Below are 1,036,704 nucleotides of genomic sequence, written 5' to 3' on the forward strand. Positions count from 1 at the left end.
CCCTCTCCCGTCACCCTCTGCTTCCTGCCTCTCTGCCAATTTCGATCTGATGTGCCACTTTACCTAGGATCCCATTCAGCCCTTCTACCCTGCTCCACCAATCATCTTGATCATAGCTGATCATCAAATTCAATATCCTGATTCCCCCCCTTTCCCCCATATCCCTCGATCCCTTTAGCCCCAAGGGCTATATCTAATTTCTTCCTGAAATCACACAATGTTTTGGCCTCAACTACTTTCAGTGGGAGTGAATTCCACACATTGGCCACCCTCTGGGTGATGAAATTTCTCCTCACCTCAGCTCTAAAAGGTTTCCCCCTTATCCTCAAACTATAACCCCTAGTTCTGGACTCCCCCACCATCGGGAACATTCTTTCTGAATTACCCTGTCTAACCCTGTTAGAATTTTATAAGTTTCTATGAGATCCCCTCTCTCTCTTCTAAACTCCAGTGAATACAACCCTAGCCGACTTAGACTCTCCTTGTGCGATAGACCTGCCATCCCAGGAATCAGCCTGGTAAACCTTTGCTGTACTCCTTCTGTAACATGTGGGAGAAGCCCTTTAAATACATTTAAATTTACAGCAATGTCATAATGAGGAGATAATCTGTATCCAGTATTTTGGTTGAGAGATAAATATTGACCAAGAGATCCAGGAGTTTCCCTTCCGCTCTTCTTCAGAATGTGTCATTGGATGCTTTACATGCACCTCAGAGGAGAGGTAAAGTCTCCGGTTTGGAATCTCGGGCGGGATTTTCCAGCTACGCTTGCCCCAAGACCGGAAAATCCCTCCCCGGTTTGCATAGTATTGTCCATCCTACTACGATTCCTGGGAAAATTCGTCCTGTGTTCGGAAAGTTGCACCTCCGACAGTGCAGCACCCCCTCAGTGTTACACTGGGAGATTTGGTGCTGCTTTTATGTTGAAGGTTTTGGATTGGGGACTCGAACCCGCAAACCTCTGATGCGCAAGTGAGAGCGATAACCACTGAGCCACAGCCAAGCTTAAAGAGTCCAAACCTGCCTCACTCCTCACTCACTGTCCCACCAGGTCGGGAGGTGGTGGAATGAGGTCTCTGGGGTTGAGCCTTGCGACCAGACAGACATCGTAGCTGTCATGCATGAGGACATCGTGGGCCACTACATTCCACACGTTCTCCCAAGGGTCCAGTTCCAGGATATCTTTGACAATGACTTCATGTCGATCTAAGAAGAGGAAGATAATGAAATGCAATGTCTGTACAACGGCAAAAGGCAATGTTATAACTGAGGGACTTGTTTTCAAATATTCTATTGGGTATGGCAGTGTAGTCTTTATTCTAAGCATTCTGAGCCTCTCACAGTTCGGGAAGTGCCTAAATTGTCCAATGAAGGTAAAGTCTCCATAGTTCCCGATGACCATAGGCTGCTCTTCCCTTTGTGTGGGAGAGCTGAGTGGTGGTGCTTTAACCTGGGGATGCCCACACCTCAGGCGAGGGGCAAGGTTGGGAAATTGAACCCCCACTGTTGGCATTGGTCTCGCATTACAAAGCAGTCATCCAGCCAACTGGGTGTCCGACTCCCCAATATCCCACCAACTGAGCTGACTGACCCACCCCCTCCCCATCTCCAATGTCTATTTGTATAATAACCACTTCCATCTAGAAGGACAAGGGCAGCAGATACATGGGAACTACCTGCAACTTCCTCTTCAAGCCACTCACCATCCCGACTTGGAAATATATCGCCGTTCCTTCGCAGTCACTGGGTCAAAATCCTGAAATTTCTTCCCTAACGACATTGTGGGTCAACCCACAGCATGTGGGCTACAGCGGTTCAAGAAGGCAGCTCACTACCACCTTGTCAAGGGCAACTAGAGATGGGCAATAAATGCTGGCCAGCCAGCGACGCTCATGCTCCACGAATGAATCAAAAAAATCCCTCTCAGCATTTCTGTTGTTGAAGAAACGACCCGTGTCTTTTCTTTTAACCTCCAGACTTCACTATTCTCATGCTCTCCCGACCTTTCACCTTCCACCCTTCATAAACCTGGGCTGATCCAAAACTCTGCTGCCCGCATCCCAAATTGTCCTGTTTAGCCATGAACCCCAGTGTTCGCGATCATCATATCTACCTCCCAGTCCATTGATTTTAAAATTTTTCCTTTCACGTTCAAATCCCTCCATGGTCTTACCCCCTTTCCTGACCTCTGTAATCTCCTCCAGCCCCACAACCATCCAAAATCTCTGCGTTCCTCCAATGCTGGCCTATCATCCCAATTTGAACCTTCCCATCATGGACGTTCATGCCTTTAGTCTAAGCCCTAAGCTCTAGAATTCCCTCGCTACAATCTCTCGCGTCTCTCCCTGCCTTTAAGACACAGTCTAAAACCAGCCTTTTTGATCAAAGTGTTTAGCACCTGTCCTGAAGCCTATTTCTCTAACTCGTCCTCAGTTTTTCAATCTGACCGGATCAGTGTCAGTCCAATAAATAACTCATTGAAGCTTTCCGTACCTGCGCCACGAAATGCTCCACAGACATACAGCTTCCCATCCACCACACCAGCATTGGTGGAATTGGTTCGGAGTGAGAGAATTGGCATTGGCAATGGAGGTCCATTCCTCCAGAAATCTCCGTCTGGATTGTAGATCTCAACAGTATCCAAACACCTCCTGGCCTGGCCTCGGTCAACACCAGAGCAGCCAATCCCACCTTCAATTAAGAATTATAAAGTACATAAATTCAATAGGATCATAGAACATAGAACACTACAGCACAAACAGGCCCTTCGGCCCACGAGTTGCGCCGATCACATCAACACCTACCAACCTACAGACCTAGCTATAACCCTCAATCTCATTAAACCCCATATACTCATCCAGAAGTCTTTTAAAAGACCCCAGCGAGTTTGCCTCCACCACCACTGACGGCAGCCGATTCCATTCACTCACCACCCTCTGAGTGAAAAACTTACCCCTAACATCACTTCTGAACTTCCCTCCCTGTACCTTAAATCTGTGTCCTCTCGTAGCAACCATTTCAACCCGGGGAAATAGCCTCTGAGAGTCCACCCTATCTATTCCTCTCAACATTTTGTAAACTTCTATCAGGTCGCCTCTCAACCTTCGTCTCTCCAGGGAAAAGAGTCCCAGCTTCCTCAACCTAACTTCATAAGGCATGCCTCCCAGTCCAGGCAACATCCTTGTAAATCTCCTCTGTACCCTCTCAATAGCTTCTACATCTTTCCTATAGTGAGGCGACCAGAACTGCGCACAATACTCTAAATGAGGCCTGACAAGGGTCTTATAAAGTTGCAGCATTACCTCCCGACTCCTAAACTCAATCCCTCGATTAATGAAGGCCAGTACACCATACGCCTTCTTGACCACCTCCTCCACCTGCGAGGCCGATTTAAGAGTCCTGTGGACCCGGACCCCTAGATCCTTCTGCTCTTCAACACTACTCAGACTTCTGCCCTTGATAGTGTACTCATTCATCCCGTTGGTTCTGCCAAAATGGACGACTACGCATTTATCCGCGTTGAAGTCCATCTGCCACTTCTCCGCCCAGTCCTGCATCCTATCTATGTCCTGCTGCAACTTTTGCCATCCTTCCAGACCATCCACAACACCACCGACCTTAGTGTCATCAGCGAACTTACTTACCCATCCCTCCACTTCCTCATCCAGGTCCTCATCATAGTACAGCTTAGAAGCCCAGTCTATCACTCAAGCCAGCCTCCCATCCATTGACTCTGTCTGCACTCCCGCTGCCTCGGAAAAGCAGCCAACATAGCTAAGGACCCCTCGCACCCCGGACATTCTCTCTTCCACCTTCTTCCGTCGGGAAAAAGATACAAAAGTCTGAGGTCACGTACCAACTGACTCAAGAACAGCTTCTTCCCTGCTGCCGTCAGACTTTTGAATGGACCTACCTCGCATTAAGTTTGTCTTTCTCTACACCCTAGCTATGACTGTAACACTACATTCTGCACTCTTTCCTTTCCTTCTCTGTGAACGATATATTTTGTCTGTACAGCGTGCAAGAAACAATACTTTTCACTGTATGTTAATACATGTGACAATAATAAATCAAAATCATTCTGCCCACTGAGCTTGTGTCTTTCAAAGAACAATTTACATCGAGACAAGCACAGTAGGACTAGGGGGCACAGCCTCAAGATAAAAGGGGGGCGGTTTAGAACGGAGTTGAGGAGGAACTTCTTCACTCAAAGGGTGGTGAATCTCTGGAATTCTCTGCCCGTTGAAGTGGTGGAGGCTGCCTCGCTAAATATTTTTAAGACGCGGGTTGATGGGTTTTTGATAAGAGAGGGGATTAAGGGTTATGGGGAGAATGCGGGAAAGTGGAACTGAGCAGCGACAGATCAGCCATGATATTATTGAATGGCGGGACAGGCTCGAAGGGCTAGATGGCCTACTCCTGCTCCTATTTCTTATGTTCTTATGTTTAAGCTTTCTGTTCGCTGGACTGTTGGAGACCGGATAGATAAGGCACGCATCAGGAAATGCTGGTGTGCAGAGTTATGTGGGAGTTGCCTGAGATGGTGGCACAGTGGTTAGCACTGCTGCCTCACAGCGCCATGGACCCAGGTTCAATTCTGGCCTCGGGTCACTGTCTGTGTGGAGTCTGCATGTTCTCCCCGTGTCTGTGTGGGTTTCCTCCAGGTACTTCAGTTTCCTCCAAAGATGCGCACGGATTAGGTTGCTTAGCTATGCTAACTTGCTCCTTAGTGTCAGGGGATTAGTTCATGAAATTAAAAATAATTCCCCCCATGTCACTACGGTCTACACTGACAATAATGACCACCAAAGTTGCGCTAATCCCATTTTCCAGCACTTGTCCCATATCCTTGAATGTTATGATGTTTCAAGTATTCGTCTAAATACCTTTTAAAGATTGTAAAGCCTCCAGCCCCCACTCCCTTCCCAGGCAGCGCACTCCAGATTCCTATCATCCCCTGCGTGAAAAAATGTTTTCTCAAATCCCCTCTGAATCTCCTGTTCCTGACCCTGAGATGGCAGCCAGGTATTTCACACTCTATCAAACAGATGGCCTCCACCTGTGCCCTTCACAGCCAGGAGCAGAAAGAGCCTCTTCTGCCCTCTGGTTTGTTTAAAAATCATAGTGGGATCACATATAGGATGCACACACACTAACACTGTATTATATCATTGCTGCCCTCAATATTAATGAGGGGGCGGCACAGTGGTTAGCACTGCTGCCTCACAGTGCCAGGGACCCAGGTTCTATTCCGGCCTCGGGGTCACTGTCTATGCGGAGTCTGCGCATTCTCCCCGTGTCTGCGTGGGTTTCCTCCGGGTGCTCCAGTTTCCTTCCACACTCCAAAGATGTACGGCTTAGGTGGGATGTCCATGCTAAATTGCCCCTTTGTATCAGAGGAACTAGCTGGGGTAAATGCATGTGGTTATGTGGATAGGGCCTGGGTGGGATTGTGGTGGGTGCAGACTCAATGGGCCAAATGGCCTCTTTCTGCCCTGTAGGGATTCTATGATGCATATATATGGGACATTATTTCTAACCAGATGCCAACAGTAGGTGTCCTCATTTTACTATCTTTCTGTGGCTACTTGGTGACTGATTGGTGAATCTTGTAAGTATCCTGCATGTTTGGGGTGGTTGGAGGGAGGGGGTTAAAGTTGGTTGGGGGGGGGTTGTTGGGAAGAATAAGGGACCCACAGAAACAGGAGCAGCACCAGGGCACACAATTTATCTCCCTGGCCCTGTTCAGGACACCACAGGGGCTGCAACACTTCGAGAAGACAGCTCACCATCACCTTCCCAAGGGCAATTAGGGATAGGTAATGAATGGTGGACTAGCCAGTAATTCTCCCGTCCCGTGAACAAATAAAAATAAGTACCTAGAAGTCACGAAAGCTGCAAAATAAATGCAAGTCTTTCCTTTCTCTTTTCTTTTAAGCCCGCTATTAATTCGAAGCGATAAACTGAGTTTGGGAAACCTGGAGGGGGTGGGGGGCAAGGAAATAGAACAAATTGATATTTTGCAAAAGGATTTCCCTCCCTCCTCCACCCCAGTATCTGTGAATTCAATCAATCAGTTACATGATGGATTAAAAGTGATTGTGACAGCTTAAATGATACTCGTATTTGGCAGCCCGTGTTAGTGTGATGGCTCTGTCATGTCATATCAACACAGATTGTCTGGACCCTGCCAGTTTGGCAGGCGCGAACAATTGAATATTCACGCGCATTAACCAGCTTGATTCAATCGTTGTATCAAAGCAGGGCTGCGCAGATTTAGTTCACAGTTTGTATGCTGCCCGTCAACTGTTGGGCTCCTGAAATCGCTGCAGTCTTTTCTCTGTTGCCTCAATTTTATGCTAATCTGAAACAGCGGGCAGAAAGCTGGCCAGTCCCTTGCTGTGCGTGTTTCTAATTGCAGAGCCCCAGGAGGGGAAACCACGTCGTCTTCCCCCAGCGGCCTGGCGGTTCCTGCAAAAAGGCAACCGAGGAAGACCGGAACCCATAAAGGCCCTTCGGCCCATTAAACCATTCGATAGTCTCGCATCAAAGTCCTCCACTCCCGTACACTAACTCACTCTTCCATGTTCAAAGGACAAAGAACAAAGAAAATTACGGCACAGGGGACAGGCCCTTCGGCCCTCCAAGCCTGCACTGACCATGCTGCCCGACTGAACTTACCCTTCCGGGGACCATATCCCTCTATTCTCATCCTATTCATGTACTTGCCAGGATGTCCCTGAAAAGTCACTACCGTATCCGCTTCCACTACATCCCCTGGCAACGAGTTCCAGGCACCCACTACTCTCTGTGTAAAAAAATCTGCCTTGTACATCTCCTTTAAAAAGGAGTCTGGGCCTCACAGCCAAAGGCAGCATTTGTTGTCTATCCCTGATTGCCCATGAGCTGAGTGTCTCGCAAGGACATTTCGGAGGGCGGTTAAGGGTTCTGGAGTCACATGTGGGCCAGACCGGGTAAGGAGGGCAGATTTTCCTTCCCTTTAACGGACGTTAATGAACCTGATGGGTTATTATGACAATCGATGATAATTTCACAGATATGGTGGCACAGTGGTTAGCACTGCTGCCTCACTGCGCCAGGGACCCGGGTTCAATTCCCGGCTCGGGTCGCTGTCTGTGTGGAATCTGCACATTCTCCCCGTGTCTGCGTGGGTTTCCTGCGGGTGCTCCAGTTTCTTCACACAGTCCGAAAAGATGCGCTGGTTAAGACGCATTGGCCACGCTAAATTCTCCCTCAGTGTACCCGAACAGGTGCTGGAGTGGGGTGACTGGGGGACTTTCGCAGTAACTTCATTGCAGTGTTAATGTAAGCCTACTTGTGACACTATTAAATAAACTTAAAATTACTGAGACTGGCTTTCAGTTCCAGAGTTTTTATTAATTAAATAAACCTATGTTCCACCAGCTGCCATTTGAACCCATGTTGCCAAATGATCAGCTTGTGCTGCTAGGTTTCTTGCCCAGTGACATTGCCCTATGCACCCCCCCTCCACGCCATTTATTCCATGGTGTGAAATGCTTTGGGATATCATCATATCCTACATAGCTCATATATCTCAGTGCCGGCATAGGATCATAGAATGATAGAATCCATACACTGCAGAAGCAGGCCATTCAGCCCATCAAGTCTGCACCAATTCCCCAACAGCGCAGCCCACCCACACCCAATTTCTGTAACCCCACTAATCCCCCTAACCTACACATTTTTGGACACTAAGGGGCAGGTATGCATGGCCAATCCACCTAACCAGCATGTCTTTCGGACTGTGGGAGGAAACCGGAGCACCCGGAGGAAACCCACGCAGACATGAGGAGAACGTGCAGACTCCGCACAGACGGTCACCCGAGCCGGGAATTGAACTTGGGTCCCTGGTGCTGTGAGGCAGTGTTCTGCAGCCTATCTCATGCACAAAGCAGTGCATGTTAAAAGTTGCAATCCTGTCATGATGAAGTGTTTGCTCTAGCTGTAACTGAGAGCAGCTGTTACTCAATGGGGAAAGGTTAGGGCATTATTCTGCAGTATATATAAGAACTGGTTTCCTCCTTTTGGGAGGGTGGAGATGAGAGGAGGAAGGGATTCTGTCGCCGTGATCTCAGGATTTTATGAACAAACCTGTGTCAAGGAAAGACCAGTTCCGTGTTTCTCCTTTATTCCCTAAATGAGCAGAGAATTATGACACCACACACTCATCAAGCTTCCAAACTTGTCTTAGTTTTCCCTCCTTGGCCTTGTTATGTTTCCGTTCTCCAACATTTCCTACTCAGCAAGCCCCACCACCGACACTCGTATATTCACGTTCTGACCCTCTTCCTTCTGTCTTTCAAAAGCCACTCCCAAACCACACTTTTGTGCCTCCCCTAGCTTACCTCCTCCTGATTCTTGGGTGAGAGAGTTGCCCTATACAGAGAGATGGGGGAAATGCACACCAACGCCTCCACTTTCTCGGGAGGCTAAGGAAATTCGGCAAGTCTGCTGCTCTCTGCTACCAGAGAATCTCACCAAGAATCTTTTAAGATGCACCACAGAAAGCATACTTTCTGGTTGTATCACAGCTTGGTATGGCTTCTGCTCTACCCAAGACCACTAGGAACTACAAATGTATGAACATAGCCCAGTCCATCACGCAAACCAGCCTCCCACCCATTGACTCTGTCTATACTTCCCACTGCCTCAGCAAAGCAGCCAGCAAAATTAAGGACCCCACGCACCCCGGACATTCTCTTTTCCACTCCTTCTTCCGTTGGGAAAAAGATACAAAAGTCTGGGGTCACGTACCAAACGGCTCAAGAACAGCTTCTTCCCTGCTGCTGTCAGACTTTTGAATAGACCTATCATGTAGTAAGTTGATCTTTCTCTACACCCTAGCTATGACTGTAACACTACATTCTGCAATCTCTCATTTCCTTCGTTATGAACGGTATGTTTTGTCTGTATAGCGCGCAAGAAACAATACTTTTCACTGTATGTTAATACATCTGACAATAATAAGTCAAATCAAATGCATTTTATGGAGTTTCAGAGACTGAGGTGACCAGTCTGAAATGTATAACATTTAGTGAGGGTTTGACAGGTTGGATGCTGGGGGGTTGTTTCCCTGCGGCGAGACAGGCTGGAATGAAGGGACACAGCCTCAGATTCAGAGTTTGGCCATTCAGGATTGAAATTAGGAGACATTTCTTAATTCCGAAGACTGTAAATCTTCGGAGCTCTCGACCCCAGAAAGCTGTGGATGATCAGCCATTGAGATTATTCAAACTGCCAGCCCTGAAGAATGGGAATGAGAATCATATCAGCCGTGATTGAATGGCAGAGCAGACTCGACGGGCTGAATGGCCGAATTCTGCTCCTACATCTTATGGTCTTATCTTCCACATGAGCTCCCTCCCACCCTTCTTTATATCCTTCTATTCATTTCCCTCTCATGTGTTAATCCAGTTTCCCTTAAACACTTCTATGTTATTCGCACCTGCCGCTCCCAAGTTCCACATCTTAATTATTCTCTGAGTACAGACATTATTCCGGAATTCTCAATTGGATTTGTTAGTTATATTTAGGACTTTGAGTTCTGGCCTCATCTGTAGGTGGAACCACTATCTTCCTGTCTCTTGAAGACCTCCAACAGGCCATTCCTCGGTCTCCTCATTGCAAGGGAGAAAAGTGACTCAGCCTGCCCAACCTTTCCTGATAAATAGAAGTTGTCAGTTCCGGTGGAATCCTGCTTCATTTTTCCTTGAAGCTTCTCCACTGCCCCCGTACAGTTTTCAGAGCGGAACTTGTCTTCTGGTACTGATGTTGAACAGATGTTTTTGGCCTCAGGAATTCCAGTTCTCAAGGAAACATGGTTAAAAATACCTTTTTAACAAATGGAGTACAAACTCAATGTACAATTAACCCCTTCTCCAGTTTTTGTTTGTATCTTCAGAGCTCCATAAATTGCAGATGATTACACCCAGAATCTGCTGACTGTGGGACAGTGCGGGACATAGTTCATTTTGTGGCCTTAGGGTATTAAAATAAGCCCCCATTACTCGCAGTTCCCCACAGATACCACACAGGACAGTTCTGTTCTTGACAGCTGCATTCAACTCAAATGTACTTGACTGTGTGTGTTTTTTTCCTTCCCAGGACATAGGAAATCAAAGTAAGAAAGGCTTTGATTGTTCAATAAATGCCAAGGCAATTGAGATACATTTGGACATCCTCCAAAAGTGAGGTCCCTGTTACAAGCGATGTACTTTAATCAGCAGTGAGAACTGCTACAAATGCATGAAGGCGTTTCGTCAAATGGGAACTGTACAGATTAGCACAGTTGTTGAACTCTACAGAGATGTGGTGAGATTTTCATTGAATACTCATCAAAGTACGTTCCACCCGCTTTAGAATTCTTTCACTTCATAAAAAGGCTTAATTGTTTATTGGGTGACCTTTCTTTCATCTCCAGCCTCCAATTTATCTCTGCGTCAACAACCTTTTTTTGTGCCCTTCGCTGTTTCGCCTTCCTTTCCTTGTTCCTCAAGCACCCAGAGGCCCCCGCCCCCATTCCAAACACTCTTCCTTCATAGTACATAGAACAGTACAGCCCTTTGGCCTACAATGTTATAGAACATAGAACATAGAACAGTATAGCACAGGACAGGCCCTTCAGCCCTCAATGTTGTGCCGAGCTATGTCTGAACCCAAGATCAAGCTATCTCACTCCCTATCATTCTGGAGTGCTCCATGTGCCTGTCCAATAACCACTTGAAAGTTCCTAAAGTGTCCAACTCCACTATCACAGCAGGCAGTGCATTCCACACCCCAACCACTCTCTGAGTAAAGAATTTACCTCGGGTATCCCTCCTATATCTCCCACCATGAACCTTATAGTTGTGTCCCCTAGTAACAGCTACATCCACCCGAGGAAATAGTCTCTGCACGTCCGCTCTATCTATCCCTCTCATCATCTTATAAACTTCTATTAAGTCGCCTCTCATCCTCCTCCGCTCTAAAGAGAAAAGCCCCAGCTCCCTCAACCTTTCCTCATAAGACCTACCTTCCAAACCAGGCAGCATCCTGGTAAATCTCCTCTGCACTCTCTCCAATGCTTCCACATCCTTCTTATGGTGAGGTGACCAGAACTGCACACAATATTCCAAATGTGATCGCACCAAGGTCCAATATAGTTGCAGCATAATCCCACGGCTCTTAAACTCAAACCCCCTAGTAGTAAAAGCTAACACACTATAAACCTTCTTCACGGCTCAATCGATTTGAGTGGCAACCTTCAGAGATCTGTGGATATGAACCCCAAGACCTCTCTCTTCCTCCACATTCCTCAGAACCCTGCCGTTGACCCTGAAATCCGCATTCAAGGGTTTGTCCTACCAAAATGAATCACCTCGCACTTATCAGGGTTAAACTCCATCTGCCATTTTTCGGCCCAGCTCTGCATCCTATCAATGTCTCTTTGCAGCCTGCAACAGCCTTCCACCTCATTACTCTACCACTACTCCACCAATCTTGGTGTCATCAGCAAATTTGCTGACCCACCCTTCAGCCCCCTTTTCCAAGTCATTGATAAAAATCACAAATAGCAGAGGACCCAGCACTGACCCCTGTGGTACACCGCTGGTAACTGGCCTCCAGTCGGAAAATTTTCCCTCTACCACTACCCTCTGTCTTCTATGAGACAGCCAGTTACTTATCCAATCGGCCAAATTTCCTTCTAATTATGCTGAACATGAGGCCAAATTAAACTCTGCCTGCCCTTGCTCCAAATCCCTCTATCTCTCGTGTATTCATGCGCTTGTCTAAAAGTCCCTTAAACTCCCCTATTGTATCTGCCTCCACCACCACCCCTGGCAGCGCGTTCCAGACACCTACCACTCTCTGTGTAAAAAACTTACCCCTCACATCTCCTTTGAACTTTCCCCCTCTCACCTTAAGTGCATGCTCCCTTGTATTAGGCAGTTCAACTCTGGGAAAAAGCTTCTGACTGTCAACCCTATCTGTGCCTCTCAGAATTTTATAGACTTCGATCAGGTCTCTCCTCAGCCTCCATCGCTCCAGAGAAAATAGCCCTAGTCTGTCCAGCCTCTCCTTATAGCTCATACCCTCAAATCCAGGCAGCAACCTGGTAAATCTCTTCTGCACCCTCTCCAAAGCCTCCACAGCCTTCCTGCAATGTGGTGACCAGAACTGAATGCAATACTCTCAGTGCGGCCTAACCTAAGTTTTATAATGCTGCAACATGACACCCTGAATCTTATAATGTCCCGACTAATAAAGGCAAAGTGATAAACCTTGCTGTTTTGTAACACTGTCTTCAACTCCATCTCATTTTGTCCCCAAAACCTTCCTATAGAAGTTAAGCTAACCGGCCTATAGTCACCTGCCTTTTGTCTACCTCCTTTTTTAAATGGTGGCGTCACATTTGCTGTTTGCCAATCTGCCAGAACCACCCCAGAGCCCAGCGAATTTTGGAAAATTACCACTAGTGCATTTGCTATTTCTCCTGCCACGTATCTTTTAATACCCGGGATGCATTCCATCATGACCAGGAGACTTGTCTACTTTTAGCCCCCCATTAACTTACCCAACTCCACCTCTTTTGTGATAATGATAGTTTCCAGGTTCTCCCCTGCCATAGCCTTCCTGTCATCAATTTTTGGCATGATATTTGTGTCTGTGAAGACTGACACAAAATACCTGTTCAATGCTTCAACCATTTTCTCATTTCCATTATTACATACCCCTCTTGTCCTCTAAAGGACCAATATTTACCTTTGCCACCCTTTTTCCTTTTATATATTTGTGGAAACTTTTGCTATCTGTTTTTATATTCTGAGCTAGTTTATTCTCATAATCCATCTTTTTCTTTATAGCTTTTTCTCGTGGCTTTCTGTTGACCTTTAAAGATTTCCCAAGCCTCTAGGTTCCCACTAATCTTTGCCACTTTGTATGTATTTTCTTTCAGTTTGATGCCCTCCTTTATTTCTTTGGATACCCATGGCTGATTATCTTTTTCTACAGTCCTTCCTTATCACTGGTACATACCTTTTGCCGAGCACTGTGAAAGATTGCTCCACTGTTCCTCAATTGTCCCACCATAAAGTTTTTGCTCCCAGTCTATCTTAGCCAATTCCTCTCATCCCTTTGTAGTCTCCTTTGTTTAAGCACAAGACACTGGGATTGGATTTTACCTTCTCACGCTCCATCTGTGTTTTAAATTCAACCACACTGTGATCGCTTCTTCCAAGAGGATTCCTAACTACAAGATAATTAATTATTCCTGTCTCATTACACAGGACCACATCCAGGATAGCTTGCTCCCTTACTGGTTCCATTATATACAGTTCAAGGAAGCTATTGTGGATACATTCTGTGAACTCTTCAAGGTTGCCTTGACTGACCTGGTTTGACCAATTGATATGTAGATTAAAATTCCCCATGATAATTACTGTACCATTTTTACACACATCCGTTATTTCTTTGTTTATTTCTCGCTCCACCACGATGTCATTATTTGGTGGCCTATAGATTACGTCTATCAGTGACTTTTTTCCTTACTATTTCTAATTTCCACCCAAATGGATTCAACCCTTTTTTTCCATGGAACCTATATCATCTCTCACTACCACCCTGATATCATCCTTAAATATCAGAGCAACACCACCTCCCTTACCTTCCTGTCGGTCCCTCCGAACAGTTTGATAACCCTGGATATTCAACTCCCAGTAGTGACCATCCTACAACCATGTCTCTGTAATGGCCACCAAATCATACTCGTTCACGATGATTTGTGATGTCAACTGATTTACCTTGTTTCGAATGCTACAAGCATTCAGATAAAGTGTCCATATGCTAGTTTTTGTATTTTCTTTTTGAATTCTAACACTTCCATTAATAGCATCTCCTGAGTTCTCCTTCCTTTTAACTTTTTCCTGATTTTTGATGTATTGGAACCTTCTCCCCACATTTTGTCCTTGCTCCCTCCTTCTCGGACTCCTTACCTAGGTTCCCATTCCCCTTGGCATATTAGTTTAAACCCTCCCCAACCACCCTAGCAAACAGTCCCCCTAGGACATCAGTCCCAGTCCTGTCCAGGTGTAACCTGTCCAATTTGTACAGGTCCCGCTTCCCCCAGAACCGGTCCCAATGCCCCAGGAATCTGAAACATTCCCCCTGACACCATCTCTTCAGCCACATATTTATCCGATATATCCTCTCATCGCTACTTTGACTAGCATGTGACACTGGTGGTAATCCTGAGATCACTACCTTTGGGGTCCGATTTCTTAATTTTCTTCCTAGCTCCCTGGTTTCTGCTTTTAGGACCTTTTAGGGTCCCTGGTGCTGTGAGGCAGCAGTGCCAACCCTCATCAGGTGATGTGTTGAGATGTCTGTGTGTACAATATAATTGTATTTGTTGCTTATAAGCCTAAACCAACCTATCCAACTGCCCAGTATGATTGTCTGGGTGGATCCTGACAGGGAATGTTAAATGCTTCCAGTATATGACCAAATACACTATTTTCTTCCAGGCTAGCACCATACCATTCATCACAAAGCTTCTGAACTGTGAAGTTCGATCCTAGACAGCCATGTAGAATTATTAGACATTGGCTTGCATAGGTGCAGAGGCAGTCCAGACAAATGTGGTTCCTATCAAAACTGTGCAGGTTGACAAACAAACTTCAGCGAAGGGGATCCAGTATCTCTACTCTATACACCTGGACCAATACACACTTCTCGGCCTTTTGGCTAAGGTCAAACGTAGTATCGACATGCTGTGCTTGGTTGAAGTCATCAGGTTACATTTCAGCTTCATTTGAAGCAATTTTTAAAAGTGGCATCTTGGCCTTTTGGTTAAAGATGCAAATGAGATCAAGCCTTGGAGGAGGAGCTATACCTACTCCAATCAGCTTGGATCATGTAGATCAAGCCCAAGACAGGAAGAGAGAGCCCTGTCTTATCAGCTTGGATCGAGAATGTCTCAACTTGTTGAGGCTCCGAATTGGACTTGATTGGATTGAATTGGAATAAAAATACATGATTCCAGGTCTTATCTATGGTCAACTCTTAATGGTTGCAGGGCACCCATAAGACCATAAGACAGCGGAGCAGAATTAGGCCACTTGGCTCATCGACTCTGCTCCGCCATTCAATCAGGGCTGATATTTTTTCTCATCCCTATTCTCCTGCCTTTCCCCCATAACCCCCGATCCCCTTATTACTCAAGAACCTATCTATCTCTGTCTTAAAGACACTCAATGACCTGGCCTCCACAGCCTTCTGCAGCAAAGAGTTCCACAGATTCACCACCCTCTGGCTGAAGAAATTCCTCCTCATTTCTACTTTAAGGATCATCCCTATAGTCTGAGGTTGTGCCCTCTGGTTCCAGTACTTCCTACAAGTGGAAACATCCTCTCCACGTCCACCCTGTCCAGGCCTCGCAGTATCCTGTAAGTTTCAATAAGATCCCCCCCTCATCCTTCTAAACTCCAATGAGTACAGAGCCAGAGTCCTCAACTGTTCCTCATACGACAAGTAGGGATGAGTTACAAATGCTATCTTGCTAGTGTAATTCACTTCCCCAAATTAAATGTGGAGAACAGAGCCCGAGCGCATTATTGTTTGAATGCTTGCTGTGTCAAAGCTGGAAATCCCATCCATTCCCAAACCCAACTCCCTCCCCAATTCCTTACCCAAAACATAAATCTCATTGTTGAGAACAGCTGTACTGAAACGATACTTGGAGAATTCCATGGGCCCACATTCTGTCCATTTATCTCTGCCTGGGTTGTAGCGGAACATTCTGTTACTGAGTCTATCAGGTTCATCATCCGGATAATCTGTCTGCAGAACAAAAACAACAGACAGCCAGGAAATCAGAAGCGCATTAAAGGGATCAATATTCCCGGGAATGTAACCTAATTAATCAAACGTGGCACTAGTGTTGATAAATACATACAAGGATAGGCGATAGAAAATGCATTAATTCGTGCCAGTTAATACTGGTGGAAACAGTCTGTTCCACTGCCTACCGCAAATGTAAAAGACAACAAAATTGCAGTTCATTAGAAGACAACGCACAGTAAATATGGCCCAGGGATTAGTGGCAAGCCTCAATTCTCAATCGTTGCCAATCGCGTGGCCATTAGGCAACGGCACGGTGGCACAGTGGTTAGCACTGCTGCCTCGCAGCTCCAGGGAGCGGGATTCGATTCCTAGCTTGTCTATGTGGCGTTTGCAAGTCCTCCCCATGTCTTGCAGGGTTTCCTCCGGTTTCCTCCCACAGTCTACAGATGTACAGAATAATTGCATTGGCCATGCTACGTTGCCTCTTAGTGTCCGGGGATGTATGGGTTAGAGGGGTTAGCGGGGTAACTATGTGGGGTTGTGGGGATAGGGCTTAGGCGAGATTGTTGCGGTGCAGATTCGATGGGCCGAAAGGTCTCCTTCTGTACTGTAAGGTTGCTATGATTAGGACTCTCACCCTTAGTTTGAATCTATGAATTAGGAGGAGGGAGTAGGCCATTCGGCCCCTCATCCCTCCTCTGCTATTAGATAAGATCATGGCTGATTGGGTTGTGACTTCAACTCCACTTTCCGGACTGCCTCCCACAACCCTTGACTCCCTTCTCAACCAGGAGTCTGCCCAACTCAGCCTTGAACATTGTCAATGACTCAGCATCCACCATTGTCCAGGGACAGTAATTCCAAAGATTCACGAACCTCTGAGAACAAAGAATTCTCATCGTTTTAAATGGACGACCTTCTATTTTTAAACTGTTTCCCCTAATTCTAGTCTCGCTCACAATGGGAAACATTCTCTCAGCATCTACCATGTCTGGTCCCCTCAGGATCTCATGTATTTTCACAAGACCACCTCTTAATCTTCTCAACTCCAATGGATACAGGCCCCAAACCTGTCCAACCTTTCCCCATAGGATAACCCCCCCTCTTCCCCCTCCCAACTCCAGAAATCAGTCAAGTGAGCCTTTTCTGACTCAACTCTGATTGCAATTACATCCTGTCTTAAATAAGGGGACCCAAACAGATTGCCAACCCCTGAGTAATACTGAGCTGGTCAATGCCAGCCGGGGCATGCTGTAAAGCTAGCCTGAGTGCCATCGGTTAGATTGGGCAGAAAGAGGTGCCCCCTGTCCCAGAAGGGAAAAACAGTTCAAACCAGTTCGAGCCTGAACTGACCCAAACGAGCCTGAAGTAGGGTGTACAGTGGAACCGAGAGACCTCGGAGTTCAGGTGCATGATTCTCTAAGGTGGAGTCACAGGTAGATAGGGCAGTGAAGAAGGCCTCTGTCATGCTGGCCTTCAGGGCATTGAGTATAGAAGTTGGGAAGTTATGTTGTAGTTGTACAGGACGTAGGTGAGGTCACACCTGGAGTATTGTGTTCAGTTTTGGTCGCCTTGCTGTAGGAAAGATGTTATTAAACTGGAGAGAGCGCAGAAGAGATTTACAAGGACGTTGCCAGGACTCAAGGGACTGAGTTATAGAGAGAGACTGGACAGGCCAGGACTTTTTCCTTTGGAGTGTAGGGGACTGAGGGGTGATTTTATAGAGGTGTATAAGATCATGAGAGGCATGGATAGGGTGAGTGCACTCAGTCTTTTTCCCAGGGCTGGGGGTTCGAGAACCAGAGGGCAGAGGTTTAAGTTCAGAGGGGAAAGAATTAATGGGAACCTGAAGAGCAACATTTTTACACAGCGGGTGATACGTGTGTGGAATGAGTTGCCGGAGGCAGTGTTTGAGGCAGGGACACTGACAACATTTAAAAGGCATTTGGGCAGATACGTGGATAGGAAAGGTTTAGAGGGACATGAGCCGAATGCAGGCAAACGGGGTTAGATTAGACGGACCTTTTGGTCGGCACAGATTAATTTGGGCTGAAGGGCCTGTCTCCGTGCTGTAATTTTATGATTCTAACTGGTTTTGTACAGTCGGCAGCTGGAAGTGACAGATGAACTGGTAATTCTACTGGACTCATCAGAAATCCAGTAGGCACTGCCAGTTTCTGCGTTGGCACCGGAGTTATCTGTGTTTCTCAGCCAAGAGGAGCTGGATTTATATAGCAGCTGCTGTCAATTTCGCTAAAGCAAACATCGCTGAATGCTTTTTCTCTCAATTACTAACTCTGTCACTCATTTTAATTACATTAATCTTCAGATGGTGGCATGATGGTTAGCACTGCTGCTGCACAGTGCCAGGGACCCAGATTCGATTCCTAGTTTGGGTCACCGTCTGCGTGGAGTTTGCACTTTCTCCCCGTGTCTGCGTGGGTTTCCTCCGGGTGCTCCGGTTTCCTCCCACAGTCCCAAAAATATGCTGGTCAGATGCTTTGGCCGTGCTAAATTCTCCCTCAGTGTATCCGAACAGGTACCGGAGTGTGGCGACTCGGGGATTTTCACAGTAACTTCATTGCAGTGTTAATGGAAGCCTACTTGTGACACTAATAAATAAACTTAAACCTAAAAAAGATTGGGCATTTACCCCTGCCAGGAGTATTTCTCTGGGTTTGCACACTGTCTTGTCAACAAGATGCAGCCCACTTCCCCATTTCCCCCATGCACCAACTGACCACTACCTCTCCTCCAGCCCACAATGCAGCAATGGGCCAGTGTCCCTCTACGTCCCCTATTCCAGCTGTCTCTCCCCAAACCCCCCACAGCCCCCCACTGGCTATGTCTCTGCCTCTCTGTCAGTCCCCTGCACTCCTCCCTCCCAATTCGGGCCCTTCCCCGCACCATTATCTTGTCTCATGATTAGTTTCTTGTCTTCGAAGAATAAGAGGAGATCTTATAGAAATATATAAGATGATGGAGAGAATAGATAAGATGGAAGCAGGGAGGTTGTTTCCACTGGCGGGTGAAATTAGAACTAGGGGGCATGGCCTCAAAATAAGGGGGAGCAGATTTAGGACTGAGTCGAGGAGGAACTTCTTCACACAAAGGGTTGTGAATCTGTGGAATTCCCTGTCCAGTGAAGGAATTGAGGCTCCCTCATTGAATGTTTTTAAGGCAAAGAAATGTGAATTTTTGAACAGTAAAGGAATTAAGGGTTACAGTGAGCGGGCGGGTAAGTGGAGCTGAGTCCACGAAAAGATCAGCCATGATCTTATTGAATGGCGGAGCAGGCTCGAGGGGCCAGATGGCCGACTCCTGCTCCTAGTTCTTAGGTTCTTATGTTCTTCTGCTCTTAATGAAGTTCCATCTGAGTGCCAGGTAGTTTGTCCCATCTATTTTGTTTCAGCTGCAGAAGGAAGATTAGCAAAAAGTGCATAAGTGAGAATTTCAGTGGAGATTTCCGCATTTGGAATGTATTTGTACATTCAGACCTTACTGATCTTTGTACATTGCTATGTGGAACTGGGTGAATTGATGCATTATGTTTTATTGGCACGCTTCCATCAGAAAGACAATAAACAAATTGCTTCACGACATTGATTGCATACATTGTTACGATGCCATTGGGATTAGATTCGCCCTCGCACCCACCATGTGTTTTGTAAATATCTTGTTGTATAACATAGCTGTATAATTAACACAATTCTCTCCCAGGATTATCAGTGTGAAATTGTGTCCCACACAGCGCTGAACAACCAGGGGTCGGTTCCAAGATGTTTATATGAGCAGAGGTCTCGTTCAGAGCCACGTAATGTGGAAAAAATGCAACTGAGCATATGTCCATTTTAACACAGGTGGTCACTGCACCCCCCCCCCACACCACCACCACCACCCCCCCCCCCCCACCACCACCCAGCATGGCCTGGATGTCATAGAATCATAGAATCCTACAGTGCAGAAGGAGGCCGTTCGGCCCATTGAGACTGCACCGACCACAATCCCACCCAGGCCCTATCCCCCATAAACCCCGTGCACTTACTCTAGCTAGTCCCCCTAGTATTAAGGGGCAATTTAGCACGGCCAGTCCACCGAACCTGCACCTCTTTGGAGTGTGGGAGGGAACCGGAGCACCCGGAGGAAACCCACGCGGACACGGGGAGAATGTGCAGATTCTGCGCAGACAGTGACCCGAGGCCGGGAATCGAACCCGGCTCCCTGGCGCTGTGAGACTAGCCACTGTGGCACCGCGCCACCCCGCAGGGAAACTACCTGTGCAGATTCACAGATACATCCTGTTTCCTGATCCTGGAATGGGCCAGTGTTCTGCATCAACGGTGTTTTTTTTTTAGTAATCATGAAGGAATGACTTTGAAACGTTGAGATGATTTGTAGCTATCTGATTGGTTGGCTGCCAGATAAAACAAGTGTTATTTCTCTGTATGGTTTCAGCTCAGTGCTGAGCTGTAAAAAAAAACATCCGATCCTTCTGCGTTCTGGGATAACCGTGAGCCGGTGCAGTCCCTCCTATAAGACAGAGGAGCAGAATTAGGCCACTCGGCCCATCGAGTCTGCTCCGCCATTCAACCATGGCTGATATTTTTCTCATCCCCATTCTCCTGCCTTTTCCCCATAACCCCCCGATCCCCTTATTAATCAAGAACCTATCTATCTCTGTCTTAAAGACACTCAGTGACCTGGAAATCTAGAACTCACTGCCTGAAAGGGTATTGGAGGCAGGAACCCTTTAAGAAGCATTTAGCATCTGGAGCGTCCAAAAGACATGCTTATTAGATGCATTGTACATGCTAAGTTCTTCCTCAGCGTACCTGCACAGACACTGGAGTGTGGCGACTAGGGGATTTTCACAGTAATTTCATTGCAGTGTTAATGTAAGCCTACATGTGACACTAATGAATAAATTTTAACCTTTAAAAAGCTTTAGGTGAGCACTTAAAATGCCGTAGCATACAAGGCTGTGGACCAAATGATGGAAAACAGGCTTAGAATAGATAGGTGCTCCATGGCTGAAGCAGACATGATGGGCCGAAGGGCCACTTTCTGTGCTTTGTGACTCTATGACTGGCAGTCTGGTTCCTTCCTCTATCTCCACACCAGGCTGGTCTTCATGGACAGCACCTTGGTGCTGGACCCATGGACATTCCTGTGTCACTGAATCAGATTAGTATTGTGCCTGGGGTTGGGGAGTACAAGGGTTCCATCCACCCAGTGCCACACAGCAGTGTCGATGTGGACAGGATTGTGCTGTGGGATTGTGCAGCCTCCTCATTGTCTGAACCCTTTATAAGGCAGATCCAACATCCTGGTGAATCTCCTCTGCACCCTCTCCAGTGCAATCACATCCTTCCTACAGTGTGGCCATTAGAACTGCACGCAGTACTCTGGCTGTGGCCTAACCAGTGTTTTATAAAGCTCCATCATAACCTCCCTGCTCTTACATTCTGTGCCTTGGCTGATAAAGGCAAGTGCGCTCACCTCGATGCCTCTGGTGACCTGTAGTCCCAGGCACGGACTAGTGTGTGTCCACCACGGCAGTGCTTTCACTTTGCATTCCGTAATAAACTATGTTCCTTTCCAGTCGGGCTTTCTGAGTTATTGCAGAGGGAAGACGGAGAGGAGGGAATCTGGACCCTGACAAAGCTGCAAGAAAAGGTCACAAGGGAAGGGTTCAAAGGGATACAACACCATTTACTGGAAAGGGATGGATGAAGACTCCAGAGGTGGTGGGTAGAGGTCCAAGTGTGGAATGGGCACCTCGCAGGTGATGGGCTCGGAGTGGAGAGACTGGTTGAACCAAGGAACAGATTCCTTCTTGAGGCTGCTAGTTTTTTCCCTCTGGGTTGTTGACATCCAGCTTGTGCAGAATAGATGAGGTTCCAAGAGCAGAATCTGGTGTGGGATATTGCTGTCCTAGTCAGTGGGACAGGGGCTTCCGGAGTTGCCCAACACCTCACTTTGTCTCTCAGTGAGAGAATTTCACATGGTGTCTTTTATAAAGTGTCCATCGAAGGGAACCATCAAACCCCTACAGTCCAGAAGGGGACCTCTGTAACTGCACTGATTCCCTGAAAGAGAGTCACATCCAGGACATTCCTCATAATCCTGTGGCCAGTCTATCCAACTCTTTGGAGTGTGGGAGGAAACCGGAGGAAACCCACGCAGACACGGGGAGAACGTGCAAACTCCACACAGACAGTGACCCAAGGTGGGAATTGAACCCTAGCACCGCAAGGCAGCAGCACTAACCCAACTGTGCCACGCGAAAGAGCCAAATATTTGTGATCTCGGCTGTTGCAAATTAAAGGTGTCTTTGAGGCGTGCTGAGACTCTGTTCCTCTGTTTGGAAAGGTATCAGGGAGCAGATGGCATTCTCATCCCTCCAAATCCCAGAGGCCTGGGATACTGCTGTTCAGACTGACAGTGATGCTGACGCTATCACCCCCACAGTCACTCAAGCGAGGAGGGCACTGGGGGATGCCATCGTGCCCAAGCTTCTCCAGCAGTTATTCACTCATCATTTATCGCTGTGTTGGTTCAGATTGTATTCTCACAGGCTGGAGGTGGAGAAGACATCCCTGCCGCTGAGGCTGGAGGATGTTTCTGTGACTAATCACTGCCCCTCGGAGAAGTTGGAAGAGTTATCGATGCTCTATTACAGACTCCAGGCTCTTCCTCTTCCTATAAGAGTTGTGTTTATAACTAAATGGAGATCTTGTGGAGCAGTGGATAGCGTCCCTGCCTCTGAGCCCGGAGCTCCAGGTTCGATTCCTGCCCCAGAACTTGATGGCTGAGGAAGGTGCCTTCATAATGCGGCCAAATAGGTTGAGTGTCAACCTGCAAAATCCTTCCAAACACACCAATGGCTGGTGGTAAGAGTGGGAGAGACTCCTGGTCATCAACACTTGGTGTGGAGAGACATCCTTCAAGATATAAACCCCTGGTAACAAACTAGCTGACCCGTTCCTGGAATTACTAGCTATGGATTATGGAATCATAGATTCCCTACAGTGCAGAAGAGGCCAGTCAGCCCATCGAGTCTGCACCAACTCTGAGAGAGTATCTTACCCAAGCCCTCCACCGCACGCTATCCCCGTAACCCCACACGTTTACCATGGTTAATCCATCTGATCCACACATTTTGGGACACTAAGGGCAATTTAGTACGGCCAATCCACCTAACCTGCACATCAGTGGAATTATTAGCTATGGAAACAGACAAAAGTCTGCCTTAGTGCACCATTAGGTGCGGAAAGGGAATTGGAAATGGATTTATATAACTAGCCACAGCTGTCTATGAATGAAATAAGATTAACTATTTTTCTCGCTTTCTTTTGTCCTGGTTTTGCAGTATAACAGGGGCAGTGTTCGCAACAGTCAGAATCAATGCAGAGTCTTCCAGAGAACACATCTGGTTTGTCCAACGATATTCAAATACAAGGAAGGTCGTTAGTTAATCATTGAATTTCTGGTGTATTGTCCGATTTTTCCAGTACCTAAGCAACCCGGCTGCTGCTGGAGTAAAATTCCATGGATATCTCCCACCTTAATCATTGAACTACTTCCCGTTGGCTTGGCAAAACAGCCAGTATAATTAATGACCCCACGCACCCTGGACATTCTCTCTTCCACCTTCTTCTGTTGGGAAAAGGATACAAAAGTCTGAGGTCACATACCATGGCTTTTTCCCTGCTGCTGTCAGACTTTTGAATGAACCTACCTTGCATCAAGTTGATCTTTCTCTAACCCTAGCTAAGACTTAACACCACGTTCTGCACTCTGTCTGTTCCTTCTCTAGTTTTGTCTGCACGGCGCGCAAGAAACAATATTTTTCACTGTATGTTAATCCGTGTGACAATAATAAATCAAATCAAATCAAAGAACTATGTAGAATATCCAGCACAGAACGAAGCCCCACACCAGTCTATGCCAATGTTTGTCTGTAAGGAGAGAAAAGAGCTTTGACAAAGGGTCATCTGGTCTCGAAACATCAGCTCTTTTCTCTCCTTACAGTTGCTGCCAGACTTGCCAAGGTTTTCCAGCATTTTCTCTTTTGGTTTCAGATTCCAGCATCCGCAGTAACTTGTTTTTATTTATGACTAAGAAGGCATGTTGATACTTGCCTTAATGAACTGAGGCAGAGGCTATAAGAGCAGGGAGGTTATAATAGAGCCACAAAACGCTGGATAGGCCACAGCTAGAGCACCGTGTGCAGTTCTGGTCGCCACTCTATAGGAAGGGTGTGATTGCACTGGAGGGGGTGCAGAGGAGATTCACCAGGATGTTGCCTGGGCTGGAGTGTCTCAGCTATGAAGAGAGGCTGGGGTTGTTCTCCTCAGAGCAGAGAAAGCTGAGGGGGGACCTGATTGAGGGGTACAAAATTATGAGGGACGCAGAGAGGGTAGATAGGAAGAAGCTCTTCACCTTAGTAGAGGGATCAGTAACCAGGGAGCAGAGATTTAGAGGGGATTTGGGGAAAAGCTTTTTCACTCAGAGGGTGGTGGGGATCTGGAACTCACTGCCTGAAAGGGTGAGAGAGACGGGAAGCCCCACAACATTTAAGAAGCATTTAGAGGAGCACTTGAAATGCCAAAGCATGTAAGGCTATGGACAAAGTGCTGGAAAATGGGATTAAGGTAGATAGATGCTTGATGGCTAGTGCAGACATAATGGGTTGAAGGGCCTCTTTCTAGAACCATAGAACCCTACAGTGCAGAAAGAGGCCCTTCAACCCATCGAGTCTGCACCGAACACAATCCCACCCGGGCCCTACCCCCATATCCTTACATATCACCTACTAATCCCTCTAACTGAAAGAAATGGCAGCGGTGATAGTGGATGCCTTGGTGGTTATTTTCCAAACGTCGCTGGATTCCGGGAAAGTGCCGGAAGATTGGAAAACGGCTAATGTTACGCCGTTGTTTAAGAAGGGTGCCAGGCAAAAGGCAGGGAATTATAGGCCGGTTAGTTTAACGTCTGTTCTAGGTAAAATGTTAGAATCCATCGTCAAGGAGGAAATAGCGAGGCATCTTGAGAGGAATTGCTTGATAGAGCAGACGCAGCACGGTTTCGTTAAGGGGAAGTCGTGTCTGACAAATTTACTGGAGTTCTATGAGGATGTGTCTAGGGCGGTGGATAGAGGAGAGCCGGTGGATGTGGTCTTCCTTGATTTTCAGAAGGCGTTTGACAAGGTACCTCACAAGAGGTGATTGCGGAAGGTCAGGGGACATGGAGTTGGGGGTAGGGGGGTAGGGTGTTAGCGTGGATAGAGGATTGGTTGTCAAATAGGAGGCAGAGAGTGGGGGTCAATGGGTGTTATTCGGATTGGCGGATGGTGACTAGTGGAGTGCCCCAGGGGTCGGTGCTGGGGCCTCAGCTATTTACCATTTATATAGATGATCTGGAGGAGGGAACCGAGTGTATGGTGTCGAAATTTGCTGATGACACCAAGATTGGTGGAACGGCAAATTGCGCGGAGGGTGTGGAGAGTCTGCAGAAGGATCTAGATAGGCTGGGCGAATGGGCCAGGAACTGACAAATGGAATTTAATGTTGGCAAGTGCGAGGTGGTCCACTTTGGTAGGAATAATGGTAGGAAGGATTATTACTTACGTGGCGAAAAACTGCAGCAGGCGACGGTGCAGAGGGACCTCGGGGTCCTTGTGCATGAGTCGCAAAAACCCAGCTTGCAGGTGCAGCAGGTGGTCAGGAAGGCAAATGGGATGCTGGCCTTCATAGCGAGGGGGATTGAATATAAAAGTAGGGAGGTCTTCCTGCGGCTGTATAGGGCATTAGTGAGGCCGCAGCTGGAGTACTGTGTGGAGTTTTGGGCGAGGATATTTTGGCCTTGGAGGGAGTGCAGAGGAGGTTTACTAGGCTGATACCGGAGTTGAGGGGGTTGACCTATGAGGAGAGGCTGAATAAACTAGGCTTGTACTCGTTAGAGTTTAGAAGAATGAGGGGAGATCTCATTGAGACGTATAAGATGATGAATGATTTTCAGAAGGCGTTTGACAAGGTACCTCACAAGAGGTTATTGCAGAAGGTCAGAGGACATGGAGTTGGGGGTAGGGTGTTAGCGTGGATAGAGGATTGGTTGTCAAATAGGAGGCAGAGAGTGGGGGTCAATGGGTGCTATTCGGATTGGCGGATGGTGACTAGTGGGGTGCCCCAGGGGTCGGTGCTGGGGCCTCAGCTATTTACCATTTATATAGATGATCTGGAGGAGGGAACCGAGTGCAGGGTGTCGAAATTTGCTGATGACACCAAGATTGGGGGAACGGCAAATTGTGCGGAGGGTGTGGAGAGTCTGCAGAAGGATCTAGATAGGCTGGGCGAATGGGCCAGGAAATGGCAAATGGAATTTAATGTTGGCAAGTGTGAGGTGGTCCACTTTGGTAGGAAGAATGGTAGGAAGGACTATTACTTACGTGGCGAAAAACTGCAGCAGGCGACGGTGCAGAGGGACCTCGGGGTCCTTGTGCATGAGTCGCAAAAACCCAGCTTGCAGGTGCAGCAGGTGGTCAGGAAGGCGAATGGGATGCTGGCCTTCATAGCGAGGGGGATTGAATATAAAAGTAGGGAGGTCTTGCTGCAGCTGTATAGGGCATTGGTGAGGCCGCAGCTGGAGTACTGTGTGCAGTTTTGGGCGCCGCACCTGCACAAGGATATTTTGGCCCTGGAGGGAGTGCAGAGGAGGTTTACTAGGCTGATACCGGAGTTGAGGGGATTGAGCTATGAGGAGAGGCTGAATAAACTAGGCTTGTACTCGTTAGAGTTTAGAAGAATGAGGGGAGATCTCATTGAGACGTATAAGATGATGAATGGGATGGATAGGATAGAGGTGGAGAGACTCTTCCCGCTCAAAAAAGACAGTAGGACTAGGGGGCACAGCCTCAAGATAAAGGGGGGGGGGCAGTTTAGAACAGAGTTGAGGAGGAACTTCTTCACTCAAAGGGTGGCGAATCTCTGGAATTCTCTGCCCGTTGAAGTGGTGGAGGCTGCCTCGCTAAATATTTTTAAGACGCGGGTTGATGGGTTTTTCATAAGAGAGGGGATTAAGGGTTATGGGGAGAGGGCGGGAATGTGGAACTGAGCCACGACAGATCAGCCATGATCTTATTGAATGGCGGGGCAGGCTCGAAGGGCTAGATGGCCTACTCCTGCTCCTATTTCTTATGTTCTTATGTTCTAACCTATGCATCCCTGGACACGAAGGGGCAATTTCTTAGCGCAGCCAATCAACCTAACCCGCACATCTTTGGACTGTGGGAGGAAACCAGAGTACCAGAGTGCAGTTACGAGTGGTGTGCCTCAGGGATCTGTTTTGGGGCCACTGTTGTTTGTAATTTTTATTAATGATCTGGATGAGGGTATAGTTGGGTGGATTAGTAAATTTGCTGATGACACCAAAGTTGGAGGTGTGGTAGATTGTGAGGAAGGGTGTCATAGTCTGCAGGGAGACTTAGATAGGTTGCAGAGCTGGGCCGAGAGGTGGCGGATGGAATTTAATGCGGAGAAGTGTGAGGTAATTCACTTTGGTAGGAGCAACAGATGTGTCGAGTATAGGGCTAACGGGAGGACTTTGAATAGTGTGGATGAACAGAGGGATCTAGGTGTGTGTGTACATAGATCCCTGAAAGTTGGGAATCAAGTAGATAAGGTTGTCAAGAAGGCGTACGGTGTCTTGGCGTTTATTGGTAGGGGGATTGAATTTAGGAGTCGCAGTGTAATGTTGCAACTGTACACTACTCTAGTGCGGCCGCACTTGGAGTACTGTGTGCAGTTCTGGTCCCCGCATTACAAGAAGGATGTGGAGGCGTTGGAGAGGGTGCAGAGGAGGTTTACTAGGATGTTGCCTGGTATGGTGGGGAGGTCCTATGAGGAGAGACTGAGGGATCTAGGGTTGTTTTCGTTGGGAAGAAGGCGGCTAAGAGGGGATCTTATTGAAACATATAAGATGATTAGAGGTTTAGATAGGGTGGATAGTGATAGCCTTTTTCCTCGGATGGAGAAAGCTAGCACGAGGGGGCATGACTTTAAATTAAGGGGGGGTAGCTACAGGACGGATGTCAGGGGTAGGTTCTTTACCCAGCGGGTGGTGAGGGATTGGAATGCCCTGCCTGCTGCAGTTGTAGATGCGTCTAGTTTGGGGGCGTTTAAGAGATCTCTGGATAGGTTTATGGACGAAAAGGGATTGGTATAGGCTAGTGGGTCATTGTTTTTGTAACTGGTCGGCGCAACATCGTGGGCCGAAGGGCCTGTTCTGCGCTGTAATGTTCTATGTTCTATGTTCTATGTTCTATGTACCCGGAGGAAATCCACGCTGACACGAGGAGAATGTGCAAACTCCACACATTCAGTGACCCGAGCCAGGAATCGAACCCAGGACCCTGGAGCGGTGAAGCAGCAGTGCTAACCCACTGTGGTACTGTGCCGCCCTTTCTCTGCCGTAAAACTCTATGACTATGACACCAACCTTGTACAGGAAGGTCACTGAATTCAAAAAAAAACTTTTCATTCAGAGAGCGGCTAGAATATGGAACACTCGGCTCTGTTCAAATTGTCATCTTCTTAGCCCGGGGACAGGGGGGTTATCTGTATCACTCACCCAGTGCTGCCTCGGTCAGGATAAGTCTCCTCAGTATGGACAAGGATTGAACCATCTGGCCCAAGTGGCTTGATGGCAAACTGCGGACATTAGCTTTTTCTTTCAATATGAAACACTGTCAGTACAAAGCTCATTCCAAATACCCCCAGAGCGTTGGAACTGAGAAGGAACTGCGTCTTCGCGATGGTTAGAACGTTTGCATGCTATAGCAGCCGGCAGCATTCTACAAGCATCCTAACCTGCGGTGTCCAGCCACCCAGCACGTAGATTTGGTTGCTGATTGTGACTGCGGCGTGACATGCCAGAGGCAAAGGCAATGGCGCCACACTCCTCCACTGCCCCGTCTCCAGGGTGTACTTGTCCACGCAGTTTGTGATCATGTATTTACCCTTCAGCTTCATCTGGCCTCCAATGAGGTACAGGTTACCGTGAGCTGTTCCCGCAGTGTACAGCTCTCGGAAAGGAGCAGAGCAAAGCTTCTCCCAGTGCTGATTCCCTCGAACATGGTACCTTAAAATTGAAGGAATAATTGTGATGATACTGTGCCTTTAACAAATATATTTGTATCATGTTTTTAGTGAGGGGTATGTTTCAAATTCAGCTCTGGTTTACATGGTGCCAGTTTGTCTGCAAACCAGGCAGCTCCCTGCTGAGAATGCAGGAGCAATATTGGTTTGAGATAATAGGGTGTTTGTTTTAATCTGAATTAATGCATTTTTGTTTATTTTTGGTTTTTTCCCCTGGAGGTTCAGAATAGGGTTTAATTAGGTTGATTGATAAGAGACAAGGGTATGTGCTAACAGGAGTAACTAAGCTTACAAGGAAAACAAGCTCTTTCAGCCTGATTCTGAAAGGAACAAGAGGTGCCTCTGTCTCTGTCTCTCTCTCTCTCTGGAGGCTGCTGTTTGAGTGTCCGAAGACAGGTGTCTCTTTGTCTCTCTCTCTCCCTCTTTCTCCAGAAGTGTTCAAAAGTTCCAGGACTTTAACAAGTAAAGACACTCAAGCCTGTGTTGTTTGCTAGCTGGTTTTGAAGAGGAGTTTAAACCAATAAGAGGATTATTGCTAAAATTGGAACTAGTAGAGATAGGTGAGCAGTTAAGAATTGTATCTTGTTATGTTCAGGTATTTCAACTGATAAAAGTTAAGCTAATTCACTCATTATAGTTAAATTGTACTTTTGTTTTGATAAAAGTTCCCTATTGTGTCAATAGAATCATACCTATCCTCACACTAATGCCAAAGTAGAAAAGCTGTTTGAGCCTAGTTGGCCTTCATGGCATATTTTTGAGTTTCTGTTCTGGTACCTGAACAACATTCAGAGATATCGATCTGACTAAGGTGGTATGCTTTGCTGGAAGGAATAAGGAGATCCCAAATGGGGTAGAGATGGAGAGGGATTTAGGCATTAAGAAAGCAAACAAAGCATTGGGGTTCACTTCTAGAGGAAGCAAATTCAGAAGTAGAGAAAGTAAACTTTATTTACTAGTCACAAGTAAGGCTTACATTAACACCGCAATGAAGTTACTGTGAAATCCCCCTAGAGGCCACACACTGGCATCTGTTTGGGTCAGTGCACCTAACCAGCACATCTTTCAGACTGTAGGCGAAAACTGGAACACCTGGAAGAAACCCACGCAGACACAGGGAGAACGTGCAAACTCCAGACAGACAGTGACCCAAGCCAGGAATCAAACCCAGGTCCCAGGCGCTGTGAGGCAGCAATGCTAACCACTGTGCCACAAAGTTATGTTTGACCTCAAAAAGTCAATAGAACCTTTTTTCGTACCACACTCAGAATACAGGGCAATTTTCTGGTCTCTGTAACACACAGCAGATGTGGGAGCAATGGGAGAAATGAAAATAGGATTACATAAAGTTAAAGTTTATTTATTAGTCACAAGTGGGCTTACGTTAACACTGCAATGAAGTTACTGTGAAAATCCCCTAATTGCCACACTCTAGCCTGTTTGGGTACACTGAGGGAGAATTTAGCACGGCCAATGCACCTAACCAGCACATCTTTCAGATGGTGGGAGGAAACTGGAGCACCCGGAGGAAACCCACACAGACACTGGAGAACGTGCAAACTCCACACAGACAGTGACCCAAGTGGGATTTGAGCCCAGATCCAGGGCGCTGTGAGACAGCAGTGCTAACCACAGTGCAACCATGCATAACAAAACTGAGCAGACACAGGAATCAGTAGATTCTGACTTCCAGATTTTAAAAAAATTTCAATTCCACCAGCCACCATGGCAGGATTCGAACCCAGGTCCCCAGAACATTAGCTGAGTTTCTGCATTAATAGCCTGGTGATAATCCCACTAGACCATCATCTCACCTTGGAGGGCCAAGTTTTGAGAAGAGGCTCAGGCATTTCCTCACAAGAACAAGAAGAAGGTGTATAAAGGAAGAGTAAAATTTAGGAAAATTATTGGTCACACTGTCTCCCCCTTCATGAACCTGAAGGGGAAGACACTGCCTCCTCTCTGCGCTTTAGTTAGGCCACAGAGTCTTGCACGCAGTTCTGGGCATCACATCTCAGGAAGATGCAAGAATCCTAGACAGGGGATTTACCAGACTGGTCCCAGGGGTGAGGATGTTTAGCAACAAGGTTGGGTTGCAGAAGCTGGCTGGTTCACCTTGAAGTGGAGGAGATTGAGGGGAGATTTGATGGCGGTGTACAAGATTATGACAGGATTGGATAAGGTAGACAAGAAAAGAGCTGTCCCCATTGGCCCAAACGTTTTGGGCGGCACGGTAGCACAGTGGTTAGCACTGCTGCTTCACAGCTCCAGGGACCTGGGTTCAATTCCCAGCTTGGGTCACTGTCTGTGTGGAGTTCGCATGTTCTCCTCATGTGTGCGTGGATTTTCTCCAAGTGCTCCGGTTTCCTCCCACAGTCTAAAGATGTGCGGGTTAGGTTGATTGGCCATGCTAAAAAAAATTGCCCTTAGTGTCTTTTGAGGGGGATTGATAGAACGGATGTGAAGAGACTATTTGCTCAGAAGGATGTAGCTGTTACTAGGGGCATAAATATAAGGTTCACGGTGGGAGGTATAGGAGAGATGTCCGAGGTAGGTTCTTTACTCAGAGAGTGGTTGGGGTGTGGAATGCACTGCCTGCTGTGATACTGGAGTCGGGCACTTTAGGAACTTTCAAGTGGTTATTGGATAGGCACGTGGAGCACACCAGAATGATAGGGAATGGGATAGCTTGATCTCGGGTTTGGACATAGCTCGGCACAACATTGAGGGCTGAAGGGCCTGTACTGTTCTCTGTTCAGATCAGCCATGATCTTATTGAATGGTGGAGCAGGCTCAAGGGCTAGATGGCCTATTCCTGCTCCTATTTCTTATGTTCTTATGTTCTATGTGTCCTGAGATGTGTAGGTTAGAGGGATTAGTGGGTAAATATGTAGGGATATGGGGGTAGGGCCTGGGTGGGATTGTGGTCAGTACAGACCTGATGGGCCATTCTGTACTGTAAGGTTTCTATGATTCTATGAAAAGTGGAATTGAGCTGAGGAAGGATGCCCTTGCTATAGAGGGAGTAGAGCAAAGGTTTATCAGGCTGATTCCTAGGAAGGCAGGTCTGTCATATGAGGCAAGACTAGTTAGTTAGGATTATATTCACTGGAGTTTAGAAGAGTGAGAGGGGATTTCATGGAAATTCTAACAGGGATAGACAGGGTAGATTTAGAAAGAATAAGAAATAGGAGCAGGAGTAGGCCATCTAGCCCCTCGAGCCTGCCCCGCCATTCAATAAGATCATGGCTGATCTGTCGTGGCTCAGTTCCACATTCCCGCCCTCTCCCCATAACCCTTAATCCCCTCGCTTATCAAAAACCCATCAACCCGCTTCTTGAAAATATTTAGCGAGGCAGCCTCCACCACTTCAACGGGCAGAGAATTCCAAAGATTCACCACCCTTTGAGTGAAGAAGTTCCTCCTCAACTCCATTCTAAACTGCCCCCCCCCTTTATCTTGAGGCTGTGCCCCTTAGTCCTACTGTCCTTTCTGAGCGGGAAGAGTCTCTCCACCTCTATCCTATCCATCCCATTCATCATCTTATACGTCTCAATGAGATCTCCCCTCATTCTTCTAAACTCTAACGAGTACAAGCCTAGTTTATTCAGCCTCTCCTCATAGGTCAACCCCCTCAACTCCGGTATCAGCCTAGTAAACCTCCTCTGCACTCCCTCCAAGGCCAAAATATCCTTGCGTAAGTGCAGTGACCAAAACTGCACACAGTACTCCAGCTGCGGCCTCACCAGTGCCCTATACAGCTGCAGCAAGACCTCCCTACTTTTATATTCAATCCCCCTCGCTATGAAGCCAGCATCCCATTCGCCTTCCTGACCACCTGCTGCACCTGCAGGCTGGGTTTTTGCGACTCATGCACAAGGACCCCGAGGTCCCTCTGCACCGTCGCCTGCTGCAGTTTTTCGAATGTTTCCGATGGTGGGGGAGTCCAGAACTGGGGGGGTCATAGTTTGAGGATAAGACCACAAGAGATAGGAGCAGGATTCGGCCACTTGGCCCATTGGGTCTGCTTCGCCATTCAATTCATGGTTGATGTTTTTCTCATCCCCATTCTCCTGCCTTTTCCCCATAACCCCTGATCCCAGTGATGGGGGAGTCCAGAATTGGGGTCTAATTTGAGGATATGGGGGTAAACCTTTTAAAACTGAGGTGAGGAGAAATTTCTTCACCCTGAGGGTGGTGAACGTGTGGAAATTGACTGCCACAGAATGTAGTTGAGGCCAAAACGTCCGATTTCAAGAAGAAATTAGATATAGCTCTAGAGGCTAAAGGGATTAAGGGAAATGGGAGGAAGGAGGGGATCAGGAAATTGAATTCAATGCTCAGCCATGATCATAATAAATAGTGGAGGGCAAATGGCCTGTTTCTGCTTCTATGTATCTATGAGGCTACAATGAGACCAGCCATGATCTCATTGACTGGCGGAGCAGATTGGATGGCCAACTTGTTCCTGTTTCTCATGCTCTTATAAAAACCACAAAGTACTGCCTCAGAGACACAAGTGCTATTGTTGAGTCAAGTTGACATTTAGAAAGAGGATTGGACAATGTAGATTCAGGAATCTTGCGTGGAAGCCAAAACCCATATTAACGCACGTAAGCAAGTCATTAGAGGGTACTTAGCCCTGAATGAGAAGTCAGATGTCTGAGGGAAAGAAACAAACCCATGAGTCAGAGGCAAATCTCTGCTTCTTGTGAAGTAAACATGTATCTGTTCCAGTCAGATTGAGCTGGAAGGTCGACAGCGAGCGACACATCCTGTTTTAGCACAGTTGGCAGCACTCTTGCTTTTGAACTCAGAAATTGTGGGTTAAAATCCCGCTCCAGGAGTTCAACATAAAAGCCCAGGCTGGCACTCTCCGTGCCAGCACTGAGGAAGTGCCAAAGGAGCTCATCTTTTGGATGAGGTGTTAATCCAAGGCCAGTCTGCTCTCTGAAGTCGATGCAAAAGATCCCACATGGTGTTGTTTGGAAGAGGAGCAGGGGAGTTGCTTACCTTGAATGTATCTGAGAGGCGGCTGGATATAGCACTTGGGGCAAATGGGATCAAAGGTTATGGGGAGAAAGCAGGATGAGGCTATTGAGTTGGACAATCAGCCATGATAGTGATGAATGGCAGAGCAGGCTCCTCCTGCTCCTATCTTCTATGTTTCTATCCCTCAATCAGCACCACAAAAACAGATCATCTGGTCATTATCACATCGCAGTTTGTGGGATCTTATTGTGTGTAACTTGGCTGCCACTTTTCCTGTAATGCAACATTTCAAAAGCACTTCATTGGCTGTAAAACACTTTGTGATGTGTGTGGTAGGAGTAGACGGTGCTACATAAATGCAAAGTCTTTCTTTCTTTCAAACCTTTTAGCTTGGGTGGTTACAAACACTGATTCCCGGAATTCCTGGAAACAACCCTGCCACTTTCAAATCATAGCCCCAAAGATTCCTCGTGAACGGCAACAGACACCTGCTGATCTGGATTAATAATTGCACAGTGGCAGGGAGCAGGACTGCCATCTCTGATGGGACATATTCCTGAATAGACACAGTGATTAGCGCTGCTGCCTCACAGCGGCAGGGACCCAGGTTCAATTCCGGCCTCGGGTCACTGTGTGGAGTTTGTACATTCTCCCCAAGACTGCGTGGGTTCCTTGGGTGCTCTGGCTTCCTTCCACAATCCAAAAATGTGTAGGTTAGGTAGATTGGCCACGCTAAATTGACCTTTAGTGTCCCAAGATGTGCAGATGAGATGGATTAGCCATGGTAAATGCGTGGGGTTACAAGGATTGGGGGGGAAGGAAATCTGCCGTCCTTACTTGGTCTGGACTACCTGGATCCACTGCAATGTGGTTGACTCTGAACTGTCCTTTAAGGACAGCTAGGGATGGGCAATAAATGCTGGCCAGCCAGCGACGCCCATGTTCCATTAATGAATAAATAAAAGAACAAAATAAAAGTCAAAATCCCCCAGGATTCGTAGAGACCACTGTCCCTGGGCTGAGAAAATATCAAAACACTGCAGGTGCTGGAAATCTGAAATAAAATAGAAAATGCTCAAAGAACTCAGCAGGTCTGGCAGCGTCTGCTGAGAGTTAGAGACAGAGTTAATGTTTTGAGTCCAACATACATGCTTTGGCAGGAGTGTCATGTTGCGTTCAAAGCAAAAACTGTCTTTCTCTCCACAGATGCTGCCAGATTTGCTGAGGTTTTCCAGCACTTTCTGTTTTTATTTTGTATTTTTAGACTCGCTGTAACATTTCCGCCGTGTGGTGTTTTTTTTTCATTAAATTTGGAAGGTAGTGTTTGTGCATCAAATACTGCAGCAGTTTATTTAACGAAAGGAAAATCATAAATTTATCTAATTTTGTTTCCTCTAGACTGCGATCATTTCTGGTTATCCCACAGACTTCTATTTTCTAGAGAAAGGAGACCCCCTTCCCCCCATCCCCACCTCCCCCAGCGCCCTGTTCACACTTTCTTAATTGTTATACTCTCAGTCCTGGGCTATTTTACATTTTCTCCTCTACCTCGATAGCACGGTGGTTAGCGCTGCTGCCTCACAGCGCCAAGGACCCGGGTTCGAATCCAGCCTCGGGTCACTGTCTGTGTGGACTTTGCACGTTCTCCCCGTGTCTGCGTGGGTATCCTCCGGGTGCTCCGGTTTCCTTCCACATTGCCAAAGATGTGCGGGTTAGGTGGATTGGCCGTGCTAAATTGACCGTTACTGTCCCAGGTTATGTAGGACAGAGGGATTCGCGGGATAAATGAGGAAGGCATTTGCAGGGGCATTTTGGATAGGTGTGGGAAGAATAGGGTGGTTGTAGTGGGGGACTTTAATCTACCTGGAGTGAATTGGAGGGGGCCTAGAGCTGGGGGTACGGAGGGAGAGGAGTTTGTGAAATGTGTTTTGGAAGGGTCTCTAGAGCAGTATGTAACTAGCCCGACTAGGGGAGGGGCTATACTGGATTTAGTGTTGGGTAATGAGCCAGGGCAGGTGGTTGAGGTAGAGGTAGGCGAACATGTGGCTAACAGTGACCACAAGTCCGTCTACTTTAGGATAAAAACGGAAAGGGACGAGTGCCGGCCGAACGGGAGTGTGCTGAACTGGGGAAAGGCGAGCTATAGCAGGATTAGGAGGGAGCTGCAGGACACTGATTGGGAGGGACTGTTAGCTGGCAAGTCCACGGTTGGCAAGTGGGAGGCTTTTAAGGGCAAAATGAAATGGTTGCAGGGGAGGTATGTTCCGGTTAAGCGGAAGGATGGGAAAGGTAGGATTAGAGAGCTGTGGATTACAGGGGGTATTAAAGACTTGGTCAGGAAGAAGAGGGAGGCGTATGTTAGGTTGAAACAACTGGGTACGGAGAGTGCGCTGGAGGAATATAGGGAGAATAGGAGGGAGTTAAAAAGGGGAATTAGAAGGGCGAAGAGAGGGCATGAAATGGCTTTGGCTGGTAGGATTAAGGAAAATCCAAAGGCATTTTATTCCTATATTAGGAGCAAGAGAATAGTTAGAGGGAAAATTGGTCCTCTTAGGGACAAAAGTGGGGAGTTATGTATTGAGTCGGAGGGAATGGGGGAGCTCCTGAATGAATACTTTGCGTCGGTATTCACGAAGGAGAGGGGTTCTGAATCGTGCGGTCTCTTGGAGGGAGCTGAGGATCAGTGGCAGGAAACATCTATTACGAGGGAGGAAGTGCTAGGGCTTTTAGGTAGCGTAAGGACGGATAAAGCTCCGGGGCCTGATGGTATTTATCCCAGGCTGCTTAGGGAGGTGAAAGATGAAATTGCTGGGCCTCTGGCGCAAGTCTTTGTCTCTTCTTTGGACACAGGTGAGGTCCCAGAAGACTGGAGGGTAGCAAATGTGGTACCGCTGTTTAAAAAAGGTAGTAGGGATAACCCTGGAAATTATAGACCGGTGAGTTTGACATCGGTGGTAGGGAAATTAATGGAAAAAATACTTAGGGGTAGGATGTATGAGCATTTGGAGCGTTGCGATCTGATTAGGGATACGCAACGTGGCTTTGTTAGGGGGAGGTCTTGCCTTACGAACCTGGTGGAATTCTTTGAGGACGTGACAAAAACGGTTGACGATGGGAGAGCCGTTGATGTCATCTATATGGATTTCAGTAAGGCGTTTGACAAAGTCCCTCATGGTAGGCTGGTAGAAAAGGTAAAGGCGCATGGGATACAAGGTCAGGTAGCTAGGTGGATTGAGAACTGGCTGGGCAATAGGAGACAGAGGGTAGTTGTGGACGGGACCTTTTCGGGCTGGAGGCCAGTGACCAGTGGTGTGCCGCAGGGCTCGGTACTGGGACCTCTCCTCTTTGTAGTATACATAAATGACTTGGAAGAGAGCGTAGGTGGTGTGATCAGCAAGTTTGCAGATGACACCAAGATGGCAGGGTTGGCGGGTACTGAAGTAGAATGTCAGGTGATACAACAGGATATAGATAGGTTGGTGCATTGGGCAGATAGGTGGCAGATGGAATTTAATCCTGACAAATGCGAGGTGATGCATTTTGGAAGGAATAATGCAGAGAGGAGCTATGTGATAAAAGGTAGACCGATTAGGAGTATAGACATACAGAGGGACCTGGGAGTGCAGGTTCACAAATCCATGAAGGTTGCGGCACAAATGGAGAAGGTTGTTAGGAAGGCTTATGGAATGCTAGCCTTTATAGGAAGGGGTATAGAGTATAAAAGCTGCCGTCTAATGCTTCAGTTGTACAGAACGTTGGTTAGACCACATTTGGAGTACTGCGTCCAGTTCTGGTCACCTTACTACCGGAAGGACGTGGAGGCTCTGGAGAGGGTTCAGAGGAGGTTTACCAGGATGTTGCCTGGCATGGAGGGGCTGGGTTACGAGGAAAGGTTGGAGAAACTGGGACTTTTCTCCTTGGAAAGACGGAGGTTGAGAGGGGACATGATAGAGGTATATAAGATACTGAAGGGAATAGATAGAGTCGATAGTGAGAGACTGCTCCCTAGACTGGGTACAACTACGAGAGGTCATGATTTAAGGGTGAGGGGGGAGAGGTATAATTTGGATGTGAGAGGAAGGTTCTTTACGCAGAGAGTTGTGGGGGTATGGAATGCGCTACCGAGTAGGGTGGTGGAGGCAGGAACGTTGGACTCGTTTAAGGTTCAGTTAGACAGACACATGAGTGAAACGAGGATGGAGGGTTATAGTAGGGGCTATTAAATAAGGTCAGAACCTCGGGAGACACCGGAAATGCAGACTTGTCAGTTAACGTTTTTGTCTTTTTATTCCGCAGGTGGAGGTCCACCTCGTTGTCAAACGAGGGGCATGCACACGGTGGGTCATGTGTGGGCTGCTCTTGGAAGTTCCAGGAGTGGCCTAGTGTCGGTGTGTGTGCTTGATCCTGGACCGGTAGACGGGCGCCGCAACAGCTCGGTGACTAGCACTGCTAGCTGTGCAGATACATGGATTTGGGCCTGTGTCTGTGGGAGTTTGTGCATTCTCCCTGTGGTTGCGTGGGTCTCCTCCGGGCGCTCCGGTTTCCTCCCACACCCCAAAGATGTGCTCTTAGGCTGATTGGTTTCCCAAATTAACACTATTCTCCCCTGAATCTGGCTAAGTTAGGGGTTCCATTCGTAGACACGCAGGGTAGAATAGGTGTAGGGTGATGCGGCGGCGCGGGCTCGTTGGGCCGAAGGGCCTGTTTCCCGTGTTGGGTTGTTCTTTGTTCTTTGTTCTTTGTATAAATGCTTGGGGATACAGGGAAAGGTGAGGGGATGGGTCTCATTGAGATGTTTTGTCAGACAGTCAGTTCAGATTCAATGGGCCAAATGGCCTCCTTCTGAACTGCAAGGATGCTCTGATTCTCTGCATCCTTTTTGTAATAAAGAGATCAGAGCTGTTTACTGTATTCTGAGTGAAGTCTAGCCAAGATTCTATTGAAGTTTCACATAACTCTTTTACTTAAAATTTTATTCATTCAAGAACAAGACCTAATGTTTCTTTTGCATTTTTAATAGTTCTATTAATCTGTATTGCTACTTTGGATGATATGTTCGATTCCCGGCTTGGGTCACTGTCTGTGTGGAGTTTGCACGTTCTCCCTGTGTCTGCGTGGGTTTCCTCCGGGTGCTCCGATTTCCTCCCACATTCCAAAGATATATGGATTAGGTTGATTGGCCATGTTAAATTGCCCATTAGTGTCGGGGGAAATGGGGTTAAGCGGCTAGGGCTTGGGTGGGATTGATGGTGCAGGCTTGATGGGCCAAATGGCCTCCTTCTGCACAATTGTGATTCTAACATTGGTATGAAGACAACTAGACAAGGAGGAGAAAGTAGTGTGGCGCAATAGGCCAACGGCATGAGGCATGCATGTTCCTCCGTTGGATGAGGAACGTTCATTCATAACGTGATGAAACAAGTTGGTTATCAGCCTCTGAATCCTTGGGATACACCTGAATAGCCAGCAGGAAGGGTGGGAGAGTTTCCCGGTCGGCTACTCTGCAGATTGCAAACCACTGCAGTTCTTTGCCAAACACAGTGGGATTTAATGGGATTGAGAGTTATAGATAGGCCTGGTAGGTGTGGACATGTTCGGTGCAACTTGTGGGCCGAAGGGCCTGTTTGTGCTGTAGTGTTCTATGTTCTATGTTCTACAACCATGGACCAATCCAATGGAAAGTCCATCGTCAATAATATTTGCCTGGATATGGTACCTGAAGGCAGAGGGGGTGAGGGTCTCATTGGGCAGGATTTTACGGCCTCGCTCATCCCAAAACCGTAAAATCCCGCCTGTGATTGACGAACCTTTCCACGGTCTGCTCTGATTCCCATGGCAGGCGGGATGGTAAAATTCTGGCCATCAGCTGGCGTGTCTTCACTCTGGAATGTTTCTTGCTAACAGTGAGCGTTGCTATCCTCCCCCTTTCTTCCCTCCCTGCCCCCCGGAAAATAAAATGCCCTCAATGTACCCACCTCACTACCTCCACGTTGTTTGTCTTTTGCCTCGATAGTCTATTCACTCCGGCCTCGCCAGTTAAAATAATGTCATTATTTTCAGTCACAACTCCAGTGCAGACATATCCCAAAGCTTCACCAGATCTTGGTGACACAATATAACAAGACTTTTTTGTTGTGGGTGCGTAACAATAGCTGGTTTCGGTGTAGCTCTTGTGTCTCGACTTTATCCCGTGACCATTGTTACCAATGCAGAGGAGAAGGTCTGTGGTCTCCATGCCGTAACGTAAGCTGAGAGACGGATGTTGCTGGGACTTCTCAATGGTCTCCACAGCTACCTGGACCATGTTGTAGCATTCCGCATTGCTCAGAAGGACAATGTTCCTTCTGAGGGACTCCCTCAGGAAGCTGGGGCTGATCAGCTCCAACCTGACCTTCCTCATGAGTTCCAAAAGGTGAGCGGCCCGTGAGATCTGGTCGTGATTCACCCAGCGAAGCACCAAATCCAAGATGCTCTCCTCACGGGAAATATTGAGATCGTCGGAGCAGACCAGGGGCAGTAACTGGTGCCCTTCGATCTCCAATACCTCCTCGTGCAAACAGACCTCCGCAAAGTGCCGGTGGAGGTACTTACTCGCCTGATCGGCCAAATCTTCAGCCCCCAGTTGCTTCGCAAAGTAATAAATCCCGAGGCAGTTTGAGGCGTCCATGTGATCCATCATGTACTTCTGGCAAGCCTTAAAAATGGCTTCCATCTGGAGGAAATAAGCCATGGTGGCCACTCCCTGGACATTGGCGTTGGTGAGGCACAGGTCTGACTGGTACATGTAGTTTAAGATGGTTGCCACGCTCTCGGACTGCGCGTCGTGTAACGCGACTTCTCTCTGGCTGCATTCTGCCAGGCCGCAGGTGAACATGGCCCGGAAGTAAGGGCTGAAGGTGGCCAGGATAAGCCGGTGGCACGGGAACCTGGACCCTTGTGCCACAAGCACGACATCGGTCAACTCATCCGAGTCCTTCATCCTATTAATCTGCTGAAGCAAGTTCAAGCTGTGTTTGACTCTGACGTTGTTCTCACAATCCATGGCCGCCATCAGTGATTTTCCACTGCTTTCAAGGAAATAACGAAAAGGTTTTGTGTTATCTCAAGCTGTCTTTACGGTCACTTGAGATTGTCAATTGCTGCAATCCACGATAAGAGATGGCCGCTTTCTCCGCTCTGTAAGCAGAACACATAAAATAAATCTCCACCGGAAATGTCACCAGTTCTACAGCTTAATATTGTAAAAGAAATAAATCCTTGTATGGGAACAGAATCAGGCCATTCAGCCCCTCAAGCATGTTCTGCCATTTCCTGACTTCACCCCCAGATGACCTGGCCTAATGAGTTAACCCTTTTAACCCCAATTTAATTCAGGAGAATTTACACTGCTTCCCCTCCAAGGTCAGTGTGTCCTTTCTCAGATGTGGTGCCCAGGACTTCTGAAGCGGGCTGAACTCTTATACCCAACGGAAACACTTCTTTATGTCCTGTGAGCGTCTATTTAAGGTCAGCATTTGTTACCCATCCCTAATTGCCCCTTGAGAAGGTGGTGGTGGTGGGCTGCCTTCTTGAACCTGCTGCAGTCCACGTGGTGTAGATATACCCAGTAAGAAGTCTCACAACACCAGGTTAAAGTCCAACAGGTTTATTTGATAGTAATCCCACAGGACACACCTGACGAAGGAACAGCGTTTCTGAAAGCTTGTGGGATTACTATCAAATAAACCTGTTGGGCTTTAACCTGGTGTTGTGAGACTTCTTACTGTGTTTACCCCAGTCCAACATCGGCATCGTGACATTGTGTAGGTACACCCACAGTGCTGTTAGGGAGGGAGTTCCAGGATTTTGACCCAGTGACTGTGAAGGAACGGCTGATATATTTCCAAGTCGGGATGGTGAGTGACTTGGAGGGAAACTTGCTGATGGCAATGTTCCCATGTGTCTGTTGCCCCTTGTCCTCCGAGGTGGTAGAGGTGGAGGGTTTGGAAGGTGCTGTTGAAAGGGTTGCTGCTGTGCATCTTGTAGATGGTACACACTATTGCCACACTGTGCCATCACTTCCTCCACTTTGTACACTAGACCTCGTGAGATTAAGGCCAGTAAGGCCAGCACCAGCCGACTCCAGAACAGCTTCTTCCCTGCTGCTGTCAGACTTTTGAATGGACCTGCCTCGCGTTAAGTTGATCTTTCTCTACACCCTCGCTATGACTGTAACACTACATCCTGCACTCTCTCCTTTCCTTCTCTATGAACAGTATGCTTAGTCTGTGCAGTGTGCAAGAAACAATACTTTTCACTGTACCCCAATACATGTGACAGTAATAAACCAAATCAAACCGAATCAAAACAAACCATGAACAACAAGGGCAGCAGACACATGGGCTCACACTCCACCTTCGGCAAGTTTCCCACCAAGGTCACTCACCATCCTGACTTGGAAACGTATCGCTGTTCCTTCACTGTCACTGGGTCAAAATCCTACAGCTCCCTCCCTAACAGCACTGTGGGTGTACCTACACCACGTATATTGCAGGGGTTCAAAAAGGCTTTTTAACCATCACCTTCTCACGGGGCAATTAGGGACGGACAACAAATGTAACAATTCAAATTGATTAGTCAGACATGACTTGCCCTTCATCAAAACATCGTTACTTTCGCTGATCAACTCAAATCTGCCCAATTATTCAGTCACTTATAGAAAAGATAAAGAAAAATTAAAGGTACAGAGGAGGCCACTTGGCCCATCATGTCCATGCTAGCTGGAAGGAAAGAGTCATGATGTGGAGATGCCAGCGTTGGACTGGGGCAAACACAGTAAGAAGTCTGACAACACCAGGTTTAAGTCCAACCAATTTATTTGATAGTAAAGTCACAAGCTTTCGGGGTTTGCCCCTTCGTCACTGTGGCCCAAGAGGTTATGGAACTTCAAGTGCAGATCCTTGAAACATATTTGTTATCCGACCATCTTGGAACCACTTGGAGGGCAGTATGGTGGCACAGTGGTTAGCACTGCTGCCCCGCAGTGCTAGGGACTGGGGTTCAATTCCCAGCTTGGGTCATTGTCTGTGGGGAGTGACCCAAGTTTGTGTGGGTTTTCTGCGGATGCTCTGGTTTCCTGGTACAGTCCGAAAGACGTGCTGGTTAGATGGATTGGCCATGCTAAATTCTCCCTCAGTGTACCTGAACAGGCGCTGGAGTGTGGAGACTAGGAGATTTTCACAGTAACTTCAATGCAGTGTGAATGTAAGCCTACTTGTGACATTAATAAACTAAAATACCTGCCACCATTGACTCTGGTGAAAAAAATGCTCCTCAGATCACCCACAGATTCGAGTGATTTCCCACAACTGGTGTTAAGGATGACAGATTTGTAATCACCTTACCTTTTTAATGGCCTCAATCATATCACCCCCTCAACCTTCCGCACTCTGGGGAATACAAATTATGTTTACGCAACTTTTTAAACATCACCAAGTGTCTGGGAACAGCTCCACACAGTCACACTGCACTGTGGAGGTGGTGGAGACTGGGATCCAATAGGCACCAATCATGACGGCTCTCAGGAACAGCTTACTCTGATTGCAAAGCAAGCTGGCTGCAATCACACTGATAAAAATCTACTTCTGGAAAATACACACATTTTACTCTCAGGAGCGCTTGGGGATAAACGCACTGTTCACTCGGCATTCAGTTAATCCCACCTGGAACCTTTCAAGAAGGACATTAAGAGATAGCTTAAGCAAAGAAACACATCATCCTCTTGTTATCTTAAAAATCGTTAACTTTTTTTGCAGAGATACACAAATAGAGAAATAATTTGCATTTATATAGCACCTTTCAAGATCGCAGGACTTCCCAATGGGCTTTACAATTAATGAAAGATTTTTTGGGTGACAGTTATTGTTATAGCATAGAGAATGGTTGTAGAATCCTTACAGTGCAGAAGAATGCCATTCGGCCCATCGAGTCTGTACTGACTGTCCAACGGAGCATCCCACCTAAGTCCTATCCCCGTAACCCCCTGTATTTTCTTCACTAATCCCCCTAACCTACATACCTACAGAGTACAGAAATGAGGTAGAGAATCTGGGGAACTGGTGTGACAACAGGAATCTCTCCCTCAATGGCAACAAAATGAAGGAGATTGTCATCGACTTCAGGTAGCGTATTGGAGAACATGCCCCTGTCGACATCAATGGGGTCAAGAGCTTCAAGTTTTTAGGTGTCCAGATCACCAACAACCTGTCCTGGTCCTCCCCATGCTGACACTATAGTTAAGGAAGCCCCACCAACGCCTCTACTTTCTCAGAAGACTAAGGAAATTTGGCATGTCAGCTATGACTCACACTAACATTTACAGATGAAACAATAGAAAGCATTCTTTCTAGTTGTATCACAGCTTGGTATGGCTGGGGGGCAGTAGGGAGAGAGGGAATTGTTGTCAGTGCAGACTTGATGGACCAAATGGCCTCCTTCTGCACTGTAGCGTTTCTATGAATACATGTGACAAAAATAAATTGAATCAAAATCACCTTGGGGCTAAGGTGCAATTTAGCATGGCGAATCCACCTAACCTGCACAGCTTTTGGACTGTGGGAGGAAACTGGAGCACCTGGAGGAACCCCACACAGACATGGGGAGAACATGCAGATTCCGCACAGACAGTGACCCAAGCCGGGAATCGAACCCAGGTCCCTGGCATTATGAGGCTGCAGTGCTAACTACGGTGTCACCGTGCCGCCTGGTAACCAGTAATGGCCAATGTTTGTGAGATACATCATTCAATCTGGTTTACTTGGACAGTCAGCCCCTTTCAATCAATTTCAGCATCATTACTAACATTACATAAGTTGAGTATGAACGATGCTTTTATAAGTCATCTGGAATTTGTTTCCGTTTTTTGTGCTTCCAAAGTTATTAAAGTTTAAAGTTGCACAGGAACTTTGTAAACCTTTGATAATCCCATGACTTTAATTGTATATATTTCAGCTGGAATTCTTTGGGCTCGTACACCAGCTACCAGCGAGAATGGAGAATTTGACACTAAGCTCCATTCAGTGCAGCGAGGCCCAGAATCTAACCCAGAGACAAGGTCAGCCAGAGAAATCCAGACATAATTACTTGACATTCCACAATCTGCTTTTACTAAAAGTTCCATCCAGGTCACAGGTCACAAAATTTCAAGTAACTTAGTTATTAAGTAAAGAACTGGTGTGAAAATATAATTGTCTTTTATATTAATGATTTGGATGAGAATATAGAAGGCATGGTTAGTAAATTTGCAGATGACATCAAGATATGTGGCACAGTGGATAGCAAAGAAGGAAGAAGGTTATCTCGGATTGCAACGGGATCTTGATCAATTGGGCCAGTGGGCTGACGAATGGCAGACGGAGTTTAAATTAGATAAATACAAGGTGATGCATTTTGGTAGATTGAACCAGGGCAGGACTTATTCAGTTAATGGGAGGGTTTTGGGGATAGCTGCAGAACAAAAAGATCTAGGGATACATGTTCATTGCTCCTTGAAAGTGGACAGAGTGGTGAAGAAGATATTCAGCATGCTTGGTTTCATTCCTCAGAACATTGAATACAGAATTTGGGACGTCTTGTTGAAGTTGTTCAAGACATTGGTAAGGCCACACTTGGAATACTGTGTACAGTTCTGGTCACCCTGTTATAGAAAGCGTATTATTAAACTAAAAAGAGTGCAGAAGAGATTTACTAGGATGCTACAAGACTTGTTGGTTTGAGTTATAAGGAGAGGCTGGATAAATTGGAACATTTTTCTCTGGAGCGTAAGAGGCTTCCGGTGGGGTGACCTTATAGAGGTCTACAAAATAGTGAGGGGCATAGATCAGCTAGATAGTCAATATCTTTTCCCAAAGGTAGGGGAGTCTAAAACTAGAGGGAATAGGTTTAAGGTGAGAGGGGAGAGACACAAAAAGGTCCAGAGGGGCAATTGTTTCACACAGAGGGTGGTGAGTGTCTGGAACAAGCTGCCAGAGGTAGAATAGGTGGGTACAATTTTGTCTTTTAAAAAGCATTTAGACAGTTACATGGGTAAGGTGGGTATAGAGGGATATGGGCCAAATGTGGGCAATTGGGACTAGCTTAGGGGTTTATAAAAAAAGGGCAGCATGGACAAGTTGGGCTGAAGGGTTTGTTTCCATGCTGTAAACCTCTATGATTCTATGACTCTATCTCTGCACCCTCCTTCTTCTTCAGGTGCTGTGCCCTAAGAGGGTGTTGGCAACCATGGACTTCCATTGGATTGGTCTGTGGTTATGCTGGGCATAGTGCTGCTGTGGTTTGCTGTTGTCTTTGGCAGTATGGCAGACCAGGACTGTCTCCCAGTTGGAGATCAGGAGAATGATAATCAACCTGATTTGCCACATAATGAACACACTTTCTATGGCCAGTGGGACTTGGACACAGAGCTTCTGATGTAGAGGCAAGGACACTAACCACTGGGCCACAGGACCTCCCCCATCTCAGCATCAGGGATCATAGAATCATAGAATCCCTACAGTGCAGGAGGAGGCCCCATTTGGCTCATCGAGTCTCCACTGACCACATTCCCACTCAGGCCCTATTCCCATACATTTAGCCTGTAATCTCCCTGACACGTAGCAGCAATTTAGCATGGCCAATCAACCTAACCCGCACATCTTTGGACTGTGGAAGGAAACCAGAGCACCCGGAGGAAACTCACGCAGATACAAGAAAGTGCAAACTCCACATAGACAATGACCCGAAGCTGGAATCGAGCCTGGGTCCCTGGTGTTGTGAGGCACCGGTGCTAACATAAGAACATAAGAACATAAGAAATAGGAGCAGGAGTAGGCCATCCAGCCCTTCGAGCCTGCCCCGCCATTCAATAAGATCATGGCTGATCTGTCGTGGCTCAGTTCCACTTTCCCGCCCTCTCCCCATAACCCTTAATCCCCTCGCTTATCAAAAACCCATCAACCCGCATCTTAAAAATATTTAGCGAGGCAGCCTCCACCACTTCAACGGGCAGAGAATTCCAGAGATTCACCACCCTTTGAGTGAAGAAGTTCCTCCTCAACTCCGTTCTAAACCGCCCCCCTTTTATCTTGAGGCTGTGCCCCCTAGTCCTACTATCCTTTCTGAGCGGGAAGAGTCTCTCCACCTCTATCCTATCCATCCCATTCATCATCTTATACGTCTCAATGAGATCTCCCCTCATTCTTCTAAACTCTAACGAGTACAAGCCTAACTATTGTGCCATCGCGTCGCCCCCATCTCAGTATCAATGATGCAGAATAAAATTTCGCCATTTCTTTATGGTCCCCTTGGCTTTATTGACACATTCTTCCTGATCTTTATACATGGTTGTGTATCTTTCCTCTCCAAGTATTTAACTAATTAAACTAATTTAACTAGTACTGTGCGCAGTTCTGTTCACCTCAATACAGGAAGGATGTGGAAGCTATTGAGAGGGTGCAGAGGAGATTTATAAGGATGTTGCCTGGATTGGGAGGCATGCCTTATGAAGATAGGTTGAGGGAGCTGGGACTCTTCTCCCTGGAGAGACGAAGGTTGAGAGGCGATCTGATGGAGGTTTATCAAATGTTGAGAGGAATAGATAGGGTGGATTCTCGGAGGTTATTTCCCAGGGTTGAAATGGTCGCTACGAGAGGACACAGGTATAAGGTGCTGGGGAGTAGGTACAGAGTAGATGTTAGGGGTAAGTTTTTCACTCAGAGGGTGGTGAGTGAGTGGAATCGGTGGTGGTAGAGGCGAACTCGCTGGGGTCTTTTAAAAGGCTTCTGGATGAGTACATGGGATCTAATGGGATTGGGAGTTACAGATAGTTCTATGGCTTGGCAGGTGTAGATGTGATCGGTGCAACTTGTAGGCCGAAGGGCCTGTTTGCGCTGTAGTGTTCTATGTTAATTCCAGCTTGAAAGTTACGAATTTACCTGCTTCCATCAACCTTTCTGACAGTGAATTCCAGCTCACACAATCAGCTGAATATCTCCCCCAGCTCCTGCTACCTGTCCTTTGATGTTCCTGGCTTGGATTAGCTGTCAGTTTTAATGTTGCGAGAAGTCAACACAAGTTTACAAGGTAATTCGCTACATGAAGAATTTTGGGAGATTGAATACAGTTCACACCACCCTTTTCTATTTATTATTAACTCTGAGTTAGCCCCAGTTTAAAACCAGTACCTCAGCCCCTTGAATATCCAACATGAAGCTTGCTTGAAGAGTCAAAGTGCAGACGTATGTCTGTGTTTTGCCAGTTCTCATGTGCCACATGCCTCGGTGACTTTGCATTAAAAATAGACCCTCGAGATCAACACCACTTCTGACAACCTCTTCCACGGGAAGGAATATAACAGTTTATTTATAGTGCAAATCTCCATAGTGCTATTAAAAAAACACTTTGCCTTTCAGTAACTAACTCGATTTAGGTAACAGCCACTTACCTCCAACACAATCCCCTTGATACCCTTGACAGGGCATCTGGAATGGGGACAAGTCCAATTTGAAACAATTATTCCAGGCACTGTGTGAGGGGAGGTTTCGTATATTTATTGAGGACAGAGAGACAGAAGGTTGCTACTTATCTTCACAATATTTTTTCTCTAAATGCTTCAGAATTTTAATTCTTTACACGAGATATTAAAGCTAATTGAATCTTGAAAACTGCCATGCCTTTTTCTTGTTTTATGCTTGGAACAACCTCCACGAGGTGTTGACTGGTACAGACTGGTCACTTAACTCCTTTGTCACATTACCATTGGTCTTATGAGATGTCATCTGGCCTTACTATCTTCCCATTGGTTTATATTGCAGTCAAAGTCATGCACCAAATATGGTGCATCATGGTAGTTGTAGTTTCAGCCAACATAGAATTAAGCAATCACAGAGTAAAAGTTTCCTTATTAGTGTCACAAGTAAGGCTTGCATTAGCACTGCAATGAAGTTACTGTGTAAATCCCCCTGTTGCCTCACCCTGGCACCTGTTTGGATACACTGAAGGAGAATTTAGCATGGCCGACGCACCTAACCAGTACATCTTGTGGGAGGAAACCAGAGCATCCAGAAGAAACCCACACAGACACAGGGCGAATGTGCAGACTCCACAGAGACAGTGATCCAAGCCGGGAATCGAATCCAGGCCCCTGGCACTATGAGGCAGCAGTACTAACCACCGTGCAACCGTGCTTCCCTTACAGAATGAGGCCATCTGCTCATTGATTACATGTCGGCTCCCCGCAAGCACAATTTAGCTCAAGACATTCCCTTTGATTTGATTTACATGTATTGGTATACAGTGAAAAGTGTTGTTACTTGCGTGCTGTGCAGGCAAAACATGCCTTTCATAGAATAGATAAGGGAGAAGGAAAGGAGAGGGTGCAGAATGTAGCCTTACATTCGTAGCTAGGGTGTAGAGAAAGATCAGCTTAATATATGGTAGGTCCATTGAAAAGTCTGACGGCAGCAGGGAAGAAGCTGCTCTTGAGTCGGTTGATACGTGACCTCAGACTTTTGTATCTTCTTCCTGATGGAAGAAGGTGAAAGAGAGAATGTCCGGGTCCTTGATTATGCTGGCTGCTTTTGCTGATGCAATGGATGGGAGGCTGGTTTGCGCAATGGACTGAGCTTTGTTCACAACCCTTTGTAGTTTCTTATGGTCTTGGACACAGCAGGATCCATACCAAGCTGTGCCATCTTATCTTGCAATTTTATTCCCTTCAGGTGCTTATTTCATTTCCATTTGAAAGCCATGATTGAATCTATCACCAAAACACTTTTTTGTCCTGTAGCCTGACACTACGAACCCGTATGAATAATAATTATTATCATTGCATCTTTTTCAACTAAAAAAAAGCTTTGGGACTGCATTCCCCATGACAATGCCTTGACCAATCAGAGTTGACCTGCTGGTTCAAATTGGGACAAAAACTTGGCAGTTAACTGTTCCCTGCTGTATTCTCCATGGCAATGCCTCTACCAATCCAAACCCATATGCCAACCAATTATCATTATAGGTCTTTAATAATTTCAAAGCTTTAATAGCCATGTTTCTTATTTTTACTTCTAAATATTAGGCAACATGGTAACTAAACAGGTGCAGCTGCAGAAGTAGGCCATTCAGGCCCTCCAGCCTTCCCGCCCCTTTTCAGTTAGATCACTTCTGATCTGCACCTAGAATCATAGAAGGAATCACAGAAACCCTACAGTGCAAAAGGAGGCCCATTGTGTACGCCCCGATCGCAATCCCACCCAGCCCCTATCTCCATATTAACCCTACTAACCACCTGACACTTAGGAGCAATCTATCATGGCCAACCCCAACCTATTTCACACATATTCTAACTGTGGGAGGAAACCAGAGCACCCGGAGAAAACCCACGCAAACGCAGATAGTGCAAACCCCACACAGACAGTGACCCAAAACGGGAATTGAACCCAAGTCCCTGGCACTGTAAAGCAGCAGTGTTAACCACCATGCCACCATACCTTACCTTTGACAATTTGCCTTGGTTCCATAGCCTGGAATATAATCTCACAAAATCTTACAACCTCAGTATTGAAATATTCAATTAATTATTTTCCTTGGAACAGAGTGGATGAAGGGGTGATTCAATGGGGGTGTTCGAAATCATGAAAGATTGATTGGCATGGTATCACACTGGTTGGCACTGCTGCCTCATGGTGCCAGGGACCTGGGTTCGATTCCTGGCTTGGGTCATTCTGCGCAGAGTTTGCCCATTCTCCTGTCTGCGTGGGTTTCCTCCGGGTGCTCTGGTTTCCTCCCACAGTCCAAAAATGTGCAAGTTAGGTGGATTGGCCATGCGAAATTGCCCCTTAGTGTCAGGGGGACTAGCTGGGGTAAATACGTGGGGTTATGGGAAAAGGACCTGGGTGGGACTGTGGTCGGTGCAGACTCAATGGGCCAAATGGCCTCCTTCTGCACTGTCTGATTTTATGATTTTAACAGAGTGAGTGGGACAAAACTGTTTCCTCTGTTAAGTATGGGAGATCGAATGTTTAAGATATTTGGGAAAAGACTGGAAGGGAAATGAGAAGATTTATTTTCCACTTGTAAGGTTGTTACGATGTGGAGCGCACGACCTGAAAGGGAGGTGGGATCAGATCCCATAGGAATTTCCAAAACGCAATTTCAAGAACGGATAGGTATTTGGGAAAGAAATAGCTGAGTTATTTGGCAAAAGTTGTGTTTAAATAGGACATCTTCTTCAAAGAGCCGTCACAGTAGCCTAGTGGTGTTATTGTTAAGATTGTTAATCCAGAAACTCAGCTAACATTCTGGGGACTCAGGTTCGAATCCCGCCACGGCAGATGGTGGAATTTGAAATCAATAAAATATATCTGGAATTAAGAATCTACTGATTTCTGAAACCATTGCCGATTGTTGGAGAAATCCATCTGGTTCACAAATGTCCTTTATGGAAGGAAATCCGCCATCCTTACCCGGTCTGGCTTACATGTGATTCCTCAGCCACAGCAATGTGGTTGTTTGTAAACTGCCCTCCAAGGGTAACTAGGAATGGGTAATAAATGCTGACCAACCAGTGACACCCACGTCCCATGAATGAATAAAAACAGATGAGGGGGACTTGGTATAAAAGGGGCAAGAGGGGGAGGTGGGTGAAGTGAATGAAGATTAGAATGTGGAGGTGGATTAGTCAAGTAGTCACCCCCCACCCCCCCCCAACTCCACCCCCCCCCGCCCCAAACTTGTGATAATTTAGCTCCTTTAATTATTACTCTGGTGTATCTGTGTTGGAGCCTCCCAGGGCCAATAGACTCTTCCTGAGTAGGGAATGGTCTGAAAATGGCAAGTCAGAGGTGAAGCCAGGGGGCATGGAGGGAGGGAGACGGGATGGAAGAAGGGGGCCAAGAGGCAGGGTGGAGGGAGGGTGGAGGAGGAGGCAGGGAGGGGGTCAGGAGGCAGGGTAGAGGGAGGGAGGCAGGATGGAGGGAGGGGGACGGGAGGCAGGATGGAGAGAGGGAGGCAAAGTAGAGGGAGGGAGGCAGGATGGAGGGAAGGGGACAGGAGGCAGGATGGAGAGAGGGAGGCAGGGTAGAGGGAGGGAGGCAGGATGGAGGGAAGGGGACGGGAGGCAGGGTGGAGAGAGGGAGGCGGGATGGAGAGAGGGAAGCGGGTTGGAGGGAGGGAGGCGGGATGGAGGGAGGGGGCCAGGAGGCAGAATGGAGGGAGGGGGCCAGGAGGCAGAATGGAGGGAGGAGGCCAGGAGGCAGGGTGGAGGGAGGCAGGGAGGGGGGCAGGGTGGAGGAGGAGGCAGGGAGGGGGGCAGGGTGGAGGAGGAGGCAGGGAGGGGGGCAGGAGGCAGGGTGGAGGGAGGGGGTCAGCAGCAGGGTGGAGGGAGGGGGTGTCCAGCAGCCGAATTCCGAGTGGCCCCGTGTGTTCTGGTGATTGTTTCGCGGTCCGTTACGTGGGTGTGTTGAAGGTCAGGGCTGGGATTGTGTTGCTGTCTCTCCCCCTGTGCAGTGGGAGCCGCACAGGGATGGACTGACAGATGGGTTAGTGTGGCTGCAAACCCCCCACACACACACCCACACACACGGTTATGGACACGGGGAGGGTTCCGTTTTCTTGCTAGTTTAAAAAGGACCCAAAACGAGCTGTGATTTTGACTTGTTCTGGCTCCCTCTTTCCAATGATATGTGTACTAGGTGCTGCTGTCCCAAAAAAGACCGTGTGACCCCTCAGGGTCTGCTCTACAAGGACTTTCCGCATTTCGTTAACGCCGATGGGCAGTACATATTCTGCAGATATTGGGAACCGAAAACCCCGCCCAGGTCAGCGACAACCTTCTTGTTAAAATGTGTTAAGAGAGTAGAGGAGGAGACGGGCTTTGATCCTGGGCTAGCTCACTCAGTGCTGGAGTAAGTTCCCCCCACATCCTGTCCTGTGCAGGTGTCATTGAGCCTCTGTCAACTTCATACCCCAGCCCACATCCCCCCCCCCCCCAACCCCATACCCCCCCCCCCCCACATTCTGTACCCTGTCCTTTCCCTCTCCCCTATGTACTCGATGAACAGTATGCTTTGTACAGCACGCAAGAAACAATACTTTTGACTGTATCCCAATACACGTGACAATAATTTTTGATTTGACTTGCTATTGTCCCCTGTATTGGGATACAGTCAAAAGTATTGTTTCTTGCGTGCTACACAGGCAAAGCATACCATTCGTAGAGAGGGAAAGGAGGGAGAGCGGAATGTAGTCTTACAGTCATAGTGAGGGTGTAGAGAAAGATCAGCAAGGTAAGTCCATTCAAACATTTGACAGCAGCAGGGAAGAAGCTGTTCTTGAGTCGGTTGGTACGTAATCTCAGACTTTTGTATCTTTTTCCCCGAAGGAAGAAGGTGGAAGAGAGAATGTCTGGGGTGTGTGGGGGTCCTTGATTATGCTGCCTGCTTTTCTGAGTGGGAAGTGTAGACAGTGTCAGTGGATGGGAGGTTGGTTTGGGTGATGGATTGGACTACGTTCACCAAACTTTGAGGGTTTTTGCAATCTTGGGCAGAGCAGGAGCCCATACCAAGCTGTGATACAACCAGAAAGAATGCTTTCTATGGTGCATCAGTAAAAGTTGGTGAAAATCATAGCTGACATGTCAAATTTCCTTAGTCTTCTGAGAAAGTAGAGACCTTGGTGGGCTTTCTTAACTAAAATGTCGGCAATGGGGGGCCCAGGATAGATTGTTGGTGATCTGGACACCTAAAAGCTTGAAGTTCTCAATCATTTCCCAGGGCTGAAATGGTCGCTACAAGAGGACACAGGTTTAAGATGCTGGGGAGCAGGTACAGAGGAGATGTCAGGGGTAAGTTTTTCACTCAGAGGGTGGTGGGTGAGTGGAATCGGCTGCTGTCGGTGGTGGTGGAGGCGAACTCGCGGGGTCTTTTAAGAGACTTCTGGATGAGTACATGGGATTTAATGGGATTGAGGGTTATAGATAGGCCTGGTAGGTGGGGATATGATCGGCGCAACTTGTGGGCCGAAGGGCCTGTTTGTGCTGTAGTGTTCTATGTTCTACATTCTATCTTCACTTCACTCCTGTTGATGTAGGCAGGGCATGTCTTCCACTACACTTCCTGAAGTCGATGACAATCTTCTTCATTTTGTTGACATTGAGGGAGAGATGCACCAGTTCACCAGATTCTCTATCCCATTCCTGTACTCTGTCTCATCATTGTTTGAGATCTGACCCACTACGGTGGTGTCATCAGCAAACTTGAAAATTGAATTGGAGGGGAACTTGGCCACGCGTTCGTGGGTATATAAGGAGTATAGTAGGGGGCTGAGAACACAGCCTTGTGGGGCACCGGTGTTGAGGATGATCGTGGAGGAGGTGTTGTTGCCTGTCCTTACTGATTGTGGTCTATAGGTTAGGAAGTCTAGGATCCAGTTACAGAGGGAGGAGCTGAGGTCCAGGCCAGGGAGTTGAGATGAGTTTTGTGGCAATAATGGTTTTGAACGCTGAGCTGTACTCAATAAATGGAGTTTGACAGAGGAGTCTTGTTATCCAGGTGTTCCAGGGTTGAGTGCAGGGTCAGGGAGATGGCATCTGCTGTGGACCTGTTGCAAACTGTAGTGGATCCAGGTAGTCCGGGAGGCTGGAATTGATTCGTGCCATGACTAACCTTTCGAAGTGCTTCATAATGACGGGTGTCAGAGCCACCGGCCGATAGTCATGAAGGCACGCTGATTGATTTTGCTTTGGTCCTGGAATGATGGTCATCTTCTTGAAGCAGATAGGGAGCCTCAGATTATTGTAAAGAGAGGTGGAAGATGTCTGCAAATACCCCTGCCAGCTGATCCGCGCAGGATCTGAGTGTGTGTCCGGGTATCCCATCCGGATCAGTCGCTTTCCGTGGGTTGACCTTTGAGAAAGCTGCTCTGATATCTGCGGTGCTGAACTCGGACACTGAGGCTTGTAGGATAGGGGGCATTCTCTTGTTGACCTCTAGCTCAAAACATGCATAGAATGCGTTGAGCTCATTGGGAAGGAGTGCATTGGTGTCAAAATCAAATCAAATGGGGGGTGGGGGGGGTGTTTTAAATCCCCAAAGGATTTGATTTGATTTGATATACTATTGTCACATGTCTTGGGATACAATGAAAAATATTGTTTCTGGCATGCGATACCATTCATAGAGAAGGAAAGGAGAGGGTGCAGAATGTGGTGTTACAGTCATAGCTAGGGTGTAGAGAAAGATCAACTTAATGCGAGGTAGGTCCATTCAAAAGTCTGACAGCAGCAGGGAAGAAGCTGTTCTTGAGTCAGTTGGTATGTGACCTCAGACTTTTGTATCTTTTTCCCGATGGAAGTGCGTGTGTGTGTGGTCTTGTTACGCCGTCTGCTTTTGATTCAATACAGGTTACAGACACACACACACACTGCCTAGCCGTTCGGAGCTGGGATTTTTAAATCTTTCCTTTCTGATCGGTAATTTCCTGGCTGGCGCTCCAGCCTTGCCTGTGCGTGTATTAAGAATTCCATCTTCTGCGGTGAGCTGAGAATTACCTGACAGGTAAATCCTGTCTATCCGGGTTAAGAGTGAAGGGATTGGACATAAATCCCATTGTTCTCCGAGAGAGAGAGAGACACAGTGGGAGAGTCAGTAAGTTTGTAGTCAGATATTGCATCGTCACTAAGTCACTTGGTACGAGCAATGGGATTGGGGGCTTCTGGTTTGTTCATCAGCTTCTCACTCACATGAACATCTTGAGAAATAAAAGAAAAACACACATTTACCATTCACGTAGTGCCTGCCACCACCTCAGGGCATCTCAAAGTGTTTGACAACCCCTGGAGTACTTGCCAAGTCTCAATAGCGTAGACAGGAGAGTGTTGTGGGGAATGTAGAGGGAGCCAGCACTATGCTGATACAGTGAAAAGGCAGGAACTGTTTCCATTGACGGGGGGGTAGGGGGCAGGGCATTGGGTGGGGGGGGGCGCGGGAGGAGGAGGAGGAGGAGGCTGTGGTTGGAAGATACAGATCTAAGGCAATTGGCAAAAGAAGCAGCAGGATATGGAGATTGTTTTTCATGCAGGGTGTGGCTATGATTTGGTAGAATGGACCCATGCAGATTGGATAGAAAATCTCCAAAGGGAAATGAATAAACACATGCATGACTTTATGTTTAGAGCGCTGGGGAAAGAGGAGGATTGGGGTGGATTGGATTTAGGATGGCATGGCGGCACAGTGGTGAGCGCTGCTGCTTCACAGTGCAAGGGACCCAGGTTTGATTCCCAGCTTGGGTCACTGTCTGTGTGGAATCTGCACGTTCTCCCTGTGTCTGCATGGGTTTCCTCCGGGTGCTCCGGTTTCCCCTCACAGTCTGAAAGATGTGCTGGTTAGGTGCATTGGTCACGCTAAATTCTCCCTCAGTGTACCCGAACAGGCATTGGAAAGTGGTGACTAGGGGATTTTCGCAGTAACTTCATTGCAGTGTTAATGTAAGCCTACTTGTGACACTAATACATAAACTTAAACTAATTACAGCTAAACATCCTTGTTGCCCCAATGATTTTATGTTTGTTGAATGTTAAATTTCTCGATCATGACCAGAAATTCCACATTTAAAAAAAAGTCAAAGCTTATTTCTGATATTTTCATATTTACCTCAGTCCCAGGCATATTTTGATTTGTAAAATTTAAATTTTAAAGGTGAAGGGATTCTGTGGTATATACTTCCTGGTTTGCTGTCTGTGAGAATTCTTCAGTATGATTGGTTGCTTTCCCTATCTGGTGACCTCACTACTGCTGCGTGCTTGGAGAGGCACAGTAAGAAGTCTCACAACACCAGGTTGAAGCCCAACAGGTTTATTTGGTAGCAAACGCCACTAGCTTTCGGGGTTTGCCCCTTTGTCAGGTGAGTGGGAGTTCTGATCACAAACAGAGCATATAAAGACACACACAGTTGACAGAATACTGATTAGAACGCGAGTCTTCACAGCTAATCAAGTCTTAAAGGTGCAGACAATGTGAGTGGAGATAGCATTAAGCATAGGTTAAAGAGATGTGTATTGTCTCCAGATAGGACAGTAAGTGAGGTTTTGCAAGCCCAGGCAAGTCATGGGGGTTACAGATAGTGTGATATGAACCCAAGATCCCGGTTGAGACCGTCCTCATGTGTGCGGAACTTGGCTATCAGTTTCTGCTAAGCGACTCTGCGCTGTCGTAAGGTGTGAAAGTTGCCTTGGAGAACATTTACCCAAAGATCAGAGGCCAAATGCCCGTGACCACTGAAATGTTCGCCAACAGGAAGGGAACACTCCTGCCTGTTGATCGTCGAGCGGTGTTCATTCATCTGTTGTCGTAGCGTCTGCGTGGTCTCTCCAACGTACCATGCCTCAGAACATCCTTTCCTGCAGCGTATCAGGTAGACAACGTTGGCTGAATTGCAAGAGTATGTGCCGTGTACCTGGTGGATGATGTTCTCAAGTTAGATGATGGCCTCCGTGTCGATGATCCGGCATGTCTTGCAGAGGTTGCTGTGGCAAGGTTGTGTGGTGTTGTGGTCACTGATCTCCTGAAGGCTGGATAGTTTGCTGCGAACAATGGTCTGTTTGAGGTTGTGCAGTTGTTTGAAGGCAAGAAGTCGGAGTGTGGGGATGGCCTTGGCGAGATGTTCGTCTTCATCAATGACATGTTGAAGACTCCACATAAACCTGTTGGACTTTAACCTGGTGTTGTGAGACTTCTTACTGTGTTTACTCCAGTCCAACGCCGGCATCTCCACATCATGTTTGGAAAGGTCCAGATCAGAGTTGAGGAGGAACTTTTTCACTCAAAGGGTGGTGAATCTCTGGAATTCTCTGCCCGTTGAAGTGGTGGAGGCTACCTCGCTAAATATATTTAAGTCACGGGTGGATAGGTTTCTGATAGACAGGGGAATTAAGGGTTATGGGGAGAAAGCGGGAAAGTGGAACTGAGTCCACTTCCGATCAGCCATGATCTTATTGAATGGCAGGGCAGGCTCGAAGGGCTAGATGGCCTACTCCTGCTCCTATTTCTTATGTTCTTATTCATTGTTTGTCCAGGCTGCTGCAAAGTCAGTGTGGTTGGGTTTGAATATGTCTTGCTTTACATTGAAGTTGATGTTTGCTGCTCCATTGATGAATTTTTCATTGACCCAAATCTTCCAGGGCTTTAGCGTTGGTCCTGTACGGTGCAGGGGAACACTCTGGTCGCTACCTAGGAGTTGCTTCAATGCTCACAAAACATTCGCTCTTCGTATTTTCACACGATCTGGGTGAGTTTTTTTAACGATTCATTTACATCAGGTGGGTGTCACTCACTAGAACACCGCTTATTGCCCCTTCCTACCCGCCCTCCATCTTAGAGGGCATTGAGAGTCAACCACATTGCTGTGGCTCTGGGCTCACACGTAGGCCAGACTGGGTAAGGACAGCAGATTTCCTTCTCTAAAGCACACTAGTGAATGAGCTAGATGAGTTTTTATAACAATGGTTTCATTGCTCATTAGTAGACTCTTAATTTCAGACTTTTATTGAATTCAGATTTCACCATCTGCCATGGTGGGATTCAAACCCGGGTCTGCAGATCTTGCCCTGGCTCTCTGGATTACTAGACCAATAAGAATACTACCACACCACTGTTTTCCCATAAAAACATAGAAACATAAACTAGAAGCAGGAGTAGGCCATTTGCCCCTTCCAACCTGCTCCACCATTCATTTTAATCATGATTAATCCTCAAATTCAATATCCTGATCCCATCTTCCTCCCATATTCCTTGATCCCTTTATCCCCAATCCAATCTCTTCTTGAAATCAGACTTCATATTGGCCTTAACTGCATTCTGCTGTAGACCTCCATGATTTTATTAGAGACCAGATCCGAAACTCCAAGGTATATTATGAAGTTACCTAGACCCCAACTTCAGTTGATTTTGGCATTCGTATGAGGATAAGGCGTTTCACCCCATGTGTGATTCTAATGACTCACTAGGAAGCTTTTATTAAAACAAACTTTATTTGACAACACAGTTAAAATATAACAAAAAGAATTAGCATAACTTTTACCAGTTGAAATACATAAACTTGAGAAGATACAATTCTTAACTACCAGCTGTCTCTATTAGTTCCAATTTAAGTAATATCCCCGTAGACATAAATTCCTCTTCAGAATCAAATGGTATGAATTCCCAGTCTTCCACCTTTCTAACCACTGTAGACATAGTTACAGAGAGACACCCATCTTTTCACTCTCAGACAGCAGCCTTCAGAGGAAAACTTGTCTTGGGGAGAGATATCTATTTTCTAGCAGATCCCAAGGAGCCACTGCTCCTTGTCAAATTCAAACAGGCAGCAGTGCTAACCCAAAACTCCAGTGGCACTGGAAAATCCTGACCACTAAGTGAGGGTGGAGAATTTTGGTCTGTTTTTTCCAGCCAGCATTCTGCTCATGCTGCCTCACAGCACCAGGGAGCCAGGTTCAATTCTCGGCTTGGGTCACTGTCTATGTGGAGCTTGCACGTTCTCCCTGTGTCTGTGTGGGTTTCCTCCAGGTGCTCTGGTTTCCTCCCACAGTCCAAAGATGCGTGGGTTAGTTTGATTGGCCTTGCTAAACTGTCAGGGGGAATTACCAGGGAAACACGTCAAACTAAATTCTGTCGTCAATGAATCCATTTAAAAATTCAGCAAAAAAAAGAGTTTGGGAATGACTGAATTTGCCGTGCAGAAAGTTGGCAGCAATGTACTGGGAAACTGTGTCCGTAAAGTGTCATTCATAAAGTAATACTGAGCACAGAGGGCATGCATTAGCTGAGGTTCATCGGTTGGCAGCAGAGAGTAATTAGTGTCACTCTCCTTGTCGCAAAGCTCAGACATTGTCTCCCTTTCAAGTTTGTAGAATCATAGAATCTCGACAGTACAGAAGGATTCAGCCCATCGAGTCTGCACCGACAACAATCCCACCCAGGCCCTATCCCCATAACCCCACATATCTACCCCGCCAACCCCTCTAACCTACACATCCCGGGATCCTAAGGGGCAATTTTAGCACGGCCAATCAACCTCACCCGCACATCTTTGGAATGTGGGAGGAAACCGGAGCACCCGGAGGAAACCCACAAGGAGAAAGTGCAGACCACAGACAGTGACCTGAGGCTGGGATCGAACCTGGGTCCCTGGCGCTGTGAGGGAGCAGTGCTAACCCACTGCGCCGCCCTAATATATCTGAGTTTCTTCTGAAAGTTCCTACTGAGTCTATTTCCAGATCACAGCAACTCGCTGCATCAGAAAAAAGCCTCTTCATCTCCCCTTTGCGGTTCCTTTGCAGTTTTATTTTATTTTATATCTCTTTTTATTCAGAATGAATGAAGGCTTACTCATGCGGAAGGTGTGTGTTTGGTTTTACAAATCTGAACCGCTTGCTGCATTCTCGGTTTTTTTTTTGCAGAGTGGGAAAATATCCCGTTCCAAGTTTAATCTTTTCCTGGGTCCCGCTCACTTCAGGTTAAACAAAAGGCTTTTTTTTTCAAAAAGAAAAATCAGACTTTGTTTCTCATTTGGCCGTTGTATCCCATTTCTGCCTCAGTAACGTTCCGGCTGCCAGCTCGTACATAACTCTCCCAGATGCACGGCTCCAGGTTAATGATGTTTCCGAGCGCAGGCTCCCAAGCTAATTAATCCCATTCAGAAAGGGGGTCGCTAAAAGGGAATTGGAGCCACAATTTCTTGTCCAACAGAGTCCGCCCCCTCCCCGGCCCCCATCACAGGAACACACAGCACAGCAGGAGCCCATTCTGTCGACCTTTTTCAAATGATCTGTCCACCCTCACCGCTCTTTCCCCATTCTCCTACAAATGTTCTCTTTTAAAATATATATCCAATTCCCCTTTCTCGTGTTACCATTGAATCTGCTTCCACTTCCCCTTCAGGCAGCGCGTTCTAAATTGATTTGTAAATGAAACTTTTTTTTTGCCTCCAACTCTCACCAGTTTTTATTCTGTATGAAAATCCCAGTTACTGGCAGTGAGGGGCTGCCAAAGCACGGGGCCTCTCCCTTTCCTGGCTCAGTACTGAGGGAGTGAACAAAGAAAACTACAGTGCAGGAACAGACCTTTCGGTCCTCCAAGCCTGTACCCACCCTGCTGCCCCGGACTTAACTAAAACCCCCTGCCCTTCCAGCCTGTGTTAGTGGAAGCTGACTTGTGACACTAATAAATAAACTTTAAACTTTACTTGCCAAGTTTTCCTTCAAACCTTTCCCATGGTGAGAGTCACCTGCAAAGCATCTGGGAGGGTTTTTTATCGGAATATTTTGAAGCGTTGTAAAATCTAAAATCCATCTTCCCAACATCTGCACATTCCAGCTTTCCCTGGGACATTACTGATTCATGATGAGAGGAGATCGTAGAACCCCCACATTGCAGAATGAGACCGTTCAGCCCATCGCTTCTGCACCGATCACAATCCCACCCAGACCCTACGCCCGCAACTCCTCACATTTACCCTGCTAGCCCCCCCCGACACTAAGGGGCAACTTTCGCATGTCCAATCCACCTAATCCGCACATCTTAGGACTGTGGGAGGAAACCGGAGGAAACCCACGCAGACACGGGGAGAATGTGCAAACTCCACACAGACAGCGACCCGAGGCTGAAATTGAACGCAGGTGCCAGGCATGGTGAGGCGGCATTGCCAACCACTGTGCCACTGTACCGCCCCAAAGATGTGCGGGTTAGGTGGATTGGCTGTGCTAAATTGCCCCTTAGCGTCAGGGGGGCTAGCTAGGATTATGGGCATAGGTAGGATTGTGGTCGGTGCAGACTCGATGGGCTGAATGGCCTCCTCCTGCACTGTAGGGATTCTATGACTCTGTGAGGTAACTGGAGCTGGTCATTTCACCCGTGTTGGAATGCAAAGGCTCACCACACTGATCTCCTCTGAACTTCTGTGTCCCCCCTGCCGACCCACACCAACCTGAAAGAGGTTCAGCTGAGTACTGTCCTGATCTGTAACATTTCTGAGGGAACCCTGCATTCCATTGTACCATTCCTAAAAGTATTCTGTTTCTTTTGCACCCCCTTCCCCCCCACCTCCATCCCTTTCCACAGTTGGCCATGGACAGAGTGAAGGCAATCGCATGTCTATATCCAGTTTCAGGGTATATGTCCGGGACAGTCTCCAGCACTTTGACATGATAGTGAGCCGCTACCCAAACCTACAGGTTTTCATTTTTGCGCACTCCATGGTAAGTCGTACATTGAAACAAAACCATCAATGATTTGGAACTGGGAGAACCACTTCAAAGTGGCTGGACAAAGCCAACTGTGGGCAGCGAGGGGAGGTAGGGAGAAGACCTTGTGAAGTCAGATGTGTACGGTGATGAGCAGCACATCTGACGGGGAGGAAAGCTTTACACGCCCAAAGGAAACCTTTGATAACATTATCGAACGCTGTAAGAAGTCTCCCAACACCGGGTTAGAGGTTTATTTGGTAGCACGAGCTTTCGGAGTGCAGCTCCTTCTTCAGGTGAGTGTTATCTAACACCGGAGGAAGGTTCAGTTGGGTGGATTGAGAGTGGAGGCCACAGGAGGTGGGCCTCATGGAAGAAGGCGTGAGGTGAGAAAGCTATGAGTTATTATAAAATAATGGGGGGGAGGGGGGCACAGATCAGCTAGATAGTCAATCTCTTTTCCCAAAGGGAGGGGAGTCTAAAACTTGTTGGTTTAAGGTGAGAGGGGAGAGATACAAAAGTGTCCAGAGGGGCAATTTTTTTCACACAGAGGGTGGTGAGTGTCTGGAACGAGCTGCCAGAGGTTGTAGTAGAGGTGGGTACAATTCTGTCTTTTAAAAAGCATTTAGATAGTTACATGGGTACAATGGGTGTAGAGGGATATGGGCCAAATGTGGGCAATTGGGATTAGTTTAGGGGTTTAAAAAAAGGGCAGCGTGGACAAGTTGGGCACTGTGTATAGGAATTGGAAAATCGTGTTGCAGCTGTATAAGACTTTGGTTAGGCGACATTTGGAGTATTGTGTACAATTCTGGTCACCAGAAGGATGTTGATCCATTAAAAAGAGTGCAGAAGAGAAGGAGGGTGGTGAGAGTCTACAGAAGGATCTAGATAGGCTGGGCGAATGGGCCAGGAAATGGCAAATGGAATTTAATGTTGGCAAGTGCGAGGTGGTCCACTTTGGTAGGAATAATGGTAGGAAGGATTATTACTTAGGTGGAGAAAAACTGCAGCAGGCGACGGTGCAGAGGGACCTCGGGGTCCTTGTGCATGAGTCGCAAAAACCCAGCCTGCAGGTGCAGCAGGTGGTCAGGAAGGCGAATGGGATGCTGGCCTTCATCGCGAGGGGGATTGAATATAAAAGTAGGGAGGTCTTGCTACGGCTGTATAGGGCATTGGTGAGGCCGCAGCTGGAGTACTGTATGCAGTTTTGGGCGCCGTACTTACGCAAGGATATTTTGGCCTTGGAGGGAGTGCAGAGGAGGTTTACTAGGCTGATGCCGGAGTTGAGGGGGTTGAGCTATGAGAAGAGGCTGAATAAATTAGGCTTGTACTCGTTAGAGTTTAGAAGAATGAGGGGAGATCTCATTGAGACGTATAAGATGATGAATGGGATGGATAGGATAGAGGTGGAGAGACTCTTCCCGCTCAGAAAGGACAGTAGGACTAGGGGGCACAGCCTCAAGATAAAGGGGGGGGCGGTTTAGAACGGAGTTGAGGAGGAACTTCTTCACTCAAAGGGTGGTGAATCTCTGGAATTCTCTGCCCGTTGAAGTGGTGGAGGCTACCTCGCTAAATATTTTTAAGACGCGGGTTGATGGGTTTTTGATAAGCGAGGGGATTAAGGGTTATGGGGAGAGGGCGGGAATGTGGAACTGAGCCACGACAGATCAGCCATGATCTTATTGAATGGCGGGGCAGGCTCGAAGGGCTAGTTGGCCTACTCCTGCTCCTATTTCTTATGTTCTTATGTAAGAGATGTACCAGGATGTTTCCTGGTTTGGAGGATATGGACTATGAAGAAAGGTTGAACAAACTTGGATTGTTTTCTTTGGTTAAGGGGGGTCCTGATAGAGGTTTACAAGATTATGGCAGATTTGGATAGAGTGGATAGTCAGAATCTTTTTTCCAGGGTCAAAGGGTCAATTACTCGGGGGGGCATCGGCTGAAAGTGAGGGGAGAAAGGTTTAAAAGAGAGGTAAGGGGCAAATCTTTCAACGCAGGGTGATGAATGCCTGGAACACGGTGCTGGAGGTGGTGGTGGTGGAAGCAGATTCTATAACAACATTCATGAGGCATCTGGATAGATACATGAATGGGCAGGGAATAGAGGGATATGGACCACGTAGAGGCAAGAACATATTAGATTAGAGAGGCATCTGTGTCTGCACAGACTTGGTGGGCCGAAGGGCCTGTTCCTGTACTGTACTGTTCTTTATTCTTGTTCTAAGTACACTATTGTAATGTGAGAAACATCACAGATAACTTGTCCACATCAAGCTCCCACTAACAGGGATGTGAAACCAAGAGAAAATCTCAGCAGGTCTGGCAGTATCTATAAGGAGAGAAAAGAGCTGACATTTCGAGTTCAGATAACCCTTTGTCAAAGGCAGGAATGTGATAAAGACCAGATAAATTGTTCTTTAGTAATGTTGATTTAGGGATAAATATTCACTGAATTATAGAATCCCTACAGTGCAGAAGGAGGCCATTCGGCCCATTGAGTCTGCACCAAGCACAATCCCACCCAGGCCCTGTTCCCGTAACCCCGCATACATCCCCTGCTAGTCCCCCTGATACTAAGGGGCAATTTAGCATGGCAAATCCACCTAGCCCACACATCCTTGGAGGTTTAAGAGAAAGGCTTGCCACTACCTTTTAAGGACTGTAGGAGATAAATACTGACCTTGCCAGCATTGCTCACATCCCATGAGCGAATATTAAAAGCAAATGGTGAATTGAACCCAGAGAGAGGATTCCAGGTGCTGGCAGCAAGAGTGGGAAAGGTGGATAAGAAGGCAGACACTACGGTTTTGGAGGGAGAGGGGGAAAGGAGGCCTTTGTGGACCACCCTCCAATGGGAGTGGGAGTAGGTGACCAGGAAAGGCAGCCCCCTGCGTCTGGGCCCAAGGAATGTCACATGGAGTCTGAAAGGATATTTCCTACACGCAGCACTGCCAGCTTCTGACATTGCCCACTGTCCTGGGAATCGACAGAAACATGTACCCAGTGCCCTCTGGCAATGACTAATCATGAGATCCACACAAACTACAAAGACCATTTGTTCCCCAGACACTGGATCAACAATCTTCCTTCCCAAGGACAATCCCACGGTAGAAGCTGCCAAAGGAAATAGTCACAGCCCCATCACTGAGAATCTTCAAGGTCCATCTTAAGTTTAATTCCATTTATTTCCATTTTGAATGGACCTACCTTGCATTAAGTTGATTCTTCTCTACACCCTAGCTAAGACTGTAACACTACATTCTGCATCCTCTCTTTCCTTCTCTATGAGTGGTCTGCTTTGCCTGTATAGCACGCAAGAAACAATACTTTTCACTGTATACTAATACATGTGACAATAAGAAATCAAATCAAATTTTAAAGTTTTCAATATCAGGACTACAATCTCAGCCCGGTCATTCCTGGCCTAGCTCATATTACCCAAACATTGCGAATGTAGCCCAGTCCATCACGCAAACCTGCATCCCATCCATTGACTCTGTCTACACTTCCCACTGCCTCGGCAAAGCAGCCAGCATAATTAAGGACCCCATGTACCCCAGACATTCTCTCTTCCATCTTCTTCCGAGGGGAAAAAGATACGAAAGTCTGAGGTCACGTACCAACCGACTCAAGAACAGCTTCTTCCCTGCTGCTGTCAGACTTTTGAATGGACCTACCTCGCATGAAGTTGACCTTTCTTTACACCCTAACTGTGACTCTAACACTACATACTGCACTCTCTCCTTTCCTTCTCTATGAACCGCACGTTTTGTCTGTATAGCACGCAAGAAACAACACTTTTCACTGTATGTTAATACATGCGACAATAATCAATCAAACCAAAACACCATATAAATGTGGATGGAATGCGGGTATTAGCCTGGTCACTGACACAGTTGAAGCAACCATGATGTGGAGATGCCGGCGTTGGACTGGGGTGAACCTGGTGTTGTGAGACTTCTTATAATGGAAGCAGTAGCAGACGCAGAAGGACACTCCCATCACTGCCCCACCAGCAGCCCTCTCACCGTACACTCCGACATGTCACTACTTCACCCTCACATTCCTCCTGGCCAATCAAATTTTGTCCGACGGTTCTCCCGTTGAAGCACTTTGCCATGTTTGACCATGCTCAGTACGAATGCAAGCTCCTGTCGAGAGGGGAAGGTAATGGGGCAGGGCGTTAATACGTTAATCCCAGCTTTCTGTTGTCCTTGGTCAATAAGGCAGATTTCATTGAATCAAACTGCTGCTCTGTCTGAGATGACCCTCAGGGCTGTGAACAATGAGTGGCCTTGGACGGTATTGAGTTGCCTCTTTACCCCCAGGCCTTTAGAATTCATTGGGGCTCTACCTGATCATGTTGCTATGGTGAAATTCTGCTCTCCTCTTGCATTTCAGGGAGGAACGATTGCAATCTATGTAGCGAATGAGAGACAGAGCTACATTGCCGGGTTGATATTCATCGCACCCTTAGTGTTATTGAATCCTGAATCTGCGACTCCTGTAAAGGTAAAAACACCCAGAACACTTCATCAGAAGAATTCCCTTCCCTGGAGAGTACTTACTGGAGAGTCCCAGGCCCCGCTACTGAATGGCCACCAATTATTGGTTGGGGGGGGGAGGGGTTTGGACCTGGAAGGAATCAGGAACAAGTGCCGCTGTTCGCACAAAGTCTGGGGTTCAGTTCAGGTGTTGTTTGCCATTCACGTCAGGCCTAAAGTGGTCCCTAAACCCAAGAGGGAGGAAAGGCTTTAGTGAGAGAACAATAATGTCACAGACACATGGCTCAGGTATTAAAAGGGGGGGGCAGGGGGATCCTGAGGAGAACATGAAGAATATTTTACCACAAAGGCCCCGTGAGTGAGTTCTTAAGGAAAGCAAAGGCTGGGCACTGGGGGCTCCACAAGGCCCTTTCATTGCATTCAATGACCAGTGTGGGCCACTGCCCCTCTCTGACTGGCAGCCCCAGGGATTCCCAGATCTTTAAAATGAGAATCTAAATGTTCTGGGGTTTGAACTCAACGTTCTCTGGATTATTGCTGCCTCCAGGACTACCAGTCCATCCAATTTGAATAAATTCTCATGAGCAATAATTAATTTGTTTTGATTTAGAGAGGGGTTACTGGTTGAGGGAGGAGTGTCGATCGGGGTACTGCTCGAAAACTTTACTTTCATAGGAACAGGAGTAGGCCCTTTGGCCCCTCCAGCCTGTTCTGCCACCACTCAATGAGATCACGGGTTGATCCTTTTTTTAATCGCTTTTTTTTTATTCATTCGTGGGACATGGGCGTTGCTGGCTGGCCAGCATTTATTGCCCATCCATTGTTGCTCTCAATTGAGTGGCTCGTGAGGCCATTTCAGAGGGTAGTTGAGAGTCAACCACATTGGGCTTGTCACATGTAGGCCAGACCAGGTAAGGACGGCAGATTTCCTTCCCTAATGGACATTAGTGAACCAGATGCGTTTTTCCAACAATCAACAATGGTTTCCTGGTCATCAGTAGATTCTTCATTCCAGATCTACCAGCTTCCGTGGGGGCACTTGAATCCAGGTCCCCAGACTGATTGCTGGAATGGCAGGACTGACACATGAAGAGAGATTGGATCAATTGGGCTTGTATTCACTGGAATTTAGAAGAATGAGAGGGGATTTGATAGAATAAATAAAATCCTGATGGGACTGGACAGGCTAGATGCGGGAAGAGTGTTCCCCGTGTTGGGTAAGTGTAGAACTAGGGGTCACAGTCTAAGAATAAGGGGTAAGTCATTCAGGGCTGAGATGAAGAAAGGATGCAAAAGGATATATTGGCCTTGGAGGGAGTACAGAGCAGGTTCACCAGGCTGATACCGGAGATGAAGGGGTTAACTTATGAAGAGAGGTTGAATAGACTAGGTCTGTACTCGTTGGAGTTTAGAAGGCTGAGGGGGGATCTTATAGAGACGTATAAGATAATGAAGGGGATGGATAGGGTAGAGGTAGAGAGATTCTTCCCGCATAGAAAGGACAGCAGGACTAGAGGGCACAGCCGCAAGATAAGGGGGGCGCAGTTTAGATCGGAGTTGAGGAGGAACTTCTTCACTCAAAGGGTGGTGAATCTCTAGAATTCTCTGCCCATTGAAGTGGTGGAGGCTACCTCGCTAAATATATTTAAGTCACGGGTAGATAGGTTTTTGACAGACAAGGGAATTAAGGGTTATGGGGAGAAAGCAGGAAAGTGGAACTGATCCACTTCAGATCAGCCATGATCTTATTGAATGGTGGGACAGGCTCGAAGGGCTAGATGGCCTACTCCTGCTCCTATTTCTTATGTTCTTATGCTCTTATGAGGAAGAACTTCTTCACTCAGAGAGTTATGAACCTGCGGAATTCTCGACCACAGAAAGCTGTTGGGGCTGATTCGTTAGACGTGTGCAAGAGGGAACTGGACGTGGCCCTTGCAGCTAAAGGGATCAAGGGGTATGGAGAGAAAGTGGGATTGGGATATTGAAAGTGAATGATCAACCTTGGTCATATTGAATGATCGTGCAGGTTCAATGGCCTGCATCTATTTTCTATGTTCCTATTAGCTGAGTTTCTAGATTAATACCCAAGCGATAATACCACTAATTTGCTTAACACCATCTCCCTGTTTTTGGCCCATTTCCCTTCGTATCTTTGCTTTAACAAAAATTGATCTGTCCACGATTTAAAGATAACGATTTGATCTGGCATCAGCTGCTGTGCGTGGCCAAGAATTCCAAACCTCTCCCACACTTGGTGTGTCGAAGTGCTTCCTAACATCGCTGCTCCTGAACGGCCTGGCCCTAATATTTAGACTACGTCCCCTCGGTATAGAATCTCCAGCCAGTGAAAGTAAGTTGTCCTCATCTATCCAGTTTGTGCCTGGAGATATTAAACAGCCAGTGAGGAGATCGTGCCTCGGTCTTGTGTTCCTTACGACATGAGGAATCAGCCGCGATCATGTTCCAGAGTTCGAAAGTGAGATTAATACTGGCTTGGCCACAAACTGACCTGAGTTATCCTCCCATAAACAGTTTGACCTGGTATTCTCATTCCCCCAATTTTACTGTTTTATTTCTCCTCCTGGGCTGCCGAGACTGTTCCACAAATCGGTGTCCCTTTTGGCTGGAGAAACTCTTCCAGGCTTCCCTTCGCCCTCTAAATCATCTCATTTTAAAATCATAGAATCCTTACAGGCCGTTCGGCCCGTCAAGTCTGCACTGACCCTCTGACAGAACATCCTACCCAGGCTCTATCCCCGCCACCCCACACATTTACCCTGCTACGCACCTGTGCGACGCTAAGGGGCAGCTTAGCACGGCCAATCCGTCTAATCCCCACACAACTTTCAGACTGTGGGAGGAAACCGGAGCACCCGGAGGAAACCCACGCAGACACGGGGGGAACGTGCAAACTCCACGCAGACAGTGAGCCGAGCCGGGAATCGAACCCGGGTCCCTGGTGCTGCGTGGCAGCAGTGCTAACCCACTGTGCCACCGTGTCGCCCACGAAGTTGGGTCGATTTGACTGTGTCGATTCCGTCCATTTCCTCTGTAATCCCGACCTCTCCTCTTTTCCTGAGAAAAGCAAGCCAGCTTCTGTTAACTTGTCCTCACGGGAAAAATTAAGGATAATAAAAGGCTGTTCATGTCTTCGAACTCATCCCACGAATATAGAGCAGCATCCATTAACGTTTTAACACAATCCACAGTTACGGCAGCCTTTTCATCCTCCTTTAATCCCAATTTCCCACCCTCTTACCTTACTCCTCAAGCCAGTATCTAAAACACAACTTGTCCCCACTCCATGGATTTGTTTTGCCGAGTCCCAGCTGTGTCTAGAGGGTAATTTGTGTCGGGAAGTTAAGTTTGGAGGTCTCGGAACCAAACTGTGACCTTTCACCCCAGTGGTGAACTGGTGCCCGGGTCAGTGGCTTCCACAAGAGGGAAGCTGGTACTCTCACAGAGGGCAGTGAAACCCCTCCAGGAAACTGGGTGAAATGCGGATCAGGATAAAGAACCGGACTCACTTGGACACTCTCTCTGTCTCCCACTGTAGATGATCTGTGCCAAACTGATGTATTACGTCGTACCAAATCTACCCTTAGGATACTTGGATCCTCAGTGGCTTTCAAGGTCAGAGGCCGAGGTAGGTTTTTAGTGACTCGTTTCTCTTCTCACATTTGAAGTAAAGAATTTAATGGATCCTATCTGAAGACCTCTTCACCGTCACACCGTGAGCCGGCAGCAAGCACTTTGACTGCCTCCCTCATTCATCTGTGATATTGGGTCTATTAATTAGAGGTGCGCTCTCTCAAAGAACAAAGAACAAAGAACAAAATCAGCCCGGGAAACAGGCCCTTCGGCCCAACGAGCCCGCACCGCCATCTCAACACCACCAGTCCCCCTCTCCACCCACGACCCCTGTCTAATGTTTTATGGCCATCCAGATTGAGGGAATCTGATTTAGGGACAATTTATTACTGCCAATCAGCCTAACAGCACATCTTTGGGGTGTGGGAGGAAACCAGAGCACCCGGAGAAAACCCACGCAAGCATGGGGAGCATGCGCAAACTCCCACAGACACCGGCCCAAATCCATATGTCTGCACAGCAATCAGCGATAGTCACTGAGCTGTCGTCTTGCCCAGTATCTGGTCCAGTTTAGGCACACACTAACGACATGAAGCACTAGGCCAATCTCGAACAACCAAGAGCAGCCCCAGTACGACCCATCGCGTGTATGCCCCTCGTTGGACACGAGGTGGACTGACTTAAAACCTGTGAATGAAAAGGAAAAAAAAACATTATTATTGTACCATATCCATTTACCTTACCAGGGTTGCCCCAATGCTAATGACCCTTATTTAAAACAATCTCCTCTATCCACCCATCTCCAACCCAGTCATAGAACATAGAACATAGAACATTACAGCGCAGAACAGGCCCTTCGGCCCACAATGTTGCGCCGACCAATTAAAAAACAATGACCCTCTAACCTAAACCAATCCCTTTTCATCCATAAACCTATCCACGGATCTCTTAAATGCCACCAAACTAGGCGCATTTACAACTGCAGCAGGCAGGGCATTCCAATCCCTCACCACCCTCTGGGTAAAGAACTTACCCCTGACATCCGTCCTATAACTACCCCCCCTTAATTTAAAGCCATGTCCCCTCGTGCTAGCTTTCTCCATCCGAGGAAAAAGGCTATCACTATCCACCCTATCTAAACCTCTAATCATCTCATATGTTTCAATAAGATCCCCTCTTAGCCGCCTTCTTTCTAGCGAAAACAATCCCAAATCCCTCAGTCTCTCCTCATAGGACCTCCCCTCCATACCAGGCAACATCCTGGTAAACCTCCTCTGCACCCTCTCCAAAGCCTCCACATCCTTCCTATAATGTGGGGACCAGAACTGCACACAATACTCCAAGTGCGGCCGCACCAGAGTTGTGTACAGTTGCAACATGACGCTGCGACTCCTAAATTCAATCCCCCTACCAATAAACGCCAAGACACCGTATGCCTTCTTAACAACCTTATCTACTTGATTCCCTACTTTCAGGGATCTATGTACACATACACCTAGATCCCTCTGTTCATCCACACTATTCAGAGTCCTTCCGTTAGCCCTATACTCGACACATCTGTTATTCCTACCAAAGTGAATTACCTCACACTTCTCCGCATTAAACTCCATCCGCCACCTCTCGGCCCAGCTCTGCAACCTGTCTAAGTCTAAGTCACAGTCATGTGCCTGTCTAAGTTACTCTTAAATGACTCTAGCGTGTTTGCCTTCACCACCTTACTTGGCAGAGCATTCCATACCCCCACTACCCTCTGTGTGAAAAACCTCCCCCTAATATCTGTGTTGTACCTCTTCCCCCTCACCTTAAGTCCATGGCCCCTTGTCCTACGTGTCTCTATCATAGGAAATAGCTTACCTCTGTTTACTCTACCTATACCCTTCATAATCTTATATACCTCTATTAGATCCCCCCTCAGTCAGCGTCTTTCAAGGGAAAAGGGCCCCAATTTCTTCAATCTTTCCTCATACCCCAGTCCTTCCATACCAGGCAACATCCTGGTAAACCTCCTCTGCACTCTCTCCAGAGTCTCCATGTCCTTCCGGTAGTAAGGCGACCAGAACTGGACGCAGTACTCTAAATGCGGCCTAACCAACGTTCTGTACAACTGCAACATTAGACTCCAGCTCTTATATTCTATACCCCTTCCTATAAAGGCTAACATCCCTGAAAGTTGGGAATCAAGTAGATAAGGTTGTTAAGAAGGCGTACGGTGTATTGGCGTTTATTGGTAGGGGGATTGAATTTAGGAGTCGCAGTGTAATGTTGCAACTGTACACTACTCTAGTGCGGCCGCACTTGGAGTACTGTGTGCAGTTCTGGTCCCCGCATTACAAGAAGGACGTGGAGGCGTTGGAGAGGGTGCAGAGGAGGTTTACTAGGATGGTGCCTGGTATGGTGGGCAGGTCCTATGAGGAGAGACTGAGGGATTTAGGGTTGTTTTCGTTGGAAAGAAGGCGGCTAAGAGGGGATCTTATTGAAACATATAAGATGATTAGAGGTTTAGATAGGGTGGATAGTGATAGCCTTTTTCCTCGGATGGAGAAAGCTAGCACGAGGGGGCATGGCTTTAAATTAAGGGGGGGTAGCTACAGGACGGATGTCAGGGGTAGGTTCTTTACCCAGCGGGTGGTGAGGGATTGGAATGCCCTGCCTGCTGCAGTTGTAAATGCGTCTAGTTTGGGGGCGTTTAAGAGATCTCTGGATAGGTTTATGGACGAAAAGGGATTGGTATAGGCTAGTGGGTCATTGTTTTTGTAACTGGTCGGCGCAACATCGTGGGCCGAAGGGCCTGTTCTGCGCTGTAATGTTCTATGTTCTATGTTCTATAAGCTTTCTTCACCACACTCTCCACTTGCACTGCCACCTTCAAAGACTTGTGCACTTGCACCCCCAGGTCTCGCTGTGATTCTATACTCCTTACGGGCTTACCCTTTACCATATAACTCCCCCCTACATTATTCCAGCCAAAATGCATCACCTCACATTTGTCCGGATTAAACTCCATTTGCCACATATCTGCCCAATATACCAGCCTATCAATATCCCGCTGTATGCCAGACACTGCTCCTCACTGCCCGCCAATCCAGCCATCTTGGTGTCATCAGCAAATTTGCTGATCACACCACTTACTCCCTCTTCCAAATCATTTATATACACTACAAAGAGAAGAGGTCCCAGTACCAAGCCCTGTGGCACACCACTAGTGACAGACCGCCAGCTAGAAAAGGACCCCTCCACTACTACCCTCTGACTCCTCTTTGCAAGCCAGTTCTCTACCCATCTAGATACCTGACCACATATCCCATGAGCTTTAATCTTCTGTACCAACCTACCATGAGGGACTTTGTCAAACGCCTTACTGAAATCCATATAGACCACATCAACGGCTCGTCCTTCGTCGACCATTTTTGTCACCTCCTCAAAGAATTAATTCTACCAGATTTGTAAGGCAAGACTTCCCTTTTACAAAGCCATGCTGCGTATCCTTAATCAGATCGCAACGCTCTAAGTGCGCATGCATCCTATCCCTAAGAATCCTCTCCATCAACTTACCTACCACTGACGTTAAGCTCACCGGCCTATAGTTACCCGGGCTATCCCTCCTACCCTTTTTAAACAACGGTACCACGTTCGCTATCCTCCAGTCCTCTGAGACCTCACCTGTGTCCAAAGAAGAGACAAAGATTCACGTCAGAGGCCCAGCAATCTCATCCCTCGCCTCTCTAAGCAGCCTAGGATAAATGCAATCGGGCCCCGGAGTTTTATCGGTTTTAATGCCAGCTAAAAGCCCTAACACTTCTTCCCCCTCTCTCTGTCTCTCTCCCAGAAGCAGCACGTTGTGCTTTTAAACTTACACTTGGTAAGTTACATAAGCCCATCGAGCCAACGTCACCATTTTGTTGGCAGTCGCTGTTCTTGGCGTTTTTAATCTCTATTTCCTTGCTTCCGATTTCAACTTTATTCTTGATCATCAGGCCGGTTGTGTTTGAACAGGGGGCTGTAACAGCTTCGTAAGGAGGGTGCGGGGTGCGGGTTGGGAGCTGGCGGAGGATTGCTGAGAGATTGTGTATTTCTTCAGCAATCCCTCTTTCTGCTACCCACTCTGCCCCCACTTTCTGCACCCGCTCTCTGTCTCTGTCTTCTTTCTGTCTCTGTCCCCTCTCTCTCTCTCTCTGCCCCACCCTCTCTCTCTGTTCCCCCCCCCCGCCCTCTCTCTCTCTGCACCCTCTCCTTAGAACCCTACAGTGCAGAAAAAGGCCCTTCGGCCCATCAAGTCTGCACCGACCACAATCCCACCCAGGCCCTACCCCCATATCCCTGCATATTTTATCCACTAATCCCTCTAACCTAAGCATCCCTGAACACTAAGGGGCAATTTTAACATGGCCAATCAACCTAACCTGCACATCTTTGGACTGTGGGAGGAAACCGAGGAACCTGGAGAAAACCCACGCAGACACGAGGAGAATGTGCAAACTCCACACAGACAGTGACCCGAGCCAGGAATTGAATCCAGGTCCCTGGAGCTGTGAAGCAGCAGTGCTAACCCACTGTGCTACCGTGCCACCCTTCTCTCTCTCTGCACCCTGTCCCTCTCTCTCTGCTCCCTTTCCCTCTCTGTCCCCTCCCTCTCTGCCCCCTTTCTCCCTCTCTCTCTCTCTCTGTCCCCTCTCTCTCTGCCCCCTTTCTCCCTCTCTCTCTCTCTGTCCCCCCCTCTCTCTTTCTCTGTCCCCTCTCTCCCCCTCTCTCTGTCCCCTCTCTCCCCTGTGCCCTCTCTCTCTCCCCTGTGCCCTCTCTCTCCCCCTATGCCCTCTCTCTCCCCCTGTGCCCTCTCTCCCTCTCTGCACCCTCTCTCTCTCTCTGAGTAGTATTTCCCTTCACATAGCAGCAAGTTTCACAGTCTTACTATTCTCTGGGTTCTTTTGAATTCTCTAATTCACTATAATAAAATGCTCACCTGTTCTTCCTTCTTCAATAGATAAAGCCTCACATTTCTGGTATCGTCCTTTTGGATTTATTTTGCACCCATTCCAATGCTCATTCTTTCTCGGGATGTCGACATGGCTGCTTGGCCAGCATTTATTGTCCATCTGGAGTTGTCCTTGGTGATGGATTTTTAACAGCAGAGCCCGCGGGTTAGGGCGAGAACCAGGACTTTGATCCAGTTGTGTTATACTTCCAGCTCTATCTTTCTCCCACTTTGTATAACTAGCCTTTGCTCCTACTCTCTGCTTTCCGTCAATTTATTTAGAGTCATAGAATCACTGAATCCCTACAGTGCAGAAGAAGAAGGCCATTCGGCCCCTCAAGACTGCACTGATTCTCTGACAGAGCATCTTACCCAGATCCACCCCTTTCCCTATTCCTGTAACCCCACATATTCACTCTGCTAGTCCACCTAACCCGCACTTCTTTGGAGACATGGCCAATCCACCTAACCCGCACTTCTTTAGACCTTGGGAGGAAACCGGCACCTGGTGGAAACCCATGCAGACACGGGGAGAACGTGCTGATTCTGCAAAGACAGTGACCCAAGCTGGGAGTCGAACCCGATCTCTGGCGCTGAGAGGCAGCAGTGCTAACCCACTGTGCCACCGTGCCAACTCTTCACACTCAGATCTTTTGGAGAAATCAAATGGCTGACATTTTAATCTTGAAGAAATGTAATCCAAATTTATCCAGCCGGGGGTAACCTCCAGATTTTGATCTCTCTCCAATGTGACCAAGATAGGGAACGCAAGGACATGAAGGGGGGCAGCCACTTGTTACCCTGTGTCTTCTGTCGCAATCAAATTGCCCCGTAATGCCCAGGATATAGTGTACAATTTGATTTGATTTATTATTGTCACATGTATTAACATACAGTGAAAAGTATTGTTTCCTGCACGCTGTACAGACAAAACATACCGTTCATAGAGAAGGAAAGGAGAGGGTGCAGAATGTAGTGTTACAGTCATAGCTAGGGTGTAGAGAAAGATCAGCTTAATGCGAGGTGGGTCCATTCAAAAGTCTGACGGCAGCAGGGAAGAAGCTGTTCTTGAGATGGTCGGCACGTGACCTCAGAGTTTTGTTTGAGGTCATGTACCAACTGACTCAAGAACAGCTTCTTCACACTGGGGTCAACCTGGCTTAATACCAACACCAAGACGAAGGGTCACGGGTTCGAGACCAGTTCAGCCCGTCTCGACTGACGCACACTTGCTGAACATTTGGGACGATTTGTCTGTGAAGGGTCCAGTCTGAATCTTGCTGTTGTTGTCAAATTTGAGTTTGATTCTTGGATTGTTCAGAGTTGTGAACCCAAATAGAGGCAGTGGTAACAGTTGAAAGAACAAATATGGTTAAAATATTTCCCTGTGCAGTGTGTGATCCTCAGCAATGCTGCCATTTAATATCATTCTTTATTGTTAAATACACGACTCTGAGTGACTAACACACTGGACAAAGGACAAATCCTGCCCTGTGTGTGGAAGTGTGATTATTCCTCGAGAGTCGTAAGGTGGACGGATAGATATTCCGAGGAAAGCTGGGAGGGAGGAGAGATTACCGACTAACAGCACACGATTACACGCCGTCTCCTAGGAGACGCCCTTCATGACGGAACCTGTTCAAAGGTCGAGTAATGAAGGGTTATTACTGAAGGTGTTGATCGTGTGATGGCTGCTGGAACGACTGAGCAAAACGCGACCCAGCACACACTCTACAATTTCCCATTCATCGCTGTAAACACGGCGCACATTAACCCACTGAGCGCAGCACCGTTCCCCACAGCTCGGACTGTCCGTCCTGTTATATAGCAGCCACCAGCAGAGTTAGAGAAACACGGCATTATGGTTTGACTGAGGTATACAGACCTGATGGAGCTCTCGTGGTTTCAGTGGGTTAGTACCCCTTGCCGCTGTGTCAGAAGCCCCAGATTCGAGTCCCACTCCCAGCATTTGGGTGAGGTGGAGATGCCGGCGTTAGGCTGGGGTTAACGCAGTGAGAAATCTCTCAACACCAGGTTAAAAGTCCAACAGGTTTATTTGGAATCACGAGCTTTGGGAGCCCAGCATTGGATGGCCAAGGGAGGTGCATTCAAAATGTGGCCATAGGGTTTTACAGCACAGAAAAGACCCTTCGGCCCATCGCATCTGATAGGCTGGGCGAATGGGCCAGGAACTAGCAAATGGAATTTAATGTTGGCAAATACGAGGTGGTCCACTTTGGTAGGAATAATGGTAGGAAGGACTATTACTTACGTGGCAAAAAACTGCAGCAGGCGACGGTGCAGAGGGACCTCGGGGTCCTTGTGCATGAGTCGCAAAAACCCAGCCTGCAGGTGCAGCAGGTGGTCAGGAAGGCGAATGGGATACTGGCCTTCATAGCGAGGGGGATTGAATATAAAAGTAGGGAGGTCTTGCTGCAGCTGTATAGGGCATTGGTGAGGCCGCAGCTGGAGTACTGTGTGCAGTTTTGGTCACCGCACTTACGCAAGGATATTTTGGCCTTGGAGGGAGTGCAGAGGAGGTTTACTAGGCTGATACCGGAGTTGAGGGGGTTGAGCTATGAGGAGAGGCTGAATAAACTTGGCTTGTACTTGTTAGAGTTTAGAAGAATGAGGGGAGATCTCATTGAGACATATAAGATGATGAATGGGATGGATAAGATAGAGGTGGAGAGAACATAAGAATATAAGAACATAAGAAATAGGAGCAGGAGTAGGCCATCTAGCCCTTCGAGCCTGCCCCGCCATTCAATAAGATCATGGCCGATCTGTCGTGGCTCAGTTCCACTTTCCCGCCCTCTCCCCATAACCCTTAATCCCCTCTCTTATCAAAAACCCATCAACCCGTGTCTTAAAAATATTTAGCGAGGCAGCCTCCACCATTTCAACGGGCAGAGAATTCCAGAGATTCACCACCCTTTGAGTGAAGAAGTTCCTCCTCAACTCCGTTCTAAACCGCCCCCCCTTTATCTTGAGGCTGTGCCCCCTAGTCCTACTGTCTTTTTTGAGCGGGAAGAGTCTCTCCACCTCTATCCTATCCATCCCATTCATCATCTTATACGTCTCAATGAGATCTCCCCTCATTCTTCTAAACTCTAACGAGTACAAGCCTAGCTTATTCAGCCTCTCCTCATAGCTCAACCCCCTCAACTCCGGTATCAGCCTAGTAAACCTCCTCTGCACTCCCTCCAAGGCCAAAATATCTTTGCGCAGGTGCGGCGCCTAAAACTGCACACAGTACTCCAGCTGCGGCCTCACCAATGCCCTATACAGCTGCAGCAAGACCTCCCTACTTTTATATTCAGTCCCCCTCGCTATGAAGGCCAGCATCCCATTCGCCTTCCTGACCACCTGCTGCACCTGCAGGCTGGGTTTTTGTGACTCATGCACAAGGACCCCGAGGTCCCTCTGCACCGTCGCCTGCTGCAGTTTTTCGCCACGTAAGTAATAGTCCTTCCTACCATTATTCCTACCAAAGTGGACCACCTCACACTTGCCAACATTAAATTCCATTTGCCATTTCCTGGCCCATTCGCCCAGCCTATCTAGATCCTTCTGCAGACTCTCCACACCCTCCGCACAATTTGCCGTTCCCCCAATCTTGGTGTCATCAGCAAATTTCGACACCCTACACTCGGTTCCCTCCTCCAGATCATCTATATAAATGGTAAAAAGCTGAGGCCCCAGCACCGACCCCTGGGGCACTCCACTAGTCACCATCCGCCAATCCGAATAGCACCCATTGACCCCCACTCTCTGCCTCCTATTTGACAACCAATCCTCTATCCACGCTAACACCCTACCCCCAACTCCATGTCCCTCGACCTTCTGCAATAACCTCTTGTGAGGTACTTTGTCAAACGCCTTCTGAAAATCCAGAAAGACCACATCCACCGGCTCTCCTCTATCCACTGCCCTAGACACATCCTCATAGAACTCCAGTAAATTTGTCAGACACGACTTCCCTTTAATGAAACCGTGCTGCGTCTGCTCTATCAAGCAATTCCCTTCAAGATGCCTCGCAATTTCCTCCTTAATGACGGATTCTAACATTTTACCTACCACAGACGTTAAACTAACCGGCCTATAATTCCCCGCCTTTTGCCTGGCACCCATCTTAAACAACGGCATAACATTAGCCGTTTTCCAATCTTCCGGCACTTCCCCGGAATCCAGCGACGTCTAGAAAATAACCACCATGGCATCCACTATCACCTCCGCCATTTCTTTCAGAACCCTCGGATGCATTCCATCCGGTCCTGGGGACTTATATTCAATCAGCCCCTCCAGTCTGTCGAGCACCGCCTCTCTAGTAACAGTAATGTCATTAAGACCCTCCAGTCCTACCACCTTTCCATCACTAACACCCAGCAAATTATTCACGTCCTCCTCCGTGAAGACAGAAACAAAAAAGTTATTCAATACCTTAGCCATATCCCCATCCCCTACCACTAGGTCCCCTTTCTCATCCTCTAAAGGACCAACGTTCACCCTAGCCAGCCTCTTCCTTTTTATATATTTATAAAAACTCTTGCTATCCTTTTTTATATTAAGCGCTAGCCCAGCTTCACAGTTTCTCCTACCCTTCTTTATCAACTTCTTTGTCAATCTTTGTTGACATTTAAACCTCTCCCAATCCTCTTCTCGCCCACTACTCTTAGCTACTCTAAATTCCTCCACTTTTAATTTAACACTTTCCTTCACCTCCTTCGTTATCCACGGCTTATTACCTCTCCTCCTACGGTCCTGTTTGACCATCGGAATAAATTTCCGCTGAACACCAAGAAAGATCTCCTTAAAGATCCTCCACTGCTCCTCAGCAGACCCTCCCTCCAACGCGCTCCCCCAGTCCACATTCGCCAATTCTTCTCTCATCCTACCGTACTCCCCTCTATTCAAACAAAGTACGCGTGTCCGGGAACCCACTTTCTCCTCCTCCATCTGCACCAGAAACTCCACCATACAATGATCACTCTCCCCAAGAGGATCCTTCACCGCAAGGTCCCTAATTCTACCCGCCTCATTACATAGCACCAGATCCAAGATAGCTCGCTAGGACTAGGGGGCACAGCCTCAAGATAAAGGGGGGGCGGTTTAGAATGGAGTTGAGGAAGAATTTCTTCACTCAAAGGGTGGTGAATCTCTGGAATTCTCTGCCCGTTGAAGTGGTGGAGGCTACCTTGCTAAATATTTTTAAGACGCAGGTTGATGGGTTTTTGATAAGAGAGGGGATTAAGGGTTATGGGGAGAGGGCGGGAATGTGGAACTGAGCCACGACAGATCAGCCATGATCTTATTGAATGGCGGGGCAGGCTCGAAGGGCTAGATGGCCTACTCCTGCTCCTATTTCTTATGGTCTTATGTTATGTTCTTACCCTGGTCATTCTTTTATTCCTGACCTACCTATAGAAAACTTTAAGATTTCCTTGATCCTACCTGCTAAAGATTTCTCATGTCATCTGCAAATTTACTATACCATCCTTCTACACCCTCATGTGGGTCATTTATAAAAATGACAAACAGCAGTGGCCCCAAAACAGATCCTTGCAGTACACCACTAGTAACTGAACTCCAGGTTGATGGGTTTTTGATAAGAGGGGGGATTAAGGGTTATGGGGAGAGGGCGGGAATGTGGAACTGAGCCACGACAGATCAGCCATGATCTTATTGAATGGCGGGGCAGGCTCGAAGGGCTAGATGGCCTACTCCTGCTCCTATTTCTTATGTTCTTACGTTCTTATGAACATTTCCCATCAACCACCACCCTCTGTCTTCTTACAGCTAGCCAATTCCTGATCCAAACCGCTAAATCACCCTCAATCCCATGCCTCTGTATCTTCTGCAATAGCTTACCGTGGGGAACCTTCTCAAACGCTTTACTGAAATCCATATACACCACATCAACTGCTTTACCCTCATCCACCTCTTTGGTCACCTGATCAAAGAACTCGATAAGGTTTGCGGGGCATGACCTACCCTTCACAAAACCGTGTTGAATATTCCTAATCAAATTATTCCTTTCTAGATGATTATAAATCCTATCTCTTATAATCCTTTCCAAAACTTTGCCCACCACAGAAGTAAGGCTCACCGGTCTATAATTTCCAGGGTTGTTTCTACTCCCCTTCTTGAACAAGGGGACAACATTTGCTATCCTCCAGTCTTCTGGTACTATACCTGTAGACAATGACGACCTAAAGATCAAAGCCAAAGGCTCAGCAATCTCCTCCTTAGCCTCCCAGAGAATCCTAGGATAAATCCCATGCGGCACAGGGGACTTATCTATTTTCATACTTTCCAGAATTGCTAACACCTCCTCCTTATGAATCTCAATCCCGTCTAGCCCAGAAGCCTGTATCTCAGTATTCTCCTTGACAACATTGTCTTTTTCTTGTGTGAATACTGACGAAAAATATTCATTTAGCGCCTCTCCTATCTCTTCAGACTCCACACACAACTTCCCACTACTGTTCTTGACTGGCCCTAATCTCACCCTAGTCATTCTTTTATTTCTGACATTCCTATAGAAAACTTCAAGGTTTTCCTTGATCCTACCTGCCAAAGATTTCTCATGTCCCCTCCTGGCTCTGCTTAGCTCTCTCTTTAGGTCTTTCCTGGCTAACTTGTAACTCTTGAGCACTCTAACTGAGTCTTCACGTCTCATCTTGACATCAGTCTCCTTCTTCCCCTTCACAAGAGATTCAACTTCTTTAGTAAACCCACGGTTCCCTCGTTTGACCACTTCCTCCCTGCCTGACAGGAACATACTTATGACATGTCAAGTGCTTACCTAGCTCCCAGTGAATGTGAGTACACGCTGTCTGCTTCAAGCTGATTATAGGAAAATGTGAAAAGTAATCCTCTGGACTCGACAACTCCACATTCCCACTGCCTTCCACACTCTAACCTCCAAAAAACCCAAACTTGTTCAAAAACTGCTCTCCATATCTTGCACCAAATCCAACCTGTCCGTCATTCTTTTCCCCATGAACCAGCTTTGGCACCTGGACTCAAACTTAAAATGCTCGTTTCTTTAAAGTATTTTGTTTATTAGTCACAAGTAAGGCTAACATTAACACTGCAATGAAGTTACTGTGAAAATCCCCTAGTTGCTACACTCCGGCGCCTGTTCGGGCCAATGCACCTAATCAGCACGTCATTCAGACTATGGGAGGTACCTGGAGCACCCGGAGGAAACCCGCACAGACATGGGGAGAATGTGCAGACTCCCCACAAACAGTGACCCAAGCCGGGAATTGAACCCAGGTCCCTGGCGCTGTGTCACCGTGCCTTCAAGGCCGCATCTTTTTTATCCCCAGAGATCCCTTGTGAACTCTCCATTGAATCTCCAGCCTTCTGCGCATTCCCATCACCCAGTCACCAGCAACTGTGCTATCAGTAAACCTTGGCCAGTTCGATAGTGATGCACTGGCGTCACTCTTGGCAACGGGCATGGAAATCCCCCCCCATACAGAGTGCGTTCCACTCTCAATGCTGCTTCCAAATGATGTTCAACATGGAAGAGGGATGTCCTGTCAGGTAGAAGGGGTGGGGTCTTTGTGGTTAGGTGGTGATCAGCAGGATAGTTCCTTGCCCATGTGTGACCTGATGCTACGTGACTTCAGGGAATCAAGAGTCAACATTAAGGACTCCCAGCGTAACTCCCTCGCTCCCACATATCAGTGTTCCATCATCCCTAGGGTCTGTTTTGCCAGACTTCCCCAGGATTGGTGATGGAGAAGGTTGGAATGTTGAGTGGAATTCTGCCATCGCGCCCATGGCGGGATTGGCAGCGGGCAGCAGTGGGAAATCTAGTTGGGGGGGGGCCAAAACTCAGAAACCCGCCAGGATAAAATCATGAGGCAATTCTCCCAGTGGTGGCTTACCGGAAGGTCAATCCCCCCGCTGGCTGGTAGCATGAATGTCAGCTGCATCTCATGAACCCTCATTAAAACAGCTGCCCACTGGCAGCGAAGGTTTACCAGGCTGGTTCCTTGGATGGTGGGACTGGTGTATGAGGAGAGATTGACTGGGTTAGGATTGTTTTCGCTGGAGTTCAGACAAATGAGGGGGGAATCTCATAGAGGCTTATAAAATTCTAACAGGACTAGACAGGGTAGATGCAGGGAGGATATTCCTGATGGTGGGGGAAGTCCAGAACCAGGGGGTCACAGTCTGGGGATTCAGGGTAGACCATTTAGGCTGGAGGTGAGGACACATTTCTTCACCCAAAGAGTGGTGAGCCTGTGGAATTCATTACCACAGGAAGTAGTTGACGCCAAAACATTGAATGTATTCAAGAGGCAGCTGGATATAGCACTTGGGGCGAATGGGATCAAAGGTTATGGGGAGAAAGCAGGATTAGGCTATTGAGTTGGATGATCAGCCATGAGTGTGATGGATGGTGGAGCAGGCTTGAAGGGCCGAATGGCCTCTTTCTGCTCCAATCTTCTAAGTTTCTATGCACTGTTCCCCACTCTGCCAGGGCAGACTGGCACCTGCCTCCATCTCCATGCCAGACTGGATAGCACTGTGCTATTGGACTCATGGATCCTCCTGTGTCACCGAGTCAGACCAGTGCTGTGCCTGGGGTTGGGATCTCCATCTCCCCAGTGCCACACAGCAGTGTCGATACGTGACACGGCACTCTGCAACGAAGTTCCGAAGCTTGACGGAGGGTGAAGCGCGAGGTGAGGCTGGGGGTGAGGGGGGAGCCTGAGAAAGCATGGGTGGGTGGGTGGGTGGGTGGACTGAGGTGCGAGCCTTATTCCTCTGGGCTGTGATACCCTCACTGTCAGGTGAAGACACTCTGGAGAGGATGATGTGAGTGTGCTGGACTGGTGTTCAACTGTGGCACCGACTGAGGGTGGGCGAATTAGCTGCTGTCCCACCAGGAGAGTCAGAGGGGAACTCGCCTGTGAATAATTAATGAGGTTGCGAGCTCTGGTATTGGTTAAATTGTCTGATCCAGCCGGCTGGTCTGGGTAACTCATTCTGGCACTGACCAAATCTTGAACTTGACCATTAGAACATAGAACATTCCAGCGCAGTACAGGCCCTTCGGCCCTCGATGTTGCTCCGACCAGTGGAACCAATCTAATGACCCTCTAACCTAAACTATTCCAATATTATCCATATGTCTATCCACTGACCATCTGAATGCCCTTAAAGTTGGCCAGTCCACTGCTGCTGCAGGCAGGGAGTTCCACTTCCATTCCATTGTCCTCAGCGACCTTGCCTTCCATTATTGAGCCTCTGCCAAAGTTTCTCCATCTCAAAGCCATTCGCACAACCCCTCTGCAGCTTTAGTTTGCTATGATTGGCACAGGTACTAACTCCCACTGTCCATCCGTCCAGGTCCCACCGTGTGACATTGACATATTTTGGTTTTTCCAGGTAGCCAACTTTCAAAATGATCCCCTCAGTTACCATGGACCTTTTAGGATAAAGTTCACCGTGCAGGTATTAGAAGCAGTGGCCAAACTCGAGAAGATTTTGCCCTCCATTAGTTGGCCGATGTTGATTTTACACGGTGACGCGGATCGGCTGTGTGACATCAGGGGCTCCATCCTCCTGTACAGGTTGGCCTGCAGCTCAGACAAGACATTGAAGGTGAGTCTTTTACTTCCCTGGGTGCCCACGTTCACCTGGGATCTTCCCTACAGTCCATTATTTACTGTTGTGAGCACTGAGACACTGAAACGTGGAAGCTAGAAGCAGGAGTAGGCCATTCAGCCCTTCGAGCCTGCTCCGCCCTTCATCTTGATCATGGCTAATCATCAAATTCAATATCTGATTCCCCCCTTCCCTCCCATATCCCTTGATCCCTTTAACCTCAAGAGATATACCTAATTTCTTCTTGAAATCACACAATATTTTGGCCTCAACTACTTTCAGTGGGAGTGAATTCCACACATTTACCACCCTGTGGGTGAAGAAATTTCTCCTCACCTCAGTTCGAGAAGGTTTACCCCTTATCCTCAGACTGTGACCCCAAGTTCTGGGCTCCCTCACCATCGGGAACATTCTTTCTGAATCTACCCTGCCTAACCCTGTTAGAATTTTATCAGTTTCTATGAGATTCCCCCGTCACTCTTCTAAACTCCAGTGAATATAATCCTAACCCACTCAGTCTCTCCTCATCCTGCCATCCCAGGAAGCAGCCTGGTAAACCCTCGCTGTGCTCCCTCTATAGCAAGGGCATCCTTCCTCAGATAAGGACACCAAAACTGCGCACACTACTCCAGGTGTGGCCTCACCAACGCCCTTGGCAATTGCAGCAAAACATTCTGACAGGATGGCCAGAATGGCAGCCAGCCTGAGGGTAGTGATGATGACACAATGTTGTCTGTCTCAGGGTCTGCCGCTGATTGCCAGCACCAGAACAGAGCAACACCACCTCCCCCGCCCACTTCACTCAGCCGCGGTGTCCCCCTGCTGTTCACTTGCGCACTGAATGTCGGATCCATCCCACTGGATCCTTTATCAGAGAACGCTGCAAAATCTCAGCAGGGATGGCAGCATCTGGAGGGATGGAAAACAGAGTCAATGTTTCAGGTCCATCTGGCTCTTCTTCGGGGCTAGAGAGGGAGAAATGGAACCGTAGAATCCCTACAGTGCAGAAGGAGGCCATCCAGCCCATCGGGTCTGCACTGACTCTCCGAAAGGGCATTTTACTCAGGCCTTCCCTTCCGCCCTATCTCCCTGTAACTCTGGGGTGGGCACGGTGGCACAGTGGTTAGCACTGCTGCCTCACAGCGCCAGGGACCCAGGTTCAATTCCAAGCTTGGGTCACTGTCTGTGCGGAATTTGTACACAACCCCCGTGTCTGCGTGGGTTTCCTCCGGGTGCTCCAATTTCACCCACCACCCCCCCCATCCAAAGATGTGTGGGTTAGGTTGATTGGCCATGTTAAATTGTCCCTTAGATTATGAAGGGGCTAGAAGATAATGAAGAGGATGGATAGGGTACAGGTAGAGAGATTCTTTCCGCTTAGAAAGGAAACCAGAACTAGAGGGCACAGCCTCAAAATAAGGGGTGAGGGGGGTTGCAGTTTAGAACAGAGTTGAGGAGGAACGTCTTCACTCGGTGGGGGGTGAATCTCTGGAATTCTCTGTCCATTGAAGTGGTGGAGGCTACCTCATTGAATATGTTTAAGTCACGGGTAGATAGATTTCTGATTGATAAGGGAATTAAGGGTTATGGGGAGCAGGCGGGTAAGTGGAACTGAACCACTTCAGATCAGCCAATGGTGGGGCAGGCTCAAAAGGCTAGATGGCCTACTCCTGCTCTTATTTCTTATGTTCTTATTAGGGGGATTAACAGGGTAAATATGTGGGGTTACAGGGATAGGGTCTGGGTTGGATTGTAGTTGGTGTAGGCTTGATGGGCCAAATGGTCTCCTTCTGCACTGTCAGGATTCTGTGATCACCATGTATCTACCATGGCTAAGTCATCTAACCTGCACACCTTTGGACACTAAGGGGCAATTTACCATGGCCAATCCACCTAACCTGCACATCCTTGATATGTGGGAGGAAACCAGAGCACCCGGAAAAAATCCACGCAGTTCAAGCTGGGAGACTTGAGAACATCATCTTGGTTCAGAATCCAGTGGAGGACTGAGGGAGCCCTGCACTGTTGGCGATGCCATCTTTTGGATGCCATGGTAACCCAAAGTCCACATCTGTCTTCTCAGCTGAATGAAGTAAATTCCATGGCACAATCTCAAAGAAGAGCAGGCAAGTTCTCCCCAGTGCCAACATCCAACCCTCAACAACACCTCATTATCATGTTGCTGTTTTGGGGATCTTGCAAATTGGCTGTCACACACTTGATTTGATTTGATTTATTATTGTCACACGTATTAATATAGTGAAAAGTATTGTTTCTTGCACGCTAAACAGACAAAGCATACTGTTCATAGAGAAGGAAACAAGAGAGTGCAGAATATAGTGTTACAGTCATAGCTAGGGTGTAGAGAAAGATCAACTTAATGCAAGGTAGGTCCATTCAAAAGTCTGACAGCAGCAGGGAAGAAACTGTTCTTCAGTCAGTTGGTACGTGACCTCAGACTTTTGTATCTTTTTCCCGATGGAAGAAGGTGGAAGAGAGAATGTCAGGGTGAGTGGGGTCCTTAATTATGCTGCTTTGCTGAGGCAGCAGGAAGTGTAGACACAGTCAATGGATGGGAAGGTGGTTTGCGTGATGGATTGGGCTACATTCACTACCTTTTGTAATTCCTTGCAGTCTTGGGCAGAGCAGGAGCCCATACCAAGCTGTGATACAACCAGGAAGAATGCTTTCTATGGTGCATCTGTAAAAGTTGATGAGAGTCCTAGCTGACATGCCAAATTTCCTATGTACTTCACTACAAAAGCATTTCATTGGCTGTGAGGCACTTTGGGACATTCTGGGGTGATAAAAGGTGCCATAGGAATACAAGTTCACCTGCATAATGGTAGAAGTAATTAATTATATATGAAATCCTAGTTCAATGGTTTCATTGATCTGTGTTTGATTACGTTAGTCTTCTGGCTAATTTATGTTTGCTGTGCTTGATTGATTAAGCTGGTTATTGCCTCTGGGAGATAAACAGTACCTTCCATAAACACCAGAGAATCTTGAGCTTCAAACATATGTGTAGAAATCCTGTAGTTACTGAGATACGTAAATATGCTGTACGTAATCCTGATACAGTTCAAGAATGGTGTCATCTTTGCATTGAGCTACAGTAAATCAGATATATAAAAGGATACAACAAACTGGTGAATACACAACAGGATGTTTCTGAGGATGATGAGTTACATTCATTACAGAGCAAAATACTACAGTAGCTGCACTAAAATAGAAAATGCTGGAAATACTCAGCAGGTCTGGCAATAGAGAGGAATAAAGTTTCAGATAGGTGACATTCCACCAGAAATCAGATTTGCAGCATTCAGGGTATTTTGCTATTATCATAGAATCCCTACAGTGCAGGAGGAGGCCATTTGGCCCATCAAGCCTACACCGACAACAGTCCCATCCTGGTTCTATCCCTGCAGGTCCCTGGTGCTGGGAGGCAGCTGTGCCAATCACTGTGCTGCCATTGTATTAGTATTTAATTCACTGCGCCTTCTTTTCCGGGAATACCCCCCTTCATTTAATCCCTACAGGGTAGAAAGAGGCCATTCGGCCCATCAAGTTTGCACTGACCACAATCCCACCCAGCCCCTATTCTCATCACCCCATGTGTTTACCCTAGCTAGTCCCTTTGACACTAAGGGGCAATTTTAGCCTGGCCAATCCACCTAACCCACAGGTCTTTTGACTGTGGAAGCACCCGGAAGAAACCCACGCAGACTCGGGGAGAACGTGCAAACTCCACACAGACAGTGACCCAAGGCGGGAATCGAGCCCGGGTCCCTATCGCTGTGAGGCTCACTGTGTCAGCGTGCCGCCCCACCTTGCAGACATTCTTCTCTTGGCTCCGATTGGGCAGCACGGTAGCACAGTGGTTAGCACTGCTGCTTCCCAGCCCCAGGGCCCTGGGTTCGATTCTCGGCTCCGGTCACTGTCTGTGTGCAGTTTGCACATTCTCCTCGTGTCTGCGTGGGTTTCCTCCGGGTGCTCCGGTTTCCTCCCACAGTCCAAAGATGTTGGGGTTAGGTTGATTGGCCATGCTAAGAAATTTCCCCTTAGTGTCCAGGCTAGCGGGATTAGTGGGTATAATATGGGGGTAGGGCCTGGGTGGGGTTGAGTTTGGTGCAGACTCGATGGGCCGAAGGGCCTCTTTCTGCACTGTAGGGTTCTATGATTCTATGATTAGTATTCCATTTGCTTCCTTTACCCGTTCCAATGCCAGTCTCTCAGTGACGCTACCTAGCCTGTCTCTTCTGAATCTGTTTCAGGTCTTCAATAAGTGTTTCCACCAGCTGCATCGGGAAGTGCCCAGAGTCCAGGTGGAAGTGATGGCGTTGATTGGAAGGTGGATCGACGAGAGAATGCCATCGACTCGACAATGAGTCAAGTTTGAATGCAGAAAGTTAACCAAGGAACCAATTTAATTGATGTTAGGGATGGATGCGTTCCATTGGGGGGGGGGGGGTGGGGTGGGGTGCTCTGGGGGAAGGGGGGGGGTGGTGGAGTGCTCTGGGGGAAGGGGGGTGGGGGTTGTAGAGTAAGACCAAATTCAAACCGTGTAATTATCAAAGAAAAAGCATTTTTGTAAGAAAAGACAACTATGTTAAAACAAGTACCTGTTTCGGGACTGTGCCCCAAACAAAATGATGAAACAAAATGAGGTACAATTAGACCATTGGAAGCAGTGATTAGATTGATTTCTGTCTCTGTGCGAACCCGTTGTTTCTGACTGGGGAGATACACGTCCTCTGATGGCCGTCAATGTTTCTCAGTCCTAGTCTGCGGCTCATCGGTTCCGCTCACCCCGCACCAAGGGCCCCTGCTGTTATTGCAGGGTCGCTACAGTGTGTACTGGGGGAATTGTGGGGGGCAATGCAGGTTGGGGGGGGGGGAAGGTAAGGTGGGGAGGGAATTGGGGTTGCCGGGGGTGGGGGGGGGAGTGGGGTGCAAGGAAGGGATTGAGCAGGCTTAACTCTTGAGATCCATGGTGACTTCTGAGACCCACCAGCCCTGCAGTGTGTGTAACCTTGTCAACCAAACTGCTGGGGAGGGGGGAAGGTGGGTGGGGTGGGTTATCACTCATTCACACCAGTGTATCGTGATAGGTGAGACTGCAGGGCTCCCTCACTCTCTGCTCGGTTCACTGCAGACAGGACCACTCATTTACCATTTGCACAGAAATGCAGACAGAAGCATGAAATGAATTGCCAGAGTGCACTACGAAAGCTCCCGGGATCCTTCTTCCAGCGCACTTCCTCTTTCCCAAGGCATTTTCATATCTTTGAAACTGAGGATCAAACTTCTGGTAGAAATGCTGATTTGATTTGTGCCGTCACGTGTCCCTGACCCACATGAGGGTGTGTCGGACAATGTAATAATACAGGGGAGGGCTCCCGCTCTCTGTAAGTACCTGTGGTCACTGACCTGCCTGCCAGTGGAATGGTTCATCATTTTTAACACCTCGACTGAATCCCTCTTCACCCTCTCCACTTTACCGAGAGTCCCAGCTTCTCCAGTCTCCCCGGCTGCTAGCTAAAATGTTCGATTCTGGGATCTGCTGGATGAGGTGGCGGGGGGGTGGAGGAGGATGGCCAGCGCCTGACCAGGCAGAGATGGGAAACCACTCCAACCTTGCACTCAAACCAGTGAGTTGGTGCTTTGGTGAGATGCAGGGGTAGACTCGAATGCCCCCCCCGCCACCGCCCCCCACCCAGAACCCTATAACCCCCACATAATAAATGAAAGGCACTGTGATTCCATTGCTGAGATTCAGTCAGTGGCCTGAACCTTACAATCGTGTTCGCTCCCAGGAATGTACATTGAGGCAATGGAAGAATGAGGTAATCTCAGAATTATGGGGCAACCACTGTATTTACAGATTGGTTTTGTAGTGTCACGGCAAATATTTTAATTAACTCAGAAGGAACTCTGTTTGAATCAATGCTTCAGAAGGTCTTATACTAACATTATGTATGCTACAAGGTGTCTACACTGATCCACAATCATTAAACAGGAACAAATGGACTCATACTTCTGATTTATTTCACATTTGTAGTGAACTAAACTCTATACCATTGGTGTCTGTATTTTATTGTGGCTATGGTTTATTTTTACCTCATTCATAAGATGACTGCATTGCTGGTAAGACAAGTGTGTACATTGACAGATGTTGCCAGACGAGCTGACGACTCTCAGCATTTCCTGCTTTTATTTTGGTTGCATCAGAGCCTCTGGAGTGATATATTAGATAGCCGAAACTCTTCCCTAAAGGACATTACTGAACCAGATGGGGTTTTACAGAATGAAATCCAGTTGTGCCACAGTCAGCAGGACCCATTCATTCCAGATTTGATTCATTAACTGGATTCAAATCCCCCAGTTCCTGCGGTGGGAATTGAACTTAGCTCACGCAGATCATCAGTTCAGGTCTGGGGATTGCCGGTTCAATATCTTAACCACCACTCTACAATACATGGGGCGGCACGATGGCGTAGAGGTTAGGAACCCAGCACCAGGGACCTGGGTCTGAATCCCTGCTTGGGTGACTGTGCGGTGCCTGCATGTTCTCCCAGTGTCTGTGCGGGCTTCCTCCGGGTGCTCCGGTTTCCTCTCACAATCCAGAGATGTAAGTTGGGTGGATTTACCATGCTAAATTGTCCCTTAGTGTCCAAAGATGTGCGGGTTAGATGAATTGGCCATGTTACGTTGCCCCTTAATGTCCAAAGATGCGCAGGTTAGGTGGATTGGCCATGTTAAATTGCTCCTTAGTGTCCAAAGGTGTGCAGGCTGGTGGGTTAGCCATGCTAAATGCACGGGGTTACAGGGATAAGGTGGGGGACAAAGAGGGTGGGATTGTCTTTTCGAGAGTCGGGGTAGACTCTTTCTGCACTGTAGGGATTCTGCAGAGAATGAATGGATACTTGTGTGGGATGTACTGTGTATAATAAACATTCTAGCATTTCACAGGCATAAACTCATTTCGTTATATCAACAGCATATACAGAACATGGTGACACATGGCAACCATATTTTTCCTACGCAGTGAAAGCTGTGTACATTTTAAAAGGATCTTTTGATAAAATTAGACCTGATTTAATTTAGCTTTGCACTGGATCCCAGTTTGCCCTTTTAAACTCATTTTGTTTGACAGATATAGCCATCCGGCAAAGACTCAGACCCTGAATTCGCAAATAATATCAAAGTTTATTGTTATAAGTAAATTCTGAATATCAATAAAATCAAAAAATTGTCAATCAAGTATAGATGAATTAATCAATTTAGTGAACTGAAATTTATCATTTCATTGAGGAAGCCAGAATTTTCTGGTCTTTCACGCCTCTCCATCTCTGCCAGCAAGAATGGAGAATTTGGCACTCAGCCAAATCTTCATTCACTGCAGCGGGACTGGATAATTCCAGCTGAGGGCATGGTCAGAAAATCCTGCGTCAAAATCCTGGAACTTCCTAACAGCACTGTGGGTGTACCTACACCACAGGGATTGCAGTGGATCAAGAAGGCAGCTCACCACCATCCTCTGAAGGGCAACTATGGATGGACAATAAATGCTGGCCATCCAGCAACGCCCATGTCCCATAAACGAATAAAAAGAATTTTAAGGATTGACTGAATTGGTTGCAACTAATTGCACAGACATTTTAAACTTAGAAAAATGCCTTCCTTTAAACCTCTTAATATCTCTCCAGGGATCCTACTCCTCCAGGGCTGAAGCTCCACAGTCAAGGATAGTGCATGTTCCTGATGGAGTCCCAAGTTCATGCCAGCTGGGAAATGAAAAAAGGCAGAAATAGCATAAACCAGCTTCTAATTCAGCACTAATTGTTAATTACACATCCTTCAATTAACTGGGTAATTGAGATATTTCCATCGAATGAAATTAGCTGACGACCTTGATTAGATTTGTTACATCAAAATGCTCGTGTTTCTGTTCACCTCCCAGTACAGATGTTACAGTGGGAGGGATTTATCGAGTTACCTGGCCCATGTTTCATGGTGGCAAGATGCATCTCGTCTTTGGCCGGCAGTGGGATCTTCTGGTCTTGCTGTTGCCAGTGGGATCTCCTGTTGAATGCTTCCCCCCTCACCCCTCACTGCTGTGAAACCCATGGCAGAGGTGCACACACAGTTGACTGGAACTGAAGACCCTGCCAGCGTGCGTGTCTTAGCTCGTGGCAGGTTTCACATTTTTACGGCCAAGTTAAATAAAATCTAAACTTACGCCTGCCAGAGCTCTCCGAAATATTGCCAGCTTTGGCTGGATGCTAGCGCCACCCTTCTCTGAGTCTACGCTCAGTCCTATGGCTCCATCTCAGAGACCCCAGCATATAACCCAGGACTGACAACACAATCGAGTACAGAGGGAGTGCTGCATTGTTGGAGATGCCATCATTTGGATGAGATGTGAAACAAAGGCCCTGTACGCTACTGAGTGGCTGCAAAAGATACCATTGGGACTACATGAGGAAGAACGAAATATTACTGATATATCTTAGGGTTGTTTCATTAGTTGTGAAGCACTTCAGGACACCCTGAGGTCTTGTGAGGCATTGGCCCAGACCCTCTTGTGTCCGGATTGTCAGAGACCAGATGGACAATCCAAGATGTGTATCAGGACTCCATAAAGATCCTGACACACGGACATCCATGGGAACTGTCTCCCGAGTTTGAACTTCCAGTGGGACTCCCCAGGACTCTCCATGAGTGTCTCTGTCTGTGGATAGAGTTGGAGACTTCAGACAGCCCCAATTTAATTTCATTATTCCTTTTTCGACTCCTTGACTATCCCATCCACCATCCTCCCCCCACCTGAAACCCTGACCCCCTCCCCACCTTCCCGACTAACCCCCGACCTGACAAAATCCAAATATCTCTCCACTCCTGACCTCCAGCTAACCTTTGACCCCCTCAGAACCACTCCCAACCCAACTCAATGACGTCTTCTGACCATATCTTAACATCTGATCTCTCCCGACTCGAATGACCCCTGACCAATCCTGCAAACACCCACCACCCGACTTTCCCAATCCACTCATCGCACAACCGAAGCTGCCACCCTCCTAAAATCCATGGAATCTTAGAATCCCTGAAGTGCAGAATGAGGCCATTTAGCCCATCGAGAGTGCACCGACAACAATCCTATCCAAGCACTATCCCTATAACCCCACATTTGCTCTGCTAATCCCCCTGCTGGGACAATTTAGCATGGCCAATCCACCTAAGCTGCACATTTTTGAACTGTGGGAGGAAGCCCATGCAGACATGGGGAGAATGTGCAGACTCGACACAGATAGTGACCCAAATCGGGAATCGAATCCAGATCCTTGGCACCGTGAGGCAGCAGTGCTAACCACTATGCCACCCGTACCCCATCCACTTACCTCAGCCGCCTTGACCAGCTATGCGTTCCCCATTTAGTAACATTTAAAATGGCCTTACAGTACTCAGAGCCATAAAAAGGGGCAAGTTAGAGACCCCCCCACACCCTAACTCTTCATAGGACTGTGTGCTGTTTATGGAGATTTCTGGAGATGTCTCGAAAGATTTGGCCAGAACTGTTGTGATGTGTTCCCGGATATTGTTTTCAGTCAGGTGTTGTGAGTTAGTCTGGTAAAGGACATTCTCAGCTGTTCTTCTGAAGACTGGATGCAGAACCCAAACTTTACAGGATATCTGGCTGCTGTCAATTTGTTTTCAGTTATTTCACAGGCAGTTATATAAAAAAAGTAGAAGTTTATTTACTAATGTCATAAGTAGACTTACATTAACACTGCGATGAAGTTACAGTGAAAATCCCCTAGTCGCCACCTGTCCGGATACACAGAGGGATAATTTAGCAGGGCCAATGTACCCACCAGCACATCTTTGGGAGGAAAGCGGAGCGCCTGAAGGAAACCCATGCAGACACGGGGAGAATGTGCAAACTCCACACAGACAGTGATCCAACCTGGGATTTGAACCTGGGTCCTTGGCGCTGTGAGGCAGCAGCGCCAACCACTGTGCCACCGTGCCGCCGGCTTTGAAGATGGCTGTTGTACGTCAGGATTTTCCACTTGTTACAGCTCCCTGCACAAAGTGCACCCTTAATGGAATATCAGAGGTTAAACGAACCTGACTATCGTATTACATGTAACCTCTGATTAGCCCCACATCCTCTTTGTGGGAAAGAGATTTCACCTGAGTTCAATTAGATCCTTTTATATTTTAATGACAGTCATACCCTGTAAATTACTCCCACTCAGTGAAATAATCGATGATTAAATGGATAGAGTGCTGTAAACTGGTGGAAAGTGATTCATTTCGCGAGGCAGAATGAAGGGAAATATTATAAATCATTGAAAGAGGGCGCAGAAAGAGATCTGAGGTTCACTCACACGTTTCTGAAGGCATCAGGATAAGTTGATGAAGACATCGGGGCAGATGTTGGTAATATCTAGAGGCCTGGGATAATGGGGTGGCATAGTTGTCGGGAGGCACGGTAGTACAGTAATTAGCTCTGCTGCCTCACAGCGCCAGGACCCAGGTTCAATTCCCAGCTTGGGTCACTGTCTGTGTGGAGTCTGCACATTCTCCCCGTGTCTGCGTGGGTTTCCTCGGGTGCTCCAGTTTTCTCCAAAGACGTGCCAGTTAGGTGCATTGTCCATGCTAACTTCTCCCTCGGTGTACCCGAACAGGAGCCAGAGTGTGGCGACCTGGGGATTTTTACAATAACTTCATTGCAGTGTTAATGTAAGTCTACTTGTGACTAATAAACGTTTTAAAAAGACTTTATAATGACCTGGGGACATGGGTTCAAACCCAACAACAATGTGGTTGACTCTTAACTGCCCCTCTGAAATGGCCCAGCAAGTCACTCAGTTCAAGGGGCAATTAGGAATGGGCAATAAGTGTTGACCCATGTCAGTGATACCCACATCCAATGAAAAAAAACACATAATCAGTCCAAAAGCAAGGAAATATTGCAGGTAACAACATAACCACAAAGGATCGGGATATAGGAAGGAACTGAGTGGCTTTACAAATTAGAGATAATACAATGGCAGTCAGAAAAAAAGAGAAACGATTAACAGAAAGCCCACCAAGGGAGGAACACCACTTGATCCAGTAATGCTTAAACAAAACACATAAGAGAAGTGTGGGGAGCATCTGGACAATAGCAATCAAAACATAAGATTCAAGCTTAATATTGAGGGGGACATTTAACTAAAGACCAAAGTAAATGGGAAAATTTAAAAGAATGAGAATGGAAGTAGGAAAAACAAAATAAGTAATTAGAACAAAATGAAACATTTAAAAAGTGATCAATAGAATCCAAAAGAAATATATAACATTCAAAACCTAAAGCCAGCAAACCAGTTGTTAAAAATATTCTTCCATGAGTGTGGGCATTACTAGTTAGGCCAGCATTTGTTGTCCTCTCTTGAGAAGGTGATGGTGAGCACCTTTTGGACCACTGCAGTTGATATCATAGAATCCATACAGTGCAGATGGTTCCTCAAGTCTGCACGGATTCTCTGACAGAGTATCTCACTCATGGCCTCTCACCTACCCTATCCCTATAACCACAAGCTAATCCATCTAACTTACACATCTTGGGACACTGAAGGGCAAATTAGCACGGCCAATCCACCTAACCTGCACCTCTTTGGACTGTGGGAGGAAACTGGAGGGAACCCACGCAGACATGGGGAGAACGTGCAAACTCCACACAGACAGTGACCAAAGCTGGGAATTGAACCCGGGTCCTTGGCGCTGTGAGGCAGCAGAGCTAACCACTGCGCCACCGTGCTGCCCCAGATACAGTTACCGTACTGTTAGGGAGTGATGACCTATAGAGATAAAAGCAAATTACTGTGGATGCTGGAAAATCTCTGAAGAACAAACACCCAGATTCAAAATATACGCTCTGTTCTCTCTCTCGCTGTCAGATCTGTTTTTCTGTTTTTGTATGATAGATTGAGGTTTGATGAGATGTGTCAAAGAGATTGTGCTGGAGGCTAAATCAGAAAAAAATCTTGATAAGCATCCAGAATAATTCATAGAATCTCTACAGTGCAGGAGGAGACCATTCAGCCCATCAAGTCTGAACTGGCAACACTCAGACTGTACCCTGTAATCCCACAGATTTACCCTGCTAATTTATCCTGACACCGGGGGGGTGGGGGAGTGCAGTTTAACACAGCCAATCCATCTAACCCGTACATGTGGGAGGAAACCGCAGCGCCTGGAGGAAACCCAGCAGACACGGGGAGAATGTGCAGACTCCGCACAGTCACCCAAGGCCAGAATCGAACCCGGGTCCCTGGCGCTGTCAGGCAGCAGTGCCAACCACTGTGTGACTGTGCATCCCCAGGCACAGTGTGTTTGCTGTTTTTGTGGCAGTTTCTTTGTTGATTTGTAATCGGTCTGAGCCGTTTCCTAATAAGCATTCACTTTGTCAAGTTAGGGGCTTAATTAGACCATAATCGACTACAAATTCCAAGTAACACCGTGAAAAATTCAAATGCCATAATCTTGGGTTGAGTTCGGCTGTCAGACAAGCCTTTCTTAAACTATCCTACACCACTTTGGTGTTTTTTGGATTACGAACCCCTGGAGCACCAAAGTTTGCAGTGGTGTAGTGAGCATGAAGGCAGTGGCACAGTGGTGAGCACTGCTGCCTCACAGCGCCAGGGACCCAGGAACCCCAGTGAATATAATCCTAACCGACTTCATCTCTCCTCATATGACAGACCTGCCATCCCAGGAATCAGCCTGGTAAACCTTCGCTGTACACCCTCTATAACAGGGACATACTTCCTCAGATAGAGACACCAAAACTGCACACAATACTCCAGGTGTAGCCCTATACAATTGCAACAAAAGTCTGCTCCACTATTCAGTCCGATCACGGATGATTCTCTAACTCAATACCACATTCATAAGAGCATAGGAACATTAAAAATAGGAGGAAGAGTAGGCCATCCAGCCCCTCGAGCCTGCCCCGCCATTCAATAAGATCATGGCTGATCTGAAGTGGATCAGTTCCACTTTCCCACTTTCTCCCCATAACCCTTAATTCCCTTGTCTACCAAAAACCTATCTACCCGTGACTTAAATATATTTAGCGAGGCAGCCTCCACCACTTCAACGGGCAGAGAATTCCAGAGATACACCACCCTTTGAGTGAAGAAGTTCCTCCTCAACTCCGATCAAAACTGCCCCACCCCCCCCTTATTTTGAGGCTGTGCCCTCTAGTCCTGCTAGGATGGAGGGATATTGGGGGGGTGGGGGGGGAGGTGGCGGGGGTGGGGGAAGGAGGGGGGTAGTGGGATCAGGATAAAAAATTTGAATATCAGCCGTGTTCAAAATGAACGGTGGGGCAGGCTCGAGGGGCTGAATGGCCTCCTCTTGATCATATTTTCTATGTTTCTATGTCTTTAGGTCGACATAAACTGCCTAAAGAACTTGAAAGGGCAAACGCTGAGAAAACATTTCCTCCTGGCTGGAAAATCTAGAGCATGGGGTCACAGCCATGGGTCGTTTGAGGTGTGTGTTTGGAGTCATTGACTCCCAGTGGCTGGATTACCATTTCTATTAACTGTTATGTGTTGCTGTTGGGTTTTGGGGGAACGTATTCTGAGATTGTGGCCATTCTCAGGGGAACTCATTGACCAACTCAAAGACTCGAATGCTAGACCTCCCCAGAGAGGTCTCCCATCGCTGTTAGTTGCCTCTAACCCAGGAGGTACAGTAAGTAACCAAGTCCTTCTGTTAATGACTGCAGAGAAACTGGAATGTTTCTTAGCGGAGAGAATGTAAAATGGAGATTTATTGGAACTGTTGAAAATTGTGACGGGTTTCGTTCGAAGTGAGTTAGGAAAAGTTTCCATCAGCAGATGATTAGGTAACCAAAGGAAACAGGTTTAAAGCAGTTGGCAAAAAATAGACTGGAGGAGAGGAAATGTTTTAATGCAGTGAGTTGGTGTGATCTGGAAGCAGATTCAATACTTTCAGGAGGGAATTGGAGAAACATTTGAGCGGGAAACATTTGCAGGGCAATGGGGAGAAGAATATGAAAGCCCACGAAGGACCCATGGCACCACCCTCCATTAGAGAGAGACCAGTTAGGGATTGAGGGGCACAACTCCACAAGCGTGGGGCAAGATGAGAAGGGGGCCTTCCATGGGAGTGGGACTAACTGGATTTATTTACTGGTGTCACAGGTAAGCTAACCTTAACACTGCAATGAAGAACAAAGAACAAAGAAAATTATAGCACAGGAACAGGCCCTTCGGCCCTCCAAGCCTGCGCCAACTATGACTTAAGCAAAGCCCCCTACCCATCCAGGGACCATATCCTTCAATTCCCATCCTATTCATGTAATTGTCCAGACACCCCTTAAAAGTCACTATTGTATCCGCTTCCACTACCTCCACTGGCAATGAGTTCCAGGCACCCACCACCTTCTGTGTAAAAAATCTGCCTCGTACATCTCCTTTAAACCTTGCCCCTCGCACCTTAAACCTGTGCCCCCTAGTAACTGACACTTCTAACTTGGGAAAAAGCTTCTGACTATCCACTCTGTCCATGCCCCTCATAATCTTGCAGGCTTCTATCAGATCTCCCCTCAACCTCTGTCATTCCAGTGAGAACAAACCAAGTTTCTTTGGCCATTGACGCTTCCCCATCTTCCACCACTCGAGGACTATTTGGACTTTCTGTTTTTTTCCTCCCAAAATAGATAACTTATTCACATTCACATTTGTCTCTTCATTGGACACGGGTGAGGTCCCTGAGGATTGGAGGATAGCCAATGTGGTACCATTATTTAAGAAGGGTAGCAAGGATAACCCGGGTAATTATAGGCCGGTGAGCTTGATGTCCGTGGTAGGGGAATTGTTGGAGCGGATTTTTAGAGATAGGGTGTATGCACATTTAGAACGGAATAATCTCATTAGTGACAGACAGCATGGTTTTGTAAGAGGGAGGTCGTGCCTCACAAATTTGGTGGAGTTTTTTGAGGAGGTGACAAAAACGGTTGACGAGGGTACAGCCATGGATGTCGTCTATATGGATTTTAGTAAGGCGTTTGACAAAGTCCCTCATGGTAGGTTGGTGCAAAAGGTTAAATCTTATGGGATAAAAGGAGAGGTGGCTAGATGGGTAGAGAACTGGCTTGGCCACAGGAGACAGAGGGTAGCAGTGGAAGGGTCTTTTTCTGGTTAGAGGTTTGTGACCAGTGGTGTTCTGCAGGACTCTGTACTGGGACCTCTGCTATTTGTGACATATATAAATGATTTGGAAGAAGGTGTAACCGGTGAGATCAGTAAGTTTGAGGATGACACGAAGGTGGCTGGAGTTGCGGATGGCGATGAACATTGTCAGAGAACACAGCAGGATATAGACAGGCTGGAAAATTGGGTGGAGAAATGGCAGACGGAATTTAATCCAGTTAAATGCGAAGTGATGCATTTTGGTAGGACTAATGTAGGGGAGAGCTATACAAATAAATGGCAGAACCATCAGGAGTATAGACACACAGAGGGACCTGGGTGTGCAAGTCCACAGATCCTTGAAGGTGGCAGCACAGGTGGAGAAGGTGGTGAAGAGGCATTTGGCATGCTTGCCTTTATAGGACAAGGTATAGAGTATAAAAATTGGCATCTGATGTTACAGCTGTATAGAACGTTGCTTAGGCCACATTTGGAATACGGCGTCCAGTTCTGGTCGCCACACTACCAGAAGGACGTGGAGGCTTTGGAGAGAGTGCAGAAAAGGTTTACCAGGATGTTGCCCTGGTATGGAGGGTCTTAGCTATGAGGAGAGATTGGGTAGACTGGGGTTGTTCTCCCTGGAAAGACGGAGAATGAGGGGAGACCTAATAGAGGTGTATAAAATTGTGAGGGATATAGATAGGGTGAACAGTGGGAAGCTTTTTCCCAGGTCGGAGGTGACGACCACGAGGGGTCACAGGTTCAAGGTGAGGGGGGTGCGGTTTAACTCAGATGTCAGAGGGACGTATTTTACACAGAGGGTGGTGGGGGCCTGGAATGCGCTGCCCAGCAGGGTGGTGGAGGCGGACACGCTGGAATTGTTTCAGACTTATCTGGATAGTCACATGAGCAAACTGGGAATGGAGGGATACAGAAGAATGGTCCAGTTGGACCAATGAGCTGCGCAGGCTTGGAGGGCCGAAGGGCCTGTTTCCTGTGCTGTACTGTTCTTTGCTCTTTATTATATTCTGTCTGCAATGTTTATGCCCACTCACATATCCTGTCCCCGTCCCTCTGCATTCTCCTCACGGCTCTCATTCCCACCTAGTTTTGTGTCCTTGTCAAATTTGGAAATATTATATTTTGGCCCCACACCTGAATCATTGGTGTAGGTTATGAATAGTCCCACCTCATCGTTCCTTGTGATACCCCACTTCCCACCCTGAGAATGACCTGTTTATTCCTACTCTCTACTTTCGAACTATGCAGTAAGTTTGTCAAACATAAATCCATGCTGACTGTGCCACTCAGATCGTTACTTTCCAAGTGTCTAGTTATCACTTCCTTTATAATTTGGTGGCACGGCAGCACAGTGATTAGCACTGCTGCCTCACAGCGCCAGGGACCAGGGTTCGATTCCTGGCTTGGGGCACTGTCTGTGTGGAGTCTGCACATTCTCCCCGTGTCTGTGTGGGTTTCCTCCGGGTGCTCCAGTGTCCTCTCACAGTCCGAAACACGTACTGGTTAGGGTGCATTGGCCACACTAAATTCTCCCTCAGAGCACCTGAACAGGCGCCGGAGTGTGGCGACTTGGGGATTTTCACAGTAACTTCATTGCAGTGTTAATATAAGCCTACTTATGACTAATAAATAAAAACTTTAAACTTATAAGGGATTCCAACATTTTGTCTTCGTTTCTCAGTCCAAAGACATATAGGTTAGGTGGATTGGCCATGTACAGGGGGCAGAGCAGAAGGTAGAGCCTGGGTGGGATGCTCTTTCGGAGGGTCATGTGCAGACTCGACGGGCCAAATGGCCTCTTTCTGCACTGTAGGAATTCTATGCTTCTATTACCGATGTCAAATAGGTCTCTCTCTCTCCCTTCTTAAACAGTGAGGTTCCTACTTCCCAACTGGCAGGAAGCTTTCCAAAATCTATAGAATTTGGAAAGATAACCACCAAGTCAGCCACTATCACTGTAGCCACCTGCTTCAACACTCTATGTCCTCGCTCATCATGTCAGGGAATTTCTCAACCTTTAATCCATTCTTTTTAAAGTACTGTCTCTTTGTTAATACTAAATTCTTTTCAGTTCCTCATTTTCACAAGTACCTTGCACCCCCAGTGTTTGGTAATGAAGATTAAACAGCTTTTCTCCCAAAACCCAACTGATCTATTTTGGAGGATTGTACAAAACAATCAAACAGAAAACATCCCTCCAGACAACGTGCTACCCCCTCCCCCCACACACTCCCCATTTACCATTCATGCCATCTGGTTCTCTTACCTACCCCCACAGTCCATCATAACCTTAATTCCAACCTATTCACCCTACCCACCTTCCCATGGCCCCTTCATGCCCATGTCAACTCATCCAGCATCCACCATGGGCAGACCTCAGGATCCATGCTGAGATGAAATAATATAACATTTTTAAGGGTCTATTGCATTTTTTTATTTAGAAAAGAACACTCATTCATAAAAGCTCTTTCACTACATTTATATTCTTTTAATTACATAATCTCTTATAGAAACAAATATTTCATTCCAGTGTTTCATTCTTTACAAAACCAAACATTTCATTCAAGTGCTTAAGCCCTTATGAAAAAACAAACATTTTTATTCATAGCCCCCATGTCAAAGGCTTTAAAACCACTTGGAATTGTCAGTCAAATGGTGAATAGGCACACCACTATGATAATGATAATTTGTGAAATCAGTCATGCAGCATAAATCCGATAATGATAACCCCAGGCCCATGTTAACAAACAGAGTGAAATAGCAAGCACCAATTTTTTTTTTAAACTGCAGACTTTTTAAAATACATTTTAAGGACAGGAAATGTAAGTGCCAGTTTGATAGTTGCAATCAAGTTTGCAGTTCCATTTACATACATTTATAAATGGGTTTATCCATTTTGTTTTATGTGTCAACCATTACAGGCCCAAAAGGCACTGGATCCCTCCAAATTGTATCTCTGATCTACCCAAAAGAGAACCCAACCTCCCCAAAGGACTTCATTAAGTTTGGATCTTGTCCTGAAAAATATAAAGGCCACAAGTCATGTTTTTGACATCCCACGAGCAAACATTGGATCTGTTTGAAGAGTGCTACACTTCCACGTGTGTAGCCATCCCCATGAACCAAGGATATCAAATTATAACCGGTCCTTGTGAATGTGCTCCCCGCTGCACCCTCCCTGCCCTCCCCCCCAGTGGAAATGGTGGGTAGGAGAGCATTGAGATGGGCAGGTGCATAAGAAGCAAGGGGCACTTATCTTCCCAATTATATTACAGAGGATTCAAGGAGCGTTTTGGCAATCGCATGTCATGGTTCTGTCTGTGACCCATGGAAATCCAGTGGTCTTTCCCATACCTCACTCTGGGGATGTGGGTTCCCATAGAGAGGGGGGAAGAGATTTTCCAGCCCCGCCTTCCCCGTGGTGTGTTTTGCAGAGATAGCCTGTCATTGGCAGGCAGTGCGGTTTTCCAGCCCCACCGCCATTTCCCGCTGTGGTGCCACCATTCCCACCAACAGGAATGGCTAGAAAATCCTCCATCCCCTACCCCTCGCCCCCCCCAGGGACATTCAGTTCATTCTGCCCCGCACGGGTCAAATTCTGTCTTTCTCAAACTCAAGCAATGCCCACCCCCTCTCCCCCCCCACCTCACCCCCACACCCTCCCTCCCCCTCCCCCTCACAATCATCTGTATGAATCTAGGCTGTGAGTCAGAAAGCCTGAGATGAGTGACATCTTCCTGGGACTCTGTCTGGGAAGGGGAGAGGGGGGGGCGGAGGGAGCAGGAGTGGGGAGGGCGATAGTGAGAGGCATTGGCTTGTTCTTCCTCTCCAGTGAAAGCAGCACTGGTTATTTCCAGCGGATCAGTTGGCCTCTCAGCAACCTGGTGATGCCTGGAGTCTCTTCCCTCGGTAGTTTGGCGAAGCGTGAGGGAGATCTGCCGTCTCGCCTCGCAGTGCACCGGTGTTGGGGTAATATTGCTCTTCCAGCAGCTTGGCTGCCCGGTCTGGGTCGTGGGTCAAAGAAATGACTATTGCTTCGATATGAAGGGCTGTTTCTCTTTGTCACACACGCTGGTGCGGGTTACCGGAGAAGTTCTCCTCCCTAATATCCCGGTCGAAATATATCTCTCAATCAACAACGCAAAGAGATTATCTGGCCGCTGTCACTTTGCTGTTTCTGGGATCTTTCTGTGCTCATATCGGCTGCAGAGTTTCCCACATTACGACAGTGACCACACTTCAAACGTATTTCATTGGCGCTTAGAAACACCCAGTGGTTCAGGAACAGCAACACGACTCTTTCTTCTCGTTGTGTTCCCAATCCATTCGCCGTCCGCTGCAGCCCAGAACCCTAACCCTGAGGTACCCGGTAGCGTTGGCCATCGGTTCGGTGGACGGGGGGTTGGGGGTGGGTGGGGGGGGAGAGGGGGAGCAACGGTTAAGAAACATCGATCGAGATCAGGAATGTTCTTCCCCGCACACAAGCGTGAAATCAATCTCCGAACGGCTTTCCACGACGGGGTTTTTGTGTAAAAGTTATTTTATTTTGTTAATCCGATAGTGGGGAAATGGTTTTTCTTCCACCCCCAGCGTTTCCCCAACCCCCCCCCACCACCACCACCTCCTCATCCATCCTCCCTCCCTCCCTCCCCCCCCCTCCCCATACATTCAATCCCAATATAAATAAAGTAGGCTCCTTCAGAAACCCTCTCACTGCCACACTCCATTCATGTCTCCACCTGTGGCAGCCGCTCATTCAGCCACTTCTCAGTCAACCCGAACACCTCCTCAGTCACGTCCGGTAACTCTCTATGAAGCTGATGGAACGAACCCTCAAAGACCTGGGAGGGGGAAAAACACAGGAGCAGAGACAATGGTGACTAAACAGAAACTAAACAGAACCAAAGGTCTACAAAATAACGAGGGGGCACAGATCAGCGAGGACATCTTTGCCCAAAGGGAGGAGAGTCTAAAACTCGAGGGCATAGATTTAAAAAATTGCCCCTCTGGACCCCGTTGTATCTGAGGGGAGAAATACAAAAGGGTCGAGAGGGGCAATGTCTTCACACAGAGGATGGTGAGTGTCTGGAACGAGCTGCCAGAGGTACAAGTTTAAAGTTTATTTATTTATTAGTCACAAGGCTTACATTAACACTGCAGTGAAGTTGCTGTGAAATTCCCCTGGTCGCCACACTGCGGCGCCTGTTCGGGTCAATGCACCCTAACCGGGACATCTCCCAGGCTTCTTACAGTTGTGGGAGAGACGGGTACAATTTTGTCTTTTAAAAAGCATTTAAACAGTTACATGGGTACGATGGGTATTGAGGGATGTGGGCCAAACGCGGGCAGTTGGGACTAGCTTAATGGTAAAAACTGGGTGACGTGGACAAGTTGGGCCAAAGGGCCTGTTTCCATGCTGTAAACATCTAGACTCTACATTGCTAGTTTTTTTATTTATACTTTCACAGGATGTGGGCATCACCAGTTGGGCCAGCATTCATTGCCCATCCTTAATTGCCCTTGAGAAGAATGGCAACATTGACCCACCAGGGGGGCAAATCCCCCTGAGGCGCCATCTGCCATGGCAGCATTTCAGTGAAGAGGGGTGCATTTTTACCCCTCACCCAACACCTTAACTCAGACGCTTTGGTTCGTGCGGACATTCCCGCCTCTGGGAGCTTGCTGTGCGCAAATTGGCTGCCACAATCCCGAAGTCATGACGCCGACCACATTTCAAGGGCGGAATTTTACCGGCACGTTCGCCCGAGATTCATACGATCCCGCCCGAGGCCAATGGAGAATGCCGTTCTCCGAGCCTCCCCTGCCCTGGGAATCGGAGTGGGCTTGCTGGTAAAATTCCAACCCAAAAGTCCTTCGATGCTAAAGACATTGGTGCATCCTGAAGTGGTGACAGAATCACAGAAACTCTACAGTGCAGAAGGAGGCCATTTGACCCATCAGGTCTGCGCCGACCACAATCCCACCCTGGCCCCATTCCCGAAACTCCACATATTTACCCTGCTAATCCCTCTAACCTGCGCATCCCGGGACACCAAGGGGCAAGTTAGCGTGGCCAATGAACCCACATGTCTTTGGACTGTGGGGAGAACCCGGAGGAAACCCACGCAGACATGGGGAGAATGTGCAGACTCCGCGCAGACAGTGACACAAGCCGGGAATCGAACCCAGGTCCCTGGCGCTGTGAGGCAGCGGAGCTAACCCACTGTGCCACCCTGGGAAATGTGAAAGGTGAAATTTTTTTGTCTGCCTTCACAGCAGTGGAAGTAATTAATGACCCATGGACATGGGGACTGGGGCATTAACCCTTCAAACTGGAGCACAGAGGCAATGGCTGAGTGCTTTTATCGCTAGACGATGAATCCAGAAACTCGGCTAATGTTCTGGGGATGGGGGTTCGAATCCCACCATGGCAGACGTTGGAATTTGAATTGAATAAAAAAAAGTGAATTAAGAATCTACTGATGACCATGAAATATTGTCAATTGTTAGAAAAATGCATCTAGTTCACAAATATTCTTTTCGAAGGGAAATCTGCCATCCTTACCCAGTCTGGCCTACATGTGACTCCAGAGTCACAGCAATGTGGTTGACTCTCAACTGCCCTCCAAGGGCAACTAGGGATGGGCAATAAATGCTGGCCAGCCAGAGATGCCCATATCCCAGGAATAAAATCTTTAAGAATTTGGGGACCATTCCAGGTGAGTGAGGGAGGGAACTGGGGTTGTACTGGGGGTCAGTAATCAATGGAGGTTACCCGGCATGGGTGATACTACCCACAGACTGGTATGTGCCACACTGTCCACCATGTACAAGGAGCTAATGGATAGTTGGCCTGAGAAAGATCCCAGTTTAAGGAGAGAAAAAGGTGTTACCTTCAGGGTCTTGTCTGAGCTGGCTGCCATCTCATGGAAGAGATACGAGCCGCTGATGTCGCACAGTTTGTCCGCGTCGCCGTGTAACAGCAGCATCCGTGTAGTTATCGTGGGCAGCACCTTCTCCAGACCAGACACTGCTTTGAGCAGCGCAGTGGCAAACCTCACCCTCACTGGGCCATGATAGTTGAGAGGGTCCTCGATGTAATCCTTCACCTGCGAGAAGCTAAACATGTCACCAAAAATACAAACGTTCGGAACACGAGACAGAAACACCGGGGTGAGGTTTTCCAGCCCCGCTCGCCCCAGGAGGGAAAGTCCCACCCGGGGTCAACGGACCACGCACGGTCCGTGTCCCGTTCGCTCCGATTCCCGTGGCGGGCGGGACAGGAATGCTCCGCCCACAAAATGCTGGAAGACTCAGCGGGTCTGGCAGGGTCGGTGGAGTGGGAAACAGAGTTAACGGGTAAAATCTTGTGGAGGTGGTGGTGGTGGTGGGGGGGGCGCTTTGGGAGGGTGAGAATGGGGGGGGGAGGGGTCTTGGCTGGAGAACCAGCGAGACGGCAGCGTCGCCCCGTTTAGGGACAGCCTTGACCCACTCGGTCACGAAACAGGTCGCCTTGGCTGGGCTCAGCCCCTCAATTCAGCACGGAGTACCTTGGAACGAGGGGCGCCCCCCACTTACCCCCACCTCTGCTCCCAGAAACCCTTAAGAAAATATGCCAGGGTTTGAGTTCTCCACCCGCGGGGTAGGTTAATACAGTCAGTGGTAGAATGAATGCCACCTGCTCCAGCCCCCCCTTCCACCCCCCCCCACCGACCCACCCCCCTCCCCAGCACCACCACCCCGCCATACCCCCCACATCACTAAGCTCACCATGGGGCAAGACACCAGATCCTAACCAATGTTTCAGATCTGTGACCTCTCAACATCAGGAACATGTGCTAACCCCCACGAGGTCCGTGGGGAATCATTGACTGATCTCACTGTGGGGCTTATTGGGTAAGGGTTCCCCTGGTAACAATGGCCTGCTCAGCCAGAAGTCATTACCTGAGCTTCTCATAAGGCAGGCCCGGGACTGGGCCTGCTGAGCTGCAGTCCCAGTGAGGGATTACTGCGTGTACACCACGGTAGTGGTTTCTACCTTGCATTCTATAAGTTCCTTTCCAGTCAGACTTCCTGAGTCATTACAGAGCACAATGCAATAAAGATCACAGGCAGTTATTCAGACTGACCAATGGTGGGGTGTTGGAGTTCCGCAGGGTCAGTGCCAGGGTCACTGCACATCATAATTCACATTCCTGAACTAGACTCAAAATTCAGAATTACGATTTCTACATTTGTGGATGACACCACATTGGGTGCTGTGAATATGAAAGGAGAGAATCCAGGACCATACAGGATAACATTACTGAACCTACAGCGCAGGCATTTAATTGGATAATCAGGGTCTAAATAAAGCAGAAAAGCCAATCATAAGAAGCGTAAAGGAGAACATGCCCCCGTCTACATCAACATCTAAGTAGAAATTCTACACCTAAGTAGAAATGGTCGAGAGATTCAAGATTTTAGGTGTCCGGATCACCAACAACCCATACTGATACTATAGTTAAGAAAACCCACCAATGCCTCTACTTTCTCAGAAGACCAAGGAAATTTGGCTTGTGAGTTATGACTCTCAACAAGCTTTACAGGTGTACCATAGGAAGCATATTTCTGGTTGTATCACAGCTTGGTCTGGGCTCCTGCTCTGCCCAAGACCACAGGAACTACAAAAGGTCAGGAGTGTAGCCCACTCCATCACACAAACCAGCCTCCCATCCATTGACTCTGTCTACACTTCCCGCTGCCTTGGAAAAGCAGCCAGCATAGTTAAGGACCCCCCGCACCCCGGACATTCTCTCTTCCACCTTCTTCCGTCGGAAAAAAGATACAAAAGTCTGAGGTCACGTACCAACCGACTCAAGAACAGCTTCTTCCCTGCTGCTGTCAGACTTTTGAATGGACCTACCTCGCATTAAGTTGATCTTTCTCTACACCCTCGCTATGACTGTAACACTACATTCTGCACTCTGTCTTTTCCTTCTCTACGAACGGTATGCTTTGTATATCGCGCAAGAAACAATACTTTTCACTGTGACAATAATAAATCAAAAAATCGAAATTAAATCGATCTGAGTGCACATGTCACTAAAACTAGCAATGCAAGGAAACAAGGCCATTAAACAAAGCAAGCTAATAACTGGTGATTATTTCATGGTGATAAGAATTGAAAAGTACAATCCAGTTAGGGTGAAGGATGTGCTTCTGTTCTGAAGGTAAAATAACAAAAATGTGACGCATTAGTGGGAGCGAAATCTTTCTTTTGAAACTGAGGAGGCTTAACCTTGAGGAGATAACTGAGGAACACCCAGACAGCCAAGCTTCAGATTCCATTCGAACTGAAATTGGATTAAAGTGAGACGTTACTTAGATGGAGTTATTTCAGGGCAGGAGGAGACCCTTCCCTCCGTCAAGTCCGTGCCCCACGCAAGCGCAGCTCAGTTCGTCCCACACCCCCGCCCTTTATCTGCAGCCCTGTAAACTTTCTGCCCTCAGATATTGATCTGATTCCATTGTGAAAGCCTTGGTTGATGTGAAACCGTCACACTCTCAGGCAATGCATTCAGGAAGAAGATACAAAAGTCTGAGGTCACGTACCAACCGACTCAAAAACAGCTTCTTCCCTGCTGCTGTCAGACTTTTGAATGGACCTACCTCGCATTAAGTTGATCTTTCTCTACACCCTCGCTATGACTGTAACACTACATTCTGCACTCTCCCCTTTCCTTCTCCCCTATGTACTCTATGAACAGTATGCTTTGCCTGTATAGTGCGCAAGAAACAATACTTTTCGCTGTTTCACGGTACATGCAACAATAATAAATCAAACTATATTCTGCATCCTCTCCTTTCCTTCTCCCTTTTGTACTCTATGAACAGTACGCTTTGCCTGTATAGTGCGCAAGTCGCAATGCTTTTCACAGTGTACCACCACATGGTAAATCAAACCAAATCCAATCCAGATCCTGGCCTCGCGCTGCATGAAAATGATGTTGCCTCGTGTCACTGATGTCAATCACCTCAAATCTGTGCCCTCCATCTCGCAACCAAAGGGAACACCCTGTCCAGAACCCTAATCATCTTCAAAACCTCTTTCAAATCTCCCTTCATCCTTCGACCCTCGAAAAACAGTAACTCCTGCTCCTCCAACACCTCCCCACACACAAGCCCATCACCTCGCAAATTATTCTCAGAATTTTTTCTGCACCTTCTCGAAAGACTTCCCCTTTTTCAGGAGTGCAGTGATCAGAATTGGACCGAGTGGTTGGATGTTACACAGCCCGGCTGAGTGAACACATTAAATCATTGTTAGAGTGGCCCCTTAGTCTGCCCGCGGGATCAGCAGGGTAAATAGGGGGGTTACAGGACCTGAGCGAGATTGTCGTTGATGCAAGTTCAATGGGCTGAATGGCCTCCTTCCACACTGTAGGGAATCTATGATTCTTCAAACTGCTGCCAAATGACAGTGAGCGGCTCCACCACCCCGCCCCCAAACCCCACCCCCAAACCCCGCCCCCACACCCCGCCCCCCCCACACCCCCAACCCCGCCCCCACACCCCGCCCCCACACCCCGCCCCCAAACCCCGCCCCCACACCCCGCCCCCAAACCCCGCCCCCACACCCCGCCCCCAAACCCCACCCCCACACCCTGCCCCCAACCCTGCCCCCACACCCTGCCCCCAAACTCTGCCCTGACACCCCGCCCCCAAACCCCACCCCCACACCCTGCCCCCAACCCTGCCCCCACACCCTGCCCCCAAACTCTGCCCTGACACCCCGCCCCCAAACCCCACCCCCACACCCTGCCCCCAACCCTGCCCCCACACCCTGCCCCCAAACTCTGCCCTGACACCACGCCCCCAAACCCCACCCCCACACCCTGCCCCCAAACCCTGCCCCCAACCCCACCCCCACACCCTGCCCCCAACCCTGCCCCCAACCCCACCCCCACACCCTGCCCCCAAACCCCGCCCCCAACCCTGCCCCCACACCCTGCCCCCAACCCTGCCCCCACACCCTGCCCCCAAACCCTGCCCTGACACCACGCCCCCAAACCCCACCCCCACCCCCTGCCCCCAAACCCTGCCCCCACACTCTGTCCCCAAACCCCACCCCCACACCCTGCCCCCAATCCCCACCCCCAAACCCCATCCCCACACCTTGCCCCCAAACCCCGCCCCCACCTCCACACCCCACCCCCACACTCTGCCCCCAAACCCCACCCCCACACCCTGCACCCAAACCCCACCCCCACACCCTGCCCCCAAACTCTGCCCCCACACTGTGCCCTCAAACCCCACCCCCACACTCTGACTCTTAGCCACAGCGATGGGGACCATGACGACTTTAGAATCTGGCCCAATGACTTTAGCTGCAGCCAATCCCAGTGCTCCATCATAACCTCCTCGCTTTTATCCTGTAAGCCTGTGGTTGTTAAGTCCAGGATTAATCCAGCTTCAACCTGTTCTGCCAGTGATTTGTGTACGTGCATCCCTGCTTGTGGAAAGACTTGTGGGGCACTGCTTAGGGCAGGCACGGTGGCACTGCTGCCTCACAGCAGTGAGCTGGCTCCACCACCCCACCCCCAAACCCCACCCCCAACACCCTGCCCCCAAACCCGGGTTCGATGCCCGGCTAGGGTCACTGTCTGTGTGAAATTTGTACGTTCTCCCCGTGGGTTTCCTCCGGGTGCTCCGGTTTCCTCCCACAGTCCGAAAGACACACTGGTTAGGGTGCATTGGCCGTGTTAAATTCTCCCTCAGTGTAACCCAAACAGGTGCCAGAGTGTGGTGACTGGGGGATTTTCACAGCAACTTCATTGTTAATGTAAGCTTGCTTGTGACACTCATAAATAAACTTTAGGAAGCGCCAAACTTGTAAACCTCAAGTTTAGCGTCAACTTTTCACTGCTTCCTGATGTAACTCATCATCACAACACTGCGATTCCAGCGGTTGTGTCCTTCTTGGGGAGTTTGACCCTTCGTCCCTCCTCCTGTATCTGTCTTGCGGAGCTGTCTCTAGTTTGATATCGGCGGTGGGGAGATTGGACGACTGTGAGACGTCCCATTTTAGCCCAAAACACCGAGGGGGATTATAAAACAGATTCAGTGGGGGTGCCCATCGCTAGTTGCATTGCGCAGGGGGTGGTGAGCTGCCTTCTTGAGGTCCGTGAGGTGTAGGTACACCCACCGTGCTGTCAGGCGGGGGGGGGGGGAGGGTGGATTTCAGGACGTTGACCCGGCGACAGTGAGGGAACGGCGAACGTGCGACTCGGGTGCGGCACTTGGAGGCGGTGACGCTCCCATGTAACGACTTCCTCGTCCTTCTCCGTAGGAGGAGCTTGGCAAGCAGATAACCAATCAGCAATGGGGCGGACAGAAACCGCTCTGTCACCTTGGATAAAAACTGCGTCATCGGGAGGGGAAACCCAAGGGAGGGAACCTGGAAGAGGAACCCTGTCCTGCTCGAGGGAAAATGGAGTGTTTGGTGCCACTCGCCGTGTTTCTCTAACTCTGCTGGTGGCTGCTATATAACAGGACGGACAGTCCGAGCTGTGGGGAACGGTGCTGCGCTCAGTGGGTTAATGTGCGCCGTGTTTACAGCGATGAATGGGAAATTGTAGAGTGTGTTCTGGGTCGCGTTTTGCTCAGTCGTTCCAGCAGCCATCACACGATCAACACCTTCAGTAATAACCCTTCATTACTCGACCTTTGAACGGGTTCCGTCATGAAGGGCGTCTCCTAGGAGACGGCGTGTAATCGTGTGCTGTTAGTCGGTAATCTCTCCTCCCTCCCAGCTTTCCTCGGAATATCTATCCGTCCACCTTACGACTCTCGAGGAATAATCACACTTCCACACACAGGGCAGGATTTGTCCTTTGTCCAGTGTGTTAGTCACTCAGAGTCGTGTATTTAACAATAAAGAATGATATTAAATGGCAGCATTGCTGAGGATCACACGCTGCACAGGGAAATATTTTAACCATATTTGTTCTTCCAGCTGTTACCACTGCCTCTATTTGGGTTCGCAACTCTGAACAATCCAAGAATCAAACTCAAATTTGACAACAACAGCAAGATTCAGACTGGACTCTTCACAGACAAATCGTCCCAAATGTTCAGCAAGTGTGCGTCAGTCGAGACGGGCTGAACTGGTCTCGAACCCGTGACCCTTTAGAAACGTGGGGAGCCGATGGCCGAGTGGTTTTATCGCTCGACTATCAATTCAGAAACGCAGCTGATGTTCTGGGGACCCGGGTTCGAATCCCGCCACGGCGGATGGTGGAATCTGAATTGAATAAATAAAATATCTGGAATGGAGAATCGACTGATGGCCATGAAACCGTTGTCGATTGTCGGAAAAACCCGTCTGGTTCACTGATGTCCTTTAGGGAAGGAAATCTGCCCTCCTTACCCCGGTCTGGCCTACATGTGACTCCAGAGCCACAGCAACGTGGTTGACTCACAACTGCCCTCCCAGGGCAATTAGGGGTGGGTAATAAACACTGGCCCAGCCAGCGACACCCACGTCCCATGAATGAATAAAAAAAAACACAGAAACATGGGAAATAGAAGTAGGCCATTTGGCCCTTCAAACCTGTTCCGCCGTTCAACATGATCATGTTCTATAGAATTATAGAACCCTACAGTGCAGAAAGAGGCCCTTCAGCCCATCAAGTCTGCACCAAATACAATCCCACCCAGACCCTACCCCATATCCCTATACCCACTATTCCCTCTAACCTCCGCTACCCTGGACACTAAGGGCCAATTTCTTAGCATGGCCAATCAACCTAACCTCTATCTCAATGCCACACTCCTGCTCTCCCCAAACCCCTTGACACCTTTACAGCTTAGAAAGCTATCGATTTCCCTTTTAGATATACTTGGCCTCCACAGCTTTCTGTGGTAGAGAATTCCACAGGTTCACCACCCTCTGAGTGAAGAAACCTCTCCTCGTCTCAGCCCTAAGTGGTCTCCCTGTACTCTGAGACTGTTACCCTCTTCTAGTCACTCCCAGCCAGGGGAAACAACATTCCTGAATCCAGCCCCGTTAGAGTTTGATACGTTTCACGAGATCCCCTCCTTTTTTTCTAAACTCCAGTGAATACAGCTCCAATCAACTCAATCTCTCCTCGTACGCCATCCCAGGAATCAGTCTAATAAAGCATCGCTGCACTCTCTCTGTGGCAAGTACATCCTTTCTGAGATAGAGAGACCAAAACTGCACCCAAATCTCCAGGAGTGACCTCACCAAGGCCTCAGTCAGATCCAATAAGACATCCTTGCTCCTGTACTCAAGTCTTCTTGCAATGAAGGCCAACATACCACTTGCATTTCTAATTGCTTGCTCTATCTGCTTGACTGCTTTCAGTGACTTGTTTACTAGGACATCTAGGGCGGCACGGTAGCACAGTGGGTTAGCACTGTGGCTTCACAGCTCCAGGGACCTGGGTTCGATTCCCGGCTCGGGTCACTGTCTGTGTGGACTTTGCACATTCTCCTCGTGTCTGCGTGGGTTTCCTCCGGGTGCTCCGGTTTCCTCCCACAGTCCAAAGATGTGCGGGTTAGGTTGATTGGCCACGCTAAAATTGCCCCTTAGAGTCCTGGGATATGTAGGTTAGAGGGATTAGTGGGTAAATGTGTAGGGATATGGGGGTCTGACCTGGGTGGGATTGTGGTCGGTGCAGACTCGATGGGCCGAAGGGCCTCTTTCTGCACTGTAGGGTTCTATGATTCTGTGATAGTTCCTGTTGTATGTCAACATTTTCCAATCTATCACCATTAAAATAATACTCTGCCATTCTGTTTCTCTGTCTGAAGTGGATAACTTCACATTTATCTACATTATGAATCTGCCATGTATTTGCCCAAAGACTCAACATCTAAACCTCTGAACATCCTCCTCACCACTCACATTCCCTCCAGGTTTTTTGTCGAGAAAACTTGAAAATGTTACATTTGGTTCCCTCGTCCAGATCATTGATGTATATTGTGAATACCCACTAATTGTATATTGTGAATACCCACTAATCACTGCCTGCCAACTGAAAAAGACCCATTTATTCCCACTCCCTGTTGCTAACCAATTCTCAATCCGTGCCAATATATTACTCCCAATCCCACGCTCTTTAATTTTGCTCATTAACCTCTTTTTTCACACTTTATTAAAAGCTTCCTGAAAATCCAGGTACACCACATCTACTGGTTCACCCTCATCACAGAAACATAGAAACGGAGAAGATAGGAGCAGGAGGAGGCCATTTGGCCCTTCACACCTGCTCCACCATTCATTACAATCATGGCTGATCATCCAACTCAATAGCCTAATCCTGCTTTCTCCCCATAACCTTTAATCCCATTCGCCCCAAGTGCTGTATCCAGCCGCCTCTTGAATACATTCAATGCATCCTATTAGTTACATCCTCAAAAAAACTGCAGAAGGTTTGTCAAACATGATTTTCCTTTCAAACATCCATGTTGACAATGTGGGAAAGTGTGAGGTTATGCACTTTGGAAGGAGAAATGGAGGCATAGACTATTTTCTAAATGGGAAAATGCTTAGGAAATCAGAAACACCAAGTGACTTGGGAATCATTATTCAAAATTCTCTTAAGGTTAACGTACAGGTTTAGTCGGCAGTTAGGAAGGCAAAATGCAATGTTAGCATTCATGTCGAGAGGACTAGAATACAAGAGCAGGGATGTACTTCTGAGGCTGTATAAGGCTCTGGTCAGACCCCATTTCGAGTCTTGTGAGCAGTTTTGGGCCCCGTATCTAAGGAAGGATGTGCTGGCCTTGGAAAGGATCCAGAGGAGGTTCACAAGGATGATCCCTGGAATGAGGAGCTTGTCATAAGAACATAAGAAATAGGAGCAGGAGTCGGCCATCTAGCCCTTCGAGCCTGCCCCACCATTCAATAAGATCATGGCTGATCTGTCGTGGCTCAGTTCCACATTCCCGCCCTCTCCCCATAACCCTTAATCCCCTCTCTCATCAAAAACCCATCAACCCGCGTCTTAAAAATATTTAGCGAGGCAGCCTCCACCACTTCAACGGGCAGAGAATTCCAGAGATTCACCACCCTTTGAGTGAAGAAGTTCCTCCTCAACTCCGTTCTAAACCGTCCCCCCTTTATCTTGAGGCTGTGCCCCCTAGTCCTACTGTCCTTTCTGAGCGGGAAGAGTCTCTCCACCTCTATCCTATCCATCCCATTCATCATCTTATACGTCTCAATGAGATCTCCCCTCATTCTTCTAAACTCTAACGAGTACAAGCCTAGTTTATTCAGCCTCTCCTCATAGCTCAACCCCCTCAACTCCGGTATCAGCCTAGTAAACCTCCTCTGCACTCCCTCCAAGGCCAAAATACCCTTGCGTAAGTGCGGCGACCAAAACTGCACACAGTACTCCAGCTGCGGCCTCACCAATGCCCTATACAGCCACAGCAAGACCTCCCTACTTTTATATTCAATCCCCTTCGCTATGAAGGCCAGCATCCCATTCGCCTTCCTGACCACCTGCTGTACCTGCAGGCTGGGTTTTTGCGACTCATGCACAAGGACCCCGAGGTCCGTCTGCACCGTCGCCTGATGCAGTTTTTCGCCACGTAAGAAATAGTCCTTCCTACCATTATTCCTACCAAAGTCCTCGGATTTATAGACCGAATGGAGGATTCCCAACACCTCTGCCTGAGGAGATAGTGCAGGAACTCTGAGGGAACCAGGTCAACACAGCAAGGGTGACATCTGCAGAAGAGACCTTGTTTTTTTTTTACTTCCTTCATGGGGACATGGGCGTCGTTGGCTGGGCCAGCATTTATTACCCATCCCTTGGTGCCCTTGTTCAGAGGGCAGTTAAGAGTCAAACACATTGCTGTGGCTCTGGAGTCACGTAGAACATAGGAAACCAAAGCACAAACAGGCCCTTCGGCCCACAAGTTGCGCTGATCATATCCCCACCTACTAGGCCTACCTATAAGCTTCAATCCCATCTACTCATCCAGAAGTCTCTTAGAAGACCCCAACGAGTTCGCCTCCACCACCACCTACGGCAGCCGATTCCCCTCATCCACCACCATGTAGGCCAGACTAGGTCAAGTCAGCAGATTTCTTTCCCTAAAGGGCATTAGTAAACCTGACGGGTTTTTCCGACAATTGACAATGTTTTAATGGTCATCAGTAGACTCCTAATTCCAGATTTTTTTACTGAATTCAAATTCCACCATCTGCCGTGGCGGGATTCGAACCCGGGACCCCAGAACATGAGCTGAGTTTCTGGATTAATAGGCTAGCGATAATACCACTAAGCCATCACCTCCCCTATATTTTCCAGTAAGCCTTGATTCCCTCACTGATCAAAAATCTACCTACCTCATCCTTAAATATACACAAGGACTCTGACCCCACAGCTCTCAGTGACAAAGAGTTCCAAAGACTCTCAACCCTCAAATTGAAGGAATTCTTCTGCATCTCAGTGTTAAATTGATGCCCTTTACTGTGAGACTAAGTCCTCTGATCATAAACTCTCTCATGAGGGGGAACATCCTCTCAGCATTTACCCTGTCAATCCCCTTAAGAATTGGTTCACGATGTGGTGGTGAAAAGCTGATGAACTTGATTCAGACATCAAATAGAGCCCATTCAATTCATTATTCAAATGTAAGGAAAGGAATAGATCATCGCAAACCCACCTCCTTTTCTTCTCTTGAAATTAAATGTGGATCCATGTACCCCAAGGAGATATTTGGCAGTATGTGATCCAACACTTTGGCACAGAACACCTTGGGTGGGAAAAGGAAAATAAGTCCAAGTAAGTCCAACAGCGGAATTTTAAGAACAAAATTCTAAGCGCTGAATGAGCGAGAAATGAACATTTTTTTGGGCAAGTTAAAAATGCAATCTTATGGCACTTGGTCATAAAAAGGTGGCAGGATGTGATTCTCGCCAGTAGGGGTTGGGGCGGAGCCTAATCACACTGGCTGGTGAAGCTGGTTGCGGAGCTCTAGAGGGTGCCGTTGCGCAGGTACCCCGATCTCCTCTTGTACTGGGTATGCACAGTGTGCACAATGTTCTGGGAGATCTCCGGTCAACCCCCCTCACCCTTCCTCCCTCCCCCCCATCACGGGCATCAGGCCCCATCACTCCCTATGTCGGGACCCCCCAGACGTACCCTCTCCCATCCCCTCGGCCGATCAGCGCCCCAGACATCAAACCCCCACCTGCCTCCCCCTGGACAGCACTAATCTCACTTTTGAACTCTGGAACACGATCGCGGCTGATTCCCCATGTTGTCCAGAGCGCATTGTTTCATATCTCCAGATACAAACGGAAAGCAGAGTAGGATTTTCAAAGCTTTAACAAAGGGTCGTCTGGACTCGAAACGTCAGCTCTTTTCTCTCCTTACAGATGCTGCCCAGACCTGCTGAGATTTTCCAGCATTCTCTCTCTTGGTTTCAGATTCCAGCATTGCTGTAATTTGCTTTTAATTACGTAGGGTTTTCCTCGCTGTGTTCCAACCAATATTCCTCCCTCAACCCCCATTAACCTTTCTCTAAAACAAAATACCAACTTCATTGCTGTTTCATCGAATCATAGAATCTGTGGCACGGAGAGAGGCCCTTCGGCCCAAACTGGCCCATGCCGTCCCCTTTTTGCCTGCATTTGGCCCGTATCCCTCTAAACCCTTCCAATCCGTGTATCTGTCCAAAGGCCTTTAATGTCCGTGCCTCAATAACGTCCCTCTGGCAACTCCACACACGTACCACCCTCTCTGTAAAAAAGTTACTCCTCGAGTTCCCATTAACTCTTTCCTCTTGTAACTCAAACCTCTGCCCTCTGGTCCTCGATTCTCCAGCCCTGGGAAAAAGACTGAGTGCATTCACCCTATCCATGCCTCTCATGATCTTAGTAAGACAACACCAGGTTAAAGTCCAACAGGTTTGTTTGGTAGCAAAAGCCACTAGCTTTCGGGGCTTTTCCCCTTCGTCAGTTGAGTGGGCTCCTGTTGGACTTTAACCTGGTGTTGTGAGACTTCTTACTGTGTTTCCCCCAGTCCAATGCCGGCATCGCCACATCATGACTCTCATGATCTTATACACCTCCATAAGATCACTCCTCAGTCTCCTACACTCTAAAGAAAAAGGTTCTAGCCTGTCCAATCTCTGCCTGTAAGTCCTTGAATCCTGGCAACATCCTTATAAATCTCTTCTGCGCTCTCTCCAGTTTAATAACATCTTTCCTACAGCGAGGCGACCAAAACTGAACACAATACTCCAGGTGCGACCTCACCAACATCCTGTACAATCTCAACATAACTTCTCAACTTCCATACTCAATGCCCTCACTGATGAAGGAAGAAGTCTCACAACACCAGGTTAAAGTCCGAAAGCTCGTACTACCAAATAAACCCATTGGACTTTAACCTGGTGTTGTGAGACTTCATATTGTGACTACCCCAGTCCAACGCCGGCATCTCCACACCCTGACCGATGAGGGCCAGCATGCCCTGTGAGTCTACCTTTAGAGAACCATGCACCTGAGCTCCAAGACCCCTCTGTTCCCTGATACTCCCTAAGGTCCTACCATTCACCGTGAAAGTCCTGCCCCGATTTGACTTTCCAAAATGCAGCACCTCACACATATCTGTATCGAACTCCATTTGCCATTTCTCGGTCCATTTCCCCAGCTGATCACAATCCAGCTGCAATTTCTGCTAACCTTCCTCACTGTCTACAATACCACCTATTTTAGTGCCATCTGCTTTTCATTTTAGTGGCACTCTGTGAGAATGTATTCAGGTGGCTGGACTGGATTAACAATTCAGAGAATCTGGGTGAATTTTCCTGTTCAACGGGAATTATAATGGAGAGGGGGCGGACCATGGGAATGTCCATTGACCTCGAGTGGGAAATTCCGGTTTCGGGGTGAGTGTGGCTGGAAAATCCTGCCCTCTAGGTTCAATTCCCACCCGGACTGGGGCTATGAAAATTTGGATTCATATTTCTTTTTTAAAAATCCTGGAAATAAAAATTTGGCCTTGGTAAAGGTCCTTAACACGAAAGTTAGGCTGTCATAAAAGCCCAGCTGTTCCAACAAGGGGAAGGAAGTCTGCCATCATCATGTGGCACTGCCTACATTTCGATTTGATTTGTTATTGTCACATGTATTAACGTACAGTGAAAAGTATTGTATCTTGTGCGCTATACAGATAAAGCATACTATTCATAGAGAACATAAAGAGTGCAGAATGTCACAGTCATAGCTCAGGTGTACAGAAACTTATTGCGAGGTCGGTCCATTCAAAAGTCCGACAGCAGCAGGGAAGAAGCTGTTCTTGAGTCGGTTGGTACATGACCTCAGACTTTTGTATCTTTTTCCCGAAGGAAGAAGGTGGAAGAGAGAATGTCCGGGGTACATGGGGTCCTTAATTAGCTAGCTGCTTTTCAGAGGCAGCGGGAAGTGTAGACAGAGTCAATGGATGGGAGGCTGGCTCGTGTGATGGACTGGGCTACATTCACGACCTCCATGCAATGCCAGTGCCCACACCAATGTTACTGATTCCTCACCGTCCTGGATTTTCCAGGATCCAACAACCGCACGTTATGGAATAAAATACCACCACCGTCTCGAGGCAGCCAGGAGGTGGGTAACAAATGCCCAGCTTTAGTCGTGGTTCCCACATCCCAGAAATCATTACTTTTACGGTCGCTCATTTTTAAAAAGTTCATCCTGGGACATGGGTGTCGCTGGCTGGGCCAGCACTTATTGATGTGGGTGTGCCGGCGTTGGACTGGGGTAAACACAGTAAAAAGTCTGGCAACACCAGGTTTCAGTCCAACCGATTTATTTGATAGTAAACTCACTAGCTTTCGGGTTAGCCCCTTCGTCAGGTGACGAAGGTCACCTGATGAAGGGGCTAACCCCGAAAGCTAGTGAGTTTACTATCCAGCATTTATTGCCCATTCCTAGTTGCCCTTGAGAAGGTGGTGGTGAGCTGCCTTCTTGAATCGCGTGCTGTGGGTTGACCCACAATGCCATTAGGGAGGGAATTCCAGGATTTTGACTCAGTGACTGTGAAGGAACGGCGATATATTTTTAAGTCAAGATGATGAGTGGCTTGGAGGGGAACTTGCAGGTGTTTCCATGTATCTGCTGCCCTTGTCCTCCTAGATGGAAGTGGACGTGGGTTTGGGAGGTGCTGTCTGAGGATCTTTGGTGAATTGCTGCAGTGCATCTTGTAGATAGTACACACTGCTGCTACTGAGCGTTGATGGTGGAGGGAGTGGATATTTATGGATGTGGTGCCAATCAAGCGGGGCTGCTTTGTCCTGGATGGTGTCAAACTTCTTGGGTGTTAATGCAGAACTTGAATATTGCTGAAAAGAGAGACATGCTGCCAAAGTTTTACATCTTGCACTCATTAGGACAAAGACCAGAATGCCTCATTTCATACCATCACCCTGTGGTATAGGTTGTTGTGATCATTTGAAATTTGGCATTCTTGTGTTTGTCCTGATGAGTGCAGAATGGAAAACTTCAACAACATGTCTTTCCTTTCAATGATATTCAACACTCTTGTAGATTGATTATCACTCGTGTCAGCATATTAACAGTCATCGCAGTTCAGTGCAATTGATTGTACATAACCAGCTTTACAATGCTCTGTGAGACACAAGGCTTTCCATAACTGCAGGATTTCCATCTGTATTGCAGCTTTATTGGGTCCAAGAGGCAGTCTGACACATTCCGAGGATTCAGGCAGGCTTGTCTAACCCACGGGCCAATAACCAGTCTACCATCGCCTGTCTATTCAGCTGCATGGAACCAGCGCTCAAAACACAAAAATAACTCCAGCAATGTCGCCCAGTCTCTGCGGTGAAGAGAAAGAGTCTACAAAGAGCTGCTTCTCCAATCACAGGCTGCTGTTCCCCACCGGGGGAGGCAGTGGCGCAGTGGCATTGTCACTGGACTAGCATCCAGAGATCCTAAAGCAAGACCTGCGTTGCGAATCCCATCACAGCAGACAGCGGAATTTGAATTCAATTTAAAAAATCTGAAATTAAGAATCTACTGATGACCATGAAACTGTTGTTGAAAAAAAACATCTGGTTCATTAATGTTCTTCAGGGAAGGAAATCTGCCGTCCTTACCCGTTCTGGCCTACATGTGTCTCCAGAGCCACAGCAATGTGGTTGACTCTCAACTGCCCTCCTGGGGCAACTAGGGATGGGCAATAAATACTGGCCCAGCCAACGATGCCCTCGTCTCACAAAAAGATGAATAAATTGGGAAAGGAATAGATTTTGTTGGGGGAGCAGCAGAAAGTGCTACATTCAGCGTAAGGCCAGGCAGGCAGTGAGTCCTGCTGGAGAGAGTGGCTTTCGGACAAGCAACACTCAATCTGACCAACAAGATTTGGCAGTGCCACCTTGTGGGAAGGAGTGCCCCAGTCAGGAAGAAGAGGGGGATCCCGTGTTCCTGGTTCCGACTGGCTGCCAGTGGAACAGAATCCAACCAAGGAGTGGGGGCCTTTGGCAACGGGGACTGGGAATTGGTGAAAACCACCAGGGGGGGATGAGATTCCTTGAATGAAGAGTTCAGGATCTTTTTACCTTCAGAGGCGTGGCTGACTCAGGATTCATTAGCACCAAGGGCGCGACAAAAATAACTCCAGCAATGTCGTCCGGTCTCTCATGCACCACGTAGATTGCCATCAACCCTCCCTGAAACACAAGAGGAGGCAGAGTTACAACAACACCCACCATCGTAAGAACTTAAGAACTCGGAGCAGGAATCGGCCATCTGGCCCCTCGAGCCCGCTCCGCTACTCAATAAGATCATGGCTGATATTTTTGTGGACTCAGCTCCACTTACCTGCTCATCATAACGCTTAATTCCTTTACTGTTCAAAAATGTATCTATCCTTGCCTTAAAAACATTCAATGAGGGAGTCTTAACTGCTTCACTGGGCAGAGAATTCCACAGATTCACAACCCTTTGGGTGAAGAAGTTCCTCCCCAACTCAATCCTAAATCTGCTCCCCCTTATTTTGGGGCTATGGCCCCTAATTCTGGTTTTGCACACCATTGGAAACAACCTCCCTGCTTCTATCTCATCTATCCCCTTCATAATCTTACACGTTTCTGTAAGATCTCCCCTCACGCTTCTGAATTCCAATGAGTATAGTCCCAGTCTACTCAGTCTCTCCTCATAAGCCAACCCATAAGCCACGGACTTACCTCGCTTTAAGTTGATCTTTTCCTACACTCTAACTATGACTGTAACACTACAAGCTGCTCTCTCTCGTTTCCTTCTCTATGAACGATATGTTTTGTCCGTATAGCGTGCAAGAAACAATACTTTTCATTGTATGTTCATACATGTGACAATAAGAAATCAAATCAAATCAGGTCAAACCTTCTCAACTCTGGTGAATCTCCTCTGAACCCTTTCCAAGTGCCAGTATATCCTTCCTCATGCAAAATCCTTAATGTTGTCAGGTGAGCAAATGACAGCTCTGTGTGTGTGTGAGGTGCGACTCCACACAGTGTGAGGCTGCAGGGATTTGGGTGGGATGGGGGGAAGGTGAAAGGGTTGAGCTATGATTCCTGGTCCGCACTGGGATATTCTCACCCAGGGAGCAACTTGATTCAGTTCTATTCCTGATGAGCAGTGGGAAAGGGACAGTAGAGAATGGACAGCCCAGATTAACATCCCGCACAGTTAGCTCCCCCCCCTTAACAACAACGTGCATTTATATAGCACCTTTAAGATAGTAACCATGAGTGTAATCAAAGAAAACTTAGCTCTGAGTTTCATATGGAGATATAAGGTCAGGTGACCCAAAGCTTAGTCACTGATAGGTCTTAAAGATGAGAGAGCACAAGAGGCCATTCGGCCCACCATGTCCATGCTGGTCAACATAAATCTAAACCCATTTTTCAGCATTTGGTTCACAGCCTCGCAGGTTATGGCAGCCCAGATAATATATTTCTTAAACGTTATGAGAGTTTCGGATTAAACCACCATTTCAGGCAGTGAGTTCCAGACTCCCAGCAACCCCCCCCCTTAACCTTTGACCTTCTCCCATCCACTGACTCTGTCTACACTTCCCGTTGCCCCAGAAAAGCAGCCAGTATAATTAAAGACCTCACGCACCCCGGACATTCTCTCTCCCACCTTCTTCCATGGGGAAACAGATACAGAAGTCTGAGGTCCATGTACCAACCGACTCAAGAACAGCTTCTTCCCTGCTGCTGTCAGACTTTTGAATGAACCTACCTCGCATTAAGTTGACTTTCCTCTACATCCTCGCTATGACTGTAACACTACATTCTGCACTCTCTCATTTCCTTCTCTATGAATGGTATGCTTTGTCTTTATAGCGCACAGAAACAATATTTTTCAATGTATATTAATACACGTGACAATAATAAATCAAATCAAATCAAAATTTTATCTTAAATCTACGCCCCCAGTTATTGGCCACTCTACTAATGGAAAAAGTGCCTTCCTTTCCACCCTATCTCTGTCCCTCAGTGCACCTCGATCAGGTCCGCCCTCAGCTTTCTCTGCTCTGAGGAGAACAACCCCAGCCTCACCAGCCTCTCTTTGTAGCTGAAACACTCCAGACCAGGCTCCATCCTGGCGAATCTCCTCTGCACCCTCTCCAGTGCAATCACACCCTTCCTGTAGAGTGGCGACCAGAAACCGCACACAGTCCTCATAATTGATACCCAGTGTCCCTGAGCTCATCCCAGTTTATTGGTGGACCCGGCATCGGGTAGGGTTGGGCCACTGGAAGTCACTACCCTGCCTCCTACACTCCCGTTCCAGGTGCAGCATGGTGGCACAGTGGGTTAGCACGGCTGCCTCACAGCGCCAGGGACCAAAGTTCAATTCCAGCCTCGGGTCACTGTCTATGTGGAGTTCGCACGTTCTCCCTGTGTCTGCGTGGGTTTCCTCCGGGTGCTCCGGTTTCCTCCCACAGTCCAAAGATGTGCGGATTGGCCATGCTAAAGAAATTGCCCCTTAGTGTCGGGGGATCAGCAGGGTAAATATGTAGGGTTACGGGAATAGGGCCTGGGTGGGGTTGTGGTCGGTGCAGACTCGATGGGCTGAATGGCCTCTTTCTGTACTGTAGAGATTCTTTCTATACCCAATGGGCACAGGCGCTTTATAATGGAACTGGTAAAACACACACAGCTTTGTTAGAATCTGCAGTAATTTGCTTTTATCTTCGTTAGCATCGTTTGCAGGGGATTCGGATTTTCGTTCAGCTCCTTCCCTTCCCCAGGCACCTTTTCCCATTTTCACTTCGAATTCACCGCAGGGAAATGGTCCACTCGACCCAACAGGTCCCTGTGTCAGTGTTAATGCTGACAGGGGGCTTCTCACACCTCCTTTCTCCCCACCCCCCCCAGTACATCCTGCACCGCACACAAAGGAACAAAAATACAGTATCGATTCCCCGAGCAGCACCAGCATCGAGACATGAATCTATATCAGGATCTGAATTAAACAGCCTCGGGTGGTAATGTTCGACTGTCACACGCTGAAGCAGCTCATTCCCAGGCACTAAGTGAAATTGTCTGGCTTTAATTTATACTATAATGATCTGGTCTCACTGGGGGGTTTTAATCAGTGCTTACTGGATAAAGGTTTATTGCAGCGAGGCACAAAGCTTCTAATAAGAGGAATCAGCACAGACAAATCCCACTATCTGGTGAATGGACAGCGAGAGGGGACAAATTTAAGGTCAAAGGAACGGAGGCAGTAGGTGAGGGAGAAAATATCTCACGCAGAATATAGTTCAGGCAGAATCACAGACCCATCAAACGGTTACAATGCAAGAGGCCACGCAGCTGGTCCCATCGATACCAGCTCTCCAGAAAAGCTGCCCACCTCATTACCACTTCCCCGCCTCTTCCCTGCAGCACTGCAATAATTTCTCTTCAGATAATTATCCAATTGCCTTTGCGACCCCTGCGTGGTCCTGTCTCCATCCCACTCTCAGACAGTGAATTCTGGTCCTAGCCACTCGCTGTGTGAATCTGTCTCCACCACACTCTCAGACAGTACATTCCAGATCCTAACCACTCACTGTGTGAATCTGTCTCCACCACACTCTCAGACAGTGCATTCCAGATCCTAACCACTCACTGTGTGAATCTGTCTCCACCACACTCTCAGACAGTGCATTCCAGATCCTAACCACTCGCTGTGTGAATCTGTCTCCACCACACTCTCAGACAGTGCATTCCAGATCCTAACCACTCACTGTGTGAATCTGTCTCCACCACACTCTCAGACAGTACATTCCAGATCCTAACCACTCGCTGTGTGAACCTGGCTCCACCACACTCTCAGGCAGTACATTCCAGATCCTAACCACTCGCTGTGTGAATCTGTCTCCACCGCACTCTCAGACAGTGCATTCCAGATCCTAACCACTCGCTGTGTGAATCTGTCTCCACCACACTCTCAGACAGTACATTCCAGATCCTAACCACTTGCTGTGTGAACCTGGCTCCACCACACTCTCAGGCAGTACATTCCAGATCCTAACCACTCGCTGTGTGAATCTGTCTCCACCACACTCTCAGACAGTACATTCCAGATCCTAACCACTCACTGTGTGAATCTGTCTCCACCACACTCTCAGACAGTGCATTCCAGATCCTAACCACTCACTGTGTGAATCTGTCTCCACCATACGCTCAGACAGTGCATTCCAGGTCCTAACCACTCGCTGTGTGAATCTGTCTCCACCACACTCTCAGACAGTGCATTCCAGACCCTAACCACTCACTGTGTGAATCTGTCTCCACCACACTCTCAGACAGTGCATTCTGGTCCTGGCCACTCACTGCATAAAGTAAGGTTTTCCTCCTGTCCCCACTGGTTCTTTTGGCAATTACCTTTAATCAGTTCCCCCTCATTCTCAATCCTTAGACCAAAGGGAACAGTCTCTCTCTCTGTTTAGACATCTCACATTTGTCAAATCTCCTTTCAACCTTATTATAAGAGTTAGAAATCTGAAACAAAAACAGAAAGTGCTGGAAATACACAGCCTCTGCAGAGAGAGAAATGGAGTTAATGGTCAGAATTTTACCACCCTGCCTGCCACGGAATCGGAGCGGATGAGGGATGGACCATGGAAAGGTCCGTTGACCCTGGGCGGGATTTTACAGTTTCAAGACAAGAGAGATGCGGAGAAGATGTTTCCACTAGTAGGAAAAGCTAGAAGCAGAGGGCACAACCTCAGGCTAAAGGGACGATCCTTTAAAACAGGGATGAGGAGGAATTTCTTCAGCCAGAGAGCGGTGAATCTGCGGAACTCTTTGCCGCAGAAGGCAGTGGAGGCCGGGTCATTGAGTGTCTTTAAGACGCAAGTTCTTGATCAATACAGGGATCAGGGATTCTGGAGAAAAGGCAAGAGAATGGGGATGAGAAAACTATCAGCCATGATTGAATGGCGGAGCAGACTCGATGGGCTGAGTGGCCTAATTCTGCTCCTATGTCTTATGGTGAGACTGTAAAATCCCACCGCCCAATGTTTCTGGCTGGGAGTTCTTATCAGGACACTGAGTTAATGGATGGACATTAAGTGCTGACCTTGCCAGTGACACTTGCATCCCATGCAGGGATAAAGTTTGCTTTTTCAAATCTGGGTCCAATTTTACTGAATGTGCCATTCAGCTGCCAACGCGGTTCAGGATGTAAGTCCCAGGACGTGTGTGGTTTATGCAAGTTGATTTGTGACGATGTTACGTTGAAACACGATAATCATGAGGGGAGTCTTGAGAAAGAAAGTGGAACAGTGGGCCAGCGTGGTGAACAAGTTGCCACCAGGAGGAACTCCAGTCTCTGGGAGTCTTGCCATCATGAATCAGCAATGAGTGAATGCGTGCCTGGAGACCTGTGACGGAGTCGGGGTTTTCCTCAACAATTTGCACAGGGAGTTGAGATCAAGATGGAGGTGAAATTTCTACCCAGGGAGAAATGAGTTACTGACTTTGATTATGCCTACTGCTCAAAGATATTTCTTGTGCCCGGATTTCGGGAGATAGTGGGAGAGAGGAATTTGGTGAAGTTACAATCACTTTAGGGAAACGGTACTGAGCAAATCGATGGAGATGTGTGTTGGCTGACAAGCCTTCAGGACCTGATAGCCTTCATCTCAGGGTCTTCAAAGCTGTGGCTAATGAAGGAATAGATACATTGGTGTTAATTTTCCAAAATTCGTTTGATTCTGGAAAGGTTCTATCAGACTGGAAAGTAGCAAATATAATCTCTCTATTCAAGAAGGGAAGGAGGCAGGAAATAAGAAACTATTGGCCAGTTAGCTTGCTGTCTGTTGTGGGGAAGGTGTTTATGTCAATCATTAAGGAGGTTATAGCTAGGCACTTCGATAAATTCAAGGTAATCGGGAAGAGTCAGCATGATTTAGTGAAAGGAAAGTCAGGTTTAACCCTTTTAATGGAATTGTTTGAGGGAGTCACATGCACTGTGGATAAAGGGGAACCTCTAGATGTGGTGTACCTGGATTTCCAGAAGGCATTTGATAAGGCGCCACGTCAAAGATTATTGTGGAAAATCAAAGGAGATTAATTAGTGTAAACTATACAATTCGGGCATAGCAGGAATCTTAATGACTGAAGGATGCATTTAGTTCAAACAGTGACACTGAGGGATGGGAGAGTGAGTGAGTTTCCTCAGGATTGCTTCCAATCCCAGGTTACGCCCATGTCCCACTCCACATTCACACACAAACTCAGACTATTAATTGCTCTCAGTTGGTGAGAGTCAGAGCAGACATGCCAGATTTCCTTAGCCTCCTGAGAAAGTTGAGACATTGTTGGGCTTTCTTAACTGTAGTGTCCGTGTGGAGGGACCAGGACAGGTTGTTGGTGATCTGAGCACCTGGAAATGTAAAGTTCGCGACAAAATCCACAGTATTTTGATTTTGTTTAGAAAAATAAAGACCAGGAAGTGTAGTGGAAGACATGCCTCTGTCTGCATCAATGGGGATGAAGTGGGAATGGTCGAGAGCTTTACATTTCCAGGTGCTCAGATCACCAACAACCTGTCCTGGTCCCTCCACGCGGACACTACAGTTAAGAAAGCCTAAACATGTCTCAACTTTCTCAGGAGGCTAAGGAAATCTGGCGTGTCTGCTCTGACTCTCACCAACTGAGAGCAATTAACAGTCTGGGTTTTTGTGTGTGAATGTGGAATGGGACATGGGCGTAACCTGGGATTGGAAGCAATCCTGAGGAAACTCACCATCCCTCAGTGTCACTGTTTGAACTAAATGTATCCTTCAGTCATTAAGATTCCTGCTATGCCTGAATTGTATAGTTTACACTAATTAATCTCCCCCAGAGCTTAAATGATTTACTTCAAAGCGAGCGAGTTGGACATTTCAAACAGAATCCCAGTCCGCACACACACAGCCGCCAGCTGAATTAAAACCATCTACATTTAGAAACCTCTCAGTCTTGGGAGAGTGATTTGCACTCATTACCCCTTTGCTTTACTGTCTAACAGTAGACAAACTGGCACCACTCCGGCTCCCCAGTGTGGCCCCAGTTTGAAAAGATCTACACCAGGCTCCATACAAATGCAGCATTTATTAAACCGCTCCATTTGAATTTATGTTTTATTTATTCTGCCGTGGGCGTCGCTGGGGGGTGGGGGGGGGGGGAGCGGGGGGGTGGGGGGGGGGGGGGTGCCACCATTTGTTTGCCTGTTCCTAGTTACCCTTGAACAGAATGTCTCACTAGGGCGTATCGGGGGGGCAGTCAAGAGTGAAGCACATTGCTGTGACTCTGGAGTCACGTTTAGGTCAGACCAGGAAAGGACAGCACGGTGGCACAGTGGGTTAGCACGGCTGCTTCACCGCTCCAGGGTCCCGGGTTCGATTCCCAGCTTGTACCTGTACCTCATTGGAGGCCAGATGAAGCTGAAGGGTAAATACATGATCACAAACTGCGTGGACAAGTACACCCTGGAGACGGGGCAGTGGAGGAGTGTGGCGCCATTGCCTTTGCCTCTGGCATGTCACGCCGCAGTCACAATCAGCAACCAAATCTACGTGCTGGGTGGCTGGACACCGCAGGTTAGGATGCTTGTAGAATGCTGCCGGCTGCTTTAGCATGCAAACGTTCTAACCATCGCGAAGACGCAGTTCCTTCTCAGTTCCAACGCTCTGGGGGTATTTGGAATGAGCTTTGTACTGACAGTGTTTCATATTGAAAGAAAAAGCTAATGTCCGCAGTTTGCCATCAAGCCACTTGGACCAGATGGTTCAATCCTTGTCCATACTGAGGAGACTTATCCTGACCGAGGCAGCACTGGGTGAGTGATACAGATAACCCCCCTGTCCCCGGGCTAAGAAGATGACAATTCGAACAGAGCCGAGTGTTCCATATTCTAGCCGCTCTCTGAATGAAAAGTTTTTTTTTGAATTCAGTGACCTTCCTCTACAAGGTTGGTGTCATAGTCATAGAGTTTTACGGCAGAGAAAGGGCGGCACGGTACCACAGTGGGTTAGCACTGCTGCTTCACCGCTCCAGGGTCCTGGGTTCGATTCCCGGCTCGGGTCACTGAATGTGTGGAGTTTGCACATTCTCCTCGTGTCTGCGTGGGTTTCCTCCGGGTACTCTGGTTTCCTCCCACAGTCCAAAGATGTGTGGGTTAGGTTGATTGGCCGTGCTAAGAAATTGCCCCTTCGTGTCCAGGGATGTGTAGGTTAGAGGGATTAGTGGGTATAATATATGGGGGTAGGGCCTGAGTGGGATTGTGTTCGGTGCAGACTCGATGGGCCGAAGGGCCTCTTTCTGCACTGTAGGGTTCTATGGTCTATGTTCAATTGGCTCACTGATGAATTCATTACCCGATTCCTCCCCCGCATTGGTTTGCAGTGGTGCAAAGATCGGGAGATAGGCAGGCCCACCTGCTAAATCTAATTCACCCTCCTACGTTCTACCCCATTGGCTGGACAGGGAGCATTAAATCCAGCCGAGTTCTGTTGCTGCGGTGTCAACCCTCCCTAACAGCACTGTGGGTGTACCTACACCACGGGGAGAGCAGCAATGCAAGGCGGCAGCTCACCACCACCTTATCGAGGGCAATAAACGGTGGCCCCACCATCTCATCTCGTGCAAGAATAAAAAAATCCCAAGCTGGTGGGCACAGCTTTACATCTGGTAGTCAAGTGCCCTCTTTGCCATGAGAAACACCAGCGGCACCTTTACAGTGGGGTGTGGGGTCAAGGGAAGATAGGATAAACACCTCCTGTCCCGTCCTCACTGTTCCAGCTCTGTTTACAAAGTGACGTGATTTATAATGGGGCCATCGCATCGGTCCAACGGGGAAACACCAAGCAAGATGCCACCAAGTAGGGTGGCACGGTGGTTAGCACTGCTGCCTCACAGCGCCGGGGCCAGGGTTCGATTCCCGGCTTGGGCCACTGTCTGTGTGGGGTTTGCATGTTCTCCCCATGTCTGCGTGGGTTTCCTCCGGGTGCTCCTGTTTCCTCTCACATTCTGAAAGACATGCTGGTTAGGTGCGTTGACCCGAACAGGCACCGGGGTGCGGTAGCTAGGGGAATTTCACAGTAGCTTCATTGCAGTGTTAATTGAACATTCCAGCGCAGTACAGGCCCTTCGGCCCTCGATGTTGCACCGACCAGTGGAACCAATCTAACGACCCTCTAACCTAAACTATTCCAATGTTATCCATGTGCCTATCCACCGACCATTTGAACACCCTTAAAGTTGTCTGTAGGCAGGGCACTCCCCGCCCTTACGACCCTCTGAGTAAAGTTAATGTAAGCCTAACATTGCGATGAATAAATAAACTTTGACTTTAACACAGTAATGTTGTATCGCCAATGGCCCGAAGTTTAATTAGAAGATAACTTAATCGTTAAGTGGTGGCTCCCAGTGGGAAGTGGCTGTGAATTGAATGCAGTGTTAATTCCATTTGCTGTTTCCAATTGCTAACAGTGCCACAGAAAAGGCAGGTTGTCTGTGACTGACGGACACTCTCTTGTGCACCAACCCAAATAACAGGGACCGACCATCCCGGGCAGGAGGGAGTGATCATGGAGACCGGATTGTGGAATGATTTCCATGTCACAGGCTGTACCAGGCTGCTTTCTGCTCTGCAATTAGTGTGGACGGACAGTAATTAATGCTTTGGGATGCACACAAGCACACTTGTGTAGCTCTCTGAGCTCTGAGGGATCAAAGTGCTTCCAGCCAAGTCAATGCATTGCAGTGTGATTCTGCTATTTGTAAGATATGATTCTGTAGTGTTATTATTTTGTTTGTTCTTGACACGTGTGTGTGTGTGTCGCTGACTAATTGCCCTTGAGAAGGTGGTGATTGTTCACTTTCTTGAACCTCTGCAGTCCATTTCATGTAGGAATGCCCACAATGCTTTAGGGAGGGAGTTCTGGGATTTTGACCCAGACAGCAATGGTCGAGTGGTATTATTGCTAGAATATTAATCCAGAATCAGCTAATGCTCTAGGGACCCGGGTTCAAATCCCACCATGGCAGATGCTGGAATTTGAATTCAATAATGAAAATATCTGGAATTAAGAATCTACTGATGGCCATGACACTATTGTCAATTGTCAGAAAAACCCATCTGGTTCACAAATTCCTTTAGGGAAGGAAATCTGCCATCCTTATCTGGTCTGGCCTCCAGAGTTACAGCAATGTGGTTGACTCTCAACTGTCCTCCAAGGGCAACTAGGAAAGGGCAATAAATGCTGGCCAGCCAGCGATGCCCAAGACGCGCAAACTGAATTAAAAAAAGGAACAGCCAATATATTTCCAAATCAGGATGGGTGTGTGGCTTGATGGGGAACCACCAGGTGGTGATGTGTCTGCTGCCCTTGTCCTTCTAAGTTGTAGAGGTGATGGGTCTGGAAGGTGAGGTCAAAAGAACCTTGGTGAGTTGCTGCAGTGTATCTCATAGATGGTACACACTGCATGGGTGGTGGAGGGAGTGAATGTTGAAGGGGGTGGATGGGATGCCAGTCAAGCGGGTGTTTTATTCTGGGTGGTGTTAAGCTTCTCAAGTTTTGTTGGAGCCGCACCCACCCAGGCAAGCATTCCATCACACTCCTGACTTGTGCCTTGTAGATAGTGAATAGGCTTTGGGGAGTCAAGAGGTGAGTTACTCACTGCATTCTGATCTACTCTTGTAGCCACAGTGTATATGCAGCTGGTCCCGGTCGGTTTCTGGTCAATAGTAACCCCCAGAATGTTGACAGAGGGGGTTTCAGCAATTGTAATGTTATTGAATTTTAAGGGGAGATGGTTAGACTCTCTCTCTTGTTGGATATGATCACAGTTATATGGCATGGATGTTATTTGTCACTTATCAGCCCAAACCTGAGTGTTTTGATAGCTTTGCTGTGTTTGGACATGGACTGCCTCAGTATCTGAGGAGTGGTGAATGGTGCTGAGAATTATACAATCATCGGCGAACATCCCCACTTCTGATCTTATAATGGAGGGAAGGTCATTGATGAAGCAGCTGAAGATGGTTGGGCCTCGGACACTCCCCTGAGGACCTCCTGCAGAGATGATTGCCCTCCAATAGTCACATCCACTTCCCTCGTGCTTGGAGTGAGTCCAACCAGTGCGTATGAAATGCTGCAACCAATTTGTGCACAGCAAGATCCCGCAAACTGGAATGCGACAGTGGCCAAATAGTCTGTTTCTGTGATGTTGCCTGAGGACCAGGGCAACAGGGAAACTCCCCTGTTCCTCTTCACACGGCGTCGTGGGATCACCATCCACAACAGCAGAGGTGAAATCGTAGACAACTCAAAATGAGGCCAGCAATTCACTGCATGCCATTCCCAGGCCCATTCCCTGTATCTCTGTCAACATTTCCTTTTCGGATCACAGTCTCATTCCCTCTCGAAAGCCTCAATTGAATCTTACTCCACCGCACTCTCAGGCAGCTACATGTGCATAGATCCCTGGAAGTTGGCACCCAGGTTGATAAGGTTGTTAAGAAGGCGTACGGTGTGTTAGCTTTTATTGGTAGAGGGATTGAATTTCGGAGCCGTGAGATCATGTTACAGCTGTACAAAACTCTGGTGTGGCCGCACTTGGAGTATTGCGTACAGTTCTGGTCGCCGCATTGTAAGAAAGATGTGGAGGCATTGGAAAGGGTGCAGAGGAGGTTTACCAGGATGTTGCCTGGTCTGGTGGGAAGGTCTTATGAGGAAAGGCTGAGGGACTTGAGGTTGTTTTTGTTCAAGAGAAGAAGGTTAAGAGGTGACCTAACTGAGGCATACAAGATGATCAGAGGATTGGATAGGGTGGACATTGAGAGCCTTTTTCCTTGGATGGTGATGGCTAACACGAGGGGACATAGCTTTAAATTAAGGGTTGGTAGTTATAAGACAGATGTCAGAGGTAGGTTCTTTACTCAGAGGGTAGTAAGGGCGTGGAATGCCCTGCCTGCAGCAGTTGTGGACTCGCCAACTTTAAGGGTGTTCAAATGGTCGGTGGATAGGCATATGGATAACATTGGAATAGTTTAGGTTAGAGGGTCATTAGATTGGTTCCACTGGTTGGCGCAACATCGAGGGCCGAAGGGCCTGTACTGCGCTGGAATGTTCTATGTTCTATTCCAGTTCCTAACCAATCGCTGCACAGCATCATTGCTTCTCTTGTTAATTACCTTAAACCCGAGTCCCTTGTTCTCACGCAGTGTAAATTCCACCAATGGGGACAGTGTGTCCCTATCGACGCTGACCAGAACCCTCATGAATTTGAACATTTTGATCAAATCTCCTCGCAACTGTTTTTCCCCAAGAAAACAGCCCATCCCCATCCCCCATTCCTGTCCCCCCTCCAATTTCTCCAGTCTTGTATGTAGCTGAAGTTTGCCATGCCTGGAATCATTCTCACGAACCTTCTCTGTATTCTCTCCAATGCCTTCATATCCTTTCTAAATCTGGACACTCCAGTTGAGCTTGAACCAGTTGCTTACACTGGCTTAACAGAACATCCTTGCTTTTATACTTTTATACTGAGGATGGCACGGTGGCACAGTGGTTAGCACTGCTGCCCCACAGCACCAGGAACCCAGGTTCGATTCCCGGCCTTGGGTCACTGTCTGTGTAGAGTTTGCACATTCTCTCCATGTCTGCGTGGGTTTCCTTCAGATGCTCCAGTTTCCTCCCGCAGTCCAAAAATGTGCGGGTTAGGTTGATTGGCCGTGCTAAATTGATCCTAGTGTCAGGATAATGAAGGTTACCGGAATAGGGTCGAGGTGGGATTGTGGTCAGTACAGACTCGATGGGCTGAATGGCCTCCTTCCGTATTGTAGGGATCCAATGATACGCTATAGATAAAGGCTCAAAGCCATATGCATTATTAGTCAATCACTCAACCTGCCCTTTGTGTTATTGCTTACAATAACTTAACATCGGAAAGACAGCACCCGCGACAGTGCAGCACTCCCTCAGTACTGCTGCGGTGTGTCAGTCTAGGTAGCTAGATTCAAGTACCTGGGGGTGGGGACTGAACCCATGACACTCCGACTCAGCCAATCCTAATAACACCTGCAATTTCACGCGATAAGACGGGAGAACCCGCAAATTCATTCCCTCTCGTCCCAATGGGTCACTTACCATTGAATGGGCAAACAGGAATAGCTGTAAGCCTGGGTGACGGCTCTTCATCAAGTCAATGTGCTGCAGGCAATCGCGGACGTATATTTTAAAATCAGACACAATCAGGCGCTTGCCTTCACTCTGCCCATGGCCAACTGTGTAAAGGAGGAAGAGAGAAGGATATCTGAATAGTGGCTTGGCAGAGAGACATGCTGTCAAAGCTTTCCACCAGGTACTCATCAGGACAGCTACAGGAAGACCAAAGAGCGCAACAACTTATACTGCATGAGAAAAGGTCGCCGGTTGGTTGGCAAGTTGACTCTGATTGGGCGAAGCTTTGCCCTGGGGAGTGCCCCAGGAAACTACTGTCCCCCCCAAACTTCTGTTTAATTCAAAAAAGACGCAATGCCTGGAAGTGTTCCTTGCAGAGGGACACAGCGATTAGCACTACTTCCTCGTAACACCAGGAACCCGGGTTCAATTCCGACCTTGGGTCACTGCCTGTGTGGAGTCTGCACGTTCTCCCTGTGTCTGTGCGGGTTTCCTCTGAGTGCTCCGGTTTCCTCCCACAGCCCCAAGATGTGTGGGTTAGGTGAATTGTCCGTGCTAAATTGATCCTAGTGTCAGAGGGGATTAGCAGGGTAAATGTGTGGGGTTGCGGGAATAGGGCCTGGGTGGGATTGCGGTTGGTACAGACTCATTGGGCCAAATGGCCTCCTTCTGCACTGTAGGGATTCTATAATCAGGGCAGGCCCTGTGCATGGGTGTATGTAACTTCAAACAGGGGTAAGGATAAGAGAAGAACTGAGTGGGAAGCTTCCTCAAAGGCTCAGTAAGTCACAGTGTTTGTACAGTGCCATCGTGGACCTCAGGATGTCCCAGGTCCCTCACAGCTGATGAAACATTTCTCAAGTCCAGTCACTGCCATATTACTCAGAACCACAACAGCCAATTGGAGCACAGCTAAACTCCCACAACCGGTAATGTGACGGTGACAAATCACAGGCCAGTAAAACTCTCCTCTCATTCTTTGTTAAGGGTCCTTTCACGCCTAACTGACAAGACAGACCAGCCTACAGTTTGATGTCTCGTCTGAAAGCTAGTACCTCTGACAGAGCAGCACTCCCTCACTGGCAACGTCAGCCCAGATCTTGTGCTATGTTTCTGGATCGCACAATGTTCAAATTCAGAGCTGAGACTCTGACTGCTGAGCCGTTGTTTGACAAACCTCCGGGTGCTCCGGTTTCCACCCACAGTCCAAAGATGTGCGGGTTAGGTTGATTGGCCGTGCTAAGAAATTGCCCCTTAGTGTCCAGGGATGTGGAGGTTAGAGGGATTAGTGGGTGTGATATGTAGGGATATGGGAGTAGGGCCCGGGCGGGATTGTGTTCGGTGCAGACTCGATGGGCCGAAGGGCCTCTTTCTGCACTGCAGGGTTCTATGATTCTATGATCTTCTATGATAAAACTGATGTTCTAGTTCATTTGGAAAGGTAACCTCTCTTGTGTTAATGCCCCTTTTACAGGGCTGGTGGCTCTGGCCTATCATTCTGGGAGACTTTTTGAGGATTCATTAACGGGAGAGACTCGGATCGGAGGGGCAGAGCCTCAGATTAAAGGGGACGACCCTTTAGAACCAAAATGAGGAGGAATTTCTTCAGCCAGAGGGTGGTGAATGTATGGTACTATTTGCCGCAGGGGGCTGTGGAGACCGGGTCATTGAGTGTATTTAAGACAGAGATAGATAGATTTTTGATTGGTAAAGGGATCAAAGGTTACAGGAAAAAGGCAGGAGGATGGGGTTGAGAAACTTATCAGCCACGATTGAATGGCAGAGCAGACTCGATGGGCTGAATGGCCTGCTGTTGCTCCTCTATCTTATGGTCTTCTTTTCTGATAATGTTTTTTGCCGAGGCAATGGGCCTGTCTTGTGTCAATAAGCTGAGGAGGACCGGGGTGAGGCATTCTACAATGTGAAGACGTCACAAGAGCAACTGAGGAATCCTGCCACTTTCAAGGCAAAACTCACGAGTGTTTGGAGCCCTCATTTTGCCCTCAGGGTGAGCTCAATCAGTTTGAAAAGGACAGACACATTCCAGGTCTGATCCCTGCTGAGTTAGCCCACATCAGCCTGGGAGACATGGAGTCATCCAGCAAGCTCTGATGGTCGGTATGTGTCTGAGGAGACTGGGGACGCTTAGAGAGGGGCAGGATTTAGGATTTGGCAGGTTGGCCTTCATAGCACAAGGATTTGAGTAGGGGGATAGGGATGTTTTAGTACAATTGTATTGGGCGTTGGTGAGGCTACACTTGGAATATTGTGTGTGGTTTAGGTATCCTTATCTGAGGATGTCCTTGCTATAGAGGGAGCGCAGTGAGGGTTTACCAGGCTGATTCCTGGGATAGTGGATCTGTCATATGAGGAGAGACTAAGTGGGTTAGGATTATATTCACTGGAGTTTAGAAGAGTGAGAGAGGATCTGATAGAAACTGATAAAATTCTAACAGGGTTAGACAGAGTAGATTGAGAAAGAATGTTCCCGATGGTGGGGGTGTCCAGAACTGGGGGGGTCATAGTTTGAGGATAAGGGGTAAACCTTTTAGAACTGAGGTGAGGAGAAATTTCTTCACCCAGAGGGTGGTAAATGTGTGGAATTCACTCCCACAGAAAGTAGTTGAGGCCAAAACATTTTGTGATTTCAAGAAGAAATTAGATATCGCTCTTGGGGCTAAAGGGATGAAGGGATATGGGGGGAGGGGGGATCAGTGATCAGCCATGATCAAGATGAATGGTGGAGCGGGCTGGAAGGGCTGAATGGCCTTCGCCTGATTCTAGTTTCTATGTTTCGATGTATCCAAGGAAAGAGAGGATTCAGTTACACGGATAGGCTGGCACTTGATTGAGACGTTCAGAACCATGGAGTGGGGGGTTCCGGACAGAGCAGTCCAGGAGAAACTGTTCCCATTAGCAGAAAGATGTGGAACTGATCCACTTCAGATCAACCATGATCTTATTGAATGGCGGGGCAGGCTCGAAGGGCTAGATGGCCCACTCCTGCTCCTATTTCTTATGTTCTTAAGATCCTAAGCCAGAGGGAGTGGGCGTACGGTGACTGGCTAAAGAACTAACACCGACACGAGGGAAAAAAAACCCTGCGCAGCGAATGGTAAGGCCCGAGAGCGTGGTGGAGGCAGATTCAATCGTGGCTTTCCAGAGGAAATCGGATAAGAACCGAAACACAGGCTGAATCAGGGAGTTGTGTGGGAAGGGCGGGGCAGTGGGACTCACTGAGTCGTCCTGGAAATAGAAACCTTCTGTGTTGTAAGCGTTCAAAGATTTTATTTATGTATATTATCCACTTTGCATCCCTGGTAGTCAACAATAGTGAATGTATCGCACTCGATACTGTCCAATTGTTCACCGCTTATCATTTATTAAAATGAGGATGCTGCATGTAGATAGACCTCAGCAGAATTCAGACTGGTCTGATTAGTTATTCTGTTTTAATAGTCCGGTTTATGCAGATCAGATTCAAGCTAAGCAACATGCTAATTTTTTTGTTGGTACACCCGAAAGAACGAGATAAAAGCAAATCGCTGCGGGCGCTGGAATCTGAAACCAAAAGAGAAAACGCTGGAAAATCTCAGCAGGTCTGGCAGCATCTGTAAGGAGAGAAAAGAGCTGACAGCTTTGACAAAGGGTCACCTGGACTCGAACCGTCAGCTCTTTTCTCTCCTTACAGATGCTGCCAGACCCGCTGAGATTTTCCAGCAATTTGTCTTTTGGTACCAGAGAGAGCTGGATTTTTGAACAAAAGAATCCGTGGTGTCCAAATCAAGAAGCTAGCACCAGTGCTCCTTCTGTGGGAAACGGCAATTTACTTCTACTTCATTCACTTTGCTATAGATTGTATTGGCTGCTCGCATTGTGGTCTCCGCCTGTCTACAAGGCACAAGTCAGGAGTGTGTTGGAATATTCCCCACTTGCCTGGATGGGTGCAGCTCCAACAACACCCAAGCAGCTCGACACCATCCAGGAGAGAGCAGCCCCACTTGGCTGGCACCCCATCCACCACATTAAACACTCACTCCCTCCACCGCCAATACACAGAACTATTGTACCGTCTACAAAATACACTGCAGCAAATCACCCAAGCTCCTTCAACAGCACCTTCCAAATCTATCACCTCTACAAAATGGAAGGCTCAGGGGCTGTGGACACATGGGAACATCACCACTTCCAAACCACTCACCACCCTGACTCAAAAATATATCATGAGGTGGAGATGCCGGCGTTGGACTGGGGTAAACACAGTAAGAAGTCTCACAACACCAGGTTAAAGTCCAACAGGTTTATTTGGAATCACGAGCTTTCAGAGCGCCGCTCCTTCGTCAGATGAGTGACTCCAAAAGATTCCAAATAAACTTGTTGGGCTTTAACCTGGTGTTGTGAGACTTCTTACCGAAATATACTGCCCCTCCCTTACTATCGCTGGGTTAAAATCCTGGAGATCCCTCCCTAACAGCACTGTGGATGTACATACACCGCACGGACTGCAACAGCTCAAGAAAGCAGGATCTCAAAGATAAACTCCCTGTAAATAGTTAAGGCCTGATGTGGAGATGCCGGCGTTGGACTGGGGTAAACACAGGAAGAAGTCTCACAACACCAGGTTAAAGCCCAACAGGTTTATTTGGTAGCTAGTGGCGTTTACTACCAAATTTTGTATTGTCCGTTTTTTAAAAATTTATCGCTTATTTAGGTTTTATTTGCTAGTGTCACAAGTAAGCTTATATTAACACCACAATGAAGTTACTGTGAAAATCCCCTAGTCACCACACTCCTTCACCCGTTCGGGTACACTGAGGGAGAATTTAGCACGGCCAATGCACCCTAACCAGCACATCTTTCGGACTGTGGGAGGAAACCGGAGCACCCAGAGGAAACCCACTCAGACACGGGGAGAGCGTGCAGATTCCACACAGACGGTGACCCAAGTTGGGAATCAAACACACGTCCCATGGTGCTACGAATCAGCAGTGCTAACCACAGTGCCACCATGCTGCCCTTCTGAGACGTATGTGTCGTTGACGAGGCCAGCATTTATTACCCGTCCCTAACTGCCGTTCCTGAATCGCTGCAGTCCACGTGGTGTCGGTGCTCCCGTAGTGCTGTTCAGGAGGAAATATGAGTCCACCTGCTGACCAATCAGTGCTCTTCTCATGAAGTGAAAACTGTTGCTCCCTTTCAATTTGATACTCTTGCCAATTGTCCTGATGAGTGCAAGATGAAAAGCTTTGACAGCCCGTGTCTTTTTAAAAGCAAAATTTACGTTTTGCGCTACCAAATGACTGTTTGAAAAATAAGTTGCTGTTGTTGTGTTCTGGGGTTTTAACCCAGCAGCAATGAAAGAACAACCAATTTATTTCCAAGTTGCAAGTGTGTGTGGCTTGGATGGGAATTTAGCAGTGCCGGAGTTCCCACACGCCTGGGGAAAGTGCAGGGCAGTGGAACTAATTGGATAGATCTTTCAAAGAGCTGGAATGGTTACGATGGGCTGAATGGCCTCCTGCTGTGCTATATGAGCGGGGCAGGGCGGGGGAGAGGGGGAGGATAAAACAAACTGAATATCGGATTCCCTTTTAGCAATCCCTTTTCTGAATGGGATTAATTAGCTTGGGAGCCTGCGCTCGGAAACATCATTAACCTGGAACCGTGCGTCTGGGAGAGTTATGTACGAGCTGGCAGGCGGAACGTTACTGAGGCAGAAATGGGATACAACGGCCAAATGAGAAACAAAGTTGGATTTTTTTTTAAAAAAAGCCTTTTGTTTAACCTGAAGTGAACGGGACCCAGGAAAAGATTAAACTCTCAATCTTTTTTTCATTCTGTGCAAAATCCGTGACTGACAGAAACGTAAGAAGCAGTACAGATTTATAAAAGCAAACACACTTCCCCTTGAGCAGTTTCCATTCATTCCAAATAAAAAGAGGTATTTGCAACTTCACTTTTTAAAAAAACTGCGATAGGACAAGGAGGAGAGGTGAAGAGGTTTTTTTTTTAACTCTGTAATGAAAGGGCAATGAAAGCAGATTCAACAGTAACTTTCCAAACATGAATTGGATGAGTAGTTCAATGGCAAATTAGGCAGTGGGTTAGCACTGACACCTCACAGCGACAGGGGCCCGGGTTCGATTCCGGCCTTAGGTCACTGTCTGTATGGAGTTTGCATGTTCTCCCTGTGTCTGCGTGGGTTTCCTCTGGGTGCTCCGGTTTCCTCCCACACTCCAAAGATGTGCCGGTTAGGTGGACTGGCCGTGCTAAATTGTCCCTTAGTGTCCAAAGCTGTGTAGGTTAGGTGGATTGGCCATGCTAAATTGTCCCTTAGTGTCCAAAGCTGTGTAGGTTAGGTGGATTGGCCATGCTAAATTGTCCCTTAGTGTCCAAAGCTGTGTAGGTTAGGTGGATTGGCCATGCTAAATTGTCCCTTAGTGTCCAAAGCTGTGTAGGTTAGGTGGATTGGCCATGCTAAATTGTCCCTTAGTGTCCAAAGCTGTGTAGGTTAGGTGGATTGGCCATGCTAAATTGTCCCTTAGTGTCCAAAGCTGTGTAGGTTAGGTGGATTGGCCATGCTAAATTGTCCCTTAGTGTCCAAATCTGTGTAGGTTAGGTGGGTTGGCCATGCTAAATTGTCCCTTAGTGTCCAAAGCTGTGTAGGTTAGGTGGATTGGCCATGCTAAATTGTCCCTTAGTGTCCAAAGCTGTGTAGGTTAGGTGGATTGGCCATGCTAAATTGTCCCTTAGTGTCCAAAGCTGTGTAGGTTAGGTGGATTGGCCATGCTAAATTGTCCCTTAGTGTCCAAAGCTGTGTAGGTTAGGTGGATTGGCCATGCTAAATTGTCCCTCAGTGTCCAAAGCTGTGTAGGTTAGGTGGATTGGCCATGCTAAATTGTCCCTTAGTGTCCAAAGATGTGCAGGTTAGGTGGATTAGCCATGCAGGAGGCTATGAGGATAGGGCGGAGGGGTGGGCCTGGGTGGGATGTTCTGCAGTAGAGACCCTTTGGCCCTCGATGTTGCGCCGACCAGTGGAACCAACCTAATGACCCTCTAACCTAAACTATTCCAATGTTATCCATATGCCTATCCACTGACCATTTGAACGCCCTTAAAGTTGGCGAGCCCACAACTGCTGCAGGCAGGGCATTCCACGCCCTTACGACCCTCTGAGTAAAGAGCTTCTTTCAGAGGGTGGGAGCAGACTCGATAGGCTCCTCAAGGTCAGAAGTTGGTTGGATCAAATGGACCCCGAGAGCTGTGCAAATAACATGGTTTAATTCTGAGTGCAGTGCTGAGGGAGTGCTGTGATATCCCTTGTTAAACTGAGGCCTGAAATCGAGGCTGACGTTCCATAGCAGTGCTGAGGGAGTGCTGTACTGTCATAAGATGTGCAGGTTCGGCAGGATTGGCCAAAGATATCCAGGTTAGGTGGAAAGCTGAGTTTGAAGCCAAGGCCCCAGCTTCCTGTTTGGTAAAAACCAGCTGCACTGTCTCGGAGAACAGCAGATGAGATCTGCCTGGTATCAGGGAGCTAAGATCACTGTCTATTTTTACTATTGCCAATTTATAATATCTTTTCAGAATTGAACATAAGAACATAAGAAATAGGAGCAGGAGTAGGCCATCTAGCCCTTCGAGCCTGCCCCGCCATTCAATAAGATCATGGCTGATCTGTCGTGGCTCAGTTCCACATTCCCGCCCTCTCCCCATAACCCTTAATCCCCTCTCTTATCAAAAACCCATCAACCCGCGTCTTAAAAATATTTAGCGAGGCAGCCTCCACCACTTCAACGGGCAGAGAATTCCAGAGATTCACCACCCTTTGAGTGAAGAAGTTCCTCCTCAACTCCGTTCTAAACCACCCCCCCTTTATCTTGAGGCTGTGCCCCCTAGTCCTACTGTCCTTTCTGAGCGGGAAGAGTCTCTCCACCTCTATCCTATCCATCCCATTCATCATCTTATACGTCTCAATGAGATCTCCCCTCATTCTTCTAAACTCTAACAAGTACAAGCCTAATTTATTCAGCCTCTCCTCATAGCTCAACCCCCTCAACTCCGGCATCAGCCTAGTAAACCTCCTCTGCACTCCCTCCAAGGCCAAAATATCCTTGCGTAAGTACGGCGCCCAAAACTGCACACAGTACTCCAGCTGCGGCCTCATCAGTGCCCTATACAGCTGCAGCAAGACCTCCCTACTTTTATATTCAATCCCCCTCGCTATGAAGGCCAGCATCCCATTCGCCTTCCTGACCACCTGCTGCACCTGCAGGCTGGGTTTTTGCGACTCATGCACAAGGACCCCGAGGTCCGTCTGCACCGTCACCTGATGCAGTTTTTCTCCACGTAAGTAATAATCCTTCCTACCATTCTTCCTACCAAAGTGGACCACCTCGCACTTGCCAACATTAAATTCCATTTGCCATTTCCTGGCCCATTCGCCCAGCCTATCGAGATCCTTCTGCAGACTCTCCGCACCCTCCGTGCAATTTGCCTTTCCACCAATTTTGGTGTCATCAGCAAATTTCGACACCCTACACTCGGTTCCCTCCTCCAGATCATCTATATAAATGGTAAAAAGCTGAGGCCCCAGCACCGACCCCTGGGGCACTCCACTAGTCACCAACCGCCAATCCGAATAGCACCCATTGACCCCCACTCTCTGCCTCCTATTTGACAACCAATCCTCTATCCACGCTAACACCCTACCCCCAACTCCATGTTCCTCGACCTTCTGCAATAACCTCTTGTGAGGTACCTTGTCAAATGCCTTCTGAAAATCCAGAAAGACCACATCCACCGGCTCTCCTCTATCCACCGCATTGGACAAAAGCTTTAAAATTACTAAGCAAAAGGAAATTTTTGGGTGTTCAGAATCGCTCACAAACCAATCACTGCAGAGACCCAAATCCCAAAGGAATTGTACAAGGGCCACTTACATTTCCTGGGCCAGTTTTGGCACCTGGTCTGTGAGAATAAATCAACCTGAAACCTTTCCAAATCTTCGATGGTTGGAATACCATCAATCTCAAGAATCCAGACTAAGGAATGTACATCATTCATCCAAGCCAACGTGGACTTGACCTGACAGTCCTCATCATCCCGCAAACTGCTGGATTAGGTAATATTGCACAAAGAGGTTGCCAGGTTCAGATTGCCATTTTCCAGGTAGCAACAGGAAAACGGCTCCATCCAGGTTCAATTCCTGGCTCTGCACCCACACTGTTCCTACTGGAACTTCGGAACATCCGCACCCACATCTCCAAGATTCATCTCTGCATGCCCGTCCCATCATGGACAACATCCCAACTGGAAAAGTGAATTATCCAGCATCAGATTTCAACCTGCCAACTCTGGGAAATAATACACCATTGGAATTTGATTCTGGACTCACGTAAAAGAATAACTCTTACTTTGTCCGCAGTCTTTTCCCTGTATCTCTTTATTTTCTCTGTCTTTTCTCCATCGTATGACTGAAAGGAGGACACATTGCTACCCTCCTCTCGTGTTTGGATGTGTGCAAATATATTATCCTCCTGAGTTTACCCTGGTCACGATTCTCCGATTCCATTCACTCTGCCAACGCTGCCAGCAAGAACAGAGAATTTGGCACTCAGCCAAAACTTCATTCACTGCAGCGGGACTGGAGAACCCTAGGTGCTGGCGAGGTCGGAGAACACCAGGTTAAAGTCCAACAGGTTTATTTGATAGTAAACGCCACGAGCTTTTGAAACACTGTTCCTTTTCGCTTGACGAAGGAACAGCATTCCAAAAGCTTACGGCATTTACTACCAAATAAACCTGTTAGACTTTAACCTGGTGTGGTGAGACTTCTTACGAGGTTGGAGAACTCCAGCCCCTATTTTGAGTTCACTGTGGAGTTGTTAATAGGAATTGGATCGCACCAAAACTGAGGGGTTCAGAAAACATGCCACCAATTGCAACGGGGAGGGAAATCAAAAGCGTCCTTCTAATTACAGGAGGAGGAACCAGGGCAGTTTAATTTAAACCCCTCCTGTCCATAACACAGGTGCCCTGGCCAATATTTATCCCTCAACATTAACATCACAAAAAAAGACATATTATCACATGCATTTTGTGAGAGATTGGCAAACTCAAATTGGCAGCTGCACTTCCTACAACAGTGACGACACTTCCAAAAAAAAAAGTATTAATTTGGCTGTAAAGCTTTTGAAGGCATCTGGTGTGAAAAATGTGCTAAAAACCCAAGTCTTTCTTTTCTTTCTGTGTGTTTCTTAAAGGCTCCATGTGCTATCTGAGTTCTCTTGGTGTCCTGGTCAACATTCCTCCCTTAACCAAGGCACGGGGCCACAGTGGGTTGGCACTGCTGCCTCACAGCGCCAGGAACCCGCGTTCGATTCCTGGCTGGGGTCACTGTCTGTGCGGAGTCTGCACGTTCTCCCTGTGTCTGCGTGGGTTTCCTCTGGGGGGTCCTGTTCCCTCCCACAAAGATGTGCGGGTTGGGTGGATTGGCCATGCTAAATTGCCCCTTGGGGTCCAGGGGACTAGCTAGGATAAATGCATGAAATTATGGGGGTAGGGCCCGGGTGGGATTGTGGTCGGTGCAGATTTGATGGGCCGAATGGTATCCCTTCTGCACGGTAGGGATTCTATGATTCAATGTTTACCAACCAAGGTGCTAAAAAGAATGATTAAGTAGACACTCATCTCACTCCTGCTCGTAGAATTTTGAAAGTGGAAATAAACAGCTCCTGTATTTACATAGCCTCTATTCACTTCCCAAACGATGTGATAATACAATGTACAAATCATTCCATTCTAATTAAACTGCATGCCCTCCTCCGCCCTCATCACACTCCTCCAGCCCAGTACAGTAGTCAGTTATTAAAGTGTTGCTGTGAAACATGGAGAGGGTGCGAGAGACGATAACAAGGGACTTTGGTTACGTTGAGACCCAGAGCTGGCATTTCCTGTGTAAGAATGTGGGTTTTAGTTTGTGATGTCAACGCACCAAACCAGAAGCAGAGAGGAAACTGCTCTCCTTGAAGTGAAAGTGTTGGGAGGAGATTCAATGGGGTGGAAAAAGTTACAAAGAGCTTTGGTTGAGTCAGTAGGGAGGCACTGTTCCATAGAGAGAGGCAGTGGCATTGGACTTGCAATCCAGAGATCCTGAGTAATGCATTTTGGTAGGAAGAAAAGAGGAACAGATTATTTTCTAAATGGGAAAAGAACTCAGAAATCAGAAACGTAAAATAAACTTGAGATTCCGAGTTCAGGATTCTCTTCGGGTTAACGTACAGGTTCAGTCAGCAGTTAGGGAGACAAATGTAATGTTAGCATTCATGTCGGGAGGTCTAGAATACAAGAGCAGGGATGTACTTCCCAGGCTGTATAAGGCTCTGGTCTGACCCCATCTGGAGTATTGTGAGCAGTTTTGGGCACTGCATCTAAAGAAGGATGTGCTGGTCCTGGAGGGGATCCAGAGGTGGTTCACGAGAATGATCCCGGGAATGAAAGGCCTGACGTATGAGGAACGGTTGAGGACTCTGGATCCGTGCTCGTTGGAGCTCAGAAGGATGAGTGGGGGGGAATCACACTGAAACTTACAGAATAACGAAAGGCCTGGATAGAGTGGACGTGGGGAAGATGTTTCCATTATTAGGAGAGACTGGGATTCGAGGGCCCAGCCAGAAGGTGGTGAATCTGTGGAATTCATCGCCATAAAAGGCCGTGGAGACCATTAAGTGCATTTAAGATAGAGATAGTTTGGTAAGGGGATCAAGGATTACAGGGAAAAGGCAGGAGATTGGAGTTGGGAAACTTATGATTGAATGGTGGAGCAGACTTGATGGACTGAATGGCCTAATTCTGCTCCTCTATCTTATGGTCTTGTGCTTTGGGGACCTGGGTTCGAATCCCACTATGACAGATTGTGAAATATGAATTGAATGGAAATCTGGGATTAAGAATCTACTGATGACCATGAAACCATTGTCGATTGTCAGAAAAACCCACCTGGTTCACTAATGTCCTTTAGGGAAGGAAATCTGCCATCCTTACCCGGTCTGGCCTACATGTGACCCTCAGAGCCGCAGCAATGTGGCTGACTCTCAAAATGCCCTCTGAAATGGAGGGCAATTAGAGATGGACAGTAAAGGCTGACCCAACCAGTGGCACCTGAATCATACACAAGGGCAAACACCCCCTCAGCATCCACTCTGTCAGCGCGCCCCCCCCTCAGAATCTTACATATTTCAATAAATTTACTTTAAAGTTTATTTATCAGTGTCACAAGTTGGCTTACAATTAACACTGCAATGAAATTACTCTGAGAATCCCCTAGTCGCCACACTCCGGTGCCTGTTCGGGTACACTGAGGGAGAATTTAGCACGGCCAATGCACCCTAACCAGCACGTCTTTTGAACTGTGGGAGGAAACCCACACAGGCACGGAGAGAACGTGCAGACTCCGCACAGACAGTGAGCCAAGCCGAGAATCGAACTTGGGTCTCTGGCGCTGAGGCAGCAGTGCTAACCACTGTGCTACAGATCAAGATCAAACTCCACTGGGTATAGACCCAACCTGCTCAACCTTTCCATACAAGACAAACACCTCAACCCAGGAATCAGCTTCATGACCCTTCTCTGAACACCTTCCAATGCAATTCTGTCCCTCCTTAAATCAGGTGACCAAAACTTCAGACAGTCTCTAGGTGCAGTCTCACAATTGCCCTGTACAGAAGCAGCAAGACTTAACCTATTTTAGAACATAGAACACTACAGCACAAACAGGCCCTTCGGCCCACGAGTTGTGCCGATCACATCAACACCTATCTATAACCCCCAATCCCATAAAACCCCATATACTCATCCAGAAGTCTTTTAAAAGACCCCAGCGAGTTCGCCTCCACCACCACTGATGGCAGCCGATTCCACTCACTCACCACCCTCTGAGTGAAAAACTTACCCCTAACATCACTTCTGTACTTTCCTCCCCGCACCTTAAATCTGTGTCCTCTCGTAGCGACCATTTCAACCCGGGGAAATAGCCTCTGAGAATCCACCCTATCCATTCCTCTCAACATTTTATAAACTTCTATCAGGTCGCCTCTCAACCTTCGTCTCTCCAGGGAAAAGAGACCCAGCTCCCTCAACCTAACTTCATAAGGCATGCCTCCCAGTCCAGGCAACATCCTTGTAAATCTCCTCTGTACCCTCTCAATAGCTTCTACGTCTTTCCTATAGTGAGGCGACCAGAACTGCGCACAGTACTCCAAATGAGGCCTGACAAGGGTCTTATAAAGTTGCAGCATTACCTCCCGACTCCTAAACTCAATCCCTCGATTAATGAAGGCCAGTACACCATACGCCTTCTTGACCACCTCTTCCACCTGCGAGGCCGATTTAAGAGTCCTGTGGACCCAGACCCCAAGATCCTTCTGCTCTTCAACACTACTCAGACTCCAGCCCTTGATAGTGTACTCGTTCATCCCGTTGGTTCTGCCAAAATGGACGACTACATATTTATCCGCGTTGAAGTCCATCTGCCACTTCTCCACCCAGTCCTGCATCCTATCTATGTCCTGCTGCAACTTTTGACATCCTTCCAGACCATCCACAACACCACCGACCTTCTATTTTTACATCCCGCTCCCCCTGCAATGAAGACCAACATTCCATTTGTCTTTCTAATTACTTGCTGTGTCTGCGTGCTAACTTTGTGATTCATGTACAAGGCCAACCAGATCCTTCTGCACTGGAACGATCTGCCATTTTTTTCCATTTAAATAATATTCTGTTTTTCTATTCTGCCTGCTGAAATGGCCAACCTCATCTTATAATCCATCTGCCAATGCTTTTCCCCACTCACAACCTACTTATATCCCTTTGCAAGCCTCCTCACAATTTGCTGTCCTACCTATTTCCCTATCATCAGCAAATCTGGGTGATAATATAGTCTTCATCCAAGTTATAACTAAAGATTGGAAATAGATGAGGCCCCATTGCTGGTCCCTAGTGGCGCTCCACTAGTTACAGTTTGCCAGCTTAAAAGTGACTCATTTATTTAATGACTCTCTGTCCCCAGTGGTGAACTCTCCATTCTCCTGGAGCTGTCACCAATCTTAGGCTGGTAGTTACTTACCAGAGAAATGCCAGTGGGCTTGATGGCCACTGGTGGCATTATGCTCAGCAAATGTTATCGGACCCCCAGACCAGCAGTGAGTGAAAGTGGGGGCAGATGGATCTCTGGTGAAGGGGGCAGACGGATCTCTGATGGGGGTGCGGGGCGGGGGGGTGGGGGGGGGGGTGGGGGGGGAGGTGCTGGGGTGTCCACTGCCACTCTGCAGCCGATCCATGCGGGGGGAGGGGGGCAGGGGTGGTGATCAGTCTGGGTAGTGGGGGCAGGGTAGAAAAGGGGGACAGTGATGTGTGTGAGTAATGGGGGGGTGGATAAGGGGGACAGTGATGTGTGTGAGTAGTGGGGGGGTGGATAAGGGGGACAGTGATGTGTGTGGGTAGTGGGGGGGGTGGATAAGGGGGACAGTGATGTGTGTGGGTAGTGGGGGCAGGGTAGAAAAGGGGGACAGTGATGTGTGTGAGTAATGGGGGGGTGGATAAGGGGGACAGTGATGTGTGTGAGTAATGGGGGGGTGGATAAGGGGGACAGTGATGTGTGTGGGTAGTGGGGGGGTGGATAAGGGGGACAGTGATGTGTGTGGGTAGTGGGGGGGTGGATAAGGGGGACAGTGATGTGTGTGGGTAGTGGGGGGGTGGATAAGGGGGACAGTGATGTGTGTGGGTAGTGGGGGGGTGGATAAGGGGGACAGTGATGTGTGTGGGTAGTGGGGGCAGGGTAGAAAAGGGGGACAGTGATGTGTGTGAGTAATGGGGGGGTGGATAAGGGGGACAGTGATGTGTGTGAGTAATGGGGGGGTGGATAAGGGGGACAGTGATGTGTGTGAGTAATGGGGGGGTGGATAAGGGGGACAGTGATGTGTGTGAGTAATGGGGGGGTGGATAAGGGGGACAGTGATGTGTGTGAGTAATGGGGGGGTGGATAAGGGGGACAATGATGCGTGTGGGGGCCATTGCTCCCTCTTTTCACTCCCGAGCCGCTTTCTCCGGCTTTCTGTGGCCCGGGAGCGATCTGACACGGGCGCGCTTTTCCAAATTTTTTTCCTACTGCGCATGCTCCGATCGTTTCAAGAAGGCAAATGGAGTGTTGGCCTTTATCGCGAGGGGGATGGAATATAAAAGCAGGGAGGTCTTGCTGCAATTGTACAAGGTACTGGTGAGGCCGCAACTAGAGTACTGTGTGCAATTTTGATCCCCTTATTTGCAAAAGGATATATTGGCCTTGGAGGGAGTACAGAGGAGGTTCACCAGGCTGATACCGGAGAAGAGGAGGTTGGCTTACGAGGAGAGATTGAGTAGATTGGGCCTGTACTCGTTGGAGTTTAGAAGGCTGAGGGGTGATCTTATAGAGACATATAAGGTAGAGGCAGAGAGATTCTTGCCACTTAGAACCTCGGGGTCCTTGTGCATGAGTCGCAAAAACCCAGCCTGCAGGTGCAGCAGGTGGTCAGGAAGGCGAATGGGATGCTGGCCTTCATAGCGAAGGGGATTGAATATAAAAGTAGGGAGGTCTTGCTGCAGCTGTATAGGGCATTGGTGAGGCCGCAGCTGGAGTACTGTGTGCAGTTTTGGGCGCCACACCTGCGCAAAGGTATTTTGGCCTTGGAGGGAGTGCAGAGGAGGCTTACTAGGCTGATACCGGAGTTGAGGGGGTTGAGCTATGAGGAGAGGCTGAATAAACTAGGCTTGTACTCGTTGGAGTTTAGAAGAATGAGGGGAGATCTCATTGAGACGTATAAGATGATGAATGGGATGGATAGGATAGAGGTGGAGAGACTCTTCCCGCTCAAAAAAGACAGTAGGACTAGGGGGCACAGCCTCAAGATAGAACGGAGTTGAGGAGGAACTTCTTCACTCAAAGGGTGGTGAATCTCTGGAATTCTCTGCCCGTTGAAGTGGTGGAGGCTGCCTCGCTAAATATTTTCAAGAAGCGGGTTGATGGGTTTTTGATAAGAGAGGGGATTAAGGGTTATGGGGAGAGGGCCGGAAAGTGGAACTGAGCCACGACAGATCAGCCATGATCTTATTGAATGGCGGGGCAGGCTCGAAGGGCCAGATGGCCTACTCCTGCTCCTATTTCTTATGTTCTTATGTTCTTATGTTTCGGCCGCACTGAGCCCCACCCACAGCGCGAGCGGGACTGGAGATGACGGGGAGAGTATTGGGGGGGGTGGTGCCTGGAAGCAGGTTTCCGAGTCGGATCTGCGTTATGCCCAGATTCAGCACTTAGAACAAAAATGGTAAAATCAGGCCCATTGGGTGATATTTCTGGTTTTATCCTTATTAGACCTTCTCCTGGCAGTTTGGCACACGGGATTGTTTACTGGACCATTTCAGATTGCAGTTAAAAATCAACCACATTACTGTGGCTCTGAAGCCATGAGGAAGCCAGACCACTGTATAAACATTTATAGTTACTATATATGGAAAATTAATAGGTTTCCTTCCTTAAATGTTCTGAGGTTTCATTCTGCTAACATCACAAGTCACAGATCTTTCCGATGTTTACAGAGATCCATGTATGTTGTTTCCAAAGTTTCTGTGGAAACGTTAATCCATCTTATAACCCAACAGCTTATAAAATTGCACATCCCAGCTGTGGCCAATTTCCACCCACCCTCCCTGCGTATGTCAGCAGTGAGAATCCAGGTTTAATTTGCCATCTCTGAGTATTGAAGCTAATTGTAGCTGGCTGGATAGCGACCCACAGCACGATAGATCTTCCAGTTCTGTATTGACACTCATTGGAACCCCTGCTGGAACTGCACTGCTGCTATCTTTGAACCACTCCATATGGTTGTATATCGCAACACTAAACTGTGCCAACACTTCAATTCCATCACTGTCCTGCATTAACGTAGCACCTATGATGTGGGAAATGAGGGAGTTGACCAAGTGTTTGGTCAAGCAAGTGGAGTTTTAAGGAGGAGGGGTAAAGAACAAAGAACAAAAATCAGCCCGGGAAACAGGCCCTTCGGCCCAACGAGCCCGCGCCGCCATCTCAACACCACCAGTCCCCCCTCCACCCATGACCCTTATTTAATGTTTTATGGCCATCCACATTGAGGGAAACTAATTTAGGGACAATTTATTACTGCCAATCAGCCTAATAGCACATCTTTGGGGTGTGGGAGGAAACCGGAGCACCCGGAGAAAACCCACGCAAGCACGGGGAGAATGCGCAAACTCCCACAGACACCGGCCCAAATCCATGTGTCTGCACAGCAATCAGCGATAGTCACTGAGCTGTCGTCTTGCCCAGTATCTGGTCCAGTTTAGGCACACACTAATGACATGAAGCACTAGGCCAATCTCGAACAACCAAGAGCAGCCCAAATACGACCCATCGCGTGTGTGCCCCACATTGGACACAAGGCGGGCTGACTTAAAACGTGTGAATGAAAAAGCATCGGGGAGAACTGTGTGCAGTTTTGGGCGCCGCACCTGCGCAAGGATATTTTGGCCTTGGAGGGAGTGCAGAGGAGGTTTACTAGGCTGATACCGGAGTTGAGGGGGTTGAGCTATGAGGAGAGGCTGAATAAACTAGGCTTGTACTCGTTAGAGTTTAGAAGAATGAGGGGAGATCTCATTGAGACGTATAAGATGATGAATGGGATGGATAGGATAGAGGTGGAGAGACTCTTCCCGCTCAAAAAAGACAGTAGGACTAGGGGGCACAGCCTCAAGATAAAGGGGAGACGATTTAGAACGGAGTTGAGGAGGAACTTCTTCACTCAAAGGGTGGTGAATCTCTGGAATTCTCTGCCTGTTGAAGTGGTGGAGGCTGCCTCGCTAAATATTTTTAAGACGCGGGTTGATGGGTTTTTGATAAGAGAGGGGATTAAGGGTTATGGGGAGAGGGCGGGAAAGTGGAACTGAGCCACGACAGATCAGCCATGATCTTATTGAATGGCGGGGCAGGCTCGAAGGGCTAGATGGCCTACTCCTGCTCCTATTTCTTATGTTCTTATGAGAATCAGGGAGGCAATTTCAAAATGTAGCATTAGACAATATAATGCATTTCCCTCAACGGATGGTCAATAATAAAGATATTTAATCATTGGATTTGGTGCAGAAAAGCAACTGGGTTATTGGGGAAGGGTGTTGGGTTCTTGGGGAAGGGTGTTGGGTTCTTGGGGAAGGGTGTTGGGTTCTTGGGGAAGGGTGTTGGGTTCTTGGGGAAGGGTGTTGGGTTGTTCAAGAGGTTACAGTGGAAAATATTCAGCCACTGCAGAGGCAGTTTAAAGGGCAAATGTATCAGGACTTGCAGGAACCTTTGGTCTCAAAGAATTATGGAAATGGAAGAGATTACAATGATGTGGAGAGGCCAAGACCATGAAGGCACGTAATATGAAGGAAAGAATTTTAAATGGGAACTGACTCAGTGAGTAGAGCGGAGATGGGGGCTTTGTGTGGGTTTTTCTTAAACTTATACTCATATAATTATAATAATTATAGAATCCCTACAGTGCAGTAGGAGGCCATTCAGCCCATTGTGCCTGCATTGACAACACGTCCACCCAGCCCATCTCCCTGTAACCCCATGTATTTACGCTGCTAATCCCACTGACAGTAAGGGACAATATTAGCTTGGCCAATCAACCTAACCCGCACAGTGTTAGGTCCCACTGCACCCGTGGACAGTGGGAGCTGTAGAGGAACAGAAAGTTCCGCCGGCAAAAAGGACCAGAAGGTTTTGGCCACTGTTTATCTACACACCCAATCTAAAATATCAATGAGTACTTGTACTTACATGGCACGTAAAGCAATACAATGTCACAGGACAATTCACAGCATTTGTGCTCATCCCTAAATATCTGTTGACAAGGTGGTGCTGAACCCTCTTCACGATCTGCTGTAGCCCAGCTGAGATCGGTACACCCCGAGTGCAGGTTGGCAGGGAGTTCTCGGATTCACACCCCATACTGACTGTGTGGATCTCTAGGTTCTTCACTCCTTCCCTCCTTAGAACTGAATCTCATTGTTGGACTCACCCCCAAATCTGGTCTCAGACAGAGTGAGTATCACACCCTGATCCCAAGGAATATTCTTAAGACATTGGATTATGTAGCAAGGCACACGTGGAGGGTCCACAAGTGTGCAAACTGATGCGTGAGGCGATCTGCCTTGGGGAGGTTCAGGGTTGGACACCGGCTTGTGATCCCTGACCTCAGTGCTCCCCCCTGTCTGTATCTGCGAGTCTGCTCAGAATGTGAACTGGCCGCCCGAGCAATTAATTTGTTGCCTGCCATTTTAAACGTGGATACTGTGCTGTGCGAACAGAGCGAAGAACAGAAACGATAGAACCATAGAATCCCTTAGGGTCATAGAACACTGCAGAAGGAAGTTATTCAGTCCATCAAGTCTGTACCGATTCTCTGCCCTTCCCTTGGCCCTATCCCCGTAACCCCACAGATTTACTGTAACTGCAGTTGGCCTTTTGGAATAAGGATCCAGTTGATGGGCCAATCAGGGAGTCTTTTCCTTGTATTTACCCGGGAGTGTCAGTTCCTCTGGCACTCCCGAAGGTAGACTGCTGGCTGCGAGGACTCTGTGCACTGCTGCTGGAATTGTAAATGAAACGATTTTGGTGAAAGAACTTCTGCCTCCAAAGACTTATTACACGTACCCCACTACCTACACACATCGTTGGACACCGAGGGACGATTCAGCACGGCCAATCCACCTAACCGGCACATCTTTGGAGTGTGGGGGCACCCAGAGGAAACCCGTGGACACAGGGGAGAATGTGCAGACCCCGCACAGACAGCGACCCGAGGTCGGAATTGAACCGGGGTCCCTGGCGCTGCGAGGCGGCAGTGCTAACCACTGTGCTACTTCCTGGATCGTTATCTGACCCACATCTGTTCGTGACCCAGAAAAAGCTCAATCCCAAATTCCTATCTTTGTTTTCGATTGCCTCCACGGCCTCCCCTCTCCTTCCGGCTTTACAACACCCCCTGAGATCTCTGCACTCTTCCTGGCTCCTTATGCTTACTAGTTTTCTTCACTCCATGTTTGGCGTCTGCAGTCTAATTCTGTTCCTATATCTCTGAGCTATCTGTGAAAGGTATTTGCAGTCAAAAGTGACAGGGAGTTTCAGAAAGCTTGGGCTGAGGGGAGAAGGAGAAATCGACAGTGATGTTTTGAGTACTTGTCTTGTGTGTACAGCCCGTCAGCAGATATCAAATGACAACGTAGCGAAGCCCTTTCCTGACAGATCGCAGCGAGAGGGTTAAGAGGAGGCAGATGGTACTTACTGTGATCATGTGAAAATACAAACAGGGATTGCCTCAGGAGCATGGTGACAACCTCGGCGTAGCGGCCACTGTGTTCCCCGGCACCATGTATTATCATCACTAACGCCCTGCAAAAATTAGGCCAAAGAGGAATTCAGAAATGGGAGAGTGAGCATGAATTTAACAAAGTGCATTCATAGAATCCTACAGTGCAGAAAGAGGCCCTTCGGCCCATCGAGTCTGCACCGACCACAACCCCATCCAGACCCTACCCCTCTATCCCTACACATTTACCTGCTAATCCCTCTCACCTATGCACCCCAGGACACTAAGGGGCAATTTCTTAGCCTGGCCAATCAACCTAACCCGCACATCTTTGGACTGTGGGAGGAAACCAGAGCACCCGGAGAAAACCCACGCAGACACGAGGAGAATGCGCAAACTCCACACAGACAGTGACCCGAGCCGGGAATCGAACCCAGGTCCCTGGAGCTGTGAAGCAGCAGCGCTAACCACTGTGCTACCGTGCCATTAAAACCTTGTAATTCAACCCGATTTCACCTCTGTGACGTTAACTATCTGAGCGAATCTTGGCCAATCTGGAGCAGATATCAACGCTCCTGGTGCCTCCAGACTTGTCTGGTTATTTTTATTCATTAGTGGGATATGGGCGTATTTGGATCTCCAACATTTATTGCCCCATCCCTAGTTGCCCCTGGTCAGGGGGCAGTTGAGAGTCAACCACGTTGCTGTGGCTCTGAAGTCACATGTAGGCCAGACCGGGTAAGGACGGCAGATTTCTGATGGGTTTTCCTGACAATCGATAATGACTTCATGGTCACCTCTAGATCCTTGATTCCAGATGCTGTGGTGGGATCCGAATCCGGGTCCCCAGTACATTAGCTGGGTTCCTGGATTAACAGTCTAGTGATAGAACCACCAGACCTTCACCATCCACCTTTCACGTCCCATTTGCCTGTCTACCCCTTGTGTTCACTGACCGATTTTGGCTCCAGTCTCGGCAACTCAGTTCTGTCAAAGGGTCACTTAGACTTGAAACATCAGCTGTTGGGGGGGGGGGGGGAGTCTTACCAAGTGTTGTGCCCAGCAAGAAAATTGGCAAATTTCTCTCCAGATCTTACCACACCCAGCCTACAAAAAACCAAGGGGGGGGTTCACACTGTCATACAGGGGGCAGGGCCTCAATTCACTGGCCAAACCCCCGCTGCGCTGGGATCAGCCGCCATCTTTGAATGGCTCCCTGATTAGAATCTGAGCAAATCGCTCCCCCAGCCCACCACGGAATTCTCAGGGGCTCCCCTCCCCACCCCAATCAACGACCCATTTCCCCCCTCCCCCTCGATCATCACCCCCTCCTCCCCACAGTTGGAGCTGGCACCCATCGCCATCAATGTCCATCGCTGACTGTTCCTTCGTCCACTCCCAGTCCACAATCAAATGGCACGGTGGCTAGCACTGCACCAGGGATCTGGGTTCAATTCCAGCCTTGGATCACTGTCTGTGTGGAGTCTGCACATTCTCCCCATGTCTGCATGGGTTTCCTCCCACAGTCCAAAGATACGCAGGATGGGTAGATTGACCATGCTTAATTGTCCCTTAGAGTCAGAGGGGCCCAGCAGGGTAAACACATGGGGTTACGGGCATTTGGGCCTGGCTGGCATTGTTGTTGGCGCAGGCTCGATGGGCTGAATGGCCTCCTCCATGGCTATCGTTCATTGAAATCTGAATGAACCCACCCTGCCCCTTCCCCAGGAAGCTTCCACCCGAACTGTCCCCTTGGCCCAGGCTGACACTGCCAGATTGACAAGGGGATGGTGCCAACCCGTGCCAAGGGGTAGTACCAGGAGCATTGGCAGACAGCTGCCTGGCCGTGTCCCCCTGCCCCTGGGATTATACTGACCTTTATGCACCCACCCCCCCCCCCACCCCCACATCAAGGTGAGCCTGCCGGTGCCCTCTGAATATCCAATGAGGGGAGAAGTCTCGGAGAGTGCTCACTAATGACATGGAAATGTATTAAAATGAGCTTCCTGAGATCCCGCAGCCTGTTTCAAGTCACCCTGTCGGTAAAGGGGGCTGAAAGATTAGAGTTCGGAAACTCAGCGGAAGGCAAATCGTACATTCCGCGTCTTTGGATTTTTAACCTGTGCCGCCATTCCCGTGTCTTTCCCTCTCCACTGATTCTGCCGGAGCCGCTGAGTTTCTCCAGCACTTTCTGCCTTTATTTGACTTCTTACACTCGAGTTCAAATCGCCCTCTGGCCCTGGTCACTCTCCATCTCTCTGCAAACTCAGACTTCCTCCAACTCCAGCCTCTCGTGCATCCTCAAGTTCCTTCACCCAGTGACCTTATCTTCCATTGTCAGGGCCATAAGCTCAGGATATCCTACAATAAACTCTCCACCTTATTTCCTTTCTTTTCGCTGTTTCCCAAAGCGACCAACCTCTGAGAACCGCATCGAATCCTGCAGCGCTGAAGGAGGCCATTTGGCCCATCGAGTCTGCACCAACCACAATCCCACCCTATCCCCATTACCCCATGCACTTACCCTAGCTAATCCCCCTTACACTAAGAGGCAATTTAGCATGGCCAATCCACCTAACTTACACATCTCTGGACTATGGGAGGAAACCGGAGCGCCTACAGGAATCCCATGCAGACATGGGGAGAATGTGCAAACTCCACACAGACAGTCCAAGCTGGGAATCGAACCCGGGTCCCTGGCGCTGTGAGGCAGCAGCGCTAATGACTGTGCCATCATGTCGCAGCATGACACCAACCTGTGCCAAGGGATAATGCCAGGGGATGTTGCCAGGGGGGCAGTGCCAGAGGACATTGCCAACTCACTGCCTGGCCACATTTCCCTCTCCTCTGGGGGCTGTATTCACCTGGACGATCCCCACGACAGTTTCACGTCTGGGTGAACCTGTTGAAAACCTCATCAATGTGACGTCATGTTGGTGTGGTTTGAGAAATGGCGGGGGCTCAGTATCTGGCGATGGGGGGGGGGGTTCTTTATCCGTATGGAAATGTGTGCAATGTATCTAAATCAGGTTCACACCATTGTGGGTGGAATCCTGATGATGTCTCCAGCAAGGTGTGAGAAAATCGGAAGTCACAATCTCAGGCTTCACTGGATCTTGAAGCCAGCCCCCAAATCACAGACAGCAAACGCAGTCTCAAGATCTCACCCTGGGAAATATTTTCCTCTGCTTCTTAAGGTTGTTGATTTGTAGACATTTGGAGAAGCTAAATTGGGAAACACCTTTACAATACAGTGCCTGTTGGGGGAGCGATGGCCCAGTGGTATTATAGCTAGAGTATTAATCCAGAAACTCAGCTAATGTTCTGGGGACCCGGGTTCAAATCCCTGGCATGGCAGATGGTGGAATTTGCATTCAATGAAAAAAAAAATCTGGAATTAAGAACCTACTGGTGACCATGAAATCACTGTCGGGAAAACTCATCTGGTTCACTAATGTCCTTTAGGGAAGGAAATCTGCTGTCCTTACTTGGTCTGGCCCACATATGACTTCAGAGCCACAGCAATGTGATTAACTCTCAACTGCCCTCCAAGTGCAAATAGGGGTGGGCAATAAATGCTGGCCCAGCCAGTGATGGCCTTGCCCCATGAATGAATTTTTAAAAAATCACCATGACCTGTTGTAAATAAGTAAATGATGCCTTCCTTCTGTTTGAAATCTGATCGAATTCACCTGCCTTAGCTTCTCTCCCCCACGTCCCCTCCTCTCTATCTTCCCCCTGCCCTCAGGGCTTTAGCTGGCTGTGGGATTGGGTTCCTGTACGATGCAGATCCCCGGTCTGTGCCGAGTGACAGCTGCTGCCTCAGTCTCTCTGGGTTAGACAGCGAGAGAATCGACGGGTCTCCCTGCTCCTCGTTACAGCCCTGGGACAGGGAATGGGCAGTGTGTGAATGCACTGGGCGAGAGTCAAGCAGCCTTAGCTGACCAGGGAAAGGCGAGTTAGGCAACGCAGTCCCGGGAGCCACATCTCAGCAAAGGGTTCATGCCTTCAGCGGACAAAGGAAGGCGGCAAGAGAGGGCCCAAACTTGGCAGAGGAAAGAGGAACAGAAAACAATGGAGCTCTCGCTTTGGCTGCTGTCCTTGTTGATAAGTTCACTAAACAAATGAGTGTGGTCGAATCCCTACAGTGCAGAAGGAGGCCATTCAGCCCATCAAGTCTGCACTGACTCTCCGAAAGAGTATCTTACCCAGGCCCTCAACTCAATCCTATCCCTGTGCATTTCCAATCCCCCACCTAATCCGCACATTTTTGGACTGTGGGGGTTTGGACACTGATCCTGGTGTTGGAGAAGATGTGAATATTCACCCAATGTTGGAAAGAAACAAGGGAGACATAACAAAAGTCCAGGGATAGGAGGTAACAGTGTGGTGTGGAAAGTATCATTCCTGTGCCCGTTCCATTGCACTTCCCGACATATGCTGCTATTTCCAAACCGTGACATCAAACCCTAACCATTTTAATTTCTTCCATCTTTTTTCCCTGACATACACAAGACACATGGCCCTCAAGACAATACTATGCATAAACCAAAATTTATTAAGAAGGGACAGTTAATGACTCCAATCTGTTCAATATGAGACCCTGTCCCCTCTCTCAACCTGCCCAGAACCTCGGACTCCAGCTCATCATGGCAACACAGTGGTTAGCACTGCTGCCTCACAGTGCCAGCAACCCGGGTTCAATTCCGGTCTTTGTCTGTGCAGAGTTTGCACATTCTCCCCATGTCTGCGTGGGTTTCCTCCATGTGCTCTGGTTTCCTCCCACACTCCAAAGATGTGTGAGTTAGGTGGATTAGCCATGGTGAATTGCCTGTTAGTGTCAGGGGGTTGGTAGGGTAAATAAGTAGGTTACGGAGATAGGGCCTGGGTGGGATTGTTGTTGGTGCAGACTCAATGGGCTGAATGGCCTCCTTCTGTATTTACAGATTTTATGACTTCCAACTCCCCAATTTCACTGATCTCACTTACATAGGAACATAAGAATTAGGAGCAGGAGTAGGCCATCTAGCCCCTCGAGCCTGCCCTGCCATTCAATAAGATCATGGCTGATCTGATAGTGGTTCAGTTCCACTTACCCACCTGCTCCCCATGACCCTTAATTCCCTCATTGGTCAGAAATCTATCTACCTGTGACTTAAACACATTTAACGAGGTAGCCTCCATTGCTTCAATGGGCAGAGAATTCCAAAGATTCACTACCCTCTGGGAGAAGAGGTTCCTCCTCAACTCTGTTCTAAATTGACTCCCCCGCATTTTGAGGCTGTGCCCTCCAGTTCTTGTTTCCTTTCTAAGTGGAAATAATCAACCCTGTTTCGCCCCTTCATTATCTTACATGTCCCTATAAGATCTCCCCTCAGCCTTCTAAACTCCAACCAGTACAGACCCACTTCTGGGCCAGAATTTTACCGCCCCAAGTCAGAGTGGGTGAGGGGCAGAAAGGTCCGTTGACCTGGAGCGGGATTTTCCAGTTTCGGGATGAGCGAGACCATAAAGTCCCGCCCTTAACCTCTGACCCCATCCCGTATCTCCGGCCCCACCTCATTAATCCTCAGCTGTTTTCCCAACCGTGGATGTTCCGAATTTCATTGACGTGGTTCTTATTCTGTTGGGAGTCATGACCTTGTGCCGCTAGCGGTTAGTAATTAAGAATTAGGGAATGAATGCTTGTGGCAAGGCGCCCTTACCAAACTCCCAGCATGTACCTGCGGTCCAATCAACTCAAACTCGGAACACACACGGTGTATGTCCGGATTTCTGACACATGTTCCCGACAAGGATGTTAAGTCGTAGAAGGGGATACAATATTGAGTTTTAAAAAGCATTTAGATAGTTACATGAGTAAGATGGGTATGGAGGGATATGGGCCAAAAGCAGGCAATTGGGACTAGCTTAATGGTTAAACAAAGGGGGTGGCATGGTCAAGTTGGGCCGAAGGGCCTGTTTCCATGCTGTAAATCTCCATGACTCTATCATTCTCCCTCAGAATGTCCAGCAAGTTAATTAAAAATGATTTCCCCTTCAGTTAACCCACATTTGTCCGTGTGACTATAACTTGGTCTCACGTTACTGATTCTAGATGTTTCCTTACCACCAAAGTTGAACTGACGGGCCTGCAGTTGCTGGGATTGTGCCAACCCCCTTGGGGATATAGATCGAGGTCAGGCAGGGATGTGGAGTTGAGTCAATGTCAGCCATGATCATGGTGGAAAAGGCTGGAGGGGCCAAATGGCCTTTTCCTGCTCCTCTTTCTAATGCTTCCACGCTCTTTACTCCCTCAATGCTACTGTTTGGATTGGGCTTAGTCTGGAGAGGTAGCTTTCTGAGGCACATTCTGAGGGTCATGAATGTCGAGGGAGATTACTGTCAATCAGCAGTTCCTGGCTCCGATCCCGGATGTTGGGCAGGGCTGAGGAATGGGAGAAGCCAGAGCAAACAGAGCAGGAAATACCTGCTTCACGCTCTCTTTTGTTGACGATTTGTATTGCGGTGGGGACGCTGAGGGTGTGACTTTTGCAGTGTTAGTTACCAGTAACTGGAAGGACATGTTCCACAGTAGTCCCTCGTCTGCTTTGTACCCTGAAGGATAATGTTGTAACTCCGGTCAGCGTGTCAGACAAGTGGCTGTTTCGCGAGTTTCTTGAACAATCACATTTCAGACTGTGTGACATTGTCGTGCTGAGGAGGAACCAGCTTATCAGCAAAATCTCTGGGCTTTTCAATGTCAATATTGACAAATCCAACGACTTGGTCAGCAACTTCCTCCACCCTAACAGCTTGTGGGCAAAACAAACTTAAGCCTTTCAACCTGAATGTTTCAGCTAATAAATTGTAATCCGGGAGGTTTAACCCCCTCTGCATTTGCATTCTCTGCACCTGTAAAGAACTGGTTACCTGTTAGGACTCGCATTCCAACCATTATCTGGCAACTGAGTCTGTGTCTCTATATGCCCTGTTTGTGAATGCAACTCTCCAGCCACCTGATGAAGGGGCAGTGCTCCGAAAGCTCGTGCTATCAAATAAACCTGTTGGACTTTAGCCTGGTGTCGTGAGACTTCTTACTGGGCCTCGGGTCACCGGCTGTCTGGAGTCGGCACATTCTCCCCGTTGTCAGCGTAGGTTTCCTCTGGGTGCTCCGGTTTGCTCTCATGGTCTGAAGGTGTGTAGGTTAGGTTGATTGGCCATGCTAAATTTCCCCTTAGTATCCGGGGGACTAGCGGGGCAAATGCATGGGGTTACGGGGATAGGGCCTGGGTGGGATTGTGGTCTCCTTCTGCGCTGTAGATGTGTAAGATGATGAATGGGATGGATAGGATAGAGGTGGAGAGACTCTTCCCACTCAGAAAGGACAGTAGGACTAGGGGGCACAGCCTCAAGATAAAGGGGAGGCGGTTTAGAACGGAGTTGAGGAGGAACTTCTTCACTCAAAGGGTGGTGAATCTCTGGAATTCTCTGCCCGTTGAAGTGGTGGAGGCTGCCTCGCTAAATATTTTTAAGACGCGGGTTGATGGGTTTTTGATAAGAGAGGGGATTAAGGGTTATGGGGAGAGGGCGGGAAAGTGGAACTGAGCCACAACAGATCAGCCATGATCTTATTGAATGGCGGGGCAGGCTCGAAGGGCTAGATGGCCTACTCCTGCTCCTATTTCTTATGTTCTTATATTGGGATTCTATGAATCAACCTAACCCACAGGTCTTTTGGACTGGGGGGGGAAATCCGGAACACCCGGAGGAAACCCACGCAGACACGGGGAGAATGTGCAAACTCCGCACAGGCAGGGACCCAAGGCTGGAATCGAACCGGATCCCTGGCGCTGTGAGGCAGCCGTGCTAATCACAGTGCCATGATTGGCCATGCTGAATTGCCCCGTCGTGTAGGGTTTTACAAGACGTTTTCTCAGCCTCCCTGGTGTCGGCTGCAGGGTGCCTTCTTTCCTCAGCTGCCGCTCCTGCTTCTGGTTGAGCCGCTGAGGCGGCGTTACTTTATTGGCAGCTTTACAGGGTGGGTGGTTCCGCACAGGGTGGCAAGGCTGGTAACATGCAGGGGAGGGGGTGTTCTGCCAGCCCGGGGGGGGGGGGGGGGGGTGTGAGGGGGGCGCATGCCTGTTGCCAACACACGTTTCTGGCCAAAATCCTGACTCCAATAGAACACTACAGCACAAACAGGCCCTTCGACCCACAAGTTGCGCCGATCATATCCCTACCTACCAAACCCATCTATAACCCTCAATCCCATTAAATCCCATATACTCATCCAGAAGTCTTTTAAAAGACCCCAGCGAGTTCGCCTCTACCACCACCGACCGCAGCCGATTCCACTCACTCACCACCCTCTGAGTGAAAAACTTACCCCTAACATCTCCTCTGTACCTGCTCCCCAGCACCTTAAACCTGTGTCCTCTCGTAGCGACCATTTCAGCCCTGGGAAATAGCCTCCGAGAATCCACCCTATCTATTCCTCTCAACATTTTATAAACCTCTATCAGGTCGCCTCTCAACCTTCGTCTCTCCAGGGAGAAGAGTCCCAGCTCCCTCAACCTATCCTCATAAGGCATGCCTCCCAATCCAGGCAACATCCTTGTAAATCTCCTCTGCACCCTCTCAATAGCTTCCATGTCCTTCCTGTAGTGAGGCGACCAGAACTGCGCACAGTACTCCAAGTGGGGTCTGACAAGGGTCTTATAAAGTTGCAGCATTTTATGATAAAATTCTGTCCATAAGAATGGTTACAAAACAGAAAGAAGCCATTCAGCCCATCGACCCTTGCTAGATCTTTAAAGCTTATTTATCAGCGTCACGAGTAAGTTACATTAACACTGCAATGAAGTTACTGTGAAAATCCCTGAGTCGCCACACTCTGGCACCTGTTCGGGTACACTGGGGGAGAATTTAGCACCTCAGCAGCCCGTCTTATGGACAGTGGGAGGAAACCGGAGCACCCGGAGGAAACCCACGGGGACATGGGGAGAACGTGCAAACTCCACACAGGCAGTGACCCAAGCCAGGAATCGAACCCGGGTCCCTGGAGCTGTGAGGCAGCCAGTGCTAACCACTGTGTCAACTTGTGACAAGAATAACTCCCTTTCCCCAGGCTCAAGCCCATTGTAGGCCCTGCAAATGTTCCCACTTCAGACAATGATCTAATTGTTTTTTTAAAAGCCTCAATGGAATCAGCCTCCAGCACAGTCCAGATCCGAACCACTCAGTGTATAAAGAGGGTTATTCCTTGCGTCACTGTCCTTTCTGTTGCTGATTGGCTAAAGCCAATATCTTCTGGCCTCAACCCTTCCAACCAATAGGAATATTTCCTCCTTATCGATTTTCCCCAAACTGCCTCAAGATGTTGAACACCTCGTTCATCCCGGGGGGGGAAGCTACCCCAGCTCCCCCAAGCTGACGTTCTCCATCCCTGGAACCATTCCCTGTGAATCTTTTCTGTGGCCTCTTATTCTCGTTCTCACTGACTGTCCAACCCATTTCCCCATTGAATCCTACTGCAGCCTACAGTGTGGACGGAGGCCCAGCCTGCCTGCACCGACCACAATCCCACCCAGGCCCTATCTCGATAACCCCATGCAGTTATCCGAGCGTCCCCCCTGATGCTAAGGGGCAATTCAACAAGGCCAATCCACCTAACCCGCGCATCTTTGGATTGTGGGGGGAAACCGGAGCACCCGGAGGAAACCCACGCAGACACGGGGAGAATGTGCAAACTCCACACAGACAGTGACCCGAGCCAGGAATCGAACCCGGGTCCCTGGCACTGTGAGGCAGCAGTGCTAACCACCGTGCCACCATATCAGACGCTGCACAAATATAAACTCTGGTTGTAATTTCCTGACATGGGAACTTCTGGCTACACATGGGCCTTCCCCACCATAATTCCACCCCCCCCTCCACTGCACTCCCACGCCAGTCCTCCACATCTCCTTCCCCCCAATTCCAACATCATCCCCCCACCATACCACCTCGCCTCCATCCCCCCTGCCCCCACCCTCCACTCCCCGCCCCAAGCCCCCCACCCCACCCCACCCACCTCCTGCCATTGAGCTCACTAGCTCTTTATTCTGGGATTTTACCAGAATCCGGTTGACGGTAATCCGAGCTGAGGATATTGTTTGCAATCACAGTGACGCAGCACAGGTGTGGTTCTACACACACTTTCCATGAACTTTATCCAGCCGTTGGCACAGTTTTTAACACGTCGGCTTTTTAAATTAGCTCAGACAATTGTTGTGTGTTAAAATACATTAAAAGCAGCACCTTTCCACTTGTATCCTGGGGGATCGACAAATGGTTATGGTTGGTACCATTTGTTTGGACATATATCCGTGATGAATGTGGATGGTATTGTTATAGGGGAGTGTATACATTGGCAGGATAGATGCAAAGAGCCCGTACATCATGCCTGGGAAGTCTCAAACCAGGAATCAGGATAGGGATAAGGGATTTAGGACACAGATGAGGAGGAACTTCCTGACTTAGAGGGAGGTGATCTCGACCCCAGAGTGCTGGGGAGGCTCCGTCACCGAGCATTTTAGGGGCACCACCGTAGCACAGTGGTTAGCACTGCTGCCTCACAGCACCAGGGACTTGGGTTCAATTCCCAGCTTGGGTCACTGTCTGTATGGACTCTGTATGTTCTCCCCGTGTCTGTGTGGGTTTCCTCTGGGTGCTCCGGTTTCCTCCCACAGTCTGAAAGATGTACAGATCAGGGGCACTGACCCGCACAGGCTCCAGAGTGTGGCGACTAGGGGATTTTCACAGTAACTTCATTGCAGTGTTAATGTAAACCTACTTGTGAAACTAACAAAAGAAATTTTAAAAGCTGATGGCGTAGGCGTTGGTAAAAGGTCCCACGGAACTTATCAAGAAAGAGTGAGAGAGTTTCCCCACCTGCGTCCCAGCCAAATTTAAACCCTCAACAAAGATCACAAACAAACAGCTGTGGGAATCCTGCTGCCGTTCACACCAGCGGTATCTTACTGTCCCCCGATGGCACACCCCCTCCCCCGTGGTGAAGGGTGTTTTCAACAGGGAACCCTGTTAACTAAGGTTGGACAATATGGTCTTACCACCAACACCACCCCCCCAATTCCCCACCCACCACTGTGAGACACACCATGGAGAGGGAAAAATATCCCACCCCGCGTATCTGTTACCTCTCCCATCGCTCTTTGTGGGATCTTGCTGTGCACAAATTGGCTGCCGTGTACTCCTACATCACAACAGTGACAACACTTCAAAAGTGTTTCATTGGCTGTAAAGCACTTAGGGACCATCTGGAGTCTGATGGAAATTTCCTTGTTCTCTTTTCCCCAGCCTGAGCACAGGTTAATGATCGTAGAATCCCTACAGTACAGAAGGGGGCCATTCGGCCCATCACACCTGTGCCGATCACAATCCCACCCAGGCCGAGTCCCGTAACTCCTCACGTTTACCCTGCTAAACCCCCTGACACGAGGGGCAATGACCCATCAACCTAACCTGCACATCTTTGGACTTTGAGAGTAAACTAGAGCACTCAGAGGAAACCCATGCAGTCACGGGGAGAACATGCAGACTCTGCAGGCAGTAAACTGATGCCGAAAGAGAACCCGCGTCCCTAGTGTTGTGAGGCAGCAGTGCTAACCACTGTGCCACCGTGCTGCCATCATAACTCAGACCTCCCCGTTTTAGACAGCTAACCTTTGGAGTGTGTGGTGTTGGGGAGTCTACAATAATATCCAGCATCTTAGCTTTCACCCATCAGTCTTTCAGAAATTAGCCCAGAAGAGCTGATTTTCTATCTTTGAAAAGTTGTTTCTCTTAGAGATTTGAAAACTTAACGTTCCTCTCTGACTCACTGCGGCAAATGTTTGCCAAAACACGTTGCTGACCTGCCCACTCTCACATACTTCACAGTCCATCAGAACCCTGTTGAACCACCTCAGAAAAAGTCTTACAACAAATTCGATGTCTTTCTGTTGCACTCCTTAGTGAGAGATGAGACAATGTATTCTATCATTTGGAGTCCTATCTCCCAGAAATGCTTCATTAGAGTGTTTCACTACTGGCAGTGAGACCTCGGACCCTATCAATCTACAATCCTCTGATATTATAACAACAGTAGAACTTGGCACTGTCTGCTGTGTCTCAGTGAATAACATTCTTTCCACTGAACCAGAAAGTTGTGGATTTTAGGCTAAATCCAGGGACTGGAGCACAGAATCTTGGCTGAAACCCAGTGCCAGGGAATGCTGAACTCTTGGAGGTGGCACCTTTATGAAACCAAGACTCCATCTGTTCCCTCACTGGAAGTAAGAGATCCCATGGCGCTAGCCCAAAGAATCTCCCAAAATTTATTCCCCAACGACATAAACATAAGAACATAAGAAATAGGAGCAGGAGTAGGCCATCTAGCCCTTCGAGCCTGCCCCGCCATTCAATAAGATCATGGCTGATCTGAAGTGGATCAGTTCCACTTTCCCGCTTTCTCCCCATAACCCTTAATTCCCCCGTGTATCAGAAACCTATCTACCCGTGACTTAAATATATTTAGCAAGGCAGCCTCCACCACTTCAACGGGCAGAGAATTCCAGAGATTCACCACCCTTTGAGTGAAGAAGTTCCTCCTCAATTCTGTTCTAAACTGCTCCCCCCCCTTATCTTGAGGCTGTGCCCCCTAGTCCTACTGTCCTTTCTGAGCGGGAAGAATCTCTCCACCTCTACCCTGTCCATCCCTTTCATCATCTTATATGTTTCTATAAGATCCCCACTGAACACTGATTATCTTGATCTTGCTTGTGGGAGCCTGTTGTGTACAAATTGACTGTTGCAATTCCTGAACTGCAATAGTGACCACCCTTATAATATAAACCCTTATATTTGTTTGGCTGTAAAGCACTTTGAGGGGGTGGTGAGAGGGAGGACAGGCAAAGCCAGAGCTTTGTGGATGGTCATGATGTGGAGATGCCGGCATTGGACTAGGGAGGGCACAGTAAGAAGTCTCACAACTCCAGGTTAAAGTTCAACAGGTTATTTGGTAGCACGAGCTTTCGGAGCCGTCATCTGGTGAAGGAGCAGCACTCCAAAAGCTCGTGCTACTAAATAAACCTGTTGGGCATTAACCTGGTGTTGTGAGACTTCTTACTGTGCCCCAGACGGTGAGAGAGACGGAGGGTAGGACGAAGCAGAGAAGGGGAACGTGTGACAGATGCCAGGTGGGTAACACAAATGAGAACCAGGCTGAATATCAAAAGGTCAGAGGAGAAACGATAAAGGGAATAAGAGAGGCAAAGAGAGAGAATGAGAAGAGACTGGCAGTTAACATCAAAAGGAATCCAAAAATCTTCCATTGACATATAAATAATAAAAAGAGGGTCAAAAGAAAGGTGAAACACATGAGGGACCAAAACGGGATTTCTACTTGTAGGCAGAGATAATGAGGAAAATATGCTTCCAAAGTCACAGTGAGAGAGGAGAAGTTCAGGCTAAAAATTAATAAATGATGGATTCTCCCATTGCTTCAATGGATGGGTGTTTAGCAAGAATAATTGCTCACCATTAAGTCTGGTGTTATCTCATATGTGATGTAATGGGGGGGGGGGCGGGGGCACAGTGGTTAACACTGCTGCCTCATAGTGCCAGGGACCCAAGTTCGATTCCTGGCTTGGGTCACTGTCTGTGTGGAGTTTGCACATTCTCCCTGTGTCTGCATGGGTTTTCTCCCACACTTCAAAGATGTGCACATTAGGTGGATTGGCCGTGCTAAATTGCCCTTTAGTGTCAGGGGGATTAGCAAGAGTAAATATGTGGGGTTACAGGGATAGGCTCTGGGTGGGTTTGTGGTCGTTGTAGACCCAATGGGCTGAATGGCCTCCTTCAGCACTGTAGCGATTCTATGATCCTGTGTTAAACCAAATCTTGATTTGGAGATTTGATTTGATTTATTATTGTCACATGTATTGAATATGCAGTGAAAAGTATTGTTTTTTGCACTCTATACAGACAAAGCATACCGTTCATAGAGACAGTGCAGAATGTAGTGTTACAGTCATAGCTAGGGTGTAGAGAAAGATCAACTTAATGCAAGGTAAGTCCATTCAAAAGTCTGACAGCGGCTGGGAAAAAGCTGTTCTTGAGTCGATTGGTACGTGACCTCAGACTTTTGTATCTTTTTCTCAACAGAAGAAGGTGGAAGAGAGAATGTCCAGGGTGCGTGGGGTCCTTAACTATGCCGGCTGCTTTGCTGAAGCAGTGGGAAGTGTAGACAGAGTCAGTGGATGGGAGGCTGGTTTGCGTGATAGATTGAGCTACATTCACGATCTTTTGTAGTTTGACTATTACCTATAAATATATTATACAAATTGTATGTTATATATATTGCAATATTACATACTTTATATTCCATATAAGAACATAAGAAATAGGAGCAGGAGTAGGCCATCTAGCCCTTCGAGCCTGCCCCACCATTCAATAAGATCATGGCTGATCTGAAGTGGATCAGTTCCACATCCCCGCTTTCTCTCCATAACCCTTAATTCCCCTGTCTATCAGAAACCTATCTACCCGTGACTTAAATATATTCAGCGAGGCAGCCTCCACCACTTCAATGGGCAGAGAATTCCAGAGATTCACCACCCTCCGAGCGAAGAAGTTCCTCCTCAACTATGAAGTCCCTGTGTGAGGGGTGGGTGAGAGTATTGGCTTGCTACACTGGCTTATCCCATAGGGATCTGACTGCCTTCTGCTCAAATGTTGAGCTTGCTTGCTGACTGGGATTTCTCTGTTCGGATCTCCCATGTCGTGGAGCCCCACTTACAGGCTCTGAGATCGAGGTCCGGGGCCTCCAATGGTGTGAGTTGCCATGATCAGCTGACTGGAGAAGACCACCCTCTGTTGTGTGGGAACCCTGTGTGAAGCACGAGCCACGCCAGCGATGCCAGTCTCTGGCAAGCAAGTTTTTGATACGGGGGGGATGTGGCATCCTCCAAGAATGCCAGCGTTACGGATATCATTCCGTCACTTGATGTTGCAGATCGCAAAAGGCGGAATACACCTGGCTGATATATGTGGTGCTGTTAGATTGTCCATTGGTAAGGATGGGGAATTAAAAAGGTTTGCTGCACCTAAAATTATGTCACCAGGAATGAATGGAATACATACAAAGATACTGAGGGAAGTAAGGTTGGAAATTATGGATAATCTACCATGGAATATATTCAGCGAATATATCGCTGTATATATTTAAGTCACGGGTAGATAGGTTTCTGATAGACAGGGGAATTAAGGGTTATGGGGAGAGGGCGGGAAAGTGGAACTGATTCACTTCAGATCAGCCATGATCTTATTGAATGGCGAGGCAGGCTCGAAGGGCTAGATGGCCGACTCCTGCTCCTATTTCTTATGTTCTTATGGAACCATTAAAGCAGAATTGGGCCATTCAGCACATTGTGTTTGCTCGGCCATTCGATAAGGTCACGACTGATTTAATTTGATAATTCTCAACTCCATTTTCCCTTGATTCCATTACTGATTAAAAGTCTATCTCAGCCCTGAACATAATTAATGACACCGGATCCAAGTGGAGAGGATCTCCAAGAAGATTGCACACTGGTGTTGTCAGACTTTTTACTGTGTTTACGCCAGTCCAACGCCGGCATACCCACATCATAATTAATGACCCAGTGGTAAAAATACCCTCTGAGAGAAGAAATTCCTCCTCATCTCTGTTTTAAATGGGTGACCCCCTTACTCTGAGACTCCGCCCTCTGGTCCTAGACTCTCCCACAAGGGGAAACAACATCTCAGCATCTACCCTGCCAAACCCCCCCGAGAATCCGATATGTCTCAATAAAATCGCCTCTCATTCTTCATGACTCCAATGAGTATAGCTCCAACCTACTCAACCTCTCCTTGTAAAGAAATCCCTCCATACCCGGGATCAACCTAATGAACTTTCTCCAATGCAGTTCGTAGGAAATAAGAACATAAGAATTAGGAGCAGCAGTAAGCAATTTAGTCTCCATCTCCACTTGCCCGTTCTCTGTAGCCTTCAAACCCTTACTAATTGAATCAAAAATCTGTCTATCTCTTCCTTGAATTTACTCAATGTCCCAGCATCCGCCACAGCCCGGGATAGTGATTTCCACAGACCCTTTGAGAAAAATAATTTCTCCCCCTCTCTGTTTTAAATCTGCCAACCCTTATCCTAAAACTATGAGCTCTTGTTCTAGATTGTCCCATCAGAGAAAACATCCTCTCCGCGTCTACTTAGTCGATTCCCCTTTTCATCTTGGACCTTTCATCTTGGACCTTTCATCTTGGACTTGCACTTTCATGTTTTTCATCTTGTACACCTCAATTAGGTCTCCTCTCAATCTTCTAAACTCCAGGGAGAATCGGCCTAAACTGCCCAATCTCTCTTCATACAACAAACCCTTCATCTCTGGAACCAATCTAGCGAACTTCCTCTGAACTGTCTCCAATGTCACTCCGTCCCCCTTCAAGTAAGGGGACTAAAACTGTGCACAATATTCTAAGTGTGATCTCACTAATGTTTTGTACAGGAGCAATAACACTTCACTACTTTTACACTCTATTCCTTTAGCAATATATGCCAAGATTCTCTTTGCAGTATATATTTTAATTCCCCTGTAGGTGCCAGAAGACTGGAGAATTGCAAGTGTTCCACACCTTTGTGCAAAAACCTGTGCCAGGATAAGTCCAGCAGGAGTCAGTCAATTTCCAAGGGTGGTGAGAAAGCTTTTTGAAATGATAAACCTGAGCAAGGTTAACAGTCAGCTGGACAAATGTGGATTAATTAAGAGAAACCTGTAGGGATTTTGTTTAGAGTAAATAAGAACATAAGAACATAAGAAATAGGAGCAGGAGTAGGCCATCTAGCCCTTCGAGCCTGCCCCGCCATTCAATAAGATCATGGCTGATCTGTTGTGGCTCAGTTCCACTTTCCCGCCCTCTCCCCATAACCCTTAATCCCCTCTCTTATCAAGAACCCATCAACCCGCTTCTTAAAAATATTTAGCGAGGCAGCCTCCACCACTTCAACGGGCAGAGAATTCCAGAGATTCACCACCCTTTGAGTGAAGAAGTTCCTCCTCAACTCCGTTCTAAACCGCCTCCCCTTTATCTTGAGGCTGTGCCCCCTAGTCCTACTGTCTTTTTTGAGCGGGAAGAGTCTCTCCACCTCTATCCTATCCATCCCATTCATCATCTTATACGTCTCATAAAGGACCAAAATTAGGCCATTCGGCCCATTGAGTCTGCTCTGCCATTCAAACATGGCTGATATGCTCCTCATCCCCATTTTCCTGTCTTCCCCATAACCCTTCAACCCATTCCCAATTAAAAATCTATCTAACTCCTCCCTAAATTTACTCACTCTCCCAGCGTCCACCACACTTTTAGGGGAACGAATTCCACAGATTCATAATCCTTCAGGAGAAGTAGTTTCTCCTCAACTCTGTTTTAAATTTGCTACCCCCTTATCCTAAGGCCTCTTGTCCCAGAATGCCCCACAAGAGGAAGCATCTGCTCCACATATACTTTATCTGACCTTTTATCATCCTGTATACCTCAACTTGATCTCCCCTCATTCTTCCAGAGAGTATTGGCCTAAACTGCCCAATCTCTCTTCATATGACAAACCCCTTATCTCTGGAATCAATCCAGTGAACCTCCTCTGAACTGCCTCCAACGCCACTACACCCTTCCTCAATTAAGGGGACCAAAACTGTGCACAAATACTCCAGGTGCAATACTTCCATACCTTTATATTCTGTTCCTTTAGTTATAAATGCCAATATTCCACTTACTTTCTTTATTATCTGCTGTACCTGCTTGCTAGTTTTCCGTGACTCATGAACAAGGACACTCAGATCCCTCTGCACTGGAACATCCTGAAGTCTCTCCCCATTTAGGTAATAAGTCGCCTTCCCACTTTTCCCGACCAAAATGCACAACCTCACACATATCCACGTTAAACTCCATCTGCCGCATTTTGGCCCACCCTCCTAACCTACCTGTATCCATCTGTGTTTAACTGAATCGATTGGTATTTTCTCTGAGGTAACAGAGAGAGTTGATGGAGGAAATGTGGTTGATTCAGTAAACATGGACTCCCAAGGGATATTGAAGTGCCACAAAGTAGGCTCGTCAGCAAAGGCAAGGCCCCAAGAGGCACAGCATTTGGAAGGATTGTGAACTGTGAGGGGGATAGTGATAGACTGCCAGAGGACATAGTTGGGCTGGTGGAATGGACAGACAGTCAAAGGCATTTGACATTTAAGAAGGTTAAACAAAAAGGAAAAGGAGGCGGGGAAGCTCTGTTAAGAAAGGATAATATCAGTAGATTATTGAGAAAGGATCTTACATTGGACGATCAAGGGTGGAACCACTTTGGGTGGAGAAACAGCAAAGGGACAGCAAAAATATGTGGGCGTTATTTCTAGGCCGCCAAAACTTCATGATAATGTATGATGAGATATAAATCAGGAACTGAGAGGAGCTTTTAACAAGGGGGCTTTATTCTCCATGTAAGTTGAATACACCTGATTAGCACCTGATAGTACGTTGAGGAACCAACCTCAGAAAGCTGGTTATTTTAGCTCTAGCATCACGCAATAAGAAAATGCTAAAGGAGCCTTGAGGGAAGAGTGACGATAATTTTATTTTGACCTTGAATGTAATAGTTCAAACATGGATTTATGAAAGGAAATCCCATTTGGCAGGCTTGCTGGAGCTTTTGAGGATATTACTTGTAGCGAAGGGAGAGCCAGTGGGTGTGGTGTGTTCAGATTTTCAGGATATGCTTTTGCTGAGACCTCACACAGGAGCTTGGTCAACACAATTAGATCACACGCGATCGGGAGAAATGTACTAACGTGGATTGAGAAATGGTTAACAGACAGAAAGCAGAGAGTAGGAAGAAACAGATCATTCTCAGGGTGGCAGGTTGTTAATAGTGGAGTGCTGTGTATGTGGTGTCTGCCACTTTCAGACAGCACAGCAGACATGAGTCATACAAAGAAACACAAAATCCCTACAGTGCAGAAGGAGGCCATTCAGCCCATCAAGCCTGCACCAACTACTATCCCACTCAGGCCCTAACCTTGTAACCCCATGTATTTATCCTGCTAACCCTCTGATATTAAGGGGCAATTTAGCATGGCCATTTAACCTAACCCACAGACCTTTGGAGCGGGAGGGGAAACTGGGCCACTCATACAGACACGGGGAGAATGTGCAAACTCCACACAGGCAATCAACCAAGCCTGGAATCGAACCCAGGTCCCTGTGCTGTGAGGCAGCAGTGCTAACCACTGTGCTACCAGGCTACGCACCTGACTTGAGGGACCAGTGGGAACTGAGAGTGAGTGATCACACCAGAGAGAAAGAGAGTCCTTTCTCAAGCACTTTTTTATCTGGAACCATGTTATAAGCATGTAGAACTGGGCCCTGCCCGAGGGTAGCCTTCATGCTACATAAACTCCCGTACCAAGTTCTCTTATCAAAAATTGCTTTTGATCATAAGAAATAGGAGGAGTAGGCCATCTAGCCCTACGAGCCTGCCCTGCCATTCAATAAGATCAAGGCTGATCTGAAGTGGCTCAGTTCCACTTTCCTGCCCTCTCCCCATAACCTTTAATCCCCTTGCCTACCAAAAACCTATCTACCCACGTCTTAAATATATTCAGCGAGGTAGCCTCCACCACTTCAACGGGCAGTGAATTCCAGAGATTCACCACCCTTTGAGTGAAGAAGTTCCTCCTCAACTCCGTTCTAAACTGCCCCTCCCTTATCTTGAGGCTGTGCCCCCTAGTCCTACTGTCCTTTCTGAGCAGGAAGAATCTCTCTACCTCTACCCTATCCATCCCCTTCAATATCTTATACGTCTCTATAAGATCCCCCCTCATCCTTCTAAACTCCAACGAGTACAAGCCCAGTCTATTCAGTCTCTCTTCATAGTTCAACCCCCTCAACTCCGGTATCAGCCTAGTAAACCTCCTCTGCACTCCCTCCAAGGCCAAAATATCCTTGTGCAAGTGCAGCGACCAAAACTGCACACAGTACTCCAGCTCTGTTTCTAACAAAGCCTGGAATCACTTGACGATGCTGAAATAGCCACAACAACATCACCGCGGATATCACAAGGACCGGTGCTACACCCTCCAGCTGGTCACAATCTGTACAAATGATTTTCATGTGGGGATCGATGCAGTATTTCCAAATTTGCTGATGACACCAAACTCGGTAGGAATGTAAATTGTGCGGAGGATGCCGTGGACTCAGGAGCACTTGGATAGGTTAGGTAAATGGACTGGAACACGGCAGATGGAACGTAACATCAAGTTATTCATTTTGGTAGAAAAAAAACAGAAAGGTAGAATAATTTGTAAATGGCGAGCGATTGGGAAGTGTTGATATCCAAAGGGACCGAAATGTCCTTGTTCATGAATCACTGAAAGCTAGTGTGCAGGTGCAGCAAGATATTAGGAAGGTGAATGGTATGTTGGCCTTCATCGCAAGAGGATTTAAGTTCAAGGGTAAGGATGTCTTGCTGTGATTATATCAAGTCACCATAGAAAGCATTCTTTTTGGTTGTATCACAGTTTAGTATGGCTCCTGCTCTGCCCAAGACTGCAAGAAACTACAAAGGGTTGTGAACATAGCCCAGTCCATCACAAAAACCATCCATTGACTCTGTCTACACCTCTCGCTGTCTTGGAAAAGCAGTCAGCATAATCAAGAACCCCACGCACTCTGGACATTCTCTCTTCCACCTTCTTTTGGCAGCACGGTAGCACAGTGGTTAGCACTGCTGCTTCACAGCTCCAGGGACCTGGGTTCAATTCCTAGCTTGGGTCACTGTCTGCGTGGAGTTTGTACATTCTCCTCGTGTCTGTGTGGGTTTCCTCCAAGTGCTCTGGTTTCTTCCCACAGTCCAAAGATGTGTGGGTTACGTTGATTGGTCATGCTAAAATTGCCCCTTAGTGTTCTGAGATGTGTAGATAAGCGACTAAATATATAGAGATATGGGGATAGGGAGTGGGTGGGACTATGGTCGGTGCAGACTCGATGGCATCTTTCTGCACTGTAAGGTTTCTATGATTTTTCCATCAGGAAAAAGATACAAAAGTCTGAGGTCACGTACCAACCGACTCAAGAACAGTTCTTCCCTGCTGCTGTCAAAGAACAAAGAACAACACAGCACGGGAAACAGGCCCTTCGGCCCAACAAGCCCACGCCGCCATCTTAACAATGTATTTCTCCAACACCTCCCTTGATCCATGTCTATGCTTATGGTACCCCCATTGGAAACCAGATTCAGGGGAGAATAATTTAGGGACAATTTGTTACACCAATCAGCCTAAGAGCACATTTTTGGGGTGTGGGAGGAAACCGGAGCACCCGGAGAAAACCCACGCAACCACAGGGCGAACGTGCAAACTCCCACAGACACCAGCCCAAATCCATGTATCTGCACAGCCAGCAGTGCTAGTCACTGAGCTGTCGCGGTGCCCGTCTGCTGGTCCAGTTTTAAGCACACAAAACGACGCGAAGTACTAGGCCACTCTTGAAACATCCAAGAGCAGCCCACGCACGACCCACCGTGTGCATGCCCCTCGTTAGACTTTTTATCTACCATATATTAAGTTGACCTTCCTCTACACCCTAGCTACGGCTGCAACATTACATTCTGCACTCTCTCCTTTCCTTCTCTATGAACGGTATACTTTGTATAGTGTGCAAGAAACAATACTGTTTACTAATACATGTGACAATAATAAATCAAATCAAACCACGAGTCTTATGAAATTTCACCTGGAGTTTTGGTTCTCTTATCTAAGGAGGGATATACATGCCACAGAGGGAGTGCAGCGGAGGTTCACCAGATTAACTTGGGGTGTCTTATGAGGAGAGTCTGAACAGACTGGATGTGTATTCCTCAGTGTTTCAAAGAATGAACATAGAACACTATGTTCATTCAGTAAAACTTACAAAATTATGACAGGGCGGAGGTGACTAAGATATTTCCCCTTAGCTGGTAAAACTAAAACCATTCAGGATAAGAGGGGATTAGTTTAAAAGTTTATTTACTTATTAGTCACAAGTAGGCTTACATTAACACTGCAATGAAGTTATTGTGAAATTCCCCTGGTTGCCACACTCTGGCGCCTGTTTGGGTCAATGCACTTAACCAGCACGTCTCTCAGATGGTGGGAGGAAACCCATGCAGACATGGGGAGAACATGCAAACTCCACACCGACAGTGACCCAAGCCGGGAATCGAACCCAGGTCCCGCCGTGCCACCCACACTGGCCATTTAAGACTGAAACGGGGAAGAATTTTGCAGCTCGGAGATTGGTGAAACTTTGGAATTCATTTCTGGAGACCATCCAGAGGCAGGTGGCCAGAGATGGTGAAAAGTTACGAGTGGATAAACAGTCCGCACTGGGCAGCTCAGACCAAACAACTTAATAGAAGTGAATAATGCTGTGGAACGGCCGAGATATGAATGACTGGCTCTGCTTACTGACTCTCCCACTGTGTCTCTCTCTCGAAGAACAACAGGATTTATGTCCAATCCCTTCACTCCTAACTGGATAGACAGGATTTGCCTGTCAGGCAATTCTCAGCTCACAGCAGAAGCTGGAAATCTTAAAACATGCACAGGCTGGAGTGCCAGCCAGGAAATTTTTGATTAGAAAGGAAATATTTAAAAATCCAAGCTCCAAATGGCTGGGCAGTGTGTGTGTGTGTGTAACCTGTATTGAATCAAAAGCAGACAGTTTAACAAGAAGATCACACACACACACACACATGGCCTCCTGTTAGGGACTTGCAATGATACCCCAGGATGTTACTCCCCAGCCTGATCATCTCCAGCTCTGTAATACCCGCGCCCCCCCCCCCCCCACCAACCTCTGTGATTTGATTAGATTCATTATTTGTCACACGTATTAACATACAGTGAAAAGTATTGTTTCTGTGCAGACAAAGCATACCGTTCAGAGAGTACACAGGGGTAGAGGGGAGGGTGCAGAATGTGGGGTGGGTGGGGGATCTGAGGGTTGGGGGGGGCGGGGGAGGTTACAGGGGCTGGGGTATGAAATCGAGAAAGGCACCTGCACAGCGCAGGATGCAAGGGGGGAAACTTAACTCCAGCACTGAGTGAGCTAGCCCAGGATCGAAGCCCGTCTCCTCCTCTACTCTCTTAACACATTTTAACAAGAAGGTTGTCGCTGACCTGGGCGGGGTTTTCGGTTCCCAATATCTGCAGAATATGTACTCGCCGTCGGCGTTAACGAAATGCGACAGGTCCCTGTAGGGCAGTCCCTGGGGGGTGAGACGCTCCCCTCTGTCCTGCAACATAGCAAAACACCCTGGCAAAGAGAGAGAGAGAGAGAGAGAGGATTGTTGTTAACATTAAATAGAACACACACAAAGTCGAGTTGTCAATTGTTTTTTTTGGGGGGGTGGTGGTGGTGGTACCCCCCACTCTCTGGGGTTAATGACTCCCCCACTGTGTCTATAATCGTGTGTGTAGACTTTGCAGCTACACTAACCCATCTTTCAATCTATCTTGTGCAGCTCCCACGCCACAGTGGGGGGAGAGAGAGAGAGAGAGAGAATGCAAACACTCACCTTCAATAAATCCACGTAACGGACCGCGAAACAATCCTCCAGAACACACGGGGCCACTCGGAATCCGGCAGCAACCTCTGGTTAATTAGCCCCAGTCCCATTCACTTGCCGCCTGGTTCCGGATCACACATCTCTCTCTCTCTCTCCTCTCTCTGTAAAGTTGCGGCTGCCTCTGGTGGCAACCCCTGATGATTTCTCCCTTTTCTTTTTTTGGTAAAAAATTTTTTTTTTGTTGTTGTTTGTTTGTAAAAGCGAAAGAGAGAGAGAGAGAAGGCAGAGCCGGATGCGAGGAGGAGGGAAAAAAATACTTTGGTGTCATTCATATATATATATATATATGGGCAGGTCAACCCCTCTCTCCCCACAGCACACACCGCCTCAGTGTGGCTCTGAGATAGTACCAGACAGTCAAATTCCAGCCAGGAATTCAGGAGGAACTTGTGCTGGGAATGTGGGACTGGCTATCTCTCTCACACACACACACACAGGGTGACTGAGACTAATAGTAAAGATGAGTTTCTTTGCTCGCTGTACAGACAAAGCATACCGTTCAGAGAGTACACAGGGGTCGAGGGGAAGGACCGTCCCCCTCCACCCCCCGCCAATCCCTTTGCCAACAGCTGGGCTTAAATGAGATGCCACTGTTCATCGTGCCTAGGACACTACTGGGACCAAATGGCTTGAGTTATGTGGAGATCGACTGGTACTTTTTTCTCTGGAGCCTAAGAGGTGATCTTAGAGAGGTCTGTAAAATAATGAGGGGCACAGATCAGCTAGATGGTCAATATCTTTTCCCAAAGGTAGGGGAGTCTAAAACTAGAGGGCATAGGTTTAAGGTGAGAGGGGAGAGATACAAAGGTGTCCAGAGAGGCAATTGTTTCACACAGAGGGTGGTGAGTGTCTGGAACGAGCTGCCAGAGGTGGTAGTAGAGGTGGGTACAATTTTGTCTTTTAAAAAGCATTTAGACAGTTACATGGGTAAAATGGGTATAGAGGGGTATGGGCCAAATACAGGCAAATGGGATTAGCTTAGGGGTTCAAAAAAGAGGGCAGCATGGACAAGTTGGGCTGAAGGGCCTGTTTCCATGCTGTAAACCTCTATGGCTTTACCAATAGGTTTATAAAAGCGATCTCAGCTTCCTGCCCCTCCCCACAGCGAGGGTACAGGCTGTCGGCTGGCGGAGCTGGTGATGAATTGTTGATTGCCCTCTCTTCCCTCTTGCCATTCTCTCTCAGTCGCTGCACTTTTTGATGGGAAGGTCTGACACTGTCCCTCTACTGCAGTTACATTCGCAGCCAGGTGTCCCTGGAGAGGGAGCATGCGGTGTCCGAGGGCACTGTTGAGGCCTTCCGTGCCCGCTGGGCACCACAGGGGCTGGGGTGTATTATCGACCCTTTTAATCACATTTTATTTGATGGTTTAAGTTTAATTTCTATTTGTCTTTTGTTTTGGGTGGTTCCCTTCTTTTTGGGGACTGCCCTTTTTGATTTGTCCCTGGGTTAATTACATTTGGTTTAATTAGAGTCATAGAGGTTTACAGCATGGCCCTTCAGCCCAACTTGTCCATGCCAGCCCTTTTTTTTAACCACTAAGCTAGTTGCAGTTGCCCACATTTGGCCCTTGCCCCTCTATACTCATCTTACTCATGTAACTGTTTAAATGCTTTTTAAAAAACAAAGTTAACAAGAAGAGGAACAGAATGTTTATTTGTCCTTCAGTTGATTTGATTGAGTTCAGTGACTTTACCAAAAAGATGGACGTCACTCCTGGCGATGAATGGCCGCTGTAGTCGCGATGGGCAGTGGCTTCCCATGTGTTGACGTGAGTGGCTCAGGCCCTCATGAAGTCTTTGAGATTGTCTTTGAGTTGTTTCCGGTGTGAGCCGGGCTCCCTGGCCTCGCTCTGAACCCAGCCCCTGTTTGAGCAGCCTTCAGTCAGGTACCTGGACAACACGTCCCGTCCATCCCAGAGGCTGTAAGATTATCATTGTCTCCACACCTGGCAGCTCAGTGTCTTGGGCAACATTCCTGTTTGTTCCTCCGTTCTCCCAGCTCCCCCTAAAGCAGCATTGATGTTATTCTTGGGCCTAGCACAGTGGGTTAGCACTGCTGCTTCACAGCTCCAGGGTCCTGGGTTCGATTCCTGGCTCGGGTCACTGTCTGTGCGGAGTTTGCACATTCTCCTCGTGTCTGCGCGGGTTTCCTCCGGGTGCTCTGGTTTCCTCCCACAGTCCAAAGATGTGCAGGATGGGTTGATTGGCCATGATAAAATTGCCCCTTAGTGTCCTGAGATACGTAGGTTAGAGGGATTAGCGGGTAAATTATGTAGGGATGTGGGGGTCTGGCCTGGGTGGGATTGTGGTCGGTGCAGACTCGATGGGCCGAAGGGCCTCTTTCTGCGCTGTAGGGTTCTATGATTCTTGTGGTGTCTATAAGTTGTGTGAACTTCAGCACTCTGGGGAAGGGTGGGGAGAACCACAGACTGTCAGTTTAGTGTTGGATTTGAGATCCCCATTCTCCAAAACTTCGACTAAACTCACACATTGAATTGTGTATTTCACCGTCAACGTCAGCCTTTCGGGATTAGACAGCTCCCAATGTATGGGGATGAATGGACACTGCTCGACAATCACCAGGCAGGAGTGTCCCCTTCCTATCGGGGAACACTTCAGCAGTCACAGGCATTCAGCCTCTGATCTTCGGGTAAGCGTTCTCCAAGGCGGCCTTCAACACACACAACAACGCAGGATTGCCGAGCAGAAACTGACAGCCAAGTTCCGCACACACGGGATTGGCCTCAACTGGAATCTTGGTTCATGTCACACTATCTGTCACCCCCACCATTTGCCCTGAGCTTGCAAAATCTCACTAACTGTCCTGGCTTGAGTCAATTCACACTCCTTTAACCTGTGATGATCCCTCTCTCCACTCGCACTGTCTGCACCTGTAAAGACTTGATTAGCAGTAAAGACTCACATTCCAACCATTATCTTGTAATTGAGTTTGTGTCTATGTGTGCCATGATTGTGAACCCAATTCTCCACTCCCCTGAGGAAGGGGCAGCGCTCCAAAAGCTCGTGCTACCAAATAACCCTGTTGGGCTTTAACCTGGTGTTGTGAGACTTCTTACAACGTATGGGGAAGCGATATTTCCCAACACTTCACCACGAGGCTCAGTTGCAGAGATTGGGTTTGTGGGTTGTTTGAGGATTTTGGTCTCCCTGGTCTTCAGGGCAAGTCCCAGCTCTCCGGCTGTGGTGAATACATCAACAACGGTTTCATTCTTTGCCAGAGTGAGAACCAAGTTCCTCATCATCAGCATTCTGTAGTTCCATTACACAAGTGGCAGCCGTTTTCGCTTCTGGTTTTCAGCTGGGTGAGATTGAAGAGTTTACCATCAGTATGATAGTTTGATCATTCCTGGGGAGGGACTGTCACTGCTTCGCTGCAGTGTAACTGCTCAAAGGGTTGACATGGAGTTGATGCAATGATAAACTCCCATTTGACACCAGGAAAGGAATCTGTGTTCCTGGATGAATGTAGCTCCAGTATCACTCAGGGAACACGATTCAGAGCAAAGCAGATCGTTCATTAGACCATAAACAGAATTAGGCCATTTGGCCCATCGACTCTGCTCCGCCATTCAATCATGGCTGATTTTTTTCCCATCCCCATTCTCCTGCCTTTTCCCCATAAACCCTGATCCCCTTATTAATCAAGAACCTATCTATCTCTGTCTTAATGACCTGGCCTCCACAGCCTTCTGCGGCAAAGTGTTCCACAGCTTCATCATTCCCTGGCTGAAGAAATTCCTCCTCATCTCTGTTTTAAAGGATCGTCCCTTTAGCCTGAGGTTGTGCCCTCTGGTTCCAGTTTTTCCTACTAGTGGAAACATCCTCTCCATGTCCACTCTATCCAGGCCTCGCAGTAGCCTGTAAGTTTGGCACCCCATCCACACCGTTCCCTCTCTGTCCGCACAATGCCAGCACAGTTTACCATCTACAAGATGCACTGCAGCAACTCACCAAGGCTCCTTTGACAACACCTTCCAAACCCATGACCTCTACCACCTAGAAGGGCAAGAGAAGCAGATACCTGGGAACGCCACCACCTACCAGCTCCCCTCCAAAGCACGCACCATCCTGACTTAGAAATATATTGATGTTCCTTCGCTATTGGTGGATCAAAGTCCAGGAACTCCCTCCGTAACAGCACTGTGGGTGCACTTACACCTATGGACGGCAGCAATTCAAGAAGGCAGCTCACCACCACCACCTTCTCTCAAGGGCAATTTTAGGGGCGACACAGTAGCACAGTGGGTTAGCACTGCTGCTTCACAGCTCCAGGGACCTGGGTTCGATTCCCTGCTCGGGTCACTGTCTGTGTGGAGTTTGCACATTCTCCTCGTGCCTGCGTGGGTTTCCTCCGGGTACTCTGGTTTCCTCCCACAGTCCAAAGGTGTGCAGGTTAGGTTGATTGGCCAGGCTAAAATTGCCCCTTGGTGTACTAGGATGGTAAGGTTAGAGGGATTAGTGGGTAAAATATGTAGGGATATGGGGGTAGGGCCCGGGTGGGATTGTGGTCAGCGCAGACTCGATGGGCCGAAGGGCCTCTTTCTGCACTGTAGGGATTCTATGAATGGGTAATAAATTCTGGCCTCATCAACGACACCCACATCTCACTGAAAGAGTTAAAACTAATCAAACTATGATGGAGGTGTTGCCCGAGACTGTTTCCTGTATAGTGTTATGTGGAAAAGAGATGATATTTATGAATTTAGCTTCCTCTTAAATGTGTGCACAGACGTCCAGCTAAATCGGGTTACGATGATAAATTTAACAGTGATGAAAGATAGAAGGAGGTTTGAGTAGACAAAGATGTGTGGGCCGAATGGCCTTTTTCTGTGCCTTACATCTGATGTAATTTGATGCAATGTGTTAGCCGCTGGACACATGGTAAATTGGGAACATTAATGTGGATAATTGGGAGTAGAGATGCGAATAATTGCATTTATGATTCTTAATTTTTGTAAGTAATGGATTCTGGCATCTGCAGCTGATCTCAATCTGCCTCTTAGAGTCATAAAGGTCTGCAGCACGGAAACATTGACCCAGTTTGTCCATGCCATCCTTTTCTTTAAACCACGAAGTGAGTCCCAGTTGCCCACATTTGGCCCATATCCCTCTATACCCATCTTACCCATGTAACTGTCTAAACACTTTTTTAAAAGACAAAATTGTACCCGCCTCTACTACTACCTCTGGCAGCTAGTTCCAGACACTCACCACCCTCTGTGTGAAAGAATTGCCCCTCAGGACCCTCTCCCCTCTCACCTTGAACCTCTGCCCTCTAGGTCTAGACTCCCCTACCTTTGGGGAAAGATATTGACTATCTAGCTGATCTGTGCCCCTCGTTATTTTATATCTTCATTCAATACATGTTTGTGTGCAAAAAAGATACTTATTCAAAAGCAAAATCCTGCAAACGCTGGGAATTTGAAATAAACAAATAAAAATGCTGGGAACTGTGGGGGTAGCAGTGACAATGTTTTACTTGTTTACGGGGTGTGGGCATTACTGACAAGGTCAACGTTTGTTGCCCACCCATAATTGCCTTTAAGAACATAAGAAATAGGAGCAGGAGTCGGCCATCTAGCCCTTCGAGCCTGCCCCGCCATTCAATAAGATCATGGCTGATCTGTCGTGGATCAGTTCCACTTTCCCGCCCTCTCCCCATAACCCTTCATCCGCTTCCCTATCAAAAACCTATCTGCCCGTGTCTTAAATATATTTAGCGAGGCAGCCTCCACCACTTCAACGGGCAGAGAATTCCAGAGATTCACCACCCTTTGAGTGAAGAAGTTCCTCCTCAACTCTGTTCTAAACTGCCCCCCCCCTTATCTTGAGGCTGTGCCCCCTAGTCCTACTGTCCTTTCTAAGCAGGAAGAATCTACCTCTACCCTATCCATCCCCTTCATTATCTTATACGTCTCTATAAGATCCCCCCCTCATCCTTCTAAACTCCAACGAGTACAGACCCAGTCTATTTAGTCTCTCTTCATAGTCCAACCCCCTCATCTCCAGTATCAGCCTAGTGAACCCCCTCTGCACTCCCTCCAAGACCAAAATATCCTTTGAACTCAGTGTCTCTCTTGGCCATTTCAGAGGAGCAGCTAAAAGTCAACCACATTGCTGTGGGCCTGGAGTCACGTATAGATCAGACCAGGTAACTACAGGAGATTTGCTTCCCTGAAGACCATCAGTGAACCACGTGGGTTTTTTTTTTAACAACAATCGACAATGGTTCCATGGTCACCGTTAACTGAGACCAGCTTCATATTCCAGGTTTGTTCATTCAAATTCCACCCAGCTGCCCTGATGGGATTTGAACCCACCTTCCCACAGCACCGGCCTGGGCCTCAGGCTTACTGGTGGAATTTTACCACCATGCCACTGTGTCCCTGATCCGATGAAGCCTTTGGGCTGAGCAAGTGTAAATATAAAGTGTTGACAAATTCCAGCAGGAATTCATGTATCGAATGAGAGGCAAGAATGTTAGCACAGGGCGTTGCTAAAGGTGATTAGAACAGATGGATTTAAAGGGGAGTTTAAATAAGAGAGTGGCTCGCCTGGACGTTTCAGAGGGCAATTGAGAGTCAACCACATTGCTGTGGGTCTGGAGTCACATGTAGGCCAGACCGGGTAAGGGTGACAGATTTCCTTCCCTAAAGGATAGCTGTGCACCTTTTATTTCAACAACAACAACTTCACGGTCATCTGGGCCTTTGGATTACCACCACAGTGTCACTGTCTCCCCTTAAAGCAGTGTCACTGTCTCCCCTTAAAACAGTGTCACTGTCTCCCCTTAAAGCAGTGTCACTGTCTCCCCTTAAAGCAAGGTCACTGTCTCCCCTTAAAACAGTGTCACTGTCTCCCCTTAAAGCAGTGTCACAGTCTCCCCTTAAAGCAGTGTCACTGTCTCCCCTTAAAGCAGTGTCACTGTCTCCCCTTAAAGCAGTGTCACTGTCTCCCCTTAAAGCAGTGTCACTGTCTCCCCTTAAAGCAGTGTCACTGTCTCCCCTTAAAACAGTGTCACTGTCTCCCCTTAAAGCAGTGTCACTGTCTCCCCTTAAAACAGTGTCACTGTCTCCCCTTAAAGCAGTGTCACTGTCTCCCCTTAAAACAGTGTCACTGTCTCCCTTTAAAGCAGTGTCACTGTCTCCCCTTAAAGCAAGGTCACTGTCTCCCCTTAAAACAGTGTCACTGTCTCCCCTTAAAGCAAGGTCACTGTCTCCCCTTAAAACAGTGTCACTGTCTCCCCTTAAAGCAAGGTCACTGTCTCCCCTTAAAGCAGTGTCACTGTCTCCCCTTAAAGCAGTGTCACTGTCTCCCCTTAAAACAGTGTCACTGTCTCCCCTTAAAGCAGTGTCACTGTCTCCCCTTAAAGCAGTGTCACTGTCTCCCCTTAAAACAGTGTCACTGTCTCCCCTTAAAGCAGTGTCACTGTCTCCCCTTAAAGCAGTGGCACTGTCTCCCCTTAAAGCAGTGTCACTGTCTCCCCTTAAAACAGTGTCACTGTCTCCCCTTAAAACAGTGTCACTGTCTCCCCTTAAAGCAAGGTCACTGTCTCCCCTTAAAGCAGTGTCACTGTCTCCCCTTAAAGCAGTGTCACTGTCTCCCCTTAAAGCAGTGTCACTGTCTCCCCTTAAAGCAAGGTCACTGTCTCCCCTTAAAACAGTGTCACTGTCTCCCCTTAAAGCAGTGTCACTGTCTCCCCTTAAAGCAGTGTCACTGTCTCCCCTTAAAGCAGTGTCACTGTCTCCCCTTAAAGCAAGGTCACTGTCTCCCCTTAAAACAGTGTCACTGTCTCCCCTTAAAGCAGTGTCACTGTCTCCCCTTAAAACAGTGTCACTGTCTCCCCTTAAAGCAGTGTCACTGTCTCCCCTTAAAGCAGTGTCACTGTCTCCCCTTAAAGCAGTGTCACTGTCTCCCCTTAAAGCAGTGTCACTGTCTCCCCTTAAAGCAAGGTCACTGTCTCCCCTTAAAACAGTGTCACTGTCTCCCCTTAAAACAGTGTCACTGTCTCCCCTTAAAACAGTGTCACTGTCTCCCCTTAAAACAGTGTCACTGTCTCCCCTTAAAACAGTGTCACTGTCTCCCCTTAAAACAGTGTCACTGTCTCCCCTTAAAACAGTGTCACTGTCTCCCCTTAAAACAGTGTCACTGTCTCCCCTTAAAACAGTGTCACTGTCTCCCCTTAAAACAGTTTCACTGTCTCCCCTTAAAACAGTTTCACTGTCTCCCCTTAAAACAGTGTCACTGTCTCCCCTTAAAGCAGTGTCACTGTCTCCCCTTAAAACAGTGTCACTGTCTCCCCTTAAAGCAGTGTCACTGTCTCCCCTTAAAACAGTGTCACTGTCTCCCCTTAAAACAGTGTCACTGTCTCCCCTTAAAGCAGTGTCACTGTCTCCCCTTAAAGCAGTGTCACTGTCTCCCCTTAAAGCAGTGTCACTGTCTCCCCTTAAAACAGTGTCACTGTCTCCCCTTAAAGCAGTGTCACTGTCTCCCCTTAAAGCAGTGTCATTGTCTCCCCTTAAAACAGTGTCACTGTCTCCCCTTAAAACAGTGTCACTGTCTCCCCTTAAAACAGTGTCACTGTCTCCCCTTAAAACAGTGTCACTGTCTCCCCTTAAAGCAGTGTCACCGTCTCCCCTTAAAGTAAGGTCACTGTCTCCCCTTAAAGCAGTGTCACTGTCTCCCCTTAAAACAGTGTCACTGTCTCCCCTTAAAACAGTGTCACTGTCTCCCCTTAAAGCAAGGTCACTGTCTCCCCTTAAAGCAGTGTCACTGTCTCCCCTTAAAGCAGTGTCACTGTCTCCCCTTAAAGCAAGGTCACTGTCTCCCCTTAAAGCAGTGTCACTGTCTCCCCTTAAAACAGTGTCACTGTCTCCCCTTAAAACAGTGTCACTGTCTCCCCTTAAAGCAAGGTCACTGTCTCCCCTTAAAGCAGTGTCACTGTCTCCCCTTAAAGCAAGGTCACTGTCTCCCCTTAAAGCAGTGTCACTGTCTCCCTTTAAAGCAGTGTCACTGTCTCCCCTTAAAGCAGTGTCACTGTCTCCCTTTAAAACAGTGTCACTGTCTCCCCTTAAAGCAAGGTCACTGTCTCCCCTTAAAACAGTGTCACTGTCTCCCCTTAAAACAGTGTCACTGTCTCCCCTTAAAACAGTGTCACTGTCTCCCCTTAAAGCAGTGGCACTGTCTCCCCTTAAAGCAGTGTCACTGTCTCCCCTTAAAGCAGTGTCACTGTCTCCCCTTAAAACAGTGTCACTGTCTCCCCTTAAAGCAGTGTCACTGTCTCCCCTTAAAGCAGTGTCACTGTCTCCCTTTAAAGCAGTGTCACTGTCTCCCCTTAAAGCAAGGTCACTGTCTCCCTTTAAAACAGTGTCACTGTCTCCCCTTAAAGCAGTGTCACTGTCTCCCCTTAAAGCAGTGTCACTGTCTCCCCTTAAAGCAGTGTCACTGTCTCCCCTTAAAGCAGTGTCACTGTCTCCCCTTAAAGCAGTGGCACTGTCTCCCCTTAAAGCAAGGTCACTGTCTCCCCTTAAAACAGTGTCACTGTCTCCCCTTAAAACAGTGTCACTGTCTCCCCTTAAAACAGTGTCACTGTCTCCCTTTAAAGCAGTGTCACTGTCTCCCCTTAAAGCAAGGTCACTGTCTCCCCTTAAAACAGTGTCACTGTCTCCCCTTAAAACAGTGTCACTGTCTCCCCTTAAAGCAGTGTCACTGTCTCCCCTTAAAGCAGTGTCACTGTCTCCCCTTAAAGCAGTGTCACTGTCTCCCTTTAAAGCAGTGTCACTGTCTCCCCTTAAAGCAGTGTCACTGTCTCCCCTTAAAACAGTGTCACTGTCTCCCCTTAAAGCAGTGTCACTGTCTCCCCTTAAAGCAGTGTCACTGTCTCCCCTTAAAGCAGTGTCACTGTCTCCCCTTAAAGCAGTGTCACTGTCTCCCCTTAAAGCAAGGTCACTGTCTCCCCTTAAAACAGTGTCACTGTCTCCCCTTAAAGCAGTGTCACTGTCTCCCCTTAAAGCAGTGTCACTGTCTCCCCTTAAAGCAGTGTCACTGTCTCCCCTTAAAGCAGTGTCACTGTCTCCCCTTAAAGCAAGGTCACTGTCTCCCCTTAAAACAGTGTCACTGTCTCCCCTTAAAGCAGTGTCACTGTCTCCCCTTAAAACAGTGTCACTGTCTCCCCTTAAAACAGTGTCACTGTCTCCCCTTAAAGCAGTGTCACTGTCTCCCCTTAAAGCAGTGTCACTGTCTCCCCTTAAAGCAGTGTCACTGTCTCCCCTTAAAGCAAGGTCACTGTCTCCCCTTAAAGCAGTGTCACTGTCTCCCTTTAAAGCAGTGTCACTGTCTCCCCTTAAAGCAAGGTCACTGTCTCCCCTTAAAACAGTGTCACTGTCTCCCCTTAAAACAGTGTCACTGTCTCCCCTTAAAACAGTGTCACTGTCTCCCCTTAAAGCAGTGTCACTGTCTCCCCTTAAAGCAGTGTCACTGTCTCCCCTTAAAGCAGTGTCACTGTCTCCCTTTAAAGCAGTGTCACTGTCTCCCCTTAAAGCAAGGTCACTGTCTCCCCTTAAAGCAGTGTCACTGTCTCCCCTTAAAACAGTGTCACTGTCTCCCCTTAAAACAGTGTCACTGTCTCCCCTTAAAGCAAGGTCACTGTCTCCCCTTAAAGCAGTGTCACTGTCTCCCCTTAAAGCAGTGTCACTGTCTCCCCTTAAAGCAAGGTCACTGTCTCCCCTTAAAGCAGTGTCACTGTCTCCCCTTAAAACAGTGTCACTGTCTCCCCTTAAAGCAGTGTCACTGTCTCCCCTTAAAACAGTGTCACTGTCTCCCCTTAAAGCAGTGTCACTGTCTCCCCTTAAAGCAGTGTCACTGTCTCCCTTTAAAGCAGTGTCACTGTCTCCCCTTAAAGCAAGGTCACTGTCTCCCTTTAAAACAGTGTCACTGTCTCCCTTTAAAACAGTGTCACTGTCTCCCCTTAAAGCAGTGTCACTGTCTCCCCTTAAAACAGTGTCACTGTCTCCCCTTAAAGCAGTGTCACTGTCTCCCCTTAAAACAGTGTCACTGTCTCCCCTTAAAACAGTGTCACTGTCTCCCCTTAAAGCAGTGTCACTGTCTCCCCTTAAAACAGTGTCACTGTCTCCCCTTAAAACAGTGTCACTGTCTCCCCTTAAAACAGTGTCACTGTCTCCCCTTAAAACAGTGTCACTGTCTCCCCTTAAAACAGTGTCACTGTCTCCCCTTAAAACAGTGTCACTGTCTCCCCTTAAAACAGTTTCACTGTCTCCCCTTAAAACAGTTTCACTGTCTCCCCTTAAAACAGTGTCACTGTCTCCCCTTAAAACAGTTTCACTGTCTCCCCTTAAAACAGTGTCACTGTCTCCCCTTAAAACAGTTTCACTGTCTCCCCTTAAAACAGTGTCACTGTCTCCCCTTAAAACAGTGTCACTGTCTCCCCTTAAAGCAAGGTCACTGTCTCCCCTTAAAACAGTGTCACTGTCTCCCCTTAAAACAGTTTCACTGTCTCCCCTTAAAACAGTGTCACTGTCTCCCCTTAAAACAGTGTCACTGTCTCCCCTTAAAGCAAGGTATAATGTCACTGGACTAGTAATCCAGAGGCCCTCATGCTGTGGGTTAATGGGTTGAAATCCAACCACCACAGCTGGTGGAATTTAAATTTGGTTAATAAACTCCGGAATTGAAAATTAGTCTTTAGCAATGTTGGAAGTAGTTCTAATTTCATGAAATCCCATCTGATTATCCAAGGCCTTGGGGAGGCCAGCCTAGACTATTGTGTGCAGTTTTGGACTCTTTTCCTGATGTTCTTGGTCTCGAGGGAGTGCGGCGAAGGTTTACCTGGCTGATTCCGGGGATGGTAGGACTGATGTCCGAGGAGAGATTGATTGGGTTAGGATTGTTTTTGCTGGGGGGATCTCGTAGAGACTTATAAAATTCTAACAGGACTAAACAGGGTAGATGCAGGGGGGATGTTCCCAATGGTGGGGGAGTCCAGAACCAGGGGATCACAGTCTGAGGATTCAGGGTAGACCACTTAGGACGGAGATGAGGAGAGATTTCTTCACCCAAAGAGTGGTGAGTCTGTGGAATTCATTACCACAGGAAATAGTTGATGCCAAAACATTGAATGTATTCAAGAGGCAATTAGGTATAGCACTTGGGGTGAATGGGATCAAAGATTATGGAGATAAAGCAGAATTAGGCTATTGAGTTGGACAATAAGTCATGATTCTGCTGAATGATGGAGTAGGCTCGAAGGGCCAAATGGCCTCCTCCTGCTCCTATCTTCTATATTCCTGTGTTTCTATGGTTCAGTGTGTCCTTTAGGGAAGGAAATCTGCCTTTTTTACGTGGCCTGGCCTACATGTGGCTCTCAAATCCATTAGACCAGAAGACATAGGAGCAGAAGTCGGCCATTCAGCCACGGGTGGCACAGTGGTTAGCACTGCTGCCTCACAGCGCCAGGGTTCAATTCCCAGCTTGGGTTGTGTGGAGTTTGCACAGTCTCCCCGTGTCTGTGTGGGTTTCCTACAGATGCTCTGGTTTCCTCCCACATTCTAAAAGTGGTGCAATGCTCTCAACAGGTGTTGGACTGTTGCGACTAGGGGAATTTCAGAGTAACTTCAGTGCAGCGTTAATGTAAGGCTCACGTGTGATTAATAAATAAACTTTACTTTAAAAAAGCTTCATCGAGTCTGCTCCGCCATCCAATGAGACGGTGACTGATCTGATGCGATAATCTTCAACTTTCCTGCCTTCTCCCCATAACCCTCGATATCCTTACTGATTAAAAATCTGTCTATCTCAGCCTTGGACGCACTTACTGACCCAGCCCTCTGGGGAGGCTGGGTCATTAAAATTCATTGGTGGGACATGGACTTCACTGGGTGGCCAAACATTTATCACCTGTTGACCCAGACACCGCAATGGCAATAGCAAACACAGCCACGCTGTCCCTGTAAAATCCTCCCCACTAATGAGTGGTGGGGGGGAGCTTGTGCCAAAATTGGGAGAGCTGTCTCACGCCTGACATAGTCAGTATGTAGGAAGGACAGACAACAAAGAAAAGCCAGTGGAGTGGCATTGCTGCTTTAAGAGGAAACAGACGCAAAGGTGGGGATGTGAAATCTGGATGGCTACAGCTGAGAAAGACAAAAGGGGCAAAAACATTAGTAGGGGCTTGTGTATTGACCCCAAACTGTAGTGGTGATGTTGGGGATGGCATTAAACATGAAATTAGAGACGCATGCGATAAAGGAACACCTGTAATTATGGATGATTTTCATCTGCATATAGATTGGCCAAATCAAATTAGTCACAATACTGCGGAGGCTGAATTCCTGGAGTGTATACGGGGTCGTTTCCTGGACCAATACATTGAGGAACAACTAGAGAACAGGCCATCCTAGACTGGGCAATGTCTAATGAGAAAGGGATAGTTAGCAATCTATCTGTACGAGATGCCTTGGGGATGAGCGATCATAACATGATAGAATTTTTCATCAAGATCGAGAGCAATGTCGATGATTCTGAGACTCAGATTCTCAATGCTAATAAACATTGGGTGTGGGGTGCGAGATGGCTCTGATGGTTTGGGAAAGGTTATTTAAGTGGATGACGGCAGATAGGCGATGGCAAACATTCAAGGAGCGCATGGGTGAACCAGACTGGCACAGAAGTAAAATGGGAAAAGTGCTCAAACCATGGCTTAGAGAGGAAATTAGAGTTGGTATTAGACCCAAGGAAGAGGCAGACAAATTGGCCGAAAAGAAAAACAACAGGCCTGAGGACTGGGAGCAGCTAACGAGGGTGAAGGGGTTGATTAAGAAGGGGAAAATAGGGATCGAGAGTAAGATTGCAGGAAACATAAAAACTTTGTAAACAAATACATGAATAGGATGGGAATAGCGGTACATGGCCCCCAGGGGGTTTTAGTTCAGTCGGGCAGCATGGTCAGTGCAGGCTTGGAGGGCCGAAGGGCCTGTTCCTGTGCTGTAATTTTCTTTATTCTTTGTTCCAATAAACATGTGGAGAGAAGAAGGTTGGTGAAGGCAAATGTATGTCCCTTACAGGCAGAAACAGGGGAATTTATAACGGGGAATGAAGAAATGGCTGACTGATTAAACACATACTGTGGTTATGAGGATAGGTTGAGGGAGCTGGGACTCTTCTCCCCGGAGAGACGAAGGTTGAGAGGCGACCTGATAGAGGTTTATAAAATGTTGAGAGGAATAGATAGGGTGGATTCTCGGAGGCTATTTCCCAGGGCTGAAATGGTCACTACGAGAGGACACAGGTTTAAGGTGCTGGGGAGCAGGTACAGAGGAGATGTTAGGGGTAAGTTTTTCACTCAGAGGGTGGTGAGTGAGTGGAATCGGCTGCCGTCGGTGGTGGTGGAGGCGAACTCGCTGGGGTCTTTTAAGAGACTTCTGGATGAGTATATGGGATTTAATGGGATTGAGGGTTATAGATAGGCCTGGTAGGTAGGGATACGATTGGTGCAACTTGTGGGCCGAAGGGTAGAGTTCTATGTTCTATGTACGTTCTATGTTCTGTAATAATCTTTCCGATGCCAGTCTTCTATCATCAAACACCTGAACATCTTTAAACAACTACAGAATGGAGATCGGTTCCGAGTTGATGGACTGTCAGCTGTTTTTAAAGCCCTGCTACACCTTTCAGACAGACCTTTGGCGCAGACCTGTCTTCAGCAACTCACACTTGCCACAACCTCACAGCCTTTCAAAATCTGGCTGAGTTATTCTAGGATGAGAGCTTGCTGCCTGAATGCTAACTCACTCAGGTTTGCAGGCAGTTGAAGAGAGAAACAGTCTTCCTCACAGCCCACTTCACAACAACGCACAGCGCTCAAAATTAAATGTCCAGAAACTCCCCCGAGTCCCAGCTGCACAGCCAACTCACAGCGCTTGTGGGATGGCTCCTGCTCTCTCCAAGACCGCAAGACACTACAAAGGGTCGTGAAGGAAGCCCAGTCCATCACTCAAACCAGCCTCGCACTCACTGACTCTGTCTACACTTCCCACTGCCTCGGAAAAGCAGCCAGCATAATTCGGGACCCCACACACCCCGGACAGTCTCTCTTCCACCTTCTTCCATCAGGAAAAAGATGCAAAAGTTTGAGGTCACGTACCGACCGACTCAAGAACAGCTTCTTCCCTGCTGCCATCAGACTTTTAAATGGACCTACCTCGCACTAAGTTGATCTTTCTCTACACCCTCGCTACGACTGTAAAGGTACATTCTGCACCATCTCCTTTCCTTCTCTATGCATGGTATGCTTTGTCCGTATAGCACATAAGAAACAATACTTTTCACTGTATACTAAGATAGATGACAATAATAAATCAAATCAAGTCAAAGTAAGCCTACTAATAAATTGTGAATGTTTTATAGAGATCCTTAGCATAGAATTATAGAATCCCTACAGTGCAGAAGGCCACGTGTCCCTCTGAGTCTGCACCAACTCTCCAAAAGTGCATTTTACCCAGGCCCATCCCCTGCCCTTCACCCTAACCCCACACATTTATCTTACAATTCACGCTAATCTACACATCTTTGGACACTAAGGGGCAATTTAGCACGGCCAATCAATCAAACCGACACAGCTTCGGACTGTGGGAGGAAACCGGAGCACCCGGAGGAAACCCACGCAGACACGGGGAGAACATGCAAACTCCACACAGGCAATGATCCAAGGCCGGAATCAAACAGACGCTGTAAGTCAGCAGTGCTAACAACTGTGCAGGCATGCCACCCTTGTAGTGCAATGCTAGTTCTTCCAAGTAAAGTCACAATTTGATAAAGGAACACTATGCCTCAAGTTTCATTATCTTACAGATGCAATACATTGACTAACATGTCCATTGCCAAATCTTAATGTTTCAAGAATAAATTTAATAAAACATTTCTTCCAGATTTAATGAGCAATATAAATACAATGGGAGGGTCCTCTCACTGAACATGGGGTCATAATTTGGGTTGGTCTTTTACTAAATGAATTACCGTCTTCCCCGCCACGGCACAGTGGCACAGTGGGTTAGCATTGCTGCTTCACAGTGCCAGGGACCTGGGTTCGATTCCCAGCTTGGGTCATTGCCTGTGTGGAGTCTGCATGATCTCCCCATGTCTGCATGGGTTTCCTCCAGGTGCCCCAGTTTCCTCCCACAGCCCAAAAGACGTGCTGTTTAGGTGCATTGGCCGTGCTATATTATCCCCCAGTGTACCCGAATAGGTGTCGGAGTGTGGCGACAAGGGGATTTTCACGGTAACCTCATTGCAATGAGCCGTCATAGAGGTTTACAGCATGGAAACAGGCCCTTCGGCCCAACTTGTCCATGCCACCCTTCTTTTTAGACCTCTAGGCTAGTCCCAATTGCCCGCATTTGGCCCATATCCCTCTATACCCATCTTACATTAAACGCTTATTAAAAGACAAAATTGTGCCCACCTCTACTACTACCTCTGGCAGCTCGTTCCAGACACTCACTACCCTCTGTGTGAAAAAATTGACCTGTGATTACTTGCGACTAATAAATAAATAAAAATTTGAACTTTAATTATACAGCACCAGAAAATTTGAACATAATTTGAATTGTTGATCTTATCCATTCTGAACCTAATGAATTTCACGCTCTTGGGGATTAAGGTAATATTACTTTGATAGATATTCTAAATCTCTTTTAAAGTTTAGTAGTTATATGAAGTAAAGGTTGAAGTTTGCATTCTCTCATAGAAATAAGAATTAGTTTTCTTTTCAGGATGTTATAAAGCACTGCGATTTATGTGTAACTATCGAGTTACACACTTTCTCATAATTTTAAACATAAGTTGTCTCATCCAATCTTCTGCATCAAACACTCAAAATCCAACTCCTACTCCCTTTGGCGGAGGATTACTTTTTGAGGAATTTCATCCGGACCCGTACAATATCGGGGAAAATTGCAATCCAGTTAAAAAGCAATTAGATGTTCAACTATCAGTAAGAAGGTAACATTCAGAGCTGACTTCCTCCCTTTGGGTAAAGGGCTAGTTACACGCCAAGGGCCCAAATGATGTGTCCTAGAGTCTAGCTCCCTCTGGCTGAAATTGAGGGAAATGAGTTGTGAGATATTCCTGGTCCTGTTCCCTCCAGGTGTTGGGTTACCTTTGCAAAACACCACAGTTCTTTCACTCAACTGGAATGTTTCATTGATCCTCAGAAGTGGTCCAGGTCCATATGCAGCAAGACCTGAAGAATGCTCAAGTTTAAGCTGATGTGAGGGAAGCCACAGAAGCACGCTCATTGTCAATCAGTTTACCAACAGAAAGGTTAAAATTCGGATCCATCCTGTGTAAACAAGCGACAGATGGAGCGTGACATTGTGTCCAAAGGCTTGATGTGGAGATGCCGACATTGGACTGGGGTAAGCACAGTAAGAAGTCTCACAACACTGGGTTAAAATCCAACAGTTTTATTTGGTAGCACAAGCCACAAGCTTTCGGAGCACTGCCCCTTCATCAGGTGAGTGGGAGCTGTGTTCACAAACAGGGCATATATAGACACAAACCCAATTTACAAGATAATGGTTGGAATGCGAGTCTTTAAGGTAATCAAATCTTGATTACCTGTAAAGACTCACATTCCAACATTATTTTAACACGGCAATGAAGTTACTGTGAAAATCCCTGAGTTGCCATACTCTGGTGCCTGTTTGGATACACTGAAAGAGAGCTGGCCTTCATAGCGAGGGGGATTGAATATAAAAGTAGGGAGGTCTTGCTGCGGCTGTATAGGGCATTGGTGAGGCCGCAGCTGGAGTACTGTGTGCAGTTTTGGGCACCGTACTTACGCAAGGATATTTTGGCCTTGGAGGGAGTGCAGAGGAGGTTTACTAGGCTGATACCGGAGTTGAGGGGGTTGAGCTATGAGGAGAGGCTGAATAAACTAGGCTTGTACTCGTTAGAGTTTAGAAGAATGAGGGGAGATCTCATTGAGACATATAAGATGATGAATGGGATGGATAGGATAGAGGTGGAGAGACTCTTCCCGCTCAGAAAGGACAGTAGGACTAGGGGGCACAGCCTCAAGATAAAGGGGGGGCGGTTTAGAACGGAGTTGAGGAAGAACTTCTTCACTCAAAGGGTGGTGAATCTCTGGAATTCTCTGCCCGTTGAAGTGGTGGAGGCTGCCTCGCTAAATATTTTTAAGACGCGGGTTGATGGGTTTTTGATAAGAGAGGGGATTAAGGGTTATGGGGAGAGGGCGGGAATGTGGAACTGAGCCACGACAGATCAGCCATGATCTTACTGAATGGCGGGGCAGGCTCGAAGGGCCAGATGGCCTACTCCTGCTCCTATTTCTTATGTTCTTATGTTCTTAATCAGCACGTCTTTGGGATTGTGGGAGGAAATCAGAGTGTCCAGAGGAAACCCATACAGACACAGTGAGATCATGCAGACTCCACACAGACAGTGAACTGAGGCTGAAATTGAACCTGGGTCCCTAGCACTGTGAGGCAGCACTGCTAACCACCACGCCGCCCTAGTCCATGTACACAGTCCATGTGAACTAATAGGTGACCTGTGGTCAGGCACACCACACTCTATAACCAAGCGACAGGTGTGACCCTGAACAACTGCTATGGGTATCTCAGCAATCGTGCTGGAAACTATGCCTATCTCCGAACAATGATTGACAATGGAGGTCATTGGAATTTCATGTTAGTCGGTTCTGACTAATTCTCCACCATCACCATCTAACATTGACCCCAATCCCATGCAGCTGTATCCTTACCCAGCTGGAAGCCCACTCGACATTCGAAACACCACTAAGCCATTGTTAAAGCACGGTGATCTCTGACGTAAAGTTATTGAGTGAAAGGGTGACTTTAAATATGAATTAAACTGTATTTGTGCAGCTGTGAAAGGGTTCTGCAGCTTGATTCTCAAAATATGAAGATACACTCGAAGCCTCGAAAATACTTGGTAGAAATCCAATCTGAACTTTTCCAAACTTTTGCTCCACAGTTGCAGAATGCATGCTGAGGTTCAAAGTAACGACACATTTTGCTGACCATTTCTTTCAGCTTTGGTTAATTAGCAAACTGTAAAACTGTAGGGAGGTCTTGCTGCAGCTGTATAGGGCATTGGTGAAGCCGCAGCTGGAGTACTGTGTGCAGTTTTGGGCGCCGCACCTGCGCAAGGATATTTTGGCCCTGGAGGGAGTGCAGAGGAGGTTTACTAGGCTGATACCGGAGTTGAGGGGATTGAGCTATGAGGAGAGGCTGAATAAACTAGGCTTGTACTCGTTAGAGTTTAGAAGAATGAGGGGAGATCTCATTGAGACGTATAAGATGATGAATGGGATGGATAGGATAGAGGTGGAGAGACTCTTCCCGCTCAAAAAAGACAGTAGGACTAGTGGGCACAGCCTCAAGATAAAGGGGAGGCGGTTTAGAACGGAGTTGAGGAGGAACTTCTTCACTCAAAGGGTGGTGAATCTCTGGAATTCTCTGCCCGTTGAAGTGGTGGAGGCTGCCTCGCTAAATATTTTTAAGAAGCGGGTTGATGGGTTTTTGATAAGAGAAGGGATTAAGGGTTATGGAGAGAGGGCGGGAAAGTGGAACTGAGCCACGACAGATCAGCCATGATCTTATTGAATGGCGGGGCAGGCTCGAAGGGCTAGATGGCCTACTCCTGCTCCTATTTCTTATGTTCTTATGTTCTTATGTTTCAAAGGTGAAAAAGGGGAACCCCATCCATTGACTCTGTCCACACTTCCCACTTGGAAAAGCAGCCAGCACAATCAAGGACCCCACGCACCTCGGACATTCTCTCTTCCACGTTCATCCGTCGGGAGAAAGATACAAATATACAAAGACACAAAGGTCACGTACCAACTGATTAAAGAACAGCTTCTTCACTGCTGCCTTCAGACTGTTGAATGGACCTAGTTGCATTAAGTTGATCTTTCTCTACACCCCAACTACGACTGTTACACTACACTGTGCACACTCTCCTTTCCCTCTCTCCTATGTAGTCTTTGAACAATATGCTTTGTCTGTACAGCACGCAAGGAACAATGCTTTTCACTGTATCCCAATACACGTGGCAATAATAAATCAAACCAAATCAAAATCAAATCAAAGATTTAGGAAGAATTGATTCTTTGACTGCTGTTGGTCTGTGTGATCGCAGTGCTGTCTGTTTAAAAAACTGGTGAACCTCTTTAACTCTTTTGGTGTTAAACTCTCAGTTGTACCAAAAAAAATTTTAGATAAGAAACATCTTACAGGATGTTAAAAGGCTTTGAAACAATTGGAATTTGTTCTAAATTTAGGCAAACTTAAGGAAAAGATAGCAATGTTTAAAAAAGCAGAGTCTAAAATCCAGTTTGCTTCTTTTGTTTGAGAGAGTTTTTTCAAAATTGTGTGCATTTGAGAATGCTTTTTTAAATTCCTTTGTGGGATGTGGGTGATGCTGAGTAGGCCAGCATTTATTGCCCATCCCTAATTGCCCCTTCAGAAGGTGGTGATGAGCTGCCTTCTCGAGCCGCTGCAATCCATGTGGTGTAGGTCCATCCACAGTGCTGCTAAAGTTTAAAGTTTATTTACTAGTATGACAAGTAGATATACATCAACACTGCAATGAAGTGAAAATCCCCTAGTTGCCACACTGCGGCACCTGTTCGGGTACACTGAGGGAGAATTGAGCATGGCCAATGCACCCCAACCAGCACATCTCTACACTATATATATAAATTATCTGGAGGAAAGTGTAGGTGGTCTGATTGGTAAATTTGCAAATAGTACAAAAATTGGGGGAGTGGCAGACAGTGAGGAGGATTGTCAAAGGATACAGCAGGATATAAATCAGCTGGAGACCTGGGCCGAAAGTTGGCAGATGGAATTTAACTCGGATGACTGTGAGGTGAAGCGATTCGGAAGGTTGAAAGTGAGAGGGGGAAAGTTTAAAAGAGCTGTCAGGGGAAGTTTTTCACACAGAGGGTGGTGAATGCCTGGAACGCGCTGCCAGGGGAGGCGATGGAAGCAGATTCTATATCTAGAGGCATCTGGATAGATACATGAATAAGCAGGAAATAGAGGGATATGGACCACATAGGGGCAAGAACATGTTAGAGAGGCATCTGTGTTGGCACAGGCTTGGTGGGGCAAAGAGCCTGTTCCTGTGCTGTTCTTTATTTTCTTTGTCTTTCGGATTGTGGGAGGAAACGGGAGCACCCGGGGGAAGTAGACATGAAGAGAGCACGCAAACTTCGCACAGTTACCCAAGGCTGGGAAGTGAACCCCAGTCCCTGGTGCAGTGAGGCAGCAGTGTTAACCACTGCGCCACTATGCTGCCCACGGTGGGAGTAGATATGCCCACAGTACTGTTATGGAGGGATTTCCAGGATCTTAACCCAGTGGCAGTGAAGGAACAGCGATACATTTCCAAGTCAGGATGCTGAGTGACTGGGAGGGGACCATCCAGGTGGTGGTGTTCCCCGTGTGTCTGCTGTCCACCTCCTTCTAGTTGGCAGAGATGTCAGGTTTGCAAGATGCTGCCTAAGGAGCCTTGGTGAGTTCCTGTAGACGGTACACACAGCTGCTACTGTCTGTCTCTCAGGAAGACAAGCAGAGAAGTTGACCCTTTCTGCTAACAGCTGGTTTTTAAACAAGTTCACCATGCAACGTACATTTTGCTGAATGTATCTGTTGGATGTTAATAAATCTTAAAATTCTACATTTACAGGCATGATTTGATATTATTAACACAATGAAGTTTAGTTATTAGTCACAAGTAAGGTTTGCATTAACACTGCAATGAAGTTACTATGTAATTTCCCTAGTTGCCACATTCTGGTGTCTGTTTGGGTCAATGCATCTAACCAACACATTTTTCAGACTGTGGGAGGAAACCCACACAGATACGGGGAGAATGTGCAAAGTCCACACAAGACAATCTTCAAGTCGGGAATCAAACCTGAGTCCCTGGCGCTGTGAGGCAGCAGTGCTGCCAATGGAGTCCTAACCAGAGTCACAGTGGATTTTGATGTTGATTTTTTTTAATGGGTTTCTAGCATAACGTGAGATACCATAGCAAAAGACCCAGATGTCTTACAAATTCGTGAACCTACCTACAGACGTTAAACTTGGACTTAAGGCTTTGCCTTTAAGAGACTTGGGTTTTACCATCAAGGCCCTTTACTGCCATTTGTTCTCTCCCAAGATAAAAGTCAGAATTCTCTGACGTTGCAAGCTCCACTTTCACTGCCAGGGAGAACGGAGAATTTGGCACTTGGTCCAATCTCCATTCACAGCAGAAAGACCCGGGAATCCCAGCCACGAACTGGGATGGAAAATTCCGGCCAAAGTGTTTGACTATGGGAGATTTGGAAGACACCTTGAAGCTGATTACAGTCTCTGGTTAAAAAAAATCTCCGTAAGTGGTCTGACAACACCAGGTTAAAGTCCAACAGGTTTATTTGGTAGCGCAAGCCACTAGCTTTCAGAGCGCCGCCCCATCAGGTAAGTGGGAGTTCTGTTCACAAACAAGACATAAGTGTCCCTGAAATTGGAGCTGATAAAATAAATTGAGATGAGTTGCTGTTTCAATCACTCAAAGGGAAGTTGTGTAATCTTCTAACTTTCAGCAAAAAGTTAACAGGAAAACAGTCTGGGTGTTTCGGTGCATCAATAGAGAATGTTTGTTTTGGGAAAAAATAAATTGAAAGCTCAAAGATGTGCGGGTTAGGTGGATTGGCCATGCTAAATTGCCCCTTAGTTTCAGAGGGACTAGTTAGGGTAAATGCATGGGGTTATGGGGATAGGTGGGGCTGTTGTCAGTGCAGACTCGATGGGCCAAATGGCCTCCTTCTGCACTGTAGAGATTCTACGATTCTATAAGCCAACACTTTGGCTTTTGGGTAACTTTTAAATCCCAAACCGTATCAGGCACAATCTAATGGGATGCCATTGAGAAAATAAAATGTTCTTTCAGAGAAAGAAAAATATGAGAAAAGAAAAAGAAAAAGAAAAGAAACAAAATATGTGAGTGTCTGGAATCAAGCTGGAGTATTTAATTCCTGTCTCAAAGATGCTTAAGAATTCTGACACGGGATGTGTGTGTCGCTGGCTGGGCCAGCGTTTATTGGCCATCCCGAACTGCCCCCTTGAAATGAGTGGCTTCCGAGGTCATTTCAGTTAAATGTGAGTTCCTACAGCCTACCTTGGAGATGGATGGTCCCACATGGCCTCCACTCTGCACAGGGGGTGGAGGGAGTCAGTGTTTGTGAATGGGGTGCCGATCATACGAGCTTGTTTGTCCCAGATGGTGCCGAGCTTCTTGAGGGCTGTTGGAGCTGCACCCATCCAGGCAAACGCGGAATACTCCATCACACTCCCATTGCGCCCTGTGGACAGGTTTTGGAGAGTCAAGGAGGCGATTGGTTTGGGGTTTTCTTTCAGGACTGAATATTGGCCAGAACTCTTCCGCTGTTCTTCAGATTGGGATGTGGGTCTAGCTGAGAGGGAGCTGAGAGCTTTCACATTCCATCCGTAAGGTGGCACCTCCTACAGTGCAGCACTTCCTCGGTACTGCACTGGGCTGTGAGTTCTTTATCCATTGGGAGTGTGGGACATTGCCTGGATCTTATTGGCCTTTGACTGAGCGACACTTCAGTCAACCACCTTACTAGAGTCACATAAAATCATAGAATCCTACAGTGCAGAAGGAAGCCATTCGGCCCATTAAGTCTGCACTGACCACATTCCCACCCAGGCACTACCCCCATAACACTATGCATTTACTCTAGCGAGTTCCCCCTGACACTAAGGGGCAATTTAGCACGGCCAATCCACCTAACCCGCACATCTTTAGACTGTGGGAGGAAACTGGAGCACCCGGAGGAAACCTACGCAGACACGGAGAGAACATGCAAATTCCGCACAGACAGTGACCCAAGCCGGGAATCGAACCCGAGTCCCTGGTGCTGTGAGGCAGCAGCAGTGACACTTCGCAATTGACCCTTCAATGAGGGGGAACAGCTGCTCCTTATCCACTCTGTCCATGTCCCTCAGTATCTTGTACACCTCTGATCAGGTCACCACATCGCTCCCCCCCCCCCGACCCCGCTTCAGTCTTTTCTCCAAAGAAAACAAACCAAGGCATGGTTCGTAAGTTTGTAGATGACACTAAGATTGGTGGCATAGTGGACAGTGAAGAAAGTTATCTCCCATTGCAACGGGATTTTGATCAATTGGACCGGTGGGCTGAAGAATGACAGATGGAGTTTAATTTAGATAAATGCGAGTTGATGCATTTTGATAGCTTTGGGGAGAGTTACAAAAGAGTTCTAGGGATATAGGTTCAGAGCTCCTTGAAAGTGGAGTCACAGGTGGACAGAGTGGTGAAGAAGGCATTCAGCATGCTTGGTTTCATTGGTCAGAACATTGAATACAGGAGTTGGGACGTCTTGTTGAAGTTGTACAAGACATTGGTAAGGCCACACTTGGAATACTGTGTACAGTTCTGGTCACCCTATTATAGAAAGGATATTATTAAACTAGAAAGAGTGCAGAAAAGATTTACTAGGATGCAATCGGGACTTGATGGTTTGAGTTATAAGGAGAGACTGGATAGACTGGGACTTTTCTCTCTGGAGTGTAAAAGGCTGAGGGGTGATTTTACAGAAGTCTATAAAATAGAGGGGCACAGATCAGCTAGATAGTCAATATCTTTTCCCAAAGGTAGGGGAGTCTAAAACTAGAGGGCATAGGTTTAAGGTGAGAGGGGAGAGATACAAAAGTGTCCAGAGGGGCAATTTTTTCACACAGAGGGTGGTGAGTGTCTGGAACAAGCTGCCAGGGGTAGTAGTAGAGGCGGGTACAATTTTATCTTTTACAAAGCATTTAGATAGTTACACGGGTACAATGGGTATAGTGGGATATGGACCAAATGCGGGCAATTGGGATTAGCTCAGGGTTTTTATTAAACAGGGCGGCATGGACAAGTTGGGCTGAAGGGCCTGTTTCCATTCTGTAGACCTCTATGACTCTGACTCTCCACCCTCTCCCCGTAACCTCAATTCCATCCCAGGCGGTAGGGAGAGAGACCTGGGGGAGTGTGGATCTGGATTCACACTCTGAAACTGACCAGCAAGTGGGCGGGGGGTGGGGGAAAAAAATAACCTGAGGGCAGCACTTTCTCCCAGAGAACTGTGGAGCAGGAAGCAGGGTGGAGGGAGGGGGCCAGCAGCAGGGTGGAGGGAGGGAGGGGGGTGTCCAGCAGCCGAATTCCGAGTGGCCCCGTGTGTTCTGGTGATTGTTTCGCGGTCCGTTACGTGGGTGTGTTGAAGGTCAGGGCTGGGATTGTGTTGCTGTCTCTCCCCCTGTGCAGTGGGAGCCGCACAGGGATGGACTGACAGATGGATTAGTGTGGCTGCAAACCCCCCACACACACACACCCACACACACGGTTATGGACACGGGGAGGGTTCCGTTTTCTTGCTAGTTGGAGGAAAGCACTTGTTTGGCGAGTTTTCTCCCTGTCTGGGGGACATGAACCGGATGAGATGCTGCTGTGTGGCGGCGGCGCTGAATGCTGACAAGCGCACCACCCCTCAAGGCTTGTTGTACAGCGACCTACAACATATCATCAACGCAGATGGAAATTACCTCTTCTGTAGATACTGGTCACCAAAGAGACCACCCAGGTTAGCTTCTAACCCACTGTGTGGCTATTACAGGGGAGGGAATGTGGCCCTATTGAAACTTCTTGACCTGTGTAGAGTAAGTCACACCATGTCTTGTGTGGGTGTAATTGAGCCTTTATCAATATCAGTCCACCCCCACCCAGATGGATTGCAGCTTGCTTTGTGTGGGACTGACATTGATCAGAGGAGTGGAGTTTTTATGTTTATTTTGCTGGTGCCACAAGTAGGCTGACGTTAACGCTGCAGTGAAAGTCGCCACGCTCCGGCACCTGTTGGGGCACGCTGAGGGAGAATTTAGCACGGCCAGCCAGCACGCGGGAGGAAACCGGAGGAAACCCACGCAGACACGGGGAGAATGTGCAAACTCAACGACAGTGACCCAAGCCGGGAATCGAACGCTGGCGCTGTGAGGCAGCAGTGCTAACCCACTGTGCCACCATGCCACCCAGCCTACCCGGAACATAAAGCATAGAAGGTAGGAGCAGGAGGAGGCCATTTGGCCCTTCGAGCCTGCCCCACCATTCATTGCAATCATGGCTGATCATCCAACTCAATAGCCCCATCCCGCTTTCCCCCCATAACCTTTGACCCCATTCACCCCCAGGTGCCACATCCAGCCGCCTCTCAAATATATTCAGTGTTTTGCCATCAATTACATCCCGTGGTAATGAACCTCAGGGCAAATCCCACCAAGAGGGGATTTGGTGGGTGGGGGAAGTGTATTTGGGGGTGGGTTTGATAAGGCTTGTGTTCAGACACAGGGTGGGATTGAATTGCCTTCACTGCAGACTTATCTGCATCAGGTTGTCAAGCTCTCCTGCTCAACTGGCTGTTCTTTTTACCCGCTTTTGGTTCCTTTGTTAAATCCTCAGTGTTTTTCTTTGAATCCTCTTTCTCTGCTTTCTCAGTCTGGATTTGCATTTCCACACTACACACCTTTTCCATCATGTGGCTCAGAGACCAACAATTTAATCAGCTTTGGTTATTAATTCTACATTCAAGCAATGTTCACTGGAGATCTCTGGTGTTTGAAGTTCCTCTATTTCCAATGAACATTTCTTGAATTTCTACAAGTTAACCATTTAAGTGTTTCTATTCCTCTTTCACTAAATTGATTCCCAGTTCAAAGGGGTTGTTTGACGTCTGAGGAGTGGTTGAAAACATACTGCAAAGATTAGTGAAACAATAATGTGGGTGATTTATTTAAAGACTAGACTACATAAAGGGAAATTATTATACACACATCTTATTTGTGTCTACAAATCATAGGACCTATATATCATAAGTTGCAGCTTTGGGGTGGCACACTGGTTAACACTGCTGCCTCGCAGCACCAGGGACCCAGGTTCGATTCCTGGTTTGGGTCACTGTCTGTGCGGAGTCTGCACATTCTCCCCGTGTCTGCGTGGGTTTCCTCCGGGTGCCCCGGTTTCTTCCCACAGTCTGAAAGACGTGCTGGTTCGGTGGATTGGCCGTGCTAAATTCTCCTCGGTATCAGGGGGACTGGCAAGGTGAATGTGTGGCATTGCGGACTTGGCCCCTGGGTGGGATTGTTGTTGGTACAGGAACGATGGACTGAATGGCCTCCGTCTGCACTGTAGGGATTCTATCCTATCCTGTGATCATTTATTCATAAAAATTAGTAAGAGTACATTACAAAACATTTCAAATTGAATGTTACAGGAGGTGGAATAAAATTCAGAATTCTTCCACACAGTATGTTCCATTCTGAGCTACCTCAATCAAACTTTAATATTCTTGACCTTCACAATATATATTCTGGGAGCGATCATCTGTATCAGGAATACAGCCTGAGGGATTCCCACAGCATTAAAGCAACATTAGGTGGTATTTGTCTTCACAATCCACCCACTCTGCACACTGGGCAGCACGGTAGCACAGTGGGTTAGCACTGCTGCTTCACAGCTCCAGGGACCTGGGTTCGATTCCCGGCTCGGGTCACTGTCTGTGTGGAGTTTGCACATTCTCCTTGTGTCTGCGTGGGTTTCCTCGGGATGCTCCGGTTTCCCTCGCACAGTCTAAAGATGTGCGGGTTAGGTTGATTGGCCAGGCTAAGAAATTGCCCCTTAGTGTCCTGGGATGTGTAGGTTAGTGGGTAAATGTGCAGGAATATGGGGGTAGGGTCTGGGTGGGATTGTGGTCGGTGCGGACTTGATGGGCCGAAGGGCCTCTTTCTGCACGGTGGGGCTCTATGATTCTATGACTTCCAGTGAACACTCTGCACAGCAAAGTAACGACGTACGGCCAAGCTAAACCAAGCTCGCGGTGCGCCAGGCGGGAAGCTGCTGAAAGCAGTCCCTCCGACAAAGAACTGCACTGGAATGGGCCACTCGGCCCCTCCAAGCCTGCTCTGACCATGCTGCCCGACTGAACTACAACCGTGTGCACTTACGGAGTCCGTATCAGCCATTCCCATCCGATTCCTGTATTCGCCCTTACATTTGTACGTGCTCCCAACACCTCCCCGGGAAATACATTCCAGACATTCACCACCCTCACCGAAAAAAAATAATTCTTGACGGTCTGGGCTCCCGTAGCTACAGAGACAAATATTGTAATGTTTAGTTAGAGCCATCTGCTTCCAAATGATAGCCGAAAGGTGAGTTCCCTTTCGGGCGTGGATTTAAGTTTTAAATTCATGTTTATTCTGGAATTCCCTGGAATGATCTGAAAGCATCATTTATAAGTGTTTCGGGTTTTTTTTGGCAAATTTATAGAATGAATCTTATTCTTTTTTTCCCCCGTCTGAGTAAACTGAGAATGCCTGACAGGCTAACCCTGTTAAAAAGAGGCTGAATCGTAAATAAGTCTCATTGCAGTCCGAGAGAGAGATGTGCAATGATCAGTAAGAGAGCCACAGCCATCAGCTGTTTGAAAAGAAAGACTTCCATGTACATTGCACTGTACACGACCACTGGTCATTCCAAAGTGCGTCACAGCCCGAGAGGCCTGATGTTTTAACATCTCATCCTCAAGGCGGCTCCTCCAACACTGCGGCACTCCCCTAGTTAGTGCATGGGGGTGGCAGCCTGGAACCTCCAGGAGTGGGTTCTTGTACAAACAGGTACATCGGAGGAGTGTCAGTGCAGACCATGTAAATGCTTCAAGTTGCACCATTGTAGTCATCTCGATATTGTTAGGGATCAAACCGGCAACCCCAAGCTATATTAGCCTCGACCCCAACTTGTACATTTGATTTTGGCACTCGTGTGAGCATAAGGTGTTTCACTCCGGGTGTGATTCCAGTGACGCATTAGGGAGTTTTTTAATCAAAACAAACTTTATTTAAGAACACAGAATGTAATCAAAAGAATCAGCATAACTTTTACCAATTGAAATATTTAAACATGACAAAGTATAATTTTTAACAGCTAGCTATCTCTGTTGTTCCAATTTAGCAGTTTCCCCATAGACATAAATTCCTTGTTTAGAACTCGTTAGCAGATATGTTCACGTGGGTACTAGATTTCCAGCCTTTTAACACCTCTGGATAGAGATCCAGACAGCAGTTTCCAGAGAAGGGTATAGGCTATTGAGTTGGATGATCGTAATGAATGGTGGAGCAGACTCAAAAGCCCAAATGGCCTCCTCTTGCTCCCATCTTCTAAGTCTGTGTTTCTATATATCCTCAAAGAGCAGAACTTCAGAGAAGTAACACTAGTCTCTGGCAACTCCCAGTCTCCAGACTTCTGCACCTTCCAACACACCTCACACTCAGCCTGATTTCCAATTGCCCCTTGCCTGCCCACCTGCCCAACCTATTGATATCTCCCTACAGCTTCCCTCCTCACTATTAACCGCAATCCATTTTTGCGTTAACTGCAAACCTGCTCATCATGGGTCTTCATGTATGTCTAACTGTTGTAACTACAGTACCACAAAAAGCAAGGAACCTGGTAGTGATCCCTGCGAAACCCTTTTGACGCTGGCTTCCGGCCACTGGAGCACCCATTAACCATTACCTGTTGCCTCCTGCCACTAAGCCAATTTAGATCCAATTTGCCACTATGGTCTGAATTTTCCCTCCAAAGAGTTGGCAGAGAACCCCTCTCCACTGACTCTGGCAGCCCCGACGCTACTTTGTGCTTTAATGAGCATTAATTGACATGAGGTGGGGCTTCCACCCCTCAGTCGGGAGAAGGTTGGCCTTAGAGAGCTGTCGGCCAATCAGATTGGCTGGAAGAGCTGAGCAATCCCTCCAGCAACAGTGCCACGGTGGCCGGAAGAGAAACTGCGGCAGCCCAGCCTGCGGGTTAGTCAAGAGCTTGGCCACCGGGGGTGGAATGGTTAAAGTTAGGGTTCTGCAGGAGGTTCAGATTGGAGGATTGCAGAGATCCCGGAGGACCATGTGGCTGGAGAAGATTTCTAGAGGTGAGAAGAGATGGCAACGTCACGGAGGGATTTGAATTTGATGATGAAAATTTTAAAACTGGGGCACCGGGAGCCAGTGGAGGTCAGAGAGCACAGGGAGTGACGGCTGAAAGGAACTTGGTGCAAGTTCGAATCCAGGCGGCAGAGACTTGGATTGAGCTCAGGTTTATTGATTTGATTTATTATTGTCACATGTATTTACTGTTTCTTCGCGCTGTACAGACAAAACACACCATTCATAGAGAAGGAAACAAGGCAGTGCAGTACAGTCATGGCTAGGGTATCGAGAAAGGTCAACTAAGTCCATTTAAAAGCCTGAGAGCAGCAGGGAAGAAGCTGTTCTTGAGTCGGTCGGTACGTGACCTCAGGCTTTTGTATCTTTTTCCAAAGGAAGAAGGTGGGAGAGAGAATGTCCGGGGTGTGTGGGGTCCTTAATTATGCCGACTGCTTTTCCCAGGCAGCGGGAAGTGTAGACAGAGTCAACGGATGGGAGGCTGGTTTGAGTGATGGGTTGGGTGACGTTCACGATATTTTGTGGTTCCTTGTGTTCTTGGGCAGAGCAGGGGTCAGACCAAGCTGTGATAGGGAGGTGGAAGCTGTGAGCCAGGAGAACTTTGGAATCACCAAATCTAGAAGGAAGGAAGCACGGATAAGTGTCAACAGCAGATATGTCAGCTGTAACTTTCACACTTTCTTATTAGAAACACAAAAGGTATTTACTAATGTAATAGTTCAGCAGCCTTGTGGCTGCCGCTCACTCCCAGAGTGCCTCTCTGCCAAGGAATCCCTCACCAATGGAGGGCGTGTGGGAGTTCCCACACTCTTGAGTTCCAATTGGTCACTCCAGCCATGTGGCCATTACTCTGCTGTGTTGCCCTCTAAAGGAGTGGTTGCCACAAAGGCAGAGAGGACAGTGTTCCGGAGTTGGACGTGCGTGGTCTTCCTGGAAAGTGGATATGTGGTCGGAAATGTGTCACAGGCTCAAGTAGGCTCTGGAAAATCTTGTTGAATCTCTGACGGTGACCAGGGTTGAGTCAGGGATAGAGGTTGTAGCCTGCAAGTGTGGGGCCGATGGATGAGATCATAAGGCAGATCAGACCATTAGAAGCCAGTTCCAACATTCAGTAAGGTGACAAATGACCTGACTCCACTTCCCTGCATCCTCTCTGTGTCTACCTTAGAATCTTATAGGTCTCAGTAAGATCACCTCTCATTTCTTCTGGGAATATAGGCCCAACCTTCATCAGCTGGGTTGATCTGAGTTACTACACGGACAGCAGGGATTGGATATGCTTAAGGTGAGTGGGTAGAAGGCAGGAGGTTAGCTGGAAAGTGGCTCTGGGATGTAAAGTAAACGTGGCTGAGAGTTTCAGTGGCTGAGGAACAGCCGGAGACCGGTGACACGGCAGAGGTGGGATCAGGGTTGAGTTGCAGAGGTTCTGTGTCACTTGCTTTACCCTGAAGTTGACGCTTGCTATTCTGCTGCTCCATCTCTCTAGGGCTCTATTGATGCTGATCCATAATGCAGGCGACCATTGTGGCCGTTACCCGCACATTGTGTCATTGTTTCTGAAGAAATCCCTGATTGTATTTGCACACGACCACAGTAAGTACTTACTCTACCGTGTCTGGAACCCACTGCCTGGGAGCAGGTACGATAGGAGCAACTAGACGAATACATGAATAGGATGGGAATGGAAGGATACGGACTCTGTAAGTGCACACGGTTTTAGTTCAGACAGACATCACGATCGGTGAAGGCTTCAAGGCCGAAAGCGCGTTCCTGTGCCGTACTTTTCTTTGTTCTAAACCCCAGCGTATCAGCCCGTCAGGAAATTCTTAAACCGTCTCTGGACGGCCACTTACAGGCTGTCTCTTTCTGAGGCAGTCCCTTGGGATTGGGGATGAGTTGCTTCCACTCTGGTTCCCTGAGTCCCGGTATGGCTGATCAGCCCAATCTGCCGGGGAGGTGGTGCTCGATGGGTTGGGTAGACGGCTTATTGGGAGATGCTGATTGGTTGTGAAGTAGGATTATGAGAATATTGCTTCAATTGGAACTGTGTGGACTCTCTGCCTCCGATGCCTCAACTTCCTATCTGCACTTTCCTGATGCGCTCTCTCCATATGTTCAGTGCCTTCCTGGATGAGCCTTTGCCATTTCAGTTGGACGCAAGCCAGGATCTCCCATGAGTTGACGGGGCCATTTCACTCAGAACCATAGAAAATTACAGCTCAGAAACAGGCCTTTTGGCCTTTGTTGTCTGTGCCGGAAGGATATATTGGCCTTGGAGGGAGTGCAGAGGAGGTTCACTAGGCTGATACTGGAGATGAGGGGGTTAACATAGAACATAGAACGCTACAGCACAGAACAGGCCCTTTGGCCCACGATGTTGCGCCGACCAGTTAAAAAACAATGACCCACTAACCTAAACCAATCCCTTTTCATCCATAAATCCATAATCCATTGGATTATGAAGAGAGACTAAATAGACTGGGTCTGTACTCGTTGGAGTTTAGAAGGCTGAGGGGGGATCTTATAGAGACGTATAAGATAATGAAGGGGATGGATAGGGTAGAGATAGAGAGATTCTTCCCGTTTAGAAAGGACAGCAGGACTAGAGGGCACAGCCTCAAGATAAGGGGGGGGGGGGGGGGCGGGGGTGCAGTTTAGATCAGAGTTGAGGAGGAACTTTTTCACTCAAAGGGTGGTGAATCTCTGGCATTCTCTGCCCGTTGAAGTGGTGGAGGCTGCCTCGCTAAATATATTTAAGTCACGGGTAGATAGGTTTCTGATAGACAGGGGAATTAAGGGTTATGGGGAGAAAGCGGGAAAGTGGAACTGATCCACTTCAGATCAGCCATGATCTTATTGAATGGCGGGGCAGGCTCGAAGGGCTAGATGGCCTACTCCTGCTCCTATTTCTTATGTTCTTATGCTGAACCATTTTTTGCCTAGTCCCGCTGCACTTGGACCATATCCCTCCTCACCCCTCTCAGCCATGAACCCATCCAAGTTTTTCTTAAATGTTAAAAGTGACCCCGCATTTATCCGGCAGCTCATTCCACACTCCCACCCCTCTCTGCGTGAAGCATCCCGCCCCCCACCCCGCAACTAATATTCCCTTTAAACTTTTCCCCACGCCCTCTGGTTTTCTTCTCCTCTAGCCTCAGTGGAAAAAGCCTGTTTGCATTCACTCTATCTATTACCCATCAAAGTCTTATACACTTCTCCAGAGATGCTTTGAAAGCGTCCCTAAAAGCCTGGGACCCTCAGGCAGTGGCCAAGTTTTAAGGAGAGCAGTTGCTTCTGGGGTCAGGCGTACAAGTCACGTGGCCAATGGAGACGGTTATGAGTGATTAGCACTTTGGAACTGTCTGGGAGAGGACGCTGCTGTCAGCTGTCCCCAGATTTGGAAGGTGTTTTGAAGGCTGCGCTTGCTGGCAATACCTCACCAGTGCTTTGAGGTTCCCCTTGCAGGCAGTCCGAGTATCTGAAGTGTCTCGGAGAAGGGGTGCTGACCGCTGCCTAGTAAACCATCACCGGCTCCCACCGCAAAACACTTCCACCTGTTGGCTGGAGAAACCCTGGAAAACGTGGACCATTTTCTGTCTCTCGAGGGCCTTCTGACAATGAAGGCAGACGTAGGCAATGAAACTCACCATTGTCCCCCGTGTACCAGCTCATTTTATCGACATTTTATGTAGTTACTTCAACTCATTTTCCAGCGCTGCTGCAGAATCCAAGGATTTTTGGAAAATTACAACTAACGCGTCCACTGTGCATTCACAAAGTCTTGGTTTTTTAGCTGCAGCAGGTAATTAAAAAAAGCAACCGGAATTTTGTCCTTTGTTGTGAGAGGGATGGAGTTTAAAAACAGCGAGGTTATGTTGCAGCTGTGTACGGTGCTGGTGAGGCCACACCGGGGGTACTGCGTACAGTTTTGGTCTCCTTACTTGAGAAAGGATATACTGGCAGGGGAGATTCCGGAGTTGAGGGGATTGAGGAGAGACTGAGTAGACTGGGGCTATACTCATTGGATTTCAGAAGAATGAGGGGAGATCTTATAGAAACTTGTAAGATTATGACGGGAATAAATAAGATAGAAGCAGGGAAGTTGTTTCCACTGGCGGGTGAAACTAGAACTAGGGGGCATAGCCTCAAAATAAGGGGGAGCAGATTTAGGACTGAGTTGAGGAGGAACTTCTTCACACAAAGGGTTGTGAATCTGTGGAATTCCCTGCCCAGTGAAGCAGTTGAGGCTCCCTCATTGAAGGCAAGGATAGATTTTTGAATAACAAAGGAAGTAAGGGTTATGGTGAGCGAGCAGGTAAGTGGAACTGAGTCCATGAGAAGATCAGCTATGATCTCATTGAATGGCGGAGCAGGCTCGAGAGGCCAAATGGCCAACTCCTAATTCTTATGTTCCTATGTTCTTATCTCTGCCGCTTCTTCTTTTAGGATCCAAGGGTACCCCAGATCACGGTGGCACAATGGCTAGCACTGCTGTCTCATAGCGCCAGGGACCCGGGTTCAATTCCCGGCTTGGGTCACAGTCTGTGTGGAGTTTGCACGTTCTCCCCGTGTCTGCGTGGGTTTCCCCCGGGTGCTCCGGTTTCCTCCCACAGTCCAAAGACGTGCTGGTTAAATGCATTGGCCATGCTAAATGACCTGGATAAGGAAGTGGAGGGATGGGTTAGTAAGTTCACCGGTGACACGAAGGTCGGTGGTGTTGTGGATGGTCTGGGGAGATGTCAGAAGTTGCAGCGTGACATAGATAGGATGCAAGACTGGGTGGAGAAGTGGCAGATGGACTTCAACGCGGATAAATGTGTAGTCGTCCATTTTGGCAGGACCAATGGGATGAAGGAATACAATATCAAGGGTAGGAGTCTTAGCTGTGTTGAAGAGCAGAAGGATCTTGGGGTCCGGGTCCACAGGACTCTTAAATCGGCCTCACAGGTGGAGGATGTGTCAAGAAGGCGTATGGTGTACTTATGAAGATAGGTTGAGGGAGCTGGGACTCTTCTCCCTGGAGAGACGAAGGTTGAGAGGCGACCTGATAGAGGTTTATAAAATGTTGAGAGGAATAGATAGGGTGGATTCTCGGAGGCTATTTCCCAGGGCTGAAATGGTCGCTACGAGAGGACACAGGTTTAAGGTGCTGGGGAGCAGGTACAGAGGAGATGTTAGGGGTAAGTTTTTCACTCAGAGGGTGGTGAGTGAGTGGAATCGGCTGCCGTCGGTGGTGGTGGAGGCGAACTCGCTGGGGTCTTTTAAAAGACTTCTGGATGAGTACGTGGGATATAATGGGATTGGGAGTTACAGAGAGTTCTGTGGCCTGGTGGGTATGGATGTGATTGGCGCAACTTGTGGGCCGAAGGGCCTGTTTGTGCTGTAGTGTTCTATCTCCTATCTTCACTGAGCCTTTGGAGGAACCCTTCACTCCATTCCTCAGTGTCTCTAAACCATTCTTTCTTTCTCCTCTATGCAGTTGGTCACGGGCAGAGTGAGGGGGATCGTTTGTACGTAGATGATTTCAGAATATATATCCGCGACTGTGTCCAGCATCTCGACATGATGAAGAGAAAGTTCCCACTCCTAAGTATTTACATATTTGCAATTTCCATGGTAAGTGAACCACTGGAAGGAAATTGAATATTTTTTCTTGATTTTTCCATGTCCCGTCACGTGGGGAACACTGGCAAGGCCAGAACTTGTTACTCCGGAGAAAAAAACATGATGACAGAACATTTGGAAAGCACTAACAGGGCTGGACAAAGCCAGCGTGGGTTTATGAAAGGCAGCTCCTACATAAGAACATAAGAAATAGGAGCAGGAGTAGGCCATCTAGCCCTTCGAGCCTGCCCCGCCATTCAATAAGATCATGGCTGATCTGTCGTGGCTCAGTTCCACCTTCCCGCCCTCTCCCCATAACTCTTAATCCCCTCGCCTATCAAAAACCCATCAACCCGCTTCTTAAATATATTTAGCGAGGCAGCCTCCACCACCTCAACGGGCAGAGAATTCCAGAGATTCACCACCCTTTGAGTGAAGAAGTTCCAAGGCGAATGGCATGTTGGAACAGGCCCTTTGGCCCACGATGTTGTGCCAAACATGATGCCAAATTAAACTAATCCCTTCTGCTTGCCCTTGCTCCATTCCCCTCTATTCCTCGCACACCCATGTGCTGATCTAAAAGCCCCTTAAACTCCCCTATCATGTCTGCCTCCCACTGCCACCCCTGGCAATGCGTTCTAGACACCTACCACGCTCTGAGTCAAAAAAACTTGCCCCTCACATCTCCTTTGAACTTGCCCACTCTTGCCTTCAGTGCCGAGTATTCGACGTTTCAATTCTGGGAAAAGGATTCTGTCAGTCCCATCTCTGCCTCTCATAATTTTATAGACTTCGATCGGGTCTCCCCTCAGCCGCTCCAGAGAAAACAGCCCGAGTTTGTCCAGCCTCTCCTTACAGCTCATTCCCTCGAATCCAGGCAGCAACCTGGTAAACCCCTCCTTTCTAAAATTGTTCCTTTAATTCATTCCTGGGACATGGGTGTGGCTGGCTGGCCGGCATTTATTGGTGTGGAGATGCCGGCGTTGGACAGGGATAAACACAGCAAGAAGTCTCACAACACCCAGGTTAGAGTCCAACAGGTTTATTTGATAGTAATCCCACGAGCTTTCGGAAACGGCGTTCCTTCGTGTGGGAATTCCAATACTCTTGAGTGCGGCTTAACCAAAGTTTTATATACCTAGGGCTTTGTCTGATCGTGGTGTTGTTGCATTTCAGGGAGCGTTGATTGCAGTCAATGTTGTACACGAGAGACCAGACGACATTGCGGGGCTGATATTTATTGCGCCCTTGGTGCTAATGAATCCTGAGTCAGCCACGTGCATGAAGGTAAAAAGACCCTGATCTCTTCGTTCAAAGAATACCGTCTGTCTTGGACAGCTTTCATCATTTCCTGACCTAGCTGTCCACAGGTAAATTCTCCCACCTGAGATAGGGAGTTCCGGGGGACTTTAATCCAGTGGCGATGAAGGAACGTCCAAGAAAGGATGACGTGTGCCGCTTGCTGCCGTTGTACTTCCAAGTCATGGAGGTCAGAGGTTTGGGGTTGCTGTCAAAATGCCAAACAGGATGGCTATTCACTTGTTGTGGTGAATAGCACAGATGCATTTGAGGAAGGTAGATAAACTCCTGAGGGAAAAGGGACTGGAAGGAGATGTTGATGGGCTGAGGTGGACAGGAGCTGCAAGAACAGTGACCAGCACTAACCAGCTTCCTAGATGACCTTGACTACATTCCAGAAATGTTCCATTGGCTGTAGAAATGCTTTGAACATAGAACATTACAGCACAAACAGGCCCTTCGGCCCACAAGTTGCACCGATCATATCCCTACCTACCAGGCCTATCTGTAACCCTCAATCCCATTAAATCCCATATACTCATCCAGAAGTCTCTTCAAAGACCCCAACGAGTTCCTCCCACAGTCCAAAGATGTGCGGATTAAGTTGATTGGCCATACTAAGAAATTGCCCCTTAGTGTCCAGGGATGTGTAGGTTAGAGGGATTAGTGGGTGCAATATGTAGGGATATGGGGGTAGATCCTGGGTGGGATTGTGTTCGGTGCAGACTCGATGGGCCGAAGGGCCTCTTTCTGCATTGTAGGGTTCTGTGACCTACGAGTTCGCCTCCACCACCACCGACGGCAGCCGATTCCACTCACTCACCACCCTCTGAGTGAAAAAACTCTTAGCAGTGTCGAGAATCAGAAGGATCTTGGGGTCCGGGTCCATAGGACTCTTAAATTGGCTTTGGGACGTCCTGAGATTGTGAAAAGTGCTGTCAAAACACAACCGTCTCAAAATTGTTATCAGCTGAATTTTAAGACGCAGGTTGATGGGTTTTTGATAAGCGAGGGGATTAAGGGTTATGGGGAGAGGGCGGGAATGTGGAACTGAGACACGACAGATCAGCCATGATCTTATTGAATGGCGGGGCAGGCTCGAAGGGCTGGATGGCCTACTCCTGCTCCTATTTCTTATGGTCTTATGAATCCAGGTGTTCAGATTGTCACTGTGAAAACCAGTTTGCCAGTTCATTCAAACAAATTCTCAAGGGCAGCACTGAAACCAATGAGCAATTTGCTTGGTTTTTATTTGGTGTGGGGTAATATTGGTTGAGGGAGGAATGTTGGCCAGGACACTGAATAAAACTGCTGTTTTTTAAGTTTGCAGCTAGCAACCTTAGACATCAGTAGAGTACCATAAAAATCATACAGTGCAGAAAGAGGCCATTCAGCCCATCAAATCTGCACCAACAACAATTCCACCCAGACCCCTTCCCCACAACCTCACACATTTACCCCCCCCCAATCCCTCCAACCTATACATCCTCAGACACTAAGGGACAATTTTAGCACGGCCAATCAACGTAACCGGCACATCTTTGGACTGTGGGAGGAAACCGGAGCACCCGGAGGAAACCCACGCAGACACAGGGAGAACCTGCAAATTCCACACAGACAGTGACCTGAGCTGGGAATCGAACCCAGTTCCCTGGAGCTGTGAGGCAGCAGTGCTAACCGCTGTGCTGCCCATGTTAGCCGTGATTTGGTACATAAGAACATAAGAAATAGGAGCAGGAGTAGGCCATCCAGCCCTTCGAGCCTGCCCCGCCATTCAATAAGATCATGGCTGATCTGTTGTGGCTCAGTTCCACATTCCTGCCCTCTCCCCATAACCCTTAATCCCCTCGCTTATCAAAAACCCATCAACCCGCGTCTTAAAAATATTTAGCGAGGCAGCCTCCACCACTTCAACAGGCAGAGAATTCCAGAGATTCACCACCCTTTGAGTGAAGAAGTTCCTCCTCAACTCCGTTCTAAACCGCCCCCCCTTTATCTTGAGGCTGTGCCCCCTAGTCCTACTGTCCTTTCTGAGCGGGAAGAGTCTCTCCACCTCTATCCTATCCATCCCATTCATCATCTTATACGTCTCAATGAGATCTCCCCTCATTCTTCTAAACTCTAACGAGTACAAGCCTAGTTTATTCAGCCTCTCCTCATAGCTCAACCCCCTCAACTCCGGTATCAGCCTAGTAAACCTCCTCTGCACTCCCTCCAAGGCCAAAATATCCTTGCGTAAGTACGGCACCCAAAACTGCACACAGTACTCCAGCTGCGGCCTCACCAATGCCCTATACAGCTGCAGCAAGACCTCCCTACTTTTATATTCAATCCCCCTCGCTATGAAGGCCAGCATCCCATTAGCCTTCCTGACCACCTGCTGCACCTGCAAGCTGGGTTTTTGCGACTCATGCACAAGGACCCCGAGGTCCCTCTGCACCGTCGCCTGCTGCAGTTTTTCGCCACGTAAGTAATAATCCTTCCTACCATTATTCCTACCAAAGTGGACCACCTCACACTTGCCAACATTAAATTCCATTTGCCAGTTCCTGGCCCATTCGCCCAGCCTATCTAGATCCTTCTGCAGACTCTCCACACCCTCCGCGCAATTTGCTGTTCCACCAATCTTGGTGTCATCAGCAAATTTCGACACCCTACACTCGGTTCCCTCAGTGGTACTGGATCCACTCACTCAGTACAACATGAGGCGTGTCGGCCGCGACCGTGTTTTGGGCTGCAATTTTCCAGCTGATCTCAGCCGAGTCCGGAAAACCCTGCCCGAGGTCACCAGACCTTTCCATGGTCCGTCCCTCACCTGCTCCCGATTCCCGTGGCAGGAGGAACATAAAAATTCGCCCGTCAATCTTTCCGTGCTGTTAGCGTTGGCTTGGTCAGTCTCTGAGATGACTTTGATTGCATAATGTTCAGTCCATGTCCATTGGCAGCAAGACCTGGACAGCATTCAGGTTTGGGCTAATAAGTGACAAGCAACAGTCAAACCATACATAGAGTTATAGAGGTTTACAACATGGAAACAGGCCTTTTGACCCAACTCGTCCATGCCACTCTTTTCTTTTTGAAACACTCTAAGCTAATCCCAATTGCCCGCATTTGGCCCATATCCCTCTATACCCATCGTACCCATGTAACTATCTAAAGGCTTTTTAAAAGACAAAATTGTACCCGCCTCTACTACTATCTCTGCCAGCTCGTTCCAGATGCTCACCACCCTCTGTGTGAAAAAAATTGCCCGTCTGGACACTTTTGTATCTCTCCCCTCTCAACTTAAATCTGTGCCCTCTAGTTGCAGAATACCCCACCTTTGGGAAAAAGTATTGACTCTCTAGCTGATCATCATTTTATAGACCTCAATAAGTTCACCCCTCAGCCTCCTACGCTCCTGAGGAAAAAGTCCCAGTCTATCCAGCCTCTCCTTATAACTCAATCCATCAAGTCCCGGTAGCGTCCTAATAAATCCTTTCTGCACCCTTTCTAGTTTAATAATATCCTTTCTATAAAAGGGTGACCAGAACTGCCCACAGTATTCCAAGTGTGACCTTACCAATGTCTTGTACAACTTCAACAAGACGTCCCAACTCCTGTATTCAATGTTCTGACCGATGAAATCAAGCATGCCAAATGCCTTCTTCACCACTCTGTCCACCTGTGACTCCACTTTCAAGGAGCTATGAACATGTACCCCTAGATCTCTTTGTTCTGTAACTCTCCCCAATGCCCTACCATTAACTGAGTAAGTTCTGCCCTGGTTCAGTCTACCAAAATGCATCACCTCGCATTTGTCTAAATTAAACTCAATCTGCCGTTCGTCAGCCCACTGGCCCAACTGATTAAGATCCCGTTGCAATTGGAGATAACTTTCTTCACTGTCCATTATGCTACCAATCTTGGTGTCATCTGCAAACATGCCTACTAAATTCTCATCCAAATCATTAATATAAATGACAAATAACGGTGGGCCCAGCACTGATTCCCGAGGCACACCACTGGTCACAGGCCTCCAGTTTGAAAAATAACCCTCTATAACCATCCTCTGGCTTCTGTCAAGAAGCCAATTTTGTATCCATTTAGATCCCTCACCCTGGATCCCGTTAGATTTAACCTTGTGCAACAACCTACCATGCAGTACCTTGTCAAAGGCCTTACTAAAGTCCATGTAGACAACATCAACTGCACTGCCCTCATCTACCTTCTTGGCTATCCCTTCAAAAAACTCAGTCAAATTTGTGAGACATGATTTTCCACTCGCAAAGCCATCTTTAAGATGCACTGCAGCAACTTGCCAAGGCTCCTTCAACAGTATCTTTCAAACCTGTGACCTCTACCACGGACAGGGGTGGCAACTGTATGGGAACAACAACAACTGCAAGTTCCCCTCTAAGCTCACGCCATCCTGACTTGGAAATTATATCGCCATTCCTTCACTGATGCTGGGCCAAAGCCCCTTCCTAACAGCATCAGTGGGTGTTCCTACGCGGTGTCCAATAAGACAGCCCATCATCAGCTTCTCCCGGGCCATGAAAAACATAAAGCAAAGTTACCATGCTGACTGATCTAAGGTGAGGTTTGAATTGAGAATCTGAGGCTGCTATCGATGTCTTTGCCACTGACTGGGCTTGGTTCTACAAAGAACAAAGAACAACACAGCACGGGAAACAGGCCCTTCGGCCCAACGAGCCCACACCGCCATCTTAACAAAACATTTTCCTACACCTACCTTGACCTGTGTGTATGTGTATGGTACCCCCATTGGAAACCAGATTAAGGGGAGAATAATTTAGGGACAATTTGTTACACCAATCAGCCCAAGAGCACTTCTTTGGGGTGTGGGAGGAAACTGGAGCACCCGGAGGAAACCCACGCAACCACAGGGAGAATGCGCAAACTCCTACAGACACCGGCCCAAAGCCATGTATCTGCACAGCAAACAGTGCTAGTCACTGAGCTGTCGCGGTGCCCATCTGCTGGTCCAGGTTTAAGCACACACAAACGACACGAAGTACTCGGCTACTCTGGAAACATCCAAGAGCGGCCCACGCACGACCCACCGTGTGCATGCCCCTCATTAGACAACAAGGTGGACCGACGCACCTGCAGAGTAAAAGAGACAAAACATCAACACAGTTCTAGTTCTGTCTGTGTGGAGTTTGCAGCATCTCACGTGTTTGCTCCCACAGCCCAAAACTGCGTTGATTAGGTGGATCGGCCATGCTAAGTTGACCCTTAGATGTGTAGATTAGGGGGATAAATGTGTGGGGTTAGGGGATAGGGCCCCTCAGTGTGAGAGGGAATACCATTATAGCTGGGTTAAGATCAATGTCTATCGAGTAAGATTTCATAAAAATGCGTGGGGTTATAGGGATAGGATCTGGGTGGGGTTGTTGTTGGTGCACACTTGATGGGCCGAATGGGCCTCCTTCAGCACTGTAGAGATTCCAGGATTCTGTGACAAAAGTCAGTCACTTATTCCTGGTCCTTCTCCCTGTCTTCAGTGGTGATTATTCCACTCTGCCTGCCTCAAAACAACAAGGCCTGAGGCAGACATTCTTGAAATAAATCTCAACTCCTGTCTCAGACTCTGCGAGGCCGTGCAAGGCTTCGCCATTTCCAAGTTGTCTATGCATCTTCTGATGGTGTCTCCTCAGTCAGCATGCAGTCTAATTCCACCTCCCAGGTGACCACCCCTGATTAAATCGCTCATCATCCTGGCCTGGAGTTCCAAAGGACACTGAATTCAGCAGGAAAAAAGAATTTCTGAAAAACAGAATCATAAGAACATAAGAAATAGGAGCAGGAGTAGGCCATCTAGCCCCTTGAGCCTGCCCCGCCATTCAATAAGATCATGGCTGATCTGTCGTGGCTCAGTTCCACTTTCCCGCCCTCTCCCCATAACCCTTAATTCCCGTATCGATCAGAAACCTATCTACCCGTGACTTAAATATATTCAGCGAGGCAGCCCCCACCACTTCAACGGGCAGAAAGCAACATTTCTTTTTAGTATTTTAGTTTGGAAAACGGAGAACAAAGGTGACGACAGCTCAGTGACTATCACTGCTAGCTGTGCAGATACGTGGATTTGGGCCGGTGTCTGTGGGAGTTTGCGCATTCTTCCCCGTGCGTGCGTGGGTTTTTCTCCGGGCGCTCCGGTTTCCTCCCACACCCCAAAGGTGTGCTCTTGGGCCGATTGGTGTTAACAAATTGTCCCTGAGTTAGTCTCCCCTCAATCTGGTTTCCGATGTGGAGTGCCATGAGCGCAGACGAGGGTCACGGGTGGAAAAGGGGACTCTCAATGTTAAAATGGCATTACTAATTATTATTGATAGGTTAATCAAAAAATACCATTTTAGCTGGGTTAAGATCGAGTGAGATGTAATAAAAAAATGACTTTAAATATTCACTATCGGTTTAACATTAAGAGCAGAGATAAGTTAGTGGTGGTGGGCTTCAGGCCTACTCTCCCAATGAATAGGGAATCCTTCTCACTGAGTTCCTTAAACCTAAATTGAACCAAGGGTATGAATTTGTAGATAACCCCCCCGCTTCACTTGTGGTTTTATTTGTTGCGTCTCTGCTGTCTCTCAAGGGCAAAAAGCACCCAAATGAGGAATGGGCCTGACCCTGACTGACTTTACTTTCCCCATTCCAGATGACCTTTTCAATATTAGCGAATCAACTGCTGCCAAGAGCGCCCCTGGGGTACATTGATCCCCAACTGACATCAAGAAACAAAGAACAGGTGGGTTCGCCGTGATTTCTTTTCCCCTTCTTGCGTTTGAATAAAGTATTTATTGGACTTTGACTTTCGGACTCACCCGGGCAGGGTGGCCATTTCCAAATTTCCAAAATGGAGGACATTGCATACGTGGTCATAGGCCACGCCCACCATCTGACACTATCACAATGCCCGGCTGATTGGCGGCAGCTCCAGACAGATAGGAGGAGAGGGGGCGGGACTGGAGGACCGAGTGGGAGCCGCCGTCTGGCCTAAAGCGGGATGTCTGGCACCCCCCCACCCCCCACGCGTGAGTTCACCAACTCTTTGCCGGAGCAGCACATGGCTGCGGCAGGCCCTCAGGGCACTTCCCCTGCTCAATCCCCGGCGTTAGGCCCCTGCTCAATCCCCGGCGTTAGGCCCCTGCTCAATCCCCGGCGTTAGGCCCCTGCTCAATCCCCAACATTAGGCCCCTGCTCAATCCCCGGCGTTAGGCCCCTGCTCAATCCCCGGCATTAGGCCCCTGCTCAATCCCCGGCATTAGGCCCCTGCTCAATCCCCAACATTAGGCCCCTGCTCAATCCCCAACATTAGGCCCCTGCTCAATCCCCGGCATTAGGCCCCTGCTCAATCCCCGGCATTAGGCCCCTGCTCAATCCCCGGCATTAGGCCCCTGCTCAATCCCCGGCATTAGGCCCCTGCTCAATCCCCGGAATTAGGCCCCTGCTCAATCCCCGGAATTAGGCCCCTGCTCAATCCCTGGAATTAGGCCCCTGCTCAATCCCTGGAATTAGGCCCCTGCTCAATCCCTGGAATTAGGCACGCCAGGCAGGACGTAACAACACTTTGCCTTAACAAAACGAAACCTCCCTCGTTACCTTTGACCCACCAATACTGCGTCGCCATTTCCTCGGCTGGGGAAGTTCTTGGTATTTGTAATCTCATTTTCCCGCCCTATCTCCACATCCCTGCTTCCTGTGGACAGAGCGATGACACGTAGAAGATGGCGAGATGGAAGAGTGGGAGTTTTCCCGGGAGCACGGCAGAGGGAAACGTGAGCTGCTCAGTGTACTGAACAAACTATTGATTTAAACAATTGTCCCATTAAAAAAAAATCATTTCAAACTGAGGCTTCCTTGAAGACACAGAAGGGTTTCCTTTCAGATCCTGGGTGAGTGGCGTTGAGGGCCTTCCGCGAATGGACAAAATTAGTCGTTGATTGTAACATTCGCCATGTTCTGTAGCCCCTCAGCTTGTTGGAGACCCTGTCACCATCCCATGGTGTGGCCCATTGCTAGTTGCCCTCGAACTCAGCCCATCGCTGACTATCCTCGATAATGAATAATAATAATAATATAATCCGCCTTGAAGATGGTGGTGAGCTACCTTTTTGAACCGCTGCAGTCCCCGTGGTGTCGGTACACTGCAGTTAGGGATGGAGTTCAAGGATTTTGGTCCAGCAACAGTGAAGGAACGGCCGATATATTTCCAAGGCAGGACAGGAAGTGGCTTGGAGGGGAACCTTCAGTTGGTGGGGTTCTCATGCATTTGCTGCCCCTGTTCTGGATGGAAGTGATCGTGGGTTTGGAAGGCGCTGTCTAAGGATATTTGGTGACTTGTTGGAAGCGACCAAGTCAATATTATTCATCCATTCCTAACTGTCCTGAAGAGCAGTTAAGGTTCTGTGACATGGCTGTTAGTCTGGAATCGCATCGTAAGCCAGTACAGTTCGGGTGTGGGTCATCTTCTTTCTGGTAAACTAGATGATTTTATTTTAACTTCCATGGTCAGGATTGTTGAGTTGCCAATTCCAGATGTGTTTAATTGATTGAATTTATTGATGAACTTAATTTAAATCCCATCCACGTGTCAGAGAGCCTCAGTATCGACCCTGGGTAGTCGTGTGGCAGCGTTACTTTGCCACCCCTCCCCGTACTGGCCTTGCGATTTCAATGTGGAGGAGTGAAGTGGAGAATAAACACAAGTGTAACATTATACAACGTGAGAGGCAGCACAGAGCCAGGGCCGCAGGTTCAATTCCCGGCTCGGGTCACTGTCTGTATGGAGTTTGCACATTCTCCCCGTGTCTGCATGGGTTTCCTCCGGGTGCTCCCACAGTCCAAAGATGTGCGGGTTACGTGGATTGGCGGTGCTAAATTGCCCCATATTGGGTCAGGGGAACCAGCTTGGGTAAATAGCCTGGGTGGGATTGTAGTTGGTGATGGGGCGAATGGCCTCTTTTTGCACTGTAGGGATTCTGTTCCAGACACCAAGCCAAAACAGTTAAAGGGGGCTTATCGAAATCTTTGTCACGATGTCGGGGGGGGCAGAGAGTTGCGGGAAGAACATTTTCACGGTAACTTCATTGCAAAGTGACATTAATAAATAAACATTAAACTCTAATGTTTCCAAACTATGGGCCACATCCTGAAGACATTAACATGAGAAAGGGGAGGAGGGGATATGTACAGTAACCAGAAACGGGAGGAAAAGAGAGCCCTTGGCGTGGGTAGTCAGGGAATTTGTGGAGCTGGAGGATAGGGAGAGTGAGGTGAGTTAGGGAAAAGGCTCCACTGGAAAAGACCACTGGAAATCTGAAATAAAAACAGAAAATGCTGGATAACCTCAGCGGGTCTGTAGCGTCTGTGGACACGATGTGGAGATGCCGGCGTTGGACTGGGGTAAACACAGGAAGAAGTCTGACAACGCCAGGTTTAAGTCCAACCGGTTTATTTGATAGTAAACTCACAAGCTTTCAGAACCTGGTGATGAATGGTGGGGCAGGCTCGAAGGGCCAAATGGCCTCCTCCTATCTTCTACCTATGTTTCAATGATCATCTTCTCCAGTTCAAAACGAAAATCGTCCCTCTCCCAGTTTAGTTTCAAATCGTTTGATTGGAGTTTCAGTGCTGTTGAAGTCACAACGTGAGGTGTCCAGTGCAGAGGTTTACTGCATGCAAACAGGCCCTTCGGCCCAACTTGTCTGTGCCGCCCTTTTTCTTTAATCACTAAGCTTGTCCCAATTGCCCACGTTTGGCCCATATCCCTCTATAGCCATTAGAATCAATCACAGAATCCCACAGCACAGAAAGAGGCCATTCAGCCCATCAAGTCCGCACCAACCACAATCCCACCCAGGCCCTACCCCCATATCCCTACATGTTTACCCACTAATCCCTCTAACCTATGCATCCTGGGACACTAAGGGCAATTTAGAATGGCCAACCAACCTAGCCCGTGCATCCTTGGACTTTGTACATCTTACCCATGTAACATAAGAACATAAGAAATAGGAGCAGGAGTAGGCCATCCAGCCCTTCGAGCCTGCCCCGCCATTCAATAAGATCATGGCTGATCTGTCGTGGCTCAGTTCCACATTCCCGCCCTCTCCCCATAACCCTTAATCCCCTCTCTTATCAAAAACCCATCAACCCGCGTCTTAAAAATATTTAGCGAGGCAGCCTCCACCACTTCAACGGGCAGAGAATTCCAGAGATTCACCACCCTTTGAGTGAAGAAGTTCCTCCTCAACTCCGTTCTAAACCGCCCCCCCTTTATCTTGAGGCTGTGCCCCCTAGTCCTACTGTCCTTTCTGAGCGGGAAGAGTCTCTCCACCTCTATCCTATCCATCCCATTCATCATCTTATATGTCTCAATGAGATCTCCCCTCATTCTTCTAAACTCTAACGAGTACAAGCCTAGTTTATTCAGCCTCTCCTCATAGCTCAACCCCCTCAACTCCGGCATCAGCCTAGTAAACCTCCTCTGCGCTCCCTCCAAGGCCAAAATATCCTTGCGTAAGTACGGCGCCCAAAACTGCACACAGTACTCCAGCTGCTGTCTAAATGCTTTTTTAAAAGACAAAATTGGAACCGCCTCAACCTCTGGCAGCTCGTTCCAGACACACACCACCCTCTGTGTGAAAAAAATTGCCCCTCTGGACCCTTTTGTATCCCTCCCCTCACCTTGAACCTACGCCGTCTAGTTTTAGACTCCCCTACCTTTGGGGAAAAGAATGTTAACCATCCACCGCTGATCTGTGCCCCTCATTATTTTGGTTCTTGCAGGTGAAAGCTTACATAAATGACCCTCTCAACTGCCATGTCCCAGTCAAGGTGAGATTCGCTTTTGAGATCATATATATGTTGAGGAAAATTGAGAAAATACTTCCCTCCATCACGATGCCACTGCTGATTCTACACGGTGACACGGATAAACTGTCCGACGTCCGGGGATCTTACATCATGTACGGCAAAGTGGCCAGCACTGACAAGACATTTAAGGTGATCTATATTTCCCTGAGATAATAGCCAGGTTAAACCAGTATGAAATACGACAATAATGTCTTTTTCTGATCAAACAGGAAGCCAATGAAGCTTTTCAAAGTTTTCCAATTAATGGCTTCTTGGTGTTTTGGCTAAAATCAAAGGACATTAGTGAACCAGATGGGTTTTCCCGACAACTGTGTCACGGTCATCAGTAGATTCTTAATTCCAGATTTTTTTTTATTGAATTCAAATTCCACCATCTGCGGTTGCAGGGTAGGTGCAATAAGTGACAGGCAGCCGGCGACACCCATGTCCCGTGAATGAATAATTTTTAAAAACAACACCCCGAAGGAAACCCAGGCAGACACGGAGAGAACATGCAAACTCCACAGGGGCAGAATCAAACCCAGGTCCCTGGTGTTCTGAGGCACTGGGTCAAAAAAAAATGACTCCGAGTTGACATGAAGCACAGCTGAATGGTTTCTATTTAGTCACCATCGTCAGGGGCGGCGCAGTGGGTTAGCACTGCTGCCTCACAGCGCCAGGGACCTGGGTTCGATTCCAGCCTCGGCTCACTGTCTGTATGGAGGTTGCACATTCTCCCCATGTCCGCGTGGGTTTCCTCCGGGTGCTCCAGTTTCCTCCCACACTCCAAAAATGTGCGGATTGATCACGCTAAATTCTCCCTCAGTGTAACCCGAACAGGCGCCAGAGTGTGGCGACTGGGGGATTTTCACAGCAATTTCATTGCGGTGTTAATGTAAGCCTACTTGTGGCACTAATAAATAAACTTTAAACTAATGTAAGTCAGTGAGTAGGGGGTGGGGGGTGAACAGGAATTTGCGCAAACAGGGATACAGGCAGCAGAATCTGGGATGAGCCTTAATCTAATGGGTTAGCAGAGCGTGGAAGATCGACCAGGAATAATCAAGGAAAAAATATTATTCCAAACTCGCATAGTAAGATGGGAAGACTATCCAAGAGAGAAGGTTGTGCAGAGATAACAGGAGATAAAGATGGAGAGGCAGGCGCTCATACGCACATATACACTACAAGACCAGGAGAAGGAGACAGACACAGACAAAAAGAGATACACACAAACACAACAGTCACAACGCCAGGGACCTGGGTTCGATCCCTGGCTAGGGTTACTATCTGTGTGGAGTATGCACATTCTCCCCGTGTCTGCGTGGGTTTTCTCCTGTTTCCTCCCACAGCCTGAAAGACGTGCTGGTTAGGGCCGTGCTAAATCCTCCCTCAGTGTAACCCCAACAGGAGTGTGGCAACTGGGGGATTTTCATTGCGGTGTTAACGCAAGATTACTTGCGACACTAATGAATAAAATTTGTCTTCAACGTTTAACCATCTCCCTCTTCTTCCAGGTTTTCAATAATTGTTACCACGAACTCCAGAATGAAAAGCCAGAAGTTGTTGTAGAAGTTTTGTCTCTGATAGATAATTGGCTAGAGCAAAGGCTGCCACCACAAAAAACAATTGAAGATCTAATAAAGCAGCTGATGTAAGGAATCCATTTCATTTCCACTGGAGCAGAACGTGTTGTGGGTTAGAATGATGAAGGGAGGGGAATCAATTTTAAACCATCTAATCAACAAAATTAAAGCTTTCAAAAGCAAAACAAACTCATAGAAAAATAAATAGCTGCCCAGCTATGTCCACACCGCCCAAAACTCCAGATTAAGAATTCCTCTGCTGCATAAGGGGGCCATTTGGCCCATTGAGTCTGTGCCAACCCCTCTGAAAGAGCATCCCACCCAGGCCCTCCTGTAACCCAGGCACAGCCAAACCCGCATGTCCTCGGACTATGGGAGGAAGCCGGAGCATCCCCACGCAGACATGGGGAGAATGTGCAAGCTCCACGTAGACAGTCACCCAAGGCCAGAATCGAACCCGGGCCCCTGCCGTTGTGAGGCAGCAGTGCTAACCACTGTGCCGCCGTGCCCACACTGAACACAGGAAGAAGCCTCATAACACCAGGTTAAAGTCCAACGAACTTATTTGGAATCATGAGCTTTCAGAGCGCTGCTCCCTCATCGGGTGATTCACCCAGTCATAAGAACATAAGAAATAGGAGCAGGAGTAGGCCATCCAGCCCTTCGAGCCTGCCCCGCCATTCAATAAGATCATGGCTGATCTGTCGCTGCTCAGTTCCACATTCCCGCCCTCTCCCCATAACCCTTAATCCCCTCGCTTATCAAAAACCCATCAACCCGCGTCTTAAAAATATTTAGCGAGGCAGCCTCCACCACCTCAACAGGCAGAGAATTCCAGAGATTCACCACCCTTTGAGTGAAGAAGTTCCTCCTCAACTCCGTTCTAAACCCCCCCCCCTTTATCTTGAGGCTGTGCCCCCTAGTCCTACTGTCCTTTCTGAGCGGGAAGAGCCTCTCCACCTCTATCCTATCCATCCCATTCATCATCTTATACGTCTCAATGAGATCTCCCCTCATTCTTCTAAACTCTAACGAGTACAAGCCTAGTTTATTCAGCCTCTCCTCATAGCTCAACCCCCTCAACTCCGGTATCAGCCTAGTAAACCTCCTCTGCACTCCCTCCAAGGCCAAAATATCCTTGCGTAAGTGCGGCGACCAAAACTGCACACAGTACTCCAGCTGCGGCCTCACCAATGCCCTATACAGCTGCAGCAAGACCTCCCTACTTTTATATTCAATCCCCCTCGCTATGAAGGCCAGCATCCCATTCGCCTTCCTGACCACCTGCTGCACCTGCAAGCTGGGTTTTTGCGACTCATGCACAAGGACCCCGAGGTCCGTCTGCACCGTCGCCTGCTGCAGTTTTTCGCCACGTAAGTAATAGTCCTTCCTACCATTATTCCTACCAAAGTGGACCACCTCGCACTTGCCAACATTAAATTCCATTTGCCATTTCCTGGCCCATTCGCCCAGCCTATCTAGATCCTTCTGCAGACTCTCCACACCCTCCGCACAATTTGCCGTTCCACCAATCTTGGTGTCATCAGCAAATTTCGACACCATACACTCGGTTCCCTCCTCCAGATCATCTATATAAATGGTAAATAGCTGAGGCCCCAGCACCGACCCCTGGGGCACTCCACTAGTCACCATCCGCCAATCCGAATAACACCCATTGACCCCCACTCTCTGCCTCCTATTTGACAACCAATCCTCTATCCACACTTACACCCTACCCCCAACTCCATGCCCCCTGACCTTCTGCAATAACCTCTTGTGAGGCACCTTGTCAAACACCTTCTGAAAATCCAGAAAGACCACATCCACCGGCTCTCCTCTATCCACCACCCTAGACACATCCTCATGGAACTCCAGTAAATTTGTTAGACACAACTTCCCTTTAACGAAACCGTGCTGTGTCTGCTCTATCAAGCAATTCCTCTCAAGATGCCTCGCTATTTCCTCCTTGATGACGGATTCTAACATTTTACCTACAACAGACGTTAAACTAACCGGCCTATAATTCCCTGCCTTTTGGCTGCCACCCTTCTTAAACAACGGCATAACATTAGCCATTTTCCAATCTTCCGGCACTTCCCCGGAATCCAGCGACGTTTGGAAAATAATCACCAAGGCATCCACTATCACCTCCGCCATTTCTTTCAGAACCCTTGGATGCATTCCATCCGGTCCTGGGGACTTGTCCACAATCAGCCCCTCCAGTCTGTCGAGCACCGCCTCTCTAGTAACAATAATGTCATTAAGACCCTCCAGTCCTACCACCTTTCCATCGCTAACACCCGGCAAATTATTCACGTCCTCCTCCGTGAAGACCGAAACAAAAAAGTTATTCAAGGCCTCAGCCATATCCCCATCCCCTACCACTAAGTCCCCCCCTCTAATCCTCTAAGGGTCCAATGTTCACCCTAGCCAGCCTCTTCCTTTTTATATATTTATAAAAACTCTTACTATCCTTTTTTATATTAAGCGCAAGTTTAGCTTCATAGTTTCTCCTACCCTTCTTTATCAACTTCTTTGTCATTCTTTGTTGACATTTAAACCTCTCCCAATCCTCTTCTCACCCACTACTCTTAGCTACTCTAAACGCATCCGCTTTTAATTTAACACTTTACCTCCTTCGTTATCCACGGCTGCTTATCTCTCCTCCTACGATCCTTTTTAACCATCGGAATAAATTTCTGCTGAGCACCAAGATCTCCTTAAAGATCCTCCACTGCTCCTCAGCAGACCTACCTTCCAACGCGCTCCCCCAGTCAACATTTGCCAATTCTTCTCTCATCCTACCATACTCCCCTCTGTTCAAACAAAGGACGCGTGTCCGGGAACCCACTTTCTCCTCCTCCATCTGCACCAGAAACTCCACCATACAATGATCACTCTCCCCAAGAGGATCCTTCACCGCAAGGTCCCCAATTCTACCCGCCTCATTACATAACACCAGATCCAAGATAGCTCGCTCCCTCGTCGGCTCCAACACACACTGTTCAAGGAAATTATCCCGGCAGCATTCCAAGAACTCCTCCTCGAGCCCCCCGCGTCCAACATGGGTCGACCAATCAATATGTAGATTGAAATCCCCCATAATTATGGCCGTCCCATTCCTGCACGCCGCACTTATTTGCGCGTTAACAGCCCGCCCCACCTCCAGATCATTATTCGGGGGCAGTCCAATGCCTGTACCTCCACCTCATGGCTACCATCGACACGTTAAATGGGACACGTGCCTGTTGTGTGTGTGTGTGTGTGTGTGTGAGGACACCCCGCTGTGAATGATGCTCGATTCCAGCCCACTGTTTGCTGTCTCCTCTAACTTTGAGTCAAGAACCAGCAGCAATGGGTGAAATTTCTCCCTATTTTTTCAAAGTGTAACTCTGGTGAGAAAATTGGAGAGAATCTCGTCCGTTGCCCTTCCTGCGGCACCCCACCCCAGCAGGCTGCTCCCTAGCAGTCCCCATCCTCAGTGAAACCCATCCCCCATCAACCCGCTTCCCCAACAGTCCCCCAGTAGCACCCCTCACCCAGCAACCCCCCCTCCCCTAGCAACCCCCCCTCCCCCAACCCCCCCCTCCCCCTGCAACCCCCCCTCCCCCTGCAACCCCCCCCTTCCCCAGCAACCCCCCCTCCCCCAGCAACCCCCCCTCCCCCAGCAACCCCCCCTCCCCCAACCCCCCCTCTCCCAGCAACCCCCCCTCCCCCAGCAACCCCCCCTTCCCCCAGCAACCCCCCCTCCCCCAGCAACCCCCCCTCCCCCTGCAGCCCCCCCTCCCCCAGCAACCCCCCCCCTCCCCCAACAGTCCCCTCCCCCACCAACCCCCCCCTTCCCCCAGCAACCCCCCCTCCCCCAGCAACCCCCCCTCCCCCAACAGTCCCCTCCCCCAGCAACCCCCCCTTCCCCCAGCAACCCCCCCTCCCCCTGCAACCCCCCCTTCCCCAGCAACCCCCCCTCCCCCAGCAACCCCCCCTCCCCCAGCAACCCCCCCTCCCCCAGCAACCCCCCTCCCCCCAGCAACCCCCCTCCCCCAGCAGCCCCCCCCTCCCAGCAACCCCCCTCCCCCAGCAACCCCCTCCCCCAGCAACCCCCCCCCCCTCCCCCAGCAACCCCCCCTTCCCCAGCAGCCCCCTCCATCCATGGAGAGTGACAACCAGCCTGCCAGCACCAACCCTCAGGCCTCCTGTCTGCCACTCCTCTCCAGTGCCAGGGGGCTGGCAGAGGGTTGAGAGGCTGCCCACCTCAGATGTAGTGAGATGGAGGAAATGCCTGGGCCCCTGTCATCGCAGAGGGCAAATGTGGCTGAGACAAGACACCCAGCGTCTCTGAACTCCGCGATTGGTTGGTAGGGCACATTCGGTTCTGGGGCAGGCAGGAGTCAGGCACATCGCGGAGGGCGAGAGGGACATCGCTCTGCCCTCATTGAAGTGGTCAGCATCCTCCTGCGACGTTTGACCAATGGATTTAGTGCCCTGCCCTGGGAATGTGGGCACCGTCACAGGCAGCACATTACAATGAGTTGATGTCACTGTATTGTGTACGGTTTTGGTCACCTAGTTACAGGAAGGTTGTAAATAAGGTTGAAAGGGTGCAGAGAAGGTTCACAAGGATGTTGCCAGGACTTGAGAAGCTGAGTTACAGAGAGAGATTGAATAGGTTAGGACTTTATTCCCTGGAGAATGAGGGGAGATTTGATAGAGGTCTATAAGATTTTGATGGGTATCAATAGAGTGAATGCAAGCAGGCTTCTTCCACTGAGGCTAGGGGAGAGAAAACCAGAGGGCATGGGTTAGGGGTGAAGGGGGAAAAGTTTAAAGGGAATATTAGGGGGGGATTCTTCACTCAGAGAGTGGTGGGAGTGTGGAATGAGCTGCTGGATAAATGCGGGGTCACTTTTAACATTTAAGAAAAACTTGGACGGGTTCATGGGTGAGAGGGGTGGGGAGGGATATGGTCCAAGTGCAGGTCAGTGGGACTGGGCAAAAAATGGTTCAGCACAGACAAGAAGGGCCAAAAGGCCTGTTTCTGAGCTGTAATTTTCTGTGGTCAGACCTCATGTGGGAGAAGTCTTCACTCTCTAATCCTGATTGTCCCCAAAGCCAATGAAGACATCGCCTCAAGTGGACACCAAACCTCCTCCTCTGCCTGTTGACCATCACCGTTGCCCCCCCCCCCCACCTCCTCCTCATGGGAGGAGATGCAGGACTCCAGTCGGTGACACACTCGTGTATCGCTGTGCTGGTCTAACTGGCACAACTGACTCACAAAGGGTCAGGGAGCTGATCAGGCCACTGGCTTCCTCGTATCGCAGGCGAGGCTCAAACGATTGACGTGAAGGGTGTGACATTAGCCTGTAGGCCTCAGGGTACAGAATACAGGGTTACTCCCCTTCCCCCAGTTCCTCCATTCCCATTGGACGCGGCAGGGGATTTGGGGGGGGTGGGGGGGGGGGGGGGGAGGTGGTGTGTTTTAGTCACACTTTGACTTGATGTTTGTAAGTTTTCTTTACACTTTGTTTTGTTTGCTTTGGGCGTTCCTGATCCCCGACGGACAAGCCCCCACAACCAACGGGCTTGATCCGCTGTACAGCTCACCCCTGTTTGTCCTCACACTGCTGCCTGCCTGTAGGGTTAAAACCACACTGCAATATCCTCCCCCCCCCCTCAAAATGAGAGAGTCTTCAGGCCTCATGAGGTTGGGAAGGACCCCTTCTCTGAGTCCCCTGTGCTACCCTTGCAGTTTGGCCTCTCACCCAAGAGTCCCACAGCCACTGACCCTCTGTATTCATCTCCTCCCACCCGCTTTCTAGCCCCCCCCACCCTCCCCTCCCCTCCCCAGCAAGGAGAGGAGTGGTTGAACATCAGAAATCGTAATCTCACCGCTGAGATTCGATTTTCTAACTCTTGCCAGATTTTGCAGCTGTGACAGTAATTCCACAAATCACCAACAACGGTTCAAAATCACCCTCAGGATTACAATCACAGGCTGCAATGTCCAGATTGGGGGTGCAAGAAAAGGCTGGAGAAAGTTCAGATCTGACTCTCGATCCATACATGGTCATTTCTGGTCAGCCAGGCAGCTGTACGTCCCCCAGTTGGCTGCAGAGCTCCCTCAGTGCCCAGGCAGTAGAGAAGGCAATGGTATGTTGGCCTTCATTATGGAGGATTTGAGTATAGGCTTAGGGGATGTTTTGCTACAATTGTACAGGGCGTTGGTGAGGCCACGCCTGGAATATTGTGAGCAGTTTTAGAACATAGAACATTCCAGCGCAGTACAGGCCCTTCGGCCCTCGATGTTGCGCCGACCAGTGGAACCAATCTAATGACCCGCTAACCTAAACTATTCCAATGTTATCCATATGCCTATCCACCGACCATTTGAACGCCCTTAAAGTTGGCGAGTCCACAACTGCTGCAGGCAGGGCATTCCACGCCCTCACTACCCTCTGAGTAAAGAACCCACCTCTGACATCCGTCCTATAATTACCACCCCTTAATTTAAAGCTATGCCCTGATCCGAGGAAGGGTATTTGGTGTCCTTATCTGAGGAAGGGTGTCCTTGCTATAGAGGGAGCACAGCGAAGGTTTACCAGGCTGATTCCTGGGATGATGTGGAGATGCCGGCGTTGGACTGGGGTGGGCACACTGGGAAGCCCCACAACACCAGGTTAAAGTCCAGCAGGTTTATTTGGAATCATGAGCTTTTCGAGTGCAGCTCCTTCATCAGGCAAGTCCTGAGGAAGGGACAGTGCTCTGAAAGCTCATGGTACCAAATAAACCTGTTGAACTTTAACCCGGTGTTGTGAGACTTCTTACCGATTCCTCCATTGGCAGGTTTGAAACATGAGGAGAGACTAAGACAGTTAGGATTATATTCACTGGAGTTTAGAAGAGTGAGAGGGGATCAGATAGAAACTTATAAAATTCTAACAGGGTTAGACAGGGTAGATTCAGAAAGAATGTTCCCAATGGTGGGGGAGTCCAGAACTAGGGGGTCAGAGTTTGAGGATAAGGGGTAAACCTTTTAGAACTGAGATGAGGAGAAATTTCTTCACCCAGAGGGTTGGGAATGTGTGGAATTCACTCCCACTGAAAGTAGTTGAGGCCAAAACATTGTGTGATTTCAGGAAGAAATTAGATATTGCTCTTGGGGCTAAAGGGATTGAGGGATATGGGGGAAAGGGGGGGAATCAGGATATTGAATTCGATGATGAGCCATGAATGGTGGAGCAGGCTCGAAGGGCCAAATGGCCTCCTGCTGTTCCTAGTTTCTGTGTTTCTAAGTAACTTGAGTGCCAAATATCACTGATGGTTCTAAACCTCAACCAGCACAACCTGGTGAGGTTCATATGCTGAGGGTGAGCGATGCTGGATAATGAATATGGAGAATAAATAGCCCTCTCGTTTACATATTTTCATCATTTCTGAACTTTCCTAATGACACTGTAAAAGCTGCAGGACCCCCCAGGGAGCCAGGAACAGGTTTGGGGAAATGTGCCAAATCTTCTGGCTGTTTTTAAATGAGTTCACATTAGCTGCTCATCGCTTTGTTAGTGGGATCACTGCGGGATCATTCTGCGCTGCCAATGTCACGGTCCACTCACACTGATTATCTTTGTGGTCGGACTTAAAAGGGGCTTAAAGGATTGACACAGCCCTCTCTCTCTGTCAAGGGCAGTGTTCTTGGGACAGGTTTCACTGTCGGAGTGTAAAGGAGACAAAGAGGTCGGACTGTCTGGAGGGAGCTCGCTGACCAGGTGGGTGGGAGAGGCATCCCCCTGAGAAAGGCAGCCAGGAGCAGGGAATATTGACTCTTTTTAAGCGGCTTTTATTAAATGATTAATCGCTGCATAAATCAGTGCAACACAAAGGAAATCCCCCAGCACCTGGCTCGGAGATGTACTGTAAATAATTGCACAAATGCCTTTGCAACACTTCTCATTGGAACTCTCTGCACTAACCCATGAAATAATTTGTCATTCAGCCTGTGGACTGCAGCAGGAGGGCTGCCTGACTCTAAATAGGATTCTCCTGTCAGGGGTATTGATTTCTCCAGGTCAGCCTGACAGACACTGGAATACAATCTGCTTCCTCCATCTCTGGAGAATGTGAAAGGAACGCCATCGCATTGCTTTGATATTATGGACATTGACCCTCGCCAGATATGCAGCAGGTTAAAAACAATAAACTTTCCTTGAAGCTGCAACAGCCCCCTCCTCAACCACTCACTGCTTCCTTTCTCATCATCCCAGATAGCTCACAGATATTAACACCGAACATCCCTCCCCTCTCTCGGCTCACCAGCTCCTGAAGCCTTCACTCATGCTTCCACCATCTCCAATTTCATTATCTCTAGAGTCACCAGCATGGTGGGTAGCACTGCTGCCTCACAGCAATCAGGGAGCCGGCTTGGGTCACTGCCTGTGCATTCTCCCCGTGTCTGTGTGGGCTTCCTCCAGGTGATCCAGTTTCCTCCCATAGTCCAAAGATTGGCCACACTAAATTGACCCTTAGTGTCCAAAGATGTGCAAGTTAGGTGGATTGGCCATGCTAAATTGCCCCTTAGTGCCCAAAGATGTGCAAGTTAGGTGGATTGGCCATGCTAAATTGCCCCTTAGTGCCCAAAGATGTGCAGGTTAGGTGGATTGGCCATGCTAAATTGCCCCTTAGTGTCCAAAGATGTGCAGGTTAGGTGGATTAGCCACGCTAAATTGCTCCTTAGTGTCAGGGGGACTAGCTAGGGTAAATGCATGGGGTTACAGCGATAGGGCCTGAGTAGGATTGTTGTTGGCGCAAATTTGATGGGCCAAATGGCCTCCTTTTGCACTGTATGATTCTATGAACTATTCCGACATACTCCTAGCTGGTCTCCCATTCTCTACCCTCTGCAAATTTTTGGACATTCAAAACTCTGATGTCTGTATCTTAATTCGTAACAAGTCCCATTCCCCTCTCACCCCTGTGCTTGCTGGCTTACACTGGCTCTCAGTCACCAATGCCTTGGTCTTAAAATTCTCATCCTTGTTATCCATCCCTCCATGGTCTTGCTCCCTATCTCTGCAATCTCCTCCAGCCCCACCACATTCCGAGATATCTGAGCTCCTCCAGTTCTGGCCTCTTGAGAATCATTGGGTTTAATCGCCCCCCCATTAACCCTCAGATGTCTAGGGTCCCAAGCCCTGGAATCCCCTCCCTACACCTCTTTACCTCACTTACCTCCTTTAAGACACTCCTTCAAACTTACACCTTTGTCCAAGCTTTTGGTCAACTGACCCAGATTTAAATAAATACCTCCTAACATGCCTTAGGGTTGCATTTTCTTCCATAACCCTCCTGCATAGCACCTTCAGACATCTCATTGTGTTAAACACCTGTTTTAATTATAAGCTGCAGTTGAGATATTCGCAATGACTGGCTGGTTTTTAAATCCACTACTCGGAATCCAATTTCTTATTGTGAGACCACTTCAAAAATCTGGAGACTTAAATATTTATCCAGCTGGGAAGGATGATCTGGCATTTATACACATTATAAATAGGTACTGACCATCTTAAAGGGCAGATTATTTAAACACATAAAGCGCACTTAACGACACTGGTGCAGTTCAGTTCATGAAGACAAGTGAATTTAAGACAACACGTGCCTGCTTCCATATTCTCAGTAAATAAACACAACCATTGAGAATCCTACAAAATGGATAGCGCGGTGGCACATTGGTTACCACTGCTGCCTTGCAGCGCCAGAGACTCGCTTTCGATTCCCAACTCATATGGAGTTTGCACATTCACCCCATGTCTCCGTGGGTTTCCTCCGGGTGCTCTGGTTTCCTCCCACAGTCCAAAGCTGTGTGGGTTAGGTGGATTGGCCGTGCTAAATTGCCCCTTAGTGTCAGGGGGTTGAGCTAGGGTAAATGCATCGGGTCATGGGGATAGGGCTTAGGTGGGATTGTGGCCGGTGCAGGCTCGATGGGCTGAATGGCCTCCTTCTGCACTGTAGGGACTCTATTTATCAATGCAAAACTGTCAACAACTTTTCGCTTCGGATGCAGATTTGCAAGCAAGATTTGTAATTTGAAGAATTTGAAATACGGTTAAGTGACTGCCCTGAATTAATTAATTCTCCCCATTGTGGATAGGTTGACATGTGAATGGGCGACACAGTGGCACAGTGGGTTAGCACTGCTGCTTCACAGCTCCAGGGACCTGGGTTCGATTCCTGGCTTGGGTCACTGTCTGTGTGGAGTTTGCACATCCTCCCTGTGTCTGCGTGGGTTTCCTCCGGGTGCTCCGGTTTCCTCCCACAGTCCAAAGATGTGCGAGTTAGGTGCATTGGCCGTGCTAAAAATTGCCCCTTGGAGTTGTGAACTGCATTGTTAGAGGGATGAAGGGTAAATATGTAGGGATATGGGGGTAGGGCCTGGGTGGGTTTATGGTCGGCGCAGATTCGATTTCCGTACTGTAGGATTTCTGTGAAATTTCTATGAATTAACATGCCAGGATAAGCGACATCCAAAAGAAATAAACGTGAAGCGAGGAAAAATCTTTTTCTCATCACGGATGTTTGGAGCGGAATTCACTGCGGGGAACTGTGGTGGAGGCAGGTTCAATCGAGGTGCTCCAGAGGGTATTAGACAGTTACTTGAATAGAAATAGTGCAGAGGTACGGGGTGGGGGGAGAGGTAGGAGAACGGCATCAAGTCATGATGCTCACTTGGAGAGCTGGGGCAGACACGATGGGCTATAACAGCACCGTAACAGTAATTCTGTTATCTAAACATAGCCATCCGTTCAAATGCTGGAGAACATAGTGTCTGGTTTGGGGAATGATCCAGAGCAATCTTCCCGGCAATGACTCCTCTATTCTTTGATGTTACGAGCAAACGTTAATTATGCTCTCATTTTCGATTTCAAAGCTGCAAACCACCTCCTCCTCGAACGGCCAGTCCCACTTCTGTATCATCCCATTTAGCGTTAACACTGAACTCCTGTCTCAGCTCACCGAGATACCTGTGGGCTGGGGTGGAGTTTGTGTGTCTTTAAACCAAAATCCTAGACATATTCTTGAGAAATGGATTCGTGATGTTTTTACATAAGGGCGCCTTTCTTCCAAAGTAAAGATTTTTTTATTAGTCACAAGTAGGCTTACATTAACACTGCAATGAAGTTACTGTGAAAATCCCCTAGATGCCACACTCCAAGACTTGCCTGGGGACACTGAGGGAGAATTTAACACGGCCAATGCACCTAACCTGCACGTCTTTGAACTGTGGGAGGAAACCAGAGGGAACCCATGCAGACATGGGGAGAACATGCAAACTCCACAGAGGCAGCAACCCAAGCCAGGAATCTGTGAGGCAGCAGTGCTAACCACTGTGTCACCACGAGTGAACAGTTGGAGGGATGATGGATACCATTACTCAGATTTCCAGCAAAAGTGGTGGGTCATCTATTACATAGACAGGAGACCAATTGGCCCATTGTGTCTGTATTGGCTCATTGTTTAACTGTATGAATTAATTTTAACACTGCCGAGAGATTCATTAGGTCGATTCCAGAGTTGAGTGGAGCGGTATGTACGGATTTCTCCCACAGTCCAAAGATGTGCGGATTAGGTGGACTGGCCATGCTAAATTGCCAGGGAATGTCAGGGAGACTAGCTAGAGTAAATGCATTGGGGCTATGGGCTTAGGGCTGGGGTAGGATTGTAGTTGGTACAAACTCGATGGGCCTGAATGGCCTCCTCCTGCCCTGCGGGGACTCTATTCTGTGAACGTCAAGGGGTAAGGGCTGCATTCTCTCTTACTGAAGATAGTCATCATGTGTGACGTGAATGTCACTTGCTGCTTTGTCAAAAATAAAGTACGCTGTGCAAACACAATTGTTGCAGTTCACAGTAATTTCTAAGTGACATATTGAAGTGCTGTGGAAATCTGAATCAGAAACAGAAAATAAAGAACAGAGAACAACACAGCACGGGAAACAGGCCCTTTGGCCCATCGAGCCCGTGCCGCCATTTTAACATTCTGAGTGCCCTCCTCTGCCCATGACCTTTGTCTACGCCTATTGGGGAAGATTGAAGGAAGACTAATTTAGGGACAATTTGTTAACACCAATCAACCTAAGAGCACGTTTTTTGGGATGTGGGAGGAAACCGGAGCACCCAGAGAAAACCCACGCAGGCACGGGGAGAATGTGCAAACTCCCGCAGACACCGGCCCAAATCCATGTGTCTGCACAGCAAACAGTGACAGTCACTGAGCTGTCGTGTTGCCCGTCAGATGGTCCAGTTTAAGTGCACACTAACGACGTGAAGCACTAGGCAACTCTCGAAGCAACATCCAAGAGCAGCCCTCGCACGACCCACCGCGTGTATGCCCCTTGTTGGACAACAAGGCGAACTGAAATACCTGTGAAGTAAAAGAAAAGACATCAATAAACATGCAAATAATGCTGGATAAATTTAATTTCCATCTCTCCCTCACCTTCACACGGTCTGACACTTCCCTTTCCTGACATTTGTCCCCATTCCGAGTGACAGACTAACCAACAATATTCATGACAAACCTACTGAATTCCATACCTACCTCGACTGCAGCTCCTCACGTCCCGCTCCCTGTGTGGGCTCCGTCCCTTTCTCCAATTCCACCTCATCTGTTCTGATGCCACCTTCGAAAATAGCGCTCGAGGTATTCTTTCCAACGCCCCTCCCCCCCACCCCCACCCCCACCCCCAACCTCGGTAGATAGAGCACTCAACAGGGTTCCTAAGCCTCTGCCCCCACACCCCTTCCCCTCCCTCCCAAAACAATGACAAGGGTCCCAAAGTGACGTTTACCTTCGCTTTCCGCCCCACTAAACTCCAAATTCAACAGGACCCGCCTCTACCATTTTCATCAACACCACCAGAAAACACTCTTTTGTTCCAATGCAAAATCCCCCCTCCCGACTGGGCCATCTGTCATTGTGTAGCTTAATTTCACTGAGCGCTGACATCTGTTCTCTCATTAACATATTCTGATATCTTATTTTTATGCCACTATTAGCCCCTTGTTGAGCTCTTCACACTGTCAATGCTTCCTCTGACTCATAACCTTCACATCTTAGTTATAATGGAGGGAGTCTTAAAAACGGCAGAGAGTGCTGGTTCCAGCCAGAAAACTCTGGTGTTTCTCACCAGGCAAACTGGTCACTTTTCTCTCCAGATTTCATGATACTCTGCCTAAAAATTATCAAGAGGGCTGTCACTCAGGGGGTGCAGGGTCTCGCTGTCTTCAGAGACCGGGGCGCGACAGACTCACAGAGGTTTACAGCATGAAAACAGACCCTTCAGCCAAACTTGTCTATGTCGCCCCTCTTTTTTTTAAGCCGCTAAGCTAGTCCCAGTTGTCCGTGTTTGGCCTCCACACCCATCTTATCCATGTAACTGTCTTTGAAAGGACATATCCTGAGTAAACATTTCCCACCCCCCAATGGATATCTAAGGGCTCTGCTCCCCACCCAATTGGAGTGGAACTTCTCTCCACCCTGATCATTGCCCGTTTCCACACACCACCCCGCCCAGCCCCACTTAGAACATTCCAGCGCAGTACAGGCCCTTCAACCCTCAATGTTGCGCCGACCAGTGGAACCAATCTAATGACCCTCTAACCTAAGCTATTCCAATGTTATCCATATGCCTGTCCACTGACCATTTGAACGCCCTCAGAGTTGGCGAGTCCACAACTGCTGCAGGCAGGGCATTCCACACCCTCACTACCCCATTGGAGCCAACGTCCATCTGTTCCCGTCTCCCCCCGTTCCGCCATCGCTGGTATCCCTTGCTCCTCCATCCGCTGCCGGCACACAACCAAATCTGAATGAAACCTCCCTCTCCACACACCGCCCCCCCCCCCCCCCCTCCAATCTTGAGGCTCCCACTGGGGTCTGCCCCTGAGCACAGATTGGCACTGTCAGGTCTGGCACCATGGTCTCACCAGGCAGTGTAAAGGAGCACTGCCAGGCCACTGCTTGTTAGTGCCCCTCTCTCCCGGGGAGACCCCCATGACAAGTTCATGTCTGGATGAACCTGTTGTAAACTGTGTGTCGTCACATCAGTATGCAGGTGGGGGTGGGGGGTGGAGTGGAGGGCAGGTGCTCTCACGGCAAGGAGAGATGCTAATCATATTGAAATTTAATTAATTGCATGTAAAGATGAGGGGCAGGGAAGATCCGAGTCCATGATCCTGCCAGCGGAATCTGCAGCTTCTGAATCTTGAGCCCCTGCCGGTGTTGGCACGGATGGTGAGTGTGAACTCTCCTTGTTCCCACCCAGCGCTGACCTCCTCTGCTCCAGCTGCTCCACCTCTTCTATAGTTTATCATCCATGTTCAAATGATGCCATTTTGTCTCTTATGCTTCATTCTAAAAACATAATTGCATTCAGGGGTCACTGGAAAGTTCATTGATTGCCAGGACCTTAAGTATACTTGGCAAGGCCGGCGTAAACTAGCTTTCCCCGAGATGTCATTAGGTTTGGGTTGAGCTTTCTTGTTAAATACTGTGACTAAGAGATCAGAGGCTTGGAATTCTGCGGAAAGTAACTCCTGAATCCCGAAAGCCCATCCACCATCTACAAAGCACAATTCAGGAATGTGATGGGATACTCTCCATTTGCCTCAAGAAACTCAACACCATCCAGGACAAAGCAGCTCGCTTGATTAGCCTCCTGCCCCATCCACCAGCTTAAAGATTCAGTCCCTCCACCACTAATACATAGTGGCAGGCATGTGTACCATCTACAAGATGCACTGCAACGACTCACCAAAACTCCTTCAACAGCACCTTCCAAACCCGCAACCTCCATTTGCTTAACAGGGCAAGGGCAAAAAGATGCATGGAAACACCATCAACTAACTGCAAGTTCCCCTCAAAGCCACACACCATCCCGACTTGAAAATATATCAGCCATTCCTTCACTGCCACTGGGTAAAAACCCTGGAACTCTCTCCCTGACAGCACTGCGCAGGTATCTACAACACACAGACTGACCAATGTGCAACAGAATTCCTGGAATTTCCTCCGATGGGTGTACCTACAGCACACAGACTGCAGCGGGTCACCACCTTCTCAAGGGCAATTACTGATGGGCAGTAAATATTGGCCTAGCCAGCAACGCCCACATCCCATGCAAGAATACAAAATAAAAACATTCTCCCCAATCCACTGTTAATGTTCTCATGCCTTTCCTTTTGAGCAGCTTAAGAAAACTGAATTAAACTTATCAAACTACCATGACTGAATTTGAATTAATTCTCTAGACTAGTTCTCGAGTAATGTAACTACTACATTATTATACTTCTTGTATTCACCTCCGCCGCAACTGCAGAAGTCCGATTGCCACTCAAACAAAACAAAGGAGATTGTCATCAACTTCAGGAAGCATAAAGGAGAACATGCTCCTGTTTACATCAACAGGGACAAAGTAGAAAGGAACGAGAGCTTCAAGTTTTTAGGTGTCCAGATCACCAACAACCTGTCCTGGACCTCCATGTCGAGATTATAGTTAAGAAAGCCCCACCAACGCCTCTACTTTCTCAGAAGACTAAGGAAATTTGACATGTCCGCTACGACTCTCACCAACTTTTACAGATGCACCATAGAAAGCATTCTTTCTGGTTGTATCACAGCTTGGTATGGGCTCCTGCTCTGCCCAAGACCGCAAGGAACAACAAAGGGTTGTGAATGTAGCCCAATCCATCACACAAACCAGCCTCCCATCCACTGGCTGTGTCTACACTTCCCGCTGCCTCAGAAAAGCAGTAAAAAGTCTGACAACACCAGGTTTTAGTCCAACCTATTTATTTGATAATATACTCGCAATATATATAATATATAATATAGCGAGTATATTATCAAATAAATAGGTTGGACTAAAACCTGGTGTTGTCAGACTTTTTACTGTGTTTACGCCAGTCCAACGCCGGCATACCCACATCATGACTACTATCGGAAAAGCAGCCAGCATAATTAAGGACCCGACCACCCCGGACATTCTCTCTTCCACCTTTTTCTGTTAGGAAAAAGATACAAAAGTCTGAGGTCACATACCAACTGACTCAAGAACAGCTTCTTCCCTGCTGCTGTCAGACTTTTGAATAACTTACCTTACATTAAGTTGATCTTTCTCTACACCCTAGCTATGACTGTAACGCTACATTCTGCACACTCTCGTTTCCTTCTCTATGAACGGTATGCTTTGTCTGTATAGCGCGCAAGAAATAATACTTTTCACTGTCTGTTAATACATGCGACAATAATAAATCAAATTCAAATTAAAATTAAACTAACTTGGAACTGACCAGCACTCAAATCTGGTGTCTGGGGTATGTTATGATTTGTACTGAATGTCAATTGCCACCTTCGAACGGTGAATATTAACACAGCTGGATTATGTAAAACAGGAAGAAGCGACACAATGCAAATCGTTGTTGAACATCAGCCACGTTATTGTCTTTGCAACAGGGTGTCTGTGCAGAATTGCAGGTATGCGGAAATCCCATTAAACCTGTGTCTGCCCCATCTGAACAAATGCTTCTAAAACTGGTGGGGAGCAGAACTAATTTCCTTGGGTACTCAAGTTATCTGCCGGCACAGCAAGCTTGTGTAGCACAGGACACACGCTGATTACCACTCGTGTCAATGCAGAATTGCAAGGGAGCTTTCAGCTGCAATTGATTTTGCTCGCTGACAGTTTCCAATTATTTCTGAAGATGTTCTGGCAAATTGAATTTCCCAGGTTCAGCTCAACGAGTCAAAAGTGACAACCTCCTCCTCCCCACCCCGCACCCCCCATTGACAATTGGGTGAAAACAACTAAATTAGTTCAACTGGGATTATAATACACAAAGGAAATGGAGTGGATGAAAGGCTTAGAAACACGTGTACACACTTACACACACACACAGTATACATAGTCACAAAAACAAAATCCAAACACACACACACACACAAGAAATCACTGAATACTTACAGAACAGGGCACCTATACAGCCTGTTGTTCTTAAGTTTATTTATTAGTGTCACAAGTAGGCTTACATTACCACTGCAATGAAGTTACTGTGAAAATCCCCTAGTCGCCACACTCAGACGCCTATTCGGGTACACTGAGGGAGAACACAGCATGACCAATGCACATAAACAGCACACCTTTCGGACTGTGAGAGGAAACCAGAGCACCTGGAGGAAATCCATGCGGACACAGAGGGAACGTGCAGACTCCACACCGACACTGACCCAAGCTGGGAATCAAAACCAGGTCCCTAGCACCGTGAGGCAGCAGTGCTAACCACTGTGCCACCATGCTGCCTCGACTATCGTGCTGACTCTGTACGAGTTATTCACAAATCCTATTCATTGACATTTTCCCTGGAGCACTGAAAATGTTTTCTATTTTGATAATTATCCTTTTCGGAACCTTTGGCCTCCACACTCAGGCAGCGCATTCTAAATCTTAACCACTCTCTGCATAGAGAAAAAAATACTTCCATTCTTCACCTTTATGGTTTATAGTTCGATCTTCTGCCTTTTAGTTGTTCATTGAAGTAGCTATTTTTCACAATCTTCAGTGGCCTAAGTTCTGGGCACTGCAATTCCTTTCCTAATTCTATCCTCTCCTCAAGACACTCCTGAAAACCTACTTCTTGTCATCTGCCTTTAATATTTCTTTATATACCTTTGGGGAGTAAATTGTGGCTCAATACATAGTGTTGAGCTTTGAGTCAGATGGACCTGGCTTCAAGTCTCCCTCGAGCACATCCACCTTGGCTAACACTGCAGTGCAGAACTGAGTCAGCGGCGCTGTCTTTTGGGTGAGATGTTAAAGCAGGGATACCGTCTAACCTCTCAGATAGATGCAGAAAATACCCCATGGCACTATTTACCAAAAAGAGCAGGGGAGTTATCCTTGGTGTGCTGGCCAATATTTACCCTTCAATTAGATAATTATTCTCTGATGTTAATCATTATCGTATTGCTGTTTGTGGGAGCTTGCAGGAGGAGATTTTAATAGCAGGGAATTGGAGAGGCAGAATTTAAAGTTTATTTATTAGTGTCACAAGTAGACTTACATTAACACTGCAATGAAGTTACTGTGAAAATCAAGTCCAGATGATCCCTTACAGATGCTGCCAGACCTGCTGAGATTTTCCAGCATTTTCCCTTTTGGTTTCCAGTTCTAGCATCCACAGTAGTTTGCTTTAACTTGTTGTGAAAATTCCCTTGTTGCCACACTCCACTACCCGTTTGGATACACTGAGGGAGAATTTAGCATGGCTAGTACACCAAACCAGCACACATCTTTTGGACTGTGGGAGGAAACACACACACACACACACACACACACACACACACACGGTGAAGAAAGTGCAGACTCTGCACAGTCACCCAAGCTGTTCACCCACCTGATGAAGGAGCAGCGCTCCAAAAGCTTGTGATTCCATACAAACTGTTTGACTTTAACCTGATGTTGTGAGATTTAAATTGAATAGTTAAAAGCAAAATGCTGCAGATGCTAGAATCTAGAACAAAAACAGAAAATGCTGCAAAATCTCAGCAGGTCTGACAGTATCAGCGGGGAGACAAAACCCTGGCTCTATTCTCTCCCCACAGACGCTGTCAAACCTGCTGAGATTCCCAGCAATTTTCTAAATTTATAGTCAGTCAGCTTTGTGTTTGCTGCCAAGTTCTTGCTCCCGAAAATAATCAACGGTGAGACTTTTAGTAATTCAAAGACATCCCAAGATTTGTTTTGAGTGAAGATGCAAAGGAGTGTGATATTATTCTTAATTTCCCTCCTCCCCTCCAAGATAATATTCTCATCTCCTTTTCTGATCTCCTTGAAGGTCAGATGCAGGAGCAGCGCTCCAAAAGCTCATGATTCCAAATAAATCTGTTGGACTCTAACCTGGTGTTGAGATATTGCTTACTGTGGCAATGAGAAAACTTGAGTCAATGCCACTCTTCTAAGATACACCAGGCACTTTGATGATTCCAATCTAGCTTAAAGACACACTGCCTGTACTCAATGAGAAAGTCCTTTCAAATTTCATTAAATAGTTGGCAAAGGCCTCCCGTTGAAGGAAGTAGCTTCTCCATCCAGAAACAAATACGTTTGCATGGAAGTATATTGCTTATGTTGGACTAGCAATGCAGAACCTGGGGTTAAATTCCCACCACAGTAGTTTGGGAACTTTTAATTTAGTTTTCAAAAGGTGGTATCAAACAAAATTAACCATGAAGTTGTTGCATTGTTGTAAAAGCCAACATCCCTTCAGGAAAATAAAAGCAAAATACTGTGGATGCTGGAATCTTAAAACAAAAACAGAAAATGCTTGGAAATTTCAGTAGGTCTGACAGCATCAATGGGGAGATATCGGGCAGCATGGTGGCACAGTCGCCTCATAGCACCAGGGATCTGGATTCGATACTAGCCTTGGATGTCTGTCTGTGAATTTGCACATTCTCCCTGTGTCTGCGTGGGTTTTCTCCGGGTGCTCCAGTTTTCTCCCACACTCCAAAGATGTGCAGGTTAGGTGGGCTGGCCATGCTACATTGGCCCTTAGTGTCCAAAGATGTGCAGGCTAGGGGGATTAGTGGAGTAAATACATGGGATCAGGGCAAGCATGAGCCTTGGTAGGATGCTCTGTTGGAGTCTCAACTCAGACTCAATGGGCTGAATGGCCTCTTGCTGCGCCATTGGGCTTCTATGATAATATTTCAAGTATGCATGACTCTTCATCAGAGCTTCCATCAGAGAAAGTAGTCCATCGTCCCTATCTTGTCTGGTCTATATGTGACGATCATATCAACCTGGTTGAATACGGGTTACTTTCTTGAGACGGTCTAGCAATCACACAGTTGTACCAAAATAACAAGCACTGATTCACAAATACAGCCCACCATCCCCCAGTCAGGGAAGCACAATGCTACTTCAAGATCAGCCCTAACAATAGGAAGGAAGACAGAAGAACAGGTTAAACAAGAAGGGCAAATCGAGGACTGATAGCAGGAAGTTTTCTTTCAGTGCAAAAGAATGCTCACGCTGTTCATACCGTGTGCAAAATCCCCCAGGAAGGCCATTATGGATCCTGGCTCTGGGTTGCGTCTAGTGGTTGGAACTGCAGAACACCGACATGAAGTACTGGCAATTAGTGATGGTGACAGGTGGGTTCAATACGAGGTGATGAATTAAAAACATCACGCAAGAATCATATTTTGCTCAGCACAGGAGCATATTTGCATAAATGTGACTTTCCTCAAGTATTTATCTATGTGGGTGGCACAGTGGTTAGCACTGTTGCCTCACAGCACCAAGGACCCGGGTTTGATTCTGACCTTTGGTCACTGTGTGGAGTTTGCACGTTCTCCCTGTGTCTGCATGGGTTTCCTCCTACACTCCAAAGATGTGCGGGTTAGGTCCATTGGCTATGCTAAATTGCCCCTTAATGTCAGGGGGACTAGCAGGGTAAATTTGTGAGGTTATGGAAATAGGGCCTGGGTGGGATTGTGGTTGGTGCAGACTCAATGGGCCGAATGGCCTTCTTCTGCACTGTCGGGATTATATGATACAGATACAGAAATCATTTCTGCCCCCCTCCTGCACGAGCAAGGAGTTCCAAAACTACAGGCAATCTAAACCATGGAGCTTGTAAGGAAAATTTCAAATCATCACAGGAACTGATAATCAGGCAATGCCAGTGTAGTCCTCACTAGGATGAGTAGCACGGTTAGCACTGCTGCTTCACAGCACCAGGGACCCAGGTTCGATTCCCAGCTTGAGTCACTCTGTGTGGAGTTTGCATGTAATCCCCATATCTGCATGGGTTTTCTCCAGATGCTCTGGTTTCCTCCCAAGTCTGGAAGGCGTGTTGGTTAGGTGCCTTGACCAAAACAGGTGCTGGACTATGCCAACTAGGGAAATATCATAGTAACTTCATTGTAGTGTTAATGTAAGCCTTACCTGTGACTATTAAACTTTTTACTTTAAATACATGGATTAGCCTACCTAATGTGGTCCCCAAACCCATTTTTACACAAACCCCCACCCCCACCAACAGCCAGCAGACCCCCACTGGTCTGGAGTGATATGCACCCCACTGTGTCACTCTGTCCTTCCACATTCTATCAAATGATCACTAAAGACTTCCCAGCAAGGAAAGCAGTTTCTCCATCCAGGAACTCATACCAGCACAAATTCTTAAGTAACAACATATTGCGATTTATAAATAACTGAGCTTATAACATTCATTTGCATGGAGAACAGATCACGCTACATTTTAAATGTGAAGCCACCCTGGCGTATCTGAATTTCATTGCTTGAATTCTATCACATATGCGAAAAGTCTGCATCGAGGTAAACCTGAAGGAAGTGCTGAATAATTAAATGAGAAAAGTGCAACAAATGCCTCAATATGTAATCTGTTATCTATATCAAAGGAGCCATTCCAATACTTTCAGCAGTTCCAATTGCATCTGCTGCTACAAGATGGACCAAATATCGAATCTTAAATGCATATTATATAAAACTTATATGCATACATACATATTAAATTACATAAAATAGTGATCTTCGTGGCTGTTATGAGATAACAAAGAACAACCCTAAAGCACTCAAACTCTGGTGAATTCACATTTTGCGAAGGAAAGACTAAAAACTAAACTGCACTGCAATAAGTTCTAAATTGCAATTTTCTTCTAAAAGAAACAAGTCTCACATTTTGTAAGCCTGCTTAGACGGGAATCTAAACAGACCAAAACTGGATGCTCTTGTGACCAACTCCCCTGGTGGTGCCATGAGGAGGGAAACAGAGAAGAGTTGGTATTGATAATCTCTCCAGAACTGCAAGGTCCCAGGTTCAACCACTGGCACTCACTGAGTTAGCCTTTCCCAGTTAGGTTAGAGGCCAGGTTAAACCTAAATGAAAGAATGAAAAAGCTGGAACACTGCTGGTGCTTGTGGGCTGACGTCCCAGAAGCAGTCAGCACCATGGGGGGGGGGGGGGGGGCGGGGGGGAGAGAAGAGAGAGAGAGAGAAAGAAAGAAAGAAAACGAAAGACTTCCACACCCTCCTCCTCCTCAATGTTTCCACAGCAGTTGATCCAGAAAAGGTTTCAAAAGGAAGGTGGATACTTATATGGAAAGCAATAGTAGGAGAGGCAAGAGTTAGAATGAATGGAATAGAGATGACATGACTTTGCAAACTGGCAGAGCAAGCTCAACGGGCCAAATGGCCTACTTGTGGCCCAACATGAATGACGGCAAAGAATCTGGGGCAAAGGGCAGGATCAAAACATCCTTGTCATTTGTGAAGCTAATACTAAATACTCAATACGAAATGGGTATGCAAAAGTCAATTCAGACAGCAAACAGCATTCACTCTTTGAGAGAAAGTAGAGACAACATGCCCTCTCCCTTGTCCCGTTTAGTCCTCATTAGTTAGAGCAGAAGAGACCATCAAGGCTAACTGCTTCTTTAGGCACTTTTAACCTATAGGAACTTCACTGACTCAATACGTGGGTGCCATGCGATACAGGCCACCACCAAAAAATTAGCTGCTCAGAATAATGCAGTTTTTCTAGCTTCTCTCCATTTGCCAACAGTCTGGAATCTCCTTGGCTGGCCAAACAAGTTTGTTGGTCAAGTCGGTACAGCACTTTCACAGGAGTTAAAACAGAAATTGCAGAGGACTGGAACTGGAACTTTTAAAAAAATTCACATTGGCTGAAGAAAACAGAAAAATAGAACATTTCGGGTGATAAGACGGTCACGCTGACTTTTCTCTTACACATGTCAACAGATATTCCCTATTCAAACTACAGTAAAGTTTCTTGTTTCACAACGCCATGAATTGGGATTCCAACATTTGGTGACAGTCTAGCAGTGTTTGAAGGGTTCTTTCGGTTCACTGGGGTTTCTCACAAGTCTGTGGCCAATTAAAATCTAGATATTGATGTTGCCCCAAATAGACAAGTCAATTGAGCTGGACAGAATGAGAACCACAAAGGAATACGTGCTATGTCAGAGGGATAGAGAACATTCACATGAACTCCATCTTATTGCTTTCAACTTGCATTTAAACGCAGGCCAACAAAATGGGACACTGTCTCTCAAATACATGTCCTTGATTCTTATCGCATTAAAATGTAGTCAAGTTCACATGTAATGAACCATATTGCCTGAGCACAGGCTCACTCTTCTCAGTGCTGCCCTCCAACATGATCTATGTAGCTAGTCGCAATGGAAAAGCAATTAATCTCTTAACACTCCAGTTCCAGTCGTGCCAGGAGCTCCTCCAGAGCTCTGAGTTTCTGGTTAGCCTCCTCGATGGCACTGTAAGTCTGCACATTGCTGGTGACATGGAAGCGTATATCGTCCACAAGAGGGATGGAGTCGGTCTCCTGTCGGTCCTCAACACCTGCAGCATCCTCCTTCACCACCTCAGCAAACTCTTCCGACTCCACGAGCTGGGTCAGTGTGAACAAAACAAAATGCGATTGAAACAAGTATTAATTATTCTGGATTAGAAACAGAAATACCAGAAATAATCAGCGGGTTCTGGCAGCATCCATGCACAGAGAAAGCGAGTTAATACTTTAGATCGATGACCTTGCATTAGAACCAGGAAAGGTTAGAAATGTCATAGCTTTAAGTAGGTGATATGGAGGAGGGCAGAAAAACAAAAGGGGCAATCTATGATTGGGCAGAAGACAGAGATATTAAATAATAAGAGTCCATTTAATCATAAAACCCTACAGCACAGAAGGAGGCCATTTGGTCCATCGAGTCTGCACCAACCACAATCTCACCCATTTCCTAACCCCATGCATTTACCCTAGCTAGCTTTCTTGACACTAAGGGACAATGTAGCATGGCCAATCCACTTAACTTGCATATCTTTGAGTGGGAGAAAACCCACACAAACATGGGGAGAATGTCCAGACTCCACACAGAGAGTAACCCAAGCTGGGAATCAGACGCGGGTCCTTGATACTGTGAGGCAGCAGTGATAACCACTGTGCTGCCAGAGTTGATGGAGCAGAGCCAAAGGCAGCAAGAATGGGACATGTACAGAACCAAATGATATTTAGAGATGGTGTGAATGGCACTGTAATGAACTGCTGTGTGAAAGCAAAATTACCAACACATCTTCAGTAAATTGGTACATTTGAACATTTTCTTCCCCTTCCACTATCCTTCTGTTTTGGCTCAGTGCAGCCTTGTGTCCAAGTTCAAGCCCCACTCCCCAGAGACTTGAGCACAGAATCCAGGCTGACATTTCAGTGCAGTATGCCACAGGTGCTGCCTTTCAATTGAGCCATTAAACTGAGACCCTGTCTGTCCTCTCAGGTGGATGTGAAAGATCTTGTGCTGATATTCAATAGCATTGCTGCCTCACAGCGCCAGGGACTTGGGTTCGATTCCAGCCTTGGAGGCTGCATGTTCTCCCCATATCTGTGTGGGTTTCCTCCGGGTTCTCCGGTTTCCTCCCACTGTATAAAGATGTGCAGGTTAGGTGGATTGGCCAAGCTAAATTAACCATTAGCTTCCTAAGACGTGTAGGTTATGTGGATTGGCCACAGTAAATGCACAGGGTTCTGAGGATTCTAAGAGCAGGGAGAATTCTGGTAAATCTGTGTCCTGATAAAAATCTTGCCAATCTGTCTTTAAAATTTCAATCATGTCTTTTTGGAGGAGGAGTTCAGGATATTCCCTAAACCACTGAGATAACCACCAAGGCAATCATAGCAGGCAGGGGGCAGACAATGCAAAGGTCCACTGACCTCAGGCGGGATTTCCCAGTTTTGCGCAGCCAGAAAATCCCGCTCAAAATGTTTTCTATTTCACTCCTATACAGCCAAGTTCTAACTGGCTATAAGGCACTTAAGGACCCTGAGGTCACAAATATGCTAAAGAGATGCAAGCGCCCTTTAGTTTATCTGTGGTTTTACAGGAGATGCAGATGTCGGTCTTTAAGTCTGAAGTGTGAAGTTACATTTTGAACCCAAGTGGTTAATGGTTCCAGTTCTGAGGCACAGCTGGAGATTTATAATATAGTAATATAAATCTATTTGACAGATAATCACATTGAAAGTTTGGTATGGGGTCACACAAGTATTCAGGGGAGAAACATTTCCACTCCAGAACTAAGTGGTCCTTAAATAAAGAATTGTTTTCATTTTAAAACAACATTAATTGTATTTGCCTGGCATATCCTGTTATTAAACAATTTTTAAGCATTGCCACACTGCCTTGCACTTTAACATGTAAACTCTTAATAACTGAAATAATACTTTTCCAAATACAGCATCAGTAACAAGCTAACTGCTAACTAACTGCCTGGAGCTGGGCCAGATCATAATGAGGTCTGAATATACAATAACCCAGTCACTGCATCTAACCTCAGCTTCCCAAGAGAAAACAAGCCTTGCGCTGAGAAGTGTAGTTAAGAGGCTATTCTAGGTAGGACAGCGAGCACAAAAAACATGAAAAGACAACTGCAAAGTTCACAAACCTTGAGCAAAGTTAGAGATTGGAAGATTATCTGTTCTTTTGCAGCATAAATGGACATTAATGTGTTTTGCTCTGTGATAGTGCTGAGGGAAAGTTTGGTTTGGGGCCCTTACAGCAATAAGGTTGCCATCAGTAAACAGCAGCTCCAGGCCAGAAATGGTGAGTGGAAAGACTAAAAGACAAAGAAGCTCATTATGGGTCAGCTTTGCAATGGAATTGAAACCTACTCTTACATGGTAGGGCATGATTCACGTCACCATTCATGGGTTGTGGAAGGCGGGTGGGTTAGGATCCGAAAGGCATTCTGTTTGGTTCAAAACTACTTTGAGGAGGCAAGTATACCCCTCCTATGGCTCCGTCAATACCACTGTTTCGTAGACTTGCTGACGCAGCACAAGAATGTATTTTCCTCCAATTAAAAAGTCGTACCAAATTTGGGAAGGCTCAATATTGGGGTAGGGGGATGGTGGGAAGAAATTTTGATCACAACCCACATTTCCAGCCTCTCAAAGAATGATCGGATAGGTAAAGGCGCCACTTAGCACAGCACTGAGCCACACAGCTCATGAAGTCCAACTTCTCCTGATCCATGCCAACTTTGCTCATGTCAATATGGTTAGCAGTCAGGTTATTAAAACTAGCTTTAGCTTCGCAAAGAAATCAAAGTATGGTCAGGCAGAGACAGTTTATGTATGCCATTCATTTGAATATACCAGAATGGCAAATCTAAAGGACACAGGTTCGGGATTAGGAAGGATAAATTTCTAGCAGGCAAAGGCATTCAACAGATGGAACAGGAAGGGGAACTGAGACCAGGACACAGCTCTCAGTTAGATTCTTCCATGGGGAAGGTGGGGAATTTAGATTAACGAGACCAAATGTACTGAATGGTTTTCTTCATTTGGATGACTTGCCTTCGGCTACCAAGCTCATTAATGCAGCACTTCTCCTTCCTCCTCACTGTCTCAAATCTAATTCAAAGACGTAGGTTCTAGAGTTCCTAAAATAAACACTTGCCATTACAGAAATCTTAACCAGCGCTTTCCCAAGCCAAGCGAGACATACTCTCTCAATGAACTAACTGCCTGATGCTGTGCGAGATCATAATGAGGTCTGAATATATAATAACCCAGTCGCTGTAACTAACCTCAGCTTTCCAAGAGAAGTAAGTTTTGCGCTGAAAAGGATAGTTAACAGGCTACTTTAGGTAGGACAGCGAGCATGAAACATGAAAAAGACAACTGCAAAGTTCATAAACCACAAGCAAAATTAGAGATTTGAAGAATATCTGTTTTTGGGTATCTGAAGCATGGGTATAGTGGGATATGGGTCAAACGTGGGCAATTGGGACTAGCTTAGTGGTTTAAAAAAGGGCAGCATAGACAAGTTGGGCCAAAGGGTCTGTTCCAATGTTTTAAACCTCGACTCTTTTGCTGCATAAATGGACATTAATATATTTTGCTTTGTGATATGCCAAGTAAATGTTTGGTTGGTTCCATGATAATGAAAGATCTACAACTGAATAAATGAATCAAAGTCCTGATTTCCTACACCCCACTCCCACCAGAGTCACACACCATTCTGAGCTGGACACATCATCATCTCTGCAGTGTCGTTGGGTCAAGATCTTGAAATTACCTCTCCAACATTTCATGAAATTACAATCAGCAAAGGAATGCAATGGTTCAAGTAGAAAACCTAATAGATTGTTAAGAACATACATCTGAACACGAAAAGGCTATTTGGCCAGAATAACCTCATGTACTTCTAACAGGTTTCTTTCTTGACGAGCATTTAATTGCTTCTTGAACCTAGTTACACTTCAGTGCCCTTTCCTTGGTAACCTTTCTACAAGTTTATTATCCTTTGGGTGATAAAGTTCTGCCCAGCCCTAATTTCTCAGTCTTAATGTCGAGATGTTTTTATTTGTATCCCCAAGCACATCAACCCTTCACCACAGTGAACATGGAACAATTTGATTAATCGCTGTAGCAATCCTTAATTAAGGTCACCGTGAGGTTATTTCCTGCAAAACAAAACAAGTACCATTTACTTAACCTGTTCTCATGACTAACTCCCGCAACACTCAGTTTAAGGATCTGCTACACCCAGGAACAACAAAACACTTCACATGATTAGATGATCAGAAATGTATATTGTTCTGGTCACCCAATAAAGTTAGGGTCTGTCCAGCACCCTGTACAGCAAGGAGGAATTTGGTGTGGTGTTTAACTGAACTTTTGTTTATAGCCAGATGTAATTTTTCAGCTCATGTATTGGTGAACTTCGAGCGATTATTAATTCTTGCAGTGACAGCCAGCCTGCCCCTTCAATTCCCATCCAGTGGGCTCCCTGGTGTAAGCCGCTCTGATTAACTTGTATCAGTGGGCCAGGAGCTGGTCCCTCCTGGGCATACTTAAAAGTCACATCTGCTACATCATCAGTCCCAAACAATAATCACCTTTTCTATAATTTTAGCCATGTACTCCGTGCACTGGTCCTCAAGTCGGGAAAGCCTGAAAAGCTTTGCCGTCCTCCAAATGTTGACCACGTTGTCCTCCATCAGCATGGTTGCAAGGGTCTTCCCACACAGTCTCTTCAAGCCTGGCAGCAGATACATATCAGCCACACACAGCACCTCATATACATTTTCCGGCGATAACTGGAAACAGGAGAAAAATTTTAAAAAGGACTGTTTTACTCTAATCAAACTAATCCAAAACATTTTTTTTGCAGCTTGTCCATTTCCTTGTCCATAAGAAGCTTAAATTGTAAAAGGCTAACAGGCATCTGGAATTCACTGGCTAAGTTGGTGGTTATGGCTCAAAAGCTCAAATCATTTAACAAGGTACCTGGATCTGAAGTGCTTTAAAGTCAGAGGTTTACAGTATGGAAATAGGCCCTACGGCCCAACTTGTCCATGCACCCCTTTTTTAAACTCCTAAACTATTCCCAACTGCCCGTGTTTGGTCCATATCCCTCCATACCCATCTCACCCATGTAACTGTCTAAATGCTTTTTAAAAGACAAAATTGTGCCTACCTCCACTACTACCTCTGGCAGCTCGTTATGTCACTCACCACCCTGTGTGAAAACACTGCCCCCCGGACCCTTTTGTACCTCTTCCCTCTCACCTTAAATGTACAAGGCTAAAAATCAGGTGCTGGTAAGTGGGATTAAAACGAATGGCAAGTTTCTTTTTTTCTTTCTTTTTTGGCCTCCTTGTGCACTGTAACTTTTCTACGCTGCATCTGACTGTGCTAGCTCACAGCCTCAAAAATCTATTTTAAGAAAAATGTGTTTGCTTGCGTCTTGGTGCAAGCAATAAATTGTGTCCCTCCAATTAGTGGTTTCACTAGCTCTGCACCACCCCCACCTACAGCCTCCGGCACTCACCTTCTCCAGCTAATCAGAGAACTTATCGACCTACCCCCAGGGTTTCATTAGTTCTGCCCTACATTCAATCGTTAGAATTGCCCTTCACCGTCACTGGGTCAAACTCCTGGATCTCTCCTAATGACACTATTGGTATTGCTGAACCACATGGACTGCAGCCATTCCAAAAAGGTGCCTCCCCACCACCTTCTCAATGACAATAAGAGATAGGCAATAAATGCTGGCTTAGTCAGAGACTCCCAGAACAAAAGTGCAGTAAGCTCATTTTCTCTCTCACACAAAGGATAAGAGAATTCTTTCTTTCCCCCAAAAGATGCTGGAGGTGAGGGTGCAGGGTCAACTGGAGACTGATAAGATTTTTATTAGACAAGGGTATCAAGGGATATGGAGTTCTCTACATCCTAGCTATGACTGTAACACCATATTCTACATTCTCTTCTTTCCTTCTCTATGAACAATATGTTTTGTCTGCATAGCATGCAAGAAACAATACTTTTCACTGTATACTAATACATGTGACAATAATAAACCAGATCAAAAAATGGAAATGGAGGGTCAAATCAGCTATAATCCAATTAAATAGTGGAATAAACTTTAAGGGGTTGAATGGGCTTGTCCTGTTTCTATTTTCCTATGACACATTATAGTGCAGGTTTTCAAGCCTGGGCCTCTGTATGGGAGGTTGGGCATGCTGCAGTTTGCACTTTTCAGTTCCTGCTTTCATTGATCGCCACCACATTCTGCTGCTATAAACAAATACAAAGCAATTTCTACAGCAATCACCATTTCCTTTGGTTGGCTGACACTGTCATAACAAATGAGAAGTGGCTCTCATAAACCACGGCAGTATTTATAAATACATTTAGTTACTCTGCTTGAAAGTCAACTTGGGAGACTTTGCAGTCTGATTTCAAAATTTATAAATCATTACTGCTACCTAGTGGCTAATTCAAATCCTACACTGTGGAACCGCTGTAATCCCTTTTTGGAAAAGTAAAGCTGGCTACATCTGTTTACACAAGGGGCACTGACCCTGGCTATTTTTGTCCTTCTCACTGGTTTATGCCTGTGTTCTGCTTCTCTCTACAATGCAGCCAGTATGACACTCCCAAACCAGGCTCAAACTGAGAGAAAAGCTTTTAATTAGGTTTTAAGTTCAAGTTTATTTATTAGTATCACAAGTAGACTTACATTAATACTGCAATGAAATTACTGTGAAAATCCCCTAGTCATCACAGTCTCTGTCACCTATTTGAGTACACTGAGGGAGAATTTAGCACAGCCAATGCACCTAACCAGCATGCCTTTCAGACTGTGGGAGGAAACCCATGCAGACACAGGAAGAATGTGCAGACTCCACACTGACAGTGAGCCAAGGCTGGGAATCGAACCCTAGTCCCTGGCGCTGTGAGGCAGCAGTGCTAACCACTGGGACACAGTGCTGCTTCTTTAATTATAGCTATAATGAGAGCATTGCTGTGAATTTGGAGAACAATCGAACGATCAATCGCTCCCAAAATAAGACGGAAAAAAGACTTCTTTATACAGTACCTTGCACATCCTCAGGACTTCTCATCAGGTTACTTTGAAGTGTGCGTACTTAATGTTATGTAAGCAAGCACAGCAGCCACATTTATTCACAGCAAGATCCCACAGTAAGCAAGCAAATGAATGGCCAGTCGATCTGGCTTTGACAATGCTAACTGAGGAAGAGGTGTGGGTCAGGAGTCATGAGAACTCATTGTGGGATCTTTCACTTTCACCTGAAGCAGTCAGGTAGTGATTCAGTTTAACACCTCGACCAAAAAAAAGGGGATCAGCCTGGCTTAGGTATTGAAATCCTGGAGCTGGTCTGAAGTAGAACCTTCTGCCTCGGCAGACAAAGTGGCAGCTGAGCCAAGCTGGTCAGTCAGGACTGCTTCCAATTTGCACTACTTGCTTCATACCAGTGCCCAGGGCACACAGCTCAGATCTGATTTAAGGTAAAATTCTGCCCCACATCTAGCTCTGTTCCTGCATCACTTTTCCATAACTGTGTTAGAACATAAAACCGATAAACAAAATGCTCAACAACCTTCCAATAGATTTTCAGAATTAGACATGGTCATAGAGGTTTACAGTATGGAAACAGGCCCTTCAGCCCCACTCGTCTACGCTACCCTTTTTTTTAAAAAACCCCTAAGCTAATCCCAATTGCTTCCATTTGGCCCAGATTCCTCCATACCCATCTAACCCACGTAACTATCTAAATGCTTTTTTAAAACACAAAATTGTACCCGCCTTTATTAAGAACATAAGAAATAGGAGCAGGAGTAGGCCATCTAGCCCTTCGAGCCTGCCCCGCCATTCAATAAGATCATGGTTGATCTGAAGTGAATCAGTTCCACTTTCCCGCTTTCTCCCCATAACCCCTAATTCCCTTATCTATCAGTAATCTATCTACCCATGACTTAAATATATTCAACTAGGTAACCTCCACCACTTCAACAGGCAGAGAATTCCAGAGACTCACCACCCTTTGAGTGAAGAAGTTCCTCCTCAACTCCGTTCTAAACTGCCCCCCCACCACCCCCTTATTTTGAGGCTGTGTCTTCAAGATCTGCTATCCTTTTTAAGTGGAAAGAATCTCTCTACCTCTACCCTATCTAGCCCCTTCATTATCTTGTAAGTCTCTATAAGATCCCCCCTCAGCCTTCTAAACTCTAACGAGTACAGGCCCAGTTTATTCAATCTCTCTTCATAAGCTAACCCCCTCATCTCCAGTATCAGCCTGATGAACCTTCTCTGCACTCCCTCCAAGGCTAATATATCCTTTCGCAAATGCGGTGACCAAAACTGCACACAGTACTCCAGTTGCAGCTTCACCAGTGCCCTGTACAGTTGCAGCAAGACCTCCCTGCTTTTATATTCTATCCCCCTCGCTATAAAGGCCAACATTCCATTCGCCGCCTTGATCACTTGCTGCACCTGCAGACTGGGTTTTTGCGATTCGTGCACAAGAACCCCCAGGTCCCTCTGCACCGTAGCATGCTGCAGCTTTTCACCCTTTAAAAAAATAATCCCTCCTATTATTATTTCTACCAAAGTGGATAACCTCACATTTGCTAACGTTGTACTCCATCTGCCAGGTCTTCACCCACTCACTCAGTCACTACTACCTCTGGCAGCTTTTTCCAGACACTCATCATCCTGTGAAAAAATTGACCCTTTGAACACTTTTGTATCTCTCTCCTTTCACCTTAAACCTCTAGTTTTAGACTCACCTACGTTTGGGAAAAGATATTGACTATCTACCTTGTCTACGCCCCTCATTATTTTATAAATCTATAATAAGATCACCCTTCAGCCTCCTACACTCCAGAGAAAAAAGTCCCAGTCTACCCAGCCTCTCCTTATAACTCAAACCATCAAGTCCCGGTAGCATCCTAGTAAATCTTTTCTGCACTCTTTCTAGTTTAAAAATATCCTTTCTATAATAAGGTGACCAGAATTGCACACAGTATTCCACGTGTGGCCTGACCAATGTCTTGCACAACTTCAACAAGACATTCCAACTCCTGCATTCAATGCTCTGACCGATGAAACCAAGCTTGCCGAATGCTTTCTTCACCACTCTGTCCACCTGTGACTCCACTTCCAAAGAGCTATGAACCTGTACCCCGAGATCTCTCTGTTCTGTAACTCTCCCCAACGCCTTACCATTAACTGAATAAGTCCTGCCTTGGTTCAATCTACCAAAAATGCATCACCTCACATTTGTCTAAATTAACCTCCATCTGCTTTTAGAATATTTCTTCACAGCTCCACTTTAATTTTTCAAAGGGTAATTGATATGCTAATTCCATCCAACTACTACCACCAATAAACACTTATTCTGTCTCCCCAATGTCCTCCCTCAACAAGTGCTTTTTTGCAATATCTACTAAACGTTCAAACCAGATAAGCTTCTTTCAAAGGATCTTAACTGTGCTGAAGGAGGCTATTCAGTCCATCATGTTTATGAAGAGCTATCCAATGGTGTTTGCCATGTCAGAATTAAAAAGTAACAGCAATGGTTTGTATGGACAAGCTCTGGAAACACTGCCATTATTCAAAACCAACCTTCAAATGTATACTCTGAGTTTGAACAAATTAAGCAGAAATCTTGTGTTACCAAAGGTGACCGCAGGAGAGAGGTGCAATTTAGCTGGTTCCAGTAATTTTGTACACATCTTAATTTTCACAATGAAAACCTGAACTCTAAACAACAGGTAAACAGGTATTCCCCAATCTCCCAACACAGATTTATTTATTTAACTGTGGCACATCGAGGGGAACTAATTTATTTAATATCTACCTGTACATAAAAGAAAATTTTTCTGTTAATTGCTGCACCCAATCATACCTCAGTATCATCGCTGTAAATATAGTAAAGGACTCGGATGAAGATTTCCTCTGTCACATTGTGGAGTGTCACCATGGGGATACTGGGCTGACTCTGAAGTTCCTCGCTTTCAGAGAAATGATCCTGCAGCAATGCCCTGAAATAATCACTGCGACTGCAAAAAAATGCCTGCAAGCACAAAAACAAGATAGCAACGTCAACCGTATGTACAGTCGCAGTGCCACACTGCTCACAGCACAGGAAGTGGTGATTCATCTCATCATATCTGTGCCAGCTCTTTGCTACAGCAACTCAAAACCATTCCCACGGCCTTGCTCTCGCCCCATCACATCACTGGGAACAACATTTACGAGGCTGAACGGCCGAATATAGGAGCTCTGAATTGATGGTCCGCAAGAGGGATTCAGGCGCAGGAGGAACAGAAGGAGCAGTCTCTGTCAATGCAGTGGTTGCAAAGGCAGCACTCGCTGGATCCAGGCTGCCTCCTATCCACTGACTGCTATGTCGCTTTAACCTGGGCTTCCATGACGCATCGCTAAAGCTGAGCCTCAGGGGGCCAGGCCTGCTCTGTGCGTCTCACCCTTACTTTCCTCACTGGCTGTCGTGTCAGATTTTGATTTGATTTACTATTGTCAAACGTATTAGTATACAGTGAAAAGTATTGTTTCTTGCGTGCTCTACAGACAAAGCATACCATTCATAGAAAAGGAAAGGAGACAGTGCAGAATGTAGTGTTACAGTCTTAGCTAGAATGTAGAGAAAGATCAACTTAATGCAAGGTAGGTCCATTCAAAAGTTTGATTACAACAGGGAAGGTACCTTTCTCCCGACGGAAGAAGGTGGAAGGGAGAATGTCCGGGGTGCATGGGGTGCTTAATTATGCTGGCTGCTGTGCTGAGACAGCGAGAAGTGTAGACAGAATCAATGGGCAGTGGAAGCTCCAATAGTGGATACAGGGCACCGATAACAGACTGAAAATGACCCGCGGCTGAAATCAAGCTCATTTTGAAATTAAAATGACATAAAAGCAGATTCAAATTTAGAAAGGGGCTGGTGCAAAAGAAAAGCCAAGCCTAAATGGGAAAGGAGAGGCTGAAAAGTCTGACCTTTCCTTTGAATGTCCAGAGTGCGCAGCATTGTGTGACCTGGTGCAGAGGTTTGTTGGCAGCAACTGAGCACCTGGCAGGTACTGTTCTCACACAGATGTACAAAGAGCAAAGGAAAGTACAGAACACGAACAGGCCCTTCAACCCTCCAAGCTCGTGCCAATTCTGATACCCCAACTAAAAAAAAAACCTTCTACCCTTACACGGCCCATATCCCTTTATTCCCTCCCTATTCACGTACCCATCCAAATGCCTCTTAAATGTGCCTGCTTCCATCACCACCTTTGGCAGCATGCTCTCTGCAAGAAAAACTTGCCCTGCACACCTCTCAAACTTTCCCCCTCTCACCTTGAGCCTGTGCAACCATTGTAATTGACACAAATGTCTGGGATATGCTAGACACTGGCCACACCAGAACTCTCAACAGCCAGTATGTTCTGTCACAGGCAAGACAGCAATGCTGTGGAGGCATGCAGGCCTTGCCAGGCAAACTATCGAAGCTTTGCACTCAAGTTGTGCATACAGGAGAGTCCATTTCCAATGCTTTACTGGTATTATCACTGACTAGTAACAACGCCACCCAGGGTAATCTTTTGTGTGGGGGTGTGTGGGTGGGGTCACAGGTTCAAAACCCATCACGGCAGCTGTTGGACTTTTTATCCAATTCATAAAATTTGGGATTGAAAGCTCGTCTCCGTATTGGTGGCCACGCATCTACTGATTAGTGAACCCATGTAGTTCAATAATGTCTTTGACAGAAGGAAATCTGCCATCCTTACTTAGGCTGGCCAGGTGGCTGGAGCCACAGCAATACGGAAGACTTGTAACTACCTCCGAAATGGCCTAGCAAGCCACTCAGTTCAAGGGCCATTAAAGATTGGCAACAAATGCTGGACTTGACAGCAACACCCACATCCAACAAAAGAATTTTTTTTTCAGAAAACAGACAGATCCAGCAGATTTATGTTGGACTGATTATGAACTGTGGTACTGAATTGTCTAACACTGCAAACGCTGGTCCCACTTAGCTTCATTTTATTGTTTTACTGACTTAAATATATGTTTAATTGCATAACTAATTTTTATGCAGGAAAAAATTATTATGGGGATGTGGTGGAATCTGTGGAATTTTTATAACACTGGACACAAGGTCACAGTATCACAAAGACAGCACATTATCTGGCATGTTCCTACTTCTGGAAATAGAAGGCTGTCTAGGATCTGCAACCCCACATCAATGGGATCACCTCATTCTTCTTTTTAAAGCATGGCACAAAAATGTACATACAATTATCTTTGTGACACACTGTATACCAAAACAGGCATGTCAGTCAAAACAACAAATTAGAGTGACTTCTGAGAAAGAATACCAGATGTTCCAGCCAATGATTTTTTTTTAAAAAAACAGTTAATAACAGGCAGTGTCATAGAATCCCTACTATTCAAAATGTGGCCATTCGGCCCATCGAGTCTGCACCAAGCACAATCCCACCCAAGCCCTATCCCCGTAACCCCATGCACTTACGCAAGCTAGTTCCCCCTGACACCAAAGGGGCAATCTGACATGGCCAATCCACCTAACCCACACATCTTTGCACTGTGGGAGAAAACCGGAGCAACCGGAGGAAACCCACACAGACACATGGAGAACACGCAAATTCCACACACAAACAGTGACCCAAACCAGGAATCGAACCCAGGTCCCTGGCACTGTGAGGCAGCAGTGCTAACCACTGTGCCACTGAGCTTTCAGCATGAGCCTACAGACCTTGTGGCACAGGAAGATGTAGCCTTCAACTCTGAAGCTCAGGTCAGGGTAACTGTTAAAGTTGTCGATGCTGTCAAAAGGCAGCTCACCGAAACCAACCTGGAACAGAAAGAGCAAAATCAGACTGACATGACATTACAATACAATATTTAAAAAGACACAATACATTCTGCAGGGGAGGCTTTTTCATTTGATTTTGATTTATTTATTATTGTCATGTAATAGAATACAGTGAAAAGTATTGTTTCCTGTGGGCTATACAAACAAAACATTTCGTTCATAGAGATGATGTGGAGATGCCAGCGTTGGAATGGAGTGGGAACAGTAAGAAGTCTCACAACACCAGGTTGAAGTCCAACAGGTTTATTTGGGATCACCACCTTTCACAGCGCTGCTCCTTCGTCAGGTCAGTGGCTCTCACCTGAAGGAACAGCACTCCAAAAGCTCGTGATTTCAAATAAACCTGTTGGACTTTAACGCGGTGTTAAGAGACTTCTTACTATTTACAGAGAAAGGGAGGGTGCAAAATATAGTGTTCCCAGAAAGAGTTTCCCCTTTTTTGCCTCGTCACCATTCCTCATTCGTCTCACCCCACTCCAGCTAGAATTCAAGGCTATGCTTTAGTCTAACTAGTAGCCCACATTATTTAAATTTAAATTCTGGGATCCAGCCATTGACTGCCCATCGCTACCTATCCCACAGCAGGCCTCCGTGTTAAACTGCAGTCATCCATGTGCTTAGTCGGAGTTTGATAAAAGAGTTATTTGCGAGGCAACATCAGAGGACAGTTAAGAGTCAACCACACCAGACTAAGTGAGGGCAGCAGACTTCCATCCCTAACAGCTGGGTTTTTAAACACTGATTACATTTTTAGAAATAAGCAAAACGAGTGAAAATGGAAAGTCTGGAGAACCCCAGAATTATAGCATGTATGATAACACAGTGCCTTTAAGAAATATATTTATATTACGTTTCTTGTAAGGGGTATTTGTAGAATTCAGATCAGTTTTGCCAGGTGCCGATTTGTCTAGGAAAGCTTTCAAATTAGCAGCTAAGAGCACAAGTACTTATTTTAGACATGGAGTGTTTACTTTAAGCAGAGCTAACATATTTGTGCTTATTTAGTTTCCCCCTGCAATTCCAGAATAGAGAATAAATTATTAATGGGAGGAGCTAAGCTTGCACGAAAGAAAGGGTTTCAGTTTCATTTTAAAATACAAGCAGTTGCTGCCTGGACTCTCTCTGAAAAGGCTGCTCTCCAGGGCTGGTAACGTAAATCACAGCAAGTAAGCTTGTGTTTTACTAACTAATTTTAAAGAAGGGGTTTGAGTCTACAAGAGGAGTTTTGCTTGAATTGAAATTCAGCTAAGACTTGTATCTGGTCATGTTTAAGTACTGTCCAATTGTTAAAGTTTAAGCTAATTCATCGGTTGTGTGTTAAATAAAGTTTGTTTCAATAAAAACTTCCTAGTTTGACAGTAGAATCAGACCTAGAGTGAAACATCTTATCCTCACACAAATGCCAAAATAGAACATTGTTAGGGTCTAGTCTGACTTCATAATGTACTTTGGGGTTTCTGATCTGGTAGTTTAACACATGAAATTAGTGCAAGTTACTTGTTTGGATCCTTCAGTAACAGCCTTTTCATAAGTTTTCCTGATCCTGTGCAATATTGCAGTGAGGGAAGAGATGGCAGAATCTACATTGCAAGTCGTACAGCTGGCTTTTCACAAGAGGCAGCATACTAAGCCAAGCTCCTACGTCACAGCTACATTTGGAACATGTTAGACAGTCTCTTACCAATTCCCACCCACCCACTTACTGGGCATAAAATATGCATGAAGATATCAATTACATATCCGTATTTTAGGCTTTAAATTAAATCATGTTTGTTATGTGGTACAATAATGAAGGAGCTTATGTGAATTATGTCAGTAAAGTTATAAAGCTAAAACAGAATATGGATTCTTGAACAAACTTTCCAAGACGAATTTAATAATACAAAACATTCCAAGTCCATTTGCAAATCTCTTCCCACACTGTTTACAAATGTAGGATGAAAATTAGGAGAGAATCTCAAAATAATTCACAGCTCTTAAAACTGAATTTATTTTAATTTATTCACTCACGGGCGTTGTGGTTAGACTAGAATTTATTGCCCATCCCTCACTTTCCTTGAGCACACAGAACTAAGAACAACTTAGGCTGTGTAGGCCATTCGGCCCTTTGAGCCTGCTCCAACATTCAGTAAGACTGTGTCGTTTCAGCGCCACTTTCCTGTCTGCCCCGTGACTCCCTTGTCTAACAGAAATCTACTCAGCCTTGGAAAATAACTAAAGACCCAGCCTCCACTAGCTTCTGGGGAAGGAAGGATGCTTTCTCTTGAAAAGGAAATCAGATTCCGATTCTATTTCAGATTCCAGCATCCTCAGTATTTTGCCTTTATCTTAAGTGTTTATATTTTTTACTTTTTATATAAAATAATGCTTGTTTGTTTTAGTTTAGGATTAATATTGCAATGAATATTGTAATCTTTACTCATACCTTCATGAATTATTCAACACTAGCTACTGAATAACACAGAACTTTGGGTGGCACGATGGCGCAGTGGTTAGCACTGCTACTTCACATCGCTAGGGACCCGGGTTCGATTCCTGGCTTGGGTCACTGTCTGTGTGGAGTTTGATGCTCTCCCCGTGTCTGCGCGGGTTTCCTCCGGATGCTCCGGTTTCCTCCACATTCTGAAAGACGTGCTGGTTAGCTGCATTGACCCGAACAGGTGCCAGAGTGTGGAGACACGGGGAATTTCATACTAACTTCATTGCAGTGTTAATGCAAGCCTTACTTGTGACTGATGAGTAAAACTTTAACTCAACATGTCTTTTCGAAAGACCTATCCAATTTGTGTCCCAGTGATGCCTTTTCCACACAGCCATGTAAAATCCAAGTCTTTTTCTAATTTCTCTTTCACAAGTTACTTTTGAATCTGCTCCACTACCTTTTCAGGCAGCCCACTTCAGATCTTTGTTCTTATATCTGAATATCCTATATATTATATTATATATACACACACACACCTATACTCTCTGGTTACCCACTCTCTGCGACAGAAACAGTTTCTCCCTCTTTGAGCATCTCTGCTAACCTGTCTCTAATGGGAAATCAATTCAAAAACCTAGAGGTGCTTTGCAAATGTTGTATTTTATTAAACTGTTGAAAATTAGAACCTACCCGCAGCTCAGCGGGCAGTGCACAGTCAGCAAGTATGGCTAGATCGTCTTGCAGCCTGCAATTTTCACCAGGTTCCAACGTCAGAACTTTCACCCAAGTCCCAGGCTTTGAGGAAACTGCATTAAAAATAAAACAGGAAACATAGCAACTACACCATCCACTTCCAAATTTAGAAAACTCAGAAGACAGCCCAGAAGATTATCTGCGCTCATCTCCTTCAACCTGCTACAGACCAGCAACTTCAAGAGCCTCTCGGAATCTAGCTGAGGGTGGTTGCCTGAGCTAGTTTCAGCGCTGTTCCATCTTTACTTTATTCTTCAGCAAAATAAACTGCTATCAGGAGGCAAGGTGGGTCCAGCAGATGACAAGGACCCATGACAACAGAACATCTTAATTATAAAACCAAAGTTTATTTCTTCTCTCTCTCCCACTATGGGGAAAGCAAGTCCACTGACCATAATAGCACAGGAGTGTCCAGTGTGGGGCAATCCCAGAGGCAGAGCAAACTCCTATCAGTGCGCTACTGTGGCCTCAGCATCCCTGAGTTATCGTCACGTGTCCCTCATGGGTTAAAAGTGTGATTCTAAACCAGTCAAAAGAGCAAGGTTCGGGCAGCGCGGTGGCACAGTGGCAAGCGCTGTTGCCTCACAGCACCAGGGGCCTGGGTTCAATTACCAGCTTGCGTCACTGTTAGTGCAAAGTTTGCACTTTCTCCTCATGTCTGCGTAGGTTTCCTCTGACACTCCAAAAGATGATGGGGAAATGCCAGCACTGGACTGGGATAAACACAGTTAGAAGTCTCACAACACCAGATTAAAGTCCAACAGGTTTATTTGGTAGCATGAGCCACTAGCTTTCGAAGCACTGCCCCTTCATCGGGTGATCACCTGATGAAGAACATAAGAACATAAGAAATAGGAGCAGGAGTAGGCCATCTAGCCCTTTGAGCAGGGCTCCAAAAGCTAGTGGCTTGTGCTACCAAATAAACCTGTTGGACTTTAACCTGGTGTTATGAGACTTCTAACCGTGTTTACTCCAAAGGTTTGCAGGCTAGGTGGATTGATCATGCTAAGTTGCCTCTTAGTGTCCCATGCTGCATGGGTTAGGTGGATTGGCCATGCTAAATTGGCCTTTAGTGCCCCAAGTTCTGTACGTTAAGGGGATTAGCCATTGTAAGTGCATGGGGTTACAGGGATAGGACAGGGACAAGGCCTTTGCCAGAGAGTTGGTGCAGGCTTGATGGGCCAAATGGCCTCCTTCTGCACTGTAGGGATTCTATGATTCATTAATTAAGTAGACTTGAAGGGATATTATTTTTCAACATTTGTGTCTTTCACGGAGACAGTGAGTATCAGCAAGCCAGAAGAGCGGGGGAAGACTGACGTCCTGAGTCAATATTTATTAAGCAACCTGCATTTCCCAACCTCCATCACTACAATCTGCCCATTGCATTTTACAGGATTCTACTGTGTGCAAAATAGTTCTTGCATTTTTCCATGTTACTAAAGTGACTAAAATGCCTCTTAAGCAATTCCGAGGTTGTAAAAACTGCTACGTGATCACCTTGTTCTTTTTTAGTTTTGGTAATCTAGGAGACTGTAAAGGGAAGAGTAAGGGATAGCGAAGAAAACTTAAATATTTACTTTTTGAAAGAATGTTGGGAAAGTGAGTGCTGTAAAAACTTACCAAACTCGTACACCTTCTTGCATTTGCTTTCCAACTCACTGATGAGTTTTTCTAACTTGCACTGCTTGGCTAAGATTTTAAAATCTTCAACGTTTTCCACTTCAATATCCAGTCGGCCTGTGGAGACAAAAATAGCCAGGAAAATTGGCAACTGCTCTTCTTATAAAGGGACAAAGTTAGCTGTCACTTGGAAAAAGATAATAGTCAACACTATCTTGCGAAAGGGACATCATTTCTGATGCACTTGATTGGGTTCTTTAATCAAAAGGAAAAGGGGACAATTAGCTAACATTACGTATATGGACAATAATAGGTTTTTCACAAGATGGTCCACAGCACAATAAAATGTGGGAGCAATTTTAAAGTCTATTTCGTGTCACAAGTAGGCTTACATTAACACGGTAATGAAGTTAATGTGAAAAGCCCCTAGTCGCCACACTCCGGCGCCTGTTCGGGTACACAGAGGGAGAATTCAGCATGGCCAATGCGCCTAACCAGCATGTCTTTTGGACTGTGGGAGGAAGCCGGAGCACCTGGAGGAAACCCACGCAGAGTCGGGGAGAACGTGCAGACTCCACAGAGACTGTGACCCAAGCTGAGAACCAAAGTTGGGTCTCTGGCGCTGTGAGGCAGCAGTGCTCAGGGTTAAGAAATTGGCAGATTGAGATACAAAAAGCTGATTGTAGGGGTGAACAATTGTTTATCAGACCAGGTAGAACCAAACACACGAGGCAGCACCTTACTTACCTGTATAAAAATACTGAAGAATTGCCCTGAAAGCCATCGGGTTAATCTGTTGAAACGGGAGGGAAAAGGTGAACAACATGAAACAACCTTGTACTTTGAAGCCATAACAATTATTCTGTCAATCACAAATAAATTACATTGATACCATACATGGTTTTGAAATAGGTTTCTCTTGACCATTGCAAAGTTGAATGCATTTTCTCCTCACATTGAACTCAAGCTTAACAACACTCAAAATATGAAAGATGGCCACCAGAGGGCAGCCAGCACCTTTAATTATGCTTCAGTGCAAAAGCCACAAGATGAGCAAGTGGGGGAGAGGAGGAAAAGAAGATGAGTTTTCACTGGTTAAGGAGTTCAATGATAAAAAGGAAAAGTCAGATACGAGAGGAAAGGGACACCGGGGAATCAGAGGTCCACTGAAATTATTTATCCGGGTGGCTCGGTGGCACAGTAGTTAGCACTGCTAACTCTCAGCGCCAGGGACCCAGGTTCAATTCCCACCTCGGGTCACTGTCTGTCTGGAGTTTGCACTTTCTCCCCATGTCTGTGTGGGTTTCCTCCGGGTGCTCCAGTTTCCTCCCGTAGTCCAAAGATGTGCGGATTGGTGGATTGGTCATGTTAAATTGACCCTAGTGTCAGGAGATCAGCAAGGTAAGTGTATGGAATTATGGGGACAGGGCCTGGGTGAGATTGTGGTCGGCACGGATTTGATGGGTCAAATGGCCTCCTTCTGTACTGTAGGGATTCTATTTATTAACTGTAAAGCTGCAATCTGAGCAGACAAGCATGAAGACTGAGGTGTCCAGATACAGAAGTGAGAACAAGCTAAGAGACCAAACAAAAGCATTTGGGATCCTAAGTGAAATGCGGAGAGATTAGGCTAAGCCACACTACATCAATGGTTGGGCTGCAGTTAGAACACTCGCCCTGATTTTGCAGTGAGCAGTGAAGGAATGGCTTTCACCGTTTATCTTGTGTGAGATTCACTGGGTTTTAGCAGGATTATCAACAGAGATTTTCAGTGAGCTAGCATCAGTTTGAATGCAGTCCCTTCAACAGGGAATCGCTGGCATCCGTGAGCAGGATAAGCAACATGGAGGGCTCTCAACCAATTGGACTGAAGAACCCTCACAGACAGCAAAGCAGGAAGTAAAACACAGGAAAAATAAACTATAATTAAATCTATGCACAAGAAGCAAAATGAAGATTGGGACAAATAAGAACATAAGAACATAAGAAATAGGAGCAGGGGTAGGCCATCCAGCCCTTCGAGCCTGCCCCGCCATTCAATAAGATCATGGCTGATCTGTCGCTGCTCAGTTCCACTTTCCCGAAAGAACAAAACAGGAAAAATAATACAAAGATTAGCTTTTTTTTGAGGGAATAAAACTCCAAGGTTGTCAACCTTCACCAGAGCTGAGGACAATAGAAAACAGAATGAGATTTATATAGATGTGGTGAGGAGCGGGGGGAGTTGTGGGTAAGTATCCCCTTCTCGTGTCACCATAACAGTATAAATATCACCCCATTTTGTATTGCCTTCAGCTCTGACAAACGGTCATCCAGCCCTGAAACGTTGGCTCTATTCTCTCACCACAGATATTGTCAGGTGTGCTGAGATTTTCCAGCATTTTCCGTTTTTCTTTCAGGTTCCAGCATCCACAGTAATTTGCTTTAATCTGTAGTTGCCAATTTCATTTTTCAGGGCCAGAGAGGTTGCTCAGTTGTAATTATTGCTCATTATATTGATAGAAATCCAGTTACTCCTGACTGAACAAGTTCTAACCTTTGCATCTAATTTAGGAGCGAGAAAACTGGAAATGAGTCTGAGTTTATGCCACGACGGTGATCTATATGTATGACATGTAACGGAGTAAGAAGTCTCATAACACCAGGTTAAAGTCCAACAGGTTGTTTGGTAGCACAAGCCACTAGCTTTTGCTAGTGGTGTTTGCTACCAAACAAACCTGTTGGACTTTAACCTGGTGCTGTGAGACTTGTTACTGTGTTTACCCCAGTCCAACACCGGCATCTCCACATCATGACATGTAACAGCACATCCTTGTGCAGGAGCAGGGCACCAATGAAGCAAGTTCCAAATTCCCACGTTGAACTGTACATGTACTTATTGGTCACAAGTAGGCTACATTAACATTGCAATGAAGTTACTGTGAAAATCCCCTAGTCACCGCACGCTGCTGCCTGTTCGGGTATGCTGAGGGAGAATTTAGCATGGCCAATCCACCTAACCAGTACGTGTGTGGATGCCAGAAGCTGATGCTAGCCTTACCCAAGTCAGGGGTGGCAGTCACACTGTTACTAGTGAAGTAAAATCCAACCTACTGTGTCTAGTTTTGGACTCTTTCCCTGAGGAAGAATGTCAGGATCTGGAAGGAGTGTAGGGAGAGATTCACTGGAATGATATTCAGGCCAAGAGGATTCATTTATGAGGAGCAACATGGAGGCAAAGATGATGGAGCTGTTTAAAACTCTAAAATGCTTTTAAAAGGCAAGATGAGGGGAATCTATTTCCATCATTAGCGAGTTGGCAGCCAGAGAACACACTGCAAAAACTCACGGAATTTTCTCCTGCCTAACTGTGGCAAAAATCTCAGCCACTTGGCAGAAATGGCCATTTATCCGAGAAGTCCACCCAACTCACTACAGGAAATCCAATAAATTCTGTGGAAATTCTAAGCACATATCTTAAGATCAACACCAAAGAAACGAAGACAGAAATTCAAGTAATTTATTTTGGGCAGAGGGTTGGTAAGGACATGGAATGAATAACTACTTGCAATAACAATTGCAGTAGGAGCAGAATGTACAAAAACTTTTGAAAATAAAAGCCAATATACATTTTGAAAAGGAAACAGGATTGTTGAGGAATAGAGTCACAGAATAGAATTCCTACAGTGCAGAAGACAGCCATTCGGCCCATCGAGTCTGCACCAATCACGGTCCCACCCAGCCCCTATTTCCATAACCCCACATCTTTACCCTGCTAATCCCCTGACACTAAGGGGCAATTTAGCATGACCAAACCACCTAACCTGCACACCTCTGGACTGTGGGAGGAAACTGGAGCACCCAAAGGAAACTCACGCAGACACAGGAAGTGTGTGCAAACTCCACATGGAAAGTGACCTGAGATGGGAATTGATACCGGGTCTCTGGTGCTGTGAGGCAGCAGCGCTGATCAGTGTGCCAACCCATAACAGGAGCATGAATTTTTAGAACTTATTTCATGGGATGCGAGCGTCGCTGGCAACGTTTACTGCCCATCGCCAAATGCCCTCGAAAAGGTGGTGATGAGCCACCTTCTTGAAGCGCTGCAGTCTCCGGCTCTTTCAATGAACCACAACAAGGCACATACTGGTCAAAGTCACCTTCGGCGCTGTAAAAATGTTCCAGTGATGATATGCATCTTACCAGCGGGTGCTTGAGCGCTATCGCCTTTTTTCCCTTCCATTTTGTCTGAAACATTTCTGCGAAGTACGTCGAACGTGCGTTCAACACGCAGCGATGAGCTCGGAAGGTCTGCCCATGAACCAGGAAGGCAACATCACTAAAATACCCTTGTTCCAATAATCTGCTCGTTGAAATGAAAACAAAAAGATAAGCGACAATATCTGCCAGAAACTATATTCATCTCGGCTTACCTTGTGCTCATCAGGTTAAGGGATGTCAGTGTTGCGAAATAGAACAATTATGGAGGAACCTCAGTGTCACCAATCATTTCCAGGTTAGTGAAGCTCAGATAAGTTTTAAGTTTATTCATTAGTGACACAGGTAGGCTCACATTACCACTGCGATGAAGTTACTGTGAAAATCCCCTAGTCACCACACTCCGGGGCCTGTTCGGGTACACTGAGGGAGAATTTAGCACAGCCAATGCAGCTAATCAGCACATCATTCGTACTGTGGGAGAAAACAGGAACACCCGGAGGATATGCACACAGACACGGGGAGAACATGCAGACTCCACACAGACAGTGACACAATTGAACCTGGTTCCCTGGTGCTGTGAGGCAGCAGTGGTAACCACTGTGCCACCATGCCACCCCATAAAATAACAGAACGCTGTGACCTGTGCCAACTGTATGCTTTGCTCCTAAGCACACTCCTATTGTGACAGTCTAGTATTTTTTCTAACAAACATCAACTCATCCCTGCCAGACTGACAGGTGTACCTTTTAAATAGAGTGTTTAAAAGGCCTGGCAAAGGCATGGTAGGCTGATTGGCCTTTTTCTGCCCTGTAGGATCCTTTGGATCTACAAAGAGCCAACAGAGAAATTAGTCCATGAATAACATTAAAAATACACTAGCTATTTTAAATAGGTTGCTACATTCAAGTACGATTGCGCATTGATAGAAGACGGATTGATGTAACTCAATAGCTACTTCAAACACTAAGTAAAGGATTTATTTAGAATGGGGATCATGGACAATTTGCTGCCATATGGAGAGACTAAAGCAGATGGCACTGCAATGTTTAAGAGGAGCTTGGAGTATACAAGAGGGAGAAAGGAGTGAAGTGATATGGGACAAAATGGAAATGCTAATTTAAATGTGTATAAAATTATAGATAGGGTGAACAGTGGGAAACTTTTTCCCAGGTTGGAGGTGATGAACATGAGGGGTCACAGGTTCAAGGTGAAGGGGGGGGTGCAAGGTTTAACACAGATATCAGAGGGACGTATTTTACACAGAGGGTGGTGGGGGCCTGGAATGCACTGCCAAGCAAGGTGGTAGAGGTGGACATGCTGGGATCATTTAAGACTTATCTAGATAGCCACATGAACAGACTGGGAACGGAGGGATACAAACGAATAGTCTAGTTGGAAGCATGAGCGGCGCAGGCTTGGAGGGCCGAAGGGCCTGCTTCCTGCGCTGCATTGTTCTTTGATTAAGAGGACGAGGAATGTGTGAAGTGTAAATAATAGCTCTGACTATTAGACCGAATGCTGTAGGTTCTATGTCATGCCAATTACTGCCAAATTAGGAGCAGTTAATTTCCCCGAGCCAAAAAAAGGATAGAAACATCCCAAACTAATAGCCCACAGGATACTTCTGAGAGAGCAGAAAGGGGGATGTGGAGTAGCGTCCATATTTATGATGCCTCACATATCGCCAGCATACCTTTCCTAATTCATATCAAGTGTGTAATTTCGACATAAAAGAAACTTCAAACCCATCATTCTGGGCTGTATTTGAACAGGGATCTGAGTGTAAAAAGTGGTAATTAACTAATTTCATCACTCATGGATAACACGTTGCATTGCACATGTATAACTCAGACTGATTGGACAGCATGTGTGGCACAAGCAGCAGAACACAGCCAGGCTGGGAAATAGTGAGCAAGGCAATTCACCTATTTGCCTGGCCTGATTCTCTGGACATGCCAGTCTATTCTAATGTTAGCTTTGATTAGGGCACAGCAATTAGCAGTGCTAATAGAACACTACAATTATTTGATTTGATTTATTATTGTCACATGTATTAACAGTGAAAAATATTGTTTCTTGCACGCTATACAGACAAAATATACCGTTCATAGAGGAAACGAGAGAATGCTGAATGTCGTTAGTCATAGCTAAGGTGCAGAGAAAGATCAACTAATATACCGTTCATAGAGGAAACGAGAGAATGCTGAATGTCGTTAGTCATAGCTAAGGTGCAGAGAAAGATCAACTTAATGAAGGTAGGTCCATTCAAAGGTCTATCAGCAGCAGGAAAGAAGCTGTTCTTGAATCGGTTGGTACGTGACCTCAGACTTTTGTATCTTTTTCCTGAATGAAGATGGAAGGGAGAATGTCAGGGGTGTGTGGGGTTCTTAATTATGCTGGCTGCTTTGCCAAGTCAGCAGGACTCTGTAGACAGAGTCAATGGTTGGGAGGTTGGTTTACGTGATAGATTAGGCTACATTCATGACCTTTTGTGGTTCTTTGCGATCCTGGGCAGAGCAGGAGCCAGGCAAATTGGCAACCAGAAAGGATGCTTTCTATGGTGCATCTGTAAAAGTTGGTGAGGGTCGTAGATGACATGTCAAATTTCCTTAGTCTTCTGAGAAAGTAGAGGCATTGGTGGGCTTTCTTAACTATAGTGTCAGCATGGGGGGACCAGGACAGGTTGTTGGTGATGTGGACACCTAAAAGCTTGAAGCTCTTGACCCTTTCTACTTCATACCCCTAGATGTAGACAGGGGCATGTTCTCTACGTTTCCTGAAGTCGATAACAGTCATCAGTGTATAAGGAGTATAGTTGGGGGCTGAGAACACAGCCTTGTGGGACACTGGTGTTGAGAACTATATGCAAACAAAAATTTTGTTATTGCAACTGATCACACATCAATGTTTTCTTTCTGAAGGTTGATTTATGCAAGTTGGGTTCACGTTACACTGAATATATTGCCATAGAATTTGGTTCCACAGGGGGACTGTATGTGTTACACTGCATGGGCGAGAGAAGCACAGCCAGTCCAGTAAACGACGAGTAAATTTCAAATGATTTTACACTCAAGTATATTCTACTTCAGCTTATCAAGCACAGGTCCAAAAGTTTCCAACAATATTTTTCAAACCTGGCCCGGTATCACACTGGAACTGTATTTCAATACTATTGTGCTTAGCCGAGGGAACTGCTCTGTTGCTATGCATAACAGGGTGAGCTCGATAGTTCTAAAAGTTAGAAGTGTGTGCCATCCAATAACACATTAGGTTTTCTGAACAGAATACATTGTTAAGGGATTATGATATCAACATTTACATTAAAAGATTTTATTTTAATTATGCACTCAAGTATCTTGATTTGGGACTTGAATCTGCAACTTTCTGATTCAGAGGTAACAACGCTAGCTACCGAGCCACGGCTGATCCTTGTCATATGAGACTCGGGTGAGTATGAAGTGTTCTAACTCTTAAATAAAAGGTAAACATCAGCACAGACTGGTCAGATAGGGTTGTCAATGTCAAATCAGTCCTGGGGTGAGGGGCTTATCCAAAGAAGAAAGTTTGGGCCTGTATCCATTGTAGTTTAGAAGACTGAGAAGTAATCTTATTGAAACATTAGGGATTGAGTTATAGAGAGAGATTGGACAGACTAGGACTTTTTTCCTTTGGAGCATAGGAGACTGAGGGGTGATCTTATAAAGGTATATAAAATCATGAGACACACAGATAGGGTGAATGCACTCAGTCTTTTTCCCAGGGTTGGGGAATTGAGAACTGGAGGACAGAGGTTTGAGTTAACAGGGGCAAGAATTAATGGGAACCTGAGAAGCAACTTTTTTTTACAGAGGGTAATACGTGTGTGAAATGAGTTGCCAGAGGCAGTGGTTGAGGCATTTGGACAGATACATGGAATACATGGATAGGAAAGGTTTAGAGAGATATGGGCCAAATGCAGACAAATGGGCTTAGATTAGATGGAGATTTTGGTCAGCATGGACCAATTTGGGCTGAAGGGCCCGTCTCCATGCTGTAGATTCTATGATAAGATCCTGAGGAGATCTGATAGATGAATACTGAGAGCACGTTTCCACTTTGCAGGAGACTAGAACCAGGGGATACGAGAGATCTACCATTTAAGACAGAGATTAGGAGAAATTTTTTCTGTTAGTCTGTGGCATTCTCTTCCCCAGAAAGCAGAGGCAGCTGGACAATTGAATTTATTCAAGGCTGAATTAGATCGATTTTTGATAATCAAGGGAGTCAGGAGTTATGGGGGGGCAGGCAGCAAATGTTGAGACCATAAGCAGATCAGCCCTGATCTTACTGAATAGCGCAACAGGCCTGAAGGAGCTGAATCACCCATTCTGAAATTCTATGTTCCAGCTCTCCTGTGGTCAGAAAGTTAGCTTCAGAATCCCTGCAATTCCCTCACTTGCATCACACAGCATCCATGTTATACATGAATGGTAAGGTATTTTATTCACACAGTTCACATTAATGATGAATCAACTTCCTGTAAATCCATCCTCATGCTATTCCATTACTGTCATCATTCCTACTGTACACAAAACTTTTATTGCATATTTCTACATAACAACTTTAGTTATAGAAAATTACAGCTCAGAAACAGTGCTTTTGGCCCTTCTTGTCTGTGCCGAACCATTTTCTGCCTAGTCCCACTGACCTGCACTTGGACCATATCCCTCCACACCCCTCTCATCCATGAGCCCGTCCAAAAGACACTTTTGTATCTCTCCCCTCTCACCTTAACCCTATGCCCTCTAGTTTTAGACTCCTTTACCTTTGGGAAAAGATATTGACTATCTAGCTGACCTGTGCCCCTCAGTATTCTATAAACCTCCGTAAGATCACCCCTCAGCCTTCTATGCTCCAGAGGAGAAAGTCCCAGTCTATCCAGCCTCCCCTCCTAATTCAAACCATCAATCTCGGCAGCATCCTAGTAAATCTTTTCTGCACTCTTTCTTGTTTAATAATATCCTTTCTATAATAGGGTGATCAGAACTGTGCACAGTATTCCAAATATGGCCTTACCAACGTCTTGTGCAACTTCAACAAGACATTCCAACTCCTGTTTTCAACATTCTGACCGTCCGTTGACGAGATTCCTTTCCTTCTCATTGCGTGTCAACTACACCTGACACCAACCCAATATTTAGAGATTTATTTTAGCATATGTAATAATTACCAAGCTACGCAACAGCTTCCACAGTGACTAAACGGAGCTCTGAATTCTCCACTTGAGTTTGTGACATGAGTCACTAATTGGTGGAAGGGCACCATAGCTGAAATTCCAGGCTCCCGGCAAGGAAACATTTGTGCCAATTTACTGCATAAAGGCCTTAGCCAGTGCGGAAACAGCTGAGGAGTGCCCAGCTGAGGAGTGATGTGGCTGGTTGAAGCCAGATGGGCGGGCTGTGAGACCTGTGATGAAGAAGTGGTTTTTAATAGCGGTGGTAAGCAGAAACGGCAAGTAATTAGGAAAGCTAATAGAATGTTATCATTTATTACAAGGGGATTTGAATACAAAGTAGGGAAGTTATACAGGGTACAAGTACGACCACGTTTGGAGTATAGTGTATAGTATTGGTCACCTTATTTGAAGTTTGGACTGGTGACTGGATTGAAGCATAGAAGATCCTGAGGGCAAAAGAGAAAATGCTGGAAAATCTCAGCAAGTCTGGCAGCATTTGTAAGGAGAGAAAACAGCTGATGTTTTAAGTCCAAATGACCTTTGGCAAAGCTAAAAGGCATAGAAAATGGGAGATATTTATACAGCAGGGTGAAGGAATTAAAGAGAGTCATAGCCACAGAAACCAGGAAAAAAGGCTGTAGACAGAGAGAATAAAGAACGTGAATGGCCAAACAGCAGAGACCTGAAGGCTGCAAGTGCCTAGCCAGATGAGATGTTGTTCCTCCAGTTTGCGTTGGAGAGTCTTGACAGGTGGATGTGGAGTGAACATTTCCCCTTGTGGGTCACCCATTTAGAACGGAAGTGAGGCAAAATTTCTCACTCAGGCTGGAACTCTCTTCCTGAGAGGGCAGTGAAAGCAGGGTCTTTGAATATTTTTAAGGGAGATGGAGAGATTTCTAGTAAGCAAGTAGATGATAGGTTTTCGGGGTACATGGGGATACAGGTTTGAGATTACTATCAGATCAGCCATGATATTATTGAATGGATGAGCAGGTTCAAGGGCTGGTTTGCTACTCCTGCTCTTTGCTTGTATGTTCGAATACTATGATGAATAAAACAGTTCTGGTCCTCCTTCTTCAAGCAGGTTTTATCTTTCCCTCTAGGCCATCCTGAGTAGCAGCTGAGTTTAGACCAAACAAGTGCAACAGAAACGCAAGTTCTTGCTGATTTCTTACCTTTTCAGAAAGTCATCGTAATAATCTCTCTGCATAGACTTGGCAGTGATCTGCTTATAGTCCTTTAGCAGCCTCCGAATGGAATCATTTAGAGCACCATACAAGCACCGCTCCCCATCAAATGTGTTGGCTTCACATTTTGCTCCTGTAACACAACACGTTTCAGTTTGAGAAGACCAAACCTCAGGTACAACTGGCTTTGCATATTGCTCACAGAACGTAGAACAGTAGAGCACAGTACAGGCCCTTCAGCCCTCGATGTTGTGCCGAGCTATGTCCGAACCAAAGATGAAGCTATCCCACTCCCTATCATTCTGGTGTTCACAGGGGTAAAAATAAATAGTTCAAACCCCTGGCATCAGTGATAATTAATCTGTGGCATGGTGGCACAGGGGTTAGCACTACTGCCTCACAGCACCAGTTCAATTCCAACCTTGGGTCCCTGCCTGAGTGGAGTTTGCATGTTCACCCTGTGTCTGCATGGGTTTCCTCCAGGTGCTCTGGCATTCTCACACACTTCAAAGATGCGCAGGTTAGGTGGATTGGCTAAGCTAAATTGTCCCTTAGTGTCCATGGATGTTTAGTTTAGGGTGGGTTTCTGGGTTCGGGAGAGGAAGGGGGCTTGGGTAGATTGCTCTTTCAGAGGGTCAGTGCAGAATGCTTCCTTCTCCACTGTAGGGTCTCTATGATTCAATATCCCAGAGTGTGAAAGTAATTGCCTTTAAGTTAAATGTTGTACGTTGAATATTGTTTTGCAATACAACTTCACCGCTGCAAAACTTTATTGAAGTGTGTCAACATAAAAAGATTTATAGTTTAACTTCTGCTTTCTTAAGATTTAGTTTATTTTCTCCCCTTCCTTGAGGCTCACAACTCTTTGCCAGGTGCATAATCTAAGTGATTACTCAAATCCCACCCCAATAACATAGATGAAAGCTTAAGCTCAGCCATTATACAGTTGCTGTTCCATGCAAGCAAATCCCTTTTCCATAACTTGAGCACTGATCGCATCTTGCTTGAAGCACAACTTTCCTTATACGAAGGAGCACCAACTGGTTCAAACTCGAAGCTTACAACAGACGTTTCAATATTTGTTCTCCTGTACAGTGGGACGGCAGGTAGGTGTAAAAGATCCCACAGCACAGCTCTGAAGAGCCAGGGAGTTCTCACTGGTGTCCTGGTCAATATTAATACATCAACCAACACCATCCAATAAAAAGCTCTCAGTCTTTATCAGATTTGTTAGTGAGATTTTGCTGCGTTTAAGTTAGATGCTGCTTTTCCTATTTTCCAGCAATAACAAATACTTCACCAGCACTAAGTACTAAGTTTGTGAAAGACGTCAAGGTAAAATGATTGCAGATTCTGTTCCACACTAAACTACAAACTAAAGTTTAAAGTTTATTTATCAGTGTCATAAGTAGGTTTACATTAACACTGCAGTGAAGTTACAGTGAAAAATCCCCTTGTCGCCACACTCTGGCACCTGTTCCGGTACACTTGAGGGAGAATTTAGCATGGCAAATGTACCCAACTAGCACATCTTTCAGACAGTGGGAGGAAACCGGAGCATCCAGAGGAAACCCACACAGGCACAGGGAGAATGTGCAGACTGTGCATAGGCAGTGACCCAAGCTGGAATCAAACCCAGGTCCCCGGCGCTGTGAGGCAGTAGTGGGGCAACTGTGCCACCATTGCCAGGATCGTCAATTTAATAGTATAATAAGCAACAGTTCTGCACTGCAGCCAGACAGACATACAGAAACACACAAGGATGGCACAGTGACACAATGGTCAGCACTGCTGCCTCATTGCTCTAGGGACCCGAGTTCAATTCTAGCCCTCGGTGACTGTGCAGAACTAGTTATGTTGCAAATAAATAAAGTACAATTTAGTGTGAATTTTGTAATTGACAGGTGGCAGGTGATTAGTGTTGCGGAATGGAAAATGTTCTATTTCTGGTATCCAGTATCACTGGCAAGCACTTTGAAGTCAAAAGCAGGATACTGAAACAAAATACAGAAGTATTTGTATAAAGGAGAAAAAGGATCATCTTCAGCAGAAGGGGGAAATCAAGGTGGAATAGGATTCCATGCAGAATAAAAGCTCATCCTACTCCCCACTGACAACTGTCCATCAGTCCCAGCTTCAGAATAGCAAAACAACTCTCCTGCATCAGTGTGAAATGCTAACACATGCCATACCAGCCATCTGCTGGTCCCTTTCAACAGGATTGCTAGCTTAGTACCATATTTAGCAGCAGTCCTGCACTGTGGGCCAGACAGACGTACAGAAAGTAGATACCCAAGGGCATCCCTGTGGCACAGTGGTCAGTACTGCTGCCTCACAGCTCCAGGGACCCAAGTCCAGTTCCAGCCTTGGGTCACTGCCTGCATGGAGTTTGCACAATCGCCTTGTGCCTGTGTGGGTTTCCTCTGGGTGCCCCAGTTTCCAAAGAGATGCAGTTTAGGTTGACTGGCTATGCTAAATTGCTCCTTGGTATCAGGGGATCAATAGGGTAAATATGTGTTACAGGAATTGTGCCTGGGTGGGATTTTGTCGGTACAGGCTCGATGGGCCAAATGGCTTCCTTCTGCAATACATGAATTCTATGATTCTATGAGTTAACAGAGGACTTTCACAGCCAGGAGATAAAGATTTGTATCCCAATAGGTCAACTGGGTCTGAATCATGGTCCAACAAGCAGGAAAATGCCCATATCAAAATCCACTGCATTTCTTAAACCTCCCATAAAATTAACCAGACCCATTTAAAACAGCTTTCTCGAATGTTCAGATTTCAAAACCTTTGCTTACATTAAATTAGTGACTCGACTTAAAATGGGGGACTGCAATAGAAAAGGACAGAATACTGCCAAACCTTTATTAAAATCAAACTGAATGGGCTTTAGATGCATCCGTACCGTTGGCAAGTAGATATTGAACAAGCTCCTCATGCCCACATAGACACGCGTAATACCTGCCAACAAAGTGAGAAATTAGTGATAGGCTTTAAATATTCAGATTGAACACATTCTTCCAGTGCAATAACATGGTCATTCAAAAGGTTTTGCTAAGTAAATACAACATTTTTACTGGACTGGACTGAAGCAATTAGATTCGCTGAACAGCTGAGTAAAATGTTTTTATACAGCCTCAATCTATTTGTCACTTTAACCTTCCTGCAATCCTGCACAAGACAGTGCAGCTTCATTTGCAAAGCAGCTGAAAAGGGCCTGCCTTCATCAAACGGGTGCTGAAGACCATAACTAACTGTTGCTGCTGTAGGCTGGTTTTCAGTTACTCAGCATCATGTTTATATTCATCCCTCTTTCCATATGTGGTTTCAGTGGCACACTGCTGATATGCTTCGAGTGGTGTCAAACTGAAATGGTGCAAGGCAAATTGCTCCAGGGCCTCTCACCCAGCTTCTCTCTGGAGTCAATTTGAACCCTTGACTTCAAACCTACACTCCAATTTTTAGTGCTGGTGAAATTCAAAATGACTTCCTGTTGATTGCACAATTGCAGCGTGAATGTATTCTTACAAACTCTTGCACCAACACAAAAGCAAACTCATCCACTTACTGTTAACAGCTTCATTCCTGAACGAAATCTTTAACCCTCCAACAACACAAGCAACTTGAGGCAGGCTGATTAATCTTAACAGTTTAAATCTTTCCTGCTCTTTTTCATTATAAGATGTTTTAACATATTGTCCCATCATGTCCTTTGCAATACACCCCCACCTAACACTAATGAAATAAAAAATCCATGTAGCATTTGTCATGGACTGCCATGGCACAGGGGTTAACACTGCTGCCTCAGTGCCAGGGACTCGGGTTTGATTCCCAGCTTGGGTTACAGTCTGTGTGAAGTCTGCACATTCTCCCCATGTTTGTGTGGGTTTCCTCCGAGTGCTCTGGTATCCTCCCACAGTACAAAAATGCACGGGTTAGGTGGATAGGCCATGCTAAATTGCCTCAATGTCAAAGGGGAACTTGCTAGGGTAAATGCATGGGGTTATGGGGATAGGGCCTGGGATTGTGGTCAGTGCAGACTCGATGAGCTGAATGGCCTCCTTCAGTACTGTAGAACTCTATGATTTCTTCTTTCAGTTCTCCCATTTAACTCAGGATCTCCATATTGCTGGTCTGGTTGATCACTCCTAGAAATCACCCATTCTTTTTCACTGCATCCTTCCATCTGACTTTAGGCCTCCTTTTCTCATGTTCCTTCTTCCTCACCATTTCAATTTCTTCTCACCTACTTTTTTCAATATTCCCACAGCCTTCACTAAATCCCCGATGTGTTGGTCCTGTCTGTTCTTGTTATTTCACACATCCACCTCAGCATCTGTATCTCATTAACATCCAGACATTCATCCTCTTCACGCAACGTAGGTTTTTGCACTATGAACTAGGTTGGTCTTGCAGTGTCTTCCCTTCAGTGACACGTTTGCATTGCACTCCAATGCACTTCTTCCAATTACTCCAACGAGAGCAAATCCATTGTTTCCATTCCATCCTTCCATATTCTGTCACCACTAGCCCAGTCACTTGAAGTTATTCATTTTCCTCAAGTCTTCAATGATTTTTTTACCTTCACTCCAAACCTCAGCCAGTTTCAGTCATGGTGACCACGACAACTATTATTGTTTGTTGTAAAAGCACATCTGGTTCACTAATGTCCTTTAGTGAAGGAAATCAGCCACCCTTACCTGGTCTGGCCAACATATGACTCCAGCTCCCACAACAATGTGGTTGACTCTTAACTGCCCATTGAAATGGCCTAGCAACCCACTCATTTCAAGGGCCATTAGGGATGGGCTACAAATCTAGGCCTTGCCAGTGATCTCACATTAAAGAATAACAAATAATTGAGTAGCATATTAAGGACCTGGATCCAATTTTCACATTGATGTTAGTGCTTTCCAGAATTAAAGTAATTGGCAGAAGTGCGAGAGAGAGTTGGGGCTTTGCATCCAGGGGATAAATTGGAGTCTGAAATTCACAGGATGAAAAGGGCAGAAACACTTACTGCATTTTTTAAAAATTGGCTATGCACTAATGCTTATCTGAGGGATACAGAAGAACAGGAAAGTGGGATTGGGCTGGATAGCACATAGCGCAGGATGGGCCAAAAAGTCTTCTTACATACTATAATTTTTCTGTGTGTTCCATGTTTCTTAGCTTGGATTTCAATAGTTTGATGGTTGTAGAATCAAATGTATTTAAAAAGCGGAGCTGGATGTTTCAGTTTAGGGACCTCCCTAACAAATTGGGGTGGTACGGTGACACAGTGGTTAGCACTGCTGACCTGGTACCCAGGTTCGATTCCCAACTTGGATCATTATCTGTGTGGAGTTTGCACCTTCTCTCCATGGGTTTCCTCCCATGGTTCAAAGGTGTGCGAGTTAGGTTGATTGGCTATGCTAAATTAATCCTAGTGTCGGGAGATTAGCCGAGTAAATATGTGGGGTTATGGGAATACGGCTTGGGTGAGCTTGTGGTTGGTGTAAAACCAAATGGCCACCTTCTGCACTGTAGGGATTCGACGATTCTGTGGATTTTATGAAATTGATTGATTGCTCAGCATTCTAATTAAGCTAGATATTTTATAAAACTTGAAAAAACAATTAAAAATCTGACACTGTGGCCTGATACTAAATACATTCTGGCATTACCTTGCAATTAAGGCACACTGTTCCTGCCTGGTAACAGATGGTAAAAGATCAGGACAAAACATTGGCAAGGTTGGGTGGGGCAGGTACAGGGACAGTGAACTCCTCCCATGGCTTAATACTGTTGACTGCATTTCAGAACCAACACAGCTGAGCTCTCATTGTTGTGATACTGAACGTCCATGGAACCATACCACAAGAGCAAGATTGAAAAAATATTACAGCACGCAGTTTCATATTAATATTAGAACACTTGCTGACTACTTGCACACTGCACTACATGAAATCACAGTAGAGTTGCAAGAGCTTTAGTATCCTCCCTCATCACTGCTTGGATATTTCAGCTACACAACAGCAGGAAAATTCTCTTACAAGGTTTGGCACAGAAAGTACACATTACTCTATTCAAGATCTTTTCCCAAAGGTAGGGGAGTCTAAAACTAGACAGCATAGTTTAAGGAGAGAGGGGAGAGATACAAAAGGATCCAGAAAGGCATGTTTCTCCACACAGAAGGTGGTGAGTATCTGGAACAAGCTGCCAGAGGTAGTAATAGAGGCGGGCACAATTTTGTCTGTTAAAAAGCACTTAGACAGTTAGGAGTAAAATGGCTATCAAAGGATACGGGCCAAGTGCGCAAAACTGGGACTAGCTTAGTAATTAACAAAAAAGGCAGCATGGACAAGTTGGGCTGAAAGGCCTGTTTCCATGCTGTAAACCTCTATGACTCTGGAGAGTCCAGGAGCACTGGGGAAAACAAACATGGATTTTTACATAAATACATGCACAATTCAATCTATAATGGTGGTAGGTTCTTTTTTATTCATTCATGGGACATGGGCGTCGCTGGCTGGCCAGCATTTATTGCCCATCCCTATTTGCCCGAGGGCAGTTGAGAATCAACCACATTGCTGTGGCTCTGAAGTCACATGAAGCCAGACCAGGTTATGATGGCAGATCTCCCTCACTAAAGGACATTAGTGAACCAGATGGGTTTTTCTGACAATTGACAATGGTTTCACGGTTGTCAGTAGACTCTTAATTCCAGATATTTGTTATTGAATTCAATTTCCACCACCTGCTGTGGCAGGATTTGAACCTGGGTCCTCAGAATATTCGCTGAGCTTCTGGATTAATATTGTAGCAATAATACTACTAGGTCATCGATATGGGAAATCAAGATCAAATACAATCTTCCAGAGCAAGAACTAGCATTTATGCAATGTCTTTAGGTAGAAAAGCATTCGGAGGCAGCTAAAGAGGCATAATCAGAAATAAGAGGTGAAAAGTAGGTGGAATGTGTAGGAGAGATGACCAAAAGCTTGATCAAAGAGATGGTATTTGAAGGACTGTCTTAAAAGAGAGGGAGGTGATAGATTTCTCTTTGTGAGTGGGTGATTTAATTAAATCAGATACAATCCTGAATCCTCATTTTGAAAAAAAATCCATTCTTCCCATTGATACAAAATATTATTCAAATGTTATTCATAGCGAGATTGAACAAAGTAGAGCAATTTGGGACAGGTAGAGTAGTTAGTACTGCTGTCTCACAGTACCAGGGAAACTGGTTCAATTCCGGCCTCAGGAGACTCTCTATGCAGAGTTTGCACTTTCTCCCCATGACTGCGTGGGTTTCCTCCAGGTGCTCCGGTTTCCTCCCACATGACAAAAACATGGTTAGCAGTGCTGCTTCACAGTGCCAAGGACCTGGATTCAATTCCAGCCTTAGGTCACTGTCTGTTTGGAGTTTGCATGTTCTCCCTGTGTCTGCATGGGTTTCCTCCAGGTGCTGCAGTTTCCTCCCACAGTCCTAAGATGTGCTCCTTAGGTTGATTTGCCATGCTGAATTGGCCCCAGTGTCAGGAGGATTAGCAGAGTAAATGTGTGGGGTAACGGGAGTAGGGCTTGGGTGGGATTGTGGTCAGTACAGGCTCGATGGGCCGAATGGAACTGTAGGGGTTCTACGATACTATGAGTAGATAGTACTGTGTCTCCAAAGCTGGGAAGATGCAATTACTGCAGGATAAGTTTACACACACAGATTCCATTATGAATTCCTAAATATGTATTCGTAATGGAAAAGTTGGCAAGAGCATGACATAATTAGAGCAGCAAGCTTTTGTAGTTGGGAAGCATGCACACATAAAAGATTTGTAATACATTATAGACAAACTGTACTTACAATGGGGTACTGTCCCATTTATCTTTTACGTTTAATTCCACATCCCTCTGTTCAACAAGGTAGCTGAAAAAATAAAATGTAGCTCAATTAAAATCTTATCTAAGATTGCATTGTTATTTTTACATGACAAGCTCAGTGATCTGCAGAAAGATAGAAATTACCTGGGTACTGGGTATCTGAAATAAAAGCAGAAAACTTAGCCAGTTGATCTGAAACAAAAAAACTACACTTTGATTGCACTTTACTATCAGAGCTATGATTCTGCCAATTTTCTGTTTTTATTATGTACACGTTATGGCAAAAAAGCAAGGAAGCGCCAACTCTCTCCATCCCCTCCTCAAACGAACAGAGAAATTTACATCAAAAGTAATGGCATTTGAGACAAACATCCTGAAAAGATCAATATCCAACTACAACATTTGCAAAGTTTTTAAATGAAGCCTCAGAAACAAGTGCCAACAGTTATGTGTGTCAACCATGGTTCAGTGGACAGCACTCTTGCCTCTAAGTTCAGATGCTTGTGGATTCAAGTCCCACTTCAGAGACTAATGCTCCTAATCCAGCTGACATGAAGCACAGCACCACAAGTGTGTTACACTGTCTGAAGTGCGGCCTTTCAAGATGAAATGTTAAATTAAAGCCCCGTCTGCCCTATTAGACTGATGCAAAGCATCCAATGACGCTATTTCTAAGATGAATGGGGAGCTGTCTGTAGTATCTTGGCCAGTATTTAACCCTCAATGTAAACAGTGTATCTGGTTATTTACTTCTTCATTGATTATGAGAGCTTGCTTGCACATAGACTATATTGCAATAATAACTACAGTCTAATAGATAGTCCATTAACTGTTGTTGTTTTTATTGTTTATTAGCATCACAGGTACGCTTACATTAACACTGCAATGAAGTTACTGTGAAAAGCTCTTGTAAAACACTTTGGGAATGTGATATGAACACATTAAGTGTGTTCCTTGGAACGTCACCAACCGTACTTCCAGGCATAGTTTTGGCATAAAACCAGTTGGTAGTCTTCAAAAATATAATTAATGTTTTGTCATAAGCATATAATGTATTGCTGCAATTTCCTCAGCACTTGTAATCGGAAATGTCACATCAGTTCAGAAGGTCCACAATATTACGTTTTAGCTTACAGTAAAACATGATTACAGAACGCAGGGTTGGAACACAATTGAGCTAATGTTTACAACAGTGCAACACTTCCCAGCTGAGAAGCCACACTGTCAGCTGCGGAGAGCAGCTCTCGCACCCTGAGGCCACGTAAGGTGCGAGATACAAATTCTTTCTTTCCAATAAAGTCAAGGTTATAAAAGCCTTGCAAAATTTGCAACAAGGAGAGAATACTGATAGAAGTTCAGGCTACCAGCACGTTGGACAATCAGCATGTTGAAACGCAAAAGTGCTCCACTGAGCCTCTGCTGACAATGTGGTTTCTCATTGTTGTAGTAATACAGTATAAGTGTTGCAATGTGGCAAACATGAGCTTAATTATATTCCAACCCTGCTTTCTGTAATCATACTTTACTGCAAGCTGAAAGGTACCATATTGTGGAACTTCTGACTCAATGGTGACATTACAAGTCCTGAGGAAACTGCAGCTTTACACTATATGCTTATTACAAAACACTAAGTACACTTGAAAGGATATCAACTGCCTTTTCATGTTCAAAATAGCATGACCTGGAATTATTGATAATAAAAGGTGCTCACATCACATTAGTCTGTCCAATTTTTTTTAGAACGGAGAATTAATCTTTATGTTTGAAATAGCTAACTTTTAATTAAAATATTAGGTACAGGAGCTCTGCATAAAAGCTTTATATGTAAGTCAATAATATATAATCATAGAATCCCTCCAATGAAGGTGAAGAGCATCAGGCCCATCAATTCTGCACCAACTCTCCAAAAAGTCCCATCACCATAACCCATTGTACTTATTCTGCTGATCCCCCTAACCTGCACATCTTTGCACACGAAGAGGCAATGTAACATGGCCAATCCACTTTACCCGCATATCTTTGGAGTGTGGGAGGAAACCGGAGCAAACTCACACAGACACAGGGAGAATGTCTGTGTGGAGTTTGCACAGTCACCTAAGCTCAGAATCGGACCCAGGTCTCTGGCGCTGCGAGGTAGCAGTGCTAACCACTGTGCCACCCATTTCACAGAATCATTAATTGTTTTAGACAAAATCTCATATAGCCATTGATTGTACTTCACTAAAATTCTAATGACAAATATAAAAATAAGAATTCGTTATATTCAATAAGAATATAAATTCATTCCTTCATCTGGATTTTGACCTGAGACTTGGTTGATTATTTTCCATGTTTCTTGCACACAATTACTACATTCAGCCATCCCACTATTTGTTAAATTAGGAGTTGCTTCTTCCTAACATATTTGCACAGTGTTTTGCAGAGACCCAATAAATAACACAAAAGCTGAAATTAAAGCAGAGAAAAAAATAAAATTGCATTTATAAAGACTATTTTACATAGAAACTAGAAGCTAGAGTAATCCATTCGGCCATTTGAGCCTGCTCCACCGTTCATTCCCCTAAGATTTCATTCATCAAAGGTAGGGGAGTTTAAAACTAGAAGGTTTAAGGTGAGAGGGAGAGATACAAAAGTGTCCAGAGATGCAATGTTTTCACACAGAGGGTGGTGAGTGTCTGGAACACAATGCCAGAGGTAATGGTAGAGACAATTTTATGTTTTAAAAAGCATTTAGCATGGGCATGAGCAATGCCTATGAGCATGAGCAGATGGGTATAGAAGGATATGGGCCAAATGCAGGCAGTTGGGACTAGCTTAGGGGTTTTGAAAAAAAGGATGGCATGGACAAGTTGGGCCGAAGGGCCTGTTTCCATGCTGTAAACCTCTATGACTCATTCTGATCGTGGCTGATCACCGAATTCAGTATCATGACTCTCCTCCACCCTGCCATCCTTCCCCTTACTCACATATCACTTGATCCCTTCAGCCCCAAGAGTTATATCTAATCTATTCTTGAAATCACAACATTTTAGCTGCAGCTACTTTCTGTGGTAGTGAATTCCACTCATTCACCACCCTCTGGGTGAAGAAATTTCTCCTCACTTCAGTTCTAAAACATTTATCCTTTATTCTTAAACTATGACCCCTAGTTCTTGATTCTCCCACCACTGGGATGATTTCCATCAGCCAGAATACTAGAAAAACTCCCTAACCGTTATCGAATTGTGTCATGGCACTTTTAACCTACATCTGAACCCTTGGAACCAACTGTTTCATGCTTTGTTTAATATCTAACACCTCCTCCAATGCAGTATGCTTCAGTGCTGTACTACAATGTCATCGGATCATCTGCTCAAGTACTAACGGGTACAAAAACCTAAAATATTCTGTGTCAGAGGGCAATGCTCCCAGCCAAATCAAACTGGAAACATGTCAGATAAAGGCCAATACTGCAGATGCTGGAATCTGGAAAATCTCAGCAGGTCTGACAGCACCTGTAGAGAGAAAACAAAGTTAACGTTTCGAGTCTGGGTGACCCTGTGTCAGAGAAACATGTCAGACTGGGTACAGATGAAAAGAGAAAAACCAAGTTAATATTTTGGGCATAGCTCTTCATCACTCAAAGATTAATCTCTGTACTTATGGTTCAGCTGTGCCTTGATGTATCATCACTGCTCATGCCAAAGTCATAATGAAAAAAGGGGTTAACTGAAGTAGAACTTCCATGACATGGCAGCATAGTGGTCAGCACTACAACCTCAAAGCTCCAGGGACCTAGGTTCGATTCCCGGCTTGGGTCACTGTCTGTGTGGAGTTTGCACATTCTCCCTGTGTCTGTGTGGGTTTCCTCCGGGTGCTCCGGTTTCCTCCCAAAGTCCAAAGATGTGTAGGTTAGGTTGATTGGCTGTGCTAAATTGCACCTGAGTGTCCTGGGATGCGTAGGTTAGAGGGATGAGTGGGGTAAATGTGTGGTTACAGGAATAGGGCCTGGGTGGGATTGTTGTCAGTGCAGACTCAATGGGTCCTTCTGTACCGTAGCGATTCTATCAGACAAGCTGGTTGTTGATAAGCTGGAATGCATCGGACAATAAGAGGGAAGTAAGGTATGTTTCTGTAAGCAAAGGACTCTTTTTTCCCCCCTACACAGGTAGGTCCTATGCGAAAGGGCCCCTGGACTGGCCTTGCACCTGTTTAGCTTTGTGAGGCCCACCAAGGCTGATGCTCCCACGAGCACTTTGCTTAGTGTCACAGGAACTCGCGCCTTTTTCCAGTCTGAATGCCTTCCCTTAGGCTGATAGCTACAAGGTCCCCCAGCAAGTAAACCACCAGAGTCACCATAACAAGACTGTTGGTCAGGAGCACGGATCCTCAATTTGCTTTCAGGCACTCAAGGAGAAAATGGTAATTCCACATTTCAAAGGTAGTGACTGAAACCCAGTCCATCAAGCAAACCAGCCTCCCATGCATTGACTCTGTCTACACTTTCCACTGCCTTGGAAAAGCAGCCAGCATAATCAAGGACCTCTCGCATCCCAAACATTCTCTCTTCCACCTTCTTCCTTTGGGAAGAAGATACAGAAGTCTGAGGTCACGGACCAAGTAACTTAACAGTTTTGTCGCTGCTGTCATCAGACTTTTGAATGGATCTACCTCGCATTAAGTTGACCTTTCTCTACAGGCTGTAATACATTCTGCACTCTCTCCTTTCCTTCTATATGAACAGTATGCTTTGTCTGTACAGCACGCAAGAAATAATACTTTTCACTGTATGCTAGTACATGTGACAATAATAAATCAAAATATTTTGGACCATACAGTGAGAAAACTGTCGCATTCCATGGAACACCAACAGTAGGGGCGCTAGCTACTCTTCTTGAGCAGGGATCAACTCAAAACACTGACACTGACAAGAATTTTTAGAAACAGAGAAGAGTTTTAGATACGACAAATAGGAGAATGGGACTGATTTGGATGACTCTTTCAAAGAGCTGACACAGAGATGAGCCTGTATGCTATATGGCAAACCAGAATAAGCATTGCGTGCACTTGTCAGGCAACATCGGAATCAAACTGCAGCTGCAATGCCACCCAAACAGACAGTTTGCTGGCACTCACAAAACAAGGTGCTAGAGGTTTGTCAGAAGTTGCAAACTATTAACCAGTATTCAATGGCACTCAGGGGCTGGGAAGAAAATGGGAATGAAAAACAAAAAGATCCTTCATAAAAGGATGAGTCATCAAAAGGATAATAATGAGTTCCAGGCCTCGGACAGAGAGCTATTAACCTCCCCATGAATCATTTTAATATGTGACACTGATGAGCATCAAAGAAAGCGATTGCATTATCCAATCCCGAACTTAAGAAATAAATGCAAAGAAAATGCAGACTTGCATTTCTGTAGTGCCTTTCACAACCTTAGGGGCAATTTGAGATGGGCAATGAATGCTGGCCTAGCCAGCGAGAACCATAAAAATCCAACAGTGCAGAAGGATGCCATTCGGTCCACCAAGCCTGCGCAAACTCTCAGAAAGAGCATCCAGCACAACTCACCTGCGCATTTGTCACAGCCAATCCACCTAACTGGCACATCTTTGGACTGATGGAGGAAAGCGGAGCACCCAGAGGAAATCCACGCAAAGGGAGTACTGTGTGCAGTTTTGGGCGCCGTACTTACGCAAGGATATTTTGGCCTTGGAGGGAGTGCAGAGGAGGTTTACTAGGCTGATGCCAGAGTTGAGGGGGTTGAGCTATGAGGAGAGGCTGAATAAACTAGGCTTGTACTCGTTAGAGTTTAGAAGAATGAGGGGAGGTCTCATTGAGACGTATAAGATGATGAATGGGATGGATAGGATAGAGGTGGAGAGACGCTTCCCGCTCAGAAAGGATAGTAGGACTAGGGGGCACAGCCTCAAGATAAAGGGGGTGCGGTTTAGAACGGAGTTGAGGAGGAACTTCTTCACTCAAAGGGTGGTGAATCTCTGGAATTCTCTGCCAGTTGAAGTGGTGGAGGCTGCCTCGCTAAATATTTTTAAGAAGCGGGTTGATGATAAGAGAGGGGATTAAGGGTTATGGGGAGAGGGCGGGAATGTGGAAGTGAGCCACGACAGATCAGCCATGATCTTATTGAATGGCGGGGCAGGCTCGAAGGGCTAGTTGGCCTACTCCTGCTCCTATTTCTTATGTTCTTATGAGAATGTGCAGACTCCACACAGACAGTGACCCAAGCCGGGAATGGAACCCCGATCCCTGGCACTGTGAGGCAGCAGTGCTAACCACTTGCCACCTCTCCCCCTTCCCTTCATCTCCCTCCTCTTCCCCCATATTCTGTCCTCCCAACCCCCCCCATCCCTCCACACACATCCTTTCCCTTTCCACCTCCCCTTTGCCCCCTTTCATCATTCGCTCCCCCCAACCCTCCCTCTCCCTTCCCCCATACTTTCCCATTCTTCCCCACTCTCACCCTTCCCCACCCACCTCACCCATCCCTGTTGCCCCCTCCCCTTCCCACCAACGTCACCCCAACCCCCCCCCTTCCCCCCCCGACAACCATCCCCAGCCCCCAAGCCCCCCACCCCCGCCACAATCCCCGGCTCCCCCCCACCTGCCCTGACCCTTCCCGGCTCTATCCCGCTCACCCCTCACCATCCCCGGCACCTCCCACACCCCTGGCTCCTCCCACCCCCCCAATCCCCTCCCCACCCCACCCCCACCATCTGGCTCCCCCCCCCACAACCCCCGGCTCGTCCCCCCCCCTCTCTCCCTTCCCCCCCCCCCCCCGCCACCGGTCCCCCCCTCTCCTCTCTCCCTGCCCCCCCCCCCCACCGGTCCCCCCCTCTCCTCTCTCCCTGCCCCCCCCCCCCCACCGGTCCCCCCCTCTCCTCTCTCCCTGCCCCCCCCCCCCCCACCGGTCCCCCCCTCTCCTCTCTCCCTGCCCCCCCGCCACCGGTACACCCCCCCTCTCCTCTCTCCCTCCCCCCCCCCCCCACTGGTTCCCCCCCCTCCTCTCTCCCTCCGCCCCCCCCCCCCACTGGTTCCCCCCCCCTCCTCTCTCCCTCTCCCACCCCCCCCCCACTGGTTCCCCCCCCTCCTCTCTCCCTCTCCCACCCCCCCCCCACTGGTTCCCCCCCCCTCCTCTCTCCCTCTCCAACCCCCCCCCCCACTGGTCCCCCCCCCCTCCTCTCTCCCTCTCCAACCCCCCCCCCACTGGTCCCCCCCCCCCTCCTCTCCCCTCTCCCTCCCCCCCCCACTGGTCCCCCCTCTCCTCTCTCCCTCCTCCCCCCCCCACTCTCCCTCCTCCCCCCCCCACTCTCCCTCCCCCCCCCCCACTCTCCCTCCCCCCCCCCCACTCTCCCTCCCCCCTCCTCTCTCCCTCCTCCCCCCCCCCACTCTCCCTCCCCCCTCCTCTCTCCCTCCTCCCCCCCCCACTCTCCCTCCCCCCTCCTCTCCCTCCTCCCCCCCCCCACTCTCCCTCCCCCCACTGGTCCCCCACTCTCCCTCCCCCCACTGGTCCCCCCCTCTCCTCTCTCCCTCCTCCCCCCCCCCCCCACTGGTCCCCCCCTCTCCTCTCTCCCTCCTCCCCCCCCCCCCACTGGTCCCCCCCTCTCCTCTCTCCCTCCTCCCCCCCCCCCACTGGTCCCCCCCTCTCCTCTCTCCCTCCTCCCCCCCCCCCCCACTGGTCCCCCCTCTCCTCTCTCCCTCCTCCCCCCCCCCCCACTGGTCCCCCCTCTCCTCTCTCCCTCCTCCCCCCCCCCCCCCCCACTGGTCCCCCCCTCTCCTCTCTCCCTCCTCCCCCCCCCCCCCCCACTGGTCCCCCCCTCTCCTCTCTCCCTCCTCCCCCCCCCCCCCCCACTGGTCCCCCCCTCTCCTCTCTCCCTCCTCCCCCCAGTCCCCCCCTCTCCTCTCTCCCTCCCCCCCCCAGTCCCCCCCTCTCCTCTCTCCCTCCCCCCCCCAGTCCCCCCTCTCCTCTCCCCCTCCCCCCCCCGTCCCCCCCTCTCCTCTCCCCCCACCCCCCCAGTCCCCCCCTCTCCTCTCCCCCCACCCCCCAGTCCCCCCCTCTCCTCTCCCCCCACCCCCCAGTCCCCCCCTCTCCTCTCCCCATCTCACCTCTCCATCACTATCCTCCCTCCCCCTATCCGCTGGGCCTCACTCACCGTACTCTGGAGACTTCTCCCTTCCTGCAGCTGGTGAACAGTTCGCTGGTGTCCATCTCTGCGCGGCTCTGAGACTCGGACTGACAGCATGGGCCCGGTTATCCCGTTTGTTATTACTGACGATGCAGCAGCGACCTGCAGCCACCGAACGACCCTCTGGAGGCGGCGCCGCAACCGAATGTAAACACAACCCGGCCAGCATCAATGCGCCTGCGCAGCCTACCCGCCACAGCGCCCCTGCCGCCCGGGAGGAGCAGCGACTGCTCTCAGCACATACCACTGCGCAGCCTGCGCGACATAGCGCCACAAAGCGCCCGGGAGGAGCAGAGACTCCTCACACTGCACACCACTGCGAAGCCTGCCTGGTGTGGGTATGCCGGCGTTGGACTGGCGTAAACACAGTAAAAAGTCTGACAACACCAGGTTTTAGTCCAACCGATTTATTCGATAATAGACTCACAAGCTTTCGGGGTTAGCCCTTTCGTCAGGTAGCCTGCCTGGCACAGCGCCACCAAGCGCCCGGGAGGAGCAGAGACTCCTGACACGGCACACCACTGCGGAGGCTGCCTGGCACAACGCCACCAAGCGCCTGGGAGGAGTAGAGACTCGTCTCACTGCACATCACTACGGAGCCTGCTTGACACAGTGCCACCGAGCGCCCGGGAGGAGGCGAGACTCCTCTCACTGCATATCACAGCGCAGCCTGCCCGGCATAGCGCCACTAGGCGCCTGGGAGGAGCAGAGACACCTCACACTGCGCACCACTGCGCAGCATGCCGTCTCAGCGCCACCGGGCGGTCGGGAGGAGCAGAGACTCCTCTCATCCCCGCTGTGGAGCCTGCCTGGTAACTCACTTGATAAAGGAGCAGCGCTCTGAAAGCTGGTGCTATCAAATAAACCTGTTGGACTTTAACCCGGTGTTGTGAGATTTCTTGCTGTGTCTACCCTAGTCCAGTAGGCAACTCCACATGGAGACTGCCAGGCACAGCGCTCCTGCTGCCCGGGAAGAGTAGTGACTCCTCACACCACACGCTATTGTGCAGCCTGCCCGTCACAGCGCCATTAGGTGCCCGGGAGGAGTAGTGACTCCTCACACTGCGCAGCGCCACCAACTGCCCAGGAGGATCACCGACACCCCTCGCTCACCTCTGTGCAGCCTGCCTGACATCACGCCACCCACCACCCTGAGCGGCACCTCCAAGTGCAAACCATTGCACAGCCTGCCCATTGCAGCGCCACCAGCTGCCTGGGAGGAGCACTGGCACCTCCAACCAATACGTAGCCTGCACAGCAGAGTGCAGCTAGCTTTCGGAGCACTGTTCCTTCATCAGGTGAATAGGGAATTCTGATCACAAACAGGGCATATAAAGGCACACACAATTTACAGAATACCGATTAGAATGCAAGTCTTTGCAGCTAATCTGTTAATCAAGTCTTAAAGGTGCAGACAATGTGAGTGGAGATAGCATTAAGCACAGATTAAAGAGATGTGTATTGTCTCCAGACAGGACACTAAGTGAGATGTTGCAAGTTCAGGCTCAATGCTATTTCCTTTCATACTGTCTGCACCTTTAAGACTTGATGAACTGTAAAAACCCGCATTCTAATCAGTATTCTATAAACTGAGAGTGTGTCTTTACATCCCCTGTTTGTGGTCAACACCTGACGAAGGAGCAGCGTTCCCGAAAGCTGGTGGCGTTTACTACCAAATAAACCTGTCGGACTCTAACCTGGTGTTGTGAGGCTTCTTACTGTGTTTACCCCAGTCCAACGCCGGCATCTCCCCATCAGCATGCCGCAGGAGGAATACCAGGTCCTCCGGCTATTGCGCAGCCCGCTGGTCACAAGGCTCCCTGCAGCCAGGGAGGAGCACCAATATCTCCTTTCACACTTCCTTTGGGCTTCAGTTGAGCTGGAGGAAATTTTGGATCTTCCAGGTCTTAAAAGCTGGCAGTTGAAGAATGTGGCAGAATTGCATCCTTGCTTCTTGCTATTTCCAAGATCACCATTGCTTGATCTTTGACAGTGTTTTGTTTTTCTTATCTTTACAGCATGGAAACAGGCTCTTTGGCCCAACTTGTCCATGCTTTTATTTACCACTGAGCTCATCTCAATTGCCTGCATTTGGCCCACATCTCTCTGTGTCCATCTTACCCGTGTAACTGTCTAAACGCTTTTTAAAAGACAGAATTGTACCCGCCTCTACTACTACCTCTGGCAGCTTGTTCCAGACACTAACCGCTCTCTATTGAAAAAATTGCCCCTCTGGACCCTTTTGTATCTCTCCCCTCTCACCTTAAACCCTCTAGTTTTAGACTCCCCTATCTTTGGGAAAATATGTTGACTATCTAGCTGATCTATGTCCCTCTATTTTCATTTGATTGACAAAGGTTGGTCCTCTGCGTGATTAAAAAGTCATTAACCTGAATAGTTGTCTCTGTTTCTTTCTCCGTCAATGCTGGCAGGCCAGCTGAGTATTTCCAGATATTTTTTCTGTTGTTATTCCAGGCATCCAGTATTCATGGTGTTTCGCTTTTGCGTTGATCCCATGCTGATTTGGCCAACAATTATCCTGTCCTCCTATCCTCAATGGGTTGCCCATTGAGTTAGGTTCAAGCCTCACTCTGTGGACATGGCTAACACTGCGGGGCGGCATGGTGGCACAGTGGTTAGCATTGCTACCTCACAGCTCCAGGGAACCAGGTGCCTTGGTCATGCTAAATTCTCCCACAGTTCACACCAAACCCCTAAGTCGGTATGAGGTGAAGCCCAGTTGTTATATATGTATTTAGCAAAATATGATACAGGAGGAGCCACAAAGGAAACCTCGTAACTTAAACACTGGGAAACCATTTATTACAGGCACACTGGTTAGCACTGCTGCATCACAGCTCCAGGGAACCGGGTTCGATTCCTAGCTTGGGTCACTGTCTGTGTGGAGTCTGCAATTCTCCCCCTAGTCTGCGTGAGTTTCCTCCGGGTGCTCCAGATTCCCCCCACAGTCCGAAAGACGTGCTGGTTAGGTGCATTGGCCGTGCTAAATTCTCCCTGAGTGTATCCAAACAGGTGCCGGAATGTGGCAACTAGGGGATTTTCATAGTAACTTCATTGCAGTGTTAATGTAAGCCTACTTGTGATGCTAGTAAAATTTAAAAAACAAAGGCTTTATACCATTTTAGTCCAAGGCTTTTGTATGCACATTGGAAGAACTCCAGATCTCAACGTGAATAAAAGTTATTTTTAAATCTGAAGATTTAAGCAATTATCCAAAGCTGGAGCTTTGGGTGGTTAAGGCAAAGGTGCAAAGAACTTTTTGGTATATTTCCTCCACATACACACTAATCCACATGCATGCTAAAGTTAGCTGTGGTAATATAATCAGGGTCTAGTTTTAAGGCTGATTAAATTGGATATTCTAAATTAAAGAATTGGGCATATTAAAATCAAACACAGTCAAACCTCAGGTAGGCCAAACATACATAAACCTGTCTGGGCCTGATTCATCAATCTCCCATAAAAGGTCATTGCACCCTACTGATACATAGCAGGAGACCATCGCACCCCATTGAAATGCACCGGCCTATTGTTAGAAGCCCAGATCGGACTAGACTTTCTGACACCAAGAGTTCTTGCAGTTATCTTATCTGACGAGAAATAGCATGGAGATGGACACCTGGGGGGCGTACTCTGGTGTCCTGTCAGGCAGACATCAAGGAACCCATTGGGTATTAGAATCCCGATGTGGAGATGCTGGCGTTGGACTGGGGTAAAAACAGTAAGAAATCTCACAACACCAGGTTAGAGTCCCACCTAACTGTGAGATCCTTACTGTATTGGAATCCCCTCCTCGGACCTCACTGGTCAGAAGCCAGAGAAGTTTCTGGAAAGGCTAGCAGGCAGAGAGATAAAAGTACACATCTCAGATACATCAGCAGTGAAGACTCGATGAAGGAGGCGACTATTCGGAAGACTGACCAGAGAAGGAAGGAAGGAAGAAGCTGCCATCAAGATTCACCTTCGTGACGACAGACCAGAGGGACTCAGAGAATCGAGCCTGCAGTTTAACCAAACCATCTTTGCGGGTAGCATACTTGAATCTGGGGTAACCTCTTGTTTTATGTGAGTAATTTAAGGGTTAATAAACTTGTTGAACCTTTACTTGTGTTTGTCCATCTTGCAAGTAAGGGCACCAGAGTAAAACCTTGGAATAAGCAAATTGGTGTAAAGTATCTGAGAATTAGCAGATACAACACAGCAAACTTTGAATATTTACCTCACTATGAAGTTCCTCTGAAAGTAACTTTTTTGAGTTTATTTATTAGTAGCCTTACATTAACACTGCGATGAAGTTACTGTGAAAATTCCCTAGTTGCCACACTCTGGCACCTGTTTGGATACATTGAGGGAGAATCTAGCCTGGCCAATGCACCCTAACCAGCACATCTTCCAGACTGTGGGAGGAAACTGGAGCACCCGGAGGAAACCCTTGCAGACACGGGGAGAATGTGCAAACTCTGCACAGTGACGTAAGCCAGGAATTGAACCTGGGTCCCTGATGCTGTGAGGTGGCAGTGCTAACGACTGTGCCGCTGTGCCGCCCCATTTGTATCAAGTAGAAGCCTTGGATTTAATTAATATGAGGTCCTTGGATTAATTTTGTGCTAAACCCCTGTATCCGCTCAGTGTAAGCCTGCTGAGTGTGCTGTCAGACCCTGGGATTTATATTGTGTCTGTTGACTGCTGACTGAGTCACTGACTGTCATTCATTATCATCAGCTTTCACTGAGCAGCGCGTAGATTGGGTGGAGTGGCTCCCAAGGCAATCGTGTTGTCCTGAACAAGTATAATAAATAAAGGCCGCAAGAGTTAAGCTTGATCGGTCTATCAATGTCATCACATTGCAAAGATCGATCACAACTCCCAAAGGCGTTTTATCAAGGGTTCAGACTGTGAGAAGTTTCTCTTCCTGCCGCCACCCCCCCCCCCATGTCATGTTAGGTGCCAATCGGAGAGTGGGTTACTGTGATCTAATCACCAGATTGAACATGAGGCAATATTAACGAGGTGTGGTGTCTATTTATTTCTGAGGATGATACAACAGGCCCTGTGTTCTCACGGAGGTTGCAGTGTGTGTTATCTGTTAGTAACACCTTTGCGATCGATAAAGTGGGGGGCATTCGCTCAGGGTGGTGAGTGATTATCCAGGTGCTGCGTGCTTCCAGTATCTTGTCCGAGAGTCCATTCGTCATGGGTTAGGGAACTGCTGTCGCTAAACCACTGAATGTGTCTTCACCCAATATGCACATTCCAGCTGGAGCAATCCAGATGTGGAGATGCCGGTGTTGGACTGGGGTAAGCACAGTAAGAAGTCTGACAACACCAGGTTTAAGACTTAAACCTGACTCGCATTCTAATTCTGAGGCCAGAACTCTCCATTCACCTGAAGAAGAGGGAAACCTCGAAAGCTAGTGAGTTTACTATCAAATAAATCGGTTGGACTGAAACCTGGTGTTGTTAGACCTTTCACTGTGTTTACCCCAGTCCAAAGCCGGCATCTCCACATCCTGACCTGACCCAACACGCCTTACAATTAATGAAATATTTAGGAATTATAGAATCCCTGCGGTACATTTGGCCAATCGAGTCTGCACCGACAATAATCCCATTCAGCTCCTATCCCCATAGCCACATGTATTTACCCTGCAAAGAGGCAATTTAGCATGGCCAACCAATCTAACCTGCACATCTTTGGAGCACCCAGAGGAAACCCATACAGACACCTTACTCTTTACTCAGAGACACTCTTTCCTCAGAGGGTAGTAAGGGTGTGGAATGCCCTGCCTGCAACCAGTTGTGGGCTCGCCAACCTTAAGGGCGTTCAAATGGTCAGTGGATAGGCATATGGATAATATTGGAATAGTTTAGGTTAGAGGGTCGTTAGATTGGTTCCACTGGTCGGCGCAACATCCAGGGCCGAGGGGCCTGTACTGCGCTGGAATGTTCTATGTTCTGTGACACAGGGAGAACATGCAGACTCCACACTGAGCCAGAATTGGTCCCTGGCGCTGTGAGGCAACGGTGCTAACCACTGTGCCATCGTGCTGCCCACAGTTAAGAAGTAGGATCCAATCAATGGCAGACTCATGTATTGTTACGTTGACTTAATTGGCACAATTGACTCGTAAGGGGTCAGGGAGCTGGTCAGGCAACTGGCTCCCTCCTGCGACAGGCTGCAGTTAGTCTGTTGACTGCATTCTCACAGGGTACAGAAGACAGGGCACTCCCTTCCCCCCAGCTCACAACGGCTGCAGGTTAGACAGGCCACCTGTCTGTAACAGCCTGCCACCTGGACACTCACCCCTGACAATCAAACCTCTATAACCGGTGGCTGTGAGTCATTGTTGTAATCAAGAGCCCATTTTCACACGACAAAGTGTTGAGACCCTTTAATTGCCGGAATTTTACCACCTTGCCTGTCCGAGGCTCGAGTCTGGGGCGGGTGAGGCCATAAAATTCCAGCAAATAATGTTTTAATAATGGCGGCTGAAAGATAACTTACGGCTCCAACTCCACCTAGTTCATCACATGGTCCAAGAAGAGGTGGCACGGTGGGTTAGCACCGCTGCCTCACAGTGCCAGGGACCCGGGTTCGATTCCAGCCTCGGCTCACTGTCTGTGTGAAGTTTGCACATTCTCCCCGTGTCTGTGTGGGTTTCCTCCGGGGGCTCCGGTTTCCTCCCGCACTCCACAGATGTGCGGGTTAGGTGGATCGGCCATGCCCCTTAGTGTCAGAGGGACTAGCTAGGGGAAATGCATGGGGTTACGGGGATAGGGCCTGGCTGGGGTTGCAGTTGGTAGAGATTCGATGGGCTGAATGGCCTCCTCTGTACTGTAGGGACTCCATGAAGGTGGCTCACCACTACTTTCTGCAGGGAAATTATTGCAGCCACAAATGCTAAACTTGCCAGGGACACCCACACCCCACGAAATAATTTTTAAAAAATTACATCAGGGAGAACTCTTTCACTGTTGTTTATTGTGTAAAGTAACTTTTTACACCCAGGCTTGAGAGGACAGACCAGGCTTCGATTTAACATGTCAATTGAAAGGCGCGTACCTCTGACTGTGCAGCATTCCCTCACCCCTATAACAGGGATATTGTACGTGAATCTCCGGAGCAGAACTTTAAGCTCACCAACCTACAGAATCACAGCTGACAGTACTGAAAATGACGCTCTTTTCCTGACTTTCAGTCTATTATTATTAAAAGAGAAAATGCTGGAAGATCTCAGCAGGTCTGGCAGCATCTGTACAGAGAGAAAAGAGCTGACGTTTCGAGTCCAGACAACCGTCTATCAAAGCAGTCGATTATTATCTGGTCTATTATTATCCTTCCTTGCTCCAAGTTCTCGGGAAGGGACAGTGCTGGATAGCAGGATCCTGTTCGTGAGTCACATCTTCAGCGAAAAGTGGCATTGGGATTTATATTAATACATGAAGCCAAACTGCAATAGAAAATCAGAAAAACTACTGCATTTGCAACACATTTGGACTGAGAGGTAACAAGTCTCCCACAGGAGGTTGATCAGCACAATAAAAGCACACAGGATAGGACGCAATGTACAATGATGGATTAAGGATTGGTTAACAGGCAAATAACAGAGAGTAGGAATAAATGGGTCATTCCCGCGTTGGAAGGCTGTGGCCAGTGAGGTAACGCAAGGCTCAGTATCTGAGCCTCTACAGTTCACAATATCTATCAATGCTGCGGCTGTATAGGGCATTGGTGAGGCCACAGCTGGAGTACTGTGTGCAGTTTTGGGCGCCGTACTTACACAAGGATATTTTGGCCTTGGAGGGAGTGCAGAGGAGGTTTACTAGGCTGATACTGGAGTTGAGGGGGTTGAGCTATGAGGAGAGGCTGAATAAACTAGGCTTGTACTCGTTAGAGTTTAGAAGAATGAGGGGAGATCTCATTGAGACGTATAAGATGATGAATGGGATGGATAGGATAGAGGTGGAGAGACTCTTCCCGCTCAAAAAAGACAGTAGGACTAGGGGGCACAGCCTCAAGATAAAGGGGAGGCGGTTTAGAACGGAGTTGAGGAGGAACTTCTTCACTCAAAGGGTGGTGAATCTCTGGAATTCTCTGCCCGTTGAAGTGGTGGAGGCTGCCTCGCTAAATATTTTTAAGGCGCGGGTTGATGGGTTTTTGATAAGCGAGGGGATTAAGGGTTATGGGGAGAGGGCGAGAATGTGGAACTGAGCCATGACAGATCAGCCATGATCTTATTGAATGGCGGGGCAGGCTCGAAGGGCTAGATGGCCTACTCCTGCTCCTATTTCTTATGTTCTTATGTGGGGACCAAATGGAATTTTTCCAAGTTTGTGGATGACACAAAGCAAGGCAGGAATGTGTGTTCTGTGAATGATGCAAAGTAGGTTGGTGAGCGGGCAAGATTGTGGCAGATGGAATATAACGTGGAGAAATGTGAGGTAATCAATTTTGGTAGGAAGAACAGATGTGCAGAGTATTTCCCAAACAGTAAGAGATTAGAAAATGTCGATGTACAGAGGGACCTGGGTGTCCTTGTCCATAAATCGCTGAAGGCTAACATGCAGGTGCAGCAAGCTATGAGGAAGGCTAATGGAACGTTAGCCTTGATCACAGACGGATTGAGTACAGGAGCAGCGAGGTCTTGCTTCAACTGTATTGGAGCTTGGTTAGGCCGCACCTGGAGCGCTGTGTGCTGTTTTGGTCCCCGTACCTCAGAAAGGATTTTATTGCCATTGAGAAACCACAACGATGGTTTACTAGCTTGTTCTGAGGATGATGGGGCTGCCTTATGAACAGAGATTGGGCAAACTGGACCTGTAATCTCTAGAGTTTTGAAGGACGAGAGGGGATCTCACTGAAACCTACAGAATCGTTAAAGAAATAGATCATGTAGATGTGGGTCTGATGCTTCCCCTGGCTGGGAGTCTAGAATTGTCGGCATTGGACTGGGGTAAACACAGGTTAAAGTCCAACAGGTTTATTTGGTGGCAAAAACCACTAGCTTTCAGGCCTCTGAACCTTCGTCAGGTGAGTGGAGAGTTCCGATCCCTGTTTGTGATCAGAACTCACTACTCACCTGACGAAGGGTCAGAGGCCCGAAAGCTAGTGGCTTTTACTACCAAATAATCCTGTTGGATTCTAACCTGGCGTTGTGAGACTTCTTACTGGGGAGTCTGGAACCAGGGGTCAAAATAAGAGACTTAGGGCTGAGATAAGGAGAAATTTCTTTACACAGAGGGATGTGAATTTTTGGAATTGTCTCCCCCGGAAGCAGAGATTGATAGATTTCGGATAAACAATAATGTGAATGGTTAGGAGGATCGTGTGTGTAAAAGGCATTGCAGTGTCTGATCAGCCATGATTGAACCGAATGGCGGAACAGACTCGATGGGCTGAGTGGCCTACCCCTGTTTCCATGTTCCGAATATTATAATATTCAAAAAAATGGAATCCATGGAGCAAAATACAATCTAACTTCTTATTTGGAAGAAAATAATGTCCAACTCACAGTTTCTGAGCAGAAATCTTCACATTTTATTTGTCTTCCATGCAGTGGGGAGTCATTATTACTTTTGCCAATACTGTCAAACATCCCCTGAAGCAGATTATCTAAATTGGTCGCTATTTATGGGAGCTTGCAGGTAGAAATTGGCTGCTGCATAGTGTTTCCTTGAATCATACAATGGTTACAGCACAATAGGAGGCCATTCAGCCTGTCGATTCCATACTGGTTCCCTGCAAAAGCAGTTTTGCCAGTCCCATGCACCCCCCCCCATCCTTTTCCCTGAATTATTTTCTTTCAGATAATGTGGAGTCTGCACATTCTCCCCGTGTCTGCATGGGTTTCCTCTGGGTGCTCCAGTTTCCTCCCACAGTCCAAAGATGTGCGGGGGGGGCTTGGGGATTGGCCATGCTTAAATTGCCCCTTAGTAACCCAAGATGTTTAGGTTTGATGGATTAGCCATTGCAGATGTGGGGATAGGGTGGGGGGAAGAGGGCCTGGCTGAGATGTTCTGTGCCAGAGAGTCGGTGCGGACTCAATGAGCTGAATGGTCTTTTCTGTGTTGTCGATTCTATTGTGTCTATAGAACTGTGATTCTATGGAAACTGACCCACATAAAATGAAGTGAGGTTAAAGAGAGGCGGCACCATTGGAAACCATTGGATCCAAGAGCAAAAATAAAGGGAAAAAAAGGTTGCCGTTGCTGGTTCTGTTATTTTAAAGGAACTGATTGATTAGAACTAGATGTACAAGGTCGTCACTGAGAATTTACATTAAAAAATTCTGCTGGATCGTGCCATCATTACCACAGAGAGCACAGTGGTGGCTCTGGGAAAATGCACCACTTTGTCAGTTCTTTGGCTGATGTCAAATGATAATCGGAAGCTAAATCCTTGAAGAAGAGTAACTGGAATCCTACCTGAGGATGATCAGAACGGTGAATGACTTTGTGGCTCAAATCAGTGCCATAAATGCTGAGTTATGCCTAGAAGAATCGTAGAATATCTACAGTGTAGAAGGAGGCCATTTGGCCCATTGAGCTTGCACCGACAACAATCCCATCCAGGCCTTATCCCAGTAACACCACGCATTTATCCTGTTAATCCCCCTGACACTAAGGGGCAATTTAGCATGGCCAATCCACCTAACCTGTACATCTTTGGTCTGTGGGAGGAAACCGGAGCACCCGGAGGAAACCCATGCAGACACAGGGAGAACGTGCAAACTCCACACAGACGGTGACCCAAGGCTAGGAATCAAACCCACGCTGTGAGGCAGCAACGCTAAGCACTGTGTCACCATGCCAGCCTCTGATACATCTATCAGGATCCATCTGTGTTGTATCTGCTATTTAATGTTTAGAGAACGTAGAACATTCCAGCGCAGTACAGGCCCTTCAGCCCTTGATGTTGCGCCGACCAATGGAACCAACCTATTGACCCTCTAACCTAAACTATTCCAATGTTATCCATATGCCTATCCACTGACCATTTGAACGCCCTTAAAGTTTCATTTAATGTTTATATTTGCCACAATTTGCTTGTTAATTCACGTTTGATTTATATTGATTTTGGTTTGATTGTTAAAGTGAAAATTATAAGTGAAATCTTATCCATTAGAACTACAGAACCATAGAACATTACAGTACAGAAACAGGCCTTTTGGCCCTTCTTGTCTGTGCTGAACCACTTTTCTGCCATTGACCTGCACTTAGACCATATCCCTCCACACCCCTCTCATCCATGAACCTGTCCAAGTTTTTCTTAAATGTTAAAAGTGACCCCACATTTACCACTTTATCCGGCAGCTCATTCCACACTCCCACCACTCTCTGTGTGAAGAACCCCTCCCCTCCCCCCAAAATTCTCTTTAAACTTTTCTCCTTTCACCCTTAACCCATGCCCTCTGGTTTTTTTCTCCTCTAGCCTCAGTGGAAAAAGCCTGCTTGCATTTACTCTATTTATACCCATCATAATTTTATACACCTCTATCAAATCTCCCCTCATTCTTCTACGCCCCAGGGAATAAAGTCCTAACCTATTCAACTTTTCTCTGTAACTCGGTTTCTCAAGCCCTGGCAACATCCTTGTGAACCTTCTCTGCACTCTTTCAATCTTATTTACATCCTTTCTGTAATTAGGTGACCAAAACTGCACACAATACTCTAAACTCACCTCACCAATGTCTTATACAACCTCACCATAACATTCCAACTCTTATACTCAATACTTTGATTTATAAAGGTCAATGTACCAAAAGCACTCTTTACAACCCTATCTACCTGTGACGCCACTTTTAGGCAATTATGCATCTGTATTCCCAGATCCCTCTGTTCTTCTACACTCTTCAGTGTCCTACCATTTACCTTGTATGTTTTACCTTGGTTTGTCCTTCCAATGCGCAATACCTCACACTTGTCTGCATTAAACTCCATCTGCCATTTTTCAGCCCATTTTTCTAGCTGGTCCAAGTCCCTCTGCAAGCTTTGAAAATCTTCCCCACTGTCCACTATACTTCTAATCAGCAAATTTGCTGATCCAATTTACCACATTATCATCCAGATCATTGATATAGATGACAAACAACAATGGACCCAACACCCGATCCCTGTGGCACCCTACTAGTAAGAAGTCTGACCCCAAAGGGTCGGACTTAAACCTGGTGTTGTCAGACTTCTTACTGTGTTTACCCCAGTCCAACGCTGGCATCTCCACATCATGTACACCACTAGTCACAGGCCTCCACTCAGAGAAGCAATCCTCCACTACTACTCTCTGGCTTCTTCCATTGAGTCATGATGTGGATGTGCCGGTGTTGGACTGGGATAAACTGTGTTTACCTTCTTCCATTGAGCCAATGTCTAATCCAATTTACTACCTCTCCATGTATACCTAGCAACTGAACCTTCTTAACTAACCTCCCATGTCGGAACTTGTCAAAGGCCTTACTGAAGGCCATGTAGACAACATCCACTGCCTTCCCTTCATCCACTTTCCTGGTAACCTCCTCAAAAAACTAATAGATTGGTTAAACATGACCCACCACGCACAAAGTCATGTTGACTCTCCCTAATGAGTCCCTGCCTATCCAAATATTTGTAGATCCTATCTCTTAGTATTCCTTCCAATAATTTACCTACTACTGACTTCAAACTTACTGGCCTATAATTTCCCGGATCACTTTTTTAAACAACAGAACATGAGCTATCCTCCAATCACCCGGTACCTCACCCGTGGATATCAACATTTTAAATATATCTGCAAGGCCCCTGCAATTTCAACACTAGCCTCCTTCAAGGTCTGAGGGAATACCCTGTCCGGTCCTGGGGATTTATCTACTCTGATTTACGTCAAGACAGCAAGCACCTCTTCCCCTTTAATCTGTATCGGTTCCATGACCTCCCTACTTGTTTGCCTTATTTCCGTAGACTCCATGCCAGTTTCCTTAGTAAATACGGATGCAAAAAACCCATTTAATATCTCCCCCATTTCTTTTGGTTCCGTACATAACCAACCACTCTGATCCTCAAGAGGACCAATTTTATCCCTTACTATCCTTTTGCTCTTAATATACTTGTAGAAGCTCTTAGGATTATCCTTCACCTTGACTGACAAAGCAACCTCATGTCTTCTTTTAGCCCTCCTGATTTCTTTCTTTAGTAGTTTCTTGCACTTTTTATACTCTTCAAGCATCTTATTTGCTCCCTGTTGCCTATACATGTCATACATCTCTCTTCTCCTTTATCAAAGTTGCAATATCCCTCAAGAACTAAGGTTCCTTATGGTTCACTGTGTCTTTAATCCTGACAGGAACACACAAACTCTGCACTCTCAGAATTTTTCCTTTGAAGGCCTCCCACTTACCAATCACATCCTTGTCAGAGAACAGCCTGTCCCAATCCACGCTTTTTAGATCCTTTCTCATTTCTTCAAATTTGGCCTTTTTCTAGTTTAGAACCTCAATCCGAGGACCAGATCTATCTTTATCCATGATCAAGTTGAAACTAATGGCGTTATGATCACTGGAACCAAAGTGTTCCCCTACACGCACTTCCATCACTTGTCCTAACTCACTTCCTACTAGGAGATCTAATATTGCATCCTCTCTAGTTGGTACCTCTATATAATGATGTAGAAAATTTTCCTGAACACATTTTACAAACTCTAACCCATCTAGACCTTTAACAGTATGGGAGTCCCAATCTATATGTGGAAAATTAAAATCCCCTGCTATCACAACTTTATGTTTCCTGCAGTCGTCTGCCACCTCTCTGCAGATTTGCTCCTCCAATTCTCGCTGACTATTGGGTGGTCTATCATACAACCCCATTAATGTGGTCATACCTTTCCTGGCATTGAAACAGACACACCTCAGAAGATTATTACCACCACACACAACCCTTCTATCTGTGATTTTGCATGAACTATCATCGTTTATTTTCACCCCCGCTCCACTAACTGCTCTGGCACTCTGGTTCCCATCCCCCTGCAAATCTAGTCTAAACCCTCCCCACTAACACTAGCGAACCTCCCTGCAAGGAAATTGGTCCCCTTGTAGGTGTCGTTTAGTAATTTGGTTCCTTGGTTTCGCTTGTCTCCCTGGCGATTCAAATATTTTCAATGACTTTGTCAATCAGCCCTGCCACCTTGGGTGGCACGGTGGCACAGTGGTTAGCACTGCTGCCTCGCAACGCCAGGGACCCAGGTTTGATTCCTGGCTTGGATCAGTGAATGTATGGAATTTGCATGTTCTCCCCGTGTCTGCATGGGTTTCCTCCGGGCGCTCCGGTTTCCTCCCACAGTCCGAAAGACGTGCTGGTTAGGGTGCATTGGCCATACTAAGTGCTCCCTCAATGTACCCGAACAGGCGGCGGAGTGTGGTGGCTAGAGGATTTTCATAGTAACTTCACTGCAGTGTTAATGTAAGCCTCCTTAAAGAACAAAGACAATTACAGCACAGGAACAGGCCCTTTGGCCCTCCAAGCCTGTGTGACACTAATAAAAAACTATAAACTTTCAACTAAATTTCAACAACTTGTACATATATACCCCCAGGACACACTGTTTCTGGACCTGTTTTAGAATTGGAGCCTTTATTTTATATTTCCTCTCCTTGTTCTTCCCATTATAAGCAGTATTTCACACTTCTGCCTCGGAACACTTCAAAACATTTCATCGCAGTCAGTGGAAGAAAACATTGGAAAAGGTTTATGACGTTTGATCAATTGACACTGTGCATCTTAAAGCATCATCAAAGGTTCAAATTAGTGATTGAGAATCAACGGCACTCACAGTCCTTGGTGTGTGAAGCACTTGCCCTCGTTTTCCAAACCCTCCACTGCCTCCCCAACCCCCCCCACCCCCACCATCCCGCCACTTAATGTCCTTCAGCTCCTCCTCCCTCTCCGAGATCCCTGTGTTCCTCTCATTCCCACCTCCCCAGTTTTCAGCGCTCCACCATTGCTCCCTGGGCCCTAACACCTGGAACTCCCAGCCTCACCCTCTACAACCCGCTCTACTCCCTGAAGAACATAATAGGAGCAGGAGTAGGCCATCCAGCCCCTCGAGCCTGCCCCACCATTCAATAAGATCATGGCTGATCTGATAGTGGATCAGTTCCACTCACCCGCCTGCTCCCCATAACCCTTAATCCCCTTATCGATCAGAAATCTATCTACCCGTGCTTTAAACATATTCAACGAGGCAGCCTCCACCACTTCAACAGGCAGAGAATTCCAGAGATTCACCACCCTCTGACAGAAGTAGTTCCTCCTCAACTCTGTTCTAAACTGACCCCTCCCCCGCCCCACTTAAAGACCTCCTTAAAACCTGTCCCTTCGTACCAAGGCTTTAGCCACTTGCCCCAGTATCTCCTTAAACAGCTCAGCGTCAAATTCTGTTTGAATATCTTCCCGTGAAACACCTTTGGGATGCTTTACATTGCTATGTCAATGAAAGTTGTTGTTGTAACTTGGACAAACTTGGTTTGTTCTCACTGGAACGATGGAGGTTAGGGGGAGATCTGATAGAGGTTTACGAGATTGTGAGAGGCATGGACAGAGTGGATAGTCAATTAATCCAGGGTGGAAGAGTCAATTATTAGGAGGTACAGGTTTAAGGTGCGAGGGGCAAGGTTTAAAGGAGTTCATAGAATCCCGACAGTGCAGGAGGCCACTCGGCCCAAAGAGTTTGCACTGACCACAATCCCACCCTGGCCTTATCCTTGAAACCTCACACGTATACCCCACTAATCCCTCTAACATACACATCCCAGGACACTAAGGGGCAATTTAGCATGACCAATCAACTTAACCCGCACATCTTTGGACTGTGGGAGAAAACCGGAGCACCCGGAGGAAACCCACACAGACAGTGACCCAAGCTGGGAATCGAACCCAGGTCCCTGGAGCTGTGAGGCAGCAGTGCTAACCACTGTGCCGCTGTGAGATGTACGAAGCAAGTTTTTTTACACGGAGGGTGGTGGGTGCCTGGAACTCGCTGCCGGGGGGAGTTTGTGGAAGCGGATATGGTAGTGACTTTTAAGGGGTGTCTTGACCAATACATGAACAGGTTGGGTCCCCAGAAGGATAGGGGGTTTTAGTGCATTCGGGCAGCAAGGTCAGTGCAGGCTTGGAGGACCAAATGACCTGTTCCTGTCCTGCAATTTTCTTTGTTCTTTGTATGTTTACACTTCTGTTAAAGATGCCTGTGACTGGGAACTGCCTTTGTGGTGACATTTACGTGAATGATAGCAGAAGAATTCACTGCCCACTGTTCATCCCCGATTAGTACAAGTTCCTCAATCTACTAATGAAAGGCATCAGTCTGACATCAGTATGGCACAGTATTTATTCCAAACAAAGTGACCATCTCCACTAGGACTTTCACTAGATGAAGAAAGACAATCAAATTCACCACTGAATGGATCTGATACAGCAATCTTCCTCGACCAGCCTGATTTGAATTCTGGACAAATGGGGTGGGTTTTGAATGGGTTAAAATTGGCCCAGATATGGATCAAGGAGAAGCCCAGTGATAAGAGGGCTTGGGAAAGGTTTTGACCATCTCCAATTGAACATCCACACTCCAATTTGACAACCGGTCAAATCCAACAGTAGCCGAGAGCTTCCAAAAAGTATAAATATCCATTAAGCAGGTCTTGAAGAATCCAATAAGTTACGCAGACACAGATCACTGGAAAACTGTCTGAATGAATGACTGATAACTAGCTTAAGAAGCCCAGTGATGTGGACCTCCAAGTTCCTAGTCTATGTTCTCAATACAAATTACTGACTACAAATCACAACTGTTAACAGATGCAGCAAATAGGCAGTGTCATGAGTCTAAATCTATTTAGCAAGCAGCAGGACCGTGCATAGTAGATAGTGGATTAACTGTGATATGCAATTGTTCATGGCTTTTTGTCAGAAAGGTGCTGTGGCTTTGTAATGCCATGTCCTTTCTCTGCACCAAATAGGATCACATCTCATCTCAGCTGATGCACAGTCTGTAGCCAAGAGGGTTAGGCCGCAAACTTCTCCCATTCGTCTGCCTTTGTCTGTGTGAAATCAATGAGCAGGAATAGGAATCCTGCGGCGAGTAACTCACCTCCTGACTCCCCAAAGCCTGTCCACCATCTACAAGGAACAAGTCAAGAGTGTGATGGAATACTCCCCATTTTCCTGGATGGGTGTAGCTCCAACAACTCAAAGCATCCAGAACAAAACAGCCCCCCTTAATTGGCACCCCATCCACCACATTTAATACTAATTACCTCCACCACCAATGCACAGTAGCAACAGTGTAGACCATCTACAAGATGCACCGCAAGAACTCACCGAGACTCCTTACGCAACATCTTTCAAATTCATGACCACCTCCATCTAGAAGGACAGCAGATGCATAGGAACACCACCACCTGCAGGTTCCCCTCCAAGTTACACTTACATTGGCCATTCCTTCACTGTTGCTGGGTCAAAATCCCTCACTAACAGCATCGTGGGTGTATATACAGTTGAACTGTACACCGCTACCTTCTCGAGGGCAATTAGACTTGGGTAATAAACGCCAGCCTAGTCAGTGGCACTTAACACCTTGTGAATGAATAAATAAACTAGAGGAGATTTACTGGAGATGTGATGGTTCTTCCTCTAATTCAACCTGGAGGGGGAGAATTTTGGCTTCTGCTCTGGATTTTCCCCAGAGTGCTGTGGTTACGTTTGGTATGAGGTTCAGAAGATGCCCATAAGCCCATGTCCAGCCAGCCTGCTTCACCATGCAATGCACGCTTTAAGGCAAAGTCAGCTACACTCATATTTCAGACCACATAAGGGCAACCACTCACCAGAAAAGCTGAACTTGAATGAACTACGATGCATTGTTACTTAGGTGCTGTTTACTAGCTTTTGTATATATTCTACCCACCGGTGTTATTAGTCTCTGAGTTACACAAACTTGCTAAAAGACAAAAGAGGAGCCTTAGAGCCGACTCAAATAAGTGCGCACTTCATAATCGCACACGGCTCCTGCGGAAGCTGCTAGTATGGCTTTGCAGTTCTTGTGTGGTGAGTATTGCGGTAGCCAAAGGTAGATATGAAGAATGGGATAATTTTCTATTGAAAGAGTGCACTGTCAACTGCAAACTTTCCCATGCTTATGTACTGTGTTGAGAAGCAGACTTAAACCTCTTTGAACACTTCCCAACAATGACTTAAGTCTACCAATCTGTCAAAGCCATCTGTAGCCCATTCACCTTGACCAGTTCCAATGGAGAAACCTAACCCAATGTGTCTTAACCTCATCCTCAGGGCAGTCGCCCCTGCCCCATCGATTGTAGAAGTTCCAGACATCCTTGTGGACTTCCTCTAGATGTGTAACCAGCAACTCTGCACTGTGCATTGGGAAAGAACTGCCCATAATGTCACACCAAGGAGCCTTCCACCTCATCAATGGATTAGACTCAAACCTGGTCCGCAGAAATGGAGCGACGATGTCTATGATTTAGTGTGCAGCTCATTCCCGTACGGAAAGTGAGCAGTTACTAGGTGAGCCACCCACCTTTATTTTCAGATGCTTCTACTCGAGGTGGGCGCCAGACAAATTCCCCTGGCCCACTTTCAGTGCATATTTGGTGTTTGGTTTTTTTTTTGTTTTGTCGAACCACAGACTGATGGTGCCACAAAGCAAAAGGATGTCGTAAGTTTGAGGAGGCGGCATTGGGTCACTGAGCAGTGACACCTCTGTGCAAAGTACTGGGGTCCATCAAAAAAATATATCCTCTACACTAAATCTGAAGTGGTGAAGGCTCCTAAAGGTGGGTGTCTTCTTCAAAGCTGTCGGGCTCTTGACCCTTTGACCCCTTGGTGATGAGTGCGTTCCAGCGTCCGGAACATTCCATCGCGTCGCCGTTCACGCTGGGCTTCTTCTCCTGCATCTCCGATGTGCTGTCTATGGTTATGTCCAAGGTGGGATTATCATGACATCCATTCTCCACAAAGTGGAGTTCCTCGCCGTGGGACTGGTGGGAAGAAAAGCAGATCATCGACATGGGTAAGAATAAGGGGTGAAGCGCTCAAAGTTAACAGTAAAATTATCTGAAACACATTTTACATCTTTTTACTCCCTCCTCTCCTAATCCTTTCCCTTTCTCCAATCCCGGAGATCCTGGCTGCACTGAGGGAAAGGACTCAGTCGCGGGGGTTGGAGGGATTGCAAGCAGTCCTTCCAGAGAACTTCAATAGATCCCAGAGCCAGGTAGCTCCCAAGGTGGGTAAGATGAATATAGAGGGATATGGGCCAAACGCAGGCAATTGGGACTAGCCTAGTGGTTTTAAAAAAAAGACGGGGGCATGGACAAGTTAGAGAGAAGGGCCTGTTTCCACGCTGTAAATCTCTATGACTCTAAGGTGTGATTCCATGCGGACAAGGTGCAGAACTGGCACATTCTCCCAGTGTCTACATGGGTTTCCTCCCACAGTCCGAAAGACGTGCTGGTTAGGTGCACTGACTGTGCTAAATTCTCCCTCTGTACCTGAACAGGCATCGGGATGTGGCGGCTAGGGGATTTTCACAGTAACTTCATTGCAGTGTTAATGTAAGCCTACTTGTGACACTAATAAATAAACTTTAAACATAGAAATATACAAGATAGGAGCAGAAGGAGGCCATTTGGCCCTTCAAGCCTGCTCCACCATTCATTACAATCATGGCTGATTGTCCAACTCAATAACCTAATCCTGCTTTTTTTCCCATAACCTTTGATCCCATTCACCCCAAGTGCTATATCCAGCCGCCTCTTGAATACATTCAATGTTTTGGCCTCAACTGCTTCCTGTGGTAATGAACTCCACAGGCTCACCACTCTTTGGGTGAAGAAATGTCTCCTCATCTCCATCCTAAATGGTCTACCCTGAGTCCCCAGACTCTGACCCCTGGTTCCGGACTCCCCACCATTGGGAATATCCTCCCTGCATCTACCCATCTTCCCTGCATCTTCCCTTTCCTCTCTTCCCCCCCCACTGCCAGACATCTAGTCCAACAACAGAAGCAATATGCTATCTTCTGAGCATCATTTAGGGCTTGAAAGCTTGAAGAGGTTAGTTTGGACTGGTCACCCTCAAGCTTTCCCCAAAAGCGGGCTTTGTCACATCTGCTACCATTTACTACCATGAGATTTGGGCACAGTGCTGACCATGTTCTTTAACTTTGGGAGCTGCCTCTGCCAGCAGATGTAGACAAGGCCAGAGACGATGATCACGGCACAGATTGAGCCAATGATGACCAGCACGATGAAGAGCTTCCCGTAATCTCCGCGAGGCTGGCTGGGTCTCCCTTGGCAACCTGTCGCAGACGTGACATTGTGGATTCCAATCTGCAAAGAGACCATCGTTAGGAACAAGAGGAGCCGAATGAAGAGTTATCACAGCTTGGTATGTCTGTCACTCTGCCCAAGACCACGAGTAACTACAAAGGATTGTGAACTAAGCCCAATCCATCACACAAACCAGCCTCCCATCCATTGACTCTGTCTACACTTCCCGCTGCCTTGGCAAAGCAGCCAGGATAATTAAGGACCCCACGCACCCCGGACATTCTCTCTTCCACCTTCTTCCATCGGGAAAAAGATACAAAAGTCTGAGATCACGTACCAACTGACGCAAGAACAGCTTCTTCCCTGCTGCCATTGGACTTCTGAATGGACCTACCTCGCATTAAGTTGATCTTTCTCTACACCCTCGTTATGGCTGTAACACTACATTCTGCACTCTCTCCTTTCCTTCTCTATGAACGGTATGCTTTGTCTGTATAATGCGCAAAAAAAATACTTTTCGCTGTATGTTAATACATGTGACAATAATAAACCAAATCAAATTCAACCCCTTGAGTCTGTACTGCCATCACATACAACATACAGCAGAGTAAATCTATATAACAGGCCATTTGGCCCAACTGGTCTGTACTAGCATTCATGCGCGCATCCCATCCCATTTCACTTAACCCTCTGAAAGCATAATCTTCCATTCCTTTCTCCTTTATATCCTTATCTAATTGTCCCTGAAAAAAATGATGTGATTTGCCTCGGCCGCTCCCCACAGCGGTGAATCCCACATTCCAACCACATTCCTTCCCCCGTTGGGGGTGGTTAAGGATGAGAAGCCATACCTCTTCCAGGTTTTCCTTCATGTCTCCCAGCATCGCGAGGACCTCCTTCGCGGGTATCGTACCTGGATTACCAAAACAAGGATGTGTTATTCCGAACATGAATGTTACACAGAATCACACACACAACACACAAACAGGCCATTCAGCCCACCTGGTCCATGCTGGCCACAATCATTAGCTCAGCAAACCCATCTGCTCTTTGATAACTCAATCTCTTCTACTGGATCTTGATTAAACACATATGGGTAATCTTTTGAACAGTCATGTCTTGAGCTAGTTGGGCGATCTCGAAGACTAGTGCCTTTGGAGAGGGGGTACAGGAGACGGAGGTTTGTGGTGAAGAATCCCTCTGCAAGGCTGCTGTCTTACCCAGATGCACCATAGAAAGCATTCTTTGTCATTGTATCACAGCTCGGTATGGGCTCCTGCTCTGCCCAAGACCGCAAGTAACTACAAAGGGTCATGAACAAAGCCCAGTCCATCACTCGAACCATCCTCCCAACCATTGACTCTGACTCCACCTTCTGCTGCCTTGGAAAAGCAGCCGGCATAATTAAGGACCCCACACACCCCAGACATTCTCTCTTCCACCTTCTTCCATCAGGAAAAAGATACAAAAGTCTTAAGTTATGTACCACACCAACTCAAGAACAGTTTCTTCCCTGCTGCTGTCAGACTTTTGAATGGACCTACCTCGCATCAAGTTGATCTTTCTCTACACCCTCGCTGTGACTGTAACACTACATTCTGCACTCTTTCCTTTCCTTCCCTATGAACGGTATGCTTTGTCTGTGTAGCACGCAAGAAACAATGCTTTTCACTGTGTGTTAATACATGTGACAAAAATAAATCAAATCAAAGATGGGCAGTGAGGGCTTCTGGGCCTGTCTGGAGCATTAACGTCCTTCCTGGCCTCCACACACCTGAAATGGACCTGGGTTCGATTCCCGGCTTGGATCGCTGTCCGTGTGGAGTTTGCACATTCTCCTCTGCGCAGGTTTCCTCCGGGTGCTCCGGTTTCCTCCCACAGTTCAAAGATGTGCAGGTTAGACTGATTGACTATGCTAAAATTGCCCCTTAGTGCCCGAGATGTGTAGGTTAGAGGGATTAGTGGGTGTAATATGTAGGGACATGGGGGTAGGGCCTGGGTGGGAATGTGTTCGGTGCAGACTCGATGGGCCGAAGGGCCTCTTTCTGCACTGTAGGGTTTCTATGATCTAAATGGCTCCCAGGACTCTGCCGAAGGGTCGTCCAGACTTGACACGTTGGCTCCGCTCTCCTTCCACAGGCGCTGTCAGACCTGCTGAGATTTTCCAGCATTTTCTGTTATTGATTCAGGTTCCAGCTTCCGCAGTATTTTCCCTTTATTTGGAAGGCACTGCCTGATTAGGGTGATGGATACGGGATATGATTCAAAGGAGAGATGGATAAATACTTGAAGGAAACAGGGAGAGAGAGAGAGAGACAGAGAAAGAGCCAGGGAATGGGACTAACAGGAAAGGGCTGGCATAGTCTCGATGGGCCAAATGTCCTGTCCCTATCAATCAATGGTGTTGATCGCGTGCCCGGGTAATCACCTCGATCGCTTGCCAGCATCATCAGGAGATGTTTGTCGTCCTCGCTGGGTTTGCTCAGTGATATTAGCCATGAGCCAGCGGGGGTGCTCAGTTTCCTGGAGAAAGATCCGGCCACCAACCCCAGCAGCTCTGATCCTTTTCGAGACCGAAACACTTCCTGGAACACACCGGAGAAAATCAGCGTTAATCTTCGGTCCCCTTGGACAAAGCTGCATTTGTATAGCGCCTTGCAAAGAGAAAAGCTTCGAAAGGGACGTCACGGAGACCAGGGAGAGCGGAGGCCAATGTTTTTTAAAAAAAAACATACATTTTGTGATGTGTATCTATTTTGGGGGTTTGGGGTGCGCACTGCCCCGTTAAGAGTGTGGGTCACGTGACCCTTGGCCGTGTCATCGTGACCCCGAAGCTGTGGCCTCAGAGACAAGAGCGCTCCCAGCTGAGCCACCAGGGAGAGGTGATGGTGAGGACAATTTTCAGTCAAAGAGCAGAGTCTTAAACAAGGAAAAGGGGAGACGGCGGGGTTTCGGGAAGTCAAGAGTCGAGGTCTAGACGCTTGAAGAAACATTTGGCGATGGAGGGTGTGTAGGAGGCAGAGTCAGAGGCACAGAGAGTTTGCGAAAATTAAGGGATTGAAGGGACTGGAGGAGCATCTAATTTTGCACATAACGTCTCTGTGAACTGCGGGGGGATGATTTATTCCTTGTTTAAGACTCTGCTCACAGGTTTGGGGTCACGATGACACAGTGGGCTCACCCCAAAGGTCACATGACCCACACGCTTTAACGGGGAAGTACGCACTCCAAAATAGCTCCTTATTACATTAAAGGCACCATAAAGCTTTTCACAGCAACTTCATTGCAGTGTTAATGTCAGCCTACTCATGGTATTGAGAAACTTAAGCTTAAGTTGTTGTTGTTGTTGTGGTGCAGCCACATTGCAATATGGTTGAAGACCTGCTGGTGGCGCTGCAAATCAACATGACTGTTAATGTCAATGCTGCCGCCCCCGTTGGTGATTATTGGGACTGCAGCTCATTTGCAACAACAACTGATATTTATAGCGCCTTAGCATAACAAATCATCTCAGTCACTTCACAAGACCTTTATAGAATGAGGCACGTGGGGAGGTGTGGGGTCAGGCAGGCTTGTTCAAAGAGGTGGATTTCCAGGGGGTCTTCCCAGGTGGAGGAGTGTCGCCCTTGGCGAGCCTTCAGCCTCACACCAGCCCCCCCACCAACTCCCCAACAATCAACTTTAGACCAAGAATATTTTGCGTAAGTATGGATACAAAGTCTGCATTTATAATTACAGATTTATTTTACATGAAGAATATTGCAACAAGGGTTGCACGCTCTCATTGTCGACACTGTTCGCAGTCTGTACTGGACAAAATGCAGATTACAATGCGTGATATGATGCACATTATGCAACGGTGTGTGTTCCAGCAACAATTTTATGTACAATTTACACAACTCTTACAGAGCGGATTAGGTTTAAATACGGTTTTTGATTCGCTCAGGAGATGCTGGCATTGGGTCAGCATTTATTACCCATCCCTAACTGTGCTTGAACTCAGGGTGGGATTTTATGACCTCGCTCGATCCGAAACCATAAAATCCCATTTAAGGTCAATGGACTTGCCCACGCTCCGCCCCTCTCCCGCTCTGATTTCCGGGGCGGGTGGGGAGGTAAAATTCCAGCCTGAAGGCCTTGCTCAACCATCTCAGAAGCGGTTAAGAGTCAACCGCATTGCTGTGGTTCTGGAGTCACATGTAGGCCAGACCAGGTAAGGACGGCAGATTTCATTCCCTAAAGGACATTAGTGAACCAGATGGGTTTTTCCAACATTAGACTCCAAGTTCCAGATTTTACTGAATTCCAATTTCACCATCCGCCATGGTGGGATTCGAACCTGGATCTCTGGTGCATTACACTGTGTCTCTGGATTACTAACCCAGTGACAATATCATTACACCACTGCTTCTCATCATCTTGAAGTTTATTTATTAGTGTCACAAGTGTCATTAGTGTAGACTTACATTAACACTGCAATGAAGTTACTGTGAAAATCCCTTAGTCGCCACACTCCGGCACCTGTTCGGGTACACTGAGGGAGAATTTAGCACGGCCAATCCACCTAACCAGCACATCTTTCGGACAGTGGGAGGAAACCGGAGCACCCAGAGGAACATGGGGAGAACGTGCGGACTCTGCACAGACAGTGACCCAAACCAGGAATCGAACCCAGGTCCCTGGCGCTGTGAAGCAGCAGTGCTAACCCACTGTGCCACCTGGTTTGCAGCTTTGGAATAGTCATTCAGAGGTACAGATTTGTAAATCTGTAACATAAATAGGAAGAGGAAGATTGGGAGAGACTGCTGTGTAAATCCATGGAAATCCGTGTCAGTATATGGGGACGTGTACATGTAGATTTTGACCTTTCATTCCCATTGCTGAAGTCTGTTTATTTACTTATGTAGTCCCCATGAATAGTTCATTCAGAATTTTGCTTCACCAGCCAAACTTTCTGCTCCTGGTGACTGCCTAGCGATGATACCAGCCCTGGGTGTAGGATGGGAACGCCAAAGCTTGGGACCCAGGATGGGCAAGCAATTAAAATTACATCTGCACAAGAGGCCAGGGTGAAGCAGGATGATGGTAACACACCGAACTCCCCAATAATTAAACTAAAACTGGTAAAAGAACTCAGGGAGTCAGACTTCAGATATCAGTGGTATGTACACTAAAGATGAAGAGTAAACATTGTTTTGGGCGCTGAAAGACTAGAACCTCAGAATGTTGAGTAGTTAGATCGTTAAATTCGATATCCAGTGTTATTTAATCAACAACTTTCAAAAAAACCTCCCTAAACCCTTTTTTTTGACAAGTTCAATATTTATCCCTCAAACAATCCTTTATTAGTTTTAGAGGACGTGGGTGTTACTGGGTGGACCAGCGTTTATTGCCCATCCCCAACTGCCCTCTGTTTGACAGTCAGCCACATTGCCGTGGCTCGGGAGTCACATGTGGGCCAGACCAGGTAAGGATGGCAGATTTCCTTCGCCAAAGGGCATTAATAAACCAGACGGGTTTTTACAACATTGGCGTTTTGGTTACAGATACTTATTTGCCAGGGTGGAATTTGAACCAAAGTCCCCAGGGCGTGACCCCGGTTTCTGGATTACTAGTCCAATGACGATACTGCTACACCACCCCTTGACTAGGTTTCCAATTCCCTCGGCTCCTTGGCCACCTGTAGAGACTACAAGTTACCCTATGCTCCTGCCACACTGCCAGTCCACATGTCCTGGACTTGTCCTGACTGCCTCATAGATAAGTTGCACTCTGAGCTGTTTCAGTGCAATTGTGACAGATATCAGACTGGATTTATTCAATCTTTGCTGCTAGTTACAACGTTGTAGTTCTGCAGTTATCTTTGTAAATCTTCTCTGCACCAATGCCTCTTATACCTGTTTTTAATATGATTGTTCATAGCATTGCAAGCTTGGATTAACCAAGGTGTGCTAACCTTTCCAATTCTATCCCTTTGGAAAGAACCCTCAGTGCTTGTTTTGATTTTATTACAAGTTTATTGCCCATCCCTATTTGCCCTTGGCTAGGGAGGGCAATCGAGAGTCAACCACATTGATTTTGGCTCTGGAGTCACATGTAGGCCAGACCGGGTAAGGATGGCAGATTTCCTTCCCTAAAAGGAACCAGATGGGTTTTTCCCGACAATGGTTTCAGGGCCATCAGTAGATCCTTAATTCCAGATTTTTAATTGGATTTCACCTTCTGCCGTGGTGGGATTCGAACTCGGGTCCTCACAGCCTTACATGAGTCACTAGTCCAGTGACAACACCACTAAGCCACTGCCTCCCTTTAATATCTCTGGAGCATCCAATTTAGCATTTCTCACAACTCTAGGATAAGAACAAAGAACAAAGAACAGTACAGCACAGGAAACAGGCCCTTCGGCCCTCCAAGCCTGTACCGCTCATTGGTCCAACTAGACCATTCGTTTGTATCCCTCCATTCCCAGTCTGCTCGTGTGACTATCCAGGTAAGTCTTAAACGATCCCAGCGTGCCCGCCTCCGCCACCCTACCCGGCAGCGCGTTCCAGGCCTCCACCACCCTCTGTGTGAAAAAAACGTCCCTCTGATGTCGGAGTTATACCTCGCCCCCCTCACCTTGAACTGTGACCCCTCGTGTCCCCATGTTCTTCGCGGCCAACGAAACAGTTGTCACACGAGGTCTGTTTTAACCTAGGGCAGCTCATTCTGAGCAGAACAGACTCAGCAATGAGGCAAGGAGCGGTGAGTCAGTTTTAGTTTTGTGCTTTGAGGGGTGAACGTTGGCCAGGATTTCAGAGAGGAATCCTCCCACGCCCACTTTCTTCAAAATCGTGGCCAGCATCTCCGCAGCGCTCCCTCAGTTCTGCCTCAATTTTGAGTTTCTGGAGTTTGTCTGGACTTCCAAAAAACCCATTCTGCCTCAGAAAGCAAAATGCTGTTTTACGCGTTGCTCTCAGCAAGGCCACTAGAGATCCCCCCACTGTGTTTAAACTTAAAGGAATCTCTAATTACAGGGAGCCCAGTAGCAATAAGGAAGAGATGAGAACGGTAAATTGGATTAAATCGAGGATTTTGTGTTACACGTTTAATACTCACACAGTCAATGTTTTCCGTCATGTTTAGGATAACGTAACTCTTTCCGGCTAACTTGCTCCAGTCTCTGCAGATAACCTGCCGAGGAGAAGCACAAGAACCTTGTGTCAGTTGTAACGGCGTGAGAGTGGGACAGGATGCGAGAGTTGTGTATTCACGAGAGGGGCACAGCTCACAAACAAACCTGTACAAGAGGTCAGAATGCCACTGGACTCAGTCCTGGGACGAGGGGGGGCCCATTCTATGAAGAAAGGTTGAACAGTACACAAGAATGATCCCTGGGATGGAGAGCTTGTCGTATCAGGAACGGTTGAGGACTCTGCGTCGGTACCCGTCGGAGTTTGGAAGGATGAGGGGGGATCTTATTGAAACTTACAGGATACTGCGAGGCCCTGGATAGAGTGGACATGGAGAGGATGTTTCCACTAGTAGAAAAAAACTAGAACCAGAGAGGGCACAACCTCAGGCTAAAGGGACGATCCTTTAAATCAGAGACGAGGAGGAAATTCTCCAACCAGAGAGTGGGGAATCTGTGGAACTCTTTGCCCCAGAAGGCTGTGGAGGCCGGGTCATTGAGTGTCTTTAAGACAGAGATAGATAGGTTCTTGATTGATAAGGGGATTGGGGGTCATGAGGAAAAGGCAGGAGAATGAGGATGGGAAAAATATCAGCCATGATTGAATGGCGGAGCAGACTCGATGGGCCGAGTGGCCTCATTCTGCTCCTCTGTCTTATGGTGTAATGGAGATTAAGTCTCTCACGTGGTTTCAATTCCAGTTCCCCACCCTGCAGGGTATCTGCCAGGTTCGTGGGTTGTAAGATTTCCAATTCATCACACTCGATTACAGATCCGAAAAGGAGTAATTGTAGGGCTATTGGAATAGTGCGGAGGGCAGTGGGTATCAGGGAGGTGGATTTGATAGGGTTAACAAGGGAGATCACATTGAGATATATTAGATGATAAAAGGTATGGATAAAGTAGACGTGGAGCGGATGCTTCCTCTGGTGGGACATTCTAGGACGAGAGGTCAAAGTCTTAGGATAAGGGGCAGCAAATTTAAAACAGAGTTGAGGAGAGACGACTTCTCCCAAAGGGATGGGAATCTCAGGAATTTGCTACCCCAAAGTACGGTGGATACTGGGACAGTGAGTAAGGAGAAGTTGGACAGATTTCTAATTGGGAATGGGTTGAAGGGTTGCGGGAAGAAGGCAGGAAAATGGGGATCAGGAGCACATCAGCCATGATTGAACGGGGGGGGGGGGGGGGGGGGCGGGCTCAACGGGCCGAATGGCCTAATTCCACTCCGATACCTTACGAACTCATAACCCTTGCAAAGGGCTGGGACCAGCACGACGGGCCGAATGGCCTGCTCGCCAGAGTCCCCACGATTCGTTGGTTCAGTCCCAGTGGACAGGAGGCCTTCGAACTGGGTTCCAAACCTGGCCCAGTGTCAGCCAACCCATCACCAGAGCAGGGCTGCCGGTGGTAACTGTGCGGCAGCTCTTCTTCATTACTGCAGCAGTCTGTAACATAGAGAGAGGGAAAAAACACACACAAAAACAAACCCTGCCACCTTAGGAGGACATTGAAGTTATCCGTGGTCCAGTCATAAATAGATCTTTCCGGAAACGAACGCCTCGTTCATTAACCCAAGCGGGGCGCAGATGTAGCCTGGCGTTGCCAACCCTCCTAGATTGCCCCAGAATCACCAGACACAGAGCCCTACAGCGCAGAAGGAGGCCATTTGGCCCATCGAGCCTGCGACGACCACAATCCCACCCAGGCCCGATCCCCACAACCCCACATTTTACCCTGCTAATCCCCTGACGCTAGGGTCAATTTTAGCACGGCCTAACCCGCACATCTTTGGAGCGCGGGGGGGGAAACCGGAGCACCCGGAGGAAACCCATGCAGACACGGGGAGAATGTGCAGGCTCCGCACAGACAGTGACCCGAGGCTGGAATTGAATCCGGGTCCCCGGTGCTGAGGGACAGCAGTGCTAACCCACTGCGCCGTCCCCTCCGGCGGGTGAAGAGTAATTTCCCCGGCATTGCAAAGAAAAGGGGGAGAAATATCTGGGGGTGGGGGCACTTCAGAAAAAGAAAAAAATTTTCATTTGTTTTGAGTGTTCACTAATTATAAAAGAAATAATTGGAGGTTGGGGTTAAAAGGATAGATCAACTGACAGTCAAATATCATTCTTAAACCACAGAGCACCCAGGGAGATTTATTAAGAATCCAGGGGTGGAGGGTTCAGTTTTGCAGAGAGATAGAGAGAGACTGGGGTCACTCCCCTTAGAACAGAAGTTGGCCCACTGGGATTGCACCAACTCTCTGATAGAGCATCTCACCAGCACCCCTCTGCCTTATCCCTGTAACCGTGATGGGGAGATGCCGGCGTTGGACTGGGGTAAACACAGTAAGAGGTCTCACAGCACTGGGTAACTTTAACCTGGTGTTGTGAGGCTTCTTACCGTGTTTATCCCCGTAACCCCGGATATTTACCCCACTGGTCTCCCTAACCTACACATCGCGGGGCACCGAGGCAGAATTCGACACGGCCAATCCGCCGAACCTGCACGTATTTGGACTGCGGGAGGAAACTGGAGTAGCCGGAGGAAACCCACGCAGACACGGGGAGAACATGCAGGGGATGACCCAAGCCGGGAATCGAACCCGGCCCTTTGCGCCGTGAGGCAGCAGTGCCACCCTTTCAAAGAGCCACCACAGGCGCGATGGGCTAAATGGCCTCTATCTGTGCAGTGGGATTCTGTGATGAAAGGTGACGGTTTTGCATTGTATTTATTACCTGTGTGGTGCTCTGGGGTTCCTCCCTGGCTGTGGTGGGTTTGGTACCACTGGAGGTGGGAGCGCTGGAACCCAGCTCCTCCATGTTGGACGTCGCTTCCAGTGAATACAAGCCTTCTGGGTCTGTCACGCTGAAACCCGTCTCCTTCCCGTCGGTGACTGGTAGGCCTTGCGAGGAGGCAACATTCCTGCCCGTGGCGGTCGTAGCCACGGCTCCAGACACCGCCGTACTAGCCGGGAGGAGCTGGGGCGGCGAGGGATAGGAGCTGGTGTGAGAATCAGAGGCATTAAATTCAGCCGGCAGGTCCGTTCCAGGCTCTCGAGCGTCCAGTCCATCCGTCCGGCGGCTGCCCAGGGTCTCCCCGTGCGAGCTGGCCGCGGCAGAGCTGGCGCTCACGAGCACGGCGCTGGTTGGTGACACGGATGGCACTGCCTGCTCCTGCCCGCGGTCTGACAGCCTGGTCTCGGCGCTCGGGGAAACCCACGCCTGTGGCAAGGAAGCGAACGCGCCGAATTCACCGGTTCCAGTTACCGGCACTGAAGTTACCAGAGGAGAACTGGCACCTGAAACGAGATGGGACAACACTTACATTGATTCTCAGAGAGGGGAATCCATACAGCCAGCTGTTGGACAGGCCCAGCCTCCGACATTCTACAATTATAGAACCCCACAGTGCAGAAAGAGGCCCTTCAGCCCATCGAGTCTGTGCTGAACACAATCCCACCCAAGCCCTACCCCCACATCATACCCACTAACCCCTCTAACCTAGGCATCTCAGGGCACTAAGGGGCAATTTCTTAGCATAGCCAATCAACCTAACCCGCACATCTTTGGACTGTGGAAGGAAACCGGAGCACCCGGAGGAAACCCACGCAGACACGAGGAGAATGTGCAAACTCCACACAGACAGCGACCCGAGCCGGGAATCGAACCCAGGACCCTGGAGCTGTGAAGCAGCAGTGCTAACCCACTGTGCTACCGTGCCGCCCTCCCCATTGATTCTCCCCATTAACCTGGAAATGAGACCTCTTCAAACAGAATCACAGAATCCCACATGGTGCAGGAGTGGCCCTTCAGCCCATCGAGTTCACACTGATGCATGAAAGGCCCTGACCTCCCCACCCAATCTCACTTGCTCGCCCATAGCCTTGAAGTTTATTTATCTGTGTCACAAGTAGGCTTACATTAACACCGCAATGAAGTTACTGTGAAAATCCCCTAGTCGCCACCTGTTCGGTTAAGAACATAAGAAATAGGAGGAGGAGTAGGCCATCTAGCCCTTCGAGCCTGCCCCGCCATTCAATAAAATCATGGCTGATCTGTCGTGGCTCAGTTCCACTTTCCCGCCCTCTCCCCATAAACTTTAATCCCCTCTCTTATCAAAAACCCATCAACCCGCGTCTTAAAAATATTTAGCGAGGCAGCCTCCACCACTTCAACGGGCAGAGAATTCCAGAGATTCACCACCCTTTGAGTGAAGAAGTTCCTCCTCAACTCCGTTCTAAACCGCCCCCCCTTTATCTTGAGGCTGTGCCCCCTAGTCCTACTGTCCTTTCTGAGCGGGAAGAGTCTCTCCACCTCTATCCTATCCATCCCATTCATCATCTTGTACGTCTCAATGAGATCTCCCCTCATTCTTCTAAACTCTAACGAGTACAAGCCTAGTTTATTCAGCCTCTCCTCATAGCTCAACCCCCTCAACTCCGGCATCAGCCTAGTAAACCTCCTCTGCACTCCCTCCAAGGCCAAAATATCTTTGCGCAGGTGCGGCGCCCAAAACTGCACACAGTACTCCAGTTGCGGCCTCACCAATGCCCTATACAGCTGCAGCAAGACCTCCCTACTTTTATATTCAATCCCCCTCGCTATGAAGGCCAGCATCCCATTCGCCTTCCTGACCACCTGTTGCACCTGTAGGCTGGGTTTTTGCGACTCGTGCACAAGGACCCCGAGGTCCCTCTGCACCGTCGCCTGCTGCAGTTTAGGACTTATCACGGCCACTGCACCTAACCGGCACGTCTTTCAGACTGTGGGAGGAAACCGGGGCACCCGGAGGAGACCCACGCAGACCCAACCTAACGTATGGGTTAGATTGATTGGCCATGGTAAATTGCCCCATAGCATCACAGGGGGACTCGCAGTGTAAATATGTGGGAATAGGGCCTGGGTGGGATTGTGGTCGGTGCAGACACGATGGGCCGAACGGCCCCCTTCTGCGCTGTAGGGATTCTATGATCTTGGAACACTAACAGCACTGTGGGTGTACCTACACTAGGTGGACAGCAGCGGTTCAGGACAACAACTCACAACCACCTTCGCGAGGATAATTAGAGACGAATAATAAATGCTGGCCTCGCCAGCAATGCTCATGGTTCAAATAAAATCTCGACAAAACTACTTAAGGAGAATTCTGAGGATCAAGGAAACCAATTCCTTAAGCCCTAATTGGTCACACAGAGGTCCCAGTATATAAATGTAGGTCAGTTGACTGGGCAGTTCAATGCTTTTCTTTGATTACAGCATCTATTTGTTATGTTAAACACAGGGGCTTGGGTAAAGATTAGATTCCAGCCAGGATTTTTTTTCTAAGTAGCTTATCTGAGCGTCGCACAGAAACAGAAAGTCAGAATAACATCGCCCTCCGTCACTAGAAAGAGAAATTCCCAGAAAGAACTCAATCCAAGGAATCTTCAGCCTCAAACAGGAACATTTCTGTGAGCTCGAAAGGAAAGCAAAACCTGGAACCCCATCTCATACATCGAAGAACACCCTCCCCTGAAGGCCAGATCTCAGGCTAGGGAATACTACTTAGCACAGGACGTGGCGCACTATATAACAGCCTGCCCCTCACCTAGAAACAGCCAATGATGTGGAGATGCCAGCGTTGGACTGGGGTGGGCACAGTAAGAAGTCTCACAACACCAGGTTAAAGTCCGACAGGTTTATCCGGAATCACGAGCTTTCGGAGCGCTGCTCTTTCACTGGGTGAATGAAAAAGCAGTGCTCCAAAAGCTTATGATTTCAAATAAACCTGTTGGACTTTAATCAGGTGTTAAGAGACTTTTTATTAGTGTCAGAAGTAGACTTCCATTAATGCCACAATGGAGTTACTGTGAAAATCCTCTAATCGCCACACTCTGGCGCCTACACTGAGGGAGAATTTAGCACGGTCAATGCACCTAACCAGCACATCTTTTGGACTGTGGGAGGAAACCGGAGCACACGGAGGAAACCCATGCAGACACGGGGAGAAGGTGCAGACTCCACACAGACAGGGACCCAAGCCAGGAATTGAACCTGGATCCCTGGTGCTGTGAGGCACCAGTGCTAACCACTGTGCCACCGTGCCACCCTTTCTATTGAGAAGGAAAACCCTTCTGGAAAAACCCTCTCATTCAGGCCTTCAAAATCCACCTGGACAAATCAATGGGAATTATTGGATATGACAAACAAATACCTGGTCTCCAACCCAACAACTGCCTGGTTTCAGCCTTCCAAGCAGAGGGTGGTGCACCCTCAGCAAGTTCAGGACCATCCATGGCCTCCTACTTGGCCAACCTCCACAGATGGGGCATTAGTGCCAGTGCCCTACGTGGGAGAGAGCAAACTCTACACCACATCCCAGAAGAATGCCCAATCCACAGACTCAGCAGAGGCCCATCAGCACTCAACTCAACTGGAAGAAAGCCCCTCCCTGTAATACTGAGGTTACTAACAGACAAACCTGCAGGAAGGCTTCGCTCTCCATGTACCTCAGGACTCCAGGATGACCCAGAGGGAGGGCTGTTCAATTCTTCTTGAGAATGCAACCCCGCCAGTGATGTTCCGGTCACTGATCTGTCGGCCATTTCTTCCTCTGACCACAATTCATCTGTTTCCACTTCTGCTGATGTCAGCTCCAGGTTAGACATCGTGGCGAGGTCCCTCCCGGGAGGAGCAGCCGTGAACACATCAGTCACTGTATCTCCAGCCATCGCAAGAGCAAAGCAGAATGAACCTAAACAAAAAACTGGGGTAAAATTCAACAAAATCAGCATCGGTTTACAAATCACAACAAACCACAGGCAATCTATCATCTCCCTTGACAGACGTACATGCAAACTATCTTTTCAATGGACCTACCTAAGCCACTGAGCCTCATATGGAATGATTCTGCATAAATTGTACCTGAACACCATCTTCTACGAACATCAAGGAACAAGAGTAGACCATTCAGCCCCTCAAACATACTCCCTCCTTTAATAAGATTGTGTTCATTGCCTACGCCAACTCCACTTTGCTACCCACTCCCCGTGGCCCTCGATTCCTTGAGAGATCAAAAAGATACTCGTCCCAGTCTTGCATAAACCCAACTCTGGAGCACCTACGTCGCTCTGGGCGGAGAGGATTCCAAAAGATTCTAGAACCTTCTGAGGGAAAACATTCTCCTGGCCTCAGTCTGGAATGATTGGCCCCTTATCCTGAGGCTGTGCACGCCACCCTCCACCCCCCACCCCTGACAATGTTCCAGATTCCCCAGTTAGGGGCAACAATCTCTACTGTCTATCCCCGTCAAGCCCCTTCAGAATCTTGTAGGTTCCAATGAGATCACTGGAATCCGAGGCTTGACAGAAAATCTGGCGAGGCAGACTAAAGTTTATTGACTTTTGGCGGCAATTTCAGGAACCGTCAAGGGTTCATTGTTCTGTTAACCCTCAGAAAGTACAGACCCAATTTACCCAACTTTGCAACCTCCTCAAGTCCTCCTCGATGGACAAATGGCCAGAACACCCCTAAACAAAATCCTGTACCACATCTCTTCCTGGCCATCATACTCGCACAAGCTCAGTTATTCAAAGAATATCACATTCGAATCAACTCTCAGAAAACAAATTGTCAAAGGGTTTCAAGAGGTTTTTTTGATTTATTATTGTCACATGTATTAACATACGGTGAAAATTTTTGTTTCTTGCGCGCTATACAGACAAAAGCATACTATTCATGGAGAAAGAAAGGAGAGGGCGTGGATTGCAGTGTTACAGTCATAGCTAGGGTGTAGAGAAAGAGCAACTTAATGCGAGGTAGGTCCATTCAAAAGTCTGACAACAGCAGGGAAGAAGATGTTCTTGAGTTGGTTGGTACGTGACCTCAGACTTTTGTATCTTTTTCCCAAAGGAAGAAGATGGAAGAGAGAATGTCCGGGATGTGTGGGGGTCCTTAATTATGCTGGCTGCTTTTCCGAGACAGCGGGAAGTGTAGACAGAGTCAGTGGATGGGAGGCTGAGATGAGCCTGTGTGTGATCAAAGCAGGACCGAGAGCTGGGCAGAGGTTACATTATATTACTAACTGGAAACTTCCATTGTCCCCAATTTATTTTGACATTGTGACCTGTCTCAGCAAAATCATTTAAGCTCAATTTCCGTCAAATTTCTTCAAATATAAACAAATACAGCTGGTTTTCCTTCGCAACTTAGATGTTCTCTTAAAGAAAATAGAGTATAAACAGGTTCATTGGTTAATAGTTGAAGACTTTTCTTAACAGATATACAATAAATCGGGGAGGCGGTAACATCGTGGTATTGGCGAGGAACTAGTAATCCACTGAGGGTTATGCTTTGGCAGTCCAGGTTCGAATCCCACCAAGGCAGCTGGTGGAATTTGAACTCAGTAAGAATTAAAAGTCCAATGATGGCCATGAAAACATTGTTGATTGTCATAAAAATCCCATCTGGTTCACTAATGTCCTTTAGGGAAAGAAGTAAGGCCTATGTGCAACACCCACAGCAATGCAGCTGACTATTAAATGCCACTCAGTTGCATCAAACTGTTCTAAAGTCTAAAAGGAATGATTGGCCCAGGATCGGGACTTCAACATCCATCACCGAGATAGGCTCAGCGGACAGGCCAAGCCGGACGGACCCTAAAGGATGTTGTGTAGACCGGAACTGCGACAGGTGATGAGGGAACCAACAAGAGGGAAATACATAATTGACCTCATGCTCGCCATACTGCCTGCCAAAGATGCATCCTGTCAATGGCCAACGCACAGTCCTTGTGGAGATGAGGTTCCATCTTCACATTGTGTTGTGTAGCATTATCACCGTGCTAAATGGGATAGACTTCAGACAGGTCTAGAAACTTGAGGCTGGGCATCCACGTCAACAGCAGCGGAATTGTACTTGACCACATGGCCCACTATATCCCCCACTCTGCCATTAGCACCAAGCCAGGGGATTAACCCTGCTTCAATGGAGTGTGCAGGAGAGCGTGCCAGGAGCAACACCGGTCAGCATTTGACTAAGTATGGAATAAAGGATCCCTAGCAAATAAGAATCAGTGGGAAAACTCTCTGCTGGTTGGAGTCATACTTGGCACAAAGGAAGATGATTGTGATGATTGAAGATCAGTCATCTCAGCTCCAGGACATCACTGTAGGAGTTTCTCAGGGTAGAGTCCAAGGCCCAGCCATCTTCAGCTGCTTCATCAATGACTTCCTTCTATCAGAAATGGGGATGTTCGCCGATGACTGCACAATGTTTAATATCATTCATGTCTCCTCAGAGACTGAAGCAGTCCATGTTCAAACGCAGCAAAATCAGGACAATATCCAGGCTTGGGCTGACAAGCGGCAAGTAACATTCACACCACACAAGGACCAGGTAATGACCATCTTCAACAAGAGGGAATCAAACCATCACTCCTTGACATTCCATGTCATTACCGTCACTGAATCCCCCGTTATTAACATCCTGGGAATTACCATTGACCAGAACCTGAACTGTATCAACCACATAAATACTATGGCTACAAGAGCAGATCAGAGGCCAGGAATCTCACAGCAAGAACTCACTCTCTCCTTCCCCCAAGCCTGTCCACCATCCACACGGCACAAGTCAGGAGTGTGATGGAACACTCTCCACTTGCCTGGGTGGGTGCAGCTCCAACAACACTTGAGAAGCTCGACACCACCCTGGACAAAGCAGCCCGCTTGATTGGCATCACATCCACATTCACTCCCTCCGCCATCCATGTACAGCTGTGTGTACCATCTGGAAGATGCAATGCAACAATTCACCAAAGCTCCTTTAACAGCACCTTCCAGTTCCTCCAGAAGGACAAGGGCAGCAGATACATGGGAACACCACCATTTAGAAGCTGCCCTCTAGACCACTCACCACCCCTACTTAGAAATATACTGCTGGTTCTTCATTCTCACTGGGTCAAAATCCAGGAACTCCTTCCCTAACAGCACTGTGCATGTACCTACACCACATGGACTGCAACAGTCCAAAAAGGCAGCTCACCACCACGGGGACAATTTGATGATTAGAAAGGGTATTCATTAGTGTCACAAGTGGGCTTGCATTAACACTGCAATGAAGTTACTATGAAAATCCCCTAGTCGTCACACTCAGGCATGTGTTCGGGTACACCACGGGAGAATTTAGCACGGCCAATTCACCTAACCAGGCATCTTTGGACTGTGGGAGGAAACTGGAGCACCTGGAGGAAACCCAGGCAGACATGGGGAGAATGTGCAAACTCCACACAGACAGTGCCGGGAATCGAACCTGGGTCCCTGGCGCTGTGAGACAGCAGTGCTGGGCACTGTGCCATCGTGCTGCCTCTAATGAGAGATGGGTAAAGCATTCTGGCCTAGCCAGTGACACCCACGTCCCACGAATGAATTTTTAAAACGTACAAAGCATACCGAGGGCTGTGCTGGACAGGAAGTCCTTACTGTGGTGGAGTTTAATCCATTTTACAGAAACTGACGTAAAACCTGTGCAAAAACAGGCCATTTGACCCAAGTGGTGTTTCTGAGCCTCCTCCCGCCTGATGTCATTCCCTCACAGCTGTAGCTCCTTCTATTCCCCAGTTCATTATGTGTTTATTTGGCTTCTCCTCAAACCACATCAACCTTATTTATGTCAAGTACCTCCCGCAGTATCCAGCTCCTGTTCTCGTCACTTTGGGCAAAGAGGTTTCTCCTGAACTTTTCCTTGGATTAATTAGCGACTATCTTATAATCAGGCATCCGATTTTTCATTCCCCTCCCCCACACACACACAAGTGGAAACATCTGCTCTGCCTCGACACATGTATATAAGAATGTAAGTTTTTGGAATAAATAATTTTAACGGCTACTTTGCACTCTTCTGTGTCTGTGTGAGGCATTTTCCAGACAAATGTGAGGTAAATGCATTTTGGAAGGTCCAATACAGATAGGAAATATACGGCAAATGGCAGAACCCTTAAAAGTATTGATAGGTAGAGGGATCTGGGTGTACAGGTACACAGGTCACTGAAAGTGGCAACACAGGCGGAAAAGGTAGTCAAGAAGGCGTACGGCATGCTTGCCTCAATCAGCCGGGGCACTGAGTTTGAAAACTGGCAAGTCGCGATGAAGATTTATAGAACCTTAGTTAGGCCGCACTTGGAATATAATGTTCAATTCTGGTCGCCACACTACCAGAAGGATGTGGAGGCTTTGGAGGGGGTACAGAAAAGATTTACCAGGATGTTGCCTGGTATGGAGGGCATTAACTATGAGGAGGAGTTGGAGAAACTTGGTTTGTTCTTGCTGGAATGATGGAGAGTGAGGGGCGACCGATAGAAGTCTACAAGATTGTGAGGGGCGTGGACAGAGTGGATAGTCAGAAGCAGGTACCATAGCGAGTTTTAAGGGGCATCTTGACAAATACATGAATAGGATGGGAATAGAGGGATATCGTCCCCAGAAGGGGAGGAGGTTTTAGTTCACTTGGTTGGCATGGTCGGTTCAGGCTTGGCGGGGCCGAAGGGCCTGTTCCTGTGCTGTAATTTTCTTTGCTCTTTGTTGTGTTCTTAAGGTGGGGAGGTTCTCATTCTGGCTTATGGCGAGTTAAATGGCTTTGGCTGTTGTAAGCACTGGGGGGGGGGGGGGGCGGTGGGGGCTACAATTCACCCATTTAAATTTTTTAATTGATTTAAATTAAAAATCCACCCAGGATTAAATTTTAAATTTTTAAATTAAATTAAATTTTTAACACGGTTTAACAAAGCCTCCTTGCTGCTGGAGCCACGTTGAGTCGGCTCCAGTTCTTACACATATCCTGCTGGAGAGCGGGCGAGGGGTAATCCAGTGAGGACAGGGTGGATTTCTCCCCCAGAAATTCAAAGTTTTTAATTTGCAGGAAGACTGCAGCAACTCACACTGTTTATTTTCAGTGGGAGTTCAGACTCGAACCTCCCGCGCAGAGGCCACCAGCGTGGATGTTACTAGATCTCAGGGGGACAGGGTGCGAGAGGCTAGTGGGCCTCGAGACTTCACTCACTCACGGGCCTGCGAGTAGTTTTTTTTTCAAACTGATACGTAAAGTTTTAAATTTAAATGTAAATTTAAAACCACGCGTAAATTTTAGTTCCAAATCCAGCTCTGAGGCACGCCAGCAGGGCGCAAACACTCGCGGTAATCCCAACCATCGCCTCCCCCCCCAACCCATACCCCGCGCGATTCTCCCGGCCCAGCTTGCATTTATATAGCGCCCTTCACAACCGCGTCCCGAAGCAGAACTTCTGAATCTTCATCACTGTGGGGGTTACAGCTATCCGAACACAGAAACAGCAACTTAAGAACGACCAGATACGTATATTGAAGGAATGACCCCCCCTCCACCGCCCCCACACCCCCTCCCCCACACACCTCCCCCCCCCCCCCCCAACCCCCCCACTTCTCTTCTTCAAATAGTGTCCTGCGATCTTGTACATCTTCTCTGAGAGGACAGACGGGGCCTTGGGGGGGCATCACCTCGAAAAAGCAGTATCTCTGACAGAGCGACACTCCACTGGGAGCGTTGGACACGATTTCTGTGCTGCGGTTTCTGGAGTGGGACGTGAACCCACACTCTGCTGACTCAGAGACGAGAGTGCTGCCCACTGGGCTGATCTCAGACTGTCAATGAAAAGCCCAAAAGAGGAGAAAGATGATGTTTCCCAAGCTGCGTTAATAGGTTGTGGAGCTGCAGTGAGTGGGTAGAATCCTCCAACATGAGCCAGCTGAAAGGTCAGCTCAATCTGACAGCCTGATTTGTTTGCCTGCACACGAGTAACAGTGTGGGTGTCTGAGAACCACACAGACAGGACACAAGGTGTGCTGCCAGCAAGCACCGCCTGGGGTAAACAATAAAGACACGGTGAAAATCCCCTGGTGGCCACACCCCAGCACCTGTTCGGGTACACCGAGGGAGAATTTAGCCAATAGGGCCAATGCACCCTAACCAGAGCATCTTTTGGACTGTGGGAGGAAACCGGAGCACCCAGAGGAAACCTAAAGTTTATTTATTAGTTACAAGTAAGGCTGACATTAACACTGCAATGAAGTTACTGTGAAATTTCCCTAGTCACCACACTCCAGCACCTATTCATAGAGTCATAGAGATTTACAGCATGGAAACAGGCCCTTCGACCCAACTTGTCCATGCCAGCCCATTTTTTTAAACTCTGAAACTAGTCCTGATTGTCTGCATTTGGCCCATATCCCTCTATACTCATCGTACCCATGTATCTGTCTAAACACTTCTGAAAAGACAAAATTGTACCCACCTCTACTACTGCCTCTGGTAGCTTGTTCCAGACACTCACCACCCTCTGTGTGAAAAAACTGTCCCTCTGGACACTTTTGTATCTCTCCCCTCTCACCTTGCACCTATGCCCTCTAGTTTTCAACTCCCCTACCTTTGGGAAAAAATATTGACTATCTAGCTGATCTGTGCCTCTCATTATTTTATAGATCTCGATAAGATCACCCCCAAGCCTCCTATGCTGCAGAGAAAAAAGTCCCAGTCTATCCAGCCTCTCCTTATAATTCAAACTATCAAGTCCTAGTAGCATCCTGGTAAATCCTTTCTGCACTCTTTCTGGTTTAATAATATCCTTTCTCTAATAGGGTGACCAGAACTGCCCACAGTATTCCAAGTGTGGCCTTACCAATGTCTTGTACAACTTCAACAAGACGTCCCAACTCCTGTATCCAATGTTCTGACCAATAAAACCAATCATGTCGAATGCCTTCGTCACCACTCTGTCCACCTGTGACTCCACTGTCAAAGAGCTATGAACATGTACCCCTAGATCTCTTTGTTCTGTAACTCTCCCCAACGCTCCCTCAATTAACTGAGTAAGTCCTGCCCTGGTTCAATCTACCAAAATGCATCACCTCACATTTATCTAAATTAAACTCCATCTCCCATTCATCAGCCCACTGGCCCAATTGATTAAGATCCCCTTGCAATCTGAGATAACCTTCTTCACTGTCCACAATGCCACCAATCTTGCTGTCATCTGCAAACTCACTAACCACACCTCCTAAATTCTCATCCAAATCATTAATATAAATGACAAACAACAGTGGGCCCAGCACTGATCCCTGAGGCATATCACTGGTCACAGACCTCCAGTTTGAAAAACAACTCTCTGCAACCACCCTCTGGCTTCTGTCCTCAAGCCAATTTTGTATCCATACTCGGGTCAATGCACCTAACCAGCACATCTTCCAGGAAACCGGAGCACCCGGAGGAAACCCACACAGACACGGGCAGAATGTACAAACTCCACACCGATGGTGACTCAAGTCTGAAATCGAATCTGGGTCCCTGGCGCCACTGGGCTGCCCAATTAAAAGCACAGTGGCATGTTTCACGCAAATAATTAAAGGGACAGTGCCATAATTCTCCTGGGTCATTAAAGGGAGAATGCCATACTGCTCACGTGTAAAGGGGCAGTGCCACACATTTTCTTGTGTGGGTTCATTCCTAGAGTCTGCCAGTCTCTGAGTTTGTTCATCCTGAGTATCTACTGGGGCTGGCCTTGAGCTTGAGCTACGTGTTGAGGGGCGGCGTGGTGGCACGGTGGTTAGCACTGCTGCCTTACAGAGCCAGGGACGCAGGTTCGATTCCCGGCTTGGGTCACAGTCTGTGTGGAGTTTGCACGTTCTCCCCGTGTCTGCGTGGGTTTCCTCCGGGTGCTCCGGTTTCCTCCCACACTCCAAAGATGTGTGGGTGAGGTTGATTGGCCGTGCTAAATTGCCCCTCAGTGTCCTGGGATGTGTATGTTAGCGGGATTAGCGGGGTCAATGTGGGGTTTCGGAGATAGGACCTGGGTGGTATCGTTGTCGGGGCAGACTCGATGTGTGTACTGCCACAAGGAGGAGTGGACACAGATTCAATAGTAACTTTCAAAAGGGAACTGGATGAACACAAAAAAGAGAAGGTTGTTGGCATTGGATCTACTGAACACAGAACTTAGAAGACTGAAAGGTGACCTCGTTAAAATGAACAAAGAACATTACAGCACAGGCCCTTCGACCCCTCCAAGCCTGCACCGTCCATGCTGCCCAACTGAACTAAAACCCCTACCTTTCCGGGGATCAAATCCCTCTATTCCCATCCTATTCATAGATTTGTCAAGATGCCCCTTAAAAAGTCACCATTGTATCTGCTTCCACTCCCTCCCCCGGCAACAAGTTCCAGACACCCACCATCCTCTGTAAAATAAACTTGTCTTGTACACCTTCTTTAAACCTTGCCCCTCGCACCTTAAACCTCTGCCCCTAGTAACTGACACTTCCACCCTGGGAAAAAACTTACCATTTAGAGAATGGGGGGCAAGGTAGGAGCTAAGAGGTTGTTTCCGTGTGGCTGGAGAGTTTAAAACTCAGGGGGTATTGTCTCAGGGCATGAGGTCAATCATTTTGGACTGAGACGAGGAGAAGTTTGAACCTTTGGGGTTCTATATGCCAGGGACTACGGATGGTCTATTGTTGAGTTTGCACCTCTTTGGATACACAGGAATTGATCTGATTTGATTTATTATTGTCACATGTATTGGTATACAAAAAAAAGTATTGTTTGTTGCACGCTATAGAAACAAAGCATACCGTTCATAGAAAAGGAAAGGACAGGGTGCAGAATGTGGTGTTACAGTCATAGCTAAGGTGTAGAGAAAGATCCACTTAATGCGACTAGGTCCATTCAAAAGTCTGACAGCAGCAGGGAAGAAGCTGCTCTTGAGTCGGTTGGTACGTGACCCCAGATTTTTGTACCTTTTTCCCGATGGATGAAAGTGGAAGAAAAAGATCCCCAGTGTGTGGGGATCCTTAATTATGCTGGTTGCTTTTCCGAGTCAGTGGGAAGTATAGACAGAGTCAACGGATGGGAGGCTGGTTTGAGTGATGGACTGGGTTACATTCATGACCTTTTGTGGTTCCTTGCAGTCTTGGGCAGAGCAGGTGCCCATACCAAGCTGTGATACAACCAGAAAGAATGCTTTCTATGCGCATCTGTAAAAGTTGGTGAGAGTCGTATCGAACATGCTGAATTTCCTTAGTTTTCGGAGAAAGAAATGGTGAAATTGAAAGAAAGAGATGTTCCTGCTCCTATTTCTTCTGTTCTTCGAGCAGGGGAGCAGAATCTTCCCTTATTCTTTCATAGAGGGGGCCATCACTGCCAAGGCCAACACTTAGAATCAGAGCTTAGAGCAAGAAAGAGACCCTTTGGCCCATCATGTCTGTGCCGGCCATCAAGCACCTATCTATTCTAATTCCATTTTCCAGCACTTGGTCCATCACCTCGTGTGCTAGGGTGTTTCAACTGCTCATCTTAATGCTTCTTAAATGTTGTGAGGCTTCCCGCCTCGACCACTTTTTCAGTCAATGAGTTCAAGATTCCTGCCACCCTTTGGGTGAGAAGGTTTTTCCTCAAATCCCCTCTAAATCTCAAAGAACAAACAAAGAACAACACAGCACAGGAAAGAGGCCCTTTGGCCCTACAGGCCCACGCCACCCATTTTAACATTCAGTGAGTGCCTCATTCCCATCCTCCTTCTACCTACAACTTTTGTCTACGCCTCTTGGACTCCACAATAAAGGGGTGCACCAGATTAAGGGGGATCCAATTTAGGGACAATTTGTTAACACCAATCAGCCTAAGAGCACGTTTTTGGGGTGTGGGAGGAAACCGGAGCACCCGGAGAAAACCCACGCAAGCACGGGGAGAATGTGCAAACTCCCGCAGACACCGACCCAAGTCGGAGATCCAACCCAGGTCCATGTATCTGCACAGCAGACAGTGATAGTCACTGAGCTGTCATGTTGCCCGTCAGTTGGTCCACTTTAAGCGTACACTAAACGATGTGAAGCACTCGGCAACTCTCGGAGCAACATCCAAGAGCAGCCCTCGCACGACCCACCGCGTGTATGCCCCTTAACTTAAATCTATGCCCCTAGTTATTGAAAAGTTTCTTTCTACGGCCTTCCTAAAAAAGTTACACCTCAACTGGTTGCCCAACCATAATTGCCGTTGAACAGAGTGGCTTGCTGGGCCATTTTAGGGGGCAATTAAGAATCACCCACATTGCTATGGATCTGGAGTCACAGAGGCCAGGCTGGCAGATTTCCTTTCCTAAACCAGGTGGGGGTTTTCTTGACAGTCAATGATAGCTTCATGGTCACCATGAGACTAGTTTTCAATTCCATATTTATTAATTAACTAAATTCCACCAGCTCCCGAGGTGGGATTTGAACTCATGCCCCCTCAAGCGTTGGATCTCTGGATTATTAGACCAGTGACATTAGCACTCCCCGAATTGGACAGCTCCTTCAAAGAGTCATTTTGAGTTAAATGGTCTCCTTCTAGGCAGGATGCCTCTGTGGTGTTACCTTTGAGAGACTCTTTGCCATGGCAACAACATCCTTTTCACATATTCAGCGCAGGAAATCAAAGTTAATCAGTTGACAACCCCCTCCTGGAAGTCTGAATTTTTCAGAAATCTAGCTCTTTGTGTGTCAAACACATTCTTATTTGATCTTAAATCACTTGGCTCCGTCTGAAAGTTGATGTGAAAGTTTTGAGTGAACTCACTGGAGTCAGAGTCAACATGTTACAATTTGTATCAGGCATCAAGTAGGCCAATGAGAACAAAAAAGTGTACAAAAATGGGAAATGGATCCAAGTACCTCGTCCAGGTCTTCAGATAACCCGGAGAAGCAGCACTGCTGCCAACCTAGAGCAATTCACACCAATTCTTTTTAAAGTTTATTTATTAGTGTTGCAAGTATCATAGAATCCTTACAGTGCAAAAGAAGGCCATTCGGCCCATCGAGTCTGCACTGACCACAATCCCATCCAGGCCCTATCCTTGTAACCCTACGTAATGGTGGAATCGGCTGACATCGGTGGTGGTGGAGGCAAATTCGATCGGGTCTTTTAAGAGATTTCTGGATGAGTACATGGGACTTAATAGAATTGAGGGTAATAGGTCAGCCTAGTGGAAAGAGATACGATTGGCACAATTTGTGGGCCGAAGGGCCTGTTTGTGCTGTAGTTTTTTTCTACGTTCTATGTAATCCTTCTGACACTAAGGGGAAGTCTCACCCAGACCTGTTCCCCGTAACCCCAAGTATTTACCCTGCTAACTTACACATCTTTGGGTACTCACGGGCAATTTAGCATGGCCAATCCACCTAACCTGCACATCTTTGGTACGTGGGAGGAAACTGGAGCACCCGGAGGAAATCCATGCAGGCTTAGGGAGAATGTGCAGACTGCACACAGACAGTGACCTGAGGCAGGAATTGAACCCGGATCCCTGGCACTGTGAGGCAGGAGTGCCACTATGTCCATTGGAATTGCAAAAAAAGTAGGCTTACATTAACACAGCAATGAAGTTATTGTGAAAATCCCCTAGTCGTCATACTCTGGCGCCTGTTCGGGTACACTGAGGGAGAATTTAGCATGGCCAATACATCTAACCAGCATTCGGACTCTGGGGGGGAAACCCACATAGACACAGGGAGAACATGTAGACTCCACACAGACAGTGATCCAAGCTGGGAATCGAACCCGGGTCCCTGGTGTTGTGAGGCAGTAGTGCTAACCACTGTGCCACGCACCCACTGACATCATGGGTAGGAGCAAAACAGTGCCCTTCATGACCATGTTACCGTTAAATCCTATCGGTGAGCTCAAGCCACAGAGTAACTGCCAACAAACAAACAGGATGTCAGTGAGTGTCTCCCAATCTCGCGGATAAATAGGGCAGATTGCAATAAAGAATGTAGCAAGTAGGAAGTGGAGTTGGCTATTTGGCCCTTCAAGCCCGCTCCTTCATTCAACAAGATCATGGCTGGTCTTCTATCACAACTCCACCTTCCTGCACTATCCCCATATCCTTAATTCCATAAGAACCCAGAAATCTTGTCAACCTCTGTCTTAAATACACTCAACTATTGAGCATTCAGAGTTCTCTGTAGCAAACAAGATTTTGGGTGAAGAAATGGCCGAGTGATGTTATTGCCAGATTATTAATCCAGAAACTCAGCCAATGTTCTGGGGACCCGGGTTCGAATCCCAGCACCGCAGACGGTGGAATTTGAATTCAATAAAAAGTATCTGGAATTAAGAATCTACTGATGATCATTGTTGATTGTCGGAAAGCCCATCTGTTTCACTAATGTCCTTTAGGGAAGGAAATCTGCCGTCCTTACCCGGTCTGGCCTACACGTGACTCCAGGGCCACAGCAATGTGGTTTGACTCTCCGTTGACTTCCAAGGGCAACTAGGGAGAGCAATAAATGCTGGCCCAGCCAGCGACACCCGTGTCCCACAAATGAATGACTATAAAGTTTTTTTTTTAGATGAAATTTAATCTGTTGAGTTGAGGATAGCAGGGTCACACCTCCATTGGACTTCAATCAAGCAGTATATTTTCCATCTGTAACCCTAATCCCAAATTCCCCTCCAACTCGATTTTCAACTTCGTTGATGACACCACCATAATGGGCCGGATCTCAAACAATGACGAGACACAGAACAGGAATTAGACAGAGATTCTGGTGAACTGGTGCAAGGACAATAATCTCTCCCTCAGTGTCAACAAAATGAAGGAGATAGTCATCAACTTCAGGGACATGGTGGAGAACATGTCCCTGTCTACAGCAATGGGGATGAAGTAGAAATGGTCGAGAGCTTCAAGATCCAGATCGCCAATAACCTGTCCTGGTTCCCCATGCAGTTGCAACAGTTAAGAAAGCCCACCAATGCCTCTACTTTCTCAGGAGACTAAGGAAATTTGGTATGCTGCTAGGACTCTCACCAACTTCTACAGACGCACTATAATAAGGATTCTTTCTGGTTGTATCACAGCTTGGTATGGCGCCTGCTCTGCCCAAGACGGCAATAAACTACAAAGGGTCATGCACTAAGTCCAGTCTATCACGCAAACCAGCCTCCCATCCATTGACACCGTCTACACTTCCCACTGCCTCGGCAAAGCAGCCAGCATAATCCAGAGTGTCATTATTTTATAAATCTCCATGGGGTCAGACTTCATACTCCTTCTTTCCCAGGGAAAAGTCCTAGCTTATCCAGCCTATTCACCGATCCTCAATCACTTGTATACTAATGCGCACACATATACACACATTTGGCACAGTGGTCACCACTGCTGCCTCACAGCACCAGGGACCTGAATTCGATTGCCAGCTTGAGTCACTGTGTGGGAGTCTGCATGTTCTCCCCGTCTCAGCGTGGGATTCCTCTGGGCGACAGTGAAGGGGCAACACTCCGAAAGCTCGTGCTACCAAATAAACCTGTTGGGCTGTAGCCTGGTGTTGTGAGACTACTTATTGTGCCTCCCTCAGTCAGGGATCTCATACTCCATGGGCCTCGTTGAGGTTGTATGGCAGGTATATGGGAGTTACTGAGGTCAACCCCCGCGATCCCTTTGAAGAGTGGAACCGGCTCAAGGAGCTGAATGGTCCACCTTGGTTCTTATATCCCCGTTAAAACAAAACAGCTGCCAATCAAATAAAAGGTTACTGGAGTTCATCGGTGAGGAGCTGTCAATAGGTTACCTCAGTGGCAACAACATCGGCCTGTAGGTTAAGCCTTTCCTTAGGCCAGGCTAAGAGTCTCATCATAATCCCTGGCATCACGGTTCCTGGAACTGGCAGCACTGAAGTGTTGTGTTGGGTCAGGCACTGAAAGACTGGCCTCTTTGTGGTTGCATTTCCCCCTCTGTGCCCCCAACTCACTTAGCGTTTGAGAAAGATTGAAAGGGAAGCAGAATCAAATAATCCTCACCATTTTCCTTTGGCACGGAACTCACCTCATTGCCTCTCTCCTAAATTCCCCGCCAGCCTCCCCCAGTGTTGCGGTATTTCGGTGAATTTAGGCTTTCTTAGCGTGAGCAGTAATCAAAAGGCCAGACGATAGTTTCCGCAGAGGCTAAACGGAACTCTCTGAGTGCCCCGCTCTGAGAGGGGGAGAGTTCAATGATGTGAATCACTGACTGGGGGACACCTCAGCTGCAGCCTCGGTTCCCCGCAAGCTCCCACTTAAAGTATTTAAAGATTATTCCTAGTGTCACAGGCGGGCTCACATTAACACTGCAATGAAGTCCCTGTGAAAATCCCCTAGTCTCCACACTCCGGCGCCTGTTCGGGTTACACAGAGGGAGAATTTAGCACGGCCCAATGCACCCTAACCAACACGTCTCTCAGTCTGTGGGAGGAAACCGGAGCACCCGGAGGAAACCCACACAGATACGGGGAGAATGTGCAAACTCCGCACAGAGTGTGACCCAAGCCGGGAATTGAACCCGGGTCTCTGGTGATGTGAAGCGGCACAGCTAACCACTGTGCCACCCACTTGTGCCAATTTGCTATACAAGGGCCCTGTGCTAACAGTTGAGGAGTGCCCAGTGCTGGCGTGACTGGTTGAAGCTGGGTGGGTGGGCTGTGGGATCTGTGATAGGAAGTGGTTTTTAATAGTAGCTTCCTGGCTCCATTCCTGCTGCCGTCAGGCCTGTTATTCCTCGCAGCTGGACTGGGAAGGCTCTTGTGTAGCGGCAAGCTAGGGTCAAGGTAAACCTTCTCAAGGAGCTTTCTTGTTGCAATCTCCCTCCTTATGTGAGGGGAAGTTTGGGGAGCTGAGTTGATTGGAGGGTACCTGACATGATACACATTGTTGTGTTGAGTCTTGAATGTAGTTAGCACTTCTCAAAGGTGACTTATCAAACACAATTGGAAACTGAGCCTCATATGGAGGTATTAAGAGTTGGTGAGGAGGTAAATTTTAAGGATTATCTGAAACGATCTTAAAGCTTCAAGACAGAGAAGTTTAAGGAGGAAATTTCAGAGCTTTAGAGACCAGGCAGCTGAAAATAAGGCTGCCAATAGTGGAGTGATTAATACAGGGGATGTGCAAAAAGGCCAAGACTGGAGGATCGCAGAACTCGGGAAGGATTGTGGGCTGGAGGCGGTGAGGAATAAAGCCACAGAGTTATCTGAAGACAAGACTGAGAATTTTAAAAATGAGCATTGCCTGCTTGGAGACAAAATGTTCACAGTGTTCAGTTACACTGTCCTCAATGATGTGGAGATGCCGGCGTTGGACTGGGGTAAACACAGTAAGAAGTCTCACAACACCGGGTTAAAGTCCAACAGGTTTATTTGGAATCACGAGCTTTCAGAGCGCCGCTCCTTCGTCAGGTGAGTGACTCCGAGAGCTCGTGATTCCAGGTAAACCTGGTGGACTTTTGCCTGGTGTTGTGAGACTTCTCACTGTCGTTAATGATAGATTCCAGCAATTTCCTGACACAAGATGTTCGGCTGTTTGGTCTAGAATTGTTTGGTTTTGCTCATGATCTTTTCTAACGTAACAGAGCGTAATATTCCAATCTAAAGAAACAGTACCAAGGTTCAAATTTATATTCTTGTTGTCTCTGTCTCTATTTCCCTCTCTCCTTTTCCCTGTCTCTCTCTTTCGCTCCACAGTTTCAACTCCTGTCTCCAATTTGTGTTCTTCTCTCCCTCCTTCCCTCCCCTCAGCTGCTCACCCAGATCATCGGCCTCAGTGCCATTATCCTCACTTCTGGCAGTGAAGCAAATAACAGGAGGTAACAAAAGGACTCGGACTGAGCTCACGTACCAGCCGACTCAAGAACAGCTTCTTCCCTGCTGCTGTCAGACTTTTGAATGGACCTACCTCGCAATGAGTTGACCTTTCTCTACACCCTCGCTGTGACTGTAACACCACATTCTGCACTCCCTCGTTTCCTTCTCTATGAACGGTATGCTTTGTCTGTATAGCACGCAAGAAACAATAATTTTTACTGTATGTGACTACTCCTGCTCCTATTTCTTATGTTCTTATGTGCACTCTCTCCTTTCCTTCTCTATGAACGGTATGCTTTGTGTGCCAGAAACAATACTTTTCACTGGATCCCGGTACACGTGACAATGATAAATCAAATCAAACAAAAAGTCAATCTCCTGATGGGGGAACCATTGGCCAGGATTTGTCAGCTCAGCTCACACAATGAGGTGGCACAGTGGTTGGCTCACAGCGCCAGGGACACAGGTTCAATTCTGGCCTTGGGTAACAGTGAATTCTGCACATTCTCCCCATGTCTGTGTGGGTTTCCTCCGGGTGCTCCGGTTTCCTCCCACAGTCCAAAGACACGCGGGTTAGGTGGATTGGCCGAGCTAAATTGCCCCCCCCCTTAGTGTCAGGGGGATTAGCAGGGTAAATAATTAGGGTTACAGAAATAGGACCTGGGTGGAACTATTGTCGGAGCAGGTTCAATGGGCCAAATGGCCTCCTTCTGCACTGTGGATTCTATGATACAGTGACTGAGAAGAAAAACAAGAAGTTGTAGGGGCATTAAAAGAAATTGTGCTTTTTCCCCCCATTTTCTTTGAGGATTGCTTTTGTAGCTCATAAACTATCTATGGAAGGTGGTGAAAAACTCTGACCAGGTGGGGAGGTTTGAGTTCAGAGGTCAGGTGATGAATGTTTCAGGATGAGACGGATGGTGGGGTGGGAGAAATCATTTGCTCTTCTAAGCCCTCTAGTTTTAGACACCCCTACCTTTGGGAAAAGATATTGACTATCTCGCTGATCTGTGCCCCTCATTATTTTATAGACCTCTATAAGATCACCCCTCAGCCTCCTACACTCCAGAGTCCCAGTCTATCCAGCCTCTCCTTATAACTCAATCCGTCAAGTCCCAGTAGCATCCGAGTCAATCTTTTCCGCACTCTTTCCAGTTTAATAATATCCTTGCAGGCAGCAATGGTCAGATTCCATCATCTGTCTCACCTAATGTCTCAAAAGAGATTAACTGGAGGAGGGACGTCGCCCTGGGTGTGAAATTAAACAGCTTGTCTCATTAGTCTGCGGGTCAGTGGGTTGGTTTAGTGCTGGTAAGTTTACACGTGTGGAATTGATTAAAAATCCACCCGCTCTTTCCCGACACCTCCGAGAATGCAGAATTCCCGCTGTATCCCACAATCCTCTGTTCCCGATCCAAGATGGCAGCATCGTTTCAGCTTTTTTTTTCAATTTTAGTTCTGCGGAGAGTTTAAATATTTTTTTCCAACTTCAGTCACGTTGGGCGATTGGAGAAACAGGAGTTAAACACCCAGGAGTAGGGGAGATTATCGAGAGGAGATTTAATGGAGGTGTTCAAAATTGTGAGGACTGTTGATGTTCTATTGACAGGACAATCAGTAACCAGAGGAGAGGATTGAAGAAAATTGGCAATAAAACAGGGGGGGGAAGATGAGATTTTTTAAATAAACTGGAATTCTTTTTATATTTGTTTCCTCGAATGTCCCCTCCCGCATATCCCTGCGACCCCAATGCAATTACCATGGTAACATTGTCTAACCCACACACCTTGGGGCACTAAGGGGCAATTAGGCATGGCCAATCCATCTAACGCGCACATCCTTGGAGTGTGGGAGGAAACTGGAGCACCCGGAGGAAACCCACGCAGACATGGGGAGAACATACAGACTTGGCTCACTGACCCAAGGCTGTAGTTGAACCCTGGCGCTGTGAGGCAGCCGTGCTAACCACTCTGCCACCCACTACTGCAAACTATTGCCAATGGATTGAAGATGACCATAAGACATGGGAGCAGAATTAGGCCACTCAGCCCATCGAGTCTGCTTCACTATTCAATCATAGCTGATATTTTTCTCATCCTCATTCCCCTGCCTTAAAAGTAAGTTTATTTATTTATTCATTAGTCACAAGTAGGCTTACATTAACACTGCAATGAAGTTACTGTGAAATTCCCCTAGTTGTCACATTCTGGTGCACCCTAACCAACTCACCTTTCAGAATGTGGGAGAAAACCGGAGCACCCAGAGGAAACCCACGCAGACACGGGGAGAATGTGCAAACTCCACACAGACGGTGACCCAAGCTGGGAATCGAACCTGGGTCCCTGGCGTTGTGAGGCAGCAGTGTTAACCCACTGTGCCACCCGCCACATGGTTAAGTGGACAGTTGGAATACTTTCCTTTAATAGTCAAGGAATAGAATACAGGGGCAGGGAGGTTACGTTGGATTTACATGAAATATTAGTTAGACCGCAACTTGAGGACAGCTCTGGTCACCTCATTACAGAAAGAGCCATCAAGTCAGGAAGGGGGAGAAAAGGGCAGCACGGTGGCAAAGTGGTTAGCACTGCTGCCTCACAGTGCCAGGGACTCAGGTTCAATTCCCGGATTGGGTCACTCTGTGCCGAGTTTGCCTGTTCTCCCTGTGTCTGTGTGGATTTCCTCCGGGTGCTCCGGTTTCCTCTCACACGACAAAGATATGCAGGTGAGGTGGATTGGCCGTGATAAATTGCCCATTAGTGTCGGGGGGTTAGCAGGGTAAAGACATGGGGTTACAGGGATAGGATCTGGGTGAGATTATTGTTGGTGCAGACTCGATGGGCCAAATGGCCTCCTTCTGCACTGTAAAGTTTTTTAAAGTTAAAATTTATTTATTAGTCACAAGTAAAGTTTACATTAACACTGCAATGAAGTTACTGTGAAATTCCCCTGGTCGCCACACTCCAGCGCCTGTTTGGGTCAATGTACCCTAATCGGCACATCTTTCGGACTGTGGGAGGAAACCCACGTGGACACGGGGAGAACATGCAGACTCCACACAGACAAGTGACCCAAGCCGGGAATCGAACCCGGGCCCCTGGCAGCAATGCTAACCCACTGCGCTCTATGCTATGATCTGTGCTATGATCTAAAACGCGAGGTGAGGAGGGGAGAGAAACAGTTACACGGGTTTCCGCCTACGCTTCTGCTCAGGGTGACCTCGTTCCACCTCTTCGGTAAGGGATTGCTGCTGTCGGCGACACAGCCACTCAGGGGCCGGTCACCGCAGCTCGCCAGAACACACTCCTGCCCCAACCGGATCCGTCACACATTTTCACAACAGCCAGCGGCAGTCGCGTGCGTGATCAGTGACTCTGCGGTTTCTGAGGCTGGCAGCCCGGGGATAATAGATTTGTGGCATTCAGCTGCCCGCTGCTCTTCTGGAAGGTTCTGGGCACCAGCAGCAAGACTGATCGCAGCAAAGTGTCCATCCATCAAACCACTCAAATCGGAAATAAACGGGCCGTTATTTTCAGTATCGTTTTGCAGAGAGTGAAGGTTTGGCCGATGACCAAACCAGAGCTACGCATCACTCAACTCTGACCAACAAGACTTGCATTTCTATAGCACCTTTCACCACTTTGGTGCGTGCAAAAGCACTACTCTACAGCCAACGAAGCACTGACTGAACCTCAGGCACTGCTGCAAACGTCGCACCCAATTTTCACACAGCAAGATCCCACAAACAGCGCATGATCGTACGAATTAGGAGCAGGAGTAGGCCACTCGGCCCCTCGACCATTCAATGAGAGGCAGCACACAGTGCTTAGCACCGCTGCCTCACGGTGCCAGGGATCTGGGTTCAATTGTGGCCTTGGGTGTCTGTCAGTGTGGAGTTTGCACGTTCTCCCCGTGTCCGCATGGGTTTCCTCCGGGTGTTGCGGTTTCCTCCCACACTCCAAAAGACATGCTGCTCAGGTGGATCGGCCATGGGTAAACATGTGGAGTTACAGGGACAGGGCTTGGGTAGGATTGTTGTCAGTGCATCGATGGGCTGAATGGCCTCTTCCTGCAACGTAGGGATTCGATGACTCTGAGATGATGGCTAATCTGAATTTTAAGCATCTTCTCGCCCTTGTTCATCAAGAATCTATCTACTTCTGTCTCAAAAAATATTCAAGGACTCTGCTTCCACTGCCTTCTGAGGAAGAATGGAATTCTTAACTCTGGGAGAAAACACTTCTCCTGAACTCTGTGCTAAACGGACAGACCGTTAATTTCCAAATAGTGAAGCCCCCACTTCTCGATTCTCCCACAAGAGGAAGCCATCAGATGACGGTCAAATAATATTATCTCCCAATTCAACACCCAGGCGGCAGCTCAGTTACCCATCCAGATATTTTCTTCTGAATAGACCACAAGACGCAAGAGCAGAAAGAGGCCATTCAGCCCATCAAGTCTGCTCTTGCCATTCAATAAGATCTTGACTGGTCTGATGGGATGACCCTCAACTCCACTCTCCCGCCTTATCCCTGTGACCATTGATTCCTTGAGGGGCAAGGTTTTAAAGGAGATCCAAGTTTTTTTTAATACAGAGGAGGGTGGGTGCCTGGAACTCGCTGCCAGGGGAGGCGGTGGACGCAGATATGATAGTGACAGTTGAGGGGGAGGGGGGGTCTGGACAAACATATGAATAGGATGAGAATAGAGGGATATGGTCCCCGGAAGGATAGGGGGTTTTAGTTCAGTCGGGGGCAGCATGGTCGGTGCAGGCTTGGAGGGCCGAAGGGCCTGTTCCTGTGCTGTAATTTTCTTTGTTCTTGATTCCTTTATTGATTAGAAATCTGGCCATCTCAGCCTTGAACATATTTAATGATCCAACCTCTACAACCCTGTGTGGTAAAGAATTCCACAGATACACTCCCCTCTGACAGAAGAAATTCCTCCTCATCTCTGCGTTAAATAGTCGACCCCCTTACTCTGAGATTATGCCTTTGCTGTCGTGTTTTTGACACAGTAAGAAGTCTGACAACACCAGGTTTAAGTCCAACCAATTCATTTGATAGTAAACTTGCAAGCTTTTGGGGTTTGTCCCTTCGTTAACAAGGGACGAAAAGCTTGCGAATTTACTATCAAATAAACCAGTTGGACTGAAACCTGGTGTTGTCAGGCTTCTTACTGTGTTTACCCCAGTCCAACACCGGCATCTCCACATCATGTTTTTGAGACAACAGAGTGATGTGACAGACCAATTCAGAGATCGGTTAAGTGTCTACAACTTTGATAAATCACTGGATTCACTTACAAGCCCCCGGGCGGTTTAGAAGGGTGGGTTATTAATGACAGCTTCATCGGCACATTTATCGATACATCCACGCTAAAATGGTGCACGAGATGAGAAGGGGGGTTGACAGAGTAGAGATGGAGAGGGTGTTTCCTGTTGTGGGACAACCCAGAACAAGAGGCCATTGCTTTAGGATTAGAGGTGGCAAATTTAAAACCAAGACGGGGGGAAATTACATCCATAAGACATCACAGAAACCCTACAGTGCAGAAAGAGGCCCTTCGGCCCATCGAGTCTGCACCGACCACAATCCCATCCAGGCCCTACCCCATATCCCTGCGCACTTACCCACTAATCCCAGGACACTAACAGGCAATTTTAGCATGGCCAATCAACCTAACCCGCACATCTTTGGACTGTGGGAAGAAACCGGAGGAAACCCACGCAGAGACGAGGAGAATGTGCAAACTCCACACAGACAGTGACCCGAGCTGGGAATCGAACCCAGGACCCTGGAGCCGTGAAGCAGCAGTGTTAACCCACTGTGCTACCGTGCCGCCCATATGCCATAAGCCATAGGAGCAGAGTGAGGGCACTCGGCCCATCGAATGTGCTCCGCCATTCAATCAGGGCTGATATTTTTCTCCCCCACAATTCTCCTGCCTTTTCCCCATAACCCCTTATTAATCAAGGACCTACCTATCTCTGTCTTAAAGACACTCAATGACCTGGCCTCTCTCAAAGGGTGGTGAATCTGTGGAACTCATTACCCCAGAACACAGTGGATGCCGGGACATTGGGTAAATTTAAGAGGCGGGCAGATTTTTAATGAGAAATGGGGTGTGAAGGGCTCTGATGAACGGACAGGAGTTGAGGTCGAGGTGAGGTCAGCCATGTTAACTGGCAGAGCAGGCTCAGGCTGAACTCCTGTTCCCCGTTCTTATGGTCAATAAACTCAAACTGTCAAAAATGCAATTTCTTGTGTAAATGCCGCTTTGAATAAATCGCTGTTTGTGCTGCGGAGCATCCCAGGAACTGGCTGTGTCAAAAGCCTTTCCAAATTAGTCTCTGTCCTGACAGCTACAGCAGGAACCGCACTAACAACCATGCTCGATAGGCTGAAGCAAACGCAGCAAACCCCAGCCGCTTTGGTTAATAGAGCCGCTGAACTTGGAGTCACCCCCTGTCTCAGTGTGTTGCCCCAGGGAAGGTTAGGATAGAGAATTTGGGGTTTCTCTCCTCCTGAAAAATTGGCAAGTCATGTTGCAGCTTTACAGAACCTCAGTGAGGCCGCGCTTGGAATATAGTGTTCAGTTCTGGTGGCCACTCTACCAGAAGGATGTGGAGGCTTTGGAGAGGGTACAGAAAAAGATTTACCAGGATGTTGCCTGGTATGGAGGACATTAACTGTGAGGAGAGGTTGGAGACACTTGGTTTGTTCTTGCTGGAATGACGGAGGTTGAAGAGCAACCAGGTAGAAGTCTACGAGATTATGAGAGGCGTGGGCAGAGTGGATAGTCAGAAGCTTTTTCTCAGGGTGGAAGAGTCAATTACTCGGGGGCACAGGTTTAAGGTGCGAGGGGCAAGGTTTAAAGGAGATGTACGAGGCAGATTTTTTCCACAGAGGGTGGTGGGCGCCTGGAACTTGTTGCCAGAGGAGGCAGTGGAAGCGGATACGATAGTGACTTTTAAGGGGCGCCTTGACAAGTACATGAATAGGATGGGAATAGAGGGGTATGGTCCCCAGAAGGGTAGGGGATTTTAGTTCAGATGGGCAGCATGATGGGTGCAGGCTTGGAGGGCCAAAGGGCCTGTTCCTGTGCAGTAATTTTCTTTGTTCATCGATTTCTTTCTCCACAGATGCTGCCCCATTGTTTCATCATATAACCAAAGTCCCTCCCATCATTGTATTATTCAAGTAAATCCCCTCTACGGGATTTTGATATCTTTCCTAAAGTGCAGTGCCCAGGCAGCACAGTGGTTAACACTACTGCTTCACAGCACCAAGGACCCAGGTTCGATTCCCAGCTTGGGTCACTGTCTGCGTGGAGTCTGCACGTTCTCCCCATGTCTGCGTGGGTTTCCTGCGGGTGCTCTGGTTTCCTCCCACAGTCTTTCAGACGTGCTGAGATCAGGTGCATTGGCCGTGCTAAATTCTCCCTCAGCGTACCTGAAGAGAAGCCAGAGTGCGGGGACTGGGGGATTTTTACAGTAACTTCATTGCAATGTTAATGTAAGCCTTACTTGCAACACTAATAAAAAAAATAAAACTTTATAAAATGAACCGGACACAATACTCTAGTTGAGGCTTAATCGTGTGTTTTAAAAAGGTTTAAGCATCCTGGCTTTTTTTTGCCATGCTATTCTTTTGCTAATAAGAGGAAGAATCCCACATATATTTTTGTAGTTTTTTTAATTTGTTCTGCTTCTTTAAAATTTTGAGTCCATAAACTCCAAGGTCTCTCTGTGCCTGCGTCTCCTTTAAAATTATGCAGTTTATTCTTTATTCACCCTATCAAAATGCATTACTTCACATTTCTCTGTACTAAATGTGATCTGACAAGGTTGAGCTATAAATATCCCACACTTTTCTTTGAATAAATCTTTTATGTCCACCAGAGAGGCTAAATGGGCCAGATTTTAATGTCACATCCAAACAGCAATGTCAGATACGGCAACACTTGCCCTGTGAATGCTCAGCTGGATTATACATTCAAATCCAGGGGACAGGACTTCAACCCACAACTTTCTAACAGTATGAACCAGTAACGTGGGTGGCACAGTGGTTAGCGCTGCTGCCTCCCAGGGCCAGGGAGCCGGGTTCGATTCCCGGCTTGGGTCACCATCTGTGTGGAGTCTGCACGTTCTCCCCGTGTCTGCGGGGGTTTCCTCCCACAGCCCAAAGGTGTGTGTAGGTTAGGGGGATTGGCCAGGCTAAATGTGTAGGGCTACAGGGATAGGGCAGCTAGGTAAAATGCTGTTTCAGAGAGCCAGTGTAGACTCGATGGGCTGAATGGCCTACTTCTGCAGTGCAGAGAGTCTATGGGTATGGATTCTACCGGACAATAATGTTGACAAACTGGTATGTACATGGTAATAAAAACAGAAAATGATGGAAATACTCATCAGTTCAAGCAGCACTGGGAGAGAGAAACAGAGTTAACGTTTCAGGACGATGATACACAGCAAGATTGACAGACCGAATGCACCGTGCACTCCTAATCTTTCCCTCAAGCCTCTCCTGGAGTTGCTCAGTAGGTAGCACTGCTTGCCTCCAAGCTGGAAGGTTCTGGGTTCGAATCCAGTTCCAGGGTTTGAGTATATAAAATCAAGGCTGATACTTCAGTGGCTGACTGAGGGAGTGGTACATTGCAGGAGATGCTGTCTTCTGTGGCACAGTGGTTAGCCACTGACCCGGGTTCGATTCCCAGCTTGGGTCACTATCTATGCTGAGTTTGCACATTCTCTCCGTGTCTGCGTGGGTTTCCTCCGGGGGCTCCGGTTTCCTCCCACAGTCTGAATGACGTGCTGGTTAGGTGGATTGGCCATGCTAAATTCTCCCTCAGTGTACCCGAACAGTGGGTGGCAACTAGGGGGTTTTCACAGTAACTTCATTGCAGTGTTAATGTAAGCCTACTTGTGACACTAATAAATAAACTTTAACTTTTGGATCAGCTTTGACTGTGCTCAGTGGATATAAAAGGTTTTACAGCACCATTTTGAAGAGGATCAGGGGAGTTCTCCACAGTGTCCTGGCCCATGTTTATCCTTCAATCAACAACACAAAACCAGACTGTCTGCTCATTATCACCCCGCTGTCTGTGGGAGCGTGCTGTGCGCATGAACTAGCTGCCCAGTTTCCTACAATGATAACAGTGTTTATTTATTTGTTCCAGGTAGGCTTACATTAACACCGCAATGAAGTTACTGTGAAAATCCCTGAGTCACCACACTCCGGCGCCTGTTCGCGTACACTGAGGAGTATTTAGCATGGCCAACTTTTGGAGCGTGGGAGGAAGCCGGAGCACCCGGAGGAAACCCACGCAGACACGGGGAGAACATGCAGACTCCACACAGACAGTGACCCAAGCCGGGAATCGAAGCCAGGTCCCTGGCCCTGTGAGGCAGCCGTGCTAACCACTGCACCGCCCTAAAAATTATTTATAAATAAATAAACAAACAAACAAACATTCTCTCCCTGTGTCTGCCTAGGTTTCCTCTGGGTGCTCCGGTTTCCTCCCACACTACAAAGGTGAGCAGGTTCGGTGAATCGGCCATGCTAAATTGCCCCAAAGATGTGTAGGTTACAGGAATTTATGGGGTAACTATGCAGGGTTACGGGATAGGGCCTGGGTAAAGTGCTTTGTCAGTGCAGTCTCAATGGGCCGAATGGCCTCCTTCTGCACTGTAGGGAACCCATGATTCTATTTCCCACCTTTCCTACGACAAAGACAGTTCCCTATCTGACTACAAGATGTGCAGATTCAAACCACGGGCTTGATCAACCCATGATGTGGAGATGCCGGCGTTGGACTGGGGTAAACACTGTAAGAAGTCTCACAACACCACCAACCAGTTTCAGTGCCTGTGCCTCACAGCAGCGGGACTGAACTGGGCTGTTCACCATCCAGGAACAAATCTCCAAACAGCAGTCAAGGCAACTATTAAACTATTGATACTGAACATGCCACGGTCGGTCGATTGGTTCAATAATTTAACCGCGCACCATAACTTAAATCAAACAACTTTAAAAAGCCTTTCAAACATCTGACTGATTTACCTCCGCTGTAACTTTACCTGACCTGACAGCTGAAATTTCCCTGTTAGAAACGCAGTGTGTTTGAGTGATCAGTTGTGACTCAGTCGGGTAACATGCCTGTCTCTGGGTCCCAAAGCTTTAAGTCCCACTCCAGGGTACTGGAATCTAGGCTGATGCCTCAGTGCGGCACGGAGGGAGCGTGGATAAGACAGTAAGCTGATTGAGACTCTGTCTGCTGGGTCTCACAGCACTGTTAAGGAGGGGAGCAGTGTTCCCGACTCCCGGGTGCGCTGGGCTAAAATTTACCCCTCAACCCCGCCGCTAAATATCACACTCTGGACATTTAGCAATGGGGTTGAGGGATAAATAAAGTGGCATTTATGCATTTTTCAATTAAACACATGTTCAACAAATCAAACAACAATAACCGCCCCTGGTGGGGGCACTGTAAGTAAAACAAAGACCTCAAAAGGAAACCTAAGGGGCGACACGGTGGCACAGTGGTTAACACTGCTGCCCTACAGCACCAGTTCGATTCCCGGCTTGGGTCACTGTCTGGGTGGAGTTTGCACACTCTCCCCGTGTCTACGTGGGTTTCCTCCAGGTGCTCCGATTTCCTCTCACACTCCAACGATGTGCAGGTTAGGCGGGGGGGGAGGGGGGTGGATACGCAGGGTAAATACTTGGGGTAACAGGGGATAGGGCCAGGGTGGGAGAGTCAGCTCAGACTCGATGGGCCAAATGGTCTCCTCCTGCACTGAAGGGATTCTGCGAAACTTAACTAAGGAAACCACGATGATTATTGGGGTGGGGAAGAGGAGGTGATGATGCACCCCCCCCCCCCACATAATCCCCTGAGTTACCACATTGCTCCTTGTGGGATCTTACTGTGTTGCATCTACCACAGTGCCTAAACCTCGCCCCCCCCCCAAAAAAAAACAAAACAATAAAGTATTCTCATTGGCTGCCAAGGCGCTTGCTTCCTGGGGACGTTCCGGAGTGATGGAGAGGCGCTACGTGAATGCAAACCCTGCTCATTCACAAACCGAGGGAGCGCTGCCATCTCCTGAGGAGACGACCTTGCACTGAGGGGAACGTCCTCAAGCAATCCCCTTTTGGCACATCCACACCCACCCTGCAAAATATCCTCCCCCCCCCTTCCCCCAGAGCATCATCAAGCCCATTCTTCAAATCCAGACCCCCCCCCCCACACACACACACACACCACAGAAAGAATCAAACATTTTCACTCACCTAATGGACAAAGGAGAGACTGTGTGGGGTTCATGGTGCAGAGAGAGAGAGAGACAGAGAGGATGATTCAGTTCTCCCCTCTCTCTGCCTTTCCCTTCCTCTGGCTGAATGTATCTCTCTCTCTCTCTCTGGGAGATATCTTGATGAGATCCCCTTTGCTCAATGCAATGGGTTAACAGCAGCCTCCGAACGCCTGGTACCCTCGCCCCCCTTTTGTTTTTGTTTTTGTCTTCCTTGCCTGGGAGAACAATCGGATAAAGGAAATAAAACGGCGTGGAAATTACATTTTCAGTCAATCACAGCCTCTGCCAGTCTCCAACCCCTCCCTCCCTCCCTCCCTCCTTCCCAGGGACAGCGCAGATGAATGAAACTTACATGCGATCAATTTCACCAATGTATCTCTTCCTCTCTCTCTCTCCCCCACCACCCTTTTCTCTTCTCTTCCTTCTCTTTCCTGCTTGGCAAAACAAAAACTATTGCAAATAAGTTCTCCTTGTCCTGCCCCCTCCCCTGCCCGGTGAGTTTGCAGGCTGCTGTGAGAATGGATAATCTTTTCTGGTCACAGGAGAAAGCTGCAAGAACCCACTGATGATTGCGCAGTGTGTGTGTGTGTGTGTGTGGCCTCTCGGTCAAATCCTATTCGCTCCTGGGTCCTAAGCTCCTCCGGGTCCCAGGGCATTAAATATGTGAGATAGGACCGCCTTCGGGGGCATGCAATAAAAGTTAAAGTGTATTGATTTGTCACAAACAAGGCTTACGTTAACACTGCATTGAAGTTACTGTGAAATTCCCCTGGTCGCTGTTACTTTATACTAGGATGCCACCAGGACTTGATGGATTGAGTTGTAAGGAGAGGCTGGATAGACTGGGACTTTTTTCTCTGGAGTGTAGAGGGGTGATCTTATAGAGGTCTATAAAATACCGAGGGGCACAGATCAGCTGGATAGTCAATATCTTTTCCCCAAAGGTAGGGGAGTCTAGAACTAGAGGGCATAAGTTTAAGGTGAGTGGGGAGAGATACTAAAGGGTCCAGAGGGACAATTTTTTTCACACAGAGGGTGGTGAGTGTCTGGAACGAGCTGCGTAGTAGAGGCGGGTACAATTTTGTCTTTTAAAAAGCATTTAGTTACATGGTCAAGATAGGTGGAGAGGGATATGGGCCAAATATGGGCAGTTGGGATTGTCTTAGGTGTTTAAAAAAAAGAGCAGCACGGACAAGTTGGGGCAAAGGGCCTGTTTCCATGCTGTAAACCTCTATGACCACACACTCCGGTGCCTGTTCGGGTCAATGCACCTAATCAGCATGTCTTTCAGAGCGTGGGAGGAAACTGGAGCATCCAGAGGCAACCCATGTAGGCACAGGGAGAATATGCAAACTCCACACAGACAGTGACCCAAGTTGGGAATCGAACCAAGGTCCCTGGTGCTGTGAAGCAACAGTGCTAACCACTGTGTCGTTATAGAATCATTGAATGTCTACAATGCAGAAGGAGGTCATTAGTCTCAGTGAGGCTGTACCCACCCAGACCCTTTATGTTTTAACCAAACAAGAAAATGCTGGAAAATCTCAGCAGGTCTGGCAGCATCTGTATGTTGAGAAAAGAGCTGGTGTTTCAAGTCCAGATGACCCTTTGTCAAAGCTCAGATTCCAGCAGTCATTTACTTTTATCCCTTCCATTTTAAAGTTTATTTATTTATTAGTGTTACAAGTAGGCTTACATTAACACTGCAATGAAGTTACTGTGAAAATCCCCGAGTTGCCACTCTCTGGTGCCTGTTCGGGTACAGCGGGGGAGAATTTAGCAGAGCCAATGCACCCTAACCAGCACGTCTTTCGGAGTGAGGGAGGAAACCGGAGCACCCGGAGGGAACCCACGCGGAGGATGAGAATGTGCAAATTCCGCACAGACAGTGACCAAAGCCAGAAATCAAACCTGGGTCCCTGGCACTGTGAGGCAGCAGTGCTAACCACTGTGCCACTGTCTCACACTAGTGCCTCATTTCTCTCCCTTCCCCCCCAACCCCCCCAACCAACAATCACACCCTTGGGTAAGGTGGGTATAGAGGGAGATGGGCCAAATGCAGGCAATTGGGACTAGTTTAGTGGTAAAAACTGGGTGGCATGGACAAGTTGGGCTGAAGGGCCTGTTTCCATGCTGTAAACTTCTATGACTCTATGACCCCCAAAATACAAGGTTTCATCAGTGTACACAGGGGAATGTTTTTACAACACCCTCATCTGGCATTTTTATGCTTTCCCAAAAATCAAAATCCTCCCCATGTAATTCAAACAGTTTCCTCTCTCTCTCTTTCTTCTTACAGATGCTACCAGACTTTATAGAATCCTACAACGCAAAAGGAGGCCATTCGGCCCATTGAGTTGGTACCAACCACAGTACCCCCCCCAGGCCCTATCCCCCTACCCCCATGCATTTACCCTAGCTGGTCCCCCTGACACTAAGGGGCAATTCAGCATGGCCAATCCATCTAACCCACACAGCTTTGGAGTGTGGGAGGAAACTGGAGCACCCAGAGGAAACCCACGCAGACACGGGGAGAATGTGCAAACCCCACACAGACAGTGGCCCAAGCCGGGAATCGAACCCGGGTCCCTGGCGCTGAGAGGCAGCAGTGCTAACCACTGTGCCACCCCGCTGAATTTTTTTCCCCAGTGTGCCCTAGTTTTTTGTTTCAGATCTCTATCGTCTGTAGTATTTTTCATATTTGCTTAATTCAAACAGAATTTGATTTAATCCGTACATCCCGTACCAGTGACCTCGGCTATCACACAATCCAGACATGCCCAGAAGGGGGCCTTTCATCATCAAAACAGGAAATGCTGGAAAATCTCACCAAGTCTGTGGAGAGAGAACAGAGCCAACGTTTCGAGCCTGGGACCTCAGGCCTTTCAACCCCTCTAAGAAAGCACTACCCAATTAAACCCACTCCTTTGCCCGTACCTGATAGAACCATAGACACTAGAAGCAGAAGTAATTAGAGACATCGAGGTTTTCAGCATGGAAACAGGCCCTTCGGCCCAACTTGTCCATGCTATCCCTTTTTTAAAACCACTAAGCTAGTCCCAGTTGCTCTCATTTGGCCCGTATCCCTCTACACCCATCTTCCCATGTAACTGTCTAAATGTTTTTCAAAGACAAAATTGTACCTGCCTCTACTATCTCTGGCAGCTTGTTCCAGACACTCACCATCCTCTAGAAAAATTGACCCTCTAGACCCTCTTGTATCTCTCCCCTTAGAACCTATGCCCTCTAGTTTTAGACTCGCCTACCTTTGGGAAAAGATGTTGACTATCTTATCTATGCCCCTCATCATTTTATAGACCTCTATAAGATTACCCTTAAGCCTCCTATGCTCTAGGGGAAAAAGTCCCAGTCTATCCAGCCTCTCCTTAGGCCAGTTGGCCCTTCCAGCACAGTCTGCCATTCATTTTGATCATGGCTGATCATCAAATTCAAGATCCTGACCCCCCCCCCCCCACTTCCTCCTTATAGAAATCATAGAATCCCAACAGTGCAGAAGGAGGCCATTTGGTCCATCCGGTCTGCACCAACCACAATCCCACCCAGGTCCTATCCCCGTAATCCCACATATTTATCCCTCTAACCTATGCATCCCGGGACACCCACTGCCGACTCCACCAAAATCCCTTAAAACTTCAGACATCCCCATTAAATCTTACCTTGACCTTGAATGTCATTGGTGGAGAAAGACCCAAATATTTTCACTTCTCCTCAGCGGGGCCCCTGGAACACTGAGCCCGGCTTGTAGTTCCAGTCCATCAGCTGCTGGCAGGATAAGAATTGGGAGCAGGACTCGGCCGTTTCACCCCTCGAACAATCAATAAGGTGAGGGTTGAGCTGATTGTGGGTCCACTTTCCTCGTAATCCTTAATTCCCCCGTAGATCAGAATCCGTCTCACTGGGCCTTGAATATATTCAATGACCCAGCCTCCACTGCTCTCTGGGTGAGAGAATTCTAAAAGCTAATAACCCTCTGAGAGAAGATATTCCTCCTTTAGTTTATTCATACAATCCTCATAGAGTCCCTTCAGTTCAGAAGAGGCCATTCAGCCCATTGAGACTGCACTAACTCTCTGAGAGTATCTTACCCAGGCCCTCTCCATCGCCCCATCCTTGGAACCCCACACATTTACCATCCATCAAACCTACACGTCTTGGGACACCAAGGGGCAATTTAGCATGGCCAATCCACCTAACCTGTACATCTTTGGACGGTGGGAGGAAACCGGAGCACCCGGAGGAAACCCAGGCAGAGATGGGGAGAACGTGCAGTTGTGACCGAGGACGTGCTGTCCAATCAGAGGTGCTGTCTTGTAGGTGAGGCCTTTAATCGAGACCCTTAGATAGATGTGTAAAAAAAATCACATGACTTTATTGCCAAGAGGCGTTGGACAATTCTTCCTGGTAATTTGGCCAATATTTAGCCTTTGACCAGCTCAGATTGTCTGCTCATTAACTCAGTGCTGTGTATGGAATCTTGCTGTGCGCAGATTGGCTGTTAAGTTTCGTACATTACAACGATGATCAAAAAGGTGTGAAGTATGTTGGGGACATCCTGAGGTAGTGAATGACATTTTCTAGATCTTTTTTTGAGGATGTTGTAAGTGTGAAATTTACTACTGAATTGGCTTCAATTCTTTCTCTCTCACAACCCTTTCTTGTCTCTCTCTGCTCTGCGCATGCTACCTCGCTCAGCTTTCTGGCCTTGTTCCTCCTCAACTGTAAACACAACATCCTACACATTCCCCTCATCTCTCACTGCGCTGACTCATCGCACCACCTCCTGCTCGAGCTCGCACTTTCCCAGGACTCATGAAAACTCTGATCCTCCTGAATATCCCTTTTCCGAAATCCTGTGCTCGGTGTCAGGGAACTACCGAGGCCTGAGTATTCGCTGAATGTTCACAATAACACACTGCTTCACTCAGAGTGGATATTCCACTGCGGTACTGAGGGAATGCCGCACTGTCAGAGGTGAGGTGGACAGAATGGATAAGGAGCAACTGTTCCCCTGAGTTGAAGGGTCAGTCATGAGGGGATACAGGTTAAAGGTGAAGGGGCAGGAGGTTTAGTGGGGGATGTGAGGATAAAGTTTTTTTTAACGCAAAGGGTGCTGATGGCCTGGAAATCGTTGCTTGGGAGGGTGGTGGAAGGGGGTTGCTTCATATGCCTTGAGAAGTATCTGGATGGGCACTTGGCACATTGTAACATTCAGGGCTATGTGCCAAGTGCTGGCAGATGGGGTGAGGTGGGTGTTTCTAATGTGTTAGTGTGGACTCGATGGGCCGAAGGGCCTCTTCTGCGCTGTATGATCCTATCATCTTTCAGTTGAGTCACTCAGTGAGGTCCTGTCTGTCATAAGAACATAAGAACATAAGAAATAGGAGCAGGAGTAGGCCAACTAGCCCTTCGATCCTGCCCCGCCACTCAACAAGATCATGGCTGATCTGTCGTGGCTCAGTTCCACATTCCCGCCCTCTCCCCATAACCCTTAATCCCCTCTCTTATCAAAAACTCATCAGCCCGCATCTTAAAAATATTTAGCGAGGCAGCCTCCACCACTTCAACGGGCAGAGAATTCCAGAGATTCACCACCCTTTGAGTGAAGAAGTTCCTCCTCAACTCTGTTCTAAACCGCCCCCCCTTTATCTTGAGGCTGTGCCCCCTAGTCCTACTATCCTTTCTGAGCGGGAAGAGTCTCTCCACCTCTATCCTATCCATCCCATTCATCATCTTGTACATCTCAATGAGATCTCCCCTCATTCTTCTAAACTCTAACGAGTACAAGCCTAATTTATTCAGCCTGTCCTCATAGCTCAACCCCCTCAACTCCGGCATCAGCCTAGTAAACCTCCTCTGCACTCCCTCCAAGGCCAAAATATCCTTGTGTAAGTATGGCGCCCAAAACTGCACACAGTGCTCCAGCTGCGGCCTCACCAATGCCCTATACAGCCGCAGCAAGACCTCCCTACTTTTATATTCAATCCCCCTCGCTACGAAGGCCAGCATCCCATTTGCCTTCCTGACCACCTGCTGCACCTGCAAGCTGGGTTTTTGCGACTCATGCACAAGGACCCCGAGGTCCCTCTGCACCGTCGCCTGCTGCAGTTTTTCTCCACGTAAGTAATAATCCTTCCTACCATTATTCCTACCAAAGTGGACCACCTCACACTTGCCAACATTAAATTCCATTTGCCATTTCCTGGCCCATTCGCCCAGCCTATCTAGATCCTTCTGCAGACTCTCCACACCCTCCGCACAATTTGCCTTTCCACCAATCTTGGTGTCATCAGCAAATTTCAACACCCTACACTCGGTTCCCTCCTCCAGATCATCTATATAAATGGTAAATAGCTGAGGCCCCAGCACCGACCCCTGGGGCACCCCACTAGTCACCATCCACTAATCCGAATAGCACCCATTGACCCCCACTCTCTGCCTCCTATTTGACAACCAATCCTCTATCCACGCTAACACCCTACCCCCAACTCCATGCCCCCTGACCTTCTGCAATAACCTCTTGTGAGGTACCTTGTCAAACGCCTTGTGAAAATCCAGAAAGACCACATCCACGGACTCTCCTCTATCCACCGCCCTAGACACATCCTCATAGAACTCCAGTAAATTTGTCAGACACAACCTCCCTTTAAAGAAACCGTGCTGCGTCTGCTCTATCAAGCAGTTCCCCTCAAGATGCCTCGCTATTTCCTCCTTGATGACAGATTCTAACATTTTACCTACAACAGACGTTAAACTAACCAGCCTATAATTCCCCGCCTTTTGCCTGGCACCCTTCTTAAACAACGGCGTAACATTAGCCGTTTTCCAATCTTCCGGCACTTCCCCGGAATCCAGCGACGTCTGGAAAATAACCACCAAGGCATCCACTATCACCTCCGCCATTTCTTTCAGAACCCTCGGATGCATTCCATCCGGTCCTGGGGACTTGTCCACAATCAGCCCCTCCAGTCTGTCGAGCACCGCCTCTCTAGTAACAGTAATGTCATTAAGACCCTCCAGTCCTACCACCTTTCCATCACTAACACCCGGCAAATTATTCATGTCCTCCTCCGTGAAGACTGTCCCCTCAGATAGAACTACAAGATCACATGGCACTAATTTAAGAGCAGAGCAGTTCTCCCCAAAAGTCCTGACATATCTTTTATCTCTCGCCAAAGTCTCTTCCTATAACCATAGAATCTCTACCGTGCAGAAAGAGGCCCTTCGGCCCATCGAGTCTGCACCGACCACAATCCCACCCAGGCCCTACCCCCATATCCCAACACATTTACCCGCTAATCCCTCTAACCTACGCATCTCAGGACACTAATTTTAGCCTGGCCAATCAACCTAACCCACACATCTTTGGACTGTGGGAGGAAACCGGAGTACCCGGAGGAAACCCACACAGACACGAGGAGAATGTGCAAACTCCACACAGACAGTGACCCGAGCCGGGAATCGAACCCAGGTCCCTGGAGCTGTGAAGCAGCAGTGCTAACCATTGTGCTACCGTGCCGCCCCTCTATCTCTTTCCTGCAGCCTGAACAAGGCCTCGCCTCTCTGCTACTGACTCAGTGTCAGTTTTGCTGTTTGAATGAAATCAGTCCAACAACTGACAGAATAGGGACAGTAGGAGGCCATTCAGCCCTTTGAATCACTCAGTGAGATCATGACTGATCTGTATCTCAACTCCATCTACACATCTTGGCTCCCAAACCCTAAATAATCTTGATGAAGAAAGGAGTTGAAGAGCTCTGCCCTTCAAGAAAAATGGTGTAGAGCCAGTGGCTGGAGCTTTACCGCCTCGCCTGCCCCTTTGGCCTCGGGAAGGATCTTACGATCCCAGAACTCCCACTCACCTGACGAAGGGGCAGCGCTCTGAAAGCTAGTGGCTTTTGCTACCAAATAAACCTGGTGTTGTGAGACTTCTTACTGTGTTTAGAACATAGTTGAGGAGGAACTTCTTCTCTCAGAGGGTGGTCAATCTCTGGAATTCTCTGCCCATTGAAGTGGTGGAGGCTACCTCGTTGAATATGTTTAAGTCACGGGTAGATAGTTTCTGATTGCTAAGGGAATTAAGGGTTATGGGGAGCAGGCGGGTAAGTGGAACTGATCCACTTCAGATCAGCCATGATCTTATTGAATGGCGGGGCAGGCTCGAAGGGCTAGATGGCCTACTCCTGCTCCTATTTCTTATGTTCTTACCCCAGTCCAACGCTGGCAACTCCAGATCACATAAATATGCTGATTAAAGGTTTGATAATTCCGCCCCCTGGTGTCTATTACTATAATTGTGCCCCTTGTTCACAGAATGAAAAGATGGCACAGCGGGGCCTTCGTTAGCAAAAAGCACCCCAAGAGTGATGGTGTCTGGCCAGATAATCTGTGTTTAGCTGAATCGTTTGCATGATAAACATTAGCTGGGACACATGGTGGCACAGTGGTTAGCACTGCTACCTCACAGCGCTGGGGACCTGGGTTCGATTCCCAGCTCGGGTCACTGTCTGTGTGGAATCTGCACGTTCTCCCCGTGTCTGCGTGGGTTTCCTCCAGTTTCCTCCCCACAATCCAAAGATGGGCGGTTTGGGTGCATGGGCCGTGCTAAATGGCCCCTCAGTGTCAGGGGACTAACAGGGTAAATGGAATAGAGCTTGAGTGGGACTGTCATAGGTTCAGACTCGATGGGCTGAATGGCCTCCTTCTGCACTGTGGGAATTCTATGAATTTGCCTGTTAGCCTTTGAAAATCAGCGGGATCTGTCCGATCTCATCCAACAGTGACAGACAGGGCATGCCTTCGGGAGGTGCCACTGGGATTTTGTAAACAGGTCTCTGGATTAGGACAGTAAATCCATCACCTTGTGACTCGGAGTCAGGAGGGCGACCCACCAGGATGATGTACAAACCAGGATGTAACGATTCCAGGTGGGAGTGGATCAGCATTGCCTGGATTGGGTTGTTACGGGCTCGGGGTGGGGTGGGCAATCATTTGACCTGCAAAACTCGGTGGCGAATAAATCCTGCCTCTTGATAGGCTCCCGCCCACGGCTAGACCTCTTGGAAGAGATTTAGTCAATAGGCAGGCTCAGTCTGGATCAAGGGCTTGGCAGAGGTTTTAAGTTCCAACAAAGGCTGCCATTGATGGAAACCACCACCAGCTAACAGCCGGGAAGCAGGAATTCTCTCCACTAGCGTACACACACACACATACTCGTATGGGTCAATTGCGTTGCCAGCAGACATAGAGCCATCCTTGTTTCAGGCCAGCCTCGAAATAATTGGCGAACCTCTTAAGAGCCTCAGTAAGATTGCTCCTTGCAGACTGCACTTTATAATCTCAGGCTTTCACTTTGCTGGGCACCATTTTCCCGCACGTCACTCAGAATTAACATCAACACTCTATTCATTGGTTACACCCTTCCACCCAGACCTCCCAGGAATGGGTTCTTGTTGTTCTATGAAGTGGGAGATGGATCACAGATTTAACACACAGCTGGGATTTACGCCAAGGGATGAACGAGGGGAATCGACAGGAGGGGTGAATCCCTAGGGGCCCGTAAAAACCAGATTCACATCGTAAATACACAGCACACGATCTGTCCATCTGACTTTTTGCTGATTGGAGGAAGAGGAGGAAAAGGGAAAAGTCTTTCTGGAAATGTCCCCTGATTGTAGAATCCCTACAGTGCAGGAGGCCCCTCAGCCCATTGAGTCTGCACTGACAACAATCCCACCCAGGCCCTATCCCCTTAACACCATGAATTTACCCTGCTAAATGCCCTGACACAGAGGAACAATTTAATATGACCAATCCACCTAACCTGCACATCTTTGGACACCAAGGAACAATTTAGCATGGCCAATCCATCTAACCTGCACATCCCTGGACTCCATGAGGTGGAGATGACGGCATTGGACTCGAGCTAAGACTTGCATTCCAATCTGTAATTATCTTGCAAATATGTCTTTGTCTATGTATGCTGTGTTGTGAACCTACGTCAACTCACCTGATGAAGGAGCAGCACTACGAAAGCTCGTGATTCTAAATAAACCGGTTGGACTGTAACCTGGTGTTGTGAGACTTCTTACTGGACCCATCTTTGGACTGTGAGAGGAAACTGGAACATCTGGAGGAAACCCACACAGACACGGGGAGAATGTGCAAACTCCACACAGTGGCCTGATGCTTGAATTGAACCCGGGTCCCTGGCGCTGTGAGGCAGCAGTGCTAACCACTGTGCCCCGTGATGCCTCAGCTGAAGGGCTACTTGTTAGCTACCAGTCAAGGCCCAATGGGGAGGACTCACACCTCAGAATGAGAAGATTATGGGGTTCAGGGCACATTCTGGAGACGTCAGTACAGAAATCCACACACTCAGTCTCAATGCGGGAGGAGTGCTGCATGGTGCTTGCCTTTGATATAAGGTATTAAGCTGAAACATAACTGCCAGCTCAGATAGGCGCAGAAGACCCCATGACGGTGTTTGAAGAAGAACATGGGCACTCCCTGCAGTTTCATAACCATCATTTGTCCCTCAACTAACCTTACTAAAGCAGAAACATTGTTACACAAGATATGGGAGCAGAACTAGGCCATTCGGCCCATCAAGTCTGCTCCACTATTTGACCATGGCTGATATGCTCCTCATCCCCATTTTCCTGCCTTCTCCCCATACCCCTTCAATCCATTCCCAATTAAAAATCTGTCTAACTCCTCCTTAAATTTACTCACTGTCCCAGCACCCACCGTACTTTGGGGTAGCAAATTCCACAGATTCCCATCCCTTTGGGAGAAGTAGTCTCTCCTCAACTCTGTTTTAAATTTGCTACCTCCTATCCTAAGACTATGACCTCTCGCCCTAGAATACCCCACAAGGGGAAACATCTGCTCCACGTCTACTTTATCCATAGCTTCTATCATCTTGTATGTCTCAATTTGATCTCCCCTCATTCTTCTAAATTCCAGAGAGTATTGGCCAAAACTGTTCAATCTCTCTTCACACAACAAACCTGGAATCTCTGGAATCAATCCAGTGAACCACCTCTGATCTGCCACAGAACTGCTTTCCGCGAGAGAGAGCTTGCTGTGCATGAATCGTAGGGTTGCTAATCCTCCAGGATTGGCCAGGAGTGTCAATCTTCTGCTCAACCTTCGAGAAGAATCACCGTGACACCTGGAAATATTTTCTTTGAACATTTCTCTTTACCAGATGGAAAAAATATTGAAAACGGTGGAGGAAAAGATAGTCTGACAGTCGACCATCATCCAATCAGGTAATGTGCCTTTGTGCTTCCTGACTGATGTAGGAAGGCTGTTCACCACACGGATAGATGCGTTGGTGCATGCGGACAACTGATGTGATAAAACCTCCAGAAATACATTTAATTGGAGTTGGCAACACCATTAAATCAGCTGTCACATTTCCTAGGTAATAACAACTACATTTCAACAATCATTTATTTTTAATGCAACATAAGGGCCTTTAATGGAATAAAACATCCCAAGACTCGTCACAGGAGTATTATAGAACAAAACTTGACACTGAGGCACACAAGGAAGTATTAGTTTAGATTTGATTTGATTTGTCACATATTAGTGACAAATCAAACAGTTTGCCTACCACCACAATAGGTCCACAGCAGACGCCATCTCCCTGGCCCTGCACTCAACCCTGGAACACCTAGATAACAAGAATATCTATGTCAGACTCCTATTTATTGACTACAGCTCAGCCTTCAATACCATTATTCCCAAGAAACTCATCTCCAAACTCCGTGGCCTCACCACCTCCCTCTGTGACTGGATCCTGAACTTCCTAACTCACAGAACACAACCAGTAGGATAGGCAGCAACATCTCCTCCATGTTCATCCTCAACACTGGTGCCCCACCGGTGTTCCCAGCCCCCTACTAAACTCCTTATACACCTACGACTGTGCGGCCAAATTCCCCTCCAATTCAATTTTCAAGTTTGCAGACGATAACACCGTAGTGGGTCGGATCTTAAACAATGACAAGACAGAGTACAGGAATGAGATAGAGAATCTGGTGAACTGGTGTAGCAATAATAATCTCTCCCTCAATGTCAACAAAATGAAGGAGATTGTTAGCAACTTCAGGAAATGCAAAGGAGAACATGCCCCTGTCTACATCAACGGAAATGAAGTAGAAAGGGTCGAGAGCTTCAAGTTTTTAGCTGTCTAGATCACCAACAACCTGCCCTGACACTATAGTTAAGAAAGCCCACCAACACCTCTACTTTCTCAGAAGTCTAAGGATATTTGGCATGTCAGCTACAATTCTCACCAACTTTTACAGATGCACCATAGAAAGCATTCTTTCTGGTTATATCACCATTCTTTCTGGTTGGTATGGGCTCCTGCTACACCCAAGACTGCAAGCAGTCAATGTGCTCAAACGACACACCTTAAAATATTCGCTCTCCAAGCTTCAATGCACAGCAGCTGAAGGCACAGCAACCAATGGGAGAAGCAATTAGAAGGAATGTACAGAGTTCCAAATTGCAGGAATGCAGAGATTTCAGAGCGTTTGTAGGACCAGAGGAGCTAACAGATAAAATATGGTGTTAACTGCTGCAGAAAAGCCATTAACTCCAAGAGTCACTAAAGATGCCTTAGTTGCATCTGTGTTACGTACGAGGTAAAAGCAGACTGACACATTCATTAGTATGGGGGTGTAGTAATGTCACTGGAGTTCAAATTTCACCACAGCAGTTTGAAAATTTTTTGTTTTCAATTTTAGACAAACCTTCAATGCAAGTGAGCATGGAAGCCTCAACCCAGTCCAAAGCTGTGCGGGTTAGGTTGGTTGGCTATGCTAAAATTGCCCCTTAGTATACTAGGATCCTTAGGTTAGAGGGGTGGGTAAAATGTGTAGGGATATGGGGGTAGGGCCTGGGTGGGATTGTGGTTGGTGCAGACTCGATGGGCCGAAGGGTTCTGTAGGGTTCTATAGCTAGTTCGGTAATGCTCACCAAACGTCTCAATGTTTTACAACCAATGAAAAAGTTTATTAGTCACAAAACTTACAATAACACTGCAATGAAGATACTGTGAAATTCCCCTAGTCATCACATACGGACACCTGTTTGGGTCAATGCACCTAACCAGCACATCTTTCAGGCTGTGGGAGAAAACCTGAGCACCCAGAGAAATCCCACACAGACAGTGACCCAAGCCGGGAATCGAACCCAGGTTCCTGGCACTGTGAGGCAGCAGTGCTAATCACTGTGTCACCGAGCCACCCACAAATACATCTTGAAGTGTGTTGCTGGTGTCATGCAGGAAATGTGGCAGCTAATTTGGACACAGCAAGCTCCCACAGGCAGCAGTTAGATAATGTTTCTGAGGGATAAATATTAGCCAGGATGCCATGGATAACTTCCCTGCTCTTCAGAAATAATGTAATGGGATCTTTTTGCATCTAGTTCCACATGGGCCCTTGATTTTAATACCTCATCCAAAGGATCACATACTTCACTGTTATTGACACACAGGTTCCCAATTTTAATTAAAAGCAAATTACTGCAGATGCTGGGATCTAAAATCAAGAGGGAAGATGCTTGAAAATCTCAGCAAGTCTGGCAACATCTGCGAGGAGAGAAAAGAGCTGATGTTTCTAGTCCAGATGACCCTTTGTCAAAACTTTAACTCAAAGCGTTAGCTCTTTTTTCTCACAGATGCAGCCAGACCTGCTGAGATTTTCCAACATTCTCTCTTTTGGTTCTTAATTGCTGCACATTGATTGTGAGGCCTCAAACTGTTTAGGCTCCAAGCGCTGGAAACCTCCTCTGCCTCTCCTTCTCAAAACCACATAGTACTTTTCATGACCTCAGGCAGGGCAACCCAAAGCACGCACAGCCTCTTTTGGAAAGCCGGTCGCTGTTTAATGTAGGTGGTGTAGCAATTAGTATCACATTGCTGTTTGCTGTGCAATGATCAAGTCATCTATTTGCGATGTTAGTTGAAGGGTAATTATTGGCCAGGATACCAGGGTTGGGCAGTAAAGTGCTAGCCTTTCCAAAGAATGAACAAATTTCAATACCATGAACAGCAACATTCCTAATATCTAACATCAATCAACAGTGTTCATAAGATATAGGAGCAGAACTAGGTCCAAGAAATTTGCTCTGCCATTCGATCATGGCTGATATGCTCCTCTTCCCCATTTTCCTGCCTTCTTCCCATAACCCTTCAACCCATCCCCAATTAAAAAAAAATCTAACCCCTCCTTAAATTTACTCACTGTCCTAGCATGCACCGCACTTTGGGGCAGCGAATTCCAGATTCACAACCCATTGGGAGTCGTTTCTCAACTGTTTTAACTTTACTACCCCTTAGCCTAAGACCTCTCGTCCAAGAATGTCCCACTAGCAGAAGCATATGCTGCTGTTTAAAATAGGTAGTAGACAAAAAGCGGGTAACTACAGGCCGGTTAGCTTAACATCCGTAGTTGGGAAAATGCTAGAATCCATCATTAAAGGAGAAATAGCAGGACACCTGGAAAAGAACGGTTCCCTTCCCTTTCAAGGGAAATCGTGTTTGACTAATTTATTGGATTTTTATGAAGATGTGACTAGTGCAGTAGACAGAGGGGAACTGGTGGATGTGGTGTTTTTAGATTTCCAGAAGGCTTTCCATAAGGTTCCTCACAAAAGGTTGCTGCAGAAGGTTAGGGTACACAGAGTTAGGGGTAAAGTGTTAGCGTGGATTGAGGATTGGCTATCTAACAGGAAGCAGAAACTTGGAATAAATGGGTGCTTTTCTGGTTGGCAGTTGGTGACTAGTGGTGTGCTGCAGGGATCAGTGCTGGGACTTCAACTGTGTACCATATATATATATATATATATATATGACGATCTGGAGGAGGGGGCTGTGTGTAGGGTAACAAAGTTTGCTGATGACACAAAGATGAGTGGAAAAGCAAATTGCGTGGAGGACACAGAAAGTCTGCAAAGAGATTTGGATAGGCTGTGAGTGGGCAAGGAGCTGGCAGATGGAGTATAACGTTAGCAAATAGGAGGTTATCCACTTTGGTAGAAATAATAGTAGGATGGAATATTATTTAAATGGTGAAAAGTTACAGCACACTACTGTGCAGAGGGACCTGGGAGTCCTTGTGCACGAATCGCAAAAACCCAGTCTGCAGGTGATCAAGAATGCAAATAGAATGTTGGCTTTTATCACGAGGGGGGTAGAATATAAAAGCAGGGAGGTCTTGCTGCAACTGTACAAGGCACTGGTGAGACTGCAACTGGAGTAGTGTGTGCAATTTTGGTCTCCTTATTTACAAAAAGATATATTGGCCTTGGAGGGAGTACAGAGAAGGGTCACCAGGTTGATACCGGAGATGAGGGGGTTAGCTTATGAGGAGAGATTGAGTAAATTGGGCCTGTACTCGTTGGAGTTTAGAAGGCTGGGCGGGGGGTTCTTGTAGAGACATATAAGATAATGAAGGAACTAGAAGCGGTAGAGGTAGAGAAATTCTTTCCACTTAGAAAGGAAACCAGAACTAGAGGGCACAGCCTCAAAGAGGGGGGCGGGGGTGTGCAGTTTAGAATACAATTGAGGAAGAACTTCTTCTCTCAGAAGGTGGTGAATTTCTGGAATTCTCTGCCCATTGAAACGGTGGAGGCTACCTCGTTGAATATGTTCAAGTCACAGGTAGATTTCTGATCGATAAGGGAATTAAGGGTAATGGGGAGCAGGCAGCTAAGTGGAACTGATCTACTTCAGATCAGCCATGACCTTATTGAATGGCAGGGCAGGCTTGAGGGGCTAGATGGCCTACACCTGCTCCTATTTCTTATGTTCTTAATCGACTTTAGCCATACCTTTTTATCGTCTCACCTCAATTTGATCTCCTCTCATTCTAAGTTCCAGAGAGTATTGGCCTAAACTGTTTGATCTCTCTTCATACAACATCTCTGGAATCAATCTAGTGAACCTCCTCTGAACTGCCTCCAACGCCACTACATCTTTCCTCAAATAAGGGGACCAAACTATGCACAATTCTGCAGGTGCGGCCTCACAGTGAAATCCATCTTGATTAGCAGTGGTCATTCCAAGCTGTTAAGCAACTTTGGCTGCCTAAAGTCATTAATCATCAGGCACAGCAAATGCAGATGGTACAACATCAAATGCAGTTCCCATCAGATGCTGAGAAAAGCCCCGAGTCTGCCTTTTTTTTTCGCCCCCATGGCGACACAGATGAACACAAAAGCAGACATCTGCACAAAATATTGGGCTGAGGGCAGCATTTTTAACCTCGGCGCACTAAAAGGTGGAAACCAAAATAAGCAAACAGAAGTTATCCTTATGCCTTTCCAGCAATCTATAAGTATCGAACAGTGCGTCAGGACCAGCTTGATGTTGTGGAAGTTAACCAATTTCTTTTGCTGAACCGGAGGTTATGCACTAGATTACACTGGGCAAAGCAGAATGCTAATGGCACAGAACGTTTTATGTATCTGGTCCACTCACACACGCATACAAATTGGAGCAGAAAATCAATAGTTATATACAAAAGGCACTTGGCCAACATAATCCCAAGTTAAAACTGCAGGTACAAGTACAGCTGCACTGACAATATTCTTACCCTGGTTGTCTTTTCACTATGAAGCATCTTGCTAAAGGCACTGTGATCACTCAACAACTGCCACTGACCACCAACCATGGTGCATTTATACACCTTTTACATAGTAAAATACACCAAGGACCTTCATAACAATCAACATTAAGTCAAAGTGGACAACATTAGAACAGATGACCAATGATGGTGGTACAGTGGTTAGCATTGCTGCCCCTCAGCATCAGGGGCCTGGGTTCCAGTTTCAGCTTGGATCACTGCCTGTGTGGAGTTTGCACATTCTCCCCATGTCTACATGGGTTTCCGTCCTCAATCCAAAGATGTGCAGGTGCGGTTGATTGGCTATGCTAAAATTGCCCCTTAGTGTCAGGGGGACTAGCTAGGGTAAATGCATGGGGTTGTTGGGGTGAGGCCTGGGTGGGATTATGGTCAGTGCAGACTTGATGGGCCAAATGACCTCCTTCTGCACTGTGGGGATTCTATGATTCTAAAAGTTTGGTCAAAGATAGGTTTTGAGCACCATCTTAAAAAGAGAGAAAAGTACAAAGTACAATGCCCAACAGGTTTAGGGAGAGAATTCAAGCAACTGAAGGCTCAGTTGTCTGACAGGACACTAAAAACAAGTATGTGGTAGGAGGACAGAATTGGAGGTGTGAGGGCTTCCTGCAAGTAGCAGGGCTGGAGGTGGTTACAGGGAGGCAGCGGAGGTCATGTATGTGCTTGGAGGCTACAGTTTGACTTTTTTTTGAAAAGATTTGAACCAAACAAACTTGGAAAATCATCTTTATTGATAGTTAATATAACAAAAATTGAGAATGTACACCTAATTTTAATTATACACAGAGAAAGGAGCACAATAGCGTGGGGGAGAGAAAGAGAAAGTAATTATGCAAAGTAGAAGAGCTCCTGTTAAAAAATGTGAGACTTAACTTCACTTTTTTGTAAACTGACGTCTTTTGTACAAGTTCTTTTTTAAAATCTATTGAAAATCCAGTCAATAGTTGGCAAAGATGGCAGGCAAAATCCAAAGGGGGCATTCAGAATGCAACCGGACAAAAAAAGAGTGTTCAGGTACTTCAAGGAATGAGCTTCTGGTGGGTCAAACAGCCTTCATCATAAACCATCCCGCATGAAGCACATCACTCAAAAACATTCATCTCTGCCAGGGACGTGCTTGTCAGTTTTCTGCATTATGCCAACCTCCACAGAGATTTCTTTTTTTTTTGAGAATTAAAATTGCTGTATGATCAATTTCCTTCGCATGTCATGAGTGAACTTGTTAATTTTGAAGAGATCACTTTCATAGAACGAGGTCATGTTGTGAATGTTGATCTGACGAGCCTGGAAAGAAAAAGAACCAAGCCTTAAAACAACCAAATCAACAGAAGAGATTGGGGGGGGGGGGGGTTTTAGAACAGAGTTGAGGAGGAACTTCTTCACTCAAAGGGTGGTGAATCTCTGGAATTCTCTGCCCGTTTAAGTGGTGGAGGCTGCCTCGTTAAATATATTTAAGACGCGGGTAGATAGGTTTTTGGTAGGCAAGGGGATTAAAGGTTTTGGGGAGAAAGCGAGAAAGTGGAACTGAGCCACTTCAGATCAGCCATGATCTTATTGAATGGCGGGGCCGGCTCGAAGGGCTAGATGGCCTACTCCTGCTCCTATGTTCTTATGTTCAAATGTCATTGAGGCTCCCATTAAGTCTTAAAAACACTGCTCTATAAAAACAAGTTCTTCTTATTGCTTTGCCCACATTTATACCATGAAATCTCCCACACGACTTAAATCTGCCAGTTAGTTGGCTACGGGATTCCAAGTATCCATAAAAATTTTGGAATCCACGCAATTGAAACAGAATTGGACCTGATCAATGAATGAATTAACCTGGCCAATCATCTGGAGATGCATAAATTTACAATTCTTCAAAAAAAAAACATGTATATAGCAGTGTTTCATTGAACAGTGTTTTGTTTACAGCAACATGGCACCATTTTGCTCTTGCTGAGGTTTCTTGGCTGCACTAGGTTGTGATCTGTATGGATTGTTGGGTGGGGGTGGGGGGGCGAAGTTTTGTCTGTGTATGACCCTCCAGCAAAAGGAGTTACAGATAGTATCAGGAAAACTTCACCTCGTGACCTTTGCGTGTGCAACACAAACCAAATTCATAGAACTATAAAAAGGTTGTCTGCATTTCATAACTCTCTGGTCCAAGTGGAGTCTACTGGTCTGCTAGGACAAAGGGCTCTGTGACATTTCTTTCAATTCTTAATGGCTGGGAATTTCAGTGACTCAGACAAGGGCTACATGTCCTTTGTCAAAGGCATTGTGGAGGGAGAGGAGACATGTCACATAGATTTCTAATTTGGGGAACCAGTACTATTACCTTGTGGAGCTACAAGTATGTTTGTTGTTTACCATCCTACAAGCAGCCACCAGAAAAGGAGCTCAATCCAGACTGAATACCTGGCCCCACCTACACTTTCTACTGGAAATTTTCTACACCCTAGCTATGACAGTAACACTACATTCTGCCACTCTCTCCTTTTCTTTGTGTTTTTTTTATTCATTCATGGGACATGGGCGCCGCTGGCTGCCCAGCATTTATTGCCCATCCCTTATGCCCAAGGGCAGTTTAGAGTCAACCACATTGCTGTGGCTCTGGAGTCACATGCAGTTCAGACCAGGTAAGGATGGCAGATTTCCTTCCCTAAAGGGCATTAGGGAACCAGATGCGTTTTTCCATCAAAAATTCTGTACCATTACCTACAAGACTGATTTGCCTGTATATGTCATTCATTGTGTGAAGTCAACATTACCGGCAAAGTGAATTACCCAGTTCACAGATCTCTGTGAAGGAATACCACATTGGACTTTTGATTCTGGGCCCTGGAACCCACGTAAAACCACTACTCCTTTCTGCAGTCTCCATACTGTAAATCTCTTTTCTCTATCCCTCTTTTATTACAAAGGTGTGGCAACATTGCAACTCCCCTCCCATGTTTTGAGTCTGTGCAAATGAACTAACCCTATGAATTCATCCTACCTTGAGTTTGCTGTGCAGTTAATAGAAATTGGGAGGTTATGAAGCATCCGTATAAAATGTTGGTTAGGCCACAGCGAGTGTATGCTGTTCTGGTCGCCACACTATAGGGAAGATGTGATTGCACTAGAAGGAGTGCGGAGGAGGTCCACCAGGATTTTTTTGGGGGCAGGAGTGTTTCAGCTAGGAAGGGAGGCTACTTATGCGGGGGCTGTTTTTCCTGATTAGAGTAGAGAAGGCTGAGGGAGACATGATTGAGTGCACAAAATTATGAAGGACATCATGGGAGAATTTAATTACTCTCTTAGCAGAGAGGTCAATAACCAGGAGGCATAGATTTAAGGTAAGAAGCAGAGGTTTAGATGGGATTTGAGGGAAAACCTTTTCCACCAAGAGGGTGGTGGAAATCTGGAACTCTGTCTGGAAGGGTGGTAGAGGTAGAAATCCTCAACATTTAAGAAGCATTTGGGTGAGCATTTGAAATGCCATAGCATACAAGGCAATGAGCCAGGTGCTGGAAAATGGGATTAGAATAGATTAGGGTGCTTGATGACCAGTACAGATGTAATGGGCCAAAGGGCCTCTTTCTATGCTGTATAACTACAGAACACTAAAACCCGAAGGGGTTGGGAAATACTCTACCACTTACAAAGGTAGAAGCAAATCCAAACACCTTTCTGTTTACATATGGGTAGTATAGGAGAAATCAGTGTGGTCCATAACAAGTGATAAGTCCCAATTGCATCCTAGGGGTGTATCTACTCCCACTGCTGGCCACTAAGATAGTGATCAACACAAAACAGCAGATAATTTCTCCTCCTTCTTCCATCAAAGTGGGTGACCACAAAGCAAGTGAGAAAGATTGAAACTGGGAGCTTTCTAAGCTGTAACAGAGGGTACAATACTTAGCAATCCAGTTGATATGTGTGTTCTATTTTCTGTTAAGAATAGATCTTAAAACCTTTATTGAATTGCATAGTCCAAAGTTGGCAGGAGATCACAAATTGCAACACCACCTCCACATTCCTGTTTACCTTATCCACCAAATCTTTTTCAGGTATTTCAATGGTGTCCTGCTGTGCCCCATATCTATTGCGTTGGTACGTGGCCTGCTCTGCCACTAACTGCTTTAGAACGAAGAGTAGCAGCTCATTGTTGTCCCGTTTGAATGTCAAGTATCTTGAAAACGTCTGAGGGGGAAGAAAGAGTGGGAAAACTCAATGCAGTGGTTAGAAATAAACTTTGAGGAACACATCTCCCATGAGCTCAATTTAAAAAAAACAATTGAAACTGAAAACGTTTGCTTCCAGCATCAATCTGAATGCTGCCCAGCCTGATTGAATTCTCTCCTTTGTCCCCACGTGTAATGAAGTTGGATTGTTCCAATCCAGTGTTGAGTGAGCGTGGGCCCAACAATGCAATCCAATATCCCCAGTGAGTACCATTAATTACCAGATCAGTAGCACAAACACTATTACTTGGGATTTCCTTAGGCAGATGGGCCAAGCAGCAAAATAAGAGTTCTGCAAATTAAATTTAGTTTTGAAAGAAAACCTAGAAGCTTCTATCACCACAGTCACAACTTTAAAACTAATGTAACTTCTGGTGCACTTAATTCAATGCGGCTGGGTGATTTAATTAAGCAACTTTTCAAGGAAGGAGGACAAGAGAAAGCAGCAGGCTACAAGCCAATAGCCCAATATCAGTTATTGGGAAAATACTGGAATCTATTAATAAGGAATAATGCACTTAGAAAAGCATAGTATGATCAGGACAAGTCAATGTTTTACTAAAGAGAAATAGTGTCTCACAAATTTATAGCATTGTTTTGTGGATGTAACTAGTAAAATATTTAAAGGGAAACCAGTAGACGCGTTATACCAGGATTTTTAAAGGACATTCCATAAAAGTGCCATGCAAAAGGTTAACAGGCAAGGTAAACGGTATGGCCTTTATTGCAAAAGGGGATTGGAGTACAAGAGTAAATAAGTCTGGCTATGTTTATACCGGGCTTTGGCGAGATTGCCTCTGGAATACTGTGTGCATCTTTGGTCTCCACCTTTAAGGATGGACATATTTGCATTGGACATAGTACAGAAACGGTTCATTACATTGGTCCCTGGGATGAGGGGTTATCCCTCATGATGACAAGCAGAGTAAACTGGGTTTATTCTCTCTGGAATTTAGCAGAATGAGGGGTGATCTCATTGCAGCCTACAAAACTCAAGGGGCTTGAGAACTGGATACTGAGGGATTGTTTTCATTGGTCGCTAAATCTAAATCCAAGGGACACAGTCTCAGGATAAAAGGTTGATCATTCAGGACTGTGATGCATAGAGCAGAGAAATTACTTCACTAAGAGTTTGTTAATCTTTGGAATTCTATCCCTGAGAATTGCAGATGCCCCATCATTAAATGCATTTACAGTCGAATTGGACAGATCTTTGGTCTCAGGGAGTTAAGGGTTAAGGGAGCCCGAGATCAGCTATGAGCATATTGAATGAAGCAGGCTCAATAGGCCACAGGGTTTACTCGTGCTCCTATTTCTTGCGTTTTTGCAAAAGATGCTGCACTACCATAGATTAACCTATAGACCGTTGCAATCAGCAGCACGAGATAGATAGATCCCAGTAAACCCACAAGGTCTGAATTATTAATACCTGAAATTGAACAGCAAGACTTGCATTTTAACCAATTGTTTTCCTCCTTCAATTACTGGCCTACCAGTCACATTTTTTGTACAGTATACCATTTTACGTCACAAAATTCTTTGATACAATACACAGAAGATATCACTGGGAGGGTTTCCTCGGAGGACTGAATACCACTGGGTTAAACCCAACAAATTTCCAGTCAGCCCTTAAGAACGCACCCTGCCATTCCAATATTATTCATACCTGGGGCTGAACAAAGATCGAATTTGATCTAATCTGATAATAGTTAGAATAAAGATATAAATTTCACATCTGTCAATCACACCCATTGAGGCCATCTTCTACCTTGCTCCATAACACAATCAAGCTACAGTAGCAAAATCTACCAAAAAAAAAATCAGTAAAGCCACCTTCTTCTCACTCACCTTCCTCATACTCCTCATGACACTAAACTTCTGTGTGTCGATGAAACTCTCCAGCATGACCCGAATGGCCATGTTGACATCATCCTCCATCACATAGTCTCTCAGGTGAATGCGAGCGTGTGCCTCGGCCATACGAATCATCGATTCAATGTGGCGCACTGTAATGGGAATACTACCTGTGGCCTACGTGGGAGAAAAATACGTGCATCAAATAAGTGACATTCCAGAACGTCTAACAATCGGCACCATCTTGCACTGATGTCGAACAGGCCCAAGAGCGAAACATCACTCAGTGATGGGCTACTTTGAAACAACATCAGATACTAGACTTGTATGTATACCTGCAACCGAAGGGTTTAAAAGCCCTTTCTGTAAATTACACAAAATCTTTTACTTACAAAAAGAGAACACAGAACATAACATAAGAAATAGGGGCAGGAGTAGGCCATCTAGCCCTTCGAGCCTGCCTCGCCATTCAATAAGATCATGGCTGATCTGAAGTGGATCAGTTTCACTTTCCCGCTTTCTCTCCATAACCCTTAATTCCCCTGTCCATCAAAAACCTATTTACCCGTGACTTAAATATATTTAGTGAGGTAGCCCCCATCACTTCAACAGGCAGAGAATTCCAGAGATTCAGCACACTTTGAGTGAAGAAGTTCCTCCTCAACTCTGATCTAAACTGCGTTCCCCCCCCCACTTATCTTGAGGCTGTGCCCTCTAGTCCTGCTATCCCTTCTAAGCGGGAAGAATCTCTCTACCTCTACCCTATCCATCCCCTTCATTATCTTGTATGTCTCTATAAGAACCCCCCTCATCCTTCTAAACTCCAATGAGTACAGGCCTAGTCTATTTAGTCTCTCTTTGTAGTCCAACCCCCTCATCTCCGGTATCAGCCTAGTGAACCTCCTCTGCACTCACTCCAAGGCCAATACATCCTTCCACAAGTGCGGCGACCAAAACTGCACACGGTACTCCAGCTGCGGCCTCACCAGTGCCCTGCACAGTTGCAGCAAGACCTCCCTACTTTTATATTCTATCCCCATCGCTATAAAGGCCAAAATTCCATTCGCCTTCTTGATCACCTGCTGCACCTGCAGACTGGGTTTTTGCAATTCGTGCACAAGGACCCCCAGGTCCCTCTGCACCGTAGCATGCTGCAGCTTCTTGCCTTTTAAATAATAATCCCTCCTACTATTATTTCTGCCAAAGTGGATAGCCTCACACTTGCTAACATTATACTCCATCTGCCAGGTCCTCGCCCTCGCTCAGCCTATCCAGATCTCTCTGCAGACTTTCCACACCCTCCACGCAATTTGCTTTTCCACTTATCTTCGTGTCATCAGCAAATTTCATCACCCTACACTCAGCCCCCTCCTCCAGATCATCTATAAAAATGGTAAACAGTTGAAGCCCCAGCACCGATCCCTGCGGCACTCCACTAGTCACCAACCGCCAAACAGAATAGCACCCATTGATACCAACTCTCTGCTTCCTATTAGACAGCCAATCCTCTATCCACGCTAACACCTCACCCCCAACTCCGTGCACCCTAAACTTCTGTAGCAACCTTTTGAGGCACCTTATCAAACGTCTTTTAGAAATCTAAAACCACCACATCTACCGGTTCCCCTCTGCCTACCACACTAGACACAGTGCGGTGGACAGAGGGGAACTTTTCATTATTTTCTACAGCTTCAGTGGTGTATTTCAACAGAAATGTAAAAACACTATTTCATTTAGAGCAAAGCAATTGTGTAAAGAAGAGAAACAATTAGATAAAGACAGGTGGAATAGGTTTGTGTGGACTACAGACATTGGCAAAGACCAGCTGGGATGAATTGTGATTTTAAAAAAAAATTGCTCATGGGATGGCTAGACCAGCATTTATTGTTCATGTCCAATTGCCCTCAAGAAGGTGTTGATGAGCTATCTTCTTGAATCACTGCAGTCCATGTGGTGTAGGCACGCCCGGGCCAAGTTCCAGGATTTTGACTTAGTGACAGGGAAGGAACAGCAATGTAATTCCACGTCAGGATGATGTGAATTGGAGGGGAACTTGCCCTTCTGGTTGGTCGAGATTGCGGGCTTGGAAATTGCAGTCAAAGGAACTTTGGTGAGTGCATGCAGATGGTACAGCCACTGTGTGTCAGTGGTGGAATGAATGAATGAATGTATATCATGGTGGATAGGTGTCAATCAAGTGGACTGCTTTATGCTGCAGGGTGCCAAGCTTCTTAAGTGTTGTAGGAACTGCACACATCCAGGCAAGTGGAGAATATTCCATCACGATCCTGACTTGTGCCTTGTCGATGGTGGACAGTCTTTGTACAGTCAGGAGGCAAAATACTCGCTGCAGGACTCCTAGCCTCTGACCGGCTTTTGTAGCCACAGTATTTATGTGGCTACTCCAGTTGAGTTTCTGGTCAATGGTGACCCCCAGGCTTTTGATAGTGGGGATTTAGGAAAGGTAATACCATCGAATGTCAATTTTAGACTATACAAATTCTGTGTAGTGTCTGTGAGACAGTCGATTAACTGGTATATGCCACCCCCTCCTTCTGCAGCAAGTCTGCATTCTTATCTACACATGGAACAAATTGCATTAGAGAAGCGGATATATTAGAGTGGTAGCTGTTTGGAAGGCTTATTTCACTCTTATAATTGAAAACGATTCAACATCTGCCAAGTGTCATTTGTTCTGCACTCAAATTGGATGAATCTGATGCTACTCTTGAAATAACCTTCAATCCATACATTTTCACAAAATGCTGAATAAGAGAATAAGGGGCAGCAAGTCACACAAAGAAATACACTTTGATCACATCACATGCAGATTTAAGCTGACTCAGTTTACCTTTGGACCAGAAAGCATGTGTTCATTCCCAGACTCTGAGCTCTTGAGAGAATGCTATCTCCCATAGAATCTCTCCAGTACAGAAGGAGGCCATTCGGTCTATTGAGTCTGCACTGACAACAATCCCACCCAGGCTCTACTCCATAATCCCCCATATTTATCCTGCCAATCCCCCCTGACACTAAGGGGCAGTTCAGCATGGCGAATCAACCTAACCCGCACATCACTGGAAACCGGAGCACCCGGCGGAAATCCACACAAACAGAAGGAGAACGTACAAACTCCACACAAACAGTGGTCCGAGGCCAGAATTGAACCCAGGTCCCTGGTGCAGTGAGGAAGCACTGCAAACCCTGAGCCACTTGCCACCCTATTTAAGCAGAATATGAATTCAATCAGGTGGATAGTCAATATATTTTCCCAAAGGTAGGGGAGTCTAAAACTAGAGGGCATAGGTGCAAGGTGAGAGGGGAGGGATACAAAAGTGTCCAGAGGGGCAATTTTTTCACACAGACGGCGGTGAGCGTCTGGAACAAGTTGTCAGAGGTACGAGTAGTGGTGGGTACAATTTTGTATTTTAAAAAGCATTTAGATAGTTACATGGGTACGATGGGTATAAAGGGATATGGGCCAAATGCAGGCAATTAGGATTAGCTTAGGGATTTTGAAAAAAAGAGCACCATGGACAAGTTGGGCCGAAGGGCCTGTTTCCATGTTGTATACCTCAATGACTCTAAACCTCTGAGTGATACATCACTGCTACTCTAGATCAACAGATTGTATGGTGGATGCAGGTCAGACAAGGATTTCTGTACAGTCCATGCTCTCACTGTCAAACACAATTGTAGCATTTTTCAGTTCTGCACGACTGAATATTTTCTCTATCCCACGCGTATAACTGCTCATACTACTGATACAAGTATAGCAGCAAATAAATGGGAATACCATGGCACTATTGCAAAAAGCAGGGGCGTTATCCCCCTTGTCCTTGCCAACGTTTGTTTCTAAATCAACATCACAGATTACCTGATCAACGCTTTTTGTGTGGGCTTGCTGTGCGCTTCCTACATTATTACAGTGACTACACTTTGAGAGTATTTAACTGGTAAGTAAAGCACTTGGGACATCTGGTGGTCACGAAATCTCTAGAAATACATTTCTTTCTAAGGAGATTAAAGATGAGATGAGAGTTGTTCTAACAAATTAAAAATAAATAGAAAAAGTTACTTAATCTAAAAAAGCTAAAAAAAAGACATAAAACGGGAGAATAGAGGACCTAGAAATTGCATCTATTCTAGTGAGTACAGATGTATGTTGGATAATTGGAGATCGTGACTAATGTAATGCCCATTTCCACAGAGAGATGGATCTTACCCAAACAATTCAAAATCATAGAAAAATCTCCCCTGAACCTTCGAGGCTATCATCCTTCTCTATAAGAGTGCAGTATTCTACCTGTGGCCTAACTACCTTTTGCAGCACAACCTCCCTATTCTTATAATCTATGCCTCAGCTAAATAAATATTCCATATGCCCCTTGACCACATCTACCTGTCCACCTTCAGGGAGCTGTGGACAAACAATGCACTGTCCTCTGCTCCTCCACACTTCTTTGTGTCTTCCAATTTGAGTATTCACTTGTTTTGTTAGCCTTTCCCAAAATGCATCATCTCACACTCTGGAGCCACTTTTTGCCACTGTTGTGCCCATCTGGCCAGTGCACTGGTATCTTCTTAATTATCATCCAAACAGCTGAACGTAGTACTCAACTGCAGATTTCTTAATCATGCTCCCTACATTTGACTTTAAACCATTGATGTATAATCGCAAAAAGCAAGGACCTAGTACAAATTTGTAGGTAATACAAAGAGGCATGATAGTAAAGCAAGAAAGCTTTACTTTAGATAGTTATTGATTCAGATTATTATTCAGATAGTTACTGAGAAGACAAAGGAGTTAACAAGAAATCATTAAAAACTTGGAGAACGAGAGCAAAAGCAGAATGGGTTTTTTCTTACCATTGACTCCTTTCGAAGGTCACTATACATCTTGGCCACTTTATCCTGGTCCATCTGATTCAACTTCGGATGGACTTTCTCTTTGCCATAAATGATATATTTCTTCAGTAGCTCTTGTGGGATAGGTTCCACCCCGTACGTGTTTGGCAAGTAAGTTTCTTCTGGTTCTCCATTCATATAATCCTTGTTGCTTGGATGGTTTTTGATGTGACTGGCCACAACAAAGCGAGCTAGCAATTCATCCTGTGTAAGATAGGTAGTGAATATTTACAGCTCTCATTACATGACAACATCATTAAAAACCCCCCAACTAAGATTGGTTAAGGAGGGAAAGCACAATATCCTCATAGTTCAAAGCACTAGATTTGGGGAGAAGAGGCATGGAAAATTAATGATATGGGATGTCCAGTGTGTCTGTGCCATCCACAAGTCATCCAGCCCTCTCTAACAAATCACCTTCAGTCCTACAATCTTCAGATCAAAGCTTCACTCTGGCCTCTTGCTTAACCCATTTCTTTCACCCCGCTAATGGTGACCCTGCCTTTAGCTTTACGGAGACCAAGCTCTGGAATTACGTCCCTAAAACTCTCCAACTCTATTCTCAACATATTTAAATTCACCTCTGACTACATGGTCTTTTATTCCACATTGCTTGCTGTTGAATCTGGTCTTGTCCATTGTTCGAGTACAGAAAGTCAGTTCACAGAACCACTGAAGACGACCATTCGGCCCACTGAATCTGCACCGACTCTTACCCAGGCCCCATCCCAGCAATCTCATGCATTTACCCCCCCTAATCTATATGTCTTGGCACACTAAGGGGCAATTTCCTATGGCCAATCCACCTAACCCACACATCTTTGGACTGTGGGAGGAAGCTCATGCAGACATGGGGAGAACGTGCCAACTCCACAGACAGACACTCAAAAGGTGGAACTGAACTCAGGTCCCTGCACTGTGAGACAGCATTGCTAACCACTGTGCCAATGTGCTGTCTGTCCATATAGTCATATATTTCCCAGAAAGTATAGTACTGAAGCCATACTTTCACATTTATTTACAGAGCTACAATAAACTAGGCTTGTACTCGTTAGAGTTTAGAAGAATGAGGGGAGATCTCATTGAGACGTATAGAATGATGAATGGGATGGATAGGATAGAGGTGGAGAGACTCTTCCTGCTCAGAAAGGACAGTAGGACTAGGGGGCACAGCCTCAAGATAAAGGGGGGGGGGGGGGCGGTTTAGAACGGAGTTGAGGAAGAACTTCTTCACTCAAAGGGTGGTGAATCTCTGGAATTCTCTGCTCGTTGAAGTGGTGGAGGCTGCCTCGCTAAATATTTTTAAGACGCGGGTTGATGGGTTTTTGATAAGAGAGGGGATTAAGGGTTATGGGGAGAGGGCGGGAATGTGGAACTGAGTCACGACAGATCAGCCATGATCTTATTGAATGGCGGGGCAGGCTCGAAGGGCTAGATGGCCTACTCCTGCTCCTATTTCTTATGTTCTTATGACATCGCCTAATCCAGTAGCCACAGCTTCAGTGTGTCCATTCAAAGGGACACACTGAAAGGGAAATTCAAAGGGAATTCAATTGAATTCCCCAGTTCATGACCACAACGTGTGTTCAATTAAAATGCAAACAACATATCTTAGCACATGAAAAACAAATTAAAAAAACACTCGGGGTCAAATTGTTCCACTTGCATCACTGCAATAGGAACTTTATATCAAAACAAAACTGTCAAATAACGAGAACAGAATTTAATTCATACCTGAACAGGGTCAATAGTATCTCGAACAACACAAAGAATGTCAAATCTAGACACAATAGGCTCAGAAAGATCCACGTTCTCCGCAAAGGTCAAAGAAGGGTCATACCGACCACCTGAACAATACACAAGGTAAGTAAATAAATTAACATTGCCGCATACCACATCCCTGGAACATTCTTTCACTCTTTGTCAAACGTAACAATGATTTTACATTTGGAGTGAGACAAGCTCAAACCAAGTGCTACCAACTGAGCAATCACCGTCAGCCCCTCTTTTTAAAAAGTTTGCCTTTGTTTGCAATGATTATATTTCCACTTTGTTTTAATAACCTCTTTTCTTCCTCTTGATACAAGCCTAGGCTGAAAACATTGAGGAAGGGAAAAGGAATAGGTTCAAGTTGTTTAATACTATGTGGAAGAAGTATCAGTCACATAAAAATAATTAACACTGGTGTATTCTATACAGTCCAGCTGCAGAGATAAATAAATTCAACTTCTCTATTTCTGGAGCTGATGCAAGTTCCTACAAACCAGTTCCCCAGGAGAGGCTAGAAGCGTAACTAACTGATTGTTTTGTATGTCAGTTGCAATGAATTCAAAGAGGGGGAATTATACTGAAGGCACAGCACTATTCATACTGTGAGGGATCCAAATCCTGCTCCTCAAAGTAGAAACGCAGAAATGCTTCCTCGACCAAAAACGATTCTTCTAGTTCACTTACCATCATCCTGGTGGTTGCTTATTATGCTAATGGATCCACTGACTGATCTTAGCCATTATCACTCAACACTCCCAGGCAACAGAAATCTGTGCTGGAGATCCTTAGGATCACAGGACTATACAAGCACTTGACTTTTAACTACACTCTGATGTGCCACAGCAAGCCACAACTATATCAAAAAATGCTCAAACGCTGCACTGACTGTAAAGCACTTTGGGACATTCTGTAATTACGAAAAGCACTACACAGGTATGTTTTCAGCGCACATTTGAAACTTCCTTCAGGTACCAGCCATCTTTTCTCCTCATTGCTGCTGACCAGTGTTACATTCTGATCAGATTCCAACTGGCAGCCAGTTTGGCTCCACAATTCTGCAGCCCAACAGGAGGCATTGTTTGATTTATTCTCACCTATGGGATTGGCAGCAGCAATTATCGTGCATCTGGCCTGAAGAGAAGTCACGATACCAGCCTTCGAGATGGAGATGCTTTGCTGTTCCATCGCCTCATGAATACTGGTCCTGTCCTGTTCATTCATCTGAAAATATAGAAGCAGCATCATCACACATGTCACTCTTTCGAAAGAGATGTTAAACTTTTTAGATATCTCAGTTGGATGTAAAATATCCCACGACACTACATTTGCAACAGCAGGGGACTATACCCAGTTGGCTGTCCAATACTTATCCCTCAATCGGTATCACAAAAACAGATTATCTAGTCATTATCACATTGCTGTTTGTGGGATCTCCCTGTGATTAAAATGGCTGCCATGTTTCCTATATTATAACAGTGATGACATTCAGAATTGCTTCAGAGTCAATAAAGTGCATTGGATGTTCAATGGTCATGAAGGCATTACAGAAATGCAAGTCTTTTTGTTCCCCTTCAGTAAATTTTTGAACTTTTCTACAGGTATCAGGTTTGATTCCCAGCCTGCATGAAGTTAGACTGCTATTAAGCATGAAACAATTAGCCACAGCAAACCAAGAATCTGTTGATGCTCACTAGGGAAGAACAAGCGCCAAGTCCAAATTTCTCTTGCGTGACATCTGGTTGAAGGTGTATGCAGTTTATCTCCCCTCTCTTTATTCTCAGGATGGACATTTATTGCCCGTCCCTAGTCACCTTTAAGTGGTCACATCCCTTCTTCTAGAGTAGGTTTTGATGCAACAAAGTGGCTTGCAACACCACTTTTCAGAAGCCGGGTGAGTCAACTACATTGGTGTAGGACAGGAATTGCAGTTTGGGTAAGAGCAGCAGGTTTGCGAGACATTAGGTGAACCGGTTAGCTTTGTGTAAGCTGCTAGTTTTAACTCCAGGCTTCTTTTTAGCCCAAAGTTAAATTCTCAAACTGTTATGGTGGGACAACAAACTTGGGCAAGTAACAGGCAAGGAATGGAGACAGCTCAGGAGTGAATTACCCCCTTTAAAATACATTTTAAAAAAATCAGTAAAGAATGGTAATTGGGAAAAGGTTCCACACCACAGCTGATGCCCAAGGAACCAGCTAAGCACAACTCAGCTTTTACAGGTAGAAAGTGGGGATGACGTGGAGGTGCTAGTGTTGGACTGGGGTAGGCACAGTAAGTAGTCTCACAACACCAGATTAAAGTCCAACAGGTTTAACCTGTTGGAATTTAATCTGGTATTGTGAAACTACTTAAAATAGGGATGGTTACAGGCTGAGAAAATTTCTAAGTGTGGTTCTTCTTACCTTGTCAAACTCATCGATGAGACAGACTCCTCTGTCTGCCAACACCAGAGCTCCAGCCTCCAAGGTCCATTCCCTGCTCATCGGGTTCCTCTGCACATAGGCGGTTAGACCAACAGCAGATGCACCTTGACCAGTGGTAAAGACTGCTCGACTGGAGACCTTCTCAGCATATTTTAGGAACTGTGATTTGGCTGTGCCTGGATCACCACATAGCAGGACGTTGATGTCCCCACGGACTTTGTGCTTTCCACCTGAAGCCCAAGCAAGCAGAACGAGAAATTTGTTTAAAATCCTCCAAAGTAGCATTAAGGAAGATCCAAGGTCTTCATGAAGCTAATTCCTTGAGAAATCCAATACAAGAGGTTACAAACAGAAGATAGTCATTAATAAACTCAATAGAGAATTCACGGGAAACTTCTTCACAGTGATTATAATACGGAACTCATAAGGTCAAGTCAAACAGCATAAATGTATTTGAGGGGCGGCTACACGAACATGATGGTGATAGGATGTGAGGAAGCTGGTGAAGCAAACAGTTTGGAGATCTTCAAACAAATAAAGTAATGCACAGGACTTGAGGACAAGAAATAGAATGAAAGATCATTTTTGCTGTTAGCAAACACACGGGCTTGGAGAATAAGGTTAAAAAGTGCAGATAACCAGATGATGGAATGGGTCAAGCATTAGTAATTAGGTGACATCATAGTCTTAGAAAGTTTTAGAATGAAATGAACCTTGAAAATAAACACTCAAGTTTTTTTTTTCTGGAAAAAAAATCAATTTATGGAGCATCTTGAATTACAAAAAGATTCCAAGATGCAATCAAAAAAAGTTGAGACAAATGATGAGATAATGGGTGTGATTTTCCAGCCCTGCTACGCTGGTCGAGTAGCACAACGAGGCAGGAAATGTGAATGGGAGGCCAAAAACGGTAATTGCGACCGGCACCTGGCTGGTCACGAATCACGTGGGCTACTAGTCATGGTGTAAACAGCAGCGTGCAGTTGATTTAAATATTTATATCCTAATTGAAATCTATTTAGCAAGGCTGGGACAATATCATCAGTGCTCACTTATGTTTCCAGCCCTGCTGGTGGAGCTCCACACCCACAGGGATCATGTATGATCCCAGCCTTGCTGGTGGAACCGGAGGGCACTGAGGTCCCCAGGAGGTCAGTGGCAAATAGTTGCCAATGCCCACTGGGCACCTTGGCTTTGCTAGCCTGGCAAACTGCCAGGGGGCAGGGCAAGGTAGGAGAGGAGGGAAAGGGTGGGAAACTCTGTGGGGTGGGGGCACCTGTGTGGTGAAACATACGCAGTGGCCCACTCAGCAGTCTGATGCCAGCCTCTCGAACATGATAGGCCCCACCCCCACCATTGGGAATCACCTGACAGCCTGTGTTGCACAGAGTGGTGTAAATTCATTTCACGAAGCTCGTCCAAGAAATGGGCAATGAAAAACTTGGTCCAAGGGATGGCTTTTAAGGCAGGTCTTAGGAGGAATATGGTTAAGTCTGTCAATGTTAACAAGAAAGTTTAATTTCTTAATAGAAATCGACCTACCTGGGTTTTTAGCTTCACCTCCGAACAGTGCAAGCGCAAGACCCCTTTTTATGTCCTCGTGACCATATATAGAAGGTGCAATACTAGCAAAGATCTAGGAAAGGGGAGGAACAGATATTGTTATCAAAAGGTATAGATACAAAGTCACTCGTGATTATGCTTAGAATGTTTAGGCAGTTTAGTCGTCACCTGATAGCACCAGCAACTGTGCAGCTAGTAGCCAGCGGTGTAACACGCACCACCTTTACCATGACTCAGAGTACAACAAGAATCCACTTTGCACATCGCACACGGACATAGCAAACTAAATTCAAAAATTTCATGGTCTCGCACTAAAGTCAGTCATTCCAAAAAGTCGCAGACTTCCTGGAAACCAATGCTGGTACAGAGGCACAGAAAAGCCTCATGATTATGCTAATCTGAGTCACAATGAAAACTGTTCCTTTGCTTTTATTGGGCGGAAAAAAAGTGAAGTTTAATTGCTGGAAAGATTTTCAAATTTACACACTGCCCAAAATGTCTGCTGGTGCCAGAGAGGAGAGGGAAGAGACTGAATTATTTTTCCACTCCTGATACCCATTGCAAGTATGAGTAATAAGTCTGGTTTATCAAAGACCAGAAACAGGGTATATCTTCTGATAACATGATCATCTTAAACTCCCCACATGGGACACTGAGCTCCTTCCCCAAAGTCTAATCATGTACATGTAAAGACAAAACAACCTCTGAATGTAACAAAGCGATCACTCCATTTTTGCACAAAGTTCTCAATACCTTCTGGACATGAAGCCAAATTGCATCTAGGGATGGCTAGGCCCTGTGCTGAAACTCAAAACCTGAAGTGAACACACAGAGAAAAATTGAGCCAAATTTATGGGGTGAAACAAGCATGGGGGCAGGAGGAAATAATGAATTTTTTCAGCAGCTGGGTCAGACACTTCATATTTTCTGAGGGCATACCCACCAGCAGCCAATTTTAACAGTCAACAATGTTCAAGTGTCCTGGGGACCTGCTTGACGTGTGTTCCGCTGTTTGAATGTAATAACCAGCTGATCAAAAAACACTGACTGAACATGCCATCAACAGAGCCCAATTTCTCCTGTTTCCCAGAAAGGCCAAACCAGCACCCCTTGAAAAGATGAGGCCACCAAGAAAAATGCTTTTGACTTGCATTAGTTAGCAGACTTCTGCTCAAATATGCCTCAGAACATAAACATGTAAAATGCATATGTATGTGTGTGTGCATACCTGCACACACACCAGTAGGAGATACATCCTGCACTGTTCGATTTTCTACCCAAGCGCAGTAATCAACTTTGATAGTTTAAAGAAACCCTACAGTGCAGGAGGCCACATTCAAGTCTGCATCGACAACAATCCCACCCATGCCCTATTCCCGTCACCCACATATATACCCCACTAATCCCTCTAACCTATGCATCTCGGGACACCAAGGATCAATTTAGCACGGCCAAACAATCTAACCCGCACATCTTTAGAGTGTGGGAGGAAACCCATGCAGACACAGGGAGAACATACAAACTCCACGCACAGTCACCCAAGCCAGGAATCGATCCCAGGTCCCTGGTGCTGAGGAGCAGCAGTGCTAACCACTGTGCCGCCCCAGTGGTTAATTAGAGCTTTGCATCTGAAGCCTCACCCATCACAACTCAGACTCACCCTCTCCCCAATGCGTTCATCTTTTGAAAGACCCACAATGGCCTTGACGTCTTCATCAGTAAGCTCACCAATGGCCACTTTATTGTCCTTCTTTGTGATGTGATTTGCCATGATTACTGTAGCGAAGACTGGGAATCCATTGGCAGTATTGAGGGAACCATCATAGTTGTTATGATATATGCCGGTGAGCTCCTGCAAGAACAGACAGAACAAGCATACAATCAGCCTCTCAGAGCAAAACCATTTAAATTATATTAGCATGAAATGCAAATGAGCGTGATTCATTCACACCATTTGGGGATGGTGGATGAGGGAACTGAGTTGAGGTAATTGGTTCCAATCTTGTTGAATAGTAGAGTTGACTCGAGGGGACTACGCTGGCTCAAATCGTTTTCTTAAATAGGTACATTCTTTCCACCCCATCCCTTCATCCATTACTTACCCTTTGCCCACTAAGAAGGGCTTTACTCTCTGCTATAAACATAGTCTAATTTCTGAAGGAACACTTTTCAAGTTTCTACATCAATTAAGCCTCTTCATGTTTTACCAACTTTCAATGCTATGCATATACTTCTCCTTTTTGCATGTTAATTTGAGATCAATAATGTAAGAGTGACACGTGACCAAGATTAGTTATACTACTGGTCTGACAAGTTTGTGACATTGATCACACCTATACTGTGAAATGGAGTTGAAAAACTTTCCATAAGAATGTGTTAACATTACAAAGCTGACTGAAACTAATCGACACAGCCACGAAACGCACAACATGGCTGGCATATAAAGTGCCCTTCCTTTCAAAACTTGACTAGAAAATACACATGATTCCCCACATGCACAGAGGATTGAAAACTTACAATTTCATCGCCTGGTTTGCAGCTATCCACCAGGTCTGCCAGCAGAATTGCATCTTTTGAACGTGGTAGCCTCCCAGCTGCAACCTTGCCTGGGCTTTCCTGAATGGTAATCCTTTGATAATTCTGGTACACAGTCTGAAGAGAAACAAGAAACTGATTGGTAAACAGGACATCGGCACAAAATTCATTTCAGAGTAAGCATTTGGGTTAAACTGGATGAATCAAGCTAAACACCAATTTTCATTTTGAAAACATCTTTAACGTAGGAAGATAAAATTATTTGCTGTCATAGAATCCTATAATGCAGAAGGGCAGAAGGTCATTTGGCCTATCAAGTCTGCACAGACCACAATCCCATCCAGGCCCTATCCCCATAACCCCACACATTCACCCTAGATAGCCCCCTGGCATTATAGGGGCAATTTTTTATCATGGCCAATCCACCTAACCTGCACAAATTTGGAGTGTGGGAGGAAACAGGGGCACCCGGAGGAAACGCATGCAAACGCAGGGAGAATGTGCAAACTCCACACAGAAAGTAACTCAAGCCGGAAATTGAACCTGGGTCCCTGGTGCTGTGAGGCAGCAGTGCTAACCACTGTGCTGTCCTGTCGGAAGCGAATTGGACTCTTTTGGTCTTCGGTCATAATTTCACCATTTTATTTTTAAAAAGACAGAGGGACCAAATACACCATGCCAGGAATAATCCTCACCATCTTCATAAACCTCACACCACAGTTGGATGTTTAGAGGCTCAACCAAAAAAAAAGTGTAACTAACTTGCATGAAGTCACTGTTACTTAGGTATTATGTGTTTGGATTTAGAATTTATCCACCAATGATACAAAATCCACAAGATCAACCTTTGACAAAGGGTGCCTGACAGGCATCTTCCAAATCCTGATGGGATTTGATGAGGCGGATGCTAAAGGTGTTGGCGCTTTTGGCGAAAACCAAAACTAGAACATATAATAGGGAAGACAGTGGTCACATATTTCATAGGTGAACCATGAGGAATAGTTCAAATTGTGACCGTGACCCAGCAAGTTAGACCACTGTCAGTATACTGAACTCCTGCCGAGATCTCCATTCCTGCTGGCATCACAGCCATTCATACTGGCAGCTGAAGCCCAGTCGAATGGATTGTTAGCAACTGCTTCTCCAGCCAAACAAATAAAAACCAAAGACACCACCAACAAATAGACTCACCTAATAAAGGAGCAGTGCTCCAAAAGCTCCTGCTACCAAATAAACCTGTTGGGACTTGAACCTGGTGTTGAGAGATTTCTTACTATGCCCAGCCCAGTCCAACGCTGACATCACGACGAATTGAACTCGGGATTAATTTCTTTAGGTAATAATTACAGCCAGTCATTTGGCCCAACAAGCCCACTCACAAACTAACAGGCATCTTTTTCATCTAACCCCAAGGTATCTTCTATTTATTCCTCTACCTCCCCCACCCCCCACACCTGCCTCATTGTGTTCATCTAGCCCCCTCATGCCCAACTAATCTACACTAGTTGCCTCAACTACTCCATGCTAAAGCAAGTGTCACATTTTCACCAACAATTTTAAAAGACAAACTGAAACAGAAAATGCTGGAAATACTTAAGAACATAAGAAATAGGAGCAGGAGTAGGCCATCCAGCCCTTCGAGCCTGCCCCGCCATTCAATAAGATCATGGCTGATCTGTCGTGGCTCAGTTCCACATTCCCGCCCTCTCCCCATAACCCTTAATCCCCTCGCTTATCAAAAACCCATCAACCCGCGTCTTAAAAATATCTAGCAAGGCAGCCTCCACCACCTCAACGGGCAGAGAATTCCAGAGATTCACCACCCTTTGAGTGAAGAAGTTCCTCCTCAACTCCGTTCTAAACCGCCCCCCCTTTATCTTGAGGCTGAGCCCCCTAGTCCTACTGTCCTTTCTGAGCGGGAAGAGCCTCTCCACCTCTATCCTATCCATCCCATTCATCATTTTATATGTCTTAATGAGATCTCCCCTCATTCTTCTAATTCATTCATACTTGGTCAGACTCTTCTATGGAGACAGTAATAGAGTATATTTCAGGCCGAAAACCTTTTGCACAAAAAAGGGAAAAACAAGTTATATGGACAGCATTTAGATAAAGTCTGGTGGCAGGAGACTTGCATGGATTCTGGTGGGAATTGACATAAACAAATACCTGGTGCCCTCTGGCTATGACTAAACGTAAGATCCACACAAACTACAAACACTGTTTGTTCTCCAAACACTAGGTCAACAATCTTTCTTCCCAAGGACAATCCCACAGTAGAAGCTGCCAAAGGAAATAGTCACAGCCTCATCACTGGGAATCTTCAGGACCCATTCTTAGGCAAGTCTTCATTATCAAGACTACCAGCTCAGCAGGTCATTTCTGGTTTAGTCAGCATTACCCACAAACATTGACAGAACACAATTAACAGTCTGTGATGCCGTTACAATTAAAACAGAAGTGGACAAAACACTAACATGCTGGGTCAAATTGTTTGTTTGTGTGCTGTAAATTCTACATACTTTTTAAAAACAAGTAGCGGTGCGATCAGCATGTCACACCACTTCTTGCATAGCTGCCCAGCAGAGTAAGTAAAGAGACTTTGAATGCAATACCAGGTCGAGTCAGTCGCCAAATGGACTAAGCTAACATACCTCTTCCATGTTGATTTCAAATGGCCCTGCAGACTGACATTCAGGACAAGAACCCGGCTTCACTTCCTGGTTCTGGGACTGGAAGAAAGGTCCAAGGACGAAGTTACACTTGTTACAGTTGTACTTGACCATGCTGAGCTGCGGCAGAACCCCTGTAGAGCTGGTGACTACTCCACTTGTCCGGATCAGCTGATTCAAGTGAAGCTGCCTGTAATAAAAAGAGTAAGTCAGGCACTGAAGGCAGCAGAACAATTTGATGAGGCTATTAAAAAGATACCAAGTACAAAAATAAGGACGTTATGCTAACCGTTCGTGAGTTATTAGTTAGCCCTCTGCTGGGAGTATTTAGGAGAGACGACGTAACTTTATTCCAGGTTAAGAAGAGACAACAGGTATTAAAAGTCTTTGTGATTTTGAATAATTAGGGAGAAATTGTTTCCATTTGCAGAAGATAATTACCAAAGGAACAATATTTTTAAAAGCAGCAACATTTTAAATACACTGAGTTATGATCCAGAATCTGGAAAGATTGGTAGAAGTAGATTCAATAATAACGTTTTATAAAGAAAGAAATTGGATATATATTTACCCTACATTGATTTTAGGGAATGAGGAGTGCAGCCCAATATGGAAGGATAGAAGTTACATTCTATGCAATTTAAAACACTGAGACACAATCACATTGAAACCATAAGATTATTAGGGGCTTGGGCAGGGTAGATGCTGAGAGCATGCTTAACATTGCTGGCTCACAGCACTAGGGGCCTGGCTTTGATCACAGTCTGCAGACTCTGCACATGCTTTCCGTGTCTGCATGGGTTTCCTCTGGCTGCTCCAGTTTCCTCCCACAATCTGAAAAATGTGCTGGTTAGGTGCATTGGTTATGCTAAATTCTCCGTCAGTGTGATGACTCAGATTTTCACAGTAACTTCATCGCAGTGTTAATGTAAGCCTACTTGTAACACTAATAAATAAACTTTAAACTAGGGAGTATGGGCTCAGGTTAAAGGGATGGTGATTTTTGATTGAAATGAGGAATTTTTTCTTCAATGTTCTAAATCTTTGGAATTCACTAATCCAAGGGATACCAGAATTCAGTGGGAAAGTGTAATCAAGATATGGGATCAGCTTTGATTTGGTTATGGTTAAATGGTGGAACTGGTTTTAGGGCGAGCTGATTGTGGAACAGGTTTGCAGGGTCAAATAGCTTTATTTGTTTTAGCCTCTATTTGTTTTGGTAAAAGAAAATACAGTGCCCAGGGATGGGGCAATGTGATGCGACTAAATGGAACACTCTTCCATAGAAGTGACATAGTCACGATGGATCACACAGAAGGGTGCAGTAGAAAAGAGGCTATGACTGCTGATGACTCTGGGTTTACCACAGCACGCGAAAACGTTTTTTTGCCATGTGCAAGAACTCCAGAGCCCAGGGGTTCAAAATTACTTATACTTGACAACCAGTGTTAAGGTGAACTGTGATACGAAGATTTAATGTTCAAATTTGCACCATGTGAGGCAGCAGTAGGAGCAATAACTGCCCCTAGAGGTTATCAGTTGGATTCAGGAAAAAAAATAGAACGGGCATGATTCCAAAACGCCAGGCTCAGAGCGCATGCAGGTGATAAAATCTCAGGCCTTCACTGTGATACCTCCAACTGAAAAGTCAGTTGAACCCGCTGGGCTCAGCTGACAGAATAAGCATGAGCATGGAAGATGAGCACTGCTCTCGGAGTTAGTTAAAACCATGACAGAATTGAAAGTGATGCATGTAAATTGATTCTAGTACAAGGAGTGAGCGATGATAGTCAGTGAGACCAGATCAGCTCGCAAAAATCATTAAGAAAAGTGGGTTATGCAGTAAATTAGCACAGCATCCTTGCAAAAAGTACAGCTCCTCTTCCCTGCCACCCTTTTCAAATAAAAATATTAAAAAAGTGAATACAAATTGCTTTAAAATATAAACCATGAGACCAAAAATTGATCTTGGGGTGAGCAATTTGCAGCCCCAAACGGACGCTCACATGGCTCGTCACAGATTCCAGCCCAAGATCACAGCAATGGAGCAGGAAAGATTTGCCCCAATCTTGGAGCAAATAGATTGCTCAAATGAGGTGGGGTCAAGTTTTGGCATATGTTAATATTATACTTGGCCAAGGGCAAACAGATGTTGACAATAACGCTGACAGTTTTGTTTTTGGAATGATACAGCACAGGGAGGACATTTGACCCATTGTATCTATGGCACAAGAACACAACAAATAGAAGCAGGATTAGGCTACAAGGCCTTCAAGCCTTCCTCGCCATTCAAAATGATAAAGGTTGATTTACGCTGACCTCAACTCCTTTTCTGTGTCATTTCCCCATAGCCCTCTATTCCTTGGTCTATCATATAGTATAGACTGATGTATGAGGGGTAATTGACTAGGTTAGGATTGTTTTCTCCGAAGTTCAGACAAATTCTAACAGGACTAGACAGGGTAGATGCAGGAAGGATGCTCCCGATGGTGGGGGAGTCCAGAACCAGGGGTCACAGTCTGAGGATATAGGGTAGACCATTTCAAATGGAGGTAAGGAGACATTTTTTCACTCAAGAGTGGTGAGCCTGTGGAATTCATTATCACAGAAGTAGTTGATGCCAAAACATTGAATGTATTCAAGAGGGACTAGATACAGCACTTGGGGTGAATGGGATCAAAGGTTATGATAAAAAAAGGATTAGGCTATTGAGTTGGACAATCAGCCATGATTGTGATGAATGGCAGAACTGACTTGAAAGGCCAAATAGTTTCTTCCTGCTCCTACGTTTCTATATATTTATCCACCTCCATTTTAAATACTTCTAATGATCCAGCCTCCACTACTCTCTGGGGCAGAGAATTTCAGAGACTCATCACCCATTGCTCGAAGAAATTTCTATGCACCTCAGCTTTAAATGACCGGCCCTTTATCTCATAGCTATGTCCCCTTGTTTGAGCCTCTCCCATTAGTGAAAACATCTCACTTTCTACCCCATCAAGCCCCCTTACAGTCTTATATATTTAAAGAGGGATTTCTTCTAAACTCCAAGGAATATGGACCCAGACTATTTAGTCTCTCCTGCTCCCTTTCATTCCAGGAATTAATCTGGCGAATTACTTTTGGGCTGTCTCTAACGTTACTATATCATTCAAGGTAAGGGGACCAAAACTCGACCCAATAGTCTAGGCAAGGCCTTACCAACACGCTGTACTGAGAACCGCATCAATATATTTGTGGACAGCATATAATTAAAAATATAAATTTGAAACAAGGCCAATTAACCAAAATGAGTCACTTAAAGACAGAATACAGCTTTACCTAAAACTCAGGCCTACCATACCTGAGTGACCGGAGTTCCTCAACCAGAGGCAGACTGGAAATCCTGACATGAATTTCCTTGGCAATCCGGTCATATTTTGGGTACATGGAAAGGACCACCTCTTTGGCTGCTTCATCAAATATCTTCAACATTTCTGCTGGAGCCTCGGGCAGAAAGTAGGCCAACACATGTTCCCTGGCAGCCAAGTCCTCATAATTAACCACGAGGCTCTCTCGGTTTTCTGCAAAAGTGACAGACACTTCAGGACTACAGGCAGTACTAGCTGAAAGACTGCATCACACACTGGGGTTGTCATTTTAGATATGTGTCATTATAAACGCCAAATAAATACCAGCATCAGTATCAGTCATTCTACCAACTGGGAGCACGACTGGACAATCAGAGAGTCAATTTTATTGCAAATAAATTAACATTCTCTCTACAAATTATGTGAAGCAGAATTCAGACTGAAACAGCCACGCCTGTGATAAAAGCCTCATTATTTTTCCAGCAAAATTTAGTGAGTGGTGGGTAGTGGGCGGCACAGTGGTTAGCACTACTGTCTCAGTGCCAGGGACCCGGCTTGGGTCACCGTCTGTGTGGAGTTTGTACCTTCTCCTTGTGTCTGCATGGGTTTCCTCCGAGTGCTTCGGTTCCCTCCCACAGTATGAAAGATGTGCTGATTAGGTGCACTGATCAAATTCTAAATTCTCCCTCAGTGTCAGAGTGTGGGAGCTAGGTGGATTTTCATAGTAACTTCATTGCAGTGTTAATGTAAGTCTACTTGTGACACTAATAAAATAGACTTTAAAAAGTGCGATGATACATGTGCAACTAATAGAAATATATTATTTTTCCTTAAGGGGAATGTTTAAAATTTCAGATTTTTTTCTGTAGGCAATCAGCATGTTTGGAAAACACTGAGCTCCAGGAGGGAACAGCAAGTTAGTTAGTCATTGCAGCTAGGAATTTCTTACTTCCATTGAGCAGATGGCTTTTGCTTATATCAAAAGATCCTTTGGGAGGTTGATTGACAGAGTCACGTGATAATGTAAAGACCTGGATCTGTGCAGAGTGAAAGGGTTTTTTTTTTCCAGCTTTAGCTGGGAGTTTGCTGAAGGCAGAGATCTAAAAGCAGTTCCAAAACTCATTCCTCTCTTTGAAAGTTTCATTTCAGGACTGTTAACAATTTAGTGACTATATTTATGGTTGCCAACTGTATTTGAAGTGGCATTTTTGTCTATAAGAGGAAGGTTATTTATTTGGAACAGCAACAGTGATAAGCTGAAAAGTAGAGTGTCTTCCTTTCAATTTTAAATATTGTTCAACTATTATAGTTAAGCTACATCATTTGTTATGAGTTATATTTGAACTGTGTTATTAAATAAAACTTGTTTTACCGTAAAAAGATCCCAACTTTGTCAATGAAATCATTCCTGGAAGGAAGTATCCTTTCCTCATTTATGCTAGTATGGCTTCCTAATATAATTTGGGATTCTGGTCTAGCACCCAACAAAAAAAAAGTGTTCACAAAACCAATTGTTCCTTCCTCTCTACATAAATTGATAATGTTTTTGACCAACTTGATTTTCATGAGCACTGGGAAGCTACTTCAAGGTCTCAGTATTGATTAAGACTGGCCATCAACATCTGCACAACAGCCAATACCAACATACTTCCCTGACACTGGTACCTTGACGAGACTAACCTTTGCACATGTCACTAATCTTCTCCTTGAAGACATTGTGTCCATGCTCATCAACATGGGTCCTCAAGAAATTCTTGAAACGATGGTAGATTTCCAGTCGGGGAGCTGTTATGGAGACCCACTCCCTGACTGAGTGGCCCTTCATGTCCTCCAGGTTCTCAATACTTTCAATCATCTGCACAAGGGGGAAGAGAAGGAGGAAAAAAAACACCTAGTTAGAAACTGCCACAGGCCCTACTGCAATTGTATTACTGGGAGGTCCAAAGGACAGTCAATTTTCCTTCCGACAATAAGTACCATACACAAAGATTAGGACAGTTGACTGGGCAAAAATCCATTGTTCTGAGCTACAAAGGGAGATGTAAACCTTGTGATTCGCTTCTGATCTGCTATCAATTTATTTTGTGTTATGGGTCTCTGAACAAGTCAGTGGTCCAAACACAGATTGTTGTACAATGTATTTTTAGTCATTCCATCCTACCTGATTTAGCAAGATTCACAGGATCAACATAATTAATCCAAGTCAAGTTGGCTGGACAATTAAATCTGTTCTTTATCTATCCTTGAAGATGGCTTGGGTGGGGGATGGGGCATTTAATACGATTCAGTGAGGCAAGCAGGACGGACAACCTGTCTGTCATTTTCTACATCAGAACAAGGTCACACTCACTTCCTCTTCGTCATCGACTGCCCCGTCTGCTGCTCGCTCTGCCAGTCGGCGTTTTCTTGCTGGCCGTTCTTCATCCTCATCGTCACTTTCTGAAATGAGAGACACATTTCCTTGATATGTGTCCTCTGCCCAAGATCCCTCTTCCACACCCCCTGTCAGGCTTCAGGTGTATAAAAATTGGATGCTTTAGAGAGCCAACATGGACTCAAGTGGCCCTCCTGTAATGACTCTTTGGTTGTAGGTTCACAATCCACTCCAAGGCTTGAGCGATAATCAAGGCCTGAGCGATAATCAAGGCCAATGTTCCAGTTCAGCATTGAGGGAATACTGCACTGCTGGAGATGCTATCTTTCAGGTGAGCCATTAATGAGAGACCCTATCTGTCATCTCAGATGGACAATAACGATCCCATGCCACACACTGAAAGAAGAGCAGGGGAGTTCTCTTGGTCCTTACAGTAAACACCACATTGCTGTTTGCGTGAGCCTGGTGTGCACAAAGTGACTGCCACATTCTTCACTGGAGTGACAACACGTCAAAAATATTTAATTGCTTATGAGATGTTTTGGGGTCAACTGAGGTAAATGCAAATTCTTGTTTCATCACCTATTGCCCTTATTCGTGACACCAGCCATATACCTGCAGAGTCCTTCCAAACCAGTTAAGTCCTGTGCCTCAGCTGCTCAGTCAGCCACTTCAGTCAATAACTACCAGAGACAAGTTTTCTCACAAACTTCACCACTGAAATATCTACCATCATTGCTACTCCTTTTATTCCACAGGCTCTAAACTTTGCTCACAAGCCTGTCATGTAACACTTTATTAAATCCCCTTTGGAAGGCCACGTAACCCATATCACAGCATTAACTTCATTAACCTCCTGTGACTTCATTATAAGCTCAAGCAAGCTCGTCAAACACAATTTTCACTGAAGAAATCAGTTCCAGTTTCTCTTAATCCACCTTTATCCAAGTAATTGTTAATTTTGTCCCATATCTGCATCTCTGAAAGCTTCCCCACCTTTGAGGTTAAGGTGAAAGGCTTGTTGTTGCTGGGCTTAGGGTTAGATCCTTTTCAAAAGGGCTGTGACATTTTCAACTCTCCAGTTCCTAGGCACCAGCATCAACTGCAAGGAGAATTTGACCAGTGCCTCTGCAATTCCCACCCCTTCTTCCCTCAGTATCCTTGGAAACATTTCATCCAGTCCTTGCAAGTACAACCAATCTAATACCTCCACTTAGTTCAGAAAGTACCCATTCACCAACTACCTCAAAGCCAAGTCACAAAGAGGTGACTGCAATACAATGGTAACTGCAATACAATGGTAACAATGCTATAAAGGAACATTAGTTACCTATAAATATAGTACAAACAAGACAATATTCTTTAATGCAGGCAGGTAAGTATTTGGGACAGAGTAGAAAGCCAGTAACTTCTCAGTCTATCAGGCAGCAGACAAGGACTCCATGGATTTTGAACAACAAACGTAGCCTGGCAGTAGCAAACCCTCATCCACAGAGTGGAGTTTGACTGATCAGGAGCAAGACCATTGGGCTGCACTGCCTGGATAATATCACTAGATAGAAATATGGGATTTCTCTTAGGGTGTATGTTGTGAACATTGCACTTTTCCCAAAGTCTTGTCCTTATAAAAAGGACACAATTATTAAATACAAAAAGGTGAACTTTTACAAACATTCTTGCATCGAGGTAAGACTAGTCCTGTCAAAATACATTCCCATTCCACAAGAGAATGAAAATAAACAGATGAAAAATTGAAGAATTAATTGATTGCTGCAGATTTTCCTACAAGGCTTTTTTAGGCACAGCACAAAGGACTGGGTGCTTACCGTACAGGAGATCTATCCTCATACGGCCTTGCCGTAATCCCTCTGCATGGTCTCTCCTTCGCATTTCTCTTTCAGCTTCTGCTCGTTGGCTGGCAGTCATCGACTCCAGGTCTTCGTCGTCATCTAGGCCTTCCCGCTCGTAGACATCCAATGCTGGAATGGGCAGGTAGTCGCTGAAGATGGAAATATTCAACATGTTGTTTTACAATCAATATGGGAAAATAAAAAGTGCAAAAAGTGAAGGTTACTCTGGAGGGATCTTTGGGGGCAGCGGGAGAGGAGAGAATACTGTTAGCCATGGGCTTTTCACGTCTGGAACCCAGGTTCAAATACAGGTTAAAGTTAGGACAAAAATTTGCTTCAATAATGTTGGCTGCACATGAAATGGAGGGGGGCAATATTTGAGCCAAAATCCTAGTGCAGAACCGACTCTACTGGGTAACACCATGAAAACTGGAGAAATCCATAGGGGCGCAGGAATCGGTGATCTCCAGAATCTTGTCTTAACCCCACTCTTGTGCAAAGTTTCCAATTCTCTCATCATCTTCAATCCTGATCAATACTTAACCAAACAGGAATTAAACAATTTTTTTTTGATGCCCATTTAAAATGATGGGTTGAACAAAATACAACTTTCATTATGTGCTATGGAAAGGTAAAATCTTAACTGCCACCAACATATGGAGCTCTTAATCACTGCTGTTGGAGACAACAAATAACAATTTTCCACAATTATTATACTGAGCCACAAGATTAATTTGTCCTCTTTCAAGCAAAGCAGCTGGCAACTATGGCTAAACAAAAAAGCTTCACATTGCAACATTAACAATTAGACAATGCTGCAAGTGACATCAATTGGAAGCTAAAAAATAAGGCCCACAATCTTTTCAGGTTGCATACTTGTAATTACAGACAGATAATCTCCAATTCGTAGACAGAACAAAACCAGGTAGAACGGCAGTATTTGTCACTTTGCAATCATCACTAACCGTTCCAGATCATCTCCCATCAAGTCCTCTCCATCCTCTTCCTCCTCCCCCAGAACATCAGTCCCCAACAATCCTTCTGATTCATCTTCAAACGGGGGGAGATCTCTTCCTGGGCTGGAGGTTAAGGCGTCCCCACGCCGAGGGGTTCGGTTGGGGCTGGTAGCCATGGTGAATGACTCAGAAGAATCCTAAATAAGAGAATCACAAGTGTTTCACATTAATTTTCACAGATCAGTCAACTATCTTAAGTTATCAGGACACAGGTTAGTGGGCAAAGACCACCCACGTTTAGTATATCGCAAAGCGAATGATTAGTTACATATCAGTTAACACTCAGCCAAAGGCATGAATGCAATTTCCATCAAATATTCAGCTGATGCAATAGAGTGTATACTTAACAGTTGCCTCAAACCAAATTTCATCTTGCACGGCTCATTAAAGACTAGACCTCGGGTGCAGTCAGAACTATACAGGTTGAATCCTTTACAGTTACACATGCCGATGACCATGTAACTTGCCATTTTCAACAAATGACCTCTCCATAAGAGAGGACTCACTATACACATCTAAAGGGACACCACTTCATAAGCATGAGGTAAAGTGAGGAGGTAGGCCTCAATGACCGTACAAGCAGTAAAACTGGTAACACTTGCCTGAAACAGAAAGCAGAGACTCAAATTCAAAATACAGATCAATATTTTCAGCGCAGTATTGAGGGACAGCAACACTATTAGAGATGAAATCTGTCAGGTGAGTTGTCAAACCTAAGCTCCGTCCACACACACTCCCCCCAAAATGTAAAAGATTCCATGGCAAATTTTTGAAGAGCAGGGGAGTGTGCACCTGGGCTAATTTTTAAAATCAGCAAGCCAATATCTACAAAAAAAAAGTCACTAATACATTGCTGTTTCAGGAAGCTAGCTATCTTGGTACCCTACATCACACCAGTACTATTTTTCAAAAGTACGTCCGGTTGTAAAGCACTTTGACACACCCTGAAGGCTGAAAGATGCAATATAAAAGGTAAGGGCATAGATTTAAGGTGAGGAGAGAGTTACAAAAGTGCCCAGAGAGGCAATTTTTTCACAGAGGGTGGTGAGTGTCTGGAATAAGCTGCCAGAGGTAGTAGTAGATGTGGGTACAATTTTGTCTTTTAAAGAGCATTTAGATAGTTACATGGGTAAGATAGGTATTCAGGTTTTGGGCCAAATGCGGGCAACTGGGATTAGCTTAGGGGTTTTAAAAAAAAGGCGGCATGGACAAGTTGGGTTGAAGGGTCTGTTTCCATGCTGTAAACCTCTATGACTCTAAATGCAAGTTCACGTTTGAGGCCAGTTTCAATTTCAGCAATTTGCATAAACACACAGTACCCATTTAAAAAAATTTGTCTTAAACCACCAATTCCAATAACGACCATGGAAAAGGGCAAAAGCATTGACTAGAAATGGATACGGAACAACAGTAACAGTGGTTAGCATTAGTGCCTCACAGCGCCAGGGATCCAGATTCAATCCCGGCCTTGGGTGACTGTGTGCAGTTTGCATATTCTCCTTCATGTCTGCCCTCCAGGTGCTTTAGTTTCCTCCCACAGTCCAAAAATGTGCAGATTAGGTTGACTGGCCAGGCTAAATTGCCTCTTACCCAAGGGTATAGGTTAGGGGAATTAGTGGAGTAAGTATGTGGATTATGGGTATAGGGCCTGGATGAGACGCTCTGTTGGGAGAGCCAGTGCAGGCTCGATGGGCTGAATGGCCTCCTTCTGTACTTAGGGGCACTATGATTCTAATACTTGATGGAAAAGAAGAAAATTTGAACATATTCAGAGCTAACTTTCATTACTGCAGAGAATGTGATCGGGAACAATTGATGCTCAAGGCAAAGCCCTTGATTTTCACAATGCAATCATGGAATATTGTTACATATGTATTTAACAAAGCATTGTGCAAGAGCCACCACAAACTAGGTCTTGTAAATGTAAACACCAGAAACTCTTTATTACAGGTGCGCACTGTCCTGCAGTCAAATCCTAGACTGCTTAACCGGATTCCACATGGGGGGTGTTAGCTCCTCCCAGGGTCACATGACCCACATTAAGGGGCAGCACACACTTCTGAACATACATATCAGACTCCTCCCCCTTGGATGGCACAGTGGTTAGCACTGCTGCCTCACAGCACCACGGGTTCCATTCCTGGTTTGGGTCACCATCTGTGTGGAGTTTGCACATTCACCCTGTGTCTCAGTGGGTTTCCTCCCACAGTCCAAAAACATTCAGGTTAGGTGAATTGGCCATGCTAAATTCTCCCTCAACAAACCCGAGCAGGCATCGGAATGCAGCAACTAGGGGATTTTTACAAGAAGTTCATTTCAGTGTGAACGCAAGTCTACTTGTGACTAATAAACTTGAACTTTTTAATCCATCTTTTTAAATCATTTTTGGTCCATCAAGCAAAACATAAATACATACAAAGTAGAGTATATGATTCTATGAATATTTAGACAGTAGTGCAAACTACTCCCGATGCAAAGTCCAGTCAGATAGTTCACATGGACATTATGAGTCTATTGGAGGATGACAGTCTTGTACAAGCTGCTTCCTTGTTTCAGGAATCTTTTCCTGAGTAGTTACCAGGAATTTTGGAAGATCCTGCTGCTCAGTGTGGCGATCCCTCTTAGACGGACTGCTGGTGGCTGGTGCTGCTTCCTTCCCATTTGGGCGACAATCATAGCCGGTACCCGCCTCTCCCTAAAAGTGTAATTACTGGCTAGACTGAACAGCCCTTTCCAAAAAGTCCTCAACTTCACACTCTGCTCTTCTGGCTATCTGTCCCTCTTGATGCCACCTAACCAACTCTTCGTCCTTCTTTGGCCGCTGCCGGTTGAACATGGTTCTCAACTGTCGGTTGAACATCAATGAAGCCAGCGAGCATCCAGACCCTTTCCCAAAATCCCATGTACTTAACCTGTTAATTCCCCTAACTTAGGGACAAGTCACCATGACCAATCCACCTAACCTGCACATCTTTGGACCATGGGAGGAAACCCAGACACAGAAATTGTGCAAACTCCACACAGACAGTGACCCAAGGTCAGAAGTGGACCTGGGTCCCTGGAGCTGTGAGGCAGCAGTGCTGACTACTGTGCCAGGTTGTCGCACATGGCAGTACATACACAAGTTTATCCAATGCCCTAGCAACCCTTCCCTTTGTGACACTTTGAGATTGTTTCAAGGTCTGAACAAATTGTTCTGCCAGACCATTTGGCATTGGGTGATGCAGTGTAAACTTCATGTCTGGTTTTGTGGTGCTTCATGCACTCAATAAAGTATTGTGCCACAAATTGGGTCCATTGTCACTAACCACTTTTCTGGAAATATTTCATCGAGTTTGTCAAGAGCTGACTCCGCTGACATGATTTCATTGCCCAGTACCTTCTCTGATAATTCAGGTCAGAAACACCAAGGTGTTTTATGAAGTAGGCCTAGATCGTAAGTTTTGCACTTTGACACAGGTAACCTTAAGATATTTCACTCTCGGTATGATCAAACAAAGTTTATTTAAGCATATGGTTAATGCGCAAGACAATTACAAAGAAAACAACATACATAAAAAACATGAAATTGTACATACCTTAACTAACTATAATGGTGGGTGGTACCACATGTGCTTACAGAATCCCAACAGTGCAGAAGGGGGCTATTTGGCCCATTGTGTCTACAGTGACCACAATCCTACCCAGATCCTATCCCTCTGGCCACATGTATTTATCCTGCTAATCCCCCTGACACTCAGGGGCAATTTAGCATGGTAATCAACCTAACCTGCATATCTTTGGACTATGGGAGGAAACTCGAGCACCAGAGCACCAGAGATGCACCACACAGACACGAGATGTGCAAACTCCACACAGACCCAGAATCAAACTCGGGTCCCTGTTGCTGTGATGTGAGGCAACAGTGCTAACCACTGTGCCACCATACTGTGCCTTAGGATGAGTATCTGTTCTCAGCCGTAATTTAACGGCCTTCTCTGCAAAGGTTCCTTGAAAAGCATCTTTAAATTTACCCAAAACGTCTTACAAACCTGTGTTGGAGTCCACCAGCCTATTAATCACTTCCCAGTTCAATTTCAACTTGTATGACCAGGGGCATCTGAATAATGCAGAGTAGTCACCTTTTACCACATAGTGGAAAGTGTGCAAATTGGTCCTTCAACTGTACCTTAACCACTGCACAACTCTCAAAGGATGCCACTTCCTCTGTATATGCCTGCAATGTGATCTTGGCTGGCGTTAGCAGCAGGGCCTTTAACTTCTCCCTGTATAATGATTTGGGTATCAAGGACACCACCGTCCCCATGACAACCTCCAATTTCATTGTTTTCCTGTCCAGTTTAGGGAGAATCCAGAAACGATCGACTTCACCCCGCACTGACAATGTTCAGCCTCAACTCGTTTCCCTGCAGACCCTCTCCATGGGTGACAACATGGAACTTTTATTTTGCCCTTCTAAATGCTTCCTTTTGCTTCCCTCTCTCTGGGTTTAGTAGCAATTATGGGTATTGTTACCAACTTGCTTGCACTTCTGACATCAATTCCCTGTAGCCTGTCCTGCCATATCGACAGCATTCCACATGCAGTGCAGAACTCTGCAGAGCTTCCGCTCCCTTGTGCGCCGGGCAATCTTCAAAGTGGATTTAAATTCTAAACTCTGTTCAGCTAATAACCTCCACTGAATGGCTTCATGCCAGAGGCCACAGGCCAGCCAATGCTGTACGGCATCCTGAGGGCGCTTCCGAACTTGCAGTGCTCTGCCAATCTCTTCAGTGTTTCCATGAACTGAGCAATGCACTCACCTTAGACTTGGTAGGGTTCATAAATTCTGAACTCCTCTGCAATCATCAATGCTTGGGCACGAAGTTAGTTTTGATCATATGGCACAATTTGTCCTTTCCAGCACTGTCCAAGATCTGGAGTAATGCTTCATCTCCTCTCTCTTCACCCGAACGGAAACACTATCAGAACGTGTAGGTCGTCAAGCAGCATTGTTGCCAGTTATATATGTGTTTAATGGAATATTGTGCAAGAACCACAAAGTAGATCTTGTAAACTACTGCAGCGTATACACAGATTCACCCAAGCAGCAGGTGATAACACACACTACAGAACCACAGATATTAGTGTTGAAGACCTAACAATAATATTTATTTATAAACACTCTGCATGTGGCAACACATCCTCACATACAGCACAAATGAGAAAAAGATTGACAAAGGAAGTATTAGAACAGATGACCGGAAACTTGATCAGAAAGGTAGATAGGGAGCAGTGTTACAAGAGATAAAGGTGATTCATGGAGGGAACTCCAAAATTTAAGATCAAACAAAGGAAGGCAATGATGGAGCAAATGGAGTGGGGAATGGACAAAAGGCTAGAATTGGAGGAGCCCAGACCGAAAGTAAGCTAAAGCAGTGAAGGCAAGGCCATGAGTTTTAAAATTGAGGCTTTGTTAAATGAGGTGGCAACATAGGTCAATAAATACAGGGGTTCAGGGCACACTAGGATGCCAGAGCAACACAGACCAAATAAATTATCCGTGCCATCGTGTTCTGCTGTCATCCCACCATCATACACTTCCTGCTGCCTCGGAAAAGAAGCCAGCATAAATCAAGGACCACACACGCTCCAGGCATAATTTCTCAGGAAGAAGATCCAAAAGTCTGAGGTCACATATTTTTCACTGCATGCCAATAACATGTGACACATGTGACAATAAATCAAATCTGTCCCTTCCCGCGCTGCCATCACCCCCTCCAGTCCCCCCATTCTCAACGCAGAACAGCTTCACAACGATCAACACCACAGGAGATCCTTGATTTGATTATCATCATCATCACATGTACTGAGATACGGTGAAAAGTATTGTATCTCACACGCTACACCGACGAAGCGTACCATTCATAGAGAAGAAAAGGAGAGGGCGCAGAATGTCACAGCGAGGGTGTAGAGAAAGATCAGCTTAATGCGAGGTAGGTCCATTCAAAATACTGATGGCAGCAGGGAAGAAGCTGTTCTTGAGTCGATCGGTACGGGACCTCAGACTTTTGTATCTTTTCCCCAACGGAAGAAGGTGGAAGAGAGAATGTCCGGGGTGCGTGGGGCGCTTAATTATGCCGGCTGCTTTTGCCGAGGCAGAGGGAAGTGTAGAAAGGGTCAGTAGATGGGAGGCTGGTTCAGCGAGCAGCATTGTCTCTCCTCCACCCCCCCCCGCCAACACGTGCCAAATAAAATCCGAAGACAAAACTTTACAGAATTTAAGACACACTGTCTCGGGTTTAGTTACAAGACGAATGCAGGAGAGGGCACTGGAAATAACTACTAACGGTGTCCCTGTCCCCGGTCAATAAATCAGCAGCTGCCGCTTAGGCCCGATCCCGCGACTAGGCCCGAACCTGCAGCTGGCGACTTTTTGCCCGGTGTGCGTTGTTGCTGGAGGGATCGCCGCAAAGCCCACCCGCATTTCCCTCGGATCACCGTCGCCGCGGGCGCTTCGCTTGGCTCACTCGCTCCTCTCACTCCCACCCTCACTCACCGCCATTCCTCCGCTCGCTCTCCTCAGCTTGAAGCGGACGAAACCCTTTGGCGCCAAACTACCCACCTGACCCCGAGTTTCGCGCCAAACCCCGACAGCGCGATCACATCATCGCGTCCTTATGCATACTAATTAGCTCTGACCAATCAGCAGCGGCTATTTGCGCATATTAATCGTTTCCTCCTGCATATTAATACAGCCCAATCAGAAGTGGGTTCTTACGCATAGTTAATCGGACGCTCATGTATATTAATTAATTCGGACCAATCAGAAGCGACTCATATGCATATTAATACTCTGCGTCACTGTGAAGCGCCTAGCGACGTCATCAGTGCTGTGCCAGCAGGAACAAGTTTGGAGCTTCGGCAGCCGGGGTGTATGTACAGACTGGGTTAGGGCCTAGAATATGTACTGAATTATTTATAATTATTATTTGCAACAAGGTACAAGTTATTTATTCACCAAAAGTGAAGCCGAGTCAATGACTGAAAGGAATAGGAGCGGTGAGAGCCCAGGTCCCACCTCCTGCTGTCTGTCATTGGTTTCTGGCAACCGCACTTTGACACCACCACACGTGCTGATTGGCTGGCCGGGCTGTCAGTTAAGGTGTTGTTAAGGGATAGTCTCCAAATTGTTGGCAGGTTTCAAAAAAAACTTGCATTTGTGTCAACTCTTGATTTTTGGATACAACTTTTGGGACTCGGTTCACCACTGCTGTAATTGTTCTTGCAGATCTGTTCTCTGGGTGGCTCAATCTGTTCTCAATGGCTCTTGGCTTCACATATCTGATTATAACTTCAACATTCACAGCAATGGGTTCTCTTTCCACTATATTAGGGTGGCACAGTGGTTGTATTGCTGCCTCACAGCATTAGGGTTCAATTGTGAGCCTTGGCTCATTGTCTCTATGTGGAGTCTGCATGTTCTCCCCGTGCCTGTGTGGGCTTCCTCTGAATGCTCTGGTTTCCTACCACACCCAGATTGGCCATGGTAAATTGCCCCTTAGTGTCAGGATGATATGGATAAGGCCTGAGTGGGATTGTTGTTGGTGCAGCCTTGATAGGCTGAACAGCTTTTTCCTACACTGTGGGAATTCTGTGATTTTTTTTTGTGATCTGGGGCCTCACAAGAATCTATCCTGAGCCCCCCTCCTTGCCCACGTTGATATGCTGCACTGTAAGTATCATACACAGACATACAAGCAGCATCTAAATATACACTGATTACTCCAAAGTACCATCTGTCACTTCTCTGGACCCTCTGAACTTTTAAGTTCGCAAACCTCTTGTCCAATATCTATTTTGGATGCATTACAGCTGCCTCCAATTCAATGTTAAACAATAGAATCAATACCTTTCAGCTCCCAACTGTAAACTCTGCACCTTTGTCACTTTTTCCAGCCTTGTCAAAGGCCATTGTGTTTGGTTGACCCAGATTATCCCTGAGCTAGACTCTGACCCAATGTGCTGATTACTTCCAGCCTAACATCCTCTCTCTACGTTCTGTAAACTTGATCCAGCCTGTATCCTGTGCTGCACTTGCCTTTCACTCCAGTCCTTATTGATCTGCATTGCATTCAGTGGCACAGCTTGTATTTCAAGTTCCCTTCATTTATCTCTATCCTTCTGTTCATTACCCATCTATCCCTGTGTCCTCCTCCAACCCTAAAACCCCTCACCTTTAGCAGCACAGTGCTTAGCACTGCTGCCTTCCTGTGCCAAGGGCCCAAGTTCAATTCTTGGCTTGCTTCAATGTCTATGTGGAGTCTACATGTCCTCCTCATGTCTGCATGGGTTTCTTCTGGGTGTTCACGTTTCCTCCCACAGTCCAAAGATGTGCTGGTTAGGTGCATTGGTCATACTAAATTCTTCTCAGTGTAACTGAACAAGTGCTGGACTGTGATGACTAGGAGTTTTTCACAGTAACTTCACTGCCATGTTAATAAAAGCCTACTTGTGACAATAACAAATAAACTTTAAACTTTAAACAAAACTTTTCCTCTGAATTCTTCATTACTCTGAACTTGCTTGTTGAAATCTTCAGTGGAGGGCCTTGGTGGCTGAAGGCTATACCTTCAGCCACCAAGGCCCTCCACTGAATCCTCTGTCTAGGCACCCCCTTCTTTGATCAAACTAGCGGTCACCTCTGATATTTCCTTTGCCAAAATGTTGTCATTTTGTCAGAGTGTGTCTTTGTGAAGGTTATTTAATATTTTATCTTTTCCTAGATAAATGTAAATCATCAAGATGTTGCAAGACTCTTTAAAGATAATTAATTTTGAAAAGTAATTATTGTAAGTGTCTCTAGTTTATACTTGGAAGATCCCTTAACCAACAATTAATGAATACCCATTATTTTTGAGGATTGGCAAAAGAACTAAAAGCAATTTATGGATTTTTTAAAAAATTCATTGAGTTGTTGGGATCTGGAATGCACTGCCTCAGTATGGTGGTGGCAGATTCAATGTGTTTTTGAAAGATAATTAGATAAGCTCGTGAAGACCAAAAAAACTTGCAGGGCAAGACTAAAGTGTGGGGAGGTGAGCCAGCACACTTGATGGGCTGAATGGCATCATTCAGTGCTATAACCATTCTGTAACTTAGAGATGACAGTGGTGCCAACTGATAGCTGAACAGCTGGACTAGAATTAATCACAAACTGATGTTTTGTTACGCGTAGCTGATGAACAACTAGGACCAAGAAGGGAGCTGGAGCTTTTCTGTTTGCAATCTACTCATTCTAAGGGTTGCACTTTCTTCTGAGTCAGAAGATCGTGCATTCAAGTCCCACTTCAGAGACTTAACAAAGACTGGCACTGATGGAGGTGCCACTCTTTGGGTGAGATTTTAAATTGTGACCCCTTCTGTTCTCATGTCAATGTATAAAGGGATCTTGCAGTGCAACAAGCTGGCCACCAGAGGTTAGAGGAAACACTGCCTAATAGGTAAATCTTTTTTAATGATGTTACTACTTCAGAGAAACTATTGTGGGATGGGAGGGTCAGTCCTGGAGGGCCTCCAGTACCTGTCCTTAGCATTGGTCTTCTTACCTAAAGAAAAATATACTTACTGTCAAGGACTAAACAGAGGTTAATTACATTAATGTATGGAATGATGGGGCTGTTGTATCTGGACAAAGTGACAAGAATGGGACTATGTTTTCTGGCATTTAGAAAAATTGAGGTGATCTGATTGAAATATGTAAAAATACTTAGCTTCACAGTGCAGCTTGACAACAGCCGTTGAGAGGCAGGTTTCACTACGCATCCTGGACATTCTTTCTTCCACCTTTTTCCTAAGTCTGAAGGCTCAACCGACTCAAGAACAGCTTCTTCCCTGCTGCTGTTAGACTTTTGAATGGACTTACCTTGCATTAAGTTGATCTTTCTTTACACTTCTAGCTATGACTGTAAGACTACATTCTGCATTCTCTCCTTTCCTTCTCTATGAATGGTATGCTTTGTATAGCACGCAAGAAACAATACTTTTCACTGTTAATATGTTATAATAATAAATCAAATCAAATTCCCTGGTTTGAGGGTTTAGAACTTGAGACGTCTCAGAACAAAAGGTTGACCATTTAGGACTGAGATGAGAAATTTCTTCACTCATGTTCTGGATCTGAGGAATTCTCCACCCCAAAGCCTGTGGATGTCAGCCATTGACTATATTGAAGATCAAGGATGACAAGATTTTTACCGCAGAACTAGAACGAATGTATGTGGGATAGAACAGGAAAAGTTGGATGACCAGCAATGCTCATAATGAATGGCTGAGCAGGCTCGATGAGCCAACTGGCTCAACTCCTGCTCCTATTTTCTATGTTTCTAAAATGCAGTTGATGTAGAAGATCAGCCTGGTGAACAGTGTCATGGATTCCTGTTTCTCACATTCTTACTGTAGTTTCCTGAGTGACTGGTTTCATCAGTGGAAGATTGGAAACCTAACACAGCAAAAATGTGTCAGGATGACTACAAGTGGAGAAAAAAATTGAAGTTGACAAAAAGTAAAGGGAAAATTTGAATGAATCTTCTATTGGACTAGATTCAATTTCATCATGTTTATAATTTTTGGACTATATACAAAATATGTGTATGGTGTGGCTTCTTTCAAAAAATGATGTGGTTTTGCAAGCCACTTTATTAGTTGATAGCAGTCAAATGAGCTTTGTGTGGCTGTTTAGTAATATTGTTGGATGTATGAGGAATTTTGTGTTTCTTCTGAGCTTTCAATTAAGATTGGAATTCAAGGCTGGAATTCTCCCAGCCCGCCCGCCACTGGAATTTTAGCGGGTGGGTTGTGGAGAATGTGAAACGCCATTAATGGTCAGATGGGAATTTCCAGCTTTTAGACCAGCGCAGCTGGAGAATTCCACCCCAAATTGCTTGATATAGGGATGATTAGCCAGAGTTGAAGAAAAAGTCCCAGTATTAAAACACACACAATTGATGGAAGAAATATATTGGAATATACCCCGTCTGCATCAATGGTGATGAAGTGGAAATTGTCAAGAATTTCAAGTTTCTAGGTGTCTAGAACAAACTGTCCTGATCCTTCCACGTCGATCCTATAGTTCAGAAAGCTCAATGCTGCTTCTTTCTCAGAAGACTAAGGAAATTCAGCATGTCTATGACTCTCATCAATTTTTACAGATCCATCAGAGAAAGCATCCTTTCCAGATGTATCACAGCTTGGTATGGCTCCTGCTCTCACCAATACCTCAAACTACAAAGGTTTGTGAACGTAGCCCATCCATTGACACTGTCTACACTTCCTGCTGCTTCAGAAAAGCAGCCAACGTAATTAAGAACTCCTGGATGCTCTCTCTTCCGCCTTCCGTCAGGAAAAAGATACAAAAGGCTGAGGTCATGTACCAACCAACCAACTCAAGAACAGCTTCTTCGCCGTTGCTGTCAGACTTTTGAATGGACTTACCATATATCAAGTTGGTCTTTCTCTTCACCCTGTCTGTAACTGCAACACTATATTCTGCACCCTTTCTTTTCCTCCTCCCCCATGCTCTGTATGAACATTATGCTTTGTTTGCACAAGGAAAGCTTGCAAGAATAAACACTTTTCACTGCATCCCAATACATGTGACAAGAATAAATCAATATTTATGCTTTAAGGTAAGATGTTTTGTCTAACCTACTTTTGAGTCATTCTATGTTAAGACAACTGACATAACATGAATCCAAAGAACATTTTGTCCAGCTACATGAAGGATATAGAACCCCAATAGGGCAGTGATCATGACCTGATTGCATGGGAGAGAGAGAGAGAAATGCTCAAGGGGCTAAATGGCCTCCTCTGACAGAATGTGTAATGTTAATTGGAACCCACCAAACGTGCTGCTTACTTATGATCAATAAATGAATGACCATGTAAAATTTTACTCCCCTTCTAATTAGATTACAAGGTCTTGCAACTTTCCTTAGTGGAATATTTATCTATTTGACAGAACAGGGGTGGGGAAAAATTGAAGAGGCTGACATGTAAATGAGATTGGGCAGGGGATGAAAGAGAAACAAAGATCAGGAAATAATAAGAGGAGAGGATTGATTGTGGATAGTATCATAACTGGAGAAGTGCTGGTCCTACACCTAACCATTCCCGTTCTTTCTGCCTATACTGGGGTGGGGTGGGATGGGGAAGGAAAATGCCGCAATATGGTTTTCATATAAAGGAAAGAAAGTCTGACCATTCTGAAACCTCTGACTTCAGGCCATCCCAAAGTGATAATTCTACAGTCAATTAAGCAATTTTGAAGTGTAGTCGCTATTGTAATGCAGAAAATGCCATGGCCAATTTTCAAACAACTACTTAATAATGACTAGATAATCCCTTTCAGTGATTTTTGATTCTGGGATAAATATTTGCTAGGATAGCACCCTACTCCTTTTCAAAATGGCATGACGGTGATCTTTTACCAGAGCAAGCAAGTCAGACAAACTGAGTAAAGAACAAACAGGTAAGGAAGTTAATTGAGGTTATTCAAGCTCATAAACACAGAATCACCTCTCAAGCAAAGGTTAACTAGCAAGTGGATTGGCAGTGAGGTGGGATTAACAAGGATTCACAGGGTGGTTGGATACCTGCAAATTCTGTGTTTAAAATCAATGATGTGGAGATGCTGGTGTCGGACTGGGGTAAGCACAGTAAGAAGTCTCACAACACCAGGTTAAAGCCCAGCAATTTTAATTGGTAGCGCAATCTGATTGCTACCAAATTAGCTTGTTGGACTTTAATCTGGTATTGTGAGATTTCTTACTTACAGCAGTGTGGTCTCTAAGTGTGGCTGTCTGGAGCATTTGCCAGTTTAAGTTTATTTATTAGTGTCGCAAGAAGACTTACATAACACTGTAATGAAGTTACTGTGAAAACCCCTAGTTGCCACACTCTGGCACCTGTTTGGGTACACTGAGGAAGAATTTAGATTGCCAATGCACCTAATCAGCATATCTTTTGTACTGTGGGAGGAAACTGGGGCACTCGGAGGAAACCCACGCAGACAGTGGTCCAAGCCTGGAATCAAACCCAGGTCCCTGGTGCTGTGAAGCAGCAGTGCTAACCACTGTACCACCATGCCACCCTAATCACCTCAATTGTGGCTAATGTCAGTGTATGCTAGACAGCTAGATAATGGACTGTTTGCCACAAGTCCTGCCCTGCCTCCAGCTCATTAAGATCATAAGAGATATGACGAGAATTAGGCCATTTGACCCATCGAGTCTACTCTGTCAATCAATCAATCATGGCTGATAAGTTTCTCTATCCCATTTTTCTGCTGCCTCTTTCCTATAACCTTTGATCTTATCTATCTTGGTCTTAAATACACTCAATGACCTGGCCTCTACAGCCTTCTGTGGCAATGAATTCCACCGATTTACCACCTTCTGGCTGAAGAAATTACTTCTCATCTCAGCTCCAAAGGGTGAGGCTGTGTCCCCAGTTCCTTATCTCTCCTATTAATGGAAGCATCTTCCCTACGTCCGCTCTATCCTTGGCTCATACGGTGGTGTCAATGGACATTCTGAAGATTTAACAGACCTCACAACCCAAGTAATCCTTTGATGAGGATAAACTCTGAGACCAGCTGTCTTTTTCAATCAAATCATGTAGCTTTTGTCCCTGTCCCCTCCTATGTGATAAAACTTGGTACAACAATTATACCACTGTATAACCGAAACAGAAGTACAATATCACCATTTTATTATCTGCCATTGGACAAAGCCTAGCTTCAATCACAAAGAGTTTTTGACTCTTGAAGACTTTTCTCCATGGCAGCTAGTACTTCAAGCAGGTGTGGCGTGTCTTTGGAATTTTCTAATCCAGCAAGGTGCGAAAATGCTTTACGAGAATGGTTCCAGTGATGAGGGACTCCAGTTCAGATTGGAGAAACTGGCGATATTCTCCTTGGAGAAGAGAAAAGTGAAAAGATATTTAATAGAGGTGCTGGAAATCATAAAGAGCTTAGATAGTCTTACGTCAAAAGATGTGAAAAGAAATCAAAACTGTATGCGTCAAAACTTAATTCTCTCTTGCTTTCTAAATGGACTGCTTCTGAAGGGAATATGTGGATGCTGCAGGGCACACAACTCACAAGATTGGCCGTCTGTTCTGGAAGCTTCCAACTGAGATTACAAAAACAAAAGTTTTCCACTTTCATCCTTGTGGAATCTCGCATCCCATTGTAAGGCCATGTTATACTCTCAAATATAGAAGGCTGACAGTGAAATTGACTCCCCAGCCAGGGTGATAACGAAGACAGACATTCCGGGGAAGTGCCGGAAGATTGGAAAACGGCTAATGTTACGCCGTTGTTTAAGAAGGGTGCCAGGCAAAAGGCAGGGAATTATAGGCCAGTTAGTTTAACGTCTGTTGTAGGTAAAATGTTAGAATCCGTCATCAAGGAGGAAATAGCGAGGCATCTTGAGAGAAAGTGCTTGATAGAGCAGACGCAGCACGGTTTCGTTAAAGGGAAGTTGTGTCTGACAAATTTACTGGAGTTCTATGAGGATGTGTCTAGGGCGGTGGATAGAGGAGGGGCGGTGGATGTGGTCTTTCTTGATTTTCAGAAGGCGTTTGACAAGGTACCTCACAAGAGGTTATTGCAGAAGGTCAGGGGACATGGAGTTGGGGGTAGGGTGTTAGCGTGGATAGAGGATTGGTTGTCAAATAGGAGGCAGAGAGTGGGGGTTAATGGGTGCTATTTGGATTGGCGGATGGTGACTAGTGGAGTGCCCCAGGGGTCGGTGCTGGGGCCTCAGCTATTTACCATTTATATAGATGATCTGGAGGAGGGAACCGAGTGTATGGTGTCGAAATTTGCTGATGACACCAAGATTGGTGGAACGGTAAATTGCATGGAGGATATGGAGAGTCTGCAGAAGGATCTAGATAGGCTGGGCGAATGGGCCAGGAACTGGCAAATGGAATTTAATGTTGGCAAGTGCGAGGTGGTCCACTTTGGTAGGAATAATGATAGGAAGGACTATTACTTAAGTGGTGAAAAACTGCAGCAGGCGACGGTGCAGAGGGACCTCGGGGTCCTTGTGCATGAGTCGCAAAAACCCAGCCTGCAGGTGCAGCAGGTGGTCAGGAAGGCTAATGGGATGCTGGCCTTCATACCGAGGGGGATTGAATATAAAAGTAGGGAGGTCTTGCTGCGGCTGTATAGGGCATTGGTGAGGCCGCTGCTGGAGTACTGTGTGCAGTTTTGGGCGCCGTACTTACGCAAGGATATTTTGGCCTTGGAGGGAGTGCAGAGGAGGTTTACTAGGCTGATGCCGGAGTTGAGGGGGTTGAGCTATGAGGAGAGGCTGAATGAATTAGGCTTGTACTCGTTGGAGTTTAGAAGAATGAGGGGAGATCTCATTGAGACGTATAAGATGATGGATGGATAGGATAGAGGTGGAGAGACTCTTCCCACTCAGAAAGGATAGTAGGACTAGAGGGCACAGCCTCAAGATAAAGGGGGGGCGGTTTAGAACGGAGTTGAGGAGGAACTTCTTCACTCAAAGGGTGGTGAATCTCTGGAATTCTCTGCCCGTTGAAGTGGTGGAGGCTACCTCGCTAAATATTTTTAAGACGTGGGTTGATGGGTTTTTGATAAGAGGGGGGATTAAGGGTTATGGGGAGAGGGCGGGAAAGTGGAACTGAGCCACGACAGATCAGCCATGATCTTATTGAATGGCGGGGCAGGCTCGAAGGGCTAGATGGCCTACTCCTGCTCCTATTTCTTATGTTCTTTATGTAAACTCATTATACCTGAAGAGGTGTTAACAGCCACAATTTCACTTCTAAAGTGGATTTTGGCCAGAAACACAAACTACTTGTGGAAACTGCAATTAACTCATCAATGGGGCCACATCATGTGAGCCCATGCTTCTTGCCACTTTGATAATTTTAATGTTACTTTTCTATGAAGTGGAGATGCTGGCATTGGACTGCGGTGGGCACATAAGAACTTCCTAGTATTACATTTCTAGCCTCAGATCAGTCTGCTGATTACTTCCGACTTGAAAAGAATAACAAGGCTCCTGGCTAGCCAAGCAGCTGCCCACTATCTCTCAACTCCTCAAAGCCTATTTTATTTTAAAAGCATTCTCATTCTTTTTCAAGGATTTTTGTGCTGCTGTCTCCAACCAGAAACTCATGAGTTCAACTCGGCCACAAAAGAATCACCCTCACCGCATTGACTTTCTGGAATCTGAAATTGCAAGAACTGATATTAATTTCTGTGGTTCTTTTACTGTTGTTGTCCATAGTTGTAAAAAAAAAATCCTCCTTTTCTATCCCCTTTTATAGTATGCGTGTGCATATGTGTGCGCACAAGACATTGTGAATATTCCTTTTGCCTGCCCACAACTTCCCCCCAATTTGAATGTGAAATAAACTAACCTTCTGAGTTACTTGGCCGCGTGTCACTTATGAAATTGGACCACGTACTGAGAGTTTGGAAAAAATACACTGAAGCCTCCTTCAAAAATAACTCTGCTTACGGGCGGTGAGAGGATAAAGAAGTTCAGTTTGTCTCTGTCCCGTCTGTAACAATGGAGTAGGTAGAGATAAACCATTCGCATTGGTAGTCGCATCAAGAACCAGAGACGCTGGTTGAAGGCAAGTGACAAAAGAACCAAAAGTAACATGAGGAAAAAAATATTCTTGTAGCAAGTGGTTAGGATCTGGAATGCACTGTCTGAGAGTGTGGTGGAGACAGATTCCAAGCGAGTGGTTCAGATCTGGAATGCATTGTGTGAGAGTGTGGGGGAGACAGATTCACACAACGACTGGTTAGGATTTGGAATTTACTGTCCGAGAATGTGGTGGAGACAGATTTGCACAGTGAGTGGTTAGGATCTGGAATGCACTGTCTGAGAGTGTCAGGGAGACAGATTCAGTCATGCCTTTTAAAAGGGAAATGGATGAATACCCAAAGGAGAAAAAAATGCAAGACTATGGGATAAACTTGGGGGAGAAAGCTAGCTAAATTTCTCTTACATAGATCTGGTATAGAATCCCTACTGTGCAGAACAAAGCCATTCAGCCCATCGAGTCTGCGCCAACATCGAGCCTACACCAACAGCAATCCCACCCAATCCCTATCATCGTAACCCCACATGTTGACCCTGCTAGTTCGCCTGACTCTAATGTGGTGCTGCAGCCAATTGGTTAGCATAACTCCTCCAAACCAGCTCATCCTTGGTCTGTACTGTGTAGGACAATTGCAGCCAATATCCATTTCTCCCCACAAGTGTAATTACTGGCTAGAACGAACATCCCTTTCTGGAAAATCCTCATCTTTGCACTCTCTGCTCATCTATTGCTCTTAGTTCCACTCAACTATTTCTCAGGTCTTCTCCGGCCGCAGCAAGTCGAACATGGTTCTCAATTTCCGGTTGAACGTCAACAAAGCTAATGAGCATTGCGTTCATGGCATATCCCTACAGTACAAGAGGCCATTTGGCCCATTGAGTCTGCACTGACTCTCCAACAGAATATTCTCATCCAGACCCTTTTCCAGAATCCCATGTACTTACCCTATTAATGCCCTTAACCTACACACTTTGGGACAATTTAGCAACCTAACTGCACATCTTTGGAATGTGGGAGAAAACCAGAGCACCTGGAGGAAACCCACGCAGACATGGGGCGAATGTACAAACTCCACACAGACAGTGACCCAAGGCTGGAATTGAATCCAGGTCCCTGGTGCCTTGAGGCAGCAGTGCTAACCTCTGTGCCACCATCCTGCACAGTGGACCAAGTGACCTCCTACTGTGCTGTAACAATTCTATGATTCTTTTAGATATAAGGATGTGGAGGAAAAGTAGAGATGAGGTCAAAAGTCAGTCATAATTTTAAAGAATGGAATAGCAGACTGGAAGGGCTGTACAGCCTACTCCAGTCCCTATATTTTATGCTTTTTTAGATTGAAGGTACGAAGCTCCAAATGTATTACATCTCCAATCTGAGAAACATTAGCAGTGTAACACAAATGATCCCCCTGCTTACATTGATGGAAGATCATATACAATGCTTTCCCTTTTAATACCTTGCCCACATTTGTAATTATAATTTTGAACACTAGGGATGTTAGCAAACACAAAATAGAGAAGGAAAAAAAACTTTTTTTTTAATTCCCCAAATATGAATGAGTGGATTTAAATGGCTAAGTATGTTGGCAGGTGTGGCTATCATCCTCCTCACAGTTACAAATTAAATTGTGTTTTACCTCGGAAGGAACACTGGTCATAAACAAAATAGATGGAGACAAGGCCATAGTGAATCAATATTAATTTTGTTGATTTGCACTTCTGAATATTAAAACAATGCATTCTTGTGCCAGCCTGTGACCTCATAATTATATCTGGTTCACTTCCCTTTCTAAACTGCTATTTTAAAAATCTATTTCCATTTACTCTTGTCCATGAGTCGCACAAATTTAGCCAAACTCAGCTACAAATCGTTAATGTATTCTGATTTTTCGGAGTATTGACTAAACTGCAATGATTAATCCTTAGATTGTTGACAGTGACCTAAGGCCGGGATTGAACCCAGGTCCCTGGCGCTGTGAGGCAACAGGGCTAACCTCTGTGCCACTGTGCTGCTCAGTGGACCAAGTGGCCTCCTACTGTGCTGCAACAATTCTGTGATTCTTTTGGATATATGGATGCAGAGGAAAAGTAGAGATGAGGTAAAAAATCAATCATAACTTTAAAGAATGGAACAGTGCAGAAGGAAGTCATTCAGCCCATCAAGTCTGCACCCACGGTCCGACAGACCATCCCACCCAGGTGATAACCCCGTAACCCCACAAATTTAGCCCACTAATTTCCCCCCCAACCTTCATATCTTGAGACAAGTAAGAGGCAATTCAGCATAGCCAATCCACCTAATTTGCACATCCTTGGAATGTGGGAGAAAACCAGAGCACGTGGAGGAAACGTACCCAGAATGTATAGACTCCACACAGACAGTGACCCAAGTCCAGAATCGAACCCGGCTCCCTGGTGCTGTGAGGCAGCAATGCTAACCACTGTGCTACCATGCGTGCATCTAAATATAAAAATAGGCCATTCAGCCCAGTTAACTTGTACTTGTCTTTCTGTTCCAATGAGTCTCCTCCCACTGCCCTTCATCCAGATGAGGGGTTGCTGACTCTGTGCAGACTAGTCTGGAATCCCCAGGAATTGAAGGTCAATTTCCAGGAGACTGCTGTGTGCAACTTTGGAGAACAGTCATTGGGATGTTCAGAGAGTTTTGTTTTGTTACTTTCTTTGAATATTTCTTTTTACCAGATATAACAGTCTTGAAAACAAAGTAAAGTTTATTTATTAGTCACAAGTAGGCTTACATTCACATTGTAATGAAATCACTGTGAAAATCCCCTGGCTGCCACACTCCTGTGCCTGTTTGGGTACACTGAGGGAGAATTTAGGATGGTCAATGCACCTAACCAGCACGTTATTTGGACTGTGGGAGGAAACTGGAGCACCTGGAGAAAACCCACCCAGACACAGGGAGAACATGCAAACTCCACACAGACAGTGACCCGAGACTGGGAATTGAACCCAGGTCCCTGGCACTCTGAGGCAGCAGTGCTAACCATTGTGCCACCCAAAGGGGTGGAACGTTGACAGTCAAACATTTATCCAATTGTGTAATGAGACTTTGTGCTTTTCAGTTAGTATGGGAAGGCAGAGCGTCACAAGAATGTGTGTGTTGGCTGACTAAAGGCTGGAGTGTGCAGCCAAATCATGTGATGAAACCTCCAGGAATGCATTTAATCAGAGTTGGCACCCCTAATCCTGCCCTTTCTTTCTGTTCATTTTGCTCCTGCATACTTATCGAACCTCTCCTTAAATACATCTGCACTATTTGCTTCAATTGCTCCCTATCGCAGCAAGTTTCACATTCTTACCACTGGGTCATTTGTGTGAGGTACTAATGGAGGAAACTCATGCAGACACAGGGAGAATGTGCAAACTCCATACAGACAGTGACTCAAGGCTGGAATCGAACCTGTGTCCCTGGCGCTGTGAGGCAGCAGTGTTAACGTCTGTGCCATCCCATAAGAACATAAGAAATAGGAGCAGGAGTAGGCCATCTAGCCCCTCGAGCCTGCCCCGCCATTCAATAAGATCATGGCTGATCTGTCGTGGCTCAGTTCCACATTCCCGCCCTCTCCCCATAACCCTTAATCCCCTCGCCTGTCAAAAACCTATCAACCCGCGTCTTAAAAATATTGAGCGAGGCAGCCTCCACCACTTCAACGGGCAGAGAATTCCAGAGATTCACCACCCTTCAAGTGAAGAAGTTCCTCCTCAACTCTGTTCTAAACCGCCCGCCCTTTATCTTGAGGCTGTGCCCTCTAGTCCTAATCTAGTCCTAATCCCTATTTGTTTAAAAAAGTTAACTCTGTGTCTCTCTACACCGCAGCTGCCAGACCTGCTGAGTTATCCCAGCACTTTCCCCAATATTCAGACCCCCAGCTTCTGCAGTATTTTTAAAATCTTATTTTAATGTTAAACTGAGGCCCTGTCTGCCCTCACAGGTGGGCCAAAGAGACCCCATGATGCTATTTTGGAGTAAGAAGTCTCACAACACCATGTTAAAGTCCAACAGGTTTATTTGGTAGCAAAAGCCACTAACTTTCGGAGGCTGCTCCCTCATCAGCGTTTGCTACCAAATAAACCTGTTGGACTTTTAACCTGGGTTTTGTGAGACTTCTTACTGTGTTTATGCCAGTCCAATGCCGGCATCTCCACATCGTGGCTATTTTGGAGAACAGGGGAGTTCTCCTGCTACCCTGGACCAATACCTATCCCTCACCAAGACATCACTTATCTGGTGATTATAACATTTGTTGGGGGGGGGGGGGGGCTGTGTGCAAATCGGTTTTTGTGTTTCCTGCATCAGAACAATTATTATACTCCAAACAAGATGATTTAATTTACTGTCAAGTGCCTCGAGATATCGTGAGAGAGTGAAAGGCGCTATGTGTGGGTTAGGGTGATTGGTGGGGTAAACACGTGGGGTTAATATGTGGGGTTACAGGGATTGGGACGAGTTAAGACAACAAAGGTGGGTTTCCGTGCCCGTTGGGCACCGCGGGGGCTGAGGTGCCTTATAGACCCCGATTAATCACATTTTGATTTGACGTGTCTTAAGTTTCCTTTGTACCTTTTGTTTCTGTTCGGGCCATTCCCCCTCCTTTTGGGGAGCTGCCCCCTTTTTCTTTGTCCGAACGTAATTTAAGTTTGTTTACTTGGTTTGACCCGAAAGACCGACCCGAAAGATCAAGATGGGTCAAATAGCCTCCTTCTCCACTGCAAGGATTCTATGAACGTTAATATAAGAATTGTTTGTCTAATTTGAAGGCTGTGTGTGTGTGTTAATGGCAGGAGTGGGACTAATTGAATGGCTCTTCCGACGAGCTGGTATATGCACGATGGGCCGAAGGGATTCCTTCTGTGCTGCACGATTCAACCACTCACCTTCCCCCACCCTCCCCCCCCCGGTTCGTCGGGCACGTCGCTGTGTAGTTTAGAGACAGTGCCCGAAATTTGGATGGGGGTGGGGAGAGGAGGAGGAGGAAGGGCCCAACCAGCAGGAAACCGCTCTTGTACCGAGTCGATGTGGAAGGAGCCCCGCTGTAGTCAGGTGATTTGCTGACCCTGTGCAAGTCCATAAAGCAGCCCCAAGACAGCGAGCGAGAGAGATGGGAAAGGCAGAGATATGTTTGTCCTGAGGTGTGGGAACGACCTGCTAATCCCATTCTGATTCCCCCTTGGAAAGCTAGCTGTAAGTAGCGATCAGGTTCGGTGCTGATTGTATCACGTTGAAATTGACACATTGTTTAGTTGCTACAGTCTGTGTCTGCTACATTGTATCCATTCTGACTGGGCTCTTCCTCCCCCCACCTTTACACAGAGATTAAGTGCATTTTATTTTGACTGCGGGAGTTAAGATTGCGCTTGTCTCCCTTCCAGCCCTGGAAGCGAAGGTTTTTGAAAAGAGGGGAAGTACCGACCTTTTGGGAGATTTTTTTGGCCTAGACGAGAAATTGAAAGCAAAACAGAAACGGAAGCATCAAATCGAATGGTTGTGGGAGGGAGGTTCAGTGTTAGACTGCCGTACCAGGGGAGGGAGGCACTTCTTGTGTTGCTGCTTTTGCCTTCAACCTCCGTCCAGTTGAAGGTGGATCAACCAAGGTGAGTAACGTGAGTCTGCAACCCAATGTTACTGATACTTCGTGATCATTAAAAATTGATGTGTAGCAGGGTTAGGGTATGTGCAGGGTTAGGATGTATTATAAGACAATGCTGTATTTCGGTGTTTGTTTTTTTGGGTGATCAGAACACCGATTTGTGCTTTTAAGTAATACTCAAATGTAAGTGAGGATTTCAGCTTGAGGAAGTTCTAATATTGATATGTGAGTGTATGTATGTATATGACGGGGTGGTATGGTGACACAGTGGTTAGCACTGCTGCCTAACTGTGCCAGGGATTCAGGTTCCATTCCTTGCTTGGGGTCACTGTCTGTGTGAGGGTTTCCTCCAGGTGCTCCGGTTTCCACCCACGGTCCAAAGATTTTAAAGTTTATTAGTTACAAGTAACACTTACATCAACTCTGCAATGACATTATTGTGAAATTTCCCTAGTCGCCACACCCCAGAACCTATTTGGGTCAATGCAACTAACCAGCACGTCTTTTGCACTATGGGAGGAAACTGGAGCACCCAGAGGAAACCCACACAGCCAACATGCAAACTCCACATAGACAGCGACCCAAGCTGGGAATCGAACCTGGGACCCTGGCACTGTGAGGCAGCAGTGCTTGGCACTGTGCTGCCCAAGATGTGCAGGTTAGGTGGATTGGCCAATTGGCTCAATTGCCCTTTTGTGTTAGGGGGATTAGCTAGGTTAAATTCATGGGGTTATGGGGATAGGGCCTGGGTGAGATTGTGGTCGGTACAGGCTCGATGGGCCAAATAGCCTCCTTCTGCACTGCAGGATTCTGTGTATATGTTTGTAATGTGTCGGCATATCTCTAGCTGCACATTTAGACATAATTCCTATTTATACGATGCTCATTACATAGAAAAATTTCTTAGGCTACTTCACTCTCTTTCGAGATATTATCACCTGTTGTAGAACTGTTTAAATCATTTAAAAGCATTTTTGCGGGCTTTTTGTGTTTACCACTTTAAGAATTCTAAGGGAGTGGATAGCAGGGAGTTGTGGGGGAACAGGCTTTAAAACAGCGCCAGGTTTGAAAGGAGGCCTGGTGTAGACAGCGGGCAGTGTCGGAGCGGGCAGCGGAGTGAGAGGGAAGCAGAGTGTGCTGTTAGGGCTTAGGATCAAAGGGCTGGGGAGAAAAAGGGCCAGGTAAGTTCGTGTTGAAATTTTCAATATTACTACAGTGAATAACGGAGGGGCATGTGATGTGTCGTTTCTGTATGATGTGGGAGCTGGTGGACCCCAGGGTTGTTCCCAGTGACCATGTCTGCAGGTTGCTGGAGGAGCTCCAGCTCAAGGTAGATGAGCTGGCCTCTGAGCTACAGATACTGAGGCTCATCAGGGGGAGAGAGGGTGCCATTGTCAATGGGGTGCAAGTGACATCCACCCCCCCCAGACTGGCTAACTCTAAGGGTCAGGAACAAGAGGGGGCTGCTGAGCGGAGGAAGGAGGGTGGGGAGCGGAGGAAGGAGGGTGGGGAGCGGATGCCTCAGCCTCTCAATCTGCATAACAGGTTTGAGGTTCTTGCTTCCAGTCTGGACGAAAACGAGGGAGGTGAGGTTGGTGAGCAAACTGCACACAGTACAGTGATGCAGACGCAGGACATAGGCAAAGAGAAGGCGAAAAGGAACGTAATAGTAATTGGGGATAGTGGGGTTAGGGGTATTGACACTGTCCTTTGTCACAATGACAAAGTGCACAGAAGGGTGTGTTGTCTGCCTGGTGCTCGGGTCCGGGATGTCGCATCTGGGCTGCAGAGGAACCTGGAGTGGGAGGGTGAGAATCCGGTCGTTGTAGTGGGTGCCAACGACTTAGGCAAAATGCGAACGGAGGATCTGGGGAGGGAGTATGAAAAGCTGGGAATGGAATTAAAAAGTAGAACCGACAAGGTGGTTATCTCTGGGCTACTGCCTGAACCGAGTACAGATGGGCGTAGGGTTGATAAGATTAAGGAAGTGAATGGGTGGCTCAGAGATTGGTGTGGGAGGAATGGGTTTGAATTTATGGGGCATTGGCATCAGTATTGGGGTAGGTGGGACCTGTTCGGGTGGGATGGGGTTGGTCTGAACCGTGCTGGGACCAGACTCCTGGCGAATCGTGTAAATAGGACTGTAGACAGGGCTTTAAACTAACTGGGGGGGGGAGGGGTGCGAGGGTAGGTGACATTACAGGGGCGAAAGTTAAGGAGAGGGTACAGGTAAGAGAAGAGGCCGAGGATGTCCCAATAATAAAGGGAGTGGGGGGCGTGAGTATGGTTGGTGGCGTTCTGGCAAATAGGGTCCAGGTGAAGGCTGGGATGAAGGCACTTTATCTGAATGCACGAAGCATTCGGAATAAAGTGGATGAGCTGGTGGCGCAGATCGACACAAATGGATATGATCTGGTGGCCATTACAGAGACGTGGCTGCAAGGTGACAGGGACTGGGAGCTGAATGTCCAGGGGTATCAAGTGTTTAGGAAGGATAGGCGGGAGGAAAAAGGGGGGGGGGGGCGTAGCTCTGCTGATTAAGGATAGCACCAGGGTGGTAGCAAGGGATGATATAGGAACCAAAGAGCAGAAAGTGGAATCGTTGTGGGTGGAGATTAGGAACAGCAAAGGGAGGAAGACGCTGGTGGGTGTTGTCTATAGGCCCCCGAATAATGATCTGGAGGTGGGGCGGGCTGTTAACGCGCAAATAAGTGCAGCGTGCAGGAATGGAACGGCCATAATTATAGGGAATTTCAATCTATATATTGATTGGTCGACCCATGTTGGACGCGGTGGGCTCGAGGAGGAGTTCTTGGAATGCTGCCGGGATAGTTTCCTTGAACAGTGTGTGTTGGAGCCGACGAGGGAGCGAGCTATCTTGGATCTGGTGTTATGTAATGAGGTGGGTAGAATTAGGGACCTTGCGGTGAAGGATCCTCTTGGGGAGAGTGATCATTGTATGGTGGAGTTTCTGGTGCAGATGGAGGAGGAGAAAGTGGGTTCCCGGACACGCGTCCTTTGTTTGAACAGAGGGGAGTACGGTAGGATGAGAGAAGAATTGGCGAATGTTGACTGGGGGAGCGCGTTGGAAGGTAGGTCTGCTGAGGAGCAGTGGAGGATCTTTAAGGAGATCTTCCTTGGTGCTCAGCAGAAATTTATTCTGATGGTTAAAAAGGACCGTAGGAGGAGAGGTAATAAGCCGTGGATAACGAAGGAGGTGAAGGAAAGTGTTAAATTAAAAGCGGAGGCGTTTAGAGTAGCTAAGAGTAGTGGGCAAGAAGAGGATTGGGAGAGGTTTAAATGTCAACAAAGATTGACAAAGAAGTTGATAAAGAAGGGTAGGAGAAACTATGAAGCTGGGCTAGCGCTTAATATAAAAAAGGATAGCAAGAGTTTTTATAAATATATAAAAAGGAAGAGGCTGGCTAGGGTGAACGTTGGACCCTTAGAGGATGAGGGGGGGACTTAGTGGTAGGGGATGGGGAAATGGCTGAGGTCTTGAATAACTTTTTTGTTTCGATCTTCACGGAGGAGGACGTGAATAATTTGCCGGGTGTTAGCGATGGAAAGGTGGTAGGACTGGAGGGTCTCAATGACATTATTGTTACTAGAGAGGCAGTGCTCGACAGACTGGAGGGACTGATTGTGGACAAGTCCCCAGGACCGGATGGAATGCATCCGAGGGTTCTGAAAGAAATGGCGGAGGTGATAGTGGATGCCTTGGTTGTTACTTTCCAGACGTCGCTGGATTCCGGGGAAGTGCCGGAAGATTGGAAAGCGGCTAATGTTACGCCGTTGTTTAAGAAGGGTGCCAGGCAAAAGGCGGGGAATTGTAGGCCGGTTAGTTTAACGTCTATTGTAGGTAAAATGTTAGAATCCGTCATCAAGGAGGAAATAGCGAGGCATCTTGAGGGGAATTGCTTGATAGAGCAGACGCAGCACGATTTCGTTAAGGGGAAGCCGTGTCTGACGAATTTATTGGAGTTCTATGAGGATGTGTCTAGGGCGGTGGATAGAGGAGAGCCGGTGGGTGTGGTCTGTCTTGATTTTCAGAAGGCGTTTGACAAGGTACCTCACAAGAGGTTATTACAGAAGGTAAGGGGGCATGGAGTTGGGGGTAGGGTGTTAGCGTGGATAGAGGATTGGTTGTCAAATAGGAGACAGAGTGTGGGGGTTAATGGATGCTTTTCGGATTGGCGGTTGGTGACTAGTGGAGTGCCCCAGGGGTCGGTGCTGGGGCCTCAGCTATTTACCATTTATATAGATGATCTGGAGGAGGGAACCGAGTGTATGGTGTCGAAATTTGCTGATGGCACCAAGATTGGTGGAACGGCAAATTGCGCGGAGGGTGTGGAGAGTCTGCAGAAGGATCTAGATAGGCTGGGCGAATGGGCCAGGAACTGGCAAATGGAATTTAATGTTGGCAAGTGCGAGGTGGTCCACTTTGGTAGGAATAATGGTAGGAAGGACTATTACTTATGTGGCAAAAAACTGCAGCAGGTGACGGTGCAGAGGGACCTCAGGGTCCTTGTGCATGAGTCACAAAAACCCAGCCTGCAGGTGCAGCAGGTGGTCAGGAAGGCGAATGGGATGCTGGCCTTCATAGCGAGGGGGATTGAATATAAAAGTAGGGAGGTCTTGCTGCAGCTGTATAGGGCATTGGTGAGGCCGCAGCTGGAGTAGTGTGTGCAGTTTTGGGCGCCGTACTTACGCAAGGATATTTTGGCCTTGGAGGGAGTGCAGAGGAGGTTTACTAGGCTGATGCCGGAGTTGAGGGGGTTGAGCTATGAGGAGAGGCTGAATAAACTGGGCTTGTACTCGTTAGAGTTTAGAAGAATGAGGGGAGATCTCATTGAGACGTATAAGATGATGGATGGGATGGGATGGATAGGATAGAGGTGGAGAGACTCTTCCTGCTCAGAAAGGACAGTAGACTAGGGGGCACAGCCTCAAGATAAGGGGGGCGCGGTTTAGAACGGAGTTGAGGAGGAACTTGTTCACTCAAAGGGTGGTGAATCTCTGGAATTCTCTGCCCGTTGAAGTGGTGGAGGCTGCCTCGCTAAATATTTTTAAGACGCGGGTTGATGGGTTTTTGATAAGCGAGGGGATTAAGGGTTATGGGGAGAGGGCGGGAAGGTGGAACTGAGCCACGACAGATCAGCCATGATCTTATTGAATGGCGGGGCAGGCTCGAAGGGCTAGATGGCCTACTCCTGCTCCTATTTCTTATGTTCTTATGCGATGGTGACCATGAACCATTGGTATTGGTCCATGGTTATGCTTGGTGAGGTGCTGCAGTGGTTTGCTATTGCCTTCTGCAGAATGGTAGATCAGGAAACTCTCACACCCTTACTGCCTGCCATAGGTGTTTTGGAGGGATTTATAATGTGGGAAAGTGTGAGGTTATGCACTTTGGTAGGAAGAATGGAAGCGTCGACTGTGCTCTAAAGGGAGAGAGGCTTCAGCAATCTGAAGCAGAAAGGGACTTGGAAACCCTGGTTCAGGATTCTCTTAAGGTTAACTCTCTTAAGGTAGCGTTGGAAGCGAACTCAATGTTCATATTCATTTCTAGAGGGCTAGAAAACAAGGGTAGGGATGTATTGCTGAGGCTGTATAATGCTCAGGTCAGACCCCATTTGGAATATTGTGAGCAGTTTTGGGACCTATACATAAGGAAGGATTTGCTGGCCTTGGAAGGGGCCCAGAGGAGGTTCACAAGAATGATCCCAGGAACGAAGGGTTTGTCATATGAGGAGAAGTTGAGGAGACTGGGCCTATGTTTGATGGAGTTTAGAAAGATGAGAGGGGATCTAATTGAAAATTACAGAATACTGAGAGACCTGGATAGAATGGACATGGAGAAGATGTTTCTACTAATAGGAGAGAACTTGAAGGCACAGTCTCAGAGTAAAGGGATGCTCCTTTAAAGCTGAGATAAGGAGGAATTTCTTCAGCCAGAGGATGGTGAATCTATGGAACTCATTGCCACAGAGGGCTGTGGAGGCCGGATCATTGAGTGTCTTCAAGACAGAGATAGATAGGCTCTTGATTAATAAGAGGATCAAGGGTTACAGTAAGAAGACAGGAGAATGGGGATGGGAATCATATCAGCCATGATTGAGTGGTGGCGCAGACTCGATGGGCTGAATGGCCTTATTCTGCTCCTACATCTCACAGGTTGTTGACCAACCTGTGTCAACATTGTGAAAACTCCTTCTGTGGCCATCAAGTTCTGGGATGGGACTTGACTTCAGAGTTTCTGGCTCAGAGGCAGAGACACTTACTCGCTATCCCATGTCTATTAATGTCATGGGTGGATATGTCGATGAATAGGGGGATTCCAGCAGAACAACTTGGGAGCAAGGAGAAAACCCACTGCCTGCTCTGTTGTGGTTATTGACCGATAAGTCAAGTGGCTGTATAGAATGATAATGTGCCATTATCACAGAATGTTACTTGTGACTTTTTATCTGGCTGATTTAGTCGGCATGATATACTAATTCAGAAGTTGCAAACACGCAAACACATCTTGAAGGGAATTGCTTGATAGGGCAGACGCAACACGGTTTCCTTAAAGGGAAGTCGTGTCTGACAAATTTACTGGAGTTCTATGAGGATGTGTCTAGGGCAGTGGATAGAGGAGAGCCGGTGGATGTGGTCTTTCTGGATTTTCAGAAGGCGTTTGACAAGGTACCTCACAAGAGGTTATTGCAGAAGGTCAGGGGACATGGAGTTGGGGGTAGGGTGTTAGCGTGGATAGAGGATTGGTTGTCAAGTAGGAGGCAGAGAGTGGGGGTCAATGGGTGCTATTCGGATTGGCGGTTGGTGACTAGTGGAGTGCCCCAGGGGTCGGTGCTGGGGCCTCAGCTATTTACCATTTATATAGATGATCTGGAGGAGGGAACCGAGTGCAGGGTGTCGAAATTTGCTGATGACACCAAGATTGGGGGAAAGGCAAATTGTGCGGAGGGTGTGGAGAGTCTGCAGAAGGATCTAGATAGGCTGGGCGAATGGGCCAGGAAATGGCAAATGGAATTTAATGTTGGCAAGTGTGAGGTGGTCCACTTTGGTAGGAAGAATGGTAGGAAGGACTATTACTTACGTGGCGAAAAACTGCAGCAGGCGACGGTGCAGAGGGACCTTGGGGTCCTTGTGCATGAGTCGCAAAAACCCAGCTTGCAGGTGCAGCAGGTGGTCAGGAAGGCGAATGGGATGCTGGCCTTCATAGCGAGGGGGATTGAATATAAAAGTAGGGAGGTCTTGCTGCGGCTGTATAGGGCATTGGTGAGGCCGCAGCTGGAGTACTGTGTGCAGTTTTGGGCGCCGCACCTGCGCAAGGATATTTTGGCCCTGGAGGGAGTGCAGAGGAGGTTTACTAGGCTGATACCGGAGTTGAGGGGATTGAGCTATGAGGAGAGGCTGAATAAACTAGGCTTGTACTCGTTAGAGTTTAGAAGAATGAGGGGAGATCTCATTGAAACGTATAAGATGATGAATGGGATGGATAGGATAGAGGTGGAGAGACTCTTTCCGCTCAAAAAAGACAGTAGGACTAGGGGGCACAGCCTCAAGATAAAGGGGGGGCGGTTTAGAACGGAGTTGAGGAGGAACTTCTTCACTCAAAGGGTGGTGAATCTCTGGAATTCTCTGCCCGTTGAGGTGGTGGAGGCTGCCTCGCTAAATATTTTTAAGAAGCGGGTTGATGGGTTCTTGATAAGAGAGGGGATTAAGGGTTATGGGGAGAGGGCTGGAAAGTGGAACTGAGCCACGACAGATCAGCCATGATCTTATTGAATGGCGGGGCAGGCTCGAAGGGCTAGATGGCCTACTCCTGCTCCTATTTCTTATGTTCTTAAGTCGCAAGAAAGATGAATGTGGATTTGGGAGATGTCATGTGTTTGAGGACTTTGGAGGATGAAATTTTCATAGCATCCTTGCAGTGCAGAAGGAGGCCATTTGGCCCATCAAGTCTGCACCCACCACAATAGGCCCTATTCCCATAACTCCACATATTTACCCCACTTATCCCCTGACACTAAGAGGCAATTTAGCATGGCCACTCAATCTAACCCCCACACCTTTGGACTGTGGGAGGAAATCGAAGCACCCGGAGGAAACCCACACAGACATGGGGAGAACGTTCAGACTCCACACAGACAATGATCCAAGCCGGGAATCGAACCCGGGTCCCTGGTGCAGTGAGGCAGCAGTGCTAACCACTGTGCCACCATGCTGCTCCTCCCTTTGAAAGGGAAGGGGACAATACCTGGGAGTTATCTGACAGGGGCCTAGATTGGAAATTGGGTGGTCCATTCTTCCCCCAATAGCATCAAGGGAAAAATTAGTTGGGAGAGGGTAGGAGGGAAATGAGAATTCAGGGCTTGAGTGTGAAGAGCTTGGGATGGAGGAGGCTTGGTTTGCTGGGACAGGGATCAGCAGTCAAAGCAGCTGATGGATGGTCTCAATCTCGGTGACAAAATAATCAACGCGTTCCTCTAGCTGGTTGGTGAGGACAAAGAGGGCTGATGAGAGCAATTTAAGAAGTTAGTTGGTAGTTTAAAAATACAAAGAGGGATTAACTTGTCTCTCTAGGACACTGTACTTGTGAAATGCTGGGCAAATGAGATACTGGGAAAGTGATGCCCGTAGTCTCTGATGCGACTGAACGGATTGTGGTGATGAATAACTGAGCCAGATGCGCTGAAGTTAGTGCTTCGTGGATTGGAGTGAGCAAAGGTGGGTGGACAGAGGAAAGTGGAAATGAGCTAAGGCTTTTCTGTGGGCAAGGCCATCATTGATGGAGGTGTGGGAGTGATTGAGCAAATCAACAACTGTAAACGTATTGTGGTGAAAGGTGAGCCCAAGACTTGGTAGTTTTAAAATAGGAAAGCACAGCTATGAGTGACTTGGTATAGCTTTCCTGAAGTGGAATAGAAGGATGTGAGTGATGAAGGCTACAAGGAAGTGCTGTAAGATGACATGACAAGCAGAGAGGCCACAGAAGACAGTCAGGTGAAAGGGATGGCAGTTAGAGTCATGGAGGTTTAAGGTATGGAAACAGGCCCTTCGGCCCAACTTGTCCATGCCACTCTTTTAACCACTAAACTGGTCCCAACTGCCTGCGTTTCGCCCATATTCCTCCATACCCGTCTTATCCATGTAACTATAGAACATAGAACATAGAACATTACAGCGCGGAACAGGCCCTTCGGCCCACAATGTTGCGCCGACCAGTCTTATTTTTAAAAAAAAACATTGACCCACTAATCTAAACCAATCCCTTTTCGTCCATAAACCTATCCACCAATCTCTTAAACGCCCCCAAACTAGGTGCATTTACAACTGCAGCAGGCAGGGCATTCCAGTCCCTCACCACCCTCTGTGTAAAGAACCTGCCCCTGACATCCGTCCTATAACTACCCCCCCTTAATTTAAAGCCATGCCCCCTCGTGCTAGATTTCTCCATCCGAGGAAACAGGCTATCACCATCCACCCTATCTAAACCTCTAATCATCTTATATGTTTCTATAAGATCCCCTCTTAGCCGCCTTCTTTCCAGTGAAAACAACCCCAAATCCCTCAGTCTCTCCTCATAGGACCTCCCCTGCATACCAGGCAACATCCTGGTAAACCTCCTCTGCACCCTCTCCAAAGCCTCCACATCCTTCCTGTAATGTGGGGACCAGAACTGCACACAGTACTCCAAGTGCGGCCGCACCAGAGTTGTGTACAGTTGCAACATGACGCTGCGACTCCTAAATTCAATCCCCCTACCAATAAACGCCAAGACACCGTATGCCTTCTTAACAACCTTATCTACTTGATTCCCAACTTTCAGGGATCTATGTACACATACACCTAGATCCCTCTGCTCCTCCACTCTATTCAAAGTCCTCCCGTTAGCCCTATACTCAACACATCTGTTATTCCTACCGAAATGGATTACCTCACACTTCTCCGCATTAAACTCCATCCGCCACCTCGCGGCCCAGCTCTGCAACCTGTCCAAGTCACCCTGCAAACTTCGACACCCTTCCTCACAATCTACCACACCTCCGACTTTGGTGTCATCAGCAAACTTACTAATCCACCCAACTATACCCTCATCCAGATCATTAATAAAGATTACAAACAGCAGTGGCCCCAAAACAGATCCCTGAGGCACACCACTCGTAACCGCACTCCATGATGAATAATTGCCATCAACCACCACCCTCTGTCTCCTATCTGCTAACCAATTCCTGATCCAAGTACCTAAATTACCACCAATCCCATACATCTGCATTTTCTGCAGAAGCATACCATGGTGAACCTTATCAAACGCCTTACTAAAATCCATATATACGACATCTACTGCCTTACCCCTATCCACCTCTTTGGTCACCTTCTCAAAGAACTCAATAAGGTTAGTAAGGCACGACCTTCCCGCTACAAAACCATGCTGACTATCTCTAATCAATTCATTACTCTCCAAATAACTATAAATCCTATCCCTAATAGTTCTTTCTAAAACCTTGCCCACTACAGAAGTAAGACTCACTGGTCTGTAATTCCCAGGGAAGTCTCTGCTCCCCTTCTTAAACAATGGGACAACATTTGCTGTCCTCCAATCTTCCGGTACTATACCAGAGACCAACGACGACCTGAAGATCAGAGCCAGTGGCTCTGCAATCACCTCTCTTGCCTCCCATAGAATCCTAGGGTAAATCCCGTCCGGACCAGGGGACTTATCTATTTTCAACCCATCTAGAATATCCAAAACATCCTCTGTATCAACTACAATACTTTCTATTTTACACCCCTTCACCCCAGTGACCTCCTCAGCTACATTCATATCGTCCTGCGTGAACACCGAAGAGAAATAATGGTTCAATGCCTCTCCAATCTCTTCCGGTTCCACACACAACTTCCCCCTACTGTCTGTAACTGGCCCTAATCTTGCCCTAACCAACCTTCTGTTCTTGACATACCTATATATCTTGATATACCTATAATAATATGGCTTTGAGAAATAGAATGGGTGCAGGGGGAGCTAAGGTTGAAGTTGAATTCCCTGAGGGTGGCCTGACACTCACTGTGGAGAATAAGTAGCTTGGGGGTGAAGGTTAAGGATCAGCAAGCAAGCATTCCAGATTTTCCAGGAGTGAGGAGAGGGGTTGAACTTTAGTCCGTGCTGAAAGGAGGAGAAAGCACCAGGCAGAGAGATCAGGGAATGTGAAACCAGAAGTGGAAAATCCCAGCAGGTCTGGCAGCATCTGTAAGGAGATAAAATACCGGATGTTTCGAGTCCAGGTGACCCTTTATCAAAGCTAAAAGGCATACAAAATAGGAGATATTTATACTACAGAGGGAGGGAATGAAAGATCAGGAAATGTGGTGGTGATGACCATACCACCACGGTGTGGTTCCGGCATTGCCTAAGCAGCTGGGGAAACTTTGCAAAGTGGTCCAATATGGCCATGTGAGTCAAATGGCTAACTGGATGGACCAGGCAAATGGTGGAAATCCAGTTCCATTGTCTGAGGAAGAAGTCTCACTCCTGCTGAGACTGTAATGCCTCCCCTGGCATAAGTGAATACATAAACTATAAAACACTGGGTGCAGGGAGAATGGGGCACAACTGTAATGCTCTCCGTGGCTGGATAGCCCGGTGACACTCATTTCATTGCCTCACCTGTTGTAAGTGACCAGTAATGGAGTGATTCTGGGAAATGTGCTGCAGAATTGGTGCTTGCCTTGGGAGGTGGTCAACAAGTGACAGCAGAGAATGTTTGGGTGTATGATGAATTAACAGTGACATTTTTGTTTCTGTTTATATTTGGCATCCGAGTATTTGGCAGGTGTCTGCAATTGTCTTTAATTAATTAATGGAAAATCACGTCAGCATCATAATTTGACAGCAGCAGACCAATAACCAGGTTCAGATTAATGTCCTGTGTCTCTGTTCAATATTACAGTTTCACTGCCTTAGCTTCTTCCAGTTCATAATTCTTTGACCATCACCGATTTTAATCGCTCCACTATTAATAGCTGTTCCTTCAGTCGTCATAGAACTATAGAACCCTACAATGCATAAGGAGGACATTCGTACTGTCAAGATTGCCCTGATTTCTCTGAAAGAGCATTGCACTGAGGTCCCTCCCTTCCCTGCTTCCCCTAACTGTATACATTTACCTTGGATAATCCACCTAACCTACACATCTTTGGACACTAAGGGGCAATTTAGCATGGCTAATCCACCTAACCTACACATCTTTGGCCATGATAAATTGCCTCTTAGTGTCCAAAGATGTGTAGGTTAGGTGGATTAGCCATGCTAAATTGCCCCTTAGTGTCCAATCAACCTAATCCATATTTCTTTGGAATCGGTACACATCTGTGGGAGGAATCCGTACACACTTGTGGGAGGAAACCAGAGCACCCAGACGAAACCTATATAGATGCAGGGCGAACGTGCAAACTCCACCCAGACAACGACCCAAGGCTGGAATTGAACCCGAGTCGCTGGTGACATCACGCATACACCAGTTGCCTAGGTCCCAGGTTCTTGAATTTCTACTTCTCTACCTCGCTTTCCCCTTTAAGACATTCTTTGACTAAGCTTTTGGTCATCCATCATAGTATCTCCTTCTGGCTTGGCATCATATTTGGTCTTATAATGCTCATGTGAAGCGCCTTGGAATGCTTTATTACATCGTAAAGTGCTATATAAATAGAAATTGTTGATGCAGTAGTATTGCTATCTCACAGCCAATTCAGGTTCTGCTGATTGTGGGAAAGACCAAAACTAGGGACCGTGACTATAGGGTCATCACTTATAAATCTAATAGGGAATTCAGAGGTACACATTTGTCAAATGAATGGTTAGAATATGGAACCTGTTACCATAGTGTATATTTGCATTGAATAATAGTATTATCGCATTTAAGTCAAAACTCAATAAGCACACATTGGGAAAATGAAGAATCGCAGAATCCTACAGTGCAGAAGGAGGCTGTTTGGCCCATTGCGTCTGCACCAACCACAATCGCCCCCAGGCCCTATCCCCATAACCCCATGTGTTTACCCTAGCTAATCCCCCTGACATAAGGAGCAATTTTAGCATGGCCAACGCACCTAACTAGCATGTCTTTCGGACTGTGGGAAGAAACCAGAGCACTCAGAGGAAACCCACGCAGGCACAGGGAAAACATGCAGACTTGCACAGTCAGTGACCCAAGCCAGGAATTGAACCCAGGTCCCTGGCGCTGTGAGGCAGCCGTGCTAACCACTGTGCCACCGTGCCGTGAATTCTTGAGCAAGAATTTGCTGGCGAGTTAGATGAAGGTTTGTGTGGGACATAAACGTCAGCATGGATTAGTTGGGCTGAATGGCCTGTTTCTGGGATGTATTTTCTATGTTGATCCCAGTTGTCCTTGAAAGGGTGGTGCTAGCTCTCCTTCAGCTGCCACAGTCCAATCTTTGTAGGAGTTTTGGTACAATCATCTGACTTGAGAGGCCACTTCAAAGGGCGGTTTAAGAACCAACCACGTCTTGCACCCAGACCAGGTAAGGTCAGGAAGATTCCTTCTTTATCATGCAAACAAACTTATAACCTGACTTTGAACACAGGTCGTGATAAATAAACAACCTGCTATCCCCTGTGTAAGATTAGTAAATGTGGAAGTTGACAGTTTTGGAGCAACATTTATATCCTGTTTGTATTCTAGGTTGTGAAAGGAATGGTTAATTAGCTTGTGTATGTCCAAATTCTGCAAGTTTATTTATTAGTCGCAAGTAGGCACACTAACACTGCAGTGAAGTTACTATGAAAATCCCCTAGTTGTCACATTCCAGTGCCTGTTTGGATACACTGAGGGAGAATTTAGCATGATCAATGCATCTAACCAACGTATCTTTTGGACTGTGGGAGGGAACTGAAGCACCCAAAGGAAACCCACACAGACATGGGGAGAACGTGCAGACTCTGCACAGCCAGTGATCCAGGCTGGGAATCGAACCTGGGTCCCTGGTGCTATGAGGCAGCGGTGCTAACCACAGTACCACCATGCCACCCCGCTCCCCAACCCCAATTCAGAGAATTGTAGAATCCCTACAGTGCGGAAGGAGGCCATTCAGCCCACTGAGTCTGCACCAGTCATTCCCGTCACCCCACATGTTTACTCTGCTAATCCCTCTGACACGACGGTCAAGTTAGCATGGCCACTCAATCTAACCTGTACATCTTTAGACTGTGGGAGGAAACTGGAGCACCCAGAGGAAACCCATGCAGACACGGGGAGAATGTGTAAACTCTACACACCGTGACCCAAGCTAGGAATCAAATCTGGATCCCTAACTCTCTGAGGCAGCAATGCGAACCACTGTGCCGCCGCGCTGCCCAATTCATGATCATCTGATCCTTCAAAGATTGGGTAAATGGGTTACGCTTATCTTGTTCCTTGTTCACTGATTTGTTTTGATTATTATTGTCTCATATATATTGGTACTGGTTCATCCTGTTTGAGTTTTATAACCCTGGGGAAGTTAAGAAACTGCAACAAAACCAAAGATGGCCCGTGGTGGATAAATCCTGAAAGGAACAAACTTCAGCTTATATTGCACCTTTTGTGGCCTAGGATGCCCCAGAGAGTGTGCTTTACAGCCAATTAAATATTTCCAAAGTGTAGTCAGGCTGTAATGTTGTGGAGAGCAGCAACCAGTCAGCACACAGCAAGTTACTAATGACCAGATAATCTTCTTCTTTGAACTGAAAGTTCAATCCATCACACAAACCACCCTCTCATCCATTGACTCTGTCTACACTTCCCATTGCCTCAGCAAAGCAGCCAGCATAATTAAGGACCCCACACACCCTGGACGTTCTTTCTTCCACCTTCTTCCTTTGGGAAAAAGATACAAAAGTCTGAGGTCACGTATCAACCGACTCAAGAACAGCTTCTTCCCTGCTGCTGTCGAGACTTTTGAATGGACCTACCTCGCATTAAGTTGATTTTTCTCTACACCCTAGCTATGACTGTAACACTATATTCTACACCCTCTCCTTTCCTTCTCCTTTATGTACTCTATAAACAGTATGTTTTGTCTGTGTAACTATGAAGCTGGGCTAGCGCTTAATATAAAAAAGGATAGCAAGAGTTTTTATAAATATATAAAAAGGAAGAGGCTGGCTAGGGTGAATGTTGGTCCTTTAGAGGATGAGAAAGGGGACCTAGTGGTAGGGGATGGGGATATGGCTAAGGTATTGAATAACTTTTTTGTTTCTGTCTTCACGGAGGAGGACGTGAATAATTTGCTGGGTGTTAGCGATGGAAAGGTGGTAGGACTGGAGGGTCTTAATGACATCTCTGTTACTAGAGAGGCGGTGCTCAACAGACTGGAGGGGCTGATTGTGGACAAGTCGCCAGGACCGGATGGAATGCATCCGAGGGTTCTGAAAGAAATGGCGGAGGTGATAGTGGATGCCTTGGTGGTTATTTTCCACACGTCGCTGGATTCCAGGGAAGTGCCGGATGATTGGAAAACGGCTAATGTTACGCCGTTGTTTAAGAAGGGTGCCAGGCAAAAGGCGGGGAATTATAGGCCGGTTAGGTTAATGTCTGTGGTAGGTAAAATGTTAGAATCCGTCATTAAGGAGGAAATTGCGAGGCATCTTGAAGGGAATTGCTTGATAGAGCAGACGCAGCACGGTTTCATTAAAGGGAAGTCGTGTCTGACAAATTTACTGGAGTTCTATGAGGATGTGTCTAGGGCGGTGGATAGAGGAGAGCCGGTGGATGTGGTCTTTCTAGATTTTCAGAAGGCGTTTGACAAAGTACCTCACGAGGTTATTGCAGAAGGTCGAGGGACATGGAGTTGGGGGTAGGGTGTTAGCGTGGATAGAGGATTGGTTGTCAAATAGGAGGCAGAGAGTGGGGGTCAACGGGTGCTATTAGGCTTGGCGGATGGTGACTAGTGGAGTGCCCCAGGGGTCGGTGCTGGGGCCTCAGCTTTTTACCATTTATATAGATGATCTGGAGGAGGGAACCGAGTGTAGGGTGTCGAAATTTGCTGATGACATCAAGATTGGGGGAACGGCAAATTGTGCGGAGGGTGTGGAGAGTCTGCAGAAGGATCTAGATAGGCTGGGCGAATGGGCCAGGAAATGGCAAATGGAATTTAATGTTGGCAAGTGTGAGGTGGTCCACTTTGGTAGGAAGAATGGTAGGAAGGACTATTACTTAAGTGGTGAAAAACTGCAGCAGGCGACGGTGCAGAGGGACCTCGGGGTCCTTGTGCATGAGTCGCAAAAACCCAGCTTGCAGGTGCAGCAGGTGGTCAGGAAGGCGAATGGGATGCTGGCCTTCATAGCGAGGGGGATTGAATATAAAAGTAGGGAGGTCTTGCTGCAGCTGTGTAGGGCATTGGTGAGGCCGCAGCTGGAGTACTGTGTGCAGTTTTGGGCGCCGCACCTGCGCAAAGATATTTTGGCCTTGGAGGGAGTGCAGAGGAGGTTTACTAGGCTGATACCGGAGTTGAGGGGGTTGAGCTATGAGGAGAGGCTGAATAAACTGGGCTTGTACTCGTTAGAGTTTAGAAGAATGAGGGGAGATCTCATTGAGACGTATAAGATGATGAATGGGATGGATAGGATAGAGGTGGACTCTTCCCGCTCAAAAAAGACAGTAGGACTAGGGGGCACAGCCTCAAGATAAAAGGGGGGCGGTTTAGAACGGAGTTGAGGAGGAACTTGTTCACTCAAAGGGTGGTGAATCTCTGGAATTCTCTGCCTGTTGAAGTGGTGGAGGCTGCCTCGCTAAATATTTTTAAGACATGGGTTGATGAGTTTTTGATAAGCGAGGGGATTAAGGGTTATGGGGAGAGGGCGGGAATGTGGAACTGAGCAGCGACAGATCAGCCATGATCTTATTGAATGGCGGGGCAGGCTCGAAGGGCTAGATGGCCTACTCCTGCTCCTATTTCTTATGTTCTTATGTAACGCGCAAGAACCAATACTTTTCACTGTATCGCAATACATGTGACAACAATAAAGCAAAGTAAAATCCCTTTCAACATTGTGCTATTGAACTTTTGCATTCATCTTGAGAGATAGGCAGGGCTTCAGTCTAACATCTTAACCAAAAAGGAAGATGTTAGACTGAGTTCGAACACCGAGACCTGTTTGAATCAGAATCCTGAGATGCAAACCAAACGTTATTCTTACTTTACAACCATGACTAAATTTCAGTGAAACTCTTCATTGGCAGGAAAGTACGTTGGGACATTGAGGTCATGAAAGACCATGTGTAAATGTAAGTTCGTTCTTCAAACCTGGTGATTTCTAGTAAGATTGGGAGTGGGACTTGTCGAAAGTTATTCACTAATTACATGGGCAGTAACACTCACTGAAAGCAAGTGGGGCGGTTAGCCATGGAGCATTGATGTTCTAAAACTGCACCTAATGCTTGATGAAATGCACTGAAGGAGTCTATTTCTGTTTGCTTAGACAGTTTGTGGTGAGTTATTGAGGCAATGCTGCAATAACTGTTGTGGTAAGTGACACATCTGACCTATACTTAAGCTCCAAGTACCCTTCAAGACTAACAACAATCCTTTGATGTTTTCTGTGTAAATGATGGCTTGGAATTTTTGGGGGTTTTTTTGAACATCAGCAAAAGATTCCCATGACCTTAACCAGGAGAGTAGGGACTTTCTCCTGAAGCCTTGCTTTGCAAGTTTTAGCGTTGATGTTGGGCGTCCAGTATAGTGTGACAGCTGGTGTGCAAAGCGTTTGCACTGCGTGTACATCAGCGACCAGTAAAAGCATCCAGCCTTACGAATACAGATTTGTAACCAGATTCAGTGTTTCGGGTTGCGGCCGTCACTGCTCACAGGCATGCAGTCACTTGCATTTCACCATAACTCATGCTGCACACATTTCCATCTCCAAACACCATTCTAATCTGTATGAACCATATCTGGAACAGCACTGCTGTCTAGGTTTCAACATCCAACTGAGTGCATGCAACATATCTTTTCAATTTCACCTATGCGTTCTTTGGGTGTCTAACTTCTCCATTTCAAATTGTCGTGGCCATTTCTAGAATGGAAATTGCCAATGAAAATTTTGTGCTGTGGCTCTGCTCTGCAATTGGTGGTGGACTGTAGCACCACAACTTTGCATTTCTGGGCTCCTCTAAAGAAACGAATAATTCTGATGAGCTTTACTTTATTGCTGTCCAAGATGCAATTTTTGGCAAATTAAAATATAAATGTTTTTAAAGAACACATTGTGCAGCTTTAAAATAGGGACAGAATCATGTCTGCACATCATGCGCCATAGAGTCATAGAGGTTTATGGCATGGAAAAAAGCCTGTCGGCCCAACCTGTCCATGCTGCCCTTTTTTTTTAAAATCGCTAAGCTAGTCGTGGTTGCCCTCATTTGGCCCATATCCCTCTGTAACCATCTTACCAACTGTCTTCACCCTCATCCTTTATCTGAAGACCACTCTTGGTTTTCCCTCAAAGTCACGAGCAATTGACTGTTGAGAGTCAGGACTCGTTCAGCATGGACGGTGTTCAAAGGGCAGATAATTAGTCTGGGAATTCTTCTGTTACCTCGCCACTATCGCCCAAAGGGAAAATAGTACGTGTCAAGATGCACTTTTAAATAAAAGTGTATTGTTCCTTTCTCCATATCTTTGTTTTGTATCAACATTGAACATTGCAATTTGCTGTGTCAACATTTTCCCATTCAATGTTATTATGGCAACTGCCACAATTTAGTTAGGAGACTCTGCTCGCTGGATAGTTGCATGGGACAAGTTTCCAAAACCTGTCACTCATCATTTTGTGTATCTAAATAAAAAATTTCTATCGTGACTGACCATTGATGATGCCATGAGCAATGTACTCGTATCGAAATTTTTAAATCTTGCATTTACATGCTACTCAAACTTTAATATAATTTGTGTTGTTTTATTAAAAGTTAAGAGCACCGTGAGCAATTGAACTTGTTAGTGGTTGATTTGATTTGATTTCGTTTTGTCGCATGTATTAACATACAGTGAAAAGTATTGTTCATAAAAGCATACCATTCATGGAGAAGAGAAGAAAAGAATGCAGAATGTGGTGTAACAGGCTTAGCTAGGGTGTAGAGAAAGAATAAAGCTTGTTAGGTAGTTTAAAAGAGTTAACGTTTTAGAAGTGTAGAATTGGAAGGTGTGCTGGGCACAGCTTGCAGGAAGTCACCTTGCTCCAGTGCCATCAGCCCGTCAGTGCGATGTGAATTGACTGTTGCAGTTCTTCTGATGCAATGACCAACTTTTCATGGGCTGCATAACCTGGGATTGACACTCAGGTCTGCTACACTGGCGGAAAATGATTCTTTAATATCTCCCCCAACACTTTGTAACCCTTCCCTGGATCTTAGTAGCTCTTTCCCTCCTTTCCTGATCATTTAGGCAGTGCTTTCAGACACTCCCAATCTCTAGTAGTTTCTGCACAGCATCCTGCCCCAAGCACTAAGACATTCTTCTGTATGAAAGGGACATGCATTATTTATACAGAGCCTCATCGTGTCTCTTAAGCACCTCAAAGTGCTTCATTTGCCATGAATTGCAAATGCAGCAAGATCTCATAATTAGCATTGCTTTGTTTTCCTCGTGATGTTTTGAGGGAAACATGTCAGCTGGGACTCGAGAATTCACTTCGCTTCAGACGGAGTCATCCGTTCTTCAGAGCATAGAATCCCTACAGTGAAGAAGAGGCCATTCAGCCCATATCTTACTTCAGGGACAGTCAGAATAGGTCAAAGGTTGGCACCTCTGGTGATGTAGCTCACTGTTTTCATTGGAGTGTGCCCCTAATTTATGTGCTCCTGGCATGGGTAGTTTCAACCTAGAGCCATTGAGGTTTACAGCATGGAAACAGGCCCTCCGGCCCAACTTGTCCCTGCCACGTTTTGTTTTAAAACCACTAAGCTAGTCACCTGGATGAAATTTGAACTCAAAGCCATCAGACTGCCCATAGCACATTGTCAATTCAGACCACCCTTGCTCTCCCCAGTTTAGAGTACCACAGTGACGACCAGTTTGGAGGTAATTTTGGACAATTCTGTTGTCCAAATCAGAGCTCATCTTGTTCTCATCCTTTTGATTCTGAGACAAGAGTGTGATTAAATGAGCCAAGCTGCTGTAGGGGTGCTTTCACAAATTCAATTTTGATTAAACGTTGGGCAATACATTTATCAGAGAAAAGGTTGGCTGAAAGAAAAACCCAAGGTCTGTTTATTTTGATAAAAGTTTTAGATTGACCGTAGCAATCAAACTCTATCAATGAGCCTGCAACTGAGACCCAGTCATGAGATGTCGAAAATCTCCAATGTGGTGAGCTTTGGGAACAATAGGTGCAAAGTTCCCTGTTTTTCCCAAGGATGCCTCACTTATCATGTGCTCGTGATTTAACTTGCATGCCGTATGTACTCAAATACTGGGTGGAGCTACAGTACTCTCTTTAAGCTCTCTGTTGCATTCATCTTGGATGCCATCTTTGCTGCTGTTGGTGTCTTAATCATAGAATCCCTACAGTGCAGAAGGAGATCATTTAGTCCATCAAGTCTGTGACTACAATCCCAATTGTCCTATTCCTGTAACCTCACATATTTACCCTGCTAATCCCCCTGACTCTAGGGTCAATTTAGTATGGCCAATCAAACTAACCCGCACAACTTTGTATAGCTTGGGCCTAATTGAATATAAACATCCTTTCATAATCAGCTAATGAATGTTTACTCCTATGCTTTTCACTGCTGTTGGAGAGAACACCCCAATAGGTCAGAGAAATTTTAAATAATTAGGGATCTAAGACACTAATCAAAACACTGACATTAAGTGAAATGGCCTCAGATCAGACTAACAGTTTAACAGGGAACCTGCCCGCATAAAGGCACAGAAGAATGAGATTTGAAGAAGTGTCTTGGTATTTTAAATGTATTAGCTGTATTTTATAAAAGCAGTTGTGCACTTTGGCCAAGAGCAGGCTGCTGTGAGGGATGATGGGATGAAGCCCGAGCAGACAGAACCACATTCTTTGGAAACAATGAAACCTCAATGTGCGAATTCTTATCAGGTGAAAGTTGCTAGCCGTGAGGTTCTCAGGGCTACTTGTGAATAGACTTTTCCACACTATCTAGATAAGACAGGTCCCTTCTCAGACGTGAGAATGTACATCTGTCTCGTTTGTCCAGTAACGTAGCAGAAGTTGGGGGGAACCTTAACTTTTGTAGCTAAGCTCAGGGGTTATTGGGTAACAGAGAGAGAAGCATCAGCAATAGAGGGAGGAAGCATCCAGATTCTATGGATAATGGAATCACATAATGTCAGAGGCAGAATGCATTTGGCGAAAGTATGTGACAAGTGTTATTAGTGTTTGATTTTGATCACAACTAATGAAAGGCAGGAGAATTTGACATGAAAAATGTATCGATCCATACATTGTAACCTCAGAGTGATATTGGAATGTTCAAAGCCACTTTTTGTCATGAGGCAATCATTCTCCTTTCGGTTGTCGGTTTAAACTGGGACTCTGGCTTTTGTGAGTCTTTACATTGGCTGAAGTTTTTGTGATACCTAGTCTCCACAGAACTCTGCAACAACTGCTTTGGGTGCTCACAAACTCTGGGAAATCATGTCACGTGTCGGATACCCTAGAATGTTCCTCAGCTCAAATACTTGTGGAGAGCATATCTTCTTATGGGGTAAGGTTCCCAGGCGCCACCAGGTTTGTGACCCTTTCTCTCCCTATCCCCGGCCTACACCACCCCAGATCAGGGCTAAGTGGGCCATTGCTTTCCTCTCTGGATATGCTAACAATTAGAAATGGCAAATTGAACAGTACAATCTTCTGATATGCATGATTCACCAATTCCACTAAATGCCTTGACCCACAAGACCAAACATTTGAATTGGAGGGCCACGATTCTTGTTTGTTTGTGTGTGTGTGTGTTCCCATTTTGTTTTCACAGGAGTCCTTGAACTGTGTCTGAAAGATGATGGAATTTTGTTTTGTTGACTACTATATTGAAGGGGACGGTACAATAGTTTTGCCTCTCAATTACCAATCACTTACTGTTTACCCGGCTGCTTACCTACGTAAGCGATTGGAAGTCATGCCAATGTGATTCATTTATATCAGCGGTTGCAACACGAGCAATGACTGAGGGGACACAGTACCTGGAAATAAATTTTATTTATATTTACAGAAAAGGAGATGGATTAAGTCAGCACTTTGTCCTTATTCTTTAGGATATGGGTGTGGCTGGCAAGGCCATCTAGTTGCCCCTGAGAAAATGGTGGTGTGCCACTTTCTTGAATGGCTATAGTCTGCATAGTGAAGTTGCTCCCACACCTCACAGCCGGAAATTATTTTCAGTATTGTTAATCTCCTATCAGCAAATTTGACAACTGCAGCAGCACGACTTCTAAAACAATAAATGAATGTGTCTTTTATAAGACATGGAGAGAACATTGAATTGTACCACTGGGCCTTCTTGCAGCCACCTGACCAGATTGACAATCTCAGACTTAATGTGACTCTCCCAACAGAGCAACGCTTCCTCAGTGTTGTCTTAACTTAGATTAGATGCTCAAGTCTCAAGAATGAGGTTTAAACCCACTTTATGCCGTTAGAATGTATAATCCGAGGGGAAAAGAAAATAAGCTTGCTGCACCTTGCATTGAGGCAATTTACAAATGTTAATTTTTATCCTGTGATAACCGTACGCTGGAAGGAATGCTAATTTTCTTCATCCTTGCTCGCTTGAAGTGAGCGTGGAGATCTTCTTAAATGTTTTATGTAACATGTACCATGCAGGAACAGACCATTTGTTCCAGCAGATCTATATCAGTGTTTATGTTCAACACATACCTGCTTCATCTCAGCCTTTCAGTCTGTCCTTACATCTCTGTCTCCCTCATTAGCTTTTAGTGCACTTTGCTATTCATCTCAACTACTCCATGTGGTAGGAAATTCCAAATTACAACCACTCTCTGGGCAAACAAGATTTGACCCTCGTTCCGGTTTCCCCTTAAATGGAACCCCATGTCTCTCTGATAACCCGATCAAACCCTTTCATGATCTTGATCAGTCTTGTATAAGAGCAAACTACTGGGGATATTGGAATCTGAAACAAAACTAGAAAACACTGGAAAATCTCAGCAGGTTTGACAGCATCTGTGGAGAGAGAATAGAGTGAACGTTTTGAGTCTGGATGATACTTCGTCTGAGCTCTGAAGAAGGTCATCGACAACACACTGAATACTCTGACAAAGGGTCATCCAGACTCAAAGCTTTGTTCTCTCTCAATAAATGCTGCTGAGATTTTCCAGCGTTTTCTGTTTTTGAACCCAAAAGTCTTCTCTGCTTCTTTATCTAAGAAAAATTAAATGACTAAAATTGTTGATATTTCATATCTGCAGTATAATCCAGCACCTTTTCTTCCAACCCCTGTCCTTTTTAAGGAAGTTTTCAGTAGGGGGAAATGAAGGTGTAGAATGAACTCTGGTCACCTTCTCAGTTCCTCCGTTCCTGTCGATTTATAAAATTTGGCTTCCTGGTCCATCTCCTCCTGCAGCTGTTATGTGAATCTGAATGCTTTGGCTAACTCGAGTCTTTTGTCTGTCAGGGAGTGGTTCTTGTTGTGTTTACAAGAATTGGCTTCCTCCTTCACGGATGCCAGCCATTGTGAAATCAATCTTTGGTACACCCTGTGTGTTATTTTCCCCTTTTCCTATGAATTACAGTGGGACCGTTAGATACCATGAAGAAATGAACGTTAACATTGTCTACATAGAAAGAAAGACAAAACTTGTCCCTAAAGAGTATCCTCTTGTTCCTCGGTAACATCCAAAAAAGGGCTATTCGTACGTTAACAAGGTCAGTGGTTATTGTGAAGCAAAACAGCAACCATTTTATGTACTGCAAGAACGCACAAATAGCAATAAGAAAAATGATTGACTAGCATGCCATTGGTTTAGGGAGGAATGTTGGCCAAAGTCCCATGGGACCTTATCATTTATTTGCATCTGGTGCAGATTGGGGAGATGGTGGGCTACTGGGCGGGTTATGTTATGAGGAAAGGTTGGATGGGCTAGGCTGGTATCCGCTGGAGTTAGGAAGAGTAAGCGTTGGCTTGGATGAAACACATAAGATCCTGGGGGACCTTGATAGGGTGGGTGTGAAAAGGATGTTTCTTTTTGTGGGAGAATCAAGAACTAGGGGTCACTGTTTTCAAAATAAGAGGTCACCCACTTAAGAACAATTTCACAGTATCTTATTGAATCTTAAACACCTCAATCAAACCACAATATTTCACGTTGCGAGTCATGAGCCTTTAGAATGCTTCCTTGAAAGGTAGTTGTAATGATTTTAATCAGGCCATTGAGGTGAGCCTGTTAGAATATTAATTCCTGATTAAGGGCCAAATTGATGGGCCAATCAGGGAGCCTCTTGCTTTGTACTTAACCAAGAGTGTCAGTTCCTCTGGGACTCCGAGTGTAGACCTCTAACTAAAAGCACTCTCTATGCTGTTGTCAGACTTGTAAATAAAGGGATTTTGGTGAAGGGACTTCTGCCCCTGAGAACTTATTACAATAGTCGATTGCACTTCATAAAAAAAATCTTGTTTGCTAATGTCCTTCAGGGTAGGAATTCTGCCACACCCAAGTCTGGCCTACATGTGACTCTAAACCCAGAGCAACGTGGTTGATTCTTAACTATCCTCTGAAATGGCCCATCAAGCCACTCCGTTCAAGGGATGAGCAACAAATGCTGGTTTTTGCCAGTGACACCCACATCTCAGGAAAGAATAAATATAAAGAACAAGACAAATTGTAATGACTTCAACGAGGTGCATGAAGTTCGCCTCTTGGATTATGACCTCCCTGATTGGGCGGGCAGGCAATTTTGACCTCAATCAGGGAGCCTCACCTCTATTAACAATGGTCAGGTCTTCCGGCACTCCAGATTCTAACTGTGTACCAGGAGTGCTTATGCAGTATACTAGTTTTACCTTTAACATCCAAATGTGCAGCTTCCTGATCATCAACGTCACTAACTTTATCTCTTGAGCCCTCTACAAGATACAGGTTTTTTTCCCCCCATTTTTGGCCCTCAAATTTCTTTGGTTTCGAGCTCTGATCATTGCAGCCTTTAAAAGCATTGCTAGCATTGCATGTAAAGCATCCTCATAATCGGGCAACTTTTTTTGAGAAATACAGTAAGGTAGAGCGATGCAGTAAGAGCTTCAGTTTCTGTTGTGTTGCATTCGCATCATGTGTTAGCGTTTCTGGGTCATGCATCAATTTGAGAGACTCGAGAGCTTTCTAGAACTTTCAAATAAAGGAACACCAGCCTCTTTAAAGTTTTTTTTAAAAGTTTATTTATCAGTCACAACTAGGCTTCCATTAACACTGCAATGAAGTGACTGTGAAAATCCTCCTAGTCGCCGCACCTCGGCACCTGTTCATGTACACTGAGGGAGAATTTAGCACATCTAACCAGTACATTATTCGGATTGTGGGAGGAAACCCATGCAGACCCGGGGAGAAGGTGCAAACACCACACAAACAGTGACCCAAACTGGGAATCGAATTCGGGCCCCTGGCGCTGTGAGGCAGCAGTGCTAACCACTGCGCTCTGAGCTATTTCACAAAACAAGCATGAACATCTCATCTGCGATGTGATGCCTCCTTTACTACCAAAGTGTGAATTTTTTTTTTAATCCATGGCTTCTGATAGGAGGTGATCAGATGGTTACTGGGACAAGCTAATGCCAGCTGGACTGTCAACCTGGAGTATACTGGAACAGATTAAACGTGACATCTGCAAAAATAAACTGCTCAGTCGTCTGTTTCGATTTCCAAATGATCCTTTCAAACCTGAGCTACTCCTTCCCGGTGTCAAACCATAGTCAATGATATCCAGGAACCTCGCATGATCCTGGGCTTGATTTATGTGAGGTTACATTAACTTGGATGTATCCCTTGATCTTGGAAGATTGAGGGTGATTTGATTGAGGTGTTTAAGATTTGACAGATGTTGTGAAATTATTCTGTTTGGCCATTTAGGAGTGAAATGGGTGAACACTTTTCATGCAAGTAAGAGGGGCAATCTGGATCTACAACCCTCAAATGATATGGGTGCTGGGGAGTCAGTTGAACTGAGATGGATTATGTTTATTAGGTAAGGCTAAAGGGGCGGCACAGTGGTTAGCACTGCTGCCTCACAGTGCCAGGGACCCGAGTTCAATTCCGGCCTCTGATCACTGTCTGTGTGGAGTTCTCCCCGTGTCTGCGTGGGTGTTTCCTCCCAGTGTTCTGGTTTCCTCCCGCAGCCCAAAGATGTGCGGGTTATGTTGATTGGCTGTGCTAAATTGACCCTAGTGTCAGGGGGTTGCGGGAAAAGTGGGATTGTCATCAGTGCCGACTCGATGGGCCAAATGGCCTCCTTCTGCACTATTTGGATTCTATGAATGAATATCCATCGAACGTTGTCTTGTTGAAATAGGCTCGGGGCTGAATCGCCACTCCTGTCTGAAGCATATTTTCAATTTCTTGAATTTAATAAATCGAATCTTGTAGCACAAAAAGAAGGTTAAAAGGGCATATCGTGTGTTATTTTATGTCTGGTTAGCTGGCTATGAGTGTCAGCCCCAAAAGGTCTCGATTTGCTTTGTGCTGAATTTGCTGTTTAATAAATCAGCATTCTGCTGCCAGTGCGTTCCTGCAGTCTGGCCTGCCACTTAAACGGCTGATGGGCAGTCGTGACCTGGAGATGGTTCAAACACTTCATTGCGTAATTAATTGAGTCTTTGGCATTTGGCCCGGTTTCTGGTGGGTGGAAAGTTGAAGCTGGAGAGAGGAAGCTATGCTGTCTGCCGAACTGTATGGATTGAAACCAGATCGCAGCTGAGTCTGGACGTAGTGTATGTCCCAATTGTATTTACTTTGCTTTTGTTTTGTAGAGTTGTGTTTTGCGCTCGCCCGCTCTCTCTCTCTCTCTCTGCCTCTGAAGCTGCTAACTCCAAACTCAGAAACAATTCCACAGAAACTGGGCGGCAGCAACAACAACTTGCATTTACGTAGCACCTTGAGCGTGGTAAAACAGCTCCAGTCGCTTCATGGGAACGTTATCAGACTTGTGACTGATCCATGAAAAGAGGTATTTGATAGGTGACCAAAAGCTTGGACCAAGAGGCAGGCTTTAAGGAATGTTTAATAGGAGGAGAGAGAGAAACCAAGATCTTGTGGAAGGAATTGCCAGATATTGGGGCTTAGACAATGCAACGAATGGCTGTCAGTTGTGGAGTGAAGAAAATTGGGAATATTTTAACCCAGGATGTTGATTGTGGGGATTGAGCGATGGTAATGCCTTTGAATGTCAAGGGGAGATGGTTAGATCCTCTTTGTTGGAGATGGTCATTAGCTAGCAGTGCATGGCGTGAATGTTACTTGCCACTTGTATGCCCAAGCCTGGATATTGTCCAGGTTTTGCTGCATTTGGGATATGGACTGCTTTAATATCTGAGGGTTGCTGGATCAGGAGCCAATGCAGGACTGCGATTACAGGAATGACAGAGTTGGAACATTTCCCCAGCACCCCTCAAATTATTTCTTAGTGAGCTTTTGCAGTCTTCATCAGTCTTAATCACAGGCCTCCTTCATAGACATGTGCGTTTTCCACAGGAGAATCCTTGAATGTGTCAGCACTGGGATGCCTTTGTGTTCCCCAGGTGAGCACTGAAAACACTTATTGTTATCTCAGCCCAGATCAGGGACTAAAGGCAAGACTCTGGTGAACTACATTCCAATGAAGTTGATTACTTAGATTGATAAGGTAATATAGTTTAGATCACAATATAGCTCATTAGAGTTTAGAAGGTTGAGGGGAGATCTTATAGAGACATATAAGATAATAAAGGGGCTAGACAGGGTAGAATTAGAGAGGTTATTTCCACAAAGAATGGAAACAAGAACTAGGGGGCACACCACCAAAATGTGGGGGAGTCATCTTAGAACAGAATTGAGGAGGAACAACTTCTTCCAGAGGGTAGTGAATCTTTGGAATTCACTGCCCATTGCAGCAGTAGAGGCGACCTCGTTAAATGTGTTGAAGTCACAGATTTTTAACTAATAAGGGAATTAAGGGTTATGGGGAGCAGACGGATAACTGGAATGAACCACAATCAGATCAGCCATGATCTTATTGAATGGTGGAGCAGGCTCGAGGGGCTGGATGGCCTACTCCTGCTCCTATTTCTTATAGCTCAGAAATAGGCCATTTGGCTCATCATATTTGTAAAAAGTCTGACAACACCAGGTTTTAGTCCAACCTATTTATTTGATAGTATACTCACAAGCTTTCGGGGTTAGCCCCTTCGTCAGGTGAATGGAGAGTTCTGGCCTCAGACAGAGCATATAAAGCACAGACACTCTGTCTGAGGCCAGAACTCTCCATTCACCTGACGAAGGGGCTAACCCCGAAAGCTTGTGAGTATATTATCACATAAATAGGTTGGACTAAAACCTGGTGTTGTCAGACTTTTTACTGTGTTTACGCCAGTCCAATGCCGGCATACCCACATCATCATATTTGTGCCAGCTCTTTCAAAGTGTGACAGTTAGACTGTGCACCTGCTTTTTGTCCCCCATATCTCTACAATATTTTCCCCTTCAAGAACTTTCCATCCAATTCCATTCTGAAAGCTGTGATTGAACGAGTGCCTACTACCCCATTAGACAATGCCTTGCAAGCCTTAACTACTCATTGTGTAGAGATGTTTCTGAACCATTGGAAATTCCTTCTCTTTATTTAGTCTTATCTAAACCCTTTATGAAATCTCCTCTGAGTCTTTGCTGCTTTGAGGAGAACAATCCTAGTTTATCCGTGTTACCATAATCCCTTATCCCTGGAACTGTTTTGGCAAATCTCTTCTGTACTCCCTCTAAAGCCTTTGGATCCTTCAGGAAGTGTGGTTCTCAGACTCGGATACAATACCCCAGCTTGGAGCAAACTGATGCTTTATATAGCATCATTTCCTGTCTTTTGTACTCCATACAGGAGCCACGGCTATCATATGGTTTATTGTCTGCCGTTTTCACAGATTTATGCACCAAAGGTCCCAGGTCCCTGTTTATGCGCACCTTTTAAAGTTGTTCCATTTAGTTTACATCATCTCTCCCTGTTCTTCCTAGAAAAATTGCCTCGAGCTCCACTGCACTGGATTTCAATTTCTCAAGTGTTTGCCTGTCGCTCTCTTCTTGATGTCTGCTGCCATTATTAACAGCACTTCCTAGCTCTGCTCTATTCTCTACGCTTTGAAAAGGGTTATTTTTTACCAAAGAGAGACTTTGACCGGGGTGACCTGCTAATTGTTTTGAAAAACCTGTTTCCCCTTTTTGTTTATGACAGGATCAAGTCGCAATGAAGGGGTCTGTTGCATCTGTGGTACGATTTGCAGACTACAGTAACTCGAGCACGACTGTGCATGAGAATTCGACTATGTCTATGGGCACCAGCACTACAGCCCCGGTGCCATGGTGGACCACCACAACTGCTGGCACAGCAACCAACATTACCCAACCACACCAATGCCTCTTAGTGCTGTATGAAGACATCGGTGAATCACGGTAAAGTGTTTATCCTTTTTGTTGCCGGTCTTCCCTTGTTTTACTGTCGACTGGGCAGTGGCTCAGGATGGAGAGGCCATGGCATGGTGGTAATGTCACTGGGCTTGAAATTCAAAGGCTCAGGTTAATGTTCTGGGGACAAGGTTTCCAATCCCACCATGGCAGCTGCTGCAAAGTCAGTCTCGGTAATAGTGACAATGAAACTATCATTAATTGTTGTTTAAAAACTCATCTAGTTCGCTAATGTCCTTTAGGGAAGGAAATCTGCCATCCTTACCCGGTCTGGCCTACGTGTGACTCTATAAAGAGATTTACAGCATGGAAACAGGCCCTTTGGCCAAACTTGTCCATTATGCTCAATTTTACCATAAGCTAGTTCTAATTGCCTGCGTTTGGCCCAAATCCCCCTATACCCATCTTACCCATGTAACTGTCTAAATGCTTTTTAAAAGACAACATTGTATCCGCCTCTACTGCTACCTCTGACAGCTTGTTCCAGACACTCACCACCCTGTGTGTGGAAAAAATTGCCCCTCTGGACCTTTTGTGTCTCTCCCCTCTCACCTTAAACCTACACCCTCTCATTTTAGACTCCTCTACCTTTGGGAAATGATGTTGACTATCTTATGTATGCCCCTCATTATTTTCCAGACCCCTTTTAAGATCACCCCTAAGCCTCCTATGCTCCAGGGAAAAAGTCCCAGTCTATCCAGCCTCTCCTTATAACTCGAACATCAAGTCCTGGTAGCATCCTAGTAAATCTTTTCTGCACTCTTTCTAGTTTGATAAATATCCATTCTGTAATAAGTGACCAGGACTGTATTTGGTATTCCAAGTGTGGCCCTATTAATGTCTTGTACAACTTCAAGATGTCCCAATGCCTGTAACCAATGTTCTGATCAATGAAACCAAGCATACTGAATGCCTTCTTCACCACCCTGTCCACCTTTGACTCCACTTTCAAGGAGCTATGAACATGTACCCCTAGATCTTTGTTCTATTACTCTCCCCCTAATGCCCTACCATTAACTGAGTAGATCCTGCCCCAATTTGACCTACCAAAATGCATCACTTTGTATTTATCTAAGTTAAACTCCATCTGCCATTCATTGGCCTACTTGCCCAATTGATCAAAATCCCGTTGCAACCCTTCTTCACTGTCCATTATGCCACCAATCTTGGTATCATCTGCAAACCTACTAACCACACCTCCTAAATTCGCATCCAAATCATTAATAAAAATGACAAATAACAATGGACCCAGTACTGATCCCTGAGGCACACCGCTGATCACAGGCCTCCAGTTTGAAAAACAATCCTGTACAATCACTATGTCTTTGGTTGTCATGCCAATTTTGTATCCAATTTTGTAGTACCCAGGCTTTTCCCTGCAGCCCTTCTTAAACAAAGGCATAATATTTGCTACTTTCCAATCTTCAGGCACCTCACCTGTGGCTGTTGATGATTCAATTATCTCTGTTAGGGGGATGCACACTTTCCTCCCTAGCTTCCCACAATGTCCTGGGATACATTTTATCAGGTCCTGGGGATTTATCCACCTTGATGTGCTTTTAAGACTTGACCATGATGTGACTCCAGACTCTTAAGTGGCTGAGTAAGCCACTCAGTTCAAGCGCAGTTTTGGATGGGCAATAAATCTGGCCAAGCCAGTGACACCCATGTCCCATGAACGAATTTAAAAAAAAAAGCCACATATAGCCAATTACCACATTCTCAGCAAAGTTAGTTTAAGGAAGGGCAGCAGGGTGATTAGCACTGCTGCTTCACAGTGCCAGGGACCTGGGTTCAATTCTGACCTCGGGTGACTGTCTTTGTGGAGTTTGCAAGCTCTCTCTGCGTCTGCATGGGTTTCCTTCGTGTGCTCTGATTTCCTCCCACAGTCCAAAAGTGCGCAGGTTAGATGGATTGGCCATGCTAGACTGCCCCTTAAGGGGATTAGCAGGGTTAATACGTGGGGTTATGTAGATAGGGCCTGGGTGGGATCGTTGTTGATGCAGACTCGATGGTGGAATGGCCTCTTTCTGCACTGTAGGGATTCCATGAATGTATCGCAATTTGATTGAGTGAGCTAGGTTTCCAAACCAAGCAGTTTCATTATTCTGTGACTTTGAAAGTTAATGTCCATGGAGATATTGTGTTACTATTTCCCTTTCATGTAGACAATAGCAACTGTAATTTTTTTTGAAGAGTTGAACTTTGCAGGAGTAAGGGAAAATCTTACTCAGTGCAAGGAAGCAGAGACCTGTGTTGCTGTTGGATATTTATTGTATGTTCTACGAGCAGTGCATTACTAAGGAGATTCCTAGGTGGTTGGTAAAAAAGAAACTAAAGAGATGAGGGGTTAAAGGATTGAGAGATTCAGAGCGAGTACTTGAGCATGGGGAACATCCAGAGTGTTGTACACCTAAAAAAGAAAGACAATCGTGGAACTGTGAACTGAATGATAGTTAATGGCTTAACCACCGAACAAGCTGACACTGCTATGTTTTGGAAACTTTGTACCGTCTGACCCTGGACTAATAGTGGAGAGAAGCCCAAATGTGTTCTGTGCTTGAGTGACTGACCTTCATCCCACAGGCACTGCATGCACTGTATTAGTGTGGACGCTCAGTCATTGAATATATTCAAGTTAAAAGATATGAAAATTTTGGATACTAAGGGAATAGAGGGAAATGGGGATAGATTAGGGAAATGTATAAAAAATTGACTATGATCTTATTGAATGGTCTTCATCTGCTCCTATTTCTTATGTTAAGTTTTTATCGATCAAACATCTGTACATTCCCTTGTCCTTGAACTGCATTGAGGTGAAGAGTAGTGACCAATCTAAAAACCATAGCGTTGTGACGCTTTCCGATATTTAGATGATAGACTCGGTCAGGTGGAAAGCGGAATGTTGCTTTATTTTAAGAAGGAGGCCATTCAGCCCATTGGGTCTTCTCTGGCTCTCCAAAAGAGCACCTCACCCACCCCACCCCAACCTGTGCATTTACCATAGCCACGCCACCAAACCTGCATATCTCTGAACTGTGGGAGGAAACTGAAGCACTTGGAGGAAACCCAGGCAGACACGGGGAGAATGTACAAACTCTTACGCAAGCAGTTGCCCAAGGCCAGAATCGAACCTGTATCCCTGGTGCTGTGAGGCAGCAGTTCTAACACTCTGCCACCTACCACCTTGTGGTCAAGCGATAACATGTTAGGAGAAAGAGTGGTATGGTGGCACAGTGGTTAGCACTGCTGCCTCACAGCACCAAGGACCAGCTTTGATTCTTGGCTTGGGCCACTGTCTGTGTGAAGTTTGCACTTTCACCCCATGTCTGCGTGAGTTTCCTCCCATAGTCTGAAGATGTGTGGGTTAGTTGGATTGGCCATGCTAAATTGCCCCTTAGTGTCAAGGGACTAGCTAGGATAAATGCATGGAGTTATGGGGATAGGGCGTGGCTGGGACTGTGGTCGATGCATACTCAATGGGCCGAATGGCCTCCTTCTGCACTATAGGATTCTATAATTTGGTTACCATGATGTGAAGATGCTGGCATTGGACTGGGGTGGGCACTGTAAGAGGTCTCACAACACCAAGTTAAAGTCCAACAGGTTTATTTGGAATCATGAGCTTTCAGAGCACTGCCCCTTCATCAATTGAGTGAGAGTTGGGTTTGCAAACAGGACAGAAAGAGACACAGATTCAATTACAAGGTAATGGTTGGAATATGAGTCTTAACAGGTAATCGAGTCTTTACAGGTACAGACAATGCGAGTGGAGAGAGTGTTAAATACAGGTTAAAGAAGTGTGAATTGCCTCAACCCAGGACAGTTAGTAAAACCACACTGACCTCCTCAGAAGACAAACACAGGATACAGCGACAGAGTACCCTTCGTCGTCCAGTACTTCCCCAGAGCGGAGAAGCTACAACATTTTCTTTGGTGCCTTCAACGTGTCACCAAGGCCACCCCCACATTCCCACTACTTGCTTTCAAACAACCACGCAACCTCAAAGAGCCCATCGTAGACAGCAAATTACCCAGCCTTCAGGAGAACAGTGACCATGTTGCCACACAACTCTGCCACAGCTACCTCTGCAAGACATGCCGGATCATCGACACAGATCCTATCATCTCACGTGAGAACATCATTCACTAGGTACACGGTACATACTCTGGCAACTTGGCCAACGTCGTCTACCTGATATGCTGCAGTAAAGGGCGAGACCATGCAGACACTACGACAACGGATGAATGAACATCGCTCGACAATCACCAGGCAGGAGTGTTCCCTTCCTGTTGGGAAACACTTCAGTCAAGGCATTCAGCCTCTGGTCTTCGGGTAAGCATTCTCTAAGGCAGCCTTCAAGACACACGACAGCGCAGAGTTGCTGAGCAGAGACTGATAGCCAAGTTCCGCACACGTGAGGACGACCTCAACCGGGATCTTGGTTCATGTCACACTATCTGTAACCCCCACCGCTTGCCTGGGCTTGCAAAATCTCACTAACTGCCCTGGCTTGGGACAATTCATACCTCTTTAACCTGCCTTAACCCTCTCTCCACTCACATTGTCTGTACCTGTTAAGACTCGCATTCCATCCATTATCTTGTAATTGAGTTTGTGTCTCTATAGGCCCTGTTTGTGAACCCAACTCTCCACTCACCTGATGAAGGAGCAGCGCTCCAAAAGCTCGTGCTACCAAATAAACCTGTTGGACTTTAACCTGATGTTGTGAGACTACTTACTATGATTTGGTTATGCAATGAAGACTGAACTAAGGACCTGGGGCTGTTACAAAGCAGAAAATATTTGCCCTCTCAACAACTTTGAAACGGTAGTTCCTGAGAGCCTGTTCGCTCTGCAGCGTCTAATTCAGGAAACGTAGTCTCAGCCATTTGGAATGTAAACGAAGGAAAATGTCTTCATCCAAACGGTCGTGATGATTTGGAATTCTCTACCCGAGAGCTGCGGATCCTCATCATCCTTCTGTAACATCAAGACAGAGATTGACTGATTTGTGGACAGTAAGTGAAAAGAGGATAGTAAAGTAGATTTCAGCCATTACCTTAGCAAATGGCTGTGGAACCAGATATCCCACTTGGGCCCCTATAATGTTCTTCCACCAAGATGTGTTGTTTCTCGCACGCTATACAGACAAAACGTACCATTTATAGAGAAGGAGAAGAGAGAGTGCAGAATGTAGTGTTATAGTCATAGCTCGGGTGTGGAGAAAGATTAACTTGAGAAAGTCATTGAAACAGTTAGTTTAATGTTCAGCAACTCCTCTTGTTTACGAACCCCATTTTAATCATGGGGTATCACCCAGTGTTGATCGGGACATTCGAAGCCAATTATACCATCCTGAGTGCCAGCCACTCGTGGCCTTTAGGACTCAGTACCATGCCTTGATCACACATTTCCCTGCTGTGCTGTTCTGAGTGGGGGAATGGCGATGGGTTTATCTTGGTGGGCAGATGTTTAATAAACCAGCCCATGTGCTAATCGAATCAAACTACCGTCAACATGATTCTTTCTCCAAACGCAACTTCCTTTAATGAATATTTGAATTAATTTGTGTTGTAATATCCCAGGAGGCTGCAGAAAACCATGCTGAATTGCAAAGCTTAAACACTGTTGTCTGTTGCCTTTATGGTTTGCTTCTTAGAAACTGAATTTAGAACCTCAACCTTTATCAATGCAGAAAAAAGCAGCTATTTTCTGATGAACGCACACTTGATTTGGAGACTTGGCTTTAACTCTTGGTCTGCATTGCTTTAGATCATGCATTCCACTTGTTACCCTGCCACTTCTCTTAAAGACTCTAATTTATGGTATGTGATTCCTCAGTTGCTAGCATCCCCGCTCTCAATCGTCACACAAGAGACCAAACAGTGAGATTTAAATAGCTGCTCAGCAATAACAGGATGTCGTATTCCTGTCCCTGTCTTGACATTCAGACTCTCTTGACCGTGAGTGTGGTGTACCCTTAGCAGCAACAAGTCCCAGGCTGATCACTACTTTCTGTGAGTGGCATGGTGGCACAGTGGTTAGCATTGCAGCCTCACAGCACCAGGGAGCTGGGTTCGATTCCGGGCTTGGATGACTGTCTGTGCAGAGTTTGCACATTCTCCCCGTGTGTGCGTGGGTTTCCTCTGGGTGCTCCGGATTCCTTCCTCTGAAAGAAGTGCTGGTTAGGCGCATTAGCCATACTAAATTCTTCCTCAGTGTGCCTGAACTGTGTGGCAACTGGGGGATTTTCACAGTAACTTCATTGCAGTGTGAATGTAAGCCTACTTGTGACACTGATAAATAAACTTTTTTTTTCTTTGGGAGGGAACATTGAGACCCATAAGTCAGATTAGGGAACAAACCTATTACCGTTGTGTGTGTTTGTGAATGCCTGTGTGTTAGCTGTAATACCAAAAGGGCTTAGTTCTACGTTGTAAAAGATTCTGTCTTCCCAACTAAAGGGTACTGATGACCACAAAAATACAGGCTAACTCTCCCTGTGCAGTACTGAGGGAGTTCTGCACTGTTGAAGGAGCCATCTTTTGGATGGGTTTTTGATAAGAGAGGGGATTAAGGGTTATGGGGAGAGGGCGGGAATGTGGAACTGAGCCAAGACAGATCAGCCATGATCTTATTGAATGGCGGGGCAGGCTCGAAGGGCTAGTTGGCCTACTCCTGCTCCTATTTCTTATGTTCTTATGTTCTTATGTTCTTATATTAAACTGAGAACCCCTCTCGGGTGGATGTAAGATATCCCCACACCACTAATTCAAAGAGCAGATGAATTTTCCCCGGAGTCCTGGGAATATTTATCACTCGATCAGTATTTTTTGAAAAGCAGCTTAAGTGTCCATGGCTGCCTGTGGGAGCTTGTGTATAGATTGGCTCTTGTGTTTCCTATGTCATATGCGGTGACTAAACTCAGCACTTAATTGGCTGTGAGGGGCTTAGGGACATCATAACGTTCTGAAAGGTGCTATTTAAACGTAAGAACTTTTCTTTTTCAACATAGTGGATTTTGATAAGGAATTGCTACAACTATGGAAGAATCATGGAATGATTTTTTGATTTATTATTGTCACATGTATTAGTATACAGTGAAAAGTATTGTTTCTTGTGCACTATTCAGACAAAGCATGCTGTTCAGAGAGAAAGAAAGGAGGGAGTGCAGAATGTAGTGTTCATAGAGGTTTACAGCATGGAAGCAGGCCCTTCGGCCCGACTTGTCCACCAATTTGGTTTCTGTGCTGCCACTATTCCTTTCATTCCATGTGCTGAGAAGCCTGTTATGTGGCACTTTATCAAATGCCTTTTGCAAGCCCATGAGCATTACATCAATCTTGAGAGGGGTCAGGGTAGTAATGAGAAGTAGTGATGAGGGGCTGTTTGGCCCCTCGAGTCCACTCTGCTGCTCAATGCTGCAATAATATTTTAATTTTATTTTAAGCCTGACAGAAATGAAGAAGTCAGTATTTAATCTTTCCACAGTTTCGTCCCTCCAATTGCCTCCAGCCCTACAACGCACTGCAACATCTGTACTCCTCCAATTTTGGTCTCTGCATATCCTCGCTTTCCTTTGCCCCACCACTGTTGGCCCCACATTGACTTGGCAGAGCCCTGAGTTCTGCCATTCCCTCCTTAAACCGCTCGCGCTCTCAAGATGCTTCTTTAGCTCGATCTCTTTGATCAAATTGTCTGAATATCTTCAGATGTAGCTCAGTGTCAACCTTAATTTGCCAATGCTCCAGCACTGCATCTTGGGATGTTTGGCTATGTAAGTACAAGTTGTTGTTGGAAACTCACTTGTGTGCCAGTGTTTCACATCTTTTCTAATGAGTTATCTTCTCACCTCCCGTTTCTGAAACAGAGTTCGATTCTGGGATGTCTTCCTGCTCGTCCCCAATGTGCTTTTCTTTGGGTTCCTGCTCTGGAAGCTTCCATCAGCGAGAGCAAAGATTCGGGCTACATCTAGTCCCATCTTCACTACATTCTATATACTGGTAAGTTTTCAAGCAGTGCATTAGTAAACCGGTGTGATGTACAAAATAACCACAAGATATCCTGGCAATCGGAATCGAGTCAGAAACACTTGAGCTGCTGCATAGATTGCTTCAGGTTCATAAGATATAGGGGTAGAATTAGGCCATTCGGCCCATCGAGGCCACTCCGCCATTCGATCATGGCTGATATGCACTACATCACCATCTCCCCTAAAGATAGTTAAGGGCTAGGATCCCTTTCTTATTAGCTGAGGCATACAATATCAGAGCAGGGGGGGATATGATGGAGCTACATAAAATGTGGGTTAGGCTGCAACTAGAGCACTGTGTGCAGTTCTATAGGAAGGGTGTGATTGCACTGGAGGGGGTGCAGAGGAGATTCACCAGGATGTTGCCTGGGCTGGAGTGTTTCAGCTATGGAGAGAGGCTGGTTAGAGGAGGGACGCCTGAGAGGGGACCTGATTAAGGCATACAAAATTATGGGGGAACATAGGTTAGATCGGAAGAAACCTTTCCCATGAGTAGACAGCTATTAACAGGGCAGCTTAGATTTAAGGTTGGGCAGGGGATTGAGGGGATTTGAGGACAAGCTTTTTCGCCCAGAAGGTGGTGGGAATCTGGAACCTGAAAGCATGGTAGAGATGGGAACCCTCAACATTTAAGAAGCACTTAGAGGAGCACTTGAAAAGCCACAGCGTACAAATGCTGTTGACAAAGTGCAGGAAAATGGGATTAGAATAAGTAGGTGTTTTGCCAGTTGACATGATAGGCTTGAGGGTCTCTTTCTGTGCTGTAAAACTCAGACTCTGACACTCCAAACCATCCCGACTCAGAAATATATCGGCTGTTCCTTCACTGAGTCGAAAACCTGGAACTCCCACTCCAACAGCACCTTGGATGTACCTACCCCACATGGACTACAGCGGGTTCAAGAAGGCGGCTCACCCACCACCTTCTCGAGGACCATGCGGGATGTTGACCTTGCTGGTGATGTCCACACTCGATATAAGAAAAAAAATGAATGTTTGTGATTCATGGACAGGGGCCTTAAATAGGATAATAAAAAAAAAGAGATGGATGTGTCCAGAGGATGTGTAAATGGTAGCAGCAGAGATTGTGGACTGTAATAATGGAACAGCAGATTGATCTACGGTGGTTGGGAACTGAAGACTGTCAAATATAAAAAGAAGTGATGCTTATGCTGTATTGCAACCATGTGGGAGGCCAAAAAGAGAGAGGTTAGATCTGGATGTGGAACTGAAGAGGCAAGTGGCTGGAAACTTGTGGGAACAGATGGTTCTGAGAGTGCCTTGGAGCACACACTTCACAAGAGAGCCGTATAAATAGGACAGTGACTGCTGCAGCTGCATTGCAGTGTAATTATTGAGTAAAATGGGTCTATAATCTTCGGTGTTTAGAAGAATGATGTGGGATCTCAGTGAAATGTACGAGATTTGGAGGGGGCTCGACTTGGTGGGGGGGGGGGCCGATACTGAGAAGTTGCTCCCTCTGGTCGCAGAGTCTGGAACTAGGCTCAGTCTCAGGGTAAAGGACTGAGCTCAGGGGAAATTTCTTCACTCAGGGCTGTGAATATTTGGAATTCTGTATCCCAGACAGCCTTGTATTCAGTCAAGGCTGACGTTAATAAACTGCTAGGCACTAAGAGAATTCATGGGTATGGTAAATGATGAGGAAAAGGTGACGCACTGATTTGCACTGCTGCCTCACAGCACCAGGGGTCCCAGGTTCGATTCCCGGCTTGGGTCACCGTCTGTGCGGAGTTTGCACGTTCTCCCTGTGAGTGCGTGGGTTTCCTCCCACAATCCGTAGGATGTGCTGGTTAGGGTGCATTGGCCGTGCTAAATTCTCCCTCAGTGTACCCAAACAGGTGCCAGAATGTGGCGACTAGGGGATTTTCACAGTAACTTCATTGCACTGTTAATGACATTAGTAAATAAACTTAAATACTGTGGCTACTAGGATAAGCCACAGGCTAGGAATTCTACATTGAGTAACTCATCCCTTGACTCTCCAAAGCCTATCCAGTATCTAAAAGGCAGAAGTAAGGAGTGTGAGGAAATACTCTCCACTTGTCTGGGTAAGCACAGCTCCAGTAACACACAAAGCTTGACACCATCCAGGACAAAGCAGCCCTTGACAACACATTCACTACCTTCAATATCCGCTCCCTCCATTACTGACGCACAGAGTGCCACAAGGTGCACTGCAGGAACTCACCAAGGTTCGTTCGACAGCACCTTCCAAACCCGTGACATTAGCCACCTCAAAACAGAAGAGCAGAAGACACGTGGGAACACCACTAGCTGAAGTTCTCCTCCAGGTCACACACCATCCTGATTTGGAAATATACAGCTGCTCCTTCATTGTGACGGAGTCAAAATCCTGGAACTCCCTCCCTAACAGCACGGTAGCACAGTGGTTAGCACTGCTGCCTCACAGCGCCAGGTACCCTGGTTCAATTCCGGCCTCGGGTCACTGTCTGTGTGGAGGTTGCATGTTCTCCCTGCATCTGCGTGGTTTCCTCCCACAGTCCAAAAGACATGCTAGTTAGGCTGATTGGCCATGCTAACTTGATCCTAGTGTCGCTGGATTAGCGGGGTAAATATGTGTGTGGTTATAGGGATAGGACCAGGTGGGATTGTGGTCGGTGCAGACTCGATATCCGAATGGCCTCCTTCTGCACTGTAGGGATTTGATTCTGTGGGTGTACCTACCACAGGGACTGCAGCGGTTCGGAAAGTATCTCAGCACCCCTAACTAAATCGCAATTAGGGATGGACGATAAATACTGACCTACACAACCAAACCTACCACTAAATGAATCAGCAAATTGTTTTAAGAAGCCTCACTGTGCATGTGAAAGAGTTAACTGGGCATTCTGAGGAAATTCCATAAGCCTGTCTGGAATTTTCTATCGTCGTCAATCTGATTAGGTAAGAAGTGAGACATGTCTCACCAACGGGAGAATAAATAACATTGGGAAGTGAAGCAGTTCGTGAAGGAACAGCTGCTCGGCCCACCCTCTGGAGAAAAGTTCCCCAGCGTCAGAGATATTTGTGATGTTTTGAATGGGTGAGCACTACTGCCTCACAGCTCCAGGGACGTGAGTTCGATTCCCAGCTTGGGTCACTGTCTGTGCAGAGTTTGCACATTCTCCCCATGTCTGTGTGGGTTTTCTCCTACAGTCCGAAAGTCGTGCCGGTTAGGTGGATTGGCCGTGCTAAATTCTCTTTCAGTGTACCCGAACAAGTGCCAGAGCGTGGAGACTGGGGGGATTTTCACAGTAACTTGATTTGCGGTGTTGATGTAAGCCTACTTGTGACACTAATAAATAAACTTAAAAAAAATGAAAATTTTCACTGTGCAGAGGTTCAAAAAGACACCCCAGCACCACCATTGAGTGATCAACTTCGAAATATATTCACTATTGTTATTCAGGTGGATGTGACAAGGCAGCCATTTTATTTTTCAATATAAGTATCAACACATAGCAATATGGAAAATGACCAGTTAACCTGTTAATTTGAGTGTGGTTAACGAGAGAGGAGTCAAGAACAAACTCCCCTTCTGTTCTTCGATCAGAACCATAGAGTTTTCAGGGTCCACCTAAACAAGCTATTAAGTCTGCACTGACTCTCTGACAGAGTATCTTACCCAGGCCCTCTTCCCCACTCTCTATCCCTGTAACCCCACGCATTTACCATGGCTAATCCATTTAACCTACACATTAGGGGACCCTAAGGGTCAATTTAGCATGGCCAATCCGCCCAACTTGCACATCTGGGGTGGAAACCGGAGCAACCGGAGGAAGTCCACGCAAACACGGGGAGAAAGTGCAACCTCCACAAGGACAGTCACTCAAAATGAACTCGGGCCCTTGGTGCAGAGCTAACTGTGCCACCCAAAAGCCCCTTGGCTTATTGTCTTTCAACGCACCTCTGGCATTGCAGTGCACCTTCAGTACTGGGAGGGTCAGCTGGAATTATGAACTCAAATTGTACAGTTGAAGGGAGTTTTTGTGTTGTCTCACTGACTGTAGGAGAGCGGCATTTCCGATTACCTCATGGTACTGTTTGTTATCCGGAACTAGCCAGCCAGCAGAGCTGGAAAATTGACAGCATTTTCACTTCTCAAATCCATTGTCACCAAAACAGTTTTCAGGAGCAGGTTTGATTGTGAGTGACCTTCCAGTACCAGGAGAGATGAACACTTTGCAATGTAAAAACACCTGAAGTATTCATAAAGGTTATCGCTACGTAGAAGCATTTCCTTGAGGATTGGAGACCACCTGTGCAAATTTTTCATTCATCAAGTTCTTTCCCCAAATTTTTCTGTCGCACAAAGTTAGGGGAGTCTAAAACTAGAGGGCATAGGTTTAAGCTGAGTGTCCAGAGGGGCAATTTTTTCACATAGGGGGTGTGAGTGAAACAAGCTGAGGTGGGTACAATTTTGTCTTTTAAAAAGCATTTAGATTGCTACATGGATAAGGTGGATATAGAGGGAAGTGGGCCAAATGTGGGCAATTGGGACTATCTTAGTGGTTAAAAATAATGGGGTGGCATGGACAAGTTGGGCCAAAGTGCCTGTTTCTATGCTGTAGACCTCCCTGACTCTTTTTCCACAAGCATGATCTCCATTGATGACTCAGTAATGGTATATATTGAGATGTGGCGGAATGGTGGCTCAAAAACCATGCATGTAGCTCATGGTGGGGAAATGAGCTGGACTACAAATCCTTGGCTGCAGTCTTGGTGGGATTGTTGTCAGTGCAGGCTCAATGGGCTGTATGGCTTCTTTCTGCACTGCAGGGTTTCTATGATTCTGTGCTGACTTCATATCATAATCATAGAGTCCCTACAATGCAGAAGGAGGCCATTTGGCCCATTGGGACTGCACCAATGCTTCCCTTAACCCCATATATTTACTCCACTAACCTACACACCTTGGGACACTAAGGGGCAATTTAGCATGGCCACTCAACCTAACCTGCACATCTTTGGATGAACTTATGATGAACTTCTCCATTTTCCTGCTTGGTTCCATTCCTTTAATACCCTTTATCTGACAGAAATCTGCCAATATCAGTTTTTGAAATGATCAATTGTCTCCCAGCCTCACCAGCTTTTTGTGGCAGAGTGTTCCAGATTTCCACTGCTAAATGCGTGGTTCCTGACATTACTCTCTGAACCGCTTAGCTCAAATTTTTAAAGTGATGACCCCTTGTTCTGGATTCCCCACCATATCAGTTTCTTTAATCATCTTAAATACCTCAATCAGAACACCCCTTAATCTTTGGTACTCGAGGGAGTGCAAACCTAGTCTTTAAGAACTGGACCCAAAAAGTCATTTTGTGTGCAAACGCATGGGAGTGTTGCTTCCTGCAAGTTGCCCTCTGAGCTACACACCAGTGTGACTTACCCAGGCCCTTTTCCCATAACCCCACACGTTTTGGGACACTAAGGGTCAACTTACCATGGCCAATCCACCAAACAGAACATCTTTGGACTCACCTGGGTTCCTTAGACATCACCTTCCAAACCCACGACCACTACCATGGACAATTTTTTTGCTGATTTTTGATTTTATTATTGTCACACGTATTAGCATACAGTAAAAAGTATTGTATCTTGTGTGCTATACAGACAAAGCATATTGTTCGTAGTCAAGGAAGTGAGAATGCAGAATGTAGCTAGGTATAGAAAAAGATCAACTTAATGCAAGGTAGGTCCATTCAATTTAAATAAAGAAATACAGACTGCAGCAGTTCAAGAAGGCAGCTCACCACCACCTCTCTACGGTAAGCACAGTAAGAAGCCTCACAACACCAGGTTAAAGTCCAACCGGTTTACTTGGAATCATGAGCTTTCGGAACACTGCCCCTTCATCAGGTGAGTGGCAGGGAAGAAGCTGTTCTTGAGTCGGTTGGTATGTGATCTCAGATTTTTGTATCTTTTTCCCGACGGAAGAAGGTGGAAGAGAGAATGTCCGGGGTGCGTGGGGTTCTTAATTATGCCTCCTGCTTTGCTGAGGCAGCGGGAAGTGTAGACAGAGTCAACGGATGGGAGGCTGGTTTGCGTGATAGATTGGGCTACATTGATGACCTTTTGTAGTTCCTTGTGGTCTTGGGCAGAGCAGGAGCTCTTCCAAACTGTGATACAACCAGAAAGAATGCTTTCTATGGGGCATCTGTAAAAGTTGGTGAGTGTCGTAGCTGATATGCTGAATTTCTTTAATTTCCTGGAGGTTCCCCTCCAAGTCATTCCTTCACTGTCACTGAGTCACAATCCTGGAACTCCATTCCTAATACCACTGTGTCCGTCCGTCCGTCCCGTATGGACTGCAGCGGTTCAAGAAGGCTACTCACCACCACCTTCTCTACGGTAAGCACAGTAAGAAGTTTCACGACACCAGGTTGAAGTCTAACAGATTTACATGGAATCACGAACTTTTGGAGCCACTCACCTGATGAAAGGGCAGCGCTCTGAAAGCTCATGATTCCAAGTAAACCTGTTGGACTTTAACCTGGTGTTTTGAGGTTTCTTACTGTGCCCACCCCAGTCCAACACCAGCATCTCCACATCTTCTGTAGGGTAATTGGAGATGGGCAATAAATGCCAGCCCAGCCAGCGACACCCACATCGTGTGAAAGAATTACAGAGAAGTTAACTGGGTGATTTTTCTTTTGCAGGTCTTTGTCGTGGCGACTGTGGGCATCACTCGTGCTGTGGTTTCCATGACAGTCAGTGCGTCCACAGTAGCCATAGTAACGGACAAGGTAGGTGGGGGAGAAGCTTTTCTATTGCTTTCAATTCCTTTGTTAGATTTATATGTATAAAAGAAACTTAAAAGCATTTTTAGGGCTCCTTGTTGACTTGGGTCCTATGATCCTGGCACGCTGCTCCCAGACCAGGAGTCCTACTTTACTTGCTCAACATCCGGGGAACGTTACTCTGGACTGTCCAACTATGGTCAGGAAATTGGGATTTACTCTTCAGTCTGGAAAACAGAGTACCGAGGAGACATTTCTTTATTTAAATTGATTTGCTTTTGGTGAGCGTTGAAAAAGATTTACTTACGTTTTCGAGAGACTTCTTCTCTCCGATATTTCTCCGACATTACCAGAATGATAGGGATGGGATGGTTTGATCTTGGTTTTGGACAAAGCTCGGCACAACATCGAGGGCCGAAGGGCCTATATCGTGCTGTACTACTGTATGTTCGCCTCTTCCTCTGGAAACATTAAGGTCTCCATTAGGGTGTTGTTAAACAGGTGACACTTGCCCACCAGACCACCCACAATTGTCCTTTTACCCATACCTGCAGTGATGGGGAATGCTAGTTGGCTGTCTGGCCATGAAAGGCATCACAGCAGATCCTGTTTTTCCACCCACGTACTGGTGCTTTACTGGAAGACATCTCTGCCTGGCATTCGGAGCAGATGCCCTGGTCATAGAAACTTGGTGTGAGCTGGGATTGGGGTAGCAGAGTTTTGGAAGAACTTTCAGGAGAGCTTGGAACTAGTCCAGAGGTACCAAAGGCAGGGGTGAAAGTTGAGATGGAGGTAGAAGTCTGCAGCCTTGGTGATGGAGTGAATACAGTGTAGCAACAGAGCTTAGATTGCTGAAGCTCTGGAGATGGACGGAGATGATGGCCAATGAACAAATTTGTGGAAAACTTGGAAGCCGTAACACAGACTACAATTCACCTCATAGAATCCCTACATTGCAGAAGGAGGCCATTTGACCCATTTTGAGTCTACACCAACCACAATCCCACCCAGGCCCTATTCCTGCAACCCCTCACATTTACCCTGCTAATCCCTCTGACGCTAGGGTTAATTTAGCACGGCCAATCAACCCAACCCGCACAGCTTTGGAGTGTGGGAGAAAACCGGAGCACTCGGAGGAAACCCACGCAGACGCGAGGAGAATGTGAAATCTCCAAATGACAGTCACCTGAGGCCAGAATTGAACTCGGAAGCCTGGTGCGATGAGGCAGCAATGCTTGCCGCTGTGCCGCTTCATGCTTGCTTAATCTACCATGTCCCTCCTCTTCTGTCCAACACTTGAGGCCCTGGTTTGCAAAGTCGTTTGATTTATTATTGTCACATGTAGCAAACATACAGCGAAAAATATTGTTTCTTGCGCGCTATACAGACAAAGCATACCGTTCATTGAGAAGGAAACAAGAGTGCAGAATGTTACTGCTCTCTTCACCCAAGTGATGGCTCTTTGTGCATGAGTCTCAGTAAATAAAATCTGGAAATACTGGAGCCTGCGCAGCTTAGTTCATCTTTGAAAATGAGGAGTAAAGTATTCTGAGTAATTTTGCACAGTGAATGCCATCAGTAATTGATACATTTACTATTTCTCTTTTAGATTCTTTGGGAGATCTCGCGATTCTTTCTGTTGGCGACAGAGCTGAGTGTAATCATATTAGGCTTGGCCTTTGGTAAGTTGCTGAGTTTGTCTGTGCTTGATGTTGTTGGCTCCCAATTGAGCAACACCTCAATTTTTAAATACCCACCCTTTTTTAAATCCCTCGAGGGCCTCACCCCTCCCTACCTCTATCACCCTCACCCCTCCCTACCTCTATCACCCTCACAACCCTCCAAGATTGCTTTGGTCCTGTAGTTCCAAACTCTTGTCCAAGCTGGATTTCAATCACTTCAGCATTCTGCCTTGAATGAATTTAATGAGCCAGCCTCCCCTACTTTCTGGGGAAGTGGATTCCGTACTGCAACGATGCCCTGAAAGAAACAAAAATCTCCTAACCTCTGTCTTGAACTATGTTTCTTCGTTTTCGTCTTCCCCACAAGTGGAAACTTATCAAGGGTACCCTTGGGGTGGCACGGTAGCGTGGTGGTTAACGCTGCTGCCTCACAGAGCCAGGGATCCGGGTTTGATTCCTGGCTTGGGTCATCATCTGCGTGGAGTTTGCACATTCTCCCAGTGTCTGCATGGGTTTCCTCTGGGTGCTCTGGTTTTCTCCCACAGTCCAAAGTTGTGCAGGTTAGGTGGATTGGTCATGCTAAATTGCCCCTTAGTGTCAGGGGGACTAGCTAGGGTAAATGCATGGGGTTATCAGAGTAGAGCCTGGATGGTATTGTGATTGGTGCAGACTCGATGGGCTGAATGACTTCCGTCTGCACCGTAGGATTCTATGAAGATCCCTCAGGATCATATGTTTCAATAAGATCACCTCTCATTCTTCTTAACTCTAGAAGTTCAGGTCCAACCTTTCTTCACCTGATAAGCCCTTTACCCTCGGGATAAATCTTCTCTGAACGACTTTTCAAGCAGCTGTGCAATTTTTTTCAAATTAGGAGACCAAAATTGTGCTTAGCGTTACAGATGTGATCTCACCAAGGCCATGCCGTAAAACTTCCCACTTTTATATTCCATTCCCCTTGCAATAAACGCCAACATTCCATTTGCTTTCCTAATCATTCACTGTATCTGCATACTAACTTTATGATTTATTTACCGGGGCACCCAGATCCCTCTGTACCACCAAATTCTGCAATATTTTTCCATTTGAATAGCACACTGCCAAGATGGGCACTTTTACCCACGTTAGGCTCCATCTGTTGAATTTCTGTCCAGTCCATTCACTGAACCTCTCCATACCTCTTTGCAGCATCTCTACCTTCTCTTTAACAACTCACTTTCCTCTCTAACTTGATGTCACTGGGAAATTTAGCTGCCATGCACTCTTCTTCCAAGACATTGATGTAGATTTAAGGCTGAAGTAATGAGGAGTTCCTTCTTTTTGGTACATCAGTGTTTGGAATTCTCTGCCACAGGGAGCTGTGGAAGTTGGATCATAGAATATGTTCAAGGCTGAGTTGGGTAGATTTTTAATTGACAAGGGAGTTGAGGATTATGGCAGGAAGAAGATGGTGATAAGACCACATTAGTACATTCATAACCTTAATGGCAGAGCAAGCCAAATGGGCTGAATGGCCTACTTTTGCTCCTAATTCTTGTGGCTATTTTGTTGCTCATTGGTGGGACATGGGTGTCGTTGGCTAGGCCAACATTTATTGCCCATCCCCAGCTACCCTTGAGAAGGTGGTGGTGAGCTGCCTTCTTGAATTGCTGCAGTCCATGTGCTGTGGGTTGACCCATAATGCTGTTAGGGTTGTAATTCCAGGATTTTGACCCAACAACTACGAAGGAATGGTGATATATTTCCAAGTCCAGACAGTGAGTGGTTTGGAGGGGACCTTGCAGGTGGTGGTGTTCCCATTTACCTGCTGCCCTTGTCCTTCTAGATGGAAGTGGTCATGGGTTTGGAAAGTGCTGTCTAAGGATCTTTGGTGAATTACTGCAGTGCGTCTTGTAGACAGTACACACTGCTGCTACTGAGGGTCGGTTTTGGAGGCATTAAATGTTTGTAGTTCTTATGTAATAAATACACATTTTGCACTGATATTAATGTACATTTTTTCTCATTATTCCTGGGTTTAGGACACCTTGAAAGTAACTCTAGCATCAAGCGTGTATTGACCATAACTACAGTACTTGCTCTGGCCTACTCGATAACACAGGTCTGTCTGAATGCCCTTTCTTCTCAACAGTAATCCCTTATTTTTGCATTTTATCAGTTGATAACTCTCTTGCCTCTGAGGCAAGAGTCACTGGTTCAGGCCCCACTGCAGAGCTTTGAGCACACGATCCAGGCTGACTCTCCTGGTGCAGTGCTGAGGGAGAGCTGCGCTCTGAGTTATCATCCCCTGGATCAAATGCTAAAAATAAACAGCCACCCCTCTCCAGTTCCCACAGCTATTCGAACACGCGCTTGGGAGTTTGAGATGACCTTTATCTCTCAACCAACATCACATTGAACAAAAAAAAAGATTGGGTGGCACAGTGGTTAGCACTTCTGCCTCGTGGCGCCAGTGCTCCAGGTTCGATTCCTGGCTTGGGTCACTGTCTGTGTAGAGTCTGCATGTTCTCCCTGTGTCTGGGTGGGTTTCCTCCGGGTGCTCCGGTTTCCCCCCACAGTCCAAAGATGTGCTGGGTAGGTGGATTGGCCATGCTAATTTGCCCTTTGGTATCCCAAGGTGTGTAGATTAGCTGGATTGACTATGCTAAATTGCCCCTTAGTGTCTAAAGATGTGTGGTTAGAGGATTAATGGGGTAAAAGTGTGAGGTTACGGAGATAGGTTGGCGGTTTTGCAGAAGGTGCTCTGTCAGAGAGTCAGTGCAGACTTGATGGGCCAAGTGGCCTCCCTGTGCAATGTAAGGATTCTATGTAATCTGGTCATTACCATATTCCTATTTTTGAGACCTTGTTGCTTGGTTGCTGTATCTCCGACATTACGACCGTGACAGCACATAAAAAACTTGATTGGTTTTGGATGTCCTGAGATTGTGCAATGTGCTGTATAAATGCAAGCTCTTTATTTATTATCCAGTGAGAATCTAATGAGGCTAAAAAAATAATCCAGTCCGCCTCTTTAGGCTGAATCTAATTTTCTTGGATGATCTACTTTCAGTAACTGTTAATTGTGGATGTGTCTCTTCAAATCACGATTTAATTGGATGTTAATGTGCCTGCACATCTCACTTGCCTTTCATACTCTCCCTCACTGCACATGTCTTGTTCCTACATTTACCACAATGACTGCACTTCCAAATGCACCACTCTACTGAAATGGTGGTTGCACATTCTCTCATTCCCCTTCACTGTTTGTACAGTAACTCTTACATCCTCAGGATGCCCCCAGCGTATTTCAAAGGCAGCAAAGTACTTTAGAAATGGAATTGATGTTTGTCGAGTAGGGGAGAGAGTGGCGCAGTGGTATTGTCAATGGATTGGTAATCCAGAGACCCCCGTGCAATGCTCTGGGGACCTGGGTTCAAATCCCACCATGTCTCATGGTGTAATTTGATTTCAATACAACTTTGGAATTTAACAAAAATCTAGTGAAACCAAGTCAATTGTCATTTAAAAAAAACCCATCTGATTCACTAATGCCCTTACCAGGTCTGGCCTACAGCAGTGTGGTTGACTCTTAAATGCCTTCTGAAATGGCCTAGCTAGGTACTCGGTTCAAGGGCAGTTAGGAATGGGCAACAAACGTTGGCCCAGCCAGTGATACCTGCATCCCATGAACAAATAAAATATTCATAGTCAGATTCCATAAAGGTCAATGAGATGAAAAGTACAGAATGAGGGATAAACATTGGGCAGGAGCCCTGTGTAAGGCCCCTCTACAAGCAGGCAAACCTTCTTTCAATGCAGAGCTTGCACTCCAACAATCCCTGCCACCTCCCTATGCTCTCCCCACACTCTTTCCCTCAGGCTAGCTAATGCTTGGAGGCATTTCACATCAGATTGGCAAGGTGTAGACCTGGCATCATTGAAAGTTGCAAATTCTGTCCAATACTCTTGAGGCATGTCAACCTTGGGTGTGATTAGTGATGTCTTTTCCACACATGTGTAATAAAATGCTTTTCAGTGCATTGTGTGGGTACGGAGTGGGACGGGGACATGCAAAGGAAACCATTGTGTGTTTGATTCACACTTCTGATGCCTCTCTCTTTCAAGGGGACCTTGGAGATCTTATACCCTGATGCACATCTGTCTCCCGAGGACTTCAATGTTTATGGACATGGGGGCCGCCATTTCTGGCTTGTCAGCTCTTGTTTTTTCTTTGTGGTAAGAAACACCAAAACTCTTCAGTTTTAATATTTGCTACACTCTTTCTCCCTCCCAGTAGCTAAGTACAAATTGTCTCCTCTCCAACTCCAACGTGCTCTTTCCCACAACCTCATGTCCTGTGGAAGCCTCTTCACCTCTACCAGCCTCCACTGGCTCGAAGGGCCGAATGGCCTACTCCTGCTTCTCATTAAAACTTATGGCAAGCCGGTAGAATCAAGGGGAAGGGGAGCTCTGAAGTTTTACAGGTCCTATCACTGGAGACAACTCAGTTTTAAAAGCATTAACACTGGATAAAACCTGCTTCTGGTCCCCAAATCACTCTGAGATTGGCAGCTTTTGCTGTGAAGTAGGAAGCCATTTTTGCTTTTTTTTTTGCAACGCCCAATCTTGTGGAGAAAAAGAATGGAAGAAATCAATTCTCCAGGGAAAGAAAAGTTTTTATTCCCTTTTTCACCCAGTGTGGAATATATTTTTGGCTTTTAATTAACTGCCCTTCAATACTTAATTGGCCCATTATGCTGGTGTGAAGCCCAACGTAGCAGTTTGATTGCTCAGAGCAGCTCAGCATGGCTGCTTTCCAGGAATCTCTCCGGCACTGGGGGGTGTTGGAAGGATTTGCAAGTTGACACTCAGCCTGTTTGGCCGTGTCGTGACTTCGCCTTCCTTGACCGTCAAGAATGGAACTTGAACTTGAAACATCTGGCTCAGTGACAGGGATGCTGCCCCGGGCGTCACAAGGTCCTCCTATACCTGTATAAAAAAGAAAATCTATGAGTATTACATCAATGTCAGAAATACTCCATACAGTATAATCAAATGCACGTTAAATAACAAAAACAGGAAATGCTGGAAAATCTCAGCAGGTCTGACAGCATCTGTGGAGAGAGAATAAGAGTCAACGTTTTGAATCTGGATGACCCTTCATCAGAACTGAAGACAGAAAAAATAGGACCAGATTTATACTGAGAGTTGGGGGAAAAGAAACACAAAATGCTGGAAAATCTCAGCAGGTCTGGCAGCATCTGTGCAGAGAGAATAGAGCCAACGTTTTGAGTCCGGATTGAATCATCCAGATTTGAAACATTGGCTCTATTCTCTCTCCACAGACGCTGTCAGACCTGCTGAGATTTTCCAGCATTTTCTGTTTTTCTTTCAGATTCCAGCATCTGCAAGATTTTGCTTCCTTTTATACTGAGGGTGGAGGGGGGGGGGAGTTTGTGTAATTGACCAAGATGTCATCGGAAAAAAGTAAATGGTGGTGACGTGGCTAAGAAGGGTGCTGTTTGTGGCCATTAAGAGATTAGAATGTGTAAGGTGCGGAGTGTCAAAGGACAACTTGAGGCAGGTGGCATATGGCCCCTAGAGGGGTGGGTGGAAAGGAGAGGGGAATAAGATGGAAAACAAGATTGAGTTCAGCAACTTCAGAGCATGCACTCTGTCCTCCACCTCCACTCCATTTATTTCATTTCATTTCTTTTTATCTTACTAATCTTGTTGTATTACTTTATATTATTATTATATTTAATTTCTTTGTTTCATTTGTCCATTTTAAATGGCCTCCTCCTGCGCTGTAGGGATTCTATAACTTTTCAGTTATATTCATTTCAATTTGGAGATCATTTCTTGCCACCATTTCAGCTTTTTCATGTTCTTTTTTTTTAAGCAACATCTTATTTGCAATAACTAAAATAAACCACTCAATGGTACATTCTGCTTCGCACGAATCAACCATCCTCCAATATTTCACGAGAAGCTCCCTTACAAATTCACAGATCTAGAAATGTGATGCCCAGTTATTGCCACTCTTCTCTGAGAAACTCCACAGGAGAACTGCCATGGTGCATATTAAAAATATTTTGTTTTCTTTCGTCCTGAATATGCAGGTGGCACAGTGTTTGGCACTGCTCCCTCACAGCGCCAGGGACCCGGGTTCAATTCCTGACCGTGGGTCACTGTCTGTGTGGAGTTTGCACATTCTCTCTGTGTCTGCGTGGGTTTCCTCCGGGTGCTCTGGTTTCCTCCCACAGTCCAAAGATGTGCGGGTTAGGTGGATTGGCCGTGCTAAATTCTCCCTTGGTGTACCCAAACAGGGGGGTTGGAGTGTGGCAACTGGGGGATTTTCACAGTAACTTCACTGCAGTGTTAATGTAAGCCTACTTGTGACAAACAAGTGAACTTCTATATTTGAAGTTTAAGATAATTGGCGAAAGGTCCACAGGAGGATGATAGCGTTCAGTCCCTCCAGCCAACGCTGACTCTCTGCATGAGGAATTTAGCTAGTCTCACTCTCTGTCCCTTTGCCTTGACCTTGCAATAGTTTTCGATCCAGCCTCCTTTTGAAAGCCATGATTGGACCTGCTTCCGCCATAGAATCCCTACAGTGCAGGAGGAGGCCATTCAGGGCCTTCAAGTTTGCACCAACTCGGCATTTTACTCAGGCCCACGCACCCCCAGCCTGCCCGATCCCCCTAATCCACCTTACCAACACAACTCGGGACACTAAAGGGCAATTCAGCATGGCCAATCTACCTAACCAGCACGTCTATCACATTGTGGGAGGAAACCCACGCAGACGTGGGGAGAACTCACACAGATGCCATCTAGGCAGTGCATTTCAGATCCTAACCATTCACTGTGTTCTTTTAGATAAAAAAATGTCCTCATCTTTTCTTGGCAAAAGAACCATTAACTTTAATTTGGGGTTCTCAGCTTTCTGAGTATTCCACCAATGAGAACAGTTTCTCTCGATGTACGCTGTCTAGATCTCTTGTGATTCTGAACCAGATTTTGGGTGGGTTGGGGGGGTGCTTATTTCCCCTTTGCAGGGGGTTATCATCTGGAGCGACTACAGATGCTCAGGTTGTTTCCCTCCTAACAGAAAAGGTTTAATAGGCGCATTTACAGTCATGAAACAGGTTTGGAGGGCCAAAGGGCCTGTTCCTGTGCTGTAATTTTCTTTGAAAGAGGGTCGGTAATTAAAGGAACAGATTTATTGTAAATGGTAAAAGAATTAGAGGAGTTTTTTTATTGTTGTTTGTTGTGATCAGGAATGTTCTGCTTGAAAGGACAGTGAAAGCAGATTCAGCCAGGACTTTCAGAGTGTGATTATTCTATCAAACTGGCTTCATTTTGCCCACATGCTTCACTGTGTCCCACATTCGCTGGAATTCAGCTCAAACACTAATTGAGCAGATCCCTCAAGACTCCATTTGAATTTCATGACCATTTGTGCAATATTAATCCCCCCCCCGCCCCAACCCTGACCTCCTCCTCCTCCTCCTCCTCCAGCTCTTCCTTTTTCAGAAATTTTAATAAGAGCAAATTGGCTTCCAGAAGTATTTTGGCAACCGATTTGCATAAATCATACAAAGTTGACGCAGCTGTACTCTGCCTCTTGTTTTAAATAAATTCCTTCGCGTGGTGTGAGAGTCGCTGGCTAGACCGCCATTTGTCGTCCATCCCTAATTGCCCTTCAGAGGGCGGTGGCAAGCTGCTTTCTTGAACCGCTGCAGTCCATGTCCCCGAGAAGATGATTTAAACTCTCTCTTAGCAAGCATGGATAGATTTCTATCAGCCAATCCTGCCCCCATCCAAAGCCTGTACCTTAACTCTCACCAGCTCCTGAGCTTCCTGATGTATATTGAACAAAGAAAATTACAGCACAGGAACAGGCCCTTCAGCCCTCCAAGCCTGCACTGACCATGCTGCCTGATTGAACTGAAACCCCCTACCCTTCTGGGGACCATATCCCTCCACTCCCATCCTATTCATGTATTTATCAAGGAGCCCCTGAAAACTCACTATTGTATCTGCTTCCGCTGCCTGCCCCGACAGCAAGTTCCAGGCACCCACCACACTGTGTTTGAAAAAGAACTCGCCTTGTACATCTCCTTTAAACCTTGCTCCTCGCATCTTAAACCTGTGCCCCCCAATAATTGAAAATCTTGGTCTGACAATTCATCTCCTTTAAAATTCTCATCTCCCTCATTTCCGCACCCTTCCATGGCTTTATGCCTTTGCCGTCTCTGTAACCTCCTCCAGCACGAGAAACAGCAGGTCGAATTGTGAGTCTGGCGGGCAGGCTTCAGTGAATCCCCAGTTTGGCTGCGGCTGAGCTGCCTTGCACCTGTAACTGGGAGATTTGCTCTGAGTGTTGATGCATTGGAAGTGACTCGAGTTTGTTGCTCATCTGCTGCCCTCTGTTGCTAACCTCCCAGTCACTGCTGCTCCCTGCCTGGGAATGGGCTGAACCTGCCATGCAGAGCAGAGCAGGGATTTGAAAGGAGTTAGAGGAAAGCTGAAGTTAAATAGTGGTTTGATGCTGCCTAACTCTCATTTTCCGCCACTTGCTGACTACATTGGTTCCGGACCATCAACTCCTCAATTCTTATTTAAGTTTGTGTTTAGGCTTGCATTAACACTGCAATGGAGTTGCTGTGAAAATCCCCGAGTCGCCACACTCGGGCACCTGTTCCGGTCAATTCATCTGACCAGCACGTCCTTCAGACTGAAGAAGGAAACTGGAGCACCTGGAGGAAACCCACGCGGACATGGGGAGAATGTGCAAACTCCACATAGACAGTGACCCAAGCCGGGAATTGAACCTAGATCCCTGGCATTGTGAGGCAGCAGTGCTAACCACTGTGCCACTGTACCGCCCATGTGTATTCCTTTCTTTCCATGATCTTGTACCCCCATTCCTGTCAAACCCTCCCCCGTTTCTGTAACCTCTTCCTTCAACCTTTCAATGTCTCTGCCTCGTGATCATCCCTAATTTTAATGACTCGCATCATTAGTGGCCGTACGTTCTGATCCTGAGCTCTGGAATCCCTTCCCTAAACCTCCTTTACTCTCCACTTGATACCTCTAATCCTTTAAGATGAGTCCTAATGCTTTTGGTCATCTGTAAAACTATATCATTAGAACATAGAACACTACAGCACAAACAGGCCCTTCAGCCCACGAGTTGCACCAAATCGTATCCATGCCTACCAGGCCTATCTATAACTCTTGAGCCCATTAAACCCCATATACTCATCCAGAAGTCTTTTAAAAGACCTCAGCAAGTTCGCCTCTACCACCACCGACGGCAGCCGATTCCACTCACTCACCACCCCCTGAGTGAGAAACTTAGCCCTAGCGTCTCCTCTGTACCTGCTCCCCAGCACCTTAAACCTGTGTCCTCTCATAGCGATGGGAGTCATATCCTGTATGACTTTGTTTGAAGTTGTGTTTGATACCACTCCTCCTGTGAAGCACCTTTTACAATGCTAAAGGTGCTATGTAACTGCAGTTGTTGGAGGAATATTATTCGTATTTGAGGCCAGACAAAGAGATGGCAGAATTAGGGATTTGGTGGGGCATCAACAATCCTCACTTCACCTGATTTGAAAAATTATTCATTCAAGGGAAACATAGAAACTAGAAGCAGCAGGAGGCCATTCAGCCCTTCGAGCCTGCTCTGCCATTCATTTTGATCATGGCTGATCATCAAATTCAATACCCTGATTTTACCCCCCCCTTCCCCCCCATATCCCTTGATCCCTTTAGCCCCAAAAGCTATATTGAATTTCTTCTTGAAATCACACAATGTTTTGGCCTCAACTACTCTCTGTGGTAGTGAACTCCACACATTCACCACCCTCTGGGTGAAGAAATTGCCCCCCTCTCAGTTCGAAAAGGTTTACCCCTTATCTTCAAACAATGACCTCTAGTTCTGGGCTCTCCCACCATTGGCGGAAGTCCAAAGATGTACCAGTTTGGTGGATTGACTAAATTGTCCCTTGGTGCCCCAAAATGTGTAGGCTAGAGAGATTAACAGGGTAAATATGTGGAGTTATGGGGGTGGGGGGAGTGGAGTTGGGCCTGGGTAAGATGCTCCCCAAGAGTTGGTACAGACTCAATGGACTGAATAGCCTTCTGCACTGGGGGGCTTCTGTGGATGTGAAGGTTGCTGGTGGGCCAATGATTTTTAGCTCGCCCCTCCTTACTCTTGAGACGGTGATGGTGAACTACCTGCTTTAAGCACCGCAGTGGGGTGGTTGCACGCGGTGATTTTGTTTTCGTATAGTGATCTGTTACAACTGTGTGGCTTTCTCAGCCATTTCAGAGGGCAGTTCAGAATCAAAAATAACTATTTATGTAGAAGGATCCTTTGGATTTGAAATGTTAACTGTTTCTCTCTCCATAGATGTTGCCAGAGATGTTGAGTTTATCCAGCGTTTCCAGTTTTTATTTCCGATTTCCAGCACCCATTTACCTCGGGGATCAGTGCTGGGTCCACTGTTATTTGTCATTTATATTAATGATTTGCATGAGAATTTAGGAGGCCCAGTTAGTAAGTTTGCAGATGACACCAAGATTGGTGACATAGGGGACAGTGAAGAAGGTTATCACGAATTGCAACGGGATCTTGATCAGTTGGACCAGTGAGCTGACGAATGACAGATGGAATTTAATTTAGATAAATGCGAGATGATGCATTTTGATAGATCGAACCAGGGCAGGACTTATTCAGCTAATGGTAGGGCATTAGGGTGAGTTACAGAACAAAGAGATCTCAGGGTACGTGTTCATTGTCCACTTTCAAGGAGGAGAGTAGTGAAAAAGACATTCAGCAATGCTTGGTTTCATTGGTCAGAACATTGAACACAGGAGTTGGGATGTCTTGTTGAAGCTGTACCATCGCCTGATGCAGTTTTTCGCCACGTAAGTAATAGTCCTTCCTACCATTATTCCTACCAAAGTGGACCACCTCGCACTTGCCAACATTAAATTCCATTGTCCAGTTCCTGGTCCATTCGCCCAGCCTATCTAGATCCTTCTGCAGACTCTCCACACCCTCCGCGCAATTTGCCGTTCCACCAATCTTGGTGTCATCAGCAAATTTCGACACCATACACTCGGTTCCCTCCTCCAGATCATCTATATAAATGGTAAGTAGCTGAGGCCCCAGCACTGACCCCTGGGGCACTCCACTAGTCACCAACCGCCAATCCGAATAGCACCCATTGACCCGCACTCTCTGCCTCCTATTTGACAGCCAATCCTCTATCCACGCTAACACCCTATCCCCAGCTCCATGCCCCCTTACCTTCTGCAATAACCTCTTGTGAGGTACCATGTCAAACGCCTTCTGAAAATCAAGAAAGACCACATCCACTGGCTCTCCTCTATCCACCGCCCTAGACACAGCCTCATAGAACTCCAATAAATTCGTCAGATACGACTTCCCCTTAACGAAACCGTGCTGCATCTGCTTTATCAAGCAATTCCCCTCAAGATGCCTCGCTATTTCCTTCTTGATGACGGATTCTAACATTTTACCTACAACAGACGTTAAACTAACCGGCCTATAATTCCCTGCCTTTTGCCTGCCACCCTTCTAGATCAGCTTAGATGATCAATATCTTTTCCCAAAGATCGGGGAGTCTAAAACTAGAGGGCATTGGTTTAGGGTGAGAGGGGAGAGATACAAAAGAGATACCAGAGGGTGATGAGTGTCTGGAACAAGCTGCCAGAGGTAGTAATAGAGGTGGGTACAATTTTGTCTTTTTAAAAGTGTTTAGACAGTTACATGGGTAAGGTGGGTACAGAGGGATGTGGGCAATTGGGATTAGCTTAGGACCTATTTAAAAAAAAAGACGGCATGGGCAAGTTGGGTCGAAGGGCCTGTTTCCATGCTGTAAACCTCCTGAGTCTATGACATCTGCGCGGTTATGCTGTTATTAGAATCAGTTACTGTGGAGTCTGTCATCACCTCTATGCCAGAACAGGAAAGGACAGCCATTAGTGAACCGGATGGGTCTTTGCAGCAATAGTTTCGTGGTCATTATTACAGAGGCTAGTTTCTTTTAATTGCAGATTAATTAATTAAATGTGAATTATTTCATGCTGCTGTAATGGGATTTGAATTCCTGTCTCCAAAGCTTCTGGAATTCCAGTCTGGAAATGCTTATGCTCCATTGTATTTATGTTCTCTGGAGCTGGTCACTGGATTGACATTGGGGTCTGGGCAGTGAAGAAGTGGTGAGGGAGGAACCATCAACCAGCGCTCTACCCCGGATTTCCGTATGTGGGCAGCACGATGGCACAGTGGTTAGTACTGCTGCCTCACAGTGCCGGGGATCTGGGTTCGATTCCCGGCTCGGGTCACTGTCTGTGTGGAGTTTGCACATCTTCCCGTGTCTGTGTGCGTTTCCTCTGGGTGCTCTGGTTTCCTCCCACAGTCCAACGATGTGTGGGTTAGGTTGATTGGTCATGCTAAACTGACCCTAGTTTCAGGGGATTAGCAGGGTAAATATATGGGGTTACAGGGTCAGTGCAGCCTTGATGGGCCAAATGGCCTCCTTCTGTACTGTAGGGATTCCGTGACCCCACCTGTTATGTGTAATTGTACATGGATGTTGGGTAAGAATGGATGATTGCAAGTTTTTTTTATTTTTTATTCATTTTATGGGATGTGGGCACCACTGGCTGGACTTAGCATTTATTGCCCATCCTTAAATGTCCTCCGATTCAGAGGGCATTTGAGAGTCAACCACATTGCTGTGGCTCTGGAGTCACGTGTAGAAAGAAATCTCACAACACCAGATTAAAGTCCAACCGGTTGCCCCACTTTGCCCCAGTTCAACTCCGGCATCTCCACATTGTCACGTGTAGGCCAGCCTGGGTAACGACGGCAGATTTCCTTCCCGAAAGGACATTAGCAAACTAGCTGGGTTTTTATGACAATCGACAATGGTTTCATGGTCATCGTTAAACTTGTAATTCAAGATTTGTGTGAAATTCAAACTTCTCCTTGTGCCATGGTGGGATTTGAACCTGGAGTTCGAACGTTCCCAGAGCACTACCCTAGTTCTCTAGTGACAATAGTACAATGTCACCGCCTATCCTACTGAAGAATTCTGACATTCAGTGCTGAAGTTGATAAATTAACAACAGCCAAAGGTACAAGAGGATGCCTATACAGTGCCCAGGAAGAAGAGAGAATTGGGGGCTGGTAGGGTTGGCTTTAGAGTAACGATGAAGGTTTGACCACTTGCATGTGTCCATTAGTGTATATTTTGTTTTGTTTTGAAGCCTTCTCATGTTGTTCCATCTTTCCTCCAGGTTTACTCAATGATTGTCATTCTCCCAAAAACGCCTTTGCGGGAGAGAATATCTCTGCCATGTGAGTCATTTAATGTTCTCTTCTTCTGCTTTGCCAATTGGTATTCCTGGGCATCTGAAGCGTCTCATTCCTGTGGCCTTCCATTTGCGCCTGATTCCATAGAGACACCCGCTGATGGATCCAGTTCTGAATGGGGTTTGCAAAACCCCACCGGCACACTGGTACAGTGGTTAGCACTGCTGCCTCACAGCGCCAGGATCCTAGGTTCAATTACGGCCTTGGGTGACTGATTATGTGGAGTTTGCATGTTCTCCCTGCGTCTGTGTGTGTTTCCTCCGGGTGCTCTGGTTTCCTCCCACCCTCCAAAGGTATGCAGTTTCAGCTGATTGGCTATGCTAAATTGCCCCTTGGTGTCCCGGGACGCGAAGGTCAGAAGGATAAATACGAGGGATTGTGGGGATAGGGCCCGGGAGGGATTGTTGTCGTTGCAGATTTGGAGGGCCGAATGGCCGCCTTCTGCACTGTAGGGTTTCTATGATTCTATGCTCTATTCTAGCGTCTGTAAGAGATGACCAACCCTGCAGTTTGTCCCAGAGTCTCCAGGAATTAAAGACCAGAATGGTGCTGTGTGCAAACAAAAAATAGAGAAATAATCAAAAGGGGCATTTTATAAAAAAGGGTATTTTTAATTTTGGTTGTAAAAGTATTTTTAAAAAGCTGTTGAGGTAGGTGTGAGTTGAGGGGTGGTTGGAGATGGAACATCCTATGATGTGACCTGCAATATCTGTCCAACAAGAGTTGATGACCTACAGGTCAGGTCAGGTCCTGATACACAGACCATGTGCTCGCAGAGTTAGTGTCCATTTAGCAATCCGGTCTGAACGGAACCCAGATTTGTCCTGACTTGTTTTCTTTTCCAAACCCTTGCAGCCAAGAAAAGCTTCTACATCTATGCTGCGATCTTATCGTTGTTGAACCTGATCCAAGGGATTGGCAGTGCATTGCTCTGTGCTAATGTTGCAGTGGGATTGTGGTAGGTATCAATTTATATTGCAACAGGACTGGGCTGGTGAAAGCTGAGTATAGGAGCTATTGGAGATTGTTTTGGATGCATTGTATAGGCTGCTTCCCCTGGCTGAGAAGTGCTGAACTAGGAATGTAGTCTCAGAGTAAGGAGTGTAGCCTAAGAATAAGCCTGGGATGAGAAATTTCTTCACCGAAGATTGTTGTGAATCTTTGGAATTCTCCATACGAACGGGAGCAGGGGACCATTCAGCCCCTCGGACCAACCCTGCATTCAGTACAACCATCCTCTTTTGCTGCCCAGTTCATATTCCTCCAAACAAGAGATGCTTGGTCTTCAATGTACTCAGTGATGGAGCATCCACAATCCTCTGGGGAAGACAATTCCAAAGATTCATGACCCTTTGAGTGAAGAAATTCCTCCACCCCTCACTCCTAAACCATTTGGCCCCATATCCTGAGGCTGTATCACTGTGTTCAAGACTCCCCAGTCAGGGAAACAACTGCTCTGCCAATTCCCTTCAGATTCTTGTACACTTCGAGATCTCATTCCTCTAACCTCCAGAGAACGTAGACCCAACTGACTCAGCCTCCCATCTATCCCAGGCAGTTGTGGATGTTCAGTCATTGAATATAGTCAAGGCTGAGATTGAGAAGGTTTGGAATATCTCAGAAAACAAGAGGTCTAGGAATGGAGCAGGAAAGTGGAGCTGAATAAGAAGGTCAGCCAGGATCGAATGACAGAGCAGATTTAAGGGGACAAATGGCCTATTTCTTAAGCTCTTATTTCAGAAACTTGGGGTTTGTGGGAGGGTGGTCAGAAGGGGATTTATCCCTTACTTAGAGTAATAGACAGCTTCCTTGGTGTAGTCCTGGAACTGACCTTCAGATTAAACCCTGTAATCGGAGTTGAACCCATGGGCTTTGGACTTGAGGTAAAATATCAGAATGAAGCTCAGCATTGAGGCTTCTAAGCAATTGGGGAGGCACGGTGGCACAGTGGTTAGCGCTGCTGCCTCACAGTGCCAGGGACCCGGGTTCAATTCCTGGCGTGGGTCAATGTCTGTGTGGAGTTTGCGCACTCTACCCGTGTCTGTGTGGGTTTCCTCCCACAGTCTGAACGATGTGGTAGTTAGGTGCATTGGCCATTCTAAGTTCTCCCTCGGTGTACCCAATCAGGTGCCAGAGTGTGGTGACTAGGGGATTTTCACAGTAACTTCATTGCAGTGTTAATGTGAGCCTACTTGTGACACTAATAAATAAACATGAAACTTTAATAGTGTTCAAAAATAAATTAAAAGTTAAATTCTGTGTCAAGTCATGTACACTCAGCGTAGCCACTGAAATTGTGGATCACAGCATTATACAACAGTGAAAACAGTTCCAGGGGAATCGCCAAAAGCAATGGGTGAAGACACAAGATTTAGAGGAACTGTCCAAATTGAAAGAGAAGTATTTTAATTTGTGTAGCAGAGAGTTTTATATTCTCAGGGCAAAAGAAGTTTCTCCCTGTTGGAGTGATTAGTGATTATTTTATACTTACAGTCGCTAGTTCCAGGCTCTGCTCAAGTGGGGACAGAGGAGCACGGGACAAGGAGTGGACCATTCAGCCCTTCGAATCTGCTTTCCCATTCCGTCAGATTGTGACTGATCTGGTGGCGGCTCAGTCCCACTTTCCTGATTGACCTCCGTAACCCTTGTCTGTCAGAAATCTAACTTGGCCTCGATTCAACTCGATGAGCCAGCCCCCACTGCTCCCTGCGGAAGAGGATTCCACAGACCAGTGACCCTGAGAGAGGGAATTTCTCCTCATCCCCACCCTAAAGGGAGACCTCTTGTTGTTAAATTATGCCTCCTGGCTCTAGTCACCTCCATTCTCCAGATATCCGCCCTATCCAGTCCCCTCAGAACCATGAATGTTTCCATAAGATCACTTCTCAGTCTTCTAGATTCCAATGGATACAGGCCCAACCTGCTCAACTCTTCTTCATAAGATAAACCCCTCGTCCCAGGAAGGTGTTCAAGTGAATCCTCTTGGAACTGCTTCCAACACAATTATGTTTATTTTTTCAAATAGGGAGACCAAAATGTACACGGTATTCCAGATGTGAAACATCATCTTTGTGTTTATCCCCTCGGGCTTTAAAGATTTATCGGCTCACCTTGCTGTCTTCCCATTTCTGGAGAAATCTGTTCTGTATTTCCTGAAATCTATAACCTCTCATTTCTGGTATCATCCTTTTTAAATCTTTTTTTGTAGTTTCTTCAGTGCCGCTATATCCATTTTCTAATATGGAGACTGTGGCACGGTGGGTTAGCACTGCTGCCTCACGGCGCCAGGGACCCGGGATCGATTCCCGGCTTGGGTCACTGTCTGTGCGGAGGCTGCATGTTCTCCCCGTGTCTGCATGGGTTTCCTCCCACAGTCTGAAAGACCTGCTGGTGAGGTGCATTGACCCAAACAGGTGCTGGAGTGTGGCGACTAGGGGATTTTCATAGTAACTTCATTGCAGTGTTAATGTAAGCCTTACTTGTGACTAATAAATAAACTTTAAATGAATGATGCGGTGCTCCAGGTCAACCAGTAAGGGAATCGAGGGTTACAAGGAAAGGGCAGGAAAGTGGAAGTGAGGAGTATTTGATTGGCCATGATCATATTGAATGGTGCAGCAGGCTTGAGGGGCTGAATGGCCTACTTCTGTCCCTATTTTAGGTATAATCTAACCAAGGCTCGATGCGAGTTTAACACAACTTCTCCTCATGGTGACAGTATTCTGCGTAAAGTTACTGTTAGTTGGAATTTGTGTAACACGCTTCCCCTTCTCTCCTGTTCTAGCTGTGTGGATGTCACCACGTTCCTCTATTTCAGCCTGTTTGCCCCGCTGATCTACGTTACATTCCTGAAGGGTTTCTTTGGGTAAGTTTGTACGTTTATCTCGGTCAGCACCGTTTTAATTTCGGGGGAGGAACGTGATAGGGAAGGATTTGCGTTCCTTCCACAACCTCAGGACATCCTGAAACATGTTCCCTCGGGAGGCGATGGCACAGTGGTATTATCGTGAGATTAATCCAGTAACTCAACTAATGTTCTGAGGACCTGGGTTCGAATCCCGCCCACGGCAAATGGTGGAATTTAAATTTAATTAACAAAAATGTTTGGAATTAAGAATCTACTGATGACCATGAAACCGTTGTTGGGAAAACCCATCTGGTTCAATATCATAGAAATCATAGAAACCCTACAGTGCAGAAAGAGGCTATTTGGCCCATCAAGTCTGCACTGACCATAATCCCACACAGGCCCTACCCCCGTATCCCCACATTTACCCGCTAATCCCTCTAACCTATACATCTCCGGACACGAAGGGGCAATTTTAGCATTGCTAATCAACGTAACCTGCGGATTTTTGGACTGTGGGAGGAAACCGGAGCAGCCGGAGGAAACCCACGCAGACACGAGGAGGATGTGCAAATTCCACACAGACAGTAACCCGAGCCGGGAATCGAACCCAGGTCCCTGGAGCTGTGAAGCAAGCGGCCTGAATTTTAAAAAAAAACAACCAATGAAGTGCTTCCTGTTTAATGTAGGAAACGGGGCAGTCTATTTACACAGCAAGATGTCATAAACGGCAACGAGAGAATGATCAGCTGATCTGATGTCATACTTTGAGGGATTGATATTGGCCAGGGTGATCTTCATAATAGTACCGAGGGACATTTAAAACCTTCTATTCATGGGTTGGGTGTTGCTGCCATTTATAACCCACCTCCGAGTGCTTAACTACTGCTGCCCCTGGAGTGTAGGTACACCCGCAGTGCTGTTAAGGAGGGAGTTCTAGGATTTTGACTCTATGACAGTGAAGGAACGACAGTATAGTTGCGTGTCAGGATGATGTATAACTTGGGAGGGGAACCTGCAGATGGTGATGTTCCATTGTATCTGCTGCCATTGCCCTTCTAAGCAGTGGAGGTCACTGGTTTGGAAGGTGCTGTCGAAGGAACCTTGGCAAATTGTCGCGTATCTCTTGCATCCACTCCTGGTGACAACCGTGACTGTGCAGCACTCCCTCAGTGTTGCACTGACAACTTTGGGCCTAAATTTGACATTTGACTCTCGAGAGTTGACTCTCTGCAGGGGAGGTGATGAGAGAACTTCCCCAATAACAGCATAGGTTGAGTCAGAGGTCTCCCTTCTCTAACCCAAGCCTCACTGTTTCAGGGCCAATGAACAAAGTAATGGCCACTGCTGTAATGCAGGGAAACACCTCGGCCAATTCTTTTTACAACGTAGAATCATCGCATTCTACAGTGCAGAAGGAGGCCATTCAGCCCATCGAATCTGCACTGACTATAATCTCACCCAGGCCCTATCCCCATAAACCCATGCATTTACTGTAACTAGTCCCCCTGACACTAAGGGGTAACTTAGCATGGCCAATCCACCTAACTCCCACATCTTTGGAGTGTGGGAGGAAACCAGGACACCGGGAGGAAACCCAGGAAGCTGTGTTTACGATATCTGTTTGTCCCTGCAGGTCGGAGCCCAAGATCCTCTTCTCCTACAAGTCGCAGATTGACGAGCCGGAGGACGCAGATGTGCACCTGCCCCAGACCCACTCTGTCGCAAAGAAGGAGGGGCTGGAGCCTGGCCCCTACTCCAACACACAGATTGATGGCTCAGCTGCTTACCTGGACGACCTGACCGTCGGAAGCATCAACAGCATTGACAGCGACCGGTGGAAAATGATGAACGCATGAGAGTGGGGGGAGTGGGGGGGTGGGGGAGGGGGAACAGTGGGAGTTGAGGAGGGGGGGGGGGAAGAAGCTGCCACGTCACTCCTTGCACTGCCTCATCCGACAAGAGATTTCAATATTGGAATGGACAGTTTATGGGATTTTATAAATCCTCCTGATTTTTTGTTTTGAAAACACTTGCCAATCTGTGAGCATGAGAACTGTGCCCTCACCGACCCCCACCCTCCACACCTCCCTCACCCTCCCCATCTCCCCCCCCCCAAACACTCCTTGGGGTTTTTAATTTTAGTTTTTCTTCTTGCCAGGGTTCTTGCTTCCGTCACCCAATTCCCTCCCTCCTCTGCGCCTCCCAAACTTTGCAAACAAAAATTCCAGCCATTTCCCCCAGTCCCATTGGTGGAAAATTGTGTGTGTTTGTTTCTTTCTATGTGCTTCTTTTTAAACGTGATTGCCTCTCCAAGCTTTAACGAGTTGGAGGCTAATTTATTTCACTCCCCCCCCCCGCCCCACCAATCCCCCCAATCCCCATCCCTTCCCTCCTGTTGACGTTACTAATTTGGAACAAATGGAATTAGAAATTAAGACGAACACGAGGAGCGTTTTGAAACTGTGGCCACCCCTGTTCTCCTCCCGCCGGTTACTTGCTCTCTCTCTCTCTCTCTCTCTCTCTCGCTCCGCTTCCTTTTCCCATTTAAATCCTCTTGCCGGTTCTCTGAAGAGCAGGGGAGGTGGGGGCAGCGAGAGAGAGAGAGAGGAGGCAAAGTCTGTCCACCGCAGTATTAATTTAGCTGGTTCCCCTCGTGATTGTCTGCTGCTTGGTGGTGGCATAAGCGGTTGGGGAATTTCACAGCCCGAGCGTGACTGACTCTCCCTGATCTTTAGGCGTAGGTTTAATGTTGAGGACTCCACGCTCCAGGTGCTGTTAACTGAAGGATTGAAGGCCTTTAATAATAAAAAAAAAAATTATTTTTAAATGTTTTTGCCTTTGCGTACTTTCGATTTGAGAATCATTTGTAAGTTTTCTTCTTTATAGTGTTTGAGTTTATTAATGTTTTGGAGGGAATGCAAACAAACTAGAGGGGGTAGGTTTAAGGTGGAGAGGGGAGAGAGGTACAAAAGGGTCTAGAGGGGCAATTTTTTTCGCACAGAGTGTGGTGAGTGTCTGGAACGAGCTGCCAGAGGTAATAGTCAGTGGAGGCGGGTACGATTTTGTCTTTTAAAAAGTGTTTAGACAGTTTTTTTATTATGGATGTCACTGGCTGGCCAGCATTTATTACCCATCCCTAGAGAAGGTGGTGGTGAGCTGCCTTCTTGAACCGCTGCCGTCCATGTTCTGTGGGTTGACCCACAATGCCGTTAGGGAGGGACTTCCAGGATTTTGACCCAGCGACTGCGAAAGAACGGCGATATATCTCCAATACATTTGGACAGTTTCAGATCATTTATTTCCAATATATTCGGACAGTTACATGGGTTAAGGTTACAGTAAGAAGTCTCACAACACCAGGTTAAAATCCAACAGGTATATTTGGAATCGTGAGCTTTCGGGGCGCTGCTCCTCGATCAGGTGAGTTCCATCAGAGGTATGATTGGTATGGAGGGATAAGGGCCAAATGCGGGCAGTTGGGACTAGCCTAGTGGTAAAAGCTGGGCGGCATGGACAAGTTGGGCCAAAGGGCCTGTTTCAATGCTGTAACCCTCTATGACTATAAACTTGGGTCATTTGGCTGCCCGAGACTCTTGTGTTCAAACCCCCGTCTATGTGGCCTCCCTGAGGAATGAGTTCTCAGTTTGGGCTGTGGAATCACAGAATCCCGACAGTACAGGAGGAGGCCATTCAGCCCATCAAGTCTGTACCCACCACAATCCCACCCAGGCCCTATTTCCGTAATCCCATGTATTTACCCTGCTAATCTCCTGACACAAGGATCAATTTAGCACAGCCAATCCACCTAACCCACATATCTTTGGACTGTGGGAGGAAACCGGAGCACCTGGAGGAAACCTGCGCAGACATGGGGAAAGTGTGCAAACTCCACACAGATATATCTTTAAAAGCCAGCCGTAAATGAAGCCCAGTCCATCAGGCAAACCAGCCTCCCATTCATTGTCTCAGTCTACACTTCCCACTACCTCGGCATAATTAAGGATCCCCACGCACCCTACACCCCAGCTGTGACTGTAACACCCACGGCTGGAATTGAACCTGGGACTTTGGTGCTGTGAGGCAGCAGTGCTAACCACTGTGCCACCGTGTCACCCATGGGACCTGAGAAGGTCAGGGATTTCAACTGGGTTCCAATTCTATTTTAAGTGTTGGGGTAAAGAAAAGGGGGCCCATCCAAATCAACTATCTATTCCCCTGATCCACACCTGTGTGTCCACCTCCATAGAGGAGGCTGGACATTGACCGTGAGATAAAAGCAAATTACTGAGGATGCTGGAAGCTGAAACACAAACAGAAAATGCTGGAATATCTCAGCAGGTCTGACAGCATCTGTGGAGAGAGAACAGAGCCAACATTTCTCCCTGCCCCCTACTCTCCCAAATTCACAATAAGGGCTGTACTCCTCTTGGGTAGATTTTTGACAATGTGATTGGGCACCCATTTTTTAAAAATTTCAATTTTCTTTCATTTCCATTGATTTTTAACAATAATCTGCATTTATAGCACCCTCTTCATAGAATCCCTACAGCACAGAAGGAGGCTATTCGGCCCATCAAGTCTGCACTGACAACTATCCATCACGGGCCCTTTCCCCATAACTCCACAAATTTACCCTGTTAATCCCCCGACACCCTAAGGATCAATTTAACATGGCCAATTGACCTAATCCACCTATTTTTTTTTGAGTGTGGGAGGAAACTGGAGCATCCGGAAGAAATCCATGCAGTCATGGGGAGAATTGCAAACTCCACACAAACAGTGACCTGAGCCTGGAATTGAACCTGGATCCCTGGCACTGTAAGGCAGCAATGCTAACTACTGTGCCATTGTGCTGCCCAAGTAAAACACCCCAAGGCGCTTTGTGGGAGGATTATCAAATAAAACTTCCCACTGAGCTACCTAAGGACAAGTATTAAAGGGTTTCTGATGGGGTTTTTAAATTTGATTTATTATTTGTCACATGTATTGATACACAGTGCAAAGTATTGTTTCTTGCGCACTGTACAGACAAAGCATACTGCTCGTAGAGTAGGAGAGAGTGCATGTAGCGTTACAGTCATAGCTGGGGTGTAGGGTGCGTGGGGATCCTTAATTATGCCGAGGCAGTGGGAAGTGTAGACTGAGACAATGAATGGGAGGCTGGTTTGCCTGATGGACTGGGCTTCATTTACGGCTGGCTTTTAAAGAGGGGGGGTTGGGGGGGGCCGAGGCCGCGAAGGCATTTGAAGATGAGGATAAGAATTTTAAAATTCAGGCAACACCAGAATGGCCATCAACGTTGGTCAGTGAGATCAGGGGTGACGGGTGAACAGAAGGTGGTGCAAGCTAGCCTGTGAAATTCAGACGAGCTCAAGTTTATGCCCGGGTGCAATCTGTGTCTGAATCGTTAACCCAGCTTTCATTTTTTTCGAATATGTTGAGTTTTTGTTTTGAGAAAACCCTTTTGGAGGCTTCTGTTAAATTTCTGCAGAACCTGCAGTACCCCCAAGCTCCAGGTGGGTGCACTGATGAGAAATATCTGTTCCTGTGGAAAAGCTGCACCACCAGAAGGAACTAAGTGGTACAGCAACCTTTCAGAACCGGAGGGATTAATATATATACATCACCCAGAATTGTTACAACACAGAAAAAGGCCACTCAGCCCATCATGTCTTTGCTAGCTCTCCAAAAGAATTTAGTATAGCCAATGCATCTAACCTAAAAGAGCAATGTACCCAGTGCCACTCCCCTGCCTTCTGCTCATATCCTTGCACGTTCTTCCATTTCAGATCAACTAAATTCCTTTTAAATGGGGCAGCAGAGTGGTTGACATTGCTGTCTCACATGCCAGGGAACTGCGTTCGATTCCAGCCATGGGTGACTGCGTGGAGGTTGGGCTTTCTTCCTGTATCTGTAATGGATTCCTCCTACGCTCTAAACATGTGTAAGGTGGATTAGCCATGGTAAATGTGCAGAGTTGTGAAGGTGGGGTAGGCCTGGGTAAGATGCTGTTTTGGAGAGTTGGAGGAGACATGGGCAGAATAACTTTGCTATGCACTGTAGGAATTCCATGGTTCTATTGGAATGCCTTCATTGGACCTGTCTCCACCACACTCTCAGACAGTGCATTCCAGATCCTAACCACTCACTGTGTGAATCTGTCACCACCACACTCTCAGACAGTGCATTCCAGATCCTAGCCACTCGCTGTGTGAATCTGTCACCACCACACTCTCAGACAGTGCATTCCAGATCCTAGCCACTCGCTGTGTGAATCTGTCTCCACCACACTCTCAGGCAGTGCTTTCCAGATTCTAATCACTTGCTGAATGAAACGGATTTTTTTCCTTGTTGCCATTTGCTTCTGTTGCCAAAGACCTGAAATCAGTGCCCTCTGGTTCTCAATCTTGTGGTTAAAGCTAAACAACAGATACGCACATCTGGAAATAGTGCACAGGGTTACAAACATAGCATGGTTCATGGACACAGCATGGTTGAAGTTTGTTATGGGCAAGGAGAAAGTGGGCGACACAATGGGTAGCACTGTTGCTTTACAGCGCCAGGGGCCCAGGTTCAATTCCAACCTTGGGCGACTGTGTAAAGTTTGCATGTTCTTCCTGTGTCTGTGTGGGTTTCCTCCGGGTGCTCCGGTTTTCTCCCACACTCCAAAGATTAGATTGGTTGGCCATGGGAAATTGCTCCTTAGAGTCAGGGGGATTTGCAGGATAAATACCTGGAATTACAAAGACACGGCTTGGGTGAGATTATTGGTGCAAAGTCAATGGGTCAAATGGCCTCCTTCTGCAATGTGTAGGCATTTTATGATTCTATTCTAACCAAAAGCTGAATTGCATTAGATACCATGTTCTAAGACTTTTACTGCAGCAAACAACCCACAAATAACATTGACTAAACATTACTTAATAAGCAACTATATTAAATGGATGGGAGGCTGGTTTGCATGATGGATTGGGCTACATTCATGACCCTTTGTGGTTTCTTGGGCAGAGTAGGAACCATACCAATGGGATGCCAGAGCTCCAGGTGAGTCGGGGGCACAGGTGAGTGTAATGACTATCACTAAGGAGAACGTTCTGGCGAAACTGAAAGGTCTAAAGGTGGATAAGTCACCTGGACCAGATGTACTCACCCCCCCCAGGGTTGGAAAAGAGGTAGCTGAGGAAGTCAAGGAGGCATTGGTGGTGATCTTTCAGCAATCAATGGAGGCAGGGAGGGTCCCAGAGAACTGGAAAGTAGCTAATGTAACCACTGTTTAAGAAGGGAGGGAGACAATAGACAGGAAATTATAGGCCAGTTAGCCTGATTTCAGTCATTGGCAAGATTTTAGAGTCCATTATTAAAGATGAGATTGCGAGTACTTGGAAGTGCGTGATAACATAGGTCTGAGTCAGCATGGCTTTGTCAAGGGGAGGCCATGTCTGATAAATCTGTTAGAGTTCTTTGAGCAGATAACAAGGAAGTTTGATAAAGGAAGGCCAATGGACATGATTTATTTAGATTTCCAGAAGGCCTTTGACAAGGTGCTGCATAGGAGACTGTTAAATAAGTTAAGAGTATGATGTTAAGGGTACGATCCTAGCATGGACAGAGGATTGGCTGACTGGCAGAAGGCAGAGAGTGGGCATAAAGGGGTCTTTCTCAGAATGGCAGCGGTGACTAGTGGTGTGCCTCAGGGGTCAGTGTTAAGACCACAACTTTTCACAATATACATTAATGATTTGGAAAAAGGAACTGAAGGCACAATTGCTAAGTTTGCAGATGATACAAAAATATGTAAATGGGACTGGTAGCACTGAGGAAGCAGGGAGGCTGCAGAAGGACTTGAACAGGTTAGAAGAGTGGGCAAAGAGGTGGCAGATGGAATACAATGTGGGAAAGTGTGGGTTATGCACTTTGGAAGGACGAATGGAGTCTTAGACTATTTTCTAAATGGGGGAATGCTTAGGAAATCAAAAACACAAAGGAATTTGGGAGTCCTTGTTTAAGATTCTCTTAAGGTTAATGTACAGGTCAGTCGGCAATTAGGAAGGCAAATACAATGTTAGCATTCATGTCGAGAGGGCTAGAATACAAGAGCAGGGATGCACTTCTGAGGCTGTATAAGGCTCTGGTCAGACCCCATTTGAAGTATTGTGAGCAGTTTTGGACCCCATATCTAAGGAAGGATGTGCTGGTTTTGGAAAGGGTCCAGAGGAGGTTCACAAGAATGATCCCTGGAATGAAGAGCTTGTCGAATGAGGAACAGTTGAGGAGTTTACGTCTGTATGCATTGGAGTTTAGAAGGATGAGGTGGGGGGGGGGATCTTATTAAAATTTACAGGATATTGCGAGGCCTGGATAGAATAGACATGGACATGGAGTTTCCGCTAGTAAGAAAAACTAGAACCAGAGGGGCACAACGTCAGACTAAAGGGGCGATTCCTTAAAACGGAGATGAGGAGGAATTTCTTCAGTGGTGAATCCATGGAACTCTTTACTGCGGAAGGTTGTGGAGACCAGGTCATTGAGTGTCTTTAAGACAGAGATAGATAGGTTCTTGATTAATAAATGGATCGGGGTTATGGGGAAAAGGCAGAAGAATGGGGATGAGAAAAATATCAGCTATGATTGAATGGTGGAGCAGACTCGATGGGCCGAGTGGCCTAATTCTGTTCCGATGTCCTATGGTCTTATGTATGCCTAAAACTGGAAGCTTTTGACCATTCCTACTTCAGCCCTGTTGAAGTAGACAGGGGCATGTTCTCCTCTACGCTTCCTGACAATCTCCTTTGTTTTGTTGACATTGAGGGAGAGATTATTGTTGCCGTACCAATTCACCAGATTCTCTATCTCATTCCTGTACTCTGTCTTGTCATTGTCTGAGATCAGACCCACTACAGTGATGTCATCAGCAAACTTGAAAATTGAGTTGGAGAGGAATTTGGCCTCACAGTAGAAGGTGTATAAGGAGTATAGTAGGGGGCTAAGAACACAGCCCGGGGGGCACTGATATTGAGGATGAGCGTGGAGGTGTTCCCTTGTCCTTACTGGTTGTGGTCTGTGAGTTAGGAAGTTCATAATCCAGTTGCAGAGGGAGGGGGGGGAGGGTGGGTGAGGTGAGGGGGGGGTGGGGGTGGGTGAGGTGAGGGGGGGTGGGTGGGGGTGGGTGGGGTGAGGGGGGGTGGGTGGGGTGAGGGGGGGTGGGTGGGGGTGAGGGGGGGTGGGTGAGGTGAGGGGGGGTGGGTGGGGGTGGGGGTGGGGGTGAGGGTGGGTGGGGGTGGGGGTGGGGGTGAGGGGGGGTGGGGTGGGGGTGGGGGGGTGGGTGGGTGTGGGGGTGGGGGGGGTGGGTGTGGGGGTGGGGGGGGTGGGTGAGGTGAGGGGGTGGGGGTGAGGTGAGGGGGTGGGGGTGAGGTGAGGGGGGGTGGGGGTGAGGTGAGGGGGGGTGGGGGTGGGGGTGAGGGGGGGGTGGGTGGGGGTGAGGGGGGTGGGTGAGGAGGGTGGTGAGTGGGGGGGGGGTGGTGAGTGGGGGGGGTGGGGGTGAGTGGGGGGGGTGGTGAGTGGGGGGGGGTGGGGGTGAGGGGGGGGTGGGGGTGAGGGGGGGGGTGGGTGGGGGCGGGGTGAGGGGAGGTTGGGGGGGTGGGGGTGAGTGGGGGGCGGGGTGAGGGGGGAGGGGGGGCGGGGTGGGGGGTGGTGGGGGGCGGGGTGGGGGGTGGGGTGAGGGGAGGTTGGGGGGGGCGGGGTGAGGGGTGGTGGGGGGCGGGGTGGGGGGGTGGGGGGGGGGTTGGGGGAGGGTGGGGGGGGCGGGGCGGGGGCGGGGTGGGGGGAGGGGGGCGGGGCCAAGCCTGAGCGCAGCGCCCCCTCTGGCCGGGCCTGGGGAAAAGCACACCCAGCGGGGAGAAACTACAACTCCCAGAAACGCCCGCGCCGCACACGCTCACGCGCACGCGCACAACCCGCACTCGCCTTCAACGGCCAATCCGATTGGGCGGCCCGCGGCCCCGCCTCCCGGGCCAATCGCGTGCGAGGATACTGCAGCCGGCGTTGGGATTAAAGGCTTTCAATTCCCCCCTCCCCCCTCCCCCCTCCCCCCACCCCCCGTCAACCGCTCCGGGATGGGGACCAGCGGTAGCACCAGGCGTGTGTCCTTCGGCACAGACAATCAGGAACGGGTGACTGTCTTACAGGGAATGAGGGTGAGTGAGGGAGAGGGGAGAGAGAGAAGGGGAGAGAGAGAAGGGGAGGGGGGACGGTAAATGGGAATGGGGTAAAGGGGGCGGAGAGAGGGGTAAATGGGCGGAGGGGGTAAATGGGCAGAAGGATAAAGGGGTAAATGGGGTAACGAGGGGAAGTGGTAATGGGGTAAATTGGGAATGGGTAAAGGGGGTAAATGGGGTCAAGTAGGGAGGTAATGGGGTTGAGGGGGTAAATTGGGTTTGAGGTAAAGAGGGTAAATGGGGTAACTGAGTGGTAATGGAATAAATGTGGAGGGGTAAATGGGGATGAGGTAAGGGGGTATAGGGGAAAAAGGGGATATGAGGAGAGGTAAATTGGGGGAGGGGGTAAATTGGGAGAGGGATAAATGGGTAACTAGGGAAAGTGGTAATGGGGTAAATGGGCAAGGGGTAAATGGGGATGAGGTATAGGGGAAAAGGGGATAAGAGGAGAGGGGTAAATGGGCAGGGGGGTATATTGGGAGTGGGATAAAGGTGGTAAATAGGGAAAGTGGTAATGGGGTAAATGGAGAAGGGATAAATGGGCAGAGAGGGTAAATGGGATTAAATAGGGAGGTAATGGGGTTAAGGGGGTAAATTGGGTTTGAGGTAAAGAGGGTAAATGGGATAACTGGGGAGAGTGGTAATGGGATAAATGGGGAGGGGTAAATGGGGATGAGGTAAGGTGGGTATAGGGGAAAAGGGGACATGGGAGGGGGGTAAATGGGCAGAGGGGGTAAATTGGGAGTGGGATCAAGGGGGTTAATGGGGAATGGTTAAGGTGGTAAATGGGAATGGGGTAAATGGGGAGAGGGATAAAGGGTGTAAGTGTGGGAGGTAGTAAACTGCAAATGGGAGAGCGGTAAAGAGGGCAAAACAATAAGAAATAGGAGCAGGAGTAGGCTGTTCAGCTCGTCTAGCCTGCTCCACTATTCATCAAGATCAAGGCTGATCCAACATTCCTCACGTCCACTTTCCTGCCCTTTCCCTGTAACCCTCGATTCCCTTACTGATCAAAAGTCTATCCATCTCAACTTTAAATACACACAAAGACTCTGTACCCCACTGCTGTGGCAAGGAGTTTCAAACACTTTCGACCCCCAGAGAAGAAATTCTTCCTCATGTCAGCCTTAAATTTATTCTGAGACTATGCCATCTGGTCCTACACTCTCCTCTGAGGGGAAACCTCTCTCAGCATTTACCACGTCAAACCCCTTACAAATCTTATATATTTCAATGGGAGCCCACTCATTCTTCGAAATTCCAATGAGTAGAGTCCCAGCTGTTTAACTTTTCCTCATGAGACAATCCCTCCATACCGGGATCATTCTCGTGAACCTTCTCTGAACTGCTTCCAGTGAAATAATATCTTTCCTTAAATAGGGGAACCAAAATTGCTTCCAGTGCTCCACATGTGGGCTCACCAGTACCTTGTAAAGTTGCAGCCAGACTTCCCTAAGCTTGTAGTCTGACTACTTTGAAATAAGATAAAAGCAAAATACTTTGGATGCTGGAATCTGAAACAAGAACAGAAAATGCTGGAAAATCTCAGCAGATCTGACGGCATCTGTGGAGAAAGGATAGAGCCAACATTTCAAATCTGGATGATTCAATCCAAACTCAGAACGTTGGTTCTGCCAGCACCTGTGGAGAGAGAACAGACCGGCTGAGATTTTCCAGCATTTTCTGTTTTTTCTTGCCCCTAGATTACAAGGGCTGACATTCCATTAGCCTCCCTGATTACCTGCTGCAGCTGTGTGCTAGCTTTCTGTGTCTCGTGCACCTGTAACCCAAGTGCCTTTGTGTTGCAGTTTTCTGCAAGTTTTTCTCCATTTAAATAATACTCTGTTCTTTTATTCTCCCTTCCAAAAGGAACAACTTCACATTTTCCCACTTTACACTCCATTTGGCAACTTTTTACTCACTCACTTAACCTATCAATATCTCATTACAAACTGATTCATAGAATCATGGAATTCCTACAGTGCAGAAGGAGGCCATTTGGCCCATCAAGTGTGCACCAAAAACAATCCCACCCAGGGCCTATTGCCGTAATTCCACATGTTTACCCCACTAATCCTTCTAAGCTACGCATCCTGGGATGCTAAGGGGCATTTTAGCATGACCATTACACCTAACCTGCACATCTTTGGACTGTGGGAGGAATCCAGAACACCTGAAGGAAACCCACGCAGATACAGGGAGAACATGCAAACTCTGCACAGACAGTGAACCAAGCTGGGAATCGAACCCAGTTCCGTGGAGCTGTGAGGCAGCAGTGCTAACTACTGTGCCACGGTGCCATTGTTTGTATCTCTCTCGCAACTTGCCTTTCAACCTATTTTTGTGTTTTCTGCAAATTTGGCTTTAGTATATTCGCTTCTTTCCTCCCAAGTCATTTAAATATCTTGTAAGTAGTTGTGGTCCCAGCACTGATCCTTGTGGAACCTCACTGGTTACGGGTTGTGAACCTGAAAGATAACTCCTTAATCCCACTCGCTGTGTCCTGCCCATTAGCCAATTCTCTATCCATGCCAATATACTATCTGCAACACCGTAAGTCGAAATCCAACACATCTACTGGTTACTCTCCATCCACTTTGGTTGAGACTTCCTCGAAAAACTCTAATAAATTCGTCAGATACAATTTCCCTTTCAGAAAGCTGATTCTGATTGATAAATGTGCTGCTATTACTTCCTTAATAATTAATTCCAACATTTTTCCAACAATCGATGTTAGACTAATTGCCTTACTCTTACCTGCCTTTGGCCTCTCTCTTTTGAACAGGGGTGTCATGTTCGCAGTTTTCCAATCCTCCGGTACTTCTCCAGAGGGGTGGGTAGATGGACGGTGGGAGGGAGAGGGATGGGTAAGGGAGTGGGGTGGGGGAAGGAGTAGGGAGGAGGTGTGGGTGGGGGAAGGAGTAGGGAGGAGGTGTGGGTGGGGGAAGGAGTAGGGAGGAGGTGTGGGTGGGAGAAGGAGTAGGGAGGAGGTGTGGATGGGAGAGTGGGGTGGATGGGGGGAGAGGGGTGAGTGTGGGGGGTTATGTAGAGGGAGTTGCAGGTGTGTGGGATGGAGTGGGCAGAGGAGTGGTGGGATACTGGGAGATTGATGGGCGGGGCGGGGGGAAGAAGATGCGGGATGGGGAAGTTGGGGTTTGGGATGTTGGGAAGCAGTGGAGGCTCTGGGTTGCTGGAATGGGGGTTGTTGAGATGGGATTTTTGGAAATGAGAGTGGGTGTAGAAGATTGGTGGAGTGTCGGGGAGAGGTTGGTGGAAGTGGCTGGGGGAGGGGTGTGGAGAGGGTGGTGTGTCGATGCGGATAGGGAGCAGAGAGATGTTGGACAAGTGAGGGAGGTATCAGTGGAGGGTGAGAGTGGGTGGGTGAATACCTTACGGATCTGGGGTTTAAGGATCGGGGTCTGATCCCCAGGGTTGGGGGATCAAGTCTTTGTCATCCAGGTTTGTGACTATTGGGTAAACAGGAAAAAGAAGCAAGCGAATCATAATGTGTGAGATAGTACTACTTCATGGTTATTTACCCGCTGTCCAGCACAGAAGGTCAGCATTTTGAGCTTTAGTAGATGTATCCTTTATTTGGTATAATATCACCCTCCCCACCCTGTCTCAAAACATTCCACCTTGTTATAACAAGGATAAACAGAGGAATTCTGTATTCCTCACAATTCTTGCTTTGATAATGAGTGGACATAAGATTTAGCATAACTTTTACTAATTACAAGAATCAAACATGATATAGTATAAACCTTAACAGCTAGCTGTCTATGAGGTTCCAAGTCAAACAACACCCTACAAACATACACCCCTTTCAAGACTTGGGACAAAAAGCAAGTATGCTCATGTGATGCTGCATTTTGCAGCTGTGAATTGGTCCTTTGAATGTTGGATTAAAATTTCTTCCAGTCTTGGAACTTTCCAAAAAGCCTCTGGAGAAAAAAGAGAGACACACACACTGCCCGCTTCCACCAGCTTCCAACAGCAACTCACAGACAGCAGAATTTCCAACTCCAGAGAGAGGGGAAAACAAGAGCCCATTGCTTTCTGTCTCAAAATCGAAGCAGCATCTGAGAAAAATGAAACTAAAACCTTGGACTTTTCTGCAAGGAAAAAACTGTCCCCAGGCATCATGTGATATGTCAATCATACCCCACCCAGCAACTCCAAAAGGCTCATAATACCTCAGGACACTGCATTAGTCCAGATTAAAATTAAACCTGATGTCCATTGTGTTCCATCTTTAGCCCCATTAATCATGTACCTTCGCTGATTCCTATTGAGTGGTACTCTGTTACTGACTGTCAGGGTGTAGGCAGCTGTACACCCTGCACCATTTCCCCTAATTTGCAAATCACTCAGTGCTCAGATGCACTGGGTTACACTGCAGCAGGAGTTGCTATCTGCAGAAGACAAGAGAGGAGAATATGCTGCAGAGGAGAACTCTCAGGAGATATTCCCTGATAGAATCGTGCTGGCAGAGTAAAGAGTCATATACCCAAGGTGCTGGCATTTTTTTGAATAACGAATGAGATATTCAATTATAGGTTCCATCAGAGATGTAGACTGTTTTATTACTTTCACAATCACTCTGATCTGATCATCCTGTGTGAGGTTAATGTTATTTAAAACTCATTGTTTTTGACAGTTGACAGGGAAAAATTGCACCACACTGTTCGTAGTGAAAATTAAATTAAACTGATCTGTCTTCTTAAAAACTCAAGGTGAGCTTTTTGAAACTTAGAGACATGTGAGTGACTGTCACTGTCTCTAAGTTGTGTGTTATTGTCATTACTCGGTTTTCTTTCTCCTCTTCCAGTTTTCCCCTTGCTCTGTTCTCTCGCGAGCATGCTGAATTTGCTGAGCTCTTTTTCTGTGCTGGTTTCTGTCAAGTTCACTTGGCATCATTCGTGAGCTGGGACACTGCTCCCGTCTCCTGTCAACCGAGTGTATCCCCCGGAGAAGGGAGAACACTCTGCTTTTGATAAGCCTGGAGCAATTTGTAGCACCTACACTCTGCTGATTCTTCCACATCCTCTAAACCCTCCCAGGCATTAAAGATGAAAGGAAAAGGAACTTGCATTTATATGGCACCTTTCACAACCTTGAGACTTTGCAACAGTGACTGCACTTCGTTGTCCAAAAATGTGCAGGTTAGGTGAATTGGTCATGCTAAATTCTCCCTCAGTGTACCCAAACAGGTGCTGGAGTGTGGCGACTAGGAGATTTTCACAGTAACTTCATTACAGTGTGAATATAAACCTACTTCTAACAAATAAATAAATAAAATCGTTTATAATGTAAGAAACATGGCAGCCAATTTGTCCACAACAAGCTCTCACAAGCACGCAAGGTGATAAATGACCAGGTTTACCAGACTGATTCCGGGGATGGCAGGACTGATGTATGAAGAGATATTGACTAGGTTAGGATTGTCTTCACTGGAGTTCAAACAAATGAGGTGAGATCTCATAGAGACTTCTAAAATTGTAACAGGATTAGACAGAGTAGATGCAGGGAGGATGTTCCTGATGGTGGGAGAGTCCAGAACCAGGGGTCACAGCCTGGGGATTCAGGATAGACCATTTAGGACAGAGGTGAACCTGTGGAATTCATTACCACAGGAAGTAGTTGATGCCAAAGCACTGAACGTATTCAAGAGGCAACTGGATATAGCATTAACAAATGGGATCAAAGATTATGGGAGTAAAAGCAGGATTAGGCTATTGAGTTGGATGATCAGCCATGATCGTAATGAATGGCAGAGCAGGCTCGAAGGGTCAAATGGCCTCCTCCTGTTCCTGCTTTCTATGTTTGTATAATCTGTCTTGATGACATTGGTTGAGGGACAGATGTCAGCCACAGCACTGGGGTGCAATTGCCATTGCCAATTATTTGCACGTACTGTAACTCAGACCTAAGTTTGAATCCAGAACCAGCCTCATGGCAGTTCTAAGTTTTGTCCACCGTGTGCTGAACCAGCATTTGCACTTGTGGTCCAGGCTGGCAGATAAAACACTTCGGTGAGATTCCAGAAGGCTGCCCATGCCTGCGCTGTTGCTGTTTTTCCTCCACTCTGTGTAACTGAAGGAGTGTTACAAGTGAAACATTAAATGGAAGCCTGACCTGATAGTTCTGCTCAGCCTTTGAAACAGGAAACAAGTTCTTCCTGCCTGATGTTCGTTCCTTGACCAACATCATCAAAACTGACAACCTGGCCATTCAACTCGTGGCTTTTTGTGAGATGTTCCTTTGCGCTTATTGGTTGGTGTGTTTCCCTACATAACAACAGTAACTGCACTTGAGTAATTCGCTGTCTGTGAATTGCTTTGGGAAATTTCTAAGAGGTACCGTGGGTGACACAGCAGCTAGGAAAGTGGAACTGAGCCACTTCAGATCAGCCATGATCTTACTGAATGGCGGGGCAGGCTCGAAGGGCTAGATGGTCTACTCCTACTCCTATTTCTTATGCTCTTAGTTAGCACTGCTGCTTCACAGCACCAGGGACCCAGGTTCAATTTTGGCTTTGGGAGATTGTGTAGTTTGCACATTCTCCCCGTGTCTGCGTAGGTTTCCTCTGGGTGCTCCGGTTGATTTGATTTATTATTGTCACATGTATTAACATACAATGAAAAGTATTGTTTCTTGCGCGCTATACAGACAAAACATACTGTTCATAGAGAAAGAAATGAGAGAGTGCAGAATGTAGTGTTACAGTCATAGCTAGGGTGTAGAGAAACATCAACTTAATGCAAAGTAGGTCCATTCAAAAGTCTGGCAGCAGCAGGGAAGAAGCTGTCTTTGAGTCAGTTGGTACGTGGCCTCAGACTTTTGTATCTTTTTCCTGACAGAAGAAACTGGAAGAGAGAATGTCCGGGGTGCTTGGGATCCTTAATTATACTGGCTGCTTTGCCGAGGCAGCAGGAAGTATAGACAGTCAGTGGATGGGAGACTGGTTTGAGTGATGGATTGGGCTACATTCATGACCATTTCTGGTTCCTTGTGGTCTTGGGCAGAGCAGGAGCCATACCAAGCTGTGATACAACCGGAAAGGATGCTTTCTATGGTGCACCTGTAAAGATTGCCTCCCAGAGTCCAAAGATGCACGGGTTAGGTGGATTGGCCATGCTAAATTGCCACTTTAGTGTTGGGGGATTAGCAGGGTAAATGCATGGGGTTATATGAATAGGGCCTGGGTGGAATTGTGGTCAGTACAGACTCGATGGACCGAATGGCCTACTTCTATCCTGTCGGGATTCTATGATAGGAAGCAACAGAAATACAAATGCAGATTTCTTTCTGTAGCCAAAAACCATTGAAGCCATTTCTCTCTCTCAGGTACACTGAGCCTTTGGAGATTGAAACTGATTTTAATTTTGCAAAATGTTGAAATTTTAGATACTCAGTCAAAATACCCTCTTTCGTTGTCCCAATCAAAGTTGCTAAGTTCGCGATGAATGCTCATGCAAAGAATGTCACAGCTTTACTAAATGTATTTCTTCACAGCTGTCTGAAAACCTTGTCTCACGAATGAAGGATCTTCCTCAACCATCATCAAAGCCATCAAACTCTGTCCCTGCAGGTATGTGAATGGCTGGTAGAAAGTGGTACTGATGTCAAACATTCTTTTGAAAAGTTAATAATGGGATTGCTGCCGTTGCTTCAGTGGAAAATTAAAGACCTTACTGCACTATTTGAAAAGCAAAATAAATTCTACTAGCTCAAGGCCAACATCTTTCACTTAACTAACACATTAATACCATCTCTTGCACCACTCTTGATCATGCTTTGCTAATGCTAATTGATTAGTTGGTCAGATTTGCCATTGTGCCATTGTTACTATGGGATTTTGTGATGGAGAGAATAGTTGCCATGTTCGTCTCAAAGGTTTCAGAGTAATTCATTGGATAAAATGTGCTTTGATGAATAGAAGAAAAATCTTGCATTGATATAGCACCTGTCATGACCTCAGGACATCTAAGTGTCGGGGATCTGGGTTCGATCCCATCCTCAAATTGAGTTTGCACTTTCTCGCCATGTTGGTGTGGGTTTCCTCCAGGTGCTCTGGTTTCCTCCCACAGGTTAAGTGGATTGGCCATGCTAAATTGCCCCTTAATGTCCAAAGATGTGCAGGTTAGGTGGATTGGCCATGGTAAGTTGCCCCTTAGTGTCCAGAGATGCGCAGGTTAGGAGGATTAAAGGGATAAGTACGTGGTGTTACGGGGATAGGGCGGTAGGGTGGGCCTGGGTAAGACTCACATTGTGCCGGTGAGTTGGTGCAGACTCGATGGGCTGAATGGCCTCCTGCTCTGTATGGCAGTTACTGCTGCAATGTAGGAAATGCTGCAGCCAATTTTTTTGCACAGCAAGGTCCCAGTGACAGCAGAGGGGTAATGCCTAAATCATTTGTTTCAGTAAATTTCATAGAATCATAGAATCCCTAGAGTGCAGACAGAGGCCATTCGGCCCATCAAGCCTGCACTGACAATAATCCCACTCGGGCCCTACGCCCGTAATCACCCTGCTAATCTTCCTGACACAAAAGGGCAACTTAGCATAGCCTTTCCACCTAACCTGCACATCTTTAGATCTCTTACCATTTAAGAAATCCTTTGCATACCTGTTCCTCCTTCGAAAATGGATAACCTCTCAGTTTTCAACAGTGGTTTGTACTGCTGCCTCCCAGTGCCAAGGACCTGGGTCCAATTCCCAGCTTGGGTCACTGTACGGAGTCCACACTTTCTCCCCGTGGCTATAAGGATTTCCTCTGCGTGCTCCGGTTTCCTCCCACAGTCTGAAAGACATGCTGGGTAGCATTGATCATGCTAAATTCTCCCTCAGTGTACCCGAACAGGCACCGGAGTGTGGCAACTAGGAGATTTTCACAATAACTTTTGTTGCAGTGTTAATGCAAGCCAACTTGTGACACTAACAAATAAACTTAAGCTTAGAGTCCATCATGGGGAGATGATGGCCTCGTGGTATTGCTAGACTATTAATCCAGAAATTCAGCTAATGTTCTGGGGACCCAGGTTCGAATCCCGCAACGGCAGATGGTGGAACTTGAATTCAATAAAAAAAATCTGGAATTAAGAATCTACTGATGACCATGAAACCATTGATTGTTGGAAAAACCTATCTGGTCCACTGATGTCCTTTAGGGAAGGAAATCTGCTACCCTTACCCAGTCTGGCCAACATGTGACTTCAGAGCCACAGCAATATGTGGACTCTCAACTGTCCTCGGACAACAAAGGATGGGCAATAAATGCTGGCCAGCCAGCGACGCCTATGTCCCATGAATGAATTTTAAAAAAAAAACTTCCATGTTTTTGATCAGACTCACTCAGTCTGTCCAAATCCTCATGAAGTAACTTTGTGTCTTCCTCACAACTCCCATTCGCACCTAGCTTTGGATCATTTTGGTTGAGGAAGTAGGACATTGGAGAGAACTCCCCAGCCCTTCGAATATTCTGACTTGAGAGGGCAGAGGGGGTCTCATAATTTGAAAGAGACCTCTGATAATGCTACACTCCTTCAGTCCTGCACTGTGGTGTCAGCTCAGGTTCTGCGATCGAGTGTCTGGAGTGGGACTTGAGCCCACTGCCTCCTGACCCAGAGATGAGAGTGCTCAGCTGTCACCTTTAGGCAAAGGGATGATATGAACGTTAAGTCTTTATCACACAAGGTGCTGATCGCTACAATATTACAAGTATTGAGGTCAGCAGTTGTGGGTCAGAAGATAGAGAAATCATGGGATAAAGCAGATCGGAAGCACGAACATGGATTTCTAGATGCATGTTATTACTTTTCTGAATAGAACGCTCTGCGTAAAGAAAAGCTTTCTGTGAACAGGAAATGAAACATTTCTCAGTAGACTCCCAAAATTAAATCTACAATCTCTTCCAGATCCTACATTATGAGTAAACCCATCAGATAGCAGACTGAATGCAGCTTCAGCAATATCGCGACACGGGAAAACATTTTTCCACACAGTGAATTGCGATGTGGAATCCATTATCTAAAAAAGCAGTGGAAGCAGATTCAGCAATAACATTTAGTGGAGAATTAGATAAGTACGTGAAGGCGGAAAATGTTCACAAGGCTATGAGGACAGAGCAGGCTTGCTCTACCAAAGAGCTAGCACAAGTGTGACAGGCTGAATGTTAGCATGTATCATTCCATAACTGTCTCCTGCTATCACTCAGGGTATTAGGATGTGGACATGACAAATGGAGATTTAGAATAGAATAGAATAGAATCCATATCGTGCAAAATGAGGCCATTCGGCCCATCCAGCCTGCACCAACAACAATTCCATCCAGGCCCTATCCCCATAACCCCACGTAGTGTCAGGATGACTAGAAAGGAAAATAAGGGGCAATTTAGCAACCCATTTAGCCAATCAATCCAACCCACACATGTTTGGACTGTGGGAGGAAACCGGAGTACTTGGAGGAAACCAATGCAGAGAAGGGGAGAACATGCAAACTTCACACAGACTGTGAACCAAGGCTGGAATTGAACCTGGGTCCCTGGCGCTATGAGGCAGCAGTGCTAACCACTATGCCATGTTGTTGCCCCATAATTTATCTTGTATAGTTTGGAAATTTAAATTGAAAATAGAAGCTATACGTTTGATTTGATTTATTATTGTCACGTGTTGGTATACAGTGAGAAGTATTGTTTCTAGTGCACAAAATAGACAAAGAGAAGGAAAGGAGAGAGTGCAGAAGTTAGTGTTGCAGTCATAACTAGAGTATAGAGAAAGATCAACTTAATGTGAGGTAGGTCCATTCAAAAGTGACGGCAGTAGGGAAGAAACTGTTCTTGAGTCAACTGGTACGTGACTTCAAACTTTTGTATCTTTTTCCTGATGGAAGAAAATGCAAGAGAGAATGTCCGGGGTGCATGGGGTCCTTAATTATGTTGGCTGCTTTTCCAAGGTAGTGGAAAGTGTAGTTTTGAAATGGAGGCCTACAGGCAAATTGTTTATGGGACCTGGCTGGATTTATTAATCTGGAGACAGGGGCATTGTTCTAGGCGCTAATTAAATTGTATTTGATCAAGCACTGTCTGGAGCTTGGAAATCAGACAACACAACCCCTCTTGTTCATCATCATTCGATGCAATAATTTGCACCATTGTGCCTGTTTAATCAGGAGTGATTAACAGGTCTGAATTCAGCACAGTTTGGACTGGTTCAGTACTAGGGAATTCTGAATAGACTTAGTTCTGGCAGCAAACCTGAACTTTGTGGAATAAACTGGGATTTGCCAAGGCCACATACTATTTCTCATTTGGAAGGTCTGCCAGGAGGCAAACCTCATGAGCTTGTTGAAAAATATTGTTGGTTTTGGACGCTTTAAGAAACATGTTCTTGACATTATACCTTAACCCCTTATGGCCTAATCTCAATTTAATTGCATTTCCATACTGTGCTTATTTAGCAAATTGTTGAAAATGTTTGGAAGACTAAAGCCATCATTTTTAGCAGCTGTCACAAGCTATGTACCTTATGCTACTGATTACATCTCGTTCCCCTTCCCAGCCACTGTCTAAGATTGAGCCAGATTGTTCACCACCTTGTCATCCCTGAGATGTGCTTCAGATTCCACGGGTAGTAATTAATCCAGGTGACAGAATCTCTCTTGCTGTTGGAGAGCCACTGAGAACCTCATGTCGCACCTTTTGGGGAAAGCCCACCGTATTATCTGCAATTCAGGCAGTTAGGTGACCAGCAGTGGATCTTCCCAATGATCAAGGACCCCATGGACAAAGGTCCTGCGTGTCCTCCTTAGAGCTGCTGTCCGCAGAGAAAACAACAGCTTTCCATTGCAGGCAATGCCAGCAGGAGTGGCAGCAGCTACCAATAATACAACCCCAGAGGAAAGGATCAGCAAGGGACCTAGGTTACAGATGAGTGAGGTGGGGTGGGTCTCAAGGCTGGGAAGGGGGTTCAGCATCAAGGGCAAGGGTGTGGTTTACAGAGGTATCCTCTCTTTCTGATGTCAGTCCCTTGATCAGGCACTGAGTGTGCTTTTCGAGCTCTCCCCAGCTTGCTGCTGCCCCAAAACAGTCTGGGGTGGGAAGGCTTATGACCAGCCTTCTTGTCCAACCACTCGTGCTGTATTCATGAGCCTTCCCAATCTGGACCTTTATTGGAGCAAAGGCTCCATCCAAAAGCACGCACTTGTTCAATTAAATACTTTGTCTCCAAACTCACCTCATGGAGGGCACTAAATTTCCCCCCTCGTCCACTTCATTGTAAAGACTTCTTATTTCCATCTTTGTAATATCACCCATCTCTACCCTTTGTTTCCTTGCTGAACAGCCATCCCATTCTGTAAGCTACATCCCATCTATCAACTAAGTCCCATACATCCCTTTGCTGATCCACGTTGTTTGCTGGTCTCACAACAACTCAAATTTAAAATTTTCATCTTCAAGTTAAAATGCCTTCAGGGCCTTGGTCTTCCTTATCCCCTTTAGTCTTTTGCGTGCTATGGGTGTCGCTGGCATGACCAGCATTTGTTACACATCCCTAATTTCATTTGCTAGGCTATTTCTGAGGGTGGTTAAGAGGCGATCTAAAGTCATGCCCAGGCCAGACAAGGTAAGAATGGCAGATCATCTTCTCTAAAAGGCAGTAGTGGATTTTATAGATTTTTACAACAATCAATAACAGCTGTCATGTTCAGCTACACTGAATCCAGCTTTATATTTCCAGATTTATTAATTGAATTTAAATTCCAGCACCTGCCTTACAGGGATTTGAACCCATATCCCCAGAGCATCAGCCTGAGTCACCTGGTGGCACAGTGGTAAGCACTGCTGGCTCACAGCTCCAGGGACCTGGGTTCAATTCCAGCATCGGATTACTGTCTGTGTGGTGTTTGCATGTTCTCCCAGCATCTGTGCGGGTTTCCTCCGGGTGCTCTGCTTTCCTTTCATAGTCAGAAAATGTGTGGGTTACATGGGTAGGCCGTGTTAAATTGCCCCTTAATGTTGGGGGGGAATTCATGGGGGTACGGGAGCAGGGCCTGGGTGGGATTGTTGTCGGTGCGGACTCGATGGGCCACATGGCATTCTATGATTAATTACTAGTCCGGTAACATTTCCATCACACCACTTTCTCAGTTTCCTGTCTGTAATCTGTTCCAGCTGTATAATCTTCCAGAAAGTCTATGCTGCAGCTGTGTACCTTATGTAGCACACATTCCAAATTTGTCCTTGTGTCTTCAGCTGTCTTTTCCATGAGCTCTGAGCGTTTCCATCTCACTGTCCTTTTAAGACTCGTTTCAATCCACTCCTTTCATAAAACTTTTAATCATCACCTTCTGATAACTATCATCAGTATGCTCTTCTCATAGAATCCCTACAGTGCAGAAGCAGACCATTCAGCCCATCAAATCTACACTGACTCTCCGAAAAATCATCTAACCCAGGTCCTATTCCCGCATATTTACCCCACTAACCTACAAATCTTGGGACACTAAGGGGCAATTTAGCATGGCCAATCCATGTAACCTGCACATCTTTTGGACTGTGGGAGGAAATCGCAGCACCCGGAGAAAATCCACTCAGGCACTGTGCTAACTCCACAGACCCTCAAAGCTAAAGTCATACCTGGGTTCCTGGTGCTGTGAGGCAGCAATGCTAACCACTGTGCCACTATACTAGTAGGAAGGAGAGGGGAAGTGAAATTATGAGTAAAAGGACAATTTAACACTTAAAAAAGACAAGTACCTACATATAGTACATATATAATATTTGTTTTTCAATCTGAAATTACGAAATTTTTTCGACTGCAACAGTTTCTGGATACAAAATAGTTTGTGAGTTTCATAGGATCGACTTTATTATAGTTTGCAAACCAGGAATGTTATTACTGAGACTGTTTATTGGTTTCCATATTCACAGGACTTGATCAACAAGAGGGCGATAGTGTGACACTGAAACATTCCAGTACTGAAGAGCAGCTGTACAGGAGGTGAGACATACTTGCTGAAATAATCTCTTCTTTCTGAAACACTCCCCCGATGCTTAACTCCGATCAATAGAACTTTATAGTGTCAGACAATTACTCTCCTGTTGTGTTGCTCACAGATAGCACAGCAATCATAGAATCATAAAAACCCGACAGTGCAGAAGGAGACTATTTGGCCCATTGGGTCTGCACCGACCACAATCCCACCCAGGCCTTACCTCCATATCCCTACATATTTACCCACTAATCTCTCTAACCTACACGTCTCACGACTTCAAGGGGCAATTTTTAGCATGGCAATCAACCTAACCCGCACATCTTTGCACTGTGGGAGGAAATTGGAGTACCCAGAGGAAACCCCTGCAGACACGAGGAGAATGTGCAAACTCCACACTCACAGTGACTCAAGCCAGGAATTGAACCCAGGTCCCTGGAGCTGTGAAGCAGCAGTGCTAACCACTGTGCTACCGTGCTGTCCTAAATCTTTCTAATAACAGACTTGAATAGTGAAAAATATTAAATCAGACAGAAATGGTATTCTGTAATGAGAAGCACGTTGCCCTGGATGGATGTAAATGATCCCAAGGCAGCATCGGAAGAGAAACTGTGAAATTCTCCTGGTATCCTGGCCAACATTTTCCCTCAATCAATACCCAAGATAATAATAATCTGATCTGATCATTTATTCAATTATTGTTTGTAGGAGCATGATGTGCACAAATTGGCTGCTGTGTTTACCACATTAGGAAAGTGATAACACCTCAAGAAGAAAAAGTAATTATTTGGCTGTGAAGCAATTTGCAACCTCCTGAGCCTTAAATACAAGTTATTTTTTCTTAGAAAGATCTGTGTATCAATTTGGGAAAATAATTAAAATGATGTAATTATTAATTATTACAAATTTAATTCACTATTTATTTGTTCACTCACAGGATGTGGTGAAACCAGCATTTACCATTCATTTCTAATTGCCCTCAAAATGCGTCTGAATGATATACAGTTAAAAGTCAACCATGTTACAGTGGCTAGGGAGTCACAGGCCACACTCGGGAAAGCAGATTTCCTTCCTTAAAAGGCATTACTGAACCAGATGTGTTTTTACAACAATTCAGTAGTTTCACAATCAGAGTTATGGGTACTGGCTATTTTTTTGTCATAGAATCCCTACAATACAGAAGGAGGCCATTCGGCCCATCAAGTCTGTACTGCCCACAATCCTACCCAGGCCCTATTTCTGTCGCCCTGCTACTACTACTGCTACCCCTACCACCTAGTGGAATATTCTCTGTAAACATATTTCTTCTCGAATACTACCCTGCCAATCCCTTGACACTAGGGTCAATTTAGCATGGCCAATCCATTTAACTGCACGTCTTTGGACTGTGGGAAGAAACTGGAGCACCCAGAGAGAACCAACACAGATATGGATGGAACGTGCAAACTCCACACGAGGCTGGGATTGAACCTGGGTCCCTGGCGCTGTGAGGCAGCAGTACTATCCACTATGTCACCGTGCTGCCCTTAACTGAATTTAGTTTAATTTAATCAGCATCTGTGGTGTGATTTGAACTGGATTACTAGAGTCCAGGCCTCTTGGATTAGTGGTCCAGTAAAACAGTCACAATGTTACCGCATCCTGTAGTAAAATTAAAATGTTTAGTAGCCTAGTTAATTGATCAGGTTCCATAGATTTTCATTCAGGTCTCTAAATTACTGGGTGGCACGCTGACACAGTGATTAGCCATGCTGCTTTACAGCGCCAGGGACCTGAGTTCGATGTGGCTTGGGTCACAGTCTGTGTGGACTCTGCACATTCTCCCGGTATCTGCGTGGGTTTTGCCCCAAGTGCTCCAGTGCTGGTTAGGTGCATTGGCCATGCTAAATTCTCCCTCAATGTATCCAAACAGGCACCGGAGTGTGACGAGTAGGGGGTTTTCACAGCAACTTGATTGCAGTCTTAATGTAAGCCGACTTGTGACACTAATAAATACAATAAACTAAACGGTTGCTGTCATGTGCTGAATCCTGTGGGACAGCGACTTGCATTTATTTGGCATTTTCCACCTTTTCTTTTAAGAGATGATTCACTTGGTGTAAGGAAAGAAAGGGACGCCAGATTGATAAGTGATTAGAAGGGATGACAAAAGCGCAAGCAGAATTGTAACCATTTTGTTCAGCCAGCACATCGCCGAGGGAAAAAGAAGTTAATTGGTTAGGGTGCCGCTGAGAGTAAAGTTGAATGCACACATGCAGCTGGGTGAAGCAGCACCAAAGGCTATTCAATGAATAAGGTCATGTTAAATTTGCAAGGTCCCTTTTGAGGGGCTGTGGGCTGTGCCAAAATAACGTACTGCTGCAGTGGGCAGTGCTCGTCCAGGGTTTAGTTTTGAATAGAGCAGGCGCAGTTTCTCTCTGTATGTCAGCGCATTATACCTATCCCAGTAGCTCTCGTTGTTATCAAAACAAAATGAGGGGCGATCTTACAGAAATGTACAAGATTATGAAGGGAATAGATAAGATAGAAGCAGGGAAGCTGTTCACACTGGCAGGTGAAACTAGAACTAGGGGGCATGACCTCAAAATAAGGGGAACAAACTTAGCACTGAGTTGAGGAGGAACTTCTTCACCCAAAGTGTTGTGAATCTGTGGAACTCTCTGTCCGGTGAAGCAGTTGAGGCTATCTCATTGAATGTCTTTAAGGCAAGGATAGGTATATTTTTGAACAGTAAAGGAATTAAGGGTTATGGTGAGCGGGAGGTTAAGTGGAGCTGAGTCCACAAAAAGATCAACCATGATCTTATTGAAGCAGGCTTGAGGGGCCAGATGGCCTACTCCTGCTCCTACTTCTTATGTTCTTATATGCTTATGAAATGGCCAGACTTCCCCAAATTAATATTCTATAATCTTGAAAATTATAATACAAGGACAAGATCTATCATTGTTTGCAATTCACAAGGGTGGTGCTGTGGTTAGCACTGCTGCCTCACAGTACCAGGGACCCGGGTTTCATTCCGGCCTTGGGTGATACTGTGGAATTTACATGTTCTCCCCGTATCTCTGTGGGCTTCCTCTGGGTGCTCAGTTTCCTCCCACACTCCAAAGAAGTGTGGGTTAAGTTACTTGATGGTAAATTGCCCCTTAATGTCAGGGGAACTAGCAGGGTAGATACATGAGGTCAAGGGGGGATGAGGCCTGGGTGGATGTTGCAGGCTCAATGGGCTGAATGGCCTCCTTGTGTACTGTCAGGATTCTATGATAACTAACACTAAGATTGGAGGAGTGCAATGTGGTTATTTGTAAAATGGTGCTCATGTCAGAATCATTAACACTTTGACAGTATTTTACCCTGTTGGAATATGAAAATGGCTGAAGGATTAAACAGTTACTATATTGTGACTGCAGCCTTGCTAACTCTGAGATTTTAGGCTTACAGAAGAACCCATTTAGATCAAAGTTTACTACACATTTGGAGCCATCATAAACTTTGATTGCTGGTCTGTGTTCAGTTGACTAGAGACACTACAATTGACCTTGACACTTCTGGGCCAGGGAGAGGTGGCCAAGGATGTTAGCAAAAGGTTTCCATTTCCCTTTGCTATCGTGGTGAGCCCTGTCTGGGATGTCCCCAGAGGATCTCACAGCTGTTGAATGAAGACAAAAATGGGCTTGCCTGTTTATTGGGGTCACCTAGCCTGCCAACACTTGCTGTCAAGCTCTACGTAAAGAATAGGTATCTGGCAAAAGAATACCATTCCCTTAAAGAAACAGAGAAGAGCCAAAGATGCAGAATCCTTTATTTTTTTTTAAAAGGGACTTTTTTTTGGTGTTTGGTAGTGCATCCAACAAATGAATGTCTGAATTTAGTTGTGTGTAATTATTAAATTTCACTGCTGGCTGCCTGTGACTTTGCTTTTTATGGTACTGCCTGTTTGGTTCCCGTTCTGATTTTCGCCCCTTGAGGGCTGCAACAATTGTTCATTAGGAGAAACAAAGTCAGAATATTCAGCTCCTGTGCGTGTTTTTGTTTTAATGTGTTTGTTATTCCTTAATACATACCTCATAGCAATTTAATTTCCAAGTCTCCTTGTTATAATAATGTGCAATGAACAGAGGCTTTGCCAGAGAAATAGGTTTCAAGCATTTTATCCCCTCCAAGGAAATCAAATTCTGCTCTTCTAATGCACATTCTATTATTTTCTAACCTCCAGAAACAGAGGGAATACGTGAGCCAGGACATCTGAAAATGAAAACACAAAAGGTTGGAAATACACAGCAGGTTTGTTAGCATATGAAAGAGAGATTCATGTTTTAGGTGAAGAGAAAAGCACGATTATCAGAACTGGGGTTCTGATGGGGGACTTTATCCTAAACCTCAATTTGCCCTCCCCTCTTTCACATGCTGACTTATTTCACTCTGTGCATTTCAACCTCTTATATTTCTAACTGCTTAGGATGCAAACCTGGCATTTCTAACAGTAAATTGGGTGATATACTGCCTTATAGCAATGGGAATATTATACCATGTAATGCATAAAATGTATTCTGCTGTAATTGTGGAGCTGTGCTTAAGAAAACTTGGAACATTACAGCGCAGTAGAGGCCCTTCGGCCCTCGATGTTGCGCTGACCAGTGGAACCAATCTAATGACCCGCTAACCTAAAGTATTGTAATATTATCCATATGCCTATCCAATGACCATTTGAATTCTCTTAAAGATGGCGAGTCCACTATTGCTGCAGGCAGGGCATTCCATGCCCTTACCACCCTCTGAGTAAAGAACCTACCTTTGACATCTGTCCTATATTTATCACCCCTCAATTTAAAGCTATGCCCCCTCATGTTAGCCATCACCATCTGAGGGAAAAGGCTCTCGCTGTCTACCCTATCTAATGCTCTGATCATCTTGTATGCTTCAATTAAGTCACCTCTTAACCTTCTTCTCTCTCACAAAAACAACCTCAAGTCCCTCAGCATTTCTTCATAAGACCTTCCCACCATACCAGGCAACATCCTGGTAAATCTCCTCTGCACCCTTTCCAGTGCTTCCACATCTTTCCTATAATGCGGCGACCAGAACTGTACGCAATATTCCAAGTGCGGCAGCACCAGAGTTTTGTACAGCTGCAACATGATCTCATGGCTCCAAAACTCAATCTCTCTACCAATAAAAGCTAACACACCGTACGCCTTCTTAACAACCCTATCAACCTGGGTGCCAACTTTCAGGGATCTATGCACATGGACACCGAGATCTCTCTGCTCATCCACACTACCAAGAGTCTTTCCATTAGCCCAATACTCTGTAATCCTGTTAGTCCTTCCAAAGTGAATCACCTCTTTCCACATTAAACTCCATTTAATCCTAAGAACATAAGAAATAGGAGCAGGAGTAGGCCATCCAGCCCTTCGAGCCTGCCCCGCCATTCAATAAGATCATGGCTGATCTGTCGCTGCTCAGTTCCACTTTCCCGCCCTCTCCCCATAACCCTTAATCCCCTCTCCTATCAAAAACCCATCAACCCGCGTCTTAAAAATATTTAGCGAGGCAGCCTCCACCACTTCAACGGGCAGAGAATTCCAGAGATTCACCACCCTTTGAGTGAAGAAGTTCCTCCTCAACTCCGTTCTAAACCGCCCCCCTTTTATCTTGAGGCTGTGCCCCCTAGTCCTATTGTCTTTTTTGAGCGGGAAGAGTCTTTCCACCTCTATCCTATCCATCCCATTCATCATCTTATACGTCTCAATGAGATCTCCCCTCATTCTTCTAAACTCTAACGAGTACAAGCCCAGTTTATTCAGCCTCTCCTCATAGCTCAACCCCCTCAACTCCGGTATCAGCCTAGTAAACCTCCTCTGCACTCCCTCCAAGGCCAAAATATCTTTGCGCAGGTGCGGCGCCCAAAAATGCACACAGTACTCCAGTTGCGGCCTCACCAATGCCCTATACAGCTGCAGCAAGACCTCCCTACTTTTATATTCAATCCCCCTCGCTATGAAGGCCAGCATCCCATTCGCCTTCCTGACCACCTGCTGCACCTGCAAGCTGGGTTTTTGCGACTCATGCACAAGGACCCCGAGGTCCCTCTGCACCGTCGCCTGCTGCAGTTTTTCGCCTCGTAAGTAATAGTCCTTCCTACCAAAGTGGACCACCTCACACTTGCCAACATTAAATTCCATTTGCCATTTCCTGGCCCATTCGCCCAGCCTATCTAGATCCTTCTGCAGACTCTCCACACCCTCCGCACAATTTGCAGTTCCCCAATCTTGGTGTCATCAGCAAATTTCGACACTCTACACTCGGTTCCCTCCTCCAGATCATCTATATAAATGGTAAAAAGCTGAGGCCCCAGCACCGACCCCTGGGGCACTCCACTAGTCACCATCCGCCAATCCGAATAGCACCCGTTGACCCCCACTCTCTGCCTCCTATTTGACAACCAATCCTCTATCCACGCTAACACCCTACCCCCAACTCCATGTCCCTCGACCTTCTGCAATAACCTCTTGTGAGGCACTTTGTCAAACGCTTTCTGAAAATCTAGAAAGACCACATCCACCGGCTCTCCTCTATCCACCGCCCTAGACACATCCTCATAGAACTCCAGTAAATTTGTCAGACACGACTTCCCTTTAATGAAACCATGCTGCGTCTGCTCTATCAAGCAATTCCCTTCAAGATGCCTCGCAATTTCCTCCTTAATGACAGATTCTAACATTTTACCTACCACAGATGTTAAACTAACCGGCCTATAATTCCCCGCCTTTTGCCTGGCACCCTTCTTAAACAACGGCGTAACATTAGCCGTTTTCCAATCATCCGGCACTTCCCCGGAATCCAGCGACGTTTGGAAAATAACCACCAAGGCATCCACTATCACCTCCGCCATTTCTTTCAGAACCCTCGGATGCATTCCATCCGGTCCTGGGGACTTGTCCACAATCAGCCCCTCCAGTCTGTCGAGCACCGCCTTTCTAGTAACAGTAATGTCATTAAGACCCTCCAGTCCTACCACCTTTCTATCGCTAACACCCGGCAAATTATTCACGTCCTCCTCTGTGAAGACAGAAACAAAAAAGTTATTCAATACCTTAGCCATATCCCCATCCCCTACCACTAGGTCCCCTTTCTCATCCTCTAAAGGACCAACATTCACCCTAGCCAGCCTCTTCCTTTTTATATATTTATAAAAACTCTTGCCAGCCTTTTTTATATTAAGCGCTAGCCCAGCTTCATAGTTTCTCCTACCCTTCCTCATCAACTTCTTTGTCAATCTTTGTTGACATTTAAACCTCTCCCAATCCTCTTCTCGCCCACTACTCTTAGCTACTCTAAATTCCTCCGCTTTTTGTTTAACACTTTCCTTCACCTCCTTTGTTATCCACGGCTTATTACCTCTCCTCCTACTATCCTTTTTGACCATCGGAATAAATTTCCGTTGAGCACCAAGAAAGATCTCCTTAAAGATCCTCCACTGCTCCTTAACAGACCCTCCCTCCAACGCGCTCTCCCAGTCCACATTCGCCAATTCTTCTCTCATCCTACCGTATTTCCCTCTATTCAAACAAAGGACGCGTGTCCGGGAACCCACTTTCTCCTCCTCCATCTGCACCAGAAACTCCACCATACAATGATCACTCTCCCCAAGAGGATAAGGCGTTCTATAGGTATGTCAAGAACAGAAGGTTGGTTAGGGCAAGATTAGGGCCAGTTACAGACAGTAGAGGGAAGTTGTGTGTGGAACCGGAAGAGATTGGTGAGGCATTGAACCAATATTTCACTTCGGTGTTCATGCAGGGGGACATGAATATCGCTGAGGAGGACACTGGGTTGCAGGGGTGTAAAATAGACAGTATTGCAGTTGATAAGGGGGATGTGCTGGATATTCTAGAGGGTTTGAAAATAGATAAGTCCCCTGGTCCAGATGGGATTTACCCTAGGATTCTCTGGGAGGCAAGAGAGTTGATTGCAGAGCCTTTGGCTCTGATCTTCAGGTCGTCGTTGGTCTCTGGTATAGTACCGGAAGATTGGAGGATAGCAAATGTTGTCCCATTGTTTAAGAAGGGGAACAGAGACTTCCCCGGGAATTATAGACCGGTGAGTCTTACTTCTGTTGTGGGCAAGGTTTTAGAAAAAATTATTAGGGAGAGGATTTATAGTTATTTATAGAGTAATGAATTGATTGGAGATAGTCAGCATGGTTTTGTAGCGGGTAGGTCGTGCCTTACTAACCTTATTGAGTTTTTTGAGAAAGTGACCAAAGAGGCGGATGGGGGTAAGGCAGTTGACGTGGTATATATGGATTTTAGTAAGGCGTTTGATAAGGTTCACCATGGTAGGCTTCTGCAGAAAATGCAGATGTATGGGATTGAGGGTAATCTAGGAAATTGGATCAGGAATTGGCTATCAGATAGGAGACAGAGGGTGGTGGTTGATGGTAAATATTCGTCATGGAGTTCGGTTACGAGTGGTGTGCCTCAGGGATCTGTTTTGGGGCCACTGCTGTTTGTAATTTTTATTAATGATCTGGATGAGGGTATAGCTGGGTGGATTAGTAAATTTGCTGATGACACCAAAGTCGGAGGTGTGGTAGATTGTGAGGAAGGGTGTCATAGTTTGCAGGGAGACTTAGGTTGCAGAGCTGGGCCGAGAGGTGGTGGATGGAGTTTAATGCGGAGAAGTGTGAGGTGATTCACTTTGGTAGGAATAACAGATGTGTTGAGTATAGGGCTAACGGGAGGACTTTGAATAGTGTGGATGAACAGAGGGATCTAGGTGTATGTGTACATAGATCCCTGAAAGTTGGGAATCGAGTAGATAAGGTTGTTAAGAAGGCATACGGTGTCTTGGCGTTTATTGGTAGGGGGATTGAATTTAGGAGTCGCAGCGTCATGTTGCAACTGTACACAACTCTGGTGCGGCCGCACTTGGAGTATTGTGTGCAGTTCTGGTCCCCACATTACAGGAAGGATGTGGAGGCTTTGGAGAGGGTGCAGAGGAGATTTACCAGGATGTTGCCTGGTATGGAGGGGAGGTCCTATGAGGAGAGACTGAGGGATTTGGGGTTGTTTTCGCTAGAAAGAAGGCGGCTAAGAGGGGATCTTATTGAAACATATAAGATGATTAGAGGTTTAGATAGGGTGGATAGTGATAGCCTTTTTCCTCGGATGGAGAAAGCTAGCACGAGGGGGCATGGCTTTAAATTAAGGGGGGGTAGTTATAGGACGGATGTCAGGGGTAAGTTCTTTACCCAGAGGGTGGTGAGGGATTGGAATGCCCTGCCTGCTTCAGTTGTAAATGCGCCTAGTTTGGTGGCGTTTAAGAGATCCGTGGATAGGTTTATGGACGAAAAGGGATTGGTTTAGATTAGTGGGTCATTGTTTTTTTTTAACTGGTCGGCGCAACATCGTGGGCCGAAGGGCCTGTTCTGCGCTGTAATGTTCTATGTTCTATGTTCTATTTGTTACCTCTCAGCCCAGCTCTGCAGCATATCTATGTCCCTCTGCAAACTGTAACATCCATCCGCACTGTCCACAACTCCTCCGACTTTAGTGTCATCTGCAAATTTACTAAACCATCCTTCTACACCCTCATCTAAGTCATTTATAAAAATGACAAACAGCAGTGGCCCCAAAACAGATACCTGCGGTACACCACTAGTAATTGAACTCCAGGTTGAATATTCCCCATCAACCACCACCCTCTGTCTTCTTTCAACTAGCCAATTCCTGATCCAAATCCCATGCATCCATATTTTTTGCAGTAGCTTACCATGGAGAACCTTATCAAACCCTTTACTGAAATCCATATACACCACATCAACTGCTTTACCCTTATCCACCTCTTTGGTCACCTTCACAAAGAACTCAATAAAGTTTGTAAGGCACGACCTACCCTTCACAAAACCGTGTTGAATATTCCTAATCAAATTATTTCTCTCTAGATGATTATAAATCCTATCCCTTATAATCCTTTCCAAAACTTTGCCAGCACAGAAGTAAGGCTCACCAGTCTATAATTCCCAGGATGGTCTCTACTCCCCTTCTTGAACAAGGGGACAACATTTGCTATCCTCCAGTCTTCTGGCACTATACCTGTAGACAATGATGACATAAAGATCAAAGCCAAAGGCTCTGCAATCTCCTCCCTGGCCTCCCAGAGAATCCTAGGATAAATCCCATCCAGCCCAGGGGACTTATCTATTTTCATGCTTTCTAGAATTGCTAACACCTCGTCCTTATGAACCTCAATCCCGTCTAGTCCAGAAGCCTAAATCTTGTCGACTACATTGATGTTTTCCTGTGTGAATACTGATGAAAAATATTCATTTAGTGCCTCTCCTATCTCTTCAGACTCCACACACAACTTCCCACTACTGTCCTTGACTGGCCCTAATCTTACCCTAGTCATTCTTTTATTCCTGATATACCTATAGAAAGCTTTAGGTTTTCCTTTATCCTACCTGCCAAAGACTTCTCATGTCCTCTTTTGGCTCTTCTTAACTCTTTCTTTAGGTCCTTCCTGCTAACTTGTAAGTCTCCAATGCCCTAACTGAGTCTTCACGTCTCAGCCTCAACTTCTGCGCATTGCGTGTTCTCCTCGTGCCTGCATAGGTTTCCTCTGGGTGCTCTGGTTTCCTCCCACAGTCTGATAGATGTGCTGGTTAGGTGCATTGGCCATGCTAAAATTGCCCGTTAGTGTCCTGAGATGCTTAGGTTAGCGAGATTAGCAGATAAAATATGTAGGGATATGGGGGTAGGTCCTAGGTGGGATTGTGGTTGGTGTAGACTCAATGGGCCGAAGGGCCTCTTTCTGCACCGTACAGTTCTATGATTCTATGCAAAATTCTTCCTCAATGTACACAAACAGTTGCCAGAGTATAAGAACATAAGAACATAAGAAATAGGAGCAGGAGTAGGCCAACTAACCCCTCGAGCCTGCCCTGCCATTCAATAAGATCATGGCTGATCTGTCGTGGCTCAGTTCCACATTCCCGCCCTCTCCCCATAACCCCTAATCCCCTCTCTTATCAAAAACCCATCAACCCGCGTCTTAAAAATATTTAGCGAGGTAGCCTCCACCACTTCAACGGGCAGAGAATTCCAGAGGTTCACCACCCTTTGAGTGAAGAAGTTCCTCCTCAACTCCGTTCTAAACCGCCCCCCCTTTATCTTGAGGCTGTGCCCCCTAGTCCTACTATCCTTTCTGAGCGGGAAGAGTCTCTCCACCTCTATCCTATCCATCCCATTCATTATCTTATACGTCTCAATGAGATCTCCCCTCATTTTTCTAAACTCTAACGAGTACAAGCCTAATTTATTCAGCCTCTCCTCATAGCTCAACCCCCTCAACTCCGGCATCAGCCTAGTAAACCTCCTCTGCACTCCCTCCAAGGCCAAAATATCCTTGCGTAAGTACGGCGCCCAAAACTGCACACAGTACTCCAGCTGCGGCCTCACCAATGCTCTATACAGCTGCAGCAAGACCTCCCTACTTTTATATTCAATCCCCCTCGCTATGAAGGCCAGCATCCCATCTGCCTTCCTGACCACCTGCTGCACATGCAAGCTGGGTTTTTGCGACTCATGCACAAGGACCCCGAGGTCCCTCTGCACCGTGGGGATTTTCACAGTAACTTCAGTGCAGTGTTAATGTATGCCTTACTTGTGACTAATAAATAAACTTTAAACTTTAACTTTAGGGTACATGCCACACAGCAAATCTGTTTGGCAAAGTGAAGGGGCAGCTTCTTTCGACGCATTCTGCTAGTTCTTTCCTCTCCTTCCCCTCCACCCCCCCCTTCCCCACCTGTGTAAAATAAAGAACATTTCACTTATTTTTGTTGATAGTATTTTTTTTTTCAGACCCTTTTACAGCTGTATTTTAAATCCTGGTTGGCTGCAGTGTCACATAAATCCTGTGTCCGGTAGCCTTTGCAGACAGGGTGGTGCTGAACTTGGCACAGACCATGCCACTATTTGTATGAGCATGAGTCACTATATCCCAACTGACTTGAATCTTGTTTAGAGTGACAGTGCTGTTCTTTGCATTGTCTACACAGGCATGCTGTTTGCCCAGGAATTACCCTCAAACCTCTCACTCTAATATCAACCAAAATATAATGGACGTGCAAAATTTCCTTGTATTCACATGAACTACGGAATAAACAGCTAGCAGTGCAAATTATTGATTTCTTTTTTCCGAATTTTGTCAGTGCGTTAGGTTACGGTTCCATTACTACTGGTTACATTTGGTATATTCCTGAATTTGGCACCATCCTTCGGCTCTAAGTATCAGGAGTTTATTTGACTGGATGCGCTGACTTTAAACAGCCTTACAGGATATTGAACCTGGGATCCTTCTGGCCTGGGTGACATTGTGCAATGCAATTAAGAGCTGAACCATTGGGAATGTCACTCACTGGTTGTTTAATCAATTCCATCAGGTGGAACTCCATATGGGAGTGAGGTATAAAAGAAAAGATGGAGCTGCTACTGTTGGCTTGTCTATGTTGAATGCTGCTTGCCAACTACTCCACGCTCTACTGGTTGTTCTAACTTGAGAAGAGTATGTGATGACAAACAATATTTTTGCCTTTAGGAACCAGGTGGAAGTAGGGATTGGGAACAAAGAAAGTCAGAGGATAAATTAGTGCATAACCTTGAACATTCTGTCCTGCTGCAGGTATGAAAAAGAGAAGGCAATGGTGCAAGAAGAGCTGTCTAAGCTTGCTCAGCAAGAAGAAATGGTAGCCATAGCTGACCTGAAAGAACGCGTCATCTCACCTGAGGAGCAGCAAGAGATCAAGGAGTTAGTAAGTCAAAGATGGGGAAAATACATTGGGGATTAATAGTATCAGCAATGCTTTTACAATTTTAGTTTACTGCTAGTCTTCACTTTAACAGCTCAAGAGGCAGTACATTGCTGCTCAGCTATGGCTCTTTGGCAAGAGGTGTGGAAGCATTTAGCAGGTGCTTTACCGCTGGCTGCACAATTGGGAAGCTGTGTCATCCCGCTCTGCTCTGCACTGCATTCCTCCATTGACAGGTTGCTGATAAAGTTGCAGTAAAAGCAGAAATGCTGTCAAAGCTTTTTGTCTTGCACTCATCAGGACAGAATTGCAAGAATACCAAATTTCAAAGGACTTGGGTTTTTTTTGGGGCATAGAAGACTGAAGGGTGAATTGATCGAGGTGTACAAGATTATGAAGGGCATGGACAGAGTGGATAAGGAGCAACTGTTCTTTTTAATTGAAAGGTCAGTCACGAGACGATACACTCAAGGTGAGGGGCAGGAGGTTTGGGGGGGTACGTGACGAAAACTTTTTTTACCCAGAGGGTGATGACGGCCTGGAATGTGCTGCTTGGGAGAGTAGTGGAGATGGTTTGCCTCACGTCCTTTAAAAAGTACTTGAATGAGCACTTGGCCCATAGCGTTGAGTGATATGACGTGCCAAGTGCTGGTACTGGAGTTCTATGAGGATGTGTCTAGGGTGGTGGATAGAGGAGAGCCGGTGGATGTGGTCTTTCTGGATTTTCAGAAGGCGTTTGATAAGGTACCTCACAAGAGGTTACTGCAGAAGGTCAGAGGACATGGAGTTGGGGGTAGGGTGTTAGCGTGGATAGAGGATTGGTTGTCAAATAGGAGGCAGAGAGTGGGGGTCAATGGGTGCTATTCGGATTGGCGGTTGGTGACTAGTGGGGTGCCCCAGGGGTCGGTGCTGGGGCCTCAGCTATTTACCATTTATATAGATGATCTGGAGGAGGGAACCGAGTGTAGGGTGTCGAAATTTGCTGATGACACCAAGATTGGGGGAAAGGCAAATTGTGCGGAGGGTGTGGAGAATCTGCAGAAGGATCTAGATAGGCTGGGCGAATGGGCCAGGAAATGGCAAATGGAATTTAATGTTGGCAAGTGTGAGGTGGTCCACTTTGGTAGGAAGAATGGTAGGAAGGACTATTACTTACGTGGCGAAAAACTGCAGCAGGCGGCGGTGCAGAGGGACCTCGGGGTCCTTGTGCATGAGTCGCAAAAACCCAGCCTGCAGGTGCAGCAGGTGGTCAGGAAGGCGAATGGGATGCTGGCCTTCATAGCGAGGGGGATTGAATATAAAAGTAGGGAGGTCTTGCTGCGGCTGTATAGGGCATTGGTGAGGCCGCAGCTGGAGTACTGTGTGCAGTTTTGGGCGCCGCACCTGCGCAAGGATATTTTGGCCTTGGAGGGAGTGCAGAGGAGGTTTACTAGGCTGATACCGGAGTTGAGGGGGTTGAGCTATGAGGAGAGGCTGAATAAACTAGGCTTGTACTCGTTAGAGTTTAGAAGAATGAGGGGAGATCTCATTGAGACGTATAAGATGATGAATGGGATGGATAGGATAGAGGTGGAGAGACTCTTCCCGCTCAAAAAAGACAGTAGGACTAGGGGGCACAGCCTCAAGATAAAGGGGGGGGCGGTTTAGAACGGAGTTGAGGAGGAACTTCTTCACTCAAAGGGTGGTGAATCTCTGGAATTCTCTGCCCGTTGAAGTGGTGGAGGCTGCCTCGCTAAATATTTTTAAGAAGCGGGTTGATGGGTTTTTGATAAGAGAGGGGATTAAGGGTTATGGGGAGAGGCGGGAAAGTGGAACTGAGCCACGACAGATCAGCCATGATCTTATTGAATGGCGGGGCAGGCTCGAAGGGCCAGATGGCCTACTCCTGCTCCTATTTCTTATGTTCTTATGTAAGTGGTAGATAGGTTAGGTGGTTCTCGCATGTCGGTGCAGACTTGACAGGCCAAAGGGTCTCTCTGGCACTGTGTGATTCCGTGACAGTGTAGCCCAGGGGTATTCACCATGGCAACATCTCAATCGGATTCCATTTGCCAACCAATCATACCTTTTCCCTCTCTCGCTGTGTAAATTGTTGTTTCATTTGAAATTTTGTATTCTTGAATTCTGTCTTGATAAGTGTGAGACATAAAGTTTCGACAGCATGTCTCTTTTTACAGCAGTACTCAAGTTCTCCAAGATTATACTCTTAGGGATCATTTCTATCGCTTCTCGGCCTTTTGGCTAAGATCAAGTGTAGTATCGACATGCTGCACTTGGTTGAAGTCATTAGGTTACATTTCAGCTTCATTTGAAGCAATTTTTTAAAGAGGCATCTCGGCCTTTTGGCTGAGGTGCAAATTAGATCAAACCTTGGAGGAGGAGCTACACCTACTCCAATCAGCTTGGATCATGTAGATCAAGCCCAAGACAGGAGGTGAGAGCCCTGTCTGGTCAGGTTGGATCAGGAATGTCCCAACTTGTTGGGACTCTGAATTGGCTTTAATTTGACTTGATTGGATTGGAATAAAGTAAACAAAAAGAAAGAGACTGTTGGTGTGTCACTGCAGCTAAAATAATAATAGCAAATTAATGCAGATGCTGGAATCATAAACAAAAGCAGGAAATGCTGGAACATCTCAGCGGGTCTGACAGCGTCTATGCAGAGAGAATAGAGTCAATGTTTTGTGTCTGGATTATTCTTCATCAGAGCTCAGACCTGAGATATTTCTGGCTTGCACATGTTGTTAAGAAAATGATGTGACTGAGTTAGATTTCCCTGTCTGAACTGAGTTAGTTTAATCTGCAAGGACAACAGTTAGTGTACAGAGATTGGCTTAGTTACCCCCAGCCTGGGGGTGGGGGATAAATTATTCAATCGTTGCCTTGATTAGTGTTTGTTGGAGAATCTGTGTATGGAAAAAAGAGACTGGGCTTGCAGCAATGCCGTATGTAGTTGAGTATTCTGCCTGCACTTGGTATGGGCTTATGTATTAAGAATGGCTGTTTGACTGTGTGGACTGCAGAAGCTGTACTTCAACAAGGATCTGTGTCTGTATGTCGGAGAACATATGGCCTTTATTCAAAAAAAAACATCCAGATTAAAGCAAGGCTGTAGGAATTGTGTTTTTTTTTAAATTCATTTGTAGGAAATGGGTGTCGCTGGCTGGCCAGCATTTATTGCCCATCCCTAGTTGCCCTTGTTCAGAGGGCAGCTGAGAGTCAACCACATTGCTGTGGCTCCAGAGTCATGTGTAGGACATACCAGGAAAGACGGCAGATTTCCTTCCCTGAAGGGCATTAGTAAAACAGATGGGTTTTTCTGACAATTGACAGTAGTTTCATGGTCATCAGTAGATTCTTAATTCCAGATTTTTTTATTATTGAATTCAAATTCCATCATCTTCCATGGTGGGATGGGAGCTAGGGTTCCCAGAACATGAGCTGAGTTTCTGGATTAATAGTCTAGTGATAATACCACTAGACCGTCGCCTTCCCTTTGTCATGGGAAAATTTTGGTTTCTAGACAGTTTGAAAACCATTGTTTTTGGATTCTCTGACATTGATGCCGGAGTTAATAATGGCCTACTTTGGATTTCAACAAATAGTCCTTGCTTAACTTGTCACAGCATTTTTGTATTTTAGGCAGAGCAGACTTGATGGGCCAAATGGCCTGCTGCTTGCTCCTACATCTTACCAAGCCACAACAATGTGGTCGATCCTTATCAATGGATCTCGCGCCCAGTTATTCCTATGCTTGTAGCACTGTCTCTTGTGTTACACACCCACATGGTTCCTGGTTGCTGTAATTTAGTTCAATGAGAAAGGAAACAAAACTTGAATGTTCATCTGTACTGACATATGGAAATTCAGTACTGTTGCCTTTGGGATTATATTCATGTTGCAAAGCAAAATGTCTTTGTTTGTGAATTTCTGTACACACAGTACTGGGCACAAAATGTTTTTTTGATTGTGATATTCCCTTGTTACGCAACCTTGTTGAAATCGAAATCATGAAGCCAAGCGCTTCAGTTTAAATCAAGAGATTTGATCGCAGAGACCTCCTGATCTGCACGTTGTTAAAAGTTAAAATAAATCTTGCACTATTCATGCCTGCTCACTCAAGCACCTTGCATGTATGTGTAGGTTTGTTTGTGTACGCTGAGTGAATGCACACTTTTTGGATTTCAAACATGTGACTCATCTAAGGATGCAATCGTGTTATACTGTTCCTGGCCCGCTTTCAGTGCTCCAAATCATTATGCACTTTGTTGCCATTATTCGGTGCCAAGGTTCAAGACATCTGCTCCAGTCTGGATCAGAATTTGCAGTGGGAGGGGAAGGATCCCACTGTTGTGGTCCATTTTGGTATCAGCGATATGGGTAGAATCAGGAAAGATGAGAATTTAAGAAGCTAGGCACTAATTTAAACAACAGGATCTCTGAGGTTATAATCTCTGGATTATTACCTGATCCATGTCACAAATTGGCATTGGGTACATAAAATTAGCAGGACAAATACGAGGCTCAGACTGGTGTGGGAGAAGTGGGTTTGGGTTTGTGGGACAATGGCATCACTACTGGGGAAAGCGAGGCTGTACCATTGGGACAGCCCACATCTGAACCGTGCTGGGATTCATGTTCTTGCAAATTGTATAACTTGGGGAATAGAAAGGGCTTTAAACTACATAGGAGGGTGGGAGGAGGGGCATGAGGGGTGGTTTTGGAGAGGGAATATGTAGGCTTACAAAACAAAAGGATTTGGCAGCATTGCACAGAAGCTATTTAATTAATGAATGTGACAGGAAGAGACAGGGTACAAACATAACAAAAAGTAACAAATAGGGAAAAAAAATGGTGAGAAGCAAAATGAATGGCTCTTTACTTAAATGCACATAGTATTTGGCACAAAATAAATGATTCAGTGGCACAAGTTGAGGTTGATGGGTCTGATCTTATAGCCTTTACAGAGACTTGGTTACAAGATCAAAACTGGGAATTAAATATTCAGGGGTTTGTGATTTTTCTTTAATCAGGACAGACAGGAAGGAAAAGATGGTTGGAGTAGCTTTGTTAGTGTGAGATGGAATAAGTATAATAGCAAGAAATAGTCTTGGATTGGGAGATGTAGAATCCATATGGGTGAAAGCAAGAAATAGCAAGGAGGAGATACTGCTGGGAGTAGACTAGGCCCCCTAACAGTAGCCATGAGAATATTGGTGGAGAGTAAATCACAGAATTGTTAAAGTACAGAAGGAGGCTATTTGGATCATTGTGGTTGCTTCAGCTCTCCATTCCCCTGCCATTCCACCCCCCTCCTGCCGTACTGCTGCACGTTGTTTGTATTCAATTGCATATTTAATGCTCTCTTGAAAGCCTCAGTTGATCCTGCCTCCACCGCACCAGGCTGACGTTCCAGAGCCGAACCACTCATTGTATGGGTTTTTTCTTGTATCACATTTGCTTCTTTTGCAAACCACATTTCAGAATCTCCTTGTCTATCATCATGTCCTGGGTAGCAGCTACCTCATTGGTAATGAAGGATGCAAAGTATACATTTAATACCTCAGCCATGCTCCCCCCTCCACGTATAAATTCTCTTTTAGGTGCCTAATCAACCTATTCCTTCATTTACCACCTTTTTACTACTTTTTTGCCTAAAATAGACGTTGGGATTCCCCTTTATGTTTGCTGCCTATCTTTTTGCATAATACCTCTTTACTTCTCAAATGTTCTTTTTCACCTTCCCACTGATCCTCCTGCATTTTCTACCTGACACCTGTCAGAAGAGTGACAGGCAGAAGTAATGGAGGCTTGTACTAAGGTATGATAATTTTGCATGATGTTAATCTACATATAGATTGGATGAATCAAATCAGTGAGAGTGGTCTGGAAGATGAATTCATAAAGAGCTTTTGGGACGATTTTTTCGAGCAGCACATTCTTAGAATCGTAGAATCCTACAGTGCAGAAGGAGGCCATTTGGCCCATCGAGTCTGCACGGACCACAATCCCACCCAGACCCATCTCTATAACCCCTAGCATTTACCCTAGCTAGTCGCCCTGACACCAACGGCAATTTAGCACGACCAATCAACCTAACTCGCACAACTTTGGCGGGTGGGAGGAAACTGGAGCACCCAGAGGAAACTCACGCAGACTTGGGGAGAATGTGCAAACTCCACACAGATAGTGACCCTGGTTCCTGGAGCTGTGAGACAGCAGTGCTAACCACTGTGCTGTCATGTCGCCCACTATTTTCTGTAGCGAACCAGAATGTAAATCTGGTCATGTGCAATGCAACAGGATTAATTACCTCGTAGCAAAGGAGCCCTTAAGTAGCAATGATTGTAATATGTTGAATTTCGCATTCAATTTGAGGGAGAGGAAAAGGCAAATTATGAAGGTATAAAGATAGTTGGCTAAAGTGAACTGGGAAATTAGGTTAGGGCATAGGTCAGTTGAGGTACAGTGGTGGACATTTCAGGAGATATTTCTTTACACTCAGCAAAGATACATTCCAGTGAGAAGGAAAGTCTCTAGAGTAAGGACACAACAGCCATGACCATTTAAAGAAGTTAAAGATAGTATCCAACTGAAAGAAAAAGTTTACAATTTCACAAAGATTAGTGGCAGGTTAGAAGATTGGACAGAATAAAAATAACAACAAAGATTGACTAAAAGAATAATGAGGGAGAAGTTAGAGAATCAGGGAAAGGTAGCTAGAAATATATAAACAGCTGGTAAGAGTTTCTACAAGTATTTAAAAGGGAAAAAAATAAGTAAAATGAGTGTTGTCCTCTACAGAGGCTGGGGTATTAATAATGGAAGATAAGGAAATGGCGGATGAATCGATTGCATATCTCATTGTAGAGGATACAAATAACATCCAATGAAAAATTTTGATTCGAGAGAGGAATGGGATGGAGGAATTTAAAACAATTACAGTCACCAGGGAAAAGAGTACTGAACAAAATAGTAGAACTAAAAGCTGACAAGTCCCTATGTCCTGACAGACTTCACCCTAGGGTCTTAAAAAAAAGTGGCAAGATAATAGATGCATTGGTTTCAATTTTCCAAAATTCCCTAAATTGTAGAAAGGTCCCATCAGATTTGAAAATAGCAAATGCAACTTCTGTATTCAAAAAAGGGAGGAGGTAGATAACCAAAAACTACAGGCCAGTTAGCTTAACATCTGTCATAGGGAAAATTCTTGATTTCATTTCATTTATTATTGTCATTTGTATTAACATACAGTGAAAAGTATTGATTCTTGTGCTATACAGAGAAAGCATGCTGTTCATAGAGAAGGAAATGAGAGAGTGCAGAATGTAGTGTTACAGTTATGGCTAGGGTGTAGAGAAAGATCAACTTAATGCGAGGTAAGTCCATTCAAATGTCTGACAGCAGCAGAGAAGAAGCTGTCCTTGAGTCGATTGGTACGTGACCTCAGACCTTTGTATCATTTTCCCGAAGGAAGAAGGTGGAAGAGAGAATGTCCGGGGTGCCTGGGGTCCTTAATGATGCTGGCTGCTTTTCTGAAGCAGCAGGAAGTGTAGGCAGCGTCAATGGATGGGAGGCTGATTTGAGTGATGGTTTGGGCTACATTCACAACCTTTTGTAGTTCTTTGCAGCCTTGGGTAGAGCAGGAACCATACCAAGCTGTGATTCAACCAGAAAGAATGCTTTCTATGGTGCATCTGTAAAAGTTGGTGAGAGTCATAGCTGACATGCCAAATTTCCTTAGTCTTCTGAGAAAAAAGAGGTATTGACGGGCTTTTTTAACTATAGTGTCGGCATGGGGGAGACCAGGACCGATTGTTGGTGATCTGGGCACCTAAAAATTCTGGAATCTATTTTAAAGTGGTTCAAGTTGGCACTTATAAAATCTCAATGTAATCAGGCAGGCATGGTTTTGCAAAAGGGAAATCATGTTTAACTAATTTATTGTAATCATTTGAGGAGGTAATTAGCAACGTGAATAAAGGGAAACAATAGATGTGACGTATTTAGATTTCCGAAAGGTTTTTGACAAGGTTACTGTAAAAGCAAGAGCTCATGGTATAGGGGATAACATATCAGCATGTAGAGAGGATTGATTAGCTAACAGAACACAGATAGTGAAGATAAAATGGCTCATTTTTGCATTGACAAGATGTATCAATTGGAGTGCCACAGGGCCCAGTGCTGAGGTCTGAGCTATTTACAATCTATATCAACGATTTGGCTGAAGGGACCAAATGACTAGTCTCTAAATTTGCAGATGGCACAAAGATAGGTAGGAAAGTAAATTGTGAAGAGGACATAAAGGGTGGGATTTTCTGACCGTGCTTGCCCTAAAACCGGAAAATCCCACCCAAGGCCAACTGATCTTTGCACGGTCTGCTCCCTGCCTACCACGATTCCTGTGGTAGCGGGACAGGAAAATTTCACCTAAAATGTCTGCAAGGAGACGTGGGTTCAGTGAGTGGGCAAAAGTTTGGCAGATTGAGTATAATGTGGGAAAATGTGAACTTGGCAACTTAGTGGAAATAGAAGCATATTATTTCCATGGAGAGAGGTTGTGTGTGAATCAAGCATGAGATCATGTGTAATGTCTGTTCTTGTTAGCTTGGATCTAGTATGTCCCTTTCGTGAAGACCGTAAATTGGATTTATTTTGAATTTGGATTGGTTTTTGGGGCAAAGAAGGAGATAGATTGAAGGGTTGCCCTGTTCATTCTGCACATTGGCTTTGAAACTCTGAGAAAGGAAAACATTTTTTTAAAAATCTGGTACATGAGTGACAAAAAGTTAACATGCAGGTACAGCAGGTGATTAGGAAAGTAAATGGAATATTGTCATTTATTGCAAGGGGGGTGGAATTTAGATGCATATTTTGCTGCAGTTGTGTCGGGTTTTGGTGAGACCAGATCTGGAGTACTGTGTAGATTTTGGTCTTTATTTAAGAAAGGGCATTATTGTATTGGAAGCTGTGCAGAGAAGGTTCACTTGACTGGGATGAGGGCTTATTTTATCAGGAAAGATTGGACTCATTGGGTCTGTATCAGTTGGAGTTTTAAAGAATGAGAAGTGATCTTAACTGAAACATTTAAGATCGTAAGTGGGCCTGACAAAGTGAATGCTGAAATAAAGACCAGTCCAAAGATGTGCGGGTTTGGTTGATTGGCCATGCAAAAAAATTGCCCCTTTAATGTCCAAGGATGTGTAGGTTAGAGGGATTAGGAGGTAAATATGTAGGGATATGGGGGTAGGGCCTGGGTGGATTGTGGTCAGTGCAGAACTCAATGGGCTAAATGGCCTCTTTCTGCACTGTGGGGTTGCTAACTAGGGGACATAGTTTAAAAGTAAGGGGCTTCCCATTTCAGATGCAAAGTAGAATTTTTTTTCTGAGGGTTGTAGTTCTGTAGAACTCTCTTCCCTAGAAAGCATTGGACACAGGGTCATTGAATATTTTTAAGGCAGGGATAGATAGTTTCATGACTAACAAAGGAATCAAAGGATATTGGGGATAGGTAGGTGAGTGAGCCGAGGCCACAATCAGATCAGCTATGATCTTGTTAAGTTCTGGAGCAGTCTTGAGGGACTGAATCATAGAATCCCTACAGTGCAGAAGGAGGCCATTGGGCCCATGGAGGCTGTACCAACCACAATCCCACCCAGGCCCTATCCCTATAACCCCATGTATTTACCCTGGCTAGTCCCCCTGACACCAAGAGGCAATTTAGCATTGCCAATCCACCTAACCCACACGTCTTTGGACTGTGGGAGGAAGCCAAAGCACCCAGAGGAAACCCATGCAGACATGGAGAGAAGGCGCAGACTCCGGACAGACAATGATCCAAGCCAGGAATCAAACCTAGGTCTCTGTCATTGTGAAGCAGCAGTGCTAATGGCCTGCCCGTTCTCCTAACTTGTATGTTTGTGTGTTTGTATAACTTGCCTGCAGCAATGAGAAGCCAATTATTGTTCATCATTCAATTAGCAGCAACTTTTCAGTGTAATTGAGATTTTACCAGCATCGCACGAGACCTCCTGCTGTGTCTGCAGCTTATTTGGTAACAACAGACACTAGCAGAGGAGGAGGTTGTATCACCATGACAAAAGAAATTACTGACTTAAAATGCGACTCAGCAAATCTGGGATCCTCAACTGGAACAGGCTTTGCAAATTTCCTTCCAATCTCATCAAGGCTGCTGTGAGGAACTGTGCTGTCCGTGAAGGGGTGGCAGCCATTGCCTCCAGCCTTTTAAATCTAACATTTTGTCAAAGCTTCTATTGTGTCCAGTGCACATCAGCAGCTCCCTCAGTGTTCACACAACGAAGCCTGTTGCTCGGCTTTGCAGCCTAACATACCGACTTTCCCTTTTGCCGCCTCAACTTGCTCACCATCAGTCATTGAACAGGCAGCCCCTTTATCGGGTGGTGCCTTTCATCAAATTAATCGAGTTGGTGTTTTGCTCCTGTGAGCAGAGATGGGGTTTCTATGAATAGGGTTGGGGTTAGGTACCAGCAATTTCTAAACCCAGAAGCTGCAGCCAATTAGTGCAATGTTTGACAGATGGAGGGACAAGAAAAACTGTGATATGTCACTGCTCATAACTATATCAGTAGAGTACCACAAGAACATTGCAATGTCCCAGAGTCGTTAGCCGATCACTGCTTCCCAATGTGTCTAGTTACCATGGAAACTCTACAATGCAGAAAGAAGCCATTCGGCCCATTGAGTCTCCACTGACAACAATTCCACCCAGGCCCTATCCCCATATCCCTACATATTTAGCTGCTAATCCCTCTAACCTATGCACCCCGGAGCACTAACGGGCAATTTAGCATGGCCAATCAACCTCACCTGCACATCTTTGGACTGTGGGAGGAAACCGGAGCACCTGGAGGAAACCCATGCAGACATGGGGAGAATATGCAAACTCCGCACAGACAGTGACCCGAGCAGGAATCAAACTCAGGTCCCTGGAGCTGTGAAGCAACAGTGTTAACCACTGTGTTATCGTGCCGCCCAAGTCTAGCCTTCTCTCATTTTTCAACTTGGATAGTGCCTTACATGATGGACTTAAGTTAGTTTAAAAAGAGCTATGCTAATATCATCATCCACTTAGTGATTTTGAAGTGTTGTTCCTCCTTCCTATAATGGGATGAAATATGGTGTGAAATGAAAGAATGGGAAGAGGTTAGGAGTCATAGCAAAGCAATACTGATAACTACTCTGCCAACAATCAGTGTTAAACTTTATACATGTGGCAGCTTGAGTTTATGGGTTGCACTCTCAGTTCTGAGTAGATTCGAATACAACACTGCTTAGTCTAGGCAGACATTGCACAGTGAATGAGTGCTGCATTTTCTGAGACACCATCGATTGGATGAGTTGTTGAATTGAGTTCCTGGCTGCTTGTTCTGGTTGTTTAGATGGATCTGAATGATCCCTTGGCACAAATAAAAGGACAGGCAGTTCTTCTGATCTGCATCCCTCCCTCAACTCGTACAATCAAAAAATTGCTATAACTGCTTATTCATCCCTTTGTGTGTGGAATGTGGAGTTGCAATTGGCTGTTCTGTTTCCTTGCATAATGGCAATCGCCAGACTCCAGAAAATTGATCAATTGTGCGAATCACTTTTTAATGCTAAAAAACATGATGAAGAGTTACATAAATGCATGTTTTCTTTCTATGTGTACATTGTGCATGTCACATTCTCCAAAGCTCAGTAGCCTCCTTCTATACAGGAAGAATCAGTGATTCAAGGCCAGTCTTCTGATTGGAATTTCAAAAATGATTTTGTACGTGTGAAATTCTCATAACATGATGTACTCATTTGAACTGTGAAAAACAGCCAGCAAAATACATCTCGATTCTGTTCTTGCAGCCTGGTAATGGAATGATGGTGGTCACAAGACTGCAATAGAGATGGGAGTTATTTAAGGTGCTGAATGAAGAGAACAAGTAAAGGCCTGCATTTATGTACTGCCGTCCAAGACCCCAGGGCATTTCAAAGCGCTTTACAGGCAATGAAGTGCTTTGAAATGTAATTGTTGCTGTAATGTAGGAAACATGGAAGCCAATTTACACACAGCAAATTCCCACAAACAGCAATGAGATAACCAGATCATTTGTTTTCACTTAAAGGTGTCTTTTCCTCTACCATATATTGGTATCAAGCAAATTTGACACAAGGACGGCGCAGTGGTTAGCCCTGCTGCCTCACAGCGCAAGGGACCCAGGGTTCGATTCCAGCCTCGGGTCATTGTCTGTGTGGAGTTTGCAGTTCTCTCTGCATGAGTTTCCTCCCACACTCCAAAGATGTGCGGGTTAAGTGGATTGGCCATGCTAAATTGCCCTCAGTGACAGGGGGACTAGCCAGGGTTATGGGGATAGGGCCTGGGTGGGATTGTGGTTGGTGCAAACCCAATGGGACAAATGGCCTCCTTCTGCACTGTAGGATTCTATAAAATGAGCAACAGGTAGCCATGCTATATGAACAGAAAACACAGCAAGAAGTCTCTCAACCCAGGTTAAAGTCCAACAGGTTTATTTGGTAGCAAAAGCTGCTAGCTTTCGGGGCACTGCCCCTTCATCAGGTAAGTGAGAGTTCTGTTCACAAACAGGGCATATAAAGAGACAATCTCAATTTACAGAATAATGGTTGGAATGCGAGCCCTTGCAGGTAATCAGGTCTTAAAGGTACAGACAGTCTGAGTGGGGAGCCACTGAGTGGAAAGCCAGAGAACTTTATTTTCAAGTTATAACCTTGCTTAAAGTTTAAAAGATAAAGTTTATTTATTAGTGTCACAAGTAGGCTTACACCTTGTGTTCATTGTCAGTCAGCGAACCTTTTCCTTTCTTCGTGTGACCCTTGTTTTTTGTGTGGGTTATTGTTCATTGAGTGTTTAACCCTGGTTCACAGGTTGAACGGCTGCTGCTGCTTGTATTGTTAATAATCAGGACTGGACCTCGGAATATAGATATGATTCTTCAAGCAAATACAATAATTTAGTTGGGGTATAATTGAAGGAATACTTCAGGATAAAGTTTTCTGATTTGTGCCCCTTCTCCTGGCTGTATAAGTTATAAAGACATCCCCATCCCGTGCTTGCTGAGTGGGGTAGGCAGCTACAGACTTGTGAGAGCTGTACCGGGTTCATTTTGCTTGTTGGTTTCAGCACTCAGCTTCCTGCTCTGCTCATTTCACCATGGAACACTGGTAAATGTCTACACCTGAATGCAGGTAATATTGCTATGGAGATTTTCAAGATCCGTGGAAGGGGAGCCTTACGTGGGAGCAATTGGTTGGATGCATTGATTGTCCTTGGTCGGTTGATGAATATAATTATTTTTATATTTTAACTGGTTAATTAAACATTGCTCATGTCATATTATTTATAGCTGGTTTATTTTGAAAATTCTGCATGTAAACCACAAGCTAAATACACAAAATAATGCGAATGCTGGAATCTGAAACAAAAACAGGAAAATGCTGGAAAATCTCAGCAGGTCTGACAGCACCTGTGGAGCGAGAATAGAGCCAATGTTTTGAGTCCAGATGATCTTTATTGATAAAGAGCCCCCCCCACCCCTGCCGACCAATGACCTTAACCCATTCTTTTTATTCACCCATGGAATCTGGCACAGTCCAGCCAGATCTTCTCTTCATCTGACTTCCACAAATTCAAAACTGCACCGCAGGACTCACTGGATAGCTATTGAAAGGACTAGCTAACTAAAAAAAAGCAATTCTTCTGGGGTTATCACACAAGCCATTTGAAAATTCCTTCCAAATCTGTCTCTGGTAGCATTGTGCTGTAAAAAGTCTGACAACACTGTGTTTACGCCAGTCCAACGCCGGCATACCCACAGCATTGTGCTGTCACAGGAAACTAAAGAGAAATCAAACAATTGGTGCAGTATGACCTGAAGGGAACATTCCCTATTGCTCAGGGTAAAAATATGATGAAGAGAGAATCTACTTGTCCTGAGTTCTGTCCAATTGCTAAAAATATCTTTGTGCTATTACTTGATGCACTTCTCTAATGTTACCAGTTACTGATTTATCACCAATTGTTGTTTGCTTCTCTGTCCAGTCCATTTTATCCCTGCTAATATAACTGTGCGCTCTGGAGTTTAATCAGCTGCTTGATTCACCTGAGTTATCTGCTTGAGCAGCCTGTACTTGGTGTATATTCACCTCCAGTGTTCTGGCTCTATTGCTCCAGTACTCCAAGCCAATTGATTCACACATCAGCAGCTGGAACGGTAAAGAACAAGGAGGATTAATTAACCTGTGCTATGAGAGCCCCTTGCTCTCGTGAACTAAACAAATCAGTGATGCCACTTAAGCCACTGCACTTCTTAATATTGTGGGATCTGCTTTTGATGCCTCAATTTTGATTATTCATAATGTAGCCACCAGTGCTCTAACCCACTATTCAAAAGCTCAAAATGCTGTTGACACAACTCAAAATTTGAAAGTACAAAATCTACACTGTAATGCTGGATGTTTTTCAGTTAAAGTGGATGCAGTGTGAAAATTTCTCGGCCAATACTACTGCTAATGCAATCAGCACCATCATTTATTCAGATGCTGAGAGGGTCAAGATAGAAAAGGGCAGAAGGGCAATTTTTTCACACAGAGAGTGATGAGTGTCTGGAACAAGCTTCCAGAGGTATTAGTAGAGGTGGGTACAATTTTGTCTTTTAAAAGGCATTTAGACAGTTACAAAGATTATCTTATGTAGTCTTTGGTTCTTTTGTCAATCACCTTATATTTGTGACCTCTGGCTCTCGACTCCTCCAAAGTGTTATGTATTTGTATTAATTCTTATTAGCTTACTGAAGCTCTGTGGTGTTAATGTAATTGGGTATTCACCGGAAGTGATGTTGTAAGTCCCTAGCACGGGGAACGGGAGAGAAGAAACAGCTTGCAGGTGCAGCAGGTGGTCAGGAAGGCAAATGGGATGCTGGCCTTCATAGCGAGGGGGATTGAATATAAAAGTAGGGAGGTCTTGCTGCAGCTGTATAGGGCATTGGTGAGGCCGCAGCTGGAGTACTGTGTGCAGTTTTGGGCGCCGCACCTGCGCAAAGATATTTTGGCCTTGGAAGGAGTGCAGAGGAGGTTTACTAGGCTGATACCGGAGTTGAGGGGGTTGAGCTATGAGGAGAGGCTGAATAAACTGGGCTTGTACTCGTTAGAGTTTCGAAGAATGAGGGGAGATCTCATTGAGACTTATAAGATGATGAATGGGATGGATAGGATAGAGGTGGAGAGACTCTTCCCGCTCAAAAAAGACAGTAGGACTAGGGGGCACAGCCTCAAGATAAAAGGAGGGCGGTTTAGAACGGAGTTGAGGAGGAACTTCTTCACTCAAAGGGTGGTGAATCTCTGGAACTCTCTGCCCGTTGAAGTGGTGGAGGCTGCCTCGCTAAATATTTTTAAGACGCGGGTTGATGGGTTTTTGATAAGAGAAGGGATTAAGGGTTATGGGGAGAAAGTGGGAAAGTGGAACTGAGCAGCGACAGATTAGCCATGATCTTATTGAATGGCGGGGCAGGCTCGAACGGCTAGATGGCCTACTCCTGCTCCTATTTCTTATGCTCTTATGTAAGAAAAAACACACCTGTAAATAAAGCCCCATTGTTTTAAACTCTCCGTGCTCCCTGGTGTTATTCTCCAATGTACAACATAAAAACTGGTGACGAGGATGATGAGCTGTGCTACTAGTCACCTGTGATGGAGAAATTTGTTGAAAAAATGTCTGGAAAAAGAGTTAGAAAGAACCTTTTCATATGACCTACCGGGCTAGATGGACATGAGTATCGATAACTGCTGCAGGGCCATTACAGAGCTGGGTGTGTTAAATAAGAAGCTGAAGTTGGTTGTTGCCTTGTATAAAAGTAAAATCAAGCTGGCTGCTGGAAACACATTGTAAACTGTGCATAAGGGAAACCCTCACTAATAGAAAAATGGCGGGAGTTTACAGCATCATGGGACCCTTTGATGAAAATGTGGAGCGATGAAGCTGTTATACTGAGTGTACAGGCTAACAAAATAGCTAAAGATATTAAGGTGCATACTTTCCTCAGTGTTTTGGGGGTAAAAATATTTGATCTCTTCCGTAGCTTAGTGCAACCTGAGAAGCTAGTCACTAAAATGTATAAACGTATACATATATATACATATCATATGTTTTGCAAACACATTTTTTGCCAAAGGCTTTGGTGATTGCAGAGCGCTTCAGATTCCACAGAAGAAACCACGAAGAGGGGATGTCAATTGCACAGTTCCTGGCTCCACTAATAAACTGACAGGATGTTTTGTTTGGAGATGTGCTGGATGGCACTTTTGGGACAGATTTGTCTGTGGCCTGTGCAATGAGACGATGAAGAAACATTTGCTATCAGAGAACAATGCTACTCTGAAAAATGCCATGGAATTGCTGTTTTGATGGAACTGCCTGCAAAGGAAGCTCAGCAATTGAGCTTGTGTACTTGAATACACAAAATGGCATGTGAATTGCCACTTAGAACATCAAAATTCATACATGTCACTGGTGTGTAAAGAGTCAAGTTTATTTATTAGTCACAAGTAAGGCTTACATTAACACTGCAATGAAATTACTGTGAAATTCCCCGAGTGGCCATAATCCAGTGCCTGTTCAAGTTAATTGTAGCTCATAGGACAATATGAAATTGCACCGAACACAATCCCACGCAGGCCCTACCCCCATATCCCTACACATTATACCCACTAATCTAGGCATCCCTGAACACTAAGGGGCAATTTCTTAGCATAGCCAATCAACCTAACCCCCACATCTTTGGACTGTGGGAGGAAACCAGAGTACCCAGAGGAAACCCACACAGACATGAGAATGTGCAAACTCCACACAGCCAGTGACCCAAGCTGGGAATCGAACCCAGGACCCTGGAGCTGTGAAGCAGCAGTGCTAACCACTGTGCTACCATGCCACCCTATGCACCTAACATTTTTCAAAATGTGGGAGGAAACCGGAGCACCTGGAGGAAACCCACACAGACATGGGGAGAACGTGTAAACTCCACACAGAGTGTGACCCAAATCGGGAATCGAACCCAGGCCCATGGTGCTGTGAAGCAGCAATGTTAACCACTGTGCAAAGCCAAGGCAGATTCAGATGCATTCTACAGATGAATACTGGTGTAAAGGCATGGGATAGAAAATAGAAACATAGAATATAGGAGGACACCATTTGACCCTTCAAGTCTGTTCCGCCATTCATTACGATAATGGCTGATCATCCAACTCAATAGCTGAATCCTGCTTTTCTCTCCATAACCTTTGATCCCATTTGCCCCAAGTGCTACATCCAGCCGTCTCTTGAATGCATTCAATGTTTTGGCATCAACTACTTCCTGTGCTAATGAATTCCACAGGCTCATCACTCACTGGGTGAGGAAATGTCTCCTCACTTGAAGTTGTACGAACGAAGTAGTGGCATGGTGGGAAAATTGATACAAAATAAGGAAAGCTGATCAAGCTATTCCAAAATGCCAGACCCCTATAAGACTGATTCTGCATAACGTAAGACATGAATAAGACCAGAGAAGGTCAAGTTATACCTGACCTCTGTAAGACCTGATGAGGCTGACTCCACATAACTCAGGGCTGGAGGAGTGAGGTGAGATAAGGTCAGAAATGACCAAGTCACCAACCTTCTTCTGTTCAATCAAAGGACAAGATAAGGGTGTGACTGATGAGACAAAGAGTTCTAGGAAGTCAGCAGGTTGTACCATGATTTATGACATTGCTTATGACGCTCCTACTGATCGAATTCCTCAGTAAGCTCTGGTCATACAAACTGATAATGATTATGTATAAATACTGAACTGATTCGTTATGTTAGTGCGGACTTGAGGAAGAATCAGCAAGTCGTAACGACGGCACTCGGAACTCAAGTTTTTGCCAATACTGCCTGCAGTGTTTTGTAAATAAAGACATTGTTTTGTTGGAATGAATTTTGTTGAGTCTCTCTACCACAGTCGAGAAGCAGGAAAAATTTCCACTTCGACATCACCTCTGTCCTAATGTGGAAGCTGTGGGGATAAAAGGACATATGCTGGAATTCTACTGTCCCGCCCTCATGGGAATCGGAGTAGGCAAGGGGCGGACAATGGAAAGCCTGTTGACCTCAGGTGGGTTTTTCTGGTCTCGGGTCGAGTGGGGCTGTAAAATCCCGCCCATAGAGCATGGATGAAGGAAGAAAACGCGAACTCTAAGAATAAGAAACGTGAACAAAGCAAGACAGCATTTAAATAAAATAACAGGAGAAATATTCATCCTGTACTGAAGGAAAATGTAGTGACTCATTAATCTGAGGAGGAATTATCGCTGAATGTGCCAGTCATTGCTGGTGCTATATACTGATCCCGGGCCACTCCACTGCTGGATAGACCATCAGCAGGGATGGAAGTTGAGACTGGGGTAGCAGTCTCACTGGTGTCAGAAACTGTTTACAAGGAGAAACTTAAATTCACTTGAAAGGCTGAAGATGGACAAAGGTGACATGGTTATACTGTGCAACTTTAATCAGCAAACAGCAGATTTGTCTGTAAATGTAATAAAGTGCAATTATCCAGAGTTAATGGGTTATACATGTCTGGAGAAGCTTCTGCTGGACTGGGTTGAAATCAATCAGGCCGTACAAAAATTTTAAACACGTTGTTTTTGATGGAAAATTAAGAAGCATGACAGATATTCCAGCTTTACTCAAAATAAAAGGAGGAAGCCAAGCAAAATGCTTCAAGGCAAGGTCTGTACCATCAGGTATTCGACTGAAGCTGGAAGCTGCTTTGGAATGATTTGTGAAAATGGGGGTCTTGGAACCTGTCAGCATTAGTGAATGAGCTGCACAAATAGTCCCAATCATCAAAAAGGATGGCTCCATGAGGATTTATGGAGACTTCAATGTCCCCATTAATCCACTGCGGTGGGCGGAACAGTACTTGTTGCCCTACATTGAAGGCTTGTTTGCGGGATTGGCAGGAGGCCAATGTTTTAGCAAAATTGACCTGAGCCAGGCTCACTTATAGATGAACATGGTCAAGAAGTCACAGGAATCTCTGGCAACCATGACACACGCAGGCCTGTTCCATACCAAAGATTGTCGTTTGGTATCATGTCAGCTCCAGCATTGTTTCAGAGAGCAATGTATCAGAGTGGAGTCCAGTGTTATCTGGATGACATCCGAGTCACTGGAAGAGATGAAGAGGAATATCTTCAGAAAATGGATGCCACTCTCCAGAGGTTGAAAAATGATGTCTGAGAGCCTGCAAGGACAAGTACGGTTTCTTCCAATCCTCCTATTTGGGACGTGATTGATGCCACAGGCCTTCACAAATATCCTAAGGGCAAGGCTATTTCAGAGGTGCCTGCACCACAGAATATGAACCTTCCTAGGGTTGTTGAACTACTCTGGAAGATTTGTTCCAAACTTGGCAGCCATTCTGAAACCATTACATAATCTTTTGTGTCAGAACAAGAAGTGGAAGTGATTGGATCAATGCAATAACCCTTTCATACAAGCCAAAGAAACTTTACTCAAATCTGAAGCTCACTTTTATTTTGACCCTACGCTACCCCTACAGTCAGCTTATGATGCACCCCCTTATGATGTAGGAGTGCCATTAGGTGAAGAAAGACTCATTGCTTTGTGTCTTAAACCTTGAGCAAGGTTGAAAGTATGCACAGATTGAAATGGAACAATTAGGGATTATCTTTGGAGTAAAGATATTCCAACAGTTCCTGTGCAGAAGAAGAGTTTACATTGTTGACCGACCATTATCTGCTAACATTCACCAGCAGTAACTAAAGTGCAAAAATGGGTATTGACGTTGTCTGCGCACACTTGTACCATTCAGTATAGACAAGCAAGTCTTCATGGTAATGTGGGTGGACTTTCAAGATTGTCACTGCCAGGTAGTTCATCACACTACTCAAGCAGGAATACCTTCTACTTCTGACAAGGAGTCAATGCACTTGTCCCTTCTCGGCAAGTGAGGAAATGCACTCGGAGCGATCCTGTGCTGTGCAGTGATGGACCTGGTTTTATGAGGAAAGATTTTGGAACACCTAGCCTGAACCCTATACTGTAGGAGATTGGAGCTGTTAGCTCCGTCAGGATGTCTTTGAGGACTCAATGATGATCCTATCTCCATTAAGAAAGTGAATGTAAGGGAAGTTACATGAGGGCCACTATGGAATTGTACCCATGAAGGAAATAGTGGGAAGTTATTTCTGGCAGCCTGGACTGGATGCAGACATTGAAGAGAGAGTCAGAGCATGTTCTTTCTGTGCGATGGTAATAAACCTGCTACCGTTAGCGCTGCTGCATCCATGGGAATGGCCTGAAACGGTTTGGCGACAAGTACACGTTGACTTTGCAGGTCCTTCATGTTGTTGGTAACAGTTGATGCTCACACAGAACAGCCAGAGGTCACTATGATAAAACCTACTTCATTGGAAAAGATGATCGAGAGCTAGAAATATTTAGTCGGTTTGGACTTCCTGAATAACTGGTAAGCTATAATGGAACCCCAATTTGCCTGGCAAGAATACAAAAATTTCTTACAAGAGAATGCTATTCAGTATATTAGGTTGGCACTTTATCACCAAGGTACTAGTGGATCAATAGAATGTTTTGTTAACCATGAAATGTACCTTGAATGTAACCAGGGAACAAGGTTCACTGATCAAACAGCTTAACAGATTGGAGGGACGGTATCTTCCAGTTAGGCTTGTTACAGCCTTCTGGACTTAACATTGAGTTCAACAGTTCTCCTCCTCCTCCACCACATTTTTTTATTTCCATCATTTTGTTTTCATTTGTTCTATTGATTTATTTTTCCATCCCTTTTTTAAAAATCTTGCTTTCCTTTTTTTTTCCCTTACCGCTTCCCTCCCCCTCTTCCCACCCCACTACGGTTGTCTACCTGTCGTATGTTGTCCTTTTGCTACACTGCTTACCTTTGTTCTGCCATTGACACATTCTGTCCTCTTAATGTGCCACTAGCGCCACTCTTCTTAGCCATGATCACTGCCTTTGTCAGCCTCTCCCTAGCTTCCACCTATTGCTGACCCTCTATCCAGCCTCCACTGCTCCAGCCACCCCACTGCCTACAACAGAATAAATCTCAAACTATTTCCAGTTCTCTTTAACTTTGACGAAGACCCGTCCAGACTTGAAACATTGGCTCTATTCTCTCTCCACAGATGCTGCCAGACCTGATGACATTTCCAGCATTTTATGGTTTTGTTAACAAACTCTACAGGAACACCACACATTCAACAACCAAGACCTCTCCTACATTACTAATGATAGAGAGACAACTATGGTCGGCATAGTTGAAACCTCTGAAAACAAGATTAGTTCTACAACAGCAAGAACAAATAGACCGGTGAGAAAGCAAATCAAAGCTTAGAGTTTTCCACCAAGGGCAAGGAGTTCTGGCTAGGAATTACTCCACAGGAGGGAAATGGGTTCCTGCCACAGTCCTTCCTCAGACTGGACCTGTCTTTTACGCTGTCCAGACCAGAGATGACATTACCTGGAGGAGCGGACCAGCTGTCGGCTAGGAAAACAGATCTGCCGGAATCCAAACCTGTGGCACATCCAGGCTCAAACATACAAAAGTCCTGGCCTGAAGCTCCTTACAAGCCCAGCACCAACAGATACTGTTGAGGAAAGCATCATTTCATCTTCAGATCAGGCACGGAGACATCCTCCAGTGTCTTTGTCAATGCCGATTAAACCCACCACTGATGATGTTTGTGAAAAAACAAAAATGCCAGAGGCTACCAGCAGTGTAAAGAGGAAGATGTCAGAGATTCACCATCAACCATTTTGAGAGTGATGACCTCTCCTGACTGCCTGATTTATTAATAGTGACTTACTAATTATTTAACTTGTTTTGGACTTCTTGGGGACATTTCATTTAAGCAGGGAGGAAATGTTATGTATTAGTATTAATCCCTTTTAGCTTACTGAAGCTCTGTTGTGTTAATGTATTCATGTATTCGCTGGAAGTAATGTCAAATCCCTAGCGCAGGATACAGGAGAGAAGAGGCAGCCATGTAAGAGAACACACACCTGTAAATAAAGCTACGTTGTTTTAATTCTCTGTGCTCCTAGTGTTATCCTCCGACGTACGACATAAAACGTAGGGAAAAGTTTCCCCCATTTACTCTAATAACCTCATGGTTTTGAACTGTTCTATTAAGTCTCTGCCACTCTTCTGTTTAAAGGAGAACAACTCCGCTTCTCCAATCTATCCACGTTACTGAACTCCCTTATCATAGAATAATAGATTATTATCCCTGGAAACATTCTCATAAATCTTTTCTCTTCACACCCTTCCTAAAGTGTGATGCCCGAATTGAATATGCTATGTCATTTGAGGCCTAACTAGTATTTTATGAAGACTGATCATAAATTCCTTGCCTTCATACTCTTTTAAATACTTCTTAGCTGGAACGTTCTTTAAGCTCAGTTGCCTCCATGCCAAAGCTGAACTGACCATTAGTCTACGTGTGACTGCATTGTCATTGCCCATTTTGCACTAGTTTTGCAAGTAGTGCTTGACCTCTTTAATTTTGTGCACAGAAAACTCAACCTGTCCTTGAATATTGCCAGAAAAACTCATCAATCCACACCTGATAAGCCAAATGTTCCAGGAGAGATGTTTGAATATGTTGAGCACTTCCCATATCTTGGCAGCCATCAACATTGAATACAGGAGTTGGGACATTGGTAAGGCCACACTTGGAATAGTGTATACAGTTCTGGTCACCCTATTATAGAAAGGAGATTATTAAACTAGAAAGAGTGTAGAAAAGATTTACTAGGATGCTACCGCGACTTGATGCTTTTGAGTTATAAGGAGTGGCTAGATAGACTGGGTCATTTTTCCCTGGAGCGTAAGAGACTTCGGACTGATCTTATAGAAGTCTATAAAATAGTGAGAGTGTAGATAAGGTGCCTCACAAGAGGTTATTACAGAAGGTCAGGAGGCATGGAGTTGGGGGTAGGGTGTTAGCGTGGATAGGGGATTGGCAGTCATCGGAGGCAGAGAGTGGGGGTCAATGGGTGCTATTCGGATTGGCGGTTGGTGACTAGTGGAGTGCCCCAGGGGTCAGTGCTCGGGCCTCAGCTATTTACCATTTATATAGATGATCTGGAGAAGGGAACCGAGTGTATGGTGTCGAAATTTGCTGATGACACCAAGATTGGTGGAACGGCAAATTGCACGGAGGGAGTGGAGAGTCTGCAGAAGGATCTAGATAGGCTGGGCGAATGGGCCAGGAACTGGCAAATGGAATTTAATGTCGGCAAATGTGAGGTTGTCCACTTTAGTAGGAATAATGGTAGGAAGGACTATTACTTACGTGGTGAAAAACTGCAGCATGCGACGGTGCAGAGGGACCTCGGGGTCCTTGTGCATGAGTCGCAAAAACCCAGCCTGCAGGTACAGCAGGTGGTCAGGAAGGCAGATGGGATGCTGGCCTTCAAAGCAAGGGGGATTGAATATAAAAGTAGGGAGGTCTTGCTGCAGCTGTATAGGGCACTGGTGAGGCCGCAGCTGGAGTACTGTGTGCAGTTCTGGTCGCCGCACTTATGCAAGGATATTTTGGCCTTGGAGGGAGTGCAGAGGAGGTTTAAACAAAGAACAAAGAACAACACAGCACGGGAAACAGGCCCTTCGGCCCAACGAGCCCGCGCCGCCGTCCCACTGTCTCAGTGACCTATTCATGATTTTAGTCTACGCCTAATGTGCGAGGATCAGGGAGGTCCAATATAGGGACAATTTAGTACCCAATCAATCAGCCTAAAACTGATTTACTAGGCTGATACCGGAGTTGAGGGGATTGAACTATGAGGAGAGGCGGAATAAACTAGGCTTGTACTCGTTAGAGTTTAGAAGAATGAGGGGAGATCTCATTGAGACATATGATGAATGGGATGGATAGAGGTGGAGAGGCTCTTCCGGCTCAGAAAGGACAGTAGGACTAGAGGGCACAGCCTGTCTGTCAAGCTGCATCACAGTTTGAGTCCCAATGCCTTAATGATGAAGCAGAGCAATGAAGAAATACTGCACCTGGTGGGATGTCCTGCCTCATGTGTCCAAAGATCTGTTTGGGAATTGACATGGCAGAAACTCACAAAAACTGAGTAGACATCTTTGAATCAAAGGACAGCCACTGTCAACTCTTACACCTATTATCTGACACTTTTTGAATGCCTTTTGGAAGCCTATACCACATTGGGCAGCACGATGGCACAGTAATTAGCACTGCTGCCTCACAGTGCCAGGGACCAATTCTAGCCTTTGGTGACTGCTGAAGTTTGCACATTGTCCCCGTGTCTGCATGGGCTTCCTCCACATACTCCAGTTTCCTCCCAAGGTTAAAAAGATGCGCAGGTTTGGCCATGCTAAATTGCCCTTTAGTGTTCAAAGATGTGTAGGTTAGGGGGATTCGGGAGATAAATGTATGGGGGTACGGGAGTGGTCTTGGTAAGATGCTCTGTCAGAGAGCCGATGCAGACCTTAAAGGGCTGAATGGCCTCCTGCAGTGTAGTGATTCTATGAGAAACATCAAGATCATTACGCTCGTCAACCCTCTCTGTTACCTTATCAAAAACTCAATCAGATGAGGTAAACGTGATTTGGCTTTAATGGCGCTGACTTTCCTTAATCAGTGATTTTCTGAACAAAATTTACAATAGGGAAATGGACAAAATGCTAGAGGTGCAGGGAAATCTAAAGGGATTTAAATGGTTAAATTTGGGGCAGGTTGGATGCTGTAGTTAAGAAATCCCACCAATGCCTGTACTTTCTCAGATGAGTAAGGATATTTGGCATGTCTGCTACAGCTCTCACCAACTTCTACAGATGAACCATAGAAAGCATTCTTTCTGGGTGTATCACAGCTTGGTATGGTTCCTGCTCTGTCCAAGACCACAAGGAATTAAGAAGGGTTGTGAACGAAGCCCAGTCCATCATTCAAACCAGCCTCCTTCCCATTGACGCTGTCTACACTTCCCGCTGTCTCTGGAAAGCAGCCACCATAATTAAAGATCTCATGCACTCTGGACATTCTCTCTTCCACTTTCTTCCATCTGGAAAAAGATGTAAAAGAGTGAGGAATTGTACCAACCAACTCAAGAACAGCTTCTTCTCTCCAGCCATCAGACTTTTGAATGGACCTACCTCACATTAAGATGATCTTTCTCTGCACCCTAACGATGTTTGTAACACTACGTTCTGCACCCTCTTCTTTATGTATGGTATACTTTCTGTATAGCATGCAAGAAACAATACTTTTCATTGTATGTCAATGCATGTGACAATAATAAATCAAATCAAAATAAACATGGTTTGTACAGCCAAATGTTTGAAGATTGTGGGTGTGATGGTGATCAAATCAAGGTATTAAAACGCTAAATGAGACTTGATACGAAGGCTCTAAACATCACATCTCAACTGGGAATCATTAGTTGACCACAGAGGAAAACTACAACACCATGGTGACCAGTGGCTACACCAGCTTGGTCAACACCCAAAAGAAAACAACCTATGACTCTTGGAAGCTTCAGGGTGTAGCAATTACGGCAGAACCTGCCTCTCAAAAATTGGCCCTTTCAGCTACCAGTAAAGGTATGCCATATGAAAACACGTCATGTGAAATGGGTTGTTTGCTGCATGTCCCTCTTTCGTAGACATCAGGATGTTGACGTATATTCTTCACCCTAAGTTTTAAGAACATTGATAGAGTGTCAAATAGAAATACCAAAGCTCAAAATTCAATTTTGAGGGTGGACAGTGGTTAGCACGGCTGCCTCACAGCTCCAGGGTTGATTCCCAGCTTGGGTCACTGTCTGTGTGGAGTCTGCACGTTCTCCCCATGTCTGTGTGGGTTTCCTCCGGGTTCTCCAGTTTCCTCCCACCCTCCAAAGAAGTGCAGGTTTGGTGGATTGGCCATGCTAAATTGACCCGAATGTTAGGGGATTAGCAGGGCAAACATGCGGAGTTATGGGAATAAGGCCTGGGTGGGATTGTGGTTGGCGCAGACGCGATGGGCCGAACGGCCTCCTTCTGCACTGTGGGGATTCTGTGACTTTATTTAGAAAACTATCTTGGCCTGTTCAAGCATCATTAAATAATCCTTCTGGAATCCCGTTAGATCTTTGTGATGTATAGATTTAGGTGCATCAAATTCCAGTTGAATCTGGGTGAATGCTGTTCATGGAATGTGCATTGTACAGATACTGATGTGGCACATCACCAATTTATTCTGTTTGTTGATTAACTGGCTCCAATTTAGTTACCCTGGCTGCTGGTAATTTTTTAAAATTTCCAGTTCCATGGCTCTTACTGATTGATATCTGGCTGTTCCAGGGAAAAAGAGGGTAAGGTGGTGTTGAGGGTTTACATGGATTGCAGAAGCAGGTGATGTTTTACACTCTGTGGCATTCTGTGGCTGACTGGCAGAACATATGTTGCTGTCTTATCTCCACCCTAACACATGCTGAACGTTAAATGGAAATTCATCTGTGGAGAAATGTGCGAGGAATTTGAATTGCCTCGGACAGCTGCAACATAGAAATAGTCCATTATCCAGGACAAATTGGAGTTTAACTCTCGCTGACTTTGTGATGTTGGTTTCTTTGTTAAAAAGCAACCTCAGCTCATTTTCCTTTTGGAGTTAGCAGTGAGAGTCTGTTTCTTCCCTCCCCCATCGTCCCGCCACTGCTACTTTCTCCATCTCATTGGCATTAAACTTTCTTTCTATACTGAAGGTGCAGTACGGTGCCGTAACTTGTGAAGGAACCTGCACAGCAAATGCCAGCAGGCTGTTTGAGTGAAGTGAGTATTGAAGTCAAAGCCGGTCCTGCTCTTGCCTGACATTCATGCACAGTATTCCCCAGCAGAAATCGTGGCTGATTATCCTCCCCATTTGCCCATCCTACCCTCAGCAACACTGATGGTGGTATAGTGTCAACTGTTCCCTGTCTGATCAGCCTGATTTTGTGCAGATATAGAATCATAGAATCCGTACAGTGCAAGAAGAGGCCATTCAGCCCTTCCTGTCTGCATCGATGCAGCATCTTACCCAGGCCCAGCCTCCTGCTCCTCCTAACCCTATTTCCCCGCGCATTTCCCATGGCAAATCCTCCTAACCTTCACATCTTTTTGACACTAAGGTGTAATTTGGCATGGACGATCCACATACCCAGTACATCTTTGGATGGTGGGAGGAAACTGGAGCACTCGGAGGAAACCCCATACAGACATGGGGAGAACATGCAAACTCCACATAGCCAGTCACCCAAGACCGGAATTGAACCCGACCCCTCACTCTGTGAGGCAGCAGTGCTAACCACTGTGCCACCATCTCGAACCCAAGACCTTCTGGCTTATAATGATGTAGCTGATCTTGTTCTAAATGCACAGTAGTACACAATCATGGCCCCCTGTGTACAGAGGCATCATTGTTATGTTGTAGGATGAGTATTCCAGAGACCTGGACTAATAATTCAGAGAACGGGAATTAAAAATCTCACCACAGCAATTTGAGAATTTGAATTCAATTTTTAAACATCTGAAAAAATTATTCTGTAGATTGTAGTTAAAAGCCCATATACTGATGTCCTTTGGTCTTATCAACATGTGGCTCTAATTCAACATCAACAGAGTTAACTCTTATTGTGCTTATTGTCAATGAAAAGAAAAACCTGACTTTTATGAACAGTGAGTAACACTTCTTAAGAAACATGCAATTGTCATTTTGTTCAGTAATTTGTAAAATGAAGTCTTGCACTTTCTTGAAGGGGTGATTTTTAAATGGGAAAAGCTGGTGTAAAGATTCTGCCTCAGTTCTGATGTCATTTGATGCCAAGTGACGCTGTAATAAGTTTTAAGACAATAGGAAATAGGAACAGGATTAGGTTGTTCGGCCGCTTGAGCCTGCTCTGTCATTCAATAGGGTCATGGTTGATCTGACATTCCTCATGTCCACTTTCCTGCCCTTTCCCTGTAACCCTTGATTCCCTTACTGATCAAGCATCTGCTTATCTCAGCCTTAAATATACATCAATCTGCCTGCACGGCTCTCTGTGGCAAGAATGTCCAAACATACACAAAGTCTGAAAGTTTTCAAAAAGGGAGATAGAGAGAAAACAGGGAACTATTTCATGGCACAGCATTTGGAATGCAGTGGTATAATCGGACAAAGTCAGCATGGATTTACAAAAGGGAAATCATGCTTGACAAATCAACTGGAATTCTTTGAGAATGTAACTAATAGAATTGAATAGAGAGAACTGGTGGATGTGGTTTATTCAGACATTCAGAAGGCTTTTGACAGGGTCTCCCATAGCAGGTTACTATGTAAAATTGATTACAGATAATGTCTTGAGATGGGTAGAAAGCTGGTTAGCAGACAGGAAGCAAAGAGTTGGAATAAACAAGTCTTTTTCTGATTGGTAGGCATCAACAATGGAGTACTGCAGGGATCTGCACCTCAACTGTTCACATTATTAATTATTTGGATGAGGGAACTAATGTATTATCTCCAAATTTTCACATGATGTAAAGTTGGGTGGGAGGGTGAGTCTCCACTGTTCTCTAAAGAAGAGAATTCCATGATCGTCTGAGAGAAAACAATTCCCTTTATTTCCATTGTAAATGGGAGATCTCTTGTTTTTAAACCATGTTCTGTAGTTTTAGCCTCTCCCAAAAGAGGAACAACATTTGCGTTAAACAAGAAGGAATCTAACCATGTGTACTTGATGTTTGATGGTATTACCATCCACCAGCCAGAACATCTTGGGGATTACCATTGACACAAAACTTATCAGGCCAAGCCACATAAATACTGTGGCTGTAAGTGATAATCAGAGACTGAGTATTCTGCAACAAGGAACTCAATGTCATGATTCCCCAAACCCTGTCCACCATTTCACAAGGCACAATTCAGGGATGTGATGGAACACTCTCCACTTGCCTGGATGAGTGCAGCTCCCAACAACACTCAAGAAGCTCAATGGCAGATAAGCAAAACAGTCTAATTTATTGGCATCCTATCCAATATCTTAAATAATCATTCCCTCCACCACCAGTGCAATATGGCAGCGATGTGTATCATTAACAAGATGCATTACAGCAACATTCCAAGGCTGCTTTGACAGCATCTGCCAAATCACAGACCTTTACCATCGAGATGAACAGGGCAGCAGGCACACGGTACATTATCACCTGCAAGTTCCCTTCCAAGTCACATACCATCCTGCATTGGAACGATCCGTATCTTCACTGCTGTTGGGTCAAAATTATGGAACTCCTCCCCCCCTACAGCATTCTGGGTATAGCACACCACTCACTGCACTGGTTCAGTAAACATTCTATAACAGTATCTGGGCAGTTTTCTCCCATGTCCTAGCCAATATTTATCCTTAACTGACATCTCAGAAACATTACATGGTTGCTATCACTTTGATGTGTGGGAGCTTGCTATGCTCGAATTGCCTGTCACATTGCCTACATTACAACAGTGACAACACGTCAGAAGATTTTCATTGGCAGTAAAGTGCTTTGGGAGGTCCTGACTTCGATGAAAGCACTATGTAAACTACAGACCTTTCTGCCTTTTTCTTCAACCTTAGCTGTGTATCTGGTGAAAAATAGGTTCTTGGGTGCAATGCCCTACCATCATTCAGCTTACAGAATTAACAACTTGTGTTTATTTGATTTTATTTGATTTATTATTGTCACATGTATTGGTATACAGTGAAAAGTATTGTTTCTTGCACAGTACATAGACAAAGTATACTATTCATAGCGAAGGAAACGAGAGAGTGCAGAATGTGGTGTTACAGTCGTAGCTGGAGTATAAAGATCAACTTAGTGCGAGGTAGGTCCATTCAAAAGTCTGATGACAGCAGGGAAGAAGCTGTTCTTGAGTTTATTGGTATGTGACCTCAGACTTTTATATATTTTTCCTGATGGAAGAAGGTGGAAGAGAGAACGTCCAGAGTGCGTGGGATCCTTAATTATGCTGGCTGCTTTGCCGAGGTAGCAGGAAGTGTAGACAGAGTCAGTGAATGGGAGGTTGGTTTGCATGATGGATTGGGCTACGTTCACGACCCTTTGTAGTTTCTGGTGGCCTTGGGCAGTGCAGGAGCCATTCCAAGCTGTGATACAACCAGAAAGAAAGTTTTCTGTGGTGCATCTGTAGAGTTGGTGAAAGTCGTAGCTAACATCCAAATTTCCTTAGTTTTCTGAGAAAGTAGAGGCGTTGGTGGGCTTTCTTAAGTATAATGTTGGCATGGGGGGGGCCAGGACATGTTGGTGATCTGGGTGCCTAAAAACTTGAAGCTGTCGACTCTTTTCACTTCATCCCCATTGATGTAGACAGGGGCATGTTCTCCTTTATGCTTCCTGAACTCAATGACAATTTCCTTCGTTTTGTTGACATTGAGGGGGAGATTATTGTTGCTGCACCAGATTCTCTATCTCATTCCTGTACTCCATCCTGTCGTTGTTTGAGATTGGACCCAGTACAGTGGTATTGCCTGCAAACTTGAAAATTAAATTGAAGAGGAATTTAGCCACACAGTTATAGGTGTACAAAGAGTATAGCACGGAGCTGAGGACACAGCCTTGTGGGGCACCGGTGTTGAGGATGATCATGGAGGAGGTGTCATTGCCTGTCCTTACTAATATGTGGTCTGTGGGTTAGGATGTTCAGGATCCAGTCACAGAGGGATAAGCCGAGGCCTGGACCACGGAATTTGGAGATGTATTTTGTGGGAATAATGGTATTGAAGGCTGGGCTGCAGTCAAAAAATAGAAGTCTAACATAGATGTCTTTGTTATCTAGGAGTTCCAGGGTTGATGCAGGGCCAGGGAGATGGCATCTGCTGTGGACCTGTTGCAGTGGTAGGCAAAATATAGTGGCAGTCCAGGAGGCTGGAACTGATTTGTTCCATGACTAACCTTTCAAAGCACTTCATAATGATGGATGTCAGAGCCACCAGCCGATATTCATTAAGGCATGCTGCTTTGTCTTCCTTGGTACCGGGATGATGGTTGTCTTCTTAAAGCAGATAGCGACCTCAGATTGTTGTAAAGAGAGGTGGAAGATGTCTGCAAATACCCCTGCCAGCTGATCTGCGCAGGATCTGAGTGTACATCCAGGTACCCAGTCCGGGCCATTATTTATCTCTTAATTAACATCTCAAAAACATTATCTGGTTGCTATCACCTTGATGATGTCTGGGAACTTGCTGTGCCCGAATTGCCTGCCACATTTCACATTTCACAGCAACTTCATTGCAGTGTTAATGCAAGTCTCCCTTGCGACTAGTAAATAAGCTTCAAAAACTTTAACATAAGAAATAGGAGCAGGAGAGGACCTTATGACCCATCAAGCTTGTGTGTTGAGCTCGAGTCCTATTTACGAGGTTGCTGATAGTGTAATGCTAGGTATGTAGGTTGTATGTTCTAACATCTGGCAGATTGTATTAAGCAGCATGTCCCTGCCACTGTTCGCAATGGGCTAATGTTCAAGATGGCAGCTCACCACCACCTTCTCAAGGACAATTAGGAATAGCAATAAACCCCGGCCTGGTCAGCCACGCCCATGTTCTAAGAATGAATAGAAATACAATATAGACCATACCCAACACGCTTGTGCTTGCAAAGCTCAAAACAGTGTTCAACATGATACGTAATTCTGTGATTGGACAACATTTACTAAATAATTACACTGACACCCGCTTTAAGATTGTCACTTGGGCTTGCAGTGTGGCACATTTGTGTGTACTGGTAGCTACATATATTAACATGCAGGGCCCTGTTCTTTGTAGACAGAAAGAATGTGTACACATATTGCGCCTGTTTCAGCTAAACAAAATAAATGACAACTATTTGCAGGTTCATTCCTTAGGGCCTTGAGCAATCAGAGTCAAGGTACCTGGTATAAATTTCAAACAATGCTTGACAGTTAACTATCAGTCACTGCATTCTCCATGGCAACGACTCTACCAACCGAGTGTCCATTCGCAACCAATCAGTGCTCTCTCGTCATATGGTATACATTTGTTGTTGCCTTTTCTATCGGTATTCTTCTGAAGTGTCCTGACGAGAGCAAGACGAAAAGCTGAACAAAAATCTCTATTTTTCAGTAATATTCAAATTCTGTACTACCAAACAACAATTTTCTCTTTTTTTTTCTATCTCTGTACCTTGTAGTTTTAACGCCTCTTGAATTTTCTGTGAACAGTATTTCCGCTTTTGGTTCCAGCAGAACAATTCCAGCTCTTTCCAGTCTTATTATTCCTGGTGTCATTCAGGTCAAACTTCAGAATGTTGACGTTCTCCCTAAATTGACATCCAAAAATTACCTTCAAGTCCAGCCCAGTCTAACTGGTGATTTACAAATGAATCCCTGCAGTGCAGAAAGAGGCCATTCGGCTCACTGAGCCTGCATCGACAACAATCCCATGTTGACCCTATCCTCATAACCCCACGAATTTAAGGCGGCATGGTGGCACAGTGGTTAGCACTGCTGCCTCACAGTGCAAGGGATCTGGGTTCAATTCCTGGCTTGGAATGCTGTCTGTGGAGTCTGCACATACTCCCCGTGTCTGTGTGGGTTTCCTCCCACAGTCCGAAACATGAGCTGGTTAGGTGCATTGGCCATGATAAATTCTTGCTCAGTGTACCTGGACAGGCGCCAGTGTGTGATGATTAGGGAATTTTCACAATAACTTCAACTTCACAGTAACTAACATTACATTGTTAATGTAAGCCAACTTGTGACACTAATAAATAAACTAAGGTATGTTGTTAGCCCCCTGAAACTTATCTGACATAACTTGCTTATTTTTGTATGCTGTACCTTAAGTCAAAGATCCTGTATTAATTTATCAGTATGATACTTTTTAAAAGCCAGAAAGTGATGTGTCTTTTTTGTCCCTCTCATGAAGGCAATAATTTGTGCTGGGGTAAATGTCCAGACATAGTCGTCATTCAGTGCCTTTCACAACTGTGTAAGGAAAGCAAGAAATACCTTGAATTTATATTGCACATTTCACAGCCAAGGGATGCCCCATTTGTTCTCCCCCACCTCTCCCCCACTACTACCACCACCACCACTACCATCCCCCAGTGTTGTTAGAGCAAAGAAAATTACAACACAAGAGCAGGTCTTTCAGCTCTCCAAGCCTGCACTGACCTTGCTGCCTGTCTGAACTAAAACCCCCAACCCTTCTGGGGGACCATATCCCTCCATTCCCATCCTATTCATGTGTTTGTCCAGACGCCCCTTAAAAGTCATTATTATATCTGTTTCCACTACCTCCCCCGCAGCGAGTTCTAGGCACCCTCCACCTTCTGTGTAAAAAAAAACTTGCCTCCTACATCTCCTTTGAACCTTACCCCTCGCACCTTAAACCTATGCCCCCTAGTAATTGACTTTTCCACCCAGGGAAAAAGCTTCTGACTATCCACTCTGTCCATGTACCTCACAATCTTGTAAAATTCTATCAGGTCACCCCTCAACCTCCGGCGCTCCAGTGAGAAAGAAGCCAAATTTCTCCAACTTCTCCTCATAGCTACATGTTACAAGGGATAATGCGAGCCTAGATGGCCAGGACTGACCACATACGAGCAAACAGTTCGTCATAAGAACATAAGAACATAAGAAAAAGGAGTAGGCCATCTAGCCCTTCAAGCCTGCCCCGCCATTCAATAAGATCATGGCTGATCTGAAGTGGATCAGTTCCACTTACCTGCCTGCTCCCCATAACCCTTAATTCCCTTAGCAATCAGAAATCTATCTACCCGTGACTTAAATATATTCAACAAGGTAGCCTCCACCATTTCAATGGGCAGAGAATTCCAGAGATTCACCACCCTCTGAGAGAAGAAGTTCCTCCTCAGCTCTGTTCTAAACTTCCCCCCCCCCCACTTATTTTGAGGCTGTGCCCTCTAGTTCTGGTTTCCTTTCTAAGTGGAAAGAATCTCTCTGCCTCTACCCTATCTAGCCCCTTCGTTATCTTATATGTCTCTATAAGATCCCCCCTCAGCCTTCTAAACTCCAATGAGTACAGGCTCAATCTATTCAATCTCTCCTCATATGCTAACCTCCACATCTCCGGTATCAGCCTGGTGAACCTCCTCTGTACTCCCTCCAAGGCCAAAGTATCCTTTTGCAAATAAGGGGGCCAAAATTGCACACAGTACTCCAGTTGCGGCCTCACCAGTGCCCTGTACAGTTACAGCAAGACCTCCCTGCTTTTATATTCTGTCCCCCTCGCTATAAAAGCCAGCATCCCATTTGCCTTCTTGATCACCTGCTGCACCTGCAGACTGAGTTTTTGTGATTGATATCAGCCCTGTTCTCCCGTGAGGTCCATCACTGGACAATGATGGGTTTCATTTCTACCACCGCCCTCTAATTCTAGCAATTTGTTGTGCTGGTTCAGGCTGACTCATTCGGCACATCAACACAGCTCATCAAACTGCCTAGTCTTTTAAGACTTGGTATTGTATCAGGTGGTGCCATTACCCATCAGGCTATTGTAGAGCTTGTACAGACGCTTATCACTCTATTTTGTGTTTGTTCTTTGCAGCAGTGGGGATTTGGAATTGGCAGTTAAAGCTTTGCCTTTTCAGCAATTTGCAAGCATTTCCATCAAAATATAGTAATAGTCCCTTGTGAAGCAAGTAATGTTCCCATTTAAAATTGTTTTTCTTAGAGACTTGGCATTCAGAAATAATTTCTGTTTATGCTCCCAATTTCATTATTTCTTAACTTTATTGCTAGCCCGAGGGTCTCCAGTGAAACTGACATTTTAATGATGGAATGACTTATTTTAGGATTGATGGTCACTTATTGTTTGACCCCTGTGACTGAATTAGAGTGGAAAGAGAGTGAAAATGATCTACTGCTCTCCTTCGCTAGAGTTTCGATTTAAGCTATGCTCAATGCTAGGCTGTTAAATGCCCTGTATGGTGTGATGTTAAATTATAATAACTCAGAACAGCGCAGGTTTGATTCCAGATCTATGCTCAGTTAACCTGCTGAAAAGTTTAAAGTTTATTTACTATTAATGTCACAAGCATGCTTACATTAACACTGCAATGAAGTCTGTGTGAAAATCCCCCGAGTTGTCACACTCCAGCACCTGTTTGGGTACATTGAGGGAGAATTTAGCATGACCAATCCACCTAACCAGCATCTCTTTCTGACTGTGGGAGGAAACTGGAGCACGCGGAAGAAACCCACCCAGACATGGGGAGAACGTGTAGACTCCGCACAGACAGTGACCCAAGCTGGGGATTGAACCCAGGTCCTTGGCGCTATGAGGCAGCAGTGTTAGCCAATGTGCCACCATGCTGGCTAAGAGCATAGTGGGCACTACAAGTCTTCCCATGCCCCCAGGATATTTGATTCGATTTGATTTATTATTGTCACATGTATTAACATACAGTGAAAAGTATTGTTTTTTGTGTGCTGTACAGATAAAGCACACTGCTCATAGAGAAGGAAAGGAGATAGTGCAGAATGTAGTCTTACTGTCATAGCTAGGATGTAAAGAAAGATCAACTTAACGCAAGGTAAGTCCATTCAAAAGCCTGACAGCAGCAGGGAAGAAGTTGTTTTTGAGTTGATAGCCGGGAAAGAAAGAATTTGCATTTGTGTCGTACCTTTCATAATCTCAGTGCCCCAAAGCACTTGGCAGTCAATTTGTTAAAAATGATTTTGCAGGGTGTGGGCGTCACTGGCTGTGCCAGCATTTGTTGCCCGTTCCGAATTACCCTTGAGAAGGTGGCAAAAGTGGCTGCCATTTTGCACACAACAACTTCAACAAAAAGCAATGTAACGAATGATTGGGCATCAGGAGAAACGTGAATTTGTGTCCTGTGTCCGATCCGCAATCCTTGCAGGAAACAAAGTAAACATGAAAGGAGAACAGGATTGGGTTTGGTGAAGGAGCTGAAGTTTAGTTTGGTTGGCAGCACTTACTCATACACCTGCTGTCTTGGGGACCTTGTCATACAAGATTGGCACTGTGTCCACCTGCATCAGGAACATTCAGCCTGTATTTCTCAGCTTGCACGCATTTCCTGAGCACTGACAGTGTGACCCTGCAAAGCTCTGTCAGCACATTTCCGTTTCTGATTACACCTCTTCCATTTGCAGCTTTGTCCCATTTGAATTTCGGGAGGGCTGAAGGATTGGAAAGGGCTATGCTGAGCACTCTCATGTCAGTAGTAGATACATTCTAAATCAAGACACCAAGACTTGTGTTGTTTTACTGATTAGTATCAGTAACTTGTGATATTTTCACAAAAATGGAGACAGGGCTTTCAATTTTGAGGTTCAATGATAAACATCAATTCAATATGCTACAGGAAAGGATGTCCCGAGGCATGCTACATCGGCGAGACCAAGCAGATGCTACTACAATGGAAAGATGGACACTGCTTGACAATCACCAGGCAGGGGTGTTCTCTTCCTACTGGGGAATACTTCAGCACTCAGGAGCATTCTGCCTTTGATCTTTGGGTTCCCAGGTGGCCTTTAAGACATACGACATTGCAGAATTGCCGAGCAGAAACTGATAGCCAAGTTCCGCACACATGAGATGGCCTCAACTGGGATCTTGGGTTCGTGTCACACTATCTGTAACCCCCATTACTTGCAAAATCTCACTAACTGCCCTGGCTTGAGACAATTCACACCTCTTTAACCTGTGATTAAACCTCTCTTCTTTCACATTGTCTGTACCTGTAAAGACTTGATTAACTGTTAAGACTCGCATTCCATCCATTGTCTTGTAATTGAGTTTGTGCCTATATAGGCCCTGTTTGTGAACCGAACTCTTCACTCACCTGATGAAGGAGCAGTGCTCTGAAAGCTCGTGCTACCAATTAAACCTGTTGGACTTTAACCTGGTGTTGTGAGATTTCTTACTGTGCCCACCCCAGTCCAACACTGACATCTCCACATCAAAGACATAAGGCAATCTGATTTACACAGTTGTTATTGCAGCTTTTTAAAAATTAATTTCTTGGGATGTGGCATCGCTGGCTAGGCCAGCATTTATTGCCCATTCCTAGTTGTCCTTCAGAAGGTGTTGATGGGTTGCCTTCTTTAATCACTGCAGTCCCTGAAGTGTAATTTTGCTGTTAGGGAGGGAGTTCCAGTATTTTGACCCAGCAACAGTGAACGGATGGCAATATATTTCCAAGTCAGAATGGTGAGTGACTTGGAGGGCAACTTCCAGGTGGTGGTGTTCCCATGTATTTGCTGCTCCTGTCCTAGATGGTGGTGATTGTGGATTTGTAAGGTGTCGCCTATGGAATTTAGCTGAGTACCTTGAGTGCACCTTGTAGATGGTACACATAGCTGCCACTGTTCGTCGGTGGTGGAGAGATTGAATGTTTGTAGAAGGGTTAGCAGTCAAATAGGCTGCTTTGTCCTGGACAGTGTTGAGCTTCTTGAGTGTTGTTGAGCTGCACTCATCCAGGCAAGTGGAGAGTATTCCATTACACTCCTGACTTGCGCCTTGTAAATGGTGGACAGGACTTGGAAGGTCAGCAGGTAAGTTAATTGCCGCAGGCTCCCTGGCCTCTGACCTGCTCTCCTAGCCACAGTATTTATATGGTTAGTCTCGTTCACTTTCTGGCCAGTGGTATCCCCCATGATGTTGATAGTGGGTGATTCAGCGATGTTAAGGGGCAATGGTTAGATTCTTTCTTGTTGGAGATGGTCATTGCCTGGCACTTGAATATTGTGACAGTTATCTGCTACTTGACAACCCAAGCCTGGGTATTGTCCAGGTCTTGCTTCATTTGGACATCACTCAAACCAACCTCCCGTCCATTTGCTCTACATTATGCCTGGTGTTGCTCCTGACACGTCCTCCTGCACTCTCCATTGAACCAGGATTGATCCCCTGACTTGATGGTAAAGTTAGAGTGGGGATATGCTGGGCCATTGGGTTACAGATTGTGGTCGAGTACAATTCTGCTGCTGCTGATAGTCCACAGCGCCTCATGGATGCCCAGTCTTGAGTTGCTAGACGTGTTCGAAATCTATCCTATTTAGCACGGTGATAATGCCACACAACACGATGGAGGGTATTCTTAATGTGAAGAGAGGACTTTGTCTCCACAAGGACTGTGCGATGGTCACTCCTAACGATACTGTCATGGACAAATGCATCTGCGACTGGCAGGTTGGTGATGATGAGGTCAAGTATGCTTTCCCCTTCTTCTTTGGTTCCCTCACCACCTGCCGCAGTCTCAGTCTGGCAGTAATGTCCTTTAGGACCTGGCCAGCTGGATCTGCAGTGATGCCATCGAGCCACTCTTGCTGATAGACATTGAATTCCCCACCCAGAGTACATTCTGCACCCTTGCCACCCTCAGTGCTTCCTCCAAGTGGTGTTCAAAATGGAGGAATACTGATTCATCAGCCGAGAAGGGACAGTATGTGATGATCAGCTGGAGGTTTCCTTTCCCATGTTTGACCTATGAGTCTTCATGGAGTCCAGAGTCGATGCTGAGGACTCCCAGGGCAATTTCGTCCTAATTGGAAAGAACTGTGCTGTCACCTCTGCTGACCCTGACCTGCTGGTGAGATTGGACATACCCAGCAAAGGTGATGGTCTTGCCTGGGTCATTATCTGTTAGGTAAAGCAGTGAATTGCATGTGAAGCGTTTTGGGGCATTACATGCTATCCCTTGCTTTGATATGTACTGATGGCAATATAACCTTTTTTCCATGGAGAAGACAGGCCTATTTGTGTCCCATTATCTCCATTTCCAGTAACAGTAAGCTCTGGTGTGTAGGCTCTGAGCTGATACTACGAGCAGTAAATAGATACTGCAGTGGTAGTTTGTTTTGTGGATTTATTTTCCAACTGAATTGATTTGTTGAGAAAAACGCATCAAATCACTGCCTGTATTCGGCATTCGAAATAAACGAAGAAAACGCTGGGATTGTCCAGCAGACGAAGCAGCATCTATGGAGGGAGAAGTGGAGTTAATGGCCAGAATTTTACCACCTCGCCCGCTCCAGAATCGGGGCAGGTGAGGCTCGCAGAACGGCATTCTCCATTAGCCTTGGGCGGCTCAAGTGGTAAAATTTCAGCAAATATTCAAATTGTTGGCCTTTTATTTGAACCAACTTGTTTCGAAGCCGCACAAATATTTTTTTCAATTATATGGATGTCCCTTGCTTGGCCAGCAATTTTTCTCCATCCCTATAGTCAGCTATGTGACTTGCTAACCTTGTTTAGGTTCCACACTGAGAACCCTATAACCCCCAGAGTTGTGTCCTTGAATTATCCGCCAACACCTCCACTTCCTGTAGTATTAATTGCACCCTGAATTACAGATGCACAAGCAATGTGCTCTGCAAGGTATCATTCAGGGTGGCACAGTGGCACAGTGGTTAGCAGTGCTGCCTTACAACCCCAAGGATCCAGGTTCAATTCCAGCCTTGGTCACTTTCTGTGGAGTTTGCACGTTCTCCCCATGTCAATGTGGGTTTCCTCCGGGTGCTCTGGTTTCCTCCCACAGTCCAAAAATGTGCAGGTTAGGTGGATTGGCCATGCTAAATTGCCCCTTAAGAGTTTAACTTTTATTTATTAGTCACAAATAAGATTACACTAACACTGCAATGAAGTCACTGTGAAATTCCCCTAGTCACCACAGTCCTGTGCTTGCTCGGGTCAATGGACTGAACCATTGAGAGAATATGCAAACTCCACACAGATAATGCCCCAAGCCATGCCGCCCTCAGTGTCCCCTTAGTGTCCTAAGATAGGAGGATTAGCAGGGTGAATGCGTGAGGTTGCTGGGATCAGGGTGGGTGGGATTGTGGTTGGTGCAGGTTCCTTCTGCACTGTAGGGACCCTATAATTCTATGATTCAGGTGACCTGATGTAAACCATGACGATGAGTGTCAACAGGCAGTTTGACGCCAGAAGTTATCCAGTACCTTCCTCACAATATCCACTGAAGAACACCCCCAGTATGAGTCATTGGGTAGTGATCAAGAAAGGGAAATTTCATTGAAGTTCCGATCCGCAGTCTGGTGACTCTGAGGCTTATTGACATGCTGTTGTTGTAACCTTCATCCTAGTCACTGGAGCTTGGCTTATCACCTCATTGGAGTAGTTTAAGAACCGCTGTTTGGAATAACCTACAATGCCATGCTCCTGGTGTGAGATCTTAAAAGAAGTAGAAGAAATGACCAAACATTTTTACAATGTCAGCTGCATAGGGGAACACCCTGTTATGTGTATGTGGTGTCTGTTTCTTTAAGCCAGTGCAGCAGAAGTGGGTCACCTGACTTGAGGGACTAATAAGAACTGAGAGTGAGTGTTCACTCCAGAGGGTGGAGTCCTCCTGCAGGCAGAATTATCTGGAGGTCTTGTAGTAGATATGTAAGGACTGGAGCGCTACTCCAAGGCAGCCGAGAGCTACAATTCCTATACCGAGTTTCTCTTATCAATAAGTATCTTTCAATTTCTCTTATCAATAAATATCTTCCAAACAAAGACTGAAATTTCTTGATGTTGCTGGAGTGCCACGACGCAACACTTCTTTATTGATATATAAGAACGTAAGAAGAAGGGGCATGGGCAGGCACGGTAGCACAGTGGTTAGCACTGCTGCTTCACAGCTCCAGGGTCCTGGGTTCGATTCCTGGCTTGGGTCACTGCCTGTGTGGAGTTTGCACATTCTCCTTGTGTCTGTGTGGGTTTCCTCCGGGTACCCCGGTTTCCTCCCACAGCCCAAAGATGTTGGGGTTAGGTTGATTGGCCATGCTAAGAAATTGCCCCTTAGTGTCCAGGGATGCGTAGGTTAGAGGGATTACTGGGTATAATATGTAAGGATATGGGGGTAGGTCCTGGGTCAGATTGTGTTCGGTGCAGACTTGATGGGCCAAAGGGCCTCTTTCTGCACTGTAGGGTTCTATGAATAGACCACATGGCCCATTGAGCCTGCTCTGCATTCAGTATGATCTTGTTTGATCTGTTACAAAGAATTTAAGGCACAGAAACAGGCCCAATTTGTCTCTGTTGGCAGGATACCTTCCGCAAGAAGCTCCTTCAACTTTCCTTCACCTAAGTCTAATCAGCATATCCTTCTATTCCTTTCTCCCTTGCATTCATCCACCTTTTCCTTAAATACATCTATTCTATTCAACCACTCCATGTGGTTGTGAGTTTCACATTCCAAGCCTTTGGGGGAAAGAATATTTTACTAGATTTATTAGATATGATCTTATATTTATGACCCTACTTTTGAATTCCCAACAAGCTGTAATATTTATGTTTTATTCCTTCAGATGAGCAGTGGGACCCTTGTTCCCCCCTTTCTTCATCCACCTATCCAACAGATCTTTGCAACTTGACATAGTTTCTCTGCTTCAGTTCCTACCCTCAGTAGCGAATTCCACAGCCTCGCAACCCTCTGTGTATAATATATAGAAAAAGGGTTTCTCTTAATCTCTCTCAACAACAACGGCTAATATTTATATGGTGCCTTTAACATCGTGGAATGTCTCCCTTCATAGGAGCTTTATGAAACAAAGTATGACAGCAAACCGTATGAGGGGTATTAGGACAGATGGCCAAAAGATTGGTTAAAGAGGGTTGATTTTAAGGAGGAAATCAAGGTAGAGAGGCAGATCTTGGAGCCTAGGCAACTCAAGGCACAGATATAAATTAAAATTGGTGAGGCAAAAGAGGCCACAATTAGAGGTGTGCATTTTGGAGGTTTATGGGGCTTGAGAAGATTACAGATATAGTAACTCCAGGAGCCAGCTGTAAAGGAACAGTGCTTTACTGCACAAAACAAAGCAAAGAGAAACCACAAGCCTGTGGTGAACACAAACAGGTCCCCACTGGGACAGTACGGCACTCTGGGGTCTGCTTTATACAGGGCTCAGGTTAATTACCAAGCACCAGGGAGCTTGTGTTCAACGATCTTATAGGGAGGTCAATCAGTGACTCCCCATGCAAGTCTTCGGGGCTATCACAACAAAAACTGGGGAGTGGGGGTGGGGGGGGGGAAGCGTGGGGGCCAAAGGATGAGGAAAATCATAGACGGATTTCAAAGCAAAATCTCTTGAACAAGAAAGAAGTGAAGGGGGGATGTGGGGGGAGCTGAATTTTTTAATTATTCATCAGTGGGACATGGGTGTCGCTGGCTGGGCCAGCATTTATTGCCCACCCCTAGTTGCCCTTGAGAAGGTGGCGGTGAACTGCCTTCTTGAATCGCTGCAGCCCATGTCCTGTGGGTTGGCCCACAATGCTGTTAGTGAGGGAATTCCAGGATTTTGACCCAGTGACTGCGGAGTAATGGCGATATATTTCCAAGCCTGGGCAGCGAGTGTCTTGGAGGGGAACTTGCTGTTCCCATGTATCTGCTGCCCTTGTCCTTCTAGATGGAAGTGTTTGTGGGTTTGGAAGGTGCTGTCTGAGGATCTTTGGTGAATTGCTATAAGGAATTCAAAATGGAAAGTATTTCTGTCCATATTTACCTGAAAGAGTTGATGTAATGGGGGCTGACGACACACATCAGGAATGCACCCAAATCCTCCTGCCTGCTTCTTTCCAATTCATTTTAAACGAGCTGTACTGTTAGAATTCAGTTCTACTGGTTAACAGTCCTGATGGATAAATAGCTTGAATTATGGAATACTGCCCCAAGAAGGCTGATAAAAATCCCAGGTAATAAATATCGAATTAGGTTTATTTAGTCACCTGGACCATAGAAATCCTTACTTTCTGGCAATATCACCGAGAGTCCTGTAGATGGCACCGCTGCCATTTAAATGAGCCTTTCAGAATTCCCAGTTTAAAACCTGGTTCGATCTTAATGACTTTGGATGTTTTTCTATATATTTCACGTAAAAATGGTCTTTTTTTAAAAAAAAATTGGAATTGGTATATATGCACAGCAGTGGACATAAATAATTTAATCATAAAACGGTTCAAAAAAATTCTGTGCCAAAAGAAACATAAATGGGAAATGTATTCTACTGATTTCTGCCCAGGTTTTGCCAGGCTATGTTGGCAGGTGCTCAATTATATGCCTACCCTCATTTATAAAATTAAATTTTAAGCCTTTCTTTTGGGCAATCCAAGATGATTTTCTTTCTGGACCATTTGAAAGAAATGTTAGAATTTCAAATTGCTTTGAAATTTCAAAGAGAAAGATCCTTTTCAGATGTCCTTTTATCTACCTTCCTTCCATCTTCCTTTGTAAATCGGTGTTATTTATAAATGCTGGTGTTGGGCACAGTGTGGAAACGGTGTGGGTGGTGTTACATAGAATTTACGGCCCATAAACAGGACCACTCCGGCCATCAGAGCCAGGGAGATGTTGTAATGCCCCACCTGAACCTCGTTCCACTCCTCTTCATCTCAATATTCGACACCCTTCTGCTTCATGTACTTATCTAGTATTACTGCGTCTATGCTGTTTGTCTCATCTCGTCCACATTCTAAGCACCCTCCAGGTAAAGAGCTTTCTCCTGAATTCCCCATTGGATTTATTAGGGACTGTCATCTGTAGTTTTGATCTCCCACTCCCCCACAAGTGAAACAAACAACACTAAGGAAAAGGAACAGGTCCTTTGACCCTCCAAGTTTGCACCGATCATATTGTCCTAGACCAGCCGCCTATACCCCTCTATTCCCAGCCTGTTCCTGTGTCTATCCAGATAAGTCGAAAGATGTGCTGGTTAGGTTGATTAGCCATGTTAAATTGATCCTAATTAGCAGGGTAAATGAGGGTTACAGGAATAGACCCTGGGTGGGACTATGGTTGGTACAGACTCGACGGGCCAAATGGCCTCCTTCTGTACTGTGGGGATTCTAAGATTCTGTGAAGTCTGAAATGTGGCTAACATGTCTGCCTCAACCACCTCAGTTGGCAGTCATTCCAGGTCCCCACCACCCTCTGTGTAAAAATACTCCCCCCCCACACATCTCCACTGAACCTGCACCCCACCCCCCCCCCAAAAGCCTGTGGACCAGGCAGATATCTCAGCCGCCAGTGTGTGAGCTGGTGAAACCTCTTTGTCACCTCCTCTAGGACGGGCCTGCTGCATCTTGTACCGCTCATGTGCTTGCCAGGCCAGCGGTGAATCTTCACCAGGATCAGGGACCCTGGGGAGGACCTTAACACCCCTTAATACCACTGGTGGCAGAATCAGGCCTTTAAGTTGGCATTAATTGCCCACTTAAGGGCCAAAGTTGGCAATGGTGCAAGAGGGCAGCCCGTGGGCCTCCCCACCTCCCATCCTCCCCCTCGATTAAATGCTCTCCCGCCACCAAACCCGCCATGGGGGAGCGCACAAGACTCCACCCACTATCTCTCCGTCTACCTTATCAAACCCTTTTGCAATCTTAAAAGTCTCCATCAGGTCACCCACCAGCCTTTTCCATCTGCCACCTTGAGAACTGGACCAACTGTCCCCTCGTTCTTTCATTGAGGCGAAATGAAGGAATGTGCTGTAACCTCTCCAGCCCAAAATACTCAGGACCAAGTCATTCCTGGACATCAGAATTTTATGAATTATAGAATGATCTTAGGATGCCTAACCATAGATCTGTGTACTGAACTGGAAGCCACCATGGATATAAATGTTTATCTGAAGCATTAAACAGTGACTAAAACAGCGACTATTTTCAGTAATCCGAGGAGAAGTCATGTTGCACTCTGTTTCTCTCTTTAGAGATGTTGCCAGACCTGCTGAGTTTTTCCACCTCTTCCTGTTTTATTTGATAGGGGAGGCACGATGGCACAGTGGTTAGCCCTGCTGCCTCACAGCTCCAGGGACCCGGGTTCGATTCTCAGCATGGGTCACTGTCTTTGTGGAGTCTGCACATTCTTCCCTGTGTCTGTGTGGGTTTCCTCCGGGTGCTCCACTTTTCTCCCATAGCCCAAAGATGGGTGGGCCAGGTTGATTGGCCATGCTGAATTGATCCTAATGTCGGGATTAGCAAGGTAAATATGTAGGGTTGCCAGGATAGGGCCTGGGGTGGGATGGTTGACAGTGCAGACTCGATGGGCCGAATAGCCTCCTTCACTGTAGGGATTCTATGACCCTATTTCTGATTTCCAGCATGCGCAATATTTTGCTTCTATTTTACTGTATCTTTGATCTTTCCGCGCCTGAGGGACTGCTCTAAAGTGGTACTGTGAATTGCTTGGTTTTGCTCCAAGTAATTTTGGACACAGTTGCAAGTCGGGAGTCTGTTGGACACTTTGCCTGGATTAGTGCAGCTCCAAAATACTCAATCTCAGTACCATCCCGGACAAAGCAGCCCATTTAATTTGCGTCCCGTCCATAGCCTTAATTAGTCACTCATTCCACCATTGATGTATCAGGGCTGCCATGTGTACTGACTAGAGGATGCACTGCAACAACTTGTCAAGGCACCTTTGAGAGTACCTTCTAAACCTGCAGCATCTACCACTAGAAGGACAAAGGCAGCAAGTCACTTGCGAACATCAACACTTTCAAGCTCCCCTCCAAGCCACACACCATTCTCACTTGGAAATACATTGCAAAGAAGAATTGTTTCCATTGGAAGCTGGATTGACAACCAGAGGACTTATTTTTTAATTATTCATTTGTTGGACATGGGCATCGCTGGCTGACCAGCATTCATTGTCCATCCCTTGTTGCCCGAGGACAGTTGAGAGTCAACCACATTGCTGTAGAACTGGAATTACATGTAGGCCGGACTGGGGAAGGATGGCAGATTTCCTTCCCTAAAGTGAACCAGGTGGTTTTTCCCAACAATCGACAATTACATTCTTAATTCCGGATTTTGTTTTACTGAATTCAAATTCCACCATCTGCCGTGATGGGATTCAAAGCCTCAGAACGTTAGCTGAGTTTCTGGATTAATAGTTTGGCGATAATACCATGAGGCCATTGCCTTCCCGTAATTGGCAAAAGAATGAGGGGAAGAGGAAAAGTTTTCTTAAATGACAACTAGATGTGGTAATCTGGAATGTGCTGTGTGAAAGGGCAGTGGAAGCAGATTCAGTCGTGAATTTCTCAAGGATATACATACTTGAAAGGGAGAAATTTGCAAGACTTTGGGAAAAGAACTTCTTGCATTGCACGGGCTTAATGGGCCAAATGTCCATCGACTGCTGTGTGATTCTAATCCAACTAATGTGTGTTTTCTGGTAACAATGAATCCCTTGCTCAATTGTTTAGTTAATGAGGTGTTTGTGCAAGGTAGCCGGTTAGCTGGGCAGTGATTGTCTTATTTTTTTTTGCATGCTGACTGTGTTGCTGCCCAAGGCAAACATGTTAAAACATGTAGAAATCAAAGAAGCTACAGAACGACACCAAGGTTCTGCAGCTAACGACAAATAATGAAATTATAAAATCGTTGCTGTTAACAAGGTTGCATTGATTGATTTTTTTTAAAAAAAGGCAAAAATGTTCCAGAATCCAATAATGCCATCGGCACTTTTTCTTCCTCAGCAAGAACAATGGGTTTGGTGAACTGTGTACACCAAAGATCGTGTCTGATGTAGACCCAGGAGATAAATTTTTAATTAAGATGGGGAGAAGAAGGATTTTGTTTATTGTGATGTAGCGATACAAGCAATCAGGGAATAAACAGCAGGTCAATCAGTATCTGAAAATAAAGATTCGTCCTTGGGTAGGAGCCATCATCCATTCCCTGTCTTTGAAGCGTTTTATGTGTCACTGTTTTTACATCTTTTATATATAAAGTCTCCTTAAAATCTTCCTCTTTGATCAAGTTATTAGTTGTTTATCTCATATTTCTTGCAGCCACAGGCGCAGTGCGATGCAGAGAACAGCTCCCACATAAAAATAACACCTTTGCCTCGCCGCACCTGTGTGTGTGAGTGGCATTATCCTTCTCATGTCAGATTTGTGCTTTGAGACAGTGTCCACCAGGGGCTGGAGAGCGAGAGAGAGAGAGACTGCCCAACTCACTGTGCGCACAATGCTTGCAGCTAGTGCTGAGCCAAGCCTTTTATCCTCGCAATCTGAGCAAGATTTGAATCTGAATCTCTGGATACCGAAACCATCCAATGTGTTTCTGTTTCTTAAAAGAAGCATTTGTGATCCCGCTGAATAGGTTTTGGAGGCAGGGTATTAAGGAGAGAAAAGATTGTATGCGTGCATGCCAGAAATTTATGCAGGAACTGCAAAATATATTTTTTTCTCTGAGCTTTAATTATTATTGGTGTGGTATTATGCAGCAGAAAAGAAATGGATGTGCCAAATGTGGAGGCAGTTTAAAATACTTAAAATTTATAATTTTCTTGTACACTCACGACTATGACTATGTTTAAATAGAAAGCAAGCTGTATGGGGCTGCTTCTTGTTGAAGTACTCCCTGATGTCTAATTTAAAATAATATGCAAAACTTTCCTTGATAATTTTTTTTAATAAGTCCCTTGCCTGCAGGCTACTGTGGTGCCTTGGATGCAGGTCCATTCATTTTAATAGTGCATGAGACTTCATACCACTCTGGGAGCCAAAATAAATGTATCTATGCAGCGTAAAGGATTGATTTTGTTTTTCTGAAATACACTAAATTTACTATCCAGTATTTTGAAGCTGCCTCGGTAGGATTTTCTGTTGAGATTAATGGAATTGCTGTTTTTAAGGAGCAAATCTTGGAATCTAGCCATGCACAGTTAAATGTGGAAACCAAGAGGTTGCTTTCTGGGTTTCATCTTTATTCTTTCATGGGCTGTGGGCATTGCTGGTTGAGCCAGTATTTTATTGCCCATCCCTCATTGCAGTTGAGAAGGTGCTGAACTGGTTGAACCACTGCAGGCCGTGTGGTGTAGGTACGCCCACGGTGCTGTTCGAAGGGAGTTCAAGGATTTTGACGGCGAAGGAACAATGGTATGAATCATCCAAGTCAGGATGGTATGTGACTTGGGGTGGAAGATTGCAGGTGAGGGTATAGAATACAATCATAGAGTGCAGAAGGAGGCCATTTGGCCCAAAAAGTCTGCACTGATGGCAATCCTACCCAGCCTCCATCCACATAACTCCTACCCTAGCTAGTCCCCCTGACACGAAGGGGCAATTGAGCATGGCCAATCCACGTAACCCACACATGGACGGTGGGAGGAAACCAGAGCAGCCAGAGGAAACCCCATGCAGACATGGAGAGAATGTGCAAACTCCACACAGACAGTGACCCAAGCTGGGAATCAAACCTGTGTCTTTGGCGGTGTGAGGCAGCAGTGCTAACCACTCTGTCACCCCAGTATGTATTCCTATACATATGCTGTCCTTGTCCTTTGAGGTGGTAGAGACCAAAGTTTCTTTTGAAGGAGCTTTGTGAGTTGCTGCAGTGCATCTTGTAGATGGTGTACACTGCTGCCATAATGCATCGGTGGTTGAGGGAGTGAATGAATGGGGTGCCATTCAAGCAGGCTGATCTGTCCTGGATGATGTATAGATACTTGAGTGTTGTGGAGCTGCACTCATCTAGGCAAAGTGGAGAGTATTCCATCACACTCCTGACTTGAGCCTCGTAAATGGTGAACAGACAGTGAGTTAATCACCGCAGAATTCCCAGCCTTTGACCTGCACTTGCAATCATGATATTTACATGGCTGGTTAAATTGTGGTTAATAATGGGAGGTACAGTGATATTAATGCCATTGAATATCAAGGGGAGATTCTCCCTTATTGGAGATGGTGATTACCTGGCACTTACATAGTGCGAATGTTATTTGCCACTTATCAGCCCAAGCCTGAATGTTGTCCAGGTCTTGCTGGTTATGGACACAGACTGCCGCCCTGGTCCCTACAGACATGTACTGCAGTGGTGCCTCATCAAGTGACTTAGTATTGAAACCTATATAAGGGTATAATGTTACGATATTTACCTATTAACCAGATTAGAAAAGGTTAGGGCCGTGTATTCAGATATTAATGGCCCTGGAGGGAGTGCAGAGGAGGTTTACTAGGCTGATACCGGAGTTGAGGGGATTGAGCTATGAGGAGAGGCTGAATAAACTAGGCTTGTACTCGTTAGAGTTTAGAAGAATGAGGGGAGATCTCATTGAGACGTATAAGATGATGAATGGGATGGATAGGATAGAGGTGGAGAGACTCTTCCCGCTCAAAAAAGACAGTAGGACTAGGGGGCACAGCCTCAAGATAAGGGGGAGGCGGTTTAGAACGGAGTTGAGGAGGAACTTCTTCACTCAAAGGGTGGTGAATCTCTGGAATTCTCTGCCCGTTGAAGTGGTGGAGGCTGCCTCGCTAAATATTTTTAAGAAGCGGGTTGATGGGTTCTTGATAAGAGAGGGGATTAAGGGTTATGGGGAGAGGGCGGGAAAGTGGAACTGAGCAGCGACAGATCAGCCATGATCTTATTGAATGGCGGGGCAGGCTCGAAGGGCTAGATGGCCTACTCCTGCTCCTATTTCTTATGTTCTTATGTTCTTATGTTAGTGACATGAAAAGTCATAATGACTGTAACAGTCTCTCTGGCATTGATAATTTAATTTTATAAGCATGGATCTCATTCCTACAGAACTAAATTGGTGATTAAAACGGAATTCTTGCTTCTTTGGCCCTCTTTCATCTCGCTTTTAATTCCATCTTTCTTTCCCTCTCTTCATTCCATTCTCAACATTCTACAGTGAATTGAATCAGGTATGGCAGAACCTTCAAGAGTACTGAGAGGCAGAGGGATCTGGCTGTACAGGTTCATAGGTCACTGAAAGTGGCAATGCAGGTGGAGAAGGTAGTCAAGAAGGCATATGGCATGCTTGCCTTCATCAGCCGGCGCATTGAGTTAAGAATTGGCGAGTCGTGTTGCAGCTTTATAGAATCTTAGTTAGGCCGCACTTGGGATATAGTGTTCAATTCTGGTTGCCACATGTCCAGAAGGATGCGCAGGCTTTGGAGAGGGTACAGAAAAAATTTACCAGGATGTTGCCTGGTCTGGAGGGATTTGCTATGAGGAGAGGTTGGAGAAACTCGGTTTAGTCTCAGTGGAATGACAGAGGTTGAGGGGTGACCTGGTAGGAGTCTACAATAATATGAGAGGCATGGACAGAGTGGATAGAACATAGAACATAGAACATTACAGCGCAGAACAGGCCCTTCGGCCCACGATGTTGTGCCGACCAGTTAAAAAAACAATGACCCAATAATCTAAACCAATCCCTTTTCGTCCATAAACCTATCCACGGATCTCTTAAACGCCCCCAAACCATGTGCATTTACAACTGCAGCAGGCAGGGCATTCCAATCCCTCAACACCCTCTGGGTAAAGAACCTACCCCTGACATCCGTCCTATAACTACCACCCCTTAATTTAAAGCCATGCCCCCTCGTGCTAGCTTTCTCCATCCGAGGAAAAAGGCTATCACTATCCACCCTATCTAAACCTCTAATCATCTTATATGTTTCAATAAGATCCCCTCTTAGCCGCCTTCTTTCCAGCTAAAACAACCCCAAATCCCTCAGTCTCTCCTCATAGGACCTCCCCTCCATACCAGGCAACATCCTGGTAAACCTCCTCTGCACCCTCTCCAAAGCCTCCACATCCTTCCTGTAATGTGGGGACCAGAACTGCACACAGTACTCCAAGTGCGGCCGCACCAGAGTTGTGTACAGTTGCAACATGACGCTGCGACTCCTAAATTCAATCCCCCTACCAATAAACGCCAAGACACCGTATGCCTTCTTAACAACCTTATCTACTTGATTCCCAACTTTCAGGGATCTATGTACACATACACCTAGATCCCTCTGTTCATCCACACTATTCAAAGTCCTCCCGTTAGCCCTATACTCGACACATCTGTTATTCCTACCAAAGTGAATTACCTCACACTTCTCCGCATTAAACTCCATCCGCCACCTCTCGGCCCAGCTCTGCAACCTAAGTCTCCCTGCAAACTATGACACCCTTCCTCACAATCTACCACACCTCTGACTTTGGTGTCATCAGCAAATTTACTAATCCACCCAACTATACCCTCATCCAGATCATTAATAAAAATTACAAACAGCAGTGGCCCCAAAACAGATCCCTGAGGCACACCACTCGTAACCAAATTCCATGACGAATATTTACCATCAACCACCACCCTCTGTCTCCTATCTGCTAGCCAATTCCTGATCCAATTTCCTAGACTACCCTCAATCCCATACATCTGCATTTTCTGCAGAAGCTTACCATGGTGAACCTTATCAAACGCCTTACTAAAATCCATATATACCACGTCAACTGCCTTAACCCCATCCACCTCTTTGGTCACTTTCTCGAAAAACTCAATAAGGTTAATAAGGCACGACCTACCCGCCACAAAACAATGCTGACTATCTCCAATCAATTAATTACTCTCCAAATAACTATAAATCCTATCCCTAATAATTTTTTCTAAAATCTTGCCCACAACAGAAGTAAGACTCACCAGTCTATAATTCCCAGGGAAGTCTCTGTTCCCCTTCTTAAACAATGGGACAACATTCGCTATCCTCCAATCTTCCGGTACAATACCAGAGACCAACGACGACCTGAAGATCAGAGCCAGAGGCTCTGCAATCACCTCTCTTGCCTCCCAGAGAATCCTAGGGTAAATCCCATCCGGACCAGGGGACTTATCTATTTTCAAACCCTCTAGAATATCCAGCACATCCCCCTTATCAACTGCAATACTGTCTATTTTACACCCCTGCAACCCAGTGTCCTCCTCAGCTATATTCATGTCCCCCTGCGTGAACACTGAAGAAAAATATTGGTTCAATGCCTCTCCAATCTCATCCGGTTCCACACACAACTTCCCTCTACTGTCTGTAACTGGCCCTAATCTTGCCCTAACCAACCTTCTGTTCTTGACATACCTATAGAACGCCTTAGGATTCTCCTTAATCCTATCAGCCAAAGTCTTCTCATGTCCTCTTTTAGCCCTTCTCAACTCACTCTTCAACTCCCTCCTAGCCAATCTAAAGCTTTCTAATGCACTTCCTGAGCCCTCAAGCCTCATCCGAACATAAGCCTCCTTTTTCTTTTTAACCATCGAATCAACTTTTTTAGTGCACCACGGTTCCCTAGCCCTACCAAATCCTCCTTGCCTGACAGGGACATACCTATCACGGACTCGCAGTAGCTGCTCCTTGAAAAAACTCCACATTTCGGACGTTCCCAGTCCCTGTAATCCCCTAGTCCAACCTATGCTTCCTAATTCTCTCCTAATAGCCTCATAATTACCCTTCCCCCAGCTAAAACTACTGACCCGAGGTTCATGCCTATCCCTTTCCATCACTAAGGTGAACGTAACCGAATTGTGGTCACTATCACCAAAATGCACACCAACTTCCAAGTCTAGCACCTGGTCTGACTCATTTCCCAGCACCAAATCCAATATAGCCTCACCTCTAGTTGGCCTATCTACATACTGAGTCAAAAAACCTTCCTGCATGCTTTGTACAAAAACTGACCCCTCGATAGTCAGAAGATTTTTCCCAGGGTAGAAGAGTCAATTACTAGGGGGCACAGATTTAAGATGTGAGGGGCAAGGTTTAAAGGAGATGTACGAGGCAAATATTTTGCACAGGGAGTAGTAGATGCCTAGAACTCATTGCTGGGGGAAGTAGTGGAAGTGGATATGGTAGTGACTTTTAAGGGGCGTTCTGGCAAATACATGAATAGGATGGGAATAGTGGGATATGGTCCCTGGAAAGGTAGGGGGTGTTAGTTCAGTTGGGCAGCATGGTCTGTGCAGGCTTGGAGGGCCGAAGGGCCTATTCCTGAGCAGTAATTTTCTTTGTTCTTTGTTCTTTAGTCCCCTGCACACTATGGGGCAATTTACCATGGCCAATCAACCTAACCTGCACATCTTTGGACTGTGGGAGGAAACCCACACAGACACGAGAAGAACGTGCAAACTCCACACCGACAGTGACCTGAGACCAGAGTCCCTGGCACTGTGAGGTAGCAGTGCTAACCACTGTGCCACCCTGTCGCCCACATATATGTAGAACATAGAACATAGAACATAGAACATTACAGCGCAGAACAGGCCCTTCGGCCCACGATGTTGCGCCGACCAGTTACAAAAACAATGACCCACTAGCCTATACCAATCCCTTTTCGTCCATAAACCTATCCAGAGATCTCTTAAACGCCCCCAAACTAGACGCATTTACAACTGCAGCAGGCAGGGCATTCCAATCCCTCACCACCCGCTGGGTAAAGAACCTACCCCTGACATCCGTCCTGTAGCTACCCCCCCTTAATTTAAAGCCATGCCCCCTCGTGCTAGCTTTCTCCATCCGAGGAAAAAGGCTATCACTATCCACCCTATCTAAACCTCTAATCATCTTATATGTGTATATATATACATGAGAGAAAGGGGATCAAACCCAAATCTGTGCTCAACCAACATCCCCACTCATTGAAAGACAGATGTACATGCACACAGAAGGGAATATTTCAAATGCTCATGCACCTGCCATACCTTATATGACTGAGTCCCGATCTTATGTTCCCTTTAAGCATCAAAATGGTAGGGTATAGGTTTTGCCCCTATTTAAGGGGAACACCAATTTTAAATTGCTACATATCTATCAGCAGTACTCACGGAGTTTCAGAATTAACCTAGCTGCACAATTATAAATACTGGAGAGGGCATGTTATTTGGTTGACGCAGGGCAGTCCCTCAAGAGTCTGCTGTCCTCTGTTAAATTGCAACTGCTGCAAGAAGCATTAATTGCCTTTTCCGGATCTCTGCCTCTCTTTATTGACATCTTCCCTGGATACAAGTGACCTAAACACAGGCTGTACTCAACTATGGGCCAGGTGCACCCATAAATGGAATGATTGCAGTTTCTACATATTCAGCGGTTCAGTGAGTTTGGAAAAAGGTGCTTTTAAATTTACATCCGACAATTTATTTTTGTTAACATGTGAAAAATGTCACCGTTTCTGTGATGTTCTACCCAAAGCACAGAATTTGTACAGAAACAGAGCTTCAAGTAACCAGAGTAAAAACATCAAATTCTTCTGAAAATCAAAGATTAGAGTTCCTTCATCATCATCAGGAGAGAGGAATATTGTATCTGTTCTTAGGTTGGCCTTGGTTGCAGTAAAACCATTTGAGTGTGTGTGACATACTTTCCAATCTTATTACAGTTTGAAAGAAGAAAGGAAATATGTTATACTTTTAATCTACTGCCATCTCACATCACTGAGACATCAGGTGGATGGCACGGTGGCACAGTGGTTAGCACTGCTGCCTCACAGCTCCAGGGACATGGGTTCGATTCCCGGCTTGGATCACTGTCTGTGTGGAGTTTGCACAATCTCCCCATGTCTGCGTGGGTTTCCTCTGGGTGCTTTGGTTTCCTCTCTGAGTCCAAAGATGTGCAGGCTAGGTGGATTGGCCATGCTAAATTGCCCCTCAGTGTTCCAGGATGTGCAAGTTAAAGGGATTAGCAGGGTAAATATGTGGGGTTACAGGGATAGGGCCTCACTGGCATTGTATCAGTACAGACTCGATGGGCCAAATGGCCTCCTTCTTGTACTGTAGAGATGGTAGTCTGTGATCTCTAAAGCTGAATGTGCAATAAATGCCTCTTTTCTAACTTCCTGCTACGTAGACAATGTAGAGGAAATTTTGGTTCAGCCGCACCATTCCCGCCTCTGAGTTAGACTGCCATGGTGAGTGGAGACTAGAAGATGATCCCTCAATACTGGTTTGACCACCAGTAGGATGCTCTCTTCCATACAGAGGAATCACTGGCTCAGCAATGGTATTCCAGCTTCTGAATCAGAAAGTCTGGGTTCGACCTCAGCGAACAGAGACAGTTGCATCAGCTTTGAATAGTGGATTGGCACCCATCAGGTGTGCTTATGTTTGATCATTGTGGCTGCCTCCCATTGTAAAGGGTGGATGGGACTCCTTAGTTTTAATAGCAGTTGACCTTGGAGAAGGTACTCTGGAGTTAAACACCCTGAGTGAAACCAACTCAGCTGCTCCCCAGACTCTTGTGTGAGACTCAAGTTAGGATCTTGAACAGGACATTTTCTGCAGCCAGCATAATCAAGGACCCCATGCAGCTACAACACTGTCAGGAAATTTGGCATGTCAGCTATGACTCTCACCAACTTTTACAGATGCACCATAGACAGCATTCTTCCTGGTTGTATCACAGCTTGGTATGGCTCCTGCTCTGCCCAAAACTGCAAGAAACTACAAAAGATCGTGAATGTAGCCCAATCCATTATGCAAACCAGCCTCCCATCCACTGACTCTGTCTACACTTTCTGTAAAGCAGCCAGCATAATTAAGGACCCCAAGCACCCCAGACATTCTCTCTTCCACCTTCTTCCATCGGGAAGAAGATACAAAAGTCTGAGGTCATGCACCAACTGACTCAAGAACAAATTCTTCCCTGCTGTCATCAGACTTTTAAATGGACCTACCTTGTATTAAGTTGATCTTTCTCTATGCCCTAGCTATGACTGTAACACTACATTCTGCAGTCTGTTCTTTCCTTCTCTGTGAATGGTGTGCTTTGTCTGTATAGTGTGCAAGAAACAGTACTTTTCACTCTATATTAATACATGTGATAATAAATCAAAATCAAAAATCAAATCAAAATTATGAACTGACATCTGAAATTGTGGCAAACATGCTGCACCAGCGATGTCCTACAGACCCTGAACAATGAGTGAACCTGCTCTGTGGCAGCGCCTGTTGATGAAAAAATGTTGGTCAGGACAACTTGCTGTTCCTCTTTGATTGATATATCTTCCTATTATAATATAGTGACCAAATCATGAGAGGAGCAAAAGGACCACGCTACAATGATGAATCAACAATACGGAACTTGAGTGTGTAAGCCCTGATACAAAACTTAATCTCACAACTCTGACACAGAAGGACCACCAGTCGAGCTTAGGTTAGGTTGGTGTTATGCTTGTTGCATGATGTAGGTAACAAAGGTAACAGGAGGAACCTTTTTTACTGAGAGGTCAGTGAGAATATGGGACTCACTACCACAGGGAGTGATTTAATGGAGAGTACAAATGTATTTTAAGAATAAACATGAGGGAGAAAGGAATGGAAGGATATGTCAATAGCAGGGAGATGAAGGGTTGGATTGGATTTTGTGTGAAGCATAAACATGGGTGCAGACGTGTTGTGCCGAATGGCCTGTATCTATGCTCCAAATTGGATGTAATAATTTTGACAGAAGTGGTGCAAGAGAAAAGACTCTCAGATCCTCAGAAATCTGAAATTTAGAGAAAAAATTATTTGAAAGTGAGATTCATAAAGATCATATTTGCATGCCCTCTTTTCCAAAGTTGTTGCATTGTTGCTGCCATTCAGTGTTAAGGCACAGATCATTTTATGCAAGTTTGCCACAGGATAGTACTGAGCCTTGTTACAACTGTTTAGAATCACAGAGTGCATTTCTGAAGTATGCAGCATGTTAACTGGGTTTTCCCATGGAACCACTTTAAGTAGAACTATGGAAATGACATGATCTGGAGATGCCGGCGTTGGACTGGGGTGGGCACAGTAAGAAGTTTCACAACACCAGGTTAAAGTCCAGCAGGTTTATTTGGAATCACGAGCTTTTGGAGCGCTGGAAATGACAGCATGGACTGAAATCATTTCGTTGCCACAGCTGTGCCAATGCTAATGTGTCAATTCTGAATCCTGTTTTAATGTACTTCATCATGTTTTTGCTTTTACCTTTTTTCCATTTCTCATTTAGTTGATAGAGATTTTCCTTCATTCGCCACTTTTGGTAAAGCCTTCCATATTGTAATCACATTCCAGGCATCGTCAAGAGATTTCAAGGGGAACAAGCTGCATTTATTGACAAAGTGAAACTTGGTAGAGGGGTTTGCAGCCCTAGGCTGTCTTGAAGCAGCCCACCAGCAGCTCCTGTCCACACATGCTTACCACCTGGCTTCCAGATGTATTCTGCCGGAGAGAGGACTCCACCTGGGGTGATCACTCACTCTCAGATCCCATTGGTCCCTCAAGTGAGGTGATGCTCTTCTGCTGCCCTGTCTTAAAAAGGCAGACATCGCAATCACTACAGTAGTAATCCCTCTGTGCAAGAAAATTGCTTCTAACTTCCAGTGATGATCCCCGGTCTCTGCCCGATCAATGAAAACAATCTGTGAGGCATCTTGTACAAATTTGACAATGAGTTATGGAATGTTACATCATTTCTTAGCTTTCATTTTCAGTGCTCCTGTGTACACAAACCGGAATCCCATTTGCCTTTTTAATGGTCTTTTCTGCTTACTCTCTGCCTTTTGAGTTGTTGTAGCTAGGGTCTCTTGGCTAATACCCTGAATGGGACTTTGTGTCCTGAGTCTGTTTGAAAAGTGTAAACCTGCACATTTTTTTTTTGAAATAATTAAAATGATACCACAGATGTGTTTTAATCAGTGAAGGCTTGTTCCCTTCATTTCTGTCTTGCTTCCTGCTCTGGAGTTGAGTAGGCTAACTTAACAGAGCTGGGACATCAAACTTGAGACCTCTCAGATCCGCGTTGCTGATTGCAAGCTCCCTGGGAATACCCCATTTGTAACATTCATTCGGGGCTACTTCAAATAGTCATCAATTGGCGCACTGCTGTGTTAATTCTGCTTCAACTAAATGACTGATTGCACTTCAGCTGAAACCAAAAATAAAATATAATCATAGAATCCCTACAGTGCAGGAGGCCATTCAGCCCATCAAGTCTGCACCGACCACAATACCATCCAAGCCGTATTCCCATAACCCCTCAGATTTACCCTGCTAATCCCCTGACACTAAGGTTAATTTTGCTTGTCCAGTCAACCCAATCTGCACATCTTTGGAATGTAGAAGGAAACTGGAGCACCCAGAGGAAACCCATGCAGACACAGGGAGAACATGCAAACTCTAGACAGACAGTGACCCGAGGCCGGAATTGAACCAGGTCCCTAACGTTGTGAGGCAGCAGCGCTAACTACTGTGCTACCTATGATCCTCTGGAACTTGAAGAGGGATCCTGCCGATTGGCTCAATACGATAGCAGCTACTGGCATTTCTGTAATGAGCAACACCTCACAGAACATATAACTGAAAGGTGGACGCAGTTCAGAGGAAGGAAAGTTGTAGCAAAGGCACAATAAGTTGGAGGCAGTGGATGTCAAAGTGGGACGTGGTATGGCAAAGGAGTTCCAAAGGACATGGTGGATATAGAGGCTGTGAGAAAGCTGTTGGGTACAACTTAGAGAGATTTTAGAATAGATCACAGCACAGATGGCACATCTCATGTATGTGCAGCAAAGGCCTCTGGAGCACCTGGAAGAAACCCACACAGACATGGGGAGAATGTGCAGACTTTGCATAGACAGTGACCCAAAACTGGGAATCGAACCTTGGTCCCTGGCACTGTGAGGCAGCAGTGCTAACCACTATGCCACTTAGATTTTTAACTGCACCTCCTTACTTCATCTTACCCCTATTAACTTCTATTCTTCTATTCCTTTCTTCCTTGTGTACTAATCCAGTTTCCCTTAGTGCATGTGCTGTAGCGGTTGCAAGTTCCACATTCTAACTATTTCCTGGGTAAAGAAGTTTCTTACGGATTCTTCATTGGATTTATATTTATGACCTTTGGGTTTTAACATTTCCTCCACAATTTCTTTTTTATCCTTTCGCGGGATGCAGGTGTTAGTGACAAGGCCAGCATTTGTTGCTCATTATTACTTTCCCATGACCAGAGTGGCTTGCTCGGCCATTTTAGAAGGTTGTTTAAGTGTCAACCACATTGCTGCAGATCTGGAGTCACATGTAGGCCAGGCTACGTAAGGATGGCAGATTTCCTTCCCTTAAGAACATGAGGGAAACAGATCGGTTTTTATGACAATCGATGAAAGTCTGATACCAGTTTTAAATTTCAGAGTACATTAATTGAATTTTGACCCACATCTCTGAACGCTAGTCTGGGCCTCAGATTTACCAGCCCACTGATGTCACCATTAGACCACTGCCTTCCTGAGTGAAACATCTCTATCCCATCAGAGTCCTTGATAATTTTAAAGATTTTAGATACACTCCTTCTTCACTTAAGCCTCAGTCTAAGGCATGGAGTAAATGTTCAGAAACTGCAGTGAGCACACAACCACACCATGGAGAAATCAAACTTAGACTTGGGGATTCCAAATTCCTAAAAACAGTCCTCTAAATTTGAGGAAGGACATTCTTGCTCTCGAGGATTTACCAGGCTGATTCCGGGGATGACGGAACTGATGTATGAGAAGAGATTGACTGGTTAAGATTGTTTTTGCTTGAGTTCAGACGAATGAGGGGAGGATCTCACAGTGACTGATAAAATTCTAACAGGACTAGACAGGGTAGATGCAGGGAGGATGTTTCTGATGGTGGGGGAGTCCAGAACCGGGGATCACAGTCCGAGGATTCAGGGTAGACCATTTAAGACGGAGATGAGGAGACATTTCTTCACCCAAAGAGTGGTGAGCCTGTAGAATTTATTACCACAGGAAGTAGTTGTTGCCAAAACTTTGAATGTAATCAAAAGGTGGCTGGATATAGCACTTTGGGGCAAATGGGATCAAAGGTTATGGGGTGAAAGCAGGATTAAGCTTTTGAGTTGGATGATGAGCCATGATTGTGAAGAAGCTCGAAGGACCAGATGGCCTCCTCCTGCTCCTATCTTCCATGTTTCTGTGCGTTCCCCTTTCTTCTATATTCCTCCCCTCCCTAGTGGGGCAGCTCCTGACTTGACTCATCCTCACTGACCCTGGAGGCACAGTCAGTGCAGTGGCTGGAGGCATTGAGTAGCCACCAGTTATGAAAACAACCACTGGCTTTTTAAATATTTGAAAAAAAGAAAATGTCGCAAATGCCCAATTGGTTTATCTGCACCTGTAAGAAATAAAGCCAGGTGAATATTGTGATGTGGATCCTTCAGAGTTCTCAGGAAGATTCTATGTTGTACGGATGACCTGCTGTATATCTTCTGCCATTGCAGATTCCCAGTATTTGCATGTTCTTTCCTTCCAGCTCATTCCCCAGGCCCAGCAGTAGAGAGGTTTATTGCTATATCTGATCACAAGCCTGTAGGAATTGCCCAATTCAGCACAAGCCAAGGGTTGAGCTTGCAACCCCTTTCCTCTTGGTGGCTGTATTCTGTGAAATGTTGTGAACATAACAGTTGAATTGGAGTCACTCTTTATCCCAAACTTGCCTGGCAAGTTAAGGCCTCCATCGATGTAAATGTAAATGATCATGGATAAAAAATAAAGTGCACCTTGATACCTTAAGGATTTTAGTCGACATTCAGTGATGGATCCCCAGTTTGAATTGAAGCTGCAATTACCCCATAAATCCAAAATAAACTTCACTGGAATCTGCTGTAATAAGTTGATGCTTGAGAGGGGAAAAGCCATCTCATTCTGCTTAGTTGTGGAGTTATTAGCATCAGAACACAAAAATGACTGGAGTGCGAAGAGAATTTCTAATAATCGCAAGGAGGGAAAAAGCCAATTTAGCAGAGTTTAGGTTTTGTCTCAACCAGTGTGGAATAAAAATGTGATTTTTTTTTCAGCCTTTGCTTCTGCTTAGTGCTATTGAATTTTATGTATTACAGTTTTGATATGTTGTGAGGAAATTGCAGCTTTAAATATAATTCTTTTAGATGTGAAGAGATAAGGAAATATATTTGTGTTCTGTGGAGTGTCAAAAGCATTCACTACCCAAGAACTGGGCCAGCCAATGATCTCCAAAGTCAGACCAAGGGATTGAGTATAAAGGGAAAAATAGAGTACGAAAGTAAGATAGTGAGAAACATAAAAATTTCTACAGGTATGTAAAGAAAAAAAGATTGTCAAAAACGAATGTAGGTCCCTTACAGTCAGTAATGTGGGGAAATCATAACGGAGCACAAAGAAATGGCTGAGGAAGTAAATTTGTATTTTGCTTTTGTCTTCATAAAGGAAGACATGCATAATGTACCAGAAGTTCTGAGAATCACAAGTTTCAGTGAGGAGCTGAAGGAAATCAGTATTAGTAGAGAAATGGTTTTGGGGAAATTAGGGATATTGAGGCAGATAAATCTCAGGGGCCTGATAATCTTCACCCCAGAGTACTTGAGGAAGTTGTCTTGAAATAATAGTTCCATTGGTGGTCATCCTTTGGACTCTGGATGGTTCCTTCAGATTGGAGGGTAGTGAATGTAAGCCCACTATTCAGAAAGGGAGGTAGAGAGAAAACTGGGAACCATTTTGGTAAGTCAACTGGAATTCTTTGAGGATGGAAATAGTAGAGTTGACCAGGGAGACTTGGTGGATGTGATTAATTTAGACTTTAAAAAAGCTTTTGACAAGATCTGTCATTGCAGGTTACTGTGTAAACTTAAAGTGCATGGGATTGTGGGTAGAATCTTGAGTTGGATAGAAAGCTGGTTAGCAGATAGGAAGTGAAGAGTTGGAATAAATGGGTCTTTTCTGATTGGCAGGCTATGACTAGTGGGATACCACAGAACTAAATGTAACACCTCCAAATTTGCAGATAATACAAAGTTGGGTGGGAGGGTGAGCTGTTGAGGAGGATGCAGAGATGCCTCAGTGTGATTTGGATGAGTGGGCATATGCATGGTAGATGCTGTATAATGTGGATAAATGTGAGGTTATCCACTTTGGTAGCAATAATAGGAAGACAGATTATTATCAACTTGGGTGTAAATTGTGAAAGATAAACATTCACTGAGTCCTTGGAGTCCTCGTGCATCAGTCACTGAAAGAAAGCATGCAGGTCCAGCAGGCAGTAAAAAAGGCAAATGGTGTGTTGGCCTTCATAGCGAGATCTGAGTACAGGAATGGGGATGTTTTACTGTAGTTGTATAGGGCGTTGGTGAGGCCACATCTGGAGTATTGTGCACAGTTTTGGTGTCCTTATCTGTGGAAGGATGTCCTTGCGAAGGTTTACCAGGCTGATTCCTGGGATGGCAGGTCTGTCATATGAAAAGAAACTAAATTGGTTCAGATTATAATCACTGGGGTTTAGAAGACTGAGAGGGGATCTCATAGAAAGTTATAAAATTCTAACAGGATTAGATAGGGTAGATTCGAAGAGTATGTTCCCAGTGGTGGGGGAGTCCAGAACTAGGGGCCATAATTTGAGGATAAGAGGTAAACTTCTTAGAACTTAGGTGAGAAAAAGTTTCTTCACCCAGAGAGTGGTGAAACTGTGGAATTTACTACCACAGAAAGTGGTTGAGGCCAAAACATTGTGTAATTTTGAGAAAGAATTAGATATAGCTCTTGGGGCTAAAGGGACCAGGGGATATTGAGGGAAGGTGGGATATTGAATTTAATGATCAGCCATGATCATAATGAATGGTGGAGCAGGCTCGAAGGGCTGAATAGCCTACTCCTGCTTCTATTTTCTGTGTATGTTTCTATATATGACTTCCTACATCCTTGTAGATAAACTGCCAGGAAGATTCTGGTTCAGTCCCAGATCCTTGAGTCAGCTGATCTCACCTGGGCCAATGGCAGGGGCAGTCCTATTGAGTGCCTTTGGGTCTGAGAGTGGAATATCAGCCAGTGTGGTACAGTGGTACATTGCTGTCTCACAGGGCCAGGGACCCAGGTTCAAGTCCAGCCTTGGGTGACTGTGTGGTGTTTGAGGGCCTGGATGTGATGCTCTTTCAGAGAGTCGGTGCAGACTTGATTGGCTGAATGGCCTCCTTCTGCACTGTGAGGATTCTACGGTTTCCATTGCTGATCTTTAAAAGGGGCAATGCCAAATCAGTGCCCCGTGACTTATTTCATCTTGTTCACATTTTCTCCCACTCAGTTCATCTTGGTGGTGTCTTGCAGTATGGAGATTGATCCTATCAGCTAGGCTCTCAGTTAAAAAAAAACACCCTAGTTTATTTTTCATTTTTGTGCGTTAGCGAAGATCAGGTCCATTACATCTTCATGACCCTGGAGAGGTGTAAGCAAGGACCTTTCATGTTCTGTTATTTGATTGTGACAATGTCTCACAATTCTGATGACTTTTTCAAATACTGAAGCAGTATTGTTAAATATCACTAAAGCCCTTGATCCAGTTTCTAAACAAATATTACTGCAGCTGCTGTTTGAAGTGCTATTAAACACAAAGGGGGGAATTCTTCCATCCTGTTTGCCAAGGGAATTGTAGCAGATAGGAGGGAGGGGAAGGAGGGGGTGGTGGTGGGGTGGGGGAGAGCTGATCATGCAACGGTCTGTTTATGTTGGGCGGGATCTTCCGGTTTTGGGACAAGTGCAGCCAGAAAATCCCGCCCAAAATCATGCGTCTTCTTCAGCCACTTATTCCACATCTGAGATCGGGTGGGGCGTGCTGCTGGGGGGAGGAGAAGGAGATTTTGCTTCCTCTAATCTTGATGGAACTCCGTAAAAGCTATTGTTTTGTCCTTAACGTACGTTTTCCAGGATAAAATAGCTTGCTTACTCTCAGGTCTGTGGGGAAAGAGCAGGGGAACGGTACAAATGAATTGCTTTTGCAAAGAGCCAGCACACTCACAAATGGCCTCCCTCTGTGGCGTAACCATTCTGCGATATTACTTCCATCTCATCTGAATTGTTTATTATTTTGAAGCCCTGAATCATGTCACCCCCATCCAGTTTTAGAGTTCTGGAATACAATATCAGAAGTATCACTGACGCAGACAGGAAAAGGCTTGAAGAAGAAACTAGACTACTTTCTGGAGAGGGGAAGGATTGAGGGGTCTGGTGGATTAAATAGTAAGGGGTTGAGATCGATGGAAGGGAATGGATCGTTGAGCCGAGCCAAACCACCCTTATTTATTTGTAAACGCTTGCGATCAATATTTTCCCCTCCCTCATTCTTGCATTGCACCATTGGGAATGTTTTAAAAAAAGATGTTGTTGAAATGAAAAAAAAATTCAATTCCTCTTTTAGAAACTTGTTTCTACTTACTGATTTATAAATTAAGATAAATGTTACAAAAACGGCACTTTCCAATCAAAATCTCAGTATGTTTGTGGATGCATTGTTTGCTAATTTTCTTTCTTTTAAATTACAATTACTGAATCCGTTAGGGTTTATAAGCATCAATTTGTAATTTAATGCATGATTTAATAACCATTTCTATCTTCTGAAAATCAAAAGCAATCTGTATTGGTTGTTTGAAGCAGTTATCTAAATGAAGTGTTTCTAATAAATGAATATTTGAGTGCTAGCAATTTTGTACGTGTCCAATTTTGTCTTTTTAAAGATGAGTATGGTAACGAGTATCTATTTAAAAAAATAATTATAATCAACATGCTATTGTTCCATTCGCTTCACTTTTAAGTTTAAAAATATTTTTATTGAACAGTGAGCGTTGCGGTTGTCCGGAGTGCTGGCTTTAATGAATTGTTGAGTTTGACGTTAGGATGCTGAGCAGCCAGTGAAGGTTCAGCTGTAAATGGAGCATCAGTTCATCATCAGCTGAATGTGTTGAGCCTTTGTTTCGTAGAATTACAGAGGCAGGTTACCGTGCTGCAGATTCTGTGAATGTTTATGCTCTGTATGAGCCTATTCCTGCTCTACATTTCCTCACTCTACAAGCATAACCTTTTAATCCTTCCTCCCTCATCAAGCTTCACTTTGAATCCACCCATGCTTTCGCCTCAACCACTCTTTGCGGTAACGAGTTTCATATTTTAATGACTCACAGCATAAAGGAATTTCTCCCCAATTCCCTGTTGGATTTATTAGGGACTCTTTTAGATTTGTGACCTCTAGGTTTAGTCTTCGCGCAAGCGGATTTTTTTTCCCCAAATGTATATCTTATCAGACACTTTCATAATTTTAAAGGCTTCAATCAGGTCAATCCTTAGTCATTTTTTATAGAAAAAAATGAACGATTGTATGGATGCTGGCCATTCTTCATTTGTGAAATCCAAACTGTAAACCACAGTGGCTTTTCTGATCATAGAATCCCTGCAGTGCAGAGGGAGGCCATTCGACCCATCGAGCCTGCACTGACCACAATCCCACCCACGCCTATTCCCGCAACCCCACACGTGCACCCCGCTAATCCCCCTGACAGTAGGGGCAATTGTCTACATCAATGGGGACGAAGTAGAAAGGGTCGAGAGCTTCAAGTTTTTAGGTGTCCAGACCACCACCAACCTGTCCTGGTCCCCCCATGCCAACACTATAGTTAAGAAAGCCCACCAACGCCTCTACTTTCTCAGAAGACTAAGGAAATTTGGCATGTCAGCCCTCACCAACTTTTACAGATGCACCATAGAAAACATTCTTTCTGGTTGTATCACAACTTGGTCTGGCTCCTGTTCTGCCCAAGACTATAAGGAACTACAAAAGGTCGTGAATGTAGTCCAATCCATCATGCAAACCAGCTCCCATCCATTGACTCTGCATACACTTCCCTCTTGCTCTGCAAAGCAGCCAGCATAATTAAAGACTCCATGCAGCTCGGACATTCTCTCTTCCACCATCTTCCTTTGGGAAAAAAATACAAAAATCTGAGGTCACATACCAACCAACTCAAGAACAGCTTCTTCCCTGCTGCTGTCAGACTTTTGAATGGACTCATCTTGCATTAAGTTGACCTTTCTCTACACCCCAGCAATGACTGTAACACTACATTCTACACTCTCTCGTTTTCTCTCTATAGCGCAAGAAACAGTACTTTTCACTGTATGTTAATACACGTGACAAGAATAAATCAAATCAAAATCAAATCAAATTTGGCATGGCCAATCAACCTAACCTGCACATCTTTGATATTGAGGGAGGGATTCATATTGAGTTGGACCCTTCCTTTTCCTGCTGCGTACCTGTGCGCGGGTATTTACTTTCCAACAGGAATCAAACTCTTATCAGGAGGACGACCTTTAGCTTACTCTCTTCTTGGAATCACAACTGATTTCCTTTCACCAGCGTTGAGGCAGATTTTTGCATCATCATCTTAGCTGAAATTAGCTCATTCAGCACAAGCAGGTGTGGCTTCCTACCATTCTATTTGCATTCTCAAACTTTCATCTTGGCGCTACGTGTTGTTTACATTCCCTCCAGTGAAAAAAGCATCTGTCACTCACAATCCAGCCTGGGAACTCTTCATTCACAAGCTGTGTTTGTGCAATAGCCTCAATGTTGAGTTGTAATGAATTGCAGGAAGGTTTATAGACTTGTGACACTGAACAAATTGTAATCTTTTGATTTAAAATATCTGTCCAGAGGGCTGAAATGTTAAGGGTAAGTTTAAAATTGTAATGCTTCTTCAGCTTTTATGGAGATCAGCAAAAAAAACGATGAAACTGCCTCCATTCCCATAGACTGCTGTTATCTTTGTTTTATCAGTTGAAATCATTAGTAATTGCTGTGTAATAAAGTCAAAAGCTTTAAGTGAGTGGTAGTTTTGCTGCTGTTCTGATTACCATCGACTCCCTCACTTACAGCAACCAGAGATACTCCAGTTGGCTTCTGTCCAGCAGTTGTTATCTTGTCTCCTGAAAGTGTCTTTGGTTGAAGCAATGGGCCAAAAAAAACCATATTATTACTGATAGTTAATTGTGAGGCTTGGTTAACTTCCATAGATAGTTGTGGTTTACCAGAATTATTCTTGGGGGTGTTTCTTCTCCCTGCTGCTGGTAACACAACCCCATCTCTGTGTAAGTCAGTGTTTAAGAGAAAGCTACTTGGGGATGGATCGGCCAAAACGAACTCTTCCTCCTTGTCTCTGATCACCTGTGTATGAACTTGGTCTAGATTGCTGAGCTGGATATGGTTAAAGTTTAAAGCTTTATTTATTTGTGCCACAAGTAGGCAGACATTAACACTGCAGTGAAGCTACTGTGAAAGTCCCCGAGTTGCCACACTCTGGCACCTGTTCGGGACACTGAAGGAGTCAAAGGAAAGTATCTCTTGGCATCTGATCTGCTTTATACTTGACCCAGGACCTGTGGCTCCCTGACCCAGCTTCGTGGCTCAACATGAGGGTACAACATTCTTGCTCTAGTGAGTTTTGTCTGGTCATTATCTTCGAATACCACCAATGACACAAAAACTGCATTTGGCATTGGCGAAAGGCTATTATAAAGTGTCAGGGAAAGGTTAAGGACCTGCCAGGCAGAGTTGTGCACCCAATAGTTGTAGTATTAAATGGAGTAGCCTGTTATTTTGGAAAGCTCATTGAAAATTATTTAGCAACCTGTTTATTTCTAATAAGTATATTTCTGGACTGGTTTTCTCACTTGTGATATTTTTAAAAATCAGCTTTTGTTTAGAGCAGGAAGGAAAACAGTGATTCTGGTTGGAAAATTACCTTTCAATAACTTTTCTTACTTGAGAAAGGGTATACTGCTACTGAAGGGGACACAGAGGAGATTCACTTCTGGAGTTGAAAGGGTTGGCTTATGAGGAGAGACTGAATAGACTGGGGCTATACTCATTGGAATTCAGAACAATGAGGGGAGATCTTATAGAAACATATAAGATTATGAAGGGAATAGATAAGATAGAAGCAGGGAAGTTGTTTCCACAGGCGGGTGAAACTAGAACTAGGAGGCATGGCCTCAAAATAAAGGGGAACACATTTAGGACTGAGTTGAGGAGGAACTTCTTCACCCAAAGATTTGTGAATCTGTAGAATTCCCTGCCTAGTGAAGAAGTTGAGGCTGCCTCATTGCATGTTTTTAAGGCAAGAATAGATAGATTTTTGAACAGTAAAGAAATTAAGGGCAATGTAAACAAAGAACAAAAAAAAATTACAGCACAGGAACAAGCCCTTCGCCCCTCTAAACCTGCACTGACCATACTGGCCAACTTAACTAAAACCCCCTACCCTTCCAGGGACCATATCCATGTATTCCCATCCTACTCATGTATTTGTCAAGACGACCTTTAAAAGTCACTACCGTATTTGCTTCCACTCTCCCTGGAACTGGCAATGAGTTCTAGGCACTCACTCCTCTCTGTGTAAAAAATCTGCCTTGTACATCTCCTTTAAACCTTTCCCCTCACATCTTAAACCTATGTCCCCTAGTAAGTGACTCTTCCACCCTGGGAAAAAACTTCTGACTATCCACTCTGTCCACGCCCCTCATAATCTCGTAGACTTCTATCAGGTCTCACCTCAACCTCCGTCGCTGCAGTGAGAACAAGCCAAGTTTCTCCAACTTGTCCTCATAGCTAATGCTTTCCATACCAGGCAACATCCTGGTAAATCTTTTCTGTACCCTCTCCAAAGCCTCCACATCCTGCTGGTAGTATGGCAACCAGAATTAAACATTATATTCCAAATGTGGCCTAACTAAGGTTCTATAAAGTTGCAACATGACTTGCCAGTTTTTAAACTCAGTGCCCTGGTCGATGAAAGCAAGCATGCTGTATGCCTTCTTGACTACCTTCTCCACCTGTATTGCCACTTTCAGTGACCTGTGTACCTGTACACCCAGATCCCTTTGCCTATCAATACTCTTGAGGGTTCTGCCATTTACTGTATATTTCCTATCAGTATTAGACTTTCCAAAATGCGTTACTTCATATTTGTCCGGATTAAACTCCATCTGTCATCTCTCCGTCCAAGTCTCCAACTGATCTATATCACGCTGTATCCTCTGATGGTCCTTATTGCTATCCACAAATCCACCAACCTTTGTGTCGTCCGCAAACTTACTAATCAATCCAGTTACATTTTCCTCCAAATCATTTATATACATTACAAACAGCAAAAGTCCCCGACTGATCCCTGAGGAACACTACTTGTCACAGCCCTCCATTCAGAAATGCTACCTCTGTCTTCTTTGACCAAGCCAGTTTTGTATCCACCTTGCCAGCTTACCTCTGATCCCATGCAATTTCATCTTCTGCACCAGTCTGCCATGAGGGACCTTGCCAAAGGCCTTACTGAAGTCCATGTAGTCAACATCCACTGTCCTACCCTCATCAATCATCTTCATCACTCCCTCAAAAAACTCGATCAAGTTCGTGAGACACAACCCCCCCCTTCACAAAACCATGTTGCCTCTCTCAAATACGTCCACTTATTTCCAAGTGGGAATAAATCCTGTCTTGAAGAATGCTCTCCAATAATTTCCCTACCACTGATGTAAGACCCACTGGCCTGTAATTACCTGGATTATTCTTGCTACCCTTCTTAAACAAAAGAACAACATTGGCTTCTCCAATCCTCTGGGACTTTCCCTGTGAGAAATTTCACAACACCAGGTTAAAGTCCAACAGGTTATTTGGTAGCACAAGCCACTAGCTTTTGGTGCACTGCTCCTTCATCAGGTAAGTGGGAGCTTTGTTCGCAAACACGGTAATAAAGACACAAACTCTATTTACAAAATAACGAAACATCATACTGTGTTTACCCCAGTCCAGTGCTGGCATCTCCCCTGAAGCTGGTGAAGGTACAAAGATTTCTCTCAAGGCCTCAGCAATTTCCTCCCTTGCCTCTCTCAGTATTGTAGGGTATACCCTATCAGACCCTGGGGACTTGTCTACCTTAATATTTCTCAAGAACCCCAATACCTCCTCCTTTTTGATCTCAACATGACTCAAACTATATAAGAACATAAGAACATAAGAAATTGGAGCAGGAGTAGGCCATCTAGCCATTCGAGCCTGCCCCACCATTCAATAAGATCATGGCTGATCTGTCGTGGCTCAGTTCCACATTCCCGTCCTCTCCCCAATACCCTTAATCCCCTCTCTTATCAAAAACCCATCAACCCACGTCTTAAAAATATTTAGCGAGGTAGCCTCCACCACTTCAACGGGCAGAGAATTCCAGAGATTCACCACCCTTTGAGTGAAGAAGTTCCTCCTCAACTCCGTTCTAAACCGCCCCCCCTTTATCTTGAGGCTGTGCCCCCTAGTCCTACTATCCTTTCTGAGCGGGAAGAGTCTCTCCACCTCTATCCTATCCATCCCATTCATCATCTTATACGTCTCAATGAGATCTCCCCTCATTCTTCTAAACTCTAACGAGTACAAGCCTAGTTTATTCAGCCTCTCCTCATAGCTCAACCCCCTCAACTCGGGCATCAGCTTAGTAAACCTCCTCTGCACTCCCTCCAAGGCCAAAATATCCTTGCATAAGTACGGCGCCCAAAACTGCACACGTCGCTGGATTCCGGGGAAGTGCTGGAAGATTGGAAAAAGGCTAATGTTACGCCGTTGTTTAAGAAGGGTGCCAGGCAAAAGGCAGGGAATTATAAGCCGGTTAGCTTAACGTCTGTTGTAGGTAAAATGTTAGAATCCGTCATCAAGGAGGAAATAGCGAGGCATCTTGCGGGGAATTGCTTGATAGAGCAGACGCAGCACGGTTTCGTTAAAGGGAAGTCGTGTCTGACAAATTTACTGGAGTTCTACGAGGATGTGTCTAGGGCGGTGGATAGAGGAGAGCCGGTGGATGTGGTCTTTCTTGATTTTCAGAAGGCGTTTGACAAGGTACCTCACAAGGGGTTATTGCAGAAGGTCAGGGGAGATGGAGTTGGGGGTAGGGTGTTAGCGTGGATAGGGGATTGGTTGTCAAATAGGAGGCAGAGAGTGGGGGTCAATGGGTGCTATTCGGATTGGCGGATGGTGACTAGTGGAGTGCCCCAGGGGTCGGTGCTGGGGCCTCAGCTATTTACCATTTATATAGATGATCTGGAGGAGGGAACCGAGTGTATGGTGTCGAAATTTGCTGATGACACCAAGATTGGTGGAACGGCAAATTGTGCGGAGGGTGTGGAGAGTCTGCAGAAGGATCTAGATAGGCTGGGCGAATGGGGCAGGAACTGACAAATGGAATTTAATGTTGGCAAGTGCGAGGTGGTCCACTTTGGTAGGAATAATGGTAGGAAGGATTATTACTTACGTGGCGAAAAACTGCAGCAGGCGACGGTGCATAGGGACCTCGGGGTCCTTGTGCATGAGTCGCAAAAACCCAGCTTGCAGGTGCAGCAGGTGGTCAGGAAGGCTAATGGGATGCTGGCCTTCATAGTGAGGGGGATTGAATATAAAAGTAGGGAGGTCTTGCTGCAGCTGTATAGGGCACTGGTGAGGCATATACACACTCTTTCCCAAGCTCATCATCCACCAAGTCCTTCTCTTTGGTGAATACTGATGCAAAGTACTTATTTAATACCTTGCCCATTTCCTCTGGCTCCACGCATAGATTTCTTCCCTTGACCTTGAGTGGGCCAACCCTCTCCCTGACTACCCTCTTGCTCTTTATATATGTATAAAAAGCCTTGGGATTTTCCTTAATCCTGCTGGCCAATTATTTTTCATAACCCCTTTTAGCCCTTCTTGCTCCTTGCTTAAGTTTCTTTCTACTTGTATTCCACACTTGCTTCGTGTGTTCCCAGCCTCCTAGCTTTGACAAATGCTTCTTTTTCCTCTTTGACTAGGCTCATAATATCTCTTGTTTACCCAAGGTTCCCAAAACTTGCCATACTTATCCTTCATCCTTACAGGAATGTATCGGTCCTGAATCCCTGTCAACTTACACTTGAAAGCCTGATGAAGAAGTGGCTCTCCAAAAGCTCAGGCTACCAAATAAACCTGTTGGACTTTAACCTGGTGTTGTGAGACTACTTACTGTTTCTTAATGGATGGAGAATTTAATAAAACAGATTAACTAGTTATTCATTATTTGTGGGCCATTTCTGGTTGACAGTTTTACCATAGTCACCTGCATTAGTATGTCTATTGTGTTCTGCCTCAGGGCAGTCCTGCCTTGAGTTAGAAGGATTTTGTAGATTTTTGGAACTCCATCCCTCTCTGAAAGCTCCAAGACTGCCTACACTCATTGTAGCAAGTACATTTATGGTTTCTAACTATATTTCAAGTGGCATTTATGTCTATAAGAGGAATGTTGCTTATTTGGAACTGAAACAACAATAAGTTAAAAATTAAAGTTGTTTCCTTTTCATTTTTAAAATATTTTGTTCGACTGTTAATAATTAAGTTGCTTCATTTGTTAGAGATATTTTTAAACTGTTATTAAATAAAGTTTGTTTTATGATAAAAAAATCTACTTTGCCAGTGGAATCACTCTTGGAAGGAAGTATCTTTTCCTCACATATGTATCAAAGCAGAAAAGAATTATCGGGGCTTAGTCTGACTTTCGCTTCTTCCTCTGACCACCCGAAAGCTGAGATTGCTCTTGTGTGTGGAGGCCTGCAAATTGGTGAGGACATCAGTCTTGTGGTATGCTCTCCTTCACGATTTGCCTCCAGAATATTGATGTTGCCCGGGCTTTAACAAATTACATACACGGAAGGAGAACGTTGGTGAAAACAAGGTTAATTCAGGTGCAGAAAATGCGGGAAAAAACTTAATGTTAGGATTTACCGTTTAAAGCAAAGTGGCATCTATTATATTGACATGATTGGTTATTAAATTACTACCTCTATCTGGTCGCTTATCCTAGATAGTTTCCATTATCTTTGATTCTTTCTTTGCATTAATTATGCCAAATTAATTAGAATTAGTATCTTCTGACAACTTTATTTTGATTAAAATACTTAATTAATTAAAACTGTGATTGGGATATTTTTCTAACCCTTTCATCACGCTAATTAGGTTTTCTCATTCGGTTTTTAAATGGATCTGTTCCCACATTGTGTACAATCATTATTACTTGGTAGTTTGGATAAAACTTTAAAACTATATTTCAGCCATTATTCTGGCTTTAATTCTCCTTATCTTCCAAACCTTGTGCATACACATGCAAAAGGCAGATTCTAGTTCAAAGGCAGCAGAGCTGTATTGCGCAGGACCATAATTCAGCACAGGAAATACTCTGAGTAATTTATAACAATGTCACAAAGGTTCATTGTTTAGTGTATGGATGTGTCAGCACATGCTAATCCATGTGGACTTGTTGATGATTTATTCAGTGTTTTGGGTGGGGAGTCTACTTTGTGGATAAGCTTGTGAGGCACTCACTTTGTGTCCACTTCTATGATCTTTAAAAATGACAAGTGCTACTGTCACACTTACTATTGAGCAAATCCTTTGGTTTATTTCATTGCTCTCCCCAGGCCTTGTTCCCTCTCCTCCCTTTGACCTTTTCTCTTCCCATCAGCTGTTGGTGCAATAATAACTTGCACTTTTGCACTTTTAGTGTAGAAATATACATGGGCGGCATGGTGGTTAGCACTGCTGCCTCACAGCTATCCAGGTTCAGTTCCTGGCTCGGGTCACTGTCTATGCGGAGGTTGCACGTTCTCCCAGTGTCTGTTTCCTCCAGGTGCTCCGGTTTCCTCCCACAGTCAAAAAGATGTGCTGGTTGGGCGCATTGGCCGTGCTAAATTCTCCCTCAGTGTACCCGGACAGGCGCCGGAGTGCGGTGACTTGGGGATTTTCACAGCGACTTCATTACAGTGTTAATGTAAGCCTACGTGTGACACCAATAAATAAACTTCAAAAACTGAACATGCACTGTAAGCCCATTTTCAGTTATCTAAGGCAGGCTTCCGAGCTCGGAATTAAGGAAAGAGCAGTGTAAAACATCTGGTGGGTGATTCATGAAGACATACAGTCTTCATTGTCCCTACTTGTATACACCCTCAATCCACCTTCAACCCAGGACTCCCATTTCTAAATGCTCCCTGATTTTCAACTGGTACAGCACTAAATGACCACTTACTTACCAGTGATGCTGGATCACAGCATCTCAATAACTCCTAGAGCCTGCTGCTCCTTCAATTAGACTATGGCTGATTTGTGTTTCAACAGAACAGTGTATTAAAAATACTAATGGGGGTGGGATAGAAGTAGGAGCACTCAGGCTGGATGGGCACATCCCTTTTGCTGCTACCATCCTCTTGGGCTTCCATTGTTATGAAAAAAAGATATTAAACATCATAATCCCTGTCCATGGAACCATTATGAAGTAAAATCTCAGTATGTGTTTCATTGACCATCTATCGGAGTCACTTGTGGAAGCTAATGCATCAATCTTGATGCAAGTTGAACAACATTATTAGTTTGATTTGATGACAGCACACCCTTATCTACATCAGAAAATTATGGGGTTTTGTTCTACACCATCACTTGAGCCCACACAGGTTAAAATTACTTTGTAATATGGCAGAGTGAGGAGTGCTTCATTGTTAGAGGTCCCATCCTTCAGATGAGGTGTTAAATCAAGACGGCATCTGATTAAATAAAGTGCTGGAAAGAACTAGCAGTCCTGGGCCGCACCTGTGGGAAGCGAAACAGTGTTCACGTTTCATGTCCAAAATGACAGCACAGTGCTACAGTGGTTAGCGCCGCTGCCTCACAGCACCAGGGACCCAGCTTCGATTGCAGGCTTGGGTCACTGTCTGTGTGGAGTGTGCACGTTCTCCCCATGTCTGCTGGGTTTCCTCCCGGTGCTCCGGTTTCCTCCTACATTCCAAAGATGTGTGGGTTCGGTGGATTTGTTGTGCTAAACACTAAGCTGCCCCTTAGCGTCAGGGGGACTAGTTAGGATAAATGCAGGGATTGTGGCTATAGGGTCTGGGTGGGATTATGGTTGATGCAGACTCGATGCGCCGAATGGTCTCCTTCTGAGCTGTAGAAATTCTGTGATTCTATGATCAATGACTCTTCTGTTTGTTCAGATAGGTACTTAAGATTCTTGGGACAGAATGTAATGAAATGCAGACACTCCTCCCAGTATCCAAGGAATATCCAACATTTATTTCTCTAATCAATTGTACTGATAAACAGTCTGAACTTTGTTTAGTTCATGAGATCTTGCTGTGTCTAGAATGTCTGATGTAACAAGAGTTACTGAACTGTGGAACCATCACTGAGGCACTTGATATTTCTGAGCCTGATAATAAGGTGTGATATAAATGCCTTTCTGTCTTTTTACATGAACATCACTACTATTTTGCAAGTAAATACTCTATTTAAAAATAAAATTACCCTTGGCTGGTAGCTGTCAAAAAGACATAAATCATACAGCAACTGACAAACAGTTCTGTTTGCAGTCTCTACTTGATTCTATCCATTTGGGGGAAGACACCAACATTTCAGAACTATCCACCAACTTTCTTCACTTCCCAGTGTTTATAGCGCTTTGCACATTTGAAGGTTATTAGTCAGTGTTGATTTTAGGTGTGGTCCCCATGAGGGATTGAGTTATAATATCTTTGTGGTCCTTCTTGTCAAACGGTGTAAATACCAAATGTCCCCTGTACCTTGACAGATTGGAGCCAGCATCCCAGATTATAAGAAATATTATCTGCGCAATGCGGTACACTGGTGGTTTGGAGGAAATTTTAATATATTTCTACTGTTTTTAAGTAAAGTTAATTTTCTTGTCATTGTGAAAGTTCTCCCCCTGACTAGTCTGCTTCAGTGATTGCACTGATAGAAGATATGTGACTCCAATAAAAAAGTGGGAGAACTTCTGACAAATTTGCTGAACCATAAAATACTAGCTGGCAATGCTGATTTTTGTGCCATTTCACTGGCACTCCTTGGTTCTTGCATTTGTCTGAACCCACACCCACTGCTGTTTGCTAATAGTTCCTTTGAGAGGTTCTCTTGGTGACACCATGAGACTGGTGTAGCGTGGAGAGAAACTCAGTTTGAGGGTTTCCACGCCAGCAAGAATATTGAAATACTTAACGATTGACCCTTTCCTTTTAACTCTCAATTTTGGTTGAAGGATAGCACTATTGCCATGGAGTCAGAGGCCCCGATCTTACCACCGCGTTGCGCCTGTTAAAGAGTACGAAACTTGGTAAAGTTGGGCGTGAGGCGAGTAGCACGATTCACATCTGCCTCCACACTGGTTCCCCCTTTACCAAGGCCCGAAAATGGTTACACCCGAAACGGGCGTGACAGCCATTTTAAGGTTTATTTATTAGTCACAAGTAAGGCTTACATTAACACTACAATGAAGTTGCTATGAAATTCCCCTCATTGACACATTCTGGTGCCTGTTCGGGTACACTGAGGGAGAATTGCATGCTAACCAGCGCATCTTTCAGACTGTGGGGGGAAACCGGAGTGCCCGGAGGAAACCCACGCAGACATGGGGAGAATGTGCCGACTCCGCACAGACAGTGACCCAAGCTGGGAATTGAACCTGGGTCCCTGGTGCTGTGAGGCAGCAGTGCTAACCACTGTGCTACCATGCCTCTGCATTTGCCTGCATTTAAATTGACTTGATGGACTGCATACCCAAAAGTACCAGCGCTTCCCCCTTTACCACTGTGTTCACCTGTCCAGATTTGGCATGAAACAGAAACATAAAAGCCCGATTCGGGTGTGCCAGTTAGTGAGGAAGTAAGTGCTGAGCGTCCGACGGCTCTGTGCCTGAGATCTTTGCGGGGGGTGGAGGTGGCATTATCAGTCTGGATGGTGAAGGGAGTGGGGGGATAAAGGGGTCCATAATGTTGTGGGGGTGGGGCAATGTCTGTAGGGGCCAGGGGGCAGCGTTATCTGGCCCGAGAGTGATGTGGCAGGGGAGCTGCATTCTATCTGTTTTTTTCTGCGCGTGTGCAGTTGGAGGCGCTGATTGGAGTTGCTGAATTTTGGTTGCGTTAAGCCCCGCCCACAGACTTGTGCAGTGCGATTCCGAATCGCTGATGTTTTTTCAGACAGAGTGCGCGTGGAGGCGCCTGAGAATGGGTCTAAAAGTCAGATCTGAAACACTCCCAGTTTCAAATCCTCCCAGCACTTAGAATCAAAATGGTAAAATAGGGCCCAGAGTATTGTGATTTCAAACCACTCAGAAAAATATCATTTTTGGCTGTTGAGAAATACAGAAGTTTCAAAAGACATTTGGTACTCTTGAGAGATTAACTACAGAGTTTTATTTCAGTGATTTGTACTAATGGCAAAACAATTGCTTTGGCATTCTCCCAGAATTTGAGCATTTAATCCAGGCTGACACTACAGTACAGTACCGAGGAAGTGCTGCTCTGTTGGAGGCGCTGTCTTTCAGGTGAGACAGCTTTTGTCCCCTCAAGTGGAAATAAACTATCTGTTGGCGCAATTTAAAAAAGAGTAGGGGGATTCTCCCTAGTCTTACGAACAATATTTATCCCTCAACCAATATCTGGTTGCTATGCGCTATGACACAAAGATGAGTGGTAAAGCAAATTGTGTGGAGGGTGTGGAAAGTCTGCAGAGAGATCTGGATAGGCTGAGCAAGTGGGCGAGGACCTGGCAGATGGAGTATAATGTTAGCAAGTGTGAGGTTATCCACTTTGGCAGAAATAATAGGAGGGATTACTATTTAAAGGGCGAAAAGCTGCAGCATGCTACGGTGCAGAGGGACCTGGGGGTCGTTGTGCATGTCACAAAAACCCAGTCTGCAGGTGCAGCAGGTGATCAAGAAGGCGAATGGAATGCTGGCCTTTATAGCGAGGGGGATAGAATATAAAAGCAGGGTACTGGTGAGGTCGCAGCTGGAGTACTGTGTGCAGTTTTGGTCGCCGCACTTGCGCATGGATATTTTGGCCTTGGAGGGAGTGCAGAGGAGGTTCACTAGGCTGATACCAGAGATGAGGGGGTTGGACTATGAAGACAGACTAAATAGATTGGGTCTGTACTCGTTGGAGTTTAGAAGGATGAGGGGGGATCTTATAGAGACGTATAAGATAATGAAGGGGATGGATAGGGTAGAGGTAGAAAGATTCTTCCCGCTTAGAAAGGATAGCAGGATTAGACAGCAGAGCCCCAAGATAAGGGGGGGGGGGGGGGGGGGGGGGGGGGCGCAGTTTAGATCGGAGTTGAGGAACTTCTTCACTCAAAAGGTGGTGAATCTCTGGAATTCTCTGCCCGTTGAAGTGGTGGAGGCTACCTTGCTAAATATATTTAAGTCACGGGTAGAAAGGTTTTTGACAGACAAAGGAATTAAGGGTTATGGGGAGAAAGCGGGAAAGTGGAACTGATCCACTTCAGATCAGCCATGATCTTATTGAATGGCGGGGCAGGCTCGAAGGGCTAGATGGCCTTCTCCTGCTCCTATTTCTTATGTTCTTATGACCTTGTGGCAATAAAATGACTGACATTATAATCATTACTACACTTATGAAAGGTATGATGAAGCACTTTGGTCTGTCCTGAGGATGTTAAAGACGCTATGTGATTGCAAGTCCTTTGCTTTTCACTTTTCATGTGGTTTGGCTTCACAGTCCATCCCAACTTTTAAAAAGATGCTAGCTCATTGGAATCTCAACAGAACCGGATCTGAGCTTTTGGTGTTCAGGTCCTGACCTTGCTGGAGGGTGGCATTGAGTCAAGACATTTTTGCCTTTGGATTGGATACAAAATTGAAGGCATGAATCAGCAAGGGACACTTTGATGAGCATCCAGTTTGCTGGTCTCAGACGATTGATGAAAGCCTGGAACCAGTTCACTCACCCTTTCATCAGGGATTATGCACAGAGCATGGGATGAAAAAGGGAAAAGTTTGCATTTACATAGCACCTTTTTATAACCATAGGAAATCTCAAAAAACTTTACAGTGAATGCCATACTTTTGAAATGTAATTTAGGACGGAGCTGAGGAGACATTTCTTCACCCAAAGAGTGGCGTGTTTGTGGAATTCATTACCACAGGAAGTAGTTTTTTGAACATTGAATGTATTCAAGAGGTGGCTGGATATACCACTTGGGACAAATGGAATCAATGGTTATGGGGCGAAAGCAGGATTAGCTGGATAATCAGCCATGATTGTGATGATTGGCAGAGCAGGCTCGAAGGGCCAAATGGCCTTCTCCAGCTCCTATTTCCTGTGTTTCTATGTTTAAATGTGGGAAATGTAGCAGCCAATTTATGCACAACAAGCTCCACAATCAGCAATGTGGTAATGAAGAAATCGCCTGTTCTTTAGTGCCGTTGGTTGAGGGATAATTATTGACCAAAATAACATGGATAACTCCCCCACTCTTCATAGAATCATAGAAACCTTACAGTGCAGAAAGAGGCCATTTGGCCCATCGACGTTGCACCGACCACAATCTCACCCAGGCCCTACCCCCATATCCCTCCATATTTTACTTGCTAGTCGCTCTTTGAAATAGTGTCATCTAATGGGTTAGGTAGGGCCTCAGTTTAACATCTCACCCTAAAGATGAAACCTCAGACAGTGTAGGGCCCCCTCTATTCGGCGCTGGTGTGTAAACCTTGATTTTTGTGTTGATGTTCTTGGTTGGGACTTGAACCTGGAACCTTGTGCCTCAGAGGCATAAGTGCAACCAGCTGACAAGAAGACATTCAATAAGCAATTAAGAGAAAGCATTACTGAAAAGGGTAGACAGAAGAGCAGAAATGGCAAACCTTTAAGAACAAATTTGCATTTAGAATCATATTCCCATAGAATCCCTATGGAGGCCATTCGGTCCATCGAGCCTGCAGCGAACACAATCACATCCAGGCCCTATTCCCGTGATCCCACATACTTACCCTGCTAATCCCCTGACACTCGGGTCAATTTAGCGTAATCAACCAACCTAACCCGCACATCTTTGGAGTGTGGGAGGAAACTGGAGCACCCGGAGGAAACCCATGCAGACATGGGGAGAATGTGCAAATTCCACACAGACAGTCACCCAAGCGGGGAAGCGAACTTGGGTTCCTGGTGCTGTGAGACAGCAGTGCTAACCACTGTACCACCGGGCCGTCCTATTTACCAGTTGAGAACGGCAAGATAAATAATCTATTAGTTGATTCTGAAGCAAAGAGGAGCAGGAAATTTAAATAGAGGCCAGGAATCGTATGAATATTTTTGAGTGTTTGCTATTGGACACATGCTGAATAATTTGTGCATGGGTGAATGCATATTTTATTTTCTGTACTTAATGAGTGGACAGGTTTTTCCTCAGTTAATTAAATCCTCTCATTTATATGTCAATTCCTGGAATTGTGCTTTGTGTATCTGGTTGCTGCACTAAGACAGGACATAATTTGAGACCCATTATTAATTTCCCCCTTGGCAGCATGGTGGCCCATGTTAGGAGCTCAGTTATACAGTGCAGTTGTAGCATAGACTTGTGCAGTGGCCTGGCACTATGCTGTGCTGTTGAGGAGGGACATATTGGGCAGAAGTTGCGTACTTTCCCCCTGAAGAGGAAGAATTAGATGACAAGTTATGATTGGTTCACATAGTTGTCAATACTAACTCATAATTTGGGAGAGGCTAGGTGAGAGGTTAGATTTTTTTTTAACCTTTGATCTGTGTGAACCTTTGATCTGTGTAAAGATTCTTCCCGCTTAGAAAGGATAGCACGACGAGAGGACAGTGATTAAGAATCCGTGATCAAGGAGAAAATAGCGAGGCATCTTGAGAAGAATTGTTTGGTAGAGCAGACGCAGCATGGTTTCGTTAAGGGGAAGTCGTGTCTGACGAACTGATTGGAGTTCTATGAGGATGTGTCTAGGGCGGTGGATAGAGGAGAGCCGGTGGATGTGGTCTTTCTTGATTTTCAGAAGGCGTTTGACAAGGTGCCTCACAAGAGGTTATTACAGAAGGTCAGGGGGCATGGAGTTGGGGGTAGGGTGTTAGCGTGAATAGAGGATTGGCTGTCAAATAGGAGGCAGAGAGTGGGGGTCAATGGGTGCTATTCGGATTGGCGGTTGGTGACTAGTGGATTGCCCCAGGGGTCGGTGCTGGGGCCTCAGCTATTCACCATTTATATAGATGATCTGGAGGAGGCAACCGAGTGTATGGTGTCGAAATTTGCTGATGACACCAAGATTGGTGGAACGGCAAATTGTGCAGACGGTGTGGAGAGTCTGCAGAAGGATCTAGATAGGCTGGGCGAATGGGCCAGGAACTGGCAAATGGAATTTAATGTTGGAAAATGTGAGGTTGCCCACTTTGGTAGGAATAATGGTAGGAAGGATTATTACTTACGTGGCGAAAAACTGCAGCATGCGACGGTGCAGAGGGACCTCGGGGTCCTTGTGCATGAGTCGCAAAAACCCAGCCTGCAGGTGCAGCAGGTGGTCAGGAAGGCGAATGGGATGCTGGCCTTCATAGTGAGGGGGATTGAATATAAAAGTAGGGAGGTCTTGCTGCAGCTGTATAGGGCATTGGTGAGGCCGCAGCTGGAGCACTGTGTGCAGTTTTGGTCGCCGCACTTACGCAAGGATATTTTGGCCTTGGAGGGAGTGCAGAGGAGGTTTACTAGGCTGATACCGGAGTTGAGGGGGTTGAACTATGAGGAGAGGCTGAATAAACTAGGCTTGTACTCGTTAGAGTTTAGAAGAATGAGGGGAGATCTCATTGAGACGTATAAGATGATGAATGGGATGGATAGGATAGAGGTGGAGAGACTCTTCCCACTCAGAAAGGACAGTAGGACTAGAGGGCACAGCCTCAGGATAAAGGGGAGGTGGTTTAGAACGGAGTTGAGGAGGAACTTCTTCACTCAAAGGGTGGTGAATCTCTGGAATTCTCTGCCCGTTGAAGTGGTGGAGGCTGCCTCGCTAAATATTTTTAAGACGTGGGTTGATGGGTTTTTGATAAGAGAGGGGATTAAGGGTTATGGGGAGAGGGCGGGAATGTGGAACTGAGCCACGACAGATCAGCCATGATCTTATTGAATGGCGGGGCAGGCTCGAGGGGCTAGATGGCCTACTCCTGCTCCTATTTCTTATGTTCTTATGTTCTTACACAGCCTCAAGATGGGCGGGGGGGGGTGCAGTTTACATCAGAGTTGAGGAGGAACTTCTTCACTCAAAGGGTGGTGAATCTCTGGAATTCTCTGCCCGTTGAAGTGGTGGAGGCTACCTTGCTAAATATATTTAAGTCACGGTTAGATAGGTTTCTGATAGACAAGGGAATTAAGGGTTATGGGGAGAAAACGAGAAAGTGGAACTGATCCACTTCAGATCAGCCATGATCTTATTGAATGGCGGGGCAGGCTCGAAGGGCTAGATGGCCTACTCCTGCTCCTATTTCTCATGTTCTTATGTTCTTAAGAGGCACAAATTAGAGGAAGGAGCAAATTTATTGAAAGCACTCTTCACAAGGATCAGTAATTTGACAACTTGGTATGAGTCAAGAACACCATTGTTTTGTAATACATGTCAGAAACTCCAGTTGGCACGTGCGCTGTTTTGCGGGATTTGCGCATGTGTTCCTGATGCACATGTATCTCCCACCACTGGAAATCAGGCGCAGTCGGGAATAAAAAAAAAGTGGGAACTCCAGGTAAGTAATTTTAGTCGATTTTTAATGTGATTTAACTGTCATTATCGGGTCTGGGACTGAATTCTCCGGGCTGATAGCATCTCCCACCCTGCCAGTACAAATTCACTCCAGCAGGGTTTAGACTAATTCCCCGTCTTTGGGGAACTGGCAGGAGACCTTGCTGGAATGAAGGGAGGGCAATTGGGGCCCCTAGGGGGTTGGCTGGGTATGGGCACCTTTGCCCCTTGGCACTACCCAAGGGGCAAAGTGCCCATGGCTGGTGGGCAATGCCAAGGGGGTGGGGCCTCAGGGGCAGGGCCAGCTGGAGGCGGGGCCTAGGGGGCAGTCGGTGGGGTTGGGGGGAGCCCCACTGGCATCGAGTCTGCAATGGAAAATAGTTGGGACTGGAGGGAGGCCAGTGATCGGGGCAGGCTGGGATGTGGTCTGCCGGGAGGCGGGGAATCTGCTTCCTGTGAAGGGAGTCTGCCAGGGTGGTGGGGAGTGGCGGGGGAGGATCATCACTGCTGGGGGGGAGGGGCTTGAGATCAGGGCACTCTGGAACGGGGGGGATGGGGGCGCAGGACTGGTTTGGAAATGGTCACAGGGTCCGCAATAATGCCATAGGGGGAGGTTGGAGGGGCAGCACTGTGGAGGTCCCAAGCTGGCCACCGACTGAGCTGGCCAGCAAACTGCAGGCTGATGATACAGAGGTCTGGAATTGTCAGAATCTGGCGGGAATTGGCCTGGCCCCCAAGTTTTTAATGATATTCGTGATTGTGACCTCTGCATTGCATAGAGCGTGGGAGATTCAAGTCTCAACTCCCACTGAAAAAGATAATTGTGACTTACACCATTCTTCCTGTGAATTCAGCACTTAGAACTTCTTTGGGAGAATCGCCCCCAGAGAGTGAGAGAAGGGTTTTGGTTGACACCCTTCATCAGAATTGGTTCCATTGCTGAGGATTTAATCAGGACGAAGGAAATCAGGGAATTACTTTGAGTTAAGAGCATTGATGTTGCCTTTTAATAGGTTTTTATGACGCACAAAACAAGGTTCAGGATATTCTGTTTGATACAAGTACCGTCACAGTCAAGCTCACCAGCACAGTCAGAGACCGAGGAAAACCCCGAGGCTGCTGAAATTGACATTCAGATTATAGGATTGCAGAGTAGCGAGGAGGAAAATGAGGTGCTGTCTATTCTTAATCCAAAATTACTTGATTCAGTTTGTCTGAACTATGAACTGAACTTGACTTGAGCAGAGGAAAAGTTTTTGGAGTGAGAGGCGCAAGGGGAGGAATTTGAAATGACAAATCTGGGAGAAGTTTGGGATCATACTGATGTGCAGGAACGGAGATGTTTAATTAATCAGTCATCCGACCTACCGTTGATCTCTATGGAGGGAAACGGCGCCATTCACCATGATTAGAATGATGCATGATGTGTCACAATCACGTGAAACAAGGGTCACTCTTACAAAATTGATTTTCTTTTATCTGATTGTCCTGTTGGCAACCCAGAGGAGAAAGGGTAGCAGCCTCAAGAAGGAATCTGTTCCTTGATTCAACCAGCCTTACACGCTGCTCCCTCCACCACCCCCCCCGCCCCCCCCCCCCCCCACAAGCCCATCACCTGCGAGGTGCCTATTCCACACTTGGACCCACAGCTCCTGGAGTCTTCATCCATCCCCTTCCAGTAAATGGTGTTGTATCCCTTTGAACCCTTTCCTTGTGAGCTTTTCTTGCAGCTTTGTCAGGGTCCAGCTTCTCTGCTCTCCATCTTCCCTCTGCCTTCCATTGTTCAGCTCTTTCATCCACCTCCTTGCACCTCTGCCTGCCAACATGAGTTCTTGCCCTCCCTTCATCCATAGCTTTTCACCCACATTGCCCCCCCCTCCACTATCTTCATCAGGCCATTCTTGCCCCCAGTCTACCTTACAATACACCCCCAGTTGAACTTTGGAACTTTGTTGCAGAGTCCCACAGCACAATCCTGTCCACATCGACACTGTTGTGTGGCACTAGGTGGATGGAGGTTCCCTCTACTCCCCAACCCCAGGCACAGTACTGATCGGATTCAGTGACACAGGAATGTCCATGGGTCCATCAGCAAGGTGCTGTCCATGAAGACCAACCTGGCGTGGAGATGGAGGCAGCAGCACCGTGGCAGAAAGGCTTTGTTGCATTTACCTTGGAGTCTTTTGTGAACTGAGGACCACCTTGTGAACATTACTCTTTAGCAATCAGGTTTCGTAGGGCCCTATTTCACCATTTTGATTCAAAGTGCTGGGCAGACCTGAAACTGGGAGAGTTTCAGATCCAACTTTTAGACCGGTTCTCAGGTGCTCCTCTGCAACCTCCACTGATGGAGTGCTGGAATTAGACTTAAATAGAACATGTCTGTTTCGTGCTGATTCCAAATGGAAGAGTGTGGTGGTAAAGGGGGAAGTGCTGGTAAAGTTGGGTGGGCAGGTTCAAAATCATGAGGGCTCTGCACAGAATAGATAGAATGAAACTGTTCCGATTGGTCCCAGAGGGGCACAGATTTAAGGTGACGAGCAAAAGAGCCACAGTCGCTTGTGAGAGGTTATGCTCTGAAATGAACTGCCTGAGTGTGTGGTGGAGACAGATTCAATCTTAACTTTCAAAGAGAATTGGACAATTATCTGAAAAGAAAAGATTTGCTGGATTTTAGTGGAAAAGGTAGGTGAGTGGGGCTCGTGGATTTCCCCTTGCAGAGAGGCAGTATGGACACAATGGGCTGAATGGTCTCCTTCTTTTCCATGATTCAATGAGCGTTCCTGTGAAACATAATGAATAGCAGCAGGAATAGGTTACTCAGTCCTTAGAGCCTGCTCTGAATTCATCATGATTAAGGCTAACCATCCAACTGAGTAACCTGGTCCCTCTTTCTCCCCATATCTTTGACTCTTTTAGCCCCAAGAACTATATCTAACTACTTCTTGGAAAGAAGACAATCTTTTGGCATTAACTACCTTCTATAATAGTGAATTGCACAGATTACCACTCTCTGGGTAAAGAAATTTCTCCTCATCTCAGTCTTAAATGGTTTACCCCATGTCCTCAGACTATGACCCCTAGTTCTGGACTGCCCCATCATCGTAAACATCCTTCCTGCATCTACCATGTCTGATCCTGTTAGAATTTTATAAGTTTCAATGAGATTTCTCTCTCATTCTTCTAAAGTCCAGCGAACAAAATCCTAACTGACTCAGGCTTTCCACAGTAACTTTGTTGTCGTGTTATTATAAGCCTACTTGTGACACTAATAAGTAAACTTAAACTAAACATATGTCAGTACCACCATTCCAGGAATTAGTCTGCGCTCCCTTCACTGCAAGAACATCTTTCCTCAGATAAGGTGACCAATGGCTTAGAAAAGCTCCCCATGTTCGGGCAACTAGCGGGAGACCCTGCTAGAATGAAGAGGAACATTTGGGGTCCCCCAGGGAGTTGGACAGCAGGTGCTCCCTGGGCATGGGCACCCTGGCAGTGCCAGCCCATGCTCCTGGCACTGCCCAAGGGGCAAAGTTCCCATGCCCACGGGGTGCCTTGGTACTGCCCAGCCGGCATCGGGCAGTGCCAAGGGAGAGGGGCCTATTGTGGGCAGGGCCTAGTGGGCGATGGATAGGGGGGACCTGCTGTAACTCTGCAAGGTGATTGGTCTGGGCTGGTTGGAGGCCAGTGATTGGGGCGAAGTTGGGAGAGGTGGGTGCTTGGCTGGGGTGGGCGTTGGGGAACCTGGAGATCAGGGCGCTCCGGGGGTTGGGGGGGTGTTGGGTTTGGCCCAGGAATTGTTATGAGGGTCATAATCGGGCCGTGTTGGTGTCATGAGGGGCAGCACGGTGGGGGGGTCCTGGGCTGGCCAGCAAAAGGGGAAACAGACAAATCGGGACCACTGCACATGCCCAGAGTTCCGGAACTGTGAGACTCTGGCACGAATAGGCTCTGCGCCCCCCAAGGTTTTGAATGATATTCACAATTGTGATTTCTGCAGTGTGGGGAGATTCAGGTCTGAAGTTGCACTGAAAAAAACAAAAAAAAATCGAGACCAGTTTTCTCGACAATTCAGCACTTTTGGGAGAATTGCCTCTAATATTCCATGTGCGATGTGATTTTGATTTATTCTTGTCACATGTATTAGTGTACAGTGAAATGTATTGTTTCTTGGTTTCACCAAGGCCCTGTGTAACTGCAGCAAGACATCCCTGCTCCTGTCCTTGATTGGAAGATCAAAATACCATTTGCCTTCTTCACTGCCTGCTGCACCTGCATGCTTACCTTCAGTGACTGGTGTACAAGGATACCCAGGTCTCATTGCACATTGCCCCCTCTCAATCTCTAACTATTCAGATAATAATCTGCCTTCCTGCTTTTGCTAGCAAGGTGGACAAGCTGACATTTATCCACATTATACTGCACCTGCCATTCATTTGCCCACTCACTCAACTTGTCCAACTCACACTGAAGCATCCCAGCATCCTCCTCACAGCTCTCCCTCCCCAAACAGCTTTCTGTAATCTGAAAATTTGGTGATATTACATTTAATGCCTTCATTTAAATCATTAACATATAGTGTCAATAGCTGGGGTCCCAGCACTAATCATGGTACCACACTAGTGACTTCCTGCCGTTTGGAAAAAGACCTGTTATTCCAACTCTGTTTCCTATCTACAAACTAGTTTTTTATCCATCTCAATATACTACCCCCAAACCCATGCGCTTTAATTTTATGTGCTAATCTCATACCTGGGTTGTCGAAAGCTTTCTGAAAGTCTAAATCAATCACATCCACTAACTCCCCATCATCAACTCTGCCAGTTACATCCTTGAAGCATTCCAGTAGATTTGTGGAACATGATTTCCATTTTGTAAAGCCATTCTGACTTTGTCCAATCCTGCCACTGTTTTCCCAGTTCTCTGCTATTAAATCTTTTATAATGGACTGTAGCAGTTTCCCCACTACCGACATCAGGCTGACTGGTCTTTAATTCTCTGTTTTTTCTCTACCTCCCTTTTTAAATAGTGGAGTTACATTAGTTACTCTCAAATCTTCAGCAACTTTTCCAGAGACTATAGAACCTTGGAAGATGATGATTACTGTATCCACTTCTTCCAGGGTCACTTTCTTAAGTATGCCTTGAAGTGATTTACTTGCATTAGAGGCAGTAAGAGATAAAAGTGAAAGCTGTTATTGCATCTAACCCATGGTGTACATGACCTGGGAGTGGTTGATGCAGGTACTGGATGACAATATGGGAAGATCCTCATCCTTTACCAATGCATTTATCAGAAGTTTTTAAAAACAGACAGTAACAGTACTCCTGTTTCTGTTTCTAACTTAATGCAGAGCTCATCCGGGATGTGGAAAGCTTGCAATATCTGCACTTTAATGGCTGAAGGGATGAGCAGTATCATGTTTTGTGTAGTAAAGCTTTTGTGTGTTCTTTAGCTGACGCTGCATAACCAGGCAAGACAATTAACTGAAATGAGGAATTTGAAATGAAAATGCGATCATAGGGATGTAATTACAGAGGGTTGTAGGAAGGTGCTTTAACATTTTTTGAAGTTTTCTCCATTTGAAAATTCAGGAATAATAGCTCTGTACGGCATTTGTTGTGTGAACAAGGTCAGATGAGCGCGGATTTCAGTATTGAACACAGCAAAAGGTCCTCTGTGATCACCCAAAGTCTTCAAAACCTTATTGTAGCAAGAAGGTCGAATGCAGAATTCAATGACAAAAGTAATTAGGTCCCTCCGCGATATCCTCAAGTCCCAAAGCACACTCCAAGGCTACAGAAAGGTTTTTTTAACAGCCGGTGCTGTTTTGTATATCAAGCATGTGCCTCACTGTGAAATCTTCAATAAAAGGTGAAAAGAAATATCAATAAAATTTCCACAGACCTCCCCTTTTGTTCTTTCCTCCCTCACCATCACCTTTTCCCCGCCTCTGTACTAGCTTAAAACCGATTACATCTGTAACGTTAGTCCTTGTTTGGGCGAATGGAGTACAGATGTGCATTGTCTAATTTGTGTTCTCATTTTCTCTGTTCCCCTCCCGCTCCATTAAGGTAAAACGTTACCCCTGGCAGCATGGCCCCACAGCATCAACTGTTCACGTGCATCTCTCCCAAAGATAATTTGCACAGAGAAAATTGGCAAGTTATTCTGTAATGCTTTGCTGTCAGTATTCTAAGTCACATTGTCACATTCACCCATTACCCTGGTCCTGGTCTCAATTTCAAAATTCTTATCCTTGTCTTCAAATCACCTCCAATGCCTCCCTGTCTCTGTAACCTCCTACAGCCTTATAACCCACCAATTTCAATCGAGGCATTCAAGAGAGCACTATAAGAACATAAGAACATAAGAAAAAGGAGCAGGAGTAGGCCATCTAGCCCCTCAAGCCTGCCCCGCCATTCAATACGATCTTGGCTGATCTGAAGTGGATCAGTTCCACTTTCCCGCTTTCTCCCCATAACCCTTAATTCCCCTGTCTATCGGAAACCTATCTACCCGTGACTTAAATATATTCAGCGAGGTAGCCTCCACCACTTCAACGGGCAGAGAATTCCAGAGATTCACCACCCTCTGAGCGAAGAAGTTCCTCCTCAACTCTGACCTAAACTGTCCCCCCGCCTTATCTTGAGGCTGTGCCCTCTAGTCCTGCTATCCTTTCTAAGCGGGAAGAACCTCTCTACCTCTACCCTATCACTGTGTGATCACTATGTGATTATTTGAATAGAAACAGTACGCAGGAGCATGGACAAAAGGCAGGGGAATGGCACTAAGTCACAATCCGCATTTGGAGAGCCTGTGCAGACACAATGGGCCGAATGACCTCCTTGTGGGCTGTAACAATGCTGCGATTCTGTGATCTCTGCTCCTCCAACTCTGGCTTCTTGTGGGTGGCATGGTGGCACAGTGGTTAGCACTGTTGCCGGTATCAATTCTGGCCTCAGGTTACTGTCTGCGTGGAGTTTGCATGTTCTACGTCTGCATGGGTTTTCTCTGGACGCTGCGGTTTCCTCCCACACTCCAAAGGTGTACGGGTTAGGTTGATTGGCGAAGCTAAATTGAGCCTGGTGTCAGGGCGATTTGCAGGGTAATTACAAGACCATAAGATAGGGGATTGGCTGTCTAATAGGAGGCAGAGAGTAGGTGTCAATGGGTGCTATTCGGATTGGCGGTTGGTGACTAGTGGAGTGCCCCAGGGATTGGTGCTGGGGCCTCAGCTATTTACCATTTATATAGATGATCTGGAGGAGGGAGCTGAGTGTAGGGTGTCGAAATTTGCTGAAGACACAAAGATAAGTGGAAAAGCAAATTGTGCGGAGGGTGTGGAAAGTCTGCAGAGGGATCTAGATAGGCTAAGCGAGTGGGCGAGGACCTGGCAGATGGAATACAATGTTGGCAAGTGTGAGGTTATCCACTTTGGCAGGAATAATAGTAGGAGGGACTACTATTTAAAGGGCGAAAAGCTGCAGCATGCTACGGTGCAGAGGGACCTGGGGGTTCTTGTGCATGAGTTGCAAAAACCCAGCCTACAGGTGCAGCAGGTGATGACACCAAGATTGGGGGAACGGCAAATTGTGCGGAGGGTGTAGAGAGTCTGCAGAAGGATCTAGATAGGCTGGGCGAATGGGCCAGGAAATGGCAAATGGAATTTAATGTTGGCAAGTGTGAGGTGGTCCACTTTGGTAGGAAAAATGGTAGGAAGGACTATTACTTACGGGGCGAAAAACTGCAGCAGGCGACGGTGCAGAGGGACCTCGGGGTCCTTGTGCATGAGTCGCAAAAACCCAGCTTGCAGGTGCAGCAGGTGGTCAGGAAGGCGAATGGGATGCTGGCCTTCATAGCGAGGGGGATTGAATATAAAAGTAGGGAGGTCTTGCTGCAGCTGTATAGGGCATTGGTGAGGCCGAAACTGGAGTACTGTGTGCATTTTTGGGCGCCGCACCTGCGCAAAGATATTTTGGCCTTGGAGGGAGTGCAGAGGAGGTTTACTAGGCTGATACCGGAGTTGAGGGGGTTGAGCTATGAGGAGAGGCTGAATAAACTGGGCTTGTACTCGTTAGAGTTTAGAAGAATGAGAGGAGATCTCATTGAGACGTATAAGATGATGAATGGGATGGATAGGATAGAGGTGGAGAGACTCTTCCCGCTCAAAAAAGACAATAGGACTAGGGGGCACAGCCTCAAGATAAAAGGGGGCGGTTTAGAACGGAGTTGAGGAGGAACTTCTTCACTCAAAGGGTGGTGAATCTCTGGAATTCTCTGCCCGTTGAAGTGGTGGAGGCTGCCTCGCTAAATATTTTTAAGACGCGGGTTGATGGGTTTTTGATAGGAGAGGGGATTAAGGGTTATGGGGAGAGGGCGGGAAAGTGGAACTGAGCAGCGACAGATCAGCCATGATCTTATTGAATGGCGGGGCAGGCTCGAAGGGCTGGATGGCCTACTCCTGCTCCTATTTCTTATGTTCTTATGTTGAAGTGGTGGAGGCTGCCTCGCTAAATATTTTTAAGACACGGGTAGATCGGTTTTTGATAGGCAAGGGGATTAAGGGTTATGGGGAGAATGCGGGAAAGTGGAACAGATCCACTTCAGATCAGCCATGATCTTGTTGAATGGCGGGGTGGGCTCGAGGGGCTAGATGGCCTACTCCTGCTCCTATTTCTTATGTTCTTATTTCTTATATTCATAAGACATAGGAGCAGAATTAGGCTATTCGGCCCATCACGTCTGCTCCGCCATTCAATCATGGCTGATATTTTTCACATCTTCATTCTCCTGCCTTTTCCCCATAACCCCTGATCCCCTTATCAATCAAGAACCTACTTATCTCTGTCTTAAAGATACTCAATGACTTGGCGTCCACAGTCTTCTGCGGCAAAGAGTTCCACATGTTCACCACTCTCTGGCTGAAGAGATTCCTCCTGATCTCTGTTTTAAATATGTGGAGTTACGGGAATGGGCCTGGGTGGAATTGTGGTCGGCGCAAACTTGATGGGCCGAATGGCTTCCTTCTGCACTGTAGAAGGCACTGTAAACTGCACTTGGGCGGCATGGGCTTGTGGGGCCGAAGGGCCTGTTTCCTGTGCTGTGCTGTTCTTTGTTTTGTTTTGTAGGGATTCTGTGATTCCCAAATTTCATCACTCCACCATTGGTAGCTGTGGCTTTATCTACTGAGACACTTGACTCTGGAATTTTCTCCCTAAACCCACCACCTCTTTACCTGTCTCTCGCCCTACAAGTTGTTCCAAAAACCCGCCATTTTGACCAAGCCTTTGGTTATGTGCCCTAACATCACTGTATGTGTGAGGAGTCTGAATTTGATTGATAACATTTCTGTGAATGCATTGGGAGATTTTTCTACTTTAAAGATACTGTGTCAAATGTAGCTCATGGGAGAAGGCTGGTTCAGCCTGCTGCTGCCTTCCTCCTGGTGCGCAAGTGCAAGTACACATGTATATTCCAGGATCGGTCACTGAACTGAGCAATCAGGTACATTAATGAACTCTGTATGTTTTGTCTCTTCTCTCCCCCTGGGTCACAGACCATTTGCAATTCCCCCACTGTGTTTCTGGCCAAGGAAGACCAGCTCCACTCAGCTAGGAGTTCAAATTTTGAGACCTTCTTATTCACGTGCCATAGTTTCACACTGGGGTGTAAATTTACTAGCTGATCCATTCGAATGTATTAATAATCCTTTCTTTTCATTCACTGGCAATTCTGAATCTTCTGCTGTTACATATTATCATTGTTTGTTATGGAGAGGGCCCTGTGTGAGTTATACGAATGGATTTCTGTGTCTTTAAATTCATTAATCTGCTGGGATTTGCACTTCATTTACTGTACCCCAAATTGTATTTAAGTTTCAGAAGAATACTGTACGTGACTAATGCACATTTGATTTGGAATTATTTATTTCTGAGCAGCTCTCATTTCACGCCTCACCGAACTGAATGTTATATTAGTGTAAAATTTTAGCGCAGGCTGCCTCATCATCAGTAGAAATTCACCCAATGAAGCGTGAAGCTGTAAAACTTTATGTGAAATGAATGACAACATGACTGGCGTGCAAATGAAGATAAACTCCTGTATCTGAAAAATATACAGGTGTAGAGTATGTGAAACTCCTGCAGTTTTCTTTATCATTCACCAATCTTATTGTAATGCCAGGCGATTGCTGCATTTAATAGCTTATGCTGTTTTTGCCTTGATTGCTTCATCTGGAACTCCGTTCCAAGTGTTAGCCACTCTCTGCATGAGGAACTTTCTGATGTCTTAAAGTTGTCAATTATTAGTTTGAAGCTGTGCACTTTTATTCTGCTCCCAATGGTTTAGCTTGAGCTAGTGTTGCAGTTTAAAGTTTTCCCTTTCTTCAATGCCTTCCTTACATACCTTGATAAAGTCATTTTGGGCATCTCTATTCCATCATACATGAAGCTGTAGATCTGCCTCATTGCGTTTTTTTCAGACAGTCTCCGGCACTTCAACTCTTTCTTTCATTTCTCAATGCCCAAGATGGGATGTAGTCCCGAAAGAGTAGAAAGGAAGCCTTGGGGTTGATTTTGGTTCGATATTGAGTTAAGTCTCAGTCACGTCAACAGTTGGTGAATTGTATTTGCCTGGCACCTCAGGCTCGGTTATAATTGTCCTGTCTCATGGTCAACTGGTCTATTGCCATTTTTTGCATTAGGAATAAGCTACCTGGACAGGACATGAAACGGCAATTGGAACGCATGGAGCAGAACGACAACAGAACAGCCCACGAGGATTAAAAATCTGTGTATAATCATTAAAATAATTGCGTTCTCATGGTCATGTGTTAATTTCTAATGATAGCATTTGGAACTCTCACATCCTGAAATCTGATTAAAAGCAGCATGTTTATAAATGGCTGCATTGTGTTATTCATATTTCAAACCAGTGTCTGGTATTGGCCCTCAGTTCCTATAAATACAGGTAGTCCTTCCCCAGCCAATACTCTTATTCTATCTGCTGAAACTTCACAGACCAATCCATCTAGGACGTAGAACATTCCAGCGCAGTACAGGCCCTTCGGCCCTCGATGTTGCGCCGACCAGTGGAATGAATCTAATGACCCTCTAACCTAAACTATTCCAATGTTATCCATATGCCTATCCACTGACCATTTGAACGCCCTTAAAGTTGGCAAGTCCACAACTGCTGCAGGCAGCGCATTCCACGCCCTTACTACCCTCTGAGTAAAGAAAAAATATTGACTTAGTTTCACCTGTTGCCGTCCTTATGCATTGTTTTAAATTATTTCACGGGATGTGGGTGTCGTTGGCTAGGCCAGCATTTATTGCCTACCCCTAATTGCCCTTGAAAATGTGATGGTGAGCAGTCTTCTTGACTAACCTCTGGTCCCACCATTGTCAGTGGGGTTTCTCATTGAATGCACCTCTTGCTGCTGGGTAACCCACGGTGGGTGTGTGCTGTCGGCGGGACTGGAAGGCACGAATGGCTGGAAATTTCTGACCATTATGTTTGCACACAGCACCTAATGTTACAGCATGTTAAACAAGGAGACCTGCATTTCTAAAAAAGCAGCATAAACATGGTCAACTTCATTGGGTCCATTCACGTAATTGATTCCTGAGTGTTGCTCTCTGCAATGATGATGGGTTGGCATGTTGGCACAGTGGTTAGCAGTGCTGCCTCACATTGCCAGGGACCCAGGTTCGATTCTGGCCTCGGGTCATTGCTGCGCAGAGACTGCACGTTCTCCCTGTGTCTGCATGGGTTTCCCCTGGATGCTCCGGTTTCCTCCCACAGTCCAAATCCAAAGCAGGTTAGGCATGCTAAATTGCCCCTTGGTGTTAGCAGGATTAACGGGGTAAATATGTGGGGTTATGGGGATAAAGCCTGGTTGGGATCATTGTTAGTGGAGGCTCAATGGGCCGAATGGCCTCCTTTTGCACTGTAGGGATCCCATAGCTGCAATCGTTGTGAAGGCCAGTTGAGTGTGACGACTTTCTAAACTTAATTTTTAAATGTTTGTTCTTGTTATTGTTAAGCAACAGTGGAAACTCAAGAGGTTAAATCGACAGAAGTAAATGTTTTCTTGATCGTAAAGCAGCGTACAGCAGTCAGCATAACAGCCCTCTGTAGTACACATGTACTAGTTTAATCATGTGGATGTGTCATTAATACTCTTGACTTTTCTAAAAACCTATGTTTACTAAAACTATCATTGACGTATGCCTTAAATGACGCTTCAGGACCATCATTCATTAATTTTTTTTTTGCATTTTAAATATACCTAAGATCTTACAAAAGTGGTGGACAGGAAGAGGCCTCCGAGTTTATCACATCTGTTCAGCTCAATTGTGATGTATTGTGCATTATCATACATACACTCCTGGAGCCAGCTACCTTCTGTTGGTAAGGTGGGAAAAGATTGGAGGGCAGGGTGGGCTATTTTGATTTGATTTATTATTGTCACATGTATTAACATACAGTGAAAAGTATTGTTTCTTGCGCACTATGCAAACAAAACATACTGTTCATAGAGAAGGAAATGAGAAATGTAGTGTTTCAGTCATAGCTAGAGTGTAGAGAAAGATCAATTTAATGCAAGGTAAGTCCATTCAAAAGTCTGATGGCAGCAGGGGAGAAGCTTTCTTGAGTCAGTTGATACGTGACCTCAGACTTTTGTATCTTTATCCCGAAGGAAGAAGGTAGAAGAGAGAATGTCTGGGGTGCGTGGGACCCTTAATTATGCTGGCTGCTTTGCCGACGCAGTGGGAAGTGTAGACAGATTCAATGGATGGGAGGCTGGGCCAGGAAGGGAGTGGAAAGTTCCTCCCCCACTCCTTTAGTCAATCAAAACTAGTTCAGGAGATCACTTTGGCATGTCATTGATGTCACAGGGTACCTGCTGCTTGTTCATGGTGATCTTTGCTCAGCCAGAAACAACTCTTGCTCTTGCTCAAGGGAATACAGTGAATGAATGTTCACAGCACGAGCCTGCAGTCTTTTCCAGAAGTCCCCTATTCTCTGGGAAAAGAAGAACTGCCGAACATCCAACCAGGTTGTGCCCTTACATAAATTACAAATCTGCCCCGTGAGCCTGCGTAACTTATTTGATTGAAATAATTGGTCCCTGTAAAAACAACCCGTGTTATTTGATGAACCTTGATCAAATAACCCCCTAAGTCTGCACTTCTTCTTAGAACTGCGATCCAGTTTTTTTCACTTCTCTGGTTAACCAAGGAGTGTTAAATCACAGTGGTTAGCAGTGCTGCCTCGCAGCACCACGGACTTGGGTTCGATTCCTAGCTTGGGTCACTGTCTGTATGGAGTCTGCAAGTTCTCTCCATGTCTGCGTGGGTTTCCTCTGGGTGCTCTGGTTTCCTCTCACAGTCCGAAATACGTGCTGGTTAGGTGGATTGACCATGCTAAATTTTCCCTCAGTGTATGCGAACAGGTACCAGAATGTGGTAACAAGGGGATTTTCACAGTAATTTCATTGCAGTGTTAATGTAAGCTGATTTGTGTCACTAATAAAAATAATTAAACTTTTCTTGATGCCCTCCCCTTGACCTTTACCAAAGACTCAGCATCTTTACCGTCTGTGAAGGTCAAAACTAGATACAATAACCTAACTGAAATCTAACCAAGGCCATGTGCAAGGATATAATGTCTTACTGTTCTGTCATTACTGTATTGTCAACATAGCTGAGAACTACGTTTGCCTTTATCTATAGTTTCATGACATTAGTCATGACCAACTTGCATCTTACTTTGTGATTGACCAAAAAAATTGATGAAAAGTTAAACCAGTCTGTTCTGTCATGATCTTAGTGTGTCAGTGTTTGCTGTGTTACAGTGTGCACGTATGTTACGTTCAACACAGTTGAAAATTATTTTGAAAGGTTAGTCACGGCACAAATCAATTCCTGCCTCCCAGACTGCCTGGATCCACCAAGTTCGCCTCTTGCCACAACAGGTCCACAGCTAATGCCATCTCTCTGACCTACACACAATCCAGGAATAGCGAGGGAACAAAGACACCTATGTCAGACTCCTATTTATAGACTACAGCTCAGCCTGTAACACCATTATTCAGACAAGATACATCTCCAAACTTTGTGGCCTGGGGCTTGGATCCTCCCTCTGCAACTGGATTCTGAACTTAAAGTCAGTAAGGATAGGCAACAACACCTCCTCCATGATCATCCTCAACACCAGTGCTCCGCAAGGCTGTGTCCTCGGCCTCTTACTGTACTTAGACATGTCTGACTGTATGGCCAAATTCCCCTCCGATTCGAACTTCAGGTTTGCTGATGATATTACCATAGTGGGTCAGATCTCAAACAATGACGAGACAGAGTACAGGAAAGAGATAGAGAATCTGGTGAACTGGTGCGACGGTAATAATCTCTCCCTCAATGTCAGCAAAACAAAGGAGATTGTCATCAACTTCAGGAAACATAAAGGAGAGCATGCCCCTGTCTACATCAATGGGGATGAAGTAGAAATGGTCAAGTTTTTAGGTGTCTGAATCACAACAACCTGCCCTGGTCCCCCTGTGCAGATGCCATAGTTAAGAAAGCCCACAATGCTTCTACTTTCTCAGAAGACTAAAGAAATTTGTATCTCTGCTACAACTCTCACCAGCGGCTACAGATGCACCATAGAAAACATTCTTTCTGATTGTATCACAGCTTGGTACGCCTCCTGCTCTGCCCAAGACCGCAAGAAACTACAAAAAGTCATGAACAAAGCCCAGTCCATCACTCAAACCAGCCTCCCATCCATTGACTCTGTCTATACTTCTCGCTGCCTCGGCAAAGCAGCCAGCATAATTAAGGACCCCATGCACCCCAGACATTTTCATCCACCTTCCATTGGGAAAAAGATACAAAAATTAAAAGTTAATGATTATTCATTATTCACAAGTCGGCTCACATTAACACTGCAATGAAGTTACTGTGAAAATCCCCTAGTTGCCTGTTTGGGCACACTGAGGGAGAATTTAGCATGGCTAATGCACCTAACCAGTCTTTTGGACTGTTGGAGGAAACTGGAGCACCCAGAGGAAGCCCATGCAGACACAGGGAGAATGTGCACAGTGACCCAATCCGGGATTTGACCCCGATCTCTGGCTCTGTAAGGCGTCAGTGCTAACCACTGTGCCATCGTACCATCCTAGTCTGAGATTATGTACCAACTGTTCAAAAACAGCTTCTTTCCTGCTGCCATCAGAGTTTTGAATGACCTACCTTGCATTAAGTTGATCTTTCTCTACACCCTAGCTATGACTGTAACACAACATTCTGCACTCCCTCCTTTCCTTCCCTAAGACCGGTATGCTTTGTCTGTATAGTGTGCAAGAAACAATACTTTTTACTATATACTAATACATGTGACAATAATAAATCAATTCAAATCAAAGTTGTTAGTTGGTGTGAAAAAACAAGGGCAAAACAGGGACTTGGTTATTTGCAGCAATCAGTGAACATGTGGAAGGACAGGCTTCAGTCACTGTACGTTATAGAAATGAGCTTGTGTGACTCCTCACGTCCTATGCTTTCAAGTCCAATCTAATTCCTAGGCAATTAAGATGTTGCCACACTAGAGACTTAAGTGGATAAAAATCAGGGAAAAACTAAAAGGTTTAAAGCTGTGAGTGGTGGTGATGGGGGCGGGGCATGGGGGGGTGGTGAGGTGAAGAGCAGTTACTGTAATGGTACTTGGGCTGAGCTGCTGTTTAAATGTCAGTGATTTGATTGCGGCTTTGCTCAGGGGCATAAGCCTGAATAAAATGAGGTTTTAGGTAAACTGGTGAATAAAATGGGGAATTTCAGAGAGCATGAATTTCTTCAGCCCCCGGAGAGCTGCTGCATGGAAATGAATTGATCGAATACAGCAAGGAACTGTTCTGTTTGTCCATATTCATCTTCCAAAGTAATTTTCAGGATTAGAAATTTGCATAAAACCACATCTGTGAAGGTTGTTTGGAAGAATTTTTATTTTGTTAACTGCAGTGGGAGTTGTTTAGTCAGAGATTCCAGCTCCTCACAGGGTCTGGTTCTGCTACACCATTTGCTTTGTCTCTCCGCATTTTAACCTTGTTGGTTCCCTGTTGAGCTTTCCCATTTCTCAGTTTCATACAAGACAAAATTCCTTTCCTCGTGCCTTATGTTCGGTGTTTCATAATCACCCCGGACAAATGATAAAACCTCTGAACAGCTTAACTCTAGCTCTGCACCTTTTCAGTGTTGAACAGGAAACTAATTCTTTATGTACATAAATCTGAAACATCAACCAAGTTGAAAACTTTAGTAAATCTGTTCTCCACTGGAAGAAGCAATATATAGGTGGGGTAGCAAAGGGAAGATCTGAATATGAGAAATGTGTGACAGTACATTGAATCCTTTCAGGTTACTTTCGTATCCTCAGCGTGCACCCGATTACAGGAGAGACATGGGTAAGGAACGTTGTTTTAGCTCACCCAGGGGCAGCACAGTGGCACAGTGGTTAGCCTCACAGTGCCGGGGACCCGTTTTCGATACCCGGCTTGGGTTACTGTCTGTGCGGAATTTGCACGTTCTCCCCGTGTCTGCGTGGGTTTCCTACGGGTGCTTTGGTTTCCTCCCACAGTCCAAAGATGTGCGCGTTAGGTGGATTGGCCATGCTAAATTGCCCCTTAGTGTCAGGGGAACTAGCTGGGGTAAATGTATGGGGATAGGGCCTGGGTGGGATGGTGGTCAGTGCAGACTCGATGGGCCGAATGGCCTCCTTCTTATGTTCTTATGTTCTGCACTGAGAGATTCTATAATTCTACCCAGAAAGAACCTACAGCTGAGTAATGAAAGAATTCAGTTTCTTGAGTGTTCTATGAAATACTGCGTCTTCTTCAGCAGAAATCAGTTTAGTTGTTGAGTTAGGAGCATGGATTATTCCAAGAGTCAGTATGGACTCTTGAATACAAAGAATTACCTGACTTAAATCATAAATTTGTCTTTTCTCAGTTGAAACCCAGACTGATTTATCCTGCCGTCACTTTGTCGCTTTCAGTTCTGCCCTGGATTTATCTTTTTCATACCTTTACCTACCCTGCTAGCAGATCTCCTGTGGTGGCGCTCATAGAGTGTCTGCTGTTTTATAAAATTGGGCATTGTACCATGGTGTGTATTGCATGATTTTGCTGCTGGGGAGTGTGCAAAGTGACCTGCAGCTTTGAAGCCACAAGCTCTCATTTCAGCTGGACGTATCCCGAGATCCGTTTCGAACCAATCACCTCTCTGCATTTTGGCAGTGGGCTATGCTCAGGAGGCCAGTGTTGGAGGAATACAGAATTTTCGGAGGGCTGTACCGCTGGAGGAGGTTCTGCTTCATCACTCAGCCACCTGCTGTTAGGAATTTACGTTAAGAATTAAATAGAAAAATGCCTTGCCAGGCAGACAGATGGGTGAATCAAAATCATGAATAACCTTTTTAAGGTTTCACAGGTGCCTTCATTATAAGGAAGGTGACTGAACATTAGCTCTCATGGCTTCAGTTTGTAACTCAGTGAAGTGTTTGAATTTTGAATACCATTTTTGATAGAAAAGAGCACGAAAAGTAAAGTTCATTTTTTGAGCCACAAGTAAGGCTTACATTAACACTGCAATGAAGTTACTGTGAAATTCCTCTGGTCGCCACACTCCGGGCCAATGCATCTAACACACATGTCTTTCAGACTGTGGGAGGAACGTGGAGCAAATCCACGCAGACACAGGAAGAACATGCAAACTCCACACAGACAGTGACCCAAGCCAGGAATTGAACCCGGGTCCATGGCACTGTGAGGCAGCCGTGCTAACCACTGTACCACCGTTCTGCACCATGATTGAAACCTATATGCAATTTTAGGCTTGCGACACTTGCAGGGTTTACCTTGAAGAATCATGGCACATCATTTCCTGGTAATTTTTTGTCTTTTAAGAGCACCGTTACATTTCTGACTATTGCTAGTTTGACATGGAACATTGCCATGCACAAATTTCCTCAATCGTTTGCGCCATCTCTCATATACCACTGCTGAAATCCTCTGTCGCTCATTTAGGTAGCTCTGTTACCATGATCAAGCCCAGCTCACTTGAACTTCCTCGGTTTTACAAGAATAATGCCCTGGCCTTCTTTCAAGTTTCCAAATTTAGATACAGCATGGTCCAAAGTCAATGGATATATACGTAACTGTAATGTTTGGAACTTGATAGAAGTTTTTTCATTTTTTTGACGGGAGAATGTTTCAGACTAAGATTTACATTCAGTGCAATCAAGGTGCTTTCAGTTTCAATGCATCCACCCAGTTGGTTCTCACCCCCACCCACCCCACATTTAAAAGGCCTTTCCAATAATCATTCAGTCCACTGACCTACATTAAAATAGAAGAGGAATAATGAAGGCAAGGGACTGTAAGAGTGGCACTTGAACAGAAGACAGCAGCCCACTCAGTGGTGGTGCAGTTAAGCGTATTTTATTTACGTTTCATATGTTCTAGTATAATATAGTATAACATATGTTATAGTATAGTATATGTTCTAGTATAGTAAAGTATAATATGTTCCAGTATAGTATAGGCCATTGAACTCTGCAGGAAATCTCACCATAAATCCTCGATTGATGAAGAAATGGACTTAAATGTTGGTATATTTACCAGGAACAGCACGGTGGCACAGTGGTTAGCATTGCTGCCCCACTGTGCTAGGGATCCGGGTTCAATTCATGGTTCAGGTCACTGTCTGTGTAGAGTCTGCACATTCTCCCTGTGTCTGCGTGGGTTTCCTCTGGGTGCCCCTGTTTCCTCCAACAGTCCGAAGACGCACTGGTTAGGTGCGTTGGACATGCTAAATTGTCCCTCGGTGTACCTGAACAGGCGCTGGAATGTGGCAACCGGGAATTTTCACAGTAACTTCATTGCAGCGTTAATGTAAGCCTACTGGTGACCAATAAATAAATAAACTTTACTTTAAACTTTTAAATTTTATAATTTGCATAAGTGTTATTAAGCAAATGTGGGACTAATGGAACTGCTGTCTTTCCTCAGCATTCCTGTCTACTATGTGCAAACCTTAAAATCTCAAGCCTAGGTTTCATCTGACCAGAACTTGATTTATCTTAATTTCCCTATTACTTTCTTTATCCTTGCTGGAGTCCTGCAACATGGCCTTGGGCACACACTTAGCTCCCTCTGTGCTTTTTAAGAAAATATGAAACATTAGACTATACATCAAAGACAATTATAGCAAATTAAGGTACTCAACATGCTGTAGCCTTTCAGTGGCAGATGGACTGAGGCAAGGACAGAGTCAGGTGATGTCACAAAGATGGTCCCACCGCTATCCGCAGGGTTTTCTGTTGTTCCAATCCTATGACGCCGGCGTACCCACGGTGCAGGAGTGCCATCGGTGGGACTGGAAGATCTCGCTGGTGAAGAGGGCTGGAAAATCTTTGGTCTTCTCAGTGTTTAGTTGGAGGAATTTTCTGCTCATCCAATACTGGATGTCACACAAGCAGTCTGCCAGTTTAGAAACAGTGGATGGATGGAGAGAGGTGATGATGAGTTAAAAATGGGTGTCACCAGCAGTTGAATTGAAAACAGCTTTCCGATGCAAGTCCTTGGGATGAATCTCAGCACTTTCTTGTTTTAAAAAAAAATTAACTTTACGTTACAAACCTAATCAAATAGCTTGTTTACATTTCAAAGGAAGTTGATATTTCACCATTAAATGTTTTGGATTATTCAGGCAATAAATTGTATCTTGTTATCACGCTGGTACTGTCAGTCCAGCAGAGCCAGACTTGTTTGAGAATGGTGGGATTGAATGGCCGACATACACAGATTAAATCTTTGTATTCCCTTTTAACACCTTTTTTAAAAAATATGATGTGTTTTGTGTGAGTTGCCTTGATTAAGCTAATTCTTGTTTAGGGTAAGGCTCCATGACTGCTCTCGAATACCCTTCATCTTTCTGTGAGAGTTATTATGGCTGAGTTCTTGCCTAATGCCCTTGTTTCAAAGGTGTAATTTGAAGGTAATGAAGGGTAAAGCTCCTTGCTGATGTTTTTTCCCTTTTTCCCAGCCAAGGCCATTTGTTGTGCTTCTTGTTAACCTGGCTGAGATCAACAAACTTAGCGAAGTCAGGGGATTGAATTCAGGGTTTTGGTGGTCTTTGGACACGGTAGCGCAGTGGTTAGCACTGCTGCTTCACAGCTTCAGGGTCCTGGGTTCGATTCCCAGCTCGGGTCACTGCCTGTGTGGAGTTTGCACATCCTCCTCATGTCTGCTTGGGTTTCCTCCAGGTACTCCGGTTTCCTCCCAAAGTCCAAAGATGTTGGGGTTAGGTTGATTGGCCGTGCTAAGAAATTGCCCCTTAGTGTCCAGGGATGCGTAGGTTAGAGGGATTAGTGGGTATAATATGTAGGGATATGGGGATAGGGCCTTTGGTGGGATTGTGTTCGATGTAGACTCGATGGGCCAAAGGGCCTCTTTCTTCACCGTAGGGTTCAATGATTCTGTGCCCCAGGTTCGATTCCCGGCTCAGGTCACTGCCTGTGTGAAGTCTGCACATTCTCCCCGTGTCTGTGTGGGTTTCCTCTGGGTGCTCTGGTATCCTCCCACAGTCCGAAAGACATGTTGGTTAGATACATTGACCGAACCGGTGCTGGAGGATGGCGACTAAGGGAATTTTACAGTAACTTCATTGCAGTGTTAATGTAAGTCTTACTTGTGACCAATAAATAAACTTTACAGAACCACAGCAATCAGAACCCTCGCTCACTATTCAGTAAGAACTCAATACCTAATTAAATTGCTATAGCTACACTGATGTGCCACTTGAACAACCCTCAGCACAGCTGGTGGAGTTTGTTTCGACAGAGACAGTTTTGATAAAGGGAATCGTGTAGCGTTAGCGAATGGAGGTTTCTAATGAAACATTAGGCAGTGATGGGCATGCAATTGCACATTTTTATTGCAGGTTTTTAGCAGACCAGAAACCAGACAGGCACAAGTCACAACTGAGTGGTAAAATGGATCTTAGTTTGATATTCACACATCTCCTCACTTATGAATGTCTTCAGATTATAGGTACATCGACCGCATGATTTTGATATTTTTCAATTTACTTTCAGCCAATGTAGATAATACATATGACTTTGCAGTGACATTGATGCAGAACAACAAAATGGAATAAAGCAAAGTTTTGGAGTGGGAGGGATTATATCTCTTCAGTCAATTTCAACTTTTATGTCCTGTACTGACAGCCCCCAATTTAAGCCTAAAATACTGTGGAAGATTGGTAGCTATTGTCTGCGATGGTGCTAGATGTCAGTGGAATTCAGTCCTTTGCAGCCCACTTTTCTTGTATGTTCCATTAGTGCATAATTTAGGTTGCAAAGAGGCAGCATTCAGAGATTGGTCAAGCTGTTTCCAAATAATTTGATATTAAATTGGGCTGATAACTATGTATGGTTGGAACTAATGTGCGGGCAGCACGGTGGCACAATGGTTTGATTCCCGGTTTCGGTCACTGTCTGTGCAGTCTGCACGTTCTCCCTGTGTCTGCATGGATTTCCTCTGGGTGCTCTGGTTTTCTCCCACATTCCACATGCGGATTAGATGGATTGACCATGCTAAATTGCTCCTTAGTGTCAGGGTGACTAGGTAGGGTAAATGCATGGGGTTTTGAGGATAGACCCTGGCTGGGATTGTGACTGGTGTAGACTTGATGGGCCAAATGGCCTCTTTTTGCACTGTAGAAAAAAGTAAATAGCATGGTGTGGTACTGAACTGCTCTGATCAGCAAGATTACAGGTTTAGTCCCTTTGTCTCTGGTGAGTAGCTCAACTCAGTGTAATTGCAGTGGGGTTGTTGTACATAGCTGACATAGCTGACATGCCTCTGAGGAAGAGAAAGGAATAATCTGGGGAGCTTCCCTTGGTGGACAAGCAGATCAGACCAGAACAGATTACAGCTGTATTGCAACCTCTGTGGTCCTATGGTAAATACCAAGGCCATGCATAAATGGGTTTTTGGCTCCCTCAATAATCTCAAGAGCGCGGGCTTTGTATGGTTGGAGCTAACATGTATGGCGTTGAATCCAGTCTTTGCTACTGGCTCTTTTCAGCTTAGGTGTCAGTATGGAGCCCTACAATCTGCCTCAGTGTCCCTGGACCAGGTCGAGGATAGAGTTCAAGCTGGTGTTAACATCCAATAACTTGGAAAATGCGTGTGGATCTCTGGTGAAAGTTGACTCTTGCTTATTGCTGATGGCCAGTTATTTTCAATATATTTTCAATTTCAGACTGTAATCTCAGCCCCATTTTGTTTCCTTTCTCTGTGAATATTTTTGTCTCGTTTTCATAGATCATGGAATCATAGAATCCTACAGTGCAAAAGGAGGCTATTCGGCCCACTGAGTCTGCACTGACCATAATCCCATCCAGACCCTATCCCCACAATCCCCATGCATTTACCCTAGCTCGTCCCCTTGACACTACAGGGCAGTTTAGTATGACCAATCCACCTAACCCACGTGCGTATCTTTGAACTGTGGGAGGAAACTGGAGCACCCGGAGAAAACCCATGCAGACGGTGACCCGGGGCTAGAATTGAACCCCGGTCCCTGGCGCTATGAGGCAGCAGTGATAACCACTGTGCCACCCCATGGAACTAACGTGTATGATATTGAATTTCAGTACTCCAGTACGCCAACAGTATCCCAACCAGTCCGTGCCACCCAGTAACAAGAAAGATGAAAAGAAGTGGAATTCACACACTTTGCTTCGCCTGGGCTTGAAGCTGGGGAGGTTATTACACCAAATTTATGCTAACTTTATGTATTACCTTTTATCTTCCAGACCAGCCAACTGGAAAAGAAGGAGGCAGATCTTCAGCGACTTGAAGCCTTTTATAAAGAACAATTGGAACTTATAGAGCAAAAGGTCAGGAAGAATATATAAATTAATGGGTGACTAAATTCCTGTGTTGAATTGCTGATTGTAATTGGTTGCCTCTGTTAATGCATAAGCCGTATTAGCAAAAGGGTGTGTAAAGCAGCAAGATTATCATTGATTTCTTGTATGAGCATTGTGTAGAATGCTCTTGAACAGGAAATCAATAGGGCTCCTTGTAATGTTTTTCTGTACTGTAGTTTTCATTTTAATAGTATTATAATAATACACAGTGGTCAGGGCTCGCCAAGGCAGCCAGATGCGAGCCCACAGATTTTCAAAGAAAAGCTTTGATTTTCAAACCCCCGTATCTTTCGGACACTTTTTTGAAAAAACGTGCCAGTCATTTTTTTTTGGCCAAAGTATGTGTGAGCATCTTTAATTCACACACCTCGAGCATTGTTTGACATACAAAAACCGGGATGGATGGACAAATGTTACAGAAAAGTAATATGTTTGCCAAAAGTAAAATACTGTGGATGCTGAAATCTGAATCAAAAACAGAAAATGGCGGAAAACCTCAGCTCTGACAAAGGGTCATCCAGTGTTGGCTCTATTCTTTCCCCACAGATGCCGCCAGACCTGCTGAGATTTTCCAGCATTTTCTGTAATATGCTTGCCACCTGGTTTGTCCGTCTCTTAATCTTGCATTGTGGTTAATTGGTTGCTTATGTTCTATTGGATCAATAATCAATGGATGGGATTTTTTGACTACGCTCACCCCCCTAAGGACAGAAAACCCTGCCTGTGGTCAACAGACCTTTGGGACAGGATTTTATGGCCACGCTTGAGGTAGACCAGAAATTCTTGCTTGAGGTTGACAGCCATTTCCATTATCAGCCCCTTGCCCACTCTGATTCTGTGGCGGGCGAGCAACAGAGTTCTAGCAATGGGATCATGGAGGATAACAGCATGGAAACAGCCCCTTCAGCCCAACCTGTCCCTGCTGTCCAGTTTTACCATTAGGTTGTCCCAGTTGCTGTGTTTGGCCCATATCCCTCTATACCCATCTTTCCTGTAATATCTAAGTGCTTTTCAAAACACAAAATTGTACCCGCCTCTACTACTACCTCTGGCAGCTTGTTCCAGACACTCATCACCCTCTGTGTGAAAAAACTGCCCTCTGGACCCTTTTGTATCTCTCCCCCTCACTTGAAACCCATGCCCTCTAGTTTTAGACTCCCCTAGTTCTGGGAAAAGATGTTAACTATCTACCTTATCTATGCCCCTCATTATTTTATAGACCTCCATAAGCTCACCCCTAAGCCTCGTACGTTCCATGGAAAAAAATACCAGTCTATCCTGCCTCTCCTTATAATTTAAACCAGCAAGTCCCAGTTTCATCCCAGTAAATCATTTCTGCACTCTTTCTAGTTTAATAATATCCTGTGATTCCAGTGGTGGAAGAGATGTGAAAATTCTGCCTAATGGGCCACCCAATCCCTTCTCTCCCCAGAAACTCACCTAGATGCCTCTTGGGTTGAATCATACCGTTTGCTTAAATGACCTTGCACAATAACCTATTCCAAAATACTTGTGTGCTTTGAATGAATGAGTTTCCTCTGATTTCCCTTTCACTGATAATTCCCATTTCTGAACTTTGGCATACTGCTATTTGAACCCATTGCTATAGTGCATGTGCCTTGTTGTATATTTTGGTTTAGCTCAGTTGGCTGAATGGCTGCTTTGTGATGCAGAGGGATGATGCTGACAGCGTGGGTTCAATTCCCATACCGACTGACGTAATTCATGAAGGGTCCCGCCTTCCCAACCATTCTGCTCGCCTGAGGTCTGGTGTTCCTCAGGTTAAATCACCATCAGTCACCCTGCGGTTATCTGGGACGGTGGCGACCTTACCTTGCCTATTTTGTTTGTGAAGAGCTGAAAATTTTAGAGCCCCCCCCTCCCCCATCTGAGAAATCGTTGTTTAAACTTCAGATCTGCTGTCCAAATGGAACACTGCAAGAGATAATTGTTTAATTGCATTAAAACTTTGAGCAATTAACCAGACAATTCAGTCATACAATAACTTCCGTTTTTATACATTTCCAATATAGTTAAGGCTCCCAAGTAGTTTCACAGGAGCATTATCCAACAAAATTTGACATGAAGCCTCAAAAGGTATTAAGTGAAGTGACCAAAAGCTTAGTCAAAGAGGTAGATCTTGAAAAGCGTATTAAAGGAACAGATAGCAGTGGAGTGTTTTAAGGAGGGAATTACAGGTCTGACTCAATTGCCAGTAGAAAATGTTGGATAAATTCAGCAAATCTGGCAGCCTCTGTGAAGTGAGAAACAGAGTTAATGTTTCGATTTCTGTGTTGGGTTCTGTGATGGAAAGCTCTCAACTTACCTGGATAAAAGCAGCTTAAACAACACTCAAGAAGCTTGACACCATCCAGGACAAAGCAGTTTGCTTGATCAGCATTCCATCCATCACCTTACACATTCCCTCTCTCCATCACTGGCGTATGTGGCTGCAGTATGTGTCATCTATAAGATGCACTGCAGCTCCTTCAACAATATGACTGCTGCCACTTTATAAAGTTTATTTATTAGTGTCACAAGTAAGCTTACATTAACACTGCAATGAAGTTATTGTGAAAATCCCCTAGTTGCCACACTTCGGCACTGAGAGAGAATTTAGCATGGCCAATGAGCAGTCTGTGGGAGGAGCACCCGGAGGAAACCCATGCAGACATGGGGAGAATGTGTAGATTCTGCACAGACAGTGACCCAAGGCTGGAATTGAACCTGGGTCCCTGGCACAGTGGTTAGCTCTGCTGTCTCAAGACAGCAGTGCTAACCACTGTGCCACCCATAGAAAGACAAGAGCAACTGACGCCAAATCCACACCCTTCAGAACCACACCATCCTGACTTGGAAATACATTGCTGTTCCTTCACTGTCAGTGGGTCAAAAATCTGGGAGTCCCTTCCAAACAACACTATTGGGCATACCAGCGCCACATGGACTACAGCAGTTCAAGAAGGTAACTCACCACCATCTTCTTAAGGGCAATTAGGAGTGGGCAACAAACACTGACCTTGCCAATGATGCTCAAATCCCAGCAAGAAGTAATAAAACAAAATGTGGGTAAGAACATTGCCTAGAATAAGCATTGGATTTTGCCTATCACTGCGGTGCAGTTAAACCTCTGAATCAATTTGTTTCTCATGGCCTCTGTGAGAGGAACTAACAATCACTGAAAGCTGTTAAGGTCATTAAGTAAAATTGTGCTTGAACCATATTGGCCATGGCTGGACAGTAGTCTACGCCACAAAATGCTGTTCCTAATTGGGCACTAAATTGACTGTTTCACACAAGCGAGCAGAATGTGTGGTATGACAGTGCCCTTGTGAAGTTCGCAGTAAAGACACGCTGTTTGGATGGATTAGAGAAGGCTTTAAGGTGCTTTGATGTTATGAAAACGCAGTTAAGGGTATGCTTGCAATTCTCCTGTCGTCTGATGCATTAAGAAATATAAAATGACTGGCTGACGATGCTACTTCTTCGGATGGGGCTCTTCTGAATTGATACCAGATTTGACAGCTCCAATCCTGCCTTGTGTCTGGTGGCAAACAGCAGCAAGCAGTGGATGTAAACAGGAGGAAAACAACAAGGCAGGTGTAGTGCCACTATCCCCAAAGTCAGAACAGCAGAGCAGTCTCTCCTTCAGCAGGCATCAAATCAGTGCTGACCTTCAAATCCTTCATATTGTTGCTGGCTGTGCAAAAACAGAACCACACTCCTTCTCCCAATACTGTCCCCTTCACATGTGATGCAGTCAAGTGTACATTTCGTTAAGAGTTATGCCAAAGGTTTGTTCCAGTTAGGCTAGTGCCTCAGTGCAGTACTCATACACTGTTAGAGTTGCCATTTGTCAGATAAGTTGTTAAAATGAAGCCCCCTTAGCCTTCTGAGTTGAGAGTCAAAAATCCCAGGGAGCTATTTTGAAGCAAAGGGGAATTATCTCCAGCGTCCTGGTCAATATTTATCCCTCAAACAACATTTCAGAAACAAGTTATCTGGTCATTACCACATTACTGTTTGTGGGAATGTGCTGTACATTCACTTGACTCCCATTTTTCCCACTCTATAACAGTAGCACAGTGGCTAGTGTTGTTGCCTCACAGTGCCAGGGACCAGGGTTCGATTCCCTGCTTGGGCGACTGTTTGTGTAGGGTTTGCACATTCTCCCTGTATCTGTGTAGGTTTCCTCCCATGGTCTCCAAGATGTGCTGGTTGGGTGCATTGACCCGAATAGGTGCCGGAAGATGGTGACTTGGGGAATTTCACAGTAACTTCATTGCGGTGTTAATGTGAGCCTTACTTGTGACTATTAAACTTTACAGTGACCATATTTCATTGACTATAAAGAACTTTGGGCATCCAGAGGTTGTGAAATGTGCGATGTGAGCAAGTTTTTTTCTATCTTCCAGTGTAAGCCTGCAAGGGATACACTCCAAGAGCCTTCCCTGATAGCCACAAGCTTAGTGCTGAAGTAGTTCCGTTCTCCAGCACTGATATTACTCCCCTTCAAACTCACTAAAGTACAGCTGTGCTTAAAAAAAAGCTTCTAGCTAAATGGCATCTCTCCGATTGACATTGCGGAAAAAAAAACCATTCAAAGAGTCCTCTGAGAGTTAAAGGAATGTTAAAGGAACCATGAATAAAGTTAGGGCACGGATACATGGGCCAAATGGCCTCCTCCTGCCATAAATCTTTTTATGTTTGTACAGCTATTTACATTCTTCAATACCTATTTACTTTTGCTGCATTGAGCATGCTGTAACTCAATGCCGTGGATGATTAAGAGCTTGCAAATTATGATCTTAGAGCCTTGAACAGTGAAATGATTATCCTGGTGCAGAGTTGCATGCTTCCTTTTGTGGGACATACAAAATAATACAGTAATAATCTGCTACCTAGATTCTTGTGAACTTATATTCCTTAATTTTTAAACAAAATAGAAAAGCAATTTAGACCATGTATTGACGTTTTTAGTAACTGGGCATCAGAGGACAGCCACATTCCCTGCAATTACCTCAGCATTGTTTAATTTTACCTGCTTGATGAGTGTGCTTTATTATGCTGCAGAACGTTCCCCTTAGGGCCACACTGTGACCTCCTGTGAAAATATTGGTAATAATTTTGGATTCAACAGAAGGAACTATCCAGCAGATAATAAAATATAAATGTCTGAAAAGCCCCATTTAGCTGTCCTATCTTGGCTTTGAACAGGGGAACGGAACCTTGAAAAGCCATTGAAAAGAAACCAATGATTGTACTGGCATATGAATTTAGAAGCTTTTCAGTTCATCTTTTTTTTTAAAGAAAGCATCTCAGCGTCTGGTGAAGAAATCTCTGTTTGAATGTGCTATACTTCCACTAATTTGCAGTTGAAGTTGTGTGTGGAGACCTTGACATTTTGAGCGCATGAAACAGGCTTTGCAGCATTAAATTTAATCTTTCCCATAATAACGAGGAGCTCTCAGGAAAAGGCCCAATAGGTCACTCTTTCATAAAGTGGCTTTAAGCTCTTTGTGTGCTGTTGCAACACTGTAATCTTAAAGAATAATAACAAGAACCTTCAGTGTTCTTCCTGATTGGTGCAGAGTTGTCTTCACTCTAACTAGAGCCTGGTTGAACTTTAGCTATTCCAAAGACATTTCCCTGTTTGCGACTCCCTCATTATTCCTCCATGGCCTCATCTACCCTGTCTTTACCTACCATGTTTATGTACCCTACCTCCTACGCCCAGCACACAAGCTCTGCTCTTCTGAGTGTGTGAATTGTTATGTACCTCCTCCCTTCCACGGTTGATGGGAGAATCCTCAGCCACTGTGGTTTTTCACTCCAGAATTACTCTTGATTACTCACAGCACTGAGGCAGTGCTACATTATCAGAAGCGCCATCTTTCAGATGAGTCACTGGGGCTGTCTTGAATTTTTTGATTGTATAAAATAGGTAATCGTGAGTGGACAGCTCGTGTTTTACACCCCTCCTGACTTTTGTTTCCATTGAAGTGAACGGTCAGCATGTTATCCACTGACCGATGGAAAAGCAAATTTGCTCAAATCAGCATTTTTAAAAGTAGCAGAATTGGTTTTAAGTTTAGAGACAATTAAATCCTGGCTTAAATTCTGTAGGAAAGCCTGTGTCTGTTTTCTGAGTGTCTGTTGCACCCTATGCCAAAGAAAGACTAGCCAGGTGGAGATGATGCAATGTTTTTGCCAACAACTCCACATCTGTTTGTATAATGAAACTTTTTTATAGAACAAAGGTTGTTGTGGTGCTGTTGCGTGGATTTTGACACTGGATGAAGTCTTTAATTTTCCTATCATTCATTGACCGGTGTACTTCTTCCATATTTTTATTCAGCGGTTTTATGTCTCTGTCCATGTTCATAAGTTCATAAGATAAAGGAGCAGAATTAGGCCACTCGGCCCATTGAGTCTGCCCTGCCATTCAATCATGGCTGATATGTTCCTCACTCCCACTTTCCTGCCTTCTCCCTATAACCCTTCAACCCATTACCAATTAAAAATCTGTCTAACTCCTCCTTAAATTTACTCACTGTCCCAGCATCCATTGCACTTTGGGGAGCGAATTCCACAGATTCGCAACCCTTTGGGAGAAGTAGTTTCTCCTCAACTCTGTTTTAAATTTGCTATCCCTTATCCTAAGACTATGACCTTTCATCCTTGAATGTTTCACAGGTGGAAGCATCCACTTCACATCTACTTTATCCATACCTTTTATCATCTTATGATCTGATCATAATTTGATCTCCCCTCATTCTTCTAAATTCCAGAGAGTATAGGCTTAATCCCAGAGAGTATAGACCTATGCTGGAATGGAAGCACGGGGAGGAATTAAAAATAGTGGGCATGACCCAATTCCGAGATTTATGCCCTTATACCCAGCACTGGCAGTTTTCACCAGAGTGGGATAAAGGTGCAGGTATCAAGTTCATACCCTGTACTCCCAAACTTACTGACTCCATTACATGGATAGGCATCTCAAACCATCCTCTGCCTTACAATTTTCATGAGGCCAGGCCGGCCTTTGGATGATATGTTGGTCATGGCCCCTCAGAGGAGTCATGCAACTTAGTCTGATATCAGGAATCCTTTAAAGCTGAACTTAATAAATATTATCCATACTCTTCCATGTCCACTCAACACCACCTCCATGGTCCTTGCATGCCCTCCCCATGCCCATTCATCCACTATACACTATGGACATAATCAATGTAAATGTCCATTTAGAAACCTGCTTTGAAAAAAATGATGTTCTTACCACTCTCTTAAGAGTGTCAATCAGATAAAGCCATTCATAGTGTCAATAGCTTTCCCTAACTTCATGACTCTTAATTTTGTCCAAGTACACATACAGACATTGACAAAACAAACCAAATAAAGAAATACTTATGATAACCTCATAAAGATGTTGATCAATCAAAGAAAGCACTCAATTTTCACGTTTCAAAACAGAATCTCCACTGAGTGAATCCATTAAAAGTTTTTAGAACTCAGCCAAGCATTCATAATGAAGCCATCTGGGAACTGTACCAAAAGAGATTTCTCCAAATCCCTTATTTGTATCAGTACTGTTCGCCACTGCTTCTTTTCCTAAGTGAACATAATATAAACCACTTATGTATAAATCACGATTGCCAAATGTATCTTTTCTTTAAAGGAAAACATTTCTCTCGAGAAATTTGATTTTTATCTGGAGATGCTGACTCTTTATTGAGGTAAAAATCCATGAAGATCAGCTGCTTTCTGATGCCTATTGAAGTGTCTATTCTTCAGGTTGAGTCACCAGAGAATGTTGTTGAGCTATTTGACCATGTAGAAATTGGAAATAAACCCAAGCCCAAACCTGTCCTTACTCAGAGCTCTACACTCACATACAACAATATAGTGATTGGGATTAAGAAAAGTAGGTGATTCTTCTTCTCTTGCTCTCCAAGTTCAAATATAACTGATGAAACAGAAATTGTTTGGGTACACCTGATGGGGATGATAGGCTAGAGGAACTGAAGAAGAATTTTCCAAACTTATTCTCCAAATTGACTAATTTGGTTTGATTTGATTTATTATTGTCACATGTTTGGTATACAGTGAGAAGTATTGTTTCTTGCACGCTATACAATGAAAGCATACTCTTCATAGAGAAGGAAAGGAGAGAGTGCAGAATGTAGGGTTACAATCATAGCTAGGGTGTAGAGAAAGGTCAACTTAGTGCAAGGTAGGTTGATTTAAAAGTCTGATGGCAGCAGGAAGGAAGCTGTTCTTGAGTTGGTTTGTACGTAACCTCAGATTTTTGTGTCTTTATCCTGATGGAAGAAGGTGGAAGAGAGAATGTCTGGGGTCTGTAGAGTCCTTAATTATGCTGGCTGCTGGCTTCCTTTTCAGCAGGAAGTATAGACAGAGTCAGTGGTTGGGAGGCTGGTTTGCGTAATGAACTGAGCTTCATTCATGACCCTTTATAGTTTCTTTCAGTCTTAGGCAGAGCAGGAGCTGTACCAAGCTGTGGTAGAACCAGAAAGAATGCTTTCTATGGTGCATCTGTAAAAGTCAGTGACAGCCTTAAGGGACATTCCAAGTTTCCTTAGTCTTCTGAGAAAGTAGTGGCGTTGGTGGACATTCTTAGCTGGAGTGTTGGCATGGGGGGATCAGGACAGATTATTGGTGATCTGGACACCTAAAAATCTGAAGCTTTCGATCATTTCTACTTCGTCCCCATTGATGTAACCAGGGGCATGTTCTCCACTATGCTCCTTGCAGTCGATGTGGTCTTTATCTAATTTTTCACTTCTTTCAAGAGATCTCATGGCTCTGGGGTGTGATGCCCATGGTATCAAATTGAGAGATGCTCGAAGGTTCAGAAGACGATCTTCATTATTCATATGTAATGACATATTATTCATTCTGGCAACTCAGAGCTCACGTGTTCAAACCTCACTGCTGCTGGTTGCAAAATTTAATTCAATTTGTCAATTTATGAGCCAGCATCAGAAAAATAATGATCTTGAAAACTATTGATTGACATAAACACCCAACTAATTTGTAAAAGGAATTACGCCATCTATATTATAGCCATCTACTGACACCATTGCAAATTCTGTGATTGACTCTTTACGTCCACTCAAGTGTCCTAGAAACCATTCAGTTGTACACACAATTGCTGAGAATAAATATCGTGGAAACGAATGGACTCTCTACATGCTGTCACGTTCTGAGATAGATTTTTTAAAAAAATCAACTAACATCTCCTGTCAGAAATACAACTTGAAATTTTCTGGTTTCTCTGACTTAGTCTCTATCACGCAGTGGCTTTGCAAATCGTGGTGGCGGCACCTCCAGAATTATCCATTCTTAATATAATCTTCTGCAGATTAAAAAGGAAGAAACCTTTGCATTTAATGTACTCGTTCTGACAGTAATGTTCTTTAATTATTTCATGCTGCCCATTCTGCCCACAGTACAAGTAATTAATACCACTTAACAATTTACAACGGGTTTGCAAAATGCAAACCCAGCTAAATGAGTAGGTGGGGGATGAGTTATTCATCCAGTTACTGAATTAAGATATTTAATAACACCGCAGGAAACTCAACTAATATCATCTCAGTTCTGTCCAGAAAGAGGTTAATCCTAATGAAGCATGACAGATATCATTATGTCTGAATTAGATTAGATTGCATTGGAATATTGAATTTTTGCTTTCATGTATCTCAGTTAGTTGCGTGAATTAATAATCGTATTGTTGATACAGGCATCCTGTCTTCGTGTTTGCCAAAAATGAAGTGTTAATAATCAAGCCTGGCTTTAAGAAGCATCTCTATGCTCTATTGATGTTTAGCGTCAGCCATTGGCTCAGTGGGTAGCACTCCAGCTGATGCGTCATAAACTGTGTGTTGCAAGCCTCATTCCAGAGTCTTAAACACACTAGCCATGCCGACACTTCTATGTGGGACTGAGGGGGTGCTGCACTGTCAAAGGTCCGGTCATTTGGATTCACATGTTGAATTGAGATCCCTGTCAAGTGAATGTGAAAGGTTTTATGGTGCTGTGCAAAGAAGAGGAGGGAAGTTATTCCAGTGCAATATCTATCCTTTAATCAATGCCTAAAGCAAATAATCCAGTCACTCATTTCACTATTATTTGTTGGATCATATTCTGTGCAAGTTGGCTGACAAATTTCTTATGATACAACACTGACTACAGTTGAAAAGTGTTTCATTGGCTGCAAAGTACTTTGGAACTTCTTAATTTTGTCACTGTGCAGATGCGAGTGTTTCTTTCTATGGGTTTGAGAATGGACCTAGATTTGGTTCCCAGAAGTACCTAAGTTTGTTGGTCTCGACTGAAGGGATGCTTAAATCTGCTCTTGACATCTCAGAGTTGGAGAAGGTAGAACTTGTCAGGTTTCCACCTGTTGACTACTATACAGGTGACTTCTCCTAGAAAGTGTAAGTGGGCATTGTGTGAGCACCATATGGACGAGGTTATCCCGCATGTTATTTTGCTGATATTCACAGCTTAGGATCACAGGCGAAGAGGTTGACTGGAGCTCACAGAGAAGAATGGGCGGCATGGACAAGTTGGGCCGAAGGGCTTGTTTCCATGCTGTAAACCTCTATGACTCATTAAAGTTTACAAATTCTACAAAGGATGGAGTCTTCCTGGTGTCCTTGTCCATTCCTCAATTAACCAACACACCAAAAGCATTTGGATTGGCCGTTGGCCTCACTGATATTTTAAGTATTTTCTGTGATGTAGACTGGTTGCTGTGCTTCCCTGTATAACAGCCAGCTGCATTTGAAAAGCAATTCATCATCGGGCAGTGTTTTGGGAGACACAAGCTCATTTAAGTAAGTGACGGATCACAGCTTGTTGCTTTATGCTGTGCCCATCTTTTGCTCTATGACCTTTTTTCTTGTTTGCATGAACAGCAGGAATTTCCTGGCTGAGATTTGAAGCTGTTTGTGCAGTGGGTGCTCTTAAATCATCAGCAGAGAGAAAATCACTAATGTCTTCTGCTTTGTCTTCCAATATACTCCCAAAAAAGGGCTTGCATTTTCATCACACCTTTCACCTCCTCAGGACACCTGAAGCATTTTAGTATTTTTGAAGTGCCATCGCTGTGGTAATGCAGGAAATGTGGTGAACAATTTTTACACAGCAAGCTCCCACAAGCAGCAACATGATAATAATAAGGGTGGCACGGCTGCCTCACAGCTCTAGGAACCTAAGTTCAGTTCCCAGCCTGGGTCACTATCTGTGTGGAGTTTGCACATTCTCCCTACGTCTGCGTGGGTTTCCTCCACGTGCTGCAGTTTCATCCCACAGTCCAAAGATGTGCGGGTTGGGTGCATTGGCCATGTTCAATTGCCCCTTCATGTCTCGGGATGCATTGGTTAGAGGGATTAGCGGGGTAAACATGTGGGATCACGGGGATAGGGCCTGGTTGGAATTGTTGTCGATGCAGACTCAATGGGCTGAATGGCCTCCTTCTGCACTGTAGGGATTGTATAATTGTATGATTGAAAGCTGGGCGATTGAAAAATGGGGCTTATGATGAGAGAGTGGTTTCCAGTGAATGTTTTCTCCTGTCAATCCTCTGACTAGGTCCTTGGCTGTTATTCTTCATGGTGGATTTAATCATTATGGGGTAGTTTGAGAGAAGACATACTGCTGGTTGGTTGAGGAGGTCACTGAGTAAAGGCTGGCTTGGGTTAGAGTAGACCTGCTCTTATAGCTTGCACCCTCCTGTGTGGTGCAGAGCCAATGTTCCTTTAGACTGGAGACAGGGGTGGTGAGTTGGTCAAAGAATACCTGTGATGATGCACATTGTTGAGTGGTACATTGAGAAGTCTGGTGTGGGCAGTTTGATGCCATACTGGAATTCAGTATTCTGTGCGTGTGTATATGAAGGCAAAAGGAGAGGTCCTTAGAGTCTTGGCTTGTGGTCCCCATGGAGTAGTGGCCAGTTTACAAAGGAGATCGTTGTGGGTTTCAATTTTTTTTTGCAATCTTGATGAGGTTCTGTCTGAGCCTTAGGGTTCTGTCAAAGTTGATTTCCAGGGTGGAAATCGTGCTTCAGTCCCTGAGCATTCAGGATGATGTTCAATTCCCTCTTGGCGCTGGCATGGTGAAGGTGGAATACAGTGGAGACTGTTTCAGTATTGCTTGGATGTGGGCATTGTGACGTACAGGAGTTGGATAGCTTGGCAATACTGCCGCTTAGTGTGTCTTCCAGCTCAGGGAAAGTCTGAACCTGCATGCCACCATAGATATCATCTGTATGGATAAACTTCCAGAACTGGAGTTAACTCAGAGTATAGGTTGAACAGTGCTGGGGTTATGAGAGGCCCCTGGGGTAGCCCATTCATCTGTTTTTTCAGTCTTGTCACCCATGTGTACCCTGAACTATTTATCCTGGAGCAGCAGTTCACCTGTGTCGGAAACTAAGGGAGGGAGAACTCTTGATATCTTGATGGTCAGGCCAATGTGCCAAACTATAATGAGGTTGAGGAAAATGGCCTCTGATTTGAAGTTTCTCTGAAAGCCATGTTCATTGAAGATAGCTAATGCGAGCACCTGATCACATATCGTCTTCCTTGTGAAACGTCTGCTTTGCCCATGCTTAGGGTGCTGCCCATTTCTGGCTTGATCCGCTTGCTGTAGAACAATGCATTCTACTACCTTGAAGCATTCTGATGGCTGGGATATTGGTGGGTAAGTTAATTTTGGGTCTTTGCCTGGTTCTGGGAGGCCAATGGCTTTAGGCTTGTGCCAGGGTTTTGACGGTCTTCCCTCGCAAAGGACCTCTATGTGGAATTGGGCCAACCAGGAGCTAAGAAGAAGTGAACAGGTATAAATTGGAAAAGATCCATGAATCGTAATTGAATTTATTGCATAGTACTTACAGCACAGAAACAGACAATGTGGTTAACAGTTCTGTACCTGTGACCATGCTCCACACCATCCTCCAATTCTTTTCTTACTCTTACTTACCTAGTTTCCCCTTAAGCACATCTGTGCTATTTGCCTCATTTATTTCTTGTGGTAGCAACTCTCAAATTAATGGCTCATTTTTATGACCTCAAATTTAACAGGCAAGGAGCAGACAATGCTCCTTTTAAAATTTATTTTACATTTTTCTTTGCTTCTTTTAATTACCTTGGAAGGGTACCCAATGAATATATGGCCCAGAAAAGTGTGTGGTTAAATCGCTAATACATGGGGCAAAGGTAGGGATGTCATTGTTGACCTGTGCAGATGGGGGAGAGGAAAGTAAGCCATTCATCCTCACAGCTAATTGCTATTCAGTGCAGTACGTGAGCAGAAAAATGCTACATCTTTCCTTAAACTGTCCTTGTTGAAGCTAAATGTCTGCATAGTTTGAGTGTGAGAGGATTGATGAGAGGAATGCACTGGTATTAGGCCTCGGAGAGTGCTGTCTTCTCTGGCCTCACAATCCTCAGGTATTTTCATTCCTCTCACTCTGCTGTCTTATGCTCCCTTGAGTTGAATTGATTATGGTGACTGCGCCATCAGTTGTCCAAGCCCTGGGCTATGGAATACTCTTCCCACATCTCTCTACTTCACTTTCCCCCTTTAAGACACTTCTTAAAACCAACTTCAAGTCAAGTCATTTGGCCATCTGATCTACTACTACCTCTGACAGTTTGTTCCAGACACTCATCACTCTCTGTGTGAAATAATTGTTCCTCTGGACCCTTTTGTACCTCTCCCCTCTCACCTTAAACCTATGCCTTCTAGTTTTAGACTCCACCTTTGGGAAAAGATGTTGACTATCTCGCTGATCTATGCCCTTCATTATTTTATAGACCTCTATAAGATCACCCCTCAGCTTTCTATGCTCCAGAGAAAGAAGTCCCAGTCTATTCAGCGTCTTCTTATAACTCAAACCATCCTAGTAAATCTTTTCTGCACTCTTTCTAGTTTAATAATATCCTTTCTACAATAGGGTGTCCAGAACTATGCACAGTATTCCAAGTGTGGCCTTACCAGTGTCTTGTATTCTCCTGCTCTGCCATTCAACTGGCTGATCTGATTGCAACCTCAAGTCCACATTCCCGCCTTTCTCCGATGACCAATCACACCCCTGTTAATTAAGAATCTATCTTTGTTTTGTAATACTCCTGTGAATTAAGTGCTTGGGCATTTCATGGTGCGAAAGGCAAGGCGCTATATAAATATTTGTTGTTGGTGTACAAGCAAAGGCTGTCAGTTGCCAAATGTTTCTCTCACTTCTTCAAAACTTCACGTTTGTGCTGTTTGTTGGGGGGCTGTATAAAGAGGTTACTGTTTCCTGTACTTTCTAAACACCCCTCTCGGAACCCACAAAATATTAGGTGGCTCAGAGTTGGAGCTTCTGTATATTGTAACATGCCGGTAGTTGTAGGAGTGCTGTGTACCTGCAGCAACTCATTTTAAAAATGCCTCATATTAAGAGAGGACCAGTGGGGCTTTTCAGGTTTGGAAGTATCCTGTGGAGTCAGAGGTTTCACATTAGCACACAGCCAGTTCCCTGGTTAATTTAAATGGCATAAGTGCACAAGTCACAGTCGTGCCTTGATAATCCAACTGCATTTTCTGCAAATTCTGCAACATTTAGTGTGAGGTGACTGTGATTATGTCCAGCGTGAGGATTTTTTAAATAAATTCACTTAACTTTAATGTTACTATTTAAGTGACTTGTTTTTGTTCAAATTTTATTCTCTCCAAAATGCCTGGGACAATGAATAAGTGATTGGCTGCAACATTCCAACTCGTAACAGTGCGGTTGATCTTATGAATATTAAAAGGGCTGGAGAGATTGATCCAACATCAATTATCTGTTGCCTGTCTAATAGTGCAGGTAACATGCATGCATCAACCATTTCATCATCTCCCTGAGCAACATGAAATCTAAATATCTGAAAGATGCTAATGTTCTGTATCAAAATCATTTTCATTTATGCTGTCCCTCTCCCTCTGCCTTCCCGCAACAGTGCCAATAGGAATCTACTAAGAACTTTATGGGGAAGCTGGCTAACTTAATAAGTTGACCTTCAGTAAGGATTTCAAACAAAGAAGGCACATTTACTTGCTTAATGATTGAATCTTCAAAGATGTGGCACACTTGTCAAAGAGTTGATTTCTTTGTCAGAGAAATTTGGGCTGGGATTTTCCATGCTGGCCTAAGTCCCATAGTCCCTGGGAATGAGGAATGTTTCCCGCTATGGGACCCGGTGGAAGTTTATGCTGAATTAATACTGGATTCGTTAATTATGCAGTCAGGGTTTCCCGATGTATCGGGGGGGGCTACGCTGGAACAGGCATGCCTGCCATCATATGGTGACTGTACAAGCAGAAAGAAAGGGTGGCCTGGTGACCCCAGGGAACTTTAGCCTGTAGAACCTTTAGCCCGAAGGGCCTGTTCTGCGCTGTAATGTTCTATATTCTATGTACATGCTATCTGTTGAAATTCCGTAGTATTGTAAGTACTGCGTGCTGGCATTGCGTCTTGCCTCTCCCATTGCCAACCTGCCCCTGCTCAGCCTTCATGCCTGCCCCATCTCTTCATTCCTGTCCTCCCCATTTAATTCCCCTCCCCAACACAGGCTATCTTGCTCAACAACACCTCATTTAGCCAACCACTGCAGAGTGAGGATCCACATGCTGGAGGCTCCTGCAGAGTGAAGATTCATGTGGTAGATGCTACATGTGATGTTTCAGAATCCATAGTTGCAAGACCTCCATCTTCCTTTCTCCACAAACTGCCCCAGGTCTTCTTCCCCTTGAGTCCCGGTATGTCCGTGCCACATTGGTTGGATGTGTTCCGGAGTGGTGTGATACCCACTGGCAACATGGATAATTGGATGGGACAGAAACAATTTCTCACGGGTCTTCATCTGCTCAAATTTGAGCTTTTGATTTGATTTGATTTATTGTCACATGTATTAGTATACAGTGAAAAGTATTGTTTCTTGCGTGCTATAGAAACAAAGCATACCGTTCATAGAGAAGGAAACGAAAGTGCAAAATGTAGTGTTACAGTCATAGATAGGGTGTAGTGAAAGATCAACTTAGTGCAAGATAGGTCCAATCAAAAGTCTGATGGCAGTAGGGAAAAAGTTGTTCTTAAGTCAGTTGGTATGTGACTTCAGGCTTTTGAATCTTTCCCGATGTGAGAAGGTGGAAGAGAGAATGTCTGGGGTGCGTGGGATCCTTAATTATGCCAGCTGCTTTGCCGAGGCAGCAGGAAGTATAGACAGAGTCAATGGATGGGAGGCTGGTTTGTGTGATGGACTGGGCTACATTCACGACCTTTTTGTAGTTCCTTGTGGTCTCGGACAGAGCAGGAGCCCATACCAAGCTGTGATACAACCAGAAAGAATGCTTTCTATGGTGCATCTCTAAAGGTTGGGGAGAGTTGTAGCTGACATGCTGAATTCCCTAGGCTCTGACGAAGGATCATCCTGACTCGAAACATTGGCCCTATTCTCTCTCCACAGATATCAGACCTGCTGAGATTTTCCGGCGTTTTCTGTTTTGGTTTCAGATTCCAGCATCCGCAGTATTTTGTTTTTACCTGGCTCTCCACCTACATCCCATTAACTCATGGCTTCACGCCGGTCTCTGGCAGGAATGTTGACCCTCCATGATGGGGGGAACTGCGCATTTCCACTGTCATTTTACACCCGCAGGATGCCAATTTTTCAGCTCCTGCCGTATTGTCTCCATGCCCACTGTTAAACCGCTGATGTTGGACTTGGAAACCTTTGCCTTTATCATTCTCCCTTGTTGTAGAATTGGATTTTTTTGTGTTTGCTTCTCCCACACAACCGGCTGCTGGGATTTGCTGAAGCTTAGGGACCTCTTCCCTGTTTTAAATAATTCTCCATTTCCCTCTCCATGAATGTCTACTGTCATTTGAAAACACATTACCTCTCCTCAGTGACTTTTCTCTTTGCCCCTGCAATTGAAGACATGTCAGTACAAATCATCATAAAGTGTCTGTGCAAAAGCATCATTTTAGTACATTAAAGTACCGAGAAAAAGGATATTTATTGCTTTAAAATTTTAGAAATTTCAGCACAGAAGGTGACCTTTTGGCCCATTGTGACTGTGCTATCCAATCTCCTCTCATCTAATTTACCTGCTCTTTGTTCCTTTTTCCAAATATTCTACACGTTTAACACAAAAAGCTTGTTTTTGTATGCACTCACTCCCACACACATAACTCATGTCCACACACACAATCACATTGTCTGTCTCAGCAGTGACTCTTTTTACTATGCACCCTCACCAACCCTCTCGCATCACGGAATACCATCTCTTCTGTCCCAGCGCAAGTCTCTGCCACCCCGCCTGACCCAGAGTGAATCTCACCTTTCCCCACCTGGCCCAGAGCGACTTGCTCCCTCACTTGCACAGCAGTTTCTCTGTTTCTCTCGCTCATGTTTCCTCCCTCTCTTACCTTCACTCCATTATATCTGGGAACCCATTCGCTAACTCCAGTGTTACTGTCCCTCCAATCACAAACTGCTTCTCTTCCACATTTGCTTAAAGGCTCACTCATGTGGACTAGCCTGTGGTTGGAGGAGCTCTTTCTTTAAGAATCTTCCACTGCGCCTACTAGCATTTTGAGAACTACCTGGGGGCTGCACTGGAGGTGGGGGGGTGGGGGAGGGTGGCTTCATGTGGTCCATGGGCAGAGATTGGACATGCCTGCTCTACAACCTTCTGGACTCAGTATTGAGTTCAGCAATTATGTATCATAACCTCTGTCTTCATTTTATTTTGTTTCTTTATTTGTTTACTTTGCATTCAGATGGCTGCTATGCAACAGCGAGACATCTCTTGTTTCTTTCTCCCTTGTCAGAAACCCTTTTGTTGTTTAATCCCTCCTGCCATCCATCCTATCAAAGACCTTCACCTTTGTTCTCCCACTCCCTTCCCTTCACTTGCTCAAAATTCATTACATTTCTCTCTTTCCTCAGTTCCTTCCCAGTTCATCACTCAAACCAGCCTCCCATCCATTGACTCTACACTTCCCACTGCCTCAGCAAAGCAGCCAGCATAATTAAGGACCCCACACACCCCGGACATTCTCTCTTTCACCTTCTTCTGTCAGGAAAAAGATACAAAAGTCTGAGATCATGTATCAACCGACTCAAGAACAGCTTCTTCCCTGCTGCCATCAGACTTTTGAATGGACCTACCACATTACGTTGATTTTCTCCACACCTTGACTGTAACACTACATTCCACACTCTCTCCTTTCCTTCTCTATGAATGGTATGCTTTGTCTGTGTAGCGCATAAGAAACAATACTGTTCACTGCATGCTAATACGTGTGACAATAATAAATCAAATCCAAATCAGTTCTGATGAAGGGTCACCAGGAACTGAAGTGTAATCTACCATTTCCAGCATTTTCTGTTATTATTTCAGATGTCCTGCATCTGCAGTATTTTGCTTTTGTATTAGATTTTAAGGAGGGCAGATTTTTAAGCAGTGTCTTAAAGGAGGAAAGGGAGTCACAGAGTGCAGTCCTGAGGTTAGGGCCCAGGCAGCTAAAGGCAAAGCCACCATTAGTAGCATGATTAAGATCAGGGATCCATAAGGGTCTTATTAGCTCGTAAATGTTATGAAGTTGAAGGTATCTTAAAAGGTTCCATGTAGGAATCAATAGGACAAATGTATTATTAAACGTTTCCAATTGATTCGGCTGATCCTCTAAGCAGTTGGGCATCACCTGTTTCCTCCATGCCTAGTTTGAGTCCAGGCCAGTTACCGCAGCAGGCCAGTAACAAATACAGTACAGTTTTCATTCATTCATTCTTGGGATGTGTGTCATTGGCAAAGCCAGCATTCATTGCCCAAATTAATTGCCATTGAGCAGATGGTGGTGAGTCACCAACAACTGAGTGGCTTACTCCGTCTTTTTTGAGGGCAGCTAAGGGTCAACTGTGTTGCAGGGGTCATCTGTAGATCAGACAGGGTGAGAGTGATAGATCGCCCTACTGACAGTATTTCCACGCTAGTTACTGATTGTCACAATTTGTGAAAACCACAACACCCAGTATAGATTTGCTTGAAGAATACTTCTGAAATAACAAAAGGAAGCCACAACTGTCAAAAAAGTATTCCCTGATATCCAAACTCTAGAATCATAGAGGTTCACAGCATGGAAACAAGCTCTTCAGTCCGACTTGTCCATGCTGCCCTTTTTAACCACTAAGCTCGTGTTAGTTGCCCCGGTTTGGCCCATATCTCTCTATACCCATGTAACTGTCTAGATGCTTTTAGAAGACAAAATTGTACCTGCCATTATTACGACCTCTGGCATCCCATTCCAGACACTCACCACCCTCTGTGTGAAACAAAACTGCCCCTCTAGGCCCTTTTGTAGCTCTCCCCTCTCACCTTAAACCTATGCCCTCTAGTTTTAGACTCCCCTACCTTTGGGAGTCCAGCTGATCTATGCCCCTCATTATTTTACAGACCTCTATAAGATTATCCCTCAGCCTCCTACGCTCCAGAGAAAAAGTCCCAGTCTACCCAATCATCAAGTCCCGGTAGCATCCTAGTAAATCTTTTCTGCACTCTTTCTAGTTTAATAATATCCTTTCTATAATAGGGTGACCAGACTCTACATTCCTTCCTCCCTGAAATTATATCTCCTCCTCGTTACCCTGAGTTCTGTTTATGGGTGCGTAATTTCTTAGACACTGGTAACCCTTCAGAACCTTGCCTACCGGGCTCAACAGGGTAGAAGCAGGAAAGATGTATCCCTTGGCTGCGGGGTCAGGTTTCAGAATAAGAGATAAATCATTTAGGATTGGGGATGAGGAGGAATTTCTTTAGTCCGTGGCTGATGAATATTTGGAATTCTTTACCCGAGTGGGCTGTCGAGACTCAATCATTGAGTATATTCAAGACCAAGATTGAGAGATTTCTGGATATTATATATATATTCATGGGCAGCAGAGTGGTTAGCACAGCTGCCTCATAATGCCAGGGACCCAGGTTTGATCCTGGCCTCGGGTCACTGTCAGTGTGAAGTCTGCACGTTCTCCCCATGTCTGCATGGGTTTCCTCTGGGTGGTCTGGTTTCCTCCCCGGTCCAAAGATGTGTGAGTTAAGTGGATTGGCCATGTTAAATTGACCCTGGAGTCAGGGAGATAGCAGGGTAAAAGTGTAGGGTTGTGGGAATTGGGATGGGATTGTGGTTGGTGCAGACTCGATGGACCAAATGGCATCCTTCTGCACTGTAGGGATTTTATATCAAGGGTTATGGGGACAGCGCCGGAGAATGGCAGTAAAATAGCAGGTCAGCCATTACTTAATTAAATGGGGGAGCAGGTTCAAGGGGCCAAGTGACCTACTCCTGCTCTGGTGTTTCCACGTTCTGCTATATGTGGGCATAGAAATTACATTTGGACACGGTTTCCCCGCAGATGTGAGAGAATCACAATGACGCTTGACGCTGTACTCAGCAGACATCTAAACACTTCCCTGCAGGAGAATGTCAATCATGATAACTCCCTCTGCTACTCTGGCTGAGAGCAGCAAATTCAATTCAGGCTGGGAATTTCACCTCAGACCTTCTGGATTTCGTGTGGCTCGGTTCCATAGTGGTCAGGGAGTTAATTAGCACAAAATCTACATGATAAATCTAGTGCGCGTCTGTGCTCTCACTTAATATGGACTACGCACATCTGTACGCTGCACATGTGTCATTAGTCTCGTCCGTCAGGCAGCCCACCATTTCTCTGTTTCCTGATCTTTGTAAATGTATAAGTACTTCACAGAGCACAGATTTTGAAGGAGGCCATCCATAAAGTTTTAGACAAGATTTTTGGGATTTATGTGTTTGGCAGTGGCCCAAGTAGACAGCAGTGTTACCTATTAAGTGAGTCTCACAAGGATATAGTTAATCAGGCTGAGGTATCCTCAGTTACATTTGAAAGGATCACAGCCAGCCAGTCAGCTTCTTGGCAGGCATGCTTGGGTAGTTGGTAAGATTTTGATTGTCACACAAGCAGTAAGGCTGAAGAATGAAATAAAGAAACATTTGATTCTATATCCAGTTGTTGTTAATGAGGAACAACTGGTTAATTTATGTACTGGCATGAGAGATCCGTTAAGTACAGCGACTCTGTTCCTGTTTGTCACTATTCATCACCAAGCAAGTGTTAGGGTGTATTTACATATGATAACCTTTATTAAAAATACATATCCAATTAAAACTGGCTTTATTTGACAAATTGGTAATCCCATAACATGTTAAAGAGAAGCAAAGACAGATCAGAATGCCTTTCAGAGCACCCCAAAGCATTCAAAGGCCAATGAAGAACTTTTAAAGTGTAGTCATTGTTGTAATATCATATAATCCTATAGTGCAGAAGAAGGCCATTTGGCCCATTTGCAGATGCAAACTAGATTTATCATGTAGATTTCAAACCAATCTACCCAGGACGTATCCCCTTAATCCCACATATTTATGCTGCTAATCCCCTGATACTAAGGTGCAATTTAGCATGGCCAATCCACCTAACCCACGCATATTTGGAGTGTGGGAGGAAACCGGAGCACTTGGAGGAAACCCATATAGACTTGGGGAGAATGTGCACACTCTGCAAGGTCACCTAAGATCGGAATTGAACCAAGATTCCGGGTGCTGTGAGGTAGCAGTGCTAACCACTGTGCCACCATGCCACCTATATAACATAGGAAGCATGGCAGCTAATTTTTGCACAGCAAGATCCCATATGTAGCGGTGTCATAATGAGCAGACAATCTGTTCTTAATGATGTTGATTGAGTAATAAATATTGGTCTGGAGGTTAGTGCCAAATGGTACAAACATCTACTAAAACTTCCATGGTAATAAGATATAGCAAATCTTGGAACTGATAGCATTTTTCAATGTTTTGGAGGCACTACAATTTTTTAAGAAAGCTTTTTAATATCAGCAACCACTGTAGGAGATGCCAACATTGCTTTGGAACATAATTAATTTTCCACGTACCTCAAATATAGCAGTGTTACTGGATAATTGGGATGGGGTGGTGCTGGAAAGGGGAGGAAGTCATGTATCATTTGTAGAGAATCTTGGTCAACTGAACTGAGTAACTTCAGTTCTGGGCCCTGCACCTCAAGAAGAATATGGTGGCTTTGGAGGAGGAGCAGTGCAGGTCTACTGAAACGAAAGTGGGATTTATAGGGTTACATTGTGATAACAGTTTGCATGAACTTTGCTTGCGCTCCCTTATTAATAAATGAGGGGTGATCTGATCAAGGTGTTTAAAGGCTGAAAGGATTTGAGAAGCTAGTTACAGAGAATTAAGGAGGAGGTCCTTTGCTGATCGTCCGACCATTCCCTGCAGCCACCTAAATAGCTCTCCTTCCATCAGTTAGATAACTCATTTTGACCTGAACTACCCATGTGAAAATGCCAAAACATGATTCACCAATATTGACCAACGAGGCAATGTCTAAAGGGACTTGCACTCAAGCCAGAAACCCCTTTAGCAACAACCCTCATATCACATTTCGAAAGTACATTATTGGCTGTAAAACGCTTAGGATATCTTTAGATTATGAAAAGGGTGATATAAAAGCTTAGACAGGATTAGACAGGGTAGATTCAGAAAGAATGTTCCCAATGGTGGGGGAGTCCAGAACTAGTGGTCATAGTTTGAGGATAAGGGATAAACCTTTCAGGACTGAGGTGAAAAGAATTTTCTTTACCCAGAGGGAGGTGAATGTGTGGAATTCACTACCATAGAAAGTAGTTGAAGCCAAAACGTTATGTGATTTCAAGAAGAGATTAGATATATTTCTTGGGGCTAAAGGGATCAAGTGATATAGGGAGAAGGAGGTGATTAGGATATTGAATTTGATGATTAGCCATGATCAAAATGAATGGTGGTTTCAGCTTGAAGGGCTGAATGGCCTACTTCTGCTTATATTTTCTATGTTTCTTTGACTTGTCTCAGCTCATCTGCTGTTGAAATCCTCAACTGTGATTTTGTTACTTCTAGATTCAACAATTCCAGCGCTGTCCAGGCTTGCCTCCTATCTTTTGCCCTCTACAAATGTGAGCTATTCCAATCAAATGCTGTTCATTAGAATGTAAGAACTGGTGCAGGAGTAGACCACGTGGTCTGTTGAATCTGTAACATCATTCAATATGGTCATTACTGATCTCTGCCTCAATCCCACTTTTCTGCTCATTCCTCATGTCTCCCTATTCCCTCAGTGGTTTGTACTGCTGCCCCACTGCTACTGGGAGCTGGGTTTGATTCCCATCTTGGGGCACTGTCTATGTGGAGTTTGCATGTTCTCCCCATGTCTGCATGAGTTTTCTCCAGGTGCTCTGGTTTTCTCCCACAGTAGTCATGATGTGGGTATGCCGGCGTTGGACTGGCGTAAACACAGTAAAAAGTCTGACAACACCAGGTTTTAGTCCAACCTATTTATTTGATAATATACTCGCAAGCTTTCGAGGGGTTACCCTCTTCGTCAGGTGACGTTCACCTGACGAAGAGGGTAACCCCTCGAAAGCTTGCGAGTATATTATCAAATAAATAGGTTGGACTAAAACCTGGTGTTGTCAGACTTTTTACTGTGTTTCTCCCACAGTCCAAAGATGGGCTGGTTAGGTGCATTGGCTATGCTAAATTGCCTCTTTAATGCACCAGGACACACAGCATAGAGGGATTAGAGGGGTAAATTTGTGGGTTTGCAGGGATAGGGCCCAGGTCGGATTGTTTTTGGTGCAGATTATATGGGCTGAATGGCTTCCTTCTGCACTGGAGGGATTCTATGATTCAATGCTGGAGCATTGACAATCCCCAGGGATAAGAAATTTCAAAGGTTCACCACACTCTGAACGTAAAAATTTCACCTCATCTCAGCCCTAAATGATTGACTCCTTGCTCTGAAACTGTGCCCCCATCAGATGTTCATCTCTGCTCATTGACCTGTTCTGTCTCCAGGATCATTAAAGGCCCAATTTTAAAATTTGCTCTCTTCTTTTCAGATACCTCCATAGCCCCTCCATATTTTTGTAACCATTTCCAACCCCAAATGGGGCTTAAATACACAGCCTTCTGATTCAGAGCGAATAGAGAACACAGGCTACTGCCAAACAGGCTGAATGTAGAACGGTAGGTTATTCCAAGCACGGAAAATTGATGCTCTACTTGAAAAAGAAAAATTGGGATAAGTAAGAGAAATATTAGAAACATCAAACAGATATTGTAACAATTGTTTTTCCAAAAAAAATGAGAAAACTTGGAGAAGCAAAGTAGGAGTGCTAATCTACTACTTTAGCAAGAAATATGAACCTGGCTTTTGCTATATCTGGAATGGGAAAAGGTGACAATAAACCCTTCATGCATAAAACAATGCACTCCACTCTTATAAAACACATCCCTAGATATATCTTATTGATGGATTGCTTCAAGCCTTTTGAATATCTTATCTTTAAACCAGCTGTATGTCTGATCCAGATCTTCTCATCAGATAACACCCTTCACAAGTATGTTAATCTTTCCTTGAGACATCGCTTCTTTCTGTACACCAGCTTGCCTTTACACTTTACCTTTCAGTGTAATTCAGTCTTGTCTAGTGTCAAACAACTTGTTAATTGAATGCATTGTCTCTGTGTCATGAACCACGCTGAAGTTACCTGCGAGAGTGTCCCAACTTGAAACATCAGTTCATCAGTGGTGCGCAGTTTTTTGGAATATTGTGAGACATCACCTTAAACCTAGTGAGGAGCCAGTCCAATCATCCTATTCACGATTATTGAAGAATATTTATTAACTTTAAAGTAAAGAAAAATAGACTCTTAAATATGTGTATAGCTATATGCATACTTTATGTTGAAATTACCCCTTGTTCCAAAATATATCTTTGATTCCTGAACTCACTAAAACTTTCCATTCCCAAACAACATCCAAATTAAATAATTCTATGTGTCAAATCCAGCTTATAGTTACCACATAATACAGGGCTGGTCATCAAGTCTGGGAAATGTCTTATCCTGGTCCAGCAAAAATATTTAAACTGTTTCCCGTGATGCCTTGATTCTAAGACTTAGATACAACCCAATGGCATCTTTGAGAAGTAATTATGATCCCTTGGCTGTGAAATAGGTCCCCGCCTCCTGGTTGTGAGTTGTGGACTAACTTCTAGCTATGAGGCATGGACTGCCTGTCTGCTTATGAGAGGGGCAACTGTGACCTCCAACAACTACGAGTATCTTCCTTCATGCTCAACATGACTCCAACCAGTGGACTTTCCCTCCCATTTTCATTTACTTCAATTTTACAAGGGGTCCTTGATGCTGTACTGAGAATCCATTTAAAAAAAATGTTTTCTTCTAGCAACACAAGAATTACCACTAGAATACTCTAGTTCATTAAAATTCTAAGAATAGTTAACTTAGAAATAGGCTCCTGAGTGTACACACAGTTTATCTGAAGACGGAATTCAGTGAGTAAATAGATTTCACAAAAAGATTAGCTTGGTTTGTTAGTGTCATAGGTAGGCTTACATTGACATTGCAGTGAAGTTACTGTGAAAATCTACTCGCCACACTCTGGTGCCTATTCGATACACTTTGGGAGAATGCAGCATGACTGCAGCACCTAACCAGCACGTCTTTTGGACTATGGGAGGAAATCGGAGCACCAGGAGGAAACCCACGCAGACATGGGGAGAATGTGCAGACTCCACACAGCCAGTGACCCAAACTGGGAATTGAACCTGGGTCCCTGGCGCTGTGAGGCAGCAGTGCTAACCACTGTGTCACCGTGCTGCCCTTAAGCTATATTGGGGAAAAAGAAAGCCTTGCATTTATTTAGTCTCTTTCCTGATCTCAGGCAAAGCATTTCACAACAAATGAACTTTTGAAGTGTAAGGCACTGTTGTAATGTAGGAAACGCAGCAACCAATTTGCGCACGGCAATGCCCCACAAACAGCAATGTGATTGAAAAGAAGGTTATCTTGTGATTGAGGGGTATGTATTTGCCAGGACACCAGGGATAAACTCCCTGCTATTTTTCGAAATAGTTTATGGTGTATTTCATATTCACCCGAGAGAGTATGCGGGGCATGCGAAGGTGGCACTTCTGACAGTCCAGCTTTCCCTCAGTACTAGCGTTAGCCTAGCTCTTGGTACTCAATTCCCACAGTTGAACTTGAAGTTGCAATCTCCCAGCTCAGAGGTGAGAGTGGTACCACTGAGTCATGGCTCTTATTCATTGACAACCATATAACTTGGATTTAAGGTAAGCCTTCCTTGTCCACTATTTTGCACGTACCCTTTCTTTAATGAGGACTAACTTGAAAGATTCTGTAAATAACCCTCTGTTTCCACCTTGTGTCCGTATGTGTGAGTGCTGTGTGGGTTCTAAAGTGAAAGTTGTTTTATTTGTGTGGTTCAATTGTAGGCAAATGGGTATAATGGATGGTAAATGCTATTCGCTGTAGAATCCAGGCTTAAAATGGCTAGGTCCCATTTATTTACCCACATAAACTGGTTAAATGTTGCCCCAAAACGCTGGTTAGCAGCAGGATAGCACTCACAGCAGACAATTGGCATGCTTCATTCATTCAGACCAGTAGCTGGAAGGACATGGCAAACTAAAATGCAAATTCCTCCTTTATTTATGAACCTTAAAATGTCAGAACATCCTGGATCCAAAGCTATGACTTGCACCTCCAAATCAACAATGGTAGAGAAATATAAATTGTACGAGTGAAGCAGTAATCCTGAAATTGCACTTGGCCACTTGAAATGGAAGCATTGCAGATTTTTTTAAAAAAATGCACTTTACAGAGCAGTCAATAGACTTGTCCAGGGATGAGATTTAGGAATTAAATGTAGCCAAGCTGAACTATTTTAAAATCAAATAGCGGTCTAACAAGTAAATCACTTTCCCCCCCTCTCTTTATGATAACTGGTGCAGCTGTATTGCTGAGATTGTGATTACCTCGTCCCTTTTAGGGAGAGCTGCAAGCACTTTTGATCTGATTTGGTTACATCGCAGGGCACCAGAACAATAAAATCTCCTGACTTGTGGATACACTGCATAAAATATGAAGCAAGAAAACTGCAGGCTTTAAGTACCCTGAAATATTGTAGTTTCGACTGTGCAGTTTTTTGTTTCCATTTAAATACCAATATTTACAAGCCTGGCAGATCTCAAACTAACCAATTAAATGTAATAATCCTTAAATAATTGGAATTAATGGTTTGGTGCTGGTAAGAGGAAGAAATCGTGTTTAAATTTCTCCTTTATTGTCCTTCTGATAGGCAGGACAAGAAAATGACAATTATGTGTGGACATGCTTGGAAGAAAAAAGTCATTATAGACATGAGTAAACCAAGCAGAAATAGGTAACTTGATATAAAAAAGGTCAGGGGAGGAATGTGATTGTAGAGAGGAAGATGAAATTGTGGGTTCTATAATAATGTATTCAATAAAAATCAAATCTCAATTATGATTGTTTTTTCAAACTGGAATTGCATAACAATTTATCTCCAATCTTTGCTCATCCATAAAAGATAGAAACAAAATCTTCCATTATCAATTCCCGACCTATCTCTAAGTTAGTCTCGTGCCCCCTTCTTCCCACAACTGTGTCTATTTCTCAGTTTTGTCATCAGACACCTCTTGTTTTAGTCTTACACTTGACAGTTGTTCCCATTTCACTTTGAAGGCTTCTACATCTCTCAGCTAAATGCTCCTCCTGTTCTGCTGTTCTGATTTCCAAAGCTAATTATTTTCCATACATCTTTTTCTTCATTCTCTGATTTCACATTCTTTCCCTCTCTCTCAGCACTTCCTTGCTGTTTGTTTCTTTTACCTATCTCTGCTGCCATGTTAGGATGTTGACCATATGATTCTCAAACTCCTGTTTAATTTGCTCCATGGCCTTGCCCTTCAGTATCTCTGTAACCTCCTCCAGCCCTATACTCGCCTCCACCACCTCCCCAATCCCTTCCCGTCCCTAACTCTGCGCTCCAGTTACTCACCCTTTGACGTCTATGCCTCACCTATGCTCTGGATCTAGAATTCACCTCCTAATCCTCTTCCCCCGCCCTCCTCCTTTACAGCCTCCTCAAGATTGACCTCTTTGACCAAGCCTTTGGCCATCCGTCCTAACCCCTCCTTCTTTGATGACACCTATTTTACTTACAGCTTATGGGTGGCATGGTGGCACAGTGGTTAGCATTGCTGCCTCACAGCGCCAGGGACTTTGGTTCAATTCCCAGCGTGGGTCACTGTCTGTGTGAAGTTTGCACATTCTCCCTGTGTCTGCATGGATTTCCTCCGGGTGCTCTGGTTTCCTCCCTCAGCCTGAAAGTGCTGGTTAGGTGCATTTATCCGAACAGATGCTGGAGTGTGGCGACCAGGGGAATTTCACAGTTACTTCATTGCAGTGTTAATGTACGACTTACTTGTGACTAATAAATAAACTTTACTTTACCTCTCCAAATGTTCTTTTCCTAAAATGGGGAAATAAATATAATTTATTGTGGAAGATTCTGAAGTGAATCTAAAACAAAATAATGCGCTACCATCCCTGTCATGGAGTTATAGAATTTTACAGCATAGAAGGAGGCCCTTTGGCCCCTCATCTCTGTGCCAGCTATTGTCTATAACTTTTAATGAAGGGAATTTGAATACTGAGAATGAATTTAGCAATTGATCGCCTGATGGATAGTCCAGTTCATATGAGGCAACTTGGTGTCTGGACTTTGCACTACCCTGGAATTTATTTTCAAATTCTGTCATGCTTGGAATAAAACAGGCTGGCGAGTTCCTGTACATCTCAATGTGCAGGGAAGTTGCTGAAGGAAAGGTGAAGTAACAAAGGGAATATTTTAACATAAGTCAAAATATGTGCGTGTTATCCTAGATTTGCAGTTCATGAAAATTCTCATCCTTGCTTTCAAGTTCCTCTAGTCCATCCCAAACTTTGTAATCTCTTCTAGATACACAACCCTCCGAAATATCTGCACTCTTCCAATTCTGGTCTCTTGTAAATTCTCAGTTATAATTGCTGCACCGTTGATGTTTGTGCCTTCAGTTGCAAAAGCCACCAACGCTGGGATTATGTACCCTAAATCTTTCTGCCTCTTTACCTTGTGTTTCTCTTTAAAACTTTCCCTATGGACATCTGACCTAAGGGGGACTGGATTTTCTGCTCCTGTTTTAGGGGTTGCGGGATCAGTAGCAGAAGTGGGAAATCCCACAACAGCCCCAAAATGTTAATGCTGGTGGAATTTCCTGTAGCAGTAGTTCCCAGCAGCTGCCAGTGATGTAATGGGAATCCTGGCGTTGAATATCTGGATCCCAATTTGAAGACATTTAAATGTCATTATAGGCTTTTATGCCACTGGGCACTTTGGCACTGTTAGCCTGGCACACTAGCAGTACCCACTGAGCATTGGGTAGTGCCAAGGGATTGGGGCCTGAAAGGACAGATCCAGACAGGGCAGACTGTTCCTGGGGGGTCCTCTGCGCACTTTGCAACAGTGATTTGTGGAAGGGGGTAGTTTCGGCATTGATTGGTCCGGGCAGGCGGCGGAGGTTTGGCAGATGGGTCCAGGCATGGGTGTGAGTGCAAACACCCTTGAAGCGCCCCAGTAGTCAGGGCAGTGGGGGGGGCATGAAGGCTATTGATATCAGGGGGAAGTAGTGACAGATATCTGTGCTAACAATTCACAGAGATCTGCACATGCGCAATGGCGACCTCTGCTGTTATTGGCTGGCTAGGTTCCACCCACTCCCCCTGCTGGCTGGAAACTGATTTGGCCTAATTTTTTGACAGAATCGGGTGAGATTCGAATTTTAAGTTGTGAAAAAAAAGCTCGTATTTCTCCCGTTTTTATGCTTGTTTGGCACTTAGAAATTTTTTGGTAAGATTGCCCTCAGGCTCTCTGATTGAAAGCCTATTTTACTTTTTTTTATTTTGCAAATGCAGATTTGGGTGCTTAACTTTATTGGTTGACCAATTAGTCAAAAATAAATTAAGTGTGCATATACAAATTGAATAGTTCAGCTGTTGATGTAATTTATTTGACTTGTACCAACTGTATAGGCTCTGTACTTTGGACATTTTTTGGTTTGAAAGAGAAAACTATTAATTTTCACATAAGGTTTTCCAAATGACAGCAATACAAAATAAGACATTCGCAGTTACCTCTATCCTGTGCCCAATACACTCAGTGAGGGATCTACCGACAGCAATCTGTACAGCTCATTAATGTTGAAGTTGCTAAATTAATCCAGGTGGAGTTATTTGCTGTTGCGTAGCTTTCTGAACCACCCCAAGATTGATCCCCCTATTTGTGCTGTGCAGCATGTACAAACGTCTCTGAGGAACTGCTTCAGGTTGGTGAGCATATGTTGAAAATTATTCACTTTAAAATTGTTGGGTTTACACCAGCTTCTGGTTATTAACCCAGCCTGTTACTTTGGTTAATGTCAATCTACCTCCTCCTATGTGGCTTAATTTTGTGAACTTACTGAGAGTATGCTGCACACAAAAATAGCAGCAGACTGAAGGAATCACTGGCATAAGAACATAAGAAATAGGAGCAGGAGTAGGCCATCTAGCTCCTCGAGCCTGCCCCGCCATTCAATATGATCATGGCTGATCTGAAGTGGATCAGTTCCACTTACCTTCCTGCTCCCCGTAACCCTTAATTCCTTATCGATCAGAAATCTATCTGCCCGTGACTTAAATATATTCAACGAGGTAGTCTCCACCATTTCAGTGGGCAGAGAATTCCAGAGATTCACTATCCTCTGAGAGAAGAAGTTCCTCCTCAACTATGTTCTAAACTGTCCCCCCCCAGTAGAGTTGTCGAAGATAACCCTTCTAAAACTTCCTTGAATTTATACAACCCCTGCCTCCTATTCTCCCTTTGACTGTGCTTTTTAGCCCTCTGCAGAATTTGGTCTCTCGATACCATGCTCAGTTTCTGGCTGTGTAGTCAGGTTTCCTACCCCTGGACTATCTATGTGGAGTTGGCATGTTCTCCCTGTGTCTGTGTGGGTTTCCACTGGTGCCCCAGTTTCTTCCCATGGTCCAATATATGTGGTTAGGTGGATTGGCCATGTAAATTGCCCCTTAGTGTCTGGGGAACGAGTAGGGTAAATTGATGGAGTTACAGGGATAGGGACTGGGTGGGATAGTCATTGGTGCAGACTTGATGAGCTAAATGGCCTCCTTCTGCATTGTAAGGATTCTATGATTCTATGACTGCAAGTTGAGGGCAGGATCCTGGACTCATTGAAAAAGAAACTAGCGGCTGGCATGTGAAAAAGACAGATATATGGGTGGCATGGTGGCACGGTGCTTAGCATGTGATTCCAGGTAAACCTGTAGGACTTCAACCTGATGTTGTGAGACTTCTTACTGATTTATTATTGTCTCATGTATCGGTGTACAGTGAAAAGTATTGTTTCTTGTGTGCTATAAAGTCAAAGCGTACCGTTCATAGAGAAGGAAAGGAGAGGGTGCAGAATGTAGTATTTAGTCATAGCTAGGGTGTAGAGAAAGATCAACCTAATACAAGGTAGGTCCATTCAAAAGCCTAATGGTAGCAGAAAAGAAGCTGTTCTTGAGTCAGTTGGTACGTGACCTGAGACTTTTGTATCTTTTTCTCAATGAAAGAAGATGGAAGAGAAAGTGTCTAGGGTGCCTGGGGCCCTTGATTATGCTGGCTACTTTTCCAAGGCAGTGGGAATTGTAGATAGAGACAGTGAATGGGAGGCTAGTATCTGTGATGGACTGCACTATGTTTACAACCCTTTATAGTTTATTGCAGTCTTGGACAGAGCTGGAGCCATACCAAGCTGTGATACATCTGGAAAGGGTACTATCAATGGTGCATCTGTAAAAATTGGTGAGCGTCGTAGCGGACATGCCGAATTTCCTTAGCCTTCTGAGAAAGTAGAGGCGTTGGTGGGATTTCTTAACTATACTGTTGGTGTGGGGGGAACCAGGACATCTGGACACCTCGAAACTTGAAGCTCTCGACCATTTTCACTTCATCCCCATTGATGTAGACAGAGGCATATCTTTCACTATCCTTCCTATAGTTGATGATAATCTCCTTCGTTTTACCGACATTGAGGGAGAGATTACTATCGTCACACCATTTCAACAGATTTTCTCTTTCCTGTACTCCATCTCATCGTTGTTTGGGATCTGACCCACTATTGTGGTATCATCAACAAACTTGAAAATCGAATGGCTTCCTTCAGTAGGATTATTCTCTGGCTGGCTGGATCCCATGAAAGCACACCCTAGCCGAAGTCAATGACTTCAGGGAAGGGGATACACAACTGGGTTAAGATACGCACATTCGTACCAGTTCTTCAAGAAATATGGATATTTAATACCAGGGATGATATCAGTATAAATGCTGTTTTATTCTGTTTGCAATGGAGACTACGTAAGTATGAATCTTGCACGTTTTGTCTTACACCCAGCTGTGTATTGTGTATCACTGCAATGCAAGTGCCACAAATACCTGTCTAGACCACCTGCGTTGTGCCTTGAAACGGAAGTATGTCTGCCCCTCATCATCTCCTAAATTATGCATAAACTGCCATTGTTTTCATACATATTTAATTACTTTCCAGCTGTCTGCATTTATTTTTGCAGCATATTTTTTTTAATGAGTGTTTTGTTCTATTGATTAACCTCTGCAAAAGGTCAAGGCAAAAGACCACCAAGGCTGATGATGGTAGGGGACAAGGTACAGTCAATCAGGAAGTGGCAGTAGGACCAAGCGTTCAGTTTTTAAAAAACTTTTGTTCTCTATTCAGTTTCGTATGAAAAGCTAGGAAACGCCTTAAGATAGTCATAGATTTTTTAATCATTTCATCACAGCTATACATGAGTGTTAAAGAGGTTAGGGGTCTTTGTAGATTTGATATTGAGCATATCTTCCAACAGTATGGTGGTAACTAACAATGCTGAACTATTTACTGCAACTATTTGCTGGCAGAGACCTGTGAAATTGTTGCAATCAAATTAATGTCTCACGACTCCTTAGACACTGAAGCAGTCTATGTCCATTTGCAAGCAGTGCACTGTGATTGTGATACCCCTATGTCATCACCTAACGTTCCTCATGTTGTTCTTCTGCTCCATTTAAGAAAGCCACATTCAAACACACACACACACACACACACACACACACACACACACACACACACACACACACACACACACACACACACACACACACAGACTCTCTCTCTCTCTCTCACGCACACTCTCTCTCACACACAGACACGTTTGGGGCCCGATCTTCTTGGCCGTTAATGACACAATCCTGCTTCTGCCCATCGGATTCTTGGGGGGATTGACAGGGTCAATATTGAGAGGTTGTTTCTGCTTGTGGGTGAGTCTCGGACCAGAGGCCATAATCTTAGGGTAAGAGGTTGACCATTTAAGTCAGAGATGAGGAGGAATTTCTTCTCTCAGAGGGGAGTGAATCTGTGGAATTCTTCACCGCAGAGGCCTGTAGAGGCTGGGTTGTTAAGTATGTTCAAGGCTGAGATGGCCAGATTTTCAATCAGTAAGGGAATCAAGGGTTATGGGGATAAAAGAGGAAAGTATAGTTGAGGATTATATCAGATCAGTCATGATCTCATTGAATGGCAGAGCAGACTCAATGGGCTGAAAGGTCTACATCTGCTCATATGTCTTAAGGCTTAATTAGTTCAACAGAAGGGCGAACTTGAGGTGGTTAATGCACGTCTTGCTCCCAGAATTTTCACACGGGGCAGGGCACGATGTTCTCTTTTGTTTTGGATGTTTAAAAGCAAGGCCAGCAAATTGGGAAACAGTCTTTTTTGGTGAGCCTGTGAGGGAGTGAGGAAGAGAAATCTGGACTTTGCAGTATGGATCTTCTGAGCATGCAGGTCGGAACTGAATCTGGATCACAGGCCTGAGTTTGGATAACACAGGCCAAGCTTGGGTTTTAAATGCTTATTGCTTGTAGGAGAAAGTGAAGGTGGTTTTGTGAAAGGGAAGCTGTATCTCACAAACTTGAATTTTTTGAGGAAGTGACGAAGATGGTTGATAAAGGTAGGGCAGTGGATGTTGTCTACATGGACTTCAGTAAGGCCTTTGACAAGGTCTCTTGTGACAGACTGGTACAGAAGATGAAGTCACACAGAATCATAGGTGAGCTGGCAAGATGGATACAGAACTGGCTAGCTCATAGGAGACAGAGTGTAGCAGTCGGAGGGTGCATTTTTGAATGGAGGTCTGTGACTAGTGGTGTTCCTCACGGATCAGCACTGGGACCTTTGCTGTTTGTAATATACCTGAATGATTTGAAGGAAAATGTCGCTGATTTGATTAGTGAATTTGTGGACATCACAAAGACTGGTGGAATTGTGGATGGGGACTGTCAGAGGATACATCAGGAGGGTGGTGGGTACCTGAAACTTGGTGGAAGCAGATACGATAGTGACTTTAAAAGGGCGTCTTGACAAATACATGAATAGGATGGGAATAGCGGGATACGGTCCCCAGAAGGGTAGGGGGTTTTAGTTCAGACGAGCAGCATGATCGGTGCAGGCCGAAGGGCCTGTTCCGGTGCTGTAATTTTCTTTGTTCCTTGAAGGGAAGACTGAGTTAGTTAAAGGATTGTATAATTTGTAAAACCTGGGAAACAGAGAAGTTAGAATAGGAAAATATTTTTTGGTTCTTGATTTCAGCACTGTTGGGATGGACAATTCAGGAGCAACATTAGGAAGCAATCCAGAGAAGTGCTGACCTGAATAGTGTTCAATAGATAGAGACAAAAATGTAACCAAGAGACAAACTTGAGGCTATTTAAATTGGATTAAATTCCTTAAATTAATTTAAATAAAATTAAGCTTAATTAAATCAATTTAATTAAATGGGGGTGACAGAAGCTAACCTGCTACCTGGTATAAGTTAATATGGAATAGCTTCTGGGATTTACAGAGCTTGTGACTGCCTGTTGACACAAAGGGCAATGTCATATCACTTAAAGCTGAAAGTACACTTCATACAGCTTGAATATTGGCCTGTGCTGAAACATCAGCGGTGAAGCTTCAGGTGAAATGAGTCCCTGAATCACAACATCTTTGATATTACAGCTGAATGTTACTCATATACACTGATGTGGGGATTCAGGTCATCAGAACAGTCAGTGATTAGAGGGGCAAATGGAATATCAAAGTCAAAGGTCTTTGGAATAGGTGGAATGTGGGTCAGAATTTTCAGGATGGCGGGGGGATGCACCATCTGATCTGGAACTATCTGATTGGTTGGTTGTTAAGTGCTTTGGAACATCCTGCTAACAAACTTAACTTTCCCTTTGTTTATTCTTTTATTCTGTATCATTTCTGTAAACACGACAAGAACACAGTAACTCACCAGACTGAAGGAGGTATAGGGAAATATAAAAGAGGTGGAGATGCTGGCATTGGATTGGGGTGGCCACGGTAAGAAGTCTCATACCTTCCTACAACTCACCTGATGAAGGAGCAGCACTCCGAAAGCTCATGATTCCAAATAAATCTTTAACCTGGTATTGTGAGACTTCTCACTATAAATATAAGAGAGTAACGTGTATGGAGATAGAAAGGACAGAGTATCAGTGATTGATATCAACACACAAAGTCTGGCTAAACACCACCACTCGCAAGTTCCCCTCCTGGTTGCACACCAATCCTTCACTGTTGCTGGGTCAAAAATCCTGGAATTGCCTTCCTAACTGCACTGTGGGGGTACCTACATCTCAAGGATTTCAGCTGATCAAGCAGGCAGCTCATTATCATGTTTTCAATGACAATTAGTAATGGGCAACATAACCTGACCCAGCCAGCAATATGAACAAAAGAGAATGTGGTGACAATAGAATGGTACTTTTCACAATTTAATCCGGATTCATTTATTGCCTCCATCCTCCCTGTATGTCTCACCCTCCTCTCCATTTAATCTTTCCAGTTGTACATTCATAAGAACATAAGAACATAAGAAATAGGAGCAGGAGTAGGCCATCTAGCTCTTCGAGCCTGCCCCGCCATTCAATAAGATCATAGCTGATCTGTCGCTGCTCAGTTCCACATTCCCGCTTTCTCCCCATAACCCTTAATCCCCTCTCTTATCAAGAACCCATCAACCCGCGTCTTAAAAATATTTAGCGAGGCAGCCTCCACCACTTCAACGGGCAGAGAATTCCAGAGATTCACCACCCTTTGAGTGAAGAAGTTCCTCCTCAACTCCGTTCTAAACCGCCCCCCTTTTATCTTGAGGCTGTGCCCCCTAGTCCTACTGTCTTTTTTGAGCGGGAAGAGTCTCTCCACCTCTATCCTATCCATCCCATTCATCATCTTAAACGTCTCAATGAGATCTCCCCTCATTCTTCTAAACTCTAACGAGTACAAGCCCAGTTTATTCAGCCTCTCCTCATAGCTCAACCCCTTCAACTCCGGTATCAGCCTAGTAAACCTCCTCTGCACTCCCTCCAAGGCCAAAATATCTTTGCGCAGGTGCGGCGCCCAAAACTGCACACAGTACTCCAGCTGTGGCCTCACCAATGCCCTATACAGCTGCAGCAAGACCTCCCTACTTTTATATTCAATCCCCCTCGCTATGAAGGCCAGCATCTCATTCGCCTTCCTGACCACCTGCTGCACCTGCAAGCTGGGTTTTTGCGACTCATGCACAAGGACCCCGAGGTCCCTCTGCACCGTCGCCTGCTGCAGTTTTTCGCCCCGTAAGTAATAGTCCTTCCTACCATTCTTCCTACCAAAGTGGACCACCTCACACTTGCCAACATTAAATTCCATTTGCCATTTCCTGGCCCATTCGCCCAGCCTATCTAGATCCTTCTGCAGACTCTCCACACCCTCCGCACAATTTGCCGTTCCCCCAATCTTGGTGTCATCAGCAAATTTCGACACCCTACACTCGGTTCCCTCCTCCAGATCATCTATATAAATGGTAAAAAGCTGAGGCCCCAGCACCGACCCCTGGGGCACTCCACTAGTCACCATCCGCCAATCCGAATAGCACCCGTTGACCCCCACTCTCTGCCTCCTATTTGACAACCAATCCTCTATCCACGCTAACACCCTACCCCCAACTCCATGTCCCTCGACCTTCTGCAATAACCTCTTGTGAGGTACTTTGTCAAACGCCTTCTGAAAATCTAGAAAGACCACATCCACCAGCTCTCCTCTATCCACCGCCCTAGACACATCCTCATAGAACTCCAGTAAATTTGTCAGACACGACTTCCCTTTAATGAAACCGTGCTGCTTCTGCTCTATCAAGCAATTCCCTTCAAGATGCCTCGCAATTTCCTCCTTAATGACAGGTTCTAACATTTTACCTACCACAGACGTTAAACTAACCGGCCTATAATTCCCCGCCTTTTGCCTGGCACCCTTCTTAAACAACGGCGTAACATTAGCCGTTTTCCAATCTTCCGGCACTTCCCCGGAATCCAGCGACGTCTGGAAAATAACCACCAAGGCATCCACTATCACCTCCGCCATTTCTTTCAGAACCATCGGATGCATTCCATCCGGTCCTGGGGACTTGTCCACAATCAGCCCCTCCAGTCTGTCGAGCACCGCCTCTCTAGTAACAGTAATGTCATTAAGACCCTCCAGTCCTACCACCTTTCCATCGCTAACACCCGGCAAATTATTCACGTCCTCCTCCGTGAAGACAGAAACAAAAAAGTTATTCAATACCTTAGCCATATCCTCATCCCCTACCACTAGGTCCCCTTTCTCATCCTCTAAAGGACCAACATTCACCCTAGCCAGCCTCTTCCTTTTTATATATTTATAAAAACTCTTGCTGTCCTTTTTTATATTAAGCGCTAGCCCAGCTTCATAGTTTCTCCTACCCTTCTTTATCAACTTCTTTGTCAATCTTTGTTGACATTTAAACCTCTCCCAATCCTCTTCTCGCCCACTACTCTTAGCTACTCTAAATTCCTCCGCTTTCAATTTAACACTTTCCTTCACCTCCTTCGTTATCCACGGCTTATTACATTATTATTCATTCAAGTCCCACTCAGTATCACCCTTCACAAAGTGCTGTTTCAAGCAGACAAATTCTGCTCTCAGCCACAAGTTTCTATCAACAGCAATGAGATACATGCCTTGTTTTGGTGATGGTTGTTGAGGGATGCTTCTGCTTAGACAGTCAGGCTTGAGCGTGACTTACTTACACTCTGGTTTTTGGGTTCTAAAATGGCTAGTAAGTCCAATGTGCAGGTTCCGCCGTGTGTGGATTAGGTGGTGCTTGGAGGGTTTGATAAGTGGGTTGTTGGGAAGTCTGTGCACTTTCTCCAAGGCTTCGATTTTATCTCTGCAATGAAGTCCCTCAATGTGTTGATGCTTTCCGAAATGTGCGTTCTTCGTTTTAGTCATTAGCAAGCCCATGAGTCGGAGGGCTTTTCTTGATCTCTTCAGGGATGCTTTGGGGACATCCTGAAAGTATTTCCGCTATTGTCCTGAGAGTCTCCTGCCATGACTGAGTTGCGAGTGGAGCAGTTACTTCAGGAGTCTAGTGTCAGGCATATGAGCGGAGATGGTTTTGAGTGATTACTGCCTCAATGCCGGGCAAGCTGACTTGGGAGAGGATGCTGCTATTGGAATGCCTTTGGTAGACCTTGTGAAGACACCACTAATAGTACTTCTCTAGTACTTGGAGGTGCCTGTTGCAGGTTCGCCATGAATACAGGATCACTGCTGCTCGGTAAACCATACACTCAATCTTGAATTTGAGATCTTACTTCTCAAATACACTTCAGTCAGTCAAAGGCTTAGTTGACACATTGGAGGCGAATAAAAAATTCATCATCCACTTCTACCTTCATTGTGAGGAGGCCCCAAAAAAACAAAAGATTGTCCATTGGATGTGTAACAGCCATGAAAATCCATGGGCTCTTTTACATCGAGGACCTTAGTTTAAGACAGCGTCTCTGTTAATGTCAGCCTAGTTTATGTGCTCAGGTGCTAGAGTGGGGTGTGAACCTACTATCTTCTGACTCAAAGGTCATTTGTCTCCACTCATTCGCCTGCTGATACTTTTGGGAAGGGACAGCATGCAAGGAAGGCATGCCCTCACATTCTGGAATATATGGTAGGCCAACGTAGTAAGTGTAGGCAGGAGGATAAAGTTGGAAAAATCTGATGGTTGAAAAGATTTGAAGACTGGGTGAAATAACACCCCACCTCTCTAAGCAAGAGTTTTAAAGTTTATTTATTAGCGTCACAATTAGGCTTCCATTAATACTGCAATGAAGTTACTGTGAAAATCCCCTAGTTGCCACAGTCCGGCACTTGTTCGGTACACTAATAATTTAGCATGGCCAATGCACCTAACCAGTATGTGTTTTGGACTGTGGGAGGAAACCAGAGCATCCGGAGGAAACCCACACAGACACAGTGAGAACATGCAGACTCCACACAGACAGTGACCCCAAACCGCGAATTGAACCCGGGTCCCTGGTGCCGTGAGGCAGCAGTGCTAACCACCGTGCCGATTGTACAGCTTAGAGTTTGGGACACAAAGAAGAGAAAATATGATTTTTAAAAGCATGACACAACTTTGTCTGTTTAGTGCTGTTGAGTAATAGTTCTTTAAGTACTTGACTTACCCACTTATATAAGCATTAGTAAAACAATAGCCAGCCTTCATTGTTCTACCAGTGTGTGAAGTCATGCAATAAATTACATTCATTCAATTAGCTGACTGCAGATGAAGAATTACAAGCTCACATAATTGCAATTTCAGTTTCCAAGATATCCTGATTTCGCCTTTGTGAAAACTTTTAATTATTCACCCAAAAATGTACAATTGAGGAATTGTTCCGTTTAAAACCCGCACTAAAGTAACTTTTTTTTCACATTTTCTGCCCTCTCCAATCCTGGTTCACGAGATGGGAGTTCCATAAGTCTGGCAGTTCTTTGGCACCCTGTTCATGTTGCTATTTTCAGCTCAGGTAACTAATGTGCCACGTTGGAGGGAAATCTTTCTTTGCCCAGATCTATCCTCACTCAACATTGACACATGCACCAGATGTCTCAAAGTAGTAAGCAAGAGTTGGAACCTTTTCTGAATTCTGCCACAGTCCAGAGGCCATTGTGTCTGCAAATATAGATATAAACCGCATATAGAAACATAGGACCAGGAGGCGGTCATTTGGCCCTTCGACCCTGCTCTGCCATTCATTACGATCATGGCTGATCATCCAACTCAATAACCTAATCTGCTTTCTCCCCATAACCTTTGATCCCATTCACCTCAACTGCTATATCTGGCCGCCTCTTGAATACATATAGTGATATGTTAAGTCCTAACTAGAATGGAAAAGATTGAGTGATTTCCCTCCTCAGTCATGCTTGGAGGCCACAATGCTTTAAGTGACTGACTTTGAACATATGCACCTAATTTGAACTATCCCCCACTGAGTGAACCTTGCAAAGGGAATAATTATTTATAATACATAACTATCCTCCACTGACTACATTTTGCAAAGAAATGATCTAGATTCTGCCAGGAGACATTGTTGTGATTATGTAATAAGTTCAGTTTTCTTTTGAAAAATAGATTTTTAAAAATGGCGTTTAAAAATAGAGTCTGTTTGCTGAGTAAAAAATCTCTATTGCTATGTCCTGCCATAACTGCCACCTGACCTTGCCTCCAACTCATTGGCTTGACATGATGGTCATAGAATCAACAGTGCAGAAGGAGGCCATTTGGCACATTGAGCCTGCACCGACAACAGTCCCACCCAGGTCCTGTCCTATGGCCATAATCCCATGCCCTTCTAATCCCTCTGACATTAAGGGGCTCCTTATCTTGGCCAATCAATCTAATCTGCATATATTTGGATTGTGGGAGGAAACCGGAACACTGGGAGGAAACACACGCCGTCACGGGGAGAATGTACAAACTCCACACAGACAGTCACCTGAGGCTGGCATTGAACCCGGGTCCCTGGTGCTCTGAGGCAGCAATGCTAACCACTGTGCCACCGTGCCACCCCAATGTCAGTATGGCATCAGTATTCACTCCTGTAAATTTTCACTTTTCCCAAGTCTTACCCAACTGTTGCAACTGTACACTACTCTGGTGCGGCCGCACTTGGAGTACTGTGTGCAGTTCTGGTCCCCACATTACAAGAAGGATGTGGAGGCTTTGGAGAGGGTGCAGAGGAGGTTTACTAGGATGTTGCCTGGTATGGTGGGGAGGTCCTATGAGGAGAGACTGAGGGATTTAGGGTTGTTTTCGTTGGAAAGAAGGCGGCTAAGAGGGGATCTTATTGAAACATATAAGATGATTAGAGGTTTAGATAGGGTGGATAGTGATAGCCTTTTTCCTCGGATGGAGAAAGCTAGCACGAGGGGGCATGGCTTTAAATTAAGGGGGGGTAGCTACAGGACGGATGTCAGGGGTAGGTTCTTTACCCAGCGGGTGGTGAGGGATTGGAATGCCCTGCCTGCTGCAGTTGTAAATGCGCCTAGTTTGGGGGCGTTTAAGAGATCTGTGGATAGGTTTATGGACGAAAAGGGATTGGTATAGGCTAGTGGGTCATTGTTTTTGTAACTGGTCGGCGCAACATCGTGGGCCGAAGGGCCTGTTCTGCGCTGTAATGTTTTATGTTCTATGTTCTAAACAAAATATTGAGATCCAGCATTGCAGGTTACATGTTTGTGGGTTGAAGCTAGATTTGGAAATTTAGGATTTCCATCAAATGAAATATATTTTTTCCACAAGGTGAGAAAAATCAGTTTATATTTCTAATTGCATTAAGTGTATATTGACCCTCTGATTCCCACAGTTTGCCTGGGTTTTGGTATGCCGAGCTTTGACCAAAAAAGTCGTGCTGGTTGCCTGATTTTTAAGTTCCCACAATTGACAAGATGGTTTATTTTAAAAAATTGAGAGGAGCACTCTCTCAAACAGAATCACTTGTACTTCAATACGTTGACACCTTAGTATCTATAAACATGTCCGTGTTGTCACTAAGATTAATGTATAGTGGGGGGATTAATGGACGTTGTAAGGATTGCAGGAGATTTGTGCCAGTGATACCTCTGACACAGATGAAGCCAGCGTGCCAGACGGAAGCTTGCAGGATTAACCTAAGCAGTCCTACCTAATGCTTTGAAACACCCAGCACAAGTAATTATGAACGGTTGGTATCAGTACACAGCAGAGGCACTCAATCACATGACTGCTGAGGGGAAAAAAGAAACTGGGAAAACATGAACATCAGAAATCGGTCACCCAGAGGACTTAGAACAATGATAGACCAGTGACTGTTTTCGCAAAAAACACGATTGTCAGGAATGCTTATGTTAGAAAAAGATTCATCGCAGATAATGTGTTATTTGTTTAGTTGTAGTGCACTGTGCCAGGATTTGTCAGTGTCTACTGCTGATCATAAGCATGCAGTTTATTTGTCTTATTCATATTGGATATCCGAGACTGATGTTAATTTTTGTAGCATTCCGGAGGGGTATGCAAAAGAAAAGGAGTCACAGACCCCCCCCCGGCGTAGGTTTTCACTCTTTAAAAATGGCGGCTGGGTCCCGGTTCTTCGATTCTCGACCCCGTTTCGATTTTCCAGAGTGGCGTTACAGGGTGTGGGCTAGTTTCAGCCAAATGCCTACACACCTGAGCTGGCCAGTAGGCATGACTTACCCCTCTGCAGGTTTCATGAAGCAGGCCCAGGTTTTTAAAGTTTTGTGATTCACAATTCTTCAGAAGAGCTGTAAACCCCAGTCTACACCAGGGGACTGTTTAAAAGGTGAGTTCAAAAGGTCCAGAACATAAGAACATAAGAAATAGGAGCAGGAGTAGGCCATCTAGCCCCTCAAGCCTGCCCCGCCATTCAATAAGATCATGGCTGATCTATCGTGTCTCAGTTCCACATTCCCGCCCTCTCCCCATAACCCTTAATCCCCTTGCCTATCAAAAACCTATCAACCCGCGTCTTAAATATATTTAGCGAGGCAGCCTCCACCACATCAACGGGCAGAGAATTCCAGAGATTCACCGCCCTTTGAGTGAAGAAGTTCCTCCTCAACTCCGTTCTAAACCGCCCCCCCCTTTATCTTGAGGCTATGCCCTCTAGTCCTACTGTCCCTTCTGAGCGGGAAGAGCCTCTCCACCTCTATCCTATCCATCCCATTCATCACCTTATATGTCTCAATGAGATCTCCCCTCATTCTTCTAAACTCTAACGAGTACAAGCCTAGTCCTTCTCATGCCTGCCATGCCAAGGTAAGGCCCATCCACCCAACCCTATGACCCCTATGCCAAACTATGGTGCTTCCACAACCATTCACTGACTGCACACTGTTTAAAAGCAATGACCTCGACAGCGACTGTAGGATATGTAAAAAAAAACTTCAGAGAAAGCCATTAATTAATTATTTCTAAAAAATTATTTTCACTAAGCCCAATAAACGTTAATCATCCAGACCCTTTAAACTATCAATAACAGAAGCCAGAAGTCATTGAAATCACTTAACCTTGTGTAAATAAACATTGTGCAATTGACAGCGGAGATCAGAGAGCCAGAAGTGTCAGTCAAGTAATGTTTTGCCTGCTGGGCAGCGGTTTCTACAGGAGTAATGGAGTTCTGCAGGAGCTCTGAAACAAACTGACACCATGATTAATAGGGACAATCCCTACCTCAGCTCCCATCTCAATTTCCTCTCGATGTGTCCACGAGTGCTATGGCTGGACAAATGATGTCCAATATTAGCCCTGTTTGTTCTGCAATCTCAGTTATATAGATAAATTCTGTCCCCATTACCAACATAATAAGAAAATACCTCAAATCATCAGTGGGTTAGGCTTTAAAGATGATCAACTTAACAACAACATTAATTTTTTTAAATTGAAAAATATGTGAGCCAGTGAATTGAAAACTCTTCAGTAACTTTAGTTCCATCTGTGCTTGCTGAAAAGTCATCTTCAGATGACTGCTGCTGAGTTTCTAACACCTGTTTCAGATCTGTCAGTTGTTTTCCTTGATTTTTACCTAGTTCTTGCGTTCCTGTGCCCCTCACTAGCCATTTATTTCCTGTCTGAAGGTGTTGGCTGTTGCTGCAGTGTGGACGCACAAATGCCAATGTTCCTCTCTGGCCACTCATGGTGGGTGATCCTATTCACTGAACAGACAAGGCTGAAACTGATCACGTTCCCACCCCCTGAGTACAGTTGTGGTCACCCCCTATTATAGAAAGGGTATTATTAAACTAGAAAGGGTGCAGGAGAGATTTAATAGGATGCTACCGGGACTTGATGGTTTGAGTTATAAGGAGAGGCTGGATAGACTGAGACTTTTTTCTCTGGAACATAGAAGGCTGAGGGGTGATCTTATAGAGGTTAATAAAATAATAAGGGGCATAGATCAGCTAGATAGTCAATATTTTTTCCCAAAGATAGCGGAGTCTAAAACTAGAGGGCATAGGTTTAAGGTGAGAGGGGAAAGATAGAAAAGTGTTCAGAGGGGCAATTTTTTCACACAGAGCGTGGTGAGTGTCTGGAAGAAGCTGCCAGAGGCAGTAGTGGAGGTGGATATAGTTTTGTCTTTTAAAAAGCTTTTAGACAGTTACATGGGTAAGATGGGTATAGGAGGATATGGGCCAAATGCGGGCTATTGGGATTAGCTTGGGGATTTAAAAAAAAGGGCAACATGGACAAGTTGGGCTGAAGGGCCTGTTTCCATGCTGTAAAACCTCTATGATTCTTTGACTCCTCACACTTTCACATTTCAACAGAAGTCACAAGAGTGCCATTTAGGAGTAGGAGGTGTGTGTGACCCCTGTGCCACTTAAATCAAAACTCCCTCGTCAGCCTCCCTCCATCCATGGGAATGGCCAGGCCATGGGTGCACGTACATGTGAACTTTGTGGATCCTTTATGGGTTCATGTTTTTAATCAGAGTGGACGCACACTCCAAATGGTTGGAGGTGCACCGCATGAGCTCTTCAGCTACTCAGGCTGCGATCAAGAAATTAGGATGAAGCTTCAATATGTGGAATACCAGAAGTCCTGATTTCCAATAATGTTTGGTGTTGATTTCCTGAGCTTTGTGCTCTCCAGTGGTACCCGACACGTCCAAACTGCACCTTATCACCCATTGTCAAATGGACTGGCAGAATGGGTGGTTCAAACCTGCAACAATGACGTGAAGAAAAAACCAGTAGCATTCATGGAGACCAAACTGGGACAATCTTTGTTCGATTATAGGATCACAGCACTTACACAATAACAGGTCTTGCCTCAGTGCAGCTGTTAATGGGACAATGACTTTGCACCAGATTAAGCCTGCTATTCCCAAACTTGGCGAGGAGTCCCAACAAGAAAACCAAAAAATAAATTACAATTCTACAAGGATGGAAAAAAACTTTTGCAACAGGTGATCTGGTTCATGTGAGAAAATTCTGGAATGGGTTTCAATTGGGTCCCTGGGATTGTTATGGAGAAAACAGAACCAGTGTCTCACAAGGTCAAAGTCCTGGGGAAACCTTAAACCAGCACTTGAACCAACTCAGAGCCAGGTGGTCCATGCCTAAGCAGGCGCCACTACCGACCATGAAGATGGCAGCTGCCAGTGTCAGCCCTCAGCTCAAAGCTGGCTCCACATTAGTGAAGCTATGGACTTGGAGATGGAGACTGAAGAAAAGGGCCTTCAGGCTCAAACAAAAGTCCCCTTTTTTGGTTTGCTCTGCCTGACCCAGCCCCACCTTCAATGGACTCAGACTGACCACTAAGTGTTGGAAAGGACCTTGTCGCATTGAAGGTACTGACAGTCACACGGAGCTAAGGGGGAGATGGATGTTACGATGGCCACGAAAGCCATGGGGGACTATCGATAGTTCTCCCAGTGAGCTTTGTAGAGTATGAACTTCCTTATCGAGCGAGTGGAGGCTCGTCCAACAAGAAGCGGTCATTGGGGGTTTTTAAACCTGCTGTTGAATCTGGGACTGGCGTTGTAGTCCCGAGGCGTAGATTGTACGGCTGTAAGTTCAAGGTGTGGCTCTTCTCTTTGCTGTTTGGTGACAGGAAACTGGCATTTGGCAAAATTACCACAGAAAGTATTCATCTTTAAATTTACTTAAGAAAATATGAAAAGAAGCATTGTGACATTTATGCAGTGATTTCTTGTTTAAACACGTAGAGGAGCCTGGGTCCTCCTTCATATTGGAAAAGTAATACCAAGTGCAGTCTAAATGTTACCTAACTAGTGTTCTGTTACAGAAAATATTAGAAATACTCATCAGAGGAGGTATCATTTGTAAAGTGAAACAGGGTTAACATTTCACCTCGGTGACCCTTCATTAGAACTTGGTACTTTATTTTTGTACTGTTCCATTACCTGTATAAACCAGGTGACAGGCATACTTTCAGAAACAGAAGACTCCACTTAACAATGCAGTTTAGTTCCCTGCATGTAGAAACAAAATACAAGTGGTTACTACTCTGTACTAGTTGCAGGTGGGTTTGATCTCTCAGCCAGTCTGTACAGGCTTGCAATGTGAAATTAGGTCATTTTTACCAAAATCAGACTCAGTAAATATTTTATAGTTTTTTCAAAACATGTTATAGCCGGACGACTTTGGTAAGCAAGTAGACCTCTTAGATTTTTTCTTTCCCTCCAAATTTTGTTTTATTTATATTGAGCACTACTTGACTACCCATCCAAAAACTCAGTTATGCCTCTTCTATTATTGATTGCATGTTGTTGCCTGATTACCACCAGCCTCTGATGCTTTCTTCACTGTATCTGTTAACATTGTGTGTTGTGCAGAATAAGGTATGGGCTCATACTGATAACTCTATCCATAAAGGTTCCTAAGGATAACTGTATCCCTTGCCAGGAGAGGAATTGGAGAGTAGCTTACTCTGAACTATTCTTGTGCTCCCTCATGTCAGCTGTGTCTCAGTTTTAGTGCGCTCGCCTCTGAATCATAGGGTCTTACTCCAGGGTTTGAGCACAAAAATTAAAGAGGTCACTTCGGGAACTCTGAGGGATCTCAGAAGTGGAATCCTTTGGATGAAGCATTAAACTGAGGCCCCATCTATCTGTTCAGTTGGATGTATGAGTTCCTGTTTGGAAGAATTTGGATGAAAAATGTGACAATACTATGCCTTTAAGAAATGTGTTTGTGTCAAGTTTCTTGTGAAGGAGGTGTTAAGATTCAGTTCTGTTTAACCAATGCTGATTTGTCTGCTCCAGGCAGCTCACATGCTGAGAATGCAGAACAACAATTGTTCTGAGTTACTGGGGTGTTTGTTTTAAACTGAGTTAAGGTAGTTCAGTTATTATTTGGGCTGTCCCTTGGGGTTTCAAAGCAGGGTTTAATTAGGTTGATTGACAAGCGACAGAATCATGTGCTAACAGGAGGAGCTGGACTAATAGACAAGCAGTTTCTGCTTGGATCTGAAAGGAGCAGAAGTGCTCTCTCACGCCATCTCCTGCTCTCTCTCACTCGCCCTCACTCTGTCTTGCTTCCCTTGTCCTCTCTTGCTGTCCCTATTCTTGACTCTAATGTGGAACCTGCTAGAAAATAGGTATCTCTTTCCAGAGGTGTTCTGGAGGCTGGAGGACCAGCAGCCCATTTACCAGCATACAAGCCTGTTGTTTGCCAACTGATTTTGAAGAGGAGTTTACACCTATGAGGAATATTGCTTAAATTGGAATTAACAGAGATAGGCTAGCAGTTAAGAATTGTATCTTTTCATGTTTAAGTATTTCAACTGGTAAAAGTTATGCTAAGTCTTGTTGTTATAGTTGAGCTGCATTGTTAAATAAAGTTTCTTTCAATAAAAACTTCCGAGTGGGTCACTGGAATCACACTTGGAGTGAAACACCTTATGCTCACACTAATGCCAAGATCAAAAACTATTGTGGTTTAGTCTAACTTCACAATATACTTTGGAGTTTATGATCTGGTTCTTAACAAAAACAAAGGAGTTACACCTGGTGACAGAGGCAATATTTACCCATTCATCAAATTAGAAAAAAACCACATTATCTGGTCATCACGTTGCTGTTTGTGAGAGTTTGCTGTGCACATATTGGCTGCCACGTTTCCTGTACTACAACAATGCGGAAAGTGCTCCGTTGGCAGTGAAGTACTTTGAGACAGCTGGTGGTCATTAAAGATGCTATACAGATGCAAGTCCTTTTCCCTGGAAAGCAGTATTTTTTATTTGTAAATGCCGGGTGAAAAGCCAAGGCCCATTAAGTAGACCATCATCGAGAACCAAACAAAATTCAGGATGAGTGAGAAGAGGTCACTGAGTTCATAGAATAGAATCCCTGTAGTGCAGAAGGGAGACCATTTGGCCCATCGAATCTGCACTGACTGTCTCTGACAAAGTACTTTATCCAGGCCCTCTCCCCCACTCAATTCTTGTAATTCCACACATTTACCATGGCTAATCCATCTAATTTACACATCTTGGAACACAATTTAGCATGGCCAGTCCACCTAATCTGTACATCTTTGGACTGTTGGAGGAAACTGGAGCACCCGGAGGAAACACAGGGATTGGTACTTGGTCCACTGTTATTTGTCATTTATATTAGTGATTTGGATGAAAATTTAGGAGGCAAGGTCAGTAAGTTTGCAGATGCCACCAGCTTTGGTGGCATAGTGAACTGTGAAGAAGGTTATCTAGGATTGCAACGGGATCTTGATCAATTGGGCCAGTGGGCTGACGAATGGCAGATGAAGTTTAATTTAGATAAATGTGAGGTGATGCATTTCGGTACATCGAACCAGGGCAGGATTTACTCAGTTAATGGTAGGGCATTGGGGAGAGTTACAGAACAAAGAGGTCAAGGGTTACGTGTTCATAGCTCCTTGAAAATGGAGTCATAGGTGCTCAGAGTCGTGCAGAAGGCATTCGGCATACTTGGTTTCATTGGTCAGAACATTGAATACAGGAGTTGGGATGTCTTGTTGAAGTTATATGAAACATTGGTAAGGCCACACTTGGAATATTGTGTACAGTTCTGGTCACCCTATTATAGAAAGGATATTATTAAACTAGAATGAGTGCAAAAAGTATTTACTAGGATGCTACCAGGACTTGATGGATTGAGTTATAAGGAGAGGCTGGATAGACTGGGACATTTTTCCCTGGAGCGTTGGAAGCTTAGGGGTGATTTTATAGAGGTCTATAAAATAATGAGGAGCTTAGATAAGATAGATAGTCAACATCTTTTTCCAAAGGTAGGGGAGTCTTAAAACTAGAGGGCAGAGGTTTAAGGTGAGAGGGGAGAGATACAAAAGAGTCCAGAGGGACAGTTTTTTCACACAGAGGGTGGTGAGTGTCTGGAACAAGCTGCCAGAGGTAGTAGTAGAGGCGGGTACAATTTTATTTTTTATGAAGCATTTAGACACTTATGATGGGTATAGAGAGCTATGGGCCAAGTGTGGGCAGTTGGGACTAGCTAAATGGTAAAAACTGGGTGGCATGAACAAGTTGGGCCGGAGGGTCTCTATATGGAGAGAACATGCAAACTCTACACAGACAGTCACCCGAGACTGGAATTGAATCCAGGTCCCTGGCGCTGTGAGGCAGCAGTGCTAAAACTTGTACTCGTTAAAGTTTAGAAGAATGAGGGGAGATCTCATTGAGACATATAAGATGATGAATGGGATGGATAGGATAGAGGTGGAGAGACTCTTCCCGCTCAAAAAGACAGTAGGACTAGGGGGCACAGCCTCAAGATAAAAGGGGGGCGGTTTAGAACAGAGTTGAGGAGGAACTTCTTCACTCAAAGGGTGGTGAATCTCTGGAATTCTCTGCCCGTTGAAGTGGTGGAGGCTGCCTCGCTAAATATTTTTAAGACGCGGGTTGATGGGTTTTTGATAAGAGAGGGGATTAAGGGTTATGGGGAGAAAGCGGGAAAGTGGAACTGAGCAGCGACAGATCAGCCATGATCTTATTGAATGGCGGGGCAGGCTCGAAGGGCTAGATGGCCTACTCCTGCTCCTATTTCTTATGTTCTTATGTTCTTATGTTAACCACTTTTCTGTTTACGCTGTCAGGATATCTCTCAGTGCTCAGTGTGACCTGGATTTAGACTCTCTGCCCCACTGTCTCTCACGCCTTCCCCACTTCCCTGACTCATTGTTCATTGATGTACATTTCTCCTGTATTCTTCATTTGTTAATTTTAGCATTCAGTTGTATTTTTGTATCTATAAAGTGTTTCTCATCCTCTACAATCACACCTGACAAATAATATTAAATATTTAGCAGTCTCTGAGCAAAGAAACACTCTCTGTTTTAAATTTGTAAATCACTTGTCATTCCTTTCTACCTTCCTGACTTTGAAGTAAAACTGCAGCTTTACTCTACACCCTGCATATTCTATTTAGCAATCGATATACTTTGTTGAAACCCCACTCTCTGTTGTTTTTATTTAGCCCCATTTTCTCCAGACTATAAAGCTCAAACTTATTTGATTGCTCCTTGACTATCTCTTTCACAGTTGAAATCAGCCTTGTTCCTCCCCCCCCACCCCCTGCCCTCCCACCTTTAACCTTTTCAGTGCCTGTATTGTTTTTTTGTTTGTCAGTTCAACATCTAAAACATAGCAGCGTGTGGTCAGATTAGAGCATTGTAAAAATTTCTTTAACATTGTATTAAGCTGTTCTAGCTCTATGTCCCAGCAATTTCGGGCTTTTTAATTGCTTTGCTGTGTTGTCTTGACGTTGTAAGTAATGTCTACTACTACCTACATGACCCTTTCTCAGGGTCCCTGTGTTAATTTAGTAAGATCTATTGCATACTCATGATGTACATTTTTTAACCTATATGCAACATTTTGTACATACCAGTTTGGATTTTATTTTCCATTGGCCAGTTCAGCTGTCTAACCAGACTAAATCCTTCTGCAGATTTTTGGCTGCATCTTTTGGCTTTGTTGTCACCGTTCTCAGATTGTCAGCAAATTTGACAATTTTGACCAACATTTACTCTGAACAAAGAGCAAAGAAAATTACAGAGTAGGAACAGGCCCTTCGGCCCTCCAAGCCTGCACCGACCTGTTTTGTGTTTCAGCCATATAAATAAGAAAGCACCAGTCAAAATCACTTCTCAATGTAATTTGATTTATTATTGTCATAAGAAATAGGAGCAGGAGTAGGCCATCCAGCCCTTCGAGCCTGCCCCGCCATTCAATAAGATCATGGCTGATCTGTTGTGGCTCAGTTCCACTTTCCCGCCCTCTCCCCATAACCCTTAATCCCCTCTCTTATCAAGAACCCATCAACCTGCTTCTTAAAAATATTTAGCGAGGCAGCCTCCACCACTTCAACGGGCAGAGAATTCCAGAGATTCACCACCCTTTGAGTGAAGAAGTTCCTCCTCAACTCCGTTCTAAACCGCCTCCCCTTTATCTTGAGGCTGTGCCCCCTAGTCCTACTGTCTTTTTTGAGCGGGAAGAGTCTCTCCACCTCTATCCTATCCATCCCATTCATCATCTTATACGTCTCAATGAGATCTCAATGATGTCACATGTATTGGGTTACAGTGAAAAGTATTGTTTCATGCACGCTATACAGACAAAGCATACCATTCATAGAGAAGCAAAGGAGAGAGTGTAGAATGTATTGTTACAGTCATAGCTGGGGTGTAGAGAAAGATCAACTTAATGCAAGATAAGTCAATTCAAACGTCTGACAGCAGCAGGGAACAAGTTGTTCTTGAGTTGGTTGGTACGTGATCCCAGACTTTTGTATCTTTTTGCCGACGGAAGAAGTTGGAAGAGATTCTGTCTGGGATGCATGGGGTCCCTGATTATGCTGGCTGCTTTGCTGAGGCAGCAGGAAGTGTAGACAGAGTCAGTGGATGGGAGGCTGGTTTGCGTGATGGATTGGGCTACATTCACGACCTTTTGTAGTTCCTTGGAGTCTTGGGCAGAGCAGGAGCCATACCAAGCTGTGAAACAACCAGAAAGAATGCTTTCTATGGTGCATCTGTAAAAGTTAGTGAGAGTTCTAGCTGACATGCCAAATTTCCTTAGTCTTCTGAGAAAATAGAGGCGCTGGTGGGAGAGTTGGTGGGTGAGTAGGACACATCTTGGGACTGTGGGAGGATAGTTGAGCGTCCGGAGGAAGCCCATGCAGAAACCCAAGGCTAGAATTGGGTGACATCATGTGAGATCATGGCTGGATCCTCTGGCGTCCCAGCCCTGTGTTTCTCGGCAGTGGGAAGCGGCATGCCATTCGCTGGTGCCAGGATTCTCTGGTCCCGCTGCTATCAATGAGATTTCCCATTGAAACCACTCCATGGCACTGGGAAACCCATGGGTAGGGGTGCACGGCCAGCAGGACCAGAGAATCCCACCATCAGCAAATGGCTGGAGAATTCTGCCCACATTCAACATGACTCCTCCATTTTTATTTTAATCAGCTTATTATCCAATAGTGTGTTTTACTCTCAATTCTTTCCGTTCAGTTTGAGAAATATCTTCAAATTAACATTGTCCAAAACCTTCTCAAAGACTGAATAAACTGTACCATACAGAGATCCATTATTCCTCAAACTGGTTTATTGGGACAGCCTTTGTTTTGTGTTTGATAAATTCCAGGAAGTGTATCAAACCTAGTTTGGGAGACACGAGATTCGGGGGGAGAGGCAGAGGTGAGAAAGATTGGCAAGATAAAGAGAAGAATGGGAGGGGAGAGAATATCTCCCCTTCCAGGATCGGGTAAGTTTGCGGGGGGGGGGTCTCAAGATGGAGAGGGTAAGGCAGGCCTGTGGGCTTGGCAGAGAAAGATTGTCACATCAGTGGAAAAGCCGGAGGTGGGTGGAGGAAGGACTGGTAGTTTTGTTCCTGTGCTGTAATTTTCTTTGTTCTTTCCGGAAGGGCAGGGGGTTTTAGTTCAGTCGGGCAGCATGGTCGCTGCAGGCTTGGAGGGCCGAAGGGCCTGTTCCTGTGCTGTAATTTTCTTTGTTATTTGTCTTAATTTATTATTAGTTCAATTTTCGAAAAAGCCATTTTTAAACCAACCAACCTTCCCTCATGTTTGCTGCCTTGCTGAAAGAGAAATCCTGAATACTAACACCTATGACAGAGAGAGAAAGAGATGTCAGAGAGAAGGTTGTGGGAGGCAGCAGGCAGAGATCAGAGAGGGATCTGTCTTTCTTCATTGAATGTTACTTTAATCTATTATATATTAAAAGTACTTGTGCTCGCAATCTCCCAACCTTTGGAATATCATTGTGAGCAAAGTGAAGTGACATGCTGCTGCATGAAAATGAAATTGAAACTAAAAGTGAACTTTGAAAAAGGAAGAGCACAATAAAACATATGGAAAATGATTATAATCAAAGGAAAAATATTAAAGTCGGTATTAGGAGTGGAAAGAAGACGAATTCTTGGTTGGCTCTCATCAAAGATAAACCTGAGCAGGAAGATAAAACCTCACACTTGAAAAAGAAAAATAAAATGTCCCCTGATTCAGAATCGCACAACAGGTAAAAATAATGGACCTCCCCTCTAGGAAAAGCCTCAAATCTCCTGTCCTCTGCCCCGCTTTTCCCTTTTCCACATTCTCTTTCCCTCAGTCACTCGCCTGCTCCATTTGCCTGTCCAACCCACCTGGTTGTCACTAAAAGCTGGAATTTCACCGCCAAAGAGAATGGCTCAAACTGGCAGTGTCACCTTGGTTTAAGGTCTATGTTTACCTAATTTGCACTCTAGGGAGGCGGGCTGGGATAGAGTTGGGCCAGCTGATCCCAGAAGCTGAGCGAAGGCGGTTCAGGAAGCGTGCAAGTGACAAGGCTGGTTAAAAGGCACGCCTCAGTTCTCTGGGACTTTATCTCAGTTCTTTTAGCCGATTTTAGGGCCTCTGGACCTCACCTCCTCACCCGTCCCACCCATCCTCATGCCCCCTCACACCCACATGCCAACTCATGTCTTCACTCATCCTCTGCCCCTCATACCCCAATGCAATCGCCTTAGCAACTCTTGCCCGCACCCACCCATTTTTCCCTTCATACACCTATGCCATCATCATAATCATTCACCCAGTCTTCATCATGGGCAGACTCACAAGCCATGTGGCGATGAAAAAGCTTCTAACAATCTAATACATTTTTTACTCATGCTCACTTGATGGTGAAAACCAATTCCTGTTCATGAAACTTTTGAGTTATCTCAAGTGGTTAATCAGTTGTAAAAACCAACACATATGTATTCAATAACCGTATCAAAGACTCTTAATCCATTAAGAGTCTTTATAAACTGTCAGTCAGATTGTGAGCTCAGAACCTTGCTGAGATAATTGTAGCTTGAAACTCAGCCAAGCATTCCATTCTTGGAAAGTAGCAAATAGAACATTATTGAAACTATGGAACAGGTGGTCATGTTTTAAGCTACAACAGATGCCCAGTATATCAAAGTATTTCATCAGACTTTTTAAACTCTGACAGATTAAGCCTTTTTTAAAGTTTAAGAGCTTGGGATTTAACAACGAACTTATGATCATGATATTTAAGCAAACTTTGTCCACCCTTCAAGTGCTGTAACATCTACTCCATCAATTCATGAGTTGTGGCTGATGGAATAGTCAGAAATGGGGTCTGTTTGAACTCAAAACTAAGTTCAAATATCCCTGATGTATTTGGGTTTTCTAGCTGCGTGAATCGTGCCACTTCCTCTTTCCACTGCCAGTAAAAATAGGATTTGTCATAAATCAGTCGGCATCCAGAACCACAGAGTCTGCGGACTCAGCAAAATTCACCAAAAAGATGTGTCACTTCCAGCAAATGTAACTGAGCCACAGCTCAACTAATGACCTTAAATTGGCTGTTAGTGCAGCTGCCAAGCAAGGTGGTTGAGGTGGATAGGCTGGGATTGTTCAGGACTTATCTAGATTGCCACACGAACAGACTGGGAATAGAGGGATACAAACGAATGGTCTAGTTGCGCTCACGAGCGGCACACGCTTGGAGAGCCGAAGGGCCTGTTCCTGTGCTGTATTGTTCTTTGTTCTTTTGTTCTATCAGCACACTCAGGATTGTTCAGAAAGGGTTGCTCAATTGCAGAAACACATCCAACTGCAGACATTTTGCTTTATAGAACATAGGAAAACTACAGCACAAACAGGCCCTTTGGCCCACAAGTTGCGCTGATCATATCCCTACCTACTAGGCCTGCCTATAACCCTCAATCCTATTAAATCCCATGTACTTATCCAGAAGTCTCTTAAAAGACTCGAACGAATTTGCCTCCACCAACACCGATGGCAGCCGATTCCACTCATCCATCACCCTCTGATTGAAAAACTTACCCTTGACATCTCCTCTGTACCTACTCCCCAGCACCTTAAACCTGTGTCCTCTCGTAGCGACCATTTCAGCCCTGGGAAATAGCCTCTGAGAATCCACCTGATCAATACCTCTCAACGTCTTATAAACCTCTATCAGGTCACTTCTTATCCTTCGTCTCTCCAGGGAGAAAAGATCGAGTTCCCTCAATCTATCTTCATAAGGCATGCCACCCCATCCAGGCAACATCCTTATAAATCTCCTTTGCACCCTCTCAATAGCTTCCACATCTTTCTTGTAGTGAGGCAACCAGCATTGCGCACAGTACTCCAAGTGGGGTCTGACTAGGGTCTTATAAAGCTGCAGCATTATCTCCCGACTCCTAAACTCAATCCCTCAATTGATGAAGGCTCGATTTTACAAACATGGGCTGGTTGGGTATGGTCTGTACTCTACCTACTGTGAACAACAAAAGGAACATGCTGTTTGATTTGATGGGCCAATCATTGGGATGTCCAGCCCACGTACCTGGTATCACACCAGCCCTGAAAATCATACACAAAAAAGGCTGCTGAGTTTGAGTGAACCTGGAGGGCAGTGGTTTGGGAAGAGAGGTTGCTGAGTTTTTTTTTAATTCATGTAGGCATCACTGGCTGGGCCAGCATTTATTACCCATCCGTTGTTGCCCAAGGGCATGTTGAGAGTCAACCACATTGCTGTAGCTCTGGAGTCAGATTTAGGCCAGACCGGGTAAAGATGGCAGAGTTCCTTCCGTAAAGGCATGGGAGGCATGAGGTGATCAATTGGGAAGTGAGTGGATTTGAGAATCATAGAATACTACAGTGCAGAAGGGGGCAATTCAGCCCATCGAGCCTGCACTGACCACAATCCCACCCAGACCCTATCCCTATAACCCCATGCACTTACCCTAGTTAGTCCTCCTGACACGAAAGGACAATTTACCTGGCCAACCCATCTAATCCGCAAATCTTTGGACTGTGGGAGGAAACCGGAGCACCCGAGGAAACCCGAGCAGAAATGGGGAGAAGAGGGGGGATGTTTGTATAAGTGTTTGTGATGGGGAGTATGGGGCTGATTACACTGTATGGGGCGGGGAGGAGAGGAGCTTCACTGAATCTTCAGTCACCAGGGAATATGGAGAGTTTGGCTGAAATCTACCTGAGTACATGAAATAATAATATTTTTACAAAGTAGTTTTAAAAATGCAAGGTTTTCTGTGATAAACATCAGAGTGCTCCAGCCTGAAATGAACTGGGCATGTCCTCAATTGACTTCATTTGGGAGAAAAATCTTTACATTTTTAGCAGTAACATTGAACTTCTCTGGACTGAAACCAAATGACATCCCTCTCACAAAAATTCAGACTGATGCACTTGCATTTTCAGCATTATTGGACAGATGCATTATCCTATTAAAGTGGAAGCAGTCTGCCCTGCCCTCTTTTACTAATTGGAAACGTGATCTTTTGCAGAATCTTAAACTTGAGAAAATGAAGCACAATATAAGAGGCTCCATTGATGGATTTTATGTAACTTGGCAACCTTCCCCAGATTACTTTGAGGAACTACAGCTTTCTACTTTGATATATCTCACCCTAATTAGTTTGGATGTGTATCATGTGAACCAACGGGTGAGATTCTCTGGTCACCCCTCAGCATTTTGCTTGGCGGCAGGAGGCAGCATGCCATTCACTGGCGGTGGGATCCTCTGGTCCTGCCTTTGTCAATGGGAATTCCCATTGATGCCACTCCCAAGCCGCTGGGGAATCCGGACCGGGGGGTGGGGGGGTGGTGCGCTGCTGTCAGGAGCAGAGAACCCTGTTGGCAAGAGAATTCCGGCCTACTTCTGTCTTATACTTGTTGTTGATTTTCTTATCTTTCTGGGGACTAAGGCATGTTTTCTCATAATCTATTTTTTTTTCCCTTTTTCCGCTTCTTCCTCCTACTTCTCTTTTCCTTTCTCTTTTTCAAATATAAGTTTATTAAATTATTGCTGTATTGTAAGCTACTTCCTGTACTGTTATTCATTATGAGTGTTGGTTAATGAACAGAAATTAAGTACAAACTCAAGATTTTCACATTTGTGATTTACTATTTACTGGCGAATGACAATAATCTCTCCCTCAACGTCAGCAAAACAAAGGACATAATCATCGACTTCAGGAAGCATTGTGGAGGACATGCCCTTGTTAACGTCAATGAGGACGAAGTAGAAATGGTCGAGAGCTTCAAAGTTTTAAGTGTCCAGGTCACCAGCAACCTGTCCTTGTACCTCCATGCGGACGCTATTGTTAAGAAAGCCCACCTCTACTTTCTCAGGAGACTAAGGAAATTTGGCATGTCCTCTACAACTCTCACCAACTTTTACAGATGCAGCAGAGAAAGCATTCTTTCTGATTGTATCACAGCTTGGCATGGCTCCTGCTCTGGACAAGACTGCAACAAACTACAAAAGGTTATGATCAAAGCCCAGTCCATCACTCAAACCAGCCTCCCATCCATTAACTCTGTCTACACTTTCCGCTGCCTTGGAAAAGCAGCCAGTATAATCAAAGACTCCATGCACCCTAGATATTCTCTATTCCACTTTCCTCCATTGGGAAAAAGATACAAAAGTACCAACCAACTCATAAACAGCTTGTTCCTTGCTGCCATTATTAGAATGGACCCACCTCATATTAAGTTGATCTTTCTCTCACCCCAACCATGACTGTAACACTATATTCTCCTTTGCTTCTCTTTGTACAGTATGCTTTGTCTTTGTAGTGGACAAGAAACAATACTTTTCACTGTTTACTAATACATGTGACAATAATAAATCAAATCAAACCAAAATATTTTATTGATTTGATTTATTATTGTCATATGTATTGGGAGACAGTGAAAAGTATTGTTTCTTGCATGCTATATAGGTAAAGCATATCGTTCATAGAGCACATAGGGGACAAGGGAAAGAGAGGATGCAGAATATAGTGTTACAGTCATAACTGGTGTGTAGAGAAAGATCAACTTATATAAGGAAGGTCCATTCAAAGTCTGATAGCAGCAGGGAAGAAGCTGTTCTTGAGTTGGTTGGTATGTGATCTCAGACTTTTGTAAGTTTTTCCCGACAGAAGAAGGTGAAAGACAGTGTATGTTGACCTTGTGGCTGAAGTCCTATCAAAAAATGGCAGAGTGTTGGACCTGGCAAGGAAGATGGCGTGTTTCTCTCCAGATCTTACCCCACGCTGTCACAAAAAAACCAGGTGGGCATGTTTCATGGCATCATGTGGAGGGGGAAGGCCTCAGAGGCACTTCTTAATTCTATGTGCCAGCTTTGCTTTCTTGTCAGGCCTTTGAGGACAGTACTTTGATCAAGCCTTGTGTGCTGTCACTGACTTGCTGTTATGCAGTGACCACACGCATTTAGACCATTTAAATTTCTCCCCTCTTGCCAGCACTCTTCGTCTGACTCTGTCCAACGTGTGCAAGTCTTTCTTGTGAAGCATAGACCAAAACTAAACGCAGTATTCCAAACACAACGGCCAAGCAAACTCCTTGTCGTAATGTAGCTGAGAGCGAAAGCTCCCTGTCTTGGAAAATCACTCGTGCAGATCCAGCCTCCGTTGCAGTGTGGGCATTCGTTTTATAATTTATTCAGCAAACAAAAAAATACATACAAGAAACCCAAAGCAAATAGTTACCTCTGCTAAATTCATGATCCTTCTGGCCATCCTTTTCAAATGCTAATATATTGATGAGAGCTGACCTAGAAATTCATACACTGCATCAGTACGTAGCGAGGCAGGCTGCAGAGTTTTATTAATGAGCCTTCATTGCAGGAGCTTCACTAATGACACCTTGTACTGGGAATCTTGGTGCTTCATTTGTCGAATCAGCAAAATGTATTATTAGGTTGTATCCCCATTAAAGATTGTGCATGGTTAAGGTTTAGGCTGCATTTTTAGTGGAGCTGAAGAAATATATTCAGCAGCAGATTAGGTGCAGGACACAAATACTTCAACAATTCTGTTCTGCCTCATAGGCTTCCCTCCCTTTTGAGTAGTGGAGGAATATGCCTGCCCTAGTTATGTTTTCTTTCTCCAGAAGGATTGATTGTTATTGATCCAGCTCTGGTGAATTAATAAACAATCTTTGACTTCATTTGTTTTCCTCATACTACTTTCAGAATCATCATTATAAATTGTCTGGAAAATTGCTTTTGTTCATGTTATGCATCTCACCCATCAATTCACTCCCGCTCCCTTCCCGAAAGCAGCAACTCAGTGAGAAGCTAATAAAATCCAGAGTGAGACAAAGCCATCCAAAATCATCAATCATGCTCCATCTACTGCTCATTTGTGACCGTCTGGCTGTGAACTTTCTTCCTGTCTTCTGGGGAGCCCCCTAAGTTAGAGCAAGTTAAGTTTCTCCTGCTACCACTCCTGGATAAATCAAGCTCAGGGGCAGGAGCTGCTTGCTCCTGAGCCAAGAATTGCAGTTTTCCTTTGAGGCGACCTGATGTAGCTGACATCACTTAATGTTACACTGACCTAGAATTAAAACTGGATCTCTCTGTCTCCCGAGATCTCTCTGACTTATTACTGCTTGGTCTTCTCCTTCAAAGCTCCTCCGTGAGTCTTACCTCTTTGACCATGCATTCCTACTTCCTGCTCAGTTTTCACCACTTCTGAAATTTTCCTCATGATGTTTTGAGATGCGAAAAGTGCCCCACAGGCATTGACAAAAGCAAAATAATAGCAGATTCTGCAAATCTAAAAGAAAAAGACAAGAGAAAAGGAAACTGTTGGCAGCACTCAACAGATCAGGCAGCACCTGTGAAGAAAGAAACAAGGAAGGTTGAAGCTCAGACCTTGTGGCTCATTCCCACATTCGTTAGTGAATCTGTCAAATGCAACAGTCCAGAAAGCTATTCTCCCATGACTTCACCGGAATCTGGATGCGAGTAGTGCCAAAAGTTTGTTTGTACTTCTGTAAAACGCTGATTTGAATAACCTAAGAGCCACAATTCTACCCAACCGGGAATTACTCGTAAAAAATGTTATGAGGGTATAATTTGGTCTGAAGGCCATTCTTCAAGGAGCGCGGTTTCCATTCAGCAATGCTCTGTGCAGCTACAATAAACCTCGTTATTAATTGTTAATGTCGATTTGTCTTTTCCAAAAGTCAGCGTTATTCTGGATGATAAATACACAAGTGTTCAAATTTCAGAAACCGACACAGCTGCTAACATTAGTAACATATTCAACCTTCTTAGAACGGTAACAAGACATAAAAGCATCGAAGCCCAATGCTGCTGTAACTCATTACAGTATTCTAGCTATTACAGCGCGAGAACTAAGTTGTGGCTCTTTCTCCACAGTAATTCATTCCTGTCCTCTCTAAGCATTCATTTAATATGGGGGTTGGTGGGGGGGAGAATGAAAATTGTCCATAAAGTTTATCAATATGTAAGATTTGTAATACCTTGAGGTTCATCATTTACTTGTCAAGTATAGATTCAATTAAAAAACTATTGGAACTCATTTTCTGCAATCCCCTCTCCACAGAATTACTAAAAGCACGGGAATATACATACCAGCCTTCTGTTGGTCTGGTCTTTTGTAGGGACAGAAGTTTTTTATGGATCAATTAATGATCCACCTCATTAAAATTTGTGGAAAATTTAGTCTTTCCATCTCCACCTTCAGTGCATTGGCAGGTTAGCTCAGAAACCAGCTTTCTTGCAGCAATCAGAAAAGCTGCGTCTCTTCTTTACTCCAGAGCCGCATGAGAAATTGTTGCAATCAACACACTGCAGCTGACGCCACAAAAATTAAACGAATTTCCACAACAATATGAAATGTTGGAGCAACAAGCCACATTCTTCTGAGGGGAGTAACTTCAACAGAAGGGAAAACTGGGCGTAATGTGTAACAGGCAGCCGATCCAACATTGCCTGCTTTACGACCTCGCTGAGATTGAAAGATCCAGCGACCGTGACCATTTTTTCTTTTTAAAGAGAAATTATCACTAGGTGGAGCACTTCACCGCCATCCTCTGATTTTGGTGGTGGAGAAGGAAGAGGTGGAGAGAATGGATGTTTGGGACCTGGTAACTACTCACATCATATCTCCTTTTTGGCCGTGAGGCTATAGACCACCATAGGTTTTTAAAAAATGCTCCAGTAACAAGGCGCTCCAAACTGGGGGATACACGTGGTAGGAAGCAAGTTGGAATATAGGGGAAGCAAATTAATAAATTTTGCAATTGATAAGCATCATTGAAGCCTTCAGCAACCCCTTCACAAAGGTCAAGCATTTGTCTTATAAGTACATATCTTAAACATTTGAAAAGTACACTTTGTGATTTGTCCTACTTCTCAAAACTGGTTCTTGTGAAAGTGCTGGCTCATACTGGGTTACTTATTGCTGTCATCCAGTTGGCTATTTTCATGCATGTGAGTCATGAGAGTGAGTGTTGTGGGTTATTTGATTATTTGGAGCATTACAACTGAACTTGGTCCTGTCCTTGCCCAACTTCCACATGCGCACTTACCAGCACAAGTTATTGGACCAGGAATAGGAACTCTGGCTGCTTTTTTATGCACTCCTTCGTCCAAGGGTGTTGTTACCAGCTGTCACGTCTCTACTACTGCGCTGACTAACAATCATCTGACTTGGTACAAGCCATGAATGAAACCTGAGCCCTTTTGATCTGCATAACACCATGCCACTCTAAGCAATGCACGAACCAAGAAAGACACTAGAGATATAAATCAAACCCCTATATTTAAACATTGACAAAAACTACAGCCATCCTTTGCTTTGTCAGCAACAGTGTGATTTATAGACTGGATGGTATGTCCCATTCACTGAGGTATCTGATAGAAGTTAGCTATTGTTGAGGGTTTTGCAGGGATCAGTGTTTAGACACGATTTGGTCCTAATCTACATAAGTAATCGAGCTGCTGAACCCAATTGTTAGCTTGTCAAGTTTACAGGTAATGCCAAAGTTGGAGCAATTTGATTGGAAAATGCAGTTAATGGTTTTCAGAGGATTATAGATTTAAAGAGCTATACAGCATAAAAGGAGGCCATTTGGTCCTATATGCTTTTATTGGGTCTGTTCCCTCTCTTTCTCTTGCTGTCAGATTGGCAAATTTTTCACCATCAATGATTTATCTAATTTTTTTGAGGTTATTGATTCCTCATCTCGCCTCAGATTCCTTTGCCAATTGCCTAAAATCTATGTCCTCTAGTTAACACCGCCTCTGCCTGTGGAAACAGTTGATCTATTGAAACCCTGTTCATCTATTGAGACCCTTTACAATTTTGAACATCTCTATCAATTCTCCCCTTAATCTTCTCTGCTCCAAGGACAATGCAAGAATTATCACGAGGTTGGTTTGAAAACTACCTGGGAATGCGAGTAGATTTCCCTATTTCATTGACCAGATAATAGGATGAATAGGTCAGAATGATGGAGTACAAACCTCCAACACTGTGTAGGCTTTTATACAAAACTTATTCAGATTTTGTCATCACACCACAAAGTATGAAGTACCTTCTTTGGAAAGTATATAAAGAAAGACAAGAAGAATGATCTGATGTAAAGGGCCTGAGTGTGAGAAAAGATTACAGAGCTTGCAGCTGTGGTGAGAAGGTAGTTAATAGGTAGAATTATATATGAAATATTAAATAGTCTAGATAAGTTAAATCCAGAATAATGCAAAAAGTCAAGCCAGTAGGATCAGAGGATATCAATTTAGTTAGTGAAAATTAAATTTCAAATAGATACATTACGAGGATTTTGTTTCTATTAAAAGGGTCGCAAGGTAGTACCACATCAGCGTTGGCTCAGTTCAGAATCACAGAATACTACAGTGCAGAAGAGGCTGTTCAGCCCATCGAGTCTGCATCGACCATGAAAGGCCCCACCTGTTCACCTAATCCCACATGTCAGTACTTGGCCCATAGCCTTGAATTTAATGGTGTGCCAAGTATTCATCCAGGTACTTTTTAAAGGATGTGAGGCATCCTGCCTCTACCATCCTCCCAGGTAGCGCATTCCAGACCTTCACCACCCTCTGAGTAAAAAGGCTTTTCCTCAAATCCACCCCCCCAAACCTCCCACCCTTCACTTTCAACTTGTGTCCCCTCGAAACTGACCCTTCAACGAAGGGGAACAGCTGCTCCCTATCCACCCTGCCCATGCTCCTCATATTCTTGAGCAACCTCAAGTTGAGTGAGAAATCTATACCCTTGAGTCTCTCACTAGCCCAGAGTCAGACTGAAGAGATGCTGCATTCTTGAAGGTTCTGTCTTTCAGATGGCATACTAAACCTGTCTGCGTGCTGTATTGGTATCAGAACAGTTTAAAGGTCCCACTGGTGTGGTTCAAAGCAGGGCAGGAGTGCATCTGATACCCTGACTAATATTCTGTCCTCAAGTAGTAGCGAAGATAAATGAATTGTTCACCGGGTCTCCACTGGCCATCAAGCATCTATCTCTTCTAATCCCATTTTCAGTTGATCCATAGTCTTGTATGCTGTGTTTCAAGTGCTCGTCACAATGCTTTGTAAAAATTGTGAGGGTTCTTGCCTCTGCTGCCCTTTCAGGCAGCGAGTTACTGTTCCCAGGAGTTGCTAGTTCAGGATATGCTGCACTGCTAAACCACATTGAGATGTTATATTGCAATAAGGAGTTACAGAAGTGTGATTATCATCATTAAAAACAGTTGCGTGTTCACCTGAGAGGCTTTGAACATGGGTTCATGAGAAATAGGAGCAGGAGTAGGCCATCCAGCCCTTCGAGCCTGCCCCGCCATTCAATAAGATCATGGCTGATCTGAAGTGGATCAGTTCCACTTGCCCGCCTGCTCTCCTTAACCCTTAATTCCCTTATCGATCAGAAATCTATCTACCTGTAACTTAAACATATTCAACGAGGTAGCCTCCACCACTTCAATTGGCAGAGAATTCCGGAGATTCACCACCCTCTGAGAGAAGAAGTTCCTCCTTAAATCTGTTCTAAACTGACCCCCCCTTATTTTGAGGCTGTGTCCTCTAGTTCTGGTTTCCTTTCTAAGTGGAAAGAATCTGTCTACCTCTACCCTATCTAGCCCCTTCATTATCTTATATGTCTCTATAAGATTGCCCCTCAGCCTTCTAAACTCCAACAAGTACAGGCCCAATCTACTCAATCTCTCCTCATAAGCTAACCCCCTCATTTCCTGTATCAACATGGTGAACCTTCTCTGTACTCTCTCCGTGGCCAATATATCCTTTTGCTAATAAGGGGACCAAAATTGCACACGGTACTCTAGTTGCAGTCTCACTAGTGCCTTGTACAGTTGCAGCAAGACCTCCCTGCTTTTATGTTCTATCCCCCTCGCGATAAAGGCCAACATTCCATTTGCATTCTTGATCACCTGCTGCACCTGCAAACTGAGTTTTTGCGATTCATGCACAAGGACGCCCAGGTCCCTCTGCACAGTAGCATGTTGTAATTTTTCACCATTTAAATAATATTCCATTTTACTATTATTTCTTCCAAAATGGATAACCTCACATTTGCCAACGTTATACTCCATCTGCTAGATCCTCGCCCACTCACAGCCTATCCAAATCCTTCTGCAGACTTTCCGCATCCTCCACGCAAGTCGCTTTCCCACACAACTTCGTGTCATCAGCAAACTTTGTTACCCTACACTCAGTCCCCTCCTCCAGATTGTCTATATATATGGTAAACAGTCGAGGCCCCAGCACTGATCCACTTTGGGTATAGAGGAACAATTTTGAGAGAACCACAACCTTTCTCATCTTTGACTGTTATGACACCATTAAATGTAGGTTTCCACAGATGTTCAAGGGAAGCAAAACTAATGAACTAGACCATTCTTTCCCCTGTTCTTTCTTAGCAGTTCTTTAAATGCTTAATATTGCATTATATTTCCCCAGACCAGAAACACTGAGAATCTACTGGCACCAATTTACTTTAGTAAAATTTCATTATTATTTTCCCACTGGCCTCTTTGAACTTTTGGTTTCATTTATATTTTCAAAATCAACTAGCAGTCTAGATGTGGAAGTAGGATTGCATGTTGCTAAGTTACAGCAATAAAATGAAAGTACAACAGCAGAAGGAAAATGAGAAATTTAAAAAGGGAATTGTGTATTTTTTTGCCTGATATGGATGTCAGTACGGACGAGACCAAGTTAATGGGCAAGGCTCATCGCACAGAGTGCCACGAAATTTAAAAGTGTAGAAGGGAAGATGGGGTAAGTAAGAGGTTTGGATGCCGTCAAGTTTGATAAAACTTGTAGATTGTAGGAAGTGTTACAAGTCAGGTCGGATACTTTAAACTGTTCAATGAAGCTCGTGTGACCTGTAACGTTTTACGTTGAATTTAGCCAGGTTGAGCATGAGAAGTTTCACTTTAGATGTGATTCAACAGACCCTTGAGGAGCTTTTATCAAATACAAAGTTTAATTAAGAATATTATTGATGTGTATAGTAAGACACTGAGCAAGGACTTTTAACAATTACAAACAAGAAACACAACAACCACTCTTAAAGGAGATATCTCTAACGTGTTCCAACCAATGCCAACATCCAATACACAAAACCCTCCAAATAAGAACAATACAGGATAGGTCAATGCCCACATGTTACAGGAATCCAGCCTCCTGGGGTGAATGCTGAAAATCCCTCGTGAAGAAACTCAGAAAAGGTTGTAGTCAAACTTGCATTTATATAGTGCCTTTGACATAGTAAAATGTCCCAAGGCACTTCAAGAAAGACATGGTTTGTCATTGGGTTCTGTGAGATATTAGGACAGATGACCAAATGTTCTGTAAGATAAGTTGGTTTTAAAGAGTGATCTAAAGAAAAAGAGAGAGACAGACAGACAGAGACTTATGGCGGGAACTCCAGAGCTTCAGAGCCAGGCAAGCGGATGGTGAAGCAGCAAAAATCAGGGATATGGAGACATCAGAATCGGAGGAATGCAGGATCTCCAGATAATTGTAGTTCTGTAACAGGTTCCTGAAAGTGGGAACAATGTACAAGATGCAGGAAAGCTTTCGCGTCCAAGGATTCATAACCCACTCAGAGTCTGGGGCTGGAGAGGGGTGTGGGGTGGTGGGGAGAAATCTGATATAGTAGCTTCTGTTCATTTTGGAAGTTGAATTCTGTTACTCTACCGTTTATTACAGTTTACATTATATGACTGCTATTACCTCTGTGACAATATACTTACTTGAATAATCAAAATCCATTTTCTATCACTCATGGGGGCTGTTCTATGTGCACCTTTTCCCCTATTTGCCCCACACTTTAAATAGCACCACCTTTCAATTTAAAACAAAATTGCTTTCACAGCGGCAATTAAAGTTATGACAGCATGACTTCTGCAGTGTGTAATATCTTGATCAGCCTTGACATTTATCTGTGTAAAGATCACGTTGTGAAAGCAATACTACGCAAACCAGCATTTGCAGTTTCTGAATAAACAATGCATTTCTGCAGTTTAAATAGAGTTACCCAAGTAACCTCTAGTAATGTTGAAACCAATATCTTATGCCTGATTTTCCATTGTTTTAAAAAAGTGTATGCCAGGTTTTAGAACCCTTAGAGGTTTCTTTCCTTGGGTGATGAAGTGCTTATCCCAGATTCAACGATGGCCACTTTATCATCTAACAAAGGAAGCTTCACAGAAGCTTGAGAGTTCTGTACTATTCACGAAGGATCAGGTTATGATTTATCGATGGCCCGATAATCAGTTTAAAAAAAAGGAAACAGCGGTGGTGTTGATTATCCCAATGTTATAAAAAGACCCAACTGCTCTGTTATCTTCAACCACAAGTTGAAACTCCTTTGTCTAGGGTTTGACTGCCTTGTCTTAACCCTGAGAACCTCTTCTCCGTCACTTACACAATGAAAGAGGGTTGTGTTTGAATGGAAGCTTCACTGGTGTTCCCCTGACATATTTTCCAGAAAAAAACTAATTCCAAATCCCGTGTCTGGAATGTATTTTTATTTAAAATTAGATGCCCGCTGCGTAGCAGCTTCTGCCTCACAAAGGACGCTTTTTTTTGCTGTTTTCAGCAGTGCAGTACTTACTTTCTTGGTCTCCTTCTGTCCTGGCACAGTCAAAAGTGATGAGCAGTGATGGTAGGGAGGGGAGAACACCAGTGAAGCTTCCATTCAAACACAACCCTCTTTCATTGTGTAAGTGACGGAGAAGAGGTTCTTGGGGTTAAGACAAGGCACTCAAACCCTAGACAAAGGAGTTTCAACTTGTGGCTTGTTTTAAAAGTTAAAGTTTGATTATTAGTGTCACAAGTAGGCTCCCATTAACACTGCAATAAAGTTACTGTGAAAATCCTCTAGTTGCCACACTCCGGTGCCTGTTCGGGTACACTGAGGGAGAATTTAGCATGGTCAATGCATTTAACCAGCACATCTTTCTGACTGTGGAGCACCAAGAGGAAACCCATGCAGATAGGGGGAGAATGTGCAAACTCCGCACAGACAGTGATCCATGCCGGGAATCGAATCTGGGTCCCTGGCGCTGTGAGGCAGCAGTGCTAACCACTGTGCCACTGTGCGGAGGTGTTACTCAGTGGATAAACTTCAAAAAGACTACAGAGAAGGTCCATCCGTCTTACTTCACCATTGAAAGTTATCACTCCTGTCCACTACTATTTACAGCATCTTGAACATTTCCAGATTTCTTTATCTCCCATTATCTGTCCCCAATGTTCCCAACTCCTCAAAACGGGAACTGCTTCCTGAAGAAAGAAGAGCTAGGGACACAGCAGTTATTGGTGCTGTATAATTGGCTTCAGTTTTTTTGATTAGATTTGATTTATTATTGTCACATATAATGGGATCAATGAAAAGTATTGTTTCTTTCACTCTGTACAGACAAAACATATCGGTCATAGAGTACATGAGGAGAGGGAAAGGAGAGGGTTGCAGAATATAGTGCTACAGTCATTAGGTAGATAGATAAATTCCCTCCAGTGCAGAAGGAGGCCATTCAGCCCATCAAGCCTGCACCGACAATAATCCCACCCGGAACCCCACATATTTACCCTGTTAATCTCCCTGACATTAGCTGGGGTGTGGAGAAAGATCAACTTAATATAAGGTAAGTCCATTCAGAAGTCTGATGGTAGCAAAAGTCCGATCTCAGACATTTGTATCTTTTTCCTGATGAAAGAAGGTGGCAGAGAGAATGCCCAGGGTGCGTGGGTCCTTGATTGTGCTGGCTGCTTTTCCGAGGCAGCGAGAAGTACAGATAGAGTCAGTGGATGGGAGGTTGGTTTGCCTGATGGAGTGGGCTGCGTTCACAACCCTTTTTCTTGTAGTCCTGGTCACAGCAGGAGCCATATTAAGCTTATAGGACTAGAATACAAGAGCAGGGATGTACTTCTGAGGCTGTATAAGGCCCTGGTCAGACCCCATTTTGAATATTGCAAGCAGTTTTGGGCCCCATATCTAAGGAAGGATGCACTGGCCTTGGAAAGGGTCCAGAGGAGGTTCACAAGAAACATCCCTGGAATGAAGAATTTGTCATATGAGGACTCTGGGTCTGTGCTGGTTGGAGTTTGGAAGGATGAGGGGGGATCTTATTGAAACTTACAGGATACTGCGAGGCCTAGTGGACGTGGAGAGGATGTTTCCACTAGTAGGAAAAACTAGAACCAGAGGGCACAACCTCAGGCTGAAAGGATGATCCTTTAAAACAGAGATGAGGAGGAATTTCTTCAGCCAGAGAGTGATGAATTTATGGAACTCTTTGCCTCAGAAGGCTGTGGAGGCCAGGTCATTGAGTGTCTTTAAGACAGAGATAGATAGGTTCTTGATTAATAAGGGAATCAGCGTTATGGAGAAAATACAGGTGAGTGGGGATGAGAAAAATATCAGCCATTTTTGAATGGCGAAGCAGACTCAATGGGCCAAGTGGTCTAATTCTAATCTTATGGTCTTATGGTCTAAGCTGTGATATATCCGGAAAGAATGCTTTCCATGGCGCATCTGTAAAAATTGGTGAGGGTTGTAGCAGATATGTCAAATTTCCTTAGCCTCCTGAGAAAGTAGAGGCATTCAGTGTCCCTGGCTTAGAATAAATGAATGTGCCTTTACTGTTAAGTCCTCGTGCCTTGCAGTCGTTGTTAATTCAAAATAACACTCAGGGTTAAACTACACTTTTATTTGAAATTATAGAATGGTAAAGCACAGAAAGAGACCATTCAGCTCATTGTGTCTATCCTTTCACTTAGCCTTGACTGCTAGCACCCTACATCAATCCTTACTCATTGCCTTCATTGGAGCAGAGAGAGAGAGAGAGGAAGTGAGAATCTATAATTGAAAACGGATGGAATGCATCTGAGGGTTCTGAAAGAAATGGCGGAGGTGATAGTGGATGCCTTGGTGGTTATTTTCCAGACGTCGCTGGATTCCGGGGAAATGCCGGATGATTGGAAAACGGCTAATGTTACGCCGTTGTTTAAGAAGGTTGCCAGGCAAAAGGCAGGGAATTATAGGCCGGTTAGTTTAACGTCTGTGGTAGGTAAAATGTTAGAACCTGTCATTAAGGAGGAAATTGCGAGGCATCTTGAAGGGAATTGCTTGATAGAGCAGACGCAGCACGGTTTCATTAAAGGGAAGTCGTGTCTGACAAATTTACTGGAGTTCTATGAGGATGTGTCTAGGGCGGTGGATAGAGGAGAGCCGGTGGATGTGGTCTTTCTAGATTTTCAGAAGGCGTTTGACAAAGTACCTCACAAGAGGTTATTGCAGAAGGTCGAGGGACATGGAGTTGGGGGTAGGGTGTTAGCGTGGATAGAGGATTGGTTGTCAAATAGGAGGCAGAGAGTGGGGGTCAACGGGTGCTATTCGGATTGGCGGATGGTGACTAGTGGAGTGCCCCAGGGGTCGGTGCTGGGGCCTCAGCTTTTTACCATTTATATAGATGATCTGGAGGAGGGAACCGAGTGTAGGGTGTCAAAATTTGCTGATGACACCAAGATTGGGGGAACGGCAAATTGTGCGGAGGGTGTGGAGAGTCTGCAGAAGGATCTAGATAGGCTGGGCGAATGGGCCAGGAAATGGCAAATGGAATTTAATGTTGGCAAGTGTGAGGTGGTCCACTTTGGTAGGAAGAATGGTAGGAAGGACTATTACTTACGTGGCGAAAAACTGCAGCAGGCGACGGTGCAGAGGGACCTCGGGGTCCTTGTGCATGAGTCGCAAAAACCCAGCTTACAGGTGCAGCAGGTGGTCAGGAAGGCAAATGAGATGCTGGCCTTCATAGCGAGGGGGATTGAATATAAAAGTAGGGAGGTCTTGCTGCAGCTGTATAGGGCATTGGTGAGGCCGCAGCTGGAGTACTGTGTGCAGTTTTGGGCGCCGCACCTGCGCAAAGATATTTTGGCCTTGGAGGGAGTGCAGAGGAGGTTTACTAGGCTGATACCGGAGTTAAGGGGGTTGAGCTATGAGGAGAGGCTGAATAAACTGGGCTTGTACTCGTTAGAGTTTAGAAGAATGAGGGGAGATCTCATTGAGACGTATAAGATGATGAATGGGATGGATAGGATAGAGGTGGAGAGACTCTTCCTGCTCAAAAGAGACAGTAGGACTAGGGGGCACAGCCTCAAGATAAAAGGGGGGCGGTTTAGAACGGAGTTGAGGAGGAACTTCTTCACTCAAAGGGTGGTGAATCTCTGGAATTCTCTGCCCGTTGAAGTGGTGGAGGCTGCCTCGCTAAATATTTTTAAGACGCGGGTTGATGGGCTTTTGATAAGAGAGGGGATTAAGGGTTATGGGGAGAGGGCGGGAAAGTGGAACTGAGCAGCGACAGATCAGCCATAATCTTATTGAATGGCGGGGCAGGCTCGAAGGGCTAGATGGCCTACTCCTGCTCCTATTTCTTATGTTCTTATGTTCTTATGAACAATCCTGAGAACAGCAAAAATGTATCTGAGATAAGACCCCTTTCTTCATTCAAGACTAAAGACTCCCAACATTTTATAACCTCCCCTCACAGTTAGATACAAGAATGCATTTTCCATGGATTTTATTAGTTAAAAAGTGAGGAAAAGCACCTCTTGTTGCTTAAGTAGCTAATTCTGTTCTTAATTTGCTGATCTAATTTTTTTTCTATGGCCCTAAGTTTCCTGCCGACATGCTGTGTGATATACAAGGTCTGGGTTTTCCTTTGACTCGATTTATATCTCGGTGAGCCTAATTATGTTAATATTTTCACAGCCGATGTCTGAGGAAGACATGTGCCAGTGAAATATTGATTAGCATTGTATTTGCAATGAAACTTGATGTAGTACTGCCCGTTGGTATAATAAACCAAATAATAACTAATGCATTAACTTTCTTGCAGCATGTGGACTACTACAGGTTTGCGTCAGCACAATTCAATGAAGAGGCAACAATAGCAGACACCCGCGTCAAGTAAGTACCTCAAAAAGGAACCATTTGCACTGCCCAGAAATGCACAAAGTCAGAGGCAGAGAATCTTGAGTTGCTATTTTTGTGATTTGTGACCTACTGGCGGTAGCTGAGTTGGCACGGAGTAATTTTCACAGCTGCCTTGGGGTGCTGGGATTACTCAACGTGACTTGGACTCTTTCTAATTAATCCTTGGGGTGCGGGCATCGCTGGCAAGGCCTCCTCCATTCATTGCCCATCTCAAGTTGCTCTTGGGATAGTTAGTGATGGGAGCTGCTGCAATTTTACACAACTGATTAGTCACTTCAGAGGGCATTTAGCAGTCAAACATGATGGTCAGCGACTGTAGTTACATATAGGCCCAGGCTGGGTAAGAATGGCAGGTTTACTGCCCTTAAGTACAACGGTGAACCCGATGGGTTTTGAACAAACATTTGACGGCTTCAACGTCATTTTTACTGATACCAGATTTTTTTGTTTGCACATTTTTAAAAACCCTATTAAAATTCTCAAATTGCCATGTGGGCTCAAAGATCACATTATCTATTTATTAGTTCAAGCCTCGGAATTTCAGGTTGAGAAACGTGACAACTAAACCACTGCAGCCTGCATGGAGTTGGTCAAAACGTTGCAGAGAAAAGCAGTGGAACAGAAAAGGAGCTGTGCATCTTGATGTGGAGCCGAAAAGATGGATGATGGCCCAAGCTCGATCTCCAGGCTGTGCTTAGAGTAACAGATTGCGGCTGGAGCATCTGTAGAAGTTCTACAAATGGCCGGACAACTTTTGGTCCAGAAGAGGCAAATAAATAAGGCAGTGTGCTCTGTCCAGTTTGCTGTTCATTAGCCTCTAGTAAAAAGCATGCTAGGATGTTGGAAGAGGAAGGGTGACTGAGCGTCACGGTGGCACAGTGGTGGGTACTGCTGCATCACAGCATCAGGAACTGGGTTCGATTTCCGGCTTGGGTCACTGTATGTATGGAGTTTGCACATTCTCCCCGTGCCTGTGTGGGTTTCCTCCAGATGCTTCGGTTTTCTCCCACAGTCCAAAGATATCCTTTAGTGCCTGGGATGTGTAGGTTAGAGGGATCAGTGGGATAAATTAATGGGGATAGGGCCTGGAGCGGGATTGTTGTCGGTGCAGACTCGATGGGCCGAATGGCCTCTTTCAGCACGGGGGTTTCTATAAATCTATGATTTCTATGATGCATGAGTGCGATGCCCCACCTGCTCCAGTAGCACTCATTGTCTGAGTTCTTGTTCAAAGAGTTCCAGATGGTACCACCCAGAGGGTGGATGCAGTAGAGACCCTGGTCATGAGAAAGAAAGAGGGAGAACTTTGGTAGTTGCATTTAAAACAGTCAGGAGGAATGGTTAGACTGAGAGAGTGGTTCGAATGCGGACACATGGAATAGTTGAAGAATCTGACATAGCTGCATTTAAGAAGAATCTAGACTTTTTAAAAATGCTTTTGTGGAATGTGAATGCTGCTAGCAAGTCCAATATTTATGCTGATTGCTAATTCCCTTGAGGAGGCGGTGGTGAGCCATCTTCTTGAACTGCGATCAAAGACCTTCCATGGTAAGGTCAAAAGTGAAGATTTTCGCTAATGACTGCACAATATTCAGCAGCGGTTGAGACACCTCAGATCCTGGAGCAGTCTGTGTTCAAATGCAGCAAGACCTGGACAATATCCAGGCTTGGGTTGAGAAGTGGCAAGTAACATTTGTGCCACACAAGTGTCAGACAATGACCATCTCCAACAAGGGAGAATCTAATTATCAGCCCTTGACATTCAATGGCATTACCATCGCTGAATCCCCCACTATCAACATTCTGGGAGTTACCATTGACCAGGAACTATGATGGACTAGTCATATTAATATCAATGTTAACAAAGCAGATCAAAGACTAGGAGTAACTCACCTTCCTATTCCCCAAAACCTGTCCACCATCTACAAGGCACAAGTCAGGAGTGTGATGGAATACTCTCCACTTGCCTTGATGGGTGCGGCTCCAATGATATTCAAGAAGCTCAACAACATCCAAGACAAAGCTGCCCATTTGATTGCTACTCCATCCACAAATATTCACTCCTTCCACCACCAATGAACAGTGGCAGCCGTCTGTACCATCGACAAGATGCACTGCAGGCACCACCTTCTAGACCCATGTCATCTGCCATGTAGGAGGCAGCAGAAACATAGTTACAGCACCACCTGCAAGTTCCCCTCCAAGATACTCATCATCCTGACTTGGAACTATATCACCGTTCCTTCACAGTCGCTGGATCAAAATCCTGGAATTCCCTCCGTAACCGCACTTGCATGTATCTACACCTCAGTGGGTGTGGCAGTTCAAGAAGGCAGCTCAGTGCCACCTTCTGAAGGGCAACTAAGGATGGGCAATAAAAGCTGGCCTAGCTAATTACTCCCACATCCCGGAATTGAATTTATAAAAAATCTAGTGGAGCTACACTCATGCTGTTGGAAAGGGAGTTCCAGGATTTTGAACCAGTGACAGTGAAGGAACAGTGGCCTAGGCCCAGCTCAGAATGCTGCATGGCTTAGTGGTGGTGTTTCTATGTGTCTGCTGCCCTTGTCCTTCTAGGTGGGAGAGGTCACAGATTTGGAAAGTTCTGTCAAAGGAGGCTTGGTGAGTTAGTGTATACTTCCTGTATATGGTATATAGTGCTGCCACTGTGTGCTGATGGCAGAGGGAATGAATGTGTAAGGCCTTGGGTAGGTTGCTGATCAAATGGGCTGCTTCAAACTTGTTGAATGTTGTTTGAGCAATTTGTTACTGAAAGGAGGTGGGGTTAAATTAAACACTAATTTCCCTTCCCCCCCACCCCCATTTCCCCTTCCCTTAAACTGAAAGGTGTTCTTGATTTGCTTCCCCCTTTATAAGCAGTGGCATATTTCCCAACTTCTCAGTTGTGGTGTGATCCAGTCTTCTGTTTATATTTCCTCAGCAAACCTGAGAGAGTGAACCTCAACGGTTAGTTTATTTGCACACGCAGGAGATAGAACATAGAACATAGAACACTACAGCACAAACAGGCCCTTCGGCCCACGAGTTGCGCCGATCACATCAACACCTACCAACCTACAGACCTATCTATAACCCTCAATCTCATTAAACCCCATATACTCATCCAGAAGTCTTTTAAAAGACCCCAGCGAGTTCGCCTCCACCACCACTGACGGCAGCCGATTCCATTCACTCACCACCCTCTGAGTGAAAAACTTACCCCTAACATCACTTCTGAACTTCCCTCCCTGCACCTTAAATCTGTGTCCTCTCGTAGCAACCATTTCAACCCGGGGAAATAGCCTCTGAGAGTCCACCCTATCTATTCCTCTCAACATTTTGTAAACTTCTATCAGGTCGCCTCTCAACCTCCGTCTCTCCAGGGAAAAGAGTCCCAGCTCCCTCAACCTAACTTCATAAGGCATGCCTCCCAGTCCAGGCAACATCCTTGTAAATCTCCTCTGTACCCTCTCAATAGCTTCTACATCTTTCCTATAGTGAGGCGACCAGAACTGCGCACAATACTCTAAATGAGGCCTGACAAGGGTCTTATAAAGTTGCAGCATTACCTCCCGACTCCTAAACTCAATCCCTCGATTAATGAAGGCCAGTACACCATACGCCTTCTTGACCACCTCCTCCACCTGCGAGGCCGATTTAAGAGTCCTGTGGACCCGGACCCCAAGATCCTTCTGCTCTTCAACACTACTCAGACTTCTGCCCTTGATAGTGTACTCGTTCATCCCGTTGGTTCTGCCAAAATGGACGACTACACATTTATCCGCGTTGAAGTCCATCTGCCACTTCTCCGCCCAGTCCTGCATCCTATCTATGTCCTGCTGCAACTTTTGCCATCCTTCCAGACCATCCACAACACCACCGACCTTAGTGTCATCAGCGAACTTACTTACCCATCCCTCCACTTCCTCATCCAGGTCATTTATGAAAATGACAAACAACAAGGGTCCCAGAACAGATCCTTGAGGCACTCCGCTGGTGACTGACCTCCATTCAGAAAAAGCCCCATCCACAACCACTCTCTGCCTTCTGTAGGCAAGCCAGTTCTGAATCCACAAGGCCAAAGGCCCTTGGATCCCATGCCCTCTCACCTTCTCAAGAAGTCTTGCATGGGGGACCTTATCAAACGCCTTGCTGAAGTCCATGTACACTACGTCCACGGCACTTCCTTCGTCAATGTGTTCAGTCACATTATCGAAGAACTCAACTAGGCTTGTAAGGCACGACCTGCCCTTGACAAATCCATGCTGACTATTCCTGATCATGTCAAACCTCTCCAAATGTTCGTAAATGGGTCATAACATCGATTCTTTTGCATTCATACACTAAAAGAGGGATAGATAAAAGAAAGGCTTACAGTGAAGGGACCACAGAGAAAAGAAATACTGTTTCACGTGGGTTCCAGATTCCTGAATCAAAGCCCAGTGAAATAGTCACTTATGAAGGTTGGTGAGCTGAAAACCAATGCTGGATAATTCACTTTACTGTTGGTGTTAACTACACACAATGAAATAGGAATGCAAAGAACAATAAAAAAGTACAGCACAGGAACAAGCCCTTGGCTCTCCAATTCTGTGCTGATCCTGATGCCTTAATTAAAGTAAAAAAAACACCTTCTGCCGTTACTCGGTCCATTTTCATGTATCCATCCAAATGCCTCTTTAATGTTGCTAATGTTCCTGCTTCCACCACCTCCTCTGGCAGTATGTTGCACGCATCCACCACTCTGTGCATGAAAAACATCCCCCATACATCTCCTTTAAAATTTCCCCCTCTCACCATGAACATGTGCCTCCTTGTAATTTACAATTTCAACCTTGGAAAAAGCACCTGACTATCCACCCTGTCAGTGCCACTCATAATTTTGTAGACCTCTGTCAGGTCTCCCCTCAGCCTCCATCTTCCCAATGAAAACAATCCTAGTTTATTCAACTGTTCCTCATAGTCAGCACTTCAAGACCAGACGACATCCTTTAAAACATTCTTTGTACTCTCTCCAAAGCTTCCATGTCTTTCTGGTAGTGTGGTGACCAGAATTGCATGCAATACTCCAAATGCAGCCTAACCAAGGTTTTAAAAAAGCTGCAACGTGATTTCCCAACTCTTGTACTCACTGCCCCATCTGATGAAGGCAAGCATGCCATCAGCTTTCTTAATCACCTTGGCCATCTGTGTTGCCACTTTTAGGGAACTGTGGACCTGAACGCTCAAATCCCTCTGTTTGTTAATGTTCCAAAAGGTTCTGCTATTCATTGTATAAGTCACACACAAATTTGATCCTCCAAAATGCATCACCTCGCATTTGTCCGGGTTAAACTCCATCTGCCATTTTTGTGCCCAAGACTACGATCTATCTCTATCTTATTGTATCCTCTGACAATCCACAGCACTACCAGCAACTCAATCAATCTTTGCATCATCCGCGAATTTACTAATCAGACCCGCCACATTTTCCTCCAGATTATTTATGTGTACTACAACAACAGAGGTTTCAGCACTGATCACTGTGGAACAACACGAACTTCAGATCTCTATTCTGAAAAACTCCCTTCCACTGCTACTCCCTGTCTTCTACAACCAAGGCAGTTCTGTATCCATCCAGCCAGCCCATCCCAAATCCCATGTGATTTTAGTTTTTGTACTAGTCTGCCATGTGGGATCTTGTCAAATGCCTTACTAAAATCCATATAAACTGCATCCACAAACCTTCCCTCATCAATTATAAGAACATAAGAACATAAGAACATAAGAAATAGGAGCAGGAGTAGGCCATCTAGCCCTTCGAGCCTGCCCCGCCATTCAATAAGATCATGGCTGATCTGTTGTGGCTCAGTTCCACTTTCCCGCCCTCTCCCCATAACCCTTAATCCCCTCTCTTATCAAAAACCCATCAACCCGCTTCTTAAAAATATTTAGCGAGGCAGCCTCCACCACTTCAACGGGCAGAGAATTCCAGAGATTCACCACCCTTTGAGTGAAGAAGTTCCTCCTCAACTCCGTTCTAAACCGCCTCCCTTTTATCTTGAGGCTGTGCCCCCTAGTCTTTATCTTTGTCACCTCTTCAAAACACTCAATCAAGTTGGTGAGACATGACTTTCCCCGTACAAAACCATGCTGCCGGTCTCTAACTGGTCCATTTTCTTCCAAATATGCATATATCCTGTATCTCAGTATCTTCTCCAGTAGTTTCCCCACCACCAGCCTACAATTTGCTGGATTGTCCCTGCTTCCTTCCTCAAACAAGGGAACAACATTGGCTATTCTCCAGTTGTCTGGAACTTTGCTTGTGGTCAAAGAGGATGTGAAAACATCTGTTTTTTCCCTTGCCTCCAATAGTAACCTGGAATAGACCCATGCAGCCCCAGGGACTTGTCTATGCAATTTAGATTACTACATTGATATTCTCTTGACAGTTCACACAGCTATCCCTGGCCTCAACATCTGTCTTGTCCTTCTCCTTGGTGACTACCGTTACAAAGTATTCATTAAGGATCGCACCCACTTCCTGTGACTCCATGCATAACTTCTCTCCATTGTCCTTGAGTGAGCCTACTCTTTTTCTTGCTATAGTCTTGCTCCTAATATATGCATAAAAAGCCTAGGGATTCTCCTTTTTCTGTTTGCTAAATGCATTTCATGGCTCCTTTTAGCCCTCCTAATTCCACGTTTAAGTTCCTTCCAACTTTCACTTTATCCCTCAAGGGCTCAAGTATTTTTAAGATACCTAGACCTATTATATGCTTCCTTCTTCCTTTTGGCCACACTCACAATTTCCTTTGTCATCCATGATTCCCGAATCCTGTCATTTCTATCCTTCATTTTTACAGGGACATGCCTGTCCTGCACTTCAATCAATTGGCCCATGCCAGACGTGGATTTGTCCTCAGCTAGCCACTCCCAATCTACATTCCCCAGTTTCAGGCTAATTTGAATGTAATTGGCCCTTGCCCAATTAAGCACCCTCACTCCAGGGCCACTATGGTCCTTATTCATGACTACCCAAAATCTTATGGAATTATGGTCCCTCAGCCCAAAATGCTCCCCCAGTGAAACATCAATCACCTGACCTGGCTCATTCCCCAATACCTAATCTAGTATGGCCCCCTCCCTCTTTAGATTGTCAACATCATAAAGCCCTCCCGGGCACAACTAACAAATTGCTCTCTGTTTGAGCCCCTGGCTATAAGGGAGTCCCAGTCAATACGGGGGAAGTTAAAGTCACCCACAACTACCCTGCTTTTTTCACACTTTTTCAGTGTCTGACTGCACAACCTGCTCCTCTGTCTCCTGCAGGCTTCTGGGAGGTCTATAATATACTCCCAACATTATGATTTCCCTCTTCCTATTCCTGAATTCCACCCATAAAGCCTCACTACAAGAGCCCTCCAATGTCTCCTCCCTCAACACAGCTGTGATCTGCTCCCTAAATCAGCAATGCAACACTCCCAACTTTTTTGTTTCCCCTTCTGTTCCATCTAAAACAACGATATCCTGGAGTGTTAAGCTGCCAGCCCTGTCCCTCCTTTCCCTATAAGTGCAATAACATCATAATTCCATGCAGGCTCTCAGATCATCTTTTTACCTGTTATACTTCTTGCATTGAAGCAAACACACTCCAGACCTCCAATCCTGCCAAGCCTCGCTGCCTCCCTCTGCCTGCTCTTGCTGTGCGCAATGTTTATCTCAGTTTCACTTTCTTCCCCAGTCTCTACACTTATTAGTCTGCTGTTCCAGTTCCCATCCCCCTGCCACACTAGTTTAAACCCTCCTGAACAACACCAGCAAACCATCTGCTGAGGATATTGGTGCTCCACCAGTTCAGGTACAACCTGTCCTTCTTGTACAGGTCCCTCCTTCCCCAGAAGATATCTCAGTGATCCATGTATCTAAAACCCTCCCTCTTACATCAGCTCCTTACCCACATTTACAACTGTACTATCTCCCTGTTCCAAGCCTAACTAGCACATGGCACAAAGTGTAATCTGAAATTACTACCCTAGAGTAATTTTTAGCTCCCAAGCTAACTCCCTGAATTGTCTTCGCAGGACCTCTTTCCTCTTCCTGCCAACATCATTAGTACCAATGTGGACAATGGCATCTGCCTGTTTACCCTCCTGTTTCAGGATGCCCTGTGTTCACTCAGAGACATCCAGGACCCTGGCACCAGGGAGACAACACACCATCCTATTGTCTCATCTGCGGTCACAGAAAAGCTTGTCTGTGCCCCTGACTATCGAGTCTCTTACCACTAGGCCTAGTGGTATTGTCACTGGTCTATTAATCCAGAAACTCAGCTAATGTTCTGAGGACCAGGTCGGGATCCTGCCACGGCAAATGGTGAGATTTGAATTGAATAAATTCTGGAATTAAAAGTCTACTGATGACCATGAAACCATTGTCGATTGTTGGAAAAACCTATCTGGTTCACTAATGTCTTTTAGGGAAGGAAATCTACCGTCCTTACTTGATTTGGCCTACATGTGACTCCAGAGCCACAGCAATGTGGTTGATTCTCAAGTGCCCCTCTGAAATGGCCTAGCAAACCACTCAGTTCAAGGGCATCTCAGGTTGGACAATAAATGCTGGCCCAGCCAGTGGCCCTCATGTCCCACAAATGAATTTTTAAAAAATCACTTGCTTGGACTTAGTCTGATCCTGCTGTACAGCAGAACAGGCCTAGCTGCTGCTGGCATTTTCCCCTGAAAGACTATCTCTCCCCAACAATATGCTTGTAGGCGATAGTACAGAATTTCCTGTCAAGGTAGTGTAGATGGGGGCCAAGTGTCCTTTTCTGTGATGCTGCTAGTTAGGTGTTAAAATGGTAGAATGAGACTTGGCATTCAGCAAGACAATATCACTGGTTCTACAAACCAGAGGTCCATCTCACATGGCTCCAACCTCTTCACATCATCTCTGACAAAGGGTGTGTATCCCTGTTCTGAGTCCCTAAGACTGTTAAACATCTCACCCATTGTGAATTGAAACGAAGCTGACAGAGCTCTTTGTCCTAGCAGACAAATAGACTCTGGTTGGCCAACCTGGTTACGAAATGCAGATGGCCTTTGTACAGCTCAGTTTGAAGTTGGTCTCTTCAGCTCACAATATGTTGTTAGTGGCTCTTCAGAGATAACAAGGTGCAAGTTTCTTCAATATTGCCAGGTAGCTCCTTTAGTTCAGGGGTTATGGATGGATAACCTCACACTGCAATGAAGTTACTGTGAAAATCCCCTAGTCGCCACACTCCAGCGCCTGTTCGGGTACACTGAGGGAGAATTTAGCATGGCCAATGCACCTAGCCAGTAGGACCTTCTGGTCCTATTGAAGTCAATAGATGCTTGAATGGTGTACTGCATCCACTCCAGGGAAATCCACTGTGGTGGGGCTGTGGAACCTGAGACATAGGTTCAGCCATTTTAAGGTCTTTGCCCAGTTTTAACTTTTTAGAGATAGCATCGAGCATATCTCTGTGTATTTTATAGAATGATACACGGTGGGGGTCTTAGTCCCCTCACAACATTCCTTACTTGTGCACTGTAGATGGTGGACAGGTTTCGGGGAGCCAGGAGGTGAGTTGCTTGCTTCAGAAGTTCCAGCCCCTTGTGGCCACAGTATTTGTGTAGCTGATCCAGTTTAGTTTCTGTTCACTGTTAACCCCCGAGAATGTTGAAGTTGAGGTACTCAGTGATGGTAATGCCATTCAGTGTCAACAGGAGATGGTTGGTAAGAACACGAGAGAGAAAGAGAGAAGCATTGAAGGATATGTTGATGTGATTTTAAAAAAAAGAGAGCTGGGTGGTGGCTTTTTGATTTTGATTTGATTTGATTTATTATTGTCACATGTACGGGATACAGTGAAAAATATTGTTTCTTGTGCACAGTACAGACAAAGCATACCATTCATAGAGAAGGAAAGGAAAGAGTGCAGAATGTAGTGTTACAGTCATAGCTACAGTGGAGAGAAAGATAAACTTAATGCGAGGTAAGTCCATTCAAAAGTCTGATGGCAGCAGGGAAGAAGCTGTTCTTGAGTCGGTTGGTGTGTGACCTCAGACTTTTGTATCTTTTTCCTGGCGGAAGAAGGTGGAAAAGAGAATGTCTGGGGTGCTTGGTCCTTAATTACACTGGTGCTTTTCCTGAGGCAGCAGGAAGTGTAGACAGAGTCAATGGATGGGCGGCTTATGAAGAACATAAACACTGGCACTGCCTATTGGCCTTTTCCTGTAATTTCAACTTGAAATGTAATGTCCTAACAATCACATCAGTGAGCCTCCTCTAGCAGCTGGGTATAAATATAATGGGGAGGCAATGGTCTAGTGATATTATCACTGGACTATTAATCCAGAAACTTAGCTAAGGGTCTGGGGACCTGGGTTTGAAGGAGGCAGAGAGTGGGGGTCAATGGGTGCTATTCGGATTGGCGGTTGGTGACTAGTGGGGTGCCCCAGGGGTCGGTGCTGGGGCCTCAGCTATTTACCATTTATATAGATGATCTGGAGGAGGGAACTGAGTGCAGGGTGTCGAAATTTGCTGATGACACCAAGATTGGGGGAAAGGCAAATTGTGCGGAGGGTGTGGAGAGTCTGCAGAAGGATCTAGATAGGCTGGGCGAATGGGCCAGGAAATGGCAAATGGAATTTAATGTTGGCAAGTGTGAGGTGGTCCACTTTGGTAGGAAGAATGGTAGGAAGGACTATTACTTACGTGGCGAAAAACTGCAGCAGGCGACGGTGCAGAGGGACCTCGGGGTCCTTGTGCATGAGTCGCAAAAACCCAGCTTGCAGGTGCAGCAGGTGGTCAGGAAGGCGAATGGGATGCTGGCCTTCATAGCGAGGGGGATTGAATATAAAAGTAGGGAGGTCTTGCTGCAGCTGTATAGGGCATTGGTGAGGCCGCAGCTGGAGTACTGTGTGCAGTTTTGGGCGCCGCACCTGCGCAAGGATATTTTGGCCCTGGAGGGAGTGCAGAGGAGGTTTACTAGGCTGATACCGGAGTTGAGGGGATTGAGCTATGAGGAGAGGCTGAATAAACTAGGCTTGTACTCGTTAGAGTTTAGAAGAATGAGGGGAGATCTCATTGAGACGTATAAGATGATGAATGGGATGGATAGGATAGAGGTGGAGAGACTCTTCCCGCTCAAAAAAGACAGTAGGACTAGGGGGCACAGCCTCAAGATAAAGGGGAGGCGGTTTAGAACGGAGTTGAGGAGGAACTTCTTCACTCAAAGGGTGGTGAATCTCTGGAATTCTCTGCCCGTTGAAGTGGTGGAGGCTGCCTCGCTAAATATTTTTAAGAAGCGGGTTGATGGGTTCTTGATAAGAGAGGGGATTAAGGGTTATGGGGAGAGGGCGGGAAAGTGGAACTGAGCCACAACAGATCAGCCATGATCTTATTGAATGGCGGGGCAGGCTTGAAGGGCTAGATGGCCTACTCCTGCTCCTATTTCTTATGTTCTTATGTTCTTATGAATCCCACCATGGTAGATGGTGGAGTTTGAATTCAGTAAAAAATATCTGGAATTAAGAATCTACTTATGATCATGACACCATTGTCGATTGTCAGAAAAACCCACCTGGTTCACTAGAGTCATAGAGGTTTACAGCATGGAAACAAAGTCCTAAATCTGTGGATCTGTGGATAGGTTTATGGACGAAATGGGATTGGTTTAGATTAGTGGGTTAGTGTTGTTTTTTTTTTAGAAAGCTGGTCGGCGCAACATCGTGGGCCGAAGGGCCTGTTCTGCGCTGTAATGTTCTATGTTCTATGGAAACAGGCCCTTCGGCCCAACTTATCAATGCTGCCTTTTTTTTAAACCCTGAAGCTAGTCCCAATTGCCTGCATTTGGCCCATATCCCTCTATACCCATTTGCCCATGTAACTGTGTAAATGCTTTTTAAAAGCATTACTTCCTTTAGGGAAGTAAATCAACTGTCCTTACCTGATCTGGCCTACATGTGATTCCAGAGCCACAGCAATGTGGTTGACTCTCAACTGCCCTCTGAACTAGGGCAACTATAAATGGGCAATAAATGCTGTGATGTGAAGATGCCGGCGTTGGACTGTGCAGTAAGAGGTCTCACAACACTAGGTTAAAGTCCAATAGGATTATTTGGTAGCACAAACTTTTGGAACATTGCTTCTGTTGCTCACTCGCCTGAGGAAGGAGCGACACTCTGAAAGCTCGTGCTACCGTCTAAGCTTGTTGGACTTTAACCTGATGTTGTAAGACTTCTAGTAATAAATGCTGGCCAGCCAATGACTCCCATGTCCCACGAATGAATTTTTAAAAAGTGATGGTATTCAGCCATGTGAATCAGACCATAGCTCTATAAACCTTTTAAAACAGTATTGAGTTATTTTAATTTTAAATAGATGCTATAAAGACAGCACAGCCTTTGTAGTTTTCTTTTTTGTGTGCATGCCTGTGTCCAATAAAACTTTGCACTTGTGTTGTGGTCCATAAATGGAGCATATGTGAAGCAGATGGAAGTTTAAAACATTTGTCAAACCTGATAAAAAGAAAAACAAGTTTTTTAATATATCCACCACAAACCTTTTTACAGTGGAAATAACTTCTTCCAGTAACCACCATGGATTGGTCAATTATAAGTGAGGTACGCTACTTCTGTTGCTCAGTTTTCAAGTCTTGCCTCTTCAACTGCATTTTCTCTTGTCTCAGGGCTAAACTGCCTCTTTAGATTGGAGTTAACATGCTTGTCATTTTACTTTCATCTCTTGTTCACTAGATCCTTCTGGTTCAGTTTAAACTGTTCACTCCTCTTCCTGATTCCACTTTTGGTGAATAGTCACACTGGAAACACCACCACATCCTTTCATATTTCAGAGGGAGCTGCACTTCATTCTTTCTGCTTCTGTATCTATCCTGTGGGCGGCACAGTGGCACAGTGGTTAGCACTGCTGCCTCACAGCACCACGGACCTGGATTTGATTCCTGGCTTGGGATACTGTCTGTGCGGAGTCTGCATGTTCTCCCCATGCTTGCATGGATTTTCTCCAGGAGCTTTGGTTACCTCCAACAGTCCAAACGACATGCTAGATGGGTGCATTGGCCATGCTAAATTCTCCTTCAGTGTACCCGAACAGGTGGTGGAGTGTGGCAACTAGGGGATTTTTACAGTAACTTCATTGCAGTGTTACTGTAAGCCTACTTGAGGCACTAATAAGTAAACTATCATTCCTGCTTGGTGCTCCAGCCCCCTTCTCTCCATATTCCTTTCAGACATTTTCCAAAGATGTTGTTGCTTTCTTCACATGGTAGGGAGGAAGAGTATGTGGACCAGAACTTAGTTAGATAAGAGAAAGTCTACTCTTTGTGAAGTATTTAGATGCTGTTCTTGGAGATCGGGGGAAAGGCAAAGAGAAGCCACTTGGTGAATGTCAAACCCCTATCATGTGGCCCATCATATCATCATTCTTTAACAGAATTATCCAATTCTCCCAATCCCCTGCTCTGACTTTGTAACAGCATTTTTTTCTATTAAATATATATTCAATTGGAGTTACTCTTAAACCTGCCTTCCCCACCTTTTTAGACAGTACGTTTCTGATTACTATTCATTGCTGGGTAAATATTTTTCCCTTGTCACCTCAGGTTCTTCTGCCTAAAGTCATTGTCCTCTGGTTACCATTTTCCTTTTTAATTCTATCAAAGCCATTAAGATCTTAAATACCTCTATGAAATTTCCTCTTAGTCTTCCCTGCTCGAAGGAGAACGAGCCGAACCTCTTCAGTTTTTCCACATAACTGAGTTCCCTCATCCCTGCTACCAATCAGGGAAATCTCTGCATCCTGTCTACGGTCCTGAGATCCTTCCTAAAATGTGGTGCCCAGAATCAGGCACAGTCTCCCAGTGTTTTTCTCTGCTGGTCATGCTCGATAGTAGTCACTAGAAGGTGACATAATCTTTTGTTCAGTGCTTCCAATATTGCTTCCACTCAATGGAAAAAAAGAATACGCATTCTTGTGAGCACCAGGAATATAAAGTAAAAACAGAATGACGGTATGAATGCACAGTGTAAGTGTTAGCATCACTGAAGAGAAAGAACAGATCAATGGTTCAGCAATACAACTTTCACCAGGAATAGAAACTTGAAGGTAGTTGAGTGCTTTTGTTCAGTATTATTATTCTGTTTAATTGCCTATTATTCAGAAGAGTTATTCTAAATTTAAACATGGTTTACAGGTTATCTTCAACATGGATTAGGGCGGCATGGTGGTACAGTGCCTCACAGTGCTGGGGACCCAGATTCGATTCCCAGTTTGGGTCACTGTTTGTGTGGAATCTGCACATTCTCCCCATATCCACGTGGGTTTCCTCCAGGTGCTCCGATTTTCTCCCTCAGTGCAAAAGATATGAAGGTTAAATGTATTGGCCGTGCTAAATTATTCCCCAGTGAAACCAAACAGGCGCTGGAGTGTGGCAACTCGGGGATTTTCACAGTAACTTCATTGCAGTGTTAATGTTTTGGTCTGAATCGTGCTGGGACCAGAGTGCTGGCGAATCGAGTAAAGAGGACTGTAGACAGGGCTTTAAACTAATTAGTGGGGGGGAGGGTGCGAGGGTAGGTGATGTTAGGAGGTCTACAGTTAAGGATAGGGTACAGGTAAGGGAAGAGGCCGAGGATGTACCAAGTGGTGGCGTTACGGCAAATAGGGTCCAGAAGAAGGCTGGGATGAAAGCGCTTTATCTGAATGCACGAAGCATTCGGAATAAAGTGGATGAGCTGGTGGCGCAGATCGACACAAATGGATACGATCTGGTGGCCATTACAGAGACGTGGCTGCAAGGTGACAGGGACTGGGAGATGAATGTACAGGGCTATCAAGTGTTTAGGAAGGATAGGCAGGAGGAAAGAGGGGGTGGCGTAGCTCTGCTGATTAAGGATAGTGTCAAGGTGGTAGCAAGGGATGATATCGGAGCCAAAGAGCAGAAAGTGGAATCGTTGTGGGTGGAGATTAGGAACAGCAAAGGGAGGAAGACGCTGGTGGGTGTCGTCTATAGGCCCCCGAATAATGATCTGGAGGTGGGGCGGGCTGTTAACGCGCAAATAAGTGCGGCGTGCAGGAATGGGACGGCAGTAGTTATGGGGGATTTCAATCTGCATATTGATTGGTCGACCCATGTTGGACGAGGTGGGCTCGAGGAGGAGTTCTTGGAATGCTGCCGGGATAGTTTCCTGGAACAGTGTGTGTTGGAGCCGACGAGGGAGCGAGCTATCTTGGATCTGGTGCTATGTAATGAGGCGGGTAGAATTAGGGACCTTGCGGTGAAGGATCCTCTTGGAGAGAGTGATCATTGTATGGTGGAGTTTCTGTTGCAGATGGAGGAGGAGAAAGTGGGTTCCCGGACACGCGTCCTTTGTTTGAATAGAGGGGAGTATGGTAGGATGAGAGAAGAATTGGCGAATGTGGACTGGGGGAGCGCGTTGGAAGGTAGGTCTGCTGAGGAGCAGTGGAGGATCTTTAAGGAGATCTTTCTTGGTGCTCAGCGGAAATTTATTCCGATGGTCAAAAAGGACCGTAGGAGGAGATGTAATAAGCCGTGGATAACGAAGGAGGTGAAGGAAAGTGTTAAATTAAAAGCGGAGGAATTTAGAGTAGCTAAGAGCAGTGGGCGAGAAGAGGATTGGGAAAGGTTTAAATGTCAACAAAGATTGACAAAAAAGTTGATAAAGGAGGGTAGAAGAAGCTATGAAGCTGGGCTAGCGCTTAATATAAAAAAGGATAGCAAGAGTTTTTATAAATATATAAAAAGGAAGAGGCTGGCTAGGGTGAACGTTGGTCCCTTAGAGGATGAGAAAGGGGACCTAGTGGTAGGGGATGGGGATATGGCTAAGGTCTTGAATAACTTTTTTGTTTCTGTCTTCACGGAGGAGGACGTGAATAATTTGCCGGGTGTTAGCGATGGAAAGGTGGTAGGACTGGAGGGTCTTAATGACATTACTGTTACTAGAGAGGTGGTGCGCGACAGACTGGAGGGGCTGATTGTGGACAAGTCCCCAGGACCGGATGGAATGCATCCGAGGGTTCTGAAAGAAATGGCGGAGGTTATAGTGGATGCCTTGGTGGTTATTTTCCAGACGTCGCTGGATTCCGGGGAAGTGCCGGAAGATTGGAAAACGGCTAATGTTACGCCGTTGTTTAAGAAGGGTGCCAGGCAAAAGGCGGGGAATTATAGGCCGGTTAGTTTAACGTCTGTGGTAGGTAAAATGTTAGAATCCGTCATTAAGGAGGAAATTGCGAGGCATCTTGAAGGGAATTGCTTGATAGGGCAGACGCAACACGGTTTCATTAAAGGGAAGTCGTGTCTGACAAATTTACTGGAGTTCTATGAGGATGTGTCTAGGGCGGTGGATAGAGGAGAGCCGGTGGATGTGGTCTTTCTGGATTTTCAGAAGGCATTTGATAAGGTACCTCACAAGAGGTTACTGCAGAAGGTCAGAGGACATGGAGTTGGGGGTAGGGTGTTAGCGTGGATAGAGGATTGGTTGTCAAATAGGAGGCAGAGAGTGGGGGTCAATGGGTGCTATTCGGATTGGCGGTTGGTGACTAGTGGGGTGCCCCAGGGGTCGGTGCTGGGGCCTCAGCTATTTACCATTTATATAGATGATCTGGAGGAGGGAACCGAGTGTAGGGTGTCGAAATTTGCTGATGACACCAAGATTGGGGGAAAGGCAAATTGTGCGGAGGGTGTGGAGAGTCTGCAGAAGGATCTAGATAGGCTGGGCGAATGGGCCAGGAAATGGCAAATGGAATTTAATGTTGGCAAGTGTGAGGTGGTCCACTTTGGTAGGAATAATGGTAGGAAGGACTATTACTTACGTGGCGAAAAACTGCAGCAGGCGACGGTGCAGAGGGACCTCGGGGTCCTTGTGCATGAGTCGCAAAAACCCAGCCTGCAGGTGCAGCAGGTGGTCAGGAAGGCGAATGGGATGCTGGCCTTCATAGCGAGGGGGATTGAATATAAAAGTAGGGAGGTCTTGCTGCAGCTGTATAGGGCATTGGTGAGGCCGCAGCTGGAGTACTGTGTGCAGTTTTGGGCGCCGCACCTGCGCAAGGATATTTTGGCCTTGGAGGGAGTGCAGAGGAGGTTTACTAGGCTGATACCTGAGTTGAGGGGGTTGAGCTATGAGGAGAGGCTGAATAAACTAGGCTTGTACTCGTTAGAGTTTAGAAGAATGAGGGGAGATCTCATTGAGACGTATAAGATGATGAATGGGATGGATAGGATAGAGGTGGAGAGACTCTTCCCGCTCAAAAAAGACAGTAGGACTAGGGGGCACAGCCTCAAGATAAAGGGGGGGCGGTTTAGAACGGAGTTGAGGAGGAACTTCTTCACTCAAAGGGTGGTGAATATCTGGAATTCTCTGCCCGTTGAAGTGGTGGAGGCTGCCTCGCTAAATATTTTTAAGAAGCGGGTTGATGGGTTTTTGATAAGAGAGGGGATTAAGGGTTATGGGGAGAGGGCTGGAAAGTGGAACTGAGCCACGACAGATCAGCCATGATCTTATTGAATGGCGGGGCAGGCTCGAAGGGCCAGATGGCCTACTCCTGCTCCTATTTCTTATGTACACCTACTTATGACCAATAAATTGCTTTGTTCTCCTGTTGTGGTGAATTTCTTATCTCAGCCTTGCCTCCTGGATATACAGTGGGCGAAGAAGGGAAAGTCAGGTGGAAACTTGTGCTCCAAGTTGGACATGTTAGGCCGAAGGGCCTGTTTCCATACTGTAAATCTCTATGATTCGATAAACTTGCTTTCTGGCAGCTGTAGTCGGGAGGCTCCTCAAAGTGGCCAGCTACCTCCTGGTCAGGCACTGACTGGTGTGTGAGGGAGCCTGTAAGCAGTGGGGATTGGGTGTTGCAGAATGTGAGGAATGACTTATGCATGTTACAGAAAAGAGGTATTTGCTTCACAATAGGTACATAATGTAGGTTTCACTCCAAACCTCCAGTTTGTAAAAAGACTTGCCTTTATATACCTGTCACAAGCTCAATGTGTCTCAAAGCATTTTACATCTAATGAAGTACTTTGTGAAACTCAGTCACAGTTGTAATGTAGGAAACCAGCTTGTGTGTTGCAAGCTCCCAAAAGCAGCAATGAGCAGATTAACCTGTTTTTTAGTGATTTGGTTAAAGAATAAGTATTACTGCAGGACACTGGGAAACACCACTGCTTTTTTTTTAAATAACGAGGAGGTTGGCAGCGCAGGGTTAGATGCCTAATCTGAAAGACAACACCTCTGACTTTGCAGCATCCCCTCAGTATTTGCATTTACAGTGTCAGCTAGGCTTATGCTTTCAAGGAATAGCTTATTCAAGAGCAATATAATTTCGCATCTTTATCTTTGGCTCAAATCTAAACCAAAGTAACAGATGAAAGCCTCGACTATCTGGCTGCTTCACCAAGAGTCCTGGGTGAAATAAATTCTTGATGACTCAGTCTAGTTCCGAGTGGACACCCCACCATATAACACCCCACCATATAACATATTCAGTGCCAATTGCCTGACTTATGAAATCTGCAAAAGGAGGTGAATTGGGAGTTGGGCAGTGCTGTACCTGACCATTGTAATGAATTGAAAAACACAACTTTCAAAGGAAGGAGATCACAGAAAAAAGTCGATGCTTTTAGGGGATAATTAAGCACGATTTTCACTGTCCCAAACTTTGTCCTTTCCACGCATCTTTCGCCGGTGTGTGGGTAAGTGAATTCTGCTATCAATATGACTCTCTGCAACGGCTGATCATATCTGAGCAACTGTGCCTTCTGAGATCTTTGTCTCCCAATTGGTATTTGCTACTTTTTGTGTACTCCCGCATGAGGAAGTAAAGTCCTTTATGTGAGATATGCCTTTTTTTGTTAGCTCCCATGTGCTTGTTTTAGCTCCCAATTCCTCATCTCAATCAGTTCCCTCCCCTCTCCTTCCCTGTTTTATCTACATGATTTATTGCAGAAGGCTTTAAAATTTGTATAATAAGCAGGAAGGCATTTTAGTAACAGCTGGTGCCTTACCACAGACCACCCCCTGCAGGTTCCATGAGAGAGTTGGACCATTGCTCAAACTGCACCAGTCACTTTATAAAGAAAACTGTAACATTAGCCCTTAGCACGACACACTCTCCCAATGACTCTTGTTTTGTCCCACTCCCTTACATTCGCTGCTTTCTCCAGTTCACAGTAAAAAAGGTTTATTAAGAAGAAAGAGTAACGTCTGTTTGACACACATATCTGAATTATTCAGTCAGGAATGAGAATTGAGTGCTCTGCATCTCCCTGTGCTCTGCTCAGTTTTATAACCTGTCCACCAAACCAGTGCTGAAGCAGCAACCAGGGTCAGTTATTAGCTGCTGTAACAGCACCCCCCTCCCACCCCCCCACCGAGCATGAATCTCACTACTGCCAGAAAGAAATGGAACAAAGGTAAAGGAGAAAGCAAGGACATTTAGCTAATTGAACCCGAAACCGTAGGGTCGTGGCATTGAATGTTTGTACAAGTCACCCTGCGGAGGAGGGTGACGGACAAGATGGCCCAGGTGCCTTTTGCTGTCCTTTTCCATTTTCCCTTTTATCCTCTGAAGACTTGCTGCTCTGTGTTTTGACAGGGTAAACAGTGAGCAGTCTATTGGTAACTGGGACACACACAATCTGTTGACAAAAGAAACAGGAGGGGACGCGAGGAGAATTTTGTTTCATGCAGTAAGTTGCTGTGTTCTGGAATAGACCACCTGAAAGGGTGGCGGAAGCAGATTCAATAGCAATCTTCAAAAGGGAACCGGATAAATATGCTGAAGGTGAAAATAGGGGCAGCACGCACTGCTGCCTGACAGCGCCAGGGACCCCAGTTTGATTTCTGGCGTTGGGTCACTGTCTGTGTGGAATTTGCACATTTTCCCCGTGTCTGTGTGTGTTTCCTCTGGGTGCTCCGGTTTCCTCCCACAGTCCAAAGCTGTGCAGGTTAGGTTAATTGGCCATGCCAAATTGCCCCTCAATGGGGATAAATGCAGGGGGGGTAAATGCATGGGGTTATGGGGATAGGGCCTGGGTGGGATTGTGGTGGGTGCAAACTTGATTGGCCGAATGATCTCCTTTCTGTATTGTAGGCTTCTGTGACACAATGATAAATTATAGGACCACTGGAAATGGAATCAAAAAAGGATTGTTCAGTCAAAGAGTGAATGGGCTGAAGACGGGCTGGAGAAGAGTGGCTGAGTGAGTGGGCGAGGACCTGGTAGATGAAGTATAATGTTAGCAAATGTGAGGTTATCCACTTTGGTAGAAATAATAATAGGAGGGATTATTATTTAAAAGGCAAAAAGCTGCAGCATGCTACGGTGCAGAGGGACCTGGGGGTCCTTGTGCATGAATCGCAAAAAGCCAGTCTGCAGGTGCAGCAGGTGATCAAGAAGGCGAATGGAATGTTGGCCTTTATAGCGAGGGGGATAGAATATAAAAGCAGAGAGGTCTTGCTGCAACTGTACAGGGTACTGGTGAGGCTGCAGCTGGAGTACTGTGTGCAGTTTTGGTTGCCGCACTTGCAGAAGGATATATTGGCCTTGGAGGGAGTGCAGAGAAGGTTCACTAGGCTGATACTGGAGATGAGGGGGTTAGCCTATGAAGAGAGATTGAATAGACTGGGTCAGTACTCGTTGGAGTTTAGAAGGCTGAGGGGGGATCTTATAGAGACATGTAAGATAATGAAAGGGATAGATAGGGTAGAGGTAGACAGATTCTTCCCGCTTAGAAAGAATAGCAGGACTGGAGGGCACAGCCTCAAGATAAGCGGTGGGGGGGTGGGGGGGGGGGGGGGTTGCAGTTTAGATCGGAGTTGAGGAGGAACTTCTTCACTCAAAGGGTGGTGAATCTCTGGAATTCTCTGCCCGTTGAAGTGGTGGAGGCTGCCTCGCTAAATATTTTTAAGACGGGGGTTGATGGGTTTTTGATAAGAGAGGGGATTAAGAGTTATGGGGAGAGGGCGGGAATGTGGAACTGAGCCACGACAGATCAGCCATGATCTTATTGAATGGCGGGGCAGGCTCGAAGGGCTAGATGGCCTACTCCTGCTCCTATTTCTTATGTTCTTATGACTTTCCTGGGCTTGCAAAATCTCACGAACTATCCTGTGTAGAGACAATACACATCTCTTTAACCTGTGCTTAACCCTCTCTCCATTCGCATTGTCTGTACTGTTAAGACTTGATTACCTGTAAAGACTCGCATTCCAACCATTGCTTTGTAAATTGAGTTTGTGTCTTTATATGCCCTGTTTGTGAACTGAAACCCCACTCACCTGAGCGCTTCAAAAGCTAGTGGCTTTTGCTACCAAATGAACCTGTTTATCTTTAACCTGGTGTTGAGAGACTTCATTTGTGGCCAGCTGCTCAGTGATGTTCCCTCTTCTTGCTGTTTGCTGAGCAAAAAGGGAGCGACTATAGTTATTGGTCAGGACTTGCCAGCCTCCTTTGATCGACAGTCCTATATCTGGACTTCTGTCTGTAGCTGCTTATGCTAGTGTTAATAAAGGTGATGAACTTGTTGTTCGCAACCTTTGAATTTGAATCATCTCATGTGAGAACGCTATCCATCAGGTACATGGTACATATTCTTGTGACTTGGCCAACATTGTCTACCTGAGGTGCTGCAGGAAAGGATGTCTCGAGGCATGGTACATTGACGAGACCATGCAGACACTACGACAACAAATGAATGGACACTGCTCGACAGTCACCAGGCAGGAGTGTTCCCTTCCTGTCGGGGAACACTTCAGCAGTCACAGGCATTCAGCCTCTGATCTTCGGGTAAGCGTTCTCCAAGGTGGCCTTCACGACACATGATAACGCAGAATCACTGAGCAGCCAAGTTCCGCACACATGAGGACGACCTCAGTCAGGATGTTGGGTTCATGTCACACTATCTGTAACCCCCACTACTTGCCTGGGCTTGCAAAATCTCACTAACTGTCCTGGCTAGAGACAATTCAGACCTCTTTAACCTGTGCTTAACCCTCCCTCCACTCGCATTGCCTACACCTGAAAAGACTTGATTACTTGTTAAGACTCGCATTCCAACCATTACCTTGTAATTGAGTTTGTGTCTTTATAGGCCCTGTTTGTGAACCAAACTCTTCATTCACCTGATGAAGGAGCAGTGTTCCGAAAGCTTGTGCTACCAAGTGAACCTGTTGGGCTTTAACCTGGTGTTGTGCGACTACTAACTTTGAAGTTGAAGTGCTGCATGTCGGAACAACCAGAGTGACTGTCCTGTAAGACGTAGTTTAAAGTCGTGGCCCTTGATTTTGAAGTAATTACGGGAAAGCACCAGTGCTGCCTGCTGTCTACATCTCAACAAGGCAAGGGCTTCCACTCTGACAAGGGCAGATGGCTGCCCAGGTCTGATTCTGAAAATACCTCAGGCATCAGCCAACGAGAGAAGTGGTATAAGACAGAAAATCAAGGTCTTGAATTATAAAGCCACTCACTGTCTCTGGGTGTGTGATGGAAACTCTGATTCATTCTGACACCCATGATTCAGAAGCTTGAATTTGAGGCAGTCCAGTTACTTAGTTTGTGGCACATTGTGGATGGAATATGTTTTGAGCCCGGCAAGGTGCGCAGATAATTGACTTGCTGAGTTGGTATGTTGTCAGTTATCTTCCTTATGCCATCGCAGTATTGCCAATCACAGGACGATTGAGCTATGCAATGGCTTGGGCAATTGATCTGGTCGGACATGGTAGACTTCTATACGTGGTGTGACTTGCTGCCCAATTTCCCACTTCAGGCACCCTATGTGCAGCCAGAAGGCATATTTATATTTTTCTCTCCCTGTAACCAATGATCATTTTACAGTTGATATTAAAAATGCTGGTTAAATCCTGCAGGATGATTTTCACCTGGTGAAGTAATCCTCACTGACTGAAGTGTTGTGACACATCTGGTTCTCCCAAGTTTTATGCCCATAAAACCTTGTGCTAATTAAGTTTCTTCATCGCCACCCCCCCCCCCCAACCCCGCCACCTCCATCTGAGAAAATAAAACATTTTACAAAATATTTTATAACCAATAAATTGTGCATAAATAAGACAAATTTTCAATCAGTTAAAAAGGGCTTTATCGAATTTTGAAGGTGCAGCAACATTTGTGGATACTTGAATCGTGTTGTCTTCAGCATCCTCCCGTGCAAGGCGGTGGACTTGCAGAGGATCAAACCCATTGGGAATGAGGTCACTTCATATGATGCACTATGGATGATGGCTGAAGAGACCAATCCGAGAGAGGCAGGTTCTCCTATACATGCTGCATCTGACGTGGTTATTAGGTGTTGTTGCTACTTGTTATTTTTGGCTTTGATGTCTATTGCCAAGCTGCTGTAGCCACTGACAATCATGGTGGTCGCCATTTTCTTCTGTTGTCAGCCAGTGTCTCCCAGGTGTGAGGTTCGATGTTCAGGGCCTTCGTGTCACACTTCTACCTCCATGGGCATGTGTGCCTTCATCGACGTTTACCGTTGTTGCAAAAACGTTGAACCTAGCACCAATCTTTCTGTCATTGGGGGGCAGTGGGCCGTCCCGCCTCAGACAGAGTCCAATCGATGGTGAAGAAAAGCAAAAGGGTCTTTGTAGCTTAACCCTGAGCGTGTTCACAACATTACTGCTGTCTTCTGTCCTGTCAGATCTCTGTTAAACAATGCAACACTTGAATATGTATCTTATGATGGCACATATATAAAATTCCTGACACTTAAATCTGAATGTCCATCCCACCATCATACAGGCCGTCACAGACATGATGAGCCAAATGACCTTCTGTACCGTAAGTTTCTCTGATTCTATGATCTCATACCAGCCTAAGGCAGGACCAGGATGAAACCATGTTTGAGTTTTTTGATTTGATTTGATTTATTATTGTCACATATATTAACATATAGTGAGAAGTATTGTTCTTGCGTGCTATACAGACAAAACATACCATTCATAGAGAAAGAAAGGAGACAGTGCAGAATGTAGTGTTACAGTCACAGCTAGGTGTAGAGAAAGATCAACTTAATGTGAGGTAGGTCCATTCAAGAGTCTGATGGCAGCAGGAAGGGAGCTGTTCTTGAGTCGGTTGGTACATAACCTGAGACTTTTGTATTTTATTCCCGACGGAAGAAGGTGGAAGAGAGAATGTCTGGGGTGCGTAGGGTCCTTGATTATGTTGGCTGTTTTGCTGAGGCAGCGGGAAATGTAGACAGAGCCAGTGAATGGGAGGCTGGTTTGTGTGATGGATTGGGCTTCATTCACGATCCTTTGTACTTTCTTGTGGTCTTGGATAGAGCAGGAGCCGTACCACACTGAATGTGGTATGTCAGGCCATTTCAAAAGAATGTCCCAGCAACTGTCACTGGCTTTCATTGGTGTCAGCAGTTTCTATTCCCCTGGCGTCAACTTCCTTACTGACTGGAAATTTAACTGGAGCAGCCAAGTTGACACACTGGCTACAAGAACAGAGTTGGGGCAGGACACTCTCTGATGAATGGGTCCATTCCTAACCCACTCAGTGCCTCACCAAATTCCACAAAGCTCAAGTCAGGAGAATGAATGGATGCTCACCACTCACCTGGATGACCTTAAGCTCAACATCAGCCAGAACAGGATTGTTCCTTTACTTCTGCCACTTTGTTAGCTAGCTTCAAGAATAACTGCAATACCATAACCACAGACACCTCTCCCGTACAGCCTCGAGTCCCTTTTTCTCTGATTACTCTTCTGAAAAGCACATTGGGGTATTGTTCAAGTGGGGGAGAAATTTGCAGGGTTTTTGACAAAGCACGGGGAGAGCAGGACCCATTGGATAGCTCTTTAAAAGAGCCAGCACAATTGCAGCGGAAGAAATGGTCTCTTTCTGTTATTGTTTGAGTTTGTTATTCTGAGGCTCAATGCCACCTTCTCTGAAATGAGATGGACAATTTTTGCATCTTTGTCAGTCGTGCCCACATCCTGAGAGCAGGTTTCAAATAAAAATACCTTTTTAAAAAAAGCAAGTCTTCATATAAGTCAGATCTGATTTCAGATCAATGTTGTGGGCCTGTTCTTGCTGAGCTGTCCTCTGTGCGATGGATTAACAGCACCGGAACCGCTACACTTAGACTGATGCAATTGCTGGAAAGCCACAGTTGCATTTTCATATTTCTGGCCATAGGGTTTTCAGCGATATTGGGAAAAAGTAAAAAGCCAGCCTTGTGACTAGTGCAGTGCTGATCTGTGTGGCTCAGTGGAGAGCTAGGCCCACACACAGCCACAACAAATGAACAGGCAGCTTGGAGGTCTGTTTGCTAATGGTGTTTTTTTTACAAAGTATTATATATTACAAAGTTTTTGCAGCACAGCAAGAGGCCTTTCAGCATAGCAAGACCGTATTCTTATGGGATGTGGGCATCATTGCCCATCCCTAAATTGCCCTTGAGAAGGTGGTGATGAGCTACCTTCTTGAATGCTGCAGTCCAACTGGCGCAAGTATACGCACAGAGTTGTAAGGAAGGGAGTTCCAGGATTTTGATTCCACACTATTGAAGCAAAGGCAATATATTCCTGTGGTGGTTGTCACTTTAAGGGCAACAGCACAGAGTAAGGGTCACCTGGCCTGGATGGGCAATGGGGACTCAGAGTAACTTGGAAACACCTGGGGAATGGAGTCCACTTAGGCAGGAGACATTTTGGGAACCAGTTGCGGCAATGCAGCTGCTGAACAATTCTTATTAAATTATTTTTGTGTTCACTGATGTGTTAGAATTTTAATCCAGAATCGGGGTGGTTGAGATTCGCAGAACGGCATTCTCCATTGGCCTCGGGTGGGTTCGTATGAACCTCAGGAGGGCAAGGCGGTAAAATTCTGGCAATATCTGTGAAAGTACATCATTACAATTTCCAACTCAGAATGGTGACTAACTTGGAGGGGACCTTGCAGGCTGTTGTATTCCCATGCATCCATTGCCCTTTCCTTCTAGGCGGTAGAGCTCGTGGGTTTGGAAGGAGCTCTCAATCGTGCCTTGATGTGAGTTCCTGCAGTGCATCGTGTGGATGGTACACGCTGATACCACTGCGTGTCAGTGGTGAAGGAAATGCATGCTTATTTTGGTGGATGGGGTGGCAATCAAGTGGCTGCTTTGTCCTGGATGGTTTTGTTTTATTTATTCAGGGGATGTGGGTGTCTGCTAGGCCAGCATTTATTGCCCATCCCTAATTGCCCTTGAGTGGCATGTCAGGCCATTTCAAAGTTAATTTATTAGTCACAAATAAGGCATACACTAACACTGCAATGACATTACTGTGAAATTCCCCTTATCGCCACACCTTGGTGCCTGTTTGGGCCAATGCAGCTAACCTTTCAGTGACCTTTCAGAGGGTATTTTAAAAATCAACCACATTGCTGTAGGTCTGGAGTCACATGTAGGCCAGACTGGGTAAGGACAGCAGACTTTCTTCTATAAAGAACATTGATGAACAAGTGGAGAGTATTCCATTATACTCCTAACTTATACCTTATAAATAGTTGAAAGGCTTTGGGAAGTCAGGAGGTTGAATTACTTGTTACAGAATTCCTAGCCTCTGACCTGCTCTAGTAATTACAGTATTTATATGCTATTCCGGTTTAGTTCCTGGTTAATGGGCACTGATAGTGGGGATTCATTGAAGGTCAAGATGATATGGTTAGATTCTTTCTGTTGGATGTTGTCTATTGCCTGGCACTTGTGTGGCACAAATTATACTTACCACTTATTGCTCTAAGTCTGAATGATGTCCAGGCCTTGCTACATATTGGCATAAAGTCTTTGGTGTCTGAGGAGTTGTGAATGGTGCTGAACATTGTCTAATCATTAGCGAACATCCCCATTCTGAGTTTATAATGGAGGGAGTGTCATTATGAAACAGCTGAAGATGGTTGGACCTAGGATACTATCCTGATGATATACACAAGACTTTTCCCACCTTCTCTTTCCTGAATCACATCTCTTTCCGTTCCATTTTACCCTGTGTTAATCTATTTTAGATAGTTACATGGGTACAATGGGTATAGGGGAGTATGGGCCAAATGCAGGCAATTGGAAATAGCTTTGGGGTTTTAAAAAAATGGGCAGCATGGACAAGTTGGGCCGAGGGACCTTGTTTCCATGCTGTAAACCTCTATGACTCTATGACAGCTTCTCCTTAAACACCAGCCACTATTCATTACTCACTGTGGTACTAAGATTCACTTTGTAACCACATCTGAGGAAGGATGTCCTGAACTCCCTGTAGCATTTATTTGTGGCTAGCCTATATTTTTGGCTCTTTGTTTTGGGCTCCACAGTTGGAAAGATCAGCCTCATGTGTATTCTATCAAATCCCCTCACAACCTAAAAGACCTCCAATAGGTCATCCCTCAGTCTTCCTTTTTTGAAAAAAAAAGGATCCTTAGCCTAGTTAATGTTTCCTGTTCATTAAAACTTCTCAGTTCTGGTAAACCTCTTTTTGTATCTTTTCCAGTGCTTCTATATCCTTTTTATAATATGGAGTCTGGAACTGTACGCTCTATTCTAATTGTAGTCTAAACAAGGTTCCATACAAATTTAACATAATTTCAGTGCTTTCCAATTCTGTCACTGTAGAAATTAACCTTTAATATTTTCTGTGTTTTTTTATGGTTATTTTAATTTGTGCGGTTACTTTGAATGATTTGTCTATGCACCCCTAGGTCCTTCTGCTCCTTTATGCCATTTAGACACTTGTTATCCCAAGCAGGATGTGATCTCCTTACTCTTCCTACCAAAAATATACCATCCTGCATTTCTGTATATTAAAGTCCAATTGCTAACTACACTCCGATCCTGCAAGTTTATTGATGTCATAAAATCATAGAATCCCTACAGTACAGAAGGAGGCTATTTGGCTCATCGAGCTGTACCGACCACATTCTAACCCAGGCCCTATTCCCGTAACCCCACACATTTACCCTGCTAATCCCCCTGAATCTAAGGGGCAATTTAGCATGGCCAATCCACCTAACCCTCACATCTCTTGGACTATGGGAGGAAACCAGAGGAAATCCACGCAGGCAGGGGGAGAAAGTCCACACAGACAGCGACCCCAGGCTGGAATTGAACCTGGGTCCCTGGTGCTGTGAGGCAACTGTGCTAACCACTGTGCCACCGTGCCACCCTAAATGTCTTTCTCTGTTTTGTCAGTGCCTCAGGTGGTGCTCTGTGTCTTCCAAATTAGGCAATGAAACCAATTCCTGAGGCTGGGGGGTCTGTGCCTCGGAACAGCGCAGTAAAATAAATGGGGTTTTAATTAGCACGTAAGTTAGCACTTAACAAAGTGCGAGGACTTCAGTCTACTGGATTCAAATGAGATCTCAGTTTAATAATTGTCTTAATTATTATTTCAGTCAATTCCAGCTGTTAAATCTAAATTGTATTTAAGATAGTGTGAAATAACAAGAATTATTTATAGGGGTTGCATCAGAAGCCATTGGCAGCAGTGAATGAGCAGTGTGTAACCCCATATTGGACAGTCTGGCAATCAGTGCTGAATTATTTGGTGCCAGCTACATACTTAGAGTGTCAGCGTAGACCCAGGCCATTTGGCTCAACAGCTATACGCTGACATTTATGCTCCACACCACCTTTCAGCTAACCCCATCAGCATATCCGTCTTTATCTTTCTCCCTCATATGCTTATTTATTATTGTCACAAGTAGGTTTACATTAACACTGCAATGACGTTACTGTGAAAATCCCCTAGTCACCACACTCCGGTACCTGTTCGGGTACACTGAGGGAAAATTTAACATGGCCAAATGCACGCACCCTAACCAGCACGTCTTTCGGATTGTGGGACGAAACCCATGCCGACACGGGGAGAATGTGCAGACTCAAATACATAAAATATTGACTAAATTGATGCCTAAGATTTGTAAATGTCATTGATGTGCATAGCCAGGGCATTCAGCTGTGAAATGCTGGTGTCATAGAGTCGTAGAGGTTTACAGCATGGAAACAGGCCCTTTGACCCAAATTGTCCATGCCACCCCTTTTCTTTTAAACCCCTAAACTAGTCCCAATTGCCTGCATTTGGCCCATATCCCTCTATACCCATCTTACCCATGTAACTGTTTAAATGCTTTCTAAAAAACAAAATTGTACCCGCTTTTAGTACTACTTCTGGCAACTTGTTCCAGACACTGTGAAAAAATTGTCCCTCTGGACACTTCTGTATCTCTCCCCTCTCACTTTAAACCTAGGCCCTCGAGTTTTAGACTCCCCTACCCTTGGGAAAAGATATTGACTATCTAGCTGATCTATGCCCCTCATTATTTTATGAACCTCTATTAGATCACCTGTAAGCCTTCTACGCTTCAGAGACAAAAAGTCCTAGTTGACCCAGCCTCTCTTTATGACTCAAACCATCAAGTCCTGGTAGTCTCCTAGTAAATCTTTTCTGCACACTTTCTAGTTTATCTCCTGGTGTAAAGAGATAGTATTCAGAAACTGGCTAAAAAAATAGACTCATAGAGTGTACTTGCTGGAAGAAAAAGCAAGCAATGAGTAAAAGTAATAAGAAGGCAGAACAAACCAAAATAACATCTGGAGAGAATAAAAGAAGTGTTGGTGCTGTGCGAAAGTGTTGAGAGAAACAAGGTGACTCACAACCTGAGGACAAATTATCACTGACTATGCCAGCCACTGTTAATGATACTAGATCACTCCACTACTGGAGGGACAGCCAGTAACGGAGGAAGTCAACACTGAGGCAGCAGTCTTGCTGGTACCAGTGGCTGTATGTGAGGAAAGACTCAGACATATTCCTTTAAAAGCTTGACACCAGAGCCAGGGCAATGTGGTTGTCTCTCAACTGCCGTCAGGCAACTAGGGATGGACAATAAATGCTGGCCAACCAGCAACGCCCATGTCCCACTAAGGAATAAAAAAAAGGAGGCATGCCTTATGAAGATAGGTTGAGGGAGCTGGGACTCTTCTCCCTGGAGAGATGAAGGTTGAGAGGCGACCTGATAGAGGTTTATAAAATGTTGAGAGGAATAGATAGGGTGGATTCTCAGAGGCTATTTCCCCGGGTTGAAATGGTCGCTACGAGAGGACACAGATTTAAGGTGCAGGGAAGCAAGTACAGAGGTGATGTTAGGGGTAAGTTTTTCACTCAGAGGGTGGTGAGTGAATGGAATCGGCTGCCGTCAGTGGTGGTGGAGGCAAACTCGCTGGGGTCTTTTAAAAGACTTCAGGATGGGTATATGGGATTTAATGGGATTGGGGGTTATAGATAGATCTATGGATTGGTAGGTATTGATGTGATCGGCGCAACTTGTGGGCCGAAGGGCCTGTGTGTGCTGTAGTGTTCTATGTTCTATGAAACACAGGTGAAAGTGGTTCCATTGAAGGGCTGCATTGAAGTAGTTGTCCAACTTATTGGACAAACAAAGGATTTGGGTCTACACGTAGTAGAGACAGGGCAATTATCCAGCACTGATGGGTCAAGAATGGCTAAAGATGATTTGACTGAATTGGGCCAAAGTCAACCTCATGACGAATAGAGCATGAGGCCTCACAAAAATTGGAAAGAAACACACGGTTATGTTTGATGGAGAGCTGACAAATATGAAAGACATCAGAGTTAAATTGAAGATTAAAGCAGGAAGTCAAGCAGAATGCTTCAAGGCAACGTCAGTACCCTACATTATCAGGCAGAAGATGGAGGCTGAATTGGGACGAGTAGTGAAGACAGGAGTCTAGGAGCCTGTTAGTGTTAGTGAATGGACCACACCAGTAGCACCAGTTATCAAGAATGATGGATCCATAAGGATTTGTGGAGACTTCAAATTCATCCTAAATGCAGTATTATGTGCAGAAAAGTACTCATTACTCCACATCGATGACCTGTCTGCAGGACGGGCAGGGGGGAACCAACATTTTAGCAAATTTGATCTAAACTGGGCTTATTTACAGATTAATTTCACAGGAAATTCTGACAATCGTGACACAAAAAAACTTATTCTGATACCAAAGATTGCATTTTGGTATCATATCCGTTTCTGCATTGTTTCAAAGTGCAATAGATCAGAACCTTAGTGGACTGACTGGAATCCAGTGCTGTCTGGGTGACACCCTAGTCACTGGAAGAGATGAAGTGGAACATCTTCAGAATTTGAATGCCACTCATCAGAGATTGGAAGACTATGGACTGGGAGTCCACAAGGCCGAGTGTAAATTCTTCCAGTTCTTCGTTGAGCTTTTAGGACTGTGACTGATGCCACAGGGCTTCACAAATTTCCTTCAAAGGTCAATGCTATCACAGAGGTGCTTGAACCTCAGAATATTAATCAGTTGCAATCCTTCCTAGGATTGTTGAACTATTATGGAGGATTTGTCCCAAACCTGGCAACCATTACATAATCTCTTGTGCCAGAACAAGAAGTGGAAGCGGTAAAATGCTTTCGTGTAGGCCAAAGAAATGTGGCTCAAATCTCAAGCTCTCACTCGTTTTTATGTTACCTTATCCCTGCCATTAGCATGCATCCCGTTACGGTGTAAGAGTGGTAGTCTCCCAAATCGTGCCATCTGGTGAAGAAAGACTCATTGCTTTTGTGCCTCAGACATTGAACAAGGCTGTAAGTAACTGCACAGATTGAAAGGGAAGCATTAGGGATTATTTTTGGAGCGAAGAAATTCCATCAATTTCTGCATGGAAGAAAGTTCATACTGTTGATGGACCTTTGTCCATTAACTTTGGATGACACACGGGAATTCTGTCACTTCCAGCAAGTAGAATGCAGAGATGGGCATTGCTATTGTCTGCACATACTTATGCCGTCAAATGTCGACAATCAAGACTACCTTGTAATGCGGATAAACTGTCAAGATTGCCACTACCAAGTAGTTTGTCCATTAATGGTTCATCAAACTACTCAAGCAGAAATATCTTTTACTTTGGACAGATAGGTAGTACACCAGTCACTTCTGGACAAGTGAGGAAATACACTTGGAGCAATCAGATACCCTCAGAAGTGGTGGACATGGTATTGCGAAGGAAGATCTCAGAACTAACACCTGAGTTGAACCATTCTCCTCTAGAAGATTGGAGCTGTCAGTACAGTCAGGATGTCCTCTTTGGTCCTCAGAGTAATCACTGCCATTGAGAAGATGAGTGTTACACAAGTTACACAAGGGCCATTACTGAATTGTATGCGTGAAGGAAATAGCTACGAGTTATTTCTGGTGGCCTGGATTGGATGCGAAAATTGAAATATAAGCTGGAACATGTTCTTCATGTGCGATGGTAAGAAACATGCCACCCTTAGTACCGCTGCATCCATGGGAATTGCCAAAAGAGGCCTGGCAATGAATGCCTGTAGACTTTGCGGTACCTTTTGAAGGACATATATTCTTAGCAACAGTTGATGCTCATTCAAAGTGGCCAGAAGTTTTTACAATTAAATCTATTTAATCAACCATATGATCATAACACATAGGAACAGAATTGGGCCACACAGCCCATTGAATCTGTTCCGCCATTCAATTATGGCTGACATTTTTCTCACCCATATTCTCCTGTCTTTTCCCCATAACGCTCGATCCCCCTATCAGAAAAGACCATCGAGAGACTAGAAGAAGTCTCTGGTAGGTTTGGATTCCTGAATAATTGGTAAGTGAAAATAGGCCTCAATTTTGTCTCCCAAGATTTAAGACGTTTCTTGAAAGAGAATGATATTCAAAATATTAGGTCTGCCCTGGACCACCCTGCTGCGAATGGACTGGCAGAACATTTGTCCAAACCATGAAACACACATTGAGAACAATCAGGAAACAAGGTTCACTGATCAAACATCTTAGCCAATTCCTACTAACGTACAGGAATACCATTCATTCGTCAACCAAAACCTCTAATGCATTACAGATGATGAAGACACAACTATATTCAGCATTTGACTTGTTGAGAGTCAACCTTTAGTTACAACATTGACGCTGGTCAAATCAACCACTGATGACATTTGTGCAAATACGAAAACACCAGTGGTTACAACCAGCGTAAAGGAGTAGATGTCAGAAAATCCTGTCATCTGTTCCGAGAGTGATGAACTCCAAATCCGCTGACTTATCGATTATTGTTCATTGATTATTGTTTATGTTGCACTCTTTGAATTTGTTGGGACTTTCAGTTAAAAGGGGGAGGAAATGTTATGTATTAATACTGACTCTTGGTAGCTCCACTGAGCACCATGTTTAATATGTTCATGCGCTAACTGGAAGGGATGTCATTGGTCGTTAGCGTGGGAAACTGCCAGAATGAAGAAGTAACCATGTGGTGAACACCACCCTGTAAATAAAACTCTGTTATTTTTAAACCTCCATGCTTCCACGTGCCAATTCTGCAATGTACAGTGGGCACTTACCTGATGAAGGAGCAGCGCTCTGAAAGCACGTGATACCAAATAAACATGTGGAACTTTAACCTGGAGTTGTGAGACTACTTACTGTCAATGTACAACAAAAGTGACAGGCAGAGATTCCAAAATATTTTGCTATTGATGTAGAAGTAGTCATGAAGTCTTGACACGCACAGAGTGAAACAAAAGACAAATGTGCCAGTCCTATCGCTGTGGCAAATGAAATGCTGTTTTATTCAAGGCTTAAGTAATGCACCAGCTTAGGGGGATAAGAGAAATCCCACCAGGTTTTTCTGCAGATGTTTGCTCCACTCCGAATATTGTCAGTTGGTTAAATTTAGAACATGCATTCAGAGGATTAAATGTTGTTCCATTGTTGAGTTTTGTAAATGAGTTTATGAGGCCGTGTTGCAGTATGGAAAGGGGAATCTGTCATAGAAAACAAATTGCTCTCCATTCGAGTTTATAGAGGAAGAAATTAAAATGAAAGTGAGCTGTTTCAGGTAAGCCAGCATTCTTGAAATTCCATAGAAAGCCATGTGCCAGCAGGGAATTTTTCCTCATAAATCCTGTAAGCAGATTTTCTTTAAACCTGGAAAGAGAAATAAGGCTTCTTATTTACACATGAAGCAGCCACTAATCACATTCCGAAAATTTACAGCTTCTCTTGATTGTGTCAAACTAATGTTGTATTTCGTTGTAAAATCTACTGTCGTTTGTTCACTGTTGTGCTCCGTGGCAACACGGGCTCTTGAAATTAGAACACTACTGGGTGGTCCTTAGTTTCAAATAAGTATTGTGTTGAAATCTCTATCTCATTTCATTTTTTAAGAAGTTGTTTTTTTAAAAATCATAAGCAATGTGGCACTGTAATCACGGGCATAAATTTTTGGGGTGATTTTAGTTGCCTGATCTTGCTGCTTCCTCAAATGCGTATTGTTGTGTTTGGAGAAGGCAGGCTGGAAACTTCCTCTCAGCTGCCCCCAGTGCCAGGAGATTTGTTTACACGACCAGGAGCTTTCCGTCGCACTCGAACAGTGTCATGGCGACAAGAGTGCGAGCAGCTCTGAGGAAGCTCCTGGAAGTAAAAGTGACAAGCGCTTTAAACGTTAAACAGATTTATGTGGATTTGTGTCAGCTGTATGAATGGGTTGCACTCTTACTTCCAAATCAGAAGGTTGCGGGTTTGTGTCCCTCTCCAGACACTTGTCATAACCCTGGCTAACACTCCCAATGCAGTACACAGGGAATGATGCAGTGTCAGACATGTCGATGGGATGTTAAACCTTCTCTCTCAGGTGCATGTAAGATTTCACGGTTCTTCTTTGAAGAAACACCCAGATTTCTGCCTATTTTCCCAACCAATGTTTATACCACCATGGCTGAAACATAGAACATAGGAAACCTACAGCACAAACAGGCCCTTCAGCCCACAAGTTGCACCGATCATATCCCTACCTACTAGGCTTACCTATAACCCTCAATCCTATTAAGTCCCATGCACTCATCCAGAAGTCTCTTAAAAGACCCTATCAAATTTGCCTCCACCACCACTGATGGCAGCCGATTCCACTCCCCCACCACCCTCTGAGTGAAAACCTTACCCCTGACATCTCCTCTGTACCTACTCCCCAGCACCTTAAACCTGTGTCCTCTCATGGCAACCGTTTCAGCCCTGGGAAAAAGCCTCTGAGAATCCACATATTGGATCGATTCTGCGGCCTTGCCAGCGGCTGGAATTCTCTGGTCCCACTGCAGTGAATGGGGATGCGGCTGAGCGCCAAATTCTCCATTCTCACTGAGAGTGGCAGCGGGGTGTGAAATCATCTGGTTATTATCATATCACTGTTTCTCGGATCTTGGCTGCCACGTTTCCTACACTATAACAGTGAATAAACTTCGATAAGTACATAAAAGGCTGAACAGTGCTTTGGAATATACTGAGACCTAGAAAGGCATCCTTTAGTTTGAAGTTCTTCTGATAAAGCAAAATGAGTAACATTCACTCCCTTCAATGGAACTGGAAAAGAGACATATTAGCGCTCCTTACAGAACAGACACAAACAAAAAATCTGCCTCCTCAAAGATGCTGCCTGATCAGCTGAGTATTTCTGGAATTTTCTGTTTTCATTTCAAACTTCCAACAACCATGGTATTTTGCTTCCGTTCTGAGCTCTACTTGTCACATCCTCCATCACAGAATCCCTACAGTGCAGAAGGAGGCCATTTGGCTCTTCAAGTCTGCACCAACTCTCTGACACCTTCTCCCCTGCCCTATTCCTGTAACCCTACACATTTACCATGGCTAATCCTTCTAACCTAAACATCTTGGGAAACCAAGGGGGAATGTAGCATGACCAGCCACCCAATCTGCACATTGTTGGGATGAAACTGGAGCACCTGGAGGAAACCCATGCAGACACAGGGAGAATGTGCAAACTCCTCACTGATAGACGCCCAAGCCTGGAATTGGACCAGGGTCCCTGGAGCTGTGAGGCAGCAGTGCTAACCACAGTACTAGAAGCCACTACCTTGGATAAGCAGCCAGTATAATCAAGGACCCCTCGCACCCCGGACATACTTCCTTCCATCTTCTTCCATCAGGAAAAAGATACAAAAGTCTGAGATCGCGTATTGACCGACTCAAGAACAGCTTGTTCCCCCCTGCCATTAGTCAGACTTTTGAAAGAACCTACCTTGTCTTAAGTTGATTTTTCTCTACACCCTAGCTATGACTGTGGCAATATAATCTGCACCCCATCCTTTTCCCTTTCCCCTGTGTACTCTATGAATGGTATGTTTTGCTTGTGTGGCACACAGGGAACAATACTTTTCACTGTATACCAATATGTGTGATAATAAATCAAATCAAAAAAGATTCAGCTTTAAAATAATTTTGCATATTTATTTGTATTTAAATCCATGGTAATTAGGTTCACACCCTTGCTGGGCATGAGCTTGAATATGTTCACTAGAGGAATTTCACAGTAACTTCATTGCACTGTTAATGTCAGCCTTCTGACTAATAAATAAAACCATTAAACTTTAGCTTGGGAGGACTTGGGAAGATCTGGTTTGCACCAGGCATGAATCCTATTTTCGGCTTCTTGCCGGATTTTCCCTCTGTAGCGGGATTTGTGCTGGCTAAACGCTTAGTCCTGACATTTGCTTCAAAGCTTTCACATCGGGTTGGGTGTATGTGGGACAAAATCGAACATGTTTTTTACAATCACGTCACTGAGGAGAAATTGCTGGAAAAACTATTAGAGCTCAAGGTTGACATGAGCCTTGTCTGCTGCCATCCCAGGGTCTTTAAATAAGTGTTTGCAGAGATAGTAGATGGCAATCTTTCACAATTCACTAGAATCTGGAAAGGAACCATTGGATTGGAAAATCGTAAATTAACACCCCTATTCAAGATATATAGGGCAGCACGGTGGCATAGGGTGGCATGGTGTCACAGTGGTTAGTACTGTTGCCTCACAACTCCAGGGACCGAGTTCAATTCCCGGCCTGATCATTATCTGTGGGCAGTTTATACATCCTCCCCATGTCTGTGTGGGTTTTTCCGGGTGCTCTGGTTTCCTCCCACAGTCTGAAAGAATTGGTGCATTGACCGTGCTAAATTCTCCCTCAGTGTACCTAAACAGGTGCCGGAGTGTGGCGACCAGGAGATTTTCACAGCAACCTCATTGCAATGTTATTGTAAGGCTATTTATGACTAATAAATAAACTTTAATTTTAATAAAGAAAGGAGGGAGATTGAAAGCAGGAACCTATAGGCTAATTAGTCTTGGAAAAATGCCAGAATCTAATGTTAAGTGGACAACATTTAGAAAATCATGATTCTACCAGGCAGAGTCATCGTGGTTTTGCGAAAGAGAAATTGTGTTTCACTAATTTATGAGAATTCTTTTGAGGAAGTAAGAAGCAATGTGGAGAAAGGGGAACCTGTAATCATGTTGTACTAGAATTTCCAAAAGGCATTTCATAAGATGCCACATTAAAGGTCACTTCACAAAATATGAGTTCATGGTGTTGGAGTGTAGGGGGCAACACATTAGTTGACAGGAAACAGAGAGTAGGGAAAAATAGGTCATGATAGAGTTGGCAAGATGTTATTAGTGGAGTGCCACAGGGATCAGCGCCAGGGCCTCAAGTATTTACAATTTCAGCGAATCATAGAATGCCTGCAGTGCAGAAGGAAGCCATTCAGCCCATCAAGTCTGCGCCAACTCTCTGACAGAGTATTTTACCCAGGCCCTCTTCCCCGCCCTATCCCTTTAACCTCATACATTTACCTTGGCTAATTCCCTCTAATCTCCACATCTTGGGACCCTAAGGGGCAATTTACATGGCCAATCCATCTAAGCTACATTTTTTTTGATTTGATTTGATTTATTATTGTCAGCTGTATTTAGTAGACAGTGAAAAGTATTGTTTCTTGTGTGCTGTACAGACAAAGCTTCCCGTTCTTAGTGAAGGAAATGAGATAGTGCAGAATGTAGTGTTACAGTCACAGTTAGGGTGTAGAGAAAGATCAACTTAATGCGAGGTAGGTCCATTCAAAAGTCTGATGGCAGCAGGGAAAAAGCTGTTCGTAAGTTGGTAGGTACGTGTCCTCAGACTTTTGTATCTTTTTCCTGATGGAAGAAGGTGGAAGAGAGAATGCATGGTGTCCTTAATTATGCTGGCTGCTTTGCCAAGGCAGTGAGATGTGTAGACAGAGACAGTGGATGGGAGGCTGACTTGCGTGACGGATTGGGCTACATTCATGACCTTTTGTAGTTCCTTGCGGTCTTGGGCAGAGCAGGAGCCATATAAGCTGTAATACAACCAGAAAGAATGCTTTCAATGTTGCATTTGTAAAAGTTGGTGAGAGCCGTAGCCGACATGCCAAATTTCCTTAGTCTTCTGAGAAAGTAAGGGTGTTGGTGGGAGAGTTGGTGGGAGGGTGGGACACATCGTGGGACTGTGGGAGGACACTTGAGTACCCGGAGGAAACCCACGCAGACTCCCAAGGCTAGAATTGGGCCACTGATGCTGCTGCAAATTTATATCAATAATTTTGATGAAGGGACCAAATGTACAGCAGCCAAATATGCTTATGATACAAAAGAGAGGTAGATAAGTAAATTGTCAAGGGGGCATAAAGAATTGAAAGATTTTGATCAGTCAGGTGAGAGACAAAAATTTGGCAGATATAGAAGGCGATCTTACCAAAAAAATTCTTCGTGCCAAACAAGAGTGAAAACGGGCAAGTATCGTGTTTTTGTTTGGGCGAATTAAAAATGGAATCTTAGCCCACTCTGTCAAATAAATCTGTTTTTTGCCAGCAGAGCTCGCCAAAGCGGAGCAGAGTGCGCCACTGCACTCACTCAGATCCCTGTGTCTGTGACTGCCTCTCCCAGTTATACCTGGCCTTTGTGACCGATCCACCCCCCCCCCCCCCCCACCAGTTATTGTGGGGCTTTGCAGCCGATTCCCCCCTGACCATGGCCCTCCCCAACCCCCCCACACCCCAATCCCGCGCGCGCACACACACACACACACACACACACACGGCACAGGCAACCGATCACAATTGCAGCGTAAGTAGTGAGGTGTCCCCCACCAATTGGCATGGGGTATCCAGTTTAAGACTGAGGTAAAGAGAATTATTTTCTCTCAGAGAGTCATTCGTCTGTGGAATTCTCTCCACCAGAGAGGCCACTGAATATGTTCAAAGCTGAGTTAGATAGTTTCTTGTTCAGCAAAGGAGTCGAATCTTACAAGTGCCAGGCAGCAAGGTGGAGCTGAGGCCAAAATCAGATCCCTCCAGGATTGGCCTGGGATCCCCAGGAATTGAAGACAGGCAGGTTATTAAGTTTGCAAATGACACAAAGATAGGTGGAGTTGCGGATAGTGTAGAAGGTTGCCAAAGGACACAGCGGGACATAGATCAGTGGCAGATACAGGCGGAGAAACGGCTGATGGAGTTTAATCCGGGCAAATGTGAGGTGCTGCGCTTTGGGGGATCAAATAAAAAGGATAAGTGTACAGTTAATGGCAGGACCCTGAACAACATTGATGTACAGAGGGATCTTGGGGTTCAAGCCCATAACTCCCTGAAAGTGGCCACACAAGTAGATAGGATGGTGGCACGCTTGCCTTTGTTGGTCGGGCATTGAGTACAAGATTCAGCATGTCATGTTGCAGCTTTATAAAACTTTGTTTAGGCAATACTTGGAGTATTACATTCAGTTCTGGCCGCCACATTACAGCAAACATCTGGAGGCTTTGGAAAGGGTGCAGAAGAGGTTTACTAGGATTGCCTGGATTAGAGGGTATATACTATAAGGAGGGGGCTGGACAAACTAGGGTTGTTTTCTCTGGAGGCTGAGGGGAGACCTGATAGAAGTCTATGAAATTATGAGAGGCATAGAAAGGGTTGGCAGTCAGAATCTTTTTCCCAGAGTTGAAAAGTCCAATGCTGGGGGGCATGCACTTCAGGTGAAAGGAGATGTGAGGGGCAAGTTCTTTTACAGAGAGTGGAAGGTGTCTGGAACGCGCTGCCAGGGTAGGGGTGGAGATAGATACGATAGGGGAGTTTAAGGGGCTTTTAGATAAGCACATGAATATGCGAGGAATAGAGGGATATGGACCAAGGGCAGACAGACAGGATTAGTTTAATTTGGCGCCATGTTCAGCACGACATTGTGACTTGATGGGCCTGTTGCTGTTTTACATGCAATCCTGGTGAAAAATTCTCGGGACATTTAAAAAGATACTGTTTTAAAAATTTTTTTGAACATTTCTTCTGACCAGATATAAAACATTGAAAATTTGGAGGGAGTTGCTGCTTGGCTGACAGTCAAAGCATCATCCAATTGCATAATGAGTCTTTTTGCTTTCCAATTAGTGTAGGAAGACAAAGATGAATGTGCTGGCCGAGTAATGGCTGGAACATGGAGAGAAAGTCATGTGATGAAACCTGGGAGAATACATTTAATCGCAACAGATCAGCCATGACCATATAGAATGGCAGAGCAGGCTCGAGGGACTGAATGGCCTACCCCTACACTGAATTCCTTTGTCCTTGACTTTACATCCTTCTCAATTTTCCTTTTGGTCTGTATAATGCGCAGCCTGTCTCAAAGTGTAGTAACACAGGAATAGATCATTTAGCCATTCTAGCCTGTTCCACTTGTTCGCTCGTTATATCCCCCCATCAGAGTTGACAGTTCCTGTGTTGACACCTGCAATGTCACACGCAAAAAAAATTCAGATCCATAAAATTAAACTTTTGGGGGAATATAAGAAACTTGTCGCGTATACAACATTCCTTTTCTCGACAAAGAATACAAAGGAAATCCTATGAAGCTAGTTTCAGATGTTAGCACCTTCACATATTATATTAATGGAACAATTTATAATCCTGCTTGTTAAACAGCCAAGCAGAAACTGGCCCTACCTGTTCGCAGTAATTAAGTCACAAGTGAGTCATGGGGTTCCAGAGTCATAAATATTATATGCCATATAACCAGAAAGCACAATAATGAGAGACTGGGCTAATTCTGATCTTATCCATTACTGAAATCAACATCATATCCCATTGTTCCCTATTCTGTATTCACAAGATAGAGGCAGGCGAGAAAGGTCATTTAGTCCATCCCGGCTCTTCCATTCAGAACCTGCAATCCTCCATCACAGCTTCCCGCTGTTTGTTAAGTAATTCCAAGGTTTCAGCCTCTGGCACTCTACCAGAGCAACCAAGCACGTGTCGATTCACTCATTAGGTGAGACGAGACAGTCTGGTGTCGAACTAGCTGTTTGTCAGCTTAAACTTATGCTTCCTATTCTTCTGTTGCTCTTTACTTTTAGGTAGTGTTGCCATGAGCAGCACCTTTAACCGTGCTGCTTGCCCTAGATGCTTCTGTAAAACCTCGCCCTTAATCCAAGATTTTTCAGTCCGTCTTTACAACTCTGTATGCCACATGTAAAACCTCAGAGCCCAACCTTATGCAGCAATTTGTGAAAATGCTGTAACTATAACTGCAGCTCAAGGGACATCATCAGTCTAACCAGCATGGTGCTGTTAGATGTCCATGGTACATGAAATTCAGTGCACCGAGTCTATATCTCTCTTTGCTAGAGCAATTACAGCAAAGAGAAAGGCCAACCCAGTCCATGCCAATTTATACTCCACTCATCCCTCCTCATCTTTTATCATCTAATGCAATTAGCAATTTCCTCTATTTCCTTCTGCTTCATGTGCTTATCTAGATTTTTGTTAACTATTCTCTGTGGTAGCAAGTTCCACATCCTCACCACCCTCTGAATAAAGAAATTTCTTCTGAATGTCCCATTTGATTTCTTGGTGATTATCCACATTTATGGCCTTTAGCTTTCCTCTTCCCCTAAAATGGAAACACTCGCTCTGTCTATGATGTCAAACCTTTTCATTATTTTAAAGGTCTCTAATAAGTCTCCTCTTACCATTCTCTTTTTAAGAGAGCAGAACCCCAGCCGGTTCACCCTCCTCCTGATGTGTAAAACCTTGCCTTTCTTGTATCATCCTTGTCAATTCAAAACCAGTCTCCAGCAGCCTGCTCTCCCCATATTTCAGTACCTGCCACTCTCAATTCCCCAACTTTTCCCCCAGGTCCGGCAAATCTTTTCTCTTCAGTTAATTATCTGTTCTCTGCTGAAAGTCACGTTGAACCTGCCTCCACCACACTCTCAGGCAATGCGTTCCGGTATCTGATTACTCACTGCGTGAAAATGTTTTACCTAATGTCAACATTGCTTCTTTTGACAATTATCTTAAATCAGTGTCATCTGGTTTTCTGTGGGAGGGTCATTCAGACCCGAAACGTTAACTCTGTTTCTATCCACAGATGCTGCCAGTCCTGCTGATCTCGTGCTATGTAATGAGGCGGGTTGAATTAGGGACCTTGCGGTGGATCCTCTTGGGGAGAGTGATCATTGTATGGTGGAGTTTCTGGTGCAGATGGAGGAGGAGAAAGTGGGTTCCCAGACACGCGTACTTTGTTTGAATAGAGGGGAGTACGGTAGGATGAGAGAAGAATTGGCGAATGTTGACTGGGGGAGCGCGTTGGAGGGAGGGTCTGCTGAGGAGCAGTGGAGGATCTTTAAGGAGATCTTTACTGGTGCTCAGCGGAAATTTATTCCGTTGGTCAAAAAGGACTGTAGGAGGAGAGGTAATAAGCCGTGGATAACGAAGGAGGTGAAGGAAAGTGTTAAATTAAAAGCGGAGGAATTTAGAGTAGCTAAGAGTAGTGGGCGAGAAGAGGATTGGGAGAGGTTTAAATGTCAACAAAGATTGACAAAGAAGTTGATAAAGAAGGGTAGGAGAAACTATGAAGCTGGGCTAGCGCATAATATAAAAAAGGATAGCAAGAGTTTTTATAAATATATAAAAAGGAAGAGGCTGGCTAGGGTGAACGTTGGTCCTTTAGAGGATGAGAAAGGGGACCTAGTGGTAGGGGATGGGGATATGGCTAAGGTATTGAATAACTTTTTTGTTTCTGTCTTCACGGAGGAGGACGTGAATAATTTGCCGGGTGTTAGCGATGGAAAGGTGGTAGGACTGGAGGGTCTTAATGACATTACTGTTACTAGAGAGGCGGTGCTCGACAGACTGGAGGGGCTGATTGTGGACAAGTCCCCAGGACCGGATGGAATGCATCCGATGGTTCTGAAAGAAATGGCGGAGGTGATAGTGGATGCCTTGGTGGTTATTTTCCAGACGTCGCTGGATTCCGGGTAAGTGCCGGAAGATTGGAAAACGGCTAATGTTACGCCGTTGTTTAAGAAGGGTGCCAGGCAAAAGGCGGGGAATTATAGGCCGGTTAGTTTAACGTCTGTGGTAGGTAAAATGTTAGAATCCGTCATTAAGGAGGAAATTGCGAGGCATCTTGAAGGGAATTGCTGGATAGAGCAGACGCAGCACGGTTTCATTAAAGGGAAGTCGTGTCTGACAAATTTACCGGAGTTCTATGAGGATGTGTCTAGGGCGGTGGATAGAGGAGAGCCGGTGGATGTGGTCTTTCTAGATTTTCAGAAGGCGTTTGACAAAGTACCTCACAAGAGGTTATTGCAGAAGGTCGAGGGACATGGAGTTGGGGTAGGGTGTTAGCATGGGTAGAGGATTGGTTGTCAAATAGGAGGCAGAGAGTGGGGGTCAACGGGTGCTATTCGGATTGGCGGATGGTGACTAGTGGAGTGCCCCAGGGGTCGGTGCTGGGGCCTCAGCTTTTTACCATTTATATAGATGATCTGGAGGAGGGAACCGAGTGTAGGGTGTCGAAATTTGCTGATGACACCAAGATTGGGGGAACGGCAAATTGTGCGGAGGGTGTGGAGAGTCTGCAGAAGGATCTAGATAGGCTGGGCGAATGGGCCAGGAAATGGCAAATGGAATTTAATGTTGGCAAGTGTGAGGTGGTCCACTTTGGTAGGAATAATGGTAGGAAGGACTATTACTTACGTGGCGAAAAACTGCAGCGGGCAACGGTGCAGAGGGACCTCGGGGTCCTTGTGCATGAGTCGCAAAAACCCAGCTTGCAGGTGCAGCAGGTGGTCAGGAAGGTGAATGGGATGCTGGCCTTCATAGCGAGGGGGATTGAATATAAAAGTAGGGAGGTCTTGCTGCAGCTGTATAGGGCATTGGTGAGGCCACAGCTGGAGTACTGTGTGCAGTTTTGGGCGCCGCACCTGCGCAAAGATATTTTGGCCTTGGAGGGAGTGCAGAGGAGGTTTACTAGGCTGATACCGGAGTTGAGGGGGTTGAGCTATGAGGAGAGGCTGAATAAACTAGGCTTGTACTCGTTAGAGTTTAGAAGAATGAGGGGAGATCTCATTGAGACGTATAAGATGATGAATGGGATGGATAGGATAGAGGTGGAGAGACTCTTCCCACTCAAAAAAGACAGTAGGACTAGGGGGCACAGCCTCAAGATAAAGGGGGGGCGGTTTAGAATGGAGTTGAGGAGGAACTTCTTCACTCAAAGGGTGGTGAATCTCTGGAATTCTCTGCCCGTTGAAGTGGTGGAGGCTGCCTCGCTAAATATTTTTAAGACGCGGGTTGATGAGTTTTTGATAAGAGAGGGGATTAAGGGTTATGGGGAGAGGGCGGGAAAGTGGAACTGAGCCACGACGGATCAGCCATGATCTTATTGAATGGTGGGGCAGGCTTGAAGGGCTAGATGGCCTACTCCTGCTCCTATTTCTTATGTTCTTATGAATTTTCTCTTTCATTTTCCTCTGGATTTTGTTTCTTCCTTCCGCCAATGAGTAGCTTTTCCCTATCTATTCTGTCCAGATCCCCCGTAATTTTGAACATCTGCTGTGCGGTAACCATTCTACGATTATATCTTTCTCTGGCTTGAAATATTTATCCAGTTTTCTCCTAAAATGTGCAACGAGCTTTCCCTCAACCACTCCCTGTGGCAAAGCATTCAACGCTCTAATAACCCTGAATATAATGAAATTTCTCCTAATCTCTCTTCACTCTTGGTGACAGTTTTAAATTGATGAACCCTCCAGAGGAAATAGTCTTTCCCAATTCCCTCTCAGAACCGTACCTATTTGATACTGCTAGCCTTGTTTTACTTAAAAATCCCCAAAAATGTGATGTTAAAGATAATAGCAAATGTAGAGTTCAACATTTTGTTTTAAGAACACTCCCCGAATGTGAAAAAGGAATGTTAATTGGATAAATACTTCCCATCCTCTCCTTCCTTCTCCCTCACTCTGAGGTGACGAAACTGGTAAAGATAGAGAGTCACTGAACCAAATGATTTAGGTCTCAGATTTTGATCCAGGCACTGTGCAAATGTGTCAGATGAAGTGGGAACAAGGATGCCTCAGTTGGCCTGAGTAAACCTGAGTAAAGGAAGGGAAAAATGCGACACTTTCTGATCACCTTCTAGCAACCATGACTGTTGCTGTTCATGCATTACTGTTAGATTGAGATCAGGGGTATATTCACTTGTGATGCCCTCCACAGTTGAATAGCCTGATGCACTGTCATAGAGTCACAGAGGTTTACGGTATGGAAACACGCCTTTCACCCTAACTTGTCCATGATGCCCAGTTTCTACCACTAAGCTAGTCCTAACTGCCCGCATTTAGTATTATCCCTGTATATCTATCTTATCCGTGTAACTGTCTAAATGCTTTTGTAAAGATAAAATTGTACCTGCCTCTACTACAGCCTCTGGCAGCTCGTTCCAGACACTCATCACCCTCTGTGTGAAACAATTGCTCCTCTGGACACTTTTGTATCTCCCCCCTCTCACTTTAAACCTTTGCCCTCTAGTTTTACACTCCTCTACCTTTGGGAAAAGATGTTTACTATCTAGCTGATCTGTGCCCTCATTATTTTATAGCCTCTATAAGATCACCTCGAAGCCTCTTATGTTCCAGGGAAAAGTATTGAGATATTTTGGCCCTGGAGGGAGTGCAGAGGAGGTTTACTAGGCTGATACCGGAGTTGAGGGGATTGAGCTATGAGGAGAGGCTGAATAAACTAGGCTTGTACTCGTTAGAGTTTAGAAGAATGAGGGGAGATCTCATTGAGACGTATAAGATGATGAATGGGATGGATAGGATAGATTCCCGCTCAAAAAAGACAGTAGGACTAGGGGGCACAGCCTCAAGATAAAGGGGAGGCGGTTTAGAACGGAGTTGAGGAGGAACTTCTTCACTCAAAGGGTGGTGAATCTCTGGAATTCTCTGCCCGTTGAAGTGGTGGAGGCTGCCTCGCTAAATATTTTTAAGAAGCGGGTTGATGGGTTCTTGATAAGAGGGGGGATTAAGGGTTATGGGGAGAGGGCGGGAATGTGGAACTGAGCCACGACAGATCAGCCATGATCTTATTGAATGGCGGGGCAGGCTCGAAGGGCTAGATGGCCTACTCCTGCTCCTATTTCTTATGTTCTTATGTTCTTATGTCTTGGGGTTCTTTGCTATGGGCTCCAGCCAGCCTCTTCACCTGTGATCCTAAGCTGTGAGTATCAGCAAAATAACATGACGTGACATGTGGAATAACCCTGTTCATATGGTACTCGCACAATGTCAGTCCAGGCTCACACATCAGTAATGACCACTGGGGTACCAGAGAGACAGTAAAAAGTCTGACAACACCAGGTTTTAGTCCAACCTATTTATTTGATAATGTACTCACAAGCTTTCGGGGTTAGCCCCTTCGTCAAGTGAATGGAGAGTTCTGGCCTCAGACAGAGCATATAAAGCACAGACAGTTTAGAGATTACTGATTAGAATGCGAATCCTTACACCTAACCTGCTGTTCAAGACCTGAAGTGGCTGATACTGTGAGTGGAAGGAGCACTGATCACAGTTTAAAGAGATGTGTAATGTCTCCAGACAGTACAGTAAGTGAGGTTTTGCAAACCCAGGCAAGTCACGGGGGTTACAGATAGTGCGACATGAACCCAAGATCCCTGTTGAGACCGTCCTCATGTGTGCGGAACTTGGCTATCAGTCTCTGTTCAGCGACTCTGCGCTGTCGTGTGTCGTGAAGGCCGCCTTGGAGAATGCTTACCCGAAGGTCAGAGGCTGAATGCCCGTGACCACTGAAGTGTTCGCCAACAGGAAGGGAACAGTCTTGCCTGGTGACTGTCGAGCGATGTTCATTCATCCGTTGTCGTAGCGTCTGCATGGTCTCCCCAATGTACCATGCTTCGGGACATCCTTTCTTGCAACGTATCAGGTAGACAATGTTGGCCGAGTTGCAAGAGTATTTACCATGTACCTGGTGGATGGTATTCTCACGTGTGATGATGGTATCCATGTCGATGATCCAGCATGTCTTGCAGAGGTTGCTGTGGCAGGGTTGTGTGGTATTGTGGTCACTGTTCTCCTGAAGGCTGGGTAGTTTGCTGTGAACAATGGTCTGTTTGAGGTTGTGTGGTTGTCTGAAAGCAAGAAGTGGGGGTGTGGGGATAGCCCTGGTGAGATGTTCGTCTTCATCAATGATATGTTGAAGACTCCGGAGAAGATGTCGTAGCTTCTCCGCTCTGGGGAAGTACTGGACGACGAAGGGTACTCTGTCCACTGTGTCCTGTGTTTGCCTTCTGAGGAGATCGGTGCAGTTTTTCGCTGTGGCGCATCGGAACTGCCGATCTATGAGTCGAGCACCATATCCTGTTCTTATGAGGGCATCTTTCAGGGTCTGGAGGTGTCTGTCACGATCCTCCTCATCTGAGCAAATCCTGTGTATACGGAGGGCTTGTCCATAGGGAATGGCTTCTTTAACATGTCTAGGGTGGAAATTGGAGAAGTGGAGCATTGTGAGATTGTCTGTGGGCTTGCGGTACAGTGAGGTGCTGAGGTGACCGTCCTTAATGGAGATGCGTGTGTCCAAGAATGCAACTGATTCTGGGGAATAGTCCATGGTGAGTCTGATGGTGGGGTGGAATTTGTTGATATCATCATATAGTTGTTTCAGCGATTGTTCACCATGAGGCCAAAGGAAGAAAATGTCATCGATGTATCTAGTGTACAGCATCGGTTGAAGATTCTGTGCAGTGAAGAAGTCTTGTTCGAACCTGTGCATGAAGATGTTGGCATATTGAGGTGCAAATTTGTTGAACTGAGCCCCATTACGAACAATCAGAGACTCGAATATTGGTTCGATAGAGCGGGAAGCATGGTGATGATGGAGGAAGGAAGTGTTTTTTTGCCATGAATGACTTGTTTTCAGGGCCCTAGTTTCAGAACTCCTCCCCTCCAGGACCATTCTGGTGACATCACTGACCCAGGGTATTCTGCTTTTGTCTCATATCCAATTCACATGGTGAAGAGGCTGCCTGACGAACAAGTCACTGGCAAAGTGTTCCCTTTAAATGTAGGCAGACTTTTAAAGACAATGCAAGGCAAGTTGGCAACGCTGTTAAAAGCCAGCCGGGATCCTTGACATTATAAATGGGAGGCATCAAGTACAAAATTAAGGAAGTTGTGCTGAACCTTTATAAATCACTGGTAAGCCCTCAGTTGGCATATTGTGTTAAATTTTAAGTACCACACTTTAGGGAGGATATCAGTGTTTTACAGAAGTTGCAGAGGAGATTTGCTGGAATGGTTCCTGGGAAGAGGGAATACAGTTAGTCGGAGAGATGAGAGAAACCCGGATTGTTCTCCTGGAGTGGAGAAGGTTGAGGGAATAGAGGTGTTCAAATACACGAAGAAAGAACTGTTTCCAGTAGCAAAATGTTGGATAATCCGATACAGATTCAGAATAGTTGGCAAGAGGCGAGATGAGGGATACTTTCTTCTGCGCAAGTGTTAGAACCTGGGAAGGAATCACCTGCAAGTGTTGGTGGAAGCAGATTCAGTGATGAATTTCAGAAGGAATTGGATAATTTCTTGAAGGGGAAACATTTGCAGAGCCTGGGGAAAGGGCAAAGGAGTGGAACTAAAAGAGTGGCTCTCACAAAGAGACAACAGAAGCACAATGCGTCGAATGCCCTCCTTCTGTGCTGTATCCTTCTGTGATTCTTTTTGATTTCCCTTTCCCCTTTAGGTAAATCTAACAGTGCTGTTCAGGAGGCTGCCAGAGTTGGATCGCGGGAACAGTAATCCGTGATGTCAGGTTATGTGACCTGCTGACCCTGAGGAGAAAAAGTGGAGCAAGCAAATGGATGGGAGCCAGGGATTTGTATTCATGAACGCTCACCAGCCAGCAAAGGAAACAATGGGGAGGCATTTGTTATAAAGTGCAAATGGTAAATGGGCAAGAGACCAGGTCAGAACAACACCAGATGGGGGAAAAGATTGTTTTTTATTTTAAAAAGTGAACTGTAGAGTACTTAGATTTTGGATTGAAATTTTGGGTAACTCCAGGGATCCTCCATGGAATGTGTGTCTGGCTACAGTCTGCAGGCCATAAGTAGATCTGTGATACATCTGAATAGCAAAGAAGATGCAGTTTTTTAGTGATTCTTTTGGGTTGGGTTTGAGTTTGTTGTTAACAAAGCCCATTCTCTCTGGTTTACAGCTTCAGCATTGTAATAAATGCCTCCCATTCTTTGCTCTGACCATCAGTCATTGTTCATGAATATGAATCAGCCAACTTAATCTATTTGTTTTCCTGTCTTGCTTCTCCTCAGGGTTCAGCAGGTCGTGCGACCTGATTTGAGCTCCATTTATATTTCAGAACGGCTCCCCTTGGAAGCAGCGCTGGTAACTTGACCCCGTTTCCATGGTGCAAAATGTCCTTCCTGTGTATTATGGGATGGATGCAGCAACACTGGGACGTTGGGTGCACTTCTCCTTCCACAGCTTGCATAACCTGACTCTGTACCCTCAGTGTTCAATCCAGATGCTATGGTTCCTCCAAGCCAGCACGCCGGAACATTGCACTGGATCATGCACAGCACAGTGGTTAGCATTGTACCTCATACGGCCAAGGACCCGGGTTCGATTCCGGGCCTTGGGTCACTGTCTGTGTGGAGCTTGCACGTTCTCCCCCGTGTCTGCATGTGTTTCCTTCGGGTGCTCAGGTTTTCCCCCACACTCCAAAAGGTGTGCTGGTTAGATGAATTGACTCAAACTGGTGCCAGAGTGTGGCGACTGGGGGAATTTCACAGTTACTTCATTACAGCATAAGTGTAAGCCTTCTTGTGACTAATGAATAAACTTTAAACTTTACTTTAGATGTGCATTTAGGTTGGTTGGCCATGCTAAATTGACCCTAATGTCAGGGGTATTAGCAGGGTAAATATGTGGGGTTACAGGAATAGGGCCCGAGTAGGATTGTGATTGGTGCAGACTCAATGGCCAAATGGCCTCTTTCTGCACTGTAGGGATTCTATGATTCTATGCTCAGATTCATTTGATTTTTAAAAATTCATTGGTAGGAGGTGATCGCCGCTTGCAATGTTAGCATTTATTGCTTGCCCCGAATTTCCCATTACAGGAAAACCATAGAAAATTACAGCTCAGACACAGGCCTTTTGGCCCTTCTTGTCTGTGCCGAACCATTTCTTGCCTCGTCCCACTGACCTGCATTGGACCATATCCCTCCACGCCCCTCTCATCTATGAACCCGTCCAAGTTTTTCTTAAATGTTAAAAGTGACCCCGCATTTACCACTTTATCTGGCAGCTCATTCCACATTCACACCACTCTCTGCATAGAAAACCATAGAAACAGGAGCAGGAGACTAAAATTCCCAGGTACTGTTGTACCAGCCATTGAATAGTTGTTGGAATGCTTTGCTTGAAGCCCTTGGTAATGACCTGAATAGTTTGAATGTGTCAGCATTGGCACAGGGAGTGGGACTTTTCACCTCTAAACAGAAGGTTGCGGGTTTAAATCCCATTCTAAAGATCTCAGCAAACAAATCTAGACTAACATCCCTGGTGTAAAGTTTAAAGTTTATTTATTAGTTTCACAAGTAAACTTACATTAATACTGCAATGAAGTTACTGTGAAAATCCCCCTCGTCCCCACACTCCGGTGCCTATTTGGTACACTGAGGGAGAATTTAGCACGGCCAATGCACCTAACTAGCATGTCTTTCGGACTGTGGGAGGAAACCGGAGCACCCGGAGGAAACCCATGCAGACACAGGGAGAACGTACAAACTCCGCACAGACAGTGACCAAGGTTGGAAATCGAACCGGTGGCAGCAGTGCTAACCACTGTGCCACCGTGCCGCCCATCTGTATAATACAGAGGGAGTGCTGCACTGTCAAAACTGCAAACTTTGAGAAGAAACATTACCCCAAAGCTCTGTCTGTTCTCTCAGCTGAACAAGTATGTCGCCATGAGGTGGGAACATACACTATTTTGATGATGAGACAGAAGGTCTCTGTTGCACTGGCTAATATTTATCTTTTAAATCACATCACTACACTAGATTATCAGATCATTATCACACTGCTGCTTATGGAAGCATGCTGCGTACAAATTGGTTGCTACATTTCCTTGAAGCGTCTTGAAATGTTTTACTACATTAAGGGTGTTACATAAATGCAGGTTGTTATTTTAGTTCTGTTGGTTGAGGGCAGGGCACCCAGAACGTCTGTGATGTTTTATTCATTTGTGGCACATGGACGTCGCTGGCTGGTCAGCATTTATTGCCCATATCTAGTTGGCCAAGGGCAGTTGAGAGTCAAACACGTTGCTATGGCTCTGGAGTCACATGTAGGCCAGACCGGGTAAGGACGGCAGATTTCCTTGCCTAAAGGGCACTAGTGAACCAGATGGGTTTTTCCTGACAATTGACAGTTGTTTCATCGCCATCAGTAGATTCTTAATCTCATATTATTTTATTGAATTCAAAATCCACCATCTGCTGTGGTGGGATTTGAACCCAGGTCCCCAGAACATTGATTGAATTCCTGGATTCATTGTCTAGCGATAATACCACTAGGCCATTGTCTCTCCTAATGTGATGCTGTGGGATCTTTTGTGTCCAGCTGTATGGGTGAACTTGGTTTAATGCCTCATCTGAAAGTTAAAAAGCGGAGCTTTTGACACCTCTGTGGATAATGCCACACGGACTTTCATGTTAGCTTTCCAGTGCTGGTTCAATTGATCTTTCCATGGCTGAAATCTTATTCAAACTTTCACAGAAAGTCCCAAGTTAATTTATTTTGAATGTGATCCGTCAAGATGCTTCATGCACAATGCTCAGGTGATTTGGCTTTTTCCCTTTTTGTGTGTTTCCAAAATAAAACCAAGAGTCGAACAGTTGTTAGCGTCTGATGCTGCTGAGGTAATCAAAAAATGGAAATGCTATTTTCTCTTGTGTGTTAGCTCCCTGCTCCTGCAGAAATGTGATATGTAGGCAGGGATTATGAAGAAATGACATCTCGGGTTATGAAGAGGGAGACCGACTATTTGGTACCGAGAATTTGCATTAATTTAGGCATGTTGGAAAATAAGGATATTTACTGGCAGCTCAGCTAGTTTGGGTCTTGCAGCCGTGCAGTATAGAATATTGATCTGGCTTCACCTCAACCCCACACAGTCTCTGTGTTGTCGAAATGCTTATCCGCTGAGCTTCCTTCAATTACACAGTGGTTGGGATAAAGTCATTGGGTGGAATTGGCTCAGAAATTGGCAATGTCCGATGCAGGATGGGGAAAGTGGCATTGGACCTGCTGGTTGGGTTTTGGCACTGAGTGCAAAAAATCAACAGAAATGGGTGGCACAGTGATTAGCACTGTTGCTTCACAGTGCCAAGGACCTGGGCTCAATTCCCAGCTTGGGTTACCGCCTGTGTGGAGTTGCACATTCTTTATGTGTCTGCGTGGGTTTCCTCTGGTCACTCTGGTTTCCTCCCACAGTGCAAAGATGTATGGGTTAGGTGGATTGGCCATGCTAAATTACCCCTTAGTGTCAAGGGGATTAGCTAGAATAAGTGCTTGCGGTTATGGAGCTAGGGCCTGGGTGGGATTGGTGTCAGTGCAGACTTGATGGGCTGAATGACCTCCTTCTGCACTGTAGGGATTCTGTGATTCTATGATATGGGTTTCAAGTCATATCACTGGCAGGGCGGCCTCTGATCTGCCCTGCTGTAGCCAAGAGATTCATTAATCTGGGCGCCATATTTAAAAGTAGGCCCTGCAAAGAGCGTGCACTCTCCAAGGGCTAGGAATGGCTGCCAAAGCTCGGAAACATGCTGCCCCCAGTTTCAGCGACGCTTCCCTAGAGTGCTTACCAGACATAGCGGAGACTCGCTGCAATGCCCTGTACCTGAAGATCACCAAGCAAGGACTCCAATCCAGCGTGGGAGACACTGACAGTGGGGATCAGTGCCAATGCCCTCCATAGGAGACCAGCTAACCAGAGGTTGAATGATTTCCTGTGTTCTGCCAGCGTAAATCACTCTTCTCATCACTCTCAACTCCCACACTCACACATCCATTGGGATCTCATTCAATGACAACTCAAGAAACACTACCACTCACTCTCCGACACACACCTTCAACTTCTCTGCGGGTCATGATCTCAATCCCATACCCTCCATGGCCCAATTCATTATCCATACATGCCAGGTATCCTTATCATCTGGCCTAGCAGGCATTCTGCTAGAGACACTCTCTCACCTGTCTCCATCTTCAACGTTCCCAGCACACGGCTGCGTGCCTTCACAACTACTGGACACATCAGTCATGCCTGTATCTCTGTGGGACTTATCATTGTGGCCAGAATGTCCTGGGCTGACACCACAGAATTCCGTCATTGTCCCTACGTGCTTTCAGCATCGTTGAGATGCTGCTGGTGCCCCCATCTCATCAACTTGTGCCTCTAATGATACTGTGATCCTGAGGGGTTCAGTTCTTGAAGGATGTCATTTGATCAGGGGAAGTTAAAGTTTCCTTGCTGCATCCCCATGTTCATTCAGCCCAGATGAGCTGCCATTAGCTAGATAAGAGTAAAATATTGAAACATGCAATGTGAGGATCTTCGAAGTGTCCTCACTGTATGGCCTCATCATTCTCCATGAATCAGCGGCTATGAGTGCATCCCAAACATGTCTGCCTCATTTGGATATTGTGATTGGCCTCATACTCATCATCCTTGCCTTTGAGGAACTCTTCACCCTCATTCCCAGTGATGTCCTCATCGGAGGAGACGTACAGTTCTCCCATTTCCTCCTCTGGCAGCTCCTTCCTCACCTTGCAGTGCCAGGTTGTGTAGGGTGCAACAGGTGATGACCATGTGGGATACTGTCTGAGGATTGTGTTACAGGGCTCTACCAGCCCTGTCCAGACACTGGAAACTCATTTTCAGCATCCCTCTGCTTTGCTGCACCAAAGTGCAATTGCAGCATAAGCCTCGTTGTACCTTCTGCCTGCTGCAGTCTATGCGACTGTTGCACTAGGTTGTCTGCACTCAACTCCGAGTTCCTCAGTGGGCAGCATGGTGGCACTGTGATTAGCACTGTTGCCTCCCAACATCAGGGACCTGGGTTCGATTCCCGGCTTGGGTCACTGTCTGTGTGGGGCTTGCACATTCTCCCTGTGTCTGCATGGGTTTTCTCCAGGTGCTCCAGTTTCCTTCCACAAGCCAAAGATATGCAGGTTGGCCTTTAGTGTCAGGGGGACTAGCTAGGATAAATGCTTGGTAATATGGGGATAGGGCCTGAGTGAGATTGTGGTTGGTGCAGACTCGAAGGGCCACATGGCTTCCTTCTACACTGTAGGGATTCTATGTTTCCCCTCAGAGTTCTACTTGCCTGGTGCAAGTGTTTTGAAACCAGTCATATATTGTGCCTTTCTGAAATCCACTGATGTGGAACTTAAATTTGACATGGGTGAATCATTCCAGCATGTGACCTCTATAAGTAGATGCAAATTTATTATAATGGAATTCCCAATGTTCAATGGTGGTAAACCCAGCCCTCCATTAACGGGGAGAGGGGATGACTGTATCCTCGCGCTAGTGTAAAACGCATCTAGGACCTTTCAGCGGGATTTTCCGGTTGATCCACGAACACATCTGCCTCAATCGAACACGAAAACCCTGGCCATTGTCTTCGATCCCCGCCACAAACTCAGTTCCCTGGCCACCGATTCCAACCCCCTTCCTGGCCACTGCCTCAGGCTGAAGCAGACTCTTTGCATCCTATTTGATAGCTGAGATTCTGACCCTACATCAGGTCCATCTCAAAAATAGCCTACTTCTACCTCCATAATGTTGCTCGTCTTTACGCCTGTCTTAGTCCATCTGCTGCTGATCCCCCCATACATGCTTCTGTTATCACCAGACTCAACTATTCCAAAACCCCCTGCGGCTGCCTTCCCGACTCAAAAAGCTTCAGCTCATTCAAAACTTTGCTGCATGTATCCTAACTCATTGCTGTGTAGCCTTTAACTCTGTGTTCGCTGACCATACGACCATACCAGATAGGAACAGGAGTGGGCCGTCTGTTCCTTGAGCCTGCTGTGCCATTCAGTAGGATCATGACTAATCCAACATTCCTCACATCCATTTCCTGTCCTTTGCCCATAACCCTTGATTCCCTTACTGACCTCAAACTGACCTAGCTCCCAGTCCACCAATGTCTTGATTTTAAAGTTGTCATTATTGTGTTCAAACTCCTCCATGGTCCACCTTTCTCTAACTGGCTCCTACCCTGAAACTCTGTGTTCTTCTAACTCTAATTCTTGCACAGAACCCCACCTCTTTTGCTCTGTCATAAGTTCATAAGATATAGGAGCAAAATTAGGCCATTCGGCCTATTGAGTTTGCTCTGCCATTCGATCATGGCTGATATGCTCCTCATCCCCATTTTCCTGCCTTCTCCCCATAACCCTTCAACCCATTACCAATTAAAAATCTGACTAACTCCTCCCTAAATTTACTCATTGTTTCAGCATCCACTGCACTTTGGGGAGCGAATTCCACAGATTCACAAGCCTTTGAGTGAAGTAGTTTCTCCTCAACTCTGTTTTAAATTTGCTACCCCTTATCCTAAGACTATGACCTCTCGTTCTAGAATGCCTCACAAGAGGAAGCATCTGCTCCACGTCTACTTTTATCATCTTATGTATCTCGATTTCAAAGAGTTTAGGTTGAAACTGTTCAATCTTCCTTCACATGACAAACCTCTCATGTCTGGAATCAATCCAGTGAACCTCCTCTGAACTGCCTCCAACGCCACTACATCTTTCCTCAAATAAGGGGACCAAAACTGTGCACAAAACAGTTACAACTGTCATTGGAGGCCTTACCTTTAGCTGACTGGGCCGTAAGCTCTGTATTTCTCTCACTAAACCTCTTCATCTTTCCACGTTTTAGATAGTCTTTAAAAAGCCCTCTCCCCTTAGAACCATAGAACCTTACGTGCAGAAAGAGGCCCTTCGGCCCATCGAGTCTGCACCGAACACAATCCCACCCAGGACCTACCCCCATATTATTACCCATTAATCCCTCTAACGTACGTGTCCTTAGACACTAAGGGGCAATTTCTTACCACGGCCAATTATTCACTCAAAGGGTGGTGAATCTCTGGAATTCTCTGCCTGTTGAAGTGGTGGAGGCTGCCTTGCTCAATATTTTTAAGACGCGGGTTGATAGGTTTTTGATAGGCAAGGGGATTAAGGGTTATGGGGAGAGGGCGGGAATGTGGAACTGAGCCACGACAGATCAGCCATGATCTTATTGAATGGCGGGGCAGGCTCGAGGGGCTAGATGGCCTACTCCTGCTCCTATTTCTTATGCTCTTATGTTCTAACCTGCACATCTTTGGACTGTGGGAGGAAACCGGAGTACGCGGAGGAAACCCACGCAGACACGAGGAAAATGTGCAAACTCCATACAGACAGTGACCCGAGCCGGGAATCAAACCCAGGATTCTGGAGCTGTGAAGCAGCAGTGCTAACCACTGTGCTACCGTGCCCTTGACCGACCTTTTGGCCACCGTTCCTAATGTCTGCATCCTTAGCTCAGTGAAGTTCCTTGGGATATTAAAGATTTTATTTAAATGCTCATTGGTGGTACTGTGGTTAGCCACATAGTGCCAGAGACCTGAGTTCGATTCCTTCTGTGTGGAATGTGCACGTTCTCCCTGTGTCTGCATGGGTTTCCTCCGAGTGCCCTGGTTTCCTCCCACAGTCCAAAGATTTGCAGGTTAGGCGGATTGGCCATTGCTAAATTAATTCTAGTGTCAGGGTGATTAACAGAGTAAATATGTGGGGATACGGGAATAGGCCTGGGTGGGATTGTGGTCAGTGCAGGCTTGATGGACCGAATGGCCTCCTTCTGCACTGTAGGGATTCTATAATATTGCTTCAGTTCAAAGTTTATAACACAGCACATTTCTTGGCCACTGTATGAGAAGATTGCAGATGGAGCAAGGTACACCAATGTGCAATGAGAGAGCTGAAGAGAGAAAAACATATCAAAATACATCACTGCAATTAAGAATCCTGGTGTGTATAGAAGCAGGAGCCATTTAAACAGATGGAGGAGCATTTGACTTTACCAGCTTGCTGTGCTTGTTTAAGCAGCTGAATTGTCCAGTAACCCGCACGTTGTCATCTCCAGTGGATTCGACTGCTCTGTCTCTCCCTGGCCAACCAGCCAGTCAACGAGGGCTCATGTATACTTAAGATCTGAATCATCAATCAATGGAATTGTTATTTTGGCTCCATTGTACTGTCGCTAACGTTTGCAAATAATCTTGCAGGCGTTGAAGCTCTATTCAAAGATGGTATCAGCCAATTTTTGAAGAACAAGTGTGTCAGATTGAAGATGGGCTTGAAGCTAATTGCTGTATTCAGCCGGAGAATGTTCCATTTCTCCCAACAGCATTGAAGGCTTTGTGTGTATTGCAAAGTTGCTCAGAATAGCAAATTGCCAAAAAAAAACCAAGCTTCTTTAAACTGCTGAATAAAAGCCATTACTTAAATTATTAACTTTATCTGTGAGTGGAGAAGGACAGAGTTGCTGACAGGGTATGGAACATAGTTTGATCATACATAACAGGAATCTTTGGAACTTGACTTGGCACCTGTGAAAGACAAAGAAGTTGGCTTTACAAAGTGAAACTCTTTATACTTGTACTCTTCCTCTTCCAGTGGACAGTTCAACCAGGGCCAGCCAAATAGTACCCAAGAGTTCCAGGCAGTGAATGCTTGCCCACCAGCTGTTTGACTACAGAGGGCATCACATAAAAAATGTCAAAGGGTCATCTGTACTCGAAACGTCAGCTCTTTTCTCTCGTTAGAGATGCTGCCAGACCTGCTTAGATTTTTCACATAAAGCCCGTTGCATCCATATCCATCATTCATTCTCTCCTGGAGAGGAAGTGCACCAACTGATTTCTCCCTTCTGTCTGGATGGGACTGAAATTTTCCTGGTCCGGGTGACTCAGGGACAATGACTGTATTTTAAATATTAGGGGAGATTTTTTAAAAAAAGTCAAAATACAAACCTAATAAGAACATCGGTAAAACAGTTGTGAACACTCAGCTGTTGAATGTAATGGATTTTGTAATTTCAAATCTTGTGTTTTTTGACATAGGCCCTAGCTGGAACTGGAATGATTCCTCAATGGTTGAAATGATGAAATGGTTCCTTAAGCCTGCTCTGTCATTCATTAAAATCACAGCTGATCCCTCCCTCAAATTCACTTTCCTACCCTCTCCAAACATCCCCTGATTCCCGCAGGGTCCAAAAATCTTTAGAGCTCATGTTATGATCCCTCTGAGACCTTTTCTTAATTCATTCATGGGACAAGGGCATCATGGCTGGCCATCATTTACTATTGCCCATCCCTGGCTGCCCTTGGCTATGCCATTTCAGAGGGCAGTTGAGAGTCACTAACATTGCAGTGGCTCTGGAGTCACATGTAGGCCAGACCAGGTAAAGACAGCAGATTTCCTTCCTTGGAGGACATTACTGAACCACATGGGTTTTTCCAACAATCTTCATCAGTAGATTCTTAATTCTAGATATTTTTTATTGAATTCAAATTCCACCATCTGCCGTGGTGGGATTCAAACCCGGGTTCCCCAGAACATTAGCTGAGTTTCTGGATTAATAGTCTGGCGATAATACCACTAGGTCATTGTCTCCCTTTAATCAATAAACTAAAGAACCAAATTTACCAGATGACTCCAATGGGTAAACAAGTGGACCATTTCATATTTTATAACTTCTACTTTACCAATCAAACCAAATTCAACGTAAATTAAATGTGAATTAGCAGGCAGATTGTGGCTAATATAAATTACATATGAAATAAGATCAATCTCATTGATTTATTGTTCAACTCTGCTCATTGCAGTTTGGATGGCATGGATCCAGCAATGTTACTTTCAAATAACAGAAACCGCTGCACTCCCAGCTCCTGGAACCAGTCTTTGTCTTCTCCAGCTTGCTTGTACTGTGCTTCTGGGATCTCGGAACTCAAATGTCTTGAAATCTTTTAATTAGCTTTCAACCAGTGTCAGTTTCCCCAGAAACCTGAAGTTTCTGTTTCCATTTCTGTTTTAGTTTTCCGAGCAATGTGAAGGTTTCAGTTCCAGCTAGGGCCTGTGTCAAAACATACAAGATTTGAAATTACAAAATCCATTACATTCAACAACTGAGTGTCCACAACTGTTTTGGGCAGCGAATTCGAAAGATCAACCATCCTCTGACTGGAGAGGTTTCTCCTTATCTCAGTCCAAAATGGTCAAGCTGCGGCTCTTCTTGTTCTGGTTCCAGGGAGACAGCCTCTCAACGCTTAGCCCTCAAGCCTGCAGAACATCTTGCTTCTCTGCTGTGAAATAACCTGCCACTGCTCACCGCTTGGTTCAGCGTTATAAAGAATAATCCCTTGGTTAAGATATAACAGAGCAATAGTTTAATAAAGTTTATTTATTTATTAGTCACAAGTAAGACTTACAGTAACACTACATTGAAGTTGCTGTGAAATACCCCCAGTTGCCACACTCCGGCACCTGTTCGGGTCAATGCACCTAACCAGCACATCTTTCAGACCGTGGGAGGAAACTGGGGCACCTGGAGGAAACTCATGCAGACACGTGGAGAATGTGCAAACTCCACACAGACAGTAACCCAAGCTGGGAATCAAACCTGGTTCCTGGAGCTGTGAGGCAACAGTGCTAAGCACTGTGCCACCATAACGCCCAATAACGTTAGCAGAAGAGAAGGGGAGAAAAATAAGTAATTCTTAAGCTTAGATGTGAACTCCATTCCCACTATAACAATAACTTGCATTTTTGTTGCAAATTTAACATCGTAAAACATCCCAAAGCACTTCAGAGGAGTGCTGATAAAATCAAAGATAAAGTCAGATAAAATTTGACACAGCACCACATGAAGAGATATCAGGACAGGTGACCAAAAGCTTACTAAGAATGTGATCAAAAGGTCGAAGGAGTAGGTTTGAAGGAATACCTTTAAGGAGGAGAGGCAGAGAGATTTATGGAGGGCATTTGGAACCTAAAACCAAAACTGCCAGAGGAACAGCCTTAGGATGCATATATGTGCACTTCTTTCAATACAGTTTATAACTCCCCCCACCCCCTGCTGTTTTCGCAGGCATAGGAACTGAATGATTCCCCCAAAACCAGATGGATTTGTCACCTTGTTGAACTGTTTGAAGATAGGTGTTGAAGGGGCAGATCCGGAGCAAGAAAGCTTGGCATTTCAGGGGTGAAGTTTGGAAGCATTTCTTCACACACAGGGTAGTGGAAACCTGGAATTCTCTCCCACAAAAGGCTAGGGAGACTGGGGGATCAGCTGAACATTTTAAAACCAAGTTTGATGGATTTTTATTAGATATAGGTATGAAGGAACTTGTGTAGATGGATAGAATTAAGGTATCTCATTGTATGGTGGAATAGACTCGAGGGACTGAATAGCCTGTTCCTGTTCCCATGTTAATGTGTCATAAAAAATCAGTAGAATATTTCACCTTGGCAATCCATATTCCTCCATTTTTTTTAAATCCTGCTTAATTTAGTCCTGCATCACCTTAATAAGAATGGAGTTTCTGTGTCTTTAAGCTAGTGTTCCAATCTCTGGGGAAGTGCCAGTGCATTGCCAAGTAGTATGCTCAGGGCTGACAGCAATGAACTGTTCTGGCAGCAGAAGAGAAACATTCATCAAAAGTGGTAACTGAAGAGGACAGAGGCATCCCATTCCCATCATGTAAAATAAACAGAGCAGTACCTGGCAGAGGCACAAGGTCACCTTGTTCTGCTGAAGCCCACACATCAAAACCAGAGGGGCACCAAGCAGTGCGACAGTCTGATACAGACCCCATGCTGAAAATTACTTAATAAAGTTAAGCCTAATATTTTTATTAAAGTCCTCAGCTTCAATTTTCCTCAAACGTAGAACAGCTATGGAATGTAATTTTCTGCTTGTGCCTCTGTTATTAAGCTCCCCACTATCTTCACACACTCTGATGAATGGAGAGTTTATTTTAAATTAAAACAGAGTTCCTTATCTGCAGAGAAGAAAATTTGGATACTACTTTCAATTTTCGTGTATAATTAGATTGAGGAGCTCTCTCCCTTCCTCTCGCTCTCTCTCTCTTTCTCTCTTTGGTCGCTGTAAGAATTAAAATCTGATACACGTCCCCAACATCTTTGTGAATAACAGACCTTATCCCACAAAAAGAGCCACCAACAAATAGTGTCTGCGTTGGCGACATAATTGTGCTTGTAGGTCAAAGATATATCTTTTTTTTCTTTTAGAAAAAGGGTAATTTTGTGTTTTGTAAAAGGCTTTGTGGAATTGGATTGAGGGACTGAGGTTAAAAATGAATGCTGCAATATACAACCAAGTGTGAAGTCATGTTATTGCTTTCAGGGCTAGCTGTACCTCGGGGGATTACATTTCTATTTTGTATTGTTCGGGTAAAGTTTTTGTTATTCATAGTTCAATCAGTTGTGTGGAGCGCTGCCGCTCGGTTTATTTAGTGTATTAGTATCAACAAGCTATAGGAAAATCACACTTAAGCCACTACCCTTTTTCTCGTGTGATGCTCTTAATTCTTCATCTCTCGCAGCAAGCATCCCCAATGATGGACTTGTAACCCCCTCGGCGATATACAATTCAAGGTGCTTTTGTTTTCAAATACAGCCCAATTTTATAAGGGATCTTTGTGGACCTGGCTGTTGTTCACAGTTCAGAGGAAGAAAGAGCTCGCATTTATAATAATAGCGTTTCACAGCAAATTTTTTTTTAAAGTGGAGTAAGAAATGCAATTTTTGAACAGCAAGATCCCACAAACAGCACTGAGAATAAATGAGCAGAGGTGCCGACGTGGTGGGCCGAATGGTCTTTTTCTGGGCTGCAAAATTCTATGGTGCGATCTTACTACCCGTTCACGCCACGCTCCCACTGCAGCGATGACCAAGAATTTGGCGACTCTGCAGCGGGATGGGAAAATCCCACTGGAATGAAAGGTCAGGAAATTCCACTCAGTGACTCTATTAATGTATATTTGAGGCAAAATTGTTGCCCAGGGCAATAGGAGTGTTCTCCCAGAAACATACTCTCAGTTTTGAAGTGTCGGTCCACAGTAAGTCAGACTTTGAACCTTTGATCTTCTGAATCAGGCAGGTGGGCTGCCCTCTGAAATAAGCCTAAAATCTTGCTTAATGTTAAATGGACAAAGGACAAAATTTCACTGGCCCATGGCTTTGCTTCACTGAAATCTAGCAGCAGTCCTTTTGATTTCTGTCCAGATTGTTAATCAATGGAGGCCGAGAACCCTCCACTTCCTCAGAAAGGAACACCTAGGCCGTGAATGCAGGCGCAAACCCCATATTGGCCGCTAAATCTCCTGATGTCAAAAATGGGATTTGCCTCCGCCCCGCTGCCGGTGACAGAAGCAAGTTGATGGCCAAGAAGGGCTGGAGCCTAACTTTCATAAATTAAAGTTGTGCTAATGGGCGTGATACCGTTACTTCTGCCCTCATCCCAACCACCCACCCAGCCGACGTGACGTCATGGCGATATGAATCACTTGAAAACTACTGAGATGACCATGCTGGGGGCACACAATTAATTAAAGCCCCGGGTGGTGAGGGACATACCTGGGCCTTGCCCACTGGTACTCTGGCAGGGCAGACTGGCCCTCTGGGATGCTTCATTATGGGGGTTCCTCTTATCCATGGGGAGGGAGGATACTGCCCTTATGTGTGGGGGGATGGGTTTCCCGAACCTGTGTGGGGTGGCATTTCCAGTGTCGTGGGGGTCTTGAATCCATGGGAGGTCTCGATGTCCATGGGGGGAGGGGGGGGTGGCGTCCTTGATGTCTGTTAAGGTGGGGGGGGTCCCTGTGCTTGTGGGAGGATTTGGTGTCAGTCGGGGGGATTGGGAGGGGTGGGGTGCCTTTCTTTGAAATTAGAGATCGGAGCCAACTGTGTATATCTTGCTTCCCCTTTGAAATTTCACAGAGTGCTGTTGCGTATGACAAGAAACACCGGCTGTGCAGCATGCGAGCTTCACACTGGTACTCTTGTCTGAGCCAACACTCTGTGCATATTTGGGAAGATTTCCAGCGCTAATATCTGTCAGTTATTGTAGGGATGTCGCAGTCAAACTTAATACGTGCATGTGCACTTTCCAGCATGGGGTCAGTGGATAACCCTTACGAGCCCTGGCTAGTTGCCTCTTCCTAGCCCAGAGGTGTGCAAGGTAATCCTAGCTGACAACTGCTGAGGTTGGATGATCGAGCAAACATAGCAGATTGAACGTGGACCTTTCCTGCTCTCTCTGGCTCAGCCACTAACTGGATAAACTTGCCGTGTGTTGTGAAGCCAGACCATGGGTCCATCTTCATGAGAAATGTAGTTATCCTCCCCTGTGGGGCACCTTCTAAAACTCAGATTGTTCCAAAGAGCTGTGAACGTTGATATCCTTTAACTCTCATTCTTGATTTGTATTATAGTCCTTCTTTCAACAGTTGAATTCTGATGACACAACTGAGGAATGCTACCTCAGAGGAGCTACTGAGCCTGACAGTGTGAGGCAACTGATTTATGACCGCAACTTTAATGTTAATTCAGCTCCCTCATGTTCAGGCTCATGTAACTGCAAAAAGATATTTATGCACCGGAAAGGGTGCAGATCAACATGACTCATCTCCAATCTAAAGGCGATGAGCTGTGAGGGAAGATTACATTCTGGAGAGAAGATGCTTAATGGACAACCTCATCAAAGTATATCATGCTGAATGGTATAGGAAAGTTAAACCCAGATAATTACTTCTCGGTATGACAAGACATTAAAATGGGATGAGATAAGACTGAAATTGGTGAATAGTTACAGGTGTCAAGGAGTGATCAACGATTGGAATGCACATGGCAGCATACTGGACGCAAAGAAATTGCAGTTATCGAATGACAATTGGATACTTTAAAGGGGGAGTGAGATTACGATAGGAGTAGACTTTGTCTCACCTCTGAGGATCTCACTGACATTACGTCAGTTACCTCTCCTGAGAGTGTTGTTAGTGCTCAGTTCAACAAGCACTGGTCACCCTCCAGTTCCTTCACCACATGGCTACTTGACTGTGTGGGACATCACAGCTGATCCCAATCCACAGTATTTATATGGCTAGTCCAGTTCAATTTCTGGTCAATGGTAAGATCATGAGAGTGGTCAAAAACTGGGTTTGCGAACAGTTTCTCACCACTCATGATGTTACCTGCCCAGGATAAACAGGGTGCAAGGCTGGTTTTAATATTTAAATTTAAATTTAAATATTATTAGTGAGTCTGGGCTCACTTGCCTCAATGGCCTCACTGGTGTAGGTCCTCACTGGCAAGGATCATGTATAGTTCCCAGCTACAGGGACCAGGCGTTATGGCCTCACCAGTGGGACCAGACACCACTGAGGCCCCATGGGTGATTGGGGGCAGGGGAGGCAGTGCCAGCCTGGGATCCTGGCAGTGCCAGCCTAGCAAAGGCAGGAATCGAAGGAGAAGGAGCATGTGGGGAGCTGAACATTCTACAATCAGGAATTGACAGGATGGCAATCGACTGGGTGGGGCTGGGGGAGTGAGCAGGAGTGTTGATCAGCTGGTGGGGGGAATTAGGGAAGGGCTGCGATTGGCTGGAAGATGGCTGTGATCGTTGGGGGAGCAGGGATGGGGGATGTCCAGGGGAAATACAGTCCTCCAATACGTTGTACATGTGCATTGGGAGATCACACACATGCGCAGTACCAACCTCTGGTAGTCATCAGCTGGTTTTCTGGTATCATTGGACTCTGTCCCCTCCCCCTACTGGCAGGAATCACACTTTGCCCCATTTCTCTATAAGATAGCGTCTGAGAACTTACCTAAAAAGTGGGTGCAATCTTCTCCCATTTTCATGCTAGTTTGGCATTTAAAATTGTTTTGGTAAGTTCACCCCTCTCTCTTTTCAGCAATATTTTACCCATTTGCCCCTTTCACTTTTTAAAAAAATCTCTTAAAAGTCTAGCTATTCTTAGTTCTGATCAGAAGTCAACCGTGTTTTTCTCTCTACACAGATATTGACAGGCTTGCTGAGTATTTCCAGCATTCTCTGTTTTTACTTCAAATTTCCAACATCTGCAGTATTTTGCTTCTGTATCCTATGTCTTTCTCTGCTTTTGTTCTGTGCTGGGTAGAACTACTCCCTGTCTAAACAGAACAAAATAGAAGAATATTAATGTCCATATTATATTTGTTGTGACAGATTTTTGTTGAAGAAAGAATTTGGTAGTGAGATTTGAAAGAATATATAATATATATATACATACATAAAAAGAGGTTGCACTTTCTGGAGAATGACACACGTAAGAACATTCTAATGGATAGTGTGAAGGTTTATCAAATGTATCTTCCACAGAATAACTCAGTATATTACACATAAAAATTGAACTAAATTGCACGTCACTTCATAATGCTGCCTTTGCATAACATATATTAAAAATCTTACCTTTGCAGCATGCCTATTCCACGTCAACTGCTTACCATTTCAAAATGTCAAAAATATTGAAGGAAAGAAGTCCCGTCATTGCATTCTGGTTGTTCTGATTCTAATAAACTAGCTCTTCTCAAGGGCAGGGTTGGGGATTGATTGACAACTGACAATCCTTAGGATCTCTTCACTTGTTACCCTTCAGTTGACTTTAGGAAGTATCTATTTAGATCACCTCTACGGCACGGTAGCTCAGTGGGTTACCAGTGCTGTATCACAGTGCCAGGGACCCGGGTTCAGTTCCAGACGTGGGTCAACGTCTCACGTTCTCCCCATGTGGGTTTCCTCCGGCTGTTTCAGTTTTCTCCCACATTCCAAAGATGTGCGGGTTAGTTGGATTGGCCATGATAAATTGCAATAGTGTCAGTGCAGATTCAATGGGCCGAACAGCCTCCTCCTGCACTGTAGAGACTCTGTGAAAGAGCACCCTCTTGGTTGCTGGAAAAGAACAGGACAGATAAAAGACATCCATCCTAACAGCTAAAACTCAATAAAGACTTGCATTTAGAAAGCAGCATTCACGACCTCAAGGTATCAACAATGTTTTTCTTAAAGTTTTTTTACTTATTAGTGTCACAAGTAGGCTTATGTTAACACTGCAGTGAAGTTACTGTGAAAATCCCCTAGTCGCCACACTCTGGCGCCTGTTCAGATACACTGAGGTAGAATTTAGCATGGCCAATGCACCTAATCAGCACATCTTTCGGACTGTGGGAGGAAACCCAACTGGAGGAAACGCACGCAAACACGGGGAGACGTGCAAAGCCTGCACAAACAGTGACCCAAGCCAGGAATCGAACCCAGGTCTCTGGTGCTGAGAGGCAACAGTGCCAACCACAATGCCACCGTGTCCATCTGAGAGGATAGTGGGGAACTTGGATAAAAATCTCTTCCAAGGCTCTCAGTCATACACCAGAGTATCAGCCTAGATTTTATTCACATGTCTCTCAAGTGGGACCTGAACTCTCAACCTTCTGACCCACAGGTGAGTTATTACTGCTGAACCGCAGCTATCAGGTCCCTGAAGACACAGCAGCAATGTCATGAATGATTACCTGGTTTTCTAGAAATTGATGCCACTTCTTTTACAGAATCACCCTAATGGGCACATTTGCTGCATCCTGCTTACAATGTCAGAATTGTACGCACACCATTGCATGCATACCACACCAAGGTTGGATAGCACTGCAGTGGTCTAAGATGGTTAATTGAATAATGCCACTTACAGAAGGTGTGTGGTTCCTGAAGACATGATGGGTGTATGCACCTCCTGACATGATGAGTAAATCTTACTGATCCACAAGGCTCCAGGCTTGATTCCCAATCAGGGTGAGTTCGAGTTCTCACCTGGGACACCATAAGGGCTGCTGTAATTGGCCTCAGTATCTCATTGTCTGACATTTTGGGGAAGAGAAAGAAATCAGCCAGAATCTTTCTGTCGCTTATCGCTCTCCAGTGACTCTTTTTGGAAACTGAGCACACGTGGATGTCAGCCAAACACTACCCCCCTCCGCCCCAAACGGGGTTCAGTTGTGAAAATTGCCATGTCCGTGGTAGGGAGGGTCAGTGGTAGGGAGGACCAGTGGTAGGGAGGACCAGTGGTAGGGAGGGCCAGTGGTAGGGAGGGTAGTCAGCACTTGCAGAGCTGCAGCCCAGCAGGAGTCAGTGGCTTCAAGAGAGGAGCTGAGAAATGTATGGGAAAATAAGAAAAAACTTGTATTTCTATAGCACCTTTCTTGACCTCATGATATCTCAATACACTTTATAATCAATTAATTACTTTGGGGGCACTGCTGCCTCACAGCGCCAGGGATCCGGGTTCAATTCCGGCCTCGGGTCACTTTCTATGTAGAGTTTGAACGTTCTCCCCCTGTCTGCATGGGTTCCCTCAGGGTGTTCTGGATTCCTCCCACACTCCAAAAATATGTGGGTTAGTTTGATTGGCCATACTAAATTGACCCTAGTATCAGGGGGATTAGCAGGGTAAATATGTGAGGTTACACAAGTAAGGCCTGGGTAGGATTGTGGTCAGTGCAGATGGGCCAAATGGCCTCCTTCTGCACTGTAGGTGTCCTATGGTTCTATGTGTAGTTACTGTTGTAATATAGATAACATGTCAGGAAATTTCTACATAGCAAGCACCCATAAATTGAACTGTGATACTGACTAGATAATTTATCTTAGTGATGTTGGCTGAGGGTTAGATACTGGTCAGGATCCCAGGGAGAACTCCGCTTCTCCAAAATAATGCTGTAGAACCTTTCACTTTGTATCTGAGAGGATAGACGGCACATTGATTTAATAACTTATCTGAAAGATGACACCTCTGACAGTCCAGCATTCCGTCAGTACAGCACCAAAGAGACAACCTGAATTTTGTGCAGGAGACTGGGAGTGGGACTTGAAACCGCAGCCTTCTTACTCAGAAGCGAAAGGGACACCCACTGAGCAAAGCTGAAGGAAAGATGATGAAATTAAGTATTTAGGAGAATAAGAAATCTCACATAATTTGACATTTACATAATTGACTTTCTCACTGTAATAAAAAATTGCCCAACTTCAACATAAATTAATTACAAATATACATTTGTTGATAATGAAATAAATACATAGACCCTCACGCACATGGTGCCTACAACATGTGAGTGCCAGGGCATATCTAATTTATTCCATTTGTAAGAGATTCCTTCATAAGTCAAGTCATGACCTTGTCATTCATGAGTTATTCAGCTTCCCTGCTGAAATATAGGAAGCATTCCTTCTTCTGTTTGCTATACTCAGGGCCATTGGCTTACAGTGACTACATGAATCAAATTCCATTTTTATTACGTGTGATCCTCTGTGGTGTTTTGACATCCTCGATTCTGTCCTGTTTTATTGTGGGAATGCGATCTGTTAGCTCTGACTGTGGTTTATAATTTAGACGTGTTTGTGGCATTGACAGGTGAACAATCTGATTATAACAGCTGTGAGAAACAGCACGAATCTCTAGATTGCAATAATTACATATTAGGACATCCAAAAGTTGCTACGTAAAGCCAAATCTTTTCTGTTTTAAATGTGTGGTTTTTATATCTTTTGTACATAGAAACTGGGAGCAGGAGTAGGCCATTCAGCCCTTCAAACCTGCTCCACCATTCAACATGATCGAGGCTGATCCACTGTCCCAATGCCATATTCCTGCTCTCTCCCCATGTCCCTTGATGCCATTGAAATCTAAAAAAAGTCTTTCTCTCTCTTGCATTGGGCCCTCTTTCTCATTCTTTACCCAAACCAGGGGAGTCTGACTCCTGTTTTTATACAATTCCATCAGTGTCAGCAGCTCTGCTGTACTCAGCTGAAGTGGCCACTCTTGAGAGCTGAGCTAGAATGTGCTTGTTGTCTGACTGTTATATTCTGGGATCATCACACCCAACTTCAACTTTGTTGTCACCTGGTGTCAATATTATGACTTGAGATTTCTATACCAATACTACCAGCTTCTCCCACCGTTCAGGTACATAGGAATGGACCATTTAACTACTCCAGTCCACTCTACTGTTCAGTAAGATCATGATTGTTTGGCAACTGAACTCCATATACTCACCTTTGTCCCTCAGCATCTTAAGAAAAATCTTGTTAGCCTCAGGTTAAAAATTAATGATCGCGCAATCATCTATTGCTATTAGTGGAAGAGAGTTTCAAACTTCTCCCACACCTTGGACGAAAATTTCTAGCTCATGTTGCTAGTAGGATTTTACTGTCCCATTGACAGTGAACCACTCCTTGTGAGTTTGCCAGCAGTGAAGGGTGTTAATAAGGGGAAACAACTGCCAGCCAATGACGGGCCACCTCCACCCTTAAAACGTGCCCCGGGAAGTGGGGGAGGAGGCGCTGCTGCCCTTGGTGTGTAGAAATGTTTCCTAATTTCACACCTGAGTGATCTGGCTTTAATTTTAGATTAAGTCCCCGAGCCCAAGACACTTCATGCAGCAGAAATAATTCCTCTTCAATTGCTGTATCTGCTCCTCATAATATCTTGAAAACTTTGATCAGCCTATTCCTTAATCCTCTAAATTCCAAGGAATACAACCCTGGGTTTGCTAATCTCTCCAACAACTCAACTCTTGATATCAAAGTATTGTCCTGGTAAACATGCTTCACTCTCTCCATGGTTTTTACTGAAGGTATGATTGTCAGAACGGCTCACCACTCCAGGTGATGTCAAAGCAGGACCTCTTATAGCCATCCATCTGATAAGACAATGATTTATGCTGTGGTGGTCAGCATGACCTTGTGACACAGGAGCCTTGCCTTTGCTGCAGAGGCAGATGTTTGGTGGAGAAGGTACGCAATTCACTGGCCGCTGATCTTTGCGTCGTCGATGGATTCGGGAGAGGTTCTGGAGGATTGGAGGATTGCGGATGTGGTTCCTATTTTCAACAAAGGGAACAGGGATAGCCTGGGAAATTACCGACCGGTGAGTCTGACCTCAGTGGTTGGTAAGTTGATGGAGAGGATTCTGAGGGACAAGATTTATAAGCATTTAGAGAAGTTTAGTATGATAAGAAATAGTCAGCACGGCTTTGTCAAGGGCAGGTCGTGCCTTACGAGCCTAGTTGAGTTCTTTGAAAATGTGACTGAACACATTGACGAAGGAAGAGCGGTGGACGTGGTTTACATGGACTTCAGCAAGGTGTTTGATAAGGTCCCCCATGCAAGACTTCTTGAGAAGGTGAGAGGGCATGGTATCCATGGGGCTTTGGCCTTGTGGATCCAGAACTGGCTTGCCTGTAGAAGCAGAGAGTGGTTGTGGATGGGTCTTTTTCTGCATGGAGGTCGGTCACCAGTGGAGTGCCCCAGGGATCTGTTCTAGGACCCTTGCTGTTTGTCGTTTTCATAAATGACCTGGATGAGGAAGTGGAGGGATGGGTTAGTAAGTTCGCCGACGATACGAAGGTTGGTGGTGTTGTGGATAGTCTGGAGGGATGTCAGAAGTTGCAGCGTGACATAGATAGGATGCAAGACTGGACGGAGAAGTGGCAGATGGACATCAACGCAGATAAATGTGTAGTGGTCCATTTTGGCAGGACCAGTGGGATGAAGGAGTACAATATCAAGGGTAGGAGTCTTAGCTGTGTTGAAGAGCAGAAGGATCTTGGGGTCCGGGTCCATAGGACTCTTAAATCGGCCTCACAGGTGGAGGATGTGGTTAAGAAGGCGTATGGTGTACTGGCCTTCATTAATCGAGGGATTGAGTTTAGGAGTCGGGAGGTAATTCTGCAACTTTATAAGACCCTTGTCAGACCCCGCTTGGAGTACTGTGCACAGTTCTGGTCGCCTCACTACAGGAAGGACATGGAAGCTATTGAGAGGGTGCAGAGGAGATTTACAAGGATGTTGCCTGGATTGGGAGGCATGCCTTATGAAGATAGGTTGAGGGAGCTAGATCTCTTCTCCCTGGAGAGACGAAGGTTGAGAGGCGACCTGATAGAGGTTTATAAAATGTTGAGAGGAATAGGTAGGGTGGATTCTCGGAGGCTATTTCCCAGGGCTGAAATGGTCGCTACGAGAGGACACAGGTTTAAGGTGCTGGGAAGCAAGTACAGAGGAGATGTTAGGGGTAAGTTTTTCACTCAAGAGGGTGGTGAGTGAGTGGAATCAGCTGCCATTGGTGGTGGTAGAGGCGAACTCGCTGGGGTCTTTTAAAAGACTTCTGGATGAGTATGTGGGATCTAATGGGATTGGGAGTTACAGATAGTTCTATGGCTTGGTAGATATGGATGTGATCGGCGCAGCTTGTGGGCCGAAGGGCCTGTTTGTGCTGTAGTGCTATATTTTCTATGTTCTATTCCCTCTGGACTCCTCTCAGCCAGCTGAGCCTTTCATTTCTGTTCGCCTCTTCCACACAGTCAGTCTTTGGAGGTCATGGCCAAGAGTGACTGTATCCCAGTTCTCAGTGTCGACTGCTTTCATATCCCAATTAAGGGTATCCTTGTAGTCGAGGTTTGGATGTCCAGGAAGTCGCAATGCAGTGGCCTGTTCATTGTACCTTTGTGTATATGACCGCCATCTATCTGATCGATAACTGTGACCGAGCCAGCACAGACATCATTAGCTTAGCAGTGGGTATGTGCTGCTGGAATTGGCACTGCCCAGGATCTTTGAATTGGTGATCTTGTGTTGTAAAGAGGTGCTGAGGATATGTCTGAGACAGAGAAGGTGGAAACTGTTCAGCCTTTTCTTATTTGTTGTCCAAGTTTGCCACTGTAGGGGAGTACATTGAGAGCGCAAAGTACTTTGTTTGCTATTGCTTTAGTTGCCTGAGTTGCAAATTATTTATAGCAGCATCAGTCTGCCTTAGGGCTCCACTCCAGATTCTTTTGTCAGGGTTTACTCTATAAGACTGTAAGACATAGGCATGGAGTAGACCATTTGGCCAACCGAGTCTGTTCTGCCATTCAGTGATATCATGATTGACCTGATACAATCATTCTCAACTCCACTTTCCCGCCTTACCCCCATAACCCTTGATTCCCTTACTGATTAAAAATCTGTCTATCTCAGCCTTGAACATACTTAACCATCCAGCCTCTACAGCCCTCTGCGGTAAAGAATTCCACAGATTCACTCCCCTCTGAGAGAAGAAATTCCTCCTCATCTCTGTTTTAAATGCGTGATCCCCTTACTCTGAGAATATGGTCCTCGACTCTCCCACAAGGGGAAACCACCTCTCAGCATCCACCCTGTCAAGCTTCCTGAGAACCTTATACATCTCAATAAGATCGCCTCTCATTCTTCTAAACTCCAGTGAGTACGGCCCCAGCCTACTCAACCTCCCCTCATAAGAAAATCCCTTCATACCCCGAAACAATCCAGTGAACCTTCTCTGGATTCCTTCAATGCCAATATATCTTTCTTTAGATAAGGGGACCAAAACTGTTCACAGTATTCCAGGTGTGGTCTAACTAGTGCCTTGTATAGTTTTCGCTTTCAATTCTCCCATATTTGGGAGTCTGGTTCATGAGTGCCTGGCTCTGACCCCATGCCAGTTCCTGCACACTGCATGTTTGGGGGACAAACCTGCAGGTTTCTCTGAAGCTTTAGCCTGGGTCTTCAAGGGACCCAGTTTCCATGTGTTACCATGAGGAGGCAAAGGACCTGCCAATGAAAAAGCTGTGTACTGACAGGGAGTGACTTACACACTTAGCTTTTTGTTTTACACATTGCCGCTAGCCAGTTGGACGCACCAGATATTTTTATAACGTGTGTACCTGGCCCCCCCATGTCATTTTGGACTATGGATTAGGAACACTGACTGAATTGCCCCTTTGGATGCAGCACAGCACTATCACAGCTACAACCGATCATATGCCTGATTTACCTAATCTGTTGACATCAACGGAGAGGAAAATCTAGAAGGGTGTGAAAGCAGTGTTACGTCCAGTACTGTCAGTATCCTGGCAGGGGAAGCATATAAAACTGTCCCTCACCAATCATCTCAACAATTGAATCTGGGGACTTCAAGATCAGAATGGCAGAGGTGTGAAATTGGAATGGTGGGGCCATTGTTTTTGTTTCAGGTTGAGGCTAGGAGAGAGTATATCTATAAATCAATCCTTTTTAGTACCAAACTTCAGACAGTGGCTCCACTTGTTGTAAGATTAACTCCCCTCTGTACCAGTGTGGTTTCCTTTGATCATTTTTTTTGTTCTTCTGTATCGGTGACTCTCGAGCTTTCCTGTCTTATCGGTTTCATTGGGAATTAGTTCTCCATGATCTGGATCAAAAAAATGACTGACATCCAAAACTAAAAGAGTTCTGTTGGTAGACATTGTTCACTGATTGAACCAATGACCAACTTTTATCTTTACTATACTGAATCCACAGCACAGAAACAAGATATTCCCCACAACTGGGTAATGTAGTGGTCAGACTTCACAAGTGCCTCCTCTCATGATAATTACTTCTTCCCACCCTCGTAGAATCTACAGCGCAGAAGGAGGCCATTTGGCCCATCGAGCCTGCACCGACAACAGTCCCACCCAGGTCCTGTTCTATCTCCATAACCCACATACTTCCTCTCCGAATCCCCCTGATATTAAGGGGTAATTTATCATGGCCAGTCAACCTAACCCGCACATATTTGTGGGACAAAACTGGAGCACCCAGAAGAAACCCAAGCAGACATGGAGAAAATGTGCAAACTCCGCACAGACAGTGACACGAGGCTGGAATTGAATCCATGTCCCTGGCGCTGTGAGACAGCAGTGCTAACCACTGTGTCACCATGCCGACCTTTTCTCTAAATCCCTCTCAACGTATTCATCAAGCCATCCCATAATAAATTTTGCTCTTCATTTCAATGGCAATGAGTTCTGCATTCTCACCACCCTGTCAAATTCCTCCTAAATTCTTTATCTGATTTATTAAGAAATAGGAAATAGGAGCAGGAGTAGGCCATCTAGCCCTTCGAGCCTGCCCCGCCATTCAATAAGAATATTGTTACTGCTGAATTTACATTTATGCTCTTTTCTGTTCTGGACTCACCAACAAGTTTGAAAAAGATTTCCCGGAGTCACCTTGTTGTTGCAATATACAGTCAAGTTAGAAAAAGTATTTAAATGAAAGCCTGATGATCTTGAAGTGAAGACTCGAAGAGCTAGTACCTGCCTGATTTTGATGTCCTTGGAGAGAGTATTTTTTGTATGATATTCAGGATATCTGGAGCACAATAATAATAGAACTTTGAAGGCCCTAGCTAGGAAGGTTCCAGAAGAATAGGACATCATAGTGTCAACAAAATGGAGGAAAATAAGAAAGATCGAAAATGAAAGGAGAGTTTGGAGATGAGTGAGGAGAGATCAGATGGCAAGCCTTTTAGAGTCTTAGAGGTTTACAGCATGGAAACAGGCCCTTTGGGCCAACTTATCCATGCCACCCAGTTTTTACCACTAAGTTAGTTCCAGTTGCCCACTTTTGGCCCATGTCTTTCTACACACATCATATTCATGTGACTGTCTAAATGCTTTTTAAAAGATAAAATTGTACCCACCTCTACGACTACCTTTGGCAGCTCATTCCAGACACTCACCACCTTCTGTATGAAAAAATTGCCCCTCATGTCCCTTTTGTGTCTCTCCCTCTCACCTTAAACCTATGCCCTCTAGTTTTAGACTGCTCTATCATTGGGATAAGATATTGACTGTCTAGCTGACCTATGCCTCTCATTATTTTATTTTAAAATTTCAGAAGAAGTTTCATTTTTCTTTTGTTCTTCCTACAAGTTACAGGAGGAATGACTAATTTTTTTCCCTGTTAATCTGTGTGAAATGGTAGTGAAAAATGGATTTAACTTAAAATGGACTTCGTTGTTACTTTCAACAAAGGAATTGGATGCATACCTAATACAGAAAATGGGTGGCACAGTAGCACAGTGGTTAGCACTGCTGCTTCGCAGCTCCAGGGACCTGGGTTCAAATCCCGGCTCGGGTCACTGTCTGTGTGGAGTTTGCACATTCTCCTCGTGTTTGCGTGGGTTTCCTCCGGGTGCTCCGGTTTCCTCCCACAGTCCAAAGATGTGCAGGTTAGGTTGATTGGCCATGATAAAATTGCCCCGTAGTGTCCTGGGATGTATAGGTTAGAGGGATTAGCAAGTAAATGTGTAGGGATATGGGGATTGGGCCTGGGTGGGATTGTGGTCGGTGCAGACTCGATGGGCTGAAGGGCCTGTTTCTGCACTGTAGGATTCTATGATTCTAAAACTTTGCAGGGCTATGGGTAAAGAGCAAGACAATAGGAAAAAAGAGCTAACATATGCATGATGGGCCGAATAGTGGCCTCCTGTGCTGTTTAATCCATAAACATGTTGCTTTGAAACCTCCTCATTCCAAAAATAGATTTTTGTCTGCATAAACAGAATGTGGGCGAACTAACATCCAATCACAATTAATTGGTAACAATGATCCTTTAACACCTAACTAAGTTAACAGTTAATTACATGTAAATCTGCCAAAATTAATTCATTTACCAGTGGAGTACGGGATTTTTGCAGTAAATCTCAGTTTACTGTTGAGGCATTTCCTTACCAGATGCACCATCCCTACCGTATGAAATGAGTCAGCAGGCTAGAACTTTTATTTGGTGTTTCCCCAGAGAGCAGCACTAAAATTGATCCTTTTTCTTTAAGAAAGTATTGCATGTTGTATTAGATTAGAAAACAAAACTCAACAATACCGCTGATCTGAAATTTAAAAAGAACAGTTAGCATCTGAAGACAAGACAGAGTACTGATTCAGATGTGATCTTATGTGACTGTCAGGTGCAGCTCAGTGGTAACGTTCTCTAGCCTCTGAGTCAGTGGGCTGTGGGTTCACGTCTACTCAGGCATCTTGGGCAAGATCGCATTTACCAATTTTGAGCTAACTTCACTGTGGAGTGATGCAGAACGTGTCACAGAAGCGCAGGAACCTAATGTGAATGCATCAGCACATTATCAGCAAGCACCTGTGACAGATGTTGAGCCCACAGCGAATATTCAGCTGGTGTCAGTGTGACATCATCTTGGCACCATTTACAACATTTTGATTTGATTTGATTTGATTTATTATTATCACTTGTATTAACATGCAGTGAAAAGTATTGTTTCTTGTGCGCTATACAGACAAAGCATACTCTTCATAGAGAAGGAAAGGAGAGGGTGCAGAATGTAGTGTTACAGTCATAGCTAGGGTGTAGAGAAAGATCAACTTAATGCAAGGTAAGTCCATTCAAAAACCTGACAACAGCAGGGAAGAAGCTGTTCTTGAGTTGAATGGTACGTAACCTCAGAATTTTGTATCTTTTTCCTGACGGAAGAAGGTGGAAGAGAGAATGTCTGGGGGCATGGGATTCTTAATTATGCTGGCTGCTTTTCTGAGCCAGCGGGAAGTGCAAATAGAATCACTGGGTGGGAGGTTGGTCATGCATAAGCGTGAACCTGCCATTGTCATCTCCGAGGGGGTATATTGGAGGTGAGTGCTCAGGCAGGCATTATTTCTCGAGTAGTCCAATGCACAAGGGACCGGGGCACCAGGGATGCACACAACTGCAGTTCAGGGCTGGGGCAAAGGGTTGGTGGGGGGGAAGTTGTGGGTTGCTCAGAGATCTTACCTGATCCTCATATCGGTTGCCCCTTGCTCCAAAAGGATGTGCTGGCCCCATGACTAACCCCCAGCCTGGAGGATCAGATGCTGTGCTAGTTTGACCCCTCCCTTGAAACCAGCATAGTTAAATCTGCCAGGGACCCAAACCCCACTGGTATAAATCCCGGAATCTCTGGGGCTCATAACCCTCACCACCACAGCAAGACAACAGCATGGTGTGAAGTTCCAGTACAACTACACTACCGTTACCTGGCCAAAATGGAATATTGTCCGGGCATATTCTGTCCACAAAAAGGCTAGATAAATTCAATCAATTTGCCACCCCTTCTTCTCTCAACCATGAACAAAGTGATTGATTGTGTCATTGACACAACTATCAAACTGCTCTTAACCTACTAATTTCCTGGTGTTCAGTTTGGGATCTGCCAGGGCCATTTGAATCCAAGAATTACAGCTTTAGTCCAACCATGAACAAAAGAGGTGAAGTAAGAGTGACTGCCATTGTGATCAAAATGCCATTTGGCCAAGTCTGGCATCAAGGAGGCCCAGGCAAAATTGAAATCAATAAGAATTGGTGGAAAACTATCTGCTGGCTGGAACCTGCTGACAAAGGAAGACATTGTGGTTATTGGAAGACAACCCTCTTAGCCTTGGGCAATGCTGCACCAGTTCCTCAAGGTGGTGTTCTAGACCCAGCATCAGCTGCACCATCTCCTTGACATTCAATGGCATCACCATTGCTGAACCCTCCAGCATCAACAATCTGGTCACCAAACCCTCCTGATGAAACACATAAATACTGTGGCTAAAGAGCAGGTCAGAGGTTGAGTATTTTGTGCCAAGCAACCAGTTTGCTGACTCCTCAAAAGCTTTCCAGCATTTGCAGTATAAAAGTCAGTAATATGATGGAGCACTGAAGCAAAATCCTATAGAAGCTGGAGATCTGAAATAAAAATAGAAAATTCTGGAAATACTCAGCAAGTCAGGCAACATCTGCGGAGAGAATATTAAGATTTCTTGTTGTGATGGACCTTCATAAGTCCCATTTGTTATAATGCGGGCAGCTGTAACACCATTGTGGACAAAGAGACCTGCTTGACTGGCACCCAGTCTACCAACTTAAACATTCGTTCCCTGCATCTTTGGTGTACAGTGGCATTAATGTATACGATCAACAAGATGCACAGCACCAACAAAAATGTTTCTTCAAACTCTGTGATTTGTAGGCTGTAATTTTACCACCTCAACTACCACGGGAATTGTAGCGGGCAAGGGGTGGACACTGGGAAGATCTGTTGACCTCAGGCGGGATTTTACGGTTTTGGGATGAGTGTGGCTATAAAATCCCACCTGGTCCACTCTCATCCTTCTCTGTGTACGGTATGCTTGTCTGCATAGCGCGCAAGAAACAATATTTTCACTGTATACTAATACATGTGACAATATTAAATCAAATCAAATCAACTCAAGTCAAAAGGAAGTCAGGGATAGCAGTGCATGGGAACACCGCCACCTCCAAGTTCCCCTGACAAATCGCACACCACCCTGACTTGGAACTACATTGCCATTCCTCCATTGTTGCTGGGTCAAAATCCTGGAATGTCCTACCCAACAAAACCATTCATCACACGGACTGCAGAGGTTCAAGAAAGTGGTCACCCTGAGGGAAATTTGGGCCATTTGTTCCTGTGAACAAGTGGAAAGAGAAAGGAAAGAAAAGACAATGCTTTTCTGCCAATCCAAGACTCTAGGACACAATTTAAAGAAAAGCAAGGAATGTCCCTTGCCCCACACTCCCTCACTGCCCGCTTCCCCTCCCCAGGAATCCTCTCAAACTTCCTGGCTGATGTGTTTGCTAACAATGCAGAGTATCCACTACAATCCACTCAAATAATTCACTGACTGAAGCATTTTTTTTTCAGATGTTTCGATGATAAATGCAAGCATTTTTTTGAGACATCTTTTTGAAGTTTGCACTCCATATGCTAATTCACTCTGCAGCATGAATTTTAATTGCTGTAAGAAAGGATTGTGCCCAGGTGCAACTTGGATGGCTTTCCAAGCACAAACATCATCAATTCCAGCAAAGGAGAAAATCTGGTTCTTACAGTCAGATCCACGCAAGCCTGACAATTGAATCCTGATTAACTGATAACTAGTTTGCCCAGAAATTTTATGCTTGGGTCAGGATTTATGTTACACTGCAGCCAGAAATAGCCTGTTTGCAAATCCTCGTGGCACAGTCTATTTAATCATTCGTCCCAGCAAGTGAAGGTAACTGAAAATATCCTAAAAAGACATATTTCTGCAGCGGCTTATTGCTGTGTGTGGAGTTTCAACGTTAGAAGCTGTGAGCAACCTAGTTATTACGAGTGCTTCTTCAGAGTGGCTGCAATGTCTGCAAAAAGACCAAAGGTATACAAAGATCACTCTGAAAAATATATGCATTAGCAGATTTCTCACTGCCGGCCGAAGCAAGCTTGACGGAATCGCTCGTGGGAGCCGAATGGAAATGGGAAGCAGGTTTGGGTCAAGGTAGAAACAGAAGGCAGGTCTGGATGAAGGTGGGAAGTGGGTCTCGGCCGAGGTGGAGATGGGAGGCTGGTCTGGATGATGCATTAAGGATAGTGCTGAGCTATCGGGTGAGATTGAATTCCACATTCAGGCATCTGAACGTTGATTTTCAAAAGAAAGGAAAAGAAGGCTAAGCCCAAGGTTGAAACGTAGGTGGAAAGGGGTTTTGGGTGAGGGCTTCGCAAATGGAGTGTGAGATTTATGGGGGCCCAGATATTTTGCATAGTGTAAGTAAGTAGCAAGGTTTTTGCAAAGTAAGATCATGTCCCACATAAACAACTTCTATACAATCTGTGAAAAGTATTCGGATAAGCACTTGAAATATCATAATATTGAAGGATATGGGGTGCGGTTACGGGGAAAGGGCAAGGGGTAAGATGCTCTGTTGGAGAGTTGGTGCAGCCTCAATGGGCCAAAAGACCTCCTTCTACACTGTAGGGATTCTGTGATTCTATGGAATTAGCGTGACTTTACTGGTGGTTATTGTTGGTGCAGACCCGATGGGCTGAAGGGCCTTTTCTGCACTGTAGGACTCTATGATTGACATGTTTAATTATAGATCATAGATCATAGAACCTTACTGCGCAGAAAGAGGCCCTTCGGCCCATTGAGTCTGCACCAACCACAATCTCACCCAGGCCCTACCCCCATATCCCTACATATTTTACCTGCTAGTCCCTCTAACCTAAGCATCATAGGACACTAAGGGGCAACTTTAGCATGGCCAATCAACCTAACCCGCACATCTTTGGACTGTGGGAGGAAACCGGAGCACCCAGACAAAACCCACGCAGACACGAGGAGAATGTGCAAACTCCACACAGACGGTGACCCGAGCTGGGAATCAAACCCAGGTCCCTGGAGCTGTGAAGCAGCATTGCTAATGACTGTGCTACCGTGCCACTCCTATTATACTTAGGATGTTGGATGTCGGAATTCCAAGTGAGATTATTTTACATTTAAATTGTCGAGGAGAACATCTAATGGGGGAAGATATTGACATTTGGGAATGTCAATGGACAAGTAATCCAGATGTCCAGGCTAATGGTCTGAGGGTTCACATCATGATGTGGAGATGCCGGCGTTGGACTGGGGTAAACACAGTAAGAAGTCTCACACCACCAGTTTAAAGTCCAACAGGTTTATTTGGTAGCAAAAGCCACTAAAGAAAGAAAGTTCTGAAAGAAATGGCGGAGGTGATAGTGGATGCCTTGGTGATTATTTTCCAAATGTTGCTGGATTCCGGGGGAGTGCCGGAAGATTGGAAAACGGCTAATGTTACACCGTTGTTTAAGAAGGGTGGCAGGCAAAAGACAGGGAATTATAGGCCGGTTAGTTTAACGTCTGTTGTAGGTAAAATGTTAGAATCCATGATCAAGGAGAAAATAGCGAGGCATCTTGAGGAGAATTGTTTGATAGAGCAGACGCAGCACGGTTTCATTAAGGGGAAGTTGTGTCTGACGAATTTATTGGAGTTCTATGAGGATGTGTCTAGGGTGGTGGATAGAGGAGAGCCGGTGGATGTGGTGTTTCTTGATTTTCAGAAGGCGTTTGACAAGGTGCCTCACAAGAGGTTATTACAGAAGGTCAGGGGGCATGGAGTTGGGTGTTAGCGTGGATAGAGGACTGGCTGTCAATTAGGAGGCAGAGAGTGGGGGTCAATGGGTGCTATTCAGATTGGCGGTTGGTGACTAGTGGAGTGCCCCAGGGGTCGGTGCTGGGGCCTCAGCTATTTACCATTTATATAGATGATCTGGAGGAGGGAACCGAGTGTATGGTGTCGAAATTTGCTGACGACACCAAGATTGGTGGAACGGCAAATTGTGCGGAGGGTGTGGAGAGTCTGTAGAAGGATCTAGATAGGCTGGGCGAATGGGCCAGGAACTGGTAAATGGAATTTAATGTCGGCAAATGTGAGGTTGTCCACTTTGGTAGGAATAATGGTAGGAAGGACTGTTACTTACGTGGCGAAAAACTGCAGCAGGCGACGGTGCAGAGGGACCTCGGGGTCCTTGTGCATGAGTTGCAAAAACCCAGCTTGCAGGTGCAGCAGGTGGTCAGGAAGGCGAATGAGATGCTGGCCTTCATAGCGAGGGGGATTGAATATAAAAGTAGGGAGGTCTTGCTGCAGCTGTACAGGGCACTGGTGAGGCCGCAGCTGGAGTACTGTGTGCAGTTTTGGTCGCCGCACTTTCGCAAGGATATTTTGGCCTTGGAGGAAGTGCAGAGGAGGTTTACTAGGCTGATACCGGAGTTGAGGGGGTTGAGCTATGAGGGGAGGCTGAATAAACTAGGCTTGTACTCGTTAGAGTTTAGAAGAATGAGGGGATATCTCATTGAGACGTATAAGATGATGAATGGGATGGATAGGATAGAGGTGGAGAGGCTCTTCCCGTTCAGAAAGGACAGTACGACTAGAGGGCACAGTCTCAAGATAAAGGGGGGGCGGTTTAGAACGGAGTTGAGGAGGAACTTCTTCACTCAAAGGGTGGTGAATCTCTGGAATTCTCTGCCCGTTGAAGTGGTGGAGGCTGCCTCGCTAAATATTTTTAAGATGCGGGTTGATGGGTTTTTGATAGGCAAGGGGATTAAGGGTTATGGGGAGAGGGCGAGAATGTGGAACTGAGACACGACAGATCAGCCATGATCTTATTGAATGGCGGGGCAGGCTCGAGGGGCCAGATGCCTACTCCTGCTCCTATTTCTTATGTTCTTACTAGTTTTCGGAGCATTGCTTCTTCATTAGGTAAGTGGGAGTTCCGTTCACGAATAGGGCATATAAAGACACAACTCAATTTACAAAATAATGGTTGGAATGCAAGTCTTTACAGATAATCAAGTCTTAAAGGTACAGACAGTGTGAGTGGAGAGAGGGTTAAGCACAGGTTAAAGAGATGTGTATTGTCTGCAGACAGGACAGTTAGTGAGATTTTGTAAGCCCAGGCAAATCGTGGGAGTTACAGATAGTGTGACATGAACCCAAGATCCTGACTGAGGCCGTCCTCATGTGTGCGGTACTTGGCTATCAGTTGCAGAGACTGAAGAATCTTGCCTGGGCTTGCAAAATCTCACTAACTGTACTGGCTGGAGACAATACACATCTCTTTAACCTGTGCTTAACCCTCTCTCCACTCACATTGTCTGTACCTTTAAGACTTGCATTCCGACCATTATTTTGTAAATTGAGTTTGTGTCTTTATACGCCCTGTTTGTGAACAAAACCCCCACTTACCTGACGAAGGAGCAGCGCTCCGAAAGCTAGTAACTCTTGTTACCAACTAAACCAGTTGGACTTTAACCTGGTTTGTAAGATTTCTTACTGGATTCATATCACACCATGGTAACTGTTGGAATTTAAATTCAATTAATAAATCTGGAATTGAAAGCTGGTTTCAGTAATACTGACCATTAAACTACCATAGATTGTTATAAAAACCCATCTTGTTCTCTAATGCCCTTTAGGTGGGAAATCTGCCATCCTTGGCTAGTCTGGCCTGCATATGACACCACCACAACAGAGTGGTTGGCTTTTAATTGCCCTCTGTGATAGCCTAACACCTCAATCAGTTCAAAGGCAATAAGAGATGTTCAACAAATGCCGGCCTTGCCTGTGACACCCACATCCCATTAAAGAATGCATTTAAAAACCATGGCAGAACATTACCAAAAACGACAGTGTTGTTTCCAGCCAACTGTCTTTCCAAGTCTTACAACGCTCTGCCTAAAGAAGTCAAGAGGGCATGTCTCACGTGGTCATGCACGGAACTGAGGCCTCAACACACCAGCATAACTCGGCTACACTAGGCTAGCTTATGAAGCTTATGAAGAGAGATTGAATAGACTGGGCCTGTACTCGTTAGAGTTTAGAAGGCTGAAGGTGGATCTTATAGAGACTTACAAGATAATGAAGGGTCTAGATAGGGTAGAGGTAGAGAGATTCTTCCCGCTTAGAAAAGAAAGCAGAACTAGAGGGCACAGCCTCAAAATAAGGGGGGGCACTTTAGAACAGAGTTGAGGATGAACTTCTTCACTCAAAGGGTGGTGAATCTCTGGAATTCTCTGCCCATTGAAATAAGAACATAAGAACATAAGAAATAGGAGCAGGAGTAGGCCATCTAGCCCTTCGAGCCCTTCAATAAGATCATAGCTGATCTGTCGTGGCTCAGTTCCACATTCCTGCCCTCTCCCCATAACCCTTAATCCCCTCGCTTATCAAAAACCCATCAACCCGCATCTTAAAAATATTTAGCAAGGCAGCCTCCACCACTTCAACGGGCAGAGAATTCCAGAGATTCACCACCCTTTGAGTGAAGAAGTTCCTCCTCAACTCCGTTCTAAACCGCTCCCCCTTTATCTTGAGGCTGTGCCTCCTAGTCCTACTGTCCTTTCTGAGCGGGAAGAGTCTCTCCACCTCTATCCTATCCATCCCATTCATCATCTTATATGTCTCAATGAGATCTCCCCTCATTCTTCTAAACTCTAACGAGTACAAGCCTAGTTTATTCAGCCTCTCCTCATAGCTCAACCCCCTCAACTCCGGTATCAGCCTAGTAAACCTCCTCTGCACTCCCTCCAAGGCCAAAATATCCTTGCGTAAGTGCGGCGACCAAAACTGCACACAGTACTCCAGCTGCGGCCTCATCAATGCCCTATACAGCCGCAGCAAGACCTCCCTACTTTTATATTCAATCCCCCTCGCTATGAAGGCCAGCATCCCATTAGCCTTCCTGACCACCTGCTGCACCTGCAGGCTGGGTTTTTGCGACTCATGCACAAGGACCCCGAGGTCCCTCTGCACCGTCGCCTGCTGCAGTTTTTCGCCACGTAAGTAATAGTCCTTCCTACCATTATTCCTACCAAAGTGGACCACCTCGCACTTGCCAACATTAAATTCCATTTGCCAGTTCCTGGCCCATTTGCCCAGCCTATCTAGATCCTTCTGCAGACTCTCCACACCCTCCGCGCAATTTGCCGTTCCACCAGTCTTGGTGTCATCAGCAAATTTCGACACCCTGCACTCGGTTCCCTCCTCCAGATCATCTATATAAATGTAAGTAGCTGAGGCCCAAGCACCGACCCCTGGGGCATTCCACTAGTCACCAACTGCCAATCCGAATAGCACCCATTAACCCCCACTCTCTGCCTCCTATTTGACAACCAATCCTCTATCCACGCTAACACCCTACCCCCAACTCCATGCCCCCTGACCTTCTGTAATAACCTCTTGTGAGGTACCTTGTCAAACGCCTTCTGAAAATCAAGAAAGACCACATCCACCGGCTCTCCTCTATCCACCACCCTAGACACATCCTCATAGAACTCCAATAAATTTGTCAGACACGACTTCCCCTTAACGAAACCGTGCTGCGTCTGCTCTATCAAGCAATTCCCCGCAAGATGCCTCGCTATTTCCTCCTTGATGACGGATTCTAACATTTTACCTACAACAGACGTTAAACTAACCGGCCTATAATTCCCTGCCTTTTGCCTGCCATCCTTCTTAAACAATGGCGTAACATTAGCCGTTTTCCAATCTTCCGGCACTTCCCCGGAATCCAGCGACGTTTGGAAAATAACCACCAAGGCATCCACTATCACCTCCGCCATTTCTTTCAGAACCCTCGGGTGCATTCCATCCGGTCCTGGGGACTTGTCCACAATCAGTCCCTCCAGTCTGCCGAGCACCGCCTCTCTAGTAACAATAATGTCATTGAGACCCTCCAGTCCTACCACCTTTCCATCGCTAACACCCGGCAAATTATTCACGTCCCCCTCCGTGAAGACCGAAACAAAAAAGTTATTCAAGACCTCAGCCGTTTCCCCATCCCCTACCACTAAGTCCCCCCTCTCATCCTCTAAGGGTCCAACGTTCACCCTAGCCAGCCTCTTCCTTTTTATATATTTATAAAAACTCTTGCTATCCTTTTTTATATTAAGCGCTAGCCCAGCTTCATAGTTTCTCCTACCCTTCTTTATCAACTTCTTTGTCAATCTTTGTTGACATTTAAACCTCTCCCAATCCTCTTCTTGCCCACTACTCTTAGCTACTCTAAACGCCTCCGCTTTTAATTTAACACTTCCCTTCACCTCCTTCGTTATCCACGGCTTATTACCTCTCCTCCTACGGTCCTTTTTAACCATCGGAATAAATTTCTGCTGAGCACCAAGAAAGATCTCCTTAAAGATCCTCCACTGCTCCTCAGCAGACCTACATTCCAACACGCTCCCCCAGTCAACATTCGCCAATTCTTCTCTCATCCTACCGTACTCCCCTCTGTTCAAACAAAGTACGCGTGTCCGGGAACCCACTTTCTCCTCCTCCATCTGCACCAGAAACTCCACCATACAATGATCACTCTCCCCAAGAGGATCCTTCACCGCAAGGTCCCCAATTCTACCCGCCTCATTACATAACACCAGATCCAAGATAGCTCGCTCCCTTGTCGGCTCCAACACACACTGTTCAAGGAAATTATCCCGGCAGCATTCCAAGAACTCCTCCTCAAGCCCACCGCGTCCAACATGGGTCGACCAATCAATATGTAGATTGAAATCCCCCATAATTATTGCCGTTCCATTCCTGCACGCCGCACTTATTTGCGCGTTAACAGCCCGCCCCACCTCCAGATCATTATTTGGGGGCCTATAGACGACACCCACCAGCGTCTTCCTCCCTTTGCTGTTCCTAATCTCCACCCACAACGATTCCACTTTCTGCTCTTTGGTTCCTATATCATCCCTTGCTACCACCCTGGTGCTATCCTTAATCAGCAGAGCTACGCCCCCCGCTTTTTCCTCCTGCCTATCCTTCCTAAACACTTGATACCCTTGGACATTCAGCTCCCAGTCCCTGTCACCTTGCAGCCATGTCTCTGTAATGGCCACAGATCATATCCATTTGTGCGGATCTGTGCCACCAGCTCATCCACTTTATTCCGAATGCTTCGTGCATTCAGATAAAGTGCCTTCATCCCAGCCTTCACCTGGACCCTATTCGCCAGAATGCCACCAACCATACTCACGCCTCCTACTCCCTTTATTATTGGGACATCCTCGGCCTCTTCCCTTACCTGTACCCTCTCTTTAACTTTAGACCCCATAATGTCACCTCCCCTCGCACCCTCCCCCCACACAATTAGTTTAAAGCCCTGTCTACAGTCCTATTTACACGATTCGCCAGGACTCTGGTCCCAGCACGGTTCAGACCAACCCCATCCCACCCGAACAGGTCCCACCTACCCCAATACTGATGCCAATGCCCCATAAATTCAAACCCATTCCTCCCACACCAATTCCTGAGCCACCCATTCACTTCCTTAATCTTATCAACCTTACTCCCGTCTGCACTCGGTTCAGGCAGTAGCCCAGAGATAACCACCTTGTCGGTTCTACTTTTTAATTCCATTCCCAGCTTTTCATTCTCCCTCCCCAGATCTTCAGGTCGCATTTTGCCTACGTCGTCGGCACCCACATGAACCACAACGACCGGATTCTCACCCTCCCACTCCAGGTTCCTCTGCAGCCCAGATGCGACATCCCAGACCCGAGCACCAGGCAGACAACACACCCTTCTGTGCACTTTGTCATTGTGACAAAGGACAGTGTCAATACCCTTAACCCCACTATCCCCAATTACTACTACGTTCCTTTTCACCTTCTCTTTGCCTATGTCCTGTGTCTGCATCACTGTACTGTGTGCAGTTTGCTCACCAGCCTCACCTCCCTCGTTCTCGTCCAGACTGGAAACAAGAACCTCAAACCTGTTATGCAGATTGAGAGGCTACCTCACTGAATATATTTAAGTCATGGGTAGATAGATTTCTGATCAATAAGGGAATTAAGAGTTATGGGGAGAAAGCGGGAAAGTGGAACTGATCCACTTCAGATCAACCATGGTCTTGTTGAACGGCGGGGCAGGCTCGAAGGGCTAGATGGTCTACTCCTGCTCCTGTTTCTTATGTTCTTATGTTCTTATACACTGAGATCAGCGCACCATTTTTAAAGGGTGGCCTGTTCATAACAGGAATAAATCACAGCCAAACCCCCAGGCCATCACAAAAGTCTCAGGGGCTCCCCACCCACCTCTGATTGGAGTCAGCACTCTTTCCCCCACCCCCTCCTGATCATCTGCTCCTTCCCGACCCTTGATCATCGGCTCTTTCCCCACCTCCTGCAGCCCCTTCCCCCACCGACCATCGGCCCTTTCCCCCAATCATCAGCCCTTTTCCCCTGCTACCTCCACAGTTGGAGTCGGCATCCCCTGCTCCTGTGTCTGCTCCCAGCCCACAAACAAATCTAAATGAACCCCCCCCTCTTTGCCATGAGGCTTGGCACAGGTTGGCATGGGCATGGTGCCAATCTGGCAGTGCCAGCCTGTGCCAGGGGCACTGCTTGGCCATATCACTCTACCCTGGGGGCTATACTCATCTTTTTGCCCCTATGGAAACCCCCACGACAGGTTCCCGTCGAGGTGAACCTGTTGTAAATGGCGTGACGCCACTCCAGCACCTGCTGAATATTCGCTAAGGGGAGAAGAGTGCTCACTACTGACATGCTAATGTATTAAAGTGAGCTTCCTGAGGCCCCACAGTGCGTTTCATGCCCTTCCACCAGTGAGGTGCTTGCAAAATTGGAACTTAGAAATTCACTGGCGTGAATCGCACTTTCCGGATTTTGACCGTGCACTGCCATTCTCACAGTCTGAGAGTGTGGGCTCAAAGTCACCCCAATGCGTTGACAACTACAAGATTCCAGAGAATGGAACGTGGGACTGTTAAATTTAGCTCAACCAAGTGCAAGTGAGAGGTGTACTAGGTGAAGTCCTCGCTTGGACTTTTAAATTTTGCCAAGGCGTTCATTTGGACAGGTGGTCTTAATGCCTCATGTACAAAGTGTATCTCGTATATGGCACCTCCTCAGTACTGAACAGTTCCATCCAAAGTTATATGGTAAAGTCCTGGAACTGGGCTTGTGCCCACATTGTTCTGATTTAGGTCAGAGTGCCACCAAAGGGCCTTGCAGTTTAGATAATTGGTGTAGATGCAGACAGATGGTACATGAAGGATAAAACAGATTGGATGAAACGATGTGCAACGTAAGTCTAAAATAAAATTAGCACAGATTGAGAAAGGGTCCTTTAAATAATAGTGGACTCATCACATTCAACTTCTTATTCTCAAGATGTTGCTGGCAAGTGAAATTACAAACAAACCATTGGCATCTAGATAAAATTAAAACAATGGAGTGAAGGTTCCCAGAGATACAATGTACAGGTGGGACTGCGCTGGTGTCCTGTGTACCGTTCTAGTCATTGTTCCTGTGCGTAATGCCACACCCTCGCTTTTTGTCTAAAGCCCTATAAATTCATCATCCTTAGTCTCCGTCCAGTTCCCTTTCAAAATTATTTAGGAATCAGCTTCCACCCAGGCTGAGCATTGCAGATCCCACAGCTGCCTGAGTGAAAAACATTCTCCTCCTCTCCCCCTAGATCCTTAGCCAGTGATTTTAAGTCTCCGACTTCTGGATAGTGATTCACAATAGCTGGTTAATAGTTGAAAAATTAGAAAAATGGCAAATTGCCAGTTAGTAAAGAATGAAAACTGAACCAATGAGAAGATGGGTGAGATGGGAATGTGGAATTTGAAACACAAACAGATGAGTCATGATCTTAGTAAATGGCAGAGCAAGCACAAAGGGCTGAATGGCCTACTCCTATTTTCTACTTTTCTATGAATGCCAGAGTAGGCTCAAGGGGCTGAATGGCCTACTTTTGTTTCTATTTTATATGTTTGTATGCCAAATAACTATTTACATATTCCTTTGTTAGAAACATTCTCCTCTAAATTAATAGACATTTCCTTTGGTTGCAGTATGTTTTTTGCATAGAGAATTATCTACTTGTTAGGATGGAGCATTGCCAGCATACTAGTCAGGATGAGGAGGGTTGGTACAGTGACAATGTAGATACAAACGGCTGGATTTTGTGGGGTGTCACAGTCCCTGTTCCTCCAGCTAAAATGCTGGGATTGGATCCATCCCTCGATCCTGAAGGAGAGAGCCCCACAGCAATTTACAGTGAGGAGCAACATTAATTACTTTAATTCAAGAATTAAAGAATTTGACGTTAATGAAGGAGGCTTTTCTGCCAATTTTCCTGCCCTGACTCTTTGAAAGAGCTATTTACCTAGAACCATTTCCCTACAAAGACATAAACATACAAAATAGGAGCAGGAGGAGGCCCTTTGAACCTGTCTCACAAATCAACATGATCATGGCTGATCCTCTATCTCCACACCGTACCTCCACCTTTTCCTCACACCATTGACACTTAGTCTAGAAATCCATTTCCCTCCTAAATATGTTTCATGACTTGACCTCCACAGCCTTCTGTGGTAGAGGATTCCGCAGTTCATCACTCTGAGTAAAGAGTTTTCCCTAATCTCAGTCCTCAGTGACCTACCCTGTAACCTGGGACTGTGACCCTTGTTCTCAACACCCCTAGCCAAGGGAAACCTCATCCCTATATCCAGTCTGAATTTTATACATTTCAGTGGGATCCCTCCCACTCCCACTCATTCTTCTAAACTCCAGTGAATACAGGGCTCAGTCGACCCAATCTCTCCTCATACAACAATCCTGCCATCCCAGGAATTAGTTTTTTGTACCTTCACTGCACGCTCTCAATGGAAAGTGTATCCTTTCTTTGATAAGGAGACCAAAACTGCACACTGCTCTGACTGTAATCTGACCAAGGCCGTTGCAGCTGCAATAAGATATTCTTGCTCCTATACTCAAATCCTCTTGCAATGAAGGCCATCAGAACACTTGCTTTCTTGATTGTTTGCTGTACTTTCATGCTTGTTCCCAGTAGTGACTGGTGTATTAGGACACTTAGGTCCCTTTGTACGCCAACATTTCCCAATCTATTACCATTTAAAAAATACTCTGTCATTCTTATCCATTTCACTTTTCAAAGCTCTTACATATTCTGCTTTCAGTATTGTTTCTAGTCTCCTACCACTTCATCAAATAAATCCTACCAGCCTCTTATTTTCTGCTTTTGGCACTTATCTTAAATTTATACCCTCCAGTTATGAACTCACTCCAGGGAAATTGCGTTTTCTTAACCGATTTGACTTACCAGAAATTTTTGTGATTTAGAATTTTTTTTCTTCCAATACATCAAAAGCTGAACCAACTGAGGTCAGGTCAGAAGGCGTCCAAACTCCAGACTTAAAGCTAAAACCTTTCTGAGCTGGCCATGTGTCAGCTGTGGCTCAATGGGTAGCACTCTAGCCTCTCAGGCAGGAGGCTGTAGGTTCAGTCTGCGCCCCAAAGAAGCACATAATCTAAACCAGCACTTCAACGCTGTCTGAAGGAACATCCTGTCTTTTGACTGAATTGTTTAGCTGAGGCCCCATCGCCCTCTCGGGAGTTAATTTAAGAGATCCCAGGGCAATATTTAAGTGGACAGTGGAGGCCAGTGACCTAGTCAATGTTTATCCCTCAATTGATAGCTGGAAGAAGACGATCTGGTCGTTTATTTAATTGCTGTTTGTGGGATCTTGCTGTGCACGTTTGCCTGTTGCATTCTAATAGTATTTCATTGGTTGAAAGGAGGTTGAGATGTCCTGGGCTTGTGAAAGGAGCTGTATAAATTAAAGCTTTTTTCTTTGAACGGATCAATCAAATGCTGACTTGACCAACTGGACCATGACGGGAGCTGTTTTTGTTCTAAGCATGCTTTAAATTTCCCCCCTTTGTGCTATTCAAAACTGTCTTGTGTCACTCTCCATTCACCTGGAGAAAGTCCAGTGGGCAACAGCTGCCGAGCCTCTGTCAATGGTATTCTGTAACAGGCTGCCAGGAGCTGGCACAAGGTGACTTGATTCCTTTGCTCTGTTCTGTGGGAGGAATGTATAATCCTAATGGACTGAGAGCTTGTTTGCCTAGTGAATCAGGAATGCAAGCCCACATTTTACTGCTTCATGGCACAGCAGGTTAGAGCCCAGCACTGGCTATGGATTTTAAAATCCCTCCTTACTGGAACAAATCCCTTTAAAGCATTTTCTAATATGCATTGAAAATATGTTCATTTTTAAAATGTGCAGAGACTTTAACATTTTTCCTATATCCTTGGTTGGCAGGATGAGGAACTATGAGCCTCTCTGTATAAATCTGCAGTCCCAGATCCTTAATTGTTATCAAGAAAATCCGCAACTGACTTTGAAGTGCTCTACCTTTGCCAAGGAATATCGTCACTGCATCAGGGAGGCACAAAAGGTATGGTTTGAAGGTTACCCCTATTGACATTTATGGCCACTTTTACAGCAGCAGAATTCAACTGCATGGTTCATATATTCTGCTAAGTATGAATCCTAGAATCCTAGATTGGTTGCAGCATGAAAGTAGGCCATATGGGCTGGCTCTCTGCAGAGCAATTTAGCTAAATGGTCAAATCTTCAGTTATTCAATGAATTGTAGATCCCTGATAATGTCGGTCAGTCAGTCTGTTGTCAGATTAGACTCTTACTGCAATGAGGTAAATAGCTGGTGGTGTCAGAAGAGGTAAGAGGTCAGAAGATGTTTACATTATTTACGTTCTGCTACACCATTGTACCAAATCCAAAAAGGGGAAGTGCACTGCATTGACGTTACTCTCCTGAGATGTGTGCAATTTTGTTTAAATTAATGTTTTCCAACCACGCCTTAGTGTACATTTGCGTCAAGAATGCTACATGCATCATTGTAAACACACTGACTTGTCAGGTGATGCTCATTCATTTTACCATGGTGCAATTTGATTTGATTTATTATTGTCACAGGTATTAGTGTACGGTGAAAAGTATTGTTTCTTTCATGCTATACAGACAAACATACCATTCATAGAAAAGGCAAGAAGAGAGTGCAGAATGTGTGTTCCAGGCATAGCTAGGGTGTAGAGAAAGATTAATCTAGGGCGAGATAGGTCCATTCAAAAGTCTGACAGCAGCAGGGAAGAAGCTATTCTTGAGTCGCTTGGTACGTGACCTCAGACTTTTGTATCTTTTTCCTGACAGAAGAAGGTGGAAGAGAGAATGTCCAGGGTGCGTGGGGTCCTTAATTATTCTGGCTATTTTGCCGAGGCAGAGGGAAGCATAGACAGAGTCAATGGATGGGAGGCTGGTTTGAGTGATGGACTAGGTAGTTTCTTGTGGGCTTGGGCAGAGCGGGAGCCATACCAAGCTGTGATACAAGCAGAGAAAGTGCTTTCTATGGTGCATCTTAAAATGTTGGTGAGAGTCATAACGGACATGCCAAATTTCTTTAGTCTTTTCAGAAAAAAGATCTTGGTGAGCTTTTTTAATTATAGTGTCAAATCCTGAGTTTCACAAGTCATTAAAGTCAAGAAAAGAAGAACTAACATTCATATAGTACCTTTCATAGCCTCAAAATGTCCCAAAACATGTTGTAATGCTGTAATATAGGAAACATTTTCCACACAGCAAAGAAAGAACAAAGAAAATTACAGCACAGAAACAGGCCCTTCGGCCCTCCAAGACTGCACCGACCATGCTGCCCCACTGAACTAAAACCCCCTACTCTTCCGGAGACCGTATCCCTCTACTCCCGTGCTATTCATGTACTTGAAAGAATGAGATAAAAATAATAAGCATTGAGATAAATGACCAGATAACTCGTTCACAATGTTGGTTGCGGGAACCAATGTGTCAACCTAGATTAAGTGTTAAATTTTAGGATTACAGAATCGCAGATTTGTTACAGTGCAGGCAATTCAGACCATTGTGTCTGCAACAACTCTCCAAATGAGCATTAGGACCTGGTTCCAATCCCCTGCCTTTTCCCCGTACCCCTACCCATTGTTTATATTCGAGTAATCATCTAACACCCTCTTGAAGGCCTCGATTGAACCTGCATACACTATATTACCAGGCAGGGCATTCCAGATCTGACAGAGCTCTTGCTATATGAAAATATTTTTTCTTACATTGCATTTGCTTCTTTTGCAAATCACTTTCAGTCTGAGCCTTGTTCTTGTTTCTCCCCATCTACTCTGTCCACCCCCTCTATCAAATCTCCCTTTTGTCTTCTTCTCTCCAAGAAGAACAGACCCAACCTCTCTAATCTATCTTCATAACTGCAGTTTCTTATCCATGGAACCACTCTTGTAAACCTTTTCTGCATTCCCTTCAATGTATTCTCTTATAGTGTGTGTCTAGAACTGTACACAGTGCTCCAGCTGAGGTCTAACTAGTGTCATGTATAAGTGTATTTGCAATTGTACTCTATGCCCTATTAATAAAGCCAAGGATACTGTATGCATCACCAACGACTCTGTAACCTGCCTTGCTTCCTTCAATGATATGTCCACATACACCCAGGAGTCTTTGCTTCTGCATCCATTTAAGAATTGTACCCTTTATTTCATATCGACTGTCCATTATATTCCAACCAAATGCATCACCTCATACTTCTCCGCGTTGAGCTTCATCTGTCCACTCTACCAACTTGCCCATGTTCTTTTGAAGTTGTACACTGTTGTCCACATAGTTTTCAATGCTTCTAAATTTTGTGTCATACACAAACTTTAAAATTGTCCCCTGAACACCAAGATCTAGCTCATTGATATATATCAGGAAAAGCAAGGGTCCTATTACCGACCACTGGGGAATTCCGCTACAAACATTCCTCCAGCCCAGAAGCATAATTAAGAGCTCCACGTATTCCGGACATTCTTTCTTCCACCTTCTTCCTTTGGGAAAAAGATACAAAAGTCTGAGGCTACGTACCGACCGACTCAAGAACAGCTTCTTCCCTGCTACTGTCAGACTTTTGAATGGACCTACCTCACATTAAGTTGATCTTTCTCTACACCCTAGCTATGACTGTAACACTACATTCTGTAACCTCTCCTTTCCTTCTTTATGAACGATATGTTTTGTCTGTATAGCACGCAAGAAACAATACTTTCACTGTTTACTTATACATGTGACAACAATAAATCAAATCAAATCAAATCAAAAAGATATCCATTAACCATTATTCTCTTTCTCCTATTACTGAGCCAATTTTATATCCACATTGTGACTAGCTCTATTATTCCACAAGTAATATTTCCACATAGGTCTATTGTGTGGCACGTATTGAATGCCTTTTGAAAATCCATGTACAGCACATCAACAGCATTACCCTCATCGACCCTCTTTGTTACCTTTTCAAAAAACTCCTGAAAGTTAGTTAAACATGATTTCCCCTTTAGAAATCCACGCTCAATCTTCCGAATCAACCCATAGTCTTCTATGCAACTACTAATTCTATCCTGTTTCTGGAGGCTTCCCCACAACTGAAGTTAACCTGATTGGTCTGTAATTGCTGGGCTCATCCTTACAATCTTTTTGGAACAAGTCTGTAACATTCGCAATTCTCCAATCCTTCCCTGAGTCCAGAGAAGTCTGGACAATTATGGCCAGCGTCCGTGAAATTTCCTTCAAGTATCCTGGGATGCATCTCATCCAGTCCTGGTGCCTTGTCAACTTCAAGTATTGATAGTGAATCTAACATCTCCTCCTTATCAATTTTGAACCCGTCTGGTGACAGAGGTTCCTCATCAGTCACCATGGCCTGGGTAACATCTACCTCCTTGCTAAAGGTAGGTATAAAGTATTAATTTGCTCAGCCATGCTCACTGGTCCATGTGTAAATTCCCTTTCAGGTGCCTAATCAACCTTCCTCCTCCTTATGGGCAGCATGGTGCCACAGTGGTCAGCATTGCTGCCTCACAGTGCCAGGGACCTGGGTTCGATTCCCAGCTTGGGTCACTGTCTGTATGGCATTTGCATGTTCTCCCAGTGTCTATAGGGGTTTCCTCCAGGTGTTCTGGTTTCCTCCCACAGTCCGAAAGACATGCTGGTTAGGTGCTTTGGCCATGCTAAATTCTCCCTCAGTGTACCTGAATAGGCGGCAGAGTGTGGCAGCTAGATTTTCACACTAACTTCATTGCAGCATTAATATAAGCCTACTTGTGACACTAATAAATAAACTTTTAATATTTATATGCCTATAGAAGACTTTGGGATTCCCCTTTATATTGGCTGCCAGCCTTTTCTCGTAATGACTCTTTGCTTCTCTAATTCTTTTGAGGGAATATACCTTGACTGTGCCTGGACCATTGCTTTTTTGAGGATTGCCCATCGTTTGGCCATAGTTTTTCCTGCCAACTGTTTACTCCAGTCTATCCAGTCCAGCTCCATTCTTGCTCCATTGAAATCGGCTCTTCCCCAATGAATAATTTTTACTCTGGCTTCCTTATTATTATTTTCTGCCATCGTCCGAAACCTTACGATACAATGATCACTGACTCCTAAATGTTCCCCCCGCTGACACTTGCACCGCTTGGCCCAGGTCATTTCCAAGAACCAGGGCCAAAAGTGCATCATTTCTTGTGGGCCTGGTCAAGGTGTATTCCCTCAAAGACAAAGGTAGGGCAACAAATCCAGAACTATCTGGATCAAAAAGGAGATAGCAATTAAGAAGTAGAAGAAAATGTGTGCTTATAACAGGTGTCAGGGAGAAAATAGTTGTGAATCAAGAGAAATACAGAAGGTTTGGATAGAAGAGGAAAAAGTATATTAGAGAAGTGAAGAGTCATTATGAGAAAAGGCTGGCAGCTAACATAAAGGGGAATCCTAAAGTCTTCTATAGAAAACTTCTCTGAACACAATCAAGGAACATGTGCCCCCTCTGCTCTTTAGACTACCACTGTCCCAGTCTTTGTTAAAGTAATTAAAAGTTTTCCATTTTAACTACTCTACGATGTTTGCATTTCTCTGTAATTTTCCGCAGACTTAAGACCATAGGAACAGGAGTAGGCCATTCAGCCCTTGCTTTGCCATTTAATAAGATGATGCCTAACACTCAGTCAGTCTACTTTCCTGCTTTCTCTCTATAATCCTTAATTCTCCTAAAGATTAAAAGCCTGTCAATCCTTGATAATGTTCAATGATGTGGCCTATACAGCTTCCTGGAGCAAAGAATTCAAAGATTTACCACTCTTTGAGCCAAAAAAATTCTTCCTCAAATCCTTCTTAAATGAGCACCCCCTTACTCTGCTACGACGCCTTCCGGTCCAATACTCCAACATCCTCCCAACATTCACTCTGTCCAACCCCTAAGAGTGTTACATATTTCAGTCATATCACCTCACATTCTTCTGAACTCCAAGGAGCACAGACACAACCTGTTTAATCTTTCTCACATGGCAATCCCTCTCAACCCTGGATCATCCCAGTAAACCTCCTCTGTACTGCTTCTAATAACAATACATATATATATATATCTTATCTGCAATGCAGATTCTGTCCGTATACGTATATACATCGTAGAATCATCTTCTATGAGGATGTGTCTAGGGCGGTGGATAGACGAGAGCCGGTGGATGTGGTCTTTCTTGATTTTCAGAAGGCGTTTGAAAAGGTACCTCACAAGAGGTTATTGCAGAAGGTCAGGGGACATGGAGTTGGGGGTAGGGTGTTAGCGTGGATAGAGGATTGGTTGTCAAATAGGAGGCAGAGAGTGGGGGTCAACGGGTGTTATTCGGATTGGCGATGGTGACTAGTGGAATGCCCCGGGGTCGGTGCTGGGGCCTCAGCTATTTACCATTTATATAGATGATCTGGAGGAGGGAACCGAGTGTAGGGTGTTGAAATTTGCTGATGACACCAAGATTGGGGGAACGGCAAATTGTGCGGAGGGTATGGAGAGTCTACAGAAGGATCTAGATAGGCTGGGCGAATGGGCCAGGAAATGGCAAATGGAATTTAATGTTGGCAAGTGCGAGGTGGTCCACTTTGGTAGGAATAATGGTAGGAAGGATTATTACTTACGTGGCGAAAAACTGCAGCAGGCGACGGTGCAGAGGGACCTCGGGGTCCTTGTGCATGAGTCGCAAAAACCCAGCTTGCAGGTGCAGCAGGTGGTCAGGAAGGCGAATGGGATGCTGGCCTTCATAGCGAGGGGGATTGAATATAAAAGTAGGGAGGTCTTGCTGCGGCTGTATAGGGCATTGGTGAGGCCGCAGCTGGAGTACTGTGTGCAGTTTTGGGCGCCGTACTTACGCAAGGATATTTGGCCTTGGAGGGAGTGCAGAGGAGGTTTACTAGGCTGATGCCGGAGTTGAAGGGGTTGAGCTATGAGGAGAGGCTGAATAAACTAGGCTTGTACTCGTTAGAGTTTAGAAGAATGAGGGGAGATCTCATGGAGACGTATAAGATGATGAATGGGATGGATAGGATAGAGGTGGATAGACTCTTCCCGCTCAGAAAGGATAGTAGGACTAGGGGGCACAGCCTCAAGATAAAGGGGGGGCGGTTTAGAACGGAGTTGAGGAGGAACTTCTTCACTCAAAGGGTGGTGAATCTCTGGAATTCTCTGCCCGTTGAAGTGGTGGAGGCTGCCTCGCTAAATATTTTTAAGACGCGGGTTGATGGGTTTTTGATAAGAGAGGGGATTAAGGGTTATGGGGAGAGGGCGGGAATGTGGAACTGAGACACGACAGATCAGCCATGATCTTATTGAATGGCGGGGCAGGCTCGAGGGGCTGGATGGCCTACTCCTGCTCCTATTTCTTATGTTCTTATGAATTATGGAATCCTGCAGTGCAGAAGGAGGCCATGCGGCCCATCCAGTCTGCACCAACCACAATCCCACCCAGACCCTTATCCCCAAAACCCAATGCATTTACCTTAGCTGGTCCCCCTGATTCTAATTTATTATGGCCAATCCAGCTAACTCGCACATCTTTGGACTGTGGGAGGAAACTTGAGCATCTAGAGGAAACCCACACAGACACAGGGTGAACATGCAAACTCCTCACAGACAGTGGCCCAAGCCAGGAATTGAACCCAGGTCTCTGGCACTGTGAGACAGCCGTAATAACCACTGTTCCACCGTGCCATCCAACTACTGTGCCACCATGCTGTCCAACCACTGTGCCACTGTGCCGTCCATATATGTGCCATGTATATTTAGATGGGGAGAATCCACATTGCAACTCTGAGAGGAGCTGTTCAGCTGCAGGAAGAAGTTTCACAACACCACGTTAAAGTCCAACAGGTTTATTTAGAATCATGAACTTTCGGAGCGCTGCTCTTTCATCAGGTGAGTGGAGAGGTAGGCTCTCTCTGTGCATACCCCAGTCCAACGCCGACATCTCCACATCATAGCTACAGGAAGAAGGTGATTAAGGAGGACTTTTTCAAAGCCCTTCCCAGTGGCTGACAACAGAGAAATTCCTCTGCAGTTACAGCAGTCGGACTTGTCACCTTTGTTAAAGACGGCCACGATTATGGTGCAGGGAAAGTTTGCTTGATGGTTACCAGGGAGGAGGGACTCTGGCTTATTATTTATTTACTCTATCAAGACCCTTCACACTTGTGAACATGTCCATCAAACCTCCCCTATTTTCTCTGCTGCAAGGAGAGCAATTCCTGTTTCTCCAGATTCTCCAGCTAACTGGAGTTCTACATCCCTGGCATCATTCCAGTAAAGCTCTTCTGCAACCTCTCTAAGGCCCTGACATACTTCCCTAAGTGATACGGGCCTGCAACTTGATGGGCATTTTGACAGTGAGCTGTCAGTGTTCACCATCATTACCTCCTGAATTTCTTGAATTGCACTGCAACTTCAGGATTTGGGGGCAAACGCAATTTGAAACATTAAGAGGTGGTACCCTTGGCACACCATCCCTTCAATCCTAAAGCCCTTTTCTTCTCTAAAACCATTGTTAGAAAGTTAAGCCTTGTCCAGTAAGGTGTAACTATCTTTAAGAGCAATCTGTGTACTAACTATTACTGGACAACCAATTTGACACTCAAAAAAAAGTTGAATATTGTGAAATATCCCCACTATTAGACTTTTTATTTATTTTTAAAAGTTTTTTAATGATATTTATGGGCAGCACGGTGGCGCAATGGTTAGCACTGTTGCCTCACAACACCAGGGACCCAGGTTCAATTCTGGCCTTGTGTCACTATCTGTGCGGAGTTTGCACATTCTCCCCGTGTCTGCATGTGTTTCTGCCAGGTGCTCCAGTTTCCTCCCACACTCTAAAGATGTGCATGTTAGGTGGATTGGCAATGCTAAATTGCCCCTTGGTGTTCCAAGATGCTTATGTTAGATGGATTGACCACGCTAAATTGTCCCTTAATGTCCAAAGATGTGTAGGTTAGGTGGATTGGCCATGCTAAATTGCCCCTTGATGTCCCAAGATGTGCGTGTTAGGTGGATTGGTCATGCTAAATTGCCCCTTGGTGTTCCAAGAGGTATAGGCTAGGTGGATTGGCAAATGCTAAATTGCCCCTTGAAGTCCCAAGATATGTATGTTAGGGGGATTAGTGGGATAAGTACATGGGGTTATGGAGATAGAACATAGAACATTACAGCGCAGAACAGGCCCTTCAGCCCACGATGTTGCGCCGACCAGTTAAAAAAACAATGACCCTCTAACCTAAACCAATCCCTTTTCGTCCATAAACCTATCCACGGATCTCTTAAACGCCCCCAAACTAGGCGCATTTACAACCGCAGCAGGCAGGGCATTCCAATCCCTCACCACCCTCTGGGTAAAGAACCTACCCCTGACATTCGTCCTATAACTACCCCCCCTTAATTTAAAGCCATGCCCCCTCGTGCTAGCTTTCTCCATCCGAGGAAAAAGGCTATCACTGTCCACCCTATCTAAACCTCTAATCATCTTATATGTTTCAATAAGATCCCCTCTTAGCCGCCTTCTTTCCAGCGAAAACAACCCCAAATCCCTCAGTCTCTCCTCATAGGACCTCCCATCCATACCAGGCAATATCCTGGTAAACCTCCTCTGCACCCTCTCCAAAGCCTCCACATCCTTCCTGTAATGTGGGGACCAGAACTGCACACAGTACTCCAAGTGCGGCCGCACCAGAGTTGTGTACAGTTGCAACATGACGCTGCGACTCCTAAATTCAATCCCCCTACCAATAAACGCCAAGATACCGTATGCCTTCTTAACAACCTTATCTACTTGATTCCCAACTTTCAGGGATCTATGTACACATACACCTAGATCCCTCTGTTCATCCACACTATTCAAAGTCCTCCCGTTAGCCCTATACTCAACACATCTGTTATTCCTACCAAAGTGAATTACCTCACACTTCTCCGCATTAAACTCCATCCGCCACCTCGCGGCCCAGCTCTGCAACCTGTCCAAGTCTTCCTGCAAACTATGACACCCTTCCTCACAATCTACCACACCTCCGACTTTGGTGTCATCAGCAAATTTACTAATCCACCCAACTATACCCTCATCCAGATCATTAATAAAAATTACAAACAGCAGTGGCCCCAAAACATATCCCTGAGGCACACCACTCGTAACCGAACTCCATGACGAATATTTACCATCAACCACCACCCTCTGTCTCCTATCTGCTAGCCAATTCCTGATCCAATTTCCTAGATTACCCTCAATCCCATACATCTGCATTTTCTGCAGAAGCCTACCATGGTGAACCTTATCAAACGCCTTACTAAAATCCATATATACCACGTCAACTGCCTTACCCCCATCCACCTCTTTGGTCACTTTTTCAAAAAACTCAATAAGGTTAGTAAGGCACGACCTACCCGCTACAAAACCATGCTGACTATCTCCAATCAATTCATTACTCTCCAAATAACTATAAATCCTATCCCTAATAATTTTTTCTAAAACCTTGCCCACAACAGAAGTGAGACTCACCGGTCTATAATTCCCGGGGAAGTCTCTGTTCCCCTTCTTAAACAATGGGACAACATTCGCTAACCTCCAATCTTCCGGTACTATACCAGAGGCCAACGACGACCTGAAGATCAGAGCCAGAGGCTCTGCAATCACTTCTCTTGCCTCCCAGAGAATAGGGCCTGGATAAGATGCTCTGTCAGTGAGTTGGTGCAGACTGATGGTCAGAATGGCCTCTTCTGTCCTGTAAGGATTCTATGATTTCAGTTTTTACATTAACCCCATAGATAGGGCCTGATCTTTATTCCTCTCTGCAAAAATGTCATAAAGTGGTTTGATTCGTAATGCTTTTCATTTCCTGATTTGTTGTCTGTGAAAAGAAATGTCATGTGATTGGCTGCTTTGCCTGCTTAGTGACACCATTGAATTCAACATTGGGATCCCCCATTAAGCAACATTACAATCAACTGCATGGCAAGAGACGTCAAGTTCTCAGCCGCAGAGGTCGCTAGGTCTCCCAGTGCAACTTTCTTTGAGATCAGCAGCAATCACCATTATTTTGCCGCTGAATTAGCAGCCATAGAGTTGAATTAGAGATTACAGTATTACATCTGGAGTAAAACAAGAAGATAAAATGGGGTCTGGGACTAATTGGCTAGCTCTATAGAGAACTGGCATGAGATGGATGGACCGAATGGTCTCCTCCTGTGCCGTAATGATTCTATCACTCTCCCTATTAGTTAGCACAGCGGGTGTTATTATCACAGTGCTGTTCCCCATTGATTGGGCACATTATTGTTTTACCAACTCAAAGATTTTAGGATATAGGTTTGTGACTATCCATTGCTGAGATGGTGTTTTGGGTTATAATGTAATTTATAAAGTTCTGTATTTTATTACACTATTGGGATGCGGCAATTCTGAAAACTAATACAGGCATAGCGATAAAGACTCGTTAAGTGCAAATCCGTGAGTTGATTATTGACATCAGTCGGCAGTTTCTGGGCATGTGTCTAATTAAGATCTATGGGAATTTGCTTTCAGTTGCTGTCTGATTCCCTTGACGTCACATCAGCAGCTCTGCTGTGAAGTGGTGAGAAACTCTGAAATGGAATAAAGTCTTGTTTAGATAAAAACCCCTTGAAAGCATTCAGATTTTGGAGATTAACTTTTAGTGCACCACTGTTATTTTTAGGCTATTGCTGGAATTAGCTTTCTAGATTTGCACATATGTGGCTGCCTGCAATGAGTTCTATCCCTGCTCCTCACCCACTTACCTTTCACCCTTCTCCCTCTTTAGTCACCCTTCAGGGTAAATTAATCTATCTCCTGTCAAACTAGTACTTCAGAGTCTCTTTTCTTGCTTAAAGTTTTTAAAGTTTATTTATTAGTCATAAGTAGGCTTACATTAACACTGCAATAAAGTTACTGTGAAAATCCCCTCGCCGCCACTCTCCGGTGCCTGTTCGGGTACACTGAGGGAGAATTTAGCATGGCCAATGCACCCTAACCAACACATCTTTCCAACTGTTAGAGGAAACTGGGGCACTCAGAGGAAACCCAGGCAGACAGAGGGAGAATGTGCAGACCCCACACAGACAGTGACCCAAGCCGGGAATCGAACCTAGGTCCCTGGCGCTGTGAGACATCAGTGCTAATCACTGTGCCACTGTGATTGTTCCTCCCTCAACACCCCCACCACCTTCTCAGTTAACTTGATTAACCAAGGTTTAACTTACCATTTGTTAGCTGTCGCAATAGGGTTCCTTCAAGCCCACTGCTAAATTGGAGTTTCTTGATATTGCGCTGATTGAACTAGATTTAAAGTCCAGTTTCCAATTTATGTGCTGCTTGTGGCCGGATAGTCAAATGGTCAAGAAAAATCTCCACAGAAAGGAATGCAACTTTAGTTGAACATGCAGGAAAGTGTCCCTTTAGCTAACAGCAATGCAATAATTACTGGATAACCCATTTTAGCAAAATTGGCTCAGGGATTAACACTGGATATGAATTTGGGGGAGCTGTTTTGTTTTCTTCAGAATCGTACCTTGGGATCTTTAAGATCTAACTGAGAGGACAGATGGAACCTCAGTTTACGTTTCATCTGAAAAATACACCATTGACATTGCAGCACTCTCTCAGTACTGCGTTGAAGTGTCAAACAAGACGACAGGCGCGAGTCTCAGGGGCATGAACTCACAGTCTTCTGGCTCAGAATCATAGCTAACACCTAGATCTCAAAGATAGGCAACAAAGGGTGCCATTAAGTACATCATAGTTGCAATATGGACTTTAAAGGAGCTTTTGCTTAATTTATTATTTCACGTGCTGTGGCTGTCGTTGGCTGGACCAACATTTAGTACCCATCCCTCATTACTCTTGAGAAGGTGCTGGTGGCTGCCTTCTTGAATTGCTGCAATGTGCTGTTCAGAAGGCAGTTCCAGGATTTTGACCCAGCAACACTGAAGGAGTAGTGATATAGTTTCAAATCAGGATGGTGCGTGGCTTGGAGAGTATAAAGTTCTAAGGGTTAAGGGTTGCGGGTTTTAACAAAAAGAAAAGATGTGGTTTGTACATGTGGATTCAAAGTAATAACAACAGATTTATTGAAAGAGATGTTCTCTGCGCAGAGTATGAACCAAAGTAAAACTGAAGCCTTTGTAACACCCTAATGATGTCACTATTGAATCATGTGATCAGTTTTTAAAGCAACCTGCAACACTGTTAAATATATAACAGGGAGGCACTTGTAGATGATGGTATTTAAACGCATCTATTGCTCTTGTACTTCGATGGCAGAGTTTGCGGGGGTTTGGAAGATTCTGTTGAAGGAGCCATGGTGAGTTGCTGCAGTGCATCTTGTAGGATACACACTGCTGCCATTGTGTGCTAGTGATGGAGCGAGTAAAGGTTTAAGTGGTGGGATTGGGTGCAATCAAGTCTTCAGTAGTGTTGCAGCTGAGATGGGAATAAGCAAAGGTTGTAGGGCTTGTTACATTGTGCTGTGGAGCAGCAGATCCCTAGGAGTGTAAAACACAGGTGATAAATTGTGCTTTAATGTGTGCCACAAGGCCAGAACATACTGATGAGGTTTAGATGACATCAATCTGTAAGAGCAGAGTGTAAGCGAGTGGCTGAAAATCCCCAAGAGTGCTTTATAAGAGCCTTGAACGTTCCAGCAAATATTTCTTGATAATTTACCCAGTTTACTGTTTAACCTTTCCTGGAGCATACCAATTGGAGTTTTGCCATCTGACTTCTCTTCCGTTACCTCTGTTTATGTGTGATTCTCCTGTGCGTGAGAGGGGAGAATGACTTTACATCATGTAGTGCACGTCACAAGCAAGCTGAAATCAGTGGTGGCTCAGCTTGTGGTCAATGAGTGCAACCAGGCTTTGATTGTTTGGTGGTACTCATGAGTGTTCAAATGAGAGAGTAAGCATTTTTAAAAACAGAAAATACCATTAGACCTAAAACATTGGTCCCTTTACACAAATAGCAACCCATCCACCTGCCGCCTTCTGAAATCAATCCATTCATTCTCTAGAAGCACATCTAATTGTGGCTTGAGCCAATAATGCAGTCTTCCCTGGTGACCTTCTCAATCCATAGTTCTATTTTGCCCAGGGTTCTGTCTTATCTAATTGTCCCACTTCCAACTTATCAATCTTCAACTTCCAATCTATCAATCTTCATGTCTCTTGGTGCTTGAGCCTGTTGCCGCAGCAAACTAACACCCTGGGTGCTGTTAGTCAGCTTCTTTCACAGTCTTGGGACAAGTGTTGCCCCATAGGCCCAAACAACCCTTTAGGGCATTCCCCACATGGCCATTGTGACGTGCCATCCTGGTGCTGGGTCTGATATCATGAATGGGTGTCAAAGCCTGGCTCTAAATAATCCAGCCACACGAACTTGCCAGCTGGAGACACGAGATGGTGATGAGCAATGACAAAATGGATTATGTTTTCCTCCCTCTTCTCCTTGACTCAGTTCAATGTTCTGGTTTGTTCAGGTGATCCCGTGTCTCCACTGATTATGTGCTTAAGCTCTTCTCTGTCCTCAACTCCAAAACAGCCTTCTGTTGACATTTACTGGCGCTGTCAGCTGATGAAGACCGGGCCACTTTTCATTTAGAATATGATGCACACAGAGTCTGGAGGGACTGCCTATTAGACGGACAGAACATCATCTTGTTTAGCAGCTGTACAACCCTGAGGCTCTATTACATAATCTGGCACTTGACCAGTTTGTTGGTTGTCCCGAGATAACACTTATGAAGTGTCCCGCAGGCTCTTCCTTATATAGGAGGGAGCAATTAATATATTTGTTTTAACTCCCACTTATCGAAAGTGCTTCAACCGATGTATTAGGGAAGAAGAGAAAAGTCCAAGAGGAGTATTTTCAATGCAAAGTACTTTAACATTTGTATAATTCTCAAAATAAATTAGAAGTGCATCCCGTACCTTTCTCTTTAGTGTGTATTTCTTCTGCAGTACAGACGCAACTTTTTAAGCCTTTACTTGTAACTCAGATGAGGTAGTTTGCAGATGAGCACCATTTGCATCTCTAAACAGACTTCATTCTTGAACAAGGAAGAACAAGGAGTACACAGCAGCATTCAGCAGGAGACAGAGGGTGTCACCAGCTGAGCTCTGCATACTGTACTTGATCGATACAAACCTTTCTCAGTTCCGGGTCTTCAAATTCAGCATCCAGGGCTGTTCTAATTTCACCACCCATTTCATAAGAACATAAAAACTAGGAGCAGGAGTAGGCCATCTGGCCCTTTGAGCCTGCTCCGCCATTCAGTAAGATCATGGCTGATCTTTTCGATGGCTGATACTTAATTTTGGATTAATGTTCCTTCTTCAGTTAGTTTTGAGTAGGGCTGAGCCGAGCTACATCTTTGATAGCTTCTGGACATTGGCCAGTTGAGCTGTTGGTCTGCTATTGCCCAGAGAACCATATGGCAGCAAGTTAGCCTCTTTAGGAAAAGATGCAAGCAAACTGATGTGGCAGAAAAACCAATAATAAGTTAAAAGGAGCAAAACTATCGCAATTTATGTGTCCTAGAGATTTGATCAGTTCTGAGCAGGCCTCCCAACCACTCTATCATAGATGCAGTCAAGTGTGAAAGACCTAACCCATGAACTGGGATAGTAAAACTCTCAGCATATCTTCCTATGTACTGCTCTGCACCAACCTCCCCAGTGTCAAAACACACAAAGTCTACAGAAGAGGTCCATGCAAAGTAATCTGACCCAATTACCATTGCTAGCTCTGTTGCACTGAGTGCTATTTGCGTACTATTTAAAATCTTGCACAGGGCACACACTCCCTACCCACAAATGTTGTCAGTTTTTATCATTATTCACTTCATAGGAATCATAGAATCCCTACAGTGCAGAAGGAAGCCATTCAGCCCATCGAGTCTGCACTGACAACAATCCCACCCAGGCCCTATCCCCGTCACCCTACATATTTACCCTGCTAATCCCTCTAACCTATGCCTCCCGAGACATTAAGGGACAATTTAATATTGCTAATCAACCTAACCTGCACATCTTTGGACTATGGGAGAAAGCCGGAGCACACGGAGGAAACCCACGCAGATATGGGGAGAACTCCACACAGACAGTGACCCAAGCTGGGAATCGAACCCAGGTCCTTGGCACTGTGAGGCAGCAGTGCTAACCACTGTGCCACCATGCTGCCCCATTTGTGTCAACGTTTTCCAGTGTGAGTTGCTATGTCAACATTACCTATTGTATTTTACGATGTTGACTGTTATGGTGCACTGCAAGCTCTGGCCACTGGATGGCTGTGTGGAATTTCCTGCAGTCTTCAAATTCTGTTGCAATCTTACGGATAAAAATAAAATTCATCATTTGACCATGGCGAACACTATAAGATATGGAGTATTCATCTTAAACCTTGAAATTATCTTGCGTGGTATTCTCTTTCAATGCAGATTGCTCCTTGGTCCTGTGTCTCTTTTGCTGTCTGTTTGATTCACCTTTCCATATCTCTTCTTGGTGTGGAGAATTAATGTCTAAGCATTGGCTATCATTGCCTCCCTGATATTTAGCCAGCTAGCTGAGAGACTGCTGCCTGTGATCGCGGTCATCAACTTCTCCACAGATTTACCTACAATCCAAAAAAATCTTTAGTTCATTTCTTTCCCAGTTTTCCTTCTTCACGCACATGTCCATGCAGGGCAGAATGGATCCCTGGCTGCTCATTACTGTTCCCTAGCTCAGGGAACTAAAGCAAAGCAAAGATGTGCAGGTTAGGTGGGTTAGCCATGCTAAATTGCTCCCTAATGTCAGTGGGGACTAGCTAGGGTAAATACATAGGGTTATGGGGATAGGGCTTGCGTGGGATTGTGATCGGTGCAGACTCAATGGGCCAAATGGCTTCCTTCTGCACTGTAGGGATTCTATGATTCATTCAAAAAAACCTAATGAAACAGAGACCACAGATATTTTGTATTATCTTCTGGTCTGCAAATGTCACTTTAACAGCTCATGGAAACATAGAAATTAGGTAAGGAGGAAACCATTCGGCCCTTCGAGCCTGTCCCACCATTCATTATAATCATGGCTGTCTATCCATCTCAGTAGACTGCTCCCACCTTTCCCAGCATATCTGTTGACCTCTTTTGCCTCAAGTGCTATATCTAACTGCTTCTTGAAAATGTTCAATGTTTCAACTACTTTCTGTGGTCGCGAATTCTATAGACCGAAGATGAATTCTCTAGGTGAAGAAATTTCTCCTCATCTCTGTTCTAAATGGTGCACCCTACATTGTCAGACTGTGATCCTTGGTTCTGGACATCCCTGCCTTCGGGAACATCCTTCTTGCATCTACCATGTCTAATCCTGATAGAATTCTATAGATTTCTATGAGACCCCCCCCCTCATTCTTCTGAACTCCAGTGAATACAAGCCTAATCAATTTAACCTCTCCTCATATGTCAGTCTGGCTGTCCCAGCAATCAGTCTGGTAAACCATCTCGAGAGTAAGAACAACCTTCCTCACAGATGGAGACCAAAGCTACACACAATATTCCAGGTATGGCCTCACCAAGTCCCTGTGTAATTGCATCAAGACATCCCTGCTCCTGTACTTGCATCCACACACTATGAAGGTCAGCACACCATTTGACTTCTTTACTGCCTGCTTTACTTGCATGTTTATAAGGGCTCATGTCCGTATAAATATGAAGAAATAAAGAGCGAGTACAAAAAGAAAGAACTTGCATTGTTATGCAAGCACCATAAAACATAATTTTGAGAAAGGTGAAGCTATACACTTTGGAAAAAAAGAAAAAGGCAAAATATTGTTTGAATGTTGGTGTTGAGAGAGGTCTGGGTGTTCCCGTGCACAAATCACAACAAGTTAACATGCAGCCGCAGCAAGCAATTAATAAAACAAATGATATGCTAGCTTTTATTAAAAGAATCACTTAAATGGTTGGGAACTTTTTAATTCTTGACCTCAGAGGGCTGTGGATATTCAGTCATTGAGAATATTTAAGGCAAAAATTGGTTACAAAGGGAATCAAGTCTAACGGGGATAGTGTGAGGATGTGTCACTGAAGTAGGAGATTAACCGTGGTCTTATTGAATGACAGAGCAGGCTCGAAGGGCTGAATGGCCTATTCCTGCTCCCATTTATTATGTTGTGATCTTTCACAGTCTTGGGCTGTACCAAAGCACCTTACAACCAATGGAGCATTTTTGAAATGTTAATTTTAAAAGGTGGGGACCAATTTACAAAGAGCAAGGTAATGCAAACAACAGTGAAATAATGACCAGATAGAATGATGTTGGTTGAGGGATAAACATTGTCCAGGCCACCAGAGGAAGAATGCCTTGCTCTTCCTCAGAGTGGTGCCGTGGGATCGTTTTCACCGCCTTAGGGGACGGACGAGTTGTCCCCCGTTTATTATCCCATTGAAAAGATGTCACCTCTGGCAGTGTTGCAATCCCTCAGTGGTGCACTGGTGTGCCAATCTGAATTTTTGGAGTGAGTCTTGAACCAACAATGTTACCCATTGAGCCAGGGAGGCGGTGGCCTGTGGTATCATTGCTAGACTATTAATCCAGAAACCCAGCTAATGTTCTGGGGACGCCGGTTCGAATCCTGCCATGGCAGACGATGGAGATTGAATTCAATAAAAAATAACTGGAATTAAGAATCTACTGATGACCATGAATCCGTTGTCGATTGTCGGAAAAACCCATCTGGTTCACTAATGTCTTTTAGGGAAGGAAATCTGCCATCCTTACCTGGCCTGGCCTATGTGTGACTCCAGAGCCACAGCAATGTGGTTGACTCTCAACTGCCCTCCAAGGGCAATTAGGGATGGGCAATAAATGCTGGCCAGCCAGCGACACCCATGTCCCACAAATGAATGAAAAGAAAACTGACACCTGGTTGTCCCATTTAGAATGCAATTCCAAATATCCTATGAATACAAACGGGAGACATAAACCTGCTGAGCACATGCATTCTGTGCTGGAGCAATAGACGAAGAATGTACTCATCTATTTAAGATTCTTAAGAACATAAGAACATAAAAAATAGGAGCAGGAGTAGGCCATCTAGCCCTTCGAGCCTGCCCTGCCATTCAATAAGATCATGGCTGATCTTGCATCAGACCTGCTTATTCTGAAACCACCCTGACCAAGAAGGGTGCTTCACATCTGCTGACTTGGTATTTTAAAATGTATGCAATGGGGTAAAAGTCTGGTAAATCCTAAAACCAGCAAATGGCAAAAAGGATTTGCTGATTCTTTCAGCTTTGAAAAATAAATAAAAGAAGAAAAGTATCCTGGGAAGGTACAGGTCTAATCTGTCAGCAAATATATTTGTGCTTTCATTTTGTGTTACATTCAGTGTGTGCCAGAGATCAAATTGAAACTGATTGCCAACAAAATACAATACTTTACAAGCAAGATATAAACTGGATAATATTATGCAAACCATGAGTACTTAACTATACATAAAGGTGCCACCCTTATTGATTACTAATGCTTGAATAAAATACAAAGAATAGTACACCGAGATCTGTGGATGACTTGCTATCCCCAATGAGGAAGGCGGGGATGTCAGGTCAGAAAGATCCACAGTCATTGAAGCGTTGCAGCAGAATGTCCTTCAAGCTTTTTTGACTATCCTCTGTACAATATTTTTGCTGTGTTCAATTATATCTATCCATCTGCTGTATAATTTTTGTCTTGTGTCATTACATTGTGCTGCTACCCATAAGTAAACTGCTTATCAAATGGCTCCAGTGCCTTGCTTCCGATCTGGCTCAGTGGCCACACAATAAAACTTCACCAGCCTGAGTTAACTACTGGCATGCTTCGCCTACCAAAAGAGATCTGAAGGTTTGAGTGTTATTAGGTTGCTTTTTTTTTAAAAAAAAAACGAATAACTTCATATCCTGACAGTGATTTATTCCAGTTTGGATAACTGTCTCAAAAGGAGAAAATGCCCCAGAAATACTCAGCAAGCCAGGCTGCATCTGTGGAGGCACATCAACGTTAATGGGCTGGATTTTTTCAGCTCTTTAGGGCAGTACGAGAGTCAGGAAGGCTGGAGAAATGGCTGAAGAAGATGGCATACTCGACATTCTTCCACCATTATGTTATTCTGCCAATGGCAGTAAAGATGGTAGGCAAACCCCCCCAATGCAGTGGCCAGTTCAGGGCCACTTTTAACCTCCGTGGACATTTTGCCAGTGGCTTGGGGGCCCACTGCCATATATTGAAACCATCCAGTGAAACATGGTGGGCACTGGGAAAGGGGGTGGCGCACTGGCTTTATTTGTACTGTTTGGTTGACAGAGTAATGCCCCTCCCTTTGGCAACAGGCCATTATCCTCGCAATAAACCCCCCAGACCCCAACTTATGGGTCTGTTTATCAGGCTCTGGCTACTCCTAACCCCGCATACCCCTCTTCAGGAGCACCAATCATTGATGCTTCCTCATCCTCCAGGTGCAGACCCAATAATGACCATTGCGAGAGTTGGCACTGCTGAGTTGCCGTCCGTCTGATTGGGTGGACCCTTGGATCCCACCAGTCCATTGAAACAGAGTCACCACACCCCCATGCTTTCAGACCCCGCAGTGGGACTTCTTGCCACCAGAAAGTTCACTCCAAATGACCTTCCATCTGAACAGAATGTGTTTTGAATTCTGACAGAATGTCAACCTGAAAAATGGCTTCTGAACCTTCTGTCAAAGACAGAGGCACCAACGTGACACAAACAGAGCTATCTGCTCACTAGGGCAACCATTGAGCAGGCCATCAGACCTGGCAGCTGTTCTCATGTACCCATGGCAGTTTGGGGGTGAATGTGGGTGGCAGGGGGGAGGCTTCTGCACCTCCAGCATCACAGATGCAACTCTGTCACTGGCTCACTGATGTACTCTCCGACACAGGGCCGAGGATCCCAGTGCTGATTATGGCATGCTGGGAGAGATGAACCCTTCATCCTCTTCAGTGACTTCCTCAGCCCATCGTTCCGGATTACTGCTGGGAAGCAATTGGCATCCCTTGTGAACGTCCCTGCATCAGGAACATCACTGACTGTGGAGGGTGTGCTGTGTTTGCAACTCCTGCATGCATTCCAAATGCATGTGGGTTTTCTTGAGGTTGGCTGTTCTTTCAGTGGAGGACCTCATGTGCTCAAAGCCCTGAGTCATGGCTGGATGGACTTCTCCATTCTCAGCGCACGACCGTGCACTGCTTCAGGGAAGCAGTTTGTTCCTGCTGATTGAGGGAGAGGCTCCAATCTATAAATCCCCGAAGCCCTGCATCTGTCACCAGCTGGACAGGGCTGTGTCTGTCCTCTGAGGGGCCACTATCCACAGCTCCCTCTCCCTTTCCTCCTGCATACCAGTGCATGACTCAACTTAAAATGGCTGCTAATAGGCTGCCAAGCACATCTCCAGGTTAAATAAAGGACTCCCCCATCAAAAGCAGAGCTGGAGCCCCCCCCACCCTCCCTCTGGCCCAGTCCAGGCATGGAAATGGCCCCAAGTTCCATTTCTGGCCTCTGGAAGGTAAATCCAGCCTGTTAGCTCCATTTCCCTCTTCAGAGATGCTGACTGATCCGCTGGGTATTTCCAGCATTTTCTGTTTTATTTCGGCTTTCCAGCATCCAGCTGTCCAGTTTGATTCAGCCTGGATAACTGAACCATGACAGAAGCTGTATCAATCTGGATAACAAAATCACTTTTCCTCCTGATTGTTATACACTGACTGCTGCTAGAATTGGTGTCCCACAGTGCGGAGAGAGAACATACAAGCACGTGAACCTCAGGCCATGACAGCACCAAACCTAGCTGTAACAGCCTCTGTGATCGATCAGCTTGTTTAAGCTTCCTCACAGACAGGTGTCTACCTCGACAAGATTACAGCGAGACCAGTTGTGTCTGTGGAACTTTATTTAGTGCTTACAGACCAAATAGTAATTTTGTTATCTGGATTGGAATAAATCATGGCCAGGCCAAGAAGGGAATGGAAGTGGTGGATGCAGAAAGAATTAAAGTGTGTGGTTAGCCATATTTCTAAATGTTATACATACATTTGCTGCTGAGTAAATCCTGTCAAAGTCTAAAGGAATGCTTCCGGAATTGCAGCTTGAGGATATGGCAAAATTTCAAGTTCAAACCAGGATTACTGAAATGTTGATTTTTCAAACTTAAATGTATTTTAAAACCGTTTTCAAGTGTATGCATATGACCAAGCTGCAGATACTGCTGGTAAATAATCAAGCATCTTCGCTATGCCACAGGGCAGCACGGTGGCACAATGGTCAGCACTGCTGCCTCACAGCGCCGGGAACCCAGGTTCAATTCCCAGCTTAGAATCATAACATGCAGAAGGAGGAGGCCATTTGGCCCATTGAGTCTGCACCAGCCCAGAACCAATCCCCTCAACTCCATGCACTTACCCTAGCTAATCCCCCTGACACTAAAGGGCAATTTAGCATGGCCAATCCACCGAATCTGCGCATCTTTGGACTTTGGGAGGAAACTGGAGCACCCGGGGGAAACTCATGCAGATATGGGGAGAATGTGCATACTCCATACCAACTGTGACCTGAGGCCGGAATTGAACACAGGTCCCTGCCGCTGTGAGGCAGCAGTGCTAACCACTGTGCCACTGTGCCGCTTGGGTCACTGTCTGTGTGGAATTTGCACATTCTCCCCATGTCTGCGTGAGTTTCCCCCAGGTGCTCCGGTTTCCTCCCAAAGTCCAAAGATGTGGCGGTTAGGCGGATTGGCCGTGCTAAATTGCCCCTTAGTGTCAGGCGGGACTAGCTAGGGTAAGTGCATGGGGTTGAGGGGATAGGGCCTGGGTGGGATTGTGGCCGGTGCAGACTTGATGGGCCAAATGGCCTCCTCCTGCACTGTCGGATTCTATGATTCTATTCATCACCTGGGATGAATAGATCTGTGGCTGTCTGGGAATGGAAGTGACACATTGGACAGGATTTTCCCTGTGATCTTCTAAACCCCACTGTCAGGGTCAAATAGACTTCAGAAATCCGCACTGTGTGGAAAATCTGTGATTTTCCTTGGGGTGGCCACATCTTGGCCAGAGGGTGAACTAACTGTCCAAATATTGAAGGCAGGTAGTCTCCTGGAACTGGGTGGAGAGTCAGAGCCCTGCCAACATTAAAGCAGCAGCAGGATGCCATGGCAGGTGAGTGCGAGAGAGGGCATTTCAAAATGGAGGCAGTCCCTCACCAACTTCTTTTAAAGTTCAAATAAAAAATGGTTTCTGTAGCTAAGCCAGTGGATGGGGCTGTGGGAGCAGGGTGGGCCTCTTAGCCTTTCATGGTGCACTCGTACCTCCCCTTGCTCCATGGTCTGCCACTAAAGAAGTGCCTACAGGAGGCAAAACTTGCCACTGCTGCCTCCAGCAACCTGGAGGCCCACTCGAGAATTCCAGTCAGCCTCTGTTAATAGGCCCTTAATTGGCTTAATCAGCACCTACAGAGTGTAGACAAGGAGCCCTGTGTTGCTTCCCCATTCAACCTTTGGGAAACTATTTTCGATGCCTGCCTGCTGCTGTTCCCAGCCCCAGCAGGGCTGAGAAATGAGCTGTTTAATACTAAAGCTTCCAGGAACTTGGCACATCAGCACAAGAACTCCTAAGCTGGTACAGGCAAATACAGTACACTAGATACATCAAGCCTCAAAAAGCGTAAGAGAAGCCCTAAAAATAATGCTTCTGCATAAAAGGATAAGATGTGAAACTTGCATTTATTCAGTGTTTTTCTTGCCCTCAGCACATTCCAAAGTGCTTTATAAAACCAGAGAATCCCAACAGTGCAGAAGAAGGCCATTTGGTCCATTGAGTCTACACCTACTCTCTGAAAGAGCATCTTACCTAGACCCACCCTCACCCTCCAATGAAATCTGGTATCCTTCCCCAGTCTGGCCTAAACGCAACTCCAGATCGACAGCAATGTGCCCTGTGAAATACTGTACAAGCAGTTGTATCAGAGCACTACAGAGAAAGGCACTAAGTACACCAGCAATAGCTCAAGAAGGTGGTTCACCACCATCCTATCAAAGGCAGCTAAGTATACGCAATATATGCTAACTTTCTGGCCAGGCCCATTTCCCATCAATTAAGACAGTTCTACAAACTCCCCCTGACATGGATCTGCTGCCAGGATTTTTAAAGTTTAAAGGTTATGCATTAGTCACAAGTAAGTTACTGTGAAATTCCCCTAGTCACCACATTCCAGTGCCTGTTTGGGTATGCTGAGGGAGAATTTACCATGGCCAATCCACCTAACCTGCACATCTTTGGACTGTGGAAGGAAACTGGAGCCCCCGGAGGAAACCCACACAGACACAGGGAGAACGTGCAAACTCTGCAAAGACAGTGGTCCGGGGTGGGAATTGAACCTGGGCCGGTAGTGCTGTGACACAGCAATGCTAACCACTGTGCCTCCATGCTGTCCCAGCGTTTACCTGTATCCACAAAGCTCCCACCTGCCATAGGCAGGTGCCTCACCGCCCAAGGAACAAAACCATTATGGGGAGCGGGGAATCGGGAGCAGCATGCCAAGTCCACTGTTGCAGAGTTTAATTCCATTCTACCTGGTTTCTTTTGGGCTGAAAGTCCCCTTGTGTTGCAATCACTGAAACCAAAAAACAACCCTGCTGCATTGTGAGGTGTTGACTTAACTGAATTAAATTCACTGATGTGGTGTTGATTAAGGTCTTAATCCGCCACACAGGGAGACCTTTCGTGTCAGTCTCCAGAAACACAATATTAAATTGAGCCTGTCTAAGTGGATGCGATATTCCGCTAAAATCAAGATAAACATTATTATGGGATTCATTGGGTCAGGAGGTTGGAGGAGATTGTTCCTCATCAGTTCAGCACTGTGCTTCAGCTTTTAGTGGAGAGAGTTTAAATTGCACTCCAGTATTGAAGGTTGCAGTTTATCTTGTGGTTGACTAGCAGCTCTTAAAATAACATTTTAATGGAATAGCTGTTTTCAGAACCTATTACTAATCTCTTATAAATTTAAGAACTGCTCCTGGCCAATTCTTTTTTTGCATCCCTTTGGCTTCGGTCTTTTCTTCCGCAGCTGTCAAACCGAGCAGTTTCTGCCATAGGAGACTCACAAACATCAAAACATTCTCCAAGTCCATTAGTTGCAGTGCTTTCGTTGAACCTGTTGGCAAGGAGACCTGTGGGCAAGTTGGGGAATCAGATTTTGATTTGATTTGATTTAGATTTGATTTATTATTGTCACATGTAATAGTATACGTGAAAAGTATTGTTTCTTGCACACTATACAGACAAAGCACACCGTTCATAGAGATTGAAAGAAGAGAGTGCAGAATGTAGTGTTACAGTCATAGCCAGGGTACACAGAAAGATCAGCTTAAAGCAAGGTAGGTCCATTCAAAAGTCTGACAGCAGCAGGGAAGAAGCTGTTCTTGAGTTGGTTGGTATGTGACCTCAGACTTTTATATCTTTTTCCTCATGGAAGAAGGTGGAAGAGAGAGTGTCTGCAGCCCTTAATTATGCTAACTGCTTTGTCGAGGCAATGGGAAGTGTAGACAGAGTCAATGGATGGGAGGCTGGTTTGCGTGTTGGTCTGGGCTACATTCACAATTTTTTGTAGTTTCTTGTGACCTTGGGCAGAGTAGGAGTCATACCAAACTGTGATACAACCAGAAAAAATGCTTTCTATGGTGCATCTGTAAAAGTTGTTGTAGCTGACATGCCAAATTTCCTTAGTCTTCTGAGATAGTAGAGTCGTTGGTGGGCTTTCTTACTATAATGTCAGCATGGGGGGGACCAGGTTAGGTTGTTGGTGATCTGGACACCAAAGAACTTGAATCTTTCGACCATTTCTACTTCCTCCTTGTTGATGTAGATAGTTTCTTTTTAACTCAAGGTCTGACCTTTGCGGCGTGTGACTTGATCCCTGCCCACGATGGACATTAGCAAATCTAGCTGGATCTTGATGAAGGAAAATTTGTTGGAAGCTGACCTTAGTAATGGAAGTGAAAACTAAACCTTCCTCCCGTGCTTTGTAAGCAGGCTTGAGTGTGGAACGATGCACTGCAGGTTTGGCAAGTACCAGATTTGGAATCCTGCCTGTGCTGCTGGGTGGCTGGTTTCGACTGAGGGCAACTGCAAGGCATGCCACAGTTCACCTCAGCCCTCTTGGGCTAAGGTTGGGGTGAAACTAGCCAGCATCCACCTCTCCTTTATTGCTGCACAATAACCTTCACCAGAAATCCTGTCTGTATAACTATCAGGTGGGAGGTAGGATGAGATTCAGCAATACTCCACACGGTGAAATAGCGTGCCAGGATTTGTTATCCAGAAACAAAGGCATGAAGCCAGCCAAGTGAGCTGAATACTGAAAAGCAGCCAAACTCTGGAACCTGTGTAATGCAGGGGTGTGCGAAATTCGGAATGGTGGCGTGGTGGCGGGGGTGGGGGGCAGTGTTTTTGGCCTGGGATGGAGTGGGTTTAATATCCAATTGCAATATCCAGCTAGCAGACGTAGAATAATAAGATTGACGCTCACCTTAGATGAAATATATATTAACACAGAATATATAAAACCTGAGGAGTGATCACGGCAGTTGTTTCCACAGTTATTCTTGTTCTTGATGTAGAGCTCAGCACATGCAAGGCATTCCTTGAAAACCGCATATTTTAATTGGAGTGTGGCAGGACCAGGGCATGTTGCAGCGGTTCCAGTTCAGTTCAACAAAATTCATGTAACACATTCCTGTAACAAGAACACCCTCAGCGCACATTCCAATGACAGAACGTGCTTGGTAATGCCTAATGCCACCACCCATACCATAGTTGCTAATCATTTTAATACAGCAAGGAAGCGTGATGCATTATAAATGTCAAAGGAGGTGAATGTGCATCATATTGATGCAAGAAGGTCTGATGCATAATTGAAATATGTTAGTACTCTTTAAAAAACAATCTGTCATAATTACACTAGATGTAACTTTTTTATTTCATCTTAGTATTGTTGCTTGTTGCCAGAACCTGGAAAGCTTGAAGATTAAATCATTTAATTTACTCTGAGGATATAATTTTCAGTGAATTCTTGGTGTGAAAACCTCTGTAATATCAAGGAAATATGGAAACATAGAAGATAGGAACAGGAGGAGGCCATTTGGCCCTTCGAGCCTGATCCGCCATTCATCACGATCATGGCTGATTGCCCAACTCAATAGCCTAATCCTGCTTTCTCCCCATAACCATTGATCCCATTTGCCCCAAGTGCTATATCCAACTGCCTCTTGAATACATTCTTTGTTTTCAACTACTTCAACTACTTCCTGTGGTAATGAATTCCACAGGCTCGCCACTCTTTGGGTGAAGAAATATTTCCTTACCTCCGTCCTAAATGGTCTGCCCTGAATCCACAGACTGTGATCCCCTGGTTCCGGACTCCCCCACCATTGGGAACATTCTCCCTGCACCTACCCTGTCTCGTCCTGTTAGAATTCTGTAAGTCTCTATGAGATGCTCCCTCATTCTTCTGAACTCCTGATTTGAGGACTGTACTGGTAAAGAATAAGTAAACATCTTTAATACAGAAATGGTTGCGCTGGTACTGATTGGCTGTTGTGTCCCCCTTTTGCACTTGTTGTCTTCCACAAACCTCGGAATTATTGCAGCACACCAACTTGTGAGAACAAAGGCCCTTTAAGGGTTACTTGAAGTTTCGTTAGCCCACTTCTTATGAGGAAAAATTAGAAAAACTCTTTCATTGACCTTCAAAGAACTGAGTTAATGGGACCCTTTCAAGCTACCTGAACTATTAATTGGAATAAAGAATAATGTGGAGCTTGATATAGAGCTAAACCACAACCGTAAGGTAACAAGGTAACAGAAACCCAACTAGCAAAATGGTACAGTGTGAGGAGGACTTCTAAGCACCTCTAGCATGTTAAAAGCATGATGTAAATGCAAGTTGTGATCACCAAGGCTGATGTGATCTCCTGAGTAGGGTGATGGGTACACAAACAGTGGGCTAATGATAAAGGAACTTAGTTGGTGGGGCCATCGATTTCATTAAAAAGCTGAACTCAGTGGATAAACTGGCCTCCACCAGTTGTACTTAACTCCATGACCTTCTGTGTTCACTTGTTATAGGTAATGCTATCAATATCATCCAAACACTCATCTTTATCTTTATTTGGTCTACATTTCAAAGTTTGTAAAAAATGCCTCTAACAGTATTATCTTTTAGAAGATTATGGGAAAGAATTATTGCTGGAATGTTCCTGCTTGTTGTCATTGGAAGACTGATGGAGACTTAGGGAACTTTGCCCCTGTTACAATCCCTATTGAGACTGATAGCATTTAAAAATCTATTTGAATTACAGTGATTGACTAAAAGGGTCACACGGCAAGATTTCAAGCTTTAAAACCATTGACAGTAATAAACAAACTAAAATCAACTTTGTCTAAACTCTATTCAGCCAGGCAACTTATACTCTAAACTATAGTCGATTCCCCACTTAACTTTTAAAACAGCTGGAAATCTCTTTCCAAGGTTATAGTTTATTCTCTTCTTTAAGTGGACATTACATTCTCCAGGATGCAGTCCGAAGTTATTTTCAACTCCCGATTGCTTACTTCACTTTTCCCTCTTCAGCTGGGTAACTTTTAATCCCCAAACAAACTTTCATAGTGAGGGTCACCCTAGACATTCCTCCCTTTAGCTAGGTGAATCTTCTAGCCTTATTTAAATCCTCACAAACTTGGGTCTCTTCAACCTGAACATGATCTCCCGCCCGTATACTGGATGGTGAACAGTAGAGGCTGGTTACCTCAAGTTTTCCTTGTTAAGGAGTAGATCAGAAAATCCAAGGTATGAAGTTAACCTAGCCCTAACTTTTACATTTAATTTTGACATTAGGGTGAGTATAAGATGTTTCACTCCAGGAGTGATTCCAGTGACCCACTAGGAAGCTTTCATCAAATCAAACATTATTTAAGAACACAGAATACAACAATAAGAATTAGTAGAACTTTTACCAATTAAAATACTTAAACATGACAAAGTATAATTCTTAACAGCTAGCTATCTTTATTGTTCCAGCTTAACAGTATCCCTGTGTAAATCTCTTCTGTAGGACCAGTTGGCACAGAAACCAAAGATGCTTACATGAGTACTAGATTTCTGCCCTTTTAACACCTCAGGAAAGTGATCCAAATGGACATTTGTCTTCTAATTCTCACGCAGTAACTTCCAGAGAAACTCCCACCTCCAGGCAGTGGAATCTCAGAGAAAAAGACTTATTTCTTGGCAGATTCCAGTCTCCCCTTCAAAGAGATACAGAGAAAGCAACCTCTCACTAAAGATCTCAAAAAGCAGACTGCCTAGAATTCTCTGTGAAAGCCTAGTTTCACCCAGTCATAGAATCATAGAATCCCTACAGTGTAGAAGGACACCATTCAGGCCATCGAGTCTGTACCAACCACAATCCCACCCAGACCCTATTCCCGTAAACCCACTGACACTAGGGTAAATTTAGCATGGCCAATCAACCCAATGAGCATATCTTTGAGTGTGGAAGGAAACTGGAGCATCCGGAGGAAACCCATGCAGACACAGGGAGAATGTGCAAACTCCACACAGACAGTGACCCAAGCTGGTATTGAACCTGGGTCCTGGTGCTGTAAGGCAGCTGTACTAAACACTGTGCCATTGTGCTGCCCTCAGTCATATGACCTTACCTGTCAATCAACTTAATCAAACCCTACTCTACAATATCCTAGTGGGAAACACTAAATAACAGAATCCTGCATTAGTTTAGTTCAAAACAAATAGTATAATAACTAAGATCAATAATGCTGATGTAATAACTGTACTGTATTATATACAGACAGAACAGCTCTGAAATTGAAACAAGCTGCCACAACAGATCCTGCACAAAAAACATGAGAAATACATTTCTTAAAGGCACAATCTTTTTCTCCCACTCTTTCAGACCGACCTATCAATAAGGTTCAGGGATATCTTAAGAAAAACCTTCTAATTGTATACTACAGTGGCTTTGCTATGGATCTTTTTCTGTCTCAAAGTCCAGCTCTGTGGCAAAGTCAATCACATGGGCCATTTATCCAGGTAGAAATGCTAATAAGTTATCCACTCAAACTCATCACAAGTGCACTTGCCATTGTCCACAGGTGTGAGCAGTTTGCACCTTCTTCCCAACAGATCAGTCTGGGCCTCACTGCCCCTGTTAGGGTTGCCAGCCCTTCAGGACTGGCCTGAAATCTCCAGGAATTGAAGAACAATCTCTAGAAAACTGCTATGTGCAACCTTGGAGAAAAATCATCAGGACATTAAAAAAAACTGAGTTTTTCTGTCATTTTCTTCCAATATTTCCCTTAGTTAGATATTTTTAAAAATTAAAATGGGGGAGGGGTGTGGCAGAGGCTGTTTGGTTGAGAGTCAAGCAACATCCAACTGGTTAGAGTATTTTTGGCTTTCCAACTGGCGGAGGAAGATAGGCATCCAACTATGAATTTATTGGCCAACTAATGACTAGAATGTGGGGCAAGTCTGGTGATGAAAAATCTAAGAATACATTTAATCATAGTTTGCAATCCTAATCCACATCGCAAACAAACCACCCAGTCTTGTTGTCAAGCAGGATTTGGGGTAGGTAACATGATCCTTTTCCATTTTACCTTGGATATAGGCACCCAGTCCCAAAACATAACAAACTTATAAACTTCATATTTGTAACAACCCCTATATGCTTAACCTCATTGAGACAGAAGACGTGTATGATTGGCTTACTCATGTTGTCACACATGTTGACACTAAGATTGTGGCATAGTGAACAGTGAAGGAAGTTATCTCCAATTGCAATGGGATCTTGATCAATTAGGCCAGCGGGCTGACAAATAGCAGATGGAGTTTAATTTAGACAAATGCGAGGTCATGCATTTTGGTAGCTGGATCCAGGGCAGGAATTACTCAGTTAATGGTGAGGCATTGGGGAGAGTTATAGAACAATGAGATCTAGGGATACATGTTCATAGCTCCTTGAAAGTGGAGGGACAGGTGGACAGAATGATGAAGAAGGCATTCGGCATGCTTGGTTTCATCGGTCAGAACATTGAATGCAGGTGTTGGAATGTCCTGTTGAAGTTGTACAAGACATTGGTAAGGCTACACTTGGAATACTGTATACAGTTCTGGTCACCCTATTATAGGAAGGATATTATTAAACTAGAAACAGTGCAGAAAAGATTTATTAGGATGCTACTGGGACTTGATGGATTGAGTTATAAGGAGAGGCTGGATGGACTGGAACTTTTTTCTCTGGAGCGTAGGAGGCTGAGGGGTGATCTTATCAAGGGCTATTAAATAATGAGGGGCACAGATCAGTTAGAAAGTCAATATCTTTTCCCAAAGGTAGGGGAGTCTAAAATTAGAAGGCATAAGTTTAAGGTGAAAGGGGAGAGATTCAAAAGTGTCCAGAGGGGCAATTTCTTACACAGAGGGTGGTGAGTGTCTGGAACAAGCTGCCAGAGCCAGTAGGAGAGACGGCTACAATTTTGTCTTTTAAAAAGCATTTAGATAGTTACATGGGTGCAGAGGGATATGGGCCAAATGCAGGCAATTGGGATTAGTTTAGAGGTTTTAAAGAAAAGAGAGGCATGGATAAGTTGGGCAGAAGGGCTGTTTCCATGCTGTAAGCCTCTATAACTCTATGACCAGAGGAAATTCTACTGAACAAGGACATTGGTTGAGGTAAGTTCTAAGCTGCCTTGTACACCAAACTATACCAAGACCTGGCATCTCCTGGTTCACAAGTATTGCTCCAGTTGCATAACCTGTGTACAAACTAGTGCAGGACACTGGTTGTCCTTATATACGCTGATGTCCAACACTATGTATTGTCCTGTAATTATCACATCATTGGATTAATTTGGCCAGTACCATTTTCTTTTATATCAATAAGAAGTCTGTTACAACAATTAATGCTGAAGGTAAGTCATTACACCCTGCCAGAATTGGAACATGGCTAATAACGCTGCATGCTTTTGCACGGAAGCTTTGTTTCATTAAGATCACAACTTTGCAGTCTTCGTTCAAAAGACAGATGGAATCAGAGAATGCGATCCTCAAAACGATGACAGAAGACCCCAGAGCCAGATATTTTTTTAAAAATTACACCTATTCAGCTTTCTCCAGGTCACCTCAGTTATATTTATGCACGATTTTATAAGTGGATCCTTCGGCCAATAAAGATTCAAAATCTACAAGAGAGAGAGTGAGAGTCAGGACAGGTTTAGTTTTCCATAGCTCTTTATTTCTTTCCTCTTGCATTCTCCAACAACGATGAGAGGAACATCCATAAAATGTCAAACTCCTTGAAAGTTCAGTGGTACTTCGTTTGTTTGGCAGGAGGGCAGATTGTATTGAAATCTCATTTATAGTTTCTCCCCATGATAGTTTGAGTTTCATTTTACTGAAGAAATTGTTATTTCTTCACTTCAATCACACAATCAATTGATGTGCAGAGTTAGTTCCACTATTTGGACTTTTTAAAATAAAAGCAATTTATAACTCAAGCAAACTGTTTGTCTCTCATGGTGTGCATAAACTTAGTCAATCTATTTCTTTTCTGAAATAAGAACGTGAACTTTTTATTTATTCTTTCATGGGATGTGGGCATTACTTTGCAAGGCCAGCATTTGTTGCCCACCCGTAATTGCCCTTGGACTGAGTGACTTGCCCAGCCACTTCAGTGGGCAGTAAAGAGTCAACCACATTGCTTTGGGCTTGGAGTCACATGTAGGGCAGACCAGATGAGGACTTCCTTGATGAAAGGACATTAGTGAGCTTAACATATCAACTGGGAGCTACCACAAAGAGAAAAGTAATGAGGTGCCACATTTGTGGGTTTCAGTAAAACAGGATGCAGGTTTATTAAGGAGATGTTGTTTGTTCCAGGCCTAAGACGGGAGAGCCACAAAAACCCATAAATCTCTCTGCTTAACTCACTACAGGTCGTGTGACGTTATACCAGCAACCATTTTAAATACATAACATCCCTCCCCCTTTACTACTTTAGTTATTTTCTTAATGTTCCAACAACAGACCCAATTGAACAGTAGATACATTATTTTGTATCATTATCTCCCATATATACAATTAATAAGACAGTTTCTCAGGTGGATTTCTGTTTCTGTTGGGTTGTATGCAACCTTCTATAGAAGTGGTCTCAGTTACATCACATTTTTTAAAATTGCTATCAATCTTTTTCAGTTTCTTATGAAAGCCATCTTTATTAATGATGAGACCTAAGTACTTCATGGATGTATCGAAAACGTCACACTTTTCCTTTTTGACTAGGAGATTATGTTTTTGCAGACATTTTAATATAGCTTCCAAGTTCTTCAAGTGCTACGTTCACTTGAACCTGTGATAAAGGTATCTTTATATAACATCATACCATTTTGTCCACTCAGAATTTGATCCTTTCGTCTCTGGAATAGAGCAGGTGTGGATGTTATCCTGAATTGAAACAGACCTCTGTGTGTCATGATAGTGAATAATGGTCATGAACTTGCAGCCACATTCATTTGTAAATATGCTTGTAATAGATCTATTTTACTGAATATTCAGCCTGCGGATAGTCCAGCAAATATGTCTTCAATCAGCATCAGTGGATATTGATCAGCGCACAATACTGGGGTAAATAGTTGCCTGAAATCTCCATATAGCCTCACTGAATGATCAGGTTTTATTACAGGCACAATTGGTGTAGCCCGGTCGCTTGTAGTAACTGGTTCAATGATTCCTGTTTTGACTAGTCTTTCTAATTTTTCTTTGACTTTGGGCCTGATAACATATGGTGCTGTTCTGACTTCTAGATATTTTGGCATTCTGTTTGGCTTAATTTTGAGTTAGACTTTAACTAGGGGATTTTCACAGTAACTTCATTGCAATGTGAATGTGAACCTACTTGTGACTAATAAATTAATAAACTTTAAACTTAAAAAAAACTTCTAAAAATCTCCTGTCGTTGAGCCCAGTGAGTTTTCATGCACACTTTTGTACTATTCCAGAAGTTGCTGTGGGTTAGTCTTACTATCGACCAGTTAATTTATAGCTCACCACTTGAGTTTAATTTTTACCAACTATGCTGTACCGAATAAAGCAGGAAATTTTCCACAAACAACGCAGAGAGGCAATTCTGCTGTTTGTCCATTCACTTCCACTTTTACCCTAATTAATCCTTTTATGGTATGATCTCTTCTGTGGATAACATTTGATGGTTTCAATGGTAAATGCTTCAACTTTTGCTTATAGATTGTCACAGACATCAATGATACTTCAGCCCCAGTATCCACTTCCATTTTGACTACTTTATCATCAAATTTTGGGAATACTCAAAAACATTGTGAATTGTCATGTACCGACAAGACGCCTACTCTTTCTTGAACTTGTTTTGGCACAATAATCTCCTAAGGTGTCTTCACCTTCGCCTTCATCTCATAGATTTTTCCTGTAGACTTGGTTGTTTTCTTTTTCTTAGACAGTTTTGGTGTAGAGGAAGTTTGCCGTGCCCAGCATTCTTCAGCAATATTGCCATTTTTGCTATAGTCCTTCCATTTTTTCCCTACTTCAGCATTTGTCCAACTTGTGCACATTGCTGACATGCTTGTAGCTTTGCAGAATTATTTTCATTGGTCTCCAAATCTTCACCTCAACTCTGAACCGCAAAGTCTCTTTCACAGGCAGCTCCATTTACACTGCGATGTCTGTTGCTGATTCAAGAGTCAGTTCAGTAACTTTCTCTGAATAGCTTCCACGCCCCAACCTATCATGAAAAATGCCATCAAGTGTTGCACAAAATGTGCAACATTGAGTTAGCCTTCATAAAGTCACTACAAGCTGTGAAAATGCTTTTGCCTTCCTCCTGGCTTCGTCAGTGGAACCTAATTATTTTTGCAATAATGAGCAGTTTCGGCAAGAAGTGTTTTTCTGAGACTTTTGTCAGCCCATCATCAGTTTTAACTCTGACTTTGTAGCAATGTAAAAGCTTTGCGCCCTATCAAACTGAGAAGTGTTACAACCTTCAAGCCATCTGGTACGTGATTTGCTTGGAGATAAAATTGGATTCCTTCTGGGTATGAGTTCCAACTCTCACATTTTTAATCAAATACATCAGGGCACTCCCTCCTCTGGCCAGTAATGAATATTAGCCCGGGTTTTATACTTTCTTCAGTTTTCCCCTCTTCCTTGTACAATGCAAGAGATCATCCTGTCTAACAATGCAACATTTTATTTTGCCTGGAGCTTTTCCTCTTCACCCGAGTGGTAGCTTCTCTTTAAAGTCCCATAAACATTTTGTTTTCTGTCCTGTGAGTCTCTGTTGCTGCAGCCTGTTTCAGTCACCGTGTGCATGGTCCCCGCAGCTTGGCGGTCTACCCACTTTGCTTAACAGTAAATAAGTTTAATCTTTGTTTCTTGCTTACTCATGATTTGTTTTCTAAACCTTTTTGTAATGACAGAATCCTAAAGTGCAGAAGAAGCCCTTTGGCCCATCGAGTCTGCACCAATGCGTGAAAGGCCTTGACCTGCCCACCTAATCCCACTTGCCAGCGCTTGGCCCATAGCCTTGAATGTTATGGCATGCCAAATTTTAAAGGATGTGAAGCATCCCCCTTCCACTATCCTCCCAGACAGCGCATTCCAGACCCTTACCACCCTCTGGGTAAAAAGGTTTTTCCTCAAATCACCTCAAAACCTCCCACCCCTCACTTTTAACATGTGTCCTCTAGCGACTGACCCTTCAACAAAGGGGAACAGCTGCTCCCTATCCACACCCCTCATATTCTTGAACACCTCGATTAGGTTGCCCCTCAGTTTTCTCTGCTCCAAAGAAAACAACCCAAGCCTATCCAACCTCTCTTTATAACTTAAATGTTCCATCCCAGGCAACACCCTAGTGAATCTCCTCTGCACACCCTCCAGTGCATTCATTTCCTTCCTATAATGTGATGACCAGAACTGTGCACAGTACTCCAGCTGTGGCCTCACCAAAGTTTTTTACCATTTCATCATGACCTTTCTGCTTTTGTAATCTATATCCCGATTGATAAATGCGAGTGTGCCATATGCCTTTTTCACCACCTTCTTTACCTGCCTTTCCATCTTCAGAAATCTATGGACAAACACGTCAAGGTCCCTTCATTCTTTGGAACTTGCCAGTGCCAGATCTTTCATAGTTTATTTCCTTGTCAAATTACCCCTTTCAAAGTGCATCACCTCACACTTTTCAGAGTTAAATTCCATCTGCCACTTATTTGCCCATTTGACCATCTCATGTATATCTTCTTGTAACCCAAGACACTCCACCTGCTCAATCTTTGTGTCATCGGCTAACTTACTGATCCTACACGCCCCTCCCCCCCGCCACCCCTACATAGTCATCTGTCATTTATATAATGATGGACAATAGGGGGCCCAGCATGACCTCCAGTCACCAAAACAGCCATCTGTCACCACCCTCCGTCACCTACCACTAAGCTAATTATGAATCCACCTTGTCAGATCACCCTGTACCCCATGTGCATTGACCTTCTTAATAAGTCTCCCATGTGGGACTTTGTCAAAGGCTTTGCTGAAATCCATGTAAACTACATCAACCGCATTACCCTCATCCACATACTTGGTTACATGCTCAAAAAATTCAATCAAGTTTGTTAGGCATGACCTCACAACAGACAAAACCATGCTGACTATCCATGATCAAACTTTGCCTGTCCAAATGGAGATAGATTCTCAGCTTCTAAATCTTTTCTAGTAATTTTCCAAACACAGATGTGAGACTCACTGGTCTGTAGTTCCCTGGCTTGGCTTTATAACCTTTCCTAAATGGTGGGACGACATTAACTGTTCTCCAGTCCTCTGGCACCTCCCTGGTGGCCAGGGAGGAATTAAAAATTTGGGTCAGAGCCCCTGCAATTTCCTCCCTTGCCTCCCACAACAGCCTGGGACACAATTCATCCGGACCTGGAGATTTGGCCACTTTTAATTCCACCAATACCTTGTCAGTCCCTATGATAATTTTCTCTAGAGCCTCTTAATCTCTCTCCACAAGTTCCATAACTACCTCCTCATTCTCATAAGTGAAGACAGATGTGAAATATTTGTTTAACACCCTACCTGCCTCCACCCACAGACTGTAGTGCATCAGGGATTTTATTTTCCTTGCCTTATGATCATCTTTTCAATCCAAAATGCTGCGTTTTCTTTATTTCTTGAATTCAGTCAACAAATTTGTCCGACCCTCATCGCCAGTTCCCTCTTTGTTACTTATCGACAGAGAGTTATTATAAAGAGAAAGCTATTCAGGTGCCACATTTGTGGGTTTCCGTAAAACAAATGCAGGTTTATTAAGGTTTCTTGTTTCAGCTCTAAGTTGGAAAAGCTGCAAAATCCCACGAAAACCTCTACCTACATCACTGCAGGTCACATGATGTTATCCCAGCAGAGATACAACCACCTTAAATACAAAACAGTGAACCAGATGGGTTTTTACAAAAATCAATGTTATCAGAGTCACCATTATTGAGACCAACTTTCCATTCCAAGTTTATTAATTGGATTTAATTGTCACCAACTGCCATGGTGGGATTTGAATCCATGTCTTCAAAGCATTAGCTTGGATTTCTAAATTGATAGCCTAGTGACATTACCACTACACTGCCATCTCCTCTTGGAAATACACACCAGGTCAGGCAGCATCTGTACAGAGAGAAACAGTTTTAACCTAATGCTGTTTCTTATTTCCTTTAGTTTTTCTATCCAGCATCCTGTTCTTCTGTGCAAGGTTACAACTGCCATTGTAACTGGCAGTTACAATGGAAGAGAAAATCATGCATCTATTGAATAGAATGCTAAATAGTCCACTGCTGCCCATTTGGTACTACCCCAGAGATTCATCTGTTCCCTCCTGCAACTCTTTCTATGATGGTTGTGCTTTCTTTTCAGTGAAAGATCGATGGAAGCATCAAGGAGGGAGGGAGTTGTCTTTATAAGGCATGTGAAAAGTTTATGGCTCAAATTACAACATGCATTTACTTGACACTTTTTACATAATAAACGCCCTGAGATGTATCACACAGAAGCATTATAAAACTAAAGTTGAAACCAAACCATGTCAAGTGACATTTGGACAATGAGCAGAAGTTGGGTCAAAGATAGGTTTTAAGGAGCATCTTAAAAGAGAGTTGGAGTGCCTGAGAGGTTTAAAGAGGAAATTCCAGAGTTTGGGACCTTGGTAGCTGATGGCAGGGTTGCCAGTGGTGGAACAGTTAAAATTGGGATGCTCAAGAGGCCACAACTAGAAGAACACAAGTATCTCAGAGGCTTGTGAGGCTTGAGGAGATTACAGAGATGGGGAAAGGCCAGTCCGTGAAGGGATTTGGAACAAGGATATTTTCATGAAATGCCAATCACTGGACATGTCTTTAATGGCCTTCATCCTTGCAGCGTTTTATTCTCTCCTTTATTGGTGAATAGCTAATTGAGTACAACTTTATTCAAAGAATTAATACATTCCTGCAGAGGTAGGTAATCTATCTTCATAAAGCAATAGCTTGCAACAGAAATTCACTGTCAAATATACAAAGTGTTTGCAACAGGAATTTAACATCAAGCAAGGAAAGGGAAAAGTGCTTAGACACTTACTGTGTGGTTGGCATTCTGAGTCACCACGGTTAATTGATAATGACTTTTGAGCTCGCAACAAAGGTACAGTTAATTTAAGATCAAGGAACACAGTCAAGACCATTGGAAAGTCGATGAAAATGTTGAAAATAGTCAGTAAGGCCAAAAAGAACCTTGCAAAAGCATTACTTGCAATTTATCCAGTCTGCTTATTTTACCCTTTCAAATATTAATCTGAGGCAGTGAAATCAATGAAGCGCTTAATTTATACACTAGAGAAATGTTGATGCATTAGTTGTTGTCACAGTAATAGAGTCAGCTCTGTCAGACCTAACTCAACCCCCCCCTAGTGTTTTGATTAGCAGCTGTTTTTGACCTCTCTCGCCTCCCCAAGGAACGTGATATTCAACAAGCAAATCTTACTGATGAGGGCGGAAACATTGGTTAAAAAGAAAAGTACAAGAATAGATACGTCTGATGGTTTATTTTCTGCTAACTCTGTGGAATTGAATATTATGATCTGGGCTGGCAATTCGATACAGTATTGAAGAAATATTGCAATGTCAGTGATTCCTTCTTTCAGGTAAGATGTTAAATTGACCTCCGTTGCCCCTTTCTGGTGGCAGAACAGATCCCATGACTCGCTCTTGAAGAAGAGAAAGAGTTTGTCCTGAGGTAGCTGCCAATACTCATCCCTCAATAAATACCACCCAGTACAAATTACCTGGTCATTCATCTCACGTGCCTATTGTGGGACTTTACTGTGTGCTGCCTTTCCAGCGCAGTAACCGTTGGCTATACTTCCAGACTAATTCATTGGCTGCAAGCTGCTTTGTGAGTTCATGAAGAACTAACCTACTCAAACACAATGTGAAGACATTTTATTATTTTTTACAATTTATTGCTGCTCATTCTGGTGGCCTCTGATGTCCTAATAAACCAGCTGGTTGGATTAATAAACAATTACACTGTAGAGGGATAGGCAGCTGGTAACGCGCTGCTGTGCTGTAATTCAATTGAGCATGTTCAGTGACCACCAGAAGGCATAAGAGTGAACCCGAGTGTTCATTTAATATCTGCACATCCCTAGCCAGTGAGCTTGCTGTGAATCCAGGTAGAAGGCCAAGCTCCTTCTTACAGGGTGCTGCTGAGGTTGAAAAGTCAGAACAAAGACACATTGGGAGCTAGCGATCTGCCAAGCTGAAGCTTGGGTATTTTTGAATGCCCCTGGATCGTACAGGGGGAGGGAAGATTGTGAGATTGACAAACTGGTTCGATGTCTCTTTTTAAGAAAGTGAAAACACAAACTTGAATACCAGAATCAGCTGGAGTATCATCTGTGGTGCGCTGGCTCAGTTATCAGCATAACAGCTGCAGATGGCAATGTGCCAAGGTACAGCTGATGCTGCACCCCAGCTGATTCCAACACTCAGGTTTAATTTCCCATCTTAAAAGACTCAACTAACAATTGATGTGTTGATAGCAGGTTTATATTTAATTATTTCTGCTGTAACCACAGCATATTTCAGTGGCAATTATCTGTTATGTTCAGCCTGTTTTACCTGACCTGTTGATATTCCTATGCTTGTGGGGAAATATAGTATAAGGGTCTGGCACATGGAGAGTTAATGTGGGACTGAGTACAGTACCGCCCACACAATGATATAAGAGAGCATATGACCCACACCCAGGCTCAGTTGAGTGTTGGACAGAGCTGTGAGAATTGGCAGGCATGGAGACAGCTCCTATCTTTTACCCTTTACTGTATATTTGCAGTTACAGAACCAGAGCAGTGTAGAGAAATTGTGCTCTGCTAAAGACAAGCTGATCAGTGTAGAGGTCAACCTTTGCATCAGGAAATTGAGTTTTAAAGGAAAAACAAGAACTTGTAGAGGTCTATAAAATAATGAGGGGCATGGATGAGGTGGATAGTCAACATCTTTTCCCAAAGGTGGGAGATTCTAAAACTAGAGAACATAGGTTTAAGGTGAGAGGGGAGAGATATAAAAGGGTTCAGAATGGCAATTTGAATTTGTCTAATCATGGAATCGCATCTAATATTGGACAATGTGTTTGCAAGTACGGCCTGGTTGGGTACAGACTATATCTTGCCCGTTGCGAACAGTAGAAGGGATATGCCGTATGATACGTTAACCAGTCTTTGTGACATTTCACCTATATACCTAGCACCACACTGGCACTGAAATTTATAAAACACATTAAATCGTTTCACTTATTGCCAATTTTTTGAAGATACCTTGGCCTTTCAGGGTAATCTGAAGTAGACTGGGCACTTTTCACAACTGAAAGTGACAATTTTGGTCCATTCATGGGTTTGTGTGATACACAGCATGAAATGATCTGACCAGGGTATCCTGAAGGATATCTTTGATATGCCCCTATTTCAGCATCAAGCCTACTTTGCTCACTGTGCAAACTTGATGCTGAAATATGCTGCACCAAAGGGAGCCCTGGCATTTATAATCACTGAAAATACATTGGTAAAGACATGCGGGGGAGTTGTGGTGTAATGGCCTGGCATATATGTCTGGCTGAGTACAGTACCAACCACAGAGAGCACATGACCCATCACCCAGGGCCAGTTGAATGTTGAACATAGCTAGCTGTATGTATGATAGCTCCTAGCTTTTACCCTTTGTGCATTTTGAAATATAACCTATGTAAGACGATGAAAACTTCTTCAGAGCTACCAAACTGGAATCAACAAACTTCTGTTGATACATCACCAGCTTTTCCGAGCGCTAGCAGACTGCTCACTGGTCTGAACACTCTTTGTTGCTCATAGGATGTAAGTAATAGAATAGTGGCAATGGGTGAGGTGGTTGACATAGCCATTCTGGGTTGTTATGTTAGTCTGGTAGGTGCAGAAGAGACCCTATCACATTACTCCACAGTCAGGCGTACATCTTGAGTACCAATATACGATAAAGCAGTTCCATGTCCTGAGTTCTTCGACAAGTTTATTTGACAATGGTGCCCTCCATCACTACAGTGAAAAAAATGTGCCTTATGTTTCACTGGAATTCCTGCTTGGTGTCATGCTGCTTACGGTTCAATAGCCTTAGTCACTTGTGGAATAATATGGGTGGCAAGTCTATTCAGCAAGCTTTAATTGAATAATCAAACCATCACCTTCCTTTCCTGCTCCTCATTGATTAAAGAAGGTTTGTGCAGACTTTCATGAAGCAATCCGGTCAGACTCAATCCCTCACTCTTTCCCTTGTTCCTGCAATTACAACTACTTCATATTTTTATCTCATGCTGTTAGAAAGCTGCAGTGAATTCAATCAGACCATTGTGGTTAGCTCATTGGAGTATGAACTCCCTGATTAAGGATCCAATTGATAGGCCAATCAGGGAATCTCTGCCTTGTACTTAACTGGGAGTGTCAGTTCCTCTGACACTCCCGAAGGCAGACTGCTGACTGCGAGGACTCTGTGTACCGGTGTTGGAATTGGAAATACAGGGTTTTGGTGAAGGGACTTCTGCCTCCAAAGACTTATTACAAAAGCTACTTTTGAATCTGCATGCAGCACCCTATTGGGCAGTAGTACATCCTAAATCCTAACCCCTCATTGCATACAAAGGTTTTCCTCATGTCGCCTCTGGTTCTTTTGCTAATCGCTGAAATCTGTGTCTTCCAACTATTGACCCTTCAGCCCTTGGAAGCAGTTTCTTTTTCTTACAGAATCGTAGAATTGTCACTTTGATTTGATTTGATTTATTATTGCCACATGTATTAGTATACAGTGAAAAGTATTGTTTCTTACATGTTATGCAGACAGAACATACCCTTCATAGAGTACATTGGGGAGAAGGAAGGGAGAAGGTGCAGAATGTAGTGTTACGGTGGAGAAAGAGATCATTTGGCCCATCATATCTGCCCCAGCTCTCCAAATGAGCGTTATAATTCAGTGCCATTCCTCTGCCTTTTCCCCATACCCCTGCAAGTTGTTTCTATTCAAGATGTCAAATAACAAAGAACAAAGAAAATTATAGCACAGGAACAGGGCCTTTGGTCCTCCAAGCCTGCACCAACCATGCTGCCCAACTTAATGAAAACCCCTACCCTTCCGGGGACCATACCCCTCTATTCCCAATTCATTTATGTATTTGTCAGGATGCCCCTTAAAGTCACTTTCATACCTGCTTCCACTACCTCGCCCGGCAACGAGTTCCAGGCACCCACCACTCTCTGCGTAAAAAAATCTGCCTCATACATCTCTTTTAAACATTGTCCCTCGCACCTTAAACCTATGCCCCCTAGTAATTGACTCTTCCACCCTGGGAAAAAGTTCCTGACCATCCACTCTGTCCATGCCTCTCAAATCCTTGTAGACTTCTATCAGGCCGCCCTTCAACCTTCGTCACTCCAGTGAGAACAAACAAAATTTCTCCAACCTCTCCTCATAGCTAATGCCTTCCATACCAGGCAACATCCTGGTAAATCTTGTCTGTACCCTCTCCAAAGCCTCCACATCCTTCTGGTAGTGTGGCCACCAGAATTGAACACAGTATTCCAAGTGCAGTCTAACTAAGGTTCTATAAAGCTGCAACATGACTTGCCAATTTTTAAACTCAGTACCCTGGCCGATAAAGGCAAGCATGTCATATGCCTTCTTGACTACCTTCTCCACCTGCATTACCACTTTCAGTGACCTGTGTAGCAGTACACTCAAATCCCTCTGCCTATCAGTACTCCTAAGGGTTCTGCTATTTACTGTATATTTCCTAAATATTAAACCTTCCAAAATGAATTACCTCACATTTGTATCATCTGATACTGTCATGAATGCCTCAATTGAACCTTCTCCAAACACACTTCCTAGCAGTACATTTGAGACCTGAAACACTCGCTGTGTGAAAAAGTTTTTTCTCACGTCACGTTTGCTTCTTTTGCAATTCTCTTTAAAGCTGTGTTTGTTTACAATCCTTTTACGAGGGTTTCTTCCCATCTACTCTGTGCAACCCCCTCATGATTTTGAACATCTGTATCAAACCTCATCCTAGCCTTTTTCTCTCCAAGGAGAGTAGACCTAAGCTCTCCAATCTGTCCTCATAATTGAAGTTTCTCTTCCCTGGAACCATTCTTCTGCAATCTCTCCAATGCATTAATATCCTTTGTATAGTGTGGTGTCCAGAACAATACACCATAATCCGGTCTAACTATTGTCTTATATAGGTTTAGCATAACCTTCTCGATTTGTACTCTATGCCCCTATTAATAAGCCCAGAACACTGTATGTTTTTTTAACTGCTCTGTTCACCTGTCCTGCCGCCTTCAGTGATCTATGTACATATACATCCAGGTCCCTCTGCTCCTGCTTATATTGCCCCTTACTTTATATTGTCAGTCCATTTCCTTCATCCCAAAATTCTTATGTACTTGTTAGAGTTTAGAAGAATGAGGGGAGATCTCATTGAGACATATAAGATGATGAATGGGATGGATAGGATAGAGGTGGAGAGGCTCTTCCCGCTCAGAAAGGACAGTAGGACTAGAGGGCACAGCCTCAAGATAAAGGGGGGGTGCGGTTTAGAACAGAGTTGAGGAGGAACTTCTTCACTCAAAGGGTGGTGAATCTCTGGAATTCTCTGCCCGTTGAAGTGGTGGAGGCTGCCTTGCTAAATATATTTAAGACGTGGGTTGATAGGTTTTTGATAGGCAAGGGGATTAAGGGTTATGGGGAGAGGGTGAGAAGGTGGAACTGAGACACAACAGATCAGCCATGATCTTATTGAATGGCGGGGCAGGCTCGAAGGGCTAGATGGCCTACTCCTGCTCCTACTTCTTATGTTCTTATGTTCATTGAACCTCATCTGGCCCCATCTGCCCAATCTACCAACTTGTCCATGTCCTTTTGAAGTTCTATATTCTCCTCTTCACATTATTAATATTTCAAGTTTTGTGTCATTTGCAAACATCAAGACCTAGATCAGTGATCTCCAAACTCCAATCCGGATGTGGCCTGCCGTGGTCCAGATGTAGCCTGTGGGCTGTAGTTTGGAGACCCCTGACCTAGATCATTAATACATCAGAAAAAGCAAGGGTGCCAATACTGACCCCTGGGGAACACCACTACAAACTTTTCTCCGGCCAAAAAAATATGCATTGACCATTTCTCTTTTTCCGATTATTTGGCCAATATTGTATCCATGTTGCAACTGTCCGTTTATTCCATGAGCTGTAACTTCTTTCACAAGTCTGTTGTATGGCCTTCTGAAAATCCAGATGCATCACATCTTTTTGTTACCTCCTCAAAAAACTTCTGAAAGTTAGTTAAACATGATTTCCATTTTAGAAATTCATGCTAGCTCTTCCTAATCAACCCACATTTTTCATTAGTGATAACTAATCCTATCCCGAATAATTGTTCCTGAAACCTTTAACTGATGTTAAACTGACTGGTCTGTAATTGCTGGGATTATCCTTACAAACATTTTTGGATATGAGCATAACATTTGCATTCTCCAGTCCTCTGATACCTTCCTGTGTCCAGAGAAGACAGAAAGGTTAAGGCCAGCATCCCTGCAATTTCCATTCTCACTTCCTTCAATAAAGTTAAAGTTTTTATTTATTAGGCACAAGTATGCCTTACATTAACACTGCAATAAAGTTACTGTGAAATTCCCCTAGTCACCACACTCCAGCGCCTGTTTGGGTCAATGCACCTAACCAGTACGTCTTTCAGACTGTGGAAAGAAACCAGAGCACCCAGAGGAAACTTACACAGACACTAGGCGAACATGCAAACTCCGCACAGACAGTGACCCAAACCGGGAATTGAACCCTGGTCCTTGGTGCTGTGAGGCAGCAGTTCTAACCACTGTGCTCTAACCCTATACTCCATTACTCTTATCTAAGCCCTTCAAGATTGAAAACACCTCTATTAAATCTCTTCCTAACCTTAAAGCGTACAACCCCGGCTTTTCCAGTCTATTTACACAACTGTAATTCCTCAGTCCTGGAACCTTTCTAGTAAATATATTTTGTGCCAACTACAAAGCTCACTCATCCTTCCTGAAGAATGGTGCCTGGAATTGGATACAGTATTCCCACCGGGACTGAACGAAATGATCACCATCACCAAGGGCAGCTCCAACAACTTAGTGTATATTAAAGAATTCCAAATATCAAATACCTTTACACTAGCTGACTGGAATCATGTTTTACACAATTTTATGTTCAGGTGATCATAGCACAAATTGTGAACTTACAAATCCTTTGCTTATATTGTAACATCTTCCAAATCAACTGCTTATTTTTTCCTGCAGAAGCAGTTTAGATTCCTAATTGTTTTGAAATAAAGGTAAATAAATTGGAATTCAGATGCGTAGCCTTCTGATACCAGGGCTGTTGGAAAATTGTGAAACATTATCTCAAAAAATATACAGATTTCCCCTAATTTTTTTCTGGAGAAGTAATAGTTTTTTTTCAGTACTTGGCAAATAATACAATGATTCAAAAATTGTTTTCACGTTTTAAAATGTGCCCACACTTCCCTGGCTTCACACCATAACGCATGCACAAGCTCACATTTAGCATTCTTTGCCCCCTTTGTTCATACTGCCACTCTTTACCGCCTGAAGTCATTTGTAAAGAAATTGAAATCCAGCCAAACTAGTATTTAGTTTAGTTTAAGTAGGCTTACATAAACACTGCAATGAAGTTACTGTGAAAATGCCTTAGTCGCCATACTCTGGCACCTGTTCAGATACACTAAGGGAGAATTTAGCACGGCCAACCCACCTAATCGGCACGTCTTTTGGACTATGGGAGGTAACCGGAACACGCAGACAGGGGGAGAATGTGTAGACTCCACACAGACAGTGACTCAAGACAGCAATCGAACCCAGGTCCCTGGCACTGTGAGGCAGCAATACTAACCACTGTGCCACTGAGTGAATTTGTGGCTTTGTGTATCTGTATGTTCCTTTCATTCTTCTGTTCCCCCACCCCTGCTAGAAGAGCTCTACATGAAATATGTTTGGACATCCTCAATAATAACTGCCCCAGGTTTGGAAATCTTACTCAAGGAGACCACAAGAAGTCTTCCTGGGCCAAGGACAAATGGACACTCCATGCACATTAATAATGGGCAACAAATGCTGACCTTGCCAATGGTGCCCAAATACTGTGAGAGAATTTTTGAAAACAAGGAGGTTTATACACATAGGGCGGTTATATGGCCCTATCCTGTGTGGAGTAGAGTAAGCTTTGCTCTGCAAATGCTTTTGCAGTACCTGACCTGTCAGTCCTCATTGCTAATAGTTGCAAGAAAATAAAATGTTTCACTCAGCAGTACTCTGGTTGCCTTGCAATAAGCATAAAATTCACTGAAAGAAATTGAGCTTGGTTGGCGAAATTCCAGACCATGCCGAACTTCCTTGCTGTTCCCCAATTATCTACTCTTCATCAGGGAAATGTGTGATATTTATCAATTATAGGGGAGTCATTGACAAGGTATATAAAAAATGGCTAATGTTTAGCGTAAGCCCTGGCTCAGTGGGAGCCATCTTTCCTCTGAATCAGAAGATTGTAAATTCACGCCTGCAATCTAGGAATTCAACACATAATCCAGGCTTGCATTTCAGTCTAGTACCAAGGAAGATCGGCATGTTAGAGGGACCATGAAGTTAAACCTAATGTGTGTTCATGCAACACATGTAAAAAATTCCTGTGACACCATTGAAAGGAGAGTTATGATGTTCTGCATGTATCCTTGCTCACAAAGACCACTAAAGTAGATTACCTAGTCAGTTATCATATTGCTGTTTGCTGGGCTCTGTTTTGGGTATTTAGCTGCTCCCCTTGTTTACACTGACTACACCTCAATTGTTTAGGGATGACCTGAGCACATGAAAGATGCTTTATAAATGCAAATTCTTGCCTCTTTCTGCCCAAACCATCTGTTGGAAGTTAAATGCAATGCTTTCCACTTACTCGTAAGAACGAGTAACTGACCGAATTTCAGGAATCCAAGGTGACTCGAGTTTTGGGAGCACATGTAAAAGTAGAGCCAGAAAAACTGGCTTGTGGGAGGCTATTATTACATACTGGTTGATAGATCTGCTGGGCTACACCAGTGCTGACCCTGTAATGATATCTCTGTGTCCTTTGATAAATTGCAGTCCTCGAATACACCAGTAAATTTTACAATGTTGTCATGGAGAAAAAAACAACAATCTTCATCATTATTTCACTAAAGGTGACCCTTGCAGCACCACCCACCCACCACACACACATACACATACACACATATACATACGGACATATATGGTCAATTCAACTCTCTGTTGAATGGGAAAATGATCCAAGACTACACTGTCTTTCATTGAAGTTTCCTGTTCTGAAGATGCAAGCTCTTGACAGCATGCACTTCCATATTTCCTGATTACCTTCCCTGAGTTTGACTTTGTTGGTAAGATTCTGAATGCTGAGTTGTTCTATTGAGGAGGAGGTCATCTGATCCCCCTGTGCCGAAGGGGTCAGTGGATCGCATTAAAGAGCTGTCACCAGGCTGATTGTTTTTATATCTCTTCTTTTCAGTTCAGTGGTGCGGAAGCCAATTCTGATACTTCGATTGCCGCCTAGTGGAGATGAACTAGCTCACTGTAGGAACAAGAGTTGGCCATCAGTCCCTTGGACCTATTCAACCATTCAGTTGGATTGTGTCCAATCTTAACATCGTTCACCTGCCTTGGTTCTGTAATCCTTACTAACCTTACCAATAAAAAAAAGCTAATCGGTTTTAATATTTCCATTGAGCTTGCACAGTTGAGAGTTGGGTTGTTTAGCTCAGTATTAGACTCTGCGGTGCTAGGCAGAGGAAGAAACAGGGAGCTCAAATAAAAATTATTTTAATCAGGTTGAGTTGTTCAGGAATTTGGAGTAACGTAAAACAGATGGTTGTACAATGGCATCACATCAAAACGTTCTGCAAACACTTAGCAAGCCAGGCAGCATCTGTGAAAAGAGAAACAGTTACTCCTTATACACCTATCCCTGTATGACCAAATTCCCCTCCAACTCGATTTTCAGGTTTGCTGACGACATCACTGTAGTGGGTCAGATCTCAAACGATGGTGAGACACAGTACAGGAATGAGATACAGAATCTGGTGAACTGGTGCGGCAACAATAATCTCTCCCTCAATGTCAACAAAATGAAGGAGATTGTCATCGACTTCAGGAAGCTTAGTCAACGGGGGCGAAGTAGAAATGGTTGAAAGCATCAAGTTCTTAGGTGACCAAATCACCAACAACTGGCTCCCCCCCCATACCGACACTATAGTTAAGAAAGCCCACTTACACCTCTACTTTCTCAGAAGACTACAGAAATTTGGCACGTCAGCGAAGACTCTCACCAACTTTTACAGATGCCCCATAGAAAGCATTCTTTCTGGTTGTATCACAGCTTGGTATAGCTCCTGCTCTGCAAAAGACTGCAAGAAACCACAAAAGGTTGTGAATGTAGTCCAATCCATCATGCAAGCCAAACTCCCGTCCGTTGACTCTGTCTACACTTCCCACTGCCTCAGCAAAACAGCCAGCATAATTAAGGATCCCACATACCCCAGACATTCTCCCTTCTACCTTCTTCCATCGGAAAAAAGATACAAAAGTTTGACATCACGTGCCAGCTGACTCAAGAACAGCTTCTTAAGAACATAAGAACATAAGAAATAGGAGCAGGAGTAGGCCATCTGGCCCTTCGAGCCTGCCCCGCCATTCAATAAGATCATGGCTGATCTGTCGTGGCTCAGTTCCACTTTCCCGCCCTCTCCCCATAACCCTTAATCCCCTCTCTTCTTCCCTGCTGCCGTCAGACTTTTGAATGGACCCACCTTGCATTAAGTTAACCTTTCTCTACGCCGTAGCTGTGACTGTAACACTATATTCTGCACTGTCTTGTTTCCTTCTCTAGGAACGGTATGCTTTGTCTGCATGGTGTGCAAAAAACAATACTTTTCACTGTGTACTAATACATGTGACAATAATAAATTAAATCAAATCAAATCTGTTAATGTTTTCGATTCTTTGGCCATCAGTCAAATATCATGTGGCAAAAGTTAGAAATGGTGCAAGTTTTAAGAGAGTTTTCTCTCTCCACTGATGCTCCCTGTCTTGCAGAGTATTTGCAGCATTCTTGATACTGATTCAGATTTCCGGTATTTGCAGGGTTTTGCTTCTTTTAAGGCGTTCTGTCATTCTCAAAAAGCAAATCACACGAAGGATTAAATGGACAGCTGATTGTCTATTGCCAGTTGTGAGTTACCACCCAAGATGACTTCCACCCCGCTGGTCTGTGTATACTTTACCATTTATGTTTATCTGGAACTTAGCAAGTTCTCAGCCACTGAACGGGAAAAAGTAAAATTACAACATGACAATCAAATGTTGCTTACTTTGGCCAAGTGTCATGAAATGAATCTTGCTTCATTTGAAAGTAAACAGGCTGGATTCTCTGATCAGTGTTCCAGTGGGAAGGGGAGGATGCAAACACATATTGCAAGGCCTGTCAAGTGTGCATGACATTTTATTTCCAACCATTAGCTCTTTTTCATGGTTGGATAACTCACAGTGGAAGAAAGTCCTGCGAGACTACATACCTGCTGTAGAAGCATTGAAAGAACTATTGATTCCTACATTTCACTTAAACCTGGATCAGAAGGCATCATCCGAGCTAATGAATTTTACCTCTTCTCCAAGCTGAGGTATAATGCAGCCTGCCACCTTATTTTTTTAAATGATGCATTGCCCTGGCTCAGCTAGTTAATCTGCAGCTCCGAGCTTATGTAATGCCAGGTCTACTAATGGTCCGCTGACTCCTACAGTGCACATCTTATACCTCTCCTTTGGTTTCTCTCTGGAATGTATTAAACGCTGCCTGATCTATTTGATTTATTATTGTCACATGCATTAACGTACAATGAAAAGTATTGTTACTTGAGTGCTGTACAGACAAAACATACTGTTCATAGAGAAGGAAAGGAGAGAGTGCAGAATGTAGTGTTACAGTCATAGCTAGAGTTTAGAGAAAGATCAACTTAATGCAAGGTAAGTCCATTAAAAAGTCTGACAGCAGCAGGGAAGAAGCTGTTCTTGAGTCAGCTGGTATGTGACTTCAGACTTTTGTATCTTTTTCCCAAAGAAAAAAGCCAGAAGAGAGAATGTCCAGGGTGCATGGGGTCCTTAATTATGCTGGTGCTTTGCTGAGGCAGTGGGAAGTGGATGGGAGGCAGGTTTGCATGATGGATTGGGCTACATTCACGACCTTTTCTAGTTCCTTGCAGTCTTGGGCAGAGCAGGAGCTATACCATACCTACCCAGCAACATTAGTAACTAGCAGCGGTTGTCATTTTCAGTGAGATATATCCCCCTTTCACCTTATTCACTAGCAAGCTCCTGTCACATTTGGGCCATCTGAACATCACAACTTCCCCAGTGCTATTCAGTACCTCTTCTCTGCTTGATACAACTTTATCTCAACCCCTGTCAAGGTTTCCTCAGTTTCTGCCACCTATGTTCTGCACGTGCCACGTCAGTAGAAAATCCAGTGGGGAAATTGCTTCTGCAAAACAGACTGCGGGTGAATTGACAGCCTGTTTTCACACCAACCAAACTGCCTTTCTCTCATTGACTTCCAGTAGAGCTGCCAATTTGCTAGGAGTCCATTTCCTGCTACTAGTGTGTGCTAATTTCACCTCTGCCCCACCAATCTTTATAAAATTACACATTATTATCCCTCATTTCCATAAAGAACAAAGAACAGTACAGCATAGGAGCAGGCCCTTTGGCCCACCAAGTCTGTGCCAACACAGATGCCTCTCTAATATATTTTTGCCTCTATGTGGTCCATATCCCTCTATTCCCTGCTTATTCATGTATCTATCCAGATGCCTCTTGAACGTTGTTATTGAATCTGCTTCCATCACCTCCTCCGGCAGCACGTTCCAGGCATTCACCACCTTCTGTGTGAAAAACTTGTCCCTTACACCTCTTTTGAACTTTCTTCCTCTCACTTTCAATCTACGCCTCCGAGTAATTGACCCTTCGATCCTGGGAAAAAGACTCTGACTGTCCACTCTATCCAAGCCTGTCATAGTCTTGTAAACTCTATCAGGTTCCCCCTCATCCTCTGATGCTCCAATAAAAACAATCCAAGTTTGTTCAACCTTTCTTCGTAGTCCACATCCTCCACACCAGGCAACATCCTGGTAAATCTCTTCTGCATCCTTTCCAATGCATCAACATTGTGTGGCGACCAGAATCGTACACAATACTCCAAATGCAACATAACCAAAGCCTTATCCAGCTGTAACATGATTTTCCAATTCCTATGATCAATGCTCTGGCCGATGAAGGCCAGCATACCATATGCCTTCTTGACCACCTTGTCCACCTTAAGTTGCCAGCTTCAAAGAACCATGGATCTGCATGCTTAGGTGTCTCTGTATGCAAATATTTCTAAGGGCTCTATCATTTATTTTATTCTTTCCTTCTGCAGTAGACATTCCACTCCCCCCGTCCCCTGCCTCAGTGTGTACATCTCCTTTTCCACACCCACACACCCTCTCTCTCTGAGGGAGTGCTGCACTCTCAGAGGGTCAGTACTGAGGGAGTGTCGCATTGTCAGAGGGTCAGTACTGAAGGAGTGCCGCATTATCAAAGGGTCAGTACTGAGAGAGTGCTGCACCGTCAGAGGGTCAGTACTGAGGGAGTGCTGCTCTGTCAGAGGGTCAGTACTGAGGGAGTGCCGCATTGTCAGAGGGTCAGTGCTGAGGGAGTGCTGCATTGTCAGAGGGCCAGTACTGAGGTAGTCCTGCACTGTCCATCTACTGCCAGGATTAAAGCACAAACTTGTCTTGCGTTACTGCTCCCTGGGCAGTCGAATTGCTTGATAGAGCAGACGCAGCACGGTTTCGTTAAGGGGAAGTCATGTCTGACAAATTTACTGGAGTTCTATGAGGATGTGTCTAGGGTGGTGGATAGAGGAGAGCCGGTGGATGTGGTCTTTCTTGATTTTCAGAAGGCGTTTGACAAGGTACCTCACAAGAGGTTATTGCAGAAGGTCAGGGGACATGGAGTTGGGGGTAGGGTGTTTGCGTGGATAGAGGATTGGTTGTCAAATAGGAGGCAGAGAGTGGGGGTCAATGGGTGTTATTCGGATTGGCGGATGGTGACTAGTGGAGTGCCCCAGGGGTCGGTGCTGGGGCCTCAGCTATTTACCATTTATACAGATGATCTGGAGGAGGGAACCGAGTGTGTGGTGTCGAAATTTGCTGATGACACCAAGATTGGTGGAATGGCAAATTGCGCGGAGGGTGTGGAGAGTCTACAGAAGGATCTAGATAGGCTGGGCGAATGGGCCAGGAACTGGCAAATGGAATTTAATGTTGGCAGGTGCGAGGTGGTCCACTTTGGTAGGAATAATGGTAGGAAGGATTATTACTTACGTGGCGAAAAACTGCAGCAGGCAACGGTGCAGAGGGACCTCGGGGTCCTTGTGCATGAGTCGCAAAAACCCAGCCTGCAGGTGCAGCAGGTGGTCAGGAAGGCTAATGGGATGCTGGCCTTCGTAGCGAGGGGGATTGAATATAAAAGTAGGGAGGTCTTGCTGCGGCTGTGTAGGGCATTGGTGAGGCCGCAGCTGGAGTACTGTGTGCAGTTTTGGGCGCCGTACTTACGCAAGGATATTTTGGCCTTGGAGGGAGTGCAGAGGAGGTTTACTAGGCTGATGCCGGAGTTGAAGGGGTTGAGCTATGAGGAGAGGCTGAATAAACTAGGCTTGTACTTGTTAGAGTTTAGAAGAATGAGGGGAGATCTCATTGAGACATATAAGATGATGAATGGGATGGATAGGATAGAGGTGGAGAGACTCTTCCCGCTCAGAAAGGATAGTAGGACTAGGGGGCACAGCCTCAAGATAAAGGGGGGGCAGTTTAGAACGGAGTTGAGGAGGAACTTCTTCACTCAAAGGGTGGTGGATCTCTGGAATTCTCTGCCCATTGAAGTGGTGGAGACTACCTCGCTAAATATTTTTAAGACGCGGGTTGATGGGTTTTTGATAAGCGAGGGGATTAAGGGTTATGGGGAGAGGGCGGGAATGTGGAACTGAGACATGACAGATCAGCCATGATCTTATTGAATGGCGGGGCAGGCTCGAAGGGCTAGATGGCCTACTCCTGCTCCTATTTCTTATGTTCTTATGTATCTCCCTCAAGTAGTGGTTCTTCACGTCTGTTCCTGGCAATGAGTGACAGAAGCCTGTTTAACCAGAGAGGGCGTCACATCTGAGTCCCATCTTCCTCTTCGTTAAAATCTTAAAAACTCTCTGTTCCCTGTAGAACTGACTGTTCAGCAGGTAGGCTTTATAGCTGTTTACAATTCTTACAGGACTGTAAAAGCTGCAAAATTAAAGGATGACATTTCAGCCTAAACTCAGTATCTCCTTTAGAAAAAAAGCACAGAGTTTGGAGAGTGGGAAGCAATGTGGAGATGTGAATGGACTGTGGTGGAAGCAGCTCTGTCAGAGCCACACTGCCCAGTTAAAGTTCTCAGATAACGTGACTGACTGCGGAATGAAGTTATCTGCTTTCATCAGTGGAGGCGAGAGAGAAAAATGAACGCTTATCCAGCAAATGACAAGAGGGTCAGAATAAACTGCAGCCATCTGAGGTCTCTGACTGGCTTTTACTTGCATTTGTACCTCATAGTGGCATGAATCTAACACATGAATGTAATTCGCCGCTTATATGGGCTAAAGCTTAAATGGAGACAACACCTGGGCAGCTACATTTAAAAAAAACCAATTTGTCCTGTGCAAAGCCATAGTATGGCTAACAGAATTGAATTTGGTAATTTACTGTGACGATACACTATCAGGTTTGTAGTTAAGGGAGGCAATGCTATTGAGTTACCAATTGCCTTCCTCCCACAGAGTTAGTCTATAATCATGTAGTATTATAGTATTTTGCAGCACCAAAGAGGTCATTTGATCTATCATGCCTGTGCCAGTTCTTTGAAGGAGCTTTCCAATTAGTTCCACTTCACTGCCTTTTCCCCCCAAAACCCCTTGTTTCTTCTCTTTTTTAAATAAATATCCACTTTCCCTTTGAAAGTTACAAATGAACCTTCCTTTAAAGTTTATTTATTAGTCACAAATAAGGCTTACATTAACATTGCAATGAAGTTACTGTGAAATTCTCCGAGCCATACATTCCCTGAGGGCTTGTTTGGGTCAATGCACGTCTTTCAGACTGTGGGAGAAAACCCACACTGGAATGAGGAGAAAGACATTGACCCAAGCTGGAAAGTGAACCCGGGTCCCTGGCACTGGGAGGCAGCAACGCTAACCGCTGTGCCATTGCGCCGCCCCTCCTCAACCCCCCTTTCAGATGGTTGGTGCATTCCCGATCACAACAAGGTGCTGTGGAAAAAGAATTCCTCATCTTCCTCCCCAACATCAACCCCCCCGCCCCATCCCCGTTCTTTGTGCAACCATCTGACATCTGTGGCCCTCCTGCCAGTTTCTCCAGATTTACTCCAACGAAACCATTCATCATTTTAAAGACCTCTATTAAATCTCCCCTTAAAATTTTCTGCTCGATATAAAAGACCAAGATCTTCACTAGTCCCTCCAAATATTGGGAGTCCCTCATCTCTGGTAAATCTCCTCTGCACTCTCTCCAAGGCTTTGACATCCTTCCTAAAATGTGGTGCCCAGAATTGAACACAATATCCAGTCAAAGTCTAGTCAATGGTTTAGCATAACTGCCCCTATTCATAAAGAGAGAGTACCCAAACAATACAGCCATATGTTTTCCGCCCTCAGTACAAGAAGTACATAAACTTTTATAGTGAGGCTAACAAAGCGTTTAGACAGTTACGTGGGTAAGATGGGCCAAATGTGGGCAATTGGGGCTAGCTTAGCGGTTAAAAAAAAATGGGTGGCATGGACAAGTTGAGCTGAAGGACCTGTTTCCACACTGTAAACCTCTATGACTCTAAGCTAAACGTCACCAAAAGGTACATAGATCAGATTCAAAGGAAGAATTGGAAGGCATTTAGAGGAGATTACTAAATGAAACATGACAGGAGCTGGCTCTGAGGAGATTTTACAAGGTGAAGAGAGCATAGTAAGATGAAGAGGGTGGCAGTGGGGGCATGGTTAGAAGGCAGAATTGGAGATGGAGTTGACATTTGGGGTGGGGTTTTCTGGCCGCACTCGTCCCAAAACCAGAAATTCCCGCCTGAACCATTCCCTGCCCCCCCACCCATTATGATTCCCGTGGTGGACGGGACAGAGAATTCCGCCCATGGGGTTGGTTCACACTTAGGAACTTTAACATTTGGAGGAGGTGGCAAAAGTAAGGTGGAGTTAGAAATCCAAAGAGGGGGCGAAATTCCCCCAGGTTCCTGCCAATGGGGTTCTATACTGATCTTCTGCTGGTGTCACCATGGTGAATTTAGAAACCCACTGGGGGTCTGCATGAAACTGATTTGCATCCCGCCAAGAGAATGCAGATGAAGGCCCAGCCGGTATCTTCTCTCCCAACGCCCGATTCTTCACAATACAAATAGAAAAACAGGCCAGTTGAGAACCTGTCTGGAACAACAAGGCGTGTAGAAGCCGGGACTCACCTGAACAATGTCTGGGGCTTCCTTCAGAGTTCAGGATGGAGACCGCCAGTGATCTGGGACCCTAGATCATCACAGCAGTGGTAGGGGGATGGGGGGGGGAGGGGTGGACAAGGCGAGGTGGGGTGGGTCAGTGATGTTGGGACATTTTTTAACCATGGTGCTCACACATGATAGTGGGACGTGCACAACCAAGCCTGCCCCACCATGGAATGTGGCACTAAACCCCCAGGTGCATTACAAAAAAGATGTGGCGTGATGTCCTGTCGACCTCGGCAGCCGGAAACACTCCCGGTCACTGCCTCCAACATGGGTCTTCGTCCCAGACGGGAGAATTCCACCCCGGGGATTTGTAAATGAGGGCATGGATTTTGAAATCATTCGAGGTTGACAAATATAGGGATGTTGGGAAAGCAAGACAGAGTACCGGATAGAAAGCAATAGCAGTGCAGGACTCATTAATTTGATCTTGAACTTGCATTTTGACTTGAATTATGTTCCAGAGATCCATAAACTAAACTGCACACATGCTGATCTTTCATATGTAGCATTATGCAAAGATACAAATGTGGCAGCATGCTGTATTTCATTTCACCAAAACTCTGACAATGATCCTGTTCCCTCAACACAAATGGATTGAAACTGGAGGATCTCTGCCAGAATGTGATGAGCTGTCCGGGGAGCCTTTGTTTTCTATCTCCTGCATTTGTGATCTGTATTCATTGAAAATCAAGTGCCTGTTGTGTAGAACGGTCCCTCTTAACACTGTATACCCTTCCACAACATAAACCGTATTTCAGTGACACAGTTCAATATATTTTCAATTTCAACATTAATCAAATATTAAACATTCATAAGGTTTCACGAGCGGCAGAAAATTCCACTCTTATGCTTGTAAAATAATATAAAAATGTTTCCTATTTAGCTGGATAAAATGTCTGTGATCGTATTTCCCACTTAGTTCAGAGTCCACATGAGGTACTTATTTTCTATTTTGCTCAAATTCATGCTGTTTGGGATTACATTTAGGGCTTCAATCCAATGTTGTAGTATTAGCTAACGTTTATTACCATTGTTATGGTATGATATTGAAATAACAGGCGATGGATACATTGTCGTCTGAAGAAAGTGGATTTAATAAATTCTGGTCTCTCTGGAGAGAGTGCAAATATTAAATTTGGTTGGTGCCCAGTAAACTAATCAGGGGAGCCAAATTTTAGCCTTATTGGTCTTTGTCTGGTGAAGAGAAAATCCGACAGGATCTTTATCCCGACTGCTGTCAACAGCAACAACAACTTGCATTTATAAATCGTCTTCAATATTGCAAAATGACTCGAGGCACTTCTCAGGCATGTTATGAAACAATATTTTCAGCAAACTACAGAGTTCTGAATGTCCAAAAGCTGTTTTGTTTTATTCGTGGAATACATGTATGTCACTGGCAAGGCCAACACTTATTGTCCACCGCAAATTGCACTTGAGAACCTGATGGTGGGCCATTGCTGCAGTCCATGTGGTGAAGGTACAGTCACAATGCTGCTAAGCAGGCAGCTGCAGATTTTTGGTTAAACGACATTGGATAAATGGACAATTTTTTTCCAGATGGCACAGTGGTTAGCAGTGCTGCCTGACAGCGCCAGTGGCCCAGGTTCGATTTCCATCTTGGGTCACCGTCTGTGTGGAGTTTGCACGTTCTCCCCACGTCTACGTGAGTTTCCTCTGGGTGCTCCGGTTTCCTCCCATGGTTTGAAAGATGTGCGGGTTAGGTGGGTTGGCCCTGATAAATTGCCCCTTAGTATCAGGGGGATTAGCTAGGGTAAATGTATGGCGTTATGGGGATAGGACCTTGCTGGGATTGTGGTCGGTGCAGACTCGATGGACCTCCTCCTGTACTGTAACATTCTATGATGCTATGAGTTGGATGGTGGGTGATTTGCAGGGCAGCCTGGAAGCAGTGGTATTCCCATGGGCCTGCTCCCCCTATTGTTTCTCGATGTTAGAGATCATGGTTAGGAGCACGCTGTCCTAGAAGCGTTGGTAAGTTGCTGAAGCATATCTTGCAGATTTTACCTGTGACCTGGTTCATTGATAGTGCAGGGAATGAATATTGAAGATGGTTAATAGGGAGCCAATCAAGCCATTTGTTTTCTCTTGGATGTTAAACAATTTGTAGAGTGTTGGTGGATCTGCACTCATCCAGGCAAGCGGATGGCATTCCATCATACTCCTGACTTGTGGTTTGACAGTGGAGTGAGGAATTACATTACCCACTACAGAATATGCAACATTTGACCTGCCCTTGTAACCACGGTATTTATGTGGCTGCTTCAGGTAAGTTTCTGGTTAATGGTAACCCCCAAGATGTTGATGGTGAGGATTTAGTGATGGTCAGGTTGTTGAATGTCAAGGGACATTGGTTAGACTCTGTTGGGGATTATTGCCCAGCAACTTTGTGGCACGGATGTCACTTGGTCAAAGAGATGGATTTTAAGGAGCATTTTAAAGGAGGTGGGAATGTTTAGGTTGGGGAAATTTCATACCTTGGGATCAAGTGAGTTAAAGGCACAGCCACCAATGGGAGACAGAAGCAAATTCTGGATACATAAGTTGCTAGAATTGGAGGAGTGCTGAGATCTCGTGTGTAATGGTTATAATGCCCAGTATTTCTTGCTGGATAAGTGATTGGGGGCGGGATCAGGCTCCCTTTAGCGTTGCTGCAAATGACTGCTTGTCAAGTTGAAACCCAGACAATTGCTGTGGAGGGCACCCAACAATAGACAATCCGTCATCTCCTTGTGTTCACTCTAAGGCACTTTTGAGCAGAAAGTAAGTAACATCTTGCCTCCCAGGAACACAAAAGAAATGTGTAGCACCCTAAGCATCACTTTGTTGGCCGAGGCCAACATTCTTAGGTAGCACCAGGAGTCGACTCTGAAATCTTCCTTATTTGCCTCAGTCTCACAATTTTTTCACTGTGAAGACAGATGCAAAGTACTTTCTTTGGTCTCAATTATGTGCTCAGGTCTCTGGGGTGAGAGAGATAAGAGTGCTATCCATTGAGCCGTACTGGATATCTGTGGCAGAGCTAGATTGGCAATCTTTGTATCTGATTGTACAGGGCTTTCAATGAAAGCTTGCAGCATTTCGTAGAATTGTACAACGTAGAAGGAGGCTATTTGGCCCTTCATGTCCATGCCAGCTCTCTGAAAGAGCAGTTCATGTTTCTTATTCCTTGCCATTTCCCTGTGGCCCTGCAAGAAGGGCGGCACGGTGGCACAGTGGTTAGCAATAGTTTGAATCCTGGCTTGGTCACTGTCTGTGCGGAGTCTACACGTTTTCCGTGTGTCTGCTTGGGTTTCCTCCGGGTGCTTCCGCTTCCTCTCACAGTCCAAAGATGTGTGGGTTAGGTGGATTGGCCGTGCTAAATTCTCCCTCAGTGTACCCGAACAGGCGCTGGAGCATGGCGACTACGAGATTTTCACAGTAACTTCATTGCAGTGTGAATGTAAGCCTACTTGTGACTAAGATGTGGAAATGCCGTAGGCACAGTAAGAAGTCTCATAACACCAGGTTAAAGTCCAGCAGGTTTATTTGGTAACATGAGCTTTCGGAACTCACCTGAGACTCACTCCTGATGAAGAAGCAGCACTCCGAAAGCTTGTACTACCAAATAAACCTGCTGGACTTTACCCTGGTATTGTGAAACTTCTCACCGCACTTGTGACTGATAAATAAATTTTCTTTCTAAAACTTTCTTTTTAAGTATTTTCTTCTTCAGGTAATTATCCAATCCCTTTTGAAAGCCTCGATTGAATCTGCCTCCATCACATGCTCAGGCAGTACATTGCAGATCCTAACTACTTGCTGCATAGAAATGTTTTTCCTCATATTGTCATTTCTTCTAATTTCAACCACCTTAAATAGTATCCTTTGGTTCTCGGTACTTACACCACCAGGAACAATTGCCAAAAATCTCCGTTCTCCTTCACGATTGAGAATGACTGGTAAAAGTGAATGGGGTTTTGGCTGGAATACCAAATTCTCCATTCTCACTTGCAGCGAGGTGGCCACAGATGAGAACAGAGAGTGCAGTATCTCTCAATCTACTCTGTCCAGACCCCTTGTGCTTTTGAACACAAGAACGATACGTATTAATGACCAGAATGGATGGTTTGCATGGTCAAAGGGAAGTGTTTTCTTTATTAATGCTACACAGACTGGCGGCTTTGCATCCTCCCTACAAAAAGGCAAACGCAGCATGTTTTCTCTGCATGGATATTGAACTTGTGCTCAGCTCCAAGCCTCAGATACCTCGTTGAAATCACTGTTAGATGCGAGAATGTTGCTGGAAGTTTTCAATTATTTAAAATAGTAAAATATTCTTTTAATGTTTCATGATGGAAATAGTCCCTTTTTTAACAGAGTTCGAAGCACTTTTAATCACTTGGCTGAGATGCGATGGTGCATCGTTTATCACAGCGACCCAAGTGGCTGGTTAAATGAAATATAAACGTATTATTGGGGGATATTGGAATAGGACTGCAGCACAACCTTCGGATAGATTAACATGAATTCTCATCGTCACTTCACACGAGCGGCAATTACAAAGCAGCAGTGTGAGTAGACTGGAACATTTAGAGACCAGGAAAGGTTGTGATGTTTGCCTTTATGCTTAGAAGTCTGCCATGATCCTCCAAGTAAAAAGTCTGACAACACCAGGTTTTAGTCCAACCTGGTGTTGTCAGACTTTTTACTGTGTTTACGCCAGTCCAACGCCGGCATACCCACATCATGATCCTCCAAGGCAACGTAGAACACTTAAATCAATGGGTGAGATTTCCCCCACCGGCCTGTTTTCTGGCTCGCTATTGGCCACTTGTGGGATCTCCCAGTCCCACCAATGTCTACGTCGTTTTGAGTGGTTCGCCAGGGAACCCAACCTGGGATGGCTGGGGGATGGGGGCCTCCTTCAACGGGACTGGAAGATCCCACCTGCAGAAAGGACTGGAAAATCCCACCCCACGTTCTCAGTAATTTGCCTACATCTCAAATCATTGTGAATGTTTAGCAGACCTTAATGTTTTTTTCAGAGTTTATCCTCAATAAGCCAACAGTCCTTTCCCAATCGCCAGGCCTGTGAAGTTCCAACAAGACAGAACAGCAAATAACAAAGAAGTATAAATAAGACAGAGATATCTGGGCTCCATGGGTCATGTTACAAAGTCCCAGAACCCAACATTTGGACACCTTTTCTGTGACTGCAAAGAAAATTGGCTGTACCTATTGATTGACTGCAGTTCACCCACCATTACATTTACAGAGTCCTTATCTTTTATTTATATTAAGTTAATTGAGTTTTTTTAAAAACCCGCAGTTCTACCTTTTCTAATTGTAATGCTGACGATAACTTATTTCAAATAGGAATTGTTAAATGAACCAAGACTGAGGTCCATCTCATTAGCCTTCTAGCATCCTGTTGCCACATGATGCAACAATAATGGAACTGTTGACTAGTCATAGCAATCACTTGCTATTATTAGTCCAGAATAGACCCAGACATAGGTGCAGTGCTACAGTCAGCACACAGTCATGTCTCCAATTACTTCAGACAGGAACAGAGCACTCAGCTGCTTGAGCCTCAGCCATAAACACTCATTTACTAAATCCCAAAATGTTATCCCAAAATTCTGTTCAACACGCATGAAACATTGCAAATTAAATGACTGGGTCATTGTTAGCTCTAAGCCACATTGTCGGTAAAAGCTGTGTTTTGCCAGTGTCAGACTATTTAAGATTGTTTTCAGTTCTTGAAGAGGGACTAAAAAAGGAAATTTCTTCAACCTTCCAAATAACATTTTTTCTTATATGATGCACTTGTTATTGCATTTGTGTAAAATTCCTTCATGTGCAATGTCAGCGAAGCCTTTTAAACAGCTTACTGATTGTTAAAGTATCACACCAAAGAATGTTAAAGTTAATGTTTATTACTGTCACAAGTAGGCTTACATTAACACTGCAATTAAGTTACTGTGAATATCCCCTAGTTGCCACATTCCGGCAGCCGTTCGGGTCCACTGCAGGAGAATTTAGCATGGCTAATGCACCTAACCAGCGTGTCTTTTGGACTGTGAGAGGAAACCGGAGCACCTGGAGGAAACCCACGCAGACACAGGAGGAACATGCAGACTCCGCACAGACAGTGACCCAAGCTGGGAATTGAACCCAGGCCCCTGGTGCTGTGAGGCAGCAGTGCTAACCACTGTGCCGCCCATTGATACATTATAAGAAAATTAATTCCTCCCTCCACTACTGTACTACTCACATCAGTAATACCTTCAAGAACAGATCCAAGATATTCCATCGCATTTTATACACCAATGTACTCATATCTATCCACTGATTCTCTTCTTCCAATATGTTAATATAATTGATCTGTAACTTCTTTCTGGTTTTGGGTTGATCGCGTGTCGGAGCGAGTCTTAGGAGAGGGAGAGAGAGGCAGGGAGAGAGCAAACAGAGATAATGGGCAGGATTTTACGGCTGAGATTTTACGCTCGAGCAAGACCGGAAATTCCCACCTGACCTGAACGGAGATTTCCATTGTCGGACCCTCACCTGCTCCAATTCTGGGCGGCGAGGTGGTAGAGTTCCGCCCTGTGTGTGGAGGGGAGAATGGGAAAGCTGTGTGAGAATAATATATGTAAGTATATATATTTTAAAAGGGTTTGACTCTGATAATTACAGTTTAAGTCCTGCTTACTAATACTTTCTGGGTGTTAACTGGTGGTCTTAAATGCGTTTTTTTCCCAAATACAATGATTTTCATTAATAGAGGCATACTGATAGGACAAAGGGAAGAAAGGGATGGCGAAGAGAATCTTTTTATCCTCTCATGGGGGCGAGGTGACACAGTTAATTGAACTTAGCCCAGAAACAATTTACCATGAGTCCTGAGGTGCTGCCCTCCCCATCACATCTCACCTCGCTAAATCTTTTTGCGTTTTACTGGCAAATCTTGATGATGGCTAACCAAAACCAGAAAAGTGCAATGAGATACAGGCCAGAATTCCCTGGCTGTTTGCACATTCTCCACAGGGACCAACTCTGAGACTCCACACACTGAGAACGGGAGACACAAACTCTGCAGTGAATGGAGATTTGGCTGAACGCCAAAATCTCCATCCTCGCTGGCAGCAGGGGCAGTGTGTGAACGGCCGGAGAATTCCAGCCAGAGAATAAATGATTTTGAACAGAGCCATTGCCAGAGTCAAATTGCGAATGTAACTCCGAACAATGCAATAATTAACTGAAATACACAGAGGCAATATCACTGAAAGTATTCAATATCTCCACTGATTGTGCTAAATTATGCTTGTATAAAACGCTTTTTAGCAGAAGGCATGTGACGCTACAGAACCTGCCTAATCAATACTTGTCTGAACTAATTGTGCAGTGGTTGTGTTGATAACTAGAAGGTTAGCTCTGCTTTTTGCTCTTGTAGAACAGCCCATTGAAATGCAGGTTAAAGGAATACACCAGGGAATGCCGGCCAAAAAAAACCTTACATTGTCTTCCTGAACCTTTTCTCAGTGCTTAAAGTGAATTAAAACTTAGCTCTGCTTTCAGGTTTCTGCTTTCCATTGTTCCCTCCTCCCAAAGGTACGAACTCATGATGGGGTACACTCCAGTGGGCACCAGCACCCTTTCGATTGCTTCAGAAAGTGAACCAAACGATTTGAGTTTTGGCAGGCAGTTTCACTCCAGTGGGCGTCACAGTTTGCTTAGATATCAACTCCCCCAATACCCACATTCCGAAGTCAAAAAGCTCAGTGCAGAGTTTGAACCGTACTTTCCTTAAACTTCTCCTTCTCCCTCATTTCCTCAAAGACCATCCCATAAAACCCACATTGGTAACTCCTCCTAATATGTCCTTCTTTAACTTAGTGTTGATTTTCATGTCCTTACATCTCTCCAATGCAGCTTGAAATATTTGGATGCTGTCCAAATCCACTCGTTCTGCTCTGTGAGACTCTGCTAAACCTGCCATTTCGTTCACTCACAAGGCCATCTGTTGGCCACCTTGACACTTGGAATTATTCTGATTATTGTTATCTTCTGCCTCTATTTTGCAGGACATATCAGATATAAAACTCTACTCCCTGATCAAGTGCCTCTCCAGACACCTAAGCACATGGTCCGTAGGCTAGAGTATATGGCCCAGACTCTCCTGTGGTGTACCGAGGGAGTGCTGCACTGTCAGAGGTGCCATCTTTTGGATGAGACATTAAACCAACACCCCTCTGCCCTCTCAGGGTAGATATAAAAGAAGAGTAAGTGATTTCTCCCGCTGTCCTGGTCAAACTTATCTCCCGCTGTCCTGGCCAGAATCACTAAAATAGGTTATCTGGTCATTTGTCCGATTTTTGTTGATGGCACTTTGCTGTACAGAAGTTGGCCATATTTCCAACATACAAATGTGACTACACTTCAAACTACTCAACTGGCTTAAGGTGTGTCATGGCATCCTAAGGTCATGATATGTGCTCCTGGTGTGCCAGTCTTTTCTCTTGATGTCACCAGCATGTCAGACCTGCCTTGATCTAACAGATTACTGGGGATGATGCTTCCAAAAAAATCTGAATTGACAAATTCACATAAAAACTGGAGTAAATCATACTTTTTTTTTTCAATAGGAGTTTAAAAATGTATCTCCCTCACTCTGTGCACTGCTGAGTGACTCAGCATCAAAGAACAAAGAAAATTACAGTCCTCTTCGGCCCTCCAAGCCTGCACCAACCATGCTGCCTTCCGGGGACCATATCCCTCTATTCCCATCCTATTAGTGTATTTGTCAAGAAGCCCCTTAAAAGTCACTATAGTATCTGCTTCCACTACCTCCTTTGGCAATGGGTTCCAAGTGCCCAACATCCTCTGTGTAAAAAACTTGCCTCGCACATCTCCTTTAAACTTTGCCACTCACACCTTAAACCTGTGCCCTCTCATAATTGACTCTTCCACCCTGAGTAAAAGTTTCTGACTATCCACTCTCTCCATGCCCCTTAATAATCCTGTAGACTTCTATCAGGTCGCCCCTCAACCTCCATCGTTCCACTGAGAACAAACCAAGTTTCTTCAACCTCTCCTCATAGTTAATGCCCTTCATACCAGGCAACATCCTGGTAAATCTTTTCTGTACCCTCTGCAAAGCCTCCACATCTTTCTGATAGTGCGGCGACCAGAATTGAACACTATATTCCAAGTGCAGCCTAACTAAGGTTCTATAAAGCTGCAACATGACTTGCCAATTTTTAAACTCAATGCCGAGGCCGATGAACAGTAAGAAGTCTGACAATACCAGGTTAAAGTCCAACAGGCTTATTTGATAGCACAAGCTTCGAAGTGCTGCTCTTTCACCAAGTGAGTGAGGGACTGTGCCCACAAACAGGGCATATATAGGCACAGACTTAGTTGATGAAGGCAAGCATGCTATTTGCCTTCTTGACTATCTTCTCCATCTGCGTTGCCACTTTCAGTGATCTGTATACCCTGTACCAGATCCCCCTGCCTATCAATTCTCCTTAAGGGTTCTCCCATTTACTGTATATTTCCTATCTGTATTAGACCTTCCAAAATGCATTACCTCACATTTGTCCAGATTAAAGTCCATCTGACATCTCTCTGCCCAAGTCTCCAACTGACCTACATTCTGCTGTATCCTCTGATGGTCTTCATCGCTATTTGCAAATCCACCAACCTTTGTGTCGTCCGCAAACTTATGAATCAAGCCACTTACATTTTCCTCCAAATCATTTAGGAGGGGTGGACCGCCAGCTCCCCGTTAGTGGGGAGCTATAGTAATCCCCATTGGGGTGAAATACTCCTGGTAACGGGGAGAGGCTAGCAGGCGCGGAGATTTCAGTCCCGGGTCCCGTTAATGCAATTTAAAATTATCTTGTGAATATCTAATACAGCTTATGGTGCTGGAAATCCAGCGCTGGGAGATGAGCACAGGGCCAGACGCCCAGCCCGAATCGCGCTAATCGGGCACCGCTTAAATCTCCCGCCAGAGTTGGGAGAATCGCCCCCTAACAGTTAGAGAGATGAGAGCAGCATACTCCCAACTATTTTTGATTTGATTTATTATTGTCACATGTATTAGTATACAGTGAAAAGTATTGTTTCTTGCGTGCTATATGGATAAAATGTACCGTTCATAGAGAACATAGGGGAGGAAAGGATAAGGTGCAAAATATAGTGTATACAGTTACAGATAGGATGTAGAGAAAAATCAACTTAATATATTGTAGGTCCATTCAAAAGTCTGACAGCAGCAGGGAAGAAGCTGTTCTTGAGTCGGCTGGTATGTGACCTCAGACTTTTGTATATTTTTCCCGAAGGAAGAAGGTGGAAGAGAGAATGTCCGGGGTGCGTGGGGTATTAATGTGCTGGCTGCTTTTCCTGAGGCAGTGAAAAGTGTAGACAGAGTCAGTGGATGGGAGGCTGGTTTATGTGATTTGAGGGCGAGAGAGATAACTTGTAAATTGTAGGCAATGGTGAATTCAGCTGTAACAGAGCTTACAGTTAATGGGAAGGGCTGTCTCTTTCAGTAGACTTTTATCCAATTGAGGGAAGAGGAAAAGCAGGGAATGCTGGCGATCTGAAGTCAAAACTGTCACTGCTGGCCCGTCAGCTCATGAAAGGGAAAAGGTTGGTCAAAGTGACAGGTTGAGTCTCTTTGCTCACACCTTACACTCTTATTCTCACTCAGTTCATTGCAGCACAGAAATGCTCGATAAGATGTTCAGAGCAACAAATGACTTGGGACAAAGCTATAAAGCCGTGAAAGAGTTCATGTAATTTTCTGAACCGCAAGAATGAAGCATAGGCAACTCATTAACATCAGCCTTGTAGTCCATTAACGCTCTTGTAGCTGTTAGCTATTTTCAAATTGATTGATTTCCCAGTGTCATTTGAAAAAAATCTTGCCGACTGCTTTCTTCTGTTGAGTCTGAAATCCCTTGCAGTGATGTTTACAGCACGTCAGAGGAAGACATTACAATGGGAGCACCCGGGAGTGATGGAGTGTCTCATGCCAAGAAGGTCAACGTGACAAAGATGTCATTTGTAATAGTGTGATAGTCTTGATCTCACACATACATCAAAATGCAATACCTTCTCCATGGAACACCTCCTTTAGGATTCATACAGAACTGTGGCAGAGCAAGGACAACAACTCCAAGCTAAGCTCCTCAGGCTAGGGTGCTACCAGACCCACAACATTCCACCTATAGCCCTGCCTCCCAGACAGCGTTGTCTCGAACTACATCCTTTTTACATTGAAATTCAATTGCAGAGGTGTCTGACATGATGAAGGTTGGGTGTTGTGGCCTGCACAAGATAGGAATGTTGTAGCAGGTATTCTATTTCCTTTTGTTATTCGCTGGAAGAAGGCATTGTTGACAAGGTCAGCAGTTTTTTTGTAAACCTAATCCTTGTTGCTCTGAGAAGGCAGTGGTGAGCTGCCTTCTTGAACCATTTGATAGATAGAGTCATAGAGGTTTACAGCATGGAAACAGGCCCTTCGACCAACTTGTACATGACGCCCTTTTTTTACCACTTAGCTAATCCTAATAGCCTGCATTTGGCCCATATCCCTCTACACCTATCTTGCATATGTAACTGTCCAAATGCTTCTTTAAAAGACAAAAAAGATGTTTGATACAGCTGAGTATCTTTCTAGGTGAACAGAAGACATTTCAAAGCCAACTACATTGGTCGAGGACTGGTGTCATGTATAGGGCAGACTAGAAAGGAGGCTTAGTTTTCCTTCCTGAAAAAGCATCAGTAATTAAACCACCTGGAGTTTTGAAACAATCCAGTAGTTTCATTTCTAAACTTTCAAAGCTGATTTTGTATTCATAAAATTGCTGTAATACAATTAGAACATGGCCTACCATCACAGGTGAAGAATAACCTTTAGGGGGAAGTGATAGCCCAGTGGTATTATCGCTAGACTATTAATCCAGAAACTCAGCTCATGTTCTGGGGACCAGAACACAGCAGACGGTGGAATTTGAATTCAGTATGAAAAAATATCTGGAATTAAGAATCTACTGATGACCGTGAAATCATTGTCCATTGTCGGAAAACCTATCTGGTTCACTAATGTCCTTACCATCCTTACCATAGGTGGCACATGACATTGGTGCCTCATGCGGCACGGCTGCCTCACAGTGCCAGGGTCCTAGGTTCAATTCCAGCCTCGGCTCACTGTCTGTGTGGAGTTTGCACACTCTTCCTGTGTCTGCGTGGGTTTCCTCCGGGTGCTCTGGTTTCCTCCCACAGTCCAAAGATGCGCAGGTTCGGTTGATTGGCCATGTTTAATTGATGCTAGTGTCAGGGAGATTAGCAGGATAAAAGCATGGGGTTATGGGACTAGGACCAGGGTAGGATTATGATTGGTACAGACTCAGATGGGTTGAATGGCCTCCTTCTGTATGACAGGGATTCTATGATACATGTGACTTCAGAGTCATGGCAATGTGGTTGACTCTCAACTACCCTCTGAACATTGGCAACTAGGGATGGACAACAAATGCCAGCCAGCCAGTGATACCCAGCCAGCGACACTCAAGTCCCACGAATGAATAGAAAGAAACACGTGGGTGAGTGAGAGAGGACAGCGGCAGCTCTAGAACTGCACCTTTTTTGTGCAGCCGTAGCCTTTGGTGAATTGGCACCTCCAAAAAAGGAAAAGGAGTAAAATTAGCAAAACAAAAGCGAAGGCCATTTGTTCAGTGCCGCCCAATCAGCTGAGAGTCGAAGGACAGCCTTGGACTAAATCCAACCCGAGGAATATAATTGTTCAGATGGCAAGTTAGAAACGTGTACAGTTCATGGGTCAGTGGGATTGCAAATAATAAACCCATTTCAAATGTTTCCCTTCAGTTAATATCTGTTGCATGCAAAAGGCTGGTATTCTCACAGTTGAAAGCTTTGCCCTTCACCTTAAATTGAACCAGAAATTACCAGCTAGAATCTGCTTGGCTTGACGTGTTTTCTATGCTGGTTGCACACTGCTTTGACTCGCCATAAAAGTGATTTTTAAATTAAAAAAGATCCTTATGCTAAACAAAAAAAAGCCCAAAATTCCACAATAGCTTGAACAGCTGCCAAGTAATTGCCTTGTCGCCTGTGCCAGCATTTCATTTTCCAAGAGTGAATGACATTTGCAGGATGTAATAATGGAAGATTAAATAAAATTAAAGCACGCTTTATCTCCTGCACAGATTCAGTAGCTTTTCATTTTGTCTTTTATTGAAGCTTTAGTATCCAAGCAGGTACGAAACATAAAAACACTGCAAGTGCTGAATCATATAAACTATCGTCGTTACCTAAGCGAAGCTTTTAACTTGGTTTCTTTCCTTCGTTTTAGTCCCTCTGTTCCTTCCAAATGTACACTGCTATACACTGACAGAAGAATAATAGGAGCAGTCAGCAGGTTTAGAACCTAAGCTAGTTGAGCATAGATGTTTTATTCCTGGATTTGATTCCTGTCTCTCCCCAAGGCACTAACTGCTACTCAGGGAAAGTTCCAGGCTGTTTGCAGATTGATGTGATGATTCGATACTCCAACAGCAACAACTTGCATTTATACGACACCTTTAACAACATGACTACCTACTTACGTAGCACCTTTATGGCAATAGAACATCCCAGGCCGCTTTCGGAGGAGCATTATATAACAAAGCTGAGTCACATGAGGATATATTGGATCAGACGACCGAAAGATTGACCAAGAGGTATATTTTAAGGAGAGTCTCAAAGGAATGAAGTGAAGTAGAGAGTTGGAGACGTTCAGAGAGGAAATTCTGCAGCTTAGGGCCAAGCCAACTGAAGGCATGGCCATCAACGGTGGAGCGATTAAAACTGGGGATATGCAAGGGATCTGAATTAGAAATATAACAAGACATCTGAAGGTGCTGCATAAATGTGTCATCAGATTAAATAAAAATGTCACTGAGGCAGTTAAGGAAGCATTAGGACAGCTGGCCAAAAGCTTGGTCAAAGAGCTAGGTTGTTGGAGGAGTGCCGAGATCTTGGGCGAAATTTTAATGGCTCGCTCCGCCCATCGATGGCCAGATTTTTCAGCACTCACGATTTTATGAGAGCCAGATTTCCGGCAAGAGGCTGAATAATTTAATCAAATATATTATAATGATGATTTGCTCAATTGTCCAGGTTTGGTTGCCTTTATGGCCTCGCTGGGACAGGTTCTCTCTGGCGAAGAAAACATCTACTCTCCATGAATGGGGAAGAGTCCTGTTGCCTTGCTAGTGGAACTGGGGGCCATTGGGCAATGGGGGTGTCCATTGGATCATGCCAGCCTTAGCAATGCCACCCTGGCATCTTGGCACAGCCCACCGGGCACCTGACAAATGCCCAGTGGGCATCTTCGCACTGCCCAGTAGATGCTCATACATTGCGATTGCCGGGTGGGGATGTAGCTGGTACTGGCTGCCTGCAGTAGCAGGGGCCTGACAGCTCTCTCTGTCTGTCAGACCCCTGCATTTGCTATTGAGCATGTGCAGAACCAGAGGTCTGCACATGCGCAGTAGCTCTCTCTACAAATTGGCTAGTGAATTAAGCCCAGCCCACTGCCTGCAGCAGCTAGAAACATGTGCTACCATTTTTTTCAATGACTAATTGCATAAGCAAAACTTGCCCAAAAAATGACCAGGAACTCTCCCATTTTCATGTTAGCTAGACACTAAGGGCCCGATTTTACCATTTTCATTCGAAGTGCTGAATCTGGGTGCAATTTAGATCCGAATTGGAAATCTGTTTTCAGCCGCCCCCATACACACTTACCCTGAAAAAAAAATGCAACTCTGAATCGCACTGTGGGTGGGGTTTAGCCCACCCAAAACGATCGGAGCTCTGAACTGCGCATGCGCAGTTAGAAAAAAATTTGAAAATTGCGCCCCTCTCACATTGGTCCCGGGTCATAAAAAGCAGATAAAGCGGTCCAGGAGCGAAAAGCAGAATAGCAGTGAGGACTGTCAAAGGATACAGCAGGATATAGATTGGTTGGAGACCTGGGTGGAGAGATGGCAGATGGAGTTTAATCCGAACAAATGTGAAGTAATGCATTCTGGAAGGTCTAATACAGATAGGAATATACAGTAAATGGCAGAATCCTTAAGAATATTGATAGGCAAAGGGATCTGGGTGTACAGATGGAGAAAGTAGTCAAGAAGGCATATGGCATGCTTGCCTTCATTGGCCGGGGCATTGAGTTTAAAAATTGGCAAGTCGTGTTGCAGCTTTATAGAACTTTGTTAGTCTGCACTTGGAATATAGTGTTCAATTCTGGTTGCCACACTACCAGAAGGATGTGGAGGCTTTGGAGAGGGTACAGAAAACATTTACTAGGACTTTGCCTGGTAACGAGGGCGTTATCTATGAGGAGAGGTTGGAGAAACTTGGTTTGTTCTCATTGAAACGATGGGGGTTGAGGGACGACCTGATAGAAGCCTACAAGATTATGAGCGGCGTGGACAAAGTGGATAGTCAGAAGCTTTTTCCCAGGGTGGAAGAGTCAATTGCTAGGGAGCACAGATTTAAGGTGCAAGGGGCAAGGTTTAAAGGAGATGTACAAGGCAGATTTTTTACACAGAGGGTAGTGGGTGCCTGGAACTCGTTGCCAGGGGATGCAGTGGAAGCAGATACAGTAGTGACTTTTAAGGGGCGCCTTGACAAGTGCATGAATAGGATGGGAATAGAGGGATATGGTCCTTGGAAGGGTAGGGGGTTTCAGTTCAGTCGGGCAGCATGGTCGGTGCAGGCTTGAAAGGCTGAAGGGCCTGTTCCTGTGCTGTAATTTTCTTGGTTATTTGGTGGCCCTCACAGACATCATCCCCACTCCTACAACATAACCTTCCCCTTTATCCACCTGCCCCCCCGCGCTACCCAGCCCGATCGCGACCCTCTGCCCCTTTCCACCCCCACCCCCGCCCTCCCTCCTCACCCACCAGAGATCCATCTGACCTCCCCCCTCCCCCACTTTCCCCCTTCTCCCCCCTACCCCTCCACCACCACCAGACAATGATCGGGCATCTCTCCTCCCTCACCCCATCTACCAGAGATGCATCTGATGCGCCTCCCTCACCCGCACCGGAAAATAATCAGGCCTCCCTTCTCCAGCACCACCCCCCTCACCTGAGAATGATCTGACTCGCCTCCCCCCATCCCTCCACCAGAAAATGATTTGGCCTCCCCTCTCCTGCCCCTGCACACATCCCCCGCCCCCCCCTCCAACCAGACAACGATCTGGCCTCCCTCTGCCCTTCATCCCCCCACTAGAGAGCAATCTGTCCTCCCTCCCCCCTCATCCACCAGAGATACATCTGATCCCCCCACTCGCACCAGAGGTACATCTGATCTGCCTCCTCCTCCCCCCCCCCCAACCACCACCACTGATCTGAGTCAGAGAGCCATTGGAAGCTCTGAACTTACCTCTTCAGCAGCTGGACCGCCCGAAACAGACCTTTTGTCGAGTATGTCTGTTTCACACCGAATCTGGACGGGCGAACGCGATGGTCAAGGGAGAAATGCTGATAAAGTTGGGCGGGCAGTTCACTAATTCAGTTTAAATACATGCAAATGCATTTAAATCGCCATTGCGCCTGTTTCGAGCACGAATCGGATTGCGACCATTTTCGGGCCTCAGTAAAGTGGGCATCTGTGCGGACATGGGCATGGATTGTGTTAATGGCCTCACGCCCAATTTTACCATGTTTATGCGCCCGAAAATGGGTTCGATGCAATGATAAAATCAGGCTCTTAGATTCAATCTCGTAAAATTCCACCCCTTAATTTTAAAGTTTATTTATTAGTGTCACAAGTAGGCTTATATTAACACTGCAGTGAAGTTACTATGAAAATCCCTTAGTCGCCACACTCCTGCGCCTGTTTGGATACACTGAGGGAGAATTAAGCATGACCAATGCATTTAACCAGCGTGCCTCTCAGACTGTGGGAGGAAACCAGAGCACCCAGAGGAAATCCACGCAGACATGGGGAGAACGTGCACTGTCCGCACAGAACCCAAGCCAAGAATCGAACCTGGGTCCCTGGCGCTATGAAGCAGTAGTGTCATCATGCTGCCCACTGGAGTGTTATACGACTGGAAGAGGTTTCAGAAATAGGGAGGAGTGAGGCTATGAGGGATTTGCAAACAAGGATGAGACCAGCAGACAATGTTGATCGGCAATAGCATCACAGAACTCTACTATTTAGCTATTTACAGAAGTTTTCTTCCAAGCCACCTTTTCCTTTTTTTTGAATGCTTTCCTTCCCATCTACTCTGAAAGTGTTGTCTCCTGGATATGTTCCATGGGTGCTTGCTGAGCTAGCGCAGTGATGACTTTGCTACACATGCCCCAGCACAGTAAGATCAGATACTTGATTTGATTTATTATTGTCACGCGTATTAACATACAATGAAAAGTATTGTTTCTTGCACGTTATACAGACAAAGCATACCATTCATAAAGAAGGAAAGGAGAGAGTGCAGAATGTAGTGTTACAGTCATAGTTAGGGTGTAGAGATAGGTCCGTTCAAAACTCTGATGGCAGCAGGGAAGAAGCTGTTCTTGAGTCGGTTGGTACGTGACCTCAGACTTTTGTATCTTTTTCCTGACCGAAGAAGGTGGAAGAGAGAATATCCAGGGTGCGTGGGGTCCTTCATTATTCTGGCTGCTTTGCCGAAGCAGAGGGAAGTGTAGACAGAGTCAGTGGATGGGAGGCTGGTTTGCGTGATGGATTGGGCTACATTCACGACCTTTTGTAGTTTCTTGCGGTCTTGGGCAGAGCAGGAGCCCATTCCAAGCTGTGATACAACCAGAAAGAATGCTCTGTATGGTGCACCTGTAAAGGCTTGTGAGAGCCGTAGCTGACATGCCAAATTTCCTTAGTGTTCTGTGTTGGTGGGCTTTCTTAACTATGGTGTCAGCATGGAGAGACCAGGACAGGTTGTTTGTGACCTGGACACCTAAAAACTTGAACTCAGCACGGACGGGACATTCATGATGGAGGGAGCAGAAATAAAATGCTGGTGCCTCTAAATTGTAATCTCTGGTAACATGCGTTACTTTGGGTGCTGCACAGCTTGTGTCAATGCCCAGTGGTTTGGGGGTATAAATCAGGAGTGAAGCTACTTGAACTACAATCAGGCAGCTGATAGGTGATTGCCTCCAGTGAATAGAATCTTGCAGCACAGAAGGCCATTTGGCCCATTGTGATCTGTGCGGGTTTTGACTCCACAACAGTTGCTCCTCTGCTGCAGTGTGAATGGGAGCGTCATAGAGTGGCATGGTGGCGCAGTGTACGTTGATGTACAAACATCCTTGCTTGTGGAAAGGCTTGTGGGGCTTTGCTGAGGGGCAGGCCCGGTGGCATGGTGGTTAGCACTGCTGCCTCACAGCACCAGGGGACCTGGGCTCGATTCCCAGCTCAGATCACTGTCTCTGCAGAGTTTACACGTTCTCCCCGCCTCTGCATGGGGTTGCTGCAGGTGCTCCGGTTTCCTCCCACAGCCTGAAAGACATGCTGGGGATTAGGTGCATTGGCCATGCTAAATTCTCCCTCAGTGCCCCTGGAGTGCAGCGACTAGGGGATTTTCACAGTAACTTCATTGCACTGTTAATGTAAACCTATTTGTGACACTAATAAATAAACATTTTAAAAAGCTTTAAACATTTTAATGTTAACATTTTAATGCCTTTTGAAAATCAACACACCTCAGTGAATGAGTTTATGAGTTACATTGCTGTGGAAGTCCCTCAGCCTATGGTGGACACCCAGGCAAATAGAGGCTAATGGTTCTGCCCCTCTGACCACTGTCCTAAATTTAACAATTTTGATGAGTGTCATTGTTCCATTGGTTCACAGGTCTGCTGTTAGGTTAAAGCCAGTGGTTTCAGTGAAGGAACTGGAAGGGGTCATTCTGGGCTCCACTTTGCAACAGAACAGTTCACTCCACGGACAGAAATAGCAACATTTAAAACGTGACAGTGGAGCACCGAGGTTGCAGTCACGAAACAGGATCCCAGAACCTGATACTGAAGCATAAAAATTTAAAAAACGCCTCAACCTGACCATAAATGTCACTCTGAACACTTCTCCATTATTGAGATGTCTAGCCTTTGAGATCATCCACGATTCCCCACCGCTCAGTTCAAACAATTTACTGACATCCTGAGAAACGGGGTCTTTCACTTGGAACCTTGCCCTGAATTTTATCCCCTTTTGGTACCTCCAGTTGAAAAGATAATCTATTTCCGGCCCCTTTGAACCGGCCCTCCCACCGTATTGTTTCTTCAAGGTTCAATTTGCAGGAGACACAAGGCGGTGCTGAGACAGATAGGGTGTCCTGTGCTGACATATTATCTGCCCACCTGTCTGACAGCTGACAAAGCCCATCACAAACTTAGGATTGCAGCTCCTTAACCAGGAATCTTTTGACTCTCTGTGTTAAAGCAGTCAGAAATTTGGTAGACAGGAAATGTTTAAAGAGTCAGCACAGTTAGTCATTTCAAATGGAAGTTCAGGACGTGCCAAATTGAAACGCACCACGCAGAATTGCAACCACCCTCACTGTGCCAAATCCTCACAGTGCTTTTGCTTTGGAAATGGGCAACCGATGCCAAATCATCTCCTGCTGGTGTGTGAATGTGACCTAGCCTGTGACCTGCCCTCCCTTATTGCTGCTTCTTTTTGCATCTCCTGATGCATCAGAACAACCTTCTTCTCCAGTTGGACAGGCAGCAGGGTCGCTCTGCTTCCCCACCCACACAAGGGAGAGGGGAATAGAAGAAAATGTTGATAGGGTGACATGAAGAGGAGTGGGAGGGTGCCTACGTGAAGCATGAACACCAGAACGACCCGTTGGACCAAATAGTGCTGTAAATACTTTGTAACAGTAGCATTGTGCAGCAGAGTGGGAGGCAACTCAGTCTACCTGCTACCTCATAGCACCAGGGACCTGGGTTCTGTTCCAGCCTTGGGAGACTGTCTGTAGAGTTTGCACATTCTCCCCATGCCTGCGTGAGTTTCCTCCAGGTCCTGTGGTTTCCACCCACACTCCAAAGCTGTGCTGGTTAGGTGGATTGGCCGTGCTAAATTGCCTTTTAGTGCCCCACAGTGTGTGGATTAGGGGGATTAGCGAGGTAAAGATATGGGTTAGAGCCTGGGTAGGATGCTCTGTCAGGGGATCAGTACAGACTCAATGGGCCAAATGGCTTCCTTCTGCACTGTGGGGAATCAATGGTTCTATTGTGTCCACTGGCTCTTCGAAAGAATTAGAATAGAATAGAATCCCTGCAGTGCAGAAGGAGGCCATTCAGCCTATCGAGACTGCACTGACCACAATCCCACCCAGGCCTTATTCCCGGAATCTCACATATTTACCCTGCTAATCTCCCTGACACTAAGGATCAGTTTAGCACGGCCAATTAACCTAACCCGCACGCACATCTTTAGACTGTGGGAGGAAACCGGAGCACCCAGAGGAAACCCACGCAGACACGGGGAGAACGTGCAGACTCCACACAGTCAGTGACCTGAGGTCAGATTTGAACCTGGGCCCCTGACGCTGTGAGCCACCGCACCACCCACAGATGTTCACTGGACTCATTCCCCAGCTCGTCTTTTGCCCCCACAACCTCTTTCAAATTTGTTTTTGTTTTTGCAAATATTTAATCAATACTTTGTGGAAGGATCATGGGGAACTCTGCTTGTACCACTAGTAGGGTTAAGGAATTCCATGCATTGTTCCCTCGAAGCTGCGTGAGTGCGTGGCCATGTGGCAATCTGGAATGTGCTGCACATAAGAACATTAGAAATAGGAGCAGGAGTAGGCCATCTAGCCCTTCGAGCCTGCCGCGCCATTCAATAAGATCATGGCTGATCTGAAGTGGATCGGTTCCACTTTCCCACTTTCTTCCCAAAACCCGCAATGGGCATAAACATAAGAACATAAGAACATAAGAAATAGGAGCAGGAGTAGGCCATCTGGCCCTTCGAGCCTGCCCCGCCATTCAATAAGATCATGGCTGATCTGTCGTGGCTCAGTTCCACTTTCCCGCCCTCTCCCCATAACCCTTAATCCCCTCTCTTATCAAAAACCCATCAACCCGCTTCTTAAAAATATTTAGCGAGGCAGCCTCCACCACTTCAACGGGCAGAGAATTCCAGAGATTCACCACCCTCTGAGTGAAGAAGTTCCTCCTCAACTCCGTTCTGAACCGCCCCCCCTTTATCTTGAGGCTGTGCCCCCTAGTCCTACTGTCTTTTTTGAGCGGGAAGAGTCTTTCCACCTCTATCCTATCCATCCCATTCATCATCTTATACGTCTCAATGAGATCTCCCCTCATTCTTCTAAACTCTAACGAGTACAAGCCTAGTTTATTCAGCCTCTCCTCATAGCTCAACCCCCTCAACTCCGGTATCAGCCTAGTAAACCTCCTCTGCACTCCCTCCAAGGCCAAAATATCCTTGCGCAGGTGCGGCGCCCAAAACTGCACACAGTACTCCAGCTGCGGCCTCACCAATGCCCTATACAGCTGCAGCAAGACCTCCCTACTTTTATATTCAATCCCCCTCGCTATGAAGGCCAGCATCCCATTCGCCTTCCTGACCACCTGCTGCACCTGCAGGCTGGGTTTTTGCGACTCATGCACAAGGACCCCGAGGTCCCTCTGCACCGTCGCCTGCTGCAGTTTTTCGCCCCGTAAGTAATAGTCCTTCCTACCATTCTTCCTACCAAAGTGGACCACCTCACACTTGCCAACATTAAATTCCATTTGCCATTTCCTGGCCCATTCGCCCAGCCTATCTAGATCCTTCTGCAGACTCTCCACACCCTCCGCACAATTTGCCTTTCCCCCAATCTTGGTGTCATCAGCAAATTTCGACACCCTACACTCGGTTCCCTCCTCCAGATCATCTATATAAATGGTAAATAGCTGAGGCCAGGCACAGGCCGTGGTGATGCACACAAGCATGGCTGCACAACAGTCTTAAATGGACCATACAGTACAAGAAACAGACCAAGCAAGGCAAAGGAATCGCTGATTCCATATCACAGCAGCTCATTAGTCTGTGCTCGCTATACCGACTCACCAATCGATGGAAGACAATTTTAGTTCAGCAAAACTTTGAGTTGAGCACAAGGATGAGAATTTTAAATTAAGGAGCTAGATTCTGGCATGCTCTTTGTGTGGTTCCACACCGAGAAATCCATTTGCTCATTAAGGCGTCGGGGAACCAGAATTTCTAACTTAGCAGCAATTTGCTGCCTTACCAAACGTCAGTAAGCATTAGATAGCTTACAGTGTGTTCAGATTAGCTTCTGCTGAAGATGACAGCAAATCTTGGCTCATAGCATCCGTCATGCACAAAATTAGATTTCTTTAACAAATGCATCTTGAAAGCCTTGATTATATTTGCAAAGCACGTATGTCAGAACAAATAGATGCAGAATCTGCTCACAATTATCATGTGGTACAGAACCACAGCCATGTATATTCCATATCCCTGGATTTTATCTTTGATGTCTATTTTTTAAACATTCCCTGATGGTGGTTGAATAAGCAATGGAACACTCAGGGTAGCACCAGAGAACTTGATCTCAGATCCAGTGATCCCTCTGGACCTCAGAATGTAGATTTCAAGCAAAATAGTACTACTCGTGGTGCTGTATTTCACCTTTGTACTGAAGAGCAGAGAAGTTGTTTCATTCTTTTACAAAATATGGGTGTCACTGGCTGGCATCCCTAATTGCCCATTCCTAATTGTCCTTGAAGAGGTGGTGGTGAGATGCCTTTTTGAACCGCTATGTGGCATAGGTGCATTCACAGTGCTGTGCAGGAGGGAATGCCAGGAGGGGTGGCACTGTGGCACAGTGGTTAGCACTGTTGTCTCACAGCACCAGGGACCCAGGTTCAATTTCCAGCTTGGGTCACTGTCTGCGTGGAGTTTACACCTTCTCCCCGTGTCTGCATGGGTTTCCTCCGGGTGCTCCAGTTTCCTCCCACAGTCCAAAGATGTGCAGGTTAGTTGGACTGGTTGTGCCAAATTGTCCGTTAGTGTCAAGGTGACTAACTAGGGTAAATGCATGGGGTTACGGGGATAGGGCCTGGTTGGGATTGTGGTCAGTGCAGACTCGATGGGCCAAATGGCCTCCTGCACTGTAGGATTCTATGATTATGACCCAGCGATGGTGAAGGAATGGTGATACATGTTGCAAGTCAGGACAGTGTGTGAATTGAAGGGGAATTTCCGGGTGGTGACATTCCCAGGCATCTGCTGCCCTTGCCCTTCGAGTTTTGTTTGAACGTAAGCCCTGTGTGCCGAATCTGGCAGATGGAAATACCCCCTGATGCTAATTTGGAGTTCTTCCCACTACTGTGGTCAATGTTTATCCCTCAACCAATTCACCAAAAACAAATAGATGACCTGGCCACCATCACGGTGCTGCTTGTGGGATCTTGCTGTGTGCAGATTAACTGCTATACACAGCGGCAACACCTCAAAAGTGCTTTGTTTGCTGTGAAAGACTTTGGGATGTCCAGAGGTTGTGAATGGCACTATTTTATTACAAGATCTTTTTTCAAATGATCTGTTCTTTAAGTTTTTGTAAATTGTCCTGTTATAAATATAGTATATTTATTTATTAGTGTCACAAGTAGGCTTATATTAACACTGCAATGAAGTTACTGTGAAAATCCCCCAGTTGTCACACTCTGGTGCCTGTTTGGGTACACTGAGGAAAAATTTAGCAAGGACAATGCACCTAACCTGCACGTCTTTCGGACTGTGGGAGGAAACTGGAACACCAGAGGAAACCCACACAGACACGGGGAGAACATGCGTACTCTGCATAGACAATGACCCAAGCCATGAATCGAACCCAGGTCCCTGGCACTCTGAGGCAGCAGTGCTAACCACTGTAGTACCATGCCACCCTCATGCTTGTTAGATAATTTGGCTCTCAAAGAGCAGATTATAACTTATATGCCCACCTCTCAGACATATCTCTTTACTGTGATCAAAATTGTAGGTCATGCACTTGACACAACTGACAGTATGTTGATGTTTCAGGCACTGGAAGTTGATATCTTATCAATAGAGTAGAATGTTAATTGCTCATACTAATGAGAGCCTGCTAGTGCTCATATAATTTTACATCAGTTGGACGTACATCAAAGATTACATCAATGTACTGGTCTTCTTAGTATTTCAGCTGGGACCTTCCAGGTTTCAGTTGTCGCCATTCTCAATATGTAGAATCATACGTACTGAACCCCTTCGGCCCACCTAGCCTGCACCAAATCAGGTAGGATCTGCCTCTGTCACTCCAAAGTCTCCTCAGTTTAGAAACATAGAAACAGGGAAATAGGTGCAAGAATGGGCCGTTTGGTCCTTTGAGCCCACACCACCATTCAGTACGATCATTCACTTTCAGTATCCCACTCCCACTTTCTCTCCATATCCCTTGATCCCTTTAGCCACAAGGGCCATGTCCAGCTCCCTCTTGCACATAACTAACGAGCTGGCCCCAACAGCTTTTTATGGTAGTGAATTATATAAGATATCAACTTCCAGTGCCTGAAACATCAACATACTGTCAGTTGTGTCAAGTGATGACCTACAGTCTTGATCACAGTAAAGCCATATGTCTGGGAGGTGGGCATGTAAATTATAATCTGCTCTGTGAGAGTCAACCTATTGAACAAGCTCTCTTGAGTGAAGAAGTTCTTCCTCATCCCACTCCTGAATGGCTTACCCCTTATTCTTAGACTGTGTTAAAGTTAAAGTTTATTTATTAGTCACAGGTAAGACTTATATTAACACTGCAATGAAGTTACTGTGAAATTCCCCGGTTCGCCACAGTCCTGCATCTGTTCAGGTCAATGCACTTCATTAGCGTGTTTCAGAACCCTAGTTCTGGACCTCCCTAACATCGAGAACATGCTTCCCGCATCTAGCTTGTCCAGTCCCATCAGGATTTTATGTTTCAATGAGATTTCCTCTCATTCTTCTAAATTCCAGTGAGTACAAGCCCAGTCGATCCAGTTTCCCTTCAAATGTTAGTCCTGCCATTCCAGCAATCAGTCTGGTGAACCTTTGCTGGACTCCCTCAACAGCAAGAATGTCCTCCCTCGGACTAAGACACCAAAACTACACAGGGCTTGGCTTCACCAAAGCCTGGTATACTGCAGCAAGACCCATGTCCCCATACTCAAATCATCTTGCTATGAAGGCCAGCATGCCATCAGCTTTCCTGACTGCCTGCTGTACCTGCTTACCAAGCTTCAGCGACTGTTCCACCGGGAGACCCAGGTCACGTTGCACTTCCCCTTTTCCTAAACTGTCACCATTCAGATAATAACCTTCCTTCCTGTTAATGCCACCAAATTGGATAACCTCACATTTATCCACATTATATTGCATTTATCCACTCTGTTAGCCTGTCCGAGTCACTCTGTAGCCTCTTAGCATCCTCCTCACAGCACACACTGCCACCCAGCTTAGTGCCGTCTGCAAGTTTGCATTCAGTTCCTTCATCCACATCATTAATGTACATTGTGAATATCTGGAGTTCTAGCACTGTGGTACCCCACGAGTCACTGCCTGCCACTCTGAAAAGGACCCGTTTATTCCCACTCTCTGCTTCCTGCCTGTCAACCAGTTCTCTATCCACATCAATACATTACCCCCTATACAATGAGCTTTAATTTTGCTCACTAATTCCTTGACAGAAGCCTTTTTTGAAAGTCCAGATATACAACATCCACTGGTTTACCCTTGTCCACGCTACTGGTTACATGTTCAAAATATTCCAGAAGATTAGTCCAGCATAATTTCCCTGAGTGAATCCATGTTGATTTGGACCAATTCTGTTACTGCTTTCCAAATGCTCAGTTATTACATCCTTAATAATTGACTCCAGAATTTTCCGCACCCCCGATGCCAGGCTAAGCGGTTTACAATTCCCCATTTTCCCTTTCTCTCCTTTTTTAAAAAGTTACATTAGCTACTCTCCAATCTATTAGAACCCTACCAGATCTATAGAATGATGGAAAATGATCACCAATGCATCCACTATTTCCAGGGTCACTTCCTTAAGTTCTCTGGGATACAGAGCATCAGGGCCTGGGGCTTATTGGGTTTTAATCCCAGCAATTGGGGCTGCACGGTGGCACAGGGAGGGGTGCTTTCTCCACAGGAACTGGGGGTTGGCAGGACAGTCTGAGTGGCCAGCAGCTCTGCAAGGTGGGATTTCCCCCAAATGAAGACAGAAATCCCACCTTCGCGCAATCAATGCTCACCAAGGCATAAATTGGCTTCAACATAAGAACATAAGAAATAGGAGCAGGAGTAGGCCATCTAGCCCTTCGAGCCTGCCCCGCCATTCAATAAGATCATGGCTGATCTGTCGTGTCTCAGTTCCACATTCCCGCTCTTGCCCCATAACCCTTAATCCCCTCGCTTATCAAATCAACCCGCGTCTTAAAAATATTTAGCGAGGCAGCCTCCACCACCTCAACGGGTAGAGAATTCCAGAGATTCACCACCCTTTGAGTGAAGAAGTTCCTCCTCAACTCCGTTCTAAACCGTTTATCTTGAGGCTGTGCCCCCTAGTCCTACTGTCCTTTCTGAGCGGGAAGAGTCTCTCCACCTCCAGCCTATCCATCCCATTCATCATCTTATATGTCTCAATGAGATCTCCCCTCATTCTTCTAAACTCTAACGAGTACAAGCCTAGTTTATTCAGCCTCTCCTCATAGCTCAACCCCCTCAACTCCGGCATCAGCCTAGTAAACCTCCTCTGCACTCCCTCCAAGGCCAAAATATCCTTGCGTAAGTACGGCGCCCAAAACTGCACACAGTACTCCAGCTGCGGCCTCACCAATGCCCTATACAGCCGCAGCAAGACCTCCCTACTTTTATATTCAATCCCCCTCGCGATGAAGGCCAGCATCCCATTAGCCTTCCTGACCACCTGCTGCACCTGCAGGCTGGGTTTTTGCGATTCATGCACAAGGACCCCGAGGTCCCTCTGCACCGTCGCCTGCTGCAGGTTTTCGCCACGTAAGTAATAATCCTTCCTACCATTATTCCTACCAAAGTGGACCACCTCGCACTTGCCAACATTAAATTCCATTTGCCAGTTCCTGGCCCATTCGCCCAGCCTATCTAGATCCTTCTGCAGACTCTCCACACCCTCCGCGCAATTTGCCGTTCCACCAATCTTGGTGTCATCGGCAAATTTCAACAGCATACACTCGGTTCCCTCCTCCAGATCATCTATATAAATGGTAAATAGCTAAGGCCCCAGCACCGACCCCTGGGGCACTCCACTAGTCACCAACTGCCAATCCGAATAGCACCCATTAACCCCCACTCTCTGCCTCCTATTTGACAACCAATCCTCTATCCACGCTAACACCCTACCCGCAACTCCATGCCCCCTTACCTTCTGCAATAACCTCTTGTGAGGTACCTTGTCAAACGCCTTCTGAAAATCAAGAAAGACCACATCCACCGGCTCTCCTCTATCCACCGCCCTAGACACATCCTCATAGAACTCCAATAAATTCGTCAGACACGACTTCCCCTTAACAAAACCGTGCTGCGTCTGCTCTATCAAGCAATTCCCCTCAAGATGCCTCACTATTTCCTCCTTGATGACGGATTCTAACATTTTACCTACAACAGATGTTAAACTAACCGGCCTATAATTCCCTGCCTTTTGCCTGGCACCCTCCTTAAACAATGGCGTAACATTAACCGCTTTCCAATTTTCCGGCACTTCCCCGGAATCCAGCGACGTTTGGAAAATAACCACCAAGGCATCCATTATCACCTCCACCATTTCTTTCAGAACCCTCGGATGCATTCCATCCGGTCCTGGGGACTTGTCCACAATCAGTCCCTCCAGTCTGTCAAGCACCACCTCTCTAGTAACAATAATGTCATTGAGACCCTCCAGTCCTACCACCTTTCCATCGCTAACACCCGGCAAATTATTCACGTCTTCCTCCGTGAAGACCGAAACAAAAAAGTTATTCAAGACCTCAGCCATTTCCGACTCGTCAGCAAGTCCCTGCCATTTGAAAAATTGAGTTCTATGTTTAATTTTCCCATTCTTTCTGTTGGAAACCTTCCTCCACATTTCATTGGATCTTTCCCTCCATGGATGGAATTACAAAGAGCAAAGAACAGCACAGCACAGGAACAGGCCCTTCGGCCCCTCCAAGCCTGCGCTGATCATGATGCCTGCCTAAGCTAAAATCATATGCATTTACAGAGTCCGCATCCTTCCATTCCCATCCTATTCATGTGTTCATTTAGATGCCTCTTAAATGCCGTTATCGTACCTGCTCCCACCACCTTCCCGGGCAGCGCGTTCCAGACATTCACCACCCTCTGTGTAAAAAACTTGCCTCGCACATCTCCTCTAAACTTTTCTGCACGTACTTTAAACTTTTGTCCCCTAGTACTTGACTTTTCTACCCTAGGAAAGAGCATCTGGTTAGCCAGCTGTACGTGCCAGTGGGATTCTCTGGTCCCGCTGAGCGCCAGAATCTTCATCCTCACTGGCAGCAGTGGCAAATTGTGAACGGCCAGAGAATTCCGGCCCATGTTTTTGTTGGAACCCTTCTTCCATGTTTAATTGGGATCCTTCCTTCTTGTTTCCGTTGGGACCATTTCATTATACGCTATTTTAGTGTGTCTGTGTGCATTTGCAGATGTGCAATGTCTTCATTATCAAAAATAAAAAAGAGCACATTTCAGCATTTGGATAATTAATATTCAGATAAGTAGATCCCACTTGTGTAACCATATTTGGATTTAATATTGAGAATTAAATGATTTGAATTTGAGTTTAATACGGACTGAAGCCAAATTAAGCTGATTGTGTAAATCTGTTTTTAATAAACAGCAGAGCCTGCTTAACCACAAACTGGATCATGGCATAATCTTGACTGCTGCAGATAGTTCTTGACAAATTAATTCTTCAATATAGTTCCCATGGATAGAATTAGAGCCACACAAACCACAAGCAACTGAGCCGATTCTCCAACCCAAGCTGAATTATTCAAGATAATGCAGCACTAAGCCTTGCCTCCTACATTGGCCTCAGCTTGTCTGGGCCAGGGAATCAAGCAGCCAGCCCTCCTGACGGGTGGCATGGTGGCTCAGTGGTTAACACTGCTGCCTCACGGTGCCAGGGACCCAGGTTCCATTCTGGCCTCAGGTCACTGGTTGTGTGGAGTTTACACGTCCTCCCCGTGTCTGCGTGGGTTTCCTCCGAGTGCTCTGGTTTTCCCCCCAACAGTTCAAAGATATGCGGGTTAGGTTGATTAGCCATGTTAAAATTGCCCCTTAACGTCAGGGCAATTAGCAAGATAAATATGCGGGGTTACAAGAATAGGGCTTGGGTGGGATTGTTGTCAGTGCAGACTTGATGGGTCAAATGGCCTCCTTCTGCACTGTAGGGATTCTATGATCGCTGTTCATAGCAAGTTTCAATGTTTGGATCAAATTGGGTAAGACTCTACGGCACTCTCATCTGAATAACTATACTCCAGCATGGACTAATGCTTTAAGAGGAGAGATTAGAAAGGGTAAACTTCATCCAGAAGAGCATTCAGTGTTTGCTGCTGACTTGGGCATGCTACAAAATTATCTAAACATACTCAGTGGTGGGTGACACTGTGGGGTAGCTGTGTCGTAATAAATTCTTGTAAAAGGAATAAATAATGCCATTTTTGAACTCTAGAAATTCGGTGAAACACTGTATCCTGCTATCATTATCTTTTGCTAAGTTTAAAAGCCTGCAGGCCAACAAATAGAAAGCAGTAGGTGGCCGACATAATGCCCACTAATTACTTTGGAAGGTCCAGCCACTACCGAGAAAATAATTAGCAAATACAGGAGAGGCCAGTGGGTGGAAATCACAGAAGTTTAGCTGAATAGAAGGGCTAGTTTCTTTTATATTTCCCTTCAAGTAAAACTTTCTTCCAGTTTCGCAAGAAAAGTTGTCAAGTGTCTATATAAAGCTCGAGCTAGAGTATTGCATCCCGTTCTGGTCACCACACTTTAAGAAAGATATGCAGATCCCTGAAAGGGTGCAGAGAAGATTCACCAGAATGGTTCCAGGGATGAGATGTTTTAATTACAAGTTAGGTTGGAAAGATTGGCATTCTTCTTGAAGCAACAAAGATTGAGGGGAGATTTGCTAGAGATGAATAAGATTATTAGACATAGATGACGTATACAAGGAAATTCTCTTCTCATTAGCTGATTGTGAAAGGGTCAGGGGACAAAGATTTTGGGTAAGAATGACAGGGGCTCGATGGGCTGAATTGTCTCTCCCCATGCTGTAGATGAGTCCATGAATCTGTGACACTAAGCACAAATGGGGAAAATAGTGTCAGTGCACACATGTGTGTCCCTTTAATTGGTAGGGCAGGCAGATTGAGAATTACACATTTCGAGTAGAAAGGCTAAAACTAAGGATGCTGAAGGACTGGCTGGTGCAGAGTTAACACCTCATCACCTAATTGCAGTTCAGAACAGCTGGACAGAAAACTAGTTTCCTAGTGGGGACTGGACAGTATGCAGAGGATATGTTTGTTGTCGATTATCGTAAAAAGCCATCTGACTCACTGATATCCTTTAGGGAAGGGAATCTGAACCTTACCTGGTCTGGGCCTACCTGTGACTCCAAACCCAGAACAATGTGGTTGACTCTCAAATGTTTCTGAAATGGGGGGAAGTTAGGGATGAGCAATAAATGCTGGCCCAGCCAGCGACACTCACATCCTGTAAAATGAATTTCACAGATAATACTACTGGTCGGAGTGACCACCACACAGTACCTTATGAGGACAAAGTCTTCACAGGGATCACTACCATGCTATGTGAGGAAGATTTAGGACAGATAGCCCAGAACTGGTCAATTTTGATACACTGTGGACCATAATGGGAAGAATTGCTTCTTAGATACCACAACTGGGCAGCAGTTGCCAGACAGTTGCTGTGTCAGATGGTAATGCAACCAGTGCATTTTCTACCATTTTTAGACACTCATCTATCATAGTACTAGCAGGAATGGCCAGCACACAACTCCAGTGAACTCCAAGGAATAGATAGAAAAGATAAGAACAGGAGGCAGAGAGGAAATATGAGCAAAAGAGAGTGCATCTGCTGTAAAGAGGGTTGAAGTGGAGAAGATAGAAAACAGACTTCATTTGTTTGGAGCTCAAAAGATAAAACATGCTTGTTGCATTAATTGGTATGTGTTACAGACCTCCAAAGAAATCGAAGAGGAAAGAAACAGTCAAATTAAAAAGATGAGTAGATATAACAGAATTAGTGTTCTGGGAGATTTTAATCACCCATGTATTGATTGAGACAGAGGGGGAGTAAATAGAAATCTTCAAACATGTGCAGGGCTCCTTCCTCAAGCAGTATGTCAAAAGGCCTATAGGATGGAGGCACCTGTAAATTTAGTTACCAGTAAAGAGATTTGGTTAATGTACTGAATGTGAGTGAAAGCAGTGATACAGTTTGAGATCCAGTTTAGAAAGGGGAAAAGAAAGGTCAGTAGGAAAACGAGAACATCAAGACAGATTTTGGAAAGATTGGACGGGGGGAAATGAAGTTGTTCTTGGGAAGCAGGGCAAACTGGATAAAAGCTAATTGCTGGTCCAGTTTACACCCTGTGCAACTTTCTATCAGATTGAAGTTTGGACACATTACAACAGAATGTTACGAGGTTGTGGATTTCACTTCCGGGGTTCTCTTTAAATTTCTGTCCATTTGTTTCAGAGCTTTGAAACCACTACTCTAAAAAACTAGTGAAGCAAATAAATCAGATTCCCTGAAATGACTACCGTTTGTTTAAGATCTTACAGCACAGCCCAGCGTGCTGGTCCCTGTTCCTTGGAAGAGCTGGCCAGTTTAGGTTCATGGTCCAGCTTCTTCCACATAACCTTGAACTTAACTCTGCAAGTACATGTTGAATGTGGTAGCTTTCCTCAAAGAAATTCAGGAAATGAATTTCTTTCAGAAGACTTATAAGTAGGTAAATAATGTAGCTGTTTAGCACAGGGTCAGACCCCGCTATGGTGAGGCCAATTGTTGAGGTTTATTGTTTTATTTTCTGAAGGTGTTTTTTGTTTGAGCGAAGAATGTTGACCAGGACTCTGGGAGTTGCTCTGAATCTGAAATCAGCCTCCATCGAGGATTTATTTCTACGCAGCAAGCACATTCGTGGCACGTCGCTGCTAAAGCTCACCTCTCCCGTTAGCCTGTTCAACACCTTTTGAAGTCGTATCAGTGGTTGTCACCTTGTTAGTTCTTGGAGTGGATTAGGTTTGGATCTGTTACCATGAATGCATTGACAGTGAAACCTAATACCAAGGTTACACATCAAAAATGAACACCTCATCACACAGGGCTGCCTGCTGTGGTGTTCACAGTCATAAGAATCAGTATTCCAAGAGTCTGTCTAAATGCTGTATTTATAATTGGAGACTCATTTCAGTTTTCCTGCAGTATCTCGGACGCGTTGCTATAGAAACTGCCCCGTTTATATTGCAAGATGGTTTCTACGGCAACTGGATCATACTTCTTAAATGAAGTCTGCAGTTTAGAAAGTCACAAAACAGTGACTATTTTACTGTGTTGACACTAACCCTGGTCCAAAGGGAAGGCATTGATGTGGAGATGCCGGCGTTGGACTGGGGTAAACACAGTTAGAAGTCTCACAACACTAGGTTAAAGTCCAACATGTTTATTTGGTGGCAGATGCCACCAGCTTTCAGGGCTCTGCCCCTTTGTCAGGTGAGTCCCAAAGGGAAGGCCCATATGAAGCCATTTTTCTGTCCGGTGCAGCAATTAGAACTACTCAGCCACCGGGGACATTTTTTTTCAGCCATCATCAAACCCATGAGTTGAATGCACTTATTTTTGTTGACCCAACTCATTTTCAGAAGATACCATTGGCAGCAGCTCGCAAATGTAAGTGGACTGTAAATGCAACATCTTGGCAGTCAGTTGGATCTCAACAATACTCCCCACACCCCCAACAACAGTTCAAAGATGTATGGGTTAGGTTGATTGGCCATGGTAAGTTGATCTTTGGTGTCAGGGGAACAGCAGGGTAAAGCATGGAGTTACGGGGGTAGGGTGGGTGGGGTTGCTGTTGTTATGACTTGGTGGGCTGAATTGCCTCTTTCTGCCCTGTAGGTCACCTGATGAAGGGACAGTGTTCTGAAAGCTAGTGGCTTGTCCTACCAAATAAACCTGTTGGACTTTAACCTGGTGTTATGAGACTTCTTACTGTACCCACCCCAGTCCAATGCCAGCATTACCACATCGTGGATTCTATGATGCCATGAACTCTCTGTGTAGTTTCCAAAGTATCCTTCAGTTATTGTTTAATCAGTAGCACTCTTACCTTGGAATCAGAAGATTGTCGGTCAAGCCCCAGTCAAGGCTGACACTTCAGTGCAATACTGGTATTAAACTGAGTCCCTTTCTGCCTTCTTGGGTGAATGTATAAGATCCTAGGGTACTATTTCAGTGAAGAAACAGGGACATCTTCCTGGAGTCCTGACCAAAATTTAATCTCAACTGTCAGTACTAAAACTGATTATTTGAGCATTCTGGGGAGGCATGGTGGCACAGTGGTTAGCACTGATGCCTCACAGCTCCAGGGACCTGGATTCGATTCCCGGCTTGAGTCACTGCCTGTGTGGAGTTTGCACGTTCTCCCTGTGTCTGCGTGGGTTTCCTCCGGGTGCTCCGGTTTCCTCGCACACTCCAAAGTTGCGCGGGTTAGGTGGATTGGCCGTGCTAAATTGCCCCAAAGTGTCAGGGGGACTAGCTTGGGTACATGCATGGGGTTATGGGGATAGGGCCTGGGCGGGAATGTGCAGACTTGATGGGCCAAGTGGCCTCCTTCTGCAGTGTAGGGATTCTTTGATTCTGTGCGATCTTGCTGTGTGCTAATTGGTCGTGCTTCTCAACATTACAATAGGACCTGGACTTCAAAAGTGATGCACTGAATATCATTTAGCTCAAAGCCTGTTGGCAATTCTTCGTTTGCAAGCCTGAGGTCAGAAAGATCAGAATTCAAGGATGAGCAGTGGAGGTCAGAGTTTAAGGCTAAGCAGTCAGTGGAATGTATCAGAGATGGGCTGTTGGTCTGTGGCTCCCATCTTTCGCAAGAAAAATCTTAAAATGGCATTTGCAAATTTCATCCTTTCATAACCGCAATCCCTGGCATTGTGAAAGCGATGGCACATCAGTTCCTACTGTTTCTTTATTAAGGTGTTGTCAGGTAACCTTTCTTCTCACCATAAGACATAGGAGCAGAAGTAGGCCATTCAGCCCATTGAATCTGCTCCAATATTCAGTGAGATCATGACTAATCTTATGTGATAATCCTCCACCCCACTTTCCTGCTTTATCCCCATAACCCTTGATTTTCTTCCTGATTAAAAATCTGTATCCCAGCTTCATTGCTGGCCTACTAATCCAGAGACCCAGGGTAATGCTCTGGGGACCAGGGTTCATCAAGTCCCACCACACCAGATGGTGAAATTTTAATTCAATAAAAAATTCAGAAATAAAAGTCTAATGATGACCATGAAATCATTGTCGATTATCCTAAAAATTCATCTGGCCTACATTTGACTCCAGGCCCGCAGCAATGTGATTGATCCTTAAACTGCCCTCTGAAATGGCCGAGCAAGCCATTCAGTTCAAGGGATATTATGAATGGGCAGTAAGTGCTGGCCCAGCCAGCGACAACAACATCCCATGAATGAATAAATAATTTTTAAGAAACAACCTTCTGAGAGAAGAAATTCCTCCTTATCTCTGTCTTAAATGGGTGACCCCTGATTCTGAGATTAATGTCCTCTGATCCAGAAGACACTGCCTAGTGCTGGAATGCACTTGCATGAGCACAGCCCATTGGCACCCCATTGAGATGACAACTCTTCACATGCAAGCCGACACCATGACTACTAAGTTGTATGACTGCCATTGTGCCAGGTCCTGCCCTCCCCACCAGTGGCTGGCTACACATTTGCCTTTTCCAGCAAGGATTATGGATTAAGAACATAAGAAATAGGATCAGGAGTAGGCCACCTAGCCCTTCGAGCCTGCCATTCAATAAGATCATGGCTGATCTGCAGTGGATCAGTTCCACTTTCCCGCTTTCTCCCCATAACCCTTAATTCCCCTGTCTATCAGAAACCTATCTACCCATGACTTAAATATATTCAGCGAGGTAGCCTCCACCACTTCAACGGGGGGAGAATTCCAGAGATTCACCACCCTTTGAGTGAAGAAGTTCCTCCTCAACTCCAATTATTACTGGATAATGATCAGGAGCAGGTATGCCTGATTATCCCCCCACCGCAAATATGGGCTGATTTGATTTATTATTGTCACATGTATTGGTATACAGTGAAAAGTTATGTTTCTTGCACACTGTACGAACAAAGCATACTGTTCATAGAGAAGGAAAGAAGGGGTTGCAGAATATAGTGTTACAGTCATAGCTAGGGTGTAGAGAAAGATCAACTTAATGTGAGGTAGGTCATTCAAAAGTCTGTTGGCAGCAGGGAGGAGGCTGTTCTTGTGTCAGCTGGTATGTGACCTCAGACTTTTACATCTTTTTCCTGATGGAAAAAGGTGGTCCAGGGTGGAAGAATGTCCAGGGTGTGTGGGGGTCCTTAATTATGCTGGCTGCTTTGCTGAGGCAGCTGGAAGTGTAGACAGAGTCAATGGATGGGAGGCTGGTTTGTGTGATGGATTGGGCTTAATTCACAACCTTTTGTGGTTTCTTGCGGTGTCGGGCAGAGCAAGAGCCATACCAAGCTGTGATACAACCAGAAAGAATGCTTTCTATGGTGCATCTGGAGCCATACATTTTGACACAGATACTCAACTTCTAATGGCCCTTTCTGCGGGGTCATAGAGTCATAGAAGTTTACAGCATGGAAACAAGCCCTTTGGCCCAAATTGTCCATGCTGCCCTTTTTTTTAAGCCCCTAAGCTAATCCCAATTGCCTGCATTTGGCCCACATCCCTCTATAGCCATCGTATCCATGTAACTACTTAAATGCTTTTTAAAAGACAAAATTGTACCCGCCTGTACTACTACCTCTGGCAGCTTATTCCAGACACTCACCACCCTCTGTATGAAAAAACAAAATTGCCCTTTGTGACACTTTTGTATCTCTCCCCTCTCACCTTAAATCCATGCCCTCTTTTTAGACTCCCCTACCTTTGGGGAAAGATATTGACTGTCTAGCTGATCTATGCCTTTCATTATTTTATAGACCTCTATAAGATCACTCTTCAGCCTCCTATGCTCCAGAAAAAAAATCCCACTCCATTCAGTCTCTCCTTATAATTCAAACCATCAAGTCCCAGTAGCATCCTAGTAAATCTTTTCTGCACTCTTTCTAGTTTAATAATATCCATTCTCTAATAGGTTGACCAGAATTGCACACAGTATTCCAAGTGTGGCCTTACCAATGTCGTGTACAACTTCAATAAGATGTTCTGACAGATGAAACCAAGCATGCCGAATGCCTTCTTCACCATTCTGTCCACCTGTGACTCCACTTTCAAGCAACTATAAATCTGTACTCCTAGATCTCTTTGTTTTGTAACTTTCTGCAATGCCCTACCATTAACTGAGTAAGTCCTGTCCTGGTTCAATCTACCAAAATGCATCAACTTGCATTTATCTAAATTAAACTCCATCTGCCATTTGTCAGCTCACTGGCCCAATTGATCAAGATCCCGTTGCAATTGGAGATAACTTTCTTCACTATCCACAATGCCACCAATCTTGGTGTCATCTGCAAACTTACTAACCATGTCTCCTATATTCTCATCCAAAGCATTAATATAAATGACAAATAACAGTGGACCCAGCACTGATCCCTGAGGATCACAGGCCTCCAGTTTGAAAAACAATTTTCTACATCCACCCTCTGGCTTCTGTCAAGAAGCCAATTTTGTACCCATTTAGATACCTCACCCTGGATCCCGTGAGATTTAACCTTATGCAACAACCGACCATGCGGTACCTTATCAAAGGCCTTGCTGAAGTCCATGTAGACAACATCAACTGCACTGCCCTCATCTACCTTCTTGGTTACCACTTCAAAAAACTTAATCAAATTTGTGAGACATGATTTACCACTCTCAAAGCCATGCTGACTGTCACCAATCAGACCTTGCATCTCTAAATGCCTGTATATCCTGTCTCTCAAAATACCTTCCAACAACTTAACCACCACAGATGTGAGGCTCACTGGCCTGTAGTTCTCAGGCTTTTCCCTGCAGCTCTTTTTCAGCAAAAGCATAACATTTGCCACCTTCCAATCTTCAGGCACCTCACCACTGACTATTGATGATTCAAATATCTCTGCTAGTGGACCTGCAATTTCCTCCCTAGCCTCCACAATGTTCTGGGATTTATCTACCTTGATGCGCTTTAAGACTTCCAGCACCTCCTTCTCTGTAATATGTACACTCCCAAGACATCACTATTTATTTCCCTAAGTTCCCAAACATCCATGCTTTTCTCTGCATAAATACCAATGAGAAATATTCATTTAGGATCTCACCCATCTCTTGTTAGATGTTAGGTGATATTAGAGAGAGGCAATATTGGCCACTCGGAGCTTGAGGGGTGCCTTTCCACAGGCGCAGGGCAAAGCAAGAAGGAAGGGCCTCCATGAATTGTCACAGTTGGTGTGAGGATTGAACTCATGCCACCGAATTCATTCTGCATTACACTCCAGCAATCTAGACTAACTGACCGCCATACTTCCATTTATGTAATACCTTTAACATACACAAACACCGCTAGGGGGTTAGCAGGAGCATAATTAAACAGAATAGAATTGGCATTGGGCCAAATAATGAGACATTAGGACAGGTGGCCAAATGTTTGGTCAAAGATATTGACTTGAAGGAATATCTAAAAAGAGAATACTGCAAAGTTGGGGATATCAGATTAGGTTGTAAACGATCACACTGAGTGGTGGAAAATGCACAAGATGCTAAATGGCTGCCTTAGAAGGAATTAGAGATGAAGATGCTTAAAGAGGGAATTTCAGAGCTTAAGGCCTAGGCAACTGAGAGCACAGTTGTCCATTGAGGACTGAGTGTAATCAAGAATGTGCAAAGGGCAAAAATTGATGCATGCTGAGTTTGCAGAAGATTTTGAGGCTAGATGATGTTGTAGAAGGTGAGGATTGAACACTTAAGCTTGTGAACAGGAAACATGTGGTCTTCACTTCGCAATCCCTACCCGGTGACCCCTTCCAGGGCTTACAGCACTCAACCTTCAAGCCAAAAAGTGGTTTGCAAATCGCGAAGCTCTCTTCAGGCTGCGGTTCTGTTTGTTCCATGTCCTTTGAGTATATAATTATTTTCACAATATCTCTTTTGTTTTTCTGTTTTGCGGATTGTTTGGTTCAATGCCACACCACACAAGGTTAATTACTCAACACAATGAAGGTGTGTTTAAGTCGGATTTTGTTTGCAGACATGGCAACTGATACCGTGTTGTTAAGTTATTGAAGTTTTGATGCAAGATAAACAGTCTGAGCTACATCTAGCCTGGGAATAACCAGCGAGTGCTGCACTGTAATCTGCTGTACTTGTATCTCATGTTACTGATTATAGTGGGTATGTGGATAAGGCTGGTTCCAGTCCACAAAAGTCAATGCTATAATACAGTGAAACTTGTGTTAAACAAGAGGCATTCAGTTGCCTGGCTTCTCAAAGGAATCAATACGTTAACTTCAAGAAAATAAAAAACCAGTAGTGTTCATCTGTGCATCAGCTCAGATCATTTAGCAGCACTACATTAGAACACATAAAATAGGAGCAGGAGTAGGCCATAAGGACATTGGTGCAATTCATTTATTGCCCATCCTGAGCTGCTCTTGCAGGGTGGTTAAGAGTCAACCACATTGCTGTGGAGTCACATGTAGGCCAGACCAGTTAAGGACAACAGATTTCCTTCCTTAAAGGACATTAGTGAACCAGATGGGTTTTTCCAACAATCGATTCACAGTCATCAGTAGATTTGAAGTGGTGGAGGCTGCCTCGCTAAATATTTTTAAGAAGCGGGTTGATGGGTTTTTGATAAGAGAGGGGATTAAGGGTTATGGGGAGAGGGCGGGAAAGTGGAACTGAGCCACGACAGATCAGCCATGATCTTATTGAATGGCGGGGCAGGCTCGAAGGGCCAGATGGCCTACTCCTGCTCCTATTTCTTATGTTCTTATGTTCTTAATTTCAGATATTTATTTAATCCCGTGGTGGGATTCGAACCCAGGTCCCTTGAACATTAACTGAGTTTCTGCATTAATAGTCTAGCGATAATACCACTAGGCAATCACCTCCCTCAATTCAATAAGATTGAACTGGCACAGTGGTTAGCACTGCTGCCTCACAGCGCCAGGGACCTGGGTTCAATTCTGGGCTTGGGTCATTGTCTGAGCAGAGTCTGCATATTCTCCCCGTGTCTGCTTGGGTTTTCTCTGGGTGCTCCAGTTTCCTCCCACAGTCCAAAGATGTGCAGTTCAATGGATTGGCCATGCTAAATTGACCTATCATGTCAGGGGGACTAGCTAGGGTAAATGGATGGGGTTATGGAGATAGGGCCTGGTTGGGATTGTGGTCGGTGGAACTCGATGGGCCAAATGACCTCCTTCTGCACTGTAGGAATTCTATGATTATGGCTGATCTTCCAACTCCAACCCACTTTCTTACCCTAACCCCAAATCCCTTGATTTCCTGAGAGTGCAGATCTCAATCTTGAAAATTCTCAAAAACTGAGTATCCACCACCCTCTGGGGGAGTGAATTCCAAAGATTCACAACCCTACAAGTGAATAAGTTTCTCTGCAATTTGCTACTAAATGGCCAACCCCTTTTTCTGAGATTATAGCTCTAGAATCTACAGCCAGGAGAAACATAAGAACATAAGAAATAGGAGCAGGAGTAGGCCATCTAGCCTTTCGAGCCTGCCCCGCCATTCAATAAGATCATGGCTGATCTGTCGTGGCTCAGTTCCACTTTCCCGCCCTCTCCCCATAACCCTTAATCCCCTCTCTTATCAAAAACCCATCAACCCGCGTCTTAAAAATATTTGGCGAGGCAGCCTCCACCACTTCAACGGGCAGAGAATTCCAGAGATTCACCACCCTTTGAGTGAAGAAGTTCCTCCTCAACTCCGTTCTAAACCGCCTCCCCTTTATCTTGAGGCTGTGCCCCCTAGTCCTACTGTCTTTTTTGAGCGGGAAGAGTCTCTCCACCTCTATCCTATCCATCCCATTCATCATCTTATACGTCTCAATGAGATCTCCCCTCATTCTTCTAAACTCTAACGAGTACAAGCCTAGTTTATTCAGCCTCTCCTCATAGCTCAACCCCCTCAACTCCGGTATCAGCCTAGTAAACCTCCTCTGCACTCCCTCCAAGGCCAAAATATCTTTGCGCAGGTGCGGCGCCCAAAACTGCACACAGTACTCCAGCTGCGGCCTCACCAATGCCCTATACAGTCTCTCAGCATCTACAGTGTGAAGCCCCTGCTGTGTGTTTCAATCAAACCATCTCAGTCTTCTAATCCCCAGAAAGTAGAGGCCCATGCCACTTTCATCTTCAAATCAGATGATTGACATCTGACCTCTATTTCTAAATACATAATGGCTGGAACTCTATCATCTTGCCCCCCAGAATCAGAGTGGGCGAGGGTCCAACAATGGAAATGTCCGTTGACCTCGGGTGGGAATTTCTGATCTCATTCCAGTGAGGCTGTAAAATCCCACCCGTCGGGCTGAATTTTTTCATGAGCTCTGATATTCTCAATGGATGACTATGGTGCAGCCATATGGGCCTCAAGTCATTACAGCAAATACGCAGATACTCCACTCAATATTGAGATTAATCTCTGGAACTCTGAGATCCCTTCCAGTTCAGTGGTGACCAGTCTTCTCAAACATCACCTCTCCATCCATTTGACAGGACACAGTAACACACAGATAAATGACTCATTAATGAGCTAATTGACACCCATTATCCATAGCTCATTGCTGTTTAATGGTGGCTCGGGGATATAATGGGGCCCATATAGCTTTCCTACTCTTTGTTCAGCAAATCCTGTTAAGAGGCACAGTGGCTCAGTGGTTAGCACTGCTGCCTCACAGTGCCAAGGACCCAGGTTCGATTCCAGCCTTGGATCACTGTCTGTGTGAAGTTTGCACATTCTCCCCGTGTCTGTGTGGGTTTCCTCGGGGTGCTCCAGTTTCCCCCCACAGTCCAAAGATGTGCGGATTAGGTTGATTGGCCATGGTAAATTGTTCCTTATTGATATGGAGTTGCCAGCATTGGATTGGGGAAAGCACGGTAAGTAGTATCACAACACCAGATTAAAGTCCAACAGGTTTATTTGGTAGCACGAGCTTTCGGAGCGCTGCTCCTTCATCAGGTGAAGGTGAAGCCTTAAATATATGGGGTTATGGGAATAGGGACTGGGTGGGATTGTGGTCGGTGCAGACTCAATGGGCCAAATGGCCTCCTTCCGCATGGCAGGGATTCTATGTTTCTATGATTGCTTGTGATATCATGGGACGACTCCTTCAATCACAGGGAGTCTGTGCCCAATCAAGGGACCCGTAATCGGAAAAGGGGTGGGCATTGAAAGTCACTTTCCTGCCCTTGCCTCAGATCCTCCTGCCTACCTTTCCTGCAACCACCCATCCTACAACCCTTATTCCATCATTACTCACCTTTGGTCTGGGGTCTCACACTGATCTCGGATCACTGATGGGTGCGCTGTCACTAGCACTGTCAGCACGTGTGGCATAAGTAACTGCCAACTGACTGGCTGGCAGCTCTCGAAAGGTGGGGGGTGGGTTCCATCTCTCGGGGCCTTAATGCCAGGGAAGGCCCAAAGGTGACCACTTAAGTGCCTGAAGGGTACTAGATTTTGCTGAGCGTGCCCGGTTTTCCGGCTGGTGAATGAGACACCCATTGGTATAACAGAGTCCCAGTCAGTGACACTAACATTTCTGTACAGTGCTGAGGGAGTGCAGCAATGCTGGGGAAAGCCAGGCCTTGGATATGATGGCAAAGTATGTGAAGGAGAAAGGAGTAGAAGACAACGCTGACAGTTTTAGATGAAGTAAGGTTGGAGGAGGCTTGTGTGTCGTATGAACATTAGCACAGACCAGTTGGATTAAGTGGTCTGATTGTATTCTGTAATTTCATGTAAAGATCTAATTCTTCAGATGCACATTTCAGATCCCATGACATTATTTGAGAAAAAGCAGTGCCCTGGCTGACATCCTTAAATCAGTCTCACAAACCTGACTGACTTCAGGCCCTTAAACCTAATTCGCTATTCACTGGGATCGTTGCAGATCTGTTGTCTAACCATATCATAGAATTCCTACACTGCAGAAGGAGGCTATTCTCCCCATCCACGTCTACACTGACAACGATCCCTCCCAGGCCCTATCCCCGTAACCCCATGTATTTATCCTAGCTGGTCTCCCTCACAGTAAGGGGCTATTTAGCGTGGCAATCCAAAGAACCAGCACATCTTTGGACTGTGGGAGGAAACCGGAGCACCCAGAGGAAACCTACGCAGACTAGGGGAGAACGTGCAAACTCCACACAAACAGTCGCCTAAGGGCTGAATTGAACCCAGGTCCCTAACACTGTGAGGCAGCAGTACTAACCACTGTGCCACCCATATACCTGTCTTTTCCCAATACCACTAGATTCCTTTCGCAAACAAAAATTTCTCAATTTCAGATTTGAAATGAACAATTGATCGAGTAACTAGTTGCTGTTAATGGAAGGAGTTCCAAGCCTACTCTCTGATGAAGAGTCATATTAGACTCGAAATGTCAACCCTATTTCTCTCTTCAAAGACGCTTTTAGACCTGTTGAGCTTTTGTAGTATTTTCTGTTTTTATTCCTTTTATTACTCTTTGCACCTACAATTGTTTACCTAGTTCTCTCTTGAAAGGTCTGCCTCTAATTCAGTGACATGTCAACTAGCAGAAACAGTTTATCTGTGGCCTACCCTTTATATCTTGAAAATGCCCACCAATCACCCATCAACCAGGGAATGCAAACCAAGATCTTGTAAACCCTCTTCGTAATCCAATCCTTGGAGTCCAGGTTATCATTCCGGTACAAATTACATGGCATCCTCCCTGAGCCAATATATCCTTTCAATGGCGTAGTGCCCAGCTACACATTAAATTAATTCATTACATTGAGACTACTCTGAGACACGTCACAAAGCACTGCACAAATGCAAATCCTTCTCTTGCATTACCTGATTTGTGCCAAGACATTGCAGGAATAGATCAATCCACCATGCAGGACTGTCCACCATTTAGTTAAATTGTGGCCAATCTGCATCATAAACCTGCCTTATCCCCATATCCCTCGCTACCTTACCTAACAATCATCCCCAGGATTGAGATTTTCAGTTGAATCCCCAGCCTCAATAGCTTTGCATTGGCCTTGTGTACTAGTCTCATATTTTTTCTTTCTCTCCTTTAGAATTCTCTCCATTCTTAAGCCCCCAGTCAATAAAATGAGGTGGTTAGAATGTAGAAAATGTTAGAATGTAACTAATGACAAATTTGTATTGGATGTAATGTGACCAATGGGAACAAGATATAAGGGTCAGTTGACTTAGTAAAACATGGAACCAATCACAGAGTGATGTAATAGTCAGCTGACCAACTGATTCGCTATAAATAAGGGACTATGTCAAATTGTGGGGAACTTGGAGTGGTCCAGGGTGAGGCCCCAAGTTTTGAGTAATGAAGTTTCTTTATTAAACCCTTTCTTTGATTTATAAGTTGGAGTAAGTTTTGTTGCTGTTTTGTTAGCTGCATTTTGAAGAGTTCCTTCTGAAGAAACAGGAAATAGGAGCAGGAGTAGGCCACCCCGCTCCTTGAGCCTGGTCAATTAAATTACAGTAAAAAGTCTGACAACACCAGGTTTTAGTCCAACCGATTTATTTGATAATAACCACACTTGCCTGCTCAATCCCTGATTCATAGCGAGTCCAAAAATCTATCGATCTTAGCATTGAATATACTGAACAACTGAGCACCCACAGTCCTCTGTGGAAGAGAATTCCAAAGATTCATAGTCCTCCAAGTAAGGAAATTCCTCCTTTTTTATAAGAACATAAGAAATAGGAGCAGGAGTAGGCCAACTAGCCCTTCGAGCCTGCCCCGCCATTCAGTAAGATCATGGCTGATCTGTCGTGGCTCAGTTCCACATTCCCGCCCTCTCCCCATAACCCTCAATCCCCTCTCTTATCAAAAACCCATCAACCCGCGTCTTAAAAATATTTAGCGAGGTAGCCTCCACCACTTCAACGGGCAGAGAATTCCAGAGATTCACCACCCTTTGAATGAAGAAGTTCCTCCTCAACTCTGTTCTAAACCGCCCCCCCTTTATCTTGAGGCTGTGCCCCCTAGTCCTATTGTCTTTTTTGAGCGGGAAGAGTCTTTCCACCTCTATCCTATCCATCCCATTCATCATCTTATATGTCTCAATGAGATCTCCCCTCATTCTTCTAAACTCTAACGAGTACAAGCCTAATTTAGTCAGTCTCTCCTCATAGCTCAACCCCCTCAACTCCGGCATCAGCCTAGTAAACCTCCTCTGCACTCCCTCCAAGGCTAAAATATCCTTGCGTAAGTACGGCGACCAAAACTGCACACAGTACTCCAGCTGCGGCCTTACCAATGCCCTATACAGCCACAGCAAGACCTCCCTACTTTTATATTCAATCCCCCTCGCGATGAAGGCCAGCATCCCATTTGCCTTCCTGACCACCTGCTGCACCTGCAAGCTGGGTTTTTGCAACTCATGCACAAGGACCCCGAGGTCCCTCTGCACCGTCGCCTGTTGCAGTTTTTCTCCACGTAAGTAACAATCCTTCCTACCATTATTCCTACCAAAGTGGACCACCTCACACTTGCCAACATTAAATTCCATTTGCCATTTCCTGGCCCATTCGCCCAGCCTATCTAGATCCTTCTGTAGACTCTCCCCACCCTCCGCACAATTTGCCTTTCCCCCAATTTTGGTGTCATCAGCAAATTTCGACACCCTACACTCGGTTCCCTCCTCCAGATCATCTATATAAATGGTAAATAGCTGATGCCCCAGCTTATCTTAAATGACCAACTCCTTATCCTGAGATATGCCATATAGTTCTAGATTCTCCAGCCAACGGAAACGACCTCTCAGCAGCTAACCTGAGGAGAACCGTCTGCAGGAAAGAAGACAAAAGGACTTGCATTGATGAAGCAACTTATCATGTCTCCAAAATCCCCCAAAGTGTTTTGCATGTATTGAATAACTTTAAAGATGAACTCTTTTTTTTGTAAATAATTATGACTACAAAAATTTGCACAGCAGACTGCATGAATATGGGTTGAATCCAGTCGGGAGATAGATAGCCTAGTGGTATTATCGCTAGACTCTTAATCCAGAAACTCAGCTAATGTTCTGAGGGACCTGGCTTCGAATCCCGTCATGGCAGATGGTGGAATTTGAGTGTAATAAAAAATATCTGGAATCAAGAATCTACCGATGATGTTGATTGTCGGAAAAACCCATCTGCTTCGCTAATGTCCTTTAGGGAAGGAAATCTGTCATCCTTACCTGGTCTGGCCTACATGTGACTCCAGGTCCACACAACAATGTGGTTGACTCTCAATTGCCCTCCCTCACTGCTGTATTGGATTTGTTGGCCTGAGTGGAATCATCGAATGGCGACTGCAGAGAAGAAGCCATTCAGCCCATTGTGTCCATGCCAGCTTTGTGCAAAAGCAAGTCAGCTAGTCCAACATCCCTTGCTATTTCCCTGTGGACCCAGTAAGAAGGCTCACAACACCAGGTTAAAGTCAAACAGGCTTGTTTGGTAGCACAAGCTTTTGGAGCGCTGCTCCTTCATTAAGTGAGTGAAGGAGACTCATCTGATGAAGGAGGAGCAGTGCTCCAAAAGCTTGTGCTACCAAATAAACCTGTTGGACTTTAATCTGGTGATGTGAGCCTTCTTACTGGCTCCACCCCAGTGCAACACTGGCATCTCCACAACATTTCTCTGTGGACTACTCACTGTGGAGGTGTATTGTTTGGGTTGTGCGGCACAGGTACGGCTGATCTTGAGTGTAAAGGTAATGTCACCATAGTCCCAGAGGTTGCTGTTCCCTTTGAGAGGGAGCATTTACCAGTGGCGCTTTTAACCTGAGGATCCCCACACGTCAGGCAAGGGGACAAAAAGGCGGGGCCTTTGTGAATAGCCTCAGCCGGCACGGGAATTGGACCCATGCTGTAGGTGTAGCTCTGGACCATGAACCAGCCGTCCAGCCAACTGAGCTAACCCGGCGTCCCATAGTGGGCATACAGTTACCCAGAATTAAATGGAATTTACAACGCAGAACAAGGGCATCGGCACAATCAGTCTGCCACTGTTTATGCTGCACACAAACCTCCTCTCTCCTTCCACTTAACCCTGTATGAGATCCTTCTAATTAAAAACCCAACCTTCAGATACAGAGCTAGCAGTGGAAACATGTTCAGAAAACACAGAACATTGTGATATGGAAATGGGCTTCACTATATTCATTTCACAGCTGCCTTTTTTCCCCAAGACACAACAAAGAGAACAATTTTAACTCCCAAAAACAAATGATCAGGAGTCAGATGATAAGTTAAAATTTGCAAATCTGACCCTGAGCTGCCCTGCTCTCGTCCAGGTTCAATCTCTGAGGTGGGATTGTCTGAGGGGCAGGGTTGTTAGAGCGGTGGGGTTGTCTGAGGGGGAGTTTTCTAAGGGATGGGGTTGTCTGAGGGGGTTGTCAGAGGGGCGGGGATGTCTGGGAGGGGGGTTGTCTGAGGGGCGGGGTATCTGGAGGGGGTTTTCTGAGGGGTGTGGTATCTGGGGGGTTATCTGAGGGGTGGGGTTGTCAGAGGGGCGGGGTTGTCAGAGGGGTGGGGTTATCAGAGGGGTGGGTTGTCTGAGGGGTGGGGTTGTCTGAGGGGATTTTCTGAGGGTCAGGGTTGCCTGACTGGGGGGGGTTTCTGAGGGGCAGGATATCTGGGGGGGGGGGGCTGGGTTGTCAGAGGGGCAAGGTTGTCTGAGTGGGGGGGTTTCTGAGGGGCGGGCGTGTTTGAGGGGCAGGATTGTCTGAGGGAAGTGGGTTGTATAAGGAATGGGGTTGTCTGAGGGGCGGGGTTGTCTGAGGACACGGTTGCTGTATGAAAAATGAAGGCTGGCCTGAAAAGCTAGCAGATTCCTCAAACCTTCGGAAAGCTCGAGAGTCAAGGACAGCAAGTCAACTAGTGTCAGCAATAAACAGTGTGACTACAGATTATCACATTGGAATGACTGCATTCCAGCCTGAGATAGCAAAGAGTAACACCAAAGAAACGTATCGTAGGACAGCATGTTCTGAGCAGTTTCTGTGTACCCTTGCATTACTTTACTTGCTAAGTTGTTTTAAGAACAAAATAAATAGGAGCAAGAGGTCATTTGAGGCTGTTGTGCTTCTCAATGTGATCAGGGTGATCTCTTGACACCAATTCCATCTGCCTGCATTATCCCCATATTTGTCTTCGGCCTACAGAAGCCTATCGATCTCTTTCTTGAATGAATGGAGAGCCTAGAACTCTCTGGAGTATAGAATTTGGAAGATTTTCAAACACTTGAATTTAAAAATTCCTCTCCATCTTACTCCAAGCCGGCTGACCCCTTACTCTTAGACTATGACCCCTATTTCAAATTCCCCAGTTTGTGGAAACATAGAATCATAGATTGCAGGAGGAGATCATTCAGCCCATCGAGTCTGCCACAATCCCAGTTAGGCTCTATCCCCATAACCCCATGCATCTATTCTAGCTGGTCCCCCTGACACTAAGCAGCAATTTAGCACGGCCAATCCACCTAACCTGCACATCTTTGGACGGTGAAAGGAAACCGGTGCACCTGGAGGAAACCCATGCAGACACAGGGAGAATGTGCAAACTCTGCACAGACAGTGATCCAAGCTGGGAATTGAACCTGGGTCCCTGGCGCTGTGAGGCAGCAGAGCTCACCACTGTGCCATCGTGCCACGAGAATTTTATGTGTTTCAAGGAGATCGTCTCCTACTCTTTTAAATTCTGGGGATTATCTATAGGCTTAGTCTACTCAATCTCGCCTTGTAATCACCCCATCCCAGGAATCAGCCCAGTCAACCTGTACACAATACCTTAGATGTGGTCCCATCAAGGCCGTATATAATTGCAGGAAGATTTTGTCACTCTTCATGGAATCATAGGCTTCCTATGATGCAGAAGGAGGCCACTCAACCCATCAAATCTGCACTGACTCTCTGAAAGAGCATCTTACCCCAGGCCCACTACCTGCTCTATTCCCATAACCCCATGCATTTACCATGGCCAATCCACCTAACCCACACATCTTTGAAATTATACTCTCTTATACACCAATCTCCTTGTAATGAGGGCTAACATACCATTTGCTTTCCAAAATGTTTGTTCTGGTTGTGCGTTAGCTTTCATCTACAAGAAAAGCTGGGCCTCACTGGCCTGAACTTGTGGAGTGACAGTCAGAGTCTGATTATCACTCCACTCCTAGTCTTTTACCTCAGGTCTATTTTGGCCCTATCTTGTCCAACCTTCCTCCGACATCCTGGCAGCGCTCCTCACCCTTGAGGCCTAGAATTGAGTGCAGCTTGGTAAGCTGTGAGGAGGCCATGCCCTCTTCTTTATGGCACTTGCTGCTGTCAATGAAGGAAGTTAACATCGTTGATGATGTCAGAGCCACCTTCTCACAACCCATGGAAAGGGACTGGCCTGGCTAGGGCACCCAGATGAGCACTCAGTTCCTGTACGGACCAGCTGGCGGGAGTATTCGCAGACATCTTCAACCTTTCTTTACACCAATCTGAGGGCCCTGCCTGCTTCAAGAAGACAAACATCATCCTGATACCAGAGAAAAGCCAGGCAGTGTGGCTTAATGGCGATCGTCCAGTGGCTCTGATATCCATCATTTATGAAGTGCTTCGAAAGGTTAGTCATGGTAGGAATCAGTTCCAGCCTCCCAGTTTCCCTGGATCCACTACAGTTCACCTACCACCGCAACAGGTCCACAGCAGATGCCATCTCCCTGGCCCTGCACACAACCCTGGAACACCTAGATAACAAGGACACCTATGTCAGACTCCTATTCATAGACTACAGCTCAGCCTTTAACACCATTATTCCTATGCGACTCATCTCCAACTTTGTGATCTGGGGCTCAGTTCTTCCCTCCGTGACTGGATCCTGAACTTCCTAATCTACAGGCCACCATCAGTAAGGATAGGCAGCAACACCTCCTTCACGATCATCCTCAACACCAGCACTCCACAGGCTGTGTTCTCAGCCCCCTACTATACTCCTTATACACCTCTGACTGTATGGCCAAATTCCCCTCCAACTTGATTTTCAAGTTTGCTGATGACACCACCTTAGTCGTTTGGATCTCAAAAATGATGAGATTGAGTACAAGAAAGAGATAGAGAATCTGGTGAACAGTTGCAACAACAATACTCTCTCCCTCAGTGTCAACAGAATGAAGGAGGTAGCCATCGATTTCAGGGATCATAGAGGAGAACATGCCCCTGTTCACATCAATGGGGACAAAGTAGAGCTTCAGGTTCCTAGGTGTCCACACCACTAACAACCTGTCTTGGTCCCTCCATGCCGATACCAATGCCTCTATTTTATCAATAGGCTAAGGAAATTTGGTATGTCTGCTACAACTCGCATCAACTTTGACAGATGCACCATAGAAAACATTTTTCTAGTTGTATTGCAGCTTGGTATGATTCCTGCTCAACCCAAGACCGCAAGAAACTACCAAGGGTCGTGAACAAAGCCCAATCCATCACTCAAACCAGCCTCCCATCCGTTGACACTGTTTACACTTCCCACTGCCTCAGTAAAGCAGCCAGCATAATCAAGGACTACATGCACCCCGGACATTCTTTCTTCCACCTTCTTCTGTTGGGAAAAAGATGCAGAAGTCTGAGGAGTATCAACTTTTTCCCTGCTGCCATCAGACTTTTGATTGGACCTCCCTCGCATTAAGTTTATCTTTCTCTACACCCTAGCTACGACTGCATTCTCTCCTTTTCTCCCCTATGTCCTATGTACTCTATGAATGGTTGTTGTTGTTTGCTTTGTCTGTATAGCGTGCAAGAAACAATATTTTTCACTGTATACTTAATACATGTGACAATAATAAATTAGATCAGATCAAAGGTCCAGCCATGTTTCAGGATCCTTGACAGGACAGGAAGATGGTCAGCATAAAAAATAAGTGGGCAGGTTTCAGAATTGTGGGTTGGGGGAGGTGGGTGCTGCTCAGGTCAAGCCTCAGAGATTGGGGGGTGGAGGGGTGCATGATGGAGCTCACGAAGACCAGGTTGGTGACTCTTCCCTATGTTAACTGTGACAAGAGCAAGAAACAGAAAGGGTGGTGATTTTCTTCGACACAGTAAGATTGGACCGGGATTAACAAAGGCACAGAGAGACAACCAAGGAAAGGACAGAAATTAGGAGGACAGACAAGGGTAGAAATATATAGAAAAGGAGACAAAAACCAAAAGGATTGAGAGAAAGAGGTCAAAGGAGAACGAAAAATAGAAACACACAACTTGGATGAAAGAAGAGAGACAGAGACAGAGAGATTGAAGACGCGGGGGGAAAGCACAAGGGAAGAGAAGGATGGACATCAAGATGAACAAGGAGAGGTTTACTTCTGTTGGTACTGTAAAAAACAGGATTCACTTCCATCTAGATCTCAGTAGGATTGGTGGATGAGGTAAATGGACCTTGTCTGAATATAATTTGGAACCCCTGGTGTAGTACAGCATACTTGGAAAGAATAAGGGAGGATGTTACAGAAGGTTGAAACAAAGAGAAGACAAAAAGAGAACAGTGTGTGTGTGGTGGTGGCCACTTTGAACAATCAAAGACCCACCTAATTTAACTGAGAGTTAGGCTTTGAAATGGATGCCCAAACCAGCAGAAAGTTGTTTAAGAGGGAAAAGCAGGATTCCTGATTGCCATTTTCTTTGGACAGGTGGGTATGATGTAAGTGCCAGAGCGAGGTGTGCTGATCTGTGCAACCACGGCACCAACTCACCTTTTACACTCAAGGTGAGGCAGCTTTGGTCTGCTAGAGTGAATGAAGAACAAAGAAAATTACAGCACAGGAACAGGCCCTTTGGCCCTCCAAGCCTGCACCGACCATCCTGCCCAATTGAACTAAAGCACCCAACCCTTCCAGGGACCATATCCTCCTATTCCCATCCTATTCATGTATTTGTCAAGATGCCCCTTAAAAGTTGCTATCATATCTGCTTCCACTACTTCCTATAGCAATGAGACCCAGGCACCCACCACCCTCTGCGTAAAAATACTTGCCTCGTACATCTTCTTTAAACTTTGCCCCTCACACCTTAAATCTATGCCCCCCAGTAATTGACTCTTCCACCCCTGGGAAAAAGCTTCTAACTATCCACTCTGTCCATGCCCCTCATAATCTTGTAGACTTCTGTCAAGTTGCCTCTCAACCTCTTCCAGCAAGAACAAACCAAGTTTCTCCAACCTCTCCTCATAGCTAATGCCCTCCATACCAGGCAACATCCTGGTAAATCTTTTTTGTACCCTCCCCAAAGCCTTCACATCCTTCTGGTAGTGTGGCAACCAGAATTGAACACTGTTTTCCAAGTGCAGCCTAACTGAGGCTCTATAAAGCTGCAACATGACTTGCCAATTTTTATACCCCGGCTGATGAAGGCCATTATGCCATATGCCTTCTTGAATACCTTCTCCACCTGCGTTGCCACTTTCAGTGATCAGTGTACCTGTACACCCAGATCCCTCTGCCTATCAATACTGTTAAGGATTCTGCCATTTACTGTATATTTCCCTTCTGTATTAGATCTTCCAAAATGCATTACCTCACATTTGTCCGGATAAAACTCCATCTGCCATCTCTCCGCCCAAATCTCCAACCGATCTATATCCTGCTGTATGCTCTGATGGTCCTCATTGCTATCCGCAATTCCATCAATCTTTGTGTCATCCACAGATTTACTAATCAATCTCTGTTCTATTTTCCACCCAAATCTATAAACGGTTTCCTACCTGTCTAAGGAAACAAATGTATTTCTTTGAAAATTATCTATTCATGGGATGTTTGTGCCATTGGCAAGAGTGGCATTCATTACCCACCCCTGGTTTCCATTGTGAGGTTGATGGTGCACCCACAGTGCTATTTGTTTAGGGGTGCAGATTAAGAGCGATACATGTATGCAGGTCATGATTGTGTGTGTGAATTTTAAGTGATGTGCCTACTGCCCTGAGTGGAATGGTGGCACAGTGGTCACCCAAGGCCAGAATTGTGACCCAAGGAGTTTGCATATTCTCCCCATGTCTGTGTGGGTTTCCTCTGGGTGCTCCGGTTTCCTCACATAGTCCAAAGATATGCGGGTTAGATGGAGTGGCCATGATAAATTCTCTCTCAGTGTCAGGGGGATTAGCAGGGTAAATATGTAGGGTTACGGGAACAGGGCCTGGGTGGAATTGTGATTGACGCAGATTCAATGGGCTGAGTGGCCTCCTTCTGCTCCTTCTGTGGGGATTCTAATGGTGGCCAAGTACTTCTGTACAGTGTCAGTGACCCAGTTTCAATTCTGGCCTTGGATCACTCTCTGTCTGGAGTTTGTACATTCTCCCCATGTCTGCGTGGGTTTCCTCCGGGTGCTCTGGCTTCCTCCCAAAGTCCAGAGATGTGCAGGTTAGGTTGATTGGCTATGCTAAATTGCTCCTCAGTGTCATGGGGGATTAACAGGATAAATACATGGGTTCAGAGGAATAGGGCCTATGGATTGGTGTCAGCCCAGGTTCGATGGGCCAAATGGCCTCCTTCTGCACTGTAAGGGGTTCTGTGATCCTAGGTGGCGATATTTCAAACTGAAAGTGGGCGAAAGGATCTTGATTGCCCCTCCACGTTACCCCTGCACCATTGTTCCAATGGCTGGCAAATGTTTTGTATCTTTAAGTTGCCCAAAGTATTAAAGTGAAAGGTACATAAACACATGAGTGTGAAAGGATGAGTTAAAGTTGGGCATTTGTGAGGAACTTAAAACTATCTGTGAGGGGCCGAACAGCCTGTTTCTGTGCTGCACGTTCTAAGTAATTCTCTGTAAAACAGAGAACCCTGTCACTGCCAGTCATTTAAGTGGTAAGATTGATGATGAGAGTATAATTTTCATATTCCACATGTTTGTGTGCCCAATATGAATATGTATGGTCTCTACATCTTTCAGTGTTCAGCCCTCCTGCAGCTTAAGTAGTCAGATGAAGGTGTTTAGGGCTGCTTCAGAATGGTTCATGTAATCAAAATCTCCATCAGATTAAAGCTTCATTCTCTGTAAATAGCAACTTGTTTAGATAATGCTGCTTTTGTGGTCGAGAGGTTTATCTCTTAGCGAGGCTGTTTTTCAAAGTGTTTCCAGTTCATCATTTCTGTAACTCTGTTATGCTGGTAATTACAGACCAACCCTGACCTTTAATTTCCCATCACTAGCACTGGATTATTGACCAGATGCTTTGTATGAATAAGTGGGGTTCAGTGTATACAAAGTCAATGCTGTGCCCACATTCCAAACAACATTAATTTGCTTAGTTTTATTGTATTGCTGCTAATATAAGTTTTTTTTTAAGCTTGAAAATATGTCATCTGACATTCCTTTCATCGTTTAATAGCTGATACTGGATGCAAAGTGCTCCTGTGACCTGTGCTCAGCTCAGGCCTCTGGTGTTGCCACAGTCATGATATTAATTCATGAGCACAGAAAGTCTGTGCAATCCATCACTTGGGCTCAGTGCCAAACCTCAAAACGTCAATGTCATTTTTTGTTACAAAGGTTGGCGGCAACATTATGCTACAGTGGGCATCAGGGAGCTACCCGGGCACATCTCCAATCCCAAACCCCACTCCACACGCTTGAACCCATAACCCAATACAACGCTCCCAGTGCGGTACTGGGGGAGGCACTGCTAAACGAGTGTCTTTTGAATGAGGTGGGGCTTTTTTATTCATTCGTGGGACATGAACGTCGCAGGCTGGCCAGCATTTATTGCCCATCCCTAGTTGCCCTTGAGAAGGTGGTGGTGAGCTCCCTACTTGAAACGGTGGCACAGTGGTGAGCGCTGCTACCTCACATCACCAGGGACCTAGCTTTGATTCCTGGCTTGGGTCACTGTCCGTGTGGCGTTCGCATGTTCTCCCCATGTCTGCGTGGGTTTCCTCCAGCTGCTCCGGTTTCCTCCCACAGCCCAAAGATGTGCGGGTTAAGTGGATTAACCATGTTAAATTGCCCCTTAGTGTCAGTGAGACTAGTTAGGGAATTACAGGAATACACCCTGGGTGGGATTGTTGTTGGTGTAGACTCGATGGGCCAAATGCCCTCCTTCTCCACTGCTGGATTTTATGATTCTAAATGGATGGGTTGACCCATAATGTCGTTAGGGAGGGAATCCCAGGATTTTGACCCAGTGACAGAGAAGGAACAGCGATATATTTGTTAACCAACTCACTGTCTGTCCTGTCAGGTGGACACGAAAGATCTCACAATATCACTTCAAAGAATTTTCCCCAGTTTCAGGGCTGTTATTTGCCCTCCAACCAATGGCACAAAAACAGAGGATCTGATCAATATCACATGGCCATTTGTGGGAGCTTTCTCTGTGGAAAATTGTCTGCAGTGTTTCCTACATAACAACAGTGACTACACTTCAAAATTACTTCATTGGCAGTAAAGTACTTTAGGATAACCCGAGGTCATGAAGTGTGCTATATCAGTGCAAGTTCTTTCTGTTTCCCATCATTGGCAAACTCCAGGCTGTAAGTCCACCAAATAATACACAACTGTTGCTGGGAATATCTTCTCTGTCTCTATTTATGGGGAGAAAGCAGGATTAGGCTATTGAGTTGGATGATCAGCCATGATCGTGATGAATGGCGGAGCAGGTTCGAAGGGTTAAGTAGCCTTCTCCTGCTCCTATCTTCTATGTTTCTATGTTTAACATCGTTGGGGATTAGGGACACATCATTATGGCAGGTTGATGTCTTAATTCTACAAAAAGTATATCTGACTTAGACAGTGGGTGGTATTCAGTGGAATTTAATCTCACCTGCCAGCTGGAGAGTCAATGAGAATCCTGCTTTTCCTCTTTTAAGGCCTGAATTAAGTACTAGCCCAGCCTTCCCCAATATCAATGACCTTGAGAAGGTGGTGGTGAGCTGCCTGCTTGAAACGGTGGCACAGTGGTGAGTACTGCTGCCTCACAGCACCAGGGACCCGGCTTTGATTTCTGGTTCGGGTCACTGCCTGTGTGGCATTCGCATGTTCTCCCCATGTCTGCGTGGGTTTCCTCTGGGTGCTCTGGTTACCTCCCACAGTCCAAGAGAGTCTCTGTTAAATCACAGGCTGTTCTATCAAATGGCAACTGCCAGTAAAACACTAACAACACCCCAGGGGTTACCATTGATCAGAAACTCAACTGGACTAGCCATATAAATACTGTGCCTACAAGAGCAGATCAGAGGCTGGGAATCCTGTGGTGAATAACCTCCTGACTCCCCAGAGCCTGTCCACCATCTACAAGGCACAAGTCAGGAGTGTGATGGAATATTCCCCACTTGCCTGGATGAGTGCAGCTCCGACACTCAAGAAGCTCAACAGCATCCAGGACAAAGCAGCCACTTGATTGGCACCACATCTACAAACATTCACTGCCTACACCACTGACATACAATGGCAGCAGCACTTAGCATCTACAGATGCACTGCAGGAACTCACCAACTCAGACAGCAACTTCCAAACCCACAACCACTACCATCTAGAAGGAAAAAGGCAGCAGACAGATGGGAAGACCACTACCTGGAAGTTCCACTCTAATTCACATACTGTCCTGACTTGGAAATATATCACCATTCCTTCCCTGTCACTGGGTCAGAATCCCTAGCAGCATATGGGTGTACCTACACCACATGGACTACAGCGGTTCAAGAAGGCAGCTCACCACCACCTTCTCAAGGACAATAAGGGATGGACAAGAAATGGCCTATCCAGCGACGCCCACATCCCTCGAGTTAGAACATAGAACATAGAACACTACAGCACAAACAGGCCCTTCGGCCCACAAGTTGCGCCGATCACATCATCACCTACCAACCTACAGACCTATCTATAACCCTCAATCTCATTAAACCCCATATACTCATCCAGGAGTCTTTTAAAAGACCCCAGCGAGTTCGCCTCCACCACCACTGACGGCAGCCGATTCCATTCACTCACCACCCTCTGAGTGAAAAACTTACCCCTAACATCACTTCTGAACCTCCCTCCCCGCACCTTAAATCTGTGTCCTCTCGTAGCAACCATTTCAACCCGGGGAAATAGCCTCTGAGAGTCCACCCTATCTATTCCTCTCAACATTTTGTAAACTTCTATCAGGTCGAGTTAATGTGAAAAAGATGTACCTGTGCTGACTATTTTTGCTGGAGCACCCAGGTCACAGGTGAGTGATGGGGCGGGGAGGGGAGGCAGTGGTTGCAGCTTGGGATCGTGGGGGAAAGTCTTGGAAACAGGGGAAGGGCTTTGGGTTTCAGCAGGGCTTTCCCTTTCCCACTGCTGGGTCCCTGGATCATGCACTGAGTGCTTTTGAACAAGGGAACCCACCACCACTCCTACAACTTCAATTTCCTTGCAAGCTGGCCGGTATGAACTTGCTTTCCACGCTGCCCTCAAGTCAAGCTCACTGCCCATTGCACTGTACACATCGGCCATGATAGGATGAGTCCCTTCTGTGAATATTAACCATTTGTTTAAGGGTCTCAATTGGATGGCAAGGTGCCACGGGATTAATCAGGTTGGAGGTGGGGAGGCAGTGGGTTTCCCCCACCCCCCGCCACCATCAACTTCTAAACCCGTCACGGAGCAGGGTGTTAAATGCCACCCAGTGTTGCTATTTCATCATCATCGCTGGACCAGAAATTTGGAATTTGCTGACTGGCATGAACTGCACCATCACCACAAAGACTGCAGCAGTTCAAAGAGAAGGTCCATCATTTTCAACAGGCAACTACAGTTGGCCAGTAAAACATTGTTTCAGTTACCCCTTACCTTCCAGCAAACTGAACCACACAAATACTTTAAAAATGAGCTCTTATTTTCATGTACATTTGAAAAAAACCAAGCTGAACAGTTAAGGTCATCAATAAAACATATCCTTCAATCCATAATCTTTGGTTTACGTTTCCCCTGTCACATTAACAGCCATATATTCTCAGCATACACTGCACCATATTACATCGAGTAGGAACTCACAAACTCCAGGAAAGCTTTGAACCCTTTGACTTTAGATCATAAAGACGGAGACTCCTAGGCTTGACTGCTGGGGTTCACCCACTGCATGATCGAGCACAGAGTCACAGCTTCAGTGTGGGAGCTTTGCCTTTTGATTTGATTTATTATTGTCATGTGTATTGGGTTACAATGAAAAGTATTGTTTCCTTGGCACTATACAGACAAAGCATACCATTCATAGAGAAGGAAAGGAGAAGGTGCCGAGCGTAGTGTTACAATCATAGCTGGGATGAAGAGAAAGATCAACTTAACATAGGTCCCTTCAAAAGTCTGATGGCAGCAGGGAAGAAGCTGTCCTTGACTCGGTTGGTACGTGATCTCAGACTTTTGTATCTTTTTCCTGATGGAAGAAGGTGGAACAGAGAATGTCCAGGGTGTGTGGGGCCTTTGGTTATGGTAGCTTCTTTCCCAAGGCAGTGGATAGTGTAGACAGAGCCACTGGATGGGAGGCTGCCTGATGGATTGTGCTACTTTCAAGACCTTTTGTAGTTCCTTGCGGTTTTGGGCGGAGCATGAGCCATACCAAGCTGTGATGCAACGAGAAAGAAGGCTTTGTACGGTGTATCTGTAGAAGTTGCTGAGAGTCGTAATGAACATGCCAAATTTTCTTAATCTTCTGAGAAAGATTAATTGGGTCAAATTCACTTATTGTGAGAGTTTGGCTAGGTCCTGCATTAGCATGCAGACTAGTTATTGGATTCCTGGGCAAATCTTTTTCAACGCTGTGAGTAGTGTAGATGGGAGGCTGTTTGCGTGATGGGCTGGGCTTTGTTGATAATCCTTTGTTACTTATGAGATTCTACAATAGAGGCAGAGCTTTGCTGTTTCTGTCCTAATGGTTTTGAGTATTGGGAAATGTCCAGGAGACCCAATGCAACCCATAGTTACTTTCAGGTTGACTAGCTGCACCTTCCCATCATAATCCCTTCCCAATTCTTTCTACGTCCAGAAACCTCAATTGGGCTGTCTCTGAAGCCACTCACACTGCTTGACTGAGTTACTCTGTTAATTACTTCCCCAACTCTATTACCCTTATGGTGCGGATGTTTTGCCTGATTTGCCTACCAAAGTTCAGATGAGGCGTTGAACTTTTCCCCCTCGTGCTCTTACAGGTAGATCTGAAAGTTCCCGTGGCAACAGCCAGTGAAGAACAGGGGAGCTCTTTCCAGTGTCCTGGCCATTATTTGTTCCTCAGTCAAGGTCACTAAATCCCGCCATGGCAAATCCCAATTCAGACCATATAATCTAAGATGACGCTCCAGTGCATAACTGGGGAGGCGACGGACTAGTGGTATTATCACTAGACTGTTAATTCAGCAACTCAGTCAATGGTCTGGTGGCCTGGGTTTGAATCCCGCTACAGCAGATGGTGGAATTTGAATTCAATTTTAAAAAAATCTGGGATTAAGAATCTATTTATGATCATGAACGATTGTCGGATAAACCCATCTTGTTCACTGATGCCCTTTAGGGAAGGAAATCTGCCATCCTTACCTGGTCTGGCCTACATGTGACTCCAGAGCCACAGTGATGTGGTTGACTCTCAACTGCCCTTGGGCAGCTAGGCTTGGGCAATAAATGCTGGCCAGACAGTGATGCCCATGTCCCACGAATGAATTAAAACAAAAGATTATCCAATTATTGTTTTATTGCTGTCCATGACAAATGAAGTGCAAACCTGCTTCCGCATTTTCTATATCTCACAGTGACTACACTTTTAAACTACTTCATTGGGTCGTAAAATGTTTTGGGATATTCTGCAGGCATGAAAGGTGCTACATCCATGCACGACTTTCTTCTTACCTTTTTTAAACCTAATTTGCTAATTTTTAAGTTGTGTCCCCTGGAATTTGTTCCAATGTTGCATCATGAATGCAAACACTCCTCACTGCTACAAAACATAGCTCCTTTTCCACATTTCCGGACAAGGGACATGGTAGTGGAACCTGAATTTTATAGTTTCCTAATCTAAAATTGGGTAAAAATGATGCAGGTGGACACACAACAAGGCTATGTTTCATTAGTCTTTGGATATGTAAATGCAGGAGAGGGTAGCATCAGGCAGCAGTGGCCTCAGGGATGTAGCATGAGTGAAGATGAAACAGCAGTGGCCTGGAGCGAATGTAACAGCAGCGTAGGACAGGAGGGGACTGCACGACTCTCAGGATGCTAGAATGTGCAGGATCAGCAATCTTTCTAATTCTGAGGGCACGCTTGTTAGTTTCACTAGCCTCTGAAAATATATATATCACAACAGAAGGTCTGGTTTGATTATTTATTCATGCAGAATAGCATTTAATGCTTCGTAGCAAATCATGGCATCCCAGATTTTCATCACTGCACCATTGGTGGCCGTGTCTTCAGCTGTCTTGGCCTTAAGCTCTGAAGTTTTCTCCTTAAACCTTTCCACATTTGATTTATTATTGTCACATCTATTAGTATACAATGAAAAGTATTGTTTCTTGTATGCTGTACAGACAAAGCATACCGTTCGTAGAGAAATAAAGGAGAGAGTGCAGAATGTAGTGTTACAGTCATAGCTAGGGGTGTAGAGAAAGATCAACTTAATATGGGATAGGTCCATCCAAAAATCTGAGGGCAACAGTGAGGAAGCTGTTTTTGAGTTGGATGATACGTGACCTCAGACTTTTGTATCTTTTTCCTGACGTAAGTAGGTGGAAGAGAGTACATCCTGGATGCGTGGGGTCCTTGATTATGCTGTCTGCTTTTCCAAGGCAGCGGGAAGTGTACAAAAAACAAAGAAAATTACAACTCAGGAACAGGCCCTTCGGCCCTCCAAGCCTGCACTGAGTATGCAACCAGACTGAACTAAAACGCCTACCCTTCCGGGGACCACATCCCTCTATTCCCATCCTATTCATGTATTTGCCAAGACGCCCCTTAAAAGTCACTAACATATCTGCTTCCACTAACTCCCCCAGCAACGAATTCCAGGCACCCAGCACCCTCTGTGTAAAAAATCTGCCTCATACATCTTCTTTAAACTTTGTCCCTCGCACCTTAAACCTGTGCCCCCTAGTAATTTACTCTTCCACCCTGGGAAAAAGCTTCTGACTATCCACTCTGTCCACACCTCTCATAAACTTGTCGACTTCTATCGGTCACCCCTCAATCTCTGTCGTTCCAGTGAGAACAAACCAAGTTTTTCCAATCTCTCCTCATAGCTAATGCCCTCCATACCAGCAACATCCTGGTAAAACTTTTCTGTACCCTCTCCAAAGTCTCCACATCCTTCTGGTAGTGTGGCGACCAGAATTGAACACTATATTCCAAGTGTGGCCTATCTAAGGTTCTATAAAGTTGCAACATTACTTGCCAATTTTTAAACTCAATGCCCGGCCAATGAAGGCAAGCATGCCATATGCCTTCTTGACTACCTTCTCCACCTGCATTGCCACTTTTAGTGGCCAGTGTACCTGTACACCCAAGTCCCTTTGCCTATTAGTACTCTTGAGGGTTCTGCCATTTATTGTATATTTCCTATTTGTATTAAACCTTCCAAAATGCATTACCTCATATTTGTCTGGATTAAACTCCATCTGCCATCTCTCTGCCCAAGTCTCCAAATGCTCTGCATCCTGCTGTATCCTCTGATGGTCCACATCACTATCCGCAAATCCACCAACCTTTGTGTCGTCTGCACACTTACTAATGAATCCAGTTACATTTTCCTCCAAATCATTTATATATAATACAAACAACAAAGCTCCCAGCCCTGATCCCTGAGGAACGTCATTTGTCATAACCCTCCATTCAGAAACGCATCCGTCCACTACTACCCTCTGTCTTTGACCGAGTCAGTTTTGTATCCACCTTGCCAGCTCACCTCTGATCCCATGCGACTACAGTCAAATGTAGACTCTGTTAGATTTAATGGATGGGACTCTGGTTTCTGTGATGGACTGGGCTTCATTCGTGACTTTTGTAGTTTATTGTGGTCTTGGGAAGAGCAGGAGCCATACCAAGCTGTGACACAACCAGAAAGAATGCTTTCCACAGTACATCTATAAAAGTTGGTGAGAGTCATAGCGGACATGCCAAATTTCCTTAGCCTTCTGAGAAAGCAGAGGTGTTGGTGGGCTTTTTTAACTATCATGTTGGCATGAAAGGACCAGTACAGGTTGGTGGTGCTCTGGACACCTAAAAATGTGAAGCTCGCGACTATTTCTACTTTGTATCCATTGTTAGTGCTCTCTTTTTCCCACTCTCCCTCTCCTTCTTGAAGCTTCTCAAAAACTACCTCTTCAACCACGCTCCAAATATCTCATTACGTGGCTCGGTGTAAGATTCTTTTTGACAATGTTCCTGCTGCTCTCGGTCTGTACTCAGTGATATCTATTGCTGTGCCCTCTCAGTCAGAAGGTCCTGGGTTTGAACCTCACTCCAGAGGTTTGAGCATATGATCCGGGTTGACCAAGATATTCAAAGAGAATGTGAAAAAATAATATTCACTGGATATCAAAGCGAATGGCAAGTTTTGTAGCTGCACTGAGGGTGCATGCAGATCCAGATAGATAAACACGGTAGAGGCGATACTGGGTGATAAGGAAATGGTGGAATTGTTAAATGAGCAGCCTACCTATTTTTGTACTGGAGGAAGAAGACAAAGAACAGTGGATCAAAGCAAATTACTGCAGATGCTGGAATCTGAAACCAAAAGAGAAAATGCTGGAAAGTCCCAGCTGGTCTGACAGCATCTGTAAGGAGAGAAAAGAGCTGATGTTTTGACCCCAGCTGATCCTTTAAGGATTCGAAATGTCAGCTGTTTTCTCTCCTTACAGATGCTGCCAGACCTGCTGAGATTTTCCAGCATTTTCTCTTTTGGGTACAAACTACAGTGGTGCAGGGGAACCTAAAAATAATCCTGGAGTGGAAGGGGGGAGAACTTAATAAAAGTAAAAACAAATAGCAATTGCAAAAATAATGGGACTTAAGATAATATATGTCCACTAACTGATGGATTCCACCCCAAGACAAAATAAGTAAAGTTTATTTATTCGTCACAAGTAGAGTTTACATTAACACTGCAATGAACTTACTGTGAAATTCCCCTAGTCACCGCACTCGGCGCCTGTTTGGGTCAATGCACCTAACTAGCACGCCTTTCAGACTGTGGGAGGAAACCGGAGCACCTGGAGGAAACCCATGCAGACACGGGGAGAACATGCAAACTTCGCGCAGGCAGTGATCCAAGCCAGGAATCAAACCCAGATCCCTGACACTGTGACGCAGCAGTGCTCACCACTGTGCCACCATGCCGCCCTATTGATACGTACGTTCAGGAGTTGTGCATTTGGATAGGAAAGTTGCAAGTATCACTTATTTAAGAAGAGAGGGAGGGAGGAATCAAGTAATCACTGGCTTGTCAGCTTAACATCTGTTGTAGGGAGGTTGCTGAATGTGTTATTAGGGACAAATTGACTTAGCTGTTGAATAAATATCAGCTGATCAAAGAGAATCAGCATGGATATGTGAAACATAGATCATGTCTCACTCATCCGGCTGAATGTTTTGGGTTGACTAACATGATGGACCAGGGAATGTCTCTGGCTGCTGCCTGTATAGACTTTGAGGGGAATTCAATACGGTTCCATGTGAGATGATTAGTGAAAATAAAAGAGCGCCAAATTGGAGGTAGTTTTGTGACGGGGAGTGGGAGATAGAAAGTAGGAATACAAGGTTTATCCTCTCATTGACAGCGTAAGAAAAGTGGTTTTCTAAGGACCTGAACTGAGGCCTCAGCATTTCATCAGAGACGTTAATGATTTGAATGAAGGAGCAGAAAGTTTTGAATCGAATTTGGCTCCCTGGCGCTGTGAGGCAGCAGTGCTAACCACTGTGCCACTGAGTTGTCCAATCTTACAGTACTGACCTTATCTGGCAAAGGTGAGGTACAAGGGAACCTAAAAATAAGATGGGGGAAGAACTTAGTGAATTTAGTATCAGTAAAAACAAATGGCAGTTCGGATAATATATGTCCAGGAACTGATGTCTTCCATCCCCAAAATGTTAGTAGAAATTACAGAATTTTCTAAACACACTAAATTCAGGAATTGTGCCTTTGGATAGAAAAATTGCAGAGATCACTTATTTAAGCAGTGAGAGCAACTCCAGCTGCTGGTCATCTGGCATTTGATGCTCAGTTTTAACACAGCAGGCAGCTTGTATTGAACCTTATTGAGACTACACTTGGAGCACTGTTCTGGTCTCCATATTACCAAAAGGATATTACAGACATTGGGCAAAGGTGTGAAAAAGGAATTATAAGGACAAAATCAGAACATAGAACAAAGAACAGTACAGCACAGTACAGGCCCTTCGGCCCTCAATGTTGTGCCGAGCTATGTCCAAACCCAAGATCAAGCTATCCCAGTCTCTATAATTCTGGTGTGCTCCATGTGCTTATCCAATAACCGCTTGAAAGTTCCTAAAGTGTCTGACTCCACTATCGCAGCAGGCAGTGTATTCCACACCCCAACTCTGTGAGTGAAGAATCTATCTCGGACATCCCTCCTATATCTCCCACTTATAGTGGCCTTATAGTTATGCCCCCTAGTAACAGCTACATTCACCTGAGGAAATAGTCTCTGCAAGTCCACTCTATCTATCCCCATCATCATCTTATAAACCTCTATTAAGTTGCCTCTCATCTTCCTCCGCTCTAAAGAGAAAAGCCCCAGCTCCCTCAATCTTTCCTCATAAAACCTACCCTCCAAACCAGGCAGCATTCTGGTAATGGGAGGCTACAACTATCAAGAAACATTGAACAAGCTGAGACACTTTGCATTAGCAATGAGAAGGCTAATAGCTGACCTGATAGAGATCTTCTAAGGTCAGTAAAAGATTTGACAGGGAAGGCATTGAGAAGATGTTTCCACTGACAAAAGGGTCCAAAGCCCAGGATCATAAACGTACACGTCTCCATTTCCCACAGTTTTTTATTATTCATCTGTGGGACATGGGCATCACCAGCTGGCCAGCATTATTGCCCATCCCAAATTGATCTTGGAGAGCAGTTAAGAGTCAACCACATTGCTGTGGCTCTGGAGTCAGATGTAGGCCAGACCAGGTATGGATGGCAGATTTCCTTCCCTTAAGGGACATTTGTGAACCAGATGGATTTTTCCAACAATCAGCAATGATTTCATGATCATCAATAGATTCTTAATTCCAGATATTTTTTATTGAATTCCACCATCTGCCATGGCAGGATTCGAACTTGGGTCTCCAGAATGTTAACTGAGTTACTGAACTAACAGTCTAGCAATAATACCACTAGGCCATCACCTCCCCAATTATGCACTAGTGTGCCAGCCTAGATTATGTACTCTGGATTGGGATTTAAACCCTTAACTTTCCGACTCTGAGGCGAGAGCGCTACTCACTGACTGATAAGGGGATTTAAACAACAGCCCTTTCACTGACCAGCTTCTGCTGTGTCCTGTTTCTTCATGTCACCAGCAAATATCAACGATAACCCACTATCATCGGACCGGTAGTAAGCCAGTTCCTTGAGATAATTCATACCTACTGCCTACATGTGAGTTTGAGCACATCATAAACTGCTCTGTCATCCAGCCAACCAGAAATTGGATTTCTGCTCAATTTCCTGTTGCCTTCTGCTCTGCTGAAGGGTATTTCAGACTCAAAATGTTGGCTCTATTCTCTCTCCACAGAGGCTGTCAGACCTGCTGAGATTTTCTAGCATTTTCTGATTTTGCTGTGGAAGATTCCTGGGTTTCATTTTTTTTAAAGATGCATATTTTTTAATATAAAAAAGAGAATATCTCAATATGGTTCTACTGCTGTTGCTCCTGGATCAAGGGGGAGAATTATGTGGTGCTGTCTTCAGCTGTGTATTTTGTATAACCCACCAGTAAATTAATTATAGATACCCCTAAGCAGAAGACCACCAAGAGTTCAGGAACTGTAATGGGTTGCAGTAGCTGGCGAGTGATCCTCTAATTATAAGCTGTGAAGGAGATGGGTTTACAACAGTGAGGCACTGTCATTGCTAGTTCATTTACTCCATTCACTGCCTATGGATACTCAAGGGGGCAATTGCAAGCAATCTTCTTGCCTTTGTGTTGCATTACATCCGCGCACACACGCAGTTACAAGGAGTATTTACAGAATACTAATTAAGGAAAGTGCTGTGTTCCAATCTGATTCCTATTCACATCACAGGACAGATTTATGCATTCGTCAGAAACCACACTGGAACGCTGCTCTGAGCGTTTTGGAGTTTTTCTTGTCAGTAAGACGGCAGGTTTATACTGTGCGAGGCAGTGTCTCTTTTCTCTCAGGCTGGCATCCTTTTCCTCGGGAAAGGGGAAGACTGAAGGGTGACCTGATAATCAGCTTTAAGATGATGAAAGGGTCCAATGTTGTAAATGTAGTGAGGATGTTTTCGCTTGTAGGCATGCCCAAAACTAGGGAGCTATGAATGTAAGATGAATTCAAAAGGACAAGTCAGAAGAAACCTCTTTAACATGGAATGGTGAGATTTGGAATAGCATGGATGAGGGGGTAAGGGATAGAAGGATATATTGGTAGATTGAGATGAAGTATGACTGAGATGTGTTTATATGGCCCGTGACACAGTTGGGCTGGATGCCATGTCCCTGTGCTATAAATTTGATGTGAAAACAGTGGGGAAAAAAAACTTGGCAACGTTTTCCCTCTGACACCTTTTGTGAAATTCCATGAGGACTTGCCTCTTCTAGAATACTGTGTAAGGTTTTAAGAACATAAGAAATAGGAGCAGGAGTAGGCCATCTAGCCCTTCGAACCTGCCCCGCCATTCAATAAGATCATGGCTGATGTGTCGTGTCTCAGTTCCACCTTCCTGCCCTCTCCCCATAACCCTTAATCCCCTTGCCTATCAAAAACCGATCAACCCGCGTCTTAAATATATTTAGCGAGGCAGCCTCCACCACTTCAACGGGCAGAGAATTCCAGAGATTCACCACCCTTTGAGTGAAGAAGTTCCTCCTCAACTCCGTTCTAAACCGCCCCCCCTTTATCTTGAGGCTGTGCCCTCTAGTCCTACTGTCCTTTCTGAGCGGGAAGAGCCTCTCCACCCCTATCCTATCCATCCCATTCATCATCTTATATGTCTCAATGAGATCTCCCCTCATTCTTCTAAACTCTAATGAGTACAAGCCTAGTTTATTCAGCCTCTCCTCATAGTTCAACCCCCTCAACTCCAGTATCAGCCTAGTAATGCTCCTCTGCACTCCCTCCAAGGCCAAAATATCCTTGCGTAAGTACGGCGACCAAAACTGCACACAGTACTCCAGCTGCAGCCTCACCAGCGCCCTGTACAGTTGCAGCAAGACCTCCCTACTTTTATACTCAATCCCCCTCGCTATGAAGGCCAGCATCCCATTCGCCTTCCTGACCACCTGCTGCACCTGCAGGCTGGGTTTTTGCGACTCATGCACAAAGACCCCGAGGTCCCTCTGCACCGTCGCATGCTGCAGTTTTTCGCCATGTAAGTAATAGTCCTTCCTACCATTATTCCTGCCAAAGTGGACAACTTCACACTTGCCAACATTAAATTCCATTTGCCAGTTCCTGGCCCATTCGCCCAGCCTATCTAGATCCTTCTGCAGACTTTCCACACCCTCCGCACAATTTGCCGTTCCACCAATCTTGGTGTCATCAGTAAATTTCGACACCATACACTCGGTTCCCTCCTCCAGATCATCTATATAAATGGTAAATAGCTGAGGCCCCAGCACTGACCCCTGGGGCACTCCACTAGTCACCAACCGCCAATCCGAATAGTACCCATTGACCCCCACGCTCTGCCTCCTATTTGACAGCCAATCCCCTATCCACGCTAACACCCTACCCCCAACTCCATGCCCCCTGACCTTCTGTAATAACCTCTTGTGCGGCACCTTATCAAACGCCTTCTGAAAATCAAGAAACACCACATCCACCGGCTCTCCTCTATCCACCGCCCTAGACACATCCTCATAGAACTCCAATAAATTCGTCAGACACGACTTCCCCTTAACGAAACCATGCTGCGTCTGCTCTATCAAACAATTCTCCTCAAGATGCCTCGCTATTTTCTCCTTGATCACGGATTCTAGCATTTTACCTACAACAGACGTTAAACTAACCGGCCTATAATTCCCTGCCTTTTGCCTGCCAACCTTCTTAAACAACGGTGTAACATTAGCCGTTTTCCAATCTTCCGGCACTTCCCCGGAATCCAGCGACGTTTGGAAAATAATCACCAAGGCATCCACTATCACCTCCGCCATTTCTTTCAGAACCCTCGGATGCATTCCATCCGGTCCAGGGGACTTGTCCACAATCAGTCCCTCCAGTCTGTGGAGCACTGCCTCTCTAGTAACAATAATGTCATTCAGGCCCTCCACTCCTACCATCTTTCCATCGCTAACACCCGGCAAATTATTTAGTCTCCATGTTTTATTTTCTTTGTTCTTTCCAGAAGGGTAAGGGATTTTAGTTCAGTCGGGCAGCATGGTCGGTGCAGGCCTGTTCTGTAATTTTCTTTGTTCTATTTAAAAATGGATATAATTCCATTAGAAGCGGTTCAGAGAAGGTTCACTCAACTCATTCCTGGGATGAAGGGCTTACCTTATGAAGAAAGGCTGAGCAGGTTGGGCCTGTATCCATTGGTGTTTAGAAGAATGAGAGGTAAACTTATTGAAATGTGTAAGATCTCGAGTAGTGGATAGTGGGAGGATGTTCCCTCTTGTGGGGGATCTAGAGCTCGGGGACACAGTTTAAAAATGGGAGGAAAGATAAAAGCAAAATACTACAGAATGTGAAAGAAAAACAGAAAATGCTGGAAAATCTCAGCAGGTCTGACAGCATTTGTGGGGAGAGAATCTGGGTCTGACGAAGTGTCATCCAGACTCGAAACGTTGGCCAAGTTAGAGAGATTTTTGACAGAGAGTCAAGGGTTATGGACGGCAGGCAGACATGTGGCATTCAGACCACACCCAGATCAGCTGAGATTTTTTTGAATGGCGTAGCAGGCACAAAGTCTGAATGATATACTCCTGCTCCTAAGTCTTTTGTTTCTGTAAATGATAGCAGCAAGGATCTGTGGAACCACGTCTTGTTCAATTTCTACAGCAGCCTTGCCTTCTGTTGTGTCGTCTGGAATTTTCGAGTCGTGGCACGTTGGTTAGCACTGCTGTCTCACAGCGCCAGGGACCCGGGTTCAATTCTGGCCTTGGGTCACTGCCTGGGTGGAGTCTGCACATTCTCCCCGTGTCTGCGTGGGTTTCCTCCGGGTGCTCTGATTTCCTCCCACATTCCAAAGATATGCAGGTTAGGTTAATTGGCCATGCTAAATTAACCCTAGTGTCAGGGGGATTAGCAGGGTAAATGTGAGGAATTACAGGACTAGAGTCTGGGTGGGATTGTTGTCAGTGCAGACTCAATGGGCCGAATGGCCTCCTTCTGCACTGTAGGGATTCTATGAATGATAGACAAATATGATACTGGTGCTTGTGAACAATTCTTCCATTGTTCAATTTCACTATCAAAGATACTGAATCACTTCAAGAATAACTCCAGGTAGCCAATGTTGGTTACTGCCAACATTTCTGATATAAACACAATCATTCAGGTCTCTCCTTAGCATGATAATCACGTCCCTCCTTCTTGCTTTTCTTATCTCCTGCCCACTCTTGCTTTGACATCTGGATGTAGCAGATCCAGGTGAGACTTTGGTCTTCTGCCCATCAATAATTCAGCTGTGAAAGTCTCACCGTTGTTTGTGGTGTGATATGATACTGAAATAAGAACCTTGAGAGCTTTGTCCCTAAAGTATCATCTGCCATTCTCTTCAGTCCTTCTTTCAGTGTCTGAACAGCTCACTCTGCCAAACCATTTGAAGCTGGGTGAATAGGTGTGGTAGGCGCATGGCATATTCCATTCCTCTGCATGAATTCTTGGAACAATTCACTCATAAATGCACCAGTAGCAGAAATGAGAGAATCCAGTAACCCATGAGTTGCAAAACCTTGGTGTAGCTTCTCTATTATAACAGGCACTGTAATGTTTAACCACTTAGAATGTGAATCCACAATGACTGCAGATATGTGATCCATGAAAGAATCTGCAAAATCCACATGAAGTCTTATCAAGGACAGTCAGGCCTCTCCCAAAGATGCTATGGTGCTGATGGCACCTTCTTCTGGTTAAACTGTCACGCAGAAGTGGACCGCACTTTGTTCCCCAAACCCAGATCCATATTAGGCCACCAAACATGTGACCTGGCTCGACTCTTCATTCCAGAGGCACCTGGATGACCCTCATGACTTTCACCTGTGACCTGTGAATGACCAGAGGGTAGAACGACTGCTCTTGATCCCCACAGTATGCAACCATCCTGCACACTTACCTTGTCTTTATACCTCACATTAGGCTTCAACTCATCACCTTCTATGATAGTTGGCCATCCTTGCATCAGAAACCTTTTAACTTGCGACAGAATAGGATCCCTGTCTGTCTATTGTTTAATCTGCTTAGCACTCACTGTAGGGGCAAGTCCCTCCTGTAAGAAAATTGTCTTAGGAGAACACAATACGTAGGTTGGCAAATCTGGTAAAGGAAGATGTCTCAATGCGTCTGCAATAGCATTGTCCTTCCCTGCGCTGTTTGCAATGCCACACTGATAGCCTGCACTGTACTCTTGCTCAGGCCATGGGAGGAATATATTTTGAGTCAACTTAAAATACTCATCAGCAGTTTGTGGTCGGTACATATGGTTGTTTGGGCCTTTTGGTTGCATTCAGTAAAGGAGACATGAGTTCTGCTTCTTCATAAACTATTCATTATTTCTTTGATCCAACTCCACATACAATTGTCCACCAACACCTAGTGCCACCTGTGGCCCCTTTATTTATCAGTGACCTTTATTGAATTATTGACATCAAATTAGGACTTAATTGGAAAGTGTGTTAACTTCTTAACAGCGGTGAACGAGCAACCATAAAAATAGAGAATATTTTCACTGCAAAAACGATAGCTAGACCTTCTTTGTCCAATTATGATTATCTCTTATCAGCCTTTGTCATCATCCTAGAAAAACCAATGTGATCTTTGGACCTGTCCTCCATTTCATGAGAAAGTACCATCCCTACATCTTAGGGCAAGGCATCACAAGACAGAATAAGTTCCATGTCTGGATCAAAATGGAATACAGTAAGAAGTCTGACAACACCAGGTTTAAGTCCAACTGATTTATTTGATAGTAAACTCACAAGCTTTCGGGCTTTGCCCCTTCGTCAGACAAATGGAGAGTTCTGGTCTCAGACAGAGCATATAACGGAAGCAAACCCCAAAACCTTGCGAGCTTACTATCAAATAAATTGGTTGGACTTAAACCTGGTGTTGTGAGACTTCTTAATGTGTTTACCCCAGTCCAACGCCAGCATCTCCACATCAAAATGGAATAGTAGGTTTGTCTTTTGCAGCAGTACTTTCACATCTCTGAAAACCTTTTTTCGTGTGGACTCCCATTTCTATTTGCTTTCTTTGTGCAGAAGTAGGTACAGTGGAACCAATGCTGTAGACAGTAGCAAAGACTTTCGATAATATTTATCAAACCTACAAATAACTGATCTTGGCCGAGTTCCTGGGCTCCAGAGCTTCCTTAATTGCTGGAACTTTCCCTTCCGGTCTGGATGAGCCTTGTGCAGTGATTCTGTGGCCTACATACCCCATACTGGGTGCCTGAACAATGCACTTGCTCCACTTCAGATGCAGTCCTGCATCTGAACATCTTTTTAAAACCCAATCCAGGTTGCTGAAGTTCTCCTCAGTTTTGCCCATAATTAAGGTGACATCTAACTAGACTGCAACGTTGGGATTATCTTGGAAAAGGCTGTCCATTGGCCTTTGAAAGATCGCCAGACTGGCTAAAAGCTGAACAATAGTATTTGAACAACTCTTTGTGCATGTTGATGGTCACTGCTTCGAATCTTCCTCTGGCAGGAGTTGTTGATATGCCTGGTTCAAGTCCAGTTTTGAAATTATCTTGTCTCCTCCTGGAGTTGAGAACAGGTCATCAACTCTCGGCAATGGGTAAGCATCCAGCTTGGAGCTTGATTAATAACAGACGCACCATAGAAAGCATTCTTTCTGGTTGCATCACAGCTTAGTATGGCTACTGCTCTGCCCAAGACCACAAGAAACTACAAAAGGTCATGAATGTAGCCCAATCCATGTCTCAAACTAGCCTCCTATCTATTGACTCTGTCTACACTTTCCGCTGCCTCAGAAAAGCAGCCAGCATAACTAAGGACCCCAAGCACCCCGACATTCTGTCTTCCACCTTCTTCCTTCGGGAAAAAGATACAAAAGTCTGAGGCCACGTACCAACTGATTTAAGAACAGCTTCTTCCCTGCTGCCATCAGACTTTTGAATGGACCTACCTTGCACTGAGTTGATCTTTCTCTACACCCTAGCTATGACTGTAACACTACATTTTGCACTCTGTTCTTTCCTTCTTTATGAACGGTATGTTTTGTCTATATAGCGTGCAAGAAACAATACTTTTCACTGTGTGCTAATACATGTGACAATATTAAAATATATGTTATCTCACCCCAGTTTAACTGAGTTCCTGAGCCAGTCACGCACTACTAGACCAGGACCATGCCCTTTTACCACCAGGAGCCGTGCTCTTGCTTCTTGGCTGTTATATGTAACGTCCACCTCCAAAGCCTGAGCAATGATATAGTCTCTCCAGTGTATGTCTGTAATTTGATCCCTGCCTGAGTGAGGGCAGACGCCTGTCTGGTGCTCCAAGTCTTCCTGACAGTCTCCTCACTGATGACCGATGCAGGTGTTCACCTCCATCTTGATTATTTACCATCGATCTCCACTGTGGCCTAAATAGGCTGTGCACACCATTCACTCATATTACACGGTGTAAGAGTGCTCCTCCATCTAGTCAACACAAGCAACGTGTCGTTGACTAGGCTTACTTGCATTTGAAGTTCCCTGCTCAGCCTTCGATTTGCTCTCAGCACTCTGGCACTTCTGAGCTAAATGATCCTTCTTGTCACAGCAGTGACAACACTGTCCATAAGGCTGTAATGATTCACATGGTGTGACTGTTTACACCTAAAACATTCCACTGTCTTCACCTTTTTACTTGCAGCCTCTTTCTTTACCTGATGCAGTGCACCTGCCTGCATGCCCCCATTGGTCCTCTGAATAACTTTCGTATTGCTGGCAGTTAAGTATAGACTGTTCCATCTTCCAAAAGTGACTATGGAATTTGAAATGTTGTACAGTTTATGAGGGTTTAGGATAGTGATGATCCTGAAGGACTGATTTGATTTGATTTTGATTTGATTTATTATTGTCACATGTAAAAACATACAGTGAAAAGCATTGTTTCTTGCGTGCTATACAGACAAAACATGCCGTTCATAGAGAAGGAAAGGAGAGAGTGCAGAATATAGTGTTACAGTTATAGCTGGGGTGTAGCGAAAGATCAACTTAATGCGAGGTAACCCATTCAAAAGTCTTGACAGAGCAGGGAAGAAGCTGTTCTTGAATTGGTTGGTGTGGACCTCAGACTTTTGTATCTTTTTCCCGAAGAAAGAAGGTGGAAGAGAGAATGTATGGGGTGCCTGGGGTCCCTAATTATGCTGGCTGCTTTGCCGAGGCAGCGAGAAGGGAGATAGAGTCAATGGATGGGAGGCTGGTTTGCAATGATGGATTGGGCTACGTTCATGAACTTTTGTAGTTCCTTGTGGTCTTGGTCAGAGCAGGAGCCCATACCAAGCTGTGATAAATCAGAAAGAATGCTTTTATGGTGCTCCTGTAAAAGTTGGTGAGAATCGTAGCTGACATGCCAAATTTCCTTAGGCACTAAATAGTAAATTTCTTTAGCAACTAAATCCGCAAATGAACTGCCCTTCCCCCCCATTTCCATGGTGTAGCTAAATTTCTGACTATTTTGTATGTCTTCGCTCCACGCACACTGAGGAGAATTAAGAGCTTATTCGCCTCATCTGCCGGGAAAAAGTGCTCCAACTTTTCCACATATTCAATCAAGTCACTTGTTCTCTTCTGCCATCTCACTGAGAGTCCTGAACGTAGCCATGGTGCTGCTAACTTGTCTTCCATTGGTAAACTCATGAAGCCCGCTGGGTAGAGCTCTGGGCTGCAACGCCCATGGCAGACCTTGCAAAGTGTTGTACCTGCTGAAACCCGAATCTTTTCAATCCCATCCTTGTCACCAAAAGAATGTGACAATTTGACAACAAAAAAAATTGTCAAAACGCTTTGTGGAATTTAATCTTCTTTCATATATAAAAAATAATAAAGTTTAAGATACAGAATGGACTCAGAATAAGGAGCAGCTAGTTAAGTGTCAAAATAACTACTGGAAAAGGATCATAACTAACAGCCGTTAATATACCAATATAGACAGGTGGCAACAGCAACAACTGATGACATTACAGCACTTACTGATGATATCAACAATGGATATAAATAAGAAGATGCATAAGAATAATGTGCTATAACAATCCTGTCGGTTATCGAATCAAAAAAACAGACGCATTCTTCTTTCTTTCTTTTCAGATGCTGTTAGTGAATCATGGCTAAAGTGCAAGAAGGCTTCATTCAGTGTCTGTTCCCGTGGAAACTGTGTTTGACTCTTCTCAAAGGTGACAAGAAGGGTTTGTTCAAGGTTATGTTTAATACATTTAAAATCACTTCGGTTTCGTCAACCTCTTGATGTTAGCTCAGTATTTGTGCTCCAGTGTTTTATTGAGGCTGCCTATATACCACAGCCCAGTGTTATTCCCCTTATACTGTATGTACACATGGAACATTCCATCATGTCGTACCTCAGCATGTGACTGGAAAGCTTGTTGTGACACTGGATGGTTCTGTACTTAATGCGTTCAATTGAATAAAAATTTTTTTGGAAACGTATTCGCTGTTTTCCTTCGTACAGCACCTGTCGGCTTTCAGTCAGCGCCTCACCTTAGGTGCTAATGAGATATCTGTGAACCTCCACCTGCAGTTGGGATGTCAGAGAAGCTGAATGATCAAGGCGTGGCATTGAAAATCTCTGCCATAACGGGCAGGAACCCCTGGGCTTGAGCCTCAATCTCTGTTGGGCAAGGCTGATCTCAGGCTTCGGGGGAGCTGATGGCCGAGCAGCATTATCGTGAGACTATTAACTAAAAAACTCAGCTGGCTTCGAATCCCGCCGTGGAATTTGAATTCAATAAAAGAAATCTGGGTTTAAGAATCTACTGATGACCATGAAACCATTGTCAATTGTTGGAAAAAAACCCATCTCATTCCTAATGCCCTTTAGGGAAGGAAATCTGCCGTCCTTACCTGGTCTGGCCTACATGTGACTCCAAAGCCATAACCAATGTGGTTGATTCTCTACTGACCTCCAAGAGCAACTAAGGATGGACAATAAATCTGACCAGCCAGTGACACCCATGTCCCACGAATGAATGAATAAAGAATTGCCTTTTTTTTAGATGAAATTTAATCTGTTGAGTTGAGGATAGCAGGGTCACACCTCCAATGGACTTCAACCAAGCAGTATATTTTCCATTTGTAACCCTAATCCCAAATTCCCCTCCAACTCGATTTTCAACTTTGTTGATGACACCACCATAATGGGCCAGATCTCAAACAATGATGAGACACAGAACAGGAAAGAGATAGAGATTCTGGTGAACTGGTGCGATGACAATAATCTCTCCCTCAATGTCAACAAAACGAAGGAGATAGTCATCAACTTCAGGAACATAGTGGAGAACATGCCCTTGTCTACATCAATGGGGATGAAGTGGAAATGGTTAATAGCTGCAAGTTTTTAGGTGTCCATATTATCAACAACCTGTCCCCCCATGCCGACACTATAGTTAAGAAAGCCCACCAGTGCCTCTACTTTCTCAGGAGACTAAGGAAATTCAGCATGTCTGCTGCAACTCTCACCAACTTCTATAGATGCACATTGAAAGCATTCTTTCTGGTTGTATCACAGCTTGGTATGGCTCCTGCTCTGCCCAAGACCGCAAGGAACTGTAAAGGGTCATGAATGACACCCAGTCCATCTCTCAAACCAGTCTCCCACCTGCTTTATGCTAATTGTTGTTGTTTGGGTGTTAACGTAGAACTGACCCTAATGTGTCCTGTCCCTATCACACCACTGCTCTGTTTCTTGTTGTGAAGAGGCAATTCTGGACACTTCCTGAGATCAATTAGAATGTCATTAGTTTCTAATAATCAACTACTGTTTATAAATCCCTGGTACTTGGCATTGAAAAGAAGTCAGGTTATCAAGAACAACAGTAGTAACAAATTGTACTCTCTTTAGTACTGAAAAACACCCCAAGGCATTTCACAAAGACGTAATCAAACAAAAAAGATGTTCCATTAAAGAAAGTAACAGCAGGTGAGGTTTAAGCACAGTCATAGAGGTTTACAGCATGGAAACTGGCCCTTCGACCCAAATTGTCCTTGTCGCTCTTTCTTGAGTTTTAAAAGGCGAGAGAAGAGTGCAATTAGGTTTAGAGATGGGGCTTTAAGGGTAAAGGGCCTAAACAGCCAATGACATGGTTTCCAGTGCTGAGGAAATGCGAACATGTGAATTAGGAGCAGGAATAGACCATTCAGCCCTTCGAGCCTACTCCGCTGTTCATTAAAATCGTGACTAATCTGATTGTAACCTCCTGCCTAACCCATAACGTTCATGTTTATCAAGAGTCTGTCTACCTCTGCCTTAAAAGTATTCAAAGACTCAGCTTTCACTGGCTTGTCAGGAAGAGAGCGCCAAAGACTCACGAACCTCTGTGAAAAAGATCACCTCATCTCCATTTTAAATGAGTGACCCCTTATTTTTAAACAGTGATCCCTTGTTCTAAATTCTCCCACAAGACCAAGTATCCTCTCCACATCCACCCTGTCAATACTCCTCAGGATCTGATATGTATCAATCGAGTTGTCTCTTACTCCAGTGGACTCAAGCCTGGCCTGTTCAATCTTTTCTTATAAGATAACCTTCCTAATACTAGTTTGCGAATCCTTCTCTGAACAACTTATAAATCATTTTCCTTTTTCTCTTAAAGAAAGAAACCAATGCTCTATATAGTTCTCCAGATGTGGCCTCACCAATGCCCTGTACAACTGAAGCATAACCTCCCTGCTTTTGTATTCAATTGCTCTCGCAATAATAACATTTTATTAGCTTTCATCGTTAATTGCTGTACCTGTATACTAGCCTTTGTGATTCATGCATTAGGACGCCCAGATCCCTCTGCACCTCAGAGCATTGCAATCTCTCACTATTTACATAATATTTTTTTTTATTCTTCCTGTCAAAATGGACAATTTCACATTTTCGGACATGATACTCCATTTTCCATGTCTTCGCCCATTGGTGTAACCGGTCTGTGTCACCACTCAGACTTCTTACATCCTCTTCACAATTTACTTTTCTACCTGGGAGAGGTGGATGCACATGAGGCTGAAGTTGAAGATGTGTTATAGGGCTGGAGGAAGTTACAGAGGTAGAAACAGATGAGACAATGAAGCGATTTAATCATGATAAGATGAGATTTTTACATTATAAGTGATGGAGGAATCAGGAACCAAAATAGATTGGCAAAGAGAGGGTGGGCAAACAAAATGTGGGATAAAACACAGACGGTAGAGGTTTGGACAAGCTGTATTTACAACAGACAAACCATTCGGCCTAACTGGTGTATACTAGTGTTCATGTTCCACACAAACCTCCTCCCACCTTGCATCTTTCCTGTCACAGAAGCCTTACCATTTGGCCCCTTGACTCTCTGACAGAGCATTTCACCCAGGCCCTATCTTCATAACCCCAGATATTTAGTCTGTTTATCCGCCTAATCTACACACCTTTAGACACCCCAAGGGATAATTTAGCACGGCCAATCCACCTAACCTACACACCTTGTGGAGTGTGGGAGGAAAGCGGAGCACCCAGAGGAACCTCATGCAGACATGGGCAAACTTCACCTGAGGCGTGGTTAGAGCCCAGGTTCCTGGCACTGTGACATAGCAATGGTAAACACTGTGCACTGTCCTTCTATTCCTTTCTCCCTCATGGACTTATTGGGTGGGATTTTATGTCCTCGCTTGGGCAAGACCAGAAATCCTCACCCGAGGTCAACAGAGATTTCCATTATTGGACCCTCGCCTGCTCTGAATCCATGGCAGGAGAGGTGGTAGAGTTCTGGCCAGTGTGTAGTTACCTCTTTAATCAAACTTTCAAATATATATCCTTATATCACCTTGTGTGTTTCAATGCCAAACTTTGCTTTATAACCCCCTTGTGAAGCGTCTTGGGGTGTTTTCTTATATTAAAGACGCTATACAAATAAATATTAATTGTTGTTCGTCAGTTCCCCCTTAAATGCATCAGTGCTATTTGCCTCAACTGTTTTGTGGTAAAGAAATTCCACGTCCTCACCATTCCCTGGGTGGAGAAGTCTCTCTTGAAGGTCATAAATCTAAGATATTGACTAATAAATCCAATAAGGAATTCCACAGCAACCACATGGAGTGGTTGAGACAAATCACATAGATGTTTTTAAGGCAAAGCTAGATAAGCACACAGGGGAGAAAGGAATAGAAGGTTATGCTGATAAGGTTAGATGAAGAGGGATGAAAGGAGGTTTGTGTAGAGCATTAACATCAGCAGAGACCTGCTGGGCCCAATGGCCTATTTCTGTTCTGCTCACTATGCAATTCTACATAAAGTTATATATAGATTTAATCAAAATGACTCTCAGTTGAGATTAAATTCCATCTGTCCTTTCATAACTATTTGCTCTCACTGTGTAATTAGGAAAGCTTCATATTTTTGCAACATTCTCTGAATAGAGATCACATGAACCACTGCTCAGTGAAGAATTATTCAGCATTGTTGGGTGTTGGTGGTATTTTTCAAGGAATGAGAAGATGGGGCAGCAAAGGTAAGGAAAATCATTGCGGTTAATTAATGTTAAATAGATGATATCATGTAACACATTGCGAAGTGTACTTTGGGACAACTCCACAAGCTTGCTTTTCGATCATGCCAATAATTAGGAGGTTGAGGAACTATCAAATTGGTCATTTGTGGATATTACATCAACCTAAACCTTATTCCTCTTATTTTGTTATTTGAAACCTTCAGCACGTCGTTCCATTAATCCTGCACGGAAATCCGCTTAAAACAATGTGGGCATTTCTCATTTTCAGGGAAACATAGAAACTAGGAGCGGGTGTAGACCATTCGGCCCTTTGGGGCTGTTCCACCATTCAGCGTGACCATGACTGTTCCTCGGTCTCAATGCCATATTCCCGCTTTCTCCCCCTACCCCCTTGATGCCATTAAAATCCAAAAAAAAAAATTTATGTCTTTCTTGAATATATTCAATGACTTGGCCTCTATAGCTTTCTATGGTCGAGAATTCCACAGGTTCACTACTCTTGGGTGGCGTGGTAGCACAGTGGTTAGCACTGCTGCCTCACAGCACTGGGGACCCTGGTTCAATTCCTGGCTTGGGTCACTGTGTGTGTGGGTTTCCTCTGAGTGCTCCAGTTTCCTCCCATAGTCCGAAAGACATGCTGGTTAGATGCATTGGCCATGCTAAATTCTCCCTGAGTGTACCTGAACAGGTGGTGGAATGTGGCAAGTTAGGGATTTTATCAGTAACTTCATTGCAGTGTTAATGTGAGTCTATTTGTGACACTAATATATAAACTTTAATCTTTGGGTGAAGAAATTTTTTCTGATCTCAGTCCTAAATGGTCTACCCTGTATACTGAGACTGTCACACAGTTCTAGGTTACCCAAACAGGGAAAACATCCTCCCTGCATCTAATCTGTCCCAATACTGTGAGAATTTTATATGTTTCAATCAGGTCTCCTCTCATCTTTCTAAACTCTAGTGGATACAAGACCCAGTCGAACCAATCTCTTCTCGCAGGACAGTCCCACCAACCCCAGTATCAGCCTGGTGATCCTTCGCTTCACTCCCTCTATGGAAGTAAATTCTTTCTTCGGCAGGGAGACGAAAACTGCAAAAAAAAGTGGAACTTGAAGTGTGCATGTGCACAATGGTGTTGCCTCAGCACCTGCATCAGTCCAGCTCTGGGCTGTTTGGAGGAAACCACTTTTGTGATTGATTCTGGGTAACAGAATCGTGCTGGTAGATTGCAGCATCGTAACTGGATCACGCGCATCGCTTCTGACTCTGTTAACAATGGTGGGGTAACAACCATTGCCTGAGGAAATCCTCATTCTGGGGTTCTTTTTTGCATAAAGTTTATTATCTCGGCATGAGATACACGGCATTGTTTATTTGCATTCACAGTGTGAACCAACCACAAGGTGAATTTGGGTGCAAGTTCCTATGGTCCATTTGAGGACATGAGGGAATATAGGCAGCACTGCACCTCAGATGATTGTGGTCAGGCACCCCATGTGAAGTCTTGTGGCCGCTCTAAGACTGTTATCTACGTTGGAGTAACAGGAAAAATGAAGTGCAAGCGGCCATGTTGGACACCGATCTTTCCCCCTGCATTTCTGGATTCATAGAAACATTTCAACTTTAACATTCTCATCCTCATTTTCAAATCCCCCTTTGGCACTCTGTATCTTTAATCTGCTGTAACCCTGACTCTCCAACATATCTGAGCTCCATTAATCCTGGCCTCCTGTGCATCCCATAATTGTCACACCATTGTAATTTAGTCAGCAGTGTTTAGGAGGCTGGGACTTTTCAGTGTGTTTCTTGTTCATTATCGAGATACAATCACAAATATCCCATTCGGCTGGGTTAACATACCCAGCTGGAATGACCTGTGCCTTCAGCTGTCAAGACCCTAAATTCAGGAATTCCCTTACTTTACGACATTTGCCTTCAAGACATTTTTGTGTTTGACCAAGTGTTTGTTCATCCGACCTAATACCTCCTGAAGGGGCTCGGAGTCAAGCTGTGAAGTGCTTGGGACATTTCATTGCACTAAACATAAGAACATAAGAACATAAGAAATAGGAGCAGGAGTATCCTATCTAGCCCTTCGAGCCTGCCCCGCCATTCAATAAGATCATGGCTGATCTGTTGTGGCTCAGTTCCACTTTCCCGCCCTCTCCCCATAACCCTTAATCCCCTCTCTTATCAAGAACCCATCAACCCGCTTCTTAAAAATATTTAGCGAGGCAGCCTCCACCACTTCAACGGGCAGAGAATTCCAGAGATTCACCACCCTTTGAGTGAAGAAGTTCCTCCTCAACTCCGTTCTAAACCGCCTCCCCTTTATCTTGAGGCTGTGCCCCCTAGTCCTACTGTCTTTTTTGAGCGGGAAGAGTCTCTCCACCTCTATCCTATCCATCCCATTCATCATCTTATACGTCTCAATGAGATCTCCCCTCATTCTTCTAAACTCTAACGAGTACAAGCCTAGTTTATTCAGCCTCTCCTCATAGCTCAATCCCCTCAACTCCGGTATCAGCCTAGTAAACCTCCTCTGCACTCCCTCCAGGGCCAAAATATCCTTGCGCAGATGCGGCGCCCAAAACTGCACACAGTACTCCAGCTGCGGCCTCACCAGTGCCCTATACAGCTGCAGCAAGACCTCCCTACTTTTATATTCAATCCCCCTCACTATGAAGGCCAGCATCCCATTCGCCTTCCTGACCACCTGCTGCACCTGCAAGCTGGGTTTTTGCGACTCATGCACAAGGACCCCTAGGTGCTAAATAAATGTATACAAGTTGTTTTTTCAGTAAGGCACCTAGGAACAAGAGTAGGCCATTTATCCCCATGAGCCAGCATGCTGTTTAATTCATCATGGCAGATCTTTACCTCAATTCCATTTGCATCTCTAAACTTCATATTCCCCAATACCTTTGCCAACTAAGAATCCAAGAATCTCAGTCTGGAAACATAGAAGATAGGGGCAGGAGGAGGCCATTCAGCCCCTTGGAACCTGTTCCACCATTCATTATGATCATGGCTGACCATCCAACTCAATAGCCTGATCCCACCTTCCTCTCATGTCCTTTGATCCCCTTCGCCTCAAGTGCTATATCTAACTGCTTCTTGGAAACATACAGGCCAGAATTTTCTGGCCGTTTACGCCCAGCCGCCACTGTGAGTGTGGACGGAGGATTTGGTGCTCAGACGAATCACAGTTTACTGCAGCGGGTCTGGAGAATCCTGCCAGCATGAACAAAAAGTAAATTCCGACCACAATGCTTTGGCTTCAACTGTTTTCTATTGTAGCAAGTTCCACAGGCTTACCACTCTCTGGACGTAGAAAGTTCTCCCCATCTCAGTCCTAAAAGTTTAGGGCCGCACAGTGGCCAATGGTTAGCGCTGCTGCCTCACAGTGCCAGGGACCCGGGTTCGATTCCTGGCTTGGGTCAGTGTCTGTGCTGGGTCAGCGCATTCTCCCCATGTCTATGTGGGTTTTCTCCAGGTGAACATAGAACAAAGAACCCTACAGTGCAGAAACAGGCCCTTCAGCCCATTGACTACAATCCCACCCAGACCCTACCCCCATACATTTACCCACTAATCCCTCTAGCTTACACAGGTGCTCCGGCTTACTCCCACAGTCCAAAAGACATGCTGGTTAGGTGCATTGACCATGCTAAATTCTCCCTCAGTGGACCTGAACAAGCAATGGAGTGTGGTGACTCGTGGATTTTCACAGTAACTTCATTGCAATGTTAATGTAAGCCTACTTGTGACACTAATAAATAAACTAAAACATATATCCTCAGACTCTGACCCCTGGTTTTGGACATCCCCACCATTGGGAACATCTTTCTTGCATCTACCCTTTCTCGGCCTCTTATAATTTTATAGGTTTCCCTTAGATTTCCCATCATTCTACAGAACCCCAGTGAATATAATCCTAATCGGCTCAATCCCTCCTCATACTTCAGTTCTGGCATCTCAGGAATCAGCCTGGTAAACCTTCTCTGCACTCCCTCTATAGCAAGAACATCCTTCCTCTGATAAGGAGGCCAAAACTGCCCACAATATTCCAGGTGTGGTCTCACCAAGGCCCCTGTATAATTGCAGCAACACAGTAAAAAGTCTGACAACACCAGGTTTTAGTCCAACCGATTTATTTGATAATAGACTCACAAGCTTTCAGGGTTAGCCCCTTCGTCAGGTGAATGGGGAGTTCTGGCCTCAGACAGAGCATATAAAGCACAGTTTAGAGATTACTGATTAGAATGTAATCAGTAATCTAATCAGTAATCTGTAAACTGTCTGTGCTTTATATGCTCTGTCTGAGGCCAGAACTCTCCATTCACCTGACGAAGGGGCTAACCCCGAAAGCTTGTGAGCCTATTATCAAATAAATCGGTTGGACGAAAACCTGGTGTTGTCAGACTTTTTAATGTGTTTACGCCAGTCCAACGCCGGCATACCCACATCATAATTGCAGCAAGACATCCCTGCCCCTGTACTTGAATCTTCTCATCATGACAGCCAACATACCATCTGCCTTCTCTACTGCCTGCTGCACCTGCATGCTTGCCTTCAGTGGCTGGTGCGCAAGGACACCCAGGTCTCATTGCACATTGCCCTTTCTTAAGTTATTGCCATTCAGATAATAATCTGCCTTCCCGTTGTTGCTACTAAAGTGGATAGCCTCACATCCATCCACATGATACTGCATCTGCCCATTCACTCAGTGTCCCAGCGGTCACTGCCTGAGAGTTTGAGACTCCTACAACTCCTTATGTGAAGAAATTCTTCCCGATTTCTATCCTAACCGGTCGGGTTCTAATTTTAAAATTGTACATTGCCCCAACCTTCCACCCCACAACAGAAAACAATTCTCTGGCCAATCAAATCCCTTTGCCACTTTGAACTCTTCAATAAGATCACAATCTCCTATACCCTACTGGAAAGCATTGCACAATGTTAGGAGTGCCAAAAGAAGGGTTAAGTTTCGAATCATTGCTCACACAGTGCAGTCAAACATTTTCTATCACATTTTCAATAACTATGTAAATACAACGCTGAATATTATTAGCGAATATTTCATGTAATCTCTCGCTATCTCACCACACACAGAGGAGTCAAATTCTAACAGTTTGTTCTATCTGTACCATCAGTTCTAAAACTTGAACACATCATTGTTAATGAGCACAATGCCAACCCCCGCCTAAAATACTTGAAAAGACCCCATCACCATTTGGACTCCTTTCGAAGGTGCCTTTCATCATCAGGGCCCCCTTCAGAAAGAAAGTTTTTCCATTGCAACTCTTGTCAAAGAGAGTCTTCACCAATGGCAGCTCTGTCAAGAAAGATGATGATTTAGCAGCAAAGCAGAAACTGCTGGAAAATCTCAGCAGGTCTGACAGCATCCGTGAAGAGAGAATAGAGCCAACATTTCGAGTCTGGATGACCATTCTTCAGAGCTAAGACAACAGAAAATAGGACCAAATTTATACTGTTGGAGTGAAGGCGGGGTGGGGGGATGGGGTCGACAAAGATGTAATAGATAAAAAAAATGAAGGGACTGTAAATGGTGGTGATTAAGGCGGAGAGCGGTGCTAATAGTGGCCATTTAGAGCTCAGAATGTAAATGGCAGAGCAAAGATGCAGAGTGTCACAGGACAAAGAACAAAGAATAAAGAAAATTACAGCACAGGAACAGGCCCTTCAGCCCTCCAAGCCTGCACCGACCATGCTGCCCGACTCAAACAAAACCCCCTTCCCTTCTGGGGACCGTATCCCTCTATTCCCATCTCATTCAGGTACTTGTCAATATGCCCTTAAAAGTTACTACTGTATCTGCTTCCACGACCTCCCCCGGCAACAAGTTCCAGGCACCCACCACTCTCTGACAACATAAGACATATGACAGATGGGTCTAGAGGGGTGGGGGAAGCGGAAACTGTCATGGAGGGACAAAGATGGAAAGCGAGGTTTAAAAAAAGGTAGAAAAATGAAATGATGGAAGAAATGAAATAAAAAATTATATACAAATAAATAAGACCATAAGACCATACAACATAGAGCAGAATTAGGCCACTCGGCCCATCGAGTCTGCTCCACCATTCAATCACGGCTGATATTTTTCTCCTGCTTTTTCCCCATAACCCCTGATCCCCTTATTAATCAAGAACCTATCTGTCTCTGTCTTAAAGACACTCAATGACCCGGCCTCCACAGCCTTCTGCGGCAAAGAGTTCCACAGATTCACCACTCTCTGGCTGAAGAAATTCTTCCTCATCTTTGTTTTAAAGGATCGTCCTTTTAGTCTGAGGTTGTGCCCTCTCGTTCTAGTTTTTCCCACTAGTGGAAGCATCCTCTCCACGTCCACTCTATCCAGGTCTCATAGTATCCTGTAAGTTTCAATAAGGTCCCCCCTCATCCTTCTAAACTTCTCAAGGTGAAGTGAAATAAAATAAAATTAATGGAAGGTGGGGAAAAGGCTTCATGCTCTGAAGTTGTTGAATTCAGTGTTCCGTTCGAAAGGCTGTAAAGTGCCCAATTGGAAGGTGAGATGCATTTTGTGCTGGGCTTCGATGGAACATTGCAACAGGCCAAGGATGGGCATGTGAACAGGTGAGCAGAGTTGTGTCGGTTGAAATGGCAAGCAACAGGGAGGTCTGGGTCCTGTTTGCGGACGGACCCAAGGTGTTCTGCAAAGCGGTCATCCAGTCTGCGTTTGGCCTGTGTGACGATTTAGACTTGGGCTGACGGCATATAGTGGTCAATACTAATTCAGCCGGCTGTTAAACATCTTGCCCAATTTCATTTTTAGTAAAGTTAAAATCACAGCCAGAATCTCCCTGCCGGATTCCCTCCAAAGAGAAATCATCACCAGTAGACCCCCTATGAAGAGAAAATATCACCATTCAACCCATTTTAAAAATAAAGGCTGGTATTCTACTGTCCCGCCTGCCATGGGAATCGGAGCAGGCAAAGGGGCAGACCTTGGAAAGGTCCATTGACCTCGGGTGGGATTTTACGGTTTTGGGACGAGTGAGGCCCTAAAATCCCGCCCAAAATCTCCCTTTAAAGAGCTCCTGGAATCACTTTCTTTGTATAAAATAATCCCACCGTTGGATTGCCTTGACAGAAGCAGAGTGATTTCCACTACCCTTACAGTAAATGCGTGCTTCTCCTGACAGTCCTAATTTTATGTTCTGGAACCTCCCGCAAAGGAATTAGTCTACCTCTACCTGACTTATTAATTCTTTAATCATCTTAAACACTTCAATTAGACCAGGCCTTAAACTTGTATACTCGAGTAAATACAAGCCTTAATATATGCATCTTTTGACCAGAAAGTAGCTGAGCCAGCTATATAAATACTACAGCTATAAGAGCAGATCAAAGGCTGGGAATCCTGCGGTGAGTAACTCACATCCTGCCTCCCCAAAGCCTGTCCGCCATCTGCAAGACACAAGTCAGGAGTGTGAAAATGGCCAGATAATCTGCTCTTAGTGACTGAAGAATATATCTGGCAAGACACCAGGGAGAGCACACTTTCTGTTCTTCAATTGTAGTGTCATTGGTTCTTCTATGTGTAACACGCGATTTAGGTAGGCGGACTACACAATGGTTTATTCCACGTGGATCAACCTCCAAGGAAAAACATAATCCAAAAAAAACAAATTTTTAACAGAGAGTATTCACAGCTGATGATCCAGATCTCTGTCCTATTCAGAGCCTTGGTTCCTCAAAACACTCACTCATTAGGTTTGTTCTCTCATTCACATGACGGTTCTCAGGGGATGTGGGCGTCACTGGCTGGTCCAGCATTTTATTGCCCAATCCTAATTGCCCTTGAAATGATTGGCTTGTTCAGTCATTTTCAGGGCTTTTTTTGAGGGTCAACCACATTGCTGTGCGTCTGGAGTCACATGTAGGCCAGGCCAGGTTAGGATGGCAGATTTCCTTCCCTAAAGGACATCAGTGAACCAGATGGGTTTTTACAACATTGGTCCATTAGACTTTTGATTCCGGATATTTATCTGCCATAGTGGGATTTGAACCCAAATCCCCACAGCAATGACCCTGGTTTCTGGATTCAAAAGAGAAAATGCTGGACAATCTCAGCAGGCCTGGCAGCATCTGTGAGGAGAGAAAAGAACTGGTGTTTCGAGTCCAGATAATCCTTTGTCAAAGCTGGTTTCTGAATTACTAGTTCAGTGACAATACCATTAAGCCACCCCTTGACGAGCTTGATTAGGTTTCCAATTCCCTTGGCTCCTTAGCCATCCTAGGGGACTACAAGCTATCCTAGGCTCCTGCCATAGTGCCAGTCCGTTAGTCCTGGACTTGCCCTGATTGCTTCATAGATAAGTTGAACTCTGAGGTACTTCAATGCAGCTGTGATACATGTCAGACCTAATATATTCAACATTTGCTGTAACATTGTAGTTCTGCAGTTTTCATTATAAATCTCTGCACCATCTTCAGTGCCTTTTATAACCTGTTTTTTAATATGACGACCAGAACTGTTCATAGCATTGCAAGCTTGGATTAACCAGGCTTCAATAACATCTCCGCTTTCCAATTCTGTCCCTCTGGAAAGAACCCCCAGTGCTTGATTTGATTTTGTCACAAATTTATTGACCTGTGTCGCAATGTTTAGTGATGTATCTATTTGTACTCCCAGATTCTTTTGCTCATCCATCCCCTGCCAAGTTTTATTTTCAAAATAATATGTGGCCTCCTGTTTTTTAACCATAATTTACTATTTACAATGTTGAAATTAATTTGTAATTTATATGTTATTTCACATGTTTATCAATGTCTTGTAATCTGTTGCAGTCCTCACCAGCACTGGTTGTCTTAGCGAGCCCCACTTTGGTGTTGCCCGAAAGTTTAGAAATGATCTCAAAGTCTAGTTCGAAGAACAAAGAACAAAGGCCCTCCAAGCCTGCACTGACCATGCTGCCCAACTGAACTACAGCCCCCTACCCTTCCGGGGACCATATGCCTTTATTCCCATCTTACTCATGTATTTGTCAAGACGCCCCTTAAAAGTCACTACCGTTTCCACTTCCACTACCTCTCCTGACAACGAATTCCAGTCACCCACCACCCTCTGTGTAAAAAATTTGCCTTGTACATGTCCTTTAAACATTGCCCCACGCACCTTAAACCTATGCCCCCTAGTAATTGACTCTTCCACCCTGGAAAAAAGCATCTAACTATCCACTCTGTCCATGCCCCTCACAATCTTGTAGACTTCTATCAGGTCGCCCCTCAACCTCCGACGTTCCAGTGAGAACAAACCACGTTTCTCCAATCACTCCTCATAGCTAATGCCCTCCATCCTGGCAAACATTTTCTGTGCCCTACATTAGTTCATTCATGTAACTTGTGAACAATAATTGTCTTAGTGCTGATCCTTCTGGCATCATAATTTTAAATGTCTTGGAATCTAGGAAGAAGTTCTTTCCAAGAGTTGCGAGAATGTGGAAATGGCTACTGCAGGGTGTGGTTGGGGTGAATATTCTTTTCTCCTACTCTCTGATAGACAGCCAACTAACTATCCATTTCCAATCTGGCCTTTGATCTTAGTCATTAGTCTATTATCAATCGCCTCATCGAAGATCCTTTGAAAGGTTAGATATATTACATCCACTGAATTACCCTTATCTACTCCCTCTGTTACCTCTTCAAAATATTCAGCAAAGTTTCAACAAAACTTTCTCCTTAATTGAAAGGGTGAAATCAGACTCAGTCGATACTTTCAAAGGTGTGTGTATTTGAAAGGAAAAGAAATCGCAGCACGTCTGGAAATTGGACAGAATAGTCCTCTGTGAGATTCTAAAATAGTGTAATTAACTCTCATTGCAGCCATTATCAACAGCAAAAATGGGCTTTCCCAGTGTGCTCAGGCCGGCAGCGAGGAAAGGTCCTGGCCCATTTGTATCATCCACCAGAAACCCCAAAGAAATATCGTAAATGATGGATGCTTGGCTTCCAGCGCAATTACCACGAGGGTTTGGTGTCAACCCATGTCTCAGTGGGCAGCATTCTTGTCTCTGAATCGGAAAGTTATAGGAGCAAGAGCCTTTCCAGGACTTGGGCATAATAATCAAAGCTCCCACTGCAACACTGAGGGACCGTTGCGCAGTCAGAGGTGCTGTGTCTTCAATGAACCATTCAGGTGAGGTCCCTATCTTCTTTCTCTGAAGCGTGTTTGATTTTGATTTGATTTGATTTATTGTTGTCACATGTATGGATATACAGTGAGAAGTGTTGTTTCCTGCACACCATACAGGCAAAACACACCGTTCATAGGGAAGGAATCAAGAGAGGGTTGTACAGACAAAACATACCGTTCATAGGGAAGGAAACAAGAGAGGGTTATACAGACAAAGCATACCGTACATAGAGAAGGAAATGAGAGAGTGCAGTATGTACCGTTACAGTCATAACTAGGGTATAGAGAAAGAACAACTTAATGCGAGGTAGTTCTATTCAAAAGCAGGGAAGAAGCTGTTCTTAAGTCAGTTGGTACATGGCCTCAGACTTTTGTATCTTTCTCCTGACGGAAAAAGATGGAAGAGAGAATGTCCAGGGTGTCTTGGTCCTTAATTATGCTGGCTGCTTTTCTGAGGCAGTAGGAAGTGTAGATAGAGTCAATGGGTGGGAGGCTTGTTGAGATGATGGACTGGGCTTAGTTCACAACGTTTTGTAGTTTCTTGTGGTCTTGGACAGAGCAGGAGCCATACCAATCTGTGATATGACCAGAAAGAATGCGTTCTATAGTGCAACTGTTAACAGTTGGTGAGAGTCATAGCTGACATGCCAAATTTTCCTGGTCTTTTGAGAAAGTAGAGGCATTGGTGGGCTTTCTTAACTATGGCATCCGCACAGAGGGCCCAGGACAGGTTTTTGGCAATCTGGACACTTAAAAACCTAAAACTCTCGACCATTCCTACTTCATCCCCATTGATGTAGACAGGGCATGTTCTCCTTTACGCTTCCTGAATGACTATCTCCTTCATTTCATTGACATTGAGGGACAGATTATTGTTGTTGCATCAGTTCACCAAATTCTCTATCTCATTCCTGTACTCAGTTCAGCCATTGTCTGAGATCCGACCCAATACGGTGGTGTCAACAGCAAACTTGAAAATCGAGTTGGAGGGGAATTTGGCCACACCGTCATAAGTGTATAAGGTGTATAGTAGGGGGCTGAGGATGCAGCCTTGTGGGGCACTGATGTTGAAGATCATGGCGGAGGAAATGTTTTTGCCTGTCCTTACTGATTGCAGCCTGAGGGTTAGAGAACTCAGAATCCAGTCGCAGAGGGAGGAGCTGAGGCCCAGGCCACGGAATTTGGAGATGAGTTTTGTAGGAATAATGGTGTTGAAGGTTGATCTGTAGTCAATAAATAGGAGTCGACATAGATAAAGATTGTATGTCACTATTTCATAGAATCATAGAATCCCTATAGTGCAGAAGGAGGGCATTTGGCCCATCGAGCCTACATTGACAACAATCCCACCCAGGCTCTATCCCCGTAACCCCATGTATTTACCCTGCTAACACCCCTGACACTAAGAGGCAATTTGACAAGGCCAATCAACCTAACCCGCACATCTTTGGAGTGTGAGAGGGAACCGCAGCACCTGGAGGAAACCCACGCAGACACGGGGAGAGGGTACAAAATCCATACAGACAGTGACCCAAGCTGGGAATTGAACCTGGGTCCCTGGCACTGTGAGGCAGCAGAGCTAACCACTGTGCAGAGGAGGGAAGTTCTCCCTGAATCTTGGCCAATATTTATCCATCAATGTAACTAAAACAGATGATCTGATGATTATTGTGTTGATTGTGTGAGATCTGCAGCATGTTCTGCTTAACAATGGGGGCCTCACTTAAAAGATGCTGCATTGTCAGTGCAACACTTTCGGATCTCCTGTGGTTGTGAAAGACGCCTTATGAAGGCAAATATTTCCTTCTTTATTTAGAAGAAGAATTCCTACAGAGCAGGAGGAGGCCATTTGGCTCATCGAGCCTGCACTGACAACAACACCCCCCACCGCCCCAGGCCCTATCCCCTTAACCTCAATTATTTTACCCTGTTAATCCCCTTGACACTAAGGGGCAATTTAGCATGACCAGTCAACCTAAGATGCACATCTTTGGACTGTGGGAGGAAACCGGAGCACTCGGAGGAAACCCACGCAGACACAGGGAGAACATGCAGACTCCGCACAGACAGTGAATTGAAGCCGGGTCCCTGGCGCTGTGAGGCAGCAGCGCTAACCATTGTGCCACCGTGTTGTGATTTGTCGGTCTGATGCCCACCCCACCCCCTCCCCGACCCACAACACCATTCCCCGTCACCCCAGTCAGGATCCGCTGGCACTTGCACGAGCCCAGAATGTGCAGCCCGGCCCATTCAGCAGCTGGTTCCACGGTGACTTGGGGGACAGTAGCTGCCTCCAGCTGGAATGAGGAATGGCTCACAGCTCACCGGGAACTTAAAGAGGTAGAAAAAATATGTGGGGGAGGTAAGGAGAAAGAAAAAGCCACAGCTGCATATTAAATTAGCTGAGTTTTTGCACTTGTGGGCAGCAGCTCTTGACTGACTGCGACAGATAACAAGCTGGAGAATTGCATCTGATTGCAACTGTCTGTGTGGCTGCTTGAGGCTCTCTTGTAAAAGAGCAGAACACAGCAGCCCCATTCCAGAATAATTTCAGCCTGAAAGCTGCAAGGGGCGTGCTCACTTCTTCTTGCCACCTCTTTGCTCCTCACTTCACACTCTGTCATTCTTTCTCTGCAGCAACACCAGGTGTTAGCACCAAGCCGAACTGCAGAGCGAGGCGGGTGCATGTGCCTGAGGGTATGTGTTGATACCACAAAAATTTCACAAACAGAATCCCAGCAGCAACTGTGCTGAAATTAAGAAGAAAGATGAGCTGAACAGCTCCTTCGTACCCTATATTTATATCAACCCTTTACTATCAAAAATTGCTTCACAGGAGCGATTGTCAAATGGAATTCAAAACTGAGCTGTATAAGATTTTAGGTAAGAATTAACGGAGTGGCTGCAGCACAGAAGGAGGCTATTCAGCCATCGTGTCTGTGCCAGCTCTCTGTAAGTGTAACTCAGCTAGCCCCAATCTCTCACATTTTTCTTGCAATATTTTTTCTGTTCAGTTAGTTAGCCAATTCTCTTCCAAAAGCCCCAGTTGAACCTGCCTCCACCACGTTCTGCAGATTAGATTTGGTTTATTATTGTCACATTAGATTTGATTTGTTATTGCCACATTAGATTTGATTTATTATTGTATCGGGATGCAGTGAATAGCATTGTTTCTTGCGTGTGGTGTTAAAAAAAAGCTTACCATTCATAGAGTACATAGGGGAGAAGGAAAGGAGAGGGTGCAGAATACAATGTTACAGTCACAGCTAGGGTGTAAAGAAAGATCAACTTAATATATGGTAGGTCCATTCAAAAGTCTGACGGCAGCAGGGAAGAAGCTGTCCTTGAGTTGGTTGGTACGTGACCTCAGACTTTTGTACCTTTTACACGATGGAAGAAAGTGGAAGAGAGAATGTCCAGAGTGCGTGGGGTCCTTAATTATGCTGGCTGCTTTTCCGAGAAACTCTCCATTCACCCGACGAAAATCTCGAAAACTTGTGAGTTTACTATCAAATAAATCGGTTGGACTTAAACCTGGTGTTGTCAGACTTATTACTGTGTTTGCCCCAGTCCAACGCCGGCATCTCCACATTATAGTCGGACACCCAAACAGTGACAGACTTCTTTTTTATTCATTCGTGGGACATGTTCCTCACTACCTGGCCAGCATTTATTGCCCATCCCTAGTTACCCTTGAGAAGGTGGTGGTGGGGTTGACCCACAATGCCGTTAGGGAGGGAATTCCAGGAACTTGACCCAGCGACTGTGAAGGAACGGTGATAAATTTCCAAGTCAGGATGGTGGGTGGTTTATTGGAACTTGCACCAGGTCCAGTCTGCCTCCAGGGATTGAGTAGAAAATTCGAGCCTGACTCTCCAGTGCAGCACTGAGGGAAAGCTGCAATGTCAGAAATGCTGTCTTTTCAATGAGCAGTTAAACTGAGCAGGTGGTGGCGTTTCCATATACCTGCTGTCCTTGTCCTTCTAGATGGAAGTGTTTGTGTGTTTGTGATGTCTAAGGCTCTCTGGTGAATTGCTGCAGTGCATCTTGTAGATAGTACACACTGCTGCGACTGAGCATCGGTGGTGGAGGGCGTGGATGTTTGTGGATGTGGTGCCACCAAGATCCAGCAGAACAAGCTCAGAATGGTTGACATCGAAGCCATGCTGGCTGTATGATCTTCCTATCGCTGCCGTTTTCGGCGTTAGATTTTGGTTACTTTTTTCCGCAGGAGGGCTGGTCGGTTGTATTTTCTTTCTCTGCCCTCTGAAAGGCCTGTCAACACCTCTCACTCAGCCCTGTGTCTGAGTGATATTGGAGTTGTGCATCTTTGCAACAATTCAGTCACAGCAAGATCCCACAAACAGCAACACAGTAATGATCACATCCTGTGTTTTTAGTGATATTGATTGAGGGATAAATATTAACCAGGAAACTGGGAATAACACACCCTGAAAATAGTGGGTGGCCTGGTTGTTCTATATGCACCCTGAGCAATGAGACCGGGCCTTTGTTTAAGTGCTCATTGAAAAGACAGCATCTCTGACACTGCGGCCTTCCCTCAGTACTGCACTGGGGTGTGAGCCTTGAATTTTCAACTCAAATCCTGGAGGCAGACTGGACCTCATGACTCCGTGGCAAGAATGCTACTAACTGTGCCACAACTCATGCAGATTGAGTCCCAACCACCAGCAACACAGGCTGAGAGGGCTGAATGGCCTCCTCTTATTGCTGTATTCAATCAGATTTCCTTTATTCTTTCATGGGACATGGGTGCTGCTGCAAGGCCAGCATTTGTTGCCCATCTCTAATTGCCCTTATACTCAGGGGCCAGTGAGGCTGGTTCAGAGGGCAATCACATGTTGGTCAGACCAGGTAAGGGCAGCAGATTTCCTTCAATAATCTCTCCCTTGGTATCAACAAAACAAAGGAGATTGTCATCGACTTCAGGAAGTGTAAAGGAGAACATACCCCTGTCCACATCAAGGGGGACAAAGTAGAAAGGGTCGAGAGCTTCAAGTTTTTAGGTGTCCAGATCACCAGTAACCTGTCCTGGTCCCCCCTTATGCCGACACGATAGTTATGAAAGCCCACCAACACCTCTACTTTCTCAGAAGGCTAAGGAAATTTGGCATGTCAGCTATGACTCTCACCAACTTTCATAGATGCACCATAGAAAGCATTCTTTCTGGTTGTATCACAGCTTGGTATGGGCTCCTGGTCTGCCCAAGACCACAAGAAACTACAAAAAGTTGTGAATGTAGCCCAATCCATCACACAAACCAGCCTCCCATCCACTGACTCTGTTTACACTTCCCACTGCCTCGGAAAAGCAGCCAGCTTAATTAAGGTCCCCACACACCCCGGTCATTCTCTCTTCCACCTTCTTCCGTCTGAGGTCATGTACCAAACAAATCAAGAACAGTTTCTTCCCTGCTGCTGTCAGACGTTTGAATGGACTTACCTTGCATTAAGCTGATCTTTCTCTACACCGTAGCCATGACTGTAACACTACATTCTGCGCTCTCTCCTTTCCTTCTCTATGAATGGTATGCTTTGCCTGTATAGTGCGCAAGAAACAATGCTTTTTACTGTATGTTAATAAATGTGACAATAATAAATCAAATCAAATCAAAACATGTTTGAATCAGATGGGTTTTTGCAGCATTTGAAGATAGTTTCATGGTCACTGTTGTGCCTGCCGCACAGTCTGTTTAAATCCTTACACGGTGGACAAAGAACTGCGAGTAGATGTCTTGTCAGTACAACCAATATTTATTTAAACCCACACAATCAATAATCACCCACCCAACCAACAATAAGTTAACTTACAGAAAATACTAGAATTCAAGCCCAATACAAGATCTTGACTTAACTTTGCGTGACTGGCAAGTACCCAAGCAGATATTGGCCTTTATCTGTGCGTTGGTCTCGGTCGTCCTCTGCATAGTCTGGTCCTTTGGTCTGGTCTGGCGCTCTGGCTCCGGTCTTCCTGCCTTCTCGGGTGTGGTGGCTCTCCTCGTGCTGATCATCACTGGCGATGTTTATCGCTGTTGTAGCTCGTTCGTGGGGTCAGAGAGGGAGAGAGATTTCTGGTCACGCAGCATCCTTTATACCCCGTTGGGTTTCACGCCCCTTTTGGCCGTTGCCAACCAATCGATCAGGACTTGATCACCCTGATTGATAAGAGTCCAGTCAGGTGCTACCACACCGATCTCTGGGCGTGCCCCCAACGACCATGTCTGTAGGTGCTGGAGGCACATAGAGTTCACCCCAAACATGGTGCCCTCATGTCTGGTAAATAACCCAATGTGACCAGAAAGTCTCTTTCATCCTGGAGATGAAACAACCCAGTGTCAGCAGAAAGTCTCTTTCATCCTGGAGGTGACCCATACTCTGTGTATTCAGTCGTTAGGCAGCCTGTTTATCTCTGTCTTTTAAACTGCAGCCTGTCGTTTTAGTTCTTGCCCAGTTGTCCCAGAGTGCTTTGCAAATTGCCATTTTAAATGGCCCATTTGGCCACAGTCACCATCTCTGACACTGGCTTTCAAGTCTGGATTTATCAAGCTGTTGTGATGGGATTGGAACCCATGTCGCCAGAGCAGGAGCTTGAGCCTGTGGGTTGCTAGTCCAATAACATTACCTGAGTACGAGATGCTGACACCAATGCCACTGGGGATGGAGAAATGATCGTATAGAATCATAGAAACCCTACAGTACAAAAAGAGCCCTTTGGCCCGTCGAGTCGGCAACGACCACAATCCCACCCCGGCCTCACCCCCACGTACCTACACATTCACCCGCTAATCCCTCTAACCAACGCATCTCAGGACTCTAAGGGCCAACTTTTAACATGGCCAATCAACCTAACCTGCACATCTTTGGACTGTGGGAGGAAACCCACGCAGACACGAGGAGAATGTGCAAACCCACGCAGACAGTGATCCAAGCCAGGAATGGAACCCAGGTCCCTGGAGCTATGAAGCAGCGGTGCTAACCACTGTGCTACCGTGCCGATGATGCTGGTAATGGATGAAAATTGGATGGAATCCCTAATGAAAATAATTCCCCTTTCAAACCCCAAATCTCACATCTCAAACCCAAAACCAAGGAGATAGTTTACTGGGCAGTCATCCCAGACGTTTCGGAGACTTGGACAATCTACAACTGGAAGCTCAAAGCTCTGGGGAAGTATCGCCAGCGAGCGGGCCCTTTAGAGGATCCTCCAAATCTGGGGGCAGGAAAAGTGGTCCAATAGTGGAGCCCTCTCCCAAAGCGACTTGCTCAACTTCGGGGCACTGATCACTCAAAATCAGCTCCTCTGGGCAGGAGCTAGGAACATGGGAAATAGGAAATGAACAAACCGCAGCTGGCACCTTGCACTCTGAAAGCACCCAGAAACCCACAGTGAAGTAACGGCCAGATAACCTGTTTTCAGTGTTGCTCATTGAGAGATAAATATTGGTCACGACATAAGAGTAAATATCGAATCCCCTTTTAAACCTTACTCTGGAATCATCTCAAGGAACATCAGACCACAGGGCTTAGGGACAGGATTACATCATTTTACCCTTCGAGCCTGCTGCACCATTCAAACAGAACATATTGCTAACCCGAACCCTAGCCATAGCCCTAATCTCCCTCGCCCTCCCATCCATCCTTTCAGGTGAACGTCTAAGATTCCACAGCCACCAGTTTGGGGAAAAGTAGGAGAGTTTTCGTTCGCCATTATTAATCCCTTGACCAACATCACTTAAGATAGGTTACCTGGGAAATCAGCCGGCCACTTCTGTCACTGTGGGATCTTGCTGTGCAAGTGAAGTGTTTCCTACATTACAACCATAGTATATAAGTGTTTGGATAGCACTTTGGGATGTCCGAGCATCATGAAAGACGCTGTGTAAATCAAAGATCTCTCTCTATCTGAAGGACAGGGTCTCTGACAGTGCACCACCGAGATGCCTTTGTGCTGGAGTGGGCCGTGAACCCACAACATACAGATCTAGTGGGCAGAATGCTGCAATCTGAGCCAGAATGGCAGGCAAATCAGCTCAAAAGGTATCCAAATCTGAAGACAGAGGACTTAAGCTTTAGCGCTATTGAAAATGAAAAGCTAGGCCAATCAAGACAAATTTATATGCAGCGAATGTTGTCCAGTGTAGCATGTGCTGCATTTTTATCTTGCCCACTCTTTGACTCCTTTGTCTTCCAGGATGTGCGTAGAAACTTAAATTCTCTCACTTTCTGCTCCATCAATCATTGTGACATCAACTTCACCGATGTGAGGGAAACGATCACTAACAAGTGACTGAAGAACCTCTTTGCAACTATTTTTCCGTGCACATCTGTGTAGCAGGAGACATGGGCTGAGTGCAGATGAGGCTGGTGTAACTTGATTGTCAGTTATGTCCAAGTTTCTATAATTCTGTCACATCGCCCAGACTCACCTTCTTTCAAATCAATTCGTTTGTTGGTGCTTCACAGTTCCAGGGACCCGGGCTCAATCCCCGGCTCGGGTCACTGTCTGCGTGGAGTCTGCACATTCTCCCCGTGCCTGCGTGGGTTTCCCCCAGGTGCTCCGGTTTCCTCCACGCTTCAAAGATGTGCAGGTTAGCTGGATTGGCCATGCTAAATTGACCCTTAGTTTCCCAAAATGTGCAGTTAGTTGGATTGTATAGGTTTATGGAGATAGGTAGGGGAATGGACCTGGAAAATCACTGTGGCCTGATTGGATGACATCATGACAATGTACCTGAGTAACCTAAATAATGGATCCATTCTCTGGTTCCCCCCCCCCAACTCTGAATGATGCACCTTGTCCACAATGTCACTGAAAGGCAATGGAGGTGCCATCCCTAGGCCGAGATTTTAAACTGAGATCCAGTTTGCCCTCTCGGCTAAATGTTAAAAACCTCTCGGCTCTTCTTTGCCAGAAGGCCGAGATGCCATCACCTGACTGAAGACATACACCTGCACCTTGGCTTTCCTTCCCCTCTGTTAGTCTCCTGCCACTCCTCACTCCCTAACCCCTAAGGACCAGCTAGCAGGAAACCTTCTGAGCTTTTCAGAGTATGTATTGTCAACAGAGACATTCCCCACCCCTTTAAATTCCAGCTCCACACAAACTTCCAATCCCATCACAAATTTCACACATCCCAAGTTATTACGATGTAATAACAGCTATGAGCTGGAACTTGGGTGAAATACTCATTTGTAGCTGGGGTTCTATATTCTGAAACGCGATGGTACCTTTTAACAATAATCTATCTTTGCAAAGAACAAAACCACACTCAAGGTCATGAATGACTCACTCTTGGTGGTGACAGAAACCAGTTTCCTTTCAGATAAACAGGCCTGGCTTTTTGTTACTGCTGTCGGAACATTTACAATTCAATTGCACTTGATTTTCTACCACAATTGCAACGTAATTAGCTCATGAAACTGCTTTCTGATTCTGAAATCTGTGCCTCCTTGGCCAAGCAAAGCTGGTCTCATGATCCCTCCACACTGATAAATTTTAAAAAGTGATTCAAACCACCAGTTAACAGCTGAAAGAATAACTGGCCAAGGTTTCATGTTTTAGAACACTTACTGTAAAGAAATGACTAAAAACACTGTTGATTAAACACTACCCTCTTTGGCGGCAACTTATACTTTAAACAGCAGGAAGGAGACTTCCCCTTTCAGGCTCATCACGCATCGCACTTGTCACAGAATTACATTCCTGCAGGCAAATGCAAAGTGATGCACTTTGGTAGGAAGAATAAAGGAGCTGAATGTTATTTAAATGGAGGAAGGCTGCAGAAAGCTGCAGCTCAGTGGGATTTTTAAGGGGCATCTTGACAAATGCATGAATAGGATTGGAATATGAGAACATGAGAAAGAGGAGCAGGAGTACGCCAGCTAGCCCTTTGAGTCTGCCCCGCCATTCAATAAGATCATGGCTGATCTGAAGTGGATCAGTTCCACTTTCCTGCTCTCTCCCCATAACCCTTAATTCCCTTGTCTGTCAAAAACCTATCTACCCGTGACTTAAATATATTTAGCGAGGTAGCCCCCACCACTTCAATGGGCAGAGAATTCCAGAGATTCACCACCCTCTGAGTGAAGAAGTTCCTCCTCAACTCTGATCTAAACTGCACCCACCCCCATCTTATCTTGAGGCTGTGCCCTCTAGTCCTGCTATCCTTTCTAAGCGGGAAGAATCTCTCTACCTCTACCCTATCCATCCCTTTCATTATCTTATACATCTCGATAAGATCCCCCCTCAGCCTTCTAAACTCCAACAAGTACAGACCCAGTCTATTTAGTCTCTCTCATAGTCCAACCCCCTCATCTCCGGGATCAGTCTAGTGAACCTCCTCTGCACTCCCTCCAAGGCCAAAATATCCTTGCGCAAGTGCGGCGACCAAAACTGCACACAGTACTCCAGCTGTGGCCTCACTAGTGCCCTGTACAGTTGCAGCAAGACCTCCCTGCTTTTATATTCTATCACCCTCACTATAAAGGCCAGCATACCATTCACTTTCTTGATCACCAGCTGCATCTGCAGACTGGGTTTTTGCGACTCATGCACAAGGACCCCCAGGTCCCTCTGCACCGTAGCATGCTGCAGCTTTTTGCCCTTTAAATAGTAATCCCTTTAAATAGTAATGAGGAATAGAGGGTTATGGTCCCTGGAAGGGTAGGGGGTTTTATCTCAGTTGGGCAGGATGGTCAGTGCAAGGTTGGAGGGCTGAAGTGCCAGTTCCTGTGCTGTAATTTTCTTTGTTCTTTGTTCTATTTGGGGGTCCTGGTCCATAAATCACAAAAAAACCTAGCATGCAAATTCAGGAAGTAATAGGGAGAGCAAATGTATGGAGTTTGCACATTCTCCCTGTGTCTGCATGGGTTTCATCCAGGTGCTCCCACACTCCTCCTGCACTCCAAAGATGTGTGGGTTAGGTTGATTGGCCATGCTAAATTGCCCTTTAGTTTTCAGGGGGTTAGTAGAGTAAATAAGTAGGGTTATGAGGATAGGGTGAGATTGTGGTTGGTGCAGACTTGATGGGCCGAATGGCCTCCCTCTGCACTGTAGGAATTCTATGATTGTATGAAATGGAATGTTGGCCTTTATTTCGAATGGAATGGAGTATAAAAATAGGGGGGAAGTCTTGTTAAAACTAAACAAGGCACTAGTTAGTGCACACCTGGAATACTGTGAACTGCTTTGGTCCCCTTATCTAAGGAAGGATATTCTGGCACTGGAGGCAGTCCAGAGAAGGTTCACTCAGTTGATCCTGGGTATGGAGGGATTTCCTTATGAGGAGAGGTTGAGTAGGTCAGGCCTGTACTCACTGGCGTTTAGAAGAACAAGAGGTGACCTGATTGAGACATGTAGGATTCTCAGGGGGTTTAACAGAGAAAATGCTGAGAGGTTGTTTCCTTTTTTTTTTGGACAGTCTCGGACTAGAGGGCATAGTCTCAGAGTAAAGGGGGTCATCTACTTAAGACAGAGATGAGGAGGAATTTCTTCTCTCGGAGGACAGTGAATCTGTGGAGTTCTTCACCGCAGAGGGCTGTAGAGGCTGGATGGTTAAGTATGTTCAAGGCTGAGATAGATTTTTAATCAGTAAGGGAATCGAGGGTTACGGGGATAAGGCGGGAAATTGGAGCTGAGGATTTTATCAGATCAGTCATGATATCATTGATTGGCAGAGCAGACTCAATGGGCCGAATGGCCTACTTCTGTTCCTAAGTCTTATGGTCTTGTAGCAAATGGTTGATGGTTTTTCCCAGTTTACAATGGATTCCCATATCCATCAGGGTGGCACGGTGGTTAGCACTGCTGCCTCACATCTCCAGTGACCAGGGTTCAATTCCTGATTTAGGTCACCGTTAGCGTGACGTTTGCACGTTCTCCCTGTGCCTGCATGGGTTTCCTCCGGGTGCCCCAGCTTCCTCCCACAGTCCAAAGATGTGCGGTTCAGGTTGATTGAACATGCTAAATTAACCCTTAGTGTCCCTGGGATGTGATAGGTTAGAGGGATTTGCAGGGTAACCAAGCAAGGATAAGGCTTGGGTGGGATTGTTGTCGGTGCAGACGCAATGGGCCGAATAGCCGCACTCTGCACTGTAGGATTCTATGATTCTATGATCACTGCTTCACTGAGTAATAACTTTGAGTGACTGGCTACAGGCCGTATCCCTCAGTTTTTAGATAGTTCCTACAATATACCACTGGTGGGTAAAACTTGTTCCGGTAATTCTTGATCCCCATGGCCATGTCAGAACAAATCTGGGATCTGTAGAAGGCCGTAGCATGTGCCTCTTTGTCTAGAGACTATTGCTGTCCCACATTGGACTGTGATAGCTCACAGAATCAAGCTGCCTTTTTTGGTCTGCTGACTGCACAGAACTTCCGCTACCTGTTTGTGATAGTCACTGATTTCACAGAATTATAGAATAACACAGTGCAGAAGAGGCCCTTTGGCCTATTGAATCCACACCGACACGTTAGAAACACTGAACTCTCACCTAATCCCATTTGCCAGCACTTGGCCCACAGCCCTGAATGTGCCAAGTGCTCATCCAAATACTTTTTAGAGGATGTGAGGTAACCTGCCTCCACCACCCTCCCAGGCAATGCATTCCAGACCGTCACCACCCTCTGGATAAAAAAGATTTTCCTAAAACTCCTCACCGTGAACCTATGTCCCCTTGTGACTGACCCTTCAACTGAGGGGAACAGCTGCTCCTCATCCATTCTATCCATAATCATGTAGGGAAGCTTGTAACCTGATCTCAAAAGTGGCTTTCTTTGCCCTCTTCCCCCCTTGAGAATGTAAAAGATGTTAACCTTGCATCCAGGTAAAAATGCTAATGAGCTATCTCTTCTCCCAGCTCTCTTATATCGGAGAAATAAACGGCCAGTTTGCACAGTTCACAGAACAACAGCTGCTTACAACTCAATACTAACAACACCCTTCTGGGATTTTTGGAAACTCACAGTCCACTCATCACAGACTGAGAGTGTGCGGCATTCTCCCAAAACATAAATACCTTGCAGCTTATTCCCAGTAAAACAACATCAACCTTCCTTTGTTCTGTAACCGCCCAGTCTTAATGTCAGGCAGGTTTTGGAATAGGTCACATGACCAGCTTCATTGATTCTCGACTTAAAGCTACAGTCACAAAATATAATCATCCAATTAACCTGATTGTTGCAACACAGGTCACATACACACAACCATCTACACCTCAAATAGAAATAAAATAAAGGACACTGTCAATAAGCTACTTCCCTGTTGTGGAGCTGGACCGTACCAGCCAGGAACTCTCTGACTCTGCACTTCAGTTAAAACAAGGCACTTGGAGAGCAACGAGATTAAGTTTATTTACTAGTGTCACAAGTAGGCTTACATTAACACTGCAATGAAGTTAATGTGAAAATCCCCTAGTTGCCACACTCCGGTGCCTGTTCGGGTACACTGAGGGAAAATCTGACCCATACGTTTTTCGGACTGCGGGAGGAAACCCGTGCAGACACGGGGAGAATGTGCAGACTCTGCATAGAGAGTGACCCAAGCCGGGAATTGAATCCGGGTCCCTGGCGCTGCGAGACAGCAATGCCATCCGCTGTGCCACCGTGCCACCCCAAACCACCTTGTGCCTGGGGAGCTGTAGAAGAGAAAATCTTTCATTTTTAAGGTGCTTTTCTAGACACCAGAGGTCTCAGTGTGCTTTACAGCCAAAGAAGTGTTGTTTTGAATTGCGGTCACTGTTGTTATGCAGGAAATGCAGCAGTCAATTTGTGCACAGCAAAATCCCACAGACAGCAATGTGATCATGATTGGATAGTCTGTTTTTTTGCAATGTTGATTGAGGGATGAATATTAGCCAGAGAAAACTCCCAGCACATCTCTAAAATAATTTCAATTAATCTTTAACACCCACCCAAGCAGGAAGGTGGGGCCTCAGTTTAATGTCTCATTTGAAAAATGCATTCCTTACAGTCCCTACAGTGCAGAAGAAAGCCATTCAGCCCATAGGGTCTGCATTCACTCTCTCCCAGTGTGAACTCTCCCCCACTACGAACCTCCCCCAGTGTGAGCCCTGTCCCAGTGCAAATTTCCCCCAAGTGCAAATTCTCCCCGAGTATGACCCCTCTCCGAATGTGACCCCTCCCCCAGTGCGATGCCTCCTCCCGTGTGAAGTCTCCCCCAGTGCAAATTCTCCCCAGTGTGAATTCTCCCCAGTGTGAATTCTCCCTAGTGTGAACCCTCCCCCAGTGTGAACCCTCTCCCAGTGTGAACCCTCCCCAAGTGTGAACCCTCTCCCAGTGTGAATCTTCCCCCAGTGTGAACCCTCTCCCAGTGTGAACCCTCTCCCAGTGTGAACCCTCCCCCAGTGTGAACCCTCCCCCAGTGTGAACCCTCTCCCAGTGTGAATCTTCCCCCAGTGTGAACCCTCCCCCAGTGTGAACCCTCCCCCAGTGTGAACCCTCTCCCAGTGTGAACCCTCCCCCAGTGTGAACCCTCTCCCAGTGTGAACCCTCTCCCAGTGTGAACCCTCCCCCAGTGTGAACCCTCTCCCAGTGTGAACCCTCTCCCAGTGTGAACCCTCTCCCAGTGTGAACCCTCCCCCAGTGTGAACCCTCTCCCAGTGTGAACCCTCTCCCAGTGTAAACCCTCTCCCAGTGTGAACCCTCTCCCAGTGTGAACCCTCCCCCAGTGTGAACCCTCTCCCAGTGTGAACCCTGTCCCAGTGTGACCCCTGTCCCAGTGTGAACCCTGTCCCAGTGTGAACCTTCCCCCAGTGTGAACCCTCTCCCAGTGTGAACCCTCTCCCAGTGTGAACCCTGTCCCAGTGTGAACCCTCTCCCAGTGTGAACCCTCCCCCAGTGTGAACCCTGTCCCAGTGTGAACCCTGTCCCAGTGTGAACCCTCTCCCAGTGTGAACCCTCCCCCAGTGTGAACCCTCCCCCAGTGTGAACCCTCTCCCAGTGTGAACCCTCTCCCAGTGTGAATCTTCCCCCAGTGTGAACCCTCCCCCAGTGTGAATCTTCCCCCAGTGTGAACCCTCTCCCAGTGTGAACCCTGTCCCAGTGTGAACCCTGTCCCAGTGTGAACCCTGTCCCAGTGTGAACCCTCTCCCAGTGTGAATCTTCCCCCAGTGTGAACCCTCCCCCAGTGTGAATCTTCCCCCAGTGTGAACCCTCTCCCAGTGTGAATCTTCCCCCAGTGTGAACCCTCCCCCAGTGTGAATCTTCCCCCAGTGTGAACCCTGTCCCAGTGTGAACCCTCTCCCAGTGTGAATCTTCCCCCAGTGTGAACCCTCCCCCAGTGTGAATCTTCCCCCAGTGTGAACCCTCTCCCAGTGTGAACCCTCTCCCAGTGTGAACCCTCTCCCAGTGTGAACCCTGTCCCAGTGTAAATCCCCCCCTGTTGTGAAGTTTACCCTGGTGTGAACTGTATTTGAGTGAGTCAGCAGCTTTGGGAAAATAATCAAACAGGAAAGATTTTCGGCTCTGGTTGAGAAACCAGTTGAGGTGGATCCTGAAAGATGAACTTGGTGAGGAATCAGCCAGCTGTTGCTGGGCAACAACTCTCCTTGAAGCTGACACTCCAGCTAACTTTTGTTTAATGACAGGTTTTCCGCACCTGCATTATTTATAGCATTGCGGTGAGGAACCCAGGGGCTGCAGACAGAGCGGCACAATAGCTTCCCGACCCTGGATACCTACAGCCACTGGCCTGCAGACAACCAATAGTCTGCATGTGATGTGCTCTAATTACCTCACACCAGCCCCCTCTCCCGTCACCGAGACACCCAGCGATGGGAAGGAGTCAGCCGCATACAGGAGCATCTGCGCAGTGTTTGAAAGTTTATGTCTGGGCATTTGCAGGATCAGTTGCTGCTCAGTGGGTGAGCAAGTTCAGCACTCAGTCAGGTAGTGTGTGAACTGCTCCAGCTGATGTACCTGTGCTTGTTCAGAACACAAAAAGCATCCTGGACTTCCCGTGTGTGCAGGGTGTGCACTCGATAGCATGAAAGTGTCCTGTGTTGCACTGTTTGTTAAACTACTTGTGGAACTCTTTGCCACAGAAGGCAGTGGAGGCTGGGTCATTGAGTGTCTTTAAAACAGAGATAGATAGGATCTTGATTAGTTAGGGATCAGGGTTTATGGGAAAAGGCAGGAGAATGGGTATGAGAAAAAAGATCAACCATGATTGATTAGCAGAACAGATTCAGTGGGCTGAGTGGCCTAATTCTGATCCTTTGTCTTATGGTCTACTTTCTAAACACATGACCACTTCCATCTAGAAGGACAAGGGCAGCAGATACAAGGGAACACCACCATGTTCTCCTCCAAGCCACTCACCATCCTGACTTGGGAAATATACCGGCCGTTCCTTCAATGTCGCTGGATCAAAATCCTGGAATTCCCTCCTCAACGGCATTGTGGATCAACCCACAGCACGTGGTCTGCAGTGATTCAAGAAGGCAGCTCACTACCACCTTCTCAGGGCAACTAGGGGTGGGCGATAAATGCTGGCCACCCATGTCCCACGCATGAATGAATAAAAAAAATTACAGAAGTAAACTTCAGATTTGTCCCTGATCCAGACAACATTAAAACACTCACCAGCTCCTGCCCAATCAAGTCTTCCCCTGTGTAGACATCCCTTTCAATGTAACTTCACCTCTCTCCCTAATGTTCATGCTGCATTTCCTCTCTGTCTATATTTATTGATGATTCTGGTTTGCATTATTTAATTGGCGAACAGAAGAACACAAGCATTAATTATTGAAAACATTAACCAACAACAACAGCAACTTATGTTTATAAAGCGCCACTTAACACAGCAAAACATGGCCAGGCGCTTCACCAGAGTATTATAAAACTAGGTCTGACACCAAGGCTGGAATTTTATCATCCCGCCTGCTACAGGAACCCGAGCAAGCGAGCGGCAGACAATGGGAATGTCTCTTGACCATGGATGGGATCTTATAGTTTTGGGATGAGCGAGACTGTAAAATGCCGCCCTAAGTCACTTGGGAGGTATGAGGACAGATGTCCAAAAACCTGGTAGTTCTAAGAGTCTTATCCAGCTACAGTACCCAAAATCTGCCTATCCAAAAACTGGAGCTGTCCAAAATGGATATTTTTTAACACAGCAATGCATGAATTTTAATTGTTAATTTGATTTGATTTGATTTGACTTATTATTGTTACATGTATTCGTATAGAGTGAAAAGTCTTATTTCTTCTACGCTATACACCCAAAGCTTACCATTCATAGAGAAGGAAAGGAGAGAGTGCAGAATGTAGTGTTACAGCCATAGCTAGGGTGTAGAGAAAGATCAACTTAATGCAAGGTAGGTCCAATCAAAAGTCTGAGAGCAGCAGGGAAGAAGCTGTTCTTGAGTCGGTTGTTACGTGATCTCAGACTTTAGTATTTTTTTCCCAACGAAAGAAGTTGGAAAAGAGAATGTCCAGAGTGTGTGCAGTCCTTAATTATGCTGGCTGCTTTGCTGAGGCAGCGGGAAGTGTAGGCTGAGTCAATGAATGGGAGTCTAGTTTGCATGGATGGATTGGGTAACATTCACGACCTTTTGTACTTTGTTGTGGTTTTGGGCAGAGCAGGAGCCCATACCAAGCTGTGATACAACCAGAAAGAATGCTTTCTATGATGCATCTGTAAAAGTTGTTGTAGCTGACATGCCAAATTCCTTTAGTCTTCTGAGAAACTTTAATTGAGCAAAGTTCACTTACTGTAAGAATTCAGTTAGGTGCTACACTGGCCTGCTGGACTGGTTATTGGCTTCCTCATATCTTTTCCTGTGCTCCAATTAATCAAAGCGACCCTTGACCCCATCTTTGACCGGGTTGGATTGAATACTCAAAGCTGTGATTCTCAGGTAGTTTCACTAACACGCCTCCATGTTGAATCAAGCACAGCCTGTGAGCTCTTGCCAAACTTAGCTAGTTATTTCTTTTATGTTTTCTGTTTGCAAACTTTAACAGGAAGAAACCCCATTCACTTAACAAAGAACAAAGAACAACACAGCACAGGAAACAGGCCCTTCGGCCCTACAAGCCCGCGACGCCCATTTTAACATTCAGTGAGTGCCTCATTCCAATCCCTCCTCTATCTATGACCTTTGTCTACGCCTATTGGACTCCACAATAAAGGTGTGCAAACTTAGAGAATTATAACCAGATTGAGGGGAGACTAATTTAGGGACAACTTGTTAACACCAATCAGCCTAACAGCACATCTTTGGGATGTGGGAGGAAACCGGAGCACCCGGAGAAAACCCACGCAAGCACGGGGAGAATGTGCAAACTCCCGCAGACTCTGGCCCAAATCCATGTATCTGCACAGCAATCAGCGATAGTCACTGAGCTGTCGTGTTGCCCGTCAGCTGGTCCAGTTTAAGCGTACACTAACAACGTGAAGCACTAGGCAACTCTCAAAGCAACGTCCAAGAGCAGCCCTCGCACGATCCACCGCGTGTATGCCCCTTGTTGGACAACAAGGCAGACCGAACCACCTGTGGATGTAAAAAAAAGACATCAACAAACATACACAGCTTATACAGACATTCACTTGTTTTCATGTGTCTCCTATTAATTTTCTCCAAAAACCAGCAAAAACCAAAATCTGGCATACACTCAGCCTCAGGAGGTTGTTGTTTTTGAGGCACTGAATCTGCACTGCGAGGTGGAGAGCTGTGGGAAAGAATTCCAAAGTTAAGGCCCCAGGCAACTCCAGCTCCAGGGTTGAGAGGTTCAAATTGAATCATGTTCACCATCATAGAATTTTGCAGCACAGAAAGAGGCCCTTTGGCCCATCATGTCTGCACCTGCCGTCAAGCACCTATTCTAATCCCATCTTCCAGCACTTGGTCCATATCCTTGTATGAGGCTGGACAGAGGCCAGATTTTAAGGAGCCCAGCCATCTCAGAGGGATGTGGGGCTGGAGGCGATTGCACAGAGAGGGGATGGGAAAGGCCACAGAAAGATTTGAAAGCGTAAAATGTAAACTAGGGGCCCAATCGTGCTACTCGCCTCACTTTACCAAATGTGAAAACTTGGTAAAGTGAGGCGAGTAGCGTGATCCGTGCCCACCTCCACGCCAGTTCCCTCTTTACCAAGGCCCGAAAATGGCCACAATCGGGACCGCATCTGAAATGGGTGTGACAGCCATTTGCATGCATTTAAATTGATCTAATGGGCTGCAGACCCAGCCTTACTGGCACTCCCCCTTTTAAAATCATGGAGCGGGACTTTACAGCCTCGCTCGACCCGAGACGGGAAAATCCTGCCCGTGGTCAACAGACCTTCCCATTCTCCGCCCCTCGTCCACTCTGATTCCCATGGTGGGCGGGGTGGGAGAATTCCGGCAAGGGTGTTTCATGGCCAGGGGTCAATGTCGGTCAGCGAGTGCACCACGACAGCGGAAGTGGATTCAGTGTGAGTTAAGATACAGGCGGTAGAGTTTTAGATGATCTCAAGTCTACAGGAGGTAGAATGAGGGAGACCAGCATTGGAGTAATGAAGCCTAGTGAAGCTAATGAACACACTAATGAAGGTTTCTCTAGAAGATGAGCTCGGACACGGGATATGTGATGGGAGATTGAAACAGGTGTCCTTAGTGATGGCACAATATGAACCTCAACACAAACCACGGCATCTCTTTCCAGATCTGTTGGCTCATTTCAGAAGGAGGTGGGCAATGATTTCCTCCCCACTGCGGTGAGGGAGAGGTGAGACCCCTCACATGCATGAAGGATCTTCATGTTGGCTCAAGCAGACTATTTTTGACTTTCTCCTTAGCGTCTATGTCTGGGGCCACTGCTCCCCATTGATCGGTTATTGTGGAAGCTTAGGGCCCTATTTTTCCATTTTGATTCCAAGTGCTGGGCAGACTTGAAGCTGGGAGTGTTTCAGATTTGACTTTTAGACCCATTTTCGGGCACCCCCATACACACTCTGCCTGAAAAAATATCAGCAAGTCTGAATTGCGCTGTTGAAGCCTGTTGGCGGGGCATAACACGCCCACAATCCTGCAGCTCCCATCTGCCCCCCCAAATACGCATGAGCAGAAAAAAAATGATCAAATGTGGCTCCCCTGCCATGTCATTCCCAGGCCGGATCATGCCTCCCCCTGGCCCACACAGGCATTGCCCCAACCTCACAACATTACTGTCCCTCTTATCCCCCCCACCCTCGCCACCCAGACCGATCGTGGCTCCCTACCCCCCACTGATCACAGGCAGAGTGGCAACAGACCCCTCTTCCCCCTCACTGATCACAGGCAGACAGGCAGCAGATCCCCCCCCGCTTCCCCCATCACTGATCACAGGCAGCGTTACAGCAGACTCCCCCTTCCCCCTCACTGATCACAGGCAGAGTGCCCCCTCTCCCACCGATCTCAAGCAGAGAGCTGTCGGACACTCGGCACTTGCCTCCTCACTAACTAGAGCACCCAAATCGGACTTTTGCGGAGCGTGTCTGTTTCACGCCAATTCTGGATGGGCGAACGCAGTGGTAAAGGGGGGAAGTGCCGGTAAGGTTGAGCGTGCAGCCCCTTAAATCAATTTAAATACGCGCCCGTTTCGGATGCGGTCCCGATGGCGGCCATTTTCGGGCCTTGATAAAGGGGGAACAGGCGCAGAGGCAGGCATGGATCATGCTACTCGCCTCACACCCGACCTTACCAAGTTTTCACACCCGAAACAGGCGCAATACAATGGTAAATTTGGCCCCTAGTTTACATTTCAGCAGATATGAGTCAGCCAGTTCGAGAGCAGCTGTGTGTGAAACAGCTGCCAAGCCCCACAACTTTACATATTGTCAAGAACCTGTTCTTATTGGAACACAATTTACATCAGTTGTGGTTTTGGGAAGATGAACACCAGTGATATAGCTTTGCTGGTGCTCAGAAGAGCCTTCCCTGTCAGATAGAATCCACAGGATCCCTGTGGTGCAGAAGTAGGCTATTCGGCCCATCGAACCTGTACCAACCATGATCCCACCCGAGCCCTATCCCTGTAACACCATGTATTTACTCTGCTAATTCTCCCTGACACTTAGGGGCAATTTAGCATAGCCAATCCACTTGACCAGCACATCTTTGAATCGTAAGAGGAAACCCAACCTGGACACGAGGAAAACTCCACCCATCAGTGACATGAGGCTGGAATTGAACCCAGGTCACTGGCGCTGTGAGGCAGCAGTGCTAACCACTAAATGGACAGCTTGACCACTCGCGGAATGTAAACGAGACACAGTTGGCCTGGCAGGGCTGTTTCTAAGCAGTAGGTTCAATGTGTTTCTGCTCAGTACAGTGCTGCTTATTTTGTTCCAGTTATTGGTCTTATTCCAAAACTGGTAGGTCACACTCGATGCTGCACAGTTGTGTAAACTGCTGCTGCCTTCATTAATCACTCTGCTCATTTTGGGGCAAGTGGGATGAAAACTACAAGATAGCACCACCATTTAGGAAAAGTGTGTGAATGTGTGAGGAGATTGCAGCTTCGAGAGCCGAACAGAAACACAGCACGGAATCACAGGACCCTACAGTGAAGTAGGAGGCCATTCAGCCCATTGTGCCTGTGCCAACTCACTGAAAGGTCTATCCAACTAGTCCCGCTCCTGTGCACTTTTCCCATTGCCTTGCAAATTGTTCCTCTTCTAGTCCATATCCAATTTCCTTTTTGCAAGTTATCTGCTTGCATTGACCTTTCAGGCACAGCTTTCAATCTATGTCATAATGATCCTTTTGCCAATCACCTTAAATCATCGGGTGCAGAGATAGGGGATGAGAAAGACCGTGGATAGATTTGAAAGAAAGGACAAGAATTTTTAAATCACCCGATGAAGGAGCGGCGCTCCAAAAGCTCATGATTCCAAATAAACCTGTTGGACTTTAACCTGTTGTTGTGAGACTACTTACCTTAAATCGTAGAAGCTTAAGATCTTATAGCTCTGAAAGAGGCCATTCGGTCCCCCACGCCTATGCTGTCTCTTTGAAAAAGCTGACCAATTTAGTCCGAAACCTCCACCTTTTCCCCCATGATGCTGAAAATTTGTCTTCTTCACATACATTAACATAGAATTCCTACAGTGCAGAAGGAGGTTGTTTGGCCCATCAGGTCTGCACCGACCACAGTCCCACTCAGGCCTATCCCAGTGCATTTAACCGAGTTGGTCTCCTGGATACAAAGGGGCAATTTTAGCATAGACAATCCGCCTAACCCGCACATCTTTGGACTGCGGGAGGAAACCGGATCACCCACCGGAAACACAAGCAGACATGGGGAGTATGTGCAAACTCCACACAGACAGTGACCCGAGCCGAGAATCGAGCCCATTGTGCCACCATGCCACCCTGAACCTGTTGGAAGTTTGTGTGGAATCTGATTCCACCAGCCTCTTGGGTAACGTGCTCCAAACTTTATTGATCCTTCATGCGTTGGACTAATGGACTGGCCTGAAATAATGTTTCTGAAGGACTTCATGGCCCACATCGACCATCATGGAACATGAGGAGTTCCAAATCTGAGCTTGAACTCAGCTTCCCCTTGTTCCATAGATACTTGACTTTGCAGATTCTAAAGGATCTGGATATCTGAGTGTTGTGATTTAAGATCTATTGACCAGTCAGGTAATAGCGTGAAGGTCAACCCTTTGCAAACCTCCAGGGGCTTTTATCTTGTAGAGAAACTTTTTAAGCGGAACTTTATCAAATGCTTTTTCTGAAATCTAAATGCACCACATCTACTCGTTCCCCTTTATCCACCCTGCTTAATACCCCCACAAAGAATTGGAATACGTTTATCAAACACTATTTGCCTTTCACAAAACCATGTTGGCTCTGCCTGATTGAATTACAATTTTTGAAATGATCTGTTATTATCTCCTTAATAATGGATTCTAGCAATGACAGGTGTTAGGAAATCTGTTCTATAGTTATTTGCTTTCTGCCTCACTCTTTTCTCATTACATTTGCAGTTTTCCAATCCTCTGGGATCTTTCCAGAATCTAAGGAATTTTGGGAAGATGACAGCCAATGCAAACATTACCTGTGCAGTCACATCTTTTAAAATCCTCAAATTCAAGCCATCTGGTCGAGGATATTTTGTCAGTTTTTAGTCCCATCTCCTGGTCCTTTCCTCTAGTAATTATAAGTTGATAGGGATTCAGGACTGGCACATTCCTGTAAGGATGAAGGAAAAGTATGGCAAGGTTGGGAACCTTGTGTAACGAGAGATATGAGCCTAGTCAAAGTGAATAAGGAAGCACTTGTCAAAGCTAGGAGGCTGGGAACACACGAAGCAAGTGTGGAATACAAGGAAAGTAGAAAGAAACTTAAGCAAGGAAAGAAGGGCTAAAAATGAAAAAGCATTAGCCAGCAGGATTAAGGAAAATCCCATGGCTTTTTATACATATATAAAGAGTAGCCATGGAGAGGGTTGGCCCATTCAAGGACAAGGGAGGGAATCTATACTTGGAGCCAGAGGAAATGGGTGAGGTATTAAATGAGTACTTTGCGTCAGTGTTTACCAAAGATGAGGACTTGGTAGATGATGAATCTGGGAAAGGACGATAGTTGGGATAGTTTGAGTCATGTTGAAATCAAAAAGGAGGTATTGGGGTTCTTGAGAAACATTAAGCTAGACAAGTCCCCAGGGCCTGATGGGATATACCCCAGAATACTGACAGAGGCAAGGGAGCAAATTGCTGGGGCCTTGAGAGAAATCTTTGTATCCTCATTGGCTACAGGGGAGGTCCTAGAGGATTGGAGAATAGCCAATGTTGTTCCTTTGTTTAAGAAGGGTAGCAAGAATAATCCAGGTAATTACAGGCTGGTGAGCCTTACATCAGTGGTAGGGAAATTATTGGAGAGGATTCTTCGAGATAGGATTTATTCCCACTTGGAAATAAATGGACGTATTAGTGACAGGCAACATGGTTTTGTGAAGGGGAGGTCGTGTCTCATGAACTTGATTGAGTTTTTCGAGGAAGTGACAAAGATAATTGATGAGGGTAGGGCAGTAGATGTTGTCCACATGGACTCCAGTAAGGCCTTTGACAAGGTCCCTCATGGTAGACTGATGCAGAAGGTGAAGCTGCATGGGATCAGAGGTGAGCTGGCAAGGTGGATACAAAACTGACTCGGTCATAGAAGACAGAGGTAGCAGTGGAAGGGTGTGTTTCTGAATGGAGGGCTGTGACAAGTGGTGTTCCTCAGGGATCAGTGCTGGGACCTTTGCTGTTTGTAATATATATAAATGAGTTGGAGGAAAATGTAACTGGATTTATTAGTAAGTTTGTGGACGACACAAAGGTTGGTGGATTTGCGGATAGCGATGAGGACCATCAGAGAATACAGCAGGATATAGATTGGTTGGAGACACGCACAGAGAGATGGCAGATGGAGTTTAATCCAGACAAATGTGAGGTAATGCATTTTAGAAGGTCTAATACAGATGGGAAATATGCAGTAAATGGCAGAACCCTTAAGTGTACTGATAGGCAAAGGGATCTGGGTATACAGGTGCACAGATCACTGAAAGTGGCAACACAGGTGGAGAAGGTAGTCAAGAAGGCATACGGCATGCTTGCCTTCATCGGCCGGGGTATTGAGTTTAAAAATTGGCAAGTCATGTTGCAGCGTTATAGAACCTTAGTTAGGCCGCACTTAGAATATAGTGTTCAATTCTGGTCGCCACACGACAAAAAGGATGTGGAGGATTTGGAGAGGGTACAGAAAGGATTTACCTGGATGTTGCCTGGTATGGAGGGCATTAGCTATGAGGAGAGGTTGGAGAAACTTGGTTTGATCTCACTGGAGCGATGGAGGTTGAGGGGTGACCTGAAAGAAGTCTACAAGTTTATGAGAGGCATGGACAGAGTGAATTGTCAGAAGCTTTTTTCCAGGGTGGAAGAATCAATTACTAGAGGGCACAAGATTAAGGTGCAAGGGGCAAGGTTTAAAGGAGATGTACGAAGCAGATTTTTTACACAGAAAGTAGTGGGTAACTGGAACTCGTTGCCGGGAAAATAGTGGAAGCGGATACGGTAGTGACTTTTAAGGGGCATCTTGACAAGTACATGAATCGAATGGGAATAGAGGGATATGGTCCTTGGAAGGTTTTCGTTAAGCTGAGCAGCATGGTTAGTGCAGGCTTGGAGGGCTGAAGGGCCTGTTCCTGCATTGTCATTTTCTTTGTTCTTTGTTTTAAGTTATTCCCTTCATTTTGCCCCTGACTTTCTACTATTATTGGGATGCCTTCTGAGTTTTCTACTGTGAGGACAGATACAAAATACTTGTTCAAATTTTCTGCCATTTCCTGTTTCCCATTAGTAATTGCCCAGTCTCAACCTGTTAGGGTCTATAGGCTTCTAAAATGTCCCTGATCTTCTGGGCTAAATACTAATCTGTATGCATTTTCTTTCAATTTTATATTGGCCTTAATTACAATGCAATAGGGCGTTAGTGAGGCCACACCTGGAATATTATGTGCCGTTTTGATGTCCTTATCTGAGGAAGGATGTCCCTGCTATAGAAGGAATATAGTGATCTGCCCTTCTGGACACTTTTGTATCTCTCCCCTCTCACTTTAAACCCATGCCCTCCAGTTTTAGACTCCCCTACCTTTGGGAAAAGACAGGTTAGACAGGGTCGATTCAGAAAGAATGTTCCCGATGGTGGGGGAGTCCAGAACTAGGGATCATAGTTTGAGGATAAGGGATAAACCTTTTAGAACTGAGATGAGGAAAGATTTCTTCAGCCAGAGGGTGGTGAATGTGTGGAATTCACTACCACAGAATATAGTTGAAGCCCAAAGCGTTGTGTGATTTCAAGAAGAAATTAGATATAGCTCTTGGGGCTCAAGAGATCAGATGATATGGGAGGAAGCGGGGATCAGGATATTGATTTCGATGATCTGCTGTGATCAAGATGAGCAGGCTGAGCAGGCTCGAAGGGCTGAATGGCCTACTCTTCCTACTCTTCAGATGATTTACTCTACTGCATCTCTGCCCCCTTTGATTTCAAAGAACAAACAAAGAACAAAGAACAACACAGCACGGGAAACAGGCCCTTCGGCCCAACGAGCCCGCACCGCCATTTTAACATTATGAGTCCCCTCTCCACCCATGACCCTTATCTATGCTTATGGCATTCCACATTGAGGGAAGACTAATTTAGGGACAATTTGTTACACCAATTTCGTTCTATTTTATTTAATTTTTTTATTGTTCTCTACCTTTTATTTCTTTATGGCCTTTCTTCATTTTTCTTCCTCCCCTCCCCACTCTTTCCTTCCCCCTAATTCATCCCCCTTCCCTTGCCACCCCCCGCTTACCCTTTTCTATATTCTACCTCAGTTTCCATTCCCCAGCCCCCACCCACAACATCTCCATCTGTCACAGTTTACAGTTTCTCTGCCATTTGGCCATTCACACTTTTTATTCTCTCTGTGGACAGCTATTTGCAGCCTTTCCCCTGGTTTCTGTGGCTGTGACTCATCTTTCATTCCTTCACCCTGCAGTGTAAATATCGCTCACTTTCTCAGCCTTTTAACTTTGACAAAGGGTTATCTGGACTCGAGACATCAGCTCTTTTCTCTCCTCACAGATGCTGCCAGACCTGTTGAGATTTTCCAGCATTTTCTCTTTTCAGATTCCAGCATCTGCTGTAATTTGCTTTTATTTACTTTGGCCTACTCCTCCTTCTAGTTTCTAGTATCTTTTAACTTTGACAGCCACAGATTGTGCATCAAACTTGTAGAATCTTTCTTAATTAGTGCAATATATCTTTATTGAGAGTTATGAAATATCTTCTTAAATGTCTGCCATTCCTAGCTATTAACATACTTTGGCAGTCCACTTTAGCCAACTCTGTCTTTACACCCTTGTAATTGTTTTTATTTAAGTTTATGACACTACTTTCAGCTTCAAATGTCTCACCCACAAACTGGATTTGAAATTCTAACATGTTATGATCACTCTTATCTAGAGGATTGGTCATTATAAGGTCATTAAGTAATCCTATCTCATTGCACAGTTCAGAGGAGAGAATGTGGACAGATGATTCACAATAGACTGCCTCAGGTGGCAGAGAATGTGGACACAATCAAGGACAAAGCTACTTAAATGAGGGAGAGACAAATGACCAGGAAGACAAGCTTGAATGGTTAAGTTGATGGAATGTAAGGAGACTTGTGCGCAGCATGAACACCAGTATGGGAATGTGAGGCTGAATGGCCTCTTTTGATGCTGTATATTCTCTGTAACTCAATCTTTAATCAGATAACACCATTATTTAACTCAAATCACCTGTTGCTGGGAACATACTTTAAAAGATTGCGATTATGAAAGATTCACTTTGTAAAGTTTTGACAAAGGTGATAGCACACGACAGATTAATGCCTCATTCTTTAAACATGCTGGCCTTATCAGACTCATGTTTTGTACCATAATCAGATTGAAGAAGTGTTGTTCCTTATTCCTTTCTCATTTGTGATGGTGTGGTAACAAGCTGAAATCTCTTCTAACTGTTAACAGAGACAGAAAATAGTATTTGACAGATAGTCTTTCTACCATAATCGCATGGAAAATTAGATAAAACACTAAATGCGTGGCTCTGTTAATATCCCAAGAGATTGAACAATGTTCCTCAAGTATGGATCTGATGTGTAGCAGCTGCTTCCTGCTCACTTACAAGTTGTTGGCTCTGATGTGAAGCAATGAAATAAATGGGAGATCATGTTGATAGCTTTTCCTGTGAGATTATTGCACTCATTGAGGAACGCTTGATTCTAGGAACAGCAGACTGACCAATCAAAGCTGAATTTGGCAACAGAGGACCTGGCCTGAAAAGAACGAGGTTGGCTGCCGTTCAAACTTCCCAATCCCTTACCTGGCCTTGGCCATTTTGTTTGAAGTGGGTTCGTCACTGAGCCATTATGGCACAGGAAGAGGCCCTTTGGCCCATCATGTCTGTGCTGGCCATCAACACCTATTTATTCTAATACCATTTCCCAGCACTTGGTGCGTAGCCTTGCACGCTCTGGCATTTCAAGTGCTCGTCCAAATGCTTTTTAAATGTTGTGAGGCCTTTTTCACCCTTTCAGGCAGTGAGTTCCAGGTTCTCACCACCCTCTGGATGAAAAGGTTTCTCTTCACATCCTCTCTAAATCTCCCGCCCCTTACCTTAAACCTCTGTCCCCCTGGTTATTGACCCCTCCACTAAGGGGAAAGGTTTCTTCCAATCCACCCTATCTGTGTCCCTCATAATTTTGTACACCTCATTCAGGTCCCCCCTCAGCCTTCTGTTCTCTACGGAAAACACCCCCAGTCTAACCAGCCTCTATTCATAGCTGAAACTCTCCAGCCCAGGCAACATCCTGGTGAATCTCCTCTGCACCCTCTCCAGTGCAATCATATCCTCCCTATAGTGTGACGACCGGAACTGCTCACAGTACTCTAGCTGTGGCCTCACCAGTGTTTGGGGCATTGGATGTCAATTGGACCCCATGAGACGGTTAGGCAATTATTGCAAGCGCTGTTTGGAGAATGGAGGCTGTCTGGAGTTTTGTCCCGATGGGACAGGGGTCCTGATAATTGCATGGGGCACCCCTCCCCTTATTTACCCTCTTACTGCAGCCGGCTCCTTCTCTGAAGCTGAATGGCCTCTGATTGGCCATCTGGTTTTAAGATCCAGTCTATATTACCAATGATTGGACAGGGACTTTCTCACAGAAAAAGCAGAGTGATTACAGCACAGAAAGATGCCATTCAATCCGCTCTGTCTGTGCCACTGCCCTACCTTCTCCTTGTAGCCCAGCACATTCTTCCGCTCTCTGGAGAGCAGATCCTAACCACTCACTGCATGGAAATGTTTCTCCTCATGTCTTGGTGCAGACTCAATGGGCCAAATGGCCACTACATCTTATGTAGGGATTCTGTGATAATCTGCCAAACTGAAATTCCTAATCCCTGGCTCTGTTCTTGAATCTTTTCTGCATTCATCCTGAAGTATGGTGCTGAGAAGCGGGCCCAATGCTCCCTTTGAGGCCAAGCCAGTGTTCCATCCAAGGTCAACGTCACAGATTTGTCCCTATTATCAACTGCTCTTTCAACCTGTCGTGACGCTTTCTAATGAACAATACACATCTATACCCTGGCAGGTCCCTCTGCACCTGTATTCCCTTTATAATTGTAATCTCTATTTTATATTGTTTCTCTGTGTTCTTTGTACCAAAATGAACCATAATTCTGTGCACTGAGCCTGATGTGACATTTGTCCACTGCTCATGACGCCTGCGTCCTTTGCAAAGTACTACACCATCCTCCCCACAGTTCACAATCATTCCATGCTCCGTATCAGCTGCACATTTTGTAATCGTGACCTTTGCACCAAGATCTGAGTCATTAAAGCCTGTCAGGAAGAGCAAGTTTCCCAACACTCAGCCTGTTCCCCATGTCAATGTCCAAGCCAAAATTCAAATGAATGACTAATCCAGGTGCCTGCTCCCACTCTCCCTCCCCGAGCTCCTCCTCTCCAAACTCCTCTCACCCCCAACACCAGCTCCTTCCCCAACACCAGCCCCTCCCCCAACACCAGCCCCTTCCAACACCAGCCCCTCCCAACACCAGCCCCTCCCTCTTCCCAACACCAATCCCTCCCCCAACACCAGCCCCTCCCCCAACCAAGCACATCCCCAAACCCTCCCCCTCCTCATCACCAACCACCCCCAAAACGCCAACCCTTCCCCCACAAGCCGCTCCCCCAACACCAGCCCATTCCCAGCATCAACCCCTCCCCCACTAGCCCCTCCACCAACATCAGCCCCTCCCCCTCCCCAACCCTGTCTCCTCCCCAGCCCCTCCACCAACACCAACTCCTCCCCCAGCCCTCCCAAACCCTCCCCCAGCACAATCCCTCCCATTTTCCCAGGCTCTCCCCCTCCCCAACCCCTCCTCGGACTTTTGTATCTTTTTCCCAAAGGAAGAAGGTGGAAGAGAGAATGTCTGGGATGCGTAGGGCCCTTAATTATGCTTGTTGCTTTGCCAAGGCAGCGGGAAAGAGCCAATGGACGGGAGGCTGGTTTATGTGATGGATTGGGTACAATCACGACCTTTTGTAATTTCTTGCAGCCTTGGGCAGAGCAGGAGCCCATACCAAACTGTGATACAACCAAAAAGAACACTTTCTATGGTGCATCTGGAGAAGTGGAGAGTATACTGGGAACAGCTTGCATGAAATCGCCTCGGTCCGGTACAATCTTGAATCAGAGGAGAGGTGTGGTGAGGGGAGTTGGGGGTAATGGGCAGGTGCTAAGGTCACTGATCCCAGGCTGAGGTTGCGGAGGAATCACTCAATTGGTGTTGCGCGTGAACCAGCCACAAGGAGAGGAACATAGAACATAGAACATTACAGCGCAGCACAGGCCCTTCGGCCCTCGATGTTGCGCCGACCAGTGGAACCAATCTAATGACCCTCTAACCCAAACTATTCCGATGTTATCCATATGCCTATCCACTGACCATTTGAATGCCCTTAAAGTTGGCGAGTCCACAACTGCTGCAGGCAGGGCATTCCACGACCTTACTACCCTCTGAGTAAAGAACCTACCTCTGACATCCGTCCTATAATTACCACCCCTTAATTTAAAGCTATGTCCCCTTGTGTTAGCCATCACTGTCCGAGGTAAACGGCTCTCAATGTCCACCCTATCCAATCCTTTGATCATCTTGTATGCCTCAATTAGGTCACCTCGTAACTTTCTTCTCTCCAATGAAAATGACCTCAAGTCCCTCAGCCTTTCCTCATAAGACCTTCCCACCATACCAGGCAACATCCAGGTAAACCTCCTCTGCACCCTTTCCAATGCCTCCACATCCTTCTTATAATGCGGCGACGAGAACTGTACGCAATACTCCAAGTGCGGCCGCACCAGAGTTTTGTACAGTTGTAACATGACCTCATGGCTCCGAAATTCAATCCCTCTACCAATAAAAGCTAACACACCGTATGGCTTCTGAACAACCTTATCAACCTGGGTGCCAACATTCAGGGAGCTATGCACATGTACCCCGAGATCTCTCTGCTCACCAACACTACTAAGAGTCCTTCCATTAGCCCTAGTGATAGCTTCTATGGTTGAACAGCCTAACAACACCCGTGATCGAGGATGACAGATGAACAGATGGGCAAGGTGACACTCAAAATCTAGTCAGGACCTGAGGGAATGGGGGCTTTGGAAAGACAGCAAACTGATCCATGTTCTATTTCCCAATCTCTTCGACAACATATTTCAAACACTATGGTGTGGACAAAACTGGAGTTGAAGTGAGAATCCAGCGGAGACCAGATGTAATACATCTGAACACTTCAGAGGAAATAAGTGACTCTCTCATCTCCTGTTGTGTCTGAATGCGGTGCTGGGCACACTTTAAGACCAATTTAGGTTAGCTGAGATTCCAATAAGCAATTTCTGAGGCAGCAAGTCACTATTCATTGAGAGGCAGATGTCTCTCAGTGTGAGAGAGCATTAGGGGAAGAGTGGGGCTTGGACTGATGCGGATTTGTAGAATCATTGCTTCCCTCTCAGCACCCAGTTATCGAGGATGGAAGATTTCTTGCACAAAGATCCTGCAGGTGGACAGGGCCACAAACCCCACAGCTTCTTGCTTCCAATTCGCACAGCTTGAGGGATGTAAAAAAGCCATTTACTGGCTTTATTAAAAGTAAAGTTTCTTTATTAGGCACAAGTAAGGTTTACGTTAACACTGAAGTTACGGTGAAATTCCTTTAGTCACCACACTCTGTCGTCTGTTCGGGTACACTGAGGGAGAATTTAGCATGGCCAGTACACCTAACCAGCACGTCTTTCAGATTGTGGGAGGAAACCAGAGCACCCAGAGGAAACCCATGCAGACATGGGGAGAATGTGCAGACTCCACATAGGCAGTGATCCAAGCGGGAATTGAACCCACATTCCTGGCACTGTGAGGCAGCAGTGCTAACCATCATGCCACCTCAGCTTCGGAAGCCCAGACACCAATTTTGTTTGAAATGTGACTCAGTGGAGGCACGGACCAGCTTCCCTGCTGGACTAAAAAGTGAAGGTCAAAACCTCAGAAACAAAATTATTCTTGGTACCTCCATCTGCGGTGGGGGTTGGGGCAGGCTATAGTGGGGTCGTCAAACCTGCCCAAGGACATGTTAGCGCAGCCTCTGTATCTGGATGTCTCGGATGTTGTTGCAGCTGCACTGGTCCAGGTGAGTGGAGAGTATTCCTTTTGACCCGTGCCTTGTAGATGATCGTAGGACTTTATGGAGTTAGAAGTTAAGTCACTCATCCCCAACAGACAAGACCCCACAGTTGAGTTTTCATCATAAGGGTGCCTATTGACACCTGTCTGACGTGCAATGAATTGGAGACAGGGTAAGGACACTTGTCAGGGCTCACAGCAAGCAGTTTACTTTATTCAGTACAAACATAATATTCACCTAGTAAATAAAATCTAGTAAAAGAATGAACTAGAGCAAACAGTCTACAGAGTCTATTTAAAAAGAGTCTCTACATTCCACAGCAAAATTAATTGATGACTGGAACTATAGCAATATTTCCCAGTAATAGTAGGTGGCACAGTGATAGGGTGGCACAGTGGCACAGTGCTAGCACTGCTGCCTCACAGTGCCGGGGACCCAGGTTCAATTCCAGCTTTGGGTCACTGTCTGTGCGAAGTCTGCATGTTCTCCCCATGTTTGCGTGGGTTTCCTCCAGATGCTCCAGTTTCCTCCCACAGTCTGAAAGATGTGCGGGTTAGGTGTATTGGCAGTGCTCAATTCTCCCTCCAGATGCCGGAATGTGGCGACTAGGGGATTTTCACAGTATCTTTATTGCAGAATCAATGTAAGTCTACTTGTGACACTAATAAACAAACTTTTAAAATTTAAGATGTTTTTTTCTAAGAAAATGCAGAGGGATGAGCATTGCTATGTAGAAATGATATGGATAATATCTGTCCCAGCCACTTAACACTGGGTGTGATAAATGGAGAGCATTCTCCAGTCACCTCCATTCTGGTTGGGAATACTGGAGTCACTTTATACAAACCAGCATCAGCACCTGAAGCCTGAACAGAGATAGAACCTACGTCAACTGATAGGTATCATCCTCTTTCTGTCTAAACAGCTAGCAAACTATCAAGCTCAATTTGCGTTAAAAAGGCATTCTGACATTCTTGGAGATGCCGCGAAATGATTTAACCGGAATTTCCTGATTACTGATATTTTTAAAAATCCATCAATAAACCATTTTGCTGAAATTCCGAGGAGACTAATAGTTTAGATCGTTCAAAGATCCTTTAGCTTCAATCAGGGGGACAGTGATTAGTGAGCTTTTACTTTAGAAATGAGGGGATTTAAATGCATTGAAAGATGATCTGAAAGGGTCACAGGGAACAGTTAAAATAATGGAATGAATTATTTTAGTCAAAATAATTATTCTCTAAAGGTATTTGTGAATGATGTTTTGCTTCTTTTCTCTATCGCTTCTTGTTGCAGCCAGTACTTCATGGCTTTATTATCCTGACCTTGGGATATAGCTATAGGCAGTTGGATATTTAGCCCACACTCTTCACAGGCTGTGATTTAACATTGAAACATAGGATGTAGGAGGAGGAGGGCGTCTTTTGGCCCTTTGAGCCTGCTCCACCGTTCATTATGATCACGGCTGATCATCCAGTTCAATAGCCTAATCCCACCTCCCTCCATATCTTTGATTCAATTTGATTCATTATTGTCACATGTATTGGGATACAATGCAAAGCATTGCTTCTTGTGCATTATACAAAGCATACCATTCATAGCGTAGATAAGGGAAAAGGAAATGAGAGGTTGCAGAATGTAGTGTTACAGTCACAGCAAGGGTGTAGAGAAAGATCAATTCAATGTATGGCAAGTCCATTCAGAAGTTTGACAGCAGAAGGGAAGAAGCTGTTTTTAAGTCTCTTGGTATGTGATCTCAGACTTTTGTATCTCTTTTCCGACAGAAGAAGGTGGAAGAGAGAATGTCCGGGGTATTTGGGGTCCTTAATTGTGCTGGCTGCTTTTCCGAGGCAGCGAGAAGTGTAGACAGAGTCAATGGATGGGAGGTTGGTTTGTGTGATGGATTGGGCTAAATTCATGACCTTTTGCAGTTTTTCACAGTCTTGGTCAGAGCAGGAGCCATACCAAGCTGCGATATATCTAGAAAGAATGCTTTCTATGGTGCATCAATAAAAATCTTTTGATTCCCTTCTCCCCAAGAGTGATATCTAACTTCTCGAAAACAGAGAATGCTTTGGCCTCAACCCTTTTCTGTGGTAGTGAATTCCACACATTCACCACTCTCTGGGTGAAGAAGTTTCTCCTCACCTCAATTCTAATGAGTTTACCCCGTATCCTCAAACCATGACTGCTAGTTCTGGTTTCCCCACCATTTAGTCCCAGTGATATTGGCACTCTACACAGCTCAGGCAATCAGGGATGCAGTAGTGTTACGGTTATTGCTGGGTGCGAAATAATAAATTATTATTGGACAAAGGTAGGCACAATTTGAACTAAGTTCTTTTTAGGTAAAAATAACCAGAATCAATGATCATGGAGCTATCAGATTATCATTAAAGCACAACTGCTTTGGACACAACCCTCTGGGAAAGAAACCTACCAACCTTAACCAGTCTGGCCAATATGTGACTACACTGAGACTCCAAGTAAAGCTACTAGGGAGAAACCAGGGATAGACTATAGAGACCAGACTTGCCAGAGATCATAGATCCTAGAATCCCACAGTGCAGAAGGAGGCCATTCAGCCAATCGAGTCTGCACCAAACACAATCCCAGGCCCTATCCCCAAAACCTCATTCATTTACCCTAGCTAGACTCTCTGACACCAAGAGACAATTTAGCATGGCCAATCCATTTTACCCACATATCTTTGGGAGGAAACTGGAGCACCCAGAGGAAACCCATGCAGACATGGGGAGAATGTGCAAACAGGGGAGACAGTGACCCAAACTGGTAATTGAATCCGAGTGGTCCCTGGCACTGTGAAACTGCAGTGCTAATCACTGTGCCACCATGCCACCCAATGCTTCACCTTGAGAATTAATCAAATGAAAGGAAACTGTATCAGTCGAAAGTGGGTACATTTGCTGGCTGCATGGTGATAGCTGAGCAACATATTGAACGATAGGAGTGGATAAAGAACAAAGAAAAAAGAAAATTACAGCACAGGAATAGGCCCAAATTGAATGCCCCGGCTGATGAAGGGAAGCATGCTGTATGCCTTCTTGACTACCTTCTCCGCCTGTGTTGCCACTTTCAGTGGCCCCTACACCCAGATCCTTCTACCTATCAATAGCCTTCAGGGTTCTGCCATTTACTGTATAGTGTTGCTGAGATATGCTGAGGGGATGTTTCACTCTCCTCAATCACTTGTTATCCACATGTGGGGAATCTCCTGCCCACCCTGGTATTGGGTTTGGTGGCAATGGACATTTAAATCAGGCAGGAAAATGGTTTCTGGGGATCCTGCCATCTTCCTAGCTCCAACCAATTAAGTCCACAGTGGGAAGGTGGGTGGGCAACCTTCCCATCCCATCGCCAACTGAGGCCCTGAAGTGGACAATTAATGGCCAATTAACAGCTTCATTTCATTTGATTTATTATTGTCATATGTATTGGGATACAGTGAAAAATATTGTTTCTTGCGCAGTATAGAAACAAAACATTCTGCCCACACAGTAGGAAAGGAGTGGGTGCAGAATGTAGTGTTAAAGTTATAGCTAGGGTGTAGAGAAAGATCAGCTAAATATAAGGTAGGTTTTTCAAAAGCCTGATGGCAGCAGAGAAGAAGCTGTTCTTGAGTCAGTTGATACCTATCCTTAGACTTTTGTGTCTTTCTCCCGAAGAAGGAGGTGAACGAGAGTGTGCCTGGAGCATGTGGGATCCTTGATTATAGCGGCTGCTTTTCCAAGGCAGTGGGAAGTATAGACAGAGTCAATGGACGGGAGGCTGGTTTGTGGGATGGATTGGGCTGCAATCAGGACCTTATGTAGTTTTTTTGTGGTCTTGGACAGAGCAGGAATCATACAAAGCTGTGATACAACGAGAGAAAATGCTTCCTATGACACATTTGTAAAAATTAGTGTGGGTTGTAGTGGACATGCCAAATTTCCTTAGTCTCCTGAGGCATTGGTGGGCTTTCTCACCTATAACATTGGCATGGTTGTTGGTGATCTGGGCACCTAAAAATTTGAAGCTCTCGATCATCTCCAGTTCATCCCCATTGATGTAGAGAAGGACATGTCCTCCACTATGCTTCGTGTAGTCATCCCACCCCTTGCTGGGATTGGCTGCCTCTAAAGTGGTGGGGGGGGTGCTGGGGTTGGTTTCTTAAACCTCTATTTTGATTTTTGTCACTCACAAAGCTTTGCTAATATTCTGTGGCCCATGGCAGCCTCCCTCACCGTGTGCTACTGCTCAAAACATGTCTGTGATATCCTCATGGGGTTCTCTCCTCCTTGGGAAGGTAGCCAGGATCAGGGAGCGAAGGAGGGAGTGATGAAAAGACCCATTTCCCGTCCACCTAATATAATGCAGGCAAAACATTTCCAATTCAATTAATCTGCTCAAATAACTGTTCATTTACTCAGGTAACTGTGCCCTGTGGCAGTGTGTACATGGTGTACTTGCAGAGTACCAGAAAAACTACACTCCATAGATCTGTCACCCATGTCAGTCTCTAACTCTGGGCTGTGTGCCTACACTTTGTATTTGGTCCCAAACTGCACTGAGGTTTATATTCCAGTTCGGACACTATTCCTGATGATAAGCCAGTCGGAGTGACCACATGCAGCATCAGATTGCCTGTGATGCCTTCCACAGTGTAATAGCTCCCCAGAGGCCAAAGTCCCATCACCAAGTTACTTTATTTACGCCATACATCTGTACACAGCCAGCTGTCCAGTTGCTGAATGCAGGCTGGGAGTCTGACACACCTGCTTTAAATAAGGAGCATGAGGCTCCCTGATTTAACCATCAATTAGAACTCACCGGGTATCTCTTTCAACACCAAACAAATAAACTAACTCAAATGAACTTGGGGACAAATTAAAAGAGACAGCTCCCCAAAAGGAAGGGGAACAGTCCAAACCAAAAATCAAAACACAAAGGAAACTTAAAACATCAAATTAAAATGTGATTATCGGGGTTGATAATGAACCCCAGCCCCTGCGGTGTCCAATGGGCATGGATGGGGTCAACTGCCAGACTCATCAGGTAGTTCATACCCTAGCAAGTCGACCTCATTAGCCTGGCTGAAGTCATCACACACAGCCAGCCATCTCCGTCCAGCTCCATCTATGAGAAATGGTGGGTGGGCTGGTGTACGTTTCGAATCAAAGCTTTGACAAAGGGTCATTTGGACTCGAAACGTCAGCTCTTTTCTCTCCTTACAGATGCTGCCAGACCTGCTGAGATTTTCCAGTGTTTTCTCTTCTGGTGCACCATGGGAGCCTGACAACAAATGGAAAAGTTGGGAGTCAGCACCCTCGGGAAGGGTTGGGAACAAACAATATTATAAAGGTTTTTCTTACGGAGTGAAGAAGGGGAAACTCTTTTCATTTGCAGGAGTGCCGTAACCAGAGGGAGCCAGGGTTGAGATATTTGGCTAAAATGGGGGGAGATGAGGAGAATTTTCTTTAAAACAAGAAGCTGCGATGATTTGGAATGTGCTGCCTGAAAGGGCAGTGGAATTCAATATTAACTTCCAAAAGGGAATTGGATAGATACTTGAACCTGCGGCACGGTGGCACAATTGTTAGCGCCGCTATCTCACAGTGCCAGGAACCCGGGTTCAATTCCAGCCTTGGATTCTCCCCGTGTCTGTGTGTGTTTCCTCCGGGTGCTCCGGTTTCCTCCCACGGTCCAAAGATGCGCAGGTTAGGTGGATTGGCCATCCTAAGTTAACCCTAGTGTCAGGGGGATTAGCAAGGTAAATATGAAAGGTTACAGGAATAGAGCCTGGGTGGGATTGTGGTTGGTGCAGACTAGATGGGCTGAATGGCCTCTTGTAGGGATTCTATGAGACCAGCAAATGTTTGGGGCTGTGCAGAAAGGTAGATTCATTGTGCATCTCCTGCAAAGAGCTAGCATTGAGCTGATGGACTGAATGATCTCTGACAGGAGCTGTACATTTCCATGAAAAGAAGCTATTAATCCAAAACAAGTCTTCCCCTTTCCTTTTAGAATGTACGCTTCTCTCTAATCACTTTTATTTAATTCAAAAAGAACACAAAATAAAACCCTTTTGACCAAATTTCTCCAAGAGGTGATCAGTATTAGCCTCCTCTTGAGCTACTGTAGCTAACAGCTTATTATAAAATGCAAATGTGGCCATTCATGTATTCTTAAATATTTGTTCCAATTTATTACTTGGAGTGCAGCCACATCTGTTAGTGATTTTTTTTATCAAATCCGTCCTGTGCAACAAAAGGTTAATTAAGCCAAAGGAAACAATTTATTTCTTCACCTCCCCTTTCCCCCACTGTTTGATTTTATTCATTCTCCCAGGCCGCAAAGCTGGGTTCTGTGCTCTTTTAATCTTGACGTGTTCAGAAATTTCATTAGCATTTCTGAAGGAAGAATTTGAAAGAATAAAATTGAATATTGGTGCGGGGATGATAAGGGGAACTGTCTTGTACGACGGGCAATTTGCAAGCAATTTCTCCATAGTTTTTACATGGGTAATGGTTGTAATCTGCAGGGGAGAAGGTGTAAAGAATGGGAATGTTTTGCTTTTGTCACTGGGAGCTGCTCTCTTTCCTTTAATACCCACATTCTTTTGGCTCTAATCCGACCACAATTATGTGACAAATGTTATATTTTACATCGGGCAGGGACGTGAAGGTGCAGTCCAACTTTAATAACAACTGCCAATCAGTGTGATATCTTGATACAATGATCTGGCGTGACGGAATTTGCTCCAACCTTAATGCTTTCCTCCACCTCTCGCTGGTGAGGCCATTCGGTCTTCTAACCCACGCTGCCACAGAAACAAACAATAACGCCCGCACTTCCTCCGGAGCCCTTAGCTCACCATGCCCCCGCCCCCGACCATCCCCCACCTCGTCCCCACCTCCCGCTTCCCTTCACCAATGCGACTAACGTACCTGGAAGGAAAGGTGGAACTTGCATTTATCTAGCGCCTTTCACAGCCTCAGGATGCCCTGAAACATTTTACAAGCCAATGAAACATCCCCTCTTCTCCTGTGGGAGGAAGTGGCAGTCAATTTATGCACAGGAAGCTCTTGCAAACGAGAATGAGAAAATAATTGGCCAGATTAATTCTTTTTTTGGTTATGTTGATTAATTGTTGATGAACGGGGAAGTGATGGTCTAGTGGTATTATTGCTAGACTATCAATCCAGAAACTCAGCTAATGTTCTGGGGACCTGGGTTCAAATCCCGCCACGGCAGATGGTGGAATTTGAATGCAATTTAGAAAAATCTGGAATTAAAAGCCTACTGATGACCATGAAACCATTGCCAATTGTCGGAAAAACCCACCTGGTTCACTGAGGTCCTTTAGGGAAGGAAATCTGCCATCCTCATGTGGTCTGGCCTAACTGTGACACCAGAGCCACAGCAGTGTGGTTGTCTCTCAAGAGCAACTAAGTATGGGCAGTAAATGCTGGCCCAGCCAGCGATGCCAATGAATGAATAAATTAAAATTAAATTAATTGTCTTGGGCACTGAAGATAACACCAATTGCTCTCCTTCTAAATGGGTCCATGGGATCGTTACATCCATCTGGACAAGCAGTCAGGACCTCGATTTAACACCTCATGGGAAAGACGCCACTTTCTAATTCAGCTGAGGTTTGTTCCCATGCTCATGTTGCCCTTAGCCTAACTGTGGAGTCATACGAGAGAGAGCAGACATTTACTAGCTAAAATGAGACCCAAGGCTCATAGTACAGAAGGAGGATATTCGGCCCATTGAGCCTGCACTGACAACAACCCCAACCAGGCCTTATCCCCGTAACGCCATGCATTTACCCTATTAACCCACCTGATACTAAGGGGCAATTTAGCACAGCCAATCCACATATCCTGCACATTCTTGGAGTGTGGGGGGAAACTGGGGCACCCGGAGGAAACCCACGCAGACATGGAGAGAACGACTCTTTGGCGGCGGCACGGTAGCACAGTGGTTAGCACTGCTGCTTCACGGCTCCAGGGTCCTGGGTTCGATTCTCGGCTCGGGTCACTGTCTGTGTGGAGTTTGCACATTCTCCTCGTGTCTGCGTGGGCTTCCTTCGGGTACTCCAGTTTCTTCCCACAGTCCAAAGATGTACAGGTTAGGTTGATTGGCCATGCTAAGAAATTGCCCCTTAGTGTCCAGGGTAGTGGAGGTTACTGGGTACAATATGTAGGGATATGGAGGTAGGGCTGGGTGGGATTGTGTTCGGTGCAGACTCGATGGGCTGAAGGGCCTCTTTCTGCACTGTAGGGTTCTATGATTCTATAACTCCACGCAGTGACCCAAGGCCGGAATCAAACCTGAGTCTCTGGTGCTGTGAGGCAGCAGTGCCAACCACCGTGCCACAGTTCTGCCCAGAAGGTGAAGGAAAGATCCAAGAGAGGTGTTGGAAGTTACAAGGAGCTTCATTAGGGAGAAGCTGTTTCCACTGGCAGGATTGTCAAAGGAATGTATGGTGTGGTAGAATGTGGGGCAGCAGGGGATGGGGAAATGGAAAGATCTGCACTGCGCTGTCTAAAGGAGCAATGGTCACAAAATCACTAGTGAAGTTCAAATGGGAATTCTGTATAAATTGGAAATGGAGTCATTTGCAGGACTATGAGGAAAGAGCAGGAGGCTGGGACTCCTTGGATAGCTCATCCGAGAAGAACCCCCATAGGTACAATGGGGGGAAGGGCAGACGGTGGAACAGTGGTATTGTCATTGTAATCCAGAGACCAGGGGAATATTCTGGGGATTCGAATCCTGCCACAGCAGATGGTGAAATTTGAATTCAATTTTAAAAACCTGGAAAGAGAAGTCTAATGATGACCATGAAACCATTAACGATTGTTGTAAAAACCCATTTGGTTCACTAGCGTCCTTTAGGGAAGGAAATCTGCCGTACAAACCTGGTCTGGCCTACATGTGATCCACGGCAATGTGGTTGACTCTTAAAATGCCCACTCAAGGGCAGTTAGGGATGGGCAACAAATCGCTAGCCAGTGATGTCCACATTGCATGGAATAATAAAAAGTGGGTCCAGTGAGGGGAAAGAAAATGAGGGGAGCTGGTATGTCAAGCGAAAGAGCTTTAAACTCCCCAGCCTCTTCTCTGAACACAAACAAGATGACTTCAAATATATTCTTTAGGAAAGTCAGCACAAAATAGATTTTTGAGACGCCTGCACAATGCGGCATAATGCAGAGATGGAAGCCCTTGTAAAACAGAGTGTAGTTGCACAATGGGAGAAGGTTTCAACGCTCCATTCGCCTTTGAAATATCTGACAATTTAATGACAACATTGGCAAGGGATTTTCAACAAAAGAGCTTTGTTGATGGGAGAGTGTAATGGTACGATGGGTGTGTATAGAGTTTCCTGTCTGACAGGTTTCCCAGCTCCCACTGAATGGTTTAATGTTATGTTGATGCTGTACAAAGCTTCAGGTATAAGTGTTCCGGGATCTTCTGCTGATTTGGAATTTGGTTACAATGCGGGGCTAACAGAAACTCACTTACTTAAAATGTAAGTTACAAATCTGACTGGGTTTCGTGACCTCTGCTACAATGCAGGGCTAACAGAAACTCACTTACTTAAAATGTAAGTTACAAATCTGATTGGGTTTCATGACCTCTGCTTACATATGACTGTCCATAATTGTCCCTTATCCAGGATCTTCCGTTGAATACTCTCAGACATGTTCACCCTCACCTCCCCACACTGATTCCCCAGTCAATACACCCTCTGTTACCTGCTTGGATGCCTCTTGACTGTCAATCAAACATCTTTTCTTTGAACACTAATAAACAGCCCACCAACGCCTCTACTTTCTCAGAAGACTGGGGAGATTTGGCATGTCAGCTACAACTCTCACCAACTTTCACAGATGCACCATAGAAAACATTCTTTCTGGTTGTATCACAGTTTGGTATGGGCTCCTGCTCTGCCCAAAGCTGCAAGGAACTACCAAAGGTCGTGAATGTAGCCCAATCCATCACGCAAAACAGCCTCCCATCCATTGACTCTGTCTATACTTCCTACTGTCTTGGCAAAGCAGCCAGCATAGTTAAGGACCCCACGCACCCCTGACATTCTCTCTTCCATTTTCTTCTTTCGGGAAAATAATACAAAAGTCTGAGGTCATGTACCAACTGACTCAAGAACAGCTTCTTGCTGCTGTCAGACTTTTGAATGGACTTACCATGCATTAAGTTGATCTTTCTCTACACCCTAGCTATGACTGTAATAGTACATTCTGCACTTTCTCCTTTCCTTCATATGTAAGCATTATATGTTTTGTCTGTATAGCGTGCAAGAAACAATACTTTTCACTGTATGTTAATACATGTGACAATAATAAATCAAATCAAATCAAAATGATTCAAATTAACTGATTTTTAATGGGGGCACAGCAAACATTTTGCAATGTTCATTACTAGTCTCTACTACAAAGGCCTGATTGTGACCAATAATGGCTTAACAAGTACCAGCCAATGGCCATCTCCAACACAAAAGACTGTAACCATCTCTCCTGGGCACAAGTCAGGAGTGTGATGGAATACTGTCCACTTGCCTGGATAGGCACAGCTTCAAAAACACACAAGAAGGTCAACATCATCCAGGACAAAGTAGCCCCACTTGATTGGCACCTCATTCACCACTTTAAACATTCACTCCCTCTGCCACCAATGCACACTGGCAGCAGTGTGTACCATCTACAAGATGCACTGCTGTCTCCTGTGAAGGCATCTTCCAGAACTGTGACCTGTACCACCAAGACAAGAGCAACAGGCACGTGAAAGCACCACCAGTGTGAGATTCCCGTCCAAGCCACACACCATCTTGCCTTGGAAATATATTGCTATTCTTTCATTGTGGCTGGGCCAAAATCTTGGAACCCCTTCCCTAAGAGCACTGTGTGTGTACTTACATGGCCTGTGGTGGATCAGGCATGCCCCCACCAGTTTCCCAAGAACAATAAGGAGTGAGCAACAAATACTGACCTAGTCAGAGATGCTCAAACCCTGTGAAAGAATGAAATAAATCCAAGAGATTAATCTTCCATTCCTGGAGCCTGAAGACCAATCTGAAGGGTTGTCCACCATAATGGATGCAGAATCTTTCTCATTGGCTGGAGAAGAGTGACTGGATAGTCACTCCACCAAGGTACCTGGTTCACGCCTCACCCTTCACCCAGAGGATGCGAAGGATAACTCGGCTTCGAGCAAGAAGGTTCTCCTCCATGTCATAGGGTCAACATTCATCCCTCACTCATCACCTAAGAAAAAGATGATCACGTTGCTGTTTTGTCAGAGCTTGCCATGTACAAATTAACCAGGGAGACAATGGCCTAGTGGATTTATCACCAGATTATCACCAGAATGGGATGGATAGGATAGAGGTGGAGAGACTCTTCCCGCTCAGAAAGGATAGTAGGACTAGGGGGCATAGCCTCAAGATAAAGCGGGGGGCGGTTTAGAACAGAGTTGAGGAGGAACTTCTTCACTCAAAGGGTGGTGAATCTCTGGAATTCTCTGCCCGCTGAAGTGGTGGAGGCTACCTCGCTAAATATTTTTTAAGACGCGGGTTGATGGGTTTTTGATAAGCGAGGGGATTAAGGGTTATGGGGAGAGGGCGGGAATGTGGAACTGAGCCACGACAGATCAGCCATGATCTTATTGAATGGCGGGGCAGGCTCGAAGGGCCAGATGGCCTACTCCTGCTCCTATTTCTTATGTTCTTATGTTCTTATTAATCCAGAAAATCAGTTAATGTTCTGACAACCTGGATTCAAATCCTGCCACGGCAGATGGTGAAATTTGAATTCAATGAAAAATATCTGGAATTAAGAATCTACTGATGACTGTGAAACCATTGTTGATTGTCGGAAAAACCCATCTGGTTCACTAATGTCCTTTAGGGAAGGAAATCTGCCATCCTTACCCTGGTCTGGCTTACATGGAACTCCAGAGTCACAGTAATGTGGTTGACTCTTAACTGCCCTCAGGCAGCTAGGGATCGGCAATAAATGCTGGCCAAGCAGCGACGCCCGTGTCCTACAAATGAATTTTAAAAATTGGCTGTCGCATTTCCTGGATTCCACCAGTTGCCACGCTTGGCTGGATGGGCTTAGTCCTGTTCTGATTTCATATGTTCAAAAAATACTTCATTGAGGGTAAAGCATTTTGGAATATCCCGTGGGGGTGAAAGGGACTGTAGAAACACAGACTCATTTCTTTCCCTATCCTGCTTCATCCTAGTTTAGCTCCGTTAACTCTGGCCTGAATGGAAATCCATCCTTTGGGAATTTGGCCTGTGATGTCTCTGATCCCACTCAGTGTTGAGTGAAGCATCTCTCATGTGTGTGCAGCGTACAAACGACAATACTTGCCGCTGGAGACAAAACAGGGCAACGCGGTGTCACAGTGGTTAGCACTGCTGCCTCACAGCTCCAGGGACCCAGGTTCGATTCCTGGCTTGGGTCGCTGTCTGTGCGGAGTCTGGACATTCTCCCAGTGTCAACGTGGGTTTCCTCTGAGTGCTCCGGTTTCCTCCCACAGTCCATAGATGTGTGGACCAGGTTGATTGGCCATGCTAAACTGACCCTAGTGTCAGGAGGACTAGCTAGGGTAAATGCATAGGGTTACAGGGATAGGGCTCAGATGGGATTGTGGTTGGTGCAGACCCAATGGGCCGAACGGCCTCCGTCTGCACTGAAGGATTCTATGTAAACAGTTTCACCTGGAATTCCCTCAGTTTGGAGTTTGGCTTCTCCTGATTAATTGCTTCAACTTCAGCTGAAACTCTGCCCTTAACTTAATCCTTTATTTGGGTTTTGTGTCATGTTGGGTAACCTCCCCTCCTCCTCCAAGGAAATTCCCAGCATTTCCAACGTGTCAATTTTGGCTCAATGGGCAAGAGCCCCGTCTTTGGGGCCAAAGTGTCCTGGGTTCAGGTCCATTGCCATACCTACCAACTGCCAACAACAACTTGGCAGGCTCCATGTCCCAGGTTGCTTCAGACAAACAACCCGATGCTGAACCACACAAGGAGATATTAGGACGGGTGAAAACAGGCTGGGTCAGAGAGTCAGGTTTAAGGAGTGCCTTAAAGCAGGAAGAAGAGGCTTAGGGAGGGAATTCCAGTGCTCCATGCAACCGAAGAAATGGCCTCCAGTGGTGGAGCGATTGGAATTGGGGAATGTGCAAGAGGCTAGAATGAGAAGAGTGGAGAGATTGTGGAGGGCGATAAGACTGAAGGAGGTTACGGAGATAGGCGGGGTTGAGGCAATGAAGAGAACTGAGAAGAAGGAGAGGATGGAACATCTGTGTGTGGCTCTCAGCAGCACTGAAGATAGTATCACAGAATCTCTATAGTGAAGAAGGAGGCCATTTGGCCCATTTAATCCTCATTGACTGTCTAAAAGAGGCCCCCCCCCCCCCTTCCTCTTATCCCCATAACCCTGTGCTTTTACCATGGCTAATCCCCCTAACCTACACATCCCTGGACATCAAGGGACAATTTAGCACGGCCAATCCACCTAACCTACACATCTTAGAACACTTAACAGGCAATTTAGCAAGGCCAATCCCTCTGATCTACACATCTTTGGAGACTAAGGGGCAATTTAGCATGGCCAATCAGCTGAACCTGCACATTTTTGGATTGTGGGAGGAAACCAGATCACCCACAAAGACACGAGGAGAACGTGTAAATTCCACACAGGCAGTTACCCGAGGCTGGAATTGAACCCAGGTCTCTGGCACTATGAGTCAGCAGTGCTAACCACTGTGCTGCCCAGATCACCTGCTCTTTGCTATGTCAACACAGTCTCCAGTAACAAATCACATTTCCGAGAAGGTGATGTTGCTGCTCTGAGTTGGCAGGTGACGTTTGGACTGTGGTTTAGAAAAGGAAAAGCTGGGGGTGAAGCAAAGTCTTTGCAGGCGAGGGCTTTTCATGTGGTTAGCCGATTGTAACAAACAGTGCTGACCTAATGCCTTGTAGCTGCTGCCAGGTTTCGGCAAAAGGGGAAGTTTATTTATTTGTTTCTGTTCATTCCCGGAATGTGGGTGTTGTTTACACACAATAAAAAGTCTGACAACACCAGGTTTAAGTCCAACCGATTTATTTGATAGTAAACTCACAAGCTTTCGGGGTTCGTCCCTTCGTCAGGTTGCTGAGCAGAGACCTGACGAAGGGACAAACCCCGAAAGCTTGTGAGTTTACTAACAAATAAATCAGTTGGACTTAAACCTGGTGTTGTCAGACTTTTTACTGTGTTTACCCCAGTCCAAAGCCGGCATATCCACATCATGACTACTCTCGTTGTTTACACAGTCAGAGTATGCTGCCTATCACTTGTGATTCTCAGAACCTTCTACAGGGAACAGGTTGGATGGTTTGCTGGACAGCTTCAAAGGGCAGTAAAGAGTTAACTGTATTGGTGTGGGACTGACAGTCTCATCTGAAATATGGCACCTCTGACAGTGCAGCACTCCCTCCATAGTGCGCTGCCAGTATCAGCCTGGATTTGATTTGATTAGATTTGATTTATTATTGTCACATGTATTAGCACACAGTGAAAAGTATTGTTTCATGCACACCATACAGGCATAGCATACCGTTCATAGAGAAGGAAAGGAGAGAGTGCAGAATGTAGTGTTATGGTCACAGCTCGGGTGTAGGGAAAGATTAACTTAATGCGAGATAGGTCCATTCAAAAGTCTGACAGCAGCAGCAGGGAAGAGGCTGTTCTTGAGTCGGGCGGTAAAGCATTGTTAGAGAGTTTACAAGAGTTAGAATGAAGTTTTAGAAGCATAGAACAAAAGTAAAAGATAGAATTAGAGGGTACGCTGGGCACAGCTTGCAAGAAGTTGCCTTGCTCCAGCACCATCTTGGAAATATTGGAAATATCTTGGAAATATCTTGAAGATAGTGGCATGGTGGTGATGGCAGCGGCCTTGCAATCCACAGTCTAATGCTCTTAGGACCTGGGTTCAAATCCTATCATGGCAGTCATAGGGGCTGAGAGCATGGAAACAGGCCCTTCAGCCCAACTTGTTCATGCTGCCCAGTTTTTAACCCCTAAGCTAGTCCCAATTCCAAACATTTGGCCCATATCCCTCTATAACCACCTTACCCATTTAACTATCTAAATGCTTTTCAAAAGACAAATTTGTACCCATCTCCACTACTACCTCTGACAGCTTGTTCCAGGCACTCACCACCCTGTGTATGAAAAAAATTGCCCCTCAGAACCCTTTTGTATCTCTCCCCTTTCACCTTAAACTTATGCTCGCTAGATTTAGACTCCCCACTTTGGGAAAAATAGTTAACTATCTAGTTGGTCTATGCCTCTGATTATTTTATAGACCTCTGTAAGATCACCCCTCAGCCTCCTATGCACCAGAGAAAGAAGTCCCAGTCTATCCAGCCTCTCCTTATAACTCAAACTATCATGTCCCAGTAGCATTCTAGTAAATCTTTTCTGCACTCTTTCTAATTTAATAATATCCTCTCTATAATAGGGTGACCATAACTGCACACAGTATTCCAAGTGTGACCTTACCAATGCCTTGTACAACTTCAACAAGATGTCCCAACTCTTGTATTCAATGTTCTGACCAATGAAACCAAGCATGCTAAATGCCTTCTTCACCACTCTGTCCACCTGTGACTCCACTTTCAAGGAGCTGTGAACCTGTACCCCTAGAATTGGTGTAATTTTAATTAAACCAAAAAGCTAATTTCAGAAATGGGTGTCCATGAAACTATCATGGATCATTGTAAAAGCCCATCTGATTCACTAACGCTCCTTTAGAGATGGAAATCTGCCATCCTTACCTGGTCTCACAACACTTAAGCATTTTGATGAGCATTTGAAATGTTGTCACATACTAGACCATGTGCTGGAAAATTGAATTAGAATAGATAGGTGCTTGATGGTCAGCACAGACATGATGGGCCGAAGGGCCTCTTTTATGCTTTTTAAAATTCTTTCATGGGATATGGGTGTCACTGGCTGGGCCAGCACTTTTTGCCCATCCCTAGTTGCCTTTGAAGAACAGTTGAGAGTCACATGGAGGCCAGACCGGGTAAGGATGGCAGATTTCCTTCCCTAAAGGGCATTAGTGAACCAGATGGGTTTTTTTTTCGCAAAAACCCAGCTTGCAGGTGCAGCAGGTGGTCAGGAAGGCGAATGGGATGCTGGCCTTCATAGCGAGGGGGATTGAATATAAAAGTAGGGAGGTCTTGCTGCAGCTGTATAGGGCATTGGTGAGGCCGCAGCTGGAGTACTGTGTGCAGTTTTGGGCGCCGCACCTGCGCAAGGATATTTTGGCCCTGGAGGGAGTGCAGAGGAGGTTTACTAGGCTGATACCGGAGTTGAGGGGGTTGAGCTATGAGGAGAGGCTGAATAAACTAGGCTTGTACTCGCTAGAGTTTAGAAGAATGAGGGGAGATCTCATTGAGACGTATAAGATGATGAATGGGATGGATAGGATAGAGGTGGAGAGACTCTTCCCGCTCAAAAAAGACAGTAGGACTAGGGGGCACAGCCTCAAGATAAAGGGGAGGCGGTTTAGAACGGAGTTGAGGAGGAACTTCTTCACTCAAAGGGTGGTGAATCTCTGGAATTCTCTGCCCGTTGAAGTGGTGGAGGCTGCCTCGCTAAATATTTTTAAGAAGCGGGTTGATGGGTTTTTGATAAGAGAGGGGATTAAGGGTTATGGGGAGAGGGCGGGAAAGTGGAACTGAGCCACAACAGATCAGCCATGATCTTATTGAATGGCGGGGCAGGCTCGAAGGGCTAGATGGCCTACTCCTGCTCCTACTTCTTATGTTCTTATGTTCTTATGACAATGGTTTCATGGTCATCAGTAGATTCTTAATTCCAGAATTTCTTTATTGAATTCAGATTTTTTGATTTTGATTTGATTTTTGATTTGTTTTATTCTTGTCACGCTTATTAACGTACAATGAAAAGTATTGTTTCCTATGTGCTACACAGACAAAGCATACCGTTCATAGAGAAAGAAACGAGAGAGTGCACAATGTAGTGTTACAGTCATTGTTAGGGTGTAGAGAAAAATCAACTTAATGCAAGTTAAGTAAGAAGCTGTTTTTGAGTCAGTTGGTACATAACCTCAGACTTTTGTATTTTTTTCCTGACGGAAGAAGGTGGAAGAGAGAATGTCCGGGGTGTGTGGGGTCCTTAATTATGCTGGCTGCTTTGCTGAGACAGCGAGGAAAACCGTGCACTCATGGTTTACCAGTGCCAGACAGAGTCGATGGATGGGAGACTGGCTTGCGTGATGGATTTGGCTATATTCATGACCTTTTGTAGTTCCTTGCGGTAATTCCACCAGCTGCCGCAGCAGGATTCGAACTCAGGTCCCCAAAACATGAGGTGAGTTTCTGGATTAATGATCTAGCAATAACACCACAAGGCCACCACCTCCCCTGAGAACCCAACGTGATTCCAGAACCACAGCAATGTGACTGACTCTTAACTGCCCTCTGGAACGGCGCAGTGAGTCACTCAGTTCAAGGGTGATTAGGGATGGGCAGTAAGTGCTGGCCCAGCCAGCGGTGCCCACATCCCACAAAAGAATACAAAGGTCCCCTGGGTGGGAGTTGAATCCCCGACCTTTTAATCCAGAAGCAGAATTGCGAGGTGCCATTGTGGAACAATAAAGTGAGTGGCTGATTTGTAAATGATAGTGTGGGATGTGATTATAGACTGACTGGACCCCTCACATGAACATCAGCAGCTTGTTTAAGAAGCCAGATTTGTCAGTGAAGCTTCAGCTACATGTCTCAGCGTGGAGGCTGCACTCTCCTGCTTGCTTTTCACTGTTGCCCTTGTTGAGTGATTCAGCACCTGTGCTGCGCTCCATCTGTTCAGACCCTGGTGCCGTGTCCCCATCAATTTCCTCCAGCAGGGGACCGCTGCCTCTGGAGCCAGCGGAGAAATCCTTGATGAGGCGAGGCCCTCGAGGATTCGACACAGTTTTAACGAGCAGTTTGAACATTCTCCGCCTTCTATTTAATGTGCCAGTTGCCCCTCAAAAGCCAATGCCTGAGTGACTCACGGGGAAAACCGCGCACTCGTGGTTTACTGAAAGCTAAGGTTGTTCCCTGCTCTACCCTGAGTGCCCCCTTGTTCCAGAGTTAGGCAGCAGTGGGAGGGATAGTGCAGATGGCGGAGGTGGTTATATGAGGAGTACCACTCCTGATTGCAATGCTGTGACCCCCAACCACCACCCCCCCCACCCCCCGCCCGCACTCTCCCCCCCACCCCATCCCACACTCCAGTGACTCAAGTCGGGAACCAAACCCAGGTCCCTGGCGCTGTGAGGTAGCAGTGCTAACCACTGTGCCACCGTGCCAGTGAGCCAGATGTGTTTTTATGACAATTGACGATGGTTTCTTGGTCATCATTGGACTTTTAATTCCATTATTTACATTGCATTCAAACTTCACCATCTGTTGTGGCAGGATTCAAGGACTATTTCTTACGTGGCGAAAAACTGCAGCAGGTGACGGTGCAGAGGGACCTCGGGGTCCTTGTGCATGAGTCGCAAAAACCCAGCCTGCAGGTGCAGCAGGTGGTCAGGAAGGCGAATGGGATGCTGGCCTTCATAGCGAGGGGGATTGAATATAAAAGTAGGGAGGTCTTGCTGCGGCTGTACAGGGCATTGGTGAGGCCGCAGCTGGAGTACTGTGTGCAGTTTTGGTCGCCGTACTTACGCAAGGATATTTTGGCCTTGGAGGGAGTGCAGAGGAGGTTTACTAGGCTGATACCGGAGTTGAGGGGGTTGAGCTATGAGGAGAGGCTGAATAAACTAGGCTTGTACTCGTTAGAGTTTAGAAGAATGAGGGGAGATCTCATTGAGACGTATAAGATGATGAATGGGATGGATAGGATAGAGGTGGAGAGACTCTTCCCGCTCAGAAAGGACAGTAGGACTAGGGGGCACAGCCTCAAGATAAAGGGGGGGCGGTTTAGAACGGAGTTGAGGAGGAACTTCTTCACTCAAAGGGTGGTAAATCTCTGGAATTCTCTGCCCGTTGAAGTGGTGGAGGCTGCCTCGCTAAATATATTTAAGACGCGGATTGATGGGTTTTTGATAAGCGAGGGGATTAAGGGTTATGGGGAGAGGGCGGGAATGTGGAACTGAGCCACGACAGATCAGCCATGATCTTATTGAATGGCGGGGCAGGCTCGAAGGGCCAGATGGCCTACTCCTGCTCCTATTTCTTATGTACTTATGTACTTATGTAAGACATTGGTAAGGCCAGACTTGGAATATTCTGCACAGTTCTGCTCACGCTATTATAGAAAGGATATTATTAAACTGGAAAGAGTGCAGAAAATATTTACTAGGATGCTACCAGGGCTTGATTGTTTGAGTTGTAAGGAGAGACTGGATGGACTGGGACTTTTTCTCTGGAGCGTAGAAGGCTGAGAGATCTATAAATAATGAAGGGCATCGATGAGCTAGTTGATCAATATCTTTTCCCAAAGGTAGGGGAGTCTAAAACTAGAAGGCATAAGTTTGAGGTGAGAGGGGAAAGACACAAAAAGGTCCAGAGAAGCAATTATTTCACACAGAGGGTGGTGAGTGCCCAGAACATGCTGCCAGAGGTAGCAGTGGAGGTGGGTACAATTTTGTATTTTAAAAAACATTTAGACAGTTACATGGGTAAGTTGGATACAGAGGGATATGTACCAAGCACGGGCAATTGAGACTGGCTTAGGGGTGAAAAAGGGGCAGCATGGACCGGAGGGCCTGTTTCCATGCTGTAAACCTCTATGAGTCTATTTAGCTCGGACATTCCACCTACTCTACAAACCTTTGGACTGTGGGAATAAACCAGAGCACCCAGAGGAAACCCCCCCCAGACACAGGGGGATCATGCAAATTCCATACAGACAGTCACCCAAGGCTGGAATGGAACCTGGGCCCCTGGTGCTGTGAGGCAACAGTGCTAACACTGTGCCACCGTGCCTGCCCCAAAGAGTAAGTCCTCAGATTCCTGAGATTCCATATGACCACCTTGGGAATGAGAGAGAGAGTTACCCACTGAAGCATACCGCTCAGTAACAGCCTCAGCAAGTTACCTCGCACTCCCCCACCCCACGTTAACTTTGTCTTGTGCCCCTTTACTTGCTGTGATAAAGTGTCGTTGTAAATCACAGTCAGCTCGGGACTGAAGTAATGTTCAGTCAGTGAGGTAGACTCCATCCGTGACCGTGCCGTGACCTCAGTTGACCTCCTTTTCCGTTTACCCAACACCTCTTTGTAAAATTTTGGTTTTAGCTGTTTTTGGTTTTGTTGATTTTTTTTTGTCAAATACTCAAGTATGCATGCTTCAAAGTCTGAAAGCTTTTATTGGTGATAATAAGGAGAAAGTGCCTTCATTGCAGGAGGGTTGGCAATAGTTTTAAGATAATTAGCGGAAGAACCAGAGGGGAGATGATGGGAATGTTTACGCAGTGGTACACTCATTTATACTGAAACAAAATGAGTGTCTTTGATTTGATTTATTATTGTCACATGTATTAATACACAGTGAAAAGTATTGTTTCTTGCACCCTCTACCGACACAGCATACCGTTCATAGAGAAGGAAAGGAGAGAGTGCAGAATGCAGCGTTACAGCCATAGTTAGGGTGTAGAGAAAAATCAACTTAATGCAGGGGAGGTCCATTCAATGATGGCAGCAGGGAAGAAACTGTTCTTGAGTCGGTTGGTACGTGACCTCAGACTTTTGTATCTTTTTCCCGGTGGAAGAAAGTGAAAAAGAGAATGTCTGGGGTGTGCGGAATCCTTGATTATACTGGCTGCTTAGCCAAGGCATCAGGAAGTATGGACAGAGTCAATGGATGGGAGGCTGGTTTGCGTGATGGATTGGGCTACCTTTTGTAGTTCCTTGCGGTTTTGGGCAGAGCAGGAGCCCACACCAAACTGTGATACAACCAGAAAGAATGCTTTCTATGGTGCATCTGTGAAAGTTGGTGAGAGTCATAACTGACATGGCAAATTTCCTTAGTCTTCTTAGTCAACAAGATTATTGAGGCATGAGTGGATAGTCAGAAGCTTTTTCCCAGGGTGGAAGAGTCAATTACTTGGGGGACATAAATCTAAGGTTTAAAGGGCAAGGTTTAAAGGAGATGTACGAGGCAGATTTTTTGTACAGAGGGTGGTGGGTGTCTGGAACTCGTTGCCGAGTTAAGTAGTGGAAGTGGTTACAGTAGTGACTTTTAAGGGGCATCTTGACAGATGCATGAATAGGATGGGAATGTGGTCCCCGGAAGGGTCGGGGGTTTTAGCTAAGACAGGCAGCATGGTCGGTGCAGGCTTGAAGGGCCGAATGGCCTGTTCCTTTGCTTGTAATTTTCTTTGTTCTTTGCTGTTTGTTCTGAGAAAGTAGAGGCGTTGGTGGGCTTTCTGAACCATGGCATGGGGTGGGGGTTGTGGGGGGGGGAGGGGGGCGCGTGGGACTAGGACAGGTTGTTAGTGATCTGGACACTTAAAAACTTGAAGCTCTCAAACCATTCTACTTCATCCCCTGCAGTTCTGTCTGCAGTGTGACAATCAGTTTGGACAGAATGTGCCCACCCATGGCAAATGAATTAATGATAATTTAATCTGCTTTTTTTATTCATTCATGGGACACGGGCGTCACTGGCTGGCCAGCATTTATTGCCCATCCCTAGTTGCCCTTGGAGGGCAGTTGAGAATCAACCACATTGCTGTGGCTCTGGAATCACATGTAGGCCAGATCGGGTAAGGATGGCAGATATCAAGGGTGGGGTGACAGCTGGGGTAGAGAAGGCAAGGGAGGGAGATCAGAATACCTCGGAGGAAGGGAAGAGTGCAGGGTGTGAGATAGTGGTGGGGGATGGGAAAGTCAAAGGGATTGACAGGCGGTTCTGTGGGCAAAAGCGGGACTCCAGGATGGTAGTCTGCCTCCCTGGAGCAGGGGTACAGGATGTTTCAGAAAGGGTAGAGGGAATTTTGAAGGGTGGAGGGACTGAGTCTGATGTGATAGTGCACGTAGGAGAGAAGGATGTAGGAATAAAGTGCAGGGGGGACATATGTAGGCAGTTCAGGGAGTTGGGGGCTAGGCTGAAATGTAGGGCCTCCAGGGTGGCGTTCTCTGGGCTGCTGCCGGTGCCTGGGGCTAGCAGGGCTAGAAATAATGAGATACTCCAACTAAATGCGTGGTTGAAGGATTGGTGTAGGGCAGAGGGTTTTAGATTCGTAGACCACTGGGAAGTCTTTATGAAAGAGGGGCAAATATACAAGAGGGATGGGGTACAGTTAACTGGGAAGGGCATGCATATCTTAGCTGGAAGGTTAGCTGGAGTGTTTCGGCAGGGTTTAAACTAATATGGAGGGGGGGTGGGGAGGTGGACGGAACTGGGATTGGGGATAGGGTAAGCCCGGAGGGTAGGAAGAAGGATCGGATTGTTTCTGAGGGTCTTCGGTGCATGTGTTTCAATGCTAGGAGTGTGACTGGCAAAACAGATGAACTGAAGGCATTAATGTTCGAAAGGAAGTTGGAAGTGGTGGCGGTGACAGAGACTTGGTTAAAGGAAGGGCAGGACTGGCAGTTGAATGTTCCTGGGTATAAGTGCTTCAGGCGTGATAGGGGTGGGTCACTGAGAGGTGGGGGAGTGGCGTTGTTAGTTAAGGATTGCATCATAGCAGTGCAGAGGGAGGGAGGTATAGAGGATATAGGAATCGAGTCGCTATGGGTGGAGTTGAGGAATAGGAAGGGAGATGTTACTATGTTGGGTGTGTACTATAGACCGCCCAACAGCCCGAGGGCTGTGGAAGAAGGGATAAGCAGGGACATTCTAGATAAGTGCAGGAAGAATAGGGTGGTGGTAGTGGGAGATTTTAATCTCCCCGGGGTAGATTGGAAGGTGCCGAGATCAGAGGGTGCTGACGGGGAGGAATTTGTACAGTGTGTAATGGAAGGATCCCTGGAGCAGTATATGGATAGCCTGACCAGAGAGGGGGCTATACTGGACTTGGTTCTGGGGAATGAGCCTGGGCAGGTGGTTGACGTTGAAGTAGGAGAGCATGTGGCTAACAGTGACCACAACTCTGTCTGGTTTAAGATATTAATGGATAAAGATGAAGCCTGTCCTAAGGGGAGGGTGTTAAACTGGGGGAGGGCTAGATACAACCGGATTAGGCAGGATCTTAAAGATACGGACTAGGGTAAGCTGTTTGATGGCAGGTCGACGCTGGGTATGTGGGAGTCTCTCAAGGGAAAACTAAAATCTTTGCAGGAAAGACATGTGCCGGTCAAGAGGAAGGATGGGAAGGGTAGGATTAGAGAGCCGTGGGTAACTAGGGATATTGAGGACCTGGTCAGGAGGAAGAGGGAGGCGTACATTAGATCTAGGCATTTGAGGACAGAGATAGTGTTAGAAGAATACAGAGAATGTAGGAGAGAACTTAAAAGGGGCATCAGAAAGGCAAAAAGGGGCCACGAAATGGCTTTGGCGGGTAGGATTAAGGAAAATCCTAAGGCATTTTACTCCTATGTTAGAAACAAAAGGATGGTTAGAGGGAAGATTGGTCCTCTCAGGGACAGAGGAGGGGAACTATGCTTGGAGCCTGGGGGAATGGGGGAGATCTTGAATGAATACTTTGCGTCGGTATTCACGCAGGAGAGGGGCCTGATGTCTGGTGCTGTGCTTGAGGAGTTTGAGGATCCGTTGAGGGAAATAGTCATCACGAGGGAAGAGGTGTTGGGACTTTTAGACAGTATAAAGACGGATAAATCTCCGGGGCCTGATGGCATCTATCCCAGGCTGCTAAGGGAGGTGAGGGATGAAATTGCTGGGCCTCTGACGCAAATCTTTGTCTCTTCTTTGGACACAGGTGAGGTCCCAGAGGATTGGCGGATTGCAAATGTAGTACCGTTGTTTAAAAAGGGTCAGAGGGATAACCCAGGGAATTATAGGCCGGTGAGCTTGACTTCAGTTATAGGCAAGCTAATGGAGAGGATCCTCAAGGATAGGATGTATGAACATCTGGAGCGCTGCAATCTGATCAGGGATACGCAGCATGGCTTCGTTACAGGGAGGTCGTGCCTTACGAATCTAGTGGAATTTTTTGAAGAGGTGACAAAAACGGTTGACAAAGGACAAGCCGTTGATGTCGTCTATATGGATTTCAGTAAGGCGTTTGACAAGGTCCCTCATGGTAGGCTGATAGAAAAGGTGAAGGCTCATGGGATACAAGGCCAGGTATGTAGATGGGTGGAGAACTGGCTTGGGAGGAGGAGACAGCGGGTAGTAGTGGAAGGCTCCTTTTCCAATTGGAGGTCTGTCACCAGTGGTGTGCCGCAGGGCTTGGTACTAGGACCTCTTCTATTTGTAGTATATATTAATGACTTGGAAGAGGGGGTAGGTGGTGTGATCAGCAAATTTGCTGATGACACTAAGATGGTTGGATTGGCGGGTACTGAGGAGCAGTGCCTGGCAATGCAACAGGACATAGACAGGCTGGTAGATTGGGCAGATAGATGGCAAATGGAATTTAATCCGGAGAAATGCGAGGTGATGCACTTTGGCCGGAATAATGTGGAGGGGAGTTATACGATAAAAGGTAGAACTATCCGGAGTATAGATACGCAGAGAGACCTGGGGGTGCAAGTGCACAAGTCCCTGAAGGTGTCGGTGCAGGTGCAGAATGTGATGAGGAAAGCGTATGGTATGTTAGCCTTCATAGGAAGGGGTATAGAATATAAGAGTAGGAGTCTGATGTTGCAGTTGTATAGAACGTTGGTTAGGCCTCACTTGGAGTACTGCGTCCAGTTCTGGTCGCCGTACTACCGGAAGGATGTAGAGATCCTGGAGAGAGTGCAGAGGAGATTGACCAGGATGCTGCCTGGTATGGAAGGGCTGTCTTACGAGGAAAGATTGAACGAACTTGGGCTGTTTTCCCTTGAGAGACGTCGGCTGAGGGGGGATCTAATAGAGGTTTATAAGATTATGAAGGGGATAGATAGAGTAAATGGTGGTAAGCTTTTTCCGCTATTAGAAATGGATAGAACGAGGGGTCACGGGCTTAGGGTGAGGGGGGCTAGGTATAAGACAAATATTAGAGGGCAGTTTTTCACGCAAAGGGTAGTGGGGGTGTGGAATGCACTGCCGAGTAAGGTGGTGGAAGCAGGCACGCTAGGGTTGTTTAAGAGTCACTTAGACAGCCACATGAGCGGTCTACATATAGGGGGATATAGCAGGCCTTACTAAACATTGTAGGCTTGGGATTCCGTTTTTGCCTCAGGAATGTTACAGTCTTTGCCTGTTTAATAATGAATTTTTTGTCTCCACAGGCATTTAAGTCCACCTTGTTGACCAGCAAGGGGCATGCATGCGGCAGGTTGTAGTGGGCTGCTCTTGGATGTTGCTTCGGGAGTTGCCTATTGCTTCATGTCGTTAGTGTGCTTAAACTGGACCATCTCGAGGGCAACATGACAGCTCAGAGACTATCTCTGTTGCTGTGCGGGCACATGGATTTGGACCTGTGTCTGTGGGAGTTTGCGCGTTCTCCCCGTGGTTGCGTGGGTTTCCTCCGGGTGCTCCGGTTTCCTCCCACATCCCAAAGATGCGCTTTTAGGCTGATTGATTGGGTAACAAATTGTCCCTATGTTGGACCTCCCTGATCCTCCTACATTAGGCGTAGACTAAAATCATGAATAGGTCACTGAGACAGTGGGACGGCGGCGCGGGCTCGTTGGGCCGAAGGGCCTGTTTCCCGTGCTGTGTTGTTCTTTGTTCTTTGTTCTTTGTTCTATTTCCTTCCCTAAAGGGCATGAGTGAACCAGATGGGTTTTTCCAACAATCGACAAAGGTTTCACGGTCACCAGTAGATTCTTAATTCCACATTTTTTTCATTGAATTCAAATTCCACCGTCTGCAGGATTGGTTGTGTTGGTTGAGAGAGGAATATTAGCTGGGAAATGGGGGAGAAACTCCCCTGTAATAAAAGCAAATTACTGACGACACTGGGAATCTGAAATAAGAACAGAAGATGCTGGATAAACCCAGCAGGTATAGCAGCGTTTGTGGAGAGAGAGACACAGAATTAACACAGCACCACATGCCCTCCTCACTGTTTACTTTCTCACCCAACATTGTTTTGTCAAAGAGCCATTGTCTGCACTGTGGGTGTTGTCTGCTCGCTATGTGCTAGTTCAAGAGAACAACAAAGCAGGGTTCCGATTTCACCCTGCCCTATTCTGAATCGAGTTCAATAAAACCGACATCCTGTGAGCTGGAGCCAGAGCAAATGACCGCGGAATCCATTGAGCCGTTGAGAAAAGCATCTTGAGTAGGATTTTAGGTGGGTGGGATGGTGGCATGGTGGTTAGCACTGCTGCCTGACAGCACTAGGGACCCAGGTTCGATTCCCGGCTTGGGTCACTGTCTATATGGAGTCTACACATTCTCCCTGTGTCTGCCTGGGTTTCCTTCGGGTGCTCCGGTTTCCTTCCACATTCTGAAAGACAGGCTGGTTAGTTGTATTGGCAATGCTAAATTCTCTCTCAGTGTACCCAAATAGGCATCGGAGTGTGGCGACTAAGGGGTTTTCACAGTAACTTCAGTGCAGTGTTAGCTGAAGTTTCACAGTGACTTAATTGCAGTGTTAATGAAAGCCTACTTGTGACACTAATAATAAACTTTAAACTTTATTTTCCAGCTGCGGTCACCCCAAAACTGGAAATACCCGCCCGAGCTCACCAGACCTTTACACGGTCTGCTCCCCACCCGCTACGATTGCCATGACGGGTGGGATGGGAAAATATCCCCCATTGAATGTATTTGATTACATGGCCTCCTGCCTCCAACTCCCACACTGTATCAACCAACCATTTCCCCCCATTTTCCAATGTTGTTTGTATCGCAAATCAACAAAAATGGTAGGAATAATAATAGGAAGGACTATTACTTACGTGGCGAAAAACTGCAGCAGGCGACGGTGCAGAGGGACCTCGGGGTCCTTGTGCATGAGTCGCAAAAACCCAGCTTGCAGGTGCAGCAGGTGGTCAGGAAGGCAAATGGGATGCTGGCCTTCATAGCGAGGGGGATTGAATATAAAAGTAGGGAGGTCTTGCTGCAGCTATTTAGGGCATTGGTGAGGCCGCAGCTGGAGTACTGTGTGCAGTTTTGGGCGCCGTACTTACGCAAGGATATTTTGGCCTTGGAGGGAGTGCAGAGAAGGTTTACTAGGCTGATGCCGGAGTTGAGGGGGTTGAGCTATGAGGAGAGGCTGAATAAACTAGGCTTGTACTCGTTAGAGTTTAGAAGAATGAGGGGAGATCTCATTGAGACATATAAGATGATGAATGGGATGGATAGGATAGAGGTGGAGAGACTCTTCCCGCTCAGAAAGGACAGTAGGACTAGGGGGCACAGCCTCAAGATAAAGGGGGGGCGGTTTAGAACGGAGTTGAGGAAGAACTTCTTCACTCAAAGGGTGGTGAATCTCTGGAATTCTCTGCCCATTGATGTGGTGGAGGCTGCCTCGCTAAATATTTTTAAGACGCGGGTTGATGGGTTTTTGATAAGAGAGGGGATTAAGGGTTATGGGGAAAGGGCGGGAATGTGGAACTGAGCCACGACAGATCAGCCATGATCTTATTGAATGGCGGGGCAGGCTCGAAGGGCCAGATGGCCTACTCCTGCTCCTATTTCTTATGTTCTTATTATGTTCTTATGTTCAAATTAAACTAGAAGAGAAAAGCGTGGCACTGCTTTAATTTTAACTCCACAAGACAGCACAGCTAGTGTCCAGCTTCCAAGTTGGCCTGAGGCTTCAGGACAACCCACTCTGCGCACCCAGGCCTACACGTGACTCCAGTCTCAAGCTAGGCAGTTGACTCTGAGCACCTTCAATGCAAGCTTGGTTGTTGGAGTAACAACAAGTGCGGCCACACTCCGGGAATACAAGATGATTGGTCAGGCTGCGCCGATGTTCTCTTCCAGGTCAGTTTTAAAGTTTTAAGTTTATTTATTGGTCACAATTAACACTGCAATGAAGTTACTGTGAAAATCCCCGGTGCCTGTCTGGGTACACTGAGGGAGAATTTAGCAGCCAATGCACCCTAACCAGCGCGTCTTTCAGACTGTGGGAGGAAACCGGAGCATCTGGAGGAAACCCATGCAGACACGGGGAGAACATGTAAACTCCACACAGACAGTGACTCCAGACTGGAATCGAACTCGGGTCCCTGGCGCTGTGAGGCAGCAGTGCTAACCACTGTGCCACCCCTGTTCAGCTAAAACCAGCACAACCACCTGCAAAGAAAATAACGGGGTAACAGGCACAATTTTCCTGAAGCATCAGTTGGGTTGAATTTAGAGTCCCGTCACTGTGGAATGGGGTGGGGTGGGGGGGGAGAGGGCCGGGGCGGGGGTGGGGGGGGGGGTTGGGGGGACGCTGGAAAACACGATGGAGCCATTCAAAATAACATTGGCTTCAAGAGGAGTGGAAAAATCCCACCGGCGGAAAATCCCACCCACTGAGTTTCTAAGAACATAAGAAATAGGAGCAGGAGTAGGCCATCTAGCCCTTCGAGCCTGCCCCGCCATTCAATAAGATCATGGCTGATCTGAAGTGGATCAGTTCCACTTGCCCGCTTTCTCCCCATAACCCTTAATTCCCCTGTCTGTCAAAAACCTATCTACCCGTGACTTAAATATATTCAGCGAGGCAGCCTCCACCACTTCAACGGGCAGAGAATTCCAGAGATTCACCACCCTTTCAGTGATGTGATGTGTTGTGGCCATTTATTGGGTGTGGTTCTCCGATCCCTAATGGACTCACACCCATCTATCAATGGAAAGCTTGGGACTCAGCCAGAACTCCTCTGACTGCTGTGGCAGTGAAGAACCTCAGCCGCGGGCAAGGTCAGTCTCACATTGTGAGTTTCTGCTGTTTCTAGCCAATCAGGAAGGACATTAAAATGAAGCTGTGACTTTTAGAATTCATAGTTTATTTTAAAAGCATATAAATAAAGGTTGTTTTTATTTACAGAGGAACTGGCTACTGGATCCAGTATAACCAGAAAGTTGTGTGAGGCAACACGGTGGCACAGTGGTTAGCACTCCTGCCTCATGGTGTCAGGGAACCGGGTTCGATTCGCGGCTTGGGTGATTCTCTGTGCAGAGTTCTCCCTGTGTCTGCGTGGGTTTCCTCCAGGTGCTCTGATATCTTCCCACTGTCCAAAGGTGGATTGGCCATTCTAATTTGCCCCTTAGTGTCCAAAGATGTGCAGGTTAGGTGGATTGACCATACTAAATCGCTCTTAGCGTCCAAAGATGTGTAGGTTAGGTGGATTGGCCATGTTAAATTGCCCCTTAATGTCCAAAGATGTGTGGGTTCGGGGAATGCTCTGTTGGAGAGTTGGTGCAGACGTGATGGGCCGAATGGCCTCCTTCCACACTGTAGTGATTCTATAGTTCTGTCTAATTTTCCAACTCTAATTGGGTTGATTTGATTTACTAGTGGAAAAGTGTTGTTTCTTGCATGCTGTTCAGAAAAAGCATACCGTTCATAGAGAAGGGAAGGAGAGGGAATTATCTAAACCTGTTTACTCCCAGGCAGTGGGTTGACGCACTGGTTTAATGTTTTCTTTGGTGATAAATCCATTTTTTAACTAGATTTGGTCAAGTCACCTCTTTTAATTATATCACGGAATATTTTAAAAGCAAAAGAAAATCTTTAAAAATAACATTCTGAAATGCTGGCATTGGGCTGATCTCATGTACCGCGATAAGTAATTGAGCTTGGGCAGAAACTTGAGCAAAACACTTATCACTTCTTCTAACACACATACTTAGGGTGCAATTAGCGAGTGGATTATAATGAGATTAAAAATTACATTTTCTTTCAGCACTGATCTGTCCGCTGACTGAAGTGAAATCAAGTGAAGTTCAGTGAAAGTGTTCTTTCTCTGTGACAACACCGTCCCTCCAACCTCCTCTCAGTAAATTCCTCAAAGTCTGGAATCTTCGACATCCCACCGCAGAGGGAGGAGAGAGGGCATCGGTTCAGCACCTCAGTCAAGAGGTGGCTGAAGTCCACTAAATAAAGGCAGACACTGACGGCCCTCTGGCTATTAACTGTCACTCCCTCTGGCCAGCTCAATCGTGTTGTCCAGAGACTTGAGTGTCACACAAAAGAATGACAAACGAACCTTCACATTCAAAGACACTCTGTCGGAGCCAAAGACAATCACAGCTCATAACAATCTGTCTGCTGGATGTCAATGGCACACACATCTCCGATATTTCAAATGTAAGCAGTACGTAGGGAGTGAGTACACAGCTCCATAAGACACAGGAGCTGAATTAGGCCACTCGGCCCATCGACTCTGCTCCGCCATTCAATCATGGCTAATTTTTTTCTCATTCCCATTCTCCTGCCTTTTCCCCACAACCCCTTATTAATCAAGAACCTATCTATCTCTGCCTTAAAGACACTCAATGACCCAACCTCCACAGCCTTCTGCGGCAAAGAGTTCCACAGATTCACCACTCCCTGGCTGAAGAAATTCCTCCTCATCTCTGTTTTAAAGGGTCGTCCCTAAAGCCTGAGGTTGTGGCCTCTGGTGCTAGTTTTTCCTACTGGCAGAAACATCCACTCTATCCAGGCCTCGCAGCATCCTGTAAGTCTCAATAATAAGGAGAGAAAAGAGCTGACGTTTCAGGTCCAGTCGACCCTTTGTCAAAGCTCAAAAGGTCTGGACTCGAAACGTCAGCTCTTTTCTCTCCTTACAGATGCTGCCAGACCTGCGGAGGTTTTCCAGCATTTTCCCTTTCGGTTTCGGGCTCCAGTGGTGCTGTGACGTTACATGAGCTTATCTTGATTAATAGACAGATTGTGGGATTCTCCAGTTGTGCTCACCCCAAGGTCAGAAATTTCCAAGCAAGGTCAATTGATTTGCATTGTCCCCGCATCCACCCACCTCTCCTGTTATGATACCCATGGTGGGCAGGATGGGAAAATTCTACCCAGGGACTTTGAGACCATGGAATGGTGAGAGTTGTCCAAAGTAATCTGACTGCTATTTTAGGCTGATTGATTGGGTACTAAATTGTCCCTAAATTGGACCTCCCTGATCCTCGCACGTTAGGTGTAGACTAAAATCATGAATAGGTCACAGACAGTGGGACGGCGGCACGGGCTCGTTGGGCCGAAGGGCCTGTTTCCCGTGCTGTGTTGTTCTTTGTTCTTTGTTCTTTGTTCTTTGCTATCCTGGCTCAGACTGGCACATGCGTGTCCTGTTAATGGTGGGATGCAGTTTTCCACAGTCAAGAGTCAGAACTGGACGTGGTCTCCGCTCTTCTTAATAGAACATAGAACATAGAACATAGAACATTACATTAATCCCCATCATTGAATGATGATGGGCCAAGTGGCCTACTTCTGCTCCTACATCGTATGGTCTAACATCAAGGACGATTATAGGATCCGGTTGATCTCCATACCCCTGACGTGCATCACCTGTGGGGTTTTTATGGTCAGAGAACCATTGTGGCACAGAAAGAGACCATTCGGCCCATCATCATGTCTACGCTAGCTCTCTGAAGATCACTGGAATCAGTCTCATCTGCCCAACTTTCCCCTGTGTTGGATCATAACTTGCCTAATTTAGGGAGTTTAGTTCCCAGTTGGGCATGGTGAGATGGCTAATCCACCAGAATGTTGCAGCAAGCAGACTGCTGTCAGCAGTTGGTTCAAGCCCCGCTCCACATTCTCATGAATAGTTGGTATTTACATAGCAACTTGGGCCTGGTAAAGCTCTCCAGGAGCTTCACTGGAGCGTTACCTAGCAGCAACTGACATCCAACCACAAAGGGAGATATTGGGTCAGATGACCGAAGTGGCAATTTGAAGAGGGTGAGGAGAGGCAGACAGCTTCCGGGAGGGAATAGCTATGAGGAGAGAATGGGTAAACTGGGGTTGTTCTCCCTGGAAAGACAGAGAATGAGGGGAGGCCTAACAGATGTGTATAAGATTATGAAGGGTATAGATAGGGCGAACAGTGGGAAGCTTTTTCCCAGGTCAGAGGTGACAAACACGAGGGGTCACAGGTTCAAAGTGAGGGGGGCAAGGTTTAACTCCGATATCAGGGTGACGTATTTTACAGAGAGGGTGGTGGGGGCCTGGAATTCACTGCCAAGCAAGGTGGTGGAGGCAGACACGCTGGGATCGTTTAAGACTTATCTGGATAGTCACATGAGCAGACTGGGAATGGAGGGATACAAACGAATGGACTAGTTGGACCAATGAGCAGTACAGGCTTGGAGGGCCGAAGGGCCTGTTTCCTGTGCTGTACTGTTCTTTGTCCTTTGTTTGTTCTTTGGAATTTCAGAGCTTGGGGCTGTGGCCTCTGAAGGTACAGCTACCAACGATGGAGCGATTAAAACCGGGGAGAAACAAAAGACCAGAATTGGAGAAGCGCAGAGATTTCGGTTAGTTGTGGTGCTGGGGGAGGCCACAGAGTTAGTTGGGAGGAGCGAGGCCATGGAGGGCATGATAATCGTGTGACTGAGTTAGTGGGGGCAGGAGGGTGGGGGGGCGCTTACAGTCTTTAACCGAACAGGGTCAAAGGTGAAGCAGCGACCGAGAACCAACGGGGGGAGTGTCTTCATCCATTCGGAACTTCTTGTTGCTGCAGTAAGGGAGGTCGCAGTGTGTGCTGCCTCCAATAGGTGTCAGTGTTGTACCCATTGAGTTGACAGCAGAGACAGAATGAGAACGGATGGAAACTTTTAAAGGGGAACACACTGACAAAAGAATCGAAACTTCCCTCTCGCTATCCAGGGGCCCCTGGCCTTTCTCGAGATGGCTCAGTTCCTGCTGCTGCTTTATGCACCACACTCAAGAGGCTCTCCGATTAGGCCCGCTTCGATTACCCATCCACTACCCCTCCCTTCCCACGTTGCAGTCACGTGTAATCATTGCAATGTCGAGGACGCAACAGCAGCAAACTCCGACAGACAGCGTCGACACACACAGAAAGTAGGAGCATGAGGAGGCCATTCGGCCCTTCTGGCCTGTTCTTCCATACCTGATCATCCAACTCATCGAATCAGTCATTTATTTATTAGTCACAAGTAAGGCTTACGTTAACACTGCAATGAAGTTGCTGTGAAATTGTCCTAGTTGCTACACTCCGGCGCCTGTTCGGGTACACTGAGGGTGAATTTAGCACGGCCAATGCACCCTAACCAGCACGTCTTTCAGAATCTGGGAGGAAACCGGAGCATCCGGAGGAAACCCTTGCAGACATGGAGAGAACGTGCAAACTCCACACAGACAGTAACCCCAGGCGGGAATTGAACTTGGGTCCCTGGCACTGAGAGGCAGCAGTGCTAACAACTGTGCCACCCTGCTGACAGTGCAGAAGAAGGTTATTTGGTCCACTGAGTGCACCAACTCATCAATTGAGCATCTTACCAGGTCCTATCCCCATAACCCCATGTATTTACCCTACTAATCCCGCTAATTTACACATCTTGGCACACTAAAGGGCAATTTAGCGCGGCCAGTCCACCTATCCTGCACATCTTCGGACTGTGGGAGGAAACCGGAGCACCCGGAGTAAACCCACGCAGGCATGGGGAGAATGTACACACTCCACACAGTCAGTGACCCAAGCCGGAAATCGAGCTTGGGTCCCTGACGCTGTGAGGCAGCAGTGCTAACCACTGTGCCACCATGTCACCCACATTCAATAATCTGATTCCACCTTGCCCCCCATATCCTTTGACCCCTTACACCCCGACAGCTATATCTCACTCCCTCTTGAAAACACTCAAGATTTTGACAAAGGGTCGCCTGGACTCGAAACATCAACTCTTTCCTCTCCTTACAGATGCTGCCAGACCTGCTGAGATTTTCCAGCATTTTCTCTTTAGGAATCTGAAACCTAAATTTGCTTTTATTCAAGGTTTTGGCCTCAACTACTTATCTGCTTTTAAGTGATGTCGGCTGAGGGATAAATATAGACCCAGGGTTAGGGGGTAGATGTCCCCTGCCCTTCTCTGAATCAGGGTCTGCAGCTGCCTGATCCTTGGTTTCATGCCCCATTCCCTTGCAGCACTCCCCCAGCACCACACCAAGGGGCATCAGCCGAGATTTTGTGCTCAGGTCTGTGGAGTGGGATATGAGGCCACAGCCAATGGGGTTGGAGTGTTACCTACTAATTTAACCACAGCTGATGACAAGTGTCACCTGGCTGTTCCACTGTGGGAGGCAGTGCAGCAGAGTGCGGCTTCACAGAATGGGTCTACAAAAGAACACACTGAGCCAAGGAACTGGTGTATCTCAGTTCACCCGTACCCAGTCCTTCATGCTGGCTGCCTGGGTGAGTCTAGGGCTGAGGGACATAACCTAAAAATTACAGCAAGACCTCACAGGAGTGAAAATAGGAAACATTTTCACATTTCATAATCTTAAAATTTGGATTTGGTCATTTAGGTGGAAGTCAGGATTCAGTGAGGGCTAATACATTTATCTATTAGCGTCACAAGTAGACTTACATTATCACTGCAACAGACAGTGACCCAAGCCGGGAATTGAACACAGGTCCCTGGCGCCGTGAGGCAGCAGTGCTAACCATTGTGCCACCATGCCGTACAGGGGTTGAAGGGGGGTTGAATCTACCGCCCTGCCCCTAAACCTAGGAGTGTAACCTCTCCCTCAGAATGGGCTGTAGGAAATCCTGAGGCGTGATGTGGTCATTCTACCAATTTGCTGCCCGTCTGTGTGACGGCACGGGGTGGGGAAGTGGGGGGGGGTGGGGGAGCATTGGTTTGGTGGGGAGAGAGCGGGATTGGATGGTTTCTTTAATCAGCAAATGGGGCTCTGATGTCTGTACCCCATCGAATCGGCTGGTAATCTCTGCGCAAAACGACCTTGTAGCAGTTAGCACTGAGCCAAGCTCCCTGAAACAGCACTGGCTTATTAAGAATCACTTACATCATGATGAAAACCCAGAACGATGTGTTAGAGAATCATTATCAGCTGAGGGTGGCGCATTGACACAGTGTGTCAGAATTCCAAATTATATTTTGCAGAGAAGCGAGGTGGAGATTTGCCCACAATATTTGTTTTAAGCTCTTTTCCGAAGATTGCTTCCATTCTTTTCACGCTGACTCTGGAAAAGCTACTGGGACGGGCCTTCCTCTCAGATGGGCCGAATGGTCTCCTTCACGCTGTGACAATTCAATCATTCTATGAAACGACCTTTGACCTGAATATTAGGTTGCCAACTGCAATTAAATGTTTCATCGCATAACTTGTCCTCTTCACACTCCAGCCATTGGTCGGCTAACACATCCATTCTTGTGACACACGGCCTTCCTACACCAATCAGAAAGCACAAAGACTCATTACCCAACCGGATGATGTTCAGACAACAGCCTCCCCGCTCCCCCCCCCCCCCCCCCCGCCCATTTTTAATATTTTTCGTCTGGGAAAGAGAAATGCTCAAAAGAAAATAACCCAGAGAAACTCCAATAAAATAAGAAATCACTGCAGATGCTGGAGTCTGAAACCAAAAGAGGAAACACTGGAAAATCTCAGTAGGTCTGGCAGCATCTGTGAGGAGAGAAAAGAGCTGACGTTTCGAATCCAGATGACCCTTTGTCAAAGTTAAAAGGCACAAGAAAGGGGGAGATATTTATACTGCAGGGCGAGGGAATGAAAGATGAGTCATAGCCACAGAAACCAGGGGAAAAGACTGCTAATAGCTGTCCCCAGAGAGGATAAAGGGTGTGAATTTATTCTCTCTGGAGACAGCTGTAAAACGGCAGAGAAGTTGTGTCATGGAGATGTGATGGGGGCGGAGGGAAATGGGCAGAGCTAGAATGTAGAAAAGGGGAAGCGGGGGGGGGGGAAGAAAAGTTAATGGGAGGGGCATGAAGTAGGGGGAAAGACTGGAGGGGGAAGAAAAATAAAGAAAGGTGATAAAGAAATAAAAGGTAGACAACAGTAAAAAAAATAAATAAAATAGAATGAAAACTCGGGGGCCGAGGGGGTGGAGCAAAGAGAAATCCCAATCTTTTTTGGTGTCCCAATGATTTTTCTCCAGGTGGCCAGTGTGCTGGAAACTTCCATTTGGATTATATTCCCTAGAGTTCAGATGAATGAGGGGGGGATCTCACAGAAACCTATAAAATTCTAACAGGACTAGACAAGGTAGATGCAGGGAGGATGTTCCCAATGGTGGGCGAGTCCCAGAACCAGGGGTTACAGTCTGAGGATACGGGTAGATTGCTCAGGATGGAGATGAGGGGAAATTTCTTCGCCCAGAGAGTGTTGATCCCGGGGAATTCACTACCGCAGAAAGCAGCTGAGGCCAAAACATTGAATGTTTTCAAGGCACAGTTAGATATAGCTTTTGGAGAAAAGGGGACCAAAGGATATTGGGGGTTGGAGGGGGAAGGCAGGAACAGGCTTTCGAATGGGATGATCAGCCATGATCATAATGAATCGCAGAGTGGACTCGAAGGGCCGAATGGCCTGCTCCTATTCTCTATATTTCAATGTGTTGATTCCTGGACATTCCAAGTTAACTCTGGAGGATCGACAACCCTATTTGGAAGGAGAATTAGAAGCATGCATAGGTGGGTTTCAGGTGAGTATTTCCAGGGGTCTAAAATCCACCCAATTCAATTTTGAGACACCTTCCCCAGGATCAAACGAGCACGGGGTACGGTGATTTAATTTTGGACCCCACTTCACCTATTCACTCCTGAAAGGCAGATGAATCAATGTCTAGTTCCTGCACACCCCCGCTCCCCCCCCCCCACCCCACCCAATCCCAAACCCCTCCAGTTCACACTCAGAGGCAGGCACTCCTTCACACTATCCACAAGGGAAAACTGAAACTCACCCACTCACCCACCCTCAAGGCTGTCAATGCTGGTGGAGAGGGAGTCAACTGACTTTCGTGAGACTGAGCTGGGTAGGTATCGACGGATATGCAGCAAATGTGGGTAAATCGAGTGGTGCAGGCCAGCCTTGATGGCTCAAAAGGGCTGAATGGCCTCCTTCTGAATGCTTGTCCAGTGAAGTGATCTTATTTATGGTCTCCATATCGTTTTCAAACGTTAATGATGATCTTTTCTGTTGGATAACACTGTGACACCTCGAACAATCAAGGAAAAACCACATCTGCTAATTCAGGAATGACATCATGATGCATTAAGCAACAGTTTGGAATGTAATAATGTTTCTCAATGCATGGAAAATCACATCTCCTTATTGCACTGGGAAATTCAATTATCGAGTATTTTTTAAACATCCAAACGCTTGATTTGTCTGGTATGTCATTCAGAAGTGTGGGTAACCACTGGGTCACTTCATCACCCTCCAAGTCAGTGTCATATTTTTCTGTCTCAATGGTGATGCTTACTAGTCGTAACCAGTAATGCTCTTTACTCTGAGTCACGATGCCAAGTCTTCCTCACGGCCTCTTGGGAAAACTCCAGCAGACTGTGTCTCCGAGATTTGCTTGGCACAGTGGTTATCACTGCTGCCTCACAGTGCCAGGGACCTGGGTTCAATCTCCAGCTTGGGTCACTGTCTCTGCGGAGTCTGTATGTTCTCACTGTGTCTGCGTGGGTTTCCTCAGGCTGTTCTGGTTTCCTCCCACAGTCCAAAAGACATGCTGGTTAGGTGCATTGGCTGTGCTAAATTATCCCTCAGTGTACCTGAACAGGCGCTGGAGTGTGGCGGCTAGGGGATTGTCTTAGTAACCTCACTGCAGTCTTAATGTAAGCCTACTTGTGACACTAACAAATGGACTAAAAAAAAGTTCTCATTTCTTCCTCAAGATGAAGAGTCAAGGATAATTAAGCAGAGAGTGATTGAATATAAAACTAGGGAGGTCCTGCTGCAGCTGTATAGGGCATTGGTGAGGCCGCAGCTGGAGTACTGTGTGCAGTTTAGGTCGCCGTACTTACGCAAGGATATTTTGGCCCTGGAGGGAGTGCAGAGGAGGTTTACTAGGCTGATACCGGAGTTGAGGGGGTTGAGCTATGAGGAGAGACTGAATAAACTAGGCTTGTACTCGTTAGAGTTTAGAAGAATGAGGGGAGATCTCATTGAGACATATAAGATGATGAATGGGGTGGATAGGATAGAGGTGGAGAGACTCTTCCTGCTCAGAAAGGACAGTAGGACTAGGGGCACAGCCTCAAGATAAAGGGGGGGGGGGGGCGGTTTAGAACGGAGTTGAGGAGGAACTTCTTCACTCAAAGGGTGGTGAATCTCTGGAATTCTCTGCCCGTTGAAGTGGTGGAGGCTGCCTCGCTAAATATTTTTAAGACGCGGGTTGATGGGTTTTTGATAAGCGAGGGGATTAAGGGTTATGGGGAGAGGGCGGGAATGTGGAACTGAGCCACGACAGATCAGCCATGATCTTATTGAATGGCGGGGCAGGCTCGAATGGCTAGATGGCCTACTCCTGCTCCTATTTCTTATGTTCTTATGTTATGTTCTTATGTTATGAGTGGTCTGAGCAAAAAGGAGCAGAAAGAGAGATGTATTGGACCAGTCAGTGATTAAGGGAAAGGAAGAAAGCAGTTAGCAGTGTAACGGGAGAGTTAGAGAACTAGAGGTATGGGTTTCAATGGGATAGTGAGGGTAGCAACATAGGAAGTAGGAGCAGCAGTAGACCATTCAGCACTTCGAGCTTTCTCTGCCATTCAATCAGATCATGGCTGATCTTCCATCTCACACTATCCTCATATCCCTTTGTTAGCTTGCATATCTAGAAATCTATCAAATCCCAGACTTGAATGTACTCAATGACTGGGATTCCGCGGCCTCTGGGGTAGAGAATTCCAAAGATTCTTTACCCTCAGGGTAAAGAAATTCCTCCTCATTTCAGTCCTGAATGGACTCCATCTCCATCTTATTCTGAGAATGTGCCCCTTGATTCCAGACCACCCCCCCCACTCCCGAACCCCTTCCTGTTCTCCTCAGTCAGGGGGAAACATCCTTCCTGTGTCCACACTGTCGAGCCGTGTAAGAATTTGGCATGAGATCACCACTCATTCTTCTAAAGCGCCAGAGAATACTGGTCCAGTCTCCTCCGTCTCTCCTCACTGGGGAATCCTGCCAGTCCGGGAATCTCTCTGGTGATCCAATTGTTGCATTCCCCTCTAGCAGATATATCCTTCCTCAATTAAGGAGACCAAAACTGTGCACACAACTTCAGGGATGGTCCCATCGAGGTTCTTTCCAAATGCAGCAAGACATTCTTACTCCTTCACTCAAATCCTCTTGCAATGGAAGTCAGTGTACCATTTCCCTTCCTAATATCATGCTGTATCTGCGTGCTAGCTTTCAGTGACTCATGAACAAGGTCACCCAGCTCCTTTTGGACATCAACATTGCCCAACCTCTCACTGTTTGAGAAATACTCCACCTTTATGTTTTTCTAACTTCACATTTTTTTCACATTACAATCCACCTGCAATGTTCTTGCCCACTCACCGAGTATGCTCAAATTCTCCTGGAGGATCTTCCTTACAACACAAATTTCCACTCACGTAGTCTGCCTCAATCTCTTCGAAGCCTCAAAGCATCCTTCTCACAACTCACATTTCCATGTGGTTTTGTGTCATCGGCAAATCTGGAAATGCTTGGAAAAGTCTGAGGTCGCGTACCAACCAACTCAAGAACAGCTTCTTCCCTGCTGCTGTCAGACTTTGAATGGACCTACCTCGCATTAAGTTAATTTTTCTCTACGCCCTAGCTATGACAGTAACACTACATTCTGCACTGTCTCGCTTCCTTCTCTATGAACGGTATGTTTTGTCTGTATAGCACACAAGAAACAATACTTTTCACTGTACATAGAACATAGAACCCTACAGTGCAGAAACAGGCCCTTCGGCCCATCGAGTCTGCACCGACCACAATCCCACCCAGGCCCTATCCCCAAACATTTACCCGCTAATCCCTCTAACCTACACATCCTAGTACACTAAGGGGCAATTTTAGCACTGCCAATCAACCTAACCCACACATCTTTGGACTGTGGGAGGAAACCGGAGCACCCGGAGGAAACCCACGCAGACACGAGGAGAATGTGCAAACTCCACACAGACACAGACATGTTAATACATGTGACAATAATAAATCAAATCAAATCAAATCAAAAAGTGTTACATTTGGTCCACACATACAAATTATTGATTAAGGTTGCGAATAACTGGAGCTCCGGCACTGATCCTTGCCGTACCCCACTAGTCACAGCTTGCCAACCTGTCAATGACCTGTTTATTCCAACTCTCTGCTTTCAATTAACTGATTTTCAATCCATCCCACTATATAACCACAAATCCCATGTGCTCGAACTTTGCTTACGAACCTCTTGTGTGGGGATCTTACTGAAAATCTTCTGAAAATCCAAAGCCACTGATTCCCCCTTATCTATTTTGCGAGTTACATCCTCAAAAAACTCTAACAGGTTTGTCAAACATCAGACTGTGGGAGGAAACCGGAGCCCCAGGAGGAAACCCATGCAGACACAAAGAGAACATGCAGACTCCACACAGACAATGAGTCAAGCCGGGAATCGAACCTGGGCCCCTTGTGCTGTGAGGCAGCAGTGCTAACCACTGTGCCACCATGCCACCCTATGAAGTTAACCTAGACCCTAACTATTACATTTGATTTTGGCCTTAGGTGAGCATAAGAGGGGGGCAATTTTCCCACCACATTGCATTAGTTTTTTAGCGCAAGTAGGCTTACTTTAACACTGCAATGAAGTTACTGTGAAAATCCCCTCATCGCCTCCCTCCAATGCCTGCTCAGGTTCACTGAGGGAGAGTTTAGCATGGCCAATGCACTTAACCAGCATGTCTTTCGGATTGTGGGAGGAAACTGGAGCAGCCGGAGGAAACCCATGCAGACATGGGGAGAGCGTACAGACTCCACATTGACAGTGACCCAAGCCGGGAATCGAACCCGGGTCCCTGGCACTGTGAGGAAGCAGTGCTAACCACTGAGCAACTGTGAAAAGAGAAATGTGTTGTCGAAGCTTTTCATCTTGCACTCGTCAGGACAAACACAAGAGTGCCAAATTTTAAATAATCACAATTTATATTAAAAGATTGGTTAGCAAAGTGACTCTGATTGGCCAAGGTGTTGCCATGGAGAAAGGACCAGAGAACTGTAACATCTCCCCAGAAACTCCCAGGTGGTTCAAAAGGGGCACAAAGTGTGAATATATTCCTTTTGTTTGTGGAGAATGGGCCTCTCTGTCTGAATTGATGTCACTTCAACATGTCTCTCATTTCCATAATATTCCTATTTTGTGCTATTGAGACAGGTCTCAGTTTAAGTGTCTGCTGGTTGTTGTGGAGTTGGGGGTGTTGGGGATTCCGGGAGGTAGTGGGTCCCACAGCTCTGTACCAAGCAGGGGCCACAGTCACTACAAAACTGCAGCGACGCAAGGGATAACCTCATCACCAGGATCTCGGGTGACAAATGGCCTTGCCAGCACCACCATACCCTGAGAATCACCATTCCCAAATTCAGGACAATGTGGAATAAGGGAGACAGAGCAATTTGTAAACTGAGAGAAAGAACTTGCAATTACATCACTCCTTTCTGACCCAACAACCAACCCCTCATCCCCCCTTCGCCCCTTCACCCCATGGACCTGCTCCCACGACACTCCTGTTCTGAATAGCGTTATGGGATCTTTTATGTTCACTTCCGAGGACATAACAGGTCTCAGATTAATGTTTCATTGGAAAGCTGGCGCCTTCAACAGTGCAGCACTCCCTCAGCCCGTCCAGTCTATGCCATCCTTCTAGTTAGCCCCAATCCCTTGCTTGCTCTCCGTAACATCCCACAATGTGTAGGTTAGGGAGATTACCAGGGTAAATACGTGGGGTTACAGGGGTAGGGCCTGGACATGGTGCCCTGTCGGAGAATTGGTGCTGGCTTGATAGGCCAAATGGCCTCTTTGTGCACTGTAGGGATTCTACAGTTCTATAAACTCTGCAAGTTTATTTCCCTCAAATGCCCATCCAATTTCCTTTGCAAATCCTTAATCATAATCTTCAGGCAATAATCTTTATGTATATTATTTTCAAACCTCTTCTGCTTTCTCCTTAATCTTACTCTGCTTCACAGATTCTCCCAAATAAAAGCTGTAGATTTTCAGCTCTGCAATTGGCCTGTTGAATCTGTGCTGTTTGCTCTCTATGGGTTAAATGCCCTTTCCATATTCGGACAGCATTCAGTACGCCAACTGTGGTCTAACATTTAATTAGTAGATTCAACAGCGGAGGACAGGAGCCTCACACATCTGCCAATTAATGATTTGTATTTGCCTTCATGTAACTTTTGAAATGTTTTCCCAATATTCTGTCAGACGAGGAAACAGTGTTTCCGAACTCAGTGAGACTGTGGGGTCCCAGTGGCACCTTGGACAAATCATTGATAGAAGGATGCATTATGGGTGTCACATGACGTGGTGCGCCATTGGGTGGCTGTGGCAAAATGGCCAGCCTTTTGCTGTCTTGTCCACCTTCCCCACACCCCACTTTTCCTGAAAGTGTTGATTCCCTTTCCGACATTCTCTAACCCCAGTCACCATTATTCATGAGAAGCCATGACAGACTGTTCAACCATGCAGCACAGAAGGCATCAGAACCCAATTTTCTCTTCGTTTGGCTGGAGATCTTGGCTTCTGAGCAGGAGTGGGAATCCTTGATGACTGTTTCTCTGTCTCTCATTCATCCAGGTATGGGGGCGGACTGACGTAAAGATGCAGCTCCGCAGAAACACGAAATGATTTACTATTAGAAGAAGAGTTGTAAGGCAGCCTACAGCAGTTGTGTGGCTGCACCTGAGCTCAGGTTTCTTGCCCGAGAGATAGGACTCCATCCCCTCTCTGTCCCAACTGGTTCACTAAGTCAGATGACCCTAACCCTGCTGTGTTTGCTTTGAGGGACAATCATCACAAAACACCAGAACTGGTTATACATGGAACGGGATGAACTTGTGACTGTCTCCTGCATAGAAACAGGGAGAGGCCATTTACCCCTCAAACCTGTTCCAGCAGTCAGTGAGATCATGTCTGATCTGCAACATAACTCCATCCACCTACTGCGGTTCCAAAGAATTGAACCTGAAATAACTCCGTTTCTCTCTCCACAGATGCTGCCAAACTCAACAGGTTTTTCCAGCATTTTCTGTTTTTAGTCTATTTGCCTATCTTTTACGCACACGCCTTAATATCTTTGGTTCACAAAAATCTACCAGGGTTTTAGATTTAAGATTAACAATTGAGCTATCATCAGTTGCCATTTGTGGAAGAGAATTCCAAACTTCTACCACCCTTTGTGAGTGGGAATGTTTCTGAATTTGACTCCTAAGAGGTCTATATTTAGTCTATGCCCCGGTCCCAATCTACCCAGTTTGTTCCTCTGACTATGTGGGTAGTGCTGGCAGTATGGGATGAGATAGCCCTTTCAAGGGAGCCGCTCTACTTTTGCCCAGGGGCCCAGATGCCAGTGGTCATGCTCCTGTTGATGAGGTCAGTGAACTCAGTGTGGGTCAGAGGTCGTTTTAACCCAACCTGGCAAGTAGGGAGCTTTGGGAATGGGAGGGGAGTGGGGTAGGGAGGGGGGTAGTGGGAGAGGGGGGTGTGTGGGGAGAATGCTGGTTTTATATCTGGACACGTTTTACGTCCCGTTGAGGTGAACAGAAAGAAAGACTTGTGTTTACACACAGAGCTCTCCGTGAGGGCTGCGCCCCTCAAAGTGCTTTGCGGCCAATAAAATACTTTCAAAGTGCAGCCGTTCTTGTAACAGAGGATACACAGCAACCAGTTTGCGCACAGTAAGCTCTGAGAAACAGCAATGTGATAATGCCCAAATAATATGTTTTCATATGAATATACAAAGTGAGAGTGAGCAGGAATAGGCCATTCAGCCCTTTCCTGCCTGCTCACCTATTCAGTAGGATCATGGCTGACCTGGGGGCGGCACGGTAGCACAGTGGTTTGCGCTGCTATTTTACAGCGCCAGGAACCTGCTTCCGATTCCCACCTTGGCCCACTGTCTGTGTGGAGTCTGCACATTCTCCCCGTGTCTGCGTGGGCTTCCTCTGGGCGCTCCGGTTTCCTCGCACATTCTGAAAGATGTGCTGGTTAGGAGCATTGAATGGACTGCGGTGACGAGGAGAATTTCACCATAACTTCATTTCAGTGTTAATGTAAGCCTTACTTGTGACTAATAAATAAACTGTGGTCTCAACTCCATTCTTCTTCCTACCATCGTACCTTTTGACTCCATTGTTTTCAAGAGTCTATCTACTCCTGCCTAAAAATATTAAGTGACTCTGCTTTCACTGATGTTGATTTTTTAAAAATCTGTCACTGATGTGGGTATCGCTGGTTAGACCAGCATTCATTGCCTTTCCCTAATTGCCCCTTGAGAAGGTGGTGGTGAGCTGCCTTCCTGAACCTGCAGGTACACCCACAGTGCTGTTAGGGAGTTTCAGGATTTTGACCCAATGACAGTGAAGGAGCAGCCGATATATTTCCAAGTCAGGATGGTGAGTGACTTGGAAGGGAGTGAGTGAGCAGGTGAGCGGGTGAGTGGATGAGTGAGTGAGTGGGCGGGTGAGTGAGTGGGTGGGTGAATGAGTGGGTGGGCGAGTGGTGGTGAGTGAGTGGGTGGGTGAGTGGGTGGGTGAGTGGGTGGGTGAGTTGGTGGGTGAGTGAGTGCATGGGTGAGTGAGTGGGTGGGTGAGTAAGTGGGCGAGTGGGTGAGTGAGTGAGTGGATGAATGGATGAGTGAGTGGGTGAGTGAGTGAGTGGGTGAGCGGGTGAGTGGGTGAGTGAGTGGGTGGGTGAGTGAGTGGGTGGGCGAGTGGGTGAGTGAGTGGGTGGGTAAGTGAGTGAGTGAGTGGGTGGGTGAGTGGGTGGGTGGGTGAGTGAGTGAGTGGGTGGGTGAGTGGGTGAGTGGGTGGGTGAGTGAGTGGGTGGGTGAGTGGGTGAGTGGGTGGGTGAGTGAGTGGGTGTGAGTGGGTGGGTGAGTGGGTGAGTGAGTGGGTGGGTGGGTGAGTGGGTGGGTGGGTGAGTGAGTGAGTGGGTGGGTGAGTGGGTGAGTGGGTGGGTGTGAGTGGGTGGGTGAGTGGGTGAGTGAGTGGGTGGGTGGGTGAGTGAGTGAGTGGGTGGGTGAGTGGGTGAGTGGGTGGGTGTGAGTGGGTGGGTGAGTGGGTGAGTGAGTGGGTGGGTGAGTGAGTGGGTAAGTGAGTGGGTGGGTGGGTGAGTGGATGGGTGAGCGGGTGGGTGGGTGAGCGGGTGAGTGAGCGGGTGAGTGGGTGGGTGAGTGGGTGAATGGGTGGGTGAGTGGGTGGGTGAGTGAGTGGGTGGGTGAGTGAGTGGGTGGGTGAGTGGGTGAATGGGTGGGTGAGTGAGTGGGTGGGTGAGTGAGTGGGTGAGCAAGCTGCGTTAATACACACATCATTCCGAGTTGCCTCAGGGCTGATGACTATATCTCCTCTGATTTCACCCAGCTCCCTCTTTGCCGTTGTGTACAGTAACTGCCAGTTTTATGGTTTGATGCCAACAGTGCTAAATTATTGAATAGAATATTTGAAGAAGGAAAATCAATAAGATAAGACAGCAAAAAGCAGAACAAGGATTTTAAGATGCAGCATCAATCTTTAATTCCTCTATATTTGCCCACTCCAATTCTCTCTGCTCCCCACCCCTCCCACTCTGCTTGCTGATGTTGCGTTCCCTCCCCATCCACCTCTCCATTAACAGGGCACATTTCACTGGTCATTGTCTGGCACTTTGCATTACGCTTGGTACAATTTCTGTCGCAGCGGAGTGGCGAGGGGGATTAATCGAGGATTAGTGAGGTGATGAAGACTTTGGATGGAGCGGATAGGGAATGGATAGAGCGGTAGGGAATGGATAGAGCGGTAGGGAATGGCTATTTTCAATGAAACAGCTTTGAGATTCCCAGTCTGTCAGTGAGGGAGTGTGAGGGGAGGGATAGAGGAGTGTGTTTGTGTTGTCGTAAATGCTTTATCGCAGAGTATTGGCAGGTACAGTAAGTTAGGAAAGCAGAAAGTGCTGAATAAACTCAGCACGTCTGGCAGTGTCTGTGGGAAGAGAAAAACACGGTTAATGTGTGAAATACGTACGACTCTTCTCTCAGAATTCCTATTTGGGGCAGGAGGTTATTGGACAATGAGAAGAGAAAGGTGTCAAAATGTAGACCAGTGCTCCAAACCCACATGGGTAGAGGTCACTGGGTAGTGGTGAGGAGCTCCGGCAGATTGTCTTTTACACAGAGGGCGGTGGATGCCTGGAACTCACTGCCGGGGGAGGCAGTGGAAGCAGATACCACAGTGACTTTAAGGGGCATCTTGACAAATGCATGAATAAGATGGGAATAGAGGGATACGGTTCCCGGAAGGGTAGGGGGTTTTAGTTCAGTCGGGCAGCATGGTTGGTGCAGGCTTGGAGGGCCAAAGGGCCTGTTCCTGTGCTGTAATTTTCATAGAATTCTAAAAAGCAGAGGGAGTCCATTCAGCCCATCAAGTCTGCACTAGCCACAATACCTACCAGGCCCTATCCCCACAGTTCCATGCATTCACCCTAGCTAGTTCCCTGATATTAAGGAGCAATTTAGCATGGCCAGTCTTCTTAACCTGCACATCTTTGGAGTGTGGGAGAAAACCACAGCACCCGGAGGAAACCCATGCAGACATGGGGAGAACATGCAGGCTCCATACTGACAGTGACTCAAGCTGGGAATTGAACTCAGGTCCCTGGTGCTGTGAGGCAGCAGCGCTAACCACTGTGCCATTGTGCCACCCCCATGTGCTATACCACTTTCTTTGTTCTTTGATCTTTTTTCATACTGGCTGGGTAGGGAAGAGGGGGGGTGTGGGTGGGTGAGAACAACTTCACTACCACAGCTCTGCTGCCAATTTGGGCACAGCGAGATTCCATAATAAGAGAAACTTTGCATCATCCAAATGGGCCGAATGGCCTGTTTGTGTGCTGTACATTCTGTGATAATAATCTGTTCTTTCGATTGGTTGAGGAATATATGTTATCCAGTACACCGGGGCAGAGTTCCCTTGCCATTCTTCAAAGAGAGATGCAATGGGATCTTTCAAATCCACCCACTTTAGCATCTCACCTGAAAGGTGGCACCTCAGATAGTGCAGCACTCCTTCCATACCCCCATCGGCAAGGTCAAACGGATTGCATATCCTTGTGCTGGAGTGGGACTTGAACCCAGGACCTTGAGAGACGAATCCTATCCAATGAGCCAAGCTGACACAGTGTGTTTTCCCATTCTGAAAGCAGCCTTGCAAGCTGGCTAACCTTTGCTGTCAAGCGATGGTTGACAGCCAACACTTGATTTTATTGCCCTGTAAAATACTCTTAAGTGGATGAAAAAGCTAAATGTGAGCCTCTAATGGTGCTTTTATATAAATCCTGCCTCACAGGTTCCACAATTAGATGGCACTGCAGAAGGTAAACATTGCTGCCATTGTAAATCGGATTCTTGCTGTGCTCTCCATTCTGTGGAACTTCCTGAGAACTCTAGGGTCCATCTGACAGACGCTCAGACCCTAGCATGTCGGCTTAAGGGCATCGCGAAGCTCTGGGCTCAGCGTGTGACCCAATCTTACACTGCACTGCATTCCCCACAGATCACACACAACACATGCCCCGTCTATCTGTCCAGCCATCTATCTTTGCTGGCATTGTCTGTGATTGCTGGCTATAGCTGTACTGATGTCAGGAACACATTCGTGTGTTTGTGTGTCCGTTAGTACATCTATACATATTTTAGTGTTAGTGCGTTTGTGTATTTGAACATGAATTTATAGTTATGTGGATATGTTTATGTGAGTTGCCGGTGTATTTCATAGAATCATAGATTCCTTGCAGGGCAGAAGGAGGCCATTCGGCCCATCGAGTCTGCACTGATAACAATCCCACCCAGGTCCTATTCCTGTAACCCCACATATTTACCCTGCTAATTCCCTGATACGAAGGTCAATGTAGCATGGCCAATCAACCTAACTGCCTGATTGGCCCCCTGTACACAGCCCGCCTGATTGGCCACCTGTAACAGAGCCTGCCTGATTGGCCACCTGTAACAGAGCCCGCCTGATTGGCCGCCTGTAACAGAGCCCGCCTGATTGGCCGCCTGTAACAGAGCCTGCTTGATTGGCCGCCTGTAACAGAGCCCATCTGATTGGCCTCCCTGTAACAGAGCCCGCCTGATTGGCCGCCTGTAACAGAGCCTGCCTGATTGGCCGCCTGTAGCAGAGCCTGCCTGATTGGCCTCCCTGTAACAGAGCCCGCCTGATTGGCTCCCTTGTAACAGAGCCCGCCTGATTGGCTCCCTTGTAACAGAGCCTGCCTGATTGGCCCCCTGTAACAGAGCCTGCCTGATTGGCCGCCTGTAACAGAGCCTGCCTGATTGGCCGCCTGTTACAGAACCCGCCTCAATTCCAGATATTCACTTCAACCATTCCCTTTGATTGTGAGTTCCACATTCTCACCACTCTCTCCGTAAAGATGTTTCTCCTGAATTCCCCTCATGCATTTATTGACCGATATCTTATCATCAATGCCCCCCAGTTCTGGCCTTGCCTGCACGCGGAAACATCTTAATCCCCAGTCTGTTCAATCTTTCCTGATTGCTACAACCTCTCAGTTCTTGCATCATTTTACTAAGCCCTCTCCAGTGCCTCTGTCTCCTTTTCAGAATGTGGAGAGTAGAAGTCTTTGGACTGCTCGAAGTGTGCTTTAATCAAGCTTCAGTAATGAGCAGGAAAGGTGGAGAATGAGCTGCTTGTGCGCTATTATCCATGAACACCATTGTGCCAAGCTATGATCCACTCCACACATCCTTTCATGACTCACCTTGCAGTTCTTTCAACATTATTTATTCAGAGTGACCAGTTGCCAACAAGACATTTTTGCAGACTCTTTAGAATCACAGAATCCCTTCAGTGCAGAAGGAGGCCATTTGGCCCATCGAGCCTGCACTCACAACAATCCCACCCAGGCCCAATCCCCGTAACCTCCACACATTTACCTGGCAGTCCTCCTGACACTAAGGGGCAATTGTGCATGGCCAATCAACTATTTGACATCAGCAAAGGCTCCAAAAGCAAACGTATTGCTCCCCAGTTACTGTGCTGGCTGTCAACAGGTGCTCCCAGAATTTTTCCCCACATTTTTCTCCTGCCAGTGATAAAGATCACCACCCTCCTGAGCTTTCTTGGATTCTCAAGGACTTAAGGAATAATGTGCTAGTTACTGCTGCAATGCCATTCGGGACAAAGTTTGATTGACACCCCATCCACCCCATTCAACATTCATTCCCTCCATTGCCAATGCACAGTGTGTATGTACCATCTACAAGATACACTGCAGCAGCTCACCAAGACAGCTGAGGCAGCGCCTTCCAAACCCACGGCCTCTTACCATCCAGAAGAACAAGAGCAGCAGATACCTGGGAACGCCACTGCCTGCAAGTTCCTCTCCAACTCGCCCAACATCCCAACTTGGAAATACATCGGCTGTTCCTTCGCTTTCACTGGGTCAAAATCCTGGGACCCCCTCCCTAACAGCACAGTGTGTACCTGCACCACGTGGACTGCAGCAGTTCAAGAAGGCTGTACATCACCAACTTCTCAAGGGGCAATTAGGACTAGGCAATAAATGCTGGCCTGGCCAGTGACGCCCAAGTCACATGAAAGAAAATAAAAGAAAGCAGCACCAGAAGGAAAGAGAGTCATGGGGGGAGCCCTTTGTGAGGTGTGTGGGTCTTTTTTCTCATTTTCCGATTGGGAACAGTTGGAGCTGAGAAGTCAGAGTCCTAATGTCCCAGCAGAAGACCATTTGGCCCTTCAAGTCATGCTAAATCATGTGTTGAAAGCTCTGGACCTCCAATAAAGAGCTTCCATTGTTAAGTCTTCAAGGCCCATCTTCTTCTGCCTTGCAACGTGATACCCAAACGTAATAAGCCAGCCAGAATTGGTGACCCTACCCATGATTCACAGGTGGGAATGAACTATGATTGGGCCAAAGCCAACTCATCTGGAGATTGTAGGCCTGAGACCCACTCCAGGGTCCGGGCAGTGCTGAGGGGGAGCTGGGTGCGAGTCCTGCACAGAGTGTTAAATGGAGGCCCTGGCTGGCCTTGACGCTTGTTCTTGTGGAAGAGTGGGGCCATTAGTCAACCTCCTTTCGCTCGCGCCCCCAGCATTTCACTCTTGTGAGATCTTGCTGTGCTTGAAAGTGGCTGCTGTTGTCATGGCAACAACACAACTGCACTTCACGAATAGAAGCAACTCAGTGGCCATGAAGTGCCTTGGGAGTGCCAAAGACCTGAAAGATGCTATTTAAATATAAAACTCTTCCTTGCTGACTGGAACTCAGCTGCCTGGCTCTGTATGTGTGTGTTTCGAAAACACTTTTGATTCCTTTATCTCATTGTGTGTGTGTGTGGGAGTCATAGACATCACAACATTTAACCAAATGTATCGAAAGCACTCCCCCTGCTTAGCTATTGTTATTTCCATGAAACATATCCTTCACTTACAGAAGAAAAGAATATTTTTTTCATCACTTTTCTCCTCCTCCTCCTGACGTGCCTGTGGCACCCCTGATGCCTCTCAGTTTCTCTCTTGGTAAAATGTGGGCATCGTTGGTCCGAATCACCCAAACCCAGCTCCCAGGGAAGACGGCAGTATACTTCCTTTTCCTGAGTTCTGCCGAATTTTAGACTCTTGCCGGTGAAATGGGACCTGAAGCTATAACTTTCTAACTGCGAGGTGGGAGTGTCATCCACTCAGCCGTGGCTGACGCCTTTGAACCAGCTCTTTCCTACCTCTACGGGTGACACGGTAGCACAGTGGTTAGCGCTGCTGCCTCACAGCGCCAGGGACCTGGGTTCAATTCCCTGTCGGTCACTGTCTGTGTGGAGTCTGCACATTCTCCCCGTGTCTGTGTGGGTTTCCTACCACAGTCTGAAAGACGCGCTCGTTAGATGCATTGGCCACGCTAAATTTTCTCTCAGTGTACCCTGTGATGACTAGGGGATTTTCACAGTAACATAATTGTAGTGTTAATGTAAGCAGACTTGTGACACTAATAGACAAACTTGAAACTTTTCACTAGGAATCACAGGATTGTGATCCATACAGGAAAAGAATGCAACGGTGTTCTTCCTGAGGTCCATAGTTATCCCTTACCCAACATCCTGAACACGTCAAGAGGCATCGAGGGAGAATTTAGCATGGTCAATGCACATAACCAGTCTGTCTTTCAGACTGTAGGAGGAAAGTGGAGCACCTGGAGGAAACCCATACAGACACGGGGAGAACAGCACGGACAGTGATCCAAGCCAGGAATCGAACACGGGTCCCCGGTGTTGTGAAGCAGCAATGCTAACCACTGCACCACCGTACGGAGAATTAAACTGCTTCGTAAGAGCTTCCAGTCACCTCTGCCGCAACTCTGAGTTCTGGAAGGCAATACAGACAACCCAACAACTTCCCCAGCAGGGGGTGCTGGCAGACAGGAACAGGGAGGTGGGGGGGTACATAGTGCCCATCAGTATCAATGTTCGCCCCTTGTCCCTGACCCTCTTGCTGGGGTCTCCCAGCTGCACCCATCCAAAATCCCAGGACTACCTGAAGTCCATGTGGCTTCTTCATGTAGATTGGTTGTAGGGGGCGCTACTATCCTCTGGGACGGCAGAGCTGCCCATCGATCAGACTAGCCAACAGCTCCCTATGGTGGGACTTCCTCTCCCTGAGGGGCAGAAGTCCCACTCTGCTTTAATTGAGGCTGGTTCCAATGTCTTAACGCTGCGCTGCAGCTGGATCTCATGTCAGTGAAGTGATGACTGACTTTCGGGTTTCAGATTACCCATTCCTGCCTCCCCAAGCCCCCCAGAAGGAAAAAGCAGCTCAGAATTTTCAAATGCCAGTAATAATACTGGCAGCACCAATACTGGAGTTAAACTTCAGAACAGCTGTTTGGACAAGTTTTACTGATACCTTCCATTCCACCCTACAACCTGAAAATCCCAAGTTTAACCCCTGACCTGTGTCGAATTGGCCGTTCTGAATAAGTTGGGCAGGACGCAGATTGGCAGAGGGTCCACCACTGTCTTCAGATATCCCACTAGCAAAGAAAAAGGGCGAGAGTGACCCAAATTCTCCACAAAAGCTGGACAGGCTATTGAGTAGCTTTTTGACGTGATTTATTATTGTCACATGTATTAACATATAGTAAAAAGTACTGTTTCTTGCGCGCTATACAGACAGCTCATAAAGAAAGAAAGGAGAGGGTGCAGAATGTAGTATTACGGTCATGGCTAGGGTGTAGAGAAAGACCAACTTAATGCGAGGTAGGTCCATTCAGAAGTCTGATGGCAGCAGGGAAGAAGCTGTTCTTGTGTCGGCTGGTACGTGACCTCTTTTGTGTCTTTTTCCCGACGGAAGAAAGTGGACGAGAGAATGTCCGGGGTGCACGGGTTCCTTAATTATGCCGGCTGCTTTTCCGAGGCAGCGGGAAGTGTAGACGGACTCAATGGATGGGAGGCCGGTTTGCGAGATGCACTGGGCTTCATTCACGATCCTTTGTAGTTTCTTACGAGGCCAGGCATACGTAAGTGGATGAGGTACAGGAGGCTTGGGGAGGTGGTGGGGGTGTGGGAGGGTGGGGTGGGTTGTTGATGGAGGAAGCGAGGGAAATGAAACCCTAACCAGTTAATAGCGCAATCAAAAAAAGAAAATCACTTCCATGTCGTACAAGTGAAGAGCGAAGTGAGATGAATTGTGTGAAAGGCAGAATGCTGGGTCTCCTTGTGGCCTCACTGAGTGTTATTAAAATGATAGATATTTTATTGTCTGCTATTTACAGCACGCTGAGCTTTCTGTATCAGCGCTGACGGATAGGAATATAGATTTGATCAGCGATGTATGTGAGATTACTGCCTGAATTTTTTTGATATAAATTCTGACCCAGTCCAGCCCACGAGGACTTTTAATAAAATATTTTGACCCCAATCTCCAGGCAACCAGCGACTCCGAGAAGCTTCTGCTGTCAGTCTTGCATGACCACGCTGTCGAGAGTCTTCACAAAGAGGGGATGAGCCGTTCAGCTTCGATGGAGGATGGGCCTGACTCTCCAACCCACATTTCCCTGCAGCAAGAGGCTGTACTGGATTCTGAGTGGCTGCCTTCCTTGTCTGGACTCTACTCAGGCTGGTATAAGGCTGGATTTTCCTTCACCCCATGGAGTCAGGTTCAGAGGTAGGATGGGAAACAAAAGATGGCATGGTGGCACAGTGGGTTAGCACTGCTGCCTCACAGCGCCAGGGATCTGGGTTCAACTCCTGGCCTTGGGTCACTGTCTGTGTGGAGTCTGCACATTCTCCCCGTGCCTGCATGGGTTTCCTCCGGGTGCTCCAGTTTCTCCCACATTCCAAAGGTGTGCAGTTTAGGTGGATTGGCCGTGCTCAATTACCCCTCAGCGTAGGGGCACTAGCTAGGATAAATGCATGGGGTTATGGGGATAGGGCCTGGTTGGGATTGTGGTCAGTGCAGACTCAATGGGCCGAGTGGCCTCCTTCTACACTGTAGGGATTCTACGAAACACAATACATTTGGCCGACTGTATCAATGCCACCCCACTTCTGAGCAATCTTGGTGAGGGGGCTGGTCAGCGTGTAAGGGCAACCCACCAGCAGACACCGGGAAGGGGGAAACTATGATGGTGCCACTGGTAATTCCGCAGTAGCAGACCGGGCTGAGTCTGGAGCTTGGAATTGAAGAGGAGGCAGCCTCCCGGTGCCAGGGTGGGGCTGGAGGAGAAGAACATTCAAATACCCCTCTCCAGCACCCCAACATGGACTCACTGGGATGCAAAGGTCAAAGCCATGGTCACATACTCCATGCTATGATGGGGAGGCATGGCCTAGTGGTATTAATCCAGAAACTCAGCTAATGTTCTGGGGACCCGGGTTCGAATCCTGCCACGGCAGATGGTTGAATTTGAATTCAATGAAAAATATCTGGAATTAACAATTTACTGATGACCATGAAACCATTGTCGATTGTTGGAAAAACCCATCTGGTTCACTAATGTCCTTTAGGGAAGGAAATCTGTCATCCTTACCTGGTCTGGCCTACATGTGACTCCAGAGTCACAGCAATGTGGTTGATTCTCAACTGCCCTTGGGCAACTAGGGTACATTCATAGAGGTTTACAGCGTGGAAGAAGGCCCTTCGGCCCAACTTGACAGTGTTGCCCTTTTTGTACCATTAAGCTAGTCCCAATTGCCCACATTTGATCCCTATCCCTTGACACCCATTTTACCCATGTAACTGTCTAAATGCTTTTTAAAAGACAAAATTGCACTCGCCTCTACTACTGCCTGTGGCAGCTCGTTCCGGACACTCACCAGAATCCCAGTCTATCCAGCTTCTCCTTATAACTCAAACGTTGGATGGGCAATAAATGCTGGCCAGCCCCACAAATGAATTAAAAAAAGTAGGATTTTCCACTTCATAATGATCGCCTGACAGAGGTTGCTCTGTATGTTGGGGCATGCCCCTTTAAGAGAATAGATCAAGTGATCCAGGTCTCAAACTCCACCCAGGGTGGAGCTTGCCTGGGCAGTCAGGCGCTGACTCTGCTGGGAGAAAGATCTGTAATAAATTGTTCCCTCCAGTCTACCTCAGTACCTCGTGATTCCTGCCCTTTACGGAGTCCAGGACAATGATGTCACCCTTGCTTCCTCTCCTGATTGGCGGTGATGTGCAGTCAGTGGACTGTGACTCTGTCCCGGCACCAGTTATTATGTTTGAGGTCTGGTATATTAAGGAAGACCGTGAGATTAGTTATCTTCATTAGTCTTCAATATCAGGACAGAACTGAACAGTTTATTAAAGGGCATTAGGATTAATGGGCAGCACAATGGCACAGTGGGTTAGCACTGCTGCCTCACGGCATCAGGGACCTGGGTTCGATTCCCGGCTTGGGCCACTGTCTCTGAGGGGTCTGCACATTCTCCCCGTGTCTGCGTGGGTTTCCTTCGGGTGCTCCGGTTTCCTTCCACAGTCTGAAAGACATACTGGGTAGGTGCATTGGCCATGCTAAATTCTCCCTCAGTGTTACCCGAACAGGTGCCGGAGTGTGGTGACTAGGAGATTTTCACAATAACTTATTGCAGTGTAAGCCTACTTGTGACACTAATAAATCAATTTAACCAGATTTATTTTATGACAGTTAGCTGTCATCATCCAGTTATTTAATTGAATTCATATTTCACCACCTGATGTGATGGGATTTGAACCCAGGATCTCTGGATTACTAGATCAGTGATGATGCCACCATGCCACTGCCTCCAGTTCCAGAAAGACAAGCATTTTCAATACCATGGACTCTGCCCACATGCTTTTCTCAGCAAGGTGGGTGAATTAACACCTATTGGCACTCATAGGATGAGTCACGTCACAGTGTGGGACAGTGTCCACTGGGAATGGGGTTGCAATTGTCTCAACATATTTCACTAAAGGCTCGCAAGAATGGTCAGGCATACAAAGAGGGACATGGCTGTTAGACTTCATTTAGAGTGGATTTGATCTTTGTTAATGTCCTAACCATGTTCAGGGTTGTGTGTTTTATCAAAAAGAAAGGACTGTGGTTTGCACAAGGACATTCAAGCTGACACACAACAGGAAATGTTTTCTACACTGCACAGAGTACAAACTGAAAGTCAAACTGCAAACTATGCAACACCCTAATGATATCACCATCAAATCATGTGATCAGCTCTTAAAGCAACCTGCAAACCCTTTTAAACATATAACAATTGTGGAATAGAATAGACACTCACTCCTGTTCCCAGCATACTGAGTGCCAACTGGCAATCCAAATAGTGATTGTTTACCACCCTCTGTGTCTGCTACAGATCCCTACAGTGCAGAAGGAGGCCACTTTGCCCATTGAATCTGCACCGACTCTCCGAAAGAGCATCCCAGTAACCCTACGCATTTAGCATGGCTAATCCCCCTAACCTGCACAACTTTGAACACTAAGGGGCAATTTAGCATGGCCAATTCACCTAACCTGCACATCTTTGGACTGTGAGACAAAGCCGGAGCACCCGGGGAAAACCCATGCAGACACAAGAAGAATGTGCAAACTCCACACGAACAGCCAGTCAAAATCGAACCTGGGTACCTGACACTATGCGGCAGCAGTGCTAACCACTGTGCTATGGTGCTGGCTTATAAATCCCTGTGAATCTCCTTGGCACCTTTTACTCTGCTGATGGTGCTATCATTGTTGGGTGATGCTTATCATTAGCTGTTCCCATTTGACTATCAAATGTATAACCTTACTCTGCAGCAAGAAAGGAGAGCACTGTGAAGATGGCACTTGTTCAGGATTAACAACACCCCACACCCAGGAACCAGACGAATGGCCAATTCACCTTGCCCAAAGCATGTTTGTCTGGAGCAGAAATGGAGCTCGTGCATTGCCCTTTTAAACAGCACTTCCAGAAGAATTTTATTTCAATGCAAAGTTTAGATTGAGTGTAAACAGAGCGAAATGATACGTCAGCGACAATTCCCCAATGGTACTAGCAGCTGCGATGAGAGAACATTCAGTTTTGTCGTGTAACTGCGTGAGGTATGAAATTTGATGACTAGAGACAGTGCTGTTGTGATATTGTCACTGAACCCCAAACCCATAGCATTCTGGCCAACCCTAACCACCCTCTGGGATGGCCCAGCAAGCCACTTAGTCCCAGGGCAATTAGGGATGGGTAATAAATGCTGGCCCAGCCAGTGACACCCACATCCCATAAATGGATCATAGAAAAAGCAGGTGCAAGAAACCTGTTGAGAAGACAGGGGAGAAAAACATGCTAGCAGCTGAGAAGGAATGAGAGGAGAGGTCAGAGGAGCAGAGTACTAAGAACAGTGTGTGGCCAATTTTCACTCAGTTTGGCCTACTTATCCTTGATGGTGCTACTGGAGAGGTAGAATCCATGGGTCTTGCACCTTTCCAAGTAATTTAGTCTTTCCTTCAAGAAAGACTAAATTACTTGGAAAGGTTAAGTGTCCCTTAATCAAGAACAGCTTCTTCCCTCCTACTGTCAGACTTTTGAATGGACGTATCTTGCATTAAGCTGATCTTTCTCTGCACCCTAGCTCTGACAATAACACTACATTCTGCACTCTCTCATTTCTTTCTCCCCCTGCGGGTGGGATTTTTCCACCACACTCACCCCAAAACCGGAAAATCCCAACCGAGGTCAATGGACCTTTCCACAGTCCACTCCTCGCCTGCTCTGACTCCAGTGGCAGGCGTGACGGTAAAATGCACCCCTATGAACGGTTCGCTTTGTCTGTATAACACACAAGAAACAATACTTTTCGCTGTATCCCAATACATGTGGTTTCGATTCTTGGCTCGGGTCACTGTCTGTGCAGAGTCTACATGTTCTCCCCATATCTGTGTGGGCTTCCTCCGGGTGCTCCGGTTTCCTCCCACACTCCAAAGACATGCTGCTTAGGTGCATTGGCCATGCTAAATTGCCCCTTGGTGTCGGGGGGATTAGCAGGGTAAATGTTACGGGGATTGGGCCTGGGTGGGATTGTGGTCGAGGCAGACTCAATGGGTCAAATGGCCTCCTTCTGCACTGTAGGGATTCTATGATTCTCTGATTCTATGATAATTGCCCTTAAACAGAGCAGCTTGCTGGACTATTTCAGGGGGCGTTTTAAGAGACAACCACATTTACGTATGGAGCAGACCAGGTAAGGACAGCAGATTTCCCTCCCAAAGGGAGTTACTGCTTATTTTGCATTCCTCAATGCCGGTGATCATAAAAAGAGACCATTTGGTCCATCATGCTTGTGCTAGCCCTTTGAAAGAGTTTCGCTAATTAGACTTTCTGATCTTTTCCCTTAGCCTGGTCAATGCACCCCAATGAACAGTATGCTTTGTCTGTAAAGTGCGCAAGGAAACAATACTTTTCGCTGTATCCCAATACATGTGACAATAATAAATCAGATCAAATGATGTGGGACTTTTAATTCAAATTTCACCGTCTGTCATGCTGGGATTCGAAACCAGGACATCACCTCTGGGTTACTACTCCAATGATAATACCAGTGAACCATTGCATCCCTGGTTCCTTCCCGTCAAGGATCTCAAAAATATGTAAATCTCTCCCCACCCCTGACAAACTAAACACACTGCTTCAGAGTTACTGCTTATTTTCCATCCCTCAACGCTGGTGATCACAAAAGGAGGCCATTTGGTCCATTGTGCCTGTGCTAGCCCTTTGAAAGAATTTTGATAATTAGACTCTCTGCTCATTTCCCTTAGCCTACTCAATATTTCCCCTTCAACTGTTTATCCATTTTCACTTGTTTTGAAAGTTCCTGCTCCCTTTAGGATAATGATCTCCAGAACACAACTCTCCACCTAGAACATTTCCCCGTGTCTCCCTCTCTGATTCATTTACCAATTATCTTAAAATCTCTGTTTACCAACCCCCCCAGTAAGAAGTCTGACAACACCAGGTTTAAGTCCAACTAATTTGTTTGGTAGTAAACTCACAAGCTTTTGGGGTTTGCCCCTTCGTCAGGTGAATGGAGAGTTCTGGCCTCAGACAGAGCATATAACAGCACAGAGAGTTTACAGATTACTGATTAGAATGCGAGTCTTTACACCTAACCTGCTATTCAAGTCTTAAAGATGCCAACAATGTGAGTGGAAGGAGCATTAAGCACAGGTTAAAGAGATGTGTATTGTCTCCAGACAGCACAGTAAGTGAGGTTTTGCAAACCCAGGCAAGTCATGGGGGTTACAGATAGTGCGACATGAACCCAAGATCCCTGTTGAGACCGTCCTCATGTGTGCGGAACTTGGCTATCAGTCTCTGCTCAGCGACTCTGTGCTGTCGTGTGTCGTGAAGGCCACCTTGGAGAATGCTTACCTGAAGGTCAGAGGCTGAATGCCCGTGACCGCTGAAGTGTTCGCCAACAGGAAGGGAACAGTCTTGCCTGGTGATTGTCGAGCGATGTTCATTCATCCGTTGTCGTAGCGTCTGCATGGTCTCCCCAATGTACCATGCTTCGGGACATCCTTTCCTGCAGCGTATTAGATAGACAACGTTGGCCGAGTTGCAAGAGTATTTACCGTGTACCTGGTGGATGGTGTTTTCGTGTGAGATGATGTCATCCATGTTGTCCACCTCACGATGCTCCACTTCTCCAGCTTCCACCCTAAACACGTTAAAGAAGCCATCCCCTACGGACAAGCCCTCCGTATACACAGGATCTGCTCAGATGAGGAGGATCGTGACAGACACCTCCAGACACTGAAAGATGCCCTCATAAGAACAGAATATGGCGCTCGGCTCATCGATCGACAGTTCCGATGCGCCACAGCGAAAAACCGCACCGACCTCCTCAGAAGACAAACACGGGACACAGTGGACAGAGTAACCTTCGTCGTCCAGTAATTCCCTGGAGCGGAGAAGCTACGACATCTTCTCCGAGTTGTGAACCTGTAGAATTCTCTACCACAGAAAGCTGCTGGGGCCAGTTCATTCAAAATGTCCAAGAGGGAGCTGGACGTGGCCCTTGTGGCTAAAGGGATCGAGGGGTATGGAGAGAAAGTGGGAGTCATAGAATAATAGAATCCCACAGTGCAGAAGGGGACCATTCAGCCCATCGAGTCTGCACTGACCACAATCTCACCCTGGCCCTATCCCCATAACCCCATGCATTTACCCTAGCTAGCTCCTCTGACACTAAGGGGCAATTCAACATGGCCAATCCACCTAACCCGCACATCTTTGGACTGTGGGAGGAAACCGGAGCACCTGGAGGAAACCCATACAGACACGGGAAGAATGTGCAAACATCACACAGACAGTGACCCAAGCCAGGAATTGAACCAGGGTCCCGGGATATTGAAAGTGCCTGATCAACCATGATCACGTTGAATAGTGGTGCAGGCTCAAAGGGCCAAATGGCCTACTCCTGCACCTATTGTCTATGTATCTATATTAAAACCTACCTCAGTATTTGATAACTCAGTGTCAATTTCATAGCCCTGTATGTTTCTGTGAGGTACCCACTGCCTTGGGATGTCTCACTGTATTAACATCAATGCAATTTCTGGTTGTATCCAGATACTATGTCCAATGGTGAGTTTTGTTGCAACCCTTAAGTTTGCACACAACCTTTGGTGGCAGTTACGTACCTGGGCTGGGTCCTTGGCACATGACCTGTGGGGTGTCACTCCATCCTGACATAGTCTAAAATAGCCGAAGGGCTGAGAAGTACAAAAGGTGCGAGTGCGGCCAAGATTCTGATTCCACATTGCATACTGCAAGTTAGACCTCCTGCAGCAAGGGGCAGAGCAGGTGCACAGAGCAAGGTGAGGGGTGCATGGATAAACAGGTCTCACTTTGATGCAGGCAACCTGTGTGAGTTGCCCAAAAGGTACTGGGTGCAGTCGGACAATGTTCCTCTTCAGATCCCTGTGTATGTTGCATCCATTGTTCTGTGTGTGTGCGTGAATTTATGAGGGAGATTCTGTGTTTACATGTGAGTAGAAGCACACATGTGAGAATTTATGTATGAGTATGTATATAATTTTGTGACAAAGTGTGTGTAGGAGGCAATGATGTAAGTGAGCAATCCTGTAAGTCCAGGGTAATGCTCTGGGGTCCCAGGTTCAAATCCCACCACATCAGATGGTGAAATCTGATTTTTAAGGGCGGCACAGTGGCGCAGTGGTTAGCACTGCTGCCTCACAGCACGAGGGACCCGGGTTCAATTCCGGCCTCAGGTCCCTGTCTGTGTGGAGTTTGCATGTATTCCTCGTGTCTATGTGGGTTTTCTCTGGGTGCTCCGGTTTCCTCCCATAGTCCAAAGGTGTGTGGGTTAGGTTGATTGGCCATGCTAAATTGATCCTAATGTCAGGGGGAATTAGCAGGATAAATGTGTGGGGTTACGGGAGTATGGCCTGGGTGGGATTGTGGTTGGTGCAGACCCGATGGGCCAAATGTTCTCCTTCTGCACTGTAGGGATTCTATGTATAATTATATGTGTGAATGTTCATTCATGTGAGAGAGAGTCCACATGTGTGTCAGAATGATTATGAGTGTAGGTGTCTTGGGTTTTAACTCTGCCGGATTTTGAATTAGTTAAAATCTCACCTGCCTGTGAGAGAGAGTGTTTGAAAATATGTGAGAACATTGTGTGTATATGTCAAAGAGTGTATGTCCTTTTATTACAGATCAGTACAGGGGAAGTGTAACAATGTGAGTCAGAGTGTGCCTGTTAAGCTTATGTTTGGGTGTGCCTATGTATTGCCCTTTTGCATCACCTCATGCAGAGTGTGTGGGTGTGAGTTTGTGTGTATGCATTACGCTGCATGTGCATTTCTGGTTGAAGTTCAATGTGGGCAGTGTGTCTGAGCGCTTCTCTGTCTTTCTTATCTTGTCCTTTTAAGATTCAGCACCGGTTCTGTGTCTGTTATGTGTGTGCATGTTGCCCTTTTAATACTCAGCGCTGCAAGTGTGTGAGGGAAGGTCTGTCTGTTTGTTTATTGTCCTTTTCAGACTCAGTGCTGGCAGTACATGTGTCCCAGCACGGTGTGTGTATGTGTGTGTGTGTGTGTGTCTGTCTGTTTGCATGTGTGCCCATTGCCCTTTTAATACTTAGTGCTGGCAGTGTGTATATGCCTTGCCCCTTTAAGACACAGTGTTTTAAGGTTCTACTGGCACTGGGTGTGTCTATTGCCACTTTAAGACTCAGTGCTGGCATTGTGTGCTGTGTATTTGCATTGCCCCTTTAAGAGTGCTGGCTCTCTGTGTGTGTGTGTGTGTGTGTGTGTGTGTGTGTGTGTGTGTGTGTATATGCATTGCCCTTTTAAGGCTTACTGCTGTCAGTGTGTTTATGTGTGCATTGCCCCTTTAAGGCTCAGTCCTGGGTTTGATTCCCAGCTCGGGTCACTGTCTGTGTGGAGTTTGCACATTCTTCTCGTGTCTGCGTGGGTTTCCTCCGGGTACTCCTGTTTCCTCCCACAGTCCAAAGATGTGCGGGTTAGGTTGATTGGCCATACTAAGGAGCCCCTTAGTGTCCAGGGCAGCAGAGGTTAGCGGGATTAGTGGGATATGTAGGGATATAGGGCTTGGGTGGGATTGTGTTTGGTGCAGACTCGTTGGGCCGAAGGGCCTCTTTCTGCACTGTAGGGTTCTATGTA

General features: G+C 45.7%; 9 protein-coding genes and 1 pseudogene across 16 annotated transcripts; 5 read left to right on the top strand and 5 right to left on the bottom strand.

Moving 5' to 3' along the window:
- Positions 1-832: 832 nt before the first annotated feature.
- kbtbd12 (kelch repeat and BTB (POZ) domain containing 12) lies at positions 833-48,708 on the bottom strand. 2 transcript variants are annotated; one of them, XM_080186224.1, is made up of 6 exons: positions 48,469-48,708; positions 39,986-41,186; positions 28,731-29,001; positions 15,708-15,858; positions 2,494-2,691; positions 833-1,206 (listed from the first exon to the last, which is right to left on the bottom strand). In XM_080186224.1, exons 2-6 carry the CDS (start codon positions 41,059-41,061, stop codon positions 1,037-1,039), a joined length of 1,866 nt encoding a protein of 621 aa, XP_080042350.1. In that variant the 5' UTR covers positions 41,062-41,186; positions 48,469-48,708; the 3' UTR covers positions 833-1,036. The 2 variants fall into 2 exon arrangements, with proteins under 2 accessions (XP_080042350.1, XP_080042351.1); XM_080186225.1 differs by lacking the exon at positions 48,469-48,708 and adding an exon at positions 48,209-48,293.
- A 3,992-nt stretch (positions 48,709-52,700) lies between these two features.
- On the top strand, positions 52,701-89,368 carry LOC145341306 (monoglyceride lipase-like). Its single transcript, XM_080186226.1, has 7 exons — positions 52,701-52,837; positions 58,195-58,301; positions 62,132-62,268; positions 66,661-66,771; positions 70,321-70,410; positions 84,739-84,954; positions 89,235-89,368. Exons 1-7 carry the CDS (start codon positions 52,701-52,703, stop codon positions 89,346-89,348), a joined length of 912 nt encoding a protein of 303 aa, XP_080042352.1. The 3' UTR covers positions 89,349-89,368.
- A 15,491-nt stretch (positions 89,369-104,859) lies between these two features.
- Positions 104,860-180,183, bottom strand: LOC145363207 (monoglyceride lipase-like). Of its 2 annotated transcripts, XM_080218641.1 has the most exons (8): positions 179,975-180,183; positions 179,577-179,712; positions 156,283-156,389; positions 135,869-136,005; positions 122,805-122,915; positions 117,885-117,974; positions 107,090-107,305; positions 104,860-105,037 (listed from the first exon to the last, which is right to left on the bottom strand). In XM_080218641.1, the coding sequence occupies exons 2-8, from the start codon at positions 179,699-179,701 to the stop codon at positions 104,924-104,926; spliced, it is 900 nt and encodes a 299-aa protein (XP_080074767.1). In that variant the 5' UTR covers positions 179,702-179,712; positions 179,975-180,183; the 3' UTR covers positions 104,860-104,923. The 2 variants fall into 2 exon arrangements, with proteins under 2 accessions (XP_080074767.1, XP_080074768.1); XM_080218642.1 differs by lacking the exons at positions 179,577-179,712; positions 179,975-180,183 and adding an exon at positions 162,416-162,542.
- Positions 180,184-205,610: 25,427 nt separating this feature from the next.
- On the top strand, positions 205,611-229,594 carry LOC145341597 (monoglyceride lipase-like). Its single transcript, XM_080186564.1, has 7 exons — positions 205,611-205,765; positions 211,657-211,763; positions 215,650-215,786; positions 216,951-217,061; positions 223,738-223,827; positions 227,871-228,086; positions 229,454-229,594. The coding sequence occupies exons 1-7, from the start codon at positions 205,611-205,613 to the stop codon at positions 229,592-229,594; spliced, it is 957 nt and encodes a 318-aa protein (XP_080042690.1).
- Positions 229,595-250,764: 21,170 nt separating this feature from the next.
- On the bottom strand, positions 250,765-297,707 carry abtb1 (ankyrin repeat and BTB (POZ) domain containing 1). 2 transcript variants are annotated; one of them, XM_080218643.1, is made up of 12 exons: positions 297,266-297,707; positions 289,098-289,160; positions 284,160-284,215; positions 281,237-281,381; positions 274,829-274,988; positions 271,394-271,439; positions 270,647-270,763; positions 268,961-269,076; positions 265,729-265,827; positions 262,855-263,022; positions 257,536-257,736; positions 250,765-253,027 (listed from the first exon to the last, which is right to left on the bottom strand). In XM_080218643.1, the coding sequence occupies exons 1-12, from the start codon at positions 297,319-297,321 to the stop codon at positions 252,821-252,823; spliced, it is 1,434 nt and encodes a 477-aa protein (XP_080074769.1). In that variant the 5' UTR covers positions 297,322-297,707; the 3' UTR covers positions 250,765-252,820. The 2 variants fall into 2 exon arrangements, with proteins under 2 accessions (XP_080074769.1, XP_080074770.1); XM_080218644.1 differs by lacking the exons at positions 281,237-281,381; positions 284,160-284,215; positions 289,098-289,160; positions 297,266-297,707 and adding an exon at positions 280,462-280,557.
- A 14,922-nt stretch (positions 297,708-312,629) lies between these two features.
- On the bottom strand, positions 312,630-358,795 carry podxl2 (podocalyxin-like 2). The gene is made up of 8 exons (XM_080218645.1): positions 358,748-358,795; positions 331,265-331,549; positions 327,541-328,103; positions 324,733-324,807; positions 320,063-320,219; positions 318,486-318,547; positions 317,515-317,694; positions 312,630-316,341 (listed from the first exon to the last, which is right to left on the bottom strand). The coding sequence occupies exons 1-8, from the start codon at positions 358,779-358,781 to the stop codon at positions 316,132-316,134; spliced, it is 1,566 nt and encodes a 521-aa protein (XP_080074771.1). The 5' UTR covers positions 358,782-358,795; the 3' UTR covers positions 312,630-316,131.
- Positions 358,796-376,168: 17,373 nt separating this feature from the next.
- Positions 376,169-412,594, bottom strand: mcm2 (minichromosome maintenance complex component 2). The gene is made up of 17 exons (XM_080218646.1): positions 412,518-412,594; positions 405,929-406,116; positions 404,940-405,112; positions 403,090-403,178; positions 402,420-402,594; positions 400,733-400,952; positions 397,372-397,579; positions 394,700-394,834; positions 393,843-394,034; positions 392,162-392,255; positions 390,599-390,849; positions 389,293-389,419; positions 388,163-388,275; positions 386,390-386,632; positions 381,515-381,697; positions 379,470-379,625; positions 376,169-376,739 (listed from the first exon to the last, which is right to left on the bottom strand). The coding sequence occupies exons 1-17, from the start codon at positions 412,521-412,523 to the stop codon at positions 376,629-376,631; spliced, it is 2,664 nt and encodes an 887-aa protein (XP_080074772.1). The 5' UTR covers positions 412,524-412,594; the 3' UTR covers positions 376,169-376,628.
- A 280-nt stretch (positions 412,595-412,874) lies between these two features.
- On the top strand, positions 412,875-493,513 carry tpra1 (transmembrane protein, adipocyte asscociated 1). Of its 5 annotated transcripts, none has more exons than XM_080218651.1 (11): positions 412,875-412,893; positions 457,681-457,898; positions 465,785-465,917; positions 472,627-472,713; positions 474,317-474,389; positions 476,411-476,490; positions 478,497-478,607; positions 487,722-487,782; positions 488,653-488,755; positions 491,582-491,662; positions 493,281-493,513. In XM_080218651.1, the coding sequence occupies exons 2-11, from the start codon at positions 457,693-457,695 to the stop codon at positions 493,501-493,503; spliced, it is 1,158 nt and encodes a 385-aa protein (XP_080074777.1). In that variant the 5' UTR covers positions 412,875-412,893; positions 457,681-457,692; the 3' UTR covers positions 493,504-493,513. The 5 variants fall into 5 exon arrangements, with proteins under 5 accessions (XP_080074777.1, XP_080074774.1, XP_080074773.1 ...); XM_080218648.1 differs by lacking the exon at positions 412,875-412,893 and adding an exon at positions 427,626-427,825; XM_080218647.1 differs by lacking the exon at positions 412,875-412,893 and adding an exon at positions 427,642-427,684.
- Positions 493,514-501,744: 8,231 nt separating this feature from the next.
- LOC145341307 (MICOS complex subunit mic25-like) lies at positions 501,745-927,786 on the top strand. Its single transcript, XM_080186227.1, has 8 exons — positions 501,745-501,840; positions 509,380-509,455; positions 515,796-515,865; positions 528,545-528,674; positions 633,837-633,920; positions 705,748-705,818; positions 797,605-797,740; positions 927,430-927,786. The coding sequence occupies exons 1-8, from the start codon at positions 501,760-501,762 to the stop codon at positions 927,451-927,453; spliced, it is 672 nt and encodes a 223-aa protein (XP_080042353.1). The 5' UTR covers positions 501,745-501,759; the 3' UTR covers positions 927,454-927,786.
- On the top strand, positions 530,893-531,033 carry LOC145341673 (U2 spliceosomal RNA; annotated as a pseudogene).
- Positions 927,787-1,036,704: the final 108,918 nt, after the last annotated feature.

The sequence above is a fragment of the Carcharhinus amblyrhynchos genome, chromosome 3 (assembly GCF_965287045.1).
Source record: "Carcharhinus amblyrhynchos chromosome 3, sCarAmb.v2.hapA, whole genome shotgun sequence".
Lineage (NCBI taxonomy): Eukaryota > Metazoa > Chordata > Chondrichthyes > Carcharhiniformes > Carcharhinidae > Carcharhinus > Carcharhinus amblyrhynchos.

Coding starts and splice junctions, on each gene's coding strand:
- LOC145341306 (XM_080186226.1), top strand. CDS start 52,701: ATGTGTACTAGGTGCTGCTGTCCCAAAAAAGACCGTGTGACCCCTCAG. Junction 52,838..58,194: donor GAACCGAAAACCCCGCCCAG/GTCAGCGACAAC, acceptor CAAATCTTCCAG/GGCTTTAGCGTTGGTCCTGT. Junction 58,302..62,131: donor CGTATTTTCACACGATCTGG/GTGAGTTTTTTT, acceptor CCCTTTCCACAG/TTGGCCATGGACAGAGTGAA.
- abtb1 (XM_080218643.1), bottom strand. CDS start 297,321: ATGGACACCAGCGAACTGTTCACCAGCTGCAGGAAGGGAGAAGTCTCC. Junction 281,382..284,159: donor TCAATATCTACTTGCCAACG/GTACGGATGCAT, acceptor GTTGTGTTACAG/GAGCAAAATGTGAAGCCAAC. Junction 274,989..281,236: donor TACGATGACTTTCTGAAAAG/GTAAGAAATCAG, acceptor TTCAACGAGCAG/ATTATTGGAACAAGGGTATT.
- kbtbd12 (XM_080186224.1), bottom strand. CDS start 41,061: ATGGCGGCCATGGATTGTGAGAACAACGTCAGAGTCAAACACAGCTTG. Junction 15,859..28,730: donor TGGGTGGCTGGACACCGCAG/GTTAGGATGCTT, acceptor TTTGTTCTGCAG/ACAGATTATCCGGATGATGA. Junction 2,692..15,707: donor CAATGAGATTTATGTTTTGG/GTAAGGAATTGG, acceptor TCTTAATTGAAG/GTGGGATTGGCTGCTCTGGT.
- LOC145341597 (XM_080186564.1), top strand. CDS start 205,611: ATGAACCGGATGAGATGCTGCTGTGTGGCGGCGGCGCTGAATGCTGAC. Junction 217,062..223,737: donor AGTCAGCCACGTGCATGAAG/GTAAAAAGACCC, acceptor TCCCCATTCCAG/ATGACCTTTTCAATATTAGC. Junction 223,828..227,870: donor CATCAAGAAACAAAGAACAG/GTGGGTTCGCCG, acceptor TGGTTCTTGCAG/GTGAAAGCTTACATAAATGA.
- mcm2 (XM_080218646.1), bottom strand. Junction 403,179..404,939: donor GAGGATAGATCTCCTGTACG/GTAAGCACCCAG, acceptor CTCTCATTTCAG/AAAGTGACGATGAGGATGAA. Junction 394,835..397,371: donor TTGAAATCAACATGGAAGAG/GTATGTTAGCTT, acceptor GTTTCTCTTCAG/ACTGTGTACCAGAATTATCA.
- tpra1 (XM_080218647.1), top strand. CDS start 427,658: ATGTGGAAGGAGCCCCGCTGTAGTCAG. Junction 457,899..465,784: donor GAAGACATCGGTGAATCACG/GTAAAGTGTTTA, acceptor TTTCTGAAACAG/AGTTCGATTCTGGGATGTCT. Junction 478,608..487,721: donor GCTCTTGTTTTTTCTTTGTG/GTAAGAAACACC, acceptor TCTTTCCTCCAG/GTTTACTCAATGATTGTCAT.
- LOC145363207 (XM_080218641.1), bottom strand. CDS start 179,701: ATGTTGCAGGACAGAGGGGAGCGTCTCACCCCCCAGGGACTGCCCTAC. Junction 107,306..117,884: donor TTTCAAGAGAAGAAAAGGAG/GTGGGTTTGCGA, acceptor AGCTTCTCGCAG/GTGAAGGATTACATCGAGGA. Junction 105,038..107,089: donor GCTCAGACAAGACCCTGAAG/GTAACACCTTTT, acceptor TCCCCCTCCCAG/GTCTTTGAGGGTTCGTTCCA.
- podxl2 (XM_080218645.1), bottom strand. CDS start 358,781: ATGAACCCCACACAGTCTCTCCTTTGTCCATTAG. Junction 331,550..358,747: donor GTCTCTCCTTTGTCCATTAG/GTGAGTGAAAAT, acceptor ATTTTACCCCAG/TTTTTTGTTTAGGTTCATTC. Junction 316,342..317,514: donor TCCCAAAGTTAAAGAACATG/GTCAGCACTGTG, acceptor TCTTCCCACCAG/TCCCACGGCGAGGAACTCCA.
- LOC145341307 (XM_080186227.1), top strand. CDS start 501,760: ATGGGGACCAGCGGTAGCACCAGGCGTGTGTCCTTCGGCACAGACAAT. Junction 509,456..515,795: donor ATCAAACTCTGTCCCTGCAG/GTATGTGAATGG, acceptor CCATATTCACAG/GACTTGATCAACAAGAGGGC. Junction 705,819..797,604: donor ATAGCAGACACCCGCGTCAA/GTAAGTACCTCA, acceptor CTTGGTTGGCAG/GATGAGGAACTATGAGCCTC.